This window comes from Agelaius phoeniceus, chromosome 21 (genome assembly GCF_051311805.1).
Source record: "Agelaius phoeniceus isolate bAgePho1 chromosome 21, bAgePho1.hap1, whole genome shotgun sequence".
NCBI classification, from domain to species: Eukaryota; Metazoa; Chordata; class Aves; order Passeriformes; family Icteridae; genus Agelaius; species Agelaius phoeniceus.
The window spans coordinates 3,410,683-4,564,115 of NC_135285.1; the positions used below are offsets into that span (position 1 = coordinate 3,410,683).

Below are 1,153,433 nucleotides of genomic sequence, written 5' to 3' on the forward strand. Positions count from 1 at the left end.
TGGCCGCTGTGGTGGCCACATCCTGGCAGCTGATGCCACTCCAGCCTCAGAGGGGCCTGACTGGCTGACATTTGTCAGGCTCATGTGACCTCCAGAGAAGCAGGAGATGTGAAATTCCCATTTGGGATCCCAGCTGTACCCTCCTCATGTTGGACCATCCTCTTGGGAACAGCAGCCTTCCCAAACCTGCTCTTGTGGAAATTGGGGTCAATGCACTGTGTAGGAATTCAGAGCATAAAATACAAATGAAATTAATTCCTAAATCCATGGTCAACTTCAGCCTTGTTAAGGTTTGCTGCAAACAAAAGCTGTGCATGAGATCAAAGCTCAGCTAGGCAGAGGTGAAATCCCAAAGGAGGATTTTGGGTTCCAAAGTTGCAGATCACCACACTCCTCACTCTGTTTTACTGATCCAGTTAAACACAGAAATGTGGAGAAATAGTTGCACACACAATGCTGAGTGTGGGTTGGGAATTTGCTTCTTCTCAGCTACCCAGCCTGGGATTTTCAGATTTTTCCTGCATTGTTTCCTTCTCACTTTATTTCTTAATTGCAGCTGATTATCTGACTGACTTGAGACAATGCACCATTACAGATTTTCCAAGCTGCAATGTTTCTTTTTGCTAGGTTTTGCTTTGGATTATTTTCAGTAAAAAAACAATGCCCTCCCACTTCCCAAGCTTGGTTTGCCTGGGCTGCTGTGTGAGTGCACTCTGGGAATAACAAATAAGAGACTCAGCAATCAGTCATTTAACAGATTTGAAAATTCTGAGGGGTTCTGGCCTGTAACATAAGCAGCTATTGAAGTACTTTTTTCTTTTTTTTTTTGTGGCTTGCTACTCCTGATGTGAATAATTTACAGAAATAATAATGAGGGAAGACTAAATAAGGAGAAGTACAAAACATGAAAAGGAAGAAGCCAAAAGTTAGGGTCAGCTGGAAGTGTTTGCAATTTGCAATGTCTATGGGTTTAGGCAACTAAACATTTAAACCACAGAGTGATGAACAACTGACTTGAGTACTTTGAGCCTAATGTAGCCCAATTAACTCTTATTTGAATTCTAGTCTTGGCCTAAATCTGATCCTACTGAAGACAGTAGCAGCATCCCCATTGCTTTGTGCTTGGACACTTAAAACTGGGTCAGTGCTGCTGGTATAGATTCAGAAAAGTGTTTATTTTTTGCATGGAAAAAGGAGGAATTCATTCCATATCTGCATGAATTTATTTTTTGGCATTTCACTGCTGCTGGGTGCTGGTAGTGTTGGGGTTCTGGGAGAGATAAGAGGCATGGGGTAGGTGTGCACATCCTGACCCTGGGGAAGGTCCTTTGGAGAGGTTTTGTCCCTGCAATGACCAGAGAAGGGGTCTAAAGTGGGATGTAGAATACAGACCTGTGCTGAGGTGATCTGGAGCCATCCCTGACCTGGATGGGATTTCCCAGGGATGGGATTTCCACCAGAGCCACATTTGCCTGCTGAGGAGACATCCTTTGATCACTCCCCAGCCTCTTGACTGCATTTTTTGCAAGTTTTGGCCCACTCTCCTGCCTCTGACCCCAGTGGGTGTAGGGTGAGTGCTTCTGACATTCCCACTCTCAACATTCCAGCAACTTCCTTTCTTTTCCCTGGAGCCCTCACCACGGATCTGCTGTGAAGAAAATGATGAGAAAATGTTGCTGCATCCAAGTTCTTGGTGGTGGTGGCAGTGCTGGAGATGTGCTGGCTTCCTGACAGGTCCCACCTTGCATCTGTGAGCTTCCTAACTGGGAAATCTGCTTGTGTCCCTGAAATAGAGATGGCCAAGAATGCTTTATTTAAAACATCATTTGATGTTTGAAGTCTCCTGGGTTTGGAAAGCATTCAGCCAGTTGGAGGAGTAAGTTTTCCTGAAATCCTCACCAGGAGGAGTTTCCTCAGGTTTGGGGCAGCTCTGTGGCAGTTGTGGGCTTGGGAAAATGGGCAAGAGGCAATTCCTTGTCTGATTAAAGCAGACTCAAGTCTCTATTCTCAACCATTTCCATCACCCTCGCCTCTCCCTAAATCTCCTGCAGAACAGCTCCCCTGCTTCTGCACCAGTGATGTGCAGATAAATTTCAAAATCTTGGAGGGTTTAGGGGAGCAGAATTGCTGTTCTCTAGCAAGTCCTGCTGCCATGGAAGTGGCTGAATCCTGGGGGGGCAATAAATGTCCATAGCCCCTTGTGCCCCTTCTCTGCCCTCCCCTCCTGTGCCTTGCTGAAGAACACCATGGAACAAGGGAACACTGTGCAGCATAAAACACTCACTGAAAGACTTTGAAAAACCAGGTTCCATATTACAGTTCCTAATTTGGGATTTAGATGGCTAATGTTGAACACTCATCTCGAAATCGCTGGCCTTAATGGACAGGCTTTAGGTTATTTTTGGTTAATTTTTTTAAGCCACAGGCAGTTGAAGTGAAATTCTGTTTACACCCCTTAGGAAATAGAATGGCAAAACCACAAAAGGCAAAAAATGTCCCATCAATTGAAAGGTAGCATCACCAATGAATGGTTTTCCATTTAGGAGCTTGCACAAGTGCCTGTTAGTGGCTGTTTGGCAGCCTCTGAAAACAGGCTCTGGACCCACGTGGTCATTGTTCTAGACTTGCTGTTCCCTTTTTTAAAGGAATGTTCTTCTATAATCAAGTCAAGGCAGTATTTCTAGTTTTAGTTATTTTATTTATTTATTTCTCTGAGGTTTGTGTACACTTTCACCTTGACCAAACTGACCTCCTTTATCAAAATTCCCTGAAAAGCTGGGGAAGCTCTAGCCCAGAACTTGATCTCAGCTTTACAGCTTCATCCCTTTGCCAGACAATGTGAAGCTTTCTAAGCAGCACAAGTAGCTAGAATTTCCCTGTCAGTTCCTATTATAAGAACCTGATTTTAGTTGATTATAACTTTGCCAGACTTGTTCTGAGGAGCTGACGTTTTCCATACTTGATTCTTCTTTTTTTTTTTTGGTAAGCTGTAGTTAATATGGCTCATCTGTCTCCTTGCAAGGGAGGGAGCTGGAAAATACCCTGTGCTGTTCATGTGGTCGTTTTTGAACTGGCGATTTTAGAAGTAGGGATTTTCCTGGTATAAGGAATTAATTCAGATGTCAGCTTTCTCATTTTACACGGCACTGGTGACTTCAGGAGCTGGAAGCTGTGGCTCAGAGTATTTCTATATTATTGGTGTCGAGGCTTAGCTGGTTTCTGAGGGGGCCAAATTCTGGTGTGGCTGCTGCTGTTATAGAATATGAAATTTTTATCATGCTTGACTAAAGAACTTCAGCCTTACTTGAAGTTTTCACTTGAACTCTGGATTTTAAAGGTTTGGGCAGGAATCTTATCTCTTGATTATTGGGTATAAAATATGAAAGCTGGATTTTTTTTGTATGTGTGTCGATGCAGCCAAGTCATAAAGAATTTATGGCCATAATCATGATCTTGCTTATAAAACGTGTGTGCTTTTAAATCCTATTTTGTTTTGGAGTACTTTTTGTCTTGACTACGTGTTTTGGTGGTAGACAAATCCACTTTACATGTCTAGTAAAACTTGAGAACAGCACCCTGCCTAGAACAATTCTGAAATGGATTTGAACCATATTGTGTTTACTTCTGTCTCTAGGTTTTATTGCTGAATGCAAACACTTGTGAAAATGCAAAGCAGAAATAAGAAGGAAGTGAACTTGTTTGAACTTTCAGGAAAGAGCTTAAGCCCCATTTAACTTATATAAAACGTGAGATGAGTGCCCAGCTCTGTTCTGATGCAGTTTGGACAAATGTTCCTCTCCTTAATCACAGCAGAGATCAGCCACTGGTGCTTTGTGTGTAAACTTTGTGCACCAGGGCTTACATTGAGGGTGAACTTGGGGGAATGATGTTCCTGCTCCTGAAGCAATTAAACTAATGTGGCCTGGAAGGGGGATGTCCTTTGGCAGTTACCATCCCAGCTCTGTACATTATATGAAATGTTGGCTTTGCACCACACAGCTTTGCTCTTCCACTGTTGTCCCTCCACAGTGCTCTTTAAAAGCTGAGAATAATTTATCTTAGCATATGTAAGTTTATTTTTTATGTAATTACATGTACCATCATGTTAACTTTGTGCAAAGGTTGTGCCTATTGTCCTTAGGAAACCAAAGTGATTATCATTGGTTTGTTTTGTTACACAATTGTTTAAATTATAATAAGTTACCATCATTGTTTCTTGAGTCCAGCTGTGTTTATGGATTAAGATCTACTGACTCAAATATTTACAGTGTTCCAAAAATTATGAGAACATGCAGTGCTGGGGGTTTTCCATATGCTGCTTTATTTGACTTCGAGAGCTCTCCATCACCACTGGAAAAGGAGTCTTGGTCCAGAATAGTTTTGTAAGAGTTGGGTGCCTCTTGTGTCTGCCTGAGCCAGTGCTGTTTATCACTTTGGTGTTGGTGTGGACACACAGCTCCAGGTTTCCAGATCAGATTTCTGGTGAATTGAAGCCTATGGAAAATGTGCCTCAGCTGAGGGCATAGACTGAGCCCTTGAAATCTGTCTAAAGCCAGTGATAACCACATGAAATTCTACCCCCAGGCCACTCCAGTTGAACTATCTTTTTTGGTTTAGCTCCTCCTGCAAGGATTGAGTGTGCAGGGATGCCCAGCTCCTGCACTGGCAGCTCCCAGGCAGTCTGTGGATCTCTGCAGGGCAGATCTGTGTGTCTGAGTCAGACCAAGAGCTGCCTTTGCCTCTGTGCTGTCACTATGGGCCAGGAATGGCTGTTCCTCACACAGGAGTTGTGTTTCTGGCAGGGAAAGCCCCAGCCCTCGTGCCCTGAGCCCCAGAGCTGTGGTTCAGGACAGGGAAATGCTCTGCTCCCTGCAGTCTCCCAGATGTGAGCACGTGCCCATGAAGCCCATGTTTAATGTCGTGTTTGTCTTCAGACCCTTCCTGGGGCAGGCTCTAATCCTGCTGCTCCTGAAGCTGTGAACCAATCCCAAATGGCAAGAGAGGACACAGGGAAACCTTTCCTCCTGCATGGAGCTGCTGTGCTTGGCCTCTGTAGCCCTGAGCAGCAGCTCCTGCTGACAGCAGGTCATGAAACATGCTGGCCACCAGTCAGCCACCATGGCAATCCCTGGGCCTCCAGGAGGGGAGAGGACAGGATGTCAGAGGTCTCTGTCCTGTTGTAAATAGAGCAGAGAGAGTTTTTTTGGAAGAGTTGAATCATCGGATCTGGTCCTGCTCCTCAAATCCACCCTGTCCAGGCAGTGGCTCCTGCTACTTCCATTGCACACAACACATCTCATGTTATTTTTGGCACCTCCTTTGTTATGTTTTTTTTGTCTTAGCAATAATAAACTCCCCATCATTTCCCTGTCATTCATAAGCACGAGCTGTTAAAGAGCAAAGCTGTCCTGGGAAGCAGATGAGATGCAGGCCTGGCTTCCCAAGACTGCCCCAGCATCACTGTGGGCATTCTGATGGGACCAGTGTCTTGTAGACCCTTTCACAGGTGGTTTTTCCATGTCCTGGTTTCACATCAGTTTTTAAACTGAGTTCAGGTGATGAGGGTGGTCACTCTTGTGCAGCCTTTGAGTGTTCCAAGTCTCTTGAACCAGGTCATGCAAGTGTGTGGGCTTTACCTTCAGGTCTGATACCACAAATATCTTCATTACTGTGGCAAAATGTTGGCTGTTTTTTTGGTTTGTTTTTTTTTTTCCCTCCTTTTATGTGCTTAGTCTCAAGTGTTTTGCCACAAGTTGGTCTTTCTTGACTCACTCATGTGTTAGCACCTCAGTCATGAGCAAACCCATAGAAGCAAAATGTTCTCATGGTGCTGGTGGCCAGACCAGCTGTGCACAGCCCAGGAATCTCAGCAGGTTGGCCCCTGGGGTGTGCCCTGTTTGCAGATCCTTGTGTCCTTCCCAGAGCTGTTTCACTGGTTTTCCATGTGGGATTCCCTAGGAGTCAGTCACTGGCTCTCCTGACATGTTCTGTTCCACGGGCCCAGCTCCTGCTTGAAGTTAGGGAAGAGTTAAGCCTAGCCTAGAAAGGAGGCCTTGTGTATTTTGTTTCACTAATAACCCTGCAAACCCTGGGTTCTGTCTGTCTGAGGGTTTTTAAAATCTCATCTCTATTGCCTGTAGTGGAATAAAAGTTATTCCCTTGTGCATTGGGAATATCACTAATGGAGCTTACAGGCACTTTATATCCCTCTGTACCTTGCTGAGAAGTCACCTCATTGTGTCTGCCTAATTATAGAGTGAAACACAATCCCCCGTCTGTCTCCATTGTTAATCACTGAGTTTGGATTAAAATATTAACCCAGAGCATGAAGTTGTAGAAGTATGAAAGCAGCATGAAGACAAAGCAAGAAAGCCATCTGTTCTCTCATTTTCTTCCTTGGGCATATGGAGACATTTTTTTAATGCTGAAGTCCACACATTCCCCTGGAGATGTTTGTTTTTGTTTCAGTTATACTTAATTTTTTAATCAGCAGTGTTTGTGTGGTGGTGTAGGTGTGAATATCAATGTAGTGACACAATGGAAGGTGGTTGGTGGAGCTGTCATGCTCAGTCTTTTCTGAAGACCTCATCCTAAAGTGTCCAAAATGTTTTTGCTGCCTCTGGGCCTTTGTTTTTGGTGAGTCTGTGAAAAACCTCAATGTTAAACTGAGTAAAAAAAAAATAACATCAGCTCTTTTTTAGGTTGTTCAATGCTGTTACCAGTACCTTGGGTCTGGAGGCCAATAAATACACTGAAGTGGCAGTCATTTGGAGGATATTTTTCAGCAGTCTTTAGGCAGCTATTCTATTTATCACATGGACAGAGAGAAGTGGTTTTGCCCCAGATTTAAAGTTATATTGGTAACTTTGGGGCTTGCAGTAATTGAAACAAGTAGAAGGCCCTGACAACTGGTGACAGGCCCTATCCTGCAGATGTACAAACATTCACAGCTTCAGCCTCACCAGAGCAGGTCTGAAGCCAATCCCTACACAATTTCTACTTCCAATTTAATTTAATGGAGGCTACTCCTAGTGATGGGTATGATTTTCTCTCTCAGTGCCCTCTCTGAGTGGGTAGCAGGCCTTTTCTGAGGTGCAGGAAGGTGCAATTTGTGAGCTGTTCATCTCTAAACTGATGATTTCCAGCAGAAAAGGCTGGGATGAATCAGAGGATGGAGGCTGATGGGTGTGGAATAGATAAATGGGAAGGGGAAAGTGGAGATCTGAAGGAGGGCAGAGGAAGATGTGAATATTGTTAGCCCTGAGCCTGATCCTGGTGACAGCCACTGTGGTCATGTGAGAGAAGCATTTCACAGGGGTGAGCAGGGCTGGAGGTGTGAACAGTCCAGTGTTCATTAACATCAGGAGCTAGAATGTCTATTTTTGCATGTGGTATTAAAAATAAAGACTGTTCTTGTGAAATCTGGTTCTTTCATCTGGGGGATTACAGAGAGAAATATCAGCATAACACTCCAGTAATTATCTAGCACACTTCTATTTTGCTGATTAGAGCTGTGAAACTTCTGAAAATTTGCATCAAATTTGACTTGTTCATTAAATCTCTGTTGGAACCATGGCACAAGTCAAACCTGAAGGTGACAGATACAGCAGCTCAGCTGTGCTTGTGTAAAACTTGTTTGGCTCACCTGGATGATATCAAAGGGTATGTATTTATTAAAAATATGGATATTTTTAACCCTGATGAATGTGTGAGAAACAAGCAGCTTAAAAAAAAATAAATTAAAAAGCTATTTTGGATGATTCACTTAAACCTGAACACTAATGAGCATTATTGTGCCAACAGTGCAGATGAGATAAAAGAGAGAAAAGAAAATAAGCTATAAATATCTGTGATAATTCTTTAAACCCCTGTTTTTATCAAGTTGTAGTGGATGAACATTTGACCAGCAGTTCTCTGTGAACATAAGACAGAAATAGCATTCATAGAAATCTCAGATGATAACACATCACTAGCTTCATTGTATATTTTCTGTTTCATGGTGACTACAGAGGACCAGAGACCACAAAACAGTCTGTGCTCATACAAAAGGCACCCCTGTATAGCAAATGAACAAAATGTTCTTGGATCAAACTCCAGTTTTTATTTTATTTCTTTTTTAGGCCAGAAAAAGTTATTTGAATGCTCCCACAGCTTTCCTCTTCACCTCTTGTACTGTTACATCCTCTGACATCATACTGTGCTTCCAAGGAGAAGTTTATGGTGTCACGAAAAGGGTCTCAGAAGTTCAAGACGTTGTGACACTGAGAGAAAGTGTCTGTGTGTTTTCAAACATTATGGAAATTGTAAGCGTGCTTTCCAAAACTGTCAGGAATATGTGCTTTGAAAAGATGAATGCCTGTGTGGGATTAACTCCTCATGTTACACACGGACTCTGGAGTGTGTTGTTTTCTCCCACTGCTCTCTGGAGCCCAGTATCTCAAATGGAATCTGACACACCACACCAGATGCTCAGTGAGGCCTTTCCAAACTGAGGTGTGTGTGTTTTGTGTGCTGAAGGTGATCTCTGCAGACCCACTCTGTGGAAATCTGACGGCAGCTGCTTTGGAGGGATTCACCTGGCCCAGCCACAGCCCATCCTGGTGTGTGCTGGTGCTGGCAAATGTGTGGGGATGGGTCCCTCCTCCCCCTGCATCCCAGTCAGGCCAGCTGAAATGTCTTACTGGTGTGGAGAGCTGGGTGTGCATATGGAGAGTGTTTCTAGGAAATGTTATGTAAAGCAGTTCCAAAAAAGAGACAAGCATAGGAAAATGATATTAATTCTATCCCTAAAGCAGATAAAATCCATTTCATATGTTATTACTCTTCTTTTTAAGAAAGGAGAAGTGAATAATTCTAGCAGCTGTTTGTGCTATAAAAACCTGGCGCTGTTTATTCCTGGTTAACACTGAACAGCAGAGCTGCTGCAGATCCCAGGACTCTCCTGAAGATCATCTCCACAGTCAGGTTTGCCTGGATAGGAAACAAGAAATGCTTCACTAACACTGGCACTCACTCACTGGGAGTACAAATGGCAAGCAGAGATGAGCACACCAGCTAGGACAGAGGTCTGGCTGGAGCAGGAGGTGTCCCATCTTGGAGAGGGCCAGGAGATGGAACTCCACAAGCTTAGGCAAAGGACTGACCTGTTGGGTGGCACAAGGCTGGCAAAGCTCCCTCCTTCATATTTGACACCAACACTTCTGTGGCTCCTCTGTGGAGAGTTTTTAGGATAAGAAAGGAGGAGGATGGCTGATGGTGATTTTATTTTTATTTTTTTCCCAGTGTTCTTACACTGATGATTTGGGTTCTCATCAGTCTGAGCACAGACCCATATTCCAGCCTCTGCCCCTCAGGAGCTCCTAAGCTCTTACAATTCACTGATATGTGAGCAGTGCAGTGTTCCTGCCATGTTCAGTGTGGCACTGCATGAATCTGTCACCTGGTGATGCTGAGCTGTCTGTTAGGCTGTCTTCTAGATAAAGTGCTGTTAACACATCATCTCTTAAAGCATGAGAGTCTCCCATGGCTCTGACAGGTAATATATACTTCTTTCCCTGGGAAAAAAAAAGCCTTTTCCGTTAGCAATGACTTGCTGATTGCCTATTTATTTTCACAAATCTTCTCATGTCAAAATATTTTGATAAAAGTCTGGCCCACATTAAATAATCAAGAAAATAATTACTACTTCCAATTTTATTTAATTTTTGACTGTCAAATAATCTAACAAGCTTATTTTTAGATCTTAGAAATGCATCTTGTAAGGTGCTGCAGTGAGTGAGCAAAGATGGTTTGTACTCAGATTGGGGAATGGAGGGAAGAGGCTGATTTCCAAGCCTGGCACAGATGAGGAATGCAAGGGAGAGAAGGAAGGAATACTTTGTGTGCAATCTTGACCCAGCAACATTGGGTTAATGATCATAAAGTGGCAGCCAAATTGGTTAATTAGAGAATAAGTGCCTGCTGTTTGCATCTGTCTCGTTAAGTTTGAAGAATAAAGCTGCTGAGGAGAGGGACTGAGAGCAGGGTTTTGGGTGTGGATTTGGGGACTGGGTTGCTGGTATTGGTTCTGGAGTTGTTGACTGACTTCTGGGGTTGTTGTGTGCCTTGTTGGGTACAAGGTCAAGCACTGACCTGTAAAATACATTTATCCTTAGTTTGATATGATGGTCTGAACCATTACTGTGAAACCTCTTCATATGAACACACAGCAGGAGTTTCCTGGATTTATGGCACCAATGTTGAAAATGAAGGGAATAGGAGGGAGGGAGAGGAGGTAGAGCAGGACAGTGAAATGGCAGGTTAAGGGCTTGCTAACTCATCATGGATGTGGGCTATTGAAACAAGGCTTTCCCCAAATGTCTGCCCCTCCTTCAACACCAGCCTGGCACTTTGGAGATGGATGGGACCACATAGATTGTGTGCAATAGCCAGGATGAGATTCACAGGGTGAGTGGATGGACTTGAGAAGCCAAAGTGCTTGGGCTGGCTTGTTTTCTTATTTGCTCTGCTTTCGTGGCTGTTTTTGTTTTTTCTTGAAGGTGAAATCCAGTGAAAGGAGAGAGAATCTGCCCAGACAGGAAACTCCCTGTAACCTTGCCAGGTTATGGGGTGGGTGGGGGATAAAAAAAGGGGAAGAAGAATGGGATGATAGAGATAGAGCAGGGCAGACCAAGAATACAGCTTTGGGGAGTGATTGTTGTGTTTTCCCTGCAGCCCTTGCATGCACAGGAAGCATGGGGTTCAGGCACTTTATTAGATATTCAAAGTCTGGAAAGGTGATGTGGCACTGGGGAATCCAAGCTGGCATCAGGAATGGCAAACTGAGGAAAACCAGTCCAGGGAACTGGATATGGGGCTATTCCACTGGCATCCTTTTCCTTCCAAAGGCTGAGCATTAACTGTATTTGGAGGCTTGATATGGGCAGAATGATATCCTGCTTTAGGAGAAAATGGTAATCCAGGGCATTTTCCAAGGCCATCAGAGACCTAATCCAAACAAATGCCTTTCTCCATTGACTTTGAATCAGGTTGTTGCATCCTACAGCTGAAATTTCCAACCCCCTCACAAGGATTTTGGACACTTAGTCCCCCATGGAAAATTAAAATGAGATTAGGAGAGCTCAGCCTGCCATTCTAAGTGGATTGAATCAAAAGTAGGAACAGGCTTGGGGTTTTGTTAACAATCAATTGAAACTTAATACTGCAATCCCTTTCAGCATCCACTGGGAGGGAATGCAATATCTCTGGAAAAAGACAGTATTGTATATCACAGAACAGAATATTCTGTATGGAATATTTATTGGAAAATGATTTACATTCCCTTAATTTTCCCCAACAAATGTCTGCTCTTTTCTGCCTGGAATTGTCTTCCTAGCCACATTCCTGTTTCTGAAACTGCTAATAGAGCTCATTTAAGTTGTTCATAGAAAATGCTTTTTGTGGAGAAAAAGAATTGTTCTTAAAGTGCATCTGGCTAAAATATGCTGAGGTTATTGGTGCTTCACATTTTGCAAATGAATTCATATATTATTTAAAATTTTAATAGAGCATATATGGCTTGCTTTTTTTAATAACTTTCCTGAAAAGATGATTCTCTTCCCAATAAAAACCAGACTGTGTTCAGTAAAGAAAAACCTAAGGAAAATTTGAGCTAAATTACCCTTTCCCTCAAAAAAGATGTTTGAGGAAATAAAATAGAAAAATAGGTCCCTTTGGGCCCTTTTAAAATGCAAATATCTCTTAATGGGCAGGTTTTGCTTGGCTGTTAAATAGTTGTAGCTGTTCTTGCTTCATTTGGTTTGCATAAACATGGCCTAATTCAAAACTATTTATTCCTCCTGTACCTCTTTGTTTCTGCTATCACTGGATGGGGTTGGGTTTGGTTGGAAGAGACCTTAAAAACCTTCTCATTCCAACTCCCCTCCCATGGACAGGGACATTTTCCATGGACCGGGATGCTCAGAGCTCCATCCTCCCTGCAGCCTGTCCCCCTTGCTGTCCCCTCCTCTCTGTCACAGAACGATTTAGGTTGGAAAAGGCCTCCAAGATCATCAATCCAACCCAAACTGACGCTGCCAATCCACCACCAAACCACGTCCCTACATGGAGGTGCTACCCCTGTAAGGACAGGGGACACAGAGAATGGATGAGGTGACAACACCGTGCCCCAAAGGATGATGGAGGGACACAGGGGCCTGTGGGGCTGTGTGCTGGCTCCTTGGGCACCATGACCAGGGATGATGGCCTTGGACTGCAGGAGTGGCAGGGGGCAGGAGGGTCAGGATGGATGGAGATGAGAGATCTCTGGAGCCAGGGCTGGAACTTGGGGATTATTGCAAAGGGCCTGGGGGCAGGGCCCTGCTGGGAGCTGCCAGGCACAGCTCAGAGCAGGACTGAGAGAAGAGAGGGGAGAGAGGATGAGAGGGTGAGAGAGTAAAAGGGTGAGAGAGCGAGGTTCCCATTCCAATACCATAAATCTTCTTCTGTGTTGAATATTCTGATTCTCACTAACCAATCTAGTACAAGATACAAATCCTACAGCATTTCCATACAGCCTATAAGAATCATTCCATTACCATCCTGTGTTACATTTTAAACCCTACAAACTCCTCTTTGGGCCCCTTCTGCCAAGCTGGCAGGGTCTGCTCTGCCCCTTGGGCCTGTCTGCAAGCAGAGGGTGTTGTTCCATCAAAAGGGGATCACCTTCAGCTGGCCACACCATTGTTTTCCAGTTGTTCAGTAACTGAGGGATCTCAAAGCTTGCTTTCATTTCAATCTCACTTATAGTTTCTATATTCTCAAAATCTTTTGCCAGACAATGATATTTATAAGGCTTTCCTGTTTCATCTTCCCCAACATTGGACCTTGCTACTTACACCAAAAAAAAGGCTCATTTTGGTCTCCACCAGGACTGTGGGGGCTGAGTCCACCCTCGTGTTAGCTCTTGTGGCACAGCAGTGTTTAAGTCCACCTTCACCAGAGAACCCAGTTCCTATTGAAAACCAAAAAGATTAAAGCAAGGAAAGCCCCAAAAAGCATTGATGGCAAGAGTAAGCATGAAGCTTCCAACAGAGAGTGGTTCTGGATTTAATTCTTGCCACACATAAACAAGGGCTCCACCAGTTGTGCTTTGGTTTTGGCATTAGCTTGATTTGAAACCTACCAGAACACTTGTCCTGACAATAGATCACTTTTATCTTGCATGTGGTTCCATTAGGAAAGATTTGATAATACTGTCAGGGTAAAATTGCTGATTTCAATCTTGTCTGGTTTCCCTCTTTGCACTTTGGCAAGTAAAGAAATATTTTGCTTTTCTGTGTGTTTTCCATTGAATAACTGGGGCATCTCAGTAGTATCTTAAAAAGAAAAGGCTGCCAGCTGCTGTCTTAATGTCCTCAAAGTGAAGCATCACAAACCCTTTTTTCTACCTCTGCTGACTTGCAGCTGCTGTGTTCATTTATTAAGGTGGGACTCTGTAGGATTTAGTCTCTAATTAAATGTTGAGTAGAATGGGTGCTGGACACTTTACCAGGATTCACAAGACCTTGCCTTGCTGGGGTTGGACTCCAGCTCTTGGCTCCTGTAAAGATGATGACCTGATGTTGGAAAAAAGGGCAGAATTCCTGCCCTGGGGCCTGGGTTGGACTGCAGAAGGAGCAGCTGGAGAAAGGTGGTGTGGTGGCACTGAGCTGTGGCCCCAGTTCAGCACCAGGCCCTCCTTCCTGACACACTGCAGGGCAACCCTTCATCTTCACACTGGCTTCTTTCCTCCCTCAGGTGTAAAAGGGGATTTAGTGAACGTTCATGGGGTGTTTGGTCACCACACTGCTGTGACAGCGTTGGTCTGTGCACCCTGAGCAGCCAAAGCTGTGCTTCCTGCCCCACACAAGAATTAACTCTGTCCTGGGTGACACCTGAGCTCCTTTTCCCCAGCTCACAGGCACAGGGGAAGCTCTGGAAGAGCTGGAGAGGGGTCATGGCATGGGAGACCCTGTCCTGAGTGAAATATTCCGGTCTTGACGATATCTCTGTTAAAATTGTTCAGGAAAATCTACAGGGAATAGAGTTAGTTTGGATTTACATTTAAAACACAACACTGAGTTGAACTCTGAATTTCTAATCATCTTCTAGGCCCTGATGCTTTCTGACTTGGGCTTAGCTCTTACGTGTCCCGTTATTATCAGTGATATGTTAAAACTTTACAGCCAAGTACCATATTCCCTGTGATATTGAAATATAGAACATACTTGGAGTTCTTTGCTTTTCCTTCTAATCTTTCAGCAACCTAATACTTTCTGACTTCCCTCTCTCAAACCAGGGACAGCCTTTTTTCTTTATCAGGGAATTCTGGTTTCAATCAGAAGGTGTCAGCAGCTCAGACTTCAGGGACACAGTCAAGTAGTGTGAGATTATTGATAATTTTGCAAGAATGACCACACCAAAACACAGTAAATGGTTGCAGATATTCCATGGCAAGCACAGGAATAAGTCTTAACATGCCATGAGGTACATATGGGAGATGCTTTTATTTAATGAAAAGTAAAGAAAACTAGAAGCCACAAGACAAGAAGACAAGTTATTTCTCTAAAATTCTTTTTTTTTTCTAAAAGCCAAGTGCAATATTGTGAGGTTTGGATCTAATGGAGACCCCAAATCTTTGTAGATAGTGTGGATGGCTTTCTTGGAGCTGAATCTGTTGGAAACCCATTTATTTTTGAGTATTTCAGCCAAGTCTCCATCTCCTGCAGCACTTGTGCTCTACAGAACCCTTTTGCTCCTTTGCAAACACTGGAATTATTTCTCAGTGCAGCAGCTCCAGACCTGTTTTACACCTGTTCCTCTAAAACACCTGTGCTTCTATGATCCTCATGGAATAGCCATAATTTATACTGACAGAAACTGCTTTTGCTGATGTTACTCGGTAACCACCCAGAGAAGTGCTGAGAAATTTGCTTTTCTAGGCCTGCATTGGAGGAGCTTTCTCTGACAAAACCACAAAAGCTGCTCCTGCTCCTCACTGATGGCCAGGTTGGCAAATTCCCTGTGTGGATTTAGGATCTGTGCTGGAGTCAGGTGTTTTCCAGACTTCCACCATGGTCTCAGCTCTTAATTATTTGGTGTTTTATGTTTTGGTTGGTTTTTTTTTTGTTTTTTCCTAGAAAGCCAGAATTTGGGCACGGTAGGCTCATGTGTGGCAATCCCTTTGCCAGGCAGGCTGGCTCCAGCTCTGCACCTCCCTGGAGGAGCTTTGGTGGGTTGGAATTCTGCTCTTGGAAAAGGTTGCGCTGGGGAGTGGAAGAAAAGGAGGAGCTGGGCATTTACAGGGCCCTGAAAACAAAATGCTTCTTTTCACAGGAGGGTTTTTGGGATTGTTTTGGGGGAGGGCAGCAAGGAGCTTGTTGAGAGGTAAAGGGAATATCTCATTAATGATTTACTAATGAGCTGTAAAAGTTCTGACTCTTTATAACTTCTGAGGGTGGAAAATGTTTCTTGGAATGCTGCAAGCCCCACAAAGGCTGGGGCAGATCCTGGCTGCCTCTGTGTAGGGTCTTTGATAGAGTCTCACTTACCTCTTTCCTCCAGTCCCTTAGGCCTCAGAAAAGATTAATCACAGTGTGGTGGGAAGCACATGGAAATAGCAGAGAGATGAGAAATGAGAGAGGGGAGAGAGGAGGAAAAAAGCCCCAACATGAAACACTGTTTTCTTTCTGGTAGGGCTCGGGCAGGAATAAATTGCCAATGATCTCACTTTGGAGCAATGTCAGTTTATTTGTACTGACTCTGAACTGACCATTTCACAGGGGCTTCTGGGCTCTGCTGTGCGAGGGAAGAGCCTTGGAATGACACAGATTTTATGGACAACAGGCCCAGGACTCTGGGCTGGGGAGGTCCGGCCTCAGCCCAGGGAAAGGGCTCTGGTTGAAGCCTTAGAGCTGTCCCTGTGTTAAATCAGCTTGGGTGTAAAAGGTTGTGCTGCTCATGTGCCCTGCAGAGGTGGGCACAGCACACCCTGCCCTGGGCTCTACAGGAGAAATGGGGCAGACCAGAGCCCAGCAAAATGCAGGAATTAATTGAAACCTGACAGGTCCTGCACTGAGAAATAATCCCAGTGTTTGCAAAGGAGCAGTTGCAAAAGGGTTCTGTAGAGCACAAGTGCTGCAGGAGATGGAGACTTGGCTGAAATACTCAAAAATAAATGGGTTTCCAACAGATGTTCAGCTCCAAGAAAGAAAGTCATCCACCCTATCTGCAAAGATTTGGGGTCTCCATTAGATCCAAACCTCCCAATATTGCACTTGGCTTTTAGTAAAAAAAAAAAAAAAATTAGATAAAAAAAAAAGTTTAGATAAATAACTTGTCTTCTTGTTTTGTGGCTTCTAGTTTTCTTTACTTTGCCTTTGCTGCAGTTTAAAGCTTCCCTCTGTTATGTCTCTGGCATGGAAGATGTGGTGCTTTTCTGCACCAGCTCTCATGGCCTCTGTTGCTCCAGCAGTAGCTCAGGAGAGTGCTGGAGTGAAGGAGTGAATCTTGGAATTGGTGTACAACAATTCAGACCCTGGGCTGCCATCAGGAAAATCATTTGGTTTCAACTCTCCCCCTAGGAAATGTGGCCAGTGAGCTTTGCTTTGCCTGTTGTCAGCTCAGGGCTGGGGCCACTCATGACCTGATGATATGAAGCCCCTCACAGAACCAGGCTGTTGCTTTCTGCAGGCCTGGGGATGTTTTTCAATGCAATATTACCAATAACACAAGTGGAAACTCCTTCTGGAGGGAGCTGGGAAGCCTCTGTGGCTTCCAGTTCATGAGCAACCTTTGTCAAGCCCAGCACACAGAGAGGCTGTGACCTCCCCAAAGCCCTGCCTGCACCTTTCCTTGCACAGATTGTGCCTGGGAATGGCTCTAAGCCCATAAATCCTCCTGCACAAGGCAGCACTCCCACCTTTCCTTGCACAGAGAGGGAGAGCAGAGGCTGCACAGAGGTGCTGCACATTCCCAACTCTGTCCTGCTAAGAGCTGGAAGGTGCCCAAACATCTCAGCGAGCAGTGTTAGCACTTTGTGTTTTCTTGGTCATAAAGCTCAAGTGTTTAGTTAATGTCTGCACAGGTGGTTAAATACAATGGCTCCCTCTGCCAAGTTACAAACCTGAAATTTACTGGAAAGCAAAATAAAAAAAAAAAATTAAAAAAGAAAAAAATCATAAAGTCCAAGTTTATTCATGGTTTTTGCAGGTTGTAAATGTAAGGAAATGAGACCACTCATGCAGATGGGCATAATGTATGCCTAGTGTGACACCTAAAAATGCTACTCAGTAATTACACACCCTGAGACTCAAAGCAGTGGGCAGCAGTCCCCTGTAAGTGTGTGGTTTGACACACAGCTTGTGTGTTCCACACCATGTTCAGGCAGTGTGACAGTTCTGCAAGCACCCTGCAGGAAACCTGTGCACAGCAAAGCTTTTTTTAAACTGAGCCCAAACACCTTTCTGAGAAAGAGCTGTCATGCAGGGGGGTGGGACAGGTGGGAGAGGATTCTGCACTTGGCTTGTGACAGCCTGAGAGGTGGCACCACAAATAACAGTGCCAGGGCAAGCACCAAAGTAAATCCACTCCCAGTTTTGTGGTTCTGTTGACTTCATGATCCTGGGAAGATCTGAGTGACCAACACCAAGCTGAACATCCTTGGAGCAGCAGGCAAATCTTGGTCTATTTCTAGATGTGAATGTAGCTTGCTATGAGTAACCTGGATATTTTTTTTCCATATTGATCACTGCAGAGGAGAGTTCTCTCCCTAGGAGTGAAGGACCCAGAAATCTGTGAGTAATGGAGCTCTGCCCTGTGCTCAAGAAACAGTGCTGGGTGTGTTCAGGGACAGCAGTGCCACAGCTGCTGCACTGGCAGGACAGGGGTGCTCAGGGAGCACCAGGCAGCCAAGTTCATCTTCCCCAGTTTTTAGCACCACTGGAAGAGGAACATGAGGCTGCTGGGGAGGTGTCCCCTCAGGAAATGGTCTGAAAATCATTCCTCTGAAGCATGGCTGGCTTTGCTGCTGACCTGCTTCCAGTTCTGGAAGCAGATTCCTCCTCTGGCTTGCTAGATAGAAAAAAGAAAAAAAAACCCACATTGGTGAGGTTTGCTTCTTCACCCCAGTTTCCATGTAAGTTTTAGGTTGTTCACAAAGAGAATTTGTATTCTGCTTCTGCAAGCTCTGTATGTTCATAACCTTCCTGCAGCAGAAGTGCACTTGGATATTCATGAGGAACACACGTGGCCTTTGGAAGCAAGGTTTAATCTGGGGATGCTTGAGGATGGATGTGAACAGAACACCTTGACTGGCTGAGCTACCTGAGGGGCTGAGGGCACCTATTGTTGTTGTTGTTATCAGCAGTAGCAGTGCTGGATTTTCTGAAGGTAAAGTGCTCAGAGGCTCTGTGGTGTCTCTGAGGTGTCCCTCCTATCCCCTAAACGCCCAGGGAGGAGTGTGGACAAGCCCCAGTGCTGAGACAACAGCCAGGAGTTGTTTTATTGATCCCCCTTCTCCGTGGGGCTGTGGGAGGTGAGGAGGTGCCTCCTGTGCCCTGCTGAACTTGTGTTGTTTGGATACCAGGATCTATTTGAAGCACCCCCAAGGAAGGGATGACTAAAGCAGCCCCAAGTGACACATGTTCCTCTCTGCTGCTGCACAGGGGAAGGCTCCAAGGTCTGTTGGTGAGATGGAGCTTCCTGCTGGGAAGACAACTCAAGCTGGCTAGAGATTAAATAATGCTTTTAACTGCCTGATACTGTGAAGCTTAAAAGGAAGGGAAAAAAAAAAGACATGCAGTGTCACCTAGGGAGTAAACCAAAGCTTGCTGAAGCCCATTGAAAGGTTTCCATTGAATTCAGCAGGTATTGGAGAGAGCTGCCAGGATCATGCTGGCGTGACCTCAGGTTACAGCTCTGCCACTGCCACCAAAGGAGGCTGCTCAGGTTTGGAGCTCAGCATCTATCCCAGCAAAGGCAAAAAGAAAGGGAAGGGCTGGGATCGAATGTGGAGCTCATTTCTGTTGCTTGCAGTTTATAGAGTGGATTTATCACCCCTAGCTACAATGATTTCTCAGTGTTAGACACCTGCCCTTCCCCACGGCCAGCTCATAAATGACACTGCTCTTTAATATAATGCCTTGGAAGGTACAAAGGCTAAGTTGCAGCTGAAGCAATGTTTAATTTGGCTTTTGTGGCTCAGACAGCGAAGGAGCTGTGGGCACGTCAGTTTGAATTTGAGCTGCAGCCCCGTGTCAGGCGCCCAGCCCCAGCTCCAGCATGTACCACCGTGCCCCCAGCCAGGGCCTCGCGCTTCAGGCAGAGCTGGGCTTCGGGGAGCACTTAACATATGAAAGAATTCATTCCTGGTTTGAATTTGAGCAGCACTACAGTGCATTGTACTTTATTACAATGCTTCTGAATCGCTTTCATAATTTCCCCTGTGCCACCACCCGACTGTAATTCTCCTCCTGTGCACGGGGCTGGGGATGTTTTGCATTCCCCATCATCTCTGCACCAGCCTGAAGGAATTTCAATTCACACCAGTCCTGTGTGGGGAACCGAGTGTGATTATGTCCTGTAAGTGAGGAAAAACAGGAGGGAGAGGGATGAAGGCTGTGCATGAATTCGGTGGCAGCCCATGGCAGGAGGGAGATGTCTTCTCTGCTGCCTCTACTTGATTTTGGGTTGGTTTGTACTTTAACTGCGTTGTAGGAGGAAAAAATAAATCCTTTGATTGACTAAAGCTCATGGCCATCCTGGCAGAGGCAATGGACAGCCTTCAGCACTCACATATGTTCCAGTTTTAATTACACATTTTTGAGTTTAAAGGTTTCCCTTGAGATGTGCTTATTCTTCTGTTTGAACCTCGGGAAAGTGAGGTCAAATTGAGAAGATGAGTTGTGTTCAAAATAAAGATCCTTCTTCTTGCTGTCTTTTCTGGAGCTGCAGAGCCCTTCAGGGTGTTAAACAAAGCTATCAGTAAGATTTACTCTCATCTTAGTTCCATGGAGAAGTTTGGATTATTTCATTAGGAAAGGTGCTCAGCATCCAGAGAGCCCCATCCTCTGCTGTGATTTCAGAGAAGAAAATTGGATGCAAAGTTCCCTCTTGATAAATGAGTCCTCATTTATCATCACTTACTGTCCTTGGAAAATGAGAGATTGAGAGATTGTTTTTCCAAGTGATCCTACAGCATTGGGAAGACTTCTGCAGATTTGACTCATTGTGATTATTCCCAAGTGTTGTCATCAGTTCTTCCTGTATTCATGTGAAATTGCTCTAAGCCTGTGCTTAGCTCCCAAAGCTGATCACAGTGCTTGAATAGGAGAAACCCCACATCCCCAATCCCTGCTTCTGCTCTAAAACATGATGTGTTTTATTCACTCTCTTACTGGGAGATGCCAATCTGAACCTTCTACAGAGCCCAAATACTCTACTTTTAAATATTTTTGAGGCTATTGCTTGTGGTATAGGTTATATACATTGGTTATAAATAAGGAGGGGTTGAAAATAAAGTCCTGGAGATCACTGTACAATTATAACTAAACCTGGACCCTGCTGTGCTGTTCTCTGAATGCCTAACCATGCTCCTGCCATGAATTTCTGCTGCACTGCATGTAGTAGTTGCATCCATCAAAGCAGAAGTGTTTCTAAATTTGACTGTAGATAATTAAACTCACTTTAATGTAAATGACTGTGCTGCAGCTCCCAGGGTGAAGATGTGTCACTTACACTCCCTATAAACATTTGGGAGAATCAGCCCCACAGAGCAGATCCTGATACAAACTCCTACAATCCCAGACTCAGCAGAGGCAGGGAGTACCAAGTAAAGGGGTAAAAGCTTATGAGTAAAATCCAGAAATTGTGCCTAATTTAGGCTCTGTACACTAAGCAGTCAAAAGACCAAGATGATCAGAGGGATGGGAGGAAAGGCTGGGAGAGCTGGGATTGTTCACCTGGACAGGAGAAGCTTTGGGGTGAGCTCAGTGTGGCCTTGCAGGGCCTGGAGGGAGCTGTAGGAAACATGGAGAGAGATAATTTACAATGGCCTGGAGTGATGGCAGAAGGGAGAATGGCTTCAAACTGCCAGAGGGGACATTAATATGGGATATTGGGAATTGTTCCCTGTGAGGGTGGGCAGGCCCTGGCACAGGGTGCCCAGAGCAGCTGGGGCTGCCCCTGGATCCCTGGCAGTGCCCAAGGCCAGGCTGGACAGGGCTGGGAGCACCTGGGACAGTGGCAGGTGTCCCTGCCATGGCAGGGGTGGGATGGGATGGGATTTAAGGTCCTTCTCACCCAAACCCTCTTATAATCCTATGAAAACAGGAGGTTTTTTAACCCCTGGCCTCCCCATCCCTCCTGCTGCCCAGTGCCAGCTGCTGCTGTTCCCAGATCCTGAAGCACAAAGTGCTGAGGCAACAGATGAAGCCCTGTGCAAAGCCACACATGAAAAGTGAAATTTATTTCTGTCAGCTCAGTTTAGTTTGGAGCCTGAGTGTATCTGCTTGGAGCAGCCATAATATGAGGGTGGCAATCATGATTTTCTGTATGAACAGGGCATAAAAACTCGCTGTATTCTCTTCAGCAAGTAAACACTCTCATTTCATGCCAGGGTTTGTAATAAAGGCTCCTTTCTCTGGTTCCTTCCCCATCCAGATGTTTCTCAGTTACCAGTGTAACATAGAAACATCTTCAGCTCTTGTGGACACCATCAAAATATTCCCTGCACCCCTGTCTTAATGTCATCTTTTCTGTTCTATTCATTCCATTCCAAGCATGTACTGTATTTTTCTTTTTAGAAAGAGTTCAACTTCTTCTAAGAAACTTTTTCTCCCACACTGAATATCCTCCCCAAAGCATGAGAACATTCTACCCTTTCATTTTGCTCACCAGACACTGCATGATTTGCAATGGAAACTGGCAAGAACATTTAAAATAATAAAAATAAAAATTGTGCTCATCTCAGAACTGGGAGATGAGTGCATTTGCTGAGAGATGTAGGGGTTTGGAGCCCTGTGATTGAAGTCTCCAGGAATGTTAACTGAATTTTAATTTGTGTTTTACAGAACGATATGTATGGAGAGAGTGTAGGAGAGGTCAGGGGAGGGTAAGAGAGACTGAGCCACGCTGGGTAAATGCATCACTTAGTGCACATTGAGCAGGTTTTTGGTTACTGCAGTTTTCAGATTTGTGCTCTAATCTTTATTGATTTAACGAGGGCTCTCACACCGTAATTAATGCAGCATTAGTTGTGCCCAGTGCTCTTGGAAAAGCTCTGTATTAGCACTGCCCCTGCTGCTGTGGGCTCTGCTGGGGCTGCAAGGGCCAGAGGTGTGCCTGGATCCTTGGGCTGGACTATAAATTGTGCAAGTAGGAGGTAAAGGGATGTTTGTCTCCTCAGCTGCCTGCTCTTTTTGTGGGTGAAAGCTTGGACACCTTGTGGGTTTTTTCTCCTTGGAATGGTTGTTGACTTTCCCAGTCTTTCAGGATCCCATATCAGACCTCTGGCCTGGCTTTGTGCGGGAATTTGTTTCCCTAACATCTCACGAATCCTGGTCCAAGAGCAGTACATAATTTTAGCTCCGCTCAAAGGGAAATAAAGAACTCAAAGGAAGCATTGGAGATGGCCCCAAAACTGAGGATTCCTTTTAAAATAATAATAGAAAATGCTTGATTCTTCTCTATTCCCTCCTTGGGCCACAAGACTGAGCTGATAACTGCAAGCCAATTTTTAAATGCTGAGAACTTTGCAGGGAAACATCCTGTGTGTTGGCTGGTGAAAGCAGCATTGACTGCTGTGTGTGGGACCACTCCAACCAGTGCTGAACTGGTCTTTAGTGGTTTCCCCTAAGCATGAAGCTGAGCTATACCTGCTCTGCTCTAGTTCTTTAATAATATTACTTACAAGTAGTTAGTCTACAAAAAAAAATTATATAGAATATACATTAAAATAACTATTCAATAGAAAATAATTGTTCTTTAGCTGGTCTTGCTGTAGTTTTGGATTAATAGCAGGGTGAGGAGGATGGCAAGGAATCCAAAGGGGAGTTCTACCTGAGATCACCATGCTGAATCAGGCAGTGGCACTCAGATTTTGTGGGATTATGTCATTATTTTGGACAGAGACTCTTTGGTTGGTGCAGGTGGGTCAAGGTGAGTGCCCCCTCCAGCTTTTGTGCACAGCATCCTCAGATGAGATCACCTCTGATAACACAAAGGTGTTGGAGCCTGGGCATTTCTCCTGCTGTTTGGTGCTCCTGGGTGTCTCCTGGCACAGGGCTCCAGCTGATGGAGCAGTGAGGAGGAAGGGTCAAGTGTGGATCTGAACTGATGCACAGAGATCAAGGGGAGCAAAGGTTTGGCTTCCCCAGCGTTGTCAGACCTTGTTGACATTTCTCACTCAACCCTTAATCCATAAAGTGAGACTAAAAAAACCTCCCTAAATGCTGGCAGAGGGTGATTTCAGTATCATTTGTGAGGTATTTGCATCCAGATCCTTGAAGAATTCCAGCATCTTTTTCCTATTTTAAAGCTGCTGAATGAAGCATTGAAATAAATCAATCTCATGGTTTGGGGCTGGCTTTATTTGCGAGGTTTTTTTTAGCTTTTTGGTTTGGTAAAACCACAATAAACTCGTTTTGGAGGAAGGCCAGGTTTCTCTTTGAAGTCCTGTGAAGCAGCACACAAAGTTATGCTCCCTTCTCCTTGCTGCACAGTAATAAGGGAGTGATGGACTGGGAGCTGTGAGCAGCAGTCCAGCTGTTCCCACACAAATCCTTCATTTGGATGAAAGGAGACTGTGGCTGCAAAAATCACAGCAGAGAATGGCATCAGAAATACGACAGACAGATGGATGTTACTGTAACAGCTGTAAAAGGCCCATATGAGCAAACTGGGATAAAGACTCATTTATTCCACTTCAGCTCTATTGCATTGTTTTATTCCTGAATGGACTGGGTACATGGTGATCCAATGGCAACATAATTCCAATTGTAAAATGATAATGCACAATTAGCAAACTGTCAGGTACAGCCAGCTGGAGGCCTGGCTGCTGGCATCCTGCCTTTGCCCAAATTAAAAAGTGGGAAATTTGTTAGTGAGACCCAGTTTCAGGGAGGGGGGGCTTTGGAAGTGAAAGTGCTGGTTCCTTCCTCTTCAAGTTTTTTCCTGCCCTTGGAAACAGGGAGCTGCTGTTCTCCAGGTGTAAGGGAGAGGATCCAGGACAAAACCATTGGAGACAAAAGGACTGGGCTTGATGCCTCTGTTCCGCCTAGAACAGATTAAGAGAATAAAAGTGGGTATTTATTAAAGGCCTTCAATAGATACACCTTAGGCAGTCAAAGGCTCCCAGAGGCTGCACCAAGCTGGACAATGGTCATGAGTTTTTCACACAATTATAAATTTGGTCCCTTTACATATCAGGAGTTAATCCTCCAATTACAGCTTCAGTAATGAAGTAATTTACTCCAAGTTATCCCCCCGAGTTCACTTTTGTTGATGTTTTTCAGGGCCTAAGACAGTGAGGTGTCCTTGAGTTCCAGGCCTAGTTTTGTCTGAATGAAATGGGAGAACAGTAGCTGACAGGTTATGGAGTTTTAGAGTTACACACTAAAGCAGTACAGGATATGAAAAATAAAAAAGCTGAATCCTAAGGCATCAGACTGGGCTGGGAGGGGATGGAGCAGATCCCCACGAGCACCCACAGCCCCTTGGAGGGCTGTTAGCCAGCTGGGGGAGATGCTGCAGTGCCAGACAGTAAAACAAGAGTGCAGGGGCTGTAAAAGAGCTGCTTGGAAGCTCAGAGTTGAATATTAGGAAGGGAATTTTCCCTAGAAAGGAAGGCCAGGCCTGGGATGGGCTGTCTAGACAGGCTGTGGAAGCGCCATCCTTGGAGGATGTGGAGCCTTGGCTAAACCTGAGCCAGCCTTGGCCGCGGGCCCACGCTGAGCAGGACAGGGAGAGGCCCTCATGGCCAATAATTCTGAGATAAGAGAGATGGGAAGGGAGCAGCTGTATCTGCAAAAACATTTATTGTAATCCTCGCCATCGGACAGAATCAGTTGAGGGAGGGCAATCCTGAGGAAAGCATTTCTTAGAAATGTGGACAGAAGAACACCTTGAAAATCCAATAAAACAATGAGACATTCAGATGCTGTATTGTACTTTAGGCTGCTTAAAAAAACAAACAAAAACCCAAACAATTCTGCAGCATCTCAAGTGATACCCATCCATTTGTGTGCATGTCAAACACCAGTGGATCTGTCACAGCTTTTCTTCACTTTGGGACAATTAAGCATAGATTCCATGGGCTCCTTATTTCCAGCACTGTATAAACAAAATCTGTTTTATTATGTTTACTCATTTGGAAAACAGCTCATACTTTGGGTGTGTATTCTAAGATTTTTTTGAACTCACTTCAATATTTTTTCCTGTGTCATAATAGTTGGCTTGTAGCAGCAAAGTGGAGTAATCAGTGGGTTGTGGCTGAAATCAGAACCATGTACCAGAGGCTGGTTTGATCTTGTATGTCAGTTGTTACTACAAAAAAAAAAAAAAAAAAAAAAAAAAAAAGCTTGGTTGAAATTGAAGATAAGAGGAAAATCTCCTGAGGGAAAAAAAATATAAAGGAATACTCACAGGCAGTAGCAGTTATTTTGCTTTCAAATGCTCAGGGTTTTTCAAAGATTTCTCCCAGGAAAGTGTGAGCTGGCCCTGGTTTTGTGGAGTCATGGAGCAGCAGGTGGGCACTGCCTGGTGACATCCCTGTCCCTGCAGTGACACTCAGAGCTGTGACACCTTGAAAGGGCAGAGACCCATCACAGGACAAAGAAACCCTGCCCAAGCTTGGTGCTCGTGCTGGAGGTGATCTTTTCCTGCACATAAACTTCCTAAAAGCCTCTACTGGATCTTGCCAAGCTGCAGAGCAGGGGAGAGGATTTTAGGAAATGGCAGAGCTGCTGGGGCTTTGGCAGATCAGGCATTTCAGCTGTATTTTCAATAACTCCTGTCCTCTCTGTGATGGTTCTCCTGGAGGATCACATCTCTTGAGGGCATGCTTGTCACGCCTGCCATGGGGAAATTACCTTGAAGGTGCTCTGCCAGAAATCTCATTCTGGGCTGTTCCACTTTGCTTCCTAATGGCTGAATGGTTGAGTTATCGTGGGAGCTTAGTCACATCAAGATACTGCTCAGAGCAAGCCCTGATTCATTTAGCTGCATAGGAGGTTTTGGGAGATGATGGCTTCATCATGAGTCAGTTCTTCATTATCACATTCCTGGGATGTTACACAGCAATATTGGAGCTGCCACGAGCAGGGGCAGATGAATGATAGCAGATGAGATGGACCTTGTCTCTGATAATGGTGAACTTGTCACGCCTCAGACGGCTGCAAAGAGCCAAGTGCTGCATCAGGCTGCTCATGCAAGGAGACAGGAGCCTTCCCCAGCCCTGCCTGCACTCAGCTTAAATATAGAAATGGGAAAGTGACTTTGCAGCTTGATTTCTGCTACGCCTAACCATGCCTAATCATTCTTTTTGAGAAGCTTGTTAAGGTATTCTCGTCAATTAGCACTTGTTTCAGTGAGCTTCACGGATTAATTAGATGTTGCATTACAAAAATAATTATGCCTTTTAGCCATTTTCAGTTATTTACTTCCTTAAATGTTGGGTTTGTGAGGCAGAGGCTGGCTTGGTGCCACAGTCATTTGGGTAGAATCTAACACAGATTAATGAGCAAACTTGAAAAGCAAGCAGTGAGTTCCCCAGTGTTTTGTAATTAAGCAGTTTGATTAAAAACAACTGGAACAACTCTGTGCACTGAGAAACAAAGTGGGAACAGCTCTCTGCACTGAGACCTCAGTAACAACAAGTATCAAACCCAGGGCTGAAAGCAATCTAAGGAGCTTGAAAGTTTCCTTGGCTACCTGATGGTTTTGTCAGAGTTTTTGAAGAGTAGGCATTGAGGCAGTGCAGATGTTCTTCCCCAGCCTTCAAATCCACAATGACAGAGGGATACACTGACTTTTTTTTGAGGCAGGAACTCAAGTGCTTGTCTTGACACGCTCGTGCTGCTCCATGGGCACAGCTCGTGTAGTTAAAAGGAGCTCTATTGTACTTTAGGCTTCTTGAAAAAAAAATAAAATCAAACAATTCTGCAGCATCTCAAGTGATACCCATCCATTTGTGTGCATGTCAAACACCAGAGGATCTGTCACAGCTTTTCTTCACTTTGGGACAATTAAGCACAGATTCCACGGCTTTTGTAAATGAGCTGAAAATTTGTGCAAAGAGCTTTGAGGGAGCTCTGCCTCACTATGAGCCAGTGAGACCTAAAGCAAGCCCTTGAAAGGGTCTGTGGCCAGAATGGGTTCTGTTACCTGTGTTGGACCAAAGGCCTCAAACTGCTGCTGGGATAAAACCCCAGCCCCAGTTTTGGGGAGGCTTTGCTGATTTACACCCCCTGCAGGCTGGCTCAGGGTGAAAGGCAGGCACTGTGAGAGGCCTGACTGTGATTATCCCATGGATTCATCCTGCTGCTCCCTGCATGAGCAGGGCTGGGCTCAAAAAGCTGATCCTGCAGCTGGAGTGTGAGGCAGAGCTAAATGTTGTTCACCTTGTGTTAAGGGCAAGGCAGGTAGACAGAAAAATACACATGTTCTACTCTTGCTGGCCAGCATTACCTGCCTGGCTCACATTCCTCTGGAAATATGCCTGTCTGAAGCCTCAGACATCAATTTTCTCTTCTTTTCTAGCCCATTTTAGCTCTCTTTCACAGGCAGATGTTGTTTAGAATCAATAGCTTCCCACTATCAGCCCCATTTAGTGTCTATTCATTTATTGGATTTTGAAAATGGAAAGTAAGGAGACTTAAAGAGAAAATATGGGGGGTTTTCATTGAAGTGCAGTATTTGAAATGCAAACTCTTCCTTTCAGCTTTAAGTATTACTGCATTACAAAACACAGTTGAAATGATTCATGCCCCAGCTTGACTTATAAAATCCATAAACAGACTGCAAAGATCCCTTCTTCTAAAACTGAGGCATCAAAACTTGTTTGGACCAAAATTTTAGTCAGCTCCTTGCTCAGATTTTCCCTAAATTTGAACCAGGTTATAAAGTCTTTCCTATCTGGCATTTACCAAGCTATGGCACAGATTGAATTCTTGGAGACCCTGGCAGTGCTCTGTCCCTTCACTCTGCCCTCCTTTGCTCAGGGGTGGTCAGCTCCTGTCCTGATGGCACCTGTGGGGTTATCAAGGCTGTAGATTTGTCAGTTGTTCTTGCAGGGAAATGCTCTGTCTCCTATAGAGCGTGTTTATGGTTTGGATGTTTGGAGGGGAAAAAAAAAAAAAAAATCAGGATTGTGCCTTCCTCTTCCTCAGGACATAAAAAACTCAGGAAAATTTACTCATTTTCTGTCTGTTCAGTTGGTGAAGTGCTTGAGGGAGCTGTGTGGGGAGGGGTGAGCAGGGTGCATTTAACCCCTTCACCTGCCTGGCATGGCAGTGATTCCTTCAGTGAGTGATAGAGATACATTCCATTGCACACACCTGCATGGAATGCACACATATTGCAGAGCAGCTTTTCTGAGCCAGCCCCAGCTCACAGGAAAAGGTTTTGTGAGGCAGAAGGGTAATCAGGAAACTGCTCTCTGCAGTAAAACAAACACAAACAGCACGTACAGCTCTATAACCTGATTTTGGGGCTGTTACTCTTGATTTGCCTGAATAGAGACACAGCAGTGAATGCTCTCCCACTGGGAATGGTGACAGAGTCCACACTGGAGATCCAGTGGAGCTGGAGCTATTTGAGAAGAGTCAGCAACACGGGAGAGGATGTCTGCAGAGGGTCACTCACATCACACGTGGTTCATTTAAAGCTGTCTGCTGTGTAAGAGGTTGAAGAAATAATATTAGTGATGGCACTGACTTAAACCTCTGGGGAAGATGTGTGCCTGTGTGTACAGCTCCCCTGAAAGATGCCAGGAAGGATCCAGAGAGCATGAACACCTAAAGAATTCCATGGTACCTGCATGCAGTGCAGAGCTTTCCCCAGGAGCCAGGCCAAAAGTTCCTGAGTTTTCAAAAGTTTTATTGTGGCATTTAATTGTCAAAAAGGGCCAGCACAGCCCCTCTCAGCAGCCCTTCTCCTCTTGGTGACAAGGATAATTTCAGGGTCCAAGAAGAGCTGCTTCTGCACCTGCCATTGGGCAGAGGCCTCAACCACATCCAGCACCAGAGGGAAAACCTTTTCTTGCTCTTTTAGGTGTCCAGCCCAGCTGCTGGGCAGGCATTTGCTGTTGGAGGCTCCCTGTGTGTTAGGATGGTTAGTGAAAAGCAGTCTGAGTGTTGCAGACATCTTTCATGAAAAATCCTTTCTTAGGATTTTTCCTTGTGAGAAGCTGCAGTTTCAGCAACCAGAAGTAACCAATGGTTATCTGCTGCTGTGGAATGCAACAGGTAGACCCATGATTGGTCTCCTGTGGATGTTGGGATTTCCTGACCACTCATGGCAGAGCTGGCTCTTGGTCTGTCTGAAACACAGATCTTTGTTATTCATTCTTGTCTATTCTTAGCTTAGCTAGCTTCTGAAGAAACCTTTTCCTTTCTATTTCTTTTTAGTATAGTCTTAATGTAACATATATCATAGGATAATAAATCAAGCCTTCTGATCGTGGAGTCAACATTCTCATCTCTTCTTCATCCTGAAAACCCTTGTGACCACAGTCACAGTCTGAGTTTGGAATAGAGAAATATAGATATAAAAATAAAAAATAAGTGAATGGAAGGTTAATTAAACTGCAAAATGTATTCAGCACAGTTACTGCAAGTGCTCTTTTGCACCTGTGGTGAAAGGGACTCAGCTCTGGAATCAAACACACAGTGTCTTTAGTCCAGGCAGCTCAAGGGCTGATAAATCCGTGCCTTAGTGGTGCAGGCTCCGGTGCCAGGTGCACAGAGTGAATCTGAGAGGCTTTGTGCATGTGCAGGATTAATTTTGGCAGCTCCTGCTTCGCTGCTCCCAGTATTCCAGCAAACCAGATTAAGGATACCGTGTGTATCTCTGCTCCAACACCTTCCCCCTCCTTGTAACAGATACACTTTCATGCAGACTTACAGTGGTGATTACTGTGAAGCAAATACTGCCACCTTTTCTTTCTCTTGTGTCTGACATATCCCTTTATGTTGTTCAACTGTGAATTTCTTAGAGCGGGGTTTAATCTCCTTGAATTCCTGGAAAACATCTGGCAAATCATGGATGCAAAGTGTGTACAGACAGAGATAAACCCCACCTGGGTGAGATTGCTGCTCTTTCAGTGCTTGCTGCTCAGGATGGGAATCAAAACCAGGCAACATAAAGCTTCCTAACTTATATTTTCTTCCCAAATTCCAGCACAGTGGCCCTGAACTCATGGCTCTCAAACCTCCTGCTCCCTGCAAAGCCCTGGGAGTGCTGGGTCTGGCCAGTGTCTCGGTTTGAAAAGCCAGGTGTCTGCTGAGGAAGGCAGGAGCCTCTCTTGAAATGGAATATATCAACCCCCTCCTTCTGAATTATTATAATTTTGAAATTAAGGGGCTCTCAGGCAAAGATATGGGAGCAGGAATGACAGTTCATTAATAGGAAAATTCAAAATAAAAAAAGTAATACAAAATACATGGCCAGAGTCAGAGCAGGCCCTGCCCCCCTGTGTGTCAGGGGGTGGCACAGCCCCATCCCATGGGGGCTCAGCCCTCCTGCAGTGCCAGCTGTGGCTCTGCTGGAGCAGGGATCCTGCACAAGGGGGGAGTTTTCCTTTGAAAATCCAGTGGAAAAGGCAGCTGCTCCTCTGGCAATGCAGTGGAAAGGCTGTGTATGGTGTCCCAAACCTCACATTGGATCCAGGTAGGAATGCTTGGCTCCTGCCCTGGGCAATGCAGCATCTCCCCATGGGATGCTGGAATTGGATCAGCCCTGCAGGGACACTCAGTGGCCATGGACAGCAGAGATCTCCTGCAGGGAGGATTGGCTGGGGGAGAGATCAAGAAAAAACTGCCCATGGACAGCAGAGAACTGCCCCAGCTCTGACAGATGGGGACAGAACACACAGCCCAGGTCCATTTTGTAACCTCAGACTCATCAGAGCAGGGGCTCTGTGTGCATCACCACAAGGACACGTTCAGGGCCCAGCAAACAGGAGCCTGCCACGTGCAAATGAGTATTTTAGCAAAGTAAATAAAGGGAGTGTGTGTGAAAGATGCAAGATAATCCCCTGCAGCAGCTCCAGTGTAGGAAATTGAAAAGCTGGAGTGGGAGCTGTTCCTGAGCCAACAGCAGTGCCACAGAGCATCACTCACCCTGGAGTGAAGCTTCCCCTCCTTGTGCTGGGGGTTCTCCTGCCTTGGGACTATTTTAATTCTTTTCAGCTTGGTCAAAACCATTAGCATACTCCAACTCCAAATACATGCAATCATTTCTAACAATGATTTTTCCCTTTATTCTCTTGGGGGAGGGATATTCTTATATTTATTGTTTAAATTCAGGCTTTTTCCACCACAGAAAGCTTTTTTTTTTTTTTCTTTTAGTGAATTTCCTACTACACAGACAACCAAGCTTATCTGCTTGACAAAGATGAGTAGCTGAGTCAACTCTGCAGGGATTCAACCCTCTAGGCTCGAACATCATGAGTGCTTCCTCTCCCTCATTATCTAAAACAATTAGTAGGGAGGAGAGAAAGCTGCATTAGAGCTGGCATTTCCTGTGCTCATCCCCTGGTAGGACATCTCTCAGCAATGCCTGTATTTATGTGAGCTGATCTTAAGCCCCAGATATTGGATCCAGACAGGGATTCAGATTGCCATCAATCCCCTGAGCTGGAGGCTGGGCAGGAGGAGTGATGCAGTTCAGGAACATCAATAAAGGAGGCCAGAAATTCAGATTTGCTCCAAAGCTGGCTGGCTTTTTTGGGAGAGGGCCTTTCTCACCTCCTGTTGGATTCATCTCTAAGGAATCCCTCATTAGCACACATTGTCAGACCACTAAAATTCAGTACTTTCAAAGTCCACAAGCATTCCAGGGAGAGAAAGCACAGCTACATCTCTGGAGCCAGGAAAACACTACAGCTCCAGTGTTTGCAAGGCTTTTGCCCTTTGGGTTTAGCACACACCAGGTTCACTTAAACTCTGTTCTGAAGTTAGCAATAGAACAGCTTGGGCTGCAGGATAATATTCTTGATGAGGTATATGTTGAGGATGCTTAGAGACGTCACTTCTCTGATAAAAAGTGAATTTTAGTCCCATTTAGAGCAATAAAACCACTTAAGCAGTATCTTTCTTGGAAGGCTGAATCATTGCTCAAGCTAAGCCTGATAAGTGTATTGCTTAAAACTGCCTCTTTCTGCATTTAGGGTTGGTAAGCAGAAAATAGAGCCTTCATTTCTCACTGAAGGCTTAATGTCCAGTTCTAATTTACTGCCTTGGAAACTATTGTCAGGAGAGCATCAAAGGGAGGCAATGAGGGCTGTCAGAGACTGTCAATCTTCAGAACATCTCATTGACTGCCCTGCTAGGACAGGAACAGTACCATTTGTCCTCAGGCTTTAAGGAAGGGGATCTCCAGGCAGATCTTTAGCTGAAAGGTAGCAGGTTTTGAGGTCTCTATAGTGGACTTGGGAAGACTGGACAGAGTTACCTTTCCTTCAGAAAAGGGCTGATGAGGCAGGGAGCAGGACATGCAGTTGGCCTGTGGTTTGTTAATTATCCCAACCTCTTTTTATAACCAGGACTTAAAACCTGCAAACCCAGAGCCAAAGGAGGTTTGAAGTTCACTCAGCAAACCAGCTGACTTTGATGGGAATTACTTAAAGTTCACATAAGGGCTGCAGGACTGGACAGAGAGAGGGGGAAGCGTGGAGGAGGATATTGCACTCTTGGATGTGAGTTCTGGCTGAGGAACACATGAGAGGTGAATAGGCACTAAAGAGCACATTCAGGCTGCTGAGATTTCTCCCGAGTCCCTTTGCCTCTTGGCTGGCTTCAAATTCAGGTCTTCAGATCTTCCTTTGGGTCTCCTGAGGATTTCAGTAGTGCCTGGATTTTGATAGAGCTTAGGCAGAGAGATGGAGGTGAAATTTAAACTCTGAATAAGCCTGTATGTATCATTATTTTAACCTCCCCATGAAGGGTTTTTTGCTCTTGAGGGAATGCTTAAGAGCAGAGCCTTTGCACATTTAGCAGCTTCACGTGCTTAGCAAGAAGGTGAAATTTTTGCTGGTCTATGCAGACTCTACTGTTTTGGGAGAAACTTTGTTATGGCCATTCCTACAATATTTTTCACACCTCTGCTGCACGTCACTGTATTCCCTAGAAAAACAGCAAAATATTGCTCATATTACCCATAAGAAGGGTAGAAATAAAGCAGAATACAGGCAGATTATGAACAAAATAAATAAAATAATATACTAACCAGAGGAGTTTATGCACAGGCTCTGTGCAAGCCTTGCCTGCAGCCTCAGACTTTACACACAGGCACTGACCCTTGGCCTATGGGGGCCAGGAACAGCAGCAGTGAAGCACAAGACCAGGGAAACTCAACATTCCTGCCTGTCTCAGGTTGGAAATGGGGCTGTGTGTTCTGTCCCCATCTGTCAGAGCTGGGGCAGTTCTCTGCTGTTCTTGGGGCAGTTTTTTCTTGATCTCTCCCCCAGCCAATCCTCCCTGCAGGAGATCTCTGCTGTCCATGGCCACTGAGTGTCCCTGCAGGGCTGATCCAATTCCAGCATCCCATGGGGAGATGCAGCATTGCCCAGGGCAGGAGCCAAGCATTCCTACCTGGATCCAATGTGAGCCTGGCACAGCCCAGCAGCCTTTGCCCAGTGCATTGCCAGAGGAGCAGCTTCTGCTGCCCTGCATGGCCAGAGGGAGCCCAGGCCCATCTCCAGCAGCCCTGGAGCTGCAGAGGAAAACTCCCCCCTTGTGCAGGATCCCTGCTCCAGCAGAGCCACAGCTGGCACTGCAGGAGGGCTGAGCCCCCATGGGATGGGGCTGTGCCACCACCCTGACACACAGGGGACAGGGACTGCTCTCACTCTGGCCATGTATTTTGTATTACTTCTTTTTTTATTTTGAATTTTCCTATTAATGAATTGTAATTCCAGTTCCCATATCTTTGCCTGAGAGCCCCTTAATTTCAAAATTATAATAATTCAGAGGGAGGGGGTTTACATTTTCCATTTCAAGAGAGGTTCCTGCCTTCCTTAGCAAACACCTGGCTTTTCAAACCCAGACAGATGGGCAGAGGGAGGAGCGCTGTGGTGCTGGGTGACAGGAGCCTGTCCCACTGTATCACACACCTGGGTGATCTGTCCTGCCCACAATGTGCTTTTTAAGACTCCAGAGGAGTTGTACCAACACTGCCACGAGCGAATCATTGCTGGGATCTGTGTTACTGTGTGCAAAGGGTGAGTAACCACCAGCTGCACCACAAGAGGTGATGGTGCAGGGTGGGCACTGCAGCTTTGCATCCTTGATCTGGTCTCACACGGGTGCAGGGCAGTAATTCCAGCATCAGAGCAGGGAAATGTAGATTATACATTGCTGGGCTGAGGGGTTGCTGCTCAAGGAATGAAATTGGGCTTGGCCACGCTGGCTTGAAGCTGTGCTGTGTGAGGTTCTCCCTGCTTTGGGAGAGCAGAGATGAGTTCTTTCCTCCTCCTTGCCCACAGGTATGGATGTGGTTTGGAGCAGCTCTTTCAAGCCTTCAGGATCTGGGCATCATCACCATGATGGCAGCTGGATGAGATGATAAAATGAGTTTTCTGTGTATACTCAGTTGTGCACCCCTCTGCAGAGAATGGGTCAAAACCTGGGGCTTTCTCCAGGCACCTTGGGGTTATTTTAGCATCTTTTCTCACAGATTTTTTCCAAAACCTCTTATTTTATTTGTACTTTATATTGTAACTCCATTATAGGAAGACTGGGGAGCTTTTCCAGGCATCTCTCTCGATGGGATGCTGTAGGTCAGAGGGAAAGTCCTTTTCCCTCTATATTTTTCTTTATAAATATCCCATTCTGATTATGTTGCCTTTACCCCCGAGTGCTGACGTCTCACATGTGTTTATTTTTTCCCCCATTTTCTTCAGGGACTCCCAGGAATGTCAGTTTTCAATGAGGAGAGGTGCCACTGTAGCAAGTGTCGTGTTTACCCTGTGACTCTTGTTTCTGAAAATGGAAGAGTTTCCAGGGAGGAGCAGGGATCTCACTGGGGGAATCCACTTGATTTGTCCCCATAGTTTTCATGTTTTCATTTCCTCTGGGAGGGGGGTTCTCCCTCTAGTCAGTTGATAAAGCTATTTGTTATTTTTAGCTGTTTTTGAGAGAAGCCAAAAATGGTTTCCATTACTCATTTCCCACGTTGGCCATGCAAAGGCCATGGCAGGGCAAGAACAACACGACCCTCAGCCTCTTGCCAGGATTCAGAAACGTGTGGGGAACTCTCCCTGCAGACTGTACATTAAGGGGAACTCCTCTTTGTGGGTGAGGGTTCACATTTTTCCTCTGGAGCTGAGGAATTCTCCTGTTCCCTCATCCAGAGGTTAAACAATGCTGGGCACCTTTCTCAGCTCTGCCATGTCAGGGGCTCCCAGAATCTGAGAGACTTCCAGAAAGAATCATCATGGATATAAGAAATACAGAGTTGGGCTACTCCAGAATGGGGGTCACTTCTTCTCTTTCTATTCAGACTGATGTTCAGAAAGCTGTTTTATTTCTCTGTTTTACTTTTCTCTGTAGCTTTTCAGTTTTCTGGGAATGGGAGACAGGCACTAAAAGGCAGCTTTTGAAGGTTCTTTGTCAAAATCTTTGCAGATCAAGCTGGCAGAGAGGGATGGCATAAGGGTTGGGTGAATATTCAAGTGTTTTAATTCTGTGAGCCTGATGATTAGTGATCATGGATCATCCACCTCAGCAAAGGCTTTATTTGCTCCCTGAAATGCTTTGGTGCTCTAAAACAATAATGGCATTCATAATAATAGTAAAAAAAGGTATGTGAGTTGTGGAGATGGTCTCTTTAAAGCAGGAATGCACTGAGTGTGGCAGGGACAGCAGTGTTGCCAAGTGGTAGCGTGGGATTGTTTGTTTTTGTGTTACTGTCTGTACCTTATAACTTTGGCCGTACTTTTTTTTTATTTATTGCTGCTTTAACTTGGTCTGCACTGTGCCAGGAGGCCTTTAGAGAGCTCATATTGTTCATAGCTGAGCAGAATCCTCACACTCACCTTCATTTCTTCACGCGAGCTCCAGCTGGAGAGGCAGAAGTGCTCGGCCAGCAGCACTCGGTGACAGAGCAGAAATTGGAGTCACTCCTGTGTCAGAGCAGCTCCAGCAGCCCTGGGCAGAGCAGCCTGACCTGTGCTGCTCCTGGGGGCTCTGTCTGCCAGGAGAAAAGATGAATTTCTCCCTAGATCTCAGCCTTACCGGAAAATTCCTGATACCTTCGTGTTCAGCTGCATAATCAGAGCTCTGGAACTTTTTTCCCTTTCCCTTAACTCTGTTTAATATGTGATGTTACAGGTTTTGGGTGGATATTGGGCTCCTTTCTATACTGAAATTTAGATGCATAAAGCTCTGGAATAACATAAAACTGAAAGCCATAAAGGGTGGCTCCTGTCCTGGTACACAATTCTCTGCTATGAGAAGCATCTTAGCACTGCTCAAAGAATATTTTTTTTTTACTAATTCTACATTCTAATTTTTTTTTTACTAATTCTATGTTCTACAGAAATTGTAAGGGAATTTCCAGAAAGATCTAAAACAAAGAAGCTTGCCAAAAGAGCCCCATACTGAAATAGATAATTTTGAGTGCTTAACAAAAAGGAAAAAAAAATCAATGAAGAATTACCATGAAATCTCTGCAGCCAAATATATGATTCCCACTTCCCCTCCTGCCCATCCAGGCCTTTCTTCCCATTCATTTCATTCTTGCCTGCTCTTTCTAATTCCATTTAATGGCATTATTTACCTGGCCCTGTGGCTTGCCTGACAACTCAGAGCCACAGAAACTCTGGGCTCTGCTGTTCTCCAGGCTTCAGCTGAAGCAGGATGAAAACTGATACCCCGTGTAGAAGTGAGAGTTCCATCACACAGCGAGTTTCTTTCAGCCTCTGTGGTTCCAAGTCACCTCTGAGGTGAGCACAGCACATGTGCCAGCTCCACTGGGCTGTGAATAAGGATATCCAGGGGAAATAAAAAAAAAAAAAAAAGAAGTGAGACGTGAGCTTTAGCTCAGTGAAAATGCTTCAGATTTTCCAGATTTTCTGGAAGTGCAAAATAGAAGAAGTGATGAATATTTTACGTCTTAAAAAAGCCAGCACTGGTTCTCTTAATTTAAGTCATTTTTCATGTAGTTACCATTTATCACAGAGAGCAGAGACTTCAGCTGGTAAAAATTAGTGTATTTCCATAAACGAATGGATCTGGTCTGGCTTATTCCAGCTCAGCATTTGACTTTCTACACATAATGGAATTGGGAGGTAGGGATGTAAGGAAGAAATTAGCAGAGCTGCAGCTTGGCAGGGATCACAGAGCTGTTTGCAAGAGAATGCTCAAGCCCAGAATGGGCCAAACCCCTCATTACAACCAGGATTAACAACTTTTCTTGTCGTTAAGAGGTTGCAAATCAGGGCTGCTTTGCTTGCAGAGCATTTGTTGTGCAGTTGCTGGAGGCAGCTCCGAGGGGTCCCATTCCTGCTCGGGGCCCCAATGTGTTTCCTATTCCCCTCCCTGACGTGGGATCCTTTTTGCTCCCCCATTGGGCAACCAAAGCATTCCAAGCATGGCAGTAATTAGTACCACACCTCCCCATTGTGCTAATTGGAGCTGCAGGTGCTTGATGCTGCTGAAACCTGGACTTTTCTGGGACTTTAACTCCCATTTCTGCAGTCACTCTGAGGGACTTTGGCCACGGACAAGAGCCCCACATTGTACTTGGCACAAATGCCAGAGAGATGCCCCCTGCTCCAGAGTTTTACGATCCCAGTGATTTTTAATCCCATTGTTAAAAGTCACAATGCCTCGTGCCTTAGAACTGTAACACAATGTTCATGGACAGAGACAAAGATGCGCTGAGAGACACGGAGCCCACTTGGAAATCACACATCTGTCAGGGACACTTTGGTCTGCAAATGTTACACAAATGACCTTCAGAGGTGCTGCCACGGGTTAGGGTTTGGAGGGAAAAGGGGTTTTGCCTTTTTAGTTTGCTCCTGTTCTGTCTCTGGAATCAGTTTTATATCCGAGCTCTTGGCTTCCCACCCTCGTGATGTCCATCAAGGAAATTTCTTAGCAGTGAGCTTCAATTCATGATGCATATTTTCTAGCCTGATGTTGTGTAAACTGTGACTCCTGCTTCTCTTGAGTGCCTCAAATCTGATTCTTTGTGTTTCCATAAGAAATCACAACTTAAAACTTCCAATTTATTGCTTTTTTCCTTGTTATCATTATTTTCTATATGTTTAGGAATTGTTGTGACAAATAGTTCTGCATGTTTTTTTGGGTTGAGTAGACATGAGGATTTCAAATTTGCTAAAGGTAATGTCCTGCTTAGTTGCCTTGGAGAAGGTGCATGGGTAAATCACATTCCTATCTCTTTACTTCCTGCAAGTCTGATGTATCCAGTTACTAAGCTGCTGCTCCTCAAGTGGTACAACCTCAATTTTCCACTCCTGATACAGAAACAAACAACCCCAAATCGAAAAGAAAAAGGCAATTTGAGGAAGATTTCATCTTAGATGGTTTTGATTAAAAGACAGACCTAAAGGAGTGTGTGTCGAAAGACTCACGTCTGCTCATCACAATCTTCTGTAGGGAAGAAAAAGATATTCTGCTTCTTCCATTTCAAAAAGGTTTTTGGCCTTTTGTATTTTTCACAGAAGCATAGATAATTTCTTTTTTTTACTCCTGGCTTTTGTAAAAAAAGCTCTCTCTTCCAGAACTGTGTCTTAGAGAGCAGCAAACTGAAGATGGAGACTCTTGAGAGTAACCTGTAGTTGGGAAACTCAAAAGCTTCCTTTAAGAAATACAGTTGTGCTCCTTCATTTAATTAAATGCAGCACTTAAAATGAGGGAATCGGCTCTGTGAAGTATCATTTATCTGTCATGGCTTTGTAAAGAAATGAGACAACTTAAAGGTATGCTAATCTTTCCCATTATTCTGAAGCTCAGCTTTCAGCAAGAAAAACTGCCCTTCATAGGCAAGTGTCATAGTTAACACCTCTTTATAAAAGATAAATGATAATGGAAGAGGAAAACAATTACCATGGTGCTTTCAGCCTCGAGGAAAGCCCTGGTGGATGAAGTCGAGGTTCTTAGTGGAGGATCATAACAGACAATGCATCATAAAACAAACAACCAAGAATGAGGAAAAGCTAAACTTAACAGAAAATTATTTCCTTCTATTTTCATTTCACTTGACTTACTTTCCCGTGGCAGTCGAAATTGATGTCTCTGGTGGAATTAGCATGTTTGTGACTATCTTTTGCTGTCGTAAATGTACTTTTTAAAAGAGATTTAAGGGCCCACCAGAGCTCTGAATCACCCCGTGGACAATCTTTTCTCTTTCTCTATTGACTGTAAGGCAGAAACTTTCTCTGGTCCAGGCTGGTTTGATGCCTCTGTTGTGCCCTGCTGTGCAATCTTTGAGCTGAAATTTTCAAGAGGCCCAGTGGGGATTCCACATTTTTTTGGCAAAAATTGGCCATAAAAATACCTTAGCCCCATTTGATGTTTCCAGCCTTTGTGTGTTTCATTCTCTGTTATCTCAGCACGCAGCTGCCAATGGCAAGGGTCACTCAGGAGACCCAGATCCAGCAAAGTGCTCTGGCATTTGATTGCATTTAAATAGTGAAAAGCAGTGGCATCAAATCCTAGGAATTAGGAGAAGGGGTGATGTTGTTCAAAGCAATGGACACCAGTGCCTTGGGAATGGATGGAGGGTCTGCCACAGAATCCCTGTGTGACCCTGAAGAAGTCCCACCCTTGCTGTGCTCAGCTGTTGATCGTTGCTTTCTCCGCATCTTTGTTTGTGAGAGATTCAAACCCAATTATTGAGCGAGCTGTATTAAATTAGGTGTTTGTAACAGCAATAAAGCACACAGATTTTGGAGTGTCTGCTGCCACCCAGACCCCCCCTGCCCTGGGCTGAGCCCAGCGTGGGCAGCAGGGCAGGGGGGATTGTGCCCTGTGCCCTGTGCTCAGGTGAGACCCCACCTGCAGAGCTGCCCCAGCCCTGGCCCAGCACAGGCAGGAGCTGGAGCTGCTGCAGAGACCCAGAGGAGGCACCAGGGGGATCAGGGGATGGAGCAGCTCTGCTGGGAGGAGAGGCTGGGATTGTTGAGCCTGGGGAAGAGACCAGGGGTGATCTAACTGTGGCCTTGCAGTGCCTGAAGGGGCTGACAGGAAAGATGGAGAGAGACTGTCCAAGGGCCTGGAGTGCCACGACGAGGGGAATGGCTTCTCACTGTCAGAGGGCAGGGATGGATGGGATCTTGGGAATTGGGAATTGTTCCCTGGCAGGGTGGGCAGGCCCTGGCACAGGGTGCCCAGAGCAGCTGGGGCTGCCCCTGGATCCCTGGCAGTGCCCAAGGCCAGGCTGGACAGGGCTGGGAGCACCTGGGACAGTGGGAGGTGTCCCTGCCATGGCAGGGGGTGGAAACAGATTTTCTTTAAGGCCCCTATCAACCCAAAACATTCTGTACTTCCTCAACACCTTCAGTTTTCTGGACAGATTAGAGGTTGGTTTCTACCATAAAATCCAGGCAGACAGAGGAAGCTGGAGCTGTGCAGCTGGAACTCCTTCATGAGGAGCACAGGGTGTGGCAGGATGAGCTGCAGGTAGAGATCTCACCTGAGCTCAAACCTGGTGTGCTCTTTGGGAAACACTGGAGCAGGCTGGGCTGGATCCAGGCACCTGCTGAGGGCTGTGCCAGGTGTGAGGCTGATGAGGGAATCACATCCCCACAGGGTTCAGCCCCTCTGCTCTGTGTCTGCCCACCAACCTCAGCCACAGGGGGGTCTGATGCCCTGTGCAGGCTGGCCTAGAACAGAGGCTGGACAGAGCTAAAGAACAAAGCAGGGATTTATTCAAAGCCTCCATGGATCCACCTTGGGCAGCACAAGAGCCCAGCCAGGGCTGCACCCAAGATGAACCAAAATGGCCCCAAAATGCACGGCCGGGCACGGGGTCTCTCCCTGGGATCAGTTCTGCTCCATTTGCATCTTGCAGTTCATTGTCCCATCCCAGCTTTAGCCCCTGCAGTCCCACCCTGCTTGTTTTTCTCTCTCCAGCCCACGGGGTTTGTGCTCTTGGGCTGAGATTTGGGTCATTTGTCCTTGGTGCCCAGCTGGAGCAGGAATTGTTTTGTCTCCCTGCTCTGTGCTCAGCATCCCCTGATGTGAAGCCCAGACCCACACACTAAAGCAGCACAGAATGTAGAAATATAACAGCTGAAACCTGAGGTATCAGGTCTTTACCCCCTTCTTAAGTCCCTGCTCAAGTCCTACCTTTAGTTTGTGCCAGCTGGGAGGCAGAACACAAACAGTGTAACAGATTATGGAAATGTGTAAACACTTGTGATTTCCCCTGAGGTTTTCCTCAGTGCAATTCGATAGAGTGACTGAAATACAGGAACATTGCTCAGTACCCTTAAGTGTGTGAGATCTGACCAATAATACATTACCAAGATAATACTTCCTTATCTCATATGTGTGCTGGGAAGACTGATCAGTTCTTTGCCTGTAAAATTCTGGGAAACTGGGAAACGTTATTTGCCATAAATGCCAAGTACAGCTTTTACTGTGGTATCTGTGACTCAGTTCCTTCATTTTAAATAAATAAAAGCCCATGTCATTAACAACAACAAAATAAATGCGTAAAGGCTTACTCAGCTACGGATCTGTAGCTGACAGATTTGAATTGACAAAGCTTAAGTAATTAAAAGCATGAGCTGGAAAAATATCCTCAAATTTCTGAATAGGTCTGAGACCTGGAGCTCTGCAATGCTGAGGACTTTGAGCTTTCTATCTCAATTTATATTTTTCCTACTATTTCTCTGCAGCCAGGATTAATAGTTTGGCTTTTATCTGGTCTCTTATCCAAACAAAGGGATATCCCAAACTCTGTGAGCATTGAGGGTTTCTAAGGACCCCAGAGCCATAAGCAGTAGATATCTGCAGGAGCCTGTATGTTTGTTTTCCATGTACAGAGGTTAAATTTGGAGCAGTGTTTTGAACCCCTTCCCAGCATCACCAGCCTGGAGGGGGAATGGGATGGGCTCAGGAGGAGATGATTTTATTTGATTCATGAAGCTTTGGTGAGCAGGGAGAGAAATGCCCCTAGGTGGGTGTTTTAGGTGGGGAAGGCAGATGAAGGTGCTCAGAAAAGAACTTTTCTGTGGAGCTTTTACGTCTCTCTAGGCTGAGATTTGCAGAGGGGAGCAGAGCTGGGTGGGCAGGCTTCATTGCAGATCCTGTGCCTGTCCAGCTGCTCCGTATCTCTGAGCACAGCTCTCATCCCTGTGCTCATCCTGCAGGCACCACTTGCTGCTTTCTGTTGGCTTCACGGAGTTTTGTACTTCTCTGCCTCCTGGTTTGTGTCCTTTACTACCACATCAAACTGTTAAGATCTAGTGGATTGTTTTTCCATTTTAATTCCACAGATGAATCGAAAAACAGATTCTCCACACTCTCTCGCAAGTTTTTCAAGTGAGGAGATAAGCTCAGCATCTTAATGTGGTATTGATCTGAGCCCTGTGGAATTTGAATTTGCTTGACTTTGTGAAGTTTGCATAGGTAGGATATCTGAACATCAGATGCCTGTCAAGCCTGAGACTGGCCTGTTTGATCTGGCTAACTCATAATTAATTGAGCTGTTAATGTGAGTATTTGATAAGAGCACCTGGGGGTGTTTGGCACAAAAGGTGCTGGTGATGTGGAGCTTGACAAATGGATGCTTTCCAAATTTAAATCAGGTAGGTCTTAACCAATGATTTATAGCTGAGGAGAGTGGAATGTAAAGTGATGTGATATTTTCCAAGTGAAGCAGTCTGATCTTTCATGAAATCAGGATACAGGGTGGAAATGATCTGTCTATTAACAGCCTTCATTTCAGCTGGAACTGGCCTTGCTATTGTGCCTTTTGTGCTGAGACTCTCCCTAAGCACTTTGCCACGACAAAACACACAATAGCTCAGCTGTGGGGGCAACAAATGGAGCAGTAATAACGCACACAGCCCCTCAGTACTGGTTTAGGGGTACACTGACTTGCACATTTCCCACCCCAGGAAAACTGACTGCAAGCCCACGAGGATTTCATCTCCTGTGGCAGAGAGGGGGGGAATATGAAGAGCTGTTATTCTGCCTGAGTTGCATGCACAGAGATCATCCCTGAGGCACTGCCAGGGTTTCTGTAGCAGCCACAGTGATGTGAGCAGCAGCACACTTGCATGTTAACCAGGCCAGCCAGCAGCACCTCTCTCCTTCAGCATAATAAGTGGGACTGGAGAAGGAGCATCACGTTTTCCCTAAGGGGCATGGCTGGCTGCTGAAACTGAAGCACACAGGAGCTGGAATTCATGGCATGGTGTGTTTGGGTGTCTCCCTGTTCCTTGCTGATGAAACAGCTTTCCAGCTCCAAATGCTTACTTGGTTATTCTTGCTGCTCTGGGTGTGTACAGCCAGCACAGGAGGGCACAGACAGTGCTGGGCTATCACAGAGTTCCTCCTGCCTTCCAAGTCTGGGCTTGCTGCTGCTGGTTCCTCACCAGCCTTGGCTGGTCTGGCCTAATATGGCAAAATTCAGAGCTGGTGCTGGTCCTTGAACCTGAGCTCAGGCTTTGGGAAAGGAGAGACAACCTCCACACAGACCTTCCTTCCAGGTGGGTGGAGGGGATTGTACAGTAACAACTGATTATCTTTATATGACATCATTCCCAAATATTTTTAACCTCAGTTGTGCTAAGATTGCACCCAGAGCTGATTGGAACACCTGTTTTAGCACATTCTTGGCTTGTTTTGCTCCTTAGACTGGAAAATTCCTCTGGGGAATGAAGGCCTTGTGTGAGGAGGAGGGTGCAGGGAGCAGGGGTTGTGCAATGCACCCCCAGCACCACATTCCTCCCTGCACAGGACTTTATATATATAACATCAGAGCTCCCTGGGAAAGCTTGCTGTGGGCCAGCCTGGAGGATGGAAGCTTTACCGTTTGCTTTCTGATCAAACTCATCGGATGCTGAGCCCCCAGAAATGTTCATTTACTCCCTAAATGTCCTCCCTTTGTGCTGGCTGCTGTTAAGTGGAGCCAGTGCCTGCCCAGGCAGTTTTGGACTTTGTGCTCTCGCTGTTCAGAGAGGATCTGAACTAACCACTGAGCCATTGTGAGGCACATGTGAGAGCCGAGCTTCTCTGCCAATCTCTCCTCAAATTGCTTTTGTTCGCCCTGTCTGTATCACCAAACCAAAGGCATCAAATTGCACTAGAAAGAGAATCCTGATTTCACAGGAGGCTCTGTTCAGTGTACTCACAGTCAGGGGCACTGCTGTTCAGAGAGCAACATCAGAGGCCTTGCGGGGGCTGGACTCAATTGTGTTGCATTCGAGTCAAGGCATTTTCAAAATTCATTTTTCTTGCTAAAAGACCGACTCCCTCTTCTTTTAGGAAAAGCACTGTCTCAATAGAAGATGAAACAGAGTGTAACTAGGTTGGGTATGAGGGGGGAGTTTGGTGTTCCTGGCCCAGCCCTCCTGCTCCCAGCAGGACCCTTGAGGCTCTGTGGGCTCGCTCAGGGCTTTGTGCAGCTGGGGTTGGTTGGGTTATCTTTGGGGATGAAGGTTGCAGTCTCTCTGGGCAGATTTGTTCCAGTGCTTGCTCTTGGAGCTGTTTCCCCCTTTTTCCAGCTGAACTTTCTCTTGCTGCAACCTGTGTGTTTCCTCTTGCTCTTGGTGCATGTCTAGGAAGAGTTTGACTCAGTTTCTCTTTATTTCTGCCCTGTTCAGTGCTTGCAGATGGAAAAGATGTGCCTTTATCTCCAACAGGGCAAACCCACTGCTCTTCGTACTTCTTGTCATGGAGGTGACTCTAAATCCATGGAATTCCAGAATGATTTGGGCTGGCAGAAATCTTAAAGATCATCTTGTTCCACTCCTTTCATGGCAGCTTCCACTGTCCCAGGTGCCTCCAAGCCCCATCCAACCTGGCCTTGGACATTTCCAGGGATCCAGGGGCAGCCACAGCTGCTCTGGGCACCCTTTGCCAGGGCCTTTACTGACCTTGGTTTTCCCTCTTTTTCCATGGCTATGCCTTAGACCCATTTCTAGCTGAGTATAAATTAAGGCTTTCTCTTGTCCTTTCGTTTTGCTAATGCTCAGTTCTGCTCAGATTGTCTGAAACCGGCTGTTGCTGGGAGTAGAAACAGAGAAAAGAATCAAATATAGAGGAAAATGTGCTCAAACTGTTTGTTCTCATAACTCAGTGCAAGCAGCCCAGGGAAGTAGGCATGAGTTTGCAGAAATACTCTGGGGTTTTGCACGTATCCAAACACATCCACTGTTCGAGCTTGCTTGTCAAATTCTTATGTTCAATATCCAAAATATCTCTTAATCTGATCAGATCTATCCTAAAATGTTGACAGTCTTATTTCCTCAGGCCCAAATGAGGTCAGTGGCCATGTATCCTTCTTGGAGACAATCGGGAAATAATTAAAATCTGGAAATGATCATTCAGGCAAGGATGGAAAATATTTTCAATTTCCTAAGTAGCTGTGACACTTTTCACATGAGTGCTCTCTTTCTTCTGAAACCCCTCACTTTTCTCATTGGCCTCTCAGTGCTCTTTGTTTTCCCTCAAAAAAAAAACAAACAAAAAACAAAAAAACAAACCAACAAAACCTCCAAAAAAACCCAACAAAACCCCAAAAACTTATATCCTGGTAGAAAGCAGAGGAGCAGAGGCAGGGCTGGGGGAATGTATCAGTGAGGCAGCTGCCTTCTGCCTTGGCCATGCTTATCTGTTCTCATCTTCCTTCTCCCTGTGAATTACCAGTGCTGCAGAATCCTGCAGCTTTTCTCACTGGTGCCCATCCATCTCCCACCTTCTGGATAGCAGTGGGGTTTTCCCTCAGGTGCTCTCAAGGGTTGGAGGACAGAGGCTGAAGCCCAAGAGCAGATCAGGGCATAAATGCAGTAAAATTCAGATTTGTGGGTGTGCTCTAATGCCCCAGCTTCACCTACCCTGGCATGGGATTCCTGTGTGCAGGCATCAGCCTCTCTTGGGGTCTCTGCACAGTAGCCCCACCATGGGACTCACTCAGGATCCCACTGAAATCATGGTACAAACCCATTAAACTCAATTTAGGGACCTGGACCAAATTTCTATCTATATAACCTTTATTTCTGGCTCTGCTTGTCAAGAGTGGTGGAAGGTGCTGTTATTTTTGGAAGTGACTTGGGTTGTGCAGAGCTGAAATACAGCTGTCCCTTACTCCAGCTTGGAGGTATTTCCATAGAAAACTTCTTTAACTTGTCACTGTATTCCAAATTTATTTTGGGGTTTTTAATATCTCAGTGTGCCCAGTATGGAATATTAGCAAGAGTAAAGTGGCATAAATGTGAAATAGAGGAATTCAAACAGGCAAAGGGCACTAAATTAATTAACTTTCATTCTCTCACTGAAGGAACTGTTCTCTGTGTTTCTCCCCAGCCTTTTATGCCACACATACATTATAACTTCACACTCAGGCTACTTTAATGCATTCAGGCACTGCTTTCAGTTCCTCCCTTCCTTCAGCTTGCTTAGCTAAAAATCAATTTGTTATTATGTGAATTGCTGCAGGACATAAAGCTGTCTATGTAACTAGCCCAATTAATTAATATTTTTGCACTCTACTTTAATCAAACATAATCGCCAGACTTTTAAATATGACCACTCATCAGTATTTTCCAGTGGAGCCTATTTTTCATGATTAAATTATTACTGCAATCCATCCTCGTGCCATTCCCCTACCTTCATATTGAAGTGAAGTGTTCTCAGCAGCAGCAGCAGAGACTGGGAAGGGAGAATAGTGAGGAGATGGTGGAGATTCTGTACAAATCTTTTAAATGAATGAACCAGTCCTTGGGAAATGTGTCACCCAACAGGGTGCAGGTGTCATGGAGGTGACTCCAATTTCACCGAAATCCAGAATTATTTGGGATGGCAGAGATCTTAAAGATCATCTTGTTCCACCCCCTGCCATGGGCAGGGACACCTTCCACTACCCCAGGTGGCTCCAAGCCCTGGCCTTGGGCACTTCCAGGGATCCAGGGGCAGCCACAGCTGCTCTGGGCACCCTGTGCCAGGGCCTCAGCAAATTTCTTCAGATATCCCATCTAACTCTCCTGTCTGTCAGTGGGAAGCCATTCCCCCTGGCCCTTGTAAATAGTGTCATTCCATCTTTCTTGTCAACTCCCTTCAAGCTCTGGAAGGCCACAATCAGGTCACCCCAAAACCTGCTCTTCTCCAGGCTGAGCAATCCCAATTCCACAGCATTCAAAGGGACAAAATCCTGCTGGAGGCTGTGGCAAAACAAAATATCAGAACCCTCAGGTCTTTCCATTCCTCCTTGCCTCTTGTCCCTCCTAGATCAGGGTTCAGGGCATGGGCAGAAATGTACTGGTACTGTGCAAGCAGAGGAATGCAGAGAGAGTTTATTGTACCCATTTAGTTGTTTTCCTATCTCTTTGGAGCAGAAGGACTCAGACATAGTAGCATGTTCTATAAAAATAACATTTTTACTTTTTATTGTGCTTTCTCTTGCAAGATGAAACACTGAGTTGGAAAATACAGAAATGCAGTTGTTGGGAAGCATCTCCCTTATGTCTCAAGGCAAAAAAAAAAAAAAAAAAAAAAAAGAGTAAAAGAGTTCAGGGCCAAGGATCCTGCCCTTGGTGGGTGCTGGCAGCTGCTTGAAACAAAATCAAACTGGATATAGAAACAAGTTCCTGGAGACTGTCATAGTAGTTTGCACTTCAGCCACAGCTCTTAATGACTGTCCTCAAAAACCTGAGTGCTTTTGGATCTGCTAAACCCATGGGCCAGAGAACTGCAGAAAGCCAGGGCTAGAGAGGGCTTTGGGAGCCTTTGAGCTTGACAGTTCACCCACTATTTTAACTCAAGGACTATCTGGACTACTTCAAGAAAATATAGAGTCTATATTAACCAGCTTTGCTCCAGTTGTTTATTGCTCAAGTCAAGCAAATATTAGTCTGAACTACAAATATTTATGTATTGCTCTTTATTTGCGTGCAGATGTGCGTGTACAAGTGGTTTTTACAATTGGTTTTACCTACAGCTTCCAGCACTCTTGAGATGCTGAACAAGTTTGGACTGGAAGGATTTCCTTGATGGCTTCTTCTAGTTTTGCTTTTTCTGTTCCCTGTCTTTATTTCTGCCATTTTAGGGGTGGAGAAAGAAGGAAGAGATGCATTGGTATAAAAAGAAAATGGGAGAAAAGAGAAGGAATCTATGCCCAAACTAGTAAATGCCTAGAAGCAAAAAATCCAATTCAACCAATTCCTCAGGGTGTCCAATGTCTCAATGTGTTCCTTTTGGAAACAAAAAGCAGTTCTGATTTTCAGGAAATTTGATGTTGGTGTGTTGAAACCATGAATAAAAAAAAGTAATTCTGGGAAGTGGAACTTTTTTTTTTTTTTTGGTCAGAAAGATCCTCTTCTGAAAAGTTCCTGGATGGTGAGGGATTCAGGATTCACCTGCTGCTTCCCCAGAATCACTGGGTGCAGGAGTGATTCTGTCAGTCTCAGGGAACTGAGCTGGTGGTTCAGGTCCTTGCTGCTCCTCACACCCTCCCCAAACCCAGTTCCGGCTTTTGCCTTAATTAAAAAACTGCCCTTTCTGCTTTCTCCAGAATCCCCTCAGTGTGCACACGCAGCCTGAGGGATATTTCATTTTCCCCTTCTCCCAGAGAAGATTGCATAAGGATTGCTAGCACGTGGCTGCAGTGCATGGTGTGCGGCAGCCAAATAATCCTGGATTTAAGAGTCCCTCAGCTCTCATTCACACGCCAGACCGTAACCGCTCTGATTTTCCCCTTTCAGCAGCTGCAATACCCAGGCACAATGGGGTGACTTAAGGTTAAGGATGTCGTTTCAGCTTTAACTTGGAATGTCCTAGCTTTGATGGCCCCCAGCCAAATCCTTAACATTATTTTAATGTCGTTTTTCTTCTTCGTTTTATGTTTGCATACATTTAAAAACAGAGCAGGGGTTACTTATGTCACAGCTGTGCATACTTTCTAAGGCCAATGGATAAATACAGGCTTTATACTCCAAGAGGAAATTTTTTTGCAGGACCCAAAGTGCAAGTTGGTGGAGAGTCTGGTTGGTGGATGAGATTGGCAGCTGGTGCAATGAGCTGTGTCTGCCTTGATTTTGATGGAATTGAGCTGATTTATCTCTGCTGAGGATCTGGCCCCACGCTCCTCTCTGAGCTCAGAACTCTCTTCTGGCTACTTGACATATATTTGTGTTTGTATAGAATTATCTATCTCTTCCCAGCCATTTCCCTCTTCCTGTCTTTTCAAATTTAGGGTTTAATTTTGCACAGGTTGTATCTATTTGTCTGTTTTTACTTTCCCAAGGAAAAAAATATGCATTTATTTTTAAGCCACACAAGTGCTGCGTGTTCTGCACTGGTACCCAAGTGGCTGGGTTGAAATCTCAGCTGAGTGAAGTTTTCCAGTTTGTTTACTGGAGTCTTCCCCAGCAACTTGTCTAATTTGTCCTTTTCTGATCAGGATTGATGATGTGCTAAAAGGTGTTTTAGTCTATTTTTCTGGCATGGAAGCACTGAGCCAATACTATCTATAGTATGAAGTGTAAAAGCACAAAAATACTTTAGGAGAACCTTTGAAACCAATTCCTTAGCCAAATAAATACCAGAGAAAAGAATTGGTTTATTTTCTTTGGGTTTGTTGGTTTGGGGTTTTTTTCTCTGTTTTCTTTGTCACAGAGCAGAGATTTTTAGGATTAATGTCTATTTTTTCCCTTAGTTTTCTTGTTTTTATCCTGGGTAAAAGTTTCAGCTCTTTGTTTTCCTTACAACCAGAATGCCTTTGAAAATCTGGAAGCCATTTTTTTCTACCTAAACCACTTGGGATTTTAGCTTAGGAAGGTCACGAAAACCCAACAGCTACAACTTGAATTAAATGCATGAAATTGCAATGGCAAAAATAAATTATAGTGATGGTAGTTGAGATTTAGCACATTGTGTACCTGGACCAAAACTCAGAGACATCAGCGGAAGGTTTTCCACTGACCTTAATAAGCTTCAGGTCAAGCCTTAGCCTTGTAAGACGAAGCTTAATTCTTTGGCATCGCTCTCCACAGCGTGCAGCCATCTCCTAAGCTTAGGGGCTCAGCCCCAGCACATCTCCCCCCTGTGTTGGGGCTCTCCATGGTTCCCTGCAGGCCCCTTTGGAGCAGCAGAAGGGTTTTTGAAGGCGATGCTCATTAACAGCTGCTCCGCGCGGTTCCAGCCCGCAGCTCCCGCGGTTCCTCCTCTCCAGGGCCGCAGGGAGATGAAACATTCATGGCTCCGTGGCCCAGCTCGCTGCAGAGCCGGAGGATTTTCTGCAGTCACGCCATCCCTGCCGTGCACAGACTGTTCAGGTGAGCACTAATGCTCAGCCCCAAGGCATAATTGCAGCGTTTATGGTCAATGTAATTCTGATTTGCCTCTCCTGGCAGATGGATTTCCAATGCGTTCTCCTCCGTGGCGGTGTTAGCGCAGGGGTTGCTGCGTTCCTGGGGGAAAAGGAAATGTTGCATACTCAGTTCTTTAGAAATCTGTATTATTAAAAATACATATTCTCTATTTCTGAAAGTATGAAAAGGGAGGAAGAGAGCACAAAGCAGCAAGAGGGGGAGAAGTCCTGTTCTGAGCACCAGGAGGGTTTATTCCTTTTGGATGTTCTGTGCACAAAGAATTCTCTCTGAGCCAAGAGTGTGGAGCTGAGGGAAGTTGCAGCCCTGCCTGTGAGCTGCCAGCCACTTTCTGGGGGCTGCTAATCCCAATCCCTGCATTTTCTGAGAGTCTGTGCATGAGGCTGAGCTTCAGGGGGCAGTTTCCTGCTTTGTTGGAAAGAGTCAGACAGACTTTCTGTGTCCTGTCAAGCTGTTTCCATTTGCTCCTTGGGGTTTTTCCCGCTCTGGTGCCTGAACTGCATCTTGCTCACATGTCAGTGGTGGCTCAGGGACTGCAGCATCCCCAGGGTCAGGGCAGTGATGGCCAGGCAGCCTTGCCCGGGCTGGTTAAACCCAGGCTGGTTTCACAGCAGTGCAGGGTGTTGTGAATGAAAATATTCCTGTTTCCCTCAGGAGCTGTGCCCTGATTTCCCCAGCAATTGCCCTGTGGAAGGGCTGGGAGCTGTGAGGCTGGGTGTGCTGGTTATCCAGAGATGTGCAAGAGCTCCTGGCTCCTGCCACCCTGTTCCTCCTGTGCCCCAGGGGCTTTGTCACCTGAGCAGCAGCTCTGACAGCAGCTTTTCCTTCACATGCTTTAGTAAAATGCACCAAAACTTAGATTTCTAGTGCTGAGCTGTGTGCTTAGAGCTGCACAGTTTTTTGTGATCTCCAACTCTGTTCTGGGGGATCTTACTCTGAGGCTCCTGCCCATTCTGGCAGAGAGCCTGGAACATTTTCACTTTTTAATCTGTGCTTTGGTCATCTATGGGGCTCCTGCCCACCCCCCAGTGACTTCAGGAGGGGACACCAGGGTGATCAGAGGGATGGAGCAGCCTCTGCTATGAGGAAAGGCTGGGAGAATTGGGATTGTTCAGCTTGGAGAAGAGAGGGCTCTGTAGTGATCTAATTGTGGCCTTCCAGTGCCTGATGGGAGTCTGCAGGAAAGGCAGAGAGAAAAACTATACGGAAAAAACTATCCTGAAGTGACAGGAAAAGGAGGAATTGCTTCATGGTGCCAGAGGGGATCTTTAGATTGGATTTCAGGAAGAAATCCTTCCCTGTGAGGTGGGCAGGCCCTGGCACAGGGTGCTCAGAGCAGCTGTGGCTGCCCCTGGATCCCTGGCAGTGCCCAAGGCCAGGCTGGACAGGGCTGGGAGCACCTGGGACAGTGGGAGGTGAGATTGGGACTAGTTGATCTTTAAGGACCATTCCAGCCCAGCCCATTCTATGGTTCTGTCTCATGTAAAGCCACGACTTACAGTCTCTTGACCCATCAGACCACTGCAGAGGTGGGTGAGAGCTGGATATAGAGCCTTTTCTACACATATGGGCATATTCACATCTGTTCTTAAAGATTAGTTTTCCTCACTTCTGCAGATACTTCAGCATCTCCCAGCAGTGGTCACAGCTTGGGCATGGATCTTCCATCACACTTGCCACAAAAGCCAAGGAGGAGTCCAAGCAGTTAAAAGCAAAACAGTCCAAAATGAGCAGAGGGAAACCTTTACAGAGCTTTGCACTTTGATTTCAAGGAGTTGAAGCTGCAGTTCTTCTTCCCAATGAAAACATTTAACAGTGTTAACAATTTTCCACAAAATAAAACATTTGTGTTTGGAAAAGCATTTAGAATCACAGAATCATTAAGCTTGGAAAAGATATTTAAGATAATCAAGTCCAACCCAGCACCACCAGCCATAAGAAAACTGTTTAACCAGAGAAATCATTTCAGCCATCTCTGATAGGATACAAACCTCAGCCTGCAGTAACCTGAGTGTCTTGGTTTGAAAAGCCAGGTGTCTGCTAAGGAAGGCAGGAACCTCTCTTGAAATGGAAAATGTAAACCCCCTCCCTCTGAATTGTTAAAATTTTGAAATTAAGGGGCTCTCAGGCAAAGATATGGGAATAGGAATTACAGTGCTTTTTTAGAAAAAATAAAAGTAAAAAAAAGAAGTAATACAAAATACATGGCCAGAGTGAGAGCAGGAGCTGCCCCCTGTGTGTCAGGGTGGTGGCACAGCCCCATCCCATGGGGGCTCAGCCCTCCTGCAGTGCCAGCTGTGGCTCTGCTGGAGCAGGGATCCTGCACAAGGGGGGAGTTTTCCTCTGCAGCTCCAGGGCTGCTGGAGATGGGCCTGGGCTCCCTCTGGCCATGCAGGGCAGCAGAAGCTGCTCCTCTGGCAATGCACTGGGCAAAGGCTGCTGGGCTGTGCCAGGCTCACATTGGATCCAGGTAGGAATGCTTGGCTCCTGCCCTGGGCAATGCAGCATCTCCCCATGGGATGCTGGAATTGGATCAGCCCTGCAGGGACACTCAGTGGCCATGGACAGCAGAGATCTCCTGCAGGGAGGATTGGCTGGGGCAGAGATCAAGAAAAAACTGCCCATGGACAGCAGAGAACTGCCCCAGCTCTGACAGATTCTGATAAAATGCACACCCACAGTCACATCTTGCATTTGCAATCGAAAACACTGAGTTTATTGGAAACTGAAAATTCCTATTATCTCTTCTCTGGGACTACTGCATGTTTGTTTAAAAAGAAACAGCAATTAATTAGAGAGTGCAGACAACCAGGACAGAATCTTTGTGCAACCCTGCATCAGGGAGGGGTTTGAATCCTGAAGCATTGGTGTAGTGTTAGTTTTTATCTGTTTTAGAGCCTTGCTGTTTATCCTGTATGAACAAAACCACTGGTGATGTGAGAATCAAATGGAAAAGCCATTGGTGATGTGCAAATGTTGCTTGTGAATAGTGGGATTTGGGATCAAAAGTTGTGTCTTTGCATCCTGATTTAGGAGGTGACTCGAGCTGTTACGACTGACTGAGATTTTCCATGGCACATGGTTTGTGGGGGTGGGAGAAAATATTTTACAGACACTGGAATTATTGCTTCTCTTAGGCAAAAGAAATTAATCCTAATTTACTGAATTCCACAGCAGTTCTCTTTCTGCAACAGCCACACTTGTGATGGACACAATTTGAGCTGGTAGTAGAAATTGAAACTCTGTCCAAAAGCTTGAGGCCATAACTGTGAAGGAGAAACTAAAACCATGAATTACTTGGCTTAAACTAATACCCTTTAGCAGGGAACAGGAATGGAATTGCATTTTCTGTGGGATAGGCAAGTTTCACTCAGATAGCTCCTGTAGCAAAGGTGTTTGAGGTAGGAATAATCAGGATTCAGGAATAATCCTGTCCTTAAGTGAACTAAAAAGCATTAAAATCAATCTCCAGTGTCATCTTTAACTTGAAGAAGGAGGACCAAGGACACACTGGAGATACTTCAAACATGGCAATTCCAAATGTAAATTGTTTTAGTTGCAGTTCTTTGAGGCTGTTGAACTGTATCATGAATTAAATCAAAGTCTGAACTGGGAAGGAATAATATGAATATTTCTAAACACGAAGAAGTATTATTATTCACTCCAATAGTAGCACACAAATAGTATAATTACTGTGGCAATACATTTTTTTTCCTTAAATCACTTCTTGTGGTGGTGAAAAGTGCCAATCATTTGCTAAACTAGTCAAGCCTTTTCACAGAATCTGCTCAGATTTATGGCTATGGAGGGAAAATTTGACTTGATGATTGAATAAATAGCACCAGCAAACTTGCTGTCATTATAGTCCTCATCAAAACCTCAACATTTTCCAGGAAGGGAGGCAGATGGACTCACCCAGAGCTCCATCCCTTTGCCTGAGAGTTTGAAATGTATCAGAGTCAGAAGTTCAGTGGACAGAGAAATAACTCAACTTCTTTTTTTGACCAACAATAAAGTCATTCAGCTGAAGTGGAGACAAGTCATATCTGATATCATATTTTTATATCCTTTTTGCTTATTATAATTTATTTTTTTTCAGATTGGTATTGCACAGAGAAATATGCTGCATTCTTCTGAAATTAAATTTGAATCTGTATCAAGGCAATTTAATCCCACTCGGAGTTGGTGGATAAAGGAGCAAGCATAACCTTCAGTAATTCCCTTGCTCATTGTTGGCTTTTTCTCATGCACAACAATTTAAAACAAAATCACTTTCTCTAATGAGAGACTATAAATTACTTCTTTAATGAGACACATGAAGTTTGAAGAGTTGAATTCCCACGTTTCTCTTATCTGTAAGCCTGGGCACCTCCAGGGATGGGAAAAGATCCATCGTGCTGGGTTTCTGTGTTATAATATCACTCAGTATTGAGATGATTATTACAATATCATTGAGTCCCAGATGGGAATCTGGCCTTTGGCATGCTGAGTATTGTTTTCATCTAATGCTGAGAGTCTTAAAATGCTTAGAATTGAAACAAAAATTGGGAGGGGAACTTGGAACTGCCCAAAACCAGAGAGCAATGTGGTGACATAGTTTCTCACAGTTCCTCCTACGCTGTTCCTACAAGTGCACTGCTTTGTGTTTCAGTAACTTATTTTTTGTATAGATATTGACATCTGCATTCTCTCTTGGAAAAAAAAAAAATCTGGAAAGGATTACTTACTTATTTCCTTATATAACTTGCAGGTTGTAATGGGGTATAGAGAGGCAAGGATCAAACCTCCAAAAGTCACAGAATCTCAGAGCATGGTTTGGGTGAGAAGGGACCTTAAAGCTCATCTCATTCCAAGGCTCTGCCATGGCAGGGACACCTTCCACCATCCCAGGCTGCTCCCAGCCCTGTCCAGCCTGGCCTTGGGCACTGCCAGGGATCCAGGGGCAGCCCCAGCTGCTCTGGGCACCCTGTGCCAGGGCCTGCCCACCCTGCCAGGGAACAATTCCCAATTCCCAATATCCCATCCAGCCCTGCTTTCTGTAAAGCCATTCTTTGTCCTGTCACTCCAGGCCCTTTTAAACAGCCCATCTCCCTTTTTCTTTAGGCTCCCTCCACGTTCTGGATGACCATAGTTAGGTGACCCCAAACCCACCTTTTTTCCAGGCTGATTTTTCCAGGAGTGCTCATTGTGAAGCCAATCCTGTGGGTGTCCCACAGCCCAGACTGTCAGAGCTCCACAGATGGGATCCTCCTCGTCAGGAACAGACCCTGGGGCAGCAGGAATCCTGTTCACAAACTGGTGGATCCTTGAAGAGGGGCCTCAGAGCCCTCGTGGCCAAAGAGGCATCTATAAGAAAACAGTGTTTATGCACAATTAAAGCTTTATATGTGTATTTATATGTGAAATGTGCAGCACTCAATATATTGATCCTGCAGATGCTGTGCTGGCTTAGCCCAATGTATTCTTTGCTGTTACTCCTCACTCCTAAATGCAATCAGGGGCTGGGCTGTGATGGCCCAGCCATTCTTCTTTCATAAGAAAAGGCAGTTTGTTCCATTTATCCTCTGTAAACCATCAAGTCCCTGCTCTGATAGCAAGACAATTTAAGGTATTAGCATATTTATAAGCCAGTGTGTGTTCTAAGACACCATTTCTCTTTGGAGTCACATTTAATACCAGTCCTTTGCCTCTGCCAAGCCCAGCCCAAGGCAGAGCTGTCTCAGCAGACGTCCTGTATTTGTGTTCTTTCCAGAAGATGTGTTCTTTGCAAGGTGGGATTCCATTTATTATGTATTTATACAGCTCTTAGCATTGTGAAAATCCTGATCAGATTGATTTCTAGGACTGGGGTGAAAGAATTGTTGTGCAATAACAATCATTGTCCCTTGTTGCCTTTCAGACACTTCAAATTTTAAGCAGACTACTTTCTTAAAAGAGGGCTAATTAAATTGAGTTGTTCTGCACAGAGAGACAGTGTTTCTCAAATGCTTTCAAAACTGTAAAACAAGCTGTGAGTAGCCAACAAAAAGTATGTTAACAATGGCCAAATCAAACAGTGATTCAGAATTTGAATTAAAGGTCATAAAAACCCTGTATGCATTAATCACAGAGCTCTGGTATGAATATTAATAGCAGCTGAGAGCTGTTAAATAGCTGGTTTAGCTTAATTTTAAGCAGTAATTAAACATTTATTAGAACTTAACTCTATAAATACTTTATAGATAAAAAGCCATAATAAGGGCAAAGCTGGATCAAAGTGTGGGCTATTAGTGCCACTTCTTTTGAGTTAGATGTATCACCAGGACTCAGATTGGTGTGAAAATATCATTTAAGAAATCATATTTGAAATATCTCAACCCTATATCTTGCAGGAAGGTCCTTGCAATGCCAGACTTTCAGATATTTGTGAAAATGTTGCATTTTCAAGCTACTCCTGCTGCAGTTATCTAAATTATTTCTGCACTAAGGTTATATCAGGACATTTTCTGTCTGCCTTAACCCAGCTCTCAAGAAATTCTTTGTGGCCAAGATCTGGTGGAAGAGATAAATGACATCTGCTCAGAATGGATGGTTTAATGGCTAATTTACTTCTCACCTTTAATGCCATGAAAAACCCAAACGAAATGCCAAAAAATGTGAGTCAAACACTGCCCAGTGTTGTTTAGGTCTATGAATCTCCTGAAAACAGAATTCCAACCGGCTTTGGAGGCAGTGAATGTTTTTCAATCTGTAGAAGAATAGGCCTTAAACTTTTCTATAGGAACACTAACAGAAACTTTTCTATAGGAGCACTAACAGTCAAGTATAGATCACCACCTCTTTTTATTTCTGCTGTTCATTGTTACAGCAAACACCTTTGCTTCCTTTTGATATTACGGTTTTATGTATAGGTTGGATATTAGGAAGAAATTTTTCACCAAAAGAATAATAAAGTACTGGAATGCTCTTCCCAGGGAGGTGGTAGAATCACCATCTCTGGATGTTTTAAAAAAGACTGGCCATGGCACTTGGTGCTGTAGTCTAGTTGAGATGTTAGGGCATGGGTTGGACTCGATGATCTTAGAGGTCTCTTCCAACCTCATTATTCTGTGATTCTGTGATTCTATGTTGATATATCAAAAATAGGGATGATAGCAAGTCAGATCAATTTGGGTAATAGATGGAAATGACCCAGGAAGTTAAAGAAAAGTAATCAGTGGAAGCTATTTTAAAGTGTCTGATGGAAAATGCTTCTGAGGGCTCTGGGAGCCGTGCAGCCCTTCTCACTGCACCTCTGAATTCAGAGCCAAGGGTCTGTTCTGGGAGTTGCACTCCTTGAGGATAACAGTCAGATGAAATTACCTGACATTCTCTTTTCCCCCAAATTCCTCTATCAGTTACTAGCTTGTTGTAGGGTCCTTTTAGCAGTGTTTCCTGATGAGCTGGGAGAATGCAAAGGGTGCAAGTGATTCTTGGTCGACCTCGTTGGCCTGAGTTCACGTTTGCTGGAGAACGTTGTAGAGGTCAGAACTCTGTTTCATTTCAGGAACAGCTCAATAGCAGTGTCAGTAATTTACTGCTGTGAAAAGATGATTTAGTGCTTCAGATAAAAACACCTTGTCCTTAAAAAGCATTGGATGCCTCTTTGTGGACACTGTGTGATTCCAGGGCTCAAAGGCTTGCTTTAGGAAGCAAGGGATTTGGAACATGAGGGATTACATACCCAAAAGTCTGTATGCATCTTGAAAATCTCACCTCAAACATCTGCTGGCATATGGCTGGAGCCAGGAGAAAATGTGTTTTGTTTTGCCTAGCTTGCACATGAGCCTGAACCAGGGCCAGTGCAGGACTGGGACAGGAGATGTTTGCAGCATGAGCTATGGATGGGATGAGGGGATCACGAGTTACTGAGCAGCAAAACTATTTTCCTTCATGGTTGGATGCTCCATCAATAGATCTGGTGGTAGGAGTTACCTTGGAAATCAGTAAAATCAGAACTTGACCTCTAGGTTGCAGAGGGGTCTTTCCAAATGTCAAGGATTTAGTCCCAGGGTACCTGCTGAGTTCCAGAAAGTACAAACTATGTTTTTGCTATGTTTCCTTGGTGCAGTTTCCAGTGGAGATGATGGACTTGATCCATCGTGCTGTACCTGAGAAGCTGCTGCACTTGGCCTTCGTGGCAACTATGTTTTGATGGAAAAATGCTAAATATGTTCCATGGAGGTCCTTGCAGATAAAAATACCATGGAAATGTATTCTTTACATTAGATTTCTATATATCCCAGCTGACATGATAGCAGAGAAGTGGATCCTCAGGAGATGGAAATTAGTGAGTGCCCATGTCTATCTGCCAGGAGTCCCTCTAGGATCTCTTCAGTGGTGTGCTCAAGGTTTAAGCAGGCAGGACCTGTCTCCAGCTTCCTTGTCAAGCACTTGCTCCTTCATTTGAACCATCTTCTGAGTCCAGAGGAGGTTTTCTTGGCTGGCCTAAGAGACAGTTACCTTTAAAATTGCTCATTGTTCTCCATTTGCCCCTTGTGTGGTGTTGCTGTCCCCTGGGCTGTTGTGGCAGACACAGAGTGGACTCTGTTCTGTGGAGGCTGCAACTTCCTCATGTCTGGAGACAGCCTGGCAATATCCTAGAGCAAGGCTGGTTATCAGCCTCCCGTGGCAGCAACAGGAGAAATCAGAATCACAGACTCATCCATGTTGGAAAAAACCTCCAAGATCGAGTCCAGCCTTTGACCAATCCCCCACCTTTGCCACCAGACCATGGGACGACAACAGCAGCCTGGCAGAGCTCAAGAAGTGTTTGCACAATGCCCTCAGGCACAGGGTGGGGTTGCTGGGGCTGCCCTGTAGGGCCAGGAGCTGGGCTTTGATCATCCTTGTGGGTCCCTTCCAGATCAGGATATTCTGTGATGGCACTCAGGGCCATATCCAGTCGTTCCTTGGACACCTCCCAGGATGGGGAATCCAGCCCCTTCCAATCCCTGAGCACCCTTTCCAAGGGGGAATTCCTGCTGATGTCCACCCTGAACATCTCCTGAGGCCTTTCCCTCTCCTCCTGTCCCTGTTCCCCAGCTGTCCCCTCCTGTCAGGAGCTGTGCAGAGCCACAAGGGCCCCCTGAGCCTCCTTTGCTCCAGGCTGAGCCCCTGCCCAGCTCCCTCAGCCTCTCCTCACATGATTCACTCTCCAGAGCATTATCCAGAGAACTCCTGGTTGCTGGAGTTCCCCAAGTTCTCCAGAGCTGCAGGTGAACCTGTAAAACATTCAGGCCCCTCAGCCCCTTTGGAGAGGGTTTTATTGACAGGTTTGCACTGTTTAAATAACTTACTGCAAATAAAAGCCTGAAGAACTGAAAGGCCGTGTGGGCTTGCAAAACTGAGCTTATGAAGAGCTCTCCCTCTGCCTAGAGAGGCAGGACTGGTTTGGAAAATTTTCAGTAAAAATATTAATATCTTCATGGGCAGGAATAATCTGGATTTTTCCAAATTTCTCATGAGAAGGGCTCTGGTTTTTTAATAGATATTCTTTTATCCAACAACAAAGAATTCTAAATTATATAATAGCTGAAATTAAGCTAAATATAGAGAAAGAGACATGAAGTAAAAGTGATCTAAAGCAAAACAGGATATCTTTAAACTTTAAAAGGAGAGCATTCTACTTTAGCCAAACTGCATTTTATCCCTTTCCTCATCAGCTTTTTTCCCATAGAAACTTTCTGCAATTTCAACTTTTTTGGGCATGGGCATGGGGGAATCTTCAAAATGCTGAAACTCTTTTCTGTCCAGAGCTAAGAGCAAGAGAGAAATCACTTTGGCTAACAGAGACGAGACAGGTAGGACATGTCCACTGCCCAAAACAACTCCATAAAGTCTTGTCTACAGAATGGCAAAGAGAATTAACTTCCCTCTTGCCCTTGATGCTGGTTCATGGACTGCATTTCCAGCACTGCAGTTTTATTTGCATTTTAGCTCGATGAAGTAGCATTACAATTAGTTCTTCAGCTTTCCTGTGCAAGTTCCTTCATTCTGAGGTCAGGAAATTTTCACTCTGCTGCAAAGTTTCTGAGGAAAGAGGAGGCAGCAAAGCAGGGAGCTCATTAGCAAGGCTGGTCTATGCTTTGGATTGATTTTGTTTTCTCTAATGGCTTGATCATAACAGTTGCACTCTAATTTTTGTACAGGGTTGTGCACATTTCAGGCAATGTAAATATATACATTGGCATGCTTATTAGCTCTGCTGTTTAAATTAGGGATATTTGATAGTGTATAATAAAACCAAGTGGTCCTGTGTACCATTTGTCATGCTGAGCTTGGACTCATCTCTTTGTACTCCCACTCCACCCTTTCCAGCTTCATTATATTCCAAATGCTCCTCCTTGCTTGGAGCAAAATCAATCCTCGTTTTGCATTGGGTGGAAGAGGAGAAATGTGTGCTGGGATTTTCCTCAGCGCACAGAGCTGCGTGCAGACTTAATTCTTGGTTAAAGGATAAGTGTGGGGCTTCCCCAGGGAGGGGGAGCATTGTAAGACAGCTGAGGTCATGGTCACAGCCTCAGCCCCCGTGTATTAAACTGCAGAAAGAAGGAGAAATATGAGAGGGCCCTTTGCACTTATCAGGAGAGAATACTACTGTGAATGCTTCTTCCCTGAGCCTCCAAAGCTACAGGCAAAATAGTAAATCCCTGCAGCTCTGAGAAGTGATTTTTTTTTTTATCTTGTTCAATCATCCCTTCATTTCAATACCCCAGTTTCTCCCCACTGGCCCAATCTGTATTTCCCTTGCTGAGAGCTGGCCTATGTCACTGGCCAAATGCATCAGGTCTGTGTTGGAATGATTGCACTGGATGTATTTTTCTGAGGATGAAAGTCTCTTGGTGGGATTTGAGGGATGGGATTTTACTCCACCACTTCCATGAATGGCACTGGCACAGGCTGCTCAGGGCAACAGAGGAGTTGCTGTCCCAGGAAGGCTCCAAAAGCTGTGAGGATGTGGCCCCTGAGGACGCAGCTTTGTGATGATTACAACAGTACTTGGTTCACCATTGGACTTGATGATCTTGGAGGTCTTTTCCAACCTAAATAATCCTATCATTTATATCCACAGGACCTCAGAGAGGTTAAAAATGTGGCTAATTCCCCTGGGACTCAGGTGTTGATTTACCTGTACATCCTCCTAAGGGGAGATGCCAGTGGTGAAGCAGAGATAGGAGAAGCTCAGGATTATTGTTACGGGGCTTTGGTCCCCAGAGGTCCTCTCTGGGAGTTGCCCAGGGGCAAAGATGCCCCAGAGACTATAGGAACAGTGTGGGGAGCCTGTTGGGGTGTTTGTCCTCAGGGGTGTCCTTGGTCCTTTCCCCTTTTCTCCCCCAAAGACCAATGGCTCAGGCAAACCCTCAGAGTTTTCCTCTGAAGCTCTTGAAATTATCCAGCATTGCCAAAAGAAAGGATTTGCTGACAGTCAGAATCCTATTGGCAAACCTAGGTGGATTTATGATGTTGGGTGGAAACCAATTTGAACTATAATTTTACGTGAATCTGATCCCTCTCCTGAGCCAGGCAAAACTTCATGATTCTGGCTGATTTTTCACACTCGGCTTTTTGAGCACTTCTGTTCTCATTTGAGCTCAGGATGAAACTCTGAGTCTGCAATCCTGAACAACCCAAAACTTCCAGCAAATGGATACAGCTTTGTTCCCTGTTTGTCTCCAGCTGTAGGTTGGATGTCTTGAAGTCTTGGTTGCCCTTTTCCCCCCAGGAGCCCACAGATGCTCCACAATATAAATTGTCTGACATGTTTAAAGCATATGCCACCATCTCATGTAATTACAACAATTTTTATAATTAATAAAAGCTTTCTTCCTCTACTCCTCATAGCTCCTTCCACCATTTGGGGTTTGTGGGTCCAGTGTTTGGTTCTTTGAGGGTGTCACGGGCTGGACCAGGCTCTGCTCAGTAGGACAAGAGACAATGGGCAAGAACTGATGCCCAGGAAGTCCCACCTGAACAAGAGGCAGAACTTCTTCCCTGTGCAGTGCCCAAGCCCTGGACAGGCTGCCCAGACAGGGTGTGGAATCTCCCTTACTGGAGATATTCCAGAACCATCTGGACTCAACCCTGTGCTCTGGGATGACCCTGCCTGAGTGGGGAGGTCGGACCAGATGACCCATTATGGTCCCTTCCACACTGACCCATCCTGGGATTCTGCTGCTCAGTGTGACCATGGAAAATTACTTGAGGCTTGCCCACATGCAGGCAGAAGAGTTAAGTGGGTGCAGTGAAGTTGCCTGCAGATTTTCTGCATGCTTCAGCCACTGTTTGTAAACAGGAATACACATAATAGGTTGAGAAATCAGCTCCAAAACAACAGGCATTGTTTGTGTGCTGAGTAACTCTAGTGATCTGTTAGGATCTGGAAAAAAAACATATTGTGTCCAGATGAATGTAAAACAGAGTCTCCCTGCCAAAAACCCCAACTGATACCTTGGGAAGTTCTGTAAAGATTACTTAACTTTTTTCCCTATGTTTGATTTGACTTCTGAGATTTGATATTAGAATTTTTTTTGGTTTTGTTGGTTTTTTGTTTTTTTGTTTTTTTTTTTTTTCCTAATTTCAGTAAATGAATGAGACACATTATAAAAATAATGGAACATCAAGTGAGTGCTGACTGGGTGCACCTCTCAGTGTCAGGACAGGAATGCCCAGGGTTGTGTTCACATTGCTCAGGACTAAGTGCTGTGAGCTGCACTAGTTGGATTTTTGTTGGGCAGAGGTGGCTTTAGGCTTGATGTGTGCTGTGAAAGTGGGGCTGTGCCCATCAGGGTGGGTTTCTGCCACCCTATCAGTGATGAGGGTGCAGAAAGGTCATTAGACAGCATGTCCCCTTATCAGTAGGGTCTGATGTGATAAGGTGTCAAAAACCAGAGATAAGCAGTGAACTCTGCTGTTGTAATGGGAGCCCACTGGTAGCTGGTGAGGTATTATCTCTGTCTGTATCTATTTCTGCCACTGTTTATCTGGAAACTGATGGAAATTAGTCTCTAAATCACCTGGCAGGGTCCAGGAGATCTGCATATCACCTGTGGTATAGACACAGGTTCATACAAACTGCTCAACTCTCATCTCTCTATTCCCTGTAATATGATGGAACATCTCAAAATTCCTTCCCTGTCCAAACCACCTCTGGGCACTGGGGCTTTGTCCCCACCTTGCTGAGCAGCACAGTTGTTTTCTGCCTGAGCTGTACCTACAACAGCTCCTTCCTCAGCTGCCTTGGTGCCTTCAGAGCCACTCAAGGTCAGTGACCATGCAAGGACAGCAGCAGCATTGTTTGTCATCTGGGGAAAGCACTTCAGTTGCTAAATGGATTTGAGTTGAATTTGTTTTTTATCATCCTGAAATAACCACTGCTCAAACAATTGCAATTCTTCTGATGTCTTTCTGGGAAACATTTGGCTTGTTTGGCAGTGCAGTGTTGTGTAAATAAATATGTACCAAGCATCAAAGTCAAGGAGGGGAGGGTGAATTCTCAAATAATTATGTAAATAAATCCACATAGCACACTCTGATATTGGCTGCCATGTACATTTATATTAATCAGTATGGACATTACTGACAAGTGAATCTATCCTGCTTCATTCTCCTGAAGCTTTCAGAATTAATGCTTCATTCTGCTCCGTGTTTTGCTATAAGGGATGCAGCAGAACGCCAGGGCTGGCTTATCTCAGCATCCCCTTCAGGTGTCTCTGGGAGGCTGAGACCAATCAAACTTTGCATAAATAAGTGCACTCGGCATGAGAGAGTTTACAAGGCTGATCCAGCACTTAAAAAAAACCACATTGGGAAAAAGTAAATAGGCTCATTTGCTGGACTGGCCTTTATTTGTCGATCTCATCTTGACCTCTTTGGGGAGGCTAAAGGACGTTCAGTGACTGTAAAGTGCAGAGACTTTTGTGTATAGCCCCAGATGCACTTTTTCGATGCTTCATTGACAACAGCTGTAATTGAGCCAGTTCGAGTGGCTCTCGATTTTTCTTTATCCAAATAACTCATGTGTTTGTCTAGGATTTGGCATCTATGCCTAATCACAGAACAAGTGAGAAAAAGCAGTTGCTCTTGCTGCTTCTGTGATCCTTCTGAAAGATGAAGTTATTGAGGGAGGTTGGAGGAAGCTGGTAAATCTTTCAGTTTGGTGGTGCACAGGTCACCTGAATTGGGAAGCTGGATCCTCATTCAGGGTTCCACCAAACCTGGGGCTGAGCAGTTGCTACCCCATCCCTGAGGAAAAAGAGGGCTTGAGCAACCTGGCAGGAGGTGAAGATAAGGAATAAAATGTGAGAGTGTTCTTTTAGAAAACAGGGAAATAATAAAAACAGCAGCTGTAGGTGGTTTTTCATTTGTGAACTTTAAATTATATGGCAATCAACCCTCTTGTTAAAGCCATAAGGGTCAGAGCGAGGAGTAGGTGGTGGAGGAAGGAAGGGTTGTTGCCATCTCAGTCAGAGACCTGGAAAGCAGGAGCTTTACTCATGTTTAGGGCATAAAATCAAAGTAAATGGGTGAGCTGAGCTGAATACCTTACTGATTTTTAATTAGAGAGGAGATGTTGCTCTCTTGGAGAGGAAAATTGCTGCAGCGCCAGTGAGGTGAATGCAGGGGTGGCTGCAAAGAAAATCAGTGGGGCAGAGGGGCCACCTTGGGACCACAGGAGTCTCATCAAAAGAACTGGAATTTACCCAGCTTTCCTCTTCTTTCTTGAGAGCCTTGTGGCTGTTCCAGGTGACACAGGGGATTGCTGGTTCCACTACAGCCAGTGAGATTATTTGCATCTGAGGAGGGCAAGTGGAATAAGCCTTCAAAGAGTAGTGTGACTCCTCATGTTTCAGTTCTGGATTGATGCAGAATAGTTTGACAAAGACCATGTGCTCTTTTTAATTCAGATTCCTTTCATTCCTACCCTTGGTCTTTTCCTTTTCTGTGGATCTGTGTATCCAGTGTACCCTAAATGTGGGCAAATTTCCTTTTAGTATCTGAATGGGGCTACAGGGAAACCAAAGAGTGGCTCCACATCAGGAACTGCAGTAACAAGACAAGGAGTGATGAGTTCAAACTGAAAGAGGGGAACTTCAGGTTGGATATTGGGGTGAAATCCTTCCCTGTGAGGGTGGGCAGGCCCTGGCACAGGGTACCCAGAGCAGCTGGGGCTGCCCCTGGATCCCTGGCAGTGCCCCAGGCCAGGCTGGACAGGGCTGGGAGCACCTGGGACAGTGGGAGGTGTCCCTGCCATGGCAGGGGTGGGATGAGAGGAACTTTAAGGTCCCTTCCAATCCAAACCATCCTGTGATTTAAATATGCACTGTGTGCATTGTTAAAATTCACTTCACCTCCAGTTCTTCAGATGCTCAACAAGAATAACATTGGTAAATTGATTAATTACATCAATTACTTCAGTGGGGTTCCCCCCCCACCCTCTACTCTTGCACATTTTGCTTCCAATATCAGTTCAGAGTGACCCTGCCTGAGTTAGGGGTGTTGCTGATTCATTCCCTGGGGAGATTTCTCCTCTGACCAGAGCACTGCAAGCTGCCAGTTTGAAGCTGTTCTCTGTGTGTGCCTAACAAATGGCTCTGGCAAACACTGCACTTTTACAATGTCATTTATTGGTGAGCTGAAGTGCTCAGGTGTTTTCACAGTATCATCTCTTACTTCTCCTTGCTGCATTTTGTTAAGCATGTATTACATGTCAATAAAGGTTTATTGATTGTCTGCCATTTATAGGGACAGTAAAGGCAAACCAGGTGTAATTATATGGTGAAAAATCACAGCAAAACTTAAAATAGCTTTCAGCAGCAAAGAGTAACTGGAACACACTGTAAGAATTGGGAAAAAATATCTCCTGAGAGGGTGAGCTAAGGGAAAAGTTAGATAAGGAGAACTGGCAGAGCCTTAGGGAGCCTGAAGGCCCCAAGTTCAAGTTATCCCATTCAGAAGCTCTTGCAGGTGACCAGAGAGGTTTAATCATGAGCTCATCACTGACCTCAACTGAAAGAAAGAACTATGCAATAAGGAGAAACTAGGTCAGGCTCCCAGAATGAGAACAGAAGTGGAGCAGGGGCATAGACAGAAGCAGAAAGGCCAAAGAACTAAATAAAGATACAGCATTCAAGAGCCATTGGCAGTAAGGAGATCCAGCTCTGTATCACTGTTACAGGAGGCTGTTCTGTTCTACAGTCAGGAAAAGGAGATATCAACACATCAGCACTGCAGATAATTGTTTAATGTCTTCTCTTCATTCGAGGTTCAACACTAATTAGATGATTTCTGTAATTAGGACTAGTTATAAAGCAGTAAGGTCCCAACCTAGGTGTGGGAAAATGGGTTAGGGCCAACCTGGATGATTTAGGTGTTTTCAGATGGGTTGGAATTGTGAATTTAATTTTAGAATACTTGGAAAAAAAAAAAGAAAGAAAGAAGAAAAAGAAGAAAAGATATTTCAGTCCTGCAAGTGGGGTTAACTTGCAAAGGAGAGAATCAGAAGCCTGTGAAAAGACCAGCACAGTGAGTGTTCCTAAAAAAGAAGAAAGAGGAGGAGTTGGGGAGCTAGAAAGCCACCAACTTAACATCAGTTTCTGAAAAAGTACATGAACAAGTACTCCAGCAACCTTTTTAAAATGCCAAAAATCTCATCAAAGCCATCCAACTTCCTTGTGCAGGGCAGCACTCGGTTCTGTGCACGGAGGAGCAGCAGCAGATTTGTGTATTGAGATTTCAGTGAGGGCTTTGGCAGCCTCTCAGTGACATCATAAGTTACAGAAACATTGTCTTAGTCTGCCTAAGATCTTAATTACTTTCAGGAGGGCTATTGTCTCTTCATTGATTAGAGTGGGGATCTAGGAGGCTTACCCCAGGCTTTGCCTCATGGACCTTCCACTTAAAGGCTTCAGGAAGTGTATAAAGTAACAAGGAATAAATCTAGGCCAGTATTTAGTGCTGTCACTTAAAAGGAGCTCCCAGCAGAACCATGAGTGGAGATTTCCTCATTCTCCATCCTGTGCAGAGTGTGCTGGATGCTCCCCAGGAGAGAGGAGCCCTCTCAGTGGGTGTTCTGTGCCTGCCCTGCTGCCAGGGGATGAAGGCACCTTGCTTGAGTAGATATTGAGGTGTGAATGGAAATGATCTGTACCAGCTGCTCCCCAGATGCCAACTGCTTCCCAGGTAAAAGGAGTAGGGAATGAATCCCAATCCACTGTTGGATTAGGGATCTGCAGTGACATTGAGGTGTGAGCTCCAGTTTGTGTAAATGCCCTGATTTGCACTCTTGCTGAATTTAGCCTTGTGCTGCCTCTTGTGCCCCAGCAACCCCGAGCAATAGCTTGGTTATTCAGTCTTAAAGTCAGGCCTTAATTGAAAACCAGGCCCAGTGGTCAAAGGACAAGAGTATTCCAAATGCCAAATATTTGTGAGAAGCCAGCTTGTCCCAGGGAGGGACAGCTGCTCCTAATTTTCCTGAGAGAATCATATTTTAAAGCTTAAAAATACAATAATTTTTGTGCATAGCAGGGCAGCTACTCCCTACCCAGAAGGGTTTAGTATTTGTGTGCCTTGGCCTGCCAGCTGTGAGAGGGGAAGAATACTTGTCTGCTCAAGAGGCAACTCAGAGACATGCTGAATTATTTCAAAATATGCCTCTGAGGCCTTCAAAAGAAAAGTGCTGAATTGTACTCAGATTTTTAGATACTGGACCCTGCAACAGGTTAGCAGTGTCCAACTGGGATTAAGCCAGGCCTTTCAGTCCAGAGGGACCCAGGGCCTCTCCCAGCAGAGCAGAACAAGGATTGGGGGTGTTTCACTCAGTCTGGGATTGAAGGAACCATTAATGAAGGCACAAACTCTTTAAAAATTAGGCTGTTTTCAGAGAGGATGGAAAGAGAGAGATGTTTTCAGAGAGGATGGAGGAAGGAAAGGTCCGGCCTGGCTGATGGGACAGCCTGCACCCAGGAGGGGTGGGGAGGACTGGAGCTGGAGCTTTCTGCAGCACACAGCTAAAAACTGTGTCTGTCTTTGTTGCTTTTACAGGGGGAACACCCTTGGGCAGCAGGGCAGGGGGGATTGTGCCCTGTGCCCTGTGCTCAGGTGAGACCCCACCTGCAGAGCTGCCCCAGCCCTGGCCCAGCACAGGCAGGAGCTGGAGCTGCTGCAGAGATCCAGAGGAGGCACCAGGGGGATCAGGGGATGGAGCAGCTCTGCTGGGAGGAGAGGCTGGGACAGCTGGGATTGTTCACCTGCACAGGAGAAGCTTTGGGGGCACCTCAGTGTGGCCTTGCAGGGCCTGACAGGAAAGATGGAGAGAGACTGCCCAAGGGCCTGGAGTGCCAGGACACAGGGAATGGCTTCAAACTGAAAAGATTGGAGATTAGGAAGGACATTTCCCCTGTGAGGGTGGGCAGGCCCTGGCACAGGGTGCCCAGAGCAGCTGGGGCTGCCCCTGGATCCTTGGCAGTGCCCAAGGCCAGGCTGGACAGGGCTGGGAGCACCTGGGACAGTGGGAGGTGTCCCTGCCCTTGACACTGGGGTTGGAAATAGATGAACTTTAAGGTCCCTTCCAATCCAGTCCATTCTGGGACCCCATGATTCCATGCAATGCAATCAGCCATCCCAGGATTTTTGTTAGAAGCTGCTTTTCCACGTGCTGCAGTGAGTTTTGGTCAGTGAAACCCACAAACACCAGCTTCCATAGAACACAGCCATTCTGACATGACTGAAGTCCCCCTGCATCAGGGGTTTCTCTTTGCAGATGTGGTGCTGGAATCTGTGGTCAGAGTGACCTAGAATTTTGTTTTAAGCGTTGGTGTCGTCTCCGTGTTCTCGTTGTTTAGAGCCACAAGGTGGCATTGCAGATTAAAGGGAAAACAGCTCTTGTTGTGCAGGGACGCGGGAGGGAGGTGGGAGACTTGGAAAAAAAAATAAAAAATCATACAGCCAGGTTGAAACTCCTTCTAGGTCTTGGAGAGATGCAAGGAAGAGTTCTGCTCCCAGCTCCCAGGCCTGCAGTTTGCATGGCAGCGAGTGGGATGTTTGCTGTGTTATGGTCATGGGGTGTTTCAGCTGATTCTGCATCTGCAAATACCTCGGAGCTGTTCAGAGCTGCTCCTGCCCTGCCCTGGGAGCTGATGCAGCTTCAGAGCTGTGACAAAGGTGATGGTGGCACCTCGCAGCCTCTTTTGTTTTAGTTTGTGTATTAAAATCCTGAAGAAAACTCATTTCTTTCTCCCCCATCCTCCTGCTCCCCCCTCCTCCAGTCACATTTCCCTTGGTTTCCATGCAATGCACAATTTTGGCTCAAACTGGGCTTCTCTGGAAGGATTGACCCACTCTAGAGAGTGAAGTTAAACCCTCTAACAAAGGTTTGGATCTCAACAAAGCTTTAAGGGCTATTTATTTGTTTTCTTACAGAGAGGAAGGTGAGCTGAGCTTGCTGTAGCTGGACCTTCTCTGTACTTTCCAGGTTTTTCTGTGATCCAGGGCTCAGCCTTTTATGTTCAGGGCAAGAAGACTCAGAGCAGGATATTCAAGGATTTTTGCTCCTCTGAGTCAGGATGAAGTAATAAGGCATTTAGGAGACCTGAGTGAATCCTTAAGAAGCCTGTTCTGCCCCCAAAAAAACAATACCAAGTTTCTCACTCTGGAAATACTTCTTACAGTGAGAATGGGCTTCACTCTTTTATTTCCCTGTCTCTTTTTATTACAAACTCCTGTCCCAGGAATTTTCTGGGTTTTCCTCCATCCCCTCTATGGATGGAGGAATATAAATGATATAATATAAATGCTATAATATATATGGAATGGAGGAATATAAATAATATAATATAAATGCTATAATATTATATCAATAATATAAATCTAATATAAATGCTGAATTTATGATAGATGCTTCCTTGTCCCAACTCTTCTTATCAGTGCTTGTTGCCTTTGTCTGTATATACTTTCCATGTAAACCAGGAAAAGTAGCTCTGCTGGAAGATGGATCTTCCCAGCAGTGGAAAAAAGTGCTAAATGGAGTGGGGGAGCACCCAGCCAGCAAAGGAAAATCTTACCTGTTTTGGAAAGACAGTGAAAATAATTTTATTTTTACCTCTGCTTTGGAGAAGGAGTGAAAGGCAAAGGAAATAAAAAAAGCTTGCTCAAAACCCACTAGAAGTGTTTGTTAGGAATTTTGCAGACAAATGGAGGGTAATTGACAGTGTTTAACTGTCAAGGCAAGAGAAATACCCAGTTCTAACTTTTTTCTAAGAAGGAGGAAAGCGGCAAAAATTTTTCATCAACATTAACATGCACATGACAGCAGAGAAAAACACCATGAAGTTTTGCTTGGACAGTTTTCACCTGGTTGAGAAAGCCAGGGCACATAAATACATATAGATTCAGATATACACATGCACACACGTGTGTGCATAGGAGTTTCTGGATATATTTGACAAGTCTGATTCCATTTGTGACCAGCTTTTTTCAGAACCCTTTCTGAAAAAATATTCCTGGTGTCTTAAACCTTATTTGCTTTGCCAAATTGTCCATAATTCCACCCCAGTTTTCCCTGCCTGTCTGCCTTGGGGTTACTGCACAGGGTGGGAAGGCTCTTGCACACTCCAGCTGTCCCCAGGCTGGGAAACAGCTCCCAAAGGCTGTGGTGAGGTGGCCACAAAAAGTGTGCAAAAATGTTGTTGGTTTAGATGGCGTGGGAAATGCTCTTCTTGACCAGTTTCTTGCTGTGTGAAGAACAAATCCTGCCCAGAATGTTCCTGTGCCTCCTTTCTGGACAGGGGTGATGCTGCTCGGCTGTTCAGGCAGGACAGTTTATTCCTGCCTGAGCAGACACTGTCTCCCACTCTGTGGAAAGCATGGCCAGACTTGGACTGGGAGGCCTGATGGAATATAAACACTTGATGTTTATTAAATATTGCGAATATTCTGCCCCAAAATGTAAATAAGTAGTTGGCATTTTGATTTCTAGGACGATTGACCACGATAGAAATGCGGGAAGCTAATGAGAGAGCATCCAATTCTTTTAGGATCATTTTAAAAGGTGTATATGCTCCTTCTGCATGCTGAGGACTTCTGGGTGGAAGCCAACTCCTAAATGATAGGGGTTAGGATGAGGCTAGCAAGAAAGCTCCTCTCACCAAGGTTATTTCATAACTGCCTACTGCAGAGTTTCACATTTACCACTGGAGCAGCTGGTGCTGGCTCACCTCCTCTGTCAGGCAGGGAGCCGAAGGAGATGTATTGCTGGACTGACCCCAATAGTGAATCCGATGTTCTTGGCTTTTTTTTTTAACTCTCCCGACCTGAAGGGAGAAGTGAACCTTTTGAAAAAGAAAAGTTTATGCATAAAAAATTCTGTGCAGTGCACATTTCCGGATGAATGTTCAGGCCAGCATTACTTAATGCTGAAATCAAAGCTTTGGGGATTCATGGACATTTCCAAGGCTGCTGTGATACTGCAACCCCTGTGTATAACCTCATGCTTAACACAGGGCTTTTATTCACCTTGAAGTTCTCTTTTGTTCTTCAATCAGCTCTGTTCTGGAAGGAGAGGGGGGAAGCAGTAATAAGATTTAGCAGGATCTCTGGAGATGAACAGATGCAAGCCCAGCTCTCCTGGAACAGAGACCTTTATTACAGTGTTTGTATTCCAGAGGAGGTGGTCAAGGAAAATTTGGGACAGGATGAATATTTTCTGTGGAGAAGAGATGCTGTTTAAACTACCATCTGTGTTGTAACTTACATTGCAGTAGGAAAACAAAATTTGCTGCATCCTGGAGAAAATTATGTGAATGTGTTTGTAGAAGTTGTCCAGTAATGCTGGGATCTCTTGTGTGTCTGGGAGCACCTCGAGGCAGTCTCAGCCTTGCTGAATTCCCAGGGACTGCCCTCTTAATGGGAAAGTTGTGCCTCTGCTCCAGGGGATTGTTGAACAACGCGTGGTCTTGCTGGGTGTCACAGAGGTTCAGACGTGTTCTGCTGCAGAATGAGATCACAAACCAGATTGCTTTTTTCTTTTCCATCCTTTTATTTCCAAAGAGGATCTTTGCTCTTTTCCCCCACTCCCCAGCCCAATAAGCTCTGTGGTGGCTGTCAGGACATTGACATATCATGGTGAACACTTGAATGCAGGTGTTTTCTGCAAACCTGACAGATCTTCAACCTGCCCAAATTTGAGTATTGTAATTGCTCAGCTACTGTTGCTTAGTGTGAATGTGGGGGCAGGAAGGAACATCTCTCTGCTTCTGCAGAACCTCAGGAAAACAGCTTTGGTTTTGACAAATTGGTATTTTCTTTCAAATATTTCTAGCGAATGTTGCAGAGGTCAAATGTTAAGGCCTTCCTCTGGAATGGAAGTTTGAAAGATTTGTGTTGGTCTTCAAATCCGTAACCTGCTGACAAACTACAAAGGCCTGAGATGGCTGCCAATACCTCAGCACATTTTCAAAGCACAAACAGTGGCTTTAGTCATCATTAAGTTGCATGAATCAGACCATTCTTCCTTGGGCAGTCCTCCTGCAGAGGAATTTTGTTTAAGTTTCTATTGTGCATCTGCTGTTCATGCTTTCATATGGGAACAATTTTTTCATGTGCATCAGAGAGGGGTGAGTAAGGGAACAGTGACACATTGACCTCAGAAGCTCTCAGGGAATTTTCTAGAGCCTTGGTCTGCCTGCAGGAGGGGGTTTTTTGGGCTTGCTCCACTCTGGGCTTGTTCTTCTGGTTCTCCTGTGTGCAGGTCCCTCTGATCCACCATCCCTGTGGGGGTTTGGGAACACAGACCAGCCTTCCCTGCACATTAAAAACCCACAGGTATTTTGAAGGTGAGTGATGAGCAGAGGAGAGTTGATGGTTAGAGCTTCATACCATTGCTGGTTTTGTCCTGCCTGCTGTGTAGGTGCAGAGGAATAGCCTCTCATCCACTCTTAAATTGGCAATTTCTGGTCTTGCTAGATTCACTTCAAGGTTGCAGGCAGAGAAAACTTTGCTTCCTTAGCAAGAAACCACAAGTCTCCAAGGCCCTGCTGATGCCCTCTTGAGAAGAAAGTTTCATTCCCATGGTGTGAAATGAAGCTCCTGTTGGCATTTGAGATGTCTCTGCCCATGAACTCTCCTTTCTCTCTCTCAGGCACCTGTTCAGCTGCTGTTACTGAGCTCCTGCTCAGGCACTTGGGTGAGCAGAGCACATTGTTCATAACTCATCTCCCCCCTTTCCTGTGCAAGCTTCAGTTGACCAAAAAGGCTGTTTATTCCCATTTGTTGTGGTGGAAATCAGGGCAGAACCAGGCCAGAGGAGATCTGTTTGTGCACACCCAGCTGGCTGGGACTGGGCTGGGAGGAGCATGGAAAGCAGCTCTCTTTGGGTAGTGGCTCAGGAATCTCAGATGGACAAGAGTTACTCTGAGGTTAATAACTCTTAGGTAGGAAATCCTTGAGGGAAGGAAAACCTGCGTCTACTTTGGACCAAAACTATAGAAATTTGAAATTTTTCATGGAAGACGATTGCTCCCATTTTGCTTCCTCTTCCCCATGTGTTTAAATATTGAAATGGAATGGAAACAAGCTGAGAAGCTCCTGGCCAGTCTTTAAGAAGATAAGCAGGAGCTGACAGCATGGAAATTGTGGGGTGACAGCTGAACCAGAGACTAAATCATTTACTCCTGAGCTTAGAAATCTGAGCTGAGGCATGGGCTTAGCTGTGCAGGAGCATGAAACCTTTTCTTTGATTTTCCCCTTGGTTTTGCCCATATAACTTTAGAATTACAATTAGGAAACACAATAACTGTTCTTGCACACTTCACTGAATAATTGCCATTAGCTCAATATCTCCCATTTCTCCTGTATTTAATACTCCACAACTTTGGAGTGGAGACTCTGGGCTCTCTCCCTCTTTGCTTCCCTTGCTCCTTCCAGTGCTCATGGCTCATCTGGGACAGGCAGAGCTGTGTTGTTGTTTGTAGTCCCAGAGCCCCAGAGGAGGATTTTTTGGGAGCTAGTCATGACCGCAAACCTTGAGGCCTCTGAGTGACCCCATTTGTAATCCAGGGATGTTCTCAGAACTTCCTAGGCCACAAGACACCCAGATACATCCCTGAGCTGATGACTGCCCAGCCAGTGGCTACTGTTGGATAGCTGAGTTCACCCTCACAGCCCTGCCTGTAGGAATATGGGATTGTTCATATGGGTGACTGCTCTTGTGGTGAACAAGGCTCTTTTTGGAATGGCCAGTGCATCAGAAGATCTCCTCTCCTCTCTCTCCCCTCCCACTGACCTTCCCCAATGTGTCCTTGACTAAATATGTAGTGCTTGCACACAAAAGGAAGGAATTTAGGAGTGTGTGAAGTGCTTGCAATTAAATGTCACGCCAGCCACATGTGGTTTTGCTGCTCCAAATTCAGCTCAAATAAATGGAAAGGATTACAAAATGAGGGAACAACTTGGGTCAACCTGGAGTGTTAAACAAAATATGTTTTCCTTCAGTAGCATCCAGGAGTGTGTGGTGCATTTTGCCAAAGAGAGAAGACGGTGTGGAGTCTAAGTCAGGGGCTCAGGTGAGGTTTAACCTACACAGGCCTAAGTAAGTTGCTTTGTGAGCCTTGCTAGTTGAAATTAGTTTCTCCTTGCTTTCTTTGGCCTGTGGTGCTGCAGAGAAGGGAATGTTTTCCATGCTGACAGGACAAGGAGGCATGAAGGTAGGAGTTGGAAGTGAGGTCATGGCTCAGGCTCACTAAAGGGAAATCAGGCAGAGAATTCATGTTCATGTTGAGCCCTCAGTAAGCCAGGCTTAGGGGTCTCTCAGGTCTTTAAGATATTTAAAATTATTTTTTCATGCTGGACCATACAATCAATGAGATGTTCCCATATGTGAGGTTTTATTTCCACCTCTCCCAGGGAGATGAGTGGTTTCTCACTGACATCTCTGATCACGTTCCTGTGATCTAGAAATCAATTTAATCTCCTGATGAGGAAACCTTCCACTGGTTTTAATTGGGAATTATTCTGTCCTGGTAGAACTGCTCCACTTATTTTGTGAGCCAAAAAGCTCCAGCAAACCTGACACAGCTCTGTTGTCTTCTCGGAGGGGTTTGGTGGTATTAACTGATGGAGGAAGGACGTGTGCCTTTTCCTGAAAAGCTAAGGAGAATTATTTGCTCTCTCTATCAGCAGTGCCATTGCCTTTCCCAGTCAACTACTGCCAGCTGTGGAAGGCACGTTCCCTCCTGCCAGCCACTCATTGTGCTTTTGCAGTAGGAAGAGGGGGGATGAAAGAAGGGGGGATCTTAATTGAAAAAATAGGCCTGGGGCTTCAGGGACATAACAAAGTCAGTGGGAGTGTGTGAACAGCAATTTATTTTGTCAGTTCAAGTTACAGTCTTTCTGACATGTGAAAATTGCAGATGCCAGTTTCTCAATGTGTCACTGTGACACACAGCATCCCAAATAAATAATGAAACTCTGGACTTGGTTTGCAGAGCTTCGGAAAGCCTGAAGAAATGGGATATAAAAATTGACAGATAAATTGAGAGAGTTTTCTTTGACATACGGGGCATGATCTTAGTTCAGCCTTTCACAAGATGATCTTCATACCTTTCATTGCTTCAGCAGAGTGTTCCTTTCCTCAGTGTGGTCTTCACAGAGTTTATGGCCTTCACAGCCTCTTTGGGCTTTGAAAATGGAGGTGTTTTCATGAAGAATCAAACAGACCTTTTCCCTTGAAACTGCAGAGGATTGGATAACGTGTGGCTGAAGTGTTGATCTGAGACTGAGTAGATCACCAAAGCAACTTGTTAAGGCTAGGGTCCAATTAGGAAATTACCTGTTATCCTGACTGCCTACAAGCCTTTTAAATGTTCCATTGTTCTTCACCTGCTAAATTGGAGTGATGATGATATTTAAATCTCCTGTGTTTTCTGACTTAGTTTAAATCTTTTAGAAGGAGCTCTCCTTTCCATGTATTTCTACAGCACTTAATATAACTTGGTTCAGCCTTTATTATGGTATCCATTTATTATAGCAGTAAAATCTCATTTTGTGCAGATCAAGTAGTTTCTATTAATGTTTGTTCATTGGGCTTACAGAAGTAGACAAATGGCCATTAATGATCAGGGGACCAAGTCAGAAGCATGAAGAGTTTATTAAAAGTTCAATTAGAAAGAAACTGTTCTGCAGAGACCTTTAGCAAGAGCCTGAGTGGCAGCAAAGACATTAGAAATCCTTAATAACATGGCAAAGATGTGAATGGTTTCCTATCCCATTTCCCCAGTTAATCTGGTTTAGTCAGCAGGGTGGTCAGACAGAACGTTGATTTCTGAGGAAATCCTGAAAAATTAGGCTTGTTTTATCTAAAAAAAAAAAAAAAAAAAAGGAAGAAAGAATATGACAAGCCTTCAAATGCATGAAAGGCTTGTACGTGCAAGAAAAAAACGTGTTATCTTTGGATAAGATGAACTGGGCAGGATATACAGGAATAACTAATTCTGCTCTTAACTCTTCATGTAACCCTGGTTATGAACAGGGCAGGAAGCTGCAAATTTAAATTGCAAGGAGGTCTGTGTCCAGAAGCTGAAGGAGGCATCACCAAGGCCAGTGAGGGTGAGAGCTGGTGCTTTACCTGCAGCACATGGTCCTGGCAGGCTGGCATGGAAGGGAAGATACTGTCCAGCCAAGCCTTGCTCTAAAGCAGCATCTAAAAGAGAAATGCTAATAATTTTGCACAGTATTTCAAGAGGCTGAAAGTCAGTGCAGGCAGGAAGGTTCATCTGGGTTCATGACTTTGGAGGAAGTGTTAAGCTGGCACTTCTCACCAGCAGGTAGGGTTTGCTGGTGAAAGAGGATCCTCCTGCTAGTGGAACAGGACATTACCTTCAGCTGCACTGCCCTGTCTTGTCATGTAAACTTAAAAATAGGGGACAGATCCTTAGGAATTCAGAGCCAAACTGCCCTTCTTGTGCAGCAGCCAGGGCCAAAAGTAGAAATGTGAAACAAGCTGGAGAGGGATGAGCGCCTGGTGACAGATGGGTGAGCTCAGCCCGTACACTTCCCAGGGCATGGTTAATCTGAGTTCTTTTCCATGGAAAAGCATCAGTTGACTTTGCACCCGTGCTCTAAGGGGAAGCACTGCACTGCCCTCCTCACACTTTGGAGACAGCCCTCTCTGTTTCCTTGGGAACTATGGAAAGGAGCTGAATGAGGCTGCAAAGATTTGACTTCATCCACAGCTGCCCTGGTCACACTCTTCGGAGAGCTTCCCTGACTGCACAGACTTGGAGAGAGCTGATGCAGTTCCTTGAGAGCCCACTTACCCTGATCTTAGCTCAGTGCTTGTCTGTCCTCTCAGAACATGCGTCACTGCACACCGTAATTACGAGGAGAGCTAAACTGCCAGGGAAGGATGATTGCATCATTAAGACACTGGAACAGGAATAACTAATTCTGCTCTTAACTCTTCATGTAACCCTGGTTATGACGCTGAAGATCAGTTTTCTCATCTAAAAGGAATTTTCTTCCTGCCTTATTCATTTTATTTTATTGCATAATGTTGCTGTGTCAATTATGTTTTGAAGGGACAGAGCTGTAAGGAAGTTGTATCTATGGCACCACTTGTGAGGATCACATTCAAACTGGGATTTGTGCTAATACTAGAAGTGTCCTACACTAAGAATATTAATTTCAATAATGATGTTTGTAATAAAAAGCAGCTACAAGGGTTTGGGAGATTAATCACAACAGAAACATCTCAAAGAAGATCTGTAGGGAACAGTAGAACCTGGTCCATTCTTTGTGTGAATTTGCAACCCTGACAATACTCTTACTGAGCATTCTGGCAAGCTCATAGCACTTTCAAGGAAAGATTTAACGGCCAAGCTAGAGCACACATCTCATGTTGCTTTTAGTTTATTATTATTGCAAAATGCACTATTGAACACTTACGAGTGCATCACAAAATAAAATGCTGGGGAATTACAAATGAATTTTGCTCTTAAGATGAATGAGTCTGTGATTTAGAAGCTTTGACATCAATAGCACTGATGCTTTCATAGTAAAAGGACTGCAGTTGTCAGATTTTCCTTCTACTTTGGGAGTGTTGGCACAGCTTTTAGAAAGTAAGTTTTGGTGAGATTCTTATTAATCCTTTTCCCAAAAAGTTCAGCTAGCTATGAAATAAGAATGGCTTTGCTCTTTTTCATCCTTGCTTATTTTTCTTCTTCTAAATCTAATGGTTTTTTATGAAGTCAACCTTTTTCTACCTCTGCTTCTTCCTCCCACATTCCAAGTCTCGTGGACAAAATTCTACAGACCCCTGGGACTCTGTTATCCATCAATTCCCTTGGCACGAACTCCTTTGTCCATGGAAGCTCCATTTTTGTGTGTGTCACATCATAAAAAACTATTTGTGTTATGCAAAACTGTCACAGCTGAGGAACCAAGTTATTCCTTTCAAATTCACACTGCAAAGCAATAGGGTTGGTTTTTTTCTTAAATATTTCAGACAATGCTTTTATCAAAATGGGTCATTCTTCTGTCTAATCAGCGTGTGCTCCTGGCCATGACCAGTTCTAGGTGCAAGAACTGCTGCAGTGGGCAGTAATGGATTAAATATGTCCACTGTGAAAGATTCTTCCTTAATTGCATTAGTTTGAGGTTTATTTTATGCTCGAAATGTGGCGCTGAGCCAAAGAGACCACAATCCACCTTCCTTTCCAAGGTCCGAGCACCAAGCAGTATCCCTTTACAAGAAGGGTGCTTAAGTGCTTTTCTGAATCAAAGCCTGAGTCAGTGCTTTAATGTACTCTGTTCATGCTTGGAAATGGCTTATATTCCACTGAGCAAATTTCCTTTAAAGAAGCTAAGCCTGCTACAGTGTCTGAAGAATTCAATGTCACACTGAAAACTTATCCCCCAGATCTGTGTCCGAAGAGATCCCGCTTAATGGATGCTGCCTATTGCTTACTGCCATGCAGCATTCCTGCTCCAAGCACTGAAACAGTCTGTTCTCTCTCCAGGCAATGTGACAGATTTTTCTCTGGTCACCTCTGGTGTTTTACATTTCTATTCAAGGTTCTAGGGAAGGTCACTCCAGTGGAGCACCAGTAGCACCTCCATATCTGTGATCTCATACATAGATTTGAGGCTGGCTCTAAGGCAGGAGCACGATAGGACTCAGACTATCCAGCAGAAAGTTTAGGCAGCTGTTTCATGGAGGAATTATGGAGCATGTGGAGTTGAAAGGACCCATAAGGATCATTCAGTCCAACTCTCTGCTCCTCCAGGGACTGCCTAGGGGAATCATAGAATGGTTTGTGTTGGAAGGAACCTCAAAGACCATCTGGTTCCACCCTCTGCCATGGTCAGGAACACCTTCCAGGATCTCAAACTGCTCCAAGCCTGTCCAACCTGGCCTTGGACACTTCAAGGGATGGGACAGCCACAGCTTCTCTGGGTAACCTGTGCCAGGCCTCACCACCCTCACATGAAAGAATCTCTTCCTAAACTCTAATCCAACCCTGCCCTCTGTTAGTTTTGAAGCCATTCCCTTCATCCTGTCACTACATGCTCTCATCAATAGTCTTTCTCCATCTTTCTTGTTGGCCTCCTTAGATAAGAGCATCATCCAAGACGCTCCTTGTCCCTTGGACAGGGTTGGTGCTGTGGGGAGACTGTTCCAGGGATCAACCACTCTTTCCCTAATGTCTGCTCTGAACTTCCCCAGATGCAGCTCCACTCCCTTTTCTCATGTCCTCTTGCTGGCTCCCAGAGAGGGCACCAGCAGCTCCTGCTGTGCCCTCAAGGGAGGTGTGGGCTGCCCTGAGGACATCCCATGCCCTTTGTCACTGCTCTTTCAGAGCCCTGGGCTCTGTTTTCCTTTCCCTAAGTCAGAAGCAGGTACCTGACCTGCCTGTATGCTTTCTTCTGGTTCATTTCCAGCATTACTGCTGACTGCTGCTTCCTTGTCAGAGCTCGAGGAAGATTCATCCCAGGCTGGCTGGGCTATTTTAAGGCCAGGCTTCTATGTATCTGCACGAGCCCGTGTGCTTCAATTAGCTTTTGTCTGGCCTGAGCTGTTTTTGTTATCACCCTCATTTTGCTGATAAAGCAGGAACATTTTTAGAGGTGATTTTTTTCCCCCTCTGCAGGAGCCCTGGGATGGATAGGAATGAACTTTGTCAGGTGCTCAGAGTGGAATGAATTGTCAGGATACCTGGCTCCTCTGTCTGTCCTGACAAACCACTCGGGGGCCTTGTGTCTCGGGTTGTTCCCTCTGCAAAGCAAGGCTAATATTTATTTCCATTCTATATATTAATAGCACTTAGTAACTTTGAACAAGGTCAGGCCTTCACTGCATTACACACTGTGCTAAGACATGCATATATTAGTGCCTCTCTCCTGCCTCCTTCGAAGGAGTGATGTCAGAATGCAGTGCCTGAGAGGCAAGAAATGATCCATAATGCCTGATATGTTCCAGGGCTCTGTCCTGGCACTCTGGCTCATCCCAAGGAGTGCATTATGGGCAGGAGATAATTTGGACTTGGCCTTTCATAACTTGATTATCCTATTTCAGGTTTAATACCCCAGATAAGGATTTGTGACTAAAGGGAGGCGATGGCTGAGAAACCTCTGCAAAGTTTTGCTGCTGGAGGCGTAGAGAGAGAATAAAGCAGGACTGCCAAAGTATGGGCACCTCCAGCACAGCTGACACAGGTTTTGTTTAGCTTTAGGCCTCTCATTTTCATCACTGCCTTAGTCAGAGGAATCAGTCTCCAGATGATCCCACACTCCTTTAAGTTCAGAGCAGCATCTCCCTGAATTGACAGATTAGCAGACAACAACTCTGTGAACTTCCAGTATGAATTCATAAATAGTCTGTCTCCAACCACCATTAATGCATCCCAGATTTAGGGCTGCCTGACAAATCATGGTCTCCCATTGCCACCATGACTTTGTTCTACACTTCAGATTTGAAAACCATGAAAAATAAATAATAGTTTGGAACGTCTGGTTGTTAAATCATCACAAGCTCCTACTGGGGACTCACAGTGACACCATGATTGCCAGTGTCTATTAAACTGCTTTACAGGGCTCAGATATTCTGGTGGGACCCAGTTCTGTGAGTGCAGCAGGGATGTGCTGGGGTAGCATTGCTGAGGTTTTGGAGATGGGAGTTTGGATATGATTTTTTTTGGCTTTTTCTACAAATGAATGTTATTGAGAAATGGTGCATCCTGCGACTACCATGCCCATGTATTCTGGTTTCATACTTGGAGGCAGGAGTTAAGGGTCAGGGTGGGACTGATGGTGGTCAGGTAACTGTTGATGACAACCAGAATGCATTTTGTTCAGGGCTAACCTGAGCTGGAGTGGGTTGGGTGCTTGTCTCTGAAGTATTAAAGCAGGAATTGTTAGCACTTGATAAAAAAAGTGATGTCTGAGCAAAACTGTGGCACATTCTCATCTTCTCTAAGGTGTTGAGGTGGAGCTGCAGTAGCAGTGCAGCAGCAGATCTAAAGCCTTGTGTCAGCAGGACTCAGGGAGACTGACACCAACACCAACCACTTCAGCTGAGGTGGTTGTCATGGGCAAGCTCTAAAACAATGAATTTGAGATTGGCAGCACGTGTGGAGAGTTACATCTTAATCCTATATGGAAAGGTACAAAATCATTCATGAAACAAAGGCCAATTTGTGAGAGGGTAGCCAGTTGCTGAATGGTGATATTCTCAAAGTTTGTTTATTGTAGAATTAGTCAGAAGTCTAAAATCTGTGGTGATTAAAATATCCTTCTGGATTTCCATATCTCTTTTTGTCATAGAACCCCACTTCATGAAGTTTGAAAGTGAGACAGAGGTTTACTGAGAGCACTGAGTTTGAGAGAGGCTGGGTCACCATGCAGGGCAGTACTTGGGGAGAAAAAAAGGAAAATCATCCACAGCCTTCATTCCAAGAGAGTCTAGACATTAAGCCACTGCATAGAAAGCTATTGGAAATTCAAGGATTTCCTTACAAGTACTTGTATCTTTCTTTCCTGACTTCTTCTGGAAGATGCAAAGAGGTCCATTGACTTTTTGGAGATTTGTAGTGCCACATAAATTAGGTGGAGAGACTCCATGGGAAGTAGGCCAAAGGGAAAGATAGTTCTTAAATGCATTATCTCTTTCATTCTTCTTCTTTATACACTTCTCCCCATGGCAACTGTACTTAGTCAAATATGCTTTGAAGTAAGTTGGATCGCCAAAAAAGTAGGATTAACTGCCAGAAAATAGTTAAGTTATATTTTCATTCTCCATTCTGTGTGAAATAATTCAGCAGAATTAGTAAATATGAGCATCATGTTATTCCTGGTGTTGTTGCAGCAGCTTCAGAAATCACCTCAAATTGTTTTGCCCATCTCTGTAAGTTATGAGGTGACAACACCACTGAAGAAGCAGCAAAGCAGGAAGGAGGTCCTGTGGAGCAGTTGGAATACTGGGCCTATTTTAGAGCTGCTGATTGTTTGGATGCAGGAACTCGTGGAAGTAAACCCTGACTGTACAGCTGGTACCCACAGAAAGTGCTGTGGAACAGAAATAGGAGAGTCACAAGCGAGGTGTCCATGCCTGACAGGAATGTCACTGCAAAGGTGATTTTCCCTGTCTCCCATTTCAGGGTTTAGGGGTGTCAAGTATGGCTGTCTGATTGTTCATGTTGGCCAGCTCCCAGCTGCTTTTTGAAGATATTTATTTTTGTAACTGTTGCATTTATCAGGGTGGATTAGCCAAGTCTGTTGACTTCAGTTTTTTTGGCACAGGCTGTCAGAAATTATTTTAGCAATGCTCTGCCCTGAACAAAGTGCATTTACTTTTCAACCTCTGCTCTTACTTCCAAGCAATGAGCTACTGAGGGTTTCATTTACAGTCAAACATTCAGTGGAGTTCCTATCCACGGCTCTTTGTTGTACATTGGATTTCTGTTTGTGGAAACCAAAGGGAAGGAGAAAGGAACATCTCCACCTAATGGCTTCTGGCTACCAGTAAATGGTGGCAATTCCACAAGGAGGTATAAAGCACAGGAGGATGTTTTCAGAGAAGTAATAAATTTGCTGGGATAGTCACAAGGAGTGCCAACATCACTTGAGAGAGAGGAACTTGTGGGAGTTTCTTTTGTTCCATCTCGGGCATCATCTTTACAAAGGCTTGAATACACAAACCAAATCCTCTTCCCAGCAGATTTACCGTTTTCCAGCACCAAAGGGCTGAGTCCTTCCTGTGCAAAATGTTTAGGGTGATACCATGCTTTATTTTCAGTGCTTTAGGGTACTAAAATATCATACTTTTGTTGGGTAAGCTGATTGGCCTTTGAGAGCACCTTCAGGGCTGTGAAGAAGTTTTAATGGAATGTATTTCCCCTCATGTTGGACAGGGTAAGGAAGAATTAATTCTGAATTAAAGGCTCACTGTTGATACTTTCAAACTGAATATCCAGCAAAGTTCCTTAATTTTCTCTCCCAGAACTCGGACTGACCTTTGTATCCATATGTAGCTTTAAAGGAAAAGCAACAACTAACTGCAGAGAGGTTTTTCACTCACCTGAATTAGTTTGTTCATTCCCATAATATTCCACTTGAATGTCACCGCAACCTCTGTGCTGCCACCCCCAAACCTGATCTCGTCACTCACTTCAAAGATGCAATTCCCTGCCAAATGCCTCACCTTCATCCATCTCAATCTAAACTCAGCAAAATGACCTCTCAAAAAGTACTCTACAGAGGCACTCTTTAATCAACATCTGTTTAGAGCTTTCCCCGTTAACTTCCCATAGGCAGATTGTTTTCCATAATTAGGCACAGATAGGCTGTGATGTAACCAGCTGACATATAGAATACATATTCATTTCTCCCTCTGACTCCTTGAAGGATCTGAGTAATGCACAAGAAACACCTAGTGCATTTAATACTAGTCTCAAGAGCTTCAGACTTGTCTAAGAGAGTCGCTGAAGCACTCCAGGTAAAACTCATGTCTTGTTAAATGAGAGGCTTAGGACAGTGTGATGCTCTTGATGAACTGAGAGGCTGCATTTAGATCAGAAATGGAGAGCAACTGGGAGCTGGTGTCTCCTTATTTTCCTTTGCTGAGTGGGCTGTGAGGGGCAGAAATGTTCTTTAGGGGCAAGAAGATGGTGACATTAATAGAGCTTATGGGTTTATGGGTTTGCATAAGAGTTATGGGGTCGCTTAAGAGTTTATGGGTTTGCAATTACAGCCCAGAACAGCTACTTGGGGCTCTGTGCTGTGGACTTGGACTGGTCTCTATTGTCTGAGGCCCTTTGCAGACTGGTTCAGACAAACGCTTAACAAAACGCTTCAAGTTCTTCATATGTAAAATACCCGCTAAGCTCCTTCTACTAAACGTGACCTTGATCTCTTGGTGCTGCAGCTCCCCAGTGAAAAATGGAAATCCGATAACAGCTTTATCAGTCTGAAGACTCCCAGCAGTCCCATGCCACGATTTCTCATGTAACATAACAAAACATATCTATAAACGTGATAGTATTTACTGGCTTGATTCTGCCCTTTTCTCTTCGGTGAAATTAAATAACAGCCAGCTCCAGGGGCAGCCTGATTGATTTCAGTGAAACTAATGCTGCTACTCAACAAGACTGAGGGCAGAAGGAGCCGAGGCAGGCACCGAGCAGGTTTTGTTATTCTCCTGTTACTGCCACAGAGCTCTGGTTATTTTGAGAGAGCCTGTCCATATTTTCTCTTTCGCCGTCTCCTCCTGATCTTTTTGCCTTTTCTCAGCTTCACACAATAGTCTCAAATCTTATCAATTGACTGTCAGCTTTAAAAATCTCCTACTTCTGGAATTTTCAGGTTCCCCTCAAGTGAGCATTTAAAGCCACTGTGTCTCAAAACCATCTGCTGTTACTGGGGGAAAAACACCACAAAACATTTTAAAAACTGACAGCTGACTTTCAGAAGTCTTCAGTAATTGCAGCCCCAGTTGAAATTAATGAGACTAAATAGCCTGAAATGTTTTAGAAAGTCAGGGCATGAGCTGCATTCTGCTACCTCCAGCCCCATAATTTTCTACTCTTTTCAATGTGTTATTTTTGAAGGTATCAGAGTTTGAAGGTGATTAAAACTCAATAGTTCATTTGGTCCTTAGCATATTGTTTTCAAACATTTCCAGCAGAAGTAAATGCTTAAATCCCATTAAATTGGAGGCTAAATGCCCTAGGTTTCTTTACAAATCCTTCTGGTAGGCATCAGATATCAAACAGACAAAACAAAAAAATTAAGTTGAAGCCAGGGTATTCTTCTTCCCCTACAGGGAAAAGGGCATCTATTATGCAATGAATCTTTTGTAATGGTTTGGTGGCTTTGACAAAATCCATTTTACTTCATTGTCCTTTTATTTTACATAATATCCATAAAATGGCAATGCAGAAGAAGTTATTACTGATCAAAACAATTAGGATAAAGCTCTTGAATTAAAATAATGCTACACAAAAAAATGACCTTTTTGGGCCAGAGCAACTTTCTCAGGGACTGTATTCTACATGAAGGGGTAAGACTTGTCTTGCAGCCCTTCAAAGCAGATTTTGTCTGTGGTCTCTATATAAGAAACAAAAAATAATTTTTAAAAAGTAGAAAAATGGAGCTGTCTTAGTTCCCCTCATATTGTAATTAATGCTCAGCATGTTACAAAATAGCAGAGCAAATGTTACAAGACAGGTAAAGCTTAATCCTACCATGATCATAGGAGATGCTGGAAACTCTGGTAAAATGAAATATTATGAAATTCCAACAACTGAATAATCTTTTTTTGACATTAGGCCAAGGAAGACCTGAAACAGGATCCGTTTGGGAGACCCTGTTCTCATAGATACAGAGATTACACAGATACATTGATCCAGATTCCTCTGGATTTCAGAGAGGAGGTCCAACCAGGTGCACCCAAATATACCAAGGCAGGCTTAAAGATTTTCCAGAGTGAAGAAAAATCTAATAAACCTGTAGGTCTAAAACTGGTTTTATCTTGTAGTGGACAGGCCTTCCATAGGTCAGTCCCTGGGCTGCAGAGGGCACATTTAAGGACAGCAAAGCCCATGTCACAGTTCTCATTGATATTTACTGGGAGCCTGACTCCCAATTGCCTTTGCTTGTTGGCCCTTGGGTTCCAGTGACTGTAACTACCCCTCTTCCCTAAATTCCCTGCAGTGTCCCCTGTGGGCTGTTCTGTTCCTTGCTAAAACTCTGCATTTTCAAGTAATTTAATCTTCTAAAAATTTCACCTCTGATGAGCAGGATTCTTGTTCTCCCTCCTAAGCTGAAACACAAAAGAGCGTTAGATATTCAAGGTTAAAGTGATAGTTAGTGAACAACTTCTTAAAAACATTGTAGGCCTAGAAAGGAGATACTGTTATTTCTAGTAGAAATATTAATGAAAACTATTTGCCAATTTCCCTCTGCCCTTTGGTGCTGAAGAGCTGCACGTGATGATTGTGTGACCCCATGGCCAGAGGTGCTGGCAGGGAGCTGTGGCTGCCTCAGTGTGCAGAACTGCAGCAGCAGGGACAGGAGATGCTGACATTGCTACAGGAGGCACTGGGTTCTGTAGGTGGGTATTTCTTTGGAGAGCAGTCCATAATTAATCCCAAGCCTCCAGAGCACACTTTCTCATCTTCCTTCCCCTCACATTGGTGTCTCTGCTCATTAATCAAATCGCTTTTCTGTTCCGGCCATGGTATGAACACTGGATTTCTTGCCAGCCTATGCTGGAGTGAAAGCCAAAGTATTTGGTGTGTGAGAGCTGCTGAGTGCTGCACTGCAGCTCCCTCCTTCTCCCCATCCCGAGCCCTCACTCCCTGTGATCTCACCACTCCAATTTAAGCACAGGGGCCGCACTGAAAGGGCAGAGATTTGTTTGGCTTTTGGCCCGGCGAGCTCGGGCCTGTCTGGACATGTCCGCTGACCATTCGAGAAGAGGGAGTTTCTCTCTGAACACGGATTTTTCCTGCTCCCCTTCCCGGCACAAACCTCCTTGGCATGAGCTCACCCTCCAGAAACCTCAGTATTTACACAGGCTCCGTGGCTGGGATTTACTCAGGGCCCAGCTGCTGGTGCTTATCTTCAGTTTTCTGAAGGAAAAGGTTGAAATCCAGAAATGCAGGAGGGCGCTTCTGCTGGTTGTGTAATCCCCCAGCTTGCTCCTCAATGGGTCTCACCAAAGCACCTCCAGCAGCTTGCAATGGGATAAAGTGCTCTGAAGAGAGAAAAAAGGTGTTTGGAAAGGCCTTCTGTGTGCAAACAGGACAATTCTGTCCTTAGGAGATCTGGGAACGTTATCATTGATCTGAGATTCTTTCCCTCAAGATCCCAAATTCTTCTCAGAGAATGAGAGAGCAATGGAGAAGGTAGTAAGATACAGGTGGCCCTGAAAATCATCACGTGCAGCTCTTCAGCACCAAAGGGCTGTGTGAAATTGGCAAATAGTTTTCATTAATATTTCTACTAGAGATAGCAATATCTCCTTTCTAGGCCTGTAATTTTTTTAAGAATTTGTTCACTAACTATCACTCTAACCTTGAGTATCTAAGACTCTTTTGTGTTTCAGCTTAGGAGGGAGAACAAGAATCCTCTTCATCAGAGGTGTAATTTTTAGAAGATTAAATTACTTGAAAATGTAGAGTTTTAACCAAAAATATTAAGTGCTTTTGTTCAGGACCCTTTAATAAGGCAAATCTTCCAGACAAATAAGAAATCCTATTTTTAGATAATAGTCTGGAAAAACCCCACCATATTTTAATTAAATTAAATCACAATGAAATGCAGAGGACTTAAATAGATTGGCTGTCTGGTGTAGCTGCTAATCTGGCCCATGTTCGAGTCACCCTGCATAATCATTATCTATTCTCTGTGTGTTTTTCCAGACACACTACATCCCAAAATATTTTACAGAGCTAATCAAATGCAACCCAAAATTCAAAGAAGAGGAGAACAGTTAAGACGTTCTTGCAGGAGATGAATGTATTGATTTCAGGTACAGCTTGGAAACAGGGAAAAAAATCATCAGATCCATGAGGGCATTTTCTCAGAGCTGCTGTAGCACATCCAGTGACTCCTGTGAGAGCTGCAGCCATTTCAGGGGCTCCTCAGCCTGGTTCCTGAACCTGGGGTCTGTGAGTTAATAAAGAGGAGATAGAAGATGTTCCATCACCCTGCTGCAGGCCAGCAAAGTTCAGTTGCCAGATTTCCTCCGTGCCTAGGATACAAGCTGTCTGAAGGAATTAGCAGGGCTGCCTTGGAAATCAGCAGGGTCTCTCTTGCCTCCCTCCCAGCAGCATTCGCCGGCACCACTTTGGAGGAGTTCAGCCTGAAGACCTCCAAAGTGAGGCACCTCGCTTGCTTTGAGAATCTGGGATTTTTTCCCAGATGTTTTTCAGAGCTTTTTGTGATTGCCTGACTCTTTTCCATTTCTCAGATTCCACGTTTTCCCCCCTGGCCTCCTCTGACCCAGCCTCATCCTTCTTTCCTTTCTCGGTGCCTCTAACCTGCTTCTTGAACCATTTACCTGTTTTTCTGATCAAAGAATATTTCAGTCTGAGTTTGGGAAGAAATTATTTTTAGTCAGTCTGTATCAGAAACACGTGGCCCTGTGCTACCAGACCACTTCACCATCATCATTCTTAGCCAGGTTTATTCAAATTTGCACACAAGCCTGTTTAAAGTAGGAAATCAGGCAGAAACAAACCTTCTGTTTCCAGCCAGACACAGTGTTCAGAAGTCCTCAGTTCAAATTTCAGCCATTTCTAATTAAGAGCTCATCAAACCTCATAAAACCCTCAAGGTTTCCAAGGATCTCTTGCTAATGGCCACGCTTGGAAGAAAAGAAAAGTACTTTAAGTTATTTTGCTTTCCAAGTGCACTGTGTACTTTTTTCCTCATCTTCCTTTACTTTTTGTGACATCTGTGGACAAAATGTGTTTGGAGATTATTTGGTCAGTTAGATGAGAAATTATATATTGAGTACATTAGCGTGTAAATTTGGGTTTCCAAATGCTTTGGGTCGTCAGCTCCTACAGAGATGCAAACACACACATGGGCTTGTGTACACTGGTTAAAACAGCATGATAAACTTTCCTAAAGAACAGCAAAAACTTTTGCTTTTGTATTTATATTATTTAAACTTCTGTTAATTTCTAAGGAAATGTTGTCCTTTTTTTTTTTTATTTAAATGGCTCTGAGTTAATTTTGAAGCCAAAAATCGAGCATAAACTCATCTGCTCACAGTATCTGAGTTTCAAGATAATACACATCCTGCTCTCGCATTACATTACCCCCCATAAATCTGTCTCTGAGTCAAAACCCCTTAAAAACATAAATGCAAATATAAAAACAATGAGAGTTAAGAAAGTTAGCCCGTGACTTAAAAAGGAAGGAGAGGAAATAACAAATGCAGAGAATGAAGTATTCAATGCCATTTTTGGTTGCTTCTCCCAGAAATAATAAAAAAAAAAAAGGTTGATTGTGGCTGTGTACTAATGCATTAAGTTTTAACAAGGGGGTCATCTGAAATAGCTAAAGACTATGCTGGCTAAAATTTGGGTAATTTAGATGTTCTGCAATTCAGCAGGACCTGATGAAATCGACCCTGGGGTACTTCAGGCTCTAGCTGCAACAATCCCAGAGTGATTAGAGATTATCTTTCAGAGTTCAAGATGACCAAGGTAGAGCCAGAGGCCCAGAGAAGGGTAATCACAAGGTCTATTTTTAAATAGGGGGAAAATGAGAACCAGGGGGATTATGGAACAGTAAAACTGACTTCAATACCCAAAAAAGTTTCTAGAATTAGCTGTTACAAGCACTCAGAGAATTAGAAGTTAATAAGAAACAGCAAATACAGATTTGTCAAGAGCAAATCACGTCAAACCAGTACAATTTCTGTGCGGGGGAGATGAACTGGTAAATAAAAACCAAGAGGTGCATATGATGTTTGTTGGTATTGTAGTAAGAGTTTGAATTCATGGCATCCTCGTAGTCTAAATAGAGGTGTTTGCTCTGTTTCACGCTGAGAGCACAGCCAGGTGTAAATTAAGGCTCAAAAAGTAGCTGTGGATTGTTTCCTGTCAAGGTGGGAGGGCACAGCCAAGGGGGTCCCTCGGGGGTCTGCCCTGGGCTGGGAAGAGCTCAGGGTTTTAGTGGCATTACAAAGTGCACATTAATAAAACTACCTGAGGTCATGCTGGGTGGCATTTCAGCGTTTTGTAAAAGAGAAGCAGAGCTGTGAATAATTTTTATGCCTGGTTATATCAAATTTGCAACCTGAAATGGGATAAAACCAAATCATAGTAGCTAGTGAAATAAATGCAAGTGCAGAATAGAATGCAAACCAGACAATACTTTGCAAGAGAAGCAGTGTTTAACACTGAAGACAATGCAGAGTGTTGGAAAATGCTAAACTGAATATAACATCATAAAACTGAATATAACATCATAAAAAAATTTCTGCTTCAGAAATGACAATTAATGCAACAGAGAGTTTGAGTGGGGCTTGTGGGTTAAAGAAAAGAGGTAAATTTTACTTTTCAGGCAACCTTCATACAGCCTTGGCTATGCTCTCCTTTGGTTGTGCAGTTCAAGAAAAATCTTGACAAATTGGAGAGGGACTAAAGGAGAGCCATAGGAATGATAAGAGGTTTGGAAAACGCAACCTATGAGGAAAGATTGAAGGAATTGGATTTGTTTAGTCTAGAGAAGGGAAGACTGACAGGATGTGAGAACATTCCTCCAATATGTAAAACATTGCTAGAAAGAGAATGGTGATAAATTGTGTCTTCAGAGCAGCAGTGAGGAGAGAATTCACATAATTTTCAGCAGAAAAGATTTAGTTCAGATATTAGAGAAAGCTCCCCAGCTTCAAGGCCATTTCAGCACTAAAGTAAGCTGTGTGAGAGGGTTACTGGAGCTGCTTCCTTGGAGGTCTTTAAAAACAAGTTACTCATCTGTCAGGGATGGCCTGGGAGGATTTGGTGTTGCCCTCTGTATGAGGGAACAGGCTGCAGCTTTGGCTATCTGCTGGCTCCTATATCTTAGTTTGTAAATGCATTTAAAGCTCAGGCTGAATGTAATATTAGTAACTGACAGGTAGCTGGAGGGTTGATTGTTTGGCCACTCTGCTTTCCAGGGACATGATGCTGTAGTTGCAGCTGAGCTCATACAATCATGAAAGGTTTTATTCAACCAGCATCTGTGCAAGGGGAATTCTGCACTTCTCACAGCGGGTGAGGAACAAGGCAGAGTAAGTGGTTTCATCAAGGTTAATCTGTATTATATCATCTCACTGGTTTGTGTAAGCCAGCCACGTGCCTTTTGATCTACATATCCTCAGGTTTGTGAGAACAGCTCTGCTCTTTATCTCTGGTTTTTTGGACAGTAGATAATTGGGAATAGTTGTTCATAGTCTTCCTTGGCAGTTGTAGTTTCCTTACGCTTCTCTACCTTTGTTTTACTTCTTCGTGTTGCTGTGATTGGTAATTAAGATGCTTATGTTTTTAAATAGCTTAATTTGTTATTTAAAGTTGACTGTGAGATAACCATGGAGAGTGGAAGGGGTGCAGTGATACATAAACAGAGAGCTACAACTTCCTGAGATGGATGAGCAGCTCATTGCTGAAAGGAGGATAATTTAGGATGTGTTTTAGAACTGTAGGACTGTGACTGGAATATATATGTTATGGGATGGGATTTGTTGTTCATGCCCCAAAGTCTAAAATGGGCACAAAGGAGACGTGGGCAGTTGTTGCACATGGTTTTGAGTCAAACCACAGGAGCAGCCTCTAGAAAGGTCAGATACCTAAAACCATCAGCATTTGAAATTCCACGATGCTGTTGAGAAAACAAACAAGAAAGCACAGTTGTGACCTTTCAACATGACATGTTTGTGTGGTGTTTCCTCAGGCCTGTGTTGCCGTGCTGGGGAGGATCTCCAGGTGAGGTGGAGCCGAGCAGGGCTGGCACAGTTATCCCACTCCAAACTGCCTTTCCCCAGGGACCTCATGGCTCTGTGAAGCAGAACCCGTGCAATTATGGGAAACTGAGACACAGCAAGGCTTCCATACCCACAAAATGCCTGGCACAGCCCCGGGAGGGTGCTGGATACCTGGATGTTAGAGTTAATTTTCTTTTTGTTGTTGTTAAGCGATCACCCTAAGGACAATTTGGGAGAAGCAGCAGAGGTTTGCAGCTCCTCTGCTTCCACAGCACCCTCCCACCCCTTGGTGGTGTTATTTGTGTGTCTGAGCCACAGGAAACATTTGTCTGAGGAGCAAGAGATGAGTGCTCAGCCCTGATGTGTGTGTTTAGCCTTGGGATTGCTGGTTTTGTCCCTGAGCTGCAGCCTTAGGTAGCCTGATGGGGGCTTGGAGGGAGGTGGTGCAGCATTTCTGGCTGCCCCAGCACGACCCTCGCTAGGGCTGGAGCAGGACAGTCCAGCTGTGCTGACCAGTTCCCAAATTCCAGCTTTAAACCTGGGACCAGCAATATCCAGCATGCTCCTAGTTTGGAGAGGGTAACACTGAGTGTTCATGGGTGTTTTGCTGCAGAGCTGCATCATCCCAGAATGAACCACCCTAACTAGAGACAGGGACTGTGGACAGAGGAGATCTCTGCATCCTTGCATTGGTGCTCCCAAGCTGCAAAGCCCTCTAAAATAATCCAGCCTTCACACTTTGCCTGAGGAACACAAGAGGTTAAAAGCCAAAGCTGTGTGTTACTTCCCTGTGGTGATTTACAGCTTTTCAGATAAAGATAACAGGCGAGATATTCCCCATTCCCACATACACCTTTATTTATTTTTATTTTTATTTTTATTTTTATTTTTATTTTTATTTTTATTTTTATTTTTATTTTTATTTTTAATTTTTTATTTTTAATTTTTATTTTTATTTTTAATTATTTTTTATTTTTATTTTATTTTTATTTTTATTTTTATTTTATTTTATTTTTTTATTTTATTTTATTTTTATTTTATTTTATTTTTATTTTATTTTTTATTTTATTTTTATTATTTTTATTTTTATTTTCATTTTCATTTTTATTTTTATTTTTATTTTTATTTTTATTTTTTATTTTTTATTTTATTTTAATTATTATTTTATTTTTATTTTTAATTATTTTTATTTTATTTTTATTTTTTCATTTTTTATTTTTTTATTTTTATTTTTTTCATTCCTCCCTGCTGATCCCTCCTTCTCACCCCACTGCTGCACACATCACTTCTGCTGCGCTTCACATTGTGAGTGGGGGAGATTTCTTGAACCAGGGGCCTCCTGCTTAATGCACTGAGGATTCAGGCAGGCCAGAAACGCCTATAGCATATGGGGAAGGGAAAGGCCAGCAGTGAGCAAGCTTGGACAGATGTGCTAGAGGGGGAGAGTGGTGCTGGTGGGGGTGGAGAGAGCTCTGCCCCCCTCCCAGCCCGTTCAGGGGGTGGCCAATCGGGAGAAATGGACCCTTTTTAGGACCCCAACAGTTAGGGAGAGCCCCTGAGGCATTTTTGGCCGGGAGGTTGTGTGCACACACACACTCACACACGGAACAGTTCAGCAGCAGTCCAATCCCCAGTGACATGGAGCTTTTTCTTAATTCAGAGCATATTTCAGGCTTCAGTTTAAACGGAGGAGGGATGGGGGGCGGGGGGCGGGGGGGGAACAACACCAAAAACCAACCCATAAACCATAAAGAATCTATTGAAACAATTGTAAGGGGGAAAAAAATAGAACGTGGCTGCAGCCAAGGTTGTTAGGGAGGAGATGTATGGAAGAGATGAAAAATAAAAGGAGCAATCACCATGTTCCTCACTGCCCTCAGATCAGCCTGGCAAAGTAAGGACCTGGGAAGGCACTTTCCAGAGAACCACAGAGGTGGAGGTGTCTCCCCAGGAACATCACTGCTCTCAGGGGAGCTCTGGTTGAACAGGGCTGTGTGGTGGATGTGCCTCTGCTCCTTCCTGCTCCCTCGCATGGCAGCATCTCCTGTGCTCCTCAGGGCTGGTTTGCAAGCAGAAAGTTAAAGCTGGTGAGCAGTAATTTACCCTCTTGTTTGTTTGTGCACTCTGAGCACATTTATTTGGGGATCTCAAAGCATATTGGGAGCAAAAATCTCCCAAGATTTCCAGTGAAGTGAGGCCATCTGATGAGAGTGCACAAAAACATCCTGTTCAGAGTGTTCACGTGGTTTTTAAAAGGTGCCTGGCAGGACTGGGAATGGCACCTCTAAACCCCCCTACCCTCCTTCACAGAATGTCTCTACAATGGGATTTTTTCTGATACCAATTGGTTTATTTGTTTGTTTGCAGTTAGGAATTAATGCCTGGACATCAGCATCCTTATACAAAGAGCAATTGAGTCAGTCCCTGCCCCAAATATCTTCCAGTCTTCACTCTCAGGGATAATTTTCCTCTAAAGGCAATTTAGATGCACAAGACTCTTAGCACAGCTTGTTCATTACTGCCAAGGACCTGCAGTGCAGGATGAGTCTCCTCAGTTAACATCTGTTTTTTTGACCAAATTGCCTTAGTTGCTGCACGGGCCCAAAGCTGATATAAAATGCTGAGAAATTATGACTATTTTTGTTGTTTGGGTCTTTTGATTTTATTTATTTATATATTTTCCTAAACCTGCAGTTCATTTTGGCATACCAAGCTGGATTTACTCGCAGTTGTACCCGGGCAATTATGATGTTTAAAAAATTACTCCCAGCTTACTCCAGTGCAGGGAGGTGAAAAGCAGGGGAGGGGGGGTGTGTGTGTGTCTCCTGAGGGGGCTTTTGGCATCAGACCAACAGGAGCAATCTGCATTTGGAGGGAAAAGATGCATGTGCACATTAGGAGGCAACATCTGGTCCTAGAGCCACATGTTCCTGCCACGGAAGAGAAATGCTGCCTCTGCACTGTCCTCCTGCATTTGGGGTTGGGTCTCTGTGGGCTAACAGGGGTCTCTGGGGAGGTTTAGGTACCCTGACTCAGATTTTAGTTGTTATTCTCCGTCAAATAAGTCGAGAAGAAAGAAGGCAGGCAAACAAAATGCAGTTTGGGCAGGGAACTGGTCACCTGAGATTTTCCTGTCCCCATGTTTGAAATGTTCATTATGCATTTGAAGCTGAAGGGACTCTGACTGCTCCCTGGGCTCTGATTCCAATTCAGATCAGTGAGAAATCAATAGGGGTGAGATGCCTGGAAATTGCTCTCCTACTGAGGGCTTGAAGTGGCTCGTGTGCCATTGACAATGCAGAAGCACTTTGTCACTCAGCATTAATTGTCCCATCAGCCCTCCAGCTCTGATCCAGGGAGCTCCTGGTACAGTTGTTTCCAACCACATTTCACTGCTTTGCTGTCCTGGGTCTCTTTCTAATCCTGACCAGGGTTGTCCAAGGCAGACAGGAAGAACTTTGAACTAAATGCAGTAGCAATAATTTCCTTTACTTTAGTGGCAGCCTTTGGGGGATCTAACATGGGTTGTTTCATCTGCAGTTAAGCTTTGGATCTGATGGCCCTGATTTAGGAATCTAGACTCGGCTTTGAGTCACCTAAGGCAATAAAAAGCCTGGAAGACTAATTGTTGAGATTAAAAGGAGACAATGTGGCTTGCTGCCTTTTCCAGGGGATGCAAGCCATGCAACCTCAAACCAAAACATCATTTATTGTCAGAGTCTCTCTCTAGTGAATTTGGAAAGCTTGGAGGCAGGACAGAAAGAGAGCAAAGTGCAAGAACAGGGGATCTCTTTTCCTTGCCCCTTATTTGATACTATAGAAAGAGTTGTTAATTTTTATACTCTGCATTTCCTCACACCTTTGGGCATATTTTGCTGCTTTGTGTAGCTCCCCTTGGACCAAATCTGAATTACCTGCCAGACCTCCTCAGCTTAGCTTTAACTCTGTGTTGTGTTTGTAGCATTAAGCTGAACTCCAACTTTTGTTTTGCTTCAGCCCTGCCTATTTTCTCACTGTAAAGCATTGAGACAGTGTGCCCAGTGAGTCCCCATCCTTGGAGGTGTCCCAGGAAGGGCTGGATGTGGCACTGAGTGCTCTGGGCTGGTGACAAGGTGGGGATCAGTCACAGGTTGGATTTGATGGTCTGGGAGGGCTTTTCCAACCTCAGTGACTCTGGGATTCCATGAGTCCACCCATGCACCTTGAGGTGAGCAGTGCTGGCTCCTCCTGGGCCGTGGTGCTGGATGGGAGGGCTGGATGTGCCCTGCAGGTGGAGGGGGGGCAGCACAGTGGGGAAAACCAAATGGGGAGATGGTGCCAACACCTTCCAGTCCCATGCTATGAGCAGTCCAGCCATCCTCCACCACCTGTGGTAGAGAGCAGTTGGGCAGAAATGTGGCTCCTCCTTGAGCACCATCAGCCCTGAGCCCCCATCTCCTTTGGCCAGAGAAGAGCAGAGCCCACGGCACTGCCAGCCCGGCCCTGCGGTCACGCTGCTCTTTATTACAGGAGTATCTCCATTTTCTTGGCCAAATATACATGTGGGTAACTCCATACTTCCTTGCTAAATTCCTCTTGGAGTTTTGTTTTGATTTGTGTCTGCTCCTCATGTGATATAAAGTTTTAGTTAGTCTTAAATGGCACTTGCTGAAAATCCATTTTTTTTTCCTTGCTGTTGTAAAAGCCTGAGTTTGGAAAGTGGGAGGTTTTGGGGAAAGTGCTGTAGAATATTTCCTTGTTCCCAAAGTGTTTAATTTTCATCCACTGTCAGGGAAGGGGTTGGGGAGCAGACTAAATGGGCCCAGTGGAGTTTAGGAAATGCAAAAGGAGTTAAAAAGCCACTCCTTTTCCAAGTTAAGGGGTGAATTTGGGTAGCCACATATCTGGATATGCTGGTGAAATCAAAGAGCTGTAAGTTCAAGTGAATGTTTACAGCTCCCAAATTCAGTTAATTTATGACATGTTTAATATGTTTTCACAAATGTTTGTTGTACTCATGGAGTGACGATGCTGTATTTGGTCAGTAAAATTCCATCCTGCCTGCAGTACGCAAAGACCTGAATGTCACAAGGATGTTCTGTGTCTGAGGAAAAATATTCACTTTCATTTTAAACACTCCAAATTCCTCTGCTTTTCTTTTTTTTTTTTTTTTTTTTTTTTTAGTAGAAACTTAAACCTGTCACTGAAACCACCAACAGGACTTTCCAATTCTCACTAACATTATGGGATATTTCTGGTTTTTCTGGTTTGCATTCTTACTCTTTACCTTTTTTTTCCTTTTTTTTCTCCCCCTTCACCCTCTTTCTTCAGCATAACAAGATTGGAAATTAGTGCTGGCTTGAGGCCGTGGCTGCATCTATGAGGCCATTTAAAGTTATTGCTCTCCAGTCCCCCTGGGCCAGTAGGAAGTTCAGCTGCGATCACAGAGAAAGAAACCACCCCAAAATTCTACAAATAATAATTTAAAAAGCAAGAAAACACAGAAGAATATGGAATTGCTTTTATGCATTTCAAGTCTGGGATGAAAAGACTTGTGAAAACAGGTAGAAATACTGAAAGGCAGCTTTTTGTGCTGAGGTGATGGGATTGCTCTGGAGAGATTTGTGGTCAGAGCCAGAAGGAAAAGTCTGTTTTACTTTGGTCTGAGTTTAGGCTTCTGGTCTTGGGCTTTTACCTGGGTAGAATCAGGATCTGTCCCCACTGAAGCTGATGGGGTTCAGCTGCTGTGCAGTTGGAGTGAGGGAATGCTCTGAGCATCCCAGCAGGTGGGGAAGGATTTGCAGCTTCATTCCCACTCTAGCTCTGTATTTTGCAAATCATCTTATGCAGAAACCTGGTCTGAAACAAGATTTTTAATGCAGCAGCATGGCCTGGGCTGGGAGTTGGGAAGGTGGATGTAGGATAGGTTCACATGGGTTAGAATTTTAGTGAAAGCCCCTGCCTTCTTAGAAAATACTCTCTTGTACATGGAAGGTTTTTTGCCTGCTAACAGGGGCTGAAGGTGAAGAAATAACAGCATAAATAACATTTTTCATGTACAAGTTGGTGGCTTTTCAAACACTTTGTGCACACCTCTCAAAGCATCTGGCATGATCTAGTTGGTAGAAAAAAGCAGACTCTGGCTTATATGAGTGACAAGCTCTCACCCTCCTTTTCTTGTTTTTTTCCTGAAGTTGAGTGAGCTGGTCCTGTGAAATCTGTCCACACAAACTTTCTTTGCACTTCTGTACAGCAGAAGCTGCTGAGCAATATTTGGACTAGTTCCTCCTGGGATAAAAAGGAGAAGTTTTTGTCTTTACAGGCAGACATTTTCTAGGTGGGAATGAAAGGAAACCTCAAGCACATTGACTTTCAGTGAAATGGGGAAGAGATTTTCAGATACTATGGCTGAAGAGGGAGAGGTGTTTTTTAATGGATTTAAACCTTCTCCAAGCACCAAATGTACAAATTATGGCCCAGATCCATGAAACAAGTTGTGTGCCATGGAAATGATGAAAGTTTTAAAGAAATGAGCCACTAGAATACTTTGGGTCCTTCTGATTCTTTCCTTGTAGTAGCTCTGGATTTCTATTCCCTTAAAAATTTCAACTTTCCATTCAATTCTGAAATGATTAAACACTGATGGAGCTACTGGAGGATCTGTGTGACATTGCCCATCCAAAAGGCTCCACAGCTGGAAAGCAGATCAGGGCAGTATGTGGTGATTTAATATTATTTTGCTGTTTTTTACTTCACAGAACCCCCACAGACCTTACCTTGATGGCAGGCTCATTCTTGATGCTGTGCACATGAAGCTGATGTTCCTCCTTGCTCCACAAACTTACAGTCAATACAGGTAAGGCAAATTTATTGCATGTCCTTGGTTAATAGAAAATTCCAGCTGTTCTGCTCTGAGGCCATTTATCCTACAGCTCAAACCATTGCCACATCCTGCAGCTCAGCTTGGTGCCATATCCATTTCTCAGAGTATTTTAAATGAATGCAGGTCCTTCCCTTCACTGAACACAGATATTAACAGAGTCATTGTTACCATTTAGGAGAATTCCTTGAATTTCCACCCTAGGGTTTCCCATTTCTCCTGTGGTCATTCCCTTGGCAGATCCTGCATAAGAAATTCCCTGCTCCCCTGTTTTTCACGAAGGGTTAAAGCACAAACAGCGGCGTTATGTCCTGGGGTGCCAAACTTTTTCTTCTGCTCCGTCTCCTTTTGATTTAAAAACTTTGTTTATCTCTCTGTAAAGTCACTGGCAGGCCATAAAGAGATATATTGCCTTGGTGCAGACAGCACAGACTCCGCTCCTGGGAAAGCAATGGGCTGTGAAGTTGAGTGTGTGTGTGTGTGTGTGGGCCCTCATAATTCAGGAAGGGTTCTCTTTTGGGAAGCTCCCAGTGGACACTGCCTGCAGCCTCCCGTGGCTCCTTGTAGGAGAAGCCTGTGTGTATCCAGGAGGCTTGGTCAGGCTCAGTGCTTTTGATGTCCTCATAAAGCCATCACTCCAGAGCTTGGAATCACAGAGCTATTGAACTCGGTCATAATAGAGTGGGTAAAGTGCTCCCAGTGGTTTTGATTTTATTATATTTTTATTTTTTGATAGACAATATAATGTCATGTCAGATCCCAGCTTGCTCGGGCATTCCCTGTCATTGTACAGTGAGATACAACATCAGAATTATTGCTTGGCTTCTAAGTTGCTGCCAGGGGTTGAGCCTCCAAGTGAACATTCCTTGATAGAAGCTGTATTTTGTTGAGTGTTTGCAAACTCTAAATCCCCTTGCACACCCCAAGGCTGCTCCCAGGAGTACAGGGAGCAGCACTTCTGGCTGGGATGAAAGGTAGGGTGTTCTAGTGGAAGAGATGGAATAGAGAAATTATTTCTGGTTGGCATTTAGACTGAAGAAACTACTGATTTAGCTGAGCTGAGGGTGATTGGGTTTAATCTGCAATGGAATTGACTTGTAATGTCCTTTTTACTTATCGCCAGAGGAGGAATCTACTAAAAAAGAGGGCAGAGCACCAAACTGAGCTGAACCACTGCCAGCAGAAAGGTTATTGATTCCCTGCAGGAGCAGAGAAGAACCTGCTTTCATAGAATCACAGAATGGTTTGGGTTGGAAGGGGTCTTAAAGCTCATCTCATGCCACCCCTGCCATGGCAGGGACACCTCCCACTGTCCCAGGTGCTCCCAGCCCTGTCCAGCCTGGCCTTGGGCACTGCCAGGGATCCAGGGGCAGCCCCAGCTGCTCTGGGCAACCCCTTTGGACAGCAAGTCATGCTTTATGGGAATCCCTGACTTGGAATCACAGATTTCCAGAGATCTCAGTCCAAACCTTGAGAAATGGAGCTGGGAAGAAGCAGAACCCTCTTTTGGAGAGTTTTCTCACATGGAGGATTGGCATGAGAACAGCAGATCATTGCAATCTGCTCCTCTCAATGCAATGAGTGGCACACAGCCTAGAGCAGGCCCCTGGAAATGAAAGCTTTCCTCAGATTCAGTTTGTTTTGGGAAACTCTACCAACATGAGCATGGTCCCTCAGCCTGCCACCTCCTCACCCCTGGCAGGCTGTACCCACCCTGTTTTTCTTTGTGGCTGGCCCAGAGGGATCCATAGCCCAGTGTCCTGTGCAGGGCTGGGGGCTGCTCTGCAAAGGCTGTTAACCACAGCCTCTGTGGGAGCTCCTTTGCCTGGGGAGAAATCATTGATACCTTTTTACAGTGAGGATAAATCTGAGAATGGCCTGAAAATCTGCAGGAAATTACTTTTCAAGTGACCGATGATATGACCTCTAATTTCCTAATGATCTAGGAAGAGTTCAAGCCCAAGTGCTTGTATATGCAGAATGCCAAATTTATATATACAAAACATCATAATTACTGTCATGGAGATTTACAGTGCTTTACAACTCATTAATAACTATAATAATAATATTTACCATAACTCTTTCTGGCAGATTAATTGCAATTCTCTTTGACCATTCTCAAACTGCTCTTCTCACAACATCTTTCCCATCGGCATGAGAATGAAGTACACAAAATGTAATTTATTGACATTAAGGGTGGCTTTATTTCCATGTGTTTATTTGAGACAAAAGGAGATATTTGCTATTGAAGGGAAAGCATAAGCATTAATGAATCAGAAAATCTTTTAAGACAGTGCTGTATATTGCTCCACTTCAATCTTGCATTAGCAGGTGATGTATTGGTGACAGACAGGTGGGATTCTTGCTGCTCAGTCAAGGTACCATTTTCAAAATTAAGCATATAAAAGAAAGACTGGGTTAAGTCCCAGTCATTTGCATGAGAATCTTTTAGGTCCTTCACATCTGTTTTAGGAGGGGGAAACATCCACAGATGAAAAATGTCAAGTTTAGGCTACACTGACTGTTGTTTAGCTGATGAGCTGAGGTGATAGAAATTTCTCATTCTTCTAAATACCATCAAAATGATGAGATCTGGAGAAAAGAAAAAAAGTAAGGAAATATTTTTCCATTTTCTCTGCTTTCCTACTCCTCAGTGTACAAAATTTGTGAGCAGTGTCAGATGGGATAGAAAATGTTGGCGTGCAATGGAATTTTTTAGCTTTAACTTTTGTATGCTGTTGTAATTTCTTATATTTCCTTGTATTTTTATAAGATAACAGTCTTTAAAACTGCTGCAATAACATAGCTTATATGCATTTTCCTGCCCTTTTTCAACAGCCTGTACTATTCCTGCCAATGCCATGGGTTCCTCTTTAATGGATTGTTCTGTCTAGGTCTGATTTTATCCAGTGCTAGAAATTTGGGGCTGATAGACCTTTGTTCCATGGCAGATTCATAGGAACATTGAATCCTAGAGGGATTTGGGTTGGAAGGGACATTAAAGCTCGTCTCATTCCCCTCCCTGCCATGGCAGGGACACCTCCCACTGTCCCAGGTGCTCCCAGCCCTGTCCAGCCTGGCCTTGGGCACTGCCAGGGATCCAGGGGCAGCCCCAGCTGCTCTGGGCACCCTGTGCCAGGGCCTGCCCACCCTGCCAGGGAATATTCTATTCCTATTACCTAATCTAAATCTACTATGTTTTATTAATTCATTAATTTGAAATGGCAGTTAAACTAATGTTTATACTTTTTGACATTGTTCTGTTGTCTGTTAAAAAAAAAAAAAAAGTCAGGCAACATTAACATTTTGCATCTTAGTTTCATGCTTGTCTTTGTTTACTCTTGCAAAGCACATTTTGGGTATAAAATGACCATTCCATTTATTGTGTTGGCATGACTGGGGGGTAGAAGAAATGATCTGCTGTTGTTCATAAGAATAGCACCCACTGAGTGATGGTTTAAAAAAAAGTCTGGCTCCAAGACACATCAACCACTCACATCTCTGGTTGAACTCATCGTGAGCTGGGAGCACCATGTGTGAGTCAAACTCACAAAAAAAACACGTAACCTCATGTTGAAATCCTGCTTCAAATGTATTCTACAATAATTGAATAATTTGTCAGACCAACACAACCTTTAACTGCATCCAGTGTTGCGGAATCAGACTCCCCACTGAGATACAACAACCTGGATATTAAGAAAACTTCCCCAGGATGACAGGCAGAAACCTCAAACACCCCCAGCCTCGGCTCTGTCTCATCAGACTTTCATCTCTGGGAGACAATTACGAAAGCTCATGTGTTATAATATAAAACACTGAACTATTAGTGCCTGCTGACATGGAGAAAAATGGTAATAGTATTTCTCTCCCACCTGCCTGTCCTTCAATTTAATTTTATAGCGGTTGTCTCATAATTTTTCGAAGTTTCCAAAAAAAAGACTTAATGAACCTTTTCTAAAAGAAAGTGCCAAGCAAGCTAAATGGAGAAGTTGCTGCCAATTCTGCCTTTTTAATACTTTTAAAACAAATACAGATTTAGAGGCGCACTCATAGCAAAGCTGTGTGCCAAAGGCCATCGGAACTGAAGACATGTTTTAGAATATATACATATAAAGTGGGTCTGATGAGTCACATAATTTGTTGCCTGGAGACAGAATACATTTACACGATGTTCTTTAATCTATTTCTAATTTATATGATGTTCCTTGGTCTAATGGGTTGGTTCCCTGTGCCGAGTGTCCAGCAATAGACTCCTAACAGGGACCAGTCTATGTTTATTCATACATTCTCCGTTACGTTCTCCGTAATTCCAGAGAGATAATAACCCATGACTGTATTCTCCTTTCCCAAGTAAATTAAAGGGTTTCCCATGCAGGGTGTCCTCCTGGGACCACAAGGAGTTTTCTGAGGGTTCGTGATGGTTCAGGTACAAGGAGACTCCCAGCTTAGCTGTAACTTTTGAGGTCCTTCCTATTTTCAAACCGACACCTATGTCATCACTCCCATTACAGAAAAATTCCTCTAATCTGAAAAACCCCGCTGGTGGAAAACCTGCCCTCATCCCATGAAAAGCAAGAGGTACCATGGGGATGTTTTTGTTGTCAGTGAATCATATCTGGTAGGAGTTGTTTCTTTTCCTTGTGCCACAGCTCCAGCCCCCTCCGAGCCTCCTGGCCAATTGCTTTGGCTGCAGAAGCCCTTGGAAGCCCAGAGTACAGTAATTGCTTCATTGTGTTGCTTTAAGAGGAAAGGAAAATAGTTATTACTGTGAGCAAGTGCTTCTGGTTTTTTTCCCCTATTGCAGTTGTGTGTTTTGGTTACGAAACGTACCCTGCCCTGCAACGGGTGTTTTGAGACTTTCTCTTGTTGAGGTGGAAGGTTGAGAATGGGCATCTGATTATAATGAAGCCACTGGTAATGACAGAAAGCATTGGCTTGGAGAAATGCTCTCCATTTATAACATGGGAGAGAAACTATTGCTGATTAATCTTTGTCCTGATTTGTTTATGGAAGGTAACAAAAAGCAGCACAGTTGTGTTCCTGGAAAGCGTGCTGAGACTTGATGCTGATGTGCTTCCATCTCATCTTCACTTACAGAAAACTTAATGGAGATTTGACTTTTCCAAAGACTGCACTTACTTGTTTACCCATCTGGATATAGGTGCAAACATGGAATTTATGGTTGGTCAGTGGCTGAGATAAAGCTCCCCTAAATTCTTGGTCCTGCCTGTGAAGAAGTTGTTTTCCATAAGACTGTTCTGAAAAAAACTAACAGACAAAAGCCCAGCTCCAGTAAACTGAGATATCCCCTTATTAGACATATCTAGAAATTTATGACTGTAAAAGGTATTAGGTTGTGACCTGATGGTCTCCTGCTGCTGAGGCTCCAATGGTGATTAGGAAGAAGTGATTTCATCTCCATGGGAAGGCTGCTGCCCTCATCCCTGTTTTATTTCTCATTGAGAAGCTGAACATGGCATTAAGGACTAAGAGGAAAAAATGCCTCCCCACACATCCACACAGAGTGTTATCACTGCCAGCTCCTCTCTTCAAAGACCCCTGACTGAAGCTCTGTGTGACTAAGTCCACTTAATTCCCCCACTAAGAGGAAAAAAAAAAAAAAAAAAAAAAAAAAAGTAGAGTTCAGAAGTTCAAGGAGCTCTCCTGAAAACCACACGCTTGTGGTTGTCTGGGCTGCAGGCGGAAGAGCTCGGCTGAATCGCTCGGTGCTTGGGACGTGGTCACACTCATGTGATGCCCTCATTCCAGGCAAGCAATGGCCAAAAAGGTGGAAAGTGACACACACTGCTGGTGGGACATGACCACTCTTGGAAATGTTGCCTTAGATGTCACCTTGGGAGCTGTTTGAGATGAAGTATCTGGAAGGCTCATCCCAAGTTCTGGGAATGTTTAGCATAAGATTGTACATTCGTGGCCTTGACAGGCTCGTATATAACCCTGAATAGCATCTCCCTTTCCTCCCAACTTGTGGAACTGTTAATAGTAGTAGTCTCCTGTAAAGCTTAAAGTACATAGAGCATTTAAAGCTTGTAACATTTATAGATTGCTACAGCAGCAGGAGAATCATGCTAATGAAAGGATTGGGTGGGTGCCCTGAATTAATATGACCATAATCTAATTCATTTTAACTTCTTTCTGCTGCATATAAAACCTTCCTCTCTCGTCCAGCAGCACAATTAGGACCCAATTCACAGGCTTGTGGCAGAAAATGGGAGGGTTCCTGCACAGTGGGGCTGAGAGGGTTTGAACAGCAGGCCCTGGGCAAGGGCAGAGGGGTGATGGTAGAGGTGGCAGAGGTCCTCTGTGGAAGGTGGCAGGACATCTAGGAAAGAAGGACTCAAAGTTTGAGGAGTCAATAGGAGAATCAGAACCAGGGGGTATAGATAAAATGGGTTTTGAAAGGGGTGCACTGCTATAATTTGAATTAGAGTTTTTATTTTCTTTTCCTTTAAATGTCCATAGTATAGAGCCTACCTGCACCCTGATAGAGGCTGCTCCTTTCCATATGGCATTTTACCCTCCCTTCACTGCCCTAGCTATTCCCTGGAGAAATTGTGTTTGGAGAATACCTCCTGTAGTTTTTAAGTGCAGTGAAACACATTTGACCGCGCTGTCTCCTTTTGTTCTTTGTTTCATCTCCATCTCCCATCCGTTTTGCTTTGGTTCAGCCCAAAAGGAAGGGCTCTTGCATGCTCTGTGGCTCATCCCTGGGAAGCTCAGAGGGTGGGGAGGAGCTGAGGATCTGCAAGCAGTCAGGTGGAGATGCTGGAGGGGAAAGCAGGATTTGGAGAGCGAGCAATGCATTGTGGATTGTTCTGACAGAGTTTGTTGAACTGTGTTACTGGATCACTGAGGCCAAGAAAATATTACAACACATGTCAGTGTAACAGCCAGTTCATGCTTCTGACCTTTTCATTTGCTTCTCAGAAGAGGAGTGTGACACTGGTTTCTATGTACGTGCTCTGACAGCCTTCCTTGTCTACTGGAGAGTTATGGAAAATAATACAATAACGTAATAAAGGACTATCAAACCCTTTTCCTTAAACCAAAACCCATGCATCCCATGCTTGGGTTTCAAAGCTTCTGAGTGCTCATAAGTTAAGGGATGGGCCTGTTCTAAGATGTGGAAAATTCAGTGAAAAACAAGGCGTTAAAGATGGTAATAGCTGGACGGGATTGAATGGGGAGCACTGTTCTTCACGGACCTGTCCTGAACCCGTGCACCAGCACAGTTTGAGGGCTGCTGTTGTGCTTGGAGTAAACCTAAAACCAAAGCTGAAGCCACTTGCACTCATTAAAGAACTCGTGGCTGCTTTCACTGTGCTGGATGAGCAAACCTTGCCCTGGTCAGACACATATTCAAGTGAGTGTCTCCTATGTGTTGATGGCAGATATTTATAACACCTTATTTAGGAGGCTCTCTCCATCACTTTCTTTCTCCATTGAGTTTATGAAGGCAGAGTACATCTAAATTAAGCTTCTTTTCTTACTCCTCTCCTGGAAATTGTTTGGTTTTTTTTGGGTTTTTTTTTAATGATCATTTAGTGTACAAGAGTTTCACAATGGAGACTAAGGTAGGTGTCTAAATGTAAGTGGTGTTTACACCCAGGTCTCTAATTGTGTCCTGCATCCTCATTTGGATAAAATACATCTTGTCCCTCCCTCCTCAATTGCTGTGCCTTGTTAAAGTGTTTCCAAGGTGGCTGCACATCCATCCTGATTCTGTGTGCTTCTGTGAATACCTGGATGTGCATGGGGGTGATAAAATCTGGTTTATCTGAAGGACCAGGAAAATACTGCCTTAAAAAGAGAAATGCTTGTAGGGATTTGTGTCTATAAGAGGTTAAGAAATAGCTGCAGTTGAGAAAAATTGTGGATTCCCCCCAGGTAATACAAGGAACAACCAGCACCTGTAGATTTAGGGCTGAATTAAAGTTTAGATGGATGAATGCAGTTGTGCTGCCCAGAGCTCCTGCTTCCATCAAGCCAAGATCTGGATGATGGGCTCTGCAGGGACAGAGGTGTTTCCCTGCAAACAAGGGCACTACAGACATACAGCTCACAGAATCACAGGATCATTTAGGTTGAAGAAAATGTTCATGATCAAGTCCAACCTCTCTCTGCAGCTTCTCCATTTCCAGGCTCCCCCTGCTCCATTCTTGGTCCCACTGTGAGGTGCCCATGTCAGACCATCCATCATCTCCTGGAGGCTCTGTGTGCTGCCCCAGGGGCTGCTGCTGCTCCCAGCCAGCCTGCAGAGCAGAGGGGCTGCCCTGCCTGCCTGCCTGCTCCAGCTGGTTGGAAGGGATGTGGTTTAGGATGCCAGCAGGGCATCCCACAATTAACATCTGCTTTGTCAGCCCCTGGTGTAATCCTCTAGATAATGCACCTCACTTGGTGCCTGCAGGGGAAGGGAAACCACAGTGCTGAAAAGGGCAGTGTCAGGATTCATGGAAGAGTCCCCAGGAAAATTCAGTGTGCTGTGGTGAAATACACCCGTACTGGGCTGAAACCTGCTCACATTCCTTGTGGAAGAGCTTGTATTTCAGAGCCCTCCCATAGACAAAATATCTGCAGGCAAAGCTGATGAGATCCCACCCCTGAGGAGCACCTGCAGGGCCAGGCTTGTGCTCTCCAAACCACTTTGGGACGAATGGCAGAGCAAAGCTGGGCAGCCTGTAAATACAATTATTTGTTTATTTACACAGAAGCTCCCTCCTGTTCGTTGCAGGGCCCTGAAGGCAGAGCTTCATTGGGGTCTGTGTCTGCTGGTTTGGGCACAAAGCATGGCACAGGGGGCACCTGACCTGGTTGAAAGACAGCTCCTCTGACTCATCATGCTGAAAGCAAAATGAGCTGTATATATTTAAAGCAAAGCCCTATTTTAAAAATTAATGATCTGCAAGGGAGAGAGGAGAAACTGCTTCTCTGTAATGCAGAAAAAGGCCCTGATGACCACAGCCTGGGTCCCTTTCCAGATGATGTCATCATCAGTCTAAATAATAAATTTTTAACGATGTGGAAAAAAAAAAAAGGAGGAAGAAATAAAAAAAAAAAAAGAGGGGGACTCTGTTTCAATGAGGAGTAAAAGTAGCTGGTGGCAACAGGGTCTAAGGAAAATATATGGTTGTGTGAGGTTTCTGCCCTGTGTAATTAGATTATCCCAAGTGTAGGAGTGTGCTGCAAAAGGCACAGTGAAATGCCACTAATTGAGTGCTCTGTGTCTTCCCCTGCCACGTGCCTATGGACAACTGGGGTACTTGGGATATATAAGGCAGAGGGGTATTCTATAAATGGGGTTGCTAATAATAGGCAGTCGAGATTAGAAGGGAAAGCAGAGGCTCTCATCAGCCCAGAGAATGGGGGAGACTTTCCCCTCCTAAATAAAAGGCCACAAGAATTCCACTCGAATGACAAAGGTGAGCAGTGTGTGACCAGTGGAGTGTTCACTGGGCTCTTTAATGCAGTTTACATTCCTAGCAGCACATTCATCTGAAATGGGCTGGGTTTTTTCCTTGGACCCCCCTGGAAAGATGCTGCCCATGGCCCTGGGCATGCTGTGCAGGTGAGAGGGCTCAGGGAGGCACCAGCATGGTGGCTTTGGAGGGGCTGAGGCACCAGTGTGGGCTCAGGGATGATGTTTTTTCACTTCACACTGACTCCTCATCATGGGGAGCCCTCAGGCATTTTCCATGAGACTCCAGCCAGAATTTTCACCAAAAAAAACCCCCTGATCCAAACCTTAGCTAACACTGGAATTCTGTGGGATATCAGAATGTGTCTGAGGTCATTTCAAGCTGTATTTTAAGCGACCTGACTCCCAGATCCTCCCGTTCAGGGCTTGAGCTCTGGTGCCTGTGTATTCCTGTAGGGATGAACCTCTCCATGAAGAACTTGGGAGCTAAGGAGACAAGACAGCAGCTATTCCAACCTGGCAGGAGAGGGGGCTCACTTGGCCAAAAGCAACACAACATCTCATGCCAAAAACTGTGGACCAAAGCTGCGTTTCTTGAATCCCGGTCTTGTATTTTCCAAATGTATTAACTCAAATTAAGTTTTGTGTGGACCTCAGCGATCTGAAAGTCAGGCCCTGAGAGGAACAGATGGGTTTCATGAGGCTTGGGGGTCTCTCATGGGAGATTTCAATGGTTTTAATACCCAAATCCACACCTTCTCCTCAGACTGTGAGGGACAGATTTATGCCATGTTTTGTAGTGGGCTGATCCTACTACCCTTGTCGTGAGACAGATTTACTGGAGTTGTCAGGGCTGATTTGCTGTAGAAGTCAATACCTCAGCACGCCAGTGCCTGAAGGAAAAAAGACCTGGGCGTTTAACACCGTAAATATTTTATCCTTGCTCTGCCATACAAACCTTGCATGGCCTTTCAAAAACAACTTACTTCTATTACACCCCAGTTTCTCACGAGTTAAGTGGGGATAACAACATTTCTGAGAGTGGAGTGAGTAAGGCCAATGAAATAAGGAGACTTCTGCTCAGGAGGATGGAAAAAATTGTATTTTCTCTCCTAGGCCCTGTTATTTTGTTTAAATGAATTTGTTCCTTTTTGCTGTTTTCATTGCTCCTGAAATAGTGACTGAATTTCCTTCCAGTTGTGTTCTGGTATGCAAGGGCACACACCTATCAGACAACCTCCAGCTTTGTGGGCTGTTTAGTGGCCTCTCTGTGTTGATGCTACTGTTCCCATAGTGAGGGGAAAAGTCACCTGGGACAGTGTTTGTTGGGGGTTGAGGGTGACATTTCTGGGGCCAAGAGGAGATGCTGAATTTAAGAAGTATGACATGGGTCTTCCTGCAGTTACCTGGTGGTGATGCAGAGGAAGACAACAAATATTCAGTCTTTGCTGTCAAGGGTTTTTGTCTGCTCTGGACCCCCAGTAAGAGGAGCAGACACTGCTGGGTTTTTGTTTTTTGCTGGCCAGGCAGGACAGGATCAAACAGAATCGGAATCCTCAGGTCACTGATACATCCTGTGTATTCCCACATTCCTTCCACCACTGGGAAACAGGCATTGAGTGTGCTACAATCTAAACAAAACTCACATTTTACTGCTCCAATACAGGTATTTAAAGGCTCTTTTTTGTTATTAGCTTGCCCAGAGACTGCTTTGGATGGACAGCTTGTTAAACTTTGGCTCAGCCTGTGTGTGCTGAGCTTTTTGTCTGGTTTTGTCCCTGTCACAGGGTACAAGTGTCTCCCTCTGTCCAGGGTAACAGTGGGCTGATGATAAAGATGAGCAATTTCTATAGAAAAAGGACACCAAGCTGGCCCTGAAAACTGACACGCCAAGCTGCCCCTGTTTGGTGGAAACAGATAATGCTGCTGGGAGGACTGGAGTCACCTCACCATTCCTTGTGTGCATGGCACTGGCTGCAGTGGAGATTTTTTTGGCAGCACACTGGATGCAGAGCTGGGAGAAAAAGTGGAAGGAGCTGCCAGGGGTTGTGTGGAGGGGCTGAATCCTCAGAGGAAGTGTGAGCCATCATACTCGTCTGCAGGAACCAGGCGTGCTCCAAAATGTGACTTACACCATTTCTCAAATGCTGGATAGAGCAAGAAATGACTGGGAGGCCAGTGATGCATTCTGGGTTAATGTAAAGGTACCAGAGGGGCTAATAGAGGGGAAGAAAATTGATAGTGGCTTTGCAGTGTTTGTGGTGCAGAAACGTGTACAAATGCTTCCCAGGGAAAGACTGAAGCAATCTGATGCAATATTAAAGCCAAAAAATACCCACCCAACAACAAACAAACAGCCATGGGGACACAGGGGCTGGTAACAGTTGTTTGCAGGGCTGTAAATCAGAGCAGACTGCACAGGTATTTGTGCTTAGTGCTACATCTCACTGCAGCTGAGAGGAAATGACCCTTGTGAGATGGTAGGAATTGTATGGGAAATTTTTGGTTGAATTGTAGCAACATGATTATTGTGTCAAATACACTTTGGTGTTCATCCCTTGAGTCACAGGAGGGACAGATTTGACCCTTTGGGATGAATACTATGGGCAAATTAAAACTGGCTATTAAAGCTATTTATAGTTGAAAAGGCAATGGTAACATTTTATACACTATGAGCATGTTCTGTTTGTTACAGAAACCCATATCTGTAAGAAAGCAATTAGAAGTGCTTCCCTTAAAAAAAGGCAATTGAACACAGTGAATGAACTGCAGGAATTGTACAGTTTCCAGAAAATGGTGGTAGTGAAGCATTTGTGGGATCCATAAAGTCACCATAAATTCCTAACTGAATATGGATTCACTCTCCAACTCTAAAACCACAAGATTTATTTCCTGCTGGCAGGGGAGGTGAAGTTCTCAGAGCTGGACGTGCCTGGAGCATGCCAGCAGGTGGGGGAAGCACCAGTCTGCTCCCAAACCTCCAGTGTTCCCAACACCACCTTGACTGGCCACGTCCTTTCAAGATGAGAAGACAGGGCTGGGGTTTGGTTCTGTTTGAAGATCTGTCTGTGCTCTCAGTACTTACATGGGAATTTGATAATCCTAAACATGTGCTGTTGGGAAAGAGGATGAGGTAGTGGGACAGCACTGGTTTCACTCAGGAAGATCAAGTTTTGGCACCAGAGCTGACTTTGAAGTGACAAAAGCTCTGTTTGCACGTGGGGATGCTCAGAGGTGCTTCCCATGTTGTGTGGTACAAACCTGAGCAGTGGACAAGGACACACAAGGACAAGGATGAGGGGCAATATCCTCCAGCTGATGGAGGGCAGGCTTAGATGGGATGTTAGGAAGAAATAGGAGTGGTGAGGATCTGGCAGAGGTTGCCCAGAGCAACCTGGTCTGATGGAAGGTGTCCCTGCCCATGGCAGGGGTTGGAACCAGATGATCTTTAAGGTTCCTTCCAACCCAAACCATTCTGTGATTCCATGAGCGTGGTAATGCTTTGTTTCCTTTCCATGCAATCCCTTTGTCTCCAAGACTGGAAGTGTCATGCTCTCAGGAGGGGATATTGCTGTGGAAGGTGGAGGCTTTCCTTGGGTGTTTTTCCCCTCTCTGCACATTCCCACTGGGCCTTGGTTCCAGTTCATTTCCAGCTCCTCTTCCAACTGTGCTGTGCTTCCACTACAGAAGGTAAGAAGGACACCAGCTGTGACAGACAGAGCTTTGAGTCTCTGATTGCATGCAATAGTGATGAAAATATGCATATTCCTGTGGACTGGGGGTGGGGAAACTGGAGAATAAGTCACCACTTCAGGTTGGATGGAGTAAGACAGGGAGATACAAACTAAGAGTTTCTGGATTGCAGTGGAGAATTCTGGGGCAGCAAAATGTGTAATTATTTGCTCCCTGTCAGAGATGAATGGCTGTGTCTCTCTCTGAAGTCATTTGCATAGTTGGGTGAATGAGATTGCACTGATTTAATGTGTCTTCATGAGTCTTTTTACAACCACGGGAGCCAGAAATGGCTTTTGTTGTTGTTGCTTTTTTTAATGAAAGCTGACGTTCTGGAGCACAAGTCAGCAGGAAGTGAGGGTAAGTTTATTGGCTGTTTTGGTGGGGCCTGGAGAATAATTTTGCTTTTCTCCTGCCTTTTGTCTATTCAGACTGTAAATTCATTGAAGCAAGGACTGCTTTCTACTGTGTCTTTATAGCACTTGCTGCAATGGATCTGTGCTCTCAGCTAAATCCCCTAAGGCTTAACAAAATATAAATTAGGATAATGGTATAATAAGTTAAATGTTAAATGGTCATGAGGGGTGGTTTATTTACATGAATTATCACGTTAAAAAAAAACAAACAAAGTCCTTCTGAAATCCTGGTGGGAGTTGTAGCTTTGTGGCAAAACCTGTTCATTATTCTACAGTATTGAGAAGACAGCACAGTCTCATAGAGGTTGTGCCCTGTTTTAAGGAAGAAGTTACAGGCTGGTTTCTTATACCTTGAAGCACTTTTCAGTACTTAAAAGGGCTACAGGAGAGCCTGAAAGAGATGTTTAACAAGGACATAGAGTGATGGGACAAGGAGGAATGGCTTCAAATTGACAGAGGGCAGGTTTAGATTGGATATCAGGAAGAAATTCTTCCCTGTGAGGATGGGGAGGCCCTGACCCTGGTTGTCCAGAGCAGCTGTGGCTGCCCCTGGATCCCTGGCAGTGCCCAAGGCCAGGCTGGACAGGGCTGGGAGCACCTGGGACAGTGGGAGGTGTCCCTGCCATGGCAGGGGGTTGGAATGAGATGACCTCCAAGGTCCCTTCTAACCCAAACCATTCTGTGATTCCATGATGATTTCAAACTTCCTGTACTCCTAACTTCTCTAAGCTGAGTTTGCTCTTAGAAGTGGGAAATCACTTGCAATTCTTTTCCACAGACTTGAGCGATTGCTTTGTCTTCAACAGTGCCTTGGGCAGAGCTTTGGCACCCAGGAATATATCCTGGAAACATAAAATAAATTCTCCCTCCTTCAGGCTTCTATGCAGAGTAATCTTCCATCTGTTTTATTAAGAGAGAATGCAATGTTCAGCTGGACAGGTGTGACAGAGGTGTCACAGGAGAGAGAGGTGCAGCAAGTCCCCAAAGATTTAGAGCAGATTTGGTTCATTTATGTTGTGTGAAAAATGATAATCCTAATCCTGTTCCACAATCTGCCAAATATGAGCCTCCACCAGCAGCTCGTTCTCCTGCAGGCAAACCCAGAGTCTGTCAGGTGCAGCCCCTCAGGTGCTTTGCTTGGGGCAGTGCTGACACCCATGGGCCCACCCACAGTTCAAGAAAAACTGGTCTCCAGCTCTTGTTTTCAGTGTAGTTAAGGTCTTAAAGGAGATGATCAGGAAGGGATGACTGAGAGAAGACCTCATCAATGTCTGCCAGTGTCTGCAGGGAGGGCTCAGGGCAGGGACCTGGCTCTGCTCTGTGGGGCCCAGCAGGAGCACAAGAGGAACCAGCAGGAAATTATACTCTGGAAGTTCCACCTGAACAAGAGGCAGAACTTCCCTCTGCAGAGCCCTGGACAGGCTGCCCAGACAGGGTGTGAAGTCTCCCTTACTGGAGATATTCCAGAACCATCTGGACTCAATCCTGTACCATGTGCTCTGGGATGCCCCTGCCTGCATGGGGTGTTTGGGCCACATGACCCATTAGGGTCCCTTCCAGACTGACCCATCCTGGGGTTCTGTGATCAGCAGCAAATCTTTCTCCTATTCCCAGATATTCTAAGTCCTTGTATGAATCAGTGGCCTGTCTGTCTGTCTGTCAGTGCTGCTGTCCCTGGCAGCACTGGCTGCTTCGAGGTACCTGCCAGCTGTGTTGTCAGGGCAGCTGGAGGCCTGCTTGAGGCTTTGCAGAGTGAAGTAGCCCTAAAGTTGGTGAATTTTCCTACCACAAACCAGCCCAATTTGCAGGTTTCTCAGTGATGGGGGTGCACATCCTGCATCCCTCTCCACTCTTCGATGGTTCCTGGAGGCCAGAATACCCCAGCTGCTTTCTAGCACTCTTTGATTCCAACATTTGTGTACCTGCCCCTCTGAAGCACCCATTTCTGTGATAGATCACCCTTGTTTTTCCATTTCCAGAGCAGACAGCACAGTTCAGACATGCCAGAGAGCCTCACTCCAAATATAGACCAGTGTAGGAGAGCCAGACTGAGGCCAGGGGTCTGTCAACAGATAGTCCAGCTTGGGAGGAGGCAGGAACAGGATTTGCTGTCAGCTCCATGCCAGTGACAGCACCACAACGTTACTTGTTGTAGATTAATGTGAGAGAAGGTCTTTGCCGACAACCCCTGCAAAACAGCTCAGCTTCAAGTGGAATTACAGTGGTCCTTTTAGATCAGTGTACTTTTGCCAGCTGATCCCCAACAGCACTCCCAGCGGTGGGGAAAGCTGAGACTATTACTGTAAATACAAAAGGAAGACATACTTGGCATCCCTTTACATTAGAGCTGGCTCAGAAGAACGTCTGCGTAGCTGCTCCACTGCCAAGATGGATTGTAGTCAGATAGTACACATTGCAAAGGAACCAGAGCACACACTGAGATCTGTTGGGGTTTTTTAACAATAGTTTATTTGTGTTTCAAAGGGATAGTTACAGGAATCCAGATCAATATGCTTGTCCAGAACTGTGCCTTCCTATTTTAGGGCCTGGATGAATAGGAGGTTACTTGAGTTCACATGCATATTGAGGGACCCGTGCCTGCGGTAATGCAGCTTCCCAGGCTTGTTACTTTTCCTTTTTGAAAGTGAACGTGAAAGAGCTGCAAGGCTGAAGTTGGCATTGTTCTGGTTCCCGAAGTTTTATTTTTTTTTTCCCAGCAAAGTCCGTGTGGCATTGCATGTTTGAGGCTCTTTGTGAACGTGAGGTCGTGTCTCAACAGGAGGTGGTAGGAGCTGAGCCGGCTGATTTGGACCGGATCAAACACTGCTGAAAGGGAAGGAAGATGGGGGGCTTCCGTTTAAAGTTCTGATTATTTCTTTTTTTTTTAAAAAAAGGGAAAATTATAAAAGTTCAACTGCTATGATGAAAATAAGTTTGGCGTTTCCCAACTCTATGTTCTGAAACCATCTGTGTGTTTTCATGGTTTCAGCACTCTACACTGTTTGCTGGGACAAGAAAAATGGTTGACTAATGGAGCTGGTTGCATGGGACCAAAAAAAAAAAAAGTCTGGTTGTTTCTGAGGTCTTTCAAAAAAGCAAACCATGAGTTATAACTTCTTGAAATTAGACCTGGAAGAGTTTTGAAAATCTTGGTTTGTGCCCTGTTTTTTCTTTTCTGATCTTGGTATATTTTTGAGGGACACAGGCAAAACAGGAGTTTTAATAGACAGATGTTAGATGCTCAGTGTAAGAGTAGCATATTTTCCTATCTAGAGTTTCAAGCCCTGATTTATAGCTGGCAGTACATTTCTGACAGTTTTAGGCAAGCGTGTGCCACTGCTGCACCTGGTTTGTGGGGGCAAAATCATCTCCTTTACTCGAGCATATGCTAATGATGGATTATTCTGCTCGTGCTTTGAATGGTGCCACTGCATATTTTGTAAAGTGTAGACTCAACAAAGGATATCTGCAGACAGAACCAGTTTCTTCTGAATTTCAACCTATGACAACTTTCTCAGCACACGCTGAGCCACGTTGATCCAAGGGACTGTCTTGACGGGTGCCTGCCAGTGCTTCAGAGGTCAAATCCTGGTTTCATCTGGCACATTTCTGATGTCTCTGGCCTTACTGATGACATCCCATTACATGAGGAATTTTGGCCGGTGCATGGTGTTCTCCTTTCAGCTGTTTTGCATAGCTGAGGAAGACACCATCCTGACTAAGTGCAGTTGGCAGCAGCGTGTCTGGTCTTTGTGTGAGAAGGGTTTCTTGGCTCCTGGCTTATTTTTCTGCATTTTTTCCCTCCTTCCCCCATGTGTTTGTGCATTGCTGATGGATGATGGGGCAGTCATTGGTGGTGACACTCTTGGAAGAGCAAGAGGCACCGTGGCAGTCCCAGGAGAAAGCAAAGAGAAAGGAGTTGTGGTTAACAGCCCTCACTGTTAATAGCATTAAAAGGTGAATGGTTGGGAAAGTTATGAAAAGGATGTGGATTACTTTCTTCAGTTTGGCACTGATTTTATTGATCTGTTCTTACCTGAGCTGATGGGATGGGGGAGTGTGGAAGCCTTCTTAGTCACCCCAGCCTTGTGAGGGAAAGCAATGGCACTACAGGCTTTAAAGAAGCAAGGGAAGATTTCCAGATATGCAGGAATTAAGAACCAGGCATGATTGTGGGGCATATTATGAGAGCAGAGCTCTTCCCAGATCCAGGTCGCTTTAAAAAGAAACTTTTAGTATAATTCTGACCCCAGAGAAATAAGGGGCTGGTCCACCAGTGCTGTGATGAGAGGGACAAAGTGAGCACGATCCAGAGGACTCTTGCACAATCCTTCCTGGCCCTGGCTTAGGACTTGAAGTCCCTTGCTGTCCTGAGCACAGTAGAAAACTCTGTGCACTGACATTGCCTCTCAGATAACTGGCTGGGAAAGGATTTCTTTAGGGCTTATTCTCCACCTCCACCCACACTTGCAGTCCCAGAGTCACCAAAGAAAGTTTTAAAATATTCTGCCAAATGTTCTCTCAGTTAACTTCTTTAGGCTTTTTGGTATTTAACCCCTGTTTTGATTATGGATTTGCTTTGTCCCTTAAGAAAATTTCCCTTCTGGGGGATGATCCTTAGGCATTGGATGTGTGGGAGACTTGCACAGAGACTGCCTTAGCAGTTGTCACCTTGCAAGTACTCACAGGCAGTGCTTTTCTCTGTGCACATTTGTGATCTGGGAGTTCTATTTAGCACTTCTTGATGGGAATCAAATCAGGTTGGATTTCAACACCTCTCGAAGAGAGGGAAGGCACGGCACTGACTGCATTGCAGGGAAAAATCCCAGGACGTCATGTGCCTCCTCACTGCTTGTTCCTCACTTTGTTTTTACTGTTCCTTGAGTCAAAGGACTCTGCTCCTGTTCAGGAGTAACATCACTGAACCAGAGCAGTGACTTAAAGGCAGAGGACTCGCTTTGGTGTAACAAGAAGTCTTTTGCTTCTGCTTTCTTATGCTTTGCACAACTTTTGGAATAAACTGTACCTCAAGATTTGCGTGTTGAGTCCACCTGTGGTTTCAGCTGAAGAATGGAAGGGAGGACATTGTGCCACTTCAGGCTCAGTCCAAGTTACTTCATCAGCCCCTCACCCTCAGAAAAAACCTGCTCAGGACCTGCTTCCAGCCCCTCCTGGCTTTTGGATGTAGAGGATCATCAGCAGTGGCTCCCCTGCCCTGGGGTGATGGAAGTTCAGTAACTTTGATGTACAAGCAGCAGTTCTTGTAGGAAGTTTACAACAACATGTTCAATTATCAAGATTTCCTATCTTTGTGTGGCTGGAGAGGGATAAATCCAACACATTGATTCCTTTAGGATGTGGGTTAATGTTGCCTCAGCAGTTCCTGGGCTGGGGGAAAGCAGGAGAGCTGTTCCTGCACACCCAGGGCAGTTTGCTGTGAGGTGCATTCTGATGAGCTTCACCTCAGCACTGCAAAGCCTTGGCTTCCTTAGCAGCTCTGCTCTTCAGCATCCCAGGAGAACCCCCAAATAAATTACCAATTACATTTTGTGCCTTAATTAAACAGAAAGGTGGGCATATGCTTCAGCTTCACTGGGAACCATAGCATTAACTAATCTGAATGATGTCAGAGTCAGCAAACTGGGCCACTGCTCTCTGCCTCTCTTCACACAGCAGTGATTTGCCTCACAGATCCCCCTGTGGGTGGGGAGTTCTGTGTCCTCCTAACCTGCCCAAGAGAAGTTTTGAGATTTGGGGATGGTATGAAGGGCCTTGAGCATCTGGTGAAGTCACAGGGTGCCCCATGCCATTAAGGGCTGGCTTGAAGATGTTCAGAATGCTGTGGCATCCGAGCCCTGTGTGTAATTCCTGATATTAAAGCAAGGAGTGTATCCAAAATTTGCGCCACAGAGGGAAGCATTGGCAACATGACAGGAACCCAAAGGTTGTGTTTCATTTGCATGTGTATTTGCATAATTGCAAATGCATGAGATGCACGTTAATAATCACTCCTGCATCTTTATCATTCTCAATAAGTACAGAGAAAATTTCTTGCTCTTGGAGTGCATCAGCAATAAAAACCTGCAGTGTCCTCATTCTGTAATCGCAGGGAATTAGGGACACCTTGGGAGGGACATGTTTTATCATTCTGTTGATGTGTTTGCCCTTAAACCTGTAGTCCATAAAATTTAACTCTGGACTAGTTTTGGATAAGAGAAATTAACAGTGAAGGGAAAAGTACATTGACTTTTTTATACTTAGAGGGAGCATTTTGAGGAGCCTAAAGAAGTTGGGACCTGGATCCTATTGAATTTTAGAGGAAGTTCCACTGTCTCTGTTCAAAGCCTCAGCAAAACCTTATGGGGCATGACCAAGGAAGTGTGTATATTGTGTATATTTTTTGGGCATATAAACACTTCTTGGGACAGACTTGGAGTGTTGAGTTGGATGGAGCTCTTTGCTCCAGATATATGGTCTGATGGTCTGATACTGCCCCTGACACAAAGACTTTATTTCTCAAGTAGGCAGAACCCAAAAAAGATTGGAAGAGGGAATGCAAAGTCAGAGGGTTTTGCATATTGGAAAAAGCTCTTCTTACCAGCTTGCCTTTTTTTTTTTTCCTTATCAACTGCATTTCTCTAATTCTTGAGCTTTGCAGTCATTCCTTCTGACACCTCTGCTCTGCATTTCACTGTGATGGCCTCACTCAGCTGCTGACAATCACAGTGGCTGTTGTTTGGAGAAGGACAGATTTCTGCAGGTGAGTAAATGATGCAGGTGTTGCAGAAGAGACCAAATTCTGATGGCCTGGATTTGATGGACCAGTGCTGTGTTCCAGCCTGAAAAGCCTGGGCTTTGCTCATGTACTTCTACAATGTTTTTGTTACAGTTGGCCTGAAAATGAGAACTCAGTTCAACAGAAAACATTTTTTGACTTTCTAATGTTTGTTTTCATTTTTTCTCAGATTTAAATCGTTCAACATTTTTCAGGTTGGGGGAGATGGAAGGATCCAATTACATCCATCCAAAACCATCACTGTCCAGTGGCTTGGATTGAGATGACTCAAATTCAGAGTCTTCCTTTTCTTTATCTGGGCCTTGAGTCAAATCTAGGTGGGTACCTTAATTACATTAGAGGGCATTCTGGACTAGATTTATGAATTCCATCTTGATCTTCTTTTAAAACAATAGTGTAGCTGAAACTTATCACTACAGTGTTTGTTTCAAGAAATCAAGATTTTCTCTAAAAATCAAATAAATGTCAACAGGAATCATTGATATTCTTCCTTTATCTTCTCTGCTGTAGATGTTGTAATTATGGAATATCAGCTTAATTGGTAGAGACAGGATAGGTTATGAATTCACTGCTGCTGCATCTCAGTCTAATTTCTCTCTTGGGATACTGGCTCCAGAGTTTTCTCAGTGAAAAAGGAAATCTTCATTAAATTTGTCCAAGGAAGCAACAGGCTGTGCAGAAAGGGGACAAGCCACTCTAAAGCCTTGTTCTGTAGGAGAGGAGTCCCATGATTTTTCAACAAGCAAAGCCATGTTTCAGGCACCTGCTTTTCCTCAGGAAGATGAATTCGTTGCTGTTGATCGACTGTTCCAGTGCACAGTCTCTCAGGGATCTGGGAAATTGCTGAGCTTTGGCAGAATTGTCTTTGCACTTCCATTTCAGATGTCTTCAAATGTTTCTAAACTTAACACATAGGAGACTGAGAAGGCATTGATTGGTTTCTGTAAGGCAGAGATCTCTCATTTTCCTTCAACGGGATTTCGCTTTACCCTTCAAATAATGTTTGTGCCCTCAGAGTCATTGTGGCTTCTGTGCTTACTTTGAAATTGTATTGATCGTGTAATTAAAGTGTCTTCTGCCCACCTCAGGAATCCAGCAAGATTGAGACCCAGGCTTCCTTGTCTGGTTTCAGAAACCTCAATCTGTCCTTCATTTTAATCTTAACTCCCAACGTGATTCTTGCAGTTACTTGCAGGTCTTGCACCTCCTCAGAGTCTACAACCACGCAGAATTTAGTCAGATTTAGATGGAGCTCAGTCTGCTCTGTGTTAATTCCAGTCTTGCATTGCAACTGCCTCATTTTAGTGGTAGTAGACTGCTGTCCAAGGGAGATTTGAAGAATCACTGTGCCAAATGCATGGATATACATTCCCTTGGCTTTCACTCACTTCCAGCAATGAAATGGGAATGATTCTAGTACTTTTTTATTTAAAATTATTCATCTGATGGAAAGATGAATGCAATAATCATCATTCACTCTTCAAACCCATCATTGGGTCACTTTATATCATCTGTGGATGATGCCAAAGGTGTTTGGACAAAAAGCCCTATGGAAAGAGGTCTGGTTGATTGACTAAATTAAGTACAAAGTGGGCCAATAAAAAAAAAAAAAAAGGCAAGACAGTCAATCATACAATCTCTTTTCATCTCTGCAATATCTTTCACAGCTGCTACTTCAAAGCCCTTCACCAAGTTATCAATATTTCTAAGAGCTGTTAGGGATAGATAGCACAATTCCAGATGCAACTAAATTATTTTGGAAAAGAAAGGGTTTAAAAAATATGTTTTAAGGAATAAAATACACACTAGTAACTAGAGGAGGCAAGTCCAGAGTGAATGTGAGTACACTCTGGCAGAGAGCTGAGGAATATAATGCAAAAAGCCTATTGGCCAAAAGTTTTTTGTCCAAGACTTCCAAAGTCCAGCATTACCTATAATCATGTCCAATCTCTTGCTGATCCAAAAGTCAATTTTTCAACTCAATTCTGAGTGAAATTAGAAACCCATGTAGAGATCTCAGATTGGTGAAAAAAGCCTGTTACCATGCATGCCAGAGATCATTCCTGCTGCCACATTCTGGACCAAGTGCAATTTCTTCTAATAAAAACATTTCTGGCAAAGCTGTGCATTAAGAGTTAGTGTAATCGAATCTGGATGTGAGGAAAGCATGCAAACTTGCTTCCAAGTCAGCAAGAGTTAGGCAGGATTTAATACTCCATGTATTTTTATTATGATATAAAAAGCTGTTATATTGGTATTTTTAATACATTTATCAAAAGGAAACTGCAAATCCAAAGTCACTTCCAAATTTCCCACTGATACAGGAATGAGTAGCTGAGACAATACTGAAGTGAACTGAGGCAATGGGATTTTGTAATCCGTGTTCAGCTGCCAGGAGAGCAGTACTTGGGTTTGACTTTTAACCAGTTCTCATTAGACCTGTGCAAACATTTTCACTGAGCATTTGCTGTAGCGTGAAGCTGATTTTTTTCCCCCTGTCTGCTCCGTCCATGCACATTTTTTGTTGTTTTTGTTTTTTTTTTTTCATGAACGTTTCAGCAACCCAGGAGAGCTCCTGGGATGACAAAGCCAGTCACCAGTCATGCACCAGCAGCTCCCACCACAGCCAGCACCACTTACTTAGGGGCCTAAGAATAGGAGGCGGCAGACATTTCTATTAAACCCTCTTTTTTAAAAAGAGCTTGGCTCTCATTTACTCGTCTAAATAAGGTCCAGATTTTCAGAAGAGCTCCACAGATTGCGTGCTGAACACTTGTGAAAATAGAGTCTACATTTCACGTCTACTCTGGGGCTCAGGGCTCGCAGAAAACCAGCCTCAAATTTCTTGTTCTTGGACAAACAGGAATGTTTGGGGATACCTCAGGGTTGGTTCTGCCTCTTGGTTGTGGGGTTTCCACCGTTGTGACGCCATCCAGGGCGAGTGGTGGGGCTGGTGTGGCATCCTGTGGGATGCTGTGGGAGGAAGTGGTGAGGGGCCTTCCAGTATGGGAGATGGGCATTTCCTTCCCCGCTCTGCTTTCGGGGTCTTTGGCTGGGAGTTTCAGGCTTCTCAAGGGATGTTTGGAGGGTCAAAAGGAAGAGATGCAGCTTTTGAGTCCTAAAAGTAAGATGCTCTGCAAGGGCATGTCTTTGAGACCTGCCTCTGCTCTTAGATGTGTCTCTCAAATGAGGTGGGGGAGTGAAGGCACGCAGGCATTTCTCAGTCACTTCTCATTTGGTTTGTTCTGATTTCTTGGGGTGTTTGTTTGCCTTCTAAAATTCTTGCCTCCGATGAATTTGTGAGGGCAAATGCATGAGTGCTATAAATGGTGTTGGGGAACGAAGCTAATAGAGAGTGTAAATCCCATGCATCCACTTTAGAGCAGCCATGGGGCATCTCCAGCTTTTTATTCCTCCTCATTGCCAACTACTTTTGGGTGCTAAACGACCTGTCCAAAAAGGCTGACTCTACTCCAGCAACTTTCATCCTGAAAACCCTAAAACTACACAGCAAATATATTACATAAACCATAGAGGGATCGTTTTACCCATCTTTAGAAAGCAGCTTTTGTGGGTTTGGAAACTGTGAGCTGAGAACAGCAGTGTTATGCAGGAAGCATCATTTTTAATCAGGATGTTTCATCTACAAAGTGAAAGTCCCTTGCCAAAAGCACTCTCATCTCTGACCCCTTATGCAGTGATATAATATAGTTCCTCCAGGGGTATGAGAGATGCTGAGGTCAGTCTTGCCATGTAGTCTGAATTACTGATATTAAAGAGGATTAAATGGTATTTCTACCACCTGGTACAGTTAATAAGACAGCATCCAGATCAACTGTCTTGAGCCCTGTAAAATAATCATAAGGAGTATACAGTTCTTTAATGGCAATAAAAGTATAATAAGGTCTTCTAAATAGAGCAACAAAAGTTGAACAAACACAGTATTAAAACCCTATATATTATTAGATTTTTTTTTAGAAGTCCATAACAAGGAGATCCTTTGGCACACAAGTACAAAATCAAATTTAACAAGCAAGTTAAATAAGCAATTAGGAGTGGGGATTTTAAACTCCTTTCCCGTCTCAGTTGCTCTAATTCAGCACAAGTGGAAATCTGCCTTGTGTTTCGCAAACTTTCACTGGTGATGACTTATACCTGAAGGGTTACTAGAGATTGGTATTTTTACAAAAAAAGAGAAGACCTGATTCTCATGGTGTGTCAGATTCCCCAGAGTGACCCTTCCTTCTATACCACCCTTGTGTCTGAGAGCTTACCCAGGATGTTGGAGACCCCCATTCAGCTTCCTCTTCTGCCTGGGACAATTCAGACCTAAATCTCCTTTTTTCTAGAAATATCTTTGATCAGAGAGCTGGTTCCTCTGCACTGGGTGAGTTTTCCAGTATGGCAGTGGGTTTTACTGGTCCCTGAATCAGAATGCAGGAGTCAGTGGGTAAGGAGGAGGGGAAAAAACCAAAACCTGATGCCTTGGAAAAGTGTCTTTGCCAATGACAGGAGACCTGAGTTCCAGCCGTAATTCCAAGGTTGTTAAAGCATTTCCCATGGCACGGCTGAGCAAGTAAAGAAGCAAAACCAAGAGGAACTTGGGGAGTTCAAAGGAACTGAGTAAGGTGCCCTTAGGGTTGGCAAAAATGTTTTGTGCATAGGGATCCAAATTCAGAATCTAAATCTGAAGATCCGAGTCTTATTTTGGCCTCATCCTAATGCACACAAAAAATTGCCAAGGTCTTAAAAAATGCATATACAGCAAGACATATTTTCTGTTGGATGAACTCTCCCAGGAAACCATAGTATCTTCCTAGCTCAGCCACTGGGATTTTACTGGCAAACTGTGACTCAATGTGTGGTCCTCAGATGCTGCATGTTGGAGGAGCTCCATGGCTGATACTGCTGCTATTTGTATTTGCACCACTGCCATCTGAAGAATTTGGTCTCTTATAGCCATAAAGAAAGCGAGCCATCTTCTCAGGTTTTCTAACTATTGAATCTGTCGTGGACGTCCTTAAAATAAGGTGGGAGTTTTAAACCATTCTCTTCAAATGTTGTTACAAGAGGGATTTTAGAGGGATTTTGCAGGCTGGACTGGTGTGCTGCCATCCCTGGCAATTCTTTGTTGATAATGGACTCCGCCACCTCTGAAGTCTCTGTTTCTGCAATTATTGGAAATGTCATGGATGGCAACTGACAGACAAAGTAAAGACAACCAACTGTTTCGGAGGAGTGTGGTGCTTCAGCCACATTTTTGCTTTGCCATTTTCGTACAGCATCTGTCTTGCTCAGGAGCAAGTCCTCATTTAACTCTCTGCTCAACAGCAGCATAGAAGCAACACTGGCCCTGCAGTCAGCACTCGATGTGTCCCTTTTCATTCTCCTTTGTATGACCGAACACTTGCCTTCAGTTATTTTATTTTTCCTAAAGAAACTTTTATCTGTAACCACATGTGCAAAACTCTGAAATGGACTGTTTCAAATCTACTCAAGGTCACCGAAAAAAGATATTTTTAAAGTGGCTAGGGCTCTTAAAAGTCCTTTTGGATTCCCCAGAAGCAAAAAAGCACCATTTACCCTATAAGCCTTATAGATCAAGGACTTGAATATCTTTCAACATCCTAAGGCCCGTGCAGACTTTAAACTGGTATTCCCAGCTCATTTGCCAAAAGAAGAAGAGGAAAATGAAATGAACTGAAAGCTTTTGCCTTGAGGTCTGCTGCAATGGGCCTTCTGAAGTCTGGGGTCGGAATTGTTTCAATCTATGTAAATATCGGGAAATTAAATTCCATATGTCCCATGCCAGATGCTCCCAGCTGCTGCTGCTGTGTGGGGAACGGTAAGTAGACAGTTTAGCCTCGTCAAGGAAGGGGGGAATGAAAAATAAAAGGGGGGGAATTGTTATTTTGGGGTCGTGAGGGTAATGTGCACAAGTGGCTATGCCAGTGAGCTGACAAGCCAAATCACTGCACAGTTGTAAGTGCTGTGTGAGCCTTAAAACTGGGAGATCCCAGTGAGAACTCTGCAGTTCTTGGCGTGAGAGCTTGGGCCTGATGTACATTGTTTATTTCAAAGTGTACAGAAATCGTGTGCATATGGGAAACAGTCAGGTTTGGACCATGAGTGGCTTGAGTGGGTAGATCTGACTTTGTTGTGGCCTGGAAAAAACTGGCCAGAGCAGGGAAAGGTCCATCACTGAACCAACTGGCCATGGCCAGGGACTGCACATGCCACTCATCATCAGCCACTGCCACTCTGTCCCTGTGCCAGGCCATACATTACTGTCACCCTCGTCCTTCACCCTGGTTTTTCCTTTAGGCCAGGCCTGATCCCTGCTCTATGCTGGGCTTGCACATTGATTTCATCAGTTTGTTATTTCTATTCCAAGCCTTGCGCCGTGGAAGGGAAAGAAGTAGAACAGCGCAACCACAACTTTAAATGACCTGTTCTTAAAAAAGCCCCACACAGCCTAATGAAACTAGAGATTTAGGAATCCTCGTGGAAACTCCAGCTGCCTAAAAATAGGCAGTGCCCCTCTTGTGTCCACAGGGATCCTTTGCCGCGCTCCTGGCTGGCAGTGCCGCTGTGCCCCATCGCGGCTGGAGGCGTGTGGAAGGGCTGGGCTCTGGCTGGCTGCTCCTGCCTCCCTCCCCCTTTTTGTGTTTTTTCTGAGGTGGTGACAAGGTGGAACGGGCTCCAAGAGAGAGAGGCCTTGTGGCTTTGCCCCGCCATCGCTGCAGACGTTCAGTAAACACGAGGGAAGTCAGAGCCCCACGGCCGGGGCGCGGGAGGGAGCAAGCGAGGAGGGCTGAGCGGTTACTCAGCATTTGCTGTCTGAGGTGAGAGTTACTGTGGAAAAACCCGGCTGTTTTATTGTTCTAACCTTTATTTAAACATAGAATCTCTAACCTGTTTTTCCACAGAATTTAAAATAGCGGGGTTTTTTCTGCCTTGCGATCTCCCCATCCAAATTTTGAGGTACCGCATACTCATGTATTACTTTATGGAGGTGACAGAAGGGGAGTCTAGGGGAAAAAAATAGCCAAAATAGCCAATGGCAGCATGTGGAATAAACCCATGTGTGTGTAGGTCTCACGAGGAAGGTCAGCTGCCGCAAGCCTGCCAAGGCTGCACTGGCTTTTGACTTCTCCCTCCATCCTCCTCCCAGCATAAGGGGCTCAGACCTCGGGGCTGCCAACAAAAACAACTGTTTGCCCACGCAGTGTCTGTGAGAAGAGCTTGGGGTGGCCACTGTCCCACCTGAAAGAATGATTTGTAACCTTCCATAGCAGAGGAATATCGTTTGAAATGATGTTTTGTAGTGGCGTGCCTGGAAAAAGAAATGTGTGTGTGGCAGGGCAGAGAATGTTGGGTGAGGGGGTTTCCTCAGTGCTGCTGGAGCTGCTGGGCCTGGAGCAGCTGTGCTGCTCTGTGTGGGGTTTGCTGTGTTCAGGGATGCAGAACCTCCCCACCCCTGCCCTATCCGAGACAGGCAGCAGAGCTTTGGCTTCTGGCACATCAATGGGAACTGATGTCTTGCTGTAAAATAGCAAGGGAAGGTAAAATCAAGGCAAAATTACTGAATCTTTGGCAGTCTGCTTGATGGATGAAGTTGAGGAAGAGAGTTGTTCATGTTTATTATTCACTGACCTCTTATATTGCGTAGTAAGAAAATAAAATTTCTTCGATCCTCCCAGAGCAAACTTTCAAACTGTTTCAAATAGAGACCAAGGCAGCAGGTTAATCAATATGTTCTGGTACAGGTTCTTAGATCAATCATGATTTATGATGGGAATATACAGAAGGATTAAGAGAGTATTGTGTGCTTTCTGAGGGACAACAACCAGGCAATGAATCAAAGGAGATTGCTAAGGATCTAAACTGAACAGAAATAGAGAGATGGGAATGATATTTGAAGATCTCTCCCTCTGTGTTTCCTCTGCTGCTGTCCAATATGGCATCTAAGGTATTCACAGGAAAAAGTGACTTTTTTTTAGGTGTCCTTGTGTGAACATAAGTTGCTCCAAATGTGAATGTCTTTCTGACCAAGGTCTCTAAACTTGTGGAATGTTAACTGAGCTTTTTTCAACCTCTGTAATCACACGGTATTTAGGTTGCCTTTGAAGTCCTCAGTGAAAGTTCAGGTTGGTTTTTATTTACCATAATTTATTTACCTACTTTTAACTGTGAAAAAGGGCACTTCTACCATGATGTCAGGGGCCCAGCCTTCCTCTCTGCTCCCCTCCCACAATGTGACCATTATATCAACATATGGCAAACATTTCTCCTATTCTGTGTTTACTCCCAGCAGTAAAAATTCAGTAAAAAGCCAAGGGCCTTCCATAGAGAGAGGAAAACTCAGCTACAACCTTCAGGACAGGAAAGGCAAATACACTTTTAACAAGAAAGTTATTGGGACGTTGCTAAATATTTCCAAGAAATAAAATAACAAAGGAGCTTGTATCCAAGAGGAGTCACATATCTTCAGAAAGTATAAGCATCATGGAAAAAAAATCCTGAAGGATTATTATTGAAAGGTTAGCTGAAATTAAAAGCACGTTTATGCAGCCAAAGGAGTTTTTGGGCTTTAATTCATTAGCTCAGGTTTCATCTACCAGGATTCCGCCCCCGGCACGTGTAATAAGATTAGTTCATTAATCGTTGAGTCCTTGGGAATTAACATACTAGAGGTGCTTTGCTCCCCCCTCTGAAAAGTCCCCCTGGATATATAAACACAGCAGAGATTTTGTTGAACGTGGGATCAGAGTTAGTCGTGCCAGGTTTGGCTCGATGAGAATGACTGAATCCTATAAACAAGTGAACAGTGGGAGAAATGTATTAAGAAAAAAAAAAAAACCCCTTGTTTTGTCTTTAAAGTTGTACTGCAATGTTTGGCTGAGGGCAGACAGAAATCCAGTGAATTAACTCTTTAAAAAGGGAGGAGGTAGGGGAGAAAGGAAGGATAGATGGTTTGTTTTGCTGAATAATTACCTTGGGAACTCAGCTCCCTACCTGCCATCCCAGGAGAGAAGTGAGGATGAAGGGTGGGAAGGGACCCACCCAAGCAGCAGTGGGAGCAGTGTGTGGTGTGGGGTTGTGTGGATCCCTGGGTCTGGGATCAGGCAGAGCAATACAGAAGCATTTCTGCCTCCCAGATGTGCTGTGGACACTGATGGTAGGGACAGAGTCCTGGGGTAGCACTGGCCTTATTCCAGGGGCAGGACAGAGCCAGATCCTGCAGCAAATCTCAGGGTAGGTGGAGGCAGCATGGTCAGCAGCGTGAACAAAGGATTTGGGGACTTTGCTTTCCTTCCCTCACTCAGACCCTAAACAAGGTCGAGGCAAGATGTGGCCCAATCCATCTCACTGACCCAGAGGGAAAGAGCCACCTTTGTAATAAGGCCTTTAAAAAACCCCCTGGGCAGGGCGCCCATTCACACTGTGCCATGTTTTCATGCAATTTAAGCAGATTAAAAACACATTTAACAAAGTGCAAGGAAGGAAGTGCCCTGATCTCAAGTGGCAAGGGTCAGAAGTGAGATGAATGATTAGGTGCCTTATTGGGTATTTTGAGATGCCGGTGCTTAGTTCTGAGGTTCTTTAAGGATTTTGAAGCAGAGAACATAAGGCATGAGGCTCTGGGCTCCTGGGAATTTTACCTGCCAGAGGATATTCGGCTTTCCTTTTCTTGTAATTTCTGAATTGATTTTTTTTTCTTCTTGCTGCAATCAGATATAAGCTGTTTTGTAACAGGGGCATATTTCTCTCCTGGAACTGTAGGAAAACATTCCTGACATTGGTAAAGGAGACCAGGGAGGGATGATTTATGAGTAGGAGATTAAAAAGAGTTAAATATTGTTAAATTTGGTTTAAAATGACTAAGTAGGTATATGATAACTATCTTCAAACACATAAATACTAGAGAGAAACAGAAATGTCTCATTTGAGCCAACAGAAGCAAATCTGTAGGCAGCGGAAGGAAAATAAGTGAAACTCAGGCCAAATATCAAGAGAAAATTCCTTGTAGTGAGACCTCTCTAAAAAAACTCAAGGTACAACAATGCTCCAGTTGTAATAATGTCGTAAAAGCGTCCCAGTGCTACAAATATTGTAAAGAGAGCTGGGGATTTCCCATTTATTATGCCCAGGTGGGATCAAATAACCCAGGCAAAGGAAGGCTTGATTCAGTCATTAGCCCCCACAAGGATCTGGAAGCGGTGCAGGAGAAAACCGGGCAAAACCTCTCAGTGCCAATAAGTGGAGGGAGACGATGACCAAAGGAAAGGTGAATGTGAAATTATCCTATTTGGGCTCCAAGTGCGACGTGAATGGTGAATGCTCTTAATGAAAGCGTGGCTGCTTTAGTAACCCGATCCCTCCATTACTATTTTAGGCTGTAATTGTAGCTAATAGGAGGAAATGGATTTATATTTTGCTGGAATGCATTATTTATCAGTCAGAGTTTGAGGATTCATACAGCCTTGTGGTGAGAACTGCTTGATAAAGTGCCCGAGGAAGCTGCATTGTGTGCACTGGCCTTTTGGGTGTGAACTCAAAATCCAGAGCAAAATAATAATAATTAAAAAAAAGAATAGTTTGGGAATTACATGGCCAAAGGAGGCTTTGTAAAGTGAAGACAGCAAGAAATCCAAGGTGAGAGAATAATGTCCCTGTGGGATATGGGTATATAGGGAAAAGAGGGAAAAGCTTCCAACCATTCTTAAGATCAAGAGGGCAAGGTGTTGAGTAGGACTGAGAAAAGCAATTCAGCAACCTTTTCCAGACCTGCTCAGATGATGACCAAGTTCTCCTAATGTCATAAAGGTTCAGGGGATATCTGCTCTTCTGGAGCAAAATCCTGTACATATTTCCTTAAGAGAAAATTTGTCTTGCCATGGGATAAAATGCTGCCATCCCAACCAGGTGACTCCTGAAGGATTTTCATTCTGTGCCATGCCCTTGGCAGAAGGGGAAGTCAAGAAAGGAGCAAAATAGGGGAGAAACCCAATTTTGTTTATTGGGAAATGTTTAGAAGCAAAGGGTGCTGGGCTATGAAGCCATCACCCCAGCACACTGGTGGAATCCCATTGTTTGGGACTTCTTTAGAGCAGCTGGACAAAATCCTAGAAAATGTCCTCAAAGACAAACCTGAGCTGGCAGGGAAGTGAGCTGGATGCTTGTGCAGCTCCAGGAGGGGCCGGAGCTGGGGCAGGCCCAGAGCTCCCCACGCTCCTGGCGGGTTCCCCAGCCCTGCCGAGGGGACACGGCTGCGCTGGGAATTCTTGCCTGGGTAAGGAATCATTGCTCAACCCGGCCCTCGCCTTCGGAAGTGAGCCACCCTCATGAACAATCGGCCCTGCACACACTGGATGTGATTTCTACACCATCACTGTGGGTTTATCATCCCTACCTACGTGTTTGTGGCTGCTGCTTCTTTCAGAAAGCAAAGGAAACAAAGCGAGCTATTCTATATTTTGTTTTTCTTAGTAATTTATGATTAATGGGGTAAATCTTGGAATCCCTGCTCAGGGGTTTTCACATTGCATTACCCAGACCTTCTGTTTATACATGTTTTGTAACAGAAATAAAAAGTATTTCCTTTTAGCCCAAGGCACCTAATCAGGATTAGGCCTGGAGCAGAATATTTGGCATTCTTGCGTTCCAGAAGTACCTTGATGTGGAGTTATCTTTTGTTAACTGTAGGCTGAATATTCAATTACACTACTCCTTTTTTTTAAAGGTATTTTAGGGCCTATCTGATCAACTGATACTGAATACAGTTATTCTCTGCTCTGCATTTTGTGGATTTGGGTCATCCTATGAGTTCTCTAGCTGAAAGTTGATAATTGTAGAATTTGGTTTGTGAAGCTGCCTTGCTAAGGGACTGAGGGATTTGGTGTGTATATAGTACAAGCTGTGCAGCATTCTGCTCATGTCTGGCACTTAAGTTCTGAGTCTCAGTCCTGCACTGAGCTCAGACTAACAAGTCAAGCTTTTAGTCCCCGGTTTACCCAGTATCTGCAGCACAACAGTGTCCTTATCCCCTCCTACCTGTTGGCACTGACTTCCTCTCTGCAGACCAAGGGGCACTATAATATTCACAAGGAGGTGTGATTTTTGTCCAAAATCAAAGCTCTTTTGCAACAGCATCTAATTTGCAGTTGATTGAAATAGCAGTCTTGTTCTTATTGTGAAGGGGCTACAAGGAAGCTGGAGAGGGATTCTGCATCGGGAATTGCAGTGACAGGACAAGGAGTGATGGGCTCAAACTGGAAGAGGGGAAATTGATGTTAGATATTGGGAAGGAATTCTCCCCTGTGAGGGTGGGCAGGCCCTGGCACAGGGTGCCCAGAGCAGCTGGGGCTGCCCCTGGATCCCTGGCAGTGCCCAAGGCCAGGCTGGACAGGGCTGGGAGCACCTGGGACAGTGGGAGGTGTCCCTGCCAGGGCAGGGGTGGAACAAGATGATCTCTAACCCAAACCATTTTAGGATTCTGTTCTCCAGTGAGTGAAGATGAGTGACTGGGAGCAAGACAGATGTCAAATCATGGCAGTGCGCCCTGAATGCTTCTCAGGCAGAGCCTCTTCATCAAAGCCAAGCTGCATTGTAGAGCTTTTCTGCAATTACAATAATAAGCAGCTTTATTTAAGTGTAATTGCCTTAACTGAAAATATCTTAATGTGAGGTTCTTTGTTCCATCTGGTGTTTGGAAAATTCTCCATAGCTTTGAGTCACCTATTTTGAATTTTTAAAAGGTTTATGTCTACTTACAGTACAGACATATTATTACACATCAGAGTCTTAGTCATTTTGTTCTGCTCTTGCATCCTGGTGTGCTTATTCACTTTGGTTTATCTGAATAGAGAGGGAGGGAACCTGGAGGGAGTGGGAAGGGTACACATATTGAAGGGAAAGACCTGCTTATGTTTAGAAACAGTTGGACTTTACTTTTTTAGATTCTTACTTCATGGATTTATTTTAAATAGTGATATGATTGTGAATTGATGAAAAGTCCAGAAAAACCCTATTTATCCTTAGAAGTTTTGTGAGCTCTGCACTGGGCTGGAGGATCCCACTGAGTTATAACATCAGATCTCACCTCACCAAACAGCTTCTACAGTGCATTATTTGCTGTTATTTTTATATGAAGGGATTCCTTGTTTCTGTTTTATTAATCTTGGTTTCCCTTTTGCGTTACTGTGCCTGCAACATCCTCAGAAAGCAGCGTTGTTACAGCAGTGCTTGGCAGACCTCAGCAGGAGCCGAGCAAAACTTCCAATCCTTTGACCTTTGGGTTTCCAAAATTAAAGTTTGCAGCAGAAGTGTGTACCTTGGGCTTATCGCCTAAAAACCCAGGCTGGTGCTGCTGGGTCTGGGCTGCAGTGAAACTCCTTTTCTGCTCCCCACCCTTCCTGTTTGAGCTGTGGTCTGGTCAGCCACACCAGAGATCTTGAATCAGGGCTCCTGGACCTCCCTTTGACCCTGTGCAGGACTCTCTGTACAACATGAGTCACTTTACCATCAGCAAAGTTTGGCCTCATTTTGTCTGAATATTGGGCAAATTACATCAGATGACATCACCAGGCTCTTGATGGGATTGCTGCAGTGTCTGGGTCTTGCTGGCCTGGTGAGAGGACATGGAGGTGACACTGCTCAGCACAGCAGGGGCCCTGAGGCAGCCTGTGTACCTGTGTGCTCCTTGTCGTGTCATCTGCAGGCAGTGGCAAAATCACAAAGTGCAGAATAAAGGATTATTAAACAAATCTCATGTGTCAGGAAAACAACTTAAGTGCAGTGTATGGAGGAAAAGCATTGGCCAGGTACAAGGATAGGGGATAGGAAAATGGGGAAGGACATGCTGGGTACAAGGATAGGGCATAGGAAAATGGGGAAGGACAAGGCATAAATTAATATGAAGAAAGGAAGCTGGAATTCCTTTCAGCCTGTCCTGAGCACAGCTCTGTGTTTGCTTGTTGTTGCTTTTACCAATAAAGCAGTCAGCCTTTTAAATCTCTCTGCCGTGCAGGTGGCAATGTGAGTAGAATAAAACAGAACTTGTCAAATCCAGGATTCTGGCTTGTGGAGAGCAGATCCCAGAAAGAGTGAAAAAAACCCAAACCCCTCAACCCCAAAACAAAACAAAAACACGATACCTAAACCAGACTTCCACTTCTGGGATCAGATCAAAACAACAAAAAGCCCAGAAAGATTACACTAAGCTCAACTCAAATTAGTTTATTGTGTTGCATGTTTCTCGAGGCAAAAGAGTTTACTTTGGAATTAAAGCACACCCAGAGAACACAGCCCTCGACTGGACATTCAGAGCTAATAGCTTGCAGAGGAGTTCAGGCCAGTTGACTCTAAAAAACAGATGGGTGTTGAGAGGCACCGTCGAGGTCTCTGCATTCCTCCCTGCACATTGACTTGGGGTTGTTAGGCTGAGATGGTCAGAAACTCTGCAGCTGTTTGATTGCTCTGCCTGAGCAGCTCTGACACCCCAAGGGCCCTGCAGACCGTGCAATGCAGCCTCTGCAGGGCCCATCCCGCTGCAAACGGGGGCACAGGAGAGGGAAGGCACTCCAGGGGCTGGGGACCTGCTTTGGAGAGGTGTCCAAGGAGTGGGTGGCTCCTTCAAAGTGTATCTGTGTCCATTGCTCCTTGTGGCTGTGGGGCTGTTGTGTGAGAATTCCCCCTGAAGATTCCTCTCCTGGCATCGGTCGGTAGCGTTTTGTAAGGTCTTGGCAGGCAGGATCCTGGCCACAAGCAATTAGTGGAGAGGTGGCATGAAATTGAAAAATGAATTCTGAAAATATTTGCTTTTGAACTTTCAGTGGGAGCTTCGGTGTCGTGTTTGGGAATAGTTCCTGGTTTATCCCAGCTGGGCTGAAGTTTTTGTGCTTTTTTGGGTCATTCCTCTTTCCAGGTGAGAGAAGGGCATTTCTTTATGCTGGGGGTGTCCCCAGAAATCCAGTACCCTATGTCCTTTGTGAGCAGGGAATGGGATGCCATGATAAGAAAGGGTCACTGTGAACTCCCTGGGGAGGTTGATGTGCTCTCAGCAGATCTGGCACAATGGGGGCTCATAAATCTTGCACAAGTTCACATGAAATGATGCTTCCAGGTAGAAGTGAAGCCAATGGCAAAACATCAGGAAACTGCTGCCCCAGCAACCCTCTTCTACAGTGTGGAACCTTCTCTGTTACTCTGAGGGCTGGCCAAGGAATGGAGATATGGCCAGTCTCAGGTTTCTCTTTTATTTACTTATTTGTCAGGCTGCAGCCCTGGTGATAGGAAAATGCCAGTGGCTGTTTGTGCAGGAGCTGCTGAGCTCCCTTCCAGAGCATCTCCAGGCTGTCTGCCCTGGGAAGAGCATTTCTTCCAAGGCCATCTCCTGAGGACCAAGGATTCCTATGTTCAAATGAGGACAGTCTCTTTTTCCTCCTCCAAGGCTGCTTGGCTGGAGGCAGTGCACTGAGAGCTTCCCAGTTTGGCTTACTGGTAGGGCTGGGACATGATGGATGGAACTCAAGGACACTTTGAAGAGCTGGAAGAGTGGCTGAGATGGAGAACCAGCTGCTCTCTCCTACCACCTCTACTCCAAGCTCCTCCTTTGTCCCATATCATCACCCAGGACACAGCTGGGATCCCCTTGGAGAAGGCACAGGAAGGATTACAGGGCTCTCTGGGAGCAATTAGAGGTCTCTGACACCCTTCCCAGTTGCCTGCAGCAGCAAATCTCCTTGCTGCTCCAGCTTCTCCAGGTCTGAGAGTGCCTGGGCAGCTGTCTGTGCTGGCTGGCAGCTGGAAGGAAGGTAAGAACCAGGGGGTGAGCAGAGGGTTGCTGGGAGAAGAGCAGCTGAGAAAAAGAGCAGTTTGGAGTCCAAGAAGAAGGTGTCAGAGGACTGGGATGCTTGAGGAAAGGACAACCTGGTTTTCCTTAGTTTATTTTCACATTTGACCTTTTGGTTAAGGAACCCAGTCAGTCCAATTCGTTCCAGCATAAAGAAAAGGCGCTGAATTTAATTGATGACTGGCAGTGGAAAGTCGCATTTTTGGGCTGGGGTTGTACACTGAAGGAACCTATTCATTAGCTCCCCTAATATTCTGCCCATTAGCTGCTGCTGCTGCTGCTGCTCTCTGATTCTGGTTTCGTGTGAGCAGTGTTTATGTGAGCTCTCTGCTTTGATGGCACTGGATGTATTCCCCAGGAGCAGCCCCCGAGGTGCAGTGAAACAAGGTGGAACAAGCACATGATAAACACAACCACCTGACTCTGCTCTGGCCTCACATGCCCTCGCCTCTCTTTGCAGTCAGATGAGGTGTGAGGTGGGGTTTCCCTTGCACTAAATCTTTGTGTCCTTATGCAGAGTTTGAGGTAAGAAGGGGGAAACTGCTTGGTTGGGTTTGTTTGTGGTTTTTTTGTTTTTTCTTTCTAAAGGTCTCTCTCGAAATAACACGTAAGAGTCAATAGAGCTGTTGGTAGCTGTAGTGGGGATTATTAATCCCACTTTTGCAGAGCAGTGGCAACTGTTGAGAATGGGTGCATGCCTGAATCCTCTCTAAACTGCAGCTGGGATAATCAAAAACTTAAATTCTCAACAGTGGTTTGCAGTGGTTTTGGTGTTTTCTCCATGGTTTTGTTCCTTGCTAGGACTTGGCCACACAAAGTGCTCGACTTACCCACTGTTGTGTCCAGTCCCAATGGAAATAGAAAATATTGAGGAATCACCTGAAATTCATCCAGATCTCCATTAAATGAGAATCAAGATAGAACAAACCTACTGATTCTTCCTAATATCAAATGGCTGCTGGAGAGGTGGTCCCTGAAATCAGCCAGAAGTTGATAGAAACTGATGGACTTGAATCTGAAAAGGGACTTTAGTAGGGCTCCAGGGAGCAAGGATGAAATGTTTATTTTCTCCTTTACAAATCTCTTTGCTGTATATTCAAAATATCTCCATGTGCCATAGCATGGCATCAGGGTTTTTCTAATTCCTCATGGATTTGAGGGAGGATTTCTGTTTGAAAACCTCTGGTAGAGGGTGGCTTGTGAGTAACAGAGAAGGAAAACCCATTTTGTGTTTGTGTAACATTTGCTAGAATTGGCTAAACAGACACACATCAAAATAAATGCTGTAACCTTTCAATAATGTTTAGTCTCCCAGAGAATGAACATACTGTAAGTATGTGTGTTAAGTACACACCATTAATAGTCTCAGTGACATTTGGGCTGGCTCCGCAGGGGAGATGAAGGGCATGCACTGAAAATGGTATCAAAAGGGAAAAATAATCACCTCAAGACACAGAAATAAAATTTACCAGAGTTGCAGGAATAAAAATAGGGGGGGATTTGGGTTTCCTTAATTGGGTTTGATCTCTGTGATGTCGCCATCAGAAGACACAGCTTTGGTCCTTTCATGGCCTGGGTTTCTTCTCTGAAGTTGTTAGAGGAATGAGTCCAGAAATTCCTGGAGGAGCATCATAGGTGATGGATAATTTTGGTTTAAGTTACTGCCATTACTTAAAGGCACTTATTTATTTATTATTTGACATTCTGGCTCTCTCTGTTGGTCTTTTCTGTCTCTGTTTGGAATGATATAACTGCAAGCAGAAATACCTAAGGGCAAATTCCCACCCACCTGGTGGTCTTCATCCCCAGCTCATTCCCCATGGCAGAGCAACCCAATGGTCTGCCAGTGGAAAGAATCTTCTGCCCTAACATTGAACAACAGCAGGAGGTGAGGCTGGCCTGGGTGCCAATTAGGTAATTCCATGAAGGAAAAGCAATTTTGAAGGAAAGGATGATAAAGTCAGTGATGGTTCTGTTAACATTGATGGACTTGAATGTAGTCTTTAAGGAGCATAAACAGGATTTTTTTTTTTGCTTTTTTGTTTGTTTTTGTTTTGGTTTTTTGGTTTTGTTTTGGTTGTTTTTTCTTTAAAAATCAGGCTTTACTGTTCTCTGCAAAACATCCTCTGCTCCGATGGTTTTGGTTTTTATTAACTCAGCGGCACTCAGGTTTATTTTCTCTTAGACTAAAGCAGAAAAAAACATTACTTAACTGAAACTCTGAGTGGTATCAAGCTTTGCTTAGGCTCCAGAAACCCTGGTTATCCTCTTATTATCTTTTCTTGTCTCCCTTTATCTCTCAGTGATAAGAATGGTTATTATTCCTGGACTGTTGAGCTAAGAATATTTCAATTGTTTATTGGTCTTTGAGGGCTGCTGTGATTTTCGTGGTGGATCACATCATTGTACAATAAACAGATAAAGAGAAATGGGAGCCCCAGCGTGGTGGGTTACTGGTGAGTTTTAACAGAACAAGAGATCCACGTGATGTTTTTTGGACAGGCTCTAGAGATAAGACCATGAAGGTTTCTCCTCAGAGTGGATACACATTTAGTTTGGAGAAAAACTGTTCTTCTCATGGTGCACTGCCCAGCCCTGGGGTGTAGTTGGGGTGAATGTCATTGTTCATCACTTTATATAACTCTCTCATATCTACATCTTGCATCACCCACAAGGTTTGATTTGATATTTTTTTCTGTGGCTCTTAACATAAACTGAACTGACAGAGAGGTGCTGCAGGTGAAATCTTAGGGCCTTTCTGGAATACCCCTGGTGACAGCAGGACTGGGGAGTCCAATGCAGATCTATTAATTTTGTATCACCTCTGCATCAGCCACAGCCTTGGGGAATGTTCCAGGGTGGACTGGAATAGGCTGAGATGGGAGCAAACCGGGGCATGGCTCAGACAGACCTCATTTGGCTGTGGCTCTGCCGACAGACAAAAGTGGTTTTCTAGAAGATTTTATCATTGGTGTGACTCAGCATCATTAAACTTGAAAGCAATGGCCAAACAGGTGATCAGAAAGAACTTGAGGACCATCTCTCAAAGTCTGATGGTCTATAATAAGTCAGAGTGACATCCAGATGACTCATGTTCTTGCAAGTTTTCAAGCCAATGTTTTTCAAACACAGAAGTCGTTTGGATAAGCTTCTGAATTGGACCCAACCTTCCAATGGTTTGAGGTTCACCTCTTACTATTTTCTGTCTAACTTAGGCAAATGCTTAAATTTAGAAAAAAAAAAGAACTTGGTGTGTAAACATTGAGCACTTTGTTTAAATATTAAGCATTAAAGTTACATGTTGGTTTTTTCACTTGAGCATGGAAATACATAACTTAATTTGCAAAAGTGTGGAGGCCAAATCAATTTTGGGACTGGATTGAGCTCAGCTCTTATGCTGTGTGTGTTCTTTACAGCTATAACTCCAATGTTTGCAATTTCACTCTGTGGCTTGAAATAGTCAATATTTGGGATGAAAGAGAAATTATTTGCAATTGTAATGCTCCAGTGGTAGGAAATGAAACTGATAATGTCTGATTGCATTTGAATAAGCACAGAAGAACACAAACTCCCAATTCTGGAAAGGCTTTTGTGTGTAAACAAAGCTCTGCACCCTGGGAGTAGCTGCAAGAAGCAGCAATCATAAGGTACATATTAAGAATTTACATACACCTTTGCAAGACTGGGGATGTAGATATTCCCCCTCTGGGAGCCAAAAGAGTATGAAATGAAAGTATAGACTTTGACACTGTGATGTTTGTTTGGGGGAATGTTGGAAAACAAGGAACTATTGCATAAACCCTTTCTCCTTGCTGAGGCTTGTGGTTTTTCCTCCTCCCTCCTCCAACAATTACAGTTTCTCAAGAGCAACCTAAGAATTGTTGAGTAAAGGTCATTTATCTAGCATGGCTTTCCCTAGGATTGCTTTTCACCCTGGCTGTCACAAGGATTTGATGCCAGAAACTGCCCTAATTAGTTACAGGAATGACTTGCTAGCACTGAGCTTGGATGTGGATGTTTGGAGGCAGCTGGCTGGAGAGGAAAGGCCTTCTCCTCTGTGAAGAAGCCATAGCCTGGTTCAGTTCATCACCTCTTTGCTTGTCATGTCAGTATGCAAAGAAAGAAAACATTTCTACAAATGAGAACAGGAATGACAGCAAAATGAAAAACCCCCATCATTTAATTGGAATATCATCCAGATCTACCCAATTTGCTTAGATGTGTTGCTTTCTTAGCCTGTTTGCTGCATGCTCTGCATGGATTCAACCTAACTGATTGCATTTTGGAGCAGGATTTGCCAAAGCAGACCTTCCAGTGCTGCCAGCAGGAGAAAATGTGTCAGTGCAATTTGTAAAGAGAACTTTTCTAGCTCCATGCATTTTCCAGAAATGCCTTTTCCACCTTTCACCCTTAACCAAGTGCTTTCTCACAAGCTGTCGTGTCTCCTGCAGGGTGATACTGTTCTCATGAATGCATCCATCTTTCAGTATGTGGGAATGCCCAGGAATGAGAGCTGAATGGGGAGTGAGGGTGTGAGTCAGGGACTTGGAGAGCTTTAGCAACACATGCCATTAGGTTTCCTGTAACCAGTTTGTCATTCAAAGGCATCTTGGGTTGTTGCTGTCTGGACGTTGTTGCCAGCAGATGATTGTCCAGGCACCCAGGTGGTTTCAGCTCTGGATGTGTCAGAAGCAAACAAATCCCCTGTCATTTGTCTGGCTGCGGTTGTTGCACTTTTAGGCAGCCTTAACCAAAGACTCTTTTCCAACTTTTTGGCAGTTTTGACCAAAGACTGTTTTCCGTGCCTTTGCCCATTCTCAGCTGCAGGCGTTTCTCAAGGCCTGGGCTTCAAGACTGGTTTGAGGTTGTGCTGTTTGCTTGCAAGTGGTGAAAGGCACAAAAGCTGTCAGTGCCCAGATGGTCAGTGAGCCACAGTGACTCCCTGTAGGTCTGAGGGAGCCATGTAGATGGCGTCAGCTTTGTGAGCCTGAAGCCCCAAGGCTCCCTCAGGGGTCAAAAGGAGATGGATAAGACAAAGGTGGGCTCCTGCTGGCTTTTCCAGAGGGTGAATCATTATATAAATATATACATATATATAAATATATACATATATAAAAAACTGCTTGTAAAGGAAACCCAAGAAGATTAACCTGACAAAACCATGGATGCCCTGTGTGAGCACCCTTCACCATCACCCATCCAGCTGTGCCTAGAAGCCACTCTCCAGTGTTCAAAATGACTCTGCAAGGTGCAGGAGCCAGAGCCTGTGGCTGGGAGGGAGCCATGCGTGCACTGAAGCTGTCTGGACCATACCTATTATGTGGATAACCAATCAGCTCCTGTCTCCAGGGCTGTCAATCTGGAACCTTTCACCAGCACTAAATTCACTTTAGAAAAATAAAATAGAGAGACAGCGAGATTAGTCAGACTTCTAAAATGCTTCGAGAAACTTTAATGTTATTATCTAAGCAGAAAGTTATCCAGCAATTCCTCAGCTATTTAACATAATAGGCAGTTGCTGACAAACGACGTTATCGAGAATACGCTCCTGAGTGAGGAAGAATGATACGATCTTGCCTAAATTGTATTTTAACAAACATGCCTATCTAACAATTAAGCTGGAGCAATTTTACTCTAATAGAGGCTTTTGCTGCTTAATATAGAAATTTACATGTTCATTTGTAGCCCCCAGAGATCGCACAGCTGCCAGACTCCCAGCTGCCACCGCCCCATTCCTCCCCCTCCGACTTCTCTCGGCTTTGGCTACGAGCACTTGATCTAGTGAAGCACTTTAGAATACAAATCCCACTGTTTTCTTGGCCGTGGAGCTGAGCTCACTGGGCTGTATTTGAAATAGGCTGCCTGCCAGCCAGACACCCTTACTCACCTAAGTTAATTTTATTCCAGCTGATGGCAAAATAGCCATTCCCCCTCCCTCCTTATCAGAATCCTGGTGCGTTACGCGTAAAGCTACGAAAGCCCAGAAAGGGCAATCCTCCTCCACAGAGCTGTCCCTTCACCCTAACCCTCCTCCTGTGGTGTTGTGGGGTCAGGACTGTCCTGCCTGGGCTCAGCTCTGATGCCTTGGGGGGCAGTTTTGGGCAGGATGGGCACGAGAAGGGGCAGTGGCTCGTCAGTTGAAAATCTGCCATGCGATTCACGAGGCATTTTCCCAGATAAGGAGCTTACAGTGGGAGGTGGCAACAGGCAACTCGGGCGCTGGCAGCATTTTTCCATTCTCCAGTTACTCTGTAGTTCAGCCTGGGACAGGCGCGAGCCTGATGTAATACGCTGTGTGCTATTTCAAGGAGACGGAGCCCGTGTCCTTCAGGCCAGGCCTCGGAATGTTTGGGAGATAAGAAATCCCTCTCTGAATGTTCCTTGCAGTCTCAGATGAGAGGAGTGGGTAATGCTTTCTTTTCACTCTGCCAGTGAAATATGGTTGCTCCATCTAAGCTCCCAGAGGCAAGGGCCCATCCATGGGTGCACACACAGATTTTTTTGGGCATGGGTCTAGCAGAAGGTGGCAGGTAGGGATGGATGTGTGACTGCTGAAGGAAAGTTGGTGGGGAAACATGGAATCCAGTCCCTGGGGGCTGCCACCTCAAAAGCCACACTGTGTTGTAGGAACTTGGCTCATTTTTTCTTTAGGATAAAAAGCTTTGTTTTACCTTTGGTCTCACCTGTTGTCCTCTCATGTGGATGAACCTTCTGGTCCTTGTGCTGTGCACAGCTGGATATGGGTGAAGACTGGCTCTGATCATGAGGTTCCTCTTATGCAGGAACCAGCAAAATTATCCCAAAGTAGCTTGTCCAGCAATGTGAAAAAAAGCCCAAACTTCTCCATTAACTGATTTGGCATGAATAACTCTGTGAGCTACAGACAAAGGGGCATTTTCTCCAGTATAAATCAATTTATGTTTTCTAGGGTTTTGGCCTAGAGCTCTTTTCTGACTTGCATACCATTGTGTCACTTTTGTAAAACATTGTCAGAAACAATTCATTGTGGATTACCTTGTAGCATGATCAGCTGTCCGTAGCATAACAAGGGGCATCCAAAAAAGTTATTTCCTCCCCCTCACCCTTGCTGAGTGATAAACCTCCTACCAAAGGTGCCTGTGAGGGTTGGAAGGCCAGGGAATCTATTCCATTTGTTTTTCATTTGAAACAAAAACACTTTTATATCACCATAATCAAGGAGGGAGGCAACACCACTCCACTTGGCAAACAAACTTATAATAAGTGCACTTGCTGGAAAAATTTATAGTTTGTCCTGAAAAAGAGACTGAGTGCATTGATAGTGGAGCACAATCTGGCCAGTGCTTCCTGCATGGCAAAGGGGAGAAGCATCCTCCCTCAGTCTGGAGCTGAGCTCTCTCCTGCAAGGTGACAGATGCCTTTGTTAATAAATAGCTCAAATTAGAATCAGGATGATTCAATGAATTTGGGAAATTTCTCCCCTCCCAGAGAGAAAAAAATGAAATAACTTCTGATGTAGCTTTTGGAAGACAAGAGGCTACCCCTGAAAGAAGAGATTTCTGGGCTGCTCCAAGGACAGGCCAAACACCACATTGACATGTTTTTAATGAATATCTTTTCCACAGTCCCCTGGAAGCTTCCCAGAGATGAACCAAAATGCCCTTGCAGAGAACAGTCAGTGCTGCAAGTCATGGAATGGTTTAGGTTGGAAGGGACCCTAAAGATCATCTCATTCCAGCCCCTGCCATGGGCAGAGACACCTTCCACTGTGGAAGTCAGGAGTGGAAAACTAACTTCCAGAAAGTACCTTGGACCAGCAATCCAGCCAAATATGGAGGTCTTAATGCAGACAGCAGTGCCTGCAGGATTGAGGAGGATGCCTCTGGAAAGCATCTTCCAAGCCACACCCAAAGAGGGAAAGCAGAGCCTCAGATAACCAGAGTCTTGGAAATCTTTCTCTCTCCCTAAGATGTATGCAAAAAGTCCTGGAAAGAGGCTCCTGCAGATCTTGAAAAGATTTCAGCCCGCAGAAGAGTTCTGCTGATATTTGATGCAATGGCCTCCTGTCTTTGCCACCCTGTGAAGTGCCTCTCCCTCAAGATATGGAGGGCATCTGGTTAGAAAACAATTTTTGTGTAGCTCCAAATAAAACATTGAATGTTCAGTGCTATAAACATAAATGGAGGTAAATTTGGTCTCCAAACTTCATATGGAGTGAAAAACTGATTCCCATCACTGTGAAAAGTTGGAACTGAAATATTTGGACTCTTTCAAAAGCTTTTGTTTTCTCTTAATTTTCATCTCTTTTGGCCAGAACTATTAGTACAATATTATATAGCTTCAAGAGGAATTGTGAATGATCCAGAATTCCACTTGCAGCTTAAAACTCCCAACAAAACCAAAGCAAAACCCCAAACCTACATTAAAACAAATGCCTTCAGGTGTAGCTGCTTCTGAGCATGGGCCAGGTGCAGGACAATGGCCAAGGTTATGATTTTCTAGTGCTGTCAATATAAAACTATAATTTTTTTTTCATTTACTCATGCAGGCTGAAATTTTTCCTTCTGGTTCATCTCTTAAAATGTTTGAGCCAAAGTCATCTTCTCTTTCCAGGAACAAATTGGGAGGAAATTATTTTGTATTACCCATTAAAAAAAAAAAAAAAAGCCCAAACAAGCTCACAGCTGTTTGAATGTGAAACTCTCAAACATCCACACAAAAATACTTGACATTTGTTAATAGGTTGTGGGGGCCTCACTCTTGTGACGTGCATTTCTCTCATCCTATATCTGCAGCTAATCCTCCAACTGTGCATTGTTGCCTGGTTTTGGAGCCCCTGCTCCTGGATTATCAGTGCATGGCAGAGGAAGAGCCTCCTGTCCATGTTCATGTGCCAAAAGCAGCTTCATTTTCTCTGCAGTGCACTCCTGGATCAGGGATCTGTGCAGGGAGAGGGGCAGCCCTGAGGCTGATGTGATATCAGAGCACGTGGCTGCAGCGTTGGTGATGTCGCCGTAGCGTGGGGAACAAATTCTGCTGGAGCATAATTCAGAGATTTCCCAATCACTGAAATCTTGACTCTGCAGCCTTATGAATTTTCTCCCATCTGTGGTGGTGTAATTCAGTGCTGTAATTGCAACAGATGGCTGGGCTTTTAAACCATGATGAGGCAAAAAAAACTGAAAGAGGAAAAAATGGAGAATCTTGGGGACTGTCACGTTATGCACTGTGGGAAGTGTCAGGCTCTGGTGCAAACATACATTTGGCATTACCTGACTGTAAGAGGAAAGCCTCTTAATCATTATTGTAAAAATCTCTGCTGATATTTGTAGACAGCTCACAGTTCACTTGTTTCTCTTAGGTGGTGGCCACTCATTGCTCCATTAACTCTTGCATCTCTGCCATGGCAGCTTCTTGTGGATCATCATCATCATTAACCTACACTGAGCTGACACAGAGCACAGGAGGAAGGTCTAAGCTTGTCTTTCTTGCAGGCTGCCAGATAAGGAGAGCTGGTGCAAGTTTGGAGAGAGGAAATTTATCTTTTCCCCCAAATCTTTGCCTTAATTTACTTTGTGTTTTAGAGGAGATTCACGTTACCTTTTCAGAAAGCTTCAGCTTCCATAAACCAGTGCAGTTCCTGGATTCTTAGCACCAGGAATGTCAAAACATCAGGGGGTTTTTGGATGATGTCAGAGTTAACCAGGGGCAATGCATGAATACTAGGCAAAGTTTCTGCCCTCCATTGAATTTTGAAGAATTGTGGAGAGCCTATAGCAGAGGCAACAAGACATCAAACAAAACTCTGAACTTCTGGGGGGTTGTAAATGATCTATGGAAAATGTCCTTATTCTCTTATAAGGACAAGCAAACTGGAGAAAACTAGAGAACAAAGGTGGGGAGCAACACCTCGCTCCCAAGTGTTGGGAAGAAATGTTCCTACCCCAAATGACGTCTGCATGTCATAATTACAATTAAAATACACTTTGCATTTTACCTTTGCAGAGCAATTGCTGAGAAATGATAAATTAATTAAAAGTTACACTTTTTCTTACCATTAATCAATCTTCTCTCAGGCAACTAGTAATAGGACAAGAGTCTCAAGCACCAGGGAGGTTCAGGTTGATATTAGGAAAATTTTCTTCACTGAAAGAATGGTGAAACATTGGAAAAGGCTGCCCAGGGAGTGGTGGAGTCACCATCTTTGCAAGTGTTCAAACAATGAGTGGATGTGTCACTTTGGGATATGGTTTAGTGGGCAAGGGAGTCTTTGGTCAAAGGTTGGATTTGATCTTGGAGATCTTCTCCAACTTTAATGATTCTGTAATTCTGGGAGAAACATTGGGCTGATGTTACCCATCTTCTGATATGGGTCTATCACCCCCCCTGCTCTTTGCCACAACTGCAGAGAATAATGGTATAAAGCCAACATCATTATTTTAAAGAGGGTTTTTTTTCAGTTAATTCGATCACTTGAATTTATCATCGAAGCTGCCTGTGACATCCTTTTAATCTAGTAATGGTATAACTGTCTAACAGTCTATTTGGAACATCAGCATGAGGGAAGAGAGAGAGCTGGACAGCCAGAAAATGTGCTCATCCCTAATGCAATTATTAGTGCTTCTAAATAACTCATTCAAAAAGAGGGAGAGTCAGTTGCTAACTGCATGTTCAAAGTTTTTTCCCACCTTGGGATCCGTTTTCATCCCTGGTGGAGGTGTGGGAGAAAGGAAGTCAAAGCAATGACATAACTTCTGCCTTAGCCCTTTCTGGGAAAACATCCTGTTACACCTAATACCCTGCACAGCAATCCCTTCCTTGGCCACAACCCAGAAAACTCCTGCTAAGGCACAGCCTGGTGCACAGCAGCCAGAGAGGTTGGGGACAACCCTTTGTGAGGTGTGGCTCTGACTCACCCTTGCTGTTTGTGTCACTTCCTCCTGCTCCCCCATCCCAAAACACATCCATGGAGTGGTGCCTTTGGCCACCTGATGCTGAAAGCAAGCTGGGGGCCTCTTCCAGCATTGTCCTCTGTGCCTGAAGCTGCTCCTGGGGTTCCTTCCTTCCTTCCTTCCTTCCTTCCTTCCTTCCTTCCTTCCTTCCTTCCTTCCTTCCTTCCTTCCTTCCTTCCTTCCTTCCTTCCTTCCTTCCTTCCTTCCTTCCTTCCTTCCTTCCTTCCTTCCTTCCTTCCTTCCTTCCTTCCTTCCTTCCTTCCTTCCTTCCTTCCTTCCTTCCTTCCTTCCTTCCTTCCTTCCTTCCTTCCTTCCTTCCTTCCTTCCTTCCTTCCTTCCTTCCTTCCTTCCTTCCTTCCTTCCTTCCTTCCTTCCTTCCTTCCTTCCTTCCTTCCTTCCTTCCTTCCTTCCTTCCTTCCTTCCTTCCTTCCTTCCTTCCTTCCTTCCTTCCTTCCTTCCTTCCTTCCTTCCTTCCTTCCTTCCTTCCTTCCTTCCTTCCTTCCTTCCTTCCTTCCTTCCTTCCTTCCTTCCTTCCTTCCTTCCTTCCTTCCTTCCTTCCTTCCTTCCTTCCTTCCTTCCTTCCTTCCTTCCTTCCTTCCTTCCTTCCTTCCTTCCTTCCTTCTCTTTCTTTCTTTCCTTCTTTCTTTCCTTTTTTCAGTTTCATGAGTTCCTTCCCCTCCATGATCTCTGGCCAAAAAACTGAATGGGTGCCACTCCAAGGTGTCCTGGTGGGAGGCAGAGGTTTGATTGGACACCTCTGTGGTGCAGGAGAGGTTGGGAGTGTTTTATCTGTTCCCTGTGTTGGGCAAGGACTGGTAACCATCAGGATGGATTCAGGAGTTGCCCTGGACACTCTCTTCTCCCTTTGGGCACTGCTCTGAAATTTGGGGACAGAGTGCTTCTTATATGTTGATTTTTTTTTTTTAACTGGTTAAGAGGCACAGGAGGAAATCAGTAATGGGAGACAGTTGAGATTATTTTTGAACCATGTTTTATTCCCTCAGTCAACTATAATGGGACTGCAGGAGGCTTTATGAGGAGCTGTAAAAACTCACTGCTGAGTGTGGTGGTTTAATGGTCACAGGGACTTTCAAAAAAGAAGATAGTTTATTTTTATGGAGCATCCTTAAAAAAAAAAAAAGAAAGAAAGGAAGGAAAGTTTGGAAAAAAATTTACAGGGAAAAGGTAAAATAGGCAGGGAGTGCTTCCAGGGGCTGGATGCTGATTTGGAGGGAAAAAGGGCAAAAGAAGGACAGATACCATTTACAAATGGGAAGGATGAGGGGGGGTAGAATGGAAAGTGAGAGTAATGGAAGGAGGAAGTTGAATGTAGAGGAGTTGGACAATACAAGACTTGAAGGATGCAATTAGAGAATGGGAAAGAAGAGGTGAATGTTAGATTTAGGGTTGGATGTGGAAGAATGGTTTTTGGCAGGAGTGGAGAAGGATGGGGTAGTGGGAGGTGGCTGCTGAGAGGGGAGGGAGAGGGGCAGGGCTGGGAGAGAAGGGAGGGTGGCTTGGAGAGGGATTTTCCTGACAAAACTGATGGATTTCTCTGCTTCTTCTGAGGTGATGGCTGTACCCTGGTATGTGATTCATGGGAATTTAAGAACAACTCCAATATTAAGTTTATTGGTCATACCACTAGTTTCTGTACCAGGAATGCAGTTTCCAAAGTTGATCTCTGTATGGGGTTTACATGGAAAGAAAGATTGATAAGCAGAAGAACCCTCAGGTAGACCAAGCTTCCAGACTCTTCTCTCAGAGATAGGACTACCAAAAGTTAGCACTCTCAAAGATAGTCCTTTGTGGGTTTAATCCTAAGTGATGAAATGGCTTCTGCAATGTGCCTTGTGATGACAAACCTCAAAGAAAGGCAAGAATGCTTTTGAGCAAACAAATTTTCTTGCATCCAGAATAAATGAGATAGTGGCTCTTGTAATCCCACTGAGCACTTGGGCCAGGAATATCCAGACACAAATTCTTAGCATGGAGCAGGATTAGAAGGACACAGAGATGTGGCATCTCCATGTTGGCACCTCCTGCTCTTTTATTGGATAAGAATTTTTTTCTCCCCTGTGAGGGTGGGCAGGCCCTGGCACAGGGTGCCCAGAGCAGCTGGGGCTGCCCCTGGATCCCTGGCAGTGCCCAAGGCCAGGCTGGACAGGGCTGGGAGCACCTGGGACAGTGGGAGGTGTCCCTGCCATGGCAGAGGGGTTGGAATTAGATGGTCTTTAAGGTCCCTTCCAAGCCAAACACTTTTAGGATTCTGTGAGTCTCCGATCATTTTAAAGTCAGCAACCAACAACTAATCTGAAATCCAGCACTGGGATATTTCAGCTGCAGCCTGTGTCCACTCCTGTTAGAAGCTGGTGTTGATAATGCTCCCCCTGCCTTGGAGACCCCACAGGCCTTGAGATGATGCAGAGATAGGAAGGTCTGGAGCCATTGACCAATTGAGACAGGAAATAATTTCCCTTCCCCTGAAGAATGCAAGTGAATTAATTTTATGCAAATTTTATATACTCAGTTTAAAAGAGCAACACAACCCCCTCAACCAACCAACCCAAATCCCCAAACAAACCCCAGGATGTCCCATGAGTGGGGAAGGAAAGAGCAAGAGAAAATACCAAGGAGACTAAAGGCTGAAGAGCTTTTCTTCCTTGCTCTGAAGAAGAGCAGCGTAGGTTTAATGGTCTCAGGAGGAGGGATAAGGAAGCTCCAGGCAGCAGAAGTAATTATAGTAAACTGTTGTGGTTTAACCCCAGCCAGCAACTCGGCCCCACACAGGCACTGCCTGCCAGCCCCATGTGGGGATGAGGGGGAGAATGGCAAGAGGAAAAGTGAGAGCAATGCCTTTTTCAGGCTACCTAAAACCAGAGGCCAGGCAAAATTAAGAGAATAAGAAAGCAGGTATATTTATTGAAGGGCCTTCAGGTACATTTTGGGCAGACAAAGCCCCCCAGGGGCTACACTCAAAAATAGATCACAGGTTTCACACTTTTATAAGTTTGGTTCATTTGCATATTGGGGGTTAATCTGCCAATTACAGCTTCTGGTAATGAAGTCATTGACCCCAAATTTGCTCCCCCCCCCCCCAAACTCATTTTTGTTTACATTTCTGAGGGCCTGAGGCAGTGAGGTGTCCTTGATTGCCAGGCCTGGAGAGGAACCCATGGGCTGAGATACAAAAAGCAAAAGCCACGCAGACAAGCAAAGCAAACTGAGGAATTCATTCCCATCCCAGCAGGGTTCAGGCATTCCCCAGTGTGTATAAGGTGAAGACAAACTCCATCCCTCTGAGTGTTCCCCTCTTCCTCCTTCTGCCCCAGCTTTGTGTGCTGAGCATGATGCCCTGTGCTGGGGGATGTCCCCCCAACTCCCTGGGCACCCCCAGCCTTTCCACTGGTGGGGTGAAAGGCAGAAAAGGCCTCTGTGGAAAAGAGTAAAAGTGTAAAAAGGCCTTGCTGGGTAATTGCTGCTCAGCCATACCAAATAAAAGTTTTCTTTAGCTATTGACACTGTTTCCAGCACAAATCCAAAACACAGCCCCACACCAGCTACTGTGAGGAAAACTCCTCCCCCAGCCCAAACCAGCACAACTGTGCAGAAAATCAGCAGTTCTGAGAGGGGTTTTGTTTTAACAAATTGTCAGTGAATGTTCTTAACTTTTCCTTTGGTTCCTGCCAGGCAGAATTATTATTATTATAGGGGGAAACCCTTGACAGCCCCAAGCTTTCCTTGGGGTGCCACAGGTTCCCTCCAGCTTGGTGCCTCTGGGGAGCCTCATGCAGGGACACCCAGCAGGGGCGAAATGAACAAGGGGTGAGCCATGGTACAGCCATGGAAGTGCCTCTCTGGGTTTCCATTCAGTGTCATTTTGCCTGAGATGAACCACTGGGAAATAAAATTGAAGGAAAAAAAACCAAACCAAAACAGAAAACAACCAACCAACCAACCAACAACACCACCAAAAAACAAAACAACAAAAAAAAAACCAAAAAAAAAAAACCAAACAAAAAAACCAAACAAAACCCCACAAAAACAAATAAAACAACAACACAAAAAAAACCAAAACAAAATCAAAAAACAACCCAAAAAAAGCCCCCCCCAAAAAACAGAAACAAAACCAAAACGACACCAAAAAACCCCCAAAAAAACCAACCAAACAAACAAAAAAAAACCCCAAAAAAATTAAGAAACTATCCAGGAGGGCAGCACTGTATTCCTCTGACCTGCTTCCCACCTGGGTATGTGCCTCCTGCTACCATAGGCATTAGGATGTAAAGGGTTATTGTCAAATCAATTCTGCTCCTACTGAGCACGGGGAGACCAGGAGTGTGCCTTGAAATGCCTCAAATCTTGCCCCTCCCTGATGATTTGCAAAGTTTCATTTCTGTAATGGGCTCTGGTGACAGAGGCATTCGCTGTTTTTCCAACAGGAATTGCTGAATGTATGAATGACTCATTCTGGAGGCGGGAGATATAATGGCAGCCTTCGATATCCTGATCTAAGGGTGGGGAGCTTGTGTGGGAGGGGAGGAATGGGATACTTGAAGTTAAATTATCCACCTTGCTTCCCCTTCATCAGGCAGCCCCTCCTTCTCTCCAAGTCCCTTCCTGGCCCAGGATCAGGATAGTGCTGAAAGAAGGAAAGGGAAGGCTGAGGGACCTCCTGTGGGAGATGAAGTTTATAATATATGCATTTGCCTGGAAATGCCATAAGAAATTAATATTACAGAAACAGTGGGTCTGCATTAATATTTTAATATTAAATGAATATTTAATTTGAAAGCTTTGATTTGAAAGTGAATGAGACAGCCATGACATGAACAGTCGTGCTGTTCCTGTTAAGAAATGTTAATGATTTATTGACAATGTCGGTAGCAATAACTTTACACTGTTTCAGTTACATAATGCCTTTGAAATATTGGTAAAGTGATTACTGAGAACAAAAAGCAGCCTGGCTTCTGCAGCCCTTTTGGGAAGGGCTTCTGTTAGAGAAAAAACTTGTATTTCCTGTGGAAAGAGGATCCCACCCTGTCCCTCAGAGCGGGGCTGGCTGGGGCTCTGCACCTCCCTCTCCCCAGCACCAGCATCCCACACCAGACTGGGGCATCCCTCTTGTCTGGGGTGCCCCAAACCAACACAGTGCTCTGCTCAGAGCTTCCTGAAGGCTAGGGCTGATCCTGGAGGAGCTGAGAGCTTCCCAGGGCCCGTTTTCTCAGGCAGCTTCTCACAGTCCCTCCTGCCATAGACCTTGGCGCCTCTTAAAGCCAAAAATGCCTTGCTCCAGGGTTTCTTATGGCTGTTCTGGCTGGAGACAACTCAGGGCTATCTGTTAACTTTCATGTTCTCAGTGATCTTCTACATCAAAAACATCTTAATAGCTCCAGCAGGTTTATTTTGTGCATTTTAAAAGGCTGTTGGAGCTGTACCTGTAGTTTCTGGGAGCTTTCTTAGGGTTTTGCTCTGGGAACAGGAACACAAACAGGTCTGTTGCCTCATGAGCATCCTGAGTTTAATCCTAAATTGCAGCTGAAATGAGAAGTTCTGGGCTAAATGGGGCTCCAGTGAACCTGAAGTAGGTGCCTACAGCCTGTAGGCAATTCTTCCAAGGAGTCTCTGCCTATATTTTTTAGACCTCTTGAAAACTCTTAGAAAAAGCTCTCCTCTGCTGAATAAATAGGGATGTGGAATATTTTTGTGACATGGTCTGTTACCCATTAGCTCAGAACAAGGAAAATTCATCTAAAAAATAATTAAAGAGACACTTTGGCATGGTGTCTTGAAAGCTGTACCATGCTGTAGGTTCCCAATTCCAGAAATGTGTTTCTTCTTAAGGCCAATCTTTGCAAAAAATTAAGAGAAAAATGAAACCTAAATTCACAATGTGACCCAATCTAAACAGACAGAGTGCTTTTTCTTCCTTTTTCCCCCTTTTTTCCCCTCTCCCTCTCTTAATTTCATGCTGTTGTTACAATCAGCTTTAGTAGAAGGAAGCTGGTGGAATGAGGAAACAAAACCCCAATACAGGATGCAGTTTAAAGAAATGGTTCTTGGGCCTGCTGATCTTTCTCAGTTTTTCAATTGGTGAATTTTGTGTTGGCAGAAGATGCTACACAAGAGATGGAGGCTTGAAATTGTGTCATAAATGTCAGCACAGGTTTTTGTCTGCTGCATCTCTGCCCTGGTCCCTCTGAATTGCAGAATGGTTTGGGTGGGGAGAGACCTTAAAGATTTTCTACTCCCAACCCCTCTGCCATGGCAGGGACACCTCCCACTGTCCCAGATTTCTCCAAGCCCTGTCCAGCCTGGCCTTGGACACTTCTAGGGATCCAAGGGCAGCCACAGCTGCTCTGGGCACCCTGGGCCAGGGCTTCATTACTCTCTAAATAAATAATTGCTTCCTAATATCTGGTCTAACCCTGTTCTCTGTCAGTGTGAAGCCATTCCCCCTTGTTCTGTCACTCCAGGCCCTTGTCACAAGTCTCTCTCTGTCCCTTTTTGGCTCCTCCAGGCCCTGCAAGGCCACACTGAGGTCCCCCCAAAGCTTCTCCTGTGCAGGTGAACAATCCCAGCTGTGCCAGCCTCTCCTCCCAGCAGAGCTGCTCCATCCCCTGATCCCCCTGGTGCCTCCTCTGGATCTCTGCAGCAGCTCAGCTCCTTCCCATGTTCAGGATTCTAGGTGGTGTTTTGAGGAGTGAAGGCCCTTGATGTTTTCCAACAAATGGGGTCACAGAAGGCAATCAAAAAGGATCAGATCAGCTCCATCCCCTTGTCAAGTACAGCCATGGTTAGCAAAGACCATCTCTCACTGTGACCTGGTGGAAAATTAGCACAGAATATGTAAATGTCATCTCCCATTTAAATTCTTCACTTCCACTGACATAACTGGAAAAGTAGGCACCAGCATACCTTGACTTTGGTTGATTTGTCCCAACCTGTGCAGCAGGACCCATCACCCCACTCACCTTTAGTGAGAAAGTTCCCCACATTCCCCATGAAGTCATTGCCGTAAATTCCACAGGCAGCTTTTCCTATTAAAAGCTGGCAATGCACTCCTTGCCACAAAGCTTGTGCTGAATTGGAGCACATGACATTTTAAGGGCTGAAATATTGTGAATACTCCTAACAAAATTGATTTCATTTGTCAATAAAAAGCCTCACTGTTTTTCATAGGAGCTGCTCAGTAAACTATTCCGACAACAACTCAAGGCTGATCAAATTAAAATCAGCCCCAGCTTTTTTTAGAGATGAACTGATCTGAAAAGGTTTTGGTATCCTAGAAAGAGTTGCTAACCTTTCTGGGCAGGTCCTATAGCATTTAATAACAAAGGGTACCTTCTTGTATAAATATTATGAACTATGGAATTTAATGAGATTTGGATTGCACTGTAGAAATGTACTTTGGAGAATTAATTTTGAAGTCTGTAGGTTTAAATGTTTTCTAAAAATAGTACTGAATATATACAGGGCTTTGTGCCTCTATGTCTATTTAGTTGGGGAGAATGTTTTCATGTATTATTTGGTGCACTTTTCATTTTCCTCATCCTTTTTTAAAGCATTGGTGGCAAAAGAATGAAAGGAGGCTATTTTTCGCTCCGGGATAAATTTTGATATTTCAATTCCAGTTTTTGCCTCCTGAGGAATTTTCTATTTTCTTGAGATTCTTAACCAGGTCATTCACTCACTGATGGGTTTAATTACCTGCCTGAGCAGAGGAGCTGAGCTGCCTTTTCAGCAGCAGAGCCCGTGCAGCGTGTCCAATTCTGCACACAGATGTGCTCAGGCCATAACCATCAGCTTTGAAAGAAGGATACAGGAGATCTCCTCCAACACAAACAAGGTTGTAGCTCTCTCAGATCCAGTTCTTTGCAGCTTTTATAGCTGTCCATGTGATGCTTTCTGGTTTTCTATGCTCGTGGGCAAACAGGGGCTGACACCCACTGGTGGGCTGTGCTGCATCAGAGGGATCTGCTGGAGACCCAGGTGTCACCTCCGAGAGCAAAGGGAATTTCTGAAACTGCTGTTAAATGCATTAACAATGAGCTGGGGATAAAGTCAAAACCCTGCTTAAACATCTCAATTGAGAGTTGCCATACAAGTGCAGCCAGTGGTGGGTCTTGGCTGAAAATGTATTTATACATTCAGACAGATAGACATGGACTTCACTTGTTTAAACTCAGCTTTAGTGCAGACCAAAGCAACAGGGGGTGGCGGGGAGAGCAGAGGCTGCCACCACCCTCACATATGGCAATTGTTTCCTATAAAGCTTGCTATATTGTATTTATGTCATCCCCTGACATATCACAGGAGGCCACAGATGCCAAACTTTTAGCCAAAAAAAACCCCAACCTGCAGCTTTTAGTGAGGGCTGTCCTCCAATTTATTTGTGTTTTGTGGTTGGTTTTCTTTTCCCTTCTGCTTTTCATCTGTCTGGTTTCTATTTCAACTCTTTCTGTTCTCCCCTCCTCCGTTTTGTTTTGTCTTGTTTTGTTTTTTTACCATGTTTGAGGAATCTCAGTTGCACTGGGAAGCCCGGGAGGTATGAGTGGAATGCTCAGATTTAATACATCCTTGCCTGAACTCTCTTTTGACAAATCAATTAATATCTGTGGGCTCTGGGAGCAGAGCATTGGGGGGCGCAGGAAGATGAAGCACCTGGGGTGCAGGGCTGGAATGAGGCTGGGGAAGCTTGGCTGGGATCAGGAAGGGAGGACTGGGGAGGGGCTGCTTCAGGTGCAAGGGGATGAAACGCAAAGTTATGAGATTTTTCAAATTCTGGAGCTAAGCAGATGATTGCAGAGCCTGGCTATACCTTCAGGCAGGCAGGCAGGCAGGCAGCCTCCTCTCTCTGCAGTGCCAGGTGCTGCCTTGCTCTGAGCTCCAGGCCTCAGGGATGATCCCCAGCTGGCAGAGGTCAGTTCTGATGCCAGGAGGGCTGTTTGAGGAGCCTCCTGTGCCAGCTTGGGGCAGAAGCCCCAGATCAGCCCTTTGCTGATTTATGGGGCATCTCAGGGTGCCAGGAGTTGCTGGGGATCAGGTGCCTGTGGAGGCCTGGCAAGGTTTGAGGGAAGGGCTTGACTCGTGCTCTGGGTGCTGTGAATTCAGGACAAACTGCTCCCTTCAGATCTGCTGCTGAGGGCTGGGAGGGTTCCCCTCTTGGCTCCGTCCCTGGTGTGCATGGGACTCTGCAGCTGTGTTTTTCAAATGCCATTCAAATGAAAGCAGAGAGGGGAAATCCCGCTTCACTGGGAATAGCTCTCAAATGCCGAGCAGCTTTTCCTCTGAATTCTGTCTTTTGGCTTCCTTGCTGCAGACTGACACATGGTGTCTTTCTCTTGATCAATTTGTTTATCGTTTGCTTGATTATCACCTCCAATAGCAAGACATGGCAGGTCTCTTTTGTTAATCCTGTTAGTACTGGCTTTGAAGCAGAAATCTGGTTTGGGAAAAACATTTGGGTATGTTAAACTTTCTTGAAGATGTTGCCTGTAAATACCAAATCATGCATGGCCTGATATATTTGAATTGTCTAGATTATTCCTGAGCCTTGCATTTCCATCTGTTTGGGTCCTGCTCCTCATCTCTCCCTGTGTGTACATACATGGTAGCACCAAACCTCCCTTCTGGCTTTCAGAGCAGCTTGTGTGGCTCTTCTGAGAGAACAGCACAAGCAGAACTCTCTTCTCCATGCCCATCTCCTGGCTCCAGCTCTCCCCCAGTGATGCTACCCTGCCTGAGAGAGCCCACCCTGTGTGAGGGGCTGGGGAGCCACCCCCTTGCTCCTCCTGGGCTCCTCCTCCAGGAGAGCTGCTGCTGACCCCTCTCTCATTAATGTTGTTAAAGTGATGTATGGCTCGAGGAAGATGTGGGAGCAGAGCCCTGGAAGAGTGATGACCTCCCATGTATCTTCTGCACAGGTACCCAGAGGGCAGAGCCCCCCTGTGCCTTCCCAAGGCAGCCCCCTGCTCTCTCTGCACCCCTGCAAGCTGTTCATCTTGTGAGGAGGACATTAGCTGCTCTAGGAGAAGAGTTTAGGCTCCAGAGCCCAGCCAGTCCTTGACCTCTGGGCTGAGGCTTGCTGTGGGGAGGTGACTGATGCCCAGTGACTGCAGTGGTGTGGGTTGTGTGTGGATGTAGGGGTGGAACATCTGCTGATGCACTCCGTGTTTACAGAGCCAGGGCACCCCTGGTAAAAAGCAAAGCCACATTTTTTCAGTTCCAGAGTTACCTGGCTGTCTGCTGCTGTCAGATACATCCTTGGTTCAGTGAAACAATCTTCTCTCTGACCAATCTTCACGATTTGGTCTTGACTGCTGTGGGAGCCTGGCTGCTCCTGTGCATTCCAGAGGTGGATTTGAGGTGGCCCCAGCAGAGTCAGGGTGGGCTTGTGGGTCCTGTCATGGGTACAGCTCTCTCAAGGGAGCCCAAACACAGTGACAGTGCTCATAAAGAAATGGCTCTGTCCCTCTGCTGCCAGCCATCAACCAGCTACCAGCAAATCTCCAGGAGATGGGAATCACCAGGAGTTGTTTCCTTCCTGGGCAGTTGACTGCTTGTCATGTTCCCTATTCCATCCCAGCCAGGGCCTGTTCTCTTCCAGCTTTTGATCCAAGCCCAGAAGCACTGGAGGATGTGTGGCTTTTAGGTGAGATGGTTTGGGAGCCACAAAGCACATCTTGCATGATGGAAAACCAGGGGATCTCCTCATGCACTCCACAGGGTTTTCCCTGTTTTTTCATGGCATCTCCAGAATTCCTCATGGGGCAAACAGTGCAGAAGAGATAAACACAGCATTCTGCACTTCTGGCTCTCACCATCATGATTTCATCTGGGAAACTTAAATCTCTGGGTGAGCAGACTTTTAAAAGAGGCATCATTTTAGGCTTCTTAGCTGAGAGGGGAGAGCAAAAGGTTTTGTGTTCTTGGGATTTTAAACTTGTGCGAGAGGGGCAGGTGGCTCCAGGCAGTGCTTTTGATGGAGGGGCAATGCCAGGAAGGCGTGGGGAGGATGCTGAGAGCTGGTCCCTGCCAAGGGCACACAGGGATGCCCTGGGCTGGGGGTTTGGGGCTGGCTGGGCTGGGTGCTGTGGGCACTTGCTGAGACCCACGAGGTCCTTCCTCCTCTCAGCACCTTTTGCTTTAGGCTGTGATTTTGCTGCCCCCAACAGTCTGCTGGTTTTGAACCTGCCTGGTGCTCTCCCACATCCAGATGTGGCCCTGGAGAAGTGGGTTGTGAAGGGTCTGGTCCAAAACTCACCCTGTGGGACTCACTGGGGCTGATCCCATAGACCTGGAGCATCCCCATGAGCATGTTTTGGGTCACAGGGACATGGCCTTGGAGTGGCACCATGCAGGTGAGGTCATGGTTGTTCTCTCTTCATGCCTGAGCAAGGATTTTCAATCAGGGCAGGATTTCAGTGCCTGGATTTCATCTGGACAGCCCATCCTGAGCACCCAGAATCAGAGTACTCAGTCCAAATCAAAATGGGTCCACTAATTTAATTAGAATTTACATGGTTTAATTGAAGATTGTGCCCTTTTGCTTACATCATCTACTGTGCCTTATCACTCTCACCACAATGTAGAATAGAGATTTCTGCCCCACCCCCCAGAATGTATTTCAAGAATGTGGTGAAAAAAATACAAAGAGTATGTAACTTTTTCTGGAAATACAATATTTCATGAGGGAAATTTGAAGGCTAAAGTAACTGAATTCCAGGCAAACAGGCATCAGTATTGTTAGGAAATACAGCTCTCTGCAGGGCAAAAAAGAGTGGTATGCCAGGTTTAAATAGGAATTTATAGCCACTGACTGCAAATTACCTTATAAAATTACTGAAACCTTCATAAAGTCATCAATTATGCCTTTAGTCTTGATTGTCATTTATTGCACTTCTTAATTGTTCAGTAAACTTTTCTGGATTAAAGGGTGTGTTTCAAATTGACATGGGCTGTTTTATTGATGTAAATTAAGAGAGTATTTTACATAAGGGGCAGCTGAGGGACCAGCAGCAGAAGAGTCTCTTATCCACTAATAAAGGCAACCCAGAGCTGGTGTTGTGATTTCCAGTGAGTGGAGTTGTGTGGAATGATGAGTGTGCAGGCAATAGTTATAAATCCTTGCAATCAGGATTGTTATCAGTGCGGAGTGCGACAGTGGAGGCAGAACACAGACTTTTAATCACTCTGTTTAAAATAAGAGGAGGAATGACAGATAGAGAAAACAATGAAAAATCTGGTGGATTTACACTGAGTCCACATTAGGTCTTCTGTTCAGTCTTTTCCAAGACAGAACATGCTTCACATGTTTTCACTGTTGGTTTTTTTTTTCAGTTATTAGCATTTCATTCATTAGTGTTTCCTCAGGCTCACGAGGAGCTGTGACCACACTCCACCCAAGGCAACCCCTGCACCACCACTATATCACCAAACAAACGACTCTATTTCTCCTAAAAGGTGCTGGACTTCATGGGATTCACAAACCAGGGTGCCCAAATCCCCTTTTCTTTGAAGCTTTTCTCAGCTCTTTGGGTTTCATTCCGTGCTGTTCTGTGGAGGCAGCGTGATTCCGATCATACCATTGCTGATTGCATAAAATATGCCCTGAATCCAACACGTTGTGTTAAAATCTGGTGTCTGGGCCCTGTCTGATTCTGAGCAGAGTAGCTGTTGGATTGTGTTCCAGCCATCCTTAACCCAAGCCAAGTTGGGAGAGACTTGACTGGGATATCGGTGAGGGGTAAAGACTGTGAAACCTCTGCTGTGATTGATGGAGTTGTGCATGGAGAGGACAAATATGCACAAATACTTACCCAGAATAGTAGGGCCTCAATTCAGTTGTATCTGGCAGACTTTTCAGCTCAACTTTCAAGAAATATTGTTTTTAATTGACCTCCATGTGAGTAATTTGAAGAGCCAGCGCCGCTTTTCGCAAGGAGAGTTTCAAGCATGGAAACTCCCATCGTATGTAAAATTAGTAATTTTACTGTATCATGAGTGATTAAAACTGACCCCCCAGGGAGCCAAAAATAATGCTGTGTGACTTCCTTGCCCAATTAACACAGAACAAATGTGAAAATGTGTACATTACAGCAAATTGTGTGCTAATTGGCCTCGGAGAAATACTAACGACAAGGAAGAAATGGCCATGTAATTTCAAACATATTTGAGAGGTTTCGCAGTCTACTTGCAAATAGGAGGGAAAAAAGTCGAAATTTGACAAAACCATTATTTGTTATGATTTATTCACTCAGCTCCAGTCTTGAACCTGGGAGTTATTGGCAGCTTCAGCTAAGATTCCTGCTGAGTATTTCTCCTTATAATGACTGCATACAGCATTTAGCTCAATGCTATTTTTTGGCATGGTGTCATAAATATCTATTCTAATACTTCTCTCTATGTGTGTAACTAGGGTTAGATGCTTTTCTTTTTTTTTTTTTTTCCTTTTTCTCATGAAAATACCTCTAGATGCAAGACAATCTCCCTCTCCCTTTCCTGAGGAGAATATTGCACTCAAGTGCAGCAGTAGGATTATTCTCCTTGGGCAGGAACCTCTCTGCCAGGTCTGTACATCATTTAAGTACTGGCTTAAGCAGAGAATAAATGTCCATCTGTGCAGGGGAGAATTTCATCTGGTCAGGGAAGTTAGATGTGACCCACAGACTTAAGGAATCCAAGATTTACTGACTATTCCTAAAATCAGATCTCCTCCACTTCACATCTAGAGTTTATATATTACATTTTCTCTATGCTTTCACTATGTCTTCAGAATAAAACTGATTGAAGATGTAATTTGTGGGCTAGAGGTAAATCCCATCTTTCCATACTTTTTTTTCTGTCTTTCATAAGTACAGGAAGCAGAGCTCTGGGCTTTTCCTCTGCAGCAAGAATATCCCAGAATTTGTCAGTGGAGCTGCAGGCTGATGCATTGAAGTGTGATTTGGTCACAGTGAAACCCTTTTGTAAGAGATAGAAGGTCAAGTGTGTCCAAAATTAAATGATGCAGTGCTATCAAATTGAAGTGTTTCAGTAATTTTCCTTGATGATTTCAGCCAAATCGTGATGTCCCTAAGAAACACCACGATTTCACAGAATTAGCTTTTTCTCCTGGAAAAAGTGGAACCAGCATTATTTTAAGAGCCTGCTCTTCCAGCCTCGGCATGTGCAGAGTTCCCAGGGCCCTCAGAGGAGCTGTCATGTGGAGGAAGCAGTGTCCTGGCAGCAGGATTCCTCCTGCTTTAGCTCTTGCTGAAGTTGAACAGGTTCACTTTAAACTTTTGGATTTTTTTGGTTGATTTGCAGTGTCCTCTACAAGCTAAGTTAGAACAGTGCAGTGCAGCACTTAGCTCGGATCTTAAATTGTTTCTGCCAAACAGGCACGGAGAGAGAAGTGTCTTTTTCATATCCCTGAGAGTTCTTCAGGACATTTATAGGAGTTTGTACCGTTTATTTCCCAGTTAAACATTTCCTCTCAGCTGTTGAGAGGCTTAATGGCTTGGAGGTCTTGTATTATAAACTTTGTAGACGCTCCCAGTATTTTGTCTTTTTCGTAGGATGAGCTGTGGTGGAGGGATGGGCTGGAGAATAGAGAGGGGCTCTAAGGCTGTGCTTGTGGTTGACTTCTGGTGGGATTTTGTGGATGAACCCAGCACCACTAGAAATGCCAATTGTGGATCATGGAGTGCTCAAATTAGCAAGAAACTTAAAAAGAACTTTTTTGGAAGACTTGTGAACATGCAGCAGTCCTTTATCATCGGAAAAAATTGATTTTCACTACTGTTATAATGTATATTTCAAGTGGAAGTTGTCAGAACTAAGCGATGCTAACAGGGGAGCCTGCAGAAGCAGAGAGATTCCAGTCCCAGGAAAACTCTGGTGCATGATTCCTGTTGAAAATATATAGGGAAAGAAAGATGTAACAATCATCAATTGAGAGAGGGAAGAAGAGGATGATGTGAGTGGTTTGTGGCCAGGCTTGGTGTGATTTAACTTGGTTTGACTGGATTTCTTCAGAGGAGAGCAGTGGCCCCGACACTCCGTGAGCGCCACTGCCAAGTCATTTCCACTGATTAAGGACTTAGAAAAATCCTTTTTGTTGCCATCAGGGGGAGCTTTTGAGATCTTTCAAGAGTGAAAAAAAAATATTAAAAAAAAAAAAAAAAAAAGAAAAGAGGAAAAAAAAAAAAGAAACGTCCCAGCTCAGAAACAGAGATCTACAAACCAGCAAGCAGCCAGGAGCTTACCTGTGGCTACAACCAAGCCAAGGAAACCAGGGGAGCTGAATTCCTTAGGCTGAAAATTAGCAATATTGAGAGAGGATTTTTTGATTCAATCCACCAATAAAATGAATAATTGATTTTTTTTTTTAATTATTATTTCCAAAAAATAACCCAAGAGCCTTTGGAGCACTCAAAAGCCAAATCCTACTCTGTTGCTACAGCTTCTGGAAGGCAAATGCTCTTCAAAAAGCTTCTCTCCTTTTAGCTCCTGATGATTCGATGGGGACCTTTGATGCAACATTTGGATTAGCTGCACACAACTGCACTGAGGGGGACCACAAAAGGGAGAGCCTGGCTGATTGCATAACTTTGAGAAAATAATAAGAGGAAAAGAAGGAATTAGAAAAAGAGAGAGAGAGAGAGTGGAAAAGAGAGAAAGAAAGAAAGCAATTAAAAAAAAAATATCTGAGACTCAAGTTTCAAGACTCTTTATGTGCTGCAGAGGAGCATAAGGTTTACCAGCAAAGTGCAACGGGGAGTCTGAGAGGAGAAATAGCTTTCTCTTTTGCCAAGAAAAAAAAAATAGGAATGTGTGTTTTGGACTGGACTGAGAAAGAAAGCTGGGGAGATTGCAAAAAGGGGGGTGCAGGATTTTTGTCACATTGATCCATTCATCTTGATTGTCTTCTTTAAAAAATAAATAAGGGGGGGGGGGGAAGTGATAGGGGGAAAAAGAGGAAGAGAGGAAAAGAAAGGGGGAAAAGGAAAACAGCAAAAGTGTTTGAACCTCTGGAGCTATCTGCTCCTTCAAGCTGATTGATTAGTCATGATCCCTGCAGTTTTAATGGGAATCATTCAATTGGGAAGGTGGAGCACCCTAGAGTAGATTAGCATATTCTTGTTTACTCATCTTCTGAGGGGCTTTTTCTCTTTTCTTTCATTTTGTGGAGAAGAAGGGAGGGGGGGAGGTTGGGGGAAAGGAGGGGGTTGTGGCTTATGTTATAAAGGAGGCCAAAAAAATAAATAGATTAGAGCATCTTTTGGGGGGAGGGAAATCAGTGGGTCTGAGTCTTGGAGAAAGCTGGGGGGTTGTTTTGGTTTTTTGTTTTGTTTTGAGTGTGTGTGAGTGTGTGTGTGTGTGTTTTTTTTAAGAAGAAAAAAAAAAATAAAGGGAAGAAAATTCAGCAGAGAAAAGAAGAGAGAGAGGAGTTCCAGCTGTGGAGGAATAGAGGAGAAGAAGACAGATAGAGAAGGAAGAACAGAGAAATACATTTCAACCAAGAAGGAGTTTTGATTTATTTGATTTTTATTTGTTTTAAGGAGAAAAAAAATCTATAAGCAGGAAAAAGAAAGAAAGAAAAAGAAAAAAAGAAAAGAAAAAGCAACTGAGAAGGGTTATAAAAAGAGCAAATACCAAGAAGGGTGAACAAGAGAAGAAAGTCAAGGCAAGGAGGAGCCCAAAGCTGGCAGATCGGGAGGATTTGCAGGGGAGAAGGGGGGGGAAGATTGGAAATGCAGCTCTGGAGTTTGCTGCTGCCTCTTGCGCTTCTCTGTACAGCCCTAGCCAGTGGACCCGAATGTGGGATGGACGAGCGCTCCCGCAGGGCACGAAGGGACACCAGGCACAGCCGCCAGCTCCTCCACACTGCCCCGGGCACCTGTGCCACCAGGTTAGCCCGAGGAAGGCGCTCCACTGCTGGGCTGGAGCCTGGGCATGTCCCCCGCAGGAGGCAACAGCGGGAGGTAAAGGACGAAGAGGAGTCCCTTACCCCGAGCAGGGCGCTCTATTTCAGTGGCCAAGGTGATCAGCTGCGGCTGAAGGCAGACGTTGAGCTGCCCCGAGATGCCTTCACTTTGCAAGTGTGGCTGAAAGCCGAAGGCGGACAGAGATCTCCGGCTGTCATTGCAGGTAGGTCTGGCCGTGCCTGTGGCTGCAGCATCCCCGCTCCGTGCCGGGAGCCGGCTGGAGGCGTGCGTGTGTCCGGGAGCGGGGCTGTGCACACCCAGCCCCGCGGGAGCGCCCCGCGGCACACGGGGGATGGATGCATGGATGCATGGATGGATGGATGGATGCATGGATGGATGGCAGCGCCTCTGCCAGCACGCCGGGCTCGCCTTCGCCCCGCCAGATATTCCGGGAGATCCCGGAGCTCTGCGGACCGGCTGGAAGTATAGGCTCGCAGGAAAAGTTATGTAAACTTTTGCATAGGGGAAATGGCAGTGCCCTGGGGTGGTTTCTGTCTTGCTGGGTGCGCGGAGTGAGGTGCAGGTAGAAGAGGCAGCTCTTACGGTGGGGTTTTGTCTGGTTTTCAGGTTGGAAAACTGTAAGTAGAGCGTTTGAAAGTGGCTTGTTTGTATGTATGGAAAGAAATGTATGTGACTGGTGTGTGGCTGCAAAGAAACGCATATCTAAGGTCCCCCTACGATTTCCTTGGTTTTATTGGCTTTTTAGTGTACTCCACCGTTCGCTCTTTAGATGCAGTGTTAGCATGTGGTTTCCAAAAAGCTATAAAGGAACTTTTTGGCTATTGTGAAACCTCAAATGAATCAAATGAGTTTATAAAGTTCCCAACCCCTCGACACTCAGCTACGGCTGGGACTCGCACTGCAGCTAGAGGATGTGTGGAGTATTTTTGTCTCCCCTTAGAAATGGCAAGTGTAACATCAATGATTCTAAGGTCAAACAGCCCTATAAAATCATTTAGTACTCAAAGCAGCTACCAGTCTAAGCTGTCTGAGCTGGACAATAACAAGGAGCATTGCACTTTTCTTATTTAAATTTTATGAGCCCATCCTGAATTTGGGTCCCTCTCCCCGCGTTCTCTCCCTCTCCCCCTCCCTCCCTCTACCTCCCGCCCTTTCCTCGCTTTAGTGATAAAGTGCAGCGAAGTTGTCGTGAAATCGGATACTTTTCGGAGGGTTACAAACCCTTATAAATGTCGCCACATCCATCTTTGCTCTGAAGGAAGTCATAGAAAATGGAAATGCCCTTAAAAAAAAAAATAAAAAAAAAAAAAAGGAAACCAGTCAGAAAGAGAAACGGGTACTGGGGGGGCGGGGGGAAGACATGTTTTACAGTTCTTTTGGCAAGGAGATTCCCTGAAAGTACAAGGTTTCCATGTCCTAGGATGCCTTAAAGAGACAGGGAGGATTTCCCCTTTCCCTTTAAGCGGAGTCACTTCCTCGCGGGAGGCAGCGCTGCCTGTGCCGGCGGCGCCGCTGCCCCGCCAGCCCCGCTCGCTGTCCCCGCTGTCCCCGCTGTTCCCGCTGTCCCCGCCGCCCTCCCCGCTGCCACATCCCCGCTCCGCTGCCCCATCCCCGCCCGCCGCCGCTGCTGCCTCGCAAGAAAGTTGCTTTGTCCTAAAGAAAGCAAAACAAAAACAAAAACAAACAAACAAAAAAACAACCCGAGATGAAGTCAGCCGTGCTTTTCCTTAACTTTCCTTAATCGCAGCTGCTGCGCTCGCTTGTGAGGAGGGAGACGCCGTTTGTGCGGAGCTGCCGGGGTGGGCAGGAGGTGCCGGGCATGGGCTGGTCCCGTGTGCCTTTCAGAGCAGTGATTTCATAGGTGAACCACGTTATTCCTTGATTTATTCCCCCTGGCTTTCTCACACTCTGCTCTTCTGGTTCCCAACCCTAACTTAAACCCCAGGGCTCAAAGTGCTTCCCTTTCAAGTTGGGAAAGGCAGAATTGGGGTTTACACAGATCTCATCGGTCCCAAAACAGGGTCAGGGTATTTTTTAACGTGCTTAATCCAACACCTAGGACCCCATGTCAGTCTTTGGTGCAAGTATCTCTAATTCTCACGACAGGGAACCTAGACAAACACACACAAAGATCATTTGTAGTAAAATACTTTAATTGGATGGGGGAGGTTAGGTTGTTGCCTGTATAAAACACTTGACCCATTTTATGCATGGAAATAACATTCCACTGTGAAAAATGAAGAGAAATGCCCCAGTTTTGCACTGTAGAGCTTCAGCTCAGCTCGGGAGGACTTTGTGATTTTTATTTTATTTTTAAGCTCCCCCTGCCCCCCTCACGCGCACTCTTGAAGAGGAGCCAGGTTTGGCTCTGTGTGTAAACACCTGGAAGAGGTCCAAGAGGAACTCACTTGGAGTATCCTCTGCACACCACAGCCTCCCAGACCTGCAGCAAGCTTAGGGAGAGATTACGCTTCCCTCAATGAGGAAATCAAGGGTTCTGGCTGCCAAAACTCTTGGCTTTCACATTCTCACTGTTTTGGGATGTGACAGACTGAGGAGCTCAGTTCTGCTGTTGCATTTGCATCTGTAGGACCCCACTGAAATCGAGAGCCCATCTGGGTGTTTGGAGGGGAAGGGACTGGGGCACATTTGCTGGCAGTACCAGAAGTGAATTTCTCCCCAACTTTCATCCCAGTGGCAAAGTGGGAAGCTGTGTGGCTGTACAGATCTGAGGGAAGGGGTGGGATTGACTGGAATACACCTCTTTTTCAGAGTTGCTCTTGTGCCTTCCACTACTTTCTGCCCCCCACTTTCTGCTCTGCTCCCCTTGCACCACTTTCTGCTGCCATATAAGAAATTACTGCAAATGGTACAGGAACAGCCCCACGTGTGCCTATAGGGGAAACCTGTTGTGCCTGTTAAAAATCTCATGTAGGACCCAAGTTGTTATCAGCTCCTGTGCCTGAGCCCTGACATAACGGAGTTCTTCTGCTAATCCAGGCTACAGGAGTTTCTGTCTGGAGCCAACTCTCCTTACGTCACCCTCTGCTGCAGTATTCAATTTGTTTTCATAAATGGCTAATTTTACAGCGCTGTTAAGTGGGTTCGTCATTGTGCCGGGCCATGCCCTGTGTCTGATGAGAGGCAGTCCTGGTGCCAGGCTCTGCCAATTTTCACGCTGCTTGGCAGCGATGTTATTGCCGCCCTGTTTGACTCCGCTGCTATCTGCTCTGGCATTTGTCAGAGGGAAAGCTGTTGGGAAACTGCAAGTCTGACCCATTGATCTGCGTTACGCAAAAGCTCAGGAGCCCTGTCGGGGCCGGGCTGCGCTCCTCGGAGCGGCTCCCGGAGCAGCTCCCGGCTCCTGCGCACTCACCCTCCCTCCTTCCATCCCTCCATGCCTCTCTCCATCCCTCCCGGGCCGCAGAGTTCTCGCACAAGCCCCGCTGGGATGTGCGCACCCAGCCCGCAGCTCAGCACATCCCTCTGTAAACACGCACATGTGCGCACGGAGTCGCTCAGCGGCGCCGGGCACCTTTCCCCGCTGGGGCAGGAAAGGGTTAAGGAGGGGCTGTGCTGGGTTAGGTAATGCACACACACACCATGCGGAATGAGGGGCTTCAAAGCGCTGCTGATCGTGCTGCTGTTGGAACCAGAGGTGTTTGGGTCGCACTGTGAAAACTCAAGCCCAGCCTGAGAAAGGGGATGCCCCCCAGTCCCTGTCAGGGTTCTCTGGGCTCTGGGGGGGTTCGTGTTCTCACGGGAGAGAGATGTTGGCTCTTTGCTGGCTGGGAGCTGAGAGGAGCGGGATGAATGATCGGAGTAAGAAGGCGTGCCTGCTCTGAAGAGTGAAAGTTTTTTTTTTTGGTTTTGTTTTGTTTTTGTTTTGTTGCTTTTTCCCCCCCACTTCTTGGTTTCATTCCCCTTCGTCTCTCTATTCCTCAGCCTGCCAACAGGGAGCATGATCCCAGCTTAATAAGACTTCATATGTAAGGGAGTGCCTATGTTTTCCCAACTTCAGTCCTTGATGAACATAAAACTGCAGCAGAATCCAAAGGGAAAGAAAAGCCAAAATCAGCATGGTGGAGCTCACTTAAAGCCACAGCTTTTGCATGTAAGGGACTGAGAAACATCCGTGTCAGGGTCCAATAATTAAGCAATTATAAAGAGATGTAATTGACACTGCATAGGTCTAGTCCCTTTGCAGAGTTAAGGAATACAGGTTTGCTTTGGGGAGTTGTTTCTTTCTGAAGTTTTGGACTCTGATATTGGTTTAATCCGCTTCAGGTAGAATTGGTGAGCTGGATCCTGGATCCTATCTCCAGAGCTGATCCTTGTGCTGGGTGTGCTGGGAACTTGAGGATGTTTTCAAAAGAGATTTTATTCAGAGTTTCACTGGTGTTAAAACAATAGGCAGGTAGATCATGTGGCATTTTCAACAGCCTGTTTTTCAACTGTATGAACTTTCTAGTTGTGTTCTGTAACAAAGAACTGCAATGAAGGAGAAGTCAAATATAAAACTTGTAGTTCTCTTGTGTAATGAGTGCTGGCATGTGCAAGGTCCCAGGGTGCTGGCCATGGTGGGCAGAGTGGAGTGACAGGAGCTGGAACACCTGCACAGATGTTCCTGCAAGGTGACAAATCTCTAAAACACCATCCTGAAGGGTGGGGGAAGCTGTGTGGGTTTGGCTTCCCAGTGGATGGGTTCAAATGATTATCCACTTCATGACTATGTATCTGGACATGGCTTGACTCATAGGTCACTGAACAAAATACCCTCACAGCTTGTCATTTACTAAATATTTGCATTTGAGCAGCATATTTCCTTCAGCCTGTGGAAGCTGGGACAAAAATAAGAAACTGGTTTTTCTTTCTATAACGTTTCCAATTTAATCTGGTCTCATTCTTTTGACCAGCTACACTCTAGAGTCAGAACAGCACAGTTAGAAGAAAGCTGGGGTTTTTTTCCCTTAAAGCACTTACACGTAGGCTGCTCTAATTAATTAAATGGTAATAAAACAGTGAGGGCAATTTGACTCTGTGTGTGAAGGGTGGCAAATTCAGATTCCTAAATGACATATGGCTGCCTCCTGTAGGCACAGGAGTGTGTCCCAGCCTGAGTTTGCCTCTCCAAGCTTCGTTTCAGCCTGATTTATTTCAAGCCAGGCTGTTTCAGTTGGAACAACTCGCGTGAGACAGAAAGCAAGAGGAGAGGATGGTGTTTGGAGAGAGAGCAGGAGCAGGGCTGTCCTCAGGGACTGCTGGGGATGTCTGGAGGAGCACAGAGCAGAGCTGTGCAGGGCGGGCTCACTGCTGAGGGCCAGGGGAAGCCCTTGGAGAGCCTTGGCACGCGAAGCCATGGCCACAGCCAGCCCTGGGCGGGGTTGGAGCACCCTGGGAATCGGGCTGGAGCCGCTCTCCAGGCCCCCACTGCCACCCCACCATGCCAGGAGGGGGTTGTAGGTGACCAAGGGCTGCTGAGGCTGTGGCTGCACTGAGCACAGGTGGCCCCTGTCAGCCCCAGCCCCATGTGGCACGGGGAGGGATGAGCTGAAATCCCAAATCCCAGAGGGGCTCACTGGTGCTGGCTCTGTGACCGTGTCCAGAGGGGTCTGAGGATGAGGGAAGAGATGAGGATCTGACTCCATGTTTCAGAAGGCTGATTTATTATTTTATGATATATATTATAATAAAACTATACTAAAAGAATAGAAGAAAGGATTTCATCAGAAGGCTGGAAAGAATAGAATAGGAAAGAATGATAACAAAAGCTCTGTCTCGCACTGAAAGTCCGAGCCAGCTGACTTTGATTGGCCATTAATTAGAAACAACCACATGAGACCAATCCCAGATGCACCTGTTGCATTCCACTGCAGCAGATAACCATTCGTTACATTTTGTTCCTGAGGCCTCTCAGCTTCTCAGGAGGAAAAATCCTAAGAAAAAGATTTTTCATAAAAGATGTCTGTGCCACTGGCTCCCTGGGAACCCTAACCCAGACTCTCCACACAGGTAGGGGCCAATTTCCAGTGCTGAACTGGGCAGGTCTCTTCTTGCACAACTGACCCAGTGTTTGCTGAGGCAGCTCCACGGTCTTTGAGTGCACTCAGCTTTGCCAAGGGTGGGAGAGACCCTTGGCTGAGCACAGTGACCAGCAAAGATCCAAGTGCCAGTGGACACCTCGCTGGTCACTGGGGCCTGACTCAGCTTACGGGCAGCCAGCTGAGGGGAGCAGGGAGGTTTGGTGCAGATATGCCTTCCTTGGAGCCTGGGTCTGGCTCTGCCAGGACAGGGGTCTGTCATAAGAGAGGTGAGGCCACAATCCATCCAGGAGCACTTTTAACTCAAAAGTGTTTCATGCCCTGGGAGCCCAGGAAGCCAGTTGTGCCCTGGGGTGTGTCAGGAGGAGTCTGGGCAGCAGGGCAGGGGGGATTGTGCCCTGTGCCCTGTGCTCAGGTGAGACCCCACCTGCAGAGCTGCCCCAGCCCTGGCCCAGCACAGGCAGGAGCTGGAGCTGCTGCAGAGACCCAGAGGAGGCACCAGGGGGATCAGGGGATGGAGCAGCTCTGCTGGGAGGAGAGGCTGGCACAGCTGGGATTGTTCACCTGGAGGAGAAAACCTTCAGAGAAAACTTCACTGAGGCCTTGCAGGGCCTGCATGAGCCAATAAGATGCAGAGAGACAATTTCCAAGGGCCTGGAGTGCCAGGACAAGAGGGAATGGCTTCCCACTCAGAGTGGGTTTAGATTGGAGATTAGGAAAGAATTCTCCCCTGTTAGGGTGGGCAGGCCCTGGCACAGGGTGCCCAGAGCAGCTGGGGCTGCCCCTGGATCCCTGGCAGTGCCCAAGGCCAGGCTGGACAGGGCTGGGAGCACCTGGGACAGTGGGAGGTGTCCCTGCCATGGCAGGGGTGGGATGGGACGACTTTTAAAGGTCCCTTCCAACCCAAAACATTTTAAGGAAAAATATTGCAGAACGAACAGGGTTTAGGTGCTCTCAAGGCCACAGGATTAACCAAGTGCTTTCACATTGAGTTTTCATGCTGGCCTGAGCCAGGGAAAAAAAAAGAGCCAAAGTATAGTGTTTTTTTTTTTCAAAAAGACATATTGAAAAAACAAAAATAAACCCTTCCATGACTGGGGTCAACTGAAATGCTCCCATATAATAGTTTTGCTTCTAATTTTATCTGTTGCTTTTTCAGCTCCTCTTTTCTTTTCCCCAATAGAAATTACAGGAGCTGAAGCAGAGGAGGGACCACCTGGGTTGCCAAATTCAGTCCCCTGCAGTGTCAGGGATATAACAGCAGATAATTAGTCCAAACATTCACAGAAAATCCACTTTGTAGGTTCCGATATAGCACAGGCCACAGAAGATTTCCCAGTGCTCTACTATAAACCAAAGCTCTTTAGCTAAGACTGGGAGTCACCATTTTAATGTAAGACAGGAAAAGAGAAGGACAGATCGACAACATCTTAAGTACCTAAAATCCAAAACATTGGTTGAGAAAACTGTTAAGTATGAGAAAGAAAAACATGGACTGGTAAAAGGTATCAGCTTTGTTATTTTCAGAGACTTAAAATGAATCAGGTGTTTTGACAGTTACGAAACTTCTATTGAAATTTTAAGTCGGAATATTTGCCAAAACTGATCCTTTCCCACAGATAGTCTGTTTTTATTAATTTCCCCTTTTCCTGAGAAAAATATTTTATCAAACATTTCCCACCCTTCTCTGGTCTTAGCCTGTGTGGCAGTCCCTCCATCCCTAAAGTTGTAGTAGGAATGAATGCTTGATTGTGTTTTTACTCCTTCACATCTTATATTCCAGATGATTGAGAAAAAGCATCAGAAAATACTTGTTTGATCAAAATCCTCTATGTTTTTTTTTCTCTCAAGTGCATCAGCAAGTCTAATATAATCTTTTTCTTCATTTACCCTCCTCTCTCAGTGCTACCAATTTTTCCATCTAGTACTGTTTACATGGGCAGTATAGATTAATCTTCTTATTTCATAAATGCAAAATATATTGAACTCTTCTGTTGCCTGGGTTCTGGACATTTGCTTCATGCATTGTTCTGGGCACAGTTGCTGTGCTGTGCATTTTGGTTCTTTGTTTTCCCAAAAAAGAGGCTTCTGAAGATGAAGATGTACCTTTTCCCTGACCTCACCCTTCAATTGCTCAGTGCCCATTTCCCAACCTGGGGGTTGCTGATATCTGGATGTGATTCTTGATTTTATTTCACCTTTCTGTGGAGAAGGAATACTTGATTGTTGTGCTATTTTCTCTGTCTCTCCACATTTCTCTTCATTTTCTCTGCTGTGAGCATGCATGCACACACACACACCATTTCCAAAGCCCCTTTGATTTTCTTCCCAGATCAATAGAGCATTTAAACTCCAATGATCAAGGAGGAGCAGCTTGTTTATTTCCCCACATATCCTGACACAAGTGGCACATCTTGTAAACTGCTTTGATTTGATGTTAGTGCCTATTATAAAGTTTACTCTCCCCAAAGCCATCCATGAAGTTAAAGTACTCTTACTCTGAGCAGGAGCAGAGCAGAACTCAAAAAGGCAAGGTAAAAAGAGGACAGGAATGAAATATCTTACCACAGAAATTTGCTTTCTACTCTCCTCATTGACAGTGATCAGAACAATTGGAGGACTGTTGAGCATCCCTAAGTTTGGCAGCACCAAGTGAGGGTACATTGTGTATCTCAGTTAAAAGTGAACAAATATGAACACAGGTCAATTATCCCTTGGCAGAATGGGGCTGGATTGCACAGGAAGCATGGACTTGATCCTAAACCTGATCAAGATCATGAAAAATACCACTGAGCTTGGCTGTGATTTCAGAGAGTTTTCCACAGCCCTTCTCTACAGCCTGGACCTGTCTGTGGTCCTTGCTTCAGTATCCTTTATTTTGCAGACTTTTTTTGCTTTAGACATGAGAGAAGAAAAACTGTGAAGCCCTAACATCAGAGGAAGCAGACGTGTTTATTTGGTTTTGCTATACTCCAAATCTCAAATTGGCCTCTCTTGCAAGCTTTCTTCTTTTTCTTCCCCTCTCTTTTTTCCTTTTTATTTTTTTAACATTAAAATCTCCCCTATTCCAAACCCACTCTCCCATCTTCTGTTCTGCAGGGTGATGTAATTGTGTGACTTCCCCGTCCAATCCCTCCACCCTCTCTTATCACCATCCAAGCCTCAGTTTTTCCCCTACTATCTGGTGTCCTTGATTCCCCTGCTTTCCCTCCTTCCCTCTCTGCACTGTCTCTGCTCTCCTGCTCCTCTCCCATCGCCTGTGCCGCGGCAGGGTGGTGTCCCCTCCGAGGGTGGCCACGGGCTGGTGGCTTTGGCCAGCTGCTGTTGGAAGCGCTGTGGGAACACAGGGTAAGCAGGCAGTGTGCTCGTGTGCTCAGCCAGGCTCACGGGCTCGCCTATTTTCTGGGAATTATTGATATTGTTCTGTTTAATATCCATCCTCACCGTGCGCAAACAAGGAGCAAGCGCTCGCTCGCGCAGAGAGGGAGCGAGGGGGAAGTGAAACTGAGAAGCATCTGGAGTTGGCCTGGTGAAGCAGCAGCTGAGAGATATGATACCAGCTCATGAAAGCAAAAGAATTGCTGTGTTAGAGAAACAAACCACTCTGTTCTGTGCTGGGCACCTCCTGGGGCCTGGTGGGCTCTCGAGTCTTCCTTTTGGGTGATATTTTAGGCTTTTTTATCTCCTCTCCTTCCTCCTCTCTGTCGTGTTTTTCCTCCTTTTCCTTATCTAATTTATTGTCTCTCTGTTTGCTTTAAATCACTTTCTCATATGGATTTCTCTCTTCTGACCCATCTTCCCCTCCCTCATCTGATTCCCAGGAGTCTTCTGTCGTCATGGAATTGGGAGAAGAGCAGCCCTGTTCCCGACACCGAGCATCAGCTGCAGGCTCCTTCCCTCCTTCCTTCTCTTCCTTGTCTGTTCTCTGCTGTTAGTGTTGGAAACATATTCACAAAGATCATCCACTGGATTGAGGAAACAGATTTTATCACCATTATTTTGTTTGTTTTATTTAAGACAGGGAATGAAATGGAGAGGAAAGGCCTTTGCTGTTACCAGTGTTACTTAGTTTTGAATGGAGTTTTTTTCTCCTGTACTAATGTATCCTAGTGCTGTTGTTTATCTTTTCAGCAAGGTTATGGTTTTATAGTCTTGAACTCGCCTCAAAACGTTCTGATGCTGATGATGATAAATCTCAGGTGTGAGCAAACACATCCCTTAAAATTGGGGAAATTGAGGAACAGGGGGATGCTCTGATTTGTCCTGGATGTGACAGTGTGCTGGTGACAAATTCAGCAATCAAACCCACCAGCAGCCCTTTTGTTACTTTTTATTATTGCTTTTTAGGGATGATGGTGGTTATTCCTCAGCTGAGATTGTTCTCCATGTGGAGTCACATGCCCTAACTCCTGTAGGATATTTCCTTGTAGCTGTTGATGGCTCTTCAGTGGATGGTGTCAGTACTGAGCCCATGGTGGTGATGGAGTCTGTCACCTGCCAGCTCACATTCTGCTGGTGACAACACAGGGGCTGGGGAAGAAGGCACTTGGAATTTGTGACATGAGCTCTTTGGAGATGGCAGAAAATCAGATGGTCTGGAATTCATATCTCTGAGCCAGACACACTGGTGATGGTTGAATCCACACAAATTATTGTATTTCTCACATGGAACAGTGTGTGCAGCCCCCAATGGGAGAGAAAAACAAATATCAGCAAAGCCCCTTAGTTCAGAGTACTCCAATTTAAATTGGAATACTTTGATATTTTTTATCTGTCTGCACATTGATTATTGTATTGACTTGCTGAAATGGCTTGTACAAGTTCTAAGAGCTTGTAAAACATTGGAGTAACTGCTTATCTTCTTAGGAAATGCTGAAAATCTGCCTCTGTATATCTCAGGTTAATAAATTAAGGACAAAAGCAACTCCATAAAGCTTACCCACAGTTAAATCCAGACCAGGTGAGAGGCGGCAGAAGGGGCCCCAAGGGATTTTTGGGGAGGGATCCCCACCCAGTGCACACCCTCGTGGCACAGCCAGTGTTTCTGTCAGGAGCATCACCAGGGAGGCTGCACATCCCATCCATGGGAGTTTGTTCTGAATGCAGCAGCATCTGTGCTTGTAAAGTCTGAGGTGCTAAAGTTGAAATCTGGAGCTTGCATTACTACTGTCTTACATGTCATCTGTCTTGTGGATAAACAGAGCAGCCTCCCGGAGGTCAAAACAGCACCTTTCACCAGTGATAATTTAATGAGAATTATTTTCAGCGTAAACTAGACAAGAATTGGAAGCCTCCTGTGCTGTAGCTCGTGAATGGAGATGTTCAGGGAGAAAAGGAGTACTGGGAGAAAAAGCAAATGTTAACTAAATGGATTACACACACAGTTTTGAAACATACTTGGCAGAGGGAAGGGCGAGCAATGCAAGCCAGATTCTGCTGTTGAACACACCAATGTAAACCTAGAGTAACTCCTTTGGAAAGGAAACCAGGGAGGGGGGCTGCTCCAGACCTGCGAATGTGTAGAATTTGGGGCACAGACAGAGGGCATGCAATGGGGAAACTGACCCAGCTGAGAGGAGAATGTTGTGGAGAACAACCTCCAACCCCCGTCACCGCTGTCGGTGGTTTTATTTGGGTGTGTAATGGTTATGGTGATGCAGTGGGAAACATTTGTACAATGTGGGGTTGTTTTTGCTTTTTGAAGTATTTTCTGCATATACCTATATCGTAATCCCTGCAGGCTGTGGAACTGGGCCATGTACCAGTGTTACAGTGAGCCCTTTGTGTTTCCGGCAACAAACACTCCTGAACTCTGCTCTCCAGGCTTGTGGCCTCAACTCCTTCACCCCCGCCCGTACTGTCCCATCTCCAGCAATAATATTCCCTCCTCTGTTTATAAACAAACACCCTCAGAGGAAGTTCACGGGAAGAAAAGTTAGTTAGTGAAAATCAACCACGCACCCAGGCCCGGCTGTGGGTTGGAGCCAGCAGGGTTGCTGGATGTTTCCTACCCTGCATCTGCTTGTAGAAGTTTCTTTGATGAGATGTTTGCCTGTCTAACTCTGTGTCTTCCTCATCTTTTCCCATCGTTGTGGAAAATATAAAAGAAGTGGGGAAAAATTGTGGTCTAAATTTACTTTGAAATCAGCACGGACAGCATTTGGGAACCTCAAGCAGGAAGGTTGACTTCAGTAACCTTGTAGATTTTCTTCTTGGTAAATTCACTGATTCTGTCTGTTTTGTTGTTGTTGTTGTTGTTGTTGTTTTAACATCAAAATCTAGATTCTGGCTCCTGGCAAAACTGTTGCTCTTGAGTTGCGCAAAGGCTGTAAAAGGACTAAAATAGCCCAAAGGATAATTGTCCACTATAGTCTGAGCACAGGGCTGATGGTTCATCTGGTGTTGCACACCATTCTCACAGAACCACCCCTTCAGGAGGTAGGAGTGAGCAGGACCCAGGGGAGTGGGTAACACGGGACTGTGGTCATCCTGGGCAAGAGCAAAGCATGCTAATGGTGCCAGAAGCTGGAAAACACAGGATGTTTTTTGACTCATTCCAGAGGTCTCAAAAATCTCTGACAGCACAGGGGCAACTGAATAAATAGTCCATTTTCTTGTGGCTGCTCCTGGTTTGTGTCTTTAGCACTGCACCTTGGTCTCAGGTACAAGGTGAGCGGATTAGACGTTTGTTTCCTTCCAGGAGATAATTGGATCCTCTAAGAAATCTTTCCGGCCACTCAAAATGCACAGGAAGATCATCAGATCTAGAAAGGCTCTGTCAGTAAGGGAAGCAGCCTGGTCAGGGCCATGGTTCTACACTTGGGCAGAGGTAGGGTGTCAATGCAGGGCTCGTGTCACCATTCCAGACTCCCTCTCTTCCATAAGGAGTGTGTTTGGAAACTGGGGCTAAGGGAGCTTTTACAGATATAATAGATGTGGAAGTTGTGGTCCCACTTTTAGTTCTAAGAGCCTTGAAGTTTTAGAAGTGTACTACAGAAGGTATCCAGTGCTGGCAGAATCTCCAAACCTTAAAATGGGATGGTTTTAAAGAGTCTTATCTTTTTTTTTTTTTTTTTAAGAATAATTTCTCTTACTGAACAAATATTTTCTGTCAAGTCTTATCTGTAAGGCTACCCCAGTGTGGTCTCTTCACCTCCCTATTCCCAGTGGGGGAAGAAAATCAGAAGTGAACATTTTGCATTACAGCATGGACAGAGTTTATCCATTGTTGCACAATCCCTTTGCCTGCAAGCAGGTTAAATAAAGGAGCAGGGTGGAGCAGCGGTGGAAATGGACCTGGTTTATACTGGTGAGCTTCCTCCAAGAATTCTAGCATAACTATCAACAGTTTCTCCTCGCAGGAAAGTTGAGCAATTCATTCTTACCCTTTGAGGAGTCCTGAATTATTGAAGAGCAGAGGATCTTCTGCTGGGAAAGGCTGGAATTCCCCGCAGTCCTCTTGCTAGGGATGGTTTAATCAAACAGACTGTTTACATTCTGTGTCTCAGCAGAGGCAATGCTCAAACAGCAGTGGTCTTCAACTGGACGCTGTAGCATGGGGGGTTTATTTTATTTTGTTTTAAACATCGGCATACCACCAGTTTTACTGGGAAATGGCCATCTGCAAACACCTGCAGGCTCCATGGAGCAGGCCAGAGAGGGAAGCAACAGCAGCTGCGTCTCACAGAGGCAAAATGAGACAGCAAGGGGGCCGTGTTTCTTCTCCAGAGGTTTCTGCAGGGCTGGGATTTGGCAGCAAAGGTGGGGTGGGAGCACTTGCACTCCTGGAGGAAGAGACCTTGCAGCAGGAGGAGGCTGAATGTTGGTCCAAACTCTTCTCTGAGCCCCAAACACTGATGGCAGAGGCAGAGAAGCAAAAGTCTTTTTGCCAAAACCTTGTGTTTTGCCTCACGCTGTGAAGGCCAAACTGTTCTGTGAACAGTTTCTGTGCTCTCAGACTTAAGAGTGCTCAGCCTGAATGAAATGGAAGTTATGTATTCCATGAGAGAGAGAAGAAGGAAACGAGATTAGGACAGCTCTTCCTACCACCGCCCAACTCTCCACTCCCTCAGGAGGAGCATCTTTTGCACCTATATCAACAAACCAACAACCTATTGCACTTCTGTATGTCCAAAATTGGCCACAAAACTTGAGTAGGGATTTTAACTTTCTTTTTTTATTCCTCTTTGGTATAATCTAAGAGTGATGTATTTCCTCTCCCCACACGCAGGATTTTCTGTGCCTCACCGAGGAGGACGCACGCAAGTAGGCAATGTGGCCAACATTCTTCCAAACCCCAGCAATCCAACCAGCTGTTCAGCAGCGCTGTTATTTATTGAGAGCTGTCAATGTGTTCAACACATGGTGTCCTTTGCCCTGTCGAGCCAACAGCCTGGCTTTTATGGGTTTCTCTGACACTTGTCACACACTGGTGACAGGACAAGCTGGAACAGGCACACGGGTTTATGTGAACATTATTCTAGCAGGGCATTACAACAAGATGTTCTATAAGGGAAGGAGGGACAGAGACCAGTTGGCAGAAGAGAAAACAGAGGCTGTTGCAAAGGGTAGAGGTTCCTTTTTGGCTGGTGCTTTCGGAAAGAGAACAGAGATTTCCTTCAGCGATAAATTAGATGCTTGGGGAGAAAGAAAGGGTGTTTGTTTCAGCAGTGATGCAACTCCTCTGTGAGAGAAGCAGACTCCCTCTCCTGCTAATTCCAGCTGCTGGTTCTGTGGCAGAGTGGAAGTGCATAGGAATTGCTTTGGGGTTTTAGTTGCTGCTCTGCAATTGCTGCGAGGTGCCCTCAGCTCTGTCCTTTCCATCTCCAAAGGTGGGATGATGGCTCTCAGCAGCCTGCAGAAAGATGCTGCTGTAAGGAAGAGGAAATGTCATCAATGCTTCATGAATGAAGCAGTGAATGACAAATGCCACTCCTTTGCACCAGCAGGTTGGAATGCTCGGCCAAGATGCCCTATTGGCCAGGGTCGTGCTGGGTTCCTGTGCTGCTGTAAAGGGAAGATTGAGGTTGTGGAATGCCAAAGAGGCAGAAAGACAGGGGGCACATCTTGCCAATCTCCTACTTATCTATTTGTCCCATCTTTTCTTCCCTTGACTTGTGTAAGCTCGTATTCATGAGTATCACAGGTATTTATTTTCCCCTGCTGAAAAACAGAGCCATTGCCTGAACAGTGTGACTCTGGCCACATTCCGTCCTATTCAGCACAATGCAATCTTGGCTCTTTACTAGTTAATATTTTCTGTCAACAACCTGCAAGGAAACAAAATCAGTGCTGATAAAATTTGCAGATGTTGCAGAGTGCAGGGAGTGGTAAACAATGACCAAAACAGGACTCTCAGTTGGGTGTTTTCAAAAGCTGAGAACATGAAAACTATGCATTAGAGTAAAGCCAAATGTGAAGTCATTCATATAGAGAGAGGGGCAGCAGGTCACACACAAAGGATGGATGGGAGGAAAGGATCTTTCACCTGGAAGCTGAATGTGGAGCAGCAACTGCCTGTTGGAATAGATAAAGCATGTAAATGTGAGCTGCCAATGCGGGGCTGCAGCCAAAGGTTTGGAGTCATTGTTGGCTGGGTAAACAAGGAGATATTGAACAGGACTGGGGAGGTTGTGTTACCCCTGTAATGATACTGGAGTGGCTGTTGCCAAAGCACTTTGTCCCATTCTGGTGTCTACAGTTTAAGAAGAATGTTGTATGGAAGAGGATTTAGAGAAAAAAACAATTAGCAATGACAATAATTATATGATTTGTAACGAGTCTTGAAGTGTTGGACTCAAGAAGATTAGAAGGTGACTTGATCACCATGATCTTTAAATGAGTGTTTTGGGAATATTCAACTGATAATTGTGGGTTGGAAATGAATACTAGAGGACATAAGTAAATCCAGTGGATCCAGTGGAGACTAAGCAACTTCAGAACAGAGTATTTTAGCAGTGTTTTAGCCTTGAGAGCAGTCAGTAATTGAAAAACCTTTCTGAGCAGAGTGGTGGAATATCTGTCACCATAGCTTTCAATATAGAACTAATTGTTTTTCCAAACTGCAAGGTCTTTAAAGAGGAATTAATTCAGTGATCACCTATATTGTGTCTAAGAACTTCTAATGTCAGAGTATTCTGAGGGGTTTTTTGCTATTACTGGAAAAACGATTCAAGCTAACAATAAAGCACAAGCAGCACTAAGATACTAATTTCAAATCTTTTGATTTATCTCTTTTTCATTTCTGTGGACTTTTTTTGACACTGGTAGGCTCTTTCTGATCACCACAATGATTCCAGCTGATTGTAGTGTTTCCTCGCCATCATTGCAGTTAATTGTAAGGCTCTGTTCCATATGGTATTTTTAATCCTGTTTAGATATTGTCACCTTTTTCCAGGATGTTGTGCTGAGCAATGACTTGACTTCTCCCCTATAAACAGTCCAGTGCACTGTCTGAAAACCACCTGAAAAACAAGACTGAAATCTTTTCTCATTGAAGGTTGTCAGAACTTTATTGTTGACCTCAGTGATGCAAAGAGTTTACCTCCAGAACAGACTTGGGGGAGCAAAAATTAAAGTTTCCCTCTGGAAGGGGGACCATTGACAATGCCAGGAATGTGAAGCCAATGCAGCAGACCCTTAAAAACAGAGTGGATGAGAAAGCAGAGAATAACTTGGGGGTGACTTTAACTTGTCATGCCCTTGCTGGGTGGTCTGCCTCATTCTCAGGGCAGAACACCAGTCCAGGGGATGCAGGATACTGGAATGACCTATTCCTGTGGCTTTAGCTGAGTTGCAAACATTGACCAAAACCCTGTTGAAGCTAATTAGAGTTCTGAGACAGGATTTCATTTCATTTGAGCCATCCCCAGCTGGAGACTGTTCCTCAAAACTCAAATTTAAGCTAAGTGCTCCAAATGCCCCAGTCTGCTCCCTCCAAGCCATGTGCACATGTATACATAGGCCCCTGCACAGAGAAAATCGTGCCTGTACATGGTATTTTGTTAGTCTTCATTGCTCTGCTTCCAAATTTAACCAGAAGTAGAAGGGCTGAAATAACATAAGAAAGGTTGGACATATGATATTTCCTGCTGCTCAGCTAAATACAAGAATTGCCAAAAATCTTCCAAGGTAGCTTGTTTCTTTTACATTTTTCTCCCAGTTCTGCAGACTTGAGAAGGTCAATTACTTTCGAGAAGGATTTAGCTTTGGCAACACTTATGGAAAGCGAAGCAGAATTGTGACCTTTTGGAGGTTTGCCCATCGCTGTCCCATCTTGTCCTTTAAGAACTAAAGTTTGAATTTTCACAGCTACAGTCTTCGGTTTAATAGGTGTGAATTTGTTTCTGTGCACTTCTAAGACATCATGAGTATCTGTGTGAGAATTTGCTTTTAGATGTCTATTTATTTGTGCTCACAGATCAAGTGATCATTGGTATTTGTAGAGCAGAAATACAGGCTCAGGTATTTCCAGGAGGAAAATCATACCAAAACAAATGAAATTGGATTCAAACCGAGCAGAATAATAAAGCTCTAAAATTCTATACTTGGGTTCGTATGTGGTGACTCCAGCCTATCTGGAATGCATACTATAATAGTTATATCATGTTAGAGAGGCAAGGTTTTTTTTCAGTAGGACGTTTCCTAGAAAGCAGAAATATCTCTGTGGTTTGTGTATGGGTTTGGAACTTGTGTGCAAGTATGGAGCAGGGAATTTGAGGCATGAAATAGTCAGGATTAGTGAAGGCCCAGATCCCTTTCATAAGCAACAGCAGAAAACAGGCAGGATCAGCTCCCTTCTCCCCACTGCTGTTGCAGCCTCCTCCTCTGTGGATTGTTTTGGAGTCAGTTCTTTGAAGGTTGATAAATGCCTCAGTTGTTTCTATTAGTACAGGAAAGATGCAGTCATATGGGAAAGACAGATGCAATAAGATATTTGAGTCTGGATAAGATCTAAGATATTTTTTACAATAAGATATTTGATTTTCACAAGGCAAAGTCCTTGCAGGGTATAAATCAGCGTAAATGCACTGGAACTACTCAGTTTTGCACTCACAAAGTGTCTGCCCAAGAATGTTCTCAAAATCCAATTAAATAACTAGAACTGTTTCATGTGGAAATGCCCCTCAATTACAAAGACAAGTCTAAGCTATCATGATGTGATTTTTACAGTCTCCTCGCAGGGTGCCCTAGTTTTGCATTCATGGAATTTTTTGTTTTTGTTTTGTTTCTGTAATAATGTGGATGTTGGCCATCTGTCTGATCCTGGAAAGGTTGTAAGGTTGTCCCTGCTCCCCAGGTTCTCTTCCCACTCCCTCATTGATCATAATGTTTGATTTAGGTGCCACTAGATTTCCTCCTTTGTTCTCCAGTCCTAACCTCCCCCCTGCAAACACACACGCATTGTGCAATGGTGTAAAAGCTCTCCTGGCTGCAGCTGGGAGCAGTAACTGCTCAGCTGGTTCCAGCGCTGCCCTAAAGCTGCCGTAAAGGTCAGAGACAAGGGAATTCTAAAAGGCAAAACAAGCCATGTTGTTGTCCCCCCCCTTTAATCCTGACTGTGTGTTTTGATCAGCACCACAAGGCACCTCGTGTGCAGGGCTCCAGTTCTCCCAGCCCTGTGTTTGTGGCCGTCCAGGGCAGCGTCGGGCGCGTTTCCAGCCCCGCTCCGGGCTCGGGCGCTGCCACAGCTGATTGACTTGCACTGCTTGTCAGACACAAAGCACATTTTGAAAGGAAATGCCATATTGAACTCCCCGTGAGCTGATGGGTATTGTGCACGGTCATCTGATGGCACAGATGTGCCCCTAATAATCCTTCCAGGAGGATATTTCCTCCTGGGATGCTCTGGCCATCTGATCTGCTCTGAGGTATGCTGACCTATCTTGACCCAGTTTATGATCAATTCTCTCTGCTGTTTTCTAAAAGGAGCCCAGGAATATCTCTTTATCATTTAGATTGCCTGGAAGTTATGGTATTACGTGTCTGTTCTTTCCACAGAAGATACTCTGTGGTTGCTCTCAAGCATTAACTCTTACAAAGGGGAGGAAAGCCGCTCAGTGTGAGCAAGAGTAAATTTCTCTGTAGAACTTTGATAGGTAATCACTGTTTGGCAAACAGCACAGGGAGGAAGAGGAGATGTGCAAGCAGAGGTGACTCGTGTTCCACCAAACAGTCCTGGGCACCTGAATCTGTGTGAGTCCAGTGACCCTTCTGCTGCTGTGCCTTTATCTTCGTGTCCTTCTTCTCAGGTTTGTGTGTGCTGTGCATGTGTCTGTGAAAGATGAATGGTTTCCATGCATTCCTCCTGATGTGTATCCATGTGTTTTGCAACACCTGCTTTTCAAGTGGGAATGGTGTTAATGCTGGATTTCTCTGGAGGTGAATCAGCTGCCTCAGGTACAATGGGAGGGTTAATTTGTAATCTGGTTCTGCTGGGCAGTGAGCAGAGATAAGCTTGGGAGTTCAGAGGTGTGTGATGATCCCTTTCAGCCAAACTAACAAACTTACTGAGTGCTTTCCATTCTGATACTTGAAGGTTATCTGGGTTTTCATAAACACTAAACTCAACTTTTTAATAAAGCAATCTTGGAGTGTCTAAATTGGCAGCCAAAATCCCAAATTCTTGTCTGAATCAAGCTGGATGCAAAGCCTCCCATATTTGTGACATACAGCAGTGATTTCCTGATGGAACATGAGAGTTTGACTTTAAGCAGGATCCAAGAGAAGCCTGTCTCTACTATCTTCACTGTCCCTATGCCTGTGTGTGTTAAAATCATCTCTAACAACATGGACACATACTGATTTTCCAAGCTTCATCCAAAAATACCCAGTTGTTTCTCAGAACAAGGCAGGAGAAATAAATCGTTTTGCAGGTATTACAATATCCTTACCCTTGTCTGGAATGTTCCTGTCATCCCAGACTTCCTAGTGGGGACTGAAGCTTGACCCTTGTGAAGGATGTGCATTTTTCTGTCCATCTAAAAGGCTGCCTAAAGCTGGTTATTAGATCATAAACAGTTTATTCACCAAGCACCAGTCTCCACTGGTCCTGCAGCTTTATTGTGAAATGCTTAAGGAGATCTAGATAAGGAGCAAACCTTCCCACTAACCCTTGTTTACGCTGTAGATGAAGGAGCCCTTGGAAAAGCCATTCCCAGCCCTGGGCTGGCCCTGCTATAACACTGCAAGGACTCAGCTCCCTCTCTGCCCTGCGCTGTGTGTTCACTTACACCTCAAAACCCTCACAATCTGTAATTTCTCACTAAGCCCAGCCTACCAGATGTATTTGCAGTAAGCTCTTCTATACTGTTAGCGGGTGTATTCCCACAATAGGCTCACTGGAGTGTCACTAATATGATTGTCCATGCCAGTGGCTGCTCTCTTGCAGCCCACATGATTTTGTTATCAACAGGGAAGGATTTATGTAATGTTCATAACTAACCAGCCACTATAAATTCATGTCTTGCTGCTGTAGTTGCTCTCACCTCCCTGTTTTCAGACTTCAAGGTATCTCATTGAGCAAATGAGTGACTGGGAATTTGAGAAACAGTACACAATGTATGCTTAATTTGATGCTAAATTACACTGATATAAAGATTTTGATTTTAAAGAGCCTGGGGCTAAATTCTCAATGTTAATTAGGCATGGCTGTATTAGACTCTGTATTTCTACACGGTGAAGTTCTTGTCTTTCACAGCAGAACAAAAAGAACTCCGTCCTTCTCTGTCAGGTCTGAATCCTCTGGCATAGCTTGTAAAGGATAAAGCCTGGTGTGAATTCAGCTAGATTGATAGCAGCAGCAAACATCCCCTTTTTGCTCTTTAAGTAGTATGTTGCCACCTGAGCGAGCCTTAGGTGGTTTTCTTGAACAACTCCTTGTCTCAGGGGGTGACCTCAGGAGGCCTCTTAGCTGTGTTGGAAATGGTACAGACAGAGATGTTGCCTTAAGTACTCTGGACTTTGAATTATTTAACTGTTGCGGAAGGAAGTGGGGCTGGGGGAAGCACAGCAAAGGAAAGGAGAGATTATTTCTCCCCTTTGTAAAACTATATTGGGTTCAACGTCACACCATGAAATATCCAGTGCAGAACTCAAGAACTGCTCCAGTGGATCTTCACTGACTTATCCAATTGCATGGAACATGGGGATACTTAACCCAAATCTGTCGGTTTTAATTATTTTCCTCTGGACAGATAAAAGCTTTCTATAGGTTCCTGTAGAATATTTGCTCTTTCAAGCGTTCTTCTGCGCTTTGATACTGAACGATTAAAGCATGCTAAAGAAAAAAACAGCCCCAACCTTTAGCTCCCTGTTCTTGGGCCCCCTGACTGCAGCTTTGATTGTTGACCTAAATTCCCCTTTCATAACTGAGTCCTGTCACCTCTGGTTGGAGTCTCCCAGCAAAACAGGCAGGGCCAACTTTCAGAAGTGCAGGGCACTGTTTTCTGTTCTGCCTTGCGTGGCTCTGACGGCTCCGCAGCACCTGATGTGTTCGAAGTCAAACTCAGCTCCCTCTTCCCCTTCCCCCACCTCACCCTCCTGGAAATGAAACCATAACAAGGTTTTTGTTTTTTTTTTTTTACTTTTACTTTTGCCTTTCCCCTTCTCCCTCTCCCCCCACTTCCCATTGCTCAGCAAAGAGAGGAAACTTTTCCTGCATGAAGAATGAAATTCTTCGTTCGTTCTATGGCTGGGTTGGTTGCTGCAAAGATTGCTCTTCTCCAGACATAAGAAATGGCACTGAAGTGAGAGAAGGAGGCCCTGGAGGATGTTATTTATAGCATTGTAGTGGGTTACAGCAGCTTGGATGGGCTACTCCAGCCTTTCTTCTGTCAAACTCTGCCCACAGAGGGCTGCTCTGGCTCCAGCAGCCTCCAGCTGTGAGTTCCTGTTCCTCTGCTCCCATCCCAGTTACAGCAATGCCTCCTGTCCTCACCCAGGGCTGTCTCCCACAAGTTCAGCAGCTGATGTTCTGTGCTGTGTTCATGCTGCCAAACCCTGCCCAGTGCACAGAGCCCATGTAAGGATGTGGCTCATTTTAAATCCCCAGAAAAGTCCTGAAAGCAAAGTGGGTCATAAATGCTGGCGTTGGTTAGGGGGTCCTGGAAGAGGTCAGATGGGCAGTGATGGTGGAGCTATTGTGGGTCAGTAGCCAAAGAACTGAGATTTTGCTTGTAAAAGGAAAGAGGGAGACTGTCTTTCTCATTTTCCATGTTTGGCTTTTGGCTTTGAGCTGCTGGAGTTGAATTATCCGGCTTTCCCCACTCTTTTGATGCCTAGGAATTTACTTTTCCTATAAGGGACAAACATCATAGGACTGGAAGAAGCCTTGTGGGCCATTGAAGTCTGTCTCTGGCCAAGCATAAAGGAATGTGGCATCTTCCTCTGTTTGTGCACTTCTCCAAAGTCCTCCAAGAAGTGACTCACTCCTTTGTGGGGAAGGGAGGCTTCCAGAGCTCTTGCTGGAAAGCTGAACTAGCACCTCTTCTTTTTTTTTTTTTTTTTTTTCTTTTTAATTAAATACAAAATTCCATTTCAATCCCTTGGGCTTCAGGAACAAGAGCTTTAGAAGGAAAAAATCATTCAGACTAAGGAGTAAGAAGGGCTGTCAGTGTTCTCCTCAGCAGGAGCTCCATCCCTTTCTAGCAACTCAAGGCAAGCAGAAGTGAAGAAAACTGTTTGCTGCTGTATGAAACTTGTACATATTTTTTTAATCTAATTTCTGTGGGGAAAACAAACATCAGTTTTATTTCACACCATTTCTTGGCTCAGAAACTTTGGGCACATTCGCCAAATTGTGGTTTTTCAGTCATTGGCTGTGTCTCATTTACCATGAGGCCTCTTTGGTTGGTAAAGAGATATTAAGTAGCTAAAAATGTCCTTTACTGCATTATTGTAAAGAATTCTCAGTGTAAATGAGAATTTAAACTCTGTAGATTTTTCATGTAAATGTTGGTTGTGGTCACAGCTGACTTGAAATTTGGAGTGTCAACCATTATGTGGGGTGATTTTGCTCAAAACCAGCCTTGTTTGGGGTAAAAGAGGCCTCTTCTTGTTTAAAATGTTCTTAATTATGTCTGAGAAATAACTCACGGCTATGGAACCTTTTACTAAATTGAAATAAATTGTGAAAACGTCAAATTATTCAGTTTTCAGAAGTTCTGGCAATTATTTCACATGTCCCTCTTCCAATGGCTTTGCCCTTATTAGTTGTCATAGAAGAAGTAATAAATTCTTTTATTATGACATCCAGTGTCCCAGCTGAAATTAGTTTCATTGTGCTGGGGACAAAACGGAAAAGTGACACTCCCTTAGCCGGAGGATCCTCAGTCCAAAGCCAAAAGTAAAGAGAAGGATTGGGAAAATAGGTGAAGCATTCAAGCAAAAGAGGGTCATAAGGAACTGGTACAACTTGCAAGGGAGTTGGGTTTCTTATCCCAGCACAAGGGACTGTGGGTTTCTTGTCCCTTTTTGTAAATTTTTTTTATTTCTCTTAAGAATAAAACAAACTCTTGCTGCTGAAAGGCTTGTGCTCAATCCATCTTTTCATCAAGAGTTGGAGTCTGCAACAGTAAAAGTTTGAGAAAATAATACTGTATGTGGCATAAGGATTCAGTAATGACCTTTGCCCTAAAGTAGGAAATACAAGGAACTGGAATAGTAGAGTGTTTTAGTTCATCAGCTTTCATACTGGTGTGTTCAGTGGTGTCCCTATTGTCACTGGATTTTTTCTTTTCCTGTCCTTCTTTGGCTCCCTGTAAATCTTGAATTGATGGCAGCTGTTTGAGCCCAACTCAAGACATGTTGCATCACATCAGGGTTTAAAGGCTCAAAGGCAAGGGAGGATTGCTACTATTCTGTAGTATTCCTCCAGCAGCTCCTCATGCTTAGCTGAGGTCAATCACCAGCATCAGGCAGCACTTCAGAGAGAGGAAGATATTCTTTGAATGCTGCCTGGGAAACTGGATTTCCATCCCACAATAATTTCAGTTCTTTGGGGAATATTTCTAGCCCCGGTCAGTGTAAAGAGCAAAAACTCTTGACCCTTAAAAACTGTATGGTGGACTTTCCTGGAACTGGAGACCTGTTCCAGGACTTCCAGCTGTCCATCCAACCGTGGGGATCTTGGATGCCTGAAGAAACAGGTGGAGCAGCTTATGTGTGTGCAGCTGCTCTGTGATCCACAGACCTGGAGGATTTGGTCACTGGAGGTGGCAAATGAGGCTGGAGATGGTGGGGATTGTGGCAGGGATGAGTTGTTCTTCTGTGCCTCAGTCAAAACAGCCCAGGGAGTCCCTGGGGTTCCCCTGGCCATGTTGAAGACATGCAGATTCTCAGAGGGATTTGCTGGGACAAGACCATTTCTGCATCACTTTTTCTTCTCTCACCATGCTGGCATTTCCTGGCAGGCAAAAACTCTCTCACAAAATGCCTGATCAGCTCTAATGGTCTTATTACAATAAGCTGAGATTTTTATGACTTATTTGGGAGAGGGACTTGTCTTGCCAGCTGTCTTCTTATTCATTGCAGTATTATCCACCCACTATCACTGGACAATACCTTCATTTGAGATGCATAAAAATACAGACTTTTATGGGCTCTCATCCATCAGAAAATGAATGCTATGTAAAAGCATTTATTTCCTAAAGAAAAACTTAAAAACGCTTCAAAAACAGATTCCAGAAGGTTATTGGTCACTTTGGCTCTCGTATCAAGAGTTCCTCGGGTAAATACCTATCCCAGCAAATGTAATTTTCTTTTAGCACATTTGTTTTTTCCTTGCCTGGTTCTCCTCCTCTCCTTTCTCATGATCAGAGGTAGCAGTATAAACCAGAAGCTGGTCTTGAAAAGGTTTTGAACTGAGTGCACCCTACAGATGAATAAACACATTACCTTCCGAACTCTGGGATCTCTCTTCCAAAGGAAACAGGAAAAGGGGGAGCTCAGAATCCCTAGCAAAATACCAGCATGCAGAAAAAAGGCCCGTTTAAATGTTTTTAACTTTCCCATCAGAAGAGTTTTTTTTACAGGGGGAGGAGGTGGAGAGGGGCATGGTGTGAGGAGAAGGGGGGAAGGTGGGTGCTGGGAGAGGGGAGGAAAAATACAGTGAATGCTCCTGTAACCTTTGCTCTGTTGATACTAGACAAGACTGCACTGTTAATGAGTGATTGTTAACAGATGGCTCTTGAGCAACTTAGTCAGAAGCAGAAGATGTTATTTGGTTGTAGTGAGGGGAGGGTGAGGGTGCAGGGGTGAGGTAAGGGGATATTTAGTCTTTTCACGAGGACTGAACTGTCAGAGATTTATGATTTTCCTTTAGGCTTTTGGAAGTGGAGGCTCTGGGGAAGGATTGTTTTCTATGTGCTGATAGTAGAAAGGCCATTTGGTGCTGAAAGCTCCAATGATTTTGTTTTTGGTGAGGGGTGTCCCTGCAGCCCTTGGCCTTTGAGGACTGAAGGATGGAAATGTCTGTCTTTAACTGGCTGAGCCTTGTGTCCCAAACTGGGGAGGAGTGGGCTCTGAGGGCTGGGTGAGAGGCCTCTAAGAATGGATCTAGCCCTTGGGAGAGAAATCTTTCCATGGTGCATTAAGTTGTTAGGAGGTGTGCCTGTGAGGGGGCAGGAACCTTTCTGAATGCCCATCTTTCTGGGGATGTCCATCTGTGTGGATTTCTTGTCCTTCCTCAGTGTGGTGTATACCACTGTATGCCTACTGGCTTTTGTTGGGTATGACTTTGAAGGCAGCCTGAACACATCCCATTCACACTCTGTAGGATTTGCATGGTTGAACTTAACAAGGTGACTGCAGCTGCTCAGTGCTTCCCAAAGTGTGCAGAATTTAGATTTTGTATTTATTTTCCTTCTGAACCTTATTAGACATATGGTTCAGGGGTATGAAGGATGAGTGACATCAGCAGGGATTGGTTCTCAAGACTGTTTTTGTTTTCAACCACTGATGAATGGCTTGAGGGAAGGGAAGAACCAAATGCACAGTCCAACATTTTGTTGATAGGAATTTGCAGAAAAGTTTTGGACTTTGGTCAGGAAAAGGGAATCCCATTTGTACACGCCACTGGCAAATCTTTACCTTTAATAGGAAGGCTTGACGTGACCTCCCACAAAGGTGCACTAGATGATTTAAAGTCTTCCTTGTGCACTAACTATCTAACAGATGTAGGTGAGTGTGTGTATATACATTTAGAGAGATATATTTACACAATTTAAAGACTAACGCCTTCATTCTGTCATCCTTATTTATTCCTATTTCTCTTTTGGGGGCACATAGGACTGTATGACAAATGTTCTTACACCTCCCGTGACCGAGGCTGGGTCCTGGGGATTAACACCGTCAGTGACCAGGGGAACAGAGACCCCCGCTATTTCTTCTCTCTGAAGACGGACCGTGCTCGCAAAGTCACCACCATTGCAGCACACCGCAGCTACCTCCCCAACCAGTGGGTGCACCTGGCTGCCACCTACGACGGGCGCCTGATGAGACTCTACGTCAACGGTGCCCAGGTGGCCACGAGCGGAGAGCAAGTGGGCAGCATCTTCAGTCTGCTGACCTTGAAGTGCAAGGTGCTCATGCTGGGAGGAAACGCCCTGAACCAGAACTATCGGGGTTATGTGGAGCACTTCAGCCTCTGGAGGACAGCCCGGTCTCAAAAGGAGATCTTGTTGGACATGGAGCAGGCAGTTCACAGGCAAGACACGCCCCTACCTCAGCTCGTTCTTCAAGACAGTTTACTGAATGTGAAAAGCACCTGGTCTCCCATGAAGGACGGCAGCAGCCCTCAGACCAAGTTCAGCTACCACCACGGCTATTTGCTGGACACCAGCCTGGAGCCTCCTCTCTGCGGGCAGACGGTGTGTGACAACACGGACGTCATCGCCAGCTACAACAAACTGCCCAGGTTCCGCCGCAACAAAACCGTGCGCTACCGCGTGGTGAATCTGTATGACGACCAACACCAGAACCCCACCGTCAGCCAGCAGCAGATCGAGTTCCAGCACCAGCACCTGAACGAGGCTTTCAGCCGCTACAACATCACCTGGGAGCTGGAGGTGCTGGAGGTGAAGAATTCTTCCCTTCGCCACCGGCTCATCCTGGCCAACTGCGACATCAGCAAGATTGGGGACGAGAACTGTGACCCCGAGTGCAACCACACCCTGACGGGCTACGACGGCGGCGACTGCCGGCACGTCCGCCACGCGCTCTTCAACAAGAAGAAGCAGAACGGGGTGTGTGACATGGATTGTAATTATGAGAGGTACAACTTCGATGGGGGGGAGTGCTGCAACCCAGAGATAACAGAAGTCACCAAGACCTGCTTTGACCCATATTCTCCTTACAGGTAGGCAATTTCTTTTTATGATCGTATTGATGAATATCTGTCTAGGTATCGATCATCCTGCTGGCTGTTGAAGCCTTTCATTGTTGCTATTATGGGCTTTGGAGTTTAATGAATTTATTTTTTTTTTCTCAGTATTTGGCTCACATTGCCGTTTTCCAAATGCAATCTCAGTAATGGTCTCAGCAGTGTCTTACCCCTGAATTGGTATTCTCCAGCCAGGCTAAGGAAAATCTGTGCTAAAGACTGAAGCAGCCAATTTTGAGAGACCCATTAGTTGTTGGCTATGAGCAGCACAGTTTATTTTAACTCCAGACTCTGAGGAGTGGGGATTAGATGTCACAGAAAGCTCATGAGTATTTGGAGAAGGAAAAGGCCCTCAGTCATGAAACAGAACATGAATACTCTTAGGTGGAGTCTGTAATTCTGTAGCACTTCTTTGAAGGTAGGTAGGTAACTCCATACTCTTACTGCTGTGTACAGCTCTCTGTGGGCACTGCTGTGGAGGGGCAGCTGAGTCTGGGGGTTGTGAGGAGGGAGGTGGGTACCAGGTTCCTGTTGCACACACTGTGGGGGTAATGAAACTCTTCTCTGCCCCTTTCTAAATATATATGAGAACAGGGGTAATGCCACTTCATTGCAGGGCAGCTTTCTGTGGGTGGATGTGAGCTCATAAAATCCTCAGCTCCTCAGCTCAGGCTTCCTTGGGCTGCAGTTTGAGGAGTGGCATGGTCAAATAACTTGCATCAGGTGGATACCACGTACCTACAATTACTCCAAAATCAGACAAGTTAGTATGTTTAAGTAATAAGATGTTTCTTCTGAACAAGTTAGAAGTATATAAGTGCAGAAAAGATGAAAATTAAGGCTGAAATTTTGTTATCTGCATTCCATGTTACAGCTTTCTTGGGCAATTAATGGAGCCATAGAGGGGAAACTTCTAAATAGTCAGAATACTCAATACTAAAGTTCAGTTAAAGAAGCAAAGTACAAGCTCTTCAGGAGTCCCTTCCATTGCAGCAATTCAGGCTATATTTATAGCTTCCTTAATAGAGAGAAATTTTTAAACAACATTATCAGCTCTAGTGGAGCTTTAAATACACATAATTAGGTTGGAAAGAAAAGGCAATTTTTTTTTATTTTTTTTTTTACTCCAGCAAGGTTGTTGTTTAAAAAATCCTTCTAGCTCAGTTTGACTTCAGTCACTTACCAGTGAACAAAGCTCAAATGAGGAAATTCTTTAAATATTAATGCTTGAAAACATTGAAAGGAAAAATACCAATTTTTAATACTGTTCAAATGGAGAGGAACTCAACTAAGCAAATATCATCAAAGGCATAATGAAAATTGGATTGCTTTAACACTGTAGTTCAGAGAATTCAAGGTGTTAGCTGTAGCAACTAATACAATTCTTTGGAAAAAATACATTATTTTTAATCTGATAGTACCCTTTTATCACTTGTTCTGTGACCAGCATAATACAATTTGGAGACAACCACCTGGCTGAGCTTGTCTGGAGGACTTAGATCTCATGGTCTTGATCTCACACATCTTCCATAGGTTCATTTTGACTTGAGAAAAACCTCCTCTTCACCTGAAAGAGTAGGGGAAGCCTGAAGATCCTCTTCTACAGCCTAGAGCCTCAGAAAATCCAGAGATGCTCCAAAGATTTTTTTTTTTTGGTAACAGATTTAATTTATCTATCTTTGCACAGACATTGTATTGCAGCATTGACTATTGGCAATGAAACCACAGAGGGCAGTAGGAGAAATTCCATGTCTCTGGAGCCTTTATTTGGTGGCTGATGTGCTTTGGCTGAGCCCAAACTCAGTGTTTGCACTCAGTAAGGCAAAATAGAGCAGTTAGGCCTGTGGACTTATCACTGAAGTTTGTAAGCCTGACTCACACTGCTTTGGGAATTTAGGTTAACAAATACAGGTTTAGGGCAGTGATTTTGGCAGCAAAGCCTTTACTGAGTACAAGGGTGAAGATTCAAGCCTTATGTTTGGCTTTGGTATTGCTGTCAGCATCGTCCCCTGAGAGAGAGATTTCCATGTCAATTAGTGACAAAGTAAAAATTTGGTTGGCACCATCTGGGCCCATTTTGCATCCCCAACCCCTCTTGTCATTGCTTTCATTGGCCAAGAGTCCTCAGTCCCCTCTGGTGCAGACCTTGCACCACAGCAGTGAAGCCATTGCAGCCATGGAGACCTCACATCTCATTTCAGGTATTTCCTCCACCAAAGTTCAGTCCAACAATAGCAGAAGAAAGGGCAAAGATCCTTCAATCTGATGAGGAAAGGAAGGGAAGAAAGATGAAATGGTACCAATAAAAATTTTCCTGAACTTTATTTATAAAGACTTTTCAGAGTCTTCCTTGGTACTGGGCTTTGTTCCTTCACACCCTCAGAGTCAGCAGTTGCAGCCAGCTGTTCACCAAGCAGAGCTTATTCATGAAATACTTCTGTCCTCTGGAACCAACCAAAAAGTGCTAATGCTTGATTAATGCTGTAATAAACAGGAACCCTCCTCAGTGCCTCTTTATCCCCAAAAGATGATTTATCTGTTCCCAGCCACTTTCCTTCTTCTGATTATGAGTCCCAGTCCATGAAGCTCCATCCTGGGATAGAGTTGCTCTGAGCCTTGATACAAAAACTACTGTGGGTGCTTTGTGACTAAGTGATACCACTGGAACAATTCCAAGACACCTCTGATCTGTGTTACAATTTTCTTGTGATCCTTTTGGGCACCGGTGACAAAGGGCTCAGGTACTTTGATGGTGTCATTCAGTCACTGTGGTGGTAAAACTGTGGTGACTTCAGAGCTGATCCCAGCAGCACAGCTGGTTGGTTTCTTTTCTGTTTCCTGCCTGTCTTTGTGGCACCTCTCCAAAAATATTGAACTCCAAAAAGCTGATGTTCCATGCCATAGTGATGTGGCAGAGATTTAAGTTTGTCAGAGGGACAGCAGTAAGAATGGGAATTCTGCTCTCAGAGCTGCTCAGCAGAAGAGCTGTAAACATTGTGGTACCAACTAGATCATCTCTCCTCTTTTTTAATAGCCTGCAGGGAAAAAACAAAGGACTGGTTATCATTAGCCACACAGCAGGCTTTATCCAAGAATATCTGCCTCACTTCTTTTCATTAATTTCATGAGAGTGGGACAAAATGTATTTTGTCCCAGCAGAAGGTTTACAAATATTGTTCTGCTTTTTTGCAATTCCGGGAAATTAGAACATGCTAAGATCATACAGTTTGGCCCAATACAAAAGGGAAGGAGCAAGAATAAACACCCTTGCCAGAAAGACTCATTCTTTGTGTTATTTGGTATATTGCTGGTTACAAAACAGGGAAGACTTTGAGCTCATGACACCTACCATGGCTGCTTTTCAAAGAACTTGAAAGAAGCAGCAAGGGATCATAGGAAACCATGCTCGGTAAATGCCATTTGATGTGGTGAGTTCTTGCACCATCCTATGGTTAACTGAGACGTTCCTTTTATGTAATATTGGGCTTGCACATCAGGCTTCACCACAGGATTCCATGGACAGATAAGGAAGCATTCCCCTCGGTGCCTTCTTAGGAAAACGTTGATGAAATTCCTGAAGCAGTAAAAGTACTGGAGTCTCTTCAAGCTCCCTCAATCCATATGGCCCACCAAATACTTGCTGGAAATCACCCCAGAATAACTGTCCTGGGAACAGACTTTCTCAACATCTACATGTGTGCCCCAAAGGCTCAGAGCCCTTCATTTCTGCCTTAAAGAGGGGCAGGACGAGCTGTACAAGCTCAGGTCCATTTGCAGCAAACTCAGGCTGGCTCCAAACCAAGGAATCACAGAACCACAGAATGATTTGGGTTAGAAGGAACCTTAAAGATCATCCAGTTCCAGCCCTCCCTGAGAGCTGGAGCCTCTGTGTCCTTTTCTAGCACTTGTATTGGACAGTTCAGCGCTGTTCATATTGTGTCACACCACATCCTAGGCATACATAAATTAGATTTAAAATACATGCCTGACCCATTTGTAGGAATTTCCACAGTGGTTTTGAGCAGCAGTGGGTGTGACAGAGCTGTGTGTGGGCGCACTGGGCTAGGGCATGTGGGCCAAAGCAGTAGCATCAGGAGGAGGAGGTGGTGGCTAATCCATAGCCCAGGGCAGCCTCAGACAGGTGACTGAGCTGCACTTCAGGGCTCTTCCATGGAGTACCAGCTCAACCTCTTTTCCTTCTCTTCTGCTGGAAATCTCTTCATGAGACGTACTTGAAAAATATGGTCAGCTTGCTCTGGAGGAGGGAGGCACACTGAATGCCCTTTTCCAGGAGCTGAAGTTGTAAGAAACACTCCTTGATTCCCAATAAAGCACTAATTTCCACTTAATCCTAAACACTAAAAAGAACAGAAGAAATTCTTCAAAGCTCTTCAGTTCCGGGAGCTTGAGAACTTAATCCCCTGCCTCGAAGAGACCATTGTGCAGCTCTTGACATCAAGGATGCCTGCATTCACATAGGTATCAGACAGACATATAGCAAATACCTGAGTTTTTGTCTAGGGATTCAGTGTTAAATGCCCAGTTCTTTAATTAGCAGCTCCAGGGCTGTTTAGGAGGCAAAGAGTAATGCTGTCAAGGACGGAGCTGCTGTATCTTGGTAGTTGTCACCCAAAAGCCAAGTCCCAACAGGAAATCCTCTGTTCTCTCTGTTTATTCTGTCCTCTGTTCCAGATGTCAGGGATGTTAATCAGCTGGGAGGAGTTGCATCTGTTCCCATGCTAGCAACTGACATTTATAAGTCTAGTATTGAATTCTGATACAGACAGGACTGCAGTGCTAAAGAAACTATTTCTATACGATTCCACACCCTAGAAACAGTAGGAGTTTGCTCAATTTAGCTTGACCCACAGTCAACTTTTCCAACAGCTTTTTTCAAGAAACATTTTTTCGCCAAGACTCAGAGAACTCATGGTTTCTTTCATGGATGTTATACATTAAGGAAAAAGATCACTGTCTGGTCAAACTGCAGGATGCTTGGGATGAAGGGGGCCTATAAAATCTGTGGAATAAACTACCAGAGATCATTAAGAACCCTTGTGGGAGGCAACAGATTAAAGTATTATTATACCCCCAGTGCTGATGCAGACCCATTTGTCTGTGAAACCTCTCGTGGAAGATTTGCAAGTGCAGAGTCTGCAGATTGGACAGGGGTTGAATTTGCCCCTTGCTGCTGGGCAGCACCACATCCTCTAGGATCAGCTGCTTTATGGATGCTTTCCAGCAACACCTTACCAGCCTCTGGTTGAGCAAATGAGGTGGAGCTTACCCACAATGTGCAATGTGGCCATGGGTATGAGCTGGTTTATTCTCTTTGCTGATCAATTCAAATTGTACCATCTCTCACACAGACCCACAGTTTGATCATGTCCAACAGGCCTCTTTCAGTGCTGGGGGGCCTTGTATTAATCCTCCTGGTTTTCTCCCATAGCCATTTGTGTACAACCTCTCTTCAGCTCTGGTTATGGGGTGGCCTTTGCATTTTTAATTAACATCAGCTGAACCTCCTGTGTAAATTCAGGAGGATGCACCCTTCACACTGAGAAAGATGCATAGTTTAGTTCTGTGGCAAGCTTAACCAGGTGCAATTCTTACATTTGCAATTCCCATTCTATCCTTCAGACTTCTTTTCTGACAGGAATTTAAGCCCAATTCTTGCAAGCAATAGCTGCCCCTTGGGGAAATGCAGAGCAGCCACCTCCACTGTGCTCCGTTTACAGCACCCACAAACAGGGCACATTTGATTTTGCCTCTCATGGATTGCTAGACTTGGGCAAAGAGTATTTCAGCTGGGCTTTTTTTTGCAGAGGCTAGGGAAACTGAGTGGATGTCTTGGTTTATCTTCTCTTAAGTGAATTAATTGTCCCTCAAACACCTCAGGATCAGGACAGTGTGGAGCTGCCCCACCACTTCTGTACCTGCCCACCATGAAGGCATGCTTGTGCAGAGTGACTGGTGGGGCAAATTTCACGCCATATTTGATGTCTTCTCCATTAGATGTAGGTCAAGACACCCACTGGCATCATCATTTGCTCCTAAAACTTTGTTTGTGGGTGATTTGAGAAGGATGGAGGGGCTTCAGAGATATGCTGACGATAATTTCTGTAGAGCTCTGAGGGGATGCATTGACACAGAGCCTCAAACAGACCTGTCAGGGCTACAGAGATATGCAGGAACCCCTTCAATATTTGCAAGATGTTCATGAAAGCTGTGCTGTAAAAAAGTGTGATGCTGATAGCCACTGTTACGTTTTCCCCCTTAGAGGCAGATTCATTAAATAGGATGGACACATCCCCACCCCATAACACAGCAGAGTGTTTAGACCGGGAATACAAACCACTGCTGCCAGAAGCAATTGTGAGATTGCTCCATTGCAGCTGGAGCAGAGCTCCAGCACCCACATACCGTGGAGGAAGATTAGGAGCATGTGCTCTGCTGGGGTCAATGAAATCCTGTCCTTCTGTTTGGTTCGGAGTAGATTTGCAATTTTGAAGTTTCTCAGGGTAACTCAACTGAGACTACCTAGTTTGCATGTAATTTCAGCACTCCAAATTACCATAAATTTGCAAGAAGTTGTTTTTGGGTTCATTAATAATGGATGGGTGGCTACACCATCAGAGTGCTTGCTCTCAGCTTCCAAAAGGATCAGGGTGAGCTGCACCGAGGAAACTTCTTGGAGTACTTAAATGCTTGGGATATGAAACTCTAATAAACCTCCAAAAAGCCAGGAAATTTGGAGTGAAGGCTGAAACTCCATACCTAGTGCACCCTACTGGGTCTTTGTATTTCAGAACATGTTACGTTTGTTCACTGAAATATCTCCAATATGGAACTCTTTAGGGTGGAGTTTCACCTTTAACTCTAAATTTCCTGGCATGTGTGAGTTTGAAGTACATGCTTAACTTCTCCCCAGTGCTGTTTTTCATTTTTAATTTCCTTTCTCTTTTAAAGGAGGGACCCTGCTAGAAGGACCCCTACTAAAAAGGGACCTCACTGAAACTGAAATTAGAGGGTTTGGTCTAATTTGATCTTTCTGAAATTCTTCAGAAGAACCAACTTCAGCATTTTTTTTCTACCATTGTTTTAAAGACTCTTGTGGCCAATCCACCCCAGTGAAAAAGATCAATAAAATCCACACCTTGCAGACCAATTATTTTAGAAGGTACCCAGATGTTTGAGTAGTATATAAGAAACCTTGGAAATATAGAACATCTCCTGTAAATTGCAGTTAAAGATCTGGCCATGGCCATTGACAGGGGTGAGCTGCTTGTTGTGAAATGCACTCTTTCCATTAATTCAGTCATTGCAGAAGCAGCCCATGTTTGCTGTTGACACTTGTTGGTTACATCAGTGATGGTAAAAGAGTGGAAACAGCAGTGGTTTGGAATGAGAGCAGTGGGCAATTACCTGCAATGCTTTTAAAAATAATTTTGGCCCTAGATGTTGAAAAGATGTGTCATCACTGATTTGTGTGAGGGCAGCTTCAGCAGGCTTGAGTTACAAGGCTTTGGAGAATAAAATTCTTTCTGCTGCCTCAAAATGCATCTTTGGAGCTACATTGCCAGTAGATAATACAGAATAAATTTGCTTCTCATTCTATAACCTTGTTGTGTCAATAAATTGTGGGCTTCACTGAGAAGCTGTGGCAGTCAGCTTTCCCAGTTCAAGATTATCTTGGTTTTTCAAATCACTCCCATCAGTTTTGCAAGGAGAATTTATCTTAGTGAGATGTCTACAGGGAAATTGGCAAAATACTGAATTTATGTGGCATTAGGCTTGTGATTTCCTTCGGCCTCAGGCCAGGCGTGCTGGGAGCTTGGAGGGCCCCAGACTGCCTTCCCTTCCCTTCCCTTCCCTTCCCTTCCCTTCCCTTCCCTTCCCTTCCCTTCCCTTCCCTTCCCTTCCCTTCCCTTCCCTTCCCTTCCCTTCCCTTCCCTTCCCTTCCCTTCCCTTCCCTTCCCTTCCCTTCCCTTCCCTTCCCTTCCCTTCCCTTCCCTTCCCTTCCCTTCCCTTCCCATCCCATCCCATCACTGTGGCATTGTACATTTTGCATGGATAACCCTGAAATTCAGAAGTTCTTGAGGATTTTCAACAACTTTAGTTCATGCAAATGAAAATTCAAGTTGAAATCTGGGGACAAGTCCTGCCACAGGCTCCTTTGTCACCCACCAGCAGCTCCATGCTGGGGCTGGTAACCTGCAGCGCCAGAGAGGAGGAGCAATTCCCTGTATCTTTTGCTAAGCTGAGTATTTCTCATTCCAGCACATAAAAGCACTTTGTCACTTCAGCAGGAGATGATATTCCTCTCCTTTCACCCTCTCCAGTATGGCCCCATCAACATCCTTGTGTTGTATTTCCAGCCTCGACATAGTAATACAGATCACAGCTGGTTGGTTTGAATTTCCCCTGAGTTACCCAGGATGCTGCTGAAAGCACAGGAAGAGCAGAAATGCTTTAATCAGTTAAATCAATCAAACAAAAAAAAAAAAAAGGTAGAGTAGACCTTAAAATTTACCCTGCAACCTTTGCTACTCGCTGCGATGACGTCTTTGTCCTATTTCTTTAAGTGCAGGATTTTATTGGGACTTGGCAGAAGGGCGAAGTGAGGAAGACACGGGAGGGGGTTTGCTGAGTTAAAAAAGGAAAAAGAAAATGTCAGTGAGAAAATGGAAATACCCTGATGCTCTCCAGCCTAGTGCTGGAACCAGTCTCTCTCTCCCTCTTGCAGGGAAGGGGCTCCTTTTCCATTAGCCTTCCATGGCCGTATTTAATGGGTTTGCTCTGACACGCAGCCAAGAAAGGGCTTTGCTGTGTGATGCTGGGTCCTGTGTGTGTTCAGGCATCCACAGCTGCTCCCTACCAAGGGCTGCCTTTTGACTACTGAGGTATTTTTTTATAGCCACAGAGGGCAACTATTAATAGATGAGATTTACCAAAACACAGAGCTACGCAGTGTGGTGTGGAGGGGAAGAGGGAAACCTGTGGGATTTATGTCAGGAAAATTCCATGTTGAAATTATGCTGGAAGACACAGTAAAAATGAATATGCCAAGAAGGGGATTTAATCTGTAACTTTGGGCCATGCCAGCATTTCTCCTCCATTAAGGATCTGCCCCATCACATGAAACATGTTGCTGAATTATTTCTTCAGCATTAAGCAGCACAAAGTGTACTGAGGATGAAGATAAGACACATAGACATGAAATATCAGCTTTTCTGAGATGTGATTAAATACCAAAAGGAAGCGGAGGCATTCCTGACCCTGGAGACATTTCATTTTGATCAGGCATGGGATTAGGGGTAAAATGTGAAGAATTCCACATGTGTGGATGGAGGGAGCTGATCAGGACTTTGCCTCTCTGTTTATTGATTCATTTCTAATTTCCATGATACGATGTAATGAGACTGGTGGCCCTGTCAGACTCACAAATTATATTTGTGTATCAAAGACGACAGGTTTGGGAGCATTGAGCAGAGAGGAGTGAGACAATTAAAGCTGCTTTTGAAGTTAGAACTCAGACATTGATTAAATATCATAAAATCCAGATGATTTCAATTAATAGACCCATCACTGTAATCATCTGCACATTTTTTGTGCACCTTCCAAAGGCACAATGGGGAGTTACATCCCAGGCCAAGAAAAGATCCACTGACTATTGGGACAGTCTGGGTATCAAAATCCCCTTTACACTTTGAAAAGCTTTGCTTTAAATTGCTTTGTGTTCCCTTAATTACTTAATTTGATTTTTTTAATTGAAAAAGAGACAGGGAGAGATTAACTGGTGACTAATTTGAAGTAAATAAAGAGTGCTACATTCATTTAGGGAATGTGGGTAGACACCAGAAAAGCCAGAGCTTAGTTTGATTCACGTGAGTGTGAGAGAGAATGGAAATATTTCCAAACTATCTGAACTGCTTATGTTTGCACAACTGGCTGAGAACAATTACAAAACAACATTTTTCTGTGATCTCCTGTTTCCCATGAGCCTGATGATGCTCTATTCCTGTCCTCAATCCCTGAAAATGGATCTGGAGGCAAACACAGGCATGCCTGAGGAATAGTCATAATTGCATAAACTTATATTGTTCAAAACACCTGAATAAGTTTGGGCTTGGCATTTCTAGTTAAGGGGTTTTATTTTGCCTTCATGCTGATTCCTCCCAAATTGTGAGGTGTCACTCTTACTGCACTGAGAGCTGAGGATGAGCATTGGCTCTTTGTAGTTGTTTCTCAGTTCCTTAGGGAACTGTTCCTGCCATCTGTTCACTGCAGGTATAGACATGATTGAGAGAATTAAATCTTAAAAGTCTTTATAATTGCTGGGAAAAGGTAGATCCTTCCACTAGGATTTAGAGCACCAAGTTTAGAGCCCAAAACCAGGAATCCAAATTCATTCACAGTTCACATCAGGCTCCCCCATCGTGCTGCGTTCCTTAACAACCATTCCACATTTCCTATTTTTAAGTACATAATGTTGCTCCAAATGGATGTTCTGCTTTCTGCCTGGACTAAGCTGTATATCCCAAGCTCTTTGAAGCCCACAGAAAGATTGAACTCCCAAAGACCTTGGTCTTTGGCTTCGATCTCCCCATCCAGAGAACATGAGAGGCTGGGAGCCTCCCTGGGACGAAGGGTGATAGCTCAGAGCAAAGCTCCTACAGAACAGAACTGCACTGGAGTAAGCAGGAGAAATGTTCTGGGTAAGGATTGATGGCAACAGTTCACAGCATTATAAAAATCACTTCCCTTTTGCCTCCAGCATTTTTACCACGACTGTGTCAGTGCCAAAACCCAGAACACACTCACTAATTCCTCCAGAATTGATCGGTCATGATAAACTTCCAAACACAGAGTAAAATACTTCCTTCAGACACATCAGAGTGTTTCTCCCAGTTTGCCTGGAGAAATCTGTGCCGTTTGATTTCCCTCCCTGCATACAATTTGATTCAGAAAAGGGCTGCAAGTTCCTGGCTCCCTCCTCATACACTCAGAATTCTTCTGACAGTTTTACTTTTGGGGATAGATTTATTCTTGTCTTTGTGCTATAAAATGTCTATTTATAAAGGGTGATTACACACTGGAATGGGCTGCCCAGGGAGGTGGTGGAGTCACCGTGCCTGGTGGTGTTTAAGGAAAGACTGAAGGTGGAATTTAGGGCCATGGTGTTGTTGACAAGGTGGTGTTTGGTCACAGGTTGGACTTAAAGACCTCAGAGGTCTTTTTCAACTTAATTGGCTCTGTGATTATCTCTTAATTCAGGCTCAAACCTTCATCTTGATCAGACACAAAGTTCTTTTTATATCCTCCTGGGAGCAATACCTGAAGAATTTCCAGTTTTTGATTTATAAAACCAACATGAGGAGATAGTCCAATAGAGCTTGCAGGATGCCTTCTCTTCCCCCACAACTGAATAAGGCAGGATGTCAAGTTTTGCAAAGTGCTTGGGCTGGCACAGAGCTGTGGAAATGAGGGAATTCATAACAGTCCCCTCTGCCTATGACAGGGAGGTGCAAGACATCTCATGCTAACAAAGGCTTTGTAAGTCTGGGTTTGTGTAATTTGGGGTCTGTGTGCAAGGACAAAAATGACAATCTGCAGTTTTTGCTGGACCCTTTGCAGAGTTGGTTTTGTAGCCATCGAGATCTTAAGTGGTGTAGAAGTGATTAGTGACACATCACCAATAAATTACAGAAGCAAACCAGAGCAAAAGCTGATGTGTGGCTGAATGAGCAAATACAGTGCAAATTTATTGGGAAATTAAACTGCATGGCCTGTCCATAGCAGTCATGATCAGGACAAAAGTTGCTCAAGAAATTTGCCATAAAGGAAAATTAGAGTTTTCCCCCTCTTGTGATATCATTTGGCAGTGAAGAACAGATCTCTGCATTTTCACAGCCCTCTGCAAGAGGTCTGGGTTTGATTCACGTGGATCCACAGGCTTGTGGTGCCAAAACAGGCAATTTCTGCACTCGTGTCTGAAGGCCAAATATATGGGTATGATTTCCTATAGTTTACAGTTACATGCTGGATCAGAGCTGTGTGTTTCATAAGCTGCCAGTCCAATTTAGCAGGGTCTGGGGAAATGTGTCCCCCAGGGAACGCTTACAATCAGCCCTGTGTTTTGGGCTGATAGTGCCTGTTTTCTGGTACACACGTTAGCAGATCCATATGTGAGGAAATCCAAACGTCCTTCCATCCAACTCCTGACCTGAGCACTGGCTCAGGCTGCTGCCCACTGCTGATTTTCTGCTGGCTTCTTCCTCCAGTTCAGGAACTGTCCACTCTGGGAAGAACAAATGCACACCAGGGATCTGTGCAGGAGCTGTGGGTCCTGCACAGGTTTAAAAAACAGAAATTCTGAAAGTTCTTGAGTGTCTGGAAAATGCTCATTTACATCTTTCCTCCTGCTCAGCAGAGAGAAATGAGGGGCAAGAATTCAATGTCAAGGAGTTCATGATGTTTGTGGTGTCTGTTACAGACGCTGTTGGCATGTTTTGCTTCCCAGCAGTCTCCTTGACAAAGGTATGATCTACTACATCTCTCTCCTGCTCTTTTATTCGGTTCTTTCTGTTTTCCTAGAGAGCAAGAGTAGAAATTTAAAAAAAAAAAAAGTTGGCTTTAGGAAGTACACTGTCCGCAATATTTTCTTTTTGCAACTCTGAACTATTTTCACTGCAGGTGTGTTGTTGTTTCTGCCAGATCACCTGGCAATTGACTGTGGATTCTGGGAACTTCAAAGCTAAATGTTCTCATGTAAAATTTCTGTTTCAGCGACTGACATTTTCTATTTCCTTGTAATCTCGTCATGGCTGGGAAAGAACAAGAGTAACCAGCTTTTGTAAATCTCATAATATTTAGTAGTCCTTTGCATCTCACTATTCCATTTTTTCTCTTCCTTAAAAAATGTGTTCAAGGCTTCACAGCTGAAGATAAAGATTTATTGTTATGCTCTATCAATATCCCCTGAAAAAAACTCCCTAGAAACCAAATAGAGAGAAATATAATTCCTTTGTTGTGACAGAGATAAAAAATCTCCTGAACCTTGAAAATGTGAGGCTTCCCTTGCAGGACACTTGGTTTCCTTGAACTGAAGTTTCCATCACCAGACCATGTTCTTTGTGATCTCACTTGGGTGTCTCCTACACTTTTCTGCATAAGATGAAATGAGAGGAAATTTCAGCCAGCCTCATTTGAATCAGATTTTCATTTTGTTCTCACGAAAGAGGAAAATTTGGCTTACTCTAACCATTGATGGTCTTCCCACTGCAGCAGGACCCACTTCATGCACAGTCCTGCCAGGAGGTTAAGAAAGGAGGTTTGGAAGTCCATGAGTTGTAAAAATGAAAACAGAAAAGAGGCGGCATCTCCAAAGCAAAAGGAATGTTTTGCAAGCTGCATATTTGGAGTGGTTATTTTGGCCCATCAACTCCAGAAGGATCTGCAATAAACATGATAGGTCCTTTGTGATTTTATGTGATTTTATTTTATTTTTTATGTTGATGTCGGCCTGATTCCAAGTCGCTCTTCATTCCAATCTCAATGTATATCTCCCTTTGTGGCACGGGGTTTATGTGCAGGGAGGATTAGTGTCAAAAACTGGTATGAAAGGAGCGAAGAATTTGATCTTTTTCTTTTTTCACCCTGCATTTTTTGCTGTGTGGTAATTAGGGAAGATGCTGGAGGAGCAGCCCCTTAAAGTGCCAGCAGCACTGGCAGGGACAGTGCCACTGTCCCCTTCTGCAGGAGCAGCAATTGCACTGTGAGCACCCCATGGGCACAGTGCTCCCAAACCCAGACCTTTATGCTGCTTTCTAAAAATCCCAAATATTCAAATATGTGGAAAAAAAAAATCCTAAAAATCCCAAATATCCCATATATGTCACCCACGGAGCCTACCCAGAATCCTGACCCGTCCCACCCACAAAAGGCTGCTACTGCAAGGGCAGAGGGCACAGGGAGCCCAGGACAGGGCTGTGTCTGTGGGGTAATTCCATGTCCATGGGGTAATTCCATGCTTTCCTGGACTCTACAGAGGGGACACAAAGCATTCCCAGTGTTCCAGAAGTGCCAAACCAAAATCACTCCAACTGTGGCTCCCACATCAGCAAGGCAGATGTTTGGGCAGGCTGCAAATGTGATCTCAAGCCTGATCCAGGATGGAGATGAGGAAGGCAGCCTGGAGTTGAGTGTTAGTATTATAAATTTCTAGAAAATGTTAATATAGAAGTTGCTCTGAGTTAGTCTCATAGTTAAAGAACATTCTGTGTTAAAGTCACAAGGTTCCTCTAGATCTCTAATTTACAGAGGCTCTGCCTAACTCTCGCCCTGTTCAATGGAGTTATGACAGGCTGCATTCCTGATTTCTGATGTTTTAATAAAAAGAATCAGGTTGATCAAAACAAAAATGTCCCCTACTTGAGCTGTTTTGCAGTGTTGTTGTGCCCGTATCTGTTGCCTGTTCTTGAAAGCTTTGGGTTGAGAGGTGGTAGATGCCAAATATTAGAACAGTGGCTGCTCCCTCATTGAAAGCAGGGCCTTTATTCCACAAGAATGAAGTTAATGTGCTGCTTTGTCCTCAGGAATGGTGAAATTGAGGGATTTGGGAAGGACCAGCTCATTGTAGGGAGAGCTGCTGTTCCATCTGTGGAGCCCCAGACCTTCAGGACTTTTTTGGAGATTGTAAAGTACAAGCCAAAGACTGTAAAATATGAGTGAAGGCTCGTAAAGTATGATTAGTGGCCACCAGCAGAAAACTTCAAGTATCTGTAACACAGGACACCACTTATTTAAAAGAAAGATGGTCCATATTATCAGAGAATGCAGGCTCAAGGGATAGAGGAGCTAATCCTTGCTGTCAGTTTTTCCCATTCAGAAGACAAGGAAAAATATTCTGTTTGCCTATTTCATGACTTCTTCACTCGTGGTAAAATTTCTTGAGGGGAGGCCCAGCAGAAGGGGTTTTGTCCTGCTTCAGCATCACTTCAGTGGGTGGATGGGGCTTGGAGCAGTGCAGGGCTGGTGTCAGGGCTTTGACCAGAATGGAATTTCTCTCTTCATGTTTAGGAAGCTTTCTGAGGCCCAGAGGGGAAGCAGTGTGCAAGTGCCAAGCAGCACAAGTGAGAGTTAAACCAGCCTGAAATCTATACACCTTCCTCTACGGGTTTAAATTCTCCTGTGTACGTGAATGAGGTTGGCTGCAGCCAAAAGAGGTTTTCATGAAGTGGCAAAGGAAATCTGTTTTAACAGAACAGGTTCCTGAAAATATCCTTATGCTACTTCTCTCTTTATGGTTTGACTTTTCTCCTTGTTACAATGGTTCAGGCTGGAGAGTCTGGAAAAACATCAGGGTAACCAGGGCAGAGGGAATATCAGATGGAGATGAGGTACAGATAAGAGGCAAATTACAGTACATTTCTCATGGGTCATTTGGCTCTAGTCTTGAAAAGAAGAGAAAAAAATCCCAAAGTTGTAAAAGAAAGAAAAAGAGACAATCAAAACAAATAAACCTGCCAGTTTTGCTGATTTCAAAGGCCTGTGAAATGTGCATATATGCTTCATAATGCTCTGCTGTTTTAAATGAAATGTTCCATCCTTTAATCCTACTCACTGTCTCAGAAGTTAATTGTACAGTAAGATCACAGTTCTCTCTGCCAAGGTTTTCCCTTTGTTTTCTATTTTTTTTTTTCTCCCTGCAAGTTGGCCAGCCAGAGTATCTTTTCCTAGTTCTGTGCAGTTGGTTATTCTCTGTAGTATATTATGGAGTTCTGCGTAGCTTAATAATTTGTTATGGTCATGCAATGGAAAGGGGTTTTTCAATTCTTTCTGCTTGAGGGAACTCAAAAGTTTCTCCACTCTTGGATGTAGACCCTGCAAAAGCTGAAGGCTCAGTGATCAGATATTTATGGTCTGTAGCACTGCAACTCTTTCTAAACTTACGTAAAGGTTATCTAAAGGTGGGGTGTAAGAACTGGGCAGTAAAGCCTGGAAGGATGAAGGATAAAGAGAGAGAAGGAACATATAATGTTATATACATGAAGAGCCATCCCAAGTTTTTGCCCAGAGCTCAGACAGAACATGTTAGACATTTGAAAATTTTTGCATCATCTTTTTCCCTGAGCCTCTGCTCTTTCTTATCCTGGCCAGAACCAGCAGCAGAAGTGCCGGGGGGGAAAAAAAAAAGAAAAAAAAAATCTGTTTTCACTGTATTTCTGAATGTGAGCCCAGGTTTGTGAAGGATTTGGCAAGAATTTACAAACCTTTGAGAGAATCCGTGTGGAGATCTAAGGAAACCCGCCTCCCTCCTTTAAAAAGCAAGTTGCCTTGGCCAGAAATTGGGCAAAAATTGGTCGTTTCAACTGATGTTTCCTTTGAGATTTTGGATTTGAACCTGAAGCTGCACTTTGAGAATCAAATTTTGCTCTAACTCTAGATTTACACTGGAGCAAATACATCACAGTCAGTGCTGATATTTGTGTGCAGCCCAGTGAGAGCAGAGGCTGGCTCAGAGTGCAGGCTCATATGAACAAACCAAGGGAGGACCCAGCACAAAGTCTGGAGTAGTCCAGGCACCAAATTTGTTCCAGCCTGTTGCTGTGGTTCAGCCTGTTAAGTAGATCCTGCATTAACAACATCCAGGAGTTAAGTGATTGCATGGAATAAAGCTGTACCATCTATTGAAAGTCTTTTCTGAGGTCAGAGAGGGCTGGGCAGGGATGCACCTTTAGTGTTCTAGGATGATAATCCTGATTTTAGAACTTAACAGGAGATAATTTCCATTATGTATTGGGTGGTTTTTTTCCTCTCAATCCTATGGATTTGTTGTCACAGTAGAAATTTGTGGATTTCTAGGACCGTCCTGCTGGAAAGGCTGGGTTTCAAAGCAAATGCAATGAAATTGATAACCTTACAGTTGTAAAAATTCTCTACTTTCAAGCAAGGAGGTGTTCTCAGACTCTGTTGCAGGATAAAGAAAAACCAGACCCAAAGGATTTCCATATTTTCTACAGTAAACTTCTTATTTTCTTGCTGTAATTTTTTTACATATTTGTTTAATTGGGTGAGTAAAGCCTGAGTCACTATCCTAGTGGTAGAATTAATTCACTTTGGAAAAGGGAAACCTGGGATCAATGAACACCCAGAGTTTTATAGCCACTTTGGCTTTTGTTTTGCATTATTTTTTGCTTAGGGGTCGGTCTTAACTGTAAAACCTTTCAGTGATGTAAAAACACCTGGTCCAGGTTTAGCAGGCTCACCTGAATGCAGGAGCAGTGCCATAGAGTGACACAGAGCTCAGCAGGGGCTACAAACCTACCCAAGGAGCTGGATTTACATTTGAACAATTATCCTAAGTGGCTTTTCTTGGATCCTTATCGTTATTATGGTTTTTTGCCAAAACATTTCTCCTCTCTTGTAACGGAAGATCAGATCTGGGGCCTGCAGAGGACATTTTGCTACAGCAGATAAACCAGAATTCTTTCAGAGCTGCCAAGCCTGCATGTGCTGACAGTGCTTTGCAATTTATGCTTGTGGACATGACCTAGCAACTGCCTGGGTTGGATGTGGCTGGAATTACAGTTGCACACTTGGATTTCAGTGTGAACACAGGCAGTGATCTGGATCTAAACTGGGACCTGAAGCCTCTCACTTGTAGGATTCTGGTTCTGCTCTGTTTCAGGCTCTGTCCCAATCACTGAAAGATTTATACCTTTATCAATAAATTATCATGACTTTTACTACACTTACACCAGTGTCTTAAATTAACACTAAACTCAGTGTAGATGAGGCACGCTTCCTGCTGCATGTGATTTATGGCAATCCGTCTGAAATGAGGAGCAAAATTGAATTTGCCAGCACAGGCAAATCTTTAAGATCAGGTCAGACACAAATTTTATTGCACATCCACTGCTAAAGGGAGTTTGTAGATTGTCTTTTTTTATACAGGTTTTTTATAGACTGTAACACTTCAGGCTTTAAAAAAAAATAAAAAAGAAGTTAGAAATATTTGGAGGTCTGAAATCTCTCCTGTGTCTTTGTGTCAGGTTGGAGGTGACAGACAGGACAAACGTAGCAGTTACATGGCACTGATAAACTCTCAGCTTGAGGGCTGTGTCCCCTTTTGATGACCTGCCTTTGGGAAAGATGTGGAGAGTACAGATAAGAGCATCAGAAACAAGCAGAGGTCTTAAAAGCAGTGAGAAAGGCTGAGGAAATAAGATGGTTTTAGCCTAAAAATGAAATGATGTACCGGAGATATAGGCTTTCAAATAAGTAATAGGTTTGGTAAAGCAGAAGGGAATCCAACCTCCATGTCAGTGGTTGAATGGCACAAATGCTCCTCTAAATAGAGCAAAAAATATTTAGCCCTGACCTTTAGATAAAACACCAACTTTCTGTCCATAAAGGAATTGAAACAAGGGCTGCAGGTTACTGGGACAGTGACATAGTCCCCATCATGTGTGGTTTGAAGTGAGCTAAATAAAAATTTGCTTGGTGACACAGGAAGATGCCTTAGCTTAGGGGTGAAGGGCTGGCAGCCGTGGTCTCTGGACATCCTCTCCAGACTCACTTGTCTGTGACCCTACGACAGAGGGCAAAGGGCAGCTCTCACACTGGCACCAGCACTGCCTCTCCAAAAGGGCAGTTAGCTGTCTAACCACCCAGGACTGAGAAATCACAGGAGGAAAAGATAAATTACAGCTGTGCACATCTGCCAAATGGCCCCATTTCAAGGTCAGCTTTCAGTGCTGTTGCAGTCGTGGCTCTTGCCACTATCTTCAGGAAGAATATGCTTAATCTCAAAACTGTTCTTGCTCCTTACTGCAGATACTGAGAATCTCTAGGTGTGCACTGCACCCTGAAACCTTGGGCACTCTGTGTGTGTTGGACAGCCAGGACAGACACGAGCAGGGTGCCTGTGCACACACTGACAGCTGTGGTCACTGCTGCTCCACTGAACCTGGGGCCAGGATGAGACCTGGAGGGACACAGGGAACACCACTGAGACCTGTCAGCCACACCATGTTGGGAATCACACCAGGATCTGTCACAGGCTGATGGAGAGTGTTCCAGGGCTGTCCAAAAAAAAGCTTTCCCTTTGTCTGAACCATGCACCGTGGTTTGGGCTGGGCTGACACTTCTGAGGAGTCTTGGGAAGAAGAGTGATTCCCTGGGGGCCTGTGATTCCAGCAGATTTACCCTGTCCTGCCGTGTGCTGAGCCCAGTAGGTAAAGGATGGGACACTGTGAGTCAATATTGAAAATTGAGATATTTTGAAGTTGACTTCCCAGTTCAGGAGGTGCTGTTGGTTTTTGGCTGTTGTTGGTTGGGTTTTTTTTAAGGATGAAATGTAGTGCCTTCTGTTCCTAACAAACTCACCAGGCAGTTGCAAACCATACTCTACAGTGAGCAGATAGCAAAGTTTCTACTCTGTGTTTGGATGGGATCTTACAAACAATCTCTTAAGTATCCTGTTTGTTTTCCTGCTGTAAAGTGAGACTTGTCTTTGAAGGAAACAAAACAAAACAAAACAAAGGCAAATAGAGAATAACTGGGAGCAAACAGTAGGAAATTTCCTAACAATAAGGTCTGGAAGACTCTGTGTTCCTTGCAAAAACAAGCAGGAGTGCAAGAGGCTGCAGCCCAGCCACATCAGAGAAACCTGGGGAAACCACTCTGACCTAGAAGAAAAGGAGGAAGAGTTGCCAACCCCCAACAAAACTGCTCAATTCTAGTCACCAAAACCAGATTTAATATTGTTAAACCTGGTATCAGCTGAGTTTAAGAGCCATTGCCAAATGTGTTTGTGGCTCAGCACAGGGGTTTGTGGCTGGGTTTTGGATGTGGAGCCCAGGTCCAGCAAAGGGAGCTCCTCACAGTGGCTCCCACAGGCAGGTGGGGCTGGTGGCCAAGGGCTTCACCTCATCATCGCCTGGGGACAAGTCACAGCCCAAATGGACAGGAAATGGGTTTGACAGATGAGACAGGCACGGGGATAATGCCTGGGTGACTGATGGGCTGGGCTGGGTGATGGGTAGGGCTGCCTAGAGACACTGCTGGGTGAGCTAAAGCCTCCATTAGACTGAAACTGGAGCACTGCATGGGATCCATATCCCTGACTGAGGGCTGGGGTTCACTGGATAACACTGATCTGCTGCACAGAACAGTTTCAGAGGGCTCTTTGCACTGCAGCAGAGGGAAAAAGAAAAAAACAACTGTGCATTGAACAAATAAGTCGATGAAAAGATCTGGGTGGGAATGTGAGCATTGCCTGATATGATTTGGTGTCCCAAATGGCCTTAAACAGCCCATAGAATTCCTATGTCTAAAACAGATTCCAGCAAAGGAGACCTTTTATGATGCACTAATAGGCTCATTAGGCTTTCTGCAGCAAGGCATGCTCACAGCATCGTATGTTTTTTCCATTACAGGAATTACACGTGTTTTGTTGTGCTTTGGGTTTTGTTTTGTTTTCCACATAGACTTGCCCTGACAGTTCCCCCATTCAGGTTTATATTGGAGGTACCATCTCGAGCCAATGAATTTTATTAAATATGTTGCTGGCACTCACAGAGAGATGCATAAAGGAAATATTCTAATGACAGTTGGGAAGGCTTTGATCCCTTTCCAGGACTGCACTCATGTCTTTGAAATGCGAGTTTGGCAGTGCTGGAAAGGCTGGGCTCTTTGGCTCTCTCTGGCATGAGCCCATGTGACAGACATAATGTCCTCTGTCAGGGGACCCACATAACCTTGAGAAGTGTAAGCAGCGCTCACAGATTGCTCTGGGTCAGATAGTCTGGGCTGATAAGGAAGCAGGGGGGAGTCAGCCTAGTCCAAAGCAATAACTGAAAGCTGTTTTGACCTGGTAACTGTTGGGTCTGCTGCCTGCGGCTACGGAGTTGGACATGAACTGCAAAAGTAGTTAATTTATGCCTCCTTGAGTGTAGGAATGTGGCGATGATGGATAGGGATGGGAGGTTATTAGAAACATGGGGAGGAAGGAGAGGAAGGAATTCCAGCTCGTGTTTTTATCTCTTACACACGCACACACTGGTTCCCCACATTCTCCTGTCTGCCTCACGTGTGTGCAGGCTCCAAGGCCTCACTGCCACGCTCACACCTCTGCTCCTGCACGCTCACACAGGCGCACACTCACACGCTTCCAGGGCTCACTGAGCTCAGGGCTCGGGCGTGTTTACGTGCTGGGGGTTGTTGGCTGCTTCCATGAAGGAGTTTGCATTTATTGCCTTCCAAGCATGATCTACTTACACCTACACCCGGGCAGATCCTTTGCTAAAAATCCTCTTGGCATTCTGATCTTCCACCACTGAATGCATTCTGTTCACTCACAGCCTTCCCCTGGCCAGCAGAGAAAAGTGGTCAGAGAAATATCAGAAACTCAAGTCCAAAGGACTTAGTAGGATGGATTTACATGAGGCATGAGTCCAGTCTCAGTGAAGCATTGCCATCACTGGCCAATTAGTTAAATGCTGTCTTCTCTGGATGTTTTTTGCAGTAATAATCCATGTAGCCCCGGATGTTGGAGCACATGGGCTGTATGGAAGAGAAAGAGCAACTGTGGCCATGCACTGAGGAGATAAATGGGGATTGGATTGTGTAAACGATAAGCAAAGAGACAGCTGAGAATAAAGAAATATTAGTTTAGATTCCTTGAAACCATGAGGAAGGAGGAAGGATAAAAATGGTAATCTCAGGAGGGGAGTTGGATTATGGTTACTCCTACAGGGATTTTGCATGTGCATAAAGCATCTGCATCCAGAGCCAACAGCACTGTCAGTCCAGGCAGCAGGACCTTCCTTCCCACTGGGATACAAACATATAAACATTGTTCTAATCAGACTAGGGGCTTCTGTTTCTGCCCCTCTTCTTGCACGAAACATCACTCCCACATTGTCTTTTACACTTTTGGTCACCGTCAGTGATGCTGCCATGGGTGCAGGCACACACTGTCCCCTCCCCGTGGTCACATCCCCTGTCACACATTTCCCCAGTCCTCTCACAATAAGAATATTTGGAAGTGCACATCAGTTCTCACATGTAATTTCAAGCTATTGCTCATGGATGTGCCTATGTAGGAGCCCATGCTTGGAAAAGATGTTTTCTAAGGCACAAAGAAGATCCTGGGAGTAGATTGAGCAGAGCCTCAGAGCACTGGGCAGATCCAGGCAGGACAAGCTTGAGGAGCTAAGGGGAAGGCCTGTGTACTTTCCATGGATGTGTTGAGAACTCTGGAGAGATGAGAAATGTGTAAAGGGTCAGAGTGCTGACCTGTCCTTCAGGACGTCATCCCCATTTGATTGGAAGATAAACACTGTATGGAACGGAAACATCCCCTTCCACTGGTGTCCCCAAAGAGCACATCTTCCTCCATGAGTCAGCCAGGGCCTGGGGACACCCAGACACGATCTATTTTGGAGGCAATGACTTCAGCAAGTGGCAGGGGAAGCTATTGTGGAAATATGAATGTGTTTTCCATTTGGGAGTCCTCCGGGGAAGGACAAAAAGATCTTGGTGTTGAGCCAGGTCCCCCCTTTTTTCTTCACCCTTCTGGGAGCAAAAGTCTTGCAAAGTATGCAGGGAACCCTTCTCAGAGCCTGTGGGGGTGTGTGGTTTGGGAGAGCTATGTGAGCCTTGCACACATCCATGCACACTCACAAAGGGGGACTCCAGGAAGCAGGAATCAGCCTGCTCATGACCATGGTGGGGTTGGTTCCTTACAACCTTTGAACCATGCTTGCCTCAGTGTGATCCCTCTCTCTAGGGTCTCCACTTGTCAAGGGTGTATGCTACAGCATCATCCCCTTCTAGCTTTTCTCCTATCACAACACTTCATATCAAAAGCCAGTGCGAGCTGGAAACAGAGAACCAATGGGTTTAATCTTATATTTTGTTTTCTCCAGCTTTACTATGAGTTGGAGCAGTGCAAGCAGTGTGCACCATGGTCTGTGCACTGGCAAGTAGCTCCTGTATTCCAGTATTAGAAAATCTACTCCTTTAAGGGAGCAAAAAGTACCTCCAACAGCCATCAGGCTTAAGGGATTGGCTTAGCTTGCCTGCAAACAGATTGCTCTGTGATTTCCAGGCATCCCAAAAGCTAAGGAGAAATGCTGCTCACCCTGGGAGGACCTGAGGAGCCTTAGGAATTTATGTCATGGTATGGTACCACTCCTGAGGAGAGCTCATGCAAGGAAACCTCTTGGCACAACTTTTCCTTTTGGGAACAGCAATTCCCAACCAGCTATGGGATGTCAGGGTTAGGCCTCATGGATATCAGCACCAGTACTGCCACTGGTGCTAAAGGAGTGGCTCTGGGAGCTGGTGTTAGTTGTGGTGCCAACCTATTATTGTGAAGGAAAATTAGAGGTAACAACAACAAACAGCTTAGAGGAAATGTGCAAGCTAACTGCTGGTATAAAAATATTTACTGACTATAATACTTGATTAATTACATTCATAATAAATAGATTCCTATACTTATCTTGAGAATGTGGACAGCTTTATGTATTTGCCTTGGATTTTGTGGCCTTAGTTAATCAATGGTCTGAAGTTTTAGATGAGATTCACTACATGAATGCAAAGTAATCAGAGTTTGGGAGTGGGTTATTAAAACATTTCAGGTGATTGATATGCAGGGTGTTATAAGACCTTTGCCTGGATTGCAGCACTTCTTCAGTGTTCTGTTGCTATTGTGTCACCTTTAGGAAAAAAAATGCTTTTCTTTTTCTACAGGGCATACTTGGATGTCAATGAACTTAAAAACATTCTCAAACTGGATGGATCCACACACCTCAACATCTTTTTTGCCAATTCCTCTGAGGAAGAGCTGGCTGGAGTGGCAACTTGGCCCTGGGACAAAGAAGCCTTGATGCATCTAGGTGAGTGATAAAGATGTTTCTTCTTTGCAAAGCATTCTTTTGAGGCACTAAGAAGGAAAGACAAATATGCGTTAAGCTCTGTTCTGATTTCTTATCATTCCTCTAATATATAGTCAGGGGAAAAAAAGTATTTCACGATTCCCAGATACTGGCTCACAACCAGGAAAATATTAGGTTATAAACCCAAAGCATATTATGGTATTTGTAGATGATGTCAAGCTGAAAGTATTTCACCTTTTCAGTGAAGCTACTTTACAGGGCATTCACTCCATGGGAGCAGTTTGCAGAAGATTGGGGGATAGGTGTGGGGATGAGACAGAGGTGAATCTTTAACCTCAGCCTGTTACATTCTGATCCTTAGTTCATTAGCAAGTATTCAATTAGCTCACAGACTGTAGCTAAAATCTGCTGCTATTTTTCTCTTGCAATGTGCAAAAGAGCAAACAGCTGAGGGATTGTATTTCTAATGTTCACTTGAGTGGAACTGGAAGGAGTTCACTACCCTGCAGCTTGCCTGGTGTGTTTCATAACCAGGTTGCTGCTGGAACCTGGGGATCCAGACAAAGCTCTGCAGCCTCCCAAATGACTCACTGCCACCTGCAGTGCCACTGGACCTGTGCTCCCTGCAAAACGTCAGAGGAGCCTCAAAAGGTTCAGAAGGCACTGACTGAGTCAGTATGAGCTTCTCCTAACTCCACAAACCTCCCTCGAGTTGCAAACCTGGTCTGGTCATCTCCTCTGAGCAGGTTTTCCAGATATCTCACCAGCTAGGCTGGAAGTGAAGTCCAGTTTCAGCCAAGTTAAATCTTTGTGACAGACTGTTTCAGCCAGTTTTTATATTACCCAACTCCACGTTGAGCTAAATAAAAAAGATATGGTGACTATAAACCTACATGAGGAGAACAAGCAGAGTTTATTATCCTAAAACATACAGTGGAAGCTGAGCTGTATGGAATAGCCATCAGTCAGGGGGGCTTTTCCAAGGTCAAAAACACCCCAAAGATGAGATGTTACCATATCTTTACTGTCACCTGTCTCCCCAGCAGAGAGAGGCTCCGTGGTCAGGCCAAGCAGTTGGCACTGGCTGCCCTCCTTCATTTTATGAGATGTTTTATTACAACATCCAGCTCTGCAGCTGCTCTGGAAGGAGTGTGAGCAAACTTCCCTTCCCAAGGAGCAGCACTTACACTCTGACACTGCTGCTGAGCTCAGCTGGAGCTGAGACCACTGCCACTCTGGCTTGCCTGCAGCCTCATCTCTGCAGGCTCCTGCTGGGAGCACCCACACCAGAAGGTTCTGTAAATGCCCACCAGTGACCATTCCCCAAGAATCTGGCAAAAACAAAGATAGATTTTAACCCCAGCCTTGACCAGCACCCACAGTGATGGGATTTTATCACTTTGGGATGACAATCAGTGTGGATTGCTGGTGGTGGGTTTGATCCCTGTGTGAGCCATTTGCTGAAGAGTTGGACTTGATGGTTCCTGTGTGTCTCTTCCCAGCCCAGAAGGTTCAGAGAGTCTGTGAAACATTAGCCTCAGTGTCACTGCACAAGTGGGATATGGCTGCAATAGAGCTGCTCCTTCCCTAAATGAGGATTTTCACAGCTTCCCTTGGTGTTGCCATGGGAGGGAGCAGAGAACAAGGGGAGAGCTCCAGAGTGCCAAGAAGAACCTTCTGCAAGAGGGCTGGGGCTCGCCCAAAGCCCTGATGAGTTCTTCTGTCACTTCGTTAAGCTAATTGTCAGCATCATGCCTGAGAAAAACAATTTAAATTCAGCTCCTACAGAGCATTGACAGAGTTCATTGACCAAAAAAAGATCTCACAAGAAAAAAATAGACATTGGACAGCAGATTAAATTTGACTTGCTAGGGGGAAAAAAAAAGTAAAAAATAAATAAATAATGCTCATAATTTCCTGTCAAAACAGCCCTCCCAGACCTGTGCTTGGTTTGTAAGAATTCATCTTTAATCTTTTTTACTCTCTTCTATAAATCCAATATGTACTTAATAAAAAATATGAAATATGTCCTGTGGTGCAGATCTAAAGGCTGGGATAGAGATTGTCTGGGTGAGGGAGTTTATCTTTTCTGTAAAACTGCAATTGATTTAGATTCTTGACAGCTATAAAAAATATAAATTTTCAACAAAGGCAAAAATAAAATCTCCCTCTCCAGCTGCCTCAGGGTTCTCCAATGCCAGAACAATTTAACCAGCCTTTACTGGAGGCACATCCTGCTGAGGAATTTCACCAATATTCCTGTCACTGGAATAAAAAATAAAATCTGGATTTCTTTTTGGGATAGAGAACCCCAAAAAATATGTCAGGGTACTCTCTGTGCATAAATGCCTCCACCTGGGTAGAAACCAAGCACCAGAGGAATCAGAGCTTGTATTGTATAGAGAGGGAGAGAAAGGAATCATGGGTTTATTGTTGAGCTGCATGCTGGTAGGTCTGTACATAATTAATTGGGAATGTGGAGAACTGGTGTGAGGAACAGTTCAGTGCTGTGAAAAGGAGGTGCAGATGCTATGTGTGACACAGGAGACAAGATGCTGCAGTGTGGCAGATTTTATTTACTCTTGTAAATACTCTTTATTTACTCTTTGTGTACGTATTTAAATTTTCTGTTCTCTTTTGTAAAATAGTTTTTATGTATTTGTACCTGCCCGTGGGACTCCTCTCCACCCTGTGCACATTTTCACATGTGTCCCTGCTCAGAAGGAAAATCTTTTTTCTCCTGATATTTTGTGCATGTGTCCCTTTGGGACATCCAAAGTGTTCCTTCAGCACTGACACAGCTTCAACTGAAGTGCTGCACGTTGTGCTTTGGACATTGTTCTTAGAGGAAAACCTGAGGTAATGGGGAAAAATCAAAGCAGAACCACAGTCAGGGAGGTCTAGAAAAAGGGTTGAGCTCCAAGGAAAGGCTGAAGGGATTACAGTGATTCAGGCTGAAGGGAAAGAGCCTGAAGTGGGAATGATGACAATCTCATAAAAGCTGATGAAAGGGGAGGAGAATCTTCTGTTCTTCATATCTGTGTGAGGAAGGACTTGAAGTCATGAACTTAAATTGCCAAAAAATCAATTCAGATTAGATGTGAGTTAAATCCTTGCAGCTGTAGGGATGCTGAGTGCTGACATTGATTGCTGGGGCAGTCATGTCATCAGGGGTTGTGAAGAGGCAACAGGCCAGAGTGTGTGAGGGATGGTATAGACCTAATTGCTTTGAGAGTGGAATTTAGAGGACTTCTTAAGAACTTCATGGTCTCATTTTCCTCTAATTTCATGGTTTTTACAACCAAGTCTCCAGGCAGATGAGGATGAAGGGTCTATGGTGCATCAGAACCTGGTGATCTCATCTTCCCTGTGCTACAGCCACTGATAAAGTTCCTGCTGCCAAAACCTTTTCTCTCCTCATTGTCACTAAATTATTAGAGTACCATGTCCAAGATTTATATTCCCACTATAACTTTTACAAAGCAGTCTCCTCTTCTCATGATAGGCAGGACACAAAAAGAGTTTTAAATAAAGGGCTTGGAAAAGTTGAGATCAATAAGCTAAATAATGAAAATACCAAGCATATTTTAAATACAAAGGTACATCTAACTGAGATAAAAATATGGTTCATATGACTATCAATGCACTGCAAATCCTCCCTAATTTGCCATTTGCTTCTTTGCACATCCCTTAATTCATACAACAGAAAACACCATTAGTTTTCTTTGCGAAAACATTTAATAAACACATAGTTTTTTCAGGGTTATCACATTTCAGGATTTCATATTTTTTTGACACTTTAGACTTAATGCATATTCATTAGTGGACTGTGCAGTTCAGATCAAGCCAGGCTTGTCTGAGTCCATGAGCAGTGTGTTTCTGACAGTTACTTCAAAGCTGCCTCCAGGACACCCTGAAAAAACTGCTCCAGCCTTGGGTGTGCACACTTTGCTTTGCCCAGCTCTTAATTTGCAAGTATTGGTGGAGTCTTCTGCAATTCTCAGGGTGTTTCAGAAGTTAATAGGTTTTTCTCACATCTTTACCCTGGGGAATATTATACACAGAGTGTTCCAGGTGTGTTTTGTTTGACTCTTGGTGTCAAATACGTTGCTTACACCTTTCTGGGCAGAGTCACACTCTTTAAACACATGAAATTATCTAAAAGAGCATGGTAAGAAGTAATTTCATGCAGGATTTTCCTTTAAATTAACAAAAAACCTACACTGAGTTTATTCATTTGAAAGACTGATTGTTGCAGTGTTTTTGGTTTGGGATGTTGAGCTTTGTCACACAGTTCCTCCTCCTTAGGGTCCCAGATTAAGGGCGAGATGAAACTTTGCTGGGTAGGAAATGCAGGATTTTCCTTTAAATTAACAAAAAACCTACATTGAGTTTATTCAGTGAATAGACTGGTTGTTGCAGTGTTTTTGGTTTGGGATGTTGAGCTTTGTCCCACAGTTCCTTCTCCTTAGAGCCCCACATTGAGGGTGAGATGAAACTTGGCTGGGCAGGAAATGTGTCTGGTTCTGCTACAGAGGATCCAACAAACTGCCAGAGGACCTACACTTAGCAAGGTGTTCTCCTCCCTTTCTCCTGCTGCCCTGAGGAACACAAGGCCAACCTAGAGGCTGTTCTCTTTGCCCTTGCAGGTGGCATCGTGCTGAATCCCTCCTTCTACGGAATCCCTGGCCACACACACACCATGATCCACGAAATTGGGCACAGCCTGGGGCTCTACCACGTCTTCAGGGGCATCTCTGAGATCCTGTCCTGCAGTGACCCGTGCATGGAGACAGAGCCCTCCTTCGAGACCGGGGACCTCTGCAGCGACACCAACCCTGCTCCCAAGCACAAGCTGTGTGGGGACCCTGGGCCTGGCAATGACACCTGTGGTTTCCACAGCTTCCTGAACACGCCCTTCAGTAACTTCATGAGCTATGCAGGTACTGGGATTTGCTTGGGCTGCTGGGGGTGTCTGTGGCTGAGCAGGAACAAAGAATTGTGGTATTACCCCTTATCATGGAGACAGGTGATCCCCCAGCCAGGGAATAATGTGCTCTGACTCCATGATTCAGAATGCTGAGTAACTGCTTTATTAAGCTATACTATATTATACTAATACTATACTATAACTATACTAAAGAGATACTCAAGAAAACCCCGTGACTGTCTCGAGACAGCCACGACACAGCTTTGACCCAAGTGGCCAATCAATCCAAACAACCATCACCTGTGGTAAACAATCTCCATAAGACATTCCACGTGTGCCAAACAACGGCAGCAGCAAATAGGGGTAAGAATTGTTTTCTCACTGCCTTCCCCAGGAAAAATCCTGGGAGACAGAATTATGTCTCTCTCTGTTCAGAGAATGTGGATACCATGACGCCTTAATTCTCAGTCCATTTCTTTATGCTGATAAAGGTCTAGGTCCTGGCTTGATGAGGGATCAGACCTGATAGAGCAGAAATCCTTTCTAGTTCTCCTTTTCTTTTATCCCAGTGTTCCCCGAATTCACAGGGTTTCATGCGAAGACCAGGCAGAAGGTTTGGGGGATGGAAGAAATGAGATAAGCATTAAGAAAACAGCTTCTAAAGGCTCTACAGCAAACCTGACACCCTATTTCTCTGAGATCTGGATGCCTGATCTATGAGGTCTTTGAAAAACTCAAATCCAGAGATTGTTTATACTCTCCCAAGGAGATATAGAATGTCATATGAATATTGATACCATCAAGGCTGTCAGATAATTCTGTGACAAGTGGACAACTAATGAGGCACTGCCCGTGCCTCCAGGTGTCTGTTGAAATGCCATGTTTGGGTTTGATTTGGAATCACATCCCAGAATGTGAACAGTGGGATTCTGCCTGAAGGACTACCAGTGTGTTGTGCTGGTTTGTACTGGGAGTGCAACAACAGAGGCTCCATATCAGTGTGGTATAAAACCACCCCTCAAAGGAAAAGCTGATGTTACAACTCTGCAGGCACAGCTCTGCTGCCCCGATGAGCATTCTCCCAAGAGAGCATATCCTAAAGAGGGCATTTGCTCCTGTGACTCTGTCCCATTGGGTGAGGCTGGAGTGGGGTCCTTGATGCACCTCTGGAAGCCCAAGGGGAGCTGAAAGCTCCTCTGTTATTTCTCAGAAGGAGCAGGGGATACCTTGATTTGTATTTCCTCTTATTTTGAGCCGCAGGGTCTCTCTGTGGTGACAATCTGTGACAGTGAGCTGACAGAATCAACAATATTTTAAAGGCAACCAATATACTAACAGACACTGAAGGGCACCTTTATACTCCAGGCAAAAACACAGATTTCCCACTCAAAAGGTCACAGGAGTGCTTATTCTGTAATAAAACTGTAGAGAAGCAAAGTGTTTAATGTCATGTGGGGCATGGATTGAAATGATTTATAACCAAAATGCTTTTATGCCCTTTGTGGCACTAGCTAAAAGCAATGCCGAGTTTTCTCTCTATTTTTCTATTTGTTTAGAGGGTGCTTTCAGGGACAAACACACCAAGTCAGCTCCTCAGTGTGCTCTGTGCTGTGGTGCCTGTGGTCAGGCAGGGAGCCTGAGCACCAAGCCCAGCCCCATGGTAACATCCCTCAGATAAGACAGGGCCACTCCAGATGACAAAATCCCCCCACCAAGTCTGCTCGTGTGGATGTGGTGAGGGGGGGAACGTGCCTGTTTCAAAACTCTGAGCTCTTATCTTCCTAAGAGAACTTGCCTTGCCAGCTGACTCGGGAGCTGAGGCAGACCACAGAGATACCCATCTGCTCCTGGGAGATACATGTGTGCTGGTGTTCTGAGCTGAAACCTCTTCTTTTTCCTTGAAAAATTAAGTGAAGCGACATGATAGATATCTCTAGAGCTCAAGCATGAATCTGTTTGCTTTTCTGTTGTTGCCAGTAGAGTAAAATATAGCAGGATATCAAATTGCTGTCAAAATACCTTTGAAACATGTAGGTTGAGGTCATGCAGTTCTAGGAATTGCCTTTCTTTCATTTCTGTTTTGCTGCTCGTGTGCAGCTTGATCCTATTGTATTTGTCTGTCTGTTCCTGTCCCATCCATCTGTTCAGCTACCCCCAGCCCTGAGCAAAGCACAGACTTTGACTGATAATTTTTTATTTTTCCTGGAATAACAAGTTACCAATGGCCAAAAGATTAGGTAGTGTGAGAAATAGGACTTGTAAATTATTTTTACAAGTCCAAATAGCTGTGGTGTTCCCAAATAAAAGATAAGTTAGTCTTTTAGATGACTTTTCATGAAATCATTACAAATTCTTCCTCTGAATTCTGTTGGAGTAACCAACAAAGTATAGAATTTCTCTAATTACTAATTTCTCTAACCACCCCAGCAAAGTATAGAATTTCTCTAATTATTGCTTGAACCTTTCTTGATATTGAGTGGAACACCTTTCTCCCTTGCCTCTCCTCCCTTCCCCTCCCCCTGGACACAGGCTGTGCTGGTGTTTAAACAGATTGAGAATGCAGCTCATCTTTCTCCTGTGCCATTGTCCCACTGCTTTGTCCTATATATATTTTATTGTTCTTTTATGATGGCTATTAAGGGCCTTTGTCTCCTTCTGTGCTTCCGTGAAGAATATTTATGGCTTTTACAGCGTGCTCAGGGATAGACCATCGATAATTATTAAGGAAATCCAGAGATGTCACATTAAAGCAGCTTTTTGCATACCCACAGGGATTTGTAGATATTATCAAGAGGATGGTGTGTTTCTATCTGCTGTGCATGTTTGATCAGAGGAGTGTCACTGCTCAGTGGGATTGGGAGAGACACAGGAAAGCACCTGTGCTGGTGTGTCCCTACTGTGGGAGGGCTGGATCCCGACCAGAGCCACCTCCTTTTGCCTGCATCTCTGGGAAGATGTGGCCAGGTTTTAAATTAGCCAGCAAATAGTCATTTGTCTTTAGAAGAAATTCCTATTTTCTTGCTCCTCTGGAGTACCACAGGGCACAGACTTGCAAACATCAGAGCACCTCCTAACGCTGTCACAATATTGAACTTACACGAGCAGCCTCCGGTGACCTGCATCTTCCCAGAGAAGTGCAGCACTTGACCTGTGCAGAACTGTCATTGTTGTTTGGATCCCAGCTGGGACTGAGCTCTGCTGGGCTGGGAACTCTGCAGGCACATGTGAAGAAACGCTCTGTGTTTTCAAGAGCTTTTCATCTGATGGGAAGAACACCAGAAAAATGGTTGAAGTGCTTAGCATCGAGTTCCTCAGCATGGCTTTGCTGGGTGACTTTGCACAACATAGTTATTCCCTCTGGGATCTGCACAATAGAGAAACAGCAATTTTCTGCTTCTCTGGGGCATTGTAGTTGTAAAGCTGTATGGTGTTCAGAGGGCACTGGATGTGTACTTGTTGCCAAATCATGTTTGAGGAAAACAAGATGAAATGAGAAATGGGTATTTATGGGACGTCATCCAGCATATTATCCCTCCATTTTGAATGAAAAAAGAAATAAGAAATATCAAGAAATGTTTGTGAAAAGTTTGGAAAGGGGTAAGAATCATAGTGGTAATGGGGGAGAATTCTATAGACCTGAAGTTATTTTCTGCATCAAAAATGTACGTTTTTATCAATGTTTGAAATGATGAATGTTTTTATCAATGTTTGAAATTTTGAATTGATCTTTCAGAACATTTTTATTTTCTCATTAGAAAATTTAAGAACTTTAAAAGTTATGTATTTTTAAATTCTGTTGTGTTTTAATCTAAGAGATCTGACACTCTGTTGCCCGTGGTTTGCATGACTCCCAGTCAGTGCTTTTTCCTTACACTACCATCCTTTACCCTTCCAGAGATATTATTTTAAATGTGAAATTCTTTACCCTTCCAGAGATATTATTTTAAATGTGAAATTATTTTAAACCCAGAGCTCCACTGGTGGCCCAGAAGGTGCTGCACTGAAGCTTTCTGTTTCTTCCCCTCCGTGTCTCTGCCTCCTTTAGGGATGATCTCTGGGTGCTTCAGGTGTATCCCAGGTCAGGGGGAGGGAACGTTTATTGATTTATTTTCTTCCTTTTTAACCATTGTTTCCTTTCACCTGCCTCCACAAGTGATGGCTGCGCTAATTCCTTCACAGACCATTAACTCTGAAGTGCTGTGGGATCCCAGCCCGGCCCTTCCAAGGAGCTGCCATTCACCAGGTCGTAATTCTTCCCCTTGCTCCCACCTCCTGTCCCACGTGGCTGACGAGGCTTCTGTTTGAATTGCAGACGATGACTGCACCGACTCCTTCACGCCCAACCAGGTGGCCAGGATGCACTGCTACCTGGACCTGGTCTACCAGAGCTGGCAGCCCACCAAGAAACCGGCCCCCGTGGCGATTGCCCCCCAGATTGTGGCTCGCACCTCCACCTCTGTCACCCTCGAGTGGTTTCCACCCATCGATGGCCACTTCTTTGAAAGGTGATCATGCTCTGCTCTGTACTTTCATGCTGGAAAGATGGGAAGGGTAGAGCTGGAGGCCCCGCTCCAGGAGGGCAGCTTGGTCGTGTGCTGTGCTCAGCCTGGCTTAAGGCTCTTTCCTAAATTGGTTCATACTGAGGAGGTTATTGATCTGTTGTCTGCTCTTCCTTTCTCAGCCTGTAGCACTCAGTTGAAGGCCATTGATTTGCCATGTAAAGGGCAAATCTTTCTCCATATGTTATGGGAGGAATTTTCAATCAAAGATTCCGGCCCTGTGATTCCTGCTGTTGTTGCTGCTCACGAATACCTGTGGGCTTCAGCTGTGCCTGCATGTTCCCCCCTCCTCCCTTTGCAAGGACAAAGTGGATCTTGTGTTTACAACACAGAGCTCGTGGGCAGGGAGGTGGCTGGACTGGGGGCAGGAACAAATGCTGCCTCCTCCCCTGAGCTGTAGATGTGAGATGGGAATTGAGCAAGGCAGAGTCAAAGTCCCAGACCCCTGGATATGATGTGAATATTGTTCTGTAGGTCAGTGTAGGGGTGTGTATTCCTGTCTGGCAGGCATGCAGCTATGTGATATCAATAATGGAAAATGGAGGGCTCTGGGCAGGAGTTGCATCTCATTGCAGCCCGCATTCAGAGCAATTCTGCCCCAGTATGACCTGAGTAACTGGGTAGTTCATCTAAATGCTCTTATGCAGCTCTTGGATGAGCTGCAGGAGCTATGGGAGTCCTGGCAGAGAACTTCCCAAATCAGTGACCTTCTCGCGTTACCATTAACTCACATCCCCGTTTGCACTTCTTCCCCACCTCTTGCTTTGTTGTTTTATAGAGAGCAAACTTGGAGTGTCCTTCAGGACCGCAGCAGTTCAGAGCACAGGAGGCCAAATTTACAAGCGTATTAGCACCCAAAAAGCTGCCTCAGCACTGCTGCTTTGTGCTGGGAGAGCACCTTGAAACCACTGCCTCCATCAGGGATGAAACTCCTTCCAGCACTGCTAGGACACTGGGGCCATTTCAGTGGCCAGCTTGTGCTTTATCCCACTAGGCAGAGAGCTGTTATTTTCTGCTCAGATGAGATTTTCCACCCTTATTGCAGATTAATATGGGGAGGGAAATCAAATCCTGTTAGGAATTGATAAAGAGAGGTCTTGTGCTCTGAACAGTGTTTGCTTTAATTATGGTTTTGTAACCAAATCCTTTTATTCCCTACCTGCAAAAAGGACTCATATAGTTCTGAAAATTAATTCAGAATTTTTCAGCCCATAATCATTTTTAGGTAAATTAAGTTTCTCCAATTTAATTTAGATTTCAGAAGATGCTTATTGTGCGTTAAATAAATGCCATGTGCCTCTAAAAAACACATTGATGCAGAGTTAATTGTTATGTAACCAAATATGACTTTATTACATATTTCTTATAACTCAATCAATATGTTCTTAATAACCTCTAGTTACTTGCTTCTTAAATAACACACAGTGGATAGCCTGTTAAATCTAAAATTTCATAACAGAGTTATCATATGTTAAATAAAGAGTGATTTTCCAGGAAAAAAAAGTCCTTTGGGTTTTCAAATCTGTGTGCTCAGTATTACTGAAGAGATTTAAAGAGACAGCCTCAAATACTTTGAGTCCAATTCCTTGTTAAAATGAGATTCCCACTGCTAACAGATACAGCAATGTTGCCGTGACCATTTAAAAATGTCACTGAAACATATAAATGATCCTGTCTAAAACATGCCCAAATTTTTGATCTGCTAATCAAAACAAGGATGAGAGTGTTATTCTAGTGACTAATCCTGGAAAAGCCCACGTGCTGAACTTCCAGAACCGCCGTGTCCAGCACTGCTCGGTCAGAGACTCATGCCTGTATCAATTTGTGAAATTGGGTCACTGTGCAAGACAAGTAGGAGGTAAAATTGGCCAAGTATAATCTTATCTGTGTGTGGGAATACTGTAAATCTTTGCAGATATTTTTACACAAAGTGCACACCATTGGCCCAAATTTTACTTGCCTCACTTGAATGAATAAACTCATTCACTTCAATGGGACTATTCATGTAAAAAACAGAAGACTGATACTCAGCTGCTGAGTGCCTTGGGCCTGGTTTCTAATGCACAGAGGCCCCTTCCTTGCTGTTTTGACAGTGTAAAAGGGCCTTCAAAGGATGAATGGCTCTGGCTACATTAGCAAGTGTTGTGGCCCAATAGAAGGAGATCTCCAGCGCAAAACAGTTGTTAATGAAGACCTGACGTCAGGGGGCTCCCACAGGAGCACATCAGGTGTGGTCCTGCAGCACACCTCCACTCTGGGTGAGAAAAAACTGGGCCCAGCTTCCCTGCTCCAGGACTGAGTGCTGGAAGCAGGGAACAGGAGGAATTTCACTCCCAGAGCTCACTCCTGATCCCAATTACAATGCTGCTGTGGGCGTGCTCGGCGTAACTCAAGTTCCTTTTATGTCTCTTTTATTCTCCAGAGCTGTGCACAGGCAGTGACCTCTGCTTAATGAAAGTCAGGGAGGGAAAATTTAGCCTTCTGTTTAAAAACGTACCACTGGGCTGGCTGTATCTGTGGGAGGTCCTGACAGGTTGAAGGGAGATGGGGCATGGAAGTAAAGACTGTGTGTCTGTTCCCTGCTTAGATGCAACCCCTTCATAGGTGCATTAGATGATTTCCTCTTAGAGTCTTCAAATTACATGATTACTTCCGTGGATTTAGGGGCAGAGAGCAATGTTAACTCCTAGTTCCTATAAATTTGGGGATGACTCTCCTGTGTTCTCACAATTTAGCAAAACTAGACACAAGAGTTGTGCACAGAAGTAAAATCTGCTTTCTGATGGACCCTCTTCAGAGCATTCTATTGATATTTGCTCTCTTACTCTAGAGAGTCACTTACCTGCATGTAAATTTGTCAAGATGCTTTGATCCTAAGCTCCAGCAGCTGGTTGGGCTCCCAGACATCCCCAGTAACCAAATATATCAAGAACCAGCATTTCTTCTTCTAGCTCCTGTCCACAGGATTGGAATCCTTCCCATTCTCCATCCTCCCTTTCAAAGAAATGCACACACAATAACATGTAATAATAAAATAACAATAAAGCAAAAGAAACAAGGGAAAACAAGGCAGAAAAAGAGAAGTCCCTTCATTTCCTGACTGCATCCATTGGATGTGTTCATCTGCTGTCTCTGAACATCCATTCATGCACCTCCTGTCTGAGATGCATGGGCAGATGTGAAGGGTAATTGTCATGGGGCTCTGCAGCAAATTTGGGCAGAAATCTTTGAATGCATCTTTCTCCAAGTTTTCATTGAGGTGACAGCATTAATTTCCATGAATCTGATTCTATCTCATTCTTAGCAAGCAAGTATTTTGGTCAGTGTGGTGTCCCAGAGATGGCTGGGCTTGATAATGACTCTGTTAAACCTTGCTGGAAAGTTTCAGTGCCTTAGAGGGGAGAGGACCAATCCTGAATTTCAAGTACAGCAGCTCAAATTTAGTCTGTAAAAAGGCACTCTTTACCCAAAGGAACAACAGATTTTTAGTGGTTTTGAGTTGCCTACTGAACTGGTGCTGGCCCTGAAGGAAATGGTCTGTTTTTCACTAGTAATCTTTAGATTTTGAACGCACTTCACTGAAATATCATGCTGTAGGAATGAATTCCTCCTGTGCTCTGAACTTCATGAGCTGGAATTTCCCCAGAACTTGGCTTATTAGAAAACAGAGAAGTCTAGATTTTCCATTAGCCTGCACTTTGGGCAGTCATGTGCCACTGTGTATAAGGTGGCAGATATGGCTATCATTCCTAATTAATAGGGTTTTTTGAACCAATTTATGCTCGTTTTTTTCTTGTTGTCTATGGCTTCATAAGGTATAAGGACCTGGCTTAGGTTTTCATAAGCCTGTAAATGCAGTTCCATAATTAGGTTTGACATTCATGGCTCTTTATAGGATTTGTGTGCAAGAGTCTGCAGACCAAAAACTTTAACCCAAGAGTCATCCATCCCCTGTGTAAGTCCTTTCAGCCAGTGGAGTTACATCAGGGTTGAGTTTGGCTCCCAAACTGGAAAAGTAAAAAGAGAAAGTTTGCTCATAGCCTTTCCCACATGATGCTCCTTGTGATTTCTCTCTTACCTCCAAGTCCTCACTGGTAAAAGGAAATGTTTGTCCATAAGCCTACAGTTTTTTTCCACCATGGCAGCCTGTGATGAAATTGTATAGCTGCTAATTTGAGTAAAAAGCAGTCCTAATTGTGGAAACTTGGCTTCCAGAGCCCTCTCCTCATCCAGGACCAAGTGCTAATGCAGGAGTCTCTTTGTAGAGAAACTGAAGGATTATTATTGCAGGGACTTCTATCCTGACTGGTCGTGGAAGTGTCTGAAGAACAACTGCACAACAATAATTCTGCATTTTGATTTCTCAGGACCATTTATTCAGGTTTCTTGATTTTTTTTTTTTTATTTGGTTTTGCATGTATTATTCAGGCAAGCTGAGTCAGACACCTAAACCTCTGCTAAATAGGCAGCTGAGAAATGAAATAGGGAGGCAGTGTCATGCCAGTGGTGCAAGTGGGTGAAGTGAGACACGAAGAGAAGTTACTCACAACATGCCCACATTTTTTCATTACCAGTGCTGCAGACCATGAAAGGAAGAGAGGGCCACCTTTGTCTCCCTCTTCTTTATTCTGACCCACTGCCACGTTGCATTTTTCAGGTGTTTTCAGCAGGTGCATCCCTTCCTGCACTGCACAATTCAGCCAGTTACTGTCTCTCTCAGGGTGGCTCAGCCACTGAGGATCCCAAATAACCTCTGCCTGAGGCCCACAGTCCTCTCTTCACAGCAGTGCTAAAATAAATCATGCAGTGGCGGTTATGATGGTTAAAATTTGCATAGCTGATTATAGTAGTTGATATAAATTATTTAATAATTGACTCAAGCCGTTCTTACTAGAGTAGCATAGCGAGTACACTGTGTTACACACAAAGTGTTTGCCTAAAACTTCTGTCCTTTCCGGTGCATTTGATCATTAGGATAATTAATTTTTAACTTTCCATTTCAGCAGAAAGTGTTCCTTAACACAGAACAATTAATTCTGAATAGTGAGCAGCTTACTGGGGTAAATAACCATGTACTTTGGGTCATACAGAGTTCCAGATTTGTGACCCCAAGGAACATAGGGCTGAACTGTGTGAATTGCATCCTCAGCTGATATAAATCAGCTTAACCTTATGGAGGATATTAGAGTTACTCCAGTCTACATCAACTTAAACCCTGATCTTGTGAATGTATTAGCAAAACTATTTAAACTGATGGAGAGTAGTTTTGGATAAGATGTTAGGAAGAAATTACTCCCTATGAGGGTGGGCAGGCCCTGGCACAGGGTGCCCAGAGCAGCTGGGGCTGCCCCTGGGTCCCTGGCAGTGCCCAAGGCCAGGCTGGACAGGGCTGGGAGCAGCCTGGGACAGTGGGAGGTGTCCCTGCCATGGCAGGGGTGGAATGAGATGAGCTTTAAGCCCTTTCCAACCCAAACTAGTTCGTTATTTGTGAATTGGTGTTTAACTGGATATCCCTGCTCAGCCAATCTTGCTGGTAGGACAATCCTGAAGATACTGCAAGTTCAAGCAATAAATAAATCCATGGTGAGAGCAGAAATAGATCTGAAAACTCCTGAGGAAATTTTCTCTGCTCTAACCCCTAAACAACACGTGTTTTCTTTTGTAGTGGTTTGGTCCAGTGAAGGGCAGGGGAAAAAAATATAGGTGAATGTGATTTCCCAGGTGCTGTCATGTTGTGTTGGATAGAGGGCTCAAAAATGCTTTCTACACAGGCTCTTGACTTAAATCTACAGAAGGTCAGCATCAGAAAACACTTTTGTCAATGCCTTGAGAAAAGGGGGTTAAGTGGACCTGAATTCTAAGTCTTATTGCTTTTAATATAGTTGAATAAGCAGCTCATTCAGCTGTTACTAAGTTGGTGTGTTTTCCTGTTTTCCTGGCCTCCTAGAGAAGTGGGATCAGCATGTGATCTGTGTGCAGAGGGAAGAGTCCTGGTGCAATACGCCTTCAGCGCCTCTTCTCCCATGCCCTGCGATCCCTCGGGGCACTGGAGCCCACGGGAGGCAGAAGGTGAGTCACAGGGGTGGGAGCTAACACACGGTGGGACAGAAGGTGGGACAGAGCAAAGGGGGAGCCACACAGACAGGGGGAAAATCTGGGAGTGATTGGTTATACCTGCATGGAACGTGGGCAGAGCTAGCGGGGCAGAGGAGCACTGTGCCCTGAAGGAATGCCACTGGCTCAGATACCTGTGTTTTGGCCCCTGAGTCCTGCCCCTGCCCATGAATTAAGTGAATTCCAGGAGCTGAACATGAATTTCACAAAGCAGCAGAGTGCCAAGAAATGCTGACCATTCACATCTGCCAGATGAATTCCTCAGGGGAGCTGTTTTCTCCCTCTACTCCAACTCCAGAAGTGAAGAGTCATTTTTTATTTGGGCCTGATTTGTGCTGCCTTCACTTGTGGTGAATAGCAGCGGGCTGCAGCAGGAGCCAGGCTGGAAGGAGGTTGCCCTTTGGGCCAGTGCCCTGCAGCAGGAATGCAGGTGACCACGTCAAGCCCTCTTGTTCAGGGTGTTTTGCAAGTCATTCTCTTGGAGCCTGTTGGAGGGGGAATGGTCTGCAGGGCTGCTTGTGCAGTGCCATTAGATCTCCATCATTAACTCCTCCACACGTCCCTTCCGCTGCGTCCCTGGGTGTGTGTGGTGGAGCATATTTAAGATTGTACCAGGCAAAGGTCAGTCATCCCAAATCACAGTTTGGAAAGAGCAGAGCATTATTTCAGCCTGTCCCTCATGAGCTTTTCCTTCCGGAGTAGCCACACTTCACTGTGAGCACACAGGTGAGCTCACCGAGCCCCAAGGACAATCCTGGATTTTGCAAACTTGTTATACAAATACCTCCTTATGTTAAGGGTTTATTTGTCCCACAAATAAAGCACATGGGAGTTATTCAGCAAGGGATATTATTTAATCTGGCACCCAGGAGCTCTCCCTTGTCCTAAGGTCAGGACACGTGCAATGAGCTGTGCCCCTGCTGCTTGATGGGACAGTGGTCAGTGTCCTCTGCCCCACACACCTGTGTCCCAGGGTGGGAGCCCAGCAGAGGTTGTGTTTCACTCCAACTCACCCCCTAAATTCTGAACAGGTTGCCCAGAGCAGCTGTGGCTTCCCCATTCTTGAAAGTGTCCAAGTCCAGGTTGGATGGAGCAACCTGGGATAGTGGAAGGTATCCCTGCCCATGGCAGGGGTGGAGGTTTAAGGCCCCTTCCAAAACAAACCATCCCATGATTTTAGGGCATCCAAGGCTGCTGGGCACAGCTCAGAGCACACCTGGCCTGTGGGGGGAAGCTCCATCCTGGGAAGCAGCACTCTGGGTTTGAGGGTGATTGGATCACCCAGTAAACAGCATTAGCAAAGTTTGGATCACTTGCAGTAGTAGCTCAGGGTAGAAGGTGGAATTTCCACTTAGCCAAGGATTACAAGACTTTGAAACCTGTTTTCATTTGGAACAAAACTTGAAACTTTTGAAATTCTCCATGAAGGAAAATTAAAAACAAAAAGTGTTTGAGGCCAGCCAAAATGTTTTGTTTAGCTCGTATGAACTTCGGTTAAATTATGACATTTGAAAATATACACTTTAAGTATAGAATCTAGGGCAAAAGCAACTTTGAATATCAAAATGGAAAGTGTTTCAAGGTGCAAAAGTGAAAAGGTTTCTCACAAAAATGTCAAAACACAATGTTCCCATAGTGTTAAAAATTTCTTGCCATTTTCTCTTCCAGGATAAAATTTTGGCCAAATAAACCCAATTTTGCAAAGTGTTTTTATTTTGAAAGGACTATGTATTCCATTGAAATATGCAGTTCCATCAAAATTTCTCCACCAAGCTTTGATTTGAAAACTTCTAGATCTCACACGTCTTGCCAGAGGCATCATTCCTAGAGAAACTAAACTACTCTAAGATTTATTACTCAGCAGCATTTTGCATTTAATTTCCTCTTCTTGCTGTGTGTGCCTGCATGTTCTTAACTATAAAGGGTGAAGTCTGATCCTTATCTGTCTCATTTAGTTGCTCCTGTGCCACTTCTATGGAACAGAAGTTTGGTAATCATGTCCTCAGGATTAATGAGTTGTTGCCACTTTAGGGTAGAAAATATACCCAGTGTATGGTGTTTGTTGCTCCATGATTTTCTGTCTCCACTACCCCACTCCTCTGCCTATTTGCACTTGGTCTGAGTTAAAAATAGCAGTTAGATCATTGTCTGGCTTCTTTAATTGTCTCTCTGTGAGTACTCAAGACATCAAGCTTTAAATTCACTTTCTGCAGGGGTTCTTGGGTGTAAATCTCCACAGCTTTGAATGTCTGTAGAAAACAAAGACAAAGGAGGCACAAGCATGGCCGAAATGAACTTGGTTTAAAATCTGAGATGACACTCATGGAAAATGTTCTGTAGGACTCATCCAGCTTCTGAGCAGAAAACCACACTCCCCACGTGTCTCTGGAGCAGCTCTGGTTGGGTTTGATCTCAATTTCCTGAGGTCTCCTACCCCAGGCAGCTGCACCAGCAGTGGTCTGGCCTATGTGGGAGCTGTGCCCATTGCAAAACCCTGCTGTGGTCAGTGTCCTTCCTAATTCCCTGCTCGTTCCTGAGCATGGTGGGATCCAACACTGAGCCTGAGGCATCTCATGGTTCTTTCTCAGCCCGTTGTGGCCCCTGCACGAGGGGCTGCTTGTTCCTTGGCAGGGGTTGTTGGAAGGCTCATGAGATCAGGCAGCTCTGATTTACTCTTTATCTTCACCGTAGAGCCAGAAGGCTCTAACCTACCTGGATTCTCACCAGCAGCACCAGCTAGGTCAACAAACCTTACAGCACCTCCATAACTCTGTCAAAAGGGGGTTTTATGTAAGAAAGGTGATTTTGGCTCAAGCCCAGTGGGTACCTTTACTTGCTGTGCAATATATGCATATATCAGACAGTTCCTCCTGCCTGGCTCACTCCTGACTGAGAGAAGTGTGAGATTATTATAAAAATGTTGCTGCCTTGCACTGCCCCTAGACCTCAGCCTTTTCCTGGGTCTAATATTTCCCTCAACAGCAATTCCTTCTGTATCTTACTGCCCAGCTGGATGCTGGAATCCCATTGGATGGTTCCTTTATCTTGACCACCTAAGAAATGTGGCAGGTGAGTTGTAGTTGTAGGAGGGGTGATATTCTGAGACTCCTGATGCCAGATGGCCTCTGAGACTCTGTACCTGTGCTGGGGAATTCATCCCAGGGACTGCTCTTAACTGCACAAGGAAGGATTGACACACCAGGCTGTAGGACAGCATTTTAGGGAAAGGCACCCTCCTAACCTGCCATCCCTGCTCTCCAACCAGGACATGGGGTTTGGCTCAACCTCACAAACCTCACATTCCTGTTTTCTGTTAGGCAAGAGGAGATGTTGCATGAGATGCTGTTCTGTGTCTGATCTGTTTCGTAAGGCAAAGGATTTTCAGAATCTGAATGCAGGGGGAAGAATAACTTCTACACCCTTTCTTTCTACAGACAAATATTTGTAATTTTCAGAGTATTTACCTATTTCTAGAAGTCCAGTTATATGAAATAAGGTTTTTGTCCTCTTCCATAATTAAATGAATCTTTCTTACCTAGGTCTAGGTGTTGGATACTATTTAAAAGAGTCCCTTTATCTCAGCTTCATTGAGGTTTTTAGTTTATGAATGACTGCAATCTACCTGTCTGGGGGTAATGCTCTGTGTGCTAAGCTCCCTGGAGGCTGAGTCCAATTCATGCACCTCCAGGGATCACACACTGATCTACCAAAACGTGCAGGTTTGTTTGGAATTTAAGTCTTACTGAGCCTTGAACTGACAGAGGTGAATTTGCAGGATCCCAGGTGGGGACACACTGGGCTGTGAGCCATTAGTTCCATTTTCCTTTCTGCGAGAGGGCAGTGGTAAAATTCACACATCTTTCCAAGGCCCTCTGAGATGCTGGAGTTAAAAAAGACCTCAGGGCTGCAGTCAGGAGTTTGCTGTGGGTCTGAGAAAGTCGTCAGAGGGCTCAGCCAAGCACACCCAGCTGGCAATGAGGGTGAGATAACGTGAGCTGAATGGGGTATTGCTGCTCACAGTGATTATCCACAGGGCTCTTGCCAGGGGGGAAACTCGAGCGTGTTAAATGGACCTCTGGCTCTCTTCAAAATGTACCACTGCTGTGCTCCCTCCAGATGCTGGTCTTAGTGGCATTCCTGCTGCTCTGTGCCATGTGAGGAGGGGAGAGGGGCTCTGGGACATGGGAGGTGAGGGGGAAGCATGAAAAGTTGGGCATCTGCAGGACAATAATGTTGAATCACAGGAAGGCTGCCAGGAAATCTATTCTGCATCTGGGTTCATTTGGTATGAACAGGAGAATTCCCTGAGCTGTTTATCCTTGACAAAAGAGACACATTTCTAACACTTCATTGAATCACAGACAATCAGAATAACCTTCACACGTTGCCCTTTTCTCTTTAAATTAGTAGTGATGTCCCGTTTGTCCATGTATGCCCAGTAGTTTATCTTGCTTTTTCCTCAGTTGCAAACAACTGTGCTGTCCTTTTTTTCCCCTCTGCCTTCTGCATTTCTCTCCTCTCATTACCTTTCTTTATCTTCTTTTCTGTACTTTGCCTTCTCCCTGTCATGCTTGCCTCCCTTTTTGTGTGATTATTTGGGAAGGAAAAGGGAATTTATAGCTCTCACTGGATTCTGTTACCAACTGTTCCACCCGTCTGACCCCTCTGGATCTTGCAGTCCATGACTCCACGCCAAGTTGTAATGTTACCATAGTATTTGGGAACCCAGCAAGCATTGTGGCTTTCATTATTTTTTAGTACTACCTCCCATGTAGTTGAACACAGCCAATGGTGAGAAGAGTAAAAGCACAAGTGCCTGTTGTTCCATCACAATGAGAGCAAAGAGACAGCTCAGACCTGTGCTCCATGTGCCTCCAAAAAAGGGGCCTTGCACAACATGCTAGATCAACCTGTAAATGCCACAGGAGTTGCCCCTGAACAGGACAACTGCTTCTTGGAACAAACAAAGGCTCTTTTCTTGTCTTTGCTACAGGGAAAAATATTGTATTTTCGAATGAGAGGCAAGGGAATAAGTAGGAGGTGAATTGGAGGCAAAGTGACTCTGTTAATCAGGTAAATTACCAAGTGGAAGAGGTAGAAAATGCCATTGTTTGGCACAGGGAAAAACACTAGAAATAGGAAATGCAGGCCCAGCTGCACAGGCACAGAGTGTGTTTTGTGGTGTCCAATCCAGCTGGGCACTTAAACTGGGTTTGTGTCTCCCACCTGGCCAGGAGACACTGGTGCTCTGTTCCTCCTCCCCGTGCTGGCCCTGCCTGTTCTGGTGAAGTAAATAATTGGTTTTCTGGACAGATAAAATTCTCCTGCCACCAGTCTGCCTTTAAACTGATGCCAATGAAAACTCATGTTCTCTAACTTCTACTTCTTCTGTGCCCTCTCTTTGATCCCTTCTTCCTTTCCAGGGCACCCTGACGTTGAGCAGCCCTGTAAATCCAGCGTCAGGACGTGGAGTCCCAACTCGGCCGTCAACCAACACACGGTGCCCCCAGCCTGCCCCGAGCCCCAGGGCTGCTACCTGCAGCTGGAATTTCGCTACCCCCTGACTCCAGAGTCCCTCACAGTCTGGGTGACCTTCGTCTCCCCAGACTGGGACTCCAGTGGAGCAGTGAATGACATCAAGCTGCTCACCGTCAGTGGGAAGAACATTTCTCTGGGGCCGCAGAACGTCTTCTGTGACATCCCACTGACCATAAAGCTGGATGTGGGGCGAGTGGGAGAGGAGGTGTATGGGATCCAGATCTACACCTTGGATGAGCACCTGGAAATCGACGCTGCCATGCTGAGCTCTGTCCCCCACAGCACCCTGTGCTCAGGCTGCAAACCCATCCAGTACAAAGTGGTCCGGGACCCCGCTTTCCAGTCTGGATCTCCAGTGGTCATCTCAAACCTCAGCAGGAGATTTGTTGACATGTAAGTAGCTGCTTTCCAGAGAGCTGGATAGATCAAAGCAATGCCATGTTCTTCTCATCTTTAGGAAGGATGTTGAGATGCTTGAGCACATCCAGAGGAGGGCAACAGGGCTGGTGAGGGGCTTGGAACACAAACCCTGTGAGGAATGTTTGAGGGAGCTGGGGCTGTTTAGCCTGGAGAAGAGGAGGCTTAGAGGTGACCTTGTTGCTCTCTACACCTTCCTGAAAGAAGGTTGCAGACAGGTGGGGTTGGTCTCTTCCACAGGGCAGCACTGACAGAACCAGAGGACACAGTCTCAAGCTTGTCAGGGAAGGGATAGGCTGGATATTAGGAAAAAGTTTTTCACCAAAAGAATAATAAAGTACTGGAATGCTCTTCCCAGGGAGGTGGTGGAATCACCATCTCTGGATGTGTTTAAAAAAAGACTGGCCATGGCACTTGGTGCTATGGTCTAGGTGAGGTGTTAGGGCATAGCTTGGACTCGATGACCTTAGAGGTCTCTTCCAACCTCATTATTCTGTGATTCTGTGATCCTTCTAGTGTCCAGCACTACAAGTGATTGTTAAGGTGTTGAACTAGACAGACATGCCTAGAATTACCAAAATAGGATGTCCTCATAGCTTGTCTCTGAAATCAGGAGCATTAAACCCAAATGAGATAGCCTGAGATTTCATGGAGAGTTTTTGATAAATTTTCAGGCTGGCTGTACAGGGATGTGTCATTCAGGCTTTCTTTAACTAGAAAGGATAATGCAGTCTACCTAAGATATGACAAATTTAAGCTAACCTAGATGAGGACTTCTGGAATAACATGTTCATCATTTCCTTGGCAATCTTTTGAAAGTAATGTTTTGGTGGAGAAGGAGAGAGCAAGACTTTCAGTGCTGGAGCACCAATTAACTGCTCAAGAAAGTATGCAAAGAAATACATGTGCATGTTCATGTGTATATAAATGTGTTTCACCCACTTCCATTTTCTGCTTTCATGGGTCACTAAACCAAGTTGTGTTGGTGTGAGATTGTTCTGAAATGGGAAACATGGCAAATACTCCAGTTTGTTGTAGAAACTGAGTGTCATCCCAGATACAGTCATCTAGTAAAAGGATGCATTACTGTTGAGGAAAGTTCAAAATATTTACTAATTTCAAGGAGATCCGTGATCTACCCATAAGCATTTGCCAGAAAGGAAAACATCTTTTGCATAACATGATTCCCTGGAAATGATTCACTCATCTGTGGGAGCAACATGAAGCTCTTTTGAAAAATGAACACCAGATAAAAGGAAACCTGCTAAGAAAACTGCACTCTAATTTAGAAAAGATGATCTAATTAGTACAGCTAATATCAAGGAAGCATACATCATTATGGTCTTCTAAAACATATTTAAATAGAATAAAAATGATTAATTAACAATTCAGTAATCACAAGCTACCATCCCTTTTCATAGCCCAATTATGCATCTCAGAAGACGCAAATTGTCCCTACAGGTTTAAAAAATTAAGGTAACTAACAATAGTGAATCTAAAAACAAAACCCAGGACATCACTAAGATTACTCATGTGCTGAAAGTTAAGCATGTGCTTAAGTGCTTTCTTGGGTTGTAGCCTTGTTCAAACAATTGCTGGCACTTAGCATGAGATGGATATTGGCATATTGGAAATGTGGAAAGTGGTGAATTTTCCCAAGATTTTGCTGTGAAAGCATCTTTGCCTGAAACCTAGCCCACTCTCATTGGAAAATGGGACTGGTTTGGTTTGAAATATTTGCATACCTTAGCACAAGTTCCCACAGAAACAGGTCCAGTTTTGACTTCATAACACAATGTGAAAGAAAAAAGAGAAACCCAAAACATAACTTGTATTCTGAATTCTATTTCTTTGTCTTTTATTATGATTTTGTCGGTCATTTCTAGCTTACAGCTCAAGTGGAGGAGTGCTCTAAGAATTAAATCAGTAGCCAGGAATTAATGACAGTTTTCCTGAGGGTCATTGATTAAATCACATTGGGCAACAGCACTGTCCCTGTTTGTATGTCTCAGGTAGTTACACAGCCATCTAAAAATCAGACAGGACATTTAATTTAGTCTTTCTGGTCTCCAGCTGTGATCAGTGGACAGAAATGGATGCTCCTGGAAGCTGGCACAGCCAGCCTCAGAACCAAATCCCATCCAAACCCTGCAGGCTGCTGGGCTCACTTCCTCTGTGTCTTACTGGGCACCAGAGGCAAAACCCTTCCAGTGAGCTCTGGCAGGACACTTGGGAAGGGAAGTTTTAGTCACAGGGTGAGGAGATATGCAGATTCTTAAGCACTCATAGATGGCTTTGAGACTGTTTTGGCTGAATGAGGGTGGGCAGGCCCTGGCACAGGGTGCCCAGAGCAGCTGGGGCTGCCCCTGGATCCCTGGCAGTGCCCAAGGCCAGGCTGGACAGGGCTGGGAGCACCTGGGACAGTGGGAGGTGTCCCTGCCCATGGCTTTGGAGCAAGATGGTCTTTAAACCAGTCTGTGATTGTGTGATTCAAGACTTCTGCATGTGTTTGAACTTCTGAGAAGTGAGATGAATTTTTGATCGTATCATCTGGGCACAGCACTGATCTGTAACCCCTGTTGATGGGGAGATCCAGGGGCTGCTGCTGGACCATACCTCGAGACATAACAAACTCCTTGAAACTCTGCATGGGGTTGTGGTTTTCTGGTAGAGGCAAAAGCAATATGGATTTCCCATTGGAACCCTGTGCAAAGACTGGCCAGAGTCTCTGCACTCCCTAAGCAGGAAGGAAAGGACAAGGGAATTCAGGGACAGAGGCACTGGGCCATGCTCCTATTTATGAATGTGTGTAGAGGTAAATGCTGTCTCTCTCCCCTGTTCACATATGCCTGTTTACCTCATTCTGCACCACTGGAATTCAGCATTTTTGCGCAGCCACACTTTGCAGCCCCTTTATCTCCCTGTGAGCCCCAAGCCAGTTGCCCCTCCTTGGTGCCCTTGCATGTTTTCCATATTAAATAAAACAACACCCCCACATGTTCTGTGGAAGGCTATTTTGAAGGCAGTCACATATCTTCACTCTTGCCTCCTCTGACCTTGATCTTTACTTTCTCTTTTTCTCCCAAAGAAAATATTTGCTTGCACTGTTGTCTGTAAGCAAGATCCTTTCCCCAGGTGTGGCGATGCTGAAAGAAAAATTAATTTCTTTTACCTTCTTCCTGTCAAAGAGAGGAAACTTCCTTTTAAGCTGAGAGGAGAGACAGCCTTTAATGGATAGCCCTTGCCTAGTCAGCAGTGGGTGCTCCACAGAGGAGAGTAAATAACTACAAGAGTGGAAACATTTTATTAAGAAATGCAAAATAATGCCAGACCTTCTGTTCTCAAGCGGAATTTTAATCTCAATTCTTGGCTCAAGTTGAGGCTTAAACATTAATTTCTGAGGGACAGGACCTTATCCAGGACCTTATCCTTGGACCTTACAGAAACCAGGCAAGATACACTCAATTCCATTGTGTGTGATCAGCCAGGATTGCTGGTATCTGGGATACAAAATTAGACTCAGAGCCTAGGAGAAGAGAAGAAACCTAAATAAATCAGTGGGGGGAAAAAAGAGGTCAGGCCAGGTGCAGCAGAGAAGTGCTGAGTCTTCACACCACAGCAACTGATAAGGAAGGAGCCTCATCTGCAAGTCTCACAGTCTCAGCTCACAATTTAATGCAATGTGTGGGTTGTGCACATGCTCAGAGGCTGTTCTCTGGAAATACCGTGTGACATGGTCACAATGGCAATTGAGGTAGTGGCTTTTCACCATTGCTGGAGGTTTTTTACACTCACATTGTTTGGTTGGAGAGTTTTTGATGAGCTCAGTGATTTTTTTTTTTTTGAGCTTTTTTGATTTTTAATTTTTTTTAAGAGCTCAGTGAGCAGGCAGTGCCCAGAGCTCTCTGGAGGGTGTCAGTCCCAGCCCATGTTCCCCATGGTGCTCCCAGTATCCCAGTTTGTGAGCAGTGAGGAGCAGAGTGCTCTTACAAGACCTACGTGCTCTCCTCTGGCAGACCAAGCCAAGACACTCTGAGGTTGGTTTTGGAAAGTTGTCAGATTAACTGAAAAACTTTCAAAGAGTTGGAAATTTTTCCAAGTTTTCTTCCACAAACTTTGTAAGAAGCCTCAAAGTGTGGTGGACAGCACTGGATCAGGTTGTCTTTGTGTTGTTAACCAGTAGGGTTTTTTCAAGACAAAGGCATTGACTGAAATAACCTGAGAAAGAATCTCAGCACGAAGCCCTGGTACAAGGTTTGGGTTTGCAGAATTGAGCTTCTCTGAGAGGCAAGTTTGCAGCCCTGTGATATGTTATTCTGAGCCATTCCTTCCAGAGCTTTGGTACCGAGCTGACACATAGAGATCCTGCATTCAGACTTCAAAAAAGAAACACTGAGAGAGAAGCTTGCATTTTCTTCTACAGGGAATAGGTTTTTCTTCTCAATTTTCTTCTCATTTTTGGCTATTTTGCACTGACATTCTATGGCTAAACCTTTTCTGTTGCTTGATAATAGTTGGAGGGGACAGATCATCATCTGTGTAAACAGCAGTTCTTGTTCAAATAAGTACAATATTTTAAAATATGCTGTTAGAATCAGACTTCCATTCAGTGCTGAACTTGTAAAATCCATGTCATTTCTTGGGTTTTAACTCTGTTTTAACACCTCAAGGTGGTGGACTAAGATCTCACTCTGGCTTCTTGGAGTGTTTGCAGAATGACAGAGGAATTGCCACCCTCAGGATGGCAGGTGGCTGGAGGGCTCCTGTGGCACTCTTTGTGGGCCCTTAGTGTTCCATTGCTCATGGGGCCTCAGCAGTTCACGTGCTTTAGCCCTCTACTTCATCCAACACAATAATTTGTTCCCAAATTTGCCTTATTAATGCATATTTGTTACTGGTCCTCATTCGGAAGGGGCATATGGTCAGTGACTTGTCAGAAATCCCAGATGAGGAAAAATGGAGACAAATGGAAAGTGATTTTTTAGTCTGAAGGCTCCTACAAATATGAACAAGCAGAGAGGCTGGAGAATCAGCAGTAGCTGTTCAAAATGAGCAAGACAAAGGATTTTCTTTTTCCATGGACAAAGCTATTTTGAGCTTTCCTAAGAAGCAAACACCTTTCTGTCCCACCAGGTTTCTCTTACCCCTGCAATTTCCTTCCAGTCACTTATTGGTGTGCCTTTTATCCCCTGAATTCAAGAAGAAGAGTGCATTTACCTGACCCTGGCCCTGCTGAATGGACTGGGAAATTAAGAATATCACACTGATGATATCTAAACCCAAGTCCCTGCAGAATGCAACACTAAAACTTCACAGCAACATCTGTCCTTATTATGGCATTCCTTCCTTCACCTCAAAGATCTATTTCTCTTCTTTTTCTGAAGGTCTACCAGCCAGAGGAACGTATGATCTAAAGCAGCTAAAATGAATTGCCAAATCTATCTGTCATGAAGATAATTAACACCATATTTCCACCCAAACAAGATACAGATCACTGGGTGCTTTTTTTCCCTACACCAAAAGCTGAAGCCCATATTATCACCCATCTTCTGCTCATCCCTCCTTCACAGTTACTATGCCAAACTTCTCTCAATATGCCAGGAAATACTGGGGAGTATCTAAGATGGAACTGAAATATTAAGAAAACACTTTGCATGCCCAGATTTATCTGCAAGGTTGTCCATGTGATGCTGGTGTGCTACACATCTGGATTCTCAGCTGGCTTTAGAACTGTAGATGCCATTCCAGCTGTCCTTGTGCAGGAACACCTGCCCAGGTACCCTGGAAGGGCCTTGCCTTGATGTGTGCAAGGATCTCCTAAGCTTCTTCATCCCCCTGATGCTTCATAATTGCCTTGCAATTAAATCACAGAATGATAGAAACATGGAATGGTTTGCATTGAAAGGGACCTTGAAGATCATCTCATTCCAGCCCCTGCCATGGCCAGGGACACCTTTCACTAGACCAGGTTGCTCAGAGCTCCATCCAGCCTGGCTTTCCAATTAACTTCTCGCTTCACCTCTCACTTGTAATAAAAAGTTTCCAGTTTATTCTGACTTTCCTGGTCCTAACATGTGTAATGTTGTCTTATACCAACATATGGACCATTTCAAGACATCCAAACCTGTAAATTATTCATTTCTGCATTATAACTCCATCTTTCTCTGCATTGACTGAGCCTATTTACCAATTCTCTATGTCTCTGGATATTTGAACTTTTGGGTTTCTGATATTTTTTTTTTTTTCAGGAAATGTTTGTTAGTCAGCCTCAAAGTGATAACTGAATGAAAAAAATCCATTTTCATTCAAATTTATCTTTCTATCCAATCTATTGCTGCTACTAGATGTAAATGCAAAACAGTGTGTCTGTTGTTGAGTCACTGACTATTTAATGCCCACTCTCACATCACACACTACCAGGGAAATGCTGTTATTGAAAGCATTTTTTCACTAGTCTCCAACTAGGAGGTTTCTTTCCCATAATTGCACAATTCTCCATATTATTTTTTCTTTAGTAATAGGTTAGAGATCCCTGGCTATATTCACATGACATTTTACAGCTCCTCTCTGGTAGAAACACTTTTACCAAGCTTCAGCAGGAACAGATTTACCCTTATTCACACTTTCTTGCTCATTTCTAAGAGTTTCCCTATCATTAGATTTCCACACTAGCTTTCCATGGACAAAGCTATTTTGAGCTTTCCCAAGAAGCAAACACCTTTCTGTCCCACCAGATTTCTCTTACCCCTGTAATTTCCAGTTTCAGGTTCAAGAACTTGCCTAGTTCTTCATCCAGAGCCCTTTTGTTAAGGGGTAAATATTTCATTTTTCCCTTGCAGATCCTACTTTCCCAGCAGGAATAGTGACCATGCTGTCACTGCACAAAAACCTTGTCAGTGAAGAGTTTTGAGTGTGTTGGAGCTGCCTATGGTCAGTTTTGGCAAAGCTGTGATGTTTGATATGCAGCTGGTGTAGGACAGTGTAGCAGTTTAGGTGCTCAGCAAGGGGCTGGCATTGTCCCTGTGCTGCTCTGAGGCTGTGCCTGGCCTTGGCTGTGTCATCAGCAGCCAGTACAGATTGCTGCTCCTGCTAAATGAACCTGGAAATCCCCCATGATGCAAGAACAGAACAATGCAGGACAATTGCCTGTCCCACACCTTCCCTCCCAGCACCAGGAAACAGCTCATAGGTTCACCTGCCCCTAACAGGGGTGAGGTGCTGTGGGAAGGAAACTCCTCCATGCAGTAGCAACTGCACTGCCAACACCCCTTGGGGAAATTCTTTCCTTTCCCAGCAGTGGGGCCTCACCTGTGGCTTGCACGGGTCTGGACAGGGAGGCACAGGGGTGAGTGATGCTGCTCCCTGTGCCAGGCAGGAACACACAGCCCTGCTCTGCACTGAGGGCTCAGGGAGCCAGGAAGAGGAAAAAGATGAAAACTGCTTCTATTCCATCTCCTGCTCCTGCCTCTCTCCTTCAGGTGCTGTGCTGTTAAATCCTGAGGTGGTGGTTGTTATTATTTATAGCTGCCAGTGGCGTGCTGGGTGTTTCACAGAGGAAATTCACAGGGTGCCTCCATCCAAAGAGCTCCCAATGAAGTGTTGGGGGCCAATGGTGCTGCTGCTCTCAGGGGTGATGCATCTCCACTTGGCTGATGTGATTTGACAGGTGGAAGTCACATTCTGATGGCTTTCCTTCTTCTCTGCTTTCTTCATTAAAGGTGCCAGGTTATCTTTGCAAGAGAAGAAAACCTGCTTCCTGACCTCACACACAGAGCAGATAGAGCAATTTTTTCCCTTACCACCCTCTGCCAAATTGCCTTAACCATGCCCTGGAGAGGAGAAAGAACAATTTGACACTCTTTGCCCATTCAGGAGGCAGCTTTTCTGCTGAGCCTGTGCAGGGAGGCCGTTTGGTGCCAGCTGTAGTGATAGATTTGTGGTTCCTCGCTGTTGCGGTTTCTTATGTAACGCTGGAACTAAAGCTGGCACTTGACAGAATTCGGAGCTCCTGTTCTGGCTTGGCTGCACATGATGCAAGAATAAAGGTAGTAAGGGTAGGATGATATCTTTATGGTTTTGTGATCCCAAGACAAGGAACCCCAGAGGAATTTTTCAGGCTGGGTCTATTTTTGAAGGATGGGATTGCTCTAAATGCCCCACAGTCGCCAGTCCTAAATAAATTATTTCAGGAAAGAGGGACTGCCCCATCTGGGGAGTGACACTTGGCTTTGGGAACAGCTCTGCTCCAGCCAGGGACTCCCCAAGGACTGCTGCTACACTGAATTCCAAAGTACCAAAGATTCAAGTACCATTGAATTCCAAATCTCCAAAGTACCTCTTGGGCAATACACAGAGGCTGTAGAGAAATCAACCTGTAGACTACAACTTAGCCATGTGCAAGTGTCCCTAAAAAAGTGAACATTAACAGCTGTCCTATTATTATCCAAATAGATACTATTAGAAATTGATATATTTAATGACTCCCAGTCAGGGTGGAATTTGAACTCATGACCTAGAAGTAGTAGCAGAGTTTTCAGCTGCAGGAGGAAAAAAAAAAAAAATAGAAGGTCAAACAGGACTTTCCTGCTGGGTAAAATAATTTATTGCAGGTGAAACAGTCTCAGATATGTGGTAAATTAGGCTGTGCATTATCTCATGGATAATAACTTCTCTCTGATGTTTGGCTTCTTGTGTGCATCTTTATTTTGGGCTCTAAATAAGATAAGAAGCACCAGAAATCTCCCAGGAATAACAAATGCATTTTCTTTGCTTGATTGAGGAAATAAATATTGGACAGACATGTGTTATGCAACAACTTAAAAATAACTCTCTTGTAAAACTTGGAGTGAGCCTCAAATACCACAGAAGTAGCAGAAATGTGTTACCTACCTTTTTATCAGTCAGCCAATATAGCTTTTCTCAGCTACTTTTGCTGAACTATTGGCCTGATCATTTCCTGGGCATTTTATTTTAATATATTTTCCTAGGAAACGCATTCCAAGTCTCTGTTAAATTTGAAACTACACTCAAGCAGGCAAGGGTTTGGAAAGAGTGCTGCAGTCAGACTGAAATACCTGTGCTGTCCTTTATATCTTGTGGGACCTGGTGACACACGAGACAAAAGTGTGTCCAGGCTATGTTGGACAAGACCCTGGGCAATCTGGCCTAGTGGAAGGGTTGAAACAAGATGAGTTTTAAGGTCCCTTCCAACCCAAACCATCCTGGAATTCCATTATTTTAGATCTACCACTGCATGGTGCACAACCTGCTGATCCTGCTGCAGGCCCAAGGCACCCATCTTGTGATTGTTTCACCCAAACTTCTCTCTGTCTTTTTGGTTAGGATCTCCTTAAATGAATGGTGGCATTGGGCATCTCTGTGCTGATACCCTAATTCCAGCATTTTCCTGGTGCTTTTGTGATAAGAAGAGCAAGGTGGAAAGAAATCTCCTTCTTCTTTTCAAATTGTACCTCAGGGATGGTGCCTGGAATTTGATAACCCAAATTACCAGTCCCTGAAAGCCCAGTGCAGTAAACCAGGTCATTAATTCACAGTGGTACAACATTGTTTTTAAACTGTAAGGCCAGTTGCAGATGTAATGACAATAGAGGAAATTAGCTCATGATGGGATTTTAGGAAGAGGCTAGTGGAAGTATGTTCAGTAATGTTCAGTTATTAAACCATTAGAGATCCCACTGGAGACCAGCCAGTAGGATTTCTCATAATCTGCAGTGGCTTACGGCAAAACACAGAACCCCTGAGGAGGGAAATGACAAAATGTTCCTCTGGAAGAGTTGCCACATCTCCTCACCCATGTCTGTGCTCTGCTCTGCTCTTGGTGTGAAAGCACATCCCTGTCTGTAATCCCTCCCTCCTCCACAGCCCTCCTGCCTGGCACCCCCAAAATGGGTCCTGGTGAGGTGGGATGGTGGATGTGAAACCAGAGAACATTGCAAACATCTGTGTTCACTTGAGGCCCAATCTAAGCTCTACTGAAAATGCACAAAATAACTTCCACTGGCTCCAGGAGCCTCTGGATCAGACACTGTGAGTGTTTGCTCCCATGGCTCTGTTCACCATTTTGGTGGGATTACAGGGAAACAGGAGGGTATTGAGTTCTGAAAATCAGGTCTTGGCTCAGGCCTGTTGTAAAGAAATCCAAGAAGCCAGGTCTCGATTCAGAGAGGGTGAAGAAGATTATTCTGCCAAGCTGACCACCCTAAACTGGGAAGAGATTTCTGCCCAAACTCAATGGACTGCACAGAGCTGAGAGCAGCAGCAGAAGTGCTCCCAGTCCAGGTGGTGATCCAAAAGTTGAGGGGTGATCCAAAAGTTGGCTTCTTTTTAGTGATCCAAAAGTTGGCTTCTTTTTGGTGATCCAAAGGTTGGCTCCTTTTTGGTGGTCCAAAGGTTGGCTCCTTTTTTGTGATCCAAAAGTTGGCTTCTTTTTGGTGATCCAAAGGTTGGCTCCTTTTTGGTGATCCAAAAGTTGGCTCCTTTTTGGTGATCCAAAGGTTGGCTCCTTTTTGGTGATCCAAAAGTTGGCTTAGTTTTGGTGATCCAAAGGTTGTCTCCCAGGGTGTGGTGGGCAGGGTGTGCATCAGGCACTTCTCCTGCAGTGTGTGCAAGCAGGCTGGCGCTGTTACAGAGACACCACGTCACGAGTGGGATGTGGGTAAGGGTGTCAGGAGCCAGGCAGTGCTCAGGGAGGCATGATGCAACAGGCAGAGCTGTGTCAGTGACAGTGATGGCCTTGACAGCAGTTATCCTGTCCCAGCCTGCCTGCTGGCTCTGTTACTGTTTTCTCCCTGCTGCGCTGGGACACCAGAGCACTGTCCTCAGGTGGAGGATACTGGCATCATTCCCTTGAAATCAATGGAGAGCTGCTGGCTTCTGCCTGGAAATAGGCTTTTCTGCAAGGTAGGACTGAGAGTTGGTGTCTGGAGGATGGCAACTGAACTGAGAGTCCAAGGTTTTGTCTTACTGTAATGTATTAGGAACTTGGTTGTGGGGAGGAGGAATGTTTGGAAGGTTTTCATCCTCAGTTCTGTGTGTTTCTTTTATATATTGTAGGTTAATAAAGTTTATTTTTTTTTCCTTCTATTCCTAAGCTGGAGCCTGCTTCTCTCTATTCCTGGTCACATCTCACAGTAGACAGCTTCTGCCTGGAAATAGGTTTTTCTGCATTTCATTTTTCTGCATTTCCTTCCTCAGCTAAACCACACCAGCCTCCCCTCCTGCAGTGGCCACATCTGAGCCTCATGCTGAGAAGTGCTCCCATCTTGCTCAGGAGTGCAGCAGTGAAGAAGAAAACACAACAGATTTTTTTTTTTCCTTCCTTCATTCCCTGCTTCTAATAGCAACCAGGTGCTCTGACACTTAACCTGTGTGCTGCCGTGAAATTGCCTGTCTGGTGCAAACACCCATGTGAGGCCCAGGGCCTTGAGGATTTACTTTATCCCAGGATTTGTAACCTAATCTCAGTGAGATTGTCCATTTATATCAGCCACCTTAAAAATTCATATTTTTGTTGTTAAACATGAGAGGAGAAAACCGTCTCTTGACATTGTTTCTTTTGGGTTTTTTTTGTTTTTTTTCAAGAACTATCTTTAAGGCCTTGGCTGAAAACTTTGTTTTTTTTACTAAATATGCTACTGTGTTTTAAACTGATAGCAGGGCAAATGCTTGGAGGATTATATCAAAGTCTGCAGGAGTTAATCAGTTGCATTCATATCTATAGGTTTGCTACTTACAAAACTTAACAGTCCTTGCATGAAAGACAGAGGAGAGCAGTATGTGTAAAAAAAAGAGTTCAAAAAATCAAGTGCGTTTGAAATCCTAAACAGGACCTGCGTTTCAGAGCAGAGGTGCTACAGGCAGACATGTAATCCTGCCCCAGGGCATCTTATGCAGGCATGGAGCTGCTCTGAGCAGCAAATGCACCTCAGAGGGACAGATGAGCAGCTGAATTGCTGCAGTGTTTTAAACATGCCGTGTTTGGCTGAGTTACTTGAGATTTACACCAATGGAAACGAGAGCAGAGCTGCAGACTAATTGCCTAGTTTGGATTTGTGGTGGTTGTGAGAGTTGGTGGTGGCTTTGGTTCCTAGAAATATTCTAAGGATCAAAGGATATTTTCCTTTTCTAATACATTGGATCCTTTAACCTCTGACTTCAGTCCCAAACCCATGGGTTATTGCATAAGTGGGTAAGGTGACTGGTTTAGGTGTTAGTTAAACTTTCTGACACAGCCAGAAGCAAAAGTTGAGTCTGGGCTTCAGAAAGCACAGAGTTCTGCTGGTACAGAATGTACCCACCAAGTGTCCAGCTGAGATTATCTGTTCAGGCTGTTGGCTGCTCCATGGTTCTTCCTTGGAAACACCCAGGTCAGGTTTGAGTTTGGGAGCAGAAATCCAACATACAGTCCCCAGTCTCCCATCCAGCCCCTGAGTGTTCCTTTAGTACTCCAAATACCCTGTTTTGTAAACAAATCCTGTGCTTGTAAACAAATCATAAAAAAGCTGGAGGGCACAGAGCAAACACGTGGCCCCTGTTGGCACTTCTCTCCTCATAGAGGGAGAGAGAAAAGCCTCTCCAAGGCTGTTTCCTTGGCATTTGTGTCTTCTGAGTCAGCTCAGTATCTGAGAGAGAGGCAAGAGAGTTGTTTTGAGGCCTTTGCACCTGCCATGTTGCTGTGCTTATCCAAACAGGGAGAGCTTGGACCACAGCTGAAATAACAGCCCGGCGCAATTCGGGATTTTTGACGTCCTTCTTGTGTTTACAGCATCCCACCCCTCCTCTCTCCAACTCCAGAGCCAGGCAGGAATTCTCTTCATTATCTTCTGCCGTGCTTCTCATGCCATTTTTATTAAAAAAAGGCAGAGCAAGGGGGAGCATATGTGTGAGAGGAGAGAAGAAGAAGAAAACAGTTGTATTTGTGCAGTCAATAGCAATGAGGGGGAAAGAATGGAAGTTGGGGAGCAGATCTGTTTGGCTTGTCCTGAAGTGACCTTGTCCCCCTGGCTCACTCTTTATCATTTTTGGAGAACCTGAGGATAGTGAAGCCTGTGGACACCATGGTGTTAGTGGATATTTGGGGTAATTCAGGACCTCTGGAACTGGCACTTAGGGAGGCTGTGAGCAGCATGTGGGGACAGACTGGACAGCTCCAGGCTGGGTCTGACAGGGCAAGGGATGGTGTACACCTTCAGCTCTTCTGTTTGTGGTCGTAACCCAGTCCACCCTGGCAGCTGATCTAAAGCATTGCAACGAGGGAAGACGTGGGGTTGATGTTTGCTGCCAGCAGATTTCCTGTTTTGCTCAGCAAGGCTTCCTTACTAGAGGAGAAGAGAGAAGGTGACAGTGTTCGAGGGAAACAGGGCTGTCACCAGCAGACCAGGGCTCATTCTGGGCTGCAGAGAGATGGCAAGGAAATGTCATCTTTTGTCTCAAGTGTTTGGTGGCTGTTTAAGGCCAAAAACAGATGGGTCCTTCATGAGGACACTTCAGGTATAGAATTTGCCTGTTTCACACAACACTGGCTGTGACAGCCGTAATTTAATTGGGGATGCTTAAACCGGTGTCATCTTGTCCTTAAATAAGAGGAACACTGTCTGCTTTCATTGCTGTCTGACCATTTGTCTTTTCAGAGGGCAGAAGCTGGGATCAGCAGAAACCTTAAGGATATTTTCAATTCTGTTGGAAACGAGTCTTTGCTGGATAAGAAACGCTCCTGGTGTTATTTGTAGTAGGAAAAACATATGTGTCATGGTTGTAGGAAAAGGGACATAGGATGTTTGCTTTCCCTCAGTGCTTTCACTGCATCTCAGATGTGTCCTCAGATGCTGAAACCCTACAGCATGCATAGAGCAGATTGGTTGGGGCAGTGTCAGCCCTTGCAGGTCTGCTGGAAATCAAGGGGATGAGTGTTTCTTCTGTAAATTCAATGTTCCTTTAAACCCACCTTCGTCTGAGTAAAAAACAACTTCCCACAGGTATAACTTTTCCCATTTAGTTTTCCAGGAACACCCAAACTGAGAGCAGAGGTCCCTTGCCTGGTGGGGAGAGAGAGAGAGATTAACTCTACCACCCAGCCTCCCCAGTAAAAACAGGAAAAGAATTAGAGGGTTCTGTATTCCTGACCCTGGATCACTTGCCACAACAGACAGGAAAGTTGCCCTGGTGGTATTTCACACGGCACATCCTAATTCCCCCTCTAAGCAGAGGGCTTGAGTCATTGCTTTTTAATAAGGCTGCCTCCCCACAGGCGGAAGCTGCAGCGATCAATGAGGCTTACGCTTACTCAGTTCTAGAGAAGGTCATTAAAAGACCATAGATATACATTTGAAGTGTGTTTGTTCACATCCTTGATGTTAAAGATGTTTTCTTCTCTCTCACTTCCTTAAGTTGCATCTCACACAGCCACTGTGTGCCGGGTCCTGCCCGTCAGGGGAGTGGAAAGTGTCCCTTGTTGCTGTCACTGTGCCACCAGCTCCCAGGGCAGGTGGGAGAGGAAATAATTGGTCAAAAAAATCACACTTTTATCACCACTTGGAGCACAGCTTGTCTTGCTGGCATCTCTAGATACAGTCTGAACTATCAACCTTGGTGTCCTGTAGCTATAGAGAGGGAATAAACCCTTCCTCTCCCTCTTCTTGCATTCCTCCCTCCCTCACTATGGGACTGGATTACTGCCTGGGGTATTGCACATATCATCCCTTTAGCAGCTATATTTCTCCAAAATGTGGGCACTGTGAAGGAATGCTGAAACTCCCCAATGCTGCCAATATGACACATTTAGCAGTTCAGGAGGATATAAGTATCTCACGTTCCAGTTGTTGAATCGTGAAATGCCACAGGCATCTCAGTCAGCTTTTTGTCACACCTTGTGTCAGGCCAGGATTAGCTGAAAGCATGATGGCTTCAGTTTTGAGTTTCTGAGGTGTTTTTTTGATGTTCCAGTCCAGCCACATCTCCAGCTCTGCCTGTGTGGTGCTGAAGAGCCCCTCTGGAGCAGACATCCCATTTCTGAGCTCCTCTGGGCACAGCTGGTTTGTTGGTGCTGCCCTGGGTGTCACACCCTGGGTGTTACCCAGGGCAGGGAAAACTGTGAAGCTTCAGGTTGCTCAGAAGGGGATTTGGGATGTGGATGAGGAGGATGGGCTCCTCTGGGGACCTGCCATTGCTCTACAGGGACCACATGTCTCCAGGCATTTGTCTTCTCTTTCTTTGTATTTTAAGGATATTGGGGTGTCATGAGCATAAATGACTTAATAGCTCTTATTTTCTGCCCAAACTGCAGAGGAGTAAGGGGAACCAGACTGTGCAAACAATGTGTAAGAGATTTTGTTCACCTTCTTTGTGGAGAATAAATGGGTTAGGTTTGGTTAGGGTTTTTTTTTTAATTTGAAGGGTCATTTGCCTGTCACAACACAAAGTTCCAAGAGCATTCCATCTTTGAGCAGGTTGCAGTTGGATATCTCCCCTCCCTGATGTGCAGCAGGTGACAGGGTTAGAGCACAGCCCAGTGCCCCAAAGCCAGCAGCCAGTGTACTCCATACAAACTTTTCCATGGTTAATCCATACAATTAAATAGGCCAGAGTTCTCCCCACCTAATAACTTTCATTTCCAATTTTCTGTCTCATTCACCCATGTACACATTCATCTCCAGCAACCTCATAATTCATAACCACCACATTCTCTCTTGTGCTTGATTTGATTCCAGGTTTTCCTCCACTGTATTCTGCAAACTTCTGAACAAGTGTGAGCTTTTCCTGTTGTCCCTTTGCTTACATGTGCACACAAATACTTCCCTCCAGTAAAACCCATGTGCAAAGCACACTCACTGCTCTTGGCCTGCCTCATCACCTGGAGGTATTGGTGGAAATCACACCAAAAATCAGATTCTGCAAACTCCTATTTTACGCTCAGGACCACAATCTCAGTGCATCAGAAAGCAGCATGGCCTTATTTATTTTGCAGCTGCCCCAACTGTTCATTTGTTACCATTTTCAAAAATTGATTTTTTTTTTTTGTGGTTAGCTGATCCCCAGTGACAAAATCCACATTTCTGCCAGTGTCCTTGTTAATCTTACATATTTTACAAATGGTTTTGAGACAGAAATTGAGAAATAACTGCTCTTTAATAATCAAAGCTTGGCTCTGCTTTGATTTCATCAGTATATATGAAAACCTCCCATCTTAGTAAGTGGATTTATCTGGGAGTGAAATCTAGAGGAAAACCCTCATTATTTTCAGTGTGTGTTTAGCCACTTTACTCACTTCCTATAATTTTTTTCTCCCCCAGAAAAACAGTTGCTTTAAACAAGCCCCAAGGGACAGAAGTTTGAAACCTTTCACTTTGATTGAATAAACAGTCTTACCAATATCTGGGTAGACATCTCCCCAGCCTGTAGGTGAATGAAGACACTGTTTGTGCTACATGAACTCTCAGATTTAGCTAATAGGAGCCACGGGCTGTTGCTGACAGGAATCAGGTGCAGAAGGAATGAGAAAGCCAGTTCTGTTTTCCTTCCACCAAGTTGCACTCCCATTCCATTGCCATGTGCAGTAACAAAGAGTCAGATCCCAGTGCTCTTGGCGTGCAACTCATTCAATGCCAGTTTTTTTTTTTTTGCAGGCACAGTACCCATGAGAAACAGCTTTGTTGTAAAATATAATGTGGGATATTGGAGTTTAAGTCATGCTTGTTAATTTAATGAATGTTGTAAGGAGATACTTATTTCATGAATCTGAAGATTTCAGTAAGTCATTGATATCCACTTCAATGGCTTTGCTGCTCTGCGTAGTAGATTTATCTCCTCGTAGTACACACTTCATTAGTAGATGCTTTTTGACCAAGTTCCTGTGACAAAAAGCCATGTATATTGCTGTCAGTAATTGGGGCAATGTGAGCACAGTGAGCAGAGGACTGGCAGGCCTGGGGAAGAGCTGGGTTGCCTTTCCTGCTCTGCAATTAACCTGATTGATGACTTTGAGCAAATCATTTTGCCTTGGCCACTCCATGGCTTTACAAATCGGCACAATGAGGACAACAAATGAGTTTCTTTGAGGAAGGTTTTGAGTCTTCGTAGTGTAAAAGACATTGTGAAAGAGCTAAACATTTTTATTAGGATTATTTTATTCCCATATTACATATGAAAAAGATTATTCCTCATTTACAGATGCACAGGTTTTAGGTAATTATGGCTTTGCATAAATATGTAGCAGTTTGCTAATTCTTTCTGTGAATATTTCAGTGCTAATCCACCACCCTGATCCTGTGCTGTGGTGTGGATCCTATTTTTTGCTCTGGAAGAAACCAACTTTTTAACTCTTCTGTTTTAATGCTCATATGTGATGTGGATAATTTATTTGTCCATCACTGAAACATCCTCAGCTTACACTAATCCAGGCTCCAGGTGCTGTTGGATTGAGCTAAAGGCTGCTCAGGAAATAATGAGTATTTATAATAATAATGAATAACAGGGTATTTTAAATTCCTTAAATGAACAGACTTGCTGGTAGTGCTGTCCTTGACATGGAACAGAAGTGTCCAAGGCTGAACACAGTGAGGCACAGGGCTGGTTCCTCAGGTGTTGAAGTACTGTTGACTGTTGGGGGTGCTCTCAGTGTTTGCCACTGCTCATGGTGAGGGTTGGCACTGCCACGTGTCACTGCAATGCCATCTCTGCAGCAGGTGGAGATGTAAGCAGCACCTCACCAAAATAATGGTTTTCATCAGGAAATGGTTTAGCCATCAGGTGGTCAAGAACTGCACCTATTTCAGAGTCGTGCATAAATCAAGCATAGACAAAGGTAGTGCTGATTGTGCTCACAAAAAGAAGACACCCAACCAAAAATTAATCCCATCAAAACAAGGTAGGAACGCCAGGAGGAGCTGATTGAGCTATACCTTGCTTTTTTGGCAGCCAAACCCCCTCCAGTCCCTCTTTCTCTGCCCTTTGCTGCTGCTGCTGCCTTTGTTGTGTGAAAATGACTGCCTTTCCTTTTGTCTGGCAGGGAGCTGAGCGACGGGAGCACGTACAGATACCAGGTGGTCGTTGTGTCCGGGATGGAGGAGAGCGAGCCGTCCCCTGCCCTCGTTTATATCTCTGGGAGTGGATACTGTGGAGATGGGATTATCCAAATGTAAGTCTGGAGCGAGCAAACAGATAAATCTGGGCACATCTCCTCAGCCAGAGTCTGAGGCTAGGAAGGAATTGATGACCTCTGGTGTCTCCTTAGGTTAGGCTGGCTCTCATCTGTAGATAATGACTCACATGCTTGATGATTACCGGGATGATGACATTTAATTGTACCGTGGGCCCTTCTCTCCTGGCACCAGGAGATACAGACAGAGATACAGATAATGGAGTCCAGACAGCAGGATCGATAGGCAAGGACGCTCTGTGCTGTTTATGCTGTTTCCCCGTGTATCTGTATCTTTATACATGGATGTGACATTTCCTGCACAGACCTGGAGCTGGAAAAACTCACACAGCCTTCCATGCTGCCCCATGTGTGTGGCAGCTGGGTAAAACCCTGCCACGTGCTGGGGCCAAGGTCCTGGTGCAACCCCTTGTTTGACTGACCACCAGAGCTGGGATGCATTTGGAAGTGATAGATTTGGCCTTGGAGGGAGAGTGCTGGGAATTGCATGTTCTCAATCAGCTCCCCTCTCTCACCAGTCCCCAGGCCACTGAAAATGTAAAACAATCCTTCTCAACTATGTTAGAGTTTTTTCCTTTACTATGTTGGCCCTTAAGGCTGATGCTTCAAAGCTTCCTGGCATTAGGTAATTTAATTATTTAAACTATGGAAGTAACAACAAGCAAGTGCTTAATCCAGCCAGTATTATTTGCTTGAAATAATGCTGATCAGCAATCACACAGCACAACACTGTCAGATGATATACCTGGCAGCAAATATTTGCAGGAAGAGGCCCAACAGGCAAGGAAAGCAAAGAAAACAATCAAACAACATATGAATCCAGGGCAATCCTGGAAAGAGAGGTGGAGAAAGACAGATTAATTTTGCTTTACATAACTTTTCTGCTACTGTTATGTTTGCACATTCCTCAAACTTCACTTGTGGCTTTGCAGCAAGTGTCAAACAATAGCTGAGCTGCCTCAGGAGCGAGCAGGAACCAGACTGTGTCACAGCTTGGTTGGTTGTGGCCCCACTTGCAGCTGTGGCAGCCCCTTTCTCATCTGGTTCCCACTCTTGTCCCCACACGCTGTCGCAGCCGTGCGGGTTGGCACTAGGCAGGGCTCCGTCCCCAGCACCCTTTGCTCCCTGCTCGCTGCTCTCCTCCGAGTTCTGCCACCTGGAATAGCCACACTCCAGGCTTTATGCCTTGTCATTCCCATGCTGGGGTCACAGTCTGGCCCTTCCAGATTTAATACAAAGAGTTTCAGAGATTCCTGATCTCTTTTTCCCCACCTGCTGAGCTACAGCCACACCAGCTATGAAGGAAGTTGCTCATATCCTCATCAGAGGACAGCAAGTGGTATCCACATGTGCAGCAGGGAACCAGCCAGCCAAGCCTGTGAACAAGGAATGATGAAAAGGAGGAAGCCAGGAGGCTCCCTTAAGGGAGAGGTGTTTTAGGGGTGGGCACACAAAGCTGCTGTATCAGATATTGGGGCTTTGGGGTTCTTTAGAGGGGTTGCACAAACCATCGAGTTGATGCTACTTTGCCAGCTGACTGCTTTTTGCCTGCAGAGAACTGGGGGAAGAATGTGATGACATGAACAAGATAAACGGTGATGGCTGTTCCCTGTTCTGCCTGCAGGAGTTGTCCTTTAATTGCATCGGTAAGTCTGGCTCAGAGCCCTCAGACCCACGGTGGGCAGAAACCCAGTGCAGAGTGCAAGGGAAAAACCAGCAGTGCTCTCAGCATTTCCAGCTGAAGAGTTGTCATGGGAGAGAGAAAAAAGGTGGAATTTGTAGGTTTGAAAGGTGAACATATCTTCCCAGCTTCTGGTCATTTTGATGGGAAATTGGTTCTGCTGGCTTTGAAACAGCCCAGGACTCAGGGCTAAGTCAGCCATTGTGGGACTGATCCAAAGCCCATTGAAGTCAGTGGGTGGTTTTCCACTGGCTTCAATAGGCTTTAGATCTGACTACGTGAGAAGACATGAACTGATTTTTTCTGGTAAACAGGAGGAGGAGTGAAAGGGGAAGGGACTGAGACCAGAAGCAAGTCCAGCTGAGGTCACACCTCCTTTGAGTTGCAAATCAATATCTGAGGATCAAAGGTCTGGCTAATCCCCTTTTTCAGAGGTGAAAACTACTTAATCAGATTTCATTTGCAAGCCTGGTTTGCTCTGATTAGCAAAACCTGTAAGCACAATGGCCGGAAGATGCTCGAGCTATCGAGGCTGCAGTTTCGAGCTTTACATATTTATTAAACTCTCTAGGAATGCTGGGGACAGAGAAGGGAAATGGAGACCAATTTACACTGCACCTTCTGTGGAGCAGCCCCACGTTGTGGGGTTGCTTTTTCCACCCAGGGGTTTGTGAGTTCTGGGAAAGAACAAAACATGCAAAGCTTCAGGAACCAAAGTTAATGTTTATAAAGGGTCCGCTTTTTCTCCAGACATTTTATGAGATTCCTTATGTGGACTGCCCAAGCAAACACCCTGCCCCATGTAGTGATCCCATGCCTTCAGCTCAGGGCGTCAGTCCTCAGCAGATACTGTAACGTTTGCAAGTCTGAAATTTGCTCTTTTTGGCAATTTGACCATTATCTCTTGTGCCTGGAGCAGCGTAGAATGGACCTCACAGGCACCATGTTTCCCTTGGGTGGTAAACTGGGGACTGCTTGGCTCATCACAACAGCTACATTTTAACTTCAGCTTCCCACACTGTGAGTGAGACTTGAGGCCTGATTTGGTGATGTACTTATTTACATATGTAAATAGTTCTATTGAAATCAGGGATATTTATGGCCGAGACTAATTGTGACAATTGGTGGTCTTGAAGTTACATTTGTGTTTCAAGTAACTTGCTGCCTTAGAGCCCCAAGCACTGCAAGATTTTAGTCATAATATTTTGAAAGTGGGATAAACACTTACGCAAATGTTTTGGGTTCTGCAGACATCAGGCGTGGTGTGAGGCCGGTTCCAGCAAAGCTTTGGGATGGTGCTGGATGGTTGTGTCTGTATCACCCTGCTCCACAGCAGGGCTGAATTCCTTGGTCCAGGTCTGTGCTTTGACCACATCCCAGCATTTCATTAGGACATGACCCAGGTCCTCCCCTGTGCCCATCAGTTTTCCAGGAAACCAGGTGATGTGGGCTGGAGCTGCAAATGCTCCAAATAAGTCCATGGACAGGAGTGAGAGTGGGGTGTCCCAAGCCTTGGACCACACAGTGGTGTTCTAGGGGTATGCAACACTCTGCTTTATGCCTTTTTATATAAAATCATGGGATTGGTTATGTTGGGAAAACCCTTAAGGTCAAGTCCGGTTGTGTCATCCACCCAACCGTCATCCAACCATTCACCCCCCATCCAGCTCCAGGAGCAGCAACAGAGCTTCCTGAGAGTGTGGGACAAAACTGTCTGACAGCAGTCTGACTAGAAAATGAAGCAACTAAAACATACAGATTTTTCTACTCCATGACAGAGGAAGTGGGTTTTCAGATTTGCTTGTGTTGGAAAGGAGAGGGGAATTCCAGGGGCAAAAATAGTTGTTTGTTTGTCACGGGCTTTGGAAGGTTGTGGTTTGCACAGATCCTGGATTACAAAACAAATGATATCAAATTCCTTGTGAAATATTGAATATAGGGACTCAGATGAATCAAATTAGCTGAATCAAAGGGAAGGTGCAGGAACAGAGACCTTAAAAATCTTTGGTTGTGTGACTTTACAGTTGTGCTGGGGTGACTGCTGTGGTGGTGATGGGCTCAGTGTTTCTGCAGGGTCTGTGAGGGCAGCCCCAGTGCTGTTTTCAGGCAAACACTGCCTTCAGGTCTCTAAGACAGGTTCAGAGGAGCTAATACCTGTGAAATACATCCTTTTGGCTCTTGTGCTAGCTGGACCACCATGAATTATGACCCCAAGAGCTAAGGAGACACTACCAGTTTGTCTCTCAGACAAATGAACACTGCTGATTTATATTCTGCTTGGTATATCAAGCATTAAAATCTCACCAGAAAATATAAAGATGTTGGGGAAGTGAGTGGCTGTGCATATCACATAATAAATAATAGTAAAAAAAGAGCAGAAATTCAGCATTCTCCACAATCTAACAATATCACACCTACTCCTCTTCCTTAAGCTGAACAAAAGTCTTCTTTGATATTGGTGGGGTGTTTTCCTGGAAAATACAGAATTCTTGGGTGCCCATTTCAGGAGCACAGAAAAATAAGTGTAATTTATTTCCATGTTTACAAGGCTGACACATGTTATAATCCTGTAGAACAACAAGCAGTTATTTCAGAGAGTGTTATTTTTTCAGTGATGTTCTTGTTGTATTATGTAGCTCTTCAGAGCCCCGGGAATCACTCCCCTTCACCAAAGAATTCAGTGAGCCTCAAACACATGTTCAGAGGCTTTGTTGAATCGGGGGCCTCAGGGTTTGATCTTGCAAATGCTTTCTTCCAGGCATGTTTCTGAACTACCACAAGGCATTCTTTAGACTTCAGCAAATCTAACCACAACAGTGAATGCAATGCTTGTCACAAATTGTCTGCAGGATTGGGTCCCACGTGGCTGGAAAGAACTGCTAAACATTTTGTTTGCTAAAGACGGGGCTGAAGGGGCGTCGTGGGCGGGTTCCAGAGGAGGAGGTTTGATAGCAAAGCCCAAGTGGGCTCCTGCCTCCTAAAGCAGAGACCACGCAAGTCACCTCGCTTGGTAGGAGAAAAATACAACAGAGCCCGCAAGCACCACCAGGCTTTAGATTCAGAGCCATGAATCACAGAATAATTTAGGTTCAGAGGAGTCTCTGGAGGTCTCTGGTCCAAGGAGGGCCAACTTCAAAGTTAGAGCCAGCTTCAAAGTTGGAGCATGTTGCTCAGGGTCATGTTCAGCTGCATTCTGGATATTTCCAGGGATGGAGGCAGCCTGTTTGCAGGTGTCCCTTTGCCTCTCTCACTCCCTTTGCCTTTTAGGATCATGGGGTTTATGGGCTTTTTTAATTGGTCCAACTTTCCTTTGACTAAATGGCACAAGGCTCTCAAGACACTTTGCACTAGTGCCTGTAATAAAATTACACTTCTTTTTATTTTTTTTTGCCTTGCTTTTGTTTTTCCTCCTTCTTTCCTCTCTAATCAGATAACAGTGGATCAATCTGCTCTGCCAGGGAGGAGGGGCGCGGGGGAAGGAAGGAGGGAGGCAGGGAAGAAAACTGTGTGGTCTCACTGTCAGGCTGTCCTGGCCTTCTCCAAGCACAAAGCCGAGCAACAGAAAACAGAAAAGATTAATAGCATTTTCTTCCTGCAACATGCTGAAGAGCGACAGTGAGATTAATTAATTAATTAATGGAAGCATCTGGCAGTGCTCCGTTTTTTAAGTTCTGCAGCACTCTTGCCCTTCCCCATTGTCAAATTTATCATCTCTACCTTTTCTCTCCCCACCCGCAGCCGCTTCCTGTAGCGGATTTTGCATATTTTTATCTTTTCCACGCAGAATTTGGTCCCACGGGGAAAGTTTCACTTTGCCTTTTGATGAGAAGGAGACAGGTGATTCCAAGCCGTGTCGGTGTGACTGATGCACCCCTCTCCTACCCCTGGGCTGCTTTCCTTTCACCTTGCCCTGATCACTCCAGGGATAACAGATTTTTGCGGTTACCGCGGATCTCAGCCAAGTTCAACCCGACGTGTCCTGTGTAAAACAGACCCCATTTGTAAGAGTTATGATTCACAGTGGTGGGAACCCAGGGCTTAGCACTTGATCCATTCCCAGTGGAGTGCTGAGAAATGGGTGTCTGAGGCGCAGCTGAGCACCTTGTCCTTGGCGTGCACTCTCCCACACGCCAGCGCCGCACACCCAGATAGATGTGGGACATTGAAAAAGAGCCCGGCTTTCATTTGCATTCCTTTTGTGGAGTGGGATGTGCATTATGCATTGATTTAGCTCACCAGTGCTGAAGAAAGAGAAGGATATAATAAAAAAGATGCAGAGATCAATAAAAAAGGGAGGGAGGGGAAGAGAAAGTAATATGAAAAGAGATGAGTAAAGGCTGATAGACACATTGAAACACAGCTGAGAAGTAGCTCCAGAACTTCTATCTCCCCTTAAGTTTGCCAGGTAATTTATAGGGGTTTCAGTCACATCTTATTGGTGCTATTATTGCTATACTTTATCTCCTTTGCTTATAAGGGACTCTTGGCTAAAACCTTTTTACAGCAAAACAGGGCAGTGTTTCTACTGACTTCCAGATGGGAGTGGTCACCCTGAAGAATGGGAATGTTTCAGGTTAGACACACATCTCAGTGGTGTGTGGGATCAGGGCCTCAGGGATATAAAATACAAAGAAAAGACACAGAGCAGAGGCAAAGAGAAAATAAATATATCTAGCTCTTGAATTTACCACCAATTTCTGGCATGCTTGAAACATTAGTCACCAGTGGTTGTTCAGGGAGAAGTATGATTTTAATTTGACAATGATCCTTAAACACCTTTTCTTTTGCTCCTGCTTGGTCCCAAATGTTTTTCTGCTACCTTACAAATCTGGATCTGTCTTCCTCCTCCTCAGAGGCCTCTCCCTCCAGCTGTGAGCCTTACCTTTGTGGGAGCTCTATCCTTTACCTCTCCCATTATCCATAAATTAAGCATAGCACTTTCCCCTAATCTTATTGTTTGGTGGGCTGCATTGCATTCAGGGAAATGATTAATATTCATGAGCTTGCTATCTCTGTTTGGTGCATAATCCTCTGGGGAAATTGCAGTGTTAAATGAGTGACACAAACCTAATTTTATATGTCTTTTCTTTCCTTTCTTTCTTTTTCCTTTTTTCCCTTTCTGACAGAGAAGTAATGTGCTTAAAATAAATTGATGGATGACCATCCATATTCATTGTGGGCATGCTTTGAGAGCTCTCCCATCCTCTCCCCCTCCCTTCCTCATACTACTGCACAGGAACACAGCTTTGGCTGCCCAAACCCTGGCCCCATGCAGCAGCTAATGGTGATTTTGCCTTCTTTCACCAGCATTAAATAGGCCTTGGCTGACCCTGCCGAGGGCTTTCAGTAGAACAACAGCATGGGAGAAACAGAGCCACCTTGCAAGAGAAACTCAGCATCTCCCAGGGCATCAATAAGGTGAAAGCATTGACCAAGGAGCTTGGGAAAGAGTGTTGCTGTTGTTAAAGCAACTGAAGTTCTATAACAGAATTTCATGGCAAATAGTCATGAATTTACTGGCCAGGGTTATTCAGATGATATTTGTGTGACTCCTTCAGCTTAAGGCAAATACTTTGAAGCTGACTGTTTCCTGCAGCTTGCAGAAGTGTGGCTGCATGTTCTGAAATGTCTAAGCACTCATTTGGCAAGTTAGTAATCACAGCATCCTCGTAAAGTCTCCTAAAGTGATTTTCAGACTGTCATCATTAATAGTGCAATCCTAGGAAGGCCAGCTGAGCCGCAGAGCAGAGAGAGCAGACATCTCGGGCAGCAAAATACAAAGGACAGATGCTTTTTTGTGGGGGAGAATGTGGGCTGGAGTGGTATTTGCCTGCATTTTTCCCTAGGCCAGTGACTCCAACCCAGTTCAATCCAGCTTTAGTTTTTAGGACACAGCTACAATGAGAGTCCAGCAGGAGAACTACTCCTCTGCTTGTTGCATCCCTCACATTACTCTCTGTGGATCTGAGAGGCTTCCACAGCTGGTCATGCTCCCATCCTGAGAGCATCTTTTGTGACTCAACAACAACTGTGCTCAGAGCACAGTTGTTGTCTCTGTCTGAGCACAAGACCTTCCTTTGCAGGAACATCAAACCACATGTACGAACAAGCACTTTGTTTTCCCTGGGGAATGGCACCTCTGGGTTTTTACTCTTGTGTTCCTCCTCCCAAATAAGTGTGCCAGGTGTCTCAAGGGGCCATGCTAGCCACCTTTCTCCTGGTCATCATGGAGGTCATCATCATACTCCCTTGTGTGGCAGACACCTCAAGACTTTCAGTTGAACAGTTTCCAATTTAAGCTGATAAATCTGCATAATATCAAAATCTTCTTGGCACTGTTTTATCCAATCATCCAGGGAGGGAAACAAGGTGAGGTAGGAAGAGAACATATGTGTTATTGCTCTTACAACAATTCCTGGTTGCCAGGGGTTGGAGGTGGCTGTGTTGGGTCCTGTTGGCCATTCCTGGTTGCCAGGGTTGGAGATGGCTGTGTTGGGTCCTGTTGGCCATGCCTTGTTGCCAGGTAGAGATGGCTGTGTTGGGTCCTGTTGGTCAGTGCCAGGGTTGGGGATGGCTGTGTTGGGTCCTGTTGGCCATGCCTGGTTGCCAGGTAGAGATGGCTGTGTTGGGTCCTGTTGGCCATTCCTGGTTGCCAGGGTTGGGGATGGCTGTGTTGGGTTCTGTTGGTCATTGCCAGGGTTGTGGAGGGCTGTGTTGGCTCCTGTTGGCCATTCCTGGTTGCCAGGGTTGGAGATGGCTGTGTTGGGTCCTGTGGGCTGTTGCCAGGGTTGGAGATGGCTGTGTTGGGTCCTGTTGGTCATTGCCAGGGTTGGGGATGGCCACTTTGGCAGTGATAGCTCAGACAAGGTCTCGCTACCACTGCCAGCCAGGGGAAATATCCTTTCTCTTAAGTGACAAAGACTCATGTTCTTGGAGGTGCAATATCAAATTTCAGTGCCGGGCTCTGCGAGGGAATTGTAATTGTATCTGTCTGCAGCAGGCAGATCAATTGCATAATTCTGGTGCTCCGACTGCTATATCATAGCGAGGAGCCGAGTCCCACCACACAAAGAAAGCCAGTCACGCCCAGGAATGCATTTCCACAAGCAGCTGAATTACCAAGGAGCCTCACTCTGCAAAGGCATTATCCCTGCCTGCTCTGCTCTGGAGATGCTCAGACATGATTGTCATATCCACGGAAAGAAAGCCTCCTGCGAGGCCCCTGGATGTTCCGCAGTAGATTGCGACACCCACACTGCCTTCATTTCCAAGGTGTCTGTTTTATTTCATTGGAGGAAGACGTCACCGGTTATTGATATGTGACTTTATTCTGAAAGTTCTGCCCAAGCTCCATGTAATGGTTTTCCTCCTTTCAATCAGAACATCCAGGAAGGAAAGTAACTCTTGAATATTTTACAGTAGCAGGAAATATCTCTGTCTCTGCCTTCTTCAATATTAAAGAAGAGATTAGCAGATATCCTGGAAGCAGGCCATATTATTCACTCTCTTCCCACTGAAGCCAAAGGTGAAACTCCCACAGAAATAAATGGAGCAGGTTCTGCGGTCACTCAGCCGTCGAGTTCATGTGATCTGCAGTGGAATTATTTCCCTTTTTGTGATAGAAACCTCTGGATACATTTCTCCTCCTCTGTGTGAACATAAACACCAGTGCTGGAGATGCCGATTAAGTGACGTGGTGGTAAAACCCTGCTTCTGCAGAAGCTGCTGACTTTGGTGAGCCTGGGGTTTGGCCTTTGCTGTGTCTGAAAGCCTGCACACCTCTGGACAGACCTTTCAGGAGTTAAAATGCAAATCTTGTTCTGTTCCAAAAATTTGTTACTCTGAGACAATGCTTCTGCATTTTTGCCCCCACCTTTTTTTTTTTTCCTTTTTTTTTTTCTGGACAAATAGTTATGTGGCATGAGGCATGTTATAGTTGGAAACATCCCTAAGTAAACAGCTGAGCTTAAAAATACTCCTTTTTTTTTGTCTGGCCTTTTAAAAAAATGGTAGTTACTGCACAAAAAGAAGACTATGCCGATGCCAATCACTGAGTCCTGGCTGAAAACAGGAAACTGCCCCCAGTGTCTGTCCCCAGCACTTTGAGGACCCTGCTTGGACATTCAAAGCCTCATTTGAGGATGTGCCCTGTGCTATGAACTATATCTCTTTATCTCTCTTTTTTTTCTTTATTTCATGAAGTGGAAGGCTGCCTATCACAGATAAATGTATACCCTGCATGTCTGCTTGCTGGCATCTATAAGGCTTCACTCGTTTTGCTGATGATTTTCCAGCTTTTCCTCAATCTGCTAAAGGAGATGGGGCGCTACCTGCTTTTCCAGGCCTGCTCTCGTAGGTGCTTCCCAATGCTCACTAAACCACCTGTGTTATCTCAGGCATCCTTTCATTTCTGACCCCCAGAGGAGGGATCTGTATTTCAGTACAAAATGCTGCCTCTTGCACTGTGCTCAGGCAGCTTAGGAAGCAAGGAGAGATGGAGTTTGCATAATTTTCTGGTGCAGCACACAAGAGCCTTAAGACTATTTTGGATCTTAAAGCTTGACTTCAGGAGTTAGCAAAACAGGTCTTGCCAATTTGTTTCCTCAAGTCACACTTCTCCAGGTTGATGCTGCCACAGAGCCTCCTTCAAGGTTTCCCAGATGTCACAGAAATCTTTGCTGAACTGGAGACTGCCTTTTCCCAAAACAAGGGCAAGACAGGAACTTTGGTTTGGCCCTAATGTTTTTCTGCCTTCAGTAAGAACTTTCTAAGGGAAGAGGAGCTTGGGCTGCCTGAATGAAAATGTGTTCCCCGAGTTCAGCTCAGCATCCTCCAGCATCTGTTATCAATCCCCCAGAGATGCTCTCTCCTGCTGCCAGGTGCTATGCCTGCAGCCATTTTACTGTTCTAGATTTCAGCTGGATTTCCAGGCAACTGCTTTTTAATTTTTTTAAGTCATTTCTTCCTTGAGGATAAATAAGATATCCTTTATGTTCCTTTCTTCCATATTTCCTTCAAATCAGCTTCATCTTTGGAGAGCAAAGCCCACAGCACTGATGAGCACAGTCCATGGTACAGGTCGTGCATGACCAATCCTTGACCATCACCAGGTCTTGGGAGCCTCTGGACCTCTATGGAGACAAAAATTAGCTTATGTTGCCAAGGCCACAGATGCATTTAGTATCACAGTACTTAAGAAGAGAACAGAAAAAGCATTTTGCATCATTATAGGAATAAAGCCATTAGCTACTCATTCCTAGAAGTACACCACTCCTGACACTGTCCTCTCTGGCTCTGAGCCTGTAGGACTCTATGAATGTAACTGAGCTCTGTTCCCACCACTGAAAAAAGGGAAAAAGCCTGTTAGTTTTTATTTTGTGAGGGCAGTTTAGGAAGAAACAATCTGGTTGTTCTTTGCTTATGAAAATGTAAAACCCAACATGTAACCTGCCAGTCATCCAAGACCACCAGAGGAATCCGGAGTCAGAGCTGGTGCTCAAGACCTGAAGGAAGAACCTCTGCTGGTTTTTGGCAGCCCACACAGTGATGCACCACATTTGGCTGCTGCAGTTTGGTACCCTCATGCCTGGGGAAGATTTAATGACAATCCCCTGTTTGCCATCACTTAGAATTGGGAAGCCCACTGGCAGGAAAGGTCTTCCCCTCCTCTCACCAGCACTCCCCTCAATGCAGAGCACTGCACACTGAGTCAATAGTGAGACCAACAGATCTTCCTTAAAAGTAACCAGGGTTGCAAAGCCAGTTTCCCTCATCATTTTTCAGAGCACACAAAGGTGAGTGGGTGCCTCATCTTTCAGCTTCTGTGCATGACATCTATGCTGTCCCATGGATGTGGTGGCTCTCCAGGGCCAGCACTGCTCCAGAGCTCATGACTGTGCAGCTCAGCAGGACTTGGTTAATCATTTAGGCAGCCCCCATTTAATTCAGACATCTCAGGCTCTCTGTTCGGTTCCTCCCTCGGGTTTTGCAGACTCTGAGCAGACAGATTTATTGGGGTCTTAGGCATAATCAGGAACAAATTAGCCTCTGTTAGGATCACACACTGTCCTGGATCACAGCTATTCAAAGGCTGCTTTCCCCTCCATGTGAGTATGAATTAAGTCATTGGGCTGAAGTAGGCCTTGAGTATTCTTTTATCCCAAACACATGATCTTATCAGAAGCCCATTACGTTTATCACCGCATTTGGAGCCAGTGCAGGAGTTTGTTGCTCTATAAATGCTGTGCTTACTTCAGTGCCTGTCGTGAAAAGAAGTCAGTGCTTTGGGAAGGCCGGGAAACACTGTCTAAAGGCATGTGCCTAAAATTAGGCTGTGAGTTTGTGGGTGTTTGCATGGGGGGGTGGCTGAGTCGGGGATGTGCAAAGGGAGCGCCCGTGCGTTTGTGTGTCAGTGTTTCTGTCAGCGTGGGTGTGCAGCAGGCTGGTGATGTTTCACTGTACGTGTGCATATCTGACTCTGCATATGCTTATAGCCTGAAGGTCAGGTCTTTTTAACAGGGTAGGTATTTTCCTTTCATCCCCCCACCACTTTTTTCACAAATAAGCCTCTTTTCATAAAATGACAAAGAAGTGCTTTTTTTCCAAAAATACATATTTGCGTCTGTTTGGCATTTGGTTTTGAGGATTTTTGATTGCTGATCTCAGTCTTTTTAGGGCTGAACGTTTCTCAGAGATTTCTGTTGGGCCTCTCGCTCTAACTGGGACATAGTGGGTAAGCCAATTAATTGTACCCTACTGTCCTAACACCTGACTTATGCCTTGATGCGGGAGAGGAGCAGAACAGGAGATGCAGAAGGATAAGATGAGGGAACCAAGAGTTTTTTCTCCATGGCCATGACAGTGACATTCTCATTCCACCCGTCCCTTGAGCTGGCCAGACACAGGGCATGGCTCTCCCAGGGATGAATGAGCCCCATGGGGGTAGCACTGCTGGGTTGCCTTAGGGCCCATCAGCACATCCACCCAGACACCCCAGGAGCCATTGTCATCTCTTGTCTGGGAAAACTCCCCCAGGCCCCCTCCTCTGAGCTCTTTGAGGGGTGGGATATATGTTTGGTGGCTCCCAGACAAATTAAGATGTTAAGATGTGACATGTAAGGGCAAGAAGTTTGGCCACCCTGGGAAAATTCATTCAGGACTGCATTCATACAGCTGAAACACTTCCAGACTTGTGCTCCTTTTCACCAGCTCTGAGCTCTGGCCTGTCAAATACACAGTTCCCTACATTTATCCATGTACACAAGTTGTCCACAGAGGCTGTGATGAAATCAAACCATAATGACATTTTTCCCTGATAGACTTCTTTATTCTTTCAAAGCCACCCTCTCTTAAAGACCTGGAATCTTGCACAGGAGGAAAAGGAGTGAAAGTCATTAAATAATTGACTAGCAATAAACTGATGTTTTCTGGCTCATGATGGTATTTCACTGTGTAAACCAGGAGAAAAAATAAACAGGGGATTTAGTAGATTGGAAGTAGCTCAAAATTGAGCAGCCCTTGGATTTTCTGACACCTAGCTCATGATAGTCCAGTGCTACCGACAGGATTCTCCTTAGGGATCCTTTCCATCAGTCCAGCAAGCAGCTCTGGCTAATTTCCTACCTTTTTTTCAACAGGCTTATTTGCCAGACAAAAATACAACAGGCTGTCAGAACTGGATACCTCTGGGGACTGGCAATGATAATACAATACAAAATAGGATACCAACAGGTCAAAGGTTTCCATTTCACAGAGTACTCTAATGACTGAAAGTCATTATTGCTATGCAGTCTGTTTGAAAAGAGTAGATGGATCTCAGTTCAGTTTTTAATGGGCCAGTGTTACAGAAACAACCTCAAAAATTTGGCATCTTTGTTGGCAGTCTCATTAGAGAAGCCACAGAATAAATGGGCAAGGATAATAAAGTCTCCTGCTGCTTTTGATCCTTTCAGGTCAAATCTGAGTCATGTTGGTTGAAGCCGTGTGTTTATGTGGCAAACTCACCCTCACACTGCATGTACTGTATCTGCCTTGGATAAACAGATCTGTTTGGCCCTTTGGTCACTACAACTGTGAACTTGGCAGTTTTCACCATCTCTACAGCCACAGTTGCTGTTGTTGTTGTTGATTTGCAGATATCTTTTAAAAACAAAAAAAGGGAAACATTTTAGACCAAACCCTCCACTGGCATTTTTCCACCCCAGCTGGTGGAATTATGCCAACACCCACATTTGCCTCTCTATGTATTTTCTGTCTCTGCTTTCTTCTATCTCTTTTAAAAGGAGATAGATGAAAATAAGCAGAACCCCCCTAACATTAGGAAATATCTTCAGGGAATTGCCCAATACAAAAGTTGGCTATTGTTGCTTGGCTTTATTTAAATCACCTTGGTATGACCTAGAAGTGACCAATGCTTCCACTCAAGGTGACCTGACCTAGCAGATACACGACCACTGATGGTATCAGGACCTAGGAACTACCCTACAGACACGTGTAGTTTGTTTTCTCTGTTTCCCCTGGCAGATGAACCCAGCAGGTGCTATTTCCACGACGGCGATGGAGTCTGTGAGGAATTTGAGCAAATGACCAGCATCAAAGACTGCGGCGTGTACACTCCCAAAGGCTTCCTGGATCAGTGGGCTTCCAACGTCTCTGTCTCACACCACAGTGACCAGCAGTGCCCAGGGTGGGTGGTCATTGGCCAGCCAGCAGCAACCCAGGTAAGGACAGCATGTTCCTCTTCCTCTCCTGGAAGTCCAGCAAGGAGCTCTCAGGTGGAGCTCAGTGGTCAGCGTTCAGGGGTGCTGTTACCCCTGCCTGCTCACTTGTTTCTTCACCAAGGATGGCCCCTGGCAGCAGCTTCTCTCTTTCTGAGCCTGATTTGTAGTGATGAGTTGAAATTCAGTGCCAGTCACCCAACTGGAACTGGCTGAAGTTGTGGCTGGGTTGATTGAATGAGCTGTGCAGGAGTCACCTCTGCCAACCATCATCACCTCAGAGATAGACGGGCTCTTCACAGCAAGCACAGGGAACGAGCTTGTGGCAATGAGTTCTGAAGGCTAATGCCGAATAATACAAAAGAGTGTTCTTTCTTTTTTAATAGTTTTGTGTTTTCTGCCTCCCAGTTCCATAAAAGCACCCTATTGTTCTATTCTGAGAAAGGTCCTGTCCATTCCCAAAGCCATTCATTAGCTTTAACCCCCTTCTCCTATGTCTCCTTTGTAACATAAATAGCTCCGGTTACCATAACTTTACCTTTTGTCTTTTTGAGTGAATTAGATCCAAATGAGTTCAAAAAAAACTTTAGATAGATGTCTGGAAAACAGAGCTGTACATGATGCAGATGCAGCAGTTCAGATGCAACCTGATTTGGGAAAGCCCACATTGCTTGCTGAAGATTTTTAGAGGGAAAGGCTCTTCATATATAAGAGCTGCTTTGTATATTCCTCCTTCAGCCCCCACTGTTATCCCTTGCTAGAGACAGAGAACTTATCACACTAATCAACTTTGGCTGACTTCTGGTTGGATGCAGAAAAGTTTTTCTAAGAATCCAATTATCCAAGAGGTGTCTTGAGTGGGCAGTGCAGAGAGGAGTGCCGTGTCACAGATATGACAAACAGATCTCTCTGTGAATAGTAAATGTTAAGCATTTCCAGTTGGCTTGCAAGAGAAAACATCTTTATGCAAGAGACTTGGCCTTGCTCACATTGCACAAGTCTGTAACAAATTAATGACCAGGTCAGTTCTAAATGCACAAAGCGTGGTTCGCTGGCAGAGAATCAAGACAGAATCCTGAGCCCAGTATTGACTTTTTGTCATTGTCTCATTTATTATTTCCACACTGTAAAAGGAACTTTCCTCTGGACCCTTGCTTGTGCTGTCACAACTTCTTTCTCATTCAAGCTCCCTGTGCAGACCAAAGGCCAGTGTCTCCAGCTCAGGTGCTGCTTTTTGGGCCTGTCCCCAGGCATTCTGTCCCCCTGCAGCTGCTCCAGAGCTGCCCTGGTTTTCTCTGAAGCACTGGTAGGAGCTCAGCCACACCACACAGTAGGTAACATATGGTCCTGTGGTGGAAAAACCACCACCACACACTCACACAACACAAAGCCCTGCTGTGTAGCCACAACTCAGGCGTGTTTGTTGTACCCAGATGAGATGAAGTTGTCACAGCCTTGTTTAAGCCAAAAAAAAAAAAAAAAAAAAAGGCAAAAAAAGCTGTTGTATTTATAGGCAGAGCAGTGGCATATCACACACTGGCAGAGTGAATGGGAACATGCCTCCTGTTATTGCCTGGCCCCTGGGGAGATAACAGTGTGCTATTTACTTCCAGCAAAAAGAATTTTTGCTTTAGCTCAGCTGGTCCTATTACACCAGTTTGAGTGCATGGGGTTCATTGACCTTTTTAATCATATAGATGATGGGAAAGTTTTTGTTTCCCCCAGGAACAAGACAGTTGTCTTGGGAAAGCACCTGACTTGTCATTCTGGAGAGGTTAGGTGGGGCAGCAGGTCACCAGTCTGTTAGCTTGTGGAGATGAAAATTAACCTAAGATCTCCTCTAATCGCTGCATGTAATCATCACTGGTGTGTAAACATGTTTGGCTTCATTATCTGCACAAGCACTGAGCCTTAGGGGTTTTCTGTATTGATGAAAAGAGCACCTTTCCTCACCCAGATACCTTTCAGAGTAGGTTGTGTGCTCGCTGGTCTTGTGCAAAGTTTTCGTGTTGTTGCTGGGTAGCTTCCTGATTAATCAGAGTGGTATTTCTGTTGGCTTCCCATCAGGAATGCCATGAAAGATATGTTTGAGTGCAGTGCCCAGCAATATACAGAATACATAAGCTGCCTGTTTGTCAGCCATCCCCGCCTCTCATCCCTGCCCCAGCGTTCTCAAGGCGCTTTAAAACATTTTAAGCACGTCCTGACTTAAAATGTTTCTCATCCTTAGATATCTCAACGCCAGGTTCTCTGCATGACTGTCATAGTTCTGTCAAGGCTTTTTCTGAGGAGTTTGCATCCCAGGTTGGTTGGTTGTGGTAGTATCTCTCAGCAATATCTGCCCATGTGCCTTGTTTACCTGCTGGGGGATTGCTGATAAGCACAAGCTGGAGAGCTCTTTCTTGTTATTGCAGGGCTGTTTCTGTGACCCCTTTGCTCAGTTCACTGCAGACATTGCCCATGTCTGCAGCTGGCTTTGCCTTAGATACTTAGTTATTAGTTTGAGATGGCTCTTACATCACTTGTTAGTGTGAGGCTGCTGACTGGCAACATAGTAAGGGAGATAAAAAAGAAAGTTCTCAGTATAAGATTTGTTTTGAACAATAAAACGCTTACAAAGAATGACACAGTCTTGGCGAAGAGATACAGATTTGAAAAATGGAAAGGTCAAACAGCCCCCCCTTTAAACAATCGCCCTTTCTGCAGAAGCAGGACTGAGAGACAGCCACTTCTACTTTCCTGGCAGCCGCCCTTCAGTGCTGATTAAGAAATATTCTCAGTACTGACAGCATCATATTCAGAGCCAAAGAGGGCCAGTCAGCAACATTGCACCAGCACAGAAATGCAAGCACCAGTGCAGGGTAGTTTTGCAGTTTGATTTCTGATCTCGTGTCTTACACAGACCTAGAAGCAGATGCTGCTCAGTACCTGTTGTCAGCTGCAGGAGGAATTCAGCAATAATGGCTTTCCTCACTCTTGAGCTGGCTTTTTTCCTCCTCTTTCTTCTGCTGTGAGTTTGCAAACAGCCTCTCCATGCACATCCGTTTTCTTTTGCCAGGTTTATGCACAGGGTGAGTGCATTAGCTCCTGTTAGTCTCTCTTGCTGGAGTCAGTCAGAGCAGGGAGGATTTGGATATTTTGCTAAGGCCTCAGGAGGAAGCCTCTGACAGGCCTGTTCCAGGAGGGATGCTGCAGCTGGGGTGAGCAGAGCACAGGCAGATGAGTGCAGGCTGATCACAGGGCACTGGAGGTGCCATTTCTCCTTTCCTCTTGCTGGTGGCACTCCTGCTTTTGGAGAACTGATTGACCTGAAGCTTCCCTTTGTGCCTTTACAACAGAGAATTACAGGAAGGGTCTTTAGGTGGCTGATCCCTGACCCTGTTACTCCTGTCACAGCCATGTGTGCTCAAGACTTGGCTGTTGTTGGTGATTTAGAGGGACAATCCCCCAGGAACTGCATTTTGTTGCATTTCCTCCCAGCTGTGCAGAAATTGTTTAGACCAAGTATCCATACATGTATACATATATATATATATAGATAACTTTTTTTTGCCCTATGCCATTGTTTGAGCTTGGTTTTCCAGTGTGTGGAAAAAGCCACACAGCTCAGGCACAGTTAACAGAACGGGGACTCTTTCCCAAGGCTGCTGGGCACAGACAGATCCTGGGATTCGTTTTCATTCCCGGACTAAAGAACACACCCTGTTCTCCTCTGGGTACCCCACAGGGGCTTCTATGGAGTAAGAAGTTGTGGAAGAGGATTCCTATTACATCTTTCCCACAAACAGAGGCCCCCTCCTGCCCCATTACCATTCCCACAATTGCACTCATCCAGACTTGCTGCAGCAAACCTTCCACCAGCAGCAAAGATGTCTAGAATTGCACTGTGTCTGGAATAGCCCACAAAAGGAGAAGACAGGAGCACAAAAATATCCTGACTACTAAAAGAAATAACATGGTAGAGCAAGGGCTCCAAGAGTGGTAAGAAAATACCATAAGAAAATTAAAAAGAAATATGATGAAGTTCTCTGCCATGCAGTTTTATTCTGTCTAATAAATATAATGCTGAAGATAATTCCCCAAAGATCCAGCAGAGCCAGCAAATAGAGTAATCTTGAACAGGAGTGGAAAGAGAGGAAACCTGCAACTTTTAATGGAGAAGCCATTCCTTTCCTTTGGGGTGATCTTGCTGAGAAGAGGGAGGGTGTCTGTCTGTCGGCTCTGCAAGTGGCCCTTTTTGAACTTCCCAATTCACAGCCAAGTCCTGTTGCTCTTCAACGGTAAGAGTTTTGTTGTGGTTGGAGGGATAAAAAATCCCCATTTTTAATAAGATGATTTGCTTTGCAAATGTCTTTGTTATTTATAGCCGAGCCAGACTTTGAACCACTAAGCTCTGGAGGATGAGGGCAGAATCCCACTAAGCAAAACCATTAATGGAGGAACCATGAGTGATCAGAGACCAGTTCTGGAAAAAGCTGAACTGGACACTGTGCACAGGCTGTCACAGGAGGAATGTAGGTTTGCTGTGCATGGCTGAGCTCATTTCCAGTACTGGCTGATCCACTAAAGGGCTTCAGCTTAGGTTACACAGTCTCCCAGTCTAAAGTTAGTTCCAGGGGTCCGAAATTTTGTCTTCATTTCCCCTGGAAACTACAGACCAGCCAATTTGGTCTTTTGCCTGAGGCTGGAGAGCTGCGTCATGAGCCTGGCCCTGACTGTCAGGCAAAATCAGGCTGGAATGCTCCTTCCTTGGATGAAGTAATGATACTTTTCATATTTTTCCTTTTTTTCCATGTGCAGTGATTAATTAAGCCTTATCACAGCCACATTGCTTGGTTTCTGCTCTGTTTAATAGAGGTGGAAATGGGAGCATGGAAAGGTGAAGCTACTGTTTGAGGATTAGACCTCAAAATCCTTCAGAGACATTGCAGGCACTGGACATTACTGAGCCTAAACCTCCCAAGGACTAGGAAGTTCAGGATGTCTTGAAAGGGAAATGTTCCTATCTTGGATGGAAAGAAAACTGTTCAGGGCTTGCTGAGAGTTTCTGCCTGGGAGCAGAGCCCTGGAGGAGTTTGAGGTTATTAAATCTGCATTTTAGCGCTGTCAGCCCCCTCACATCATCCTGTTTGGGAATTAATCAGTCTTGATCCTAGCACAGTTTGGCTGTTCATTCCCAGCACAAAAGGACTGGAAAACTGTCCCACCATCTCCTTGCTTTAATGGCTGGAAATGTTGCTTCCCACCTAACTTGCTGGGAAAGCTGGATTCTGCAACTTTTCTGCCAAAGGAACTCCACTGCTCCTTATTTGCACGTTTGCTTTGCTGCTCTGCCTCGCTGGAGGAGGTGGTCCATGCCAAGGGTCCAAGGTGAGGGATGCTACAAGGATGTGTCATATGCCATCAGTGCCATGACTCAGGAATGATCTCAGCATTCTGGGGAGCTAAATGAAATGAGAAATGGGATTTCTAGGTAGGCTGGCTTGGAAAAGGCTCATTTGCAGAGAGTTGGCTGAGGAAGAGCGTTACCCTGAAAGTCAGTTCAGAGCTGGCTGGAGGATGCTGCCCCTCACCTGGCTGCCTGCTCCCAGCCAGGACAGACAGGGATCCCCTCCACCCCCATGGCTTCCAGTGCTCCTCTGCTCCTGGCTGGAGTAAAGCTCAGACCCCATGGCTGATGTTGTAGCCTCTGGCTGATTTGTGTAAGGGGAGGACGGAGAGAACACAATGAGATGTCAGAGGAGATTCCAAGCAATTTTGACAAACACTCAAGGGATATTTTTTTTTTTCTTTCCACTCCCTTCCCCCCCTTGGTTTTTAGAATAATTTTTCAAGAGCACATATGCAAGTCATCTAAAGGAAACAGAACAGTGAGTACCAGGGGCTGGTACACTGTGTTCCCTTTGTGTACTGTAGAGAAAATAGATAAAAGAAACAAAGAATGATGCAGAGAGCAAAGCAGCCAACCGTACTCTCAGAGAGGTTCAATCCGACTTTTTCAGAGATGAAGGTCAAACCAAAAATCCTCAGGTGCCGGAAATTGGTCCCATCTTCCTAGAACCAAGAGAGATTTACCACTAATGAAACGAGAGCAGAATTCCATGCCATTTGTTGTTTCTAGAAGCAAGAAGAAAGGCAAGAAAGGAATATTGTCCTGGGCAGCAATAGGGATTATGCGCTCCTTTAGGAAGTAAATTACCATTTTATGATCATATCTGCTGTACACCCAGCCACCCACCCAGATTAGAGGCATCAATAGAGAACAGCTTGGACCCCCCTGGCACTGGCGAGCCGGGCAGCCGGACCCCCCGACAGAGGCACTGCTCATTAACATGCACTGCTCTGAAAGGAGACCCCCCCTGCTCGGCCCTTGCCCCTCAACCTGCCACTCTCCCCGTCTGCTGCTGCTGCTCACAAGCCTTGGGATGCAGAGCATGTCCAGCCGTGAGCGTGGGATAGCTCCCCTGCATCCCATCCGGGTTGTTTGTCTTGGGTCCCTCTCCATTCAGAGCAGAATGATTTTGCATAAATGCATCGACACGTCTGCTTTGTTCATGCATGAAGGGTTCTCGGCATTTCTCATCCCACCCCCCATCTTCTCCCTGCTCCCTGGCATGTGGCTTCACCAGCTTTTCCTTGATTTCCCTGTGCTACAGCAAATAAACCTGTCTGAAGCAGTGAGACAGGAGACCCAGCACAGTTAAAAACGCCCAGATAGATCTAAACCAAGCAATGGGAGAAGGGGATGGAAAAGGGTGCAAGAGCAAAGCCATAATGGCTTTTACACTGTAATTTGGTTTCATGTTCTGCACAAGGAAACATGTCAAATATGTAAACAGAGCTCTCCAGGGTTGTAATGTAGCTACAAAACCACGGATGTACAGGCAGGCAGGGTGCTGCTCTCCAGCAGAACGGAATGCCATCCCCAAAACCACACGGTCATTTCTTTAAGCTGAAAGTAAACTTTCTCATGCCAGGAGCAAAGAATTTCTTTTTTTCTTGAAAATGAAGGATTGTCTGCACCACTTGTTTGGAGTACCGTGGGCATTTTAGCCCACATTGTCATAAGACACCTCGTACTTTGAATGCCAATGAATTTCAGGGTGTTCATCTTAAGATGTCTCTAAAAGGCATGGTTTTAGAGGATGGTGTTTGTCCTGAAAGTGTCTTAATTCATTCACTCTGTCCCTACCTAACCTTGAAAATAAGAATCAGCAATAATAATAATAATAATAATAATAATAATAATAATAATAATAATAATAAAACATGTGAGGAGAAAAAAATCAAACCAGCAACAACAAAGTGGGGACCATTTGGATGCCCTGTTGAGCTGCTCCAAGTTCTCTCCTGAGCTGTGCTGCCTCAGTTGCAGCTGTAACTCTGGAGGAACCCCACATCTGTGCTCACTTTTGGAAGTGCTGCCTGCAAAGCTGGAGGACTACTCTTTCCTCTGAGGTCATTTCAGTGGGGAATCTGATAAGAAGACGTGATTCACCCTGGTAATTCAAATTCACATCTGGTAAGTGGCCCAGCTCCCCCTGTGCTATCAGCAGGAGTCTCCTGGGGACTGGGTTTCCACTGTCGTCTCAGGGTCTGGCTCCAAGCTCTCACATGTGCCAGGAAATGGTTATTTGCAGGACCAGTGCTATTATCTGTCCCCACATGTACCTCCTCTCTGCGAGAAGCCCTCAGCTCAGGAGAACATCAAGTTCTGCTCAGCCATTTTGGTAACTGGGCCAAAATCCCTACACTTAGCACTGCTGGCTGTGAATGTCATTTTTCCATTTTTTTGGTGATTAACCCTTGCATCATCACTCTCAGAGGAGACAAGTCACTCTTCAGAGAGGGGAAGGTGAAGCACAGGGTAGAGATGACCTTCCTCACACCTTTCTCCATCCAAATCCCTTCGAAACATTTGGCCTTCCAGCAGAGCTGCTCTGTCACTGTGCATACACAGTGAGCTGGAGCAGCTGGAGAGGGAAAGCATCACTCTGTGGAAATTTACCTGTTCCCAGAGGTTGTTCCTGGTGAGAAAGGCTGAGCCTTGGCAGGTGGGTGTTCCTCCACCCCCTCTGCTGCCAGTCCATCACCTCAGAGCCTGCTCCTGGAAGGCAGTGAGGCTGAAGAAGCTGAGCTTCCTCTTTCACACAACACTTTAATTCCTCCAGTAACTTCTTCTGGGAGCAGGTGGGAGTTCCTCTGAATTTCCCTACAAACCTGGGACATCAAGGGCTAAATGCTCCAAGTATTTTGGCTTAATTTGTTGGAGTTGGGGGTTTATCAGAGCAACCAGCATTGCTCCAAGGTGAGAGGAGAGTGACAGGCTTCCCCAGACAAGCCTTTTTTTTGGGTGGAGATGTGCATGGATTGGAGGCAGCTGCTGTTCTGTGGATCTGCCTGGATGGTCCAGCTCATTCAGAGGAATTTATTTGCAGCATGGTGGTTTCATTACTCTGCAGTTTCAGTGGGAAAAGCCCAGTGAAGCGAGGGGGAACCTTCTGATTTGCATACTGCAAGCCATGTCTTCAGGTACTGAAAAACAAGCCAGAGGATTTAAATCTCAATTAATACCCACTGATGTAGGGCTGATAGCTGGGTGGGAACTGAAAGGTTTTGCCAGCTGAGGTGTGACTGCTCTCTGGAGCACAGGGCAGCTCCTCTGAGCCCCCCTCCACATTCCCCTGGTGCCTCTCTGCAGCTTCCCTTTTCCTATTAAATTCAGGGCCTCTTCCCAATGCATCATCTCCCTGGATGTATCCAATTAAGGCCTGTTGACAGCCCAGAGCAGACTTACACCCTTAGGATTAGAGGCATGTGTATGTCTTCATATAGGGAAGGACGACAACAGGGTGTCTGTCTGGCTCCCTGGGAGCACAGTGGGGAAAGCTGAGCAGCCTGGAGAGGGAAAAGGAGACGGGGAGAGGGAGATTTGCTAGATTTGCACCCCCAATTATCCCTGCCTGTGGAAACGCTGTGTGCTGAGGGTAGTGTGTGGTTTACACAGCCTGTTTACATGGGCCATAACCCTAAACAAAGCTGAAAAGCACAGCTTTAACTCTGGAAATAAAAGTACTGGAAACCCCTGGTTTTCTGCACATGAGAAAGTTTTGTTCTTTAAACACACAGATGTTTTTAAATGAAAAATCACTCTTTTGACCTTTTCTGAGGGTGATCATGTGGTCGGGGCTGACATTAACCACTGCACGGCTGTTTGCCTCAGGCACAGGCGAAGCTTAGGGAGGGGTCTGCAGGGCTCAGGCTGGCACCTGCCTTGGCTCACATCTCTGGGAAGTGGCTCCTGTGCCCCCTGAGCACTCAGGGTGGTGCAGGGAACTGAGGTCAGGTATGGCATTATTTAGGGTTTGCTGCTACTATACTGGAAACAAAAGCAGTAGGGTTTTTTTTTTCCTGCTTGAGAGCTGAAAAATTTGTGGCTTAAATTCTTTCTTATGTATCTCTCTTTTTATTAGTGTCATTGTCCATGTACTTCTGAGCATCTCTGTCCACCTCAGCCAGTGTATTATCTGATGGAGAACTCAAGCTCTTAAGGGATTTAAGGGATTTATTGTTGCTTTTGTGTTTTCTCTACCTAGAGAAAACTTTCTCTAGGTAGAGAATTCTTTCACTGCTTTTGTGTTTTCTTCATGCAAACAAATGTATGGCACCAGCTGTGGGAAGGAAGGAGGGGGATGTTACCAAGTGGATTGTACCACTACTTTGCCTTACAGTAGCTGCAAAAGTACAATGAATCCAGTGAGCCAGAACTATGAATATAATAACAAAAAGATCTTTAAGATGCTCCTAAAGTGTGGCACACATTCTGCCTTTGACAGTTTGATTTTCTGGTGCCAGCTGCTCCCGAATGAAACGCTCCAGCCGAAGGAAAAACAAAACCAAAAAAAATTCACTTCTGCTCTGCTCCTCAGTGATGAAAGCTGATGGGATGGGATTGTTTTGCTTTGCTGCAGCACCCCACGGCCAGCCTTGGCCTGCAGCTCCACGAAGCTGTGCTGCAGTGGACCTGGCCCGCTGGAGTCAGAGACGGGCAGCTCGGGAACCCGAGCGCTCAGCCAACAATAATGTTCTGGCTCCTGTATTTGCTTAACCTTGCTCTCCAGTGGATGGATATACAGTCTGCTAAAGCACTTATCAGTCTATAATGCCTTCACACTTCTGTGAGCAGTAATGTGGAAGTTGTAGACAGGAGCTTGTGCTGCAGCTTGAAAATGTCTTTTAGTTTTAATGAGGCTGATACTTGCAGAACTGGAGGCATAAGTTCTTGTTTGGGTGTGCTGCTGCTTGATCCTGAGGTGGGATCCCAGCAGTGCTGGCATGGAAGATGCTGTTTTTTGAGAGCACCATCTTTATGTCCCACTGCCAAGCTGAAGGAATAGCAGAAGACTGACAGGAATAAGCAGGAGCACATGTCAAATCGCTGGATTGCTCTTTCATGTGCTGCACAGGAGACTGTGTTGTGCACTCAGAACTACCTCTTGATTCTGCATCCCTTCAGTTTGCATCTCTGAATGGCAAGAGAAGCAGGGGCATGTGCAAATTGCACCCAGGAGCTCCAGATGCTGGGGTTTGCTTGTGAGCTGCCATGAAAGATGAGTTGATTTAAAAATCCCATTAGTGCAATTATTTCTTCTTTTTCTTGATCTGTTTTTCTGTAGTGTCTGGCCTTGGTTTAACCAACATCCTCATGGTGATCCTTTGAACCATGCAAAAATCATCTGGTTAGGGTTTTGTTGGAAAATCAAAACTCCATATTGTTTTTTTTCCATGAGTCCAGCAAGCATCCTAGATATTTGATTACACCTGGCTGGCTGTCAAAGCCCATGTGAGTTTGGGATAGGGCCAGTCAGAACTGATTTACAGTTTTTTCAGGTATGCCATGTGAAGTTTATGGTTTGATGTGATTTTGATTTGAACTCAATGGTTTTAAATGAAGTTTGCTTTGAATCTGGAGATAACAGAAATTCAAAGGGAAGCTCAAAGAATGCAGGTCTGCATGATTTAAAAATGGAAATATATTGTTCATACCAGCTCTTTGGAAGTGAAATAACTGCATTTTTGAGAAAGCTAAAGTTAATAACACACCTTGAATACACATGCAATCTGGGCCATCATCTAATGGAAATCCCTGTAGCTCCTTTTCCCCTGCCTCAAACTAAACCAACTTATATGACAAAATGAAATAGCCCTTGCATCTCCCACTCATTTCTGAATCACAGCCCTGTGTTACATCCAAAACTCTGAGGAAATTTCCCTTTGGAGACGAACACTATTGTTGTAAAGTAGAGGAATTTATCATCATGTCACATTGCAGGCAAACTATTGGTGCCCTGTCCGTGGTGTTTTCACAGAAAGGTCACTTTCCAATTACTGAAAAATCCAGCCAAATCTTCAGCTGAAAATCGTGGCTCTGTGCTGAGGAAGCTGTAATATCATGCTAATGGGATACTGAGTCTGCAAGGTCCAGACAAATCAGCTGCTCCAGGTTCAAAGTGGACGTGGCTGTGCTGAGACTGGACACAGGGGCGGGCAGCAGGGCTTTATTTCATCCTGCAGGAGATGTAAGCTGCTTCCCAATCCCACAGCCAAATCCTGTTCTTCATTACACAGGGAAAATTGACAGATGAGGTTTCCTCTGACTTCTGAGCCAACTGAATCTGGGAGTAATACAGCATCAGTGTATTACCCCAGGAGTTTCATCAGCTTCCAGCTGATAAAGCTTTGCTGTGGATCAACTGCCCACAGGCCTTTGTCCTGGGGCAGGACACGCTGCAGATTTTCATCTTTTGCCACCAGACCTTTAGGGACCCCAATGAAAACTAGTAAAAGTAGACAAAGAACATGAAACAGAAAAACTGTGTTATCTGACACAGAGGACAAGGAGAGTTTTGGGGGAGAAGATGCAGTGATGAGCATCAGACATGAGGGGAAGTTGCTGCTGTGGAAGTAGCAGTAGACAGTAAGGTCAGGTGGCTGCTGAAAGAGAGAGACTCAGGTTTCTTCCCTCATTTTATGTTTAGACTTTCTGCTGCTGGATCTCAGATTTGGTTTTAGTTTTTTTATTTTATTTTCTGCAACAGAAACCCATTGGTAGTGCACATAAAATTGAATATGTGTACCGTTTTGGGAAAAGTATCTTTGAATGTTTTCCTTAAGTTTTATAGGCCAACCTGGAATGACTTAAGGATGACATTCATGGCTGGGCAGGCAACTTTGGACTCAGATTTCTGATGAAATAAGTCCACTGACAAAGACATCTGATAATGACACTTGTCTGAAAGCACTTCTGACCAGAATCTAGAAGAAAACGCAGAGCAAAATTCCTTGTGCTGCTGTGTGTACAATTTCCATTTGAGCTCTGTGGGCTCCTGAGGTTTGGAATGGTCAGAGAAATTGGCTGGGGTTTGAGGTGTTTGTTGGAGGCCTTTTAATGGTTCGGTGCTCACTTGTGGGCAACTTCATTTTTCCCTAATTCCAACCCAATTCCCAGCCTAAATGAGAAAAGCAGTGCAACAGCTTTGAGAACAGATTGGAGGTCTGTGCTGCAGTCGGCAAACTGGGTGGTGTCCATGTGGCAGTCAAGCTGCCTTACAATATTGGGCAATAAACAAGCAGGAACCTTTCTGATATTTAGCAACTGCTCCATAGTTTCTCATCCTTGGGTGAGATTAACCTTAGCTCAGCAAGAACAATAACATATTTAAGAATAAAAGGGCTGGGTGACTGCCAGCACCCTGGTCTGGCAAGGGAGGGAGAAAGTTTTCAGCTGTAAGGGATGTGTTAAACTGCTGCTTATGTCATGGTTGGGATCCTCTGGCGTGTGTTGAGTTAAATACAAATAACATTCTGCAGAGCAAACAGATAAATATTGTAGATTACTGTAGAATACAGTAGATCTCAGTATTACAGCTGAAATCTGTTCTTTAGCTGGACCTTCAAACAAGAGAATATGTTCTGTTTGTGCCTCCATGGGTTTTGTATCAGTCTGTGAGTTTTTCTGTGCATCTCTGCAGCCTCACAGAGGATGTTTTGTGCTCAGTAAATAGCTGGTACTGTGGGTTTTACCAAGAGATCTTGTTCCTGCCTGCTCCATGGCTGCAGTTTTGCCAACAGGACAGGGTACAGCCCGTTTCACCCCAGGAACACTCTGAGTTGTCCATCTGGGTGCAGAAGTGTCAGCAGCACAGTCCCCTGTAGAAAGGAGTGGGGAGAGGAAGCTTTTGGAGCCCAGTGTCCCCTTCCACCCTCCTCTCCAGAAGGAGGATGCTTTCCACTGCCTGACCAAGTGCCCACGATGCCCCTCACAGCCAGACAGAGCTCGAGGACACGGTCTGGAGGAGGCCCTGCCATGGTTCACCAGATGGGATTTTGGGAGCAGACAGATCTGTGCTCTGGAGGTTTGCTCTGTTTCCAGCCGCCCCTGGGCATGCAGACAGGCACGTCCGCTCCAACCACGGTGCCAGGGCTGAGTAGGGCAGAATCTGAGCTTAAATAGCAGCTTTTCTGTCTGCATTGAGAATTATTTTGATGTTACAGTGCTGAGAACCAGCAGTGTGTGCAAAGCCTGTGGTGTCTGACTGTGCTTGCTTGGTGGGAAAGTCAGAGTGGGATGGGAGTTGTGTTTAGCCCGCTCCTGTGGGGAGCTGTATCCTCACACCTGTGTGTGCTCTCAGTGACATCTGAGCATCTTTGTGTGGCTCATAGCTCATAGCTTTCATCCTCAGCACACCTGTGTGGTGTGGGGGAACATCATCCTCATCTTCCAGACAGGGAGCCCAGGCCTGGAGAAGACAAGTGCTGCCCAGAGGGTTGTAGTGGGGCCATGCACTGCCACAGTTGGGCTGGGATTTAGTCCAGTGCCCAGTCCAGGGGATTTGTGATCCTTAACATGTAGTTCAGCTGCAACAGGAACCCATCAACACAAATTCACATTGCCTGCAGTCACGGGATGGCTGGGAACCATTCACGAGGGCGCCTTCCAAAATTTGCTCTTCAGCAAATTTTCCCATATTACTTTGAAGGAAATGGAGTTGATTGCAATAGTAAATGTGTTTTTGATGTGGCAAAAAGCTAAGTGCTCCCAATATATCACTTTTCCCTTTCTGCTGACACATTCCTCGGTCCCCCTGAGTAAGGGAAGGAAAACAGGAGAGGCGGTTTGAAGAACATGTTGTGCCTTTGATTGACAAGAGGTTGTATAAATCAGTCAAAGGGAATCCTCCAGGCATTCCCTCTTGTGGGAAGATCCCACAGTGCTCCCTGGCCTTGATCGTTCTGTCTGCCGATGTTTGTGTACAAAATGTGTGGGTGGGAGACGAGCTGGATCTGAACCTCTGAGAGGAACAGACATCAGCTCTTCTAATTGAAAGCAGCTTCCTCGGGAGGGGGATGACATGGGCTTCCAGTAACTAGACACAAATAGTCGCCGCATACTTTGGAGCACACACTAAGCTCCTGTGGATATCCCGCTTGCTGTGTGGGGCTGAGAATCTGGATAAGCCCCAGTGAGTAAAGTTTGGAGCACTGTGCGATGCTGTCATTCTTCAAAGCAAATACTTCAGCGTTTGGTAACACCCTGAAATGAGAAGGCTATCGATGTGTTCTTCCCTCTGCAGCTGTCAGGTGCTTTAGCTGCTGCTTTGCATCACTGTAGCAAACTGGAGGACGTTAGGGTATAGTCTGTTTCTCATAAGTGTGAATTCCTGCGAATAGCAATGATGAGAGATGCTATTCTGTCGTCCAGGCCATTGGAACTTGTAGTTCTAGAAGTGTTGGTACTGAAGTAATCACATTTAGAAAAGATCTCTAAGGTCATTTGAGTCCAGCCATTAACCTAATTAATTAATAGGGGCCTTCGGGCTGCTGCCACAGTCTAGGGATGCCTTAAAAGCAGAGGTGTGAAAGACTCTTCCAGCAGATGATTCTCAGGCTTGGCAGGTGTGATGTGACATTCAGTGCCTGGGCAGAACTGAAACAGGGATGGATTTACCACATATGTTGGAGCCTGGTGAGATGGTGGAGTCTGTAGATGACAGGAACTGTTTATCCAACCCAATTGCTTCCAGAGTAACCTAAAGAACTTTTTTTGCCATTAGCTAAGTTTACTGGCCAGCAGCGAGTGGAGAAGAGGCTCTTGTAGCCATTCATCTCTCTCAGCCTTTTCCCACACTTCTCAATTAGACTGTTCCAAAGGAGGCTTTTACCCCAGGAGCACTTTGAAACACTTGTCTGGGTAGCGATGGATCAGCCTCAGCAGGGGGAAGCTTATCTAACCTGCTCAAACCAGGCCAGCCTGACAGCCCACGTGGCCTGAACACAGGCTCTTTATGCAATGCTCAGATTTTTGCTAATATTCTCCAGCAGAAGCAGAAAGTGCTATGGTTCACACACGCACACAAATCAAACAAGGCATTTAAAAGTTATCAGAGATTTCCAGCCCACCTCAGCAGGGGTTTATTTTGGGTTAGAATCAAACTTTTGGTGGAGGTCTGGGTGATTTCTTAATACAAGTTTTCACTCATCCATTAAGTGGCACTTTAAAAGCACCTAAAGTCAGTGCTGTGTTTCTCTCAGCCACCTTTTTGGACCAACAGAGCAGGAGGAGAAGTAAGAATAAGAACAAAATCATATAAAAGTAATGAGACCTTTGTTCATGTCAAAGAGCTCTCTGACCATATATACTGCAGATGTGGGTAAGATAAATTCCCTGGCTGGAGAGGTATTAAAATAAAAACCATGCTCCCAACACGAGACAGGCTGCTGAAAACGCAAGGAGGGAGAGTTGCGAAACACTACATGTCGAACTGCTGGCCTGGATTTCAAATGCCAAAGATAGTTTATGTAAAGCTTTGCTCTGCTGTTAAATGTAACACTATCCACTGGCTAGCCTCAATGAAGCTTGGTCCCAGTTGTTTCAAAAAATAAATAAACTAAAAATCTTCTTCCAGCCCATTAAAGCTGATTTATGTTTTGCCTGTAAGATTCCTCTGTGCTGGATCTTGAAGGACTCAGATTTTAAAGGGGATTACCTCACTTTTAGCCAATCTGGTTTCTCATTCCCAGGCATCCCACTCTCTTTACAGTGCCCAGACTTTGCCTGCCGGGACCAAGAGGGCATTTCTATGCAGAATTATTGAGTGGGCATAGGACTTTGGATGGCTGCTAACTTTCTTTTTTCCCTTCAGGGTTCTCTTTTTGATTTAATAATTAAATTGCTGACAGAAACAGCTTTACTGACAGCACATCAGCACAAGGAATTCCATCTATTCCTATGGTAATGACAGTTAGTGAGTTCACCAAAGGGTTGTGAATCCAACAGGTACCTTTCAGGTGCTCCAGGAGCCTCAGCTATAAGTATCCTTCTAATGCAATAGTAAATTTTTCCACAGTGGACATTCTCTTTTTTCTGCTTGCTGTGGAGGTGAAGACTATGGTCATTCATGCTTCATTTTTGAAGCAGCTTCACTGAGCAGTGTGCTTTCAGGGTAATTCTGACCATTTCTTGCAGCTTCATTTTCACATCTGATGTACTGGTGGCACTGCAAGGCTCTCTGGTATATAGAGTCTGGCATTTTTTTTTAGCTTTTCATCCATAACAGGACTTGGGAATCATGTACTTCATTGGAAAGAGCAGTTTGCCTCCAGTCTCACTGCTGCCTGCCATGGAAAGGCTGCAGGTGTAGGAAAAAGGTGATTCCACTTGCAGAACTGATTGGAGAAAGAGGAAATCAATTTGCTTAAATGGGGTTCTAGAGGCAGCACTTTCCAGGCTGCACCTGGTTCCAAGTTTACAGGGCCATGTGTGGCTCCTTTGGGGTTACAGCAATATCAGGTTTAAATAGGGCAGTGCTGAGCCACAGTGGAGGCACCTCTACACTGCCTGTGCTGGGAGTGGGGGTGCTCAGAAGGGATCCTCACCTGGACTCCAGTGGGAAGAGCCCTGGTCCATTTGGGTGGGAGCAAAGTTGTTCTAAATGCTGTCAAAGGCACCAAATTCAGAGGAGATTGTTGGCTGCCATCCTGCTGCTGTGAGTCTTTAGCTCCTGTTCATGGTTCAGTTTTTCTTACTGGAGTAGAAGACCTGGAAACTTAATTTTGAATATCTCATGCTATTTAGAAGCACAGTTATTGTGCATTACTTTATCCTAGGAGTGCACCTGGGCTTTGTTTCCCCACTTAAAGCAGTCAGAAGCCTTCCTTGCTGTCCTCTAGGTCAGTTTTGGTGTTTCTTTTCTTCCTGCTGCAGATGTGTCGTACCAAGGTGATCGACTTGAACGATGGTGTGTCCCAGTATGCCTGGTATCCCTGCACAGCCAACTTCCAGTACTCCCACATGACACAGACCATTTTCTGGCTCAAGGTAGGAAGTGCACACACCACTCAGAAGTTTCCTCTTTGCCTGCCTCTACAAAGATTCCCCAGCAGGCAAAATATCGTGGGCCAGCTTTCCCAGGGCCAAGCTGCTCATTTCTGAAGCATGTTTAGAGCAAAAGAGCAAAACAATGTTTTTGAGCACTGCCTAGAGAGTCAGTAGTGAAGTCCCCTCGTGTGTGACAAGGCTATTGAATTTCTGAGAGGGTTCAGCTTCAGGGCTCTTTGACTTGAGTTTATCTAGTTTGTGTAGGAGAGATTGGAAGATTTCTGTGTGACCTGGGATGGGAATTCTTCTTTTAAAAGTCCTGGACTGGCTCCTGGGGATTTTTAAAAGCCCACCACAGTTCTCCACCTCAGGCTTTGTGGGGTTTGTGTTTTCCCAGGCTTATTTTTCCCAGCCTATGGTGGCTGCAGCAGTCCTTGTTCACTTGGTCACAGATGGCACCTACTACCTGGACCAGAAGCAGGAGACCATTGGTGTGCAGCTGTTTGACACCAAGGAGCAAAGCCACGACCTTGGTAAGACTCTGTTGTGTTAAACTCCCTCTTTACTGCTTGCTTAATCTGGTGATGCCCCCATTCACCAGTACTCCTGCTCAGGTTTTTCTCAGAATTAGACAAAAAAGGTGCTTGCTCAATGGTCTAAGCCCTGAGCCTCACTGGAGTTTGTTGAAAATGATGTGTTATTTTATACAGACATTACTCCCTAGCTGTTCAGTATCCATTCAGAGGTGATTAGCTCATCTCCAGTCACTAAAATCAGCACTATTTCAATGCTTCACACCAGCACTGCCCTGGAGAGACACTGATGGTGCTACAGGTGGGCCCCTGGGAGCAGGGAGTGAGGGCCCTGCACCAAAGGTTTCACAGGGAGGGCTGGGTGATCTCCAGTCCTGCCTGCAGGAGGTCTCCAGAGCCATTGAATGGCCAACATTCCCCAGGTGTTTCAGGTGGTGAAGGTCCAGCCCCAGGGCCCTGCCAGGCTCCTGGCATGGCCTCCAGCAGCTGTGCCTGACAGAGGCAGGACCTGCCAGCTCTGAAGTGCTGCCATAGACAGGTTTTGCCTCTGCCCTTGGCACAGGGCCCTAAACTGGGGAAGCTGTGTCTGGTGAATTGATCCAGGCTGCATTTAAGCTCCAGAACCCAGGAGCTCTCCCTAGCTCCCAACCCTGTGTCAGGGTAGGACTTGCATAATCCCTTTCCAGATGTTCTCTGCCTTTATTTTTTTTTTCACTGAGGAGAAAGCTGGCCAGGTCACCTTGAGAGCAATTTTTAAGGAAACAAAGCTCCCATCCCTCAGATTTCTGTTTTACCATAGCATTTAAGTTTTAACAAGCTGAAACTCAAATGAGCTTCCCACTAGTGATGAGAAGAAGGGGCACAGAGTGGCAGGTGTTGGATGAGCATCCAGGATAATACAGAATTTGCTGGAGTGTGGAGGAGAACAAAGGAAATACGTGTGGTGTCTGTTGTCCAAGAACAAACTGAAATTTGCAGCAAGTTGCGCAGGTTGAGTCAGGATGGCTCCCAGTTTGCCAGAGCCCTTGGATTAATCTCACCCTCCTTTTGCAAAACAGTGGCACATAGCTCTATCCCTCTGAGAAATAAATGATAGAGACACGAGCATGCCAGCAGTACTTAATGTGACATTTTATAGGGACAGACAGGCAGGCTGGGAGAGAAAGAGAACAAGAAAGAGGAGCAAAGAGGAAACTGAGGGTTAGGTTTTGAAATCTTCAATGAAGTTGCAACATGAGTTTGGCATGGCTCAGCCTGATGTCTGGATGTCCTCCCAGCTGAAATGCTGCTTTCATCATGGAAAAGCCCCTTTGACCTTTCAGAAGAGGCTGCCTGGAGCAGAGGAGAGGTGTAGGTGGGCTACCCAGCAGCTCTCACTCAGGCAGAGCTCCCCATTGCTGTTCTGTCTGACTTCTGACAAGGACATGAAGTCCTTTTCCTGGATATTGTGTTTCATGTGTTTGAATTATCACCATGGCAAGCTGGAAACTGCAGCTGAGATGCAAAAGTTGGCATGCACTGGGGGCAGGACTGACTGAGACACTCAATGAGCCTTAAGCAGAAGCTCGTGGCAAACTGAAAGTACATCCAAAGGGAAGTAGCAATAATTTAAATCTCAATCAGTCCCCAGTGTGCTGAAGACAACGCCACGAGCAAGGAATAGCCTATCCAGACATGCAGTTTCCTGCCTTGATCAGAGCAAGTGGACTCCCAGAAATTAATGTGAAGCTTCTTCTAAGTGCTGGTAGGACATGGAGAGGTTGGGATGCCAAACAGCTCAGTGCTGTTGGTTCAGAGCCATCAGAGACACCAGGGTTCAGAATAGATGGGTGCAGAGCCACAGAAACAGGGGGGACCCTGAGACAGCTCTGACTGCCCCCATGGGCACCTGTACCATCTTCTTGGGTATTTCAGGGGAATTAAGAAACCTTCACCTGCCCAGCCACTGTTTTCCTGGTCAGGTCAGAAGTGACCAGCAGTGCAGCACAGCTCTGAGGGTCTGCTCTGTTGTGGACACCACCTGAGTGCAAGGAATGAAATAGAAGTGAATAAACAGCCTCATACCATAAGGTCTTGGCTTTCCATCAGAGAAGGCAGAAACTTCCAAGGAATTTGGGAACCCGGGATTTTGAGTATTAACTGCACCTGTTTGTAAGTGAGAAACGTGCACCGTTCCACAAGGAGCTGATATCAAAAGACTTCTGGGAGGCAAGTAGACAAGGAGGTTATTTCAGGGTCAGGTGAAGACCAAAACAAAAAGAGGTTTGCTTTTTTATATTATTTTTTTTATTACAGGAAGATTTTTTTTTTAAGTAGAGGGTGGGAGATAGATGTTTAAAAAGCATGTCTTAATTCACAGGAAATCACTTTCTAAGGAGAAAAATGAAAGCCTTTTTATTCCTTCCCTTTTGAGTCAAGAAATCTGAACTGGGGGAAAAAAATAATAACAGAAATCCCTGAGCCAGTTAAACATGCAAATAGAATTTATTTTATTTTCAAATTTGTAAGTGTATCAGGGTAGCCAAAGGGCCTGGGCCAAAGCCATTGCTGGGGGAGCTCCAGTGAAGCAAATGGATCTGGAGCCAAGCTGATCCTCGGAGTGATGCCATGGAGCTATGGAGGCAGAGCCTTGCAGGCAGCCAGCAGGCCATGAATCTCAATTAATGAATTTTGAGGGCAGCCGACAGCTGTCTGTCCTCTGCCTTCCCCCTGAGATGGGTTTGGCCCATTTGAATTCAGGTTGCTTCTACCTGAAGGTGGGAATTTCTTCCCAGCTGTCACTGAGTGCCTTATCCACTGGACAAAAGGGACTCAGGGGTCTGCTTGCCACCTCTCTGGTGTCTCAGTGCACCACTACCTTGAGGTGTTTTTATTTCCCCAGAACACAATTCTTTTCTCCTCGAGTGACATCACCTGTAAAATCCTCAGTGGCTCCATCACCCTCATTTCTATCTCCAGGACCAAATCTGCCTTTTCTTGCAAAGAACAAGATACCCTGAGGCTCAAAACTATCGAAGAAAAAAAATCAAATCTGGGCAAATTTAGTGGAAAACTCATGCAAAAAAAAAAAAGAAAGTTTTACCCTGAGTGAGAATGACATGCACAGCTCCAAAGAAGCTGCTGGTGCACAAAGCCCCCCAGCCTGCCGGCACCGTTTGATCCTGCAAATAAAGGCTCCAAGTGTCCTCCAGGACCCATTTTACAATGGTGTGACTCTGCTTCCCCCGTGCTGGTTGCTCCTGATTTACCAGAGCACAATAGGAACGTAGCTGCGGTCTAAAGGAGCACAGAGAATGGCAGCCTTTCTTCAGCTGTCTGGAGGGATCTGCTTCTCTGCTAAGCTCTCTGCAGCCATTTGGGAAGCCCCTCCAGGCAGCTTACCATAACTTTTCAGCTCTATAGGGCCATTCCTCTGGGTGAAATGCCTCTGAAGTGCCCACGGCTTCGGGAAGCAATTGTGTTAAGCCTGACCCTTCCTCTGATCTTGTCTCTCCTCTGGCAGGTGTCCACGTCCTGAGCTGCAGGAACAATCCCCTGATTATCCCCGTCATCCATGACCTCAGTCACCCTTTTTATCACACCCAGGCTGTCCTCATTAGCTTCAGCTCCCAGTTTGTGGCCATCTCCGGGGTGGCCCTGCGTTCCTTCCACAACTTCGACCCCATCACCATCAGCAGCTGCCAGCAAGGACAGACCTACAGCCCTGCGGAGCAGAGGTGAGCCCGTCAGCCCTGCTTCCCCCTGCCTCACACCCACCACCCCCAGCGTGGGCCAGGGCTGGGGAGGAGGCAGGAGGGGCACAGCAGCTGAACCCTGCTGACCCCTTTGTGTCACGGGTAAAAAACCGGCAGTGTTCTCATTGATCAGGATGGATGGGACATTTAACCCGCATGGGATGCTGTTAGTGAATTATTTCCTCTTCCTTTCTCCTCCCTCCTTTATGCCAAGCCTGGAATTGGGGCCAGTCCACTCTGCACACCTTCCCCAGCCTGGTGTTGTGTTCAGCAGTTCAATCTGAACCCCCTTGTGCTGCCCCAGTGCCAGGGACCTCCCAGGGAAGGCACCACGAGGACGCAGAGTGACGCCTGTGCCCTGGAGGGGCCGGATCCTGCCAGGGGCTCAGCCCTGGCCATCAGCATCTGCTGTGCTTTTATGGCTGGGTGAAGCCCTCAGCACCTCTCTGGATCCGGCCCCCATTCTGAAAAGCTCTGTGGGACCCCCCAGGATGAAAGGTTTATGGCTACCGTTTTATTCTTGTTGTTATTACAGACACATCAATAGATCACCACCAACCCCTCTCAGTCTCTGCTTTACAGCATCCCACAGAGATTGTGACCTTTCATGGCCTCTGGTGCAGCAGCTTCATGGATCCTTTCAGCGAGGCACTGAAAAGAAGAGGAGAGAATTTAGCAAAACCCCTGAAAGAATTTTTTTTTTCTCTTCCTTTGTGAATTCAAAGTTGTGAGCAGTTGTCATACCATAGCAGCAGCAATAGTAAAACAAGTTGCATATCCCAGCAAACCTCTGCTCAGCCTCCTAAGCAAGCTGTCAGGTTTTTTGATAATGCTCTGGCTTGTTTTTAAGACCTGCTTTTATTCCAGGAAAGGCAGGAGAGTGAGAAGGGGGAGAGGGAAGGGAAAATAAAATTAAAAAAAAGGAGTGTATCTATAGCTAAATCAATCCAGTCAGTGTGTTCTGACCTAGATTCAAAGCGTCTGATCGTTGTGTGCAATAGGTTGTATAAATTCAGAGGCCCAAAGACAGCAGGATCAAGTTTCAGATGAGAAGTCTGGTGGTGAAAGTGTGGCCAAATCCCAGCGCTGAAGCAGGACAGAAAAAGGGCAAGAAAGCCCCACTGGAAGGAGATGGTGAGAAGCAACAGGGAGCTCAGGGGGACTGAGACACAGGGCCACATTCCACTGCCCTCTCAAGTTTTCAGTAGGAATTGAACCATTTGTTCACTTATTGAACTAGGAGTGCTCTGTGTTTAGAAAGTTATTTCCTTAATAAAAAATGCGTCCCCCTTAGGCAAAGCTTCAGTGAGCCTCTGCAGCCCAGCAGCCCAACCTTTAGAAATCCCTTGAGGAAGAATCACCTGCCTTTTGCCTCTTATGTTTCTTCTTGATTTTTTGGCCTCATTTTGTTTTGGGGATGCACTGAACCCTCCCAGCCCCCTGCTCTCCCATCTGAGCCTCACTCTTTCAAAGTAATGCTTTAGGTCTTGCAGGTTCCAGCACTGGATTGATCATAGCGCTTCCCATGTCTGACAGGGAACCAGAAACTCTCCCAAGCAAAGCCCTGGTCCAAAGGCAATTGAAATTAGTGGAATTATTTCAAAATATTTCCCTTGTGCTGGGACCATTTGGGCTTGCCAAATCTGTTTTCTTCTGTACAAAAATCTCCAAGCAGTTCAGGTACCCAAGGTGTAGAAAAAGTTGTGCTTTAAGCAGTGCAGCCAGGAAATAAGTGACACCTTAACTGTCACTGCTGTCTTTTTCTTTGGTTATTTTACCCAATCCAGGAAGAACAGAGAAAGTTAGATTTTAAAAATTATTTCTTAACCAGCTCAGAGGCTGGACATGGGTTTTCTGCCCCCCCTGCTCACAGTCTGCCCATCAGATTCCCTTGAGGTGCCAGTTCCACACTGCCCATCTTTCCCTTCTCCCTTTCCCCACTGGTTGCATTTGCCTAATATGATTTTTAAGGTATTTATTGAATTTTTAAAGGAACTTGCCTTTCTATGTGTGATCATCAATTTTCCCCCTTTCATTTTCCTTAGGTCAACATAGGTATTTTTGCCTGCTTTTTGGCTTCTCTCTATAAGAGGAATTATTTCTCTCTTTCAAGGAGAATTATTTTGCTTGGAGAGGATTTATAGCCAGATACAGATATTTCTAGGCAAAGGTGCAGATTTTAAAATTGCGAGGGAAAAGAAATATATTGTCCCTTAAAAATTAACACAGTTTTTATTTTGAGGGTAAATGGATCCCTCCCATGGGTTAGCAGCAACTTTATGACTGAAAGTAAAACATTCACTTAGTCTTCTTTCTTAAAATATGTATTATAGTTAATATTTTAGAGAAAAATGGGCTTAAATCTAAAAGTCCAATTGAACTTTATAGGTACTTGTCCTCAGTCATCATTAGTTGTTTTGAAAATCCATTCCATCCTCCTGCAGACATTTATAGTTTGAAAATTCCTACTCTGTCCTTTCCAGTTTAATTCTTCCAGTTGTTGTTTTTTCTGCTGCCAGTGACTCCAGACTCTTTTTTTGTTTTCAGCAGAAGTTTACCTCACTGCTGGAGACGTGCTGTAAAAATGACACTCTTTATTTCCACATTGCATCCTTAGAGCAGATATAATGGCCTGGTTAGTTCTTCTCTTGTGCTTTATAGCTGGAATTATTGTACTTTTACTATTTCCTGTGTAGCCTCATGCAGTGGACGGTGAAATTGGGTGTGCAGAAGCAGAGGTGTAATTTCCCACCCTGCGGTCACTCGAGCAGCAAGAAGGCCTGATGTGCTGTGGCTGCCTTTGGCAGTGGCTCCTCAAAAATCAGGTTTTTGTCTTTGTCACTGGGTAGGAAACATCAGCTGTGGGTCACCCATCCCTGACAAAAGCAGTTTGTGGGAAGTGCTGCTTTTCCTTGGTGGCACTTCCCTGCCATGGTCACCAGAGCTGTGCCTTCCACCACCCCTCCTACAAACTGCAGGCAGGAAAGCCCAATTCACCCAATCCAGAACTGGGGGAATGCTGTCAGAACTGTGCATTTCTGGAGTTTCCATCTTTCTAATCCACCATTACCTCTGTGTTCATACTGCACACAGGTCCTCCCTGGCTGCCCACAGCTCTCCAGTTTTCTTCCTCACATTGCCACCACCTTGTGCTTTCTAATGCGTGTAGCAAAAAGATTTTCCTTTGCTTTCCCTGGTTAAGCCTTGGCACAACCTCACTGCTATGGCTTCAAAATTACTTCAGCAGGGGAGATTTTGGCTTTTCCTCCCTCTGAAAGTGTGCATATCTGGGTGTTTGACACTGTAGACCAAGATCCAACCCTGGCCACCACACCATCACCTCCCTTTTGGGTGTTTGACACTGTAGACCAAGATCCAACCCTGGCCACCACACCATCACCTGCTCTGGCCCCCGTGGAGAGGTTCCCTTGGAGCTGCACCCTTTGCTGCCCCAAACAAGCCCCAGGGATTTGTAGCCCGCTCCAGCTCTTCTCTTTGTCTTGTTCTTGCCTGCTGTCAGCTTCCCCAACAAGAAATGATGAAGATAAATCTTCAGCAGCAGAACAAATGCAACCGCTCCTTACAACTCTGGTTATTTTTATTTTTTTTTTCCCCTTTTCATAAGGGGGAAAAAAGGGTTTCCTCGTCTCTTTTTGTTGTGAATTAATGCAGCTTTCTCTTTCCCGGTTCGGCCGCCTTTCCCCTGCCCTGCATTCTGTCATTAAGCACAATCTCTGTCAGCTTGCTTTGGGTGAAATTAATGAATTTCTCACAGAACTGTTAATCATAGAAGCTTTGGTCCGTGACATGTGTTATAATTCAATGGGTTTTTAACCTTCGCCCCGTTTTGGTAATTGGCAAACGGCATCATTTGGCTTTTATTAAAGTGGAAGGCAATGCATTTTCTTTGTTTGCCTGGACAGACTCTGGCAGGGAGACCTGTGGGGCTGCTGACGCCCAGGGACACGGTCCCACTTCCAAGCTGGCAGGGTGATGGGGCTTTGAGAGCTTTATCAGTTCAATATGGACCCCCCTGGCAGGAGCAGCTCACACCACGGGATGCAGGCAGGCTGGAGGCAGAGCCCAACCCAAGGGGAATTTGCCCTGCCAGTGATGGAGACAGTGAGGGGGGACGTGCTGGCTCGTGCCTCTCCTTTCTCTTGGGCTTACCTTAGGCTGGAATAAGGGTTTTCTGTGAACCCCTTGGTTTAGCTTCATTTTGACCCTTTCAGTCTGAAAAAGGGGCTTGCTGGGATTGCTGTCAAAGTCAAACCCAGCAGTACCGAGGAGATATCACTGAAGGGACCATGGGTGACTCCACTCCTGTTGTTGCTCTCATGGATCAGGTTTGAAGGCAAACACCTTCTTAAGAAACAGCTTGATCCTTCTTCCAGTCAGCACAGGTTCACCAGTCCCCATCCAGCCCCATGGATTTGGGCAGATATTAAAGATTTTGTGCTAATACAAGAAGACAATGTGATTTAGCTGAAGACTGAAGAAGACAAAGTCATTGTCACCTTTTCAATTTTCTTTTTTTTTTTTTTAATTTCTGTAACAAGAAATATGGCTAGCAGCTTCTGCATATATGTAGAGAGAAAGAAGCTGCTCTTGCCTTTAGAGTAACCTCTAGAGAGGAGAACACAAACCCATTGTAAGGATAAATATGTTAGAAAAGCCCTCAGAAGTCTACATGTGTTGGAGCTGTGTGGATGGTGGCATAGGACAAAACCAAATTGCACTTCAGATCTGCAGGCCAGGCTGGTCCAAAATGTGGAAAGGGGAGTTATTTGCTCTGTCCAAGAGATAATGTTGTAGCCCTTCTCCTAAAATGTGCCCACCAGGAGCTTTTAGGCTCACCTGAGCTTAGATACATGTCAGAACCATCACGAGGGAAACAAATAATTAAGGCACCATGATAGGATGAGTTCTTGGAAAAGTGCTTGACCTCGGGGTTAGGAAAAGAAAGTTTGGCTGCTGCAAGCTTTTCAAGAGAGGAAGTCCTGGATTGTTTTTATGTGAGGAAGGAAGCCCCACTTAATTGTTATAATTTTCTATAAACATGTTAAAATACAAATGTTTCGAGGATTGTGTCACTAAAGCTCCAATTTAGCAAAGCCCTAAGCTATTTGCTTACATCCCCCTGTAGTCAAATCTATCAGTGGGACTTAACTGTGCTTTTGAAGTTAAGCACATATTTAAGTGCCTTGCTGAACTGGGGCCAATATTGGCACAGAGAAATACAGATTTAGAGCCTAATGACTGAGCTCGTTTAGATTTGGGATGGGCAGAATGGATTTGAATCAAGTAAGAACTGGCTCAGAACTTCAGCCTACATGTGGAAGCTAACTCAGTCCAGGGCTTTTTGCATCATTGAAATAGCCTTCCTTGATCTGTTTTGAACATGCAATGGAATGTGTGCAAGAAATCCTCTGCTCCTTGCATTCACCTCAATGTGAAGATGTTTTAGGAAATTGTACACTGCCAGGGCAAGAAGAGGACCACATGAATCCTGAAGGGGACCTGGTAAAATAAACACTTGTCAGGGAATGTCCCAAGCACCAACACTTGTGCAAGTAAATCCTCAGCATGGTCCTTGGGTCCTTTGTGTAGCTTTGCTCCAGACTACTTTGTGCTTTGGTAAGGATTTTTGGGAGCTAGGATAGACCAGGGATGATTTGAAATTGGCAGTTTTGATGAAGTCACATGATTTTGACTGGAAGAAAATGGGATAAACTGTCCTATACCAGGAGTCAACATGAGTTAAAGCTGAAGCAATTTTATTCTCAGATGCCATTATATTGTTTCTTTCCTGAGGAATGCACATTTTCTGGAACATGTGATGATTGACCACTGCTAAATGGCAGTACCCATGCAAGAGCTTCTGTAATCCACAAATGGATGTGATGGGTTCTTTGTCTAAACTTCCTACTTGGAGATATTAATTTCTCCTTCCTAATTCTGCATTTGCAGAGCTCAACTCAGGATCATGACTTCAAAATTCATTGGGATTTATGGCTGACAGTAGCTGATACCAAATTGGAACCAGTAGCTAGAGAACCAGAAATATTTAAATTAGAAACATTTGGTGGCAGTGGTTGTTTTCTTACAAAAAGTGAATGGTTGTATTGTTTGTCACTGAAGTCATTCATATAGAGTTACAGACAGAGAGAGCTGCCCAGATGATCTGCTAACCAAGGCATAATCTGGAGCCTGGAGGGGGTGGCTAAAAATGTTCCCTGGCCATTTCAGAAGACCACAAGGGGACTTGTAAACAGAAAGAAGAACATCACAATAAGTGTTTCTTAATGCTTTTGTCTGTGGTGTTTCAGTTCTGTAGGACTTCTAAGCCCAGGCTTGCTCATCTGGTGTCCTGATCTGAACTCCAGAAACCAGATTATTTTTCTCCTTTACATTGATGGAAATGAAAAGCGATGCCACTGGCTGCGGTGACGTTGCTTCAGATTTCCCTCTGTGCAAATTACAAGGGTTTTCTTGGGCTCATCCTTCCCTCTGAAGCCATTCAAGTCTGAATTCAGTGCTCCACTAATTCACATAAGTATTAGATTAAATAAGCCTGCTTTTTTTTTTTTATTATTTTTCCAACTTTGAAGAAGGCTTTCAGATTCTAAGGCAGTTTTGCAACGGGCAGTCGAGGTTTGCAGTATGTGCTTCTGAGAGTGGCTTGGCAGTAGTGCTCTTTTTTTTTCCCCCAGTGAGTCAACTTCCTCAGCACTGCAGCCCTGGCACAGGAGACACTCGTGCTGCTGCCTCACCATCTGAGAAATGGAGGGGAGCAAAGTGAGAGTTGGCTCTCAAGGGCCATTTTAACTGGGATGTGTAACATGGAGGGTTCCACAAAGCATCATTTGCAGTCTCACTCAACACCCAGCATCAGATGCTATCACTGATGTCAGCTGAGGACTTACTCAAACAGCAGGACATGAGGTTGGTAGGGTTAGGAAGAGGTTGGTAAGGTCCTGCTCTGCTTGGGGACCTGCAGGGTGTGAGGCTCATGGTGTGTAAGGAGTGTGTAAAGCCTGTGGTTCACACCTCTGCATCATTCATCTTGAGCATTTGGAAAGCAATAGCACCTGGCTGTTCTCCTCACCTTGTTTCTCAGGTGATGGCACCTGGGCACAAGGATGTGCTGCTCACTTGTTCTGCTCTGCTCCATCCACAGCCCTGTCAATCCTTACAGACTGAAATCCATGGCAGTTTAAATCTGTACCTCAGGCTGTGAGATGCAGTGACTGGAAAATGTGTGAAGTCCTTGGTTAGTGGGTGAGGATCCTCCTGACAGCAGGATCACCCTGGATAGGTCAGCTCTGGCACAGGATCATCCATCCTGCAGAGGTGATGAGCATCACAGCTGTGCTGATAGCCAGGGGTTTGTTGCATGCAAGGGTATGGAGTTGGCCAACACAGAGGTGGAATTCTCCTTCCTCAACTCTGTCAGCAGCAGTGCTTTGTGCACCACGAGGAAATAAAATATTTCTGAATGTGGAAATTGTTTATGGCTCATCACACTCCAGGGAAGGGCCAACACTGAACAAGCAACCTTAAATTACAAGCAGTGGGCACTTCCCATATAGCACTAGTGGAGGACAGAGAAATGAGTTGTACAGGTACATAAATACTGTCATTTAATCTGATCTAGAGCTCAGTAGAGACATGTGCAGATGTGCTTCTCTATCAGTAACATGGAGATAACAATACCAGCCCAGGTGTCTCGCAGGGGTGTCACAAAAATTAATTAGATAATGTCTGCACGGTGCTTTGAACACAGCAAAACACCACGTACATGATAAGTCAGGGCTTACTAAGCTGAGCAGGGCTTTAGTGGCTGTTAACCCTTTTTTCTAGTAGACAGAAATAACTGCTTGTCATCTGTTTCAAAACATATATATTGATACATTGCTTTCCCTTCTTTCTATAATTTTCTCTTTCAGGTTCTTCCCTAAACAACCAGATGGTGAAATAAGTTAACATTTTCCCTCCCCAGAACTAATTTAACTATATTAAAATTAAATTAATTATTAATTTCATCAGAGAAATATCAGAGAAAGGACTTGTAGGGGTCCTTATCCCAGAAATTTCATCTCTATTCCAGAAACGCTTTGCACATAGAATAATGGAATGGTTTGTGTTGAAGGGAACTTTAAAGGTCATCTGCAGTAAACAGAGATGTCTTTAGATCTGATTGCTCAGAGCCCTGTCCAACCTGGCCATGAATTTTTGCCATGGAGCATCTCTGGGCAACCTGTGTCAGTGTTTTACCAGCCTCATTGTAAAAATATTTCTTCCATCTCTCTAGGCTAAATCTTCCCTCATGCTTTATGATCCTCAACATTTTCATTGCTGTTTTGTTGAGGGACTACCCCATACTCACATTTGAAGATGTGCTATAATGACTCAGGTCATCAGAGATGGGGAAAGATTTTGTGTCAATCAGACATCTCTGTGTATATAAAAATTAAACAAAAATCTCTTTTTAGCAAGTTGTGCTAAATGTTACAATAGTTTTCCAGAGGGAGAACGGACAGTTTCCATGGGGGAAAGATTTTATGGATGGCAGGAGAGCAACTGGAGAGATCTGAAATGACAGCATGCTGCTGAGCTTGATAAGAGCTTATCAACACAGCTACACAATTGATGTTTGGTGTTCCTCGTGAAGTGGAATAAAATGAATGTGATGATTTCAATCGAGCTTCTCAAAGATAAGAGTGTCTATCACAGAAACCCCCCCTCACATGTGCCCACTTATCACTGCCAATATCAGCACTCATGGATTGAGCAGATTTAAAATTGGATGGGGCATGAGGACTGCTCTTGGAGGGAGTGTTTTCACAGGAGGGATGGATGGATGGATGGATGGATGGATGGATGGATGGATGGATGGATGGATGGATGGAGAAATGGACATTCATACAGGAGTAGGGAGGTCATAGTGCAGTTGAATATTGCAGAACAGAAGGTACTTCTGCAGAATTGGTAGACTCTTCCCTTTTGCTACAAACCCTTTAATTTGCTGTCTTTGTCACCACTGTGCCCACTGCCTCTGTCCTTCAGGACATGCACCAAGAGGCTGTGCAGCCCTTTCTTGAGCTGGGCTCAGAACTCTCTGACCTGAGAGTCAGTCACTGCTCTTGTGGAATGGGTTGAAATAATCAAATAACAGCACCACCGCTCCTTGTCTCCCTCCCAGCTGTGTCCACCACTCCTGTGAAGCCACCGACTGCCAGCGGCTGGAGATCGAGAACGCGCTGCTGAACTGCACCGGCGGCAGCGGCTGGGACAGCGGCGCCCAGTGCAACGTCAGCTGCAGGGCTGGCTACATCCTGCACACCCACAGGGACGATGATCTCGTCAAGAGCCAGGTTGGTCCTGCCACGGTGGCTTCTTTGTGATGCACAAGGCCAGGATGAGCAAACAGCTGCGGAGAAATTGAGGGATAACTCAGGGTAGATGCTAAAATCTCAGCCCAGCCTTGGGATAAGGTCTTGTCCGAATGCTTGTCGTGAGAACAGGAGCCCTTTGACTCTGTAGGAAGAGTTACTGGCAATGAGCAAAGCTCAGATGTTCCCTGAATTTAGAAATTTTCAAATCAAAAGGTTTGTGTTCAGTCCTTGTTTGAGCTCACTGGCTCTACTCAGCCAAACCGTTTGGTTTGGTTGAGTAGAGGGAGTAGAGGGGTTGGTGTTTTGGGAATAGGGTGCTTGTGTTTTTGCACAACCAATTTCTGGGTAAAATACCTAATTTTGAGTCCCTGGATTGAGGCTAACAACATATTAACTCCTTTGCAGCGTTTCAGTCCATCTGCTCCCAGCCACACCCTGACATGTACAGCCTGGAGGGCACAGAAGAAGCGCCCAAACCTTTTTGCTTCCAGACAAATCACCAAAAACCTCCCCCAGTGGGGCAGGAAATGCTCCCCATCCTCTCTAATCCAGGCATTAATAATCCAGTCCTACAAAAGCAGCACATCTTCATGCAGTGAGGGGGGTATTGAGGAAAACTAGCAATTTGTTTAAATATAAGAAGAAAAAATGCAAGTGCTTTGTGCTGGGGGAGGTGGATGAGGTGCACGTGCAGCATGGCCCTGGGAGCAGGATGCTGGGGACAGGGGGATGTAGGGCTGACACCCCACTTTGTGCTCCCATCTCTACCACTGCCACATCCTCTGAGTGAGACATGGGGGTGGTTTCCCCCATCAGCACCTTCTCTCCCTGGTGGTGGGGGCAGCACTCACATCTGGGGCAGCCTCACATCTGGGCCAGGGGCTGGGGCAGCCACACTCAGCAGCCTGTCTGTACTTGTGAAATACTGTGTTCTTCATAAGCTCACAGAGGGGGGAGACAGAGTGGAGGGGAATGAGTCAACCCTTTCAACTCAATTACAAAACAAATACAGGACCCCACGAGCTGGGGCCTCTTCCATCCTAATTGGCATCAGCACCAGAACCCCAGCTCCAGCTGAGCATTTTTACAGAACAGAAAACCAGTTCTCAAAACGAGCCTGAGTGGCTGAACCAGGAAATTGTTGGAAGGGATCTGTACATGAAGGATCACAAACCAAACAAAACAGCCTGAGCATGCTTCACCAGCCCTGTGTTATTTAAATGCAAGCATTACCTTTTGGGGAGGCTCAGCCAGCTGGGCATGGTTTTGCTGGGAGAAGTTTGGTTTCAGAGCCTTGATCAGACTCATATGACAGGAGCAGAGGATTTTAGCACCCCTCACTAATGTGATTCACTGCCTATTACAACATGCTTCCTCTCACCCTGCTCTGCTATTGCACTTCGTTGTCTTTTCCACTAATAAAACCCCCTGAGGCCAGTGGCTTTGTTTTCCTCAGTGCTGTGCATTCACTGTTCAAATCAGGGAAGGGGTGGAGCATCTTAAAGATACCCATGACCAGCTAAGCACATTAAACACGTGCTTTTAAAGTTTTCTTAGTGTGCTTCAGAGATCCTCTGGAAAGGAACAGACAGTTTCTTTCTCTATCATCTTATTTCTTTGTGTCAGGTGCTTCTAACCAGAACTTGTGGAACGTGTAGGCAAGAAATGAATTATCTGAGAAAGTCCAGGATCCATGGTCTGGATTTCTCATATCAAAAGGCATTTTACTTCTTCCATATTCACTTCCCAGCTTCAATTCCTCTTCCAGTCACAAACATTCGGGGGTGAGAAAGGGCACATGGTTGTCCGTGGCCAGAGGGACTTTCTGTCATGGCTTGCATGAAGCTGTTCCTTGCTTCATTTTTGTCACTTAATTGGTTATTTCACTTGTTTGACTAATTGGAGGGTTTAGAGATACACTTTTTCTCATTTAACTGTCCGTGTGTGGGGCTGCCTGAGCAAGAGGAGGAAGGAAGCAGCTTTGCACACGTTGATGTTTCACACTCATGGGTAGGAAGGAGGCTGGGCTGAGGTGCAATGTCTCAAAGAGCAAACTGACCATCAGTGGCCCATGACCACTGCAATCTGGTGAAGGTGATCCACAGACCAGTGGAAACACCTTCATTTGGCATCTGAACCATGTTTGTCTTCCCTATTTCATTGAAAGACAGAAAAAAAGGGCAAAGAGAGCGACAAAAAGTGACATTTTCAAAAGCACCTCGGTGATGTAGGGGCACAAGTCACATTTCAAATCAATCTTTTACATCTAAAGGGTCTTTGAAAAATCTTCTTAACAGTTTCTGCACTTTCTAGACTCTGTGTCTTCTAAGCCACCATTTTAATCAGTTTTAGTGCAAAACATTCATTCATTCCCTCTCTGAGAAACTCCCATCCCAAATTCTGTTAAAACCCTGTAAAATCACCAAACCCTAAAACTCATCAGCACTCTATGCAGCAGAAACCCTTTGCTGCTTGAAAAGAAAAAGACAGCTGAGCTGTTTACAGACTCTTGGGCTCTCTCTCATCCTCATTTAGGGACTTCAACAACAACAACAAAGGGGTTTGCATAGTGATGGAGCAAAATCCTTCATGTATCTTTCTCACAAAGAAGATCTTGGGGATGTTTTCATTCTCCCTCCCTGATTTCTTCCCACCTCCCCCCTTGACAACTCCATCGCTCTTTCTTGTCTTCTTCCTCTTTCCCCCCTTTGTCTTTCACTGCTTCCCTCCCCCTTGTCCTTCACTGAAAGCCCTGCTCATTCAGTGACTTGTTGTCATCTCTCCTTGAAGCTACCACCACTGCTGCTCTGGTCAAGAGGTGTTATTTAAAACCCAGCAGCTCCCTAATGTTGTGCAAAGGCATCATCAATCATGCCAGGAAAAGAAAGCACGGCTCATGTGGGTTCAATTAGAGGCACAGTAGTGGGCAGAAGTGGAAGAATACTTAGAGGGGAGGGCACAGCTGTTCATTTTTAAGGAGAGGAAACTTCACACGTGAAGCATCGCTTGAAGAAGGGGCTGGCTAGGATCTTGGGCAGCAGGAAGGAGACATGAATTCTCCCAGGCTGTTAAAAGTCCCGAGAAACAAATCTTTCTGGCACCAGATTTGTTTAAGTTTGCATCCTCTTCACTGTATCTTTGGAGGCCCCTTTTCTCTCCCCCCTCTCTCCTCCTTGCCCACCCTCCCTCCTTGCTCTTTTGGAAGGCAGGACATGAAGGGAAGCAGTTGCTGTGATGCCAGTCAAAGCAGCACAAAGTGCCCAAAGTGACAGCTAATAAACCAGCTGAGAAAGCCAAGTGCTTGGTGTGGGCTGCTGTGAGCTGGGTGACCTTGTCAGATCAGACAGGCGAAACAGGCACGTGCCTGCTCTGCTCTGGGTGGGAGAGCTGCACAGGCACAGGCAGATGCTGCCACTAGGACCCAGCACCAGATCCAAGGCTGAGTCTATCAGAAATACCTTCTGGGTGTGGCATGGAGCTGGGGAGGGACAGACAGGACCCTGCTCAGCAGCCAGGGGTGCTGTCCCTGGGTGCTGCAGGGATCCCACCCTCAGGTGTGATGCTGAAAGAGGGGAAAGTCAAGGTGTGTTCCATCAGCAATAATTTCTGTGGTGGGTTTGTCCTCTGTGCTTCCAATCAGAGCCACTGGTCTTTGTGTCCATTGCAGGGAATGCTCTCTGCTGTGTTCTGCTGCAGAATTACATGTGCTTCAAGTGATGACATGATAGACATGCTCTAAAATGTGCCATTATTATGTCTGACCTTGAAAACCTCAGCTTCCATCATACCAAACATGGAACAAATTACTGGGAAAAGCTGAGTGGCCAGGGTCTTACCTCCAAGGGCACAGCTTCTCTGCTGGGGAATGGCCTTTCCAGTGTGCCAGGAAGAGGAAAATCCATAGGGGTCTGAGAGGACTCTTACAGATTAGGCTAGGGGCTTTGTGGGGAAAGTACCATGGGCAAAAACCCAGAGATGAAAATGTGGAGACTCTAATTAATAACATTTTGATATCAGGGTCTAGAACAGGGACACAGACAAAGGACAGTGAGAGTGTGGCTCTGGAGAGGGATCCCTCCCAAACAGAGGGGATCCCAGGCCTGTGCACTTCCAGCAGGCTCTGGTGTCCTGCTGCTCTCTGCTAATAAAGGCCATGGGCTGCAGCTGAAACACTCTCACAAGTGGTAGCTTGGGCAAAACAATCCTTTTGTAAGGTGTGACTGTCATGCACAGATATTGCTTCTGTTTAAATGTTTGTATTATATTCTCGTTTCTGTTTCTTTGGTGCTCTGCAGATGTACATCTGATGTGCAACCCTTCATTAGAGAAACTTCCTCATGCACCACACTTTGTTTCAGCAGTTCTAGTAGGAACACTCATTTATTCCTAAACTAGATAACAGCAACACCAATAACTTAATTCCTGGAGCTGAATCTCTTATCATTGATACAGCTTCCCTCTGCTCATCATGGATCCAGTATCCAACATGAAACTATGCAAGACCCATGTCTTTTCCATAACATTTGGATAGCCCCTGACATCATTAGCTTGAGTTTATTGACATCAATAGCTTGGGTTTATGTTTTAAGTTCCAGCAGCCACGTTGCTGCTGTGTTATTTGATAATGGCATCTGTTAATGGGAAATGGATGGATGGCTTTGGTGGATGCTGGAGCAGCTCATCCTGGAATGCTGGTGGTTTGCAAGACATGGGAATATGCTGTATTATCCCTTCTCCTGTGGCCATCACACTACAACACCCTGGAATCTTCAGGACATCAACTGCCTACAGTTTATATACACTTTTTAATGGTACAGATATTCTGATAAACAACAAAGGCAGAATTAACAGGCACTGGGGAGTGAAATTATTGGGAATGTGAACACACAGTATCACTTCACCTGATGGCTCTGAGTATCCCAGAATGTGCTACTCTGAGTTTGTAGAAAAGACATTTTTTTCCATCAGCAGTGCTCCCTGTTTAAATAAACTCCACGGTCTAGAAAAGGGGTTTTGTGCCCACTTGGGAAGTGTCCAGTTTCCCAGCTCAGGGACTGCTTTTTCCATTCTGAATGCAACCATATATCAAAGGGAGACAGGTCTGAACTTCTGTTGAAACCATTAGGGTGTTTTTGCAAAAAGGGAATCCAGGTCCCTTTGATGTGTGCTAGAAAAATTCCCTTTCCTTTTATAAACCCAGATCAATGGCCGGCGGTGCAAATCTCCTGTGAGCATACCAGCCCTGAATAAAATATTCCCTGGAGGCAGAGGAGTGCTGCTGTATGGCTTGGTCAGATTCCTCGCCAGCATCTTCCCCTTCTCATGTTTGGGTTTCTCACATTTCTTAACCTCTGTCCCTCTCTTTATTCTGGTGTGAAGGGAAGAGTTAGATTCTTCTAGCTTTTAATATTTTTCCATTTTTAATTAGAAAGTGGATATGTTGTTTACTCAGTTCTCTCTGCCAACATCTGTTTGTCCTTCAGTCACTCAGTAAATTCATCTTAGCTTTAGATGTGTGGCTTCTTTACTCCCCCCCTATTTTTCTTCTTTGCCTCCTAGCACTCCAGGATTCCAGCGTGCTGTGCAGTTTGGATTATTCCTCAGATCCACAGAAGTTTAATTTCTGTGTAGCTGTGACTGTAGAGTGACTTTGAGGAAGTCAGAGCACAGGCCCTGACTCTGTGTACAACCTCTCAAGTGCCAGTTATGGCCAGGACACTCTGGACACTCATGGTAAATTCCTCCTGGAAGAGTTCTGTCCCTCAGGCATTCATGTCCATGGTGTCAGGACAGCAGGGCCCTGGTTCTGTGTGGAGCCTTGGGGCCCTCTGCCAGAGAAGCCACAGCAGCAGCTGTCAGTGTCTGCACACAATGCTGATGTGGCCCCAGGCACTTCCCCCGAGATCCCCATCCAAGGGTGACTGACACCTCTCGGGAGAGCCTGGATGAGAGTCCCAAATGGCTTCATGTCAGCTTGGCTTTTACATCAAACCCAAAAACAAGTTTGACTACTCAGAAGCACAGGGGGATCCTCTTGGAATGGCTTTGTCACCGCAGAGGTGACAGGGATGGGGGACAGCTGTCAGCTCCTAACAGCTCAGGCTTGTGCTCCTTTCTGGTGGCAGGGCAGAGCAGCAGGTTCCCTCCTTGTCTCAGGAGGCCAGACAAGAGTTTGGATTATTTGTAGAGCTGCACTCTTTCTATGGAAGTGCTTTGGTGTCTCACTCCAGAGGTGGCAGAAAATCCTTTCTCTGACACTGTTCCTTATGAGCCTTGGTGGGTTTGGTAGCTGCTGTCTAAATGATGATGGTAGGGACCAGACATGGCTGTACTTAACCTGTGAGCCAAAATTATGGCTGTTAGACTTGAAATGGTTTTGGTGTCTCCCTTGCTGCCTGTGGTGGCTGTAGCTGTGTGTCTTTTTCCAGACCGAGTCCAGCGTCACCATGACGTGCATGGATGGGAAGTGGAACAAGCAGGTGACATGTGAGCCCGTGGACTGTGGTGTCCCAGACCAGTACCATGTCTACCCAGCCACCTTCAACTGCAGCGAGGGGACCACCTTTGGCAAGAAATGCTCCTTCACTTGCCGGCCTCCTGCTCTTCTGAAAGGTATTGGGGGGTGTCTGTGCAGTGACCTGAGAGACACAGCTAACACAGACTGCTCCCAAGAGTACATGTAACTCTTGCTGTTGGTTTAGAGTTATTCATGATATTTTAAGTAGGAAGAATTATGGGACTCTATGGAAGGTTTATTTATATTAGAAGTTAAGTTCCTTTGCATCTTTCTATTACCTTGCTTTGACCTTTCCTTGATTGTGGCTGGCCAGGCAGTAATGACAGGGAATATTGCTTCCATACAACCAAAACATGGAAAAGTCATGGGGATAAATCAGATTGAACTCTCTCGTCTTCTTTCCCATGCTTTGTCAATTTCCACTGTCTGTCTCCCTTCTATGCCCCCTCCATGTATTTGGAAAGCCAAGAGAAGACTGAAAAGCCCCATGTCCGAATGATACAGACCCCCATCAGTGTTTTTTCTAATTCAACATCACCCTTCTCCTTTTCCACACTCATTTTGCTCTACTCTGACCTTCTTGTCCTCTTCTTGTTTGGCACTCATTACATTTTCTTTTTTTTCTTTTATTTTTTTCCCCTAGAAATTATACAGCTTGCCACTCTCTGTCCTCTCCTCCTCGATCTTCTTCCCTGCTACTTTTCTGCTAACATCCCCATCCTCTTCTCATCACCATCAACTCTTCTGCTCACTGGCACATTTCCCTTTTTGACCTGGTCCTCAGGAAACAAGAAAATTGTTAATTTGAAGGAACTTGTCCATCTTGTAAATAAACTTAACTGCTGTTGTCAACTCAGGTACAAACACTGTATAAAATTTTTTTGTACTCATGATATCTCCTACTCTGTTGGATTCATCGCAAACCCCAAAAAGGAAGGCATGGGAAGTATTCTTCATTTCAGGGAAAGGCTATGTTGATTTCTTCATATATAAGCAAATTACTTAATTATTTTTAATTCTGATGGGAGATAACCAAAACCAGCCAACACATAGTCAAAGTTATGACTACTCAAAGGATAGTTATGAGAAAATTCACAGTCAAAACTATGACTACTCAAAGGATGGTTAAGAGAAAATTAGGACTACTTTTTAGCAAAAACCTCCCTTTTTCTGTTTATACATTTATACACTCACAAGGCTATCTTCAACAAAAGGTGTTATTTCATTTTAAGTGCTTTAAATATTTTTGAGCGGGCGGTGAAAATAATTATAGTCATCATGACCAACAAGAGCTGATGACTCAGGCAGGGGTTAGCTGGAGGGATGACAACCAACCCCAGATCAGGGGCTGCAGCTCTGGTGTGTAACATCACTTCACTTTTGTCCAGGAACACTGAGCTGTGAGGTAAAGGCTCCGTTTGGTGTGGAGCCATCACTGATGACTAATAAATGTTGTCACTAAGCTTCTGGAGAACAGCATTGGAATGACTCATGCCTAATTCAATCACTGACGTCATGACAGCCACTGTTGGTAATGTCACAGCTTATCGCTTTGCAGTGGCAAGTATGATATCACCGTGGCTGGGCTGGGAACTGCTGCATGAGTCAGAGCAGAGGAACATGCTGGTGCTCCAGAAAAGAGCTCCCTTCTGCACAAAATACCTCTGCAATCATCTGCAGTTGGGGAGGGGAGAGAGAAATCCGGGGCTGATTTAATGTGGCTTCTCTTATCTTTGAGGCCAGGGCAGGAGGGCTCCTCCACATACCTTCCTGAGCCCTCCAGAGCCTTTTGTTTTCTTCTTCTTTGAATTCCAGCCTCATGCCCCGGCTCTCTTCCTCCCCTTGCAGAGAGATGGCATTGCTCCGGGGTTAGCAGTTTGTCAGTATTATTTCGGATAACTCCGAAGTTGGCTCACTGTTGAAAATATGCCTTGTGGGTTGAGAAGAGTTCCTGCAGCAATGCTCAGGGATTTCAATGGAATATTAGGGATTTTTGAAGGGTTAGTGGCTCATAGCTGTGCTTTGTTTCTTAGGAAAAGCTTATTCCTTTTCAACATATGGTATAAAATAACAAAGAATGTAAAATACACTGAGACTGGGCTACTTTTAGCTTAACCTTCTGAAGTCAAGTAGGTCATAGCAGAGGCAAATAGATCTATTGTACCTTTTACCTTTGAGGTGTTGGCCAAGAAAGCTTCCTGAGGAAAATGAGTCTCTAATGAGTATTATGAATCATATTTATCACAGTAGTCCCCAAGGACTGAGAGTCCCCAGCTGAGAATGGCTCCTCATTGTGTTGGAGTAGTGACTCTAATACTAACAGATGCTGCTCCAAAAGGTTCCAAATTGAAATAAAAGGGACAGATTCAGGGAAAAGATATAACACAGAAGCAGAATGAAGAATGTGATGGCACCAAACCCTCTGTTAAAGCCATGGCTTTGGAGAGGAGGGGGTTGGTGTATGAAGCAAGCTTCCTTTCAGAGAGGAACAAAATAAGGAAGAGAAATACAAAAGATGACAAAGCCCGTGTGGCTTCCCCTATGCTATAGCATTTCCTGAAATAAGCACTGCCTGCCTGTCACCTGAAAGCAGAGTCCTAAATGATTTAATGACATCATCTAGAGCGAGAGAACACACAGGACATATGAATGTTCAATGCAGCTGAATTCGTCAAATCGGCTGAGGGGGCTTTTGATATCTTATGGGTGTAACAACATTTCAAAAGAAAATAGTCCTGCTGAACATCGTTAACTTTGCTCTCTGTTCTTCTCAGGAAACAACAGCAACTTGACCTGCATGGAGGATGGGCTGTGGTCCTTTCCTGAGGCCCTGTGTGAGCTGATGTGTCGAGCACCCTCCATCGTCCCCAACGCGGATCTCCAGACCTCGCGTTGCCGAGAAGACAAGCACAAAGTGGGCTCGTTCTGCAAGTACAAATGCAAACCAGGTTACCATGTCCCTGGATCCTCCAGAAAATCAAGAAAGTACGTGAAAGACTAAAGCTATGCCATCAGCCTGGTTCAGAAAGCCATGAGTTACAATGATTTTGGGAAGGGGTTGTTTGTCGCAGACTCCGTGTGCCATAGGGAATAGCATGGAGCAATTCCTTCATGCAGATAGCTGTGCAGGGCCAGTTTAGGCACCCAGCTCACTTAGGCTTCTTTAAAAATCCTGACCAGTGCTCAAAAAACAGACTTTACCTTAGAAATACCCCTTTGATATGCAGCCTGGGGAGTCCCCTTTGAAACCCTGCAGAAAAGGGTTAGTGCTGTCATATACTTCTGACTCTGCACAAACCCACTTCAAACCAACCACAGCCCACAAGCCTGGGAAACTGAGTTCTTGGGAGATGTGTCCAAGGCCAAAAGAGGAGTTTAGGTTGGTTTTCCAAATAATTGTTATTTTTGCTCAGAGACCTCATGACGCAGATTCACAACTTGTTCCCCGAGTGTTAAAAGCTCGAGCACACCCATCTCCTGCAACCTGCTAGCAGAGCTCGGGGGCTTTAGAGGCTCCCAGCTGACTCAGCCACTCACTAAGTGTTGCTTTTTTCTGCACAAAAAGGCGAGCCTTTAAGATCCAGTGCACGCAAGATGGCACGTGGCTGCCAGGCGCCTGCGTGCCTGTCACCTGTGACCCTCCACCTTCCAAGTTCCACGGGCTCTACCAGTGCTCCAACGGCTTCCAGTTCAACAGCGAGTGCCGAATCAAGTGCGAGGATGATGACAGCCAGTCGGTGAGTCTGCCTTACCCAAACCACCCCAGCCCACACAAGTCTGGCTTTTTCATATCTTCCCTGTCTTGGAGAGGCCGAGGGACATTGAGCTCTTCCAAAACCAGGGAAATGCAGAAGGGAAAATCATATTTAAAGTTGAGGGAGAGCCTGAAAATATTATTTTTGTGACAGGAGTAGCAGTATTAACTATTACCTGTAGAGGTTTAGAAGTGGCTGACTTACTGTTTCTAGACAGTAAATGGCAGAAAAATCTGTCACAGTGGCTTTTTCTGGCTAGAAAATCAGGAGCAACAAATCAAAGTAAGTAGAATGTGAGTTATCTACACTTATCCCATGTATTCATTCTGTTTTACCTCACTTTTCTCTCCAGTTCTTACCATTTTATGTCTGTGTGTCGTGTGATAATTTAGCACCATAGGGATTACAACTATTCAGGTGAATTCTCTCTAAACTTCCATGTTTTTCTGGCTGTGAAGGTGTCATTTGGCATCAGAGGTCAGATCCCCATCTGGCACAAATCAGTGTGTTGCCTTTGGCTTCCTGGGAGCTGTGTTCACTGATATGAGAAGGTCTGGCCTCTACTATCTTATTTGAAATGCCTAGTTTTCCTCACCAGAGGTAATTATAGTTTGTGAGATAAGTAAGTTCTCCCAGAAGTGCTGCCGTTGCTGCTCCCTCTGCTTGGGAAGAGAAAGTGGGGATGTGGAAGCTGCAGCAACTGCAGGCACTGCTTGGAGCAGAGTGTGCTCTGACAAGGGCTGTTTCATATCATCAGAATTCAGATCATCAGACCATCAGATCAGCATCTGAGAATGCTTAAAAAGGTACCAACCCTGCTCTAGGAGCAGCTATGTGAGAGACACCTCTGGTACCTGCTCCAAATGTTAAAAGCCCCTGTTCCTTGTCCTCTGGCCTGCCTTCTGCATGGTGGCAACAGGCAGAGCCCCAGCGTTTCACATCAGGGCACCTGGGAAAGTTTTCTTTGTTTAAGACTTGGAGTGAGGTTTTGAGCAGTGTGAAATGAGAACTTGCAGGCATGGGTGCAGAGGAGGTGGGAGCTCTGGGACACAGCAGCTGTGTCTTTGTGCATCCACCGCTTGCTCAGAGGGGCAGCATGGTCTGTGCTGTGTTCCAGCACTGCCAGTGTGGGGAAACTGGGACATCCAGGGCAATGACAGCTGGTGGAACGGGCTTGTGTTTGCTTTTAAACGAGGTGAACATGAAGAGGAGCAAGCAGTGGAGTCAGGGTTATAGCAGTAATGAAGTAAGCTCTGGAAAGGGAGAGATACAACTCTGTCTATTCACTGGGAGGGAGAGGAGTGACTGCTCAGCTGCGAAAGCACCTTGGGCAAAGGAGCAGATAAAATCTTGAGAAAGGTATTTACAGTGAAAAGTATTTTCAGATATCTCAGAAAATAGGCTACAGAAGAAGAGCAAGAGCTCCTGGCACAAACCAGAACCACTTGAGAGGTGTTAATTATTTAAGGATTAAACCCCACTAAGTCTCTCTCAGCTATATAAGGTGATAATACACGTTGCATCCAAGCAAGAAACCCAGCAGGGGTTTTCACAAGAGATTTTGCAGGTCAGGGAATGATGGACAGGATGTTACTATAGCAATGGATATCCTGGGATCTCTGAGTATGTTGCTGAAACTATACAAGAGTACCCTCAAGCACAGCCAGCTCCAGGAACATAAATCAGGTTTCATGGCTCATCTTTGAGAATCACATTTGAACCCTGGCACGGAAATTGCAAGGGAAGTGCACCACACTTGCTAAAACAGCAAATTGTGCTCAATTATAATTTAGCAATTTATCCCTGACTTTGTCACCATGCTGGAAGACCATTACTTGGCTGCACATACAGCATCTCTTAATCACCAGGAATGTAATGGTCATTTAAGCAGGTACCTCCCCTGGCACCAGAGCAAGGGTTTTCCATTTCTGAATATTGTACACAAATCATATAAACAGTCAGATCTAAATTAATCAATCTCTGCCAAACTGGCCCTTAGGTGAGAATCACCAAGCAGGATCTCACCCTGAGTCCATCTGCTCCATTATTCCTTTCATATGATTTCCTTATTACTTCTGGCGATGGCCAGATGTCTAGAGAAGGGGAAGCAGGTCCCACACCGTAGTCTGCTGCTAATACCACTTTGCATCTCACTAAACACTGTGTTCATTAACAAAGCTGAGCAAAAAAAAGGGAAACATAAGTATATTAAGGACAAGACTACCACTGAAGGCTGAGCCCTCTTCCATTCCAGTACCAGGGGCTTGTGCAGGTCCCTGTGCAGCAATGGCTGTGAGTTGTGGGGCAGAGCTCCTCCAAAAAGTTCAGCAGTCCTTCAGGGATCCCAGCATGGACAGCAAATTAAAGAATCCCCAAAGACATCCAGCACAGTGTCCAAGAACAGGGTGAGTAGATTGCAGGCAACGTGTCTGGCACAAAAAATGGGTGAGGAGAAGCAGGGATCCTGCATGATTCTCCCACCCAGTAAGGCCCCCACAGGAGTTTTGGAGCCCAACCACTCCAGACATCCTCCTGTTGAATGTCCCACATTGCCCCATGGCAGCTGGGCCTGCAGATCCCACAGAACAGCTTGTTTGCACAGAAATCCCCAACGCCGTGTGGATAGATCTGACAAAAGATTGCCTGTGCACTCCTTTGTTGTCTTTAAAGGGCATGATATTTCCCCTCGGACTTTGGTATTCATTTTTCAGTATCATACGAAGAATCTCTTCTGTAAGAGAAATGTCATATTCTATTCCTTGCCCATTCCCACACCAGAGGATCTTTTCGTCCTTCCCACCTGCCTCTGTGTGTGTCTGTCTCAGCCCCTTCGCCTGCTGTCACTCAAGGCAGCCAAGCTCTAAAGAGCACGTTCTGCCCTGCTAAGTTCATGTCCCACTCTCCCTTCCTCCTTCAGATGGCCATTGGGGATTCTTTCTTTTTCAAGAGAGATGATGTAACTGGTTTGAAAATGAGAAGAGGAAAAAAGATGTCTGCATTCGACACCAACCTCTCTGTAACAAGGAGGAAGGCAAACGGGGTGAAGGCACTTTTATTGCAGCAGGAGTGGGGCTGTTCTAAGGTGTAGACCTTGCAAGGGGCTTGTAAAGACCTTGTACAGAATTGTACAGAAGAATTGTACAGAAGAGAAGAGATGTGTGTGTTTCTGTGTGTTTGTATTTGTGTCAACACTGTAGGTTTCCTTTTCTTTATTTTTTGGAAGAAAACTCCTTGCCCCTCCTAGGACTGGCAGTCCCAACCAGGGGCTTTTCCAGCTCCAACAGAACTTTGCTCCAAACACCACATCTCCGCTCGCTCCTCACCTCTCAGCCTCTCCTTGCTATGTTTTGTGTCAATCCTCATTATCTCCTTCCCTCGTTCCCAGGGCCGTGGGAGCAACGTGATCCACTGCCGTAAGGATGGCACCTGGAGCGGGTCCTTCCACCTGTGCAGGGAGATGCAGGGGCAGTGTGCTCTGCCCACCCAGCTCAACAGCCACCTGAAGCTGCAGTGCGCCGGTGGCTACGGCATAGGTGGGTGACCCCCACACCTGCCCCCAGGTGGGAGCAGGCAGCAAGAGACCAGGGAGAGGATGGGGATGGCAGGGAGGGAGGAAGGAGTCCTTCAAGTAACCTGTTTGCCCGAGTGAGAGCCTGCTATGGGAGGCTTTTCAGGGAAATGCTTTTAGGAAATGTGAAGCTCTGAGAGGCCAGGCATCATGTAACATGCTCTGACTGCAGGCTCCTTGCAGGGCTTCCAGTTTCATGGTGTCCCTTCTTGGCCAGCTGGTTTTCAGGGGCAGCAGCATGCCAGACTGTGCCAGGGAGGGGTTGTACCTGCTTTTGGTCTTACAGTTTTGTAATGCCCCACTCCTCCAGCCACATGCACAAACCTGCACTCCAGAAGCTGAAAGACAGAGAGTTGACAGGAGAATGCAGCACTAGGATAATTCAGGTCTCCCCAGAAACATTATGAGACCAGCTGAGCATTCCCTTTGGTATGACAATTGTGTAGGAGCTGGTTTTAGGGTCTGTTTTCCTCCTTCTTTCTGGGATACCTGTTCCCTGTGCAAAGGGTGATGACTGCTGTGCTCAGCATGGCTTTGTGTCACCCAGGCACAGGGAGGGACAGACACTCTGAGCTGTACACACTGTGTTGTACTTTCAGCCCCCATTTTGGGGGTCTCCCTGCTGTAAGGGCTGCAACAGGAGCTGCACTGCCTGCAGCCCACACAGGTTTGCGAGGCCCCTTCCTGCAGCCCCCCTCCCAGCCATCCCCCTCCTGCCTCCGCCTGTCCCTTTGAACTTGGAGAAATTTCCTCCTTGCGCGGCTCCCTCATTATATCGCAGCCATGCGCAGGACTACGAGCCTCCTTGTGTTCCCTCCCCGGGGAGGAGAACACGACCTGGATGAGATCACCGCTCTGTAATGATGCCAATTACAGATCATATATCAAAACAATTCCGACCCGCTCTCCACCAGCGTGGTGGAGCCCGGGAGAGCAAGCGGCTGCGGCGACTCTTAATGTGGAGAGGCGTTTTACCCTTGAGACGAGGTTACCTCCAGGGCCAGACAGGTTTTTGCAAGGAGAGAAACCCCAGTTCCTGGTTTGGAGGGCAGCATCTCAGTGCTGGGTGCCTGCCAGCTCTGGCTCCTGTCACAGTGACTGTCAGCAGGTGCCAATCCCAGGGACTGGTGGGTCTGACCCTAGGATGGGACCACACAGCATCATGGAGGTGAGGGATGCATGGGGCAGACCCCCCACAGGAGTGTGGCTCTCTCTGGAAAGGGATTTAGAGCTCAGAGAGGGCACGGTGGCCGCTGGCTCTCATTCTCAGCAGATGGAGACATACCACACACTTTGTAGGCTCACCCAGCACCAACTTTTGGGATCAGATGTTGGGGTTTTCCTCTCTTTGCATTTTTGAAAGCCTGATCAATGTCCTTTTGAAAAAGCATTCACCACGCTCATGGAGAGGAGCCAGTCATTCACTCTGGGGGTGGTGTCAATAGGCCTCATCCAGTAGGTCCTTGGAGACACTTCCAGGTGTCCTGGGAAAGCAAAACAAACCTAAAGTGCTCCCCATCTTTCCAGCCTAGATCTGGCTGCTCCCACTGACTCCTCCAAGTGGAGAATGTGAGAAGGCAGAAGCAGGTGGGAAAAATAATATCAACCAGTCGTGGTCACTATGAATCCCACACACCTTCAGTAATTCCTCAGACACCTAATCTGCCCTTCCAGGCTGAGGCGTGTGTTGAGCCAAAGGTTCAGCTCTCCAAACCAGTGCAGAGATTAATTCCTCCCCCAGCGCTGATTGGAGTGCAGAAATCCTAATGACATGTTTGCAGCAGCTGTGCCATTCAAGAGTGATTTTCCAGGGGGGAAATGGTAATGGTCCAACACACAAGGGCTTATGGTTGTGTCACCACAGGGCTCTGGGATATTGCTGCAGAGTATCACAGCATGTTTTAATAAAGAAAGGACAGGATTCCCACTGGGCATGACAGTTAATCAGAGAAAAAGCAGTTTTATGTGTGAACAAAGCCATCATTACCTTTCTGCGTACTTCTTATTGACTATGGGACTTGGGTGATAGCTGGTCTCCAATACCATTAGGTCTGGTCACCCTTTGGAAGATTATTATTGGATGTTTGTAAATCTGACCCATCAAACAATAGGTTTCTGCCATGTCACAGGTGAGATGAGTTCGACAGCCTCTCCTTAATCAGCCCCACTGCTTGAAAGAGCAGTTGAAATGGAAAAACCTTCACAGTGTCTTGATGATCTGAAAGCGCAAAACCTGACCCCCTTCTTGGAGTTAATTGCCAGACAAACACTTAGATTTGCAGCTTGTTCAAAAAGGCCCTGGAAGACCTGCCACCCCCACGCTCCCCTGCTCAGTACAGGGTTGTACTCAGCACTTCACGTGTGGCTAGGAGATATGTGATAGTTATGGTTGACTGCTAATTGCAATTTAGGAAAAACGAGCCGTAATCCTGTCCTTCAGCTGGAAGGATGCTGGAAGGGTCAGAAGCTGCCTGCTTTATCCTTTAGCTTTATCCCCTTTGTGTTTTGAGCAGGCACAGAGTGTACCACCTCCTGTCTGGATCACAGTCACGAGCCCATCCTCCTGCGCGTGAATGAGACCGTGCAAGACATCCAGCACTGGATGAACCCTCAGAGAGTGAAGGTCAGTGCCTGGCGACTGCACGAACCACATCCTTTGTTGCATGTTTATGAGCAGTGAGTGATCAGTGTTACCTGTGGAAAATGGGGAATTTGGACCTTTAGGAAAGAATTCCTGATTTTTCTCGTGTCTGTTCCAGTAACATAGTGGCTTTCTCTGCAAGTGGCTTTCTCTCCAAGTTGCTTTCTCTCTGTGTTTGCCAAGTGAAAGTCAGTTCAAGGTAGAGGCCTCACACCAGTGGGGTTGGATCTGGAAATCCAACAGGAAGATGTGATGGACAGCCAGAGAAAGGGCACTGGCCAGGCTTTATTTTCTTCCTCCTGTTCCGTATTTTGCATTCTTTGGGTGGCAGGGCTGGATTTTTCTGTGCTGCTTCTGGATGACAAAAGAAGCTGATACAGAGGGTTTTTCATTTCCCGACCCCGCGGAGCTGGCTGAGTGCTCCCCCCGCCCCTCCGCCCGCATGCGAGAGCTGCCTGCTCAGCACAGCCCCTTCAGAGGTCACCACTTCTCCCTCCTGCCTGCTGCAAACGCAGAGCCAGCACTAGCTGCTCACAGTCCTGAGTGTCCTCCAGCACACAGCAGTGGCAGCGTGCCCCGATGGGGACGTGCACACCTCGTGCAGTGCCTTGCACACACACACACACTCAGCCCCGCTGGCAGCAAACAGCTGCTGGGTGTCATGCCCACCCTTCGGTGTCAGTGGGAGGCACAGTCACCTAACTCTTCCTGGAAACCCTCATGTTCCTACAAACAAACCAGGTGTTTGTGGCTTTATGGCATTTCTGCAGGTGTGGAAGTCGAACTGGACACGCTCGAGCATGTGGTGGAAGACGGTGGCACATCAGGTGTCACCAGGGCGCAAGTTACTGATGGTGCTTGAGCAAACACCTCTGGCTTTTACATACTTGGTCCTGGCTTTTCAGGAGTCTGTTTTACACACCTGAACTCCATTAAGAAGGAGAACAAGCAGCCAACACAGCCCCAGCATGTCTTGAGCAGCTTTGACAGTCTATTTGCTTCTCTACATGCCTAAATGTACACCTAGGGTTTGGGATTTTTGAAATCTGGCCTTGGCTGTGGGTAGCAAGTGGCTCCAGAACTCTCCACTACTTTGAACTTCACTGTTTCATGCAGAGCAAGAGAATAAATCTGGGAAAGGAGTGGGAAACCTAAGTCCAGATAATATGACAAGCTCATAATGTCCTTCCCAGCTTCCCATTCGCTCCAGACGCTGATGTTCTGTGACTGCCTTAAGCCAAGGCCTTGCCAAGTTTCTGGCATGAAACATAAAGAAAACCCCTATCTCTGTATGAGGGGCAATTTCTCACTGGCCCTTTCCTGAGTGCCAGACTTTAAAGTGGTTTGTAATTCATGGGGAAATAAAGTGACAGCTTCCCTCCTGTTCTCTCTGCACTCCTTCACTTATTGATGCGGGTACGTGGAGGGAGCTGTAACGAGTTTTATACCTGCAGGTCTCTGGAGGGCTCATTAGGCAGCAGGGAAAACATAGAGTAGTAAAGGGGGAGACAAGGGGAGTGAGGGATGGAGGAGAAATCATGGTTTCCAAGAGCACAGCAGTAAATAAGCCCTTTTTTTTTCCCCCTGATAGTGAAGATCTTGCAAGAGCTTTAGGTCCTGAGCAGATACAAGTTCCACAAATGCTTTGTGACTAGAGAGTGAGATTTGGGCTGGAGAACTCGTGTTGGGAGGGAAGACATGCTGAAAGGGATTAAAAAAATCCTTAATGAAAAAAATGGTAGCTGTAAAACATTCATCTTCTCCAACTCTGCAGATAATGGGATGTCACCCATGGGGAGCGACACCTCTTGGGGCACCACCAAGAGAAACGCTGCCTCTGGTGGGAGTGGGGACATCCTGGAGAGATGGGGCCGGGATGCCTTGGGGGAAGGTCCCCATGGCAATGTGTTATATATCATTAATAAGCCGTGTCTCTGTTTATGGCCAGTGACAGCTCTGCTGTTGTGCCATATGAGCACAGGGAGCAGCTGGTTGCATTTACACGACGAGTCTTTGTGCACCTCAGAGCACTTGAATGACGCAAAGGAAACACTTTTTTGTTGCTTTAATTTCAGGCACAAGTAAAGTACAAATGAGGGCAGGATGGGAAGAAGATAAAGGCAGGACTGATCTGTGGTGCTTACCTTTGAGGGGATGGGGACAGAGAAAACACAGGGAGAGCTGACAAGGAAAAATAAATAATTTGTCTGTAGCAGCTCAAGCAACATCTGTTATGGAAGCAAAATGGAAAGAAGGAACTATCCCTTCTCTGAGCGTTGTTTAGAGCAGAGCTGTGCAAATCACTTGATTTTTCGGTTCACTCAAAGTTCTCCTGAACTGAAAAAAAAAAAAGAATCCCTAATCAAAGGGACCCTTTTGTTATTGTGATTTTTGGTGAACCAAAAAATTGGAAGAAAAAACATGTTGGTTTGAACATAACCTAGCATTTCATTTCCAAGGAGATTTTGTAAACTTTTTGTTTCGTGAAAATGAAAGAAAAAAACAAAAACACAGCAAAGACTTAGAAATTAAATGTCCTCTCAAACAATAAACAACAACAGATATTTCATTTCACAAAATGTCTAAATATTTTTGTATTTTTCAGAATTCATTTATGTTGATTTGCTTTATTGGGTCTGAAACAGTTTACTGAAATCAGTACAAGCTGGCAGTGTCTTCCAAATCAGTATTTTCAGCAAGAAAAAAAAAAAAAAATCACCTGAAATGTTCTGTGCCTCTGTTCTGCTGTGGGATGTGCTCAGAGCAGCCAACGCTGTCCCCACAATTTTCCCCTCACTGTGTGTGGCACAAGGAGCTGCTGAAGACACCGATGGATAGAGCTGCCAAGACTGACTGTGCAGGCAGTGGGGAGAAAAAAGGGAAATATCTCCAAGAGACAGCTTGACAGCTCTTTCCCATTGACTGCAGAGAAACAGAGCAGACACCTCGTTTCTTAGGTTGTCTGAACTTGGGTTCCTGCCTTAGTGCTGACTAGGGGCAGGCTAAATAGTGTGCAGGCATGTGCATGCCTGGGAGAGCCTTCAAAGGGTCTGCGTGTCCCAGCTCTGCTGGGCTGAGCGTGACCATGGCCCCTCTTCCCATGCAGACTGCAAGCCCTGCGATTAAAAATGTCCAGAACTCATTAGTGGGAATGCTCCTTAAATACTCCCATAATCACTAAAGCTTTGCACTTTTCCTTCTTCCTTCCCCTCCCAGTATTTTTTGTTTGGTTTTGTTTGTTTGTTTGTGGGGGCTTTTTGGGTTTGGGTTTTTTTGGGTTTTTTTGTTTGTTTGGTTGGTAGGTTATTGGTTGGTTGGTTGGTTGGTTGGTTGGTTTTTGGGGTTTTTTTTTTGTTTTTTGAGAATTTCAGGCTCATTTTGTGGCAGGGAAACTGAGTCACAGAACAATGATGTGAGCAACTGTGGTGCAGCAGCTCCACTCCTGGGAAGGCAGGAGATCCCATTCCATCTGTAGCTATAGGAGGAGTCCCCTTTCCTGGCAGCAGTGGCTGGTCCCCTCACTCATAAAGCCCACAGTTAATTGTCCTGTTCCTTTAGTGCCTGAGGAGTGAGTTAGCTGAGAGCAGGAGATGCCAGTCCCTGGGCTCCAGCCTGGGGGGACACTTGACCCATCTAAGGTGGAGGGAAGCTCTCCACCAGCCTCTCTGGGGGAAACCTGATCCCCTTGCAGCCCACAAAGGGTTGACATCATTGTGTTAGTCCCACCATGGGAGGGAAGCCGGCACCAGAGGCACTGGGTCTTCCTTCACAAGGAGAAAATGACAGCTTGATTTGCTTCCTTGGCTCTTTGTCACCTACTGTGGGAGCACAGCCCGGCTGCCTCTCCCTTCCCAGCAGATGAGTCCCAGGCCCCCGCTCTGACGTGGCAGGGTGCTGCTCCTGGGCTGGGGACAGGACCCCAGTCACCCCACCTGGCTGCACAGCTGTGCTGCACGAGGGGAGCTGATGTCACCAGGGGGGCCTGGAGCACAGGGCAGCACGAGGAAGGGACAGGGCTCCCAGGGGACAGTGCCCAGATGGGTTTTATTCCCCAGGCACCACCTGGCATGTGGTGGCTATGGTGCTTCCATCCACCATGCCATCCTTTGCTGGCATTCTGAGTCTACTTGTCTGTGCACACCAACTCCATCAGATTGTCCTCATGTACCACCTTCACCCATCCTTGCTTGCTTTCCATACATTTATTCATTTTAGGTGCCCCATGCAGCACCCTGTGGCACCTGTATGCCTGTTTGAATTGCAGGAGGCAGGAACAATGCCCAGCAATCCAAATCATTCCCAATTTCTTGGTTTTCTAGCCCAGTCTCTCCCCCTCTACTCACATCCTCTCTTCCAGTGTACTGTGCACAGCACAGCAGCAGCCTGAGGGTACAGACAGGCTGGGTGGTAGGAACTGAGGGCTTGGAAAACCAGAAAAAGGAGTCAAGACTATGGCCTGGGGTTTTTCCCTCTGCTTCCAGCTCCAGGAATGTTAGCAGGATTGAATTCAGCTCTAGTGGTCTCTGCTAGCAAAGCATGGCCCAAGGGGAGGGCAATGTGACTGGTATGAAGCTGTTGGCAGGTGCCACTCCAGAGGAATGGGAATGTCCAAAGGACCCAGTGATTCACCTGGCTCCTGGCTTTCCTGTGCTGTGGAGAACATGGGGCTCATTCCCATCCCCTGGGGATGCTCAGCCTGAGGCTGTGTTTGGGATTGAAGATGACCTTGAGTGAACACTCAGAGAGAACTATCTCAGAAACTTCACCTCCCATCCATTCCTTTAAGGGAGGTGCTGATGTTTTAATACTCGAAGGGTCAGGAAAACAGTCAGTGCATCCTCTGTGAGGGACTGCTCTCATGTGGAAAGCTCCTCTCTGAAGAGCCTGGTTCAGGGCTTATTTGTTTTCTTTTGTTCATTCTGCATGCTCACACACTCACAGAGTGTGAGGTTTTGTAAATATTGATGCTTCTTACCAGGGGAATGTGAGGTGCTCTTTGGAAGTGCACTTCTTCCACTTATTGTCTGCTGGCCTTGGATACAGGAGACAGACCCCTGAATTTTTTCCACTTTGTTCTAATTCTTGGGTTCAAATGCTCTTGAACCGCTTCCTTTACTCTCCCCACTCCCGCTCTGTTGATTGGCCTTGTTTATTTTCAAACCTAGAAAAGTTTCCTCTCTTTCCCCTCTGAAGTGCAACAAACAGAAGGGGGTGGGGGGAGAGAAAAGCCCTCACCATTTGTGGCAGGCAGCAGCCTGGAAATCTCCAGCTGTCTGTCAAGAGAGGGCCAGGGGAACGTGTGACACCGCAGGGCCCCCGCACCTTGCAGCCTCCCTCCCTCCTTCCCTCCCGGGGATAAACAACATCCTCCCCTGCCCTGCCACTTCTCTGCTCACACAGACAGGCCCTGTTGAGAGGCAGGTGGGGCAAGCTGGGCTTGACTAATAGTGGAAAATCCAAGAGCATCGGAAAGATAAACAGCCCGAGTCAGATAGTATAAAAGTCCTTTTTTCTAGCACACGCCAGGTAAGCCTCCAATGACAGGAACTGTAAAAACAAGCTGAGGTTCCCCTGCAGATGGAATAAATTAGGCCTCAGATGAACAGGGGAAGGGATGGCTTGTGCGTTGGGTCTTCCCAAATGTTAATCCCTTCCTTCCCCAGGCCTCCATCCAACCCCAACCCCACACTGTAGGTGAGTCCCTGTGTGTTCATTTTGCTCAACTGGACACTGTAGGGCTTCATCCATGGGCAACAACCCCAAAGGAACATTGTGCCTGATGTCCTGCTGGATGGACTCCTGTTGGGAGCCCTATCTCCAGGATGCCCATGGTGTGGAACCAGCATCTCCACTGACCAGCTAAAGTTTTCATCCACTCTTTAAATCTAGGTGTCCCTCTCTGTGTCATTATCTAGGAGGCTGGTCATCATTTTTGCCCAAAACTGAATGTGCAACCTTTCTTCTATAGACAAGGTTGGAATAGAAGTGATTATACAGTTCATAAAATGTAGCCAAGGATGCTGTCTGGTCTGGGGGTTATTCTGAAGGTGTGTGGTGGGAGGTGCTTTTATTTAAGATGGTGTCTGAAAATACACCTTTAGCTGCTTCCATCTTCAAGAATCAAAGGTATGATGGGCAGTGAAAGAAAGCAATTCTTGGCAGCACCAAAGAAATCCCTAAATTAATTCCTAGAATGCCTCCCCCCTACCCAAGAGCAAAAGTGGACCTGTGCCTTTGCCTTTCCCTGCCACGTTCCCCCACCATGAGTGAAATATTGGGCATGACATTTTAGGAGAACCTCAAATATTATTTTAATCTCAAATGCTCTGTTATTGCAAGTGTCAAGTCCAACACTTCTTGTAAATACCTGGAGGACAGCCAGGTCCTGAGAACACAAGAGGTGTTAGGAACTGAACTTCATTGGTTAAGTACTGGAGAGCCACAGGAGCCAGCACACTGACTTTCTGTACACTGATTTCTTTGTCTTAACCTGTTGCTTTTTTTTTTTATTTCTTCCCTCCAGAGTGTTGTCTGCACAGCAGGACTCAAGTGGTACCCTCACCCTTCCCTGATTCATTGTGTTAAAGGCTGTGAGGTGAGTTTGGCTTTAGCTCAGGTGGTCCATGGTGACCTCTCCTAAATCTTACAGAAACAATCACTGCAGGCTGTAAATTCTGGTTTTCAAGTGGGGCAAGTAGGATTTTGCCCTGACCACCCTATCACACAGGCTGGTTGCCTGCATTGGTTCTGACACTCGGTAGGGAAATTGGTGGTTTTCCCAGAGATGATGGTTGGTGAATCTCACAGGAGTTAGATGATCAAACAGCTCAAAAACATTGGTTGACCAAAAGAATTTCCCAGAATCTGGGAGTTTCTGGGAAGTTGCAAAAGCCTTCTCTTGTTTTTCCTTGATCTTGACTTATTTGAGGGACAATTCTTTCCAAGGCCAGCTAAGCTTTGGGCATTGGTGTGGGCAGAGAAAGTTTAGGAAAGCCAGAGATGATACCACTGGGTGGACAGCACAGCGGGACATGGAGCAAATCACACCTCCCTCCACTGGCCACCTCTGTCTAAACCAGAAAAGAAATAATCAGAAAAATGCAGTTACAATTCAGCTGTGATAGACTTTGAGAGTCTTGCAAGTTACTTGAGAAAAAAGTCATTATTTTGAAGGATGTTGCTTCTGCCAGCAGCAATTTTTGAAATGTCTGAGAAGACTGAAGATGCTTCTGATGGTTAAACAGGGCTGGAGCACCTCAGTCTGTGACATGGCACTGATGTGGTTTCCATCATGCCAGCCCTTGAGTATCTCACCCATAGCAAGAAGACAAACCCTGTGGCACCTCTGGAAGGTTGGGAAGCTCCATGCCCATTTTGGAAATGAGCTGGCTCAGGGCAGAGGCAGAGCTGTGTCTTCCCTCCACGTGCCCTGACTTTCTGCCACGCTGACCAGGCTCTCAGCACCTTCGTAACCCAAGCACTCTGAAGTTATTTGCCCAAACTGTCAGAACATGGGACTGAATTCCTGAATATGACACAAAGCTCCAGACCACACTGCTGTGGGATGTGATTTTTCTTGAAGTGAAAGACAGGTTTCCTTCGCATACAAATGTCGGGCCCAGGAGGGTAATAACTCTCCAACAATGTAATAGTTTCTGTCTAGCTGTTCCCTAAATGAAAAGCATTCTGCTGTCAGTGCTCTGAATGTCATAAGCTGTCTCACGCATCGCATTCATGCAGGCTGGCTGGGTGCCCCCATTCTCCAAAGAGAGCTGAAATAACATCCAGCCACCATTAAAAAATGCCATTCAGGTGCTGATGCACCACTGGGTGTCCATCCTCCTGCTGTTTAAGGATAGTTGTTACTGAGACAAACTTTGCAATGATGTAATAATTTACCAGAAGCCATTATTACTGACATGCTTCTCCTCAGCATTTTCTTCCTTTCCATCACTGCTAATTGCCAGAGCCCTCTGCATCAACAGGAACTTTCTTCTTTTCAACATTCATTCAGCAGTGTCACTGCATCCTAATCCATCATCTGGGAAGGCTTTGCCTAGACAATTGATAATGGCCTCTAGCATCATTTTCAGAACAGGATTCACGGATGGGCCAGAGCTTGGCATTAAGATTTCAGAAGAAATGCCATCTTCACCAAGCCTTTTTTTTTTTTTCCCATGACTATGGAAACAGAGACTAATAAGCCAATAATGCTGGGCCATTAAGCTGATAGAACCCCTAATGTATGAGCAGCCTTAGCATTAGGGAGGCTTCCCCGAACAGGAGGCTGTAAGTGGGGCATTATTTGGCTCTTGGTGATCGCAGTGGGAAGCCCTGCAGCTGCTGCAATGTGATTTTTTGTCGCTCCCTAGTGGCAGGAACAGAGGCTTATGAGTCAGCCTCGTACTTGTCTGCACCTAACTTTGGGTGTTTCAGTAGCAAACGAGTCCCTCTGGACTTCATGTATCGTCCTCCAAAAATATCTGAGCACTACAACTTGCATGAAGAGCAACAGAGACCTCACCCGCCAGGGTCTCCCAAGCAAGGATTTTGGTCCCAAATCAGAATAGATGCTTTTTGTCCCATTCTTCTCCTCCTCCAAAGGACTGGCTTGTCTACTCTGTGCCAGAGCAAATTCTTCCACGAGTTTCTTTATGGATTTTCCAGCATTCATAGGTGTAGGGTACAGGCATAGGGATGGAAATTTAAAGTCAAGATTTCCCATCAAGCAGGCACAGCCAGGCAACGCAAGAGAAACATGGAGAAGCCTGCAGAATTTCCTGTGAGGTTGAGCAAAGTTCACAGTTTTAAATATGACCAGCTTGGCCTCAAAATATCTGTTCATGTATTTATAAATCATTCCCTTTTAACTCTTGGAATATTAATTAAATTGGAAGGGGGCTTTCAAGTCAAAGCCTTTGCCTGTATAAATAAATCAATATCTGTGGAAATCAGTGGAGTTAAGACAGTTTAGAGAGACAGGAGCCTCACGCTGGAACTCTGATTTCCTTGTCAAAATTTGCAGTATCTGCACGTAATTAAACAAGTGACACTAAGGGAGTCTGTCCCCTCCTGGTAGTCCTGCTGTGGTCTGATATTCCCATCATTGCCTGGGTTTCCTCTACCTGATGGAAAAATTTAAATTTGCAGCACATCAGCAGTAAAAGTGTGCATTTGCCCCGCTCCATTGAGTTCATTCAAATTCTGATGAGTGTGGCCATGGTGAGCTCTGGGGAGAGCACGGTGAGCTCTCATGGCTGCTTCTTCAGGTATCCATCATCTGGGACACTCTGGGCCTGCAACTGATGCAAAATCCTCCCAGGAAACCTCCCCAAGACATCCTGCCTGCTCTGCAATGATGTCTTCTTGCAGGAGAGTCCCTGGTGTGTTTTTCTCAGTGCAAAATAAGTGAATTTTTCAATGAGCGGATAAAATGGGAATGACCTCATGAGCCCGTGTGTGGAGAGTTACAGAGATATGACTGTGCTCTCTGCTGATCATCCATTTTTCTGAGCTTTCATTGCTGCCTGGGATTCTCACATGTGGTATGGACCTTTTTTACTGTTAGACACAGCTTAGACTTCCAAGGAAGACTTCTGTACTTGCCGACCAAAAGGGCTCCAATGTTCAATGAAAGAATTCAGGCCTTTCCTTCAGAATCGTGGTTATTATTCAGGCCCTGTGCAGCACATGGACTGGTGATCACATTGCCCAGCCTAATGAGCACATTTTCTTTTTCAAGGTGATTTATGAATTTCCCTTAATAGCTCTCCACAATGTCCCTCTGAATAATTGCCATTATCCCAGCTCTGAGCTGTGGAGTGGAGGAAGATCACATGCCATGGCCAGGGTCCCACGCAGCCACTGTTGTTCAGAGAGAACATGGTCCCTGTGCTGAGCTCAGACCCTTCCATTCCTCCTGGTGATTTGTTTTGTGCCCTCGTTGCTGACACGTGTTGCGGAGTCAGGAGAACTCTGGTGAAAAGCTCAGCTATTAAAAGCAAGCCCATTTTGCTGCAATACATAACCTTCTTCTTATCCCACACAGTTTAGGGAGGTTAGCTTAAAATTATCAAAGGTGCCACAATTTTAGATGCCTGGATGCTGTCTGTAGGCCTAGTCAAATTAATATTCCTGAAGCATGCTCTTATGTGGGATGTGAAGAGGCAACAAGGGCTCATTTCCCTTCCATCTACTGTCCTTTTTTTCCTGTCTGTTTAGAAGGGAAAGGGGAATAATTATCTCTTGCTTTTCAGGGCAGCTGGTGTGTTACAAACTATATGACTCCTTCAAATTTTTGTGGTTTTCTTCTGAAATACTGTTACAGGTTTCAGGATTATAGAATCATAGAATAGTTTGGGTTGGAAGGGGCCTTGAGGTCATCCACTTTCAAATCCCTGCCATGGGCAGGAACACCTTCCACTGTCCCAGGGTGCTCCAAGCACCAGTGTCCAAGCTGGCCTTGGACACTTCCAGGGAGCCAGGGGCAGCCACAGCTTCTCTGTGCCAGGGTCTCACTGCCCTCACAGGGAAGGATTTCTTCTGGACATCTAACCTAAATTTCCATTCTTTCAATGTGAGGCCATTTCCCCTGGTTCTGCCCCACAGTTCCTGATGAACAGTGTCTGTACATAGTCCCCATAGCCCCTGCAGGCACTGTAAGGTGCTGTGAGGTCTCCACACAACCCTCTCTTCTCCAGCCACGACTTTCTCACTCTGTGTCCATAAGGAACGAGCTAATTTTATCCATATTCTCACTCTCAGCCTTTTCCTGCTTTTTCCTTTTTCAGCCTTTCATGGGGGACAACTACTGTGACTCCATCAACAACAGAGCCTTCTGCAACTATGATGGTGGGGACTGCTGTGCCTCAACAGTCAAGACCAAAAAGGTAGGGATGCCCCTTCCTCTTCCCATGGGAATTCCTTGCTGAGTGCTGCTTTGTGCCTGGAAAAATTATTTTTGCTCAAAAAAGGAAGGTCCAAGGTCTTCAGCCCAAGCATCAGCTCACCATAGGCACTGAGTTCTTGCTGGTTCATTTATCATCCATCCTCAAGGCTCCAAAGGGAAACTAAAATGTAGAAGTCATTAGGAAAATGGGAGAGAGTAAAAAGAAAGCATCATTGTGGATCTATTCTTTGATCCATATGTACCCACATGTGCCTGGCTTGCTGCTGACTGTCCCATCCAAGAGTGGGACAGAGAAGAATGTGGAGCAGGGCAGCAGGGCTGGGTGGAGATGTCAAATATTTTTTTGCACAGAGACCACATAGACCAGAGCCTTGCATAAAGAGAAATCTAGTGACAGAGATCTATAAAATCATTACTTAAGGTAGGAATGATGCTTAGGAAAGTAAAATCCACTGTTTTTTATCACTCAGGAATGAGGGGGTGAAGTGGTAATTTCCTTGAAGCAGGATCCAAACAGACGAAAGAACATCCTTATTGGCACAGTATGTGTTTGAGTAATAGGATGAGCTGCCACAGAGCATTATTAAGAACAAAAATATATTCGAAGTCAAAAAAAGAACAGGCCCATTGGTGGAGCTTTGCTCCTTCAGTGGCTATTAGACACTGTGATCTGGATGCAGCTTCTGGCTGAGCAATATTTGAACCCTTGGCTGTTTGAGCCTAGGGAAGAGTCCTCCACACACACCCCACCTTTTTCTGCTTCTTTAACACAAATTTCTGAGCACTGTTAGAGACAGTGACTGGGGTGATAGAGCTTGTGGCTTGGAGCAGTACAACATTTTATAGGTTTCTAACCAGCAGGGATTTGGAACTAGGTTCCTCTCAAAAAAATAACGCAAATTTTAGACTCTGCCAGGTGAATATTTTACCTTATCTTCCAGATTTGTGTATAGAACAGAATGAAAAATCCAGCTGCATTGAGTATCTGATACATATTAATAAATAACAAAACCTGAGGGTGCTTGGGCTCAGCATATGACACCATCCATGTCACCCAGCTGAGGAAGGAGGTCCTCTCTCCAGCTTTGGCTGGAGACTTCTTTTCCTTGGTTCAGCATTGTGGGCTGTCTGGGGGGACCAAAGAGGAAGGGGAAGGGAGATGGGCATGCCCTGGCAAGTGGAAGGAGTTAATTTCTCCTCTGAGGAAAATGCAGGGGAAGAGGTCGTTTCCCTAGCTGTGCTCTTTTTGGACAAATATTCCCCTCTATTGTGGTGTTCCTTTTGAAAAAATTCCTGGGAGCCACATGCAGGGAAGCCCAGGCAGGGCAGCTCCTCAGTTCCCCACGGGTGGAGTAGGGCATGGAGACCCCAAAAGGGGCTCCCTGGTGAAACAACCTCTGAAGAGATGAGCAGGATGACAGGCAGTGGCTCATCAGTCCTCTCCAAGAAGAGATTGCTATCTCTGGCTGATTTTCCACCTCCTTGGGAGGAGCAGCCCCGCAGCAGCACAGCTTGCTCGCTGACCTCCCACCAGCCGGGAGGGCAGAGCTGGAAGTGCCCGGTAGCTCAGCATGGTGCAGGTCTTCTCCTCCCAAAACAGCCTGCCTGGGAAACTTTATCTCACTGCCTGCAGGCTGGAGAGCAGGCGACGAAAAACCCCAAACAGTGTCAGAAGAACAAAAGCGAGGTGCCTGGGAGGGGACCGACCCAAACCAGCCTCATCAAGACAGGAGCTGAGGGCACAACTGAAACAAGGGGGATGTGAGAGCTGAGATGAGGGGGGGGTGAGGAGGGACAGGATTAAAGTTTGGGAGCAGAATTTATTGCTGGGCAGGGAGTTGAGACAAAGTGGGATCTGCACAGAGTTGTGAACACTTAACCAGACAGGCGACTCACGCTCAAAATATCTGCTGCTTCCCTGCCACCCAGAAACCAAGTGGCCTCCCAAGGAGGGGAAGCACTTTGTAGCCCAGTGGGTTGCTGTTCTCTGTGCTAAAAGTGCTTGATGCAGAGGGCAAATGGTCAGAGACAGGCAGCTGGTCAAACGTCTGATGGATTTTCTCCATGGAGGGGGAGGTTTTGTAGCTTTTTGGAGATAAGTCTGCTTTCACAGACTTCCCTGGGAGCTGGATCGTTGTGACTGGGGAATTAGACTTGCCCTAGCTGGCAGTTTATAATCCCCCATCCTCAAGATCACACAGGTGGAGGGCTGAGCCATGGAGCCCATCACATGCATTCAGCATCCAAAGTCTCCCAGAACTCCAACAACGTCCCAGGAGCCGAATGAGACGCCTGGGAGAAGGGAGGAAAACCACCTTCTCCTTCCACACTAAAAGCAAGATGCTAAGTCCCAGTTTATTACATTTATAGGGTAAAAGGGGGAATAATAACCCAGCCAGGGGGGCTGTGGGGTCAGAGTCAAGGAGGCAGCAGGAGAACCTCGCTCCTGCAAAGCGGCTGCCGACACCTGCAGCAGCAGCCGTGGGGCCGTGGGGCTTGGCTCTCCCAGTTATTTTCCCATCTGAGGCCTTTGACTGAGACCAGATTTCAGGCCAGGCTGTTCAAATACAGCCCTCCCTTTGAAGAGGTTTATGAGTGGAGCATTACAGGAGATATTCCAAAGGGAAAAACAATGAAAGGTGAGAGAAAAAGGAGCTGAATAAAAATACTCCGCATACCAAATCCTTCCAGCACAGTTTGCCACCTACTTAAAAAGGCACAGTTTTAAAATACACATTGGGTGTAAAAGCCAAAAACCTGGAGGAGACATAGGGAGGGGCGAGTCCAGCTCTGTTAATTCCAATACCAGATGAGGATGTATTTTCATACGGTTGTAGAGAGAGTGAGACACATGAAAGAGACTGCTTTGCTCCTTTTCTTTCAGGGTTACATACTATGTGGCAGATGTGTCAGTCTTTTAAAGCCCCTGCAAGTTTGCCCATAAATGTCCAACATTTATGCAACACCTGTTTTTCTCCCAAAATGTCACAGGACATTTTAAAAGCTTTAGATTTATCATCTTTTCCCCACAGCAGCCATTGCTGAGGTGACACATGGTTCACATTTAAGAGAACATAGCAACTCCACACATTATTTTGGGAAAGGGCTGAAGATTAACATTGCACCATGTGAAGATTCAGGAGTTAACAGTCGAGTAAGAGCTGGCTTCAGATCTTTAGTGTCCGCAAACTGTCAAGACTTAAGTTTCACTGCAGTCCCACTGCCCTCCCAAACACACTTTGGGCTGCACACAGTGCTGTGAACAGGCTGCCTGAAAGCAAAATACTTCAAGCCAAGTTCACTTTAAAACCAAGCCCTCTTACTTAATGTGAGACTTTGCACGCTCCTGTTTTGTTGCCCTGAAAATGCACAAGGGACTTCCATGCTTATCCCATGTTTTCCCTTTGCATTTGAGCATTAGCAGGGAATGACCTTGTGGATTCCGTCAGCGAGTGGGGAATGGAGCAGTGTGACTTATCTGACCGAGCACCAACTAATCAGCACTGCTGCTTAGATAGGAAATAATGAGTATTTGCCCTGCACTGCTCACAATCAGGCTGGAGAGCTTAAAAGAAATCATTAACGGCCTCTTTTGAATGCTGCAAGTGGCAACGAATAAATTCAGTCATAATCTGGGCATAAATTCGAGGCAAGTGCAGTCAGAAAGCAGGAGAAAAAAAGAGACATTCATCAGCTTAATTATTTGTTGTGCGCTAATTGATGAGCGTCGCCCTGCAGTGGGCGAGAAGCCAGGGCTGGCACGGGGACGAGTGCCACCCAAGGAAGCAGGGACACGGGCAGGCAGTCTGGGAGCAGGGGGCTGATGGCAGATCTGTTGCTGGGGCAGGGGACAGGGCCCTGCTGCTCACAGCTTGCCCTGTTTGTGACCCAGGAGCAGCTCTGAGAGACGGGAAGGCCATTGCTGGCCAACCTCCAAGGGAGAGAAAGCTTCTGTTGTGTATCTGGAGGGGATAAAGTCTTCCGTGAAGGACAAAGCAAAATCCCATCTCCTTTTAATCTTCCTCCCCTCCTGACCCAGCACAGGTTGCCAGCTCCCTTCTGCCTGGCTGCTCTAGGAAGCTGCTTCTTGCTTTGTATCCTGCTGCAGATAAAAGAAGACACTATTTTCTAAAACATTACCTACGTGACACTGCCAGAGTGAGGGAAATAAATAACCTGGGCATAACTGGCTGTCTCTGGGCTCTTGGCCACCGGTGAGGAGCTTGTGGGGTGCGTAGCCTTGCTGGGAGAGGCTCTGGCTGTTTCCTCTGATTCATTTCAGGAAATCTTCTCTCCAGTAACTGTCTCCTCCACTTCTTTTCTTCCCCTTCCCTTTTATAAGTTTTCCCTAGACAAGACTGTCTAGAAAGGCCTCGCAGAAATCAGAAATTCTTTCTTTAGGCTCTGCTTACGTACTTTGTTCCAGACTGGGATGGCAGATTTGCCTGGTTGAAGGTCCTGCAGTCTGATCCCTGTAGATTTAAATACATTACATTTGCTGTTTTAAAATTCCCTCTACTTCAACCATTTGTAAGGATGAACTTTCATCTGTCTTTCCTCTCTGCCTTTCCTTTTTGTCGCACAAGGGATAAACCTACAGCTCCCATGAGGAAAACCTGCCTCGCTCAATTATCACTCAGGTTTTCCTTCAACTGCTTTGCCCCATAGCCCTTGGTAAAAAAAGAGAAAAATTGTCCTGTCCCTTCAGCCTCTTGACATTTCTGTCCAACACCTTGGAGAGGAAAACCAGCAAGTGCCCTGGCGGAAAACAAATGAGGACTTGTGGTAGATAGAGGGCTGTGTGGGATTCATCCAAAGCTTTGCTTATCTAAAAGATAGGCCAGTTATCAAAACCTCTTCAGAGACTTTATGGCTGAGAATTCAAGGCCTAAAGAAAGGAGCTTTGAACTGAGGGGCTGCTGCAGGCTCCAGCAGGGATTTCCAAAGGCTGTCCCTGTCTCCCTGGGAAGGGAGGGGAATGAGTCTGCACTCCTACCCCTAAGCCAACAGAAATAACCACTTCTTGGTATTTTGGAGAAATAAGCACCTTCTCCCAGCTCTCTGACTGCAACACAGACCTGTCTTAGGCAATCTCAGATCATTCTCCATTGCCACAACATGTTTCTGAGGCAGTTTGGTGCCATTAGAAGCTTAAGTGGCCACCCCAGCTGAGGAAATCCTGTTTATCCAGAAGAACTGATGCTCCTGCCATGATACTGCTCCTAACTACTGGCCTGTCCCCAGCTGGGTGTGTTTGTAGCTCTATAATTAGCCAGGGAGATAGAATGAATGGTGGGTGAGTAGGGAGGAAGGCAGGATACAATTCTGAGTGTTGCTTCATGCTTCTGGAAGCGGCTGAGCGCTCCAAGCACGCGGGTTCTCCCCAAAGCGCGGGTGAACTCACTTCCCCACCAGCCCTCAGTCACAGGCTCAGTGGCTGTAGCTGTTTGCCATGTGAGAGGAGCGTTTCCAGTCAGGGTTGGTTGGGATGGGAGCTTATTTTGGGGCTCAGAGCTTGGTTTCATAATCCTTCAGGGAGGCTTTCCAGGCGTCAATAAATTAAAAGCAGTGATGGTAGCAGCACATGTTGCCTATCCTGAGAGAACTGTTCTTGGCTTCAAGGGACGTGGGGCTTCCCACAACATACGGCGTTCCCAGGGGATGTGCTGGTGGAGGGTGTTTGCTTTGCTATCCGACCTCACTTCATTAGCAAGTGTTACAAAAAACAGCGAACAAACCTTCCCTGCTCCACCGCCAGCTATTTGGCCTCTGGGTGGTCTGGCTCCTATTAAATCTTTGGTGATTATTTAGACTAATTACATTCATGTTTGCACAATCAGTAGCACGAGAGTAGGAAGCACAGCTGATTGCTGAGCGACTGAGCTCCATGTGGTTTGGCAAGCGGGGCTCCCTCGCTCTGCTCCACGGGCAGGCGGGGATGGATGCGGGATCCATGCGGGCTGGGCTTCCCCGGGAATCCCTGCTGGCTTTGGGCCATCCTGCTCCCACTGCTTCTGGTGAGGCAGCTCCCAGTTTGCACACGATGGAGAGAGCAGAGCATCTGTTGGGTTCAGCTGAGCTACGACTCGATGCACCACGGCTGCTGGTTTCACCGGGGGAAAGCTCAGTTTGTGGTGGGGTAGTTAACGAAAATTCGGAAGTGTTAACGAAAGTAAGAAGTAGTTAACGAAAATTTTAGAAGTGCATGTGCTGCATGGAGAGGAGGTTTCCTGCCAGCTTTGTCTTCCCAGGCCCTCTGGAGCAGTGCCCTAGGTGTGAACCCACATACCAGTGCTCAGAGCTAAAAGGGGGCTCGCTCTTGCTCCGTTATCTCAAACTGGTGACTTCAATGCTGAAAAACACTGGGAAGACCCTTCCAAGATGCATTTTTATCCCACAAGGGCCTTGTCAGGGAACAGAATAGTTGCTGGCGTTTGAGCTGGGAGGCTCTGGGGAGGCACAGGGCTGTGACACTCAGCACAGGCTGCCACACTTATCTCCCAGGCCACACTGCCCGCCAAGGCTCTGCCTGCAGCAGGGCCTCCTCAGCCCCAGTGAGCCTGTCTGGGAGATTTCGCAAACACTTCAGGGCTGAAATCTAACAACAGCCTGTTTCCCAACACTTTGCAGCCCTCCTCCCCTGCTTCCCCCTCCCTGGGCCCAATCCTGCCTGCCCTGGTGCTGCTGTGAGCCAACCCCAGGCTCGGGCAGAAGGCACAGCCAGGTCAGCCTGATACCAGACTCTGCGAGGGACAAGCTTGCAGCCTTTGCAGAGCTGTTTTCCATCCCTCCCTCTACCTGTCTGGGATTTCTGCTGTCAACATTCCCACCAGTTCCCTACAGACTGGCCTTTCTCAGCAGGGATCAGCCTTGGGATGTCACCAGCCTCTTCAGATAGGTGCATGTAGCGAGGAGTTATGACCTCTCACTCATTCCATGACCTGCATCCCAGTTCTGCATGGCTCTGTCGCATTGTGGCCCTTGTTCCCACAGTTGGGAGTGCAGCATCCAGCACAAATCCAGCCCTGTTTCTAGAGGCAGCTTGAGTTTATCCAAAGTCTCTTCACTCAGTGTGGGAGAGGATGCTCAGGGCTCCCATGCCTTGCTGGAGAAGGAAGTCTGAGGTCATGCACTGTGCAACAATGGTGGTGAGTTGGTCGAGGTGTTTTGGATGCCCCATGAGTTACACCTGGGTGTCTGTGCCAGCCTCCTGCCCAACCTGTGAGCCCACACCTGCTGCCCTTGCTCCTCCAGGTTCAGAGCAGGATGTGTCATGTCCTGCACACTCCAGGTGACAGGAGTGATGGATTGTGTCTCTTTTCTCTTGATGATGGATAGTCTGTGGTCCAGTGTGCTTGTGGTGTGACTCACATTCCCCGGAGCATTGTTGATCCAGTGCCATGACTGTTCTGGATCATCTCCAAGAGCTGTGTGTGTAGGTGTGTGGAGCTGTGTTCTTCACTTATGTCTTTTTCAATCTACTTTAGCTGGTCTGAGAATACAGTATTTTGCATTACTTTATCAAATGTCCAAGACAGGCCCTAAGTTTAATTTTAGCTTTTTCTTCCTACCCTCCTAGACATTTTCTGGGTTTTCTACATGGGGAGATGGTCATAGGTGAAATGCAGGGCTTGGTGTTTTGAAGGAAGAGGAGCTGACTCCTTACTCCTGGCTCTACAATGGGTCTATCTGGAAATTTCAATGCAGGTCGTGTATTCTGGTAATGAGTTGGGCTTTCACAGACCTATTTAAAAAGAAAAGAGGTAGTTAATCTTGGAGTATGTATATCTGGGCTCCACACCTAAATGGGCTATCATTCAGTGAAAGGATCAGCATTTATTATTTCTAGCACATCCAGCAGCTCTATTTCATGGCTGTGTACTCCAGAGGCTGTCACTGTGTGAGCCCAAGGCAACAGACAGTTCTTCTTTTAAGGGTTTTCACAGTTTCCCTGAGCTGGGTACTTCAGACAGTCCCAGCAGATTCTGTGTGTGCATTAAATTCCCTAAATACCGATGGAAATCAGGTCCTTGGGGAACTCAAATGTGTATTTGTTGTAAATGTTGTTCAAAGTGGAAAACCCTATATGACTGCTAAGTTTTTGGAGAATTTTGTCATGTCTAATGTGACTGTGACTGTGCTTATTACCCATAGAAATCTCTGCCTTTTCACATAATAGAAAACTGATCTCTGGAGCTCACTGCCATAAGACAAAACAATTCATCTATCTGGACAATAGGACTGTAAAAATCAAATTGCATAAAAAGCCTCCATAAGGGACATAAAGTGAATAAGACTGATCTGATCAGGAAGAAACCCTTCTCCATCAGGCTACCCACTGCTGGGAACTGCTGCTGAGCCACAAAGCTGTCTGCTCTGGGGGCCACAGCTCTGCCTCAGAGAAAGCTTCTGCTCTTCTAGCCATGACCACTATTGGGAGACAATAAACAGCCAGACATTTCTTCTCTGGTTGCTCCATCTCCCCAGGAATTGGCTGTAATGCAGCAACAATCCACACTCGTACGTGCACCTTTTCAGGTCGCTCCAGGGCTGAGCACATCCTGTGAGAAAGCAAAGAGGAAAACAAGGGATTCACGAGGAGAAATGGGAGGAGAGAAATGAAGGAGGTAGAGCACTTCAGGCAACATCAAACTCATGCCAGTTTGGGTGTCTGAAGCTGCTGTTTCAGCAGAAAGTAGGTGAGGGGAATGTGAGCTGGTGGTTTGGAGACAGAGCCATGCAGGGCTTTCTCTCCTGGCTCTGATGTTCCTGCAGGTGAAATGGGAGCATGTTTGGGATCTCTGTGTCTGCAGCACATCCTGCTTAAGCCTGGACAGCAGCAGAGACAAAGTGCAGTGGGCTGTCACCACTAATTTCAGACACTTTACTGGAATGCCTGAATTGGGTGTGTGGCTGACCTGTGTTCAGTGCAGAGTGTGGATCCATCTTCCCTGTCTCTCCTCTGAATGAAGGGGCTACTTAATCTCCTTTGTCAGGTTGTTACAGGCAAACACAGGGAATCCAGGCCAGGGAGAGGAAAAAGCTTGATCAAGACAAATGAAAGAATCAGGTTCCTAGGTCTTGCCTCCAACTAGTAGCTTCATTGTACATCAGGGAGGATTTTTTTAAGTCAAAATCATTGCCAAATCCAGATTGAACTGAATGATTCAGGATAAAAAAAATGAAAACAGAGGAAAACTCCAGGCGTACTTAAATGTTTTGTTTGAGCATTTTCTAAGTGAAACAAGTTTTTGTTTCAAGACATAACTTTTGCTGTGAAATAGTCTTTTTTATTTGTTTGTCTTGAAGGGAAAGGTCAAACCTGAAATGTAGCAGATAATCTAAACCAAAATGTTTCCTTCTACACTGAACAGAAAAAACTAAATTTTTATTTTGCATGTATCTTTTCTTTTTCCTTTCCAGTATTTTAACTCAGTCATAAAACAATCCCTCCTCAGCCTCCTCCCCAAACCCCATTGTTTACAGACTTCTCTGTTTTCCTATCTAAGAATATTCATAACACTGTGATATGAGACAGTCCTGCTTGGGCTGGCTTCTGTTGGATCAAGTGACCCTTAAGCTCCTATTGTTTTCTGCAGTTTATAAACTTATTCAGTTGCCAGTTATTTGGATTCATTAGCTTCTAACTTTTTGGACTCTTTCTTCTCTTTGCATTCTCCACATTTGTGCAATTGTAGATTCAGATTATTCACTGGTTATTTAGTTCATAAGTCACCAAGGCCATGGCTTGATGAAGAGTCATCACCCTATTCCACTCCACCTGGAGGGTCAGGTCTGCTGTGAATGGAATCAAAAGCAAGGGGAGGAGGCTCTCTAAGCCCTGATTTGGTGATGAACGTTGGCTATTTAGTGTCTCTGTCAGCATGTCCCTGCCTTAGGCTACCCAGTTGTGAAATTAAGCTCCACACCCCTCCTTCCCAAATTGTGTGTGTCAGGAGAAAGGCATCCTGGAGAGGCACAGGCAGGGACTCGTGAGGAAGGTCTAGCTGGAGATGACAGCACAACGCTGGGTCCACATTCCTAGATGGGCTGTGGGTGATGCATAGGGAACAGGCAGACTCAGGCATTGTAGCCTGGAGAAAAGTGTTTGTGAAAGGGAGAGTGAACGTGTGGCAGCAGAGCCAGGGGGAGCAGACAGAGCCTGTGCAGCCCTCGCTGGGAACACTGGAACAGGTTGTGGCACTGCCTTGGAAGGAGTGTAAAGGAGGGGAATGAGGTCATCTGTTCAGTCTGTGCAGATGGGAGAAATTCTTGGGAATTCACTTCAGGGCAAGTGAGACACTTGTCCCACTGCCTTTTCTGCAGGTAAATACTGTGATGCAAGAGGCCCAAATCAGCTTTCCCTGGGTAAGCATTGCAGGCTATTGTTTCAGCTCCTTCCCACGCTTCTCCAGAGGGGTCACAGAGAGATGACAGATGGTGAATGCAGCAGTCTCCCACTGCATTCCTCTGCTGTGCCTCAGTGCCTGTGAGCTGCATCTCCTGACCTCAGACACGAGAGGTGCTCCGAGAAGTCTCTGCTGGACTCCAGCTGCACTGATCTGTGAGACAGTGCTTGGTTCTGCTCCTGAGGAACTGAACCCAAGAACATTCATAGTTAAGTGCACAAATGGACTTAAATAAAGCAGCAGCACCCAAACCATAGGCCCTTAGGAACCTCCGTGCAGCACCAGCTCAGCACTAACAGAAATCACTGTAAAAAATAACATAGCGAAGATTGCAGCTGATCTCTGAAGATTTCACCCCAGAGATCTTTCTTGTTCTCCAGGTTGCTGTAGGTGTGTTCCTTCCTTCATGCCTTTGTGTTTTTGGCTTCTTCCCCAGGTGACACCGTTTCCTATGTCCTGTGACCTACAAGGAGAGTGTGCTTGCAGGGACCCCAATGCCCAAGAGCACAACCAGAAAGACCTGCGTGGCTTCAGTCTTGGGTAAAGCCAAGTGACATGGAAAGGAGGACCACACTGCTCAAGGCAGGCTAGGAGAGACACCACATCCCTTTTGGTATCGTTTTTAACATTTAGCTGCTCAACTGGATGGCATTTCTGCACCAGGGACCCTTAGAATTCAACCAGTCTGCCTTTAATTTTTGTCCAAGGAGAACTCAAAGTAGGGGTTTATGTATTAATTATATCTTAAATAGTGATCATGAAAAAAAAACAACCAAGAATCAAGTCAAGATGACTTTCATGTATCAAAACAGCATGTTATGCCCACCTAATTTGAACAGTTCATATCTAGATTCAAGGCGAGAAACAAACTATTTATGTACACATATTTATAGAAATAAGTAGAGAAAGAGAGAGAGAAAGAGTGAGAGATTATGATCAACCCAAAAAACACTTTCCCCTCCCCAGCACTCACAACTCAGACCGTTGGTGGAAGAGGCTGAGCTCTTGGAGGACTCAGCCCAAGCTGAGCCTTTTCTGATGCTGAATGCCAAGGTATGGCATGCTCGGGGCACTGTGGCTGGGGTGGGATCTCCACAGGGCTGGGCCTCTTGGCAAGGGACTTGCCAGGCACCCAGCCAGCTCGAGATGTGGGATGCATCTGCTCCTCACAGGAACGCTGCTTCCAGCCAGGCAGCTCAGCAGACTGCAGTGGCCTTTCTGTACAGCTCCTCCTTCTCCCCCTGCCCTCAAAGAGCCAACAAAAAGCCCCCCTTGTAGCCTGCAGGGCTTCTGGGGTGTTTCTGTGTGGAGCTGGGCAGGTGGTCCCGTGGTGGAGTGATGGAGTGGGGAGTCTAAGGGCTGGGATTGAGGACCATGGATGATTGCTTCTGAGGAGCACAGAGAGGGGAACTCGCACCCGCACTTGTCATTTGAGCATGTCTGCTGCTGCTACTCCTGCTGCTATGTCCCATACAAATAGTTTCCTTACTGTGTCAGGACAGGGTGAAAAACAACCCCATGCAACCAAACAGTCTGCCTTAAAGCTTACCTACAACCTGCCTTTCAAACCCTCTGGTCTCTTCCTCAGCACTGGGGCAAGAAAACAGGACACCAGCCAGCCAAAGGAATCTGCTTTCTGGTCTCCATCCTGCCAAGTGGCTCTCCAGCCTCCTCCACCCCACTCTTAGGGTGAGCTGATTCTGACAACTGCTTCCTGCTCCTGTTGTCTTGGGAGAGGGGAAGAGGAGGAGGAGACACCTGCCATGAGGAAAGGCCCTTAGGAGACAGTATTAGAATTTTGGCTATATTTGTCAGTATTAAGCTGCCAGGCCAGTGGTTCGGACCCTTGGGATAGACCAGGAGCCTAGCTGTAATCTTCCAGAAAGAAGGGCATTAGCTGCAGCAGACCTCACACTTCCCTGTCATCCTCCTGCTTCAGCCCACAGGGCAACATGTGCCAGACCCTCAGTGATTCCCTTCCTTACAGGGTTCCTTACACTGAGTCACTGAGATACCCAGGGCATCCAATGCTGCTGCTGCTGCAGCCCATCCCAGGGAAATCCCAGAGGTCTTTCCAGTGTGGCTTGGGCATGTGCTCCAAGCTCCTGCTAAGAAGAACACACATCCAAAAGAGCATCCCTCCCAGTGTTAAGTTTGTTTGTTCCTTGGAACTGTCATGACTTGCACAATCTACTGGGTAAAGAGAAAAAGATTTTTTTCTAACTCCTGCTTTAGGCACAGGAGCAAGGCAGAAAGGTAAGGGCAGGGGTCATTTAGCTCATGTAAAAAGGTAGATGTAAAAATGATTTGGAGAACTAGAAATGGAAAAATTATAGAATAATAAGTGCAGGGAGCCAGGTTCTTGTTACCCACTGTTGGGGTTGTTTATATTGGAATGAACCAGAGAAGAGTCTCAAGAACAGAAGTAGAGGCCTGGAGAGGGGATTGTCACTAAGAGGGTGAGGAGATCTCTGTTGTGAAGCTCCAGCTATTCCTAGAGAAGGCCTGGCTGTGGGAGCTGTGTGGATGGCTCTGCCCCTCTGTGCAGGAGTGTCCTGGAAAGGGAGCTGCAGTGGGATCAGGGTTCCTGCCATGGAGTCAGACTGAACATCCCCCAGCATAGAGAGCAGCAGCATAAGCTTCCACTTTTGCCCTTCACCTTCTAACTGATATGGGAAGTAAATAACTGTGCAAAGGTTGCTGCTTCCTTCTGGTCCCTTGCCCTCCCCTGTTTTGTTGGCAGTTTGTTCATGTGCCACCAGCCTGTCAGAAGAGCTCACAACCTCAAAAGCCTGTCAGACTGACAACACTTCATGTCCTCAATGCCTGAGGCATCTTGGCATGATTTCCCCTCTCCATCCCACCTGGGTTTCATCCCAGCAGGGATCCTCAGTTCAGCTCCTGAGTGCATGCTGAAAATGCCCTTCCCAGTGCAGAGCTCAGCATGGAGGAGATTTCCCATCTGTTTTTTCCACTTGAACAATGCCCAGGAGAAACAGGTCTGTACAGACATTATTGCCACTTGCTGCTGTGGGCTCACAGGAGCTCAAGGGCAGCTGAGCCCCTCTGGCCAGCCAGGACCAGTCCCTGCTTGCTGAGCTGGAGACCTCAGCTCAAGGGAGAGAGGCTTCTCACCAGCACAGCCTCACTCCTCAGCTTCCCTCCTGCAGTCCTAGGGTGCCCCAACTCCCTTTCCCACCAGCAGGCTTTCCATGCTGCTATTTGATTTTTAACTTCTATGTTGGCACTGTCCATCTCCTTCAGTAGGGCTGATGGGATCAGGAGTGGAAAAAAAGTTCTTCTCTGAGTGATGTTTAATCCAATGGTTTGTTGGTTTGTTGGGTTTTTTTTTCCCATTGGGGCAAATCCCCTCTGCATTTTCAGGTGCTGCACCAAGCACCCAGAGAGATGCCAAGAGGGGAGCTGTGGGGAATGGACACATGCTCAGGTCTTGTCCCCTGTGCTTCCAACCTTGGGCAAGGCCAGCTGGATCCTCACATCATCTACCACTGTATGGGCCTCAAATGCCCATGGAGTCCTAGGAAAGACCCTCCCTGACTGTGGTGGCCAGTGGGGGGAAGGTGAGAGGGACATCAACCCCCACCTCCATCCACTGAGCCAGCAGCATAGGACAACACCAAACCAGAAGCTTGGGGGAAGAGAAGAGGGTGCTGATGCTGGTGAAATTTAGCTGCTCATAAAATCCAGTTCACATTAGTGCCAAGATCTTCTCTGTCATAGTGAGCCAGGGCTGCACCTTATGTGGGGCCACCAGGCTGTGGGGGATATCCATGGCCAGCAGGAGGGAAAGCTGGAGCAGAAAGCGGTGAATGGTGCACGGTGGGGTGGGAAACTCCAATCAGCTGCTACCCCTCTCCCTCCCCACCATCTTGCAGACAGGGCTGAGCTGGTGTCCTCCTGCTTTTCTTGCATCTTCCGCTGTCACCCCTAGGCTGAGAAAGGAGGATGGCACCAGAGGATTCTTGGAATCGGGTTCCAGCTACCTCCCTTCTAGTTTCAGTTTCACTTGGTTGTAACTGTCGGTTTGTTTTAGGTTTTACCTGTGTCTAAGAGAAAAAAAAAAAAAAGAAGAAAAAAAGGGAAAAAAAAAAAAGACAGAGAGAAAAAAAGAAAGCCCCATAGCCAACAAAAGATTTTGCTACAAGTGATTCAAGTGGGGCGAAAAAAATAATGTGTGAGGCTTTACAGAGAGGAATAGGAGAGAAAAAAAGAAAACAACAAAACCCATAAAAAATGGAGAAAAGAAAAAAGAAAAGAAAACCCACATAATCCAAATCCAAGAAGAGCAAAGCCTATTTTTGTGTGTTTGAAAGGAAAACACCGATTCTGCCAGCTGAGTAGAGAGCTAGATACTAAGTGTAGATTTCCCTAGAAGTACCGTGAGGTTTTATAACATTGTCTGGTTTTGTTTTCCTCGTGTGTTGTGATAAGTCCAGGAACTAAGGCTAAGGGGTTATCCCCTGGTATATTGTTGTTTGTGGGGGGAGGGAGGGGGTGGAGTTTGTTATTTTTTTTTTCCAGATTATTTTTTTAAGTGTGTATTTGTGCTTATTTTTACGTTATCCAACTGTACATACGCATTTAATCAGTATTTCACTGTGCTCTAATTACTGCACTCAGAAGCACTGCACAGTCTGAATCCCGGAGAGCTGAGAGAGACTGGGAGTGAAGGGGGAAGGAGAAAGCTGCTACCTGAGCAGACAGGTGATTCCCATTTTGGGGAAGCGGGGTGCTGACCCCCTCTTCCCACACTCCAGCCCGTTTTGCCCATTCGAGGCTGAGCTAAAGCACAGGAAGGGATGGGGTGAAATCAGTCAAGGCTGGGATGCCCAGAGGGGTTTCAGAGGTGGAAGTCTGGCCTTTGAACTATTTTGGATGCCATGGAAACTCCCAGCCTTTCAGCAGCATCTTGCCCAATCCCTGGAGGCCCCAGTGAGAGTTGATGGGCATGTTCATATCACTGGGAGAGGACCACATGCCTTGCAGAGATATGCTCTAGGTACCTCGAGATGTCTTTATGGTTGTGGGCCCCATTTTGGTCTCAGTGGTGCAGCTGAGCTGATCTGTTTTAGATTTTTTCCATGTTACCCCATCCTCTGGGGAGGGCCATCTCCCTGTTGAGGGTGCAGCAGCGCTCCTGCCTCCGGGTGACCTTATATGCTGGGCATACTGAAGCCCCAAGAACAGTCCCATTTCCCTGGAGGACCTTGACCACTGAGTTCAGTGGGAGCATGAGCAGAACATCAGCAGGAGCAGGTCCAGGTGGCCCAAGATGTATTTCCTTGGAGCTAAGGTCAATTTGGGCAATAGGGATTTGGTGTTGGGCTGTTCCTGCCACCTGGGGGGGTTCAAACCCCCCTGTTCCTTTTAGCAGGAGCAAAGCGAGGCTTAATGTTTTGTTTCTGTCTTCGTTTGGCAAACTGAGTTTTCCCCTTTTCACCGGATCTACACATCCAAGATTCATTGAGAGTGAGAATCACTTCCTCTGAGGCCACACTCAAGAGCTTGGGTTGGCTTCAGGTGTTCAGTGAGGAGTCTTGGTGCTACTCGTTGGTAGTTTTAGTCCTGTTGGGTCGAGATGCGGAGCTAACGAGTCCAAGTTTTCTTTGGTTCCCATTCTGGCTTAGTTTTTAGTCTTTTGTTTTTTCCTTCTTTTGGTGAGGCCACATTCAACCACCAAGTTTCCATCTTCTGAGTGCAAAGAACCAGGGCTTTAACAAAACATTTCACCAGCAATTCAAGAGGGAATTGGAACCATTGTGGAGTTTGCATTGTACGGCCTCTGTAATTACGTACCTGTCTGCAGATGAGAGGCTGAATTTTGCTCCTATCAAGTCAACACAGGTTTTTGTTGTTGTTGACTTCACTGGGAGCAGGATTGAGCCGTACTATATATATAAATATATATATAAATATATATGTGATATATATATAATATTATATGTGTAATATTATATATATATCAGTGTAATATTTACAAATAAAACTGTGATCTCGTCTAGAGAAAAATGTATTCATATTACCAACTGCTCTTCCATATTTATGTATCATATTGTATCTTTTTATTATAATTATTATGATTATTATGGTTATTATTATTATTATTATTATTATTATTATTATGGAATCTTTCTTGGCACCTTTTGGAAGCCATGTCAACCAATACTCCAATGAAGTGCTGAGGATCTATTTTCACAAGAATTCTACTGGTCTACTGTATAAAAGAGAAAAGAAAAAAAAAAAAAGAAACAAGCAAAATACAGTTCAACCCTTAATTCTGTACCTCACGCCTGTACGTTTGCTGCTCCAATTTTGGGTTTTATTTTGCGTTCGTTTGTTTTTAACGGATCTAATTTAAGTCTCCAAGCAATATATAAAGATGTAAATAGTAAAGCTTATTTATTAAGATTTTCATCTTTTTTAATTTATATTTACACAGTTGTTCATCTAATTTATTTTTTTTTCAATACAGTTTTTAACAGTTGTCCTTTTTTGGTTCATGATGTTTTTTAAATCATTTTCACAGAATTTCTTTATACAGCTTTTTCTCTTTCTTTGAATAAGCAACAATTTCCTCTGGTCTTTCAAAAATAGGTCATGTTTCACTCAAAAAAAAAAAAAATTATGTCAGATTCATCAGAAATATTTTGCCATTGTTGATTCCTATACCCTAAAGTTCTATATTATATAAATATATAATACCTTGTATGCTTAAATATTTAACTGTGTGATTTTGTATATATCTTCATACACATGCTCACACACATATGAGGGTTAATGTCCCCAGATGTTGGGAGAACAGAGAATCAGAAACACAAACAATATAAGCTTGTATTAAAGAGTTCTGAACTGGACCCCTCGCTCTTGCCACGTCTCCTTTGCTTTCGGTCGAGCCAGTCCTGAGCAACACCCATGGGGGCTCCTGGTGTGGGCACTGAGTGGCTGTGGGGTCCCACATCTGGCTGCACAGCTGCTCAGCATCCTGCTCCAGCTCTTGGCTTTTGGGGCAGGGGGATGAAAACCACCGTGTTTTGTCAGAGGGTGGAGGGAGGCAGCGCTGGCCAGGGCCCTGTGAGGCCATTTCACCTCCAGTGGGTTTGGCTCTCCCAAGGGGGTTCAGGTCCCATTCTCTCCAGGCAGGCTGGTGGAAGTTTTGGTGTGAGAAAGCCGGAAAATCAAACTTGTCCATGTTCTTCTTAGCTTCTTCATCATGTGCAGAACGTGTTCATCAAAAAAACCACTCCCAGTGGGAGCCTGCCTTGGCTCAGGGGTATTACCTAGAAGGGAAGAAAGGCTGAAAGCAAGCTATGTGCAGCCAGAGGGCTAATGCACAGAGCCTTTTGACACATGAAAAAAGGGACAAATAAAGATAAATCAGTCTCCAGGGTCTAGAGAGAGCCAGGGTTGCAGTCTCACAGAATCACAAGGTTGGAAGAGACCTTCAAGATCATCGTCCAACCCATTCCCTAACACATCTGGTCCCCACCAGACCAAGGCCTTGTGAGGTGTGCACCAATAATTTGTGTCATCAGGACAATATACTGAGGGATGAGAAGAAATATTTTATTTTTTTCTTTACTCTGGCATAAATAAGTCAGTAAAAAAAAAAAAATGTTTTGCATTTTACCTGTGAAAAACCACTGCAACATATTGAGCAGGGAGAGACAGAAATCTCCTGAGCAAGAATGCATTGTGTTTTCTATACCATCCTTGTCTTTGGTGAATGCATTATTAATGGAGTATAAGTGTGTCACACACAGCCCTATCAATAGCACATGCTGTAGATAAAAAGGCCCAGGAATGAAGGATTAAAGGGGCTGTGTCTATAGCAATGCACAAATCAATTGGCTGTGTGTTGAGCTATCTATTAGGGATTAATAAAGACCTGAAGGTGGGAGCAGCCATGAAGGCAGGGAACAGCAGGCAGCTCTGCTCAGCTCCACTCCTCCTGCACCTGCAAAACTACCCCAGGATCAATTGGAATGCACAGTCAGAACAACAGTTTCTATGTCCAGGTTACATGTTTTGTCTGGAGATCAATCACTGAAGAAAGCTGGAGAAATTGCTCTGAATTCATGTGGCAAAATGCTCTCCCGGCTCAAAGCCACAGCTTCTCAGACAGGCATGGCATCAGTGACTGTGGCAATGACAGAATCACAGAATGGCTTGGGTTGGAAGGGACCTTCAAGATCATCCTGTTATGGGAAAGTGAAGCTGTTAGCAGCAGAAAAAATTCATGTCAAAAAGACACAGAGGCTTAAAAAACTTCCGTAGGAGGACTGGAATATAAAGAAAACTACTCACAAGTATGAAAAAAAAAAACCAAAAAAACCTTTCCATGTAAACAAGGACATCTGAAAATCAAATTATTGTTCAGGCTGGCAGGTTTGTGCCCATGGGTTCACTTGCTTGCACTCATATAGACACACAAACCCAGCAAACCCTCTCTGGTCCAGAGTTACCTTCTCTTGGATTTGTTCATTCCACCTCCTCAGTTTTTCAGTTTCTAAGGCACACACATCTGGAAGGTGAAGAAAAGTGAGTGGATCTGAGGCCGAAATTCTGCTTTTTGCTGATCATTAACTGCCACAATACTGTGATGGCCTCAGATTTTTGCCTCTGCCCTGGATTGGAGTAACAACTGCCTACATCATGCAAGTCAACAACTGGCCTAAGCTCTCTGATAGAATGCAGCCAAAGGGCCAGGGTCTTCATTTTTTTTAAGTACAAGTGAGGCAATACTGTGTCAAAATAGTTTTAAAGGTCTTGACAATCTTTTGGCTGACTTCTCTCGGGCATGGGGAGGATTGTTAGTGGTTAAAAACAACTTCCATGATTTTTTTCTTTTTCAGATAAAAGGTTATTCACAACTTTTTGATCATATTGCTTATGATGAATGAAGAACTAATCCAAAGAGCAACATCATCCCTTGTGGACACCCTCCTTCTTGCCCTGCTTTTAAGATGTTATCTGCCAGTTTTTTTATTTATACATCACTTCCCTGGTTATAAGTTTTTAAAAGAAACTTAAGAGCCCCATACCTAAGGTCACTGCTGCTCTCCTTTATCCTCATCCAGACCACAGGGATGAACCAACTTATGCTTCAAGTCCATTGGCATTTTTGATGAAAGAGTTGAAATATGGGGACGGTTCTGGCTGAATGCCAAAACCCACTTCTGTCTTTGGGCACTCACCTTGTAACACAGGCCTGTTCTTTTTCACACACCACCCTAATAATGGGTTTTCCCAAGCCCTGGTGCTGCTGTGTTTCCATAAGGCTCCGTGCCACAGTGTCTGCTAAACAGGCTTGGAGAGATGGGAGGGTGGGCAGGTGCAGAGAAGGGAATGGGAATTCTTTTTATTGCACACCTTATTACTACTGCAATGCTCAAACTTTCCACCCAAGCACTTGAAGCCCCCCAACCCTTGTGGCACAACAGGAAATGCCCAAGCTGAAGCACATCACAGTGGTTCAAACCAATCCTTGAAGCCCTGGCAGCTGCTGGTGCCCAGCCCCAAGGGTCTGTTGGCAGATTTTTGTGCCCCCCAGCCCCAGCCAAGTGCTGTGAGGGGCACTGGCAAGGCCAGAGCTGCCCAGGGCATGTCACCCCACCATGGTGGCACTGGGAGCCATGGACCTGGTTTAACACCATGACCACCAACACTTGGGGAGGCAGTCAGGCCATGTGTGCTTAGGAAAATAAACCAGAAACCTTTTCCTTTGTGTCACTCAGTGCACACATCAATTCATGCCATGATGCTCAGCTTCTGGACAGCTAATCTTGCCTCTGGCCCAGCAGGTACAATGTGTGGTTTACATCCTCCCAGGGCAACAAGGCATGACTTTGCAGGCTACTGAGTCATCTGTGGCACCACAGGGCTCTGCCATGGCTGGGCATTAGTGCCACTGCAGGGCTTTGTCCCCCCAGGAACCCCCTGGGATGATGAAAACCTGGGCTGCCCACACAGCACAGCCACTGGCACTCCCTTGGCTCCTTCCCCAGCCTCAGCAGAGTCCCATCCAACCAAGGAAAAGATTTTATTTTATTTTTTTAAAAGAAAGAAAAGAGGAAAAGCAGAAACCAAACAAATAAATAAAGGAGCAAATGCAGCACTTGACTCCAGAGGCCTCTGCCGTGGGAAGAAGCTGTCCCAGAGTGGTGTGTCATCAGCAGCACAGAAACCCAAACAATCAGCCCCTCTGTGTGCCGTGCCAGCTGCAGCCTGGCTGGGACCAGGGGGGAACAATGGCCGTGGGGACAATGGGGATTGTTCAGGCCCCTCCTGAGGGAGCAGCCCCATGCAGCCCTGGGAGGGACCTGCAGCTGTCACCAGCTCCGAGCTGCCGGGCAAGTGGCAGATCTGGGGTGCCCTCAAGAAGGGCGTGTGCCCAGTGGGACTCTCACAGGATGCTGGAAGTGGCAGTGGATGCTTGTTAAAGGTTTCTCTGCAGGGAAACCCTCTCCCCATGCTGAGCTGGAGTTGATGGGGTGCTGGGGTGCGTGGGTGGGGGAAGCAAGGCCAGGCTGTGCAGGATGCACCCATGGCTGCTCCATCAATGCTGCTACCTGCACATACACTCACTGCAAAGAGAAGGTTTCTCCTCTTGACCTTAACTCATCCTAAACCTGATCACTCTACCCATTGAAGCCAAGTGACCCTTCCCAGCAATGCCATTAGGGAAATAATTTCAGCTTTTCAAAAGGATCTGGGTAGTTCATCTATTAAACATGGAGGATGGCATCTTTCTGCCCCTCTCCCCACTTGCTTCTCATGCTTCATCCGCCCCTTGGTGCTCTCCCACCCAGGACAGCATCACCCCTGGTCTGCCAAAGCCCAGGCACATCAAAGTCAGGGTATTGGCTGGCAAAAAGAACCAGCTCTTGGGGCAGCAGCAATTTGCTTTGGAGCTGGGGTCCCTTTTCCCCGAGGGAGTCAGAGGAGTGGCAGGGGTCTGTGTGTGTGTGTGTGTGTACACTATAAAGCACAGGTCCATCTGTCAGCATTGCTGGGCTATGACTACAAGTGTTTATGTTGAAAGCCAGAGGGTTACATTCTCCAAAGTTTCCAGGGAGAAAATACAGACCCTTCCTTTCAGCTGCGTGCTGGAGGATGTGTAACCTCGATGAATTCCCCCGTTTTGTTTGGCTTGGGTGCACTGTGCCAGGTAGCATCACCAGCCAGAGGCTCTCCTGGCTTTGATCTGGGAGCTAGGTGTGCTTCACGACAGGTTAATGGCCATCAAAGCCTGCAGCCCAGAGTCTAGACTCTTCCACCTGCTCTGTACACATTAACACAGGCTCACACACAACTCGCTCTGTACTTGTACCCGTACGAGCAGCCAGCCTCACCACGGATGCAAAGCAAAGCTCCTCAGCAGCCTTCCAAAACAAGCAAACTAAGCCTCTGCAATGGACACAGCTGCACTGTGGATCCAGGGGACAACCAGCCTGTGCTCCTGCTGTATTCCCAGTCAGGACTACCAGAGCTGGAGGTCTCCTTTCCATCACCATCTGCAACAAAACATCCCCATGCTGTAGCTCTGTCCTTTCCCCAGAGCTCTGTGAGGGATGCACATCCCAGGTGCAAAAAACACCACTGTGGGGGAGCTTGCAGTGTCAGAGAGGAGAAAAACATGCTGAGGGGCAGCCAGCCAGCCAGCTGCCTTGCATTTTGGCTGGCATCTCCTGTTCCTAACACCTAGCACCACACTCACAATGGAGAGGGATCCCAGGGGCAGCATTATCCCTGTCACACCTCCAGCCCAGTCACTCACAGAGAACACAGGCAATTTGTCCCTCAGGCTGGACAACACTGCCTGCAGTGAGACCACAGAGCTGCTCCCCATCACCGTGTGCTGCACGGGGCTTCCAAGAGAAATGAATCATCCCCCAGCCAAGCAAACAAAAAACAAAATAAACCCCTGTGTTTATAAAGTACAGGGAACGGCACAGCTGTGGGCCAGAGCCTTGAGAAAACAAGACAGCTTCAAAGCACCTGGAGCTGCACCCGGTGAGCAGCAGGGACAGGATGGACCAGCCAAGCTCCCTGTGGCTGCTGCTGGCCCTGGCAGCCTTGGCCTGAGCTGTGTCCTGCCAAGTGTGCAGGGGACCTGTCCTGCAGGCAGCAGAGGCACTCCCAGGAGGGAATGATCATAGAGTGACAGGATCATGGAATATCCTGAGTGGGAAGGGACCCAAAAGGATCAGAGCCCAGCTCCTGGTCCTACACAGACCCCCAGCAAGCCCAGCCTGGGCATCCCTGGCAGCGCTGCCCAAAGGCTCCTGGAGCTCTGGCAGCCTCGGGGCCGTGCCCATTCCCTGGGGAGCCTGGGCAGTGCCAGCACGCTCTGGGGGAAGAACCTTGCCCTGAGCTCCAGCCTGACCATCCCATGACATATATTCATGCCACTTTCTCAGGAACGTCACTGGTCACCAGAGAGGAGAGATCAGTGCCTGCACCTCCGCTGGCCTTGGTGAGGAAGCTGCAAAATGTGATATCATTCCCCCTCAGTCTCCTCTAGGCTAAACAAACGTGAGCACAGCCTCATCTCATGTGGCTTCCACCCTTCACCATCTTTGTGCCCCTGCTTTGGACATTTTGCAATGGCTTTAGATCTTTCTTATACTGTGCCACTCAAAACTGCACATCAGTCCCAGCCACTCTGCATCAGTGCCTCCAAAGGGAGATTTGGGAGTTTTTCACCCAAAGTGCACATCCTGTGTCCTGGCAGCACCTGAAGTGGGCAGCTCAGTCTGACACCACTCTGGGCACTGGCCAGGCACCCCCACACTGGCATTTCAAGGCTTTTGCTGTGTGTTGTTGCAGCTCCAACCAGGAAAACCAAACTCTTCATTGGACTGCAACAAATCACGATCATCTCCTTCACCCCCACAGCCAAAGGCCACCAGTCATCCCCAAAGGGCAAAGGGATGGTGAAGAGGCAGCAGCAGTGCTGGGCACTCAGATTTTAACACATGGTGGTGTCATGGTCCCCCTTGGTCTTTGTTTTCAGTGTGGTATGACCCTCAGAGACACACAGGCCATAACCCAGAGCCCTCAGTGTCGTCCTCCTCCCTCTCTCCATCAGAAAAAGGAATTTAGCTTAAAAATTCAGACCTCAGACAACCTGCAACGCTTTGGAGCTTGTCTTACAGGCTGCAATGTCACAGCAAAGTTTTCTGTGAACTTCAGCAGATTTTGACCAGGTGCTGGAGTCCTTCCCAAAGCAGATGAATGTGGCTCAAATGAAAAGACATAACCAAAGAGGGAAAAAAAAAAAAAGAGAAGAAGAGAAGCTCAGAAGGAACAATCAGAATTATTTGACTGGGTGCAAATCAGGTAAATAGGTGTAGCTCAAGAAGAAAAAGGTCTCTGTCTGAACCTTCTCCACATCAAATTCTGCACCGTTGTTTGGTTTGAAAACATTTTTGCTTTGAAACTCACCTCTTGTTTGTTTGATTTGATGTTAAAGGGTTAACTAACCTGAAAAACTAAACAAAACTATTTGCTTTGGGCTGACTAAACTGATTAATTCAACCCACACTCCTCTCTCTTCCATCTCCAGGTTCGTTGTTCTGCTTTCGAAAGGAAAAAGCAATAGCTTTGAGCTGATCTGATTTTTGTATCTTTTCCCCTCTCACCCTCCCACACTTTTTTGTTTGGCTACCAGGCTGACAAATCCATTACCCACAGGGAGCCCAGGCCAGCCTAACCCACATCTGACAGTAAAACAAACCAGATTCTCCATGTCTTTTTAGCCCCTGGCTTTCTTCTTGGGCTTTCCCACACGCTTCCAGCTCCCACTGGGACCAGTGGCTAGGCTGGGTGTTGAGGAGGGGAGGACCCTGCGTGAAAGGATGCACGTTTCTCTTCTTTTTGTGCATCCATCTTGAGCTCCCTCACCTCAGCCACATCCCAGGAGCGCCACACCAGAACTGAAACCCCACGGACGCCCAAGCAGAGGCGAAACCGCGTCAGGAAGAAACACCAGGGAGGCAGCGAAGATGGACTCGATATTGAATCTTTAATGCACAGAACAAGCTGCCGGGAGCCTTTCCAACGAAGGCTGCACACGGAGCCACCCCGTCCACTTGGAGTGCTACAAAAGCCCAGCTTGCCTGCAGTGTCCCGGGCACCTGCCTGGCTCCCTGCCCCGGGACCCTCGCTGGTGTCACCCGCGCCACCTCCTCCTGGCGTCCTCGGCCACCACGGCACCGGGGCCCCACGGCTGCTGCCCGGTGGCAGGGCAGGCAGGGCAGGCAAGGCAGGCAGGCAGGGAGGGGATCACCCTGCACCCATCAGCTCCCCTCTGCCTGGCCCTGGCCTCGAGTGGGTATCTCCTCCTCCCAGGGTTTTTGGAGCGTGTAGTCCAGGAAATTCAGTAAGAAAAGATTAAAAAGGAGAGGCTTTTTATGCTGAGTCAAATTAGGTGATTTCTTTTTTTTTTTTCTTTTTTTTTTTCGCTCTTGAAAAATTAAAAAAAAAAAAAAAAGGAAAAGAAATTAAAGTCCAACTTGCTCATTTCTTGTTTCTCTGCTGTCTGTGTGAGAAAGTCCTGTTTGGCCTCGCTGTCCCCTTCATCACCCGACCCCAAACCCCACCAGCCACTCAGCACATCACAAGTCCGCGACTCCTCGGAGTCCCTTTGCCTCCCACAGCTCCAGGCCCGCTCCTTCCCTCACCGCCCCTTGGACTCCCCGTAGGTGTTGCGCAGCATGGAGACCATCTTCTCCTCGCAGGTGACTTTGGTGTCCCTCAGGATGCTGTACCAGACCACGCCGGGTGGCCGCACCTCCTCGCTGCGGCAGAACAGGTAGGGCATGGTCTCGGTGCGGCTCTGGATGTAGGCGCTGCGCAGCAGCGTCGAGCAGTGGCTGCTGACCTTCTCCAGCCTCCTCAGGATCAGGTGAGCCTTCCTGGAGGGGACAGAGATGGGAACAGAGCAGGGCAGGCAAGGCACAGGGGAGGCCAGGAGTCAGGATTTCTGCATTCTGCCACCAGCTCCGTCTTGTGGCAAGAATAGACAAGACCCATTGTCTAAGACATTGTCTTTCCTGTTCCAAGTGGAGAGAAGCTCTGTTTTTCCCAAAGTTCTGGGTATATCTACCATTTAACAGCACCAAGACCTCAGGTCTCACCCACTGGAGCATCTTGTGTGCCCTGGGGACAGTCTACCCCAGCTAGATTGTCACCACCACCATATGATCCTGGCCAGCTCCAGCACATGTGCTGGCCCCATCTGCCACTCTGATGAGACCCCCAGCACCTTCCTGCCCCTGTGACCGTGTTCACAGGGGTCCCAGGATGAGGGAAGAGATGAGGATCTCACTCCAGAAGGCTTAATTTATTACTTTATGATATATATTATATTAAAACTATACTAAAAGAATAGAAGAAAGGATTTCATCAGAAGGCTGGCTAAGAATAGAAAAAGAAAGAATGATAACAAAGGTTATCACTGTCCGAGCCGGCTGGGCTGTGATTGGCCATTAATTAGAAACAACCACATGAGACCAATCCCAGATGCACCTGTTGCATTCCACAGGAGCAGATAACCATTGGTTACATTTTGTTCCTGAGGCCTCTCAGCTTCTCAGGAGGGAAAATCCTAAGGAAAGGATTTTCCATAAAAGATGTCTGTGACGTCCCCCTGACTGATGAGCACAGCCCTCCCTTTCCTGATTTCCCAAGTCTGTAGGAGGTAAACAGCCCAAAAGGACTGACACTAGAAGAGTGAGGAAAAAAAGCACAACACATTAAGACAAAACAAAATAAACCCGTAAGAAACCAGAATCCCCTTGTGGTAGTCTGCAAAGTGCTAAATCAAACAAAGGGAGGCAAGAGGGTTTACTTCAGTGGTCTGAAAGTTTCAAGATCACAGATTATTTCCTCTCCCTCTGGTGCCACAGGAAAGCTCCGGATTCAGGAGTTGGGGATTTCACAGTTCCTGCAGGAATGTAAATTCCCGATAATGATTATGTCAGGGGCAGCACTGTCAGTCAGCAAGGCATAAACATGGGGATTATTTGATTATGAAAGCTGAGTGGTGCTGCAGCTCGGGCTGTGAGCTCCCAGCCCAGGGGGAGCATGGGGAGCCTGGTGTCCAGGGATGGGACACCAGGGAAGGGCTGGTCAGGGTCACCTCAGCGCCACAGCAGAGGGCAGAGACGGTGGCAGGAGGTGGGAGGGCATCCTGGCACCCCCAGCCAGCTCAGACCTCTCCCTCCAGAGTGGGAACACTGGATCAAAGGCCATAGGAAACCACTGCTCCTCCAGGGCTGCACATGGGAAACTGTCCCACTCCTCCCCGTGCTCTGGGTCAGCTTTGAGGGCAAGGGAAGAACAAAGGAAGTTGGGCCTTCCTGGACATCACTCCATGGTAGCCATTTATGGATTTTATCCACAAAGACACAAGGAGGAGAATAAAAATAAAAATGAAGATAAATAATAAAAATAAAAATAAAAATAAAAATAAAGAATGAAAAATTTATAATAATAAAAATTTGAGGGCACTTTGAGCCTCAATAGCTACACACACATCTATAATAATGACATCATGGGCTGAGCACTGACACAACACCTCTACTAATGTTATCCTCCATAGCAGCCACCTGACCTACAGCATCTGGTGCTCCCACCACACACCAAGACCTGACACACTGCCAGGAACAGGTCCTGTGCTGCTGGATGTGTGCCTCTTGGAGCCACAAATTCCATGATGGCATTAGGTGCTTTTGGTGAAGACTGATGGATTCAAGCTCAGCTCAGCAGCAAACTGAACTCTGTAGTGATTGTCCCTACAGCTGCCAAACTCCAGCAAATCAGTCACTGCAGCTGGAAGGGACCAAAAGCCACCACCTGTGCCACTTCCTGCTGGGATCAACCTGCCTGGATGAATTTCTTCTGACCTGTTCCTAGAGTCAGGAGTCAGGATCCTTCCAGTGCTCCCCATCCTCATGCTGGGAAATATTCTCAATATCTGCATTGGTTCTCCCTTTCAGGGAAGGCTGAACAAGCACAGGACCCACCTCACCTCATGGGATGGATTTTTATGTCAGCTGGCCATGCTCAGGAGGAGATCACTCAGCCAGAACACCCTCACAGAGGAAAAATCTTATCTCTCTAAGGCCACAACTCCACAATCACCCTGATTTATCCCAAAGCAGCTCTACTGCCAAAATGGGGTACTGGCCATTCCCCAGCTCTTTAGCTCGTTCTTGTGCTGGTGGCCATGGACCTGAATGCTGTGCCAGCACAGGAAAGTTGTTTATTCAAAGTTGTTTATTCAAACAAGCAATGATTGGGTTTTCCCCCCAAACTGGGAAACCAGCTCATCACAAGGCCTCTCCCAGGCACAGCAAGAGGGGAGCAATGAGGAGCGGTCATGACCAGCCCTTGAGGAAAACCCTCATGGTTGGTAACCAACATCAGCACAAGGAGTGGACACCTCAGGTGGCCAGTGGCTCTCTGCTAGCCATTCCTCTATTCCACTCTTCCCTTCCTCTGTTCCCTTCTCCCCACTTCCCCTACCCTACCCTCCACAGCTCTCCTCACCCATCTCTCACTTTTCTCCCACACAACCTGCCTTTGCCTCCATCTCCCTTGGCCTTCTCCACCTTCCCATTTTCATTGCTCCACTACACTCTAAGGATCTCATGGGTATTGCTAGAACTCACCATGCTGTCCTTACTTCCTGATATATACTCAGGCCTTTTATCCAGACAAATATTCCTACATGTGAGAAGCACTTCAAGGATGGCAAGAAATCCAGGGGTGAAACCACCCCAACCTGCTGATGCCTGCTGTGCCAGAGGCTGGGATTCTCCTGGAGCTGTCTCCACACACCTGCTGCATCCACAGCTCACTCTGTGCAGTCAATCCCAGGAAAAACCTGTGTTTAAGGATGGCATGTGGCACATGATGGGCTGGCCCTGTGAGATACTGAAAACACTGAACTGTGGTCACAGGGGAGACAGAGTGATGGGGCAGAGGGAATCAGGCCCCTCACTTTTGATGTCCAGTGCCAAAGTTCCAGTTTTGATGGGTTTCACTGCTTTGAGTCATTTATTTTAGCAGGGTAATGAAGTCATGTGTAAATGTTAGATTTAGCTTTCGGCTGTCAGCTGTTCCCTCTTAAAAAAAATAAGGAGGAAGAGAGACAGAGTGGGTGAGGGGAGGGGTGAGAAAGAGAGAGAGGCTTTCTGGTGAAGACTGGGTAATAAATTACAGGAGCAGTTCTTGGGCTGCCAATTTAACACCATAAATCAAGCCCTGGGTATTACCCAAGTGCTCCCTATGGAGGGCTGTTGGGTCAGAACGACCACCTTTTCAAATCCTGGAAATGAAATCTTCCTAAATGCTGACCAACCTCATCCCTGCCAGAAATTGCAATTTATTGCCTTATTAAAGGGCAGGAATTGGGAGGGGACACCAGGGGAGCGAGAGGGGAGTCACTCTCCTGGCTGCCTGTGGCTGGACCCCAAGGGATGCAGTGACCCCACAGCCCAGATGGGGATGTCCCCATGTTGGTGTGGGCCAGCAGTGCCCTCTCTCCCACCACAGGAGCCAGGGACTGGTGCTGGACTGCACTTAGGCGGTGGATTTAGGAGGTCACAGCACAGTCACAAATGATGAAGAGGGGGAATTTAAAAATAGTGACAGCTCTAAGCAGCCACTTCCCTCTGCAGTGCCTCATGGCATGGAGGGGGAGAGGAAATGGGAGGGGATGGGTGTCTGCTGCCAGGGCACTTCCCAAGGGCTCCTGCATGAACAGGAGACAGGGCCCTGAGGTCCCTGCTGCCAGCCCCAGCTCTGCAAGGGTTTGCCAGAGAGCAGGAGCTTCCTGCTCTGCCAGTGCCAGGGGTGCTCCTGCTGGGGTGTTTGTCCCCTCCAGCTGCACAGGGGACAGCCAACACTCACCTTGAGGGCTGATATGGGATGAAACCATATCCAGAGCCAGCCAAACCCTGCCCTGCCTCACCTTGGAGGGAGGTATGAAAAGCAGCATGAAGGAGCCATTAAGGAATGATACCTGGGCTGGAAGGAAGAATGAGATTCCTGAGACTGCAGGGAGGGGTGGCTGCCTGGCTGCTGTGCTCCTCCATGAGGTGGTTTTGTCATAAATTCAGATTTTCCACTCTAGAGAACTGACCTGGGTCTTTCAGACCCTTGTGTGTGAGGACAGTGAGTCCAGGACTTGATGGCCTCTTCTTATCACAGCCTCCCATCAGAACATTGCATTCCCCCTTGTACCAGAAGGCAGCTGCTCTGGAGATGCATTTCATGTCCCTTGGCCAGCCCAGCTGCCTGCCTGGGTGACTGGCTGCAGCAGGGGACAGGTTGTGAGCCCTGGGCTGATGCCATGTACTGACCCCAGTGTTGCTGGTAGCCACAAATAGAAAGAAGATTTTAACTTAATTATTTGTTCTACTTCCTCTTAAAAGCCATACCCAGCTTGCAGTGGTCATAAGAATCATCCTGAAAACACAGTAAGAGAAAATAATAGTGAAATCTCCCTGTGGCTGTGATAGGAAGCAGGCTGGCTGCAGGGATCCAAAGGACTAGATGCACAGTAGCATTAAAGTTCACTGATTTAGACAGATTCTTCTGTCTTGTTGGAACAAATTAACTGTGTGAGATTCACTCAGTGTCTGTGAGAGGAATGGGGGGAGCAGGAAAGGGGCTGTGGTTGCTAGAGGAGATGAGCAGGATGAGGCAAGCCAGGTGTTGAGATGCTGCTGACCACGGAAAATCCTGGTTTAGGGCCACCTATGAGCTAAGTTTTTAATGTCTCCTTAATGTAAACGGTCTGGTTGGGACATCTGGCTGTCAGTGTGTCTTCTTGCCAGCAGCTGTTTGCAGTAACCTGTGGCTTTCATGGAAACTGGGCTCACGAGGACCTCAGTGTGATGTATTTATTACACAGAGGCAGCCGGCTCCCCTCTTGTCGCTCTGCTTCATGAGTGAACGTTCACTGTGAAGCCCAGGCTCATCTGATAAACATTTCAAGGTACAAAAACGCATGTCCCCTTGGGAAGGAGAGCAGCCTGTCAATTAAAATCCTCTTATGAGATGGCCTCCCTTGGCAAAAAAAATAAAAAATAAAATAAAGAAAATCCTCGTTGCCTCCTGCTGCGTCAGGGGCTCTGCTTCTGTCCAAGCTCCCTGAGAAGCCAGGCTGCATGGCAGAGCTTCTCTCTTGTCACTGGCTGCCTTGGCCTTTATAGATCCATCCACTTGGCTGCAAATCACGTGTTCTCAGGGCAGAGGAGTGCTGGGAGGAACTCCCCTGGCTCAGTGGGGACAACACACAGCAGCCAAATTGACCGTGGGCTCCAGGTGTAGCTGGGTCCTGGAACTGGCAGCTTAAATGTCACCCTGCTGTCCCACAGCTTGGAGCAGGTATCAGGTTAGGCAGCATCCTTCAGTGGGTTGGGTCTCAAGTAACAGGGGAAATGAAGATCTGTAAGAAGAAGCTGATGGCTCCCAAGGATTCAGGAAAAAAGGAACAATTGCAAAGGACAAACAAGGCTGCAGTGTCATCAGAGGGAAGGCAGGGGGAAGATGAGAGTGGCTCTGTGCCAGAGGCCACTGAACTACCAAAGAAACTATGACCAAGGTCATCTCTGGAGGAGCACAAGCCCCAGGCCAGCTTGGATCTGTGTCCAGAAGTGGTGTAAAGTTGTGAGGTGTCATCCTGGTACTATGGAGAGATCCTCAGCCACATCCAACAAGCAGATAGGAGCAAAGGGAGAAGGAAAAACTTTTCCAGGCCTATATTACACCCTTTGCCCCCCACTCCTCAGTGTTTCCAAGCCCCCAGCTCACCCAGTGGTACAAAGAGCACCCAGCTGCCAGGTGTCCCACCAGTATTCATCCAAGGACTGAGCAGGACCTGGTGCTCCAAGGGGATGCAGGACAGCTTGGTGAACACCAAAAGGGGGCTTATCTTAGCTACAAGGAGACAAGGGGGTCACATCCCCAGTGGCCAAGGGGAGTCCCATCCCCAGTGGCCAAGGGAGGTGACATTCCCATGGCGAAAGGGTTTCACATCCCCAGTGGCCAAAGGGTTTCACATCCCCAGTGGCCAAAGGAGGTCACATCCCCATGGCCAAAGGGTTTCACATCCCCAGTGGCCAGGCAGAGGGGTGCTCTGGGCGTGGGGCAGGGCAGCACACAGGGAAGGGACAGGTACCTGGGCCCCAGCTCATCCTCGCTGCGCCAGACGAAGTCCCCAAACTTCTCGTAGTGGGAGTTGTAGTGGTGCTGGACTCGGAAGAGCATGGAAGCAGAGACCTCCATCAGGGTGTTGTAGGCTGTCTGCTGCTCCTTCCCGCTCGTGTAGCCGTTGTAGAGGTTGTAGATTTTGTCAGCTATCTCTGGAAAGGATCAGGGCATGGCATTAATGACCAGCTGAAGGTGCTAACATGGCAGGAGGAGGAGCAGAGCCCTTGGGCTGGCAGCTGGGGTTGGTGCCAGTCCCTTGGGGCTGCCTGCACTGGGGGTCAGTGACTGCAGAGCATTCAGCAATTCCTCAGGCTGATCCTGCAGTGCTGTTCTGCATGAGCAAAGCTCCCACAAAGACTCCAGCAACACTCCATGAAGGAGCACAAGGAGAGGCAAAAAGCTGCCAGGATATGCAGACAGCCTTATCCTCACAGGAAGGGCAGGCAAGCTCTTCCCAGATTCACCAAACCAAAAGCCCTTGGCCAATATGGAGTTAAAGAGTAGGAATAGATCAACACTTGATCCCAGGAAGGCCCTTCAGCCAGAAATGCAGCACCTCATCATTGTGGGCATTGGCTAGAGCAGCTCAGATGTGTTAAACAAGAGAGTTAACTCTGCTAGAGAGAAAAAAAATCTCTTTTTTGAGATGAGAAATGCACAAAACTGCATCTCCTTCTTTCTCCTTAGTCTCCTGTTTGCTGTTTTTCCATGGGCATGCTTTTCTTATTGAACCTTAGCACTAACCAAAATATTTTTCTGTGTGATATTCCCAATGGAAAACAAGCAAGAAAGAGAACAGGTAACATGATGGTCACTTAGAAGAATCCTTTTAAACCTGAAAGCAGCCAGGTGCTCTGGTTTGGGTGTAAGGACAAGTGGGATCAGTTTCAAAGCTGAACAATGCAAATGTGCAGAAGTAGCTGGGCTTTTATCAACATTTCTGTTTCCAAAGTGATGCAGCTGCCCCCAGCATCCCTTCAAACACCCAGAGCCAAAGGTTTCCTGAATGGCCCAGGCAGGGCTGCCTCTCTCAGGTTTGTGGGAAGGGATTGCTCTTGTTCCAGGGACCTCTATCAGACACACAGTACCAGCTCCCACAGCCAGGCATGGCAAGGATGCCATGGAGTCATCAGCTGCCCAGCCAAGGAGACTTTGCCCCTGGACACTCCTGCAATTTGTGACCCACCCCCAGATTTGTCCCTGTGCCCATGGGTGAATTTAAAGGAACCTTCCCACTGGGAGAGAAGGGCCTGGGCAGGTTTGTGGGGGCACAGTGAAGAGAGGAAAATCAAAATCAGCGGGAAATGTCTCCTGGCATGGAACACAAGGCACCTGGACACTGACCTTCAGCCTTGCTGTCATCTACCAGCGGGCAGGCTGTCCTCAGGGTGACTGTGCTCAGCTCTGAGTGTCTCCCTCGTGTATCCACTGCATACAGGGTAAATCTGGAAGGCAGGAAACAAAAGGAAAACAATGTCTTGATCCCTCAGTCCCCACCACCAGGTTGTTAAAGGAACCAGCCTTCAGAAGAGAAAGGAAAAATGTGGTCCAGGCACTATCAGTCAGTTTTGGCATCTCAAGGAGATGTGAGATGATCCCTTGGAGCAGAGGAGAGCCCAGGGATGGGAGCCAGGGCTGAGGGGACAGGCCACTTCATCCCTGCCTGGAATCTGTGGGGCTCCATCTCCTCTCCCCTCATCCCAGAGACCCCTGTGGGGCTTCACCCTGAGCCCTCCTGACTGCAGAGGGATGCAAACACCTCAGGGCTGCTCGGCCATGCCCTGATGTGAACATTACAACACAACACGGTGGTGTTTGTGAGCCGGGCTCCTCTCTTGGCCCTTCAGGGAGCAGGGCAGTAATTCTTGCTGTAAGTGGGCTCTGTGCTGACAAGTGACAGCTCGTACTCATCCTGTGAACGGCCCTTGAGTTGTTTGCTCCCTCATTTCCTCACAAGGGTGGGGCTGGCAAAAGGGTGGGAATGATAATTTCACACTTGAAGCTAATGGAGAGCATCTGACAGTAAAATATGGCTTTTGTGCCTGATGGAGCATTGAATAAACAGGCTGTGGCTGCATGGAACGTCCTGGGATGCTGAGCTCAGAGTCCTGCTCAGGGCATCAAAGCTCCAAGATGAGAATGCTTCTTCGCAGCAGGGGTGACAATCTTCTGTCCAGTCTCCCAAAGGGCATCAGTTCATGTTTATTCACTCTGAGCTGGGCATGGCAACTCAAGCTGGCTTTGACAAAGTGCAGGGGCTGGTTTGAACCCCTCAGAGGTCTGAGATGCCTGGTGGTGGGATTCCCAGCCTGAGAAATAACATGCCACCCCTCCTTAGCCTAAGGTAAAACTGACCAGCTCTTGCAAGTGAGTCTAAGGAGTATTATAAAAGCAGCTGAAGCTTAAATGGGATTGAGACCCTGACATCTGTTTATTTAAGTAATGGTCCTGAGCATCCTTGGGGGTGACAGAAGCAATGCCTCCCTCATTCTCACCCCACACACGAGCACTGCCAGCCCCCTCTCTCCTCCCTGCAGGCCCTGCACATCCCACATGTGGCTGATAAGAGCTGACATCTGCACGGTAGCAATTCCCAGCACAGGACAGATTCCCTCCAAGCAATTAGCATTAGCTCCCTGACAATACTTGCTGTCTGAAAGGATGCCAGCAGACTGCCAAGGAACTCACTTGTGTGCAGGGACAGCTCCCATTCCCACAAAGCTGGGCACACAGGGGATGCACACGCTCAGCTCACCCAAGGAGATGCTGTTTAATCCTTTTTGGCATGACATCATTTTCCTTAATTTACCAGGAAGAACATTGCTCAGAGTGGAAGCTTCTCAAGAAGGACATCCATCCACACTGGGCCACTTCACAAGCACCACACACAGGCTGCTCTCACCGAGGGACACACAGAGCAACAGGGCAGCAGCACACGATTCCATGCAGGAGTCTCACTGCAGGGCCTTGCATCCCATCCTGAAGGTGCCACCAGCCCTTTCCCTCCCTTCAAGGGAAGTGAGGAGTCTCCTGCTGGGAGCAGGGGAGGTTTGTGTCTCAGCAACACCAACAGGGGCACCCGGGGTTGGGCAGGGGCGTTGGGGAAGATGAAACAGGAAAGCATTATAAATATCATTGTCTGGCAAAAGGTTTTGAGAATATGGAAACTATAAGTGAGATTGAAATGAAAGCAAGCTTTGAGATCCCTCAGTTACTGAACAACTGGAAAACAATGGTGTGGCCAGCTGAAGGTGATCCCCTTTTGATGGAACAACACCCTCTGCCTGCAGACAGGCCCAAGGGCAGAGCAGACCCTGCCAGCTTGGCAGAAGAGCCCAAAGAGGAGTTTGTAGGGTTTAAAATGTAACACAGGATGGTAATATAGGGATTCTTATAGGCTGTATGGATATATAATATCCAAAATATATCCAATATACAAATTCTATAGCATTTGTATCTTGTACTAGATTGGTTAGTGAGAATCAGAATATTCAACACAGAAGATGATTTATTGTATTGTAACGGGAACTTCACTCTCTTGTCTCTTAGCTCTTGCCTTTTACTCTCTTACCCCTTTTACTCTTGTATGCTTTTACGCTCTTTCCTTCTCATCCTCTCTGCCCCTCTCTTCTCTCAGGCCTGCTCTGAGCTGTGCCTGGCAGCTCCCAGCAGGGCCCTGCCCCCAGGCCCTTTGCAATGAACCCCAAGTTCCAGCCCTGGCTGCAGAGATCTCTCATCTCCATCCATCCTGACCCTCCTACCTCCCTCCTACACAGGGGCACTCCAGCCCCAGGATGAGGAGCTGGAGAACAGGGCAGGGACCCCCAGCTGCCCACCCACTGCAGGGCTCTTCTGCTCATCAGCAGAAACACAACAAGCAGTAAGAGGGCTCCACATCAGGGAACTTCTCCCCATCTCCATCCTGGGGGCCCCTGCCGAGCTACAGTGGCTGTGCTGCTGTGTTTGCTTGTGACCGTGTTCACAGGGGTTTTTGGTTGAGGGAAGAGACGGGGATCTGACTCCATGTTTCAGAAGGCTGATTTATTACTTTATGATATATATTATATTAAAACTATACTAAAAGAATAGAAGAAAGGATTTCATCAGAAGGCTGGCTAAGAATAGAATAGGAAAGAATGATAACAAAGGTTTGTGGCTTGGGCTCTCTGTCCGAGCCAGCTGGGCTGTGATTGGCCATTAATTACAAACATCCAACATGGGCCAATCCCAGATCCACCTGTTGCATTCCACAGCAGCAGATAACCATTGGTTACATTTTGTTCCTGAAGCCTCTCAGCTTCTCAAGAGGAAAAATCCTAAAGAAAGGATTTTTCATAAAATGTGTCTGCGACATTTGCTTTGGGAAAAGGGTGAGCAGAGCTAATGTGTAACCTCTGCTCTGCCTGCAGCAGCTCAGGCTGGCTCCATTAGCTCTGAGGCAATCAGTGCCAGAGCATTTTCCTTGGAAAACAGAAGACTTTTATCAAAACATAATTGTAATATTCAGCAATCAGTGCCCATTTCACCTATTCCATCGCCAGTGGGGTCACGAGCATTGGTTGGGTGCTGAAGCACATCCACCCCTTTGGGTGATGCTGAAGACCTGTGTGAGCCTTTTGACTGCACTTCTCCCCTCTGCCCAGCTCACACAGGAGCAAAGTCACTCAGCTGCCAAGAACATCTCTCCTGGTCAGGCCTGGGTTAAAAAATAGATGTCAAAAAACAAGCCCTCATTTAATCTTTTTTTTTTTTTTATGATGTAAGGGAAGAAAAAAAAAACAACAATGCAAATGGAAAAACATCAGAATCAAAGTGATTTTGATCTTGTCAAAACTTCTTTTTCTGAGAACAAACCCGACTGCTTTACCTCACCTGGAGCCGGTCCTCTTTCAAGAACCTTAGAGGAAACTCTTTCATCTCCACTCCTTGTCAATATGTTTTGGACTCAGCACCAATCACCCCAGCTGGGGCGGAGGCTGGCAGCCTCTGCACCTCTCCAGCTCCTTCCAGCCAGTGACCTCAGAAGGTTTTAACATTAATTACAGTCCAAAAGATCACCCTGAAGCACAGCAGTATTAATAGCTCTGTTTTATCGACAGTAAACAGAGACATATGGGGTGAAGCATCGTGCCCCGGAGAGGCTCAGTGACACGAACAGTTTGAAAACTCAGGAGATGATGGTTTCCGATCTTGTTCTCAAACCACTTGACCACCCAGCCTCTGCAGCAAAACACTTTTATGGCCAGTTAATGGCACTGTGCAGAGTTCTGGGGTTTAGTTTTGTTCTTTTATTCCCGGAAATGGACAATTAAGAGAAGGGAGTGCAAGGACCTGTGTCTCTGTGTCTCTGTGTCTGTGTGTCTCTGTGCAAACCCAGCATTCACATCTTGCTGGAAACCATCAGCAGATGCAGGCAAGGAGCAGCCTAGGACCCAATGGGGCATCAGGGAGGTGGCCAATGGCAGGAGAGACCACCAGTGCATGGGAGGGATGGGGATGTGGCTTTAAGCTAAAGGAGGGTGAGTTTGGATAAGGTATGAAGAAGAAATTCATTGCAATGAGGGTGGTGAGGTTACCAGAGCAGGTGTGGACTCCACATGCCTGGAGGTGTTCAAGACCAGGTTGGGCAAGGCTTGGAGCAACCTGGGGTAGAGGAAGGTGTCCCTGCCCATGGTAGAGGGTTGGAATGAGATGAGCTTCAAGGTCCCTTCTAACCCAAACCATTCCATCATTCTGCACCACCTACATGACAAACCAGGGGAAAATCAAAATGATTTTTTGATTTTTGATCACATTGTGGGAGGGAGCTAAGCTGAGGGCAAGGTGGGATTTTGCAGCACTCCATGGAGATCCTCCTGCCCCACTTAAATCTACTACAGCATTGGGCCAAGGACCAAGCCAGGCATTGTCCCCACTGATGAGGATAGAGCTGCACTTGGATAGGCCAGCCCTGGTAATTTGTAAATAAATGAGGCCAAAGAGTGGTTCTGAGTGCTTTGCTCAAGGCAGAGACCTCTGGGGTGAAGTCAAAGCCAGAAACTAAAAGGTCTCAGACCTACAGTCATTGCACAAAACCACGTCAAACAACCTGGAATGCCATATGGTAGCTACGATCTGGCAGAAGCTCCTTTATAGCCTGGAGATGTTTTGTTTAGTGATAAGCTTTCCTCACCACATTTCCTCATCTTCTCCCTGTGCTTTCCAAAGGAGCTCCAGGCTCCCTGTTACTGTCTCACAGCTGATTCTCTTCTTCACCTGTGCCTTCAGTAAGATTCTACATGAAAACTTGTATTTCTAGAAATACTAGAATGTATTTTACCTGAAGAGATTTCAAAGTGGTCCAGACACATATGCTCTTGGCAGGGATCAGTCCTCCATGCCTGGAAATGCTGCCACCTCTGCAGCAAATCACAGCATACAAAGTCCTATAAGGTAATGATGGTTAAATATTTACTTCTAAATTCAAATCTATTGGGACCTGAAGGAACTTTCAGGGAGAGATAGAAACCAATCAACATTTGCCTCAGGAAATGTCAATACCTTCCTCATAGATTCCCCACCCAGTGTTGGCTGAAGGCTGGGTTTTATCACCAGGCTCGAGATGCTTCTTGTGGGAGGAAGAGAAAGCAAGAGGGGGATGTTAATGCTTTGGTTCCTGGAACCCAATGGCTGTTGAGATTGTCCATTGCATTTCAAGAGATTTAAAACCCAGAAAAGAATGATTCTATCCTTTCTCAATGCAGAGAAAATAACCCAAAGTACAAATTTATACAGGCACAAAACTCTTAAGACTGAGAATGAAAGCTCAAAACAAGTTACTTATTTATAGACAGCATGTTTTCTTAACTCCCTCTCATGATGCTCATGATGCTTGAGTGCTTTACTCATGATCCTCATTTACGGGAAGCGAGATAAGGACTTCTGACTCTGACCTTTCTTAGCTGGGCTGCTGAGTTCTTTATATCCTACAGAGATACCACAGGCATTTCTGGCCTGCCTTGTGTGCTCTTCCTGAGGCCTTTGGGCGAGTGCAGCTGCTCGGTGAGATGCTGTACCACATGGGCTGCCTGGGCTGCAGAGGAAGGCTCTGATAAGGAGCTCAATTAGCACTCCCACAGATGCCAAGCCCCCATGCTAATTAAGCATGTGTCTACTGGGACATGCAATGGCTGTGTGGCCAGCCCAGGCTCTGAGAGAATCACAGAATCACAGAATAATGAGGTTGGAAGAGACCTCCTAGATCATCGAGTCCAATCTTGCAATTTCTCATCCAGACTACAGCACCCAGTGCCATGTCCAGCCTTTTTTTAAACACATTCAGAGATGATGATTCTACCATCTCCCTGGGAAGAGCATTCCAGTACTGTATTATCCTTTTGGTGAAAAATTTCTTCCTAATATCCAACCTATCCCTTCCCTGACATAGCTGAGACTGTGTCCTCTGGTTCTGTCAGTGCTGCCTGGTGGAAGAGACCAACCCCACCTGCCTGCAACCTCCCTTCAGGAAGTTGTAGAGAGCAATGAGGAGCCCATGTGAACGAAGGACAGGGCAGAGGTGTTGCTCCAGAGCCCAGTGTCACACAAAAACACAGCCTCAAGCCATGCAACCACAAAACGCTCCTGCCAGTGGGGCTTGGCTTGAGCTTGGCTGATCTGCCTGGGCTTGGTGCCGCGTTCTGCAGCCACCAGACTCTTGCTGTTCACTCCAGCAGCTCGGCAAGGGCAGGCCTGGCTGGGGTCCCACACACAGCGTGATGGATTCTCCCTCCCCTGGCAGCGTGGCTACCACCACCACCCGTCACGCCGAGCCTGAAAACACAAATCCTGCCCTGGCTGAGGTGTTACATGCACGTCCTGCCATCTCTCCCTGGCTGGCCACAGCCTGTCCGTGCCTCCTGCACAGCCCAGGCTGGCGGGGCTCGCACGCACCCAGCCCCAGCGTGCTGACACACACACACATCACACCCTGCCTTGCCAGCCCTTCTCGCTTCCTGTTCCAGCTGAAAAACAATGCTGAGGCCTCCCTTTAAAAGCCCTCAGTGGAGCAGCTCTTGGCATTCCCTGCTTCCCTGCTGCCCAGTGATCTCAGCACGGGGACTGGGCGCGAGGGATGGGGGCCGGGCTCGGGCTGTGCCAGGACGTGCAGAATGGAGCTGCCAGAATGGTGCCCCCAAACACACATGAGTGGGAACAGACCCATCAGACCCTGCACTGTGCTCATGGGACCCAAACAAACTGCTCTCTGCCATTCTTGCAGTCTGGCAGTGTCCTCAGCTCCCAGGCACCAAGGTGAGGGGCTTTCAGGAGGCTTGAGTGGGGAGTGTGTTTCTTCATCCTGATACCCACAGGTATCAGGAGCAGCATTAGCCCTTCATCCCAGCATTTCCTGGAGCTAAAAGCATCCATAAATTACACACACAGTTTCCCTAAAAGACTCTTCTTGAGCAGTGTGGGAGTCCAGGGGTGCTGTGGGGTGGAGCAGAGCTTTTTGGGTGTTTCACCACATGTTCCACACGCCATGGGTTGTGCATGGTCCAGGAGCCACCCACCCACTCCTGCCTCCCCACCATGGGTTTGTACATCCCCTGCAGAGCCTCCCAGCTACTTCCATTGAGGAACATGGAGCAGGAGCGGGGCTTGCCTGCCAGCAGCTGCCTGGGCAGGCATGGAAAGGGGCGTGTGCGTTTACTGCAAGCATTCCCAATTCAGAAACCATTAGAATTTAAAAAGAAATCAAATCAAATAAAAAGCAGCCGGTCCACACAAGCCACAGGAATGCAGCTGAGCTTATTGACAGCTCTGTGATTTGAGAAAATTAAGAGAGGTAAATGAGAGCAACCCCCCCAGTCTCTGCAGCAAATGCTGAGCAGACAATTAGCAGGGGGTGGTTTTGGGAAGGAGAGGATTTCTTGATCAATTTGTTGGGCTCTGGCTTTGGGCTCACTCATGCCATGCCATGCCCATGGTGCCAGGGGAGGGCTGGTGCCCTGGCAGGGGACTGACCACAGTGCATCCCTGCCAAAGGCCCTGCTGGAGCCTTGGGATTTGGGCAAAGCTTTACAGGGCAGTGGTCACTCTTGTGCCATCTCCCTGGGGCTGGCACTGCCACAAGTGTCTTCTGCTGTTCATTGTCTTTGGTTCCAGCTCTGCTTTCCCATGGAATGGAAACAGTGGACAATGCAATCCTGAAAAAAAATCCCATCTTTTAGAAAGCTCTCCTCACTGTTCTACCAACCAAGAAAATCACCTTTTATAACTGAGCTGCTTTTAACCATCTGTGAAGCTGACCTGCTCCCATCAGCGTGATGGAGGAACAGGTTAGCAGCAACTGGTGCCACACTGGAGTATCAAAACCTTGCCATTACACCAATACATGGGGCTGTCAGTGAACTGTTCTCACAATTCACACTTCTTTTCTTCCCAGGACAGCAAATGTTGCGAGACTAATCGTTTTCTTTCAACAGATGCCTCCCAACAAAACCAGACCACAGCTGTCAGATGTACCTGCCAGGACGTGCCTCAGGTGTCTGATAACTTTTGGAAGTGGATAAAACAGTGCCCATCAAATACTGGAGGAAGGAGGCAGGAGGAAGGCACAGGCTGCTCTGCACAGCAAGAAGCTGTTTGATCAGGGAGACCTTGGGAAAAGGGCAGAGGAGCCTTGGTTTCTGAGACAGGGAAGGCAGGTGGGGCTGGGGACAGGCTGCACAGCCTGGGGTCCATCTTTGCTTTGTGTCAACCCTGGGAAAGTCACCCAGGGTTATCCTCGCTGCAAGGTTGCCTGGATTGCAGCAGATGCCATGGCCATGCTCAAAAATAGTGACTGGAGAGCATAGTACTTCTCTCAGGGAGGGGGGCAGGACCAGTAATTGCTGATGAATTACAGGGCTGCAGTGTGGGACAGTGTCACTTTGGGGCCACAGCATCCCACACTGTGCTGTCCCAGGTCTCCTGGGCTTGCACTCTGAGCTGTGAGGCCACAGAGAGCCAAAAGCTGGAGTAGGAGGTTTGGGTGCTGGTCCCCTCAACCCCTGGGCAGTGTCTGCCCTGCACCTGAGCCAAAATGTGATCCAGATTTGCTCAGCTCTCCCTCCTTTGAGCACTTAATCAACCTCCTTTTGTTTCAGATCCTTGTTAAACAGGATCCAAACAAAGGGTGAAGGGGAAAGAAAGAAAGAAATTAATTAAAAATCCTGACCACTCCTTGCTACTGCCTGGATCTATTGTCTCCCTGACAAAGAAATGCCCAGCAAGGCATTCACCTTCCCAGCTTCAACCATGGCATCTCAATTTCCCAAGATTTCCCTCAAAACCCTGTCAATAACCCATCAGAGTAGTGATTCCCATTACTGCCATGGCTGTGAAAGAAGGCCTTGCTGCACAGGCCACCTTCTGTTCCCAAGAACCCTGCTCCTGAATGATCCCTGTGTTGGACAGCCAAGATTCCTCGGGAGCCCCTCTGCCACCCTGGGAGCAGCAGTGCCAAGGCTGCCTTGGGTGAAAACTGGGAATGAGGGGAAAATGCCAGACAGGCCATGGCTTCATCCAGAAGGTGCAGGAAGGTCACTGCCACCCTCCTGGCTGCTGCATCCCCACAGTGTCATCATCGCCACGCAGCTGAGAGCTCCAACAGAGCCACTGTCCCTCCTTGCCTTATGATCTCCTCCTTTGTCCCCCCTGGTCCTTGCCAGCTGTTGCAAGAAGCAGATAATGACTCCCCCTTCCCTCCCTCTCTGAGCACATCCTCCCAGGAGCAGCTTTGCCCCACTGAAGAAGGAAGAGCAGAGCAATCTTCCCTGGAGAGAAGCTTGGAGCTCATGATGGAGATGGGATGTGGATGAGAGAGCAGCTCCTTGGAATGACAGCAGGACAACACACCCAAAACAGCCACCCTGACACAGATAACATTAACACAGCTGATGTTGCAACGCTGGGGCTTTAGCTCCTAGGCACTCTCTAAGGAGCAAGCAGGATTTCATTAGCTTGGAGATGCCCCAGAAGAATTTTGGGGTGTCCCATAGCGATGGCTCCCAGCTGGGAAGGCAGAACCATGGCAGAAGAAGCAGGATCATCATGGAATTACCAGCTTTGGAGAGGATGGATAGATGTCAGGACCCAGGACATCCCTCTGGCTGTCCTGAGCAGCCCAGACCCCTGCCAGGGGGCTCAGAGACCCTGGCACAGAGCCCAAACCACCTGTGGGTTTGATTATGACCCATGGAGCAAGTTACCAACCTTAGATGAAGATCTGCAAGCCATGACAAATTAGGTAGAATGATAGTGAATTTATCACAAGATGAAAATGGAGAATTTTGGGGTTTTTTAGAATGGGGGTTCAGGGGGCAAGATGGAGGGATATGGGCATGTCCAGCCTTTCTCCTTCTTCTTCTTGGCCTCCATCTTCTGCTGTGATGGTGGCACTTTGGGATTGGTTTAGAGTAGAAGCTCACTGTCTAACACAGGTGATAGGTATTGGGAAGTTATGGTAAATATTGTACAGGTAGTTTTTAGTATAAAGACATAACCCTGCCCTGGGGGCAGGCAGAGTGCCTGGAACTGTCCTGCTGAGCTGACCTCGGCTGGGCAGGAGAAAGAATTTTATAGATAAGGAACAATAAACAACCTTGAGACCGAGAAATGAAGAGCCCTGACTCCTTCTTCGACTGCTGGGCTGGGAAAAGAGACTTTCCAACTTTTCTCGGGGTCACTCTGACAAACTGGAGACCCCAACAGATAGAGGGTGTTTGAGGTCTGTATTTCTTGGCAGTCATCATGTCCTTGCTTTCGTCCTGCTGGCTGTGAGGATGAAGATTTGCAGATGTGCTTCTAAAGGCAATGCAGTAAGAACTGGCCAAGCTATTCCCAATCTTCCCTGTCTGTCTCAGGGCTTGAGGCAAGGTGTTCCCCCCACTGCCTGGAAAGGCCACAGAAGGTCCCATGTTAGCCAGAATGTGAACTGTAACATCCTTTGGTGGAGTGAAGAACCAGGAGGTGATAATAAGCCACTGCAGGCTGGTGCTTTTGTCTCCAGTGAAGCAACAGCAGCTCATTAGAGTCTGTGATGTGCCAGAGTCCCCGTTCTGCTGGAATGCCCCAACAAAGCCCTTGGACAGAGGTCAGATGAGTTGCCTCTGACTCCCTGTGCTGCTGGAACAATTCCTACTGTGCCACAGCTTGGGTTGGTGCCCAAAGCTGCCAATGAGGGGCTGGTCCTGCATGGGCTACAGAGCATCAGTGAGAGCTGGTGATGGATCGAGCTGTCCTTGGGGTAGCAAAGGAGAGCTTTCCTCAGGCTCTGCATCCCCCATGTCCCTGAGGGTCTGCTACAGCCTTTGCAAGGCACTGCAATGACCATAATACCCCCAGCTCCTCAGGGCAGGGTGTTCCCTGGCAGCACCTGCATCCTCTCTTCCTCCTGTGCAATATCTGCTGCTGTCCCCATCAGTCTGGGACACCCAGCCCTGTTCCCTCAGCCACAGACACCCCAGAGCCCCCAGGCCAGCTCTGCTGAGGTTTGGACTTGGAGGGTGAGTTTTGCTTTTAGGGAGGTTTTGCTTGTCTTTGCAGTGAGCTGTGGGTGGGTGGATTTCAGCCTCATCTCACAGCATTGGTCCTGTGTGCCAGGTGGGTTATCCCAAGAGGGACACATCCCTTTAATACCTTCCTTGGGCCACTTATGGGATGGTTGCCATGCTCCTCTGTGAAGAGACAGCAGTGGCTCAGGGTGGCTGTGGCTGCAGGGGATGAGCAGGAGAGAAGGAATAAATATTCACAAGGAGAGAGAGAATGAATACTCTTCCTCCACATGTGCCAAGGAGAAAGGAGAGACAAGCAAAGCCCTGGACCCCTGCAGGGAACTCCACAATGGGAATGTTCACAGCTAACCATCCCTGCTGCTCAACCTTCCAACACTCTGCAGAGCTTGGCCATCACCGGCCCTGGGGACATGGGAGAGAGGAAGGTTGTGACCCCTGGCAAATTGGGAAATCTTCGCCCCTCCCAACCTCACAGTCCCTCTAAACAAGAACCAGACACTCCACAGCGTGCTACCCCTGGAGATCCCCTTGGTAGGGCTTGTTCTCATTCTCCTGGGGGCTTGGCTTCCATCTGCACTGCTGGTTGAAATCCAGCCCGGGCTGGTAGTGACTTCAAAGGGCAGTGTCATCTGAGGAGCAGTGGGTGGTCCATGGCAAGCAAGCTGATGGCTGACTGTTCTTATAAAAGGCACCACAGTAGGGTCCCCTGCTTCCAGAAGAAAGGCAAGGGCTGCACTGACCACAGGGAGCAGAGCTGGTGCTGGGCCTGAGGGACACTCACCTCAGTGAGCTGTGCACCCCTGAGGGCAGAGCTCTTGATCTGACTGTTGGGTTTGTCCCCAGCATGACTGGCCAGCCCTGCCTTCACCTTCCACAGGCAGCAGTGCCAAACAAAGCCCAGCAATAACACACAGGGGAGAGGGGCACCCTGTGAGCACCCCAGGCAGGATCCCAATGAGACAAACCCCAGCTGGACTCTGGCAGCTCAAGGGGGCCCTGCAATGGCCTCAGTGCTGGCACAGAGATGGTGGCAGGCAGGGATGCTGTGTGCCAGCCAGAAGGATGCCAGCCAGGTCTGCAGTGCCCACTGTCCCCGTGCCCCAAGGCCCCCAAATCCAGGGAGGGCAAGGAACTGGCAGTGAGCAGGATTTTCTCACAGGTCCAGCAGGCAGACAGGGAGGGTGGAGGGCAGGATGCAGGGGGGCAGGGGGGCCCAAAACAAATAATAAAAACAAAATCCCAGTAAGCATGTTAGAATTCGTTTGAAGTGCAGAGGAGCTTTCAGGCAGGGTTATGCACATCTCCCAGCCCGGCGTGATTTACACATTCCTTGCAAGCAAAGGAATCTTCCCTGATTTGAAGTAAAACAGATGTTTTGGGGTTTTCTTTCCCCCCCTTCCCCACCTTCTTTTAATCATTTCTTTATTGAAATGATGGCTATAGAGCCAACCAGCTCAGAGCCAGAGCCCTGCTACCCCAGGAGCCAGGACTGGAGACCCTCTGTCCTGTGCCATGGGAGAGCCCCTTGCCATTGCAGGGACTGTATTTGGGAGCTTCCAGAGGTGTGGAGCCAGCCCTGCTCTCCTGCAAAAGCTGTTCCAGAGGCATAGCTCCCTGCAGTTTTTTTCCCTTGTTTTTCACTCTGCAGGGAAGGATTGTAACTCCCTGCAGCTTTTCTTCCTCTGAAGCTACAGCTGATCCTCTCTCCCTGCTCCAGCAGCCCAGGTCCAGGAGACCTTCTAACCTCCACCACCAGCCCAGGAGGTGTGTTTGATGGTGGGATTTGCCCTTGTTCCCACACCTCAGTGTCACAGCTGACCCCAGTTGTGCTCTGTCCCAGCAGTGTGGATTGGGAAGAGCAGCCTGGTGCCTGGTCCATGCTCAGGGACTGGCAGCAGCAGTGCAGCTCACACAGCCCAAGTGAAACCACCCAGCACAGGGAATGGTGTTGGGCTGGCTGGAGCTGGGATATCTGTTAATTTCAGCACTATGTGATCTCAGTCAAGTTACTTCGTCTCTATTTTTGTCACAAGTTTTCCACCCAGGAAAATTATTTGGGGAAGGAGCATCCATTTCCCAGAGGGATGCAGAGCACCAAGTGCAGTGGGGCTTCTGAGTGCTGGTTGATGCTGCAACCTACCAGCACAGCCATGCCCTTGAGTTTACACTCAGAACAATAAGTCATGGCCAGTAGCAAACCCATCCAGCTGCCCCATCTTTCTTTTTCTTTCTCTATTTTTTTTTTTCTCCTTTTAAACCCTGTTGTTCTTTCTCAGTACTTCGTTGGTGGCAGGGTGGGAAGGTTTTTTGTAACACATTCACGTACCAGTGGGACTCACTCCCATCCCCGTCTGGTACAAGAGATTGCACAAGAGAGAGGAACAAATGGGGATGAGGAAATGCTGTTTATGAGAGGCAGCGCTGTCATCGTGAGCAAGGGACCCCCCGCAGGAGAGCTGGCCTGGGAGCCAGTGCATTTCCATTCTCTCCATTCATGCCTGCTTTCAAACCTCCCTGGAGTCTGCAGCCTGGCCAGGGTCCCACGGACTCCCACCCCCCCTGTGCTGCCTTCTGTGATATTTGTTGTTGGGTGGAAAGAGGGAGATGTTGTTGTCTCATAAAAATGATGAGTTGAGAAAGAGCAGCAGCTTTTGCCATTGCATTCACTGCTTGTTTTCATCCTGCAGCAGAGGAAGGTCTTCCCCCCTGCACCACCTCTCCTTTGCCACGTTCCTTGTGCTGCCCTGCTGCCCATCCTGGCAGGGCTCTTCCCTAACATCCACCATGGAGTCTCTCATGGACTTTCCTGCTCGTGATGTTGCCTTTCCTTGCTGCCACGAGCCTTCTCCTGACCTGATCAGGAACCCTCCCTCTAATCCAAACCACATTGCTGCCTGATCCGACACAGTCACCAGTAAATAACCTTGACTGCAGCAGTCTGGAAGAACCAGGGATCCTATATCACTGCCACTAATGATTTAGGATTGTGCATCATTTGCACATGACACAGAGAGGGTCTCATCCCTACTGCCCCCACCCAGCCACCTCCTCCAGGACAGTGCCTGCCCCCCCTCACTCCAGGTGGCTCCAAGGGAAAGCCACTGGGTGACAATCCCTCCTGCCTGACGCTGGTGTGCACACAAGGAATGGGAATGGCTGATTTCTGAGCTGCCTTGTGCTCTGCACAGCTCCCAGCAATGGGGCTGGGGCTCCCCCACAAACAGGTGGGGTATTAATAAAACCAAAAGTAATCGCCCAGGCACACATACTACAACCCACTTGGGTCCCTCTCCCGTCTGCTCCTGCAAGCCCCTGCCTCCCCCTGCTTTCTCCACACACCTCAATTTCATTATCTCTGATCTGGAGCTGCCCATTACATGCTTTTTGCCAACATAAATATTTAATCCCGGTGCATTGCACGGAAAGGCCCTCGTGGAGTTAATCCTTCAACTCATGTTTCCACTTGGAAAACAATTTAGCTTGTGGCAGGGCAGCAGGTACGAGGCAGGGACAGAGCCCAGAGCTGGAGGTGGCCTGGGAGAGCTCAGGAGCTGTGTGTGGGGTGATGCAGGTGGGCTCCATGCTGTGGGGTGGGCTCCATTCCATGGGCTTCATTCTATGGGGTGGGCTCCATTCCATGGGCTTCATTCCATGGGGTGGGTTCCATTCCATGGGCTTCATTCTGTGGGGTGGGCTCCATGCTGTGGGGTGGGCTCCATTCCATGGGCTTCATTCTATGGGGTGGGCTCCATTCCATGGGCTTCATTCTATGGGGTGGGCTCCATGCTGTGGGGTGGGTTCCATTCCATGGGCTTCATTCTATGGGGTGGGCTCCATTCCATGGGCTTCATTCTATGGGGTGGGCTCCATTCCATGGGCTTCATTCTGTGGGGTGGGCTCCATTCCATGGGCTTCATTCTATGGGGTGGGCTCCATTCCATGGGCTTCATTCTGTGGGGTGGGCTCCATGCTGTGGGGTGGGCTCCATTCCACGGGCTTCATTCTATGGGGTGGGCTCCATCCCATGGGCTTCATTCTGTGGGGTGGGCTCCATTCCATGGGCTTCATTCTATGGGGTGGGCTTCATGCTGTGGGGTGGGCTCCATTCCATGGGCTTCATTCTGTGGGGTGGGTTCCATTCCATGGGCTTCATTCTATGGAGTGGGTTCCATTCCATGGGCTTCATTCTATGGGGTGGGCTTCATGCTGTGGGGTGGGCTCCATTCCATGGGCTTCATTCTGTGGGGTGGGTTCCATTCCATGGGCTTCATTCTATGGGGTGGGTTCCATTCCAGGGGCTTCATTCTATGGGGTGGGCTCCATTCCATGGGCTTCATTCCATGGGGTGGGCTCCATGCTGTGGGGTGGGGTGGAGCTCTTCTGGAGCTCTTCTTCACTGGGGTGGCTCTGCTGGAGCAGGGATCAGGAGGGCTTGGACAGGTAATGGAAAAGCCACAGGGGTCACTGCAAGCTGCTACCTGGCAAGGGAGGTCCCAAGGGGGCTCCAGGTGCAGCACTCTGCTGGGCTTCAGCAGTGTTTGGGACATCCTGTGTGCTGAGCAACGTGGAAAGCCCAGAGTTTATCAGTTTGCTTCATCTGCCACTGTGGGTCTAAGCAGCCACACGATCCCACACTGCTCCACCTCTACATTCACCTGCACACCCAGAGGCTGCTTACAGCAGGATCTGGCCATGATCTTGCCTGTGGGCTATGGAGTAGGGTTATGGGATGATTGGTGTGTTTATGGGGCTGTTGGGGAGCACTGGGGTACCTGCTGTGGAACAGGGCAGACCCTCAGCAAAGGGAGATGTCCCAGTGTCAGGTACAAAACTATAAAGAGCATGGACAGAAATGCACCCCAAGGAATAAATTAAAGGCCATTTGAGATCTGGGCAGAGGCTCTCATCCATCCACCTCCACACCCTCAGGAGGGCAGCACCCATGGGGACACCACAAAACATCCACCAACCAGCAAAGCCCTCAGATCCAGAGGGGAGGGGCACAAGGGGCCAAGACCACCCTGCAATGCAGGGCCAAGAGTACAACTTGTGGCAGCTGAAATGGTTTGAAATCCTTCCCCTTGCATCAGCAGTGACGTGTCCAAACACTGAAGAAATATTTTGGTTTCAGTTGCTTTGTCTGAGAGGTTTCCCCAGCAGGCTGGGGTGGGTGTCCTGGAGAGCAACCAGCCCTCCCCAACATCCCCTGCCCCATGTGAGAAACTGGGGTGTGCAGGACACATCCCCACAGACCCTGCCCAGAAAGGCTGGAAGACTGGGATGTTGCAATGATGCAAACCAGAGGGAAGGGAAACATGAAAGTATCCCAGCCCTTCTGGTTGGGGTTGTGCAATGAGATTAGGAGGGGAGGCCACTCCTGCAGCTGCAGGGCAGTGGGAGATGCTCAGAGGGAAGGAGAAAAGTGGCATGCTCCAGACCTAGCTCAGGTTGCTGCTGCCATGGGCTGCCCTGTGGTTTCCATGGCAAAAATCAAGAGGAGAAGAGATGGAAGACAAGCAACAGACCCTGATCCAAGGGTATGACAGCCCAGGGGTATGTGGCAAGATGTGTCCAAGCCCAGCTCACTGCCCAGGTGCTTGGACAAGCTATTGGGACATGTCCCTGTGACTCAGCTCTGAGCTCCCTTCACACCCATCCCTCCCTTCACACCCATCCTGCTCCAGACCTAGCTCAGGTTGCTGCTGCCATGGGCTGCCCTGCGGCTTCCCTGGCAAAAATTGAGAGGAGAAGAGATGGAAGACAAGCAACAGACCCTGATCCAGGGGTATGACAGCCCAGAGATGTGGGAAGATGTGTCCAAGCCCAGCTCACTGCCCAGGTGTTGGGACAAGCTATTGGGACATGTCCCTGTGGCTCAGCTCTGAGCTCCCTTCACACCCATCCTGCCAGGGCAGTGTCTCCACAGCCAACTCCATCCAGTGAAAACAGAACCCCACTGACCCCTCCATCCACCACCCCTTGAACAACCAGCATCCCACAAACCCTACTTCCTTTTTTTTTTTTTTTTATTTTAACTTTTACATCATGACATAAGCTTTGGCTCCAAGGGTTTTAAATGAAAGCCATGGTAATTTTTTCCCCCTTCTCATAACAGAAACCATATTGCTATATAATCAAATTTCTCTCATTCCTGATGAGGGAAGCAAGTGTGGTGTGTGTGTGTGTGTGTGAGGTGACCAGGAGCAATGAGGGCACGTGTGGTGGGAGCAATTGCTCTGAAGGTACTCCAAGGAAATTTCAGATGGGGATGACCAAAGGGCCACAGCTCAGCACAGAGCATCACCCACAGCCAGCCCCAGCTCCCCACGTGGCTGCCATCTCTGCAGCCCAGCAGAGATGCTCCTCAGCTTTTCCTCACACTTTACCATGGATCTCCTCACTGTATTGGAAGCCCAGCACAGGGTGTGACTCAGTTTTAATACATGTTTTACAGGTGGGAACACTCAGGAAGAAGCAGCTGCTTTGAGGTTACTTTTTTGCTGTCTGTTTTACTCTGTCCCAGGTTCAGCTGAAGCCAACAGGAGCTGTGGCTCTGATGGTGAAGCCTTGAACATGATGCTCCCAAAATGGAGATGTCTCAATTTACCGGCTCCTTTTGCAAACACAGGCAGGGGGGAAACAACCCAAACCCCAAGGAATAAATTAAAGGCCATTTGAGATCTGGGCAGGGGCTCCATTGCCTGCAGCTCTCCTGTGACAAACTCCCTGCAGAAACTCCCTGTTCCTCTGGGAAAGAGCCATGGCCCTGAGGGGGAGAAGGGGTGGCAGAGCTGGAGAGGTCACTTTGTGCTGATAAACTCCACTTTGGCATGGTCAGGAGGTGGGTGCTTACTGATGTAATGTTCTGCACAAGTCAGAGATTAAAAGAGATGTATTTTTTTTAATAAATAACACACAAACAAAAGGAAAACAAAAATAACAAAGTGTTCTCTGGGAGACAAGGCTGGTGAAGGACTCTCTGTGTTCTTCTTGTTACCAGAAAAGGATGGGCTGAGATGTGCTGCAGGTGTCCTTTGGAAAAATGAAACAAAAAAAGAAGTTTGACTAGTTTTATGGACTTGCAGCCTTGTGTGAGAGAAATGCACATTGCAGGGCTGAGCTGGGACAGACTTGCAGCTTGTGGCATCCAAGCTTTGCTTTTGAGAGTGGGCAAAAGGATGGGCAGGTAGGATTAACTTGTGACTTATCCTTTTATTCAGAGAAGTATCACAGCCAAATATCTCCACCTTTGGGGAGCTGGGGTCCTACACAGAGTCTGTCTGAGCTGATTGTGGGGATTGTGGGTTCAGATAAGACCTGTGGGTTCAGTAGTGACTGAACACCTGGGCAGACCCCACAGAGACCCCAAAGACCCCAGAGAGACCCCAGAGATCCCATAGAGTCCCATAGACCCCACAGAGACCCCACACACTCCACAGAGTCCCCAGAGGTCCCATAGAGTCCAACAGACCCCACAGAGACCCCAAAGACCCACAGGGATCTCACAGATCCCATAGAGTCCCACAGGCCTCACAGAGATCCCATGGATCCCAGAGAGACCCCACAGATCCCACAGAGACCCCATAGATCCCACAGAGACCCCACAGACCCACAGAGACCCCACAGACCCACAGAGACCCCACAGATCCCACAGAGACCCCACAGAGACGCCACAGATCCCATAGAGTTCCACAAACCCCATAGAGTCCAACAGACCCCAAAGAGACCCCAGAGATCACATATAGTCTGACAGACCCCACAGAGACCCCAGAGACTCCACAGAGACCCCAGAGATCCCATAGAGTCCAACAGACCCCACAGAGACCCCCAAGACCCACAGGGACACGTCCTTCCTTGGGCATGTTTGTGGACAGGATCGTGCTGCTTTTGGCCACTCCTTAAAGCCTGAATAAACCCAAATCTTGAGTTGTCTGGAAATATCAGCTTGAGCTGCTACGGGTGCAGAGCAGCTGTCAAATTTCCCACTCTCAGACCCCTGAGTCCCAGACTGCACAAGGAAATTAGGAAGAGAACACAATTCTTTGAAGGGAGCATCTCTTAATCACCTGACTAAAGAAAGCAATTCTGCTAAGTGTTCTCCTGCAGTGGGGCTTTGGGAAATGTGAGCATGGCCACCCCTCAGCTCAGCTCCAGATCACTGAGGAGCCCCAGGCAGGTCACACCTCCCCCTCCCAGTTTCCCTTGCCAGGACACTGTGACCGTGTTCACAGGGGTCTGAGGATGAGGGAAGAGATGAGGATCTGACTCCATGTTTCAGAAGGCTGATTTATTATTTTATGATATATATTATATTAAAACTATACTAAAAGTATAGAAGAAAGGATTTCATCAGAAGGCTGGCTAAGAATAGAATAGGAAAGAATGATAACAAAAGCTTGTGGCTCGTCTCTCTGTCCAAGCCAGCTGGGCTGTGATTGGCCATTAATTAGAAACAACCACATGAGCCCAATCCCAGATGCACCTGTTGCATTCCACAGCAGCAGATAACCATTGGTTACATTTTGTTCCTGAGGCCTCTCAGCTTCTCAGGAGGAAAAATCCTGAGGAAAGGATTTTCCATAAAAGATGTCTGTGACAAGGACACAGCCAACAAGGACATTTGCCCTTCTCCTCACCCCCTTCTTCTCTACCAGATAAAAAAAGCAGGATGTGTCCTGTGTTCCTTGTGTCCTGAAACTGGAGAGTGTTCAGACTGTGCTGGGAGAATCAAACCAGCATGGCCCTCAGCTTTCCAGCCTTCGGGAGGAGGGTGCTCTGCACCATGGAGACCTGATGAACAAAACAAATGGCTCCAAGGCAGTAGCACGATGCAGATTTGGCTGCCTTAGAGCAAACCCAAGCCAGCAAGGCCCGTGTTGATATTTATATCACAGCCCTTGCACTCCCTCTCCCATTAGTCCATGAGATAAGACTTGGATCTGGAGCAGAATTAAGTTTCTACACAGTCAGGACTAAGAATACTCTCCAAGTTCTGTGGCTAAAAGGGGTTGGTGATATGGGATTGCTGATGGGGAAAAAAAGGTGGAATTGTAAAGATCCATTTGTCTACCAACAGGAAAAGAGGCCAAAATCTTCCTCTCCACCCCATTGCCATTCCCAGGAAGAATCCTATATTGGCACAGCTGCAATACCCCATAAAATAACCCCTCCATGCCTCCTCCTCCTCCTCCTTCTCCTCCTTCTTCTTCTTCTCCTTCTCCTTCTTCTTCTCCTTCTCCTTCCTCTTCCTTTTCCTCATTACACCACTGCCAGCCTTTCTCCAGCCACCTCCAGAGAGATAATGGGGATGGGCCTGGACCCAGACAGATCTGGGATGCAGATGCTGGCAGTTTTTAGGGACAAAACCAAAAATGTTGTTTCAGTCTAATTGTTCTGAGGAAGGGGCAGAGAGGAGATGGCCATGGGAGGCAGCAAAAGATGTTCTGTTGCTCTCTGTGGCATGAGGTATGAGCAGAAGCAGAGAATTTGGGAAGGAAAACCTGGTCTTTCAGCAAAAAAGGTGTGAGATACCCATAACCTTGGCAGATACTAAAGAAGAAGGCTCTACTGAGGTCAGAGAAAGGCATCTCCTGATGCCAGATCTGCCCCATGTGGCAGAGACAGATCAGGAGGAAAATTCAGCTATAAACACAACTTTTAGAAGGGTGATGGCAAATAGTCAGCATAGCAGCACTGCAGCACCTGGAGGCCTTGATCTGAGCCACCCAGGACAGGCTGGACACAAGGAGAGCACGAGAGAGATTAAAACCTGAGTTTTTAAAGGGGACAGGTAAACAGGTGATGATGGAAGAGAGACAAAATGATCTCCCTAAATCACTCAACAGAGTAAATGGTGAAGTTGGGAACAGCCCCCCAGGTTTGACTGGCCATGAAAAAACCATGAATGTCTTCTCTGTGGTTTTTAGATGTGTATCCTCCTGATGCTGGAGCCTCAGTAGGAGCCCAACCTACCTCCACAAATGGGACTTGATGGAAATGAGTGCAGAGATTACACCCTTGTGCTGAGCCCCTGAGCTCCCTGTACAGCCCATCTTCCATGGGGCCAGTCCCCCTGCAAGCCAGTGATCCACACACAGCCCAGGTGAGCCCACAGGGTTCTGTGCTGGACTCACTGCAGCAAAAACACCTGAGCCAGCACAGGGCAGCCTGGCTCTGCCACAACCCCAAAGTGCTGAGAAAGAATGAGCCTGCATTTGGGGTACAGGCTTAGGATTTAGCAAAATCAGCTCCTGACTTGCCTTGTTTGAGCTTCTGCAAGCCAGGAATGCCTGAGGAGAAAGGGCAGCCCTGCAGCAGTCAGCTCTGGGAAGCTGCAGAGCACGTGGAAGGGGAGAGGTGGATTCAGTGAAGCAGCACAGCTCCTGTGCACACAGGGGACCTGGCCAAGGGCTGTAACAGATGTGTTCTAACCCATGCCATGGAGCTGTTTGGGATCTGTCTCTGATTGCTCCAGTGCTCACTTGTGATGGTGTTCGCAGGGGTCCAAGGATGAGGGAAGAGATGAGGATCTGACTCCATGTTTCAGAAGGCTTGACTTACTATTTTATGATATATATTATATTAAAACTATAGTAAAAGAATAGAAGAAAGGATTTCATCAGAAGGCTGGCTAAGAATAGAAAAAGAAGGAATGATAACAAAGGTTTGTGGCTCGGACTCAGCTGACTGTAATTGGCCATGAATTAGAAACAACCACATGAGACCAATCCCAGATGCACCTGTTGCATTCCACAGCAGCAGATAATCAATGTTTACGTTTTGTTCCTGAGGCCTCTCAGCTTCTCAGGAGGAAAAATCCTAAGGAAAGGATTTTCCATAAAAGATGTCTGTGACACTCACTCACGTGTCTTCCTGACAGAAAACCAACAACAACAACAATTAGCATCATGTAAGGAGCAGGGGACTGCTGCCAGCATGAACTCACTCTTGAGCACCAAGGGTTTTCTGTACCACTTTTTATCCCAGCTATGCACACGGCAGAGGTCACTCTGCATTAATCAGCCTTGCTCTGGGCCAGCTCCTTCAGCACGTTCAGCCTGTGGATTGCAGCCCCTGCCTCTCCGTGCTCTGATGGGCTCTCCCTGCTCCACACCTCTGCCTTTTTCCTTAAGCTCACCAAAAGGGATGTTCCATGTTATCCCAAGCTGAGCCTGGGCACGCTGTTGATGGCCTGCAGACCCTGCAGAGGCTGGCACTGCCTGGGCAGGACTTGGTGGGTCCTGGCTGCAGATGGGAGCCTTGTGTTGCCATTCTGAGCTCTGACTGAACCCCCTTCCCTCCAGTCCTCAATCTTCAACCCCTAGGAAGAGGTTTCCACCTTTCCAACACCCCTGAAACGTGCTCTCCCAGAGCCTCTGGGCTGGTTCATGATCACCCTGGGGAAACCCCATCTGAGCCAGCAGAGGGAATGTAAAGGCTTCTTCACAGCATATGAACACACTCCAAGGAAAGGCTCTGGAAGGAATCCTGATGACTTCCATATTATTTCCAGTAAATTTTGTGCTGATTCTTGGCACAAACACTGGAAATGAATAGGCTAGGTCAGGAATGTAAATAAAGTGAAACATTGGGATTTAATCTAATCTATAATTATAGTATCTGTGGCGCAGGGAAGAGGTTGGTGTGTTTGCACTGCAGCTCCATTGAGGAGCTGGAGGGGGTTTTTCATTTCCCTTTCCAGAATTTCCCTTTTTGGCTGAGGGTTGCTTGGTGTCTCCCCAAGTATCTGAAGCAAACGTGCTGGGCTGGCAAAGCTGCCTTCTGGTAGCCAAGCAGGTACAGCCCAGCCATGAGCATCCCCAGGCACTCCCCCAGCAATGGGGTGAGAGCTGAGATGGATGAGGTGTGATAAAGGCTCAGGGAGGCTGTGGGGTGCCCAGGGGAGCTCCTGCCTCCTCAGTGAAGAGATTGGATGGGTTTGGGGGGTACCCAGGGGGAGCTCCTGCCTCTCAGTGAAGAGATTGGATGGGTTTGGGGGGTGCCCAGGGGAAGGTCCTGCCTCCTCAGTGAAGAGATTGGATGGGTTTTTGGGGTGCTCAGTCCTCTGAGCTGAGTTTGATCTCTGAGACAAGCCAGAGCCCTTCCTCCTCACTGTTGTTTTGGTTTTGGCTCATCAGGAGCTGCCTGTCGATGTCTGGTGCTCCCAAGGCTCCCAAACCATCCGTCTGAGTGGCACTGGCTGCTGGCCAGGCTGGCTGCTCCATGCAAGGTGAGCACTTCACAGACACATCCACATCCCCTCTGCCCTCCTCACCTCATCCTCTTACAGATCCACCTGGGGGGAAGCTTGACAGACAGCTCTGGTCCAGCTGACCTCAGGGGAGAGCAATCCCTTCTCCATTTCACAAGAATTTAAGATTTCTGCTTTTTAAGAACTGCAGCAAAACTCAACAGTCTTCAAGGACCATCCTCAGTGCCCATGCACAGGTCCCTGGGAGTACATTCCCAGGCATGCAGCATGGATCTCCATGGATGGGCACCTATGTGTGGTGTGGCACACTGGCAGGGGTGTCCACACATGTACATGAGCCTTTGGAGCATGTGCCTTTGTTGACATGATCTACTTGCTCTGGAAAACCCTTTATGCAGGGACTGGCATCTTAGCCCCAATGTGTTAAAGGCAAAGGGAAGAAAAGGGATGACAGGCAACATATTTTCCTCAGACTGAAACTGCAAAGGACAAAGAAATTAGTTCTCCTTTTGTTCATTTATGTTTTGGAATTACAGAAGTCTTGAAAGCAAAGGAATCAATCAGACTTTGCTTATTTGTTTGCTTGTAGAACATTTTTTTGGGTTTGTTTTCATACTCCAGCCCAGCTTTGATCTCAGGCTGGTAGTACTCCAAATGAATGGTCCACAGCAGAGTGTAATTGCTGTAGGTACTACAGAAGAAAAGGACAGGATGTTCGACACACTTGCAGGGCAGAAGAGCCTTCCATGACCTCCCAGTCCCCTTGCTAGGGTTATGTGATACCCTCAGACTACTGCAGAAGCAAATCATTTGTTTGTGAAGAGCTCTGATGCTGCAGACTGTGTGCTTACCTCCCAGCCTAGAGAACAGCACAGAGCCCTGCAAGTGGCTATAATCAGGATTATACCTAGCCCAGAGCTATTATAGATAGCTATTTTTCCACAGAAACGAATGAAACAAGCAGAAGAAATTCAATTTAAGGAATGACCCCGTGCCCGTGTTTGTTTGTGTTGTTGTTCTGTCTGTGCGGGCGCAGAGCAGCGTTAGCCTCACATTTCACTGCTCTGGCTTTCTTCACGCTGTGTTGCAACTGGGTGGACATCTGAGCAGAGGAATATTTAATGGGGGTGCCTGTGTAGCTGAGAATGCTCAGTAAACACGCTGGGCAGGGCCCAGGTTGGAGCAGGAGGGTGTGTGCTGGGCAGACACAGCAGTGGAGCAGGGGTTTATCAATCCATGCTGTGTTCTGGGGCATGCAGCAGCAGCCAGCAAGGAGGGGGTGCTGGGCTGTGCCTACAAGCAATGTTTTTGGATGCCCAGGAACAGGGGTCTGTGCCCCAGAGGTGCCCACAGGAACATGTGCCCATCCATGTGCACTGCGTGCACCGCCCCGGGAGCGGAGAGCCGAGCCCTGCTGTGGGACAGAGCCAGAGCTGTGTGTCACCCCGGGGCCTGTCCCCACACAGAACAAGCTCCAGAGCTCCCTGGTGCCAGGGGACAGCTGCCTGCTGGCTGCCTGCAGCCCTGGCTCCCCACAAAAGCTGCTGTCCCATGCCCAGGGCACAGGGCACTGCCAGCTCTGCTGACCACCTCCGTGGCAATGCGCCTGGGGGCTGGGAAGCACAAGACTGGCTTTGACCACAGGGATGACAAAACCCTGGACAAAGCCCTCTGCCTTCCACCCAAGGCTCTCCCAGCCCTTTGCAGACACCAGGAATTAGATCACAGAGCCCCTAAAGTGACGGGTGAGTGCAATTACCCCTGCCTGGCAGATGGGGAGGATGACTTGGCAGCCCAGGCTGCCCAAGAGCCAGACCTGCTGGCTCCCAGCTCTGTGAGCTCACCACGGCAGCAGCCTCCATCAAAACCAGTGGCTCTTCCCTGTCCCAGTGCCCCTGGCAGCTGGGAGCTGAGAGCTCACAACAGGGCCAGTTTTATGGGTGTTGGGTTACTAGCAAGCTCTGTGGTTGCTCCAGCCTCTCCCTGGCACCTTTTCAGAGCAGCCCAGTTCCCAGAGATATAAATAATTATATTTATGCATTATAGATATTCAACAAGAAAATGTCTGATATTATTAAATGGCAAGAGGTACCACTTGGAGCCCACTCCTGGAGACAGCCCTGCTCCAGGGATGTGCAATAAAGGCTTTGGAGGCTGTCAACATACTTAACTGGGGAGCAGTGGAGGGAAAGTATTAATCAAGGTCTTAAAAAGTTCTCGCTGACAGACTATTTGCCAGCTCTCACTTTAAATGCTTTTGTGGTCCCATAAAAAGTTTCATTACTCACTACAAAATGTGTTTTAATTATTGCAGTCACTCTGACATTAAGCCCTGGGTGTTTCTCTCTTGCTCACTCTGTCTCTCCTCTGTCTCCTTGCCTCTTTGCTCTATTTTTCCTCTCTTACTGATCTGACTCCTGATATCCCTCTCAAGACAGAGGATGCCCTGGCTAATGAGCCAGATTGGAAAGCCCAGACCCTGTCCAAATGTTTCTAAAGGAGAAGTTAAAATTCAGTTCTTGGTATTATCCCTTTGCTCTGGAAACTCATAAATCCACAAGATTCAAGCAGAAAATTCAGCTCCCAAAAAGTATCTCAGAAGAGTCAAATATCCACAATATTCAAATAGTCAAATATCCACAAGATTCAAACAGAAAATTCAACTCCCAAAAAGTACCTCAGAAGAGTCAAATATCCACAATATGTGGGCAGTGGGCAGAAGGATTTGGTGTCTCTCTGATCTCAAATATGTCCTACTAAGAGAAACAGCAACTTATAAACACGTGTCACACTTTTGACATCTATTTCATATTGTCACACTTTTGACATCTATTTCATCCCACCAGGCACTTGGCAACTTGCTCCAATCTGTCCACATCAGCTCAGTTCATCCATCAGAGACAACCCTGTCCACCAGGCATGGACCTGGAAACCCAGAATGCTGAAAGGAGGAGTTATCCAGGAGTGTCCCACAGACTCCCAGTGCCTCCAGCACTGCACTGGCAGGCACTGCTTTTCCATTTCACCCAAAGCATCAGGCAGACTCTGACCATTTGCCCCATGCCTGGTGTACCACACTGCTGACCAAAAAGGTCAATAACAACTCAATAACAGCATTGGAGACCCCTCCTTGCCCCCAGCAGCTCCCCATGTGTCTCTCCTTACTTGTACAGACCATCTGGTTCCAGGCACTTGAAAATGACTGAGTAGAGGCTGGTTTCAGGGACATCTCCGTGGCTCCGACCCGCTGCCACACAGGAGGTTGCCAGGCCAGAGAGCAAATCATCTGCAAAGCTCAAGGATTCTCCTGCAGAGCAAAGAGAGCAGCAAGACCAGAGCATCAACACAGGTACAGAATTACTGCTGACCACTTTAAAATCATTGTAGGAACATCTCTATGCAGGACATGCAATCAGCAAACTCCAGCTGGCTGTGGCATGTCCCAAGTCTGTGTGGAGAATGTCACCTATGGATAAAGCAAGGAGGGAACACACCTGGGCCACCAGCTGTGCAGGGCTAAGTCACTCCATAGCCAGCTGCAATCACAGCCCAGAGGGGACGTGTGGCCTCACTGCACACAGTGCAGAAACACCACCCAGAGCTGGGCTACAGAAGATCTGGAAGCCTGGCTAAACAGGGATCTCCTGTCCTTGCTGCATGTCCAGCTCTTAAACAAGGCATGGCCTTTTCCAAACATTACCTGCCACAGCAAAAGGTGTTTCTGCCATGTTGTTAACAGCAAAAAAAAAAAAAAAAAAAACATTTTTAGTGCTTGGGTGGAATTGCTATCAATGTGATGGTTTTATTTTTTTTTTTTTTATTTAATTTAATGATAGCCAGTAGCTTTGCATTCCCTTTCATCTGCACGCTGCCAGCTCCTGGAGCTCTGACTGGATCTCCTTCAGTCATGTTGAAGAACACTTGCTTTTTTATAAGCACTCAAAGAAAAAAAACACACTAATTAAAAATACTGAAAAACCTTTCTTTTTAGTCTTCTGGTTTATAAAGCCTATTAAACACTTAGATCATGACCCAGCTGAAACTGAAAATGCTCCATTTATTAAGGTTTTTGGGCATGACTGTCCACTGCTGTGCAACCTGTCTCCTCGCAGTGGGCAGCCTGTCTATTGGTTAGAGCTCATTGCATTTAATTCCCATTTCACACTGGTGTAACTGAAAGCCTGAGGTACCATGGAGGAAAATAAGACAGAGCATCTGCCTAGGCTGTGCCCTGTTCCCAATGGTGGGAATAGGAGCAAGACTGCTGTAGGTGATATCTGTGCTGGTGTAAGCCAAGCTGGGCCCAGATTGCTGTGCTGGGTACCTTGTGCATGTGGAAATGTCAAGACACCGCAGCAGAGGGAGGAGGAGAATTCCCTTCTCAGCACTTTTGTCTTTCTAAAGGCAAAAGTGACTGAGGAGTACTGAAATGAAGCACCAGTTCTTGGTACAGACCCTAAGGAACAAGGCAGTGGTGTAACCAGCCCAGAACATCCCGTTGTGAAGCTGAATTATCCAGGTAGAAGAAAAAATCCCCTCATCCCCAGCCCCCTAAACCGCATTTGCGTCTTGTCTCAAAACACACAACTCAGTAACAAATATCCCCCTTGGCTAGAGAAAAGAGCAGCAATAAATTCTTTTCCTCCCTGAAGGAATCCAAGCCTTAATTATTCATTTTAATGCTCCCAGCACGACTTGTTCTTTCCAAACTTTTTCAGGCAGCTCTGTCACCAGTCTCTGTAGCTCAACCCAGCTCCTGGACTCAGGTCTGTCCCAAATCCCAAGACAGCTCAACAGGCAGGTTGGGTTGGCAGCAGGAAAATCCCTGCCTGGAAGTCACGAGCGCTGCCCAGCCTTCAACAAGTCCCTCAGCTCTGGGTTTATGGTTTAAGCAAACAAACAAACCCCTATTACTCATTTCCAATTTTCATTTCCATCCCTTTTCCTACAACATTGGGCTGGATTGGGGAACTCCCTGTCACCAGGAGTCATTGAGAACAGACTCTGCCATGGCTTACAAAACTGATGAATCACCAACAAAGAAGCAGGACCAGAATGTGTTGTTGAAGTAGAGCAAAGGGCTTGAGGGCTCTTCCAGCCTCAAGCAACTTCCCTTCTGAGCAGGAAGAAGCCTCATGGGGGGACAGATCATCCCATGGATGAATGCTGTGGGATCTCACACCTTCCTCTAAGCAGCTGATGAGGGCTAGTAAAGAAAATAGGTGGGCAGAGATTGCAGTGAGAGCTGGGTGAGGCCAAGGGGACTCGGAGTCCAGGATCTGGGCTGGGCAGCCCCCAGGTAGGAGGATCAGCCAGGATGTCTGTGCCAGGGAGCACAAGAGATGAGATGGGATGGGCTGAGACAGGGAGAGGGTGGAACCAGACTTGCAGGAGACTGGAAATGAGATGGAAAATGTCACGTGCAACCACTGACTCAAAGAATGTATTAAGGCCAGGTTGGATGGGGCTTGGAGCAACCTTGTCTGGTGGAAGGGCAGGACAGGCCCAAGGCAGGGTGGTTGGAATGAGATGATCTTTCAGGTCCTTTCCAATACAGACCATTCTATGGTGAAAATTGCACAGCTAACTTTCTCTAGGACACACACTAACATCTGAAAGCTCCTCTCCCATGGTCTTTCTGGGTAGTTTTGAGGGAACAGGCTGGCAGGGAGCACTGCCCTGACACACAGCAGTAGCTGCTTCCCACAGTGGTCTGGTTTGCCATGGATCAGACCTGCTCAGGGGATGGAGTGCATTTCTGTCCCCCTGCCCAGGAGGGAAAGAAGATTGCAGGGTCTGCCAACAGTGTCTCCACTTGGATTGAGCCAAAACCCTTGCAATAAAATCCACAAAGCAACAGGGTGCTTTTTGCTCAATTCTGAACCTCTGGGGAACTCTCCCCTCTTGTTGGCTCTGCCAAGCAAAGAGGTTATTATGAAAACAGCAAAATAGATGCTAACAAAGATGCTGGAACCTCAGCCCCAAGGCTGGGAGTTTTTCTGTACCTGTACAAGCAGCAGTGAGATCACTGGCGGTGCCAGACTGCACAGACCATGGAGCAAAGACAGGGAAGGGACACCCTGGGGACAAGGCAGACACCCAGAGCTGTCAGTCTGCAGCCAGTGCAGGGAGCTGCTGTTCCCTGCTCTCCCCTGGACAAAGCAGGGCACACAGAGACTGTGTTTGTTCATCTCACAAAAGAGAAGGCAGAGACCCTCCAGTCCTCAGTGCCCTGAGAGCAGCTGGAAGGGAATTTCCTAGGCTTTCTTTAGGAGCAGAAAAAACAAGTTATTCCCTAGATTTAGACTGGGACTTTGTCAGTGGAACAGAGCTAAAGCAACAGCTGCTTTTGGTGGAATGGTGAGAGAATTATCATAAATCAGAGAATGGTTTGGATTGGTAGGGACAAGACAGATCAGCCCCTTTCACCTCACCCCAACCACAGGCAGGGACCTTCCACTACACCAAGTTTCTCCAAGTCCTCTCCAACCTGGCTTTGGACACTTGGGCCACTTGACTGACCAGTAATGTTGCCCTACCAAGAAAAATCATCCTGGGATCATGCAGCAGCAGGAGAACACTGACCCAACTGCATGAGGCCACATGGGGACTAAGTGCACAGCATTCCTCAACTGTGCTCAAGAGCAAGGCACAGGAAAAGAAGGAGAGAAGATTTCACAGGGAAGGAACAAAAAGCCCAAATTCCCTAATAAAAACAGGGGGAAAAAGGCCAAATAGAGACACATGACTGTGAACACATCAACAGGGCAGGCACTCAGATGGAAAAGCAATAGTTAGGTTAATGGGCAGTAATGGCAAGAGGATGTAAATTGGACATGGATAAATAGTTGGTCTACTCCTGCAAAGGGCAAATAACCCAACCATCTTTTAGGAAGGAGTTTGATCACTTTATAAAAGGGATTACATGGATAAGTAGCTCGTGATGGAAAGCAAAGGGGCTTCTTTTTCCCATCTGGACTTGTGTTCTCACACATCCCGCCAGCAAATATAAAGAAGGATTTCAGTCTCCCAAAGCAGCCCTGAAGCACAAACCTTCTAGATTGCCTGAGTATCTTTGCTCGTGTTATTAAATTTCAGAAAGAATCCAAAGGTTCTCTGCAGAGTAAATGATAGCTAAGTAGATCATCTCTGTGGAGTAGGAGATATTTTATTGACCAGACAGACATCTGTGTCCTTCATTAATAGTAATAAATAATTGATGTCACACTAAATAAAGCAATAAGCTGTTACAGATATCAAGGACAAATAACTGGCTCCTATGAGGATGCCTCACCTGTGTTCACTTCTCAGTAGTAAAAAACCCAGAGCAGAGCTCAAAATCACTATGGAAAATGCAATGCACAGAGCAAAAAATGTCACTTGCTGCTCACTGACTACAAATTATGGGGCAGTTGTGCTCAGCAATGGGATGCTGACACTCCTAAGTGCAAGGACTTAAAATCCTTGGAAGACTTTCTTCTCTCTTATTTCTATGCCTTCCCAGGGCTCATATACCCCAAACCATCCACTTCCCAGGCAGCTTTTGAAAATCCATCTCTGCTCTATTAATAACTGTCAGGAAGATGCAGCTCCCTCCAGGTGACATTTCCCTTCTCTCCCCTTGCTACTGCCTTGTCCTCATCCACAGGCATGGCTGTGGAGTTTGGCAAATCTCCTCTTTTTGGTTTTCTAAGCACCTTTTATACTGACTCCGGTGGTGTGGCTGCCCTTAAAACAGAGGAAAATAACAGCAAACTTGGAGCTTGTAGAAGGGTTCCCATTCTGGGAAGCTCTGCAGACTTCTGGCCACAGCAGGCATAGCCAGGGGTCATCCCACTGGTGGCACTCTGGGATAACTGTAGGAGGGTCGGGGCGTGGGACGGTGGGGATGGATGGAGATGAGAGATCTCTGGAGCCAGGGCTGGAACTTGGGGTTCATTGCAAAGGGCCTGGGGGCAGGGCCCTGCTGGGAGCTGCCAGGCACAGCTCAGAGCAGGCCTGAGAGAAGAGAGGGGAGAGAGGATGAGAGGGTGAGAGAGTAAAAGGGCAAGAGAGTGAGGTTCCCATTCCAATACCATAAATCTTCTTCTGTGTTGAATATTCTAATTCTCACTAACCAATCTAGTACAAGATACAAATCCTATAGCATTTCCATACAGCCTATAAGAATCATTACATCACCATCCTGTGTTACATTTTAAACCCTAAAAACTCCTCTTTGGGCCCCTTCTGCCAAGCCAGTAGGGTCTGCTCTGCCCCTTGGGCCTGTCTGCAAGCAGAGGGTGTTGTTCCATCAAAAGGGGATCACCTTCAGCTGGCCACACCATTGTTTTCCAGTTGTTCAGTAACTGAGGCATCTCAAAGCTTGCTTTCATTTCCATCTCACTTATAGTTTCCATATTCTCAAAATCTTTTGCCAGGCAATCCTATTTATAAGGCTTTCCTGTTTCATCTTCCCCAACAGATAACCACCCAGGAACTCAACTCCATCTCTGGAGGAGGAGGAGGAGGAGGAGGACATCCCCAGCTCAGCTGCCTGTCTGTAAGGCTGAGCTGGCAGTGTGCTCTCCAGAGAGCACATTTCTCATGGCAGGAGGCTCAGACGGGCAGGAACAGGGGCTGAGGAGTGGGAATGGCTGGGAGCAGGCTCAGAGCACTGGCACACAGCATCCAACAGCCTCAGCCTGCCTCAGTCCTTCCACTGCGGCCGTGCCAGTTGCGGACAGCAGGCTGGATGAATCACCTACCAACCATCCCAGCGAGGACAGGGCGAGCTACGGCGCTGAGTTCAACCAGACTAAACAAGAGAGCCAGGCCAGCAGCCTCCAGGAGGCTCGAGGAGCAAAAGCAAGCTCTGGGACCCTCACAGGCGTTTCCACACCTTCAGCCCATGTGCCTGTGCCAAGAGCAGAATGGAGAAAACCCAGGCGCTGCAAAGCAAAGTGGAAATTAAGACGAGAGGAGACCTCCCTGCTGCCATTCACCTTCAAGATTCCTAGAAAGAACACAAAGGGGAAAGTAGGAAGGCACCAATGTCTCTGTCTTGACAGCTTCTTTACTGGGTTGGATGAAACCAACCCTGCAACGTTACCAGGCCGCTTTCCCCTGATTGTGGTTTTCTCTCCCTGTCTTTCTCCCCTTTGCTTTTTTTCAACCTGTTTTCAATTTACTCTTGTGGCATCTCTGACTGTGACCTCATTCTGGTACTTAAGGGGAAAAAAAAAAAAAAAGAGAGAGAGTGTCCTTTAAAAAAGAAATGAAAGAAATCATATTTTATTTAGTTTGGTTGGTTTTGAAGCTTTAGCAGAAGAAAGATTAACCTTTTCTGCCTAACTTAATGAAAACAAGGAGAAAGGCTGTATGGATAAATAAATATCTGTGTGGGTATGGAGCAGGCACGATCGTGTTACAGCCCCGGTGGAGCTGTAATGGGGAACAGGCGCGTTCCTGCGCAGCGGCTCCCAATTCCCGATCCATTTTCAAGGAAAGAAAAACAGAGTAGAATGTCAGAGGCCCAAGTGGGCATAAATGAGGGAGCCAAGAGAAGGCAGATGGGGCCCAGCGAGGACCTCCGTCCCCAGCAGTGACCTCCAGAGCAATGCCAGTGCAGCAGATGGAAAAAGAGACCTTACTCCACTTCCCCTTGCCAGGTTTTGGTTCCTGAAATGAGGAAACAAATGGCATGCTCGACCCTTCAAGTCTGTCACCTTTTGGGGGTCCTTGCCTCACCCTCCTCTTCTTCTGGGGCTTTCCCTTGAAGGAGGGGAGGACCAGAGGAGGGCTGTGAGCAGAAGGCTTGGACCAGGTTTTTGGATGAGTGGATGTGGAGCACAGCTTTGCAGGGTGGTTCCTCCACCATGAGGTTGTACCTGGGTTTAATGTGCTTTGGATCTGGCACTCAGTGGGGGAAGGCAGTGATAGGTGGTTGGTTTGTCTTGGAAATGATGGGCTGATTTAAATTAGTGTAACATAACTTCAGGCGACGGAGCTGTTCCGATTTACATCAGCAGATGGTCTGTCTCGCTGCCTAGATCATTAAAAGCAAACCATCCCTACTGATCCTGGTGGAATGATGTCAAAACCTCCTTCCCTGCATGGCTTGCCAGATTATAAAAGACATAAAAAAGGCCCAGTTATTGCTAAAAATTTTCTGCCCACATTCTGGGAGCATCCGTGCACACCCGCCTCTCATGTTAGATGGGAGCCTAAATCCCATGTCCCAAAACCCTGTAGCCTCAGAAATAACTTCCTTGCCATGGCTTTTCTCAAAGACACATCCATCAGGAATCTCTCTGGCTGGGCACAGGTTGTCTAGGCTGAGGCAGAAAAGCCAGTGATTATACTGCAACTTTGGGCACAGCTTGTGCTTCACTTCCCAACCTGTACAAAGGTGCAAATTGCAGTTCCCTGAACAGCTTCACCTTTTTGAAGTTGTGAATTTTGGGGGAATTTTCTTCCTGTGTGTGTATGTTACCAGGCATATTAATAATGATGAAGAGCTTTCCTCTGGGCTTCCATCTCCTCTGAGCCTCCATCTCCTCTAGGTTTCCATCACCAGGTCCTCTCATGATGGGAAAAAACAGCACTTGTAGATGGCTAAATTTAAGGAGCAAGGCTTTAGTTGAGCTAAGAGCAAAAGTTGTATTCCAGGGTCACAGAAGTCACTTAAATGCCTTCACTGGCTCTTAAGCTCTCCAGGGCTGGAACTTGCATGGAGTCACCAAGTGGAACTGAAAGATGAGCTGTTCTCATCAAGAGAGCTAGTCAAAAAGAGGGAAAGGATCTTAATTTGCATGAGTTGCAATGTTCTATGATGCACAAGGTTAATCATGAGTGTATTCTTCTCTCAGGGTCATCAATAGGACTCCCTGCTCCTTCATCTGAGCTCTTCACAGACTGCTTATCACAGGTCTTTCACAGTCAATATCTAAGACCTCAGAAAAAATGCTTTCACTGATGCAAAAACGCATCCCCAAGGCAGTGTGCTGCTGGAGGAGAGGGGGAATTAAAGCATTTCATTCTGTGTTGTGAGCCCTCCAGGATTTCTCAAGGTTCACTAGGTTGCTAAGGGTCAGCCCCAGCCAGACACGAGCTGACTCTGCTACGCTCAGAGACATCCAGGCATGAGCCAGCTCCAATCTCAGAGCCACGTATTCACATTAGCACGGTGCAGAGTCCAAGTGAATGTCTCTATTCCCTGGGGTCTGTCTGGGGCTCTGCAGCATGTTAAAATAGTTACTTGATTTCAAGGCAAAGTGGGAGCCCATTTGTACTGGGAGTTGTGCAGGCACGAAGCAAAGCTCTGTTCCTCAGATCCCTCTTGTCTGGCAGAGGATTGTGTCCATCACCACAGAGCGAGTTCTCACTCTCATCGCCACAGATCTCATTCCCATCCTCATTCTTGCTTTCTTTTATATTTAGCTTCTTTTAAATTAGAGATTTCTAACAAAGCACCAATGGTCCAGAGTGTTTGTGGTCCCCAAGGCCCATAGCTGGCAGCCTGTGGCAGATTCAAGGACTGCATGGAGCCTTATGTTCACCAGGAATCCCACCAGCCCTGCTCCAGCCCCAGAGCCACTTTATCCACCACAAACTGACAGTGCAGTGACACTGCAGAGATGGCAACAAAACCTGAATAACAATATCACTCTCCTTAAATGCACCAGGGCACTTTTGTAGCTCCTGAGGGAATTAGCTACTATCTAAAAATGACTACCAAATTTTGGATGCAAACATTGCACCAAAGACCTGAGCTTCACCAGTCCAGAGGGCTGGGAGGTTCCATCTTCTGCTGGGATTCAGATGGCTAAATTTGAAGGGATGCAGCTTTCACCATGAGCTTCTTAAACAAAGGCCACAAATATTGAAATACCAGACCAGCAGGAAGCGAAAGGAACAATCCCTAGAATTAAACTCAGTGTGCAATTAATTGCTAAAACCATAATTATGGCAGGTAATTTGTCAAATGAAATTCATGTAAACCTATGGTGAAAAGTCATCAATTAGTCTGTGCTTCATATCTCCTTGCACTTATTGGGAAAGTGGAATTTTTGGGCTTTTATATTGCCACTATTGCCTGACCCTGTTCCCAGTCCCTTACACCTCACAGCCTGGTCCTGGAAAGTGGACCAAACCACTACCTGTAATGGCAACAAATTCAAAGAAAGACTTATTTAAACACTTGAAATATTTAAATATTTTTGGCCCCATTTATTCTAAATAGAGGTCATGTGCAGAGATGCTGATAAATTACTGATAAGACTTTGGACCAGCACATTCCGAAGCACTCAGCAAACCTAACTGCAGCCAAACCTGCAGGCTGCTATCCAACCAAGACTTAAAAAATTGGTCCTTATGGAGGAACCTGCATGGAAGCAGACCTCTTATTTGGCCCTCCTCTGCAGTTTTGAACATTTGAGAATGGGGGGGGGGGCAGGTCCTCAGCTCATAAAATCTCCTGTAGCTCCCTTGAAGTCAATGGAACAATAACAATTTACACTTGTTGAGTTTCTGCATCCTGGCTGTGAGCTCTTTGGAACAAGGACACCATAATGATTATTACAGATATTCTTGATCACTTGTCTGAGGCAGACTAGAGACCAGCACTGTGTAAGAAAATAGAGGGTTGGTTTGCTATGATTTCCAAAGAATTATTGACCCATATCTTGCAAACATTTACACATGTTTAGCTTTACTCATGTGAGTTGTTCCATTACACTTGTGTGCCAGATAAACTAATGTACATGCTTGCAGAACCGAGGTTAAAACTTGTGCAAACACAGCGAGTTCTAAATATTTTTGTAGATACGTTGTTACCTCAGACTCAGAGGAGAAAGCCTCTCATTTGGCTGTGCCTCTTCCCATAACTCTCCATCTATCCAAGCAGGCATCACAAGAGAAGCCAATGGCAATACCAAGATAAAACTGAAAAAATAAGCCATTATCTGACCCAGCTCAGAAGCTAGAAAAGACCTACCTGGTCAGAACTAAAAATATGCAAGAGTTGACATCAGTTCTTGGACAAGGAATTACCTAAATTACTGGAGTACCTGCACAGCAGCTTTCTTAACACAGCTCATTAATCATTCACTTACTGATTTTATAATAATGGAGTTAACACTTTTCTTCACAGTTTTCATCCATTAGAAGGCTCAAGAAATGAGGAAAGAGCTGGGAATCTCTTGCTTGTGAGGAGTCTACCTCAGCACCCATCATCACCTCAGCAATCCCTCCATCTTTTTCACTAAGACTGCAAGGCAAGACAGGATCTCCTGCCCCCCTGCACAGACCCTCTGTTTACACAATATAATCCTCAATTTCTTAAATTGAGGTGATCTCAAGGACCAAACTAGTGTCAATGAGGTGTCTGACATGTGGAGACTCCACATAGGCCATTAATACTTCTGAGAGTGTCATTTACACCCCTCAGCCAAGACTCGAGTGGTGTCACACCTGTGTCACAGTGTCAGGACAGACCACAGGCAAAGGAGCAGGGGTGCAGAGAAATTGCTTTTCCAATATAGCAGGGAAAAGGCAAATCTGAGTCTATAACCAGAAGCCCAATCCAGCTCTCTCCCCACTAATAGCTGAATTTCATCCCTAAAGGACTATGAATCCTTTCTTACAAGTGTGCAACCTCCAGGCACTGAGGACACCTGCCAGTGGCACACAGCAGGACGTTGGCATGGAAATGCCTTCTGCTCCCAATTTTAAGTCATCCTGGAAACCACAGCAAATCATTCCTGTCCTCCACAGGGAAGGGGAGATGTTAGTAATCAGATCTGATGGACGACATGCCCTGGGAGCCCATCTCTGTGGTGGGAGCAGCCTTTTGACTCCTAAATGTCCTTGGCAAAGTGAGGTATCTGGGCACACTTCCCACCCCCAGGACCACTGATCCCTCCAGGATGGTTCTTTGGGGACGTGTCATCACCAGCAACTGTGCAACATCTGACCACTCAGATGACAAAAGACAGATTTCCAGAATGAACAGAGCAGGATTAAGCCAAGTGGTAAATGGATTCCAGGGCTGTTCCAGGATCTGAGCTGATGAGGGAAGCCAGGGCCAGGTACCCAACCCAGAGCTCATGCAGTGAGGTTATCACTTCCCTCTTTTCTTCAAATCCCTAAATAGAACCCAAACATCACTTGGGCCATGTTAGAGAGATAAGATGAGTCTCTCCCATCCCTTGCAAAGCCTGAAATAGAAGCCCTGCTACTCCATATCCAAAGCATCAAGCATAGGATGTTGACATTTAGCAGTAGGGAAAATTGCCCAACAATGAACCCTCTCAGGTCTCTCTTCTCCCTTCCCTTTCTCTAGTCCCCTGGAAAATGTTCATAAAGTCAAGTGGAAAAAAAAAATAAAATCCAACAACCTAACCCAAACCCCAACAACCCAAACCCAACCTTCTGTGGAAATAACATGTAGAGGAGAATGAGTCAGGCTCTGTTAACTGCACAAGGATCACAGGTCCTGCAGACAGGGATGATTCACCAAGGCAGCAAGAACTACAAGGTAGAAGAGACCAAACAGAGGATGCAGAACCAAAGTTGTATCAAAGAAGAGAAGGAAATCATAAATTAAATGGTTCCATGTTGCAGGACACCTTGCTCTTTATCAAACATCACTCAGCTGACCTAGGATGTCTCACTCGATAATGCTGAGGTTATTCACTGGGTGCTTTGGCCAGACTTTCCTTATGAGAAGGAGAGCCAGCAGTCTGCAAGACTTCAATCCATCCCCATTTCCTGCTGCTCTCTCTTCTCCCCTTCCTGAGATGCTCACTTACAGAGAGCCTCATCTCCCTGTTGCTTCAGCTTCCACTGCTCCTTTCCCACACCCATTCCCTTTAAATTCAGCATTATGTGATTCTGTTTGCCTTATAAAAAATGCCTTCAAGGAGATGAGAAAAGCAGGGCCTATTTAGGAGCACAGCATGCCATGGGGAGGCCCTCCTGGGTGCCACTGGCATACAAAGTACATTGTCACAAGAGATGGAGAGGAGAATATGAGGCTCAGGTACCTGGGGTGAATTCTGCCTGCCAGAATGCTCTCCTGCTATTCCTCCATTCCTCCTTCCTCTTCAGCTGCCCTCCTCACCCTCCTTTTATCTAATAAGCATAAAAATTCAAACAGAAAATACTTGCCCTGAAAAAAAAAAAATAAAACCCAAAAAAACCCCAACTAAACACAAAAAAAGGGGAACAAAAACCAAAAAAAGTCCTCCCTCTGCACTTCACAATGAGAGCTGTAAAACTTTTTCTTCTTGGAAAATTCTCCTGGTCAGTTTTTCCTACTGTTTAATCCCTGCTTTGAGTTACACAGAATGAGTAAACACATTTTATAAGGTTCTAATTCATACCTAACCCATACAGTTTATGGCTTAACATAGTAAAATACACACACACACAGACACACATGCACTTTTTATACACATACATATATATATATATATATACACAGAACCTCAGACACACATGGATAAGCCAGCCTTGGTCCCACTCCTGGAGCCTGCCAGCAGCAGGTCTGATCTCTCCAGCATTTGCTGTGCCTTAAGAACAGCCTGGGCTGCTGAGGTGTGAGTTAGGTGGCCTGGGGAGTAGTTTCCACCCTAGAATCCTCCAATCCCCTTTGTAACAAATGATTAGTCAGTGTTGTTAAGAGAACAGTGGGATGCACTGCTCCATCCTTGGAGGACTGAAGAATGCCACCACAAGGTATCCCAGGAACAATTTCTGCCCAGCAAGCACCTGGAGTGAAAGCCATGGCAGGGAGCAGCCCAGGCTGGGCTGGAGGGCTGCAGGGAGCTGGGATGCCGTGTGGCCTTGGCCAGGTGTCAGGCAAGCATCACAGAATCATGGAGTCTTTAGGCTTGGGAAAGACTTCCAAGATCATTGAATTTAAGTTTTGACCAATCCCCACCTTGTCAACTGGGCCAGAGAACTGAGTGCCACTGAGCAGGCACTGTTACATCCTTGGTTTTCCTTCTCTTCATTCCTTCTGCCCATTGCTGCTGTTTCAGTTTTTCCAGTGCAGTGATCAGACTGAAGACTCAGTCTCTTAATTCTGGGAGCTTTTTAGACTCACAGTTCCTCCACAGGTGTGGAAAAGCACTCCAGTTCATCAAGGTGGGCTCATGGGCACCATTCAAAGCCATCCTGGCCACTTCTGTGATAATAATTTATGACAGGAAGGCACAGACAAAAGCCATGGCTCAGGGTGGCAGTTGTCTCCAGCCACCCAAAATAAGAGGGGTGGACTTCAGGCCCCTTAATGCTATTTTCATTCTCCTCCTCCTCCCCCCAGGAAAATAAACCAAGTGTTTATTTCCTGAATGCGCTGGTCTGAGGGCAAAATTTTCCTGTGGGAGCCAGGTGGCTGGTAAGGGAAAGGGAGGCAAATATTTGCCAAGTTTGTCAATGACCTCTTATTCCATTTTTCTTGTTAGTATTTTTTTAGACATAATATGAGACAAACCTGCTCAGACCACAGCAATGTGGGTGATTCCACTGTTATTCTCCTTGTGCCAGCTACTGGGAGGGAGGGAGGGAGGGGTGCAGGGAGGAGGGAAGGAAAAGCAGAAAAGTGAAAGAGTGTCAGGGAGTTTGCAGACAATTTTGAGAGAGTCACGGGCTTTCATCTTGGTTTAGCAGGAGATGAGATGCTTGGAGAAAGTAAATTCTTCCATGGACACATGATGGGCAAAGAGGCTGGAGAGCCCAGCCTTCCTTGCTGATATTCAAGGCACAGGTGTAGCCTTGAGAGAGAAATTTATGTCATTATAGACCCCTCTTATTTTTTTTCCTTTTTTTAATGAGATGAAGACAAGGAGAATAAACCACAACCCCAGGTTTAGTAAACTGTGTAAGATGAGCCTGATGCATTTCTTCAGTGAGACAGCTCATTCCCCAGACAGGAGAGCTGAGGTGCAATCTCATTTATCTGGGTATCCAGAGGCACCGTGATGCGACACAGGTAATTATTAGGTATGCCTGAAAAAAATGGGAATTAGCAGAATTATACAGCAGGTAAGGGACTGAGTATGGACAGATGAACATGGGCAATGCTGAGAAGAGAGTGATGCAAACTGAGTTATCACTACCAGAGCTCCTCAATGATCAGCCTTGTAATCAATCTCATTTCTCACTGGAAATACAGCAATAGCTTTAGCACCGGTGAAGTGGTGCATTATTAAGGCAGCAGGGGATCAGTCAAAAGAAATTAAAATAACTTGAGGGCTAGAGCAATGAAATTGAATGAATTTTAATATTTTAAAAATGCAAATTAGGTTAAAGATGGTCATAAGATAGTTCTTTTGTTAGCAGGAACTTCTCCAGACAGAAACAAAGGAGGAGAAGGAGGAATACCTGGATGGTCTCAGCAAAACCACATGGGAACTGGAGAAAAGGAAAGGAAGTTCTTGGATCTCTTTAAAAGGATCTTCCAGGTGACATTAGGAAGAATCAAATCATTTGAGAGCAAAAGGCTGAATGTGGTGGCCCACTACATAATTTCTGCCTCGACAGAAAATCACAGAGCCTCTTCAAAGTGGGACCAAATGTGGAGACAGGGCATGGCTGCTCTGGGCTGAATTTTGGAAAGCTCCAGGGAGTCATCCATGAGCCACATAGCTGGTGTTTAAACCACTGTTAAGTTTAAAACCACCATAATATCAGCAGTAAGTGAAGAAGCTGACATTTTTTAAACATTTATATATCAAGGAAACAGCAGAAGCTTTAAACCAGTTTGACATTAATACAATCACTATTCTTTTGTGTTACTTATAGAAGATAAAAACAGCAGAGACCATAATGAAGAACTCTTCAGGAGCTGAAATCCCACTGGGCTGTGGTGTCCAGGAGGAAAGTCCAGGGCACCTCTGGGTTCCCAAAGTGGCTGGAGGAGAGAGCTGGGAGCGTGTCCCCTGTTGCCCTCCACTGGATAGCAGGAGAATGTCACAGTGCTGTGTCATGGCTGGGGACAGCACATCCCCAAAGCATCTCCTCTTTCAGCTGGGGCAATGGTTTGTGCTCTGGGAGCACAGCAGCTGAACTCAGCTCTGTTTTTGCTCTGGCTGTGTCTCATGTAGCAACAGCTGGGGGACATAGGTTTGCTCAAACCACAGCCAGACGATTGGAAATAAAAACGATGTTCATATATTAATTAACATCTGGTTACTCGTCTAATTACATGATACAATGTGCATGAGCTTTTTGTTCTCTCCATATTTTATGCATTGAATGAAAGCTAAACAAATGTTGCAAAAGCAACACTGCAGAAGCAAAAAAACAACCAGTGTCCAAGTCTGTACTTATAACACTTACTGACCCATCAGTTTTATTAATATGCAAAGGAGGACATGACTGAACCATGACCACAAAGATGGTGGGGACACTGAACTGGAATTAACATCCAGCCTGCTCCAACCTGGCCATTTTCCATTCCCTTTGCATGTATTCCTTATCAAAAATAAGTAAGAATTTGTTAAACTGAGCACCTCAGGGTCCAATTTAGCAAATTATTACTTAACCATTTTCAAAAGCTACTTTTAATGAAAACAGGTCCTAAAACCATGGCTGTAAAGCACTATTCCAAATAAAAGGAGCTGATGTCACCCTGCCTATGGAAACCACCTGACAGCAAGTGGTGCTTTCTGCCATGCTTTGGGGATGGAAATAGAAGAGAAGGAGGGGAGGAAAGCCAGATTAACTGGCAAAAGTCATCACCCAGGTTGTCTGCTGGTAACACCTCATCCTGTGCAGCTTGCAGGGATGGGTGACAGAACAGCTGGTGGCTCCCAGGGAGGTGATGGGGACAGTGTGCATCTGCATGAGGATGTGGTGGGCAGGGAAGAGAAAAGCTGACACAAAACACATAGGACTGGATTTTTTGAGGGAGGTGTTTTTTCCCCAAGAAAGCTGGAGAGGGACTTGTGACAATGGCCCGAAGTGACAGGACAAGGGGAATGTGTTCAAACTGCCAGAGGGCAGGGTTAGATGGGATATTGGGAGGAAATTCTTCATTGTGAGGGTGGGGAGGCCCTGGCACAGGTTGCTTAGAGAAATGTGGCTACCCCATTCCTGGAAGTATCCAAGGTCAGGTTGGATGGGGCTTGGAGCAACCTGGGACATTGGAAGGTGCCCCTGTGGCAGGGGGGTGGAGGACCATCAGATGCCATCCCACAGGCCCACGTGCCACCCACTTAGAGACAAAATCACAGACAGCATAACCAAGAGCACATCTGCAGAGCCACATGGACATTGCCCCGTAAGAGCTGGCACCCACAAGGTCAGAGCTCACCACTCTGGCCCATGGGCACTAGCTGGGCTGGAAAGCCCAGGCAAAGAGCAACATTCAATCCAACTCTTCTCTCCAGGGCTGTATGCTTCAACCCTGCTTCCCTAAATGGGAATTACAAGAGTTCCCTATCCCAGAGATGGGTGCTCAGAAAAATAAAAAATCATGAGAGATTAAATGCTGGTGGAGTAACTCCTCGGAGCAAGAAGTCAGAAATTCATCTGCTGGAGTATCCCACTTCTCTCACTCAAATTCTTTGTGCCACCTAGAACCGAGTGGGGCTTACACCTCACTCCCTAAATGGGGACATTTGGTAAGTAACAGTTTGTTCTTTATTTCTGTCTGCTCTGTGGTCTTCAGGACAGCTTCAGTCTTCAGGGCTCCTACCCTCTGCTCCTTCACCAGCACCAGGAAACGTGCCAGGAGGAAGGAACAGAGAGAAACCCAGAGGAGACAACTGTCATGTGAAACTCTGGCACGAGTGGCGCAACCGGTTGCATGTCAGGGGGCTTGGGAAGGGGTGGTGGGAGCTGGCAGGGTGGGCAGTTGCTCAAAGGAAACCACAGAGGACTGACCAAGCACTTGGAAGATTCCATGCATACCTCCCAGATACGCTGGGCGGTTACAAAATCCCTGCCCGGATAGGGTGGCGGCATGCCCTCGGGGAGAAAAAAAAAAAGAGAAGAAAAGGAAAAAAAGGAAAAAACAAAACCCCAACCGACCACTCATGGGGCAGACAGAGGGCTGCAAGTCTTCTGCTTTCATGAGACACCGCAGGCATCAGGACATTGCTGGCCTGGAATTTGGGCTATGCTTGTGGTCCCGACTCGAAGCCTTCGTCCCATTAAGCAACATTACATGATAATGCAGCAGCACTCTCAGGCTGAGGGAGAAGGAAAACAAAACAGATGACTCTGGATGGAAAGGCATTGCTGTAAACCTGGGAGGGAGAAGAACATTCCTTCAGATACTCTTTTTGGCTGGTTGTGTCCTTTCCGCCCAGCTCCCATCTCTCTCTCCCTTTCCCCCCTCCTCCTCTTGGAGCATTGGTGACAGCAAGAGTTTTTTTTAATACTAATATTTCCATATTAAATAAAAAGGAAGAGTGTGAAAGGCCATGCAGAGCAGTGGCAGCTAGACAGTGGAATCTGCAACTGAAGGGTGGAGTTGGAGCACTGGAGAGGTGCCGGTTATTTATAGGGTATGAGAGAACACAAAAAATGTCTGGCCCCTTTAAGGCCCCTTAATCCAAACAACCAATGGAAAGGAAAAAAAAAAAAAGGAAAAAAAGAGAGAAAAATAAAGAAAAAAAAAGGAAAGGGAAAAAAATGAGGAGAAAAGCCATCTCTGTACCAGACTGTAAAGTGTGAAGGACGACCAGGGGATGGCCTGGCACAGTCCTGCCCCATCCCTCGAGCTAAACCTGTGCCCGTGGCAGGGCAGCATCCTGCTGGAACAGTGGGACCAGCAGCAGGGCACAGAGCCCTGTGCTCCTGAGGCAGCCCTGAGGCACAGCTGCCTCGAGGGTGGGACGTGGCAGCTGTTTAATCCACGAGACAGCAGCGCTGGGCTGGACACATGAATGGCGCGCTCAGGAGATAGCAGAGGGGACAAGCTGAGCATGTCAGGAATACAGCCTGGAAATGCCCTTTTTTCCATCTGCATTCATGGAGCAAGCAGGGATCTCTGCACTCTGATCCTACTGTAAGACTCATGGCCTCACTGGTTTTGGGATCTATAAATGGGGGAATCACATGTAAGGCCTCCTCATGTCCGGGTATTTCAATGTCGATGTGGGAAAGCTGCTGGTTGGACCCTTGTCAGTCTGGTCTAAGCAGGGCTATTTAGCTCCAGGCCTGGAAGACCATGACTTCCAGCTCTTTCCTAGCATTCCTGATAGATTGTAGGCCAGATGTGTAATGCCTTTCCTCTACAAGATGTCTTTCCTGAAGAGGAGTGAGAGGAACCTTGGGGCAAAGAGGCGCCACACAAACCAAGGTAGTTTTGTGCTCTTAGTAAAATTCCTTTTTTGCCTCTTTCCAAAAGAAATACATGAGGTTATGCCTATTTTTTTCTAAGGCATAAGGGAATTGTGAAGAGGTCCTGTAGGACACTCAGCACTTGGGTGATTTAGTGTCCAACAAAGTGGGTAAGTCATCAGCTTCAATTAATATACACCTGGAACCAGGAAAACTGAAGACAGACAATTCTGTGGATAGAATGGGGTCAGGAAAGAGATTCAAAAGCTCGAGCAGATGACAGTGACACTAAATCCTCAGGCCTTTTCACAAGCCCTGCTCTTATTCCCTGGGATCCCGTTGAACCCATGAGCCTCCTCTAATAGGTTTCATTCTCCTCTGCCAGTATCAAATAACAAATGTCAGATCTCATATGGGAATCACTAACAACATAAAAATGAGATTTATATGGAAAAATGAAGTTCAAAAGAATAGTTACAAACTCCAGAAAGGTTTTGTTTGTACCCAAGCACACACAAATAAAATCAAAGTCAAAACAGTGCTGTTCAGATTTGAGATCACCATCAGCCGTGGCCTTTTCCCACCATCACTGTGACTTTGAATGCTGGACATTGGCTACAAGTTAATTTGCTGAAACTGAGGAAAATGTTTCCCTGATGTGTAAATAAGAAAAGGCTGAACATGCGTTAGGTAATTTCAAACTTCCTTTAACTGCATGCTAATACTCCCTTTAGCTCCAGGAGCTCCAGAGCTCTAGATCGCTTCCAACCTGCCAACCTTGTGAGAAGGGTGACATATAAAAGTCCTCAATTTTTTCTGGTGACCACAGAAATGCCTGAAGCATTGGAGATCTGGAACACATGGAGGCACAGAGAGGTGAAAAGACTTGGTCATGGTGGGGCCTGGACAAGAGGGGTCTCAACACAGCTCCTCTGACATCAGTGCCCCAGGGATGCTGGAGTGACATCAAGCAGAGCAGTGAGGAAGAGGAGGGCTGAGCCTCTTCCTGCTTGTCACAAGGCGAGTCCAGGAAACTCGGACCTCAGCTCTCCTCCTGCTCTGGGCTTCAGCCACTGGCTTCTCCGACTTGGAGAATCTGTCAGCACACCTCAACCCCTGAAAACTGGGGCTTGAGCCAAGGCCCTCAAAGGGGAGCAAAAGGAAGGATGGGAGACAGAGTCCAAAAGTGTCTTTCCGCCCTAAAGGTGAACCCTTTGGAAGAGGCTGCAGTCCCACACGCCCCGCCTGGGGACTGCCTGCCAGTGGCTGTTTGATATGTGGAGTGAATGGAAAAGTTACCCCCACACAATGATGTTCCAGCACCTCTCAGCACCAACTTGCCTTTTCCTTTATCTCTTTTTTTTTGTTTTTTTTTTGTTTTTAAACACAGACTCTTGGGAAAGTAACTCAGCAGAGCAGAGACAGAATAGAATTGTCTTTTTTTCTTTTTTCTTTTTTTTTTTTTTTTTGGCTTCCAATGCAAGAATGCAAAGCATTGTCTCTCTGGGAGGAGAATTAAGTATGGGCAAGTGTTTTGGCAAGAGAGCCACAAAGGAAAATGGAAGGCGAGGATGAGGCGGGGAAGAGGAAGGGAGGGAGAGCTGGGGGTCAGATGGATGGTCTCGTCTTTTATAAATCTTGGATGGGGAAGAGGCACACAGATGGCTTTGTGTTTTAAAATGATTCTAATAAATCAACTCCATAATCAAAATGCCCTTGTCTCTCTTTTTTCCCTCCTCTTCCATGGATCACAGCTGAGCGGTGAGGCTGGGAGCAGGAGTCTGGTGGGAGGGAATGGCAAGGACTGGAAGTGAAGCTCAGCTGTGGGGAGGGAGTGTGCAAACCCCTGTGCATGTGTGAGCCACCACAACACTGGCCATGTCACCTCTGAGTGAACAAATGACATGAGCAGGAGAAGGAATGAGCACAGGGGGCTCTTCAGCCAGCAAGGGTGGGCACATCCTGGACATTTCTAAGGAGGAACGTGCCCATACATGTAGGAAGAAGGTCTGAGTGTGAGAATGAGTCTGTAGCAAAGAGAGGAGCTTCCCTGATGGTGGGGGAAGGAGTGGGAAAAGGCAGGGTCTGGTCTCTCCCAGGCAGGAGCAGACGTGCTGGGGAGGAATGCTGCGTCTCCGTCCCAGTGCTCTGACTTGGCTGTGAGGAAGGTGCAGCCTCTCCTCCTCCTCCTCCTCCAGCAAGAGCCACTGGGCCTGGGCCGCGGGGGGAGAGGAGGCTCCTGCAGTTTGGGTTTTCCATTTGGAGCTCCACGTGGCACAAACTCCCACCAGCTTCCTTGCCAGAGGGAGCCAGGTGGAGAGAACAATAAAAAGCAGAAGGCGCGGGGCGGGGCGGGATGGTCCGGAGCGGATGCAGAGGATGGAATTAATCAGCTGTCCGGGAGGAATATCAGAGCTCTTCGGCTTGTCGTCAACGCCTTCTCCTCCTTCCCAAAGACAGACACAATGAGAGACCAAGGAACATTTCCTATTGTTACAGGGGATTTGTCCACAAGGTCCAGCCCCATGTGGAAGTCATTACTGGCTGGGAGTGGTAGGTATCCGCACAGAACATGCAGCGAGATGGGATGGGGGAGGGCAACTGGGAAAAAGCTGAGAGACCAGAGATGATGTGTCCCTGCCTAACTGATTTAAGCATCTCGAGGGAGGTGGTCACCACAGCAGCCTGGCTCCAAATCCAGGGATCACTGTGGGCTGAGGTACAAAGTGTTTTGCTTTGTGTCACCCCTTGGGCTGAGCCAAAGTCCTGAGTGCTCCTGTGAGAAGCCATCAAGGGTAGCTCGGCGCCAACAGGGATGGATCGTGAATTTCACTGCTGCTACTGAACAGGGAAAAGAGGGACGGTTACATCAAGGTTTTCTTTTCCCTTCTCTGACCCTCCCCAGACAGAAAACCAGAGTGGCTGCAGGAGCAGCTGTAAAAAGCACGAGGTGAAGAGCTGACCACTGCCCACCTGCACGTCCTCCTGCTCCAGCAGAACTTGGCCTTCTGCATCATGCATGGAAGAATGTAATTACCCATGGGTGAGAGCCCAGGACTGAGTGATCAGAGAGAGTCAACACCTCCATGCTCTCAGGGGAAGGCAGATCCTTTTAGACATATTACATCCAAGCTCAGTTTTTTCCCATTAAATCATATTTAAGACAGCAGCATCTCCAGAAGTGGTGATGTCAACATCCCCAGGACAGCTGGAGGAAAGGGGCACCTCAGAAATCCATGGGAAATTTGCATCCCAACCCATTTGCTGCCATGTCTCAGTCTCCCTGATCCTGACCTCTTGGGTGCTGAGCAGGACTGAGTTGAACAGATGTTGCTGTAGGTAAAACAGCCCTGTGTACAACAGAGCTGACCTCCCCAAGTCCTCTCATGTCTTCCCCAGCCATGAAGGAGCAGAAAAAAAGATATAGAACCAAAAGAAATGAAGAAAAAATATATAGAACCAAAAGAAATGAAGTCAGTCATGTTTATTGGGGTAAAAAATGCTTGTATGAAGCCTGCTTGGGCCATTTGGTCTGTCAGGAACCATGTGATGCACAGAAAGGAGAAATGAGAGACAAAGAAGGGCAGGCACACAGTCCAGGGCTCTGTGGGGACACAGTACATGAGACAAACAGTGTCTGCTGGGGTTTTCAGAAGGTTCCAGACTCAACTGCCACACTTAGAGATGGGTACATGGACCCGTCTCAAACCACACCTGCCCAGCAGCACTGGGGAAACTGGAGAGCACAGTGTGGGGAGACAGGAGGAGCAAGGACTCTCAGCCACCTCGAGATGCTGCAGGACATCCTGGACAGCTGCCCCAGCCACAGCCTCTTGTGCAGCACAGATAAAGCAGATTTCACCAACCTTCGGCCCTCCTGCTCCAGCCCAACCCCACCACACACCATTTCTTGCCTCCATCAAATCTGCTGCCCACAGGAGCCCTCACCAAGCCAAACGTGGTGACACAATGCTGTGCTGCTTCTCTTTAGAAAGTAAAAAAAAATAAAACAAGAATGCTTGTTATACTTCCATGGAAATTATCGGCAGGAATCTCAGGATGCTCAGCTCGTTTGTCTCCAATGAATTTCACCTCAATTGAGCAGGATGTTGCTCCCCACAGGACAGCATTCAGTTGGGTACTTTTAGCAGCATGAACAGTGCAGCTTTCCCTTGTAAATGGTGTGAACATTCTCCTTAATTTATGTCCTACAAGAACTCATTTTTACCAACATTTATGCATCATAACACATTGCCCTCATCCTGCAAATTCTCAACACAGGCACAGCTTTGTGTATGCCTGAGATCTTCCTGGTTCCAATGAGCTTTTCAGCAGCAGCTTGCTGAAGAGGCTGAGGCTATGCTTATGTTTTATGGATCTGGAAAAATTATTACATAGCAATAGGGTTCAAACAGGAGTCCCCAGATCCATCAGATGTTTGACTCGCTTGGTACATGCAGTCTAAAATGGAAACGGGATGGGAAACATAATAAAATGTAATAAAAATGTCTATAAACATTGTGGGTTATTGAAAAGAATCTCTCTTTGTAAGTTCCCAAACTTTTGAAATCATGAGCATGTATTCTCACAAAGCTAGCCTGAGAAGTAGCTCATATTCAATTTAAATTTGCATTGTTCCAATTGCACCTACAAAATACACATGACATTTGCATGTATAAAATACATTATTTCACTGTAAAATATACTTTTATATAATTTAAATTAAATTTTAAATTACAATCATACTGAAACTAAATGTATTATTTTTTTTGCCATATATATTTAGGGGACATGCTATCCTCATCTTGTACTACCAAAGAATATAAAAAAAAAAAGCTAAATATTGAACTCATGGAGCTCTCTTTTCTCTTTTAGTTTGGGTTTTTTTGTTTTTTTTTTTTTTTTTTTTTAAATATCAGCTGGATTTTTAGGCAATCTTTTTAACACCATAAGCACACTCTCCACTGTGGCATTGGAGATGACAAGAGCATGGTGTGGATCTACTCTGTCCAGAGGGGGAAGCCCACCACCCCTCCAGGAGAGTGGCTGTGATGGCTCAGCTGCACAAAGCCACCCCCTGTGACAGCAAAGAGGCCACAGCCACCCTGGGGAAGGCAGACACGGAGTCCCCACTGTCACCAGCCCACACCAGGGCTTCTCCAGAGCACCAACCACCCTGCTCCCACCTCCCCTCCTGCTCTCCCCCCACTCCCAGCTCTCCTTCCCCTTCCCTCTCTCTCCCTTTCACTCTCCCACCACAGCTGGTTAAAATTACGTTGGAATTTTGTTTTTCTGTCAAGTGAATTTGGACCTGGTAAATCCCTCCCAGCCATTCCAGTGGCCTCCCAGCGAACATCCAGGCTGGATGTAATGCACATGATTTAAGAAAGGTGCTGTTGGAGCTATTTCCAGGCACGTTCAAAACATGGGGCTGGGGGCAGCCAGGAGGGGCTTCTGGGGCTCACAGACACCCAGGGAGGGATGTCAGGGGGTCCACATGAGGAATGGGCAGGAGGAGGAGGAGGAGAAGGATGAAGGCATAGCCTGTCAGCTGGACCAGCTCACCTTGCAAAGATGATGCAAAACAACAACAACAAAAAATAAATTACAGCAAAACACAAAACACATCTCAGGCTTGGAGAAACCCCAGCCTTTTTGTCTGGAGAGATCACAGGAGCAAACAAGAGGGAAACCAACGGGGAGCTGTGGCACAGGAGGAGAAGGACACGTCCTTGGCTAACCTGGGGAGGTGGTGACAACACAAGAGAACAAACCAAGGCTCCAGGCATGTGCCTGCACACCTGGGCTCCTGCCTGGCACACTGAGGGAGATCCCAGTTTACACCTGGGGGGCCACCAGTTCTCAGTGGTGTTTGAGTCTCCTCTGCCTTGGGCTGGCACAGCTCAGCTCAAATCAGGGCAGCTCTGAGTACCTGGGCTGGTGGGTGCTGAGACCTGGCAGGGATGTGGTCACGTCCAAGCCTGAGAGTCTCCCCTGCTCTGCAGCTTTGGTGGGAACTCAAACAATCGCCAAACTGGTGTCCCACTTCCAGCATCATCCCCAAGGATCTCCCAAGAGACCAGGCAGCAGTTATGAGAAGGATTAGTTAGGAATTTGAGGTCAAAACCAACTGCATAGCAAAAGAGTCCTTCTATTAAAAGTAATAGGTTTAGAATTAGACATACAAGTCAAAGAAACCTTGGGTTGGGGGAAACAAAGTAAGGCAATCCCTCTGGTAGCATTGAAACTGCCCTATTATGACATTTTTGGAATGGAACAATGCTATCTGAGCTTTCAAAATTACTTTTTTTAAAGACAATCACCAATGGCTAAAAATACTAAGTTTTTAATAGGTCAGGAAGAGAAAAAACTTTTTGCTTTTGCCCAACAAAACCTCTAAATGAGCCCTAAGTGGGTTTTATGAGTGGGCAAGGATGGGAGGCAGGGGCTGTAAAGGGCAGATTTTATTAATGGAATATTTCGAGTTATTTTAGAAGGCAAGAAAGGGAACTGTTCCTTTTGGTCATATTAAATGCATTCATGTTGTGCATGTATACACATGTATATATCCATAAACACCTCTTTCCAGACTCAACATCCAGGCCCTCTCCAGGTTTAATTAATACCTGGTTGTGCTGGGCAGGTAGACATGACCCCTGGACAGTTCCTGATCCCAAAAGAACAAACCAAAAGATGAATTAGGATCTAAGGGCAAAGCAACAGCTTCAAGCCCCTCAGAAGGCTCAGCAGCAAACCTGCAAGCAGAATCCAAGGAGCTCTGGGTATCACTCAGTGCATTATGCACTTGGCCGAATGCGTGGAGGAAAAGCTATTTATAAGGTGATGACTGAACAGCTGAAATGGGCTGGGCTGGATGTGAGCGTGGAAGAGAGGAGAGAGATGGGCTGTGGTGTGTGCGTGCCCACAGGCACGTCCATGCCCACCTCCAGCAGCCACCTCTGAAATCACCCAGAGGAGGTGCAAGGAAAAGAATGGAAATCAAAGGCTGAACTTGGTACTAGTCCATATTCCTCCTCCCATCACCCCAAACATGGCAATAAAAATGGTAAATTAACTTTAAGTTGTTTTTTTTTTTTCCTCTTGGTCTTCTCTAAGATGATATGAGAATGTTTTATACATAATCTAGATTTATGGTCTTTTGTTTTTCAGTTCAATGCAGGGTTATGAAAGAAAAAGAAGTCATGTTTTGGTCATAAATAGAAAACATGCAAACAGAAAATCGTTTAGATATTAATATCACAAACCTGACGCCTGCATTTTTATGTATATATAAATATGTATTCTCACACACAAAAAAGATATAGAACCAAACCCCATGCTTATACATCATGTTTATACACTACATCTAAGTGTACTTATAGTGAATTCACTTACTGACTTTTTTTGGTGCTTGAAAACATGCCAGTAAAAAGCCAAAATGTCAGTAAACACAGTGGATGTCGTCACTGTTTTCCCTCTTCAGGTTGGTTTCCCTGGTGTACAAAGGTCAGCTCCAGCTCCAGCATAAATTATTGCTGCCTATTTGACTCATAATAACATATTCAAATAATAACCAACACATGCTGGATGCTTTATGGATGAATAATTCCTATCCCAAAGAACTGGCAATTTAAACAGTTTAGATGTAGCGAAACTGGGAGAAAAGTCGCATTGCCCAGGTTGTGTGGCCAGGGGCAGAGTAAATCCTGTGCTCAAAGCAAGCCTCCAGGACTGGGCAGCACTTCCACATCTGCCCTTGCTGGAATCAAGGCAGGAGGAGCAGCTGGGACATATTCAAGGTGGACAAATCTCTGCTAAAACCCAGGAAATCTTTGTGTGCTTTGCCTTGAAGCGGAGCTGTTGCGTTTTGGGATGCCCAGGCGGGTGTAGAGGAGTGGAGTGAGCACCAACAGATGGGACACTGCCTTTCCTTTCCTTTCCAGGATGGGGTCTGGCTGTCACCCACCTGTAAGAGCCTAAATGAGAGATGTGGGACTCCAGGGGCTCTCCAAAATGCAGTTTATTGTATACAAAATGCAGTTTATTGTATCCAAGGGGTTACAGCAGTCCAGGGTGGTGGGTGACAGAGCTGTGCCCACAGTGTCAGCTCCAGCTGCAGGCAGGCCTGCAGACCCTTTGGGTTTGGTTCCAATGCATTCTATACTTTTCTTTTGGTTACAATGCATTCTATACTTTTCTTTTCGTTCCAATGCATTCTATACTTTTCTTTGCTGAGCATCTTCATACAGTAGAACCAATCTATACCTTAACTATTATCTACAGCCTATCATAACTACTATAATTACCATATTCGTGTTACTGTTCTCCAATCACTCAAAGTTAGTACATTACAGTTTAAGCTAGGAGTTGTTTTTCAGTTTTCTTGCAGTGGAAAATTCTGAGACCTTTTTTCTACTTGCAACTTTGCTGCCTTGTCTGCCTGTGCTCTCTTTCTGCTTGGTAAAAACATCTTCTTGTTTGGGGTGGGTTTATCCTTTGCTCTAAGCCATAAAACCCCTTCTAACTAACACACCCTTTGCCTCTTTGGTTATCCAGTGAGACTGGCTCAGCAATTCTTTTCTTCTAGATCAAAACTTGCTTCCATCTCTATTCCTTCATCACTCTACATTTAAAAATCTTTCTGCTAAGCACACATATCTGTGAGACTTTCTTGTCAAACTTTCATCCTTCCTAACACCTACCCCTGCCCTACAGGATCTCCTCTGGCTGAACACATGGCTGAGACCCCTCCAGCCTCCACGACTCCCCGCACGTGACGAGCACGAGCACACGAACGCGGGGCCGTCCCTGTGAGCACATCCTCCTCCTCCTCCTCCTCCTCCTCCTCCTCCTCCTCCTGTGCTGCTGGCTCCGTCCCTGACATGTAAATAATGACATCCCATTTCCACGGCTCTCCAGCCTATTACGCTGCTCTCTGGACCTTGCCTCCCATCCGAACAGAAAACCTGCGTCCCTGCGTGACCCTCCTGGTGCAGCCAAAGCAAACCAACGTGCTATATTTGTTTTTCAAGCCCTGGCCAGGAACGATTCCCGTAAGGCTCAGCCTGGCTTAATGGAGCTGTGTCTGTGCTCTGCCTCTAAGCCTGCTCTTGGCCACAGGGCTGGAGCTGCTGGCTCGGGCAGGATGCAGAGGGGTTTGCTGAAGGTAACAAAGTGAGGAGCGGTGGCAGAAAGGGATGGTGGGGCAGCAGGGGAGGAAGGAGACAAGAGACATGAGGGAGGGGCAGACAGAGGGTGCTCCCAACCTTCCCAATGTATTGTGGCTGTTCAAGACAAACTTGGCTGGGCAGTGGCCTTGCAGCAAGGAGCAAGCACAGTGAGAGGACAGTGGATGAGCTGTCACCAGGAGCTCCTCACAACCTGTGTCACACCACCACATTCATCCCCTCCAGCCTCTTGCTTGACCACAGCAGCCAGGGTGTTTTTCTTGGAGGCAGATGCTGCTCCCCACTTGTCTCATTTACCCCAAAGAGTGATGTTCTGACACAAACACGATGATGTAAATCTTGACCTAAAATAGACACATGAGATGCTGAACTTTTTTCCATCATACTAAAGCCCTTCCCTCTGTTCTTGTGAATCCTCTTGCTACCCCCATGGGTACCTGCTTCATTGCAGAGTATCTGCAGTACAAAGAGTCCTGCATATCACCAGAGCACCACATTCAGAGCTCCCATACACAGACAGTCCTGGTGGCAGAGCACAGAGAGACTTATTTTTCCAGGAGACCCCTTTTGCAAGCAGGATTTCCTCACCAGGGGCACTCAGCAGAGGAACAAGCGGTCTGTTCAACCGAGGATGTTTGCAGCCAGTCGAGAGCATGGCCACAGCCTGCACTCAGGAAGCAGTAAGATGTTAATTAGGGAGGTTCATAGCAAGTCCTGCTAATTACATCAGTGAAGTGCAAGTGTCTGTGAGGACACCCAGACACTTGTCCACTCCCCCTGGTGTGCCCAGATCCTGCACACCAGAGTAGAGCAAAGGCTGAGGCTGTGGAGTCTCCCCCACTGGGGATTTTCCAGAACCATTTGGACACAATCCTGTGCCATGTGATCTGGGAAGGCTGAGTGTGAGCAGGGAGGTGGGACCAGCCGATCCAATGTGGTCTCTTCCAATGTGACCCACTCTATAAAGGAGTTATACCAGGCTCAGCACACAGAACCCAAGTGGTTCCACTGCTGCCAGACAGGAAAAGCTTTGGGGAGGAGAGGATGAGGACAGCATGGCTATTGGACCCAGATCTCCTGCTTAGTGTTGAAATGTGTCCAGAGAAAAGCAGGAGAAAGGAGAGATTGAAGCTGCAAAGCTTGGCTTAAGAGCCAGACCAGGAGCTGAGCTCACTCATAGTTTGGATGTATTCAGTTGGGAAAAGATTCAGCTCCTTAGGAAGAGAATGGCCATGAAGTTTGGACCCAAAACTAAACTCCTACTGAGTTTGTACTGCTGGGTTTCTGTTGGCACCCATCCTATGAGGAAGCACCCGTTGCTGATGGAAGGTGGGACCTCCATACTCACACTGCAGCCCTCCCAAACTGCAACCACTCCAACACACTACATGCTCAGGACATGGGAGAGTAACCAGATGCCCTCTCCCTGTGGCCAGCATCACTTTGTGTTCTGTGAACAAGGAACCTCTGAGCCCACCAAACCTCACCAAGGTCAGATAGAACAAGGATGAGACACATTTTGCCCTGAACATCCTCAAAAACAGCAAGCAGGTTACCTAGAAAGCCACCAAAGAGGCACATCTGGGAGGCCAGGGTGTGCCTGCACATCCCAGCCTGCTGCAGTCAGGCAGGAGGGGAGAGGAGCACTCCAAGGGCATCTCTCAACAGCAGGGATCCTCTATGCCTGCGCAGCACAGGCAGGGGAAGAGGCAGCTGTAAATGGTAAACGTAAAACATAGAAATGTAAAAGTAGAACCTCTGCCCAAAGGGTATTGAATGACTCTGCTGTGCAAAGGAGCCCCTCAGCCCTGGGGATCCTGGGCACGTGGGATCACAAATCACAAATCACAAATCACCATTTATGCTGGCTGTAATGAAGAGCACTGAGTCCAATTCCTGACCACAACCACAGCCACCCGTGAGCTGTGGCTATGAGGGAGCCATAGTGACCACAGCAGCACCTCAGAAATGCCACCTCTGGCCAGGAGCTCTCCCTGACCCCCCCTCAGTGTGAGCATCTCCCACAGCCTCACTGCACGCACATGGCATTGGTCTCCAGCTGGAATGTTCTGGCATCTCTCCCCAGTGGGACACCCAGAGAGCTAAAATAATGTCCCCAACCACCACTGACACCCTCCCTGGTCCTGCTGCAGGGACAGGGCACAGCCATGGGGAGGTGGGGTCGGCCTGGACACGATGCCAGAAGTGCCAGTCTTGCTTGGAAACCCTTCCTGGACGGGCAGGAACACAGGCAGAGCTGCAACTGCTCCTCAGCCCTGCCTGCTCCTGCCTACCTGCCTTGGGAGGGAGAGAGGGAGGGAGGGAGGGAGAGATTGTGCCATACATCCCTTGGGATGCCAGGACGGGGAAATGCAAAGCAGGACAGGATAGGGAAAGGCAAAGAAGGACAGGGAAATGCAAGGGAGGACAGGGAAAGGTGAAGAAAGGCAAGGCAGGAGAGGAAAAGGAAAAGCAGGACAAGGAAATGCAAGGGAGGACAGGGAAATGCGACGAAGGACAGGGAAAGGCGAGGCAGGACAGGGAAATGCAAGGCAGGATAAGGAAAGTCAAGGGAGGACGAGGAAAGGCAAAACAGGACAGAGAAAGGCAAGGCAGGACAGGGAAATGTAAGGCAGGATAGGGAAAGGCAAGGCAAGACAAGGCGGGACAGGGAAAGGGAAGGCAGGATAAGGAAATGTAAGGCAGGACAGGGAAAGGCAAGGCAGGATAGGGAAATGTAAGGCAGGACAGGGAAAAGCAAGGCAGGATAGGGAAATGTAAGGCAGGACAGGGAAAAGCAAGGCAAGACATGGCAGGACAGGAAAATGCAAGGCAGGATAGGGAAAGGCAAGGGAGGACAGGGAAAGGCAAGGCAGCACGGGGAAAAGCAAAGCAGGACAGGGAAATGCAAGGCAAAGCAAGGCAAACCAAGGCAAGGAGCACACAGGGAATGGCAGGGCTGGGGCTGCCTGAGTGCAGAGCGACCCAGACGGGGCCCCCTCGGCTTCCCAGCCAAGGCAGGATGGAGCAGCCCAGCTGCTCGGGCTTGGCTTCCCCTTGCATGGCAGCTGGGGGGGAGAGCCAAGCTCAGGGAGCGTGTGCGTGCACGGGGGGCTGCAAACACCCTCCCCTCCAACATTCCCTCAGCTTGGGGGGGAAAAAAAAAGGAATAAGGAATTAGTAATTAGAAGGTGAAATCAGGACATAAAAGAAGCAGAAAATTGTCTCAAAGGGTGCTTTTTCTTTTTAAAGGTTTCACCAAGATTTTTGCTTTTCCCCAGGGTGTCCTTTGCAAATCAGGCCTCACTGCAAAGGCTATTGGATATGACTCTGACGTCAGCAGGGAAAAGGTCCCCAGACTCTCATTAGAAAGGGGAAGAAAAAAAAAAAGTCTATCCTTTTTTTATTTTTTTCCCTGACCAATTTAACCTTTTCAGAACAATAAACAGAGTGGTTTCAGGATGAAACCAAACAAGCAAAAGGGTCGTGTGCTTTGCTGCCTGGGGACCAGGGAAGGTGTGTGGTGGCAAATGCCAAGGGCTTGAGCTGGCACTGCAGCTGGGCAGCCTGTGCTCCCCATCCTGGCTGGCTCAGCACCCAGGGGCCCCGGGGCAGCAGCAGGATTTTCCATAAAAGATGTCTGTGACACAGGTCCTGCACTGTAGGGATGCACAGCCCTTCTCCCTGCTCCAGTGATGGAACCACAGCTGGATACCAGTGGTCCCAGTTCAGCTGTGCTGGTGAGAGACAGGACAGGAGCTGTGCCCAGCTCTCCAGCCAGGCAGGGCCCTGCAGGGTGGGGAGGGAGGAGCACAGAGGCTGCTCTCTCTGGCTGGCCCCAGGCTTGCCTTGCCTGCACTGGGGTGGGTGTGCAGACAGGGCTCTTCCCTCTCCCTTCTCCTGTCCACTTTGCACTTCACTGTCCAGGGAAGTGGATATGGAGCCCATCAGCCCAGAAAGCTGGGATTGCTTTCCCACTGCTCCCCTGTCATTCCCACGGTCACGTCTGTCCTGTGGCAGGGCTCAGGTGGAAGCCTCAGCCCTTCCCTGAGTTTGATGGGTATGTTCTGGGCTGGACAAGCCCAGGATGGGTTGCATGGACCTTTCTGGGACAGACAGGTGATAAACCCTGTGCAACAGGGCTGGAACCTCTTCAGGTTGGGTCCAGGACATTTCTCAGCTGACAGTGAACACACGAGGGGGTGGAGCTCATCAGCAGTGCATAGGGAAAGCAGTCCTGTTATTTTTGGGATTAGGATGCAATCTCCTCAATTGCCTGCCTCTGGAACAGTCCCCCCAGCCCTGGCCATGGCTCAGGACTTTCTCAAACCCCACAGAGCATCTAAAGGTGATGAACCTTGTCAAAGGAGAGGGGGCAGAGAACAACTGGAGATTCCCAGCTTCTTTTGCTCACCTGGTCTCAATCCTTCACCTTTGCAGACATTCATTCCAGCTTCCCCTGAGCTCCATTCTCTCCTTTCAGTTCTTCACCCTGGCTAAGCCCCCAGCCCAGCAAGGCCAGCCTGACTCAGACATCACCTTGATTTTACCCCAAGGAGGCTCACAGAGGGGATGCCCACCTGCCAGCCCCAAAAGCAGCTTTGTGTTGTACAGGATAATCCTGGGGGGATGGTGATAAAAATCTCCTCATCCCCATGGAAATTGAGCCATGTTCCTCACATACCTCCACTAATTCAATTTTACACTGTGTGAATAGACCTGCCAAACCTTTGTTTTTCTTTCTTCTTGAGAAGCTCACAGCAGAGGGGTACAGTGGGCAGAGGGGAGGGTGGGGGGCACAAGGGAGGGGTGGGCTCTCTCCTGCTTCTCCTGAACCTGATCTCTGCAAGAAATGGTTATGCTTGGTCCTCTTCAGCATGGTTCATTACTCTCTTTTCAAAAGATGTGGCTGGGTATGAAGGGGAAGAGAAGTCTGGAGTAAATATGTAATTGCTTGGAAATACCTGGGGCAGGAGGCAGTGGATCTTGGATTTAAGTGAGAATAAGGGACAAGAGCCCCTGAAAAGCATCCACTGCAGTTCTGCTATCATAGCTTAGCCTGGTGTGGAGACCACAGCTTGCCTCACCCTCAGTCTCCACTTCAGAGCTGCCCCAGCTGGGACTCCCAGCCCCAGCACACCCTCCTGGTGCCCTCTCCCATGCCAGGGCTCCCCCAGCATGCTTTGCCCTGCCAGGATCTCATCTGCATTCATCCAGGGTCCCAGATCAGCATCGTATCAGAGAATCACAGAATGGCTGGGGTTGAAAGGGACCTTAAAGCTCCACTTGTTCCCACCCCCTTCTTGCGACACCTCCCACTGTCCCAGGTTGCTCCAAGCCCTGTCCAACCTGGCCTTGGACAATTCCAGAGATCCAGGGGCAGCCACAGCTGCTCTGGGAAACTGTGCCAGGGCCTCACCACTCTCACAGGAAAGCATTTTTCCAAAGATCCAATCTAACCTCCCTCTTCAGTAAGGACACTTGTGGCTTTGGCACACCAGTGCTGTGAGTGGCAGGGACCTGGATGAGGGCAATGCTCGGGAGTAAAAACATGCTGCAAAAAGTCCTTATGATCTTCTGGATCTCCTGGAGGGCTCCTTGGGTTTGCATCTGCACTAGCAGATGTTTTTAGCACCTGCAGCAGCATCTGCAGCTAAATGGCTCTGCAAAACCCTGATGGATTGTGTGACATCTGACACAGCACAGGGTCTGGGTACAAGAAATCCAAAAAGGTGTCTTTACATAGAGATGATCTTTTAAAGTCCAAACAAGACCCATTCAGAGAATACACACAGGGAAACTGCTGGCTCCACATCCCTGAGTCTGCCAGGAGATTTTCTGGTGGGCAGATAACTACAAGCAAATGCATTTTCACAGGAGATTTGGTCTGGAGCCCTGGGTCTGATCCAGCACCAGGGCTGACACTGGAGAGCAGGTGGAAGTGACCTGCTGAGCCATCAGCCTGGAAGTCTCAGACTCTAACTGCAGCTGGGGCTCTGAGCAACCTGGTCTAGTGGAAGGTGTCCCTGCCCCTGGCTGGGGCTTGGAAAATGGGATCTCTAAGGTCTCTTCCAACCCAAACCATTCCATGATTCTGTGGTTCCTCACAAGCCCTTCAGGGGTGATTTCCTGCTGGTTGCACAAGAAGGCAGGTGCTTATGGAGAGCCAAGAGCAGGCACTCAGTTTCCATAGGAAGTCTGATTTTGAGCACTTTCAGAAATTTATCCCAAATGGAGCATGGATTGATCAGTTCCATTGGTGCCAAATGCAACTCTTCAACTGAACATGGGAAAATGTGAAGCAAGGGTTCAAATGCCAAGACTCTGATGAAATTACTAATGAGGGTGTGCAAGCTTCTGGAGTTCCCAGTGATCAGAGATGGGAGGCAGGAAGAGGAGGAAATTTGGATTCTAGTAAGTAAATAGAATCAACAAACGGAGAAGACCTTAGAGATGATCTTGTTCAAACCCCTGCCAAGGGCAGGGACACCTTCCACCAGACCAGGTTGCTCAGAGTCCCATCCAGCCTGGTCCTGAGCACTTGCTGGAATCTGAAGTCTACAGTTTATTGGATATAAACACATAGAAAATATGGAATTCAGTAATGCTTGCAGGATTAAAAAAAAATTATAGATATATATATATGAAAAACCTGATAAGATCCAACAGGCACAAAAAGACTAAACCTGAGGGCATTTTACATTTTATTATGTTACATATTACTGAAGCTTTGATGTATTTCGTACTTCCAAACAGCCTACACTAAGTAGTTGTAATATCTACAGCCTCTCATGGCTACTTGAAATGCAAATTAACAACATATTCCAGTCTGATTTAACTTTCACATTGAATAACTCAGGTTTTTGGCTTTTTTTTTTCCCCTTCTCTCTGCCCTTTTTTCCTAATTTTGTTGTGAGATTACCCACTAGTTTTCCTTTAAACCTTAAATTACTCTCATGCATTCTCTACATTAGTTCCACACTGAAGCTATTTGTTTGGGATTAGTTATACTTACCTAACTGGAGGGGTGCAGAGAGGATTACTGGGAGTTTGCAGAGGGCTCTGGCAGTGGAAAGCACTATCTAAATGCTAAGTATTATGAAGTGAGATGAGCTATTTACTGACCCACATTGGTAATATCTCCCCCTCCAAATTGGACACAGAAATTGAAAGAGCAGAATCCTTTTTTTGGAGAGACAAATAGTGACAGAAGGCCAAGGCAAGGTCCACAAATAAAAGAAATCCTAAAACATCACTTAAGGTCAAAAAAGGGCTGGGTTTATGAATAAGCACCAAGATCCAGAGCAGGGCAGGGAGGCTGCAGAGAGGCAGAAGGTGAACCCACACCTTGTGGGACCTTCTCTCCAGCTTTTCCCCATCCTTTACACAAACCAAGCACCCAAACAGCTCCTCTGGCAACAACCTGCAGCCTGGCTCTTAAACAGAGAGACTGAGCTCCTGTTCTTTACAAAGAGGAGTTTCACTGATGCAATGTGACCTTTTCCTGGGCAGTGGTATTGACTGTTTCATCCTGCAGGTCCCAGGAGAGACTGGGGTCTTGTTGGGAGAGGTTTTCTGTGCATACATATGAGCAGACAGCTCCTGCCTCAGGGAGCTGGACTCAGTGATCCTTATGGGTCCCTTCCAACCTGAAATATTCTGTGAAATACTGTCACCATCACAGCTCAGACACAGATGGCAAAAAAAAACCCCAAACTGAAATCAAGTCATGTCTTCAACAAATTTACCACAATGGTATTTATTGAGGTGGGAGGGTTAAGGGGAACGTGGCCTTTTTCCCCAGCACAGACCCTGCACCTTGAGCTGAACCTCTCCCAGTCACAGCCTGGAGAATCCAGAGAGATATGGAGGAATGAGGGAGAAGGGCACAAAGATGAAGAGAAAAATGGCTCTGCATACACATGGAAGGTTTGGGAGAAAGCTTTGAGAGATCATGATGAGGAGATGGGGATAGTGAGAGGATACTTGTTGTGCAGGTGATTAATTTGAAAGTGTTGAGAAGAAACTCAGAGATATTAAAGAGGTCAATATCCAAGAGGAAAAGGGATGAACTAACATGATAGGGTTGAGTGATGGAGCTCTGATCAGCCTGGTCGAGCTGAAGATGTCCCTGCTCACTTCAGGGGAACTGGGCTACATGGTCTGTGAAGGTCCCCTACAATTCAAACCATTCCCTGGTCCTAATACAGGCTCTGTGGTGGGATTCTTCCCCCAGAAAACAGCCCCAAGCTCTCCTGTCCTCAATTCCTCAGCTCCTGGCATGGGCAGATGGTGAACAGACAGTGAGAACCTCCATGGGGAGACAGCACCAGCCAGAGGGGTCTGATCATGTGTGAGGAGATAGGCAAAGTGGGCAGAGGGCTCACACCTCCCAAATGAGCCACTGGAGCATGAGGAGGGTGGGGGAATGGTGTTTGGGATTAGCTTCTGACTAACAGAGGACTATGTGTCCAAAACCTGGTCCTTTTTCCCCATTTTATTCTCCAGGTAGAACAGTTGGCCAAACAACAGCTATAACCTTCCCTAACAAACCCCATCTCACTGAGTATTTCTCCAGAATGGAACTCAGCAGGACAAAGTCAGCACAGGCACCATGAGTGCATCTTCACAGATGCAGCTTCCACCCCACGGCTGGACAGGACAGGAAATCCTCATCCACAAAACCAGTGGGAAAAAGGAGACAGCATCCTCCAGCCCCCACGCTTCACCCACCAGGGACCCACACATCTATATTGTCCTTTTCCCCAGCCACAATCATACCATGAATTTGACCTTGAGTTTTGTAACAGTCTGGGGTGCCGAACATGCCATTCTTGACATAGCTGATGTTTGTGAAAGAAACAAATGAAAAAGGGAATAAATAAGCAACGTCCCCACCGCAGACTGCGCCGGTTCCGTTGTGGTTGACATTTACAGCCTACGGTGGCTGTGCTGAGCATGACAGACTGGGCTGGCCAGTGGAGCTGCCAGGCAGGGCACTGAGGGCAGGGCTGTGGGGTCACTGAAGGACTGGGGAGCACCCACCCTGCAGGGATCCCTCAGCACCGCTGCAAACGCTCACGGGCTCTGCAGTGGGTGCCTCAGCTCTGTGGGTCATCACAGTGGTGGGATGTGCTTGACCAGAAATTATTCTGGAAAGCTGTGGGGTGAATTTGTGGGGGTAATGGCTCAGTTCAGCCTTTAATTCCCTCTGGCAGAGGTAAAGTCCTGTTAGCCTGGCCTTCCTGACCTACTCAATAACCTCAGGCAGGCACCTCCATCACTCAGGCCATGGGCAAGGAGCTGCCCCACAGGGACCACCAGCCCCTATCACACCCGTGGCACTTCATGGAGGACTCTTGGGAAGCTCCCTCAATTATCCAGGAATCCAGACAAGCTCCCTAACTGGGAAAAGGCAATCTCTTGCTGATTGCTCCTAGAAGCAGAGAGAAGGGGTATGGCTCCTCATTCTCTCTGCAAGCTTTAAGAGCATGCAAAAACCAGCATTTGCAAGATAATTTGGTGGTCACAGGGGACTAGGTTTTATTCCTCAATCGAAAACTGGCTATTAAACATCATTTAAAGAACAAAATAAAAATAAAACAGCAATTTCTTCTTTTATTCTCTCCCTATCATCATCATTAACCTTCTATCTGCGTAATATCCCTTTGCCAAGGATCTTCAATGGAGCAATAAAATTTTAGTACTTAAACCCTATCAGTGCTCTGGAAGGGAGTATTCTCCTCATTTCAGAGAGAGGGAAACCAAGGCACAAAGAACTGAAATGACCTGCTCAAAGTCACACTGAAAATTATTAGTCGAGCCAGGAATAGATTCCCCAAGCCCTGAGCCCCGGGAGGCAGCGGCCCACAGGTATGCTGCTCTTACAGGCCAATTAGCTTTTATGGAAACGTTTAAGGAAACATTTCCTTTCACAGACTCTGCCTGCTAATTTACTCCCCAGCTTTGTCATCTGCTTTAGGGAAAGTGTCTCAGTTTTAGGCTGCCATGGCTCCTTCCCTGCCTTGAGACAAATGTGCTTTCAGGCAGATCTGACAGCACAGAGCACCCCGCTACACGCTGCTTAGAAAGGGCTGGGAGAGGTTTTTTTCTGTGGGTCCCTGCCTACTAATTAAGTGTGATTGCAGAGAGTTGGTCAAAGCAGAGGGCTCTGCACACAGACACAACGTGGGGCTCCGGGTGCTGAGGCAGAATTTGCTCCCCAGAACGCTGCTCTGGGCAGGGCTGCTGGGCTTGAGCTGATTCTCCACCCAAATCCCCACTATCCCAGGCCCTGCCTTTACAAAAGGAAGGGGAGGTGAGGCAGGGGCAGAAGAGAGGAGGGCAGAAAGGACGGGAGTGGGTGAGCTGGTGCAGGAGGAAAGCAGCGCCTTGTTTGCTCTCCACGGCTCTCCGTGGAGAAACAGTTAATGGCTTGGGAGGTTTCCACCCTTCCAGGACGGAGCCTTTTCCTCCCCTTTCGAGTGCCCCCTGCCTTCCTCCTCCAGCGACTGGGAAGCTGTGACTGCTCTACACCGCTGACACCTCGGCTGCTCTGGAAACCCATGAACTGTTTGAGAAAGGTCAGCTGGCAGCCGCTGCATCCCTTCTCCTGCCTTCCCAGCCCGCATGGCCTTGGGCAGTGCAGGAGCCCCCTCTGTAGGCAAACACCCACAGTTACCAGCTTATCCTGCTCCTTGACACGATTTTTCTCCCCCTCTTTGTCCACCCTGACCCCTCTTAATCCACCCCAACCCAAGGGCCGGAGAGAGAGTGGGGTTGCAGAGCTCGGTGCCTCCTGGGGACCAGGGCTCTACACTGAGGCTGGACATCCCACAGGACAGCAGATTTGCCAACAGAAGAGCTGAGACCTTGCTGTGACAAAATAAAATAAGCATGACTCTGTAGAGTGCCCAGACTCTGGTGTGTTTCCCAGGTCCTCTCTCCAGCCTCTCCTCCAAAGCCATCACCTATTGTTCCCTGGTCTCTTGCCAAACCCAGCTCCCCAGCACTGCACAAGCCCTTTCCCAGCCCCTTGGTGCCGTGGTGCACTTCTTCCCAGTACAGCAGGAGGAACTCATCTGCTCCAAGTGCTTCTCTCTCCTGCACCTCCTCATCCCAGCTCTGCACATCATCCAGGTGAGGCTCCCCAGCACTGCCACATCTGCCCCAAACCAGTCCTAAACCCAGTTTTGCTTCAAAATAACCCCATTTGGTCCATAACCTATGCTGCAAGAACCACCCCCAAGAACTCATGAATACCAGACTGGAGGTAGCAGAGGCAAAAATCCTGCCTGGATGTAAACAAGCTGCTTTCTTCCCAAAAGAGGAGCCTTTATGGGGGTGGGAGGTTATCTGCTGAGTCAAGGTCTTCTGGCAGTCATTATCAGCCACTACTCCCACAAAAACTTGACCACAGCCTTTAAGAAAAGTGTGAATTTGCCCGTGTTTACTGCTCTCAGTCCCCAGCAGTTACAGATCCTCCTCCCTGGAGATGCTCAGCCTGTGCTCACTGCATCCCTCTGCACACTGCCAGCCCTGCCACACCCTACACTCAGCCACACACCCAGAGTGTTTCCTGCAGCCTTGTAAGGATTTGCTAACTACAGAATTATAGAATCATGGAATGGTTTGGGTTGGAAGGGACCTTAAAAAATATCTTGTTCCAATCCCCTGCAATGGGCAGGGACACCTCCCACTGTCCCAGGTGCTCCCAGCCCTGTCCAGCCTGGCCTTGGGCACTTCCATGGATCCAGGGGCAGCCACAGCTTCTCTGGGCACCCTGTGCCAGGGCCTCTTCACCCTCATAGTCACGAATTTCTTCCCAATATTCCTTCTAACCCTGACTTCTGTCAGTTTGAAGCCATTCCCCCTTGTCCTCTTATTCCCAGCCCATGTCCAAAATCCCTCCCCAGCTGTCTTGGAGCCCCTTTAGGTACAGGAAGGGCCCTGGAACTTTCTCCTCTCCAGGCTGAACAACCCCAGCTCTCTGTGTCCACAGGACAGCAAGAACCCCTCATTTTTCATGGTCTCTAGGTGGGAGAAACATCCTCTTACCCACCCCTGGCTCCCTCTGTCTGAAGCCCAAGACGTGCTACTGCTCACACAGACGTGTCCCATGACAAATGTGGGGGGCAAAATTAGAAGAGAAGATGATGAAGACCCAAAGCCAAGTTGTAGGCACCTGAAAGAACTTGATTTCTCTAGTGTTCTGGGAGCATTTCTTTCTGAGATGCAACACTGCTCATTTTCATTTGCAGAAGTTTCAGCGTGTAGCAAAAATATCTCAGGCTCAGTAATGAGGCAAGAAATCGTGCTTACGTAGCTGAGCAAGTAACATCACTCAACTTTCCTGTCCTTGTGGTGGATGAAAAATGATTGGAGAATAAATTAATCCTAATAAATGCAGGATTCTGATCAGGCACACAAACCCAGCAATGTGTCTGCAGGATGAGCAACTGATGAAGTCATTGCTTCAAAGGTGCCTTGATGCAATTAGTCACCTGTAAAACATGCAGCAGAGGAGAAAATCCCACTCCTTTTGTTAAGGAGCAGGAAAATGCTCCACGTGTCCGAGTGATTTATGGGATACAGTGCAGCAAAATTAGAGTGTGAGGCAATTAGGGTCGTTCTCTTGGAGATAAAAGAGGGTGGGGAGATGAGTGAAGGGATGGACAGGATGCAGAAGGGCCAGATGGAGGCACAATGCCAACACCACATTTCTGTGCTGCTGGTTTTTAACAGGGATTATTTCCCCTTTGCACAAGTCGTTGTGGGGGGGAAATCAGGCTGCACATGTAAAATTGGTGCCACTGAGGATGAACCAAGTCATTAATCACCAGCATGAGTATCCGTAATTAGAGCTGCCGGGAGTCACAGGAGCAAGAGTCAAAGGCTCTAACAGGATTATGGATAGATCTGGATTGTTTTATGACTGATATTTATTAGCAGATAAAAGGAATGTGCTTGAGGATGAGCACAGGGGCAGGGAAGAAGGCATTTCCCTCCCGACCCTGCAGCCCAGCTTTTGCACCCACAGCACTGTGTGCCCACCACTGACCATTCAGAGAAGGAAAACTGATAAATCTCACCAGCTCCACTGTTCAGACTGGGAAACTGAGGGACACAACATTAATGGCCAAAAATCACGTGTGGACTGTAAATCCAGAAGAGCCAGTTAAGAGCAAGGGAGCACATTTGTGCACTGTTAACAGTTTCTGTGCTGGCTGCTCCCGAGCCCCTGAAGTTCACACTTTGGCTGCAGATTATTTTCAGACCTCAGCTCTGTGGGGGCAGAGCACCCTCCCTGCAGCCCACACCACGAGCCCAGGGCTGGGAGTCAAGGGGAGCTGGCTGACCCAGAGTAGGGCTGGTCCCAGTGCAGTGTTCCCATGGACATTCCAGCTGTTTGCAGCTGGAGGACACAGCAGATGCCGAGCAGCCGACCCTCGCACAGCTGCAGTGCCTGTCCAACCACCCACCCCTGATACTATCCCAGCAAACTGGTGGCTTTCCAGTGTCCCCTCCCCTATCACAGGCCATCTCTTGGTTCATGCACTCCTCTCTCCAGCTCCCAGGAAGCCCTGACGTGCCTTGACTGCTCTGGGGACAGGCAGGAGAAGGCAGGCTGGGAGCTGGAGCCAGGCAGAGCCAGCACTAAAAATCCTGCAGGATTTTCCTCTTCCAGCTTCCCTGGGAAGGGAATGCACAGCCACTCGAGGTTTGAGGTCTGCAGCACCCAATTTTAAGCATCTACTGCAGCTCATCTGAGCTCATCTGCGAGGGCTGTAAAAGGTCTGGGAGATATCAAAGAAAGTCCTTTAATTTCAAAAAGGGAACAATGGGCTCATGCCTTTATCCCCAGAGGGGAGGGTGCTGAGATGGGGTTGTGCTTACAGACACCATCCCACCCTCCTGAGGGTATCCAACAGTGACAAGGCCATGGGAAGACCCACAGCCAAGTCAGGATGCTGGGGAGGAACAATCCCTGCAGCCACTGCACATTGTCCCCAGAGGGTCTGGCACACCCCAGGGCAGGCAGATGGGGTGGCCACGTGCTGTTCATGAAGGCTCAGTATCCAAGTGGGGCAGACAGGGTGGTTTCCTTGGTGCTGGGGGTAGCTATCCCTCCTGTCCACTGTGTCCCAGCAGGATGGACACATCCACCTGTGTTTGACACTCCCCATCTACCAGAACAACTCCAAGGCTTTCTACAGGAACTGTCAACTGAGATCTGAAAAAATCTGCAGCCAAAGGGTTGAACTTCTGGGGCTTGAGAGCAGCCAGCACAGTAACTGTTAATTGCACATGAATTGTGAGCCCTTGCTCTTAACTGGCTCTTCTGGATTTAGAGTCCACACATGATTTTTGGCTCCAATTCCCTAGTCTGAACAATGGAGTTGGTGAGATTTTTTGACTTCCACAGATGACAGAACAGGATAAAGGAGAGCCAGGTATGATCTGCTGCACTCTACAGGCTCTCCTCTCACAGCCCAGCCTGCACTGCCCTCCTGAGTGGGGAATGGGGTGGGGAATGGGGTCTCCCAGCTACACCTCAACATTCCCTGACTCCACCACCACCCCAGGCAGGTGCTCAGGGCAAGCACCAGGGAAACTGGAAGTGAGCCTCACCCAGCTACCCTGGGTATCTCTGGAGCTGAAATCCAGCTCTTCCCAGTGGGGGAATCATCATACTGGGGAGGTGCTAGGACAGCCCAGCCAAGGATGGCAGAATGACTGCCATCCTTGTAGATGTAGAAGCCTGGCTGCGCTGTGGGAAGAGCCATTGCCATTCTCCAAGCTCCAGTGAGGTATTTCCTATCCCAGCCTCACCCTGTTTCATCAGGGTGAGTCATCAGACCACCATGGAAAACCTCAGGATCTTGCTTCTGCAGTCATGATCAGAAACATCCTTTATTAAATTAATGACCATCCCCTATCTGTCATCTCACTGTTAATAAAAAGAAATGAGGGCTGGAAGGAGTGTTGCAGACTGGTGCCTGCAGTCAGCCCTGTCTCTGCAGAACTTGTGTCCTGCTCCCAAACACAGCAGGAACAGGAGGGGGGTTTAACCCACATAACCAACACAGCACAAATGTGGTGGGTCTCCCTTCTCCAGGACACCTTGGGATGCTGCCTCAGTGCAGGGTTCCTCACCAGCACAGCTCTAAAACACTTATTTAGCCCCAGGGACAGAGCTCATCTCTAGCTCTGACTACATCAGCATGACACCTTTCCTCAGATACATCTCTCACGTGGGACAGAGAGGCACATGCACTTAAATGCTCACCAAATCATCCCCTGCATCAAGCCCTTCCTCACTACAGGCATTACATGGGGGAGCAAGGAGGAAGATCTTTACTCGGTCCAAACAGCAGCACTTCACAGCACAAAGGTTTTGCTATCCCAAGGATGCTGGGGACACAAAGCCCATTTAAAAAAAGCCTCCCTCTCCCCTGTGAATGACCCCCAGCAGCAGCAGGTCAGCACCACCCACCCCTCCCTTCTCCAAAGGAGGGGTCATGGTCCTGTCCTCTGGAAGAGCAGGATTACAGGGGTGGGAAGAGTTCACAGAGAGTGGCTCCCAGCAAAGCCCAAGTCAACCTGATGCTGAGATAAGATTGTTCCTTGACCCCACCGTGCAGGCCCCATTAGAGGGAACCCAGCAGGGGAATGCTGCAGAGTATCCACCCTATCCCCCATAACCCAAACTAGCCAGAGCAGAATTTCCTATTATGTCTCCATAACCTAATCTGACCCCCTCCAGGGTCTCCAGATTAATATCTGGGAAACCCCACAAGCCCAATCACCCAATTACAGGGAGGAAAGCTTTATCCTATCTAAACAGCACAAAATGTAACCTAGACCCAGCTGCCCCCCTACTTCTAAGAGCCAGATCTCAATCCCTGGCAAGCTGAACAAACTGGGAAGGGGTCACAGGGGAGATGGGGAGGGTCTCTCTTGTATCATATGAAACCTGCAGGAGGAGCAGATATTTTAATTGGTAAATCCCCTGACTCAGGTTTAATCCCTCTCCATTTTTAGTGAACTTCCCTCACACTGGAACAACATGGGGAATAGATGAGAGACCCCACCTTGAGCCACTGCCCAACAAGAGGAGGCCCCATCATTTTGGGGAGCAGAGGATGATGGTTCTCAGGACACACATTGTGCCCAGCCCAGTCTGGCAGAGGCAGAGGGGAAGGGCTGGTGCCACCATGTGCCATTGAACAGGGATGTGCCTGAGGAATGGTGAAGGTTAGAGCAGAGTCAGTTCTGGCAGGGCAGAGCAGGCACCAGACACAATCACAGCACAGGACAACTGCAACATCCCCAGAGCACCTCCTGTGCTGGGGCTGAGAGGTTTCAAACAGAATAGGCTGTCCCAAGGCACTCTTTGTGCCTCTTTGGATCTCTTTTCTATCCTTACTTCCTTCCAGAGAAGTGTGGAGGGACCCTGCCTAACTTTTTGGATTGTGTTTCAGCCACCTGACAGCACTGAATGCATGGGAAACCTCAACTGCAGCCAGAGGACTGGAAAGCAGATTCCCCATCCCATTCAGGATATCATCCCAGACTCTGGCTAGAGTGAGAGCAATATACAAAATCTCCAGAAAGATCCTGCCCTGGCAGAGGATCTCAGTCTGGGCATCACTGAGAGCCCATCCAAAGGGAAGACCCAGATTCTTTGCTCAGTGAGAATGCCCAGGTTTCCTCCCTGAGTAGCTGGTGTTGCATCCACAGATGCCCCAGAGCCTGTATTTTCCACATAGCTCAGGGCTGTATTGCCAAGCACCAGCTTTGCAAACACAGACTGAGCTTCCCTCCAAATTCCAGCCACAGTTTATTGATTAAAAAAGCCTGTCTAGTCAATAAAGGCTCCTATGAAAAAGTTCCACCGCTCTCACTCACATGCTGTTATCCGTCTGGCTGTGTTAGCAGCCTTGGCTTTTGATGCTTTCTGACAAGATGGATTTGTGGCCTTGACTTTTCCAGATCAGGAGAAACTTAATCCTAGAGGATAAAATTACAGACTAGTAAAAAAAGCCTCATTAACTGCCATGTAAGAAGTTCAGAGGCTTCTTAGCTAGAAGGCAGCATCTACAGCTGTCCTTGAAGGAGAGGCAGCTCTGAGCAGACAGCACAAAGCCCTTGGCAAACACAAGTTTGCTCCTGAAGTGCATGACACACTCGTGGCACCAGCCAGGCTGCTCCATCCTCTGCAGACAGCAGGAAAAGGGCAGACGGTCCCAGGTCTCCACCTATAAAGTGATTTGGGAGAAAGCAAAGATAATGCCCAGTTCTGGCCAAAAGGTGTCTGGGCAGATAAAAATAAAAAAATCCTGGAACAACCATATGGAAATGTGAATTAATGAAATTTTTCAGCATCTGACTCAACCCTAATTGAGAGTTGAGAACCCTCCACCTCCCTTCTGCTTTCCAGGATACAAAAATGACACTGGTAGGTGGAAATAACTATAGCTGTCCCAGGGAGAGAGAAACCTGAGCTTCACAGCGAGGGTAATGGCCAAAATTAAGCACTTGCTTGTTTCTATTACACAACACATCCCAGGAAGCAGCTTCCAAAAACCTGACCTTCACTTCAAAGGCTTCTTTTTGAATCATCTTTCCTTCTGCTAACAAGTGAAGTGGATTCAGCACTCAAGAAGGGCACTCTGGGTGTTGAAAACATCTTTACCCATGTGTTAGCTGCAGAAGAGGCAGGGGCAACGTTCATGTATTTGGACCTCAAGCTCCTACAGCTTCCTAAGGGCAGTGTCAGCTCCTCCTGCTGCTCTTTGTGGTGGCCAGTTTGTCAGTCAGCACTCTTCAAGATGACTGGAAGGCTCACAATGGGAATGCAACGTGGTTGCATGGAGATTGCACTGACTCCTTTCTGACAGGAACAGGATTTGCTCTGGCCAGACAGTCTTTCCTCCTCTCCTCCCAGCCTAGCCCAGGTTTTCAGGAGCAGTAGCAGCACAGCTTGCACACAAGAGGGTGTCTGGAAGAGCTGGTTGCCATAGCTATATCCATACATCCCCAGCCACCCAGACATGTCACAACTGTGAAGTTATTTATAAATAAGACACTCCCAAGCCTCAATTCAGAGCACAACTTGCAAGTGTACAAAACACTCAGCCTTCTGGGCTGACCTCTTTCTTTTATAGACATGATGCTGAGCACAGGCTCCTCTGCAGAGCAGCTCTGCTCCAGAGCAGTCTGTAATGCCAGCATGGTGGTGTGCACAGGTTTTATAGAACCATTCTCTCCACTCCTGCACATCTTCCTGCCCTGTCTGGTGTCCAGACACCCTCCCAGGTTACCTGCTGGTTCTGCTCCACACCACACTCCTGTGTCTCAAGGGTCCCAGAACAGCAGAAGGCTCTGAGCCAGCTGCCAGACTCTGCATTCTCCTGCTCTGAGGTCTCCAACAAGCTCACACTCAGCAGGCTGTGTTCCCGTTCTCCTTTCTTTGAGGATTACAAGCTGTTCTGGGTGAGGGCTACTTCTTATGAACGTGGTCACTGCCCTGGCAAAAAGACCCCAGAGCAGCCAGGATCCCCTGACATCCTCAGAGTTAAAGCCTGGGGGTCTCTGCTGAGACCTCACCTGTTCTGCTTGGACATGGCATCCCAAACCAGAAGCAGGTGAGCTGTTTACCTCTTTGTTGTATGGTTTGCTCAGCCAAAACCCCACAACATCCCCAGCTACCCCAATTCAGCTGTCAGCACACACTGAGCTATGAAGTACTGTCACAGACATCTTTTATGAAAAATCTTTTTTTTAGGATTTTTTTCTCTTGAGAAGCTGAGAGGCCTCAAGAACAAAATGTAAACAATTATTATCTGCTGCTGTGGAATGCAACAGGTGGATCTGGGATTGGCTCATGTGGTTGTTTCTAATTAATGGCCAATCACAGCCCAGCTGGCTGGGACTCTCTGTCTGAGCCACAAGCCTTTGTTATTCATTCTTTCTTTTTCCATTCTTAGCCAGCCTTATGGTGAAATCCTTTCTTCTATTCTTTTAGTATAGTTTTAATGTAATATATATGATAAAATAATAAATCAGCCTTCTGAAACATGGAGTCAGATCCTCATCTCTTCCCTCAACCTCGGACTCCTGTGAACACAGTCACAAAGTACCACAGGAAAGGGGCAAAACCACAGTGTGGGAGCCAGCACAGAGCAGGACAGAAGATGAAATGCTGGGAGAGGGGAAGAGGCTCCTAATCCTTCTGTGATTTTCCATCAGCAGCACAGAGCCAGCAGTGCATTGGGACAACACCTCATTCACACTCGCTGTCACCCTCAAGCACGGGGACAGCAAGTGACGATTGTTCCTCTGCATCTCCCCAGCTGAACCCACTTTGATACTGAAGCACAGGCAGGAGGAGGTGGATTCATGCTCAAGGACACAGCTCTTGCCTGTGCTGTGCTCACACCCAGGGCTGCTCACCCCAGTGGTGGTGAAAGACTGGGGGATGCAGATTGGCTCAGTGCCTGAGGCTCCATGGAGGAGGGACCACAGGACAGGGCACAGAGCTGGGGGATCCAGGACCTGCACCTGTCTCTGCCCTCACAGGTGAGCACTGCCCCATGCTGAGACTAATTCATGGCTCTTGTGACCTCAAGGAAGGAATTTTATCTCTTTGTCTTGTTTTGTGCCCTCCATTTGCAGATTAAGGGAGTGTCCATTCTTATGTCAGAGTGTGCAAGGTCTGACTTATCACCAGCAAAGTTCTTTGAGATTCACTCAAACCACCCCTTCCCCAGCCTCCTCACCATGCCCTGTGCAGGCACAAGGCAGCCCCCCCAGAGATGGGTGTTCAAAGACCCAGCAGCATCAGAGATGTGGGCACAAGGGGAAGAAAACTGCACTGGGGAGAGAACTTTGAGAAAGGGACTGAGAACATCACAGCAGTAGCACAGCCACCACCCCAGGAGCAACACAGCCCAGCCCACAAACCCCAATCCATCACACAGCCAAGCCCAGTCCTTCCTCCTCCCCCTGCCATTCCCCAAAATGTTCTAAAAACACATTCAAAGCACTTTTTTATTTCTAAACCTTGCATTACACAAACTCACAGCAGCCTCCCCAAATGCAGGTGGGTCTGACCTCCCAGGTGGGCACCAGAGAAGGTCCAGGTGCTGTTAAACCAGGCCTAGGTCTGCCTGTTCCCTCCTGAGGATTTCACCCTTCAGCTTTCAGACAAGGCCTCCCAGCTTAGCTCCCCAGCTCCCAACCCTAAAACCAGGGCAAGGATCCTTCTGTCTTCCAGCACAGGCTGGAAGATGCTGCACTCTCAGGTAAGGGAGGCTCAGCTGGTCCAGGGGACCTCCTAAGCCAGGGCCACAGCAACAAGAAGTGGTGACAGCCCAGGTGCCAAGTCTGGCAGATGCAGGGACATGGCCCAGCTTAGAGAATGGAGACATGAAAAGCACTTTGCATCACAGCCATGTTATCCCCTCATCCCTCCCCCTCATCCCCTTTGGAGCTTCTTAACTTCACAAACCTTCCTCCAGAGGAGTGTTGGAGTGACAGAAAACATTTTCCAAGCCTAATATCAGTTCCAGATGTTCACAGCCATTTCAGTTTGTACCTCACCCTGTAAAACACATTTCTCCCTCTCCCTCTCTCAAGTGCAGCGCCTGCTTGGTCCATGACATAATGCGCTGGCGGGCTGGCTGCACACACACACAGACACACAGACACACAGACACACAGACACACACACACATGTGCGCCTCACGCCCTCTCTGAGAGCCCCACGTTCAAACAAAGAGCATCACTCAACTACAAAGCCGTGGCACACATGGAGTTATGAGTAATTTCCACAAGTTTTAATAAACAGTTTGGGCTGTAATTGCTCCCCGCCTCCCCGGCTGGCTCCCGAGCACGCTGGTGTTGAAAGCGTGGTTTGTTTCACACACAAGTTCACCTCCTCTCCGCCTCAGATGGGCCAAGGGCTGTGTTTTTCTAAGCACCAGTAACAAGCCTCTTAAAAAACCTCATGCAGCTGAGGGCACCCGAGCCACGCAGGCTCCCTGCCCATCCCTGTCTCGCGTGGAGCCCAGCAGGGAGCAGAGGGGACCCACGCTAGACCCGTCTCAAAACTCCCTCCTGACTCTGCTCCAAGAGGAAGAGGAGGAAATGTTTTCTGGCTCAAGGGAATGGTTACATCTTCCACTTGCAGAACAAGGAGGAGGCCAAGGAGTTTTGCAAGGGTGAGAGACTGGAGGGTTTTGAGGGGCAGGAGGAAGGCAGAAGGCAGGTGGGGCTGGGACCGGGTACCACCTAGTTTGCCATGGGGATGAAGAACAGGTTGGCAGAGCTCTAGCCCATGTCAGCACCAGGAATCACAATAAGAAATGTCTACAACTGGAATAAAGCAAACAAAACCACTGTCCAAGTACAAATAACCCACTCATTTAAACTCGGTATTTCCAAGGGATGAGTGGCAGCATCCTCAAGAGCCCTACAAGATCCTTGCCAGATCCTCCCAGCCCAGAGTTGGCCCCCTGTGATTGTACCTCCCAGCAATGGGAACAACCTGCTCCTCCCTGCCAGCAGCTGGGAGACTGATGGGGAAGGAAGATCTGCCCATATGCATCAAAAGCCATCCAAATTTCACATCCCACACTCCAAAACCTACCCAAATTTCATATCCTACACTCTCCTCCCAAAGATTCCCCCTCTGAGACTGAGTTATTGTTTTTGTGGATGCTGCTCAGAGGGGAGAAGCTGTGGTGCAGCAGGATGGGTGGGTGAGGGTGTTCAGGGGATATCCAGGACAGGATTTTTGGCTGTAGAGAGCTGTAGCAGTCAGCATCTCTGCAAACCTACACAAGGTATTTAAAGGAATCAAGTCATCTGGCACTGGAGGCCTGTAGGGTAAGAAAGGAATGAAGGCAGGAATGTTGTTTGGTTATAAACAACACAGAAAAAAAAAAAAGGGAGAGATTTAGGATTGGCTTTTCTCTTTAATTGTTAATAGGGTCATTCTGTCCCAAACAGTCCCCCAGAGCAGGCAGAGGGGAGGGAAGCTCCCCACAATGAATTCAATTGCCTGTCAAACACATGGCAGTCATAAAAGGAAAATAATAATAATAATCTGTATTTCCTACTCTGGCTGCCAGGCAAAGATCCAGCCACTTCAAAGGAGAAACCCCATGTTTCCCTGGTCTGGCCTCACCTGACTGATGTGTGAGCAATCTGGAATCCCCATCCAAAACAAAGCCCCTCCTTTGGTGGCTTGTTTTCTTTCCCCATTACTGCAAGGTGCTCCTCCAAGACAAAGAACAAACCTTCTTCCATGCCATGAAACCAGAGACAACCCAGAGTCTGTGGTCACATCAGGCAGCTTTGGGAGGGGATGATGGCAGGATGCAGGAGAAAGGGCCCAAGGGATGGGACTGGTGTATGAGCCAGGCACCTCCTGCAGGTCTCCTGCTTGTGGAGACCCCTTCTCCTTCTTTCAGGGGTCTCCACAAGCAGCTGGAACCCCCCCAGGAGGTGGGGATGTGGCTGTCTCCAACAGAGACAGGCCAGCTCTTGTAGCACATGATGTTTGGATATAGTGGCATCTACGCTGCAGAATAGATGGGCTTGAGGTGACCAGGGAGGGTGGAAACTTCCTTGTGGCTGTGAGGTCTAAATGCTCTTCCTGAGCCTGTCTTCCCAACAGGGAAACACAGCTAAACATCTTGCCAGGGTGCCCTGGGAGCCCATGCAGGTCTGCATGTGGACTGTGAGGTTCTGCACTCCAACACCAGCCCTGTCCCAGGTAAATTTCTGCTTTCATCAACTGCCCAGCTGCCCCTGACAACTTTTGTGAGCTTCTTTAAAAAACTACATCCAAAATCCTCATGCAAAAAGCAGTAGGTTCTGCCTGGCTTTCCCTGCAGCACTGCTATCACTCAGGGTCTCAAGTCCTATTTTCTGAAATCCATCATTTACTCACCCAAATCAAGTCCCATCCTTCACAGTCCTCTGCCTTGTCCAGCAGCTCCTGGAGCATGGATTGAGCTGCTGACAAAGCCTTTTTACAGTGTAGAGCACTCAGTACAAGCCTGAGAACTAAACTCCAAACAAGGGAAGTTTCAGGTTCTCCTGGAGAAATTTTGTGGTCTTTAAGCAATCTCCCTTAATATTGTAGGCTTTGAGTTCCTCTGATAGGTGTGCAAGACAACTGAAAATGTCCTTTCAAAGGTGGGTCACTGGTCACTCACTGGAACAGACCAGCAAAGCCCTTGAGCTGTTGAGGGATGACTTTTCCCCTACAACCACCACCCTGGGGCATTTCAGACTGATCAGATCAACACCCGCCTCAGAAACTCCAACTCACAGCTCCCCTGCCCAAAAAAGGCCAAATAATTTCCTTCTGCCTCACTGTGTTTTTGTAATTCCCCTTTCCCTCAAATCACCATGTCTGCAGAAGATTCCAGGAACCTCTCCTAAATGGAGTGGGTTTGATACCTCCTGTAACACCTTGGCTCTATTCTCCACCGAATCAGCTGCTCCCAGCCAGGCAGGGCACAGGAAGCATGGCCAGGAGCCCTCTGCACCACGAGGAGGTTGCCCTCCCTCACACCCACCTGTGTAAAGGTCTGTGTCCGTGTACTCATCCACCTTCTTGTGCTGCAGGACGTAGTCTGACACCTTGGTCCCGATGGCAGGCTGCACATCCAGCCACTCCAGAGACACCACGGTGCTGGAGGGCTCCACGTTGGGGGAGAGCCGCAGGCTGGGCGGGAGACAGTGAGAGAACAAGACATGAGTGTGAGAGCCTGAATGAGAGATGAGGGACTCCAGGCAGCTCTCCAAAATGCAGTTTATTTTATCCAAGGTGTTACAGCAGGCCTGGAGACCTGCATCCCTCATTCAGGCTCTTACTAATGGTGCCCCACGTTGGGCGCCAGTGTAAGAGCCTAAATGAGAGATGTGGGACTCCAGGCAGCTCTCCAAAATGCAGTTTATTGTATCCAAAATGCAGTTTATTGTATCCAAGATGTTCCAGCAGCCCAGGGTCATGGGTGACAGAGCTGTGCCCACAGCTGTCAGCTCCAGCTGCAGGCAGGCCTGGAGACCCTTTGGGTTTGGTTACAATGCATTCTATACTTTTCTTTTGGTTACAATGCATTCTAGACTTTTCTTTGCTGAGCATCTTCATACAGTAGAACCAATCTATACCTTAACTATTATCTACAGCCTATCATAACTGCTATAATTACCATATTCATGTTACTGTTCTCCAATCACTCAAAGTCAGTACATTACAGTTTAAGCTGGGAGTTGTTATTCAGCTTTCTTGCAGTGGAAAATTCTGAGACCTTTTTTCTACTTGCAACTTTGCTGACTTGTTTGCCTGTGTTATCTTTGGTAAAAACATCTTCTTGTTTGGGGTGGGTTTATCCTTTGCTCTAAGCCATACAAACCCCTTCTAACTAACACACCCTTTGCCTCCTTGGTTATCCAGTGAGACTGGCTCAGCAATTCTTTTCTTCTGTATCAAAACTTACTTCCATCTCTATTCCTTCATCAGACTCTACATTTAAAAATCTTTCTGCTAAGCACACATATCTGTGAGACTTTCTTGTCAAACTTTCATCCTTCCTAACACGAGCTCCATTTCTGGGGAGGAATCCACATCTCTAAGCAGAACACGCTAGAAAAGCCCACATTGACACATGTGGGTGTGCCCACAAAGCCCCAAGGACAGAGGTCACAGGGGCTACTGAGCATCAAAAAGCTGAAGTTAGTTGAGTCCAGCCTATTGCAATGTGTGCCCTTGGGAGCCTCCCCCTGCTCCTGGAGAAGGCAAGCTCATGCCACCCCAAATATCTCATCTAAAGGGGCCTTCATTATCTGGAAGAGCTGCTGAACTTCAGCAAGGTGAGCAGGGACCAACACCCCAGGAGCAAAACAGGAGAAGATCCAGGTTCTTGAAACCCAGCAGGGCTGAGTCCCCAGGAGGGAAGGGTCAGGTCTGCGTGGCCAAGGTGAGGGAGGGAGAGAGAGAGGGGGAGAAGCAGAGTGAATTCACCCAGCTGCAAACCTCTGAGGGGCGTGGGTGAGAGCCAGAGCAGGGCAGCTGTGCAGGAGCTCCTGCCCAGAGCAGGAACAACGTGGGCTGGGAGGAAGGCAGAGGAAGGAGCTCTGAGCTCCTGGCTGTGCTAATGCAGAGGCGTCCACTCCCTCTGCTCCGGGGTAGATGACAACACCAAGTACAGGGCTATGGAGAGTCTGGCTCCAAACACACAGCATGTTTGCTGGACTCCAGATGGGAAATGAATCCCCTCTGAGGATATTGGCTCACTAAGAAGGTGTTCTGCTCCTTGTGGCTCGCTGGAGCCAGTCTTCCTGCTTTCTCAGCTAATTCCCCATCAGTTTGCTCCTGATTTGCTCTTGCTCTGACAAGCCACAATGAATTGCACTGTAATTCCATTTCTTTCAGCATTTGAAATCCCATTCTACAAGCCCTGCTAATCAGGTGATGAAAATCTATAAGGAAACCTTCCAGGGCCACAGCCAGAGCCAGGATATCCTAAAGACATCACTCACACAGTGAGGAGGGCTGGACTGCAGCCCCCAGCCCCCAGGGTGCAGAAGGAGGTGCCCATGGGCTGAGCCCCTGGGAAATGGGGTGGTTCTGGGGGCTGTGACCCACGGGGAAGGGGCTGGTGATCCCTGGAGGGCTCACAGGATACGTACACAGGCGGAGGGAGAGGGCTGCAGTTCGGGAGTCCGTTCTCATCGAAGGCGTTGAGGTCGCACCTGCACCAGTCTTCGATAACATCACCTTTCCCAGAGCACCAGTATGAGCTCATCAGGGCTCCCTTGAAGGCCTGACATGAGAACAAAAAGCGTGAACATGTGTGCTAAAGACTCAGTGAAATCTGGCCAGGCTTTGGGGCTGAGCATTGGGGGGAGTGTGCAGAGCCCTGGGATCAGGAAACACGGGATGGGTTGGGGAATGTGTCTTCCCCAGCTCTGCCACAGCCTCTCTGCATGGCCTTGGCCATGGCCCTTCACCTCCCTGGGCTTAACTCCCATGTCTTGAGTGATGCTGGTTCATCCCTGAATCTTTTGGAGTGGGGATGGGGATCTCCTGTGGGGGAGGACAGAGCCCTGGGATCAGGAAACATGGGATGGGCTGGGGGAATGTGTCCTCCCAGCTTTGCCACAGCCTCTCTGCAGGGCCCTTCACCTCCCTGGGTTTAACTCCCATGTCTTGAGTGATGTTGGTTCATCCCTGAATCTTTTGGAGTGGGGATGGGGATCTCCTGTGGGGGAGGACAGAGCTGCCCGAAGAAGCACAAGCATAAGTTCCTCTGTGACAGTGAACATAACGCACACAGTGCCTGCAATATAACACACACAGCGCTGCTGTGTACAGTGAAACTCTTCCACTCTTCCCTGTGCCCTTCTGCCCAGCTGTTTCTGTCCCCCTGAGAATAAAGTAATGCCCAAATTCCCAACAACACCCCTTCCATCCTTCTCACAGGTTTGCTATGCACACAAAGCGCCCTCCTGCAAGCAAACTGCTGCTTTATTCATTTGTCTAAGGAACACTCGCAAGCAAAACAGCACTAGCTGCAAGGAAAAAATAAAACCTGGAAAATACTTGCAGGATGTCCTCAGGAGCCACCCTGACTGCTCCTAATAACGCCAATGAATCCCTGGAATAATAACTGTGCTCAGAATTGGCAAAGCCCTCCAGGTCTCACCCCTCAGTGTCCCTGCTGTGCTCATCCCACAGGATGGGGCATCCCTCACTCCATACCCTGCTCTAGTTTGGACCACATGGATTTATGGTGGTTTCTCCCACTACCCTTCAGCTGTAATTCAACTTCCAGTTTCAAAAACATCTCCTTCACACACACAAAGCCAACATCCAACCCAACCCTGCAAAGCCACAACACCCATCTGGAATAATAAGAACACCAAAACACAGCCACTAGAACAAAGCTCTGTAACACTTTTGACCTTTCAAGAGGCACATTTGGGAGCTGAAACACCTCCACAGGTCCTCATCCACATGGAGCAGCCTCACTTGTGGCAACACTACTCTTCCATGAGAAGTTGCCTGCGGAAGCCTGGCCCTGCTGATATGGCCTGTGCTGCAAGGGTACGCCTAGAAATAAATCTGTGCCCTTTGAGGAGCACAGGGACAGCTCAGGCAGCAGCACTGAGCAGAAAACTCCAGGAAAAGCTCCATCCCAGGGAGGTTTCTGAAAGGAGGAGGTATAAATAGAGCCTGACGTCAGGGCTGCCATTGTCCAGGGTTTTGTTGCTCTCCCCAAACACCCCCAGCACCTTTAATGAGGTGCCTCGAGGCTCTTGCGTCTACAAAATTTTCTGCTTCCAGGCATTTACAAAATGGGACTGTTCCAGATGGAAAAAATTGGAAAAAAACCCAAAACCCAAGGAAGGAACAAACAGGTGAAAGAAAGAAAAGGTGACATTATTTTACTCTGTTCTTTAGAAAGTAATTGAAGTGCTAGGCTGGAAAGGGCATCCAAAGTAATTGGAGAGAGGGATGAAGAGAGGAGTTTATCTGACACCCAGATAAATGGATGCAGACACATGAGAGAGAGAGAGAGCAGCAGGTCCGTGCAGGAGAGGAACAGCAAAGGATGTGTGCAGATGGATGGGGAAGCATGTGCTCACCCTAGGGAGCAAGATAAACACCCTGTGCTGAGGTACCTGTGTGCACAGACAGGCACTGCAGGGGAAGACAGATGTGGGTGATCCCAGGAAAAGCTGCACTGTCACATTGCTGCCACTGCTCCATTGTCACACTGCTGCCACTGCCACACTGCTGCACTGCCACACTGCTGCCACTGCCCCACTGTCACACTGCTGCACTGTCACACTGCTGCACTGTCACACTGCTGCACTGCCACACTGTCACACTGCTGCACTGCCACACTGCTGCACTGTCACACTGCTGCACTGCCACACTGTCACACTGCTGCACTGTCACACTGCTGCACTGCCACACTGCTGCCACTGCCCCACTGCCACACTGCTGCCACTGCCCCACTGTCACACTGCTGCACTGTCACACTGCTGCACTGCTCCATTATCACAGTGCTGCACTGTCACACTGTGCCACTGCCCCACTGTCCCCCAGCCCTGTCACTCTGCACACCCCCTCCCTGTCCCCTAACCCAGCTCCTCCTTGCACATCCCCGACTTAGGGAAGAAACCCCACCCACCCCATCCATGCCCATTAGTAAATCCAGTAGCCAACTCCTTGTTTTGCTTTTTTCCTGCTGTTAAGCACTAGCTGGATGAGCAATCCCCCTTGCTCTGCCTGCCCAGCCTCACACAGGTTTTAATTAGATCCTTCAGGTGCCCAGCTGTCATCTGCCTTGTGTCACCCTTCACACAAACGAGGTTAGGGGATGGATGCTGTGCTCATTAGGGCGGGCACACCTCCATCCCCTAACCAGGTTACTGGGAGCAGGGCTGCCCCTGCTGGCTCCTGCCTCTGTCCTGATTCACGTCAGGGCCAGGCTGGGAGAGCCAGGCAAGAGCCAGGGCTTGTCCCTGCCTTGTCCCTCTGTGTCAGGCAAGAGCCAGGGCATGTCCCTGCCTTGTCCCTCTGTGCCAGGTGTTGGTGAGGCTACACATTGGGTGCTGAGCCCAGTTCTGGCTCAGCCACTCATGACAAGAAAGACATTGAAGGGCTGGAGTGTGTCCAGGGAAGAGCACAGAACACCAGGAGAGGCTGAGGGAGCTGGGCAGGGGCTCAGCCTGGAGCAAAGGAGGCTCAGGGGGCCCTTGTGGCTCTGCACAGCTCCTGACAGGAGGGGACAGCCGGGGGGGTCGGGCTGTGCTCCAGGGAACAGGGACAGGAGCAGAGGGAACGGCCTCAGGCTGGGCCAGGGGAGGTTTGGGTTGGATATCAGCAGGAATTTCTTCACTGAAAGTGTGGTCAGGCATTGGAAGGGGCTGCTCAGGTGGAGTGCCCATCCCTGGAGGTGCTCAAGAAACAGCTGAATGAGGCACTAGTGCTGTGGTGTGACAAGGGGGTGATTGGTTAAATGTTGGACTCAGTATTGGAAGTCCTTTGCAACCTCAGTGATTCTGTAATTCTATGTTTTCTTGCTTTCCAGTGGAATTCTGAGACAGTGGCTCCTGGGGTTTTCCCACTGGGGCTGGGGAGTGTGTGTTGAGGGGTGGGGAAGCATCAAAAGCAAATTGATGGGGAGCAGAAATGGGTAAGATCACACAGAAGAGGGAATGGCAGCTGCCACCCAAACAAGGACCCCAGTGGTGCAGGAGGACCAAGAGTGATGGACAAGGATGCAGTGAAGGTGATGAGATCTATCCCATAGGAAGCTGCAAAAGAAGGCTGAAGTTTTGCTACTCCAGGCTCACAACAAAGGAGGATGAGGTTTTGCTGCTTTGGGAGAGCTTCAGGAGGCAATGAATGCACAGGGACCTTGCTGATCTCTGGTGGCTGAGAAGCACCTTCTCCTCCTGCCTTGGGCTGGGCTCTCCACATCTCCTGTCCTTCCCTGCCATGCTCAGAGCGTGCACTGAGCGCTCTCCTCCCTGCCAGGAGACAGCACCTACACGAGTCCATCTCAAACATGACCACTTCCATTTTGCATGCTTCATCATGGTGGTCATGTCTCTACAGGCCCAAGAAGGTCTGGAATCATGAAGGGATTCCCAGGAGTGATGGATCCCCTGGGAATGGCAGTGACCCCCAATGCACTGTCCTGTGCTTGCCAACCACTCCCCAGGACCCCAACACCCCTGTGTGCCCTAAGGCAATTTTATCTCTCATTTAAAAGTATCCAAATTGTATTGTTTCCCTGTGAGTCAGCCCATTTAGTTTATGTCCTTCAGTGCCAGAGGGGAAATTTATGAGATGAGAAACTGGCTCGAAACGTTTATTTTCTAGATGACGAGTCATGCCATTAGATATATAGCTTTATGAATCATAGGAACAGCATCTAATTTGCTCTTAAAGGTATAATAGGTCTGATTCCCCACACCCATGCACACACATCTATTGGATTGATAGTTCCCCCCTAGGATGGCTAGTTCATTTGTTTTGACACAAGCAAGACTTACAGGACCATAAAGTCCCATCTTACCATAAGCTAAGCCTATTCATAAAAAAAATATTAGGGAAACAAATGATCAGCTAAGCACATTCATCCTACACTCGATTGCATATGGATCTTTCTCCTGTTGTTATTTGTGCTCAGGGGGAGGCCATTTGGCCCCATTTTATAGCTGAGACACTCTGTAACAGAATGGAGAAGAACACTTCCTTTGTCCTCTGTTAGACCTGGCTGATGGAGGGAGAAGCATTAAGTTATTTCTAACTGTGGGTTGTCTGTTGACATCCCAGGAGGGGAAAGTGATAGGACGTGAAGGAACCTTCCAGATCAGCATTTGCAGGACTCAGCACACACCACAGGGCTGGTGTTTGCAGATGGGATACTGGAAAGGACATGTGTTGGGTGCTTGTCTGTCAGTATCTGGTCCTCTCCATGGCTGACAGTGACATGAAAATCTGGCTCACTGAGTCTAGAATGCACATCTCTGTTTCTGGAAAAATTAAAAAGGAAATGCAGGGAGATTAAAAAAAAAAAAAAACAAACAAAAAAAAACCCCAAACAAACAAAAAAAACCCAACCACAGGTGAACATGTAGGCTGGACAGAGATGGGCTCCAGAAAAAGGAGATGATCTGTAAGCTGGAACTTAGGTTCCTTTTGGATTTTGCACTGATTTCCCAATCTCTGTTTGCTTTTTTGTTCTTCTCAATGCAGAAGGAAAGAGGGAGATGTGGAAGCACGCTGAGCCATGCCAGCAGACAGGATCCATCCCATGTCCAGGGACATGGCAGCAAATGGACACATCCTGTCCTCTCCTGTTGGCAGGATGGAGATGGGGCCTCAACACCAACACCACCAGCATCTCAGGCACAGGCAGGGCCACTGGAGGAGGATGAAGGCTCCAGAAGGGCTTTCACAGCCTGAACAGGATGCTACCATGATGGCAGGGTGGCTGGAGGAAAAGCCTTCCATGCCCTTCCAGCAATGCTCAGTGCTGTTCACAGGAGGTAAATGCCACTCCTTAGCCTAGATATCTATGGAAGGGGGGAAGAAAAACAAAAATAAAAGGGGAGGAAAGCTAAGGATTTCCCAGGCCAGAGAGTCTTTCCAGGATCATGCAATTCGTGTCCATAAGGCCAGATTCACAGCAAAGGAGGATGGAATTTTGTTGCTCTAGGCTCACAGCAAAGGAGGATGGAGTTTTGCTTCTTGAGGTTCACAGCAAAGGAGGATGGAGTTTTGCTCCCCTAAGTTCACAGCAAAGGATGAAGTTTTGGTGCTCCAGGCACACAGCAAAGGAGGATGGAGTTTTGCTGTTGGTAGGTGATCCCACCCTGTGCTGCTCACGCCCTCCCTGCCTCTGCCTGCCTCTCCCCAGGAGCAGCATCACCAGCACTTCATCCTGGAAAGGGGCATCAGTGGTGTGCTGGAAAGGTCAGGGTGCTGGGAGGGACCCAGGGTGGGCAGCAGCCTGGTTTCTGTTATTTACACAATAACAGGATCCCAGGGGGTGGCAGAGGACACTGTGAAACCCGGGAAATCAGAGGGGAAATCAGAGCCCTGTGTGCTGCACTGAGCCCTCCTGGGGAGCCGGCTCTGCTCTCACACCTCGGCACAAAGCTCCTCATTATAGCCCCAGCCAGGCAGGACAATGCTGCCATTCTTCCCCTGGAAAGGGCAGCTGGAGCTGCAGCACGATGCTCCAGGGCCAGAGGAGAAGCACAAGGGCCAATTAGCAGGTATTCAAGCAAACCAACAACAAATAAAAAGAAACACACCCCAGACCAAACCAAAAAACTCACCTCAACCACAAGAACACTGTCCCCCCTTTGGGCCAGGCTCCCTGCCAGCTTTGGCAGTGGAAGAAGAAATCCCTGTGTCCCCAGACCTTCAGGAGCTGCTTTGGGGATGCTGTGTGTCCTCCAGAGGCTCTGCCATGGTGCTGGACTAGGGTCAAACTGAGCCCATGGCCTCGGGGACACCTTTCACCCTGGCTAAAAACATCCTGCCAGCCTGGGGACACTGGTGGGACAGTGGGGACAGCAGTGGCCACGCTCTGCTCTGCAGGAGATGGCTCCTGGACAAGGAGTGGGCGTTAAAAATTGGGAATTTTGTTCCAACCTCACTTGTCATCCGAGCTGGTGACCCCAGCACATGAAGAAGCTGTCCCCAAGAGCCCTGCCAGGGTCCCAGGCATGCTCTGGGCTCTTGCTGAGGCCAGTGGGAGCAGCAGCACAGGGATGAGCCCCCCAGCAAGCCCCCACACAATGGGCTGGGCCATGTGTGCTGTGAGGAGGCCATGGCTGCAGCAAATGCTGAGATTACTCAATTTTCGAATTAAAGCAAGGTCCTAGGGGTCTCCTAAAAATCCAGGCTCCACATCCATTTGTCTCCTTAAATACACACAGCAGGAGTTTGAGTCCATTTCCCAGTAGGAGTGAGATTGATCTCTCCTGCCTCCCTTCTCCACACCCCCCTCACCACACCACCCTCTAAGCATTTCTGCAGCTGGCTGAGCTGCTCCACAGAAGCTTGTTTCAGGGTTTTTTGGGGGAAAAATGAGCAGATCATGTACAGGAGGGGTCACACAGCCCAACATACCTTGCCTTTTCTCCCCTCCACTGGCCACAGCTGCCCTGTGGCTCTGGACATGCACATGTGCATCCCTGTCAAGGATGCCCTGGGAGGGGATGGGGTGTCACAGACATCTTTTATGGAAAATCCTTTCTTTAGGATTTTTCCTCCTGAGAAGCTGAGAGGCCTCAGGAACAAAATGTAACCAATGGTTATCTGCTGCTGTGGAATGCAACAGGTGGGTCTGGGATTGGCCCATGTTGGATGTTTCTAATTAATGGCCAATCACAGCCCAGCTGGCTCGGACAGAGAGTCCGAGACAGAAGCTTTGTTATCATTTCTTTATTATTCTATTCTTAGCCAGCCTTCTGATGAAATCCTTTCTTCTATTCTTTTAGTATAGTTTTAATGTAATATATATCATAAAATAATAAATCAGCCTTCTGAAACATGGAGTCAGATCCTCGTCTCTTCCCTCATCCTCAGACCCCTGTGAACACGGTCACAATGGGGGAAGCAGGGTGTTCCCTGCCTGCCTGTGAGGGACAAGGACATTTGCAGATCATGCACAGCTGTGCTCTCACTCAGTCTGTGCCTCTGGGTGCACTCCAGGGCTGTCCTGGGCAGTAAGAAAGATGGTGCCCACCCTGTGGCTGGCAGAAATGTATTTAAGGTGGAGGAGGAAAGTCATCATAACCTGAGGGGACTCTAATTGGGGTGAGGAGCAGCTCTTGTCTCTGACTCCAGGATGTTCCCCAGAGTGAAAGCCCCTGGGGTCACCACCTCTCTCTTCTCTCCCACCACATGCACTGAACAGCATCCATCCAGCCCCAGAGAGCATTTTGCCAGCAGACAGCCCCACCACAGAGAGAAGCTCCTTGCTGCTGGCCATGGCCAGCCACTGGCACTGTGGAGGTTTCCTCCACAGCCCTGCAGTGGAGAATCTTCTCCAGCTTCATGTGGAGGGACCAGTGTGGTGCCTGCACTGCTGCAGAGCACACAGGGAGCACAAGAGAGATGTTGGCATCAACCAAAGCTGATGCAGGATCCACAGAGCTCCTGGGAGAGGACAGCCAAAGTCACAGCTTCTCTTTACACCTTTGGAAGTCCCAGTGTGATCACTCAGACTGAGAGCACTGGAGCTGTGACAGCAATGGTCCTGTAGAATGCTTGGATGAGCTGGAGCTCAGCAGGTGACAGGGACTGGGGCAGGGGGGCCTCCAGCACTGCCTCTGCTCCAGCAAGAGTCCTTCCTGTCAAACCTGCCACCCACAGCCACACCAGCGTGACAGCTGCAGAAAACACATCCAACAAAGCCCTTCAAGAGCTGCTTGGACCTCCAAAACCATCTCCTTCACCCTGGCAAGCTCCAGCACTGCCACAGCCCCCAGCCAGGCTGCAGTGACCAGCAATGGTGCAAATTCATTGACCAACACTATTAAACGACAGGGGGAAACAAAGAAACTCCTAGCAGGATCTCAGCCCATAGTTCTCACTAAATACAAGAAGGAAAAGAGGGGCCTGATGCTTTTCCTTATACTGAGATTGCTTCTCCCCACTGCTGGGAGCAGGAGTTGTGCTGGAGCTGGGCTGGGAGGACAGATCACACCAAGCTGAGAGTTACCTTGAGGACATTTCCTCTGGACAAATTCTCCCTGGACAGCAAAAGGCAAAACTCCTGGAGCTCTTTACATTTCAGGCCCTGGCTTCAAAGCAAGAAGAAAACAGCAATTCCCACTGACATGGAAATAAAGAGTTTTTTAACTCATTTCACGTGGGCAAAGTGATATATTTTCACCTCATCTCCTGCTTGGAAATGGTCAGTTTTAGCTGAAATCAAACATGCACACAAAGAAATACCACAAATCAGTCCACAGCAGACACCCAGCATGGAAACTGAAACCCCAGCATTTAAGAGTCTGGCAAGGTCATCAGCAACCGAGAACACGGCCTTGGACAGGGCTGGAGCTGTAAATTTTAAAAAGTTCATAACTCACTGCACTAAGGCAGATGAAAAGACAAACCTATTAAAAAAATACACATGCTGAAGAGGGCAAAGTGTTTTTTACCTGTGTTTTGCTTCATCTTTGCTGCTCAGCTTATACAGGAAAACTTTCAGCCAAGTTTATAGAAGTCAATATCCACCTTGTTAATGACCTTGTTATCTGTCTGTACAGCATTGTCTTTGTGGACACATATGTAAACAGTGTTTACAATTTCTTTTTTTAACACTGCAGGAGTTGGGATGTGCCTGCAGTTCCTCTAAGGTCAGCACTCACTGCATTGATCGGGAACCATCTACGTGAAGGGAGAAAAGCAGGCAATGGAGCACTCAGGATTGGAGATGCTGGACTTGGTTCAGCCCAGCCAAGTGAAAATCCTATTTATGGCACAGGAGAACACCACTCTGCAGTGCCTGGGACACCCCTGGCCTCTGTTTGGTGCTGAAAATGGATATTTCATCACTCAGATGAACCATGAGGTGCTCCTGGTGGGACACACCCTGTGGGAACCTCTCAGTGCACAGAGCCACAGTTTAAACTCGGTGGTGTTCTGGCTCTCTGCTGGGTCTTGGTTGACAGGCTGATATCCTCGTGGTGGTGGCAGCTCCTTCCCACCCCTAAATCCCTTTCTCTTTCATGGTAACCCTCCCTGCTCACAGGGGAAGGCAAGGGAGAGATGATGCTCCTGCCTTCCATGGGCATCCATCATGCTCGAGCTCATGGTGCCACAAGAGGATGGGGACAGCTTTCCACAGAGGCAGCACTAACCCCACACCAAACCATCCTCTCCAGGAGAGGCACATGGCCCCCATGAGCTCCACTTCTTCCAGAGAGGCAGCTACAGCTCTGCCCAGCCCAGGCTGCCTGGAACAACCTCCAGTGCAGAGATGTCACAGACATCTTTTCATGAAAAATCCTTTCCTTAGGATTTTTTCTCCTGAGAAGCTGAGAGGTCTCAGGAACAAAATGCAAACAATGGTTATCTGCTGCTGTGGAATGCAACAGGTGCATCTGGGATTGGGCTCATGTGGTTGTTTCTAATTAATGGCCAGTCACAGCCCAGCTGGTTCAGACAGAGAGTCCAAGACAGAGCCTTTGTTATCATTCTTTGCTATTCTATTCTTAGCCAGCCTTCTGATGGAATCCTTTCTTCTATTCTTTTAGTATAGTTTTAATATAATATATATCATAAAATAATAAATCAGCCTTCTGAAACATGGAGTCAACATTCTCATCTCTTCCCTCATCCTGGGACCCCTGTGAACCACATGGAGAACCAAGGTTTGTGCAGAGCTGGCAGCAAGTTCCTCAGCAGTGCTGGATTTCAGCCTTCAGAACCAGGATTTGCCCCTGCTTGTGGTGCCAAGGACAGCAAAAAAAGGAGAGGGAGAGAATAAAAATCCTGCAGGAGAGAGGCTGGTGGAGAGAAGGGGGAGAAACAAGCTGGGGTGAAGGGATGGAGGGAGCAGGACAGCCCATCAGAAGTGAGCAAGAAGGGGAAAGTGATGGAGCTGATGCAACACAAGGGGTTCATGCAGAGAGAATGGGAATGACTAGGAAAGAGAAACAGGGACAGGAAATGCAGCAAACACTCCCTTGTGTCCTGCTGGAGCAAGCATGGGAATGGTCTGGGATGGGTGTAGGGAGGAAGGGATGAGAGGAGGGGATGTCAAGAGAAGCCTACAGCTGAAACAGCCAGACCCAGCTAAGGAGGGGGTGGTAAGACAAGAGAGCATATCCCATCTGCTGCCCCCTTGCACTGAGATGGCACAAAGTGACCTGTCCTGGCACATGCTGCTCACTGCCAGCTCCCTTAGTGCCTGCTCTGGCAGCATCCCCGCCACCCTGCAGCTGCCCAGAGCCCACACCCTGTCACCTCTTATCCCAGCCCTGCCCAGCAAAGCTCCCTGGGGCGAGGGGAGCCCCCCACACAGCACCCTCACACAGGGACAGGCTCCCAGGGCATGCCCCTCCAGCCCTGGGCAAGCAGGTGGAAGAGGAAGAGGAGGAGAGACGCAGGCAGCACAACCCCAGGGAATATTGCTGGGGTGTCTGTGCTGTGGCTGGGGCTTTGTTTGTGTGCTGGTTTTCTCAGCAGAAAGCACAATGCAGGCTGGGCTCCAGCTGCAGCTGATGGGGCCAGGGGAGGAGGGAGGGAAGGAACAGACTGCAGCTCCTCAGGACAAGGAGGCGCCCTGAGTGAGCCCAGCAGTGTTGGCAGGACTGGGGGGACAGCTGAGGAGGAAGATGAGGAGGAGGAAGAAGGGGGGAGATTGCAGCCAGGCTCAGAGAGGCAGGCTGGCATTGTCACCTGGGCACAGGGTGGTGCAGGATCCATGGAAATCCTACAGATCCTGCTGGGCTCTTCACTGTTATCCCCTCCTTGCTGGCTAATGCACCTATTGAATCCCTAAAAGAATGTTTTCCAGCAGATTGCTGCTGGGATGCACATCTTTCTTGCCTGAAGGCAGCCAGCTGTCCCACTGCTCTCCCTGTACCTGTAGTGCCTCATCCCAGCACTGCCCTGGGCACACTGACAGGGCAGGCCAACCTCTACACAAGAACTGCCCAGTGGGAAAAGCAGGCACAGGGTGGGGTGAGAATGCAGGAAACAGTGGGAGAAAGGGAGTTTGAGGAAAAGTGCCAGAAACTGAGGTGTGGAAGTCAGGCATGGCTTCATGCAAGGACCAAGAGGGCTGATAGATGGGAAAGCAGGAACCAGATCAAGAGGTAGGCAAGGAGTGACTCCCCAGAGACAGCACCCAGAAACTCCCCAGAGACACCCCAGGACACAGATTTCAGCTCCTTCTTGTTCCCAAGCTCAGTTGTTTCTGGGTGAGGGAAAGGAGGACACCAGAGACAGTACCCAGAAACTTGGGTACCAGGAGAAGCATCAGGACTCTTCTCCCCATGGAGTGGGAAGGGAATGAAGCATCATTCCTGGTGCTCACACCTCCAGGTGCCAGGGCTGTTTCCTGACCTGCAGCCCTCTGCAGCCCACCCACAGCTGCACGCTGGCTCACTTGAGACATCCCAATCAAGTACAGGCTCAGTGCCAATAAGTGCCTTTGAGCAGGTCTGTCATTTCTGGGCTTGAGATTGGGGTTAGAAGGCTGTGCAGAGGGGTGGCAGTGGCAGTGAGCAGAGAAAGTGGGAACCCAATCTCCACAGGATTCACACTGAAGCTCTTGCAGGAGCCCAACCCCAGGGACTGCTGACCTCCAGCCTGGCTGGTCCTCCTGGAGTAGCAGGGACCTCCTGTGGCTGTGGGACTGTCCCAAGGGGATGGTTCTGCCCTCCCTCTGCACCTTTGCAAAGCCACGCTGAGCCCTGGAGGACTTTAGCCACCCCTCAAATAGGTCTGTCCTACATCTTGGAGCCAGGAGTGAGGGACTGAGCTGTGCTTGGCTCCTGAGACCTCTCCACAGGACACATCCTGCACACCAGCATGGACACTGGGAATGACTGAGGTCTTGGCATTGCCTTGAACCTATTGAAGGCAGGGAGATGCAGGTCTGAGAGGGCTGTGGGCAGCAGAACCTGCCAGCTCCATCACCAACACCATCCCATGGAGGAGCATCAGGGGGTAGGATGGTTGGGATGGATGGAGATGAGAGATCTCTGGAGCCAGGGCTGGAACTTGGGGTTTATTGCAAAGGGCCTGGGGGCAGGGCCCTGCTGGGAGCTGCCAGGCACAGCTCAGAGCAGGCCTGAGAGAAGAGAGGGGAGAGAGGATGAGAGGGTGAGAGAGAGAGGTTCCCATTACAATACCATAAATCTTCTTCTGTGTTGAATATTGTAATTCTCACTAACCAATCTAGTACACAATACAAATCCTATAGCATTTCCATACAGCCTATAAGAATCATTCCATTACCATCCTGTGTTACATTTTAAACCCTACAAACTCCTCTTTGGCCCCCTTCTGCCAAGCTGGCAGGGTCTGCTCTGCCCCTTGGGCCTGTCTGCAAGCAGAGGGTGTTGTTCCATCCAAAGGGGATCACCTTCAGCTGGCCACACCATTGTTTTCCAGTTGTTCAGTAACTGAGGGATCTCAAAGCTTGCTTTCATTTCAATCTCATTTATAGTTTCTATATTCTCAGAATCTTTTGCCAGGCAATCCTATTTATAAGACTTTCCTGTTCCATCTTCTACAACAATCCCACACATGCAAACACCCGCCCCACTCCAGGGAACTGCAGGAGGGGACCTGAGAGGGGACAGGGTGAGGTCACAGAGGTGGGGCTGGCCCGTCACTCACCTCCCTGGTGTCGTTGTCCTGGATCAGAGCATACAGAGGCACCACCCTGTTGATCTCCAGCAGAACCGGGCTGGGGCTGAGCTGCTCCTTGCCAGGCCGCCGGCACAGGTGGCAGGTGGAGGGGCAGCGCCCTTTCTCCTCGCAGTGGATCTCCACACCTGAGATCAGGTGGTCATCTGACAGCATCTGGGCTGTCAGCAGGCCTGACAGGTACGTGATGAAGGGCATGGATTTCAGCTCTTTCTTGTTCCCAAGCTCAGTTGTTTCTGGGTTAGGGAAAGGAAGAAACCAAACAGAGTTAAACGATGCCCAGCTCAGGACTTTTCCCAAAGCCAAACTGTCCTCCAGTCATGATAAATGCAGCTGCTGAAGGTGCAGGCCAGGTGGGAGCAGAAAAAAAGTGGTACAGAGGCACCACCCTGTTGATCTCTGAGCTGCTCCTTGCCAGGCCACTGGCACAGGTGGTAGGTAGAGGGACAGGGATCTCCACACCTGAGATCAGGTGGTCATCTGACAGCACCTGGGCTGTCAGATGTTGATGAAGGGCACAGATTTCAGCTCCTTCTTGCTCCCAAGCTCAGTTGTTTCTGGGTGAGGGAAAGGAAGAAACCAAACAGAATTGAACAAAGCTCAGCTTAGGGCTCTTCCCAAAGCCAAACTGTGCTGCAGACAGGATAAATGCAGCTGCTGAAGGTGCAGGCCAGGTGGGAGCAGGAAAAAAAGAAAGGTCAAGGAGAGAAGGAGAAAAACAGGACTTGCTGGTCACTCCTTGGAAGTGTGAGCTTTTCCAGACAAGCACATCTAAACTACAGAACTGATTGGTCTTCTCTTTTCTAACTCATGTTCTTCTTTTTTCTAACTTGCATATCCACTTTCTGTGCTCCAAAATGGGACAAAATCACCTCAGTGTATCTTCTCTGCCCAAGAGAAAGGTCCTCAAAGGGACCAGGCCAAGGAGCTGAATGCCCTTTTTCCCACCCTAACACCAGGCCCCTCTAGTCCTTGTGGTTCTCAGGTCACTCTTGTGGGTGACATTATCCAGGGCAGTGAAATGGATCCAAAGAGGCTGCAAAAGGACTTCATGGAGGGATGGAGCCCCTTGGCAGTGAGGAAAAGCAGGCATGAGAACCAACTCAGTGCTTGGGGAATAGATGGAGGCATTACCAAAACCAAACTGCCAACACTGCTTTCAGGAAACAGTCAGGCCTTTGAAACCCACTGGGAAACCTCCTGGTGGTCTTAAGCACAAGGGAATAAACCTGGAGAACCTTTACTTTGTTCTGTGCTCCTCCAAACACTTGCTAAGGCCAAGGGAAGCATCACACTTGAGCAAAGGTTCCAATGTCTGCCCTGTACACTTCCGTTTAAATTCTTTGTCTGTAGCTGGGTTGACCCAAGAAGGCCCAACTTTTATAACCTGGTGACAGACCTACAGAAGAAAAGGTTTTCTTCATCTTATGGCTGTTGCCTCTAGCAACAAATTCCCAGTCCTGAGAGGAGCAGAAGAGGAGCAAGGGTTGTCTCAGCACGCTGGGCTTGCAGTGACATGCAGCTGATCTGGCAAGGCACAAGCCATTTGGAAATCCAAGTAAACAGCATTCATTCATGACTCCCAGAGCCCTCAGGGTAGGGACAGCCCTTCCCTGCTGTCTGGCTGTCAGGGAACACTTCTGTGCACAGGATCAAAGCCGGCACGGGGAGAACGAGCAAATTCCAACCAACCTGTGTTTTAGTGGAATAGAAGGGGAGCAGTTGCTAAGATAAATTAAAAGAAGGTTGCAGAGAGATGTTTCAGCATCTAGGGAGACACTGGTGTACACAGACATGGGAAACAGGAGTTGGAGCTGCTTCTTGGAGAGATCATTTTCTGGAAGATCAGCTCCAGGCAACTTCAAGCCTCATAAGGGAAAGGCATGAAGCCTTGAAAAACAGGGTGGCAGAGAAAGAAGGAATTTATAAGGGGATACCACGAGCCTCTTCTCATTTGTCACTAAGAGTAGCATCTTCTAACATCACTACTGAAGTATGTGTAGAAGAGAAAGGAGACAATTACACTTCTGGGCTGCAAAGCTTCTTCACCAGAGCTGAAGCAACTTTAGAGACCCTTCATGGAGAAGGAAGTTTTGGAGCCATTCTTTAAGGGAGGACATGAACACAGGGCTGAAAAGACAGTGGAATCAGTTATCTCATGGCTGGCAATAGGATATCAAACCTTCCTTCTGAATTATTTGCCTTATAGCTAAGAATTATAGATCACTATAATCCAACCAGTGGGAACAAAGCCATTTCAGGAGCAGCAGTGCTCAGGTGGAGCTGCACAGATGAAGGCCCAGAGTTCTGAAAATGAGGCAAGGTAGAAAACTGTGAGCAGAGCAGCTGCCCTTCCCCAGCAGCCATGGGCTCAGTGACAGATAAACCACAGAGCTGGGTGATTCATGGCAGACCTGTGAGCAGAGCAGGCTTCATGGCTGAGGTGCAATTGGCTGGCTGCAGTTAATCCTCTTTAGAACAGATCCCAGCTGCACTGGGGAAAAGGATTCCTTTGCAGACTGACAAAGATCCATGGTTTTCCCTTGTTTGAGGGCTCTGGGTACAACTCCAAAGGAGGAAAATGAAATAGGACCAGGGTTAGCAGAGGGAAACTGGCTGCATTGTCAAATTGCCAGCTCTCATCCAAACACTTAGATGGCATCAGCACTGGATGGCAATTCCTGGTAGCTTTTGTGGGATGTGCTTGGGGTGCTTACACACAGCCCTAACAAAATAATCCTCCTGTTTCTGCTACTGGAACTTATCTGGGAGCAGCAGCAGCACACCCTGCTTGTGAGCCAGCTCCTCCAGAGCCAGAGACAGACAATGAGGAGGAGATGCTCCTCATCTGCTTGCTCAGGTGCCTCATCCCTAGAAAGCTGGAGGTTTCCTTGCTGGACTTCCCTCTCAGCCCACCACTCAGGGCATCTCACAGAGGAGGTTTTCAGATCTGAGAGGTAATTTCCCCCAAAACCACACACCTGTACCTGCCATTGCAACTATAGCCTGGGAAGATGGAATTGGGGTCCCTCAGTTTCCCCCTGCCCTACATCTGACATGAGTTTTGGTTCTCTCTTCAGTTCCCTGCATGCAAGGAGAGGGCTCAGCAGTGAACTGGAGAAGCCCAACAAGTTCTTGTAGGCTCAGCCTGGTTTTTATTGCCTAAATAGAACAGGATAACCTCCCAGGACACTCCTGCAAAGCCTCTGCTTCACTCCTGGGGGAGGGCTTTGCAGGTAACCCCTGCCAGGATGCTCCCAAGGTCCTTTCTGGGAAGAGGAGGAGGCTCAGCTGCAGCAGTGAGGATATGGGGATCCCTTATCAGCCCCTGACTCTGAGCATGCTGTCACTAACACTGCTGGCAACTCAGCTCAACCCTGGCAACATCTGTGTGGGAGCAGAGAGCCTCAGATGCAGTTGGACACATCATGGCAACTTGTGGGAGTTTTAGTTTGTTTGTCTGAAATATGGGTTTAAAAAAGAACCAAAAAAAAAAACCCAAAACACAAAAACCAACCAACCAAATAAACACACAACTACCACAACCAAACAAATAAAATAACAGCTTTGTGTCAGGCATCAGGCCTTGTGTAAGGAAGGGAGAATGAGCAGAACAGGGTGTGCAGAGGTACTGTTTGCCTGCTGGGATGCCTGGCTCTGTTTCTGGGCTCCACCAGGATTTTACAATCCTATAACACGAGGTGTGTGCATGCACAAAGGGGTCCCTGCTCAGGATGCAGCAGCTGCTGATGTGGGAAAATGCTTCCAGCATTACCAGCAGCACCTCCTGGTGCCTGGACATGAGGGAGCAGGGGAACACCACCACTACAACAAAAACAACAGCATAATGCCTAATTTGTACTGGAGTGCTGTCCTGTCCTGAGAGCTCCCAGGAGAAGATGGGTTTCCTAGTGGCTCAGCATTTCATACAACACCTCTTCCAAAAGATCCCCAGGTCATCCCAAAACTGGGAACCATTCCACTTGCCACAAGAATGCAGCTATATCAGGGCTAGGAAGTGATATCTCCTGAAGAGCAGAAATGTTTGGAACAAGGACAGGAGAAGGCTCTCCAGCTGGAGTTGTAGAGGGAACAGTGGGAACAGACCCAGGTAGGGATTCCTACAGGCTCAGCAGGTTAACCCCACCAACACCAACAGGCTGCTCAGCTGGGATTGATTCAGGAACTGGGATTTGCATTTTATGCAAGGAAGAGGGAATTCTGGTCCACCTTCCCCATACAGCACCCTTCACTGGACAGACCTAGTGCCACCACAGGTGGGACAGTGGGGACTTGTGGCCAGGACTCACCCACTGACACAGGCTGCCTGTTTATCACCTGGTGGAATAATACTTTTTTTGCTGGCAAATCCATCCAAAGGGAGTTAGAAAGGAAATCAATAGATGTGTTTGCCTGGGAATTTCTCCTGCACTGAGATACTGTCAGTGCAGTGGCCAGCAGGTCTGTGAAGAGCTTGGATAAATTTAAGAGCCTGTTGTTAGTGATGGCAAACACTGCTGAGGCTGTGAGGAAAGCATGGGCACAGTGTCCAGGGGAGTGAGTCTGGCACATCCATCCACGTGTGCAGGAAGGATGGGACAGGACAAGAGGGCAGAGAGCTGGGTTAGATGGGTTATCAGTAATAAATTCTTCTTAATGAGGGTGGGCAGGCCCTGGCACAGGGTGCCCAGAGCAGCTGGGGCTGCCCCTGGATCCCTGGCAGTGCCCAAGGCCAGGCTGGACAGGGCTGGGAGCACCTGGGACAGTGGGAGGTGTCCCTGCCATGGCAGGGGTGGCACTGGATGGGATTTAAGGTCCCTTCCAACCCAAACCATTCTAGGATGAGGGGGAAACACCACCCCAGCCAAACCACCAAACAACCACCGACACCCCAGTCCTGGAGCTCAGCAGGTGACCCCTGCCAGGATGCTCCCAAGGTCCTTTCTGGGAAGAGGAGGAGACTCGGCTGTGGGTTGGGCAGGGGATTGCTCCCGAGGAACTGCTGGGCGACTTTTGGGACTCGGGGCCCGAAACCCCGTGGGAATGCCACAGCCATGCGCTCAGTCGGGGGTTGCGGGATGCGGGGCTCGGGACAGGCACTGCGGGGTCCCTGCGGGGCTGTCCGGCCGTCCCTCCCCGCGGCGGGGTCCCGGCCATGCCCGAGCCGGTCCGTGGGGCCCTGCTGCCCTCTCGTGGCACCGCGGCGGGACGGCGCTGGGATCCCGGCACCGGGAACACCGTCCCGGCTTTGGCAACAGTGTCCAGGCTTTGGGAACAGTGTCCAGGCTTCGGGAACATCATCCTGGCTTCGGGAACACCGTCCCGGCTTTGGGAACACCGTCCTGGCATCGGGAACACCGTCCCGGCTTCGGGAACATCATCCTGGCTTCGGGAACAGTGTCCAGGCTTTGGGAACACCATCCTGGCTTCGGGAACACCGTCCCGGCTTTGGGAACAGCGTCCCGGCTTTGGGAACACCATCCTGGCTTCGGGAACACCGTCCCGGCTTTGGGAACAGCGTCCAGACTTCAGGAACACCGTCCCGGCTTCGGGAACATCATCCTGGCTTTGGGAACACCATCCCGGCTTTGGGAACATCATCCCAGCACAGGCACACTGTCCCGGCTTTGGGAACACCATCCTGGCATGCAGCACACGATTGCGGCTTTGGGAACACCATCCCAGTGTGCCAAACACCATCCTGGCATGGGCACACCATCCCAGGTTACAGCACACCATCCTGGCATGGGCACACCATCCCAGGATGCAGCACACCATCCCAGCACACACACCATCCCAGCACACACAGCATCCTGGCATGGGCACACCATCCCAGCACACACACCATCCCAGCACACACACCATCCTGGCATGGGCACACCATCCCAGCACACACACCATCCCAGGTTACAGCACACCATCCTGGCATGGGCACACCATCCCAGCACACACAGCATCCCCCACATCCTGCTGCCCTCGCCCCGTGGCCCCTCCATGCCACTCACAGGGTCTCATCCTTCCATCCTCAGCCCAGCCTTGGGGAGAGCAGTGCAGCACAGTGAATGTGCAACAGCCCCTGGGTGTCGGTGCTTGATAAACTCCCAAGTGTGAGGCTCTGTGATCTGTTTTGATCTCCTGATTATAGAATGTTTCTAGAATATGGAGTGGACCTTAAAACATCATCCTGTTCCAACCCCATGCCATGGGATGGGATGTCTCCCACTAGACTAAGTTGCCCCAAGCCCCATCCAACCTTGCTTTGAGCATGTCCAGGAATGGAGCAGCCACAACCTCCCTGGGAAACCTGTGCCAGTGCCCCACCATCCTTACAATAATAAAACTTCTTCTCAATATCTAATCTAAATTTCCCTGTTTCAGTTTGTATCCATAACTCCTTGTCCTGCCACCACAGTTCCTGGGGAAGGGTACCTTTATGTCCACACTGCCTCTGCACCTCTCCACACCCTCTCTCCCTGATGATGCTGTGCTCCCAGCTGATTAACCAAACTCAATTAAACACAATCCTAAGGTCCAACACCAAGGTGTGAACAGTGAGCTGCACCACTGTGCTTGTGACTGGTGCCACGTGTGACCCCTGGCCTGCCACAGCCTCACTGCCCTGGGAATGATCCCAAAGGTGTCCCCTTGTGCAGGCTGCCCTAGAACAGAGGCTGGACAGAGCTAAAGAATAAAGCAGGGATTTATTCAAAGCCTCCATGGATCCACCTTGGGCAGCACAAGAGCCCAGCCAGGGCTGCACCCAAGATGAACCAAAATGGCCCCAAAATGCACGGCCGGGCACGGGGTCTCTCCCTGGGATCAGTTCTGCTCCATTTGCATCTTGCAGTTCATTGTCCCTTTCCAGCTTTAGCCCCTGCAGTCCCACCCTGCTTGTTTTTCTCTCTCCAGCCCACGGGGTTTGTGCTCTTGGGCTGAGATTTGGGTCATTTGTCCTTGGTGCCCAGCTGGAGCAGGAATTGTGTCCCTGCTCTGTGCACAGAGCTCAGCATCCCCTGATGTGAAGCTCAGACCCACACACTAAAGCAGCACAGAATCTGAAAATATGAAAGCTGAAACCTGAGGCATCACCAGCAAAGAGAATCTGGGGGCAGATCATCTCTGCTGCCTGCAGGCTGGACAGGCAGGATCTCACCTCAGCTTCAGATAAGACATTTACACACTTGCAAGCCCGAGGCATTAAGAAAAAAAAGAGCTCTCAGAGACCTCTGATAACCCTCTGTAAAAGGGGATTTCGAAAGTATCCCCTGCAACACAGCTTTGGCAAAGGAGCTTTGGCAGGGTGACCAGGGTCCCAGGCTGGACAACTTTCCTATCCTTCCTTGTCATGTAGGGTCCCCATACTGGCACATGATGGATAACATCATCAGCAGGTCATTGTCACCTCTAATTAAATCCAGAGAGTCCTTTGTTTTCTCCCCAGGATACATTGAATGATTATTTCCTATTTCGACCATTGTTTTTTCCTCACCCTGCTCATTTTCAGGTGTGGGTGGCCTCCCAAGATCTGCCAGACCACCCTGGTTTCAATGTTTACATCCATTTTTCTTCCCCATAGATCAGGGACTGAAAGAGTATTTCCCTGGTGAGGCCAGGAACTGGGAGTGAACCCTGTGTCCTCTCCCTGGGCACAGCAACACCCTCAGCGAGCCACTGGGGCTTGAAACAGGGGACTCAGTTAAAAAAAAAAAAAAAGAAATCTCACTCATTTTCTTCTGCAACCCTGGCCAGGCTTTGCATCTGCTCCTGCTGCCTCTGAGTGCACCCACTGCCCACACTGCTGATCCCTGCAGCTCCAGGGATGTAGATCCCTTCCAAATGAACAAATCTTTTCTAAACAAAGTGGAAAAAACCCACCAAGAGCAGCAGAAGGTGGCCAGACTTGCTGCATTATGCAAGCACTTCCTTCAGCACAGGTCAGAGCGGCTGGAGCAGGTGAGCAGTGGAAAAGTGCTGCAGGCAGAGAGGCCAATGGAGGGATTTTGGGAAATGGTTAAACTGAGGGCTTGCCTCTTCCCCAGGCACTGAATTCCTGCCAGGCTGAGCCTCCAGAGCTCCAGCTGCAGGTCAGCCCTGGGCTGAGCACGAGATGCTGCTGCCTGTGGCAGGGGGAAGTGAAGGACACGGTTCCTGTGGCTTCCCCTGATCCCAAAGGAAGCCCCAAGCCCTGGCGCTCCTCAGTCTGCTCTGCAGCCCCACAGGGTCACAGCACAGGGGTGTCCCTGCCATCCCTAAAGCAGATTCATGACATGCAAGCAAAGATGGGGCTGGAATGGGGTCGGTGCTCCTGATGGTGACACTGGCTTCATGAAACATGGGGCACAGCCTGATGGTGACACTGGCTTCAGGAAACAGGGGACAGAGCCTGATCAGGAAACATGGGGCACAGTCTGATGGTGACACTGGCCTCAGGAAACAGGGGACAGAGCCTGATGGTGACACTGGCTTCAGGAAACACAGGCAGAACCTGATGGTGACACTGGCTTCAGGAAACAGGGGACAGAGCCTGATGGTGATTCTGGCTTCAGGAAACACAGGGCACAGCCTGATGGTGACACTGGCTTCACGAAACAGGGGGCACAGCCCAGCCATAGGCCAGTGGCCACATCCCTGCCTCTGGCTACCACTGCTCAGAGCTGCAGCTGTACCCAATAGTCCTTTTGTGCTGGAGCCTGCAGGCTACTCCAAGGCATGGTATGGAACAAGAAATACATGTTTTCAGTAGGTGATGTAAAAGCTATCAAACACCTGCTGGGGAAGGGGAAAAGGAGAGAAAAAGGGGAAAAGGGGAGGGGGAAAGGAAAAGGGAAGGGAAATGAGAAGGGAATGCAAGGCAAGGCAAGGGAAATAGAAAAGGAAGGGAAAGGAGAAGAATGGAGAAAGGAGAAGGAAAGGGAAGGGAAGGGAAGGGAAGGGAAGGGAAGGGAAGGGAAGGGAAAGGAAGGGAAGGGAAAGGTGAAAGAGAAAGGGAAGGGGCTCATCCTGCAACAGCTTTGCCTGATCAGGGAAAGGGCAGTGAATAACTCGCACGTGCCGAAATGACACATAACAGCCGGATTAAACAAAAAAAACCAAAAATAAACCCCAATCAAACAACCAAAAAAAAAAAAAAAATCCGAAAAGACATTCCTGCTTTCCCTTTGTTACTTTTAACCTTTCCTTTCACCACGAGCCGCAGCACAGGCCCGGCAGACCGAGCTCCATCCCGCGGCCCGTCCCCTGCGCCGCAGCCCCCCTGTACCGGTGCCGGTGTCGCGGTCCCCCCGGTGTCCCCCCGGTGTCCCTCCCCCATCCCACAGCCAGCCCCGGACTCCAACTCCCGGCAGGCCCCGCGGGCGCGCTCACGTGACGCGCGGCGCGCGGCGCACGCCGGGAGCGGCGCGGCCCGGAGCGGCGGCAGGTGAGGAGCGCGCGCGGGGCCGCGGCGGCGGCGGCGCCCCCTGCAGGGCGGGGCGGGCACGGCGGGACCCCCGGGCGGGCGGCGTGAGGGGACGGGCGGGACGGGATGGGGATGGAAGGGAATGGCATGGAGGGGATGGAATGGAATGGAATGGAGGCGATGGAAGGGGGGCACCGGGCCGCGCCCCGCCGCGCTGAGCGGTAGGAGCGAGGGGGCCGCCTCGCCCCGTCCCCCCCCCGGCAGCAGCGGCAGAGGGGGCCCGCACCGAGCCTCTCCCGCCCCGCTGCCATTGAGCCAGCACGGCCGCGGGCACACGGAGCTGGGCGTGTGCTCTGTGCGGTCAGACAGCAGCACCGGGCACTCACTCCATGGCCGCCCCATCCCTGCAGTGCCCAGGGCCGGGCTGGCCGGGCTGGTGGAACGTGTTCCCCATGGCAGGGCTACGATCATGCCAACGTTAAGGTCCTTCCAACCAAACCCTTGGATTTTTCAGTGAAAACCCCCCCAACGCGTTCCCCCTGCCCACGGCCAGGGTTCGATCAGGCCAAGGTTAAGGTCCTTCCAACCAAACCCTTGGATTTTTCACTGAAACCCCCCCCAAACCGAGGGGTTGTCCTGCTGGTTTTGTTGTTGTGATAACTCCTGTCAGCGGCGCTTATTTTGTAGCATTACCCCATTATTTTCCCTCATTAATGGCACGAGCTCTGAATTACAAGTGAAGCCGGTGTTCTCACCGCAAGCGCTCACTAAAAACTACCGGGTGACAAGAGAAACCACGGCAGGAAATTTCTTCCGAATGAAAGGAAACCAAACTGGCATAATTCACGGGTTTATGGCTTGATCCTCAGCTGAGGCTTTCTGTAATACCCTGCTCTGCGTCAGAGGAACTGCCCCGGGAGGGACCGACATGCAAGAACAACTCGCTGTTAAGGAAACTTCCATGGAGGCACAGCCGAGTGTGAGAGGGAGATAAAAGGAAAAAATAATGTCCCATTACTGAGGGCATGCTGACATTCTGATAAAGGGGGTTATATATGAAAAGAATGTCATACAAATCAGCTCTCTAAAAGCCCAACCTGACTTAAAATCCCATCTGCCGTTGTTCTTTAATGAAAATACTTGTTTTAAAGGCAGCTTTTAATGTAACTCAGTATTTGGTGCCTGTGCTGCTCCCTTGTCCTTCCCTAAGCCAGTCTTTTGACGTGTTTCCAAGGAAAGTACGAATAATGAACCTGGTATCCTGTGTTTCATTTTTAAAAACCATTTTAAATCATAGATTTTTCCTCCCTCAGAGCAAGGTTTCTGTTCTCCATGGCAGTGCCCAGGTTTCTGCTTCCCCAGGGCCAGGGCCATGCTACTCAACCTGCCACTGTTGAGCTGATCCCAGCATGGTGCCAGGAGATTCTGCCATGCCACTGAATCCCTTCCTGAAATACAGGCTTTAATGATTCCGAACTGCAGCTGACAAATTAAAATTAGGGGGCTTTCTTTTCTGTATGAGCATAAAGAACTTTTCTTCCTTGCAGCTGTTTTTCTGCACAGGAGCACACAGCAAACTGAAATACATAGAATCTTTCCCAAAGAGAAAGGCAGCAGGCCCAGCAGGGAAGTGAGAATGCTGTGTGCATGCAGCCATTGCTCAGAGAGAGCTGTGTGTTCACATCCCTCTGCCACTGTCTCTTCATTTCAAAGACTTCACTACTTCCTTCTCCTCCTCCTCTTCCCTAGGAGAAAGGTTTTCTTCCCTATTTTTTAGTGGCTAAGCAGTACAATAACAAAGGATTTGAAACCCAGTCTAGTGAATAATAACTTAATGATGTGAGCCCTGTTCTGTTCCTTTTGAATGGATGGCTGCTTTGGCAGGAGAGCTGCTGGGATCTGCTCCCTGCTGGGAGGGATGTGAGGGTGGAGAAACCTGGATTGAAGCTGAACAGCAACCAGAGTGGTGTAAAACTGAACCAGGGGACAAGAACGAGGTCAACATTGTGAGATTGTGAAACGAGGAGAAATTAAATGCAGTTAAGCTGAGTTCAGGAGCTAATAGTGAACACTGGGAGTATGTTTGGAGTTCAGATGTTTGGAGTTGTCTGTTAGCTCCATTATTGCTAATACCTGCCTGAGCTGTGTTTAATTGGCATGAAGCATGGTGCAGCATGGCAGAGGTTACTGAGATGCACTGGCATCAAACCTTCTCTGTGTGTTTTCAGTGTGCACAGTCACCCCCAGAACGAGCAGAAGCTGACAGAGCATTCCTGCTACTTTCACTTCCTCTATGAAAGCAAATGTATGAAACCTTGAAAATGTGTTTTGGCTCTCTAGCAAAGCAGAGTGAACCAGGCACATTCATTTTGTTGGTATCTGATGTCACATCTGAATGCAGGTCTCCAGAGGTGATCTATTAATGTCCTAAAGCATCGCACCATCTGGTTCCTTCTTTGATGTGCAGCATTTTGAATGCCTGGTTTAATCTCCCTGGGTTTCAGTAAATTATGTAAACTCAGAGGCTTGGCAGCAGGAGATGGGCGCCATGAGGAGATGATTCAGTCATCAATATCTACTGGGCTTCCATATTGGTGCCATTACACTTCTTTCAATGCTACTTTACAAATTTTGCAAGTGAATAATTCATCGCACTGGGAGCTGCAAGTTAGTTTTGAAATTTGCCCACCCTGAGATTAGCTATGACTAATCTTTCCTTCCCAACATGGAAAACCTAACTGGGTTTCTTTTTCTGCAGGGTTAGGCGATAAGTCAGAAATAAATTGCATTTATACATAACTGCTGGTGGTGACATAAATCACATTTCCCTTTTTTCTTCCTGGACAGAATCAGAGCACCTTGGAATAGATGTGAGCACAAGGCACTGTGCTGGATAGAGCTGCCTTGGAGCACCATGGCTGCCGCCCCTTATCTCAACTCGGACGCGCTGCGAGAGGTCCTGGAGTGCCCCATCTGCATGGAGTCCTTCACCGAGGAGCACCTGAGGCCCAAACTGCTGCACTGTGGGCACACCATCTGCAAGCAGTGCCTGGAGAAGCTCCTGGCAAACAGCATCAACGGGATCCGGTGCCCCTTCTGCAGCAAGATCACGCGGATCACCAGCTTGGCTCAGCTCACCGACAACCTCACGGTGCTGAAGATCATCGACACGGCCGGCCTGGGGGAAGTGGTGGGACTCCTCATGTGCAAGGTCTGCGGGAGGAGGCTGCCAAGACACTTTTGCAAGAGCTGTAGCTTGGTTTTGTGTGAGCCGTGCAAGGAGGCTTCGCACGTGCCCCCAGGACACAGAGTCATGGCTATCAAAGAGGCTGCTGAGGAGCGTAGGAGGGAATTTGGAACGAGGCTTGCCAGGCTTCGGGAGCTCATGGGTGATCTGCAGAAAAGGAAAGCTGCTCTGGAGGATGTTTCAAGAGACCTGCAATCCAGATACAAAGCGGTTCTGCAGGAGTACAGCAAAGAGGAGCGCAAGATCCAGGAAGAACTGGCCAGGTCACGCAAGTTCTTCACCACCTCTTTGACTGAAGTGGAGAAGATAAATAACCAGGTGATGGAAGAGCAGGCTTACCTGCTGAATTTAGCAGAAGTGCAGATAATGTCTCGCTGTGACTATTTCCTTGCCAAAATAAAGCAGGGGGATATAGCTCTCCTGGAGGAGGCAGGGGATGAGGAAGAGCCAGAACTGACAAACACTCTCCCGAGGGAGCTGACTCTCCAAGAGGTGGAACTCCTTAAGGTGAGCCACGTGGGACCACTGCAGATCGGGCAGGTGGTGAAGAAACCCCGCACCGTTAACGTGGAGGAATCCCTCATGGAAAACGCAGCATCCTCCTTTGTACCATTTAGGGAGCCTGACCTGGTGCAGGAGGAGCCCAGCTGCACGCCCCATTCCTCGCCGGCCAAGCCAAGGATGCCAGAAGCAGCCACCAGCATCCAGCAGTGTTCCTTCATCAAGAAGATGGGCTCCAAGGGCAGCCTGCCAGGGATGTTCAACCTCCCTGTGAGCCTGCACGTCACCAGCCAAGGGGAGGTGCTCGTGGCAGACCGGGGCAACTTCCGAATCCAGGTTTTTACCCGCAAGGGCTTCCTGAAGGAGATCCGCCGGAGCCCCAGCGGCATCGACAGCTTCGTGCTGAGTTTCCTTGGAGCCGACCTGCCCAACTTGACCCCTCTTTCCGTCACCATGAACTGCCACGGGCTGATTGGCGTGACAGACAGCTACGACAACTCTGTCAAGGTGTACACCATGGACGGCCACTGCGTGGCGTGTCACCGCAGCCAGCTGAGCAAGCCCTGGGGCATCGCCGCGCTGCCCTCGGGCCAGTTCGTGGTCACCGACGTGGAAGGGGGCAAGCTCTGGTGCTTCACCGTGGACCGTGGCGTGGGGGTGGTAAAGTACAGCTGCCTGTGCAGTGCTGTGCGCCCCAAGTTTGTCACCTGCGACGCTGAAGGGACCATTTACTTCACTCAGGGGCTGGGGCTCAACCTGGAGAACCGGCAGTACGAGCACCACTTGGAAGGAGGCTTCTCCATCGGCTCCGTCGGCCCGGATGGGCAGCTGGGACGCCAGATCAGCCATTTCTTCTCTGAGAATGAGGATTTCAGGTGCATTGCCGGGATGTGCGTTGATTCCAGGGGAGACCTGATCGTGGCTGACAGCAGTCGTAAGGAAATCCTGCATTTTCCTAAAGGAGGCGGCTACAACATCCTGATCCGGGAGGGACTCACCTGCCCCGTGGGTATTGCTGTTACTCCCAAAGGGCAGCTGCTGGTGCTGGACTGTTGGGATCATTGCATTAAGATCTACAGTTACCACCAGAGAAGATACTCCACCCCTTAAAGGCTTGGTTGCAAGCAAAGCCTGTCTTGGCAGTGGAGATTTTTGCAGCCTCCTTGCAATCCAACGGGAACCAGTGTCAAGCCTTCAGGAAGATTGTGCCATAGCTGAAGGAGATTTGGCATAGAGGTCATCATGTTCTGTGTTTAGAAACAAAATAGCTTTTGTGGTGGTGGTGGTGGTCTGCTTTTTCTTCTTCTTTTTTATATAAAATCCCTACAAATAAGAACAAGCGCGATGGAAAGGATCCATCCCTTGCAGTCTTGGTTCTTGTGACTAGGCACTCCATAAACCTCTTCACCTCCTTATGCCACACATCTCCTACACTTCCAGCTTCAACCATTGTGTCTTTCTTTGTGCCATAAACACTGACTGACTGCTCTAAATCACCTTCCCTTAGAGAACTAGCAGAGGCAATCCTGTGGCACTTGCAAGGAACTGGGTAGCAGTTGTCTGGGCAACTCCTAGAGAGAGCAATTTGTGCTTGCAGCACTGCATAAAACGAAATGGCCACTTCAGCTGCACGGAGATGAAGCTTTGCTTCCACCCTGACGAGGCAGGGTTGTCTCTCCCATTTTTCTGGTGTTCAGGAGATTGCCCCGTCGTGCCATTTGTGAATTGTGTCTGTTCTGTGTGAAGTGAGTACTGTGCAATCGTGGGAGACCGAGCTGAGCCAGGAAATTGCCCTCTTTATTCCTGAGTTGTAAGAAGACAGGGGTTTTATTACTAATCAGAGTTCTGCTAGATAGAAGGGGGTAAAAAGGGAGGGGGCTGGAGAAAAAAAAGAAAAAGAGGGGAAATCTAGGGTTGCTATTTACTGTTGTTTTATTATTAAATGTGTCCTGGAAACTCTCTTTGGAAGGTCTATCTGGTATCTAAAACTTCCTGGGGAAGGGGGGAAGAGCTGGGGGAAAAAGACTGGGAGATTGTAGGAAATGAGATTAAATGCAACATATTGTATGTTCACCTGCACTTCACTACTCTGCATTCCAGACCACTGCATTTAGCAATAGCTTTCCACTCATCTGCACCTCCTCTGTGCAAGTTACTCACTTCTGAGATAAGGATGGGCAGGGGGGGACTATTTCACTTCTGGTTTTTTTAAGGTTTGGAAGCACATCCATTGGTGCACTGCCTTTCTTTCCCTTGCACAGCAAAACATACATTCCTCAGATTTATTTTTTTTTTCTTTTTTATAATTCTTTTTTTCCACGACACCAGCAGGCACCAGCATTTCTGCTCATCAAGGCTTTGGGCCAAATGAAGCACAAAACTGCAGCTGTGTGAACCAAGGCCCCCACAGAGCTGCTCTCCTGGCTGATAAATGTGTACCTCAGTGTGGTGCTGCTCGCCCAGAATAGTTTATTGAAGGAAAGATGCATTTAAATAGGGCACAGTGGTAGCATGTTAATCTGCCACAGATAATAGTTACACTGCAGTGCATTTATTTGTTGCCATCAACAGTGTAGTTGCAAATTTGGGGCCACGACAGACAATATAAAAGCTGATTTTATAGTGGCTGCCATGCTCCAGCAAATTGTTTGCTACTTGTCCTACAACATGTTTGCAACAGGTGATTTTTATTTTTTTTTTTTAGCCCATATACTTTTCCCTGCTGAAACAGCAAAGGGAGACAGGTTGGTGAGCTGCTGCTGCTCTAGCTGAATGTTTGGCAGTTAAAGGGATTGCAGAAAAAATTCTGGAACCAGATTTTGGTGGGATTTGGGTGGTTTTTTTTCCCTCTGTTGTGCTCAGCCAGTGCTGAAGGAGAGAACACACAAACACAGCTGTGTGATGGAACTTCCATCAGGACAGCTTCCAATTTCTCCTGCTATAATGTACTGGAGAAAGCTTGTGGAGAAGGGAGCTGAGACATGAGGTGGTTGGTGGTGCTGAGGCAGCCCAGGGGACCCAGCACCCCTTCCCTCCTGAGCTGCTCCGTGTGCTTGCCAAGGCTACCAGCTTTTACATTGCTATTCACATTCTCTGCTTCTCTTTTGTGGTGGGAGGGGGCAGTTGCCCAAGGCATGTGACAGCAATTTGAGGAGCCTTTCTCATCTTGAATATGTGTTCTGGGGAAGTGATGATGATTACTGGGCTGTGCTGCAGTTCATGACATTGTAACTGAAGGCATTTTTCCAATTTTATGGCAGTGGCAGCTCCTCTCCTTCTGGTTTCTTTTAAACATTTCTCCTGCTTCCAAGAACTGCTCCACACAGGAGACTACTGTGGACCTGAATAATTAAAGCAATATTATCTATGATAATATGTACCTCTGTAATTTTCTGTTCCCGTGGATTTTTTTTTTTTTTTTTTTTTTTTTTAACAAACAGCACAACTACTAGCAATAACATTTCCTGGAGTGCTTGAAAAAAAAATAAAAAATTAAAAGAAAAAATTAAAAGCTGGTGCAGTAAACTGAGCAATTGGTTACTCCAGCCTGTTCCTGGTTACAGAGTTCAAACAAAGTGTCTGTCATCTGTTTCTCACTCAGAGGATTAAGAAAAATAACACCACCCTGTGAGGCACTGCTGGGCCAGGACACTGCAGTCAGCGCCTGGGGCTCTGTCTTGCCTGCAGCTCTTCCAGTCTGAGATTTCAAGGAGAAAAGGGAAAAAGAAAATCTGCTGTCCCTCACCCAGGGTCTGCACATCCCCTGAAAAAACTCGACTGAGATGATTTTACAGAGCTCTGCTTGCTGTGGTGCTCCCACACAGTGTCATGATCATCTGCCAAACGAGGTGAAATGGAGTAATTAAGGATTATGTTGAAATAGTTTGGCTCCTGCTCTGTATCTGGAGGAAGAGCTCGTCTGGTCATACGTATGTGTTTGGTTTTTAAAGATTGTGTAATAAAGGAAAAATTGATCCAATTAAAAGTGCATTGCAAACGGCTCATTTTCTTATTAAAACACTTCATCTTCTCCCCTCGGTGGCAGATTGGATTTTACAGCCAGCAGGGATTAGATTGGGAACACAGTGGCTACAAGACCCTTTTATGTGTCAGGTTGCCAAGGAGAAATCTGATCCTGGCAGGCTCGTGGAACTTTCCCTGACACTTCCCTACCCACCTTTATAAACAAATGCTTTGGTTTTGTACCTTAACTCACACTGCCTCAGGGGCAGTATCTCCCTTGTCACCTGATGTTTCAGAAGCCTGGTTTGAGTTCACTGGCTCTGGGAGCTCAGTTATATTTGGGAGCCTGGTCTGCAGGAACCTTTAGTTTTCCTTTCCTAGATGCAATCAGGTGCATTAAGAAAGCTGTAAAGCTACTTTTTAGCTGTTAAAGGACATAATGGGTTTCCCTTATATGTGCTTGGTCAGAAGTAGAACACACAGAATTTCCCTGGTTTTGAGATCTGTCCCTATGTACAACCACTCTATTAACTTTTTAACACTCTTAATTGCTTGGTTTATGTCATTATTTCAAACCCTCAGATTTCAACATTTTGTTCAGAGGAGGTACAAACAATCTAGCTGGTTGTCATGAAATTTAGTTTAAAACAGGTCCTGTGAGTAATCTACTGCCTGTGTCCCTGGCTCATCCATGGTCTGCCAATGGGGGCCTGCGGTGACACAGCCAGGTGAGTGGACACATCAGGAGCCATGGGCTCACCTAGAAAACCTCAGACTTTACACTGTGAGGGTTTAAAACACCTGGGTTTCCTCTGTTTGTAGTCCCCCTCCTTGGAGGCACCAGCTCAGGCTGTTCTTCTGATGTTGCACCACGGCTAAATTATTTTTAGATCAAAACTCTGCCATGGGAGCTGAGCTGGTGAGGAAACCTGCTGTGACTGAGTGTGGGGGTTGTAGCTCAGATGGTGCCAGTGGGGCTGCCAGAGGGGCTCCTGGATGGTCAGCAGGGACATTTCCTCAGCAGGTTTTCCCTTCCCCTCCCTTTGCAGCCACCTGGCTGATATGGTGAAAGATTTCATCACTTGGGCTCAGCTCAGCTCTTTAAACAGGTATGGATTTCTGGTTTATCAAACATCATTCAACCCTCATGTGGTGCTGTTAGACCTACCCTGTAGCTTTATCACAAGTTCTGATTTCTTAGGGCAGAACAGCTGAGCCATGGACATTGTTCTGGGCAAAACCAGGAGCCAGGGAATGAAGGGATGAGGAGCAGAGCCTGTTCCTCATCAGAGGGTAGAGCTACAAAAGTGAAAATAAAGCCAGATGCTTTGAGTTGTTCCTATTGTATAGCTTAAGTGATTTTTCTGGGTCATTACTCAATGTGAGGATTTAAAGTTATTTCATTTTGCACAACTAATTACTCAACTTGCCTGGCAATTCTGGATTACAATGAGAAGTGCATAAGGTCATTTAGCAGACTTACTCACAGCACATGTTTTAGTCTAAACTAAATTTCATGACAACCAGCTAGATTGTTTGTACCTCCTCTGAACAAAATGTTGAAATCTGAGGGTTTGAAATAATGACATAAACCAAGCAATTAAGAGTGTTAAAAAGGTAATAGAATGGTTGTACATAGGGACAGATCTCAAAACCAGGGAAATTCTGTGTTCTACTTCTGACCAAGCACATATAAGGGAAACCCATTATGTCCTTTAACAGCTAAAAAGTAGCTTTACAGCTTTCTTAATGCACCTGATTGCATCTAGGAAAGGAAAACTAAAGGTTCCTGTGGACTAGTTCAATCTTAATTGTGTTAATGGCAGTATCAGACCTGAAGGGAGACAAATGGAGCCTTGAAAGGACAGGAGGGAGCCACAGGCTTCACTCAGAGGAATATGGACTGCTGTTTTAGCAGAGCTCCAGGCTCTGTCCTTAATTTTGTGAAGGATATTTGTGAAATCTCCTGTCAAAACTGCTGAGTTCACAAGAAAGCATGAAAGCTGTGATCTCTTACAGGTAAATGCAGTTCATGGAGTGTTTTCCAAGAGAAGAGAAGCAAATACTGGGGAGGGCAGGGGGCAGAAAGGCTCAGGGAATGTGACAGGACCTGCCAGAACAGAGCCTCTCCATGGACTATTCCTATAAATGATCGATTACTGAGAGGGAACATGAGCATCTCTCCCATCTGCAGCAGCCACAGGCTGAGCTGGCTGAGCATTCAACATGGCCAGGGAACCTCAGCCAAGGAAACTCTATCTAGAGATCATAGGAAATTCAAGAAAAACAAACATTTCCCTCACTGCAGACCTAGAGTAACCTCAGAGCTGGGCAGTGAAACCCTCTGGATCTCCCCACCCAGGCACACACATCCTGAGCCATCAGCATCCCTTCCTGCTTCCCAGCTGGCCTTCTCCAGTGGGAATAAGCAAACTGCAACAGCTCTTGCAGAAATCTCACCAGGGCTGTCAGATTTTGCTCTCAGAGCAGACCTTCCTCTTCCCTAAGCAAGCTCTTCTTCTCCTCAGCAGCCAGAACGAGGAACCACAGACCAACCAGCTCCCTATGAACTTTTATCAGAGAATGAAGTGGTTCCCAGCAGGGGGATTTGCTGGGTGGAGGGATCACTCTCTTCCCTGATGTACAATTTCTGAGTCTCTGAGGTGGGGTGACTCCCAGCCTCCACCTCCAGGTTTATCATTATGGCACTGTGTGGTGAGGAATGACCCAGTTTGGGTCAGCTGTCCTGGCTGTGTCATCTCCCAGCACCTCATCCACCCCAACCTAGTGACTGTGGGGGCAGAATGGAGAAAAAGAAGAAGTGTGGATGCCATGGAGGCACTGCTGTGCAGCAGCCAGCACTCCAGGGTGTTCTCCACACTGGTTTCTCCAGAAATCCACAGCACCACTGTGACAAAGCTGTTCCCTCCACCCCACCAGGCTCAGCACATTCTTACACACAGCTGGAGCTGGCTGGGCACACCATGTTTGTCCCACCTGCCAAATGAAGGTCCTCACACAACTGCTACCAACTTAATGAGGCACCATCAGTGTTAAATGCTGGCTCCACCAGGGAAGAAAAGCAATGCAGGCTCCCATGGCACAGATCAATGGCTGGGTCCATCTCAAGGTCCCTGCTTGGAGGCCACTCAATGGGTTAAAGCATTGCTTGGCTGCACAGAGCCAGAGAAAGCAGCCCAAAAAATGGGCTTTTAATCCCTCTGCATGAAGTAAAATTGGAGTTTGCTTTGGGGTGCTCACAGACTGAGGCTGCTCCTGTGAGGGAGCCTGGGGGATGCTCCCACTCCTGCCCTGAAGCAGCACAGTGCTGGCTGTGCCACAGCGCTGCCACTGTGCCTCTCTGGCTCTCCATTGCAGGATTCACTCCTGCAAACCCTTGGGAACAGGGGCAGGCTGCTCTGGCACCTCATTTCCCCCCACATCTGCCTGCAGGAGGAAGGGAACACTTGTCAGTGCCCCAGGCAGAGCAGGCTGCCTGCTCTGCGCTGTCCCTGGCCAGAGATGGGTCCCTGTGCCCGCCCTTGGCAGGAGGGACAGCTCTGCAGATCCTGACCCACCTCACAGGCTCTGGGCAGCTCCAGGCCAGCTCAGAGCCAGAGCCTGCCCTGGCACCAGCAGCGTGAGCTTCTCTTCAAAACCATGTTTTCAATTAGGGCTCTACGCACAGATTGTGCCTTTATTGTTGGAGGCCTCCTCCTGAGGCCTGCAGATTGATTTATGAAGTTGATTAAAATATTAAAATAATTCTGTGCAGTGCTGCAAACACCCCGTAATGTGCATTTTTCTCAGAGCTGGTGCTGTTCCAATCAGCTCGAGCCTCTCCTCTCTCCCTCCTCTTGTGACCTGTTTTGTCCACTAACAAATTACAGTTATTCTGGCCCTACTTTTATATTTATTAGAGCTGATGCATATGTGTGCTCACTGAGCAGCTCAGAATGGGCTGGTGAGCAGCAGGGAGCCCGGCAGGCCAGAGCTGTTCTGAGTGGAGAAGGCATCCAGAACTGTCTAGCTGGAGCTATTTATTCCTATCTGCCTTATGTCGCTGGCAAAATGAGGGTAAATCAGTGGAGAAGTTGGGAATAAAATCCATCTACCATGAGCAGCAAGCTCTTTCTCTTGGCTAACTGGAATTTCCCTGGGGCAGAGCCCTGGGTTTCCCCCATGACACTTTCTCTGTCCACAGGCTGATCTTTCCAAGAGTCCTGAACATCCTTAATGTCCTTCCCAGAGCATTTTCTGGCCATCAAAGAGCTGAATACAACACTGGCCACCTCTGCATTGCCCACAGCCCCAAAGTCCAACCTCACTGACCCCACCAGCTACCAAAGCCACAGATGGAGCCATGCACAAACCACAAGGTCAGGGCCAGCACCTGGTGCCCAAATGTTTCACAATCAGGAGTGAAAAGTTCAACTCCAGGCATTGCATGCAACCCCTCAGGGGATCCCTGGGGTTCCATGAGTGCTTTGGTGCTTCACAGGCACTGGGAAAGGATGCTCTGGATGCCCCACAAATGCCAGGGCAGCCAGGCACAGCTCCAGGAATGGGGGCAGGACCCAGGTGGGGAGGGAGGGATCCACCTCAGCCAGCTGCATACCATGGACTAAAAAGGGAAATTATTCTGTCACTGAGGCCCTGTGCCACCCCAGTGGCCCTGAGCCCTGAGCCCCTGCTGCCCCTGACATGGGGGAGGTGGCACTGAAGGAATGGGAGATATTTCACCACCAGGTCAAGCACTGCTCATGTCCCCTCTGGCCCCAGCATCGTGAACAGCAGCAATGCTTGTGCCAGGCCTGGACTGCAGCAGCTGCCTCTCATTCCCACCTCTCATTCTCCTGAGAAACCCTTGTCTGGGTTTGGTTTGGTCCCAGGTGATGGCACTGGGACCATGGGGTCTGCTCCCCAGCAACACATTTGCCCCTGGACTGCAGGAATGTTCCCAAGTGATTAATAACACCATGAGTACATAAACAACCCACCTCCACGTGCCTTCTCCTGCTTAATAGGGGCATTGCTATGGCAAACTTCATTTATCACTATTTAAAACCCAAACAAATGAGCACAGGCTGTTATAAATATGCTTACAAGACCAGCTACACTGGGGAAACAGAGAAGAAAATGAGCCAAGAGCAAGGGAGGTGGTGTGTGGGAGAACACCTCTCTCTGCTGGGTTCCAGGGGGTGAGGCTGCTCCTGGCAGTGCCACCAGAGCAGGAGGCAAGTGCCCTGATGACCTCTGTCACCATCAGCCCTAAGGTGGGCTCTGTGATACACCACAGATATTTTTTTGAATAGGAGAATATCAGATCCAGGGCATATCCCCAAGTCCCTGGAGGAGAGAGATGAATTGGCAAATGGAAGGCTACAGCGATAAGGGAGTTTTTATAAACATAACCTAATTGTATTACTTCAAAGTCCTGAAGTTTATTGCCCTGTTTAATGATGTGTCTCGTTATTTATGGTGTAGCACAATGAGTCTGCTATTGATTTAATGCACTTCCTTAAAGACTGTCATTGTCACAAGCAATAAAACAAAGCCATTCTGAGACAGCTCATTTATGTCACATCTCCATCAGCTGACCCTGGCATGGGAGGGCCACTGTGGGGAAGGGGGTCACCTTGGGCAAGGATGGAGCCAGAGGGTGGAAGCTGAAGGGCAGGAGCAGGCAGGGTGGCTCAGGGATGCTGCAATGACATGTGCCAGCTGACACTGGGCACTCAGTTTGGGACCAGCCTCCTGCCTCCATGCCAGCATGGTGATGGTGTATGCATGGGAAAGGGGGTGGTGGGTGGAAACCAGCACATGACACCTGATGTTTGTGCCCCTGCCCGTTCCCATCACCGTCCTCACCTTTCTGGTACTGGAGCCAGAGCTGCTGCTGGACCTTCTTGCTGGGGAAGTGGATGGTGCAGCTGAACTCGGAGCCGTAGAGCGCCTCGGCGATGTAGTGGGAGCCAAACTGCTGGATGAAGGAGAGCAGCTCCTCCCGGCTGCTGTCCTTGTTCAGGATCTTCAGGATGTTTGCAAAGCCTGTGGGAGGGAGGCAGGGGGTGGGCTGGCAGCAACACCCAGGGGAAAGGAGCCCCAGAGGTTCTTGCTCAGGTCATACAAGGCCCCACATGGGTGCGGTTCCTCCTCTTGTGCCTGCCCCTGATCCTTTGGAATCCACCAGCTGTTATTACCCCAGGCTGTGGCTCTGACTTCCTTCTATGATTCCTCTCCCTAAGAGATTTCTCAGGTAATTTTACAGGGATGTGCACGTGAACATGTGCACACACACACACACACACACACACATATACACACAAACACACACAAAACCTCCATCCTTGCCAGCTCCTCTGCTCTTCAGCCTGCTGGCACATCATTAACTCTCCCCAGAGGATGTGCTTGGCCTTTGCTTGGCTGTATCCAGCACCAGAGATGTCCCATCCCTAGCACAACTGGGAACTATTTTTAGGGAAGCTGGAGACAGCCCAGGGGGACATGCAGGGCTGGGCTGGTGGCAGCTCCGTGGATGTGCAAAGGTCAAGGCATCACTTGAGCAACATCCATAGGGACAGCAGGGACCTCTGGCATGGGACAAGGACATGATGGACCCCTGCTGCTCTGTGCAGGTGAAATATCCTGGAGACACTGGTGACTCCACAGCACTTCAGCATCACTTAGAGCTGGCTGAAAGCACCGTTTTGGTTCAGTGCTGGAACGGAAAACATACTGCAAGAAAATACGTCATAGCTGTCACCAAAATGAGATTATCTGGCTGGTTGGTTGGTTGGTTTATTGAAAGAGAAGGTTGTTCTAATAAAAAAGCCAGAAGAATTCATTTTGAGCTGAACCCACATATTTTCTTCAGCTCTGAGCAGGTTATTTCATTTTGGGGCTGTGCAGCCTGTTAGCATTAAACCTTTTTTTTTTTTCCTTTCTCTCACCATTTAAAAACTCGTTGATTTTTAAATAAAAAATGCTATTTTGAAACGAAAAGGCAAAACATTTCAGGTCGCAACAAAATGTTTCAGCATTTCTGAAACAAAATGTGTAGCTGTAAAAACGTGGCAGTGAAATGTTTTGACATTTGCAGGATCCTCCCACCCACCCCTTCTTCATCTGTGACTCCCTGCTTTATATGACCTGCTTTTCCAAATGCTTCAGTTCCTTTTGAAACCACCTTTTTTAAGGGACTGACTGTTTTTTGTACATACAGATATATGCAGACACTCCAAAACAAATCCTTCCAGCTCATTGCTTTACTGGCTTCCTCCTGGCTTTGACCTCACCTCTTGCTGCCCAAACTCCCTGCCTCAGTTTCCGCATGGAGGTGGGAAATGTCAGTGGGATGCTTGGGGCAGAAAACCACCACTCACCCATGCAGAGACACATCTCCCTGCCCCTGGAATCCCTCACCTGCAGAGAGTGTGATGGAGCTCAGCTTCACCCTGTAGAGGTTGCTCCTGACCCGCCAGTGCTGCACCATGGGGTACCCCATGGCCTCGTCGTACTTGATGTCCCCTACGAAGGCAAAGCAGGCAGGTGACAGTGCTGACCATGCTCTGGGGAGTGCTTAATGCCCCCTCCCACCTTGCTGGGTGCTGCAGGGGGGAGAAATGGGGTGGTGGAAGGGCTGGAGAGCTCACTGGTGATGCCCTGGGGTACCTGGAGCAGCATTGGGACGGCTGTGACTGCTCACAGGGATGGAGATGCTGCTGGGATGGACACACATATCCCCCAGATTATTTCTGCCCCCGGCACAAAGGGGGTGCTGAAGCCCCTCAGGAGCCACACTGGGGTCCAGGCTGGGAGAAGGGGTTGTCCCTCCTGTGCTCTGGACCCTGGGGGCAGCTGGTACCTGTGAGGAGCTGCAGATCAGGGAGGGGCTCCGAGAGGACACCACGGCACTGCTCCTCCACGGGCAGAGGGATCACCAGGAGGCCATCAGCCAGCTGGGGGAAGTCCTTGATGAAGTTATTCTCCCTGCAGAGAGAAAAAAACAACTGCAAAGCAACGATGCAGGGCACGGCCAGGCAGTGGGGCTGAGCAGCCCTGGTGGCACCAGGACAGGCGGCGCAGGAGGACAGGGGACATCTCCTGGAGCAGGAGCCCTGCCAGGGGATGGGGTTTGCAGCCTCCCCACCAGCCAGCCTGGCTGTGCAGCCCTCTGAGATGATGCTTAATGAGCTCCCCAGGGACTGCAGCTCCATTAGTGCTCCAGAAATACAGAACTGCTCTCAGCCTGGGGACCCGGCCACTGGGTTTGGCCCAGATTTCCAAAGTGGGCCCCTGGAGAAGGGGCAAGGAAAGGAATGGCTGCTACACCTCAAAACTGCCCCTTTCCACACCTGCAGCATCTTCATGTGGACAGTGACCAAGCTCTGCTGGGGCTCCCCAGGCACCATCATCACCTCCACATTTTTCACCCCCCACCAGTGACTCACTCTCCAAAAGACAGAAAAAGTCTATTTTACAGACAGACACAAAAAAAACCCACTCTCATGCACAGCTCACTGTACAATTTTAACACACATGCAGGATCTTTTCTAACCTTGGCAGGTAAAACATTGTATAATAGGCCCCTAATGAATTGTTTCTAGAACAAGGGTAGCAGGGAAATGATTTGAAATGGTGAACAGACAGGTCTCTGGGAGACCAGCCTCCCCTGGTAAGCGAAATGCCTCGCGCCTGCGCCGAGGAAACAGGAGGGGGGATTTTAAATATTGATCTTAGAGCCAAAATATAGGCCAGGAGGCTTTGCATCCTCCAGGTGTGGAGACAAAAGGGCAGCAGAGCAGAAGAAAGGGAGGTTCCTGCAAAATCAGGTCAGCCCCAGGAGCTTGGGGGAGGTTCAGACTGGCACAGCCTGCCCCAGCTGCATTTTTTGTAATATATTTTCCTTTAAACAGCTGCTGATTTCACTCACCTACCCTGGTTTAACCCCCTGCAGCCCATCCCTGGGGGGATGATCCATCATCCTGTGGTCATCTCACAACTGGGAACACCCTGGCCACCTCCATGGGTCCCAGCACAGTGAGATGCTGATTTCAGGGAACATTTCCATGGGGTCCTCCCACTGCTCTGGGGCCAAGATGTGGCCACAGCAACCTGCACCAGAGGTGAGCAGGAAGCCACAGCCCTGTGCAACCAGGCTGGGGATGTTCCCAGCCCCCAGGCAGGACAGGAGCATCTGAAGGTAGGGACACATGAGTGGGGCACAGGAAGTGTTCAAAGCCAGACTGGATGGGTTCTACACTGGATGGTTTAGTGTAAAGTGTCCCTGCCCATGGCAGAAGGTTGAAACAAGATGATCTTTAAGGTTCCTTCCAACCCAAACCATTCCATGATTCCCTGGCTGCACAGGCAGCCTGCCTCATGCTACACCCCCATTTCAGAGCCACCAGCAGCTGACTGCATCTCAGGAGCATCACTTTCTGCACTGCCTCAGTGCAAAAAAGGAAAAACAGAGCTGTATTTTTCTGAGGGGAAAAGCCTCTCACTCCCAGCATGCTCACAAATCTCCAGTTGATCCCGCTGGGCACGGGATCCCCATGGTGGAATGTTCTGCTGCTCTGAGCCCTTTGCTGTCACAGCAATTCCAAATGGAAAACTGCAATTACTGCTGGAGCTGGGAGCCGTGTGGGTGGTGGGAAACTGGGCTGCAAAATAAAGCAAGTTGGTAGGGAACAGGGGGAGAAGCATGTTGGTGTCTCTGCTGCTCTGCCTCAGCAGAAAAGGGAAAACATCAGCGCTGCCAAATCCCAAAGCCATGGAGAAGTGTGATGGAAAAGCAGGATGCACTGAGCCTGCCTGCCATCCTGGGTGTGGGACTGACAGGTCAGCTCCCCATCCTGCACCAGCATGAGCACAGGGGCCAGGAGGGTCATGGCTGCCCAGCCCCATAGCCCACCTCTGAGAAGAGCAGGATTCCCAGGAGGAGGCTGGTGGAACCTTCCCAAGGGCTGTCCCACAGGAGGGGACAGACCTGGTATGCCCCAAGGGACACAAAGAGATGGCATGGCAGGTGCCTGAAGCTCCTGGTCATCCAGCACCCTGCACCCTGACATGGGGCAGAGGAGACACAAAGAGGCAGCATCTCCTCCTGCCCCACCTGAGCCATCTCAGCAGCACCCACCTGTCACAGACACATTTTCTGAAAAATCCTTTCCTTGGGATTTTTCCTCCTGAGAAGCTGAGAGGCCTCAGGAACAAAATGTAGACAATGGTTATCTGCTGCTGTGGAATGCAACAGGTGCATCTGGGATTGGTCTCATGTGGTTGTTTCTCATTAATGGCCAATCACAGTCAGCTGGCTCGGACTCTCTGTCCCAGCCACAAGCCTTTGTTATCATTCTTTCTTTTTCTATTCTTAGCCAGCCTTCTGATGAAATCCTTTCTTCTATTCTTTTGGTATAGTTTTAATATAATATATATCATAAAATAATAAATCAGCCTTCTGAAACATGGAGTCAGATCCTCATCTCTTCCCTCATCCTCAGACTCTGTGAACACCATCACACCACCCATGCCATGAGCTGTCCCTGGGCATGTCCCAGCTCATCCATGAGGCAGGACAGACCCAGGGGATGGTGGCCCATACCTGGGCAGCTCAGGAGGGAGAAGCTGAGGCATGAGGAGACCCACACACACCAGCTGCTGCTTCTATGAGAAGGCATTTACTCAACAGCCACATTCTGCAGGACCACTCTTGTTATCCATTTGTTCAACTGTTCCACACTCAAAAGGCCAAGGAAAAAACAGGGGCAAGAGGGAGTCAAGGAGTGGGCACGTGCCACAATGTGCTCCTGTCATGGGAGGGAGCAGCAGTGCAAGGCAGGACTTCAGGAGCACTTCCATGATGAATTCTTGCTACCAAGCCCTCCCCACATCTCTTCCAGTCTTCCCCACCTCCAGGCCCTGCTTCCTGCAATCCCAAGGCAGGCGTGAGCCAAAGCCATGCAGGGGGAGCACTCTGGACACTGTCCCTGTGCAGAGTCCTCACTGCCTGCAGGGGCAGGGTGGTGATGGGGACACTCCAGGCAGGGCACAGCATTCCATGGCCTGGCAGCTGGCAGAGGGCTCCTCTTCCACAGGGCATTCTAAACATCCCTGTGGCTTGCACGCTGCTCACTGTGGAGGCACAGGGGAGCCTCCTGCCAGACTTTTATTGCTCTCTGGAAGCTGTGACCAAAGCCAGAGGGCTCTGTGCAAGGGGCAGGGACACGGGTGAGGGGAGGGATGTGACAGCAGCCCTGTGCACGTCTTGTCACATGTGTCTCTAACTGGGGCACAGCCGAGCCACCGGCATCTCTGCAGGGCCAGGTGTGGGGGTCACTGGGTTACTGCAGTGGGCTCAGGCAGGATGCAGACAAACCTGCCAGCCCCACAGCATCCTCCTGTGCCTCTTGTTCTGCCCCTGGCACCTCCCCAGTGGAACAGCTGCCCAGGACTCACTGGAGCAGTGAGCACACAGCTCTCTCCAGCACAATGCACACGGAATCCACTCCCCAGCACTCTCCTGCTGGGGATCTGAGCATCTCCCAAGGCATTTTGCAGATATTGAGTCATTACAGGAGGAAATGCAGTTTCTCCCAGCAGCATCTGACCCAGAGCACGTGCCTGCCTGGGAGGGAACTGAGTCCATACAAACGAGCCTGATGCTGGGAAAGGTCAAATGGCCAAAGGCTCTAGCGAGCTCAGATACTGGGCTGAGGAGGAAGGCAGCTGCCTGGATTAAGCTGACTTCAAAATCCTGGCTTTGATGGACACTTGGTGTATCTTTAGCCGAGTCCTACAATGCACCCATTGCCTGGGGTGACACAGACAGCTGAGAGCAGCTCCCACATCTCGGGGTGCTGCTGGGGTGACAGCAACTGGCAGCTGCTCAGTACCAGGAGCAGGGCTCAGGCAGGAAGAGCCTGCTGTGGCACTGTTCTCCTGTCCTCCTGAAACCAGATGCACAATCCAGCTGTGTTTTTGGGGACTGTGACCTTTAACAGCACAGCCAAGGTCGTGCAGCAGAGCTGTGGTGCAGCACTGGCAGTGCTGGCAGCTGCTCACACAGCCCGTGGGAAGCCTCCAGAAAGGACCAGAAAAGGCAAAATGGGGTTTGTGGGGAGCAGGAGAGCTCAGTGCAGGCCCTGGGGAGGAGCTGGAGTGCTGTGGTCTTCCAGGACTGAGCCATGGCTGCTGGATTCTGCTCCAGGGCACGGTTCTGCTGGCCCTGGGGCACCACGTCTCCTTGCTGAGATGCTCAAAGCCAGAGCCAAGCTGGCAGTGGGATTTTGGCCTGCAGCAGGGAGAGATCAGCTGGTGGCTGACATGCCTTCCATTTTCCTGTTAGCAACACTGCTGGGTGAAGGAGCAGCTTCTCCTCTTTAGCTCAGTCAGCTGTGGCTTCCTCCCTTGGCACTCTGCTCCCACAGGACACAGCCTTGAGGATGCACTCTGCAAACCAACCCTTCCTGCAGCTCCAGAACTCCCACTGCACATTCCAAGCATCAGCTGATGTGGGGCTTCCTGCCTCCACCCAACACTGCCAGGGATGCACACCCTGCACCACCTGGGCAAGTATATTCATGAAGGGGTAAATATATAAATGTTATGTATAAAGTGACCCCACAAGTGATTAGCTTATGCCCTGAAGCGTGAGATTTAATTACCCTTATCTGAGCCAGCACAGCTACAAATGTTAATCACATTATCATCCAGCAAGCTTATGTTCAGCAAAGTGACTACTCCTTTCTGCTATGCAAGCCTGAGAGGACGCCTGCTCTGGCAAAGAATTAGTTATTAATCTCACTTCTTTCTGTCCCACAATGGCTCAGGGAGAACACCATGGATTTGAGGTTATTTAGTGCCAGCTTTTCACCCAAATTTCCCTTGGAGAAGCTGCCTGCAAGATCAGCAGAGCCCAGCTTGACAAGGGGACATTGAGAAATAGCTTCCTTTTAGCTTGTCATCACCAAAAAAAAAAAAAAAATTGATCTGGAGTCACTGGGAAGCAGAAAAGAGGGTGTCCTGTTGCTACAGCCACTTAGGAGAAGGTAAGCACACTGTAAATCTGCCCCAGCACATCTCCATGACCTCAGGCACTGGTGAATTATAAAGGTTTAATGCAAACCCTGTGAAGCAGCAGTTACTTACTCCAAATTTACTGAGCATTAATTTCAGCGAGTCCCCACTCCTGTAGAACAAGGCAGGATAAAAGAGGAGATTTTATCCAGTTGGATTTTGCCAAGTTCAGGAGCCCCTTCAGTTCCCCACCTCTCAGCCTTAACCACTGCTTGCAATGAAGTGTGGTTGGACCAGGATGCAGGGGAAAAGGAGAGCACCAATATCATCCCTGATGCTGTGCATAGGACCTGTGAGAAATAGCTGCTCACTCTTCATATTTTAGGAAGGTTTATTAAACCTTATCAAAAATACAATAGAAGGCTGAATAAAGAAAAAAGGTTACAGCGCGGGGAGCAAAAGATTTTCCCTGCCATGTGCTCAGCCCCCTCACCATGGAGGTTTTCCCTTTTTAACCCTTTAATCCCTCCCAAAGTTCTGCCCATCAACCCCTTCTTTGCTGTCCAGTGGTGGAGATCTCCTCCTCAAATCCTGACTGGAGCTCAGGTGTCCCACAGTGACAAGCCAGCCCTGCCAGCTGTCCCTTGATAACCACACAAGGGGTACAACATAAATATAAATCTATCATACTTTTCTTAACCTACATACATGATATTTGTCTGTTAATTGTGAGAGTCAGTCATGGCATTATCCATCTGTCACAGACCTGTCTCTGTGTCCCCCTTCATGGCCAGCAATAACCAGCCTGACAGTGTCCAATAGCTGCCTCACCCCCTGGCTCAGGGAGAATTAGCATTTAAATTGAGGTGTTTCAGGAGGTAAATCACACCAGCCAGCCCTGGTGCTCCTGGGCTGGTGTGAGGTGTCTGCAGGCTGCTGCTCAGCACCATCCCCTCCACACAGCCCCAGGCTGAGCCCCCAAACCCTGCATGGGGCTGGGAGCTCCCATCAGCAGTGGCTCTGTGACCGTGTTCACAGGGGTCTGAGGAGGAGGGAAGAGATGAGGATCTGACTCCATGGTTCAGAAGGCTGATTTGTTATTTTATGATATATATATATATTATATTAAAACTATACTAAAAGAATAGAAGAAAGGATTTCATCAGAAGGCTGGCTAAGAATAGAAAAAGAAAGAATGATAACAAAGGTTTGTGGCTCAGCTTCTCTGTCCAAGCCAGTTGACTGTGATTGGCCATTAATTAGAAACAACCACATGAGCCCAATCCCAGATGCACCTGTTGCATTCCACAGCAGCAGATAACCATTGGTTACATTTTGTTCCTGAGGCCTCTCAGCTTCTCAGGAGGAAAAATCTCAAGGAAACGATTTTTCATAAATCCTGTCTGTGACAGTGCTCTGCCAACATGACCTGATCTTCCCACAGAGCATCTCCAAACATCCCCCAGGTACCACAGCCCTCCCCAGGGCCACACAGGCCCAGCAATGCCACTGAGCACTGAAGGGAACTCAGCCAGTGGTGCCCAGCACTGTGGTACTGAGAGTGAACATGAGGTTCCTCAATCACCTCCATGAATAAAATGTGCATCCTCTCCTGAAGCCATTTCCAAAGGAAACACAAAGGAATTCGCTCTGAGAGGAGAGATGGAGAAGCTGTGAGCAACAATCAGGAGCACCTGTGCCTGGAGAAAAGCAAAAGAATCACAGGCTCACAGATTTGTGATTCCAACAGGGTTGGAATGGACTTAAAGCTCATCTTATTCCACCCCTGCCATGGGCAGGGACACCTCCCACTGTCCCAGGTGCTCCCAGCCCTGTCCAGCCTGGCCTTGGGCACTGCCAGGGATCCAGGGGCAGCCCCAGCTGCTCTGGGCACCCTGTGCCAGGGCCTGCCCACCCTCACAGTGGTTCAGCAGCCTTGTCCTGAGCCTAGAACCTGGTAGCAGGAGCACCATGACACATCTGGCCTGTGTGCCCTCCCTCCTTGAGTGGAAGGTCTGGGCAATACCCAACACCTGTGGATGGAGGGAAGTTTGCCCATCTGCAAGGGGCTGGAGCTGCTCAGAGTCTGCCAGGAGGATCCATGTCTTGTTCCATGGATCTGCTCTTCAGGGTGACTCCCTGCATTAGCTTTGTCACCACTGACAGCCAAAGGCCCTGACCTTGTCAGCTTCCATAAATTCAGCAACTGCCAGCTCTTTATGGCTCGATGGAGACCACAGCCAGAGCTCCTGGAGCTGCTCATGGAGCTCCTGCCCACCAGGCTGTGGCCACTGTGAGGTGGCCTGGGCACAGCTTCTCTATGGGAAACATCTGTCCAAGCTGAGAGAGCTGGAGCCAGGCTGGACACGTCCTGTGGGTGCAGACTGCAGTGCTGAGCTGAGCCAAGGCTGGGATCCTCTCCCACAGGTTGTTTGGGTGCTGTTTGCAATCCTTTCCAAGTGCTGCTTTCCTTGGCATTGTTTGTAAGGAGACAACAAATGCAGAACTCCCACTGACTCCAGAGGAGCCAGGACTGCCCACTGAGGCTTCCCAAAGATGCTGTGCCTGACTTGATGCAGTTCCTCTGGGATTTGGGCACAGCATCCTGCAGCCCTGTGCACCAGCAGCCCCAGTTTTCCAGGGAAACTCACACCCCAGCTGTGGCGCCCTGGGAAGCACAAGCACAGCCTTTTAATATTAATATTTGCCTTTCCAATGTAAATTCAGACCCAGCTCTCCACTCAGCACACACATCCATTCTCTTTAACAATTTGAGATCTTAAACATTGCTTTTTTTTTTTCCCCCACTCTCCTAAGCTTCATTGTTAACCTTTAAGATGAAGATAAGGCATAAAGGTTTGGAAAGGAATCAGGAGGGACCCTGGAAATGAGCCAGGAGCAGTGTTAATACTGGGCTGCACATCATATCTCTTCAGTTCTTCTCTCCCCCCAGGGTGACTCGGACTGCTCTTGACTACCACCATGGTATTACAAACTCTAATGAGGTTTGGAAAATAAGAAACCCACTGCGGCGTGGGAGAAACTAATAGAAATTGTTTTGTCTTCTCTCTATTAGTCATTAGAAGCAGAAGAAAAACAGCCACAGGCAACGGCAGGGCTGCAATACCACCACACATTTCATATACTGGCACTCTGACAATGTCATTTCAGCACAGTTATTGCTCCCACTTCCCCTCCACACCAGACCTCCCGTACACCAGTGTGGGCTCCAGCTGTGCCAGCATCCCTGTGCCACCATCCCAAGCCCAGGGTGCCCATGCAGGGTGTTTGGCCAGCCCATGGCTCTGCCAGCATGGACCATCACCAGCCTGGTGCCTCCAAGGGACAGGCAGTGCCCAGGCAGGAGATGATCCCACCAGCAGGCAGCCAGAACACTGGAGAATTAGCTGGGATTTGTGACTGCAGCTGCAGAGCTGCGTTTCTGTGTGTGAACTTAATTACAGAACCACAAAACTATGCACAGGGTGAGCACCTGCAGTGACCTCACCCCTGCCACCCTCCCAGGGAACTGTGCTGCCAGGAGCCAATGCTGCCAGGAGCCAAGCCCCAGTCCTGGGCTCAGTGAGGTGCCTGGAGCACTGCCCACATCCCTTCCCTCCTCCCAGCTCTGTGGCCATCGTGCCCTGGGTGCTTGATGGCTGCCCACGGGCACAGATGGAGAGTGGCAGTGCTGGCATACCTTGCAGATGTTTGCCTGCTGCCCATGGGCACAGATGGAGAGTGGCAGTGCTGGCACACCCTGCAGATGTTTGCTTGCCTCCCACAGGCACAGATGATAACTGGCAGTGCTGCCACACCCTCCAGATGTTTGCTGCTGCCCATGGGCAGAGATGACAAGTGGCAGTGCTGGCATCCCCTGCAGATGTTTGCCTGCTGCCCACAGGTGCCTGATGATAACTGGCAGTGCTGGCACACTTTCCAGATGTTTGCTGTTGCCCACAGGCACAGATGGAGAGTGGCAGTGCTGGCACACCCTGCAGATGTTTGCTGCTGCCCACGGGCACAGATGATAACTGGCAGTGCTGGCACACTTTCCAGATGTTTGCTGCTGCCCATGGGCACAGATGGAGAGTGGCAGTGCTGGCACACCCTGCAGATGTTTGCTGCTGCCCATGGGCACAGATGGAGAGTGGCAGTGCTGCCACACCCTGCAGATGTTTGCCTGCTGCCCATGGGCACAGATGGAGAGTGGCAGTGCTGGCACACCCTCCAGATGCTTGCTGCTGCCCATGGGCACAGATGGAGAGTGGCAGTGCTGCCACACCCTGCAGATGTTTGCTGCTGCCCATGGGCACAGATGGAGAGTGGCAGTGCTGCCACACCCTGCAGATGTTTGCCAGCTGCCCACAGGCACAGATGGAGAGTGGCAGTGTTCCCTCCAAGGCTGGGGCTGGGCACTCAGGCTGCTCTGCCTGTGCTGGGGGGAAATGAACTGGCACCAACACACAAACACCTCGAGCTTTCATCTCCAGGGAGGTGTCACTGAAGGCAGCAGCCCATGGGACACTGCTCCTGCAGCCCAGGCAGGGCACCACAGCAGCAAAGAGCATCTCTGGGGCACAGGGAGGGGGGTGAGGGATGCTGGACCTGTCCTCACCCCCTGTTCCAGCTTTCCTCTGCACAGAGCCACCAGCATCCAAACCAGGCCACACTGCCCAGGAACCAGGGGCAGAGGAAGATTTAGGGGGTCTGGATTATGGCACAGGGCTCCTAGCAGAGCTTGTCCACCACTTTTGGGACACTGGCTACAACTGATGGGGCCCAAGCCCAAACCCAGCACTTGCTTCCAGGTTTATGCAGTCATGAGCTACACTGCAACAGGCAGAGCAGCAAATGCTCCACCTCTGGAGAGGACACTTGGGATGGGAAAGAGAAAGACAAGATTTTGTGCTGCACTGAGGACTGCATCCAAGCCCTGCTGCTACCTCAGGAGCAGGTATGGCTTGACAGCTGGCATAGCTGTGGAGTGCTCAGATGTCCCCACGCTGGTGACTGCTCCTGACTGCATTGCCTGGAGCAAAGATTCACATTGCTAAGTCAATGTCAAGCTGATTTAGTCCTTGGATGGGGCATCTCCATCAACCAGTGCTTGCACTAGCAAGGAAGAGCAGTGAGGGGCTGCTGAATGTCAGCCTTGTCCCTGGAGGTGACACTGAAGGGGCCCCATGGTGTGGGCAGCACAAACCCACAGCCCACCTAATGGGGACCAGCACAGTGCCCATACAGCCATGGAAAAATGCTGCTATCACACCCTAAAGTCACAATTTACTGCCTCAAACCCCCTGTCTCATTCTTCCCTTGCTTTTCAGCTGAACATAATCTGTATTTTCATGTGTCCTGAGTGGGCACAGAGCTCCCATGGCCCAGGAGCAGCTGCAGCTCTTGTGAGATGAGGAAGGAAGAAGCAGCAATTCCTCTCTGCAAGGCTATAAAGCCCATAAGGACCCCCTGGGATGGAAGGTACTCCATAAATCTGAGCTGTTATTATAAAACCAATCTCCACCACATCTCTTAATAATGCAGATTAACTGTGCAGCACCAGCACTATAATTAATATCATAAAAGTCAGAGATGGGAAAGGCCAGTGAGGCCATGCCATGGACTGCCCCCCACAGCACAGGGAAAGGGGAAAACTCCTGGGTGCCACCAGAGCCTGGGGCAGTGCTGGGCACCATGAAGGGAGCAGTGACAGAGGGGGTGGCACATGGATCACCACATCTCTGCCAAAGCCAGGAGGGGAGCAGAGCCCAGCCCTTGGCTCTGCAAGTACCCAGTGCCACCCCCTCATCCCTCCCCTCCTGTCCATACAATCAGGCAATTCTTTAGGCTGGAGAAGACCTTGAAGATGACTGAGTCAAACCATTAACACAGCACTGCCAAGGCCACCACTAAACCATGTCCCCAGGTGTGACAGCCACATGCCTTGGAATCCCTCCAAGGATGGTGTAACTTCACTGCTGATCTGAGCAATCTGTGCCAGGCCTTGACACCACTTTTGGTGAAAAAAATTTTCAAATATCCAGTATAAACATCACCTCAAGCAACCTGAGGCTGTTTCATCTTGTCTTATTGTCACTCAGGAGAAGAGACCAACCTCTCAGTGTCTTCCCTTGAACCTCCTTTTCTCCAGGCTAAACACCTCCAGCTTCCTCATGGACTTGTGCTCCAGAACCTTCCCCAGTTCCCTTCCCTTCTCTGGACACACTTGAGCACCTCAATGTCCTTCTTTTTATGAGGGGCCCAGAACTGAGCCCAGCATTTGAGGTGCCCTTCACCAGTACAGAATACACAGGGACAATCACTGCCCTGGTCCTGCTGGCCACACCATTGCTGGTACAAGCCAAGGTGCCACTGCTCTTCTGGGTCTCCTGGGCACACTGCTGGCCTCTCTGCCAAATCCTTATGGTGTCACCATCAACTTTTCACCAGGTGGACTCAGAAGACCTCAGGGAACCCCCTGACAGCTGTGTGGGGACATGAGTGTGGAATGACCATGGCAGGGCAGGCAGAGCCTGTGTCCCACCTTCCCAAGGTGTCACCCTGTTTTTTTTAAGATTTTCTAAGCCTTCTGATGTTAACACTCTTGTAGTGAACTTTCTCACACACCTTCTGTAAATAACTCATTGTTTTGCATTCCTTTATAGAAGAAGAGAAAGTTGATAAACTGTTAGTTTGACCAGTGTCATTGGAGAAATAACACTGTCACCCTCCAATCCACTGTCACTTTTAGAAAACTATAAATGTTAGAGTCAGAAAATAAACTTCCCTTTTTTCTTCACCTTAAAACCAGCAGTGTGTGCTTGTGTTTTCTCATGTTCTATAGTGACACCCAAGGGATGAGCATTTCCCCACACCCTGCACCTCCCATCCCACAAGGAGCTTCCACAGCCAGGAGACACAAGCCTGCCATACACACAGAGCTCAGCATCATTCCCAGACTCAGATCTGCCTGCCCAGGGACCAGCCCTGCTCCTCACTGCCTCCCAACCCACAGACCAAGCCCCAGGGCACTCTCCCTTCCTCCACATCCCTCTCCCATCTTTCTCTTGTCCTTTGTGCCGCCCATGCACGGCCCTGGCACTGCTCCCTGCCTGCTCGTGGCCCTGGCAGTGTGGCAGCAGGCAGGGCAGGTGAGGGGCTTGGAACACAAGCCCTATAAGGAGCATTTGAAGGAGCTGGGGCTGTTTAGCCTGAAGAAGAGGAGGCTTAGAGGTGACTTTATTGCTCTCTACACTTTCCTGAAGGGAGGTTGCAGACAGGTGGGGTTGGTCTCTGACAGAACCAGAGGACACAGTCTTAAGCTACAGCAGGGAAGGTATAGGTTGGATATTAGGAAAAAAAAAATCACTGAAAGAATAATAAAGTACTGGAATGCTCTTCCCAGGGAGGTGGTAGAATCAGCATCTATGGATGTGTTTAAAAAAAGACTGGACATGGCACTTGGTGCTATAGTCTAGTTTGTCACAGACATCTTCTATGAAAAATTCTTTCCTTAAGATTTTTCCTCCTGAGAAGCTGAGAGGCCTCAGGAACAAAATGTAACCAATGGTTATCTGCTGCTGTGGAATGCAACAGGTGCATCTGGGATTGGCTCACGTGGTTGTTTCTAATTAATGGCCAATCACAGCCCAGCTGGCTCAGAGTCCAAGCCACAAACCTTTGTTATTCATTCTTTCCTATTCTATTCTTAGCCAGCCTTCTGATGAAATCCTTTCTTCTATTCTTTTAGTGTAGTTTTAATGTAATATATATCATAAAATAATAAATCAGCCTTCTGAAACATGGAGTCAGATCCTCATCTCTTCCCTCATCCTCAGACCCCTGTGAACACGGTCACATCTGGTTGAGGTGTTAGGGCATAGCTTGGACTCAATGATCTTAGAGGTCTCTTCCAACCTCATTATTCTGTGTTTCTGTAATTCTGTGGCTCTGTAGCACAGCCCTGCTGTGTGGCAGCTCCGTGGTGAGTGCTGTGGGATCAGCTGTGGGAATGCAAATCTGCACTTCCCCCGCCGCAGCAGCGCTAACAGGATAATGAATATTTTCATCAGCTGCAGAGAATACAAACATCTGTGCAGGCTGGGGGAGTGGGGAGCAGGGCTGGGGGGAGGAACAGCTCCCTGGCATCCCTCACTGCAGGGGCAGCAGCTCCACTGCCAGGGAAGGGAAAGTTCTGGTCCCTGAGCCAGGAGAAGCCCATGGATGACATTCCCTCAGCTCCAGTGGGTGCTGGCACTGGCTCTGACAGCAGTGCCTTGGCTCTGGACTGTGCTGCTGCCTCTAAGAACCTTCCACCCCTGCCATGGCAGGGACACCTCCCACTGCCCCAGATTACTCCCAGCCCTGTCCAGCCTGGCCTTGGGCACTGCCAGGGATCCAGGGCCTGCCCACCCTTTGATTGAGTAAATTCTTCCTCATCTGAATCTCACAATCACAGATGTACAATTGGTTTTGGGCTCTGGCTGCAGGGGCAGCTTCCACCACAGCCATCCCTCCTCCTCCCTCTCCCTGAGGCTGAGACACATGCTGGGAGCAGTGGGGCTCTCACAGGCAGTGACCCAACAGCAGAGGCTGACTCTCTGTGAGGTTATCCTGCTACCTGCACAGACAGGAATGGAATGGAGCAGCTCAGAGGCGCATCCAGAGCTGGGATGGGGCAGCAGGAGGTGGCTGCAAGGGCCATGTCCATGTTCACCAAGGATGTGACAGCCCATTTCCCAAATCCCACTTGCAGCTGGTGCAGAACCAGCTGAGAATGCCAGTATTTGAACAGGCTCTGTTACAAAGCATCTCTTCCACCCTGGACCCCTGAATTGTCTGACACCACACCTGCTTTTGTTTTTGTAGAATTAAAGATGCCCCCAACCTGCTGCAGAAGCATGTGGCTGCAGACTGGGCAGCACCAGCTCAAAGCCACTCAATCTGTCAGCCTTTTGGTGGCATGAGAGCCGTGAAATGGAAAGGGATGCAACAGGGACCTGACTGACGGAATGCTGTGCTAATTGCATTAGTCATTTATACACTGGATTGGAAAAAAAACCTCACTGCTGACCCCAGCCAGTGAAGATGTGCTCAAAATACAGTGTGTGTCTGTGGGCTCTGAAACATCCCATACATCCCACAGCAGATCCCACCTTCACAGAGCTGCTGAACCCCTCATAACCCCTTAGCTGCTACTCAGGACCACAGCATGAGGAGTTAGCCTGGCTTGGAAAGACATCATTGCTTCCAACTAGCGTGTCTGAGGCTTCAAAGTTGTGAACAGGTAATAGAACTGCAGCAACAAACAATAAAAAGATGAATGAAATGGAAGGCAGCCACTGGAAAAGAGATCCATCCATTATCCTGGCCTGAAGGGTAATAGGTAAACAAGGCACTGGTGCACGGGCTGGTGCTGGGCTCAGGAATAATAAACAGCACAATTATAACTCCTGTGCTTGGAGGTTTCAAAGAGAGGGAGGAAAAGAGGGAGGGCAGGGAAGGTGTTATTGTAACCACTCACAGACATGATATTTGTGTTGCTGGGGGACAGCAGGATGTGAGCTCCAAGCCAGGGGCACCAGCACAGCCCCTGCAGCCTCTCACACCCAGGTGTGGTGCTGAGCCCCCATCCCAGTGCCTGGCACACCCAGGGGTGGGAGTGTTGTCTAATATATCAAGAGCTCTATCACCATTATAGTGCAAGGATTCCATATCACCAGAGTCCCATACCTCTCAATGTTTCTCACAGGCAGCTCCTCCAAGCACTGACTCCTCCTGGTCCCTGCAGTAACCATCTGACTCCAGATCCCCCCCAATCCACTCTTTTATACCACTGCTCTTATTGGCTACAGCTGTGGCCTGTTAAGATCAGGCCTGCTCCTAATCTTTAGTGATTGGTTCAGCTGCAACTCGCTGGGGGCTAAGATTACATTCTGTACCACCTTCATTTACCCATTCTGTGTCCCCCTACATGGCAGGGCACCAGGTGAACAGGGGATGGGTGGAGATGCTTCCCAAGCAGCCCTGGCAAGGGTGGCACTGAGCTGCCAGCTCACCCTGCTGGTTTATTGAGGGATGAGAAGCACTGAGGGGAAGAAGAGACAGATTTAGAAGGAACTGGCCAAACTGCCCATCAATATTGTGAGAATTCCTCACATCATCTCAGTGACCTGACAGCACAAAGGGAGATGTGGGGAGGCAGAGCCTCCTGGAAGCAGCTGGGGCAGTGCCCATCCCTCCCTGCAGCACCCCTGGCACCTCAGCACCCCCTCCAACCTGCTCCCTTCCCTTCCTCAAGGCTGCAAAGAAGCAGCAGCCCTATTTTATAAATGGGAATGGGTGGAACAGCATCCTGCAGGGCCTGAGTTGCAGAGGGAAGGTCTTGGGAGGTTACAGTTTATTGAAAAGTCTCTGTTTCGGCCCACACACTCGAAGAATGAGCCAGGGCTCTTCAGTTCTCGGTCTCAGAGTTGTTTATTGTTTCTTATCTATAAAAATTTTTCTCCTGTCCAGCCAAGGTCTGCTCAGCAGGACAGACAGAGGCACTCTGCCTGCCCCCAGGGTGGTGTTATCTCTTTATACTACAAACTACATATAACATGTTTACAATCACTTCCCAAGACCTATCACCTATGTTAGACACTGAGCTTCTACTCTAAACCAATCCAAAAGTGCCACCATCACAGCAGAAGATGGAGGTAGAGAAGAAGGAGGAGAAAGGCTGGACACACCCAAGTCCCTCCATCTTGTCCCCAAAACCCCCATTCTAAAAACCCCAAAATCTACTTTTTCCCCTAGTGATAATTTTATTATTACACTACTTAAACTGTTGTGGCTTTCAGGCCTTCATACAAAGCTGGTAATTTGCTCCATGGGTCATAATCCAATCCCCAGGTGTTCTGGGCTGTGGGTCCTAGCAACTCTGGGCACCCTGAGGGATGCACTGAGCTCTGACAGGAAGGGTGATTCCATTTTTGCAGGAAGGTGCTCGGCATGGCCCAGCCCTGGGTCCTCCTCAGCCGCCCTCCCTGGATATGGAGGATGGGACCCACTTGGTGCTCAGCAGGGAGGGAGCACCAACATGAATGCTCTCCCTGCCACCAAACCATTCAGGCTCCTCACCTGCCCTCAACCCCTCAGTACCCCCTGGACTCGCTGCAATTCTGCTGGGAGGAACCCAACAGGGGCTGTGTGGGTGTTCTGTGTCCTCCTGGGGCTTTGCCAGGCTGGAGCAACAGCCAGGATGAGAGAGGGGCAGAGGTAGGGATGGAAAGGGACTCTGGTAAGGGGAGACAGCTGCTCCCAGCTGCCATGCACTGCCCTGATATCCCATTTGCCATGCAGTAATAACCCAGCAAATAAAGCTGGCACCACGGGCAGTATTCTGGGATTTCTCCATATTAATGGCATAAAGGCAACAGTCTGAAACTGCAAACAGCTTTTAAACAAAAATATCTATTCCCTCATGGCAAAGAGACAACACAAAAACAGATAAAGAATGAGCAAACAACCCATTTGGAAAATAATTCCTCAGTGATTTGGGAATGGCACAGGGCTCAGGCTCTGCCCCACCGTGAGGCAACGGGGAGGAAAATCACTCTAATCTAGTCTTTAGTGAGCTGCAGCCATGGCTGAGCCTCCCAGCTAGACCAGGAGCTGTGACTGGAATAGATCAGCTCCAATCCCATCTACTTATTAACCTCACAGAGCACTTTGCCAACACAACAGCCTTCTTTAAGGAGAGGAGAGGGGTGCCCAGAAGAAGATGGCTCTGAACGTGCTTTTGGCTCAGCAGTGGAAGGACCAAGGGAGGCTTCTGGTGAGTGATAGAAGATTCCTCCTCAATCCCCTCCCAAAGTGCCCACGAGGGACTGCACAGGAGAAGCACCACTGGAGGAGTGCTTTGATTTAAATCCTTGCAATAAGGCAGCAGCAGTGATGGTGCACTCCTCCCAGCAGGAACCCTGATGCTGGCATGTCCAACAGAGCAGCTGAGCACCCCAAGCTCCACACAAGCCATCAGGGGTTATTAAACCACCTCAGGACAGGAGAAGCTGCCCCCAGAGCTCCTAACTGCTGGAGCAGAGCTGCAGGGATGCTGTGGGGCTCACATCCTGCTGGGCTGTGGCTGCACTGGCACTGAGGGATGGGGAAAAGGGTCCTTGGCACCAGCACAAAGGCCATGTGAGCAGGGCCAGGCTCTAGGCAGCACAATGAGGCATTCTGTGGGAACCCAGAACATCCCTGTGGCTGTCCAGGATGGCCAGGACCCCTGCCAGGAGGCTCAGAGACCCTGGCACAGAGCCCAGAACACCTGTGTGGGTTTGATTGTGACCCATGGAGCAAATCACCAACCTTAGATGAAGATCTGCAAGCCACAACAGTTTAGGTAGAATAATAGTGAAGTTATCATGGGGTGGAAAAGTAGATTTTGGGGTTTCTGGTATGGGGGTTCAGGGGACAAGATGGAGGAATCTGGGTGTGTCCAGCCTTTCTCCTTCTTCTTCTTGGCCTCCATCTTCTGCTGTGATGGTGGCACTTTGGGATTGGTTTAGAGGAGAAGCTCAGTGTCTAACACAGCTGATAGGTATTGGGAAGGAATTGTAAACATTGTACAGGTAGTTTTTAGGATAAAGACATAACCCTGCCCTGGGGGCAGGCAGAGTGCCTGGAACTGTCCTGCTGGATGGACCTGGGCAGGGCAGGAGAAAGAATTTTATAGATAAGAAACAATAAACAACCTTGAGACCGAGAAATGAAGAGCCCTGACTCCTTCTTCAAGCACTGGGCTGGGAAAAGCGATTTTCCAACTTTTCTCAGAGTCACTCTGACCAACTAAAGACCCTGACAGTGTTCCATCAGTGCTGGGTGCATGTGGAGCACGTGTGGAGCCCTCAGCAGGAGCCAGGCTGGCTGCTGCCCAGCCCTGCTGGGGCACACTGGCCTCAGCAGCCAGAATCTGCTTCCTCCACCCATCCCCTGGGTGTTGCCATCTCCTCAGCCACACAGCTGAAGTCTTTGGATAAATGCCTGAGCCCCTAGGATAAAATGACATCTATTAAAGGGGAAGCACAAAATCTGAAGCAGCCCTGCCTGCAAGCACACGTTGGTCTGAGACCTCCCAAGCTGTGCTGCATCTTCACATCCATCAGTGCTCTGCATCCTGAAGGTGCCCAGTGCACATCCCCAGCCCTTCCAGCTGGTCAGATACCAAAGAGCCACCACTGCTACACCTGATCCATCCCTCTGGTGTGCTCAGCATGGCCAGGAGAGACAGAGGATGGACCAGGCTCTGCTCAGTGATGCCCAGCAGTGGGAGCAGAAACTGCTGCCCAGGAAGTTCCATCTGGACATGAGGAAGAACTTCTTTACTCTCCAGTGACCAAGCACTGGAATGGAACAGATTGCCCAGAGAGGGTGTGGAGGCTCCCTCACTGGATGCAATCCTGTGCCCTGTGCTCCAATGGTACCAGATAACCCAAAGTGGTTCCTTCCATGGCACCTGGCCCATTCTGCAGCCACCAGAAGGGCAGACACTCTAATCTAATTAATCAGTGCTGCAGCCCCTTAGGTGGCAAAGAGATTCCCCCCTGACCCCCAGGGGATGGAAATTCTGCAGGAACTGTAAGTGTTGGCCAGGCCAGGGTGTGCAAGGCAGCTTTTCCCAGCACAAAGGCTCCCTCCCAACCCCATGCTGACATGCCTGGCAGATTGAGAATATCCTATTTATTAAAGACACTGAAGATGTGGCGACATGGGAAGCAGACACCATTCAAAAGATTGTCACATCTGCATAGCTAAAGGATCCCAGCAGTCATAAATCCCTCTAAAATACTCAGCCCCTTGTTCTGATAGCAGGTTCTTGCTCCTACTTCGCAGAAACAGGCTTTTAATCCCTAGTATTAGGCAGCTTCCTGCTATGTTTCAAATGCACCAAATTAAGGGCTTCTCTAACAGCTGGTGTCGTAATGCTCAGAGAGGTTCTTGAATATCTATGAAAATCAGAGGCAAATTACATCTTTTAGTTAATAATTTCTTCTCCATTAACCTCCTTCTCTTGCCTTGTTAAGGGATGATGTAATGGTGCTTCTGCAGCGTGACCTGCCAGCACCCCTGGCAGCCTGGCCCTGGGGGAGGACACTGCAGCCAGGGAGCTGAGCCCTTCTCATCACTGCCTGCTGCTTTTGGAGCCTCACTCAGATGGGAAAAGGGCAGCTGTGCTGGCCTTGCAGGCTGCTGGGAGCATCTCTGGAGCACGATGTGCTGTGAGCTCCTCATGCCCAGGCACAGCCTGTGCCACGTGGGCAGCTTGGCAGGAGGCTCCTGTTCCAGACCTGCTTCCTCCTGCCCCTCACTGCTGCTAACTTAGCATATCATAACAAAACAATTACAATTATAAACATATTAGACACAAGCACGAACATAACAGTTACTTGTGATGTATTTTAGCCTGAAAAATCAAAATTAATATCACCTTTAAGCTCCCTCACAAAGATTAAAAGAACTACCTTTTATTTACAAAGTAAACATATAAATCTCATTACAAAACCAGAAAACAAAACTGCAACTATTCATCCCTTCATTATACAAAACCCATCACAATATAAAGAAAAAAATCTCATCTCAATAGAGAACAAAAATAAAGCACATTTTTTGTTTAAAGTCACAAAAGAACTCACTACCCTAAAATTAAACTAGAAAACAAGCAATCTAATATAAATAAACCAGTAACCCCTAAAAAAAAAAATTAAGTACTCTGAAAAATTAGTCAAAAACAATTACAAAAAATCCACACTAAGCCAACAAACAATCCATAGAATTCTCCAGTGTTCATCATTCACAAAAACCCCTCTAATTTTTAAAATAATTCTAATACTGGGACTAAAGAGACAGAAACCCAGCAGGTTGTACAAAGAACTTGGCTGTCACTGCACAGCTCCTCACTGGGAAAAGCTTCTCTTCACTGGCCAGCACGGCAGGAGTGGTGCCAGCCCTGGGAAGGACTAAAACTCCTTTTTCAACCACAAAACCCATCAGGCAGAGCCCCAGAGAGCTCCTCCTGGCCCCTGGAAGGTGCCATCCCAACAGCTCAGGTGTTTTATTCCAAGGTCAGCCCCAGCAGGAACTGCTCCTGGTCCAGCTCAGGACTGCCCAGAGCTGCCATGCTAAGGATGCCCTCAGAGGGGGAAGATTTAAAGAATCCACGTGCCCCAGGATAAACCAGCCCCACAGATAATCCTTGTGTGCTTTCCAGATGGAATTCAGCCCTGAGAACAGGGGATGCATTTGCTACCTGGAAGGAACAAAGCATCCCTTAGACCCATCAGCTTATGGAAAATTGCATCTCTGCAGCCCTGGCTCTGCTCTGATGATTCCAGTGACAATTCTAATGTGAGGGAGAGAAAGCAAAGAGGAGTCTGCTGGGAAAATTGCCTTTGTGTCCTGTCAGTCCTCACTCCCAGCAAAAGCTTTTGCTGATGCAGCTTGTAATGCCTCTGTCATCAAGAGAGCAGAAGGCCAGAGCACAGCTCGAATCCACAGCCTGGGAAGTTTTGGTCAGCTGGGCAGAAACACCTGGAAAAACTCAGTGGGCAGCAGGGGTGAGGACCCACAGCTCCAGCTGAAATCAGAGCAGTGAGGTGTTGGTGCCTGAAGAGGAAATAAAGAGGTGCTGAGCAGGGAGAGCTGTGCCTGGTGAGGTGTTGGCTGGATCCTCTCGTGACTGGGATTAGAGCTGCTGCTGCTGCTTCAAAACTCACACAGCCACCCTGGCTTACACCTGATCAAAACACAGCTGCATTCAGAAGACCTGAAAATAAATAACTAAATAACCCACCTGCCAGTCCTGAATTCAGCAAGCTCTCCTCTGTGAGCCCTGCAAGGTGAAGGCATTCACCTTCAGCTCATTTACATGATTTACCATGCCATATCCACAGCTCCTCCCAGAGCTGTGATGGGGACACTGAATAAAACCAGCTGGCACTGGCTGAAAACACAGCAAAGGAAATGCTCTTTCACACCACACACAACCAAACAGCTAATTGTGTCAGGATATCATGGAGATGGAAGATACCAGTGCTCAGAAAGAGATGAGGCAGCACTCACAGCAAAGGAAATGCTCTTTCACACTACACATAACCAAACAGTTTCTTGTTGCAGGATATCATGGAGATGGAAGACACCAGTGCTTGAAAGAGATGAGGCAGCACTCCTGAGAAAGGCCCACAGGGGCCAGCTGGATTTCTCTCATCCTGACAAGACACAGAGCAGCCCAGGAGGCTCCTGTGCTGCTGCCAGAGGGAAGGATGAGCAGGCAGGAAAGCCATGGATGCTCCTTGTCCTCCTCTTCCCCTCATGAGCAAATCAGAGATGCTGGCTCTGTCCCACTGGATCTCAGTCCCATCTCCCCACCCTGATACTCCCAAAACTCAGAGCAGAACCAGGACATACCTGAAGGTCATCTGGAACACCTGGCCTTGGTTGACGTGCTGGCTCCTGTTGTTGTAGCCGTGCAGCATCTCCCCAAACAGGGTGTCATTGAACTTGGCATCTGCCTTCAGGCACTTGGGGCCCTCACAGATGTCAGACAGCATCAGGCAGGACTTCCCATCCGGGGCCAGCTTGTACTCCTCCACACACCTGTGGGGCACCACGGGCCATGTGAGATGAGCCAGGCACGGAGCAACCCACCCCAGGAGCCTCTGCCAGCCCAGCCAAGCTCCACCAACACCTGCTGCAGTTGTTTGGACATGTGGAGGGTCACAGAGCACAGATCCTCTGCCCTGGAGAGGGTGGGTGACCAGTGAATGGGGTCACAACCCCCTCCCTCCTGTAGCAGCCTGGCCCATCTGCCTGCAGTGAGGTTGGACAGGGCTTGGAGCACCCTGGTCTGAGGGAAGGTGGAAAAAGAGGAGCTTTCAGGTCCCTTCCAACCTAAACCAGTCCATAATTCCATGCTGTCCTGCCTGGAGCTGGCTCCATGCTGGGGAGCAGAGCTGAGCCTGCTGTGTGTCTGCTGCTTGGGTACAAACATTCCCCACACCACAGCAAAGCAAAATCAAGCTCCTGCCCCTTCTTCCACCTAGAAATACCCTCCTGCAAGGAAGCAGCTCCAGCCTGGCTGCTCCTCTGCTCTTTGATCCCACTTTCAAGCCTGTTCTGGGTAAGATTCACATGCTCATCTTCGACTGGCAGGAAGGGAAACTGAGGCAGGCAGCAGGGATGTGATTTAACTGCAGATACTGGAGACCTTGGTGGAATCTTTTGTAAATGTGCCATCCTCCCTCTGCTCCTCTTCCACCAGCCTTTTTGTCAGTTCCCACCACCTTGGGCAACCTCTGTTCCCTCCCTGCTCCTTCCTCCCAACAGCCCCAGTGCTGTAACACCAACCCCACTTCTACCCAGACTTGCTTCCCTTTCCCCTTTACTGCATTTTACTGCAAGCAGAACTCCCACCCGTCTGTCACACTTTTCCTTGCCTCTTCCCAAAGCACAGCTCAGCCTTGAAAAGGGATTATGAAAAAAAACCAAACAAACAACAACAACAAAAAAAACAACAGGGAAAGAGTCTCTGTCCTTGAGGATGCAAGGCTGAAATGCAGATTTGTGTGGGTGGAGACCATGGAATATCCCAAGATTTTCTAGACCCTCCCCACAAAGGGTGCTGGTGCCCATAAGAATTTCTAAGCCCTTCTGATGAATTTCTAACCCCTTCTGATGAATTTCTAACCTCTTCTGCAGGCATGGAGCAGAAAATGTGCTCTGTTTTGGTGACTCAGTCAGTCTGCGCTGCTAAACAATAATAAAAAAGGTAGTGGGGAAAAGAAAAAAAACAACAAAGCAGCAAAAATGGGATAAATAAAAGAGAAACTGTCACAGGCAGAGCTCCCTGGGCTGCTCTTCTCAGCAGTCAGAGCTGTGTGAGGTCTTTGCTGCACCTGCAGGCATCGGGACTTGACGGATGCTCCTCGGAGTTACTGCTGGCAATTCACTCCCCTTCTTGCTTGTGGGCATTTTCTTTCCAAAAGGGCTTTTTTTCCCCCCTTTCTTCATCCTAATCTGTCACACTGGGACATGGAGTAAGTTCCTGGGTGTGCCAGAGAGTGTGAGCCAGCCGTGGGGCTGGGGCAGGCGATGGATGGCTGCAGCTGTGCAGCATAAAGCCAGATAATCACTGAGCTCCTTTTAGAGCACTCTGCAGCCAGGGAGATTTTCCTGAGAGAAAATGCTAAACTGTGTAGGATTATAAGATCCTGGCCAAAATCAGGGATGAGACTCTATTTTTAAGGGAGGCACAAGGGAAGGAGAAAAAAAAAAGTAAATTTTAAAAGTAGTATTTTTTAAACAAATCCTACACCTTCCCCTCCAACACACTATGTACCATTTTTGGGTCCCTTCACAGTGAATCACAGATCACACTGTACTGTCACACAGTGGGGGAGAGAAGGAAGGTGCATCTGCTCACACTGCTCCTCATACTTCCCTCAGAAAAACCAGGTGCCTCTATTCCCTGCTGGAAATCAGCTCCATCAACAGACTTTTTCTTGGACACAGCTCCAGGCTGGGCTGGGATGGGTGACACAGGAGGTGGCAGGGATGGAGATTCACAGAAATCACAGAATCATTGGGTTGGAAGAGACCTTCAAGACCATCGAGTCCAACCCCAACTCCTCAACTGAACCCTGGCACCCAGTGCCACATCCAGGCTTTGTTAAACACACCCAGGGATGGGGACTCCACCACCTCCCTGGGCAGCCATTCCAGAACTTTATCTCTCTTTCTGTGAAAAACGTTTTCCTAATATCCAACCTGAATTTCCCTTGGTGCAGTTCGGGATGAGATGAGATGAATGAAAGTCATGTGGTTATTCCCACAGGAATGACTGGAACATTGTGGAAAAGACAATTTTTGATTATAGGCAAAGACAGAAGCAGAATTTTGGGGCTCATAATTTATCCATCACTTGTTTTAGCAAATTGTAATGAAGAATTAAAAGTTTTAGCTCAATCTTTGAGCCCACCATTGGTAATTCCCAAGAATACTCCAATGGCCAAAGGTATTGCTTTACCAGCACACACAACAGAGCAAGTCATGCCAATACAAGATCAGCAGGTGTTGTTTGAACGTACAGATATGGAAACTGCTGGTGTTTGGATAAAGGACATTGGCTGTGATCAACCACAGATAACCTGCAGCTTGAAGTATAGACAAAATAGACTATAAAACAATGATTATAGGAAGGGGTTGCTCATTGAGTATAGGCAATAGTACAAGTATAGACAATATAGACTATAAAACAATAATTATAGGAAGGGGTTGCTCGTTGAGGAGCCTTGGAGGGGACTCCAAGGAAGAGGTTTTACAGCAACTTCTGAGAGCCAGAGAGAAGTTTGACAAGACGATCCACGTTCACACCTGAAAGAATTTCCTACCTGGGCTGTTGACATAGAAACCAAGAAAGAAAGAAGGATAAATAAGAGAAAACCTGCAACTGCCTGTTCCAATGAGCACTTTGTTTGTCTTTCCTGACCAGTGAGTAAACTGATGAGTTTTGTAAGAATGTATAAAAAGCATGTAGGCTAGAATAAAAACAGTCTGAAGTGCTGCTTTGTAGTGTGACCATCTCAACTACAACAACTGGCTAGAGGGGACTCACCCACAGAACATGAAGATGGTGCTGGATGAGGGGTCGTGGGGCAGGGGCAGGGTCTGCTGCAGGCAGAGCTGCTCGCAGCCGCCGTTGAAGCCGTCGGAGCAGTCGATCCCTTTGGAGTAATCGTAGCAACCCGTGCCATCCTTCATGGGCCGCAGGTCCTCGGGGCACTGCAGAGAGACAGGACACAGGAAAGGTCACCTGGGCTCAGCCTCCTCCACCCTGGCGTCCCTGTGCCTCTCAGGGTGTCGCAGACATCTTTTATGGAAAATCCTTTCCTTAGCATTTTTCCTCCTGAAAAGCTGAGAGGCCTCAGGAACAAAATGTAAACAATGGTTATCTACTGCTGTGGAATGAAACAGGTGCGTCTGGGATTGGGCTCATGTGGTTGTTTCTAATTAATGGCCAATCACAGTCCAGCCGGCTCGGACTCTCTGTCCAAGCCACAAGCTTTTGTTATGATTCTTTCTTTTTCTATTCTTAGCCAGCCTTCTGATGAAATCCTTTCTTCTATTCTTTTGGTATAGTTTTAATATAATATATATCATAAAATAATAAATCAGCCTTCTGAAACATGGAGTCAGATCCTCGTCTCTTCCCTCATCCTGGAACCCCTGTGAACACGGTCACTCTCAGGGCACAGCCTATCCCAGGGTCAGTGCTGCTGAACTCCCATTCCAGCTGAAGGAGGTGAGTTTGTCCTGAGTGATGGATGGGGTAGCCCTGCATCATCTCACACAATCCTTGGGAAAGGTGCAAGTATTTGTTCTGCTGCCAATGCCTTCCCCCTCATCCTCCCTCTGCAAGAGGGTGAAATCCTTGGGGCAGCAAAACTACACAGCCATAAAGCCTCAAGCCAGTTTGAGGTAAAACTTCACAACCTTCTGTATTTGCTCCCTGCTCCTCCAAAATCCAGTGCAACCCAAAAATAAACACCTCCACACCTGGGACCAGCCCATAGGACCATCTCAGTGCTCGGGAATGACCCAGAAATCCATCTCAACCCATGGCAGGCAGGTCAGCAAGCACGGCCCTGGCATCGTGCCCAAAGGGATCTTGATGCCTGCTATGGGCAGGACCAGCCCATGGCAGAAGCAGGAGCAGGGGCAGCCAGGATGGCAGCCCAGGCTCATCAGTTTTCCACAGCTGAGGGAACCATGGCTCTAATTTCTAATTCCAGTTCCCCAGCTTGTTTTCCTTGCCCCAAAAGATAAAAGCCAGCAGATGGCAAATGCCATGGATAAATTGTCACCCAGATTAAAGCACACTTTCATTTCTGTTATTTATCCCTTTTCACCAAACAGACATGCACACAAACAACAACAAAAAGGCCAGTCCTTGAAAAACTAAATAAATCTTGTCTGGGAGCAGCTCACAATTAAAAATGCATTATGGAATTTCTTGAAGATGAGTTAGACTGTAGATAGCACAGGTTGTGATGAAGGCAGCTTATAAATGGCCTCTGTCAAGCTGAAGAAAGGCTATAAAACTACCATACTTTGTGCTTAAAAAAGAAAATCAGTTTTCTATGTGAGCAAAATGCTGTACATATTAATAAAAGTTCAGGAGACCCTGGACTTTGTGCGCACTGACATTGGCAGGGTCCTGATAGGAGATGGGCTCCTGAGCCTCACTCACTCTTGGCTATTTAAAAAGCAAACAGGGACAGCAGAAAGGGGCTTTAGGGACTCCTGGCCCACTCAGCCATCACAGAATCCTAGAATGTGTGGGTTGGAACAGACCTCTCAAGACCATCCAGTTCCAACCCTACTGCCATGGCAGGGACACCTCCCACTGTCCCAGGCTGCTCCAACCTGGCCTTGGGCACTGCCAGGGATCCAGGGGCAGCCACAGCTGCTCTGAGCACCCTGTGCCAGGGCCTCATCTCCCTCACAGGGGAGAATTTAATCCTAACATTTGATCTAAACCTCCATTCCTTCAGTTTTAAACCATCACACTTGTCCTACCCTGCTGAGAGGTTCATCCCCATCTTTCTCTCCACCTCCTGGAAACCCCGTGCCACTTCCTTGCAGCAGCAGCATCAAAACTGCTTCTGCCCACCTGCAGCAACTGGGATGTGCTGATCTCTGTGCCAGCTGTCCCTCAGTTCCCTCACTGCCTCCTGTGCCCTCAGCTGTGAAGTTTGCAAACCTCAGCAGCATCCTTGGGAACACCAGGTAAGGTGAGAAGGGAAGGAACAAGGATTTCCATCCAAAGGATCCTGGCAGCAAAGGGCTCTGGAATGGGATGCTGTCCATCCTTGCAGAGCAGGCAAGGTCCCAAAGACACAGCTCTGCAATTAGCAGCAGGAAGCAGCAGAAGACTTGGGAGCAGGAGCCTTTCCAGATGCAACCACAGAACAATGAAGGAGGAGAGGACACAGAATAATCTGTGCTTTCCACCACCTTGGAGCTGCCTGGGAAACAGCACCAGGATGAGTGTCTGTGAATCTGCAGATGCAGCTCTTATCTCCTGTGCTCTCCTCCTTGTCTGCTGTAAGAGCAGAGCTGTGCAAATTGGCAGAGAGGATCTCCCTGGAGGGCACGGGGAGCTCTGGCTGCAAACAGCATCTCTGCTTCACTGCATCCTCCCCTCTGCTGCTCTCCCACATCCACAGGGATGGGGGGACAGGGCTCTGCCCAGGTTCTGGAGATCCTGTGGGATATTCCAGGGTGCTGAAGGCAGCAGGAGCTGCAGGATCACAGCCAGAGGATCAGTCACAGCTGTCACTTGGAATTCTTGCCTTGGCATGGACCCATGTGCTGAGCTCAGCACCTTCTCCAGCCCACAGAGGAAGAGGATGGTTCTTTCCCTGTGACTGGGTTAGTAGGTCAGCAAGTTCCCTCCCTTCATCCTGCTCTGCTTGAGGCCACCCTTGGGATATTCCTCCAGTTTTGGCTCGTAACCACCACGAAACGTGTTTCCTTTCAGTTCATAATTACGCATTCTAATAGTCATTAATTACAGCAGGCAAACAGCTCAGCACAGCATTTGCAAAAGAAAGCACTCCTGTCTCTCCACATCCATCCCTGCTCAGAGCAGAGCTGGCTCTCCAGTCAGCTGCAGCACAGAGCTCTTCAGGCACAGAAAGCTTTGGGAGCATCCATGCAACTTCAGGATGTGTCCTTGCCCAGGAGAGCCAGGGGAAGCAGCAAACCTGGCAATTAGTACTGGCCAGGCAACACCAGCCTCTCCACGGAGGGTTTTGCAGGGATGAATAGGTGGATGAAGCAATTACTGAGCACAATAAATCACAGAATGGTTTGGGTGGGAGGGGACCTGAAAAATCAGCTCAACTCCCCTGCCATGGGCAGGGATGCCTCCCACTATCCCAGGTTGCTCCAAGTCCTCTCCAGCCTGGCCTTGGATACTTCCTGAGGCAGCCACAGCTTCTCTGGGCTTATAAATCTTTGTAATGCACCTCCCTGCCCCTGGAGCAGAGGATTTCCCATTGGGATGCCCCACCAATAGATCAGAGTGGGGGAAAACTCAAGTCCATTTGAGTGCAGCTATGTTCTTGCCCACAGGAGTCAGAAATGCCTGTGGAAAAAGGCAGTTTGTGCTAATCCTGACTCCCTGATGGATCAGCTTGGGCTTCTGGATGGGCTTGGAAAGCCAGCACTCACCCTGTGTACACAGTGCTTTTCTAAAGGAGCAGATCTGTTCTTGCTGACATTGATTTGCCTGGCTTGGGCAGCAGAGAACCAATAATTACGGTGAGTTTTAATCAATGCCCCATCAATTTAGGTGCAGTTCAATTTGCAATCTGCCTTGGCAGTGACACAGGACGGGGGGCTCTGTTGGAAAATGATTACAAAATCAATAAGCAGCTGGGTCAATAACTCTGTCTGGGAGAACACAGGTGGCACGTCCCACTCTGGTGGGAGGAAAGCTGGTGCCCCAGCAGGTCCTGGGCAAACACCTCTGCACACCCCTCATCCACACGTGGATTTATTGAGCCACAGAAGCATAGGGATCCCACAGAGAGATTGAAAATAAAAAGCAGTTTGTGGTTCACCATGTTAGACTCATATTGCATTCACTTCCAATTCCCAGCCCGTCCTTTAGCCATGGAGCTGACCAGGAAATACAGCTCAGAGCTTGGGAAAAGGGTCTGGTGCTTAATCCATGCTAGGGAGAGGAAAAGGAGACCTAGGGGGAGACTCCAGCTCATGGTCTGCTCAAAATCCAAGGAGAAGCTGTTACCATACAAATATAATTCCACGGTCCTGCAAATCCACTCCATCTATGCAGAAGTGAACTGATTTCTCTGTGCCGACAGACAACCCTGAAAATTGCTCTTGGCATTGGAAAAGAAAACTTTCTTTTCTTGTTGTGTGTCAGCACTGATAACACAGGTCCTGAAGGCTAAACATGACCCTCACTCCAATGCTCTGACCCTGCTGCTGCCAAGGGGTCTGAGGAGAAGGAGCCACCAGCAGCTCCACACTTGGCTGATGGCACAGTTGGACACCAGCCCATCCCCTCCCATCCCAGAGCACACACAGGTCCTTATTCCTGTGATTGCAGTCAGCAAATGAATTTTGAGTACTCCCAAGGAATGGATGTGCTGAATAGGAAGTGCTATTTTTATCTGTTGTTTTGCAAAACAGGCTTTTTTCGCTTTTAAATGACATCTCCAAGGTGACACCACGGAGTGGCAGATTTGGCAGGGCCTGATGCCACATGCCCACAGCCAGCCCTGGGAATACACCAGATCCAGCCTCACCAACACACAGGGGCTGTGGTTTGGAACCACAAAATGGGATGTGCCTGTGCCCACTGTGCCCACTGGTGTCACCCCAGTGCAGTGTGTGGCACCGTGTGGCCTCCTGCCACCAGGGCTGGGCACAGCTCCTCTGCCAGCAGCACCAGCAGCATCCCCAGCATGGCCAGAGCAAACACAAGAGGTTTGCAGGAGGATTGGCACACACATCTTTTATGAAAAATCCTTTCCTTAAGATTTTTCCTCCTGAGAAGCTGAGAGGCCTCAGGAACAAAATGTAACCAATGGTTATCTGCTGCTGTGGAATGCAACAGGTGCATCTGGGATTGGGCTCATGTGGTTGTTTCTGATTAATGGCCAATCACAGCCCAGCTGGCTCGGACAGTGATAACCTTTGTTATCATTCTTTCTTTTTCTATTCTTAGCCAGCCTTCTGATGAAATCCTTTCTTCTATTCTTTTAGTATAGTTTCAATGTACTATATATATTAAAATACTAAAGCAAGCCTTCTGAAACATGGAGTCAGATCCTCGTCTCTTCCCCAGTCAGAAAACCCCTGTGAACACGGTCACAGAGGATCACTTCTGGGGGAAGGAACCAGAACCTGTGTGAGACTGTGCCTTAGGAAATTAAATACCTGGCCATGTCTCTGCTCATGTAAAGTAAAAAAAGGAGCCTTTGCTCGCTTTCTCGTTTGCAAAGCTCGTTAGCAGCAAGATGGGTGAGGGGTCACTGGAAGGCAAATCATTACTGACACAGATCCCCCAGGTGGGAGCACGTCCACTCTCCTCCATCTGAGCTGCCTGCCAGAGCTGCTCAGCTCAGCTCCTCTCCTCCATTATTAAGTTTAAAAAAACAGAATACTTTATTAAGTGTTTCTGTGGAGAGTAAACTGCCCTTTTTGTTATTCCACTCTGTTTTCTCCACAACAGCAGCCTTCTAGTCAGAGCCTTCTGTGTCAGGTGCTGCAGGTGATGCTCTGGGTACAGATGAAGGGAAGCTGCCACCAAACCCCACTCCCAGTGCTGCTCCAGGCACCATTCTCATGCCTGGATGCCTGCAGAAGTGAGACCCAGGACCCCAGGCTGCATCCCTAGCACTGCTGGCCTGGGGCAGCACAATCAGCTGGTGGCTCAGTGCCACAGAGCACTGAGGAGCATTTCCAAAGGCCCTAATGACCCCCCTTTGTGCCGAGTCCTCACCGAGGAACCTCCTCAGCATGAGACAAAAACATTAATCCCAGACACTGCTAAGGTACAAGCAAGTGCCAGCATTTTAATGAGCTCCTGTCTATGCACTGGCATGTGTTTATTTGCTTGTTGGAGCTCAGAAATGATACAAATGCAGTAAACCCCTCTGTGTCCATATAAATATATATGGACAATTCCAGCTTATTCTGCCTTGTTTTCTTGACCCAGAAGGCCCCTGGTGAGCAAAGCTCCTCAGCAGCAGCAGGACAGAGCCTGGCTGTATGCTGCTCAGTTCTCTGTGTGTGAGATTCATCCCTCCTCTCCCAATATTTTGATAAAAAAGGGCCAAAATGCTGATTGCTAAAGGGCTCTCCAGAGCCTCCTCAGGGCATGGATGTCCCCACCAACCCCAGCTGTGGCAAAGCCCTTCCTGACACCCCACTGAGGGGGGAACATCCTTCCCAGAGGGGAACATTACAACCATTTTCTGAAATAACAGTCATTATCTTCCCACTCTTCCCCCTGCCCCCCTCCTTTTCCCTTGCTTCCTTTTCCCTTTAAAGATCATCAATCATTATTTTAGCCTCAGAAAAATCAAACCCATCTGTCTTGCAGGCTCCTGAGAACACGCTGCTTGTGCTTCTCAGCCTGGTCCTGCTGTGAAAGTGGCATGGGGGAGATGAGGCAGCATCTCCTCACCTCTGCCCAGCACTCCAGTGAACCCTGCAAGTCACTGTGTGTGTGTGTGTGTCTGCACCTCAGTCCCAAGAGGGAGGGATTTGTTTCAAGCAGCTGGTGGGATGCCTTGCACACAGGAAGAAGTGTTCCTGCAGCAAGGAAATCTGCCTCCCTTCCAGCAGTCACCAACAGCCCATTTTGGGGTGTGCTGGCATCTCCTGCCTGTCAGGGCATTGTCAGTCACAGCAGAAGCTGGCACCTCCAAAAACCTTCAGGAAAACAGAAATTCAACCTGTGTCCCAGCTGACTCAGCCATCAGGGTGCAGCCCAGCATCAACCCTACAGACCAAATCCTGTATCCCAAACCAATCCCACAGCCCCAGCCAGCTGGGATCACAGACTGGAGCACCCCAGTCTGCTGAGGGGCAGAGGGGCACTGGCCATGACCTCAAGGAATGCTGCTGAAAAAGCCACTGCTGGAGAAAACAGAGCTTTCATCATCCAAACAGGGCTTTTATCATCCAAACCTCTCCTTCCCTGTGCAGGCAGAGACCTCCAGCTCACCTTGGTGCTTCCTGAGCTATTCCCATTACTTTAAACCAGCCACCCCTTGCCCAGGAGGTCCAAAGCAAAGGCAGGTGGATGGTTTGCTCCCACCCACCACCAACACTGACCCCAACAGCCTCCTCCCTTTGCTCCTCAAATCCCATTTTCAGCACAGGTATTTACCTGGATTAATGAGATAAAATCCAAAACCACAGGTTCCTTGGAAGGGGGGCTTGCTGTGGAGCTCAGGGGGCTTCTGCTTCCAACCACAATGTGCAAAAAGGAGTCAGCTCCTGCTCCTGGGAGCCAGTGAGACTTTAAAGGGATTAGGAGAGCCTGGTTTCCTCATCTCCCCCCCTGGTGTGCATCTCTCCCATAATTAGCTAGGTGCCTCTCAAGGCAGGGATGGGAAAGTTTTTATTTTTCAATGAACAATTGTCTGTCAGAAAAATGCAGATTTGATGAAGCTTAAGTGCTTTGTGGGATTCCATCAATTACATCTCAAAACTCATTGGGAAATTAGGAGAGCATTTAATTTTGACAAGGTTGAAATGTTTTGGTTTCCATCACCTAATTTTGTTTTTATTTCAGGCTGTACACTGGGATAAGGCAATATAAAACAAAGCTCCAGATGATAACGGTGGAATTAAACATTTCCCTCCTCTTTATAGAAAGGAAATGTTTTGAACCAAAGTATTTTGGAATTTTCACGTGTGTGAGGCATTTCTGCACAGCAATTTGGTTTTTGCTGAAACTCCCAATCACCCCATTTCCCCCCAGGAAAAAAAATAAAAAAAGGTCTCAGCATCACCCACATCATTTTAAAGAATCTCTCCATGGTCTCTAAGCCACTTCTGAGTGGCTTCCATAAATGTCTCCCATGCAAAACCATGGCACTTGTGCTGGAAGGAGGAACAAAAGCAGGAACCACTGCTCTGCTCCTTCATTTCTAATCCCATTTCTCCCCAAATCACTTACACTCCTAAATTAAGCCATTTCTCTGCCACACTCTGCAGCAGCGAGGAACTCACCATCATTCTGAGGGGGGAGAGAGCAAGGCAAGGATTAGCCCCAAACAAGCTGTGCTAAGGCTTATATGCCTGTGTGAACCAGGCCAAATTTCTCCTCTAAAAAGGCTGGGACCAACACCACACCAGTGTCACTGCAAGCCACAACTTCATTAAGTGGCTCTCTGGTAGATGTTCTCCCTCCTGCATCCTGCTGAGCCAAATCCCCTCCTTTGTGAAGGGCTGACCCACCAGCACAGGGAGGAACAGCTCAGGTCATTCTTGTAGTCAAACAGCACTGTTTTCTTGCTCAGACTAGAAATAAATCTCTGCCAGAGGCACCTGAGGCTGTGAGGATGAGCAGGGTTTCATGTCTGTACAGAACAGCAGCACCCAGTGCCAGGCTGGGCAAGCTCTCCCAAGGTGGGATGGCTCCTGCAGCACAGCCCTGCTTTAGCCCTTCCACACCCACCTGCAACACCCTTGGCTCCTGCAGCACTCTAATGTGAATTAAGGAACTAACTCACCAACCTCTGCAGGCACACAGATGCTGCAGAACCACCAGCCCACACCCCTGCCCCCTGCTGCAGTCAGGCTCTCACACCTGAATCAAACAAGGAACTCATTCTGCTAATCCTTGGCCTTCCTCACCCCCAGTGAGGCAGCTCATGCCCTTCTGCTGCTCCAGGTGTTCCTCACAGTGAGGAGACCCCGTCCTGGAGGCACCATGGGGCTCAGACACCTGGACCTGCTGCTGCCTCCTCCTGCAGTGATGCTGAGGATGCCAAAATGCACTGGGAGAGAACAGAGCACCTCCTTGCCCAGCTCATCATGTGCTAAGACCAAAGCTCCCATTCCTTTGGGGGAAAAACTCACCCCTCTTATTTTCAATAAGGCTGCAACCCTGCCTTTCTAGGCTCAAAAATACACTTGGTTATGGGATAATACATGGAAGCAACCCCCCTTCTCCTCAGGTGGGTGAGAGGACTGGCACCAGGGAGCAAAGCCAATCTGAGAGACAGCTGGGGAAACCTGAATTTAAGCCATGATGCAGGTGTTTCCTTCAGTCTCTCAGGGCCAATTCACAGGTTTTCATCTCAAATTATAAATCACCAACACATGAGGGTTAAGCATTTTCCCTCCTTCAGCATCCTCCCTCCAGGCTGTGCAGCTACCACAGTGCCAGCAGAAAAGTTCAGCAATATTTCCTTTATAGGATATAGTCTGAATTATTCCTCTAGCACACTTTCTCCTGGTTTGCTGTGATCCCTGCAAGATGGTGCAAAACACATATGGGACTCAAGGTGCAGTCACTGGATTCAGAGAAATTCATTGGGATTTGGTTTTCTTGGGAAATTCCCACAGCTTGACCAGATCCATCAGCAGTTCAAGAGTGCAGCAAGAAAAAAGCAGCATGGCAGCAGGTTTTCTAGAGCTTGGGGCCTGTTTGGTTATGTTAGGGCTCAAACACAAGGCTCCACTTAGCCATGCCAAGGTCTTGGCAAGGTTGCAGCTGATAATTCTTAAAATTACCTGAATAAAAAAAGGCCTCCGATAAGAAAAGAACTGCAGAAACCCTTAATGCACTCATGCCATCTACTGGGTACACACAAAACCAACAGAAAACCACAAGATGGGGGAAAAAGGGGTCCCATTGAGGTGGGCTGCCACCCCTGTAGGTGGGAATCCTGCTGGAGATGTTTTAGGGTCTTCAGGTGATGCCTAAAAAGGAGGATTTTAACTGGGATAAGCAACTCACTCATTCATCCCCAAAATCAGCCCAAGGAGACTCAGCCAGGCTCCAGCACGAGCTATGAGCAATCCACCCTCAACTTTTTAACTGAGACCTTTTAAGGCCAAACAATTAGGTGATGGCAGAGCCCACACCACTAAAATCCCAGAGATAAATGCATCCCAGTCCTCTCAGAATTACTGGAAGCCATACTAAGGGCATGAAGGAACTGGTAACAGATGATGATTATACATAAAAGGAATAAGAAATCTTTGAGATTTGTGCTGCTCCCTGGTTGAGCCACTCAGCTCCAGCTCTGTGATGTATTAATTGCTTACAAGGCTGCATGTATATTTTATGCTCAGTACCTGCCTGGAACATTTGTTGGATTTAGCCTTGATTGATGAACCACTGATTATATTCTTCTGTGGTCCTCAGCAAATTAATAAACTGTTGACTGGTAGAGATTAACAACGTCATGATTTGTGAATCTGTGTCCAGAGTAAAGCTGGAGCAAACCTAGTGCTAAAATTAGTAGGCAAATGCTCCCTGAACTCTATAAAAAGGGGAGAGCTTAATTAAATTACATCCCGATATTGCCCACAGCACTTGCCAAATTGGCAAATTGAGTTCACAGCAGTTCAGCTTCAAAACTAACTGACATCCCTGAAAATTTGCAGCACATGACCCCGTCCCTTCTTGCACTGGAAGCCCAGCTCACACCCAGCAGGCTCCAGGAGCAGGGATGAGGAGAGGCAGTGCAGGAATGGGCAAAGAAATACCAGAATGTCTCCAACTGAGCCTGTGTGAGCTCTGAGCTCCACTCCCAGCCCCTCTGATCCCACTCAGCATCATGAGCACCACCCAGGGCTGGGGGCAGTGCTGCAGACACCCATTGGGCTTTTCCCTGGACAATGGCCACAGAGCACGGTCAGAAACATGGGTGGGAACCCAGAACATCCCTCTGGCTGTCCAGGATGGCCAGGACCCCTGCCAGGGGGCTCAGAGACCCTGGCACGGAGCCCAGAACACCTGTGGGTTTGATTATGACCCATGGAGCAAGTTACCAACCTTAGATGAAGATCAGCAAGCCACAACAGTTTAGGTAGAATAATAGTGAAGTTATCACGGGGTGGAAAAATAGATTTTGGGGTTTCTAGAATGGGGATTGAGGGGGCAAGATGGAGGGATCTGGGTGTGTCCAGCCTTTCTCCTTCTTCTTCTTGGCCTCCATCTTCTGCTGTGATGGTGGCACTTTGGGATTGGTTTAGAGTAGAAGCTCACTGTCTAACACAGGTGATAGGTATTGGAAAGGAATTGTAAACATTGTACATGGAGTTTTTAGGATAAAGACACAACACTGCCCTGGGGGCAGGCAGAGTGCCTGGAACTGTCCTGCTGGATGGACCTGGGCAGGGCAGGAGAAAGAATTTTATAAATAAGGAACAATAAACAACCTTGAGAATGAGAAATGAAGAGCCCTGACTCCTTCTTCAAGCACTGGGCTGGGAAAAGAGACTTTTAACAATCTCGGGGTCACAGCGACCCAAAAAGATCCCGAGCCATGGGGACAGCTCCTTCCACACCTCTCCTCACACTCCTCCTTTGCCAACAGGTGACCAACAACAGGTGATGAGAATAAAACATTGCACAGGGTGGGGAGAGCTGGGAAGCAGCATGGGCTGGGGAGTCCAGAGGGAAGCAGGGAGACAAGGGCTGGGGGTGGGATGCAGTGGCTGTCCCCACACACCCCTGGGCTCTGCTGTGCTCAGGCTGGCACTGGGGAGCTTCACCCCAAGGCTGGAGAGGGGCAGAGCAGCCTCATGCTCCTGCAGTGGGGAGAGAAAGGGGTGAAGAGCCCAGTGGGGAGGGACTGTCTGCTGTCCCCATGGGATGCACGGCCCCAGGAGCCTGGTGTGATGTGTAGCATGGGGGTTCCTGCGTCCCCAAGTGTCCCCTGTCACCCACAGGGAGGGGATGCCCTCCAGGAGAATGCTCCTGCTGCTCCTCCCTTGTCCCCTCACTGCACATGCTCCATGCTCTTTACACACAGCCTCACTCAGGCATTGCAGAAGCTGGGGTCTGTTTTCCCCAAGTGACACGGTTTTCCTTTTCTGCCTCTCCACATGCCACCACTAGGGCTGTGATTTATTGACAACTTCTATCTTAATATGTCCTGACTTTAAATAGAGGCACCACTTCCCAGAGGCGTGAGGTGCTCAGAGCCCTGATTGCTTCTGACAGTGTCTGGGCAAGGATGTTGGCCTTCAGAGCAAAATAACACCCCAAAAAGGGGGGAAAACACCCCAAAAAGACTAGAAAGGCAGTTGTTACCTGGAAAATGGGTCAAAGAAAAAAAATGGCAATGGGAAAAGAAAGGAGGAAGGGGAGAGGAGCAGCAAGGGGGAGATGGCACCAGGTTGCTGGTGACACATCAGACTGTCATGCTAAATGGCCTTAACAAGCAACCTGAGAAGGGGATAATGAAAACGCCTCCCCCCCGGGACAGCACGGCTCCGGGCTGACCTTTCCCAGCTGCCGTGTACAAACATCTTCAATAAATAAAGAGACACTTACCTCCTGTCTCTGCTGAGACAAGAGGGGTGTGGTGAGGGGGCCCTGCCTGCAGTGGTGGGAGGGTTTCCAGGGGTTCAGGAGCAGTTAAAGTGTGGTGGAGGGGCTGGTGGAGGGGGTGACAGCTCTGGACCCCCTCAGGGGTCACCATGGCTGCCTGGCAGGCAGGGCCTTCAACAACAGACACAAAAGGATGCTCCAGGTTTGCCCCACTTCCCAAGGCTCTGTCCTGTGTGTCTGCAGGTCATCCTGGGTTCACCCAGGCTCCTCGGGCAGGGAAGGGATGATTTTGATGTCTGGGTGAGGTGCTGAGCTCTGCTGCTCCCAGCTGGAAGCACAGCCAAACCCCTCTGGGCATCAGTGCCTGGGAACAGCTCCCTGGAACTGTTCACAGCCAGGCTCTGGGTAACCTGGTCAGTGGAAGGTGGCCCTGCCCATGGCAGGGGGTTAGCACAAGATGACCTTTAAGGTCCTCTCCAACTCAAATCCTTCTAGGATTCTATGATTCAGAGCTTCGGCACACACATCCCCTCAGCCACAGGAAGCAGGAGCAGGTCACATCTCCTTCTGGCTTGTCCCCAAACCAGAGGACAGCCCTGAGGACACTACAGCCCCAGTACCCACCCACAGCCTCAGTATGTACTCCACAGCCCCAGTATGTACCTCAAAGCCCCAGTACTTACAGGAGAGCCCCAACACCTACCCTACAGTCCCAGTACCCACCTCACAGCTCCAGCACCTACCCTCCAGCCTCAGTACTCACCTCACAGCCCCAGAATGTACCTCACAACTCAACATCTACCCTACAGCCCCAGTACCCACCCCACAGCCCCAGTACCTATCTTACAGCCCCAGCACTCATCCCACAGCTCTGGCACCTACCACAGAGCCCCATCACCTATCCCATAGCCCCAGTATGTGCCCCACAACACCAGGACCTATCCCACAGCCCCAGTATGTCCCCCACAGCCCCAGTATGCACCTCACAGCACCAGCACCCACCCCACAGCCCCAGCACCTATCCCACAGCCCCAGTGCCCACACCACAGCCCCAGCACCCATCCCACAGCCCCAGTACCCATCCCACAGCCCCAGTGCCCACACCACAGCCCCAGTATGTACCCCACAGCCCCAGCACCTACCCCAGAACTCCAGCACCCATCCCACAGCCCCAGCACGTACCCCACAGCCCCAGCACCCATCCCACAGCCCCAGCACCCATCCCACAGCCCCAGCACGTACCACAAAGCCCCAGTACCCATCCCACAGCCCCAGCATGTACCCCACAGCCCCAGCACCCATCCCACAGCCCCAGCACCCATCCCAGAGCCCCAGCACGTACCACACAGCCCGTGGAGTCCACCTTGCGGTCCGACACACACTTGAAGTTGCGGGTGCAGCCGCCGTTGTTGCGGGAGCAGTCGCGGACGGGCCCGAAGGAGGAGAGCAGGTCATTGATGGTCTCAAAGTAGGTGGACAGCATCGCTTCTTCCCTTGGAGAGAAAAGCACTGTTAGGGCTGGCAGGGAGCTGGCAGGGCATGGGCACGGGCAGGGCAATGCACAGAGAGCTGCTCTGGCAAATCCCTGCTTAGAGACACCGAGCCGAAGGAAGCTTCCTGTGAAAAATGTGTATTTTATGATTGGCTTTTCCCAAATATTAAAATGAATATTGTATGTGTTATGTTAGAAAGTGATGCTGTATTAATTTGCCTAAGTAGTGTGTTAAATATAGTTTTAGGTTATAACATGATGTTTTAAAATAGAAACTATGCTATATAAGATACTTTTTTTAAAGAAAGGACTCGCACTGAGATAGCAGCCACAGGACACCTAAATCTTTCAAAGAAAAAGAATTTATAGCTCTCTTATCAGAAGAAACAAACTTCTTCCTGCCTTGCTCAGCCCTGAAGAGCCGTCAGGATTAAGAGGAAGAAGCTGACACTGACCAGACAGAATCCTATGTTTGAATGGAATTTATGCATCATGTATGAGGTGTATGAATATGCAACAGGCTGTTGCTTTTTGTTAATCCTCTGTTAATGTGGGTCCTTTTTTTGGGTTTATTTTGCCCAGAAAGAGGTACCCAGACTGCCCATACCTCTTTGCTTTTATTGTCTCCTATTGTCCTAAATTCTAATTGTCCAAATTATTATTACTCTAATTATATTACTGTTTTTATAACCATTTTATTACTATTAAACTTTTAAAATTTAAATTGAGTGATTGGCATTTTTCACACTTCCCAAGGAAATTAGGTGTTTGTGATTATGCTGTACAATAAACTTTCTTCATAACTCTGGCATCCTTCACAGAATCAACCAGTCATAGGTTTTCAAAGATACCATCCACCAGTTTTATGCAAATTCGCAACTGGGAGGTGCTTTATTAGTAGCCTGGAGCTGGGTGTGAATCCAACCCTACACTAGACAACAGCAAATCCAGAGTTATAAAACTCTTCCTGAATGTTTCATTGCTGGGCCAAACCTCCCTGAGCATCCACATCCCATCACCCAGCATCATCACCATCACCCACATCCAGCCCAGGGACACTGCCATGTCATCACAGGCCCCAGGCAGGTAATAATTAGCATTGACTCCATGATTCACAGGAGGCTGATCAATCTCTTTGTTATATATATATATATATATATATATATATATATAAATTATTAAGAAACCCATGCTTTTATAGACAGTTATGATACACCTGGACCTAATTGGTCCTCCAAACACCATCACCATTGGCTAATTAAGAACATTAAGAGCATTTGTTTGGTAAACAAATCTCCATAGCACATTCCACATGTGCACAACAACAGGTGCAGCAGGTTAAAATAAGAATTGTTTCTCATTCTTTTCTCTGATCCTCTCACAGCCTTTCCCAGAAAGGCCTGAGAAAGTTGTCTGCTGCTCTCTGTAGCCAGAGAGCTGCTGCCACACTGCCAAAGCTGGAAAGACACATGGAACTTGGCTTTGTGCTTGCTGGGATGTGGATGTGGAGCAGATAATGCAGGGATGGGTGCAGGCACAGCTCTGCTGCTCTGCTCCAGCCCATGATGGGCAAAGCCCCATGCACTGCTGTGCTGTGACACCCCTCAAGCAAGCAGCATGAGCACCCAGGAATAATTCCAAGGCCATGTGGAGCCTTGGGAAGCTCCCAGCCCTGCCTCTCAGAGCTGCACACACAGCAGATTTTGCCTGTGACAAAGCATTCAGGCACTCTGCCTTCTGCTGGATTCCTGCAAAAGGAACACACACGCTTGTCAAGAGCTTTAAGCATTTCCAAGATATTTTTTCATCTTCAAAGCACAGTTTATATGTCAACCAATACCCACAGTGCATCCTGGGCAACAGAACCCATCACCTGACAGGAGAGAGACAAAGTGATCAGAGAGAGAGGGAGGTCACAGAATGAGTCACTGATAGTGACAGACTTGACCTCCACAGGCTGTTTATTAGATCTTTACCCACAGCAGGCTGCAAATTAACCCTGACCCCTGTGACCTCAATACCCCTGAGGCAATGCTGGGAGTCACAGCTTGGTTTATTCTCCTCGAGCCTCTCTCCTGCTCGCCCATCAGCACAATGACCCAATGCACATCTCTGCTGTCCCTTTTCTGGGGGGTTTAATGTGAAAACAATCTGCTTGGCAATGAAACAGCAGCAGAGGAATATTCATCAGCCCTGGAGGGCCACGGTGGTGCTGCCTGGAAGCAGCCCTGCATTCTCTATCAGCAGAGGGCCCCTGAGCTCACATGCCGTCACACTCACGCACACAGCCCTGCCAACACAGAAATCATGAGTCAGGCATTAAAAACGAATATAATGCAACTGGCACCAAAATGATGAGATTTTAAAAATAAATCAATTGCTGCGCTGTTTTGGGATTTTTTCTTCTTTTTTTAATATTTTCCTCCCTTAAATTTGCTTTAGGGTATAACCAAGCTTTTCCCTGCAAACTCAAGGGCTAGAAACTCCTCAGAGACCAAACCCAAATAAAGCCCTATGCAGTACTGACAGCATGATTTTTTTTTTAGATTGAGGATTTCAAGGCAATCACAGGATTCCAAAAGTTGGGACTGTCAATAAGGAAAACACCATTAAAAGCAGTGAGAAATAGTAAATTGGCACATCCCCATGGGCTGGGGTGTATGAGTTATCTCAGCACTGGGCAGCTCTGTGTTCACTGTGGTGTCCCACATAGCAAATCCATGTCTGTGCTGCCAGCTCTCACCCCAATTAATGCTTCCCAATTAACTTTTCACTGGTAGCAATCAAGCTCCTGATATTCTCCCTTTCTTGGCCCACCTCCTAGATTTTCCAGCATATTTGGAGACGAATCTCCCTCTGTCCTTTCTTGGTCATGTTTCAAATATCTTTAGAGGCCGTTTTCTATTAGCACTCTGTTCCCTCCAGGATCTACAGCTCCTCTGAAATGAGGGAGTGAGAAAGGCAGGATATATTAGATCAGGGCACATATTTCTGCTGGAGAGATGGGGGGGGAGGAAGGGGATATTATTTACTAACTAAACCCACTGTTTATTAATGTAGGGAGAATTATTTTAGAAAAGCCAAAACCAACAAACCCTGACAGCTCCTCCACCACCCACCCCAAAAGCTCAGCCCCATCTGGTCCTCCCAGGGGGTTTCTCATCGTGGGTGGACAGCAAGGAGATCCATGATCCCATCCTCCCTCCTGGCTTCTCCACATGCCTGGAAGGAGAAGGTGAGGAGCTACAGCTGCTTTGGGTGCTGGAAAGGAGATTCTGGGGCTGGGTCCTTGCACAGGATTGCTCCAGAGAGGCAGAATTCTGTCAGGAGACATTGGCTCATCCCACATGGCACCAGGCTGGGGCTGGCAAGGGCAGCTTGTCATGCTTTAATTAAAACTTGGAAGCACAAAGCAACCTCCTGCCCTGGGGAGGGCTGAGGATGGGAATGGGAAACTGGCTCTCCAAAGCCTGGCATAATGGATGATCCCTGCCAAAGCCCAGGAAGGGCTGGCGAGCTGGAATGAGCCATTAAGCATATTAAAATATTAACCTCACTGGGAAGTGTTCAAGTGCCACCTGTGAGAGGAGCAGGGTGAGGGCAGAGCTCTGCAGGATCAGTTCTGTGTGGCCATCATTCCATTAGGGGAGCTTCACTTCAACACAGAGCCCTGACAGGGGTGGCAGCTCATCAGAGCCTGATGTGATGCTCAGAGCAAGCTGGGAGCAAACTTCACTTTCATCTGCCTCTGGAGGGGCTGGAGGAGCCTGGCTCAGTGCAGGCAGGTGCCCCTGGCACTGCCAGCCTCAGCAACTCCTTTTAATTGTGGCAGTGAAGAGCAGTCATTAATTACCTGCCTTCTGCAGCCACACGTGGCATGGAGCAGATCATTTTCCACCCACACAGCTCTGCCAGGGACCCCTGCCTGTCCTTCCCTGCCCACTGAATGGGGCTCCTGCTCTCACATTGCAGAGCCAGCCTGGACAGAAAGCGGTGCCAACAAGGCAGGGGACACTTGGGCAGCATCTGGCCACCACTGCAGGGAGCCCACTGGGGACAGCCAGCCCCACCATGGCCTGGGTGCCAGATCAGACCAGCCCTGATGGATGAATCACCTGCCCTGCAGTAACAAGCTGCCTGCAAAAGAACAGCTCTGGTTCTCCATCTCTTCCTGTTGGATTTCAGCGAGTAAGCCCTGGATCTGTTCTGACAGGGAGGGATGGAGAAGGACAAGCTCTGTGTCCTGAGTACATCAAAGAGCCAGGGAAGCTGCTGGTGGCCCTGGCTGGACCCAGGTGCCAAAGCCCCAGGGAACAGGCAGGGCTCAGCACCTGGGGAAGATGGGGAAACCCATCAGTGACCCAAAACCAGGTCTTGTCAAAAAGGGCATTTTGGAGAGAGCGACCTAATTTCTACTGCCAGATCCTCTCCACAAGCCCATGAACATCTATGAACACACACACACACACTTTAACTCTCCAGCTCTCCCAAAGACACCTGCAGACACCCAAATGATATAGTTTAAAATGAAACACACACTCCCCTCCCTGCCAGGACCCTCTGAACACACACCCAGCACCAGTAAAACCCAATTTTTATCAACATCTCATGGCACAAATGTCCAGCATGGTGCAGCACAGCAGGGCTCCCCTCCTGACCCTGCTCCCATCCTCACACAGCCCCATCCACCTCCCATCACCTGCACTCGCCTGGATTCCCTCATAAAACACTTTTTTCCACTCTCTCCCTTTGTTCCAGGTCTCCTTAATGAAGCAGATTCACTGACAAATACCGCTGGGGGTTATTTATTCATGAAATACCAACACCAAGCAATTCTCAGAGCCTCCAAAGCACTCATCCCAGAATAAGCTCCAGAGCTTTGCACTGGCTCTTCTCTCCAGCTCATCCTGAAGGGGATTAGTGGGTGTTATCCAACTCTGCTGCCCCTTTTTATTGCCTGCTAATGGTTAAAGACTTCAGTGCCTTACAAAGTTCACCATCGATGAGAAAAAATAAAGAAAAGAATGTGAGCTGGAGACTAAGCCAGTGCCATCTGCTCCCTGAGCTGGGTTTAGAGAGGGATCAGGGTGGGAACTTGAGGTCCTGGGGTTTCTAGAGACAGGGCCCAGTGGCAGCACAGGCTGTGATGCTGTGTCACCTGCAGCTGCACCCAGAACTGCCCAGCACAGCCCAGCCAGGAGGGCTCATGCCCAGCACCTTGTGCTGTTTGCTGCTTCTGTTGAGCAGGGAACTTCAGAGCTGCTGCCCTTGCAAACCAGGACAGAGCAATTTACACCCAGATTCTGCATTTTCCAGCCCAGCTGCTGCCTGCCTGAGCAATTCTGAGCAGCTCTCCCACGATGCCCTGGAAAATTCATCACAGAAATGGGCACGAAGGGTGAGCAACACATGGATCCCAGCTGAGGGTGTACTGCTAAACTCACAATCACATTTTTTTTATAATTGTATATAACCAATAAAATCCCAAGCTGCAGCTGCAAAGCTAGACTCAGAAGCGAAGAATTGATCAGCACATGGGACTGGGACCTTGGCTGCAAGTGGAGCTTTTGGCACCCCTTGGTGCCATCACCTGCAGCCCCAGCAGCACACCCAGCACGTGGCATTCCTGCCCTCAGCAAAGGCAGAGCCACCCCTTCCCCAGGGGAGTCCCCTCCCAGGACCCTCTGTGTGTCACAAACGTTCAGTTTTGCTCCCAGCTTCTGTACTCTGGGGGTGATGATTTTCTTCACATTTTAGACAGGCAGCCAAGGCAACAAGAGAAGAGGATGAGAAGTGCTCACCGCCGCTGGATGGCCAACTGAAGATGCTTTCCAAGTTATTTTTAGTATTTTTAGCACTTCCCACACTCACACTACAATTCCAGCTGGGTCTGCTGCACTACAGGCTCAGCTGTTCTGTACTGAGAGCCATGCAGTTAAACACCCAAATTATCATGAAAATGTAATAAATGATCACCTGAGAAAAGTGGTCTCCAATTTAAATACAACAGATTATGGTTTTTTTTCTGGGATTTCCATCCTTTCAATTTTTATTCTGCCTGCAGCAAGAGACCATTCTCTCTACAGCCTTTTCCTGCATCCCTGCAATATCTAATCATGGATCACAGAATGGTTTGGGTTTGGAGGGATCTTAAAAATCATCTCATCCAACCCCTGCCGTGGCAGGGACACCTCCCACTGTCCCAGGTGCTCCCAGCCCTGTCCAGCCTGGCCTTGGGCACTGCCAGGGATCCAGGGGCAGCCCCAGCTGCTCTGGGCACCTGTGCCAGGGCCTGCCCACCCTCACAGGGAAGGATTTCTTCCTGACATCCATATCTGTGGGGAATGCAGCACCCATCTCCTACAGCACTGAGCCATGAGCCAAGCAAGTCCATTCCCACACTGACCAAGCTGGAATGCTCTGGAAAAGTTCATGTCCATCCCCAGCATTGAAGGAGCTCATGAGGTGGTGGCAGCTTCTCACCTGAAGGCTTCACAGCCTGAAACTTTGGCATGACGCAGCTCCTGTCTTTAACCAGGTGTCCCAGTGCTGTGCCTGCACCAGATTTATTATTTCATGTAGGAAAAAAGCGATTTTCTGCCCAGTACACCGACAACCACTTTTCAGCCACTGTAATAGTGCTGGAAGTTTTGAAGCAAAACCACTATGCAGGTCCTCAGCTGGGAGAAATCATCCTCACTTGAGTGACACTGGAGAAGGCATTTCAACGGTGCTGTGCTGACATTCCACAGCTGATGAGCTGCTTGCTATAAATTTTCTGGGTAGTCTCGCTTCTTGTGGCAATACTATAATAAACACTTGCAAAAACGCTCTCCCAAAAACCTTGAGGTTGAAAGTGTGAAAAATTCCCCACCAAGCATCAGTAATTTGCTGGAGATTCAATAAAACCATCCCTCCACCGGAGCGTTTTGAAGCTTGCTTCTGCAAGGAAAGGGCCAGGAATTTAATTACAGCAAAGCAAAGCAAAAAAACAAACACACTGGGACCAAAGTGAGCTGGGAAAGCACATCCCAAGGGATGCTGGGGTTCACAAGGACCCTGCACCTCACTGCAGACCCCTCAGAGCCAGCACAGCTCTGCCATATGAAGGAGCAGGGTGTCACAGAGGAATTAAACTAGATAGCTTTAATTCTGAGTATTTTTCTTGCTTCAGGGAAGGTTGTGGCTGCAGTTTCAACCCTGCACGAGCCAAAAGAAATGCAGGAGGTGCTGGCTCAGTCTCCCAGGCAACGTCAGTGCTGGGAGGGTTAAGAAAAGGCACATGAGCCTTAAGAGGGATGGCAAGGCACAGTCAGGAAGTGTGCTGGGAATTACATGTGCTGGTACCTGCTGCGGTCTGTAATCCATCCCAAATTCAGCAGGATGCATTTCCAGTGTGCTGGATGCTCCTGTGTGCCAGGAACCTCAGCAGCAAAATGTAGGATGGGGTGGGGTGGGATGGGATGGGATGGGATGGGATGGGAGAGGAGTTTGGAGCACTGCATGTGTCAGGACCCCAGAACATCCCTCTGGCTGTCCAGGGTGGCCAGGACCCTGCCAGGGGGCTCAGAGACCCTGGCACAGAGCCCAAACCACCTGTGGGTTTGATTATGGAGCAAATCATGGAGCAAATCACCAACCTTAGATGAAGATCAGCAAGCCACAACAGTTTAGGTAGAATAATAGTGAAGTTATCACGGGGTGGGAAAGTAGATTTTGGGGTTTCTGGTATGGAGGTTCAGGAGGCAAGATGGAGGGAACTGGGCGTGTCCAGCCTTTCTCCTTCTTCTTCTTGGCCTCCATCTTCTGCTGTGATGGTGGCACTTTGGGATTGGTTTAGAGTAGAAGCTCAGTGTCTAACACAGGTGATAGGTATTGGAAAGGAATTGTAAACATTGTACAGGTAGTTTTTAGTATAAAGACATAACCCTGCCCTGGGGCAGGCAGAGTGCCTGGAACTGTCCTGCTGGATGGACCTGGGAAGGGCAGGAGAAAGAATTTTATAGATAAGAAACAATAAACAACCTTGAGAGTGAGAAATGAAGAGCTCTGACTCCTTCTTCAAGTGCTCAGGCTGGGAAGAGACTTTTAACAATCTCGGGGTCGCAGCGACACAGAAAGGCCCCGAGATGCAGGTGTTGTCAATGGGACAGAAATCCCAAAACACAGAGGCCCTCTGCAGGCGTTGTCAATGGGACAGAAATCCCAAAACAAGCACCTGGGGACACCAGCCAGGAGGAAACCCAGCACTGCCAAGCTTTGTGTCCCCCCTGAGCACCTCAGCAGAGACGATGGGCACTGCCAGGGACACACCAAGGTCCATCAGGCATGCCAAGAACAGAACCATCACACTGGCCTGGGCACACAGAGAAGGAGAAATGAATGGAATTATTGGTGATGCCAGGACAGCCTTAATGCAGTCTCCAGTAATTTTGCCTTTGATGTGGGTGTTGACTCCAAGACCACATCCAGGAGGGTTATCCTAAGGACCCATCTCTCCCCAAATGGCAAAGGTGATGCTGCCAGGCTGCAGCCAGGAGCCCTGGAACAGTCCAGAGCTGTTTAGACATCCCAAAACCCACCCCTGGGTACCTACAAACACCCACAGCTTCTCAGCCCCCTGCAAATGACTTCCTCTGCAGCTTCTCAGTATCTTGTTTTCTCTTCCTGGGAGGACACATAGCTCCTACTTTATTGTACTCTATCCAGGCACTGTTCTGCATGCACAATTACTTAGCTGCTCGTGGCTGGCTTATGCTTTACTCAACACCAAGAAGCAGCAGTATTTCACAACAAATAAAGTGATTAAGTTCCCAATCTCCCTGTTATCATTCCCATTTTACAGACAGGGAGCCAAGGCACAGGCACAGTGATGTAAAAAACATCCACTCCGTTACATGCACCAAATCTGAGACATTTAGATGTGATTTTTCAGAGTGCTCAGCATTAAATGACACTTTCCCTGCTCAAAGTACAGCTCTCATTGACTTCAGCTGAAGTTTTTACAGCTTCACATTAATGCAGATCATTCCCAGAGCAGGTTCATCAGCTGTGCTGAGCGAGGCAAAGGTGAAAAACTAGGATATGATCATGCCATTAAAGAGGATTCCATAATGCATATGCACAGAGGGGCTGCCTAAAGGCTGCACAGCAAACCAACCCTGGCACTTCCACCTCTGGAGTTCTGCAAACTTGATAACATTTGCTAAAAAAGGAGCTGTTGGGGGTTTATTCTGGGTAGGGGGGAAGGTGTTCAGCCTGGACAAAGAGGATATTTCCCAGCAGCAGCTGCAGGACTCAGCATCACTGCACCTTTGGTGGGCAGAACTCTCCCTGGGGCAAAATCACCTGGGCAGGCTCCTCCCTGAGTGCCCCCTGCTCTCCCACTGCTTGTCCAGTGCTGGGGAAGATGAAACAGGAAAGCCTTATAAATATCATTGTCTGGCAAAAGATTCTGAGAATATAGAAACTATAAGCGAGATTGAAATGAAAGCAAGCTCTGAGATCCCTCAGTTACTGAACAACTGGAAAACAATGGTGTGGCCAGCTGAAGGTGATCCCCTTTTGATGGAACAACACCCTCTGCTTGCAGACAGGCCCAAGGGGCAGAGCAGACCCTGCCAGCTTGGCAGAAGGGGCCCAAAGAGGAGTTTGTAGGGTTTAAAATGTAACACAGGATGGTAATGGAATGATTCTTATAGGCTGTATGGAAATGCTGTAGGATTTGTATCTTGTACTAGATTGGTTAGTGAGAATTAGAATATTCAACACAGAAGAAGATTTATTGTATTGTAACGGGAACTTCACCCTCTTAGCTCTTGCCTCTAAGCTCTTGCCCCTTTTGCTCTCTTGCCCTTTTACTCTCTCACCCTCTCATCCTCTCTCCCCCTCTCTTCTCTCAGGCCTGCTCTGAGCTGTGCCTGGCAGCTCCCAGCAGGGCCCTGCCCCCAGGCCCTTTGCAATAAACCCCAAGTTCCAGCCCTGGCTCCAGAGATCTCTCATCTCCATCCATCCCCACCATCCCACCCCTGACACTCCAGCAGTCCAGTATATCCCATTCCTCTCCCCCACTCTCCCAGCTCCCCCAGCAGCCCCAGACTGGGTGGTTTTGGCTTGCTGCTGTCTCTGTGTTCAGGGATGGACAAATTGCTGCTGGCTTTCATGGCTAAAACCAACCAAGGCTTCACGCTGTGTGCAGCAATTCAAAAAGCAAGTTTTTCAAAAAGCACTTCTGAGCTGGACAAATTAAGGCAATTCTTTGCCTTTAAAAGAAAGACCCTCCACAAAATGCCTGCTTCAATCCTCTGCAACAGTGCTGCCTGGGGGGGAGAAACAGAAATCTCAGAAAAAAACAAGCAATCAAACAAAAGGGAGACAGGAGGCCTGAGATTTCTCACCCTAAATTATTACAGGCTGAAAACATCATGAGATGGGTCAGGCCACTCCAGGACCAGGCAGTGATTGCAGCCCTGCCCAGGCAGCTTCAAATACAGCACAGATTCACGTGGATTCCACGTGACATGGCAAAAAAATGTCATTAATGGAAAAATTGCCTTAAACTCATTGCTGTGAGGAGCTCTGGGCATCTCCTCACCACCTCACTTGTATCCACTCCAGTGTGGGAGGTCACATGCTGGAGAGAACAGGAGCATCCAGCCACCCTCCCCGTGTCTTTGCCCTTCCAAGCCATCAGCAAACCAAGATTTCAGGCCCCAGCTCGTTCAGCATTCTCAAGGCATGAGCTAAAGGATTTTCTCATTTAAGCCTGACCTATATTCTAGCCCAAACAGGAACTTGGCTGTGCCAGTTTCCATCTCTCCACCCTGCTTCCCTGGCTGAGAAATTGGGAATTTGCTTGCTGGTGGGGCGAGAAAGACAAGAGAGGAGGTGGAAGGAGTGGGTGGAAGCTCATGGACAGCATCCATCCCCTAATGCTGGGCCCCATTGTCCCCCCACAGAAGCAGAGATGTCCTACAATGGCCCATGGCACTGATCCAGTGTGGGGCTTTGGTCATCCCAAGCATTTTGCAAGCTGGAAAATCCCAGTTTGGCACTCAGACTTCTGCCTCTGCACAGGCATGGACAACTCATGGGGTTCTCCTTCTCTTTGAAACCCTTTTGGGGTATTTTAGACAAGTTTTTTGTCCTAGTGGGCTCTTGTGGATCTGATTCTGGAGCAATTGATGAGGGCCACGAGGAAAAGTTGGATTTTGCAGGGAAACTGGGAGAGGGAGAGGCCGCAGCCCAGATTCAGCCCCTCTCATTGCCCAGCCACTGGGAGGGGGTTCCAACACACTGATAAAGTGGCAAGATGTGGTGCTGATAAGCACTTTAGAAACTCTGATAGAATTAGATGGGATAAATAGGAGACAGCCAGGGCTGCTGGATCAGATATCCATGTCCTGATTTTTCACAGATGCTCCCATCGATCCGCTGGGAACAGACAAGCCCTGAGCTCCTCAGGAACGGGGTGCCAGGGAGCAGCCAGGCAGGAATGGCTGCTGGGAATGCAGATCCCTCTGGAATGCTGGCTGCAGGCAGGACTGTCAGAGCTCAGTGCATCCCTCTGGGTGTCAGCACTCAGTGCATCCCTCTGGGTGCCCAGAGTTGCTGAGGACCCCACCAGGTGGCTCAGAGACCCTGGCACACAGCCCAGAGCACCTGGGGATTGGATTGTGACCCCTGGAGCAAGCTGCCAGCTTTGTATGAGGACATGAAAGTCACAGATGTTTGAATAGTATAATAATAAAATTATCACAGGGTAAAAATGTAGATTTTAGGAATTCTGGAATGGGGGTTTTGGGGACAAGATGGAGGAACTTGGGCATGTCCAGCCTTTCTTCTTCTTCTTCTTCTCCATTTTCTGCTGTGATGTTGGCACTTGGGCATTGGTTTAGAGTAGAGGTGCACTGTCTAACATGGGTGATAGGTATTGGGAATTAAGTGTAAATATGTTATATTTAGAATAGAAGTGCACTGTCTAACATGGGTGATAGATATTGGGAATTAAGTGTAAATATGCTATATTTAGAATAGAAGTGCACTGTCTAACATGGGTGATAGATATTGGGAATTAAGTGTAAATATGCTATATTTAGAATAGAAGTGCACTGTCTAACATGGGTGATAGGTATTGGGAATTAAGTGTAAATATGTTCTATGTAGTTTGCAGTATAAAAGGACAACACCACCTCTGGGGTGGTCACAGTGCCTGTGGCTGCCCTGCTGAGCAGATCTCGGCTGGGCAGGAAGAAAATTTTATAGATAAGAATTAATAAACAACCTCAAGACAGAAAAGTGAAGAGTCCAGGCTCGTTCTTCAGCCACGTGGGCCAAAGCAGAGACATCCTGCACATCTTGGGGCAGCAATTAACAACCAAAAACCCAAAACAGGGCAGCCCTGCAGGAGCCAGCTCTGAGCACCACAGCTCAGCAGAGCAACACCAAGCTCGGCCATAAAGCTCCATCCAGCTGAACCCTGCTGAGATCCCCACACCTGGGTGACCTTCACCAACGCCTCTGCATCCCAGGGGTCACCAGATCCCAACTTTTGTAGCTTCCAGCCATGGCAGAGGGTGAGCAAGCAGCCCACGTCAGAGAACTTCACACAGCTGCAAAATGAGAGGGGTGAGAGCCCACAGGAAGCAAAAATGAAGGGTTTTTTTGGGAAACAAACCTGTCAGCTGTATTACAGAACACATCACACACCTGGGTCAGTTACTAGGGATACATTTATGCATATGCATCCATATATGCATAGCTTTGCTGCTATATATAGCACCTTCCTTCAGCAGCACTCACTGGCTCAAAGAAAAGCCAGATGAATGTCCACAGACAGAGGAACTGAGGCACAACCAGCTTATTTACAGCTCATTTCCAGAAGTACTCTTTGAAGTTAGAATCCAATTAATTTTATACCTGGGGAGAGATTTGCATTGGGTTTTCCATCTGTCTGGGCAGGTTTTTCAGAAGGGCTTGGCTCTTATCTAGGCACCTGAAGCAGACTGTGTTTCCCAAGGTGCTTCCAGGAGCAGCTCCATGGGTTTGTGACAAGTTCAGCACTCTGTTCTGGAAGCCACTGGTCACTGAGCCCTTCTGAGGACACCACATCCACGGGTTTGGCCTCCAGAGGTGAGGAGCAACCTGACCTGCTGCTGCCTTTGGTAGGCACCCATCCCACCCTCCCTGGAGATGCTGGCACCTCACTGCAAAGAATTTCCTACCCTGGAGAAAAACTGGAATTGTGCTGGTTTGGATCCCTGAGCAAGCTCAGCCAGGATCAGACAGACACCACAGCTGGCTCAGGGCAGGTGATGGGCATTGGTGGCAGGGGAAGGGCTGGACCACCCTGTGCAGTGGGCACATCTCATAAAATCACTTTGGTTAATACCTAAAACTGCACCCACACTGCCAGGAGGGTTCTGCCACAGACACGTTTCATGAAAATCCTTTCCTTAGGACTTTTCCTCCTGAGAAGCTGAGAGGCCTCAGGAGCAAAATGTAACCAATGGTTATCTGCTGCTGTGGAATGCAACAGGTGCATCTGGGATTGGGCTCATGTGGTTGTTTCTAATCAATGGTCAATCACAGCCCAGCTGGCTCGGGCTCTCTGAGCCACAAACCTTTGTTATTATTCTTTCTTTTTCTATTCTTAGCCAGCCTTCTGATGAAATCCTTCCTTCTATTCTTTTAGTATAGTTAAATATCATAAAATAATAAATGAAGCCTTCTGAAACATGGAGTCAGATCCTCATCTCTTCCCTCACTCTAAGACCCCTGCAAACACCACCACAGGGTTCCTCTTCTGCCTGCCCTGCAAAGCTGTGCCACTCTGGCTGTGGGCACTGCCTGGGCAGACCTCAGAGCAGCCACACACACACTCATCAACCTTGCAAACTCTTGGGGCAGAGCCTTGCTTAGCCCTGCACTCACTGCAGGACCACCCTCCTTCTCCTGAACACCATACTGCCCTCACCACCTCTATTGCAGTGTCTGTCTTAATTAAGAAGACTAAATGGAAAAGCCTCCATGCTAATCCAAGGTCTGCATCAACAGGCTGAGGAGGATGCCCAAAATGTAATTTGCTTCCTTTAAAAGACATTAGAAGGGCTTCAATTCTTGGGGAACTGGCCATTCCTTCAGTGACCTGTAATTCCCTCAGTGATACATGGGACACCTGCCACTGGCCCAGGGACAAATGTCCCCTCAGAGACACTCATATTCCCTCAGTGACCCTCACATCCCCTCAGCATCAGCTGGGGAGACACCTCCCCCTCAGTGTTCATTGTGGTCCTTACAGATCACCTCAGATTTGCTTTCCAAAATATTCCTTCAGTCCCTTGCAGATTACCTTAGATTTTACCCCCCAAAAAAGTTCCTTCCAGCCATTAAAAATGACCTCAAGGTTTTATCACAAAATTTTCTCTGCCCATCCTCCCCAAATTACCTCAGACCTTTCCCCAAAACCAATCACCCCTTCAATTCTCTTCAGCGAGCCTTTCCTGATGTGCAGTGCCATGAATCACATCCCACCCCAGCACAAACCAGGATCCCACAGCCTGGGCAGCTCTGATCCAGGCAATGGCTGCACAGCACCAACTTTGGGCTTCTGAGGAAGAGACAGAGCTCCAAATGCACATGAAAGCCCCAGAGGCTGAGGTTTCCCAAGCAAACAGCTCCCACAGGAGGGCACGGGCAGCCCTGGCTGCAGCATCCCCTGCCTGTAATGAGCTGCCCCACAGGCTCCCTCCTGGCTCTGCAGCTCCTGGGGTAATTGCTGCACATTTTTAGCCTTGCCTGCAGCCATATCGTACAGCAAAGGCTGCCAAGCTTTGCTGTGTCCAGGGCCAGGTGTGTTCAGGAAAAAAAGAATAATCAGCGTCTAAAAAAAGGAGGAAAAAAAAAAAAAGAAAAGAAAAAGGAGTAGAATTTGATGCTAAATCTGATGCTAAACTCTGTTGCATCCAGGGGGTTTTTTTTGGATGAACCAAATTGGCTGCCATTGAAGCAAATGGCAGATGAAGAAAACATTGACTTTCTGCTTGGGTCAATAAACAAGATAAATAGAGTGGGGAGCTGGATGTGGAACAGGGAACATCATCATTTGCCTGAGGAGGAGAGAGGGTTAAAGGCAGGGAGGCTGAAGCAGGGCATGGCTGTATCCCATGCAAGGGTGGTGCACCTGGGAGCTCAGCACTGCCAGGCAGGAATTGTGCTGGCTCTGCCAAGGCTTGGAACTGTGCCATGGGACTGGGTCTGGTGTGTTTAAAACCAATGATCCCAGACCCAAATCCTGAAATGAGATGAGAGGGGATTGCATTCCTGCAACTGAGCATCTGCTGGTGCCAGGGGCTTTGTCCAGAGCGGGTGCACAGCCTGTGCAGGGCTGAGACCTGACTGCTGCTGCTCCTGGAGGGGCCAGACCAACCCTGCCCCAGACCTGAGAGGCCAAGCATGGCATTCAGCTCACCCACAGATACACAGGACTGGTTGCTTTGGGCTCCTCCAAACTCACAGGGAGAAATTGGCTCATTTGTAGGTGATCCCCCTACCCTAAGGCAGTGAAAAGGAGCTGATCCATGTCCCACAGAGCAGATCTCCAATGGTTAGAGAAGGCAGCCTTGGGGATTGGCTTAGATACAGACCTAGAGGTGCTCTAAGCTACTCCTGAGCACCATCAAATCAGTCCCTGCTTGTAACAGATGCTAGGGAGAAGGAGCAGTAAGGCCTTGAGATCACCCACAGCATCAGACAGGTAAAACACCACTGGGGAGAGACATTAAAGGCCTGCAGCAGAGCTGCAGGATGGCAGAGGCTGCAAGGAATGCATCAGGGAGCCAGTCCCACAGGCAATGATGAGAGCTACAGGCAGGTGTGCATGTGATGGGAACATTCCTCCCCTCAGGCCAGCCAGATCCCAGCCATCAGGCTCCTTTCAGTTGCCACAGCGTGTCATGGTGAAGGATATTAGGTTTGAACCACAATTCACAGTGGTGTAGGACGTGGTTGTCACCATCCCTGCCTGATTAGATCTGTCAGAATCCATCAGCAGGAACTTTGCCTAGGAACCCTCTCTCCAGCTGCACATTTAGCAACAGGAGATTGATGACAGCAGATTTAAAAAAAAGGGTAAAAAAGAAAGACAAGAGCATGTTTGCACACTGCAGGACCACCCTCCTTCTCCTGCACATCATACTTCCCTCATCCCCTTTATTTCAGTGTCTGTCATAATTAAGAAGACTAAATGGAAAAGCCTCCATGCTAATCCAAGGTCTGCCTCGAGGGGCTGAGGAGGATGCCCAAAATGTAATTTGCTTCCTTTAGAAGAATTAGAAACAGCCACACAGACACATGGCCTTCCATGGTCCCACCCCAAACCCTGCAAACCACCAGAGAGCAATGGATGAAGATGCAGGAGCATCCCTCAGGGTCCAGGGCAGCCTGCAGGTAGAGAGGGGAGTGTGAGCATCAGGAGGGCTCTCAGAGTGGGCAGGGAGCAAGGGAGGGCTGATCCCCTCCCCAGTGGGGATGGGGATGAACCCATGGCAGGATGAACCCCACTGCTCATCCCTCAGCTGTCAGGATCTCTCGCTGCTCACAGTGACCCCGAGAAAAGCTGGAAAGTCTCTTTTTCCAGCCCAGTGCTTGAAGGAGTCAGGGCTCTTCATTTCTCACTCTCAAGGTTGTTTATTGTTTCTTATCTATAAAAAATTTTCTCCTGCCCTGCCCAGGTCCATCCAACAGGACAGTTCCAGGCACTCTGCCTGCCCCAGGGCAGGGTTATGTCTTTATACTAAAAACTACCTGTACAATGTTTACAATTCCTTTCCAATACCTATCACCAGTGTTAGACACTGAGCTTCTACTCTAAACCAATCCCAAAGTGCCACCATCACAGCAGAAGATGGAGGCCAAGAAGAAGAAGGAGAAAGGCTGGACACACCCAGTTCCCTCCATGTTGCCCCCTGAACCCCCATACCAGAAACCCCAAAATCGACTTTTCCACCCCATGATAACTTCACTATTATTCTACCTAAACTGTTGTGGCTTGCTGATCTTCATCTAAGGTTGGTGATTTGCTCCATGGGTCATAATCAAACCCACACAGGTGTTCTGGGCTCCGTGCCAGGGTCTCTGAGCCCCCTGGCAGGGCTCTTGGCTGCTCAGGACAGCCAGAGGGATGTTCTGGGTCCTGACACTCAGCCTGACTCACTTCACACCACAGCAGCAAGAGAACGATGCCAGCCCAGTGCCCTGTGAGGAGAAGTGAGGATCACCCAGAGCCTCACCCAAAATATGAGCCAAGACTCCCCTTGGACTACACACACAAGGGCCAAAACATTGATTTTTCAGCCAATAACCAGCAGCAGAAGCAAACCTCTGCAAATGTGACTCTTGGAAAACAAGTCAAGCTGGAGGTTTTTGGAGGCAGAGCTCACTGGGGAGGCAAACCTGGGGATTTCTGAGCAGGAAAACAGTCAGTGGTTCTATTTTTGCAATTTCATCCAAACAGGCTTCTCCAGACATATTAGTGAAAAGTGGGGATCATAGCAAAGACTGAGCTTTACATGTTTCTGCAAGTTTTCCTCCCAATGGAAGGAGCACTGCAGAGCTGGAGCACTGCCTGGTCACTGGCCCCAGGGCAAGGAACTTGCTTTTGGCATTTGGACTAATTCATATTAGAAGATTCTCATTTGACTTCAGCAATATTCACCTCCATCTATCCAAAACCAAACTGGGTGTAAAGAAATGCCAATGACATCAGAGCTCCTGAGGGCCTGCCCTGCCACAGGAGAGCATTCCCAGAATAAAGCTGCGAGCAGGAGCTGGCATTTTGGGATCCTCTGCAGGCCCAGAGGGTGAAACACTGTCTGACAGTGGGCAGGCTGCAGGATGTGCCAGTGCTCCAGCCTCCTCATCTGTAAAACAGGGACAACAGCAGCTACCTGCCTCCCACTGTGCCACACAGTTAATTAATGTTCCTTTGAGTTGCGAAGATTAAAAGCGGCGTAAAACCGCAAAATAGCGGTTTATTATTATTATGAATGAAGCCTCCACTCGTTCCATCAGTGCCCTTAAAGCAGTGCTGCTGCAGACACTGTGAATTGCTCCCAGCAGCTCCACTACTGCTGGCATCCAGAGGTTTGACTGTAGACTTCCAAGTAAGAGCTTTGAACATCTTGGGGAAGAAGAAAGAGAGAGGGAACAAATTTCCACCATGTTTTGTGCCTCACACTTGGAGATGATGCTCCCACCATCCTGGGGGCTGGAATAAAACAAACCCCAGACAGCAGCATTGTTGCCTGGATTTTTTAAGATTTTCTAAGCCTTCTGATGTTTACATTCTTGTAGCAAACTTTCTCACACACTTTCTGTAAATAACTCATTGTTTTGCATTCCTTTATGGAGGAGGAGAAATTTGATGGACTGTTAGTTTGTCCAGTGTCATTGGAGAGGTGGCACTGTCACCCTCCAATCCACTGTCACTTTTGGAAATCTATAAATGTTGGAGTCAGAAATTAAACTTCCCTTTTTTCACCTTGACAGCAGCGGTGTGTGTGCTTGTGTTATGTCCTGTGACACAGCATCTCTTCACCTCCTCTTCTCTCCCTCTTTACCTGCACAGGCTGCCACATCCTGGCATGGGGAATGTCAGAGCAGGTTGTACTGGGAGGGCACAGAAACACCAAACTGGGATCACATTGCTTTAGGAAGAGTTTAAGACACTGCCTCTATTTTTAACAGGTGGGAGAGGTGTAGCACAAGGAGCTAACCAGGGGCAGAGCAATGTGGCCTAATTATGCAGGGGCATGGACAGACCCCTTGTTCCAGCTGTTCCCAGATGTTGGCAGCACCCAAATCATGCCCTGTCCCAGGGGCACTGAGGCCACAGGAGCCCTCCTTACTCATTCCCTCCCCCTGGGGCTCTCTGGCCCCTACAAACCCTCGTTTGCCTTTATCCAGTGCCATAAGCATCAAACCTGGAGGAGCAGCTGCCCAGTGCCCATCACAACCCCTGAGCCAAACCCCAGCCCCTGTCCCAGTCCCATTTTCTCAGTCCCTGCCCTGCCACAGGTAGTTTTGAGTTGGTAAAACCAGATTAACACACAGGAAAAGGAAGTTCAGATCCTGGTTCAAGTACTTTAGGCAAATTTCCTTTTTCCACCTACGTTCCCTGCATTATTTAACAGAGGACCTGTGACCGTGTTCACAGGGGTCCAAGGATGAGGGAAGAGACGAGGATCTGACTCCGTGTTTCAGAAGGCTTGATTTATTATTTTATGATATATATTATATTTAACTATACTAAAAGAATAAAAGAAAGGATTTCATCAGAAGGCTGGCTAAGAATAGAAAAAGAAAGAATGATAACAAAGGCTTGTGACTTGGGCTCTCTGTCTGAGCCAGCTGGGCTGTGATTGGCCATTAATTAGAAACAACCACATGAGCCCAATCCCAGATGCACCTGTTGCATTCCACAGCAGCAGATAACCATTGTTCACATTTTGTTCCTGAGGCCTCTCAGCTTCTCAGGAGGAGAAATCCTAAAGAAAGGATTTTTCAGAAAATATCCTGGCTACAAGGAGCAGCATCATTTCCTTGGCTGCCCCTTGCACACCTTCACCTGCATCCCCCCATGGTAGAACCCCCTCAGATGCCTCTGCAGCACCTGGCATTCTGCTTTGCTGACCCTGCAGCCAGTCTCTGAGGTAGAACCCCCTCCTTTGATGCCTCTGCATTCTGCTTTGCTGACCCTGCAGCCATCTCTCCATGCCCTGGCACTGCAGTCCTGACCTGGCAGAGCAGCTTGTGGCTCTCCATGCCCCCAGCACTGCCACTCACCCTCTGCAGACCCTTCCAGCACTCCTGGCTGAAGGATTGAGGTGCCTGCAGCACACAGTGGCTCTGCTCCTCCCAACATGCACCTTTCATGTTTAATTCAGCAGCTGCTTTAGTTAATCTATGTTTTAATAATTCATCCCTTCCATCTTAATTTTGGTAGTTGTTGAAAATCCCTAATAAAACATTTAGGGGCTCTTTTACTGGAGCAATGGCATGATTTACTTGATGGAATCCAGTCTTTGATGTCCTATCTTAATTCCCTCCCTCCCACCGTGCCTCAATCCTGTTTATCACTGTGCCGGAGGTAAGAGGTTCTTGTCGAGTTTTGTAGCACTTGAGATGCTTGGTCAGTGTTAATAATTCAGCTGCCCCACACAGCTTAGACAGATCTTGTAGCAAAACAGCCTCTTCCTTTTATTAACAGCTCCCTCTGCCACCATGGACAGGGAATTGGGCTGGGATGCAGAGCAGAGGGGACCAGGCTGAGCATCCCGACCTGGCAGAAGCACCAGGAAAACTTCACAGGTGCCAACTGCATTGTTGGGAGAATATACAGCCTTTTACAGGGCTTGTATTTCATCCTCTACAGCCAGAATGGGGAAACATGCTGGGTTTCTGCATCTGTAATTGGGGAAGAACAGATGGTGGAGGCACAGTTGGAAGTAATACGGCCATTAAAATAATCTATACAGCTTGTAATTCCCCTCATGTGGAGACTGAGGAGGGCCTGCCTCTGTCCCAGTGCCCACCCAGGCTGCAGGAAGGGTGGGCACAGGTTTGGGCTTCTTTCTCTTGTTGGGATGTTTGGGTGGGTTTTGGTGGTTTTTACTATTTCCCTTCGCCTGGGATGCTCCTCTTGATCTGGGGAGCCAACATCTGAACCAGAGCTGCTTCCACTGGGTAGTATTGAACTCCCATGTGCCATGTGGAGCACATTTGCTGCCCATATCACTCACTTAAAGCAACTTCTAGCTTTAAACATGTCTTAATCATAGAAAAAGAGCAGGGGAAAGCCCCAAGTACTTCAGAGAGATCAGGGCATGTCCACAGTTAAATTTCAAATGGAGATTATGTGAGAAAGAATTATGGAAAAAACCCTTCTGTTGATTGATGAAAATCAAAACCTCTCAGGGGAACACACAGGCTTTGTCCTCCCCTCTGTCACCTGCAGGTCCTGAGAGTGATAAAATGTAAAATAAGAGCAGGAAAGTTGCCCAGAAAAGCCCAAATGTACAGCCAATATGTGAAAATTTATGTCCTTGTTCTGCTTGATGTAGGTCATGGTTTCAGAGACCTCCATGCCCTCCAAACACCCCAACCACCACCTTGCTTGGTACCTCTTGATGGATGAAGCTTTTCCTCTAGGGTTTGATTACTGCTTTGTGGCCAATTGTTTTTCCACACAGTCATACTATGGAAAAGGTCCTACTTCAATATAAAATTGAGAAAATGGGTGAAATCTTAAAAAAAAAATCACACTGGAAGGTGTAATCCCCTCCTGCTCAGACCCAGAGGCATTCACATGCTGATTGATGGAGGGGAGAGGAAAAGGGAATTGCAGCAGCATCCCCTGGCCCTGAACCCAAGCACCCCAGGTCCCTGCTTCCCTACAAGACCTCCCCAGGCAGGGCAGAATGATTTTCTCAGGTCAAAACCTCTCTGTTGGGCTTAAAATCTTCCTTGTACTCACAGAGGCAAATCCAAATGCAACCTCTCCAAATCCTTACTCTGCTCCTGGAACACAAGGGAACCAGCGGGACGTTACCTTGGCAGCTGGCTTTGCTTTATGAAACTGTAAATATATTTTTTTAATGGGCTGGCGGCAAGAAAGATGTGTTTCCAGGCTCGACAACATCCAAAATTAACTGCAATTCATTTCAGGAGGGGAGAAAGGGGTGGAGGAAGGGGGAACGCAAGCCTGAAACCCGCAGAATGTAAAAGCCTTGAAAGAAATTGCCAAAAATCCCCTGCATCGCTGCCTTCTGGCTCTGGGAAAGAGATTAAAAACCTGAGCAGCATCAGGCTGAAGCAGACGTCACAGAGGCCACCCCGGGCCATGCTCATGCTCACAGAAGACTTTTCCTCATTATTATTTCCCAGCCTTTGGCAGCACAAAGCTCTGCTCTTCTCCTGGCACACCTGAACCAAGCAGGTGCTGCTGCCTCTGTGACCAGGGATTCCCACCTCTGCAGGGGCCTTGGGTATCTCTGACTTCAACATCACCATCTCCCCCTTCTCCTTGTGCCAGAGCATTTCTCCTGATGTCCCTTTGTTAGTCCTGGTGCAGCTCTCTGGCACCTAATTTGAGTGACCCTTTAGTGACTAATTTAATTACCCCGGCCCACAAACTGACAGACAGCTGTTAAAAATGGTTATTGCATTATTAATACGCTCCAGTAATTTCCCATTAAAACTATACTGTTAATAATTTTTTCCCCCTGTATTTCTTCCCTCTTAATTAGTCTATTTAAAACTTTGAAGGAATATTCTTTTTATGGTAAATGGGAGCGTCGAGCAAATTACATTTTTGATTGAATACTTCTGTGATAGGCCAGCAAATAAGACCGTTGAGTTGTTAATTATTGTCAGAGTTTCACACGATGCCTGCTAATGAGGCAGTCAATCTTCTCTGCCATTCCCAGAATATTAATGGAAGCCACTGGTATTGATTTTGTCACTAGGAAAGGTGGGCACTCCTCCTGTTTGGGGGATTTCAGTGGGGATCTGCACTGGGAGGGGACACTGAGGGGACCAGAGACCTTGGGATGGGGTCAGGGTGGAAGCTCTGGAAGGTCTTGGATGTGCCAAAGGCAGCTCGAGCAGCTCATGGACCCAGCAGGGGGGTTTCACATTCCCACAGGGATCAATCCCATCCACAGGCACACCCAGGCAGGACGAGTGACAGAAGGGTGACACTTGGTCCCTGTCCCCTCCTTCTGTGTTTACCTCTTGATTTCGAAGTATATCAGATTCACCTCTTATCTTTCTGTCATAAGACATTTTTTTTTTTCCTTTTTTTAAGGAAAGGAAAATACCTGATCTGTCTGGACTTCAGGAGATAACTCGACAGAGCTGTGCATGGAAGTTATGAGTAAAGCAACGTGGATAAGGACTGACATGAAACCACGAGGTGGCCCAGAGACTGTACAAAAACAGCCTTTGAGTTGTGCTGGGAGATGTGACAGGGAGCTTTTTGTACCATTTCTCAAGCCCTTTGGGCCCTGATCCTGTTTGATTTTCACACTAATGATCTCCCTGGAGAATGGAGGAGTTTGGCAGCAAAGTCTGTCCGTGTTGAAGTCAGAGGGATTATTGTCCCCACGAGGCTCCCAGTGCCCAGCTCAGAGAGCAAGAGCAGGATGGGGCAGTGCCCCGTGCCATCCCCAGTGCCAAGGGCATCTCCCTGCCAGCAGCATCTTGGCCAAGCCAGAGGGAATCCTACCAAAAAAAGATTTTGTCACAGGATAACTGAGCCTGATTGAGGTCACCCACCCCAGAGCTATGTATGTTCTGGCTGCCCCATTAATTCCATCCCCTGGGTGGGCAGGGATCTACAACTCCCTGAGTTCCTTGGCACATCTGTGCCATTGAAAGGTGCCACAGGTGTCCTGCTCCTGCATCCAAAGCAAGGATGAGCAGCACAGACCCTGCTCCCCTTGGGCTGGGGAGGCTGTCCCTGGGGCAGAGCCCACCCACACCTGTGGCCACATCACCCTGAGCTCATCCACCTGAGAATTATGGGGCTGACCTTGCCAGCACTGTGCAGCACCAAGTCCAAGGAGAGCCCTGGATTTCCTAAATAGGTCACCCAGTGTGGTGTTGTGAGGTTCCCAGGATGAGGTGAGATATGACAATTTGACTCCAAGTTCTCAGAAGGCTGATTTATTATTTTATGATATGAAATATGATATATGATATGATATGATATTATATTATATTATATATTAAAAATATACTAAAGAAAGAGAAAGGATACATCAGAAAGCTGGAAAAAAATGAATAATAAAAACTCGGGACTGACTCAGAGTCCAACACAGCTGGCTGTGATTGATCATTAATTAAAAACAATTTGCATGTTTGGATAAACAACCTTCAGACCACATTCCAGAGAAGCAAAACATGGAGAAGCTGAGGCTTCTCATCTTTCCAGGAGAAGAAACCCTGGGATTTTTCAGAAAATATCACGGTGACAACCCAGCCCTTGCTGTTGGGTTTTATTTCAGTGGCTTTGCTCAGGGGCAGTGCCTGTGTGAGTGCTTGACCCCAGACCTGCAGGGATGATGCTGAATGCAGACACTGTGCTGGCCCTGCAAACCAGCTCAGCTCCCTCTGAGCTGCCCCAGCCTTCCCAGCCCAAATCTCCCCCAGCCCTGCTCCCACTGGGAAAGCCAGGACAGGCTGGATGAACCTTGCAAAACTCTAAAGTCCATTTTAGCAGGTGAGCTGCTGACACAGGTCATGCTGTCACAGCTGCTGCCAGAGGCCAGAGCTCAGGGACATCCCTGCAGCTGCTCCAGCTGGGCTTTGCACAGCCAAACCCACCCCCTCCCCAAAAATGAGATTGTTTGGGCTATTCTGGGGATGCTCTGCCTGACCTGGTGATTCAGGGCTTTAAAGATGTGTGTGTGTGTGTGTGTGTGCAGGAGAGGTGGTTGGAGTGTCTGTGGGAAGGCTCCCAACTCCCTGCATGCCCTGTCAGCCACAGCTGCACAGCTGGAATGGCACCAAGAGACAGGGACAGATGGAGGACAATGTCCAGCCTCCACAGGAGCAGCCTCCCATCCCTCCCATTCTGAGGCAGGATTTTCTGTGCTTTCTTTTCCACCCTGGAAAGCAGCAGATTTGCTTTGCTGCCCCCCAATTACAGGTGGTGTCCCCCCACCCAGCCACCCCTGCTGTTTCCAAGCCCATCTGCTGCCCACTTGTGCTTTTTTTAAGCAAGCCAGGTGCTATTTTTACTGCAGTGAAGTTTTCCATACTAAAAGCTCCTTTTCTTTTCCCTTTATATAAAGCAAGCTTCAATAATTCCTCGGGGTCCACTTCCAACCTGGTATTTTATGATTCTGTGAAAAGAGGAGGTTTCCATTTATAATGAATTGCCTGTGATGCAGATCCCAATTTTACCAGGAAGAAGGGATCCTGTAACCCTCTTGAAAAGCCATGAAAAGCCCTTCAGGTCAATAACATTGCCAATGCTATTCCTCTATCAGTATCACTTATCAACTGTGTTCAGGCAAAAATTATGGCTTTTAATCTACAAAAAAGCCATTTTAACTCCCTGATCTGGTCCTGAGGTGAATCAACACAAACCCAGGAGTGCTCCTTCCCCTTGGACCCAGCTCCCAGCACCCAGGCAGGAGAGTGGGAGGGGTTGGAGTGTGAGCCACCGTGGGCAGGGGGGCTGGACAAGGTGATCTTTGAGGTTCCTTCCAGCCCAAACCACTCTGTACACCTGTGATTCCATCAGTTGATGAGCCATTTATCTATCCAATCACAGCTTTAGCAAAACTCTTCTAAAACTCCTCAACTATGGCCTCAGAGAACTCACAGTCCAAACCCAGAGCACCCACAGTGAGAACTAACACCTCCAGCTCTGGCCTGTGTTTGATACACGCTGATTAAAAATAAAAAAAAAAATAAAAAAAAAGAAAGGAAATGTGGACTGAAGAGAATGAAGAGGCTTCTCTCTGCAAAAGCTCAGTGCATATTTACACAGCATCCTGCCTTAATGCTCAGCTGCTTCATTTGTGTCACTCTAAGCCCTGGGCAGAAGCAGGGGAGTATTGAAGAATGAGCTGGGGTTTCACTGTGTGCTGCTGGGCTCTGCACAGCTCCCCACGAGCTGCTGCTGCTGGGAGAGAGCCCCGTGGCAGGGCTGGGATGGATGTGGGAGGCAGTGACAGGGGGACAGGAGGGAAAGCAGCAGCAGGGGACACTCCCCAGCCTGGGACAGACAGACAGGACAGCTCTGCCCTACACAGAAGGTGAAATATCAATATCTGCATGCAGGTACCCAGCCCTGTGGCACCTGGGATGAACTGTGATGTGCACTGCCCAGATCTCCTGCTTGCAGGAGGCAGGGCTAGGTTCTCCCCCCAAAACTCATCCGGCTGCTGAGCCAACACTCCTGAACATGTCCTGTCACCGTCACATTTTCTGAAAAATCCCTTCCCCACGATTTCTTCTCCTGGGAAGCTGAGAAGCCTCAGAGAAAAATGAAAACAATCATTATCTGATTCACTTCTCCTGTGTTTTGCTGCTCTAGAATGTGGTTTGGACATTGTTTACCAACTGGTCATTGTTTGATTGGTTTCATGGGAATTCTTTTAACTTAATGACCAATCATGGTCAGGCTGTGTCAGACTCTGGAGAGAGAGTCATGAGTTTTTCATTCTTATCTTTTAGCCTTCTATCTGTATTCCTTCTCTGGTCTTTAGAATAGTTTAGTATATTATATTAAATATAATATACTATACTTGTAGTAGATATACTGCAAGGACATATACTTGTATATATACTTGTATATATATATACAATATATATTGTATATATATTGTATATATGTATTGTGTATATATATGTATGTATTGTATATATATGCATATATTGTATATATGTATTGTATATATATACAATATACATACACAATATATATATTTATATACCATATAAATATATTTATATATAAAAATATATATATTTATAATGAATCTTTTATATAATATATAAAATATATTAATATAATATAATATAATATAATATAATATAATATAATAATAAATTAGCCTTCTAAGAACATGGAGTCAGATTCCTTCATTCCTCCTCCATCTGGGGAACCATGAAAATCCCACAGTGTCCCAGTGCAACTGGGGGCTCTTCATCCACAGCAGGGCTCCCCTGCAGCCTGCTCCATATGAGCCCCTTCTGTCCCTGTGCTGGAGGTGAAACAGGCACTGGATAGGTCACACACAGACTGTGCTCCATCCCCATCCCTCCTGCCCAGCACTGCCAGCCCAGCCTGCCCTCAGATCAGCGCTGCTGGAGCCCAGCCCTGAGCGTGGCACAGCCTGCGGCAGAGGGTCCCCAACTGCACCCATCTAACTTTTGATAAAAGGCACTTGGTTGCAGTCAATAACATCTCATAATATCAAAAACACCGCAGGAAACATCAAGAGCTGAATTGATTATGGCACAGTAATTCTTCAGGCAGTAAAAGCAGGGCAATTCCCAAGATGGGATTATTTTTTTGCAAGGCTTCACCTAATTTTCTGGATGTTATTTTCCCCCCGCTCACTCCCCAGCCCTCCTTCCAAACCTCTTCAGCTTTGCACTGCTCTTTGATTTAGTCCCTGAAAACAATATTTTGCTTAACACAGTTAAGTTTCCCATCCAAGTGCCTGGGAAAGCATCACCACCCCCCAGATTGCCGGGATTGAAACATGAGCAGCAGGAAAAAGTCAAGGAAGATTTTGCTTTTGGCTCTGCAGTCAGCAACCCACTTTGGGGAGACTGGAAAAAGCCCTGACAAGACCTCAAAACATCTAAATCAGAAAAGGAGACCAAATGCACAGACCAAAAGGGGAATGATACAAAACCTGTGCAGAGTGGAGGCAAAGGGCAGTGGATTTTCAGTCTGATCCAGCCTTGACAAAGCATGAAAAGGTTTTGTGGGCCAGTGGGCAAGGCCACACAGGACACACCATTCCTGCCCTGTGCAACACTGGCATTGCCTGTAAGCCATGAATTGAACTTCTTGTTGCTTCTAAACTCATTTTGGAGCTGATTTTGCTCCTTTGCCTCAAGGTGAGAGGGCCAGGGAGGGTCTGCAGAGCCTCTCTCCTGCATGCGGAAAATGTGGAATGAGAAGGAGCAGCACAGCACGAGCAAAGTTACTCTGAGCTGCCTGGAAAGTGCTGCACTAAAGCCACAAAGGCCATTTTTTTCCTAATAAATCACCCCAAGAGCCAGGGTGACATCCTGAAGTGCAGAAAATCCCTGGAGGGCAGCAGCCAGAGCAGCGGGGCACTGCAGTGAGGAGTGGAAACATCACCCTGGCTCTGCTGCTGAGGAGCAGGAGCTGAAACCAATTAACTTCACTTGTCTCCATGGAGCACAGCCCTCCTGGGTCACTGGCTGTGCCCAGCCCTGGGGTGACAATCAAACAGGAGCTTTGCCCCTTGGCCTGAGCTGCTGCTCCTCATCCCTCCACAGTGAGACCACGCTCCTCTGCAGCAGCACCTGCACCCCCTTGTTGCCTTCAGCAATTAATAAATCCCCATAAAAATCAGCCTGGAGCTCTCTCTTCCATGGTGCAGCATATCCTGGCAAAAAGGAGTCTGGGACTCTCCCTGAGCCCACAGCCCTTTCCAAGAGCCCTTTCCAAGCCTGCAAGGGACAATATCTTCTTGCAGTGCCCTCAAAGAAGGACAAAGCTGCCCTGCTTGTGTCCATCTCCATTCCTGTCATCTCCACAGAGGTGGTTTTTCCTCCCTGGCTGTGGAGCCTGTCACAGGTTCCTGGCACACTCCCAGGAACATTTTGGCTCCACTGAATTTTATTAGTTTTGTCCTCTGGCTGAAGTGATCCAGCAATTGTTACAGGAAATAAAAACAGGAAAGGAAGAGTAGATCCCATCCACATCAGGAAGGTTTTAGGCAACTGAAATCTCATCAGAACTGGTTTTTGGACCAGTTCTTTCCACTGATTTGGTTAAGAAATAACTGAAGAAAAGGCATTTCCCAGTGTCACTGTCCCACCCAGGCACCATCCTGTCTGGGCCAGGGTGGGAGCTGCCTGGTCCTTCCTCCTGCAAACCTTCTAGTCTCTTTCTCAGGCAGGAAATGCAAACAAAAGCAAAGGTAATAAAACTCAAATAAGGGTAAAAAATTGTAATTCCGGAAAAATAGTACAGAGAGGCTGTATAAAGAGAGAGGCCAAGGGGCTGTGCTTTGAACAGGCAGCTACAAAGCACACTCCAGCCGCTGGTTAACAGAAAGCAAAGGCAGTGACATAAAAAACAAATAACAACATCAAACAGGGAGGGAAAAACACCTTTCAACACAGGAACCCAAGGTCTGATTTTGCTACCTTGCATCACCCTTTTTGCTAAGCATTCAGAGTGTGTTAGAGCCCAGCCTCCCCCTCCGAACCCTCAGCACCAGTGCTTGTCTCAGCCCTGGCAGGATCCTGCATGGATGGGTGGATGGACACACAGCTACAACAGCAGATCCATATGGAGAATGTGGAGAAGCTGCAGAGCCCAGTGCCAAACCCTTCTCTGTGACAGGAGATCCCAGAGACATCAAAGGGAATCATTCTGGGTGTGAGACAGCGTTTGCAGATTTGGCAAGTGTGGGGTATTTTTAATTGTCTCAATAAACATATAAACAAAATCTGTTCACTCACTGGGGCTTTTTTCCCTCCTGGGCTCTGCAGCACCATGGACGACAGGAACTGAAATCACTCAGCTGCCAAACTTGTAGCTGGTGCTCCCTGTGAAGCATTTGCCCACGAGCCAGGCCCAAATTTACATCCCCTGTCCCTAAGAGGTTTGATCATTTTCTGTGCAGTTTTATGGCTCAGCATTAAGACCTCAAAAACGCAGTGAGTTCACACAGCAGAGCACAGAGAGTATAGCTCAGCATTATTGCAGCAGGAGTTACTAAAAGCCTGGTCTGAGGGAAGGCTGAAATGTTCCCTGGATTCTGGGCATGAAGGATGCCAAGGCTGCTGATGGACCAGGACGAGACAGCTTGAGGGCAGTAAAATTCCTGCACTGTCCCAGAGGTGCTGGCTTGATCCACATTTCAATTCTGACCTGCCCTGGATCCTTCCTGGGTGATTTCAGCTCCATTTGTTGGGGGGAGGTTCCCCTCTATCCCCATCACACCCCTCCCCTAATTCTCCTCTTTTGCTGCTCACACCCCTCGGTGGCTGCTGCAAGATTACATCTCCATTTAGTCCCCCTGTGGCCAAGTGAGATGCACCTGACTCTTCTAACCTGCTCTCATAAATCACACTGGGAGGCAGGGAGGAGGAAAAATCCTGGTAAGCAGCCAGGACAGAGCTCAGTTGACAGCTGCAGGGCAGGGGCTGATGGCTGCCTCCCTGTAAAGCATCTGTCCCTGCTCTCCAGAGGATGAGGCTAAAGCTGCCTCTATACCAGTGTTAAGCACCAAAAGATGCTTCTCCACCACTTTCTGAGAGACAACACAACCCCCCATTCTCATGGGGTGATAAGAAGCACAGGCCAGAGCTCAGGGATGTTATCTGTGGGGATGAGGGTGTCTCTGTGATGTGCACAGTAATGAATTGCCCTCTCTGCAGAGATGAGTAAGTTGTGCCTGCTGATGCAATGATCAATTTGCTCCATCATGCAAAGCTGTCCATTCATCATGGCCATGGATTGCAGCCACTCACACCTTTTTATTGGCCCCAACGGAGCAGGAGGCTCTGCAGGAGAGCCACAGACCCCTGATAAGGCACAGCCTGGAAAAGGGGCTTCTCCTCTGCCCCAGCCTCCTAGCTGAGGGTCCCCATGGCACTGAGCACCCAGAAATCACACCCTGCTCTGCTCCAGGGGGCAGCAGAAAGAAAAGAAGGGGAAAAAAGATCAATTTCCCATGGCGTCCCCTGCACAAATGGCAAGAAGAGCTGGCAGGGTGCCCTCTGCCTGCTTGCCATATCCCACCCCACACAGACCTCCTGACCTTGAGGGATGCTCACCTGCAGCTGCACCCACTCATCCGTGCTCCTGCAGACCAGCAAGGAGGTTAAGGCACAGACAGATGAGTTTTGCTGCTGCAAACAGCAGGGACAGCAAAGCTGTTTCCACACTCTCCAGATACCCTTTGCCTTTCTCATCCACTTCATTTTTCATCCTCCTCCACTCCCAGGGAGCCTCACACCACAGTGATCACCACTGACTTGCAAAATCACAAGTGCCCAAATCACTGCAAAACCCCTTCAAAATATCACTCAAAATGCCTGTAGGGCTGGGGCAGCAGTGAGGCTGCAAGAGCACAGCATGGCTGAGCTGGTGAATGCCATGGGCAGGGAGAAAAAGCCTTGCTCCCATCCTTGACAGAAGATGGGACTCTGAGGGCACAGAGAGGGGGAGCAGAGTGTTCTGCCTCTGAGAGAACTGAAAATAAAAATAACAAACAAATAAAGAAAAAGTAGAAATAAAAAAAATCCAGTTGATTGCAGTTTGGCAAAGAATTCAGAGAGCAAAGGGGCACACTTGGGAGCAAAACGAAGATAAATCGACAGCGAGTTCAAGAGAATTCATTCTGCTGCTGAACACTTGTCTCTCCATCAGGACATCTCAAAGGCTTGTCAAGCGAAGGCAAGGCTTTTATTTGTTTCTATGGTTGCCATAACGATAGAGCTGTATGTCATGTCAGGCAGCAGCTGAGGCTCATGCCTCTGATTTATGGCTGCTCAACAGAAATTATCAACTTTTCTGCAGAGCGGGTGGCACACTGAACCGTGACCACTGGGAGTCTGCCAGTGCCCTGCTCTGCCCCCAGGGCTGCCTCTCCTCTTGGTCCCCCACAGCTCTGTGTGTGCCCCAAGGGATGCTTTTATTATCCCCTGCAGAGATGTTTTTATTATCCCCTGCAGGGATACTTTTATTATCCCTTGCAGGGATGCTTTCATTATCCCTGCAGGGATGCTCGCTGCTGGGGCAGCAGGACCTGGGGGCTGTGGCTGTGGGTCCTTCCCATACACTGCCACAATTACAGCTATTCCTGACCCACAGGACAAGCTGCACCCTCCAAAGGCTCAAACAGAAATGGCAAGGTGTCCAGGGAAGGTCAGCAGAAGGATTGAACACCTAACAGTAATTTGTTTAACAAAATGTTATAGACTACTGTGTTTAACAGCAGGTTATGGGAGAAATACAGGTAAGAGAAAAAGATGGGAAGGGAAACAAAGAGGGGTCTTGAAAAGCAAGCAAGACAAGGTGGGACAGGGATGTATTTCTTGTCCTGGCAGGGGATGTGCTGCCAGGGAGCCCAGGCTGTGGGGACAGCCCTGCAGCACTGCTGGCCAAGCTCATCTGAACAGAGACATCGCAGTGAGCGTGGCTGTCACTGTCCCAGGCTGTGACTGATGCCATCCTTGTGCACAGGATCAGACTCTGGGGTCGAGGAAGGGATGCTCAATATGGTCACTGATAAATTATATATGCAAGTTTCATTAACTCTAAGCACTCTCATTCCTAATTTATGATGCACAGCCCTAAAACCTCCAGCACCAAGTTTTGCACACTGCTGTGTCCTGTCCCCTAAAGCCCCTGGAGCATCCTGAGGGGGATGTTTGCACGAAGCCTGTTGGCTCCTGTTTTCTGGAATTTTCTCTAATGACTTGGCTGCAGCAGGGGAAGGTTTGGGCCCTTCATGCCCATCCACCAAAGTACAGCTCATTGCACTGCCCAGCAGTGAAACACACAGAGAACAGCACTGGAAGCAGCATTTCCCCAGAGAGCTGCTGAAAGGCCAAGCCTCACCTGTCCCTCTGCATCTCAAGCATCTTCATAAAAACACAAGACCACATTTGAACCTTTAACCCGCTGAGTTGTAAAGACTTCATCACTTGTTTTCTCCAAAGCAGGCTTTCTGCCATTTCCCTCCATTAAACTCTTCAAGGCAAGTGACCCCAGAGCCAAAGGTGTCAGACTAATGAAAGGTCTGCAGGAATGCAGCACGCTCGTTATTACAGACACAGGAGGAACACAGCACTGAGCCACCACCACAGTGACACAGGACAGCAAACAGGGCACAGCTGTGCTGCAGCTGGTGGAACACAGCCTGTGGCAGGGACATGGGGCTGTGTTAAAGCCCAAGCACTGCAGGCTCAGGAGGAGTTTCTCCATTGGAAAAGGGTTGTCAAGCATTGGAAGGGGCTGCCCAGGGAGGTGGTGGAATTCCCAACCTTGGAAATATTCAAAAAGTGACTGAGCTTGGCACTCAGTGCACTGGTCTGGGTGACAAGGTAGGGATTGATCACAGGCTGGATTCAATCCTTGAGGTCTTTTCCAACCCAAATGATTCTGTGATTCACCTGCAGGACCTCCCAGCATGGAGGGACAGCAGTGCTGCCACAGTCCCAAAGCCAGGAAACCCCTTCAGGCAGAGGGAGGGATGGCTGTGTTCCAACACCTACACCTTGGACCACCTGATCTGCTGGATCACCACCTCAACATCTGAACCACCAAAACTTCTCCCCTGAGAAGCTCCTTGAGTCAGGCCAGAGATAAAGCAAAGAGGCTGCAAGATAAGCAGCTCTGAAAGTCTTCCTCATTGCATGGAAGCACCCAAGAACCTCAGAAGAAGGTTCCACCCACCCTGGGGTGCTGAGGATCCCAAGCTTGCAGCTCCTCATTTGAGAACTGTTTCAGTTCTAATGTAGAAATAATAGATTGCTTTTCACTTCTCACTGTATCTGTGAAACCTTCCATAATTCAACATCAAATATTTATTATTGCGTTTATTAAAGTTTTAATAATTCAGCAACTCCTGTGTGTAAGATACAAGTGCCGTGAACTCACACCTCCCATACTCTACCTGAGCCACTCCAATATTTATACCTGGAACTCTCAGTTCAGGTTCCATTTATGAGGGGAGCAGGCAACAGCCTTGTGCCAAAAGCTCCCCTCCTCCTGCCTGGCATTCATCCATCCCAACAGAGACTTTTCCACAAGGAGCAGTGCCCAGAGACAATTACTGCACTGGAGCAGAAAACAAGCTTCTGAGCCTCTACCTTCACTGAGGCACTTTTAATGAAGATGTGAAGAGGAAAGAAATAAATAATGTTCTCTTGGCACTTTGGCTTGGAAAATGTTAGCATAAACCCCTTCCTTTCTCAAATGAGAAGCAGAAGTTGTTGCAGACAAGAAAAACAACAGGCTTAAAAGAGCCAAACTGTGATGGATATGTACCACTGTCTCTTTTCACAGGAAAAGGAACAAGCACTAATTAGCAACACAACCACACACACTTGGAAGTGAGGACACCTTGGATGCCAGTCCTGGCTCTGCCATAGCTTTTGTAGGCACTTACTTCAAGTACAGCCCTGCCAAGATGTTGGGACAGAAGAATGGAAATCCATTCCTCATCACTTTGGGGAAAGACAAGACAGAAGGGGCTGGGGGACACAAGGATCCTGCTGGTGCCCAGGGAGATGATTCATAATACAAGCAAGGATTTTCAAGTCAGGAAATTGTGTCTGGAGTCAACAGGAGAAAGCAGCAAGAAGGAAGGGAGGGAGGAAAGGAGGGAGGGATGGAACATGGAGTCTCCCTAGCACCCAGCAGTCACATGCTCGATCTTAATTTAATGGGAGAGAGGGCAATACACACTAAATACCTTCAGAATTAAACCCTTATAATTTACAGTTATACCCTTGTAAACCAGGCCAAAGAGGATAACCACCACCAAGGTGATCAACAAAATGTCCAGGCATTCACTGAACTCCAAAAAGGAAAAATAACCGCTGTAATTGTGTAATTATTGGATGAGCAACATGGCCTTTCACCCTTCATGAACATCCCAGCAGATATCAATGCCAGGTGGATGTGATACAGGTATGAGTTTCAGAAAGATGACAGCCCCTCCATCCCAGTAAATACATCCATTTAAGCATTAAAAGCTAACATTACATTTAAGCCACTCTCAAATTGCCTTGCTACAGGTTCCTACTAATTCACCTGCCTGTACTGGCAGAATTCAGAGTTACACACTCAGGCCTGGCCTAGACCCATCAGCCCAAAGAGCCTGGAGAGCAATCACATAGACTTCTTATTGGAAGGAAATTAATCAAACCTATCATCACAGAAATTACTGCATCCTCAATAACAATTTAAAGAGCAGTGTAGGCACTCAAGCATGAAGAAAACGAGAAATCTGCTTCCTACCTGACATCTGCTGGATCTTCAGTCACCAGAACATCTGTCTTGCAGCTGGCAAGGGGATTGATGGAAAGCTCCACGGGGGGCACCACGAAGCTCTTACTGACTGGCAGCCACAGCCCTTGACCCAAGCTGTAGGTGGACCTGGACAAAGGAAAAATAAGTCACAAGGAGCAGAGTGTCCACAGGGAATGGTGGCCCTCCACTGTGTGCTCAGAAGGCAGAGCAGTGGTGGCACCATGAGGTAAGTCAGTGATTTAGCCACAAGGGAGAGAAATGACTTGAGATGTGACAGGAGAACATAGGGATGGGAAAAATCGTTTTATTCCAGGAGGAGTTTCTGTACATGCTGTCCTCACATTTGCTGAATGGGCAAGAGGGGAACCATTCTCTGCCTGCCAAACATGGACAAATCTTTCAGGTCTGTCACAGCCAAATGACACTTGTCCCATCACCAGCACCAGAATGGGCTGGGATTGACCAAAAGGTTGCACCCACTGGGATGTCCTCATGGCTCTCCCTTCCCAAATATCCCTTCTGAACCCTCCTCTGACTCACCTGAGTATCTTCTCTGGTGCCTGCTCTCCCGTGACCAAGTCATATCCCCGCTCCAGTGTTGTGTAGGGCCAGGGCCTGGCAGAAGAGAGGACAAAAGCAGCTGAGCACATCCCTGGGCTGGGCAAGTGGCACAGTGAACACCCAGGGGGAGGAGAGCTGGGTGATTTCTAACCAGGCACTGCCCTGTCGGTCAGGGCGAGATGCCACAAACGGAGGCCATTTTCCGTGGGAAAAAGAAGACATTTCCCCAGGCTCTGGGGATCAGTTGAAGGGTGATCTCTGGGGCTCTAAGGATTTGCACTAATACTTCCCCTACTTGCAGGGTCCTACTTGCTGGCAGCTTTAGTTTTGGAGAAATCCAGCAAAGTTTGCCAATTTCGATGCTTGACACTGCCCTATCGGACAGGGCGTGTGGCCACAATCAGAGACCAATTTCGTGGGGAAAAGGAGTCGTTTCCCCAGAGTCTGGGTATCAGTTGAAAGGTGGCATTTGGGGCTCTAAGGACTTGCAGGGTCCTGGTTGCTGGCAGCTTTAGTTTTGGAGAAATCCAGCAAAGTTTGCCAATTTCTAACCAGGCGCTGCCCTTGTCGGTCAGGGTGAGATGCCACAAACCAAGGCCAGGGCAGTCCCCCCCCTCCAGCCCGGTGTCCCCACTCGCCCCTCGCTGTGTCCCCACTCACCCCTTGCTGTGTCCCCAGTCACCCCTCGCTGTGTCCCCTCTCACCCCTCGCTGTGTCCCCACTCACCCCTCGCTGTGTCCCCACTCGCCCCTCACTGTGTCCCCAGTCACCCCTCGCTGTGTCCCCACTCACCCCTCGCTGTGTCCCCACTCACCCCTCGCTGTGTCCCCACTCGCCCCTCACTGTGTCCCCACTCACCCCTCGCTGTGTCCCCACTCGCCCCTCGCTGTGTCCCCAGTCACCCCTCGCTGTGTCCCCACTCGCCCCTCGCTGTGTCCCCACTCACCCCTCGCTGTGTCCCCACTCACCCCTCGCTGTGTCCCCTCTCACCCCTCGCTGTGTCCCCACTCGCCCCTCGCTGTGTCCCCTCTCACCCCTCGCTGTGTCCCCACTCGCCCCTCGCTGTGTCCCCTCTCACCCCTCGCTGTGTCCCCACTCGCCCCTCGCTGTGTCCCCTCTCACCCCTCGCTGTGTCCCCACTCGCCCCTCGCTGTGTCCCCACTCGCCCCTCACTGTGTCCCCAGTCACCCCTCGCTGTGTCCCCACTCACCCCTCGCTGTGTCCCCTCTCACCCCTCGCTGTGTCCCCAGTCACCCCTCGCTGTGTCCCCACTCGCCCCTCGCTGTGTCCCCACTCACCCCTCGCTGTGTCCCCACTCGCCCCTCGCTGTGTCCCCACTCACCCCTCGCTGTGTCCCCAGTCACTGCGCACACACAGGTGCCGGTGCACGGGGTCCGGCGCGTACCCTTCGTGGCAGCTGCACTCTCCTAGGACAGAGCAGGCAAGGGTGAGATGGCTCTGTCCCACAGGCATGGCAGTGACTGCAGAGTCAGGCCCTCCTCCCCTGCTGCCCTCCTCTGGAGCACTTTGGGCTCCAGATGTTATAAAGAAAAAATCTGTCAATTTTTTTTTGGGGAGAAAAAAAAAGGTTGCAGAACCAGTTACAGCAGTTGCGGCCCAGGTGAAGTTCTACATGTTTGTTATTGTAATCACCGGTCATTTTTGCTAATTGCTCCTTTTGTATCCGGTAAGGCCCTGCCTGAGGCTAAGTTGATGGCCCTTCAAGGAGGAGGCGACATGAAGGGAGGGGGCATCAGAGGATGCAAAACAACCTCGAGACCAGCATGCCATGGGAAGAAACCCATCAAACTTACCGAAAAGACCCCCAAAACAACGAGCCAATACTGAATTAAGAAATTAGATTGATGTCTGGACGTGAGGAACAGAGCGCCGAGCCTGCAGAGATGCTGAGAACCTTTGTTGCTCCTCGCCCTGAGCTAAGCCCTCATCTGGAACCAAGAATCTGAGCCTGGAGCCACTCAAAAGTTGGGCCTCAGAGGTTTGAGCGAATATTTCGGGTGAAAATCGGGCCTCCAGCTTTGCTCATTAAGAGACAAAGCTCCACCGAGATGCGTGGGGAGATATGATGGAGACTGCTTGAGCTTCTTGCTTGCGGTAAAAGGGAGGAAAAGTTTCCTGGTTCTATTCTCCCTCAGCTTCATGGGAGGCCCAGAAAACTTTACACCAGCTAACCCACTAGTTGCCCCTCCCCACATCAAACCCAAAGGAGATGTGGAAAGCTGTAAGAAACCCGTGGTTTTTCGCCACGTTTCTCTTCACAGAGAAAAGCAAGGCACGATTCTTCCCAAGAATATTTCTGGGTTTCACATTCTCTGAACTTCAGAGTAAGGAAAAACAATTCTTATCTCATTTGCTGTGCCTGTGTTTGTGCAAAAGTCGAATGCAATGTGGAGATTGTTTACCCAAAGTGATGGTGTTCTGTTTCCTTGGCCTGTCAGGGCCAAGTGTGTCTGTGTTGGGACTGTCACTGACAGTCACAAGATTCTGGGCAGTTGAGTGCTTGGCACATTCAGTTTAGATGTAATATAGTGTAATATAGTATAGAATAATATTGTATAATAAAGTAATTAATTAGCCTTCTGATAAGATGGAGTCAGATGCATCATTCTCTCCCCTTGTTGGGGGCAAAAATATCCACTATAGGAGTTGTTCTGAGGGAGGGGATTACACAATGCAGCACCCACAGCAGCTGGGGATGGGGTTCCATGATGCAGGTCTGTCCTTAGCCCATGTTCCTGTGCAGTCCTGCAGCCAGGGGTTCACTCCTCAGCAGGGATCTTGACCTTCCAGTGTCCACCCTGCGCAATGCCCAAGGTGGGCACCACAAACCCATCCCACATCCCCTTCCCAACTCTGCTCTGCCATCTGGCACCAGGACGAGAGAGCAGAGTCTCCTGCAGCCCTAACTCCCACTGAAAGGCGCAGAACCCCCAAATTCCACCCTCCCCAGACAGTTCCCATGCTGTGTCCCCATCCCACAGTGAAGGGGTGCTCAGCCCTGCTCCCCTCTGCTCCCTGACAGCAGGAGAAGACACTTCCCACACCAGAAACCCAACCACACTTGGCCCAAATTGATTCAGTGTTTGGTAGAAATACATAACCCGGAGCAAGAAACAGCAAAATCAAAAGATTAATTGGATTTGCACGTGGAGTTTCTGCTACAAGCTGCTGCCAGTGTTCCCCCCCACCCTCCCCTCCTCTCCCCATCGTGCCTGACAGTGCAGCAAAGCTGAGCTGTAAACACAGCTGAGGAGGGGACATGGGGAGGATGCTGGGGAGATGGGGACCCCCCTCACAGCGGCAAGGCAGAGTGGCAGCTTACCTGCATGCTCCTCCTTAAGCAAGTTCTTAAAATGCCTCACAAGGATTACAGTAAAGAGCTTTATTGTCAGGAGGGAGCGAGATGGGGATTCAACCACTGAGATTTTTGAGGAAGAGACGCCTGGGAAGGGAGAGGCAGCAAAAAAAGGAAAGAGTGGGGGGAAAAAAGAGACGGCTAATGATGTGCTAAAATGCAACAGCACCTTCATGAAATATTCACTGCCTCAAACGCGTCTAATATTAAAGATTAAATGTCCTGGGATTTGTCCTAGCGACTTGGAAGCACTGATTTATGATCTGTCAAAAGCTGCTAACCTCATGATTCATAACAGGAGCGGCAGGAACATTGCTGCTCCAAAGGGAAAGAGTTGGGAGAGAGATGGCAGCGCTTGGCCCTGCTCAGCTCTGCCCTGCCTGGGGGCTGGGGCGGTCTCAGTGCAGGAAAACACAGGTCCTAATGGCTCCATCAGTGATTTTAAAAAAAGAAAAGTTATTTTTTCCTTGGGTGCTTAGTACGCAAGTTTCCCCAGCCGTGCTGTGGATCATTAATTCCCGGCGCTTATTACATAACAAATATGTGCTCTGCAAATGAGAGACATCTCAAAGTGCTTGCGAAGCAGAGCTGGGAGTCTTGGGGCACTGGCTCACTCTGGGCTCCTGCCACAGAAATTAGAGCGATAAAAGACAAAAACACCAACAGAGGTCAGCATCCCATGGCCCAAACCCTTCCCCACATCTATGGCTGGGGGTGCTGGCTGGGGAACCCCCTTGCCACGGTGCAGGAGGGTTTATTTTGCCTGCTGGCTTGTTTATGGCTCCTTCAGTTTGGCATCAGAAGGAGGAACTCTATCAACCAGGGGAAATATTGATTTTATCGACTCCAATCCTGGACGTTCAGCAGCTACAGCCAGTGCTCAAGACTTTATTGGGAGGTTTATTGGGAGGTTTATTTCAGTAAGTGAGAGGGCAAGTGGTGCCACCAGCTGGGGAGGAGATCCAGGGCAGGAGAGAGTGGGGATCAGGTTTCCACAAGTTTCCCAGGGTGATCTACACCCCTTGGGCAGGGTTTTGGAAATTGGATAGGACAGCTCCCAGCACGGGATCAGCTGAGTGCTGCAGTCTGCTGGAATACAGAGGACTCCATCACCCCAGGTCAGGTGTTTTAGGATCCATGCCTCTGTCAAGAACCATGAACTGACAATTAGTGGGGCTTCCAAAAAATTTCAGCAGAACCTGCTGTGCTCTTACAGGTTCTCAGGAGTTTTTGTCCTCTCCCCAACAGCATCCACCTTCCTTCTTTGGCCCCCCAAACCACTCTGTTATTTTCAGTCTGTCCCCATCCTTCCCAGGGACAATGCTGAGCCAGGGAGGATACTGAGCTTGGCTAACCCTCATGGAATGAGAAAGACCTGATAAACTGTCTGGAGTGGGGGCAACAGGGTTTCCACACCTCTAAGCCCTCTTTAGTGTACGTTTTTCAACATGCTGCTAAAATAAATCAAACCATCAAAAGGCCAAACTAAAGAGGTTTTGTTCAAAGCAACTGCATCTGAGATGGACACAGTTAACCACTCAGCCCTGCTGCAGCTGAGTTAGGATTCAAGCTGAGCTTGAAGCCAAAGTCAACCAAAGTAACCAAGTTTGACAAGTAAGTGCACCTGGAGCTGGATGCAATTTCCACAGGTCCTGCACCCGCCTCTGTGCAGTGTTCAGTGGCTGCAGGAGCACCAATGAACCAGCATCTAACAACCCCCAGGACAAGAATGCTGCTCCCACTGCCACCACCCTGCACCCTGCCATGCACAGTCCTTCCCCTGCCTTTGGATTCAGAAGCCACAAACCAGGTTGGATAATCCATGGCAGTAATTCAGCTGTTACAAAGGAAGGATCACTGCTCACTCAGTATAAATGAGGGCAGGTCCCAGTGCTCAGCTCTGGAGGTCCAATATTGTATTTCCAGTGTGTTATTAAACAGGTGGAGGGTTTAGCTCTCTCTTTTTTTTTTTTTTTTTTAATAGAAAAGCTGGAAGTTGCTGAACTATTCCTTCACTACACTCTGCTTCTGCTGGAATGGGGTCTCACACTGCACCCACACCCTCCCTGCCCATCCCCACAGGGCCTGGGAGCAGCAGAGCAGGGCTGCAGGATGAACCATCAGCCTGCCAGGATAAGCCTGTTAGCCTCATTATGGAGAGAGTGATCCGTGGTGATAATGCTGCAAGAATCCCCCTAATCCACCCACCCAGTGCACAGCAGGCATGGAGGCTCCCAGAGTCCCTGTGCTCCCAGGGATGCTGCTCTGTGCTGTCTCTGGCACTTTTATTTAAGGGGCTGGAGGAGCTCTGGGAGTGGTGGAGCAAAGCTGCTGCTTGTCAGGCTTCTCTTGGCACTGCTGGTGTCCGTGATTCCCCCCTGGCAGCACCTCCAGTGCTTACCAGGAGCTCACCCTTGTCCTGCAGCAATGCCCTGCTGTGCCAGGGCTGTGCCCCAGGTACGTGCTGGGGACAAGCCCAACCCCAGCTGGGGTGGCAGCCTGATCCCAAAGGCTGTGGGGTACAAACACACACCTTGCCAGCTGTGTGAGCATCACACAAACACACTCACACCTGTTTCAGGGCTGCCTCTCCCACCCAAAGGGATACAGAGCTCAGCCACAGTTTTTGTGTCCACTCCTGTCTGGAGACACACACACCCTGCAGAGCATCCTCAGTGCCACTGAGCCTCAGAGCTGCAGCACCACATTCCCAGTCTCCCAGTAAAGCTCTCTGAAAAGCTCCTCTTCTACCTCTGACCCCTGCTGTTCCTGCTCTTCAGGGATGGCACTTTCCAAACCTGAGCCTCTGCTTCATCCTGATGAGAAATGCAGTTTTTCCAGAACCAGCTTAGAACTCTAGGAACAAGACAAAGGAAGTGGCTCCTGCCCTGCTGGCCTGGCACAGAGCATGGAGGGAAAACCTGGAGTGAATTTGACAGTTATCCCTCCTCCATCCCTGCTGCAAGTCCCCCTCCTCACCCTCATCCATCACAGCACCTAAGTGCAAGCTTAACCTCCAAGGATGGTGCCTGAGTTTAAGCTCTGCACAGATTTAATTCTCATTATCATCTGCTCAGCTCCTACACCACACCTCCAAGGAACACATGAGCTGATGCAAGGAAGCAGAGAGGTCCTGAGGGTGGCACAGCTGTCACCTTCTGGGCTGGGCACTGCCCCAGAGCTGGCCATGCAGAGGTGAGAAGCCCCTGCAGCACTGGTTGGATGGCCCAGTCAGAAGGAGGGGCTCAGGAGCAGCTCCATACAGCAAAACCCATCCCTCTTCCCTCCTCCCTGTGCTCTTTAGACAAGCACAGAAAATGCCATTACAAGAACATTAGCAGCTGCAGGATTAAACACTCTAATGGCAGAAAATGAGAGTGCAAAGACAGCAGAGATAACCTTAACTCGGCCCCTGGCAGGCACGAGTTCTGATTGCTGTTTATGTATAACACTTCAGCCTGGAGCTAAATTAGCTTGGGAGTTAACTGCCTCCTGCCCTGCTTGGTGCACAAGGCAAGCTGTGCCACCACAGGAAAAGGAATGGGATATTACATGGGTTTTGACCAAGTTATTAAACTCCATACCTTGGAGAGACAGAACCTCGTCCTATAAAAGTCTGAGTCAATAAAGGCACCGGGAAACAGCGAAAATAGCAGAGGAGCACAAGAACAAACAAATATTACTTGGTGAGCACAGAACCTTCATGGTATTAAATTGAACTATAGGAAGGGGTGGCTGTTTCCATAAACACAAATACACCCTCGTCAAGGTTGGTCATCTCCTGATTTACATGCTCAGCTCTGCAACCTCCAAATCCCCTTAACAGGTTGCCCTTAAAAAAAAAAAAAAATAGCTCTGTGTAAAATGACTTTCATCTGCCTCCTGCCCACAACACACCCCTGTCCTACCCAGACAGCAGTGCCATCTGTGGCTCTGGTGACAAACTGGCCTATTTGGATGATGATGGAAACCTTTTTTTTTTGTTTGTGTTTTTTTTTTTTTTTTTTTATCTCCTCCTGCCAATTTCCAGAAAAGAACCTTTGCTACTACATTTCATCTGGTTCTTTCAAGCTCATGCTTTGGGGAGCAGGGGGAGGGGGGCTACCAATTGTGGATGCAATGTGAGAATTTTGATGAAGAAAAGCCTGATTTATAGATGGGGGAAAAAAAAATCAACACATTTGCACCTGCTAATCAAGGTAGCTATCCATCTCATTTATGCCACTGCTCCAGCAAGCCTGACAGCACAAAATCAGAGGCTGTTTCTTCCAGCATTTGGCCCTGAGGGACTGATTCTCCAGCAGGTCTCTTCAGCAATGCCCACAGAATGTGCAAGTGAACGGTTTTGTGCATACAAAGCAGGTAATTGTGCTCACAAATCAGGATTTGCATATGCTGCTGGAAAGGGATGCTCTCATGGAGGCTGGTGAGGGAGGCCAGCGAGGCAGCAAGCACTCCTGGATTGTACCCAGGGGGATCCCAGAGCGTGGCACGAGCAGCAGCACCAGCACTGCTCCCACATCTCTTCAAAATGTGGAGAGTGAGGAGAGCTGACAGCCAGTCCCACAAGACAACAAACCTGCCCTGTTCTGGTCTCAAACAGCACAGGCAGCACCTGCCAGGAGCATGGGGGATATTGGCTGAACATCTCCAGCCAAGGAGCACATGCTGCCCCAGAGATGTCCCTGTCCCATCTGATGTGGCAGCTGGGCATGGTCACTGTGTCACATTCCAGCAGTGCCCATTTGTCTCTGGATCTGCAGTCAGACCAAGCAGCCTGGCTGTTTCCAAGGCAGGAGGGATGAGGGAGATGACATTTTGCTCATGTGCAGATGTCACTGCTCCCTCTGAAATGCTCTGATGAGCTGGGGCTCCACAACACAGGTTTCAAATTTGTCAGGGGGGCAGCAATCATTTAATTACAGAGTGAGTCACACGACAGAGACGCAAGGGAAGGCAAATTAAGGTCAGGCAACAAAGTGGATTTTGGCATTTCCTAGTGTTTCAGAGCCTCTGTTTTCACTGGGAATTATTCTCCACACTGAAGGAGTACTGAGTGTCCAGGGTCACAAGACAATACATTGTGCAGACAAATCCCACCCCAAACTCCAACCCAAAGAATGTGCTGGGCTTGAGTGTCCCCAGAGAGAGCACGTGTGACCTGGGGCTCTCTGTCCAAAGGTGTGCCAGGAGCCCATGGCACTGCCACCAAGGATCCTGCTCACAGAGGTCTGTCTACACCCCAGGGAGCTTGGGACAAGGCAGATCCACACTGCCATGGGTAGGGCTGAAGGCAGATGAGCCATAAATGTGCTGGAGGGCTTCAGTGCTGGCTCTGCTGCTCTTCACAGGGGGAACTTTGAAGGCTCTCAGCCTCCAGAGAGGACAAACTTGAGTGCATCATTCTCATGGATGCTCTGTCCAGCCTGAGAAGGCAGAGGACAGGGGAATCCCTGGCACCCATCGCTTGGGATGCTCACAGAGAGGATAAAATCCCTGACCCGAAAAGGTTGAAATCCAGACAGGATTTATGTGCTGCCATAAAACCACAGGCCTTCCTCTCTCATGGTGATAAAAATAAATCACCCTTAAAAATAGAACGACATTAATAAAAATAAATCTGAAAGTACATGCAGTGTATCATGGGGTTACAGTCTGCCTCAGCCTGTGGGGAAACTTCTCTCCAGTTGAAGGCTGGTCAATGGTGATGAACAGACATGGTGCACAGGGTTATGTCCTGGGGTGCAGGGTCAAGCAGGTACTTCCAAAGGCCTAATTTCAGTTCTTGTGAAGTTTGGGCCTCTTAAGGGAGGTTTAGAGTTAGGCTATGAAGGTCAGCAGCCCCATCAGCCAGTCCTGCTCGATCCATGTGGATCCAACTGGCAGAAACAGGAGGAAAATTCTGGTTTATTCATGTGCACACTGCCAGGTTGGAGAGAGGGGGAAGGAGCCTGTAGGAGTGTCAGGGGGTAGGATGGTGGGGATGGACAGAGATGAGAGATCTCTGGAGCCAGGGCTGGAACTTGGGGTTCATTGCAAAGGGCCTGGGGGCAGGGCCCTGCTGGGAGCTGCCAGGCACAGCTCAGAGCAGGCCTGAGAGAAGAGAGGGGAGAGAGGGTGAGAGAGTAAAAGGGTAAGAGAGCGAGAGGGTGAGAGAGCGAGAGGGTGAGAGAGCGAGGTTCCCGTTACAATACAATAAATCTTCTTCTGTGTTGAATATTCTGATTCTCACTAACCAATCTAGTACAAGATACAAATCCTACAGCATTTACATACAGCCTATAAGAATCATTCCATTACCATCCTGTGTTACATTTTAAACCCTACAAACTCCTCTTTGGGCCCCTTCTGCCAAGCTGGCAGGGTCTGCTCTGCCCCTTGGGCCTGTCTGCAAGCAGAGGGTGTTGTTCCATCAAAAGGGGATCACCTTCAGCTGGCCACACCATTGTTTTCCAGTTGTTCAGTAACTGAGGGATCTCAAAGCTTGCTTTCATTTCAATCTCACTTATAGTTTCCATATTCTCAAAATCTTTTGCCAGACAATGATATTGATAAGGCTTTCCTGTTTCATCTTCCCCAACAGAAGCCCCAGGACAGATTTCAGGAGATGTACTCGAAGGCTGGGATACAGGATGCTCTGCCCCTGCCTGCCCAGGGACCATGGGCACCGGGGCTGGGAACGCAGAGCAGCTGCCGAGGTTCAGCTCCAGCACAACTCCCGGGATAATGAGCATCTCCCCCTTCCCTGCAAACCAGATCTGACACATCCTGCTCAAGCGTGGGGCATCCAGCAGGAGTGACAAGCTGCTCTGGGAGCTGGGGTCACAGCAGGAGCAGCAGCTGGGCTGGCATGGCAGAGCAGCAGCTCCTCACAACCGAGGCCACGGCAGGATCAGCCAGCCCTGCTCCCTGCCAAGGATGGGGCTGGCCAGGGGAGCCACAGGGCTCTCCCAGCAGGGCAGTCATGCTCTGCCTCCATACAGTGTCCCCATGGTTTCTGCTGGAGGCAGAGCTGTTTCTCTCCTCCTCTGAACCAGGGGACAGCTGAATGCATCTCCCCTCTCCTGCTGAGGTGCCTGCGCTTTGCCAATGCCTGAAACAAAAAATCCTTCTGCTCTGTGACATCTGGATGAGAAGAGCCTCCTCCTGCACCACCTCCATCTGTCAGCCTGGCTGTTGGCACCTCCCAGCCCTTCTTGGGGCTTTAGGTGATGCCCAGGGCTGTCTACACAGGGAATCCATGCAGCATCACCCTCCTGCTGCAGCCATGCCTGCCAAGCAGACAAGCCTTGAGGAACAGGAACACTAAGAAGAGAAGATTGTCTAGACCAGGAAAATGAGTTTGTGAGACCAAGTTCAGTATTTGCATCTCAGCTGAGCAGGGAGGGATGAGAACAAGGTCACCCCCCAGCACCCCATGAGGTGTTTATAACTCTGAAGGATTTCTTGTCCTAATCCATGTATTAATAACATTCAGGGGCTTTGGGAGGCTTAGGAAAAGCCTTCTCCACAGTGAGCCATCCTTTAAACCCTCTGGCAGAGCCAGACACCAACATCTTTACCTGCAGCCATGAACCTCATACACACATGGGTGAAGAAACTCATGGCTGAGGGGGAAGCAGCTCACATGGAGAGCTGGGACTAAGCTGGGATGGCACCCCTCTGCAAGGAGATGGAGTTTGGGTGCTCTTCAGACACTCAGCAAGCCAGGATCACCAGGGACAGGCATCCAGCCCAAGGCTGATGAGCCACTGGTGAGTCACAGCACAAAAACCCAGCACAGTCCCCAAGCCACCCTCTCATGCAATGTCCTGTCACCCTGTGTTGTTTCTGCTGTTCTCTGTGTTCTTGGCTCACTGCAGACTGCAGCGCTCCCAGGTGTCATCCAACAAAGACAGAAGGCAAGGTGAAATCTGTCCTTTGGCCAGCCCCACACCTGGCTCCCAGCAGGGCTGGCTGCTGCTCCACAGGCAGGCTCTGCACACCAGCAGAACAGCTCAGCAGAACCCTCACCTAGAGATGAGGAAGGATGGCAGAGCTCACAACTCCACCAGGAAGGGCTGGAGGACACATCCAACCCAGGTAACCACCAGGCAGGAGCAGGCATTAATGGGAATTGTGGTGCTCTGCAGTGAAAATGGCCAGAGAAGGGATGGAGATGGGGTAAATTCACGTTTTCCAGACTGGACAGCAGAACAACCCAACTGAGAAGCAGATAAACAGCACATGCCTGCAGCTGTCACATCAAAGAACTGGTAAATCCACCATTTCAGATCCCCATCTTGTGCCCATCTTCTTCACACTTTGCTGATAGGGGTCCCCACTTTGTGACCCTGCTAGCACCCCTCAGCCCCCCACGCCTGCCACCAGGCTAGAGCAGAGGTGAGCCATCAAAATGCCCAGTGACAGACCTTCTGCCTCACATCTCTGAGCTTTCCAAGGTTTCCACTCTCCCCCAGCTTCCCTTACCTGTGTCTTGGTCACAGAGCTGCTCACAGGCATCAGTGGTCCTCTGTCCACAGAGATCTCTCACCCAGGGGGACGTGGCATTGATCTGATAGTACAGGGACAGCTTGGCTGGGTTAAGCCAGTCAGAGATGTCCAGGTAGCTCCCCTCACTCACAACGAAGCTGCTGCCTGGGGGGAAGTGGGGAAAAAAGTGTGTTAGCTGAGTGTGGAAATCGGAAAGAAAAACCCCAAATGTGCATTTTGGCCCAACATCAGAGCACTGCACTCTTCAGGAGCTGCTGTGATGACAAGATCTGTAAAATAATAATGAGTTCACTGACAGCTGGTCCCAAAGAACTTCATTTGACCGTTCCTCTCCAGAGCAATGTGCTCCAGCAAATGGACCACCAGCTCTTCTGCCCTTGCACTGCTGGGATTTGATTCCCAGGTCTCTGCAGAAATGAGGACCAGTGTAATTACTCTGATCTGCAACCAGAGCATCACTGGCCCAGCTCAGGGAGGAGTTGTCCAGGAGGCACCTGGAGCTCAGGGCACAGATGGGCAGCAGCAGCAGCAGCAGGGCCTGTTCACCTTGTGTGGAAGGTGAGTGGATTGGCCCAACACACAACTTCTTGTGTGAGTTGTCCAATACCAGACACTCCCCCACCCTCTCCCCTCCTGTGAGTTACAAGTGAATTCCTGCCAAAAATATTTTCTTACAAAATCTTGTGCTTCTTTATTTTGCGAAATGTATTTTTCCCCACTGGCATCTGGGAATATGCATCATCTAATTAGCCAAATAGATTTTCAGTTCAGCCCAATCATTTCCTTATCTAACATCTGAGGCCCAGCATCGCTTGGGGGATTTTGCAGGCACAGAGGTCCTCATTAACTCTGATCTTCAATTACATTGATTATAAGACTGCCTCCATAACAGTGCTGCACAGATCAGAGAGGAGCCAAAAAACCTCTGCCATTAAGTGGTGTTTTGCAAAATTTACCATGGTAAAAGCCTCTAAAAAGAGGGGAGAAGGAACCTGCAAGGAATGGGCAAGGGGAAGTGCCAGGTAGTGCAGGAGCCCACAGCCACCTTTCCACCAAGTCTGAGGACTTGCAACGTGGGCAAAATTTGCAACCACTGTCTGAAGATCGAAATCCTTCTCAGAGATTTTCCAGGGATAGCAAGTCTACAGATCCAGGGCCTATTGTCATGAAACTGTAAGGCTTATGGCCCTTAGTAAAGGACTAGGACACCATTCTTTGAAGCACCAACTCACTTTGATGAAAGCCAAGAGATTAAAAAAGCAGGACAATGAGCCTGCAGCAGCAGCCACCCCACATGAACCTGCTTGAACACAAACTCTGGATCTCCTTTTGAAGAGGATCCCTGATGCTTAGCAAGAGGGAGCCCTTCTCACCCTCCTCCTGCACCACATTAGCCATGCAAAGGATAAAACAAGCAGAGCCTCGAGTCAAGCATCCCAGTGAGTGACCTCATTTTCAGGCATCCCAAGATCTCAGCACCAGCCAAATCCAAGCCCTAATTTCCCATAAACTCGGGTCTTTGACACTCAGAGTGTTTATATACCATAAACATATTCACAGACACATGTCTAAACTCAAAGCCAATGGAGGCTGCCAAGCTACTGACTGCTCAAGCAAATGAGAATTAGACATCAGAGACACAGCAAGGCAGGAGCTGCCCCACCAAGGCTGCAGGATACATCTCAATCAGACACAAGGCAGCAGTAAATCACTGGGTAAACCCCCAGCACCACTGCAAAGCAGAGAAACACTGAGCACAAAGAAGTTTCTTAGAGCCACGTGGTTTTATCCCTAATTATTCTTTTCAATGAATTTTTAAAGATAGCCTTACATACCAATAACAACAATTGCTGCCTTCTTTTCCCAAACAGAAATGCATCCTGCACCCTTTGGGAGTGTTTACTATTTACATGTAGGTGTCTAAGTAGTAACCTGTCAATTTTGTTTTCCTCCTGATTTCTGCAGCTCCCTAATGAAGAGCAAGGCTTGGGAAGCACGTATGGTTGTTTTGAGACTCAGCTACAGACAACTCCCTCTGCACCCAAGGACTGAAGAGCAAAACCAGCAGCTCTTGATTAAATCCCTACTTAACGAACCCCACTTCTGGTTAAAATACAGCTTGGAAGTCACAGAAGTAAACCTGACACAAACCAGACACATCATTTGTGCCCAGAGGGATGGAGGTGGCTGGAGCTGGCCCAGGATCCTGGCCCAGGACCTGCTCCATGGGCAGGTGGGTGATGGAGGGGTGACCTCTGCAGCTCCCCAAAATGGAATCATTCAGGTGGAAAAGGCCTCTCAGATCATCAAATCCAACTCTTCCCCCAGCACTGCCAAGGCAACCAGGCCATGTCCCCAAGTGCCACATCCACGAACCTTTTAAATCCCTCCAGGAATGGAGACTCCATCGCTGCCCTGGGCAGCTGTGCCAGGGCTGGACAACCCTTTACTCTGAAGAATTTTTTCTTTATATCCAACCTAAACGTTTCCTGGGAGAAGAGGCCAAACCCCACCTGGTTCCACCCTCCTGTCAGGGAGTTGTAGAGAGTGAAAGATTCCCCCCAAGCCTCCTTTTCTCCAGCTCTCTCAGCTGCTCCTCACCAGATTTGTGATCTGCCCCTTCCCTGACTCCAGGATATTTTGAAGATTAATTATTTATTATGATTTTAGTGAGTCTGATTGAGAAATCATTCTCATTATCAGGTTTTTTTTATGGGGGTTTGTTTGTTTGTTTCTTTCAAAAGCAGCAGTGAAAACATCTCAATACAAAATTCCTGAACTCAGGTTCAGTGTAAAATGGAGGTTTTTCTACCTCAGTCTGAAAAAAACAAAACCCATGGAAATTAAAGGTTTTAGTTTCCTTCCTCCTTCTTTCCCTCCTTCCTCCTCTTTATTTTCCTCCCTTTCCTTCCTTAAAGGAGGGAGGGAACAACTTCCAGCAAGGAAACTTCTCACATCTCTCAAGTTTAGTGTGTGGCAAGGTTTTGAGAGACATTCACAGACACCTTCATCACCTTCTCTCCCACTGAAAAAACAAACAAACAAACACCCCAACCTTGATCCCTTTATAGCTTGCCTGTGAAATAAATAACAGAAAAAGGCACTCTACAAATATTTTGAAAGCTAAAATTCTGATGATTTCAAAGCCTTTTCACAAAATTTTTCTCTTCACTTTCAAAGAATCCACACACAGAAAACAGTATTTCAAAAGTCACCATCGTGTACATATCAAAACCACCTTGAAAAGCTCAGAAAGGGCACACTGAAGAACAAATTATTTTAGAAACTACTAAGAACAAACATTTTTTCCAAGCAAAAGCTGTTTCAAACACCTTCAGCTTGCTGGGAACATCAGCTGGATTTGTTTTCCACAACTGCAGTCTCTGGATGGAGGGAAGGGGAGTGATGGGGAACTCGAGGGGGGTAGAACCCAGTACAAACCAGCCTCCTAAAACCTTCCTCAAGGACCTCAGACCCTACTAACTCATCCCCACACCCAGTTTGAAGCACCCCTTCAGCTGCAGTCCCCAGAGCAGGTGCCAGCACAGACACTCTGCAGACACTGGAGGGACTGTCCACCCTGCTGTCCCCACTGCCAACCTCCCAGGTGTCCTCCCAGACACAAATTTCACTCAAAGCCTTGCTGAAATCTCCCTTGAAGAGAGATGTTTAGGTCTGGGGGTAAAGCAGCCATCAACCAACCAAGTGAATACAGAAACAAAATGACAACTCTGCACCCAGCAGGAACCCCATTGCTGTGGCATTCACATTTTCTGAAAAAATCCCTTTGCCCAGGATTTTTCTCCTGGGAAGCTGAGAAGCCTCAGGAAAAAAAGGAAAACAATTATTCTCTTATTTGCTTCTCCTGTATTGTGCTCATTCCTGTGGAATGTGTTTGGAGATTGTTCACCCACAGGTGATTGTTCCATTGCATTCTGCTGGGAGTTGTTTTCACTCTTTGGCCAATCAGGGCCAAGCTGTGTCAGGGCTCTGGAGAGAGTCAGGAGTTTTCATTATTATCTTTTTAGCATTCTGAAGTATCCTTTCTGTATTCTTTGTATAGTATAGTATTCTTTAATATAATATAGTATAATGAAGTAATAAATTTGCCTTCTGAGAACATGGAGTCAGATTCATCATTCCTGCCTTTGTCGGGGCATTCCCTGCAAATACAATACCCCGTACCAGGACATGTCCCTCAAATGCTGTTGGAATTACAAGCCAGCCAATGCCATGGAGCAGTGTGGAGAACACCAGGACACAGCTACAGCCCCCTCCCAGCTCCACAAGGTCAAGCAGCCCCTCAGGGGATTGATTTGTTTGGGTTTCTGTGTGTGTGTTTTCCACTCCCCCCGTTGCCTCCCCAACGCTGATCAAAGCTGGAGGAGTTAAGGCAGCGTCAGAAGTTCATGTCTCTCATGTTGGGGTCTCCTTCAAAGTTCAGTGGAATTGCTTAAGCCCTGACAAAAGAGGCTTGAAGTTTTGACATTTCAAAAATCATTTTCAAGAACACAACAGGATAAAACAGCTCAGAAGAGATATCTAACAAGGGAAAAGAACAAAGCACCCAAAAGGAAGCCAAAAGGGTTTGGCTTTTCCTTTCTCTTTCTTTTCAAGGCAAAAGATCAAAATATAATTTTTTTTGAAGAACATCTATTTTTTCCTCCCTCTGCTCTTTTTTGTCATCTTTGGTCCATTCACTGTTTCTTGGCCAACAAAACTCCTTTTCATCTAAAATTAGTATTTTGTGTTGGGAAGCAATGGGAGGTCATACTATAGGTTGCTATTAATGTATCCAGCCCTATGCTATCATACAGTTCTAATCCTGTTACAGATAGTTTTTATAAACACTAGAGGAAAGATGATCCCTCTGGCTTCATTCTATAGGTACAAAGAATAACCCTATTTGATTTCTTTAGAGACCTTTTTTTTTCCCCCTTGTTAAACTTGAAAGAACATTGCCCAAAGAGACAACTCCTCCCCTATCAGCTCTTCCCCTTGATCAGCTCTCCCTTCTTCTGTCCTGGGCCCAGGGCGTGGAAACTTCTGCTTCTTAAATTTCTCCCAGAAAATGCCAAAGAACCAGACAGACTTTGGCTGCCCAGGACACACATGTACTGACTTAAGCAAGGAAATGTGTATTGGGGCAGGACTGCACCCACAGACTAACACAGCACTCAGCTTCACCAGACCTCTCCTGCCCAGCACAAAACCAGGTGATTTGGGAATAATCTAAATAGTTTTAAGTCAAACTCTAAGTTCTAGTTTGAATCCAGGGACAACATCACACCAGGTTAAGATCCAAGACAACCCTCTTTCCTCTTTTTTTTTTTCTAACTATTTCTCTCTTTGAACAAGGTGCAATTCTTAAACAGACAGTTACAATAGAAAGGTTAGAAAACAGCACAAGCCTATAGACACATCTTTCATTCAGTCCTCCCTCAGCTGAAGCACTCACAGTTTATATCTCACAGTGCTCCAGGGTGTATTTTCAGCACAAGAACTGCACCCATGGGTTGTCACCTGCCCAGCCCAATGGTGATCAAACCTGGAGACCCCCATCCCCTTGAAACACCATTAATCCTCCCAGAGCTCTTCCACCCTGGCAAAGCAGAAGTCAATTAGCAGTACATGTCTGTGTGCAATTACAGCTCAAAGTGGCACCACCTTTCCTGTGGGAGGAGCAGGACTACAATTTAAGTGTTAAATTACACTGCCTTGATCATTCTGACAGACTCTTTCTTTGGGTTTTCTTGTCAGTCAGTCTTGATTTCTCCAGGGCTGAGCTCCTGACAAACAACAAATGTATTTATAAGGCAGGTGATGGCTCAGCCAAGAGGGAATCTGCCCACCCTGCCTTGTGGTCAGGCTCATGCTGCAATGAGATCTCCCATGGCAGCTTTAGACAAATAGTGGAGGTGCTGGTAAGAGCACATCTCTTACTCAGAAGTCATCTGGGCCAGTAGTGGCTGAGACAGAAATGAGACTCCTGGAAAAAAAAAAAAAAAAAAAAAAAAAAACAAAAACAAAACCCCTTCTCCTTAATGCTCTGCATCTCCCAACTTCCACACTGCAGCCTGGGGCTTTCTAACAGTGATGCTTTCCAGATATCAGAAAAGGGTTCAGGGAAATCCAGCCTAAATCTGATCACATCACAAAGCACAGAGGAGCTGTGATAAGCTTGTTGTATGAATGCAGAATTCGATGTCTGCATCTCCATCTATGGGAGGGAGAGCAGGTTAGCTGGTCAAAGATGTCCATCCCTCCCAAAGCAGAGGGTCAATGGTGTTGATAAAGCTCAAGGAGGTGCCCACCCCTGTGGGGAGGGGGCATCTCTCAGGATGCAACACATCCCAGCTCTGAAGCAGCTCCTGCTTGTCACAGACATCTTTTATGGAAAATCCTCGCCTTAGGATTTTTCCTCCTGAGAAGCTGAGAGGCCTCAGGAACAAAATGTAACCAATGGTTATCTGCTGCTGTGGAATGCAACAGGTGCATCTGGGATTGGCCCACGTTGGATGTTTCTAATTAATGGCCAATCACAGTCAGCTGGCTCAGATAGAGAGTCTGAGACAGAGCCTTTGTTATCATTCTCTCCTATTCTATTCTTAGCCAGCCTTCTGATGAAATCCTTTCTTCTATTCTTTTAGTATAGTTTTAATGTAATATATATAATAATATAATAAATCAGCCTTCTGAAACATGGAGTCAAATCCTCATCTCTTCCCTCAACCTGAGACCCCTGTGAACACTGTCACACCTGCTGACACCATCCAAATGCCAATGCCAATCCAACACCAATCCAACGCCAATCCAACACCAATCCAATGCCAATCCAACACCAATCCAATGCCAATCCAATGCCAATCCTGCTGGCTTTGCCCCAGTCAGTCCTGCAGAGGACAAGGAAGAACATTTGGCTCCCCTGCCCCAGGAGCTGGGAATGCCTCTGGCAGGCCCAGGGCTGGGGAGCTGGGCAGCAGCTGAGCAGGTTCACCAGCCTGTCAAAGGCACGATAAAAACATGATGTACTTCAGCCTCCAGAACCTGATTAGTTCTTCATGCAAAGAGCGTTCGTGCTGTAAAACCGTCTTGGAATCCCTTTGATCCATGCTGATACAGTTCATAAATTGATGTTAATATTTAGAGTTCATGTCTGGTAACACTGCAGCCATTTGCTCACATTTTCTTGCCAGGCAAGCAGACAGGGGAGCAGGAGTGAGCTGTAACACAGGCACCGAGGTGACCCTGCTGATTACAAGCTGCTGAAATAAAATGCAATTTGTAAAGCTGCCCCCAAACACGGCCACCTTACATGAAACACACAGGGCCTGGAGCAGCCAGACGTGACACTGAGTCTGCAAGAAAGTGTTGCTTCTGTCAGAGCCCTGACCCAGGTCTCCAGAGAGCAAAAAACCCTGGGAGGAGAAAACAGCACAAGAAAAAAAATATTTTAAACCAACTCCTTCTGCTGATTTCAGAGGGGACTTATGGGTCTGGGAACAGCTGGTGAACATGGGAAACCCCAAATTCAGAATCTTCCTGAAAGCCTGAAAAGATCACAGCATCACAGAATGCTTTAGGTTGGAAGGGTGGAAGTGACCTTAAAGATCATCTTGTTCCACCCCTTTCCCATGGGCAGGGACACCTTCCACTGGACCAGATTGCTCAGAACTCCACCCAGTCTGACCTGAGATAGCTTTGAGACCAGATCTCTTTCTCCATCCTGGCACAAACCTGGGGGGCTTCACCTGTAAATCAGAGAGCGTGTCCAGCTTCTCCTTGCTGCCAAAGGGGATGGGGACACAGCCAGTCCCCCATTCCCATGGCTCATCTCTGTGTGGCCACGTGTACAGCACATCCTGAGCGCCCTGAGGGCACGAGGCAATGCTTGGTCACCTCCAAGAGCTGCAGAAGATTGAGCAGGAAATGTCAAAAACAAACAGTTTAAAACCAACACATTTAATTAAAACCAAAATGAGAAGTTGTTGTGAGTCCCAACAATTGCAGTCTGCAGAGCAGTCTTCAGGGAAAATTAACACAGGCTGCTAATAGCAGCATCCAATTCAGCAGCATCTTGGAGGAAACAGTGGTGGGGGAAGGTAGGAAATAATCTGCAGATGAAACAATTACTGATCAGCTGCGTGGCAAGGACAGCACGGCATCGTTCAGGCAGGCAGATGCAGATGCAGGAGATTAAAAGAATAAACAAAAAGCAGCTCCCTCCACCTCTCTGTGCCATCTTGTCAGATGCTCCAACCCAAAACACGGTCTTGAGTAGAAATTCCACTTCAGCTGGCCCCTTGGCTTTGCAAGGGGGGACCTGGGTTTGCTCTCAGGGCAGGGTTCATCCTGGGAGAGGAATCCACACTTGCAGGAGGGACAGACCCAACACACGGGCAGCTCATCAGGGTGGGGACACTGCCCACACTGAGCTCTGATCCCACAGAGGATCCCTGCCTGCCCACGCCAAGCTCTGATCCCACAGAGGATCCCTGCCTGCCCACACCATGCTCTGATCCCACAGAGGATCCCTGCCTGCCCACACCATGCTCTGATCCCACAGAGGATCCCTGCCTGCCCACACCATGCTCTGATCCCACAGAGGATCCCTGCCTGCCCACACTGAGCTCTGATCCCACAGAGGATCCCTGCCTGCCCACACTGAGCTCTGATCCCATAGAGGATCCCTGCCTGCCCACACCATGCTCTGATCCCACAGAGGATCCCTGCCTGCTCACACTGAGCTCTGATCCCACAGAGGATCCCTGCCTGCCCACACTGAGCTCTGATCCCACAGAGGATCCCTGCCTGCCCACACCATGCTCTGATCCCACAGAGGATCCCTGCCTGCTCACACTGAGCTCTGATCCCACAGAGGATCCCTGCCTGCCCACACTGAGCTCTGATCCCACAGAGGATCCCTGCCTGCCCACACCATGCTCTGATCCCACAGAGGATCCCTGCCTGCTCACACTGAGCTCTGATCCCACAGAGGATCCCTGCCTGCCCACACCATGCTCTGATCCCACAGAGGATCCCTGCCTGCCCACACCATGCTCTGATCCCACGGAGGATCCCTGCCTGCCCACACCATGCTCTGATCCTACAGAGGATCCCTGCCTGCCCACACCATGCTCTGATCCTACAGAGGATCCCTGCCTGCCCACACCGAGCTCTGATCCCACAGAGGATCCCTGCCTGCCCACACTGAGCTCTGTGCACCGCTCTACACTCATCCAAAGCCCAGAAAGGTGCAGAGGGATCACCACAACTTCCCTGGCACACACCTCAGAAGAGGAGGGTAAAAGGCTGTAAATGCCCTGAAATGTCTTTGACAAAAACCTGCTTTATGCCCTTTGCTTTATTTCCACTTATAAAACAAAGCCCTACAAGCCCCTTGCTAAAGGCAGCTCTTGCTTCCCTCTGCACCACTGGAGGATCTCACCCACCTCTCCCACTAAAGTACAAACATCCACCCACACCGTATATAACCTCTCACAGGCTGTAAAAATGGGAAGCTTTAATTGATACTATATTTCACACTGTTGTGCAGCAAGGACGTACTCCAGGCTGAGCCCTCCAGAGTATCTTTCTCCACCCTGCCTTCCCTGCAAGCCATTCCCGTTGCTCCAGCTCTACTTTTTTGAATTATTACTTACAAGAAAAAAAAAACAAAAACAAAAAAACAACTATTGAATGTAGAGCTGAGTGGCTCCCATATTCATAAGAGGTTTTATTACTCAGATGGAGGGACTCTCTTTCCTTTCTTCCCCCCTTTGACACAGCTAAAGGGTCCTCTAAATAATGCCTTGCATTTTCATATCCTCATAAAAGCCACTACAGTTCTTTCCATAAATCTGAGCCACCTCTGAAATGAGAACAATTCCTCCTGCTCAGCACGGACAGGGGCTGCCTCGAAACACAAACCCTGGAGCAGCAGAAGGGAGGAGAGGATGCTCCAACACTGTGTTCGAATAGAGAGGATTTAGAGGCTCCAACTAGTTTCTGGGAAACAGGAGGTCCCAGCCCTCCCCACCAGCCACAGCAGCTCCTGGCAGGCTCTCCTTGATCCAGCTGCTCCATGAAGTGAAGGCACAGCAGCTGTGCAAGCCAGGCAATAACTGCTCAGCAGGGAGCGAGGCAGGGGCACCCCATCAAATGAACAAAAGGAAGAAAACAAACTGAGGGAGAAATAAGGGCAGTGGAGACAGGCTGGTTATTATAGAACTGCTGCTTGGAATATATCCTCCCAGCTTGGCTGCCAGTTGGCGTCTGGTGCCAGTCCTTCCCCTCCCCTTTCCCACCCTGCCACTCCAGCAGGCTCTGGAGCTGCTTTCTCTAACGCCATTCTTGCTGCAGCAGGGAAAGCTGCTCTTCTCCAAAGCTGCAGACATTTGGGGAGGCTTCCCCCCTCTTTCTTTTCTTGGCTCTGGCTGCTGGCACGCCAGAACTGGCTGGCATCTATTTAAAGTTTCCTTCAAAGCCGAGTTCTCATCGTCTAGGAGAGCGATTTCTTTCAGCCTCTGCCTTTGTTTGGCTTCTCCTGCAGAGGTGCCGGTAGCAGCTCCGCTTTCAGCTTTTCCTTGGCTCCTGGTGCCTATTGAAATCCCACATTTCAAAAGGGAAGGAGAGGGCACCGCTCCCTCGTGTGGGAACATCTCCTGTGAATGCACCGTGGCTGCCTTATCATCCTGTGCAGCCCCAAAGGGAGCAGCTTTGGGAACCAGACGATTTCAGCGCGCACAGACACCCGCGAGACGCGGAGCCACCGTCGGGTGCCACACCAGAAGCTGCTGCAAGACTGATCAAAGCTCCCAGACTCTGCCAGGCCAAACACGTCAGCTCTGTTGTCACCTCGATGCCACAGGGATGCTGATGCCAACCCCCTGTAAAAAATCCACATTTAATCCCCCACAGGAGATCTCCAGGGAGGAGCAGGTCCTCTCTTCTCCAGCAGCATCAAACTGCAGGTGCTGAGCCTTGGCAAACACATCCAGCCACACTTTTCCTGGGTATCATTGAAATTTCCCAGCCCAGCTCAGTTCTGTGATGTCTTTAAATGCTTTGTAATATTTTGCTGCCAGTTGGATGGCGCCTTGGGATTTGTTGTTATTCAAAAAGAAGGGACAACTTTTAAGAGCTTTTTCTCTTCCCAAGCAAGAGACTGTCATCACATAAAATGCTGAGATTTCAGGGAAAGTGATAGCCACTGCAAAATGTCTTGGCTGCTTCTGTGTGAGGAATTTGACTGTTTCTCATAAAAAATATTTTAAAAGTTTTTGCAGTTTGTAATTATATTTTACAGTTTCATTACAAAGCTCATTTTAATTCTTCTCCAAACCGTTGTTACCAGTCCTCTTGCCACTTTCTCTTCAGAAAAGTCATTAAGTCGGGACTGGAGAGCATCCCATTTCCCCCAGTTTCAAGGATATTAATCTGCTTTATTGGTATTTCATTGTCATTTTCATTCGAGTGTTCCCTGCATTTGCATAATTTGCATTGCCACCCCTTTCCTGGTGACAAGCACAGGTTCAGCTTTCCACTTCCATTCTGCGGAGTCTCATTGCATTTTGTTTATTTTCTTTTTCAGGACTCACTGTCTTTCCTGGGCCAGAACCACAAGCTGGGAGCAGGATGCTGAGGTCCTGTCTCCATCCCTGCCTTCCTGGCTGACCTTCAGCCAGCACCAGAACCAGAGTGAGCTCCCAGTCCAAGTGCTGAACTGGCCAGTGCCCATCCCAAGGGGACACAAGTTAGCACTGGAGCAACCTCATGCCCCAAATGCAGGAGTTTCTGTTCTCCAGCTACTTGGAACCATCTGAGAAGATTTCAAATGCTCATGTGTGGCTTGGACAATCACTAAAACCTTTTAGAAACAGGTCAAGGTGTAGACAAATCCCCTGTTTCAAATCCTTAAATCACAGAATGGTTTGGCTTGGAAGGGACCCTTAACATCCTCTTGTTCCAACCCTCTGTCATGGGCAGGAACACCTTCCACCAGACCAGATTGCTCAGAGCTCCATCCAAACTGGCCTTGAACACTTCTAGGGATGTGGCATCCACACCTTGATGTTATCTTCATGTCTCCACTGCACTGAACTCATGTTCAGTTCCTCCAATGTGTGAACACAAAGTAGACACTCTCCTCCTCTTCCCTACAAGCTGTGACCCCTGGGCTATCCCAGTTACCCAGAGACCACTCTTAGCAGGGCTAATCCCACTTCAAACACACTGGTGACTCCTGTTCTGCCATGGAGTAATGATTTCAACCCCTCCCCACTGGCCCCTGCAGCTCTCATGCCACTGAGTGTCTTTAACCATCTCCCCAAAATAGTAATCCCCCAAGAGCTGCCCTCCACTCCAAAGCTCCCAAAGCAGGGAGCTGTCCCAGAGCTGGCTGCACCAGGACACCCCAGCAGCTGGTGATGCACTGGCTGCATGCAGCACGTTTCTGGCAGAGAGAAAGTGCCCCCTCTGCATGCCCCAAGCAGTGAGATGAGTGCAGGAGCTGAGGAATTGGAACTGACTGAATAATGGGTCCTGTCTGCTGGAAGAAAATGAAATTTGCCCTCATGTTACTGAAAACTTGCACTCGACGCTCACTGCACATTATAAAGAAAAGGTCAGTGAAACACAACAAATGCAAGGAGCCCAGTTGGAGAAAGCAATAAATAGTGACAGCAGCACTTGTCTAATTTATCAAAGCATCTGTGCTCTTGCTCAAACCCCAGCAATTTCCCTCCATGCTGCTGCAAGGGCTGGGATGAGCAGCTCTGCTGCTGCAGGACAAAACAGCTCTGCTGCTGCCTGTCTGTGCAGCTCCCAGGGCTCCTCAGCGAGTTTGGAGGAGAACAGAAATATCCATCAGACACAATTAGCACCAATGATAACAACGATTATATTAATTGACATGACTGAGATTTTGGCCTCAGGCTTGCAGATGTGCCTGTGGAAAGGGAGATCCCTGCAGTCAAACACAGCTGGGGCATTCCTAAAGAGAGGAATCTTCATGTCCCAAACACACCCAGAGGGGCAGCAGGAGGGTGGGGCCACAGAGAGCAATGCACAACTTTCCCAGGCATTGTCCTGGGGAAGGCTGTGAGAAGATCAGAGAAAAGAATGAGAAACAATTTTTATCTTAACCTGCTGCACCTGTTGTGAACATGTGGAATGTGTTATGGAGATTTGTTCACCAAAGGGTGGTTTCTTAATTGGCCAATGGTGATGGTGTTTGGATGGATTGACCAATCTGCTCTGACTGTATCAGACTGTCTGTGAGGGCAATGTATTGTATTTGCAGGGAATGTCCCAGTGAAGGCAGGAATGATGAATCTGACTCCACGTTCTCACAAGGCTAATTTATTACTTTATGATACTATATTATATTAAAGAATACTATACTATATTATATTAAAGAATACTATACTATACTATACTATACCAAAGAATACAGAAAGGATACTTACAGAATGCTAAAAAGATAATAATGAAAACTCCTGACTCTTTCCAGAGTCCTGACACAGCTTGGCCCTGATTGGCCAAAGAGTGAAAACAACTCCCAGCAGAATGCAATGGAACAATCACCTGTGGGTGAACAATCTCCAAACACATTCCACATGAGCACAACACAGGAGAAGCAAATGAGGTAAGAATTGTATTCCTTTTCTCTGAGGCTTCTTAGCTTCCCAGGAGAAAAACCCTGGGCAAAGGGATTTTTTAGAAAATGTGAATGCCACAGCTATGGAGCTCTTAATAAGTATAGTATAACAAAGTGATGGATCAGCCTTCTGGAATCATGGAGTCGGTGCTAATTATTACCACAACAGGAATGCCACGCCACGACAGGAGGGTCTTACCATCAGCAATGAAGTGCTCGGGGACGTGGAGCGTCACCTTGACGGTCAGCGGGCAGGAGAGCTGCGAGCCGCACACCACGGCCAGCACGCAGGAGCTGACCGCGATCAGCGTCAGCGCCGTCTTGTTCACAGGGCTCTTCGTGGAACCTGCAAGGCACACACAGCCGTGGGTGGGTGGGGGGCCAGAAGGGAAAGCTGTACCCAGGGCTTTGTCAGCAGAGGCCAGGGGAGAACCAGCACGGGGAAGGCAGGCATGGAAAACAAGGATGGGAGCTCAGCAGGAGGAGGCTGCACAGCCCAGACTCCCATGGCATGGGGCTTCATTTGGCTAGAGGAGGGAACCTCTCAAAAAAACCTGCTCAAAGCCCTCTATAGACCCTGTCCCTGGGAACTTCTCCTCCCTGGAATCACTCATCACACCTGCAGTGCTCCCCTGCTGAAACCACCATCATTTCTTGTCAATATTGGTTGGCTTGGCCAGCCACTGTGAAACCCTGTGGGGCAGGACCTGAGGTGGTTAGGAGAGCAGTGGCTGCTCCTAGGATGGCTCAGGGGCTGGGGTCTACTATGTGATAAGAATGTGCTTGGTGTGCCATTGAGAGTTAGATATTTTCTTGTAGGTAGAGGCTCAGTAGGAGCACAAAGACATAAGTCAGATTATCACTATTGCTACCTCTAGGATAGTTAGAAAGAAGAGAACTAGTAGAGTTAGGAGCAAAACTGCTGGTATTGTGGAAAATAGGGCTGTTGTGGCTGTAGAGATGAGTTGGATGAGAAGGTTGAATCACCATCAACAGCAGCTGGGTAGGTCAGAATCCCCAGGTTTCATAGGGAATGTGGGGAAGCTGTGCAACACAGAGAGACCTGGCTGGCCCAGAAGATTCAGCTGCTCTTATTGGATGCAGAGTGGGAATGTCAGGTGTCCAAATGAGACCCTCTCTACTGATGGAGATGACCAAGAACTGTCCCAGACCACCATCAGGTCTCCACTGCCCAAGCAAGGAGTGCTTGGAGCCTGCACCCTTGAGGCACCTCTGATCCCCCTGGACCTGGGGGCTGCCCCACTGCTGCTCTGACTGCACTACATCCCCCACAGCCCCCTCACCTTGTGCCAGCACCCTGCTCTGCTCCAAGATAGCAACAAACACCTCACAATGTTCCTTCTCCAGGGCTGTGGATGTACCACTTGGAGAGTGTGTCCATGGCAAGCAGAGGGCACAGCCCAGCAATGAGCCCAGAGGTTGCACAGCCCATTCTGGTGCAAGCTGAGATGAGCCAGCTGCTGGCAGAGCTGACCACAGCCCCTGCTCAGGATTCAGGTGAGGACACCTCTTGATTTTTGGAAGCAGCCTCTCCCCACTTGGACCCCAGCCCTTGTCACCTCATCAGCAAAGCGAGATTTAAAAAGCATCAGTTTGAAAACTGAATTGGAAATGGATCCAAGTTACCCCTTGCACACCCTGTGATTTGCCTAAAGCTGGGGCCAGGCCAGGACCTCATGCTCAGCACAACCTGTGCTTCCCCTGCAGGCCACCAAGCCCCACCACAGCATCCCCAGGCTGGAGCCTGCACAGGGGATGCTCCAGCCAGGGTTTGTAGGACAGGAGAAGTGGCTGATCTGCTGGAAAATACCCCCATCACTGAGACCAACAGGAACAAGTAAATTGATTATTTATGAAGCATCTTTCCTTATGCATGGATCATCTAAACAGCCATCCCACTCCTATTTCACAGCTTTAGTGCCAATCCTCTGCGCCCCTCACCTTGCAATCCTCTTTTTTTTTTCTTTTCCAATCTTTATTCATATCATCAGCATAAGTTAGCACTTCCATGGGAGGCAAAATCCTCCTCTTGCTGGGCATACTGTGCCTGCCACAACCCCTGCTTGGCTTGAAGTTATGACACGAATGCAAAAAAGAAAAAAAGGGGGGGGAAAAGGGAAAAAAAAAAAGCAAGGAAAAAAGCCCCCATGAGGATAAGTGGATGAAATCAAATATACAATGGACCAGACAACGCTGAATTTCACCCTTATAAATCACCTTTCAATCCAGGGTCTTAAAGTGCTTTGCAAACATTAAATCATAAATCCCTTATGAGTGAGACAAGCATTATCCCCTTTTCACAAAGAACCCAAATCCCAGGTATGATGGCAGCTTTCACCAAACTGCAGCCAGAGTGGAGCTGGAGGAATTAGGATTTCACATCCCCATTGGTCCATGTGGCTTCTTCTCTCCCCATGACTCAGAGGAGAGCAGCACAGGGGCTTGGAACAGCAAAAATCCTTTCACACTTCCATGAGTTTGAGCTTGGCTGCTCAAGGAAAGGGACAATTGCTCCAAGTCTCCTGTAACTCCCTTCCCTCCTGCACTCCCTCATTTCCACCACTGCTAATCACTGACCTCTAGAAGTGCCTCATGTTTGGTTTTGAGCAAGTGAACCACAACAAGGGGGCTTCTGCTCGAGCTGAAATTGGGTTTCCAGCTCAACTCTTTATTGTTCACGACCAGTTAGCTGCCAGGTTTCAAGGGAGACTGCTGGAAAAGCACTTAAAGAGAGGGACTGGGATTTTGTTTTCTATCTCTTTCCCTGTTCTGCAGACCACTGATGCTCCAGCATCGCTGTGCTGTATTTAAACACCTATCTGGAGATAATCAGCTTCACTCCAAGCCTTTAAAACCACAAGCAAATGTATTTTCAGCAAGGCCCTGCTAACCAAACCCATCTCAGCAGTTTCTCCAGGGCTGCACCCTGGTCCAGAAGTGAGATAAACTGATCCCTTCCTTCTTCAGCCCAGGGAAAGGATCCAAACCCAGCTCAGTAGCTCAGGCAGCCCCAAATAAACGCAATGCCACAAATGAGAGGTTGGCCTGGCTAAGCCTGGGCTCTCCCTCCTCTCCATGTCATCTCCAGGCTTTCAGGGAAGTGTCTGAAGAGCAGATTTGTAACTCCAGGTGCACCAAACAAGCTGTATCAATGCTTTTTACCAAGAGGAGAAAGCTGAGTGGGGAATACAAGAGTTATATGAATGGTTGAGAGCCCTAGCACCAACAGAACTCCTGGTTTGGGTCTTGTGGGGTTCAAAAAGCCCAGGAGGAAGATGGTAAAGATGGAAGATGGTAAAAAGCCCAGGATGGAAGAAGATATAGAGGTGATCTCTCTATATCCTTAATCAAAGGTGTTTCTGTAGTGTTCTGAGAGGTTGCAGCAAAGTGAGTGAGTTTCTGAGTGCTCACCCAGGCAGTTTTGAAGGGGAAAACCTGGACCATGGGGATTGCCAGGGAGTCTGCACCCAAGCAGTGGGCAGGGCACACCACCAGGATGAAAAACAGGAATAAATTACTTCTATCCAGAGAGAAGCAACTTCTCCCCACAGCCCACAAAATCCAAGGAGAGAGAAGCAGAAAGGAAAGGCAAAGTGCTCCATTTCAGGGCAGACTCATACCTGCCATGCTCCCTGCTGGTGATCCAAGGGTGGCTTAATTAGACTGGCAAACAAGAGGAGGGTCCAGCACCGTGGTCACAAGGACTCTGGCCACCACCATCTTCCCCACCCAGGATTTTTTTGTCTCCCCTCAAACCCCAGTGCAAATTATCCTGGTGAGGATGTGAGTCCCTGCTCAGAAACCGCTTGCAAAGCACCACATTCCCCTGAAGATTTTGCACCTGCTGCAAGATGAAGATAAATTCAAAGGCACTGGTGTAAACACTCAGCAAACAGCCCCTCCAAACGCACCGTGTCTCCTTTGAAATATCATTTCCTCGTGCATTTAATTACTCATTGCTTTGTACACTTTCCTTTGCCTGCCCAAAAGACAAGGAGGAGGGAAAAAGCCCCACAAACCTCTGGGCTCAATTATTCTTAATATTGGCAGTACTGCCTAAATTTAGGGGGGAGAAGAAAGAAAAAAAAAAAAAGAAAAGAAAAAAGAGAAAAGGTGTGTTCAGAACACGTATGGATTTATGAGCAACACAAATATCCCGTGTTCTCAGTAATATGCTGTTTCTAAATCAGGCTCATAAATACATGCTTGGGAGATTAGTCTATAAAAAAAAAATAAACTTTAATTACCCCCTCTTTATCAGCACACAGCCCGTGGTGTTAACCATATGTGGGTGTTAAACGCCAAGTGCTTTGCAATCTTCCCCACCCCCCGGGAGACAATGGCATCGCAGGGAACGCTCCGTGGCCACTCGGATATGGAAATGTATTCCCAGCTCCAAAGGAGGACGGGGCTGGGGAGAACAGCGAGTGCTGGGAGTGCTTAGCAACCCCCGCCGAGCTGTGCTGCATGCAGAGCACCCAGCTCGGGGACAGCAGCATCCCCTGGGGACACCCAGCTCAGCCCAGCCCAGGCCAGGCCAGCTCGGGGACATTAGCACCCCTGGGGGACAGCAGCAGCATCCCTGGGGGACAGCAGCATCCCCTGGGGACACCCAGCCCAGCCCAGCCCAGGCCAGCCCAGGCCAGGCCAGCTCGGGGACATTAGCACCCCTGGGGGACAGCAGCATCCCCGGGGGACAGCAGCACCCCTGGGGGACAGCATCACCTCTGGGGGACAGCAACACCCCTGGGGAACAGCAGCATCCCCGGGGGACAGCAGCATCTCTGGGGGACAGCAGCACCCTGGGGGACAGCAGCATCCCTGGGGGACAGCTAGCTCAGCCCAGCCCAGCCCAGCTTGGGGACAGCAGAACCCCTGGGGACAGCAGCATCCCCTGGGGACAGCAGCATCCCTGGGGACAGCCAGCCCAGCCCAGCCCAGTTTGGGGACAGCAGCACCTCTGGTGAAAGCAGCACCTCTGGGGACAGCAGCATCCTCAGGGACAGCAGCATCCCTGGGGACAGCCAGCCCAGCCCAGCCCAGTTTGGGGACAGCAGCACCTCTGGTGAAAGTAGCACCTCTGGGGACAGCAGCATCCTCAGGGACAGCAGCATCCCTGGGGACAGCAGGACTTCTGGGGGACAGCCAGCCCAGCCCAGCCCAGCCCAGCCCAGCTCGGGGACAGCAGCATCCCTGGGGACAGCAGGACTTCTCGGGGGACAGCAGCACCTCTCGGGGGACAGCAGCATCCCCTGGGGACAGCCAGCCCAGCCCAGCCCAGCCCAGCTGACAGCCCCGGGATGCTCCCGGAGCCGCCGGTGTCGCTGCCGTGCCGGAGGAATGGGGCTCCTAAAGCTCCACAGCTCTGTTCCAGCAGAGGCTCGTTAATAGGACAGAGCGGCGTTTCCAGGACAGCGTCACACACAGACACGTCCCCGGGTGTCCTGTGAGGGGCACTTCGTGTCCAATCAAGGCAAACGCCAATTAAGAGGAGCTGTGGTTGTTGGCAGGAGGCTCTGGACATGGAGCAGCCCTGCACGGGGAGGGAGCAGCACTGCCTGCCTCCCCTCCTGCCCTGCAGCCTCCTCTTCCTCAGCAGGATGGTCCCTCTGGAGGATGGGATGGGAAATGGGGATGGGAAATGGGGACGGGAAATGGGGATGGGATGGGAAATTGGGATAGGAAATGGGGATGGGAAATGTGGATGGGATGGGAAATTTGGATAGGAAATGGGGATGGGTAATGGGGATGGGAAATGGGGATGGGAAATGGGGATGCAATGGCATGGGAAATTGGGATGGGATGGGATGGGAAATTGGGATAGGAAATGGGGATGGGATGGGATCGGAAATTGAGATGGGATATTGAGATGGGACGGGATGGGATGGGAAATCAGGATGGGATGGGATTGGAAATTGGGATGGGATGGAGATGGCAGATCCTCCTTCCAGTCAGACACAGCTCTCCTGCGCCATGACCCCACCATGCCTTCACCCAGTGCCCCAGAGCCCCTTCCTTCTAAAACAGAGGGATGGGGATGCAATGAGCCCCCCTGGCAGGGGGGAGAGCCCAGGCAGGTGTTTCATCACACACCATCTACACCACACCTGGTCCCAGCCTCTTCCTGAGGCATCTTCTCCTCTACAGTCCTGGACAAATCCCAGTGAAGGTGCCTAATGAAGGTGCTCCCAGCTCCAGCCCAGCTCTGGGCCACAGCCTGGGTACTGGGCAGTCTCCAGCCTCATCCCAGAGTCAGCAGGATGTGGATCAGCCCTCAAGTGGCAGCTTTGCTTCCCCTGTGTTGGGGGAGACCCCTGAGGAGACCCCCCAAGGACACAGAGGGTGCACAGAGGAAGGGAATGAGGAGAGGAGGAGGAAAGGCAGCCACGCTGTGCAGCAGAAGGGTGAGATCAGTCGCTTCTCGATTTATAGAGGATTAGATCTTGCTGAGCACATGCTGAATCAGATTAATACTATTAACATTTATGAATTATCCTCTAGCAATTAGCTGAGACGTCCTCCAGCACAGCACAGGGAGAAAAGGCAGCCCTGGGCTGTGGGTCAGGGGGACAAGGGTGCCAAGGGGTGGCTTGGGCACTGTGGGGAAGCTGGGGTTGGGCTGCTGGACCCCACAGCAAGGTCAAGGGCTCATTGACCGAGCTCCCGTGCATCCCAGTGAGCTCTTGTGCTCCTCCAGCAGCCTGAGCCTCAGCTCTTCAGGTGCTCCTGGAGTTATACAGCCTTATGTACTGAATAAATGTATTTGCTTCCTAATTATACAGCTGTTGGTGGTGCTCCCCCTTTGCTCTAAGGCATTGTGCTGCAGCTGGCAGAGAGACCTCAGCAGCAAACTCCAACCCAGAGGAGGAAGGGGGCAAAGGCAAAGCCTTGAAGGCTGGGCAAGGAATGAGCAGCTGAGGAGAGAGGGGGGAAATAGAGATGTCCAAAATGGCACAGGCTGAGATGCTGATCCACCAGCCCCATCAGCACCAGGGTCACCATGGGCAGATTCTCCTGCCCACATATCTTAGATCTTCTGGCACAGCAAAGGGGGGAAGAATTTGTGCAAACTCAATTTGCTTTCCTGGCACTGCTATATTTTTTTTTGCATTTCTCTAGGCAGGGACAATTAAAATCAATGAAGTCAGTTTTGCTTTCATGTTCTCAGTGCTGAATTGGTTGAGATAAAATCACATTAAAGAAACAGCTACATATTTAAAGGTAGATATTGCCTGCACTGGAATTTTCTTTCATGAAAATCAATGAAAGCACTTCTCCTGGAATTAAGGCCCGATCTTTTTTTTTTGTTTTACACTCCAAATGAGTCCCAATTTTACAATATACAAGCACAAAGGCAAATCTGAGTGGAAGGTTTCATTTTAAGGAGAAGGGAAAGCAATTTTCAATACAGTGTAGCAAAAACATTATTCCTACAGGAAAAAAGGGGGGAAAAAAGTAATCATTATCTATGAAATAGTTTGTGTTGAGTCACAGCCCAGGGAGGATTGTGCTCAGCGAGCGAAGGGCTGGGCAGACAGATAAATTGATTTTAGAAATGAGGAGGAAAGAGAAGTGATGGAGGCCAGGGTGGCAGGGAGGGCTCAGGACCTGGCAGGAGATGTCCCAGGGGCTGGTGGCAAGAGATGTCCAAGGACTCAAGCTGTTCATCCTGGCTGGGCCTTCACCACACACCCCACTGCCTGCTGTCCCACTGGCACGCTGCAGCCTGAGCTGGGACTGGGGAACTGGGCTGCAGCCTCAAAAAAACAAAAAGTCCCAAACCATCATTTGCCTCCATCCATTATTTTTGGAATAGATGCAAACTGACAGAACAGGATGAGAACACAAATCTCTGCTCTGCAACAGCTCCCCAGGCTCGGGGCACATCCCTCCGTGCCTCAGTTTCCCCCTCCAGCCAAACATCACGCATGCGACATCCACCACCCTCTGCAGCCAGGAGACAAATTCACGGTGCCACAGGAATCCACAACCAAAAGCATCTTCATTTTCCAAGCAGCTCCAGCCCTCTCCCCCCTCCTGCCTGCATCCAGCTCCGTGTTTATGTTCAGCTTCCTGGGAAACAAGAGGCTCGTTACCATGCGGAGGGCGACAGCAGAGCGATTAGTGAAATTTGTTACCCACATGCTCTGAACAAAATTAAATTAAAAGTGCTGCTTTGCTGTCAAGATAAGGGCCAAGCCGGAGAGATAATTTTTCACTCTCAAACACTCAATTACTCGCTGAGGCTGTATCAGATACAATCGGAAAATAAATAAATAAATGGGAAGACCCGCACTGCCTCCAGGAACAGATGTAAAAGCCTTTATCTCCAGCGCAGTCCAGGGAAGTTAAAGTGCCTGCAGCTCCAGCAGCATTTACCTGCAGCCCCTGGTGCTGCCCAGCTCCAGCTTCCAGCAGCTCAGTACCCCTGGAATGGGCAGGGGCATGAGTGAACCCCCACACCTGTCACAGACACCTTTTATGAAAAATCCTTTCCTTAGGATTTTTCCTCCTGAGAAGCTGAGAGGCCCCAGGAACAAAATGTAACCAATGGTTATCTGCTGCTGTGGAATGCAACAGGTGCATCTGGGATTGGCCCATGTTAGATGTTTGTAATTAATGGCCAATCACAGCCCAGCTGGCTCGGACTCTCTGTCTGAGCCACAAACCTTTGTGATCATTCTTTCTTTTTCTATTCTTAGCCAGCCTTCTGATGAAATCCTTTCTTCTATTCTTTTACTATAGTTTTAATATAATATATATCATAAAATAATAAATCAGCCTTCTGAAACATGGAGTCAGATCCTCGTCTCTTCCCTCATCCTCAGACCCCTGTGAACACTGTCACACACCCCTACAGCCACCAGTGATTAAAGGAGCAAAAAGGAGGCTGGAGCAACCCCAGCCCAGCTCCCCTGCACAGCCAGAGACCAGCAGGAATGGAGAGGGACTCAGAGTGGTTTTTATGGGCTGTTGCAGTGCCTCATTGCTCTGCAGGCAAAATAAGCCATCATGAAAAAGCACCACATTTGTTCACTCACTGGAAAAGCAGCATCCATGACGGAGAGCAGAGAATGGTTGGGAAGAAGGAGCATCCCCCAGTGTCACACAGCCCTGGACATCACAGTGTGAGCATGGCTGTGGTGCTGGGGTGCAGCCTGCAGGGAGGGAGGGACCCTGCTGCTCTGGGGCATAAAGATCTCTATCATAAAATCACCTCATTCCTGACATTTGGGGATCTGCAGGTCACAAGGGAGCTGTGATGTCCCATCTGGGCTGCTCTTTCCTGGCCTCACAAAGAGCAGCACAGCTCCATGTGCCATGACCTAGCTGGGTGTGCACCACACAGGCTGACCTGTCCGTCTGTCCCTGCAGGGAGCAGCTCTGTGTCCCTTCCTGAGGGATCCTAACAGCTCTGTGTCCCTTCCTGAGGGATTTTAACAGCTCTGTGTCCCTTCCTGAGGGATCCTAACAGCTCTGTGTCCCTTCCTGAGGAATCCTAACAGCTCTGTGTCCCTTCCTGAGGGATCCTAACAGCTCTGTGTCCCTTCCTGAGGAATCCTAACAGCTCTGTGTCCCTTCCTGAGGAATCCTAACAGCTCTGTGTCCCTTCCTGAGGCATCCTAAGGGCTCTGTGTCCCTTTCTGAGGAATCCTAACAGCTCTGTGGCCCTTCCTGAGGAATCCTAACAGCTCTGTGTCCCTTTCTGATGGATCCTAAAGGTTCTGTGTCCCTTCTTAAAGAATTCTAAAGGATCTGTGTCCCTTCCTGAGGAATCCTAACAGCTCTGTGTCCCTTCCTGAGGGATCCTAAAGGCTCTGTGTCCCTTCCTGAGGGATCCTAAAGGCTCTGTGTCCCTTCCTGAGGGATCCTAACAGCTCTGTGTCCCTTCTTAAAGAATCCTAAAGGCTCTGTGTCCCTTTCTGAGGAATCCCTAATGGCTCTGTGTCTCTTCCTGAGGGATCCTAACAGCTCTGTGTCCCTTCCTGAGGGATCCTAACAGCTCTGTGTCCCTTCCTGAGGAATCCTAACAGCTCTGTGTCCCTTCCTGAGGGATCCTAACAGCTCTGTGTCCCTTCCTGAGGGATTTTAACAGCTCTGTGTCCCTTCCTGAGGCATCCTAAAGGCTCTGTATCCCTTCCTGAGGCATCCTAAAGGCTCTGTGTCTCTTCCTGAGGGATCCTAACAGCTCTGTGTCCCTTCCTGGGGAATTCTAAAGGCTCTGCGTCCCTTTCTGATGGATCCTAAAGGTTCTGTGTCCCTTCCTGAGGGATCCTATAGGCTCTGTATCCCTGAGGAATCCTAACCTGTCCATGCCATGGGCTGACCACACGAGGAGGGGATGCACACAGGGCTGCCAGGAAGGGAGAAGCATCCCCAGGGACAGCCAGACAGCTCCAGACACAGCCAGACCCATTTTTCCTTCATGGCCCTGGAAGCAGCCCAGATTGACATGTTTGCTTTATCCCCTTTTGTCCCCCCTTGATTGCCAGCAGCATCTCCCCCAGTCTGAAGGCGAGCCAAGCCTAAGGCAGAGCAGGGAGGCAATTCCCTGAGGAGCGTGGAAGAGAGGAGTGATGTCCTGCCTGCAGCATTCACTCAGCTCCAGCGAGGCCAGAGGCAGCAGCAAAGAGAGCAGTACCCAAATTTCATTCTGCACCTCGTTTAGTTCCCCATGAAATAATAACTGCCTGCTGCCTCTGGAGATGGGAGAGGATCAAAGCCAAGCTTCCTCATATGTAGTAGACTCCGAATACCTAATATTCCTTTATAAAAGGCCTTGTTTTAACCACCAAATACAGAGGCAGATCAAAGCTCAGCTTCTCATTTCTCTAACAGCCCTCAGAAGGCTCCGCCAGGCAGCCCAGCACACGCACACACGGGGCTGACACCAATCCAAAGTACATAATTGAACTCTGCTAATTTGTCAAAACCATCACTGCATGCTGTGGAAACAGCCAGGTGCCTTGTTCACAGAGACCTCAGCTGAGGAGCATCCCAAAGCCATGTCCTGCCTTCCCTGGGGTGCAGGAGCATCCCAAAGCCATGCCCCCCCTTCCCTGGGGTGCAGGAGCATCCCAAAACCATGCCCCCCCTTCCCTGGGGTGCAGGAGCATCCCAAAGCCATGCCCTGCCTTCCCTGGGGTGCAGGAGCATCCCAAAGCCATGCCCTGCCTTCCCTGGGGTGCAGGAGCATCCCAAAGCCATGCCCTGCCTTCCCTGGGGTGCAGGAGCATCCCAAAGCCATGCCCTGCCTTTCCTGGGGTGCAGGAGCATCCCAAAGCCATGCCCTGCCTTCCCTGGGGTGCTGGGGAGCTGTGCAGGAAAACAGTTTTCCCCCCTTTCTCTTTTAACAGGCGATGCCAGGAGGGGTGAAGCAATCCCAGGCTCAGGGTGGTGCAGCTCGAGCTCAAGCAGACACCAGAGACAGATTGAGGACACTCCATGAGAAACCCCAGGTGGGTGGACACTGTGCTGGGTGCCCTCCAGCATGCCTCAACCATCCCAGGAACAAAAGCATCCCTTTGCCTTTGCACCCCACGCTTTGTGTCTGGGTTTCCACAAACTCTGTCCCTGACCCCTGCTGGATGGGGAGTGACACCAGGCCCAGACTCAGGGGTTTGGCTGCAGCTATGGGAACCTCCTGGCAGGGCCCAGGGGCTCCCAGCAGGTCACAGAGGCTCAGACCAGAGTGCAAGGGAGGGCAGACAGTCTGTGGGTCTCCAAGACAAATGGGCTTGGGGTGGCTCAGCCCCTCACAGGGTCTCCAGATGACATCATCACTTTCCCTGCCTCAGTTTCCCCCAACCCAGCAGCATCTGCTGCACATTTCTGTCTAACAGAGCAGCTGCTCTGTGGCCTGGGAAAGCAGAGGGAGGTGCAGGAACCTTTCCTGTGCCTCCCCTCCAGCAAGGAGGGGCTCATTAAACTCACAGAATCCTCAATGAGATGGGTAGGGAGCTGGTACAGCCTTGCAGTTACAGTGCTGCTGCTTCCCCCACACCTTTCACTATTTGGTTTCACCAACAGGAAGGTGCTGCCTGTGACCAGGGAAACTCAGGGCTGCACAGTCACACCTGGAGCTGAATACATTTGCTGGGCACAGGGCAAACCCCACCCCAGAGCAAGAGGGATGGAGCAGGAGTGGAGTTTGTGCACAGGGCTCTGCCTCCTTGCTTTAGGGGGATTTTTGCTACTAATATTTTCCTCTCCAACTCAGAGTGGAACCTGACTGAGCACATCCCACCCTGAAGCATCAAAGCTTTGATATTGCCCTGCTGGCCAGCGGGAGATGTGGATTCACATCCTTCCAACACTGTCAGCTTCTCTCTCACAAAGACTCAGCACTGGTGGAAGGTGCAATGACCGACAGCTCTGGGGACAGGAGCCATCTGTGCACCACAGCCAGAATGCAAAGAGGTTCCCACAACTCCTGGGACTCCCAGGGGAACAGGAAAGGGGAGCCAGCCCCCACAGCAAGCAGAGTCTTCTGGTGCACAAATCTGTTGTAAATCGGTTGCAAGAAAATCTGATTTCTGGAAATCCTCGAGGAGTCGGTGCTGAGGGTCAGCAGGAAGGAGCAAACCTTCTTGGACACTAAACCTACTTGGGGAAGTACAATGGGGGTCAGCAAGAAGGAGCAAACCTTCTTGGACACTAAACCTACTTGGGGAAGCACAATGGGGGTCAGCAGGAAGGAGCAAACCTTCTTGGACACTAAACCTACTTGGGGAAGCACAGTGGGGGTCAGCAAGAAGGAGCAAACCTTCTTGGAGACCAAATCTACTTGGGGAAGCACAATGGGGGCTTTATGCAAGACAATTCCCTCAGCCCCCAGTGAACATGAACAAACCAGGTTCTCACAGCATTGCTCAAACACAAAGGCAGATCTAACATTCCTGGCCCCAGCTGAGGGTCACTTCAGCCTCTGAGCACAGAGCTGTGCACAGCCTGACAGCCTCTCTCAGGACTTGTTTCACTTGGAAAAGCAATCTGAATTCCAGCTCCCTTGAGACTGCATGCCACAGAGCAGAGCTCACCCTGATCCATCAAAGTGGAGAGCGAGGAGCTGGTGTGGGCACAGGCAGGGATTGTGGTGGAAAGGTGTCTCACTGAAGATCTGGGTGTGAACACAGCACTTCTTGGCATAAGCCAGCAATGCCTCTCCCAGCTCAAATCCCGGAGATGGGGCTGAGCCCAACAGCAAAGACCAAGACTGCAGGGGAAGATCTCATCTGCTTTACTCCTTACACTCTTCTGCCCTATAATTTCTCTGGGACTTTCCAAAGACATGGTAACATCAGGGTAAGGGCATCCCACAGCCCTAGAGGCTGGGAAAGTGCATGGTGGAGCATTTTGTGACCACAGAAGGTGCTGCCTCTTAGTTCTCCATGTATTCCTGCACTGAAAACCAGGTACCAGAGGCTCTGCTTCTCCTGAGCTGCCAGAACAAACTCTCCCTTGCTGAATATTGTCCTGTGGGAATGTCTCTCTAATCTGCCTTGCCAAAGCACTAGAGAACCTGCTGTCCTCCTTCTCCAGGAGACACAGGAGGCCACTTAACCAAGCTCAAATAAAAGCAAACCTGCACACCTCCTAAGTGGAAACTTCCCATGGCATCATCTGGGATCAATGCCTTGACAGTGCAAGTAATTAGGCTCAATCCTACAAAATCTTATCCGAGGAGAGAAACCCCAAGGAATCCCTCTCTTGGACCTGATAACTACCCAAAGGCACCAGCAACGGCACGCAAACCTGGCGAAATCAATAGGGGAAGATCATTGTAAGAATTAACTGTATCTGACGATGCATCCTTCTCTATTAGAGTTACAATCCTGTCCAATTATGGATCTTGGCTGAACTTGCAATTATGAGTTCGGTGCTACGACTTCCCACTACGCTATTGCTCTGCTTCCATGAGGGAGAGGAGAGTCAATGAAAGGATAATGGAAAATTCCTTTCAAGGATGCAGCGATGGCCAAATTTATCCAGGCAGGAGGGGAAGTACAATGGGGACTTTATGCAAGACAATTCCCTCAGTTAGCCCCCAGTGAACATGAACAAACCAGGTTCTCAGAGCATTGCTCAAACACTAAGGCAGATCTAACAGGCAGCCCAGTGCGACGGCGCGAGGCAGCTCTGCCTCTTGAATTCCCTTCAAACCCAGCCATCAAAGCTGCCCAGGTGAACAACAGCTTATTCACAGGGAAAGAAAGGAATTCTTCCCATTCATCTCTTCCTTTATATTTGCCCTACAAGGAAGCTAAAACCAACAACCAAAAACCAACATAGACGTCAATAAAAATATCTTTGTACCCGACATCCAGTATGAGCCTTTTTCAAGAGACTTGCAGAGCAGTTGACCTCAAGGGGAATGGCATCAAGGCAGCCTTGTAAAAATTTATCTGCCTCTCATTAAAACACAGTTTTCCATACCTTCCCTGTGCCCTATCACTCCTTTCCCTAGTGGAAGCTGAAAAAACCCCAAACTTCAGTGACTTTTCCAAAGTACCCAAGGGCTGTCACAGCCTGCCCAGTATTCCTGAATAAGTCACTGAAAAAGCTACTCCAGCACCTGGGAAATTTGATCTCTGTACCAGCAGTGTTTTGGGACAGCTTGTTTTGTCCATTTGCAACATAACAATTCCTTCCTCCTGTCACACAGGCACGAAGATGATCAGAGAGATGGAACACATTTCCCATGAGGAAAAGCTGAGAGAGTTGGGATTGCTCAGCCTGGAGAAGAGAAGGCTTAGGCATGAATAACTGCAGCTTTCCAGTACCTGAAGGGAGCTGGAGAAGGACATGGAATGACAGGACAAGAGAAAATGGCTTCAAACTGACAGAGGACAGGGTTAAAAGGAAGTTTAAGCTTAGAAAAAAATTCTTAACTGTGAGAGTGGGGATGCCCTGGCACAAGTTGCCCAGAGAAGCTGTGGCTGCCCCTGGATCCCTGGAAGTGTCCAAGGCCAGGTTAGACAGGGCTTGGAGCAACCTGGGATGGTACAAAGTGTCCTTGACCATAGCAGGGGGTGAAACAAGGTGATTTTAAGGTCCCTTCCAACCCAAACCATTCTGGGATTCTGATTTTATCATTTTCCCCTGAACACAGCTGTGTTTGCACCGCAACAGCTAAGGAAGGAACTCACGAATCCTCTCATCCTTTTCATCAAAAGGTCATTTTAAACATGGTGACGATTTCTCTTGGTTCTAAAACACATTAAAAAAAAAGGGAAAAAAAAACCCCAAACATGTAAAATTGAAGGCCCAGCCTTTGAGCAGGAACAAGTGCAGCACACCCCTGTGCATGCGTGAGCTTATTCCCGTGTGCAGCCATGGAGCTGATCAGATGTGTTGAGGCAATTTCACATTCAAATAAACACACTGGAAGCATTTATGGGAATGGCTCATCATGGAAACAAATGGGGCCTCGTGCTGCTGCGGTGGGCACCGGCATCTATCTGGCTGCCGCGCTCTGCCGGGGCCCGGCTCCCTGCACTAAACAAATGGAGGGAGCAGACCCGCTGTGCAATTTTTAAATTGCTTCCCAATGGAGTTATTTCCCGACAGTGATTTTTCAAACCCAGCAGCAGCAGCAGCAGAACTCGTCCTCTCCTCCACCAAACGGCTCGGGCCGAGCATCCCGAAAAAAATGACAAAAAAACCGATATGGTGTGATGTGATGAGAGGAAATGCGGACACTAATTTCAAACTCCAGATGATATTTCAGTTTCTTGGCTTCTCTAACTCACAAAAGAGCCTAAAGGGACTTGGGTCTACAAATCCCTGCCCCAACTCTCGTTTTGAATTTGTTCTTTTTAATTGCCTTTGTGCCAAGTGGAAGGCTGGGCAATTTTCATCCAATGAATGTTTTGCATGGGAAATAAAGGGCAGAAAACAGGAGTTTGGAGCAACGAATTGCCAGGGTAACCATCCCTGACAGCTGCATCAGTGCCAGGATGAGGACAGACACAACCACTCCCCACTGGTGCAGCTTTGGGGAAGTGCCAGGGCATGTGAAGGGTAACTGATATTAGAAACCATCAAAGAAACCCAGAACCTCAGCAACATGACTGGGAAATGGGATTTATGGGAAATGGGATTTATGCTTCTGCATGGTGCTGCATCACACAACCAGCACATCCTGGGACGTGCTGACCACCACAGACTGCTATGGCTGTCCTTTAGACTCGGGCAGCACCAGACACCATCACCCATGGGACAGCCAAGGTGCTCAAGCCTTTCTTTCCCCCTAACAGCAGTGGGCAGACACAGGTGTGACCGTGGCTTCTGTACCTTTGCTTCGCCTCCGGCTCCGGTACTGCTCCGTGTAGAAGGTGAGCTGGGTTTCATCATCTGCCTCTGAGCCAGAGTTGCCTTTGGCACGTCCAAACCCGATCCCACCTGCAGGCAATAGAGAGGAAAAAAAATCAGTCCTGGCAGCTGGGATGCTTAGGAGCAGGTGGAGCCAGGAGCTCCTCAGCAGAGCTGAGGATTTGGCCAGCAACCCCCTCTCCTTGCTAAGGTTCTTTGCTTGGGGTCACCCGTAGTGATCAGGAACTTTTACCATTCATGATTTCATTTTACCATTCATTATTTCCTGCTTGGGGTCACCAGTAGTGATCAGGAACTTTTACCATTCATGATTTCATCAAAAATCAAGACCCCACAGTGCCTATAGTGATGTGAATATAGGAAGACACATTCTACCCTCAGAAATAAAACACCAATATATTTCAAGGGACTTACAAAGAAAACCCCTGAGTGTGACAGCTGCTCTCCCCAAGGACACCTGCATGGTGAAATGCAGTGAAATTTAGCAAACCCAGCAAGGACAAATGGTACAGGGGGAATACAGCCCTTGAGGGTCACCCAGGACCCCCTTGAGGGTCTTTTCTGCTCCTCAGCACCCAATTTGGTCCATCTGCTCCCCTAGTTTGTTGTGACAGCAGCAGTCAGGACTGACAGGAGCAGGGCTGGCCCATGGTTCACCCGGCCTCCTCCTCTCCATTTATGGTGTGGGAGGCAGCAGGAGCCCAGCTGGCTCCATCCCCAGACCCACCAAGAAGCAATGGATACTTAAAAAGCACCACAGACTCTAATTGGCAGAAGTCCTTCAATCTTTGCAGAGCTTAAAGAAAAGAGGCCTCTGGGGGTTGACAGTGGCCCTTTAAACTGCCATTAAAATATTTTACTGTTTTTAAAAAATCTTTTATTCTAGGCAGCAGTGCAATTTCCCCATTTCTTGGCAGGAGAACAGAAAATGAGCGGTGCCTTCTGCCCTCTGAAATCCTCAATCACGGCGATGAGAGGCGGCTGGCAGGAGCCAGAGGGACGCCAGGAGCTCAGCACGTGGCTCCTGCCCTGGCCATGCCCTGCCCTGGCCAAGCAGTGCCCTCCAGGGCAGGAAGGGGCTCTGCTGGCTCCTTTCCTCCTGGGAGCAGCAGGAAGGGTCAGTGCTTGCACACAGCAGCATTTAGTGCTTGGGCAGGGGCTGGGGGGGTTAAAGATCCCAAACCATGACCCATCATCAACCCCTCTTCAGCCACAAACACCACAAAAAACAGCCAGAGCCATGATACACCCACATTAAGGGGTTTGAGAGACACAGCAGAGTGCTAAGACCAATAAGCATTATTTGCATGAGTGAGGAAAATCTTAATTAACCTGGGCTTCTAACGCAGGCCTTGGGCAACCAGCCAGGGCTGCAGCCCTGCTGCAAATCCCCTTCTCACTGAGCAGGGGCTGCTGCAGGGGCCAGGGCTGGGGACAGACACCAGTTATGGGAGAGTCCCCCACTGCTGAGAGCTCAGCACTGTGACCGTGTCCACAGGGGTCTGAGGATGAGGGAAGAGATGAGGATCTGACTCCATGTTTCAGAAGGCTGATTTATTATTTTATGATCTATATTATATTAAAACTATGCTAAAAGAATAGAAGAAAGGATTTCATCAGAAGGCTGGCTAAGAATAGAAAAAGAAAGAATGAATAACAAAGGCTTGTGGCTGGGACAGAGTCCGAGCCAGCTGACTGTGATTGGCCATTAATGAGAAACAACCACATGAGCCCAATCCCAGATGCACCTGTTGCATTCCACAGCAGCAGATAACCATTGGTTACATTTTGTTCCTGTGGCCTCTCAGCTTCTCAGGAGAAAAGAATCCTAAGGAAAGAATTTTTCATAAAATGTGTCTGTGACACAGCACAGCCCTTGCCCCTGCCTGGGAGAGCGACCTGGACGCTGCCTGTGCAGGTAGGACATGGCACATCCCTCTGTCACCTTCCCATGCACCAGAACTGGCCCCTTTTGCACAGGCAGATGGCTGGGGTGGACAGAGGGAGCCCCTTTGGTGCTCTGTGTGCTGTCACACCTATGAAAAATGTGTATTATATGATTGGCTTTTTGCAAATATTAAAATGAATATTATATGTGTTGTGTTAGAAAGTGATGCTGTATTAATTCTCTTAAATAGTGTGTTAAATATAGTTTTAGGTCATAACATAATGTTAAAATAGAAACTATGCTATATAGGATACTTTTGTTTTGTAAAGAAAGGACTTGCAGTGAGATAGCAGCCACAGGACACCTAAATCTTTCAGAGAAAAAGAATGTATTTCCTTCTTATCAGAAGAAATGAACTTCTTCCCACCTCGAAGGCGCTGTCAGGATTCAGAGGAAGAAGTTGAGGATGACCAGACAGAATCCTGTGTTTGAATGGAATTTATGCATCATGTATGAAGTGTATGAATATGCAACGGGCTATTGCTTTTAAGGGTTAATCCTCTGTTAACGTGTGTCCTTTTTTGGGCTCTTTCAGGCTCGTGCTGCCCAGAAAAAGCTACCCAGACATCCATAACTCTTTGTTTCTATTGTCTCATATTGTCCTAATTCGAATTGTCCAAATTATTATTACTCCAAGTGCATTACTATTTTTATAACCATTCTATTACTATTAAACTTTTACAATTTTTTTAAAAACCCAAGCGATTGGCGTTTTCCACCCAGCTGGCACAGGCAGCAGCCGCTCTGCCAGCCACCGGCCCAGCCCCCTCTGGCCACTCTGCGTTTGTGTGCCGGCTGCGTGCCCGTGATGGATGGAGCTGACATGTTAAATTACTCAGGCTGGATGTCTTCAGAGAGCTGGTGACAGCGATATTGCATTTTCTGATTACCCAGCGCTGAGCAGGATGTATAAATACAGCAGTTGTGAGACCCGAGCCTGCAGAGGAAATGTCTCCTCTGACCCAACACGCGGTGCCAGAGGTCAGCCTGGCAACACCAGCCTGGGGCACACACCAAGGATGTGCCTTCACACCTCTGGGCCATCAAGGATGCTGGAGCACATCTTGGTGGTGGCTTTGAGGATCTCAGAATGCAATCTGGAGGACACAGGGACGCTAATCCTCAACTAATCCTGCCATGAACCTGATTTCATGTTTAACTGGCCCCAAAATCTGACCAAATTAGCCCAGTGAGACATTTCCAACTGGGGCAATGCCTCCTTTTCCAGGTCCATTACCAGCCTTGGTCACAGGCTGCTCACCAGGGCACGGGGCTGAGAATAATCATGATGGGGCCAAGGATGCTCATGGCAGAGAGCACCCATGAACAATTACTGATAAACAAGGACAGCATCCAGGTAAAGCCAAGCAGCCCTGCCTGGTCAGCATTCCCTTTCCTTCAAAAACAGGGAGAAAAACACCCAGTATCAGAAAATTAAAAGACCCTAATCACTGCAATCAGTTACAAACTGGAATAAGATGCTTTACAGGCAGAGAACAGGGAAATGGCAGTTTTGAAGGGCTGGGTACCAGTAATGCACTGGCAACTCTCTCCAGCAGCTCTCACAGGGAGATACTCCCTCTTTACACCCAGTTTACTCCTGCTTTTGAGACTGGAGAAAAAACAAAGCTCCCCTTCCTCACCCAACCCATCTCCTGCCCAGCTCGTTCAGCAGGCAGTGGGGCAGGGGAGCTCAAGGAAGATGCTCTTGTTTCTAATCCTGTTTGCAGATTTACAAGCTCATTAATCCCTTCAAATAGATCTCAGCTCAGGCAGGAGCCGGGGCAGGGTGCTTGTTCTGAGTGCAGCATTAATTTAGTGGGGAGCAAGGAGGGGTGCCAAGGCAAACACCTCGTTATGGTGTAATTAAAGACAGTCCCGTTAATGCAGAGTGGGGATAAGGAAATAAAATTCAGGAACCAGAGTCATCCCCAACGACTTTTTGTTAGCTGAAGCCATGTGAATATTTTTAAAAGTGAGATGTTTGTCTTTAAAGAGGACATAAAGAACAAACATGACATTTTTAATCCTTTCCCTGAAGCCGGGAGGTCGTAGAACATCTCAGGGAAAGAGCTATAGACGTAAAAGGAATCAAAACTGAGGTAAAATAAAGAAATAAGTAACAGTAGCTGTTTGGATAACTCCTATCTGAAGCCAAGCTGACCTCAGCTGCTTAATCCTGCAAAGTTGGATGTTCTAATAGAAGTGGAAGCTTAGTTTTGTCCCCAGCAGTGCCACCTTGGGTGACATCTTTGTGATCCCTCTACTCTGCAGCCGCTATCAATGGAAAAACGATTCTCTGCTTCATTTTCCTCCAGAAAAAGGGCAAATCCCTGTACAAAGCACAGAATTAAAGACCCACAACTCCCCTCATTGACCACATTGGGTTCACCCCATTCCATGCTCACTCACCCCATGCAGTGTTGCCTTCTGGGGGTTCAACAAGGCCCTCTGTTCCCAGGCTTCCCAGGAAAATCTGGGTGAGGAATGCCAGTACAGCACTAAGAGCTGGCAGGGCAATGCAATTAGCTAAGTGGAAATTTTCAGTTCAATTAATTTAACTCTGAAAAGAGCACCAGAAAACTGACCAAAAAAAAAAAAAAGCGCAACTAAATGTGGTCAGAGTGGTCAGAGAAAGGTAAATTAGATGCAGATTTAAAGAGGAAAAAAAAATAAATACACAAACATTTTCTTTTGAAACTTAGTCAACCCCAAAACCATAAAAGTACAAAGAAAAAAAGCCCTTTAAAACAAAGCATCCTGTGGCAGGGGTATGTTCACACACACTGGCTTCACATACAGCTGAGAAAACTCTTCCTCCTCCCCAGTCTTCCCTCTTCCTTCTGTCTCCACCCAGAACACTCCACCAGTGCAGGAGGTGCAGCAGCCAGGTGACAGAGCCATGGGCTTCCACTGGGAAAATTTGGGATCATGCTGATCCCAGACAGCAGCCCTTGCACAGCCTGAAGGGTTTTATTATCACCAAGGAGCAACTCAAAGAGCTGGACATGATATTGTGACTCAGGTGAGGTGAAAGCTCGCAGGTGAACTCCAGCAAAACCTCACCAGCAAAATGTGACACTCCACAGGCACCACAGGGCAGTCAGGCAGGGCAAGGTGAAAGCAGAGGTGTCCTGGCAAAAGCAGGGACCACGGATGAGCCCAGCTGAGCCCCAGCTCTCCTCCCTCAGGGAGCTTTGGCTGACTTAGGACACAGCCAAGACCTCCACAGCACAAGAACTGCATCCCCAGCAGGCAGCACATCCCGATGAACAGCACGTGGTGTCTCGGGAGAAGGACCATTATGGGTTATTCCTTCCCAAATCCAGAGTGTTTTTAAAGCCCTGCCCCAGGAGAGGGCACCAGACCCCCTCTCTGAGCACAGCAGCCACCCCCAAGGGCACCTCCCAGCCCGGGGCTGGGCACACAGCACAGGCCAAGGCCGGGATGCTCTGGGGCTGCAGTTCAGGATCAGTAAACGCTCTGGAATGCAGCATCCCTGCCTCCCTCCCTCCCTCCAGGTCTGCCAGCCCCCAGCTGAGATCTCTTCCTTCCAGCCCTCCCCTCCCACCCTCGGCTCTCTCCATCCTCGCTCTCCCTCAATTATTTATAAGCTCTGAATGTGCTTCACTCCATAGAAGTGTTTAGGGAGAAAGGTTGTATGAAAGAGTCATTAGAGAAAATAAAGTTATATGGCATTGTAAATAGAGAGGGTGATGTGGTTTGGTGTTTTGTTTTTGTTTTGTTTTTTTTTTAAGTCAATCTACTTGGGGAAACAGCACCTTTCCCAGAGCTGCTGGAAACACTCAGGGCTAAATCAGATTTAATGAGGAGCAATGGGCAGCAGCTTATGCACACTCAGAGCAGGGAAGGAAAACAAGGCAAAGTTTATCTCAGATTTGTTTCCCTTGAGCTGGGGATCAGGTTTGGATGGTTTATCCCATCCTTCTGAAGGAGCAGCACTCGGAAACCCTTTCAGGGCCTTTCCATAGAGGAGGAAATCCTTCTGCTCTGTGCAGTTCCTGCAGGGAGTGTGCTCCAGCTGTAGGGCTTTGATGAGGTTAAACATTAATTAAATCAAACCACAAGAAAATAATTACACACATGCATCCATCAGGCTGACTTGTCACTACTCAGAAAGAAAGTTGGATGCAAACTCCATCAGTGGAACTGTCACGAGGCTGTTAGGAGGAAATGAATGGATCCCAAATGGACAATTTCATTTAAGGGGAGGAAAAAACAACTCTCATGGATTGCCATGGATTAATGAGGCAAAGGGTTTATGCTTGCAACTGGATGGGAAATGTAAACATCCCGAGTTTTGTGGTATCATCCTTTGCCCTGAGGGGTTGTTTGCACTCCAGCCTGCCAGAGGCACAGGTAACCACAGGCTGTAAAAACAAAACCTCCAGCACAGAAGAAGCCAGAGAATGGGCAGGGAATGGCATGGATCAGCTCAGCAGCAGCACCCAGCCACCACCTCTACAAGGAAAAACAAATTTAAATTAAGAAGAAAAAAGGATGGATGGGATGGAGGTGTGCAGAGCGAGATCTCCACTGGAGACACTGGCACTACCTGGCTTTTTGGGGATTTCTGAGGACTGAGAGCTTAAAATCTCTTTCTTAGGATGTGCTGGTGAGGGATCCCTGTGGCTGGGGACTCTGGGAGTCAGAGTCCCCTCCTGAAGCCTGTGGGGCACCTTCTGCCTCAGGCTCCTCATCCCTCACAGACTCTGGGTACAAAACAATCTCATTTTCTCATGCTGAGGAAACCAGTGGGGAGAGATGGAGAGAAGCCAAGGGTCCTCTTGCCCTGATAACCACTGACTTTCCCATGGTCACCAATAGGCAGAGGAACCCTGGAGAGGTGGGAAATGGGGTGGGGATGTCTCCAGAGGCTGGGGACAAGCCAGGCTGGCTCAGGGCCACACTCTGCTCCCACTCAGCCAGAGGCTCTGCCTGCAGCTGGGCACTGTGCCTCCTCCTAAACTCAGCTGCAAGGATTAACTGACTTGTTCCATTAGTGACCAAAAAGCCTCTTACCTCCAGTTCAAAAATGAAATAAAAATACACACAAAAGAAAAAAAAAAAAAAAAAGAAGAAAAAGAAAAGAGGCTGGAGCAGGGAATCAGGGAAACTTTCCCTGACAGTCTCCGTGGACCCTAGAGCACCTGCACCCACACTAAAATCCAGAGATGTGTATTTGAATAACTACTAGAAAACAAACCAAATAATTTAAACCAGTTAAAGAGTCAGAACATTTTCTTCACACCAAGTAAATAATTTATGGGCAGAGCTATAATAAAAAAAAAAGCCCTCTCCAGGCCTGTATCGCAGGAAAACATATCAGGAATAAAAGATCACATTTCAGACTCATAAATAAATGAAAAACAAAGGGGTTTTTTGGGGGGTTTTTTGGTGTTTTTTTTTAAGAATAAGAATAAGAACAAACAGAAAGGAAAGTATTTCCTTCCCAGCTCCCAGAGCTGACACAAAGACCCTCAGTGCACTGGGCAGATCATGGCCAAGGGACCTTCATCCCCATCACCCCTGAAGGGATCTGATATCTCCTCCTCCTCCAGAGATGGAGACCTGGATCCAAACCCTTGGCACAGCCTTTTGCGTGGTACAGCCTTTAGACCCATGAATGCTGTGCTCCCACTGTCTTTGCAGCTCCTAAAGCCCCCAAGCACTGGGAAAGCAGAAAGAAGAGATGTCCCAATAATGGGAGTGACAGCCAAAATGAATTTCACCCTTTCATGAAACTAAGACCTGACAAGAAACTGTTTCATTGTGTTTCAGCTGGGGCAGCTGACAGGGACTCTGAGCTTGCAGCAGGATCCCCTGGAGGGGATAGGATGTGACACAACTCACAGGCACCTCCACCAGCCCGCCCAGGGGATCCGTGTGGGGTTTCTCCCTATCTCACCCCATCACAGAGGAGCTCTGGTGTCCTCCCATTCAGCAGTGAGGATGAGGAGGCTTCCACCTTCCTCCCCAGCCAAGCACCTCTGGCCATGGCTGATGCCTTGGAGTGGCTGCCTAGAACCGAGGCTAGACAAGATTAGGAGAATTAAAGTAGGTATTTGTGGTAATTTCATATCCTCTGAAGAAAGAGAGACACAGTTCTCCCAGGATTTTAGAAGCTGTGGGGAACCTAAAAGAATTCAAACAGTTATTATCTCTCTTTCTGTAACCATTGTTTATAGATATGATTCTCCAGAGTGTGTTATTCATGGTTCACCAATAGTGTGACAGAGGATTCCTAAAGGCCAAACAGGTCTTAGGTCCACCATTGTTTCTATAAGAAATGTAGATTTCTAATAATAAAGTGTCTTTCCATGCCTTCTGATGATGGAGTACCTATCCCCTTTGGCTGTCCCCGATCCCCCTTTGGTGATAGGTATTTATGAAAGGCCTTCAACAGGGACACCTTGGGCAGTCAGAAGCCTCCCAGAGGCTGCAGCCAGGCTGGACAATGGTCACAAGTTTTTCAGACAGATACAAGTTTAGTCTATTTGCATAGCAGGCATTAATCTTCCAGTTACAGCTTCAAGTAGTGAAGTCATATGCCCTCAATATACCCCCAATTCACTTTTGTTTATACTTTTTGTGGCCTGAGCTGTAGGGTGTCCTTGGATCTCAGGCTTAGAAGGATTGCTTTGTCTGACCAAAGCATAAAGACAGTTGCCAACACTTCATGTGGAGCGTGGGAGACGGTGCCAGGAGTGGTGGGGCTGGGATGCCTTGGGAGAGCTCCCAGTTTAGGTTACAGTGAGAAACTGGAGCATTCTCCCAGGGTTCCCTGCCCCTCAGTATAAATGACATTCTGTCGTCATTGTTCCTCCCCGCTTCCAGAATGTTCTATATTCCTGGATTCCCCACTGGTCTTCCCCAGAACACCACACCCTCCCTGCTCCCTCATTGGCCAAAGCTCTATCACCCCACTGTGACCCCTCCTCCCATCCCTATCCCCATTGGTGTGTTCATGTCCTGACCACGCCTACCCTGCCCCAGTTATAAACCCTGGACCCTCTCTTGTTCTTGGCTCTTCATCCCTGCATCCTTTCAATTGTCGTTGTCCTCCTGCCCTGTCCTGGATCCTTGTTTCATCCCTAAATAAATCCTGTTGGATTTTCCATACGAAGAGTCCTCTTGGTTCACTGGTGAGGCATTGAATACAACATCCAGGCTTGGGTGTCTGGTGGGCTGAGGGAACTGTTCAGGGCAGAGACCCTCTCAAGAAGGTGGGCACCCCGACAGTATCTGCCCAGGGTGTGGTATTGCACTAAATAGTTATTGAGTTGTTTGCACTGGGTGTTTTGGTAATTTGCACTGTTCACATGATTTGTATATCACATAGTTTGTTCTTCCCCCTTTCCTATCACGTGGTTTCTCTCTCACCCACCCCTATCCCCAATACCCCCCTGCTGGTCTATTCCCTGGTCAGTCCCTCCCCTTGCCCCTCTCTACTGGTATCCCATTGGCCATGGTCCTCCTCTGCCCCCCATTTCCCTGGACATAAAAGTCTCCTGAAATGGGACCATGCCCTCTTTTCCACCTGGGAAGTCACCAGAGGTGTCCCTGAGCAAGTCAATAAACAGAGGACGCCCATCCCCATATGGAAAAGAGCACTTCTCCATCTTTTGCTTTGGCCTGTGTAACACTGTGCGGGCCAAGAGTGGACCCAAACAGCCCACCCAGACATGGTCTTACCCTGGGGGTCTCCCGCAGTGGAGTTGAGAGTTACACACGAATGCAGTACAGGATTTGTCAAACATTAAAGACAAAGTCCCGGGGCGCCGTGGCCACGTACCTCGGGGCCGGCTGCGGCGTTTCCGTCTGCCCACGGAGGTGCTGCGCAGCGCGGGCTGCAGCTGCCCGATCTCGATGGGCGTGTTGGTGCGGAAGCTCTCCTTGAACTTCTGCATCAGCGACTCCACCGTCTCCTGCGTCACCTCGGGAGCTGCAACACCAGCAAAAGGGCTGTGGTTACAAAACAGCTGGGCCACCGTGTCCCCTCTGCCCATGAATCTTTTCCTTGTGTGAGCTGGAGCTGGGTCCTGTGGTATTTTCGGGGTCTCCCATGGCAGGAAGGAAATGATGAATCTGACTCCATGTTCTTAGAAGGCTAATTTGTATTATGTTATGTTATATTATATTATATTATATTTAATATATTATTTTATATTTAATATATTATTTTATATTTATTTTATTATATTATGTTATACTATATTATAGTATATTACACTATATTACATTATGCTATATTATACTATATTGCATTATGCTATTTATATTGTGCTCTACTAAACTATAGTAAAGAATACAGAAAGGATACAGACAGAAGACTAAAAGATAATAATGAAAAACTTGTGATTCCGTCCAGAGTCCCAACACAGTTGGACCATGATTGGTCATTTAGTCAAAACAATTCACATAAAACCAATAAAACTATGACCAGTTGGTAAACAGTGTCCAGTGCTGCCATGCTGGGAGACAGGGGGAGAGCATCCAGCCAGCCAAACCAGGCAACAGAGAAACAAGGATCAAACTCCCTGCCTGAGTTAAGTGCCAGCAGTGGGAACCATTTCAGAAAAGCTCCAGAAAGAGAGGGAGCTAAGGGACCAGCTGTGTAATGTCTTTGAATTTTCCAGTACCAGGCTCCCCCAGGAACCACAGATCAAAGACAGAGCTCCCCAAAGCCCCTGACGTTTACAGCAGGCACAGCTGAATCCTTCAGTGTCAGATGCCCCAGCAGGCAGCATCATGTGAGGAAAAAATATATCCAGAGCAGAGAAATGGTCTCCAAAGAGCATCCAGGACCATCCCCACAGCACACATCCCCCTGAGGTGCCAGGGAAGGATGCTGGGGTAGCTCAGCCTCCTGCTGCCGTGTTCACAGGGGGAAGTCTGACCCTGCAGCTCCCTTGCCCAGCAGAATGTGTGGCAGGGCCTCCCCTGAACAGATGGAGAGTTATCCAGACCTTGGGGCTGTGTGATACAGGACTTGTGGAGGTGGGGCAGAGAGCTCTGGAGTGGCTTGCACAGCCGAGGCTTATTTACTAAAAGGAGGCCAGGAGGAGGAGGAGAAGGGGACCGTGCCTTCAGCGAGGTCTCAGCAGTCTCATGGCCCCTGCTGGGCTGATGGGACTGTGGTGACTGTACCCATCTGGCCACCACACTGGCACAGCCATCCTGGGGCAGCTGCTCCCACACCTGTCAGTGGAGCAAACACCAAGGAAGGGGGAGTGGGGAGGGAGGGGGGTCCCTCAGCCCCTGGCTGTTTGGGATGATGCTACAAATAGTGCAGGAATTGGGAGCAAAGGGCTGGTGCAGCTCACTGCTCTGCACGGGTGTGCCAGCACATCATTGCATTGGCTTCTCTGAGCCCCTGAGCTCAGGGGTTTGGAGAAAGGAAATGGGAAAGGGAAGCAGGAGGGAGGAGAGAAAAGTAAAGCAGGGGAAGAAAAGGGAAAAAAAAAAAGAAAGAAGAGGGAAGGGAAAGGAAAAAAAAGAAAAAAGGAATGAAGGAGAAATGAGAAAAGACTCTTGTTGACATGATATCAGCAGGAAGAGTTTGGCATGGGTGGGCAGCATAGAAAAAACCCTCAGTGACAAATGAAAGACAGCAGAGCTTCAACTGTGTGAGCATGAGGGGTGAAGGATGAAGGGAGAGCCCTTCATGCACTGCCAGCAGTGCCAAAAGGGAGAAAGAAGAGACCACTGCACCATAATGGAATGAGACAGCACTTGCTGGGGCTGTTCATCACATCCACGAGAGAGATTGCAAACCAAACTGCCCTCTGGGCCTCCCCATGGCAGCCCTTGGAGGTTCCAACTGGTCAGAAAAGGATGGGAAGAAGCACTACTGTGGGGTAAACAATGGCCTTAATAATTTGCTTTAATTACAAGCCAGCCCTGCACTGGTCAGGCAGTTGGATGAGCTGATCCTTGTAGGTCACTTCCAACTGAACTGCTCTATCCTACACAACCCTGCAAGCCCCCCTGGACTGCCTGTGCCAAACTCAGGCTCAGCCAGCAGCTCCTGGCACCTCCACAGCTCCCACATGCTGCTCCCCAGCACGACACAGCCACGTCAGCCGTGCCCAGGCGCCAGCTCCTCCCAGCGCTGGCCGAACACGACGCATTCCAGAGGAGACAGGGCTGTCCTCCCCTCCAGCACAGCTTGCCAAACGCCTTCTCTCCCCTCCCCAGCTCCCAGGATAAATCCACCCGGGGCTGCTGAGCTCACATCTCCGTCACTGTGCTGAGAGATTCTCCACCCAGCCTGGCAGAGGTGGTGGGATCCGCCCCGAGGTTTGGCACGAGGCTGTGATCTCCATCTGCCCCCAGGAGCAGGGGAATCACGAGGCTCTCCAGCCCCCACAAAATCAGCTTCTCTCTCTGGCAGCACTTTGAGGACACAGCTGAAGGTCACCCTACCTTTGCAAAGCACAGCACACATTCCTGACGAACACCTCCCTCCTGTCCACCCCCATATTCTATTTGAAAAGAGATTTGCTCTCCTTATGGCTCCCCTATTTGTTTGCACGTCTCCCACAAAACAATTCCTACCCAGAGCCATTCTCTCCTCCTTCCTTTCTGCTGGCACAAATTGCAGTGGGAAAATATGTTGTTTGGCTTTAAAATTACAATGACAACAACAACAAAAAAAGTAGTCATCAGCTGAACAATATGAGCAATGTTTGGGTAAAAAATATGTTGCAATGGAGATGGGAAGCAGCAGCATCATTCCAGCACAGCCAGGAGAGCTGCACCCTCCCAGACACACTGCATGGGTATGGGGGGCTGCTCTGGGGACATGCCACAAGCAGGATCTCACCATCCCTGGGGGCATTCCACATCTCAGAGTCCCAGGCTTGGATCAGTACAACCACTCACAAACCCTGTTTGAGATATAAACTCTTTGTGAGCCCCCACCAGTCACACTTGGGTGTTGTCTCCACTATTCCAAGACATTCTCAAGGCACTACAAAACCCCTCTGACTATGCAACCTGTTCCCAGCCAGCAAAGCCAGGCAGTGATGGAAACACACCTTAGGTCTCAGAAAAAAGCTCTCAGACTGGCTGAGATGTTTTAGTCTTCAGATGTGGCCTTGAGAACCCCAGTGGAGCAGCTTCTCCCCAAACCAGGCTCAAACCTCGTGGTGCCATTGGGTGGTGGAGAGCTGGACAGTCCTACAGCTTGGGTTTTGCATCTGATTAAAACAGAACAATGAGGTTTGTGGTCTGCAAAGGTGACAGCTTCCCTGAGCCTCAAAGTCTTTGGTGTCTGGCTTAAAGGTTCTTTTCCTGGAGCCACAACCACCCATGCTCTCCTCACACAACACCTGCATGTCCACAGCAGCTTCTATCAGACTAGGTATGGACTAAAACATATTTCTATAAATATAGAAGTATGGACTTCCCACACTAGGTATGGACTAAAACATATTTCTATAAAATACAGGTTTTTAAGCATCTGGTTTTCCCATTTCTCTCTTTGATTTCTGGCTGTCAGAAGGGAAGTTATTGATCCCTCAATATTAACAGTGGCCACAATGCTCGCAGAGTTTCACAGAGATGAATAACTCCAGAGCATCTCAAGAGCTGCTCGACTGAGCATTTTGCAACAAGACAAACTCAATCAAGGACTAAATGGAAAAAGTTTGGGCACAATTAGAAGTCATGGTCAGTGGGGTTTTTACCTCCTGAACTGCATGGTAATGTGGAGGACGCAGCCCCCTCACCTCAGACACTGGCTCTTCTCAAAGACTCCCTGCCCTTTCACTGACCACTTCCAGTATTTATCAAATAATCTGCTTTTTCTAGGCACAGGGCAGGGGACTCTCCTGAGAACCACTGACATGGGCTCTAAAGGTCTAATAAATCACCACGTCCCTAACACACCATGGGAACACCAGGGAAGTGCCAGTTTAATAACGTTATAATTGTTTCCTCCAAATCAACTCCCTGATATTCAGCAAGCCCATTTTGATGTTTCTCGATCAATATTTTAGAAATTTCTGTTCCACAAAGCATTTCAAGAAATTGACTTTCTGATCCTATTTTGGAACAAGCATAAATTTCACAATACTGGAAGTTTTCCACATGGTGGAAACCCTGATTTCTCACCAGCTCTAAATAATGGGTGTTTGTTGCTTTCCGAAGCATGAAATAACTAACGGTGTTTGTTCTGAGACTGGGATGTGGACTGATTTTCAACAGTGCCACCCTGAAGGTACTGAGCTCCACAAAGCACAGAGCTTTAGTAGCATAAAATTAGGTAATTACACTGATGCTGATGTGATGACAGTGGGAGAGATTTGTACAACAACTTCGCACGTACTCAGAGGAAAACACATCTGGGGAGCCACATCCTGCACAGAGCAAGGGAATATGGCAAAGGCAGGAGGAACACTGGGAACTTCACCTCTCCATGTGTTTCTCCAGCCACCAAACTTCTCTGGAGCAGGACAGCCTGTCCCCTTTGGTCCCCTGATCTCCAGCAGTCCCTGTCAAGTGCCACATGCAGCCACTGTGTCCATGAAACCCAGGGAAGCTGCTGGTTGCATTCCACAGCCAACTCAGGACATATAAATCTGTTTTATTTAAATACATATATATAAATATATCTCCATATATATACTTTTATTTAAATGTATATATATGGATATATACAAAAAACATCAAAAGCAAGGATGAAGGAGGATCTCCAAATAGCTCTTTTATGAAATGGGGCTCTCACACAGCAACAGAAGGAGAGAGGAACCCAGGAGCATTTTGAAAACAGCCTTGTATTCCATGTTGACTTTTTCTTTCTTCTCTCTCCTGGCTCTTTTTGTTGAGTTTTAAAATAGAGGCTGTATACATCTTTTTTAGCACAGCTATTAATATATAGCTATTAATACACAGCTATTAATATATTAATAGATTATTATATACATTAATAAATCTGTCGCTATAAAAATAGATCTTTATACGCAAAAATCTGATTTCAATTGCAAATTGGAGGGGGAGGGAAGCAGAAGTAGAGATAAAGTTTTATTCAAGATGTCTCCTTTGAAGGAAACTGAACAAATGTACTTTCCTCCTTCATATATTCATGAGATGACTGCTTCCCTACCCTGTTCTCCACCACCCTCAGCTCCGGGCTCGGAGCCAGCACAGCCCTTATCTGGTACGAGGCAGGGGAAAAAAAAAAGTCCTGATAGGATCAGAAGTTTTCAGTAGTTTAACAAATCTGGGAAAAAGTCTCCATTGGGTTCTAATAAAGCTTTAGGAGCGTGACAGGAAAGGGGATGCCGGGAAAGGCTGGTGTGCAGTGGGATGGAGAACAGCATCCTGCAGTGGGGACAGGGACTCCAGGGCACCCCAAAACCCTTCTGGACATGCACCCACTCTTTGCTTTTCACCTTTATTGCCAAGCTTTGCCATTTCCCCCATCTGCACGGAGCAGGAGAGAACATCTGCAGCTCCCATGCTCACTGCAGCTGGGTGGGCAGGAGCTGGCAGGGCCCCCATCCCACTGGGAAGGGACGGGCAGAGCTGGAGCCCATGGCAGCACCCACCCGGCACCGAGTGCCCTGACCCTTCCTCATCCTCTCTCCAGTCACGGCACTCAGTCACTTCCCAGCTAATTGCCTCCACTCATGTGTGCAAACTCGCCGTTTACCGGGAAATGTCACGGAATGTTAATTTCACTCGGAACGCGCTTCCATGTTTTTATGATGGGAAATGAATAAGCATTGTATTAATAGCATCATTTCCAACTCCAACCGCAGCCGTGGCCCCGTGGATGGAGGCTGTGAGTTACTCATCACCCTGCACATTCCCTGCCTCTCCAGCTCCCTCCTTTCCCTCTCCCGCCCCGCTCCCCCCACTTCTCCTGTTGGTAATTAAGATAATGCAATGTAATTATCAACATATTAGGAAAGATCAAACGCTGAAGAGCTGCGGTCCAACAGTCCCGCCTCTGCTCACACCTCTGCCTGGAAAGCACATCTTGAAAACTGATGGGTCCCTGCACTTCTGGGGCTGCTCCAGCTGCTCCTTCCCAGGAGCTGTTTCTGGCCAGGAAACCCTCAGCTCTGCATCAGGGCAAGGACTTTCCAGCACACCCCTCCCCTAACATATACAGGGTATTTATTTCTGTATCCCATTTGTCCTGCAAGGAAAAACCTTTGGTGGTGGGGTGCTGCCCCATCTCCCCCCTGCCCAGCACTGAGGATGTCCAGTCCAACAGAGACTCCATTTCCAATTTTTTCAGCCCTAATAAAACCCTTAACTTAGGGGTTTTTATGAGACATCATAACTTTTTTGCTTAGGCAGCCAGCAGAGAGGATGAGGGAAGATGGGCAGACCCTCAGTATCAGCTAATGCTCCTCAAGTTATCAAATAATTGAAAAGTTAAATAAGAACCCTCTGGAGGAAGCTTCCCGATTTGGTGCTAATGGGCACACGGAGCAGTCAGGGCTAATGTTGCATGGAGAGACACTGGCTCAGAGCACAGCACTGACCTCCAGCTCCCTCCCTCCACCACACAGCTTATGCAGCTCTGCAGAGCCAGAGGAGACATTCCCCATGGAGCCAGCTGGGGCAGGGACTCACTGAGGGCAGGAAAACGTCCTATCCTCATCTGTCTGAGGAGCCACTGCTGGGGGATGACCCTGGAGGCAGCAGCACTTTGTCAAGTGAGTGTGAGCAAGTGTCAGCACCACAAAGGATGGACCTGGGCAGGACAGGGCTCCAGGAACAGCCACAGCTGGACAGTACGGGTGGGAAATGTGGCACAGTGGTCCCTGGCCAGTCTCCACCACTCCCCAGCTCCATGCTCAGCAGCATGGTGCAGAATGCAGAATTAACTTTTCAGTTAGAAAATACATTTCCTCTGCCCAGCGGACAAGGTGACATTTTTCACAGGAGTGACAATGCTGTGCCATGTGCCAGGATGAATGAAGGAGAGGTGCCAACACACAGGAGAAGGACAAACTACCAAAATCTCTCAATGTGGCCAGGAGCTTCAGCTCCAAAAGCAGCACCAAATGGACCAACGACCTGGGAAGGGTGGAGGCAGCAGATAATGAGCTGAGAGCTGGTTTGTTGGCTCAGGAGAAGACCTGGGAACACCCAGAAAGCCCAGGATATCAAAACCAAACCTATTCCAGGCCACACAGGTAAAGAAGTGAGGCTGCTGAGCACTGCCACACTCACAGGAGCCAGTGGGAGAGTCGCAGCAAACGCGGCAACTCAGCGGGGCCGTCAGAAAGGATTGATTTGAAGCACCTTGTTAATAAGTTTCCTCTCCCACTGGTCCTTCAGGGAGGTCAGTGCCTAATGATAAATGGGGCTGGAAGGTGCCTGCAGACCCAGTATCAGCACAGGTGCCCAGCCTCAATCCATCTTCCTTAGGAGCCAGCTGACAAAACCGTCTCGGTGCCGTAGCCAGGTGAAACACAACCGGTGGGAAGAGGACACGCAAACAGAGGGAAGAGGTGGTGCTGCAGCTGCCCTCCCTGCTCCCTTCCCCATAAAACCCACAATTCTGGGATGGAATGATGGGCAAAAATCTCTACATGCCAACTGGTGGAGGCCAGTGCCACTAAAAGCCAAGGAGAAAAGGGCTGAGTGCTGTGGTTTAAGACAAACCCATCACTTGCTCAGGTGACAGATCCAGAGCAGCCCCAGCCCTGAGCCCCACATCCCAAGGGCTGAGTCCCAACCAGCATCTGTGTACTTCCAGTAGAAATGGGGAACATTGTGGGATTGTTCTCCTTCATCCCACATCCTCTTCTGATCAGTCTGACTTCAGAAACCAGTGGTAGGTTTTCACTCCATGCTGATCCCATGGAAGAACCATCCTTGGAAGTGTCCAAGGCCAGGTTGGATGGAGCTTGGAGCAGCCTGGTCTAGTGGAAGATGTCCCTGCCCATGGCAGGGGGTTGGAACCAGATGATCTTTTAGGTTCCTTTCAACCCAAGCCCTTCCAGGATTCTGTGACAGCCCCAGTCAGAGCTGAAGCTCTCCCAGGTCCTCTGCATTGCACACAAGATGCAACCCAGAAGAGAAACTCAGGAGAGGCAAGGACACCTGAGATCCCCAAGGCAAGTAAACAACCATCATATTATTTTTTTAGATTTTCCATCAGAGGAAGAAAAAAAAAAAGAGAGGGAAAAAAAAGAGTCATCTTGAAGCTAATCTTGGTCAACAACTGTCCCACAGCCCAGCTACACTTTTAAATAATGTAGTGCTTTATCAAACATTCATAGTGATGCACAAAGTGATGAACAATGTGTGCCTGGCATTTATATAAATATAGCTCCTGATGGCTTATTTTCCTTGGACAGCCAACACTTCACAGCTTATCTTCTGTGAGCTTGTGATTTCGCCTGGATGGAAAACACTTTGGACACCTGGGGAATCAGGGCTACTGCACATGAAACTGCCATGACATCCCCCCTGGGCATCTGCAGCCCCACAAAACTCCACAAAATTCCTCATTCAAGAGCTGCTGCTGACTTGAGGAGCCAGAAGTCAACCAGCTGTGGCTGGAAGAGGGGGCAACCAAGGGTATTTCTTCAACCTGGGATGTTGTGGAGTATCAGGGTGAGACCAATCCAAGCCTTGCAAAGCAGCAGGACTTCACAAATCCAGTGTCTCCAGATGCTCAGCAAAATGCTGGCATAATAAACCACCCTGCTTCTGTTCCAGTCCCTGTGGCACCATTCAAAGCCACTTTTCCAGCTGCTTCTTCCCTCCTCTGTCTCATCAAATTAATGAGCAGGTTGTAGCAAAGAGAGGGGAGAAAACCATTAAAACTTATCAGGAGCCCACCCCAGCAGCCTCTTCTCCACAGCAACTGTTGCCATGAGCCAGGAAGAGCCCTGGCTGACCCTAGGTGTTTAAACCTTAATTAGTTATTAAGCATGGGCCACAAAACCCATGAGCCAGGGGGTGCAGGACCAGAGGAAAGCCCCAAACCCCAGGAGGGCCCCTGTCCCTTCTGAGCCATTCTTAGAGGCAGGACTGTGCTGGAAATGACTCTTGTGGGAGAGATGTCCTGAGGGTGCTCCCACACATCTGTGATGCTGCTTTGATCACTTCCTTGGGGGTGTGAGGGAGGGGGACCCTGTCCTGCAGCCCCACCATCCCTCTCCCCACACTCAGATTTAGGGTGGAGGTAATCATTTCAATGGGATGAACAAAACAAACCTAAAACTCCAGCCTGGCACGTCTCCATTGAGATCTCCAAAGGCAGTTAATACATTAATATATTAATTATGACTGTGTTTATCTCTGCAAAGCACAGCTTTTCCCTGGCAGGTCAGGACATTTCAAATCCACACTGAAGCCTGAGCTGGCATCACCACAGAAGCAAAGACCCAATGGCGTGGCTGGTGTAACCTCTCTAACTGGGGCCCTCATTCCCTTCATTAACACATTCAATTCAGTCCCAATTGAACGTGCTGGGCTTGAAAACAGCTTAAACATCTTTATTAACTAGAGACACTACCTAAGCATGTCTGGAAGTGCCTCCTTGAATTAGGAGCCAGTTCTTGCCCTTTTTTTTTTTTCTTTTTTTCATTTCTTTAAAGCTTAAAGTTGCAGCTGTTTTTTTTCAGACAGGGCTAGAGGACTGTGAAAAACCACTTTTCACTGGCAAGCTATGAGAATATACATTTTCAAAGGTCCCTATAAATTACAGGAGGAGTTGGCTGGGATTAGAGCTGGGAAAAGCTGATCACGTACAAAGAGGGTCACGATCCCATCAGGTCACTGGAGAGAAGAGCCCCAAGACACATCAGATGCTGGCCTGACGCAGTGTCCCATTTTAGCCTCCAGCCCCAGCAAACGTTAAGCCATCAGTTTATTTATTAAAGGCTCAGAAAGCCTCTGGTTAATGCTGGGAATCAGGGTGGAACTGCAGCTGACTCCTTGAGCCAACAGCAGCAGCAGATGGGGGCTCCCAGCCCCAGCATGGGCACCAGGGATGGCACAGCCTGGCACCAGTGTGCCCTCAGGGACACCAGGCTGTCCCCTCAAGGACATCATTATCAGCCCAGACACCCAGTTCCTGTTGCCTGAGTGCTCTCCCTTCTCCAGCATGGAGAGCAGCACCATCACCTGTCCATAGCGAGGGCATCGCCCCCAACTCACACCCATCTCCAAATCTCACCTCCAAGACACTTATCAATGAATGGCAACTCTAGGGAACAGCTTGACTACCTGCCCTCCTCTTGCACAGCTCAGCCCCCAAAATGTCCCTTTCCACAGCCCCAACATCCTGCCCTGCAGCCACAGCACTGCCTTACCTCTCCCCAGAGGAGTCTCCACTGGAAGGAAAAACAATTCTGAGATGCAGCCACCACAACAGCTCCTCCAGTGCTGGTGGGAGCCATAGGAAGTCTCTCTTGCCCTCATCAGGATCCATCCCCTGCTTTTTGCTGTCACCTCAAAGCCATTTGTCTTCCCTGCCTAAATCCCTTCTCCCACAGTTCTCCTGGGCTGCACCACCCAGAGCAGCTTGGCTGGGAGCCTGGGGGCACCACAAGCCCTGACATCAGCAGCTCCCAGTATTTCCTTATGCTGCCCTGCCTGCTCTCTGCCTTGGCTCCCTTTCCAACCCTTGGACCATTAAATGACATGGCCAGGGCTATCAGAGCAGCCAGTGGCAGAGTGGAGCTGGATCCACATCTCCAGGTGCACTCTAGGAGCCAGTTCATCTTTCAGGAATGCTCAAAAAGCATCTCACTACCACTGCTGAAAAAAGCATCCATGGATTGAGTAAGAGAAACTTCAGAGGTTTACCTGAGCCAACACAGCAGGGGAGAAGTAAGTCCAGGAGAGGAATTCAAGATGAGTGCCCAATCACAGCTTTGATATGCCCATGGTATTAATCATTGGAACCATCAGTAATAAGTCCTGGCTCCTGTCTAGACTTGGAGGCCATACCCAGACTGCAGAGCCTGTGAAGCCAGCACAAAGGCCTGCTTGAAATGTTCTTTTTTCAAACATGAAAGAACCTGAGAAATAAAGATGGGTCCTTTGTTGCAGGAGTGGAATTGCAGACAGTCGATTTTCAAGTCTGATTTCTCCTCAGTTTTCACCAGGCAGAAGTTCTATTCCTTGCTGATCCTTAGGAGATTTGGTTTGGCAAAATCTTCTCTGAGGAACTTGTGGCTAATCCCATACTGAGGCTTCTGGGCTTTAGCTTTGTTTGCCAACTCCATCGCTGTGTATCCAGGCAGGGATGGAGCAGTGCCACCTGCAATGGACTGGGCCCAAAGTGCCTCCAACAGGACTTGGTGGCAAAGAGAAAGGGCTCCTGCTGCTGTAGGATGAAGCTGTGTCTGTGAGGATGAGAGCTGTGTGCATTAAAAGAGAAAAGCACGTGAGGAATTCCCAGAGGGATGGAGCTTGAGTCCATCTGCTTGAGAAAAGCAGGAGAGCAGAACTCATGAGGAGCATGGACTGGAAACTCCACAGGGAAGCGAGGACAGAGGAGGTGAGGAAGTGACAGCACCTGCACAAATCCACCCAAATTCCCATAACCACTGAACCCCATGAACATACTGGGGCTGAGTTCAGAGAGGGAGGGTCTCCCCAGCAAAGACCAAGACCCCAGAAACTGCACCCCACACCACAGAGCCCACCTGGCACCATGCACAGCCACTGAGCACAGAACCCCAGAGACCTGTTCATTGCCAGAGAGAGCCCAAACCCACGAGGAGACAGAGCAGTCCCTGCTCCATCCCAGCTCAGGGGATCCTTCTGGATAATTAGGACAGCCTGGCTATTGCTTCCTGCCTCGCTCCATTTCATTTTATTATTAATAAAAAAAAAAAAAAGACTACTTTTCTACTTTTCTTCCTAAACTGCCTTGGATTTTTCTTCTGTCTAAATTCATCTGGGCTCTGTACAATGTCACCAGGTCAGCTTGTGCTCCTGCTGCAATTCTAATTTTGTCAGCTTTACATTTTCTAGGCAGTTGGGAGATTTTTCTTTCTTTGCTCTCTTTTTTTTTTTTTTTCCCCCCAAGTCAAAAATGATTTTGCATAACAGTAATAACATTAATGGCCCTGCACAGTGCATCCAGATTACAACTGCAGCTAGGGAGAAATAAACATCTCATCTTTGCCCTGCTGTTTATCTCCCCACAGCAGAGCCTGGTATCAGGTCAGAACCTGTAATTTCATTAACTTTATCACTCAGACACGCTTGTTGCTAGATGTCATTATTCAGCACATCACTCCTGTGTTTTGTTTGTGCTGGGATTCACTTCAGATGCTCTGCCACCACATGGGAGCATCCCTCCCATCCACATCACTGCCTGAGCTGGGGAGGAAAGTTTGGCTTGCTGAGCTGTGATCTGCAAAACATTTGTGCTGCTCAGGCCTCTTGGGCAGGGACTGCACAGAGCAGAGACATCCAGAGCAATTCCCTGCCTCATTCCCTGACTAGATACATCCAGAAGTGGTGAATAAAATAAAAAAAAATTAAAAAAAAATTAAAAAGAAACCACAGAGAGAAAAATTGACCCAACAGACACCAAGAGTGGGGTGTGCAAATCCCCAGTGCTGGGAAGAGCAGCTGCAGTGAGTCAGGGCCCAGCACAGGGGGAAGCTGCAGCACAGGCAGCTGGGGGGTGAGCAGAACTGCTCCATCTCCATTGGATTTGCCATCCCTGGTAATTAATGCTGGGAAGTGACACTTGAAAGAGCCTCTGCTGACAGCCCCTGTGACGAGAGCGTTTGGAGCCCGCTGACAAGTCCCAGCTGATGCCTTATCACAAGGCAGCTCAGCAAGGAGAGCTTTTCCCATAGGAGCTGGTGGGTTCCCTGGGATGCAGGCACAGCTCCACAGCCATCCCCAGTGAGCACAATGAAACCTGGCAGTGCCAGCTGGGCACCAGGGAAAGGCTGATCTCGCTGTGGCACTACAGCCACGCTCCAGCTGGGTGTCCCTTAATGCCTCCACCTTCAATCCAGCTGCAAAGCCAAGCCCAAGCAGAACTGGCTTCCAGTCCCTGGGGATCTCCAGGTACCTGGTGTCTGCTCACACCAGCTGCAGCTTCTCCACCCCACATGCCCCATCCCCACAGGAATCCAGCAGTGACTGCTGCTCGTGTGCAGGGAGCAGCATGTCTGAGCCACCACATTTCTCCTGCCTGTGCCACCAGGTCAGAGTGGAAAGCCCACAGCACATCTTTTTATATCTGCAGTCTAGAAACCCTAGATCTGAACCACAGCCACCTCATCCTGGGCAATGCAGGCTCTAAGCAGCTTCAGCAGGGAGGAGTAAGCAGCACAAACCATAGCTTGGCTCCTTGAGCAGAGCCTCATCCAAGAGGGAAAAGTGCCCATCTGGGAGGAAGCATACGGTGAAGTGGCACAGTGTGGAAGGATCAGACTAGGCAAGGCACAAACCTGCCTCGATCCAAGGCACAAAGCCTGACAGCATCACAAGCAGAGCTGGTGGGAGCATTTGGGAGCACCTCTCCCAGCTCAGGTATCCCACAGGCAGCTTCCAGCTTGGGGCAGGGGGTTCAGTCTGTGTAAATTCATTATTGCCAGTTCCTGAAGCCCTTGGATAGTTTAATATTCTGCTCTAGATCTTGTTTGCTATTTTGTTTTGAAGAGCACTGAAATGCAGTTACTGCTGTCTTCCCCACTCACACAACTCTAAATAATTTATAGAAAAGCAAAACAAAGAAGAGAATATGAAAGAAGAAAGAAGGTAGCTCGGTTATGAGATATGAAGGCTTTCATTTGTTCATTCTCACTGAGCAGAGGCTTGAGGAAACATCTCTTAACCCCATGGGCTGGTAACAGCCAGACACACACCAAGAGATGCCAACAGGGATGCTCAGAGCAGCACTTGGGGATGGCAGATTGATCCCTGGGCACCTCCAAATCTGTTTGAGCAACAATACCCATCACAATCAGCACAGTCTTGTTTAAAAGGGGAAAGAGTAAAGAGCATTTTAAGGGTGGAAGATTATCAACCTCAGCCACCACTTATGACCATCACAGGGGCAGGGAGCTGCTTTCCAGACACACTGCACCACCTAGGCTATCCCTGGCTCCTCCATGGAGACAAAGAGAGTCCTTGTCCCCATCCTTGCCACTGTGGCTGCCAGGTCTGTCTGGAAAGCCCTTACAAGAAAGGAAAGATGTTTCAGCACCACGCCAAGATCCCTTCCCTGCACAGAGCAAGCCAGCACATCCCTTCCTCGCTCCTGCTGGAGTCACTCACAGCACTAATATGCTTTGCTTTTGTTTATTCAAATGCATTTTTACTGTGCATTGCAGGTGAACAATATTAAATGGCTCATAATAACATTTCAATAAGCAGAGGTGGGTGTAGCAGCTTCTGACAGACAGATTTTCCAAATGCAAGCAATCAAGCACGCCTCAGCCGAAATCCCCCGGGGAACGCGCTGCTCCTTGTCAGAACTCAGTGCATCCCTCTGGGTGTCAGAGCTCAGTGCCTCCCTCTGGGTGTCAGAACTCAGTGCATCCCTCTGGGTGTCAGAGCTCAGTGCATCCCTCTGGGTGTCCAGAGTTGCCAGGACCCTGCCAGGGGTCTCAGAGACCCTGGCACACAGCCCAGAGCACCTGGGGATTGGATTATGACCCAAGGAGCAAGTTGCCAGCTTTGTATGAGGACCTGAAAGTCACAGAAGTTTGAATAGTGTAATAATAAAATAATCACAGGGTGAAAATGTAGATTTTGGGGTTTTTGGTATGGGGGTTTTGGGGACAAGATGGAGGAACTTGGGCGTGTCCAGCCTTTCTTCTTCTTCGTCTTCTTGGTCTCCATTTTCTGCAGTGATGTTGGCACTTTGGGATTGGTTTAGAATAGAAGTGCACTGTCTAACATAGGTGATAGGTATGGGAAAGTAATTGTAAATAGGTTATATGTAGAATAGAAGTGCACTGTCTAACATGGGTGATAGGTATTGGGAATTAAGTGTCAATATGTTCTATGTAGTTTGTAGTATAAAAGGACAACACCACCTCGGGGGCGGTCAGAGTGCCTGTGGCTGCCCTGCTGAGCAGATCTCGGCTGGGCAGAAAGAAAATTTTACAGATAAGAATTAATAAACAACTTCAAGACCAAAAACTGAAGGGCTCTGACTCGTTCTTCAGCCATGTGGGCCGAAACAGAGACCATTCCCACATCTCAGGGCAGCAATTAACAACCAAAAACCCGAGAGCTCCCCAGCAGAGCGGAGAGAGAAAAGCCACAAACCTTTCTTCTCGTAGTCAGGCTTCTCCTCCCCTCCCCTGCCCAGGCTCTCCAGCGTCCTTGTCACCTGGCTGCCAAACTCATCCTCCCTGGCGCTGGGCTCTGCCCGCCGCGGCGTCTCCTCCTCCTCCTCATCCTCGTAGTCGTCCAGGATGGGCGTCTCGCGGATGGGCACGCCGATGACGGAGTTGTGGGCCTGCAGGCGCGAGTTGCGGAAGCTCTCGCGGGCCTGGGGCCCCAGCAGCACCGAGGGGATGTAGTGGATCTCGTGGGTGGCCTCGGTGCTGGCGCTCTTCTGCGGGATGCGGCGGCGCTTGTGCCAGCGGCGCTGGGCGTACAGGGCCACCATGAACACCAGCAGCAGCAGCAGCAGCGCGATCAGCCCGCCCTGCAGAGAGAGCACAGCGCACTGTCAGGGGGGCACAGGGGGTGAGGGGGACTGCAGGGTCCATAGAATCACAGAATGGTGGGTGGGTGAGATCCTAAAGCCCATCATTCCACCCCCCTGCCATGGGCATGGACACAGAATTCACAGAATCACCAGGTTGGAAGAGACCTTCAAGATCATCAAGTACAACCCAACCCCTCACCTAAACCCTGGCACCCAGTGCCACATCCAGGCTTTGTTAAACACACCCAGGGATGGTGACTCCACCACTTCCCCAAGCAGCCATTCCAGAACTTTATCACCCTTTCTGTAGAAAACTTTTTCCTGCTATCCAACCTAAATTTCCCTTGGTGCAGCTTGAGGCTGTGTGCTCTGGTTCTGAGGATGCAGCCCAGCCCCAGCTGAGCACAGGCACCTTTCAGGAGCTGTGCAGAGTGATGAGGGCACCCCTGAGTCTCCTTTTCTCTCCCTCAGTGGTTCCTCACAGGGTTTGTGTTCCCAGCCCCTCTCCAGCCTCGTTGCCTCCTCTGGACGTGCTCAAGCATCTCAATGTCCTTCCCAAACTGAGGGGCCAGGACTGGACACCATCCATTAGGGCAAGCTTGTTTCACACCCCACCCAAACTTGAACACCCTCTGATAAACCCCCAGAGCACCCTTCCATCCACAGCCCCTGAACCACACACAGGTGGGTTCCTGGAGCAGCCACCTCCCAGGTGTGAGGTCATGGGCAGGTAGATGAGGATGCCAGGGGTGGATTTCAGCTGGGAATAGCACAGTGACACCCCCAGCTCAACTCTGACCATTCTCACAGGGACTTTGTTCTTCCCACCTCACTCCTTGGGACCCCCAGGACCTCTACATGGGAAAAAGGGAATGGGGATGATCACACTCCACCAAACTCATTAAAACAATCCAACCATCACCCAGGAGCAATAAAGCCTTAGCAGAGACACACATTTCCCAAAAATGCTGGTGAAACAAATGGCCCCTCACAGGCAATGCTCCCAAGGCATGTTTACCCCAGCTCCAACATTTTTGGTCTGATTTCCCTGTGGTTTCAAGATCAGCTGCAGAGCTGGGGCACAGCACAACATATTCCAGACTCAGACCTTCTCTACTAAGCTCTTGTTTTTCCTCTCCTAAAAATACAGCTCTCAACAAAGTTAACATTAAAAATAAAAATCTTTAACAAAAAAAAAATAAACTTCCAAATATCTGTATGTACATGGAAGTAGCACATCCTCTCAAGGGAGCCTGGCTAGGGAGTAGCACAGGGAGCCAGCCCTGCCTCTGGCTGCTCTGGAAGTTAAATTCATCCCCACACACGCAAGAGCTGTGCCTGTGCCAGCTCCCAGCCTCTTAATCTCTGCAGCATCAGAGCAATTTTATCCCGTGGCAGACAAGCAAGGCAGGGCATGTAAATCAGGAGCAGCACGAGCGACCAGGGCTTTGCAGCATGACAGGAACAGCCAGGGCAGGGCAGGCGTTCCTTGGGCACCTGGGATGCCACGGCCCAGAGCTGCACCCGAGCTCTACAGCAGAGCAGAGGCGTGGAAATTCCCTCTGCATTCCATACAAAGCACCAGGCTGCACCTGGAGCACGGCTCTGACTCCTAAACAGGAGCAGCTGTAAGGAGGTGAGTCGCTCTAGGACACAAAATAAAATGATGCCAACACTGGAACCTCCAAGGTAAAAAGAGGGCAGTTTATGTTCTGACTCCAACATTTATAGATTTCCAAAAGTGACAGTGGATTGGAGGGTGACAGTGCCACCTCTCCAATGACACTGGACAAACCAGCAGTCCATCAAATTTGTCCTCCTCCAGAAAAGAATGTAAAACAATAAGTTATATCCAGAAAAACGCGTGAGAAAGCTGGTTACAAGAATGCAAACATCAGAAGGATTAGAAGAATTTAAAAAACCAGGGTGACAGTGGTGGCAGTGGAAAGTTTCACAGGATGAGCAGCCTCAGGAGATGTTTCCCTGCACCACAACCTGCCACAGAGGGGCCCAGCCCAGCACGCCCCACATCAGGATCCCCTCCTCTCCTGAAAACTTTCCTAAGAGATGCAGGACTCAGGGGTTCAGACACTGCTCAGCTGGAGCTCCCCAGTTTGCACGATGAGCACCATCAGGAAAGGTGTTTTGCTGTCCAGAAGTTCTCAGGGATCCCTGCATGGCAGAGGGGCAGGGCTTGGTGAGCTGGCCAGGTTTGTGTCCTGCAGTACCAGGACACTTCAAGGACCAGAGGGATGGAGACCTATTGCAAATCAACAGTGACTCCAACGTTGGTGAGGGAGAGAGTGACTCCATTGATATCAGAAGGTTCATTAATTACTTTATTATACTATATTATTCTATACACCTAAAAATGAATCTGCCAAGCACTCAACCCCACACACACTGCACAGAATCTTGTGACTGTCACCCAACAGTCCTTACACACACACACACACACCTGGCCCTGAGAGGCCAAGGAAACAAAGCACCATCACTCTGAGTAAGCAATCTCCACTTTGGCACAAACACAGGCACAGCAAATGATAACTGTGTTTTCTTTCTCTGAAGTTCAGAGAATGTGAAACCCAGAAATATTCTTGGGAAGATGTGCCTTGCTTTTCTCTGTGGAGAGAAATGTGGGCCTGCAAAGACCCACCATGGCCTTCCATGCCCAGAAACAAGAACCAGCATGGACACCTCAGCCTGGGAGAGCAGACAGGAGTTTCCTTGGATTTGCACAGTGCCTGATGCATGGAGACCTCAGAGCATCACAGGAGCTCCCTGGCATCTCCTCAGAAATCCAGTTTGCAGGAGAGAAACCATGGCACACCAGAAAGGAGGACAGGCCAGGCTACAAGGACACAGCAGGACCACAAACTTCAACACAACAAACCCCACTGCAAAGCCAGGTCTGGATCATGTGCCAGCCTCTTTACAGCAAAGAGAGGGTTCTCATGGTCCAGAAGGGCTTCAGAACATTTCTGGATGTGTTTGCTGGGAAAAATCTTCTCCAAGGCCTTCACCACCAAATCCCTGAGCTGCCCAGCTGGGTATCACTCACTCCTTTGTGCACTCTGCTACTGGAAAGGGCTGCAGGGCAGAGCACTCTGCACCCATGGGCACACAGGCACTCACCCTCCATGGGAAAGCAAAACCAGAGACATCCCAGATGCTCAGAAAAGGTCAGAGTGACAGAAAAAGCCTTGCAGGAGGAGCAGCTGTGCCAGCTGGAGCCGAGGAAGGGCTTTAGGCACCCATGGCAGGCCTGGGGCTGTGGATCTTCCTGGCTGGGCTCAGTTTACATTTACTCCTGGGAAATGTCCTGGAGACAATAAAGCTGTTGGCAGGTTTATTGTCAAAAAATAGATTTTTGGGGTTTTAGAAAGGGGGCTCAGGGTCCCAAGATGGAGGAATTTGGGTGTGCCCTGTCCTTCTTCTTTCTTCTTCCTAGCTCCCATCTTCTGGGTGATGCTGGCACTTTTAGATTGGTTTAGAGCAGAAGCTCACTGTCTAACACAGGTGATAGGTATTGGGAAGTTATAGTAAATATTGTACACGTAGTTTTTAGTATAAAAGTTAACATCGCCTCTGAGGACGGTCCGAGTGCCTCTGTCTGACCTGCTGAACAGACCTTGGCAGGCCAGAGAAAGAATTTTATAGATAAGAAACAATGAACAACCTTGAGAATGAGACCAGAAGAGTTCTGACTCCTTCTTTGACTGCCGGGCTGGGAAAAGAGACTTTCTAACACATCTCAGGGTCACTGTGAGCAGCAGAGATTCTGAGAGGCTGGGAATCTTTATTTAAAGCTCTCTCTGCTTGGGAAGACCTACAAGAAGACATAAAGACAGAAGAACCTACAAGAAGACATAAAGAGGTTCCTGGTGTGCCGTTCCCCCTCTGACTCAAGAATGACAGGGCTGGCTCAAGGAAGCCAAGGGCTCCCAGCCCAGCTCCAGCTCCCACATCCTTAGGGGATGAGCCAGAGATCTCTGCTCTGCCAATGTCCCCTGGGAAAGGCTGGGGGTGCCTGTGCCAGCCCCCTGGGTGAGCACCAGGGGCTCATGACAGGCAGCTCAATTTCAGCATGCTCCTTTAGTCCCTGACCCCTTCCCTGGCAGCTGCTTGTTTAACAACACCACACACACCTGGAGAGCTTCCTGGGGAAAAAAGGGGGGGAAAAAAAAATAGTCAAACTTAGGAGGCGTTCAAGCCAGCCTCATTTTAATCTATTTTTCGTGTTAAATTATCCAACTGAGGGAGCGGGAGAGAGAAAGGGGAAAGAAGGGATAATATGAGAAATGTTTTATTTGACAACGTGTCATTGGGAAACTGATTATTTCTGTCTCCGAGCTTTTTAATATTCCCAAACAATGGCCGAGCCGCGTGGGGATTTGGTATTCTAAGGCTGGATTTATAATACTCTGTTCTGCAGTGATAAGAACACGGGCCTTTAATCCTCTGAGCTGTGAACATGCATATTCTCCCACGTAATGTCCTTCCTGCCACGCTCCTGCTGCCCTGGGCTGGCCAAGCAGGGGCCACCAGCACCAGAACATTGCCAAGGCCCACAGGAGAGGAGAAGGAAAAAATGGTGAAGGTGCAAATATTGACTTAAGAGTAGCAAAAACAGTTATTACAGTCAACAGAAGGGAGAAGGAAGATGGGGGAGAAGAGGGATGGTGGGAACAACCCACGTGTGGAAAGAACTGCAGGGCTTGTGGCACCAGAGCAAAGCTCAGCTGAAGCTGAAGAGCAGCAAGGCTGGTGTTGGAAAATTCCAGGAAATTCCTCTGGCTGCCCTGGAGGACTCGAGACCCTGCCAATGGTCTCAGAGACCCTGGCACAGAGCCCAAGACCCCTGTGCTTTTGATTTAGCCCTTGGAAAAAACAATTACCAACCTTTATATGAAGAATTACAAGTCAAGAGAGTTTAAGTAGAGTAATAGTTGGTTTGTCACAGGGTGAAAAATAGATTTTTGGGGTTTTGGAATGGGGACTTGGGGTCCCAAGATGGAGGAATTTGGGTGTGCCTTGTCCTTTTTCTTTCTTCTTGATAGCCTCCATCTTCTGGGTGATGTTGGCACTTTTAGATTGGTTTAGAGTAGAAACTCACTGTCTAACATAAGTGATAGGTATTGGGAAGTTATAATGTAAATAATGTACACATAGTTTTTAGTATAAAAAGATAACACTGCCCTGAGGACGGTCAGTGTGCCTCTGTCTGTCCTGCTGAACAGACCTCAGCAGGCCAGAGAAAGAATTTTATAGAGAGAAACAATGAACAACCTTGAGAACGAGACCAGAAGAGCTCTGACTCCTTCTTCAACTGCTGGGCTGGGAAAAGAGACTTTCCAACACATCTTGGGGTCACTGTGAGCAGCAGAGATTCTGAGAGGCTGGGAATTATTTGAAGCCCAGAAAGAAAATCAATGGGAGAGGCCACCCTGAAGCCCAAGAGATTGGCCCCTCACATCAATTATGAAGGCTGCCCAGCTGTTGGATTGGAGGGCCGTCACTCTGTAGGAGTCTCTGAGATGCTGAACAATTTCTGGGCAGCAAGAGGATGCATTGCTGCTTTGAACACAGCCCCCAGCCTGCCCTACCGAGCCAGGGAAGGACAAGGGAGTCCCACTGCTGCTCTGGAGTCCAGAAAAACTTCCTTGTAGCAGCCTCTGGCCTTTCCAGCTCTGCTCCCCACAGTGCTGGGATGTGCTGTGATCCCTGGCAGGAAGCCCCTGTCCCTGCAGTCACACAGTGACAGCCCAGCTGATCAGAAATCAGGCCCTGACAGTCTTCCAGCTGCCACACCAAAAGGGCTGAAGTCCCAGAAGAAAATCCCAGGAAGGGATAGTTTGGACTCTTATACCACAGCATCCCTTGTGTAGGTCAAAGCAAACCCAGTGCTAAACAGCACAGCACTTAAATCTGTGCTGACCTGGGCACCTTCCTCCCAACACCAACACAAGTTTTTGTCCTCAGGCAAGAATATCCCTCTTTATTTCCTAACTTGAAGCCATTTTATTAACACTGGGCTGGCAACCAGCCCCATGGCTACTGAGCTGCTGCTGGATGGAGCAGGGCTCCCACAGCCACATGGCTCCAAGGACAGTCCCCAGAGCTGCCCAAGGGTGCCCCATGGGCTGAAAGAGCCCCCAGTGCTGGAGCATCTCATCCCCTGCACCATCCCAGCAGCTGAATTAAGGTGAGCAATCAGGTCCAGCAATAACCACTCAACCCTCGGGGCTCTTCACGCTGTGTACTTTTCCTTTCTTTCCTTTTTGGCTGTAAAGGTAATTAAACACTAGCACAATTTACCAAGGGGTGTAGTGGATTATCCATCACTGTCAATTTTAATTTTTTTTTTTTAAATAAGCCTGGATGCTTTTTTGAAAAGTCATACTTTATTTCAAATGAGAAATAGAGGCTTCAGGGCATTCTTGCACCCTGTGTAGCTCTGAGGGAACAGCAGATGATCCCATGGTGCTATCTTGAATTCCCCTCACCCAAGAAATGATCCCACAGTCCTTTCTTGAATTCTTCTCACCCCAATTTTGGCTTTCCCACAATTCAGCTCCACAGCATCTTATCTCTCATCTGGGGAACTTCATCCCCTCCCAGGCAAGCCAGACACACAAAGCACCACCAGACCCTGGATGCAAGGAGAGGTCAGGCAGAGCCAACCCCCATGCACAAATCACAGCCAGTCCCTGCCAGCCCAGACCCCACTGCTGCAGTGATGAGTGGGCACCAGGCAGGGAAACTGAGGCACAGCATGGGCGGGGGAGCAAGGACAGACAGCAAGCCAGCATGAAGGCTAGAGAGGAAGAGACAAACACCAAGATTAAAATATATACATATATGTACTCCAAAGAGATTTGGATCCAGTCCTCACTCCAGAGCAGTCAACCCCACCTCTGTCTCTAAGAGACAGCGATGATACACAGGGCAAATCTCCTAAAATCCAACATTTTCTCCCTGTACATTTCAAATCCCCACTGAAGCACAGCTTCACCAAGGTGCCTAACCACACACTCAGCTTTAAAAATGTGTTTAATTCCCATTACAGTCCATGAGCCTAGAGCACACGCCTCAGCGCCTTGCTGAGCAGGGACAGCTCCTTGAATTGCAGCCCAAGGAGAACTGCACATGACATCTCTTTTTTCCCTTCTTCCCACAGCTCACCACCTCACTGAGCTGCAGATATGACTGGGGCACTGCCTTCTGGGGGTGTTGTTATCACAACTGTGTCACCTGAGGTGGCAGCACCCCTGAACCACCCTCTCTGAATGGGTGCAAGGAGCACAGGATGTGGCCCAGGGGTTTGAGAGGAAGGATTCCCACAGGATGGCTCCATCCAGACCCTGCAGATCCTCCTACCATGCTGTACATCCACACTCAGGGCATAAATTTCATAGCATATACAGTCCTGTAAAGTACAACACACACACAAGCAATGAGAGTTACAGTTGCTGTGGGAACAATAACTTTAAAATCTCTGACTCTTCCATGATAAAAAAAAAACCAAAAAAAAACAAGTCAGACAAGTCACATTTTCATACAATTTTTTTTTCTTTTAAAGCCATGCTCAGTTTTGTTTTGCTGTTTCATCCAAGAAGGGAAACAAAAGAAGGAGTGAACCTGCCAATCAGGCTTTCTGTGCTGCTCAGACATGCAATGTGATGTTCCAGTAAATGTTTATTTGAAAGGTCTCCCAGGCACTGGCTGTGTGCAAGCACCAAAACACACAACCCTCAATCACAGTCAACGTGCCTGCGTGTCCCGAACTGCACATCTCGCTAGGATAACAATTCAAAATGACTCCTAATCCATTTTTATTATGTAAAAAAAAGGCATTTATTTGCAGCGAGCTGAAAGAGGAGGGCTGGAGGTGATTTTATTAAGTACCTGATTGCTGGCTCTTTTTAAAGCCGGGGCTCAGATTGCATAAATTGTGATTTTAATGCGCGCTAAACGGTTCACCGAAATGGGCTGACCTGCTAACCCAGAGCCTGCCCTCAGAGAGGGGAGCTTTTAAAATTCATAAGGGCTCCTGCGCTTGCGCTCATGTTTTCCTAATGTGGGCAGCACAAAGCTGAGACAAAAACAAAAGATTTTCCTTTCCCCCTGAGGAGTTTGAGTTACAGAGCCCCAGTCCTGCTCCACGCTGAGCCAACAAGAGACCCCTGCACGTGTCCATCCCAATCAGCTCATTTCCACCCCATCCTCAACTGTGTGGTATCCCTGTTCCAAAGAGGAGGGGAAATTCGCTTGAATTAAGGAAAAACTACCTGGATTTTCAATAAAAGAGGCCACCTCACCCACAGTAAGTGTCTCCCACTGCTGGTGAGGTTTTACTGGCCAGGACAACGTGCTGCAGGCTGAGTGTGCCCAAGGTTGTGGCAACACAAAAAAGCACCTCCCAGTGATGCACAGGGCTAAAGGGAAGTCCCTCAGGTGGACTTTGAGGGGGACCTCAGTCCCTCCCTGCACCATCCTCAGCACAGAGCCCAACCCCTGACTGTCCCCAGGAACTCTGCTCAGGTGAGGAGCATCCCCCTGCCACAGCCACAGCCCAGCAAAGGCAGCTCCTGCCAGGGAAAGGGCGAGTGGGAGCCCACCCAAACTGACTGTGTGTGGCCCTGATACCTTCCCAGCTGAGAGGGAAAGCAGTGGAGCCCTCCAGGGTTCAGTTTAAGCCTGGTTTCACTGAATCCACCAGTAACACCTCCAGAGATAGAAGGCACGTGCCATGGGACCTCCCAAAGTCACAGCCACTGCAGGATCCCTGACCTCCCCAACCCTTTCCAAACAAAGGTTTAGCAAATGCTAAAAGAAAGGTTTCAAATGAGGAGGATTATTACAATATCTGCCAGCACAGCATTTGCTAGCAAGTAATGAAATATAATTAAAAGTAAAGAACACTTGTCAGATAAATGACAAACACGTAGTGCTGTTGCAAAAGTACCTTTGCTTGTTTTTTTTAATAACTGTGTTTATCTGCTTCCTCACTAATTTGCAAAAAAATGCAGTTAATTCTCAGTGGATCTCACAACCATTAGTGCGAATTAATGCTGTTCCCACTGTATATTCTGCATATATTAGAAAAAAGATTAATCTAATAAGAGATGCACATCTCTGGGTGAGGGAGCACGAACACGATTCACATTGTGCCTGCAGCTCCTGAGAGGGACAGGGTACAGCACCCGTTCTGCTCAATTTACCAGCCACTCCTGGGGCTGCCAGACCTTGGCCACTTGTCCAGAAAACATGGCAAAAGTGCAGAAATTCACCACAATTACAGGGACTTCTTAGAGAGCCAAACCCCACTGATGGACCAGGTCTCCTCTGCTCTGGTTGTGCTGCTGCTCTACTCACAGGGAAGAAGAGAGAGAGAGTGGAAAAAGGGGTTTAGCATTCATTTATGGACTTCTCAAATAATTTTTGGAGATGATCAGAAGGTGCTATTGAACACACAGACATGAAGGAAAAAAGCTTGTGGTTTTTGGGGTTTTGGGTTTGTTTTTTTTTTGGAACAATCCAGCCTATTGTGTAAAAAAAAAAACCCAACAGAAATAACAACCCACAAAAAACAAACCCTGCCTTACCATATTTAAAGTGCAAACATTTCAGCATAATGAACGTCCACAGCTGAATGAACACAAAATACAGCTTTCCAGAAAGAGAGGGAGGGTATTCAAACACATTATCAGAGATAAAGCCTCTGTGCACGTGCCCATGTGGCATTTGGCATCTGAAGGTACCATGGAATTCTGGCATCATAAGTCACACTACAGGAGTCACACACCACAGCCCCCCAAAGCCTCCACTGGTACCTGGAGCATCACACACCAAAGGGAAAAAACAAATCAAACCTTAATTTTTATCAATTTTCATTTATGATTTGATAAGAAATTTGAAAACTGTGCTGCCTCCCCGTGTAGAACAGAGCAGGGAGATCCAAGACTTTGGTTTAAAGAGAAGATCCAAGACCTCAGGAGCCCTGCAAGCCTCCTCTCCCAAAACACCACCGCTATTCCCAGCAGGCTCTTAAAAGCCCAGTTAAATACAGCACTTAACCACACACTTAACTCCCATTAACTTCACTGGAACCTTGCACACAGCTAAAATTTATCCCGTGTTTCAGGGCTTTTTCATCTCCCAGGGCTTTTTCATCTCCCTGACAAGAACTGAGAGTTCCCTCATCCAGCTCTCCATGTGATGCCTCCAAACCACCTCGGGGCTCAGCTCAGTGGAAAAACAAACCCGTGGGGATGGGATTTCCTGCTCCACAGCTCCCACACTCGCTGCTCACACCAGTCCACAGAAACCTTTTTGTTCTGCAGCACATCTTGATGAAACTGCTCCTTTTTCACCCAGCCCTCTTGCTGTATCAATTAGGAATATAAAAGTATGGGAATTCACAAGATTTTGGTTTTTTTCTTGTTATTTGAAGGGTGTGAGAGCAGCAAACTCTTTCCTAGGGGACAGAGCACCCTGCCACTAGGCTGGGAAAAGCTGCATTTGTGCCTCCCAAGGGCCCTTTGAAGCCCCAGCTCTGAAGAGCTCTGCACATCCTGCTGGGGACAGTTCCCATCCCCAACCTCCTGAAATCCAAGTCCTTTTTTTTTTTTTTTTTTTTTTCCCATATGGCTGCAGAACATCCAAGTTAACAGGAAGAAAGCAGAGGTGACAGCATGGCAGTGATGCCACCTGGGTGCCACCACGATGCCATCTTGGTGCCTGGTATGCTACAAGGGTCTGAGACAACCTGAGACTCACACTCTCCATCCCAGCTGGGAGCAGAGGGTTTGGAGTGGGATGCAGGGATGGAGAAACAAGAGCTCCTTCCCAGATGGAGTGAGGATTGCAGGGCATGGCTGCTACAGCTGCTTCACCAGCTCAGCTGCAGCAAGCACACCCTGAGGGTGGTGCTGGGAAGGCTGCAGCCCCCCTCCCCAGGCAGCAGCAGCTGAGGAAGTGCCTGTTTGGAAGTGGGAAAGGATTCATTTCAATTAAACCTGCCTGGTGCTCCAATCGAAACCAATTAATTCTCCCCATCTGAAAGCTGATTAGCTGGGCTATCTGGGTAAATGGATAATAACAGGCTAATAACCCCCTCCCCGTGCACACACCGGGGCTGCTGACAGCTTTTTGACACAGGTTTTTGACACCCTGTCTCCAGCCTAATTGCAGCATCTGTGAGTAACTGTGGAGCAGATCCCAGCTCCATCCCTGGCAGCAGGCAGGGACCAGGTGAGGGTGCCCCCTCCAGAGCCAGTCTGAGACCCCCTTACTGCTCCCAGGCATCCAAAAATGATCTGGGCAAGGAAAGCTGCTCCTCCAACCCCAAAATCTCCCTGATCCCCCTGGAAGCTCTCCTGGGCACTGGGATGGCAGTTCCCAGCTCTCCAGCCCCATCCCTTCCCCTGGCTGTTATTAGCCAGTGTTTAACTCTACTGCCCATCTCCTTCCTGGCCCTTCTCCTCTGGAATGTTCTCCCACCCAGCACAGCCTGGGACAGACAGAGCAAGGTGCTGAGATTGATGGGCAGAGCTCTGCACCTCACCCCAAACCAGCCCAGCACCCCCACTGAAGCATCCTCCACTAACCCAGGCTCAGCCCCTGATGTCCTGAGGGATTTCAAACAGCTGAACCCAGCCATGGGGATGGCAGCCAGCAGGAGAGAGCAAAGCCATCCCACCGTGCTGTGACCCTCCTTCCCTCCAGCGCCCGTGTCACCACTAATGCCACCTCAGCCCTGGTGGCACAGCCTGACTCTGCAGGTCCCAGAAAAGGGGCAACAGCTGGGCAGCTAGTGCCTGGAATTCTCCATCCCTGCTCCCTAGTTTTTCCCTCACACTTGGGAAGTGTTGACTAACTAAAACCCACTTTTCCAACGATGTATTTTTGGTTAAGAGCGAATGCTGAGCCAAACTGTGAACGGAGAAAAACAAAGACTCAATCCTGCTGCCATTTTCTAATCAAATTTCCTTTTACTAATTTGACAGGCCTGTTTTGAAAATTTAAATGTAAGGCTAAAATGAAGTTAGATTCCACAGCTAAATGGGAATGGAGACAAAATGTTTAAAATGGAGCTAATAAAGTCCTTCTGCCCACACCTTTGGGCTCACAAAGCTCCTCTCCACTCCTTGTTTGTTGAGCACTGAGCTTTAGTTTGCTCACTCCCCCCACCATGCACAGGCATCCCCCAGCATTTTGTTTTTAGATTTCCCTCTTTCCTTCCTGTAGGAGGCAGGAAAACAACTTCCACCCATCTCCATCTCCTGGATGTGGTGCCTATCCTGAGGAGGCTGGCCTGAGTTCACATCTCATCTAAATTAAGCCCACTTTATTCAATGCTCCCATCTTCAGAAGAGCCCTGCGAAAGAAACAGCTTGGCCTGAGGGGAAGGAATGATTGGGAGATGAAGATCCAGCTCCCAGAGAGGCTCAGCTGGGTACAAGGAGAAGAGGGAGCTCTGGGCTGGAGATGAGCGCCCTTGAGAGGCAGCACTGTCCTGCACAAGCTCCTCCACCTCTCAAACCCTTCCCTTGCTCCAAACAAAAAGCCTCTTACTCCTCAGGGACTCAGCTGTTGTCCTCAACATCTGACCTTCTTCCAGGCTTTCATCACTCAAGAGTGATTTCCCACAGAACAAAAGGAGCCAAAAAAAGAATGGAGTCTCTGAAGAATTGGTGCTACAGACAGAGCTGCAAACTTGGTGGTTCAGCCTTTCTGGTCCATGGCTGGCATCCTTGGAAAAGCTCCCTCAGGGAGCAGCCCCACTCGTGTTTCATGGCAATGAGACTAGAATAAATCCATAAATCCAAGGATAAATGCAGTAGAGTGTGCTGGGAAGCGCAGAAGAGCAGCACAGTTACTGATCTCAGACCAGGTGCCCTCACACAAGCTGGACTGGAGTGCGGGGTTTAAAACCAGAGGCTGAATGTGTCTTGCACAGACCAAACAGGAGCTCCAGGGAATGAAATCCCAGAACTCAGAGCCTCAGCAATCCAGATGTCTCCTGTTCTTGCCTCAGGCACCAAATGTCCCTGTCCCTGCAGGGACGAGCTGCTGGACCTGGCATCACAGAGCAGGGTCATAACCCAATGTTCAGAGGGAGCTTGAAAAGAAAAACAGAAGTGCTCAGACCCCTCATTTTCAAAAGCAGCAGCTCTGGTCACCCTCCACCCCTGGGGGGATGCCAGCCTGCATCCCTGCATGCTGCCAGGAGCCAGGGACCTGCAGCAAAATCCTCAGAGCAAAACATTTACAGGAAAAGGGTTTCCATCCATCACTTCAAACCTCCTGCTCATTTAAATCTGCCCAAAAGTTATCTGAAATCCTTGGCTGTCTCAAAGCTGGCCTGGAGGCAGAGCACTGCTGGGGCTGCTGGACCCTGATCCGTGTCAGAGCATCGCCCACAGGGACCGGGAATTCTTGCAGAACAGGACACAGAAAGATCCATCACCAGTGACAAAGGGCTATTGATCCTGCCCCAGGGCACTGAGCTGGATTCAATGCCTGCTCCAAATCCCTTCTTCCGCTCCACAGATCCTATGGAAAAGCAAATCTTCATCCTGGAAACCCTTGAGAATGAAGTGCTCCTTTGAGTGTCCCCAGGGATGGCAGTGCCATTGACAGGACAGGGCTGGCACTATGGAAGGGTTGTGGCACTGAAGAAGCAACTCCCCCACTTTTAACAAACAAACAATCAAAAAAGGGCAGAACAAAACCCAAAGAAACAAAAGAGTGTCCCCAGGGATGGCAGTGCCATCGACAGGACAGGGCTGGCACTGTGGAAGGGTTGGGGCACTGCAGAAGCAACTCCCTCCCTTATAACAAATAAACAAGCCAAAACAAACAATGAAAAAATGGCAGAATAAAACCCAAAGAAACAAAAGAGTGTCCCCATGGATGGCAGTGCCATTGAAAGGACAGGGCACTGCTATCGTGGCACTGTGGAGGGGTTGGGGCACTGAAGAAGCAACTCCCTCACTTATAACAAATAAACAAGCCAAAACAAACAATCAAAAAATAGCAGAACAAAAACCAAAGAAACAAAACCCTGCAGTCACACTTTCCACAGCCAAAGCACTGCAGCATTAACCTGAAAAACTCGTTTAAGAGAACAAGGAGGAAAAGTTCTCAAATGCAGCCTGGGGCGTGCAGGTGAACCTTCCATCCACACCCACAGCCCTGCCTCAGCCACCTCCCAGCCCCAGGGAGCCAGGGCAGCATTCCTGAGAGCAGTGAGAGACACTGAGAGGTGCAAGGAGAGCCAGGGTCATTGGCTCATCCACTCAGTGCTCCAGTTTTCAATATTTGCACTGTCAGGATGTTTTCCAAACACAGATAATCGTTTAAACCCAAAACTTCTTAGGAGAGAAAAAATGCATGATTTGCAATTATCCCATTAATTAGGAAAGGAAGAAAGAAGTCCAGAATTTGTCTGCATGAAACAGAAAGGAGCAATGGAGTAGCTACATATGAATGTAGTTAAACTGAAAATTAAAGTCATGGTTCTTATTTCTGTGCATGGCACCCTTCAGATCCCAGCTTGGTAAAAATAGATATATATACATATAGCTATATGGAATTTCTATTTCATAGATATACATGAACAGAGACATGGAACATCAAGCAGGGCTCTGGTCTCAGCTGCTGAAGGGTCCTGGTGGGACCAGGGGGCTGAGGGGACCCCAAAGCTGAGATGTTGAACAGGGGAACTGACGTGGGAGCTCACACAAGCTGTGCCACAGAGAAGGTCAGGGAAGCTCGTGGCTGCACACAGGGTGCTGGGAGAGGATGATCTCACCCTTCTCAGCAGCTTTAGGGCTGGTGCATCATCAGCCAGGTCTCCAGCTGCCCTCCCTCCAGGGGACCACAGGATCAAGTGTGTTTTTCTCTGCTATTATACAAGACACGAGCTTGTGCACATCCTCTGATGTGATACAGCTTCAAGGCTACAGGGTCAGCCTTCCAGGGCTTGTCCCAGCTCCCAGAGCCCCTCTCCAGGACAGCCACACTGCTGTCACCTCACTCAGGGAGAGGCTTTTGGGGCAAGAGACCTATTGAGTCATGCAGCAACTGGTAAGAAAACCCACCTTTCAAAGTGGTACATCTCCCAGAGAAGGTCAAGCATTCCCAAAATCAGGAAGGGTTTCACACCCAACCCTCCAAATTCTCCTTATATTCATCCTTATGCTCTACTGTTCTCCTGCACCCAGCCCCTCTTCTCTCTTGCATTTACACAAAGCCTGAAATCCCTTCTTGTTCCACTTCAACATCACCATGATCTGTGAGGGGGATCACAAGGTCCCCTTCACCTCCCTTCTCAGCAGAAACCCCCCTTGCCTTCCCCTCTCCCTTTTCTGCTCCTCATCCCTCCCCATGCCAATCAAGGATGTTCCACAACCTTGCCAGGGGCTTTGGGAAGAGCCTGAAGGACACAAGAACAGTTCCTGAAGAGCACCTTGGTACTGGCTACTGCATCAGCTGCTCTCCTGACCAACATCCCACTGCTGCTGCCTGCCTTCTGCAGGATGGGGGAAGCCAAAAACCAGACAAGGAGGACAGGAGGAGAAATATCAGAAATATCTACCTGTCTCCATCTTCCCAGGCCCAGGACCCAACAGAATTGAGGACAGACACAGCTGCAGCCCTGCAGAATTATTTCTCAAATGGGGGAGCAGGGGATGAGCAAAAGCACCCCAATAACACGAGAGCTCTCCCAGCTTTTTGAAGACATATGGCTCCTCTCCATACTTCAAGCAGTGACTCCTCCACGCTTCCAAATTACAGCTGCCTAAGCTGTTTCTGCAGATATTTCCTCTTTCTATGCAATCATTTGGCTAATAAGATGAGCAGGTTGGGCTCATTTATTTTGGACACTGTTCGTGGGTCATTAGCAGAAAGGCTAATCATTGCATTGGCAGAAAATATCACTTCTGCTTCAGAGCTGGCTGCACAGCACGGGGAGGGGGAGAGAGCAGGAGCCTGACAGAGCCTTAAAAAAAAATAATAATGATACAAAACCCAAGTTGCACTGCTGTAGAAGTGGAATTTTCCTTTGCTGTTTCCCCAGGTGCCTGCTGTTAGGATGAAGGGACAGATTTCAGTGCCCGAGGAGCTCCGAGCTCCCTCTCCCACACACGTGCCACCTCCAAGGGATGCAGAAGGAGCAGAAGGAGAGAAAGAGGAGAAGGAGCAATGCTGGCAGCAGCAGCCTGGCCTCCCTGAGCCACAGCAGCACAGCAACACATCCTGGAGATGCTCAGCCCTCCGGGGAAGCATCCTCATCCTCACCCATGGCCAATCCAGGCGGGGATGCCAAGAGCCCCAAGGCACCAGAGCCCTTTCTGGAATGGTTTGGGGTTAGCAGAGCACATCAGTTGTGATGCCTGTGCTCTGCCCTGCAGCACCTGAGCGCTAAAATCCACCTACAGAGACATTTAAAAGCAATTTGCATTCAGTGTGAAGGCTGGAGTGCCAGGGGGGATGCAGAACCTCAGGGCATCCTGAATTTCCAGGAGACAGCAGCAAAGCTGAGCCCTTCGTTTCTCTCTTGAGAGGTGACAACAGAAGCAAAGACAAAGTTCTGAGATACCCAAACAGCAGCACTGAGGCTCCCCAGGCTCAGCTGCTGCACAGCCAGCCCTCTCCAAAGGCCCTGGGAGCAGCTCTGCCCTGCGGGTATCGTGCCCAGGCAGAGCACAGGGACACAGAGCTGCTCCTGCTCCACCTCACAGCAGCTGCTGCCTTCACCCACCAGCCTGGCAAAGGCAGAAATGAGGTGTTTGAGGGAACAGCTGGCCAGGACACAGGTTGTGCCCCTCCCCAGTGTGGGAAATTGCCCTATCTCTAGGTCAGAAAAGGGCACAATCCAACCCCCCAGCAGACACAGCCAGCACACTCCTGCTCCTCTCCTCCAGCTTCTGCTGCCCCAGATGTCCCTGCCCTGTGCTGCCAACATTGCCATGACCTTGGCTGCTCTCAGCAGCATCCCTGGGGCAAGCACAGGGTGGGGCTCCCATCTCCCCTGGGAAGCTTTCAGCAGATGTTCCTCAAGCCTGTGCTTCCCTCCTGCCCTGCAGCACCACAGCCAGGAGCCCAGCACAGTTCCCAAGGGTTACAGACAGGAGGGAGCCTCAGGACACCTCCCAAGGATTATAGACAGGAGGGAGCCCAACACCATTCCCAAGGGTTATAGACAGGAGGGAACACAGCACAATTCCCAAGGGTTATAGACAGGAGGGAGCCCCAGGACAGTTCCCAAGGGTTATAGACAGAGGGAGCCCCAGCACAATTCCCAAGGGTTATAGACAGGAGGGAGCCCCAGCACAATTCCCAAGGGTTATAGACAGGAGGGAGCACAGCACAGTTCCCAAGGGTTACAGCAGGAAGGAGCCCCAGGACACCTCCCAAGGGTTACGGACAGGAGGGAGCCCCAGCACAATTCCCAAGGGTTATAGACAAGAAGGAGCCCCAGCACAATTCCCAAGGGTTATAGACAAGAAGGAGCCCCAACACAATTCCCAAGGGTTATAGAGAGGAGGGAGCCCAGCACAATTCCCAAGGGTTATAGAGAGGAGGGAGCCCAGCACAGTTCCCAAGGGTTATAGACAGGAGGGAGCACAGCACAGTTCCCAAGGGGTTACAGCAGGAGGGAACCCCAGCACAGTTCCCAAGGGTTATAGCCAGGAGGGAGCTGGCCAGGGGGGCAGAGTGGCCATGTGGGGAGGAGGGACAGCAGGAATTTATCCCTGGAGTGCTCCAGCTTGCCTTGAGCCACCCATGCTGAGGCTCCTCCTGCTGTCCCCATGGCAGCATCGTGCCAGGGCTCTCCAGCCCCACAGCAGAGCTGGCTGCTCCTGGGCAGCCCCACCACAGAGGGGCAGCTCTGAGGGGCTCTCCAGCCAGAGAAAAGGGAGAAGATGATTTGGGAGCTAATTTAGAGCTTGCATTTCCTAGGTCTTTTCAGCCACCGAGGCTGTTGGCAAGCAGTGTCACAGCCCCTGCCAGCCTCAGCAGCTCTACAATGTCCTTCCCTTGGCAAGGGCAGCAGTGGGGAAAAAATAACACACAAAAAACAAGGGACATGTGATGGAGAGCTTGGCTGAAGGTTCCCTCCCCCCCACCACCGTTGATCTATGTGCCAAGGAGGAAGAGCAGGGGGGAAAAAAATAAGTTTTAAAATGAAAAAAAAAAAAAAGCCAAACCCCTCACCAAAAAAAAGAAAAATGAAAAAAAATAAAAAAATAAAAAAACCAAACCACAGCACTTGTTTTGCTGTCCAGGTTGTGGGGATGGAGCTGTGGCAGGCATAACTTGAAGCCATTGCTTTATTCAGGCCAGGATGAAGCCATCACCCTCCCAGCCAGCAAAGTGAAAGCAAGACAGGAGCTTTCCTTGCTTCCACTTTGGCACAGCCTCTCTGCACCCCACACTGCTGTATGGAGCCCCCAAAAGCAGGACCTGGCACTCACACCCTGCAATCCCACAGAGATAAATGATAAATGCTGCTGGGTGCACACTTGGGCTACCAGGATTGAGTGCATGGGGGTGAAAGAGGGATTTTGCCTCAAAATGTCATGGCCCAAAAAGGCAGAGTGGGCAGAGCCTCTCTCCTCCCCAGCACGTGCAGACCCCATGGAGGTGGCTGAGGATGCTCAGGAAGGAGCTCACCAGCACCCAGAAAACACCAAGGGTGGAAAAACTGCTGCTGGAGAGTGGCAGCAGCTCAGGGAATCACAGGATGAGCCCAATTATTTAATTTACCTTTTTTTTTTTGTTGTTGTTTTCAAAGGAGAAGGGAAGGAAGGAGACCCCAGCCATGCAACCCAGGAACAACTGATGGCAGCACTCACACACAGACCCCCTGTCAGGGTGACAGCTGAGCAAGGGGGATTCTCCTGAGGAGGGGTGTCCAGCCCCCACAGCCACGGCAGCAGAACAGGGGATGGGAAAACAGCATGGAAAGGAGGGAGACAGGATGGCAGCAGAGACACAAACACCAGCAAAGGCATGGTCAGGTGAAATGTGATTGTTTTGGCAGAAGCACACAGCACATGACTCTCATTGACCTGCTGGTTTTGCATCACATCAGCAAGCTGGGCACCAGCTCCTTCTGCAGGCTCAGCTCTCCCTGCAAAAACACCCTGGGGTGCTCCAGGCAGCCCTGGGAGCTCAGCCTGGGCTCACCTGCACCCTCCAGGCAGCCCTGGGAGCTCAGCCTGGGCTCACCTGCAGCCTCCAGGCAGCCCTGGGAGCTCAGCCTGGGCTCACCTGCAGCCCAGCAGCTCCAGGGTGGGGCATACAGGGATGGAGGCAGTCAGGATCCTAAGGCAGGAGCAGCTTGGTTGAAAAATCTCTCTTTGTGTCACTAAACCCTCCCTGCAGAGATGCTCATGTGAAGGCCCTGTCCCTGTCAGGAGGAACACAAGCCATGAACAGCCCTGCTCATCCCTCCCTCCCAGCACACAGGGCAGAGGGGGGAGAAGAACCAGGTCACTGCCCTTCTCTGCTTTGACAAGGCTATTCCCCAGCTCCCAGGGCTCAGCAGCAGCCACTGGAGCACCTTGGACTCCTCCTCCTCCTCCCTTCAGCCCCCAGACAGCCAGAGGAGGAGCTGGGCTCTGTGGCAGAGGCAGTTCCAGCACAGAGGGAAGAAAAGGAGAATCACAGCATTCATCCAGCACGAGCCACCAGTGTGGATCTGGGAAAGGGTGGCCCTAAACCAGTCCCAAGGACACCTCAGCTGCCTATAACCCTGAGATTGGTGCAATGAGGGAAACCACAGCCAGGGCAGCAGGAATGCTCAAATTTGCCCAGGGAATGGCTGTGAGTGAGGAGCTGCTGCCCAGCTCCAGCTCTGGGAGGGAAACGGAGGCCCCTGACACTGCTAAAGCATCGGTGCTTTTGCTGCCATCCACCTGCAGGGCTCCTCACCTTCCTGAGGAATAAAAAGGGAGTGGTCCCCTCTCCCCTGAGGAGATAAAAATGAGGCAGCTAGAAGGGAAAGCCACCAGTTTTCCTGTTGGATAAAGGGGAACACAATGAAAAAAATATCCAAGCCCTGAAATCCAGGTGCACCCCAGCAGGGCTGGGGCTGATGTTCCCACTCACTCCCTCTCCATAAATCCAGCCCCAAAGCACCCACCTGAGGCAAAGCTGAGCCAATCAACCAGCTCCCTTCATAAACAGTTATTTTCCTGCAGTTTTATACAATTGGATTGTAACAGTAAGCACAATTCCACTTTTTTCCTCTCTCCCCTCTTCCTTTGCTGCACATCCTGAGACTTCACGAGGAGGCTCCTGCTTGGAGCTGGCAGAGACCTTTTCAAAGCTGAAACAGAGCTTGCTCCCCCTCACCCGTGGGGATGGAGGAGGGAGGGAGGGAGGAGGTGGAGTGGGAGCAGTGACAGGTAAAAATAACCATACTTGGCCTGATGTTGCTCCCAATTAAGCCAGTGGGAATTTTGCCCAACTTCCAAAGCAGCAAGACCCAGACACACACACAGAAAGTGCTCTGCTGTGTGAGCAGCCAGAGAAAATCATGGATCTGTGAGCTTCTCTCTATTTCCTATTTCTATTTCCTGGTGGTGGGAGTGTGAGCATCCCTGCCCCGGGGCCAGGCACTGCAGGCACCCAGAGGTGATGACGGTGATGATCAGACCCTCAGCACCACATTTCCCCTGCTCTTTTTCCCTCTATTTCCTACTTGTGGGAGTATGAGCATCCCTGCCCTGGGGCCAGGCACTGCAGGCACCCAGAGGATGATGATGGTGATGATCAGACCCTCAGCACCACATCTCCCCTGCTCTTCTTCCCTCTATTTCCTGCTGGTGGGAGTCTGAGCATCCCTGCCCCAGGGCCAGGCACTGCAGGCACTCAGAAGGTGATGATGGTGATGAACCCTCAGCACCACATCTCCCCTGCTCTTCTTCCCTCTATTTCCTGCTTATGGGAGTCTGAACATCCCTGCCCTGGGGCCAGGCACTGCAGGGGCTGCAGACACCCAGAGGATGATGATGGTGATGATCAGACCCTCAGCACCACATCTCCCCTGCTTTTTTTCCCTCTATTTCCTGCTTGTGGGAGTCTGAGCATCCCTGCCCCGGGGCCAGGCACTGCAGGCACCCAGAGGATGATGATGGTGATGATCCCTCAGCACCACATCTCCCCTGCTCCAGGCACAGCTACTCCACACAGAGCCTAGAAAGAATTTTATTTTTTTTTTCCCAGGAAGGGTTTATCTGCTCAGACAGTTTCACATCAGCTGAAACTAAAGTGTAAGTGGTTTTGGGGAGGATATAGAAAGTGTTGAAGAGTAGAAACATTTCATTCTGACACTTCCCTGAACAAAAAGCGCTCTGCCTTTTCACAGCACCTTGTGAAACCGAGTCCAATTTATTTTTAAATGGGAAAAAAAAAAAGGAAAGCCCAAACTGAGAACAAATATATTTCTGGGGACAAATATGATATTGCCTTTCATCCTGTTGTTAACACTTTACTCCCATCTTTGGGCTTTGCCAATCAAATGAGAATTCTGCCTTTTGTGGTGCAGTGATGGAACATCTTTCACAAGCACCTTGAAGCTGTTCTGCATGAGGTTGGGCACAGTTCACCTTCACAGGAGCCAGAGCCTGACACTGACAACACTTGAATGGATGCAAACATTTCCAGCTCACGTCCAAACACAAGGAACAACTGAGAGGAGCGAGAACTGCAGACAACACAAGGTTTGAAAGGAAAAAATAGAAGGCATTTTGCTGCTTGTCTGAAGAGCAGCCCAGCTTTCAAGCCCACAGGGATGTGAGAGCTGGGTGAGGCTCCTCAGCCTGGGTCAGAGCCCATATTGTACCTACAGAAAGATGGAGATTATAATATTCCTGCTGGGACTAAAGCACAGCACAGCCTCACCAGTGAGGAGACAACAGCCTCCACCCTGCCAGCATTCCCAGGAAAACACTCTCCATTGTGAGGTACAACCTCAGAGCCAGGGGACACCCACACCCAGCCAGCACTGGAGAAGGCAGCATCCACAGGAGTTTTCCTGGAATAACATTTCCTGACAATTTTAATGCCATATGTACTTTGGAGCCTGGCAGTTTCAAGCAATTAGATCCAGGCTGGGAGCTGCAAAGTATTTCTGTGTTTACATCAATGTTTCAAAGGTACCAATGCAGCACTCCCAGCACTTTACACACAGGATTAGCACGGGGCTCCCACGTGGAATTGCTCTCTCCAGGAGCTCAGCAGCTCAGTGAGAAGCAACCTGTGGAGGAGAGGGATGGAAACCAGGAGCTGAGGCAGAGCCACCCCACTGAAGCCTGGATCTCCATCTGGGGAAAGAAAAAAACACCACCAAAAGGTCAGGCCACCAGCTACACCCTGCAGTGCTGTGGATGTGAGGATTTTTCCCAGACAGATGGTGGGAAGGGGAAGAGTGAGGAGGAGGAAGGAAGGGAACAAGTTCAAGACAAGCCTCTGAGATCAGCAAACTGATAAAAATACCCTGGCAGTGCCTGGCAGCACAGAGGGACCCAGCACAGAGTGTGTCCCACAGGCTCACACTGCTCTGGGGCTCCTCACCCCACTCCCAAAATCTTCCCTCTGGTGTTTTTTCCTCCCTCTCCTCACGACTTCAGCATCCCCTTCCCATCTCTCACAGCCCCTGATAACCCTGGCCACTTTTCCAATGGGAGTTTTTAGGTTTTCCCTTCTGTGCTCAATTCTCAGCATTTTTCCAGGCTGGGGAAATCGTCTTAGGTTGCAAATCCCTCCCACACCCTCAGTGCCATCTGCAAAATCCAAACCCCTTCCCAGTGCTTCCCATGGCTGCTTTTCCCCCCAATTTTCAATTGCTCTGGAGATGAGCAAGTTAAGATTGCTGCTCAGTTCAGATGAACTGAGAGTGTTTATTCAGCCTTCCTTTATCAGAGATGCAAATCAAACACTCCAGTTACATATTTTAACACAGTGGGGTGGAAAAAGGCTGATGGAGAGAAAGCCACAGAGGGTCTAATGTATTCACTGGAGCTAAGGTGGAAGACTGAGAGAGACTGGTGAAAAATTATTAGCATAACAGGTGTCATTGTCACAAAAGTGACAATTTGAAGACAAATCTCCCAAAATTAATTCCCTAAATATCAGAGCACATCATTAACTACATTTAGTCCCTGTTTTATACCAGCTCTGCAAAGGAGAGTGGAGAGGAGGGGGAAGGTGCATGAAAGAGGCTCCTTCTCCCAGACAGCAAGAAGTTGGTTAATGGCACATTAAAATGGAAATGGAACTTGGAACCAAAGCATGTTCCATCCTGGGAGAGAGCAGATGCCACCACAGTGTCAGGGTGACAGGAGTGGGACTTTCTTCCAGCATGGACCAGCAGCAACTCCTGTGTGCCCCAGTTCCAGTGCTCCTGCACGACTGGTGCCTTCATTATTCTGGATTCAGCTTCCACTGGGCTGAGCTCCAGCCCCTGAGGGCACTCAGCCCCTCTGGGCCAGCAGAGATCCATCCCATCAGTCCCCCAGGAGCCCTGAAGAAGCTCAGGAAAGAGCTGAGGGCCACCTCCAGCAGCGTGGGGAGGATTGCTAAAGGGCTGAGGGTTGCTTGGTTTGCCACCAGCACAGAGCCTGCAGCTCCCATCCCCACCCCAGGGATCTGGGGATGATTGTCCCCCTCCACATCAGGGTGGGCAGCTCCTCCTCCTCTCCCCACACGTGATTCTCACACAGGGACATGCTGAACCCAGGGGTTTTACAGCTTTTTTTTAGGTTTTGGCTTTTTTTAAATAAAAACAGCTCATTGGAGATCAATTTAGCTTTTTAATACCTTTCAGATAAGAAAATCTGCTGCAGCAGCAATTCTCTCCCTATCTTAATTAATTTCTAAACACATCACAAGCTGGAAGTGCATGTTTGATGAATCTGGTTGACCTCCTGGTGCAGAAATGATGACACAGATGTTGTGCCTTCTTCACTACCTCATTACTCATGTCTCACCAGGGTTTTTTTCTCCCATTGAGCTGGCTGACAGGAGCTCCAGTGTTGCCATCAGCATGACAAGCTGCAAGGAGCCAGAGGAAGGCTTGAGCAGGGTTTTACAGCTCTGGAGAAGCCAGGTCCACTGGTGCTGCCAGCAATCCCACAGCACCATGCAAGCACAAGGGAGAGAGGGAACAGAATCCACTGGGAAGTTTTGCACCAAGGAAGACAAAATACTGCAAGGTAGGTGTTGGGGAAGATGAAACAGGAAAGCCTTATAAATAGGATTGCCTGGCAAAAGATTTTGAGAATATGGAAACTATAAGTGAGATTGGAATGAAAGCAAGCTTTGAGATCCCTCAGTTACTGAACAACTGGAAAACAATGGTGTGGCCAGCTGAAGGTGATCCCCTTTTGATGGAACAACACCCTCTGCTTGCAGACAGGCCCAAGGGGCAGAGCAGACCCTGCCAGCTTGGCAGAAGGGCCCAAAGAGGAGTTTGTAGGTTTAAAATGTAACACAGGATGGTAATGGAATGTTTCTTATAGGCTGTATGGAAATGCTGTAGGATTTGTATCTTGTACTGGATTGGTTAGTGAGAATCAGAATATTCAACACAGAAGAAGATTTATTGTATTGGAATGGGAACCTCGCTCTCTTACCCTTTTACTCTCTCACCCTCTCATCCCCTCTCCCCCTCTCTTCTCTCAGGCCTGCTCTGAGCTGTGCCTGGCAGCTCCCAGCAGGGCCCTGCCCCCAGGCCCTTTGCAATAAACCCCAAGTTCCAGCCCTGGCTCCAGAGATCTCTCATCTCCATCCTACCCCTGACGCTCCTACAGTAGGGAAATGAGGAACCCCCCAAAGAATGGCCAACCTGAGGGAATGCTGAGGCTGAAGGAGCCTGAGTGGGGATGTGCCCAAAGCCCACAGGATCTGGAGTCACCCCTGAGAGCTGTTTGCTGGGGACAATGGCAATCAGCCCAGCTCTGAGAAGGGTTTCAGCCTCCTCTCCCTCCCATTCAAGCTGGTACAAGCCCAATTGCACTGGTATGATGTTATATCCACCTGTGGGAAGCAGAAAGTGAGCATTAAAAATAAAAAAATGGTAATTTTTTTTAAAAAGCAGCTTGATGAGGCCTGGTCATCTTTTACACCAGACACTTTAGTGGTCCCTTGGAAGGTGATGGCATGAGATGCAGCAAGGATTTTCCTCATGACCACTCTCCAAAAACCCAGCTTATTTCTGCTGGAGCTGGAGCAGAGGCAGCACAGAGCACCTTTCTAACCTCCCAGCTTGCAGGGATGGTCTTGGCTCTGGTATCCCATATAAGAGAGATTTGTTTTACTGGCAAGAGAGGAAATCCCATCAAACCACCAGCAGGATGGGATGGGGCTTTGCATCCTCTCCCCAAACTGCATCCCCACACTCAAGGGTGCAATGATCAAAGGGTCAGAGCAGAGATAAAACCTGTCTGTCCCACCCAGAGCCAGACAAACAACCCCTCCTTGGCCAAAGCCTCCAGACACGGCCCAGGGCTGCATTTAACACCACACAAAACAATAATTAAACTGGGACATGAGGCAGTGGGGAACAACAAAAAAATAAATCTCTCTTATGTTTTGTTAAATTCAGCAATTTACAAGGCTGGAATAATTAGTGGTTTAAAATGTTTTGACACATGCAGCCCCAATAATCATGATAAATCATATCAGGCATATGCCCAGATCCTTGAAGTGACAGATGACAAACAGAGCAGTGACAAGATGCTCCATCACACAGGGAATCATTGAGTTAATGGAAGAATTATTGCTTCTGAAATCCACTCTAGTCCCATTGTGGGGAACATTCCAATTTATCAAAGCCAAATGAACATTAATTGCTGCAGCCTGGTAAGTTTTCGAGCTGCTGTGACCTTCATTGAATTTTAATCCAAAACAGATAAGATTTACTTCCACACAACAGGAAACAACACAATTAAACCCAAATGACAGCTGAGATTATGGTGAAAAAACACAACAGGCATAATGACAAAAATATTGATTCCTTTCTACTTGACACTGTGCTTTAAAAAAAAGGGTAAATAAATAAAATCTTGCATTTGCATATTTGTTTCTCGTTTCCCTTTATCCCTTCTTTTCATTTGGGAGACAAATTTCAGATGCTCAAGCCAGGAGGAAATGGGTGGCAGAGAGTAATGGAGACTGAATTCCCTTTAACTGCAGTAATTAATGTTATGTCTCATTGGGGAGAGATTAAGAAAAAACAGTTAGGAAAGGAAGAAAAAATAAAAATTAAGTATTATCTAGCTGTCAAAGATGCCCTTGAGCTTGGGAAGGGAGGTGTGAAGAGGGTGGCAGTCAGTCAGGGCTCTGCAGGGGTAGATGGTGGCCACAGGGACACGGGCCATGGACACTTTCCTGCTGCACTGGAAGCAAACCAATGCCAAAAAGCCAGGGACTGACAGCCAGAACCACTGGAAAGAGGAATAAACCCAGGATTTGCACCTCCCTGGAGCCCCCATGCAGCACAGAGGGGGTCTTGGCTTTAGAGGCAGAGCAGGAGCTCCCAGCCAGGCCATAAACACCTTGAGAAACCCAACCAGGTCCTGCCTTGGAGATGCCTCACTGCCCAATAAAACCAAATCCCCCAGGCAAACCTTCCCCAGCTCCTCTAAATCACCTGGAGCAGGAGGAAAGAGGTAAAATCAAGTGTTAGAGCCACTTAAGGGAGATGGAGGAAGCACTTGGCCATGTCCCCTCCTGTCCCCTGGGGTGGGATGGGGGCTGATGGTGGACAGGGCACACGGAGCCTGAATGCCAAGGCAGCACTGGGCTGGGCTGGAATTCTGTCCACAGCAGTGATGGTGGTTTAGTTCCTAAAAACACACACAGGAGACACTGGGCTTTGTGGTAGCAAGGGGGAGGAAAAGTATTTGGAGATGTGTTTGGAGAGGAAGGGAAAGTATTTGGATCCAAGGAGGACACAGGTCACATCCCAAGGCAAGAGGGACAGGGACATAGAGGGTGTGGGGACAGGAGGGGGGACCCAGGGCCCCCCTTGCCAAGCACAGCACAGCCAGGGAGCCCCTGCTGGGGCAGGAGAGCTCAGGTGAGGGGAGCCCTCTGGGATGGGCTCCAGCTGGGGTCAGGGAAGGAAACAAAGGAGTGGGAAAGCAGCCTGAGCACCTGGGTGAAGTATTGCACTCAAGAAATAAAGAGCTGTGCCCATTTTATTTCCCCTACAGAACTCCATGAGGCCTCAAGGAATAAAATAAATAAATAAATAAAAAAGCAACAAAACAGAATCATCTTTGCTGGTAACTTAAAACTTGGCTTGGGTTCACTCAAAAAGTTAATGAACCTTCTGAAAAAATCTGGGCAGAGTTTCAAGCCTGTGCTGCAGTCCTGACCCAGGAAAGGGATCTGCAGGGCTCCTGCCTCCCCAGGGACACATCCAGTGCAGCCCAGACCCACATCCATGCCCAGGACCTCAGGAATGCTGCAGGGAATGCCAGGATTTATGCAGACAGTGGAATTCCAGCTGATTGTGTGTGGCAGGAACAACTCCTCCTCTCCTGTTGCTTTTGCAGGAGGGAAGAGAGGTACAGAGCAGGAATTAACTCTCACAGCAAAGCCATGGGTGCTCCCATGCCACTGGCAAAGCACATTTTCCCTGGCTAAACTGGGATTAGAGGCCAAACCCATTCCTGTGACATTCCTGTGACATGGCCAGCAGTGCTGTCAGCTCCGTCCCCTGGCACTGCTGCTCCCCCACTCTGAGCTGCAGCAAAGGAAGGCTCTGGCCAGGAGCTTCTCAGAGGAGCTCCCAAGCATCCACTCATTACAATAATCTCCTGTATTTTAGAGATCATCTTCAGCAAGGGCTGAGGACCAGGACTGAATCTCTCCCCACTACAGAAAATCTGCATTTCAAGCAGGAAGCACCAGGCTGCAGAGAAAGTGTCACCCCACAGACACAGCACAATCCTCCAGGGCTCAGGTTTGCCCACAGCAGCCAAACAATCCCATACTCAAACCTCCTGCCAGGGATGGAGCTTTTCACACCCACACATGCTGTGCTGTTTTCTTTCTTTGTTCTGTCTCTCACTTGCACTTTCAGGCTCATTTTCCAAGTATGCAGTTCTAACCCTTTCCAACACTCATCCCATTGACAATTCAGCAGGAATAAAACATTCCCTACCCAGCTCAGTGAGATGCAGCCCCCAACTCCTTTCCCTTCTGTCATCCAGCACCTTATCTTGCCCAACAGCCTTAATGCAAAGCCTCTCTCCTTTCTCACATGCATTCAGTGCCAGCTCTGAAGTCCCACTGATGAAACATGCAAAAAACCAGATTTAAGTTGTAAAAGCCAAATAGCTGCTGGTTCAAAAAAAAATAAAATAAAGGATTTGTGCAGCCATTGTCTCTGTTCCTCCTTCCAAAACTAAGGACAGAAGCTGTGGAGATGACCCAGATTCGAAGAGATGAACAGGTTCACCTTTTGCAGAGGGTTGCTGTGTGGGATCCTCAGGCCCTTACAAGACTTGCTTTGGCAAATGAATGACACACACACACTGGATATACCAACCTAACAACTTTTTTTCCTGTATCTTATCCCAATGGGATTGAAGGGACAATGCACTGAATCCCATCTTACAGATGGAGCTCTGAAGCATGGACCAGATCCAAACACGTAGGCAAGCACCTCATATGATACTGAAACTTTAAAAGGCAGCACAGCACATAAACAGTGCATTATTAAAAGGTCACAAACACCCCAGATGGAGACATTCAAAGCACTGGATCATCTTTTTACTTTTAGGTCAGGCTTGTCCTTTGCAAGAAATGCTGCAGCCCTTACTCACTTCAGAGATAAACTTCAGCTTCAGAAAGAAATGGCCAAGCCCAAAACCTTCCCTTTGCACAATGCCCAAGCACAAAGACCAAGCACAAACACCCCACTGGCACCTCACCACTTTCCAGCACAGACAGGAGGAACTAAAAGGATCCTTCTTACCCTCGCAACAGTTTCTTCCCCACACTCTTTTGCTTTGTTTAATTTTCTCAGAAGATCAAGCACTCTGTTATTTTTTGGTGGTTTTTTTGTTTGTTTTTTGGGGTTTTTTATAGTTTTTTGTTTGTTTTGTTGGGTTTTTTTGTTTGGTTGGGTTTTTTGGGGGGTTTTTTGTTTGGGTTTTTTTTTTTGGTTGGTTTTTTTGTTGTTGTTTTTTGGGGGTTTTTTGTGGGTTTTTGGTTTTTTTGGGGGGGGTTGGGTTTTTTTTTGGGTTTTTTTGTTGGTTTTTTTGTTGGTCTTTTTGTTTTCTTTTTGGTTTTTTTTTGGGGGGGTTTATGGTTTTTTTGTTTTGTTTTTTTGCAGGGGTTTGGGTTTTTTTGGGTTTTTTTTTTGTTTTGTTTTTTTGCGGGGGTTTGGGTTTTTTTTGGTTTGTGGTTTTTTTTGTTTGTTTTTTGGGGTGTTTTGTTGTTTTTTTTTTTTTTGGTTGGTTGGTTTTTACGCTTTTGCTTTTTTTTTGTTTTTTCCTGGCCCGTTCAAACACACCTCTCCCTTTCTGAAGGCCCAACCAAGAAGGGACACAAACATCAGCAAACCAAACTCACCCCCCTCCATCCCCTCGGCTGCCCCCATCAGCTGGGACTCACCATGACTGAGATATGGAGGATGTGCATCTGCTCCTCCACGATCTCTGAAGGCTCCTGGAGGCTGGGAGGGGTGGCCCTGGAGAGCTGCTCAGCGCTGCTCATGGACACGTGGAAGTACAGGGTGCCATTCTCCAGCCACTGCTGCTTCCAGTGCACCAGCGAAATGTCCGACACCGTCCCCGACATCTCTGCAGGGACACAGCACAGCTCAGGGTCAGCTTTCCCCACCATGCCCAAAGGTGATATATATATTATAGATATATAGATATATATATATAAATTATCAAGGAAATTGGGACTTTGGAGTCTTACCCCCAGAACTGCTTCTTTTTCATTTTAGCCTCGACCTGTTGCTTGCCTTATATATGAACAGAAATGTTTGTCTTCATTAATAAAATTAAAGGGTTACAGAGTGCCTAGGGATTTCGAGAGTAGGAAGGCAAGAAGAGCAAATCACACAGGAGGCCCTAAACCTCCCGTGGCTTTTCCAGGAAACAGGCTGGAAGAAGCTCCCAGGGAGCTGCAGCCAAGCCCAAGGGAGTTTGATGGCTCAGGGAGGCCCCTCTGTGCCAGACAGGGCAGGGTGCAGCCACCAGAACACACTGTGCTGGCACTGACAATGGAAACCTCCTTCCAGCTGTGAGCAGCAGCACAGCTGTATCTAATAGGGACACTCTCAGCACAGACTGTGAGCTCCAGCAACGAGGGAAAAACCTCCAGGCTTGACAAATACCTATTGGCATTGGAGCTGCACCTGTCAGTCACCTCCTGCAGCTTCTGGTGGTTTTACATCCCCCAGTCCTGATTTACAGCACGGGCACCCTGGATTACAGCACACACCACCAGCCTTCCCTGACCTAGGGCACTGAATGGGGGGTTTGGAGAACCCAAAGGGCACCCCCAGACCCTCAGACCCCGTGGAGGCAGCAGCTCCCAGCCTCAGCTGCAGCTCCTGAGTGGGCCAGGAGCACTGGGACAGCTCCACAGCTGCCCAGCACAGCTCCCCACAGAGAATGGGTTTGGCAGTTTGGCAGCTGAATCAAAAACAACAACAACGACAACAAAATACTAGTAGAAAATGAACCAAAATATTTCTCCTTCCACCACGTCTTTTTTGTGTTTGTTTTTCCATTTCCAGTATAAGCAATGGGAAGACAGACAGGTCTTAGTCACTGAGGCCACAGCTTCAGCAGCTTTGAGGAAGACCCAAATTCAATTCCCTCCTATTTGGGGAGAGACCAGGTCTGCCACCCCTTGACCCACTGTCTGCAGGTGTGTCTGCCCCACAACAGTCAGGAACACGAGCTCAGGTACAAGAACAGAGGCAAGGGCCTCCTCCTCCTCCTCCTCGGCTGCAGAGGGTCAGTGGGGAGGACAGTGCTTGTTCCCCTCAGGGCAAAGCAGCCAGGAAATGCTGCTGGCATTTTGCATTTCACTACCCTGAGCCCAGCTTGGCAAAGGCACCTGCAGTTCCAGCTCCCAGAGGAGAGGAAGGAAGGAACAAGCCCAGCTGAGGCTGTCCTGAGGAGCCACCCACACCCTGCAGGCCATGATGCTTCCACAAGACATCTGGGAGGTGAGCAGCCACTAAGGCTGCAAGAGCAGGCACTTGCACTTCTACAAACCCAGCCCAACAAAAAAACCTCTCAATCCTTCAGGAACAGTTTTTCTCACCCCTGAAATCAATATATTTTCCAGGAGCAAGCTCCTGGCTTCTCAACATGGGCCAAAAGAGAGCCAAGCAAGCTCTGATGGAGAAGACCCCACCACACCACAGGTCCTTGGGCAGGGCCAGAGCCACCCCATCACTGCCAGATCCCTGGCTCAGCACCTCACTGGTGACACTGGAGCCACCTCTGTGTCACCTCAATGTCACCAGAGGGGTTTGCTCATTGCCTCTGCCCCCCCCAGCACTGCACCTTCCTTATCCCCAACCCCTGTGCACCTCTGAGCACTCAGAGAAAAACCAAACAGCTCCTGACCACACCTGGATCCATCAGGAGATCAGATTTGTGCTTGGGAGGGGATGCAGGAGCAGCTCCCTGTCACATCCCTGCCATCCTGCTCACGACCCTTCTCTCCTCTGACATAAAAAGCTCTTTGCTGCAGCAAATCAGCACCAAGAGGGTGTTGCTTGTACTCTAGAAACTGTAAATCACAGCAGCCCTGCAGCTCCTCCTAGACCTGGGAACCTCATGGAAGGAATCCTGTATCTCCCCTCCAAACAAGGCACGAGCAGAAGGTTTCTTACAGCAGTAAAAATAAGAATAAAATGAGAGAAATATCAAGGCTGCTTAATTGCAGTCATCTTCCCAGCAATACTTCAAAGGTCTGTGCTGAAAAGCATCTCCTTGTCTAATTAAAATCAAAACAAATGCTACTTTTAGGAGCAAAAGCACTCACTCAGCTTTGCAGCAGAAATCCAAGATCATCCTCAGAGGCAAACAGGCCATGGGAGAGCAGGGAAGCATCAAGGGAAAGGCTCTGTTATGCAAAGCCATAATCTTAATTCTATCCAGAGGGACAGTCACCCCCAGGAGGGGATGATTTACAGCATTACCCACTCAGCACACACATATCCTGCAGCAGACCTCTCCTAAAGAGCTCAGCAGGGAGGTTATATCACCCACACCACGTGGATGCCACCAGGACCCCACTGCTGCAGCTCCAAAGGCTACATCACATTAGGGAAGCAGGGAAAAATCCTCCAGGGTCAAGCTTTCTCCAAGTTTTTTTTTCCCTTACACACACATTTTTGCATGGGATGTTTAAAAGGATCACAGAGAACATTTCTCAGGAGTTCTGAAATATAGGCAATTTTTTGGATTTTAGCCTAGACTGAAGATAAGCCTGTTTCATTTTCAAAAGGTCTCTTCCAAAAGTAGAAACTTCAATTTAACATTCATTTCACCATTTTAAGCAAAGCCAGCAGCCAGGAAATTTGTGACAAACACGGACTTGCCAAGCCCTGGTACCCATTCCCCCACACTTATAAACACTTGGGTGCTTAAACTTTCATTTCAGGGCACCTGGTTATTGCTCCAGTACCCCCAGGGCACCATGAGCCTTCAATCAGATTCACCACTCACAATAAAAATAATTAATAAAAGAGCTTTTCAAGCCCTGTAGCTGCAGAATCCCTCAATCCCCAAACACAAGGAAGTTTTTTGGCCTCATATACCTGACACTAATATTACTCTGCCTGTGTTTCACTGGACACACATTGTCACTCCACTATCTGCTGTAGTTACAGCAGTGAAAACCCTTCCATCAGACAGAATGTAATAGTCTGCAGCAAGATTGCCTGTTATCAGAGCTTTCAAAAGCTTTTGGAACAAATTAAGGGCATTCCTGCACCAGAACTGAATGAGATACAGTTAAGGTTTTAAATGTGCAGCAATGGAAAAGCACTTGTGGTCTGTAGCTGTTAAAAATCTCAGTATCCAGCGGCTGGGGAGCTATCAGATGGGGTTCAAACAGCCCTTTGTGGGTAAAGCACCAAGTGAAACAGCCAAACACATCATCAAACATCTGCCATGCCCTGTCCTACCTGCTCACTGTGCTCAGCAGAGAGGAGACAATGAAGAAACAAGGAGGATCCTCCTTCCCCACAGCAGGCAGCCAGAGCTCTCCCTTTCCCCTGCTCAAAGAGCCAGGCCAGCACCACCTCCATCCTCAGAGGGTCTGAGGAATCTCTTCTCCCCAACACCAGCAGATATCTCTCCCCTCCCAGCCTCCCCCAGGTGTTGTATTTGCCCCCTCCAGCCAGGTCTAACCAGCTCTCGGAGGCCTGAGATAGCTCAGCTACCCTTGGAGGCATAAACACCAGCAAAATGGCTTCTGTTGCAGTGTTGGAAACAAAAAGGTTTAATAAAAGGCAAAATAACAAACAAAACAACCAAGCCAAATGCCACATGTTCGTTTCTAGTAAAACACTGTACAAAACCAGTTAGTTTCTTTGTTCACTTCTTTTTCTACAAGCCAGACTTTTTGGCTTCTGTCCAATTAGCTATCCTCAAGTTTAAGGTGAAGTCCCCCAGGTTCTATGAAGTGTCTTTCACTTAATCCAAGAGAGAAACTTCCAGGCTTCTTTCCTTTTAAAGAGACAAAAATTAGTTTTGTCACGCTCTCAACGGAGAGCACATTCCTACACCCAGGTGCCTCCCCAAACCCTCACAATTGCCATCAGCTCCCACCACACAGCTCAGCTGAGCCCAGGGCAGCCCCCACCAGGTTTTGACACCACCTGAGGATGGCCTGAAAGTCAGAAAAAGGCACACAGAGCATTTCTGCCTTTTCTGCTCTTCCTCAAGCTCTGCGCCTTGCACAACTTCTACAGTTTTTAACATTTTCCTTGGAAATCAAACAAGCATTGCAAACAAAACTCTCCCCAGGGCTCAGCCCCTGACCTGGGCTTGTGCCCATCAGCAGGTCACACATCAGGACAAGGCAGGGGACAGCAGTGACCACAGCAAGATCCCTTCCAACCAACTCTCTAATCCCCCTTTTTTCCCTTTGCTGTTGCTACAACCCTTTCTTATAAACATTTCATTGAAATCTTCAACTTGTATTACAATCAAACTTAAAAGCAAAGGGGCCTAAATGCATTTGGTTGGGAACCAAGAGGATTCCCATAAAAGCAGATTATGCTGACGTGATGAATACAAAATGAAACAGCCGATATTAAAGTTGCAGGATTGTTACTCCATGCCTTCAGGCTCCTGGCCACCCTACCCATATCTCCTCCCTCCTCTCCCCCTTTCACTGAAGCCAGGGACAGCCTTTTCACCTCTGCCTTCTCCAGGGCAGCCTGGCAGGCTTGAAACCTCCACCAGCTCCCCCCAGCCTTATGCAATGCCTCAACATCCACCACTTCTGGGGAGTTTGCAGCCCTGCCTTATCTGTCATGGTGTTTTGCAAAGCCTGTGTTCTATTTAATTGGCTTGTTCTTGCTAATCTACCATGATTATTGTATTTTTATTTCGTTCTTGAAGGCCATTATTAAAATAAGCCCTTTTGCTTAGAGCAGTTCATCCCCACAAGGTTCCCCACCCCCAGATAACGAAACCCTCCTGGTGCTTCCTCCTGGCTCCCCAGCACTGCTCAGACCTGCTGGGCACTTTTCCTGTCAGTACCACCTGCTTGGGGACACGGGTGAGGAGCCAGTGAGTAATTTCCAGTGCACAGATCCAGGCTCCTAAAGCCTTTTTCCTCCCCACCTGCTCCATCCCAGCAGGAGCTGCACCCTGCAGCCAGGCTTCCTCATGCCACCTGCACAACTCAGCATCCTAACCTGGCAGAGGAAAAGCTGGAGAGCTGGTTAGTGATTGTATTTCCTTGTAGAGAGACACAATTCCAGCTTGTGCCCCCTTCTTCCACACCCCTCATCCTGCCTGCCACCCCTTTTTCCATCTGCTGTTACTCCAGGGGCTCTCTTGAGTTAACGTTCTCCAGAGGCACCAACCTCAGATAAAGTGTTAGTTTAGAGATTCTTCGGTGCTAGCTACCACTTATGCTAATAAAGCAAATTTATGCAGAAAGTCATAAACAGAGAGCTCTCCCCAGTGCCCTTGCCAGCGCAGGATTGCTCCCTGTGGAATAGATTATCACACTCACTGCAGACTGGCTCCAAAATTACTCTAGAAATGGGGCTTCCCCCATGCTCCCAGGGGGGCTATTCTGCAGTCAAACAGGCCCTAAGAGTTCTAAGAGTTTGGGTCTTTTGGTGCAATGTGGTGGAGTTTTTTATCCGAATCGTTAGCTCAGGTTTTTTTCCTCCCTTCCCCTCCGCTCCTGCTCCTTCCCTTGCACACCTCCTCCCCTGCTCTCCCCTCACAGAGCTCCCTGGGGCAGCACACAAGCACAGCTGCAGATCATAAAAAGTAATAGAGAAGCTCAGAAATTTAAGAAAGAGGGAAAAAAAAAAGATGACAACCTAGCTCTGATCATGTCCTTTCAAAGCCCCCATCTGTGAGAACACAGTGTTGCACCTGCAGGGCATTTCAGGGGTGGCTCTGGTGCTGCTCAGGTCTGCATGGACACAGAATCAGGGAATGGTTTGAGTTAGAAAATCTCTCTGAAATCATCGAGTCCAGTCGTGATCCCAGCAGTTCAAAATCCAAGGCATGATGCTGGATGGAGGAGGGACAGACACAGCCTGGTCAGGGTGGTCCAAGGGGGTCCTGATGGCACCAAGTGCAGGCTGGAGCACTCTGCATCTCACTGCCAACAGCATCACATGCCTGACCTTGGATAGGCCAAATGGGACTTGCAATAAAGGGGGTTTGGCTATTTAGGCAAAATGAGATTTGCAATAAAGGGGGTTTGGCTGTTTAGGCCAAATGGGATTTGCAATAAAGGGGGTTTGGCTGTTTTGGCCAAATGGGATTTGCAGTAAAGGGGGTTTGGCTGTTTCCAGGCTCTGCTGGAAGGACAAGAACAAGCAGCCAGGTTCAGGCATGCTCCTGGGATCAGTCACCTCAAAACCACAGAGATGTGGGAGGAACTGAGCTGCCACCAAAGGGGTCATGACCACCAGAGCAATGCAACTAGCAGTGAGGGGAGATCCCAAGCTCAACAGGAACCCAAAAAACAGAAAATCTCCTTGGTTTGGATGGAGAGCTTGCAGCCTGCATCATCCAGGAGATGAGCCAGGGTGAGCAGGGAGGACAGAGTCAGCCCCAGCCTCTGCAAACACTGCAGACAACCAGAGGGTTGGGCTGCTCCAACTCAGCTCTCTTGGTCCTGGCTCTGGAGCCTCCTGCACCATCCCCACATCCCTTTGGCCTTTCTAATCCTGGCTTTAGGGTCCCTGGACACATCAGGGAGCAGATATTGATTTGCCTGTGCTGCCCACAGATCTCAGTCTGATTCCACAAACCCCAGAGAAGCTCAGCACACTGTGTGCTCCTGCAGCTGCTCTGATTGCAATTCAGGCTCCAGCACATTACCCTTATTTATAATGCCAGGGCTTCCGTGAGGTGCCTCAGGCACTCTGAAATTATTACCGGGCTCTTTGACTTTCAATTCCCTTCCATTCAATTCCATCTTCACCTGTCAGCAGAGGCTCCCCCTGGCCAGTGGTGGGAGCCAAAGGCAGACAGTGCTGGGATCTGATCCTGAAGGAATTGCTGGCACATGGATGAGACCTCTCTGTTGGAATGAGAAGCACCAGGTATGGCAGAGCAAGGGGGAGCGTCACAGACATCTCTTATGAAAAATCCTTTCCTTGGGATTTTTCCTCCTGAGAAGCTGAGAGGCCTCAGGAACAAAATGTAACCAATGGTTATCTGCTGCTGTGGAATGCAACAGGTGCATCTGGGATTGGGCTCATGTGGTTGTTTCTCATTAATGGCCAATCACAGTCAGCTGGCTCGGACTCTCTGTTCGAGACACAAACCTTTGTTATCATTCCTTCTTTTTCTATTCTTAGCTGGCCTTCTGATGAAATCCTTTCTTCTATTCTTTTAGTATAGTTTTAATATAATATATATCATAAATAATAAATCAGCCTTCTGAAACATGGAGTCAGATCCTCATCCCCAGACCCCTGTGAACACCACCAGAGGGGAGAGCACTCCTGGGTGAGGCTTTCTCAGAGAGAGGAGACACCAGAGGTGCTCAGCCACAGCTCCTCTGTGGTGGCACTGGCATCATCTGCCCAGGGAGGTGATGGAGTCACCTTCCCTGGATGTGGCACTTGGTGCCATGGGGACCCGGGGGCCCTCACAAACACCACACAGAGGAAATGCTGGCAGATGGAAACAGGGCCAGATGGGTTGTTCTCCACAGAAGGAGAGGGAAGGAGCCCAGTCAGCCCCACCTGCCTGGATTGCTGCTGCTTCCCTTCCCTGGGCACTGGGAATGCCTTTTCCCAGGACAGCATCAAGCACAGACACCATGGCAGAGGAGCAGTGTCAGGATGGCACCAGATAAGTCTTGTGCCAGGGGAAAGCATATGGAAAGCAGCTCCTATGTGCAGGTAACAGCAGCAAAGGCAATTTTCCCTTTGTCTGTGAGTTTCTGCAGGAGCTGGGAGCAGGGCAAGGGCAGCCCAGTACAGCAGGGTGGGCATCAGGGCAGAGCAGACCTGTCACAAAGGGACAGAGAGGGAACATCCTTGTCTTCCCTGCAAGCTGTGACAGGAGCAGAAGGGCAACATGACATATTCAGGTGATTTGAAGAGTGTGGCAAAGCCAGGCAGGCTCCAGGACAAAGCAGGGAGGTGCATTTGCTTTACAGCTGCCGAGGAGCAAGCACCAGCCTCGAGGGGTGAGCACTTCTCCAAGCTCCATTAGAGCCAGCCAAGAGCTTTATAAGTCCTCTGCATTTTTAAACCTCTCTTTGGGAAGCAGACCTCTTAAAATCATAAGGCAGTTTGATAGCTCAGGGCTCTGCTCAGACTGTGAAGTAATTTTTCAACAATGGCTCCTCCACGGACCTGCCCTCCCAAAGGGGAGGTGGAACAGACAGAGGAGGAGGAGAAAACAGAAGAGAGGAGGTCTGGTGTCCTTCTACAAACACCAAGACAGTTCCACCTGCTGAGAGATGGATGCTCTTTTCCAAGGAGAAGGAGCTGGTTGGGTATTTTCAGGAGAGAAGAAAAAGCAGCCAGTGCATTGCTTGGGATCTTCTGCCTCTGCGTCACCTGGAGCACCAGGTGGGTGCATCCAAAGCCAAACAGCCTGAAAATTCTGGGTATGCCCTTGCCCAAAAAGGCAAAATTATCATTTACCAGTTGCTGCTGCCCCTCCCTCCACCTGGATTGTGAAGGGGGCTCCTTCACTCACAGGGTCCTTTCTCTGCTGTCAAGGCAGACATCCACAGTGGTTGCCAAAGGATTAAGAACCTTACCTCTTCTCCAGGATAGGCTTTTGAGTGGTCTCTGAAAAGCCCCTAGAGCCTGCCAGCCATCCAAGGTACCACTCAAGCACCCAGGTTTGTCTGGGCTGCTCAACAAACCCCAAATCCAGCCCTTACCTACACAAATGAGTTCTTGAAGCCTCACAGAAAATTCGTTTCTCTCTAAGACTGTGACACCTTAACCCAGGAGCAACCTTGCACGTTTATCCACCCCAGCAAGGTTCCCAGGAATGGCCCAGAGTGACCCAGCCCAGGACACTGTGACAGGAATGGCCCAGAGTGTCCCAGGACACTGTGACAGGAAAGGCCCAGAGTGTCCCAGGACACACGGACAGGAATGGCCCAGAGTGTCCCAGGACACTGTGACAGGAATGGCCCAGAGTGTCCCAGGACACTGTGACAGGAATGGCCCAGAGTGTCCCAACCCAGGACACACGGACAGGAAAGGTCCAGAGTGACCCAGGACACTGACAGGAAAGGCCCAGAGTGTCCCAGGACACTGTGACAGGAAAGGCCCAGAGTGTCCCAGCCCAGGACACTGTGACAGGAATGGCCCAGAGTGTCCCAGGACACTGTGACAGGAAAGGCCCAGAGTGTTCCAGCCCAGGACACACGGACAGGAATGGCCCAGAGCGACCCAGCCCAGGACACACGGACAGGAATGGCCCAGAGTGTCCCAGGACACACGGACAGGAATGGCCCAGAGTGTCCCAGGACACACGGACAGGAATGGCCCAATGTCCCAGCCCAGGACACACAGACAGGAATGGCCAATGTCCCAGCCCAGGACACACTGTGACAGGAATGGCCCAGAGTGACCCAGGACACTGTGACAGGAATGGCCCAGAGTGTCCCAGGACACTGTGACAGGAAAGGCCCAGAGTGTCCCAGGACACTGTGACAGGAAAGGCCCAGAGTGACCCAGGACACTGTGACAGGAAAGGCCCAGAGTGTCCCAGGACACACAGACAGGAATGGCCCAATGTCCCAGCCCAGGACACACTGTGACAGGAATGGCCCAGAGTGTCCCAGGACCCTGTGACATCCTCCCACTGGCCAAGCACCACCAGAGTTCTGCAGGAAAGCCGCCCAGCAAGGGCTAAGGGAGAGCAGAGTGCTGCTCCTAAAGATGCCATCCCAGGGTGCCAGACCCCACTGAGCAGGACAAATCACCAAGGGCTGCCCTTGCAGGCTGCAAGCCCCCAGGCTGCCAGAAGCAAAAAGGTTTGCTGAGATGAGCTGGGAAAATTCTCACTTCTCTCTGGCCTGACTCCCACTGCAGTGAACTGGGCTCAAAGCTGCTGATGTAAGAGCACAGCAAAGTCACTGCAGGGCTCAGAAAGTGGCATCATAAGATGAGGAGACATTAAAACCCAAAATAATAAAAGCAACCAAATTTATTAAGCCTTCTCAGAGCCTGGGAGCAAAACAATTTTTCCCCATTTAAAAGCGGGTAAGGCATAAGAGAAGCTGAGCAATTTGTCAGAGATTGGAAGCAACAAAGTGGCAGAGACCAAAGCCTGAAGCAGACACCACACACAGACACCACCCTGCCACCCCATTCCAGCCTTTTTCCTGCAGCTTCCCCAGCAGGAAAGGCTGATCCATGTCATTATCTGCTTCTCCCACCATTAGATCCAACAGCAGCATGGTCTCATTTGATGTCCTAACAAGAGCCTCAGTGAAAGCTGCACAGGAGCTGCCCAAAAAGGGACACCCACACTGAGACAAAAGAGACACAGAGCACTTTTCCCCTTGATCTGCATGCACAAAGGTCATGGGAAAGCGGCAGAGGGGGATGAATCCTGCAGCCTCATTAGAGGGAAAGAAACTGTTTCTGCAAATAATTGATTTCTAAATTTATCCCCTAATTAAATAGGTTCCCTGGACGAATCTGCATGCAGGATGCAAGGTGATGATTTAGTGCCTGGCTTCCTCCAGGAACGCATCAACACATGTTTGCAAATTGTTTCCCTGCCAGACTCAAAGGAAGGGTGATCATCTCCCTGCACCCACCCTCCTGAGCTCCTCCTGTCACCTGGAGCCTGGGCACACCTGGCTGAACCCCCTCTGTGCCAGGTTCATCAGAACCACACACAGAAACGAGGATGTTTGTCACCTGTCCCCACGCTGCAGAGCAGGGCACCCATCCCTGCTCACACCCTGCCCCGTGCAAGGCCAGCCAGGGGCATTTTTGCCAGGCAGCAGCTGTAAAACTCCAGCAGGACTGGGAATGCACTGCCCAAACTCAGCACATAGCGTGGCAGGAACGAGAAGCATTATCTCCAAAACACTGCTTCCGACATCAATTCCACGGCTGTTCCTGTCTGGTCGCTTTGACTTTTTCCTACAGACACCATCAGCTAATAAAACCTCCAGAGACGGATCCTGGGATAAAACCAGGCTACACGCTCTGCAAAAATTAAGCACATTTATCACTCTTCCACGGAGAGCTCCTTTTGGAAAGCAGAGAGCCCTGATGCTCTCAGACAAGCATCAAAGGGCTTGGGACGTGGAAACTCCGTGTTAGCTTGAAAAGACGGAGGTGGCAAATGTCCCTGCTGTGACAGAGCCCTGGTAATTAACTCCTGCTGCCTGGGACAGTGAGCAGAGCACACAGCCTGTCCATCTTTGCTGGATCAGAGCTCTCCCTGCCCAAAAAGAGAGGCACTTGCCTGCATTTATACATTGCCCTCTTCCTGCAAGCAGCAGCATCTTCCATCCTCTCCTCTTTCCACCCCACAAGGTCATTTGTGCACTGCCTGTACAGGTCCACCCTCCTTCAGCCTTTTGGTGCTGAATCACAAGATGTGATTGTCCCCCCTGATGTCCCACACACTGGGGTTCCTGCTCCCAGCATGTGAGGCTCACAAGGATTCAGCCAAAAATTTAGATTTAGACTAAATATTAGGAATTCTTTGTTGTTGAGGGTGTGAGGCCCTGGCACAGGTGCCCAGAGCAGCTGGGGCTGCCCCTGGATCCCTGGCAGTGCCCAAGGCCAGGCTGGACAGGGCTGGGAGCACCTGGGACAGTGGGAGGTGTCCCTGCCATGGCAGGGGTGGGATGGGATGAGCTTTAATGTCCTTTCCAAAACAAAGCATTCTGTAATTCTGTGATTCTGCAAGTGCAGCCTAGAGATGCTGTGCAATGCCCACCCCTGTCACACTGGGCAGATGTGATTTTCTCCCCTTACCTCCCCCCCCCAAAAAAAAAAAAATCTTCAAAACTGGAACATCTCATGGCATTTTGGATTTCTCAACACTTCTGGATGAAAACTACCTTATTAAGTGAATTCTCCATCAAAAAATCACTACCACAGATGGAGCTCAGGCCCTAACCTACTTCTGCACTCAAAAAAATAAAAAGCCATTAGGTGGCTAAATACTTTAGGAACTGTGTCCCTTCATCTGCCTGCTGTGGTTTTCTGTCTGTAGCAGAGCATCCTCCTTTATAAATTGCCTCTGAGAGCCTCTGATCTTGTCTAAAAGAAAACAATATTATTCACAGGATGGGAAAGAGATGGAAGAGAGCTAATTAGTCCTGTACAGAGGAGTTTGCAAGATATGACATTTAAATGAAGCCTGATTTTCATATGGTGGTGCTAATGTCTTCATGTTATGTCACTGGCTTTTTCTTCCAGAGGTGCTTTTTTTGCTCACCTTGAGCAATTTTAAAGGCAAAAAAAAATTCTTAAGGTACCAAAGCAAATTCATAATCCAGCTCTCCAGCACTTTCCAACCTGAGCAAGTTAAAACCCCACTAAAAGCAGAGTCCTTGAGGCCCTGTTCCCCAAGGATGTGTGCACATAAAGCAAGGAAAATGTGTGGTTATTAGAGTTTAGCTTTATTGTTTCCAAAAAACACACTGAAGATTGTGTTTATGATTCTAGAGAAAATAAAAGCCTCTCTCCAATTGTTAAAATAGTGAACATGAGATACTCCAGTGACTTCTAAACAATCAAACTGCACAGCACTCTCTACTTGGATTCCAGAACAGTCTGTGCAAGAGTGAGAATGAGCCCGAGTAGGGATAGGAGATAAACCCACACCTCACCTTAGAGCCAAAGGAAGCAGAATTAACTTACACAGTCATTTCATGAGTTACATGGAGGACAAGAAAACAGTTCAAAACTCATTGCAAAATTCCTTAAGAGCCAGTTTTGTTGGCTTTCAGATACATCCTGGTTTCTGAATGATCAAATCCCCTTTGAAAGCCAGACTTGAGCAAGAGAATCATTTAGACACACTCCAAACCAAACAAAAAAGTAAAATCTTAGCTGGAGCTTTCTCTCTGGCCCTTGCACAGGTTTCTTACAAGGCCTTCCCCACCTTCAGAGAGCTTTTCCTTCCCCACAGCCCTACCATGCTGAAGATCCGCAGGGAAAGGTTTGTACCCATCAAAAAACTCAACAGCCTCGACCACTTGTGCCCCTCCACCTTCAGCCTGGATTGAGGACAACCCACAGGGTGTTTTTTATCCCCCTCCTTTAACCATTACCAAGACTCTGTGAGGTTATGAATTATTGAATGGAGCTGTCTCTGCAGTTTAAGATGATGATGATGATGGAAGGGCAATGCAGGTGGCAGAGGGGCCGTGTCCCCAGCACAGGAGCAGGGCAGGGAGCCAAGGGCCATGTCCAAGGGGGTCCTTACCCAGCTCCTCAGTGTCTCTGCCCATCCATCAGAGCCTGACACCTGCCTGGCACAGGGGGGATCAAATTCACCTTGGAGGAAGCCAAGGGAAACACACACACCTTCCACAGGGAGGGGAGGAAAACTCCTCACACCCTGTTCACAACCCCAACTGAAAACCCAGGACTGAGGCTCTCCTGGCCATGCCTGGTGGGGAACCTGGACTGGCTGAGCTGGCAGAGTCAGGTCTCCCTTGGAGCTTCAGCACAAGGGAACAGACTGGGGGTAGGGATGGAAAAAGCCAGTGAGGACAGAGATCCTGAGAAGGTGGTGACAGGATCCAGCCTCCAGACAATTGCACAGACACTTTCTGGAAGGTATTACTGGCAGCTCTAAAACAACCTGTTAGCATGGGCCCCTGGGGCTTGCAATAAAAACCAAGATGTATTTTTCCCAGGTTAGATAGATGTCTGAAAATTAAAGGGACAGCTTGAAAAAACATGTCAGTTCCACCCATCCCTTTGTGTACATTTACTTGCAAGATCCTCAGAGATGGGGGCTCAGCACCTACAGCTGCCTTCAAGCCAGCATGGGGGCAGCATTCAAACCATGTCCTGCTCCCAAATCCACCTTGCTGGTAAATGGCTGCATTCCAAGAAATACATAACAACACTGAACTGAGTCTTAAACAGTTTCAAAGAAACACCAAATTCAACACACACAACCAGATCTTCCTGTTGAGGCAGCACTGAGTGTCCAAAGTGACTCCACAGTTTCTGTGCATCCTGCTCCAGAAACATGCAGCAGAATTGATCAGAATGGGGGAGTTTCCACTTTATCCTCTTTTATAAATTTCTTCTGTGGGCCTCCTTCTGTGCCACAGCACATGTCACAGTTGAGATGGCCACAATGCACAGATTATCACCACACAATTTCAGAGAGCTTCAACCCATGCACAGTAACACCTTACCTCATCAGAAAGCTTCAAGCATATGCCCATACAGTCACATCACTTCAGAAGGCTGCAAGAACTGCCCTCCTTGTCCTTCAGCCCAGCCTTTTATCCCCTCTTGTTAATGCACTGCACCTGTGTGCCCTCTGCTCCCTTTGGTGGTTGCTCAGCACACCTGGGCACTCCATGGCTCCTTGCTGCCAGTGCTGCTCACCTGCTGCTCACAGCTGTGCCCAATTGGGGATGGGGCTGGGCCAGCCCCACCCAATCACCACAAACTCTGTGCCCCTACACTTCTGGAAAAGGCCATGACCAAAATGAACATGCTACCCCAAAGATGTGAGTTTTATTAACTGAACTCGACTTGGAAAAAGCTGAGGATCAACTTTTCCTGCAAGAGTTTCACCACTATGGCCAACACTGGCCATCTATTCGCCTCTATGGCCATCACATCACACACTGTACTGCTACCTGCACTCAGGGTTAAGATCCACATTTAAAGCCCAGAAATTAAAAGCATTGTGTCTCCAGAGGTGCACACCAGAGCTCTGCTTGTTCCAAGCCTGCCCTTCACCTCCACAAGATCCCCAGCTCATCCCCTGCCTGTGATGGCAATCGATCTGGCCCCTGCTTGGCTCACAAATCCTGCCTGCTGGCTCTTTTTTTCACCCTGGATATTAAGGGAAGGAAATATCTGGATCTATTTGAAATGAATTATACTGCAGTAATTGCAGCTCCTATAGGGCAGTATTAGGTCAAACTGCCCTTTTTGTGCTGTGTCTCAGGCACTGGAGATGATGAATGGGCTCATTTTCCGCAGGGCTGGATGCTCACAGCTCCAGGTGAAGCCCACACAAACCACAGATGCTCGTTGCTCCAACACCACAGCTCCTGCCAAGCCCTTCCTTCAATAAAACATCCAAACTCACATTGTACAAACACAGTTCTGGCACACATTCCTTGCCACTTGTTGTCACCATCCCACGGGTCCTCAGCACACGGTGCCATCCCCACTGCTGTCCTCTCCGGGCTGCTTAAGGAATCTGTGCCACTCTCGCCCCAGAAGGACCTTTTCAGCCCAAAACAGATTCTCCCCTCCCATTCTAGCCCTGTGTTAATTATTATGATAGGGTGGGATTGCAGAGACTAATTACCACTGTAAAGTTACTCTCCTGAAGGCTGATAAGGGAAATAATTAGGATGGACAAGCGTGGATTACAGAGCTCTAAATCCCTCTCTCTCTTTTGTCAAGATAATTCTACTACCCAAGCTCACAGATGACAAGAGAGACCATCAGCAAACACGAGAGAGAGACCAAAAAATAGGCTGGACCTTCCCAGACCCCACAGAGCACAGCCCCTTCCTGCTGCAGCACAAGGGGGACTCTTCAGACTGGGACAAGCCTCCAACAGGCAACCCCAAGGACCTCAGCACAGACACCCTGGGAAAAAGGCACAGAGCCCGGGAAATCCCAAAAGGATCAGCCCTGTGCACATCTTCCAGTCTCCTCCCATGCCATGTTCACCAGCTGGTTTGTCCCTGTGCCTCACAGGTGAGGCACAGCTGTGGCAGCTCAGGGGACGTGGTCTGAGGTGTGACCTAGAGGGTGACAGGGGGTTGGAGTGGGATGATCCTTAAGGTTCCTCCCAAGCCAAGCCATTCTCTGGTTCCATGGTCTCCATGAGGTCCATCCCAGGAGCTTGCATGAGCCATTTTGTGGCTCACCAGAGCACAGCCACCCACAGGACACCTCCCTGTGCTCTGCTCAGACCCTGCAGCTCTCAGTTTGTGCAAAACACAGCAGAAGCGAGGGCTGAGCTCGGGCAGGGCGGCCAGCAGCACAGAAATGAATCTTCATCCAGCCAGCAGAGCTGAGCAGGAGCCAACTCACCCCAGCTCCAGGCAGCTCCCAGCCCACCCAGCTCCTGCTCCCTCCCAGCTCCCGGGGTCACATTCCTCAGCACATCTCACATGCATTCCTCACACAGATTATTTCCCTCTAACAATTTCAGGCACCCTGCGCTAGAGCATTTATAACTAATACATATTCTAATGTTCTTGTTCACCTGAGACACTCGAAACTTCCCTGGCTCATTTGTCAGGTTTATTTATTTATTTTTTTTAAATACCTTCTTCCCCTCAGGCCAGTCAAATGAGTCCAGTTAATTTTCATTTCCACGGACATGGAAAGTCATCTCAAGGTCATTTTTGGGTTATTTTACAGCTTCAGATCTGGAGGGTTTTGCAGGATTTGCAATTGAGGCTTCTGATTATCTACTGCATATTGAAACAAAAAGGAACCAGCTGAGGAAAGACAGTGATGAAGCACCCCATTGACACCCAGGTAATTAAGGAGAAACAAACATGTTTGTTGGCTGAAACAAGGGAAAAAATGATGCAAGCCACTTTATTCTAGCAAAGGAAGAGAGGAGGGAGGAAAGAAAAAGCAGCAGCTAATGGGTTTCCATCAGAAGGGCATGCTTAGCTCAAGCCAAAACCTTCCCAGTGTGTTTGCATTTCAGTGGGAAGGTTGTGGTGTGCCACTGGGAGGCTTTTGTCACTTCTGATCAGAAAGACAGCAGAAAAAAGAATCCCAGTAAACTGCAAACCACAACCTTTGTGCTGCAGGCAGACCAACACAGCCCCATTCTGAAAGGAAAATACAAAATATATCCATGCACATCCCAAGGGTTTGGAAGCATTGAAGCCTGGAGCTTTGCCACGGGACAGCCCCATCTCCTCCTGACCAGCTTTAGCACCGAGCTCCAGTGTCACCATGATATTTTCTGAAAAAGACTTTTGCCAGGATTTTTCTCCTGAGAAAATAAGAGGCCTCAGAAACAAAATGTAAACAATAATTATCTGATTGCTTGGATTGTGGTCTGGAGGTTGCTTATCAACAGGTTCATCTTTGATTGGTTTCATGTGAATTGTTTTTAATTAATGGCCAATCCCAGTCTGGCTGTGTCAAGCCAAGGACAAGGGGTTAATGTGTCACCATGATATTTTCTGACAAATCCCTTGACCAGGATTTTTCTCCTGAGAAGCCTCAGAGAAGAAATGTAAACAGTAATTATCTGATTGCTTGGATTGTGGTCTGGAGGTTGCTTCCCAACAGGTGCATCTATGGTTTCATGTGAATTGTTTTTACTGAATGACCAATCCCAATCCAGCTGTGTCAGGACTCTGGTCAGCCACAAGATTTTATTATTCATTCTTTTCTAGCCTTCTGATGTCTCCTTTCTCTTTCTTTAGTAGAGTTCTAGTATATCATTTTCTTTTAATATAATAGATATCATAAAATAATAACTCAGCCTTCTGAAACATGGACTCAAGATTCTCATCTCTTCCCTTGTGGGGGTTGCCTGCAAATTCCACCTTTGGTGACCCCGAGTCAGTGACACCCCACACTCCAGGAAGTGATTCCCTTGGGAAATGGTGACTCCCAGTGTCAGCCAGCCTCAGGGCCAGGACCAGATGGTGCTGGAGCCAAAGGAAAATAAAGAACCAACTCCAGCAGTGATGCTCAGAGCTGGGCTCCCGGAGCTCAGCGGTGCGGCAGCCCGTGCTCCAGAAGGGTTTGTGAGATGTTTTTAATATTGCCTGGCAGACAGAGAAATGCAATCACGACTGAGCCACACATCTCCCCAAGTCCTCGGGGAGCTCGGGTACAAGGCTGGCTTTGTTTCTTTCCCAGGGAACAATCGAGATAGCAGATCCTCACACGCACTCCCTGGGGGCTGGCGACAGTAATCAGTTTGTGTGCCTGGAGGCATTTTGGGTTTCAGGGAGCCAGGCAGGAATGCCCAAGCTGTGGGGCAGCAAGTGCCCTTGAGAGAGACCTAGAACTGATGGTAGATGCTGAGCTGGTGCACTGCTGTCCTCAGTTTCCCCAAAACTGGCTTTGTCCCACTAATCATTTGCTATCCAAAAAGCATTGTTGATTCAGTTTGGTTTGTTTTTGTTGTTTTGGTTTTGTTTTTTGTTTTTTTGGTTTTTTGTTTTTTTTTTTTCCCATGAATAAGCAACTTCCAGAGAGGAACAGCGATGAGAAATAGCTTATTTTAGTTTCCTTAAAAAGCCCACAAATCCTATTAGTGAGCAGTGATTAATTCTGCTCCCCCAGTCCCAGGAGATGATGTTTCTCTTCCCAGGCAGAGCTCACACCAGGTCTGAGGTGCCAGCAGCACCTCTCCATGCTCACAGTAGCCTGGGGGCACTGGGGACAGGGCTCAGCCACAGCCCCCAATGGCACCAGGACTCAGGGGAGGCTGAGGAACATCAGTGAGGGCATTGCTGGACCACCAGTTCATAGGATCCCAGAAGGGTTTGGGTTGGAAGGGACCTTAAAGATCACCTTGTTCCACCCCTTGACCTAGGCAGGGACACTCCCACTATCCCAGGTTTGCCCAGACCCTCATCCAGCCTGGCCTTGGACACTTCCAGGGATCCAGGAGCAGCCACAGCTTCTCTAGGCACCCTGAGCCAGGGCCTCAGTGCCCTCACAGCAAATAATTCCTTCCCAATATCCCATCTGTCCCTGCCCTCTGGCACTGGGAGCCATTCCCTGTGTCCTGTCCCTCCATCCCTTGTCCCCAGTCCCTCTCCAGCTCTCCTGGAGCCTCTTTAGGTACAGGAAGGGGCTCTAAGTTCTCCCCAGAGCCTGGCTCCAGAGCAGAGGGGCTCCAGCCCTTGGAGCAGCTCTGGTGCCTCCTCTGGATCTCTCCAGCAGCTCCAGCTCCTTCCTGTGCTGGCCCAGGGCTGGGGCAGCTCTGCAGCCCCAGAGCTCCCACCAGAGCAGAGCAGAGAGGGAGAATCCCCTCCCTCAACTCACACTGGCCATGCTGCTTCAGCTCAGTTTCAGTTCTGCTCCCAGCTGAGCTCAGATCACCTTGGAGAGGTTTAAACACCTTGGTACAGAGCTTTCCTCCCACAGCTGCCCCTTCCCCTGGTCTTGCAGGGAGCCCTGGAAGCACAGAGATGCAGCAGTGACCTGACAGCTCCAGCTGCTCGGGTCAGGTCCTTGCAAGATGCTAATGCTCTAAGAGTAGAGCTGAAGTCAGGACTATTTTCCTGCTGACTGTGAAATCGGTGTTAAAAAAAACCATGGAGAAATGTATTGCCTGGTACACTTGTCCAGCCACAGCAGTACCAAAGGCACAGCACACAGCCTTGAGATTTAGTCATTTTTTTGGTTGTTGAAAGCACTAAGGAAAATAATAAAACATCAAATGTTTTGCTGGGAACTCAAATGTTTTGTTTGACAATTAGTTCTGAAATAGTGAATGCCTGAAACCAAGCCAAAAACACCCTAAATTTTAGAAAAAGATCATTAAATCATGGTTGGGCCAAGCCTATTAAAAAAAGAAATGCTTGAGTCAGAAAAATCTCAGCTCTGCTGTGGGATCAGCCCAGTGGGAATGACCCCTGGGCATCAGCAAGGAAAGAGGGATGGAAACCCATCCAAGCTTGGCCAGTGGAAGGCATGGCCCTGCTCTTGCCCTTCCCAGAGCTCCTGTGTCCATTTGTCAGCACGGAATTGGCCACAGCACCCTGCCCAGTAAGGATTTCCCATGCTCACATATCTGTTGTGGTGTCACACACTCAGGGTCACCAATGGTTGTGGTGTTTGTGAGGGTCCCCAGGATGAGGTGAGAGATGAGAATTGACTCCATCTTCCCAGAAGGCTGATATATTATATTATATTACTATACTAAAGAAAGAGAAAGGAGACATCAGAAGGCTCAACAAGAATGATAATAAAATCCTGTGACTGACCAGAGAGTCTGACACAGCTGGACTGGGATTGGTCATTAAGTAAAAACAATTCACATGGAACCAATCAAAGATGCACCTGTTGGGAAGCAACCTCCAGATCCCATTCCAAGCAATCAGATAATTATTGTTTACATTTCTTTTCTGAGGCTTCTCAGCTTCTCAGGAGAAAAATCCTGGCAAAGGGATTTTCCAGAAAATATCATGGTGCCACATATCCAGGGACTGGGTTTAACACTGGTCCAAAGCTCCTGCACCTGTGGGTCAGGGGATGAGGTGTGAGCTGACAAAGGGCTCCACTGAGATGCAGTGATCAGCAATCCAAATTAAACACAATCCAAATTAAACACAATCCAAATTAAACCTCACTGCTGCCAGCCCCTTGGCTGGGCCAGACCCCCTGTTCTGAGCCAGAATGAGCCCCTTCTCCACACACCAGTGACCACAGGAAAAAGCTGCTGTTTCAGCACCCTGCACAGCCAGCCAGGAGCAGGGAACCCTCCCCAGCTTCACCTCACTGCTCCTGCTCCTTCTGAGCTTCCCTTTTGCTCACAGCTCTCCAGGCACTCTCTGCTGCCTTGTTTTTTTTAAGGGAAAACTACAAAATCATCCTGAATGAAGAGATGTGACTTCTCCTAACAGCATCCCCTGGGGCTGTGCATCCCTCCTGCTGCCCAGCCTGGTGCTGCAGGGATGTGCCACAGCCCCTGGAGCTGGAGAGGCTCCTGGTTCATGGGGATCTGTGCTGCTGGAGGGAAAAGGAGCAGTGAGGAGATAAGGACTCACTCCTGCACATGGTGCAGAGGAGGATTAGATACTTACAAATATTTTATCCTAGCTAAAGTAATTGCACCACTTGTTCTTATGAGTCAGAGCTATTTATTTTCATGCTTCAGGGCATCAGTTGATCACACCAGCTGAGGTCAGGCAGAAATTCCCACTGCTCCTGTGAGCATTTTGCATATTGCAGGGATGTGCATTAGCACCAGTCCCTGCAGCCTGGCATTACCCATCCCAGTCACCCTCTCCACTCCCAGCCCATGCAGGGGACACACCAGCACCTGAAGGGAGATGACAAAAAAGGTGGGGAGAGGCTTTTTGCAAGGGCATGTAGTGATAGGAGTGGCTCCACACTGACAGAGTGGGTTTAGATGAGAGACCAGGGTGAAATTCTGCTCTGTGAGGGCAGTGAGGCCCTGGCACAGGTTGCCCAGGGTCCCTGGCAGTGTCCAAGGCCAGGCTGGACAGGGCTTGGAGCAACCTGGGATAGTGGAAGGTGTTCTGCCCATGGCAGGGGGGTGCAACAAGATGATTTTTAAGGTCCTTTCCAAGACAAACCATTCTGTGATTCTATGGTTTTAAGAAGTGCAACACAACAAGCAGTCGCTGATCTCACCAGTTTAATGCCTGCCTGTGGGACAGCACATCCCACACTCCTGCCCTGGGCAGGAACCCCTTGGCACCTCTGGATTTGGGCCACATCCAGCTCCACTCCAGCCTCCAGGCAGGAATTGGGCAGAGAGAGCAGCAGGAAGAGCATCCAAATGAGAAGGGATGGTATTGGCTGCGCAGGAGGCAGAAATGAAAATAACTCCTTTTGACCCTGGAGCACAGGAGCCAAACTGGGGTCACTGAAGCTCATTTTGGTGGTCAGCAATGCCATGGCCTCTGCTGGGAGCAGACAGGGATAACTGCTCATTCCTGAGTGCTCATGGACGTGCAGCTCTAATGTTGTCACCAGCAAGAACCCTCCCCAAAACAATATTTGGCCAATATTAATAAATAAAAACTAGGCAGCATGTGCTTGCAAAGGGCAGAGGAATGCAAGAAAACAGACATGAGCATTGGACTGGGAAAAATACACCTCCCTGGGCTAACCAAGCAGTTCCAGTAACCCAGAAGCAGTTAATAAAGGTCTGGGAAAGGAGCAGCCCTTGATCTCCGAGCACTGAGCATGAAATGAAGCAGCAGAGGCCAACGCACAGCAAATAAAATGTTCCCTCCACACAAACACCACGTTGGCTGCTCTTGGAGGAAAACACATGCATGTGGCAGCAGGGACTGCAAGGTGCTTCAGTGTCCCTGAGTGCACATACAAACCAGGTCAGAGAGTGTCCCCTACCCTGCATCCAGCCTGAAACACCTCCAGGAGCTGCAGCAGCACAGCATCTCTCCCTTGTCCTCTCCCTGTCATCCTGCTCATCCCCTAAACCCAAACAGCATCGTGCTGCCTGCTCAGCCCTGCTCCAGCTCACCACTGCCAGGTATCTCCACATTTCCTCATCTGTGCCTCACTGATCCCCATTAGCAATTACACTGCAGCAGCTCCATAACTTTAATTATAAGACAATTTCTGTTCTAATCCCTGGTTTTGACTCACTGCTGCAGACCCCCCCCTTCCCCTCTCTCCCCACCCTCTCATTGGGTCATTTCAGGAGTGAAATCATGCAGCCAGGGAGGAGTTTGAGCAATTAGGGATAATGATCATTCCCACATGGCTCTCATACCAATGCCTGACACGGCTTCAAGGGCAGCACCCGCCCTCAGAAGCTCTGCCATTCCTTACGTGGTCAGGAACACCACCAGGATCCTTCCTGGAAGCTTGAATTCATTTGCTTTTCAAATAAAAACATGTGCTCATGGTTTCCAAAGCCCTGGGACACCCTTCTCTCACTGCTGGCATCTTCACCTTCAGCAGAGCCTATTGAAAATGCAGGCAACCCCAGCGAGGGGAGAGTATGATGCATCTGACTCCATGTTCTCAGAAGGCTCATTTATTACTTTATTATACTAGATTATATTAAAGAATACTATACTAACTATACTAAAGAATACAGAAAGGATACTTACTGAATGCTAAAGGGTTAATAATGAAAACTTGTGACTCTCTCCAGAGCCCTGACACAGCTTGGCCCTGATTGGCCAAAGAGTGAAAACAACTCCCAGCAGAATGCAATGGAACAATCACCTGTGGGTGAACAATCTCCAAACACATTCCACATGAGCACAGCACAGGAGAAGCAAATGAGATAAGAATTGTTTTTCTTTTCTCTGAGGCTTCTCAGCTTCCCAGGAGAAAACTCCTAGGAGAAGGAATCACGTTCAGGCAATATAAGTGCCACAAGAGCCCACCATGAAGATGGGCTGCAAACTCAGCAATCCTTCCACAGCCAAAGCCATCCTGACCCACATCCCACCAGCACCCTCTGGTGACATTCTGTTCCAGATTGCCAGGCAAGATGTATTCTATTGCCATCTGCATGGCAGTTTTCCTCATCTCTTCCACAATCACTCTTCCCTTTGGGGAGACATCTGCTGATAACAGCCATTGAATGTCCCTGCATGGCTGATAAGAACTACAGCATCCCATTGGGAGATGTGAGCCCAGAGGGAGGAGCCAAGCATTCCTACCCAGATATAATCTGGAGATTCTGGAACACCAGCACAGCTTCTGCACTGGATTCCCCAGAGGAACAGCAGCTGCCTCTTCTTGCACTGGATCTTCAGAGGCAGAGACTGCACCTTTCTCCAGGATCCCTGCTCCAGCAGAACCACCCCTGACACTGCAGGAGGGCTGAGCCACATTTCCAATGGGACTGTGCCAACACCCTGACCCACAGGGTGTCAGGCTGGGTTCTGACTCTGTCAGTGTTGCTTTGGTTCACTGCATTGTTTATTTTATCCTTTTATTTTCTTCCCTATTAAAGAACTGTTATTTCCCGCTCCCATTTTTTTTTCCTGAGAGCCCCTTAATTTAAAATTTATAGTAATTTGGAGGGGTAGGGAAGGTTTACATTCTCCATTTCAGGGGAGGCTCCTGCCTTCCTTAGCAGACACCTGGCTTTTCAAACACATTCCCTGAAACATAGCTGGAGTACAGGGAGAGCATCAGCAATCCAAAACCCCCCAAGTCACAAGCCCCAAGTTTCCCTTCCAGATCTTCAGCTCAACTCCCTCAGCTTCACCTCTCAACCCCCCAACCTGTCACCAGGGATAACACTTTTTCCCTGACATGCTTTGTTATTCAGAGATAGAAGATTCTGTAAATGCTGAATTATTATCATCAAATTATAATACTCAGAACACTGTCTCCCTTTGGGATTGCTGCTGCAGAAGGAGAGAGCACAGCACAGGCACCCAGAGCTGAAATGTACCACGTTTAGTTCCCTTAGAGATAGCAGGGATGGAAGCTGCTTTAGTACTTTCTCTCTTCCTCAGCTGTCCTGGAAGAGCTCCTCTGACAGGTCTGCTGGAGAGAACTGAACTATATTTGAAAGGTAATTTTTGAGCAAATGGAAACAGAACTGTCAAGAGTTGTCATGATGAGATTTTTTGGAATTTCCTTCCCATTTCAAGGGAGGGAGGAGGGAGAAATCATTGTTTCCAAAAATGGGATAGCTCCTGACGCTTCTTCCAGCTTCCCCAGGCTCCTTGCAGGCTGGAGGCCTCCACAAAAGCCCCCAAAATTGAGTCATTCAGCCTCACACACTTGATTCTCTCTCATTTTCACTTTCAGAAGTAAAAATAAAGCAGATTCCGTATGGAAACACTCACAGTCCAGGACAAAGGGGCAACCAGTTGAGGTTCCTTCAGGGGAAGGCTTCCTCCTGCCTCTTGCTGGACCCAGCACTAAGAGGCATCCAGCCCTGAACCCTGGGACACACATCTTCCCCAAACATGCAGAAAAGCCAGCCCACATCTCTGGGGCTTCTCAAACTCCCAGCACAGAAGCACAGAGCCAGCAACATCCACTGCTGGTACCCACAGGGCTCTCCCTGCACTAACCCATAGGCTGGGAAGCACCTTCAGGGAGGAGCATGGGAAGGACCAGCCCCAAGCCACTCCTTCCTGCCCTTTTTAAGCCTTCACTTGGTCATCTTCAGGGTTTTTCAGGAATTATTTTCAGGAGAAGAGGGGAAGATGGCCAAACCTCCAGAGCTGGGCAAGGGCTAATGAGAACAGGGAGATTGCCCAGGAAGAGCCCCACAGAGCTGCTCCAGTGCCTGCCTGTCCCCATCCCTGAGGCCAACAGCCCCAGAAATATTCCAAAGAAGTCACAGGGAAAACACAAATGCTGCAGGCAGCAGCAGCAGTGTGGCACAAAGCCATGGGCCTGGGGAGCTGGAGAGAGGAGAGCCAGAACAGCAGCTCAGGTTGGGAGGTTCTGCTCCTCTGCTACAGAACTCGCCAGCAGCTTTGCCCTGAATGTTTGTGGGGTTTTTTTTCCTGTGAAACTCACCCTGTTCCCTCTCCCACAGGGAGTTCTGTGCAGCAAAACCCCAGCTCGTGTGGGCACTGAGAACATCAGCCTCAGCAGCTCTGCTGGGAAACTGGGCTGGCTGTGCCCACAGAGCACTGTGCCAGCACCCCTGCTCCCTGTGGGCATCCCAGCTTGGGCACCACCTCCCAAATCAGCCCAGAGTCCCCACTTCAGCCTTCCCAGCTCCCTGTGGGCATCCCAGCTCTGGCACCACCTCCCAGCTCAGCCCAGAGCCCCCACTGCAGCATTCCCAGCTCCCTGTGGGCATCCCAGCTTGGGCACCACCTCCCAAATCAGCCCAGAGCACCCACTGCAGCCTTCCCAGCTCCCTGTGGGCATCCCAGCTCAGCCCAGAGCCCCCACTGCAGCCTTCCCAGCTCCCTGTGGGCATCCCAGCTTGGGCACCACTTCCCAGCTCAGCCCAGAGCACCCACTGCAGCATTCCCAGCTCCCTGTGGGCATCCCAGCTCTGGCACCACCTCCCAGCTCAGCCCAGACCCCACTGCAGCATTCCCAGCTCCAAAGGGTCCAGGCACACTCCCCCATCTCAAGGTGCAGCCTGCTCCCCTCCTCCCAACACACTCTTGCTGTCACATCCAGAGCTTTTTTCCCTGGGAATGATGACAGCAGATGATACAAGACCTTGAATTTAATTGCAGCAGAGGAAAAAAAAAAAAAAAAGATAAAATTAAAAAATGTTCAGAGTGATAAAGAACCCCTTTCGTAAACCACATTATTTGTGTCTCTTTTCTAAATAATTTTAGAGTTTACTCAGGGATTGGTTTTTGTTTTGCAGCTCAGAACCATGGATTGCAGAGAAAGAGGTGGACAATTGGGCAAGCCAGGGTTTTCCCAGGCACTTTTGGGCTGTTCCTTCCACAGACCTTGTGCTGCCAGAGAAGAACTGGAACGGTCACACAGTGGTCATTAATAAATTGATTATTTGGGCATTGCAGGGAAGGGTCTTAACAGAAGAGGGGAGAGCTGGGAGGGGGAAGAGGCACCATGCCAGCCTCACTGGAGGGCAAACAGTGATTAAATATTTATAGATTTTAATGCATTGATTTGTTAAGTCGGGAAACAGTTCTTTAAGAGTTTCAAGATGCCTTTCAAGGCAATTCTCTAATCAGCAACCCAGGTGCAGCAAAGAGGAGCTCAACAAGAGGCAGAAAGCACTCCAGCAGAAAGTGTAGCAAGAGCAGCTCTCCTCTCCTCTCCTCCTCCCTTTCAGGGTCTCCGTGGCCATGGTGGGATTGGTGGGCACAAAGAGATTTATGTCCAAGGCTTTCTAATTAAGTTTCACCTGTAAAGGATTTATTTTTGGATAGCACTTCCACAGGAGAAAATTAAATGGCACGCAGCTTAGGAGAGGCAAACTGCAGTATTCTGTGCTGCCCTTCCAACATGTGAATGATCTGACCAAGGAGAGCTGCTGCCCACACCAGCCTCTGCATCACCATCCCCACAGCAGCTCCCTGCCTGGCTTTGGGGAAAAAATCCACTTGAAAAGCATCAATAACCCAAAAGCAGGGATTCTCTGCAAGTGCTGATCTAGGTAAGCAACTCATTGCCCCTGGCAGCGCTGCCATGTCCTTTTTGACAGCCAAGCCTCCAGTCTGGAGGTTTGGCCATCTTCCCCTCTTCTCCTGAAAATAATTCCTGAAAAATCCTGAAAAAGAAAAAAAATTCTCCTCTTCTCAAAGATGATCAAGTGAAGTCTTAAAAAGGTCTCTGGCACCTACCCCTGCCTGAGCTGGGACAAACCTTCTGGAGACACCATTTGTCCTCTGGAAACCTTTCAGTGCCACAACAGCAACAGGGTTCAGGCAGGCATTGCTACTGAACAGGTTCTACTCACCTTCCCTGGGGCTCTGCTGATGGCAAACTGCCTCCCCATCCCTCTCTTAGGATGGAGCAGTTTTGTATCAGGGCAGCCCCCAGCCAGGGAATAAACGTGCAGGGACTCCAGTCAGATTTCAATTGCTTTTTAAGCTGTACTATATTATACTACATACTAATACTATACCATATGCTAAACTAAAGAAAACCCCTGACCCTTTCTAGACACTCACCACACAGCTTTGACCTAATTGGTCAATCAATCCAAACACCCATCACCTGTGGCCAATTCAGAAATCACTTTTGGTAAGCAATCTCCATAACACATTCCACATGTGCCAAAAAACAGATGCAGCAAATAGACATAAGAGTTGTTTTCTTCTTTCTCTGAGCTTCCTCACTGCCTTCCCCAGGAAAAAATCCTGGGAAGTTGTGCCTGGTGCTCTCTGTGAAGAGCTGTGGCCACAGAGCAGAGCTGGAAGTAGGGCACCTGCCCTGCAGAATCCCAAACCTCCTGCAATTCAGCCATGAAAAAGAGTATGTCACAGTAAAATGGCAGCTTTAATTCTAATTCAGCCAACTGGAGGGTACAAGTTAAGTGTTCCCCCATGCTCTGCCCTTTTCCCAGTGAAATTATGTTTTCTGAAGAGAAAGCTGTGAGAAAAGTTTTGGATGCTCCTCTCTGGCTGTGTAACATCAAGAAACCCCAGGGCTGCAAATACAACATCCCACAGCCCATTGAATCCATTAGCTTACTTATCAATATGAGATTAATTATTCCAGTTCACAAGATGTTTGGTCATTTTTTAGTGCTCCAACTACAACATCCAGAAGAGCTGAGATGCTCTGCCTTTAATTAGCTGCTCCTCATGGTCACAGCTTTTAAGACAGGAGGTGATGCCTCCTCTGGGCTCACAACCAAAATGACAAATGGAGCCCCATTTCAGGAGCATCTGCTGATGCCTGGGCTGGTAAGATCAGCTCCTGCAGCCCCAGGAGAGTGCTGGAATCTCACTTCCACTGATGACTCAACAAGTGCAGCAAGTGTGCCTTGAGTTTGGGTTTGTGCTGCCGAATTTGAACAGGAGAAGGGAGGAGTGGGACAGAAGAGGGAGGGAGCACACAAACAGGAGAGCACAAGAAACCGCACACATTTTCTTCCTGAATCCTCCAAACGTGACTCACTTTGCTCTGTTGTGACAAACTGAAACGCCTCTGAGGAGTTCATTTCACGTCTCATCCATTCTCTGAATAATGGGAAAATCCCTCTTTGTTTCTCTAAGATATCAGCAGGCACCACGTGCACCCGCTGCCATTAGACATAATGGAACCAGATTGTCCCAGAAGTTGTTTTCAATTGCTTGAGTGCATTCTTCATTTAGGGAAATGAGAATGTATGAGCTGCTGTGCCCCAGCTGATGTGAGGACACAATCTTTAAGCTGGAGCCAGGGCCATTTTTTTCCCAGCTTTGGCATGGGAAGAGCATTGGTCATTTCCCCAGCTCCAGGACAGGCCAAGGTCTTGGCCAAGCTGCTGGGAACACCCAGGCTCCTGCCAGCAGGAGGTAAAACTAGAGCTCCTGTGGCAAAGGGTCCCCATGGATGCTCCCATGAAGCCTGGAGATGCTGTGGGATGCACCAGGGATGCCTCTGCTTCCCTGGCCCTTTCCCAATGCATCCCACCATGCAGCACATCGTGGTGACAGCTGCATAATCAGAGAGCTCAGGAATGCTGGAGACCTCATCCCCCAGGGACACACAGTTCTAGCTGGCTGCCTACAATTTACTTTGACTTCTTTGGACAAAAGAAAGTTTGAAAGCCTTGGAGACAAACCAGGCTGCCTTAAAGACCCATCCTGTGATAATGATGTCGTTAACATTGCTAACATCTCTTCTGCATTCAGAAAGAACCAAGGGAGAGTAATGGATCACAGCAGCCAGGTTTGGAATTTTGTTGTTTTTAATTGACTGCCACCTTGAGAGAGTTTCTCTTCCCAACATGAAAAAAAAAAAATAGGGAAAAAAAAAACCAACGACAAAAAAAAATCCAAACAAAGCAAACGAGTCTGTCAGATCTGTTTCAGCAGAGCAAGGACCTGAAGCCTCAGCAGTGGTGGTGCTGAAAGCTGAGCATGTGCCTGGGCTGTGCTCCTGAATGGGGACAAGCAAATTCACCCCATTACAGGCCAGGACAGTCATTCCCCAAGCCACACTGCACTCTGGGGGCTCCAGGCCTTTTAATTTAACAAGGTTTAGGTTTTCCTCTTGCAGAAAGTATCAGATGTGAGAACAAACAAAAGGACAAAATCTGTCCCCTTCCCTCAAGCTCTTCTTTCCCACTAAACACTTATTTACCTTTCAGCTTTACCTCTCCAGCCCTTCAGGGAAGGAACAGAGCAACACCTGACAGCAGCCAGACCGAATCCAGACCAGCAACCTCCACCAGAGAACACTGAAGACTGTGGGGAGAGGAGTGAGGGTCTCAAAGGGAGGTGGTCCCAGGGCTCTGCCACAGCCAGTGTCACCTCCCTGCTGTCCCCATGCCCAGCAACTCATCCCAGCCCCATCCTCATTTCCAGACAGATGAGCTCTGGGTCACACTGCATCATATCTTTTTCCCTGGAGCTGGCACCCAGCCCTCCCTTTATAGCTTCTCCTGGCACACTTTCAATAGCAATAGGTTTTATTATTCTGCCTTGCTGCCCTAATTCTCTCTGCACTCAATTTTCCATTGACCCTCTGCTGCGTTTGCTCGCTCTGGGCAGGCAGCAGCAGCTTTGCCTCCCCTGCCCACATGGAATGGGAATAGAGGGACAGGCCAGGCACCTCCTGGTCCTGCTGGCATCAGCACAGACACAGCCCTGGGGGACAGAAACGCCTGGGAAGCCTCTGAAGGGAGCAGAAAGACACCGAGGGGGAGATGGGGAACAAAAGGAAAGGCAAGGAAATAAAAAATGATGCAGCACAAAGACAGTGAGGGGTCAGGGGAAGAGAAAGAAGAGCAAGAGCAGCAGAAATCCAGCCAATGATGTAGCAATGCTCGATAAATGGGTGATAAAAGAGCTGCATGGCACCAGGGGGAAGGCACCTGCAGCATTGCCATGGCCTCACCTCAGGGGATCATTCCTAGCCCCAGGAGGCACCAATTCAGCCCTGCATGGCTCTGGTCACATTTTCCCTGGGACACCCAGCAGAGCAGCAGGGACAGATGCTCCAAAGACAGCAGAGGCTGTTTGTATTTTCTCTTCTGGCTTTTACCCAGTCCCACAGGCTGGACAGAGGGATGTGCCTGCCCTCTGCTCATGGCTGGAGTTTCCCCCAAAAAAGTGGATTTCTCCCTCAGAGGCAGGATGACTGCTCTGAGTGCTACATCCCTTTGCCTCAAGTGGCACAGCAAGCAGGGCAGGAGCCTGGCAGCAACCCCAGGGACTTTCCCCCCTTCCACATCAGAGAGGGATGCAGATCCACACACACAGCATCCCTAAGCTGCAGCCTCTGTCCCCCATGACACTCTCTGTCCCCAGAAGTCACCTCACCTGCTCCCACAGGCTTTTCCATGCCATCCCAGCCCATCTCTGCATTATTTGCAGAGACCATGCAAACTCCAGCATCCTGACAGGGGTGAGAGCGAGGGGATCGCTGCCAGCACAGCCCAGGGGGCTCAGGGAGGAGGAGGAGAAGGAGGAGGAGGAGAGGCTGGCTCGCAGCTGGCTGCCGAACACAATGCAGAGATGCAGAATGGCCCGTGATTACAATTTGAAGGGCTTCTATGCACTGAAAGGGAACTGATTCAATTGTGCTGCAACTCCTGAGAAGCTGTCGGCAATCAAGGCATTCTCCCGGCCACAATCACCGGGGCAGGGTGGAGAAAGCACGAAAGTGTCGCTTAGGTGATGGCTTAGGTACCTCAGCCTATTGGAATTATTACCAATATAACCAGATGGGATGTGCCTGGGTCTGTCTGGCCCTTGCTGCTTGACCAAAGGCAGCAGCTGTGGTGTTTCACCCCACAGACACTTTGGGCTGGCTGGGTGTGTGGTGTTTCACCCCACAGACACTTTTGGCTGGCTGGTGTGTGGTGTTTCACCCCACAGACACTTTTGGCTGCTGGGTGTGTGGTGTTTCACCCCACAGACACTTTTGGCTGCCTGGGTGTGTGGTGTTTCACCCACAGACACTTTTGCCTGGCTGGGTGTGTGGTGTTTCACCCCACAGACACTTTTGGCTGCTGGGTGTGTGGTGTTTCACCCACAGACACTTTTGGCTGCTGGGTTTGTGGTGTTTCACCCCACAGACACTTTTGGCTGCTGGGTGTGTGGTGTTTCACCCCACAGACACTTTGGGCTGGCTGGGTGTGTGGTGTTTCACCCCACAGACACTTTGGGCTGCCTGGGTGTGTGGTGTTTCACCCCACAGACACTTTTGCCTGCCTGGGTGCTGCAGCTGGGCACTGCAGACAAGTCCAGGCCTGCAGGAGCTCTGGTGGTGCTGGGATGGAGCTTCCCCCCATAACAGGGGCTGCTCCTCAGGTTTCCCTCTGTGGAGAAGCTTTAAGGTGATGGTGAAGGAAAGGAGTCGGTTCTGATGGAGGGTTTGGATCCAGAGCTTTATTCTGGCCCTTGGGCCTCTGAATGCAGCACCAGCTCCAACAGAACTCCCTGAGCCCGTGGCTGCTGCTCCTTTAACCCCGGGGAGAGGGCAGGGAAGGGGCAGGGAGGCACCAAGCAGGGACAGGAGGGGAGGGACAAAGGACACCTGGATGGCCCAATGCCCCCCAGGGGTAGAGGGCATGCTTTGGATCTGCCAATCACTCAGTGCCCTTCTGGAATGCCAGGAGTGACAGACAGTGCTGGGAGGGGTCAGGGAACGGGAAAGGAGAGGTGACTGGGACCTGGGGAAGGACTGGGAAAACTGAGGCAAGCCATGACATCACACCACAACAGCAGCCAGGGCCATTGGCAGCTGTGATTTGCCTCCCATCAGCACCAGGGACACACTGGGGACACAAGAGATGCTGGCTCATGAAACGCTGCTCTGGTGAACATTACATGGCCAGGGAGCCACCAAAATGTGGCTGGAGGAGTAGGGGATGGTGAAGGGGATGGATTTGGGGTGAAACTTTTGTGATCACTGGTTCTGTGAGCTCCCCTGTGTGCACCACATCCCCCTGGGCTGCCAGAGTGAAGGAAGTCAGTCCTCCTTCTCACAGGCACATTCTGCATCCCAATTCCTGCCCCTGGATGCAGGTAATGGGCACCATTCCAGCCCAGCCTCCCTGTGCAGACCACTGGAAACAGCTCCAAGCCCAGCACCCATCCTTTCACTCGGAAATCAGAAGGAACAGCCTCAGAGCTGCCAGCTTTCCCTCCAGCAATTCCAGATGCAAGTGCCAAAAACCATTTCTAACACCTTGCTGCAAACCACAGAGCAGGCCAATAAAACTTTTGCACAGACAAGTGAGAGACAAAGCTCCCCCTGGCCCCTGCCCTTGCCCTGTGCACCACTCATCTTCACAGGGAGGGAATATTCACAGGGAGCATTGCAGGGGAAGGTGACAAAGCAGGAGCAGCCAGGGCCAGTGACAATGACAATGACAATGACAACCTCTGCCTGTGCCCACAGCTCCCTGCAGCTGGAGCTGAACACTGCTGCTCAGGCCCAAAATTCAGCATGCAGAGCTGGGAAGACACTCAGATAATGTTTCAGGTTTTGGGGCTGCAAGAGATCAGAGGGATCATAAGAAGGCAGGGCCATGACAGAAATTCCTGCCTTGCCACAAGCTCCACTCAGCTACTGACCCCAAACCCAGCCACCACTGTGCACATTATTTCAGAGCTTATCCCCTGGCCATGGACAAACTATTCCCACACAAAAACAACCCCTATGAACTTCAGACACACGGCCAGCTCCCCTTGGGCACTGCAAAGGGAATGGCCAGGAGATGTCACAGCAGCCCTGAGCTCCGTGGGGACCCAAGGGAACAGCTGGAATTGTGCCAAGGGGGTTTAGAGTGGATGTTAGGAAAAGATTCTTCCCCCAGGGGGTGCTGGGCACTGCCCAGGCTCCCCAGGGAATGGGCACAGCACCAAGGCTGCCAGAGCTCCAGGAGAATTTGGATAATGATCTCAGGCACAGGGTGGGAGTGTTGGGGTGTCTCTGCAGGGCCAGGACTCTCTGAACCTTGTAGGTCCCATCCAACTCAGGATATTGTATGATTCTGGGATTCTCCCAGAACTCAGGATATTATATTATTCTAGGTTTCTCCCTATTCACCCAGCTGAAGGGTTTTTTCTAGCTTTGCAGAACTACCACTAAAGAAAATGCAGCTTTCCCAATAGTCCTAAAATCAGCAGAATGCATTACGTGCATGTTGGTAGGTAGAAGCTATCCTATTATCCAAGGAGATTATAATTACCTCATTTGCCTATTAAAAGGATACTGTGACAATATTTAGGTTAGAATGCTTTGGTTATTTGCTTAAAAAATTATGTGGTGGCAATCAAGTGAAAATTGAGGCTGTAATGCAGCTACAGCAATATTGCCAGTAATTTGTGGAACCAATAAAAATTATTTTTAATGCATCAGCCAACATGCCTAAATATGCTTTTTTATATACACACACATATATATGTGTAAATATACACACACACTGATGGGCAGCACGGGCTCAATTTCCCTCCACTTTCTGAAAACTGAGACCTATGAAGCATTTTTATTTGCTGCCAAATGGCTGCAGGAGATAAATTCCCCCATCAGCTGATGGCAACATGTATGATCAGAGCAGAATAATTCCCTGAGTGCCACAGGAAAAGGTGGGAGGATGTGGGACAACACAATTTTCCCTTCTCTGCAAGCCCACCTTGGGATCAGTAGCTCTTCCACCCTGGCATCCCCAAGCAAAATGTCCTGGATTCTTTCTCACAAGGATTCTGTAGCTCTGCTCCAGGTGTTTAACCTCTATTTTGAATGTAGAGCCCACCCCATGTGCAGGGCACAAGGTTTTGTTATTTCTAAACAATAATAAAAAAAAAGGAAATAGACTCATACATTTTTCCTTGGCATTGCCCTCGGAAAATGAAAATCTGATTACTTATTCCTTGCAATCCCAAATCACCCCTGCCAGGCCAGACACAGTGAATAAATCCTTGCTTTTAGAGCTATCCTCTCCATTACAAGTGCATAATGGGACCAGTATCCCATTGACCTGAGGCCACCAGGAGCCCCAGGGTTTGTGTCACTGCCTCCCAGGCACCAAGCAATCCCCAGGAGGGATTAGCAGCAGAGCCCAGAGGGATGATGCATTTCCCTAGCTGAGAGCAGCCTTTGGGAGCACAGACACTGAAACTCAATTTCCTTCTCTGCTGTGGCATTTAACCTGGCAGAGAGGAGTGAGAAGGAGGAGGGATGCAGGGGAGGGTGGATGTTTCTATTCAGAGACAGCCCTCCTGCATCCCACCCTTCCTGAGCAGCCCAGGAAGAACCTGGTTTGATTTGTAGAAAGCATAAAAAAAGAGCAATATCCCAGTCTGTTGAGGACTCCCAGCATTTTGAGCCTGGGAGGGAGCTGCCAGCTGAGCAGCACTTCCAGGATCCAGCTGTTCCCAAATACAGGATCAAGCACAGCACAACCTCCCGCCCCACAGCAGCCTCCTGATTTCATCTGGGGACTGGAGCTTCATTTTCCACCTGAATTTATCCAATTTCAGCTTCCAGCAGCTGGGCACAGCTCTGCCCAAACCTGCAAAGTGGGGGCTTTGCTCTGAGCAGCCTGATTTTCCCAAATACAGAAAGCTGCTCAAGCTGTGTGATTTTTCCCCAGGCTTTCACAGCAGGTAAAAGGCCACAGCCACGTGCCTTGAGAATGGGCAACTTTTACAACCCAGGGAAGAAAATAACAATTCCCTACAGCAGTGCTGGGCTATGCTGCAGCCTCCCTGTGCACAGGACTGACCCAGGGCTGCTGTCTCTGGGCAAACAGCTCATTCACAGCTCTGCTTCTCTTCAGGGGTCAGCATCTCCTGGAAAAAAAGCCCATCCTTGTCAAATGAGGCAGGAACTACCAAAAAAGCTACACCAGAGGTGTTGGGAGCTCCAGGCAGGGCTGGATGGGGCTTGGAGCAACCTGGGGCAGTGGAAGGTGTTGCTGTTCATGGCACAGGGTTGAAATGAGGTAAGCTTTAAAGTCCTTTCCATCTCAAACCATTCTGGGATTATATGTACTTAGCCAAACTTGTGCATCCTGGCTGCCAAGCTAATTTCACTCCTACACATCTGAAAAGGCTTCTTAGCTCAGGTGCAGAGTTGTATCAAACTCTAATACAATTCCTGCAATAGCTGCCAAGCCCTGGATGCTTTTCCTAAAAGCTGGGTAAATAGTGAAACAGCTGCAGCCTTGTTTTTTTGGTTTTTTTTTTTTATTATTATTACTGTTATTTTGTTTGTAAAAAGCAGCAGGCCATGGCTCCAGGACCAAAGAACTAAATACCAAACTGCAGGAGCCCAAGAACTTCAGAGCCTAATTAGGGGTCAGCCAGTGTAGAAGGCAGCAAAGGGGAATCTGAGCAAGGTCAAGAGAACTTCCTTAAGGAAGGGTGGAAAAGAGGTCTGCTAAGCAACCTGGCAGTATTATCAGCAACAGCAAGCCTTTAAAATAAATGAAGGTGATTTGGAGGGTCTCATTTCAGCGGATTTTCAAAGAGCTTATGATAAAAGTACTTCATAAAAGATTAAGGAAAATAAACAGCTACCCAGGAAGGGGCAGCAGCAGGCAGGGATTACAGCTGGTAAGGCAAAAGGAAACAAAGACAGCACTTTCCAAATTGCTGAGAGGTTCGTGGGGGACAGCTGCATTATGGGAATGCTGCAAGAGGCAGAGAGCAAGTCACAGTTTGTGCAGCATCTTGAGGAGCTTGGGTTTGCTGTGGCTACAGGGCCGAGCGTCTGCGGCTGGATCCATTACACACCACGGGAGGTGGACGATGAAATTCTGTTTAGGTGAGTAAATGAACGTGTTCTGCCCACAGAAGCACGCACCAGGGGAAGGGGGATGTACTGAATAACCATGCTGAGCCTGTGCTTTATTAGATTTACCTCCCATACTGCCAATAAAGGAGGCTCCGAAGGTGGATGATGAGGCTGAGTCCCTGTGGTGGGATGCATCAAGAGCCCTGGACAAGAGGGAATGGCTTCAAACTGACTGAGGGCAGGGTTAGATTGGATATTAGGAAGGAATTCTTCCCTGTGAGGGTAGTGAGGTGTTGGCACAGAGAAGCTGGGGCTGCCCCTGGATCCCTGGCAGTGCCCAAGGCCAGGCTGGACAGGGCTGGGAGCACCTGGGACAGTGGGAGGTGTCCCTGCCATGGCAGGGGTGGAATGAGATGAGCTTTAAGGTCCTCTCCAGCCCAAATAATTCTGGGATTCCATGATACATTTTGGGAGGTGTTTGGAGGGGGCTGGCAGCTCAGACAAATTAAACTGAAGACAAGCTGGTTCAGTGCTTTTCATTAACAACCCTCCAAGGGAGATGGGGAATTTAATTCCCAAGTCTTAGGTAAAAATTATTAAAAAAATAACCAGTAGTTTTGCTCACAAGAAGCTAACACAGAGTGAATCATTCAAACCCTGCTCCCCCATGACAGGGGAGGATGCACCACTGGGCAATTCTCATTGCTCCCTGTTCTAGGGCCATGCAGGAAATGCACCTCCCTGTCCCACCCCACAGGCTCCCAAGCACTGCAAAACACCTGAGGCACTTCACTGACACCACCATGAGACACAGATCAGTCCTTGGGCAATTCCAGACCTTGCCATTTCCCCAGGCATCCAGGGGGGTGCCACATCAGCAGCCTCTGCTCACCTATGGAGAAGCTGTTCAGCTACAACTTGTGGAGAAATCCAGAGGCAGAACGTGTCCATCTCGAGGGGTTTTCAGCAGGGAGTACCAATGACATCAATCACAAAGCCAGCTGAGCTTCCTATGCCCACTACCCTGTGACATTTCTTCATCAGCATCTCTAGCAGCATTTGACAGCAGGAAATTCCAGCCAATCCCAAGCAAGGCACTTCCATCCTCCTGACAGGAAATCGTGGGGCCTGAGGTGTTTGATGTCCCAGCACAGCCATTTGGTCAAGGAGTGACCAAATACACACCAAGGGCCACCTCCACAGTGCCCTGGTGTCCCCCATGGTCTGTACAGCACCAGGGATGTCCTGCACAAACACTCAGAAACAAAAAGTTCAGGCTTTGGACTGTGCACAGGACACTGAGCAGGTAAAGCCAGCACTGCCACATCTCTATGTATAAAATCTCTTTACAAGCACTTGCAAATAAAGGCAAATAAATGACAAAGTAACCCCTTCAAGTGGGACAAATTGGTGCAGAGACAAGGAAATTTTCCCCCCTGCACTCTCCTTGCTGCAGGTGCATCCCCAAGGTTCTACAGCAGAGAGGCTTCTAAAAAAAGCACAGAGGTTATAAGGGACAAAAGTGTTGGCATTTAGTCTGAGAGGGGACTCAGACTCTGCTTTACACCCCAGAGGCATCACTGGGCACTAGAACAGACTGGATCTGACTGGAAGAGGGAGAAAAATCACTGCTCCACCCACAGGAGCACCCCAGGAGTGAGCATGTCAATCCCTGATGGCAGCACATCCCCAGCCCAACTTCATCCTAACAGAGACACGACCAAAAGGGAACGTGCCTGATGTCCCCAAATCCCCCTCTCAGCCAGAGCCAGCAAAGTATGGATTGGTCAAATTTACTCCTCCATGCATGACCACCATGCACTGTCTGTGGAAACACTGCTAGGGAAAACCCCTTCAAATGGGATTTCTCCCCACTGGGGCTTTTTTCCTTCGGTACAAATCTATTTGAAAAGAAGATAAAGCATCTACAGTTGGACTGAGGTTTTATTCAGAGAAAGCTCTGGCTCAGAAATAATTGCCATTTGCTATAATTGGTGAGATGCAGGAAGGGACTAGATACAAGTGGAGTCTGTGCAATTTTGGGAGATTTGTTACGCTTAGCTCGCTTCTATCAATTTCAGTGCCTCAGACGCTTATGACCTGTTGCTCGGCTTATTGTGAAAATGGCTTTTATTTACTGCACTTCCATTAAAAGATGAAATCCATGCATAGGGCTCACAGGGCAGAAAATCACAGTTTACGTCTCAGCTTATCTCCCTTCAGCGGCCTCAGCTCATTTTTGCCCTGGCTCCCTCCCAGCTGCTATAAAAAAGCGTTTCTGAGCACTGGTTTGAGTAGCCAAGGCTCCTTCCAGAGCCCACAGGGCAAGAGGAATGTTCAGGCTTTAAGGGAGGGCTTGGTACTGCAGGTCAGGTGAAATGGGAGGATGAGGGATGGAGAGGAAGGTGAGGGATGGGGAGGAGGATGAGGGATGGGGAGGAGGATGAGGGATGGGGAGGAAGATGAGGGATGGGGAGGAGGATGAGGGATAGGGATGAGTGTGAGTGATGGGGAGGAGGATGTGGGATGGGGAGGAGGATGTGGGATGAGGATGAGTGTGAGGGATGAGGAGGAGTGTGAGGGACACGGATGCTGTGGCACAGCCATGCTCTCAGCTCACACACAACCACCCTCCAAGCCCCAGCATTGCTCTGATGCCAGGCCATCATCTCCTTCCACCTGCAAACTAAGGAGAGGGACTTATCCAAGAGCATGGCCCACACTGTGCTCCTGGAGGGCAGGTTCCTCCTGCTCCTGGAGGGCAGGTTCCTGATGCTCCTGGAGAACAGGTTCCTGATGCTCCTGGAGAACAGGTTCCTCCTGCTCCTGGAGAACAGGTTCCTGATGCTCCTAGAGAACAGGTTCCTGATGCTCCTGGAGGGCAGGTTCCTGATGCTCCTGGAGAACAGGTTCCTGATGCTCCTGGAGGGCAGGTTCCTGATGCTCCTGGAGAACAGGTTCCTCCTGCTCCTGGAGGGCAGGTTCCATCTGCTCCTGGAGAACAGGTTCCTGCTGCTCCTGGAGAACAGGTTCCTCCTGCTCCTGGAGAACAGGTTCCTGATGCTCCTGGAGAACAGGTTCCTGCTCTCTGCAGGTCCAGAGCTCTCCTGATGCAGTGCAAGACCCCAGTTCCCACAGCACAGATTACAGCACTGCAGCAGTAGGCTCAGCACCTTCTCCTGCACCAGTTCCCCCCCAGTGCTGCACCAGTAGCTCTCCCCAGAGCTGTGGCAGGTGCAATTCCCACCAACAAGAACAGAGCAGGCAGTGAAGGGACACTGGTGCCTCCACCTGTGCCAGCTCTTGCTCTCCATGACAGGCACCAGCAGCCATGGGGAGGGAGGGAGGATGGAGTGCAGGCATCCCCAGCTCTCCTGTGCTGTGAGAGGCCATTGGAACACCAGACACACCATCTCCAGGGGTATCTGAGCAGCGTGGAGTTGCTAAGGTTACCTCCTTGGCTGCCTCATTAGAGGAGCTGTCAGTGTCTGACAGAGATCAGGAGATGTGGGTGCACGTGGGGGAGCTTTCAACCACACAGAACATTTTTAGCTCATTAAAGCAGAGAGCAAAGCCCATCTCCTCACGGGACAGTGTGTCACAGCCATGGGCAGGCACAGCCACATGCCACTGTCCCACTGTCCAGCTGCCTGCTGAGGGAGGGAGGAGCTGCTGGATGGAGAAGTGCATGGACACACAGCTTCCCCAGCTCAGGGAAGCAGCAGATCCTGGTCTGTCGAGCCCACTCACCCATTTCTTTCACTGCTGGCTCTGCACTTGCCCTGATCTCCTCTCCTCAGCCCTCTCTGCACCACCAGCCTGCAGGCAGTGTGGCAGGAAGGGAGCCAAGAGGGTCTGTTCCTCCCTCCCACATCCACATGGGAATTTCACCTCAGTAATGCCAAGGGGAGCCCTGCAGGCTCCTGCAAACAGAGGGTAAGAAAGAGGGGCAGGAACTGTGCTCAGTCTGCCAAAGGCATTTCATGAGGAAATAGCAAAGCCAAGAGGAGAATGCCAGAAGGACCCAGAAGTGCTGGATTTTGCAGCAGATGAACCCACACAGCCCCAGATGCTTCCTTGAACTGCAGCTCAGGAAAGACCTTGCAGGGAAGCTCTTTCCCCTTTCCAGCACAGCTTAGTGATTGCTTTCACCTTCTCAAAACCAGATCCCAAACCCCATAGACAAGGCCAGGAACCAAGCTGGGAGCACAGAATAAGACACAACAAGAAACACATCACCCCAAGAGGCTCGGGAGCGCATCTTCTTCTGGGAATCACCAGGTATGGACACACATCCAGCTCCAGGCACCTCCCTGCCCACATCCATGAGCAGGGGACCCCCCTCCATGATGTAGAGGAGGTAAGACCATCCCCATCCACAGATTTGGGAGTGCTGGGCAGGGGAAATCCAGCACTGGCACCCTTGGGAGAAGCCCCAAACCAGGCAGCCCCTGTGACCTGACCCTCCAGGAATGGGAGCAGAGATATTCCTGGATGGCAGTGCTGCCAGGGCTGACTTTGCTGGTTCAGAAAAGTTTAAGAGCAGCAGGATTAAAAGGAGATGCAGCCAAAAATGCAAAAAGAGATCCTGGAGCTGAAACACTTGCCAAGTTTTCTCCCTTACACTTCAAGACACCCACTCATCCTCCCCAAGGGCTTGTCAGACTCACATGGCAAAAAATACATGCTCTGCACCTACCCAAGCCCAAAAGAAAAGACCCTGAAATAAACCTGGAATCCAGGGCTGGCAGGAAGACAAAATTGGGGGCGGAAGAGGAATTTTTGGTGTCTCTTTTCTAAGGAAGGAACTGCCTGACAGCTCTGCTGCAGGAGAGCACGGCTCACGGCCCTGTAGCTCACACAGCCCCCTCAGACATGGCAATAGATTGCTTTTAATTACAGGGCACCCACTCACAGGCCCCCAGGTGTCCAAGGGACTGGAATGGAAACTAGAGCTTTATAGGAATAAAAAAGAACCATCAGAACAAGCTGGTGCATTCAGGTGCTCATGGAAGAGAAAATCCCAAGAAAAAGTGGCCAGTGTGGGACCAATATTGCCAATTGCTAACCCTGACAAGGGGAACTGCAGGCAGCTGGCAGAGGGGAGGGGGCTCAGAACAGCCTGGGCACCTTCTGGTGTGCACATCCATGGTCAGGGGTGTTGGAGCTCAGTGCATCCCCCTGGGTGTCAGAGCTCAGTGCATCCCTCTGGGTGTCGGAGCTCAGTGCATCCCTCTGGGTGTCAGAGCTCAGTGCATCCCTCTGGGTGTCAGAGCTCAGTGCATCCCTCTGGGTGCCCACAGTTGCCAGGAACCCGCCGGGGGTCTCAGAGACCCTGGCACACAGCCCAGAGCACCTGGGGATTGGATTGTGACCCCTGGAGCAAGCTGCCAGCTTTGTATGAGGACATGAATGTCACAGAAGTTTGAATAGTATAATAATAAAATGATCACAGGGTGAAAATGTAGATTTTAGGATTTTTGGTGTGGGGGTTATGGGGACACGATGGAGGAACTTGGGCATGCCCAGCCTTTCTTCTTCTACTTCTTGTTCTCCGTTTTCTGCCGTGATGTTGGCACTTTGGGATTGGTTTAGAGTAGAAGTGCACTGTCTAACACAGGTGATAGGTATTGGGAATTAAGTGTAAATATGTTATATTTAGAATAGAAGTGCACTGTCTAACATGGGTGATAGGTATTGGGAATTAAGTGTAAATATGTTATACGTAGTTTGTAGTATAAAAGGACAACACCTCCTTGGGGTGGTCACAGTGCCTGTGGCTGCCCTGCTGAGCAGATCTCAGCTGGGCAGAAAGAAAATGTTATAGATAAGAATTAATAAACAACTTCAAGACCAAAAACTGAAGAGTCCAGACTCGTTCTTCAGACATGCAGGCTGAAACAGAGACACCCTGCACATCTTGGGGCAGCAATTAAGAACCAAACTCCGAGACAGGAGGGTTGGAAAGAGATGATATTTAAGTCCCTTCCAACTCAGGCCACTCTGTGATTCCAAGATGCTGCTCAGCTCAGGCAGCAGTGAGAGGGAGATGGGTTAGGCTGGGGCTGCAGCTCCAGCTGGCGAGATGCAGCAGTGGGATGGGGAGCCAGTCACTGGATGCAGCCCAAGCTGCTGCACATCCCCAGACACCCCAAGCCATCCCCTGTGGTGCCAGCAGTGTGCCATGCCAGCCTCCAGCCCCAGCCCAGCTCCTCCAGTGCCATGGGTGAGCTGGAACAGCACAAACTGGCACGTCCTGTGGCACAGCTGAGGGCAGAAGCAGCCCAGAGCTGCTGCCAGGCATGGGCGGCTCCAGCCTCCCCTTCACTCTGCACTAACAGGGTGATGTTTGGCTAAGCCATTAACAGATGCTTGCTAAACATGTGGAAAATCTGTTTTTTACAGAGCAGCTCAAAAGTGCAGTGAGTGCTGTGGGGTCAGAAGTGGTGAGGGCATGGCTGCAGCAGCAAGGATGGGATTGGCAGAGGTGTCCATGCTTCATCCACATCTCCTCACCTTTGTGCCCTCCTCCTGCTGCTCTGCTGGTCCATCAGGACACACTCACTGCTCCCTCCATCGGGGCTGTGCAGGTCCCACCTGCCCAACACACACCAGTAACACCAGTAAAAACCACCCCACCATGCTGGACACGGGGTCACCAGCAGCACCTCAAAGTGCCTTCAGGGACAGCCACATTTGATTGTGGCCAGGGAAAGACTTGTTGAGAGCTGTCTTTCATGAAAACTTTCTTTCTCTTTTTTTTTTCTTTTAGAAATGTGTCAGTTTAAGATTGTAAAAATACTTTCATCTTCAGAACAGTGTCACAACTCCCCTTCAGCATTTTCATAACAATGCTGCCATTCTAGCTTCAAAACATCTTCCCAAACTTATTGTTCACACATTCACCAAACTTTAAAGCTCAGAACTGAGGGACTGTGATGAAACTGGAACAAGCCGCTCTTTGAATAAAGACAAGTTTTCCTTTCATCTCCTGCTAATTAACAGAAGCATCCTTCCCTCTGTGCCAGCCCCTGGTCAGCACTCGGCACATCCCTCAGACCTCAAAGAAAAACCTCCTTCCCCCCTCACTGCATCCCCTGTGCAGCATCCCAGGGAGCAGAGGGATTTCCCAGAGAGGCCAGCACGGGTGAGATGCAGGGGGGGATGCAGGAGCCCCTCAGAGCTGCTGTGGGACCCTTTCAGCTCAGTCAGGACAGGCATTATTGCAGCAGGAGCAGCCAAAGCCAGCAACATCCCTGAGGATGCAGCATCTCCAGCTCTTGGAGCTTCCCTCCTGCCCAAATCCCAGCTCTTGGGGCCACAGCATGGCAAGGAACAGCTCCAGGGATGCTCCAGAGACCTGTGTCCTGTTCCTCACCCTCTGCCACCACAGCAGGGACTGCTGGACAAGGTAGATCATGCTGCCCACTGTTAGACCACTCTCCCAGCCCGGCCTTTCCCTCTAATTCAGTTCATGCCAGGAATAAAAACATCCCTGGGCAGTCTCTAACTGCTGCAAATATTTGCAGAGTTGGAAGAAGGAGAGCCTGGAGAAGAGTGGGGGAGCTGCAGAGCCATTGGCAGCCAGTTCAAGGCTCAGCCTGTTCCCAGCCAGGCCCTGCCCTGCTCTCCCCTCACCAGGTCTCACCTGCCCTGGTGCAATGGCTGAGAGCAGCACCATTCCAGCCAACAGCTTTCCTGCCATCTAAGTTCTTCCCCACACCCAACAGCAGCAAAAAAATGAGCAGAATATCAACATTAACACCTGCTTGTTTGCCCTTAGGCACATCCAGAGCAGTTTAGTAGAGAGATGATCAAAACAAGCAGCGATTAAAACCCACGGCCCAGAATCCACTGAAATGCCTTTGCTTTTTGAGCCACAGCAAAAATATCACCTTCCTTCCCAACCCAAAACCCTCTGCTCCCAGAACAGGGCCCTGGAGATCTACAGGGGTTTGGAATGCCCTTCCCAGGAGGTGACCTCAGACCTGCTGCAGCTGTGGGCAAGGTATCCATGGATAAATTTGCACCATTTCTGCCGGAGAAAAGCTTTGGAGACTGCAACTTAGTAAAATTTGGCTTTACATGACTTAAAGCACATCTCAAACCTGAGAAGCCTTTGAGCAGTGGGAAACATGATTTTGGGGAGGAAATGCAGCTGGGAGATGCCACAGGAGAAACAGCAATGGATTGTTTAGGAAAGAACAGGCTCAGCTTTCCTGCAGCATCCCCTACAACCACCCCATATCTCACACCACGGCAACTCAGGCAGGAGGAGTGTTGCAAACAGGATTTTTTCCTCCTGTTTTGCCTTTAAGTGGCTCATTGCAACACACTGTAAAACCCTTCATCACCAAGGAAGGAAAAGGTTTTACAACAGTCTTTAAAAAGCAAGCCCAGGCAGCAGAGGATACTTCCTTCAGCACACACAGTTTTGGGCAGCACACAGGATTTCAGGCAGCACTCCTGGGGAGCAAAATCTGAGCTTGGCAGAATCCCTGGGGCCAGCAGCATCCCCCCCATAGATCTCCAACTACCAGATAAACAGACCATGTGTTATATGAAGCACAGAATTTTCTGTGATAGAAGCACATCATTTCGTATTTTGGGGGGAAAAAATTTAAAAATAAGAAGGAAAAGGGAAAAAATTTGTCCAAATTTTTGGACAAATTGTCTGTTTTAAAAGAGCTTTTAATGTTAAATTCAAAGGGCAACTGGCTGTCCATCAGTCCTGAAATTAGTTTTAATTAGTGTAGTTCCTTCATACAGCATTACAATCAGGTAAGCAAAAATAAGGATCTGAATGGCAATCCATTATCTATATTACTTCTGTAACTTTTTTTTTCTATATAGAATAGAGATTTCTTGGTGAAATGCATTTGTTTGACTTAAGATTCTGTATGTATACTGAAAAAAAATAACAGTGCAGTTTTATCAGTGTAACCAACTAAAATTAAAAAGGTTCATTACTATACCTATTTCTGTCATTTTCTTCCTGTTAAAGCATTTCAAATCACATATACTTTTACTGTTAGACCTCCAGCGTTCCTTTTGTTCCCTCCCAGAGCCTCCATCCTGCCCAAATCCCAGCTCCTGTCCCTGTCCCCACACACCTCTGGGCCACGGCACATTAAGGAGCAGCTTGTCAGCCAAGCAGCAAAGGCAGCTGCTACAAAAGCAGAATAAAATCGAGTAACACGAGGAGCAGCGTGTCTGGTGTGCACGCTGCTGCTCCAGCAAGACCCCGAGCTGGCTGTGAGCAGCCCCTACAGGCAGCATCCCCAACCTCCCTCCCTCCCTCCCTCCCAGCTGCCATTCCCTTGGATAATGGATTTCATGAGCCAGGAACACAGAGAGGACAGCGGCACTGCTGGTCTGGGAGAGCAGCAAACCCCAGCAGAGGAACCAGCAAGGGCTGGGAGATGTAAAGCAATGTAATGGAGTTTGTGTCTTCAAGCAGCTCTGGCTTCTTGGATTGTGTTAAAAGGCAAGGCTGCTGCTGTTTGATGAAATGTGCTTCCAGCCCTTCTGATCACACCCAGGGAAATTAAAGCAAGGAACACACATTTGTTGATCCAGTGCAAGGGATGTGGCTGCAATGGCTCCAGTAAGGACAGCCACAGACCTCTGATGCCTGTTTGAAACTGGATAGATTCTGAAGGTTCTTAACGTCCAGCATCTGTGAATGATGCTGGCATCAGCACCTCCCACTCCCTGTGGCCTGAGGAGCCACCTCAGTGGGGCTCAGGGAAGCAAGCAAAGCCAAAGGAGCAGCAGGAGCCAACACCTGCACTCCTCGGGGATGAGCTTGGGGAGGTTTGGAGCAAGAGCAAATGGACAAAAGGGCTGGTGAGCTCCTGAGACATCCCTGCTCCATGCCAGCAGTGCCCACAGCAATTCCCATCCTCAGACCTGACAGAATCACCCCCCTCAGTGGTGTTTTTTCTCCTCCTGAGGAGGGGACCTGAGGCTGGCAGGCACCACGCACCCTGTGATGCTCTTGATGGGAACACGTAGAGGCTGCTTTTGATTTTACACTTTGTTTATAGCACACATTTGGGGAGCTACACAGAATGGGAAAATACATCCCATAAACAAACTGCTAAACAAAACAGGCTAAATATGTACCACTCCAAACCAAAATAGATTCCAGCTACCCGCCGTGCCTCAAGCATATGCCTCTGACAACAGCTCCACTTGGGCCCCTGGGCCTGCATTCAGTTTTGATTTTTAGGCTCTGCCACCATTGGCAGCACCTTCAGATGCCTCCCACAGCTCCAGGTAAGTCAGGAACAGTGAAAATACCCCCAGCTGGAAGTGGAGAGCAGCAGGGAGATGGAGGCATCGCCTTTCCCTGCTCCCACCCCACAGACAGATGTTACCAAGGGCTGCAGGATTTGGACCTGAGCCATCAGCTGGCTCCAGGACTGACTGCAGAGACAGAAGGGAGTATTAGGTGACAAAAGACTCACACAGCAAGTATTTCAGGCAGACATTGAGAGTTTCCCTCCCAAGAACTGCCCCGTCAGCTGAACCCTACCACCCTGCTAATGCCCAGAAGCAATTCCTCAAGCGTTTAAACTTTATCATCCCCTCTCTGGGGCTGCACGGAGGGCACATTCCCCTGCGAATGCCTCTTCTGTCAAGATGCAAAGCTGTTGAAGCTGTGTGAAAGTAATTCCCACCCACTCCTACTGCCCCAGGAAAAAAATATTTCTTTGGTGGTTTTGCATAACAAACAGCTCCACGGCTTGCCTGTTTCTCCTGAGAAACTCGGGCTTAGAGGAAAACACCATCACAGCGCTACTCTGAGACCAGACTTCATAAAGTTCCCCCTGCAAGGGGGGGAAATACTACCACAGAGATTAGGCTGCCGCTGCTCCTGATAACATTCAGTCACCCTGGCAGGCTGCAGCACACCGAGTTTGTAAAGCTCCTTGGGAATCCTTCAAGATGAAAGGTACAGTATGATACGGATGTATTATATCCATGGGCTTTGTTACAGCACACATTTCCTAGCATGGTTTTATTGCTGGAACACAAAGTTCAGCCCAAGCCCGGGGGCTCTTCAGGTGACAAATGCACCCCTGCAGCCCTCCCTCCCCTCTGAGGGGGAGGAGAAATGCCAAAGCCCCTGATGGGAAAGCAGCAGCAGCAGGAGCAGCCACCGCCCTGCCAGCAGCCTGCACAGATAAGGCCAACGTCACCTCTGCTGGATGTGCTTTCAGCCTGCAGCATGTCTGACTCCCAAATATACCTGTCAGCTTCCCAAAATGCCACTGCTGTCGTTGGCTCCTCTGCAGAATCCCTCCTTTCCTGCTGGACCTTCTTTAGAGCCTTCTGTCCCAAGCCACCCCCAGTAAGGGCCAGGAGGGTCCCATCAGTTGAGCCAACCTTAATTAAGTGGCACCCAGCACTGGAATCCCCTTGAATACCCCGAGGTGCCCACCCTGGCAGAAGATAATGGGAGAAGTTTGCTGTGGACACAGCTTGACCAAGGGCTGCCCAATTTGGATGGCATGGAAGGCAGGGTGGGGAACACAGATCCTTTTGGATCACCTGCCCAACACATGGCTCTGCCTGAGCACCTCTCTCTGGCCAGATTTCCCAGGATATTACAGATAGAGGAACAAGGAGTGTGACTGCAACAAGAAGGCTGGGAGGAATTCCCTGGGCAGGGCAGGAGAAAAGAGTTTAAACCCCTCTAATTTAAACAGATGGGAGGTTGAAAGGACGTGGAAGAACTGTGACAGGGGTAGAGGGAAAAGGGACATATCAGGATGTCCCAATAAGCTCCCAAAGCTCTCCAGGGCCCCCAGCCAAGCTGAAGCCACCACACAGGTGACAGCCAAGGCAAAGGGTTTCCATCACCCTTCACCCCATGGAGCAGCCTGGGCAAGGCAGGGCTGAATAACAGAGTGAGGTGGGAACAACTGGCAGCTCCTGCCATGGGAGCCCCATCATCCCAGGAAGCCCATCTGAGTGGGAAACTGCCTGGAAGAGCAGACCTTGCTCTGGGGGCACCTGCACCAGGAACTCACCAGGGCAGTGGCACCAACTTTTACCTCATCAGGTATCAAAAGCAACAACCCCAGCAAGAGTGAGCTGAGGAGAGGCTTTTCTGGCCAGCAGCAGATCCTGGTCCAGGGCTGCAGGGAACACACACACTCTGCTCCAGCCCCCTTCCCTGCTCTCACACACACACAGACCACCCCTGTCCCCCCTCCCAGGAGCACCACCCCATGCTCCCAGCACAGGAGCACTGCAGCAGGAAGCTGATGATACTGAGCACTTGGCTTGAGGCAACAAAAACATTCCTGTGCTGTTGCCAGCTCTGATATTCTGTCACTTGATCCCACAGGTTAGGGATGTGCTGTGCTCCCTGGAAGGACAGAGCTTGAGAACCACAGAGAGCAGGGAGGGAAGGATCCAGGCTGTGAATGGCCCTGGGACAGCCCCAGGCACACTCGGGAATGCCAGGAGCCCTGGGGTGGCCAGGGAGCCCAGCTCACCCAGCACAGCCAGGGCAGGCATCCAGCCACAGGAGAGGCCACCCCGCTGCCCTGGAGAGAGAAAAGGGAGGGAAAGAAGGAAAAAGAATCAAAGCCTCAAAGGCACCAGCACAGCTTGGTGATGCTGGGAGCAAAGCTGGGGCCCCCAGAATGGTCTGCACCCAGTTACACAGACCTGGAGCTGAGGGAGGATGGGCTCATCCCTGCAGGGCAGTGCCCCTGTGCAGGCACATCCCATCCCACAGAAGAAAAGGCACCATGCACCAAAACCCCCAGCCCGGCCCCAAATCAGGCTGGAGCCTGATTCCCTCCTCCACTCGAGGATGTTCCTGCCCAGCCCTGCTGTGCCCCCCTCCCTGCCCCCTGTGCAGCCCCTGAGTGCAGCTGGCAGTGCCCCTTCTGTGCCACTGCCCCTTCTGTGCCACTGCCCTGCTCTGCAGGAGCAGATGGTGCAGCACAGGAGGTGCTCTCCCTGCACACAGCCCATCTCCCTGTGTGTGACCAGCCCTTGCCTCCCTCTCCTAACAGGATCACTGCCTTGCATGTGCCTGGGAGCAGCACCATCAGCTCAGTAATCTTCCTAAATACAGCAGTTACCAGGTGACTGGGAAAAAATCTCTTATACTGCTGATGCTGCTAATGGAAAATTTCTCCCCTTTTGCTGCTGCTTTCAAAGCCAGTCGAGGTTTCCTACAGACTTTGTCTTGCACTAAGGCAGGAGAGGTGAAAGCACAGAGAAAGGAGTGCAGGACTGGTGGGGGACAGAGAATGTGAAACGGAGGGAATGGCTGCTTCTGCCCCCTCCCCACCAGCCCCCTGTGCCCACAGGCAGAGCCCTGGCTCCAAATCTTGTCTGCCCCATCTTCTCACAGGCAGCCACAGCCCAACCGCCCCCTGCAAGGAATCCCTTCTTGCCCCTGACCTGCAGCAGGACACTGGAAGCACTCAAGAGCACTGCTTTTCACATAGCAGAGAGGTGAGGCACCCAAAGGGACAATGGGCCAGAACTCTGTGATGCTTTTCTCCACTTTCCCCCTTCCCAGGAGACAACCAGAAAGCCTCTCCCAGCCAGTGCAGATGCAGGCAGCCAAGATCCCTGCTCATCCCCTCTGCATGCCATTCTGCTTCTTCAATACCATTAAGTGTCTCCATGCTGTCTGGACACTGGAAACCTTAACTGCATTAGCTGAGACCCGAGCAGCAGCACAAGCATTCAATTCTTTTAAGTGGCCCCATTCTTAAGCTGGTTATGCAGCAGAGCCATCTCTGCTCGATGCCATCACACACCCCACAGGTGGGGCAGGGCTGGGGAGCAGCATGGCAGCACAGGCCAAGGTTCACCATCCTCCATTTCAAATGCTGCTACAGGAGGAGGACACTTGGGCACGGGCTGTGCTGTGGAGATTTCAGATGATGAAAGGCATCAATCCAGACATCTTCCTCTCTTTCAGCTGCAACCCCAGCCTGCCCCATCCTCTACATGCCATTTTGGTGTGATGGCAGGTGTTTCTCAAGCCACCTGCACCTGCAGAGGTGTTAAAGGAGCGTGAGATCAATACCTCATCATTCCCACATCAATCTGTTCTCCGTGGCCCCAGCCTGGGCTGTGCCTGAGCTCCTGTCACACCAGGAAAGCCCCAGGGCTCAGCCCTGGTTCACAGCCAGCCAACACCACACATCAGCACCGTGTCACCCAGGCAGCACAAAGGCTCACCCATCACACAGCTCAGATTCTCACTTTCAGGCCTTAGGAGGGAGCAGGCAGCAAGTTTGGGAGGTAAGACCCACCTGCGTGGTGGCACCTGGAGGTCATTCACCACCCCATTCCCCACGGAGGACTGCAAGCTGTCTGCATAATTCTGAATAAAAGCTCGTTATTTCTCCCTGGAAAAGAGCAACAAAAGCCTCTGGCACGCAGGCATCATGGAAAACCAGCTGGGAGGAAGGGGGAGCAGGGGGGATCCCCAGCCTCCAGCCTCCCCCCGTGGCAGCTCAGCTGCAGCAAGCAGCTCCTCTCTCCATCCATAGTTAATCTTCTGTTGCCACTAGCTGGTCAACACGGGTACTCTTGGAAAGCAGCAGCTCCCCGAGCACAGCCTGCACTCAGCTACACATTCCCAGCTTTAACTGGGATAATCAGCCCAGAAAATGCCTGAGATGGAGCAAAATCCCTGTCAAGTCCTCACCCCGCCGTGCTGGACAAGCCATGTTCAACCTTGCCTTTGGGGAGGGAAGGGATGGTCTCAGGACTGACCCATTTCCCTGGGTATTTTTTGCCTACAGCCTTTTGGGGTTCAAACTGCTTGCAGACCTCCACATCGACCTCTCAGTACAGCCCCACCCTGAGCTGGGCTCTCCCTCCTCTTCCCAACTATAAAATCCAACACCTTGGAAAGCTGGAGTAATCAAACAGCAATACAAGGAGGGGAAGAAATCACTACCAGAAGGTTTTTCTCATTCCTACACCCTCCCCAGGCAGCCCCCACCACCTGCCCAGAGCCTGGAGCACACACAGCTGTGGGTAGGAATGGAGGGGCAGGGAAGCAGCCCCACTGCCAGGTCTGCACCTGCCCCTGTCCCAGGGTGCCACCAACATGTCACATCCTCACCACACCATCTCACTGAGGCTTTTGGGGTGGGAGATATGATTCTTTAGCCGTTGGATTAGCTGGGGAACAGAAACAATATAAACAGGAAAAAAAAAAAAAAGAAAAAAACCCCACAAAACAAAGAAAACCAACAGTTGATTAACCCAAACTCTGAGCTGATACTGCAGGCATCTCAAGCCTAGCAGGAGGCAGTTAACGCAAAGGGAGGTGCAGAAACCAGACTTTGCTTTTCTGCAGAGATGACCCCACGTTTAGATGCCAAGCCCTGACCATGGGGTTGCACACTGGGCACCCACACAGTGCTGCTCCAGACCCCAGAGGCCAGCTCAGAGCAGGGAAGGGCATTTCTGAACAGCAGCATCAGTAAGATGCAGTCACACCCAGGCTCCCCAGGTGACCCTTCAGCCTCCCCAGCTGCTCTGCACAAACAGGAGTTGGTGACCAAAATCAGGGGGGCTGAACCCTGCTCAAGCCTTTCTAGGAACAGCAATAAATACAATCAGCCCATAGGGAACTGAGTGCTTCCCATGATTTTAATGTGTTCATAGAAACTCAGAATGATTAAGGTTGGAAAAGGCCTCCAAGATAATTGAGCCCAGCCTGAGACTGCTCCCCATGACATTGTCACCCAGCCCAGAGCCCTGAGTGGCACATCCAGGTCTTCCTTCAAGACTCAACACTCCAACCCTACAGAGGAGAAGTGCAAGTTACAAGATGACTTTGGGAAGAGTTAAGAAAGAAGATAGAAGTGGCACTGAACTGCTGAGGAGCTGGAAGAGCAGGGGACAACCATCAATCAGCCACACACAGGGGCCACAGGGGGACAGCAGGAATGCAGCCACACGAGCCTGTTTTGTGACAGCCACCAAAACAAAGCCTCTTGAAGCACTGCAGACACTCAAACAGCATCCATTAAAGCCATTTATGAGAAGTGTGTAGTAAACTGTTCTTATGTAAGCCACTACAGGGTAAGAGCAGTGGTGAAAATTGGTCTGCCTCTTCCCTTCTCTCTCCTCTATATAAAGCTGCTCACACATAGACAGAGCTCATCTAAATTAGCTGGGAAGCAAACTGCCTCATTCCCTGAATTGCACTCGGAGCAGGCTACGCCGTGGTGGAGCAGCTTCTGCAGGGAACACATGGCTGCTGATTGAATCAAGATCCACACCTCAGAGAGACTCACTGGGCAAGGGTAAAGTCAGTGATAGGCTGCTCTGTTTGCAGCAGGGTAACTCTAGGAGAATTTGAGAGGGGGGGGAAAGCCACAAAGCATCAGTAGTATCCAAGGTTAAGGAAAGGGCAGGATGCTTTTTCAGGAAAGGGGAGGCACAGCAATTCATAATGCACTGGTGGCACCTACATTTGTCATTTCCTGCCACCACTGGGCTTTGCTGAGTAATTTTATAGTAACGTAACTGGGGGGTAGTGGGAGAAGCATCCTTCTGGTCTCCAACGCACCAGGGAAAAAATAAACCCAGGCGTAGGAAACACAGAAGCTGTGGCACCCCACTGCAGGAGGGACACCGAGCACAGGGAGCTGCCAGTGGGTGTTTCTGCAGCAGCTCCCCACTGCAGCCCAGGAGGGATGCACAAAGAATCAAAGTTTTCTACCTTTGTTGGGAGAGAATGAAACCACCCCAGCCTGGGCTCCCCACCTTCCTGCAGGTGCCAGGTGCCCACTGAGGCACAAAGAGCTGGAGGTGCTGTCCAGCATCCTGAAATGCCCACATGGGCACACAGGGAGAGCTGGAGCATCCCCAGGTACCCTCCTGTGGAGCATCCCTGGTACTCTGTGGGCACACAGAGCAGAATCTGCTGTGGAGCATCCCTGGTACCCTCCTGTGGAGCATCCCTGGTGCCCTGTGGGCACACAGAGAGGAGCTGCTGTGGAGCATCCCTGGTACCCTGTGGGCACACAGAGCACAAGGTGCTGTGGAGAATCCTTGGTACCCTGTGGGCACACAGAGCAGAATCTGCTGTGGAGCATCCCTGGTACCCTCCTGTGGAGCATCCCTGGTGCCCTGTGGGCACACAGAGCAGGAGCTGCTCTGGAGCATCCCCTGGTACCCTGTGGGCACACAGAGCAGGAGCTGCTGTGGAGCATCCCTGGTACTCTGTGGGCACACAGAGAGGAGCTGCTGTGGAGAATCCTTGGTACCCTCCTGTGGAGCATCCCTGGTGCCCTGGGGGCACACAGAGAGGAGCTGCTGTGGAGCATCCCTGGTACCCTGTGGGCACACAGAGCAGGATCCGCTGTGGAGAATCCTTGGTACCCTGTGGGCACACAGAGCAGGAGCTGCTGTGGAGCATCCCTGGTACCCTGTGGGCACACAGAGCAGGAGCTGCTGTGGAGCATCCCCGGGTACCCACCACCCCCTAGTGGGCTCCTGCCTTCCATGAGTAGCTGCTGCTGCTGTTCCTGTTGCTGCTGCTCCTGATATTGCCAGCGTGCCACGGGCCCAGCTCAGCTGTGTGGATGTTTCCTAGTGCTGATTTCTCCTCTGTCTCAGCCATGCAGTGGCTCCTGCAGGCCAGGCAGCCCCACAGGCAGGGATGCTACACTGGAAGCTCTCGCTTTATGCACTTCAGAGAATTTAATTTCATATAGACAGGGAACAGATAAAGTTGTTTCCTCCCTAGAAGGAGGAATCCTTTAAAGAAAAGGGACACGGAGCACTTCATGTGCTTTGTACCAGCCACCAATTCAGGGCATCTGCCTGGAGGATGTGGCACTTCAGGACATGGTTTAGTGGTGGACTTGGCAGTGTTAGGTTTACAGATCTTAAAGATCTTTCCCAACCAGCATGATTCCATGACTTTGAGTTTCACACCACTGCAGACAAGGCTCTGGCACCTGCCAGCCTTTAGCTACGGATCACCCACCCTCTTTCAAATGCCAAGGAGTGAGGAGCAGCTCAGGAACCACTGCAGCACTGGGACTTGCTGGGCAGACCCAGGAGTACAGCCCTAGCTGCTTAAACTCACTGCCACCAAGAAAAGCAGCATTTTCTCTCCTGCCTCCTGGCCCAGGGAGACTTTTGAGCCCTGCAGAACGGAGTGGCCTCAATTTCTTCTCAACTTATTTCACTTCAGAACCAGTAACATCAGCACCATGTCTCAGCTCTGCCAGCTTTATGCTTCCTTTTCTATTTTTAATCTTTTTTGCCTTTCAAAAACCCCTCCAGGATGCCAGTTGGGCTGGCTGTCCTGAGTTATGTGCTTTAGGAGGTCATCCTGCCCCATCCTTACCCCGCTGAGGCCAGAAAGTGATCTCTGCTCGCAGCAAGATCCTGCACTCCAAGACATTCAGGAGTCCTCAACACATTTGCAGGCGGCAGGACGTCAGCTCTTACGTGTGCTCCTGAGCTCATGCCCAGACAGCCACTCAACATGTCCAGCAACACGCATAGAGGGACACAATCGTCAGAAATCAGCTAAAGATAAGGACCTGCAAAGATTCTGCCAAAGAGAATCTCTGTCCCCAGCTCTGCTCCCAAGCCCTCCCGCATGTGACTGTGATTTTCACCTCCAAGAGCCCATTACCAGGCAGCAGCTGCTCTCCGGTTCCCAACCATCAGTGAAGTTAGAAAAGGATGGAGAGAGGAAAAAAAAAAACCACTACAGAAAACTACAGCCTGAATTCCTGCTCTAGGAAAACCAGCCAGCAGAAATCCTGCACAGCCCTCACCCAGAGAAGAGTTAACTGCGAGCGAGAGAGTTGCCACACCAGGAGATGGGGAGAAATGCAACAAATTTCAAATATCAGAACATCCACAGCAATTCATGAGCTAGACCTTGGGGAAGGACAAGTGTTTTACCTTCTCTGGAGGCAAGAGACTGATTAATTCCAGGACCATGATGAAGCCATCCCACCATGGGCACAGCCTCCGTTTGTCTTCCAATCTGCCTGACTCCTGTGAGTCCAAGGGAACAGGAGGGGATCTTTTGGGGTCCTCTGTTCATGAAGGGCCAGGAAAACCCCCACAGATTTGCACAAGATGTGCTTCATATTCATGAGTGCACACATAACCAATATGCCAGGCAAGTAAAAAAAATTTTTAGATGAAGACATGGTCTCTTTACTGGCAGGCACTCACAGAAATAGGATTTGCTATACAAGATCGTGCCTCTGATCTATCAAGACAAATTTCTCTCCTTCAACTTGAGCTATTATCTAAGCTCACACAGAGGGGTTTCTTTGCTATCTGATATATTTAGATCAGTGCGCAATTCACACCCAGTCCCTGAAGAAACTGTAGTCTAATCTGAAAATTAACTCGGTGAACCATGAAACTTCTTGTTACTTTTAACCACGGTATGGTAAGCGTCATTCCTACTGCATCAAACCTTTAATTTGTCACTTTTGTTAGTGGAAACAGAGTATCTGGTCTGCTTCAGATTTTTGCAGTTGACCAACCGTGTCTAAGGAAACTGCAAAGCTGGGAGCCCGAGAGCCTCAGGAAGTACCACCAACTTATTTATTAGGGCGTTTGCTACAGCAAAGCTTCACACAAGGTAAAATGACACGACTGGGGGACACGGACAGGCATTTCCTACCCTGCTCATTGCACCCAGTGAAAGGCAATCGCTCCATGAAACATGGAAAGGGACTTGGGGTCAGCTGTCCCCAGTGAGCCTGGACATGGGCACACCTCAGCACACCTGAGACACAGAGAGAGATGTGCTGGAAGTCACAATCCCGTGTGTCAAGAGATACCTGAGACCCGAGTTAAGCAGGTACTCCAATTATCCTAGGTTTGCATGCCGAAAAACAGGACAGCTGATGGATAAAGCAAAGATCAACCAAAACCCTTGGGTGACCTGGCAGAGTAAACACTGCACTGCCCAGGTGACATTCGGAACAGTTCTCCCGGGGGACTGGCTGATAACGGCGCAGAAATGGGTAAAAGTGACAAGAGGCAGCTCGGGCACCCCACCCGAGACAACAGGATCCGGCATCAGCACCGAAGTACGACCACAGAATTATTTCTATTCCCATCCCCCTCCCCACAAAGCTGAGAGCGGAGGAAAGTCTGCAGCGTTCGCACAGACCCGGGCGCTGGAGTTGTGCGTGAAGCGAGAGCGAGCCTCGAGAATTAACACGAAGCATTTATAAAACCAGGCTCTGCCTAGGAAAAAAAAAAAAAAAAAAAAACCAAAACAACAAAAACATCCCCTCCCGCTCCGCCAGGCTCAGCGGCACCTCCTGAGGGCTCAGAGCTCAACTTGGAGCACACGAGGCAGCCCCCATCACTTGCAGCCTGCGCGGGGTCGCTCTCCTCCTGCCGGGGAATGCTCTGCTCCTCCCGGGGCTGGCAGCGCCGGCAGCCTCAGGCCCTGCTAAAAAATCCCTCCCCGGCAGGAAAGGCAGGAAAAAAAATAATAAACCCAAAAACCAGGATGCAGCACAGGGGCAGGGTTAGAAAGCCCCAAAACCACATCGAGCTGCCCGCGGAGCGGGGAGGGCGAACACAGAGCCGGCACGGCGGGTGTCGGATGCTTCGGGGATGCTCCGGGATGGGAGGGCGGGATGCGGGACGGGACGGGACGGGGCGGGAAGCGGCTGGGGCTCCTACCGAGGGTGAAGAAGGGCAGCTCGGTGTTGTCCAGATCGTCCTGCACGGCGACGCGGCCGGGCAGCTCGCTGCGGACGAAGAGCAGCAGGCGGGACTCGGCGGCGGCGGCGGGCGGCGGGGCGCCGCTCCAGCTGATGTCGTTCTCCCGGAGCACCGGCAGCGTGGACACCGTCACCGTCTTCACCCGGCAGGGGCCGGGGGGCTCCCGCGACGCCGCGGCGCCGGGCCCGCCGCCGAGCAGCACCGCGGGCGGCGGCAGCAGCAGCAGCAGCAGCAGCGGCAGCGGCAGCACCGGCGGCAGCACCGGGGGTGGAGCGGCGGCCCGGCGGCGCGGCGGAGCGGCCATGCCGGCCGGAGCCAGGCGCAGGAGCGGGAGGCGAGCGGAGCCGGGCGCTCTGAGCCGCCCCAGCCCCGCTGCCGCCGCCGCCACCGCCCGGGCCCGCCCCCCGCCCCGCCCCGGCCCCGCCGCCGCCGCCGCCGCCGCTCCCCGCGGACCCTCCGCCCGCCCCGAGCCCGGAGATGCGCTCGGTACCGGCCCCGGCACCGGCACCGCGCTGCCGCCGCTCCCGCACCGCTCCCGCACCGCCGCCGCCGCTCCCGACCCGCACAACTGCGCGGCTGGAGGAGAGGGGCTCTGGCAAGGGCATGGAGGGATGGCTTGGAAGGGACCAAGGAAGGGTTAAACGGGATGGGAGCAAGTGTCCAAGGCCAGGTTGGACGGGGCTTGGAACAACCTGGGACAGTGGAAGACCCTGTCCGTGGTGGAGGGGTGGAACTGAGTGGTCTTTAAGGTCCCTTCCGATCCACATCATTGTAGAATTCTAGGATTTTATGAAAATGCCACCTCTCCCTCCATCCAGCTTATTGTCACTCTTTCTTCAGGCTATTCCTTCCTTTCAGGGCCCTGCACAACTGCGCGGCTGGAGGAGAGGGGGTCTGGCAAGGGCATGGAGGGATGGCTTGGAAGGGACCAAGGAAGGGTTAAACGGGATGGGAGGGAGACATCCTGCCGTGTGAGGAGGGCGAGATGGCCCAGAGGAGATGTGGACGCCCCTGGAAGTGTCCAAGGAAGTGTCCAAGGGTCTTCGAGCAACCTGGGACAGTGGAAGACCCTGCCCGTGGTGGAGGGGTGGAATTGGGTGGTATTTAAGGTCCCTTCCAATCCAAATCATTCTAGAATTCTAGGATTTTATGAAAATCCTGCTGTCCCTCCCACCTCTCCCTCCATCCAGCTCATTGCCACTCTTTCTTCAAGCTATTCCTTCCTTTCAGGGAACTGCCAGGGTGCAAGGGCACAGAAATGAGTTTCCTGAGAGCTTTTACTAATTATTACCCTCTCCTAAGTGGACAGGCACCTCCAGCATCCAGGGCACACAGGGGTGGCTGGCAATGACAAACCTGGAGGGGACAAGCTTCTGACCTAGAGCAAAGAGTTTAGATTTGGTGTTTACCAGCCAGCATTTAAATGGGGGCCAGAGGGATAAATGACCCTGAGGTCTGATCTCAGGTCCTATATCCCTCCATCACATGGATGTCTCGGTGCCACCTGAGGGCTGGAGTTTGTGCTTGAGGACAAAACCAGGTGAGCTCCACTGCCATGGTTTTGCTCAGACTCTGGCTGGAACTGCAGTGGAGCCACCTGGCTCTTCCAACTGGAATGATGGGGGTGAGTTTGAAGGCAAACCCTGTCCCTACAGACACAACAGACACATTTGACCCCAGCCCAGAGCCCCATGAACTCCTGCCCACAGTCGGGCATGACTAACAAAGGCAAGGAGAGACAGCCTACAGGAGCTGTGAGTCACTGACTCACAACAACAATTTCCTAGTGACTGCTAATCTACCTGATTTTATTTGTAGATGTACATATAAAAGAAGATGTCAAAACCCTAACAAAGAACGCTTAATGCTCAGGCTTATATTATTTCCACAAGCTAATTAAGAGCAATTCATCACATGCCTATTGAGGCAAAACAGCCTTCTGAGATACCTAGGTCATCAAATGTTAAAACCACAACAAGGGCAGAATGGCAATGAATATGGAATCCAGCAAACAAACAGCTCCAGCCCCATTCCCAGGGGCCATTCCCAGCTCCAGCTTCCAGCCTTAACAAGCTGTAGCCCCGCTGTGGTGTGAGAACAGGGACTGATTCCAGCTACAGGAATAGAGAGAAAGCAAAACGCTCTCACCAGCAAAACAGGCAACTTGTTGGAAAACATTAAATGTGGGACCCTGGATGTGTCTAAGTTGGAGGGGTGAAGTTTCTAGGCATGCTGGAAAAACATAATCAGAGAAAAATGCAGCCCTGTCAGGTGTTTGTTGAGAAAAGTGTAATGCTAGGAAAAAACTTCCCTTCCCTTCCCTTCCCTTCCCTTCCCTTCCCTTCCCTTCCCTTCCCTTCCCTTCCCTTCCCTTCCCTTCCCTTCCCTTCCCTTCCCTTCCCTTCCCTTCCCTTCCCTTCCCTTCCCTTCCCTTCCCTTCCCTTCCCTTCCCTTCCCTTCCCTTCCCTTCCCTTCCCTTTTTGGACTATCTCAGGCTGTTAGTCTTGCATGTGCTCCTTTCTTTTTCTTATTTTTTAAAAATTTCTTCTAGGCAAGGAGTGCAAAGAACGAGCGCAGCATGGATGCACAAAGTGACACATGAGTAGCCAATAAAAGGAAATTTTAAATATTTTTTTAGAACTGCAAATCCTGAAAAAGAGAAACATCTCTTTCTCTTTAAGGCCCCATTCCTGTTACTTCAATCTCCTGGTAGCCACCTGCTGCACAACTGCATCCATTTGCCATAAATAGAGAATTTTTGCTGTCAAGCACCAGGAGATTTCAGTAAGGAGCTGCCCTTGGGCTAGGAAGGGGATTTAGGGACCCCCACTGCTGCTGTCCCAGCTCTGGGCAAGGTGGTTCCTTGTCTCAGTTTGCTGAGGATACAGCTGAATTGGGGGGCAGGACACATTTTGGGTAAACCCAGATTTTCCCTGACCTAGCGCACACCATTGAGCAGCGAGGTGAAAATGTTCTCCAGGGCTTGGAGCTGGAAAGCAAAGGTCAGGAGGCACAGGTTGACACACCTGCCTTGCTACAGACTGTCTGACTCCAGGCAGCTCCTGGGGGATGAGAAAGCAGAGGTCCAGCAGCTCTGTGTACATCATTTGGTCCTATTTTGCCTTGCTTTTTAGATTGACAAAGTTCTGCTCACAACTCTCTGCTGAGCAGCACACTGACATTTTCTCAAGTCCTCCTGTACAAGCAGGGACACGATGATCAAGGGGAAGGTTCTGCAAAACCACTGCCTGCAAATGGGCACATTCAGCTCCCATTGAGTCCGGGTCCTTCCCGGTGTAAATGCAAATCTCCGTTCTCATTTTGGGGAGAAAAGGATTCCACCTGCTTTTTCCTTCCAAAGAATTGAGCTAAAGGCAGAACTTCACTGTTTGAAAACCATCAATCATATTTTCAAAGGGGAATGTGTTAATCCTGCTTTACATCTGAGGTAACAGGTTTCTATTATCCCCCCCTTTTACAGCACCAAAGTAAATGGCTCGAACAGGGTTCTGAGAGTTTCACTTGCTGAAAAAATATTCTAGGAACACTTACAGAAGTTTGTCTAACTTGCAAATTTGGAGATGCTTTAAATCTGAACAAACTGGGGATTTTCAAGCCAATTGCATAGCCCGTAACCCAGATTGCTATTTCTAAATGAGGCCTATTTTTAATATCTTTTTCTTCTGCTTCATGGATCCAGCCTTTCCTTGGGAATGCCAGCGCCTGCCTGACCGTCAATTTCGATAGCACTGGGGCCAAGAAAGCAGCAAAAAACTGCAGTTCCCAGCAAAAACTCCGGATGGAAGTGGAAATCGTCTTACAAGTGAAAATGCATTGCACTGACAAGACCCATCTGGGCAGGGTGAGATGGGGGACCTGACGGGTTGTCAGGAAGCACCAGCTCCATTCTCACCTCAGCTGCTGAGTGTGCAGCTTGGGGGCAAATCCCTTCTTTTGTCCCCAATCCAGTTTTTTTGTTGGGTTTTTTTTTCTTTCCCTTTTTTTTTTTTTTTTTTTGATTTTTTTAAATCCTCTCTCACATACAGGAATGCAAGGAAAATAATCAGTTGCTGGATAAAAATGGATAAAAAGACATAGCGAGGGCTGTGGAAATTATATCTGTGCTGGTCCTAAGTGTGGGGGTTTCCACAGAGAAAGCAGAAACGTTCTCAGAAGGAGCTGGGAGCTTCTCCACGACTGAGAGGCAGCAGTGGGTGCTCCCGGGTGGAGCAGCCTCTAGGAGAAGGCAGAGCATATGTTGTGTGTCATGCAAACCAGGAACCTTGGCTATGCCTCTATCTGCCCACATTCAGGCCTGATTTTCACCTGAGTGGATTTTTTTTTTTTTTTTTTTTTTTTAGCAGGAGCTTTGAGATACTCAATTTATTTCTTAGTCCCAAGCAGAGCAGTTCAGCCCCAGGGTTATTTCCTTCTTCATGACAATACCCCAAATGGGATTGAGGCAAACCCAGGATTTTGTGCCTCTGTGGAGAGCTTTGTGAAGACATTTTGCTGGAAAGTGCTAAAAGTATCTGTATGATCTAAGTTAAAAATGGATGGTGAAGGGCAAAAGAAAAAAGTAATTCTCATTTAAAGGGTCACAGATGAAGCATTCCTTGACTTTCAATCCCGTGAGCTGTATTTCTGGACACCCAGAACTAATGCACCTTTTATTGGCTGGCATAGATGGGGAGGTTATTGCAAAGATACCAATAGCAGCTTTCTGAAGTGGTTTTCAATTGGCCCTATTACTAAAGGCATGTACATACAGCAGGGATCATTAAAATGCACTGTGTATTTACAATACAGAGAGCAATTTGTGTTTGTAATGCCTGTATGTTGAAAATCCTGCTGCTTGCAATCAGAGGAGAAAGTCACTGGTAGAGCTCTGATGTAATCAGTGGTTTATATTTCACCCTGCCAGGGTCACATCAGCATCAATAACTCTGCTGAAGGAGTAAGAAAGATTTTTTTATTATTATTATTGTGAAGTAAATGCCACAAAATTAGTTTTGTTTCCAAGCTGCAGCGTACAAACGCTGCTCCCCAGCCACAGGGTGCCTGACTGTGGTCAGTGACAGGGCTCAAGCTGTGCTTTTGCCAGACACAGGAGACAGGCTGGGTCAGCAGCTCCAAGGAGCATCTCCAGAGAGAGGAGGGGGTGCTCTGAGTGCCCTTTGCAGTTCGGTTCTTGCCTTGGGTTAGCAGCCAGCCCGGGGCCCCTCGCTGTGCTCAGAGCTGCAGGGGATGCTGCTTTCTGACACAGCATCACCACGGGAGCTTCCTGACCACTTGCACTGAAGTGCCCTGAGGGGACACTCGGCCAGCTTTAGCCTCCCTGCTTTGGCAGCCAGGAGAGGCTGGATTTTCTCCTCCCTCCCCAGGTACAAGTAGTTGGTTGCTGCCTTTTACAGGAGAGCTGGGAGCCACCAGCTGGGAACCAGCCCCTGCACTGGGCTCAGAAGGGCTGCAGTGGGACCCGGGAGCTGCACAGCAAGGAGAGGCTGCTCAGCATTTTGGGCTGAGGGGCAGAATGAACAGCTGTGTCAAAAACAGCACCCTCACTCAGCCAGGGAAGGCTGGGCTCAGGGGCCCATGGCCATGGCATTTTCTAGCTGCCCTCCTGTGACCTCCTGCCCTGCCCACCTCTTCACAGCTCCCCAGGGCTCACTGGGGTTTCAGCCAGACATCTCTTGTGTGAGCAGGCTCTCAGGCACGTCCAGGACCAAAGCCACACTGGAAAGGGACCTTGCAGACACCAAGGCTGGAGTCAGGCTGCTACAATCCCCCTCCCAAACAGCCCCAGTGCCAGGCAGGGCCAGCCTGGCCCTCACAGAGGAAGGGAAAACCCAAGGAAAAGTGGAAAGCAACCTGTTGCTTGAGCCAAAATCCAAGGAATGAGGCTGTCCCATCCCCTCCTTTAGAACCCCTTAACCACTCCATCACTGCCTGCCCTCTGACACAACTTCATGAGCAGCAACAGCCTCCAGTGTGGCTCCTCTCCTTGCCAAGATGAAAGAAACCTTCAATGCATGTAACTCTTGCACTCTACTTAATTAATCAGTTTTTGCATTACAAGTGAAACTTCTTTGATGCATGAAATATTAAGGAGCAGCCCAGGGAGGGGAAGGAGGGGGGAGGTATTGGCTTTCACTGCCTGGGAGATGGATGGGCTGAGGGAGCCAGGGGCTGAACTGTAGGCAGCACATCTGCAGCAGGACAGCCTGCCCAGGTAGAGAGGTGCCAGCCAGCAAAGCCATTCCCTGCTCTCCTTGCCTCTCAAGCAGGTGGTTTTTCACTCTGTGTTCATGCTCTACATGCTCATCAAGGTTTGCTCACACAGGCATAGGAAGGGGACAGTGCCTGATTAAACTTTCATGAAAAATAATCTCTGGTTGAGTCATTGTTTTGTTTTGTTTTTTGTTTTAATCTTATGATGGCTGCAAGAAAGTGAAGTGAAATGAGTCTTGGGTGAAAAGAAACAGCTTCTTTCTGGAAAAGCCAGACAGGCTTTTAGTCAGATGAGGCTGTCCCAAAGGATGTGTGAGTAGTTATCTGTGTTACGGGTTTGGAAGTGCCATTTCCACGCTGAGCTCTGAAGAAGGGAAGGCAGAAATCCACAGAGTCAGCGTGGATGTTCCTGCACCCTTCCCTTGTGAAATGCACCCAGTCAGTGTGGATATTCCTTCAGCCCTTCCCTTGTGAAATGCACCCAGTCAGTGTGGATATTCCTTCAGCCCTTCCCTTGTGAAATCCACAGAGTCAGTGTGGATGTTCCTGCATCCCTCCCTTGTGAAATGCACCCAGTCAGTGTGGATGCTCCTGCACCCTTCCCTTGTGAAATGCACCCAGTCAGTGTGGATATTCCTGCATCCCTCCCTTGTGAAATGCACCCAGTCAGTGTGGATATTCCTGCAGCCCTCCCTTGTGAAATGCACCCAGTCAGTGTGGATGCTCCTGCACCCTTCCCTTGTGAAATGCACCCAGTCAGTGTGGATGTTCCTGCATCCCTCCCTTGTGAAATGCACCCAGCCAGTGTGGATATTCCTGCAGCCTTCCCTTGTGAAATGCACCCAGTCAGTGTGGATGTTCCTGCAGCCCTCCCTTGTGAAATGCACCCAGTCAGTGTGGATGCTCCTGCACCCTTCCCTTGTGAAATGCACCCAGTCAGTGTGGATATTCCTGCACCCTTCCCTTGTGAAATGCACCCAGTCAGTGTGGATGTTCCTGCATCCCTCCCTTGTGAAATGCACCCAGCCAGTGTGGATATTCCTGCAGCCTTCCCTTGTGAAATGCACCCAGTCAGTGTGGATGTTCCTGCAGCCCTCCCTTGTGAAATGCACCCAGTCAGTGTGGATGTTCCTGCACCCTTCCCTTGTGAAATGCACCCAGTCAGTGTGGATGCTCCTGCAGCCCTCTCTCGTGCTCAGCAGGCACTCAGTGCCACAGTACCAGGTGTGTTTGGCACCAGAGAGCCACTCTGCTCTTAGACAAAACCCCAAACCTCCTTTCTCTCCCAAACCATCACATTTGATCAAAGTTCCCTGGCAACTCTGCAGAGGAGCCCAAAGCAGAACCCTGAGTCTTTGCTTTCCTCCCTGCTCCCTCCCAGCTGACTCACTCAGGGGCTGTGTTGGATTCAGAAAAGGAATCCATCAGTTCAGACCTGCTTGTACTGAACCATCAGCCCCTCCAGAGCATCACCCTGGGTCTGGCTGCCACAGCCCGAGCCAGGCAGGCAGGTAACACATTCCCCATAAACAAATGGCAATGCTTGGGCCTGCATTAGCTGCATAAAGGGTAATAAATGAATAAATCGGTTAATTATACCCACCATAGAATTTAATTAGACCATCTCTGTTCACTCTGCTTCAGCCAGAATCTCAATTATAAATCTTTGTTTTCAAGGTTTCACAGCTCGGACATAAAAATTTGCTCTGGGCTTAAACATGACACGCAAGGTCTTCTGTTCAGGGACTGCTCCAGTTCTTTTAACCAATCTTTCTTAAAAAGGTCAGGTTGGGAGACCAGATGGCTTGAGGGGAAGGTAATGAAGATGCAGGGCTGCTCTGAAAAAGATGGCTGGATGAAATTGTGGGCAGCTTAACAGAGCTGAGACATTATTAGAGGCTGCTGGGTGAAACCACACCGGACTCTCCCTGATCCCAAACCGGAGTCCTGGCTGCAAAATGCCACTGGGGCTCCTGCTAAGTGGCATCCCCACTCCCCAGCAGCAGCAGAGATCAAGGGCTGCAGGGGCTGGGGAGAGGGACCCTCGGGGCAGGGCCGGGCAGGGGGAGCTCACACACCTGGCTCCTGCACAGGGAATGTGCTCCAGGGCTGTCAGGTGTGTGCGTGCTGCTTCCCCCAGCAGCAATCGCTCCTCTGCCTCCTCCTTCTCCAAGGAGGCCAGCTGGGTGACCTGGAGGAGCTGGAAAAACACAAGGCAGATGAGAAATGATTCCACTTTTTAAATTGTTATGATTCTGAAGGTAATTTAGGACCCACCTTTTGCTTTCTGGAGTTGACTGTATTGAAATCCAGTACTCTGTCTGGTTAAATGTGCTCTGAAATATTCGGATCATTTTAAAATGTCAATAGTGTTCCAGGAAAAACAGAAAAAACTTGTTTACCAGCAGCAGAAACATCTACAGTCTCAAGTCATATCTTCATCCAATCCAAGGCATGCTATCCCATATTCCCTCATTGAGTTAATTAGCTGATTTGCTTTCCATGCCCTATGCCAGGCCCCCACCTCCCTCTGAGGGAAAACAGGGATTGTCAGCAGGGCCCAGCTCAACAGCCAGCCCTGAGGAGATTTTTCCAGGCAGAGAAGGTTCTTCCAGGCAGTCCCACTGGTCATCCAGACCACTGGTCAGCCCATCTTTTGGCTCAATATATATATATTTTAGGAGCACTGCAGGTGCCTGTTCATTTACTACCATCACCACCCTGGCACATCAGAATTTTGGCAATATTTTCTCCACGTACCTGCCCCTAATTCCCCAGTAATGCTGCTCTGCACATCCTCCCTGTCCTAAACACTCACAGGGCAAACCAGAACAGATCTTGGGTAAGCCAGACCCCAGGACTGCTGATTACATCTTTAGCCAGCAGGTCACAATAGTTGATTGTCTGGCTGGTTCACCACAGAATTTAACCCTTTGGAAACACTGGCTGCCTGATCTGTGCCAAACTCCTGCTCAGGAGGCTTTGATGTATGGCACGAATTACCGGTAATAAAGATAAAGATATATGGGATGGATTAATCAAATCATAAATTTCTTAAATCTCTATGGCAGCCCATAAATCAAATTTGGCTGGATGTTACTGGCCCTTTCTCAATGTATAATAGGAAGTAGAAATGACCTGTACATACAGAGCAAGGCTTTTTTGGCCGCAAATTGGGAAACTCTGATTAAATGATTAAAGAGAGTGAGCAGCTTTTCTGTAAGGAGAATGTTTATGTACTTCAAGCTTCACTATTGAAAATGATGCACTCTTTGGAAGGTAAAATGTGTATATTCCCACACTAAGAGTTAAATCAGACACAGAACAGCTACTGGATGAGCAGCTAGTGATGACACACCTTGGGTTAGATTAAGACAAACACTGATGACTATCCCAGTCAAACCTTCCAACCATTCTGAGTTTTTAGGGTTTTGTCCCATTTTGTGTGCAAACCAGCTGGAAACAGAACAGAAGATACTTCTGGGAGCCCAGCAATCAGCATCCCTTCCCTGCTGAGGTTCAGCTGGACCCCAGAAAGGTCCTGCTCCATCTGGGCTGATGCACAGGAAATACACAACCAAGAGCAGCAGAATATCAGTCCTACTTTATTTCTAGTAAAAGCTATCACTTGGAATCATCCCTTCAGACTAGGCCCTGACCCAGCTCAGACTGACCCTTGTTTCTAGCTCTCTTAGAGGCACAATTCCCAGCTCCTGTGCCCATCATCCCTCTGCTGGTTTTATCTGTGGCGTTCCCTCCAGCCTTCACAGGAACCCTACCTAACACCAATCCTCCTCTTAGGATGTTGTTGTCTCCCTTAAAACTGGGTTCATGGTCTTGCCATCAGACAGGCTCCCTGGCCTTTGGACATCTCAGATATTTGAGTGTGAGGTGTTCACAAAATAGGAGTGACCATGTGCCCAGGGTGAGCTGCCCCACAGCCCAAACACCAATACCTGTTTACCAGAGGGAGCTGCAGGCTTCAGAAGTTCCATTTCCTTTTTGGCTGTCCACAGACACGAAACAAGGAGATTAAACACCAGGAATAATCACCTATAAATAAAACTGACTATTTAAATCCACCAAAGCCAGGGCATTCATTATGAAATCTCCTGCTCTTCTCCAAGACCAGCACAGCAGTGCTTCTGATTTTGTTTACAGCTGCACAGGACAGCCCAGCACCAACCTTCCCTTTGAACCTGGCTGCTGCTCTGCCAGGCTGTGGGGACCCCTTAAGTCACAAATTATCAAAGCCCTGCCTTGACCAAGGCACTGCAGCTGTGCATTATTGTTTCCCTTGCCCAAAGGAAAACGAAAGCACTCACAGAACAAGCCCACCTACTTAAAAACCTCTGACAAAGCTGAACCTGAGCCTAAGTGGGAGGGGGTTAAAAAAAAAAAAAATTAAAAAATAAAAAGCACCCTGAGATGCTCTTTATGTGGAGCCAGGAACGGGGGATGCAGCAGGAATTTTCAGGCTGTGCCTGGCAGCGGATGCCCTCTGTTGGCATCTTTCAGAAACGGGATCGGGCGCACGGGCTGGCAGCTCTCACATCCCCGCAGCCCGCCCGCTTGTTTCCCCTGAGCCCTCGCTCTGCCGGGATGCTGTGCCCGGCAAACGGCAAAAAACAAACCAACTGCAAAAAAAAAAAAAAAACCACCAAAAAAACCCAAAACCAAACCAAACAAACAAAAAAAAAAACCCCACCAAAAAAAAAAAACAACCCAAAAAACCCCAAAAGAAAAAAAAAAACCCAAAACAAAAACAAAGCAAAAAACAAACAAAAAACAAAACAAAAAAAAACAACAAAAACCCAAAAAAAACCAATAACAACAACAACAAAACAACAAACCCCCCCCCCCCCCAAAAAAAAAAAAAAAAAAAAAAAACCAAAGAGCAGCCCCTGCCCTGGGCACCAAGCGATGCTCTTTATCTGGAGCCAGGAACGGGGGATACAGCGGGAATTTTCAGGCTGTGCCAGCAGCGAGGGGATCTCTGCACACCCCGCTCGGAGCAGCGGGACAAACAAACAACCAGCGGGACAAACAACCAAACAGCGGGACAAACAAACAACCAGCGGGACAAACAAACAACCAGCGGGACAACCAGCGGGCAGCTGGAGATGCCGAGCCTGCCCAGCAGCCTGGATGGGGGAGATGCTCACCCAGCCCTGCAGATTCCCGCAGGGAGCGCAAAGGGGGAGGAAGGCAGCGAGGCACGGGCAGGGGATGGCAGCGTGCAGGAGCTGAGTTTGCAGGAGGCCGTTTTTCCTCTCTAGCCCTTTAATCACATGTGTTAAAACAAACCAACCAAACAAAAAAAAACCACCAAAAAAAAAGCCACAAAAAACCCCAAAACAAACAAAACCACAAAAAACAATAACAAAACCCAAAAAACAAACAAACAAACAAAAAGAACCCCAAAAGTAAAACCAAAAAAAAGAAAAAAAACCCACAAAAAAACAGAAAAAAACAATACCAAACAAACAAACAGAACTACAAAAAAAAACCCAAAAAACCCCCAAAAAACAAACAAACAAAAAAACAAATTAACCCCCCCCCCCAAAAAAAAAAAAAACAACAAAAAACCCACAAAACACCAAAAAACCAAACATACAGTGTGGCCTCTCCTGGCTCTTGCTGCTGCCACACAGGACAGCAGGTTGGGGAGCTGCTGAGCTGTGATGGAGCTTCCCCCTGCCCCACACACCCCCAAAGCAAGGCTGGAGCTCCTGGCAGAGAATGGGCACTGCAGGAGGAGCCTGGATAAACAGACAGCTTTAGGGAGAGCCTTTAGCCCCAGAATAATGAAATATCCTTGGAAGGGAGCCACAAGAATCACCACATCCTGGACACCCCAATAATCCCACCCTGTGCCCAAGCATTGTCCAAACACTGCTGGAGCTCTCTAAGGCTTGGCTGTGACCATACCCTGGAATAAACCAGCTCAATGCTCCTAGAGGTCACCATGACACATCCTGAAGGGCACATCCTTCCTTGGAGCAGGGCTGGGCATGAGCAGGTGGCCTGGAGGGCTCAGTTCCAGTGTGCAGCATCACCCTGGGACAAGGAGCCCACCTGGGGACTCCAGCCTGGCTCAGGGCCCATCCATGGGTTACACACTGCTGATTTTGCCTTAGCTGCCCACCCAGCCCTGCTGCTGGTCAGTAAACAGCAATGCAAATGGCACTTCTGGCCCCAAGATCAGGGGCCTCAAGGGCTGCTGCTCCCTCAGGGGCAGCAGCTGAGGAGCTGCTGGCATTCCCAGCCCATCCCAGTACACCTGAGCAGGGCCAGTGCTGAGAGCCCACAGCACTGGAGAGGTTTGTGAGGACAGGCAGGTCCAACATCCACCCACGAGGCCACTGGGGGGACACAGCAGCAAAGCCATGACAAGTGTAGGGACAGCCCTGGGGAGGTTCAAGTACTCAGTGTGGGGTTAAATATCACTGTGATGGGGTTGGGGCTGATCAATCTGGGGTTAAATATCACTGTGATGGGGTTGGGGCTGATCAATATGGGGTTAAATGTCACTGTGATGGGGCTGGGGATGATCAGTGTGGGGTTAAATATCACTGTGATGGGGCTGGGGATGATCAGTGTGGGGTTAAATATCACTGTGATGGTGGCTGGAGCTGATCAATCTGGGGTTAAATATCACTGTGATAGTGGCTGGGGGTGATCAGTGTGGGGTTAAATATCACTGTGATGGTGGCTGGGGGTGATCAGTGTGGGGTTAAATATCACTGTGATGGTGGCTGGGGTGGGGCTGATCAATCTGGGGTTAAATATCACTGTGATGGGGTTGGGGTGGGGCTGATCAATCTGGGGTTAAATATCACTGTGATGGTGGCTGGGTGGGGCTGATCAGTCTGGGGTTAAATATCACTGTGATGGGGTTGGGTGAGTTGAGTTGAGTTGAGTTGAGTTGAGTTGAGTTGAGTTGAGTTGAGTTGAGTTGAGTTGAGTTGAGTTGAGTTGAGTTGAGTTGAGTTGAGTTGAGTTGAGTTGAGTTGAGTTGAGTTGAGTTGATCTGGCTATGAGAGCCCATTAATTGTCCCTCCCTGCCACCACTGCAGAGCCCACGTGTCCATCACAGATGGTGGCTGTCATTCTGTCTCTGCTGAGGAGGATCAGTCATTCCCAAGGATTTTTCTCCCAGCACAGCCTGGCCAGGCTTTGGAAGGGTCAGTGTGGCTTGGCAGGGTCCTGAGCCTCTGGGCAGCACTGCCCTGGAAATCTGGGGGTCCCACCAATGTGATCAGTGACACCACTCATTGGCATTCCCTCCATTGCCAGGGGAAGGTTTTTAAGCTGTAGGTTAATTTTTTAATGTTGAATTTCCCCTTCCCCCAGGAGCAGGGAGAGGGAACCTTTCAGACTGGGACTAGAGGTGATGTCTCCAGTTGCTGGGCTTTGCCTTAAAGCTAAAAGCTACAAGCAAGAGGCACAGGGAGGGCCTCATCTCTAAGTTTGCCTTTCATGGCAGTACAAAGTTGTGATGCTGCCATTCACCCCATCCTCAACAGCTGTCTTTAAAATAAAGACAATAAAAAACAAACACAACAATTTTAGTGAGTGATTTGTGGGTATTTTATTGCCAAGGAAAGCAAAAGCAAACTCTGAACCAGAGGAAATCATAAACAATAAATGATCATTATTCCAGTTACAGTCTCCACTGCACTTCTCTCTGAGGACACTTTGTAACAGAGATTATATATGGTAAGAGTGGATTTACCCTTGGAGGGGATCTAAGTACCTCTTTCCTAAAGTGAGTTGTAATCTTGTTTTAATGGTAGATAAAAAACAAGGCACAGGCATGGCTTGTCTATTTGTAAGCAGGGGGAAACTTGCAAATCCTATTTTGGTACTTTAAGGATAAGCTAAATAGCTGATAATCAGAAACATGAATAATCTTAAGTAAAACCTGTGAATCCAGTGCAAATACTTAAGTCACTTATTCAAAAGAAACAATAACAAGATGGACCTTAAGAAAGGCACATCAAAGAAAATAATGCTTGTATCTGAATAAAATCACAGTCTTGCCCTGTGACTGAAGTTTGGGCAGTCTCTCAATTACAAGAAAAAAATTCTAAGCAATTTGGTGTTTCCTGGATAAACTCTCAGTATGATGAGTGGCAAAAGCATCTGATATCTCCTTAAAACTGAAACATGGGATGGTCTGGGTTGGAAGGGGTCTGAAAGATCTCTCATTCCAACCCTATTGCCATGGGCAGGGACACCTCCCACTGTCCCAGGCTGCTCCCAGCCCCATCCAGCCTGGCCTGGGGCACTGCCAGGGATCCAGGGGCAGCCACAGCTGCTCTGGGGAATTCTCAGAGAATTTTAAGAGTGTTTTCATTTATTCAGTCAATTTTCTGAGTAATTCTTCCAGTTTCACCAGAGTTAAATAGTGACTGAAATTCTGTTTCCAATAAGCTCAGACAACCTCTCTTTCATGTATAGAAACCTTCCAGCTCTCCAAATAGATTTTAATTTAGTTAATTCTTAAAGAGTGCCTTGAAACTTGAGCAGCCATTAAAGAAGTTATTGTCCCTTTTTTCCTTAACAACGTTTATGAAGGTGCCTCTTGACGGAGGGCTAATTCCCCAATTAACATAAATCTGCTTTTCACATCAGTGCCTGGCTGCAGCAGCACCTGACCTTGCTGTGTGTGCCTGGAGCATCTCCCCAGCACAGAGCCAGTGCACAGAGAGGAGAATGTCTCTGGGAATGTCTCTCCCAGATGCACAGCACTTGTCATTTCCAACGTTTAAGGACTCACCCAAGCTTTACAGCAACAAGAGGGAACACGAGCTGAACAGGAGGAACAAACACCTTCCACAGCCTCATTTCCTGTCCTCGGTTTGGTTTGCTTTGAAGTGTTGGATGTATTTATAGGCAAAGCTACTTTCAGTCAGAATAATATATGTCTCACTTCTTTTGACTGAATTTAAGTATATATTTTTCCCTAACTGAAAAAAAACCCTGATTTTTTATCATATGGCTCTGATAATACATTTTCCTAAATTTTCTGGAAGGTTTATTTTTTTTTTTTTGCAATAAAACTCCCATCTATTCTAAATTACTGTCCTATATGCTGGTTTGTGGGTTTTTTGGTTTTTTTCCCTCTTGTTAGTTGTTGTGCATTGACCAAATGGTTTCTGGCTTTACAATCTGTCACCAGTGCTACATTTACAGCTTGCAATTAAGAGCTTCAATTAAATATTTTGCACAAAGATGCATGTTCCAATAACCAAACCTTATATATTTTCCAAAATATAACCAAAAAAAAGATAAAAGTATTGAAAAGCAAACGAAGATTGAAGTTAGAAAAATGGCTCATAGGCCTGGATAAATATTCAGAGTGTTTCCTAGCTACAAATGTTATCTCTTTTGATACTGAGGTTGCCCTTGGGTGACAGAAGGCAGAATCTTTCCTGGATTTCCATAAATGAGGCTGAAAGTCTTCTTTGGCAAAGCTGGGCTGATATTCACGGCAAGCATCCCGGATATTTTTAAAATGGCATGTTTTTGATGACTTAGCATATGTTAGCATGGCATACATTAGCAGTGCTCCAAGGCATTTCCTTCCTCAGCGCAGATATCATCCCTTAAATTGCTGTAGGAAGCCCCCTGCTCTTCTCTTTCCCTTACAGGGACTCTGAGTCACAGCAGAGGTTCCTCCTGGTCCCCAAGGTGTGATCAAGGTGTGCCTGAAGCTCACTCACCTTGAGGTGTGAGTGTGGCAATGTCCCTCACTCGGGGTCACCAAATGTGGTGGTGTTCACAGGGGTCCCAGGACAAGGGAAGAGGTGAGAATCTTGTCTCCATGTTTCAGATTTATTATTTATAAATTTATTTATTATATATTAGAAGGCTTTATTATAGAATTATTACATAATAAATAAGGATTTATTAATTTATTGTATATTTTATATTAAAAGAAAATTATATATTAAAACTATATTAAAAGAATAGAAGAAAAGATTTCATCAGAAGGTTTGCAAGGAAAGGAATGGAATGATAATAAAATCTTGTGACTGACCAGAGAGTCCGAGCCAGCTGACTGTGATTGGCCATTAATTAGAAACAACCACATGAGCCCAATCCCAGCTGCACCTGTTGCATTCCACAGCAGCAGATAACCATTGGTTACATTTTGTTCCTGAGGCCTCTCAGCTTCTCAGGAGGAAAAAATCCTGAGGAAATGATTTTTCATAAAATGCGTCTGTGACCCGTGAGAGGAGCAGGTCCCTGTAGCCTCAAAGCCTCTGTGCTTGTGCCACCACCCCAGAGGGGATTTCACACCCACCGTGGGTTTGGTGGCCCAGTGCCAGCAGCTGGGACCGAGATTTAAGGACAGAGCAATCTGGGTGACTGGAGGTGGCCAAAAACCACCAGGACCAGCCAAGCTGGCATCTCCAGCATGACCAGGGTGGGAGGGAAGGAGGCAGCACGCAGTCCTGAAGCTCCTGCTCTGCTGTGGCCTGAGCAGAGCAGATGTCAACCAAGCTGGGCTCCTTCCCCTGCCCTGGCCATGGCAGCAGGGCCTGGCAGCCTCCCAAGGACACAGACAATGGGAGGCTGAGTGTCTGCACACCATTTCCCACTGCTTGGCACAGAGCTTGCCCCTCTGCCTGGGTCTTGGAAGCAGCTCGGGCTGCCTGGCATCACTCCTGATGTGGGGATCAGGGGCAAGGCTGGGCTGTGACCATGTTCACAGGGGTCTGAGGATGAGGGAAGAGACGAGGATCTGACTCCATGTTTCAGAAGGCTGATTTATTATTTTATGAGATATATTACATTAAAACTATACTATAAGAATAGAAGAAAGGATTTCATCAGAAGGCTGGCTAAGAATAGAAAAAGAAGGAATGATAACAAAGGTTTGTGGCTCAGACTGAGAGTCCAAGCCAGCTGGGCTGTGATTGGCCATTAATGAGAAACAACCACATGAGCCCAATCCCAGATGCACCTGTTGCATTCCACAGCAGCAGATAACCATTGGTTACATTTTGTTCCTGAGGCCTCTCAGCTTCTCAGGAGGAAAAATCCTAAGGAAAGGATTTTCCATAAAAGGTGTCTGTGACACTGGGCCCTGCCTCTGCTCCTCTCCTTGGCTTCTGCCCATCTCCCAGCAGTTCCTGTGTGCTCCTGCTCCTTCCCTGAGCAGCGATCCCGCAGAGCAAAGCCCAGTTATTCCCTGCAGGGAGGCTCTCCGGGCTGGAGCTGCTCTGTGCACCCAAAGGTTTCTCTGTTCAGGCTCTGGGGGTCCATTTGGGATGGCCCAACAGGATTTTCCCTGCTGTCTGCTGCTCTCTGGTGGAGATGCTGCTTCCAGGCTGGCTGCCAGGCTGGTGAATGCCTTCTCCTGTACCTCTTCACCTCCTGACCCAGAAAACCAGGTGCTGGGGGATGTCTTGCCTTAAAAATAAAATACAAGACCCCTAAAACCAGCAGATGAACGCAAAGTTTTTCCTTTTCTGCTCAAATCCCCCTCTGGTGCTGCAGAGCAGCCAGCAGCAGCTGGGATGCTGGCAGGGGTGAGGACTCACATCCCACATCAGAGGGCTGTCACTCTGTCACCTCCCAGGTGACCATGGCTCTGGCACTTCCCCCTCCTGCCAGGCCTGCAAAAGCTGCAGGAGCCACTTAAACAAAGGAAAAACATGAAATTAAACAATTTCCCTGCACTGTCTGCAGTGCAGCAGTCAATGCTGGGGCCACACAGGGCAGTTTCCAGGGATGCAGAGCCTGAGCACATCCTAAGCTTTATTTACATCCACCCACCCATTCTCAGATAAATCTTCAGTCTCTTCTCCCAGGTCTCTCCTGAGCTGTTCTTCCCACCCCTGCCTTTGCTTAAAAGTTTTAGTCCAATCCAAACCCCAGGCATAAAAGAAATTGCCATGAACTTCTCTCTCCAAAACTGCCTCTATAAACACACCTTTCATTACCCCCAACATTTTCCACTGTCCTTCCTTTCCAGATTGCTTTTTTGCCTTGTGAATAATTTCTTCCGATTCTCACCATTCCTGTTGCTTCCCCCTGGTTTCTCTGCCATTCTCTCACCTCTTCCTTCCCATGTGGTAACTCCTGCAGCCATGGAGTTCTGCTGTGGCATCCCCAGTCCCTGGGATTAATGATGTCTCCTGCATCATCTGCCTTCTGGTAATGTCATTTTTGTACCACGTTTGTCATTTTTGTACCAGCACAATATCACTGAGTTTTTCACTTAGTGGAGCAAAAGAAACTTGGATATTTTCCTGCTCCAGTGCAGCCTAAGCTCACCTGTGCACTATATTACTTTCTGTCAGTCCCAGCTGAATCCCAATCTTTTATTTTTTCAGTCCATTTCTTCAGTTTGTCACAGAGGTTGGTTAAAGAAAGGTGTCCTTGGCAAGTCCATGGTCTCCAAGATTGTTGTCCTCAGCACCTTCCAGATAACTGTAAATAATGTATTTATATCTTTCCATCAGGATCTTTCATGAACTGAAGAGAAACTGGTGGGTCTGTAATCCCCCATATGCCCAATACTTTTTATAAAGTTAGGCATTTTTGGTCTCTTTTCAATCTTCTGGTGCACTCAGGGAAAATCACTGCTGACTCTGAGATTCATAACCAGTTCTGCAAGTATCCATGGCTCAAATTCACCAGGTTTGGAATAATCTTCCCAGGAAGGTTTTCCACCTTGCCTCTGTCAGTCAACAGCTGGTTATCACCAGAGCAGAAGGGATTATATCTCTTGTAAACATTTTATCCCCTTATCTATGGATGGCCATAATCTGTCCATCATCCTGGAGCCCTTGCCCTCCATGGGGGTTTTGTAGCACCAAGTTCCACAGGTCAGACTCTTCCTCACACCCAAATTCCTGTGTAATCAGAGCCAGCAGGATCAGGCACCAGTATCAAGAGTGGTTGAATGGAGCTTGGATGAAGTTCCAAGCCTGGAAGTGTTCAAGACCAGGATAGATGCACTTTGGAGAGCCTGGCCCAGTGGAAGGTGTCCCTGCCCATGGTGGGGGCTGGAATGAGATGATCTTCCAGGTGCCTTCCACCCCAAACTACTCCAGGAGTCTACAACAGGGGTGGTTGAACAGAGCTTGGATAAAGCTCTGACTTTGGAAGTGTTCTTGGCCCAAATGGGCCCGGCCTGAGCAGCCTGACCCAAGTTAGGCCTGCTTTGGGCAGGACTGGGCCCCTTCAGAGGCTCCTCCAGTCTGTGGGTTTGCAGTGCAGCATTTTCCTTCCTCCAGCAGTGGTTGAGGCTCCTGCTGCATCCCCTCCTGTTTGGTGCAACCACCTAGCCCTGCTGGCCAGCTAAACCATCTTACCAGGGTGGAGATGTGCTTTGGGAAGGTTTGGGGATTGAGAAGTTGATAAAAAAGGGGAGGGGAGTAGGAGAAAGTAAGATACAAATGAAAAATTTGTTTTATTGAAAATTCCAGACTGGCAGTCACTGCTGGAAAGGGATCTTAGACAACAGAGCTACTTTCCCTGAAGTGAAGCCCTTCAGCTTTCTCAACAATAGGAGATCAAAACCCAAATATGAAGCGATTTTTAGGTATCTGAATGTCTTAATGGGAAAGTCTCCAGGAATTGCTCATCTACTTTTATCTGCAATTACACATTAACATTGCAGACCAGAATATTTTCCAGTGTAAATAGCACAAGGTCTTGTCATCCAGTTTTGCTATTACAGCCCCCCATTTTTTAATTTTTTTTTTCTTTCCCCCCCTTATCAACATCATCAGGCACCAGATGAGGAACACAAGGGAGAGAAATGCCCAGGAAGGGCTGGGAAGGGAGATAATAAGAAGATTTTTGCACTCCTGTGTTCTTGCCTGGCCTCTTATTGACAGAGCCTCCAAGATGCTCACAGATAGCCTTGCTGCAGGTCACAGTTCCCTGAGATTTATTCCAGTGCCATGGAAAAGTGAGAAAGGTGAAGGCAGAGCAGGCGAGGACTGAAAACGTTGCTGCGGGTAAAGTGATTATAAAAAGAATTTCTTTTTTAATGCAAAAACCTCTAGCCTGACAAAGGCTCCATCTCTGGGAGAGGTTTTTCACCATCCAGTCCCCCACCCCTTTGCATCAGAGCGCTGCAAAATGTACTTGGAAGAGCAGCGAGTTCGTTTTAACCGATAGCATTCAGTGCTTTTTACTGTGCTATTCATCCACATGACAAAGCTGAGAGGGGAGCCCATACTTCTTCCTGACTTTTTATTGCTTTTCAGCCCAGTGGGAACCAGCAGACATGAAAAAAAAGTGGTTTAACCGCAAAATATGTTTAAGCTCTTTTTCTTTTTTTTTCGTTTTTGGCATGTCAGGGAAAAGGAGGAGGGGGAGTGAATAGCAGAGGCAGAACAGCCAGGAACTAACAGTCATGAAATTAAACTAAAATCCTAAAGCTTGTGAGCCTGATCCTACACATAAAAGGTGAGGTTTCAAGCTGAGGATTGGTGACAGCCTTCAAATGCTGGGATCACCATGTTATCATAGAATCCCAAAATGGTTTGGGTTGGGAGGGATCTTAAAATCCCATCCAGTGCCACCCCCAGGGACACCTCCCACTGTCCCAGGTGCTCCCAGCCCTGTCCAGCCTGGCCTTGGGCACTGCCAGGGATCCAGGGGCAGCCCCAGCTGCTCTGGGCACCAGGGCTTGCCCACCCTCACAGTGAAGGATTTTTTTTTCCTAATATCTAATCTAAATCTGCACTCTCTCAGTGGGAAGTCATTTGCTTATGTCCTGTCATTATAGCTCCTGACTATGTGACTTTTTCTCTCAATTGCAAGTAGGTTTTTTTTTTTAATGTATATTTAAACATTTAATGTTTTCTAAATTAGAGGAAAAAAAAAACCCAGCCCAGCTTCTTAGCAGAGCTGTTGCTCATGTATATCACACCAGGAAAGTCTAAGAAATAAACCAGTATTTACATGATCCCAGATGTTCCCTTTATTTGAAACTAAACCTTCATATTGACCCAAAACACAAGCATTTCATTAACTGTTTCTAAAAAACAAAACCTTTACATTTTATCAAAAAAGAAGGAAAAAAAAGTAAAACCTGCCTTTGATTTGGGAAATACTTTTGTGAAGAACAAGAGGGTTTTCAGCAGTTCCCCATCAGAACAACATCAAAAGTCGTGCCTGGCTGCACAGTGCCCCCACCCCCAATCCCCAGCTTTAATGGGGAGCCCCAAAATCTGCCCCTGCAGGAGAGCAGCAGAGGCTCCAAACAACACAACTCCCCACCAGCTCCACACTCTGCTCCAGAGTCTTTTAAGAGTTTCTTTTTCTCATAACCCCTCCTGATGAAGTGATTCTCTCCAGCTGAGCCCAGCCTGGCTTCAATCGGGCTTCTTCAGGCAAACATATTAACTCCTTCCCTGCCAGGAGCCTGCTCAGGGTGTCCTGCAGTGCAGGGCAGGGTTTGGGGTGTGCTGAGCTCAGTGCTGGGGGGGAAGGAGCCTTGGCACTGAAGTCACTTTGAATAATTGAAAGGGCTGTTTTGGGGGAAATAAGGGTTATTTCTGTGAGATCACTTTTTAATAGTGAATCCTCAGACAGGAAAGTTGGGAGAACTCCTCCAGTGTCTGCAGCTGAGGGGGAATTATTGATTTCTTTATTTTTTACAAACAGGCATCAAAAGAATTTGTTTCTTGTTAAAGCACTGTTGTGTTTGTGGGGTGGGGGCTGTGGTCAGTGCCAGGCACAGACAGGGCTGCTCTGTTTTCCATTCCAGAACTGCATCAGACATTCCCCCTGAGCCCCTTGTGAAGGGTAAGGCTGCTCTGCTTTTAAGTGATGTTGAGTAACAGCAGCCACAAGCAGTGTCCTCCTCCCCTTTGGATGGCAGGTGCCCCTGCCCATGGCAGTGAGGTTGGACCTGGATGATCCCTGAGGTCAATTCCAACCCAAATCGTTCCATGATTCCCTGATTCTGTGATGGGTGAAAACCTGGTTCAATATGTGAAAGATGAGATCATCCTGGGGTACTTTTCTTTGTGTGAAAAACAATTAGAAATATCAACCTTCCCTTGCCCGGGTTGGAGAACAAGAGTAAATGAAGAGTAAATTGTTCAGAGATGATCTATTTTGCCTCAGAAATCGGCTCAGGAACTTTCCTCCTAATGTCTTTTTCCCAAGCAGGCAGTGCTCTCCCAGCCTGCCTCCTAATGACCAGCATTAGTTTGCATTAGATGGATTTGTGATGATTTCTTTCTGCCTGGCTGCTGAGCCTGCAAGCAATTCAAATGCAGCTCTGCTCCCTGTGCCCCATCTGGCAGGAGCAGCTCCCCTGTTTGGGTTTGCTGCCTCCTCAGCTGCTCTCCTTCCCTCTCACCCCACGGGCCTTTGATCTGCCTGGGTTTTGGAGCCCCTGGGTGCTCCCAGCCCCATCATTCCAGCACTTTGCTCTTGGAGGCAGCATGGGGACACCAGGAGGGGGCTGGAGAGAAAGGGTTGGTGTTCAAGTGTGGTTTTGTAGGAGCAGAAAAGAGGAGGTGCTGTGGTTTATGTGTGCTGCAAGGAAGGGTGTGGTGGTGTTCACAGGGGTGTCAGGATGAGGGGAGAGATGAGAACCTTGACTCCATGGTTCAGAAGGCTGATTTATTATTTTATTATATATATTATATTAAAACTATACTAAACTATATTAATAGTTATCTATTTAATATTTAATATACTAAATGATATATATTTATATATATAGCTTAGTATATTAAACTAATATATAATTATATATTTAATTATAATTATATATTTTAATATATAATTATATATCTAATATACTAAACTATATTAAAAGAATAGAAGAAAGGATTTCATCAGAAGGCTTGAAAGGAAAGAAGTGGAATGATAACAAAAGCTCGTGACTCTCAGAGAGTCCAAGCCAGCTGACTGTGATTGGGCATTAATTAGAAACAACCAACATGGACCAATCACAGATGCACCTGTTGCATTCCACAGCAGCAGATAATTATTGCTTTTCTTTTCCTCTGAGGCTTCTCAGCTTCTCAGGAGAAAAACCCTGGCAAAGGGATTTTTCAGAAAATATCATGGCTACAGAAGTGGAACCCAAGACACAGAATAATGGAATTGTTTAGATTGGAAAAGCTCTCAAAGGTCATAGAGTCCAGCCATTAACCCAGCACTGCCAAAGCCACCATTATCCATGTCCCCAAGTGCCACATCTACACAGCTTTTAAATCTCTTCAAAGATGATGACTCCACCAGTGCCCTGAGCAACCTGAGCCAGTGCTTGACAATATTTTCAATGAAAAAATCCTTTCCTAAAATCCAATCTAAACCTTCCCTGATGAAACCTGAGGAGATTTCATCCTCTATGGCTTGGTGCTTGGGAGAGAAGACTGACCCTGACTTGGCTCCAATCTCCTGCAGGTGTTTGTAGAGAGCATCAGCCCAGGAGAGCTGGGCTGGGCACTCCTTGGGGACATAGGGAAGATGCAGGAGTGGGAGCAGAGCGTGACCCTGAGGTGACAACTGATGGTGACCACCCTCACTGTCTCCTCTCACACCCTGTTGGGGTTATCACCAGGATTAAGGCAGGTTTTTGGGGATGTGACAGGTTATACTGAGGTCTGTCCATCTTCCCTGCCAGGGTGAGTGGAGTTGGAGCTTCAGCTATAGAGATTGAAAATACATGAAATAAGGTGAATCAGAGCTGCAGCCTGAGCCAGTGCTTGACAATATTTTCAGTGAAAAAATCTTTCCTAAAATCCAATCTAAACCTTCTCTGGTGAAACCTGAGGAGATTTCATCCTCTATGGCTTGGTACTTGGGAGAGAAGACTGACCCTGACTTGGCTCCAATCTCCTGCAGGTGTTTGTAGAGAGCATCAGCCCAGAAGAGCTGGGCTGGGCACCCCCTGGGACACAGGGAAGATGCAGGAGTGGGACCAGAGTGTGACCCTGAGGTGACAACTGATGGTGACCACCCTCACTGTCTCCTCTCACAGCCTGTTGGGGTTATCACCAGGATTAAGGCAGATTTTTTGGAATGTAGCAGATTATGCTGAGGTCTGTCCATCTTCCCTGCCAGCACAAGGTCACAGTGCCCTCACAGGGGGAGAAGAGATGGAGCTTTAGCTTTAGAGATCAAAAATATATGAAATAAGGTGAATCAGAACCTCCTTCTCTTCTCTCTGGCCTCAGCTCTCAAATGGGGGAAGTTATTTAGGAGGAAGAGGAGGGGGGATTATTTTGGGATGCTAAAACCAGAGGGAACCACACCAGGGGGCAGGGGAGGTGGGAAATGCACCTTTATCATATTTACCCAGTGGCTGGCTCACAGTCAGCCACTGCCTGCTCTCTCCTGAACACATGTGCCACCAGGAGACAGCATCAAGGTTCATCTTGACCATCCACCAAGGTATCCTGTCACCACAGGGATCCTCAAACATGTCAGGTTATGCATATTTCCATATTTCAAAGCACCCTGTCTTTTCTGGCAGCAGAGACAAGGCTGGAGGGCCTGGGAGAGAAATGGCATCAGGTTTGTGTCCTTCTCAGTGCTCCTTTGAAAACATTTGGTTTCTGCACCCTTGAGGTGCCACTTGGCTGCTGTCAGAGATGTCTGATGGCCGAGGACAGCGTGGATGGCTGTAAAGAGGTGTCACATCAGAGCAGCTGTGATTCTTCTCTCTCCCCATTGCCCCTCCTCATCCTTGGCACTGGGCTAATGACAGCACCAGGTACCCTGCCACAGGGAATGGAGCTCCTTGTTTTTTCAGTGAAAATGAAAGAGAAGTGCCTGCTGGGTCACATAAAACTGTCAAAAGAACAGTCGGGGCTTCCTGCGAGAGGGATAATAGTTAAGAAAGCTGAAATTCTGAGAAAAAGGGATTATGAATCACCAGCAATATTTACAGTGCAAATCCCTATTCCCTATATTTCCACTTGATTCTTTCTCCTTTCCAGGGCAATTATTTCCAGGAACACACAGCAGAGCCCCAGGGTAGGTAAATAAACCAAGCCCAAAGTGTCTGACAGAGCTCATGGACACCGTGCACCCCTGGCCCTGCCACCTGCTCCAAACAAGGGGGGTGAGAGCCAATAGGGTGTCCCTTGGAGGGTGGCAGAGTGTCCCCTCAGCTGTGCAGTGAAGCTGCTTGTGGCTTAGCAAAGCATCCTGCACCAAATCATGGGGGGCTGTGAAGCTGGCAGAACATCTGGACGGCTGTGCTCAAGCACCGCAGCTCTGAATTATATTTAGGCTTTATATCCTGGACTTATGAGTCCTCAGATGGTGCACAGACCTTCTGGGGCTGTCCCACCTGGGGTTAAAATGTGGCTGAGCACATGCAGCCCAAAGCAAAGCACTCCCCTTTACGGTGCTCATCAGCATTTCTTCCCTGGAGGTGGCCAAAGACAGGGTTGGGCAGGTGCCAGGGGAGAGCAGCACGTCCCTGGATGAGAGGGGACTGTGAGCTGGGACAGGGAATACACAAAGAAGCAGAAGGAGCAAATGGTGGTGGTTTGTGCTGGGCAGGTGCCAGGTGAAAATGTAGGAGCAGATCAAACACAGGCAGGTTAATGAGAGCCATTCCCGAGGTGGGGAGAGCAGGGCCAGGCTGGACGGCAGGCACTGAGTGATATTCTGTAATTAGCTGGCAAATAGAATATGATCTTTAGTGTAATTGCTTGGAATAATGTCTGTCAGCCCGATCCCTGCATCCCAGCTGCCACAGCAACTTTGCTTCCCTTTGTTTCCCCTCGCCTGTAATTTCTGATCACATCCTTCCCAAATTTGATTGCATCATCACCGAGCGTTGGTTGCCAGGGCAACCCCACAAAGTCCTTACAGGCATGAGATGAATACCTTACCCCCTTTGGGGACAGGTTATCTGGCCAGCCCATTGTGACCCCCAACTTGGATCCCTTTGTCCCTTTAAAGCAGATGTAAGACCAGGTGAGAGGCTCATCCCTGACTTCCATGGGAGCAGGAGCAATGCAGGGAATTGTCACTCAAATGCTGCCCAAAAAGACCTGAACAAATGGAGCAACCCAACATTAGAAGTGAGGCCACCAGCCAAGCCATGCTGCTGCTGAAAGCACAGAGCTGCAGTGGTTGGACAAATCCCTATTCCAGACCTCACCGTGGCCATTCCCTGCCATAAACACAGGCAAAGCTGTGGTCTGTGTGGGGTTTGTGCATCTGGGCAGGGGATGGCCTGTCACACATGGCCTGTCACAGCTCTGCTGGCCAGTGAAGCAGCAGTGGAGACTCCAGGCCAGCTTGGATGTGGCTCTGACCAAGCTGCTCTAGTTGAAGAGGTGGAAGGGGGTGGGACTGGATGGCCTTTGGAGGCCTCTTCCAAGCCACACCAGCCCAGATGCTGTGGTTCTGTGTCATGCAAGAGGCTCCAAGAGGGCCACCAGAGCATGCAGCTGGTGCTGGCACAGTGTGTGAGTGCTGGGCAGCAGAGCCACCTCCAGCTCCATCTGTGCCATCTTCACTGCCACCAGCCCCTGTCACAGGGAGCTTCCACTGTTGTGCACATCAGTGCATGCAGCACTCAAACTTCACTCTGGGTGCTCAGGGGAGTGAAATCTGTGCCTGGCAGACCTGCAGGGCCCGAGGGAGAGAGCTGCTGTGGCCCCTCATAAGTCATAAGGACGTGGCAGGGTTCAGCATCACCCCCAGCCCCAGAATTTCAAGCCCTTTCTCTCCCAGCAGAGGGTGAAGCTCTCCTCACCAGCACTCCTGCTCTCCATGCCAGCCCTCCATGTCTCCAGCACCATCCTTGCAGCAGAGCCAGCTTTTCCCTTTTCCTCACCAGCACCTCCCTGAACCTGGAGCCAGGATGGGTGTGCTCCCAGCCCCCAACAGAGCAAGGCACAGAGATGGAAGATATTGTTTTTCAGGTGGAATAGCTTCCAAAACGCTACATTTGCAGTCAAAGTGCTGTTTGGAATGCATATGAACCACTGCCTGCAGCAATCAGAAACAAAGCCATTAAAGTTTAGATAGCAGTGTTTTTATTTTTAACCAAATGAGTCAATCTCCCCTCCAGCTCTGAGCAGAAGGGAAAAAATTTGGGCAGGGAGAGTTCAGAAACCCTTAACCCCACTGGGACCCTGCTGCAGGGAGGGTTCAAACACTCTGCTCTGTTTAATTTCACCCAGAAAAAAAAAGTATTTCAGCTTATTTCTTGACGGTGCCTTGGCAGGGTGGAAATTTAGTTTGTTTCCCTGGATTATAATTTAAAAAATAGCTTCAGGACACCTAATGCATCTCTCTTCCCTCCCCACATCCAGAAGGCCTCATGTTGCCTCTCCTTCTCCTGCATCCCAGGCTGGGGTACGACCAATGTGTGTTTCCAGTCTGGAATTGTGTGGGACCCCAGAACATCCCTGTGGCTGTCCAGGATGGCCAGGACCCCTGCCAGGGGGCTTAGAGACCCTGGCACAGAGCCCAGAACACCTGTGGGTTTGATTATGACCCATGGAGCAAATCACCAACCTTAGATGAAGATCTGCAAGCCACACCAGTTTAGGTAGAATAATAGTGAAGTTATCATGGGGTGGAAAAGTAGATTTTGGGGTTTTTGGTATGGGGGTTCAGGGGGCAAGATGGAGGAATCTGGGTGTGTCCAGCCTTTCTCCTTCTTCTTTTTGGCCTCCATCTTCTGCTGTGATGGTGGCACTTTGGGATTGGTTTAGAGTAGAAGCTCAGTGTCTAACACAGGTGATAGGTATTGGAAAGGAATTGTAAACATTGTACAGGTAGTTTTTAGGATAAAGACATAACCCTGCCCTGGGGGCAGGCAGAGTGCCTGGAACTGTCCTGCTGGATGGACCTGGGCAGGGCAGGAGAAAGAATTTTATAGATAAGGAACAATAAACAACCTTGAGAGTGAGAAATGAAGAGCCCTGACTCCTTCTTCAAGCACTGGGCTGGGAAAAGAGACTTTCCAGCTTTTCTTGGCGTCACTGTGAGCAGCGAGAGATCCCGACAGATTTGGGATAGTGCAGGCTTCTCTTTGAGATTCCCTGTTATAAGAACATTCTAAGGGAAGGGCATGGCCCAGGAGCCAGCCTGGGGCAGTGCTGTGTGCCTGTGGTGTCTGTGTGGGTGAGGTGGGTGCACCCCCAGCCAGGCCAAGGCCAGGCTGCAGCTCCTGGCTGAGCACATCCAGCACCAGGCACCAACTGCATTTCAACAAAACCATGGTCCTGGCTGCTCCTCCAGCAGTTTGTTTCTCTATCCCAGCCTGTTTCCAAGGTTCCTATCCCTGCAGCATCTCTAAGAAGATGCATCCAGCTGTTAAAAAATGCCTGTGCTCGTGCTGTCATCCTGAGCTGCTGCAGGAGGCTCAGCCCTGCAGCCCCAGACACCTCAGCACATCCTTAATTTAAACCTCAGACCCTTGTGCTGGATTGGGCAGAGAGTGCTTGGCCACTTGCAGGAGAAAAACCCCAAATCCATGGAAAATTACAAAATTACATTCCTGCCTCTATTTATTGGTTTTCCATGCCATATGGAAATTTATGTAAATACACAAATGAGAAAGAAGCCCTGGAGCTCTGGTGAGTTTGCCAGTGAGCCACCAGTGCTCCAAATATTGGCCATTGTTGATGCTTTAGGAGATCAGAGAGAGAGAGAGAAATGATTTCTGGCTCCAAGAGTTGTCCAGAGACATGGTTTCTTTTCTTTTTTTTCCAACATGATACCTATTGTTCTCCTGGAAAGCCATCCCAGCCTCCCCCAGCTGCTCCAGTGAGCCATGGCTGTCCAGCCCATCCCACCAGGCTCAGAGAACCAGGCTGCTCGTGTGCCTTTGGATGCAGAGCAGGTTTTTTTGGCAGGCAAATTCTGTTTGCCAAATTCTGCCTGTGAGGTGTGTGAGCTGGTGGAGGAGCAGTGCATGGGAATGTTAAAACTCAGGGGATGTGCCCATCCCAACCCACTGATGGGGGGCTGAGGCTCCTCCACTCCCCACAGGAACAGGGCTTGATCCCACATGGGCTTCTCAAATGACTCCAATGGTTTTTTGGAGGTAAATGGGCAGCAGGAGGCAGAAGGAGAAGCTTACCAACCTTTTTTTGGTTTTTCTTTTTTCAATTTATGGGGTAATGAAAGCTTTTCCTTTTGGGGTCCCACACCTTGGGAAAAACACCATGGGGCTTCTCAAATGACTCCAATGCTTTTCTGAATGTAGAGGTGGCAGCAGGAGGCAGAAGCAGAAGTTTACCAACCCTTATATATTGTAATCTTCTCTTTCTTTTTTTCTTTTTTTTTCCCCTCTAATTTTTTTTTGAGGGGCTTTTTTGTTTTTTGTTTTTTGTTTTTTTTCTTTTCAGTTTATGGGGTAATGAAAGCTTTTTCTTTTTGGATCCCACACCTTGGGAAACAGGGAAAAACACCATGAGCTGGGTACCATTATCTGAGCTCAGCTGCACCAAAGGTTCATATCCAAAATGTGAGTTTTGAGTAGCTTTTTATACATATACACACATTTACATGTCTATTAAAATGTATGTCTGGCTATGTATGTGACTAATTTGTGTATATCAGTTTTAAAAAGTGGTTCACTTATAGAATCACATCTTCCTCTCATTTTCCTTGCTTTTTCTGAGACTCAGCAGTCTTTTTTTACAGGATGAGGCTTGTTTTTATTATTATTTCTTGACTCAGCTTGGGAGGAAAGCTGGGATCTGCAGAAAACAGGGAAAAATCTGAGCAAAATCTTCCTAGTAAAAAAAAAAAGCTGTTTCTATGAATTAAAGCTGGAGAAACACCTCTCAACTACACAATTTCCCTGCTTGCTATTAATGAAGTTCAAGTTCAAATATTTTTGGCATAAACATTAACATTTGTGCTTTGAACATGTATAATGCTTCATATGCACTAGATGCTGTTTCAAAAGATTTATGTCTTGAGTAAATGATGATTTGGGTAATTGCATTCTGTCCATCCAAATCCATCCTGCAGCTTCACTGGGGTGTGGAATCCACCTTCCCTCCCTGGCCTGCTGTAAGAGCCTGAATGAGCTCCAGGCAGCTCTTCAAAATGCAGTTTATTGTATCCAAAATGCAGTTTATTGTATACAAAATGCAGTTTATTGTATCCAAGATGTTACAGCAGCCCAGGGTCGTGGGGACAGAGCTGTGCCCACAGCTGTCAGCTCCAGCTGCAGGCAGGCCTGGAGACCCTTTGGGTTTGGTTACAATGCATTCTATACTTTTATTTTGGCTACAATGCATTCTATACTTTTCTTTTGGTTCCAATGCATTCTATACTTTTCTTTGCTCAGCATCTCAATACAGCAGAACCAATCTATACCTTAACTATTATCTACAGCCTATCATAACTACTATAATTACCATATTCATGTCACTGTTCTCCAATCACTCAAAGTCAGTACATTACAGTTTAAGCTGGGAGTTGTTTTTCAGTTTTCTTGAAGTGGAAAATTCTGAGACCTTTTTTCGACTTGCAACTTTGCTGCCTTGTTTGCCTGTGCTCTCTTTCTGCTTGGTATTCTTGTCTGGGGTGGGTTTATCCTTTGCTCTAAGCCATAAAAACCCCTTCTAACTAACACACCCTTTGCCTCCTTGGTTATCCAGTGAGACTGGCTCAGCAATTCTTTTCTTCTATTTCATGAAGAAATAGATGCTTTCATTTCTATTCTTTCTTCAGATTCTACATCCAAAAATCTTTCTGCTAAACATACGACATAGACAATAAAACGACACAGACACTGGAACTCCAAGGTAAGAAGAAGGGAAGTTTACTTCCTGACTCCAACATTTATAGACTTTCAAAAGTGACAGTAGATTGGAGGGTGAAAGTGCCAATGACACTGGACAAACCAATAGTCCATCAAATTTCTCCTCCTCCATAAAACAATGCAAAACAATACGTTATTTACATAAAGTGTGAGAGAAAGTTCATTACACAAATGTAAAGATCAGAAGGCTTAGAAAATCTTAAAAAATCAGCGTGATAGAAGGGATCATGGATCAGGGATCCTGCCTGCTCGCTGTGGGGCAGGGGATGTGTTTCAGTGGTGGCTCAGGGCTGCTGAGGTGACACCACTCAGCAGAGCTCTGCCCACAGCAGGGAAAGGCAGCAGTGTTGAGGCCACAGTGGATGGAGTAGTTGGAAATGGATTTGCTTTTCCATCACGCTCACAGTTCCACGTTGGGCTGGGCAAGGAGTCCATAAGAAGCTCCAGATTTTGTGTGACCAATGTCTGCCTCCTCACCTGTTGCAACAGGACACAAAATAAAATGACACAGACACTGGAACTCCAAGGTAAGAAAAGGAAAGTTTATTTCCTGACTCCAAGATTTATAGACTTTCAAAAGTGACAGTGGATTGGAGGGTGACAGTGCCACCTCTCCGATGACACTGGACAAACCAACAGTCCATCAAATTTCTCCTCCTCCAGAGAGGAATGTAAAAACAATAATTATTTACATAAAAGTGTGTGAGAAACTTCATTATAGGAATGTAAACATCAGAGGGCTTAGAAGAACAGGGTGACACTCACGAGCCTCTGCTGTGCCTGGACTGGAGAGCAAGCACACCCTCAGGCTGGTGGATGCTCTCTGGGAAGATGAGGGGAGTCCCACCATGCTGGTGGCTTCCCATGATGAGCTGAACAGATGCTGATGTTAGCAGGGGACTCAGACTCTCATGGCATTTCTCTTCAAGCTGCCCATCCCTGCCTGTTACACTCTGCAGTTTTGGCAGATAAAGCCAAGCTGGCCATGGTGTGCTGGCCCAGATCTGGGCTGTGCTGTGGCCAAGCCTGGCCTGTGTTTCACTGCTGAGCTCTGTGGCTGTGGGTGCATGGAAATCCACGGGCACATCACCCCTGCAGGTGCACAGGGAAATGAGAACAGAGCCTTGTGGTAGGGGATGGAAATGGTTCTGAAATGTGGGCCACATCAAGCTCTGGAGCTCAATTCTTTGGAATTTCTTTAGTGGAAACAGCCCTGAATGCTTAAAAACTTTTGAGTTGAGTGTGTAAAGTCACTTTTAGCTTGCTTTAGGCTTCTCTCAGCTCTGCAGTGGGCATTGGCTTAGACACAGACAAAGCAAAGAACGCCAAGCTCTGTCTGAAGGGTCCCCTGAAGTGCCTGCAAAAACTGGTGCATTTGGAGTGAAAAAAAAGACAGAAAAGCTTCCATCGAGACAGATTTCCTTCCCTGGCGTAATTTCACTTGTGGTATGAATGGAAACAGCAAGTTCCCACTTCAGTCAACAGCTCTTGGGAGGGATCTGATGCTCAGCAAATGCTGAGGCTCCTTCAGCTCCTCAAGGGTCTCAGCAGAAATATGGGGTGTTGCTCAGTGCTGTGAGCCCCCAGCTCTCCCACACAGGGAGGGGAAAAGGAGGAGCACAGTGATGTGTTTGTCTTTTAGCTCTGAGTAGGGCAGGAGCAAATAAATGGAATTTCAATTTTTTTTTTTTTTCCCATTTTTACCACACTCACTTGGGTCCAGAGCTGCAGCTGTAAGCAAAGAGACACGATGCCACTGATAAAAGCAGGAGAATCAGCCTTCAAGGGCTCTCCAGTGGGCTGGGACTAACATGAGTCATCAGTCATGGTGGTGCTGGGAGTATTAACACGCTTTTGGCTAACATTTGCCAGCACGAATGCAAAGCAGAATGAATCTGACAAATCCAGAGTCATCCAGCCTCCTGTGCTCTGGGGACTTAGCAGAATGTAGAACTCAGAGCTTCTGCTGGGGCACATTTCATGTTCATCCTCAGGGTATGTACAGCCCAGGATGTCCTGTGCACAGCTGGTTCTCCAGGCAGGACTTCTTTTGCAGAGCTTGTCGCATCAGAGTTTGTTTTTTCTGGAAAACTAAGGAGGTCTCCAAGAAGTCTTATTTTATATTGGGTTAATGCAGATATAATGACTTCTTCCCACTTTTTTTTTTCAAAATCATGCATTCTAGAAGGCTTCAGATGATTGGGTATTTATATAAGACCTCACTCACGGGTATTTTTGGATAATTTTCCATCTTTTTCAGCTTGGTGTGGCTGTCACTCCCAATGGGTCCATGGATACAGAGATGCAATGGCTGCACAGCATTCACCAGGGAGCTGGGCAGTGCAGATGTGAAAGGGCTGATGTGTCCAGATGTGCAGGACTCGCTGACCTCTGCTGTGGAGGTCATCTGTGTGTTTGGAATTCTGTTGTTGTTATTCCCAGCAGCGAGTGAGCAGACAAAAACAAGTCCTCAAGATCACCCCAGATCAAGTTCTCAGGTGGAGAAAGAAAATACCTTTTACCATTCTCAAATAAACAATTCAGGTTGCCCAGAGAAATTGTGGATTTTCCATTCCTAGAAGTGTTCATTGCCAGATGGATCTCTGAGCAGCCTGGTCTAGCACAACGTGTCCCTGCTCATGGTGGAGAGGTTGGAAGCAGCTGATCTTTAAGGCCCCTTCCAACCCAAACCATTGTGGGATTCTGGGATTCTCTAGAATGAGCCTGTCTTGGGGTGCAGATTATGTCACCCCACTGTATTGGGGGATGCTGTTGAACACCTATGGAATCAGGAAGAACTAAAATAAATGTGGGCAACAGAAACGCCGAGAAGCTCTGAGAGCTGGCTTTTCAGTCCTTGGGAATTACTGTTTTTCCTGGTAAGTTCAGCATTTTTTGAGGGTAGGAAACGTGACCTCGCTGTACTCACAGAAATTTGCTATTTTACACGTTACTGCCAGCATGGATCTTAATCAACCAGAAAAACTCAAAATGACAAACAAACAAGAGACAGCTTTGCTATCTGAGGTTCATTAGCTCCTAGCGACCTTTCAAATACGCAAGAAACCAAAGAGAAATGTTCAGAAAACGGGAGGGCTTTCAAGGCATTTTGCCAGTAATTTCCACTTATTCCCCAGATCCTACTCAATAATGAATGGCATTTCTTGATTGTTTTCCCAAGATTTGCTTTTATCTGAGCAAATGTGGACTGCAACTTTGACCCACAGCATAGGAGGGTGGGAGGCAGAGTCTCCCTGGAGGACCGGCACACACGTTGTGCCTTGCAAAGTTATTTGGAGCCGACTTTCAAGGGCATCGTTGTCTCCATCTGGGAGGCTGCAAATGTGAGCAAAGGGCAGCCTGGCTCATGCTTGGCACAAGCACACACCAGGGAGCCATCAGCACTCTGTGCTGCAGAGGTTACAGGCGGGTTCACGAGGAGGCAGCGCGGACCTGGGCTCTGGAATGCATCCAGCCCTAGGAAGAGAAGGAAATGTAAGAGCTGAATGATGATGCATTCCTTGGGGTGCCCCTGGACCTTGTGAACAAACAGCAGAGCAGAGAGAATAATTTCATGGATACAGGCCAGTTTCAGGGTGCTCCTCCATGGCAGGCTCCCAGGGCCAGCTCCTCAGCAGGGGTGAACAGACCCCAGGTTTGGTCTGCCTGAATTTACCCCTCTGCACCTGTAGTGCAGTTTGCCTTCCTGGGGCATTTTGAACTGGTGGGCTTTCTTGCCCAGCAGAGGCAGCAGATGAATTCCTTCATGGAATCAAAGACTCACAGAATAGTTTGGGTTGGGAGGGATCTTAAGTATAATCTCATTCTGATGTCACTGATGTGGGCAGGGACACCTCCACTGTCCCAGGTGGCTCCAAGCCCCATCCAGTCTGTCCAATCTGGACACTTCCAGGGATGGGGCAGCCACAGCTTCTCTGGGCACCCTGTGCCAGGGCCTCACCACCCTCACAGAGAAGATTATTTTCCTAATATCCAATCCAAACCTACCCTCTGTCAGTCTGAAGCCATCCCCCCTTGTCCTGCCACCCCAGACCCCTGTAAATAGTCTCTTTCCATGTTTCCTGCAGGCTCCCTTTGGGTCCTAGAGGGCCACAATTAGGTCACTCCAAAACTTTATTTTTCCTGGCTGAACAATCCCAAATCTCTCAGCCTTTCATGAGGCACAGAATCTGTTCTCTCACCAGTCCTTCATCTTGAGACCTTGTCACCTTGTCCAAGTAGAGCAACGACAAGAGCACCATTGCTGGGGTGGAAAGAAGAGGACTGTTTTAACTATAAATAAAATCACTTGAGGCCATGTTGTATCTTCTCAGAAAATGCTGCTCTGCTGGGACCACAGCTGAAGAACGACTGAGTGTAGACAGAGAACAGAGAGAGGCAGACAAAGCGTCAGCAGGAGATGAAATGTTCAGAGTAGGCAGAAAAAGGGGGCCCTGAGGGCATCTTGGGAAGATGTTTTCTGTGTTTTACTGACTTGTTTTGATGGGGGAAAGAAAGGATTTTTCAAAGGAGAGACATAAGATGTCACACATGTATTTACAAGACTGCAGTCCACCCTGACAACCTCTATGAACTCCGTGCATCCAGGAAAGAAGTTGAAGAACTTCTGAAAAGAGATGAAAACTAAGAGATGAAAACACAGGCTGGAGGATGGAAACTCCCTTTCCTCCTGCCAAAAGAGAGCTCGTGCTGGGACCTTGTCCTTTCAGCCTGGGTGCAGCCCCCGCTGAGATCACTGGGAGTTACTGAGATGCAGCAGGACCTGAATCCAGTTTCAGCCAGGCCACTGGCAGTGTGGAGGAGCAGGAATGAGGAGTGATGAAGCCAGAGAAGGTCTGTGTCACACAGGAGCAGCTGGGCAGCATAATTTGCCATCTGTGCTGAGTGGTTTCACCCCAGTGCTGCCAGTCACACCAGAGACACCTCTTATTTATTGTGGGGAGGGGAGGCAGGGGAGGGGGAGAAACCATCTGTGGTCCATTGCCCATAGGCAAGGCTCACCATGGCCTCCTGAGCTTCCATTTTTACCAATCCTTTTAAATCCTTCACCACAGCCACGTGCCACGTTCCAATGGGACCCTACGACAGCCAGCCCTTTACTTATCATTGAATGGATGTTTTACCTCATCAAATGACAATATTGAGTAATATTTCTTGTTACTCAGCATGAAATATTTGCACAGCTCATTATTAAGGCACAGCAGAGATTACAAACGTTGCCAGGTTGTGATTTTGAACAAGTTTGTGTAGCTGTAAGTACTGTCCAGCAGGATGTGGCCTTGGAGGGTGACACTCGAGGGGGCTGAGCTGGAAAGCACCTGGCATTTATCTGGCACCTGTGAGAGTGTGCAACAGGGATGCTGAGAGCAGCTGTGGAAGCACATGGCTCAGGCTGTGAGGGGACAGCAGGGACAGGCTGCTGGTGTCAGGGATTGCAAAGGACAGGAGGTGCTGGCTGGGCTTTGTTTCTGCAGCCAGAGCACCGGGGTTCTCAACCTGGGGGTCTCCCAGCCTGCCTGCCCTGCTGCTGCAGGGATTGGGATGTGCAGTGGTTTTGGTTTTCTACCTGTGGAAAGTGGGAGGAGACAGCTCTGGGTGTAAAACCAGAGGGTAAAGGTTGGCTGAAAGGTGTGTAGGGGCTGGAGAGGAAAAGGGACACGCTTTAAAGTCACCTGTAAATTCATATGGGATTTTTAATTAATTTTTTAAAATTAATTTCTTTAATGTTTTAATTTAAAAAAAAATAATATTTTTTTAAAATTTTAATTTCTTTAATTTCCAGGTCCACTGTTCACTTCCTCTCCTCATTCCCCTCCCAGCCTGGAAGGTTGGTGAGCAGAGGCTCCTCTGAGCAGAGGTTAATGTGTGGAGGGGTGATTTTGAGCTTAATGCACTGCAGTGCTGGGGGCAGTATCCTTGACAGGATGAGCCCCCTTTGTCCCCAGATTTCTGGCAGCACTGCAGCCCTATAAGAAACCAAGGGGAAAACAAAGAAATGTTGATCGGCTTCTCTGGCCTTGGGCTGTTAATTCAAATCTGGCTGAAGGCCATTAGTATTTTCACACTATTACCTTCTAATGGCTTCTTGCTCTTGGCTCAGCTCTTGCTTGGCAAGTCAGAGCTGTGAGTTTTGCTAGCTGTAGGCTCCCAGTTAGCCTCTTGCTGGGAATCTCACTCAAGATTATGACTTGTGTCCATGTTAGGAAAATAGCCTGTGTGCAGCAGCTGCTGTCAGCCCCTGCTCCTTCCAGCACTCCCTCAACAGGTGTGAGGAGCTGTTTTCCTGCCTCCATGGGTGGATCAGCTGTTCCAACAGAAGGTGCACTTGTAATCCATCCCCCCTTGCTGTGCTGCAGGGTCAGAGCTGCTGCTGAACCCCAGGCAGGTTTTGCTGAGGGAGCTGCAGCTTTTATCTCAGGCTCTGGGGACTCCAACCCTTTGGAGCTCCATGCAGAGCTGCAGTTTTGCCTCTGGATTTCATCCCTGAGCCTGTTGTGCTCTCCCCTCAGGAGGTGCTGAGAGAGCTGGCAGGACACAGCTATGTGAGAGATCTGCTGCAAAGTGGGACTCCTTCCCATGGTGCAGGAGTAGAAGACTTCACACTCTCTAGTCCGTGATTTTTTTCATCCTCGTCCATCAAGACTGGATTTAAAAAAAAAAAAAAAAGAAAGAAAAAAAAAGAAAAAATATATAAAAATACACACACACACACACACACACATATATATATATACACATATACATATATATATATAGATATATATATATATATATTTATACTCCAGGAAAACTGCAGGAAAATCCCATGGTTTCTTCCACCAGAGGTCAAACCAGGTCATCCCTTTGGCCTTAGAATCTATATTTCCAAGAGAAGAACACATCAAAGAGCTGTGTAGGGCAGTATGGCCTTACCATTTCCAGGACCAGATCCCTGAGAATCAATGATTTCCAGTGTTTACCCAGATTCTCCTCTGGGATTCAGGAAGAGCTGTTGGACAGCTGGATTAAGAATCAGCCCTGCTGTCTCTTTTCCATGCTTATTCTGAGGATGACACAGGAGACTTCAACGTGCAGGTCCAGCTGACTAGTGTGAAATTAATTCAAAATTCAGAAAGTAAATTGGGGGAAAAGAAAAAAAAAAAAAAGCCTCTAAGAGTTCCATGGAAAATCAATTACCCAGCACATGAAGGTGATGATGAGAACACTGCTCCACAAAATAAGCAAAATTCCCTGCAATTCTAATCTCCTCTTCCTGCAATTTCCCTCCCATCCCTTGTGATGCTTTAAGAGATGGATGGCTTTCTTTCTCTAGTTTTAGATATGCTTATTGGGGCTGGAGGGTGGAGAGACCAAGAGAGAAAAGACTGTTCCAAAAAATGTAATTAAGGTAATATTACGATGTGAATTACATATTACATTTTGTTTAGAGCTATTATTGGCTGGAATGGCTCTGAAATTGAATTGTGCTGCAGATTCCTCGCTGATTTTACCCACACTCACTCAGGGGCAGGGATTGCATTAGACCTGGGGAAGAGGAAAGTGTGGATGGAGGAGGGGATCCAGCTGGAAAGGAGGGTGGCACAGACATCTTCTATGGAAAATCCTTTCCTTAAGATTTTTCCTCCTGAGAAGCTGAGAGGCCTCAGGAACAAAATGTAACCAATGGTTATCTGCTGCTGTGGAATGCAACAGGTGCATCTGGGATTGGGCTCATGTGGTTGTTTCTAATTAATGGCCAATCACAGCCCCGCTGGCTCGGACAGAGAGTCCAAGCCACAAGTTCCTTCTTTTTCTATTCTTAGCCAGCCTTCTGATGAAATCCTTTCTTCTATACTTTTAGTATAGTTTTAATGTAATATATATCATAAAATAATAAATCAGCCTTCTGAAACATGGAGTCAGATCCTCGTCTCTTCCCTCATCCAAAAACCCCTGTGAACACGGTCACAGGAGGGCTCTGAAAGTCCTTTTTTCCCATGCAGAATCTTTCATTAAACACACAAAGAACCACACTAAAAATGACTACACCCACCCTGAACTGGTATTTGGGGACAGTGGGGATGTCTCACTGTCCTCACTCAGATCTTCTCTGCCCAAGTGATCACCTGTGCTTGAGGGGCTCAAGGGGTATTTGCTCACCACAGACTGTCTGAGGAAGGCAGAGGGGCTGTACAACCACTAAAAGCTCTGACTTTCCCCTGCTTTCACTCAGGGCTGCTCTGAGATGGGTTCAAATGAGCAAACAGCTCATCAATCTCATCTCTGCCCACTCCCACACCCTGAGGTCCTTCTGGAGTCAGGGATGGGCCAAGGGGTGACAGCATCCCCACCCAAGGGGTGTAAGAGAAGGGGAGTGTGGGAAATTCACTGCATGGGCAGCAGGACAGAAGATCCCAGGTTCCCTGTGGTGCTGCTGATTGTGGCCTCTCCAGTGTCTGATAAAGCTCCTATCTCTTTCCTCCAGTTGGGCTCCTATTCCTTATGCAACCTGTAGGAATGTGATAGCTTTGCATTAGCTCCTCTTAAATTGGTTGACACTGGCATTCAGGTTCAGAAATTATGAGGAAGGGAGGGATGAGAGAGAGACAGAAACACCCTGCCAGCACAGCCACAGTAATTCAGAAAATGAAAAAATTATGAGATGCTGCTGTGCAAGAAAGAGCCACAGCTGAGGGGTGGGGAAAGGCAGGTGAGAGGACACAGAGCTGTTGTGTGTTAACACTGGTGTCCTCGTGCTGCAATTCTTTCTTCCAGCATTCTGGTTTTTGTGTTTTTTGCTCCCTTTTGCACTGAGGCATTGCCCTCTCCCACTCTGCCCTCTCAGTTGCTCTGCTTTGGTGTCTCAGTTTTGAGAGATGAGGATGCTGCTCGTGGAGGGAGAAGTTTGCTGGGTGATCTGATGTGCTGCCGTGGCTTTGGCAGCTGACAGATGTGTCCTGGGAGGGCTGTGCCAGGGAGAGGCTTGAGATGAGCTGCAAAGGCTGAGAGGGGAACTATTTCCTACCTGCTCCTTCCTGAAACCATCTCCCATCTGAATAAAGTGGGGGAATTAGGAGGGGATTATCCACCAGCAGGAGAGGTGTAATTCATTTCTGCCACTGTCCATGTGTCAGGTTTGATTTTAATTTCAGATAATGTCAAAGCCAGATTAAAGCCCTATCTTCCAGGTAGGAAAAGAGACCCATCCTTCCCCCCTCAGGTCCCTGAGCTGCCAGGACAGGGACTTCCATCCCTCCATCCCTCCCTTGAGCACTCCTGGGTCAGGGCATGCCATGAAGGCTCCTGCATGGGAGGCTGGGCTCCTTTCTCCCTCTCCTCCCAGATCCTGTCCCTGGACACCAGAGCCCCGTGACCCTCCAGAAATGATGCTTGTGTGGTGTCAAGGAGCTTTATCCAGGGATAGGGAAGGGGATCTGGGAGGCAGAGATGTAGTGCCAGCTGTGGACGCTGGGAAAATGAGGTTCCAGTGCAGAAGAGTGTGAGAAAAGCAATGAGAGCTGAGGAATGACTGGGTCAACCACTATGGAATAAAGTGAAAACAGCATTTGTAGAGCTTCTTGTTGTGCCTGGCTGTTCCCCAGTGTCCTTCCCGAGGTGCCTGCAGAGCAGAAAGGGTTATTGCTTTCAGAGGTTTATTCCTGGCTGTGCCAGAGACACACAGAGATTAGGAACACTTAGAATGGCATCATCAGATGAAAAAGACCACTAAATTAGACACCTCTCTCTGCACTTGACAGCTAATGAGAAGCAGTGTGCACAGAGGGTGTTTTACCTTTCTGGGAAGTCATTCTTTGGTGGTTTAATGTTATTCCTCCCTCAGCCTCTCCCTTGTGCACGCTGGGTCAGAGTCAGCTCTGCTGAGCTCCCGGAGCCTGCTCCAACTCCTGCTCCTGCTGCCTGTGGCTCTCCAGCTTTGCAGGTTTGGGTCCTGCAAAAATGGACCCTTTTGGCTGGGGTAAGGATGTTTTTAACTGCTTTGAGGTCGTTGTCTGGAAGGAATGGACGTGGCTGCTTGTACCTTCTTCCCTGAGTGAACACAGACGCGCAATTCCTGCTTCTGCTCATGCAACATTTAAAGCCAAGTGCTTCTGACAAACAGGAGGGAAGAGAGACTTTATTAAAAATAAAAATAAAATCTCTTGAGATCTGATCAGGCACTGATAACTCTTCCTGGGCTTTGCTAGTATTTTGTTCTGTTTCTCAGTTATCACAGGTGGCAGCAGTGAAGAAATGCTGCCCTGATATTGATATAACAATCCTGTGTGTGCAGGTGGAGGGGTGATTTTGATGTTTATCAAGACAATTAATGTGCTATTGCACTCTTTTTATTACAACTGTATTGAATCCAAGACAGAGTCAATCTAAGCAACCAACTGGGCCCTCCCACTGGGAAAAAAAATACATTAAAAATATTATTATTTTGAACTGTGATTAAAAAATAGTGAATGTAAAGGAATGGCCCTGATGCTTAATGTGTTTCTTCATCCTTTGTTCGCTCTCTCCATCCTTCCCCAGCTGAAATTCAGCAGCTGTTCCCATCTGTGCCACGTGTACCAGCACAGACCCAGCCTGGAGCAGGACACTGCCCTGGGGGAAGGTAATCATAACCTCACCACCTTGGTTTTACAAAATTCGGGTTTTAGAAAATGCAAATAATTTTTATTTTGCTGCATTCTACCATGTCTGCAGTGAGCTGTGACCCCAAAAGTGTGTCCTTGGGAAAAGGCCACTTTGCTTTTCCAAAATACCAATTTGCACTGTGGCCTCCATGTCACCTTTTGGCAGCAACAACAATCCATGGAGCAACTCTCATGTCCCACAGAGTCACATGGGGGGTCAGAAAGCAAAGAGAGTGATGTGAATAAAATCAAATTTGGTTCATCTGGCCCAGCTAGTGTGAGATTTGCATGCCTCACTGCAGGATCCCAGAGAAACCTGAACCCAGCTCAATTTTTTTTTTTTTAATAATTCATCATGTTTTGCCCACCAGTACCAGCAAAGCCATGTGTGTCTGCCTAACTCTGCCTTGCCTGGCTGTGGCATGTCCCACAGCAATGGGAGAAGGGAACACCATGGATGGAGGATGTGGCCTGGTGGATTGTTCCTGAAGAAGATAAATTCTACACCTCAGAGCTCTGCATAAATCCAAGATTTGGAGGATTGCCAGGGGCTGGAGAGACCTAAAGCCTAGGTTTGGGAACAGCTGGTGGTGGCTGTTGAGATGCTTCTCAGTGCTGGTGAGAGGCTGGGTGTGCTTCAGTGTGGTATTTGCTGGGTCCCCAGGATGAAGGGAGGAATTGAGAGTCTGATTCCATGTTCTTAGAAGGTTAATTTATTATTATATGTATTTATATTATATTAATGAATACTATATTAAAACTACACTAAAGAATAGAGAAAGGATACAGACAGAAGGCTTAACAAGAATGATAATGAAAAATTCATGACTGACTCTTCAGGGTCTGACACAGCTGATCATGATTGGTCATTAAGAAAAATAATTCACATGAAACCAATCAAACAATGACCAGTTGGTAAACAATCCCCAGACCACATTCCAAAGCAACAAAACAGGGAGAAGCAATCAGATAATTATTGTTTCCTTTCTTTTCTGAGGCTTCTCAGCTTCCCAGGAGAAGAAATCCTGGTGAAGGAATTTTTCAGAAAATATAACAGTGACACTTCAGGCTGGCACTTCCTATCTTTCCATTGGGGTCAGAGTTCCAGGATCCCCCTAAATCTCTACAAGGCCTTTGGTACAAGGCAGTAAAAGAATTGACACCACCACACACCCAGTGCCAGGGGACTCTGTTTTGGGGCACGTCCCTCCTAAGTGGGGCCTGTGAGCTGGCACTGCTGGGTGAAATGCCCAGCAAAGGCTCAGCCACAGCTGGTGAAATGTCTGGGATGCACAGCTTGGTCAGAGAGAAGGGCCTGATGCTAACTGAGTTAGTCCAGGGATGAGCAAAAACCTGTCATGAGCCAACAGATCTGATTTGTGTTTGAAAAAACCCCTGGTGTGCCATAAATCTGTCAGCTCTCAGGGAGACAAGACAAAACTCAACAATCCCCCTGGTCCCATTTAAACCCAGGCTTGTCTCTCAAACAAAACCCTCCTGTCTCACAGCCACGGGGCATGGGGGAAACTGAGGCACAGCCAATCCCCAGCCTCCACCCTGTTGGAACCCAGGACATCCCTCTGGCTGCCCTGGATGGCTCCATCCCCTGCCAGGACGCTCAGAGACCCTGGCACAGAGCCCAAGACCCCTGTGCCTTTGATTTTGACCCATGGAAAAAATTACAAACATTATATGAGGAATTACAAGCTGTGAAAGTTTAAGTAGAATGACAGTTGGTTTGTCACAGGGTGAAAAGTAGAATTTTGGGGTTTTAGAATGGGGGCTCGGGGTCCCAAGATGGAGGAATTTGAGTGTGCCTTGTCCTTCTTTCTCCTTCTTCCTAGCCTCCATCTTCTGGGTGATGGTGGCACTTTTGGATTGGGTTAGAGTAGAGGCAGACTGTCTAACATAGGTGATGGGTATTGGAAAATTATTGGAAATAATATAATGTATATATACTGTGTAATAAATATATAAATAACCATACAAATAATATAATTAATATGTTAAATAAATATATTGATTAATATTAAATAAATAAATATGTTAAATAAATAGAAATAAATATATTAATATAATGATTATATAAATAAATATAAATTATATAATGTGTATATATAATGTATAATATAATATGAATAATATAAAATTATTGCAAATAATAATGTACATGTAGTTTTTAGTATAAAAAGACATCACCACCCTGAAGGCAGGCAGTGTGCCACTGACTGACCTGCTGGACAGACCTCAGCAGGTCAGGAAAAGAATTTTATAGATAAATAAATAAAAGATATATAAAAGATATTTTTAATTAAAAAATTATTTTTATTTATTATTTTTATATTATTTATTTTTTATTTTATTGTTTTGTTTATTTATTTTATTTATTATTATTTATTTTTAATAAATATATAAAAGTTATTTTCTAGAAAATAAACAAACTTGAAAAGCAAAACAGAAGAACCCTGACTCCTTCTTCAGTCACTGGGCTGAGAAAAGGGACTCTCTAACGCATCTCGGGGTCATCCTGACCACAGAGACCCCCGAGAGCACCCCTGCCCTGCTGTGCCATAATCTGGCAGGGCTGAGGGAGCAGAGGCACGCAGAGGAGCGCTGGGAAATGTTCCTATTGATCGGAAATGAATAATTATCACCCGCTCCCCGTTCCAGGGCCTCGCGGTGAGCGGAAGAGCGGAAGCACTAAGCAGGATTAATAACTACTTTTCATTACTTTTAATGCAAACTATTGATTTTAAAGTGTTGTAGGGTATGACAGTTTATTACAATAAGACAATAAAACAGACTATATGAAATAATTGAGAATAATCTCTTCCCTTTTCCTGCACGACACAAGGACATTATGTTCCGTGCATGTGGAGACATTTATGGCAAACTCTATCCAGCAATGGCAGCTTAAGCACTCTATAAAACAGCACTTTGGAGCTGGAGTATTATAAATAATAGGCAATAAAACTGGTAAATGGGGCTTTAATTTGATTCCATTATGTCACAGAATGACAGGAAGGAGGGGGCAGAGCAGGGAGGGGAGGTGATGCTGAGCTCTGTTTGGGAGCCCTGTGGTGGAACAGAGCTCAGCACTGCAAGAGGGCCAGGTGGTGCCAAACCCCAGCCCAACCCTGGGTTTGATCCTGCCAGGTGACACCCAGAGAGTCCCTGCAGGGCTCCTCGCTGCAGCAGCAGCACTGGGGTGGCAGCAGGGACAATGCTGACACTGCTGTCACAGGGCTGAAGGAGCATGGCCAGGTCCCCACTGATCCAGGTATCAAATGTCTGGGGTACTATCCCAAAACCTCCACTCTGCTGCCAGGTCTCTGCCTGCAGCTGCTCCTTTTTCTGTGCCTCCTCCTGCCCCAAACTGGCCAGTGCTGCCCTTCCCAGCCCAGCTCTGCTGAGCACAGTGACCCTGGGGAGGTTCCTGCACAGCCTTTACTGCTCTCAGCACAAACCCTCCTCAGCAAGGGCTGCTGCCTGCCCAGGCCTGGGGCACACCTGATCATCAGCCTCAAATCAAGCATGCCCCAGAGGGTGCTCAGCTGAAATGACCACCAGGAACAGATGGATTTTATTCCTCATCACTCCACAAAATCCTGTGTGAGGAGGGGTCTCTGCAAAGCCCCTGGAGAAACCACTGTTCACCATCACTGCTTCCCAGCAGGAATGCCCATGGCACAGAGGGTGTTTGGGGTGGGGTGAGGGTGCAGGGGACCATAACAGAGCTCACAGCCCTGGCTCAGGGCTCCTGGCTCCCTCTGGAGTGCTCAGACCGCCCCATTACCCACTGATGGCTTTGCAGGCCCAGCCACTTGTGAAACGAGCTGGGACTCCCAGCCCAGTGCTTTCCACTGGAAAGCTGTTCCTGCTAATTGGGCACCTCCTCCCCGGGGCTGGGGAGTGATGAATGTGTGAATGTGCCCCAGAGATCGAGGGCCAAAGGTGGAGAAGGGCCTGAGGAAGGCCTGGACACGTTTCAGTGCCGTGTTGCATGGTTCCCTCCAGCCCATCAGGTGATGTGTGGAGCTCTTGTACTGCCCATGTACCCTCTGCTCATCCTCATCCCTCACACTGCCTAAAAATACCTCAGAAAAAGGACTCAAAGGCTCTGGTGCAGAAAAGCACCTGGGCAGGGGCTGACCTTGATGCACAGTGGGGTCTTTTCCACTCCCTCAGGTCCTTATGGACCAGAAGGATCTGAAGGGTGAGAGAGGAGGCAGTTCATCACATCCCTGTGCCTGGAGTGTGAAATGAGGCTGGTCAGGACCTACATGCACCTTCCACGGCCCAGTGGGATCCTTCTAAATTGCTGTGCACTGGCCCAGTTCATGTGGAAAGGGCTGGGGAGCAGTGAGCAGCCAGGAGCTGGAGAGCACGGGTGGCACGGTCACATCTGGCCCCAGCTGACTCCTGCAGGGCCCCTGGGGGCTGCCACCTGCATTTTGGAGCCCTGAAGAGCCTCCAGCAGTTCAGTGGTGCCCTGGATTTGTGCTGGACCAGCTCCCCTCCTTCCCACCCACCCTGTCCCCCCCTCCCAGCTCCCCAAACACATCATTACTGCTGTGAGCATTTCTGCAGACAGGGAGAAGCGAGGCACTGCTACTTCTGCACTTTGTTTTCAGTTCCAAAGCCCCCAGCTCTTCCCAGATCCTTCTGCAGAGAATCCTGGTGTCCCTTGGGCTTTTCCAGCCTCTTCTCTAGGCATATAATCAGGGCTGTTGTAAGAGAGGGGATTACACACACAGCAGAGCAGAGAAGCCCCACTGAAGGTATTTGGAGCTGCTCTATACCCAAAATAAGCAGCACAAGGGGGGAAGCACTGAACTAACTTTGCTGTGGAGGCAAGGAGGAGGTTTAGGCTGTGGATTTTAATGGGCTTTTCTTTTGCTCCCTAAATTCTGACTCCATCAGGATCTGCATGTCCCATCCTGTGGCACTGAATGCTGCTGATATTATGGAATCATGGAATATTGGCTGGTTGCACACTGGGTAAAAAATCAGATTTTTGCCGACAACAGGATCATTAAGGTCGGAAAAGATGATTAAAATCATCAAGTCCAGCTGTAGACAAGTGCACCCAGGACTGGCAGCCTGGCATGGAGGAGGGCAGGGAGGAACAGCACTGGGAGAGAATGAGCTGCTGGCTGGGACTGGTCATAGGAAAGGCTTTGCAGTGTGTGAGAGATGGATGGGCTTTTCTTTTGCTCCCTGAATTCTGACTCCATCAGGATCTGCATGTCCCACCCTGTGGCACTGAACACTGCTGAAATTATGGAATCATGGAATATTGGCTGGTTGCACACTGGGTAAAAAATCAGATTTTTGTCGACAACAGGATCCTTAAGGTTGGAAAAGACGATTAAAATCATCAAGTCCAGCTGTAGACAAGTGCACCCAGGACTGGCAGCCTGGCATGGAGGAGGGCAGGGAGCAACAGCACTGGGAGAGAAGGAGCTGCTGGCTGGGACTGGCCACAGGAAAGGCTTTGCAGTGTGTGAGGGAAGGCTGGAGATGGAAGAGACCTGGCAGAACAGAGGGCACAGCTCATTCCTGATGCAGGCCAGGGAAATGACTCCCAGCATTGATTGGGGTCTGCAGGAAAGGGGAGAAGGCAGGAGAAGGGGTGGAGGGACCAAGCTGGCTTTGGGGAGAGGTGGAACTGGGGCAGGGGGACAGGTACATGATGGTCTGGGGGGTGACACCTGCCTCCATGGGAGCCCTCCTGGGTGGCTGCAGGAGGCTCTGGGGAGGATGGGCAGATGATGCTGCTCCTGCTGGGTGTGAGGTTGCCATGGCAACCAGCAGCATCCCAGGAGGAAGAGGAGGAAGGGGAGGAAGAGCAGGCCAGCCTGTCCCACCGTGGGGTTTGAGCAGGGAGAGTTTTGTCCCAGGAGAGAAAAGAGCAGCATGAAGCCCCTGGCACTGTGGGTGTGTGGTGCCCATTGCCCCAACCATGGAGGAGGCCTGGTCCTGCTCTCCTCCTTCACCAACCACCCCAGTTCAGTTTCCATTGCACCTGAACATCTCAATATGACCCCAAACCATGCATTTTTCTGCTCCAGAGGGGCACCCATGGAAAAATTACCATTTGGAAATATTCTTGCACTGGGAGATCTAGTGAGGAGGAAACACCCTGCCCTGGGTTATTCCACTTTACTTTCATTCTTCTGGTCCCTACGAAAGGGCTACAGAGGGGATGCAGATTTCTTCACACCCTTTTGTCTGAGTAGTAAATCTGCCAGCTAAAGTGTTTCAGGAAATCAAGGGTGATATGTTCTAAATGCACAAACTCCTGCACACATGCACACACAGATGCAACCACTCCTTCCAGTGCTTGGGGAAATTGGTTTCATTTCCTAATGGAATATCTGTACTTAGGTCCAGAACTGGACCTAACTGGCTTCCCATATTTTTTTCCAATGCAGCCCTGTCATACACCTGCAGGAATTAAGCAGTTGCCTGTAATTACATGGCTAATGAGGGGAATTGATCATTGAGATGGGGTCAGGTAGCTGCTGTGTGGGGCAGGAGGGGCTGAGCATGACCCCACCGCAGGACAAAGCACCGGGGAGGGACCCGAGAGGAGCTTTGCAAAATGGAAGGTGAGACAAGGAGAGAGAGGGCTTTGCCAGGAGGCTCAGCCAGACTCTCTAGCTGAGAAATCAAGCTGTGAAAGCAGTGAGAAGCAGGTGTGAATGGTTTTCTGCCTGCCTCGGGATGGGGCTGGGATGGAAAGCTGGGGTGATGCAGAGGAAGAGATATTTCTGCATTTAATGTCTCTCCCTGCGCTGGCTCCAGGCCACCCTGGCTGAACACTCACAGTTTGTGCTGAAGTGTTGGAGAACTGAAAGGGCCTGAGGCTGTGCTGGCTGGTCCCTGGCATCTTGCATTTCAAATGCCTTGAAAATGTGGATTTGATGCTTCCCCTTTTATTTATTACATTTAAAGCAGTTTTGCCAGGGGCATAGCTCTAGAGAACAGGCAACTCGCATTTCTGAGCATCCCAGGAGCTGCACATACGGCAGGGCAGGCCCCCACCAGCATCCAGCTGCGCCAAAATTTGGGTGCAAAAAGGGGCTGGGGAAGGCTGGACTGGGCTGGGAGGAAGAGTGTGCCAGGCTGGCTGAGGAGCAGGAGGAAGCAGGGAGTGTGATTCGCTTGCTGTGCTCCCCTCCTGCCAGCCGGGCAGTTTCTATCAACACCAGGCAGCTGTAAATGCTCTCTCGGTGGCAGGGACCTGGGAGCTGAGAGTGCAGCTCAGCTGAGTGTGTTATTGGATTATCAGCTGATTAGAGCTGTTAAGAGCCCACTCTTGAATAATCAACATGGTGCTTTTTGGCTGCTGGGGACCAGTGGGAGGGGAAGGGAGGCACTGCAGAGCCTGGCTGATGTTGATTCATGAATGAGCTCTTGTGTTGCCACCAGCAGGCCCTGCTTGTTGGGGAGCTGGGATGCCCCTCCTGCCCCAGACCCCGCCTGTGCAAGCTCCACAGGGGCTCCTTTTCTTTTCCTGACACAGGTTTCAGCCCATAGGGGCAGGATTTGGAGAGCTGTGGGACTCCAGAACATCCCTGTGGCTGTCCAGGGTGGCCAGGACCCCTGCCAGGGGGCTCAGAGACCCTGGCACAGAGCCCAGAGCACCTGTATGGGTTTGATTATGACCCATGGAGCAAATTACCAACCTTAGATGAAGATCTGCAAGCCACAACAGTTTAGGTAGAATAATAGTGAAGTTATCACGGGGTGGAAAAGTCGATTTTGGGGTTTTTAGAATGGGGATTCAGGGGGCAAGATGGGAGCTGGGTGTGTCCAGCCTTTCTCCTTCTTCTTCTTGGCCTCCATCTTCTGCTGTGATGGTGGCACTCACAGATTGGTTTGGAGTAGAAGCTCAGTGTCTAACACAGGTGATAGGTATTGGAAAGGAATTGTAAACATTGTACAGGTAGTTTTTAGTATAAAGACACAACACTGCCCTGGGGGCAGGCAGAGTGCCTGGAACTGTCCTGCTGGATGGACCTGGGCAGGGCGGGAGAAAGAATTTTATAGATAAGAAACAATAAACAACCTTGAGACTGAGAAATGAAGAGCCCTGACTCCTTCTTCAAGCACTGGGCTGGGAAAAGAGACTTTTAACAATCTCAGGGTTGCAGTGACCCAGAAAGGCCCCGAGAGAGCCTTGACCATGTGGGGAGATCCCCCTGCAGCCTGGTGCTGTGCTGGTACCTGTGGCATGCTTGATCAACCCAGAGCATGGTGGAGACTTGGCTGTGAGCTTGTGGTCCTGCAGAATGGGGGTCCAGGTCTTGTATGTGGTGATGGAAGAGAATCCCTGCACTGGCTGAGATAATGGGTGGGGATGTGGGTGTCCCATGGCAAAAGGGGCTCACTAGCCAGGGTGAGGGGCAGGGAGCCTTTCCCAGTGCTATAAGGGAGGTCAGAAGCTTAGAAGGAGCTTGCAGTGATGCACTGGGGTGGATTGCTGTTGAGACAAGGCCAGACAGGGGCCCAGGGATGGAGCTCTGCTAGCAGAGATTATGCTGGGAGCCTTTTAAATGAAGACAACACAATGTTCCCTTTCCTCTGCCTCTCCTTTGTACTGACTACAGCAGCATTTGGGCTACAGACAGAGCAACAGCAATGTGCTTGCTGGCCCCTCTTTCTCTTTCTTTTCCCCTTCTTTCTGCTTTTAAAGGTTACTTTGGCCTGCTGCTGAGTCACAGTTTCCCCTGGAGAAGCTTCCTGTAGCCCCCCTGCAGCAGGAGTCATCTTGCTCTCCTTTGATATGGATTTTTTGCTCCCTGGGGTCCTTCTGGTGGTCTTTGGCTTGGATACCACAATCCAACAGCAACTTTGTGAGCCACGTTCTTCCTGTCAGTCACAATGTTCCTGTCCCCAGTAAAATCAATGGCCTGACACTGGTGTGAGGGGAGAATTTGATATTACAAGGAATAATAAATCACAAGCATATTGACTGTACCCTGATATTCATGGGTCCTGAGTGATAAGGACAGAATATCCCTCTCTCCAGACCCTCCTCTGCTCTCTGTGCCTCTAAGCTCTTGGACAGGTTTCCCATGGGATGTATTCCTTGAGTTTGCAGAGCAGTGAAACCAAACAAGTTCCAGGCTGGAAGGAACAGGTCTCAAGTTCATGCTAAAAAGGGTTTGAAGAAGAAAGACTTTAACAAGAGTGTGGGATAAGGGAGAAGAAAAGAAGCCATGCATTAGATAACATGATTTATACATGTACAGTGCAATTCAGAGCATGTCCTAATTAGAACTTGCAACCTGCCAAAGAAGGCTCAGACTGAAGACTTCTGCCTTCAGGTTTCTTAGTAATTAGAAATTCTGTAATTAAACAATGGTTTGGGGTCAGAAGGGACCTGAAAGATCATCTCCTTCCACCCTGTGCCCTGGGCAGGGACACTTTCCACTATCCCAGGGTGCTCCAAGCCCCATCCAACCTGGCCTTGGACACTGCCAGGGATGGGGTTATTGTTCCAAATAGTCTGATCCTTTTACCTTTTTTGTAGTGGTGCCCAGTGACAGGACAAGGAGTAATGGACATTAACTACAACACAAGAAGCTCCACCTCAAGCTGAAGAAGAATTTCTTTCCATGGAGGGTGGCAGAGCTCTGGAACAGCTGCCCAGGGAGGTCATGGAGTCTCCTGCTCTGGACACACTCCAAACTCACCTGGACTCATTCCTGTGTCACCTGCCCAAGGTGACCCTGCCTTGGCAGGGGGGTTGGACTGGGTGATGTAACCCAAATGGTTCTGCAGTGATGTAACCCAAATGGTTCTGCACAGAAGGACAACTGCGAGTGTCCCTCAGCTGAGCCTCACCCAGCCTCCATCTCCACCCTCCAAGGTCCTTGTGCAGGCACTGCTGGTCGCAGTCAGACCCCTCCCCACATCTGCACTGCACAGAGCCCAGGGAGGCACAGGAGGATCTGGCTGTGCTGCTCAGGAGCACGGACCCTTTCCATTATACGATAATTAAATTGCCTGTAATTATGTTCTTGACAGTGAAATGCAGGCAGTAAATGATCCTAACATTCCACGCTCCTTCCCTCTTCCCAGGACTCCCCCCAGCTGCCCCTCCCCTCTAAATGCTGAATTATTTTACAGTTGATAGTTCCTTAGATTTGCCGACCTTTAAAAACTGAACACTACATGCCTGTTGAATTTTAATCAATTTATTTTTTTTCAACTGGAAATGTCAGACTTCTGTACAGAATTACTTGGTGCTGGCTGATGTGACAAAGACTCAAAGTTCAGCATCTGAAGCCGTGGAGGAGCAGCGCCTTGCGTGCATTAGCACAGATAATTTGCAGGATGTGAAAATGAGAGCAGGAGTGAGGGAGCATATATTTTTCATTAGCTTTGGTTTTGAGGGTTCAGGAACCTGCATTTATTTCATCCAGCGAACTCTGGCCTCATTAAATGCAGACAGTGCCTGGTAATGACTGGAAGTAAGAAGCTGCCAAGGCCACTAAAGGGCAGGAGGTAAAGTGAGGTCACCACTGGAGCGTGGAGGGGACCTTGGTGGGAGAGCTCGGCTGTGCCCACTCAGGGGTACCCAGTGTTATGAATAGAAAAGTTGTCCATGTTTTTTAAGGTTGCAGAGTTAACAGGTGAAACCAATTGCTGCTAAGTTGGGGTTTTAACTATTTGTTGTTAATAATTTCATGTTGTAATCACCTGTTGTTAATAGTTTTTCTTTAATTACCTGTTGTTGATGGTTAGAAATCCCTCTTTGTCGAGTATCACCCTGCTGCTTCCTGGAAAATGGCACCCAAGACTGTTAAGAGGAGGTGACATCAGGGCTGGTATGCAAATGTGGAAACACCTCCCCAAATCTAGCAGGAAAAACCCCTACAACAACAAGCCACCACGGAATTAAGAGGTCTAAGTGATGTCTAGGGGTGAGGAACTGAATTCAGTGTCTGCTAAGATCCTTTTTACCTTTCACCCTAGCCTAAGGATGTCGGCTAGAAAGAGGAGCTCGAATGCCAAACTGAATAACAGGAATATCCTGGTGTTCTTGTGAGGATGGAACCCCCAGCTCTGCCTGCAGACCAGCGGACACAGCCGCACGCACTCTTCCTCCTCCTCCTCCTCGAGTCACTCCTGGGAGCAGCGGCAGCATGAGCGTGGACCTGTCGGTTCTACCCACCCGAGCTGATGTTTAATAAAAAGCATTAAAGAGGAGAAAGATCTCCAGCCCTATTTATTTCACCCAGCATGGCACAGGAGTTGCCCAAACCATGTCCCAGCCTCCACTGGCCCAGTTCATTAGAGCTCATTGTGCCACACGGTGCTCTCTGGCCCTGAAGAGCCCAGTTAAGGCTTCACCTGCTGTGCCAGCCTTTCCCTGCTGCAGGACATTAACCCTCTCATTAGCGCTTCCCTGAAGGGCATTAACCCCCTCATTAGCGCTTCCTGGCAGGATTGCACATTCCCCAGCTGGAGCAGAGCCCACCTGCAAAGCAGGGAAGAAGCTCAATGGTAACCACAGCCCTGCAGGCTGAGTGCTGCTGCTGTGGCACTGAGTGTGCACCAGTCCTCTGGTCTCTGCCGGGCTTTGCTGGTTTTCATCCTGGATTCGGCATCACATCTGTGAGCTGCAGCAATGCTGGGGGTTCTCTGCCTCCTTGCTGAGCAGAATTTCTCTCCCATCACTGGCCAGGACTCTCCACATCAGTCCTGTCCTGCGTCACCTGCTTCCCCACTATCAGTCATTCAGGCATAAGTTATCACCTTCTGTTTTCCTTCTGCCAGCAGTCACTGGTGTTTCCCTTCAGTGCTCCAATGCTGGGCCATGACAGCCCCAGAAACATGTTTCTGTCCTATTAAAATTTAATTCCTCCTTTGGAATAGAGACTTCTCATCACACACAACCGGATGGATAAATGTTTGCTAAGGTGACAAGGATTGAGTATATTTAATCTTCCTTCCTTCTCTTTAAAAAACTCTGCCCGTCGCTGCCTCTTGGCACAGGTACATTAAAATCAATAATGAACCTTACAAACTGATCTGTGATAAAATATGGTCTATCCTCCTCCACTGAACTGTAATAAGCAGCTTTTTCAAACCCATGCACGTACTTGTGAGCAGCAAAAGTGATAGGATGGTTCAAGGAAAGTTCCAGGAGACTCTAAGGATTAAGGTGCTTCAAACCCAAGAGTCCTTCCAGTGGCACAAACCAGCTGCAGTTAGAATTATACTTGGAAACTGCCTGACCTAAAGGCTATTCCTTTATTCCTGATCTTAGACCTTCTCTGAAGCTTTGCTCTCTGAGATAGGGGCCAAGGAACCTTTGGTCTGACACAGCACCACAGATCCTTTATTATGACTTAATTTCCCTGAAATGGATTTTAACTGGAAAACACTCGTGGGTGGACATCATCTCTTTCTAATGGGGGCTGAACCAGCTTGGATGAGTTCATAACTGGGGCAGGACAAGTCTAATGGACAAGGATGCAGAAATGAGTTGAGGTGGGACACAGGACAAAGAATGTGTGATTGAGTGTGGATGACTGAGGTGTGATTGAGTGTGGATGACTGAGGTGTGATTGACACCAGCCTTGCTCTGGAGCAGGTGGAGGCAGACCTGCACCTACATTTATCTAGCCTTAGATGACTCTGCTCATCACAAATACACTGACTCATCTGAGGGAACCTGCTCTTTGTGCTTCCCCTCTCGGTTCAGCCCATAAAATTTTGAGATCTTATTTTTGCCCTGAAGGAGACAAAAAAATTTCTTTGAATTTTGAGTTTTGCAAGAAAGGGAACCATCCCTGCTGTGTGGCTTTTCTTTATTTAGCTTAGAGGTCCTGCTTCTCAAATCTTCCTGCATGAAAAGCCCTCAGAGAAGACAGAGCCTATGGAAAGCAGCCCAGCCCAGGCTTACTAACTATTCATCAGCCTTCCCTTTAAAGGAGGCAAATGTTATTATTCCCTTTGCCAAAAGGGAGTGTGAACACATCTGCTCCTCCACCCACCCTCTTGGCACCCCCTCCCAGTGCAAACTCCCACAGCTCACCCTCTGTCACAGCTCCACAGCCACGACAGAACCTGTGTTTAAGGGAGGTGCTGCTCCTCATCCTCAGCCCTCTCAGTGGCTGGGATGGGCCCCTTCCCTGCCCTTTGTCTCAGGTTAAGCAAATGTCAGGCTCATTTGCAGGTTTCTCACCCCCCTGGCTGTGCTGCAGACAGTCGTGGTCCTCTCCCAGCCGCAGGACTCTTGACATTTACATCCCAGCCAGGCAGGATGTAATTGTGGTTCCCTCGGATTTTGCTAATCACCGGTTATGTCCAGCTTCAGAAACAGGCTCAGGTGGCCAAAGTTTATTTTCCTCATTTCCTCTCTCACATTCTCGCATCCCCACTTACCTCTCATCTGCCTGTGGTCATTTGATGAAATGCAGATTAAAATTAAAAGCTGCATATTTTGTGGAGGAGATTAGAACAGCCTGAATTTCCTTCTCCTTCTTTCATGATCATCCTTCCCAACTCTCCCCACCCATTCTGAACCCAGTGGGGAAGATGCTAAAACCTACTGGGAGAGCTGGTGATGAGGAAAGTCTGAATTTGTGACCTGCCCTGCTCATCTGGGAGATGCTGGGACGTGCTGGGTGTCAGGGCTGAGCTAAACTCAATAAACAAAGCACGTTCTACCCATTGCATTTCTCTATCCAAACCATAAAAAGGACCTGGCATTTCTCCCTGCTGGAGAATCTCCTGTAAATGGGGCTGTTTGACAAAGGGATGGATTTGGTGGCACCTGGAAGTCCTGTTCATCCCCAGCTTGCTGTGATTCTGCGAGGTTGACATTTAAGGATCAGATCAGAGCTGAAACAGTGACATCTGCGGGGCTCTACTAATCACAAACTTCTTTCAGATTTGAAAATGAGTTTTGACCAGGGCTATCGATCCCCCTCTTTGTTTTGCTTTGCTGGTGTGTGTGCATATGTGTGTGTTTGCAATTTGAACCTGAAAGATAGAAAGGCACCACTCCCTCCTCTTCCTGACTTGTGTGCACCTCCCCTTTGAAGCCCCAGTAAGGGACTTCATTAAGAAAAAGCAAACTGCAGCAGCCAGGAAGTGCAAGGGGAGGAGAAATCAGAAGAACTGATGAGGACAGCAAGTGTTTGAAAGCTGGAGAAGAGGAGGAGCTGTGGCAGATGTTGCCAGCTGTTGCTCAGTGCGTGGGTGTCACATCAGCCCACCCCTACAGAGGAGAACAAGCCCACAAATTAAATCTTTGTGCTGTGACCCTGCTGCTGCTGTCCTGCCCTATTTTAGCTGACAGCTCTCCCCAGGCCCCTGGCTGTCCATAATCCCCATCCACCACTCACTCCTGGCTGCTCCATTCCCTGCTCTGCCCCTCACTGCTGTGTCCAGTGGCTGCCAGCCAGCTGTGAACAACTGGGGAAAGACATCTTTATTCATAGGACTGAAGCCCTCTAAAATCATGAAATCAATCCAGTCTCTGTTTTGTGTATAAAAAGAAGAAAAAAAAAATCTACTTGTTTTATAGGCTCTCTCTTTTCCCTCTTTCAAATTTGCTTGTTTTCCTGGAATGACACTTTGTTCTATCATCAGAAAGGGATTGCTGACATATATTTTTTCTTCTCCATATTACACTGTTCCCTGTGTAAGTTGTCTTTTACCAGCCTCCAGAAGGTTTTCTCTGAGCTGTCAGGATATTCTGAAGCTCCCCCATGCAGAAGCAACTTTCACCTCACACCCAAGCCTTGCCTATCATGCAGGAAAATCACATGAATCCTTCTGATGCCTTCCTTCCTCTTCTTCTCCCATTTGACCAAATAATACCAGTAAAATATAAAAATATTATTATATTAGTAAAATATAGACTATTACTCTATTAGGAAAATGCAGAATATTATTTTTAAAAGGAAGGAGTTGTATAGGCAGAACTGAAAGGCCAGCTATCCATCTAACCTTAAATCTACCCTGTATTTAATCTCATTACTCCATCTTTATTCTTTCAATTACTGAATATTTTCTCCCTAGGACTTTCACCTTATCCTCTATCTAACACTGGAATTTTTTTTCCACTGAAAAGTGGACTGACAGCAGAGGAGAGTGTATTGTGGGACAGCTGTTTCATTTTGTGCAGACAGTGATCTTTTCTCTTTTGATCTGTGCTGGCTCCTCTGTGACCCCTTGGCTCCAACTTTTATTCCTGCTCCTGCTTTCAAAAGTCAGCAGAAGAGAGAGAAAACCCCACAGCCCCTGTAGTTCCAAAGGTGTGACCCTCCCTCCCTCCCTCCCCAAAGCCCCCAGCAGCCCTTCCATCACATGCAAATTTTTACAGCCTATCAATAAAAGGATCTCAAGGCCAAATGGAAATTGAGCAGCTGCTTAAATTGCTTGAGGGGAAAGAAAGCCATTCAAAGAGAGTTATTATTATTATTTTAAACATTCAAATGAATGACCCAATCGATTTCAGGCCTCTTTGTTCTGTGAGCCCTCGCCAGGAATCCCTGAGAGCTCCAGCTGCAGGACTGGCAGCTCTGCCTTGGATTATTCAGAGCATGAAAGCTCTGAATAAGCCCCACTTCTCACCCCCCATGTCCCTCCCTGGGGTTGTCATTTCCCCAATCTCCTGTCCCTCCCAGGCCACTGCATTTTAGCAGACAAATGTATTTCCTCAAAATCCCTCTGCCCTGGGCACAAGGGAAAGAGTGCTGGGAAATTTTCCCTCTCATCAGGGCAGAGTGCAGGGTGAGTCCTTCTCACACTCATGGGGCTGTAAGAAAACCTTTTGTGGGAAGGGGCAGAAACAAGCAGGTCACCAGAGGGGCCTCTCTTCAGCCCATGATGGCAGAGCAATCTGAGTGTGCCTGGGTCTAATATTGGCTCTGCCTAATGTGATTAATTGATGGATTTTCAGAGTGTGTGACCAGCACTGCACTGGACTCCAGTGCATTTCCACTCTGAAGACTCTAACTAGAGACCCACAGCTTAATTTTAGTGATCAATGCTCTGACTGGAGCGAGGCTAAGCTGGCCACACACTTCTCTCAAAGCCACGTGTGCCATTGCTCATCTTTATTCTCCTTCTCAGTTCCTTGACCACTGACCTCTCCAGCAGCAATCAGCCTCTCTGGCCTGTCATTATCCTTGCTGCAATGATGAAATAATAGCTCCCAGCCTGCAGCCTGCCATCAGGATGGTCCTGAGTGAGATGGCCTGGTGTGCTCTCCAAGGGGATGCATCACTGCCTGCAGGAGCATCCGCAGCTTCACTGCTCCAGCTCTAATGTCCCTCCCCAGTGGCACTCCTGCACAGCCCTCAGGGACACAGCTGCCAGCAGCCAGGGTTCCAGAGCCATGGGAGAGCACAGCTCCATTCCTTCCTTCAGTACCCCACGGAAAAGTCACTCTGAATGGGTTTATTGAATGGCCTTATTGTGTTTATTTATGACTTTTTTTTGGCGAGGTGCTGGATCCTCATCAGGAGTTTCTCAGGATTCATGCACTGCCCTTGGGAAAAGTACTTTTTGTCCCTGTGCACCTGTTTACCTGTGTTATCTTCTGTGTGTGTGTGTCTTATTAGTGCTGACTGCAAGCTTCATTAAGACTGAGGTTGTCTCCTGGAAATATTTACATAACACTCGGCTGGAAGAGACACCCACAACAATGAGTGACTGCACAGGCTGCAAGAACAGGGCACTGCAGGTCACCACACCCTGCCCTCCCTCCTGAACAGGGCCTTTCTGCAGAGCTCAGCACCTGCAAGAACTTCACTTCCACCTGCAAGTATCACTGGCTGGGCTCTGTGTACAAATCACAAACAGGACAGGGCTGCTGGGAACGTGCCTTGAGCTGTTTGATTTTCTAGCATCAGCCTCATTCCATGGTTGTGACAATGGGAAGATGCCAGCAGCTCACATCCCAGGCAGCAGACACAGAACTTAATGTCACAACTCACTTTATAAGATTTTTGAGCAATCACTCAAAGCAAAAGCACATTGACAGTAGTTCCATCCAATCACCATAAGCACAGGTACCTTTGGTTAAACAATGCTTGCTTATTTTGAATACAATACCTGCTTGTGAGCCTTCAAACACAGCACACAGAGCTCCATTATTAAGCTTCAAACTTCCTAATATCTTGCTAGATAAACTTTTCTGCAGCTTAGGGAGTTATTCTAGACAAGTGTTAATACACAGACCATTGTTCTATTTGTCCTTGCTTTTCTACTTTTTAAATAATTTTTCTGCTGACCAATGGCTGCTGCTCAGCTCTAATCACAGTTCTGCTGTCTCTGAGGCTGCCTTTTGCAGCTTTCCCAAAACCCTCTGATTTTGTGGATTCCCACAGCAAGAACCTTGTTTCCACCTGAAATGACCTCATTTCCACCTGAAATGACCTTTTTGCTCTCGGAATCTCTGCTGCTCAGAGTGACCCCGAGATGTGTTAGAAAGTCTCTTTTCCCACCCTGGCTGTCGAAGAAGGAGTCAGGGCTCTTCAGTTCTCTGTCTCAAGGTTGTTTACTGTATCTTATCTCTAAAATTTTTTCTCTTGTCCTGCCGAGGTCTGCTCAGCAAGACAGACAGAGGCACACTGGCCACCCTCAGGACAGTGTTATCTTTCTATACAATAAACTACATATATAATATTTACAATTACTGTCCAATACCTATCATCTATGTTAGACAGTGAGCTTCTACTCTAAACCAATCCCAAAGTGCCACCACCACAGCAGAAGATGGAGGCCAAGAAGAAGAAGGAGAAAGGCTGGACAGGCCCAGATCCCTCCATCTTGCCCCCTGAACCCGCGTGCTAAAACCCCCAAAAATCTATTTATCACCCTGTGATCAATCCACTATCATTCTACTTAAACTTTCATGGCTTGTAATCCTTCATAAAAGGTTGGTAATTGTTTTTTCCAAGGGCTAAATCAAAGGCACAGGGGTTCTGGGCTCTGTGCTAAAGTCTCTGAGCTCCCTGAGAGGGCCTCGCATCCTCCAGGGCAGCCAGAGGAATTTCCTGGGTTCTCGGAATTTCCTGGGTTCTCACAATTTCCACCTGAAATGACCTCGTTTCCACCTGTTTCCAGACTCCACAAAGCTGGCAGCCCCTGCAAAACTCAAACCAACTTCCCTGCTCATCCACCTCTTGTTTGTTTGTTATTTTAATCTTCCTCCCAGTCCGCAGTGTGAAGAGAAAGGCCTGATTGACAGCTAAACTGTTTCAAATCAATAGAAAGAGCACTTGGAGATTAAAGCAATTTAAACAAGGTGTTTATGTGGAGCTAAAACTGCACTTGAAGGAAGCAAGAGCAGGAGCTGAAGGAAGTGGGTCAGGCACAGACACAGGGAACCTGCCTGAGCAGAGGTAAGATTACAGCAATAGGCCGGGATGGCTTTTCATCACAAAGAGATCACTGCTTTCCATAAAGGAGGCCTAATCTCGAAATTGCTTTAGCTTTCCACTGATTGTTCCATCGATTTAGACACGCGGGCCCTGCCCCTCCTTCTATCCAGTGCTCTAATCTTTGGCACATCTCTGCTCGGGCTGGGATGCTCTGTTTGTGTCACCGGGCTGTGCAGCCATCCCTGAGCTGTCCCTGGTGCCCAGGTGGGTGTGCTGGGTGTGCAGGGCAGAGGCAAAGCCCAGCAGGGCTGTGCCTCCTGCCTCTGCCTCATCAGGTACCTCAGGGGCAGCTTTGAAGCCACTGCAAAGATCCCATTACATTTTTTAATCAATGCAAAGGCCCTGTCCCCTTGCTAAATTGCTTGATCTCCTCCCCTCGCCAGGCTTTTAGGTAATTGCTGTAGATGAGCACTACTGCCTAGCAAGGAGAGCTGAGCCAGGGCTATTGATCAATCCAAATGTGCTGTTGGCATGGTTTAGAGGAGCTTTACTAACTCACCCCAGGGGCAGATTGGGGTTTTCATGCAAATCAAGCACTTTTCTTTGCCCTAATGAGGTGGTACCTGAACCCTGCCTTCCCTGACACCCACTGGGTGATGGCAATAATTTGGGAAATGCCAACCTTTCTCCAGTGATCCCAGGGAAAGACCAGACTGTTGGTTTATATTTAACGTGCTTGATTTCTGGGCAGTGAAGCTGGAGGGGAGGGATCCCACGAGGGAGCAGCACCATGTGAAGGTGATGGGTCAGTTCTCCCCACAGCCACTGAGGATGTGACCCTGTGTGGAGACAATCCTGCAGAAGATACACAGCAGCCTGCTCCAAAGAGCTGGAACTGGAGAGAGAACAGGTTCTTGGGGAAGCTCAGTGACAAGGACAGGAAAAGCTGTAATTACAACGTTCAAATCTCCACTAAACCTGCAGGTGTAGATAGCAAAGCCCCCTGGCCTCCAACCCAAACACAAAGGATGATGGTTTTGGGGCCACCACAGAAGATAGGAAGTCCTCAAGCCAGTTTTAACCAGGCTGCCATGGAGCAATTCCCTATTTCTGTCAGGTCCCAAGTCCCAAGCAAGGACAGGAGAGCGGTGTGGGTGGTAAATTATTGTTACTTTCTGTGTCCCCAGTGCATGCAGGAGGATTCTGCCTCTCTGGCTTCACAAGAGCATCAGGTGGCAGCACCTGCTGCTTTGGTGGGGTAACTGAGTGTGTTGTGAAGGCCACCCCAGCACTGCTGTACCCTCCTTCCAAGTGTTTGTTATTTTCTTGGTGACCAGAATAACTCAGGTGGTGCCACAAGAGCTGTCACAGCTCTGTGCAGTTGCTGTGCCTGGCAGGGCAGGGCCCATCTCACTGGGGATGTGGTGTTTGCACTGAGGCTCTGTCACTTGGCTCCTGAGCTCCATGTCAAAACTTTCAGCTGCCCTGTCCTTGTCAGGACCCAGAACATTCCTCTGGCTGCCCTGAAGCACTTGAGACCCTGGCAAAGGGCTCAGAGACCTTGGCACGGAGTCAAAACCACCTGTGGCTTTGATTTTAGCCCATGGAAACAATTCCCAACTGTGTGTGAGGAGTTACAAGCCACAAGAGTTTAAGTAGAATGATAGTGAATTTGTCCCAAGGCGAAAAAGTAAAATTTTGGAGTTTTAGAATGAAGGTTCAAGAAGCAGGATAGAGAGATTTGAGTGTGTCCTGTCCTTCCTCCAGTTTCTTCTTGTCCTCCATCTTCTGCTGTGATGGTGGCACTTTTAGATTGGTTTAGAGTAGAGACAGAGTGCCTAACATAGGTGATAGGTATTGGAAAATTATTGTAAATAAAGTACAGGTCGTTTTTAGTATAAAAAGCTAACACCACCCCAAGGGTGGACAGTGTGCCACAACCCAACCTGCTGGACAGATCTCAGCAGGCCAGAGAAAGAATGTAACAGATAAGAGAAAATAAACAACCCTGAAAAGCAAATCCAATGCATCTCAGCTTCTTTTTCAGTCCCAAAGCTCAGAAAAAGAGACTTTCTAACACCTCGAGGTCATCTCAACACCAGAGACCCCATCATGCCCTGTGCTCCAGGCAATGCTCTGGGGCACAGCCTGCAAAGCTCCTGCTCTTCCAGGAGTGTGGCTGAGTGCATTTATCTTGGTATAGGAGCTCACCAGGGCCAGGCTGGAGCAACCTGCTCTGGTGGAAGGTGTCCCTGCCCATGGCAGGGGCTGGAATGAGATGATTTTTAAGGTCCTTTCCAACCAGTCTGGTTTGTGTTTCTATGCCTCAAGTAACTGGACAGGTTTGCAAGAGTTCATGTTCCTCCTGCCACAGATACAAAGAGCTTTGCAGTGTTGTGAGTGCCGTGGCTGATCTCTGAGTCAGGGATCACCATAATTACTTGCCACAGCATCTCTTGGAATATGTTTTGCTGGAAGTCCTGCCTGCTGCCTGACCCATGCCTTTGAAATGCACAGCTTGTTCTGTAGTGGCCTGTGTGCAGGGGCAGGACTTCTGCAGACGATTCATTATAAGGAGCTTTATTTACCCAGAGGCTGGAGGTGTGAGCAGGGTATTGGTGGTTGTGCAGAGTCCAGAGTCACTCAGGTGTCAGAACTCAGTGCATCCCTCTGGGTGTCCAGGATGGCCAGGACCCCTGCCAGGGGGCTCAGAGACCCTGGCACACAGCCCAGAACACCTGTGGGTTTGATTATGACCCATGGAGCAAATTACCAGCTTTGTATGAAGGCCTGAAAGCCACAACAGTTTAAGTAGTGTAATAATAAAATTATCACTAGGTGAAAAAGTAGATTTTGGGGTTTTTAGAATGGGGGTTTTGGGGACAAGATGGAGGGACTTGGGTGTGTCCAGCCTTTCTTCTTCTTCTTCTTCTTGGCCTCCATCTTCTGCTGTGATGGTGGCACTTTGGGATTGGTTTAGAGTAGAAGCTCAACTGTCTAACACAGGTGATAGTGTTGGAAAGTGATTGTAAACATGTTATATGTAGTTTTTAGTATAAAGAGACAACACCACCCTGGGGGCAGGCAGAGTGCCTGGAACTGTCCTGCTGGACAGGCCTCGGCAGGGCAGGAGAAAATTTTCTGGATAAAATACAATAAACAACCTTGAGACTGAGAGCTGAAGAGCTCCGAGTCATTCTTCGAATGTGTGGACCGAAACAGAGACTGCTCACGTGTCTTGGGGCTGCAATAAACTGCAACCCTCTGAGACCCAGGCACTGACAGGGACTCAGAAGCTGTGAAGCACAGCCCTAGCACGGGCTGTCACTGCTGGAAGGTGTCCAGATGAACCCGTGCCAGCTTGGGCTCTCTGCTGTGCAGATGGAGCTGGGGGCTCTGGGTGGGTTCTGACACAGGGACCCGGTGACTGCAGATCCTCCCTCCCACAGCAGTGCTGGGAGCTGGCAGCAAGGGCCACCCAAATCCACCCAGGAGAGGGGGAGATGCACTTCTGGAAAGCTGGCTCTGCCCCAAACACTCTGCTGCTCCTGTTCTGGCAGTTGTCAGCCATGCAGGTTGCACAGAGGGCAGGGGGACTTTTCATGGAAGCAGCGGAAATTTGGGATTAGTTCAGCATCAGCAGATCTAAAAATCCACCAGCCTCCTGTGGGCTATTCCCTTGAAATGGGCTGGGAGCCTGCTGGAAATGGGGAGGGGAAAGCAGCACATTTGCAGCTTTTACCCCCTTCCCTGAGACGTGCATTGGAAATCCTGGGCCTGTGCCATCCCTCCCTGCCCACCCCGAGCCAGAGCACATCCATTATGTGCCAGCTGACAGATTCAGCAGTGACAGATTAGCTGAGCTGGAGAAAGGCCATTTGGACCCCGGGATGCTGGCAGGAGAGCCCAACATCCGGGGGCAGGAGCACATGGAGCAGAGAGGTGTGTGCTCCTCTGGGAGCCTCAGTGCTGCCAGAAAATCCACAGAAGCAAGAGGGGACATTCAAGGCATGGGGATGGATAAAGGATGTTTTACTACAGGTCCTGAGCTGGCTGCTGCTCCTGCCTAAGGACTTTTGGGTGATTAGAAATGTAATCTCCCACCTGGGCAATGCTCTCCAGCACATTTGCACTCGTGGCATCCGTCCATGTTTCCCCATGAGCGCAGGGCAGTGGCACAGCAGATTTTCAGCCATGCAGAGCAGGAGGGGACTCACCCTGGGAGCCCCTTCCCCACATCCCACATGCTGGCAAAGGCATGGCGAAGCCATAGGGAGATGCAGGTGTGATTGCACAGGTTGGGAGCAAGGTCAGGGAGACGTGACAGCAAAGCAAGGTCAGCTCTGACACCTCTTTGTGCAGCATCAGAGGATGCTGTAGCATTGCCAGCCACTCATCTGTGCCAGTTTGCACCAGCTGAGCACTTGGGCCAGGGGTTTTGTGTGCTCATGGCATATAAAATATTTCACGTTTCACTGTGTTGCTTGTAAAGATGAAAAAGGATTGTATTGGAGCTAAGGATGGATGTCTTCCACAATCTGCTGAATAAATACTGTGCCTTATTTATGAGACTTTAATTCTCCCCCAAATTAGAACCTGACTAAAACATGAATCTATTCCCCAGTTCCTCACACAACACAGAAAACAATGCCTGTTTAAATGCAGATTAATTCAATTTTTGAATGTAAAGGCAGGTGGAAAACGCACTGAATTCCCACGTGCCTAATTCTTACGACTGTGACATTCTGAGGAATGTGGCATTCTTAGGAATGTCTCCATTTAGCTGCTGGGGAGAAGGGGCAGCTCAGCACCTGATGGTGCAGATGAACCATAAACCAAGGGAGATGGAGATACCCAGCAGAGTGTCCCAGTTGCTCTGTGTGCCTGCCACACCCATGACATCTTTCCTGGATTCAATCTGCCCTCTTGTCATCGCCTTCCTCACCTAAACTTGAGGAGTTTTTGTGTAGACAGCAGGGGCACGACACTGGCAATGAAATGCCATGGCTCTCCCTGGAAAAAGCAAACTGTGACAAGGAGCTCCAGATTTCCCAGCTCATCTCTCTCATGGATCTGTGAAAATCTAGAGGGTGATTGCACTGAGGCGTTAGGCTGCTCCTGGTGCTCTTTGCCTCTGTGGAAATAGAGTTCCCTCCTTGCTTTTAGGAAAGCCTTCTGTGGAACTGGTTCCCTGTGGGGACAGTGCCTGCTCTCATCCAAACCATGAGGCCCAGGCTGTGAGATGTCAACTAAAATCCTCTATAGGAAGAGGGATTTTTAGTTGGAGGTCACTGTCACAGACATCTTTTATGAAAAATCTTTTTTTTAGGATTTTTTTTTTCTCTTGAGAAGCTGAGAGGCCTCAGGAACAAAATGTACCCAATGGTTATCTGCTGCTGTGGAATGCAACAGGTGCATCTGGGATTGGTCTCATGTGGTTGTTTCTAATTAATGGCCAATCACAGCCCAGCTGGCTCGGACTCTCTGTCTGAGCCACAAACCTTTGTTATCATTCTTTCCCATTCTATTCTTAGCCAGCCTTCTGATAAAATCCTTTCTTCTATTCTTTTAGTATAGTTTTAATATAATATATATCATAAAATAATAAATCAGCCTTCTGAAACATGGAGTCAGATCCTCATCTCTTCCCTCATCCTCGGACCCCTGTGAACACCACCACAGGCCACCAAACCATCCCTGCCTTTCTCCTTGACTGCTGCTGGCCAGGCCAGTCCCACCGGGTCTGGAGCAGTGGGGAATTGTGTGGTTGTGGCACTCCAGGCTGCAGGCAGTGAGGATTTCCTTAACCCAGTGAAGCAGGAGCCATGGGAGCCTGCAAGGAAAGGCAGTGTTGTTCAGAAACTGGAGGAGTGCAGCTCCTGGCCGTGCCTCTCTGCACCCCAGAGCAGCTGCTCACATTCTGGGCTGCCAGGAGGCAGTTCCAGGGGTAATGGCAATAACCCAGCCCCACGCAGCTCCCAGGCGTGGGAGAGGTGATGGGAGAAGATGGGGGAATTTCTTTCCTGAGGCTATTCTTCCTGTGCATTCTCAGGTTTGAGATTTCCATTCTCCCATTCACAGGTATAATGACATGCTCTTAATGGCTGTAAAATTACAGAGCTCTTTCTTAACTCCAGCTCCAGCACATCACTCTCTGACCTCCTGCAGCAGTGAATTACATGAACTGACTACACAGTACATCAGCTCTGGTGGTGGTTTTTATTTTTTTCTTTTGACCTGTATTAAATTTGCCTAACCATTAATCTAATTGAATAAGATCACAGTTTCCATATTATGATTCCAAGGCAAGAAAAGCAATAAATTCCTTTTCACTAAGACTCTCATAATTCTGCAGTACTGCTGCCATTAACATTGCTCCCCAGGCTAAATACCTTCTGAGAATTCCTGCCACTGGGGGTGCCCATGGACAAACCCCATTTAGGTCTTCTGTTACTTTCTGTTTCACTTCAGTTTTTCAATCTCAATTAAACAATGACACTTCCCCAGTGTGAAATGACCCAGAACACCCTGTGCTAGAGTATGAGTATATCCAGGCCAGATTTGGCCAAATATTTCCTTCAACACCTGGGAGCCATGGGCACGGGCTCTTCACCCCATGCAGAAAATTCAAATCCAGTTTCCCAAATTCCTTCTGCTCCCTGAAGTAGCAGAGCTGTCCTGTGACTGTCTCCTGATATCCTCACACCTGGAGAAATACTTGAAAGCCCCTTTGGTATAATAATTTTGATGATTTCATGTGATCCAATGCTTACTTTGAGTGGAATATGTTCCTGGGCTAAGTTTACAAGAGCCCAGTGCTACCCTGGATGTTTCCTCACTTTGGAGTGGCAAACCCAGAACTCCCCAAAATATTCCAAAAAGCAGAAAGTGACCCCATCCTCTTATTGGTGAATAACACATTGGAAAGATTATTCCTGCCATAGTATTAACCAATAATAGAATATTTCCTTTTTGCTCATCCTCCTGCTCCTTGGATGCTCTGATCCTTGCTGATCTCAGACCTCTCCTATCCTGTCTGTTGATCTTTCACCCTCTGCCCTCTCTCCCTCAGTCAGCAAACCCCTCCTGCAGCACAATCAGGGCTCCTAAAAGCATTTTTGAGCTGGGCAATCCAGTGCTGTCTCTACAATAACAGTGCCCTGTGATTGCAGGGAATCTCAGAGCAATCTGAAAAGGCAGGAGAGTGTCATTAGCCACGTTTCACAGCTGGCAGGCACAGGGAAGGAAATGATTTATTTGAAGTCATCCCTCAAGGCAGAGATGGAGGCAGGGAAGAGCCCAGGAGTCCCAACTTGCAGAGCCATAATGGAGTGTAAGTGGGAGCCCACTGAGTGCTTGAAAGTCTCTGCAGGTACAGGGAAGGCCAGGGATGCTCTGGTAGGGCTGGCTGCTGGCCAGTCAGAGAAACAGAGCACATGTGGGGCCCAGCTGAAAGAAATTAAATCCTCCCCTGGGAGTTCCAGACTTAATTGGCTGCTTTATGACCATGTCAGCTAACAAAAATCTTGGGCCACATCCCTTTGCTGCAGCTGAGCAGGTTGTGAAGTCCAAACCAAGTCCTATAAACACTGCTTGAGCCTCCAGAGACCCTATTTCTGCTTTGTGCTTATCAAAATGTGTCCCTTCTTCTATGAGATTAGGAGTTTTTTTTTCCTTTATTATTTTCCTTTTTTTTTTTTTTTTTAATGAACTCACCTCAGTGGCATTCATAAAGGAAACAACCAAGAAAAGCTTTGCAGGGGCTCTGAGGCTTCTGTGTGAATAATGCAAATGTTTTCCCACCACTCCCCCTGCACACACCTTCCAAACCAGCTCCAGGTCTCCAAGAGACACCTTTACACCAGGCAGGCTCTGAAAAGCTCCAGCAAGAAACCTGCTGACCCTACAAAATATGACACATGCCCATGGATTTCTTTTCTCTGCCCTTATCTCCCATTTGCTTTTCAGCACTGGCATCTCTTCGCTTCTAAATTTCCTTTTTCTCCTTCAGTCTCTTTTTTTCCTCCCTCTCCCCTGCTCTCCTGGGCTGAGCCACAGCCCCACTCTGTTCTTTGGCAAGGGCAGCTGTACAAATGGAGGATGGGGAGTCATGGAATTTGAGTTATTATTTAGTGGCATCATTACAGCCCTTGGAGAGCTGGGTTGAATCCTGGGGTCCATCACTGAGCAGAGCATCTATTCCAGCCCAGGGGGAGGCAGTGGGGACCAGAACGTCCTACACAGACGACAAAAACCAGGATAAAATCCAGAAAAACAGCAGGCAGGATGCAAAGATCTCCTTGGAGCTGGTTGCTGTGACAAATATGTGCCAAGTATGTGCCTTCCTTAGAGCAGAGCCCTGTGGCCTTATAATTGCATGAGGTGGTGGCAAAAGGGACGAGGAGGAGGAGGAGGGGAAGACCTTGTGATGGAGAGGCAGGAGAGAGGCAGCAGAATGTCCCTGCATGGCACAGGGAGGATCCACACAGAGAGTCAGGAAAGCAGATTTCCAACAGGAAAATGTCTTTGGGGTCAGTCCTCACTCCCAGCACGGTGTCACTGCTGCCACCAGCCTGGGGCATGGCCCTGTGCCACCCTCCCTCCCTCCTGTCTGAGCTCCAGGTGAGCTGGACCCTGCTGCTGGACACAGCTCAGCAGCTCCAGGCCAGAAACCCCCCTGAATGCAGATCTCTGGCTGGCAATGAAAACATTTCCCATTTTCAGGGCTGCAAGGAGCGAATCAAGCCTATTTCCAAATGCAGGGTCTTGGTTTAGGGCAAATTTGGGAGAAAACCTCTAAAGGGGTTTCCTCTAGAAAGCAGATTCAAGCAGCCCCTCCTGCAGCTGGTTCAGGAAAAGATTTCCTTGGAGAAAAGTGGGAAAAAAAGCCTGTTTATTTAACAGGCAAAGCATTCACCAGCACAAAAAAAAAACTGAAAAAAACCCAAACAAACAAACAAACAAACAAAAAAAAACAAAAACAAAACAAAACAAAAAAAACCCCCCAAACCCAAACCAAAACAAAACAAAAAAACCCAAACCCAAAAAAAACCCAAAGAAAAACCCCCAAAATCAAAAAACCAAACCATATTAAGAAATATTAAACAATAAAACCTCTCGCTGTTCTGAAGAGATGACAAACTCAGAAAGTCCCCTCCATGGGCTGTGGCTCAGCTCACTCAGTCTCTTATCAGTCTCTTATCAGTCTCTTATCAGTCCCTCTGGCTCTGGAAATGCTGCAGCCGCAGCCCAGCCTGGTGGGACACAGGTGTGAGCTCCTGGCTCTCTCCTGGTGTTCAGTCCAGAGCAGGTTTGAACAGGTCCTTTCCAAGCAAAAGGAAAAACCACAGTCCAGGGAACTTCTCTGCCTCAGCTGGCTAAAACTAACTAAAAGCAAAGGAGAGCTCTGTCCTGCTGTCTGTCTGTCTGTCTGTCTGCAGACAACACAGTCCAGGAGCAGGGATGTGGAGGAGTGAGTGCAGTGTCTGAAAACAAACTGAGCTTCTTCTTCCCCTTCCTCACTCTCAGAACCAGTCTTGAAGGTGCAAAACTCATTTCTGGGCTAAACAGATGAGTGGGGATGTAAGCATCATAAAGTCAGCCCAGGACATGCAGAAATAAAACCTGCAGAGTTTGATGGTGGAAAGGGCAGAGCAGGGCCCTGCCTCCCACAGTTTGTTTGTCTCAAAGTGCCTTGAGTGTTTTAGACTTTCACTGTTGTCAAAGGTGGCAGACAGAGCAGTGCTGTTATTCTGCCAAGGGAGAGAAATAAAAATATAAAAATAAAATAAAATAAAAAAATAACAACCATGTGCCATCAGTGTGACTCAGAGTCACAGGAGACAGTACAGGATAAAGGAGGACCTGGGACCTCATCTGCTGCCACCCTGTGTGAATCCAGAGGGTTTTGTAACATCTTAAATATCAAATACAGCCTCAGGTAGTCTGATGAAATCTGATACTTGCCTGTCAAGCACTCAGATATCAAGAGACCAAGTCCTTTCTCTGCACAGGTTTGGGCTGTATTTTGGAAATGGTTAAACTGTCAGTGTTACATTTTTTTTTCCCCAAAGGTCCCTAATCCAAATGCTTTAGCACCTCCAGGAATGATACTCTGAGAATCTGCTGCATCAGGCAACACAGATACCTCAGCAGTGAGTTATTTGCTCTTCTTTTGCAGGCAGGGGAGAGAAACTGATACCTCTGGGGTGCAATCCATCCTGTGCTGGTGTCCAAAGCAGGTGAAATGAATCATGCCCTTGAGATGCAGCCATGGGCTGGAAAAGGCAGCCAGACAAACAGCACTGTGGGCATCCAGAGTGAGGAGAGGAGACTTCCTGGGCTCTTTGTGAGACACACTCCAAAATTATTTTGAAAGGAAGGAGTCGAACCCCCATATGTTGGTTTCAAGCCAACCACACAGATCGCTTATGCTTCTTTCTCATAATTAGTAAAACAATTACATAGCCTTGTCAAGACTAAACTGCAGATGAAAACTGAGCACATCTCTACCTAAATATGGCCAACCACTCACAACTTAACTTCCAAGACGCTTCCTCACCTATCATAGAAGAGCTGATAGGATTCCATGACCACCTCCTAATGGCTGCACTAGCAAATAATTATTTGGGATTATTTGGGTACTTTTACACACCTTTATATGGATAGTTTGTGCCAATCACCTCTCCTTTAGCTGCTGCTAAAGAGCACAGAGCACCAGGTCTCCTTTTTGGGGGGAGCCTCAAAGGGGGCCAGGTTTGGGCTGCAGGTCTCGTCCACCCCACCCTCCCAGGGACCATGGCAAGGACACTTGGATAGAGACTGTGACAAGGACACTTGGTTAGAGACCATGGCAAGGACACTTGGATAGGGACCTTCACAAGGACACTTGGATAGAGACCATGAGAAGGACACTTGGCCAGGGACCTTTCCAAGGACACTTGGATAGAGACCATGACAAGGACACTTGGATAGGGACCATGACAAGGACACTTGGATAGAGACCTTCACAAGGACACTTGGATAGAGACCTTCACAAGGAGACCTGGCCAGGGACCTTTCCAAGGACTCTTCGATAGGGACCATGGCAAGGACACTTGGATAGAGACCTTTCCAAGGACACTTGTCTAGGGACCTTTCCAAGGACACTTGACTGCTCTTGCAGTGGCCTCATGATGGAGCCAGAGCCCCAGAGAGCCACCTGGGGGATCCCACCTGCCAGGAATGGGGCAGGAGCATCCATGCAGCTCTCTGTAATTCCTCTAATGGCTTTCTTTGGCTTGATAGATATTGAGGGAAGCTTGTTGCCGGGGCAATTTCCATGGAGAGATAATAAGAGATCATTTTCAAGTGAGCAAAACTTTAATGGCACATTCTGGTAATGAGGCAGCAAGGAGAGTAATGACCGGAGACCTCGGAGTGCGAGCACATTGTGAGAGGGGGAGAGCTCTCACTTCACTGCTCAAGGCAGACTTTGGAGGCCTGATCTGTGTCCCCTCCAGCTCAGCCTGGTGTGCTGCTGACTGCAGTGAGAGCAGAATTAAGATCCAAGCGTTGATAATGGGGCTGGATGGCTCCATGGAGATGCCCCAGTGAATTCACTGGGTGTGAAAAACGCCAATCACTTGTTTTTTGAAATGTTAAAAGTTAAATAGTAATAAAATGGTTATAAAAATAGTAATGTAATTAGAGTGATAAAAATTTGAACAACTGAGATTAGGACAATACGAGACAATAGAAACAAAGAGTTATGGACAGTCCGGGTACCTTTTCTGGGCAAAATAAACCCAAAAAAGGACCCACGTTAACAGAGGATTAACCCTTAAAAGCAACAGCCTGTTGCATATTCATACACCTCATCCATGATGCATAAATTCCATTCAAACACAGGATTCTGTCTGGGCAGTGTCAGCTTCTTCCTCTGAATCCTAACGGTGTCGTCCTGCCCTGCCTGAGCAAGGCAGGAAGAAGTTCATTTCTTCTGATAATGGAGCAATAAATTCTCTTTCTCTGAAAGATTCAGGTGTCCTGTGGTTGCTATCTCAGTATGAGTCCTCTCTTAAAAAAAGTATCATACATAGCATAGTTTCTATTTGAACATTATGTTATAACCTAAAACTATATTTAACACACTACTTAAAAAAATTAATACAGCATAACTTTCTAACATAACACATATAATATTCATTTTAATATTTGGGAAAAAAACAGTCATAAAATAAGCATTTTTCACACTGGGGAAGTAGGAAGGCTCTGTAAGGCTCCGGCAACAAATGCTCCAATCTTTTCCTTCAGCAGAAGAACAAATTGAATAAAAAAAGTCAAAAGAGACCTGGGTACTCCTGTGCACAATCGTGTGCTTTCACTCTACAAACAATAGGAAATGTTTTAGCCTGTGTGTGTTAGGACACTGTGTTCCTGGAGCGGGGAGGGCAGGGCTGTGACAGAGGGTGAAGGCCCTGCCTGGTTTGGGCTCTGTGTTCTGATAGACATCTTCAGAATGAATCCTTAGGAAGCAGGTCTGAAATTCAGGGATGATGGTAGAGGCAGAGGGTGTGAAGGTAGAGATCAAGGGTGCATGGATAGGGAAAGACAATGATAAAGGAAGATTTCAAAAAAACCACATTATTCCATTAGGTTTTAGACCCAAGGAGGGTCTATACCTCTTCCTTTGGTGAATTCTGTGAGTGTAAATATGGAACTCAGCAGCCAGTATAAACATTAAACCCACTTCTGAATTAGGAGAGCAAAATGTCCCCATATTAGATCACTGCAAATCAGATTACAAAAGACCATGGAGAACCTGTGTGGGCCCAAACCACCTAAGGTCCGGCACTGTGGACACTAATCAGTTCTGAATGTCTAAACTGAGGAAAACTTGCCCAGGAATTAAAGCACAGAAGAGGCTGTGCTTCGTTTCCTGCCTCCTCCTGGAGGAACGAAGCACTTTCATGCCTCTCCATGCCTTGAATTCATCTCTGCAGCTTGGCTTGGCAGTGCTTTCAAGGAAGGCTCTCAGTCAGCTGCTTCTTAAGGGCAGCCAAAGGCTGTTGCTGTTTACCTCCTCTCAAAAGAAGGAAGGTGAAGGGTCTGCTTCGCTCCAGCCTCGTTAACAGTTGTTTCATTAATCACAGCTTTCCCTTCAAAACCAGAGACAATCTGTCCAATTAACATTAAAGCTCTGGCAGTCGCTTGTGATGCTTGTGACGGTGGGGAACTTTGCAAGCAGCACTTTGACAACCATCACTGTAAGTTTCACATTTTTAAAGCTGCTCACAAACAAACCAGCCCAGTCTCACCTCGTTAATTCCCCCTGCTCCTTGCTTGCACAGAGCCAGCCTCCTTCCCATTCAGTTTTCCAGCGAATCCCAGCAGAGCTCGGGTCCCACAGTGCTGCTCTGGGATTATTTAGGCACTCCTTTGTGTTACACCCTGACGCTGGACAGCACCTCTGAAGTCAGAGATATGAGAATCATCATATTAAAGGGCAGGTCCAGCAGAAAAGATCATTAATAATGTCTTGTCTCCAAAATCCACATGATCAGAGAACTGTAGAAGTAGCAATGTACAGAGAAAAAGTTACCCAGTTGACTCCAAGCCTCTTAGTCTAACCTTGACTGGAGATTTCAAAGTGAATTTTGAAGGGAAGAACAATTAAACACGCAGAGATAAAGGGGAAATGAGATAAGATGCAACATGGGTTTACGAATCTAGATTGTGTCAGACGAACATGATAGCTTTGTTTTGATAAGATACCTGATTTTCCAGACAAAGGAAATGCTGCTGATCTCCTTTATCTAGGCTTCAGTCAGGTATCTGATAGGTGCCATGTGGGAAATTATTAGTGAAGCTGAAGGAAAGGAGGATTAGTAAACTGGAAGGTGAGGTGCAATTCTCTGGAGGGAATTTGCCAAAAGACTTTCTCACAGAACAGTTTGGGAACTGATCTTTTCTTCTTGTGCATGATCTTGGCAATGAAAGCAAGATCCTGAGGCTAAAATCACCCAGGACGCAGAAGTGGAAGTTTTGACAACGCAGAGAAGAATGAGAGTACAACTCTGAAAGAACTCAGTGACCTTGAGAATCAGAATAATTGAAATGAGAGGGCAAAGAGAAAGTTTGAGATGACAGGTCAGGAATGTGAGCACTTGTGATAGTCTGAGATATAATATAGGAGATGATGAGCAGCAAATGGTCGAGGACTGTGTGGTCTGAGTGACTGCAGCCTGACTGAGATGTCAGGCAAAGCAAGGCAAATGCTATCCTCGGATGTATCAGGAGGGATATTTCAGTAAATAAAGACAAAAAATGGAGTCACTGACCATGTCTGGCTTCTTAAGGTCAGGGTGGAGAGGCTTAACTGTGCTTGAATGCATAGGAGGGCTGGCAGACGGAAAACAGAACATTTGCAGGAGGTCAGAAGAGTCAGGAGCAGCATGTTTAATTTGGTAAAAGATGGGTTAAGTCCCAGAGAGGTAAAACGGCTCCATGAACTGTTGGGATCCAGCTCCTGAAGCAGCTGTGGCACGAACACAGTGAGAACGCATCAGGGGAAGAGGTTCCCTGCCTGCTGGTGGAAAATGCAGGGACAGAAGAGAAGGTTTTGAGGTCTGAGCTTTTCCTTTCATACCTACAATGACAGGGAGCACCCTTGCTAGCCAGAATGCCCTTGACATTCCCGTTATCCCAGGCAGGGCCCTTTCCCCCGAGTTTTTCCCAGTCCTCTGAGCAGCTTTCTCACTCCTGATGCTCCCGAGATCCCTCCAGGCTCCTGACAGAGACTCAGAACATCTGCGTGGGAAACTGAAGTGATGATTGCAGCACACATAAGAAAATCTCAAGTCTAATGTAGCCAGAACAGGTGAGAAAAACAGGAAAACCAGGTCAGGAGAGGAGTTAGCCGGGTGTGAGAACACAAACTGTCTGTCCAGGCTCCAGGTGATCCGCCTGCTATCCTGTGCTATCCTCTTCTACTGCTCCCTGTTAGCATTTCCTGCCACATTCTTCCTACTTTACATCAACACAGGACAATCCCCTCTGTATTTTGCTGTCTGAAGCTGCCTAAAGCTGCAAACTGGCATTTGGAACCCAGCGTGCTGATAACATTTGAGCAGCGCATGTTTTCCCCTCCTGCCTGTTGCTTCCCGTATTAGAGTCATTTTAACTCGAACAAGCTCTTTTCTTTGGCTTTCTATTTGCCTCATTTTCGGGCCTTTTGTGAAACTAGGACAAGTGCTTCCTGATGAACTGACTATGGATTTGCAGAGCTCGCTGGGAAGGCTATTTACCGGGTGGGTATGAACTGGGCTTAAATCTAAAGGAACTGCTAATGCCTCGTCTGGCACAGGGCTATCACACGTGTCACAGCTTTGATTATTGCTTCCTGCCATGCTGGGAGGTCAATGTGAGATGAAAGAAGATTGTGAAACAGTCAGATTTGAGCAATCAAGGTGATACATCCCTGGATGGGGCTGGGAGGGAGAGAGGGGAAGGCTTTGGTGAGCCTGCAGGTTTTCCTTCTCAGCTTTGGGCCAGCAGCACATACGCTGTAATTTCATGTAGATGCTGGTGTCCTGGGGAGAAAGCTGTTTAAGGGAAATTCTTGCAAAGTTTTCGCCCCTGCTGGGATGATTACATTAACAGGTGCCAGGCATGGGGGAGCCTGGAGGGCCCTGGAGAGGCAGGAGCTGAGGTTTAGAGACTCTCAGTGAGTGACTTGTTGCCTATTAAATAACGCAACTCAAGAACTGCATCATGCCTTGGACACGGCTCTGTCTGTCTGCCCCACCTCTCTAACACGATGCCCTGCAGTCCTTTTGCTGTGCCTGCTTCCCTGTGTGGTGGGAGCCCTGCTAAATCCCAATTGTCACTGTTCTGTTCTCTGTCTGCAGCTCCCAGCTTCTGTAACTCGAGTTCTTTCCATGCACAGCACAGCAGAGAGGGTCCTGGGCAGGACTGGGACTGGGGTCTCAGCTTTGGAGGGGCTGGGGACAGGCAGTGAGGGAGCAAGGGGCACCTTCACCCCCGTGCTCTCCTCCACACTCCTTGAGAGCCCTTAACTCATGTTATAATCACACCCCAAAGGTCTGACTTTCCCCTCCCTGGCGCTGAGAGAGTCCCACCCCACACAGGAGCTGTAAGAGATGGATCCATTCCTGACCTCTCCATCTGAGCCATCCAAGCCCATTGCCCATGCTGACCTGACCCAGGGCTGTAGAGCAGAGGGGACAGCTTTCCTGCCTGCCAAGTGCCCTGTGTGAGCCCAGTGCTGGGGAGCAGGAAGAGAGGTCAGAACTGAACTGGCAGGTGATGCACTGTGCTGCCTCTCTTACCCTGCTAGGATATTTCCTTGATATGAAAGCAAAATCTAAATAACATTTGCTTTTCAGAGCCCATCTACATCTCGCTCTGTGTCAGGGTAAGAATTATCTTTCCCCCTGTATCTGTATTACAAAAACAGGCTGCAGGTGTATGGCTCAGAAAAAAAACCAAACAATTATCCAGCCCAGGGTCCTAGCAGCTGCATTGCCCATGTGGTTTTTGAATGTCTTGGTTTCAGGGTGAGACAGGAAGGTCTTTGCTGTCTGTGTGAACTCAGTGAAATGCTGATTTCCACCTCACAAGTTTAGAGATGCTCAGATGCTCAAAAGAATTGGGACCCAGATCCAGAGGTGTTCCAGAGCAAGGAGAATACACAAAGCTCTCTAGAGAGCCCACCTGGGTAAAATTACCTTCCTGCCCAAATGAGATGAAGCATGGAGTATGTTTGATTTGTCTATTACATTCTTGTTAATAACACTATCTAATGAAAGCATCTTGTGACATCTTAATGGGCAGGAAAGCAAAAAATCAAGGAGGCTTTGTTGAATTTTTCCTTCAACTCCAGCTCTCCATGTTTGAATGAATCCATCATTATCCATCATTGGAGCCAGTGCCTTGTTTGTCTGATTGTCTCTTCAGCACAGCCATGTAAGTGTAGCTTTATTGTCTAGAAACTATCCTTAAATTAAAACTCATCATTCTTAGCAAGATGATTGCTTGAAGGGGAGATTAACCTTTATGATGTGATGATGGAAGTTGTTGTTCATTTCAAGAGCCTCTGAAGATTGCTGGGAGCTGGAAGGGAAGGAAACTGGACTGGGATTTGGCACCACAGATGAGAGGTGGGAATGGAGTTTGTCTTTGATGGGGCTCCTTACGCTGATTTCATTGCAGAATTATTATTTAGGGTAGTAATAATAATAATAGTAATAATAGTAACAATAACAACAACAATAATTTATTTTTATTTATTTTATTTATTTATAATTATTTTATTTATTTAAGAGCCTAAGTATCATTTGTATTATTTGTATGTGCGTGCAGCATCTCACACAATAAGATCCCTATCTCTGTCTGGGAACTTTATGTGGCCCTAAATAAGAGCAGGGTGATTTATCAATAGCAGAGTGGTGAGTTTAGTTTGTTACATGCTGAGCATTCCCTCTCCTTCTGCTGCTGGCTTGGAGAAGAGGCAACCACGTTGTCCACAGCCTCTTGCAGATAAAAAGCCCTTGGGATTATTGTTCCTATTATCTTTTAATAAGGAGAACATGGAGGCTGTGCCTATCAATATTACAAGCCCTGACCCCTCAGATTGTGCCACCACTAAAGCCCAGAGGATAACCTGGATTGTGCAGCTGGATCTGTGCCCTCAGGGAGGGAAGCAGAGCTCCAGGACAGTTCAACCCCAGCAAACCCAAACCCTCCCAAAGGTTACACAAGCCCAGCAAGGACAGGAGTGTAGCCCTGACTAAACAGTTCTGTGTGAAATGACACAAAGTTGTTTTCAAGCTCTTCTGTGTGTGATTGATCTCCTGTAACAGGACATGTGCAATTAGCCAGCAGCTCTGCTATTAATAACCATCCCCGAGCATGTCGATGAAATGAATTGGTGTCTCTGTGGATTACTGCCTTTCTCCATCTGACACCTCTCCAGATGAGTGATACAGAACAAAAAGGGAGTTTTAAGAGTATATAATTGAGTGTGTATTAGGGTTTATGAAGAGATTCCTACAATAACTGTCATGTTCTACCTGATGGAGTAGCTGTTATGTGAACATGCCAAAGAACCACTTTCCTTGCTGTGATCTTTGTTCTCACTTGCTTTGCCTGCATTATCTGAAAATCTCCTTCAGCTGATGCCACTGAATGCATCCTGAGTAATGACTTGAGTGTAAAATAAGGACAGGAATAAAGAATGAGGTGAACACTTACTGTCAGAGGCCTCAAACTGGGCACCAAAGTGAAAGGAGGCCCATGGTTTCAGAGGCAGACAGCGCGTGCTGCTTCCACCAGTGACAGATCCTCTGGAAACCAGGACACCTTGATTTATATCCTGGTGGAAACCGAAGATCCAGGCACCACTGCACTGCTCCAATGGGGACAGCAGCATCAGCAGAGGAAGCACTGGGAAGAGAATGGAGGGATGAAGTGATTTGCTTTGTGTGGCACAGCCAGGAAAGCAGCTCTGGCTGCTGGCTGTCCCCGATCCTCAGCTGGAGAGTCCTCGCAGGGCTGTGCTGTTGCCAATGTGAGCAAAAGGGATTCCTCCTCACCTATGGTCTCAAACATGGCTTTGTGGAGAATCCACAAGGTGGAAATGGAACCTTTATGTGCCAGTTAGGGGGGTGTGCTGCAGCCCTGTGACCCCAGGACACAGCTGCCATCCTGCTGGGATTCCCAATGGCAGCAAAAGCTGTGGGGTCTCTGGGACCACCCCACGCCAGGGGGAGAAGGGGGAGATTTGCTTTCCCACTCTTTGAGGCCTTGCTGTGTGTCACTGACCTCACCAGAGATATCTGCTGCTCTCACCTCCGTGCCAACAAAATATCCTGGCTCTGAGGAGTGGGAATCCTGTTGGGATTTGGTGGTGCTGGGGTTCTGTCATTACATTTACATCCAGCAGCACAGAGAAAGCTCCCTTTGCATCCCAGCTTTCCCATCTCCAGCCCTGACGTTTTTCCAGTGTTGCTCTGGATTTTTCCATCCTATTTTCTTTCTCTTCCTTACTGCCTTTCCCCCTCCATTTTTCAGTTTGGTTTGTCACACACACACAAGGAATCACACACTCAATCCTCTCAGAGCCTGGGGCCTGCCAGCAGATCTGGAATGCAGTGGGGCTGAGGGATGCCCTGTCACCTCCTGCCCCTCCACGTCCCCCCTGCCCTATTCCCCACTGATCTATTGCACAGGACAGGTAACCTCAGACAGAAAGATGGATGCCACAATTACATTCCCCTTTTCAGCAGCTCTTTCCCCTTGCCTCTTCCTGATGGAAATCGTGGGCAAGAAAAATCTATTATTACTCTCCAAATCATATCAAATATTTATCAGGGTAATTCTCTAGTTATCACCAGCGATTGCAAGGCTCAGTCACGTACTAAATCTTGTTAGTGTCATCCCTGGGAATGTGGCTCGTCTGTCTCCTCAGCCCAGAGCTGCACAAACCAGGCTGCCCCAGGGGAGGAAAAGGCTTGTGGGGAAGGAGGAGTGGAGGTGATCAGAGGTGGGTATTGTCAGAACCCAGGACATCCCTCTGGCTGTCTGGAACGGCCAAAACTCCTACAGGGGGCTCAGAGACCCTGGCACAGAGCCCAGAACACCTGTGGGTTTGACTGTGACCCATGGAGCAAATCACCAACCTTAGATGAAGATCTGCAAGCCACAACAGTTTAAGTAGAATAATAATGAAGCTATCATGGGGTGGAAAAGTAGATTTTGGGGTTTTTGGTATGGGGGTTCAGGGGGCAAGATGGAGGGAACTGGGTGTGCCCAGCCTTTCTCCTTCTTCTTCTTGGCCTCCATCTTCTGCTGTGATGGTGGCACTTTGGGATTGGTTTAGAGTAGAAGCTCAGTGTCTAACACAGGTGATAGGTATTGGAAAGGAATTGTAAACATTGTACAGGTAGTTTTTAGTATAAAGACATAACCCTGCCCTGGGGGCAGGCAGAGTGCCTGGAACTGTCTTGCTGAGCTGACCTCGGCTGGGCAGGAGAAAGAATTTTATAGATAAGGAACAATAAACAACCTTGAGACCAAAAAATGAAGAGCTCTGACTCCTTCTTCAAGTGCTCAGACTGGGAAAAGAGACTTTTAACATTTTTGGGGTCACTCTGACCAGCGAGAGATCCTGAGAGGGTATGAGCTTCCCATGCCCCCAGAGCTTTCCATGTCCCCAGAGCTTCCCATACCCCCAGAGCTTCCCATACCCCCAAATCCTCCCAGGGCACAGGGTGAGCTCAGCTCAGGACAGGGCCAAGGGCAGGGCAGGAAGGTTGGGTTGGGTGTGGAAGGGGAGGGCCCACATCTGATGGTGATGTGCAGATGAGCTCATTCCCAATCAGAAGCTGAAAGAGGCACAAAAAGAGAGGTGTGTTCTTGCCCAGGATTTACCCAGGGCTGTGTGGAAGTCAGTGGCAAAGGCAAGAACACAGCTCAAGGTCTCTGGCTCTGACATGATTGCTCCTTTTGCAGCTCTGTGGCTGGTTGGAAGCAGCACTGTCCTGGGGGTGCTGTAAGTCAGGGCAACCTTGATAATTCCAGGGAGCCTCCCCTTCCACCCCCTATGCTCAGGGCTAGCAGATGCAGCCACTCGAGCTGGGCTTTTGTTGTCGTGGTTCTTGGCACCAATATGTTTCCAGATTGGACCTATTTTTAAACTCTTTATTGGGTCAGATCTGGACAGCTTGGAGACTTCAGCTCATCCCTCTCTCTACCCCTGTGCACACAACTTCTTGCTGCAAAGGGAAGAAATGAGCAGCAAATTCCCTCTGCCAGAACCAATCAATCTGGCACCTGTCATCAGCATCACAGCAGCTATAAAATATTTAATTTCTTAATGATGAATTGGCAGATTGTTTAAAAAAGACAACAAGGAAACAAAGAAAAGGAAACAGACACTCACAATCTGCAGTCACACTCTTTGCCAGGCTGAGCCTTTGGAGCTGATAGCAGGAATGTGTTTTTCCACCCCAGCTACCTGACAGTGCTGTCTGTTCATAAAACCCTGCTGGCTGTCGTGGGGATTTTCAGTCACTGGACCCTTGATTTACCCTGCTCAGTCTCTGGGCCCTTGATTTACCATCCTAGCGTCCCACCCCTGATTCCTGAGTAAATTCAGCCTTCAGAGGGGGATTTATTTATTTTTTTTTTTCAGAAAACAGGCAAACAGCTTCTCAGTGGCACAGATTTTACCTCCTGCAGTGCTGTACACTGGAATGAGTAAGGAAAGAGAATGATCAGGCTAGGTCAGAGCACAGGTACATCCAGCCAGGTATTCCAGTTCCAGCAGTGACCCACAGTCCATGTTTTGGGAAATGTCTAGGAATAATTCAGTCATAATGTGCTATTTCTCTTACAGCCTCCAGCAATCTGCAGCTCAGGGGGATTTTTGTGGTTTCTAGTTCCAACTGGAATTTTCTTCTGTGAGCTTGCCTAGTCATCTTTTAAAGTTATGCAAACTTTGGGCATTCACAAAAAAATATCTTCACTCAAATAGTCCCATAGTTCCCCTGTGTGAAGCTGAATATCTTATTTGGTTTTCAGCATATCTCCTACTAATTTAACTCGATGTTCCCAGTTCCTGCATTAAAGAGACAGTGAAAAATCATTCTCTCTTCACCTCCCATCCCTTGAACATGTTTGGCTAACAAAACAGGGAGAGGCAGAGAGAGGCCTGGGTTAATGGAGAGCAGGACTGGGAATTTGCAGAATCCATCTGATTCCAGAGGATGTCAGCTTGTGTGTGCCTGTGGATTCCTTCTGTCTCTGGTTCCTACAGCTGTGAGCTTGGAGGGGAGCCAGTCCTCACCTGTATCAGGGATTTTTTGGAAGTGCATTAGACAATTCTGGTGAGAGTCACCTCAAGGAATCCTGTAAATACAAGCAAACCAAACTGAATCCTGAATATTGCAAATACTGTGATATTTGGTGGGATATATTTTGTTTTATTAACTTCTAAGTCCTGTTATTGGGACCTTTTAAGTACATCAGAGCCATAACTCCTCACTAAACCAAACACAAACTTTCATCCATCACAGAAAACAAAAAAAAAAACAACCTGGAAACCACCTTTAACAGCTTGTGAAAGCCTCCTGAACCCTGGGGGAAATGAAGAGGAAGGAACATTTGTCACTTAGCACCATTTATTATTTTTAAGCCGCTCTCATGACGGGGAGCGCTGACGCTCCTCGCTGGCGTGACCAAACCTACACCGCTCCTCTGGGCTGGAGCTTGGCAGCCGTGGGTGTTTGGCTGGCAGCTCTCAGGCACTGCCTTCCTGCTTCCTCCTCTGCCTCTCCCAGCAGCGTGTGGGGAGCCAGGGCTGCAGCAGAGCTGCTGCTGGGGTGGCAGCAGGCAGGGCATGCCAGGGTTGAGATAAACACGGGCAGGGGAACTTTCTCTGTAGGAGCATCAGGGGTAGGACAGAGATGAGAGATCTCTGGAGCCAGGGCTGGAACTTGGGGTTTATTACAAAGGGCCTGGGGGCAGGGCCCTGCTGGGAGCTGCCAGGCACAGCTCAGAGCAGGACTGAGAGAAGAGAGGGGAGAGAGGATGAGAGGGTGAGAGAGTAAAGGGGTAAGAGAGCGAGGTTCCTGTTACAATACCATAAATCTTCTTCTGTGTTGAATATTCTGATTCTCACTAACCAATCTAGTACAAGATACAAATCCTACAGCATTTCCATACAGCCTGTAAGAATCACTACATTACCATCCTGTGTTACATTTTAGACCCTACAAACTCCTCTTTGGGCCCTTCTGCCAAGCTGGCAGGGTCTGCTCTGCCCCTTGGGCCTGTCTGCAAGCAGAGGGTGTTGTTCCATCAAAAGGGGATCACCTTCAGCTGGCCACACCATTGTTTTCCAGGTGTTCAGTAACTGAGGGATCTCAAAGCTTGCTTTCATTTCAATCTCGCTCATAGTTTCCATATTCTCAAAATCTTTTGCCAGACAATCATACTTATAAGGCTTTCCTGTTTCATCTTCCCCAACATTTCTCCTTTTTAATGCCTGTATTAAAAGTGATCAGCTCGGCTGTGGAGAACCTATGGGTCGCGCTCACGCTGCCGAGAAGGAGGAAGAGTGCAGCTGTGGCCACTGGTCTGTGGGCAGAGCTGGGGGTGCCATCCTCACCAGAGCATCAGAATATTCCCTGATTTTCTGGTTTAACATTTGAGGTCCTCTGTCTAGCCAACATCCTTGGTTAGGTGAGGGGTAAAAAGGGTCTTAGCAGGTACTAGGATTCTGTTCCTCACATCTAGACATCACTTTGATTCATCAATTTTGTGTTGGCTCATTGTTTTTAGGGGTTTTTTGGCCAGGTTTGGTGAGGAGTCCCTCCCATTGCATGCTGGATCTGAGGTCATTTGCGTGCCAACTCCGAGGTCTCCTCCTCTCCACCGTCTGGAATTGTTAACCATCAACAACAGGTAGTTAACGAAAACAACGGGGTATTTACAATAACAAACAGAACTCCACCCTGGCAGCAACTGGTCCAACCTGTGAACTCTGCAACCTTTAAAAAAAAATGAGCAGCTTTTTTACTCATAGCAAGGGTCATGCAGCATCTCCACTCAATCCACCAGGAGACACCTGGCAGAGCCCTCCAGCTCTGTCTGCTCTGGTGATTTGGTTTAGTTCTCCTGTGTAAATATGCAAAGCAAAAGATGCTGCCTGTACAGAAAGGGCTTGGCCTGCTTTCCAGAGAGGTTAATGGGATTTAGGAGCAAAGTGACCCCTCCCTGTTGCTGTGGGTCTGCTCCAGGGCAGAGCAGGTTTCCCCCAGCCCCTGTGCAAATTCTCAGCCACAGAATGATGTTTCCATTGTGCTTTGGCACAGGGATAAAATGAAATCAAAGGACAGCACTTTGGTGTCAGGCAGCTCTTTCCCCTGTTCCCTCTGTCTTCTGCAGCTGGAGCTTAAAGAGAAGTTTGCTCCACTGATCCTGCCAATGTCTCTTTGGAAGTTCTGCATGGAAAACATCCTGCTTATCTCTAATCAAAGCTGGCTTTTCTCTGCCTCTGGGCCAAAACATTGCAACAGGCTTGGCCCTAGTGGGAGTAGTGGCTGCTGAGCAGTGGAGCTGCCTGCTGCCTTTCCAGGCATGGGAAGAATCTGGAAACCCATCTCACCCCTCCTGTGCCACCAGCTGGAGGCTTTTGGGGTGTGGAAGGGGAGATTTGACAGCAGCAATCCAGCAGCTCTGAGCTGAAGCACAGGGAGTCTGGAGAGGCATCACTTTCCCATCTATTAAAATAGATCCCACTGCCAGCAAAAAAAAACCCCGAAACTGGGAAGTGTGACTCAAAGTGGGGGAAGGAAAAGGGATGGGGCTGATCAGCAGCTAGACACCCACATCAGGACAGCATCTCAGCAGCACCAGTGCCATCCCACCGTTGTCAGCGTGGTTGAACACGTGCTGGAGCAGAGAAGGGACCGGGGGAATGTTGCTGTGGGAAGTTTTTGGCTCACAGTGAAGGCACATGGGGGGTGTTCGTGGGATGCGCAGTGCCAGAGTCCTCTTCACCACAGGCCTTCCACAGAAAGCTTCAGCAAAGAGCATGAGCTTAAAGAGATTCTCTCTTGCTACCCAAAATCAGCCCTGGACACTGCTCTGAGGGTGTCCCTCTGCCCTTGACTCCTTGCCAGCCATGCCTGGCTGGAAACTTTCCTCCAGATGGAGCAGGCATGGAAAGGTGTGGGAATGCAAGGAGGAAGGAAATGTGAATGTATGAGCCCCCCTCATTGTATGTTTTTTGCTGTCATTTAGACTGCTATAAAATGAATAAAATATTGAGTAAAAAATGAGTAAAATATTGTGATTCCTCTCTAATACTTCTTCATCCACTTATGCTGGAATACATTTTCTCTGAATCAAAATTCTTGTCAGAATGTGATTGGGGCAGATCCTTTAGTTTATTATTTGATTGCAAAGAACCAGCTTTCTCTCAAATATCTTTTTTCTTTTTTCATTAAAAAGTGATAACAGAAGGTGGTGAGCCACAGCCACGTGTTGCAGTGAAGGCAGAGCTGGGGTGTAAGAAGGAAATGAGAATATTTTGGGTGATGGGGTGGGGACATCACCAAAACTAATTATACCACTTTCAGCCTAAACAGTTTGGCTCCTTGTTAGTTGGATTTAAAAGGTCAGATTTTCTGAGAAAGACTTTGTGAGAGGAAGGGGTTTGGCTTAGTGTCTTCAGGGGAACGTTGTCCCTGCCAGCCCACTTGCTCTGGGTGTGTGGTGGTGTGGCCATTTGCCCCCCTGCCTGCTCCTTCCCACAAAACCTGGCTGGGGATGAAGCAGCAGAGCCTGGAAAAGCAGCTTCTCCTTACAACAACCCCCTTGCTTTGGTGGGTCAGTGTTATCAGCTCCTGGGATTCCATCCCTCAGCCCAGGCAGTGTGCCCTGAATTGTTGGGGTTTTCTTGCATGAGCTCATTTTCCCCCTGCAATGGCTCATTTTGTCCTTGCAGAATTTTCTAGGGCTTGTTTAGGCTCCAGGACTTGCTTGCATTCTTGCTGCCTGCCTGAGGTTCAGGGGGAAGGCAGGCTGGAGCTGCAGGAGGGCAGGAGGGGTTGACAAAGCTCTGGGCTGCAAAGCTGGGAAAATCAGAGCACTTGGAGAAAACAGGAGGATGGAAGGAGGCTTTCACTTGGAATTGTGCCTTGGAAGGGAGTTGGGGAACAGGAAGAGACAATGAGCCAAGACATGGCACCACTATATAAAAAAGACATTAAGGCATTGGAGAGCATCCAAAAGAGGGACACGAAGATGGGGAAGGGTCTGGAGGGAAGGCCAGTGAGGAGTGACTGATTTGACTTCGTTTGTTCAGCCTGGAGGAGTGGAGACCAAGGGGAGAACTCTTTGTGGTATTCAGCATCCTCAGGAGGGGCAGCAGATGGGCAGGCACTGATCTCTCCCCTCCTGGAATCAGTGACAGGAGCCAGGGAACAGCTGGAGCTGTGTCAGGTTGGAAATCAGGAAAAAGCCTTTCCTCAGAGGGTGCTGGCACTGCCCAGGCTCCCCAGGGAATGGGCACAGCCCCGAGGCTGCCAGAGCTCCAGGAGCCTTTGGGAAGCGCTGCCAGGGATGCCCAGGCTGGGGTTGCTGGGACAGGGGCTGGGCAGGGACAGGGGCTGGCCTGGGGGATCCCTGTGGGTCCCTCCCAGCTCAGGATATTCTGTGGTTCTGTTTCTATGATCATATGATTCCATAATTTTGTGATTCTATGACAGGAGTGGGGACCTGCCGAGGTTGGAGCAGCTTTTATTAAACAGCAAGAACGGCCCACTAGGAAATCCCCAGGATAAAGAATATTCCAGGTGAAATAAAAGGCAAAATCCCCATTTCCCCACTCCATGGCTCCTTTGCTGAGGGATCCTTATCGATTCCTCTGGGACATCTCCACAGCCTTGTGTGTGGTGTGGGGCTGTAGGACATGGCTTGCTTCCACACTGGGTCACCCGGAGCTGCCCTGCCAGCTGTCCCCATGGCAGGGCAGGGTGACCACAGCGGCTGCCCGGTGCCGGCAGCAGGCACAGGGAGGTTTTGCCGTCCCCAGCCGGCCCTGCAGGCTGTATCACCATCGCAATGTGCAATGTGCACCTACAGCACATGATGGCACTGCAGGAGCGCGCAACGCTGCGCTGCTCTCGCTGCCTCCGAGCAGGTGCAGCCTGCCAGGGATAACGCGTGCAGGGACGCTGAGGGATGCCGCACCCAAAGTTCTGCTGCTCCCGAGGAGGGCAAAGCTTTCTGGAGCTGGGATGGCTTTCTGGAGCTGGGATGGCTTTCTGGAGCTGGGATGGCTTTCTGGAGCTGGGATGGCTTTCTGGAGCTGGGATATCCCATGTTCTTGGGAGCAGAGGAGACACAGAGGGCTGGCACCTGCCCCGGTGCACAGTGGCTGCTTCCCCGCTGCTCCACACACCCAAACCTCCCCGCCACGGCTCCAGCCGTGCCCTGGCTCCTGTCACTGATCCCAAGAGGAAAGAGATCAGTGTCTGCCCATCTGCTGCCCCTCCTGAAGATGCTGAAGACCATAAAGAGGTCTCCCCCTCTGGGCTGGCACCTGCCCCAGCTGCTTCCCCGCTGCTCCACACACCCGAACCGCCCTGCCACAGCTCCAGCCGTCCCCTGGCTCCTGTCACTGATTCCAAGAGGGAAAAGATAATAATCCCTGCCCATCTGCTGCCCCTCCTGAGGATGCTGAAGACCACAAAGAGTTATCCCCTCTCTCCACTTCTCCAGGCTGAACAGAGCTGAGACTTTTCCTTCCTTCCCCAAAGGTCCGGCTGTTCCCAGCCTGGCAGCAGCAGCACAGGTCGGTCCAGAGCTAATTTGGGCAGCAGCAGAGTGTCCCAAATTCCTCCAGCACCGAGGAAAGCTGCCCTGGGCTGCCTCAGCCCCCGTGGCTGCCAAAGCTCCGCGTTCACCTCCTGAGCTCCCCCAGGCACAGAGATGGGCTCCAAAGGCAATGGGCGGAATGAAGCCCCGGTGCGGGTTTTGCATGACAATAACACACTCGGCTGCCAGCTGGAAAAATAGAGAGAAAGAGGAATTAGTTGGGGTTTTTTGGTGGTTTTGGTTTTTTTTTTTTTTTTTTTTTTTTTGGGGTTTTTTTTGGTGGTTTTTTTCCGTGGTTTTTTGTTTTGGTTTGTTGTTGGGGTTTTTTTTGGTGTTTTTTTTTTTGTTTGTTTGGTTTTGTTTTGTTTTGGTTTGGTTTTTAGTTTGGTTTTTTTTTTTTTTTTTAATATAAAGCAAGAGGAATTTGTTAGTTTGCTTGTTCCTGAAGGTGCAGATCCTCCAGCCAAAAACCAGACAGCACCGCAGGGATGAAGAGAAAAGCTGTAACAGCATTTCCATACAGAACAGGCTTTTTCCTGAAATAATCCCCGCAGGAGAGGAAACTCTCTTAGAATATCTGGAAATGACAATCCTGGTATTTATCTGGTCTTATCTACAAAGATTTGGAGATGTATAAACACAGCGAGTTGTGCCCAATTTGTTGTCAGATAGAAAACAGTGTGATCCCCTTCATGGGGATTGTCTGGAATTGTCTGGTGGGCACAAGGTGGAATAGCTCTGCTTATTCTCATCCTTGTCCCCACAGGAAAAAAAAGTTCTCACTAAGACTTTTCCATAAGCAAGAAGAAATATATCCAGGAGAAAACACACTCAGAATCAGGAGAAAAGGGGGAAAAATCCTATTCCAAGAGAGAAGGACAGAGGGGTTTGATTCCTGCAGCTCTTGTCCCTCTCGCTGGATGGAGCACTCTATACTTGGTGTCTCCCTGTTGGAAATGCAGCTGATTGATTTTCTTTCTGTTTCTTCTTTTGCACTTGTTTATTTTAATAAAGATAGATTTATTTTATTTGGAAGCCTGAAGCAAAATGTTCCCATGTCTCCACCCACCCTTCTGGCACCAAGCACTGATGGTTATTTCAGTGGTTATAATTTGATTTCTGCCTCTCCTGCTGGGCTGATGTGAGAGAAACAATATTTAGAGAAGCTGATTTTTTTTTTTTTTTTTTTTTTTTTTTTTTTCCTGGAGTAAGGGAGACAGAGGCTGGGAGGGGTATGAGAAGAGGGAAACAGAATCAGCCAGAATGCACTCACATTTTCTAAGCATTTTATCTCCGAGTTTGGAATCTCTGATGGGCAAAAGGGACAGGGTAGCTCAACTCCTGCACTGCTCTCTGAAGGATGGAGGGTGATGCATCTTTTGGGGGTTTCTGGGTTATTCTTGGTCTGTTGCAGGGACTCGTTGTAGCTGCTCTTTGCCAATGATTCCAGGTTTGTAGCCTGAGCTATGATAATTTCCATTTTGCAAGTGGGGAAACAGAGGCACAGAGGAGTAAATCAGTAGTAAATCAGTCATTTTTCCTTCAGATCACCTATCACCAAGAACAGTACTGATTTCCAAATCCAGGATGTTGTCAACACCCACAAACCACCCCCTTCAGCTCTGCCATCTCTCAATTAAACTCAGACACAATGAGATTTTTCACCATTGCTTAGCAGCCAGACCTTGAGCAGCAGGTTTTCCAAATAATTCAGCTACTCCCCAGCTCTTGATGTTTCTTAGAGAAAAAATATCCTGTGTTTTGCTAAGAGGAATTTTTTTGGCAGTGAAAAAAATCTGACCCTTCATTTCAAGACACAGAAAAAAAACTTGTCTATTACTTTGTCCCTACTTTTTAAAGGATCAGCCTCCCTCTTTTTCCTTTTGTCTTTAATTTTTTCTGGCTTCTAGAAAAAGGGCTAGAGAGTGTCTCTGTGCATAGCTGAAGATAATAACTTAGCTAAAGATTTTTTTTCTCTTTTAAAATATATATCAAGATTGCCTGCTGCACAGTTTACATTTCCTGCTGTGGAGACAAATACTTTAATTAAAATAGGAGAAAAAAACCCATGCAAAAAAAGAAAAAGCCTCTGTGAAAAGAATCCTAAGAGGCTTGAAATGGGCAAATGAAGCCCTTTGGCAGCCAGGCTGCATTTACATATATGCAAATATAAATATTTGGGATTGATTTGCTCAAGGCAAGGAGGTGTTGGTGAAAGCCAGGCTTTGAGAAAGACCTTTTTGAGAAAAAGTCTCAAACTGCTTGACCTCCACTTCCTCCAGCCTCTGCTCCAGTCCTGGACAGATGGAATGGTTTTAGATGATCATGTCTTGAGAATAAAGAGAAAACAGAAAATAAAAAGAAAAAGAAAAAACAGATATATAAATATTTATTTATAAAAATAAAAATAAAACAGAATTTTCTAAATGCTTTGGCCTTTTCTCTTTCCTTCACTTAAGCACAAAGCATTAAATTAATTCCTGGTGGTTGCTGCATTTGATTATGGGACTCTTTGTACCTGCTCTCCCTCCCTGGGCTTCAGTTTGTCCTGTCATGAAATGAATGAATAAATGAAATTAGAGAGAGCAAAGAGCCAGAACCCCTCAGTGAGCCAGGCTGGCACTACCTCCAGGCACAGGGCAGAGGGGTGGGGAGCTGCAGGTACAAAATTACTGCTCACACCTGAAGTTCTTCCCCCAGTGTGGAGTTACAGGCTGAAATATTCACATCTCTTTTTTTTCACTGCAAATTTTGGCAATGCAGGAAAAAGGGGAAGCCCTGATTATAAGGGAGAGCACAATGTGAGTCTGCAAGCCTGGTCAGGAGGAAAAAAAATGCCAAGAGAAGCCTTTTATTGCATTTTTAATCCAAAGGAGCAGGCTGTGAAGGGCACCCCCGTGCCTGCAGTAGGTCTGCAGCCAGCAGAGATCAGCTTGTTCTCTCTAAGATATTTCTGGGCAACACTCCCAATATCTTTCCCCTGCAGCACATCCACGCACACCCTGCCTCCCCAAACACACCAGGCTCTCAGGGCTTCCCCTTTAAAGCCAAACTGGGGGATCACTGGGGCGGGATTTTTTGATCTTTCTCCCTTATGGAGAGGGTTTTTAAAAATGGGATTTTATATTCTAATAATACTCGTAGTCCTCATGCTCATCGTCCCATGCATTTTTTTATGTGTGCAACGTGTCATGAGTCAGGTTGCCAAAGAAGTCTTCTTGGTGCAAACAGAAGGGGAAGATGTGGGAACTCAGCACATCGTTCCCGATGTCCAGAGATGCCAGGAGAACCCTTGGGGGTCTTGGAAATCCTGGAATGTTGCCAAGAGTGCTTGGTGGCTTGATTTTGATCCATCCACAGAAGTGACAGCAGTTTGAGGACATGAGAATCACTTTAGAGTGAAGGGTGTAAAAGGGACACATTTATAGGGTGAAATATAAACTTTAAGGTTTTTGGTACAGGGGGGTTATGGAGACAAGATGGAGGCATCAGGGCGTGTCTCGTCCTTCTTCTTTCTTCTTCTTGTCCTCCATCTCCTGTGGTGATGTTGGCACTTGGGGATTGGTTTATGGTGAAGGTGCACTTGCCAACATGGGTGAAAAGTACTGGAAAATAAAGGTAAATATCATGTACGTAGATTTTAGTATAAAAAGACATGACCGCCCTGTGGGTGGTCAGAGAGTGCCTGTGACTGCTTGTGGATCAGACCTCTGTTGGGCAGACAGAAAATTCTGTAGATAAGAAACAATAAACAATCTGAAGATTGAAAAGCTGAAGAGTCCAGACTCGTCCTTTGAAACGCGTCCACCCAAGAACCACCCTGCCCGTGTCGGGGCAGAGACAGACAGACAGACAGACAGACAGACGGACATCACTGGAGCTCCTCAGCACCACCAGGGGAGCAGCAGCTGCCAGCCCTGAGTTCCAGAGGGGAACAGTGAGCAGTGGATTTGCTTGGATGGATTAATCAGACTTCCAAAGATCTTTTTCCAGGCCAGGGTATAGGTGGATTGAGAGCACCATAGTGTGTGCTTCTCCCTGCTAAGCTGGGATTTGTATCGAGCTCATTGAGGATAATTAGATGATCACCATCAGATGGGGAAGCTGAGCTCTCACTTTCTGCACCCTCCCTCCAAGAGAGCAGAATATTGCTCCTGCTTCTCCCCAGCCTGATCCAGCAATTGTCTCTTTGAGCTGTGATGCTGTCCCTGTGTAATTAAGGCTGTCAGTCACACTCAGACACCTAAACACTCCAAGCTCCATGGCTTAGCAGGGCTGATCACAGGACTTTAGTGCTTGGCAGTCACAGCAGCACTTGCAGGCTCCTTTCCTGTGTGGGTGGGGCTGTGAGGGGGAAAGACCCCTGGGAGCAGCTCTGTGCCTCCAGTGCTCCCAGCACCAAGGAGGGCCCTGTGCAGGAGCTGTGCTCATCCTGAGCATCCTGTCTGCTCCAGAGCCTGGTTCTTGTGCTCAGGGTATAGGTGGGACCTGCCTGGCAGGGAGATTGGGTGCTTGTTTATTGTCTCAATTGGGCAAATCACCCAGAAAAACAGGGAGAGGAAGGTGTGACCCACCCAGCTCCTCTGCCCCTTGCATGTTTTATGTGGCTGGAGGACAGCAGGATGAAGCAGAGCCTGTGCCATGGAGATGCCTCAGATCCCCTGGTGGTCACTTCCAGAGTGCCTGGTGGCATCCCACAGCCTGCTCACTGCCTGGAGCAACAAATGAGGCTTACCTGAGGCCAAGGAGTTTCTAAAACTCAGGCTGTTCAAGGTCCTGAGCAGCTTGACATAACTTTGGCAGTGCCTCTCCATCTGTTTCCACCTAAATTCCTCTGTGGAGGAACCCTTTATTTGCTTGGGAAGAGGCTGGCTGTTCATGGAACTGAAGTGTCCAGGAGCTGGAACAGAGGAAAAAATAGTCATGAGCTCAAACCCCTGCACTTCCAGACCTCTGTAAGGATCTCCTGAGCCATCACTGACCCTCCTGACCCATCACTGGTTCTCCTGAGCCATCATCACTGACTCTCCTGACCCATCACTGACTCTCTTGAGCTATCACTGACTCTCCTGAACTATCACTGGTTCTCCTGACCCATCACTGACTCTCCTGAGCTATCACTGACTCTCCTGACCCATCACTGACTCTCCTGAGCTATCACTGACTCTCCTGAGCTATCACTGATTTTCCTGAGCCATCACTGACTCTCCTGAGCTATCACTGACTTTCCTGAGCCATCACTGACCCTCCTGACCCATCACTGACTCTCCTGAGCTATCACTGACTCTCCTGACTCATCACTGACTCTCCTGACCCATCACTGGTTCTTCTGACCCATCCCTGACTCTCCTGAGCCATCACTGGCTCTCCTCACCCATCCCTGACCCTCCTGAGCCATCCCTGACTCTCCTGACCCATCACTGGCTCTCCTCACCCATCACTGACCCTCCTGAGCCATCCCTGACTCTCAGGCCACACCTGACAGCCTTTAGGAAGGGCTGGTATGGAAGGAACATGGTTTCTTTCACAGAAGCATCCTTTGTGTGGAGAAAGGCCTTTCTTGGAAGGTTTGTTACCCATTCCTTCTGTGTCTGGGGAATTTTGTTGAATGGATCTGTGTCTCAGTGGTTTCTGAGGGGTGGCAGCAGCCTGAGGTTTGTGTGCAGATTAGCAGTGAAGGAAATAGGTTAAATTCATTTAAGTGTTGCCCATTGGCATCTGGAAACCATTCCAAGTGAGCCACCAGGCCACCAGAATGTGGGATGCAGATGGTGAGGAAAATGTCCCCAGAAGATGCACTGTCCAACTGATCTGTGCACAGTGGAGCTTTGTCATGGCTGTCATGAGCTCTGTCATGAAATGAATGAATAAATGAAATTAGAAATGGAACTGGAATCCAGCCCCTCTCCCCTCGTGTGGGCAAACAACGGGAGGTGAATTTGTGCTCCCCAAATGTGCACAGATAGAGGAACAACCAGACATAAAACCCTGCTTCAGGTTTGGAGACTTGTCCCTACCAGGAAAGCAAAGCTTTTCCTCCCCTGCCACAGCTCTGCAGGGTAATTCTCATTCCAGTCTGCCCCACCACCATTCTGCAATCAAACCCCTTTTCAGAGCTACATTTCTGCTCGTGGCTCCACACCCCAGACACCCTGAGAGGTTCTGGTGAGCAGCTGTGCTGCATGAGCCCTCTCAACGTGTCCCTGAGCTTTCCCTGCCTGGAGACCATCACTGATCATTAGTTGGTGTAAAATGAGAGGAATTTTGTTTGGCATTCCTTAGAACTCTCTCTTCTCCCAGCTCTCTGGCCTGGGGCTGCCTGTTACACCCTCTGCTTCTGGAGCACAGCTTTGCCATCACTGCATGATGGAGGATTATTTCATTAATGGATCTAATGATACTTTGTCTTTGGTGCTGACAATCTCTGTGGCAGTGCTGTGCAATCTTTAATTAACTTTGAGCCTGCCAGGCACCACGAGGATGTTGAAAACCTGCAACAAATGCAGCAGAAGCTGGAAGGCCTGGGATGGAAAAATAACCTTGTGCAAGGTCACACAGTGACTCTTGGCTGGGTTCAGGTTTGATGCCAAATCTCCTGCTGAAGCAAAGCTGTAAAAAAACAAAACAAAACAAAACAAAACAACTTTAAAAATTGTAAAAATTTTTTGACAATTTTTTTTTAAAAATTGTAAAAAATTTTCCCTGCTAAAAGGTGTGAAGTGGGGTAATCCAGGTGAGGAATCTGAAGTGTTCAGGAGTGTGGTGGCTGCACTGCTCAGCCCCAGGGCTGTCAGGGCACTGCTGGAGTTTGCATTTGGCCACGTTGGCTTTGCATGAGCGGGAGGGGGGTGTGCAGCACACAGGGCAGGGCCAGGCGTTTAATGTGTGGATTAAAGGGAGGTGCCAGCAGGGAATGCACACTCACAGGCACATGGGGAAGGGGGAGATGCAGGGACCTTGTACAGGATCTGTTGTGGAAGTGGATTTGTTAAAAAGTGTGGTAATTTCTTGCAGGATTTGTTAAAAACTGTGCTGATTTCTTACAGGATGTGTTAAAAACTGTGCTGATTTCTTATATGATTTGTTAAAAAGTGTAGTGATTTACAGGATTTGTTAAAAACTGTGCTGATTTCTTACAGGGTTTGTTTAAAACTGTGCTGATTTCTTACAGGATTTGTTAAGAACAGTGCTGATTTCTTACAGGGTTTGTTAAAAACTGTGCTGATTTGTTGAAAACTGTGCTGATTTCTTACAGGATTTGTTTAAAACAGTGCTGATTTCTTACAGGATTTGTTAAAAATTATGGTGATTTCTTACAGGATTTGTTGAAAACTGTGCTGATTTCTTACAGGATTTGTTTAAAACTGTGCTGATTTCTTACAGGATGTGTTAAAAACTGTTCTGATTTCTTATATGATTTGTTAAAAAGTGTAGTGATTTACAGGATTTGTTAAAAACTTTGCTGATTTCTTACAGGATTTGTTGAAAACTTCGCTGATTTCTTACAGGATTTGTTGAAAACTGTGCAGATTTCTTACAGGATTTGTTAAAAACTGTGCTGATTTCTTATAGGATTTATTAAAAATTGTGGTGATTTCTTACAGGATTTGTTAAAAAGTGTGGTGATTTCTTACAGGATTTGTTAAAAAGTGTGGTGATTTTTTCCATTCAAAGCTTTTTTGACTCCTGGAGCTCTGTGTTTTCCCAACCCAGAAATTCATGAGCCCTCATCTCCTGACCACCTTTCCATCAGATGCTCCTTGTTTGAGTTTTGGAGGTGCTGGCCATGCACCTGTCCTGTTTTATTTACATTATTTTTTTATGAATTGAGTGTGGAAGAAGCTGCTGGTCCCAGCTGCAAGGGTGTTGCTGGTGTCAGTATTGTAAAAGCATGAGTCTGAAATCCTGACCAGATGCTGGCCCTTTCCCCTTCCCAGAGTTCTGCTACCAGGGGAATCATTGCTTTGGGCTTAAACTCTCCATACGTGCCCAGAGGTCAAGGCTGAAATTTTGGTTACCCTGGAAACCAGGACAAAACTGCTCCAAGCCATTATTGCAATATGGGTCACTCATGGTACAAAAGAGATGGAAATTCTCTCCCCTTCCAGCTCTAAGGTGTTTTCCATAGGGGAAGCTGCAGGTTTGAGCAGGTCACAGTTTGTGCTGTCTGCTGTGGGGTGGGAGGTGAAACCCTGAGGTTCAGAGCCCTTTGCTGGCCCCTGGCTCCCAGTGCTGACTGCAGAGGTGGAGGGTGGGATGTGTCACAATCCTTGGGCAATCCCCTCCTGTTTCACAAGCACCTGCCCTGTGCATGTCAGTTCTTGGGGAAAAAAGCACCAAAATGAGATGCTAAACCCATCCTTAGTCCCTGAGAAAGGAGGGGACATGGGTGCCATACCTGCCATGGGATTTCAGATTGTTTCCTAAACATGTTGCAGTGAGGTAAAGTCATACTCATCCCTTTGGAAAAGGGCCAGGTTGAACAGTCAGAGATTGCAGTGATTTGCTAATTGTTGGGAAACATGACTGTCTGCAGGAGGCAAGAAACATTGTTTTTTATTGTTCTGTTTGAGAACAAATGCACTTCTGGCTTCAAGGAGGTGACAGTGTCTTGTGGGAGAGGGAATTTGGGGGAGAACAGGTGAAAATGACCTTCATATCTCCTCTGAGGTCCTCCCATGGCTTCATGGCCCTTCTGTTTTTAGTTATTATTGTTTTCCTTAGTGTGGTGTTTGTGAGGGTCCCCAGGACGAGGTGAGAGATGAGAATTTGACTCCATGGTCTCAGAAGGCTGATTTATTATTATATTATATTATATTGTATTGTATTGTATTATATTGTATTATATTGTATTATATTGTATTATATTATATTATATTGTATTATATTGTATTATATTGTATTGTATTGTATTATATTTATATATAATTTATTTTATTATATATTATATATTATTTTATATATATATTATTTATTATTATATTAAAATAATGCTATACTAAAACTATACTAGAGAAAGAGAAAAGATACATCAGAAGCCTTCACAAGAATGATAAAGAAAAACCCTTGACTCCTCAGAGCCTTGACACAGCTGGACCATGATTGGTCACTAAATTAAAACAATTCACATGGAACCAATCAAACATTCACCTGTTGGCAAGAGGTGCCCAAGCCACATTCCAAAGCAGCAAACACAGGAGCAGCAATCAGATAATTCTTGTTTTCATTCCTCTCTGAGGCCTCTCAGCCCCCCAGGAGAAAATCCCAGGCCAAGAGGATTCTTCAGAAAATATCATGGTGACACCTTGGCATGCCATCAGAGCATTCCATGTCTCTCCCAGCTTGTTTTAAGCATGGAGCCACCCTGCCAAGCCTTTGAGTGATGAAGATCTTCCACATTTAAGCAGCTACCTTAAACCACCACTTATAGGTGCTGGCTCCTGTCCACATTCCACCTCTGGAGCCACACCCTCTCACCCTCTTCTGCTTTCTTCCAGGGTGCAGCTAGGTTTTATCCATATAATATTGGATATTCCAGGGTGCAGCTAGGTTATATTCATGTTATGTTTCCCCTTCTTTACTTCCCTTGTTGCTGCTTTATTCCTGAACTGTCACCTTCCTGGGTTTAACTCAGATGTAACCTCTCCAAAATGCTGCTTCTGCAGCAGAAAGGACCAACAGTGATGGATTTGCAAGCTGCTGTACAAGCACCCCGCTGCAGCCTCTTAGCTGGGTGTTCCTTGGGAAGAAAACTCTTCCTGTACAACCATTAGAGGGCAAACCCTAAAAGTGGGGTTGTGTGAGAGCCGAAATGAGGGATTGCAGGACTCCAGGCAGCTCTTCAAAATGCAGTTTATTGTATCCAAAATGCAGTTTATTATATCCAAAATGCAGTTTATTGTATCCAAGATGTCACAGCAGTCCAGGGTCGTGGGTGACAGAGCTGTGCCCACAGCTGTCAGCTCCAGCTGCAGGCAGGCCTGGAGACCCTTTGGGTTTGGTTCCAATGCATTCTAGACTTTTCTTTGCTGAGCATCTTCATACAGCAGAACCAATCTATACCTTAACTATTATCTACAGCCTATCATAACTACTATAATTCCCATATTCATGTTACTGTTCTCCAATCACTAAAAGTCAGTACATTACAGTTTAAGCTAGAAGTTGTTTTTCAGTTTTCTTGCAGTGCAAAATTCTGAGACCTTTTTCTACTTGCAACTTTGCTGCCTTGTTTGCCTGTGCTCTCTTTCTGCTTGGTAAAAACATCTTCTTGTTTGGGGTGGGTTTATCCTTTGCTCTAAGCCATAAAACCCCTTTTAACTAACACACCCTTTGCCTCCTTGGTTATCCAGTAAGACTGGCTCAGTAATTCTTTTATTCTAGATCAAAACTTGCTTCCATCTCTATTCCTTCATCAGACTCTACATTTGAAAATCTTTCTGCTAAACACCCATATCTGTGAGACTTTCTTGTCAAACTTTCATCCTTCCCAACAGGGTTGGTTTGCTTTAGATCAGGCTGTGTCTCTGACAGCAGCTTCATTTGGGGTGTGGGTACATCAGTACAGCACCCATATAGCTGCTGTGTCCATGGGAGGTGAAACTTCTGCTTTTCCTCACATTTCCTTCCTCCTTCCCCTTCACTGTGGTCAGGCTGGCAGGGCACTTGCTGTGTCACTCCTTTTCCTGGGTAACTTCCCTTCTGGTATCTCAGCCCTGTTTCCTGACAGCTTTCCATAGCACCCAGTCTTGTGATCTGCAAAGAGTTAATGCCTGTCCTATGCTCCCGCTGCCTGTGGCTGCTTGGTTCCTCCTCTGTTGGAACAGAAGTGGTTTTGTCTTGGTTGGTGCAGGCAACTCAAGGCCAAAGAAATGCTTAAAAAACCTCCCCAAAACATGCAAACTGAACAGAATGGAGAGAAAAGGCATATTTGAATAAATTCTCCATCAGGAACACTGCTTCAGGTTTTACTCTGTGCACAAAGCAGTCTTTGCTTGTCACAGACATCTTTTATGGAAAATCCTTTCCTTGGGATTTTTCCTCCTGAGAAGCTGAGAGGCCTTAGGAACAAAATGTAACCAATGGTTATCTGCTGCTGTGGAATGCAACAGGTGCATCTGGGATTGGCTCATGTGATTGTTTCTAATTAATGGCCAATCACAGCCCAGCTGGCTCAGACTCTGTCCAAGCCACAAACCTTTGTTATTCATTCTTTCTTTTTCTATTCTTAGCCAGCCTTCTGATGAAATCCTTTCTTCTATTCTTTTAGTATAGTTTTAATATAATATATATCATAAAATAATAAATCAAGCCTTCTGAAACATGGAGTCAGATCCTCATCTCTTCCCTCAACCTGAGACCCCTGTGAACAGGGTCACACTTTGCTCTCCAAAAAGCCCAGAATAATCACCCAGGTTTTGTAGATTCCAACATACAGCCCTCCAAGTGCAGGCAAACCTGCATCTGCATCTGCCTCACCCACTCTTTTGGAATTTATTGCTTTGCAAGTGATGGAAGTGGGCTCTCAGCAGTGCAGCCAATTAATATTCTGTGTTCTTCTCCTGGCAAATGCCACCACAGTGTTCATGTCTGGGAGCTGATGTCTAAAGCAAGGCATGAACTCACCCCAGGGAGGGTTTGCATTCTCTCTCTGGGTGATGTGTACACAAGAACTTGGCTCACGTGAGCTGGCTCTGCACTTTCTGCTGCAGCCATTGCAACATTTTCCTGTCATCTCGTGTCAAGTCATGGAAGAGAAACCACAAACATTGGGCTCAGGATCCTTGGCACGGTCAGTGCTTGTGGCAGTTCTCTCAGAATTCACAGAAAGCAGAAATGCTGCACAGTTTTTGCTCTTATGTTATGGTTTTCCCTCAAAGCAGGGATCTGTGATTTCCCCAGATGATCATTAGAGCTTCCCCTTGTTTCAGGCTTTCCCAGAGTGTCACAGCAGTGCTGCAGGGGCTCGATATTTAACCATGCTTCAGTTGTGGCACTGAGTCTGAGACATAAACTTGAAAGAATTTAGGGTTTTTGGAGGAGCTGAGGTTTTAGTTAGGGATAGGCTTTATTGGAATTAATCAAAATAAATGGGTAGGCCTTGATGAAGTTAAGGTCTACCCATTTAAGAAGTTAAGAGTTAGCAGTTAACTAATAATTGATTGCTTGTGAACACAATGTTTGATTATCTGGGTTTATAATGAAGAATATAGAAACTGATAAATAGTTTTTAGGGAACATTAGACAATTGTGGCCTCCTCTGTTCTGAAACCAATTGAAGATGGGGAATGGGAGTTCTACCAAGGGTTCATTTGTCAGATTTGCATTGAAAAGGTAGAAAGGTCAGAATGAGGAAGACTTCATTTACTTCCTCATTTTGGGGCCTCTCCCCATGAAAGGGACACTGACCCATTCAAGGAACAAACTAGTCATGCTTAATAGCTTTGGAACTAATTACCATAGGAAGTGGGGAATGGGATGTACCGAAGTGATAAATATGCATTTGTATTTTGGGTATTCAGTACTTGTATAGATAAAAGGGCTCTGTAATCACCTGTAAATTGCAGTGTGTGTTTGGGAGCTATCCCACAATAAACATTCACTTTCTAACTCTAAACTGTTAGAGAGTTTTTGTCTGTCACAGTTGGATATCAGTACTAGATCAATATCCATATTTTTAATAATTCAAGTCCCCAGATCGATGTTTCTTGTGTCCAGTTTAAAAAGTCTGAGCTCTGCAGTGCTCCATGCCCTGCACACCTTTCACGTTTGATACTCTGAATAAATCCTTGCCCTACAGCAGACTCATTATGAGAAGTGGGGGAGAGGAGGTAGAACAAGCAGGATAAGTGAAAGCCACAGAAATACAAAACATATGTAAATCAGGCTATGAGACACCATAATAAGGATGCAATGGGGGTGGAAAGAAAAGGAAATAAGCCCTATTGTTGCTTCAGTAGAAAAGCCAGCACCAGTCTGAGGTGGCCAATCTGAGGTGGCCAGCCTACCTTCCTTAGGGCTGTGGGAGGAATTTAAACTCCCTGTGAGCACAGTGTTCCATGCCAGGGCACTGTGGGCACCCTGACCTCCATGGCTCAGTGGATCCCTGGCTCTGGGCAGCCCAGGGTGACCGTGGTTGATGCCAGGCAGAAGGACAAGGTGCTGCTGGGCTGTGTGGTGCCAGCCTGCCTCTCTCCAGGGAGCTCCACTGTCACTCACTGCCTGCCCATGAACGCTTGGCAGGCCAGGCTGGATGCCTCCACCATCTGTGTGAAATCCTTCCAGCCATTTAGATTAAACAGTAAAATGTAGGGCTCCTAATGACCTGACATAATCCATATGGAGTAGCTGCCACAGATAGTGACTATCCTGACACTGATTAATCACTTCTCCTAGTCGTGTATTTGTCCCTGGTTACTTGACACAGTTCTTCCCTAATAGCTTTGGAATAGTTCTGGGGTGTGCATCTGATCTTGGCTTTGGGGAATAGCCCTCTGATGGCACACATTGCCTACTCCAGTGCAGCCTTGGCTGATTTTCATCAAACCAACTTGGATTCTGGGTTTTGGGTTGTTTTTCTACCCCCTGTGTGCACCAGTCTCAGTCCTTCTCTGTGCTGCCAAACACCTGGGCCGTGCTGAGCTCTGCTGGGTGCCACCATTGGCAGAGGGCTGTGCTGTGCAGCATGAACAGACTCTGCTCCCACCTCCACGCCCTCCCTGGGCACCAGGGGCACCGCAGACAGCCGGCATTACAGCTGCTCCTTGCTCTGGAGCTGCAGCTGGGGCCAGGCACTGCTCACACAGGGAGAAATCCCAGCTGCTGGGATTGGCTCTGGCACCCCAAAATGAACCTGCAGTTTCTCAGCCTGGGTGTTGTTCTCTCTTTCAAAGCTGTGAGATCTTCCAGGCCTTCCAGGATGATCTTCCCTCAACTTGAGTTGTGGTTTCCCCATCCCTGGAAATGTCCAAGGCCAGGTTGGATGGATCTCAGAGCAAGGCAAGGGTTGGAATAAGATGAACTTTAAGGTCCCTTCCAGTCCAAACCAGTCTGTGATTCCATTATTAAACCCACTTTGATGCCTTAAGTTTTAACTTTCATATTTTTTAGATTCTGTACTGCCTCAGTGTGTGACTCTGACTTCATATAAAGTGTTAGCAAGTTCTCCTCACAGTTCAGGCAGACAGAACAATCCTTTTCCAGCCTGATCACCAAGGACACTGCTGCAGCTTCAGGCTCAAGGAATATCAACAACAACAAATTGAGGAGAGCAAGCTGAGAGGATGGGACTGCATAACCTGGAGCTGTAATTGGACAATTAACCCCAAGATGTAAATTTATAAAATTTATCAAAACTTATAAAAGTGTGAAAACTTATGACCAGTTGTGCATCTTGTGTCCATCTTGGGCAGAGCCACAGCTGAGCTCTTGCACTGCCCAAGGTGTATCCTTTGAAGGCAGTTTAATAAATCTCTCCTTTATTCCTTTAACTCTGTCTAGCCTCTCTTCCAGGACAGCCTCTTTAGGCATCAGCTTCTCATGGGGAAGCATCACACATGAGAGTCACAGGCATGCAGGCTCTCTAGGAGCTGTTCTGATGAGATCTCAGCTCCCTCCCCAGCTCTGTGTGCTCCAGCCCTGCCTCTGCCCCATGCCTGCCAGCTCAGGCTGGGGTTACTGTGCCAGGCAGTGACTCCCCAGGTTCAGGATGCAATGTGGTTGTGGAATGTTCAGCAAAAAAGATCTTAAAGATGTTTTCAGATTATTCTTTCCACCATTTTTTGTTGTAATTTATATAAATTGATGGTTTTTTCCCAGCAGAATGGCTGGGAAAATTCAACTTGCTGTTAAATTTGTGCCACATTTCCTGTCACTCTTCCTTTCCACTCAGACAACGTTTCAGACCTGCACAGGTGACTGGCTTGCTGATATAAGGACTGCCATGTGAAGCCCAAGGATTGGGAACTGCCTGCACCCCCTGAGCCTGGGTCCCCCTGCAGAGTGACCAATTCCACCCTAATTCACCACAGGTGACTGCAAGGCTGACCCTGTGATAGGCAGGGACCTGTGGCCAGCCCACCTGAGAGCAATGCTGGCTCACCTGCTGCATCCTGAGCTTCCCAAGGAGCTTTGGAAGCTCCTGTGGTGCTCCCCAGGCTCCACAAGTGCTGTGCTGTGAGAGTGCCAGCACCACAGGAATGCTGCCCCCTCTTTGATCCGTCAATGTCTCCCCTCTGATCCATAGCTCATAACCAAATCATTGCTAGAGATGCTTCTTTCTTATAAAGTAAGACTGGTTTTGTTTTAATCTTGAAATAATTTGTGTCCTGTTCCTCAGCCTGTGTTTGCAGACAGACTTGGGGAGCTGCTTGAGATGACTCCTGGAGCCAACAGAGCCTCTCTCCAGGGCAAGAGCTGCTCATGCCCATGTGGAACTGGGCAGCTGTGACCTTGGAAGCACCCTAGGGACACACAGGCCTGTCCTTATGACTCTCACCATGTGTTTTGTCCAAGAGTTTAGCTAACTTTGCTTTTCGGCTGGAGTTCACAAATCATTTTCTTTTAAAATAAGCAAGTCTAAGATGTTTTGTCAGTCCTGCTGCATTGTGGCTGTCTCATGCTCTGTAATACCTTGCTTGAGATCACAGAGGCTGCATATGCACTGTCTGCATTGTGTTACTTATATTATAATAATGTTCAGGAGCACAAAGATGACTCAGACATGTGTTTTTGGAAACACAGATTCTCTGTAACACCTCCTTGCTGAGAGATCCTTAATGATCCCACCAGTTAATTGCCAGAGTGGTGAATCATGTTTGATTTTAGGTGCTATTCTTGTTGCTTTAAGGGATTCCAAACCATTCTTTTGGTGTTTGTGAGCAATCACACAGACATTATGGCTTTATCCACGTTGCTGTGTGTCAGCTGAGCCACACAAACTTAACCAGCACTGACTTTCTAAACTGGTGGCTGGGTTTGATCTGCTAACTTGCACGTTTTCTGCTCGTGTCCCATCCCTTGCAGTGTCTGTAGAACTTGTCCTTGAACCAGTGATGATGTGTGTTGTGAAGCTGTCCCCAGTGACAGCAGCAGTGCCTCCTTTGAACGCCCTTCAAGCTGCACTTCCCACTTGACCTCTGAGCGTGGCTGTGGGAGGGATTTTGTGATGCTCCCAAACTCTTCGGCACCTTCAGTGAGTCTCCATTGAAATGGTAATTTCTAGAGCAGTACTTCAGGCTCATCTCAGCTTTAGATAAAAATTAAATGTGGATTGCCTCATTCTGCATATTGAATACTAAGGGATGCACTCATTTGTTCTCTCTGCAGACACACGGATGCTCTGCCAATTTCCTTAATCCAGGCACAGAAGCAGTCAGCAATTGTTTCCATTCACTTTTGATTCCATCTATAAAAGGAAATACCTGCAATCACCAGAGGCTTTTCAGAGCAGGGATTTTGTAGAACTTGCCCGATTTCAACAAACTTTTTGTCTGCTGGCTTAATGGGCACTATCTGGCTGCACATCAGGGTGTCGGTTTTAGCTCCCATTGTGCTGCCATGTGTTTTTTATTGCAGAGATCATCAGTTATTTTAGGATTTCCCCATCTCTCCTAGGCTCTCTACTAACCTGTCAAAAAAGTCTAACCCCCACATCTGAAATATTTTAAACTTTTCTTTATAAGTGGATTGCTCGCTGGGCTGATATCGCATCTTATATTTAATATCAATTTTCACAGACTTTCACGAGTTGTCACACTTTATTCCATCTTCCTCTACACAAATATTCCACCCTTGTCTCAATTTTTTGCCATTTCTCTGTCTATGTGGTGTTGATAACACCCAGAAACCCTATGGCTGGATCCCCAGTAACATTTCTTAGTTATCTCCAGGAAGACAGGAGGAGATACATGAATGCACGACCATTTATCAGACTAAATGAAGGCAGGGAGCTTTATTAGAAGGCTCAGAGCTGACTTAAATTAATATTGGTTTTTTTTTTTTTCTCCCTGAAACAATAGTCTGCATTGGGAATTCAGCATTGAGATGTTCTGTAGCCAGGCATCAAACGGAGATTCAGGCATGACCAGGGCAGGGAGCAGCTCTAAGCCCAGCTCAGGGTGTTTGTGCCTCTCCTTTTTGCTGCTTTTGGGGAGGGGTAGAATTTCTGTGAGCACAGCTCTGATCACTCTGTGAATCTCCTTGTGCCTGGCCATGTTCCTGCAATAATTGCAATAAAAGTCCAACCAGATGGATAAAACCTGGGTGTTTGTTCACAGGAGCTTGGCCACAGGTAAACCTGTGCTTACCTGGCATAAGGAAACCTCTGCCACAGCTGAGCTCTTCTCCAGTGCTTGCCAGGGTGAAGCTGGAGCATGGCAGGAGGGCAGAGGCAGAGCCACCCTCTCTAACCAGTGCATTTGAATTATGGGATGTGGAGCATGAAACTGGGCTCAGAATTGCACAAAGTGTTCTGTTGGTTTGGGTTTTGGTTTGTTTTTTTTTTTTGCCAATTTGACCTGAGCTAATCAGAGGCAATCAAGTCAAGTGGCACTGATGAAACCCATATTCCTCTTTAATTTCTAGCCCAAATTATATCTGTCATTACTTTTTTTTTTTTCTTGTTGGCTTTTTTTTTTTTTTTAACAATTTCAAGAAGGGTGTGTAGAAACAAGGCAGTGACCATGTTTCACTTCCCTTCTTGTTCTCAGAGATGTGGTGTGAGAAGCAGGAGTGGTGCAACACAACTCCTGGCACTGCAGGAGGTTTCTGTCCCCGGGTTTCTCTCTCCATGCTCCTTTCTCCTGCACTCCTGGCCTCCTGAAGATGCCCAGGAGAGGAGCCCTTCCTGTGGGGACACTCCTGGTGCTGCTGCTGCTGGCATTTGTCCCTTCCCCACTGGCAGGCTGCCTCCTGGATCCCTGTTTGGAGGTATGTGAGCTCTGTGTGAGCACAAAATCCTTCTGTTTCTCTCCCTTTGCTTGGGACATTTGTGCCTCAAGCCTCTTAGGAAAGCCCAGTTTTATTTATTTTTCCCCCCCAAGGTTTTTATCAAGGTGATTGAAGTATTTGAAGTAAATTCTAGTCTCGAAAACATCTGAGAACCAGAACAAGCACCAAGAACTTTTTCTTCTCGTTGGCTTTCTGTACCTCTGAGGGTGCTGCAGTGCAGTTATTGTAATAGATTATATTTCCCTTGGAAGGGATCTAAATTTTGTCTAATTTCTACAAAACACAGCTTTTTGCCTGGTTTGTGCAGTAGAGTGGTTTCACCAAGTACCTGACACGGACCAACTGCCTTTTGCAAAGTTTTGCTGACAAATATTTGCTTGCAGAATAACTTTGGTTCAAGCTGCCTGGTTATGTGCAGGGGAAGAGGGCTGAGAGCTGTTCCTGGGCATGCAGTGCAGCCATGGGTGTTTGTCCTGCTGGCTCTCTATCTGTAACCTCAAGGAATGTTGTCCTGTAGTTTTGTCCCTGCTTTAATCTCAGTTTTGTCTCAGCCAGAAATGCAGCTCTTCCTGAGGAGTAGGACTGGTTCTATTAGGAGTGAGGAAAATGTTTAGGGTATATAAGATTATTTCCCAAAACTCAAGGCTTCTCCTTTAGAAATGAACTGCAAGGGGGGTGATTCTGCTCCTGCTTTCCTGACAGTGACATTTCCTGGCACTTCATGAAGAGCAGGTCTTAACCATGATGGGATCTGCCTCTGTTACAGATCACCCCTAACACAACTTTCAGATGCTCTGGACTGAACATCTCTGGAGTTCCTGATGGAGTCCCAAACACCACCCTGAACCTGGACCTCAGTTTCAGCAATCTGAAATCACTGGGCTCAAATTATTTTGCATCAGTCCCTGAGCTGAAATTTCTGGATCTTTCAAGGTAATGGGATCTATTATGTGGATACAGGTTAATTTTTCTTCACCAGCTGGGTTACAATGGTGCCTTATTTTGGGGTCTATTGGTCTTGGCTGTTTATTTTTTTTTTTCTTGTGACTTTGTCCCTGTGTTTGTCATTTTGCACATCCCCGTGGTGAAGTGATGAACAGCTTTTAGTCCAGTCACTGAGTGCACACCCTCCACTCAGAGCTGGGTCTGTCAGTCTGATCTTGTAGGCTGGAATGTGAGAAGGAGGAGGAAGATGTTTCACTTGTCTGTGAACAAGAAAAATGTCAGACTTTTCACTGTTACAAAAACTCTGAAGTGGAACATCTTGGGTGAGCTGTTTTTCTAATCACAGTTTAAAAAAAAATAACATGAAGGTACATTCATTTTCTAAAAGGCTGTGTTAAAATATCAACATATTCTCTTTTGCCTTCTCCTCACATATCTGGGGGAGGAGATGGGGGAGGCCTATTAGCAAATTTGAATTGATGTGTAATTTCCATTGACTTCAGACAACAGTTTCTCTGGGTAAATTGTTTCACTGAGAAATGTCACTCAGCCCCATCACAGCTCTAGCTCCAAAGTGGCTGAGTGGCAGAGCACATGTGCTGTGAGGCACTGCCTGGATCATTAAACTAATTCTGCTGGGATTCACTGCACAATGGATTTGGGTCTCAAATTCTGGATCTTCCCACATCAAACAAACCTTAGGGGGCTCATTTTCCCCTCTTCCTTTTCTCCTCCAGAGCCAGCACAGCCTGGTCTCTGCTCTCTCTGAGCCATCCCCAGATACCAGCTGCTGACAGAGCTGTGAGCTCTGACACAGCTGCCCAGGTGTGGCTGAGGTGGCAGGCAGAGGGCTGGGGATGTGCAAGGTGTGAGGGAATGCTGGCTCTGGTTGGTTCTTCCATCAGTGATGGTCATCACAATGTCACTTTGGCCTAAACTGATGGCTAGGATTCTTCTTTCCTGCTGCCTGCACGAATTTTTGGTCTTCACCAGGTCTCCAGGTCTCTTGCTTTGAATTTAGGATTAGAGGAGGAGGTGAGAGGAGGTCTCCTGATGCAGGAGAGTTCCCTTTGCACATCCAGGGATGCTTCAGCACAGCAAAGCCAAGCCAGCCCCCAGTATGAGGCTGAGCCTGAGGGTGTCACAGCAGCACTCAGAGAACAAGGAAGGGACAGTGTTTCATGCATTTATATTTTCTTTTCATGCCCAACAGGTGCCACATCCATACAATAGAAGATAACTCCTTTATGGATCTCCATAGACTTTCCACCTTGGTTTTAACTGCCAATTCCCTCCAGCACCTGGGGAAAGCAGCCTTCCATGGCTTAACATCTCTGAAAAAACTGGTTCTGGTGGAAACCAACAGGACCTCTCTGTCTGAGCTGCCTATTGGCCACTTGCATACTCTGCAGGAGCTGAATTTAGGCCACAACAGCATTACTTCATTGAAGCTTCCCAAGTATTTCATGAACATGACCTCCCTCAGGCACCTGAGCTTCTTCTCTAACAGGATCACATCTATCTCCAGAGGAGACCTTGATGCCCTGAGGGAAGGGAACAGGCTCAACCTCACTCTGGTGCTTTCCTTGAACAATATCAAATCCATAGAGCCGGGGGCCTTTGCAGGGATCCACCTTGCTGAGCTGGCTCTCAGGTCTGCTTTTGAGAGCTCCATGATGCAAGCTTCCCTGCAAGGCCTGGCTGGTTTGCAGGTCAGCAGACTCACACTTGGGGTGTTCAATGACCATGACAGACAGCAGGACTTTGAGAGGGGGCTCTTGGATGGACTGTGCCAGGTGCAGATGGAAGAGTTTGTCCTGATCTGCCTCGGGGACTTTGAGGATGACACAGACACTCTCTTTGACTGCATAGGCAACGTCTCCACTATTCGCTTGGTGGACCTGGGGCTTGAGCAGATATCCCAGGTTCCTGTGGGGTCTAAAGTGAAGCAGCTGGAATGCAAGAAATGTGGTTTTGATTATGTGCCTGCCCTGAAGCTGTCGCTTTTCAAGGAGCTGAGAGTGCTTCGTATTACCAAGAACAGAAGTCTCAAAAACTTCAAGCAGAAGTTTGAGGGTCTCAGTAACCTGGAGGTCATAGATTTGAGTGAGAATAGACTCACCTTCAGCAGATGCTGTTCCCCTCAGTTTCGAAATTGTTCCAATTTGAAACACTTGAACTTAAGCTTCAATTCTTATATCAGATTGACTGGAGATTTCATTAATGTGGAGAATTTGTTATATTTGGACCTTCAGCACACAACCTTATTTGGTCCTGGCTCCTACCCCGTCTTTCTGTCCCTTCAGAGACTGATTTACCTTGATATTTCCTACACCAAAACCGAAGTTAAATCCCAGTGTACATTTTGTGGCTTGAACTCTTTGCAAGTGCTCAAGATGGCAGGAAACTCCTTTGCAGACAATAAGCTGGCAAACAACTTCAAAAACCTAAGTCACCTGCACACCTTGGATATTTCAAGCTGCAAATTAGAACACGTGGATCAAAGTACTTTTGATGCCCTCTCTGAGCTAGAAGAGCTAAACATCAGCAACAATAAGCTCCTGACTTTTGATCCTGGAGTCTACCAGCCACTCCAAGCCCTCAGAGTCCTGGATTTCAGCAGAAACCAACTGACTGTTCTGTTGGACTCAGCCAGGGAAATCCTGCCTGACAGCCTGCTCCTGTTGGATATCTCTCAGAACCTGTTTGATTGCTCCTGTGTGTACCTGGACTTTCTGGTATGGATCAAGGAGAAGCAGGAGCTCCTGCAGAACGAGGAGCTGATGCTGTGCCACACTCCCTCGTACGTGGCCAACATCAGCCTGCCAAGCTTTGATCTGTCCTCCTGCCACGTCAATGCAGGCAAAGTTGCCTCCTCTGTGGTTGTGTTGCTCTGTGTAGTGGTGCTCCTCTTACTGGTTTACAGGTACTACTTCCAGCTCTACTACTCCGTGGTGCTGCTCAGTGGCTGCAAACACTACGCAGAAAGAGGCGACACCTACGACGCCTTCGTCATCCACTCCAGCAAAGACCAGGAATGGGTGACGAAGGAGCTGGTGGAACCCCTGGAAGGAGGAAGACCTCCCTTCCACCTGTGTCTGTACTACAGGGACTTCCTGCCAGGGATACCAATTGTCACCAATATCATCCAGGAGGGATTTCTCAGCAGCAGGAATGTCATCGCAGTCATCTCCGCTGACTTCCTGGAGAGCAAGTGGTGCGGCTTTGAGTTTGACATTGCCCAGTCCTGGCAGCTGGTGGAGGGCAAGGCTGGGATCATCATGATTGTGCTGGAAGATGTGAACAAGGACCTGCTGAGACAGAGGCTGGGGCTGTCTCGGTACCTGAGGAGGAACACCTACCTGGAGTGGAAAGACAATGAAATAAGCAAGCACATCTTCTGGAGGCAGCTGACAGGAGTGCTGATGGAAGGCAAAAATTGGAATCACGAGGAGGCAAAACTCATGTGAAGAGAAAGAAGGGTTCTTCCTGCCCTGTCTGCCATCCTGGCCTGATGGATGGTGTTTAGAAGTTGGTTCTTCTTGTCGCTATAGGACACGAAAGAACACAAGCGCACACCGCTGTTCTCAAGGTGAAGAAAAAAGGGAAGTTTATTTTCTGACTCCAACATTTACAGTTTTCCAAGAGTGACAGTGGATTGGAGGGTGACAGTGCCACCTCTCCAATGACACTGGACAAACCTCCTCCATAAAGGAATGCAAAACGATGAGTTATTTACAGAAAGCATGTGAGAAAGCGTGCTACAAGAATGTCAGCATCAGAAGGCTTAGAAAATCTTAAAGAATCAGGGCAACACTTCTGTTGCTGTCCAGAGTCAGAGTGAGTGGATGGAAGCACTGCCACATCACTGCAGAAATCCCTGCCTTGCTGGTCAGCTCCTCTCAAGGAAATTTGCAAGTTGAGGAGTGACAAGGGCCACAAGAGCTGCCTGAGCTCGGTGTTTGGCCGTGGCTGTCACCCATAGGTGGCCCAGCAATACCTCAGGTTTGGTGGGTGCAGGAACAGACCAATGCTCTGACTGTCTTCTGGCTGCTTCTGAAACTGGATTTGGGTCTTGGGATCATTTACTCAGAAGAACTTCACAGTCTGTTGCTTTGAGTGGACCCCAGAATCTCAAAGGCAGAGTGAAGACACAGGATTTTCAGCTCTAAAAACTTTGTGAAACAGAAACAAGGTTTGGATTCCGAAAGTCTTGTGCCTGCCTCCATGGGCACCATGACTCAGGCCACAAACCCTCCGGGGAGCAATGGGGCATCCTACAGCCCAGCTGGCAGCTGCTCAGGGAACCTGAGTACTTTTGTCATCAGGGAGGGAGGGTTCTGTGGTTGGGAAATTTGCCCAAGATGTTTCTTTCAGTTTTCTTTAGACCAAGGCCAAATATTGAAACCATCACCTGAAAATCTTACTTATATCCAGATTATATAGCATTTGAGAAGGCATTTTGGAGTTTGCTTGGGGGGGGGGGACAAGAAATGTGTTAACACCTCTAAACTGAAATATTTCTTTGCTCCCACTGCTTCTCCTCATCCACTGTTTGTGGATATGCCCTAAACAAGCAAAACTGAGCCTGAACGAAGTGTTTTGATGTTTACAGACAGCCAGTTCTAGATTAAGATTTTTCACTCTCTTGACCAACCTTAATTGACTGTTGGAAGGTGCTGCAAGAGCCTCCAGGGTTTGAAATGGGGTTCAGATCTGCCTGTCTGTTATCCCAGGGGTCAGCTCCCACCTGGGACAGCACTGAGTGGGGGAGTTTTGCTTTTGTTTCACGGAGAACGTGCCTGGCATTTTGCAGGGAGAAGAGATAGAGGTGAAAATCTGGGTTAGCTGAACTAAAGGACCCCAGCAGTGTCCTGAGCCAAGGGAAGGGAAGTCTGAATGCCATGGAATCCCAACACAGAGCACACCATTGATGTGTGGGACAGGGCATGGGACAGGAGTATTGCTCTGGTTTTGCCAAAGGCTTTGGTTGGGTTGGGTAATTCATCACCGGTTTACTGAATTACTGAATTAGCACTGAATGTGTTAATCTGGTGTTAATCTTGCAAATCCTTCTCTGATCAGGGATGTTCTGCAGAGGTAAAACAAAAGCAACTGAGTGGTGAATCAGACCTGATGTTTATCCACTCCCTTCTCTGAGCACCAGACAGGGACATTTCCATGGAAGCAGGGTCAGGGATCAACGTCAGACATGGTTGGGCAGAGAGGGAGAGCCAGTTCCAGGCCTTGTGCTGGCAAAAGTTGAATCACAGCTCCCTCTCTATGTGCTGTGTCAGACAAGACTACCAAAACCCCCCACAGCCCTCCCTAAGCTTCTTTTGTGACCCAGGAGATGAAGATTTAATAAAACTACGCTTGATGCTGCTTTCCTTTGCCCAGAGAGTTTGTTCTGCATCTGCTAAATCCTATTCCAGCAATTCCCAAAATGAAGTTCCCCTCACCTCTGCTGGCATTGATGGGTCCTGCAGATCTTCCTCCTCGCTCTTCCACCCTCCCCTTCCTCCTCCTCCTCCTCCAGGAGGCTGCTGGGGATGGTGGGGGACAGAGAACCTCGAGGTTCACTGCACTGAGGCCAAAGGAGAGCACAGTGGACAAAGCAAAGCTTGAATTTCAGCAGCTCCAAGTTAAATTGGGAAACAAAAGAGGAAAAATTAAACAGAGTGGGAGTTCCTGCTCCTGAATGGAGCAGCACTGAAGGTGCATTTCTCCTTCACTCTTTCTCTCTGTGGCTCCTCTGCAAACAATTCAGTGGATGTGTATTTCTGGCACAAAGCACAGTGTCCTATGATTCTTGATTGTAATTATAACAATGAGTTTCAGAAAGCCTGTGAGTGGTTCTGGGCATTTATAAAAGGGATTTAGGACAGTATTGTTTAAAAAGTGTTTTTTTTGAATATCAAAGCAATTTTAGGAGAGCTGGAGTGATGCTGAGACGAGGCTCCCACCAGTACAATTATAAAAGAAACTGGTCACTTGTTTTTCTCTTCCTATTCAGAGTCTCCACAGCAGACATGAATACCTGAGTTGCCCCTGGCTTCCTTATTGTCCAAGGAAAAGCCACAAACCCATCATAGCTGCCCCTCTGTGGTCCCCTCCAGCCTGATCCCCTCTGTAATTCTGTGACCTGCCCAGACAGTGCTGAGGTTTATGAGTCCAAGATGGACAAGGCTGTGTGAAGGATTGTATTTTCACCACTTACCCAGCAGAAAAACTGTACATCTTTTTTTGGAAGGCTCCAAACAGCTTTCCCCAATACTATAAATGGGGGAATATTGTGATGGCTTTCACAGGGGTCTGAGGATGAGGGAAGAGATGAGGATCTGACTCCATGTTTCAGGAGGCTGATTTATTATTTTATGATATATATTATATTAAAACTATAGTAAAAGAATAGAAGAAAGGATTTCATCAGAAGGCTGGCTGAGAATAGAATAGGAAAGAATGATAACAAAGGTTTGTGGCTTGGACTCTCTGTCTGAGCCAGCTGGGCTGTGATTGGCCATTAATTAGAAACAACCACACGGGCCAATCACAGATCCTGTTGCATTCCACAGCAGCAGATAACCATTGGTTACATTTTGTTCCTGAGGCCTCTCAGCTTCTCAGGAGGAAAAATCCTAAGGAAAGGATTTTTCATAAAATGTGTCTGTGACAGAATATTGTGATTCCCACAGAAACACACATACTCATTTGCCTTCATTGTAGGAAGCAAATATCCAAAGGAAAACTCATAATTCTCGTGTTTCCAAAGCTGCTGGATGCACTGTTTGGAACTGCCCACTCTGCATCAAGTGGCTTTGATAGGATTTACTCACTGGCTGAAAAAATGAGCAGCCAAGCAAACACCCCTGCAGCTCTGCACTCATCTCTCGTACAAATATCTGAAAATATTCCAGTTATTACAGCATCTCTTTTGCCCAGGTCATACAGACAGATGGAGACAAAGCTCCAAAGGGCTCTTGCATCCCAGCTACTCCATTCGCAGTGGGGGCATGCCCTGATTTCCCTCTGAGCTTCATTTAACCCATGCAAAATGCCAGGAGAGCTGCAGCTCTGGACTCCCTTGCCTTGTGGAGGGTGCTCTGAGCAGAGCATGCCCTCATTAGTGTGATTGCCCTGGTGCTCTGTTGGAATCCAAAATGCAGGGAATTCTCACAACTTTGGGCCTGGAAGTCAAAGTTTAGAATCAAACCCAGGATTTGATCTGAGACCTTGGAAAAGGCTTCCAAACTGAGGTGCTAGAAGTGAGAATGTGGATTTATAGATTAAAGCAGAGACATGTTAAGCTAAGTAAAGGAAATTTTAGAGTTTTAGAGTTTAGGATATCGAAAAAATTAAAAGTAGTTACAGAGATAAGGAGTTTAGAGTGCAGTGCTGGAGGTTTGTGTGTCATAACATGACTAAGCAAGATTACAATGTAGGATGAGTTCATAAGACAAAATATTTGACGATTGGGTCAAAACCAGAAATATCCTTGCTGGCAGTGTTTTATTGGTCAATAAATCCTTAAAAAGGTCCTGTAACTAGGGGTCCTGTGACCTTCTGAGCCATGGGGCAAAGATGTGAGCTGAGCTCACCCTTCCTGCCCACATAGAGGATAAGAAAAATAAATCCCATAATCAAAAACAATTCAGAGATCCCATCTCTAACTCATTCAAAACTCCTCAAGAAGTCCCCACAGTGCAGCAGCTGGGAAAGCTGGAAACCAGAGCCATGTGCAGCCCTTCCCACCCGGGTCTGTCCAGCACTGCAGGAACGCTCCCCTGCCCCCCTGAGCAGCAGCACAGATTCCCAGTGTCACTGAAAAACCCAGCAGAACAAGGAAAAGCAGCTGCTTTCCCTGGGCCCACTGGTACTTGACAGGGACAGGTTGAAACTTCTCAGGGAGAGCGTTTGTCCTCTGGGAAATGCTATTTTGTATGTGGTTTCTGCAATTTAATGAGGTAGCGTGGTGAGTCTGTGGAATGGGAATTGTCACAGCAGAGTTTCTGGTTTGCTGTTGCATGTAATTTTGGAACACATATTTTTTATGGAAACAGTGATTTTAAAAAATGGTTTGGAGGGGCTGAAAAAGGGTTTTCTAATAAAAGTGAAATTGCTCCACAATGTCATTTTAAAAAATGTCTGCTTAGGCTTATGCTGTTGTTTTTCAGAGTACCTTTTCATTTTAAAATTTGTTTCTATTTCCACAATCTGAGTAGCCTCCTAAAGCAACACCAAAATGTAAAAATGGTTTCCGCACACCCAAAAATAAAAACCCTGGACTTCATTTTGTGGGAATTTTTTGTTTTGCTTTTATTTTTTGTTTTTATTTTCTGGTTTAGTTTTGTTTTGTTTTTTGGGTTTTTTAGGGTTTTTTTTGGGTTCTTTTTGTAACATGCTGGAAACCATGTTTGGCAAAATGGGAATTCCTCATCTATGACAGTTCTTCCCATGACCCTCTCAGAGTCAAACCTTCACCTACCTGTGCCCCACGTGCAGTTCAGGCAGCAAAAGCCACTGAGGAACCCCTGGAATGAATTTCACTAAGTGCCTTTTGCAAAACATCTCGAGTAGGTGCAGTGGATCGATAGGAGCCGCCTGAGAGCAGCTGAACAGGGGAGGAAAGAAGCAATTCCTTAATCAGTTGTTCCTTGCCATGGCCAGCTCAGGCTGGGAACGGGGACAAACGACAGCAAAGCACAAATTGCAGAGAGGAGCCCATCTGCCAGGAGCCCTCACCTTCCTCAGCATCAAGGTCACCCAGAGGGCACAGTCAATAATTCACCAGCCTGGACCTCCCTGTGCTGCTCTGAACATGCAGAGAAACTTTGCACAACTGAGGGCAGCTCTGCTGAAACACCTGAAGGTCACCATGATATTTTCTGAAAAATCCCTTCACCGGGATTTCTTCTCCTGGGAAGCTGGGAAGCTTCAGCTTCTCCCTGTTTTGCTGCTTTGGAATGTGATTTGGAGATTGTTTATCCAGCATGTGAATTGTTTTTAATTAATGACCACTCCCAGTCCAGCTGTGTCAGACTCTCTGAGTCTGTCACGAGTTTTTATTATTCATTCTTGTTAAGCCTTCTGATGTATCCTTTCTCTTTCTTTAGTATAGTTTTAGTATAACATTAATATCATATCATATCATATCATAAAATAATAAATCAGCCTTCTGAGAACATGGAGTCAAATTCTCATCTCTCACTTTGCCCTGGGGACCCCCACAAACACCACACCTGAAAAGCAAGAAAAAGGAAGAAAACGAAGAGGGAAGGTACAAGTGCAGGATCTCAGGGTGGGAAAGAGGCCCCAGTTTAGCTGGGTGGGTCCCAGGGTTTCCAGCACTAACCAAAGAACCTACATATTGTGGTGAGCCTCTAGGTGCTCACTTTTTTCATAATGATAATCAGAGGGGTGGAAATGAGCTTTGCATGGGTCCCAGCCATGTTCTGAAGGGGACAGGATGCAGCCCTTGGGGTCCAGCAGGGACAGGTGACTGGAGTGAAAGAGCCTCAGCATCTCTGGAGGGCACAAGAAGCCCAGCCCAGCCCTGCCTTGGTGCCTGCCAGCCTTCCCCAAACACAGAGGGAGTGACCTGTGGCCACACACCTTCTGTGAGACCAAACCCTTGAGCAAGTCTACAAATCAAACAGCAGGGAGAGGATACTCAAACCCCACACTTCCAAAATCCTTCCACCAGAGCTGTTCAGAATACATTTATTATTGCTGATGGGGAGATGCTCAGCTGAGGTAAAGGGTCAGCCCATGGGACTGGGGCCCAGGGCCCTGCAGCCAGAGGATTTCCAAGGATAAACCTGCAGCTCCCCTGCCTGCAGCTCCTCAATCCCTTATCGCTGCATCTTGAGTGCTACTGCGCAAATAACAATAGGGTATTGTTAGGCAAAAGAGATTTAATTGCAGCCTACACTCCCTGAGAGGGTAAGATCGGCTTTTCTCCAGATCTAATCTTCATTCTTCATCTTTTCTTCTCTGCCTCTCATCCCTTCCCTCTCCTGCAAGTTTCACTTTTCTGTCTTTCCCTGCCAGCAGCAAGTGACCAACCTAAAATGTAAGAAAGAGGGAGGGGTGTCCTTGTCACTTCCTCTTTTTCTACATTTTTGAATAGCCTCTAAATCCTTTGGAGTGTTATGTCCCACAAGAAAGGATTAGCAGTAATTCCCCTGCCATCTCTTGCTTCCAACGCTCAGACAATTCATCCTCCTGAGATCCCCTAAACTCACCGCTGAATTCATTAACCAGAGGACACGGAGCAGCCTTGGGGAGAGTGACATCCCGTGTCCCCCCTCCCTACCCCTGCTGCTCCAGCTGAGCACACCATGGGCTCCTGGATCAGCACCTCTGCTCCTTAATGACACAAAACAGCCCCAAACTTGCCCGCTGTGGGATGCTCTGGATATTGTTCGATGTGGGATGCTCTGGGTGCTTCAGATCCCCCCTGGAATTCCCTTTTGCTCCTGGATCAGCACCTCTGCTCCTTAATGACCCAAAACAATCCCAAACCTGCCCGATGTGGGATGCTCTGGATATTGCTCGATGTGGGATGCTCTGGGTGCTTCAGATCCCCCCTGGAATTCCCTCTGGCTCCTGGATCAGCACCTCTGCTCCTTAATGACCCAAAACAACCCCAAACCTGCCCAATGTGGGATGCTCTGGGTGCTTCAGCTCCCCCCCAGAATTCCCTATGGCTCCTGGATCAGCACTTCTGCACCTTAATGACCCAAAACAGCCCCAAACTTGCCCGCTGTGGGATGCTCTGGAAATTGCCCGCTGTGGGATGCTCTGGGTGCTTCAGCTCCCCCTTGGAATTCCCTTTGGCTCCTGGATCAGCACCTCTGCTCCTTAATGACCCAAAACAGCCCCAAACTTGCTCGGTGTGGGATGCTCTGGGTGCTTCAGATCCCCCCTGGAATTCCCTCTCCATCTGTGGTGGGAGCCTGTGCCCCTCCCTGCTCCCACACTCCAATCCCTCTGTTTTCTTTCCCCACTTTGCTGGGAAGGGCTCTCTGCCACCCCTGCCTGGCTCTGGATGCTGCCAGGCCCCCTCAGATGGTGAATGCTGCCTGTGATCTCTGCCCTGCTTTGCTTTCCTGTGGGTGAAATGGGGTTCAGAGCCTGCACGCTGTGATTTGCAGGAGTGCAGCACTAACAGACAGGCACAGTCTAGATCAGAGCCTGTGAAAATGCACTTTCTGTGCCTCAACTCCATATCTCTCAGCCTGGGATTTGGAAATCGTCCCCTACAGTTCTCCCCCAGGCCAGCACACATCTGTCTGAAGCCAGAGCCCTCCATCCCCTTTCCTGTCACTGGTTCTATTTGTGGTCACTTCAGTTTTGCTTTTTTTAGGGGAAATAAGTGCCCTAGAGTAGCACAAAGAAGAAGAGCAGCATTTGGTCCCCACGCCCCTCTTTGCAGTTCTGTTTAGCAGAAAAGCTTTCCCTGCCCAGATATTTCTTCCTGCCATCTCTTCTCTCATACTGTAAATATTAAAATAAGCTGTTAATAAGAAAACCCACAGGCTTCCCCTGAGATTGTGGCCCACATCTTTCTGTCCTGCATGGAGTCAGCAGCTCTCAGTTCCATACCTTTTGCCTCATCCAGCAGCCTGGATTTTGCTGGGTGCTGAGGTGTTTTCACCCCTCAGCCTCAGCCAGAACCTGAGCTGTGCTATTCAGAGCCCTGATGGGAATTGCAGGATGTGTCCCTACCACCCTCTGCTCTGGCTGGGCTGATGGCCACAGGGCTCCCCTGGGTGATGGGGAGGTGCTGTGGGCTCTGGAGGTGCCCTCCTGTCACCTCCGGGGCAGTGACAGGGAGAGAGGGATGACAAAATGCTGGGACTGAAGCCTGAGCCAGATGTGTGAAGTTTCTTGCCCTCCTTGATAGCCATTTCTCCTGGAAAATAATAAAAAAAAAAGAATGTTTTATAAAGAGCATCATGAAAAGCAAAGTATATCACGATTTCAGAGTGAGCAGACAGCAAGAGAGATAGGAGCATCCCCTTGGATTTGCCTGCCTGAGGTTATTTACCTCAGGAAGCTCCTGAATAAAAGATACAAAAATACAGCAGAAAGTAGTATTATTTGCTCATTTCAAAGCATGATGGGAGGCAGAAAAACATTATAAGGGGTATCTTTGAGTCTTGCCAGCCTGGATTTGTCAGGGCAGCGTTTTCATGGAGCGCTCTCCGGGTGACCCAGTTTCTGAGACACAGACACAGACACAGACACACGTCCACACACACAGAGCCCAGCCACAATCCACAACTTTAATAGCTCTGTGACATACAAAGGAGATTTTGATGCAAAGTGGAGCTGACAGAGAAGTGGAAGAAGTATCTGGTTTTTTTTTTTTTTTTTTGCCTTTTTTTTTTTTCCCATCCAGTGCCAAGCCAAGATTACAGTCAAGGTGGTTTCAACCTTCAGCAAGGACTGATGCTACCCTGGGTTCTGCTTTTAATGACATTTAGCAAAAAGCAGCAGCTCGGGGAGGGGGAACAAGGGTTTTCTTTTCAGGAGGAATTTACTTGGGCTGTCAGGATTAAAGGCATGAAGGGAATGCATATGGGGCTGCAAAGGGGGCTTAATGGCTTTGCTGCTGGTGAGGACAGCACAGCTCTGAGACAGGGGGTGCCAGGCCTGTCAGGCAGCTGATAAAACATCTGTGGACATGGAAGGGGGCAGTGAAGAGATGTCATGGGAGTGTGGTCACGCTGGGTGACTGTCACCTGTGCTTTCCTGGCTGTGGGGACATGAAGGTGTCGTTATGTAGCAATAATCTCTGTTTCAGAAAGCATCCCCCATGCTGGAACCCAGGAAATTCCTCTGGCTGCCCTGGGGGGCTCGAGACCCTGCCAGGGGGCTCAGAGACCCTGGCACAGAGCCCAAGACCCCTGTGCCTTTGATTGTGACCCATGGAAAAACAATTACCAACCTTTATACAAAGGATTACAAGTCAGAAGAGTTTAAGTAGAATGATAGTGAACTCATCACAGGGTGAAAAAAAAATAGATTTTTGAGGTTTTTAGAATGGGGGCTCAGGATCCCAGTATGGAGGAATTTGGGTGTGCCTTGTGCTTTTTCCTCCTTCTTCCCAGCCTCCATCTTCTGGTGATGTTGGCATTTTTAGATTGGTTTAGAGTAGAGACAGACTGTCTAATATAGGTGTTGGGTATTGGGAAGTTATGGTAAATAATGTACACATAGTTTTTAGTATAAAAAAGATAAGACTGCCCTGGGGTGGCCAGTGTGCCTCTGTCTGACCTCCTGAATGGACCTGGGCAGTCTCTTCTCTCAGCCCAGCACTTGAAGAAGGAGTCAGAGCTCTTCATTTCTCAGTCTCAAGGTTGTTTATTGTTTCTTATCTATAAAATTCTTTCTCTGGCCTGCCATGGTCCCCTCAGCAGGACAGTTCCAGGCACTCTGCCTGCCCCCAGGGCAGGGTTATGTCTTTATACTAAAAACTATGTGTACAATATTTACAATAACTTCCCAATACCCATCACCTGTGTTAGACAGTGAGCTTCTACTCTAAACCAATCCCAAAGTGCCACCAGCACAGCAGAAGATGGAGGCCAAGAAGAAGAAGGAAAAAGGCTGGACATGCCCAGATTCCTCCATCTTGCTTCCTGACCCCCCACTCTAAAAACCCCCAAAAAATCTATTTTTCTCCCCATGACAAACTAACTATTATTCTACTTAGACTTTCATGGCTTGCAGATCGTCATATAAGGTTGGTATTTTTTTTTCCATGGGTCATAATCAAACCCACAGGTGGTTTGGGCTCCGTGCCAGGGTCTCTGAGCCCCCTGGCAGGGGTCCTGGCCATCCTGGACAGCCAGAGGGATGTTCTGGGTCCTGACACTGGGTGATGAGTGCAGAGCCATGTCATGGCATGCAGTGGGGAAATGCAGCCTTGAGCTCCAATTTCTCTGCTGGGATGGGAAATCCTCTCCCCCTACAGCTGGAGGGGACAGCACCCACCCAGGGACTGACCAGGTGCTGCTCAGCCAGCAGCCCAGGGACCCTCTCCCCTGTGGGATGAACCCTCTGGGGGCTCAGAGCAGAAGCACCAGGCACCACCCAGGCTGCTCTCCACGCCTGGGTGTGATGGAGCAGTGGCAGCTCCGTGCTTTGTGGCTGCTCTTTGCATCTGTTACACAAACATGGCTCAGGGAGGTGGCAGCAATGTGTGTCCCCCTGACACCCAGAGAATAAAGTGATATTGCTGGGAAAATGAGGCTGCTGCTGCACGGCTCAACTCTGAACCTTCCCTCTGCCAAGCAGCTATGATTAGAATCTCATCGCGCTCTCTGCTGCACGGCACCTGCAGAAGAAATTCCCACCCAGCAGCACAGAACTATTTTTAAAGGCCTTTTTTCCAACAGGCTGGGAAATGGGGATGGTGAGAATCCTGCTGGTGCCGTGGAATTCTTTCAACCCCCCCTTGCAGAAGGGCATGGAGCTAGACTTGGGGAATGTGAGTCAGAGAAAAGAAGAGGCAGAATCTTCTTGCCAAGTCTGAAGCTTGTGCCAGCTCCTTGCCTTGGGAGGCTGAATTTCAGCATCTTCTGGGTCTGTTGAGGGTTTTATTTTTTTTTTTTTTTCAGGTTTGCTGTACCTGACTCAGTGAGACACCTCCAGCTGTCAGAGAGATCTGTGTGCTTTGAAAAGAGGGGCACAGGGGTCCATGGCATGGGACTTGTGGGCAGGAATTTATCCCAGGGCTGTGGGAAGGGGTTGCCTGCAGCTTCTGGGCACCACAGAGTAAGAGGTGAGGGAAGCAAACAGGCAGAGAAGACCAAGAGGCTGAAAGAGTCAAGTCCTTGGGGTGTGGGATATGATGAGCTGTGAGTTCTGGGCTGTCAGAGCCAAAAGGGTTTGTTCACCTACATTTTGGAGGTGAATAAATGTAGCAAGAAGCCTCAGAAGTGTCTGGGGATGGAGAGGGAGTGGGAAGTGTGGGCTGGTGGAAGCAAAGCCCCACTGTCCTCTTGATATGCTGCTCATGGATGGGGTTTGATGCTGTTCAAACATAATTTGCTCTCCCTCTCTGAATGGAACCAGGGAAATATATTACATTTATCTTCATAAAACAAGGGGCTTTGGAAGCACTGGAACAGAGGAATTCTGGTTTTCCATGGTTGTCTCCTGTGTGGATTCTCTGGCTGAGCTCATATCACACCCTGGGACAGGGATGGAAGATGAAGGGCAATGGCAGAAAGGGCTCATTGGAGAATATCCCCCTTCAGAAAGCTTGCTAGGATTTCATTCCTCAGAGATGCTGCTTCTTCTTCCATCAAATCTGATTGCAGGCCAGCAGGTTTGGAAAGCTACTGTGCAGTGCCCATGGGGCAACAATCCCAACCTGGTAAACCTTCTTTCTATGGGGAATTATATTTAAAAAAAAAAAATAGAACTGACCTGAAATCCCTACAGATTATTTGCCATTATACCCCACAGTGTTTGACCCATATATCTGTGCTTTTCATGCTGGCACTTAGCACCAGGGCTCTGGAGATTGGCATTAACCTGAGCAAAAGTCCCACTTAGGACGTACCATGGACCACACAGGCTGCAGGTGGAGCATGCAGCATTAAATTGATGTACCCAGCCACAAAACCACTTCCCATTTTGTATAATACAGGCCAACAGGGATTTGAGAAATGTCCCCTTTCTGTATAGAAAGACTATTTTTAAAATTGAGCAGTAAGTTAGTCCTCTATTGACTTTCAATTTCCATCCTCTCCCATTTCCATAGCAACTCTGGCCATTTATGCATTTATCTTCATATTTAACTTTCCTCTCTCATATAATTTCAAGTGGACTCAAGTGCTACCAAAGGGTTAAACCAGTCTTTCAAACACCTGCCTGTTTTGAAGCAATTACTTGAAAATACATATAGGTATGTATATTTATATATACACTAGGCTGAATTGACAAGTTTGTGGTTTAATGAAAAGTGTCGCTGGAATATTTGCCCTGAAAAACCCTTCAGGGCAATAACAAGAACGAGTCACAGCCTCTCTCCTCTCACCTTTCCTATGACTGTGCTCAAAATTCTCCTCTGGAATTTAAACTTGCAGCTGTGAGAGCTGTGGGATTGGCTGGGGATTGGCTGAGCTCAGGATTTGGCATTTTGGGCTGGTTTTCATCTTCTTTTGTTGGTTTTTTTTGGTTTGGTTTGGTTTGGTTTTTGTGTGGTTTTTTTTTTTTTTTTTTTTTTTTGGTTGATTTTTGGTTTTTTTTCTTTTTTGAAGTATTTGTATGTGTATTTGGGAACAGTCAGAAGGCAGCAGCCCTTCACAAACTTTGTGCTTCTGGGCTTGGGGCAGAGATGTGAGCTCACTGTGACCATTGGCAGTGCACTGGTAGAGTTGTCCCAAGGATCTGGAGGGGTTTTGGTGGGAATGCAGTGACCTCCTCTGGGGCTTTGCTGTCCAAGAGAGCAGCCAGGCAAGTGGTGACCTTAGGGGATGTCCATGGACACCAGAGAGCCCCTCCAGGCAAACATCTTTTATGAAAATTCCTTTCCTTGGGATTTTTCCTCCTGAGAAGCTGAGAGGCCTCAGGAACAAAATGTACCCAATGGTTATCTGCTGCTGTGGAATGCAACAGGTGCATCTGGGATTGGGCTCATGTTGGTTGTTTCTAATTAATGGCCAATCACAGTCCAGCTGGCTCAGACAGAGTCCAAGCCACAAACCTTTGTTATTCATTCTTTCCTATTCTATTCTTAGCCAGCCTTCTGATGAAATACTATTCTTTTAGTATAGTTTTAATATAATATATATCATAAAATACTAAATCAGCCTTCTGAAACATGGGGTCAGATCCTCATCTCTTCCCTCACCCTGGGACCCCTGTGAACACGGTCACACCCCTCCAAGCTGGCATTGCTGGCTGAGCTCCTTGCAGAGCAGATTGAAGTCTTGGTACTGGCTGTGTGAGGCACTGGGAAGAAAGCTTTGAGGTCAATAATTCTCTTCTAAGTCCACACTTGAAATTCCCTCCCTGTATTTTCACTGAGTGTTTTGCAGTGTTTTTTTTTGCGTTTTTTTTAGCTGCAAACTCGTGTGGGATTTTCATGCTGGGACTCCCTTGACTCTCAATTTCCATCGTTATCCTGCCTCTCCTCTAGTGCCTTCCCAGCCCTCCTCCATCCAGATCATTATTTTTACATGGGAAAAATATCCACCTGTCCCCAAGAAAACATGGATGGCTTCATTGCAGCACAGAAAAAATGGGACAAGTTTCCCTGGAGTGCTGGTGACACATTCCAGGGGAGCACAAGGTGACCAGGCTGTTCTGTTCTGGGACAGCTCTGTCACCCTGGCTCTGTTTACTCAGAACCTGCACAAGGACCTGCCCAACTGACCAAGGTGCTGAAGTGCCACAGGCATTTTAAAATTTTTATTTTAATGGGCCTGAGAGTCTAAATCTCATTGACTTTCAAATGTGCAGATCAATGCACAATGCCCTGACAAGGCAGGATGGTTTCCTACAGAATGTCCTCCTGCACCACCCTCATTCTGCTCCAGCAGCTTGGGATTCTGATCTGCTCCTCCTGGGGGATTTCTGCTGAGTCCCACAGCCAGAGCTTCCAGTTTTGTGCAAGGATAGGAGTGAGCAACTGGTGGAACTGTTGAAGTTATTTAAGTGCCTAATTCCCGTTGAAACCTGCTTAGATGCACTTGAAAATCCTATTAGAGCACCTGCCTGCACCTTTAAGCACCTGAACACCTTTGAAAATGCATTCTTTGATTATTTAGGGATTGAAGGGCAGAGTTTCCACAGGATTTGTGCTCCTAACTCACTTGCTGCTCCTGAAAGAAATCTCTGGTTTTGTCTGTGTTGTGTTGATGTCCCATGTCACCTTCTCCTTTCATTGCATCACTGGTGTTGTTCCTTGGGGAAGGACTCTAAATAATTCCTCCCCCTGCCTTACTGTTGACACCTTCCTGAGTATTTGCAGGGCATTATTAAATCACCTCTTTACTCATCCTTTATCTGAGCTGTACATAATTAGTTCCTTTAATCTTTCTTCATAGGTCAATCCTTCTAAACCCTTAATCATCTTTATCTCCTTTTGCTGGAGCCCCTCCAATTTGCTGACAATTTTTTTTTTCTTCTTCATTTTATTTTGCATCAAGGAGCAACAAAACCTCCAAGTTCCAAGGGCTCTCTGGGCTCACTGATGGCAGTGTGGGGCTGTGCCTTTCCCTGTGCCCCTTTTTGCTTCTGGCCCAGCTTGGGGAGTAAAATTGGTGTTGGGAGGGAGAAAACCATCCCTGCCCCATCCCTGGAAGTGTCCAAGGTGAGGCTGGACAGAGCCTGCAGCAACCTGGGATAGTGGAAGGTGTCCCTGCCATGGCAGGGGTGGGATGAGAATAGCACAGAGAATTGCAAAAATCCTCTTTCTGTGCTTCACATTTTTATTAAAAGTCTTTTATTTAAATTACATCTGTCCTCAATTCTTCACTCCAAGGGTCTGAGAAACCTTCTCAACTTTTACCATGATCATCTTCACAAATTCCTTGGCTGGCACCAGCAGGATGAGGAAACCAAAGCACCATGGAAGGGATAGAGGGCAGAGCCCTGACCCCCAGCCTGGCAGCAGCTGCAGCCCTGCTCTGTCTGAAAGCACAGACCCCAAAAGGAGCAGAATTCCTGGGGGAGCACAAGGGATCTGTGACCACTTGGAGTCTATTTAGCAGTGCTTTTCTTGGTTGTCTTCTCCAAACAAGCACTTGCACAGCTTCTCCCTCCCAGCAGGCACACAGGCTGCTCCCTGGCACACACCTGGCTGAAAAGCAAAGGCCTCCTTCACCTCCTTTCCTTTTATTAATTATTAGTGACCTCAGGGCTGAACTGATGGCAAAACCAACCAAAGCCAGGAGAGGGTTGTAGAAATTTTCAGCTCAAACCTGTCTTGGGGCACTCCTAAAACATTGGAGCCTGTTCCACTGATCTGGGAGCTGAGTGTCCCTGAGCAGCCCTGGGGGACGGTCCCAAAGTTCCTGTGTCCCTTGGTGCCAGGGAGAGACTCACAACTGTGGTGATAAAACCTGCACCTGGAGGGATCTCTCATTCTACAATGACTTTGTTTCCCCTTTCCCACCCAGCAGCACCTTGCAAATGGGGTGTGATGAGCACCCTGAGCCCTGGAGGATGGCTGGAAGTCAGGCCTGGGCTGGCACATCACAACCAGGGTGAGATGGTGCTGGTTTGGTGGGAAGAAGCTGGGCTTGTGCTGTGCTCTGCACAAATGGCTCCCAGATGTGCTCCAGGTGTGGTGGGAAGGATCAGGCTGTGGAAGTGGACAGGTGGGGTTAACAGAGACTGTCCCTGTGCTGAGAGGTGCCCACTCCTGCCAAAGAGGATGGAAAGCTGCATGTTTATGCAAGTGCTCCAGGAGATGGTGGGGGAGCTGCTGACAGGGAACTTTCTGCTTGTCAGGGATGTGAAAAACTCAATCAATGCAGCAAGAGTCACCCTGAAGCTCAGCCTGGGGGCAATGTGACCCTAGAGAGGAGATGAGAAGCAGCTGTGGTGCTGCCATCCCTTTCTTGTGCCCCTCCCAAAGCCCAAGAGGACAGTCCAAAGCCCTCAGGAAGCCTGTGGGACCCCAGCACATCCCTGTGGCTGTCCAGGATGGCCAGGACCCCTGCCAGGGGCTCAGAGACCCTGGCACAGAGCCCAGAGCACCTGTGTGGGTCTGATTATGACCCATGGAGCAAATCACCAACCTTAGATGAAGATCAGCAAGCCACAACAGTTTAGGTAGAATAATAGTGAAGCTATCATGGGGTGGAAAAGTCGATTTTGGGGTTTTTGGTATGGGGGTTCAGGGGGCAAGATGGGAACTGGGCGTGTCCAGCCTTTCTCCTTCTTCTTTTTGGCCTCCATCTTCTGCTGTGATGGTGGCACTTTGGGATTGGTTTAGAGTAGAAGCTCAGTGTCTAACACAGGTGATAGGTATTGGGAAGGAATTGTAAACATTGTACAGGTAGTTTTTAGTATAAAGACATAACCCTGCCCTGGGGGCAGGCAGAGTGCCTGGAACTGTCCTGCTGGATGGACCTGGGCAGGGCAGGAGAAAGAATTTTATAGATAAGGAACAATAAACAACCTTGAGAGTGAGAAATGAAGAGCCCTGACTCCTTCTTCAAGCACTGGGCTGGGAAAAGAGACTTTTAACAATCTCGGGGTCACAGCGACCCAGAAAGGCCCCGAGAGGAGCCCACTGTTCCCTCCACTCTTCCCTGGTCCCTGGCACCAGCATTAGACAGCCCAGGGATGCTCCTAATGCCCTTTAGCACTGGGAATTCCTAAAGCTGAACAAGGCTGCTAAAAATCAGACCTGCAGGCCATTGCCAGTCTAGGAGAGCCACCTTGTTCCTCTCCCTGTTCCTGGAGCAGGGGGAGGTGAGCACTGCCTGTGTCACATCCTTGCAATGACTTTTTATGGAGCCCCATCCATCCACCTCCTGCTGCTTGGAATTGCCAGAGCCATTTCCAGCCCTCCCTGAGCTCTGATGTTTCCAGATGGGATATGAGGCTCCCTGGGAGTGCAGCTGTAAATATGTGCAGAAATGCCACCCAGGCACTGCAGGAGCAGCGCTGCCACCAGCTCTGCCTGGCTCCTGCTCTGCAGTCACACCAGGGGCTGGGGCTCCCTGAGGGCTCCAGAATCAGCAGAGCTTTGCAGCAGCTCCATTGGCAAAGGCTGCACTGCATAGAATCACAGAGTGGTTGGGCTTGGAAGGGACTTTAAGGATCTTTTTCCATCCCCCTGCCATGACAGGGACATCCCCCACTGTCCCAGGCTGCTCCCAGCCCTGTCCAGCCTGGCCTTGGGCACTGCCAGGGATCCAGGGGCAGCCCCAGCTGCTCTGGGCACCTGTGCCAGGGCCTGCCCACCCTCACAGGGAACAATTTCTTCCTAATGTTGAATCTAAACCTCCTCCCTGTCAGTTTGAAGCCATTCCCCCTCTGAGCTGAGCAAAGCAATAAAGCCAAAGCAGTCAGGGCATGGCTGCAGTGGGATGGAGCCACCCTGTCTCTGCCACTGCTCCCTCAGGTGTCCCTGGTCACCTCACTGGGTTGCTTTGGAGCTGCATGTCTATGAGTCCTTGCAGTGTGGGAATGTCTTCTGCAATGTGAACAGCCCCCACACCTGGTTTTTAGTGGAACCTTTACCATAATGGGAATAATAAACTTATCAGTGTCTTTTTTTTCCACCGACAAAAGCAACATCATCGTGCCCTTCACAAGATTCTTTTTGTGTGTGTTTCCCTCCTGAGGAGAAGCACAGTTGTGCTGCTTCTTCCACCCAGGGTGTGTTCTGGCAGTGCTGGCTGTCTGGAGGCTGCAGCTCACTGAAGGTGGGTCAGGGTTTGTGCAGCACAGCAGCCGTGCCATGAGCTGGGGCAGGCTGTGCTTCCCCTGCTCCCCCTGCAGGGACTGCCTGCAGCAAAGGGGGCAGTCCCAGGCTCTACTCTTGCAAAACTCCCCCCGAGCTCAAATCTGAATTCTGTGCTGTTGGCACTGGAGGAGCACAGCAGGGAGAGGCAGCAGCAGGTGCCTCACTCTGGGAGCAGTTTCTTGCAGAACACTCAAACAATTCAGTTGTGTTTTATTTGAGGTGCTGCTCCCCAGGGCTCCTCCCCTCCCTTCCCTTCCTTTAGGTCCCTCAGCACCAAGTGGGGTGGCTGTGATCTTCTCCTGACAAGCAAAGGAGGGATTCTCCTGGACTGGGAATGCAGCATCCTTGTAGCAAGCACTTTCCAACACGACACTTGTTCCCAAATCTCTGCTGTCTCAAGAAATTTTAAATATCTGTGTCCATTCCTCCAGGAGAGGGATGCTGGACAAGGCTCTAAGGGAGGTGTGAGCCAGCCTGTGGTTTGGGAAAAGCTGTTGTGTCTACCAGGACCTGCAAGACACCAGGACACTCATTACAGGATCCTCTTCATTAGGAGTGGATTTGTTTTTAGTAGCAGTGAATAGGGGAAATTAGTAACTCTAGTTCTTTGCAACCTGGGAAACAAATCTATTTTAATTGCCACATATCATAATTACTTAGAGGATGGATTTGTCAATAGACCTTTCCTTTCCTTTCCTTTCCTTTCCTTTCCTTTCCTTTCCTTTCCTTTCCTTTCCTTTCCTTTCCTTTCCTTTCCTTTCCTTTCCTTTCCTTTCCTTTCCTTTCCTTTCCTTTCCTTTCCTTTCCTTTCCTTTCCTTTCCTTTCCTTTCCTTTCCTTTCCTTCCCTTCCCTTCCCTTCCCTTCCCTTCCCTCTTTTATATTTTCCTGTACTTGCCATTAATTTCTTTCCTTTTCTTTAGGCCCCAAACATATTCCCATCCCTCCTGCAGCTGCATTTCATTACACATCAAATGGATGAATGGATAGAATGATTGACAAAAATTTAAAACTAATTTAAAAAAAGTATAAAAGGAAAAGCCGAAATGGCCGCATCCTGAAGGACAGAGGGATGGATCAGCTTTTCCTGTGTGCCCTGATTCACCTACCCACAAAAACCAGACCCCAACGGGGCCTCCTCACAAGCCAAACTTCTCGAAACAGCCTTTTTCTAATCAGCACAGAGCTCCCGTCCTGTCCCACTGTCAGTGACAATATCAGCAGCAGCTCCGGCTTTAGAAAAGCTCCAGTCACCAGCGAGCTCCTGGAATCGCTGATCCCTTCCGCAGCAGGGATGACCCCGGAGCTGCTCCCTCCCTGAGCGGCTCCCCCGGTGAACGCTCCCAATAACCCCGAGCCGGGGCAGATGCGATAAGCGAGGCTCTGTCCCCTCCTTCTGGGAGTGCCGAGCACAGAGCGGCTGAGCTGGCTGAGCTGCTTTCCTCAGCATCTCCCGCATCCCCGAGGGAGCTTTTCCACCTTCCCACCCAGCCCTCTTCACACAAACTCATTCCAGACGGGCTTTAAAACACGCCCGGTCCTTTCAAAAGGCGACTTTGAAAGCTCCGACTCCCTTGGCTCTGTGGGGCTGAAGCGAGACAATTTCACGCCTTGGAGGAAATGATTTATAATATATTTACAACAGAAAAATAAAAGATAAAGACTATTCTCTTGTCTATCTTTTTGTTTTTTTCCCTTCTCCTTTTTTCTTTTCCCCTTTTCTTTATTTACCAAAAGTACCTCCAGGGCTAATGGCATTTTCTTTGGCCGCTGGGAGCAGAGGAAGATAGAAGTCTGAAATATGAAAGCTTTTCTCTTGGTTTTTAACAACTTTGGATCACTCTAGTTAACTCTCAGTCTCAGTTCAAAGCAGAGCTAGAAACTAAAAGGCTGGTTCTGTTTTTCTCTGAGAAAAAAAATACATTACTATAAATGATTGCTTATCCCAGAAAGAAACATAGAGGCTTAAAATTCCTTGTCCTGGCATGAAAAAAGTCAAAATCACTGAGATTTTGTGAGCTGTGACAAAAAATAAAAATAAAAATAAATAGTCTGCAATACTTCATTTTGATGACATCAAAGTGTTTCATGCATGACCTGTTTTTCATTTTTAAAATATATTTTTATTGTAATCAGCTTAAGTCTCAAAAGAAAATGACTTTGAATAAAAAGTGGAAATAAGTTGTCTTATTTTTTTCCCCAGCAGAAGAAATTCATCAAACTGGGTCTCTTTCTTCCAAGAGTTTCAACAGGGATGGATCTCCCTTTTCCAAACTGGAAGAGATTTCTTAACAAGATATTTCTGCCTGGCTCTTGCTGTTGCAGAAATAGTGAGTTTCTTGGAATACTGATGATGGCAGTGCAGATGACAGAAATTTTGGGACAAGTAGGGTTCAAAGTGTAAAATGGAAATATTAAGGAGCCGGGGGTGACAAGGATTTCAGCCTTTCCCAAACTCTGAGGTCCTGGAGGTCTTAACCAATCCGAAAACTAAGGGATGTGTGTGTTAATGCTGTTGGTCAAGCTCTGGGATTCAGGTGCAAGCAGGAAATTTCTCACGAATGGCCATTGCTGTTTTATTTTGGTGTTCCCTCTCAAGATATAAAAGTCCAAACCTTGAAAATTTGGGCAAAATTAACAAATTCCTTTTAGCTTCCGAAAAAATCTGTGATTTCTCTTTTTGGGCTGGCTGGATTTTGGCTTTGCCTCCACAGCAATTGTTTGGCAGCTCCTGAGGAGAAGTGCCAGGATGGGAAGGTCCTGGTGCTTCTGTGAGGAACCATCCTGCTCCTGTGCCTTACCCCCCTCCCCAACAGCAGGGGATAATGGGGATGGAAAAGCAAAATATTAATTCAGTGTTAGGAGGATCATAGAAATTTTTTTTAACCTCCCAGCTGATTGTATCACCACTTTAATTAAAGAATAAAAAGCACAGCTTGGCTAGGAGCCACTCCAAGGTTCAGAGATGACTTGATGCCCTAATCTTTGCTCTTCTGACCAGAATTTGTTCCACAATCATGAGCTGCTCCTTTAATCCCACTTGGATATAGGTTCTCCAGGAGTGGAATCAGTATTTAAAACACCCCTGGAGTTAATCTGTCCATCTAAATGGTGACCAAAGATTTTATCACTCCTGAACCAAATGGATGCAGAGATTGAACTGGTTGTAGGAGCAGACTAATTTCTACATTATCCTCTTCTTCCAAGTTTGAGATGTCCCAGGATTTCTGGTGCATCAGCTTTAGATTTCATGAACTTGAGCCTTGGCAAAGTGGACAAACAGGGTGAAAGTCTCTTTTTCCAGGGGGCATTTCATCAGGTGTTTCATCCTGGCCATGACAGATGTTCTTGTACCCAGCATCTGCAAGAGGAGGATTTATCCAGAGTTAATACATTCATTTTTAGCTCTGGTTGAGTCTGTGCATAATCTAGGTGAGGTGTTTTTTTTTTTTAAAGTTGGGATGAAAGAACCCCAAAAGGTTTGACAGGGAATTAACTTCAACTCAAGAGAAAGGCAGTGCTAGGAATAGGATGGAGAATGATCTCTGGGGAGGTGAGAAAATAGAAAGGAGAGGAAAAAAGCAGATTCTTATGGGGATGAGGCCTTGGCCTCAGCTATGGAAACAGGTAATTTCCCAGTACAGATAGATAATAGGGATGAGGATTCAGGGAATGTGGCATCAGGGTCTGGTGAGATTCAGCCTGGCAAGCTGACACTACTGAAGAGATCACAAATGCTTTCCCTCCCCTCCTCGCCTTCGCCTTCACCAAAGTTTAAAGTTTACCTGCTAATTCCCTTATCAGAAGTTTGTGCTGAGAACTCTTATCTGGATTTTACAGGCAGCTCCTGGCACCAGACCAAAAACTGGAGGAAAGCATTTCATTCTTCTCCAGTTGTTCAACGACAGCAACATTTTAAACCAACAATATTATTGTCTTTAATGGGATGGGGCCGTTAATGATGGGAATGTGTGTGTTTGGCTTCCAAATGAGACTTGCCATCTATCCCTGCCCCTGACCTACTGCAGCTTAGTGGGGCTAAATTGCTTTTTAAAGCTGATCAGAATGGACCTTAATTGAGGCATTAAACCCAGGTTCAGCTGAGTTTGCTGTCCCCCCAGCCCTGCCACTGCTGGTGGCTGCCCTGGCTCATGGGGCAGGCCAGAGGAGTGTCCCCAAAATGCAGCCAGAGCTCCAGAGTGTCTGGGTTTGGAGGAGTTTGTTTTTTTTCCCTATCATTCCCCACAGCTCTCCCTATTTTTCTCTTTCAAATGTAATTAAAAGTCATTCTTTTAACTTTATTTATTTATCAGTTCGCTGCATTTGAACTTGCAGGCGCCTTCATCTCAGCATTCATTTCCTTGCCCTTTAATGTGAACCTGACTCAATTCCCCATCCCCTTCAAAGCTCTTTATTAGTTCTGCAGCACTTCCCCCACCCCCAGCTCTTTATTTCCACCTTCCTCTTCATCTGCCCTGCAGACAAACAGCCCAGAGCTTTAGGCCAGGCTTGGCTGGAGATGTGACCAGGGCTGTGAAGGTGGTGACATCCCCCTGGGTCCCTCAGGGAAAAGGCAGCCCTGAAACCTCCCTGCCCAGGTGCTGCTGCTGATGAAATCACCCCTGCACCCCATGGTGGAGGAGCCCTCCTTTCCCTGGTTGGACAGGGTTGGAAAGCCCTTTGCCTCCCAGAGGTTCTGGGGGCAGCTTTGGGGGTCCCTCCTCCCCTCCTGTCAGCTGTAGTGGGCCTGATTCCATAGTGAGTCAGGCTTGTTGGCTTTTGTTCCCTCTTTGCCAGCAACCCCTCAGGGCCTGAATCCACCAGGCTGCTGCCACAAAGGGCAGGGGTGTTGGGGAAGATGAAACAGGAAAGCCTTACAAATATGATTGCCTGGCAAAAGATTTTGAGAATATGGAAACTATAAGTGAGATTGAAATGAAAGCAAGCTCTGAGATCCCTCAGTTACTGAACACCTGGAAAACAATGGTGTGGCCAGCTGAAGGTGATCCCCTTTTGATGGAACAACACCCTCTGCTTGCAGACAGGCCCAAGGGTCAGAGCAGACCCTGCCAGCTTGGCAGAAGGGGCCCAAAGAGGAGTTTGTAGGGTTTAAAATGTAACACAGGATGGTAATGGAATGATTCCTATAGGCTGTATGGAAATGCTGTAGGATTTGTATCTTGTACTAGATTGGTGAGTGAGAATCAGAATATTCAACACAGAAGAAGATTTATGGTATTGGAACGGGAACCTCGCTCTCTTACCCTTTTACTCTCTTACCCTCTCATCCTCTCTCCCCTCTCTTCTCTCAGGCCTGCTCTGAGCTGTGCCTGGCAGCTCCCAGCAGGGCCCTGCCCCCAGGCCCTTTGCAATGAACCCCAAGTTCCAGCCCTGGCTGCAGAGATCTCTCATCTCCATCCATCCCCACCATCCCACCCCCTGATGCTCCTACACAGAGGATTCAGGGGAGGCTCAGCAGAGGAGCCAAACACAGGGAATGATTCAAAACAACACCCAAGCAGTCCTTGATCTCCAACCTCCTTCCCATGCAAGTCTGATGTTGATTTTCTCCTCCAGCTGAGGAAACTGAGGCCTGGAGCAAGGAGATGCTCTGCTCTGTGTAGCTGGAACTCCAACCCAGGCTTCTTTTCTTTTAAATACTTCTTCTTTTAAATACTTTACTAGCTTCCCCCAGCAGGAGCTGAGGTCCAGCTGCAGGGAACCAAGGGTTTATTCCTCCAAGGTTCCAGGCTCTGGCCCTGCTTGGCTCTGCCCAGGCACCGAGTCAAAGCTGCCTGCAGAGAAAATAAACAACCTGCTCTGGATTTGTCTTGCTGGGAGTTGAGTTGCTTCACTGCCTTGTCACTGAGATGTGGTGATTAAAGAGATCAACTGTGGAGCTCGGGGCACAGTGAGGGGACTCAGACACTTTGTAAGCTGTCACCTCACCCTGCCAGGGTGAGGCTGGTGCAGAGGAGGGCTGTGATAAGGCAGCTGTGTGATGGGACAGCAGTGCCTGAGGCACTGTGAAGGAGTCCATGGACCTCTTCCTACTGATGAAAATGAGTCTTTTACTTTCTTCCATTTTATTGATTTCTTTACTTTATTTTGGTTTATTTTATTATTTTTTCCTCCCCACCAAGCCTCTTTTCATCCCCTTATCTTCTAGGGTAGTTAGTAGATTAATGCATGTCTCAGGAAGATAAATGCACTTTCAGATCTTCAAAAGGCAAGGCAGCCTCTGAAACCAGTGTTTACAACCTCCCTGGCTGGTGCCAAGGCAGGCAGCATGACATGACCTTCAGTTTAGCTCCCAAGGTTGAACTGAAATGCAAATCCTGGTCCTGGAGAATTTGGGTTTACCTCTATTCCCTGTAGAATTTGGGTTTACCTTTATTCCCTGTAGAATTTGGGTTTACCTCTATTCCCTGCCAGGGCAAACCCCCTCCCTCTGCCTACTCTCTGTCCTCAGGCACTGAATGAGAGTTTGGGGATGGAGGAGGAAAGAGAGAGGGAAGATGGAGTCAGGGAGAGGGAGCAAGGGAATTCTGCCCAGGATTCAACACTGTGCAGATATTGAGACTTTTCTTGGCCCTAAATCCTGGAGCAGGACACAGCAGCTGGAGATGTCCAGCTCCACAGGGCAGGTCACTGCTCTTCTCCACCAGATCAGCCCTCCTTGAAGGTCCAAAATCCAGTACAGGTCTGTCTTGGCCATCCCTGAACATCCCATTACACATTAGGAGAGTCACCCATGGGCCCCTGATCCTGACTCCAGCCTGACTTTTCCAGCCATGCTTTAACTCTGTGCCTAAACCACACACAAAGCCCTGAATTTTATATCTGAAATATCTATTTTTCCATTTTTTAAAATATCCATTTTTTTCCATTTTTAATATATTAAATATATTAAAAATATATCCGTTTTCAAAATATCCATTTTTCCATTTTTTTGTTGTGAGATATCAGTTTTTCACTCCAGCTCTATCCTCCACCATCAGGAGGCAGAGTCTGGCAGCCCTGGCTGTGCTTTGCCTCTCAGCACAGGGAGGAGGAGGAGGAGCAGGGCTGGGCAAGGCAGGTCCTGCAGGCTCAGGGGAGAAGGGCTCACATGGACAGGGCTTAAGTGGTGGCTCCAAGGTGGGAGAAAATGTGATTGTGTTTGAGCTGTCCTCAGGCATTTCCAAGCTCATCCCTGTGAATTAGGGGCCCAGTGAAGGCATTAAACCCTAATCAAAAGCAGCTAATCAAGAATCAGTGGGAGATATTCCAACTAATTGCAGCTGGAGCAGTGGAGTGGAGCTGGGAAAGGGGGTGGCCATAAGGAAAGGACAGCAGGGTCCTGTGCCAGCTTGAATGGTGGGTCTCAGGGCCTCAGGAGTATTTAGGGGATCTCAGAAGCCACTTTGCTGCTGGGGGTTGCCCATGATTTCCAAGATGCAGTCTGAAGCAGCTGTGGTGGTTGGAATTCTGCTGCCCCATGGGGTATTACAGGGTTTGTCTCTCTGTTAGAGGGGGAGAGCTCTCACTCAGAGCTCTTAGCAGAGATCCATTCCCCCACATCTCTTTACAGCTGAGACTCTCCAAGTGCTTTACAGATTTCATAGGTAAATATCAGCATCTTGGCTTTACAGGAAGCTGAGTGACGTGCAAGAAGGGCTCTGACATCCCAGACTTTGTTCAGGCTTTGCCTGCAGCCCAGTGAAGATCTCACTGCAGTCACAACAGAGGTTTAGGGGCTGGATCCAAAGCAGTCTCAGCTGTGTCCTCCTGCAAGGGAAAACACTCTCAGGGGACATTTTCCTCTTCTGCTAACTCAGGTTCACAGCTCCAAAAGCCTATATTGCCCAGATAATAAATATATATTTTTAAGCAGAGTACAAAGAAGTGCACTTTTTATTTTGACAAAACAACGTCATGCTTAACCTGTGAATTGTTTGGAGATGAGGAGCAGGCTCTCTGCTGGCTCACTGAGAGTTAATAACTCCCCACAACCCCAGGGCACTTCTCTTCTGATGGGACCATTCATGGGAGCAGTGTTTGCATTGCATGTTCTCCTCAGTTCAGCCAGGGTCAGGCTTTCCCACCACATCCTCCTAGACCTCAAATCTTCCCCATCACCATCCCTGAAGCCAGCAAACAATTGTGCCCCATGAAAGCAGACAGTGTGTGCTGAGAACTGGGGCATTGAAGGTGCCAGCACCCCTGGGCCATTGAGTCACTGGAGCATAACTCTACTCTGTGCTCCTTCCTATTTGAGGATAAAAACCCTCAAGGACACAATGGACTCCTCTCACACCCTTAAAGGCATCTGGAGAAGAGCAGAGGTATTCTGCTGCTTTTGGAAATTCTCTTGCTTCTCACTCCAGAGAAACGTATTCCTTCATAAATCTTGTTGAACCTATAAAATGCCTTCCTGTTCTCCAGCCCCTGCTCAGCTCCTCAATGTGCCTGTTCCACCAGGGCATTCAGGCTGCCCTGTAAAAAGAATAAAGTGCATTGTGCTGGATCAAGCTCAGCTGTAAACTCCTGCCAGGCTGGAGTCAACACAAATTGAATTCCACCATGGCTCTTCTTGGGAGGGTTTGCCAGCTGCCTTTTAAATTCGCCAGAGATGAAATGCAGCTTCATTTAAGTGACTAAAGTGGAAAGGTGTACAACATTGCTGTAGAACCTTAGCTGAGAGGTTCAGGTCTGCAGGAGAAGGAGCACTTCTCCATCCAAAGAACCACAGCACATGTCACAGCTGAGACAGCCACAACACTCAGAGTGTCACCATACAACTTCAGAAAGCTTCAATCCATACAGAGCAACATCATATCTCATCAGAAGGCTTCAAGTGTCTGCCCTTCTGGTTCTTCAGCCTAACCTTTATACCCCTCATGTTGATCCATTGCACCTGTGTGCCCTCTGTTCCCTTTGGTGGTTGCTCAGCACACCTGGGCACTCCATGGCTCATTGCTTTATCATTCACCTGTCCTGCACAGCTGTACCCACAGGGCACGAGGCTGGGCCAGCCCACTCCCCATCACCACAAACTCTGCCCCTGCACTGCTCAGAAATGCAGATGGCTGCAGCCAGCAAGCCTGAGTTCAGCTTTGCAGGTATGATCCAAGGGGTTCAACCCCAATGACAAGTTTCCTGGAAAGGCACCTCCTCACACAGCAGAGTCTGATAGAACCCCCAGAATCTGCAATCTGCTCTCAGGTGTCTTGTAGGGGCTGTGTGTACATGAAGGTTTTCCCTCTGGCTTGAGATAAAGATTTCAAGGCCAGCTCATGATCTAAACAAATTCCTGCATTATTGCATAGGCCCAGGTTGGCCTCACTGAGGAAGGTGCTGGATCAGGGATGAGGGGTGCCTGAGGGTCTCTGGTACTCACTGTGTGACCAGAGCACTTTGCTGTGGAGCTTGAGAGACCTCTTGACTGTGATGCTTTTAGGGACTGCCCAAACACAGAGCCCAGAGAAAACGGAGGGAATAAAAACCAGGAATATTTATTGAAGGGCCTTCAGGTACATTTCAGGCAGACAAAGCCCCCCAAAGCCTACACCCAAAAATGGATGTCAGGTTTTCACACTTCTATAAGTTTGGTCCATTTGCATATTGGGGTTAATCTGCCAATTACAGCTTCAGGTAATGAAGTCATTGACCCCAATTTTGCTCCCCCAAACTCGCTTTTGTTTCCATCTCTCAGGGCCTGAGGCAGTGAGGTGTCCTTGATTGCCAGGCCTGGAGAGGAATTGTTGTGTCTGCCCCAAATGGGAAAGCAGCAGCAGCTCCCACTGTGTGTGGAGTTTGGAGTTACACACTAAAGAACTGCAGGATTACAAATGTATGAAAAGTATACAAGCTAAAATCCTCAGGCATCACCATCCTTGTGATAACACCCAGACAACTTCAAACCAGAAGATTTCTACACACATTGCAGGGATGGCAAATCATCCTCTGGCTGCTGGAAACCAACCTTTGGGGAAGGGAAGACGTGCCCAAGTCAGAAAGAAAACTGCATTCCCCTCAAGGTTTTGTTTCTACCTACCACCCTGTGCATGTGCTACTTTCCTCCTCCTCCTCCTCCTCCTCCTCCTCTCTGTGGCTGTGCTGAGCTATTGATCCCTGCCTTGCTCACTCTGGATTTGGGGAAGGGGGAGGGATATCCCCAGGGTAGGTCAGGATAAATCAGCACTTTGTCTGTGCCTTGCATTCTGCATCCCTTACTCGAGGTCTCCATTGCATCCTTGTTCCTGTCACAATTTTTCTGCCCAATGCCATTTTTACCCTCCCCGCACATCCCAGGGGAACTCTTATTTATGGCCAGTGCAACAAAACTGAGCGACACCAGCTGTGTCCCAGCCTGCAAGAGCACATCCATCACGGGGGGCTTTAGAGAGAGCCTTTTGTTTAATTATGGCATCACTCCTTTTCTCTCTGCAGCCCCTTGCCCCTCCTGGCCTCCCTTTGCATCACTCCAGTGACGAGGCCAGGAGGTATTTCATTCTCTGCTGGCAACTCCAATGATTTCTGGATGTTCTCACTTCACCTTCCTGCTGGTGCAAACCCTTTTTCATTGCTCAGAACATTTAGCACCTGTGAGGAGAGGGTAAAGGGTCCTTCTCTGCACAGGCAGTTTGGGAACAATAAATATCATCCTACAAATATTTTTGCAGGAGGACATGTAGTGGCCCTGATTTCTGTCTTCTTCCCTTGTATGAAGCCAGGGTTTTCTTTTGATGAAAAGGAAAATAAAAATCCTAAAGGCTTCACTGAAGGGGCATGAGAGCAATTTTTATCCAATCCTTCCCTATTTACTCAGTTTCTGATATGGCAGATGCCTTAAATGGTTTGGGGTTGTTTTGGTAATTTTTTTCTGATTTTTTATTTTTATTTTGTGTGGGTTTATTTTTTCTTTTTTTTCTTTTTTTTTTTTTTTTTGTGTGTGCTTTTAATTTTTTTTTTATTATTTTTGGGGTTTTTTGGTTTTTGGTTTTTCTTTTTCTTACAGAACCCACTGTCTGGAAATGGAGTCTTCAAGTAGACTGAAGTTCATCCTCTGTATCTCAGACTCTGAAAAGTCACCCACCAGTGACAACGTGCAGGTAAAACCCTTTTTGGGCAAGTGCCTGCACAGGGGTGAATTCAACACCTCCCACTCCCTGGCAGAACTTGTTTATTAGGAGACTTGTTTATTCTGAGAGCTATGAGGAGGAGGAGGAGCAGAATTTTCCTGTCTGCACCTCTCAGAGCCAGAGAAATGGATGGTGCTGCATGGAACATTTGGTTCCTCTGAGGCGCTGACATCGCCTCGGTGGTGATATGAGACAGCAGCAATGGAAATGCACTTCTCCAGGAGAGGGAAAAGCTTCTGAGCTCAGACTTGACAATAATTCACCTGGCTGTGTGTCTGGCCCTGCGCCCCAGGATCTCTTCCCAGCTCTGCTTTACATTTTGCAAATTGTTTCAAGAAATGCCCGGTTTTCATGGGCCTGTCCGGGGTGATGGATGGCTGGGGACGCCCAGCGAGGATATCTGTCTCCACCAGGGCTCTGTGAGTCAGCTACCCCGTGTCTAGCTGCTACTTTTCTGCCTTAAAAGCCTCAATATTCTCCACTCAGCTCACCTTCCTGCTCTTTGCTGGTCTCCAGATCCATTAGTCTGTCTGGGCTGGTACCCATTAAACTGCTGAACGTGGGCTACTCCCAGCAATCTTATCAGAGCTGCTGCTATTAAAGGCAGAAATAGGAAGAAACTGAGGCACCAGTGCAGGCAGTCTGGCACTTGGATCTAGACAGAAGTTTTGTCAAGGCTTGTTCTTGTTTGTGGAGAGCCACAGAAGCTGCTGTGGACAGTATTTGATTGCTGTGCCAGTGGTGATGAATAAATAGTTGGCTAATTGAAAACAGCAGTGCTCTGGATCCAAAAGTCTGAGTTTTGCAAGGTTTCTGGTACCAGTGGCCTCTGTGCCACCTCCCAGGTGCAGAGAGGCTTCTGTAGGGGGAATATTGCTGCCCTCACCTTTTCTGATTTATGTGACAATTTCCTCCTGGGAACTGTGACAAAACCTCAGCACTGCTGATGGATGGGATGTCACCAGTGAGCAAATCCTCACCTGGGAGCTCTCAAAGCCAGGGGCACACCTATGGTGCCACATCTTCATTTCAACACTCCATTATTGCAGCTTTAAAGCTTCTCCCATAAAAGGCCAGGTGGACATGTAAATGCTTGGCCAGCATGAGCTGTGTCAGTTAAATAATTCCAAAGGAGGAAACTGAGGCACAGGGGCTCAGCCTGTGATTCCAGGTTGCTCAGGCAGTGCCTGGGACAGGTAAATCTGCAGATGTGCCAGGAGCTCATCCCTGACTAAGACAACTTTTAACCTGCCTTGTGTGATTTTTTCCTTATACAAGGATTTCCAGAGTGGCTTTTTCTGCTGCTGATGGCACTGAAAAAAAAAACCAAACCCAAAACAACCCTAAAGGCCCCAAAAACCCTTTGAACCAGGTGTTTGTCAGTGCTCTGGCTGGGATGTGTTGCTGTGTTTTGGGGCTGGTTTGGGATGCAGGTGCCCACAGCCAGGTGCTGGCTGGCCCTGGAGCTGCCCCACTTTGCCCCATCAGCTCTTGGCAAGTGTAAATGAGGCTGCAGGCAGGGGTGAGACACCACTGGGTTCCATGGGCCTGGAAAAAGTCCTGCTGAGCCAGCCATGATCAGAAGCATCCTTGTTCAGCTCAGCACAAGCAGATCCCAGTGAGAGCTCCCAGGCTGAGGGCAGTAATTTGATAGTTATGGGGGTCTGGTGGGAAGGCAGGGTGGAATCTGCCTTTTATTCTGAATTTTTACCCATTTTCATTTAAGACAGAGCTGGATGGTTTCAGCCCTGAATCTTCTGGTTGTTCTGTGCCACCTTTATTCCTGTTTGCATGCAGATTTACATCTTAGATTACATCCCACCTTTTCTTGAATATATTTCTGTGCTAACTTGTTTGCATCATCTGGTAAATTCTTTGCAATGGGGCTTTTCAGGAAGGAATGGCTTTTCCTTCCTTTTTCCATTCTCTGTAAAAGAGAGGATCTTAGTTGATGTCTCTGAGAGCAAGAAAAGCAGTTTTACAAATCCCAACTCTACCTCTGGGTTAAGTGTAAGAGTTTGCCTGGATTGCCATCCTCGAAAGCAGCTCTTCCACCCCTGGGAAAAAATTGCTTTGTCAGTTTAATTTGCTCTCAGTTCAGCAAAAGCCATGGAAAACTGGCCAAGAGTTTTATTGGCACATCTGAGTCATAAAAAAATGAAATAATTTAAAAAAAAAAGCTATTCACCCTTTTAACTGATACAGCTCATGCTGGCCAAACATTTACATGTCCACTTGGCCTTTTATAGGAGAAGCTTTAAAGCTGCAATAATGGAGTGTTGAAATGAAGATGTGGCACCATAGGTGTGCCCCTGGCTTTGAGAGCTCCCAGGTGAGGATTTGCTCACTGGTGACATCCCATCCATCAGCAGTGCTGAGGTTTTGTCACAGTTCCCAGGAGGAAATTGTCACATAAATCAGAAAAGCTGGGGGCACTCAAGATGTGGGACCTGTCAGTATTTCTTGTAAAACGAGGAGATGCCCACTGGGAAATGCTGGAGTTTGTGCCCTTGTGTTAATTTAAAGAGAAAATAAAGCAGTTAATTCCCATTTTGGATGGGAAGGAGTGACTGGAGACCCTGCTCCCCCTCACCCCCTCCCCATGGCACATGATTTAGTTATTTTGGCATCTGCACATGATTTAGTCATTTCACACTTGGCCTCTGGGAATTATTGGTACAAATCCCTTTGAACTGGGTGGAAATGCATAATCATTGATGCCTGAAGATGAGTTTTTCTGCCCTCCCAGATGGTGTGGGAGGGACCCTGCTGGCTGGGCTGGCTCCTTGCACAGCACAAGCCAGAGCCCTGGAACACTGTGATTGTGAAGGATGTTCATTTTATTTTATTTTATTTTATTTTATTTTATTTTATTTTATTTTATTTTATTTTATCTTATCTTATTTTATTTTAATTTTAATTTTATTTTATCTTATCTTGTTTTATTTTATTTTCTTTTTTTATTTTATTTTTAAGGGGATCTTTTTTTAAGCACAGGGTTCTTTTGCTATTCAATATTTTTCTTAAATCCCTGCAAAGGGGCTGCTTGCAGCTGATGAGCTGCTCAAAGCCCTCACCTCCAGCCAGAAAAGCAGGTTTGAAAGATTTGCTGGGGGCTGTGGAATCAGATGTGCCCAGAGAACCTGGGACTGGATTTTCACCACTAAAGCCAGTTTTCAGATGTGACCAGTCTGAATCCAGCATGAAAATTAGTTCTGAGTTTAGAAGTTCTAATGAAAGCTGGAAACCTGCCTAAAAGGGCTGCTGTGTGGTGAGTGGTCCCAGACTTTTAATTGGTGTTCATGCAAGACCTTTTCACTCTTTGGGGAATTTGCTTTGAATGCGGATGAGATGTGGAAATTTGGAACTTTTGTATGGAACAGAAGTTGTCACATTTTTCAGATTCAGAACAGCCAAGGGTTTCATCCAGCCCATTTGTAATCCCTTCATTTAGATGGAATGAAACATTTCGTCCTGATAAGGTCAAAGCATGAAAATATGAATATATTAAAATACCTGTCAAAATGAAGGTAATCAAAATGAGAACTGGAGCAAACACTGTTGAAATAATTCACCCCTTTTTCCCCCCCCACTATAAATTTCAGTGCTGTGGACATATCCTTATGAAATGCTTTCATGGGAAAACTCTATTTTTCCAGTGGATAGCTACCCTGACCAACGTAATAAGATTTTGATCAGCTCTTGGAAAAATACAGGTTTTGGGAGAGTGATGCCTGAGGTTCCTCAGTGCTGCCATCAATCTCATCCTGCCTCCAGGCTGGCTGGCAGAGGAAGCTCTGGCCCTGCTGCTGTGACCTCTGGCACTCAGAGGGCCCTGGTGACCCAAAGCTTGGGGTTTGTGGAGGGGCTGCACAGAGGCTGCTTGAGATCAGTGAGTTCCAGAATGGTTTGGGTTGGAAGGGATCCTAAAAATCATCTTGTTACATGAGTAGGGACAAATTCCACTGTCCCAGGCTGCTCCCAGCCCTGCCCAGCCTGGCCTTGGGCACTGCCAGGGATCCAGGGGCAGCCACAGCTGCTCTGGGCACCTGTGCCAGGGCCTGCCCACCCTCATTGCAAAATACTTCTGTTTAATCCAAATGGATCCTCTTTCAGTTCAAACCATCACCCCTTGTCCTACCACAACAGGCCCTGCTTAAAATATTGTCCCCAACTTTTTTTATAAGCCCCTTTTACATACTTGAAGGTGTTAGAAGGTCTCCCTGGAGCCTTCTCCAGGCTGAACTATCCCAGTTCTCTCAACCTTTCCTCACAGCAGAGCTGCTCCATCCCTCTGATCATTTTTGTGGCCCCCTCTGTGTGACCGTGTTCTCAGGGGTTTTTGGATGAGGGAAGAGATGAGGATCTGACTCCATGTTTCAGAAGGCTGATTTATTATTTTATGATATATTTTATATTAAAACTATACTAAAAGAATAGAAGAAAGGATTTCATCAGAAGGCTGGCTAAGAGTAGAATAGGAAAGAATGATAACAAAGGTTTGTGGCTTGGGCTCTCTGTCTGAGCCAGCTGGGCTGTGATTGGCCATTAATTAGAAACAACCACATGAGCCCAATCCCAGATGCACCTGTTGCATTCCACAGCAGCAGATAACCATTGGTTACATTTTGTTCCTGAGGCCTCTCAGCTTCTCAAGAGGAAAAATCCTAAGGAAAGGATTTTCCATAAAAGATGTCTGCGACACCCTCTGCACTTGCTCCAACAGGCCAATGTCCCTCCTGTGCTGGGGATCCCATTGGATCTCCCCAAAGCACCATAGAGATAATGAGATTTAATCCATAATTCTCTGGCCTCTCAATGAAAATCTTCTGGGCTCCTCAGACACCATCTCTGAGGCTGCCCATGCTGTCCTGTCCCCTGCAGGACAGTTGTTCAAGAGGAGGGAGTGCAATTGCACATGCACACCTGAAAATTGATCCAGGCTATAATAGTCTGCTATAAAATACAGTATTTTAATTGTGGCTCTCTCCTCCTCATTCCATGGCAATCAATTCTTCTCCATCGAGGCTGTCTCCTCTCCTTTTCTGTCTCCACTTTGTCCCTCTTGGTCTGAATCCAAACTCGATGCATTTCCTAGCAAAGCACGAACACTCTGTTCCCTTCCAGGGCTGCTCCCTGGCTGCCCTTTCCCAGGCACCAGCAGCATTTCCAGTGTGGAGGGGGATCTATAAAACATGACTCCTAAAGAGGAAGAGCTGGCATTTGACTCCTGAAGGGAAAGAGATGGTGGAGAGCTGAGAAAAAAAAAGATGGATGCCCCCCTCCCTGAAATATAAAGAAATATGTGCAGAAAATGAAAGAGATTTAAAGCAGCTATCAATCGGTCGCTGTTCCAGCTTTAAGAGCTGTTGAAACAACATAATAAAAGGCAATAAACAAGAGATTTATGACCTACCTGCTGGAAATTGCTCTCTGCAACTCTGGTGTGGGGTGAGCCCAGCGTGCTGGGCTGGGGGGGATCTGTGAGCCTAATTTGGGGCCCTGAAGTTGGCCACAGCTCTTCCCTCCATTTCCCTCTGCCTCTCCATCCCCTCCCCTGTCCCTCTGAGCCCTTGTATTTATGGCTTTGGCATTTGGTGTGTTAAAGACTCAGTTTTGTTCAGTTTGAGCAGTAAACCCAAGACGATTTGTTGCGATCGATGGCAGCAGGCTGGAATTTTAAGGGCCAGGTATTTTACCATGGGGCTGGACCCTCCAGCTAAATCTTGAAGGCAGGGAAGGTGAAAACACACAGTACTGCCTAGGGCAGCGTCGGGAAAGGCTTGTAAACTGCTGGCACGTATTTAAATTCCAGGAAAATCACCAGATGGGGAGGGAATAAATCTACAAAAAACGAAACCTAAGTGAGAAGAAAGTGAGCGGCTAAACATGGAGATTTCTAATGCCTTCTTCAAGGCTGGAACTGTCCTTTTAAAGAAAATACAACTTTCACTCCTGCCCCAACCCACAGAGGGCTGAAACTGCAGACATTTGCAGAAAATTGTGGTGAGGCAGAATCTGGGCTGCGCAGTTTAAGGACCATGGACACAGCACAACCGCAACTCTGAAAGTTTGGGGAGGCAGATGGAAAATGGGATGGGGACTGGGCATTCACCTTCAAAACCCTCTTGCAGGGAAAAGTGGCTCCACATTTCCCAGCCCTGGGTGTTGCTGTGCCACAAAGCTCCCCTTGTAAATCGTTTTTCTCTCTTTCCTCCTCAGCCAGAGTTTTCCCTCCCGCCTGTCACTCCGGCTTTCCGGCCACGAGTTCCAGGATTTTGTTTCACAAAGCACAGTCCCTGAGCAGTGACATGAGGAGCTCTGGCATATCTGATGCTGTTTGTTCTTCGGGAGGGAGGTGGAGGGAGAGTGAGCAGGCTGAGAGGGGTAAATCAATCCCCTTTCTGGAAGGAGGGATGCAGGATGGCACCGTGCCGTAATCCAGAGGAGCCAGGGAGTGCTGGGGAGACAGATCTGGGACAGAGAGAGGAGGGGCTGCCCTAATCCTCTGCCTCTCCAAAATCCCCAGCATGGAACAAAGCCCTTGTTAGCAAATAAGGACGGGGGAGTGGTAGCAATAAGCCAAATAAATGCCCTTAAATTCAGCTGTAATGAAAACCTGGGAGCCAGCGCTGGAGTCTTTTCATAAACGCTGGGGAACAAGATTGTTCTAATTATAAAAGCCCAATCAGGGGGACCAGCAGGCATGAAACTGTGGATTAATTCAGCTGCTTGAATGCCAGTGTGTGGCAGAGAGGCAGCAACCACCTCCTCCCTCCCTCTCTCCCTTCTTCCCTCCCCTACCCTGGAAGATTTTGAAGGTTCTTTATTTGGCTTTGCTCTGGAAAGGTTTCCTGACAGCAAAAAGGAAAACGGCACAAAAACCAAGAGAAGAAATGGCTTTGGTCCCAAGGCTTTCCCCCATGAGCCCAGAAACCTCTTCTGGGTGTTTCAGACTGTGGGGTTGTGCAGGAGCTTGTCTGTCCTCTGTTTTCTCCCTTGTCTGTCCATCTCAGCAGGGTCATGGACTATTCTCATCCATTCCTCTCCCTTTTGCCCCCTTCTCCCTCAAATTAGTTCCTGTCTCCGTAAATGCAGTGAAAAAAAAAAAAAAGAAATAGAAAAGCTAAATTTTTGAGGGCTGCAGGTTTGAAAACTGTCAGGAAAGGATTTGGACTCCTTGAAAGGAAGAAAACAACAATTTCCCTTCATTTCAAATTCAAGGGTCATGTGCCCCCAAAGTCATGTCTCCACTGGAAAATATTTAAGATCGATGAAATCACAACCCAGGGTTTCTCCCAAACAGTTGTAGTTTCAGGCTTGGCCTTCTAAAACTTCTCCTGGAGACTCCAAAGGTTATAAAGTTCCTGCTTCAAAGGAACCAGAGAGAAATGGCTCGGTGTGAGTGGTCAGGAACTGCAGGAAAATCCTCTTTTTCTCCCTTAATCACACAACTATGAAAAGATCTTCAGAGCTGGCAAAGATGTTTTGGAAATTAGAGTGGGAGGCTATTCCACACCTGTGGATGCTTGGGGAAAGCCTTGTTGATGGTTGAGGAAAACAATCCTCAAACACAAGAGATTCCCACCCCAGGTCATTATTTCTACTTCCTCCTCTGCTGCCAACTCTGGGGATTTCCCTCATTTCTATTTTTCCCTACAAATATAACAAATAAAAATAAACCAAACCCTTACTCCTGTCCCAGCCATTTCTCCTGCTCCAGCTGCAGCAGCCCAGTTTTGAGGCAAGAAGCACAGAATTAATGGGGATTCTGTAGATTTACAAACAAGCACTCAGAGAGGAGACTGTGCCTATTTATCTCCTAATACAGTGGTTTAAAAAAAGTCCTTCTTTAATTGCATTTGGGATCTATTCTAACGATTTGCCCAGGAGAGTATTAAGATGTCAAGGCTTTTTCATTAGTAATATATCCCCAAACAAAATCTTTGTTAAGATAGGTTAAGGCAGTAAATAGACCATTAATTTACAGAACATAATTAGTACCTTGCAGTTATTCATGGAAATAGTTGGATTTCTTTTGTTGTTATTCAATGGCAAGATTTAAAACAAATATAGTAGCATCAGGTCAAAAAACAGAGGCAGAAAGCATCAAAGGTATTGATTAAAGTTTCAACAATAACCTTAACTCTGCAGCAGTACCCAAAACAACATCATTTACACCACCCAAATACATTCTCCCAGTGGTAAATAATGAACACAGAAAACAGCAGCAAGTTTTGAGCAAATATCAATACAGAGCTGTAAAATAACTCATTTTAAGGGCTAGGGACTATAGCCCACATCTAAAATTGGAAACAATATTGAGGCTCTTCTTTTCATTAGAGATTGTTGATAATATTAGTATGTCCAATGAAGATATTTTATTTGTTATTATTTATTTAATTGGCTCTATTATCTTTGCAACTGTGGCATCATTTTGATTAGAGAAACTGAAATAATTTATTTTGTAGGGTCCTCTACAGTCTCAGAATTTAAAACAAATAGACTTCTTTTCTAAAATTGTTCTTAATTGTAGATTATTAAAATGAAGAAATTTTCAGTTGACTTCAGGCTGATTTTATGAAGATTTTGATATTTTCTTATCAAGAAATTTGATTTTACATGATCCAGAAATCAAGTCTGAGCCAATGTTAATGTTTTATGTGCATTACTGCAACTTGCAAAGCAGATTGGAATTTTCAGGGGTCACAGGACTGTTTTATACAATTTACTGTTCTCACAGGACAGTGAGGCCATAAATCATGGTCAGTGCTCAACAGGTGAAATATCAAAGTGTGTTAGAAATAATAATGAATTATCAGACTGAAAAAAAGGGAAGTTTTTATGTGCTGGACCAAGTAGCTCAATCATAAAATGAAGGAACTATTGCTTCTCCAACTAGACCTCTTGGCAGCAGCAGAAATCAAAACAGAACAAATAAAATTTCACTGAAAATAAATAAACAAAAAAAAAAATTAATTTCTTTAATTAACGTCTATTACTTCTTTGTTATTCCTTATGATGCTGAGGTGATATTTCCTACAGATGGGTAGAAAATAGTGCTTCCTGTATGGGAATTTTGCCAATACTTTTTTTAAATACAAAAATTAGAACTTTTTTCAAATTTAAAAAAAAAGTCTGCCAGAAGAACTCCTAGGAAAAAATATTGCAGAATGAAATATTCAAATAAATTAATTAATGTTAATAGTAGGTATGTTATTAATTCATAATTAATAATAGTTATAATAATTATTATTATATAAAATAATATTAATAGTAGGGACTAATATAATAATATATATATTATTTGATTTGCTGGAATTGCTCTTCCAATGACATTTAAGAGGGGTCCAAACTTAATTTTCTCTCCTTACAGGTGGGAACTGCCCATTTCTGCAGGAGAGACCAAAGCAAGTCACTGGGACTGGGGAAACTGAGGCACGGAGCGGTTTGGGACTGAAAGCTGCAGGGAGAGGCAGCAGTGTCACAGCTGGGCATTCCCAGGCCAGCTCCTGGTGGCATCAGCAGTGACATTTCCCAGGGACACCCTTTCAGTGCCAGGGAGCTGCTCAGAGAGCCCCTGGCTGTGATGGTGTTCACAGGGGTCTGAGGATGAGGGAAGAGACGAGGATCTGACTCCATGTTTCAGAAGGCTGATTTATTATTTTATGATATATATTATATTAAAACGATACTAAAAGAATAGAAGAAAATATTTCCTCAAAAACTAGCTAAGAATAAAAGAGAAAAAAATGATAACAAAAGTTTGTGGCTCGGACTCTCTGTCTGAGCCAGCTCACTGTGATTGGTCATTAATTAAAAACAACTAACACGGGCCAATCAAAGATCTACCTGCTGCATTCCACAGCAGCAAATAATCAATGTTTACATTTTGTTCTTGAAGCCTCTCAGCTTCTCAAGAGGAAAACTCCTCAAAAACCGATTTTTCATAAAAGATGTCTGGGACACCTGGCAGCGCTGGAGATGCTGGGACACAAATCCGGGCACTGCCCCACCTTTGTTCCCCCCAATGCAGCCCTGGTGACAGCAGGACAGATTCCTGCTGGGACAGGGCACAGCCTGACCCTGCAGATGGTGATGGCTCTGTCTCACAGAGCTCTGCTGCAGGCTGGAGAATTTTAATAAGGACAGGGAAAAAATAGCAGGAGACAGGGAGAAAGGGAGACGTCGCAAGGAACCTGACCTTATTTCCTCAGCGTGTGTGACTAAATCACAGAGCTAAAAATAGGTAAGTGATTTGCTTTGATGCTGGAGGATTTTGCTGATACCACTTTTGTTACATGTATAAGTATAGAGATTTAATATAACATTTCCCTCACTGCAGTGTCTTCTATTAAGACAGTGCTGAAGTCTCCAGAGCTGCTGGCTCTGCCTGCTCTTTTAAGCTGTGAGCTACAGCAGCAACTTCTTGCCTCTGAAACTAATATGCTGCTGGCCTCTGGGAAAGTGCAGAAATTTCTGCCAGGAGGGATATTTAGTGTCAAGCTTTGTCCACTCCTGCTTCTCTGAGACAGCCACTCCAGCCCCAGTGGGAGCTCCCCCTGCTTATTTGTTATGAGTGACTTCTTTGGAAAGTTTTTTGGTCCCAGTCTCCCCAGTCTCTATAATGGGAGAATAAAAATCCACCTCTGGAGGGTCTCCAGCAAATTGTCCAGGTGGGGCCATGGGGATGGCTCTGAGGGGTAGGGGTGAGACCTGTGAGCTCACACAGCTGATGGAGAGGACACCAGATGTCGGAGCTCAGTGCATCCCTCTGGGTGTCAGAGCTCAGTGCATGCCTCTGGGTGTCAGAGCTCAGTGCATCCCTCTGGGTGCCCAGAGCTGCCAGGACCCCTGCCAGGGGGCTCAGAGACCCTGGCACACAGCCCAGAGCACCTGGGGATTGGATTGTGACCCCTGGAGCAAGTTACCAGCTTTGTATGAGGGCATGAAAGTCACAGAGGTTTGAATGGTGTAATAATAAAATTATCACAGGGTGAAAATGTAGATTTTGGAATTTTTGGTATGGGGGTTATGGGGACAAGATGGAGGAACTTGGGCATCTCTAGCCTTTCTTCTTCTTCTTCTTCTTCTTATTCTTCTTCTTCTTCTGCTTCTGCTTCGTCTTCTGCTTCTGCTCCTCCTCCTCCTCCATTTTCTGCACTTTGGGATTGGTCTACAGTAGAAGTGCACTGTCTAACACAGGTGATAGTATTGGGAATTAGGTGTCAATATGTTCTATGTAGTTTGTAGTATAAAAGGACAACACCACCTCGGGGGTGGTCACAGTGCCTGTGGCTGCCCTGCTGAGCAGATCTCGGCTGGGCAGAAAGAAAATTTTATAGATAAGAATTAATAAACAACCTCAAGACCAAAAACTGAAGAGTCCAGGCTTGTTCTTCAGCCATGTGGCCCAAAGCAGAGACATCCTGCACATCTCAGGGCAGCAATTAACAACCAAAACCCGAAAAACTGAGACTGGTGGGGAGCACAGAGGTCAGTCCTGGGTCAGTGCTGTTTCACAGAGCACCTCTGAGGATGCACGAAGTGAGAAACTGAGGAGTGTGTGATGGACTGGATGGTTGTGGCACCATTCTGAAGGGCCTGGAGGAATCCCAGAAATTAAATAGGAGAGGAATAAGCCTTTCCCTGGGGGGAATCACCCCAGGCAGAGCACATACAGAGAAGGACATGGGGGTCCTGCTGGGCACCAGGCTGACCATGAGCAACCTGTGTGCCCCTGTGACAAAGCCAGACAAACTGGGAACTGGGCCAAAGTGGGCAGAGGGAGGGTCCTGCTGCTCCCCCCAGCTCTCCCCATACCAAAGCTTTTCTCTTTTTCTGACTGAGCCAAGTGTCGGCTCTGCTCAGCGTCTGAGGCTTGAAGGGTACAAATGGAGAGAATTAGTCAACACCAAACAATTATTCTGTTGCATAGAGCTCTCAGTATTTGTTGCTGAGGAGCCTGTGCTGAATGCAAACCTCCAGACAGAACTGTCAGGGAGCAGGGGAGAAGAGATGGGGCTTTATGTGCATGCAGAGCAGAGCATCTCACCAGGCCCTGCCTTTTTCCTTTTTCCTTTTCTCATTTCCCTCCACTTTTCCTCTTCTTTGGTAAACTCTGCTTGCACACAAAGGTGCCAGACCCTCCCTCCACCTTCTGTGTGCACTCTGAGGCTGAGCTGTAGCTGGGGAAACTGAGGAAATGACCACGCTCTGAGGATTTCTGAGGCTCCAGGCACTCTTTTCTCCTCCTGGCCATCTGGGAAAGTCCAAGAGGACGCTGCTGCTCTCCCACACCTTCTAATTCCTCAGGGAGGGAGCGATGCATGCTCTGTGCTCCTCGCAGAGGGCTCTGTAAATAAAGGCTCCAGTGGGGCATGCCAAGAGCTGGCACAGCAGGGACTGCCACTCTGTCAACACAACCCCGCTCCTGACAGGCCCTGCTTTGCTGAAACAATTCCTTGCCATGGACCGAGTTTATCTCTAAGTGCCTGGATTTACACCGGAGATGCAAACAGCCTGGTAAATCTGCCACCGAGGCACAGGGCTGGCATTTATCTGAGTGTCCCCGTGTGCAGCTGGGGACTCCCTGCCCTGCTCAGCCTGGACCTGCCTCTCTGCCCGTGCAGCAGGCAGCTCTGGGGCTCAGGGGGACTCTTAGCAGCCATAAAATGTGCAATTAACCCCCCCCTTCCTACTCCAAGCTGTCTCATCGGGCTCCCAGGGAAGAGATGAGCATGCTGTGTTCAGCCTCCAGCTGCAAGGCACACACACAAGCACAAAAAACCTGATTTTTACAGTGTTTAAAAATCAGAGCTCTGCCCTCCTCCCTGCAGCCAGCCCCTGCCCTCTGGCCACCATGTGCCCTCAGAAAAGCCACCTGCTGCATCCCCTCCCTGGCCATCACCTCTCTGCACCCATTTTGGGGAAACAGAGCCTCTTGTTAAAGTCCTGGTGCCGAGCAGATACAAAAGCACTAAATTAATTTTCATAGAGCCTTTCGGTCAAGCAGCTCAAAGCCTTTTAGAGACTTTAATTGAGCTTTGGAGTTAATGAAGCCTCACTAACATGCCTAGTGGATAAAGAAGTGTTTATGATCCTGTTTTGCAGAGGTAGAGCAGGAAGCTGGGCAGGTTGGTGTATGGGTTGGGTTAAGGTTGTTTTCCCCTTCAAAACTAATCATGAAGCATAGAATGGCTTGATGTATCAAAAGAAATACCTGCAGCACATTGTTCTGGAGACAGTGGGATTTTTTTTTCCTCCTCATCCCCTAAGGAAATTGCAAGCAAGCTTTGGGACTGAAATCACTTTTTTCCATGCAAACTCAGTCAATTCTTCTAACTCCCTTGACAGCAGCAGCACCCCAAGAGCAAAGGCCTTCTGTGTTCAGAGGTCCCAGGCTCTCAGAGCTGTCCATGCTGCATCAAACAGGAGAACTAAATAATTTCCATACACCATGCAGTGAAACAGTCCACACATTCCAGCTGTTTCCTTCTCCAGCATTGCCAGGGTGCCCAGGACTTCTGTGTAGACCTGAAGACCTGAACCTGCAAAGTGCCTCCCACCGATGGTGGGGAAAACCCCTCCCTCCCTGACCATCCCCTTGTAATTCCTTGGTATCTGTGGTCAGGACTCTGCTGTGGCTGGCCAGCACAGGCCCTGGCCTGATGCAAATTCTCTGTTTTGCTGCTCCCTGCCAGCCCTGGAGAGCACAGCAGCACTCCTGCACCATGCTGGCCTCAAACCACTCCAGTCAGTGCCTTTCAGAGGGACCCTGGGTGGCTGTGAAATCTTGTTCCAAACTTGCCTTCTCTGTGTGTTCATCTGTGGCCACTGCAGCTGTGACTGGGCTGAGCTGCTCCCTGTGCCCTGCCTGGCTCCTGCCTCCAGCCTGGCCATCCCTGGGACTTTGTTAAAGCCAATTCCCTTCAACACCCTGCTGCCCACATCTGGGGCTTTGTTAAAAACCAATTCCCCTGGACACCCTGCTGCCCACATCTGGGGCTTTGTTAAAAACCAGTTCCCTTTGACACCTGAAACCCTGCTGCCCACATCTGGGGCTTTGTTAAAAACCAGTTCCCTTTGACAGCTGCAGCCCTGCTGCCCACATCTGGGGCTTTGTTAAAAACCAGTTCCCTTTGACACCTGAAACCCTGCTGCACACATCTGGGGCTTTGTTAAAAACCAGTTCCCTTTGATACCTGCAGCCCTGCTGCCCACATCTGGGGCTTTGTTAAAAACCAGTTCCCTTTGACAGCTGCAGCCCTGCTGCCCACATCTGGGGCTTTGTTAAAAACCAGTTCCCTTTGACAGCTGCAGCCCTGCTGCCCACATCTGGGGCTTTGTTAAAAACCAGTTCCCTTTGACAGCTGCAGCCCTGCTGCCCTCATCTGGGACTTTGTTAAAAACCAATTCCCTTTGATACCTGCAGCCCTGCTGCCCACATCTGCTGTGCACAGGGCAAAGGGGGGCTCAGGCTGCCTGGCATTTCCCAAAAGGGAACCTGTGGTGTCCTATATAGATATAAATGGATATAAACCTATATAAAATGGATAAAGTGAGGAACACACATATCCTGCTTCCCTGCTTTTCCCTTGCCAGGCTCCCTGTGTCTCGTGTCCAATGTAGGCACAAGCAGAGGGCTGCACTGGGATGCTGTGGGCTGGGCCAAGCAGTAAAGTTTAGAGAATTGTGTGAGCCACAATGGCCTAGAAAATAAACAGAAATCACAGAGAAAGACACTTCCATGAAAAAAATCATTGTTTCTCCATGTGAAGGAAAATATCTGCATGGGCAAAATTCCTGTGGCTCTCCTTGCAGGGCTCCCCAGTTCCACAGACAGGGCTGGAGTGACCCCACAGAGAGCCATGGCATTGTCACTGTGTGGGGATTGGCAGAGAGACAGAGAGGGAGAGCACCCCCCAAAGGGAGAACCTGCCCACACCACAGGGAAGGCTCAATGCCCATTGCCTTTTGGGACATATTGAATTAGGATCCTGTCTCCATCTGCTCTTCCTGTGGTGGATTTCCTTGAGGCTTCAAAAGAAATCCTTCAGATCCATTGAAAAAAATTATATTTATATACATATATATATATATACACACACACATATATATACATATATATATATATACACACATATATATGTATATATAGATATACACACACATATATATACATATATATACATATATATATACACACATATATATGTATATATATGTATATATATGTATATAAATATAATTTTTTTCAATAGATCTGAAGGATTTCTTTTAAATATATATATGTATGCACGTATTTATACATATATACATATACACACGTACATGTATATACATATGTGTATATATATATATTTATATATGTATACACATACACAGATGGGTAGATAGATAGATAGATAGATAGATAGATAGATAGATAGATAGATAGATGTAAAAATTAAGTCTATGTATATAAAATGGTACTTTCAGGTTGTCCCAGGAGCAGGCTGGCTGCATCCCACCCCTAGAGCTCCACACTCCCCTCCCGGCAGTGCCTGAAATCGGGCTCGAGGAGGGGCTTGGGCGTTTCCTGGCCGGACTTTGGTGGCCTTGGGAGCGATGCTCCGGCGAGCCCCGTGCGCGGCAGGTGGCGTCGCAGCTCCACGGGAGACGGGCGGCCGGGATGGGCGGCGGGGGATGCGGGGACGGGGCTCAGGGATGGAGAGATGGGGCTCAGGGATGTGGGGATGGGGCTCAGGGATGCAGGGATGGGGCTCAGGAATGGAGAGATGAGGCTCAGGGATGCGGGGATGCAGGGATGCTGGGATGGGAATGGGGCTCATGGATGCAGGGATGTGGGGATGGGGCTCATGGATGCAGGGATGTGGCTGAGGAATGCGGGGATGGGGCTCAAGGATGCGGGGATGCAGTTCAGGAATGCGGGGATGGGGCTCAGGGATGGAGAGATGAGGCTCAGGGATGCAGGGATGCGGGGTTGGAGAGATGGGGCTCAGGAAAGAGGGATGGGGCTCAGGGATGGAGAGATGGGGGCTCAGGGATGCGGGGATGGGGCTCAGGGATGTGGGGATGGGGCTCAGGGATGCAGGGATGGGGTTCAGAGATGGAGAGAGGGGGCTCAGGGATGCGGGATGCAGTTCAGGAATGCGGGGATGGAGAGATGGGGCTCAGGAAAGAAGGATGGGGCTCAGGGATGGAGAGATGGGGGCTCAGGGATGTGGGGATGGGGCTCAGGGATGTGGGGATGGGGCTCAGGGATGCGGGGATGGGGCTCAGGGATGCGGGATGCAGTTCAGGGATGCGGGGATGGGGCTCAGGGATGTGGGGATGGGGTTCAGAGATGGAGAGAGGGGGCTCAGGGATGCGGGGATGGAGTTCAGGGATGTGGGGATGGGGGCTCAGGGATGCGGGGATGGGGTTCAGAGATGGAGAGAGGGGGCTCAGGGATGCGGGATGCCGTTCAGGAATGCGGGGATGGGGTTTGGGATTGTGCAGGGCGGGGAGGAGGGGAACGGGCTCAGTCTCTGCAGGCTCCGGGAGTTTCTTGTGCCTGCCCGAGTTTGCCCCCAGGGCAGGGCTGGGGTTTGTCGGCCTCTCCCCCTTGGTGGTGGTGGTGGTGGTTGGTGTGTGTGGGCTGCTTATCCCAGACAAAGCTGTTTGGAGATATTTCAGCTGAATTGTAGAGTCATGGGGCAGTTTGGGTGGGAAGGGACATTGAAGATGATCCAAACCCAAAACCCTTGTCATGAGCAAGGACACCTTGCACCAGGCCAGGTGGATCCAGCTGGTCCTGAGCACTTCCAGGGGTCTGGGGGCAGCCACAGCTTCTCTGGGCACCCTGTGCCAGGGCCTCAGCACCCTCACATACACAATTTCTCACTAAGAACCAATCTAACCCTGACTTCTGTCAATTTAAATCCATTCCCCCTCATCCTATCCCTACATGCCTTGGAAATCTGTCTGTACTCAGGGAAACCATCACTCCTGCCTTGAGCAATCATCCCAGTTCTAAAATATGGGAACCTCCTAAAAGGAGGGTGGAATTCTCTGAGAGTGTCACCCATCTCACACAGCCCCACTCCCACTGTCTGTGCTTCCATCCTGACTCTGCAGGATTTGCAGGCAGAGAGCCTGGAACACCCAAACCATGCTGTGCATGCTGTGCCTTCATCTTTTTCTTTTTCTTTTTTTTTTTTAATTTTTTTTTATTTTTATTTATTTTTTCTTCTGCTTTTAAACACTGTTCAATTTTCAACTTCAGAAAAGCTGTGGGGACATTGCCAGAACCACTGCAGTAGGAATTGCACTAAAACTAAATATAGAAATGAAATTTTGGATGAAATACAGGCTTGGGTGCATTTTGGCAGGAGTCTCAGTGTTTTCCTCACAGTGCTGGCTCTGTGTGGAGTAGAATATTCCCAGGAATAGAAGTGGATGGCACTTGGGGCTGCTGTTTTGAAATGAGGAGGGAAAGTTTGCATCAGCATGAGAGGAGTTAGTAAGAAGAATAGAACTGAACACAGATTTTATGTCCTGTGAAATTCCCAGGGTTTATTTAATTTCTACGTAGAATAAAACTTTTTTTTTTCTTTTTCCTTTTTTCTTTCTTTTTTGGTCTCTCTGTAAGAACAGAATAACCTGGAGATAAATACTTGTATTTAGAACAATTAGCATCAGTGTTGACTTGTTTGGGCTTTTGGTAGTCGATAGCTCATTCTGACACTTCCATCTTGACTTCTGATAAGGTGGCAAAAATCCAAAAAAAGCCAAAATGAATGGCAAAGTAGAACTGTATCAAAACAATAAAATAGAAGTGAAATTATCCTGTTCCTGCAAGCCACTTTGCATTCATGGAAAAGCATCCACTGCCTGAAAAAACCTTCAGTGGAGCAACTTTTGACCCAGCTCTGTTTAGATTTCCATTTTCCATGGCAGGAGCAGAGGCGTATGCAATTTTCAGGTCCAGGTGAATTGTAATTTATAATATGGCTTTTAAACGAAGCAATACATAAATATTTGTGTATAAATATCTGTGTATTTATAGATTAATTTTTAATTTAATTTTTCCCCCAGCTGCTGAATTATGATTTAACAGGTGTAACGTCTATGGGGTATCCTGCAGTTATTCCATGGGTTCATTGCCTTCAGCCCTTCCCAAGGAGCAGGGCTTTGAGGAGGATGCTGCTGGTGAGAGATATGAAGGACCTCAGAAATCAACCAAATGAAGACCTGTCTCCTGCAAGTTTAATTTTATTAAGGGAGTTTCTCATGCCTGAGCACAGCAATAACCATTCCCTGCAAGTTGGAAGGCCCAGGGGAAGGTGGTGCCTGTGTGGGCTCCTCTCCTGCTTCCAGCTCTGTCACCCATCTCACTGTGTCCTTCCTACACCCCAGAGTCAGAGAGGCACACACACACACCAGGGTGAGACCCATGGGGGCTGTGAATGCACTTGGGTGTGAAAAAGAGAATTTATCTCCATGGTGCTGCTTGTGCAGCTCTTGCAGGGTTTATCCTTTGCTCTAAGCCATAAAAACCCCTTCTAACTCACACCCCCTTTGCCTCCTTGGTTATCCAGTGAGACTGGCTCAGCAATTCTTTTCTTCTACATCAAAACTTGCTTCCATCTCTATTCCTTCATCACTCTACATTTAAAAATCTTTCTGCTAAGCACCCATATCTGTGAGACTTTCTTGTCAAACTTTCATCCTTCCCAACAAACTCCCTCCTTCCTCCTCATTCCCCTGCTCCCTCCCACACTTCTCCTGCTCACAGTGACTGTGACCCAGCTGAACTCACCTGGGCTTTAATACTGAGAGACCTGGAACCCAGCACTGTGGCATTCACATTCCCTGAATATGATTCCTTCACCCAGGATTTTTCTCCTGGGAAGCTGAGAGGCCTCAGAGAAAAGGAAAACAATTCTCATCTCATTTGCTTCTCCTGTGTTGTGCTCATGTGGAATGTGTTTGGAGATTGTTCACCCACAGGTGATTGTTCCATTGCATTCTGCTGGGAGTTGTTTTCACTCTTGGGCCAATCAGGGCCAAGCTGTGTCAGGACTCTGGAGAGAGTCAGGAGTTTTCATTATTATCTTTTTAACCTTCTGTCTCAATATTTTCTGTATTCTTTAGTATAGTATAGTATTCTTTAGTATAATATAGTATAATTATATATATTATATAGTATTTTATATGTATTATGATAATATAATATAGTATAATAAGTAATAAATTAGCCTTCTGAGAAGATGGAGTCCTCATCATTCCTTCCTTTGTTGGTGGCCCTGCATTTACAACACAGCACCTCATCCATTTCCTGAGCTCCTGGTCAGTGGGGAAACTAAACTCCAACTAAAACCAAAGGATTCATTTTCTGGGGAGCTGGAAATGAGGAGGCAGGAGGTGCAATCTGGGCTGAGAAGGGAGGTTGGGTTTTGCTGAGCTCCTGTGGCACAGAGGAGCCTTCCTGTGGTGACTGAGCCTGCTGATAACTTCTTGGCTTGCATGCCTTGGTTTCATAGTGCTGTGCTTTTCCTAATCTCCTTCACAGCCAACAAGACCTGTGAAATTTGAGGTTTCTGCTGGTTTTAGGCTTCCTGTGAATTAACTGAGCAGTTGTGAAATAAGCTACTGGATTGTAAGTGTATTTTCAGCTCCACCAGGATGAGGAACACAGGGCCTGATTAGGAGGAATGGCTGAGAGAAACTCAGTGTTTCTGTTGTGAAATGCAGGCTCTGGGGCCCAAAGCTGGTGGGGACTTTGCCTGACTATTGGAAAAGAATTCTCATATTTTTGGTCCAATTTCTGTTAAAGAAGAAAGAGAGTGGGAGCAGAACATCTGAGGAGCTCTGCAGGGAGATGTTCACCTGCAACACCAGAGAACCTGCTTTGAATCCTTGGTCTTAATTAGAAGAAGATGGGAAATGAATCTGAATCTTTCCCAACTCAGTTATTCCTCTTTATCCCCAGCACAAGGATCAGTAGCATGGACAACTCTCCCTTAAGTGTTACAAGAAAATTAAAAAGGTCTCATTATATTCCACCATAGAAGCACATAAATAATAATATTATTATTAATATCATCACTTCATTCATCTCTCACAAGAGAAACAATTCACTTGCAACCATGGCCAAAGCTTGTTTTGCTGGAGGGGAATTGGGAATCTCAGGGTCATCCCAGCCCCTGCTCATGGTGCTTTGCTGCTCCCTGAGCCCCCCATGGTCTCTGCTCAGTGCCAGGTCCTGGGTCTCAGCCTGTACTGGAGCTGCTCACACATTCCCTGTGCTTCCCTGGGAGGTGGAAACAGCCCCTAACTGTCCTTGACCTACTCCAGAGAGGGGTTATAAAGCATAATTAATTTCACTTTCAGAAGAGCTTCGAGTTCCCAAGAAGAAAAATGCTGGAAAAGTGCAAATCATGATTAATCATCATTATGATTCCTATAAATTCCCACTTCAGCTTGGTTGGAAAACAGGGCATTTAGGAGGTAGAAAGGCCAGAGTGGCCTGGCTGTGCCCTTGGCCCATGGGGCTGCAGTGTGTGGAGTTACACCTGATTACCACCAGTGCAGGTGGGGAGAGAATCAGAGCCCACAGTCCCCTCTGCACTGATGCTTAGTGCTAAATTGCTGCCAGTCTCTCCCTGAAGCCTCCAGGAGACAGTTCAGTACTGGCTGTTCCTCTCTTTCTCCCTTGTGGAGGGCTTGGAAGGTTTAATTCAATCAGATTCCTAAATGGAAAATAACAGTGCCGTGAAAAAACCCACCACGGATGTCTGTGAAAAGGATTTTGTCTTCGCTGAGTTTTGATCTGGATCCTGAAAGAGCAAGACAAAACCCTGTGATTGACATCCTTGTTCTGCAAAAGGTGCCTTGGAGGAAGCTTTCAGAGCCAGAGGTTTCCTTTGCTGCAGGGGGTGTGGAGAAAGTCCAAGTTTCACAGCTTTTTGTTGGGTTTTTTTTGGTTTTTCTTTTCCTATTTACAGTGTAAAGATGTGAGATCTTCTGAAGTTGGTTTTTTTTTTTTTTTTTCTGGAGACAGCAGCTCACCTCAGCAGAAAAACAAGGATTTACAAATCACTGCTGGTCTCCCTCCTGACCACTGCTCCCCTTGGAACGATGCTCTTACCCCAGCAAAGCCTCTCCCCTGAGAGGGCCCAAAGTCCCAAACCCCTCCCAGCCCTTCTGAGCCTGAAAAATGATGGAAGGAGGCTCCAAGGGATCTTCCCAAGGTTTGCCAGGAATCCATCCTGCCTGCCTCCTGGGATGCTCCTGCAAGCATCATCCTTGTGCAGATACTAGAGATTTCATTTTTATTTTTATTCCCCTGCTAGGCTGAAATCAGGTTTTGGTTTTTTTCACTTTTGCTGTAAATCAGAGATGTTTTCTTTCAGTGACAATGATACTTCCCTGCTGGATGTGTGGCACTGGGCTTGGGCTGGCTGGGTGCTGGGTTTAACAATGAAAAACTCTCATTTTTCACCTTTAGATGGGTTTGCTCAGCCCCATTCTCTGGGACATCCACAGAAATGCCACAACCTTCCCTCTCCCCTGCCACCAATCCCTGGGGGAGGGAGGAGAGGGATCTTTGACAGAGCTCCCCCTGTCCATCCATCACCAGCAAAGTGCTGTGACAAACACTCAGATTCACCCGGGTGCCAGCCAAATATAAATTGATTTGTTGGTTAATGCAGCTTCTCCCAGGTTGTGTTTTCCCTAACGAGGAGCATCCAAATGCCAGCCTGTCCTCAGGGCTGCATCAGCCTCCCCAGCTGAGGGCAGTAACCAGATTAGAGGCCATGCTGCTCACAAGTGCCTCGTGCTCTCTCAGTCACTTGCACTTATTTTTTTATTATCTGGATGCTTTTTGTTTTTGGTTTGGTTTTTTTTTTCCCACTGATGTATTTTTTCCCTTCCTCTCAATTGCTCTCTCCCTCAGCTCTCAGTGAAACAAATGTGATCTGACACACACACACTCACACTCACACACGTGGTGTCACCCCTCCTGTCCCTGTTTGTCACTTCTCCCCACACTGCCCAGCCAGACAGCACTGGGGGGGACAGGGATGGCTCCACTCAGGTCATGCTCCCCAGGGAAAATCTCTGACCTTCCCCTTGCTGTATGAATGGGAAATCAGATGAAGAGCTGCTTGAAATGGAGCAAATATGCAAACGTTGTGGTGCCTGGGGGGAGAGGCAGGGACAGCCACAGAGCCATGGAATGGTTTGGGTTGGAAAGGACCTTACAGATTGTTCTGTTCCACCCCCTGCCATGGCAGGGACACCTCCCACTGTCCCAGCTGCTCCCAGCCCTGTCCAGCCCAGCCTTGGGCACTGCCAGGGATCCAGGGGCAGCCCCAGCTGCTCTGGGCACCTGTGCCAGGGCCTGCCCACCCTCACAGGGAACAATTCCCAATTCCCAATATCCCATCCAGCCCTGCCCTCTGTCCTTTTGAGGCCATTCCTTGTCCTGTCACTCCAAGTCCATCTAAAAGAAGAGAAGAGTTCATCCCCCCCAGCTGGACACAGCCTGTGGGGCTCGAGGACAGGGAGCACTGGAGGGAGAATTCTGGAAGGAGAGGTATGACCATGGTAAAATAAACCAGACTGAAACACCTGCAAGGCAGGAGAGGAAGCCCCAGTGCTGGGCAGGCACCTCCTTAGGATGCAGAGAGGTTTGGGGTGCAGGGTGCTCAGGGACAGCCCTGTCCAGCTTGGCAGCAGGGCACAGGAATGCTCTGGTGGCCAGAAAGGCACAGCCTTGAGGAATAAAACCCCCAAAAAGCCTGAACCAACAGAACTGCTCAGCTCCTGCCACCCAAGGATGAGGAAGAGAGTTTGCTTCCCATCACACTTCCCTTTTGGGTTTGATTTCCAGCTCCTTTTTATTAACCTGTGGTCACCTGCTGTAGCAGTGAGCTGTGTGTGATTAATGGCCCTGGAAACGTTCTTGGGTTTGAAAGGCTGCTTGTTTGGGATTTGCACTGAGTTTAGGTAGCTAGATTTTATTTTATTTATTATTTCATTTTATTTCATATCTTGGCAGCCAGTTCACACCACATCTGCCTCAGTTTGGAAAGGCTGGAGGTGGAGGGGGGTGACAAGGAGCAGGATTCCTGTATTGAGGGAAAGAGCTTGCAACTATCTGTACCTCAATCTCTGCAATGTTTGCCTTTCTTAAACTTCAAACCACCTTGGATATGTCTGTGGGACTGACTCACTGAGCAAATAGCAAAGCCAGACCCTTTGGAGAAATTCTCTTTCTGGGAGCACACAGACTCCCCTGGACATGTGACTCAGAGGGGCAATAGCAGAAAGTGGATAAAAAGTTATTAAACTTCTCCTGAAGTAGAAACAGGAAAACTTTCATTCTCTAAGAATTTATTTTCCTGACTTTTTAATAAAATTTCTGACCTTCCAGGATGAAGTTTCTTTTCTCCCTAGAATTCTAAAAATAACTTGACATTTTTCATGGAAGGAAATGTCTTCCATCCAGATTTCATTTGGTCTTACACCTGCAAAGCACACTCATACCACTAATTCTTTGCATTTCTAGGCATGAAATTCACCCATGAAATGAGGGAATTATGAAATTAACTGTCTTGAGAACTCAGCTTGGCTTGGCTCAGTCTAATAAGATGGTAGGCACCTATAGATATTTATATTTTAAAACTATCTGTGTGGTGCAGCTGGGCTCAAACTTGGAGAACCCTCATGCTGCATCTCTGACTTCTCAAACTCCTCCCCAAGCAGGAGGTCTGATGAAAGAGGAAATGGATTGCAAAAAGTTTTTTTCATTTTTTTTTCACATTTTATTGCAAAATGTTCTGCCAAAAGTTATTTCTAACCCCAGATCTCTGGCTTGGTAAAGCAGCAGGAAGCTGCTTCCCCCAGCAGTGCCCACTGACTGCTCTCAAGGTGTTGGTGGCTGGTCCAGGGCAATATTGGGAGCTACAGCCCCTCCCCATGAAATATCCACTGGAGCTGCAGTTGCTGCTGCTGCCCTGGGGTTTCTGGGCTGTTTTTTGGGGTCTCCCAGTGATGTGAATCTGTCACTGTGATATTTTCTGAAAAATCCCTTCACCAGGATTTCTTCTCCTGGCAAGATGAGAAGCCTCAGCTTCTCCCTGTTTTGCTGCTCTGGAATGTGGTCTGGAGATTGTTTATCCAAGCATGTGAATTGTTTTTAATTATTGGCCAATCACAGCCAGCTGTGTTGAGGCTCTGAGAAGTCACGAGTTTTTATTATTCATTCTTGTTAAGCCTTCTGATGTATCCTTTCTCTTTCTTCAGTATAGTTTAGTATAGCATAATATTATATTATATTATATTATATTATATTATATTATATTATATTGTATTATATTATATCATATTGTATTATATTATATTGTATTGTATTATATCGTATTATATCGTATTATATCGTATTATATCGTGCTATATTGTGCTATATCGTATTATATTATATTATATTATATTATATTATATTATATTAGCCTTCTGAGAATTTGGAGTCAGATTCTCATCTCTCACCTCATCCTGGGGACCCTCACAAACACCACAGTGAATGCTCCTGGCCCAGCCTTTGGAATGTCCTTTGTTTCCTCCTGCCACTCCCTGCCTGTGTGAGATGCAATCCCCTGGACAGATGTGATCTCTGCCCAACACCTGGAAAAAGGTGGATTTTAATTCCTAATTTTATCCCACCAGGACACCTTTTTTTCCCATTTTTCTGCATCTCCAAAGACCCTGAGCCCACTGGAGTGCCCTGCTCCATCCTGCCTCCCTTAAACACAGCCTGTGCCTCTGGTCCCCCTCACCACCCCCTGCCCAATCCCCTCCTAGGTCTGGCAACTCTAAGGACAAAATATATGAAGGGATGACATCAAAATGACCTTGGCAAGGGGCGTCCTGCAAGTTCATTGGTGATTTTAGCTCCCACCATGGCCTCAGGAGCATCATCAGCCTTTCTTCCAGCTTATAACTGGGTATGGAATCATAATGGCCTGCGCTGGGGTTTGGAGGGAGGAGGAAAAGGAAAACAGATGCTACAACTAAGCTGGGATTTCCCTGAGTAAATAAATTATAAAATTACATTAAAGCACCATTTGAGTTGCATATAAAAGCTAGAAAATGAATGTCTCCTCCATAATTGCTGCAAAGGGTCCCAAACAGCCATTTCTATTTGCAGTTTCATATTTCAATAAACTTTTTTATTTCTATTTGAGTGAACGTTCCTGTTCATGAATATTCTGAGGGATTCAGAGCACTGTCCAAAACGAATGCCAATTTTTGGGGTCAAGCTGCATTCCCCCTCAGTGTGTGCTGATATTCCCCCCTCCATGGCCATGGAAAAGCAGTGAGAGGACTATGATGAACATCTCCAGAGAGAACTGCTTTAGCTCAGACACAAAATCAACTTTCTGAGAGGTTTTAAAAAAACAAATGAGCAAGCAAACAAATTCCCTTTTGCCCTTGCAGAAACCCCCTTTTTGCCCTTTCTTTTCTCAGCCCACTATTTCTGTGGTTGTCCTAACTGGATCTGCAGGACTCCCCATGTTCCCTCAGAGCCCCAGTGCTGCTGCAGACTTACAGAAACTCCTACCTTAGGGTACAACTCGAGCTGTACTTTTCTCCCTCTTTTCTAGTAGAAATCTTGTCCTTTGTGGATGGATGGAGCCTTTCCTTCAGTGTTTAAATCGAACCCAGCTTGTGCAACATGCTTAACTGAATTAAGGAATGGAGAAAATCACTTGCTCACCTTGTCCTTAAAGCTCAAAGCCAGGAAATGAGAAGGCTACACTGCTCTTTTATATTTTTTTTTCCTTATCCAGGACTGAAATAAGAACTTGTTCCTTCAGATTTTTCAGAGGGAAAGAGTTTGGTCTAGCAAGAAATCAGCTCACTTGGGGGTATGAAAGAAACCCAGTTTAGGTTCCTGCTGTGAATCATGCAATGGATATCACCTGGCTTCCCTTATCCTGAAAAGTTTCTGCTCCTTCTGAGTTTTGAGCAGCAATTCCCCTTTGAGAACATTTACTCTTGAACCTGACACACATCAGCAGAGGAATTTCAGTTTAATCCATCTCTCAATAAATAGAATTAATTACAGGCTGACCTATTTGATGATTGAGGCTGTGCCGTGAAATGTTGGGCCCAGGAACTTCACTTTTCCTCTTCCTTCAGACTTCTTACAAGAACCACCAAATGTACTTCACCTGCAAGAATTTCCCTCTCCCCATCCAAGGATCTCCCTCTCCCCATTGCAGGACCTCTCCCCATGCAAGAATTTCCTTCTTTCCATTCAAGGACCTCTCTTCATGCAAGAATTTCCCTCTTCCCATGCAAGGATTTCCCTCTTCCCATGCAAGGATTTCCTTCTCCCCATGCAAGGATCTTCTCTCCATTCAAGGGTCTCTCCTCATGTAAGAATTTCCCTCTCCCCATGCAAGAATTTCCTTCCCTCCATTCAAGGACCTCTCCCCATGCAAAGATCACCCTCTTTCCATTCAAGGACCACTCCCCATGCAAGAATTTCCCTCTCCCCATGCAAGAATTTCCTTCTCCCCATGCAAGGATCTTCTCTCCATTCAAGGGTCTCTTCTCATGCAAGAATTTCCCTCTCCCCATGCAAGGATCTCTCCCCATGCAAGAATTTCCTTCCCTTCATTCAAGAGCCTCTCCCCATGCAAGAATTTCCCTCTCCCCATTCAAGGACCTCTCCCCATGCAAGAATTTCCCTCTCCCCACACCAGAATTTCCTTCTCCCCATGCAAGGATCTCCCTCTCTCCATTCAAGGACCTCTCCCCACGCAAGAATTTCCCTCTCCCCATGCAAGGATCTTCTCTCCAATCAAGGACCTCTCCCCATGCCACAATTTCCCTCTCCCCATGCAAGAATTTCCTTCTCCCCATGCAAGGATCTTTTCTCCATTCAAGGACCTCTCCCCACACCAGAATTTCCCTCTCCCCATGCAGGGATCTCCTTCTCTCCATTCAAGGATCTCCCTCTCTCCAATCAAGGGCCTCTCCCCATGCCACAATTTCCCTCTCCCATGCCCCAATTTCCCTCTCCCATGCCTTTGCCCTTTTGTTTCTCAGCTCACTACCCCTGTGGATGTCCTGGTTGGATTTACAGGACTCCCCACGTTCCCTCAGAGCCCCAGTGCTGCTGCAGACCTATGAAAGCTGTTTTTCTGGATTGCCCTGTCCCATGGGAGGCACTTAAGCACTGAGAGGATAAATCTGGGATTCAATTCCCATCAGGCAATCCAGCATCAGCCTGGTGTTGCTGTGGAGCAGCTCTGGATTGCTCAAACCCCCTCCTCAGGGCTTTGCCCAGCTTTCCTTGTCAATTAAGCTGATGCAGTGCACTTTGCAGAGATCATTCATGGAGTCTCCATAGCCTGATTGCTTCAGGGAGTATTCCCTGTGCTGCTTTGGATGGAGGGTTGGTTTTTTATGGGTTTATTTTTTTGTTGTTGTTTTTGTTTTTATGGGGGTTTTTTTTGTGGTTTTTGGGGGGTTTGGGGGGGAGGTTGGGATTTTTTTGGGTTTTTTTGGTTTCTTTGGGGTTTTTTGTTGTTTTTTTGGTTTTTTTTTCTTTTTTTTGTTTTTTGTTTTGGGTTTTTTTGGTTGTTTGGTTTTTGTTTGTTTTTTGGTTATTTGTTTTTTGTTTGGTTGGTTGGTTGTTTTTTGTTTGTTTGGTTTTTTTTTTGTTGTTTTTGGTTTTTTGTTTGGTGCATGATCAAGACCTCCTCTTTGGGAATCTGGAGTGCTGCTGGCTCAGGACCACCAGGAAAAATGCTGTGAGGTGGGGCTCCAAGAGGAGCTATCCCTGTATATATTTTTTTTATTATTATTATTATTATTATTATTATTATTATTATTATTATTATTATTATTATTATTATTATTATTTTTGAAGAGCCATCACACCCCTGCCTGGCTGTGACCCCTGCTTTGCTGTGAGCTGGCTGAGGGGAGGCTGGGGCTCTGTGCCTGCTGCCAGGCAGTGCAGGGTGCAGGGGACAGGGGCTGCTGGAGCGAGCTGGGTCCATCTGTCCGTAGGCATCCCAGAGACTGGTGCAATATGGAGCAGCTCAGGCTTTGATGAATGTTGTCATTAGTGTTCGTGGCACTTACGGGCTCCCATTTATCCTGAGCTACAGTGATTTATGTCCAGAGCACATATCCAGGCACAAAGTACTTTAAAAACTTGTGTGTGTGTGGGGGGAGGCTCTCTAAGAGCTTTGGGCTCTTCCCCTCCTCTCCTTCCCCACAAGTTAATCCTGGTTAAAAATCTGCCAGGGTGCCACTGAGACAGGGATCCCTCCCTCCTCCCCATGGCTGTCCTCTCTGCCCCTCTTCTCTGCATTGACAGGACCCCTTATCCCTAAAATCTTGACTTTTAAAAGTTCCTGACCTTTCTCCTTCTCCTCACACGGCCCAGAGCGCGTTTCCAAAGCTGCTGCTCGTGCCAGGCTGGTGATGCAGGGATTGCATCTGGCTGGTGTGGGAATGAGCTTGGAAACCTCACTGAGACAGTGGGAAATGCAGGAGGGGAACAGAGGTGGAGGACAGGTTTGATTGTTTGGTGAAAACCCCTAGGTTTGATTGCTTGGTGAAAACCCCTGGGTTTCTGTCCTCCCTAGTCCCAATTAATTTTCAGTTGGGCAAAAGGAAGACTCAAAGCCAAGAATGGCATTATGATACCAGGAAAAGTTGCCTTCCCTACTTTTGTTAGGTATGAATAACTTTTTAAAGAGTCAAAATGACAAATGCCAGGCATTCAAACCCAAAGTTTTTATTGAACCCAAGCGAGGTTTTTTCCCCCCTCTTTCTGTTCCATTTTAAGAAAAAATAGACCATTTTTGTCCTGATTTGGATGGGGAAGCTGATCTCAATCTTTTACAGAATGGGAACTCAGCTTTCTGATGAGCTCTGCCTGAGTATGGACTCCCCAGTCAGCAGTTTAATGCCATTCTATTCATTTACACCCGTGTAAATCAGGAGTAATTGTCCTGAATCAATGTCACTGTGATTGACCAGATTTTCAGAAGAGCTGAGCTCCCAGCTAAGCCCCTGCCATACGTGGCCAGATGTATTTATTTATTTCATTTAAAGAGCTCCGTGGATACCTATCCCCTCTGAAATTGGGCACTGAGTGACAATATTGAATGCTGATTGCAGCTTGTCAGAAAATGAGGGAGGGGAGGAAAAGCAATATTTGCAAAATGCTTTGAAAAAGAGTTGGGTTTTGGAGGGGTTTTTTTTCCTTACTTTTTCTTTTCAAAGAGCATTGTGTTTTTCTCAGTTAACTTCCATCCTCCTCCCCCTTCCAAGGTTTTGTGCACATTTCCTGCTTTCTATTCCTGAATATCTCTGCCTGCCTCTGCCTGGGAGATGCATCACAGAACAAAATGTGCATGAGACACCCCAAGGACTGAGGGGCTGCCAAAAAAAGATTCCCCAAAGGTGAAGAGCTCCCCAAACCTCTGCTGGGGTTACAGTTGTCCTCTTTGGGTGTGAGCCTTCCTCTGCAGCCAAAGGCTCAAGCAGATGTCAGAGCACATTTAAAAGATTTTGAGTTTGTTTTCCTCAAGGATAGCCCTGTGCCAGAGGGTGAAGTTGGGGATGGACTTGGAAAGGACAGGGTGTAGGAGCAGGGGGGTAGGACGGTGGGGATGGATGGAGATGAGAGATCTCTGGAGCCAGGGCTGGAACTTGGGGTTTATTGCAAAGGGCCTGGGGGCAGGGCCCTGCTGGGAGCTGCCAGGCACAGCTCAGAGCAGGCCTGAGAGAAGAGAGGGGAGAGAGGATGAGAGGGTGAGAGAGTAAAAGGGTAAGAGAGCGAGGTTCCCATTACAATACCATAAATCTTCTTCTGTGTTGAATATTCTGATTCTCACTAACCAATCCAGTACAAGATACAAATCCTACAGCATTTCCATACAGCCTATAAGAATCATTCCATTACCATCCTGTGTTACATTTTAAACCCTACAAACTCCTCTTTGGGCCCCTTCTGCCAAGCTGGCAGGGTCTGCTCTGCCCCTTGGGCCTGTCTGCAAGCAGAGGGTGTTGTTCCATCAAAAGGGGATCACCTTCAGCTGGCCACACCATTGTTTTCCAGTTGTTCAGTAACTGAGGGATCTCAAAGCTTGCTTTCATTTCAATCTCGCTTATAGTTTCCATATTGTCAAAATCTTTTGCCAGATAATGATATTTATAAGGTTTTCCTGTTTCATCTTCCCCAACAACAGGGTCCATTTGGGTGACATTTAAACAATTGTCTAATGTAAGATGTCCCTTTCCTTAGCAGGGGGTTGGACTGGGTGATCCTGAAGGTCCCAACCCAAACCATGGGAGCACTCTGTGGTTCTGTGTGCTTTGCCCAGATGTGCCATGGCTGGATTCCACTCTGCAGCTCTGCCTTCATCCCTAAATGCTGCCCTTTGAAGCCTTTTCCAGGGCAGTAGGAAGATGAGTGGAGTGGGGCACAGGGAGATGTGAGGCTCCCACTCTGTGTGTGGGGCTCCAATTTGTCCTCCTGCACACACTTGAATCTTTGAAGTGGCCTTGCTGCCACCTCCCTTACCCGTGGTGTGGCATTCCCAGGCATCTTTTGTGCACAAAGGGCTGCTTGCTGCCCTGAGGCTCTGCCCTGGATGAGGAGGTCCTGAATTGCCTCTCCTCTCCCCTCCCTGCAGTTTCCCTGCTCTCCCTTTTAGCTCTGGCTGGTGGATGGATGGAGAACACCTCAGGGACCCCGGGTGTGTGGGTGAGGGCAGGGGCACGGGGCCTGGGGCAGGGAGGATGCTCTGTGTGTGTTGAACCACATGTTCTCATTTGGATCCACATGGAATATGAGAGGCAAGCAGAAACCCAATTAGTGACCTCTGCACCAGCCCCTGTTATCTCTGGGAACACGCTGCCATCTGCCAGCTCCTGCAGCACCCCACAGCCCCCTCCCCTGCCCACTCCACCCAGCAGGTGCTGGAGCTGGAGACACCACACAGGGGCCAAGATTGAATAAAACAAACCCTAATCCCCTCCCAGCCCCAGAACATCCCCCAGCCCATGGCTGGCTGCAGCCTCCTCTCTTCCCCTCGCTCATCACCCTTTGTTTGCTCATCCTGCAGAGCCACTGGGCTTGGGAAATTCTGGCTTTGCTGCCCCTGCAAGGGTTGAGAGCATCTCAGAGCACTGATGAGGAGCTCTTCTGACTGCTGATAGCTGGGCTGACAGGGCTCAGCTCGCACCACAGGCTGCTGTCAGCAGTTTGCTGTCTGCTGTGGTCAGAGAAAGCTGCCCCCAGCCAGAAAGAGGGAGATTTCCAGGGAGAACACAGAAAAAAAAGAAAATAAATCCTTGCAGTCCTGGCATCTGAGCTTGCTGGATCTGGGCATTGCTGCAATGAAGGCCAGAGGTGGGAGACAGGCAGAGCTGGACTCAGAGATGCTGCTGACATCAACTGCCAAGGGAAGGCTGTTCCCTGGTGCTGACCTTGCCCTTGGGTGGGTGCTGTCTCTGGGATTTTGCAGGGATCTGGACAGGGATGGCCACGAGCAGGTTTGTCCTCACTGCTGTGACACAGCAAAAAAGGGAAGAAAACGGCAACAACACGACCTGGGTGTCATGACCCGGGTGCTGGGGATAGGTGGAGCTCCCCAGCAGCCCCTGAGTTTGTCCCCGTGCTCTGAGGAGCTCAGGGCATGGCAGAGGGACTGGTGGCACCCACAGCTCGTGTGCCACTGGGGGAAGGAAGGAGGAGAATGAAAGGCACGGCTCCCTGCAGCAAACTGCCCGCTGGGACAGCGAGAGGGACACTCCTCCCTGCTTGTCCCTCTCTGTGACTGGCCAGGGTTTTGGCTGTGCCCCTTTTCCCCCCCAGCAGCCTGGATAATTGTGTGTTTACAGCAAAATTGACAGATGGGAGTTTCAGTGTTTCAGGGAGGCAGATGGCATCAGAGGAGGGTGGGAAAAGTCTGGCAAGGAAATGCCAAGCAGCTCTCCCCGTGCCAAAGCTGCAGCATATGCCTGCCTTATGCAAAGCAGCCCTGTTTTCCTCCAGAAAAGTTCAGGGAGGTAGAGCTGTGAATCAATAACCTGGGTCTCCTGTCAAATGCTGCCTGAGCCCATGGTCTCTGTCTTTCCCAGCTAGTGAGAAGTGTCTGTGAACATGGGAGGAGGGAAGGGATTTGAAAATTGGTCCCTGGCTCCAGCTGTGTGTGGGCCCAGGTGCTCCCCAGGCTCTCCCTGGTGTTGTATCCCCCCTGCACCCCATCCTGCACCAAGGGGGCTCTGCAGGAATGAGCTGAGCTTTGCTTTCCTCTGCAGAGCACAAGGTGCTCTGGCTTGGTTAAAACCCCATCCTTGCATCCAGAGGCTCGGAGAAGGCTCAGCCTGTCATTGCTTTGCAAACCCTGCTCCCCAGGTCAGGAGAGGACAGGGACACTTGGCTGCTCCCAAGGGATTACCTTATTTCACTTTCTTACCACTTCTCACAGTCTGGGATTTTATGTTCCAAACTCTGCTGCTGTAACCATGTCTCATACTGGAGACTGTGTTTTTTTTTCTGCTGTAAGTTGAGGAGTACTGGTAAGGAGTTTGCTTTCCCATACATATGTAGATATCAACTACACAGAAATAAAAACCTGGATGTTTTCAGCCTCCAAGAACACTCATCCCAACCACCCACCTGCCTGAGGACAAGGATCCTCATGTGAACCCCTCTGAATAAAAAATGGGTGAGTGGGAAAGAGAGGAAGAGCAAATCTGCATCATCATCATCATCATCATCCTCATCATCCTCCCTGCTCCCTCCCTGCTCCAGAGCTTTGCTGAGCTTCCAGTGCTGTGGGTGCCCAGGAATTCTGTTCACTCTGTGTTCCAGGATCTGTGAATCTGTGAGAAATGAGCTCTCAGAGCCTCCCTGAGTGGGATGCCCCAGCTCTGGCCACTCGTTTGCTGCAGTTCATTATTCTTGGGAGGGAAAGGGAAATGTTCAGGTTGTTTTTCTCTCTCTCTTTCAAATCCCTGCCATCTCAATGGGGTGCAGGGTAATAAACCCTGGGCCCTCAGCCCAGCAAAGGGAATGGACCCAAGGGGAGACAATTTCTTAATTCCCCTGACTACAGGCTCCTCTTCCTTGGCAGCTATCACTGAATTCAGCTCAATTTTTGTTCTGCAATGGATTTTCTTTAAATCCCCATTGAAGGATTCAGCAGTGAGCTTAAACTGTTGGTGATGGAATTGAAAAACTTCAGTGGGATGCAGAGCCACCATCCCTGCCTTGGATTTTGTGGGAGCTGAGGGGGCCCAGCACATTGTGCTGCTGCCCCTGCATGGATCAGGCTGTGAGCCCTGACACTGCATCCCCCCCCAGCATTCCCCACCACTACTGGGAACTGTGCTTTGTCCCTAATAGAGAAATATCCACCTCCTCCAATGATTTATCTCGTGTTTGAGCAGCCTGATAATTCCCAAATCCACTATTCCCTCTCACAAACGTGGAATCCTCCTCACTTACCAGACTTCTTGTTGACAACTTAATATTAGGGGCTCTGAAGAAGATTTTGAAAACCTGGAAAGATCCTGAAAACCTGGATTCTCCCAGCAAGCTGTACACTGTGCTGGCAGCCTCAGTGGAGAAAACTGCTTTCAGAGGAGGCTTAAAGCACAGTCCTGGTCATTCCTGGCAAATAAATCTTCCTCTGTGGTTTTTGAGAAGCTGATCCTGATGTCTGTGCCCCAGTAAAGTTTCTAAGTTTATTGGCAGCCTATTTGGTGGCAAGGAGAGCCCAGTAATTTGAATTTAAAGGGTGCTTTGCACAAATTGTTCTTTGCCTGGTGCTTAGCCCCCACCATGGCCTGGAAGTGACAGCCCTCAGATGATCTTGGGCACTGATATAAAATGGAAAATTGTCCCTGCTCCTGTCCCAGAGGAGTCTGAGATTGCCAGGGGCAAGGAGAGGTGAGGGTAGTGGTCACTAGCAGAATAAATGAGAAAATCTACAGGTGAATAAACTGAGTGGAACAACAGTGACAAATGTGATGTGTTCATGGGCTCCTGCAGTGGAGTGTGAGGGCAGCAGGTATTGGGGTGAGTGTGACCCCAAGGCACATCCAGGTACCAAATATTCCATCAGGGCTGTCCATGGACAGTCCCACAGCAAGGGATGAGGTCCCCCCAAGGGACAGTGACCCTGCAGCTTTACCCTGCTCCTGCTGTACAGAGAATTCCTGTTGGAACCCAGGACATTCCTCTGGCTGCCCTGGAGGGCTCGAGGCCCTGGCAGGGGCTCAGAGACCCTGGCACAGAGCCCAGCCCTGGTTCTGCACAGCCCCAGCTGTGGCTCTGTCAGCCTGATCTGCTGCTGTCCCCTCTGCCCTCTGGCCTTTCATCCCTGCCTTTTTCCCCTCCCTTTATTCTCCTCTTCTTGTCCTTATCTAGTCCCTATTACCTGTCTTTATCTGCAAAATCTAATCTCTGACAGCACCTGGGTTTGGCTGGATGTGGACAGAACACATCACATTTTTGTATTTTTAATTTAATTTTTTTTTTTTTTTTTGTGTATGAGAGACTTTAAAGTGCTCATTGGCTCTTGGGATCCCTCCTGTTCCTTTGCTAACTTTGCAGGGATGCAGGATGAGGGCCCTGGGTGGGGGAAGAAGGACCTGGATTACGGATTGGTCGCTCTCCCTGTCTGTCTGTCTGTCTGTCTGAATAAGTGTCATCTCCTGAGTCTGGACAAGGTACCCACCGTGTTCAGAGCCCAGCTGAGCCCATTCCTTGTGAAGGAGGAGGTGGAGAGGAACAGGGAGTGGCTCTTTCCCTGTGCTGAGGCCAGGATGCCCTCCCTGTGGCCTTGGAGAAGGCCCTGGCATTTCTCCCTCAGGCTGTCAGTGCTTTGGGAACAGCAGCAGTCTCTCATTGCATGGTACATACAAATACATCATTTAGCACAGTGGTGGGTGTCTTTCCTGCTATTATAGTAACAACCTGGCTGCTCCCCTCCCATCTCCTGAGAAGGGAGAAGTGGTTCCCTGTCTCTGGGTATGAATAGCAGGATGGGGTTTGCTGCTGGGTTTTGAGCTGAGAAAGGACTCAGGCTTTTCCTTTTTTCTTTAAAAATTGTTTTGGGACTGGTTTCTGTGGCTGGCTGAGCCCAGGGAGTGGTGGTTGATCTGTACCTGTCAGGTAGAGCAGCATGGACCACCCTGGCTCAGACTTCCTCCCTTATTAACAAAGATATCTGTGATATGTGAGCCAGGAGGAAGTGACCAACTGCTGGTCCTCCCACCAAAATGTTCCTCAGTTTCCCTGTGTATAAAATGATAATATTGATCAGGTATCAAGGTGGCTCTTAAACCACCCCTGGGCCTTCAGAGCTTCACCACAGGACCCAAATCTCTTCTCCTCCCTATTTCTGACCCCCTGGGAATGCAGCACAGTGAGGATGGGACAGGAAGGTGCTGGGTGCCCTGCTCTGGGCTGCAGCTGCAGCAGCTGCCAGGGAGCCAAGCAGGAGTAAATCTGCCACAGCCATGAGAGAAGGACACGATTGTTTCTCCCCCAGAGAGGGGTGAAAGAAAGGGAGGAGATGGAAAATTCATTTGGTGACTCCCAACAGCTGGAAGAGGAGTTCTGTGTGAACAGCATGGGAGCTGGGAGGAAGTGGAGCAAGGAGGAGACCAGAGGGATCTGAAATCTGTGGGGTGACTGAGTGTTGCTATAGGACACGAAATAACACCATGAGGACATGCAGCTTTCTGATGGTAAAAGGAGAACTCCTAATTTTTGACTTCAACATTTATAGATTTTTAAAAGTGACAGTGGATTGGAGGGTGATTGATAGTGCTACTTCTCCAATGACACTGGACAAACCAACAGTCCATCAAATTTTTCTTCTTTTATAAAAGAATGTAAAACAATAAGTTATTTACAGGAAGTGTGTGAGAAAGTTCATTACAAGAACGTAAACATCAGAAGGCTTAGAAAAAAACTTAAAAAATCAGGGCAACAACTGAGTCTGTGAGTTAGATGACAAAGAAACCCTTCCCTGGGCCAAAAGGAGCTGCTCTGGCAAGGCAGAAATGCTGCCCTGGTGCACCAAGAGGTCCATGTGCAAGGAGTGCTGGAAACACTGGTGTTGGGAAGGATGAAAGTTTGACAAGGAAGTCTCACAGATATGGGTGCTTAGCAGAAAGATTTTTAAATGTAGAGGCTGATGAAGGAATAGAGATGGAAGCAAGTTTTGATCTAGAAGAAAAGAATTGCTGAGCCAGTCTCACTGGATAACCAAGGAGGCAAAGGGTGTGTTAGTTAGAAGGGGTTTTTATGGCTTAGAGCAAAGGATAAACCCACCCCAAACAAGAAGATGTTTTTACCAAGCAGAAAGAGAGCACAGGCAAACAAGGCAGCAAAGTTGCAAGTAGAAAAAGGTCTCAGAATTTTCCACTGCAAGAAAACTGAAAAACAACTTCCAGCTTAAACTGTAATGTACTAACTTTGAGTGACTGGAGAACAGTAACATGAATATGGGAATTATAGTAGTTATGATAGGCTGTAGATAATAGTTAAGGTATAGATTGGTTCTACTGTATGAAGATGCTCAGCAAAGAAAAGTCTATAATGCATTGTGACCAAAAGAAAAGTATATAATGGATTGAAACCAAACCCAAAGGGTCTCCAGGCCTGCCTGCAGCTGGAGCTGACAGCTGTGGGCACAGCTCTGTCACCCACCACCCTGAACTGCTGTAACCTCTTGGATGGAATAAACTGCATTTTGTATACAATAAACTGCATTTTGGATACAATAAACTGCATTTTGGAGAGCTGCCTGGAGTCCCACATCCCTCATTTCAGCTCTTACACACTGGGATGCAGGAAGGGGCGCAAAGCAGGGAGGAGGGAGAAATACTGAGCTAAGGAGGTGGGCAGGCAGCTCTGCTGTGGGGGAAGGTTAAACTCCTATTGATCTGTACAAGGAAAACATTCTCACTGCTTCTCATCCTCCTTTCAGATGATCCTGCATCAAATAAAAAAAAGGGCTGTTTTCCAAGCCTGGCTTTGGAGATCTTTTCAGTGATATAGCAGATAAACAGCCGCTTGCTGACAGTGGAGGTGCCAAAGTGATTTTTTGATGATATAAGCTGGGCTGGGAGGGAGGAGGGACAGGAGAGGTTGCTGAACGTGATGGAATGAGGAGGAAGGTGACAGGCAGGGCTGGGACAAGGACACTGGGATGATGGGAGACAGCTCAACACAAGGATGGGGGTGTGTGGTGGGAAGGGAATGCCCAGTGCCAGGAGCTGGAGCTGGATTCCTCTCTCAGGAAATCCCAGCAGTGCTCTGAGCTCTGCCCCCAGAGAAAACAGAGTCTTTGCTCAGCTCTGCTCCAGGCCAGGACCCTGGGCAGAGCACAATTATTTTCACTTCAGATCACAAACCTTCTGTCACTTGCAGCTTGGGAGGTTTTATTCCTTGCCTAACACACACGTGTTGGGTGTAGGATAAATGAGGTGGACAGGGAGCTGAGTCCCCATCCCATGGCCACAGGACAAGGATGCATTTCCTCTCCACAGCATGGCAGGATCCCAACATGTCAGGACCAGGACATCCCTGTGGCTGTCCAGGATGGCCAGGACCCTGCCAGGGGGCTCAGAGACCCTGGCACAGAGCCCAGAGCACCTGTGTGGGTTTGATTATGACCCATGGAGCAAATCACCAACCTTAGATGAAGATCAGCAAGCCATGACAAATTAAGTAGAATGATGGTGAATTGATCACAAGGTGAAAAAGTAGATTTTGGGGTTTTTGGTATGGGGGTTCAGGGGCAAGATGGAGGGAACTGGGTGTGCCCAGCCTTTCTCCTTCTTCTTCTTGGCCTCCATCTTCTGCTGTGATGGTGGCACTTTGGGATTGGTTTAGAGTAGAAGCTCAGTGTCTAACACAGGTGATGGGTATTGGAAAGGAATTGTAAACATTGTACATGTAGTTTTTAGGATAAAGACATAACCCTGCCCTGGGGGCAGGCAGAGTGCCTGGAACTGTCCTGCTGAGCTGACCTTGGCAGGGCAGGAGAAAGAATTTTATAGATAAGGAACAATAAACAACCTTGAGAGTGAGAAATGAAGAGCCCTGACCCCTTTTTCAACTGCCAGGCTGGGAACTGGCAGTTCCAAACTCTTCTTGGGGTCACTCTGACCAGCTAGAGATCCTGACACCAACACTGGTGGAACTTAGGAGAACTTTAGGGGCAGAGGAGAGGCCTCCTGGTGTCCTGGAGCCCAGCACAGACCCTACATGTCCCTTATTCCTTGGGGCAGCTCTCTCCCACATCCCTGGCCTGGGTGCTCCCAGCTGTTTGATGGAGCTGAGTGCTTCCCTGCACACAGCCCTGAGCTGTTCCCATGAAAGGCTGTGTCTAACTGTGAAGTATTATTATTGCACACCTTTTGGAAAGTGCCTTGAGACGTCTTGGAATGATAAGGGGCTGTAAGGCGGGGAAGTTGTGCAGAGATAAATTCACTGTGAAATGCGTTTTGCTAGAGACATTTATGTAGCATATCATCTTATCAAGGAACTTTGCCCAAGAAACAAATTCTCATGCCTGTATAAAGAGACTATAATTGAACTGTTGACTCACAGTTATGGGAAAAGACAGAGTGGGGGAAAATTTCCAGGGCCTCTAGGACCCCAAGGAGGGATATAATTAAGTAAGACATAATTGGAAACCTAAAGCAAGCCCATTGACTCTGAGTGAATGCTGAAGCAGCAAGGCAGGAGGGCTGGGTGGAGGCTGAATTTGCAAAGCAGATGGCTGAGGATTTGTAGGTCACCAGCTCTTGGATCTGCTGGGCCAGGATGGGGTCAGGGTACCATATGGATGAAGGGCAAAAAAGACAACACATCCGAGCAAGCCCCGCTCCTGCTTCCCCAGACAGGCTCTGCTCACTCAGGAACACCACAGACTCTCACACCATTTTTTTTTTTCACAAATTCTCAGGAAGACATTGAGTCCCAGGCTTCTTCCCTGACACCAGGGCCAGCACAGGCTTCAGTTATTTGAGATCACGCAGCCAAGAAGGAAACATGAGGAGGTTCCAATGCTAAATGGACTTGAACTCTGCCCTTGCCCTGCTTTAGGTTAGCCCAGGCTTGGTTCTGCCAGCTTCTGCAACAGATCTGTTTTATAAACTGATTTTCCTCCTTGATGACAATTTTTATGAGTTTTAATTTAATTGTTTTTCTCTCTCTGTCATTGGGAATGTATGAAAGAAGTGCAAGAATGTAAGAAACTCTCAGGAAGCAGGAGAGAACACCATTCCTGTACCTGTAACCCCCAATTTATGGCTCACTGGTTGGCACACAGATTTAGGGAGGGAAGTGCCACACTGAGGACTCTCTTATGGATTATTTAGGCTGGGTTTGCTCTTGTTCAATCCTCAGATTATCCAGAGCATCAGCAAACCCTTGTGACTGTTGTGGCTCTCTACCCTAAACCAGAAGAGGGGGCAGAGCAGATCCAAGTCTCCTGCTCAGAAGTTGTGCCCCTCATCTCACGTTGCTGCAGCTGATCTCTATTTTCCTTAAACTCTACAGACAGTGTCTTCAGAACTTAATTTGATTTTGATTGATTTTTTGAAACTTGAAACACTTGTAAACTAATTTTCAGTGTATTACTCTTGTCAACTCTTAAAGATTTTGTCAGTAAGAATTTGCTGAACAGACACAGTAATTTTGTTTCTCATTTTGGCAGATCACCCCTAAAGAGGAAAGTGGGGAGGAGGGGGTGTTATTATAGCTGCAGCTATTAGAATATACCTTCCAATTACTCTGCTCCTATTTATGGACATTTCAGAGTCATTTCTGAGAGCAGCCTCGAGGAGTTCAAGGTGTACACGTGTGTGTAACTGCATAAAACCTCCCCATTTGCTTGTTCACCCACTCCTGGGGTGAGTTTTAGCTCTGAGGGTGATGCCTTAGGATTTTTAGCTTTTATATTTTTCATATATTTGTAATCCTGCAATCCTTATATATTTTTATATATCTATATCTATCTATCTATAAAATATATATAATATATAATATATAATATATAATATATAATATATTATATATTATATATTATATATTATATATTATATATTATATATTATATATTATATATTATATATATATATAATACCTTGTATAATTCTATATAACTCTTAAGTCCATATGCAGTGTGAGTTGCTGCTTTCCCACTTGGGGCAGACACAACAATTCCTCTCCAGGCCTGGCAATCAAGGACCCCTCACTGCCTCAGGCCCCAGAGATGGAAACAAAAGTGAGTTTTGGGGGGAGCAAACTTGGGGTCAATGACTTCATTAGCTGAAGCTGTAATTGGCAGATGAACCAACCCCCAATATGCAAATGGACCAAACTTATGAAAGTGTGAAAACCTGACATCCATTTTTGACTGTAGCCCCTGGGGGGACTTTATCTGTCTGAAATGTACCTGAAAACCCTTCAATAAATAGAACTGATTTTTATTCCCTTAATTTCCTCTCCGCCCTGTTTTTAGGTAGCCCCAAAAAAGGCATCAAGGGGAGTTCATATGGGAGTTTGGGTTCTAAGATCCCTCATTGCTAAATTCACCTCCCAGTGGCCTCAGCAGCCCAGGGGAGGAGAGCAGCACCCTCCAGGCCTGAGCCCTGCACCAGGGCTGAGGGCAGAGCTGCTGACCCTGCCTGGGCACTGCTCCAAAGTGTATTAGTGGTGTAAGAAGTTGTGTAAGAAGCATTTCCTGTCGTGAACAGCGGAAGAAATGCCTCACACAATATGCGTGGATGGCAAATCCCAACGTTTATTGAAAGCTCACACATATTTATATTGGTGTTAATGAAGCTTATACATATTGCAAAAGCTGAGCTCATTATTGGTTAAAGCACACTTAGATCAACCACACCTACTTCTATGCTCTGATGATTATTTTGTTTCTATGTTTGCATTCTTCTAGCTTCTCTACCTAGGCTATCTTCATTTTCTGGCAAGCGATTTTCTCCCCCATCTTCCCGTTTCAGTGAAGGTCACTGTGACCTTTGTCAGTGATTGGACACTGGTTGCACAATCCCCAGCTTGTTTCCCCTATCCTTATCCAACGGTATCACATCGAAGTGGCCTTTCTCAGCTAACCAATTATCCAAAAAGCTCTCTACAATGTCCTTCCCAGCCAAGGGGGAAATGCTCCCAAGTGCTCCCAAGATTTTTCCTTCAGTGACACCACGTGGTTTGATGGACGACACCACAAAAAAGAATTTGGGTGCATTGTTTCTTGGGATGGGGATATTAAAAGCCCATCCTGAGCAGCTGGAGAGGAGCAGCATTAGGAATGCAAACCAACATATCCATGCTGGCTGGGATATTAAAATGGACTGAGGAAGCAGTGGCTGTGCTGCTGCAGTCTCTGTTTTATTTCTCCCAATCAAGGTGGCTTTTCAGGGAAGTTTATTCCTCCTGGATGTCTCAGTGCAACCTTTGGATCATGTACCCCGTTGCTTTTTGAGATGGGGAGTTTAACTCTTGACCTATTGTCACTTTGTGCTTTCCAGATTGCCCTCAGCAGCAGGGTGTCTGGGGGAGAGATTTGTAGACACAAAATGGACAAAATCCCTCCAAGCTTTAAGCTCAGCTGTGTGGGTTTTGTGTTGTCAATGGTGTGTTCATCCCACCTTGCTCCCTCTGCCCTTCCTTGTTTTGCTTTATTCCCTCTCAGGGAAAGGATTTTCAACTCCAAGACTCAGAATATGCTGCTTGCAAACTGGAATATAGAAAATTGCAGTGGCTTTTTCCTAGGGAAATAAAAAATCAAGGGAAATAAGAAGGGATTTTTCTTTTTATTTTTTCCTTCTGAAACAGCAATTGGGATGGGGATGGGACACAGCAAGGAGCTTCCTGCCATCTGGGCTGGAAGATCTGCTCACACTGCTCTCTTCATTCTTCCATCACTTGCATCTCTCATCAATTATCATCACAGAGCTGGTCGATATTGAAATGAAACTGCCAGGGATTGATGGCAGAGTCACTGAAGTGTCCTGCACAAATGACACGTTCCTCATTTTGGGGCCAGGGAGGATGAGCCAGGCTGGGGGGAGGCTGGGAGGGATGGAGGCTGGCAAGACATGCATGGTAAGGCATTTGCCTTCTCAGAAAAGCTGACAAAATGTCCAAACTTAATGCTCTGCCCCGTGGATCACTAATGTATTTCTGGGGACAACTTTTGCTGCTAATGGAGTATTTCTCAGAGCACTTTTCAAGCCCTCTAGTAGGACTTGATGCTTTCTGTGCTTCTTGAAAGCTAGCACAGGCAGGCAGAGCAGGTAAATCTGTGTGGATAAGTTGGGGCTTTTGAGCTGAGTTAGTAAACACAGGTATTTAAGGTGCATCTGTGCCTGTTTGGGTTCATTACATTTATATTGCACAAAGGGTGAAGACACCCTATTGTATTTGCAGGGAATGCCCTGCCAAAGGCAGGAATGATGAATCTGACTCCATGTTCTCAGAAGGCTAATTTATGACTTTATTATACTATATTATATTAAAGAATACAGAAAGGATACTTTTTAACCAACCACAGGATGTGCAAGCCATTGCTGCAGGCAGACTGGGTGCTGTAGCATTCACATTCTCTGGAAAAATCCCTTTGCCCAGGGTTTTTCTCCTGGGAAGCTGAGAAGCCTCAGAGAAAAGGAAAACAATTCTGATCTCATTTGCTTCTCCTGTGCTGTGCTCATGTGGAATGTGTTTGGAGATTGTTCACCCACAGGTGATTGTTCCATTGCATTCTGCTGGGAGTTGTTTTCACTCTTTGGCCAATCAGGGCCAAGCTGTGTCAGGACTCTGGAGAGAGTCAGGAGTTTTCATTATTATCTTTTTAGCATTCTGTAAGTATCCTTTCTGTATTCTTTATAGTACTGTATAGTATTCTTTAATATAATATAATATATAATAAAGTCATAAATTAGCCTTGTGAGAACATGTAGCCAGATTCATCATTCCTGCCTCCATCAGGACATTCCCTGCAAATACCATACCTGTGCCTGACACACACTCACCTTTGCCTCACCATATTTGTGACCCAAATATCTGTTACAATATTAGCCCCTCTCCTGCTGCTCATTGCCAGGAGCTGCTGGAAGTGGAAGGAAGGGATTTTGTTTCAAGCACAGGGATATTTTCATCCCTGGCATGGTTGCGCTGAGCTCACCGGAGCTGGAGCTGCTCTGAGCTTGGCCTGGCGTGTGCTGCTTTGAAGGGGATGGTTTTTGCCTGGCCACCCTCCTGCCTGCTCATCCTGTGGCCCCAGCGAGGGCTCCTCCAGCATATGCTGCTCCTCAGTGTGGTGCTTGCACAATGTAATTATCTGGAGCTGTTTCCTCCAGTGCTCACTTTCCCATTGTTCTGTTTTATTTGGCTTCCAAGGCCCTACTTCCTCTCTCTTTTGGTCTGGGTTGTTTTCTCTTCCAGAGAAATTGGTGTATGCAGTGATTTGATCCCATCCCTAGGCTGCATTTGAAGGATATTGTCTATTTTCAGAATTCTCAGCTGTGTTTATGCTCCAGGCTCCAAACCTTTCTTTCTCCCACTGAAAAGAGGGAGCAAATCCTCCCTTTGCCTCCTGCCCTGCAGAGCCACTGGCTCAGGGATGTATTGTTTGAAATAACCATTAACCTCCTCAAAATGTGGGTCACCTTCTACTGCAGTGACAGATCTTTCTCTCCATCTTTTCTGCACCCTTTTCTATTGGCTACAAAGACACCAATGCAGGAGTCCTTGAGACTGTACCCAGCTTGCTGTTGGGCAAAAAAGTTCCCCAGAGAGGGGAGATGCTTTGTGGGCCACAGAAAACAAAACCAGGAAATCTCCAGGTGTGATTCCACTGTGATTCCAAGGGTGAGAGAAATTGTTTAAGGGCACCAGACACTGCTTTTTTTGTTTTTTTGTTTTTTTTTTTTCAGGGATGAGGGTCTATGGATAAATTTCTGCTGTTAGATAATCAGCAGCTCCTGCACATTAAGCCAATTTCTGGTACCCAGAAGTGGAAAGTTTAGCTGCAATTCTGCCTCCTTGGGGAAACTTGCTCTGTCCTTGCCTGTAGAGAGGGACAGGGCTTAGGGGCCCATTGTGATCAGCTACTCCCTTCATCCAAAAACATTTAAAGGTGCTCCCAGTGGATCTGAGGGGGCCTTGTTCCACAGCTGACCAGTTAATTGTGGATCTGGGGCATTTCCACCTGACCCCCTTTCACATCAGGCCCCAGGGAAGGTGTAGCATTCACATTTTCTGAAAGATCCCTTCACCCAGGGTTTTTTCTCCTGGGAAGCTGAGAAGCCTCAGAGAAAAGGAAAACAATTCTCATCTCATTTGCTTCTCCTGTGCTGTGCTCATGTGGAATGTGTTTGGAGATTGTTCACCCACAGGTGATTGTTCCATTGCATTCTGCTGGGAGGTGTTTTCACTCTTTGGCCAATCAGGGCCAAGCTGTGTCAGGACTCTGGAGAGAGTCAGGAGTTTTCATTATTATCTTTTTAGCATTCAGTAAGTATCCTTTCTGTATTCTTTAGTATAGAATAGTATTCTTTAATATGATATAATATCATAAAATAATAAATTATCCTTCTGAGAACATGGAGTCAGACTCATCATTCCTTCCTGCCACAGGGACCCCACAAATACAATAATGGTGGGCTTGGACAGATAAACCCATCAGTGAGTAAGTATCTTTTCTGTATTCTTTAGAATAGTATAGTATAGTATTCTTTAATAAAATCTAGTATAATAAAGTAATAAATCAGCCTTCTGAGAACATGGAGTCAGATGCATCATTCCTGCCTTCGACTTTATTTCCCTGAAAATACAATAGGAAGGGAGTGAACCCCCAGGAAAATGCCAGAGCAAGATGACCCCTGCCCACTGCTTGTGGATTTGGGGTTGAACCAACCCTCAGTCAGCTGCACTGGTGGATTTGGGATCAGAGAGGCCATCAGTGACCTGTGACCCTGCTAAGTGACACTCCCTGCATCTCTCTGGGATACCTGCTGGCTCTGGAGCAAAGCCACCCCTGTGTTCAGTCTCAGCCTGGGTCCCAGAGCTCCCTGACGATGCCAGGCAGGCACTGCAGCACGCAGAGAGAATCCCAGCCCCTCACATTAATTCTCTCTCACATCTTGAGAGCAGTATGACAGCAGCAAACCCTCCAAGTGAATCCTAGCCCTATATTAATTCACTCCTAGGTCCAGCTCTCTGATCTGCTGTCATCTGAAAGTGATACTAATGCCAGGTTTCCATAGCCAGCGTCCCGCTGCGCCTCCCGCTGCCGTCGGAGTCATGCTGGGAGAGATCAGCTCCGCCGGAGAAGGGTAAACCAAGAGCTTGATTTCAAACAGCATCAAGCAAGGCAAGAGAGAATCTGGAGAGGGGGAGAGGGAGGGAGTGAAGGGATGAATGGCTGGGAACATGTTCTTTTGAAAGGGGTGAGTGGTGATGAGCGCAGATGGGCTCCTTCCTCTCTCTGATCTCTGTCCATCTTTGCTGCCCACTCCCCGGGTTTTTTTCCTCCAGTTGTCCCAGTCCTCTCTTGCAAGACCAATTTCCTCGCCCCACTTAAACCTAACGAGGCTCTTTTCACTGCAGAGAAAGTCTGAACTCCCCAAGGAGCAGGACTGTCCCAGCTCAGAGGAATAAGCGTGAGGCTGCTGGCTGCAGATCTTCCCTCGCTATCAGCTGCCAAGCCCGTTTCGTGCTCAACTGCCCCGAGCACTGCTGGGGAGATGCAAGGTCCAGTTCACCATCAAAGTAACAGGCACTGGGCAGGTTGGGCTGGGCTGCCCAGCTCTCTCACAGGCTGACAGCTTCTGACAGGCAAACCCTCTTCCTCTTCTCCATGTACTGCCCAACCTGGCCAGGGGAAGGTGAACGCTGATTTAATTTGACACTTCAAGAAAAGAATAAAGATACCTCAATATAGACATTCTATGCTTCAATATAGAACATTCCTCCAGAATGTTCTCTGAATATTTTACTGGCCAGCAATGCTGCAATATTTTTGTGAAGGTCAGTAAATGTTACTTAGGAAAGCCAAAGAAAAAATATTTGTAACAAGCAACAGTCAATCCTAAAAGGAGCAGGAAAGAGCTTTCAACAGATCCAAAGTGATTTGTAGTAATGCCTGCTTTGGTTTGTTTTCTTGATTGTTTTTTCCCCCAGATGTTTTATTTACTCAGTTTATGAGATACCTTCAGAAACCTAATTCCCAGAGATTTCTTTCTTTTTTTTTTTCACAGCAATTTTAGAGAATCAGCCTCCTGAAGGGGTCTAGGATTGGGAAATCTTAGGATGATGTCCTCCAAACCTCCTGTCCTTTCTGCCAGTGCTGGCTGCAGACATCCAGCACACCCCACTGCAAGGTGGAGCACAGAGCCAGGAGCAGAACCTGTCAAACACAGGCTGGAGGTGTCTGCAGGAGGACCTGGAGTGTCCCCTCAGTCTGTCCTGGCAGCCACAGCCGTGGCTGGGTGGGCACAGTGGCCCAGTGCCTGCTCTGGGGCTCAGAGCAAGCTGGCAGAGGAAGGGTGGGTGTGTGGGCTCTGGGCAGGGACTGGGGTGAAGTCTCCAGTTCCTCATGGAACTTGGCACAGCACATGGATGCTTTGCATTCCTCCATCTTTCAGGGAAAAGTGGGGACCAGCAGGGCAGCAAAAACCAGTGGGGTGATGATACCTGATCTCTCCAGAGCTGCTCCTGATGTCTGCCTTGTCTGAGATCCAGGTTGCTGAAGGGTTCAGGGGTTGAGTGTGACAGCATCCCCTCATCCCCTGGGATGGGAGGGGGCTGGCCCTGCTCAGCTCCAGGTTTATGGCAGCCTGGCTCTCTCCACTGCCTGCTGCCTTATGCTGTGCCACTTCATTTGATGTTCCTTTTTCTAAATGGTAGCAAATCAGTACTTACCAAGTGCTGGCCCAGAATTTATTTGACTTTAATTTCCCTTTATGACCCCGTCTGCTAATCTCTATTGCACAGATAAAGAGAGGTAACCCAGGCATCATTACCCGTGATGTGGAGAATTTTCTGCAGTTCAGTTATAATCTCTTTTTTTTTTTTCCCCTTGAGCAATAAAATCTCTCTGTCTCTCTCCCTTTTTTTTTTCCTTTAAACTTATTCTCATAACTCTTCCTCTCTCACTCTCAAGATGAGGTTAGGTACTTTTGTGATGCCTTCTTGGCCGGGTGTTTGTGGCAGGCAGAGCAGTTTTCAGCTGGAGCAGGAGGCTCAGGACGTGCCAGTGCTGTTTAATGCCTGCCTGGGAGATGCAGGAGGCACAGGTGAGGCACGAGGAGGGGATGGAATAGATCAGCACATGGGAAGGGCTCTGTTCTGCACAGACAGCTCCTTATGGATTGTTTTCAGCCTCCCTCTCTAGAAATGCCACCGTGATGGGTGGCAAAGATGCTGCTGAACTGCTGGTTTAATTTGCCTTTTAGAGGCGTTTTAGGGAAGGCATCTGGTTCCAATCGTGCTGCCCCTTTGAAAGGCCGCTCTCATTTGTCTGCAACTTCTTTGAAAGGTGAGCAATTCTCAACGTATTTTTCTTGGGCACCTCACCCTGGCAAGGAGATCTTTCATGTGTGCTTGTGACCTTTAGGACAGCAGAGCCATCGATACATCTTCAGTGCATGTATTGTCCTTGTCATGTGGTAATTATTTACAAGTTTCATTTCAAAGTTTGGGCCCCAGGGGAAAAAAAAAATAAAAATTCTATTTCTCGTTCTTGAAACTGTTTTGTTTGTTTTGTTTTTTTCCAATTAGGAAGTCTCTAATCTATAATTTTACTTTTTTTTTTTATATCTTATAGTTTAATTTGACTTAAATTCAAACCAAACAGAAGAAAAGATGAACAAAAAGAAACAGGAAGACATCTAAGTAATGGTGAAGTTGGCCTTGAAAAGGACATCAAAATGACAAAGCTCTGAGTTGTGTATTTTATTAATAATAGTACTCACTATTAATAATAGTGACAATAATACTAAGCATATTATTAATAAAATAAATTAATAAAATTAATAAAAAACTCTAGCTGGAGATGCCAACTGGACCTCCTCAGAGTTCAGTCTTCTGTTTTCATAATGAAAGATAACCTGTCCATTAGCAAAGATTGGTTGCACCTGAATTCAATTAGAAAATTAACAGCTGATGGGCTCTGGGGCTGAAGCCCTCCCCAGATTCAGGTGAAGTCTGTCAGAAGTCAATCTGAGTGCCTCAGTTGCATGAATCCAAAGCCAGGGTACCTACAGGACTCCAGACTGGTGGAAATACAGTCTGAATCCAAAAGGTCCTGCTGCATATGTAGGAAGACAGATGGTGGTGGAGCTTGCTGCCTTCTGGCAGGATGAAATGATTTATCCCTAAACCATCTCTAATGGAAAAACATCCCAGGGCAGCCTGAAACTCAGGCACTCTGGGAGGGAGGGACCACTTGTAGAGACCAGGCTGGCTGTGGCTGGAAATAAAATGCATCTGTCCTTTAGAGAGCAGCAAGTTTTTAGCATAGACAGCACAAAACATCCACGTCCTGGTTCCTAACCTCAGGCATTTCATCCAATTTCATTGTTGGATTAACTTCCTTGCCATAAGAGTGGCCCAGAGCATTTATTTCTTCCGTGCTACTGTGAGATTTTTCTCAGCACCAGCAGCAAAACAATGACTTGCTGTGTATTCTCAGGGTATTTTAATGATCCTATCTCCATATCTGTTTAAATTTACAGTACAGCAGAGCTCTGACTGGCATATGGTTGTCAGCCAAGAGAAAACTGTGCATCTAGGAAGCAGATCAATGTTGACATTGTGAAGGTACCTCTGGAAAGAATTAATCAAGTCTGATCTTTGCATACCCTCTCAGTATGGATTTTCATTAGACGTGGTGCTGGCTCCACACAGAGAGCCCAAGGTGCTCTCCTCAAGGTCAGCCACTGCAGGGGATGAAGGCTGGAGAGTCTGTGGGTGCTGGGGGCACAGGGGGATGTCCTCCAAACCTCCTGTCCTCTCTGCCAGGGCTGGCTGCAGACATCCAGCACACCCCACTGCAAGGTGGAGCACAGAGCCAGGGGCAGAGCCTGTCAAACACAGGCTGGAGGTGTCTTCAGGAGGACCTGGAGTGTCCCCCTCCCCTCACTCTGTGCTGGCAGCCACAGCCGTGGCTGGGTGGGGACAGTGGCCCAGTGCCTGCTCTGGGGCTCAGAGGAGCTGAGGGGAGGAGCTGGGACATCAGGGCAAGGCACTGAGCTTGGATGTGGGAGTTTAAAATAGGCTCAAAGTGTGTGGGAAATGGCTGTGTGGAGGGAGAAGGGTTGAAATTTCATGGACTCATCGAAGGCAGGCACAGGGATCCAGGCAGGCACAGGGATGCCCCCAGCCCAGCCCCTGTCCCTGCCCAGAGCCCCAATAACCCCACCCTGGTGCCCCAGTTCTGGCAGGGAGGAACAGGAGCACAGCCTGGGGTTCAATCACTGCCTGTGGGGGACAGGGGCTGCCCTTGCTGAAAAGGGATGGGAAACTCAGCTGGTGCTGCATGGACTGAGGGAATCAGAGCAGCACAGAATGTCCTGAGCTGGGAGGGACTGAAGGGATCCCCCAGGCCAGCCCCTGTCCCTGCCCAGCCCCTGTCCCAGCAAGCCCAGCCTGGGCATCCCTGGCAGCGCTGCCCAAAGGCTCCTGGAGCTCTGGCAGCCTCGGGGCCGTGCCCATTCCCTGGGGAGCCTGGGCAGTGCCAGCACCCTCTGGGGGAAGAACCTTGCCCTGAGCTCAGCCTGAGCTGCCCTGGCCCAGCCCCAGCCGTGCCCTGGCTCCTGTCCCTGGCCCAGAGCAGAGACTGGAGCTGCCCCTCCATTGCCCCGTTAAACTTGTGAATAAATTCCCAGGGAAAAAATCTTCTTCTGTCCTGGTTTGAAAAGGAAGTGAGTTTTTTGGGATGCTGTGGTCAAACCAATAAGTTTCTGATCACATCTCACAGCAGACACCAGGGAGAATATATTTTCATGGGGCACTGGCATTGTGGCAGTGTCAACCCATGACATTTCCTTTAATCAAGGGACTAAGACAACCATCAGGCCCCTGGCTCAGCTTTCATTCAGCTCTATCAGGTGCACCTGAACTCCAGGAGGTGCCTGAGCTGAACTCCAGGCTGCCTTATCCCACCCCCTGGCTGACTCAGGCCATGGCCACGCTGTGTCACAACTTGTCACCATCAATTTGGGCTGGTATTACCAATCTGTGCCAGGGCAGAGTGAGCCTGCAGCTCCATTGCTCCTCGAGGTGAAATCAAGCCCTTCATTAGTGTTTGTTATTAGGAGCTGTTAGTTGAAATGGGGCTCAGTGATAGGCCCACAGTGAGGCACAGAACACTCATATTCCTTAGGCAGGACTTAAACCACCCAAAAAAGGAGAATGCACCATGCACCACTTTTCACAAATGTTGTGTTTCATGACAGGGTCAGCTAAGGCATCATGAGTTTGGGATCTAAAAGGTAATCTGATTAATTAACAGAGCTAAAGCTAACTAATAAACAGATTCTGAATTTGTAATAAATAATTAGCCATCACAAAAGTCTCTTAATGAACTATTAAGTGACTTCAGGGTGGAATTCTCAGATGACATGAAAATATCTGACACCAAAAAACCTCTTTTTCAAATAAATAATGGCCTCATTAATATTGAAAAGAACAGCATGCTTTCACTTTTTCTTGTGTCTTTAAGAACTGAGCAGGTTTATAAAATAGAAATCTATCCAGTATGTGCTGACTGCTGCCAGAAACCAGTTTTTGAGAGTCATTAATTATCTGCAGGTCCCATTTGCTCTGAATCAGTGACAAACTTTGTGAGATTTTGGACGGTTTTAATTAATGCAGGAATATGAGATGTAATATGTTCTTGTTTGAACAATTATTGTCCTAACACAACCCTTGAATTAAAGGATTATGGGGGAAATAAAAGTAAATGAGATGCTACAGATCTGTGAGCAGCACTTGCCTGAGAAGGAGCTTGTGGAGCCTGTGCAGGCTCACTCGGTGCTGCCTGGCAGAGCTGCTGTGGCTGCAAACCCCTCATCCCAGCACAAAGACCTTCTGAGGACAGCAGACAAGTTGGTACTGAGATGCAATGCACATTTTTTTCAAACTAATGAGACAAACAGCTTATGTTTTGATTTCAAATCCAATCAAGCTGCTTGGAGGGGTTCTTTTCCCTTTTTGATTCAGTGCAAGCTGCTTCTCCCCTCCTATCCTGTCCTCTCCCTCTCCTCTTCCTCTCCCTTTCTTTTTTTCACTCTTCCTCTTTTCCTCTTTCCCTTTTCCTCCCTCAATGACTGAATTACAAATGCACTGGAGTAGTGAGCAGGACAGGCAGAAAATCCTGGTGTCATTGCCCAGGCTGCTTTCCCCACACAGGCTGATCCAACTGTGCAGGGCCTCGTGCCTCTGAACACATCCCTCCATGGAGATTTTGTGTTTACAGCTGTCCTAACATGACTACCTGGCTCCCAGGTGGGAGGCATCTTCTTTCTGGGCAGCTCAAGCAGACATAAAGGACTTTTTGGATCTCCCATGTCACTGGTTTTAATGGGTGGGGTTTCTTATCTGCCCCAAACAAGGTAGTGCTGCTCCAAGCTGAATTTGTGCTGTATTTTACAGGCACGAGCTGCACAGTGGAGCAGACAGCAAACACTGAGCAGCTCTTCAACATTTAGAGAGACACATCAGGAGGGTGTTGAGCCCATCAGAGCCGTGCTTTGACACTGCCACAGCTCTGCTGGCCAGGGAAGCAGCCTGGCTTAATTCACAGAGCTCCTTTGCCTTCACAGTGGTGTAAAAAAAAAAAAAAAACAAAAAAACTGTCTGGGTGTTTGCCTTTGATTTCTCAAGAACCACACTTTCACTCATAATTTCACTCAAAAGACTAATATTATTCTGCTCCAGTAGGATGCTGGATCCTATTTAACTTTCAGACCTTGTCTTAAGCTGCCACATTTTCATGAATATACTGGCGCCATCTGAATGCTCACGAATAAGGGATAACATGACTGTGCATAGCAGATGAGTCACAAACCTGGAGCTTTTGCCTAGGATAATTTTTTTTTGTTATTATTTTTGCACCCTGCCAGCTGTTGATCTTGCTAATGCGCCGCTTAGCAGCCAAGTTTTGTTCCCTCTTAGTTAATGAACTATGGCAAGAAATCACTGGCCAGTGGCTGGTTTTAAAGTTAATAGTGAATGGTCCATGAAGCAGAAATAGCTCAGACCAGTGGATCTGGAGACCAAGCAGTGCTGTTGTCAAAGATGATGGAGAGAAGGAAGTAGAACAGTCTTGTATCACCCTTGGTATAACTACACTTCTTGGACAGGTGCTGAAGTTAAATCCTAGGAGTTATTTCTTTGGGATGGACAAGGATTTGGGGTCTGGTAAAATACACCACTCTTGACCCAAAAAAAACCTTGTGTCTTGTTAGAGATCCCCTGCTTCACATGACAGGACAGTCATACGTGTTCTCCACACCCTTCTGTAGACAGCCCTCTGCTACAGAGTTTGGTGAACACGGCCTCAAGCATCCAGAAAATCTGTGTAAATTTTGGAAATCACCTTAATTACAAATATCTTGGTGAATGGGCAGTGTGACTCCTGCAAATGTGCCCATCAGGGGGCTGAGGGACAATCACCCTGAGTCCACACCATCAGCTGCAGGGAGTGCAGGTGGAGAAGGGATGGCTGGCTCTGGACAGAGCCTTTCTTTTCCTCTGGAAGGGATCAGGGCTGAGCTGCAGGTGGAGAAGGGATGGCTGGGTCTGGACAGAGCCTTTCTTTTCCTCTGGAAGGGGTCAGGGCTGTGCTGCAGGTGGAGAAGGGATGGCTGGCTCTGTGCTGGACAGAATCCTTTCCTCTGGAATGGATCAGGGCTGAGCTGCACGTAGAGAAGGGATGGCTGGGTCTGGACAGAGCTTTTTGCTCTGGAATGGATCAGGGCTGTGCTGCAGGTGGAGAAGGGATGGCTGGCTCTGTGCTGGACAGAATCCTTTCCTCTGGAGGGGATCAGGGCTGTGCTGCAGGTGGAGAAGGGATGGCTGGCTCTGTGCTGGACAGAGCCCTTTCCTCTGGAAGAGATCAGGGCTGAGCTGCAGGTGGAGAAGGGATGGCTGGCTCTGGACAGAGCCCTTTCCTCTGGAGGGGATCAGGGCTGTGCTGCAGGTGGAGAAGGGATGGCTGGCTCTGTGCTGGACAGAATCCTTTCCTCTGGAATGGATCAGGGCTGTGCTGCAGGTGGAGAAGGGATGGCTGGCTCTGTGCTGGACAGAGCTTTTTGCTCTGGAAGGGATCAGGGCTGAGCTGCAGCCGCTGTTCCCTGCCAGCAGCCAGCCTCATTCACATTCCAGAGCAGAAACCCAGCCTGCTGCCAGCTCACCCCTCTTGCAGGGGCTGCAGGAAGAGCTGTGGTTCCCTGAAGCCCCTTCTCAAACAGGCTGGCCCTCTGCTCTGTGGAGCCAGCTCTCTCTCCGCTGCCTCTTGCTTCTTCTTTTTGTTGGCACTGGGATTTCTCGTGGACCCTCTGCTCCCACTTCCAAGCACCTCGTGGTTATTAAAATGCAGCTCAGGATAGCTCACTTTGCCTGGTACATTATCATTCCTCGTTAGAGACCCCTCCAGGGCCTGTGATATGCCTGCACCGACTTTATAATTACAAAGTCAATTTCTAAACAGACATTTGCAAATAAGTCAATTTAAATACCGAGATTTGCAAACAATAATTAAGCAGTAGCTTCTTTTTTAATATCTATATATATAATTAATGCCCATGGGCTTTCCATTTTACCTTGCCACTGTGTAGCTTGCAATTGTTTGTTGAGCTAAACCATTCTCAGGAAGCAAATCAAATCAACTCACTGATGGGTTTTAAAGCTGTTTAAGAAAATGCCCTACCTTGTTTCATCCCAAACCCATATGCCCTCTCCCAAACAGTCCCCAGTCCACCCCACAGCTGTAGGCAAAAAGCTGCAGGTGCCTCACATGAGCTGTGGGGAGGTTCCCCCTTCAGCATAAGCGTGGTGACCAGGTCTGCACAAAACTACCCAAAACCACCCAAAACCACAACAAACCGGGGAAGACAGAGTGGATAAAGCTGAGCATAAATAGTGAGTACAAGGGCAAATGCAAATAAATAAAAAAATACAATAAAATACTCAGTGAGTACAAAGGCAAATGCAAATAAATAAAAAATACAATAAAATACTCAGTGACTACAAGGGCAAATGCACTCTGGAGGAGATGAACATGTCTACCTCAGGTTTCCTCCAAATGTTGAGAGGAACAAATGGGTTTCATCCCAAACTGGGATGAATGTCTCTCCTTTTCTTTGAGGCAGGTCCTCATGTTATCCCCACCATTGCTCCATGGCCTCTGTCCATCCTCCCAGCCCTCCTCACCCTCCTTGTCTCCCTGCAGACAGAAGGTCAGGCAGGACCCCCCTGCCCCACCAGTCTGGTTCTCCAAAGCACTAACACTGCCATGGAATCCAGGCTTTGGGATCATGGGAAGATGAGGCATGAATGGCTGACCCTGGACACAGAGGGCTCAAACTGAGCCTTGTTAGGAGGCTCCTCTTCCAAGCCTCTCCTGACTCCTGATCCATGTTGCCTCCAGCTTTGTTTTGACACAGATTGCTTCTCATACTCTGCCTGTCCTGCCTTTCCTCCACTCCCTGCAACAGGACATTGTTTTGTGGGCTTGTATAAGCTGCAGAATCCACGAGGAGAGACCACAGCCTGCTGGTTTCCTGTCCTATGCTCTCTGGGCTGTCCCAGCAGGTTGTGGGTGTGTGGTCAGAATGAATCTCCACAAAGCCTTGACTGGAAAACTGTAAGGAAAGGCAGAGTGCAAACTCTGTGCCTGTGCCTCATGGTGCATTAAAGATGGATTGTTTCCTGGTTCGTGCTTCTGCTCAATAATTTCAAAGGGCTTACTCATTATTTTTGTGTTGGTTCCACATTTTTGAGCGTGCTCGTATCTTAGCTCATCAAACTTTAGCCAGCTGGGGCCAAAAATATCCCTGGCATAATCAGTTCGTTCATGCAAGCCCAAAACCTTCATTTCTCAATTCAAATAGACATCCACCATCAGCATATTTGAAGGGAATGTGGTCCTCAGGATCATTTTGGGTGACATTGCTGGGTCCAGCTTTTCTTGCACCCCAGCACTCGGCATCCAATTGCTATAAATATGAGCAACAGTTATCCATCCCTTCTTTTTTCCTTTTTATGGATGTTCAAGGACAATAACTGAAAGCTCTTGCTGCTACTCAGCACAAAAACAAATAACAGAACCACTCTGGCTGTGATGCATTTCAACAGCATAACTTAGACATGCCACTGTTATATGAAGTTATAAATACCTATCACTTGACAATGCCAGTGTTTTTCAGCAGGGGAAGGAGGATGAAAAAAAATAGGAAAAGAGCCCAAACCTTGAGACATGGTTGCTATAGCAATTAACAATGCGTCCTCCAGGAGCCAGGGATGCTGATGCAGCTAAAACAAATGTTTGTGTTTGACCATGGCGGGGACGGTGACGGATTAGGGAGTGCTGGCCTTGAGCCTTGGTGTAATCCAATTCTAAATAAACCATAAATCTAAGTGCAGGCTGGCAAGCTCGAGGGAATACCAATATGAGCAGGGTGGTGTTGGTGTCTGTGAGGGGCAGGGGTGAGGAGGGAGTGACAGTGGGACGGGTGCAAAAATCCCGATGGAGATGTTTGTGATTGGGAGTTTCTCACCAAAGGACAGAACCAGCCTAAAGCCATCACCTCTCACTGGTCCCCAGTGGGATTCCCTCCTGTAGGAGCCTCTAAGCATTATGGAGATCTGCATTTGAGGGCTGAGCCACAGAATCACAGAATGCTTTGGGCTGGAAGGGACCTTAAAGCTCACCTTGCTCCAACCCCCTGCCATGGGCAGGGACACCTTCCACCATCCCAGGCTGCTCCAAGCCCTGCCCAACCTGGCCTTGGGCACTGCCAGGGTGTCACTGTGATATTTTATAAAAAATCTCTTCACCAGAATTTCTTCTCCTGGGAAGCTTCAGCTTCTCCCTGTTTTGCTGCTTTAAAATGTGATTTGAAGAATTGTTTGCCCAGCATGTGAATTGTTTCAATTTAATGACCAATCCCAATCCAGCTGTGTCAGGACTCTAGTCATTCACAGGTTTTTATTATTCTTTCCTTTCTAACCTTCTGATGTATCCTTTCTCTTTCTTTAGTACAGTTTTAAAATATAATATAATATAATATAATATAATATAATATAATATAATATAATATAATATAATATAATATAATATAATATAATATAATATAATATAATATAATATAATATAATATAATATAATATTATATTATATTATATTATATTATATTATATTATAATCAACCTTTTAAAAACTTGGAATGAAATTCTCATCTCCCACCTCATCCTGAAAACCTCACAACACCATAGCAGGGTTTGGAGCCTTAAAGCCAGAGGAAGATGTGTTAAGGGAGTTCATTAATTCCCTCCCATCACTGCAGGTGGCCTGGGGAATCCATCCCTTCCAGCTGAGCCCAGACTCTGCTGTTACCAGAGGTTTTTGAGTCCTTTGGGTCCAGGCTGTGGTGAGATGATGCCAACATCCCCATGGCAGCCCTGGTGTCAGGCAGTGCAGGGCAGGACTGCACACCTGGGGCTCCTTTTGGGGGAAATGGAAGCCCTGTGGAAGAAAACAGTGATCTGGTGTTTCCTGGCCTCTCTGACACATGGACTCAGCCTTGATATGGCATGAAAAATGAAAATGAGGACAGCTCAGTCAACAGCATATCTCAGAAATTAATGAGCCCCTTTGCCTCCAACACCTGATAATTACATCTTTCAATTAAATGAACTCTCTCCCTGTCCAAGTTCTTATAAATTAACTCAAAGTGATGCATCTTTGTGGGATGCCAAATCTTCCTTCTGCCAAAATCTGTGCAAGCTCCCAGGCCCTCACAGTGCTGGAAAGTCTTAGACAGAGTCACCACAGGAGGGTGCAGTCCTGGTGCCACAGCAGCCCAGCCCTGGGTCACTGTCACCTGCTGGGAGCAGGGCCCTGAGCTCTGCACCTCATCCCTGTGAGATGAGGGACAACAGAAGAGCCTGGATGATCCCAGGCAATCGGCTGCCATGGGCAGGGGTGATCCTCAAATCCTGCCCTTTGCTTCCCTTCTCACTGCAAAGTCTGCAGCTCCTTTGGCTCCACAGCTTTCATGTGACTGCTCAGAGGTGAGAGCCTTGGTGAGGTGATGGAGGATGGATTCTGCTTTCTGGGGGGATCCACACCACTGTGGACACTTGGTTACAGGAAAGGCACTTGCTGTGGCAAGGGACGTGTCAGGGCACCTGCCACTGTGCTGAGGCCAATTACAAAATTTCCATTTAGTTTGGGTACAGAGGTGCACTGAGATGTGTGCTCAATTTCTCGATGAGCTCACATGAGGCAGAGGGGTAAATTGCTGTCTCCTCCTGCACTCAAACATCCCATGATGCTTTGAAGGCTCCCAGTTCTGGCCCATTTCATCTTTTTCAGTGGAGAAAACCCAGACATGAAATGGAATCTCCTGGTCTAATCCAGTTTGGTGCCCACACAGACCCTCCCAGCTGGAGGAGGCAGGGGTAGGGAGAGGGGCTGCAGGTGGAGACCCCACCTCAGCAGGGTGAATGTGACACAACCAAGCAACTGCTTCATTCTCTTTCTATTCTCCCCTTCCCTTAAGTAATCAAGTGCCAGCAGTGCAGGCTAAAGCTGGGTCTTTATAAGCTTGCAATAAATCCACCCAGCTTTTCTAAAGCACAGCAGGCAGCTGATGCAATCACATAATTCAGCCCAAGTCATGGGACAATGGCTGGGAAGGCTGAGGATGGATTTTCCTCTGAAACCCACACGGGCTCAAATTCCCCCTTGTGCACCCTCACGCCATCCCAATTAAGGCAATTAGCAGTGACCAAGGGCAACTGCAAAGCTCCAATTAAGGCAGCACAAAGGCTAACATGATCTACAGTGTCATGGAGAAGGTTTGGAACATGCTTTCCCCTACAGCCACTTCCTGGCAGATTAAAGGGTTTGTGCGCTCGCTGTTGTCCCCTCCTGCCATCTCCTCTCCCTCACTAAACCCAAGGTTCATCTCCAGCCTCTGTATCTCCCCATTAATTTGCCCCCTGCCAGGGGTCTCAGGGGAAGATTGTGGCTTTTCTGCTGTCATTCTGTCCCATTTCATCTGCAGCCTGCAGCAACTGTGCCCTGTTCCCCTTCACCCCCTTAGGGATGGCCAGGGTGTGATTTAGGCTTCAGTGACCTTTTCCTAGCTGGGACTGGTGCTAGGCTGAGTTTTTGCTTTTGCACTGTCAGGCTGTGAGAGGAAGGAATAGAAACAAGAGCACTGCACACAAGCAAGGGCTGAGAGTGGCACAAACTGTGTTTAAACAGTCTGGGGACATGAGCACACCTGGGTGTCCCAGGTCCAGCAGAGATGGGTCAGGGGACAGGTGACAATGGTCAGGTGGCACTAACAGTGGCCAGGGGACAGTGGTTGGGTGACAGGTGACACTAACAGTGGTCAGGGGACAGTGGTCAGGGTACACTAACAGTGGTCAGGGGACAGTGGTTGGGTGACAGGTGACACAAACAGTGGTCAGGGGACAGTGGCCAGCCCCTGGCATCTCCCAGCAGCCTGAGCTGAATGTTCAGGTCAGGTCCTGAGGCAGGTTCCCCTTGGTTCCTGCTGGACCTCCACTTATCTGGCAACAGGCAGGAGCACATTTAGTGCTAATTGGGGTCCTCGTTAGCAGTTACTGCTGCAAAGTCACTCGTGGAATAGCCCCAACCAGGGAACACTTTTCCTTAAAGGTGAGGGCTCCAATTAAGGGTTGACAGGCAGCTGGGGTAAAATGTTTGCTATCCTGCCTGGAGGAGATGTAGGAACTTCAGGGCTAGAGTTCAAAAAGCTTCCACATATTCCCTTAAAAAAACAACCTTTGGTTTGGGTACAGTTGTGAGGGAAGAAATCAAACAGTGTATTTTATACAGAAAAAAAAAAATCTTTTTGTGGTTCTTTCACCTTTTGGCTGTGCTTAGCTTTTCCTTTCTGTTTTAGGTTTCCTTGTGTGTTAGCACTGAGGATAAAACCCATGAAATCCCTTTCTTAATGTTTTTGCTTTGTCCTGAGTAACACAGACAAAGGGGCTGTCATGAGCTGCTAGAATGGAAATTAATTTTAAAAGCATCATCATTTATCACTTTTTATAGCAAAAAAATGAGAAACCAGTGAGATTACACCAATTGTGGCAGAAATTTCCTGCGCAAGAATAATCAAAAGTTATTTGCAAAAGGGTAATGACAGGAAAGTACTCAAAAGAAATTCCAGGCAAAAAAAAAACAAACCAAAAAAACCCCCAAAGGGCCTGAAGCTTTGGTTGAGGTTGAACATTTGCCTCTCCCAGTTTGTAGCACCCAAAAGTCAGGCCCTGGCAGTGTGATGCTGTTTGTAGGCAGCTGAGAGGGACAGGTGTGTTCAGAAGGTGACTCTGGACCAGCACCTGGTGTCTGAGCTACATGGGATGGATGGCTCCTCCCACGGGGCTGGAAGGAGCTCCTGGAGAATAAAATTGATTTTCAGCAGCATCAATAACAGCAGTAGTAATATTGCTGGCAAATGCAGCTTCCCCTGGCTGAAATGGGGATCAAAGCAGGGGCACCACAGGTCAGGACTCATGGAACACTTTGGGTTGGGGGCTCCAGCTGAGGATGGCTCAAACAGGACCACAGCCCCACAAACAGCCCTGCTCTGGCTGCAGGGACCAGGAGCAGCCTGTGGGTCACTCATCTGTGATAAGTGGCCACCTGGAGAGGTGGTGCTGTGGCCTGGGGGTGTTTTAGTGGGCAGGAGCCTCATTTCACACCTTTGATCCAGGCTGCCACTCCAGAGGAGCTCATTAAATCGAGCACAACAGAGCTCCTGCTCCCTTTACTCGCTTACTTTTTTCCCCCTTCATGGAATGACTTAAAGGCCTCATATTCCTCATCCCTTCTTTCTGTTAGAATTTTATCTCTTTCCAGTCTTCCCTCTCCTCTCACTCTCCTGCTTCCCTCACTTGCTCCCTCCAGGAAGTCAGCTAATTATTTCCTGAATGCCCCCAGTGTTATTTTGCCTTGAGAACCTCTCCTGCTGGGACTTCTCACACACTTATGATTCTCTGTGTGACAAAAGGTTTCTCAGTTTAGCTTTGAATGGGTGTTTATTTTCTACATTTAGTCCTTTTGCCTCATCATCTGCACTTGGGCTGAGAATAGAAACTTCACTTGACATTATCTAAACCATTATCAATTAAATCCCTTCTTAACTGCCCTTTTCTTCCCCCCTAAGCTGCGTAAGTTTGAGGTTTTTGCTCTTCTTTTTCCCTCCTGAACACCTTGCATTCGTAGATAAAGCCCTTTGCCCTTCTACTCCAACTTTCCAAACACAACACACTTTTACTTTGCTGCTGGTTTTTTTTGGTTTTGTTTTTGTTGTTTAATGCCACTGCAGTGAGCAGACAGAAACAAGGGATTGCAGTTTATTTCACATTGCAAAGCCAGTGTTCCCCCTTTGAGCTGGTGCAGCCATCAGAACGCCTGCCCTGTGCCATGGGGATGGGGAAGGTGCTGCTGCTGGGCCAGGTGAGTGCTCCCATGGCTGGAAGTGACCCTGGCCACTGAGCTGGAGCAGTTCTGAAGCCAGACTGAAGGATGGTAACTCATGAGTTTACCCAAATATTTCCAGACTTCTTTCGTTCATTCCCAGTGCTTACATCTGGAGGGTGAATCTTGGGATCTGGAGGGTGAATCTTGGGATCTTTAGCTGCTCACAGTGACCCTGAGATGTGTTAGAAAGTCTCTTTTCTCAGCTTGGTGGTCAAAGAAGTCAGAGCTCTTCAGTTCTCACTCTCAAGGTTGTTTATTGTGTCTTATTTATAATTTTTTTCTCCTGTCCTGCCGAGGTCTGCTCAGCAAGACAGAGGCACTCTGCCCACCTTGGTGTTATCTTTTTATACTAAAAACCACGTGTACAATATTTACAGTTACTTTCCAATACCTCTCACCCATGTTAGACACTGAGCTTCTACTCTAAACCAGTCCCAAAGTGCCACCATCACAGCAGAAGATGGAGGCCAAGAAGAAGAAGAATGAGAAAGGCTGGACACACCCAGATTGTTCTATTTTGCCCCCTGAACCCCCATTCTAAAAACCCTAAAAATCTATTTTTCACTTGGTGATAAATTCACTGTCATTCTATTTAAACTGTTGTGCCTTGCAGATCTTTATATAAGGTTGGTAATTTTCCTCTAGGAGTCATAATCAAACCCACAGGCATCTTGAGCTCTGGGCCTGAGCCCCCTGGCAGGGGTCCTGGCAGTCCAGGACAGCCAGAGGAATTTCCTGGGTTCCAACATGTGAAGACAAGAAAGAAAAGCAGAGATGTCTCAGAATCACAGGATGGGTCAGGTGGGAAGGCACCACAGTGGGGCCATCTGGCCCAAACTCACTCACCCCAGCAGCAATTGTCCTACACAGCCCTGGGATATCTCCAGTGGAGGAGACTCCAAACCCTCTCTGGGCAGCTTGTTCAGTTTTAACTGCACAGGGAGCTCATTCCTCATATTCAGGTGGAATAAAATAATGTCCCAGCTTCCACAGAAAGCATCCAGCTCACGGGAAAGAGCTACTGTGGGTGGAGGAATGCCAGAGCTAATTATGAAATGGGGGTGATTAAGGCCAAAAATGCCTCTGGCAAGACGTCTCTGAGGGGAAAATGTTGGGAGTGAAACAGTGACACAAATATATGGATTTATTAGTTCTTATGCAATGATTTGTGTCTTTTTTTGACTTACTTAATCCCCCACCCCCTGTACAAAAGCAGAATTACAGCCCTGAGAGTAGAAGACGTACAGGTCACATCCTTCTGACCCACGTGTCCTTGTCACAACTGGAGACATGACAAGCTTAAAACAAGTTACAGACACTTAACCTAATCAGAATAATTCTGCAACGGTTCATAAAGTATCAAATAAATACAGAAAGTTTTAAAAGTACCAGAAATGTATGACTTGGCACTTTTTTTTTTTTTTTAATAAGAGCCATCCCCAGCTTTGCAGATGCAAAGGGCTGGAGAAAACACAGGTAAGCAGCTGAACTCCAAACCTGCAGCTCTCTGGGAGTTTGTCTTCAGGAAATGGCACAAGCAAAAGCATTAATTGTTTGCTGTTTCAACTCTTTTCTTTGTTGGATCAGCTGTTAATTCAAGGCCTGTGGCCATGTCATAACTGCTTTTATTGAGCTGTTTCAAACCCAAGTCCCAGCGAACCTGTTTGTCATTCAGGCAGTGAAGGAGACTGCTTCCAGCTCTGCAGAGGCTGCTCAGCCAGCTCAGAGCACCCTGAAATCTATCAGTGCTAATTAGGGCTCACTTAAATGCTCCCAGGCTGCCCTTGCTGGTTTGAAATGCAGAGTGGCATGTGAATGCCCTTCTGCTTGGCTCCTGACAGGAGCAAAAGCAAACATCAGGCCCTGCTGTGACCTCCATTTACGAGACTCATTTACAGCACTGAAGGCATCAACTTCTGGGAAATCAAATGGACAAATTAGTTTTGAACCCCTACTGGTTAAGATGGACTTCTCACTGGGACAGTGCTCCTGCCTGGCTGGCTAAATATTCCCTTAATCCCCGTGGCTGTGGAGTTTCCTCAGGGAGGTTGGCTGGGTGAGTTTGCTGGCAGGAGGAGGCCTGGGAGCAGGGAGGTGGCAGCTTCCCAAGTGCCCCTGGTCCCTGACACGGGGTGGGTACCAGCTGTCATGGAACTAAAACCCCATGGCTGTTTTTAACGAGCATTAATCATTTTATTCAAGCAATGGCAGCATCCTGTGCGCTGACCCTGCCTTTTGCACGATGACAAGAGATCTCCATGCAGTGACATGCCCTGTGTCTCATCCCATGATTCATGTTCATCTCCATAAACTCAGATTTGTCTTTGGGGAGTGAAGGGGATTTGAACTAATCCCTGTTCTCAGCTCTATAAGACTCCAGGACCATCTGTCTGTTCTCAGTCAAGTCTACCCAAATCCCCTGCTCCGTGGGCACAAAGCCACCTGAGGATCCCTTCCTTCTGAGGTTCAGCCCAGCCATGGCTGCTCCCCATGTGGATTAGCTCTTGGAAAGTGTGTGTGGAAAATTGGGAGCCTTCATGAGCAGAAACATCCTGCCCAGGAATAACAACCCATTTAATTTGTCACCCACGGGATCCTTCAGTCCTTGTGGCAGAAATATTTCCTGTTCCATGTGTGCCCCACTGCAGACTGTGCTCATTTTTCTGCATTTCTCTCTTAATCTCCCTGAGACTTCAGTGCCTATCTTGTTATGAGATTTATATTTTCCATTCCTCTGGCATATGGTTCTGGGAGCCTTCTCCTGTCTTTTGAGGGGAATCTGAATTTATTGAACACTTCTACTGCTGGTTTGTGTCTGGGCTCCATCATCAGTGGCTGGAAGAGGAAGTGAGGTCCCCATGCTTTGGGACCTCTCTGCTGCCTCTTGGGGACCCACAGCTCTCTCAGGGGACAGCAGGGGGACTCTGAACCCTTTAGTGGCACAAACCACTGCAGGATTCTCTGGAACAACTCTTCCAGCGAATCCCCATCCTCAGGGGTAGGAAGAATTTTCCTTCCCAGACTGCACAGTCCACAGCCAATGGTGCAGATAACTCAAACCTTAGTAACCATTAGGATTCCTGAGTCAAAGGAACCTTCTCCTCCCTGCAGCTCAGTGCTCTCCACAGGTGAGCAAGAGCCCTTGGTGGACCTTTCCTCCTTGACTTGCTGGGATGCTCTGAGGAGGAAAAGGGTTTGTAGTAACAGGAGGCCTCACAGCCACAGCACATATGGGTCCTGCCAGTCTGCTCCAGATGGGTGATGTGGAGAAGACAAGGTCAAACTGAGCCCAGACCCCTCTCAGGAGCACTCTGAAGTCCTGTTTGTCTGCTGTTGGCAGAAGCCACCTGGAGGATGGCAATGTGCTTTCTAAGGTTGTGCACAGGATGGAGAGAGCTCGGGTTTTGGAGAACACTGTTGCCACTGAGAATCACAGCAAGAATGTGGATGAGATGAATTGATTTCATAGCTGTGAATAACACCTCTATAAATATTGCCAGATGTTTTCCACCAGCCCTGCTGACATGGCAGTGAGGTTAGGGCAACCAGCTCCCCCCTTCACTTCTGCTCCCAGCTTAAGCCCAGAGGCCAAACCAAACTTTGGGACCCCCTGTGCTCCTCCAGCCCCCCTCTACTGGCACAGGAAGGATCTCTGGGGTTGCTCCTGTGTGGGAGGATCCACAGCCCCAAAGAGCACAGTGTGTGTGTGCACACAGTGAATTATGACACAGACCCCAAAGTGCTCTCAGGAGCTCTCCTCTCCTACATGGAGACCTGGCCTGAGCCAGGATGGAGCATGAGGGAAGCAGATGGCAGCCTGGCAGAGTGATTAAAGCCCTGGATATCTGTTTTAATAAATTGCCCACCCAGCAGATCAAACATTGCAATAGTCAGTCCTGGGCTGTGCTGTCAGCAAGCACAGCCTTATTTACAGCCCTGGGCAAGTGCCACGCTCCTCCCTGTGCTGCACACTGTCAGGACAGGCTGCACTGCAAGCTGGGCTGGAGAAGAGACCTGTGGAGTTTGTCTGTCACCCCAAATAGGTGTCACTGGGTACCACAGCTGAGGTAAAGCACCTTGCAGCAGGATTCAGTGAAGGAAATAGGCAAAAGCTGAGCTTCTGACTCATGAAGATAAATGTGTGTCCTGTGCAGATTTAGACCTGAAGACAAGTGCAATTTCTATCCACTTTGTTCTAGCTCCTGCTCTCCTCTTCCCTTTCACCCCATCTCAATATCCCCAAACAGCCCTTTCTGTGCAAGGCAGTGCAAAATCCAAGCCTTTCTGTGCTGTCCCACTTCTCTCTCACTCCTTTCCTCTTCACTGGGGTATTGGCAGAGGATTTGCTCTGCTGACAGGACTCCTGTCTGTGTACCTGATACAGCTAAGCAGGCTCCACAAGGCCAAGAGGAGCTGTGTGAGTGCTGAGGCCAAGCCCCACTGCATTCCTCACTGTATGGAGCACAATGCTTTTCTGCCCCACTTTTGCTGTTCTTGAGACTTCCCAGCTGCAGGCCTGGAAATCATCTTCTCCCAGTCCTTTATCAGAGGAGGAGCTACTCAGAGAGGTGCTGGTAGAGCAGGACACACTCCCACACAGAAAATGGGACCTTTTTCCTGCACAAGGTCCTGGTGTTTGTGGGATAAGGAATCCTGAAGACACAAGAACCACTGAGTCCTGGTTTCTCAGACACTGACTGGCTCTGGTTTCTTATAAAGTAGAAATTCCAGCTGGAGCTTTTGGGACTTTTAATACAGTGCTGCTGATGAGGGGTCTCTGAGCCAGGCATGACACAGGAGCAATGGCTTTGAAGGTTTTGCTGAGCCTGAAATCCAGGGAGAAGCCTCTCCTTAAGGGCATCTTGCTGGCAGAACTCAGTGTCTAAAAGCAGAAACCTCTGTGACTGGAGAGAAAAACAGAGCCAGGATTTTCATCCAGCATTTCCTAGAGGGAAATATCTGTGAGGTTCATGGAAAGGGAGTGCAGCCTGTCCAGAGTGCCTCAGATTTACAGCCCATGCAGGGAGATGAGCACATCAATCCAGGTCCTGTTCACCTGCACTGCCTGGGAGGGGCTGCTGAGCACATTGGGGTTTTTGGCTGATCCCAGACACATCAGGAATGCAGCACCTCTTCCACTGAGAAGAATATTAGAGAATGGGCCACGCAGCCCTGAGGATTATTTTTAGAACAGATCAACCTTCCCAAGTAAACGCTTGTCAAATCCTCTGCCTTCTTCAAAAACTCCAGGTGCAAACAAAACACTGGGAATTTTTTTGGCTGGGAGCAAGCACAGAAGGCTTAGATGGTTGTTTTGAGGCCAGCTGTGATTTCTTTTCCCCATTCATTCATAACTGCTGCAAACAGTGAGAACCATTGGAGAATACAGGAGCAACCAATGCTTGGGTCTATGCCCTGCACCTCAGCTCTGTGTCCAGGGAGATCTTGGGAAAGTTTCCAAGCCATGGTTATTTATATTCCCCACCTCTAGTCCTGAACTTTTTTTTTTTCTGTGTGCTGGTAATAACATCCCAGTACTAAACTGTACTTTCTGTGGGCATCATTTGCATGGCAGAACAGCTGTGAGCCTCCCTCCACCGCCTGCCTGCCATATTGCATAGATAATAACAGCTAATCCATATTAATTATAAATACACAAACCGGCTCCTAAATAAGGCAAACTTTTGTGAGCCATTCAAACCAGTGGGTGCCAAGAAATGTTAGTGTTACTCCTGACACCTCATCCTCTGGCTGTCATGTCATGAATAAAGAAGAGCCCCCAGCACAAGTTAAGGATGGCATCTGAGCTTTAATAGCCCGCAGCCACTGCCATCAGCCCTGCGGCGCTGATTTCATCACATCTCGGCAGCTAAACTGCGCTGGGTCAGGGACAAAGCCCTGCGGAGAAGGAGCCGCAGGAGTGGGTCCGCAGTTTTATCCAGCCCCTGGCTCTTGGCGAGGCGGATCCGCGCTGGACTAACCCCACCTTGTGGTGCTGGTGGGCTCCGGCTGACCTGGCCGGGCAGAGAACGCTCAGCTCCATCCCCTCTGGATCCGAACCCCCCTAAGGCTCTGCCTGCTGGAGGTGGAAGTCTAAAATAAGCCCTGGCACTTGGCTCGCTCTCCTCTGCTGGCTTTCGCACATCTCCCAGGGAAAGCCTGTGGATGCCTCAGCATCTATAATCCAGGCTGAGAATTCCTGATATTAAGTACAAAATTCACTCTCTACCATGTGCTGTCCATTTGTTCTCTTCTACCTCCTCACTGAGGAATTTGGTGTCACTCCCATTATTTTCCATTTTAGCTCTTTAATGTCTCCTCCCCAGTCTGCCCTTCACAATTTCAGACAAGCAAGTTGTTTTTAGTTTTTTTTTTTTATTTTTCTCCACTCTGGGCTGTGGAATTTCCTCATGGAAAGGGTGGTCAGGCTTTGGAAGGGGCTGCCCAGGGAGTTCCCATCCCTGGAAATGCCCCAGGAAGGCCTGGACATGGCACTCAGTGCTCTGGGCTGGTGACAAGGTGAGGATCCTCCCAGATTGGACCTGATGATCATTTTCCAACCTTTAATAATTCTATCATTCTATGATAACACAGCTGTCAAAAAGGTCCCATGTTTCTTTCTCACATTTCTTTCTTTTTTGGCATTTTTGTGTAATGGTTGAAAACTTTCTAGGGTGGTTTTGGTCCCATGTTTCTTTCTCACATTTCTCTTTTTTGTTTTTTGCATTTTTGTGTAATGGTTGAAAACTTTCTAGGGTGGTTTTGATCCCATGTTTCTTTCTCACATTTCTCTTTTCTTTTTTGCGTTTTTGTGTAATGGTTGAAAACTTTCTAGGGTGGTTTTGGTCCCATGTTTCTTTCTCACATTTCTTTCTTTTTTGGCATTTTTGTGTGATGGTTGAAAACTTTCTAGGGTGGTTTTGGTCCCATGTTTCTTTCTCACATTTCTCTTTTTTTGCGTTTTTGTGTGATGGTTGAAAACTTTCTAGGGCAGTTTTGGATGGTGTATGAACAGGACAACATCTGAAAAGCAAAAACAACATAAATGGCAAAACTCTCAGCTATTTTTCTTCAGAATTATCCTGTCCTGCTTCCCCTCCAGGCACATTAGTAAAAATGCCAATGAGCTCTTACCTGCAGGCAAACCAGGATCTTTGTAAACTGTCCAGCACAAATGGGGCTTTGATTGGAAAAATAACTTCATCACAATATTACTCAAGCTGGGGATAGCAATTTTTGTTTTCATGATGGCTAAAAATGACCATGCTTGCCCTTCCCCCTGCAAATTATGATGTCTTTTTCTTAACAGCATTGATTTCCTTTAACATTTCAACCAAAAGAAAGAAGTAGGAAGAGTAATTTCTGGAGAGTCAAGCCACTGAAAGAGCCTAATTGTTTGCAATACAGATGATCACAGGACTCAGGGAACATTCTTAGAGATTTCATTTCATTATAGACACCCTTTCTTACAGATTTCAAGAGGCAGATTTTCAAGAAGAAAGAAACGTAGAAAATGTTGAAGATCCAGGAGGTTTAGCCAAGTTTTGTACCAAAGAACCCCAAACCTGTGGTTGCTCTGTACATAAAAATATCAGCAGTATATTGCAACCTTAGCCTGCTTTCTCAGCTTTTTTTGTTTGTTTGTTTGTTTTCCTTCTGCGTGATTATTATTTGGACCGAAATATTGTTTTTATGGAAAATAACCCCAAAATAGTCATGAGGACAGGGATAATAATTGCAGGTTGCCTCAGACCCTGGTGCAGACTGTGGCTTAGTCCAGAGTTTTAAACCCAGCTCACAAAAATTTGATTAATAGATACCAAATAGATTTAGTTAATAGATTTTGAATCTTCCCTCACCTCCTCCCACATGTTCAAGGCACAAGGCTGAGAATCCATTTGGGAATGATCTGTTACAGGGAGAGGTGGTGCCAATGCCTCCAAGGCTCCATCCTGAAATCAGGTCCATGCATGTGGCTGCTCTTTGCCTCCCCTTCCCTTCCTCCCACACCAAAAGTCCCAGAGGGAATCTTGGCAGAGCCTTCCCACAGCTCCTGGGCAGGAAAATCCCTTTTCCTGTGAGGCTGGGAGGGGGATTTGGAGGGGAGCAGAGCAGTGGTGCTGCACGTTGTGCTGGAGCAGATCTGCAGGGAAGCTGTGGGGCAAGGGCACATTCATTACATCAGAGGGAAACCTAGAGCTGGAGCTTTGAAAATGAGATCAGGAGGATTACTAGGAAAATAATCAGCAGGAAGCAATCTTACCTTGGAAATAAAAAAATAATAAAAAAAAAGAGCAGGAGAACACAGGTAGGAGTATTCCAGTGCTGGTGCCTAAGTTGCAATAATGAACTGGAGGCACAATTCATAAAACCTCTTCAGAGTGTCCTTGTTTCTTTCAGAGGTTTGTGCATTAATAAAGTGAAAAAAAAAAAAGAAAAAAAAAGATGGTTTTACCATGTGTTTAGTGCTGTTTTTCTCCTTAGAAAGGAGTTTGACTCCTGTCTGCCTTGTCTGGGAGCCAGCAGAGGGAGACAAGTCTCTGAGCTTAACCCAGGCCTGCTTTCTCCTCTCCAACAACTTCTCTAGTTCTTTTTCATTTTTTAATTTTTTTTTTTCCTTCTGCATTATTATTATTTGGACTGAGATACTGCTTTCATGAAAAATAGCTGGAAATGACCCTCACCTTGCAGTAACAGAGAGGATTAGATTAAAAATGCTGCAGGGAGATTTGGGTGAGTGAACACACGGCAACATCGTCCTGTGGGAACAACACAAGGAGCAGATTGGCCAGGTAGGGGCTGGGAATGCTGCAGAGTTTGTGTTTGCCTGGGTGGGAAGGCCTTGAATCCGAGCTTGGGTAGAGGCTGCTTTGATGGCAGAAGTGCAGGCATCCAATTTCTCAGGATCTGGTGTAAAATTACAGATGGGACCCACAAAACACCCCCTTCTTCCTGGCCCACAGCAGCTGAGGCACAGTCAGAGCAAGGATGGGGTGCTGGGGAAATTGCCAGGAGCTGCTGGCACTGTGTACAATAACCCTGGGATGGATGGGATGGGATGGGATGGATGGGATGGGATGGGATGGGATGGGATGGATTGGATGGGATGGGATGGGATGGGATGGGATGGGATGGGATGGATGGGATGGGATCAATGGGATGGGATGGGATGGATGGGATGGTATGGTATGGGATGGGATGGGATGGGATGGATGGGATGGGATGGGATGGGATGGATGGGATGGGATGGATGGGATGGATGGGATGGGATGGATGGCATGGATGGGATGGGATGGGATGGGATGGATGGGATGGGATGGGATGGGATGGGATGGGATGGGATGGATGGGATGGGATGGGATGGGATGGGATGGGATGGGATGGGATGGGATGGGATGGGATGGATGGGATGGGATGGGATGGGATGGGATGGGATGGGATGGGATGGGATGGGATGGGATGGGATGGGATGGAATGGGATGGATGGGATGGGATGGGGATGGGATGGGATGGGATGGATGGGATGGGATGGGATGGGATGGGATGGGATGGGATGGAATGGAATGGGATGGATGGGATGGGATGGGGATGGGATGGGATGGGATGGGATGGGATGGATGGATGGGATGGATGGCATGGTATGGTATGGCATGGGATGGGATGGCCTGCTCTCAGCCCAAAGCTGTGTAGATATTTGTGGTTTTCAAACCATTTTCTGTGCTCCTGAAGAAGCAGAGGGTGGGGTGTGGGAGATGTGCACAGCAGTGCTGCACAGGTGTGATGTGGCCTCTGCAAGGACAGGCAGTGCCAAAAGCCCCAGCTGCCATGCAGGCAGGCTGGAATTGGCACTTGCAGAGAGCAGGTGCCTGCAGCGTGGTGCAGGGGTGCAGAGACAGGTATTTAGTGCTCAGGATGCCCCAGAAACCCTCTCTGAGGGTTAGTCAGTGTGGCCACAAGCAGCTGCAAGTGGGATGTGCATCCTCTGCATATCCACAGACACATCAGCCTCCTGCATCAGCAGGTGGAACTCTTTGGGGTGCTGGTGGCATCTGTGTCCCCCTGCATGTGTTTGTGTGTCTCTGGTGTCTCTGTGTGTCCCTCTGTGTGTCTCTGGTGTCTGTCTGGCCTTCTGTGTTTTTCTCTGTGCCCCTGTGTGTCTCTGGTGTCTCTGTGTGTGTCTCTGGTGTCCCTGTGTGTCTCTCCATGTCCCTTTCTGTGTCTCTCTGTGTCCCTCTGTGTCTCTGTGTGTCCCTGTGTGTGTCCCTGGTGTCTCTGTCTGTCACTCTGTGTCTCTGGCGTCTCTGTGTCCCTCTGTGTGTCTCTGTCTGTCCCTCTCTGTGTCCCTATGTGTCTCTCTGGTGTCTGTGTCCCTGTTTGTGTCCCTGGTGTCTCTGGTGTCTCTGTCTGTCCATGTCTGTGTCTCTCTCTGTGTCTCTGTCCCTCTCTGCCCCTCTTTGTGTCCCTGTGTGTCTCTGTGTGTCCCTCTATGTTTCTGTGTGTCCCTCTCTGTGTCCCTGTGTCTCTGTCTGGCCCTTTCAGTCCCTCTCTGTGTCTCTGTGCGTCCCTTTCTGTCCCTCTCTGTGTCCCTCTATGTCTCTGTGTGTCCCTCTCTGTGTTCCTGTGTGTCTCTGTGTCTCTGTCTGTCCCTTTCTGTCCCTCTCTGTGTCTCTGTGTGTCCCTGTGTGTCTCTGTCTGTCCCTTTTTGTTCCTCTCTGTCTCTGTGTGTCCCTGTGTGTCCCTCCATGTCTCTGTGTGTCCCTCTCTGTGTCCCTGTGTGTCTCTGTGTCTCTGTCTGTCCCTCTCTGTGTCCCTGTGTCCCTGTGTGTCACATGGAGCCCCTCTGAGCCTTTGTTCATTCCTGTGATCTGGGGAGCAGCAGTTTTCAGCTTGGGCACCTCATGTGGATTGTGACTGCGCTGCCTCTGAATGCTGAGCAGAAATCTGAGCAGATAAGGCTGGGGAGCAGCTGGGAGCCCAACACAGCCAGGGACAACAAAGGATGAAAGGGACCAAGCAAAGGAAACAAGCTTTTTGAAGTCCTTGCAGAAACAGCCCCTCACTATATTTAGTGAACCTCACGACTCCACCAGAACAAAACTGTCATCACTGGAGGGAAAAGAGGAGAAGTTGCCCTGAATGAAAATAATCCAGAGATCAGCACAGAGCAAGAGTGACTGGGAATGCTGGATGGAGAGGACAGCATTTTAAATGATCTCTGTGCCTGCCACCCACTAAAATCAGCCCATTTCCTCACCTTGGCTCTGCCAGTGGAGCCTGGGGAGCACTGGGCTGGCAGTGCCAGGGATGTGGATGTGACAGCCTGGCCAGAGAGAGAGAAAAAGCTCGATAAGTTTTGCCATTAATCAGCCTGGGAAGCTTTAGGGAACTGGAGATAAACAATGATAGTCAAATATTAAAATAATCTGCAGGTGGTGTTTCTTTGTTTCTTATCAACCTGGTTTGCTGGTGCTTTTTTTTTATAAGGTTGTTTACAAATGGGTGTCTTGTTAATTAACCAGTCATGTAAAAAGCATTGATTAAATGACCAATCAGGGCCTCCTATAGCAAACTAAGGTATATAAGAAGAGAGGCTCAACTAAATGGGGCTTTCACTATTTTGACTTCTGATATGACTCTGTGTCATCTCTGACTCAATGGTGACTGGCTGCAGGGCCAGAAGCTCCTGCAGCCCCAAGAGATTTTCCATTTTGTACCTTTGGTCTCTGAGCACGCTGCCCTCACCCTCCCAGTTCTGGAGAGAGAAAGAGAAGCCTGGAAGATCCTGCCAGGAGCCTACCTCAGCTGTAGGCAGGAGGATAAAATCCAGCCTTGGTTTGGCTGCCTTTGAGGGTGCAAATTTGCTGAAATGAACCTGGACAAATGCCTGCTTCATCTTTATCTGCTCCTCAGGGGTGTTTGCATGGCAGCCCGAGGGCTTCTGCTCCCTTCGAACATTGTATTATCAATTACCCTAATTAGAGCTTGGCACCTGCCTGACACCAAGTAATTTTCATTAATTTTTTAACCTTTTTCATGCCAGAGAAGCCAATACTCGGAGAAGCTTTCTCCTAAAGCACAGCAAAAGAGGAGGAAAAAAATCAAACAGCAAGGCAAAAGCAAGCAAGGTTAATGGCAGTTTGATTGGTGGCTGGCTGAGGAGGCTGAAGGTTGTTCTCCACCAGTGCCTGCACAGCAAGGACCTGTGTTTGCATGGCTGCTGTTAAGTACAAGGGAGGTGCTCACAGCCTCACCTTGTGGATTTAATCACTCCTGTGCCTTGGTGCCACACAGGGCCTTGGCAGCCACATCTCCTCCTCCCCTCTCTGGGCATCTCCCCGCCTTCATGTCTCCGTGAGAATGAGGGAGAAGACAGGCAGGGAACCATGAGCTTGAATTTGTTCTCCAGAAGCATGAATGTGGTAATTTTAGGGTCCCCTGTGGCAGGAAGGAAATGATGAATCTGACTGCATGTTCTTAGAAGGCTAATTTATTATTTCATGGTATTATATTATATTATATAAAAGAATGTTATACTAAAACTGGTATGTTATACTAAAACTGTTATACTAAAATATGGTATTATATTATATTATATTATATAAAAGAATGTTATACTAAAGTATAGAGAAAGGATCCTTACAGAAGGTTTAATAAGATATCAATGAAAACCTGTGACTCTCCAGAGTCCTGAGACAGCTGGACTGTGATTGGTCATTAAGTAAAAACAATTCACATATTGGATAAACAATCTTCAACCATATTCCAAAGCAGCAAAACACAGGAGGAGCAATCAGATAATTATTGTTTTCATTTTTCTCTGAGGTTTCTCAGCTTCCCAGGAGAAGAAATCCCGGGCAAAGAGATTTTTCCAGAAAACATGACAGTGACACATGCAGACAGCCAGCTTCAATCATGGAAGTGCCTGTGTGGTTTTAAAACAAAAAGGGGCAGCAACATTGTCAAAAGAAGCTCATTTTCAGATATCTGATTATGACAGCAAGCCCAATTTATCCATGATAATTTCAGGATGTGCTATTTTGCTATTACCTCCCCCTCACTGATGGGTTGATCTGTCCAAGCCCACCATTATTGTATTTGTGGGGTCCCCTGTGGCAGGAAGGAATGATGAGTCTGACTCCATGTTCTTAGAAGGATAATTTATTACTTTATGAAACTATGTTATATTAAAGGATACTAAACTAAACTATACCAAAGAATACAGCAAGGATACTTTCAGAATGCTAAAAAGATAATAATGAAAACTCCTGACCCTTTCCAGAGCCCTGACACAGCTTGGCCCTGATTGGCCAAAGAGTGAAAACAACTCCCAGCAGAATGCAATGGAACAATCACCTGTGGGTGAACAATCTCCAAACACATTCCACATGAGCACAGCACAGGAGAAGCAAATGAGATCAGAATTGTTTTCCTTTTCTCTGACGCTTCTCAGCTTCCCAGGAGAAAAATCCTGGGCAAAGGGATTTTTTTTCCAAAAATGTGAATGCCACAGACCATGACTGGCAGGGATTATCATTCTCCTATAGATGGGGAGGGAAGGAGCCACCCCACAGTGCAGCCACAGCCAGGCAGGAAGGGAGCAGCAGGAGCCTTGACTCCACAGCACAGATCTCTCAGGGCTCTGCAGGTCAAGGATCACTTGTTCCAAGCACAACAGTTGTGCTGCCTCTCCTCAGCTGCAAACAGCAGTAAAAATGCACCTGAGATCAGCTTGTGCCCATGCACAGGGAGGAGGTGATTGTGTTTGGGAGGGTGTTTGGTTGTGCATGTGTGTGTGAGAGTTTGGAGAGGATGATGAAGGAGATTACCTTGCAGTATTAGTTTATGTTCGCTGCTCTAGGCTGTAATCAGATTTTCCACACTTTTGGAGGCCCCTGACTGCTCATGGTGACCCTCCTGGGGGTTCTGACTGGGCAAACCAAGGTGGGCCGTGCTGGGAAGCTCTGTGTGCCTGTTCCTAGAGCCCATGGATGGATGGGCTGTTTCAAAGCAGAAATCAGGAACTTTGAACACTTCTTTGAGGTATTTGATGCCTCTGATGTGTTGGCCATGTGGGCTGAAGAGCAAAGTCCAAACTCCAGCCCTGGCATTTTGGGAATCTCCTTGCATTTTCCATGCTGCTGTTGTGTTGGGTGTGTGCTGCAGGCCTGGAAAGACACACAGACCTCTGAAAATGTCTGTTGAGGAAGAGGTTTTCCACAGAAGCTATAAAACATTCATGACACCTCCATTGTGCTGTAAATCCTTAGCAGGAGTTGATAACAGTGCATGAATTTTTAATGTAACATTTATAAATGGTTATTAAAACTATCCTTAAAGTAAAGTGTCAGTTTATTTTTAATTAACTGTTGGCTATTTAAGCTCCTGATGGCCCCAGGGCAGATCAACAATCTAACAAGTTAATATTCCAGATTAACCCTGCAGTTGCTGCCTCTTTGTGTGAGGAGGATGAAGATGAGTTCACAGCATCAACAACAAGTGGTTATTTCTCACTCACTGAAGAGAAATATCATCATTTCCTGGAACAGGCTTCCTTGGTGCTCAGTTTAAGAAATTTTAGAAGCTGTGGAAGGATTTATTTCCTGAATATTGAACAGATACAGACAGATAGCAGAGCTAGGTGATTCTTCTTGGGGAAAAAAAAAAAGAGAGTATTTACATGGTACTGGTTAGAAGAAATTTCCATTGAAATCAATGAATTTGGATCAAACATTTCCAATTGCATCAGTTGCAATTTTAGGCCCCCAACATACAAAGAGCAGCAGCACTGTGAGATTTGTGAATTTAGGCTTAGTTGCAAATGTTGCAATTGACTGAGAAATTTAAAGTTTGTCAGCGTGAAACCTGTGCCTGTTTATTTAGCAAAGTATTTTTGGTAAATTTTATTGTCAATGATCAGTGTGGAAAGTATGAGTAGGAAGCTGGTATTGACTATTAATTATTTCCTATAACATATATTTTTTAAATGACCATTTTAAGGCATCAAATTTAATTATTCTCCAGCATGCAACATGCATTTTTCATTTGTCATTGTAATTGAAATTAGTCATGGGGTGACAGATTTTATAGATATTATCTTTTTCTGTAATTGTTGCTATTGTCCATGAGAAGCCCCTGTGGTTATCCTTTGGAAATGAAGGTCAAGCCAAAACATGCCACAAAGCAGTTTGGTTTCAGTGTTCTGACATCTTAAAAAGGGTCAGTTCATAATATTTTGCCACTTAAATGATAATTATTAGCCCAAGTGTGCCACACAGAGTCATTTCTGGTGACAACAAGAGCTGGCACCGGAGGAGTTTGGGTTATTATTGTGCTCAAGAGTGGTAAAGTCCCAGGACATTTCTTTCCTTCTTTATTTATTTATTTATTTTATTTATTTATTTTACCAAGCTCAGTTATACTCAGGGAATTTTGTGCCAAGGTCTTCCTGGAGATGGGAACTCATGCAGCTGAACTTTGCATTGCTGTGTCCCCTGAGCCAGCAGCGAAAGGTTGGAGATTCCAGACAGCGCCTCAGAACTTGTTTCACCTCAGAGCTTGTTTCACTCTGATTTATCAGGAGCTGCACCTGGGTGACACCAGGGGTGGGTCCCAAAAGCTGATCAGCCTGGATATTTTGCTGAGTACAGTGAAACTGAGCTCTCCCTTCATCCCCAGGTCATTTCTGCTGCCTCTGCCATCACCATCTCTCCCAGCCTGTGCCCCCTTCCTGCCCGTCAAGTCTCTCAAGAGCCAAGCCAAGTCTCTCTAGCCAAATAAGAGTTATTTAAAGTTATATAGACTTCCAGATTGGTTTTTTTTTTCCCCCTCCTTTCCCAGGTGATCAGCCTGGGTGTTGAGAAAATATGAAATCCAGATCTTTGGAGCATGCAGAGCAACAGGAGCGCCACAAGCAGCAACACCCGTCGGTAAATGCCGCTCAACGCAGCAGAGCTCCCTGGAGATTAAAGGAATCTTGGAAATGTCATTGCCCTGACCAAATGAGATAATTTGTATCTTCTGTCACTGGGATCAAATCCTCTTTTTTTCCTTCTTCTTTTTTTTTTTTTTTTTCCATAATTAACTTGCAACTGTGGGAAAGTGGGGGCGAGGCTGGGGGTAGGGAAGGGAATTTCGTGGCTAATCCAGCTGCACTATGGAAATGATGGTTGGGTAATTGTGCTCTCTAAATGAACTTGACTCGATGGTTGGTGTCAGGTTTTGTTAAGTGCCCTGGGCCAATGGAGACTAATTAGGAATGCATTAAATATTAAAGCTCTCTGACATTGGGGCATTGATGGTGACAGAAGAAAAGAAATCCCATAACCTAATCTGCACCCAACAGGAGTAATTTATGTTCTCTTCTTTTAGCAAAGAAAAATCCAATTATTTGGCCTGCTGGAAAAATATATTTAAAGGAAAAGTTAATTTAGAATGGGGAAAAATATATATTAAAAATAATACAGGTGCTGTCAACACAGTCTGTGAGTGTCACTTCCCCTGCAGTTTTTGTCTTGTTAACAGGAAAAATATTTCCCTTTGGTGAGGCTGTTAACTGGTTTTGCCATCCCAGCAGTGGAAGGCAGGAGTGGAATATTGTGTTTTCCTTCTTCTGTGGTGAGATCAGCTGGCTGTAAGAAGGGATGGTCATCAGGGGCTGCTTGTGGCCATGCAGGGAGGGTGGGCAGTGCTGGGGCTGTGCCCTGGGGCTTTGGGGTGCTCCCACAGGGAAGGGAGCAGTGCAGAGTGAGGGCTGCAGTGCAGATGAGTTAATTAGGGCACCCCTGGGGTGAGGCTTGTACAAAGCTCTCAGAAATTCCAGCAATTAAGCTCTGCTCCCTTGTCTCTACCAGGAGCCAGCCCTTACAGCTCCACCTCCATCTTCACACTTCTCTCTACCTACCAGTTTCCAGGGCAATTTTGTCTGACCTTTAGTTAAATGTCCTGCTCTCCCAGGCAGCTCATTTCTGCTGGTCTGTCTCCTTATGCAATCTAATCAAATCCAGAATGGAATACAATCAGCCTTATCCTGTAACAGCCACTTGCACAAACACCCGGCTCCGTCTGCTGCCCTGGCTGTGCCTCTGCCTGAGCTCATCTGTCCCTCTCAGCCTTTCACTGCAGGTTTAGCCTGTTCTGGAGAGATTTGGAAGAAATTGCTGGTGGGATATCCAAACCCCCAGGTCCTGTGAGGGCTGGAAAGAGAAAGGTGCCCACAGGTGAGCAAATAGATCCTGCAGCAGCCAGGGATGCCTGTGGCACCTGCCCACACAAACACACCCGGTGCCTTTCTCCATCCTCTTATCCTCTTTTCTCCCCCATTTCCAACAAGACAAAAAAGGCCTGTTCATCTAGGGAATTATGGAAGACCATTTTCTAAAGGAACTTGGTTGCCACGGGTTACCAGATGCTTATCTGCCACCGGTGTGCTCTTGCTAACTGCAGCCCTTGCTGGGAGAGGCTAAAGAGGGAAGGCCAGGGTAGCTGGGAACATCAGAGCACTCCAGGGACTTGCAGGGAGTGTGTTCTCCACAAACCAGCTTTTCCAGGGCCTTGAGTTTCTTGTGCCATTGGCTCCAGGGTCCCTCAGCAGCCAGGGTTTGCAGCAGTGAATAGAAAGTTGGTTTGGAACTTCCTTTGCAGTGGGAGCAGGGGAGGGTAGGTTGGAGAGGAGAAGGTGGAAGATGTGAAGTGCTCAGAGAAATAATGGGGGGATTTTTCATTTGAATAGTTGGATTAATCTGAACTGGTCAGGGAATGTGGGAAGAAAGGTCCTGCTGTACAGAGCAATGCTGCTCTGTGCCTGTGCTGCACTTTGCATTCACGTGATGCTCCCCAGCAGGACTGGTGCAGAGAGGAGAAAGTTCACTGAGGATTTTTCTGGGGAGAATATTCCTGTTTAGCACAGGCAGAGCACTAAAGGAACCCAGTCTGGGGGAGGAGGCAGAGAGGACTTGGACAGAAAGGGCCCTGTGATAAACAAACAGACAAACAGTCAGTGCTGCCCTTCATTTGACATCTCCTGGTGTCCTCATCTGTGCAGCCCCGTCCCTCAGGGGGTCCCTGATGCTGGGCTCTCCCCTTCCCCACAGTCCTTCTTGAGCTGATCAGCATTACAGAGCTATCCATAATCCCCATTTCCCCTCATTCCTGCCACAAACCTACTCCTTCGCCCCATATCTTATATCCTGTGGGTCCCCAAATCCTTTTTTCTCCATGGTCTATCCCAACCCTGGGAATTTCTGAGCCCCCTTGGTCCTGCAGCCCTCAGCCCCTGCTGCAATCTCAGCCTCTCCATCAGCACAGAGAGAACACTTTGCTACTACAATAATGAGCAAGAAAGAAGCTAAAAACAATACTTTACATTTCAAATAACTCCTGACACATCCCTTGTCTTTCCCTAACGGAATGACAAGTGACTTTATCCTGAAAGAGAAGGCAGCCTCCTGGAGCTGTCTACACTGTCAGAGAAAATAATTTGTAAATTCTCTGACTACCTCTGTCACTGTTCGACTTTTCCACGCTTTTCATTTCTCCCTCCCTCCAAGGTCCCTTTATGTGCTATTTCCCAAAGTGCTGCACTTACTTTGAATGTTTTCAGCCAAAAGCAAACTCCTTCTCATCTAAAGGTAGGAAGAATAAAAAACCCTTCCTGAAATGAATTAACAACGCTGCTGCCTCTCTCTCTGGTCCCTGCATCTGCATCGTGTATAAGATGTGAACTTTAAAAATAACCAGGTCTTTATGACTTATTTAAAAATAATAAAAAAAAAGAATGCTAATGAGGGAGAAAGACACACAGAAACCCTGAAAGGAGGATTTGTTCAGGGTAAGAATAACTAAAATATTTACTAATGAGAGGGAGAAGAGAAAGTAATTTAAAAGATTTAAAATAGTTTTGTGTGGTTTTTTTTTTATTCATGCTTCCTTTCATTTTCATTACATGCTTCAATATTTGCCTACTTTTCCAGCAAAAGATTTACCTCAAGTGCGTACAAATTATCTGGCATTTGGTTAAGGACAATATGTCTAATTATGTCCCTAAAGACCTGAAATATTTTTAACTTAAGCTAAAAGTCAAACCAAAAAAAAAAAAAAAAGAGTAAAATTAATAATCCTTTTAAAATTCATTCCCATGATCGTAGCTGTACAGAACACCTCAATGCCAAAGATTAAACCAAGGGAAATATGAGAGCAGGGAGAAAAAAGAGAGAGAAAATAGAATTTCCCACATTATGCCCTGATTTAACCTCCTCTGGAGACTTTGGAAACCTTGTGTTAAACTGTCTGGTTTTGGGTGATGTTTTTGGGTGATGTCTATCCCACACCTTCTGACTCCTGCTCTGCCAGGGAGTCTGCACCTGCCTGGGGAGCCAAACCCCCTGAGCTCTGCACTGCTAATGGGGCTCAGACTGTGGTGAGAAATATCTCTTTAGTAAATACAGTCAGGAGATATTTGCTGTACCTCCTCATCCCTGCTTCCCCTCAACCCAAGCAACTAATGAAACTCAATTGAGCACATTAATTATTTTCCCCTGGGGGTGAGGAGAAGGAAGGAGGAGCAGCACCATCTCCAGAGGGCTGCCTGTGCTCCAGCAATTCATCTGTGGCTTGGAGGGCAGAGTGACCCATCCTCAGGAAGACACAGAGGTTGCAGGTGTGCTAATTTCCTGAAGAAGAAAGGCACTGCCAAATGAAAACAGATGGATCCAGTCACTAGTTATTTATTTCTATAATTAGTTGCAAGCTGTGGTCTCAGAACTTCAAGAAACTGTGGATTTCTATGAAATTCCTTCCTACATGGCAGGGTGGAAGCTGGGCTGGGCTCTGGCAATATCAAAGTCTTTTCTCTGGCTGGTGGAGCCCATAAGAACATCAAGGACAGGCTGGTCTTGTAATGTAGAGGAGCATTTAAATCTGAGTTAAGCTCAGTTCTGCTTTCACCTCATAATACTTCTCCCTCATCAACTTAATTGTCCTCAGTTATTACCCCAGTGTCACTATGGGACATGAAACAACACGACACAGACTTGCTGCTCTTTCCAAGGTAAAAAAGGCTTTTTATTTTCTGATTCCAACATTTCTAGATTTCCAAAAGTGACAGTGGATTGGAGGGTGACAATGCCACCTCTCCAATGACACTGGACAAACCCACAGTCCATCAAATTTCTCCTCCTCCATAAAATAATGCAAAACAAGAAGTTATTTACAGAAAGGGCACGAGAAAGTTTGTTACAAGAATGTAAACATCAGAAGGCTTAGAAAATCTTAAAAAATCAGGGTGACACCCCAGACTCCTCTTCTCTTCTCTTCTCTTCTCTTCTCTTCTCTTCTCTTCTCTTCTCTTCTCTTCTCTTCTCTTCTCTTCTCTTCTCTTCTCTTCTCTTCTCTTCTCTTCTCTTCTCTTCTCTTCTCTTCTCTTCTCTTCTCTTCTCTTCTCTTCCCCTTCCTCTTCCTCTTCCTCTTCCCCTTCCCTCTCACCAGGCTGACACTCAGACTCCTTTTAAGCAGTCAGGAGCAGTGAGGAGTCACCCTGGAGTCAGATTTTGGTGCAGGCTGTGCTCAGGCTCAGCTCTGATAACCTGGTGTGTGTTTTTACAGTCCCTCTTATCTCTCCTCCCAGAGCCTGGCCTTGCCAACCCCAGCCCACATCCCTAAGCCAATCTGTTCTCAAAGGTGGGATCAACAGATCAGGGAGGAATATTTTATTTCCTTCTGGAGGCATCAGGTAGGAAAGGCATTTGCCAGCTCATCTAGGCATGGCTACTCTGTTTTTTATTTATTTATTTTTTAGATGAAAGCTGCTAAGCTGGAATTGTTAGAAAATGCAGGTCTGCAAGACAGTGGGTGAGTAAATCATTTGCTGGGTCTGTTATAAATGTGCCAAAAGCTTTTCATGACAATACTTTTTAATGGCACAGGAGAGTCAATAAATAGCAAAAGAAAAGACTTATGGGACAGATTTATCTATGCAAAACTTTTGTGCTTTTGACTTTAAAAAGGTGTGTTCTTTATTTTTGTTTGAATGGCTTCATACAGACTAATATTAGAACAGAATTTGTTTCTCAGCTATTTAACAATAATAACAAAACAACCCCAAACCCTAGACAAACCCAGAAACACTCCAACTTAAACCTGAAGAAAATTATCTGCCTCTATGGGAAAGAAACTAATGAAATCCAATCAAATCTCAGCTGGAAGAACAAAGAATGGTGGCTTTGGGCATAAATCAGATGTGGAATTAATTTTGTTCTTTATTACATGCCTTAAAAATAAAAAGAGGGCACCCTACCCCCGGGAGTGCTGAACAGATTGAAATGATGTCCAGAGCCTGCCAGCTCCAGAGTTCAGGCAAACAAAACTGGTTCAAAATCAATATGAATCCTACTGGTGATAAAAATCCCCCAAAAGCACAGAGGGCACAGAATCCTTCTGCATTTATCAGTTTCCAGGCTGGGAAGAGGGGATGTGTGGATACACAAGGGACCAGGTGAGGATGATTCAGGGTTTCCCTGGGGTCATCAGGTGCATTTTGCCAGACACATCTTAAAAATGCTTCTGTCCCCCAGGAGACAATGGAATGGGCCAGGGCTTTATCCCAGCACCACAGATTTGTGATGGAAATGCCAAAACCTCAGTGAAGATGGAGCTGGAACCTGGGCACAGCTGAAGTTTCCTGCTGTTCTTCTCTAAGCAGGACTGTCCTAGTGATGCTTCTGCTCTCAGACTAAGCAGCGATGATCCCTGCTTTGTACCTGCCCAAAATTCCCCCTAAACTCATTATTGGGAGCCCACTGTGATCAACATGTGGGAAAAGAGTCTCACTGCAGTTCTTCCTTTTGCTGGGTCTTCATTTTCTGCCATCACAAAAAGCAGCACAGAGCTCCATTTGGAATTTCTAGCCTAGATTTTTTTCCTAGCTTGCAATAAAAATTTTAATTAGACATTTATTATAGATGAGGAAATCTTAAAAAAAAATGCAAAGTTAAAAAACACTGAAATGTTAATATTTCCATTGCAACTACTTCCACTTTTGAAAAATTAAAGGAAAAAAAAAACCAAAAACCAACAAACCAGCCCCAAAAGAAATTATATATTTTGGTTTGATTGCCTGAATGTCCCTGAAATGTTTCAGTACAGTTCAGCATTAAACATCTCTTTGTCTTTACTGATGCACTCCTTGCTGGAGTTGTAGAATCCCAGCTTGCTGCAAAAATAGAATTCCAAAGAATATCCCAAAAATATCCTGGAGTGCTGCAATGAGCCTGATACACTGTAAATCACAATACAAGAGGAATTCCTCTCCAGAGATCTTGGCTGGAGAAGTGTCCAGCTCCCAGTTTTTTATGAGGCAGTGTTTATGTGTCATAACTAAAATGCATTCATTATTTTGTTTGACTGCTTTCAAGCAAAGCATTTAGAAGACTGAAACATTCAAGCCATGGTTCTATTTTTAATCAGTGTTTTTTTTCTGGCTGAAAGTTTATTCTGCATGTTGATTTTTCCAAATAAACAAACCAACTCCAGCAAATGTAAATTTTTCCTTTGAGGAACTGCATTTTCCGTTGTGTATTTCCAATTCATCCCAATGGAAAGTGCCTGAATAATTCAATAATACATAAAGAAGGTAAAGAGATGGAAGTGAAGGCTGAATGCTATTTGGCCAAAGCCCAGAATTAGGCTAGGAGGAGAAAGATGAGCGTGGAGTGATGTAAACCCCCTTAAGTGAGGCCTAATGATTCACAAATGCCATGAAATGCAGAGGTGGAGTCATTTGTATCCCACGTGCAGGCAGCGAGGGATTTGGAAAGTGCAGTAAAAGAATTATTGGCCTAATCAGAAAACAAGCCAAACTCAGTTTTATTTCTCAGGACTCTGGTGGAACATGGCAGGAGCTGGGTGTCACCCTGGGGTGACCCTGACTGCTCCCAGCAGCTGAGGGGGGCCTGGAGGCTGCTGGGTGTCTCCTGGGCAGGAGGGGATTTAAGGTAAAACCCCTTTGGAGGCTCTCATCAGCTTTAGGGGCTTAACTGTGTGTTAGGGCATGAAGGAGAAGTTCTGCTCCAGGGAAAATCTGTGCCATGATCCCAATGGGATGCAGAGATGAGAGGGGCAGGAACCTGGAACAAGGCACAGGAACTCCCTTCCTTCCTTCCTTCCTTCCTTCCTTCCTTCCTTCCTTCCTTCCTTCCTTCCTTCCTTCCTTCCTTCCTTCCTTCCTTCCTTCCTTCCTTCCTTCCTTCCTTCCTTCCTTCCTTCCTTCCTTCCTTCCTTCCTTCCTTCCTTCCTTCCTTCCTTCCTTCCTTCCTTCCTTCCTTCCTTCCTTCCTTCCTTCCTTCCTTCCTTCCTTCCTTCCTTCCGCCACTTCCTTCCGCCACTTCCTTCCGCCACTTCCTTCCTTCCTTCCTTCCTTCCTTCCTTCCGCCACTTCCTTCCTTCCGCCACTTCCTTCCGCCACTTCCTTCCTTCCGCCACTTCCTTCCTTCCTTCCGCCACTTCCTTCCGCCACTTCCTTCCGCCACTTCCTTCCTTCCGCCACTTCCTTCCTTCCGCCACTTCCTTCCTTCCGCCACTTCCTTCCTTCCGCCACTTCCTTCCGCCACTTCCTTCCGCCACTTCCTTCCTTCCGCCACTTCCTTCCTTCCTTCCGCCACTTCCTTCCTTCCTTCCGCCACTTCCTTCCGCCACTTCCTTCCTTCCTTCCGCCACTTCCTTCCTTCCTTCCTTCCTTCCTTCCTTCCTTCCTTCCTTCCTTCCTTCCTTCCTTCCTTCCTTCCTTCCTTCCTTCCTTCCTTCCTTCCTTCCTTCCTTCCTTCCTTCCGCCACTTCCTTCCTTCCTTCCTTCCTTCCTTCCTTCCGCCACTTCCTTCCTTCCTTCCTTCCGCCACTTCCTTCCGCCACTTCCTTCCTTCCTTCCTTCCTTCCTTCCTTCCTTCCTTCCTTCCGCCACTTCCTTCCTTCCGCCACTTCCTTCCGCCACTTCCTTCCTTCCGCCACTTCCTTCCTTCCTTCCGCCACTTCCTTCCGCCACTTCCTTCCGCCACTTCCTTCCTTCCGCCACTTCCTTCCTTCCGCCACTTCCTTCCTTCCGCCACTTCCTTCCTTCCGCCACTTCCTTCCGCCACTTCCTTCCGCCACTTCCTTCCTTCCGCCACTTCCTTCCTTCCTTCCGCCACTTCCTTCCTTCCTTCCGCCACTTCCTTCCGCCACTTCCTTCCTTCCTTCCGCCACTTCCTTCCTTCCTTCCTTCCTTCCTTCCTTCCTTCCTTCCTTCCTTCCTTCCTTCCTTCCTTCCTTCCTTCCTTCCTTCCTTCCTTCCTTCCTTCCTTCCTTCCTTCCTTCCTTCCTTCCTTCCTTCCTTCCTTCCTTCCTTCCTTCCTTCCTTCCTTCCTTCCTTCCTTCCTTCCTTCCTTCCTTCCTTCCTTCCTTCCTTCCTTCCTTCCTTCCTTCCCTCCTTCCCTCCTTCCCTCCTTCCCTCCTTCCCTCCCTCCTTCCTTTCTCTCCCTCCCTCCCTCCCTCCTTGGAATTCTCCACACTTTTTATTCTAAATTAATTTTCTGACACAAGGAGAAGACACTGCTTTAGCTTTGTCCTTGGGAGTCGCAGATCTTGATTGAAGGAATAATTTTACACCTAAATGTGCAAGTTCTGGCCAGTTTTTGACAGGTGTGTCACTTCCCATGGCCCCCAGTCAATCTCTCCCCCTCTCTGCTTTGCCCTCTGATTGTGCCCTGCTAAATATCTCTGTGCTTGTGCCTCCCCAGGAGGTCAAGGCTGCTCTGTAACCACCTCACCTGTCAGCAGCCAGCTCCCCCACCTCTGCAGTGGGTCAGAAAGTCACAAAATCCTGAGCAGGTAGAGGAGAACTTGGCAAAACTTAAAATCTGTCCCAGGAGAGAGACAGCAAGAACAGAGCAGCGGCCACTGAGAGCTCCTGGACACTTTCTCCTGCCAATGTTGCAGGCTCTGAAAATGCCACTGCCATGGGGGTTTCTCTGAGCCTCGCCCCAAAATATCCTCTACAACACAAAGAGAAAGCTGAAAAAGGAAACTGCTGTGATTTCTTCACCTGTAAGCAATGCACAGATGCATAAGGATGTTATTTACTGGGAATAAAAGTTCACCCTCTGACTCATTCTTGAGAAGGTGAGAGGGACCATGGGCAGGAGTTGCTCACAGGGAAAATCTCGTGGGAGTAAATGTGAAGGACAAGACCAATGTGTCACCCTTATCATATAACTGCCATGAAATGGAGCCATCCAAATTCCTTCAGGCACAACCTGGAGATGTGACATCAGCTTTGTCACCTGCCTAATCCGAGGCAGAGCAGGTGGAGTCGAGACCAAGGTCATCATTTATCTTAACAAGGGAGCTCTGGGCTGAGCTGCACAAACACAGAGCCCCCTCTCTTGTCTCTGGCAGCTCTTGAGAGGCAGCTCTGCCAGCGCTGGAGCTCATGTGTCAGTGGAGGAACACTGTTATCTTCTTATCAGCAGATGACAACCACAAATACCTCGGCCTGAAAGACTGCTCTGCTATCACCGGGGTGAGCATCAACCTGCTCCACAAATAATCTAATTTAGGTGGATAACAGGGGACTTGGATGTGGGAGGTGAAATTCAGAGCCCTGTGAGCAGGACAGGAATTTCTCACATGAATGCAAAGCTGGTGCAGGGAAAACACACAAACTTTTTTCTCTGCTTGTGATTGAGGCAGGGAGGGAATAGGTCATCAAGCTGGTTCATATGCAAGAGGTACATTAATCATTAATGGAGTATTAGTATTTAAAGTCCCCAGATCTCCCTCTAACATGCAAAATAATCCCTCCTGCCATGGATGGTTTGTTTCACTGAGTAATCCACTCATCCTGTGCTATAATCACAACAGGCACAGCTTCCACTGGGACTTTTCAGTGTCAACACTTTGGACTGTGATGTCTCTGAGACAGAGAATTGTCGTTTTGCTGTGTTTGTGCATCTCCAGGTGAGCTGGGGAGGGGCAGCTTTTAGAAATCCCATGCACTGAGTAAGTGCAGTCAGTCACTGCTCCATCCTCCTCTCTCCCTGGAGCATTCCATGTCCTTGTGTCTCTCCCAGACACATTTAAAAGAACAATTTTTCTTGTGACAAGTAAAGCAAGAAGTGTGAGCTGGTGTCTGACAGGTTCAGGGAGAAGCTCACAATGAGGCAATTAGACATGGAAAGTGCTGATTAGAAGCACCATCACCCATAGCGAGGAGAGAAAAAAATCCCAAGTAGCAGGAGGAAAAGTGAAGAGGGGAAGGAAAAAAAAAATTAAAAAAAGAGAAAATGAAGCATTTGATAAAACAGGTTGGTATAAAAAGTTTGTGACTGATGAGGTCTAGGATTGCTCAAACTTTTCTGCTTGGTTACCGCTGGAGACAGGAGGCTGCCCTTGATGGGAAAAGGTTTAAGAGCTTTTCATTGCCAGGCTGGGCGTGCCAGCCTCAGCTCCTGTGAGAGCTCCCCTCTAGGCCAGCCCAAAGCTGCTCCTGCAGCCCTCCCATCCCTCCCCTGGCAGCAGCAGGGCCTCTGCTGCTCTCCAGATGGTCCCAGCCAGGCCCCCAGGGTCCTGCTGGAGTCACACAGGAGTCACACAGGAGTCACACAGTTCTTTGGAGCAGCAGGGGAAGTCAAGGAGGTAAAACACACCATGCAAAGCCACCCTGTGTCTGTCTGACTGCCATGGGCTGGGCAAAGGGAACTGTGACTGTCCTGTCACCATGGCTGTGCTGCAAGAAGCCACCAAAGGGAAGAGATGAGCCCTGGGAAGGGGCAGAGGGCTGGGGAGTGCAGCCAGGGTGGCTCCAGACATCCTGGTTTCAAGGAGGATCTTTTAAAAGGGTTCTTGCACATCCTGCAGTCCTCCCTGAGGAGTCAGGGAGGGAAGGGAGGAAATAAAACAGCCCAGGCCTTCACTGAACCCATCTTTTGGAAGCAGGTATTCCCCATTTTGGTCTCTCTGGTGGTTTTTAGCAAACAGCTGTAGCAGGAGGCTGGTGTGACCGTCCTAGGGAAGGCAGAGCAGGCTGCAGAGCATCCAGATCAGATATATGTGCAGCTGGATCTGCCTCCTAGAGTGGTGACAACAAGCAGTAAAATATGAACAGCATGGCAGTAATAATATCATTATAAAAGGCATTAATCTCCAGGGCTGTCACTGCACTGAGGGCCTGGCTCCAGCACATTCCAGCCCAGCCTGGCTCCAGGGACAGGGATCCCCTGATCCCCAGCTCCAGGAGCTGCCTGCACTGGGGTCTTGGTGACTCAGGATGGGCCATGACACAAAAGGCACCTGCTCTGTGTGAACTGTATGTAAAAAAAATGAAACAATATTGCATCTTCCAGGACCTAAGAGAGCTCTAAAGTAATGTGGAGAAGGATTATTTACAAGGGATGCAGAGACAGGACAGGGGGGAACGGCTTCAAATGGACAGAGGGTGGGTTTGGATGGGATATTGGGATGAAATCCTTCCCTGTGAGGGTGGGCAGGCCCTGGCACAGGGTGCTCAGAGCAGCTGGGGCTGCCCCTGGATCCCTGGCAGTGCCCAAGGCCAGGCTGGACAGGGCTGGGAGCACCTGGGACAGTGGGAGGTGTCCCTGCCATGGCAGGGGTGGGGTAGGATCTGCTTTGAGGACCCTTCCAACCCAAACTGTGATTCCATGACCTAACTTATTAATCAATTACCCATTTCTTATTGGGTAATTTAATAATAAAATGGGCTTTGAGATCCCTTCCAACCCAAACTGTGATTCCATGACCTAACTTATTAATCAATTACCCATTTCTTATTGGGTAATTTAATAATAAAATGGGCTTTGAGATCCCTTCCAACCCAAACTGTGATTCCATGATCTAACTTATTATTCATTACCCAATGGGAGCAGACACCCAACATTCCCAACCCTTGCTGGCAACTTGGGAAGAGACCTTTGGAGCTGGACCATTTGGGTGCTCCTGGCAGCCAGGGCTGGGAACAGCAGCACACAGCAGCCAGTCAAGGGCCCAGTAAGAAAGTGCTCTGCCTCTTATGGAATTTAGGTGAATGGACTGTAATTACCCAAATATTTATGGGTTCTCTTTATTGTATGAGTCACTGAGGGCTTGTGAGGGGGCAGACAATTTCCATTTTGTTTAGGGCAGAAATATCCCTGGAGACCAAGCTGATCTATGGAGCTGCCATATCAAACCCTCCTAGGAAAGGGGAAAAAAAAAAAAAAAAGATAATGCATTTATTAGTCAGCTCACATTGGACTGCTGTGTGTAGAAAAGGAGAGAACTGAACTGAAAAATGCTTTTAAAACCACAATTCCATAAGCATCTGTCTCATTTCAAGTACGGCTGGGGCCTCTCTGTCTCCTGGAAGGAAAGGAGAGGGTAAATTCAAATGATCTGTAGCTCTGGAGTGCTGAAGGGTAAAAAAGGAAATTTCCAAATAGAAGTGCATCCCTGCAGACAGTGACCAGGCACAGATAACCTCCTCCAGGGAGCCACGCTTCCCCCAGAGCCCCTCCCCAAATGATTCACTCTGGGCTCCCTTTGCTCTCCCTGAGGCTGAGATCACAACTGTAGGAACTGACCAGGAAAGAAACAACAATTCTTGGCCATCAGACAAGTGGAGAAAGAGGGGGGGAAAGGAGAAGGTGGGTGACTGCTCTTTGTCCCCATCCATGTCCTGTTTGCTGCATTTTAGCCACAGTCACCTTCCCCATGAGTGCCGAGGTTTCTGCAGGACCCACAGAGCAGGTGAGGGGAGCTGTGGTGGAGCCCAGCACCAGCAGGGCATGCAGGAGCCTGGCACAGGCAGTGGAAATGTTTTTGCCATGCTGGGGCCTGTGCAAGGCCATTCTGGGGTGCAGAAATCCTGTGTGGCTGGGGCTGTGCTGCTCCCATCCCACAGCTCCTGCGTCCGTGCAGCTGTGACAAGGAAGGGGAAAGAGGAGGCAGGAGCAGAAACAGCCCTGAAAATTCCTCCTTGTCCTCTGGAGCACCACAGCATCTCAGAGCCTTGGCCCACCATGTCCAGCAGCAGCTGGAGTGGAGCAGTGCCTGCCCTGAGCTGCTGGCAGGGATGCTGAGGGCACTCCTGTCTCACAGCTCCTGTGTCTGTGCAGCTGTGACAAGGAAGGGGAAAGAGCAGACACAGAGGAGGCAGGAGCAGAAACGGCCCTGAAAATTCCTCCTTGTCCTCTGGATCACCACAGCATCTGAGAGCCTTGGCCCACCGAGCTGCTGGCAGGGAGGCACAGAAAGGCTCTGCTGGGCTTGTCCCTGGCCAGGGAGTAAAGCCCAGCCTTGGGTGAGGCCACAGCTCAGGACAGGCTCCTTCTGCCACGGAGCATCATCCCCAGGCCAGGCTGTCACCAGCCAGCTCTGCTGTCCCCAGGCTGGGTGGCCTGGAGGGCAGGGGAGGAGGAGGAGGAGGAGGAGGAGGCAGGCACACCACAGTGCCAGCAGGACCTGCGTGGGTGAGGCACAGCAAGCCTGGTGCTGTTGAATCTGGGGATCAACATGAGAAGGAAATGGAGAATAAAGAGCAGTAAATGAGCTGGATTAGAGGAGCTGTTTTACATAGCCCTTCATTTAATCCTTTGCTTTCCTTTCATTGTTTAATTGGTTTAGCTCTTGTACTTTAAATGCTGCAGGCAGAGAGAGCCAACCTCCTCTTTCCTTCTTTTTCCTGCCTTTCCTTTCCTCTCTTTACATCTCACAATCTAATCCCATTTCTCTCTTTCTCCTCCATTTCTGTCTCTATCCCTTGTTCTCATTCCTCCAGCTTCTTTCTCTCTCTTTTCAGGCCCCATATTACTCAAGCAGCTTTTGTTCGTGCTGTCAACTGCATCAGCCTGTAAGTGAAATTGTACTGTAAGTGAAGTTAAAAGTATTTCTATGGTGGGATATTTAATCATTTGAATCCTTGATAGGAGCAGCTCTTTTTATTTTCACTAGCTATAAATCCAGGCTCTATCTAATCTCTGATCTCGACGAGGAGAGAATTAACCAAGGGAGTGTGTGACTAGAAAGGAGAAGGCTGGAGAGAAGGGACCACTTTATCTGAGTGTGGAGTGGAGCAGCATAGGAATAAGGCAAGGAGCCATTCCCAGCTCCCTGCCATTCTTCTCACTGCCTTTCCCTGAGTCTACCTTCGCTCCCCTCCCCAGACACTCCAGCATATTGAAAATGCCATTTTCCATTTGCAGCTCTCTCTTTTCCCCCTTCAGTGAGTCACTCAGCCCATGGTGGTGGGGAGGAGTTGTGTTTCTGACTGCAGAGCCCTGGATTTCTGTCCATCTGCAGCTTGCACTGCTCTGGATTGGGGTGGCTCCAGGTGTGGATGGCACCTGTGGGCCTGACCCTCTCTTGAGGGGACCCTTCCTCTGCTCTGCTCCAGGAGCTGCCTGTACAAATGGATTATTCACCTTTTCCCCTTCACCTGGCTCTGCTTAGAGCAGGCAATGTATGGAAACCCCACCCAGGCTCCCCACTCCTTTTCCTACTGTGCCCAGAGCAGCTGGGGCTGCCCCTGGATCCCTGGCAGTGCCCAAGGCCAGGCTGGACAGGGCTGGGAGCAGCCTGGGACAGTGGGAGGTGTCACTCACCCCACACTCCTGGAGGGGAAGCAAAGGGCTAAAGAAGGGAAGCTGTTGAGATATGACCTTCATCCAGAGCTTTACATAAAAAAGATTTAAGTTAGAGCAGCAGTATGGGTGGCTTCACTGCACAGAGGAGTCCTGGGAATGTGTCTGAAGAAAGACCCTTGGTCCTGTGCTTTGGAGAGGTGACAGCATGGAAGGCAAGGAAACTTTCCTGCTGCTTTAGAGGCACACAGGTCATGAGGAAAAAGGAAATGTCCACAACTGTTGAAATGGGCTAGGAGAGAGGGAAGTTCAGTGGCAGGACTGCATCCAGATCTCCTGGAAGAACTGCATATTTCTGTCTCCTTAGGGCTGAGCTTGGACCCCAAGTGAAGGCAGCAGCCATGTGCATCAAGGCAGGTGTGAAACACAGAATCCCAGAATCCTACAATGGTTTGGGTTGGAAGAACCTTAAAAATCATCCCATCCCACCCCTGCCATGTCAGGGACACCTCCCACTGTCCCAGGTGCTCCCAGCCCTGCCCAGCCTGGCCTTGGGCACTGCCAGGGATCCAGGGGCAGCCACAGCTGCTCTGGGCACAGTAGGAAAAGGAGTGGGGAGCCTGGGTGGGGTTTCCATACATTGCCTAAGCCTTGCCAACAATTTAAGCTCTCTTAAACCCCCAGTCCAAGAACTCTAAGCAGAGAGCTGCAGTCTGATTACACTCCATTAGGGCATCAATATTTACCTTGAGAATTTGTCTGAAGGATGAAAAGTGCTACAGGTGCTCAACATCTTGGCTGCATTTCCTTGCAGGAAAAATCCAGGCTACCCTTTCTCCTCCTCCCTCTCACTTGCAATTCTCCAGCACTTCTCTTTTATGTCTGGCCTGCTTGTTTGCAAATGTCACCACAGGAATCATGGCTTGCCAAGGAGATGCAGGAGCTCTGATGACTCCGGAGTGAGGCTCCCTCTCAGGATTTCAGCTGGTCACAGTGGCTCTGAGATACACACACGTCCCTTTTCTCAGCCTGGCAGTTGAAGAAGGAGTCAGGATTGTTCTGTTCTCGTTTTCAAAGTTGTTTATTGTTTCTTATCTATAAATTCTTTCTCTGGCCTGCTGAGGTCTGTCTGACAGGTCAGACAGAGGAACACTGACCGCCCTTGGAGGCAGTGCTGTCTTTTATGCTGAAAACTACGTGTGCATTATTTACCATAACTCCTTAATAGTCATTATCTATGTTAGTGAGCTTCTACCTTAAACTAATCTAAAAGTGCCAGCATCACAGCAGAAGATGGAGGCTAAAAAGAAGAAGGAGAAAGGCTGGACACGCTTGTGACCATGTTCACAGGGGTTTGAGGATGAGGGAAGAGATGAGGATCTGACTCCATGTTTCAGAAGGCTGATTTATTATTTTATGATATATATTATATTAAAACTATACTAAAAGAATAGAAGAAAGGATTTCATCAGAAGGCTGGCTAAGAATAGAATAGCAAAGAATGATAACAAAGGTTTGTGGCTCGGCTCTCTGAGCCAGCTGGGCTGTGACTGGCCATTAATTAGAAACAACCACATGAGCCCAATCCCAGATGCACCTGTTGCATTCCACAGCAGCAGATAACCATTGTTTGCATTTTGTTCCTGAGACCTCTCAGCTTCTCAGGGGAAAAAATCCTAAGGAAAGGATTTTTCATAAAACACGTCTGTGACACACGCTTAGATTCTTCTATCTTGCTTCTTGAACTTCCATTCTAAAAACCTTAAAATTCTACATTTTCACTCTGTGATAAATTCACTATCATTCTACTCAAACTTTTGTGGCTTGCAGATCTTCATATAAGGTTGGCAATTTTTTTCTATGGGTCAAAATCAAAGGCATGGGGGAGTTGGGCTCTGTGCCAAGGTCTCTGAGCTCTTTGTCAGGGTCTCGAGTCTTCTAGGGCAGCCAGAGGAATTTCTCGGGTTCCAACAGCTGCCCCCTCCTCCTCACTCCCAGGAGGTGCTGGAGCCACGGCTGGTGCTGGGCAGTGCTCTGCAGAAGTGGACACTCAGTCACTGTCACTGGCAGGGGAGGAAGCAGGGGGGATGCAGAGTTTGCCCAGAGCCCTGGCTGCACAGTGAGTTCCACACAGCTGTGCTGCTCCCAGTGTAAGGATGGACAGCCCCATTCATCACCAGCCTCCCTTCCTCAGCACACGGCCAAGGGAGAGGGATGATTTAGTGCCTGCAGCTGGAACAAGCACTAAACTTCTCTAAAACAGCAACATTTAAGAATTGGGGGTGTTTTGCATGTGTGTTTTGTGGTTCTGGGCAGAAGGGAGGAGGCGATGCCAGGATCTGGAAGCTGCAGAAGAGGGGAGGCCTTGCAGGGAATCAAAAAGATTTTCTGTTCCTCTCACATCTTCCACTCACAGGGATCTGCATAACACTGGCCCTAAGGATATTGTGGAGCAGGGTCACCCCAGCATGCTTGAAATCTATGGGAGAGGGGCATCAGGAAAAACAACAAATTCAGGGGATGGAGGAACAGGAGCCAGCATGGACGGAGTTGATCAAGAGGAATGAAGGATGCACTGAGACTCAGGAGTGAGGAGCAATGGTCCCAGGAAATGGGCAGTGCTGGACTCCTCCCCAGGGCCCATCCTGCAGGCCTGCCCCCAGTTTCCCCCTGTCAGAGGTTTCCTCAGTCTCCCCTGCCAAAGGAGCTCCTGCTCCTCACAGCAGAGATGTCAGAACCCCGAGGGATGGGAATATGGAACCTGGGGGGTGCTGGGGTGCTTGCTGCAGAGGTGCTGGGAGCTGAGGGCTGGGCAATGCTGCAGAGGGTGCAGGAGGGTGCAGACATTGACAGAGACAGAGAAGGGTGACAGAGAAGGGTTCCCTGAGGATCTGAGTGAGGGAGGAAGGCTGGGCACCAACACACTGGGAATACTGAGGGTCTGAAATGAATAAAAATTGAGGAAGAATTTTCTCCATCTCCTAAACCTCGTCACCCCCCGCTGCCAGGAGTGAATCTGCTCTCCTTTGGTGGCTGCAGCCTCCCAGCAGACAGCAGAGGAAGGAAATGGAGAGAGGGCAGCCCTTATCTTTCCATCCAGCAGCAGATTTACTCCTGCCATGCCGGGTCACTGTGCTGGGGCTGGCTGTCCTTGCCCATGCCTGGCTGTCACTTGTGTCCATCTTGCAGGCACGTTTCCATCCTGTGTGTGGTTTGCTCAGCCTGTGCTAATTATGCCCTTGACATATGCAGCAGAAGTGCCTGTGTCTATAACAGCACGGGGTGAGGGAGGTTAATTAACTCGGAGGAAGGAAGCTGAGTGTCCCCACATCACACCCCCTTCCATATGCATTAGTTTTGAAGCCTGAAGACACTGTTTAACCAAACACAGCCCACGACTTGCTAACTTTCCTGAATCCTGCCTTCCTTCCCTGTAGCCTGGAATGGATGGCTCCCCAGGTAATGCACAGCCTCACAGAACAGTGGCTTTGCCAGAGAGGACCTTGCCTCACTCTCAGGTGGATTTTCCAGGGATGCTGCTGTGGACAAGGCACTGGCACACTTCCCTGTCTGCCCTGGTGGCAGTGATCCTCACTGCACCCTCTGCAGTGGGATTTGCTGTAGGAGATGCACAACAACACCCCCAGCCCGGGGGTTCCTCCTCCCAGGGCTCCCAGACCATGGCAGCATCCTCTGATGCTCATCAGAGCTCCCAGATTTCCCTTGCCTTGCTGGGCAGGAACAGCACCTGCATGTTATCCAACTGCAGCACAGAACAGCTGCCCTGCCCTTCCCCAGTTTAGGGAAGCCTCCTTGGAGCTGGGCTTGGGGCAAGGGTGTTTTACTACTCTAAATATGCTTCACTTAGGGGATTCCTGCACTCAGATCACACTTGAGAGGTACCAAAACCCTCAGGTGCAGCAGAGGCACCACTGCTGCCCTGCAGGGTGATCACACACATAAATACACCGTGTGTGTGCCTTCATCAAGCAGCACAAGTGTGTTTCTGGGAGATTAAATCTCAGAGGCTGAGTGGCAGCTGCTTGGCCCCTGACTTTTTCTTCTGTTAACACACAGCCTTGAAGGACTCGCTGTCCTTCTTCCTCCTCACCCCTGTGCACAGCCCTCCCCCCTGCACACTTTATCTCTCAGGGCTGTAAATCCTTTGCAGTGAGGCTGCTGCCTCTCTGTTTGCACAGCACCTTCTGCAGTGGGGCTTTCAGGTGCTGCTGGAATATCAACAGCAACACAGCTTTCATTATAAACCCTGGGAGGAGATGGAGACAGCACAAGCCACAGGTTTGTGTCTCAATCAGGACACTCCACAGGGGCCACTTTGTCAGTGCAGCCCCATTTTTGTATCCATTGGGCAGCTGCTAAGAGAGGCCAGTTATGCTCCTTTCTTTCCACTCTCAATAATTACAGGTATCACAGGAAAAGTGGCCTTGGAGCAGAAATTTTAGAAAGGTTTTAAAAGATTTTATTAGAAAGGATTTGGTTCCCGTGCAATTATTAGTTTAACAAGGCACTTTGCTCACCCCCTGCTCTAGAAATGTTATTGATCACACTGCATTTATAGAGAGAGCAAGAGCTCTGTTTCTCTCTATTGGGTATAGACTGGCATATATTCATATTTAAACACTTCCAAGGTCCTGAATGTGTGCACAGATGTGTCCAGCTGTAGATATGAACCCACAGGGTTGACAGGGTTCCCCATGGGTGGAAAAGGCTGGCAGGTATGGAGTGTATGGGTCTGTCTGTCCTGTTGGAGTGTGTCCATCTTATTGACTGATGGCAACTGGGGGACATGGTCTGGGGGTTTGGGGAGCAGACACCCAACAGCTGCTCTGTGTCCTGGTCACAGTTTTGGTCATCTCTTCCTGGAAAGACTGGAGTGACACAATCCAGGGTTAGGTCTGGAATTCCACACAAGGAAAGGCTCAAGCTTGTGCCAGATGATGAGTTATTGCCCCCAAAGCAGAGAGAGAGAGAGCTGTAAAGATGTAAAGATCCAAAGTGCTTGAAATCTTGCAGTGACAAGTGCCACGTGCAACAATTATTGTTATTCCTTGCATTAGCAAATTTTGCTGCTTCTCATGATCTTCATTTTCATCAGGAAGGATTCTGGAGCAAGTGTTTGCTCCAAGCCAGCAGGATCTTGAAAATTACTTTAAACACCTGAGCCTTCTCAAAACCCATCCTTGCCCCAGCTGCAAAGCTGGTTCTGATTTCCTGGCCAGAGCTTTATCCAGTGAGTGCCTGGTGCTCCCAGCACTGTGTCTTTCCCCTCTGGATGGCAGCCTGGCTCCAGCAGCCCATCTCAAAGGCTGCTCCAGGCACCTGCATGGTAGAGACAGGAGGGAAAAAGCAACTTAGGATAAAATTCTCAGCTGCTGGCTGATGCCAAACCAGCTCCTTTTGCAAAACAGCACAACTGGTCCAGGCAGAATTTAATTGTCATGTGAAACCTGGAGTAATGCAGAGAGGGGAAGGAGCAAATCCTGTTAAAGCTGTGGTGCCCTGGGCACCCCTGGGATGTGCTGGTACAGAGTGGGGAAGGCAGCAGCACCCTCCTCTCCCCAGGTTAAAATCCCTTTCTACATTGCCCAAAAGTTATCCTACTCTCAGCTCAGGGAGGTTTAAATCTGCACCTCCCCAGCCCTGCTGCTGTCCAAAGGCTGGGCCAAGGAATTTGAAATACAGAGAAAATCAGAGTGGAGAAAAACAAACTGAAGTTGCTGGTGCCCTGATGACAAGCCAGATTCTCGAGATATGTTTAACTTAGAGGTTTGCTGCCTTCAGCATGTACTGATGTGATTGCCTGAGTTCAGAGGCTTTCCCAAGCCAGGGTCACAAAATCAGAGACAGCTCCTGCCTCTCTCTGTGTTTGTAGCTGGGAGGTTTCGTGGTGTTCACGCGGCTCACAGGGTCCTTGGGTGCCCATCATTCCCCAACCACCTCCATGCCTTTCCACAGGGAATGAGTTTGGTGTGAAACAACTGGAGACGAGCAAAGATATTTTCATTCCCATTTTCACCAACATGAGGTTCCCCTTGGGTGGCTCTGGGGCTCTGATTTACCCCGTGGGAGGTTGGTCAGTCTGTACAGGCTGCCCAACAGGCTTCATGTTTATTTTAGCAGTGCAGGAGACATTTCAAATCTGTGCTGTTTGCTGGGCTCAAACCTGCAGCTCAGCTTGGCTGTGCAGAGGCAGGACTGAGGCTGGAGGCAGCACTTTGCCCAGCCAATCCATTTCTCTCCCTTTGCATGGCAGTGGGGATTTTTCTTCACACCCATGTGCCTTTCCCTCCCGGTGCTCACACACCTCTCCTGCAGCAAATGACTCAGTGTGTTTACAGAGAAGGAGAGTTAATAGAAACCAGGCAGAATTCGAGCCTCTCTGGGACTGCTTTACACACTGACAAAATCATTCTTTCCTCCTCTGTTAAATATTCATGACACTCAGATTTTTAGATACAAAGGTACATTTTGTTGCTAAATGTGTTGATCCAGAATAGGTTCCTCAGCACGGGGAGTTTTCCACCCATTTTCAGAGGGGAAAAAAAAACCAAAACCAAGCAGGGAGTGTGCCCCCAAAGCAATGCAGTCTGACTTCATTTCCATCATGTCTCTTTTGGGGGTTGTTTTGATTCAGGAGCAATTTTGCCAAGATATTTATGGCCTGAACTGCTATTTGTACAATGTTGTGCTTCTGTGTACACGTGAGTGTGTGTCCCTTGTACAAATAACACATCAACATCTCCGTGCTTTCCCCCCCCTGTGCTTAAGCCCATGAAACAAGATGCTTTAACAAAAGCCCCATATATTACTGCCATTCTGAATATTTGTAATTTTGAGACAATATTTACACAGCCTGCTCAGACTAAGCTCCTGGGCCTGCTGACAGATCACAGGCAGCTGAAAGCACAGTGCGTGTGCTGCAGTTTAGTGCTAAGCAGGGAAAGGGAAAAAAGACAAAAAAAAAACAAACAAAAAATACAAGCAAGATAAAAAAGAGCAGACTTATGTATTAACAGACACATAAAGCAAACGGAAGAGAGAGAATCAGGTAGAAAATCAAATTGTACACAGCAGTGCTGGAAGGGAATTTTGCAGCGGAGCTTCCAGAGAGGTGTTTGGAAGTGGGGCATCATCTGTGCCCACCCCTCCACCTTTTTACTGCAAGCTGAAAGCAAGGTTTTCCCAAGAACTCAACTCCAGATTTGAGGTGAGATAAATTTTCCCCCATGAAAATATCACTAAAGGTAAAAAAAACCCAAACAGCCAAAAAACCGAGGCACAAATTTGGTCCTCTGCTATTTTCTGTTGAATTTGTTCTTGTTTACAAGCACAGCAATGTTACAAGTTCACTTTGGTTTCATTCTCTGGAATTGATCTTCGAGTACACAGGGAACAAATTGAGATACTGCAAAAACCTGGAAAATGATGTCCATAGTTCCCTTTTTCTTTTTAAAGGAGAAAGCTGTGAGGGGATGCAGCTGTGGCTTGGGGAAGCTGGCAGTGGTGTGTGCCACAGGCCAGACCCTGTCCCCAGACCTGAGGGCCTGCTTCCTGTGCCTGGAATGGCCATGCCTTGTCCTCTCCTCTTCCTGAGATATTAAAATAACCCCTACTAATTGTCCTTTTCCTTCAGCATGTGATTACTGAGCCATTCATGCAAGGAGTTGGACCAGAGGTGCCTCCTCAGCCACCCAGAGCTCCCCACTCAATAACCCTTGCTGCTTCATGGGATTTGTCCCCTCCTTTTGTGATAATTTATTGTTTTATGGCCTTATTTTGGTGGTATCTGACACACACAGAGTGCACATTTAGTTTATGGAGCCAGGAATTAGGGTGTGACTTTGGGAAACAGAAATGATGAGTGAATGGATGCCAGCCTGAGCACCTTCAGAGCCAGCCTAACCAGAACTGGGGCTGAGCAAAACATTTAAACAGGGCTGGGGGCAGAGTCTCAAATTCCTGCTGTCCACTGGGGAAGATCCACCAAGCTGCAGTGCCAGATCAGCTGGGTGTGAAAGGTCCTCACACCACAGAAACCACAATCAAATTAGCACTAATTGGAAATTGCAGCTGAGAGACCAAAGACTGAATGGGCCATGAAGACTGAACGCCACATTCTCCTCAGGGTTCTCAAATCAGCACTAAAATCACTTGTATTAAAAAAAAAAAAAAAAAAAAAAAAAAAAAGAATAACTAATATTTTGCAAGTTCTTGGATATTTTAGAATGTGTGATTCAGTCACACCCCACTCCCATGCAGGAATGATGTTTCATCAATATTATGCATTTGCAGAGTGGTGGAAAGCCCCGGTTTGAAGTCTTGTAGCAGGTGCTGCACAAAGTCAGGATTTCTTTTAAAATCACCTCACAGCCCACAGGCACTGCTGGTTGTGCCTCACACTAACAATGGGTGTTTTACGGCTTCCATCAAATGTGGTTTAAAAGAGAATATCCCCACCAGGTGAGGCTACAAAAGAGCTCCCCAGTAGCTGCCTGGCCTCCTCTTCAGAGTCCCCAGGCTTACACAAGGAGGGTATGACCCCTGTGAAAGAAGACAAAAGACTTTTGCAGACACAGGGGTTTGATTTGAGCTGAATTCCTGCTCAATGGAGTCCTCACCAGTTTACCGAGTTGTTTATTGGCTGTAAACCATCTCTCTGTGTTTGGGGCACACCTTGCAGGAGCCTTTGAGTCTCAGTGTGGTTTCCATCTCCACACACCCTTGCTGAAAGCCTCACTGAACATTTCTTTTCAGTGAGCTGCCATTGCTGGCAAGAAAGGGTGAATCTTATTTCTACTTTGATTTCCTCTGGCTTTCTCCTCCAACCCTTCATTCTCTGTGTGCCTCTTGCTGGGTGTCTGCCAGTCTGTGTTTGTCCCTGTGACTGTGCTCTAATACCAAAATCTACAGTGTCCCTTCCTTCACGTTTCAGATCTGCCCTGCAGGAGGCTGGATCCCCTCTAGCATGCACAGCTTCCATGGCCCTCATCCCAGACTGTGCTGTCAACCCTCTCCCTAATGCCAAAAAATCCCTAATGCCAACTCATCTCAAATCTTGGGAGAGGTTTCCAGTCCTGTTTCCTCTCTTCCTTGCAGTGATAAATGGTGGTTTTGCAGTAGCACCACACTCGTGCTTCTCCTGAATACTCTGCTGGCATTCCCTTGTCCTGGGAGCTGCCTGATATAGCAGAGCTGCTGAGCTGCAAGTTACTCCCATGAACATCATTGATGGGTCCATTTCCAGAGGGAAAAGCAGTGGATCTGTCCTAACCTGCAGAGAGAGCAGTGAAACTGGCTCCTGGATGAGGGAGCTTCCACTGTAGGTGGGAGCAGAGACAAAATGAGCTCATTACTGCTTTCACCCAGTGCCAGGCATTAAAAGAATTTAACTGGTTTAGTGCAATTGGCCTATTTTCGTTATGTATTTGGGCTTCGTGATGGACGAGTCGTTAAAAAATAAATACAGAAGTAATGATGGTAGCAATCACAGAAAGCAATTCTCAGATATAATAAAGAGTCTCCTGGATGTGTACAGCCTGTGCTCCACTATTGATTTCTTCCTTTCTTTATTGCACTTCACTCCTCTCTGCTCACCCAAGCCCCAGCCCTCGTGCTTGCACAGCCTGCCAGCCAACCACAGCCATGAATTATTAACATGAAGGAGACCTTTAATTGGATGAGCTGCAATTAATAATTCATTGGAGGTGCTTGCAGAGAGAGGGAGGGAGGGAGGGAGAGCAAGCGAGGTGTCGATGCTGAGAATGGAGCCCACACTGTGGGAGCAAGTTGGGATGTTCCAGCTGGAGCCCTGGTGCAAACCATATCACAGAAATGATCCATGGTTAAAGCCCACAAACACCTGCCCCTCTCATCCTGCTCAGTCATTTCAGCAGAGGGATCCCCTTAAAAATGCCACTGTCAGTGCAGAGCATGGATTTAAACCCCACCACCCCCTGCACTGGCCTGGAGTCCTGCTCACCTCTTGTTCTGCTCCTGGTGGGCAAATCTGCTCAGACAAAGCAGATCTTGGTGAGCAGGAAAGGAGCACATCTCCAGAGTGAGTTACAGGCAGCTCATGGAAAAAAAATGATCCCGGAGGCATCTGCAAAGGAGCAGCAAGAGGTGAGTGCCCCAGGAATGCCTCTGCTCTGGGGGTGATTTGTTATCTGTTCCACAGGCTGCTTCCATGGCCAGTTTCCCTAATCCTATAAAATGTTAATGTCACTCAATAGCTGATGGCTGTGAGGGAGATAAAGGCTGGAGTTTTCCAGGGCCCCTTTCTGCTGTCCAGAGAGAAGAGCTGTCCTGAGCAGGTCCTGCTCCTGTGGGAGCAAGTGGGGATGTTCCAGCTGGAGCCCTGGTGGGTTGCTGTGAGCCTGGCTGCAGGAGGAGAGGGGCACAGAGAGGAGAGACCTGCCCAGAGAGTTAGGGATGCTTTTGGAAGTGTGACCTCCCCCTTGTAATATATGTTATAAAATAATTCATGCTTAAGGGGAGAATGTGTAAAATAAAAATTGTGAAAAGAATCTAACATCCAACGGGCCTCTGACCACGAGCAACTTGGAGACAGATTGGTACATTGGAATAACAAAACTCCTGGTGGCAGCAGGAGAACAATGCCTCGTTTACTAATAAAAGAACATGGCTGGAGCAGAGGTGGGCTTCCCCTGGAGCCATCAGGGAACACCCAAGGGTGATCATCGCTTGGTAGATACCATCAATCAAGATAACCGAAGTCACCAAGGAACATACATCTGAATACATGACTTCCCCTGACATGATCAGCGGGGAAACAGCGATTGTCCATCCCTGCACAGTTAAAGAAACTCTCATACTTTTGCGGGGTTACAAAAGAAATGGAGGCACCTCTGCCTCAGGCATAAAAATCTGTATAAAACAGCCCTGGAAACGGCATTCATGAACAGAGGGGGATCTGATGCTATGGAGGTCGGATCCAGGTCCACCCAGCGCCGATCCTGGGCTCGACGACGCCTCTTTGGCTGTGGCTTTTGAGGACCGACAGAGACACGGGCAGGAGATCTTTCTCCTTTTGAATGCCTTTATTAAAAGCGATCAGCTCGGCTGGGGGGAACCGACGGGTCCCTGCTCACTCTGCCGCTGCTCCCAGGAGGGACTCGGAGGAGGAGGAAGAGTGCAGCTGTGGCCGCTGGTCTGTGGGCAGAGCTGGGGGTTGTGTCCTCATGACAACATCCGCAAATTCCCTCTGTTTTGACATTCGGGATCCTCTGTCTAGCCGACATCTGCTGTTAGAGTGAGGGGTAAAAAGGGTCTTAGCAGGTACTAGGATTCTGTTCCTTCAGTGTCTAGTCATCTCTTTGATTAATTAATTTTGTGTTGGCTCATTGTTTTTAGGGGTTTTCGGCCAGGTTTGGTGAGGGGCTTCTCCCATTGCATGCTGGTTCTGAGGTCATTTGCGTGCCAGCTCCGAGGTCTCCTCCTCTTCACCGTCTGGGGGCCACCACTCGACAAAAGGGGGAATTGTTAACCATCAACAACAGGTAGTTAACGAAAACAACGGGTATTTACAATAACAAACAGTTAGAACTCCACCCTGGCAGCAACCGGCCCAACCTGTGAACTCTGCAACCCTTTAAAAAAATGGGCAGCTTTTCTACTCATAGCAAGGACCTCGTTTTTGTGGCGAAAATAAAATCTTTCGCATTTATTAATTTGGATTCCTGGCTGATCATTTATAACACCCTCGAGGAGAGACCTGCCCAGAGGGTGAGAGATGCTTTTGGAAGCGTGAGCGGCCCCTCACAGACGGCGCTCCCAGCACGCCGCATCCGTGGCGCCGCGCCTGGAGCTGGCAACACGAGGAGCACACAGCAGGGCACAGAGCTCAGCTGTGAGCCCACCTCACACCTGTGCCTCCAGTGCTCTCTGCAGCAGCCCCAGAATCCCAGCCCAGCCCTGATTTCCCTCCCTGCAGGTGACCCAGAGGCAGAGTGGGGTGGGTACATGGGAGTGAAGCCGCGCTGCTCGTTGTACCAACAGTCCCTCTGCTTCCAGGCTCCAAAACCAAATTAATATCCTCAGCCACACACTGCCTTGCTGTTTTCCAGCTGACAAGCAAGGCCACAGATCATTAATGTTAATTAATATTTACATTACAGTTGTGCCTGGAGGGCTCCATTCAGGTCTCTGAGGTGTGATGCATCCTACAAACATATTGAGGATGGGGTCCCCTCTTGTGCTGCTCAGTCCACAGACACATCCAGAGACACGTTCCTCTGCCTGGAAACAGCCTTCCCCTTTTGCTTTTCATAACCTGTGTTTTTTACAGCTTCAGTAAAGGAGCCTGGATGGCTATTAAAGAAAAAATGAAGAAAAGAAAATAGGAAAAACAAAACAAGATTTAGTGCTTGCAGAAGTGGTAGGAACAACAATTTCATACCAATTCCTTTGCTCAGCCTCGAATGTGTGGATAAGAGGCAAAACAGTCCTGGCATGCAAAGACCACTATTTGAGACTTGGACAAGATATTGGATCATTCAGCCTGATTCTTTCCTCAGCACCCCTCACCAAATTCCAGTGATTGCTCCTGTTCTGAGCCAAGGAGCAGAAGGTGTGTGACTGAAGCCTGGCTGCCAGAAACTCATCCCATGCCCTCATGATTTCCCTCTGGCAGAAGAGTGGCAAACCTGCTTCCCCACTTGTGGAGAGGGAGGCTCTGCCCTTGGGACTCATCACCAGGCTGGGCAGGGACACACAGAGCCACAGGATGGCTCAGCTTGGAAGGGACCCGCAGCACAAGCAGGAATTGACCCCAGTTTCCCTGTGCTGCTGAAGTCATGGGGATAACCACAATCAACAGTGACCATTCCACTTGCAGCAGCTCTGCTGAGTGCATGAAGCTGTGCTTTTCCTCTCAGGAAAAAAAAAAAAATCAAAACCAAACCAGGCAAATCTGGTTTGTGGTGTCGATTTTCTCTCCAGGAATCAACTTGGGACTTCTTTCCTCAGCCTTGGCCAATCACTATGGCTTGGTCCAATCTGTGCATCTTGCCCACACTCTCCTGTGTCTTTAATTAACCTATATTGTACCTCCAAGCTCAGGCTTGAAGCCAGAGTAATAAATGATTTGCATAGTCTTGTGAGTACAGATATGCTCTAAATCTCAAACCTTCCACTCCTGGCTCCTTCTGAAACAGAGGCAAGCATGGCAACATCTGTATTCCAGCTGAGCTGCTCCATTAGCAGGTTGGGAAGGTGGGGCCAGGCTTTCACCTCTTCCATCTGCTGTGGGGATGTAACCAGGCTTTGATTCACTGAGGGGCTCATTCTTCAATGAAAAATACTTGGGAGTTTGTGCATCTGCCAGGAGCCTGTAAGATAAACAGGGACTTAAATCCTCTCCTGAACCCAAATGTAAACAAATCCATGACCCTGCCAGGCTCTAAGGATCAAGCCTGGCACAGAGTTCTTATCTGTCCCAAAGGGGCTGAGTAATACCACAGATTTTAGTTTGTAAGCTGGCCCCGAGGGCAGCCCAGCCTGAATTCTGTGAATATGAGCATGAGAAAAACCTTGCACTTCATTGCCTCTGATTTTCCTATTCCTTCAAGAATCAAAGATATTTTCTTTTTAATTCTTTTAGAATTACTGACCATACAGCTGAACAGTCAGAAGAGACCCACAATCTATAAAATTTATGAGTTCCATGATTGTTTTGAATATTTAATACAACAAACTCTACTGTGTAGAAACCTGAAGCCTAGAAGAAGAGGTTGAGAAAGGAATTTGAGACTGATTTCATTTTTATTTTAGCGTTATTTTTTTTTAATTGTTGAAATAATTTAATCTCCTCATGTCTCAGTTTCCCCACATGTCCAAGTGCCATCAGAAAGTCAGGACCCATCCTTGGAGTGGGAGTTTGAGTCTTAATGAAGAGGTTCCAGGCAGTGCAAATGAGAGCTGCTGCACGGCCACTCAGAGCATTAATGTTATTATAGGAGTTCCATGGGGACCCATTCAGGATGGAGAATCATCTTAAAGGGAGATGTGGAGTCTCTCTGCTTCTACAGGTTAACAGCTGACCTTTTAATGCTCCATCTGTACAGTCTGATCCAGTGCAAATGTTTTGATCATTTAATATCATAAACGTAGAAAGAATTTGGGAGAAAATGATGTTCTTTTAGCTGCAACCCAAGGTTTATTTGCTCTGTTTGGCTAACTCCTATTCCTTTTTGTGATAAGCAGGCTCAGGCTATGCAAGGCTGGGTTAAGGATTCCCCTGAGCTGCAAGTATGGCCACACAAACCCTTTTTGACAGAGTAAAAACTAATTAAAAAATCCTTGCCTCTGGCTGCCCTTGTGTTGCAGCTTTTCACCCCCTCACCTGTGCCTGTGTCAGGGGGTTGTGCTGCAAACCATATCACAGAAATGATCCGTGGTTAAAGCCCACAAACACCTGCCCCTCTCATCCTGCTCAGTCATTTCAGCAGAGGGATCTCCCTAAAAATGCCACTGTCAGTGCAGAGCATGGATTTAAACCCACCACCCCCTGCACTGGCCTGGAGTCCTGCTCACCTCTTGTTCTGCTCCTGGTGGGCAAATCTGCTCAGACAAAGCAGATCTTGGTGAGCAGGAAAGGAGCACATCTCCAGAGTGAGTTACAGGCAGCTCATGGAAAAAAAAATGATCCTGGGGGCATCTGCAAAGGAGCAGCAAGAGGTGAGTGCCCCAGGAATGCCTCTGCTCTGGGGGTGATTTGTTATCTGTTCCACAGGCTGCTTCCATGGCCAGTTTCCCCATCCCTATAAAATGTTAATGTCACTCAATAGCTGATGGCTGTGAGGGAGATAAAGGCTGGAGTTTTCCTCTGGGTGACAGCAAACAGGGCCCGTTTCTGCTGTCCAGAGAGAAGAGCTGTCCTGAGCAGGTCCTGCAGAGCACTGTCTAAGGCAGGGGAGCTGCAGGACAGATCTCATCAGCCATGTTCAGCCTGTGGATGGGATTCCTGGTGCCATCCAAAGAAGATCTGGCAAATTGTCCTTGAGACAAATCTGTCATCCCTGAATTGCAGGTTCAAAGGGACAGAGCTGGAGCACAGCCTTGCATAAGGTCACATTTTTGGTAAACAGACCAAACTCTGAGCTCAGGCTGCTCTTGAATCACACAGATCTTGCAGTGGATGATTGCAGGAACCTTCTGGGTTCTCCTCTGTGGGCACCAGTCCCTGGAGCCAGATGCTGTTGAGGTGGATTGAGGGATGATCACCTCCTCCTCCTCCTCCTCAAAGCTGCTGATCTTTGTCCTGCACAAATCCTTGAGATGAATAAGCCAGTGCCAAAGAGGGGGGGATTCACTCCCACAAACCTCTCCTCATTGGTAATGCCCACAGCACATCTGTGACCTGTGCTCCACTGGTGCAAGAGCTGAGCAGGGCATGAAGAAAGCTGCAGCAATTAGCAGAGAGAGAGGGAAAGAGAGCAAGACATTCCAGAAAGATCCCTTTCCCTCTCAGAAGCTGTAGGCACAACAGAGAAATGGGAATCACACAGATCTTGCAGTGGATGATTGCAGGAACCTTCTGGGTTCTCCCCTGTGGGCACCAGTCCCTGGAGCTAGATGCTCTTGAGGTGGATTGAGGGATGATCACCTCCTCCTCCTCCAAGCTGCTGATCTTTGTCCTGCACAAATCCTTGAGATGAATAAGCCAGTGCCAAAGAGGGGGCTGCTCCCTCCCACAAACCTCCTGCTGTGGTGATGCCCACAGCACATCTGTGCTCCTCTGGTGCAAGAGCTGAGCAGGGCATGAAGAAAGCTGCAGCAATTAGCAGAGAGAGGAAAAGAGAGCAAGACATTCCAGAAAGATCCCTTTCCCTCTCAGAAGCTGTAGGCACAACAGAGAAACGGGACCACAGGAGAGGTGTCCCACCCTCTTGTAAAGCACAGCAGGGAACAGGTGACACAGTGGCCCCCTAAGCAGCTTTCTCTGAGCTCTGACAAGAGGAACAAATCCTCAAGGAGCCCCATTTGTGTCAGTGCTGGACCAGATGTCCCACTCTCTGAGGTCCTGCTCGCTTGGTTCTCATCCTGGGAGAGCACTTTAAAGGGAAGTGCTGTAGTCCCAAAACACTGCCTGCAAAAGGGGCATGAATTGCACATACACTTGCAAATGAGCAAGAAGTTTCAGCAGCACATCGTGATTCTGAATAGGGAAAAGAAAGGGGAAAAAAAAAAAAAAAAAGAGAATTCTCTCCAGTGAGGCTCCTGCAGCAGGAACAGAGTTCATTTCTCTGCAGCTCTGGGGAGTGAAATGTATTCAGCTCACACAGGCCACTTCAGCATCTCTTTTTGTTTTTTATCTTTCCCACGTAGGAGAACAAATTTAACAATGAGATTCCGTTTCTGTTTCCTACATGTGGAATAATTAAATTTGCATCTCGCTCTGTAGTTGGATCTGCTGTTTGAAGAGGAATGTATCAATTGGACATGAGCCCAATGTGTTCTGCTCTGCAAATAAGGCAGTTTGCAAAAAAACAAGGCATAATCTCTCACCCAGGCAATAATCACAGGAAAATCATCCCTCACTGACAGTTCTCTTCAGGGCTTGATTCATATTCTTGCTGGGGAAAGAGCAGGAGGGAGGGGGTGTAAGGGGAACAGACTTTTGGCATCTCCTTGTGACAACCTTCATCAGAAGCTGGGTTCTGGTGAGGGCTGGGATGTTGCTGTGCCCTCGGTGGTGGCAGAGCTCTCTGATTTTCTGCAGGAGGTTTCCCAGGCAGGAATTGTACATCTGCTGACTTCAGACCTTTCCAGAGCCCGCTGAAACCACGGGGAACACTCCTGAAGGCTTTGATCAGTCCTGTGTGAGGCTGCTGCGGAGTGATTTTCAGTGAAAGCTCAGATCTTGTTCTCAGGGGTTTGTTACCTGGAACAGAGCTGGGTGCCCAGCACTCCACATGATCAATCCTTCAGAAAGATCCAACCCTCCCAGCTCTGGTTGGCTGGATGCAAATCCTTCACTCTCTGACCATCAAGCCTGGTCAGATACCTTTCAATAAACAATCTCTCCCCATCCCTGCCTTCTGTGCCCACAAACAGTGAAATTCATTTGTTTTCTCCACATTGGCCATCTCCACTTCAGTGTTCCCTGCCTATGACATTTCCTTCAACCATTTTCCAGGGAACTGCTGCCCCTTTTCAATCCCATTCTTGTGTCCAGCAGGACAGAAAGAAAACATGCCAGGCAGAAGGAGCAGAAGCCTCAAACTGTTGAAAAATGTTTGGATCTGGCATGGCAGGAAATGAATAGAAGTTTAATTCAATCAATCAGAGAGTCCAAGTGCACCTGGCCCACTTAATCTAAAACTCCTCAGATTAAATACCTTGTTCTAAGTGGAAATTAATTGAGTTTGTCGAATGGTTCCTACTGCATTAAACACACTCTAGGTCAGGAAAACAGCAGAAATAAAAGCAATACAATTTTTTTTTTTTACAGTTGAAAGGCTGTTAGTGGAGCTGGCTGAAGCTTTGGGTTTTCCTCTCTCCAATGCTCGTTCCATAGAAGCCTCTTTTGGGAAGGTGTCTCACTGGTTTGACTTGGCTGTTCCAGGGGGTCTCAACACCCACTGGGGTCTCCTGTGTGGGTGAACACAAATTCTGCAGGGACTCTGGACACACAAAGTCAGAGAAAATATGAATTTTTTACTCTCAAGTTGGTGTTTTCTGTCTTGTGCTCCCCCCCTCCCATGCTCTTGCACACTTCCTCTTCCCACCCTCCTCCCTTCTTTCCCCCCCTTTCCTTTCCATACCTGAGCTGAATCTAATGAAGATGCATAAAAAATGTTTCCATTCTGTGAAATGCAATCCATCAACACACACTTCATATATATTGTGCAGAAATGAATCCATTTCAGCCAGGAAGGCTGATAAATCAATTTAAGTGGAAGACTTTTGACAGTTTAATTCAAATTAAGTCCACTTTGTTCAATTAGAAGGTAGCTGGAGGGGTGGTGGCAGGAAACAAACAGGATTGCTAGAACAAAAACTGCATTTTTTCCCAGGCTGAAGCCACCTGTGGATCATTTTTCTTAGAGGAGGGACACAATGATACCAATTAACACACAATCAGCAACCAGCAAATTACTTGTTTTTAAAAGCAGATCCATATTTTGCACAGCATTCCTGCCTCCCTTTTCGTCAGCTGCAACAGCACTGGGGATATTTTAAGCTGAAGGGTGAGGAGGAGGAGGAGGAAGAGGTGGCCAAGGTCTTTCTTTCTGCATTCAGGGCTGAAATTCAGCACCCTTGGAGTCCTGCTGTGGGTGTGGAGCACCCTGGAAGAACCCCAGAGCTCTGGGAAAGCCCCATTGCCTGGGTCAGGGTACAATCCCATGTCAGACCCCACATTCCCAGTGCCAGACCCCACATTCCAGTGTCATAGCACACATTCCCAATGCCAGAGCATCCATTCCCAGTGCCAGAGCACACATTCCCAGTGCCAGACCCCACATTCCCAGTGTCAGAGCATCCATTCCCAGTGCCAGATCCCACATTCCCAGTGCCAGATCCCACATTCCCAGTGTCAGAGCACATATCCCAAGTCTCAGACTCCACATTCCCAGTGTCAGAGCATCCATTCCCAGTGCCAGATCCCACATTCCCAGTGCCAGACCATCCATTCCCAGTGCCAGACCATCCATTCCCAGTGCCAGACCCCACATTCCCAGTGCCAGATCCCACATTCCCAGTGTCAGAGCACATATCCCAAGTCTCAGACTCCACATTCCCAGTGTCAGACCCTATATCCCCTGTGCCACACCCACTTTCCAGTGCCACATCCCCCATCCCCAGTGCCAGACCCCTCCATCCCCAGTGTCAGACCCCCCATTCCCAGTGCCAGATCCCACATTCCCAGTGCCAGACCCCACATTCCCATGGGTCAGAGCATCCATTCCCAGTGCCAGAGCACCCATTCCCAGTATCAAACCCCACATTCCCAGTGTCAGAGCACATATCCCCACTCTCAGACCCCACATTCCCAGTGTCAGACCCCACATTGCCAGTGCCAGAGCATCCATTCCCAGTGTCAGACCCTATATCCCCTGTGCCAGACCCACTTTCCAGTGCCACACCCCCCAGTCCCAGTGCCAGAGCCCACATCCCCAATGTCAGATCCCACATTCCCAGTGCCAGAGCACCCATTCCCAGTATCGGACCCCACATTCCCAGTGTCATAGCACACATTCCCAATGTCAGACCCCCCATTCCCAGTGCCAGACCCCACTTTCCCAGTGCCACACCCCCCATTCCCAGTGCCAGACCCCCTATCCCCAATGTCAGACCCCACATTCCCAGTGCCAGAGCATCCATTCCCAGTGTCAGACCCAAAATTCCCAGTGCCAGACCCAAAATTCCCAGTGCCAGACCCCACATTCCCAGTGCCAGACCCAACATTCCCAGTGCCACATCCCACATTCCCAGTGCCAGACCCCACATCCCCAGCACCAAACCCCACATCCCCATGGGTCAGAGCTCAGCCAGCCTTGGTTTGGCTCCCAGGCAGAGCTGGCACACACAGCTGTGAGTGCCAAGTTGGTTTCCCACAGTTTCCACCCTTGCAGCATCACAGACACTGTGGAGGCACAGTTTGTTTGGACTTTCTGGCTGCTCTGTGGCATTTTTCCTGCAAAACACCGACTTCCTCCATGCTAACAGAGGAGATGATTGCTGACAGCTCACATCTAGGAGCTGAGGCTGCTGAAATGTGGACATCCAGCTAATGGGATTAAATTCAGCCCAGGTAGTTTCTCTGTGCTGTGAAATTTGGTGAATCAATTCAGAATTCCCAGTGATCTGGGTTAAGAGAGATGTCGACTCCCAGATGTTGTAACACCTGAGAAAGTTGTGTTTTAGTGATTATTGAGCAATACATTTAAAAAGTGAATGACAGACCTGGAAAGCAGCATCTGCTTTTTCCCTTTCTAACATATTTTCTCAGCCAAACTGAGGTTTTTAAGTTCACAGTGCAAAATGTAACTGAATTTCATCCAAGTCTGCAGACTCACTAATGCTTTCTACATTCACATTGGCAAAGAGCTCCCAATTATTTTTTTTTCCCCCAACAGTTTTGCAAAACTGAGTCCTTGTCCCTGACAGATGGAAAAACAAAGACTTTTGCAATTAGCAGGATAATGTAATTCATGGGATTTGGGTGAGGTTTTTCTTCTTCTTTCTTAGACATAGCAGGGGAGAAAATATGGGTTTTTTTTAAATTTTCTTTCTGACAGAGGTTTTTAAAAAAATGGGAATCCTTTGAGCAGGTTGAAGAAGTAGAGCCCAGACAGAACAGCCAGTGCAGGGCAAAAATGACCAGATTGTTTTACTGAGCAATTGAGAGGATGCATCAGCTACAAGAGATATGGTGGAAATTTCCTTTCTGTTACCTCTGGCTGGTACCTGACAAATCCAGGCCTCAAAAAAAAAAGCAAAGTTTTTCATTTAGGCTTGGATAAGAACAACAGAAGGTATTTGTGGAGGTAAATATTGTAGTTGAAAATCACTACCACAGCAAGATGTTTTCCCTGGGCAGTGTCTGCCTGGTGAAACTCAGGAGTCTAACGAAGCCCAGTGGTGCCTCCAAGTGCTGGATGGCAATTTTCTAAAATCTGCTTCTGCCAGCTGCCAGGGGAACAAAAGCAGGAGAAAACATGAGAATGTCCAAAATATTTGTGATTCAGCATTTTTCCCCACTTATTTTCCACACCCCCCTCGCCTCCAAATTAGGTTATTTGCAAAATGGACCTTGTTTTCACTGGAATTATTCTTTATTTTTCCTGTCTGTATGTGTGTGGGGAGGGGAAATCAGTTATCAAAGCATGGTCATTTAAACCATTTCACCGAAAGGAAAATGACTAAACAAGTGAATGCTTGGTAAAGATTTGCTTTAAGACAAGAAAATAAATGTATTGTCAGATGGAAAAGTGGCCTGGTGGAGGGTGGTCAGGCAGGATGGCTGAGGGAGTGGATAAAAGCAACGTGAAAAAGAGCAGAGGGAGTTCTGGCAAAGGGGCAAAGCCTTTCTTTCATTGTACACGTGGTTTTCGTGTCCTTCCAGCCCTGCTCTGGCAGGCCAGGGTGGATGGGGAGGTGCAGAGCCCCTGCTGGAGTGGTTCCACATCAGAGGCTCCACGATGGGACCCCTTGGAGAGGAGCCAGCCTGGAGGCTCCAGCTTGGTTCCCAAAGCTCAGCTGCAGGTCCCCAGCCTGGCTTTGCTGTGCTTCTTTCAAATGGATTTACGGCCCCATAAATGGTGAATCACTGCCTACAACAAAGAGCAGGAGAGATTTGAGTGGTATCCAATTTAATAATTACTTGAGTAACTCAATCATTTTCAGATATGTGGTTTCAGTGTCTGCAGACCTTGAAGACCTGCTTGGAGCATTTGACAGGCAAGACAGCAATTTTTACTGCTCTGTTACCAACCCAGCTCTTCACAGAGCTTGCACATACCTCATCCACATCTCAAAACCTCAGAAAGATTCTGGAGGGTTTGTCTGAGCCTGGACTTGGAGAATGATGAGCAGAGGGCTTGTACCTGCACTTCCCCCTGTTTGGGGGCTGCTCCTCAGGCCAATTATGAAAAAGTTCTGCCTCTGTGCTGATAAATGATGAATTGAAGCACTCCAGTTGAAGATGTTTGAATCCAAGCAGCCCAGCTCCCAGAACTCTTGAGGTTTGCAGTGTGTCTGGATGGGCACTGAAAGCAGCCCCCCTCCAGTTTGTATTCCTACATTAGGTTTTAACAAGGCTGAGCTGAGATGCTCAAGGGTTATTTTGCCCCATCTCCAAGATGAAAAACAGCCAGATCCCAGTGGAGCACCCTCACTGCTGCAGGTGGGTCCTCAACTCTGCAGCACAGCTGAATTCAGGCTGAGCAAGTGAAGTAGAAGATGAGACCACAAACACAGCTTTTCCTGAAGTCTTCCTGCCTCAGAACAAAACAGAGAAATGTGAGGATTCTGTAAATCAAATTGTTTCCATGACACCAAGGGAGCAGCATCCTGCTGGTGACTCTGGGCTTTAGGGAACACAACTGTCACATCTCCAACCTAAGGACAGCAAAGGCTGCTTCTCAGGTTTCTGTGGCTGAAATGGCCTCTGAGGTATTAGAAAGTCTAGAAGTAGTCAGGATTCGTTGGCTCTGCTTTTCAAGGTTATTTTTCCTTATCTATTCCATTCTTTCTCTCACCTGCTGAGATCTGTCCAGCAGGTCGGGTTGTGGCACAGTCCCTGCCCTCAGGGTGGTGTTAACTTTTTATACCAAGAACTAAGTGTGCTTTATTTACAATAATTTTCCAATACCCATCACCTATGTTAGACACTCTGTCTCTACTCTAAACCAATCCCAAAGTGCCACCATCACAGCAGAAGATGGAGGACAAGAAGAAGAAGAAGGACAGGACATGCCCAGATTCCTCCATCTTGCCTCTTGAACCCCCATTGTAAAACCCCAAAATTCTAATTTTTCACCCTGTGACAAATTCCCTATCATTCTACTCAAACCCTTGTGGCTTGTAACTCCTCACACACAGTTGGGAATTGTTTCCATGGGCTAAAATCCAAGGCACAGGTGGTTTTGACTCCGTGCCAAGGTCTCTGAGCTCTTTGCCAGGGTTTCAAGTCCTCCAGGGCAGCCAGAGGAATGTCCTGGGTCCTGACAGCTGCTGAGGAGTCACTGTGGAACCAGGGACAAGTGACAGCACCCTCACACCTGCACCACAACATGCAAATTCCAGTTTCTCATCACGGGACTGCCCAAAATTTGCTCAGTTTTGGAATTCATCACACAAGATATCAGCTTCAGGATGAGGCTGGGGACTCTCAGCCATTTGCAGCCTGCCCAGGGGCATTGCCTGACAAGAGCAATTTCCCCTTTGAAGGCTCATGTTGGTGGTGCAGAATTCACACCTGCACTGGGGACTCTGCAGCTGAATGATTGTTATTTAAATGCTCATTTTTTCCCTTAATAAGCTGGCAGAGGTTAAAAGGGAGTCACTGGAAACAAATGGGCCTCCATTCTTTTCTAGCAGAGAGTTAAGCCACAAATTTTGGTGGGATAAATATTGATTTCCAGTGGCCTAAAATACCCTGAGTCCCTGGGCTGATTTGACACATTTCTGAGACTCAAGGAAGCAATTATCACCCTTCCCTAAATTTAGCCTTAGGTATCAAACCCTCCTGTTCCAAGTGCTTCCTCCTACAGGAAGAGAATGCTGCCAGTGTCGCTTCAACTCAACACTGTAATTTTTTTAAGTTCATACATTATTACTCTGTATTATATAGTGTACATCAATATTTTAGGTTAATAAATTTCAAAGGACCATTTTTTTTTTCTTCTGAAAAATGTTGTTTTCAGTATTTATCCATGTGGTCTGCTGTGTTTCAGAGGATGATAAATGACCAAGTGGTTTTTATCTGTGCACAGATCTTTTTGTTGGGAGAGTGAACTGTGTGATAGTGGGATCTGGTATCTCTTGTGAATGCAATCAGAGAATGCTGGTTTATAACCTTGTGTTAAATCTTTGATCTTTAATAGCCACAAATTTAAAAAAAAAAAATCAAAAGGAAAATAATCATGGCCTACTATGAGTACATGAGTTGTTTAACTAAGCATCAGGAAGATTTATTTTTTAGCACAAAGACTTGGATTCCCTGCTAGATCTGGGAAAAGCACGAGCATAACTTAAAACATTTGAGTCATCACTTTGCAAGGCATTGGAAAAGCTCACAAAGTCCTCTATGGACTCATGTGAAACCCAAGGGCATTGGAAGCTGCCCATTTCTTTTTGCACAAACACACAGAATTCAGTTTATGTGCCCAAAACGAAGGGATCAGCACACAAGTGGTGGTGTTAGCACCAAAGAGAATTTTGGAGGTCAGAGCTTGTGCAGGTGTTAGTCAATAGTGGCTGAGGGGGTGTTTAGGCTCAGGGGGGACCTTCTTGCTCTCCAAACTCCCTGGCAGGAGGTGGTGGCAAGGTGGGGTCAGGCTCCCCTCCCAGGTAAAAGCCACAGGACCAGAGGAAATGGCCCCAGCTGCACCAGGGGAGGGTTAGGCTGGGCATTAGGGAAAATCTCTTCACAGAGTGATGGTCAGGCACTGGGAGAGGCTGCCCAGGGCAGCTCCCATCCCTGGAGGGATTTACAGACCTTGATATGGCACCTGGGACATGGGGTAGTGCTGAATGTTGAGCTGGGCTCCCTGGTCACACAGGGCTTTCCCAACCTTTATAATTCCATAATTGGTGTATCTGGGGTGTTTTGGGGTAGTTGTTGGTGGAGTCCAAGGGCTCAGGACCTTTTTTGGATGCTCTGCCCCATGAGAAAATTTCAAAGTCAGCTTTGCATCCCATTAGGAATCAATTGGTTTGCAGAGAGACACCCCCTGAGCATGCAGGATAAATCAAGGTAGGCATGAGGGTTATCAGGGCCTGCACTGAGCTGTTTCACCTTGTCAAATCCACATTTGACACCTGCAGGGCAAGCCTTGGTGGGAGGTGGTGATGGTGGAGGTGGGCAGAGGGCTTTCCACAGGGGATTTTTTTTCCACAGTGTAAGAACTTTGGAGAAAATTAATGTGAAACATTAAAAATGTTCCTTTTTCAAAGAGAATCCATTTTTTAGGCACAATGAGACACTTCAGGTGGTGTGGCAGTGGTGAGTAATGCACACTGGAGTTATTTAACTTCATCTCATGCCTCACTATTCCCCAGGGGCACCCATTAATCAGCGTTACCAGGCAGTTTGTCATGTCCTTTTGCTTAAATAATATCCATACCAAACTACAAGTAATGTGTGCACCTGGAAATCAGCAGGGGATCTGCCTGTGTCAGGACAGGAGGATCTGTTCTGGAGGACACAGCAAAGCTGAAGGACTCCAATTGTGGGCTTTGAAACGGTCCTGTAGGAGATGGTTTGAGTTGGAATGTGTGTCACAATGGGAAAGTGCAGCAGCCAGCACTGCTGAACCAGCAGCAGCCTGGCAAATAAAGGTAGCAATAAGTTCACAGAAAGATGTGGCCACCACAGACCCCACACCACACCTGGGAACTATTTCTGCATTTCTCTGCCACATGAGGAGGGATTTCAGGTGTGTTTGGGTGTGTAACTGCAGCTCATGTGATACCAGGGTGGTATGTATCACTGGCTGGGGTCTGTGTACAAATCACAAACAGGGCAGGACTGCTGGGAATGTGCCTTGAGCTGTTTGATTTTCCAGCATCAGCCTCATTCCATGGTTATGACAATGGGAAGATGCCACCAGCTCACATCCCAGGCAGCAGACACAGAACTTAATGTCACAACTCACTTTATAAGTGTTTTGACCAATCACACAAAGCAAAAGCACATTGACAGTAGTTCCATCCAATCACCATAAGCACAGGTACCTTTGGTTAAACAATGCTTGCTTATTTCAAATACAAGACCTGCTTGTGAGCCTTCAAACACAACACACAGAGCTCCATTATTAAGCTTCAAACTTCCTAATACCTTGCTAGATAAACTTTTCTGCAGCTTAGGGAGTTATTCTAGACAAGTGTTAATACACAGACCATTGTTCTATTTGTCCTTGCTTTTCTACTTTTTTAAAATAACTTTTCTGCTGACCAATCTCATGGCTGCTGCTCGGCTCCAATCACAGTTCTGCTGTCTCTGAGGCTGCCTTTTGCAGCTTTCCCAAAACCCCTCTGGTTTTGTGGATTCCCACAATATGTTCTCCTTTCCTGCCAAAATTAGGCAAAATCTGCCAGGAGGACCCTGCTGGGGCAGATCATTCATGGTGGCTCCTGTGGCTCAGACCTACCTGCAAGGTGCTGGGGGACACTCCAGGGACAGAGGGTTTGGGAGGGAGATGTGTGCCTGCTGAGAGCCTGAATCCTGGAGTAAAAACCTTTCCCTGGAGGGATTTAAAAGATCCAAGTACAAACCTTAAGCAGACTCAAGTAACTTCTTTGTGTTTGTGTGATTAGTGGTTGGATTTTGTCTGTTTGTGTTGATGGGTATTATGTGTTAGTGTGTTGTGGGGGTAAAAGCACTGTCCTTTATAATTTTCTTAAATGCCAAGGTGCCAGTGCCCTCTCAGTGAATTGGTGTCACCTGTGTTTGGTTAGAGCCTTGCTGCTGCATTTTTTACTTAAGTGAGTCTGTAAGTGTGGATGTGGTGCTTACAGACAGGGCTTGGCAGTGCTGGCTTAACAGATCCAATGATCTTGAGGCTCTTTTGCAACCTAAACGATTCCATGAGTCTCTGATCCACCAGAAACTGAAAAAGCCTCTCTGATTTTATGAATGATCTCATGCCCCACCAGAACTACCCCATTTTACCCACATGCTGCTAATAGAGATTGGCTACCATCACCCCCTGAGGATGGCACGAGGAGTGCCTGAGGATCTGAGGGGAATCTCTCCTCTCTGTACACATCCCCCCAGCCTGGCTGCTCCTGAGAGCCCAGCTTTTCAAAGCAAAGCCTGGCAGATCTTTACCCAGCTTCCTCTCTTGTTTGTCAGGTACGTGTTTAAACTGGATACCTGAAGGTTAAATCACTGCAAGCCCTCATCAAACCAGTAAATCACCTAATTCCCCACCTCCCCCAGCCAAATGTTTTCTCTGACTTGTTAAGCAAAATACAGACAGCATGGCCTGCCATTCCTGCAGAACTCACAGCCTTCCAACACCTGAAATTACTGGCAGACCTGTCAAAAATGACCTTCTTTCAACAACATCTCTCTCTTTTTTTATTCTCTCCACCCCCAGGTAGAAGGTGGGGGAGGTAAGAAAACTGTAAAGATCAAGCCACAGCTGCATGTGGTACCTAATTAAACAAGTGTAAGAAAGCAGAGAAAGGTCAGGTTGTCAAAAATCATTGCTGTATCTTTACTGGATTGTATTTAGAGACTGGTAGCAGCAAAGAAAATAACTCAATAAAGAGAATGAGACTGGAATAACAAACTGACTCCAGGGACAAGCTGGTTTTGAAATGCAAAAGGCTAAAGCTGTAAGATTTATGTATTTATATACATATATGTGTATATGTGTGAATATACACACACAGAGACACAAATGGAAGGGAAACAAGTGCTGGGAATGAAAGGAAAAGTGTTTGCAAGAGTAAACAGATGAGAACATGGAGAATGAGGTGGGGCAATAGAAGTTCAAACAGGAAATGTGGCAAGAATTAGAGGCTGAAGATACACAGGAAAACCAGGGAATTTAGGAAAGAGTTCTTCCCTGTGAGGGTGGGCAGGCCCTGGCACAGGTGCCCAGAGCAGCTGGGGCTGCCCCTGGATCCCTGGCAGTGCCCAAGGCCAGGCTGGACAGGGCTGGGAGCACCTGGGACAGTGGGGGATGTCCCTGTCATGGCAGGGGTGTCACTGGACGGGCTTTAAGGTCCCTTTCAACCCAAACTGGTCAGTGATTCTATAACAATTCTGTGATAAAAGGAGAATAAAATAAGTAAATAAATTAGGGAGTGGATAGTAAGGGGGGAAAATATAAGAAAACAGAAAATAGAGTCACAGATTCAGAGGAGGAGGCTGACTTTGTGAGGGCAGAGAGGGAATTCAGACTGGGAGTCTCAGTGCTCCAAGGACTGGGGGAATTTTGGGGTCACCCACCCATGCAGACAGACCTCTTTCACCAGTTTTCCCTTTCCTTCCATCTTCCCACTGTCCTTTTCCTATCCAGCCCCCCAGGCTGAGCTGTGCTGGTGTGGGCAGGATCCTGGTGGATCCTGTGCCTCAGTGACCATCTAGAATAGAATAGAATAGAATAGAATAGAATAGAATAGAATAGAACAGAACAGAATAGAATAGAATATGCTAGGCACCTTTGCCTGATGCTCAGTCAGGGCCAACATTTGGGCACTGCTCAGGGGGAGACCCTTAGGAAGGAAAAAGGGAGATAGGGAAGAAAATTGTCTCCATGTGGAGGAGGAAAGCAAAGCAAACCAAATCTCCTTCTCTGTTACTTGGTGGTTTCATAGGAGCCTGAACAAGGTAGGGAGATCAGGGAGGTTTGAGTGATCTCTGTTATTAAACATCTCTTCATTTGTTCTGTCTGGGCTGGGATGGCCTCCAAACATTTGCTCCTGTTGGTTATATCTGCCTTCCTCTGACACCAGTAAATGTTTTATAAAGCCTGCTCTGCCAGTATCTGTAGGCTGGAAGAAGCTGCACAGGCTTTAAGGGGAGGAGAAGGAGATTTTTTTCCCCTTTGACAGAAGAGAATTTTTCCTCTTCTATTCCCCCACAAACAACTTGGAAAAGACACACATGGTGCATTGCATTTAACAAACTGACAATGCATTTAAATAGTGTACCACTGCAAGTATAATTGCAATTTGTTGTAATTTCTTCTCCAAATTCCACCCTGACACAGTTGATTTATTTTGCAAATCAGTGCATCTGGAGTGTGTGCCGTGTCACATTATGGGCCTTTGATACAGAACCTTTGTTTTATAACAGGGAAAATAATTAGCTTTCGGACAAGCTTGAGCTGTGATGTCAGAAGCTATCCATGGCTGCTGAAAGAAGTTATTAGTGTTGAGCTGATGAAGGTTCCCTGGCAAAGCTCTGCCTCTTTGCTAATTTGTCTCTCTGGGATTTTAGTAAAATTAAAAAAAAAAAAAAAAAAAGAGGTACGTGCAAAAGAATGCATTTATTTATGTATTAAAAAGATCTATATTTGTATGGCATAAATGCCAGTAATATCGCTGCTGCTGAGATCTACAGACAGCTGAGAAATAACCAAAACAAAAGGCATTGCTTCATTCCAGCAGCAACAACACTTTCCTCCGAGCAAGGAAACATTTGGGCATTTTTTTTAATTAACTTTTTTCTCCCTCCTCCTGCCCTGCTCCTTGAAATTCACAGCGTTCGTTGGCAAGTCTGGTAATTATCAATCATTAACAGCGTCAGCTTTCCTCCAAGTGCCATCAGCAGAGCCCTCTCCCAATGTCACACGTGCCGGGGGGGGGAAGATCCTTCCCTGGCTGTCCCTGCAGTGATTTCTCCCAGGCTGGAGCCATTTCCCTGCTCCAAAACAAAACCACACCTGGGGAGAAGCTGTGCTGCATGTGGGTAAATACCATGGCAAGATGTGGAGTGGGATGAATGAAAATGTCTGCCTGATCCATGGAGGGTTTGATTTGACCCAGGAGGAATGAATGAGCACGGAGCACTCCGAGCCTGGAATGTCCGAGGCGTAATCGAATTTCTCAATGTAGTCAACCAGTTGAAATGTGCAAAATATGGACTCTGCTGGGAATCTGGCTGAGCTGTGTCTGATTAGCATGTGCAACTGTTCACTGGCAGGTTTTTGTGAGCATTTAGTCTCTGCTTTAAACAGAATCATCACCAGCTGGTTATTTTTTACTGTTATTAGGTTAGAAAATAGCACTGAGGTATACAACAGTAATCACAAAGCTATGGTGCCAGGGAAAAAATAATCACGTTAAATTGACCTTCATGAATAAAGAGTGAGGTTCCATTTCGCCTCATTTCTGTTCATTTTAAAACCAGCATTAGCTTTTCTGGCACATAGTTTTTCATTGTTTGCTGAGCATGGCTCGATTAGAATGATTCACTGTCTTTAATATTAGTGATTATGGTCCATTTCAATTACACAATGTGTTGTAGTTTGTTGTATAACTCTCCTGCCATCTCTCTGTTGACTTCCTTTGAGGGAAGCAAAAGAAGAGAAGGAAATAGATGGTGAAAGTGGGAGCTGGGGAAGTGACCACCCTTTTCCTAAATGGAAATCTCAGTGGATGAGCAGCAATGTCTGTCATGTTTAAATATGGGGTTCCAAGCCCAGATGAAGTTACAGCCTCCAACCCATAAATTGAGCTTCTGCCTTGCAGCCACTGATCCACCTGGTCCATGGATTTAAATAGAGAAAAATGAGCAAGGCAAGGAATGCTGCATGCTCTGAGCCTAGGGCTGGGATTAGGGCAGGATTTAGGAGATTTATACAAGTGACAGATTTAGGGTTTTTTGGACAACACTCCCAGAGACAGGGTGGGATTGTTGGGGTGTCCTGGGAAGGACCAGGAGCTGGGCTCCATGATCCTGGTGGGCTCCATAATCCTTGTGGGTCCCTTTCTACTCAGAATATTCTATTCTATTCTATTCTATTCTATTCTATTCTATTCTATTCTATTCTATTCTATTCTATTCTATTCTATTCTATTCCATTCTATTCTAGGGGACACACAACGATGAAAGACGAATTGAGCTTTATGTGGTACCCAAGTGCACTTAGGGAAGGTCCCCCAAGCTGCTCAGTGAGCCACCCTGAACTGTTCCAGCTCACCCCTGCCTGCCTGATCCTGGTGGCCAGACTCAGAGTTTCCTCAGTTTTTTGCCAGCCAGAGTTGGAATGCAGAGAGAATACAGCATGGGCTTTCAAAACTGCTTTAATCTGAGTTTCGCCACAGACGTTCCAGAAATACAGAGCGATCTGTGAACAGTGGGTTTGGCAGAGGCACTGTTCAAGTGTTTTAATAGAGAGAGATGGTGCAATAGGGGGAGAGAGCTGCTGGAGAAGCTGCAAGAGCTCAGAAGGGAAAGGTGAATAACTGACCTGTGTTTTCAGGTGTTCCCCCAGGCACTAGGAGTCACCAATCATGCAAACCCTGAAGCATGTAGATCAATTCAGAGATGTAGAATCAAATTCTGAGATGTAGATCAAATTCAGAACCTTTTTCATTAAAAATATCCAATTACTTTCAACTAATTCACCATCCTTTACCTATAGAGGTATTTCCAATCAAAGTCAGGACTGGGTCCTCCATCAGAATTAAATCACCAAGGTTCCACTGAAAACAGTAATCACAAAAAAAGGAATAAGAGTCTGCTTCTCCCTTTTCCAGGGTGGAATATGTTGCATTTGAAACACCATTACAGGGCACTTGTTACTCATTCAAGCATGAGAATGTGAGTGACAGGGGAAAACATGCCCTCTTCATATTGCATCCTTCTTTTCACCTTTTGGTTTGGTTGTGCTCTCTCACTTGCCAAGGAAATTGCGTGTGTGTGGAAGAAAGGAGGAAGGAATTTGACACATTTAATGGACATTTATAAGGGCTGCAAAGCATTTATTATAGTAGCAAATGAATTAACTAATTATAGGTGACCATTAAATTGAGGCTGCACTTAGAGAAGAAATCCTGTAAAATTAGCTCAGTTTTATTCCACTGCTCTGCTCTCTTGACCAAACCATGTTCCCAACCCTGTTGATGTAAATCCAGAGTAATTACTCTAACTTGGTGAAATTAGTCTCCTTGTTCTTTGGGGTAATCAAGAGCCCAATCTGGCTACTTCCACATGTTCCCATCCCAAATGCTGACTTCCCCAGGGAAAACAAGAGTTGTTCTCTTCATACCACACAGCCAATGAAGCTGTGGGCAAGGAGCTGCAGATAGCCTGTCTTTCTAATCAGCAATAAAGTTATCAATTATATTCTAGCTGTAAAAGCTTAATTACTGAGGATTATGAAAGAGGCAGGAGAGCCCCAGTCCAATGAGCACATTCCAGATGGAGAATGCTGCACTGGACCTAAGGGGAAAAACAATGATGGTTTTAGTTTGGAAATGGCATCCAAAGACTACTGTGCAGGAAGAGCTCGTGGCATCAGGTGTCTTTGGTGTCTTTGCTCAGTTATCACAGCTCTTTACTGCAAGTGGTGATACATTATTCAGGCTGGAGCTCTCAACCAGCTACAGATTAGAAAGTGGAAACTGAAGATGCTTGGGATTTTAGGAAGTTTTGGATCTGGAGCTTTTACAAGAAATGCAGTGAATTTCTCTGTTACTGAAACCAAAGAACCAACTCCAGCTGTAGTAAGTCCACAAGCCTTTGATGCAGAGGAGTTGTAGTAGGAACCACAGACTGCTGCTTTGCTCTCGTGGGTTGCAGGTGATATAAAAATCTCTTGCTGAATAAGAATCACTCTGTATGGTGGCTGGAAACAAAGCAAGGGGGTTGGCACAGAGGGGAGGGATCCTCTCATAGCAGCATTTTCTCTTTGGAGCTTTGCTCCCGTTTGGAGCAAGCCTGGCAAGGCCTTGCTCACACAGGTAGTCTCAGGCAGAGCCCTCAGGATGAGAGTGTGGTTATACCACTCCTTCCCTACTAAATACATAACAAAACGAGGTGATAAAAAGCACAATAAAAGCACATTCTAAAAAAAAAAAAAAAAAAATTAAAACAAAATCTGGAAAGAACGTGGCCAAAACACAAAGAGGAAGAGCGTGGTTCTGTCTGAGACAGAGGATGTGAGCAGCAGGGAGGAGGGGAGAGAGAGAGTGAAATTATGAATGGGAATCAATAAATGTGGGTTTCACACAAGTTCTTCAGCTCCACAGGAGAAAAAACAAACCTGTGGTTCTGAGCAGGAACACTTTGTCATGTCCCATGGCCAAAAGCCAGCAAAGCCTATGGAGCACTGTTGATGGAAAGCCTTGGGAATGATCAGGAAAAGGAAAAGGGTCTCTGAAGTCAGCAGATCTCAGGCTTGGAGAGGGATATGTGCCTGCCATAAGGCCATGGAGTTGTTTCCTTTGGAGCAGGGCTGTCTATCCAGAAACAGAACTAAAGAGGGGATCAGTGAGGGGAGGGAAATACCCACCAGCTCTGATGGAAATCTATTTTTATCTCGTGAGAAATATCTTAATTTTCACTTATATTCCATGCCTGTAGCTAAGGGCCATTAAAACTAATAAAAGTAAATCATTTGTGACAGATCTTAAAAAACAGTTTCTGCAGAGCACCACACTCTCAAATGCTCATTAGAAATAGTGGTTTTCTTTTCGGAAGAATGCTTGCTGAATGTTTAAAACATGTTGCCTCCAACTTTTGACAACTAGCACAGGCTATGAGAAGCTTTGAAGCAAATGTTTGACATAAAAAAGATGGTCTGATGCTATATCAAATAAGATTGGGGAAGAAGCATCAAAGCAGAAGCATTAGGATGAAATGCAGTTGGAAGAAAGAAAATCAACATACTCATTTCTGATTTTACATTTTCTGGCATCAGTATAAACAACTGATTTGCATTTTCTGAGGACAGTACAATCAATTCTTAACAAATTAGCATTGAATGAAGTATCCTCCCCAAAATCCTTTGTAGTAACATAGGCCAAAGCCAGAAAAAAAAAAAATCTTGGTTACACAGTGATGGTTCTCAGGAAGAAAAATTATTGTCTCTGACAATGGGAAGACACCTGTTGTCCTCCTCCAGCCTCCATCTTTAATGAAAACCAAGGATATCCCTGTATAACACAGTCTCATGGTTCATTCTGAGCCAAATCCCTGCTGGAAACCAATGAGACTGAAAAACCCCACCACAGTGTAAAATAACAAGCATGTCAAGCATCTTGGCTTAACTCCTTAGAGGGTTAGTGAAAGAAATGTTTCATTTGTTTTACATGGCATTTTTTTTGTTAAATACACTTCAAAGTCTCTTGTAGATTGATCTAACCTGAGCAGTGTGATCTTAACCTCCAGAAGAGGGCTGAGCCACTGCCAGCCAACACTGGATTTCCTGCAATACCCCTCCATCAGCTCAGCAAGGCTTCAGCTGCCAGTCCTGCTAAAAGGACAGTTGGAATAAAAAAAAGCCATGGAAGCCTTCAGACAGGAAGGTGCAAAGCCAGGAATCACAGACAGTGTCCAGGCAGGGGTTTTCTGGAGAGATGCTCCTCAGATGCTCATTCCTGGCTCTGATTTCCTCAGATGCAGCAACACTTGGGGATGGCTCAGGAGAATTCACAGTCTCAAGCTGTGCCAAGGGAAATACAGGTTGGATACTAGGAAAAGGTTTTTTCATGGAAAGAGTCACAAAGTTCTGGAATGGCTGCCCAGGGAGGTGGTGGAGTGACCATCCCTGGGTGTGTTTAACAAAGCCTGGATGTGGCACTGGGTGCCACAGTTTATTTGAGCTGTTAGAGCATGGGTTGGACTCAATGATCTTGAGGGTCTCTTGCAACGTGATCATCCTGTGAATTCCAGAATGGTTTTGTTTAGCCACTGTTTTAATGTTTTAAAGGAGGGGTTTGAGTTGATTCCTGAAGTTGGGATTGTGAGAAATGGGCAGTAGGGTTTTCAGTGCCAAAGTCACAAGAGCACAGAAGAATAGTTTTGTATAGATGCAGGGAAGAGGATTCCACACACCAGCCTGGTCAGACCCCAGCCTTGCAGCCCTGTGCAGTTGCAAACCAAGCCATTTACTTTGCACATTCAGTTCCAGGCATTCCATTCCAATTATACTCTGCACAGACCCCACTAACGCAGCCAAGCATCTTTAGAAGTCCTGCAATTTACGTGTCCCATCCATATTTTATTCCTCTCTTCCGTTTGCCCGCAGTCCCTCTCCATCGCTCGATCAGTTTCCATGGTCATTCAAGTCGTAGGGGTGATTTGTTCAGGTAAAATGGAAAATTGAAATGGAACGGGTGCTGGATACAACCTCATCCACTTTTTCTATTTTGTCAAAGTGCTGTGGCTGCTCATTTTTTCATGGCCATGAGTTGAAATAAATTAAACTTCCCAGAGGCGAAACTTCTCTAAGATCAAATTGGAATATATTGATTAGGCTCTTTGAGGGCTGATGGATTGGACTCTTATGCTTTATAAACACATTTACCAACACGCTCTCAGAAAGAGTTGCTTAGCACTCGGCAAACTGATCGTGTTTATTTAAAACTGTGACAGTGGCCTACACCTGTAGCCCTCATTCTGGCCCATAAAGTCTCACTCACTGATTGATGGAGACAAGTTGAGCTGTCTGCCTGCCTGACTCCCAGGACTGGTCCCAAAGGTTGCCTGGCTGATGGAGTCCAGCATAATGCATCACTGTCAGGAAAACAACTTAGCATGTCATTGAGAAGATCTGATCAGCATGAGCCAGGAGGGAGGATGAAAGCAGTAAACTGGAAGAATTTTTGAGTGCTGATGGTGGCAAGGGGACAGGGAGCCCCAGAGCAAGAGAGTTTTGAAAGAGCATGTGTACTAATAGCTTTAGATGCATGACACTGGAGATGAATGAATGCAGTTACTGGCCAAAATGTCCAGATACAGGAGTCCCAGGAAACAAAGCTTGGATGTAACTCACTCATATGAATAGCTGGGAATAAAATAATGGATTTCACCCAATTAGAGAGAAAGGTAGAACTGAGAGCTACATCCCATCAAGCAGCTCCAGCTCAGGAGCGATGCACAGTCCTGAACGACCCCAGCCTGCCTTGCATTTTCCAGCCTCAATCTGCAGCCACGATTTAGGAATTGTTTTCAGAATGAGAAATCTAAGGGAAACATAAGGTGAGGTTGGCAATGAAGGACAAAGATATGGAGCTAAGAACTGTGAACTGGAACTTCACCAGATGGAGATAAGGATTTGTGGAGATCATGTCAGGAAGTCTAATAGTCTGAGGAGAAAAATTACTTTTCTAATTTCTTACAAGAGAAAAAAAAAAAGGTTTTAACATAAAAGATATGATCTATTGCTGTATCAAAAAGCAGCAGCAAGAAGAAACAAAGCAGAAGCCTTTAAATGAAAGAAGGCATCTTGCTCCCATCACTCTCTCAAGGTATCTGTAGCGTTTCCAGCCTCGGTTGCTAGTCAGCATCAGAAAGTGTGGGTGGCACTTGAGTGCTTTTCTCCCAGTCTCTCATGGAATCTGCGTGGATTAGACCATGTGGGATGCCAACCTGCTCAGGCACATCTCAGTGACATCTAACAGGCTGTTTTCTGCCACAGCCCAGAGCAGTGTGGGAGAGAGCGTTAAAGGAACAGAAGTCAAAGAGCAGAATTTTGCCTTCAGGTTTCTGCCTGAAACAAACAACTTGACAGGGGGTGTGCCTTCCAAGAGAGAATAAGCAGCCACTCCAGAGAAACAGTGACGTATCTCATTTCCCCCAGTTCACCTGGTGCTACAAGCAGGATTTGTGGCTTGCTTTGGAATACTTGGGCTGCAGCCGGTGTGCAGAGACACTGCACTGGATGTTAGGAGAAATTTCTTCACTGTGAGGGTGGGAAAGCACAAAGAATTTCTGGATGCCCCATTCCTGGAAGTGTTCAAGGCCAGGCTGGATGGAACACTGAGCTCTAGTGGAAGGTGTCCCTGCCCATGGCAGGGGGTTGGGACAAGATGATCTTTAAAGTCCCTTCCAACCCAAACCATTCCATGATTCGGTGATAGGTGCACATGGAGCAAGTCCCTGAGGGATCAAGGCACAAGAAGTCAGTGTGGGAGAGTTTCAGCAGGTCAGCATCTCCCACACAGCCTAACAAAGTGTTTTCTGCTGTGTTATGATCTGAAGTGCTTCATTTCAGCCTAGCTTAGAATGACTCAAAGCCATACATTTTTCACCAACTGGCTTTATAGACTGTCTCCCTAAATCATGCATTTTGCTTTTTAAAATTTGCACCATCTTCCTTTGAGATTATTCCCCAGGCTAACAGCTCTGGAGACAACTTCTCAGCCTAACAGACTTTGGTCTTTTATTCCCGTTAGTTGGCCTAAATTTCCCCTTCACTTAATTCAAGCCAATTATTTCCAGTGATACCCACTGGAGCACCCTTAACATTTTCTTTTTTGCTTTATGGTATTTTAGCTCTTCAAAGGCTTGCAGACATTTGTCCTAATGGAGAGTGGATAGAGAGTTATCTGACATGTCGGGGAGGAGAGGTTGCTCTGTTCCAATTCCATTACAGCAGGAAACATGCTGGATATCAAAGGGAAATTTATGTAATGTATTCCTACATTGTTCACAATACAGCATCATGTTTTATGCAAGCAAGAGGAGCGTGAGGAGAGAGGGGAAGAAAACTCTGTTCAACTAGCAGAGAAATGACAATAAAACAACAAATAGGGAAGCAGCAGGAGCTAAACCACAGCTTTTATGGGCAGATCACTCAGTCACCATCATGAGTGAAAGGCATGGGGACATCTGAGGGTGGTGAGGACCAAGAGAATGATGCTGGGAGGGAGCAAAGGCTCTGGGGTGGATTTGGGGGTTGGTCACACACCATTCAGAGCTGTGCCATGACCTGGCCACATACAGGCACAGGGACAGAGGCAGGAAAAATCCCTGGCATGACAGGGCTGGCTCAGCCCAGCTCCCAGCATCACACAGCTCTCAGGAATAACCTGGGTGAGGTTTGGAATGGGCCAGAAGAGGTGGAGCAGAGGATACAAATGCTGGGCCAGGTGTGGCATTTGGTCCTGACATTTCCAGTCACAGACATGAGCTGGAAGCACAGTAACACTGGGAACTGCACACACTTGATCCTCCAGCCTGTACTCACCACCTTCTCCCAGCTCTCCTCTTACCCTGCCCAAAAATAATTCTCTTAGCAGAAAGAGAAAATTTGGATATTTTCCTCTGAACTTTAGAGTCCCAAACAGCCACCTTGATGTCCAATGAAGGTAGAAGTGTTTCCTCTCCAGGAAAGTGACACAGCTTTGGGGGAGCCTGGTGTTCTGATTGCATCATTGATTTTCAGGTGAATTCTGATCAGTGGTGGCAAAGTAACAGGATGAAGCAACAGATATGAAGATATTGAGCACAGTAGGATGAAAAAATGATAGGAAAAGTCAGAGGGAGAAGCTTGATTTTCTCTTTTGGGTCACCAGATCAGCTTCTGTTCATTACATTTCAAGTCCTCTGGTAGAACAAGATGTTAGTACCCTCTGCTAAAAAGCTGTTAATCTGATGGCCTAAAAACTAATATTCACCTTAATAAAACCTTTCTGATAAAGTTTTTCCTTGATGCAAGAGTTTGAAGGATTAACAAAAGCCTCATAGGGTGAGAAGGTGATTCAGTTTAGGGAACCTGCCAGGAAATATAATTACTTTCCTTATTTTTTTTGTTGTTGAAAGAAACACACACACGCACACACATATATAAATAAGTGAACAGACTTTCAGAGACAAAAGAACATTTCCATTTTGCAGCAATGATCACAATGTAAAAAGGCTGCATCGCTATGGAAACGGCCCTAAGCCTCATCATATCTAATGGTGACTTTCTATAGAAGTCCTTGAAACATCTTTTGTTTCTTGCTTTGAAGTCAACGGAAATGGTTGAGTGCCAAGAAGAGGGCTATCAGTTCCAGATCTCCAATCAGGGGCCCGGGCTCAGCTCTGCAGGCTCGCTTAGAATAATTGCCACACACGAGTTAGCAAGGGGAGGAAAACAGGACCAAATATCCACATGCACATCTAAACACAGGTGGCTCAGGGAGAAAAATTTCCTCAACAAGTGGCAAAGACACCATTTCCATTGCCCAGGCAGGATCCTCAGCAGAGGGCTGCTTTACCAGCACTTAGAGCAGCTGGGCAGGGAGCTGGTCCTGCCTGTCCTTGCTGAGCCCACTTTTCCCTCGTGGCAGGGACACGTTGCTGTGGCAGCAGCTCTGGTGTGCCTGATTCAGGAATTAATGACCTAATTAGGAGCTCTGGAGAGGGGGAAAGGGAGGAGGGAGGGAAGAGGGGTTTTGCCACTGCTAAGGGGGTTTCTCTCTGTGTCTTGGTTTGGAAAGATAGGAAGGCAGGAGCCTCTCCTGAAATGGAGAATGTAAACCCTCCCCACCCCTCCCAATTGCTATAAATTTTAAATTAAGGGGCTCTCAGGCAAAAATATGGGAGCAGGAAATAACAGTTCTTTAACAGGGAAGGGAAAAAAGTAAAAGGATAAAATAAACAATGCAGTGCACTAGAACAACACTGCCAGAGTCAGAACCCAGCCTGACACCCTGTGGGTCAGGGTGTTGGCACAGTCCCATTGGAAATGTGGCTCAGCCCTCCTGCAGTGTCAGGGGTGGCTCTGCTGGAGCAGGGATCCTGTAGAGAAGGATGGATTCTGCCTCTGAAGATCCAGTGGAAGGAGAGGCAGCTGCTGTTCCTCTGGGGAATCCAGTGCAGAAGCTGTGCTGGTGTCTCCAAACCTCTGGATTATATCTGGGTAGGAATGCTTGGCTCCTCCCTCTGGGCTCACATCTCCCAATGGGATGCTGTAGTTCTTATCAGCCATGCAGGGACATTCAATGGCTGTTATCAGCAGATGTCCCCTCCCAGGGAGGTGTGAATGTGGTCACTCAAAGAGAGAGATAAGGCAAACTGCCCACTTGACAGAGGTGATCTGCCATACAGATGGCAATGGAAAACATCTTGCATTGCAATCTTCAACACTCTGTTTGAGGGACTCTCTGAGGGTTCTGAGCAAAGGGTTCCCAGCCCTTTTCAGCAGCTGATGGGGTTTGCAACTGCACCAGCAGGGAAAGCAGGAAATGCTTCTAGAAATGTGGGCATCGTACTGCCTGCCCCAACACTTGGTTGTGTCCCAGGTGCCTTTTTGTCATGGTTGACAGTGCCAGAGTGGGGGAAGAAGAGCCAAGACCAGCAGGACAACAAGGACAGGAGACAGTGGCTGGATCTTTTCAACACTGGTGGCCTGAGGCGAGGAGTCTCACTCTTGGAAAAAATAAGAGTAACAAAGATGAGGCTGAAAAGGGGAGCAGTGATCTCAGAAATATTGCTTGTTCTGGAGGACAAAGATAAAATAACAGTCAGCCCCAGCTTACCCCCATGGTTTGGTCTATCTGACCCTTTTCTTCTCTGTTCTCTTCTTCTGGTGTTTTTTCTCACAGAAATTAATTTTCCTTCAGACATTCAAATGCAAAGGATCCTGACCTGAGACCTTGTCACTAATAACTGCTCCTAAACCAGCCATCAGTAAAATGAGAGGGCTGTTTTCCCTTATTTGCTTTCTCCTCCCTTTTAAAAGAGGTTTATTTAAAAGAAAGAAAAGAGAATATTCTCTACATTCATATGAAATCCCATAAAATCAGCCCTTCGTATATATTTTAAAGTGGTGCATGTCTATAGAATATAGGTCTGCACATGATTTGTTTTTAACATATTTATATCCTCAAATCCAAATACTCAACGTCCCTCTGAAAAGTGCAAAAGAACTTCATCCATTAGATAAATTCCAGTTGCCAGCTCTTGGCTCAGATCCATGAAGGCTTTGGCATCCAAAAAACAAGGACTTAAATCTTAGAACCACACTTTAGTGGTGACTTTGCACAGAAATAATAATGATGATGATGATGATGATGATGATGATAATAATGATAATAATAATAATAATAATATAGTAATGAAGACAGATGGCAAGGGGCAAGCAGCAGAGATGCTCCAGACAGTTGCCAGGTTGATTTTCTTTCAAGAAAGGAACAGATGCAAGATGCACCCACATGAAAGCGTTCCCTGATACCATCTCTGTGCATCAGCTGAACACGAACATTCCTCACCTGCCACTCGAGGTGCAGGGAATGGGCTCCTGCCTCACATCCATCCTGGTGATACCATCTCCCATGTGCTGTTCTGAAGCCTTCAAACACTTGGCAGGGAGTCCCAGCCCTTTCACTTCACAGGGAAGCCAGACTGTTTGCCAAGAAAAGGATTCAGAACTGGATAAACATTAAACAAATGCTTCAGGGAGATTTGTTTGTGATACACCTTTAGATTTTGCATTTGAACTTTCTGTGGAGGATTAAACTTTTGATGTGCCAGCCCCTTCTTCTCCCTCACTCTCCTCCTCCTCCTCTCCCAGTATCTCAGGCAGTGGTTGTGAGGCAGGAAGACAGGGAACTTAGAGGCAATTTCATCCCTCAAGGACTTCCCTTGGAGCAGGTTTGTTGTCAGGAGCAGCTGGGTCACCTTCACTCCCAGCAGGAATACCCCCAGTCCTCCAGAAACAGCCCAGACCTGCAGTTTCCCCTTGTCATGGGAGAGGATTGAAGGGTCAAAAGAAAGCTTAGCCTTCCCCTGACACGTGGGCAAGGCTGAAGCATCCCCTTGATCTTTCTCCAGGCGCTCCTATGTGCAAACTGGATTTTATCAGAAGCACTTTTCATTCATGTCTTGCCCTATAGCAGTGCTGTGACATAGAAGCAGGTTCAGGGCTGAGGTGCATTCTTTGAAATGTAACATTAATCATCTGTGCCCTCATCTTCCCATTTCTCTGTTTCTTTGCCTCAGCACCAAATTTCACCCATTTGGATGGAAGGGTAGAGTAAGCAAACACACATTCCCAGCTGTTGTGTGACAGAGCAGCAGCTGGATAGAGGAGGGAGAGGAAAAGATTTGGTTGCTGAGAGAGAGAAGTAATTGCTGCTCTTGGCAGGCATCAGAGACTCCCCACTGGCTGTCATACCCAAGATGCAAGTCCAGAGGAAGACCAGCTTTTTAAATCCTGATCATTCAGTTGCCAAGATTTTCCTGGTTTCTAACACAGGCCCTGGGTTTCTGACATGGAGGTGGCTTCTCTTGGCTGTGGAGGATATTCTGGGGCCTCTTAAAAGTCATAACCAAAATAGCAGAGCTGCCTGTGGGGCTGTTTGCTATTCACATCACATTTGCAGAAGGCCCAGACAGCAGTAGGGGAAAGATGGGAATAAATAGAGAGGATGGGAAAGGAGGGAAAATAGAAGCACTAATGTGTTTTCAGCTGGTGGGACTTTTTTTTTTCTTTTTTTGGTAGATGTTCTGTTCTCTCTCACCTTGATGCCTCATTTCACCTGCTCCCTGCCACAGGCGATTGGGCAGCGTGCACGGGAAACAATGAACAAGAAATTACAATAACAAAGTGCGTCAGCAGCTGCCCAGCTCTGATCAGCTGTAGGATCTTTGGCAGCTGGGAGCTCCCATTTACACAGGGGGAAGGAGCTGCTGCACAAAACGCTCCTCTCGCTGCCCTTGGCCAGTGAAAGAGTTGGAAACCAGTGACAGCCAGGCTGGTTCACCTTGGGATGTGCCCTGCCTGGATCAGTTTTTGAGGCTGCCTGTGTTCCCTGGCTGAGCAGGAAGCTGGAGGATTGTTCAGAGTGTGTGCAGCTCGAGGGTTGGCTGCTTGAGGGCCCACAATGTAATTGGGAAATCAGTATTTATCCGCTTGTAGAGATTGCATTCTTTTCTAAAGGAGCTGTACCCCCTTTAAATAGCCCTTAATTCGCTTCATTAGGGCTCCTGGGTTTTCCTTGGAGAAGAATTAAGAGTGAACTTAAGAGTTTCACAGGCCACCAGCTATCACCCAGCTGGGTTGGTTTTTCACCTCTCCTAACAAGTCACCCACTCCTTTGCCACAGAGATGGGTTCATTCAATAATAGCTGCTCGTAAGTAGCTCACTTGGGTTTTGGGATGACAAACTTAAATTCATTTTGCTTGGTTTTTCTTGCTAGACCATGGTGCAATGAACAAGAAATTACAATAACAAAGTGCGTCAGCAGCTGCCCAGCTCTGATCAGCTGTAGGATCTTTGGCAGCTGGGAGCTCCCATTTACACAGGGGGAAGGAGCTGCTGCACAAAACGCTCCTCTCACTACCCTTGGCCAGTGAAAGAGTTGGAAACAGTGACAGCCAGGCTTGTTCACCTTGGGATGTGCCCTGCCTGGTTCAGTTTTTGAGGCTGCCTGTGTTCCCTGGCCGAGCAGGAAGCTGGAGGATTGTTCAGAGTGTGTGCTGCTCTGCAGGGGTTGGAGCAATCAGGGAATTGCAGCATCTGGAGCACGTGTGGTGAGCCTGGAGCTCGCTCACCTGGAGGACAGCAGAGTCCTGATGTCCCCATCCCTGTGTCACTCTGGGATAAAAGCCACCAGCCTTGTGCAGGCAGAGCTCCAACTTCAGCAAAGCACCAGGAGAGCCAGTGCTGAGTGAGGGTGGAGCACTGTGAGCCCAGGGAGAGATCAGGTTCTGTTTGCATCCTCCACACCTGGCTCCTTCATCTGCAGGGGTTTTCTGCCCTGGGAAAGGGCAGGTGAATAAGCTGGGATCTGCCCCAGCCTTCATTTTCTTCCTTGGCATTACAGTGATAAATGTGATAAATATCAGCCATCCTAAGCTTCAAAAGTGATGGAGCAAAGGTGCCTCCCTGCATGGGAAGCCAGATTCTGTCCCACCATTTCCTCCTTCCCTCCCCTCACAGTGCTGTCAGCTGAGGCACATCCCTTCCACCTCTGCTTTCATTTCCTGCCACAGCCCCCTGCTCTGGATAGTCACCAGTGGCAAGGGACAGGTCACCTTGGAGGCCATGGATTTCTGGTTAGAGTAAAGCCAGGCTTACCAGATCAGGTTGATTCTGAGACATCTGACTGGCTTCTTTTCCACTGTCTAGAAATCCTTGGTTTTTCCTACAGTGGGTTGACATCCAGGCAGCAAACACATCATGATCCCAAGAGATAGCTGGGTGCTGTTGGCCAACAGAGCACCCCTGGCTGCTGTTCAGATGGAGCCACCACACATGTTCAGACATTTAGCTTCTCCTGGTTCCAGTTCCCTTCCTGGACCTGCAGTAAGGAGGCCATGCTAGCTCGTAATTTGCCTGTCTTGGAAAGAAAAATGGGAATAAAATCCAGGAGGGATCAATGCAAGCACAGGGTCAATGCTCCTGTAAGTTCATGTCACCTCCCAGAGGAGTTTGGAGCCTGCCCACTCCCATGGCACCAAGGGAATTGGAACCTGGCACTCAATTCTGATGGAACAAGTGACAGCAGAACCACCTCTAATAATCACCTCATTTGAAGCTCTTTTTAGGGATGGATTGGAAGAAGGATCCCTGTAATGAACAGGAAGCTGCGTCCCACTGGGGCACAATGACATGGTGTCATGCAGAGGACACATTTCAGACACGTTGGGTTTGATCTCTGTAGGAAGTTTGTAAAATCAAACCCACAGGAGCCATGATTCATCTGCAAAGGTAAAATGAACGCCTCTGTCGCCTAACAGAGAATGTGAGCCAGCTCCCATTGGGAGTATTTCTGTTGCTTTTGATGGGGTTCAGAGCCAGTTTCATTTAACCTTGTATTAATTTAGAAATGGGGCTCTTTGGTCCCAGTTCTGATGCTCAGAACAAGTCTGCCATTCAGGTTATTGTGTTTTTTTGTCATTCCAAAGGCAATGGACAAACAGGTATAAGAGGACAAAAACATCTTGACACCCTGATCTGGAGGGAGAAAAGGTTCTGGATTTATCTATTTTCTTGGCATCAAAACCTGGTCCAGGGCTCACTTGGGTCAACAGAAAATTTCCTGTTTATTCCAGTGGGCTCTGAGTGAAGCTCTGAGGATGAATTTAATCATATTTGACATTAGCTGTCTAAAACCTGGTCAGCTCAAAGCCAGGCTGAGCAGCTGGACTCCTGTAAAAGCAGCTGCAAGGATAGGCACTTCTGGGACAATCCTTCTGATCCATCTTAAACACCACCATCGAGTGGGATGAAACACAGCCCTCTCCACTTGCTACAGACAGAGTGGAACTGTCTCAGAATAAGTCCCTAACTTTTATAAGGATTAAATCTGATGAGATCAATACCACCTAAATTGTTCCACGTGGGCCTTGGCAGTGCAGCAGAAAGCCCCGTCGACATCCAGAGAGATCTTTGACAGGAGAAGAACTAATAAATGCAGAATTTGATCCTTTATTATTTCTTTTTTCTTTAGAAAGAGCGTTGCTATTCCTGCAGCTCCAACCAGAGCCTGGGTTTAATAAGACATGCTAATGTGTGTGGCTTCTGGGAGCTCTGCACTGAACCCATGTTGATAACAGGCTTAGCCTCAGAATTGATAAATCACAAGGGGGAGAAGAGATATGAAAATTCTTTTCAGCCCTTGCAAATGAAAAGAAGATGTGATTGTAGAATATGTTTGGGATGTATGAGTGAGGTTCCTATAATCAATCATCCTAAATAAACCATTTTACTTAGCATCTGTTTGAAGGCAGACAATCAGGCTAGGAATAGGTTTTCTCCATGTAAAAATGCTTACAGAGTCTTATATCTGAATTTCTCTATCTTTCTCTTTATATGAACCTTCATTTTATAGCATGTGAGTCTCTGGCAGTTTTCAGAGAGGTTTTAGGCATTATATCTGAAAGTAATGCTGCTTGCATTTTACCCATAGTGCAGGCAGCCTTGTTCAAAAGCAAACAAGACACGTATGGCAGAACAATACAAATAAAACCCAGCACTCTCCCAGCCCAGCTGGCATCAGTCACAGGAGCAGCTTTCCTGTACTGGCTCCCTGGATGGCTTTTCTTATCCTCATAAACTGCAATGAGTGTCCCACTTTAAGATGTTTTTTGAAAGGAAATTCCTCAGTTTGGTAAATTTCTACTGCTGTAGAGGGATTATTGGTGTTTTATTTTGAGTTAATATCAGGAAATTACTGGTCAAGTAAAACAACTCCAAAACCCAAATAAACCCAATAACATTTCTCCCATAGTCCCAGTGTCACAGGGTAGGAATAGGCTGCTGGAGTTTGTTCTGTGCCTTTCCTTTGGGACAGTCACAGACACTATTTGTGTCACTCCTGATGTTTGACAAACCCACTCACAGCTGTCCTACAAGGCACATCCCAAACTCCACCCCAGACAGCTCATTCCAGCCTCCCTGTCCTTCCTATGAGAAAAAAAGAAATTCCCTTATGGGAACGTTGGGGGTTTAGGCAAACAATACAACTTTTTTCCTCCTATCCATTGGTTTAACTGCGATTTCAGTTTTTTCAGCTTCCAACTGGATACCTGGGTATAAATGATACACAAATGATCAGAATCAGGACCAGGATGCCTGGGATGGGAAGAGCTGCCTTCATCTTTTATGGAGATCTGAGTCTGATACATTTCTCCCTCACCCCTTTGCCCAAGTCCTCATTTCTTCTTTTTCCCCCTTTTTTCTCCTCTTCTTGCTCATTACTGGTGCAAGCTTCTAATATGTAAAATATGAGGAATATATAGGTATACATTGCTGATAATTCCTGCCATGCACAGCAATGCCCTAAAGCCTCACCATTATTTAGTTCCAGGGAGTCTTTGTTCACCTGCAGGAATTTGCCTGGAAAGCTCTCACAGTCATTTTGTAGAGTACCTGTGTTTTTCCTCATTGTTTTCTGGCAAATTTCATCCTTTATTTGTTTTTCCATCCTGGGCAGGCTCTGTCAGAGCCTGGGAAGCTCAGCCTTGCAAAGGGCTGGTGTAGGGTCACCTTGAGCACTTTGAACTCTCTGCCAGAAGCTCCCCCCCATGTGAGGCACTTGATTCCATGATGATTTTTTACCTTTTCTTTTTATATCTCTGATATATTCTCAGTGCCCTTAGCATGCATACTTACCATTCCTTGAGTCTGATGTCTTAACATATCCTGGTATTCTGTTGAGCCAGAAGACCAGACATCCTAAGGACCTCAGATTTGGAAGCTGCAAAACTGTGCACTACCTCAAGAAACCAAGGTCTCTATAAAACACATCCCATAAACTAAGAAAAAACCCATCTAGGGGGAATACATTGGGATAGGGGTGTGGCAGCAGCTCTCTGGCCACAGAAGGCAGGCACAGATTTGCCCAGGATTTTCCTGGGAAGCTGTGAGAAAGCTCAGAGAAAGAATTAAAACAATTCTTATCTTCCCTTGCTGCACCTGTTGTGGTGCACATGTGGAATGTGTTATGGAGATTGCTTGCCAAAGGGTGGTTTCTTAATTGGACACTGGTGATGCTGTTTTGATGGATTGACCAATCAGGTAAAAGCTGTACTGGACTGTCTGGAAGGGTTAGAGGTTTCTTATTAAAACAGTACAATATAGTGCAGTGGAACAAAGCAATGGTTCAGCCTTCTGCTATCATGGAGTCAGTGCTAATTATTACCCAGCTGGGGGCCTGCTACCACACAGGGGGATGTCATGCTGTTAATTCAAGCCTCTCATTGGGACATCTTTGTTAGATATGCTAATTTGCAACGTCTATAAAATTGTATGCACAATCTATCATGTGTGCATTTTGGTGTGGTCCACCTTGACTAACTGTAAAAATAAAAATCCTAATTAAATACTGAGGTAAAAGCCCTTTATGCCTTGTGTCTGGCTCTTAATTTTAAGACCAAGAGAAAGGCATTGTCACTGTTTAGTAAGATATAGACTCAACACAAGGCTGATTGGCATGGAGAGCCATTTACTTCAGACTGCTCTTTCATACACTGTTCCCATCCAGGTGGGCTTGATTGGTCATTTAGTTAATACATTTCACCTGAATGGATAATTAACAAGATGCCCTTTTATAAACAATCTTTGAGAATAACAAGAAAACAGATATTAGAGACAACAACACCTGCAGGTTTTTTTTCAATAATAAGCTATCATTGTTTATCTCCAGCTTTCCAAAGTCTCCCTGGCCAATTCTGGGAAAACTTATCTAGTTTTGTGCCTCTCTGACCAGGCTGTCACATCCACAAGGCATCACCCTGCCATGATGGAATTTCAGTTGTGCTGATGCTCCCCCAAATTTTGGAGCCGTGTTTGTGCACATCTCATTTGGCTCAAGTTCATCCTCTGGCCTGGCTGTAACCTCACACCCAATAACCCAACAGTTCACAGCCCCCCCCCAGGCTGGTTTATTTGTCGTGTTTGCTCACATCCAGCACAATCCCTGCACAGCAGGAGTGTGAAGGCATCCAGGCAGCTGCTCTTGCTGACAGACACCCAGCTCCGACTGTGCTCAGCTCAGAGCCATCCCACCAGTGGAAAGGAGCAGCCAGGAGCTGCCAGGAAGCTCCACAAGATGCTGCTGCTGAGTCCAAGTTTCTCCCACAGGCAGCTTTGAAGGTGACTTTTTGCTCCTCTGGTTGCACTCAATATCTCCCCTTTCCCATCCCTGTGAGGGTGCTGTGGCCACACTGAGGTGCCCCTGCCCTCACCCCTGCCCTGCTCACAGCCAGCACATCCCCGACGGCTGCTTTGCAAGTACAAGCATTTGACATTTTCTCTTTGCAAAGCATGTGTAAAACCAGCCCTGTGAATTACACAAAACAGGCCAGAATTTGATCACAAAACCTGATTAAAGGAGCTGCATGAAAGAGCAGCATATATTGTATGCAAACAGGAAAAGCAGCTTCCCATTCAGCCTTCATGCTCAAGAGAGATTATTGTCTGACATCTCTGCAGTCTCCTCCTTTCTTTCTGTGCAATGAAAAGGCCAATATAAACACATCCTGGAAATATTTGTGATTTTTCAAGAGAATCAAAGTTTTTTTTAGGCTTCAACGCCAACCAGAAGTGCCTCCGAATTGGTAGTGAACAGAAGAGTATCATCAATGAAACAGAAAAGAGGGTAAATTTAAAACTTATATGATTTGCATTTATACAAAAGCACATGGAACTGAGTGCTAAAGATGTGAGTGAGTAAGATTCAGATAAGAAATGGAGATTGTGAGAACAGAAGCTCTTCAGCAGCCAACCCTCCCCACAATGTTCAAAGGGATTCATTCAAGGACACAAAGCAGCTCCTCACCATGAGGGAGCTGTGAGCCTCCCTCCCCTGTGCTGCCTTATTCCAGAATCACCACTGAGGCTTTGCAGCCCTGCTCCTGCTGATGAAATCCTTCCCTGGGACCAGGAGCTGCTGCTGTGGGGTCCAGGGAGGGGACAGTGCAGTGCTGTGGCACCAGCAGGGCTCTCCTGTGCCTCTCCCCAGCCCCAAGAGCTCAGAATGCAGAGCCACCCCAGCACAAATCCCACTGTGCAGCTCCAGAGTGGAGGGATGCTCTGGCACACAGCTCAGATTTCCTTGCTGGCAGCTCCTGGCATCTTCCTTTCCCCCCGTGGAGCGGAGCTGACACTTTCCCTGGGTGGGATCATGGGGATCCACCCCTCTGCAGAGCAGGGGTCACCCCTGTGGTGAGTGGCAGGCTCAGCATCCTCGCCGTGCTCAGCCTCACTGGTGCTGCACAGACAGAGCTGAAAAGCACCGCAGGGAGCCCGGCACTGCTCACACTTCACTCAGCAAAGCTGCTGCACGCAGGCAGTTCCTCCCCACAGCTTCAAACCAGGCCCAGGTTTGCTTTACATCTCCTTCTCCTTCACTCCCAACGCTGTGGTTGCTTGAGCAGAGAGGTTTTTCACACTGCCCTCCCTCTGAGGCATGGGGATGCTGAGATCCCCCTGATTGTTTCTTTTTTTGCTGTCCCTGTCCCTCTGTGGGAGCTGCTGGGGGCTGGTGGCAGCTCTGGGGATGGGATGCCATTCTATCAGATGGGATAGGACACAGGCACTCCAGGAGTGACAAAAGTTAGGAAAATATGGGCTCCCTTCCTTGCCTTATGTTGTACAGTTGGTGCAAAGGTGTTTTGGACTTGGCTCTAAGCCTGGACATTGGTTTTAAGGGGTTGCTGAGCATTCACTGACATCCTCCACGAGGGGTAAAGCTTCAGTGCAGTCCCCATCTGTGAATGCTTTTCACTGCTGCTAAAATAACTTAATCTACCTGCTGCATTTGCTAGGCATCTGTCACCCCAGGATCTGAGTGCTGCTATGGAATTACCCACCAGACACAGGAAATACAGAGACAAATCTGGTGCTGGGTCCCCACAAACAGCCTGAGACAAGTACTGAGCTCTTCCAGCCTTTATTTCACCATGCACTTCACTGGTGAGCATGAAAAGCTGGAGTAAAGCATGAGGGAAGAGGAAGATGGGAAAATTGATGGAGTGGGAGGGAGCTTGATCCCAGCTGCCATGAGCTCCTCCACCAGCCCCACCCTGGCTCCCCCATCCTCTCCAGCACCCTGGCTGCTGGCTGCACACCCAAGCCTCTGCATTCAGTGGGTTTATGGGGGTGGGATTGAAAAGATCCCATTGTTTAAAGTCACTTTTTTCTCAAAAATGGAAATCTCAAGGCTATATTTGTTTAGCAGCCTCGTTCTGCAAGTTGTGTGACAGCAGGAAGAGGTTGGCTGTGTGAAACCATCAGCAGCACTACCTGGAGCTTGGATCCAGCCCTGTTTTTCCAAGTACTGAGACAATAAAGAGGTGGAAAACAAAAGAACTGATTCCCCAAAGTGAAGCCAAATCCATCTCCTTGGGAGGAAAACTGAGCCTCAGAGACAGTCTCCAGAGGTTCTTCATAAGCCCTTGTCCCACTGGAGTGTGAGTGCAGCAGATTCCCTCGGGCACAAGGTTTCAGCCAAAGTGGGGGGTTTTTCTTTTTGACTTAAATAATCTTGGCTGACAGATGCAAGTTTTTTCAAGAAGTCATTTCCAGGTGACTAAGCCCAGTCCTGGGTCTGCTTCTAAGCTTTGCTTCGAGACTCTTTACAGGCAGAGCATGATGGAAAAAATCTCGACTGGGTCTCAGAATCCCCACACATTTGGTCACAGTTTCTGGGACTAGGTCAGATCTGTAGCCTGTCAAAAGGATGATGAAGAAATTGGTGCACAAGGGAGCTGTGCAGCTGCAGCCAGGCCAGATTCAATGCCCCTCCCAGGCCTTGCTCATGTTCAGTGATCACTTGTGGGGGATTTCTGGACACCAGCCACAGCTGGAATGATGAGAAATCCCAGATTTTGATAGAAGCGTGCAGGGGTTTTGTGAGCAAAGTAAATATGTCATGGTTAAAGCAACAGGCCACTGGCCTACTCGGAATACCCAGCAGAACAAAGCAGAAGGGCAGCTTGATTTTTATATCTTAAATAAATAAACCTTTCTGATCCTTCAGGCAGAGCCTGTGATTCTGCAATGTATCCTTGTGAGCTGTTGCTTTACTGTAAATATCCTTTGCTATATTAAATCATACATCACTTCCCAGTGCAGCTAATTTTCCATTCACACTGATGCTCGTGGGCAATATCCTCCTGCCCTGATGTCCCATAAAGCACCCAAGCAGCATCCCTCAGTCACGTCTCATTTGCATACTCCCAGAAGCTCTGGGTGAGCATCTCAGCCAAAGGAAGGAAAATGAAATATTTACTTTTTTGTTTCCGCATGCCAGTACTGAAAAGATATTGATGTGGTGAGGATGGGACATTAAAATCAAAATTATGTTGGGAATAAAAAGCGAGGCATAAATTAGCACTGTTTGCCTCATCTCTGTTTTAAGAGAGTTTGCATTACCCCGGTGCCATATAACATGCCAGGGATATTTGGGGAAATCTGCAGCACTGTATTTCAAGAAAGCTTTGGAGCCAAGATGACGTTTCTAAAGGCCACAGCAAAATTAATGAATGGCCACCAAAAAGTCTTTGTCAAGGGCTGGCTGTGGAGGTGCCATGTGAGAAAGTGGAGAGGAGAGCAGAGCAGATCCTGACAGTCTGTCAAGGCAAAAGAAGATCAGCAAGAGGGGAAATGCTTTTTATGCTTCCCTGCTGGTGCTGTCCTTCAGCTGCTCATTTTCTCCTCTCTCACTGTCTATCTTGGTGCTGTTTCCAGGGAATTTCTGCCACCATCTTGCAAACCTTGCACTTGGCTTGACACAAAGGTTTTGGGTTGTCTGCATCCACCCCAAAATGTGAGCTGGACATTGTGTGTGATGCCAACGTGTCCTTGGTTAATCAGTCAGTGCAGTTGAACACCTCATGGCCCAGGAGGTGGCTCCCCCATCAGAGCAGTTCATGGCCCTGTCTGCCAGCTGTGCTTCTTCAGCCACGGTCCAAATCAGCTGCCACTGAGGGCATCATCCTCCCTGAACCCCCAGAAACATTGGGACAAAAAGGTGAAAGAAATCTGTTGTGTCATCAAATCCAGTTCTTTGTCTTCTCAGGCAGTCACACAGAGAATCCTGATCTGAAACAGATTGAACACCAACTTACAGAGAGCTGAATTCCTGTCCCCTTTCCCTTATTCCAGGAGTTACTCCACTCCTCCTCATAATTCTCTTAGTGTTTGGTCCACCTGTGACATTTTATATCCAGGAACTACTGTGCTACTAATGCTGCTTAACCTAAACAGCTTTTCACTCTCCTGTATTTTTATACCTTTCCCATTTTACTCTGAGGATGCAATCACTTTTGCTTTCTGGTTCACTGAATTCCCTCCATCCTCAATTCCTAGGAGGAAACATAACCAGCATAACTGGAAAATATATATTTTAAAAAAACAAACTAAAAACCCCATACATATCTCCATAGGGAGGAATGAAAAGTCTCCATTTCATAGCTCTCCTTGCAAGATAATGGAGGATAAAGATGTGTCCTGGAAGCCCACAGTTCATACAAGGACTGGCTCACCTGCTCTTGTACAGACAATACAGTAAAAAAAGCCCTTGGCCAAACATCAGCCCACAATGGCAAGGAAAGGGAGAAAAACTGGGAAAAAACCCACCCAAAAATTCATGAAGCAGAAGATGGCATGGAAACACTCGTACTCAGTGTGACAGATGGAGGGAGCAGCCCTGATCAGAGGCTCACTCCTGCAGCTGGGCTCTCTGAAGCTGGAGGGGGGCTGAGGAAGTTAATGGACCTGCTCGCACATGTAAAGACTCCTGGATGAAACCATCAATTTTCTATAGGTCACTGGGACCAGATACAGCTTCAGAAGCAACGAGAGAGCAGAGAAGTAGAGCTATTAGCACAAAACCTGTCACTTTTTTTATTAAATCAGAACTCGTGCCAGAGGGCTGAAAAGTGGCCAGTGTTGTATCCATCCTTAAATAAAGGTGGAGAAGGGGGTGAAGGAATTACAGGCTGGCAAACCTTGCTTCAATTGAAGAAAAGATAAGAGGGAAACCATTGAAGACAGAGTTACAATGTCCCCAAATGCTTGGGACAAACCAGCATGGAGGCTGCTTCAGTAAATCAGGATGATAATTTGAATGCATTTCAAAATGTTAGCAAAAATAATGGATATCTCTGGACAAGCTGAGGCGAATTATTTAGGTATTCAAAAGATTTTTTTTGAGAGGAGCCCTCACAAGGAGCTATTAAGGATAGCTTAGTGGGTTACCTTGATTGAGGTAAGAGGCAAAAGTTCTTTCATGGATTGAAAACAAACTGTGACATAAAAATCAAAGAGCTGTAATAAAAAGTCCAGTTCTCAGCATGGAAAGAGGTTAATAGTGGCAGGTGCTCCAGGGACTGCTCCCAGGACAAGCATTGTTAAAGAGGTGTTTCAAGAGCCTGAGGATGTGGCAGAAGAAGGGCAACATTTGTTCAAAGAACAAAATTTCCTCTCTCCCCCATCTCCTTTTTGGGTCACTCAGGTCTGGGGAAGATGGCAAGAAATTAATTTAAGAGAAACCTCAGGGAAAGATGCAAGTGGGCAAAAAAACCTCCCGCCAAGGATTGCACACACAACAAGAGGCTTTGGGAAGAGCAATTGGAATAGTTCACATCCAAATGAATTGTGTCGTCTCTGAGATGAAAGAAGATGTTGGCTGCTGTGGGGAGTCCAGCACAAGATCCGTGTTCAATGCACAGTGATCTTCAAAGGGCTGGATGAAATGCAAAGCTGTTTGGAGAGATATTGTATTTCCTCCCTTGTTTTCTAACAGCAGCTGCATGTTTTTGCCCTGGGAAACATCATCACGTGGGAGCAGCAACGTAAGGAAAGCATTGTAGAAAGAGAGAAGGGCCAAAGGAGGTAAGGGAAAGAAAGGATTTCTGCAGATATGGGGGGAGGTTTAGTCATCCATAGGAAAAATGTCAACACCAGCGTGCCACGCTCTTGCAAGGGCATCCAGATGGTGAAAGTGCAGAAGAAAGAAAAGGTAAAGAATTGAAAAGTGCTCTTGTTGTTTTCGTTTGGGTTTTTTGTTGTTGTTGTTTGTTGGTTTGGTTTTTATTATTTTTGTTTTGTTTATGTGAAAGCAAATAGGTTGAAATCCCAGAGAAGTCAGCTGAACTGTGTGTGAGTGAGCACCTGGGTTCAACAGCTGAAGAATAAAGATATTCAGGTCAATCAGCTGCTCTGTTTGTCCTTTTCAACATTAAATGGAGAAAAGGTCACTTGAGAAAATTAAGAAGAAAACAGAGTAAATAAAAGAAAACAATTTTCCTTTTTAAACATAACTAACCTGTGCCATTTCCAGCTGCTTGTTAGCTTGGAGGCAAAGAACAACAAGAGTTTCCTGAATTTCTCTGAGGAGGAAAGCACGGGCAGCAATGACAACCTGAAACCTCAGAACAGTGGGCGCATAAAGTCACTTCTCATTTTGTTACTTCTGGACCCACAGCATGGAAATGTGACAATACTTCCCTTGGAGGGGACACATCCAGGTCCAAAGACTTGGGATAGCAGGGAGATTGGGAAGGAAATTCAGGTGATTCAAAGAGATGAAGTACCCTAAGGTGCACTTCAAAACAGAGCCAAAATTGACCTGTAGTTCATGCAGGGGCCATAGGATCCATGTAACCCCAATAACCCTTATAGCCTCTATAACCCTTATAACACAAATAACCTGTATAACCCACATAACCTGAATAATCCATATGACCCATAAAACCCCTTTAGCCCATATAACCCATGTAACCCAAATAACCCCTGCAGTCTATATAACCCTTATAACACAAATAACCCAAATAATTAATATAACCCCTATAACTTATATGGCCCGTATAACCCAAATAACCCCTGCAGTCTATAGAACCCTTATAACCCAAATAACCCAAATAATCCATATAATCCTTGTAAATTCTATACTCCATATAACCCAAATAACCCCTGTAGTCTATATAACCCTTATAACACAAATAACCCATATAAATGAAATAATCCATATAACCCCATAAAACCCAAATAACCCCTGAAGTCTATATCATCCTTATAACACAAATAACCCATATAACTGAAATAATCCATATAATCCCTATAACCTCTATAGCCCAGGTAACCCAAATTACATCTCTGGCCCATATAACCCCTATACCCCATATAACCCACATAACCTCTGTAGCCTATATAACCCACAAATCCCATATAAAACCTCTAACCCAAATAACTTCCCCACCTTCTAGCTCTGGTCCAAACATCCCTTGTGTGCTCCAGATCACCACTTTAACAGGAGATGCTGTCCTGAGGGATTTGTATCAATGAAGGAGCACTTGTGATGTGAACTTTTAGAATTAATTTATCAACCATGAGATTTAAGGTCTTTGAAAGCCTATCAGAGACCCGGCTGCCCAACAGAGTTAGAAATCAGATCTGAGATGTGGTGTTGCACAGCCCTTCTCCATGGGCTTCCCAATTCCACCACCTCCCTTGTCCCTCCTCCTCCTCCTCCAGACTTTTAATCTGACATGGGGAAAGTCTTAAAAACTCCTTTGAGCAAGGACAGTCAGAAACAGCAAGAGAGTGACTCTAACTTGGCTTTCTGACACTAATGGGGGAAGAATTCCTGCATATTTGCAGCCTGGATCACAGAGATTTTCTCTTTCTCCAGCTTCTTCCACAAAAAATCCCCAAGCTTTTCACAAATATTAAAGGTGGGATTCTTAGCCCCTTGCTCCTGATGAGCAATTCTTTGTTCAATGTGAAATGCACTCAAGTCGATGGGATTGCTCATGGAAGAAACACTCCTGACTGTAAGTGCAGATATCCCAATACCATTTATTAATTTTGCTTTACGGTGCATTTGTGAGGCTTAACAGATGGGAATATTGACATTAGAAGTTCATGGGATTGGCTCGAGGTCAGAAAGTGACAGGGCTGGGAACTTGGCCAAAGCCTTGATTTCCTTTTCTCTCGTTTCAGTCGCGAGATTTAAAAATATGGAAACCAGCAGCACCAGCAAGGCTGGAACTCTTCAGTCTGCAGGAAGGAGCTGCCAGATTGAAGGAACAGCTCCACGTGTGGCAGGCAAGGCAGTCAGGCTGAGCATGGGGAGGATGTGGAGCAAAGTTAAATATATTGAGGAGCTGGGAAAAGGGAGGAAAGTCACGTGCTGATTTTTTACTTATTTCACCCCCAACACTTAAAAAAAGTGAATGGGCTTGGGATGATTGTCAGGGTACTGAGTTCTTCTGTTTGCTTGCTTAAAATCTGTATTTTAGAACAAATATTTGTTTTTAGAGCCTCTAAAGGGATGGAAGGATCTCTTTGTTCCTATCAGAAGACTTCACTATGGTGTTTGACCCTTCTAGGCTGAAAATAGGGACAAATCTGTGTTTGACTCTGGACAATCACCCTATTGTGGGGGTCTGCACAAGCCTAAGACTTCCCTAGGATCCACAAAGGCTCCCTGTGATATCTTTTGGTTCAAGAGGGAACCACTTTCTCATGCTCACTCCTCCCTCATCTCTCACCTTTCTCTCTCCATTTCTCTCTTCTAGCAGGATAAAAACCAAACCTCTCAAAGAACACTTTTTCCCCACCCCTCAAAGGCTTTCTCACACCTGCCTTGATACTGCAGCCACCACTTCCATCCTGCAACATCTCCTTCCTAAATGGTTTGGGAACTCTATAGCACCTGCTCAAACAGCTGCTCTGGGGTGGCAAGGACAGATAATTAGCACCATTTTTCTAATGACCAATTTGTAGCTGATGAGGCAAAGCAAAGAGAGTAAGGGTGGTGTCCATGAGCCCTCAGTGGAGCCATGGCTGCAGGAACTGCCCCAGATGAGCCCTCCATTCATCTCCTTGAGCTCTCACTGGAGCCATGGCTGCAGGAACAGCCCCAGATGAGCCATCCATTCATCTCCTTGAGCCCTCAGTGGAGCCATGGGTGCAGGAACAGCCCCAGATGAGCCATCCCTTCATCTCCTTGAGCTCTCAGTGGAGCCATGGCTGCAGGAACTGGCCCAGATGAGCCCTCCATTCATCTCCTTGAGCTCTCACTGGAGCCATGGGTGCAGGAACTGCCCCAGATGAGCCATCCATTCATCTCCTTGAGCTCTCAGTGGAGCCATGGCTGCAGGAACTGGCCCAGGTCCTCCATGGCTGCAGGAACTGCCCCAGATGAGCCATCCATTCATCTCCTTGAGCTCTCACTGGAGCCATGGCTGCAGGAACTGCCCCAGATGAGCCATCCCTTCATCCCCAACTCACCAGGCTCCTGCTGAAACCTTCATCCTGCCCGTGTGAGACCTGGGAGGTCCCTGCTTCCATCCTGTGCCAGGCTTTCCTCTTGTCTCCAGTGGCACAAGGGCCAGGTTGTCATTTCACCGAGCAGCAGTGAACAGAAGGACCCAAATGTAGCTGAGACAAATCCTCAATCTGGCATTAATCACCTGCTTGGAGCTGGCGGCAGGCAGTGACATTTTCTCAGTGGCACACAACCAGACATCTGCTGAACGAGCCAGCAGCTCGATCCAAGGGGAGGTGGATGCCTTTTTGTCTCCTCCCTGTAGGAAAGGAAAGGTCGTGGCAGTCCCAGGGAAGCAGGGAAGGAAAGGTTATCCATGGAGTCAGGGTCCCTGGGCCGCCAGGGGTCACTTGGTGAGGAGCCCAGCGCCTCCATGAGCAGCCCTCAGCACACGTGGGGGTGAACCTGTGTCACCTCAGAAGCTGTTGGGAGAATTAGAATTAAATAGAGAAGTTTAAGAGTGTGAATGGCTCTCCAAAGGATGCAAATGTGGGGATTCACTCAGAGCAGGATCATGGAGACCACAAGACTGCTCACGAAGCTTCAGTGGCATCAGGGCTGTGAGAGCAGGCTGGGGAGGAAATTCACCCAGAGAAGGAAACTCCATCCTGTGCTTCTGGTGATGGATTCTGAAATGACCTCTCTGCTGCACTGTCAGATGCAAAATATGAATCCAATCGAACTATGGATCTGAGCCAGCACAGCAATTCACCTGGTTCTGAGGCTGCCCTGCAATATACATTTTTCTGAAATATAACACTGATCAAAAATAAAATAAGAATAGGCAGACAGATTTTCTATTGGAAAATGCTGATTTATTGGAACCAAGATGTTTAATAGGGATACATTGATTTCTTAAAAAATTTTGAGGACTTTCATTAAAACTTACAAGATGCAAGGTGGGACAAAGCAAGAAGCCAAATTTAACTCTTGAGTGTCATTTAAGCTGAGCCTGAAGAATAACATCTAAAGAAGGGTTTTGAAGGAGGGTTGGAAAAATGCTGATTTTTCTTTTCCTAATCCAGATCACTTCCTCTCACTTGCACATTGGCAAATTTGTAATCATATCACATTTGACACTTCTGTAGTAACTTCAGCTGAAAAGACATAGAAGGCTTCATCTTATGGAGGGCTACGAAGATGATGGAGAGACTGGAACATCTCTTGTGAGGAAAGGCTGGAGGAGCTGGGGCTGTTCAGCCTTGAGCAGAGACAGCTGAGAGGGGACCTCATTAATGTGTGTAAATACTTCAAGGGGGTGCCAAGAGCATGGCTGGGATCTGCTCCTTGGGGCCCAACTGTGGCACAAGAGGAATGGGCAGGAACTGATGCCCAGGAAGTTCCACCTGACCATGAGGAGGAACTTCCCTGTGCAGTGACCAAGGCCTGGACAGATTGTCCAGAGAGCTGCAGAGTCCCCCTCACTGGGGACATTCCAGAACCCTCTGGACACACTCCTGTGCCCTGTGCACTGGGATGGCTCCTCTGGAGCAGGGGGGTGGGACCAGATGGCCCCTCTGGTCCCTTCCAACCCAACCCATCTGTGATTCTTACCTGTAGGAAAGAAAAAAAACAACAAAAGAGCACTGCAACTCTTATAAATCCTGTTTGCTGGTTGAAAGGCCCCTGTTGCTTTGAGGTGCTGTGCAGGTTTCTTACAACAAAAATGGGGGTGGCAGGTAGTGACAAAAAGTCTTTCCATCCTTGGGCTTTGCCCAAAATCAATATGGAGTGTCAGCCAGCCTGGCACCCCTTGCTAAAGAAGACTGTTTCATGTCAGCTCCTGTTTTTATATCATCCAGTCTTCATTTTGATTTTCAAGGGACGTTCCTGTTGATTATTTTTTTTAATCACAGATACATATCATGCCAAACGTCAGCCCCAGCCAAAGAAAACCTTTTTCCTGGCAGGGTTTGTGGATTTTTATCACTCTTGCTCTGTTGATCAGATTAGATAGGATGGGGCCAAGATTTCTCTTGGCTCTGGTACTTTCACATCATTCAGTGCACCGCTGGGAAGGGAGCATGAGGGACAGGATGCAGCGTGTGCCAGAGGAGAGCTGCTACCTCTAGGATGGCCTGAGAGGGTTTTAATGAAAATCAACACTGTCCCACAGGCTGGGTGCAACCCTAACAAACTCTAGGGAAGATTCTCTGTTTGCAGCATTCCTCCCTTCCATCAGGAGCTGGATAAAATGTGTAATACGGGCAGGGAAGCAGAAAAGGGTTTCTTTATGAGCAACCATCTTCAAGGAGCAGCAGAGGGAGGACGACCCAGTAGCTGGGAGCAACACTTTGTTGGACAGCTGGGCACAAAGGAGTGACAAATGTCACTGTGCATTTTGATTACGTGAGAGATTCGGGGACTTGGAAGGTTAAAACTTGGCTGGTACAAATTAAAATTTGGCTGCCACAACAGCATTGCCAGAGTCTGTTCTCAGGAGCAGTGGAAGCATTTCCTTGGTAGTTGCAGTTGGTCAAGACTTTGATGTTCTCTCTAATTTCCAAAAGGGTAAAATGGAGAGTCAGGCATCATTTAAAGCAAGATGAACCACAAACACATGAGAATGAGACCTCGTATTCCCACTCATGAGCAACATATGAATAAGTAAGTGTGTGTATATGTAACTTACTTTATATATAGTTATATGTATAAAAAATATATATATTGGAATCAAAGAGGTGAAAACCTTGGATAGATTTCAGACTCCTGGCTGCTTTCCAACAACACTTGAGAAATACAGTACTAAATTTACATTGGTTTCAGTAATGCAAGACTAGAATTTGCCCCTGGAGATCCCATCTGCTCCTCACTTACATGAATCCCCCAAACTGGAGAACAGCAGAGCAGACATCCTATTAAATCACTGGTTTTATCACACCCATTCAGTTTTTTCCCCGGGATCAGATGATCTGCCAGGGCAGGATGCTGCATCATTTGCTTCATCAAAATGTACAAGGTGCTGTGCAGTAATCCAGGCAGCAGTGAGGCGTAGGCACAATGGCTGGTTCCTGAAGGATGCAGCCCCTGTAAAGCCTTAACTGCTGAGTTCCTGGGAGCTGACACACGCTGGGGCCTCTCCCTGATATCCAGGCATTAGCAAATTAACTATTCAGACTAGCTGGGGGTAGGCCAGGAAGTAGTTCAGAAGTTTTCTTGGATGTTAGCGGAGGGAGAATAAACTTGTGAAAAAGAAATGAGTCAGAGATGAGACTTGGCCAGGCTTCCACAGAAATGGGAAAATCAAAGACCAAGGTGGACACCTGCCAGGATCTGAAGGGCTGGAGAGGGACTTTCTACAATGGCATGGAGTGACAGGGCAAGGACAAGGGGGAATGGCTTTCAGCTGAAGAAGGGCAGATTTATATTAAATACTGGGAAGAAATCCTCCCCTGTGAGGGTGGGCAGGCCCTGGCACAGGGTGCCCAGAGCAGCTGGGGCTGCCCCTGGATCCCTGGCAGTGCCCAAGGCCAGGCTGGACAGGGCTGGGAGCACCTGGGACAGTGGGAGGTGTCCCTGCCATGGCAGGGGTGGGATGGGGTGAGCTTTAAGGTTCCTTCCAATCCAAATGGTTCAATGACTGACAATATTGATTCTGTGATCAATATGAGGCTCAGGTGACAGGAGCTCATTCAGGGGCCACACTCTTTCTTATACACTCTGCCTAAATAATTACTCATTTTATCCCTTGACTATTACAAGGGATCCCACAACATTTTCCAAACACTTAATTTAAACTATTAAAATACCGTGCACTTGGCACTATGCTCAGCCAAAGAGCAAAGCAGAAAGAACCAAAAAAAAAGAAAAATCATTGTCTCTGCATGTCCTGGTGAGGACACCTGCGAACCCAGGACAACACCACAGCAGAGCAGGGATGGCAGGGCGTGGTGGAGATGGAAAACACAGAGAGGGTGGGAAGCAAAGGATAATCCTTTAAAAGCGTGTCCCAAAGGGGCCTTTTCCACGGCGCAGGAGCCGGGATGAAGGCAGGAAGGCAGGAAGGAAGGCAGGGATGCGCCGGGCCGGCGATGCCGCCGCTGGGCTCACGGGGGCAGGTGCGATCCGCGGCTGCGGCTCCGCACGGACACCGCGCCCGCTCCGCTGCTCCCGCCGGCACCGAAAGGGGACCCAGCCTCCAGGCAAGGCCGCACCGGAGGGGAAAAGGCCACGGGGTTCTCTCTATGGATGGCCACGTCCATACAAGTTACTTAGCATCATAGCCCAGCCCTCCCATAGCTGCGCGTGGCTCTCGAGCAGTGCCCAGCGAGGGTTAAATTTTCTTCCAGCATCTCCTTGCCAGTTTGATTCCTCCATTCCGCTGAGGAATCACCTGAACAGGAACATTCCTCGCTGAACTGAGGACCCACCCTGCAGGAAGGGGGGGAGAGCAGGTCCATGGCACCCATGGCTGACACACCACAGGTGCTCCGAGGTCATATCACCTCCTGGCAAAATCCATAATATTGCCTGAAATAATCCAAAGGCAAAATAATCAGAAATACAACGTGTGAAGAGCTCAGAGTGTCCCCACCTAAGCCCAGCTCTGTTTCTTGTCCTACCACACGTTGATGTCTGACCTTGACCAAGTCGGTCGCCTTCTTCTTGTCTTCAATAAAATCTGCCTCGTAAAATCTGGATAATAGCATTAATCTTATCTACATCAGATGAAGGTTTTGATGCTTAATCAATAAAGATTTGTAAAAAGCTCTGAGATCCTCTTAAAAAAAAAATGTCCACAAAAGGTTTCAGCATAAGCCAAGACTAATGAGTGACTGAGAGAGGCACAAGCTGCCCCATTGCCAGGTCGGTGCTGGCAGGGCTGGGTGCTGGAGCACTCAGGGAAAGGCAGCCATGGCCATGCCATAGGAAAAGAGAGACATTTTGAGCTCCAAAGGGCTCAGCTGGAAGTGGAAGCCAAGCTGGAAGTGCCAGCCTTGCACCAAGCATGGGCTTCTACTTTCGACAGGGTTTGGATCGGCTGCTTTGAATTTCTGACACACCAAAGACTATTTCTTTCCAAATTCACATTTTACCCTACCTTTCCTTTCCTTTGCCCCCTCAGGCTCTGGCAGTTTGCTGTAGAGCCAAGTGAATTATTTCTTTGGCAGCATAAGAGTACCCCCAAAGCTTGATGCAGTCCTGGGTGATCACCAGAATATAACTTTATAAGAATATATAAATATTGTGTTTACCCAGGCACGTTTTGAGAGCTATCCCCAATTTTTTACCTTTGAAAATAACAAGAAACTGAAGGAAAGGAAAGACTTTCAGATCTCAAATCCAAGCAGAAAAAATGTCTGCAGAGCAGAGAAAAGGTCTATTCTTATCATGTCTCTTGTCTGAGCAGAATTAGGAGATCTCAAGGCAGATACCAACCTGCTGAGAGCAATTTCAGCTCAGTCTGAGATGCTCTACTGAATTTATACTGTAGAGAGCTTCTGATTAAAGCTATCTGAATTAAACCTCTTATTCCAAACCTTCCTGTGAGATGCCCATGTCTCCTGTGCCTGGGTGCCACCCCTGGAGTGGCAGTGGTCAGGGGTCAGTTGCCAGCCTTGGATGCCCATCAGGCAGGTCCCTCAGCTCAGGGACAATTTCCCTCTGCAATATTTCACTCCAATGGTTTTTTTTGGAGGAGTAGGAGCCAGGCAGGTGATGTCCTGTTCCTCAAACAAATGAGTCCTGGGTCTGTGCAACCTTCCTGCCAGCAGCCAGGGGAGCCCTGCATGCTCCAATTCCCAAAGATGAGCTGGGGATTCACATGTTACTTACTGAGGTATTACATGGAATTTTAATAGGCCTTTAACAGGACTCCTGTGAGTTCCACAGCTGATCCAAACAAGATCTCTGCTCCAAGGCCTAATCCCCTCCTAGCCTAAAAGGATCTCCTTCAGAGAAATTGTTTTGTCTTCAGGCAGTGCTGCCGAGAGAGAGGAAGAAAGGGGTGGACAGAAAGAAGAGAAAGAGAGGCAAGTTTAAAGAAAAAAAGTTATCTGAAAAGGAAAAATGATGTTAATGCAGGTAGAAAATGCCAGAAAGATTTTTAAAAAAAGAAGTGCACAGCTTTTTTTTTTTTAATCTCACTAGTTAGCACTTTATGTCAAAATCTCCTCATCTTAACAATCACTAGAACTGAGTGAATAATTTAAAAGGAATAATTTATTCAAAGAACATGGCATACTGATGCATATCCACATATTGTCTGAAGAGATCACAAAGTTCTCCAAATTTCATATGTTACTCAGATCTATTTGCCAGTTCCTGCAGCTGACAACTCTTTGCTTCCAGATACTTTGTGACTTAACCCATGAAAGGAAATAATTTATTCTAAGCACAGATTCCTTTTGTTTGTATACAAGCCCTCCAAAATCAATTGTTATTTCAGTAACCACTCAAGTTGTGCTGCTGTACAGCCAGGAGTGTCTCAGAAGGACTCTGCTGCTTTTCTTCTCCCCAGAGGTCAAGTATCTGAATTTTGTGTGACTACATGCATGCACTTACTTGCCCATACAAAATTGAGCAAAGCAACTGCATTTCTCACCCACAGAGTTCTCAAACCCAGCCAAGGATTCAGACAAAATCTTGTTGTGGTGCTTAAAGATGGCACAAGTGTCAGTGTGCTGTAGGAGGTGGGCGGGCAGCAGAGATTTGTGCTCATGCTCCTTCTCTCTTTGTGGTTCTAACCCAACCTGATGGGGCTGGTGCAGCAGCAGAGCAGCTGTTTGGATGAACAGATGTCACTGCCACACTTCCCAGGGCTGAGGAGCTGGGAGCTTTGCTCTGATGATCAGCCCTGTTGTCCAGACATCTTAGGCACAGCAGTGTCTGCACATACTGCAAATGAAGACACTTCAGTAAAGAGTTAGAAGGGCAATAGTGGACCTGAACCCAAATGAGAAGTCATGGATCTGAATAAAAATTCACATATGGCAGAGGTCTGGCCTGTCAATGATGTGCTGCACCCCTCACACTCAGGTTTTGTGGTTCCTGCTTTGCTTCTGGTGCCACAGGGGAACATCCCCAGCTGGTTCCCTCTCTGAGCCAGCCTTCCTGGAGGTGCAGCTCCAGCACATCAGAGCTGGCATTTCTGGGGCTTTTAGGACTGGCAAAATGCACAGATGACAACTTGGCATAAAGTTTAAACTCCCTTAGGGATCATTCACACATTAAAATAAAGTGAGACATCTTGGTTTGCTGGATTAACCCACTCACAGATCTGTGGCTGAAGGTTTAGTCTGTAGAAATAACCAAACTGAGTGCACTTGTCCAGAATTCTTCATACAGCAAGAAACCTCCAAATGAACCCACCTCAAATGAATACCAGTAGGGGAATTCAGGTCAAAAATAAGCTGAAAAGTTCCCTGGTGTCAGGAGAGGCATGATTTTTATTTGGCAGGCAGTGGAAGAAGAGAAGGTGAGAGCTTTGGGAACGGAGTGAGCTGAGTAGCAGATGGGCTTTTCATTAAGAGGAGTTCCAAAACTTCATGAAATCAGTCAGGGCTGTTTTTGACTGTCTCTGGTGGCCTTTGGAGGAGGCCCTGACTCAGGCACCCCGAGCTGCAGGGGTGAAATCCCCGCCTTGATCTGGGGTCTGGATGTGAACAAACACTTCTGCCACAGGGCTGCCAGGAATTTGGGCCTCATTTCTGAGTCTCTTTTTGTTCTGAGACTGGCTTGAGCTTTGAACTCCAGCCTCAGGGCACTGCATAGAGATAATGGATTTGCCTTCATCTGATAGATGGAGGTTGCTGCTCTTTTTCTGGCTGCTGTGGTATTTGGTAGCTGCAGTGTCCAACCATAATGTTTACAGATTGCAGCTGTGCTGTACCTGCCCAAAAAGACTGAAGGTGTTTTGGAGTGTTACTATGATCCTTGGGCTTGATTTTGTTCTTCTGGAACTAAAACCAGTTGTGAAACTAGCCCAGCTTCCTAAATAACCACATCTAAATTTAACTGAATTTATGAAAGTGCAGAAAAATCTCCATCATTGTCATGTTGTTCCCACTGGCATTTCTGAACAAAAATGGACTGACACTTTCTGTTTGGAAATTCCAGTTTATAGCACAAAAGCCCCAAGCTGGGATGAAGGTCAGCATTGGTGTGGAATGCAAAGCTTCATCTATCTTGATCATCCACAACCTATGTCCCCACTCAGTGCAGGTGGTTTTTGTTCATAGTAGTGGTTTAAAAGTTGAATTTTCAATTCACAATTTTGCTTTTCTTTAGAAGAATTTTCTAGAAATACACAAATGATTTCTCTGCTATCCTAATTAAGATGTCCCTTGATCTTCTCACTTCTTCACATTCTGTTGCCTCAAAGTAAACTTCTGTTAAAATGAGAGCAGCAACTCTGGAGGTGATCTTGGCCATTGGAGTGGATGAGGAAGGAAGGGAGCAGAAGAGGGAGGCTGAAAATAGACTGAGATGTCCCTGCTGCTGCAAGAGAACAATGTGCTTTGTCAGAAACATGGAGCTGTGTTCTATTTTCATGAGAGCCACGACCATCACTGACACTAGACTTGATTTCTTCTGACTTGCAGGAAGACTGGAAAATAAAGGAAACCCAAAAACCTCCCTTACCACAACACCACAGTAATTTCTTGGTGTAAAATAGTGTTTGAAAAGAAAATTAGCAATAGCAGCAGAGAGAGGTGGCCCACAGACCCTCCTGTTCATCCGTTGACTGAAAAGAGAAAAAAAGGAAAAAGAAAACCCTAACAAAAAGCCAATATAACATCCCCAAGCTGCCAACACATTCCACTAAGCATAATTTCTTGCCTGAAGTGAACACAAGATGGATATTCACTGCGTGTCATCACCTTCCCATCAGCCCTTCCTGTGTCTGGCAGAATGTCTCAGGGCCCAGGGACCAGGAGTGACACGTCCCAACAGCTGTTGTATCGATTTGAATTCCAAGTCAAGCTCTCTGTTACATACCTGATCCTACTGTAATATTAATTACAGAGCCTCCCTGGGCTCCAGCCCCACTCTGTCATCCGTTATCAAAGTGCAGCCACGCAAGTGGCTGTCACCTGCAATCCATTTTTCATTAACACGAGTGACCAGCCCCGTGTTCAGCATCTCCTGGCTTCTGGATGACATTGCTTAAACGCTGCCTGGTAGATCGTAAATCACTGCAGTGTTAAAAGAATCCCTACTCTGAGCAGCAGGGAGCTAATCTGTGGCTGCAGGTTTTTAATTGAGTAAAACAAACGAGGATGAAACCCTCTTTAGGTGCACTCCAGCCCTTTCCTCTGGATTCAAAGGAGCTGAAATTGTTCCCTCTGGGAGCATGTGATGGCTACTGAGGTGTAGGAATGTGCCCCCCATGGAGGGAGTGACCAAATTATCCTTTGTCTCCTTAGAAAAGGAAAAAAGCCCAGAAGTTTCTCTCCTCAATTAGGTAGAGAAACCTAATTTCTCATAAGACCTTGGGGACTTCACCTCAAATTTAAGGATAGTCAATTGTACGTAACCCAAAAAGTCCCACCTAAACAATTCACTAGGAAAAGAAGAGAACAAAGGAAATAATCACTTTTGTGAGGTGTTTTACCAGGAGCAAGAACCTCTTGCACCTAGATCAGTTTTTCTCTGTAAGGAGCTCAGTTATTTTGCCTTTTATTTAAACTTTTCTGTTTCCAACACCACCACAGAATCCATCCTGCTGATTTTATGCCGTCTGAGGTGGCTGGGCTGTCTCAGGTGTGATACAGATCTCTTATGAGACCTGGCTCCAAGAGACCCATAAACCAGTGAGGGAGGGTGAGATCAGCTGAGAGGGAACTCTTGGCAATAATCCTCCTTCTGTCCATCACCCCTGCCTGTTCCAAGGAGCAGCAGATAGAGAGTTTGGGATGGAGCAGGAGCAGAGCCAAGAAACTCAGCAGACACTTCTGAGGGATCAGCCCCCAGCACTGAGCTCCTTGCATCCCTCTCATGATCTTTCTGAGAGCTTTTCTCCCCACATGACCCAAGGACACGTGGTCATTATTCATTCTGAATATCAAAGCAGTGCACAGAGACTTTAATGTTAGGAATGAAAAAACTGGGACAGCACAATTGTCCAGAAAGTGAAGAACTAAAGGAGTTTTGAAAGTGGCCCAAACTGGGAGAACAGGACCACCTTTGGTGCCTTTGAGTGGTCACCCCAGGTCCCAGCACACATCTAAAGCACCACACATGGATTTCTGCCTGGGCTCAGAAGCTTTCATGGCCTTGCTGGAAAAAAAAAAAATTGCTGAGGTTGGAGGAGGACAGGGTTTAGATGCAGAGAAATTGGCAAAGCTTGGCTCAAGTAAGGATGGGGATAAAGCCCTTATTTAGGAAAAATAAATACCAAGTTGCTCTATCGTGCACTTTCAAATTGGTATTTAGGGCAGGGATTAAAAGTGCATTCCTCACCTGTCATCCTGCATTCCCAGAGCCACAATTTCACCAACAGGGCCTGACAGACCCAGACCCTGAGAGAACAGCAGGAAGTGCTTCCCAAGAAGTTATAACCAATGGAGATGGGAAAACCCCTTTTCCTCCACTCTGGAAGGAGATTCTCAGAGTTATGAACTCATAGATGAGCCAGGTTTGGTGGATTTTCCTTCAGATATGTATAATATAGGTGCTACAAGAAATAAATATGTTTGGCTTTCTAAACAGCTTTTTGATATTAATGTGGAGCACAATGATGCCATGAGGGGAGCCCTGGGCATATCTCCCAAGTGGGTAAGGTGCAGTTTTAAGGCAGGAAATTATGAGAGTAGTTTGTTTTATTTTAAGCCTCAAATTCCATGTTCAGAGATACGTAGCACAGCTCCTTTTTATGATATAATTAATCATCATTCCATTCAATGGAGTAAGAGGATCTAATGGGATATATTGTCCCATTTTAATGATAAGCACGTCAGATAACATAAATAGGTCAATTGACGTAATTGCAGTAAATACAGAAAAAAAAAAACCCTCAATATTTCGAGATGAATTATGCAATTTACATAATTATGGCTAAAAATGGCATGTCACCACTAAGAGTGCTCATCCAGCCCTACCCTCTGCCTCCCTCCCTCCCTCCTGTTTGGCAGGGCTGCACTGCTAGCCCATGTCACACGTGACTGGAGGTTTCTCCAGCTCCTGCAGCTTTGTCAGAGCAGTTTAATGTTGCTTGGACAGCAGCACTGGCCTGGCTCACTGGGTGCAGGAGAATTGCAGGCTCCCCAGCTGTCCAAGGCAGGCAGGAGGCACGAGGGAGGATGGTAATGAGGGAAGGCACAGGGCTCAGCCAAGAGCTGCCTCTCCTGGAACAGCAGAGCTCCTGTAACATTTTATTTTCCCCAGCCACACTGATGGGGGATGAAGGAAGGTGATGCCACTGTGGGATTCACTTTCCTCTCTCCACAGGGCAAAAGGTTTCTGCAGGAAAAAAGTAATGCAGTCATGTTAAAACAGTAATTTGTTGTAAAGTTAAAAATATAAATATTCAAATGGCTGACTCCAAGGTGCCCAGCAGGAGAAACTGCCCTGAGCCCACTTTGTGGACAACATTCAGGCAGCTATTGGCAAAGCTGGGGTGCTGCCAGCCTGCTGTCCCCCACAGCCCTATTTGTTCATTGATGGTTTCAATAATCCTAAGGCTTTTACCTAAATGATTCTCTGGTTTGCAGCTGGTGACAGACCCAAGGTGTCCCAGAGCTAGCAGGAAAAATTCTGCCCCAGATTTCAGTGTCTCTGCTCAGGTGAAACTGCCTATTGAACAGAACAGGGAGAAAAAGGCTGGTGAGTCTCTCTGTGTTGACTTTTATTAGGACAAATATTTTATCATGGTGACTTCCCCCAAGTTATTCCACGTGTCAGTTTAACAGCACCTCCATGCACATTAAACTGGGTTTGCCTCCTTCTTCTGCCTGGGCCATACAAGGAGGATGTATTTTAGCTCTGTGGATGTATTTTAGCTCTGTGGATGTATTTTACCCCTGTGGACGTATTTTAGCTCAAGTTCATCCTTAGACCCAGAAATCCAGGTTCTGCTCCAATGGGACACTCTAATGGGGGAAAGGGGAAATGTATTAACTATGTAAGGACGAGGATAACGTGATCCAGATCTCAGACTGTTTAGAGAATTTGTCATTTGGGGGAAAAATAATAATCTAAATCATGTTTAAAGTTGAGGCAGCCAGGTTGACACAGGTCTGCTCTTGCAGCACATGCAGCTGGAGTCTCCTGGCTGGGGAGGAGAGGGGGCTGAGGGGCTGGGAACCATCCCCCCTCCCTGCCTGCTGCTCCCTTTGACTTTCTCCTGCTCTGACAGTCTCTGGGCATGTCCTTGCTCAGTTAGCTGTGCACAGAAAGCCATTTCCATTGCCCCTGCACATTTTACCCAGCCACGTCTGAAAATCAGGAGAGAGAACTCCAGCTGCTGAAGTGCACAATTTGCTTTTAGCTACAGCCCAGTAATTGAAAACTGTCATTCTGCAGGAAAATGGCAACGGGAGCAAGAGCAGGAGCAGGCTGGAGTTTGTCACACTGCATCTGGAGGTTTTGTAACCAGTTTCAGCTGAACTTTTCCCCCTCTGGGCTCTGATAGCTTGGCTGCTATTTACCAGCCCCTCGGAGAATTGCTTTAGTTATTTTGTTATTGAAATACTTTAGAGGTTGTTGTGTTTGTTTACACTTTCTCTTGTTCCAGGGCTGAGGCAGAGGAAGGGGGGGAGATGGAGCTGGGGTTGAAGACAAAGAATATTGGGCAAGTTCAAGATCCCTGGGAACTATTTTGGGTGTGAGGGGGCAGAACAAGGGGGAATGGCTTCAAACTGAGGGTAGGCTTAGATTAGATGTTAGATATTTATTGGATATTGGGAAAAGAATATTCCTTGTGAGGATGGGCAGGCTCTGGCACAGGTGCCCAGAGAAGCTGAGGCTGCCCTTGGATCCCTGGAAATGTCCAAGGCCAGGCTGGACAGGGCTTGGAGCTTGGGATAGTGGAAAATGTCCCTGCCCATGGCAGGGCATGGAACTGGGTGGTCTTGGAGGTCCCTTCCAACCCAAACCATTCTACAATTCAGTGATTCATCATTTGTTTCTAAGTACAAAGACAGAGAGACATTGGAGGGATCAACATCAGCTTGTTAAAACCCAATAAATTAAAAAAACCCCACAAATTAAAAGTTCCTAATTCGAAGCTGAGATCGAGATAATTATTTTTGTTATTTTTAAAAATAAACTGGGGGATATGGTTTTCTTGCTATTTTTTTTTTTTTGGTCTATTTGTCATTTTTGTCAGGAATTTGTTCCACAGTAAAGTTTGACTTCAATCGATTTTTTTTTGGTTTTTTTTTTTTTTTTTTTAAGTGAAAAGAATATGGCAAAACTTTAAAGCTGGAATAACTTTCCTACCTTTAAAGCTAAGCAGCAACCTGCCTGGAGAGCTGCCAAGCCCTGATGGCAAATGCCAGGTGATGTCTGTTCAATTCCATACAACACTCGTGATAATGTCATCTCTCCACGTTGAACTGTTAATCATAATTGACATTTCTTACAACTTCCTTTTTCGATTTTTCATTAAAAAGCAGAAATTTATTATATAATCCAGATTTTTATTCAAGCATTTATTTAAAAAGAAAAAAAAAAAAAAAAAAACAAAGAAAAGTGATGAAAGAGCTACAGATCTATTAGTTCTCAGTAAGTGACCCAAGACCCTGGCTGGAGGTGACTGCTGGGATGCAGTAAAAGAGTTTGGGCTGAGATTCTCACCCTAAATCCCTTCATGGGGAGGTGGAGGAGGGAGGGAGCTGGAGATGTGCTCTCCTTTAGGACACTGGGGTTTGATGCAAGGAGGAAGGTAAGCCAGGAACATTTGCCCTATGTACAAAACCTGCTCAAACCCTGCAGTTTTCAAACCCTGTCAGTTAAAGCTTCTGGCCCAGCAAGGGAGCAGAGTGAGTTTGGTTAAAGATGCTGTGGGCTGTGCAGGGTTGGGAGCCTGGGACAGCTGTGCAGATTTTGAGTTATCGAAAATATCCCTTCTAAGCCAGATGTGTCAAAACCTGAGCTGCTGCGCTTCCCTATGTGTTGGTTTTTTTTCCCTATCCCTCAACAACTGTTTTCTCCTTGCTGTAGTCAAAATAAGCTTCTCAGAGCACACTTGTGGCAGATAGGACTGGGATCAACAGGTTGCCTTCTGAAGTGCCATTCAGAGTGAAGGAGAGATGTGGCTGCTGACGTGTGATAGCTCTTCTCCTCTGATGGGAGAGAAAGGCCTCCCCAGCTTGCTGAGCAGGGATCAGGGAGAAGAGCTTTGTACATCCTTTACAAGTTCCTATCTCGAGAGCTGAGGGGGCCCTGCTGTCTGCCACGGTTTTGTCAGCCCCAGTCCTAAATCTGGCTGCCAGGAGTAAGGATTACTTTTACTGCTGCAGCTCATGTCCCCAGGCAGGTGAGGTTTTTTCCTCCATAAACACCTCCTCTCCTCCAAAGCTGAAGTGTTTTTTTGCCCTCCAGTGGGACAGTCAGTGAATCCTGCAATGAGGGGACATGGGCAAGGCAAAGGGAAAGGAGCCTGGGAGGAACAGAAGGTGATGCACGGTGACAGATGCCCTTTTTGATGCTGTTTGTTAACCTTTTTTGATGCTGTTTGTGAAACATGCTGCCACTTCCTTCTGTTCAATTCCCCAACTTGCCTGTGTGCTCCTGACATCTGCAGGGCCTGGGGAAGGAAACTTTTCCAGAGATGGAGAGGAGAGAGAAGCTCCTGCACTCACCTCTGACCATCCCATCCCAACAGCTGAGATAACGCAAACTTCCAAAACCCATCCCCTTCTCATTGTTGCTTTGTGTGGTCTGTAGGGAGATAAATCCCTTCAAAACCTTAGTGCTATGTCCAGCTCTGGGCTGCTCTCTGTAAGAAGGGCATGGAGGGGCTGGAGCATGTCCAGGGAAGGGAATGGAGCTGGGGAAGGGGCTGGAGCCCCAGGAGAGGCTGAGGGAGCTGGGCAGGGGCTCAGCCTGGAGCAAAGGAGGCTCAGGGGGCCCTTGTGGCTCTGCACAGCTCCTGCCAGGAGGGGACAGCCAGGGGGGTCGGGCTGTGCTCCAGGGAACAGGGACAGGAGCAGAGGGAACGGCCTCAGGCTGGGCCAGGGCAGCTCAGGGTGGATATCAAAAGGAATTTCCCCATTTGCAAGGATTGTCAGGCATTGGAGGAGGCTGTTCAAGGAGGAGGTGGATCCCCATCCCTGGAGGTGTCCAAAGAATGCCAGTGGCACTCAGTGCTGGGTGACAAGGTAGGGATTGGGCATAGGTTGGACTCAGTGATGTTGGAAGTCTTTTCCAGCCTAAATGATCCTGTGATTCTGTGAAAATACACTGCAGAGTGTCACCCTAATTTTTTAAGGTTTTCTAAGCCTTCTGATGTTTACATTCCTGTAACAAACTTTCTCACACACTTTCTGTAAATAACTCATTGTTTTGCATTCTTTTATGGAGGAGGAGAAATTTGATGGACTGCTGGTTTGTCCAGTGTCATTGGAGAGGTGGCACTGTCACCCTCCAATCCACTGTCACTTTTGGAAAGCTATAAATGTTGGGGTCAGAAAATAAACTTCCCTTTTTTGCCTTGAGCACAGCAGTGTGTGTGTGTTGTGCTATTTTGTGTCCTATAGTGACAGCAGAGCTCTTGAGAGCATCTCCTAAGGATGCTGGGCTATTTACCTCTGTACCTCCAGGAGAGGTTCCCTCCATCCATGGATCTCCTTGATCTCTGTTACCTTCACTCTGAGGATGTTTTCAGTGCCTCTTGCTGTCTCTGAAGATCAGACAACCCCCCCTTCTCCCTGTCCCCACCAGGAGAATCCCTGCCAGCTGAAACAGAGGTGCTGGGAAAAGCCCAAGCAGCTGCCTCTGTCTGTGCTTTCCTCCTTCTCCCTGCTTGGGGGAATACAGAGAGAAAAAGCCATTGTGGCTGGCACCAAGGCAGATGGCAGCACTAAAACGAAGAGCATTAATTACTACTATTATTTTTAGTAGAAACATATTGGAAGCAGTGTGATTCAGATCTGTCCAAGCCCCTGCAAGAGGCTGAGCACTCCAAGCAGAGCAGGAAGCAGCTGGCAAGAGCAGGGAGAAGGGGTTGGATGCTCCTCCAAAACTTTGAGACACCCAGCATTTATTTAAGGTGCATCCTCAAACAATGTCAAGAAGCAGGTGTGCACTGGATCTGAATTCAGAATTTAATTCCCAGAGTTAGGAATTCAGGCTGGGTGGGATGCCAGTGTTGCTTTCACTGGCACGGTTCTGCGGGCATCAGTGACGCACAGCTTTGGTGCTGGAAGTGGGAGACAAATCAGCCCATGGATTCACATTTCTAGCATTTTATTGGCCTCATAAAACATGGAATGAGGTGCTGTGTGAACAAGAAGTGAGCAACAGTCCTGGCTGAAAGAATTTACAAGCAGAAAGACCAAACAATGGTTGGAAAGAAAGGGAATACTTTCAGAGCTTGTGAGCTGGGGATGGCTCAGGGACACTTGTGCTGCCCCTGATCCCAGGAAATTTGGAAATAATTTGCAATTTTTGCTCCTGATATACATAGAAATATCATAAAGAGGCAACAGCAGAACTGTTAACTGCAAGAAAACCATCACTGCAATGATTTAAGCACAAGGTTCACCTTACTGCTAAAGCCTGTGGTCCAGCAAGGTGTCTCAGGTAAAATCTAAAGGTGGGCTTAAAGAAAACACTTGTTCAGGTGTCTTTCTAAATAAAAAAATAGAGTGAATTTATTGTCAAAGTTCAGTGTGTTCTTCATGAGTCTGTTAAACTGAGACCCACCCTTGTTGTTGGAGTCAAATAAAGGACTGAAAGCAAATACTTGTCAAATATATTATTATCAGAATTCTGTGCTCCCTCATTAAATAATTCATTAATGACTCCTGGAGGAAAAAAAAAAAAAAGAAAGAAAAATATCACCAGATGAGTTATTTAACAGAACCCTACAAATTCAGCATGTAACACATTCATCAGAATCTATTCAAGCAGCCTCAATGCTTGGATAAACCACTGTTTTTTAATCTAATTTCCCAGGCAGGAAGACTGCCAAAAAGTGCAAATGATGCTGTAAGAATGAAGGGAAGCTTTTTGTGGCCAAATACCTCAATGATGTTTACACAGACACCCAGAATCTCACTCCCTAAAAGTCACATTTCTATGTGTCCTTTGGACACAGGATTATTTTTTTAAATGCTTATTTCAGAGTAGGGGGGAGTTAAGGGTGTATTTGTCCACAGGACTGAACGTATCACAGTGGATTCATTACAGAGGGATGGATTGGAGGCAGCAATTCCTCTGTGCTGAGCTATTGAAAGTGAAATGGGATAATTGCCACAGTTACAACGAGACTGATCAAGCTGAGAGAAACAAGTTTCAAATTGTACCAATCAGCCCTAATCCGAAGGAGTTATTAACAGAGCTCTACCCTGGTGAGCCTGCATCTGCTAACTCGAGATAATGATTTGTATAACCCTTTATGAAAGTTCCAATTTATTCTAATTCAATAAGGGAAAGGCAGCGAGCACGGAGGGAGCTGGGGACAAGGATTCAGTGGGAGCCCCTTGGCCACTCTGCTCCTCCCAGGCAGGGCCAGCAGCTCCTGGTGCCGTCCTCTGGAGGACAAAAACAGGAAAATAAAATCCAGCTTGGACGATTTTTTTTGTTTAATATGTGACATAGAACTGCAAGGTGCTTACAAAGATCAGAGTGATGGTTTTTATTCAAACCTCTTGAATAAAACCAGCAGTGAGAATATGGTACAGGAAGGACAAGGGGCAATGGTTTCAGGCTGAAAGAGGACACATTTAAAATAAAAACCATAAATATAAAATATAAATATAAAATAAAAATTAAAATTAAAAAATAAAATATCAATACAAATAAAAATCCAGCTTGAAGTTTTGTTTTATTTTTGTTTTAATATGTGACCTAGAGCTGCAAGGTGCTTACAAAGATCAGAGTGATGGTTTAGCCTTCAAACCTCTTGAATAAGACCAGCAGTGAGAATATGGTACAGGAAGGACAAGGGGCAATGGCTTCAGGCTGAAAGAGGACACATTTAAAATAAAAACCATAAATATAAAATATAAATATAAAATAAAAATTAAAATTAAAAAATAAAATATCAATACAAATAAAAATCCAGCTTGAAGTTTTGTTTTATTTTTGTTTTAATATGTGACCTAGAGCTGCAAGGTGCTTACAAAGATCGGAGTGATGGTTTAGCCTTCAAACCCCTTGAATAAGACCAGCAGTGAGAATATGGTACAGGAAGGACAAGGGGCAATGGCTTCAGGCTGAAAGGGGATACATTTAAAATAAAAATATAAATAAAAATAATATAAAAAATAAAAATAAAAATAAAAATAAAAATAAAAATAAAAATAAAAATAAAAATAAAAATCCAGCTTGGAGTTTTTTAGTTTTTTTAATATGTGACATAGAACTGCAAGGTGCTTACAAAGATCAGAGTGATGGTTTAGCCTTCAAACCTCTTGAATAAGACTAGCAGTGAGAATATGGTACAGGAAGGACAAGGGGCAATGGCTTTGGGCTGAAAGGGAATACATTTAGATGGGATATTAGGCAGAAATTCTTCTCTGTAAGGTGGTGAGGTGCTGGCCACAGAAGCTGTTTGTTATCATCCCTTTTTTTTCTATTCTTAGCCAGCCTTCTGATGAAATCCTTTCTTCTATTCTTTTAGTATAGTTTTAATATAATATATATGATAAAATAATCAGTCAAGCCTCCTGAAACACGGAGTCAGATCCTCGTCTCTTCCCTCATCCTCAGACCCTGTGAACAGGGTCACACACAGTCTCAGGGCTGAATTTGCCTATGAAATGTGTAAACCATGTTCCCCTTTCTCAGGACACCCAGAGTTTTGTACTGATCACAATGAATCAGTGCATGGAAAACTGAAGAACTCCCACAATATTTTAAGCATTCATCTGCTGGGGAAAGATGGATGATTTCTTACCAGCTACTAGGAGGAAATGTCCAGCTCACTTAATTGCCAGCAATCCTTTAAAAGCACAGCTTGCACTTGCTCTGCTATAACCACCTGGCTGGCTGAGAGGATTCTGAGGTCAACAATATCACCACAAGTCTCATTTAATCTCCCCAAGACTTGCTGCAGCCTGGAACTGGTCCAGAGGAACCCAGCAGGGCAGAAATCCATCTCCAGCCCTGTGATAAACCCACCGAGCCAAATACTCCCTGCTCCCCTAGAGGATGAAGGCCCACAGTGACCCCAAAGGCACCAATCCTGGCCATGGTGCATCTGATTTACCTCTCTGCAGATGGTTTTTAATGAATTCACTCACACAGGGATGAAGGCAGCACCCAGAGCCCTGAGGGTGATTTGCTGGAGCTCATGTGAAGCCTCCCTGAGTCAAAGCAGATGGGTCTTTGCTGGAAGCAGCTGCTCCTCTGCAACTATGGGGATTTTTGGAGGAGTTTTGAATGAGTTAGAGATGGGACCTCTAAGTTTTTTAAATTATGGGGTTTATTTTTCTTATCTTCTACATAGGCAGGAAGGGTGAGCTCAGCTCACATCTGTGCCCCATGGCTCAGAAGGTCACAAGACCCTTAGTTACAAGACCTTTTAAGGTTTCATTGACCAATAAAACACTGCCAACAAGGATATCTATGCTTTTGACCCAATCCTTTAATATTTCATCTTATGAACTCATCCTACAGTGTAATCTTTCTTAGCCAATCATGTTATGGCACACAAACCTACAGCACTGCATTCTAAACTCCTTATCTCTGTAACTACTTTTATTTTTTCTATATCTTAAACTCTAAAACTCTAAACTTTCCTTTACTTAGCTTAACACGTCTCTGCTTTAAATTACAAATCCACATTCTCACTTCTAGCACCTGAGTTTGGAAGCCTTTTCCAAGGTCTCAGATCAAATCCTGGGTTTAATTCTAAGCTTTGGCTTCCAGGCCCAAAGTTGTGAGAATTCCCTGCATTTCAGATTCCAACCAGCAACCACCAGCCAGGCTGTGCAGGGGGATGGAGGGGGCTGAGCTGGTGGCATCAGGCTCCAAGGGACTGTCCCCAAACCATGTCCTGCTCCAGGTGAGGTTGTGTGTGCTCCCATCCCCATGTCACCAGTGTCAGACATTCAATCTGTGGCAATAAAGGAGACATGAAACCAGTAACTATTAAATATTTATCAAGATTATCAGCTCGACCTTTAGTTTTACTGCTACCTCAGAGAGGAGCTGTGGGGGCTGGCTGCAAAGAGGGGCTGTGGAAGCAGCTGTGCCATGGCCCAGCTCTTGCTTTTACCTCCTCATCTTCCTCCTCTTCCTCTCACCTTCCCTCCTTCCTCTGGCTGTGCTGGGAATGAGCCCAAGGGTCTGACAAAAGCCTGGAGTGGCTGCTGTGGTTGGCAGCAGCAAAACTGAGGGAGATTTCATCTTTTCTGTCAAATTTAGCCAAAGCACATCACAAGCCATCCAACAAGGCACCACTTCCCAAGCTCATTGCATCTTAAGGAGGCAGCACAAGAGCTGAGCAGGACTGAGGAAACATCCACCCCATCCTGTGTGACCGTGTGCACGGGGGTTCTTGGATGAGGGAAGAGATGAGGATCTGACTCCATGTTTCAGAAGGTTTAATTTATTATTTTATGATATATATTATATTAAAACTACTATTAACTACTATTAAAACTAAAAGAATAGAAGAAAGGATTTCGTCAGAAGGCTGGCTAAGAATAGAATAGGAAAGAATGATCACAAAGGTTTGTGGCTTGGGCTCTCTGTCCGAGCCAGCTGACTGTGATTGGCCATTAATTAGAAACAACCCCATGAGCCAATCCCAGATGCACCTGTTGCATTCCACAGCAGCAGATAACCATTGGTTACATTTTGTTCCTGAACCCTCTCAGGAGGAAAGATCCTAAGGAAAGGATTTTCCATAAAAGATGTCTGTGACAATCCTGCTGTGTATTCCCCTCCTTTTCTCCTGCTTTCCTCACTGTAGTAAGAGTCTCCTGTGTAAGCACCCTCCTTCTCCCATCCTCACCCCACAAAAGCTTCCAAAATGGGGATGGACTTCTTCACCTCCATATTCAAGATGAAAATAGAGAGGAGATGGTCAGGAGGAGGAAAAAAAGAGATTTCAATTGACCCTCGGTTTCTGTTTGACCGTCACAGCTAATTGAATTGCCTTCAGTCAGTGCCAGCATTTGATGGCTGCCGTAAGAATAGGGCTGGCAGAGTAACAGGGGATGACAGCTGCTTTCTGCAGCTGGTTCCAAACCAAGGAGCAGGTCAATGAGCATGGGTGAACTGGGGCTTGAAAGGAAAGAAGTACATGCGCGTCTCCTCCCCGCACAGGCTGAGCGATGGGAGGAGTTGCCATTTCTCTCCTTTTTCCCAATTCAGCACAAAATATCTGGACAAATGTCACTGCGTTGTGGAAGCTGTTGAATTTTTGAGCATTTTTTTTTTTTACCCCTCTTTCCTGTCTATAATTTTCCTAAGCCCATTTTTCTGCCCAGTGACTAGGATGGAATCAGTAATCGAAAAGCAGCACTGCTGAAATCAATTGAAAAAGTCATTAAGCAGCTGTGGTGTAAAAAAAACCCTCCCCTGCCCTGAACTCTGGAGCTGGTCCCATTCAACCAGTTCTCCTCCTCAGCCTGGTCCAGATGCCCAGCTGGGACAGCATGTCCTGCAGATCCACCAGCTGCAGCCAGGAACGGGGGAAGCAGTGGCCTGGTAAATTTAGATTTCTTGAATCTGCCACCAGGCTGACACATTGATAAACAGCCCTGGTTTTAGCAGAGGTTTGGAGCCCTCACTGCCTGCTGTTAATTGCTCTGTGGTGCTGAACCACGAATCATGCTGTGACTCAGCCTGAGCCACCTCCCTGTGATGAGGTGTCACTATAAGACACAAAATAACACGACATGGACATGCTGCTGCTCTCAAGGTAAAAAGGGAAGTTTATTTTCTGACTCCAACATTTATAGATTTCCAGAAGTGACAGTGAATTGGAGGGTGACAGTGCCACCTCTCCAATGACACTGGACAAACCCACAGCCCATCCAATTTCTCCTCCTCCATTAAAGAATGCAAAACAATGAGTTATTTACAGAAAGTGTGTGAGAAAGTTCGTTACAAGAATATAAACACCAGAAGGCTTAGAAAATCTTAAAAAATCCGGGTGGTGAGCAGCCCTGGGGACATCAAAGGTCCCTCCATCCCTCTTCAGCCACTTGATGGCTCCCAGCACAAATCCCACCTGGATTTGTGTCAATAGAAACAGCAGCTGAGGCCATCAGGCTGCCACCAACAGCCAGACCTCCACCAGGCTGTGGAGGATTCAGTGCCACAGGGCAGAGGTGCCCTGAGTGCAGGTGGGTGTGCTCAGGTGATGGAAAAGGAGAGCAGGGCACTGTGGGTGTGCTCTGTGTGTCGGGAACTCCTCGCTCAGGCATCTCAAAGTGCGCCTGTGCTGTGAGCGCAGGGAGGGAGTGAAGGAAATAAAGTAGACTTAGTGGTTGGATTTCTGGAAAGGATTAATAAAAATCTTGTCCTTGTCCAGCTCTGAACTCTGGCCCTGAATGCTGAAAAAGTTGGGCTGTTTTTTAAATCTGGCCACAGATATTTTGAAATGTTATGTGAGGGCTATAAAACATCTCGCTATGACAGGCTGTTCCTCTCTAAGCTGATGCTCAAATACTTTATGGAAAACAAAGGCATAAAACACAGGGAACTGATATCTAAAGAAAGAGAATGACCTAACTTGTCAGTGAAAGTTATCATGGCTTTTTTCAACAATGAGTATTTTTTCTAGCTTTCATTAAAAATGGAACAAGAGCAAACCCACTCTTAAAGGAGACAGCTTCCTTTTTTTGCCTTTTTTCTTTTTTTAAAATGGGGTATACCACACATTATTTCTGATGGAGCCAATCTAATTCTCAAATGGAAAAAATTAGCATGACAACAAGTGACTTCTCTATAAATAGAGCAATTATCAGGAGAAAAATAAGGTCAAAATGTATTTACTACTAATTCAAAATCTTAGTGAGCCACTGAACAAGTGATTTGCTATAACATGGAAATGTCCTGGGGGGATGAGTTGAGAAGCAGAGCTGTACATGCGGCTGCCTGCAATTTTATGAAGTGAAAGTATTTGAAAATGCTGTTTTTCAAGGCTGTGGGCACAGGGCCAGCTGTCTTTCTGCCATGTAAATCATATCTATCACTTTAAACTTTACAACCCAACGGTACCCCTTTCATCAGGGGTAATTAATTAATGAGAGGACAGAGATTGGGCAACAGAAGATACTGATATAAACTGAAGAATGTCTCAGCCTCCCATTTAAGCACTCATTACTTTTATTGTCACAAGAAGTGTAACAGGCTGCCTGGATTGTTGGACAGCACTAACACATCTCTCACTAACAAATTTCCATCTGGTCCAATGGGGTAAAGGACAAATCCAAGGAACCACATTTCACTCATACTCATCATGACCTGCTCTTGTATTTGTGGGTTCAAGCACTGTGGTTACTCATTCTGTTGGGATTTGTATGATTATTTGTATAACAATTTGGATAATGGAGATTGATCCCAATACAGGGCAGATTTCTGTCATGACAATGGGGAGGGTTAAGCTGTACTTGGGTTTGTGTCCATGCACACACCAGTTAAAAGTTAAGGAGATGAGCAAGAATAGTCTAAAGTCAGCCAGAACACTTGTTCTGCTTCTCTCTGAGAGTGAAAAGTGATTTTCCAGACGCTGAGTTTTTGGAGGTCCCCTGAAATTTTCTAGAGCGTATTTAGCAACAAATGATACCTGGGAAAGATTTAAGATGTGGATGGTGGGAATAGAATGTTCCTTCTGCTGAATAAGAGCAAGAATTGTCCTTTTAATCCCTGCTGCTAACAGTGGCTTCCTTGTGGTGAGAGAAAACCAACCCTGAGCATCTCGTGGGGCTCAGCAAAGGCCCTCCCTTGTCCATGGTGTGTGTACCCATGGCTCCTGTGAATCCCTGGCACCACAGAGGGTCCCCAGACCTTCAGCATCCCTGCTGGGCTGTGAGCAGGGCCTGTCTCTGTGCTCAGGATGATCAGGGGGATGCAGTTCCACCACAGTGTTCACTTGGGGGAGGGCACTTTTCCCTCTCTCTGTCCTCCCTGTCACCGTGCCAGGTCACAGCCTGTGCATAGCCCCAGTAATTAAGCCAGATAAATAAAATCACATTGCTCATAATTACTGTGGACAATTTTGTATAATTAGATGTTAAGTGTGGTAGCCACTCTCCTTTATGGCCCTAGATAAGTACCTGCACCTTGACTTAGAAGAAGCCTGGTAGGAAATATAACTGCTTTGTTGCTCTCTGTGTAATTAACTACCATTAAAGCCACTAATTAGATCATAAGTTTTAAATAAGATGCCCTAATAATCTTTGGTACACAGTGAACTGATTTGCCAGGGCAAAGCTTCCAAAAGTAAAAAAGAAAAATAAATCTTTTGGCAGCTCTTAGGGTTATTTTTCTATATCTTTGAATCTGCATGTTCCAGGTGCAGAAGGTAATTTTGGTGGCTCTTATTGTACTGGAAAACCCAGACTTGGGGAAGAAGGGCAAAGCAGTGAGTGGAAGCCCCAAAACACACGGCGGGTGATCTACAAATAGGTGCAAGTGTGTGCACGTGCAGGGGACATTCTTCCTTCCAGAAAGGAATGAATTTTGTAGTGATGATCATGTTCTTCATGTGTCTATTTTGTTTTTCCTGGTGACACTGAACTATGGAGGAAATTTGGAGGATGACAGTGAAGTAAAATGTCTCTTAATTCTGATGTGTTTTAGGCACTCTCTGAATTGCTCAGCCCGCAAACTTTCCGATCTGCCTGCCCTAGGAACAGAGACCAGTGTGCACAGCAAAGAGAACATAATCCAGCAAACACCTGCATCTGAACCCTGATTATATAAAAGTTTTGCCTGGTTGAAGAACAAATATTCCATGTGGCTTAGAATTCAAAGCTCTCTGACTTTGCATTTCATGAGTTTCTGCTGTTTGAGCAAAGGTGAGGCAAAGCCAAGGCAATTCGTGGGGTGAGCACCTGCACAGAGATTTCCTGGTGTAAATTCCAGCCATACAGACCCACTAAATATTCCCCCTAAGCTTTTCATCCATTCTAATTGGGAGAGAAATGTATGCCAGCCTGGCACTCCACTGTTAGCTCAAGGTTTAAGTTCAATCCCATCTTGGATTTTGAAGAGTGACAACTGTGAAAGCCAGAGAAAGCTAAAGCAGGAGGCTGAGGAGGCAAGGGAGGGCAGAACAGAGCAGCAGGAATGAGGGGAGGCTCAAAAAGAGCAGCCACATCAAGCCTGCAGCCCATTTGCTGTTTCTCAGGGTCAGGTGAAGCTGGAAAATCCTCAGGGTGGGACTGAGCCAGGGCAGGGTCGGACTGCTCAGAAAAATTAAAACCCTGCGTGCAGTAGAGTTGGAGAGAAACTGAGATATAGGGACAACTCTAAATTGTTCCATAATTTTGTGCTTGCAGGACCAACCCTCTGCCTGGCCAGGGTGAGAAGAAAAGCTGTGCTTGACACCAGCAGTTTCCCCATGGCAGACACAGAGAGCTGCTCTGCCTTTGTCCCAGCCGCTCACAAGTTGGGCTTTTTCCAAAATCCTTAAATGAGCCAAAATATTGCAGACCTCAGACTATTGACCCTTTCCCCAGGCAAGTGCCCTCTCCTACCCCCCCTCAGTGAGTGTCAAATGAGAGGAGCTCCTCTGCTCTCAGAAAATCATGGAAATCACTTTCCCCTCCCATCACAGCCAAGCAGAGCTCAAGTCCATTCTTCACAGGAGATTTCACTCCTGCCACAACCCAAAGTTTCTCTGAATAAGGGAAATATGAGGAAAATTTTTTGATCCTTTTGCAGATATAACTCTGCCAATGCATGAGCCTTCAGGTTTTGAAAGAAGAAAACAACTGAAGATAAATCAATCTTCCTTTTCCTTCCAGGTTTGCCCATGGTGCTGGGCTGGCTTGGACCTAATCTGTTTATACTGAATTAAAAGAAGAATTTCAGCTTGCAGGAAGGTCTGAAGATCCAGGGCCATTTCTGAGAATCCTGAGTATTATTTGCCTTTGCTTCCTGCAGCTGCAGACCCTTTTAGGGGTCTGAGCCATGGCTGTAATTTAAAGTTTCTTTCCTGTGCACACCTTTGGCTCCCAGGAACACTTTGAAAGGTCAAAGGAAATTTTAAGCACTGACTTAAAATTTTGACTCTGTTGCTGCACCCAAAATTAAAAATATGTATAGAAATACAAAAATAGTCCCTAAACAACAATAGTTGGTCCCATGCCTCTGAGGACCCAACAGATTATGGCATTTCCATTATGGCATTTCCTCTGGGGTGGGGAAGCTGTGCCTTCCCTTGTCCCCTTGATTAGCTGTGTACAAATGTCTGAGATGATGCTGTTCCTTTATTCTTAAGGCAGCTCCTATAAAAGTCAAATAAAAATGAATCTTACCTACTCCAGAGTGGAACAATCTCCCTCACCACTTCTAATTTTGCTCAGAAATCTTTGAGTGCTGGAAAAAAAAAGAAAAAAAAGACCCAAACTCATCTGGCTGTTCTGTTTTTCTTCTTGCTTGCCCTGCTCCTTTTCTCTCCTACCCTTCCTCCTACAATTTTATCTTGCCAAGATCTCTCCTTTACCTGCTGTCTGAGCACGGGGACAGCAGAACCAAGCAGAAAGTTGTGCACATAGGTAGCAGAAGAAAAAAAAACCAACAAAAAAAATCAACCCACACCCAAACCAACCAACCAACCAAAAAAATCATAAAAAAAAAATCACAAAAAAAAAATCAATCACTTTTGGTACAACCCAAAGTCTCACAAGTTATTTGCTACACCTTTAATTCCCTAAATCAATCAAGAGAATAAATAATCTTGTGTTTTTATCCTCTGGTACTGCCCAGCCACTCAAGCCCAGCAGCTTCACGTCTCATAGAAAGCTGAAATAATGCAAGGGGTGATGTTGTGTTTGTGAATAACCAACAGGTGCCTGTGCCAAGCACACAGAGCAGCAGCAGCAACTCCAGCCCCTCCTGCAGGACCCTGAATTGCTGCTAGGAAAGCTTTTGACACCCTCTCTCCAGGCTGTTGCCTCCTAGAATTTCAATATAAGATTAAATTTGAAAAGTGCAATTAGTTGGCTTTAAAAAAAATCCCATCCTCTACAATTAACACCAATCAGTTGGGCCTTTTCTGAGCTGCTGCAGCTCCTCTTTATTTGGGGATAGGTTTTAGGACCTTTTGAATAGATACCTTTCCAATATCCCCATGTGCTAATAATAGGCATCACATTATTAGCAGAGTGTATGGATGGGATATTCAGTGAAAGGAGATTTTACAGGGATAGAAGTCAGGAAGAAGCCTCGGAAATAATATTAACTTTTGGAAAACTACCTAATAAAGCATTTTCTTAGAATAGATAGAGCAGAGCTTTTCTGGAAACTTGACTTGTAACACAGAAGCTGAAACTCTGTGTCTCTTTTGAATAAAGCTTGATATTCAACAAAAATGAGCCACTTTGCAGAATTCCTGTATGAAACCCACCATTTAAATTTGGTACTGAATGAGATGAAAATCAGAATTTAAAAAGTCGAGGTGTTGGGGGTTTTTGTTTGGTGGAGTTTTTTGTCTGGTGGTGCTTTTGTTTTGTTTTTTGGGGTTCTCTTTGCTTTGGTTTGGAGGTTTTGTTTGGTTTTGGTTTTGAAGGCTTTTTTGGGGGATATTGTTTTGGTTTGGGGGTTTTGGTTGTTTTTTTTTTAGGTATTTGGTTTTCATTTGGACGTTCTGGGGGGATTGTTCTGTTTTGTTTTCTGGGGGGTTTTGGTGGCTTTTTGATTTTGTTTTGTTTGGGTTAATTTTGTTTGCTTTTGTTTTGCGGAAGTTTTGTTTGTTTGTTTTTGGTTTGTTATTTTAGGTATTTGTTTTGTTTGTTTGTTTTCTAGAAACCACAAACTGAATTGGAAGCAGATTCATCCCTGGCCTCAGAGCAGTTCTCCCTCTGCCTGTCATCCTCAGCAGCCCAACCAGACCATGACTTTTTGTCCCTGACCTTCTCACATCAGAGCTGGTTGCACCTTTTGGGGATTAAAATGATCCCTTTAAAATTTAAAATTTAAAATGATCCCCTTAAAATTTCCTTAAAAGACCCCCCCAGAGCTCAAATATGTGGCAGCAGCTCTCTGGCCACAGAGAGAAACAATTTTCCCAGGCATTGTCCTGGGGAAAAGTCTGTGAGAAGATCAGAGAAAAGAATAAGAAACAATTCTTATCCTAACCTGCTGCACCTGGTATTGTGAACATGTGGAATGTGTTATGGAGATTTGTTTATCAAAGGGTGGTTTCTTAATTAACCAATAGTGATGGTGTTTGGATTGGAGGACTAATTAGGTCCAGGTATATCATAACTGTCTATAAAAGCAACAGGTTTCTTAATAATAATAGATATAATAATAAAGAAATTAATCAACCTTCTGTAAGTCATAAAATCAATACTAATAATTATTGATTAATAATTATTAATATCAATAATTATTAATCCAGGGGCCCAGAGTGACGACACAAATAGGTGTGGGACCAAGCTCCATTGCCTCCTGCTGTCACCAAGGCAATCACTCAGCGGGAATGAAGGGAGGTGATCCCTGCACCTCTGGTTTATAACTCTTGCAGGAGCAGGCAGAGCAATTACCCACAGCTCATCCCACTGAAGGGCTGGGCACTGAACCTTCTGCAAAGCACTGGAGGCTCAATATCCCCCAACAATTCCTCCTGTGCTGTTAAACATCCACTCTGCCCAGTGCCTGAGCAAGAGAAGGATGTGGATTGCATGGGCAAGATGGGGATGTGGATTTGTCAGAACCCAGGAAATTCCTCTGGCTGCCCTGCAGGACTGGAGCCCCTGCCCAGGGGGGCTCAGAGACCCTGGCACAGAGCCCAAGACCCCTGTGCCTTTGATTGAGCCCTTGGAAAAAACAATTACCAACCTTAGATGAAGAATTACAAGCCACGACAGTTTAAGTAGAATGAGAGTGAATTGATCACAGGGTGAAAAATTGATTTTTTGGCGTTTTTTAGCATGGGAGTTCAGGGGGCAAGATGGAGGAATCTGGGCCTGTCCAGCCTTTCTCCTTCTTCTTCTTGGCCTCCATCTTCTGCTGTGATGGTGGCACTTTGGGATTGGTTTAGAGTAGAAGCTCAGTGTCTAACACAGGTGATAGGCATTGGGAAGTAATGGTAAACATTGTACATGTGGTTTTTAGTATAAAAAGATAACCCTGCCCTGGGGGGAGGCAGAGTGCCTGGAACTGTCCTGCTGGACAGACCTCAGCTGGACAGGAGAAAGAATTTTATAGATAAGAAACAATAAACAACCTTGAGAGTGAGAAATGAAGAGCTCTGACTCCTTCTTCGACTGCTGGGCTGGGAAAAGAGACTTTTAACACATCTTGGGGTCACTGTGGGCAGCTAAAGCCCTGAGATGGATTGCACAGGCAAAATCAGGATGGGAATTGCACAGGCAGGATGAGGATGGGAATTGCACAGGCAGGATGAGGATGGGGATTGCATGGGCAGGATGAGGATGGGGATTGCATGGGCAGGATAAAGATGGGGATTGCACAGGCAGGACAAAGATGGGGATTGCACAGGCAGGATAAGGATGGGGATTGCACAGGTAGGATCAGGATGTGGATTGCACGGGTAGGACAAGGATGGGGATTGCACGGGCAGGATAAAGATGGGGATTGCACAGGGAGGATCAGGATGGGGATTGCACGGGCAGGATCAGGATGGGGATTGCACGGGCAGGATCAGGATAGGGATTGCACAGGTGGGACAAGGATAGGAATTGCACAGGGAGGATCAGGATGCAGATTGCACGGGCAGGACAAGGATGTGGATTGCACGGGCAGCCCGCCCTGCTGCTGGCTGGGCTGTCAGCTCCACAGCGCTCTGCTCTGCTCGCTGGAGCAGCCCCTGTAATTACAGAGGAAGGGTAATTGAAATAAGGGGAAAGTAACACTTGAAAAGGAAGCAAATGATTCAGAACATGCAGAGCCATCCACCCACATCAGCAGGGTCGGGAGGTCTGTCAAGCTTGGAAGCAGAAATGCTTTTGTCTGGAAGGAAAGAAAAAGAAACCCTAATAGGATGCATTTATAATCTGGAACTTTTTTTTTTCCTTAAAGCAACCCCTCTCACTTTGTAAAACGAGAAGCAAAGGATGCATTTGAAAGAGAAAAAGCCTCAACCAGCAGTTACAGACAATGCTGGACAACAAGGAAGGGACCAGGAGAGGGGTCTGGTGCAGAGCCCCTCCAAAGGATAACAAATTTGTTTCTGCCCAGTCCTCCTGCCCTTCAAACAGACAATCCCACTCTTTCTTCCTCCAACCAAATAAAACTCAAGAAAATCTTTCCTTCTGCCTCCACCATAACAAGCCAGAGCTTCCTCTGAAACCTATTCCTTCAGGATTTCAGTCCAGGTGTTGCAGCTGCTGTGCCCCAGGTCTGCAGACTAAGCAGGAGCCTCAGAAGCTGTAAATTGGCATTGCTCCACTGATCTCAACAGAGCCAAACCCATTTGCACTTGCAGATGATCTGGACCACTGTTTTATAGACCCATTTTCCCCTCTACTGCTTTATAATCACACCCATGCCAGAAGTGTTGTAGACTCCTTGTCTCTCTTGGAAAGATTTCAGAGCACCAAGACCCCTCCATTGATGTGATACTAAAAACAGGGAGAGGAACTGGAAAGGTCCAGGTTAACCAGATGAATTTGGCAAAGCTGGAGAGCAGCACAGACCTCCCAGGCCATAGCATGGCACGTGCTTTGAAAACACCGGAATATTCTCAAATTTATCTGAAATAATTCGAACATTATATTTACATTTGTTGGACCTTCAAATACTGCTCTGTTATCAGCTACAGACTGGACCACAAGAATCACCTATCAGTCTGATTTGCTGCATTTTGGCATTTTGAGTCCAGTCTTCCCATCCATCCCATCAGAGCACAGAGGGAAGCCTCAGAAAGTGAGAGTTCAAATGTTAAAACCTCTGAAATCAAAAACTCTAATGAGACAAATCCTCAACACATAAACTGTGAATTGGAAATCTGCTTCTCCATGACTTTGACCAGCTTAGTTCAGACATTTCCTCCTGAACATGGGTTCCCCAGGCAAGCTGGGCTGGATGAGATCAGGGTCCATGCTTGGACAGGATTACCTCTCTCTCCATGAGACTCCACATTTGAGAATTTCCTACCACAGAGAAATGCAGAACTTGGGAGAAAATTTCCTCCTTAGGTAACACTTGTAAAAAAGCACTGATGTAAGTTTGGGTCAACCAGCTCATTTAGTGCCTTGTGAAGTATTTTATGTACACCAGAAAACTTCTGGCTTTCCAATCACACCCTTTTCATAGTCTGATAGTTTTTGTTTTTAGAAAGAACAGATATTCTGGTAACTTTTTTTTTCTTTTTCTCACTTCAGCAATTTTAAATACATCTTGTCACAGGCCAAATATTTTTCCCATCATTCCACTTTAATAATTTGACAGATCTGTGGGGAATGTTGCCCTCAAGTTAGATTATTTGTCCCAGGAGTTAGAAATAAAACTAGAAAGTACCTTCAAATTGTTGATTTTTTCTGCCCAATTGTTTTCCCAGCTGGTGCCACTTCTGCTCATCAGCCCTTTAAATGCAGGAGGGATGGGCAGCAGTGCCTCTAGAGAAGCAAAGAGTAGCAGGGCTTTTTTCACCTGGTCTTTTTGCTTTAGTGGTTTTTAGCATTTATTTTCTTTAGGGTTCTATTTTCTATAAGCAATGAATTTTAAGACTTTTTTTGAAGTTCTTCCTGTATCTTTTAAGGAGAGTTAGATTGCCTATTATTCAGTTTATTTCTCCGATATGAAAATTTATTTTTTCTATCAGGTTTTAGCCTGGAACTAGGAAGTGTTTTATGTAGGCTCTGTTTTGTTGAGACCTGACAAATGCAGGATTTGCTGGAAGAGGGTGCTAGGGAGCAGGGAGCTGAGAAAAGCAGGTCATGGTTGCTCATATTTGGTTCATTTTAGGGGCTGTATCAAGAGGAGCAGTGAGGTTTATTAGTGCCTGAACAGATCACTCCTATTCATTGCAGACCAGGGACTGCCAGTCCCCATTCTGAGCCCATCATTAGCCAGGCTGCTGCTTTCCTGATATTGAGGATACTTTCAGTAGCTGTTCCAAATTCTGGGGGTATTAAATTGTGGTCTACAAGCCCTCCCCAAAGAGCAGCTCCTCCTCCTGCTCAGGAGGGATCCCTTACTCTGTTTCCTGAGTGGAGAGGAGGTGAAGGGTCCCAGGGATGTGCCTCAGGTCTGGGTTTATTTCCCTTCTGGGGCTCTTCAAGGGAGGTCAGGGCAGCTCTGAGATGGGTGGTGGCACCAAGAGCTGATGTCTAAGAAAACTCTCTCCAAGCTGCAAATGAAGAGAGGAGGCGGCTGTGGCACAATCCAGCCAAATTATATTGATAATATGTAGTAATTATGTAGCACTTCACACGAGCAGAGCACTTTACAAACATTAACTAATTTACAGCATTTACAGAAAACAGATGTGCCTTTTTTTCTGGGGAAACAGAGGGAAACACTGGCTGTGCTGGCAGAGGGGAGCAGTGGCCAGGCTGAAGTCTCTGGTTTGTGGTGGAGATGGGTGGTGGTGCAGGGATCATGGAGCACCTTTGTGCCTGCCTGGACCTCCTGCTGGACCAGGAAAGGGAAAATATCTTCCTTTTCTGTGGTTACTGGGAATGAAGGGTGATTTCATTCTGCTAGGTGATCTTTTAATGAGCAAGAACAACACGGGCTGCAGCTGAAGGCAAGGGAGCTGCTCAGCTGTGGTGACCCTCAGCCTGTGATAACCATGGAGCAAGGCAGCTGAAGGAGCACTCCTGTCCCCTGGGGAGCTGCACACAGGTAGGATTGCTTTGCTGAGCCTGGATTCTGACCTTTGAGTCTTGATTTTGATCCTCATTCTTGGTTTTGTTTAACACCCTGTGTGTACCTGCCCAGCTTTCTGTGCTTGGAGCACCAGCAGCTCCTCTGACATGGTGCCTTTTATTAAACACTGTTAATGCAGCTATAAATGACACAGTGCCAGGTGTCCTGGAGAGGCACAATAAGGATGTGACTTTGTGCCTTCACCTTGTGTAGCTTTTGGTCACCAAGATGAGAGACATCTATAGGGAATCATCTTAGAAGGTGCTGGAGGAAAAGCCCTACCAGCCATGGGTATGAGTGCACAAATAGCTGAAGTTCCTGTGATAATTTCATTTTGAGTCTTGATTTTGATCCTCATTCTTGGTTTTGTTTAACACCCTGTGTGTACCTGCCCAGCTTTCTGTGCTTGGAGCCCAGCAGCTCCTCTGACATGGTGCCTTTCATTAAACACTGTTAATGCAGCTATAAATGACACAGTGCCAGGTGTCCTGGAGGGGCACAATAAGGATGTGACTTTGTCCCCTTACCTTGTGTAGCTTTTGGTCACCAAGATGAGAGGCATCTATAGGGAATCATCTTAGAAGGTGCTGGAGGAAAAGCCCTGCCAGCCATGGGTATGAGTGCACAAATAGCTGAAGTTCCTGTGATAATTTCCTTTTCCTGTTCTTGTGATCAGCCACTGTTTGCTTTGCCTCCTACTTTCTTTGCAGAGTAATTAAAAGAAAGATGTTTACATGGATAAGTGTTTTGCTATCAATGCCATCCATATTAACCTTATAAATTAGCCTTTTATGTGGTACTGTATCAAAGGGCTCTTGAAGTCTGATTGAATTATGCTTTATTTCCTTGCCCAGTCCCTTGTCATTGTCACCTCCTCAAAGAAATTAATCAAGTTTGTTAGGCATGACCTCCTGTTAGTAAATCCAGGACAACTCTCTAAAGTCTGTACTTGCCAAGGGTGCTCTGATGTCCCTGAGCAGGGAATGTGGACTTGTTCACAAATACAGAGATTTTTAAAGCTGTGTTTAAGGGGTGGAGAGAGGGGTAAATCTCGTGGGACTGGAGGGCAGGATCTGGCTAAAGGATGAGGGGTGTCTTGAGGCAGGAGGGGAATCCTTGTAGCACCATGGGCGTGGGTTAAAGACCATCAAAGATGGTCACAAAAAAACTGTGGGGGGCTCCAGCCTGGTGTTGAGCAGGGAGAGCAGAAGGGAAACGGGAGCTGTGATGCTCCAGGGCTGGGCTGTGCCGTGGAGCACAGGAGGGACGTGGCAGAGTCAGGGGATTTGGCAGTGCTGTGGTGGAGAAGCTGAACCCTGGAGCTGAGGGGATGGGTGGTGGAGCAGGGCAGGCTGGAAGGCTCCAGGATGGTGCAGAAAAGGGATAAGGACTGGGTTTGGCAGTGCTGCAGAGGAGCAGGGCAGGCTGGAAGGCTCCAGGACAGAACAGAGCAGGGAGTGCTGGGTTCTGGCAGTGCTGCAGGGCAGGCTGGAAGGCTCCAGGGTGGCACAGAGCTGGATGTGCTGGGTTTGGCAGTGCTGCAGAACAGGCTGGAAGGCTCCAGGGTAGGAGAGAGCAAGGAAAATGGCTTGGAATGCTGGGTTCTGGCAGTGCTGCAGTGGAGCAGAGCAGGCTGGAAGGCTCCAGGGTAGCACAGAGCTGGGTGTGCTGGGTTTGGCAGTGCTGCAGAGGAGCAGGGCAGGCTGGAAGGCTCCAGGACAGAACAGAGCAGGGAGTGCTGGGTTCTGGTAGTGCTGCAGGGCAGGCTGGAAGGCTCCAGGGTGGCACAGAGCAGGGATAAGGGCTGGGAGTGCTGGGTTTGGCAGTGCTGCAGTGGAGCAGGGAAGCTGGAAGGCACCAGGGTAGCACAAAGCTGGATGTGCTGGGTTTGGCAGTGGAGCAGAGCAGGCTGGAAGGCTCCAGGGTAACAGAGAGCGAAGAAAATGGCTTGGAATGCTGGGTTCTGGCAGTGCTGCAGTGGAGCAGGGCAGGCTGGAAGGCTCCAGGGTAACACAGAGCTGGGTGTGCTGGGTTTGGCAGAGGAGCAGGGCAGGCTGGAAGGCTCCAGGGCAGCACAGAGCTGGGTTTGGCAGTGCTGCAGTGGAGCAGAGCAGGCTGGAAGGCTCCAGGATAGAACAGAGCAGGGAAAATGGCTTGGAATGCTGGGTTTGGCAGTGCTGCAGTGGAGCAGAGCAGGCTGGAAGGCTCCAGGACAGAACAGAGCAGGGAGTGCTGGGTTCTGGCAGTGCTGCAGGGCAGGCTGGAAGGCTCCAGGATGGTGCAGAAAAGGGATAAGGACTGGGTTTGGCAGTGCTGCAGTGGAGCAGGGCAGGCTGGAAGGCTCCATAGTAGAACAAAGCTGGCTGTGCTGGGTTTGGCAGTGGAGCAGGGCAGGCTGGAAGGCTCCAGGGTACCACAGAGCTGGATGTGCTGGGTTTGGCAGTGGAGCAGGGCAGGCTGGAAGGCTCCATAGTAGCACAAAGCTGGATGTGCTGGGTTTGGCAGTGGAGCAGGGCAAGCTGGAAGGCTCCAGGGCAGCACAGAGCAGGGATAAGGGCTGGGAGTGCTGGGTTTGGCAGTGCTGCAGTGCAGAGGAGCTGTGCAGAGCCAGGGGAGGGAGCCTTGTGGAATGATGCAGTGCAGAGCAAGGAAGAGGGAAAGCTGTGCTGCAGATCCTAGGGCTCAGGTAGGATTTGGGGAAAGAGCAAGGAGTGGATGGATGCTGAAAGGCTGGAGCACAACAGCTCTGGGCGTTCTCTTGCCTCTACCAAGCACAGCAGCAGGGACACTATGTTTTTTTAGGGAGGCTCAAAAATAATTTATTTCCTAAACTAGTCTTTGTATTTTATTTTTCAAAAATAATTGGGGTTTTTCCAAGCCTTTTTTTTTCCTTCCCTGTGAAGGTGAAATTTGATTTGACATGTGTCTCTTGTGTCATCAAATGACTCCAGGATCTGGGGATTTAGGAGCAAGATGAATGATGGGATCTGCAGGTGTGATCTTAGGAGGCACAGCCACAGTGGCAGCAGGAGCAGAGCTGTGTTCCTTTGATTCTTGAATGACTGCTTCCTTTAATTTCAGTTTTCAGTTTCATTTTGTGTTTTGCTCAAGAAACTACTCCTTTTTTGCTCCTTTTTTTTTTTGCTTAAAGATGCTTTCACCCAGTCTTGCATAGGATTCTTCCATCTTGGTGTGGTGTGATACTGGTTTTACTGGACAAGGAAATGTTTCAGTGTTGCTGCAGAAATACAGGAGTCCTCCTCCAGCAGATTCTTTTCCAGTTACATATGTATTTATCTTGCTTGTTGTGTGTTCTGTTGGTGTTGATGCTTGGGTGGAATTTCAGCTGAACTTGAAGTCAACCTACTTGAAGTCATGAGAATGTGATTATTCTTTTGTTTACTTGATTTCTGTTTCCCTTCAAATATCTACAGGGTTTTTCTGCTTTATAGACTATGGGGTTACAAATTCCAGTTTAGGAGGAAGGCTCTACTTGAGGGACAGGAACAGATTTTGAAGCACAAGTGTGTTGCTTCCTCCTGTAGCGCTTGTCACAAATTAAGACATTCACTGAACAAAAAATGCTGAGCTTTGGAAGTTACTTAGATTTTAAACTTAGAAGAGAGATGTATTTAAAAATATCACATGAGATCTGTGTGAGAATATCTGGTTGTGTGGTGGGCAGGAACTCTGCTGAGGGTGCAGAAAGACAAGAGCTGCTGATGGGGCTGGGACTGTGGGCATCAGTGCCAGGGTGGTACCTAAACACTGAAAGGGCTCTTACCTTTCCCATGTGCCCCAGTCAATGCCAACCCATCCCAGAAATCTCATCTTGCACCTGAAATGCTCCTCTCAGTTTTGCCTGGAAGTTCCTAGACTCCCTCACTATGTTTCTGGATAGGAAATGGCATTTCTCCTAATTAATAGCAAAGTTTTAAAGTTCTAGTTGCTGCTGGCTGAGACAGTTTCAGGAATCAACACAGGAAATCAGCACTATTCAAGCAACACCCTTAGAATCAAACCCAGTGCTGCCTGAGAGCAGGTCTGCACAACCAGCTGGGAAAAGTGCTTTTATCTGCTGTCACCTCCCAGAAATTACAGCTGGAGCTGTGATTGCTGCCTGGCACAGCATCCCTGGTTGTCAGAGGGACCCCTCCCCTGGAGCCCCAGGGCTCTTCTGCAAGGAATTATCCTGGACTCTTCCAACAGGTTGGATTGGGAATGGCTTCATCTCAGTCACCCCCTCCTGAAAGGGGAGCAGGGAATGCTCAGCTCTTTATCTGAAAAAAAACCAAAAACAAAACAGGGAGGTTGATCCCTGTCACAGACATCTTTTATGGAAAATTCTTTCCTTAGGATTTTTCCTCCTGAGAAGCTGAGAGGCCTCAGGAACAAAATGTAACCAATGGTTATCTGCTGCTGTGGGATGCAACAGGTGCATCTGGGATTGGGCTCATGTGGTTGTTTCTAATTAATGGCCAATCACAGTCAGCTGGCTCGGACTCTCTGTCTGAGACACAAACCTTTGTTATCATTCTTTTTTTTTTCTATTCTTAGCCAGCCTTCTGATGAAATCCTTTCTTCTATACTTCTAGTATAGTTTTAATGTAATATATATAATAAAATAATAAATCAGCCTTCTGAAACATGGAGTCAGATCCTCATCTCTTCCCTCATCCTCAGACCCCTGTGAACACTCAGTTCACAGATCCCTCAGTTGATTATTCACCAGTTTAACCATCACCCAGGTCTTTCCTGTGTTCTGCTGCCTGCTTTCCTTATTCTCTCCTCACCAGGAGTAGCAGATGAGAAGATGGAGTGCTCAGTGAAAACTGAGAGGTTTTGTTGGTAGATCTGTTCATCTATCAAAGTCCAGGCTGCAGCCTTTTTTAAATTGACTCCGCTACTTTTCTTCTTTCATAAATTACTCTAAAAAAATAGAGACAAAAGGCTGCCAACTGTGTTAGTTCCCGGAAAAATCCTTCTTCTGTTTAATATACAACTCTTGAGAGACATTTAAAAGTGAGATGCAGCCATGTGTGAATGCCTGCATATATAGAGCCATATCACACCAAAGAATTTCAGCTGCTCACATGCTGACTTTGCTGCAGATTCCAGGTTTTTTATTTTTGTTTTTTTCCCCCAAAGATGCTTGTTTCAGTTTGGGCAGGTCTTTGTGGTCAGCCCTTCAGAGACAAGGCTCTTCACTCACCCACACTGACTGCATCATCCAGGGGCATATTAGTACCCAAATCTAGAACCTCTTCCCAGTGATTTCAGCTTGTTTGGGCACAGGAGGTTTGCAGACACGTTGTTGCCACATCTGCAGCCTTGTGGTTTGGGGACTTTGCTCTCATGACCAAAATTCTGAATTTCTTTTTATATTTATCTATTGCCATTTCCTAGGAGCTTTTCCTAGGTCTTGGGAGCCCTGCAGAAGAAGGGCTGTTTCTGCTGGTTCTACCCACGTGCACAGCTTTGCAAAGCCCTGTTGCAATGGAAATTCCATTAAACACCCGTGGTCATGGCACTGGGAGTGGGATTGTTGCTGTGATTCGGGTCCTTTCCCAAGTGTGGTGGCAGGAATTCAGCTGGTAGCTCATGGGGAAAACCCAGAGGCAGCTGTTGGTCAGAGCAAGAGCAGTCTGGAGGTTCATTGATACAAAAATCTTACACCTTCTGAATGTTTAGGAACCACTCTGACCTCCAAAATATCGCCCAAACTGGTAATGCCAGGCCACAGAATTGTGTTTTCTTGCTGTTTCCTCTTTGTCCTTCCCCACTATTAAGTCACTGCTGCTGTCAAACATCCACAGGGAGATGGGAGCACTGAATAGCTCATCTCTGCTGGAACAGGTGGTGATTCACATGTTCTTTAAAACTTGAAGTCACTATTTCTGTTTTGCCTTTCTCTGTCAGGGGACTTTTTATACCTGGCATGTTCCTATTAAGAGTCTTCATTTGCTGTCATGGCATCACCTCTTAATCTTTTGCTTTAGCACGTTAAGTGTCTTTAACTGCTCTGAAAACAGATCTTTAAGTGAGTACTTTGACCTCTCTGTGCCTTCATTTGGGCTCTAACATGATGCTGAATGTCAGTGGCAGAGCACCAGGAACCCATGATGTGAGGCTGAGAACCCCAATGAGGTGAACAGGGAAAAAAGGCAAAGCCAAAGTACTTTAAATTCTTGATTTCTAATGTCTCACAGGGTATATAGGAAACTGATAATGGGAGGGAAGCAGAAACAAGAATTTCTGGTGCAAAAAACACCTTAAAGTATTTGCAGTGACTGGCAGGACCAGTCCTAGGACATGGTTTGGTTGACACAGAGCTGTGCATGAGAGCAGTGCCTTCAGCTGAGATATATAAACTATAATATATATAAACAGCAATTTAGAAATTGCTGAAAAGCAGAGGGGTGGGAGCAGAGCCTGAACTTAAACTTTCCAGCTGGATCAGTTGTTTCTAATGGTCACCAGCTTTGTCCCAGCACTTCAACCCCCCTTTCCCAAGCAGCAGTGAGAGGATGTTGCCAAGTTTGCTTTTTTGCTTTTTTTTTTTTGTTTTGTCACCTTGGGGAGGCACAGCCCTGCTCAGCTCCCCCATGGCAGTGGAAAGGAGCAATGTTTGAGCTCACACTTAATTCTGTTCTGATTTGAGAGTACAGAGCAAATGGAATAAAATGGGCAAAAGGACATCAAATATCTAAGATGTCCAAAGGAGTGGGGAGTGGCCATTACAGAGCAAGAGATGAGAAGAGAAAATTCATTCATCTTTTACCTTTAAGGACTAAATGAGAGAGTTGAGTGTTTGTTGCCTCAAATTTGCTTCCATTAAACCCCACTGTTTGAGGGATCAAGACAGATTTAACCTGCAGCAGACACACTGGGGCTGGCTGGCATCTGACCTGACTGAAGAGTTGGAGCCTGGCTCTGAACCCTTGTGGACTCTCCTTGTGAGCTCTCCATAAACAGGCTGGGATTTTCCTCTTCCCAGAGGAGCTTTATCCTTCAGAGCTGCCCTGGGGGCAGCAGCCCAGGCTCCTGGCTGCCACCCTTCTCTCTGTGCCCACCTGGTTAAGTGTCTGGTCCCCTCCATCACACGGTGCCACCTCACCCCTGCCCCAGCACCCTGGGGAGTGATGCCTGCATGCCATGCATTTTGTCACAAATCTTGATTGTATTTTATGCTCCAGTGCATTCAGTTTACAAGGGCAAAACCCCTTTCTCTTGGCACTTTGCAGCAGGCAGCCTTCCCTTACCAAAATGGATTTTCCAACAGGAGCAAACAGATGCAAAGCCTAAATCGTTCTCTGTTACCTGCAGTGCAAGAAGATTTTTTTATTTTTCTTGCTTTTTGCCCAGTCCAAGGTGACAGAACAACAGAACTGAAAATATTTATCAGGCAGTTTTTCAGAATGTTTCCTTGCACTAAACACTGAAAAAATTGTAAAGGTGAGCATCAGAGTGGGGAACTCATCTGTGTTACCAATGAGGAAGACTCATCCTTTTTAGCTGTCAGGAAGTTTCCAAAGTTGCTTATGTCGGCTTTGGTTTCATTGTCAGACGACTTAGTTCCAGCTGAGCTCTTCCATTTAAGCTGTTAAACAAATGAAAAGTAAAATTGTCACTTTTAAATAGAGTCCGCACATAATCACATTTTGAAACGGTCCTCCGTGGTAGGAGCAGGAGTTGTGTGCATTATGATATTGAATTTTAAATAATATATTACACAAAATAGCTTCCAATTTGATTTGGGAGGGATATATTTTCATGAATTATTGAGTATTTGATTATTGTAGAAAGCCTTTGCTGTTATGCACTGAAACTGTCACTCTCCCAGGCCTATGATAGATGAGTTTGGTTATCAATATTTAAAGTTCCGGTCAGCCCGTGTGCCTGGCTGCTGATACTGGTGACACAGACTAATCAGTAGTAATGTATATGTGCCTCCTGTCTCTTGTTTGCCAGGCAGAGCTGGAGCAAATTGAGTGCAGAAGATTCCCAAGTGATTTGTGGATGGGTTTGTCATTCTGAGCAGAAGCCCCTCTGACACCAGTGCATGGAAATGAGGTGCAGGGAAGTTTGCTGGGCTCTCAGAGTGGAGGTGAGCAGAGCCCAGCAGGCAGCAGATAGGAGCCTTTCTTTTCTGGGGTGATAAGAGCTGAGCAGCATTTACAGATAGGAGTATTTAATGTGAAAAAGAGAAACTGGCAAGTATCAAGGGAGTAGAATTTTACTGTCATCTACCAAAATATTCTGAGTTGCTGAATATGAGCCCAAACTTCCCGGAGGGTTGTTAACCCCAGGGACACCTTAGAGACTTGTGCAAGTAGGACTGGGACTTTTTAAGGTCCTTGAAAAGCCCATGTCTTTCTGTGGAGAAGCAGCCTGCATGCACAGGACCTTTATTTTTATCGGTGTGTCCACTCAGAGTGTTTTATCAGGGGGATTGCTGGCACAAATTCTCCTGCTGCACCTTTAAAGCATTGTGCAAGCCAAATATTCCACAGGAATTAAGAGGTTCATCATCTGCTGCTTGAAAAGCAAAGCCTGGTACTGAGTGACCTCTGTCCCTTGCTCTAGATGGTGTGGAGATGACAGTGACTCCAAACAGGTTAATTAAATCCAAATTGCCTGGCTCCAGTGGGAATGCTGCAGGAGAAATCTGCACGCAGAGGTTTGCAGTGTCGGGCTGTGGTTGCAGGCAGGAGAGAAGCAAAATAAAAGAAGCACTGTTGCAGTTAATGTGCTGACTTGTACTTGTCTAATTAAGGCTGGATGTGCCAGTGGGTAACAACAAAGGAGATGACAAATATTGTGGTAACTGTCACTCTGTGCAGTCCCTGTAAGAATTGAAGAGCACTGTGGTTTGGCTACCTGCTTTGCAAAAGGGGTATTTAGCTTTAATTCAGTGATTTAGCTGAGTTCAGAGGCCAGAGGAAAACACAACAGTTTAATTTCTGTAGCTCTTATGTAAGAAAGGCTGACAGTTCTGCGAAAGGAAAGAAAGGAGAAGTTGCTGCTACACAAGTGTTTAAAAAGGTGAAAAGAGCAATACAAGTTTGTTTCTTAGAGCAGGATGCAAGGCTTACATTATGGGCCAGAGGAAGCCAAAAGAGACCCCTGGCTTGTCCTTGTGTTACTCCTGTATTTAGTAGGTGTTATTAATCACAATGAGCAGCAAACTGCAGCACACAAACCCACCCATCACGAACCCTTGGGGTTAAATACAGCTGATCAGGCTGGCCAGCAGTGCCCCTTGGCAGCCACTGAAAGGCAGCAAAGATGTCACAAACCACATCGACATCACCAAGGCCACTTCAGTTCCCAGGGGCCTTTTTGAGTGACCTCTTTCATTCTCCAGTTCCATGCAGGGGCAGGAGGCAGGGAAGGTTCCAGAGCAGGCTGTGCTCTTTCATTTGTGGGTGAGCAGAGAGCTGGGGCAGCAAGGCAGAAGCAGGATGGTCTAGAGGAGAGGAATGGCTCAGGAGAGTAAAGAATCATTTTGTTATGACCCCATTTCCCCCCTGTTTCTTCTCATTTCCCTTTCAAGAGTTTCATCTTCTCTCCTGGAGAAGGGAATATCTTTGGGTAGAGCTGTAAAACCTTTATCATTTCTGCTGGCTCTCTCCAGAGATGTTTTCCCTCTCGCCACTGATTGCAGTGACATTCACAAAAGTTAAACACGTTTCAGGTTAGGAGATTTAATGAATCAGAAAAGCTTGGTGTGGTCAGAGAGAGGATTCTCAGGGCATGCTGTACCACAGATGTTCCTCTATAACTGCACACCTCCCTAGTCCAGGTCCTCCCCTGACCTTCCTCTCCTTCCTTGCTGCTGTTAGATGGATTTATTCTGTGTCTGGGCTCAGTTCTGGCTGCATTTGGTGAATTTGCATAAGGCTGCAGTAAGGGAAGGAGCTGACAGGGAGGTGTTCCTTTCGTTGCTCTTGGTCTCATCATTTAGCTCAGAGCTGTGCTTGGCCTTTGGGGATGGCAGGTTTCCAGCTGATGTGCTGTAATAACATGTACACAGGTTTCATATTTAAAAATTCACAGAGGCTGAATAATTACAGTGTCCTGCCCAGCAGTGGGGTTGGTGACATGTCCTGAAGAGCCTCGCTGACCTGAGATGTTTTAGAGACCAGGGAAGGGCAAAGATGCCGTGAGCTTTTGTTTCCTATTAACTTTGTGCACTCAGCAGAGGCCAGGTTGTGCCCCCAGGTGACTTGCAGGGGCACAATAAAATCTAGAATTTCTCAGTTTCCTTGCTCATATCCCTTATCTACAGGAAGGTTTTAAATAAGACCACCTGCATTTATAACCTGCTGTGGTTCCTGCCTGCCTTCATCAATAATGTATTTCTTACCATTCTCCTGACTTTGGGGAAATGTGAAATTTGCCTCTTGAATACTTGAGATTGGACTCATCTCTGGTTCCTGGACAAGTTCTGGAACAGTTTTTATCTTTACTTCGTTACAAGGGTTGTCATTCATGCCTGAGAAATGACAAAGCCATCCCTTTCCCTTCAGCAATGCCTGGCCTCTGCTGTCAGAGTTTGCCCTGAGCAAATCAGCAGCTTCTGGGAGGGGATACTTTTCTCCTATGTTGCTCTAAATATTTTTAAGAAATTTTTTCCTCCCCTGCTGCACTTCCCTGGATGTACTGGGACTACTGGGTTGAAACTTTCAAGTAAGGTTTCAAGAACATCTGAGGCAAATCTTAGTTCTGAAGTCACGTGCAAGGACAAGTTACAGCTCCCAGAGCAACTGGGGACACTCTTAGCCCTCCTAATTATCAACAGCCAGGTTAAAAGGGCATCCCTTGATGTACTTTGGGAAAAGAATTCCTCAAGTCCTGTCAGGAGCATAAATCCAGTAAGAATTTGAATCCTTCCAACTACTGTCCTCCAAAATGCTGATGCTGCTTTGTCTTGGAGTGTGGGAGGACTTGGGCAGTAACTGTGCAAATAATGTTGTCCAGTATTGTTCTAATCGCTCATGTGCACTCAGCTTAGTGCTGTAGCTATAAATATTTCAGCCCTGTTCCTCTCACCTGGGTTCATTAAGCACTTAAAGGCTCATAAGTGAGGCAGCAGGGAGGGAAGCAGACCCCAATCACGCTCTGCAGAGCACCAGAACTTCTGTGCTGCACCAGAGCCTTCATCAAGCCCTGCCTGGCTGTGGAGATGGCAGGGGCTGAGCAGGGTTTAGGACACCTTAACTCCACTGCTGTGCTTTAATAGATCTTGCTTTAGGGAACAATTTCTCGCTGCATTAGGAGGAGTTTCTGCTGTTCCTTTTGCCTTGACTCACCTGACATGTGCACAGCCTTCACCACAGTTTAAACCAGGGCTTTTGGGCTGCCTGGCTGGGTACCCAGCTCTGTGCCCACATGATAACTCCAGAGACTGAAATACAGAAATACCAGCTGTGTTTTAATGCTCAAGGGCCATTTTCTAGCAATTAAGGGAGAGAACTGAAGGCATGAGGCTTTTCCTAGAGGATATTAACCCCAGCTGCCCTTTACTGTTTGGGAAGCAGGCTGCTTCCCACACACAGCTGCAAAGGACACGTGTGGCAAAACAGTTAGAGGAAATATCTCCTAAAACATGGGGTTTTCCCCCTTCATTTGTGGATGTCTGGAGTGATGTTCCATTATGTTTGTTGCAGCCTAGGTGTTGTCATGGACCCATTCTGGTGGAGGAATTTCCTCAGGTGGTCTGGAGGGTGAGGCTGGTGCTGGATGTGTCATTCTGGTTATGTTGGTGGTGGTTGCAATGAAGGAAAAACCTCACTGTGGATAAATGCCAGCCATAAATCCTGTCTGTGCTGCAGGGATCACATGGGATCTTCTCCTGAGGAGCCTCCTCTGAGAGATCAGGAGCAGCCCTGATTTCCCTGTTGGAGATGGGACAGTCTCCTGATGGCACAAAGTGAGGAGAGTTTTATTTGCTGGGAAAGTGCTGACTGGGCCATCAATCAGCCCTCATACAAGCCTGGAGTTATTAATAAAAAACCTGGTAATCTAACACCTGCTCTCAATCTTCTTTTCGGAGGGCATAAAAAGCCACAAGATCAGCCTCAGCAGTTTTGTGCATCTCCTGGACTTGTTAAATCTCTCTCACTTCCTTTAACTCACTTCCTGAAATCTTAAGCATCAATGCTTTATGCTCTGCCTTGTAAATGAAGCCTGTTATTATCATTGAGATAGTGTTTTTATGGCATAAATAATGAGCTGAAACAGGGGAAGAGGCGTTGTGTGGAATTACTGCCTGAACTGAGATGGAAATAATCAATATGTCCTCACTTACAAATCTCATCTGCATGTCGGCTCCATCTCCCTGCCTGTCTCGCTCCCAATTCATTGCACAGGAGGCCCCATAAAACATGCTGGTGTCAATGATCTGGTTTATTCATAGCTGGAGATAGAAATGCATCATTCAAAATTAATGGAAGGCCTTCTCCTTGCTGCCCCATCCTGATGGGAATATCCTACACCCCAGCATGTGTAGGTGAGGGTGTGGATTCAGGGTTCATCTCTGCTGTTGGGAACCTGGGTCACCATGTTGGGTCCTATCACATGTGGTAGAGCAAAAGCAAAAAAGTCTTTTCTTTAAGTTACTTAATCTTATCCATCCCTTCATTTTAGTGAGAAGCTTCAAGTGGGACCTGGGACCAGTTTGAATAGTTTGGTCTGGAGATATTTGAGAATTAACGCAGGGCGGGACAATAATGGCCTAAATTGTAGCACCCAGAGAGAAAATTGGACTCATGATATATTGAACATATTAAAAAACCCTGCAGGGCAGAGATGGGGTTGAAGATTCAGGGTTCATCTCTTCTGTTTGGAATCTGGGTCACCAAGTTTGGTCCTATCACATGTGGTAGAGCAAAAGCAAAAAAGTCTTTTCTTTAAGTTACTTAATCTTATCCATCCCTTCATTTTATTGAGAAGCTTGCAGTGGGACCTGGGTTTGCAGTTTGAGTAGTTTGGTCTGGAGACATTTGAGAATTAACACAGGGCCGGACAATAATGGCCTAAATTGGGTATTTGTAGCACCCAGAGAGAAAATTTGACTCATGATATATTGAACATATTAAAAAACCCTGCAGGGCAGAGATGAGGTTGAGGATTCAGGGTTCATCTCTGCTGTTTGGAACCTGGGTCACCGTGTTTGGTCCTATCACATGTGGTAGAGCAAAAGCAAAAAAGTCTTTTCTTTAAGTTACTTATTCATCACTTCATTTTATTGAGAAGCTTCAAGTGGGACCTGGGTTTGCAGTTTGAGTAGTTTGGTCTGGAGACATTTGAGAATTAACACAGGGTGGGACAATAATGGCCTAAATTGTAGCACTCACAGAGAAAATTGGACTCATGATATATTGAACATATTAAAAAAAGCTCATGGACATTGTGGTGGCAGAGGAAGTGTTTATCAAATAGCAGGTTTGGACATGAGCAAGTGGAGGAAAAACCAGCACTGAAAATATTCCATTGTGAGGGAGAAACTCTTGTTTGTGTCTCCACACTTGCAGCTCCCTCTCTCTGTAACAGAAGGTTCTGGTTCTATTTCTATAGGAACACCTAATTCTCTTGAAAAAATGTGTCTGATTTGAAGTTCAGCTGGATGAAAATAATTATTTGGGATTTGCCTCTAATGGATTTAGGGACAAGTGTAATTAAAAGGTGAGTACCTGAGCTGGTCTTCCATTGCTTCTGCAGTCAAAATGACTGATCCACCTGCAGCACTGCTTCTTGTCTCTATAGGTTCTTTGGCAAAGAAATTGCCAATTATTTGCTGAGGAGAAAATATTCCTTAGAAAGCAGTTTTCTTTTTTTGGGCATCTCATCTGTGACCTAGTTAAAGCCTGCCTATTGATCTTGGAGGTGGAGAGCAAAGAAAATCATCTATTGGATCTTTTGCCTCCGAGGGGAAGGAAATTTGGTTAGTAAGCACAGCTCTGGAAGAGTTTCCACTCTTGTTTGCTTTGTCATCCCTTTTTCTGTCCTCAGCTCTAGTCAGTACAACTGCTGAATCCCAGAGAGTCTTTTTACTCTGATAATCCAATATTTATCCAGAGGAAAACATGGTCTTGCAGTGTATGAGATCTTCAGTCACTATTTTGCCCTTTGCAGCCAGGTTTGAGATGCTGCAAAACCCGAATCTGTCCAGCCATAACAGTTTCACAGATGGAGTAAAGGGAAAAGGAGATCAAGGGAAAAGAGCTGAGGAAAAGCCAGTTATCTCTTAATGATAGAGGGGCTGGAAATGGTTCAAGTTGCTCTTCCCTCTGAGAGGGAACAAGACCTGAAAATAGTACAGGGAGCTGAAGACTCGAGTCAGATTTACAGGGCTGAGCTGGCTGCCAACAGGCTCTCACAAGCAAAGCCTGATTCCCCTGGCAAACAGCACCACTAGGACCTGGGCTCTTCCCACCCACACCAAAGCCCACCCTGCCTGCCCCACAGAGCTGTTCCCAGGCTCAGGGTTCCTGGGTCACTGCAGAGAAGCAAGCCAGGCCCTCTGGCATATTGGAAAACAACTCTCAGACACAAAGAGAGTTCAATAATTGCTCAGCCAATTGTTATTTTCTTTAATTTACTGCGCCCGGTACATATAGAGAATATTTTAAGAGTTTCTCTCTAAATATCTGCCTTATTGGGAGGCAAAACCTCAGCCTCTGTGGTAGATCTTAAGCTGGAATAAAGCAAGGGATACAGTTGAGCTGTTTTCATGGAGAGTGTGGCATGAGAAGCCGATAAAACATTTTGGTATCCAGACAAGCTCTTGTTTCTTGGATTTCAAAATATTTTCTCGTTTAATCTCATCTCCTTCAAGCTCCACTGACTTTGATTTCTACTGAACTTTAAAATTAAGTGGAAAACTAAGGGTAAGGACTGCGAATTTTCCCATCTCCGTTGTGTGAGAGCTTGAATACAGCAAGGCAAGAGGGGAGGATACAGGGGAGAAGGGGAGAGAATAACTGTGAATCACCAAGTTTGTTCTTTCCCTGTTTTTGTTAGTGCTTGTCACAGTAAATCAGTGCCCTTGCTAGGTCTGCTGGAAGGCAGCCCCCTTGGCTGGAGCCTTCCCCTGCTCCCTGCACAGTGCTCAGGATCCATTAAGGAGCTGAAGGACATGTTTGGAGGGAAGTTTCATCCTTGAACATGTTTAATATTGTTGAGAGTCTTAGAGGATAGCCAGGCTGGGAATCTTGCTGCTTTGTGGAGCTTTCTGAGCAGTTTTCTCCCTTATTCCCTAATTTAGATTAAATTAACCTGTCATCCAGAAGGGGCCTTCTGCCAGCTGGGACTTCATCACAGATCAGGTGTGTGTGCATTTCTGAGGAGTTTTAGCAAGGTGAGCTGTGCCTAGGCACCAGCTTTAGTCTACCTAAGTCTGGCTTTGCATTCCAGCCTGGCACACAGCCTGCCCTGTGCCCTAAACCTGGCAGGGTGTGCTCCAATCCAAGACTGCTCCAGAAGAATGATGAAGCCATTCATTTCAGATTTTTTGATGTTACAATTAAGAAAACATAAAATTTTCATTGTAACTGATCCTGTATTGAGGAGGTTTTTTTTTTTTTACCATTTCTTTGAAATATTGTGAATCACAGAACTCTGGAATGGTTTGGGTTGGAAGGGACCTTAATGATAATTTTGTTCCAGGCCCCTGCCATGGGCAGGGACACCTTCCACCATCCCAGGTTGCTCTGAGCCCCATCCAACCTGCCCTGAACACTGCCAGGGATGGGGCAGCCACAGCTTTTCTTGACAAATTGTGCCAGGTCCTCACCACTCTCACAGGAAAGAATTTCTTCCCTGTATATTTGGAGAAATGAATGCTGGCAGAGACACTGTTAGATACCAGAGTGAATAGGACAATTAATCCTGTGGATTTTAGCCTTTCTTTTGTGAACCAGTCTGAGGAAATAACTTTGAAAACAAATCTTTTTGAATCATTTCCCTATTTCCCTGAGTTAATTTTTAGTATTAAGAGAACTGCCTTTTTATAAGTGTTTGAGCACTAGAAAACATCAGGTGGGCTTGTAGAGATATTTTAAGGATAATCCTTTGGGTTATACTTTGCTTTCATGAAGCTATCATAACCCCTGTAAATGTCAGTGGAAATTAGGTATTTATATTAATAGAGGCTCTCCCCTCCCTTCTTCGTTCTTAAAGGTGGGATTTTTGCATCAGTGATTCAAAAGCAAGATTGAATTTCATCAACATTTCCTCTGAAGGAGCTTGTGCTTGTCTGAGATCTGCTGGCAAGCAGCAATTGTTTAGAGGGGCTCCTTAGAATCTAATTTACAATGAAACAAACTCAAATAATATGCAAAAATAAAATTAAAAAGTGCATCAATTAACATACAAAAGTAGAACTACAACACATTCAGCTCTAACAACTCCTCAGAGGGTACAGCAGCCCATGGAAGGGAAACAGCACTGAGCATGCAAAGTGAGCAGGGGAAATCAATGGGAAAATAAACTCAGGGGTCCTCTTAGACAGCCAAAACCGAAGATTTTAGAGTGAACTTTGAAGGTGAGGTGCAAAACCAGGCTAAAAGTCTTTGGAAAATTGGCTGTGCCTAAAAAAGAAGCTTTCTATGGCTTGGCTGGATAGAATGTTGTGTGGAAGGCCTGGGATTGTCCCTGGGGAGCAGCCTGGTGAAGTCACAGCTGGGTGTAGATCCCACTGTGCTGTGCATCTTCAAAGCTGTCATCATTGCACTGAGCAAGCCAAGGACTGGAGTTTTTATAGATTTTCTAAAAACCAGCATGAGGAAGACAGGCATTGCTATTGCCCCAGTGCCCAGACAGAATCACAGAGTGGTTCAGGCTGAGGGGACCTCAGTGGGGCCATCTGCCCCAACCCTCCTGCTCCAGCAGGGCCCTCCCTGAGCTCCTGGGACCTGTATCCAGGTGGGTCTGCAATATCTCCAGTGGGGAGACTCCACACCCCCTCTGGGATCCATCCAAGACTTGGTCACTGCACAGGGAAAAGCTCTGCCTCCTGTTCTGGTGGAGCTGAAGGACATGTTTGGAGGGAAGTTTCATCCTTTAACATGTTTAATATTGTACAAGTTGGGAGTCTTGCTGCTTTGTGGAGCTTTCTGAGCAGTTTTCTCCCTTATTCCCTAATTTAGATTAAGTTAACCTGTCACCAGAAGGGGCCCACTTCCAGCTGGGACTTGCTGGGCATCAGTTCCTGCCTGTTCCTCTTGACCAATTCCTGGGCCCCATGGAGCTGGGCCCTCCCTGCAGACATGGATGAAATCCCCTCTCAGCCATCTCTTCTTGAGGATGAGCAAGCCCACCTCTCTCAGCCTCAGCTAGAAGCTGTCACTCACCTCAGCCTGTGCCTTACCATGGGGCACAAAGCACAGGGACATTGTGTTCTCCTGCAACCTTAGAAAAGCAAAAACATCTCAGGTTTGGGGTGTACCCTCTCAGAAAAGCTGCCAAAAGGTGGTGTTGGCCATGACTGTAAAGCACAGGGGATGACATTGATCTCTGGATGTTGGGTAAATGTGGGGTAACTGTGGACATGGATGAAATCCCCTCTGAGCCATCTCTTCTGGAGGCTGAACAAGCCCATCTCTCTCAGCCTCACCTCTCCCCAGCCCTCAGCTAGAAGCTGTCACTCACCTCAGCCTGTGCCTTGCCAAGGACATTGTGTTCTCCTGCAACCTTAGAAAAGCAACAACATCTCAGGTTTGGGGTGTATCCCCTCAGAAAAGCTGGCACTAGGTGCTGTTGGGGTGACACTGATCTCTGGATGTTGTACAAATGTGGGATGCCTGTGGAGGTGCTGCCATCCTCATGTGAACTCAGCTGTCTGCACCACCTCTTCCAAAATGAGCTGAACCCACCTCTGGGTGGATCAGCCAATTAGTTAAATATCCCCTGCTGGATTCAGGAGGATTACAAGCATGGGAGCACAGGAGGGTTGGCTTTGCAAAGTCTGGGGGGAAGGCAAGGGGGGAAGGATTTCTCCAATGTGCAGCCAAGCCCCAAAGGAAGTGCATTGGTGCTTGTCTGAATGTTAAGTGCTTGATTAAGCACTTTGCTGAATCAAAGCTTGAGATCATTCCTGTAGGCAAGGATTGTGACTGTATTTTTATCTCTTGCACAATGCATTAATACATTCATGTGTTTTTCAAACTGCAGCAGATTTTTTTTATTGGATGTTTTGGTATTAAGTGTAGCTTCTAGGGATCCTGAGAAGTCTTGGATGGCAGTAATAATGTCACTGTGCAGTGCATACAACTCATAAGGAAGTGATAATTAAGGTTTATGCCACATTTATATTTTCTGTGGACTTCACTGACCACTTTGGACAATTAATGACCCAATACACCTTTTTTAAGGTTCTGGGAGCATTTACTCAATGTCAGATCTCATCTTGGTTCATTTGTTTTATTCATTTCTCTTCCTTCTATTAGTATTTCAACCCAAATTCCTCTTTGCTTTTCCTTTTTGCTGCATGGAAAGTACAGAAATGGGGTTCCTCCTTTACTCACAGGTGCCTGCAATTCAATGAGTGACTGAATGGTCTTTATAGGAAAGGTTTGCAGTAGGCTTTAGGATCTGTCTGCTTGAGAAGCACTGTGTATTATGTGCTGTTATTAATATTGCTCATCATGCTGAAATAGTTACCTTTTCCAGATGAATCACCACTGGCATAGCATTATTCAGGATATTGAAACTACCAGAAAATAGTGTTTTTCTAGGAGTAATATTCCCTCAGCACATTAGTTAGTAAATGTCACACACAAATTGCTCATGATTTCCCTTAGATCAAAGGAATATTTCATAACAGGTGCAATATGCTTTTTTGCCTTCAAAAGAGAATGTGAGAGTCAGCATGTGATACATCCTATGGAAAAGCTGTCTGGGATAAATCAGATTATTATGAGGGATGTGTAAAAGGAAGGACAGTTTCTATTTGAGATCAGGCATGTTGTCTATGGTATTGAAAGATGAAATATTCTGCTCTGCTGAAGGGCAGCTGAATGCAGTGACTGCAGACGTTCTTGCTGGCAAGTCAGGAAAATGACTTTCCATCCTCTTCACACCCAGTCACACAACAACACAGAACTGATGATGCTGTCGTGTCATTCATTCCCTTTGCTTTCCCTCCACCTCATCAGCAGGCAGTGCTAAATTGCTCACCCCACTGCCTTGTGGGATGCAACAGAAATGGGAGAATAAATAAGGATTTTTCATATTGGGACTGGAGGTGTGCAGTGCTGTGTAAAGGGTCTTTAAAGCTGAGGATTCATGGGATGTTTCCATCCATGTTTCCATGTGAAACCCTGGAATGCTTCAACACAAGGGCAGGAAAGGAAGAAGATGGTGTTTGGGTCAAGCTGTGGGAGGTTTGGGCTTGGAGCAAGGCTGGATGTTCCTATGAAGAAAGGGAAGGTTCAGCAATGTATTTCACCAGCTAAAGAATAAGATGTTAAATTTCTGCATGTGATACAACCTGGCCTGGGAGCCAGCAGCACATCCACCCTGAGCACACATTTGCTCTGGATGAGATTCTTTGTGGTGGTGTTTGCAGGGGTCCTAAGATGAGGGAAGAGATGAGAATGTTGACTCCATGTTTCAGAAGGTTTGATTGATTATTTTATGATATATATTATATTAAAACTATACTAAAAGAATAGAAGAAAGGATTTCATCAGAAGGCTGGCTAAGAATAGAAAAAGAATTAATAACAAAGGCTTGTGGCTGGGACAGAGAGTCCAAGCCATCTGGGCTGTGATTGGCCATGAATTAGAAACAACCACATGAGACCAATCCCAGATGCACCTGTTGCATTCCACAGCAGCAGATAACCATTGGTTACAGTTTGTTCCTGAGGCCTCTCAGCTTCTCAGGAGAAAAAATCCTAAGGAAAGGATTTTTCAGAAAATGTCATGGCTACAATTCTTGGTGTTTCAGAGGTTTGGGGGTTACTGCTGCCAAAAAAGTGTGAATCCAGAGTGAATGGCAGTGGCTGCAGTCCAGGGGCAGTTTGTGGGCTGATGATGAGCAAAGGGCAGTGAAAAAGCAGCAAATCTGATTATTCTCTGGGCTTCACATGTGGGGAAACCTCAGTGCTCAAACTTTCCTAGTGAAGGCATGGCAGGTGGGATGGAGCCAGCAGCTCCTGAGACCTAGATCAGCTCCTTCCTCCCCCAGCAAAAATCTTCTTCCCACCCCAGTCCTGGAGTTATTAACAGCTGTTTCCAAACTGAAAGAGGCTTTCTGAAATTGGAGCACAAAAATAATCTTTCTCCTTCTACTCAAGCTGGATGCAAACCCCTGTGGATGAAGGGTAACGGGGAATTAGGGAAAGCAGAATATGCCTTTCTATTTAATCCTAGCAAAAATACATCCTTCTTAAAACCATCCAACAAACAGAAAACCTGTGCTGCCATAGATCTTGTTGCTAAGAAGGAGTCTATCCCAGCAATCTGCCTGCCTGCCTTTCTTGCTGTGCTGGTACTTTTCTGAAAGTGTTGAGTCTGCATTTTTATTCCTCCTCACACTCTGTACCCAGAGTAAATGATGCCAGACTCTATCAGCTCTCTGGACATCTTTCCTATAGAATTTGCAATCTTGGCTGGGGGGAGAGGGGTGGGTAGTTATCTCCTTCAGTTTAAACACCACAAAACAAAACAATTCTCTCCAAGAAAGCTGCAGAGATCATCTGAATTTACATAGCTTAGGTGGGGAAAAAATAACTTTACTGTCATTGAGATTGCCTATTCTCCCTTCACAGTTAGGTTTGTTGTCAAGGGATCATTTACCAGCCAAAAATGCAGGTGGAGCAGAGAAACATCATCTGAAAGGCTGGCAGGGAGGAAATGAGCATCATTGCTTGTGTCTCTGTCTTCCCCACCCCCTTCTTATAGCTTAGCTTTGATGGTGAGATCCTGACAATAGGGCTGTTTATAGGGACAGGTTTAGTATTTTAAAAAGTCCCAATCCTGAGCAGGACCTGGGAGGTGGGGCTATTCTAAATTGTAACAAGGTATCAATTAGGCAGGTCATAGATAACAAAATTTGCCTTTTCTCTCCCCTGTTTTCTCCAGCTGTGACAAACAGCAAATAGGAGATCCTAGAAATAAAGTTTAAGTTGATTTCTCAGCAGACAGAAGTAGAAATGCTGTGCACCATGTGAAATATTCCTGAGTGTTTTGGTGTAAATAGTGATTTATGTTCCCCCAGTACCATGGCACCACTGAAACTCCTGGAGTTGGTCAGCTGTGGATCCTTGAACCCCTGGCACAGCAGAAATCCCCTGTGTTGCCTCATTCTAAATCAAAACATAAGACCCTGATATTTTCCTAAAAGGAGGAAAGGCACTGTCCTTTGTTTAATGGTACCTTCAGACAAAGCTGCTTTCCTTGAAGAGCAAACGTTCTTGAGCACATCATTGTTAGAGCACAGTGTGCTTTTATAGCAGGCACAGCCTGTTTGTCCTTTGCCTTTAGCTCTCACTTGGGTGGTATCAGTTCAGGAGGAAATTCATAAAGGTCAGTTCTCAGAATCCCAGGCTGGTTTGGGTTGGAAGAGACCTTCAAGATCACTTTATTCCAACCCTCTGCTGTGGCAGGGACACCTTCCACTCTGCCAGGCTGCTCAGAGCCCCTTCCACTCCGGCCAACAGCACAGGTAGTGGCTTTTTATTCACACAGCCCCAAATTTCTGAAACTATGAGTAATTTCCAGCTAGGACAACTTGTGTCTTACCTCACTGTAATTGTTGGGGCTGTTATTTTAGCCAAGGGGAGGTTCTGTCTCATCTTCACATGCAAGACCTTCACGACACCCTCCTGGAAATTAGCCCATATTCCCATCCCCTTCATTCTGGGAAAAGTTCCCCATGCTGCCCTTGGGTCTTTTATCAACTTATCTGTAAATCCAAATAAAATAGAAATATCCAAATAATATTTTTCTGCCTGCTAGTGGGCAGGTGGCACAATCTTAAGGCGATTAAAGGCTTTCCCTCCTCTTTAGAAATAGCAATTTCCTTCTATTTTTAGAGGTGGAGACTGTCTCTGTGTGCCTCTACCCGGAGAGTTGTCCTTTACCCAACGTACGCAAATAACAGCCAGCATTAACAGGGAAATAGAACCAAACCTCTTAAGTCCTGCACAACTGGGACACCTCCACAGCAGTGACCAAGCCCTGTGGTGATGTGTGGTCCCCTCCTGGCAGAAGGGGCGTGTGCTGGCCACAGAGAGCAACAGGCACAACTTTCCCAGGCATCGTTCTGGGCAAGGCTGTGAGGAGATCAGAGAGAAGAATTATTAAAAATTCTTATCTTCACTTTGCTGCACCTGTTGTGAACATGTGGAATGTGCTATGGAGGTTTGTTTACCAAAGGGTGGCTTCTTAATTAGCCAATGGTGATGGTGTTTTAATTAAAGGACCAATTAGGTCAAAACTGCATTGGACTGTCTGTAAGGGCGATGGGTTTCTTAATAAGTATAGTCTAATAAAGTGATAAATCAGCCTTCTGTAATCATGGAGCCAGTGCTAATTATTACCTGGCTGGGGACGCCTGCTGTGACAAAAGGGGTCTTGGGGGGCATGCAGGGCACCTGGAGCACCCCTGGTGTGCCAGCTCTTCAGCTGGAGCCCCAGGCAATGGGCAGCCCTTGTAGTCATGCGGCTCACGCCACATCCCTGTCTGGGAGTCCCTCATTTAGCGATTTATGGGCCATGTCAGCGTAATTTAGTGTCTTAATACTGCTGGTCAAGGACCATCAGCATCTCCAAAACCCCCGTTGTCCTTGGTAGGGAATGGAAGCAGAACTGGCCTGGAGTCAGCTGAGGGACAGCTGAAGGCAGAGCTGATATACACCCTTGGAGATGAAATGATTTCCCTGCTGGAAAAAAACGGCTTTAAAAGCAACATTAAAACCAGTAGTGAGAGAGAATGGGCTCTGCAAGATCCACTCCATGGGGCTGTGCTCTGCCCTGAAGGCAGCAGGGCTGCAGGTGTTGCAGGGCAGGCACAGGAGCAGGGGGCTGCTCTCCAGCCATCCCTGCTGCACAATCACTGCACGCCCAAGGACAAGACATGAATGCTGAAGTGTTTCACACCTGCTCTTTGGGGTAAAACATTCATGGTTTTACACTTTCCATGAACCCTCCTTTCAAGGCAAAGAGGTGATGGCTGATTTCTCAATCGATTGCATTCAAGACTTTCACCATTTCTCCAAGTATAGCAGAGACATTCCCTGTAATTCAGAGGTTCACTCACCAGGAAGAATGATAGAGGTGACTTTCTACTGGTGAAAAGGGACAATACAACAAAAAAAAAAAGCCTAAAAACCCATATTAAAAAAGAATAGTAGCTTGAATGAGATATTTGTAAGCAAAAAGTAAGGATACAGTAAAGCTTGCCTGAGTGTATGGCTTCAGTGGAGTATTGCAGGGAAAATTATTTGATTCTTTTTTTGAAGGTTTTGTGGGAAGGATTCATCCATTATGTCTCACACAGAGTGTGCACACCCTGAAGTCTCTGCTGGTTCAGTCAGGTCCTTCAGCCCCTCCTGCCAGGTTCCCAAGGGTGTTTATTTTTTTAAAAGGGCTTTTTTTCTGTTCAGATGCTGAGTGAGTTCTGCACAGGATGTAGCAGAGTGGAGATTCACATGTGATTGTTCTTTCTGACTTCTAATAAAGAAAATACAATTATTGTCATTATTTACAGCAGAGTCATCCTGTGATGAAACCTTTCTCTGTCTGATCCCACTTCCAGCTCCTGTGCCCCTGCTGCTCTTCACAGAAGGCCCCAGAAGGAATCACTTTGCAGGTTTTTAGAGATGTTTTTCTCCTGTTGAAGCTTGCTGCTCTTCTCTTGTCTTTTTGCAGGGAGTCCAGGCCAAGGACATGTAGTGAAACTGTTTTCCAACCAAGCTTCCTAAGTAAGGGGACAGGGAGAAAATACACAACTCTGGCTTTGAAATTCCTCATGCAGTGAGAAGTGAGAGCAAGGCCTTTTTTTCTTTTTTTTTTAGTTTTTTTCCAATAAGAAATTTTCAAGGGAAGGAGTGAGGAGCATTTTATCTTGCTGATAGGAGAATATTAAAAACACAGGAGGATGCCATGAGAATGTGAAACCTTCATTGCTCTGAACCCAAAGAGAGGCAAGAGATAAAGTGCCAGTGCCTTTGTCCTATTAGCTGTTCCTGTTTACTCCACTGTGCCAGTCTGCTGAGGTGTTTAATGACTTTTCACATCACCATGGGGGCACTGAGACAAGAGAAGCATTCATTTCCAGTCTTCTCTCTTTCTCCTCCTTTTTTTCCACTCCTTTGCCTCAGCCTCTGGTGTGACACATTCCTCCAGGGTGTCCCAGTTCCTGTGCCACCCTTCCATTTGCAGTTTGTTTGTTGCAGGCAGCACCTCTGGGGCAAGGAATAAGTGTGATGGTGTTCACAGGGGTTCTTGGATTGGGGGAGAGATGAGGATCTGACTCCATGTTTCAGAAGGTTTGATTTATTATTTTATGATAAATGTTACATTAAAACTATACTAAAAGAACAGAAGAAAGGATTTCATCAGAAGGCTGGCTAAGAATAGAATAGGAAATAAAGAATGAGAACAAAGGTTTGTGGCTTGGGCTCTGTGTCTGAGCCAGCTGGGCTGTGATTGGCCATTAATTAGAAACAACCACATGAGCCAATCCCAGATGCACCTGTTGCATTGCACAGCAGCAGATAACCATTGGTTACATCTTGTTCCTGAGGCCTCTCAGCTTCTCAGGAGGAAAAATCTTAAGGAAAGGATTTTTCATAAAAGATGTCTGCGACAAATAAGCAAGACAAAGAACTGGCTTTGGAAGCCAATTTGGAAGCAAAGGAAAAGGTGCAGGTAGGAGTAGCAAGCAGATGGAATTTCAGGGTGAGAGAAAGGAAAGCATCAGCTGGTGTTCCTGCAGCAGAGCCATCCTGGCAGTGCATGCCCAGCTCCTGGGGGTTTCTCCAGTCCCTGCTCCTGGTGAGAGCCCCGGGCTGGCTGAGCTGCTCTGCAGTGTACAAACAGCTCTGCATTGCAAAGTTCAGCAGGATTTATAACGTGTGAGTCACCAGAGCTGGGGACTGACCTCGCAGACCTCACCCTCTAAATCCAAGAGCTGCCACAGCCTGAGGTAAAAGGCCACGTCTCTGAGATGAAGGAGAGCCATGAAACACCCCTTGGTCCCTCTCTTTGGTGGGGAGGACAGTGCTGGCTGTCCCCTCAGAGCAGTGGGAGAGGTGGGGGCTCCATGGCCTGCAGAACAAAGCAATTTTTCCCCCCTCATCCTGCCCCAAACAAACAGTGCTGGAGGCACAGAAACACTGCTTGGCAGCCAAGCAGCAGCTGTCTGTGTCCTTTAAGGTGTGTGGGGGCTCCTTATTTTTCTGCTTTTTGATTCTGTCAGTGTCCCTGCACTCAATGGAGAGACTGAGGATGGGAGGTGAATAACCCCTCTAGTTCTGCCCCCCAGGGAAAAAAGCTTTCTGTTGCCTTTCTCCACAACCAAAATATAAAGGTTTGAACCTTTGTTTTCATTCTAATGATGTGGGAAGATGGAGAACTGGTTTGTGGCTGAGCTTTGCCCAGGGCTAAGCCATCTCTAGTGTTGTTGTTCTATTTCTTTAGAGTCCCATAACAATATTATCAGATTTCTAAAGTCCATACCTCTCCGGTGTGTTCTTATGGCTGCAGATCTTCACTGACTCCTTCTTCTGCATGCTGTTCTCTCCCAGTTCATGGCTCCTCCAAGGCTCTCCCTGACTGGCCAACCCATCCCTTTTATCCCAGTCATCTTCATTGGTCACAGCTGCAGCCCAGTTAAGGACATGGCAGCTGCAGCCCATCAAGGGCAACTGGGACCTCTGGGGCAAAGCCTCTGTACAGAAATTCAAATACATTTCCTCTACTATACTCCAGAGCTTTGAACATCTCTGCATTCCTGATGGCATCAGACAGGTCACAGATTAGTGATCAGTCTACCAGGCTTAGGATTGTAGAAATCCCATGCTGAATTTGAAGGACCAGAATTTCCCAATGGGAAAATCGATAAGGTCTGCAAGAATTAAGAATTAAGGGGGATTTCCTCAAGGATGCCCATCCCAGGGCACAGAATCTCACAGAGGTGAGGATATTCCCAGCCTGCATTAGAGCACTCTCACTGTAACCAAAGCTAACAAAACTAATGATTTGACTCCATTTCTTTTAATCAGAGCTCAGATCATGGCCAAGCTCAAAGATATTTTTGGTGTCTTCTACACTGAATCTTGAGAAAATAAAATGTGGTCCAAAAATTTTTTTGTTTTGTCAAAACCAAAATATTTTGCTGGAAGGAGTCTGTTTCAATGATAGTTCCAGCTGGGAATAGTTGAAACAAATCATTTAGATTTTATTTTGATGCCACTCCACTGTTTTGATGAAATAAAAAATGTCAACTGCATTTATTATGACAGTTCACACTGTAATAAATATAAATGTCTATGGCCAGTGTTCTGTAATATATTATGCTGCTTCAATGTAACCAAAATGGACCATTTCCCTATTAAAATGTAATGTTGCAACACAATTGAAATAAAATATCTTAAGCAACAAATCATCTCTAAAAATTTTATTCAATAAGAAATATAAAAATTTCAGCTTCTTTCCCTGAGTCAGATATAAAAAGACAGACAATTTTCTGTATAATTCGTTCTCCCACCCAAGTCATTTTGGTTTGGAGAAAGAGGTGAGAAATAACCTACTTGACAATTCTGAAATAATTTATTCAGCAGATTAGAAACTGATGGAGCTTGTGCTTCTGTAATCTTAAGTGGTGGGGTAAGGCCATGAATGTTTGTGTGAATATGGGAGTGGATATATATATATATATGTATATATATTATCACTTATAGAAACTGTCATTTGCTGAAGCCTTTCTGTGCTAAATGTCCCATGGTTCCAGCGTTTAAAATCTCAGGAGATGAGGCAAAGGAAAGCTGGAGCTGCCCAGCCAAATGCAGGTGTGTTTGTGACCGGCTTTAGGACACCTAAAGGCTTAGCCAACATATTGCCATTGAGAAATAAATGTATTGCAGGTGCTAGGGCTGAGTTTGCTCGACCCTTCTAGGTGGCAGCAGTGTGTGGAGCACTGGTGTCTCATCAGCTTTGCAGCAGCTCAAAAGCTGTCCTCACATCATCCAAGTTCTTGTGGTGTATCTTGGCCTCAACATCTCCACTGCATGTGTGGTTAGAGGCTGCTCTCTTAAATGGAACTGGGTTTGGGAGTTGATTTCAAAAGCTGCTTTTAAGTATTCTGGATTTTTATTGCAGGATGGCAACAAAGGTGCGAGCCCTTTTAACTGAATAACCTCAGCATAATGTAGAATATAGAGGTTTCTAAAAAGTATAGAGGGGTTTGGGTTGGAAGGGACATTAAAAACCATCTTGTTCTGACCCCATTGCCATGGGCAGGGACACCTTCCCCTATCCCAGGTTGCTTATGCTCTGTCCAAAGTGGCCTTGAACATTTCCACAGCTTCTTTAGGAGAGAGAGGAAAGAAAAAGGATATTAATCCTCCCATGGCTGTGTGAAAGCACAAGTTTGTGTGAGTGTGCTGGCTGAGCCAGTGGTATTCAAACACAAGTGTATTTTGTCAAGTACATTGCTTCAAGGCTCTGAGTCAAAACAGGAGTTATTTATGCACACATAAAATTAATCCTCAAATGATTAGCTTGGGAATGCATGTCCTGCAAGTAATCGCTGGTAGTATTTTAATAATGAGAAGCTAAGTCAGGAGAAATTCTGCTCTTAGTTATTCTGCTAGAGAATGTGGCTGCTAGTAATGAAATAATTCAGTGAGTTATACATTTTGCTTTATTTATGGATGTACTCTTTACTTATACATATTTTTATTACTTAATATTTAAAATGCACTAAGGGCATGGAAGATGCAGCAGCAGAACCCTGGTGCTGCCTCAATGCTGTGCCAGGATTCTGTGGAGAAACAGCAGCAGGAGGGCTCAGATCCCCCAGGTTATTGCACCTGCTCTGTGGTCACCTCAGGGATGTCTGGCTGGGAATGATGGTGAAGTTTCAGATCCCACAGGAGCCAGGAAAGGAGCAGAACACAAAGCCCAAAACAAAGCTGCTTGTCTGGGCTGACAGTGACACATCCCTGCTGCAACACTGCCAGCCCTGAGCACACAAAGTCATGGTGTAAAACATCAGAATCATGAAATGGACCAAAAAAAAAAAATATAACAGCATATGGAAGATTGCTTTGATTTGGCACAACACGCCTTGGTAAATGTAGGAGCTGCATTTTTAAACCTTTCCCCTTCCTCTTACTGAAGTGAGGGTTAGAATTGTGCTGTTATTTTTGCAAAAGAGACAGCCAGCGAATCTTTTAATGCTTTGGTTTAAAAATACCAGGTTATTATCCAGCATGTGGCACATGGAGAACTTTTTACTCACATTTGCACCTCAATATCCCCAAGTCTGTTTGTACAAGTAAAGGGTTGGCCCAAGTAGATTTTTTTTTTTCCTTTTGAGATACAAGGAGGTACAATCTATCTTCAAGAATTGAAAGGAAAACAGATGATTTCTCTTTTTCCTTTTTTCATTACCCCAAGAGGTTTACAGTCTGATCTCTGTGTGAAAATAAATGGGTGAGGCCAATAGTCTGAAAGCACCAGTGAATGATGCAATGATGTGTCTTAAAGCAGTAATATTTCATGGCAAATCATCTTGCTTTAAAACAGAGACAAGATGCTTCTGTTTTTCTCCAAACTACATCTGTTTTCTTTTATTTTTTATTTTTTACCCTTCTCTTCCAGAAACCTGGTTCAAATCCAACCCATGGCTTGAGCTCATTTTGGAAAGTGGTTTTAGCCTTGCTAGTGTGACTTGGGTGGTTGCAGTTCCCTTGCTTGATGGAAAGTCATTTCTGGCAGAGAAGAGCAAAAACTTGGGGGTTTTGGATCCCAAACATGCTCTTAGTGGTGGATTCAGCCTCCAGAGCTGATGTTTGAGGGCAGAGCTGAGCTCTCTGATGCACAGGACATCAGGCCTGGCTGCTGTGAGAGGAGCCAAGCAGTCGGATGGCATGGCATGAACACACTCCAGTATTTTCCAACTAAGATCCTGAGAACATTTGGGATGGGCAGGGAAACCACAAATATCACAGCTGAGTTTCCTTCCTTTCCTTCTTCCTCCTTTTTTCAAACATGAAATACAAAAGAATTGTTTCAGCTTCTGAAAACACCTCTAAGTTTGTTTCTTTAAATCTCTCTTTAATAAACCATTTGATTTTGAGAAAATTGCTTTGAAAAATTATCAAACTCTAAAGAATTGGAAGCATAAAAATCAGCAATAACATTTTCTTGTGTATTTTTTTAAATAAATGAAGATTATAAATAAATAAATAAATATATACATCTATATATTTAGAAAAAAGTTGCTTAAATAGTTTTTAGTAGGGAAATAAGAGGTCAAACTCTTCCAAATTCTGCTGATGGGCTCCTCAATGACTCGTGCAGGTGGATGCATTTTGATGTGTGGACTCACAGAAAGGTGGCAGTGGGTGCCTTTACTGAGGTTTGCTTTCCTCCAGCCGAAATTCTGGGGTAAAACCAGAGACCAATCTCCCAGTTTGAGCCCAGCTGACTGAAGTGCACTGCAGGTTTATTTTCCTTTCCCCATCAGGGTCAGGTGCTGGGCACTGCCCGTGGCACAAACCCACCCTGAGCTGCCCAGCACTGAGATCCTGTGGCTGTTGCCTGGCTCAGGGTGGGATTGGATGGCTCCAAACCTTTTCCTTTATTATTATTGGTTTTGGATGGACAGAGGGTTGGCAATGGGCACTGTGGAGCCATAAATCAGTGGCTGCAGTTGGGAAGGAGGGACAGGCAGGGGTGACACAGCCCCCTCACAGAGCTGTTGGCTGGGGGGGGATTTAGCCCTGCAGTGAAGTGCAATTCATGTGCATGTGGATGCAATAATGAGTAAATGTGACTGGCAAGCTCCTCACTGAGAAATATTGGTGCTTTTATTGCTCTTTTATTCGCCTTCTTGTGAGTTTGCTCCATTGATTGCTCTGTTCCAGGGGTCCTTCACTATCCTGCCCATGCCCAGAAAATTGCCATGGCACCTTGGCTGCTTGCTTATCATCATCCAGCTTGTGAAAGGGAATGAAGGAAACCAACCCAGCCCTGCTCTGCACGAGCACTGGGGCCTTTATTGTCTCCTACTTCACCTAACTCTGCTCATTAACCTGAATTTTTGCAGCATGTTTGGCAGCCTGGGCAGAGGGCATTGATCTTTCTGCTGCCAGGCAGTGGAAAAGGGGGAGAAGCAGAGAGGCAAGGACTGGCCTGCAGTAGTGACTCAGCTGGAACTGCTTGGCAGGGCTGCTGATGAGCTCAGGAGAGGTGATTGCAAGGCACGTTTCCCAATGAAATTTGCAGGAGGGCTTCCTTTCAGCCTGGGAGACCTGTGGCTGTTGCTGATTGTTGTGGGTTTTGGGTCAGAGCTTTTGCAAATCTGTCTCGTCTCTAAATAGTCCAAAGGGTTTATTTTGCCTCCCTGCTCCAGCCAGAAGGGGTCTGGGTATTTGTGTGTGTGGTTTTATCTCCAGCCCTGCGGTGGTTTTCAAAGCTGAGAGAATGGTAAACACAAGAGCTTAAAAGGTGTTGGGATTTTTAATGCCCCTCTGGTTAAAAGAGAAAGAAGCAAATGGGAACAAAAACAGAATAGAAGAAAATGCTCTGTGTACAAGGGAAAGAGAAAATGTAAAGAAAATGGATGTTTAAAATGAAGTGTCCCAAAAGAGTACTCTGCAGACAGGAAAGTGTCTACACCACAAGCCTCTCTTCTTCCTTTCTTTTTGTCTTTCCAGAGATGTTTCATTTGCAGCTGATGGGCTGATGGTCCATTATCCTTATTTACACTCTGGCAGAAACAAGTCAGGATCACTCACAATGTTACCTCCATCAAAGGCCCTCAGAACATCCATAGCAGCACAAAAAGGATGTGGGGGCACAGAAGGCTGGCTTGAGAAGTGGCACTGCCACCATAGCACCCCCAAAGTGTCTGGAAGGCTTTTCAGTGGCTCCTTCCTGTGTCTCAGTGCTGCTGCAGCCACTGCAGCCCTTGAGATTTATGGATTGGAGCAAGCCTGAGGTGCCCATGCCCTCGAGTGGGGTGGGAGAAGGGCCTTCCTCCTCTGCCTCACAGATCCTCACTGTGTTCCCCCCACCCCGTGGCTCTGTTTGTTTTTTTCTGCTCCAGGCAGGCTCAAAGGCAGTGATTTGCCAGGATCTCATCCCATCCTTCCCTTCCTTTGGCTTTATCTGATGAGCCAAGGCTGGGGACAGGGCCTCCAGCAATGGTGTCATTTCTCTCTGGTTTAGTGTCTCCTACAAGCACTGCAGAGCTCCTTTGCCATCAAAAGACTTTTTACCACAGGGAAATGGAGGGGGATACGGTATGAGGGTGGTACAGAATGTAATCTTATCCCCAATGAGTTGCAGCTGAACCAATTAACTAAAATTAGGAGCAGGCCTCATGTTAACAGGCCACAGCTGTAGCCAATAAGAGCAGTGGTATAAAAGAGTGGATTGGGGGGGGATCTGGAGTCAGATGATGACCACTGCAAGGATCAGGAAGAGTCAGTGCTTAGGGGAGCTGCCTGTGAGAAACATCAAGAGGTATGAGTCTGGTAATAGGGAATCCTTGCACTATAATGATAATAAAACTCTGGATATATAAGACAACAGGGAAATCCCTCTGAGACCACTTTGGATGGGGTTAAGTCTCCTCTGCACTGCCAAGTGGCCAGATGGCACTGGAGAATCAGGCCACCAAATATTAGTCCAAAAGCCCATCTCCTCCTCCCCTTCAATTCCTTATTTGGCTGCTGGCATAGGGAAGGTTCTGTGTTCCCAGAGTTGGAGGTTTGTCAGCATCCTCCCTGCTCAGCCATCCACCCCAGACAAGCTGCTCACACTGCAGATGTGATGTGTCTCCAGCCACAGAGTCCCCATTACTGAGGGATTTGTATTCAAGCAGGGTTATACATTTTTTTTCCCCCTTTTCTTTAGCACACCTTGTATTTAATTTGGCAGAAAGCTCTGTTGAAGCTGCTTTACCTTTCCTCCATTATTATTCAATTGTATTTCCCCTGATGAAAAGCCTGGCAGTCTGCTGCTCAGTGACAGATGTGCTAGCTTTGGTTGAATCACCACCACTAGGCTTATTATGGGTTTTACTAATGTTTGCTGTTTTACACTGTAACAGGTAGGGTGATTCACTCACTCAAGGCAAACACACAGACACACATATGCACACACAATTTAGAGACGCCCACGCACACACAGAGGGGTGAATCAGCCCAAAATGATCCTTCCTTTTTGCATCTTTTTGACAAAACGTTCCTGAATCCCCTGCCTGTTTGCTGCTTCCTCGCTGAGCAGCCACCCACCAGGAGTTATCACTGCCCAGAGGGGCTGGGCTGCAGGGGCTCTGAATTTTAGTTACCAGCACAAAAATTATCCTGACTAATCACAGGCAGCTGGGACTGGTGCTTAGGTCACCTGTGTGGAAGATTAATGGAATGCTTCCTCAGTTAATACAGGCTGCAGGAATTCATATTATTCGATCCAGAAGTCCTGAGGCTGGTTTTAGCAAAGGGCTTATCCAGCAGTCCCAGTGCCTGGCGTGGGCAGCAGGGATTTGTGGCTGCTGAGGTTAATTGTGTGGGGTTAGAGAGGTGTGAGCCTGAGCCTGTTTGAACAGAGCAGATCCCTGCCCCTCGCAGTGTAAACCCCAAAGTCTCTGCAAATCTAAATGTGTTAGCAGCCCAGAAATGCCCCTGCCCTGGGCTGAGCCCAGCAAGGGCAGCAGGGCAGGGGGGATTGTGCCCTGTGCCCAGGTGAGACCCCACCTGCAGAGCTGCCCCAGCACAGGCAGGAGCTGGAGCTGCTGCAGAGATCCAGAGCAGGCACCAGGGGGATCAGAGGATGGAGCAGCTCTGGGATTGTTCAGCCTGGAGAGGAGAAGGCTGAGGGGTGACAAAATTGCAGCCTTCCAGTAACCAAAGGGAGCCAACAGGAAAGATGGAGAGAGACAGTTCACAAGAGCCTGGGGTGCCAGGACAAGGGGAATGGCTTCCACTGCCAGAGGGAGGGATGGATGGGATATTGGGAAGGAATCCTTCCCTGGAGGGTGGGCAGGCCCTGGATCCCTGGCAGTGCCCAAGGCCAGGCTGGACAGGGCTGGGAGCACCTGGGACAGCGGGAGGTGTCCCTGCCATGGCAGGGCTGGGATGGGATGAGCTTTGAGGCCCCTTCCAACCCAAACCATTCTGGGATATGCCAAGGCCTCTGGGGAAATTGATGCTGCCTGAATATAAAGCCCCAGCATCACTCCAAGCTTTTCAATCCAGCCATGTGATGAGTGTGCAGGTTACAGCCCAGCTCAGTGCTCCAGAGAGCTGCCTTTTTTATAGTGATTTTCTCTGCCTTTTTTATAGTGATTTTCTCTGCCTTTTTTATAGTGATTTTCTCTGCCTTTTTTATAGTGATTCTCTCAACTTGCAATACCAGGGAGCCTGAAGTGTTTTCAGATTTAATTCTATACGTCCATACACTGAAATCTCCAGAGTTGTCCTGAATTATGTAAATCTCCAGAGGCTGCAAAACTGGGCCAGGAGCCTCCCAGGAATAGTTTTTCTTCAAGCCCTGCACCCTCCAAACTGCTTTGTGTCTCAGCTTTCAGGGTGGAATTAGCCATGTACTGTGCAGCAATGGAAAAAAATGTTTAAACTAGGAAAACTTTGGATTCATATTTAGTGAGATATTAGGGTACAATATGAGGCAGTTTATATACAAACTGCCTGGTCTCTTTAATTAAAACTCACAGGGACTAGTTGTAAAATAATGAATGTCCCACTCTGCAGTACTGAAACTTTCTCTAATGAATTCTTTGCCTTGTGTGCCTCTGTTCCCACCTGACATCCTGTATTCATTCACAAGGTGTTCCTCTTAATGAAAACAAGGTCACTCTTTCAGCATTTGAAGGCCAAGAAAGGAAAAGGTGGTGGAGCTGCAGCCTTACAGAGTGTGTTATGTTTTTTCCCTCCTTCCATAATTGCAAAAAGCTTCCATTGATGTCGACAGGACTTAGGCTTGAATAGGAAGAGGAGAATAGTTGCCAGATTGGACACCAGGACAAATTGGAGTTTAGTCCAGATATTCAGCTCCTTACATCGATTTTCCACTTTTGTCTGTCAGTGCCTTATGGGACAATAATCCCAGTTTGTATGAAGGAAGCATTTGTTCTTCTCTGCTTACAGGCTGGTGTCTAATGCTTATTAGGTGGTAATACTGATGTCACATTCACAGACTAAATTTGAGTCCTGCACCTTGCAGGGCTGCTCTCTGTACAGAAACTTGATAGCAGAAGGTGTGGGCCCTGACAAGTAGAACAGCAAAAGGAGAGGAAGGAAAGTTTTATAAACTCCTCTCACGGGCAGGGAGCTGGGGAAGGAAGGCAAAGTACTTGTTCATGTTTTTCATGTGGCAGCCATAGAGGCTAAATCCCTGTCCCCCTGTGCCTGAGGGTAGAGCCAGCACTGACTGGAGAAAGAGGGGTATCATTAACCCAGCAGTTTCCTGCCTCCTCCTTCCTCAGGGTCATTTCTTGCACCATTTCTTGGTGCAGAGCCATGCTTTGAAGCAGCAACGTGCAAACTCTTCACCCTGTGGGGTTTCCTGATCTCCTGCCTGTCTCTGGCCCCTGTGAAGCTCCTGAGCATCCCCCAGGCTCTGCTGGGTGTGTGTTCCCTTTCCCAGCTCCCCAAAGTGTAAAAGGTCATTCTCACCTTCCCCCACAAGGCACAGCCCCCAGAGGGGTTCTCCAATCAAACAGGAAAGGATGGCACCTGAAAGGAGCCCACAGGAAAGGTGGAGAGGGATGATCTACAAGGGGGAACTGTCACAGACATATTTTATGAAAAATCCTTTTGCCAGGATCTTTTCTCCTGAGAAGCTGGGAAGCTTCAGCTTCTCCATGTTTTGCTGCTTTGGAATGTGATTTGGAGAATGGTTTACCCAGCATGTGGAATTGTTTTTACTGGATGACCAGTGACAGCCACCTGTGTCAAGGCTGTGAGCAGTCACAAGATTTTATTATTCATTCCTTTCTCCTATTCTTTTAGCATAGTTTTAGTATATATTATTAGTATTATATATATATAATTTATATTTATTTATATATTTATTATTTATATCTATTTATTATTAGTATTATATATTATTATTTAGTATATATTATTAGTATTATATATAAAAATTATATTTATATTTTTATTATTTATTTATATTTATTATTAGTATTATATATATTATTATTTTGTATATATTATTAGTATATAATTTTCTTTTAATATAATATCATAAAATAATAAATCAGCCTTTGAAACATGGAGTCAAGATTCTCATCTCTTCCCTCATTGGGGCCCCTGCAAACACCACCACAGGGAATGGCTTCAAACTGAAAGAGAGTGGGTTTGGAGTGGATATTAGGAAAAATATCTTCCCTGTGAGGGTGGGGAGGCTCTCACAGAGAAGCTTGGAAGCGTCTGAGGCCAGGCTGGACAGGGCTCTGGGATGGTGGGAGGTGTCCCTGGCCATGGCAGGGGTAGGATGAGATGGGTTTTAGGGTCATTCCAACCCAACCTGTGCATGGTGCTGTGGTGAGAGCCCCATGGTTCTTTGTTCCAGATCCCATCTATCAAACTCTGTGTGAGCCTGGGGCACAGAGCTCCCACTCTGCAGCCCCATCTCGTGTCTGCCCCACTGAGCACCAAGGAGTTCAAGCAGAAGGAGTTTCCTGTATGTGAGAATCAAGGCAAGTTTTTTCCTACTTCCTTGGAAACCTGTGCTTGGAACAGATTATTTTTTAGCATAAATCCACAGAGCTCCCTGATCTGTTTCTAAGAAAAGTAAATATCCCAGCACACGTGGTAGCTGCAGGAAGAGCTGGCCTGCACTTATTTTCCCCTGGAAAATAACTTTGAGCAGCACATGATATTGAAGATTGGAGGGGGAAGAGGGAAATCAGTCTGCTCACTGATAGCTGGCAAAAAAAAAAAAAAAAACCTGGGAAAAATTAATTTTAAAATATCATTACAAATTATTTCTTGACCTCTGTGGAATGAATACAAACACTGGCACCTCTGGGAAGCCCCAGCATGTAGCCCCTGCCCACTGTCACAAATCTGGGAGCTAATCTGTCCAGGAGGTGAGTGTCACTGCCAGGGGGACACATCAGACTGCAGCTCTTAGTGACATCCACCTTCTGGGGACACGCAGCCAATTTACCCAATTCCAAAGAAATTTCAGTAATAAAAGTAAAGGTGGCGAGCAGAGCAGAGGCTGGGGAAGGATTAAAGGCATTTGCATTAATAAATAGAGATGTTATCATGGAGAATTAATGTTCTTTGATCTGGATCTTGGCAGCATTAGGAGATGCCAGGTACAGTGCCTCATTATCTCTCAGAGGTTATGGGGTCAGCCTGGGACAAGGGGAAGTGATTTGTGCAGTGTCTCTGTCAGAGGGATGAGAATATGTATGAAATAATAAGACTTGCAGAGACCATTAGTGAGAACCTCCCTGGGTCCCAAGGTCTCACATTGCACTGGATTCCCTCTGTGCATCATTCAAGCACTTTCCTCCTCAGCTGTGTCCCCCCTGTCTCTCTCTTACCATTTTTATATCTCAAATTAGGAATGCTCCTTCCCCTTCCAGACTCTGATGGGCAAATATCATTTTAAATGGGTGGTTAATCCAGAAGAAAAAAAGCAGAATTCCTTAATTTGAAAATTCTCCTCCTCCTTCTCACTCCTGGTTTGGGAGGTGACATTTGAATGGAAAGGACAAGTGAAGAGGTGAGTGTTGAATGGTTCAGGTGCTAATTAAACCATCAAGGAGAAATGAATGGGTGTGTGGACCTCTCCTGTGTGTGTGGGATTTGAGAAATCCTGCAGGTGGACATGGCAGGGAGAGCCCAACCTGCCACACCTTGGCTTTTGCTAACAGAGTAATCTAAGGCCCTCACTGGAAACAGCTTTTGGGCAGGATGAGCAAAATCTACTGATTGCAATTCTTATCTTGCAGGAAAAAAATAATAAAATATGACTTTTAAGAGCTTGTTTCTCAAAGAAAATGAAACTTACTTGAAAGCATTGTTTGGCCACATTCTTCTCCTGATTATTGTTTGAAAGAGTCCCGTTTAAAATTAAAAAGGACAGGAAGATGGAATCCTAAAAGCTATTGATTACTTTATTCATTTTCTACAAAGAAACAAGTGAGAAGAAGAGACATATCTCTAAATAAACAAATTTACTGAAGGAGAAGCTGAGACTGAGCTCAGATCCAGAGATGCCATAGGAAGGAGAGGAAAAATTCTCTTTATGAGGGAGTTCTTGTGTGCCACAGGTTTCCCTGAGTGCTCAGAGCTAAGGGTGCTGATCAGAGAAACACTGCAATAATCTGCATTTCTGGGCTCCAGGGACCCCAGTGAGCCCAGGCCACCCCAACCCTCCCTCCTCTGCCTTACAGCAAGAACCACGATGGATTTCAAGCACCACCATCAGGAATTAAGCATTTAATTCTCATTTATATTCTAGGGGAACTGGGCTCTGGACTGCTCCAGCTGCTTTGGAGCCTTCTCATCTTCCCTACTCTCTCCTCCACAACATGAGACTTGTCAATAACTTTCCCTAAGCAGGTTCAGGTAACAGGTAAAGTCAGAATTAAATTGGTCTGTGAGATAAATGGACCCAAGAATCTGGAGCAAATGCAGATGAAATCTTCTCTTTGCACCTTATCATATTTTGTTCTATTTTTCCTTTCCACCTCTTCCCTACATTTCAGGAGAAATGCAGTGCTTTTGACCAAAACCACCTGAACTTTTCATTTTTAAAAATACCCTTCTCTGTGCTTCCATCGCTTTCAGTGGCATTTGCCTGTCAAAATGTGTAATTGAAAAGTTGCTGTCCAGCCTCATAAAAGTTACCATTTCTGTTAGCAACTATATTTGGGGCTGTCTTGAACCTTATTTATGGACTCCTTGATTTTCCAAACGGAATGCTGTCAAATTGAGTGGTATTTTTAAGTCAGTGAAGAAAAAATCATAAAGGAAAATAAAGAATGGAGGCTATTATAAAGTTAAAAAGGCAGAAGCCAAGCATGGGACTGCATAGGAGGCAGGGGAAAATGCAGCAGAAGATTTTGTTATAATGTAATGAATGCCTAACTCACTTTGGCCAAGCCATTTTTTGTGTGGAGGTTGGGATTGCCTTGGTTTGTGCCCCAGTCTGGTTCAGAGACAGAAACACAGAGCCAGAGTAAGGGAATGACTCTCTTTGTACCTGTGTTCAGCATAGCTTTGAGCAGGAATGCACCAAGATCAGTAAAAATGTGTGTAACGAGCAGCCTCTCTCACAGGAGGAGAACAACTGTGTTACCCCAAAAAAAGATAAATTGGGTGACTTTTAATCCTCCTGAGGCTGAAGGGGAGGCAGTTTCTAACCCAGCTGGTCCATGCTCCAGCGTGTGCTGGGTGATGGAGCACAGCCTCCCATGTGGGGAAACACCACCCTGGCCATTGCTGCTTCTCTGCAGAGCCCAGAGGAGGCAAACAGGCCCCCAGGGAGCTGCAGGGCTGCTTTCAGACATCCTTTCAACACCTGGCATCTTCAGCAGCTAAGAACTTCTTTTAGCACCCAGGATTTTCTGTCTGCCATGTTTATGCATGATGAGCTCGTGCCAAGGACCCAATTATGATTTTCTTATCTCTCTCCCCTCTTTCTTCTCCACTTCTTCCCCCACCCATTATCAGGGACACCTGGAAACAATAAAGAGCTGTTTGTTTGGTTCCTCCTGCTCCCCCTTATTTTCTAGTGTATTTGATGTTGTGAAAGCAGGGCTGTTAGAGATCCATTAAGCAGTGTTTGTAGCAGAAGGGAAGAGTTCTCTCTGGTTTGAGGAAGATAAGGCACATAAATCGAACTCCCCCTACATCTAAACATTTCTGTAAATAGCTGAGAAGAACTACAAACATGGAGCAGCTTTTCCTGTGTGCTGCATGTCCCATCTTGTCACCACTGGAAGCCAGGAGAGCTGAAGAATTGGGATCAGAAGCTTCACACAAGACTGATGAACCATTTTCCAGGCTGGAATCAGGTATTTACAATGAGATAATTAATTTGTTTGCCAAGGTTTTGTTTATTCAAGGGGCATCCAGCATGGTCACCCAGGCAGTGAGGTCATTCTGCAGCAATGATCCATTTGGGAATTGCCTCCTCTGGGGTTAGGAAAGGCCTGTGAGTGCCAACTACCTCAGTCATGGGGCTGCAAAAACCACACAGAAACCTGTCTTTGTTCAGTGAGATTCTGCAGTGCAGAATCTCTAAGCAATCCTCTACTTTGTGTTTTCATTTGTTCTGCAGCAAGTAGGAAACCAGTCAGATCCTATGCACCCCTGTGGGATGTCCATGGCCTTTTCCCACTTCCACATATTCAAGATTTTTTTCCCAAGAGATACTCCAGAATGTTTGTTAATAATGCAGTTCACAGCTCATAGGGGAAGGAACACAGAATCTTTTTTTTAGAGCTCTTTCACCCTGGATCCCTTGGCTTAAATGATGCTCTTTCCTTTCAGCAAGCTTGATACGGATTGGAAAGACTCCCAGACAAAAAATGTGTACATTAAAGCTCCCCTGGAATGATAAGGAAGGAGAATATTTATTCTCACTTTTGTCCCAACATCTCAAAAACCCAGGTCAAGAAGATGATCTCCTGCTTCTGGAGGAATGAACAAATGTGGGCAATGGTCCTTGGCAGACAAAACCTTCAGGATCTGAGCTCAGAGCTGAGGGCCCAGGTGGATAAATGAGTCTCCTGTCAAAGGATAAAGAGTCCCTGGATATAATCTGTCCTGGAAGGGTTTTGTGGGCAGTTAACAGGAAAAAGGCTCCCACTGAGAACTCCAGAAATCTTTCTTTTTTGGCCTTGTGGTGACATTGTTGAAGGAACACGTTGCTGTTGGGTGGCCAATCAGGTTTAACCCTGATTAATTAGGGACAACACACCTAATCACTATGGAGAAAAGTTGGAGGGGAAGGGGCCAGAACAGATTAACAGGAGTCCTGTGGGTTTTCTGCAGCTCCCACTCTGTGGCACTGAGGATGATGGTTTTGGACATCCTTCTACAAATTATTTTGTGTTTCTCTCCAAACACAGGCCCCAGTGGATTTTTGTGGCCCTCAGCTGATCCCTCTGAGTGAAAAGCAGAGGCCACAACATCAGAGACTCCACGCTGCCAACTTCTCTGTTTTATTAATAGGTAGGAAAAGATTCTGGAAGGGAGGAGGGAATTTGAATGATTCTAAAGAAATATTTCAGCAAAAGAAGGAAGGGCTTGAAAGGCCGAACCAGTCCATTAATCCCTTGCCAGAGACAGTTTAATACCCATTAGGAGGCAGACACAGGGTGTGTTTCCCTCCATGGACACACAGATTTGGCTCTGGAGTTGGAGGCACTAACAGCATTTCAGGGACTGGCACAGAACTGAGGAGTCCGTTCCCCTTTGGAGTGTAATTTCTTAATATATTAAAAACAAAAGACACCTAATGTTAAAGATGACTTTAAAAATGTTACTAATAACTCCCTGGGGTCAAGAGATCTTGAAGCACTCAGTTATTTCTGACTTTGAGCCAGAACTAGCAGGGTTTTTCACTTTAATATCTCTGGTGTTCGTGGCTGCAATGTGCTGCCTCTATTTTAACAAGAGATTTTGACAATTTTGCCCTCTGAGTCTTACAGAAATCTACTGTCCCCAGGGAGTGTGGCCTTGCAGGCAGTTTATACTTAATTTGTTTTTCTCTTTAAACAGAAACACTTTCTCTGAGACATTTGCTAGGCAACCACAGCGTAACTGTTCTTTTCTCCAGAACATTTCATCTAGGCCTGCTAGAAAAGCTTTGAAATCCTGTGAAGAGTCACATTATGCTGCTGTTTTGTAATTTACATGGTGTAGGTATGTGAAAAATCAAAATTAAATGTTACATAACAATTTGCAAAGGGAGCCAAGGGAAGTTCCAGACATCACGTTCCTGGGATGATTTCCCTAGTTTTGAGATCATTGAATTGGTCTTGTGCTTTTATTTTTGAGAGTTACATGAATTATGTTTTTGTAAGGTTTCTACCAAAATTGGGGATGCAATCTGTGTGTTTCTTTTCCACTGCCCTCCAGCTTCTGATATCAGCTCCAAATTCTCACCCTATTTGCTTCCAAATCCATATCAGATGGAGATGATCCATTTTCATTTCACAAGAATTTTGCCTGCTGTTTTAGCATCCATCTCACTAAACATCACCTCCACTTGTCCAGCACTGCTGAGCTCAAGCTTGGGTGGAACAGCACAATTTTAAACCAGATCTGTCGTTTTGATGCAGCTTGTTCCATTCAATGATCACAAATTATATTCTGTAAAATTAAAGATTAGTCACATCCACCAAAAAAAACCCCATTTTCCAACAGATTATGGATCGGAGAGAAAAATTGTGATTAAAAAATATAGGGGGTTTATACTTCTTGGTTAATTTATATGTTAAGGAAAGATAATTTTTAGACAACTCCATGGACTTTTTCCTTTTAAAACCTGGTTCTGGACTTCCTGTATCCTGAAAACAGGGATGCATGCCCTTAGTGGGTGCTAAGGTGTGGAAATGATAGAATTACACCAGGCTCCAGGATCAAAGATGTGATGTCTGTTGTTGTTCAGGGGCTGGTCCAGCTGTGAAGGTTCCTATGGTCAGCAAGACCAGGGAAGGTCTTTTGTCTTTAGCTGCTGCCTCCAATAGGGATTGAGCAGAGCAGATTCACATCATCATCCTCACCTCTGCATTTTCCAGAGTGCCCTTGCTAAAGGTCAGGGTTACAGCATCCACCAGGGTCCTGTGAATCCCAGCAGCTGCTCTTCCCATGTGAAGGTTATTAATGGGCATAATCCATCAAGCAGGAGACTTGAGGAAATGAGACTGCAGAAATGCACCTTTATGGCTTGTGGAAGCTCAGTTGGCTGTTGACAGGGCTGGGGAGACTTAATAAGAGGGGTAGGAAGGAAAAAAAAAAAAGCCCTTTATGAGGAATTAATTTCCTGTCTCCATTATGAAGCGCTGGGATGTTCATTTAGCATGCAGGAGGTGGGTGTTAAGATTAGAGCTGGGAAGGAAATGGATATCCAAATGTGCTAAATCTTCCTCAGTGCCACAGCAAGAAGCTCTGAGAACATGCTGATGATCCTTCTTCATTTGAGCCAACCCTAACAATATCTTCCTGGAAGCAGGAGGCCACTGCTTCCCATTAAATCTCTTCTTCCTATGCTTCAAGCCCTCGAAAGAGATGTAAAATATGTCAAGACCCAGAAGAAGAGACATGCAAATGCTACTGATGAGAAAACTTTCATGAGGTCTTTACAAATTTGTCCTCAGAACTCTGGGATTCACTCTGTGAGATTAAACTTCTCTTTATAACTTCTCTCTTCATTATGTTATATTTATATATGATACATTTAGTCTTAAGTAAGAAAATGGAGGGGCTGAATGTATGCTAGAGGACTTCACATCTGCAACCCTAAATAGAGCTCTGCTGATCTGGTCAGCAGACCCAAACTCACCTGATCTAGCAACCTTGGTTCCTTGGAGAAATCTTACTCTAAATCTGATTTCAAATATAAAAAGTGCCCTTGTTTTCCTCAGGCAAAAAGGAAACAAGTTTAGGTCATCTCATGGAAAGCCATAGGATGTTTAGCACTTTCATTTCTTTCTGAGTGCTGGAAGAAAGACTTATCCAGGTGATATGTGAAAGCAGAAAAAGACAGCAGAGTTGCCCATGAAAAGTTGATCTTTATGAAGGTTTCCAGAGCCCAGCTTTTCCCAGCACTTCAGTCACACTTTCTTTTCTGAATACAACAGTACTCAGGGCTCACCTCTGTGTGAAGAAATATCACCTTCAGTGGGTGTGGAGAGAGCATTTTCAGGGACTTTGAGAGCACTCTCAGTTCTCAGTGTGTGGTGTTGTGAGGTCCCCAGGATGAGGTGAGAGATGAGAATTTGACTCCATGTTCTCAGAAGGCTGATTTATCATTTTTTGATATTAAATTATGTTGAAATAAATTATATACTAAAACTATACTAAAGAAAGAGAAAGGATACATCAGAAGGCTAAACAAGAATGGTAATGAAAGCTCGTGACTGACTCCTCAGAGTCCAACACAGCTGGCTCTGACTGGCCATTAATTAAAAACAATTCACATTTTTGGATAAACAATCTCCAGACCACATTCCAGAGCAGCAAAACATGGAGAAGCTGAGGCTTCTTATCTTGCCAGGAGAAAAAATCCTGGTGAAGGGATTTTTCAGAAAATATCACAGTGACACTCAGTGGGCTGGATGTTTGCTCTTTGTGAAACACTCCCCCCCCTCCACAGTCTGTCATAGTTTCTGCTTTGACTTTTTAATGAAGAATTGGACATCCAACAACTCAGGTATCATCACACTCCTCCTTGGTCTGTCTTGTCTGTTGATGGCACTCACTCAGTGGGAGATTTCTGATATTTAGGGTGAAAGCTCTTTAGAGAAGGCCACGTTTATTCCAGACTGCCCTTCTCCCGTACCTGGCACCGTCCCAGCTCTGAGCCTCCACCCTGCTAGAGATGATAACCAAGGACACCCTCCTTTGCAGCTGCTGTAACATCTTGTCACCATCAAAGCCCTGTCTTTCACATCTCATGCAGTACACCTGCTCTGCCTTGTTCCCCCTTGCACTCACAGACCTTGTTTGGTGTGATAATGGAACTTAAGGTCGTATTTTGCCTTCAGCCATCAGCATGTGCAAGCGCTGTATGACTAATGAGGCAGTCCCTGATGACTCCCTGTGCTGTTTGCCTACAAGATGCTTTGTTGTGTTTGCAGTCCCTCCTGACTGCTGCTGAAGAGCTGTTCTTTTTCCCTGGGCTTCTGACTTGAGCTGGAAATCCAATGGCAGTGCAGGTTTCTGCCCATAAGGGATTTCCTTTCCCTCTTCTTCCAGAAATGTGCTGAAAGGAAAATCTGCTTTTTGGTTTGTCTGTCTTGCTTTCAATTTGTTTTCAGTCCCTTTTCTCAGGGGACTGTTCTGCTGGCTTGGGGAAGTTTTACTCTCTCAAGGATGTCAGGTGGTGGCTTGGCCAATGCACAATGGGGATGAGTGGAACAAATGTGGAGAAATTGGGGCAGCAGCAGGGCTGGTGCATGGCCATAGTGCTGGGAGATGAAATAAGGTTCTCCTCCCTTCCTCCCTGTTTCATGGGCAGAAATGACTCAGCTTGACACCACAGAAAGCTCTTGGACAAGAGAGGTTTAAAAATGATGGATTCTAGGATGCAAGTCAGCAGTGACTCAGCTTGTCAGTGTTCATCACTGGAACTCTGACCCCTCCTCTTCTCCTCTGGGGATTTCTAGCCCTGGATCATTGATAGGGATTAAAGGGGAAAATGAACAATATTTTCAAACACTGAAGACTTTTGGAGAGTGCACTCCCAGTGTGTACTTGAGCACAGACACTTTCAGAAAGGACCTGCTTTTCATGAAGCACTGAGTGTCATCTAGTCTGAAAAGTCAGATCTCATTAAGGGTGCCCATATTGGACATCCCTGAAATATGACAGCTACGTGGAAAAAAAGGTGCTGAGGTCCTGGCTCAGAGTGCCCAGAGGAGTTCTGGCTGCTGCATCCCTGGAAGTGTCCAAGGCCAGGTTGGACAGGGCAGCCTGGGATAAAGGAAGGTGTCACCATGGCAGAGGGTGGCATGGGGTGAGCTTTATGGTCCTTTCCAACACAAGTCAGTTTATTATTCTATGATTCTATAAAACACTAACTCCTGACTCCATTTGGGAAGACACTCTAAGGAGCTGCAAGGGACTTTTCAGGATTCTTAGAGAAGTTTCTGCTGGGTCAGACTGATGTGTCTGGTACGCATTGACCCAAATAGGCAAGCAAAATTTCCCTTTCTCCTTTCAAATGTAGTTTCCAAAACTTTCTCATTCCACCCTACATTTCCACCATTTGTTCCCTCCCTGACATCTAAATCCACACTCCTGCTTTGCTCTGAACTAGAGAAAAAAGCCACAGATACGATTTTGTTTTGATCGGATGCTGACCCTTGTCGCAGACATCTTTCATGAAAAATCCTTTCTTAGGATTTTTCCTTGTGAGAAGCTGCAGTTTCAGCAACCAAAGTAAACAATGGTTATCTGCTGCTGTGGAATGCAACAGGTAGACCCATGATTGGTCTCCTGTGGGTGTTTGGATTTCTTGACCACTCATGGCAGAGCTGGCTCTTGCTCTGTCTGAGACACAGATCTTTGTTATTTCATTCTTGTCTATTCTTAGCTTAGCTAGGTTCTGAAGAAACCTTTTCCTTTCTATTGCCTTTTAGTATAGTCTTAATGTAACATATATCATAAAATAATAAATCAAGCCTTCTGATCATGGAGTCAACATTCTCGTCTCTTCTTCATCCTGAAAACCCTTGTGACCGCAGTCACAGACCCACAGACCCTCTCTCCTCATCTCTTTTTTTTTTTTTACCCATTGAAGGGGATCCATCAAGATAATTTCCTGTTATTAGGCCTGAAGTGTTTTGAATTTGGAATGGCTTCTCACTTAGAAGGAACTGTGAGTTGTAACGTGCTCGCAGTTGCGTGCGGTGCCTGACAGCCCAAGCTCCATGGCAGGGAGCTAATCCCAGTGGCTGAACTCCATTAAAGCCTAGATGGTATCTGTTAATACAGCCCTGCAGTTTGGGTCATTGTGCTGATGGAAGGAGCACAGCTGCCTGGAGACAGATTATGATGTGAAAGGACATCTTTATTCTATTTTAAACTGAAAAAAAATGGATGGGAGACACACTAGTCATGATTGATTAAAGATACGAAAAGGACTTTATGAGTTTTTTTGAGTGCTCTGTGTTTCTCATTCTGTTTGTCATTCCTCTGTGTTTGGTAAATAATAAATACATAAACCCAAACCTTGAGGATAATAGCAAAGAGACTCCTCGTGTTCAGGGGGTTTTGCCATAATGGGCTGAGGACTGTGAGTCTCAGGAATCAATTCCCAGCTCTGGCACTGATCTGTTATGTAGTCCTGGGACACCTTTTCCCCTTATATCTTCTCCTACTCTTATTTCAACCAATCTGTTTAAAATTATAAATACAACATGGCAGTGTCTTTGCTCTCCTGGGTGTGTGTGCAGATCCAACCACACTGGCAATCCAGTTCCTGCTGCCTTCTCTGGGTCTCATCCAAGCAATGTCTCATTCCCCATCTACTGAGTTTCAGTGCCATTTTACCAAATAAATATTGATCCCTCATTTCCCAGCACTGGTTATTCCAGGGACATTCTCTGAAGCCTTCAACCTCCTTATCTCCCTTCTGACTGCATTATCAGTAATATCCAGGGTTGGAGGATGGAATAACACTTTTGTTCTTCATCTGTCTGGATGTGGAGTGGTTCCTGTGTGTTATCTCGGAGAGACATAAACTGGCCTGGTTCTGCCCCTGGATCCATCTCACCACTCCTGCCACAGCTGAGGTTGTACTCTGACAGCTCCATGTACTCCTTGGCAAGCTTGGAAAGGAAAGAGTCTTATTAAAAAAAAAAAAAAATCACATAAAGCATAGCATGTGTTTCATGCTCCCTTAGCATCTTATCCTGCTCCAGAGCATTGTAATTCCCCTGGCTGCTTTTGAATTTCATGTCACAATTTTAAATGTGGTTTGGTACATTCTCTACATGCTCTGTCAGTAGAGTTCTGCCAATAACCTCAGCACATGAGCACTGGGAAAGCAGCTCCTGGCTCTGCTTCCCTGTGTGCTGGAGTGTGGGGATGTCACAAATGGGGATATTTGTCACATGGGAAGAAGCTCTTCCTCCTGCTGGAGCCACACAGGAGCCTCTTTCAGCAAGGCAGGGTTTTATTAACTGGATCAGTCATCTGGAATTGTGTCCTGAGCAAGAAGCATCCACAGGACATGGCTACAAAGGGATGCCTCAAAGTGTTAGTTTGAATTAACTTCTAAAGCAAACGAGTTAAAATTTCTTGTAACAGTCTTAAACATTCTTCCATGAGTTACATAGACTTGTCTTAAACTTGAATAAGGTTTGACAAATCCACTTTGAACCTTCATTCAAAGAATTGGTTCAGGAGTGTCTTCCATGGAGACACAAAAGCCCTGGCTGTCCTTACACTAAGCCAAATCAACAACTGCATTTTGCTGGGAAACAAGAACATGAAGGACTGTGGAAAGGAACCTTTGAAAACCCTGAATTATTGGTGGGGTTGGAGAGACAATGTCAAGACACAGACACAACAAGAATCTTTGGGGAAAGATGAGAAGCAAGGGGCAGAAATCTGCTTATTATTAGTGAAAATTGAGGGTGACACAAATCTTGTATGAGAGTAATAATGTGTATTGACTTCAGCTCCTCTTGAATCAAGGGTGGTCTTTCTGCTTGTTGTCTCACAGCAGCCTCATTTATCCTGTTTTTCCTTGCTCCTCTTGAAATTTATTCATCGTTTATAGATGTGCCCAGTGTACCAACATGTTGCCTTTAAATTGATCATATGAGTTTAAAGGAGCTAAATTCTGCTTTTCCCTGGTACTTAAGTTTATGTTTGATTTGAGGGCAATGCAAAGGTGAGATTTCAGACCAGACTTTCTGATGTGCATTGATTTTTTAAGCCAAAAAACAGCAATCAGAAATTTCAGTTTTGCCAAGAAAGGCAGCAGACACTCTTCCAAAGAGGGAGCGAATGGATTTTTAAACTGTGAGGTTTCAGTTTAGCCACAGCCATTCTTCAGGGCAACATCACAGCTGCAGATGCAGTTTAGATACTTTGAGGTGTTTGCAAAGATTAATTAGCTGCCTAAATGGGAACTGAGCTCTGATGAAAATCTGGCCCTTGTGGGCACTGAGCCTCGGGCTTGGTGTGCTTTTGAAAAATCTCACCCCAGAGGACTCAGTGGATGCACTTTCCTGACCTGAGCTCATGCACAGAGAACCCCAGAGTTATTTCAGTGCTTCCAGGAGTTCAGCTTCATTCTTTAAAGTGAACAACCAAACACTTCTCAAGTTTGCTGGGAAGTGGTGAAAATCCCCAGAGGCTTCCCTTTCTGGAGAGGGTTCATCTGAGGTAACACCTCTGGGTAGGCAGCAGACGGTGTGGGTGGAGATGTGGATTTTAATAACTACAGAGCAGGATCTGAGCTACACCTAACACCTCCCTTTTAGTGCCACCCTCCCTCCCCTGCCCACCTTGTCCCTCCAAAGCCACCCAGCCCTCTCCTCTGCTCTCCTCAGGCACTGGTGGGATCCAGGTCCCCTCCCTGCCCATCTCCCACCTTGCTGCTGTTCCCTTTGCTGGGGCTGCTTTTCTGCTGCTGCTGACTGAGTGTGTTTTGCAAACTTGCAATTTCACGCTGCATTTGTTGCCACGGCAACATAAGGGGGAGTTCAAAGGAGGGAAAAAGAGTCAAAAAAACTCCCCAAAAAACTCTTGGATCAGCCCCTCATTGTGTGCCTTGCCCATATGAATTTGGCCATGCAGCTACATCAGCAGTGGGGTCTGCCAGGAATCTTTGTACCCCTGGGGACCTCAGAGGGTGGAAATCCAAATCTCTTGTGCTCCCCTCTTCCTCCCTTAGAGCTGCCTTCTCCCATCTCTCTTTTCCTGGGTGGCCAAGAGTCTGGAGCCTCCAGCAGCATCCCTGGATGTTGCTGCTCTCAGTGGCAGCTTTTCCAGTGAGTCCTGCTGTCTCTGCAGGGAATGGTCAGGAATTTGGGAAACTGGCACAAGGCTCCAAGAGCACGATGGCAACGCTCAGTGGCAGCACAGTTTCACCTTTATCTTTCATCCCAGCAGCAGATCTGTCAGCACAGATGATGGAGCGCTGGGTTCAGCTGGCTCCCATCCCTCCACCCCCTCCTCTTCCTCTTCCTCCAGCCCTTAAATGAAAACTTTATGGCTAAGAGCTGCTGACACTTCTTCATAGAGAAGATACATGGGGTGGCTGGTGGCTAATGAGTGTCAGCACTCCAAAGGATAATCTCTGCTTCTCTCTGATACAATTTAACATCGTATTTCCCTAATTTGAGGCTGATTTAGTCGCTGGGGTATTTGGATGCCTCTTCTATGGTGCCGATAGTTAATTAAACAGATGTTGCAGAGGGAATCATTAATTTTAGTGCTGCAGATGGGAGCAGAATGACTTTGTGAAGTTAATGTTTCAGCAAAACAATAGGCTTCTGTCATCAGTTGCTATAAACCGAGTAAATTAAGAGAACAAGTAGAGTAAAGGAGATAGCTTTGAAGGAATATCAATTATTCATTTTAGAATTTTACTTTCCCCCCCATAAATCATCACAGGAAGAGAGGAGGGACAAAATCTGAAAAAAAGCTGGGAAGTGGGAAAGAGAGGAATCCCCAAGTCAGCAGCCTGAGAGTTTAACCCTGCTCCCATGGGAGAGCTGCAGGAGCACAGAGAGCCAAGGGCTGGGGCTGCAGCACTGGGACAGCCCCTGGTCCTGACCCCTCCTTCTGAAGAAGGCCATGGCAGTAAGGACAGATGTCCATCCCCATGTTTGAAAAGCAGGTGGGCACAAACACCTTCCTTTTTCGAAGGCTGTGACACTTTCTGCACTCCAGGCTGGGTGTCCCATACCTGTGGATGAGGTTTGCTGGAACAGCTGGCAGGATTTTTGGGGTGTGGTGAGAGTTTCTAATGGCAAGCTGGCATGTTTTTATACCTTTCAAAAACCTCAGGGCCAGGGTAAAAAGCCCCTAAACTCCTAAAAAACTTGTAGGGCTGCATCTGTGTATCAGGTGTGGCTGCTGTGACCCAGAAGTGGTAAAAGTTTAAAAACTCAAGGTTTTACAAGTTTCCTACTGCCATTAAATGTCAGTAATTTCTGCTGAACAGGAGTTCCTATTTTTGAACTAAAAGGAGCAGAGGTAAAATCCAGCCACCTTTGCTCCATAAAAAGGCAGTGGCAGAAGAGGACCAGGGAAACAAATGAGGTCCATCCATCGTGCTGGAGTGAAAGCACTACTGACTGCTTGAGTGCCTCATAATATGAAAATTATGTTTCTTTTTTCAGACAAATGAGTCATTTGACCACTCAAACTTCTCCATGAGCACATCTCTGGCCATTTATATTATCTTTCTCTTTCTCATATGTGCATGTTTCCTTCCTTATTACCAGCTACTCCATTCTCCAAAAACAATAATCACTGGTTATTCTCATTTATTTGGTAAGGCCAAACAATTTCAGTGCCCAGAAGGTAATTATGAACTTGGCAGTTCTGATTAATAAATCTTTCAAGAAGCATGCTGCATTTTGTCCATAAACAGCATCTTCCAATCACTTTTTCAACAAATAATTTTTTCCTGATGTCTCATCTAAACTTCCCTGGCGCAGCTCAAGACTGTGTCCTCTCATTCTGTCAGTTGTTGCCTGGGAGAAGAGCCTGACCCCCACCTGACTACAAACACCTTCCAGGGAGCTGCAGAGACTGATGAGGGATTGTAAAGCTTCCCCAGGCACAAGGGCACCCCCAAGGCAGGGTGGGTCAGCAGCATTTCCCCCTGCTCTTGTCCTTGTGGCTGGTGTCACAGCACCACTCCTGCGATTCCTGAGTCCCACAGTGACTCCTGTGCCACAGGAGGAATCCCCAAGGAGCACCCTGGTGTAGGAGTGGCAGGGGTAGGACGGTGGGGATGGATGGAGATGAGAGATCTCTGGGGCCAGGGCTGGAACTTGGGGTTCATTGCAAAGGGCCTGGGGGCAGGGCCCTGCTGGGAGCTGCCAGGCACAGCTCAGAGCAGGCCTGAGAGAAGAGAGGGGAGAGAGGATGAGAGGGGGAGAGAGTAATGGAGTAAAAAAGGCAAGAGAGCGAGGTTCCCATTACAATACAATAAATCCTCTTCTGTGTTGAATATTCTAATTCTCACTAACCAATCTAGTACAAGATACAAATCCTACAGCATTTCCATACAGCCTATAGGAATCATTCCATTACCATCCTGTGTTACATTTTAAACCCTACAAACTCCTCTTTGGGCCCCTTCTGCCAAGCTGGCAGGGTCTGCTCTGAGCCTTGGGCCTGTCTGCAAGCAGAGGGTGTTGTTCCATCAAAAGGGGATCACCTTCAGCTGGCCACACCATTGTTTTCCAGTTGTTCAGTAACTGAGGGATCTCAAAGCTTGCTTTCATTTCAATCTCGCTTATAGTTTCCATATTCTCAAGATCTTTTGCCAGACAATCATGTTTATAAGGCTTTCTTGTTTCATCTTCCCCAGCACCCTGGCCTCTCCCCCTGGGCACCCCAAGGCAGGGTGGTTCAGCAGCATTTCCCCCTGCTCTTGTCCTTGTGGGAGGTGTCACAGTGCCACTTCATGGCGAGCTTCCCCGGAGCCACCAAGAGCATTTGGCACACAGAACTCTCCAAGGAGCACCCCAGCCTCTCCCCTTCAGGGAGCCTCAACATCCTGCCACAGTTCTTTTCTCCACACCTGCCAGTGGTGCCTGCCCCTGTGAGAGGTAATTGATTCCCTTCCCCTTCCCAGCCCTAATTAAAAGCACACCATATTAAAGCTGAATGCATTGGAAACAATTATCTCCCTCTTTTGTCTCCTGGTTGGAGCCGGCGGCGCGAGGCAGCCAGGTGTCACGTTCCACAAATCTCCATCAAGTGATTTCTCTGGAAGGAAATGAAGTTTGAAGAACTCCTCTGCTGCTCCTGACGCTTTGGCTCTGACCTTCTCCTGCTCCCAGCTTATCTCCATGGAGATGCTCATTTTGCAGATTGGCTCCATCTTCTGCCAGCAGCCGCTCGTGGAGGCAGGGCCTGGGCAGGGGAGCCAGGCTGCTCCAAGGATTCAATCCCATCCTTTTCCACACTCCAGCACTTTCAAATGGACTGTGATACTGCTCATCCTGCAGGAAAGGTGTGGCCTGGCCACTCCGACCTTATCCAAACCCCAAATTGGAGAATTTTAGCTGGAGGTAGGAGCTCCCACTCTACCACAGCAGTGACCTGGGGAGGCAGGGCCTGGGCAGGGGAGCCAGGCTGCTCCAAGGACTCAATCCCATCCTTTTCCACACTCCAGCACTTTCAAATGGACTGTGATACTGATCATCCTGCAGGAAAGGTGTGGCCTGGCCACTCTGACCTTATCCAAACCCTAAATTTCAGAATTTTAGCTGAGGTAGAAGTTCCCACTCTACCACAGCAGTGACCTGGGGAGGCAGGGCCTGGGCAGGGGAGCCAGGCTGCTCCAAGGACTCAATCCCATCCTTTTCCACACTCCAGCACTTTCAAATGGTCTGTGATACTGATCATCCTGCAGGAAAGGTGTGGCCTGGCCACTCTGACCTTATCCAAACCCTAAATTGCAGAATTTTAGCTGGAGGTAGGAGCTCCCACTCTACCACAGCAGTGACCTGGGGAGGCAGGGCCTGGGCAGGGGAGCAGGCTGCTCCAAGGATTCAATCCCATCCTTTTCCACACTCCAGCACTTTCAAATGGACTGTGATACTGATCATCCTGCAGGAAAGGTGTGGCCTGGCCACTCTGACCTTATCCAAATTGCAGAATTTTAGCTGGAGGTAGAAGCTCCCACTCTACCACAGCAGTGACCTGGGGAGGCAGGGCCTGGGCAGGGGAGCCAGGCTGCTCCAAGGATTCAATCCCATCTTTTGCCACACTCCAGAACTTTCAAATGGTCTGTGGTATTGATCATCCTGCAGGAAAGGTGTGGCCTGGCCACTCTGACCTTATCCAAACCCTAAATTGGAGAATTTTAGCTGAGGTAGAAGCTCCCACTCTACCACAGCAGTGACCTTCCTCCAGGCAGGAGGCAGGGCCTGGGCAGGGGAGCCAGGCTGTTCCAAGGATTCAATCCCATCCTTTTCCACACTCCAGCACTTTCAAATGGACCGTAGTATTGATCATCCTGCAGAAAAGTTGTGGCATGGCCACTCTGACCTTATCCAAATTGCAGAATTTTAGCTGGAGGTAGAAGCTCCCACTCTACCACAGCCTCAAGGACAGGTCTGCACTTTGTTTGGGTAAAGCCTGACCATGTCCAGGCTCTTGCCAGAGCTGGGAGAAAGAGGAGGGTGTCTGTTCCATCCTAAACCCAGGGGGATAACTCGTGTCTGCAGGAGAAATGTGCTGAGAGAGCACAGCATCCCTCTGGGATCTGGGACACAGGGCTGCCTCCACTGCTGGAGCTGGGCATGATGGAGATAAAAAATAATGCTTGGGAAAGGGGGAAAAGTAAAAAAAAAAAAAAATGTAACAATAGGTTACATCTGCAGAAGTGTCTAGAAAATGGCAAGTCCAAAACAAAAATCCTGCTCCAAATCTCTTGGAGGTTTTATCTGACCTGATACCCACAAATATCCCCTGTGAGGGCTGATCCACACCCTCCACATGGAAAGGGAGCATCAGCAGGACTAAGCTCAGTGCTCTCAGGAAAAGCACTTGTTAGGAAATTTCAACAAACCATTTTTCATTGGAAAATGCTGATTCTTTGAAACAGGCTTTTTCTGGGAATAAAAGGGCAATTTTTCCTCATTTTAGCAACTCTAAATATTGCGGCAGCTTTAAGTGAGAAGAGAAACTGAGAAAAAAACCTGCTTGAAAGTTGGTTTTTTATCCCCTTGTTTCAGGTTGTAACTTTATTATGATGAAAACCAGAAGAAAATCAAAACAAATGTTGTTAAAGAAAAAGGAAACTTTTAAGACTGCTGTAAAAATGAAATCCATTGATCTGACTAGAGGTATTTTTCCCCAGTGTTTGTTCCTACCATTTTTATTTTAACTTCAGCTACTTGAGAGAGGAAAGGGATGGAGAGAGATCCCAGGAGAAGGGGAGAAGGCTCAGCTGAGCCTATGGGCCAGGCTTTGTGTCTGCAGCAGCAGCAGCAGCTGTGGTGAATGACAAATTTCAGCTTCTCAGGGCTTTGGGTACCACAGGCAGGATTCATTTAGGGGCCAGACCCCTTCCCTGGTGTGCTGCAGGGAGGGAATGGGGTGAACAGGGCTCAGGGCTCGCTCCCCAGCTCAGTGTGGGGTGTCATGAAACGAGGGAGGAGGGAGAAGGTGCTGCCTGAGACTCTGCCCTGAATTTCAATGCCAATTCAAGTGCCAGAGCTCTTGGCAGCCAGATGGCACCTGCTGAAGCTCTTCCACCTTCACCCAAGGGGCTCCAAGGGGTGCAGTGGAGCTGTGTGCAGGCAAATGTCTCTTCCTCCTGTCCTCAGGGATTTCACAGCCCTGCAGTTGTGCTCTGGAGTGAGCTGGGAGCTCCAGGGCTCTTGCATCTCCTTTTCTCTTGGCAAGGGCAAGTCTGAGCATGGACACGAGGGCCCCTCCTCTCTGCAGAAACCTCTCCCTTTTTTCTCAGCACCACTTCTGCTTCCTCCTGCCTTGCTTATGCTGCCACATCAGCCATCCCTCAGGGAGTTACAGCCCTGCCTCATCTCTCCATCACTCCTGTGCAGTCCTTGGTGGAAGCAACAAGGACTTTCCTTGTTTATTTGTTCTGCAAAGTTTATTTGGAGATGGATTTGTTGTTGCTGTTTTTTTTTTTTTTTTTTTTTTTTTACAAAGACTTATTGAAGAAAGTAAGTTGGAGTTGGAAATACACACAGCAAGGGGGAAACTTCATTTCCCATGAACTCAGCCTTTGCTGGAGCTAAAACAATGAGTAGCAAGATGAAAAAGCAGAGTGTGTTTGAATCTTTAGGATGCAGCTTCTCTGAGAAGAGGCTGTGAGGTGGAGTGGGGCTCAGCCTCAGCCCTTTTCTTGCCGCTCACATCTGTCAGTCCAGCTCCAAGACAGCTTCTCACTGATCACTGGGGATCACTGAGAAGGGCTCTTGTTCAGTACAAGCCAAAATCAAACGTGTTGCTGTTGTGCCAGGAACTGTAAGCCTTGCCTGTTGCAAATCAGCTCTAGTTCTTATGATTTATGTTTTTTTCTGGCAATTTCTGTTCCCACATAAAGCTGAGAATGTGGCTGCAGTCTTCAATCCCTTCTGAAGACGAAGTTATCTCCTTTTTAATTAGCTTTTCATGTCAGGACAACATGGGCTGGCAACAAAAACCATCGGAGAGATCCTCAGTGAAAATGTGCTGGTGGTGGAGTGAGTTGAAAGAGAGGAGAGGGATGGGGACTGAGGGGAAGGAGGGAATAAGAAGCAGAAAAATCCCAGTGAGGAGTCAGAAAAACACAGAGTTCCAGCTCTGACACTGAGGAAATGCTGGCTGGAGACCCAGCAGAGAGGACAAGCCAGCCCTTGCTAAAGGTCTCTTTGCAGGGTGATAATTTGGAAGATCAGAGCCTGGCAATGGAGCCTGGGTGGGAGCAAGAACATGTCTTCCTTCCCCTGCAAAGAGCAGAGGGAGCCACAAACCAACCATATGGAGCTGCAGCAGAGTTTGCCAGCACCTTCTGGCTCCTGAGGGTCAGAACCAGTGTAAAGGACAGAGTGAGGCACTGAGCTCTTTTCTTTTGGAATTCACACAAAGTGAACTGAGCTATGTGTTTTGGAGCTTGGATCTAAAATACCAATGCTAAAACAGGAGACCTGTGAGCAGGACCAAAGAATGGGAATTCCTGGGCAAGTTTAGGGAATCCAAAGGCCTCTTTGGCATTCACACTTGGGAGTGAGGGCCAGAGCTTTGTTCAAGGATCCCTCTTTGTATTTAAAAAGCTTTTGGGACCTCTGCCCTGGTGGAAGTGCTCCCTGGGGAAAGGGAGACCCTCAATCCCATTGCCCAGACTGGGTGTGGAGATGGGTCCCAGCAGCAAATTCTCCCTTCCAGGCAGGATCCTGGGCACTGTGCAGAAACTGGACAGTTTTCTCCATCCTTCCTGCTGAAGCCAGACCTGATGTGCAAAGGATGTGGGAGAGAGGGACTCCAGTGAGCCCTCCCAGGGACTGAATTTCTGTAAATCATGCAGGAAAAGCAGTGATGGATTCTGGACTGTGCCCTGTTTTTTTAGGTAATTATTGTGTTAAACAGCAGTGATGGAGAGGAAAGGACTCTCAGGTCCCCGGAACACCCAGATCCCTGTGCACATGTACCTGCTGCAGAGCTGCTGGGGGTGTGGGGAGGAATTTACATTTATTTCACAAGCTTTGTGCTGAAACAAAGAGCTCTGTGTAATCCATTTATCACAAACTACTCCAATTCCTATCTTAAACAAGAGAGGAGTCAATTAACAAATGAAAACAGAGTGCCAAAACACTCTCTCCATTTAGATCACAAGATGGTCTGTAGTGGCACAGCATGAACATTGTTTTCCAGAATGTGAATTTGGAGATCACAGGGGAAAGGAACTCATTCTGGGATTCAAGCTTTGGAAATGGACTGTTATCTTTCTGATGATCTCCCTGCTTTTGTAACTCCCTCACCAACATTTTCTGGCTTCATGGATTTGTCTGCCCAACAGATGTGACAGAAAGAAATATTAGCTTTACAAATGGGGATAAAAATGACATATACTGAAAGCTAAAGCCAGTTAATGAGAAAGGATTTTCAAAATGTCACTCATCCTGTTTCCCACATTCAGTTTATATTTCTAAAAACTGTTATCCCTTTTCTTCCCATGGAAAGTCCATTTTCAACTTCAACTTCCTTCCATCGACTTCTAACCAAATAATTATTAGCTTCCAAATTAATTTAACTTGTTAGTCAAATTACAGCCCAGCAAAAAGGAAACCACAAATGTATTTATGGCTTTATTTAATCTTTATTAAGACTAACAAGGCTTGAGCAGAAATGATCTCTTGACAAAGCCATTAAGAGCCCAGACAAGATCACAGGTCTGTAACGCATCTGAAAGGGTACAGCAGAAAAGTCAAATGTTTGTCTTCTGGGAGGCAGTCAGAGCCAGATTATGCTGGAATTAAAGAAAAATAGAGCAACTGAAGGACCAATCCTGCAATGGTTTGATAATTATTCATTGCTTTTTAAAGAAAGCCAACAGGGCTTTTTGATGTTATGACGGATGGCCCCATTTCAAGGCACAGAGAAATTGTGCAAATCAGAATCCCAGAATGGTTTGGGATGGAAGGGACCTCAAAGCTCATCCATCCCACCCCTGCCATGGCAGGGACACCTCCCACTGTCCCAGGTGCTCCCAGCCCTGTCCAGCCTGGCCTTGGGCACTGCCAGGGATGCAGGGGCAGCCCCAGCTGCTCTGGGCACCCTGTGCCAGGGCCTGCCCACCCTCACAGGGAGAAATTTCTTCCCAATATCCAATCTTCATCTGTTCTCTGTGAATGTGAAGCCATTCCCCCTTGTCCTGGCACTCCACACTCAGGGTTAGTGTTGGCTGTGCCTGTGTCAAATCCCAGCAGTTCAGGGTCCCTGGGTGATTTGGGCAAAGCCAGCAGGACTTGGTGGCCCGAGGGGGGCGCATCTCCTTGTGTGGCATCAGACAGAGAAGTGCTCTCCTGTCCAGTTGCCAGCAAATCCCCCCTCAGATCCATGTCTGACAGCACCAAGCATTTCTGGAGCCACCTGGACAGAGGTGTCCAGGAAGGAAAGTGCCCCATTCCAAATCCCAGCTGCTCCCTGGCTCCAGTGTGCACAGCCTTGGCTCTGAGCTTTTGACTGATGGGAGGAGCTGCCAGCTCCTCTCAAAACTGAAGTTGTTCTTGCACTGCAGGGACTCCCAGCCCTGTTCTCTTCCCCTGTCCCAGTGCAAACCTGGGAGGTGACTTGTGTGAGGGCTGAAGGGTCAGAAGAGCTGCTGGTGTGAGCACAGTGCTGGGCTCTGAAATGCCATCTGCTCAGCTCCCTGTCTTCAGGGAGACATTAACACAGCCTGAGGGCTTCCCTGTGTCTGACCTCCCTTCTGCTCCCTGCACAGAAACACAGCCCTTGGGCATCTCTGCTGCCTCCGTGTAAAATGGGCTAAAATCCAGGACAGAGCTGCAATGGAAATCAAGCAAAAGCACACAGGCTTCACCTCACCTTCAAGGGAATCTGGATCTCTGCAGAGCTCTGTGCCATTCACATTCTCTGCAAAAATCCCTTCGCCCAGGATTTTTCTCCTGGGAAGCTGAGAGGCCTCAGAGAAAAGGAAAACAATTCTGATCTCATTTGCTTCTCCTGTGTTGTGCTCATGTGGAATGTGTTTGGAGATTGTTCACCCACAGGTGATTGTTCCATTGCATTCTGCTGGGAGTTGTTTTCACTCTTTGGCCAATCAGGGCCAATCTGTGTCAGGGCTCTGGACAGAGTCAGGAGTTTTCATTATTATCTTTTTAGCATTCTGTAAGTATTTTTTCTATATTTTTTAGTACAGTATAGTATAGTATTCTTTAATACAATATAGTAATAAATCAGCCTTCTGAGCACATGGAGTCAGATTCATCATTCCTGCCCTCATTGGGGCTCCCTACAGTACAATAGAGCTCCCAGAGCCTTGGCTCCTCTGCCTGACCAGACCAGCAGCAGGTTATTGCCTTGGCCATCCCAGGATCTCATCCTCTCTGCCAGCTCTGCTGCAGTCCAGCAAGGATGGGGAGATGTGAGGACTCTGCAGGCCCATGGGGAGGGCTGGAGATCAGAAGGGATTTGGGAAAAGGACAGGCATGAGCATGGGGCTGAGCCAGCCAGGATGTGAGCACAGCCAGAGCAGCCCCTTGTGAGTCTGGCTCCTTTTTCTGCCGTGCTCTCTCTGCTGATTTTCACACTGAAAGCTCCAGCTCTGCCAGCTCTTCAGCAGTCTGATCTTTTTTCCAGTCTCAGCTCGTGCCTACTAATGTGTTTCAGGCACAGAAATTTCATTAAGGCTGCCCTGATGTCCACAGGCTTTAGCCATGGACTTTGCCATTAAGTGGGTTTCACTGCAGCCAGTAAACAAATCACCCTCTGCTCCTGGGTGGGAGTGGAGGGCTGGGGATAGAGGAGGCACAAAGAGGGAAAAGAAGCAAAGAAAAGTCCTTTCCATCTGTCCATCCATCCATCCATCCATCCATCCATCCATCCATCCATCCATCCATCCATCATGGGTTCATTGCCATCCATGGAATAGCTACCCCCATCCTCAGGGAAACAGATGCACAGAGCAGCTACCTTTGAACACTTTGGGAAAAAACCCTTAAACCTTCTCTAAATTTTTATTATTTTTAACTCTGAATTTCATCCAAACATGGCTTTCTGAATAGTCCTGGGCAAAAAAGAATATTTTCCTTCCAGCAGCAGGAGCTCTGCTCCCACATGGGGTGTCCTCAGTGGAGCCTACAGAGCTCTGTGCATTCCCTACGTGGAGGGCCAGGGGTGAGATGGAGCATCTTATTTGAGGCTAATCAGAGCAGCATGCAACAAAAGGAGCAGCTGTCATCTTTTCCTTTCCCTCAGCCACTGCTTGATGGATCAATCAGATCAAAACATTTTCAGAGTCACTTTTTTTGGGGAAGGATTTTTGAAGTATTTTCTTTTCCTCTGAAATGTTTCCATTTAGAAAGGAAATATGTAAAACTGAAACAAGTCCTGTAGGTTTGTAACAGAAATAAACCTCATTTTTCCCTCTGAGAGGACATACATTTGGCAATGGATGCAGCTCATCTGCAAGAGACAGAAGCTCTCTAAACATCCAGAATGAAATTCTTTCAAAATTCAGACAGCATCAAGCCAGTGAGTTCAATTTGCTCTTTGTTGGTATAATGCTGGTTGCATTTCCTTGAGGGCTGGAGCTGCAGAGCCTTGTTCAAGACCAGACAGTCCCAAAACAGATTTTGGATGATTACTGGGAGCAGGACCCATTGCTGGGGCTGTGGTCCCTCTTGCAGGCAGGAGGTCCTGAGGTTTTTGTCTCTGTGTCCCACTGGAGAGCCCAAGAGCTGCTGGCTCTGGGATCACTCTCTCCTCTGGCTCTAAGCACTAAATGCTCTTGCTGTGACCCTCTGCTTATCAGGGATGCCATGGGAATGCTGGATGCAGGGATGCACTGGGGCTCTGATGTCTTTCATCCTTTACAGGGAGAGGAGAGTGGGTTCATTGCCTGATCTCTGCACAGTGCCCAAGGAAAAGAAGAAAAAAAAATAAAATCTCCTGTTGCCTTTGTCTGGCCAATTGTAACTCCACACCTGGGCCAGCTTACTCTGTGACGTCCAGATTTTATCATTTAATCCCATAAATTTTGCTTTATCCGCCTGTCCTGTGGGCTGGGGGTGCTAATTTATAAACTGAAACGAGTACCTGTGTTTAGCTCACCCTCATTCTGCCTGTCTGGGGTGGAACACCCCTGCAGCATTCCAGCCTTGAGCTGCCTGAAGATGTTGATCCAGTGGAAAACAAACAAAGAGCCTGGGAGTCCTGGCTGAGGCATCCCACGGGAGGGAGAAGGGGCAGACAGCAGTGCTGGAGGTGCTGCTGGAGCTGGCAGTGCCCTCAGGGAGGAGATGGGATCATCCTTTAAGCCTGAGGAAAGGCAGCAGCCCAGCTGGGATGTCCCTGGTCACCCCCTGGCAGCAGAGAACCCTTCATTTCTGTCCAGCAGCTCTGGAAACAGTGAGTAAAACCCCTCAGGATGCTCCAGTGCCTGATGCCTGTCTCTTAAATAAAGTTTGACCTTATTTTACAGTCCTTATACCCTAGTCCTGCTCCCTGGGGGCCCACAGGGCTCCAGCCCTGCCCAGCTCTGCCTTGCTCTGCTCATACCATCAGGGTTTTGCCTGGCTGATGCTGCTGTGCCAGTGCAAGCTGCTGTCTGCAGGCAGGGGCTGTGTTAGCATTGATTCTTCCAGCTGCCAAAGCAGAGCACAGATTTTCCTTGAGATGTTTCCCCTTCACAGAGTCCCCTCTTTGTGGAGTTAGAGCAGTGGAAGGAGAGGGAGGGAAGGGAAAGAAATGAGCAGAGCAGTGCTCGCTGCTGATGGGGAAGTGCCAGACAGGCTCTCCAGAGCACTGCCTAATGTGACCTACTTCAGTGCTCTGCAGAGAGGTATTTGTCTTGCAACAGTTCTTTTTGGAGGAAAACAAGTGATGATCTCAAGCAGAGCAGGAGCCTGATTTCCAGAGGAAACTCTGGATTTGCTCTGTGTTCAGCAGGGAAGGGAGGGATCAGGGCTTACCCTGGTGTGCTGGTGTTCACAGGGGTCTGAGCATGAGGGGAGAGATGAGGATCTGACTCCATGTTTAGAAGGCTTCATTTATTATTTTATGATATATATTGTATTAAAACTATACTAAAAGAATAGAAGAAAGGATTTCATCAGAAGGCTTGAAAAGAATATGAAAAGAATGATAACAAAAGCTTGTGACTCTCAGAGAGTCTGAGCCAGCTGGGCTGTGATTGGCCATTAATTAGAAACAACCACATGAGCCCAATCCCAGATGCACCTGTTGCATTCCACAGCAGCAGATAACCATTGGTTACATTTTGTTCCTGAGGCCTCTCAGCTTCTCAGGAGGAAAAATCCCAAGGAAAGGATTTTCCATAAAAGATGCCTGTTTCAGACACCCTGGTTTGTCACCCCCCCTTCAGCACTGCTCAGCACCACAGTGACTCACACAGGGGTGCAGGAAGTCTCTGGCTGTGCTGTAAGCCCAGTGCAGTGACATTTTTGAGTTGGTGGAGTTTGATAATTCACAGGATGTGTGTGCACAGAGGTCTCCTCTGTCAAGGGTCTGCCCAATGACCTCAAATCTCCTTCCAGACTAAGAAAAAATGAAAACTCTGAGGTAGCTGGGTCAGTGGAACATTATTCTGTGTTCCCAGCACTCTGGAAAACCTGGACTCAGCTGGAATTTTAGCCAAATCACTCTTTCTACCCTCTCTGCCAAAGATGCAGGGACAGTGAGGTGGGTTGTCCCTGACCCACAATTGTAGGGAGATGTGAAGAAGACCCAGGACTACAGAGCTTGTATCCCAGCCTGGGAGCAGGGTGAGGCTCTGAGAGAATCTCAAAGCTCCTCAGTCAGGCAAAGACTCGTGGCAGATGTCCTGGATCCAGCAGGATACGAATCCTTCCAGCTGCCAAGAGATTTTGTCAATGCCCCTGGCCAGAGATTTATTTCAGCCTTTTAATACTTCCTGCATAACATTTTGTTACCCTTCTTCCTCTCTCTGTCTAATTTTTTTTTTTTTAAATTCTCTTTTCCTGGAGCACTTTGAGGTGCTCTCTGAATAGAGCCCCGTGCAGCAAATGGCATCAGCAGACTGATAAATTAGCGATGAGCTGGAGCCTGGGATTAGCTCAGGCCAGTAATTTAACCTGATACAGGAGATGTTTGCATTTGTTCTGTTCATGCACCAACAGGCAGCAGCTATCCTGGAAACCTGACACTGGTGGGCACTGCTCTCCCCACGAAGCGCCCCTGTGGCAGCCCGCAGTCGCTTCCCATTTGTCTCACCCCGGGCCATGCCGGGTGAGCCAGCTCGGGCAAAACCTTTCAGGAGGGGAGGGAATGGGAAATGAAATAAAATGAAATATTTACTTTTTGTTTTTCGCTTGCTGGCGGTGAAAGGATATTGATGTGGTGTGGACGGAACGTTAAAATTGGAAGAAAATAAATGTGTTTTTTTTTTTTTTTTTTTTTAAAGCCAGGCATAAATTAGCAGTGTTTGCTTCCTCTGTGGCTGAGGGCAGTGTGAGAAATAGCTGCTCACTTTTCATAGTTTTGGAAGGTTTAGGAAACCTTATCAAAAATACAACAGAAGGCTGAAGAGAGAAAAAAGGTTAGGGCATCACGTGCTCAGCCCCCTCACAATGGAGGTTTTTTCCCTTTTTATCCCTTTAACCCCTCCCAAAGTTGTGCCCATCAACCCCGTCTTCGCTGTCCAGTGGTGGAGATCTCCTCCTCAAATCCTGACTGGAGCTCAGGTGTCCCACAGTGACAAGCCAGCCCTGCCAGATGTCCCTTGATAGCCACGCCAGGGGGTACAACAGAACTATAAACCTATAAACTTTTCTTAACCTACATACATGATATTTGTCTGTTAATTGTGAGACTCAGTCATCACATTGCTCATCTCTCACAGCATTCTGCATCACACCAGTGCCATGTAACACAGCAGGATGTGCCTGGGAGCTGCTGGGTCATAAATCACAGGTGGCATTTAAATGGACAGGAGGAAAGGCCACAGAGATGGATGGGTGTCCCAGGAAGGGACTGTCTGAGGGGCAGCTGTAAACACGTCAGGAGGGGAGGCAGGAGGGGGAGAGGGGATTTTGAGGGCTGGGGGCAGAGGTGAGTGCTGGCAGGGGAGAAGCTGACCTGAATCCCTCAGCTTTTCAGGAGCACAGGCTGAGGATGGCAGCCCTGTTTTGCCACACTTCAAGATTTCTAAATTACCTCTACGCTTTTCCCCCCTGTGAAACAGCAAAATGTTGTAGTATTCATTTTTCACTAAAAAGGTCAAGTTTTCGATTCTGCTTTCTCCTTCTGACAAGAGCTGACCAGAAAACCCAAAGCTTCCATACTTTTACAGGATATCTTCATCCTATCCGAGGTGTCGATACAAAATCCTTTCCCTAAAATAAATCTGCCAAAAACTCTCAGTGATGAGGTTCGTGCCTTGTGCCAAACCAGGATGACAGCAGTGACCTTGAGAGGTGCCAAAGTCACCCCAAAGGGGAGAGAGGAGCCTTTTCTTCACCTCAACCTCTGTGTGGCACAGGGAGATGATGCTGCTGTGACTCCGAGCACTGTAGGACTCCAGGGGCTCTGTTCAAGGAGCCCTCTTGACTTTAGCAGGATTATTTCAGGAACAATGTTGTGAAATCACTCTCAGCTTTCCACCCCCTGGATATCACAGTTCAAATGTGCCTGCAGCCAAGGGAGGAAGTCCTTGTGTGACAGCAGCTTTTTGCAATGTTTCACCGTGCTCTACACACTGCCACTGAAAGGTTGCTGATTTTTTTGGCATGGTCACCACGCACTTTCTCACACTTCCAATAACAAGAGAACAACAAGGGCATTTGCTCTTTAGTGAAGTGCTGCAGTCGTGCTCTTTAGAAAGAGGGCCTGAAAAAAAAGGAGTGTGATTCAAGTCAGGCTTAGGATCAATAAACAGACTTAGGGTCAGGGCTGGAGTCAAACTGGGGGATGGAGAAGGCAGGAAAATCTCAAGGAGAAGGGATTCAAGGACAAGGGCAGATGGTTCTTCAGAAGGAAAGTGAGGCCTTTTGGCAGAGCTGGTGGGTGGGTGGTGATGAAACAGGCTCAGGACAGGGACCAAGGTGCTCCAAGTCAGGACTGGAAGTGTTAAATTTGTTTGGAAAGAAGCTTAATCCTGGCAGCTGGCAGCCTGGAGTGCCTCAAACTCCAGCACAGCTCCTGGCTCTGAGGTTTCCCTCCCTTTGCAGGAGCACAAGTCCCCTGCTGCAGAGGCAGATGCACAGGAGCCTGTTCCAGGAGTCAGCACAAAGCAAGGGATGTGTCACAGCACCAGAGGGCCCTGGCTCTCTGCACAGGGAAAGGCAGAACTGCTTCAGAGAGAGACTAATTCATCAGTAAAACATTAATTATCCCGATGATTCCATTCATTAACCTCTGAAGTGAGAGGAACTGGTCCTCTCCCACTCTGGAGAATTTTAGCCCCTCCCAGCTTCAGCACAGGAGTCCCATTTCAGAAATATAGGTACATGAACCTGTTAAAAATGGGGCAATCTGGGGAGAAAATATCCCACAAGGGCCCAAATCCCCCACAGGCACCAGTGCAACACCATTAATGTCAGCAGAAATTCTGCCTTCCCCAAACACTTCTGACTCCAGGTGTGCACATCAGGCTTGCTCTCCAGAAACTGTGCTTGTGATTGCCCAGTTGTACTCTACCAAAAAGAAAATCCCATCTTTTGGCCAGCAGAATATATGGATCAGTCCCACTGGGACTGCAAATAATATTCTGTTTAAGAGTTGGTCTGGAGAAAGGTTTAATTATGTGCACAAATATTGCTTTGGCAAGGAGCTCATGCTGTGCAGGCAGCTGATGTGTATGAGCTGATCCTGCAGTTCCCCCTGTGTTTGTAAGGGCCTGCATCTGTCAGATAAATTGTCTGGGAAGCTTGGAAATGGATGGAAACTCCCCTTCTTCAAAGAGGCTCTGCTCCTGCTCTGCTGCTGGCTCCCAGCTCATCCTGCCTCCTCTCTGCCTGGGTTTGCCTCCATGCAAACTGCTTGATGGACTATTAATTACAAGTGCTGCACTGGAGCTGGAAATCAGCATTATTTCTGGGATGGAGCCCACCTCTGCCCTTGGGAGATGCCATGGCTGCTTCTGAAGCCATGTGCTGATTAAATTCAGCTTCATGGTGTGTTCAGGTCATGAACCAATGCAGCCTGCAGCACCAGGGGTCCCTGTAAGGCATTTCCAGCTGGGGCTGACACCTCATATTTCACTCTGAGCCCCTCACACGTGTCCAGGAGCCTCTCCTGGGCTCTCCCAGTGTCTGTGTGATCCTTTCTTGGACATCAGTGTCTCCTGCACACTGCATGTCCCTGTACCTGGCATCTCCTGGGCTGGATTCTTTCCCTTGAGTGCCAGGATCCCCTGCCATCCCTGCCTGCCTTGCTGGATCGCTGTGGAGTCACTGGAGCTGTGACAGATCTCTCCTAAGAGCTGGATCTGAACTGGATCCATCCTGGATTTAAGGTGCTTTCCAGAAGCCTTAGCAGGGCCATTCCAGAGTCCAATAATTTTATTTTTAAAAAGCTTTCAATTTCTTTTGACAGGGTTGGAGTGTTTAAAGATGGCAAAGTGAAGGAGATAAATAGATTATTGATCGGACAGGCTTGTAATTCCTTAGTGAATTGGATTTAGCTCCTTCACTGAGATCAGGTCTCTGCCATAAATCTCCCAATGAATCAATAGGGTGGAGAGTGCCTGGTGAGCAGGATTTTGTTTGTTACCATGGCCACAGGAAGGGCCTGGGAGCAGGTTTCCCATGGGAATGGAGGGCAGGAACCTGGACCCACACATTTCTGCTGAGGCAGCCTTGGCACAGCCTTACCCTGGTGCCCCAACACAGCAACTGCTGCACACGTGGCCTGTCTGTGCCATGGGGAGGCAATTCCAGGTGCAGTCAGTGCTGCCACAAGTTATCCTGGCATTGAAGGACAGTTCAGCTGCAGGGGCTGGAGGTGGGAGTGTGACCTGAATGCCTGGGGGCAGGAAATCCAGGCACAAGAGGATGGAAATTGCCATCAGGTGCCCCTGCTGTCCATTCCTGTCCCCTCCAGGCCCCCATGTGTGACCCTGTTCACAGGGGTCCCAGGATGAGGGAAGAGATGAGGATCTGACTCCATGTTTCAGAAGGCTGATTTATTATTTTATCATATATATTACATTAAAACTATACTAAAAGAATAGATGAAAAGATTTCATCAGAAGGCTGGCTAAGAATAGAATAGCAAAGAATGATAACAAAGGTTTATGGCTGGGACAGAGAGCCCGAGCCAGCTGACTGTGATTGGCCATTAATTAGAAACAACCACATGAGACCAATCCCAGCTGCACCTGTTGCATTCCACAGCAGCAGATAACCATTGGTTACATTTTGTTCCTGAGGCCTTTTATGAAAAATCCTAAGGAAAGGATTTTTCATAGAAGATGTCTGCGACACCCATGTGCTCAAGTCCTGTTTCACTGCTCACTGGAGGCAGCTCCAGAGCCTTCCTGGCTGGGCTGGGCAAGGATTCAAACCATGATTAGAAAATCAGTGGGAGCTGTCAGCAGTTAAAAATGCCAAAACCCCAAACTTCTGTTAACTCCCCAATGCAGCAACAGTGCCAGGGAATAAAAACTGGCTGCTGGAGGAGTAAAAACTCCCTGCAGTCCCTCCCAGGGGTCTGTGTGTGCTCTGTGCCTGAACCTGGCATCAGCACAGCATCCGTGGCTCCTGAGAGCTTTGGGACACAAAGGATTTTGCTGTTTTGCTAATGGATTTCCATTTTGGAATGGCAGGAGTGTACTTGGAGCCTGGGGTCCAGAACAGCCTCCCTGGCCTCACGTCTGGAGCTCATTGGAGATGAGTGTCTGAAGGTTTGTGGGTATCCAGACTGAGGGTGCATAAATGTCCAGTCCCACGCTGGGCTGGTGTGGAGCTCAGCCTGTCAGTGCTCCTGCTCTCTGCCCCTCCTGCTCTTCACCAGCAAATTCAGAACAGAGACAACCACAACTTCCCTCAAATCATTTATAATCCTGTTTATCAGCATTCTCATAAATGAACTTGAGCATGACCCTAAAAGAATACATAAATTCAGACCTTCCAGACTAATTTTTTTTTTTTCCAGTCAGATGTACACTGTTCCAGTTCCCATCAACCCTGCTTTGCTCACACAGCTGAAGTCTGTGGGTTGTATGTGGCATTTCCCAGAAGTTCAGCCACTCTGCAGAACCTCTGGAGCCTCAGGCCCTGACAAAGTGGGCTGGAGGTCTTCCAAAGCTGGACTTAGTTGGGAGACTTCCAGTGCTTCCTGGTTCCAACTGAGCTGGCAAGGAACAAAACAGCTTTTTTCCCTCTATTTCATTCTCCTTCTGGTGCTGGCTACACCCCAAAAGGCAGAGACAATGAAAGGGAAAGGAGGAAGGAGTCAGCTGCATCTTTTCAGTGCTGAGCAAAGGATCTGTGGGTCCTCAAGGTGGGATCCAGCATGGGGATATGGGAAGGGGATGATACCTACACACCTTGATCAGTTGTGGAAATTGGGGGGAATCTTATTTAGAGCCAGTGAGAAAAACTCGTTGGTTTCCCATCTTCCATGGAAAACCACCATAGAAACTGGTTGTGGCTTTTTTTAGTTAAAAGAAAAAAAAATTCCCAGATATGTCATTGAGAGCCTTTGAGGGGAGGGGGCAGAGGGAGTTCTGCTGAAAAAGTGCCTTGAAGTTTGAGTTGAACATTTTATTTTAGAAACTGATTTAGAACTGATTTTATTTTAGAACAACTGCAATCCAGGAAAAGATTTTGAGCCGAACAGATCTGTTTGCAAACTTTTTATCTCGCCAGAAAATCTACAACCCATGAATCACATTTTCCATCGTGAAAAACTTTTTGGAAAACATGAGCTGCTCAACCAAAACTCATCTTGTTTGACCATTCCCAGAAGTGAGTGATGCAGAAGAGGCTGAGCTACCTAGAGCTGCAAATCCACAGCCAGTCCAACTTTGCCATTGTGTACAAATCAGTGGGGTGTAAGCCAGGCAGGCATTGCTCCCAGCCCTTCCAGCTCACCCAGCAGAAAGCTGCTGTGGTATTTTCTGAGACTCCCATCAAAGGGAGGAAATGATGGACTTGACTTCATGTTTTTAGAAGGCTAATTTATTGTTTTATGTTACTATATTATATAAAAGAATTATATACTAAACTATATTAAACTCTACTAAAGAATAGAGAGAAGATACAGACAGAAGGTTAAAACATACTAATGAAAAACTCATGACTGTCTCCATATTGCATTCTACTTTGGCACAACACAGGCACAGCAAGTGATAAGAACTGTGTTTTCCCTTTCTCTGAGGTTCAGAGGATGTGAATCTCAGAAATCCTTGGGAAGAATTGTGCCTTGCTTTTCTCTGTGAAGAGAAATGTGGCAACACAGGGGTTTGCCCAGGCTGTGCCTGCACAGACCCTTGGCTGCTCCTGTTCCCATGCTGTGTCTCTCCATGCTGTGGATGCCCTATTTCTCCTTGGAAACAAGAACCTGTGGGTGCATCTGAAACCCAAAGAACCACGCATCCAGCTCATGGATCACCTGGAGACCTGACCCCTCCAGCCCCACAGGCAGTGTGCACATGGAAGGGAAAGTTTTGTTCCTGCTGAGGACACTGAGGATGCTGAGCTGTGAGAGACTCCCTGTGACAGGGAGAAGCAGCTCCCTGCCTGCACCCAGGGCAGCAAACCCAGCCTGAGCTGTTCTTCATGTGCTGTCAGAGCTCCAGGGACTGTGACCTTGCTTTGAAAGGTATTCAATGTCTATAAGGAAGATACAGTCAAAACAATTCTCTTCCTCCAAAGTGAAACACAGCAGAAAAAGAAGTGAAGAGAAGGAGTGAGAAGAGACTGGGAAGTTCTCCAGTGAGGCTGAGGAGCAGATCTTTGCTATTTTGAGCTGATGTGTGCTCCAGGCAGCTCTGGGGGCTGAGCTGGGCCTGGCTGCTCAGCTCTGGATGCTGAATCTGAGCCCCTCTGGGCATGGCACAGCTGGAAATGGATCAGGAGCCAGAGTTCAGAATGCTGGCAGTTCTGGCATTCCCCTCCCTCCTCAGCAGGACATCCCATTCACTGCTTGCACAGCTCCTGTGTGACGCTGGGACAAAGCCTGTGCCCTACAGCAGCTCCAGTGACCAACCTTGCAATGGCCAGGAGGCTCAGGAAAGGAATGGGACAAGGGAAAACCAGCAGTGAAGAGAGGCCTGAGACACAGGAAGCAGCTGTCTAAAGATATCTGAAGCTTCTTGACAATGTTCTCCCTAAGATTCATCCATTCCTCCCTCAGCAAAGGAGTTTGGACTTGTTTCCTCTTCTGTGTCCAGAACTGAGAAAAAATATTTTCACTTCTACCAAAGATGAAACTGCAAAATGTCCATGTCCACTTGACAAAATCAAGAAACTCAGGGGTTTTTTTTTAATATTTCATTTTAAAACTTTAAAATCTTTCATTTTTGTTAAAAGTGGAACAACAGCATTTTGAACATTCAGATGTTCCTTTGAAAAACTAGTTAAAATATTCCACTTTAAAATTTAAAACAGACATAATAGGAGCAATGCTTTCCAGAATGGCAACGTTTGAGATCATCTACTTTGCAGTGGACCAAGAGAGCAGAAGTGGAGAACACAGCAGGAAAACTGAGGCACAGCAGAGGCCACACAACTTGTCAAAGACACAGAAGAGCCACTTGGGAGCCACAGTTCAAATTCCTGAGGACAGAACTTGTGCAGCTGCTCTCTGCTGACTGGAGCCTGCCAAGGAGAAGCTGCTGCATCTGATGGCCTGGACACACCTTCAGCAGGGTGTGACTTATTGTGGGATTCACATCCTCTGAACCTGAGAGAAGCAGAGAAAAGAATGATCAAAACAATTCTCATCTCGTTGGCTGCTCCTGTGTTGTCCCAAAGCAGAATGAAATAAGGAGATTGTTTACCCAGAGTGATGGTCAAGCACATGTCCAGACTGTCAGGAAGCAAAGAGTCACAAGATTTTGTTGAGTGCTAGTGCAGTTTTCAGTTTAGATGTAGTGTAATATAAAATAATATAATATAATAAAGTAATTAATCAGCCTTCTGATATCATGGAGCCAGATGCATCATTCTTCCCAGCTGGGGTCACCTGCTTTTACAATAACCTCTGGATTTTAGCAGCTCCACAGTGACCCCAGTCCCACAGCTCTGTCTGTCTGTCCTGTCTAACCCTGTTGCCCCAGCAGCCTGTGCCAATGAGGGGATGAGAACCCCCAGGCACTGACTTAGGTTAGGGGGGAGCTGTTTGTCTGGGTATGGGAATGGGAACCTTGGGACCCTTTTCAGTCTCTGGTGGCTCATTTCACCTGAATTTCTCTAATTGCTGTTCCCAGTCTGCCTTTTCCCAGGTTAGATGCTCGGTTCTGCCCCATCTGTGTGGTGCCTATGAACATTCTGCTGTTTGTGGACATTGGAAGAGCTGGACACACCAAGATTTTATAGATGGGAAGGAGTCTGACAGATCCATGAGTCCTTGACAGGTTTCCCTGGAGATAATTTGGATTAAGAAGGGAGGGAAGAACTGGGGCTGCCTGGAGACCCAGAGATGTCCCCACAAGCTCCTTAAATAATCTCAGACTGAGGTAGAGGCACTGTTAGGACATCCAACTCCTCAGACCCACTCTCCACCTGTAACAGAGCCCCTGAGTGGCTGAAGGGTGGAGTTCCCACCCCTCTCTCCAAACTTAGTGTGCAGCTTGATGACCCATCTGGCTGCCATCCAGAATGGAGGTTTTGGGATTCCCATTCTGAGCCCCTGAAGCCTTTTCATCTGCCTTTAAATAGAACAGGGCTTTGAGGGAAACTGGAACTGGAACAAAGCTCCTTCCCCACTGTGGGGCCAGCGGGGTCGATGAAGAAGCAGCTGAGGGTGAAATCAATTAATTCATTCATTACAGAGCTACTGCAGTCACAAAGATATTTCAATTGGTTGCTGAGAGGTCCTCATGAGAGATACATCTCATTTTCAGAGAGGTTCCCAAGGGGAGGGCATCGTCAGACAATTTCATTCCTGCTGACTGGAGGGTAACAGACGTTCTAAGGAGAATGTACCCTCTTGTCACCTGAAATTTCACTCCAGAACAAGCAAGAGTTTGAGTGAAATCAGATCCCACTTTAATCTAGGGAGATTTGTAATAGAAAACCACAAAAACTTGGGGAGATGGGATGTGGTGAATGCTATTTTCAAGGTTTAGAGAACAAGAAAGTGAGGCAGAGAAGTTTGCTGTCAGGCTTCTGTTGCTGGTCAGGACTTCTGAGATGGCTCCACACTCTTAGGGAAACCCTCCAAGCTCCTTGATCATGATTCCACCAAAAATCAAATGCTCTGGGCTGTAGCCTTCTGCCCCAAATTCCTCCTGCTGGCTTGGTGGGCACATCCTGCAGCTGGATTTGAGTCCATGCCCATCGTAGCCCTCCCTGTGCTTCACACAGCCCTGTAGTGTCAGATCTCATGAGGGAAATTTAATGATTTTAAATATAAATTTAGGTCATTTAAAAATGACTGTGAGATCTGATCACTTAACAGCTCTTATAACAAGGTATGGCACTTTTCCCATGCACTTTTGTGCCCCAAACCAGAGAACAGGATGTCAGTTGCTTAATCACAGTCGTGATTTCAAACCCTTTGCTCCTTACAGAGAGATTTTTCAAGAGTTCTACAATCAGTATCTCAAAATCTTCTGAAGATACAGCTATTTATTGCAGGGTTTGGCTGGGTAATGTTTCAGAGAAAAAAATGTCATCCTGTCTGGATATTCCATGTTAGCAAGAGAGAAAATGCACCTACTGGCAGATGAATAGACAAAAAAAAAGGAGCCTGCAATTCTGGAGAAAAAACCAGAGCTTTTCAATCATTTCTATGTACCTGACAGCAAAGTTCACCTGCAAAGCAAGGGCACAGTCTAAACACCTACAGCATAATCCAAAAAACACTGAAGGGAGCAGGGCTATGGGGTAAAAAAGCATAAAGTGCTGATGAATTTAGTCCAGTCCTTTAATACAGTGAGGATACAGATGGCACAAGCAGCCCCTTCCCAGGCTGGGCTGAAACCAGGAGAGGAGCAATGGATGAGAGGAGGGAAAGGCTGAAATCCATGGAAGGGTCAGGGACAGCAATGGAGCAAAGCAATAACTGCTTTTCCTTGCTTGTCTTTCCAAACAGGGATCAGTGATAAAGTGGAATCAGCTTTCTCAGCTTGGAGGAGGGATGGATGGAGGGATGGATGGATGGATGGATGGACAGGGATGGATGGATGGATGGATGGATGGATGGATGATGGATGGATGGACAGGGATGGATGGATGGATGGATGGATGGATGGATGGATCCATGGATCCATGGATGGATGGATGGATGATGGATGGATGGATGATGGATAGATGGAAGGATGGATGGATGGATCCATGGATCCATGGATGGATGGATGGATGGATGGATGGATCCATGGATGGATGGATGATGGATGGATGGAAGGATGGATGGATGGATCCATGGATCCATGGATGGATGGATCCATGGATGGATGGATCCATGAATGGATGATGGATGGATGATGGATGGATCCATGGATGGATGGATCCATGAATGGATGATGGATGGATGATGGATGGAGGGAAGGATGGATGAGGGATGGATGGAGGGAAGGATGGATGGATGGATGGATGGATGGATGGATGGATGATGGATGGAGGGAAGGATGGATGAGGAATGGATGGATGGATGGATGGATGGATGGATGGATGGATGGATGGATGGATGGATGGATGGATGGATGGATCCATGGACGGATGGATATAGTAGAGGAAATGTATTTGAATATCTGTACAGAGGCTTTGCCCCAGAGGTTGCCCTTGATGGGCTGCAGCTGCCATGTCCTTAATTGGGCTGCAGCTGTGACCAATGAAGATGACTGGGATAAAAGGGGGCAGGTTAGACAGTCAGGGAGAGCCTTGGAGGAGCCCTGAGCTGAGAGAGAACAGCATGTAGAAGGAGGAGTCAGTGAAGATCTGCAGCCATGGGAATGCACCAAAGAGGTATGGACTTTAGAAATCTGGGAATATCAGTATGGGACTCTAGAGAAATAATAGAAGAACAATAGATGGATCCATGGATGGATGATGGGTAGATGGATGGATGGAAACCTTGGTTTTGCAATTCTGCCTAAAGAAAGTTCATATACCTGATGCCAGCATAATGTGAAATTTCATCAGGACTTTGGTTAAGTGTTGTGGGGTGTGGTGTGAGCCATACCTGGAAAAATGCCTCTGAAGGGATAAAGACTTAGCAGAGTCTAGAAGTTTCATGTTTCCAGGTCCCCCATTCAATACTTTTTATTTTCCCTTTTTTCCCAAAGATCCTATATATATAGAAAGATATTTTCTTGCTTCCATCCCCATTTTCAGGCCTCAACCAAGAACCAAAAGTGCTCAAAATGCTTCTGAGGGCTGGCTGCATAGCCACTTGTCCAATTTCCCAGGCTTTAATGGCTCTGAGTGGAACTCACACATCCCTCTCTGTCTGCCCTGCTCCAACCCAGACACAGCTAATGACAGTGACAGAAAGCCAAGCTAAGTGGCCAAAACAACCCCTTTGATATACAGGAGGCTGAAAGGGATCGTTATTTTTACTATTTAAATTATCTTTTCTTTTTTAAACATTTTCAAGGTATTTTGTTCTTAGTATAACTGCTTTTTAGTGCTAGAAGAAAAGACATCAGAAGTGTGACACAGACAGCTCTGGGGCTGATTTGAATAGCTTTTCACTGACGTATGTCTTCACATGAAAATCCCAGATGGTCACTTGCTCAGTTCACCAAATTTGCAATATTCAGCAAGATATGAAAAAAAAAGCCTTCTCCCTAAAACTTTATCATTTGTGGCTCTCTCTGGACTGATTTTTTTCAGCCCTTCAGACACTTTGTCCCCACAGCCAAATGCAGAGCCCCTCTGTGAGGGTTTGTTCATTACCTCACTTCCTTGTCTGACTTCTAATTCTCCAAAAATACACAGAAAAAAAGCCCAAAGAGCCAATGACAAGAGAACCTGAGAAACAAAGGGGATGATTCTCCTGCCCCAAGCCCCTCCTACATTCCCTGTGTCCTGCAGTGGGGTCTGCCCACATGGGAAGACAAATGGGAGCTGCCTCTGAAAGCCCCAATCTCTGTGTTTATTTAAGCAAAGCTTCATCTGGCTGATGGGGATCAGTATAAAATGAGTGATTCCACATGGCAGCACAGCCATTTCCCCCTGCTTCCTGGGTCTCTCTCTTTTCTGCAAGGAGAATGAGATCCCCAAACCCTGCCTGAGTGCTGCTGCTTTCAGAGGGTGGGTTGTTGCTCTGCTGAGTTCAACTCTGATGTTCTCAAACTCCAGAGGAAAAGTATAATTAAATTAACCTGAAAAGGCCTTCTGATTCCAACATGTGGGTACAGTTTCTGAGGAGAGAGTGTTATAAAAGGACTTATTTTCTGTGTTTCTGCTGCAAGACTTAAACCCTCTCTCCTGGTGGGATTCTGCTGTGTCCCAAAATCCAGACTAATGTTCATGACATATTCACTAGCTCTGTGCTGCATTACCACGGCCTTGCTGGGCTGGGCAGGAATGTAAATACAGGAATTTGAAATCTTCCTCCTCGTTTTCTTTATTCCCACTTTCAGCTGCTCTGATTCTTTTCCAGCTTTGCTCTCTGCTCCTTTCTGGTTTGTATTTTGGTTGCAAAAGACGGGAGAGCAGTGGGTGGGTGCCTGTCACACAGAGTCAGAGAGCACCAGGGGTAGGGACAGATCCCTTTGGAACCCCGGGGCAGTGGGGCTGTTGTCCCTGGGGGCTGCGGCACAGCAGCCTCCAAAATCCACATCCTGGGAGCCAGGAGTGTGGCCAGGATGTCTGCAGAGGCAGCTTTGTGCCCTCATCACTGCCAAACCTGTATTTTATAGGAATAAATTGTCCAGGCCAAACCCTAATTTGGGAATGAGAAACCTGCCAGCACCAAGATAGCAATGCAGGGAAACCAGTGGGCCACAGGAACAAATCCAGGCAAGCTTACAACAGGGAAATAATCAGAAAGGCAGAATTTTCCTAAGCTTTTAAGAGAATTTATGCTACATATAGAATCATAGAAAAGTTTGGGTTGGAAGGGACAGTTAAAGACATCATCCAATTCTACCCCTGTGTTTAGGACTGCCCTTGGCAAGGCAGGACAGTGGCAGTGCAGTGGCTTCTTAGGGGCTGTGCTTGCAACTTTTCCCATTGAAATATTCTGCTTTTAAGTGCTTTTAATTATCTGGACTCTGGTGTGTCGTGCTGAACAGCTGCTGCAAGTTGGATTCTGCATGAACAGTTTGAGATAAAGTGAAGCACGGTTCTGTTCCCCCCCTCACCTCCACCTTGGAGATCATGCTCATCTCCTACCCATTAAAAGGAAAAAAATCACTGGTAAAAATAGTGTGAGATGATGTCATTGAAAATTATCATAATGCATCTGGAAAGAAAAACCATTGGGGATACCTGGGTGATCTTAAATTTGACTTTTTTATTATATATATATTTTTTGAAATCCCTGATTTATTAATTTTAACCTGCTTCTAGCAGGAAAGAGGACGTGATTTGTACTTGCAGAGGACGTGATTTGATTTGATTTGGATTCAGGCTCTTACCTGAATAGTGCAGGAGAGGAGGGTGTGTCTTTGTGTGATCATTTCTTGTCCCCTTCCCTGTGCAAGTTCCTCGCGGGTCAGAGCAGTGTCAGGAGTTCAGCATTCCCTCCTCAAGATGGAAAGTAGAAGCAAAATGATCACCAGAAGCTTCAGGCTCTCTGCCATCCCCTTAATCCTCCCCAGACTGAATGGAAGGACCGGCAGAAATGAGGACAGGATGTCCAGGCAATTTATATCCATCCTTTCCCTGATATCATCTCTGCTTCCTCAGGAAGGGCCCATTTCTGTGCTAAGAAATAGCCTAAGCTGGTGGCTGTGCAGCATCTCTTCCTCCTGACGAGCTGGGGCCATTCCAAATGAGGATAATAAACGATATAAGGAACAATATAAGCACTGCTATAAATAAGAATGCTGCAATTCCACCGATGACTTATGGTGGCATTATAAATGATCGGAGCAAAGTCAGGAGGTCTCCTCACACCACCAGAGCCTCATGGTGGAATTATAGATCTAATTTAAGTGCATTTTGGGGGTAAATTATTTATTAAAGTGTAAAGCTTATGGAGACAAATGTTCAAGTAGTCAAATTCCTGGACTAGGTGAGCATTCCTGGTCCTAATAATTACAGGTAGAATTTGCTCCTGGGCAAAAGGACTAGATTAAGATTTTAGCAACATTTTAGGTGCCCAAAAGCCCTGCAGAACACTTCTTGGCACTGGGCTGCAATCTCTAAACTTACAATGAAATGGGCTCCTTGTACAGATGATCAATCCAGAGCACCTCCTGCTCATAAATCCATTTTAATGATTAAACTGGAGCTAGGGGATGGGAGCAAGAAGAAACTTCTCTCAGGCTCATGAAAAATCACTGGCTGTTGTCTCACAACTTTTGTTCTAAGTTTTCCTGCATTTCAGCCCTGAAAAGGACTCCCATTGCTGGTGTTTTCTTTCATATCTCACTCTAATTTCAGTCAGGATTTGTCGCTGTTGATAAACCAGGAAAGTGCTCGCAGCAATTTCACCGTGGTGGAATTTCCTCACAGAAGGGGCTGTGGAATACTGGAAGGGGATGTCCAGGCAGGATCCCCTCCCTGGGGGTGACACTCAGTGCTCTGGGCTGGGTGACAAGGTGAGCATCAGTCACAGGCTGGACTGGATGATCCTGGAGGTCTTTCCCAGCCTTAATGGCTCCCAATAGAATTCCCTCTGCCACACACTCCTTGAGTAAAAAAAACCAAAAAAAACAACAAGAAAACCAAACAAACAAAAATAATAATAAAAAAAAGAAACACATTGAAATGTCTAATTCTGTATTTAAATACAGATTGCAAGGACGTCTCCACACCAGGCTGGTGCCCAGAGCCTGTCCCACAAGGCTGAGGCAATCCCAAGTGTAACATGAAGTCTGGTTTTGGCAGGGGAGGTAGAGGAAGACTCAGCCTAAAAATCCCCCCAAAGACTGAATTTTTTGGAGCCTTCTGCACCACAAAATTTGCCTGTGGAGCAGGAGGCTCAACGCTCTTGCACCACTGGGCTGCATCAAGGATAAACACATTAGGGCGAGGCATTAAGATCCTGTGGTAATTAGGAGCCATATAAGTAACTTAGATATAGAATGAAGCTACTAATAATGCATGAATGCAAAGCCTTAAGAAGTTTGCTTCATATAAAGCACCCAGCTATTCCCTGGCTTAGCTCAATTCTCTGAAGCTGCAAATTCAGGCTGAAGATCTTAGGAGAATGTGCTCGTTCTGGGAGGTTTTTGGTTTTTTTTTCCTTGTCATATTTAAAATATTGCTGAGCCCAACTTTTTGTTATAGGCAAGGTTTCTCCCGTAGCTCCCAGCCAGGCTAGAAAATGTAGAAAGGCAGGGCAAAATTATTATTATTTTTTTTTTTTAAAAGCACATAAAATTAGGCAGAGGGCTTGGGGGAAGATTCAGATTAAGGGAGTGTGTCTAATGGTCAGGCCAGGGAGATGGAATCAGTATTCCTGCCACTAATTCACTGTGTAACCTTGTGCCGCTGCTAAGCTTTTTCGTGCTCTATTTTCCTCGTCAGTAAAATGAGTATTATAATAGTTACCTTCCTGATAAGGGTTTCAGTTAATCAATTTCTAAAGCCCTTAAGTACAGAGAGACACAAGATATCATATCAACAAAGTCCAGCATTTATCTGTGCCTGGATATTCCCTGAACTGCACCAGCTGTAAAGGAACAGAACCTGAGCTGTACAAACCCGAAAAATTCCCATTGACTTTGATGAATAAACACTATTTCTTGCAAATACTCCCTGTGTTTTTTTGGTCACAGGCAGGATTTGCTGCTTAAAAATGGGTTTGAAAAGCAAATTTAAAAGGTTTCAGGTGGGTGGGAGGAATTAAACTCCTCCATGACTGAATTGCTTGCACAGTTTACCTGTGCTGCTCCTACAGTAACTTGAGTCCTCTTTGTGCTGCTGCTGGTAGCAGGAGACAGAAAAAAATAAAAGTGCTACAGTAGGTTTTGCTCAGAATTCTGAATTTTTGCCAAGGAAAGAGGAGGAGGAAATAATGAACATTTGACGGGTGTTTTTCAAACAATAGAATACTAAATTATGGTCTGGGAAGGAAGATCTTTTCTTCTAAGAGCTGACTAAGGAGCTTAGCAAAACTGAAGGGTGAAAGAGAGGAGGGATTGTTGTATATAAGTAGATCAGGGTGCAGCAGCAGGGAAAGAAAAGAGCCATTAAATCAAAAGCACAATGCTGGAAGAACAAATGGGTATAATAAACAGGCCTTTAATCAATTCAGGTATTAATTAGAAGAATGCATTTAAATATCAGAAGAGCTGGATTATAGCCAGCAGGCATGGGCAGGTGAGGAGCCCACCCTGCCATAAGCTGGGCAGGGGAGTGGACCTGAATCCAACCCCATCCCTGTCTGATGCACAAGCCAATAAATTGATTTAAATATTTCACAGTTTTCCTTCAGTTTGCTGCATTTCCAGGAAAATGTAGAAGATATTCTCCTTTCTTCAGAGTACCTTCCTACACATACCAGAGCAGATTTTAAATAGAGGAGGTAGCTACATCACCCCTTGTCATACACACCTTCCTTCTGCCCCACTCTTTGCTGCCTTCTCTCACTCCTGTTACTGCCCAGTCCTTATTTCCTCCTCTTCCTTCACCTTGCAGCCCAAACCCTTTCAGCCCTGTCCTTCATTAAGTAAATAAACAGCTGCAGTTGATGCTTACGGGCTTCAGCACATGTGGAGCAGCTTGAGCTGAAAATGTGTTTGTCTCCTTCCTTGCCCTGCTCACTTTGGGCTGCCCTGGCTTTCAGTGCACCACTCTCAACCTGCCTGAGTCCCAGCAGCGTGACACTTGAATAATTGAAGTGATTTACATTCCCCAAAGTGCATCCAAACAGGTTTGTTATGAGTCTTTGTGACTTGTTCTTTTAGAGCACTTCTCTGACGTCTGTTCTACATCAGAGTTCACCACCCAAGTCAGTTCACAGTGGTAATGGCAAGGTAAGAGCTGTTTCTTGAAGTTTATTGTGGGAGTTAAGCCATCCAGGTTGGCATAAATGATGGGTCTTTGTGTTCTTTGAGGCTGTAGAATGTGCAGGTATGATAAAAACAAAACACACTGGGAGAAAAAAAATAAAATTAATTTCTCCGTGTGGAATTTCTATTGCTCTACCAAGAAATTGCACATGCTACTTCATGAGATTTTGCTCTCTTTTAGGGCAAAGTATTGTTATTTATTTACTGATTTATTTTCTGCCAGTTTGTCATATGCCAGCACATTCCTTGGGATACACACATCGTCCTTGGGCCACTCTGGTGTGGCAGAAGAGGGTGTCCCTTTCTCCAGGCCAACACCTCCCCACTTGGCAAAGCTTCTCCTACTTTCTGTTAGTTTATTTTTATTTCCCCCATCTCTCCTCTGCTCTCCTCCACACCAAGATGGGGCCTCCTGCAGCTGCCTGCCCAATTCCAACTGGCCTTACACAAACAAGTTTTGCTCTGCTGCTGGAAAATCTTCTCTTTCCACTTTCTGACCTGTATCTAGAAGGTATCAAGTCCCCCCTCTGCATTGTAGTGCCCCTGAGGGGGGGGCAAGGAAAGCATTTTTATAGCTGCTGTGGAACTGGGAAAGTCTTTACCCAAGGCCATGTGGAAGTTGGTAGAAGAGTTCATACAGAATTGGCACTCCAGACTCTCTGCCCTGTGGGTCAGTCCTAAGTTTGTCCTTCCTGAGGGAATCCACAAAATCAGAGGGTTTTGAGAAAGCTGCAAAAGGCAGCCTCAGAGACAGCAGAACTGTGATTAGAGCAGAGCAGCAGCCATGAGATTGGTCAGCAGCAAAATTATTTAAAAAGTAGAAAAGCAAGGGCAAATAGAACAATGGCCTGTGTATTAACACTTGTCTAGAATAACTCCCTAAGCTACAGAAAAGTTTATCTAGCAAGACATTAGGAAGTTTGAAGCTTAATAATGGAGCTCTGTGCGTTGTGTTTGAAGGCTCACAAGCAGGTATTGTATTTGAAATAAGCAAGCATTGTTTAACCAAAGGTACCTGTGCTTATGGTGATTGGATGGAACTACTGTCAATGTGCTTTTGCTTTGAGTGATTGGTCAAAACACTTATAAAGTGAGTTGTAACATTAAGTTCTGTGTCTGCTGCCTGGGATGTGAGCTGCTGGCATCTTCCCATTGTCACAACCATGTAATGAGGCTGATGCTGGAAAATCAAACAGCTCAAGGCACGTTCCCAGCAGCCCTGTCCTGTTTGTGATTTGTACACAGACCCCCACCAGTGATACTTCCTTTTGAATTTGTACAGGTTCCTCAGTTTACTTTGTCACATCTCAGTACTGTGTAGCCAAAATTCCTCTCTGTGCTTTCTTCCATCCCCTTCTTCACCATTTCCCTGCCTCATTGCACTGCTGGTCTCTCAGCTTTCCCTGCCCTGCTTTGCCCATCACTCTGAAACTCCTCTCCCTGTCAGAGCAGTCTGTCTGCTCACATTTGAACACACACCACTCATGTTAAGCAGCAAATCAATCCTGCATTCCCTGTCCTAATGTGGCGTGTGGGAGTCTCTGTGGAGCCCACAGTGAGGGTTACAGCTTCCTCCTTGACCTGTGCATTCCCTCCTGCTGTGGGGACTGAGCACTGCTCCCTCATCCACTAAAAGAAGATTTCAGCCTCATTTTTCACTGGCAGTGACCAGAATGACCAATCTGCTGCCTGCTGAGGAGCAAAAGGTCAGGCCAAGTCCACTTTGTGGCTACTTGTTTTTCTCCACAGTGACCAATTTCAGGCAGTAATAGAAGCATCAATAATGTCTCTGTCTTCCCTGACTGCTTCATTTCTTCTTTTTCTTTTTCCCTATTGATTGAAATATTGCAGCCTCCATTTGTTAGCTGGGCCCCTGTGAGGCAGGCTGAGGCACCCACACACAGCTCCTGTCTTCCTCAGAGCAGGATGTGAGGAGCTGGACTAATCTGGGGTTGTGGAAATGGTGGCCACAGAACACAACTTGTGATCTCCTTGGCTTAGGCTCTTCTGTGGCTGAGCTTTGGTGCTCCGGGGAGTCACTGGCAGCTGGAATTGCTCTCTTGTGTTTGCAGGTTGACAGGTACAAAGGAAAGGCCCCTCAGGCCAGAGGAAAAACCCTCTCCAAGGGCTGATCACTGCAGTTCCTGCTGCCAGAGCTGCAGGGGAAGCTGAGAGCAAGAAGGAGCCTTGAGGACAGGAGCTGTGTGGCACAAGGGTCCCCAGAGCCACCCCGGCTGTGTCCCTGCTCAGCTCCATGTGGAGCACAATCCATCCAGTAGGAATTCTGTGGAAACTGAGTCTTCCTTCCATCTAGGTAAGAAAAAAACAAAAAACAAAAACCCAAAGCAAACAACCCTGAAAATCCCAAACCACCAGAGAGTTTAATCAGGGGCCAGGCTTCTTCCCCGAGGCTGGGTCAGGCCTACCAAGATCCCTCAGCCAGGAGCTTTGTTGAATTCCACAGCTCCCTGTCCTCAGGATAAGTTAAAATTCAGCTGTACTGCTGCACCCCCAGCCTGGGACTCGTTTTTTTGAGCTGTCACTCCTGAACATTTCTCCTTGCACAGGCACAAGGAATGGGAAGGTGATACACTTATTTTGGATTCTGTAAGGCAGATCCTGCGTTGTGCAGAGTCAGACCCTGTTTCTTGCCGTTTTCCCATAATTCTACTTCCAATTTCTAATTGGAAATTAGAATTAAATCCAATTTCTAATTCCAATTTCTCATTCCCCACCTTGTAACTGCCCCCACAGCCTGTCCCACCTCACCACATCCTCAATGGCATCTAATTGTCATTGGGATTGTGTCTGGGGGTGTAAGGCATTTCCTGCTTCTGTCCTGACCTACTGCTCTGCAGACTCTGTATCCCATCAGAATCCTCCTCTGGAATACAGCTCCTTGCTGCATTGAGTCCTGATTGCTGCTGACAGCTGAAAACTTGATGGAATTTGGTGGTTTTAAACAAATCTGCTCCTGTGAGCACAGGCTTTTGACTGCAAGGGCTTTGTAGTTTAAAATTGCTGAAGTTAATTGATATTCAAGAGTGATTATTCAGTGGTAATGCATTCATAAACAATGTCAGTGCTTGTTTGAAAAATTAAAACATTAATTTAAATTAAACTGTAAACAAGGGAAAGAGGTTGTGTGAGCAAGGATTGAGAAGGCCCTGCAGAACATTTGACTGCAGTGATATTTTGCCTATATCCATATGGGACGTGTGCATTTTTAAATCTGGAGACTCAAAACCATTTCAGGCCCTTTTTTTCTACCTCTTCTCAAACTCTTTCCTCTTTACTAAGAGGAGATGATGCTCAGTGGTCACTGAATCTTCAGAAACCTCTGTCAACAATCTTCTCCATCAAACACCTCGTCTGGCTGGGACATTTGACCATCCAAGCTGGGATGTGATGGCACTCCCACCCCATGAAATTCTTGCTGCGATTAAAATCAACCCATTTGGGGCTGAAAAAAAAATTACAACTGCCTGTTTTCATGATCTTCCCTTATATCACTTCCAACAGGAAAGGTTTCTTGGGTAGAGTGTGGCATTTGCTGAGACATTTCCCTGTCCTAATAAATCCCTGCTTTATAGATAGATGAGACAGGTTATAAGCCTGGGTCAATAAGGGAGGCTACAGAAGTACACAGAGCACTGAGTTAAATCTTGGGTGACCTGGGTTCAGGATTCTGCACTGCTACAGATCTCTCTAATCTTGAATAAGTCACCTCTTCTCTCCTGTTTTTTTTTTTTCCTGAAACTTGAGTCTGTCAACACTCTCTTGCATCATGGGATTTTCAGAGTGTAACAAATACTCCAAAAGTGTGGAGGCAGTCAATGCAGGGGTAACGAGGGTCATCTAAATACCATACTTAGATAAGTAAGGATGATTATTTTCCATCTCCTTTATCCCTGCATGATAAAAATGTTCCCAGAAATCATTATATACACCACATGAGCGAGAAGCAGCAGGAGGGTAATTCCCTGTCCTCAGCTATTTTCTACGTGTGGATGAGGTATATTTTTGGAGGGAGGTGCTTATTTTATCCCTGAGACTTTTCTTGACACTTTTGTAAATAGGTTACATTTTGCACAAGTTTGTTCATCATGCCACCCCAGTAATATTAGCAAGTAAAATATATAAAGTTATTTGTGGTGAGTGAGAATCAAATCTCCTCCCAGGGATTACTGCAATAGAAGAAGCAGAATGACTTTAATCCTGTCCAGCACTGAGAATTCCCAGTAGTTTCAGTCTTCAAAGCTTTTGTTTTCTAGAAGTTTACCTTGGGTTCCCTGTGGATCACAGCAAACTTGATTTGGTGGAATCTGATCACTGACATTTCTTCTAACACAGTCTCTCTATCAGACAGGAATCCTTTTTTTTTTTTTTCCTTATGAGTGCAAAACAAGGAGATTGTTCCTTAAAATGAACGAGAAAACTTGAAATGTCTAAATCAGTGTTCTTTATATGACAAAACATATTTATTATTTATTTGTAGAAAAAAAATATAAGAAGCAGAACTCCTAGGCTCTATCTTTAGCAGCAAATGACCAATTTTACATTGTGTCCTTTCATGCCTCAGTTTCCCAGTGTTCAGAAAACCATAATTAATTTTTAAGGCAAGATATCCCCTATCTATGCAATTCTATATTCCATTATGCTTGGTATAACCATTAAATTATTTTTTTTCAAGCAAATGATTTAAAACTGATAGTAAGAAATACTTTTCCTACACAGCACATAATTAACACGTGGCACTCAATGCCACAGACGTTATTGAAGCCGAGAGCCTTGGAGGATTCACAAAAGGATTAGAGATTCATATGAATAATGGGAAATTCTATTAGAGAAAATAAAAAATGCATGAAGGATGGAGGACGTCATGCTTTGGGGTTATAAAGCAGCTGTTAATTGAGGGCAGAGACGTGCTGGGTGCACAGGACACCCTGGGATGGTTTTCCACAGGGTTCCTTGGGCAGGACAGCAAAGCTGGGCTGCTGAAGGGGTTGTTGGGCTGCCTGAAGCTCTGCCCTCCTCCAGTGAGGCAGCTCCTCTCCAAAGATAACAATAAAATAAACCCAGAGCCAGCTATGGAGGAGCCATCACGGCCTGGCAGCCCATGGCACAGAGGAACTGGGATTCTTGACTTTGCTTCCTCCTGCTCCTGACTCTCCAGCTGTGCAGGGAGGTTTGGGGGCACCACAAGCTCCCAGTGCAGGATGATGTCATCCTTGGGATGGTGTCCCAGGCACCTTGGGACATCTTCCCCCTGTGCAACCCCACAAAACCCCCACAGGTGAATCACACCTGGCTGCTCAGTTGGTTTGAAGCCATTCCTGTCCAGTCTCCACCAGCCATTGCCAGGCATCCCCAAAGGGGTAATATTTAGCATTGACTCCAGGGGTAATAATTATTAATTATAATAATAATTATTACCCCAAAGGGGTAATATTTAGCATTGACTCCAGGGGTAATAATTATTAATTATAATAATAATTATTACCCCAAAGGGTAATAATTAGCATTGACTCTGTGATTCCAGAAGGCTGATCCATCACTTGATTATTCTATACTTATTAGAGAAACCCATCGCCCTTAGAGACAGTCCAATATAGGTGGACCCAATTGGTCCTTGAATCCAAACACCGTCACCAGTGGCCAATTAAGAAACCACCCTCTGGTAAACAGATCTCCATAACACATTCCACATGTTCACAACCACAGCTGCAGCAAGTGAAGGTAAGAATTGTTTCTCATTCTTTTCTCTGATCTTCTCACAGCTTTGCCCAGGACAAATTGTGGGAACATTGTGCCTGCTGCCACATCCACCTTCCTTCCACAGACCCCTTTGCAGAAGTCCTGGAGCCATTTAACAAGCACCTCAGGTAGCTGACCATGTTTGCAGCTCCTGAGCAAGCAATTACAGTTCATCCAACCAAAGGCTTTCATTTGATCCAGCCTCAATTAGAAGCAAAGGCATTGCCACATCTGCCCACGAGTTCAGAAGTGTCCACAGTTCCACTTAGATTATTGCTGCATTTCTGCAGCCTTTGATAGAGTAAGATTGATTACAAAAAAATAAGAAAAAAGAGTGACCTTCCTCAGACTTTTCTGGTGGTGTTTCTGCTAGTATTTTATAATCACTGTTTAAGGGAGAAATTGCTCTCTGGTTATTAAGGTAAAAATTATCACCTTCTTTGACTAATAAAATCAATAAAGGCTCCTACCCTTTGAAAAGCCCAGAAACCTTCTCTCTCCTCATAATTAAACATTTCAACCTAATCTGGAGCAATAATAACCTTCAAAGTTTTATAAAATTCCTAATAATTATATCTAACAAACCACCTTTCTGCTCAGCAGGTTTCAAAAACTGCAGCCCAGACTTGGAAAGCATCTTTATTCATGGCTGGCCTGAGATACACATGTCAGGTTTTAAGGAGTTTTTGTGGAGTTTCATCATCAGTGGTAAACAAATCCCTGTAGGATGTCTGGATGCTGCATTCCTGGCACAAATTAAGGGCTGTTGTTTCTGGGTTTGCTATGGAGCAGCCAGGGGATGTAATTTTTAATTGCTGGTGCCTGTAGCAGGGCATTTGCACTCGCTCAGAGACCTCTAAGGGAATCATGGAATGGGTTGAGGAGCTCACAGCTCCTCTAGTTCCAGGGACATCTTCCACTGGACCAGATTGCTCAGAGCTCCATCCAGCCTGGCCATGGGCATTTCCATGGATGGGGCAACCTGTGCCAAGGCCTCACCACCCCCACAGCAAAGAATTTTTTCCTGTTATCCCATGTAAACCCGTTCTTTGTCAGTTTGAAGCCGTTCCCCCTTGCCCTGTCACTCCAGGTGCTGTAAACAACCCCTCTCCATCTTTCTTCAGGTGCTGGAAGACCCCAGTCAGGCCACCCCAGATCCTGCTCCTCTCCAGGCTGAGCAGTCCCAACTCCCTCCACCTTTCCTCCCAGCAGAGCTGCTTTATCCCAATTTATGCAAATTTATCCCTCTGATAAATTTGTGTCCTCCTCTGGACTCTCTCCAATGTGTCCTTGTCCTTCCTAAGCTGGGGACCCCAGAAAGGATCAAATTGTCACAGATATTGACCATTTATAGCTAACTGACATGCTAACATTGAGCATGAATTCAACTGACTTATTACATCTTTACAGAATGTGGGTCCTTTAGGTTTGTGTGTGTTCTGTATGTTTGTTTGTTAATTCCTGGGTCTTTGAGAAGTAGGTTATGCAATTTCCACAGCTTAAAAATACATATGAAATATGTATTTTTTTAAAATGTTTTCTTTTTTGCATGTGTGTGGGAACATAGTGGGCAGAAGCCCTTTTTGGTGTCCCTTGTTCCAGCAGGGTTAGCTGTGGATGTTGAGGGTCAGTGAGGATGAGAGCACCAAATATCTCTTGAGCCCAGCTGGAGTGTCAGTGTTCACTGACACAGTGCTAAAGGGGGATCAAAATTCCTAATCTCACATGGAGAGATAATGCTCCTGCCTCTCTAATTTCTCCTGTCCTTTTCTAGAGCTCCATTTATCAGGATTACTTGCTCCTCAGACAAGTTATCTCTGTCAGGCTTGAATGGCTGCTCTCCTGGGCACTGAGAGACATTCCCAGCTAATTAACTATCATCCTCCATTTGATGATGACGAGCATCCACTGAGAACCTTCCATCCCAGTGGATCTCTTGGAGCTCCACATATTAAACAAACCTGCCTGTGCCAAGGCCAGGGATTTCCTCCTCACAAGTGAGTGGCAAGCAGTTTGGAGCCGAGTTTAAGGGCAGGCAGAGGAGCTGTGCTCGAGCTCATGGCAAGGGGAAGGAGTGCCCTGATGGAATGATTAACTTGTCTAGGAAAATGATGTCTCTGCAGGGATTTTATTTCACATGTAGCTGCCACCAGGAGCCCTGCAACAGAGCAGGAAATGCAGTTTAGGGATCCCCTCTCAACAGTGTCCATGTCTAGAATTCCTGCAGGTATCACTGGTGGGTGTGTCAACCTAGAGTTAGGCAATCAGAACTCAAAATTCCCCATTTTGATCTAATCTAATCCTTTCCTAGGCATAAACATTTCCAAACATGGGTGTTTTCTTATGAAAGAATGTCCTTTCAGTGCCTGTCCTTGAAACCTCTTAGGCATTCCCAAGGGATGACTGGGCTAATGCTGGACTTTTAAAATCCATATTTAGGCCATTTCAGTGAAGGATCTTAACCAGTGCTCTGTGGCCCTGAGTTGTGCTCTATGGACAAGTCCTCTGGCTCCTTGAGGCATCTGGGAAACACCATTTTTGGGGCAAGCCTTATCTCTAGAGTTCAGTTGTGTTGGAGATGGCTTGGCTCTGGCTTTCAGCAAATCCTGTAACAACCAAAATGCACATCTACATTTAGAAGAAAGGATGAAAATCCCCAAGGCCCTTATTACCCCTCCCTTTCTCCCTCTGTGGGTGAAGACAAGAATTTGTGCATAGCACCAACAGATGAAAGAGCTGCCTAAACACTGAGTGCTGCTGTGGGTGTGGATCTGTGCAGCCCCACTGAAGGGGATGAAACTCTGCTGATTCCCACCTGCTTTGGACTCAGGCCCCCTCATATTTATTACTGTTATCACCTGAACCTGAGTTGCAGCTCTCCCCCATGTTTACTCATCACTGACCTTATCACATCTCCTTTCATTTGCTTCCTATCTGAACAATTTACATTTCACCTCCTTGGAGCTTTTTTTTTTTCTTGGATGAGACTCCTTTCATCTCTCATCATAATGTTCAATAATGACATTTCCATTTGCTTTCCTTTTCATGAGGCTTCTTTTTGAAAACAGGATCTGACCTCTCTCTTTGTGTTCTCCCATCAGCCAAGAATCACATTGAGCATGAATTTAATTGACTTATTACATCTTTACAGAATGTGGGTCCTTTAGGTTTGTGTGTGTTCTGTATGTTTGTTTGTTAATTCCTGGGTCTTTGAGAAGTAGATTATGCAATATCCAGAGCTTATTTCCCATTACTATTGAATCTTTCAATTGAACTGAATTTCATTGTGAGATGGAAAATAGAATGAACTGAAAATTCAACTGAAAACATGTCAGTATTGTTGATACATGTGCTAGTGCTATTATAGACTTTATCAGCTTATTTTCTCTTCTGGGGCTGAGTAGGGAGGGGAAACATCAAATAAACAAAAGCAAGCAGAGGTTTTTTTTTTTTTCTTTCACTGAAAGAAATGTCTATATTACACAGAATAAAACCTTATTTGCCCTGTTTTGGTGAACATGAAACCCACCTCATCCTGCTCTTCAGTCCTCAGATGGAAAACTGCTCATTTCAAGAAATGTCCAGCATCACTTTTATTTAGCAGCCTCCTGATCTGGTGCAAACTGGCCCCCCTCTATTGACCCAGAGGGAATGCCATTGATTTTGCCTGCAGAGAATCTGGCCCATTATGACAAAAAGTGACATTGGTGCTGGGGGCACCTCGTGGCTCATGCCAGCAGGGTGTGACACACAACAACACAGGGAAAGGATCAGTGGGTACAAAACCTCTTTGCAGTGTTCAGGTTGCATAAACAAACGTGGCTTTGCTGCTGGGGTCATGGCAAGATGCAATATTCCCTGGGAAGCAGAGTGTGGTGGAGAGCTCAGGGACCATGGTCCCTCCCTCCTGTGCTGCACCCCCAGAGAATGGGATGTGTAACCCATTCTCTCCTCTGATATCCCAGCAGTTCCTGCATGCTATTGGCCTTTTTGAGCATTTCTGAGCACTAAACTAGCATTTTGTAGAAGTAATTACAATGACTCCAAGATCCCATTCCTGACTGGAAATGTGGAGTTTGGCTTATTTTCCCTGTGTACATTACTTAGCACTTATCAAACACTGAATTTCATTTGTCATCACTGAATCCTTATCTCAGGAGTATTCTGTGATTCTCTACAGTCAGGTTCACATTTTACTATGCTCAGTTATTGTGTGTCTAGCACAAACTTCATCTTCTTTCTACAAACCCTCTTTTCCTGCCCAATTATGAATATATTAAATATGTTTATTCCTGGATTTTTAGGCGCTTCAACAAGAAAACTTCTCTCATCCCATGAGCTCAGAGCTGCTTTAAGAGCTTTGAGATGTTAGCATGAGAGGTTTGTTTTCTTTTTTAATTTCTGAGCTCTACATTGACTAAATCATCCCTATTGATATATTCCTTAATCACTTGGAAGAGCCTGGAATGATTTGTGAGAGATGACTTCACTCTACAACTGCTGTATTGACTCTTCCCAAAGAATGATGTGCTGCCCATGTGTTCACTAATTCTGTTTGGGTTATTTTCTAATAATCTGGCCTGGTGCAGCAATCAGACCTGGTGATTTGGGCTCCAGAGTTGGTTTGGTTTTGGTTTTGGTTTTTTTTTTTAAGGTTGGAGTTATATTTGCCAGTTTTCCTTCTGGTGTGGAGATTTCTTTCCACCGAGGTTGGGAGGTGGCTGGCACAACTCTGTGTGATGCCAGCCAAGGGAGGATCAACACGGGCTGGAATCTCTTTATTTCAGGCTTTGGAATCTCCCATTTGTCACAATCTTTCTCTTCACCACCATTTTTAGGTTTTGGTGGCAACCCTTCCAATCCCTGCATGGGGCTTTGTCACTACACCAGGGAAAAGTTGCATTTATGGAATCTGAGCACGTTGGGATCATGTGAGGCTTTTCAAGGATAAAGTTTTGCCTGCCAGCCTGGAGTCTGAACAAGCTGTACTTGTGCTCCAGGCTTCCTTCTGATGGGAAGAGAAGCAGAGCTGTGAGCAGCAGGAGAGACAAGGGCCCTTCAAATCACAATCCTGCTTCAGTCCCTCTTCTTTCTGAATCATTTGTCCAGCAAACTCAAGAACCAAACAAATGTGGATTATCCTCAGTGGAAGAGGATTTTACCTTTAGCTGGTATAAACCAGAGCAGCTCCAGGGAAGGATTTTTTTTCCTGAGCTAAGGATCTGGCCACTTTCACACTATCCAGTTATATCTGTGGATCAATAAAAAAAAAAATTGAAATAGTTTTTTGTTTGTTTTTTTTTTAAGTGACACAAATCCCACAACTCTGTCAAAAAGCTTTGTATCATTCTAGCAATCCCAGCCAGCCTTAAACTCGTGCTGTCCATCTGTCTTTAGGAGAGGTTTGTGTATTTTGGATTGCTGGGTTTGTTTTAAGACTGGTTCCACCCTTGCCCAGGTGGATCAAGGCATGGTGCAAACCCAAGCCTGAGTGTGGCCAGTTCAAATGGACACCATGATTTTCATGTCAGTAAAATCCTGACTTCTGACATTAATTGAGGAACAACCTCTCTGCACAGCAAAAGGTTAAATCTGGCCCCTTTCTTGTCTATCTTGTGCTGCTTTGGTGATAAATCAGGGACTGCTGCCTGCAGAGCTGTCCTGCCCCTTTTCACCAGCATGTATTTCAATTCCAGCATTATATAAGCTTTTATTTTCTTAATATATTAGATAGCCCTTAAATGAGAAGACAGGCCCTGCAAAATTGCTTTTCCCTGCAGGCCAGGATCAGCCTCACCAGTCCTTCCTACCCAGTTCTGCTTCTTTCCCAGCTGCTTTAAAGTCTCATCACTCCTGAGTGGGAAGCCTTAAATATTTCCAGTGACATTTCCTTGGCCTGCAGTGATTTAATATTATTAACCTGGTGTGTTATTAAAGTGACAGGAGGTGTCTCCCCTCTGCAGGTATATTTTCCTGAAAACTCATTTGAATTTTTATTACTTTATTCTGAGGGGCAGCTGGTGAAGCACAGAAGGGGCAGGGAGGGCACAGGAGGGAAATGCTCCTGGTTTGGGGGATGGAGATCTCCTCTGGACATATATTACAGGTTCTGGTATAGCTTATTCCACCAGAGTTTACTTCAGATTTAAGTGTATTTCTTAGCTGGAGCAGTCAAAGTAAAGTATTTGCAAGAAAAATGTCTCTTTCCAGAGTCTGCAGCCCATTTCAACAGCATAACCTGGGGGTAAATGGGCTTTTATGTCCTTTGCAAATCCCACAAATTTTATGCTTTACCCATGTCTCAGTCCAACTCTGCTTAAGTTTCATCTTTTCATTGTTACTATAGGAAAAATCTAATGTGCAGAGTGAAAAATCTATAAACTTAGGACAGTGGAGAAATAAAGCCAGATTTTTAGCCAGCATGAATCAGTAGCACTAAAATCATTGGACTGGACCTGTATTAGTTCCTCTTGCTGCACACACACTCTACAGGGCTTTGTTTGCACAAATATGAAGGGGAACTGATTTTAACCACTCAAAAAGAAAAAGCATTTCCACTGTGTAACAAATGTCCATAAATTTTCAAGAATGTTTTGAAAACTGTCAGTTATAAAGTGTTGGTTTTGGTTCTAGAAGTGAAGAAAATATGTGATCCTTTCTAGCCACTCATCCAGAAAAGCCAGGTTATTAGATCTCCATCAGCCACTGACACTGTTTAGAACTTCATTTTGCCATGCTTTTTTTCTGCCCTGTCCAATCTGTCATGGGTAATTTTTAAGGAAATTTTTGAGCAAATTCCAACATCTCCAAATTCTTTGTGAAACAGCCTCTTTGTGTTGTTCTCCAACAGGTATTTGGTTCAGTACTTTGCTCCAAGCCCATCTCTTTGCTTTGTTCATTAAATGATGTCTCTCTGAAAGGTTATTTGAAGATATTTCCTTTGTCTCTGGCTTATCAGCTCCTTTCCATCTGCCTATCTCGGCAGCAGCACATTGGTATTTTAGACAGTTCACTAAAAACTTTGCAAGTTAAGAAACGATATCCAATCCTGCCAGGGCTTCATTCTTAACCAAGGCATTCATGACTTTTCTGTCAGGCTATAAAACTGGTTTTGTAACAAAACCCTCCCATTCAGGTTTATTTTTACCTTTTCCCTCTATATAATCTTCAAAATCACTTTAGAAAAATACTGTATCAAAAGCTGATATTAAACTTTCGAGTGCCTGGCAAATGATTCAAAGCAAAGGCTCACACTGGGGTAAACCCAGAGATTTCTTTTGTAAAGTTCCACCTACATAATCTCTTAGAGGTAGATTTTTAGAGCTTACTATTTACTTTAGTCTGGAGACATTTTCCTGCTTTTATGGCTTATCTACTTGCTGTCCACCAGTCCTTTTAGATAGGAATGTTGCTGTTTTCCTACCCTTTAATCTTTTTTCTCCTGCTCAGAAGTTGCCTTTGCTGTCACCCACCCCAAGCTCAGGCAAACCACAGCTGCTCTGCAGTGGATGGCTGGAGCAAAGGCTGGGATGGGAAGGAAGGGAAACTGGGCTGGGAAAGGCAGGATGGGCAAGCCTTGCTTCCAACTGAGAGTCTTTGGATTAGAGATTGGGAATAAATCCTTCACTGTGAGGGTGTGAGCTCCTGGCACAACGTGCCCAGAGCAGCTGTGGCTGCTGGAAGTGTCCAAGGCCAGGCTGGAGCAACCTGGGCCGGAGGAAGATGTCCCTGCCCATGGCAGGAGGTGGAATGGGATGGGCTTTAAGATCTCTTCCAATGAATCTCTTCAATGATGCCTGTAAAATCATGGAATAGCAGGAGGGTCTGCTGAACTCTTTCTGCTAACGTGTTCTGGATTGAGACATCTCCTTTAACTGAGTGCTGCGAGGTTCTGCCTCTCAAAGGATACCTCTGGGACCTGGGCCATCCTCCCTGTCTGTCCCCTCTCTCTCTCTGACAGGGACTGAGCTGTTCCTCTCCAGGCCTCCCTGGGAGCCAGGGCTCCAGCAGCAGCACAGACACTTGTTCTCTCTGGCCTGCAGCCAACACTTCTCTATAATTCATGGGATACCTGGGAGTGAAGCAAATGCCATGTGGAGCCCCATGGAGGAGCTGCAGCAGAACATCTGGATGGTTTTACAAGCAAGAACAAGCACAGGTTTTACAAACCTCCCTACCCCAAATTTCTCTCACAGAGTTCTGCCTGGAAACAGGCCCTGCCAGGGGGTTGGGGAGGGGGCAACACAAGGATGCCATGGTGTGCTGTGATATTTCCCACAGCATTTATGTAGCAGGCATTGCTGATCTCTGGATCCACATGGGAGAGCTTCACCACCTTCCTTGGTCATAGTGAGCTAAAACACAAAGCCCCCCTACCCTTCCATCTGAAATGAGGTTTTTTATCCCCCGTGAAAAGCCATGATGGTGTCTCTGCCTCCTGCACCAGTTTCTCCTGGTTTATGCACAAACCTCCATGGAATTGCAGGGTGTTATCATTTATTATTTCTGACTCAAGGCTCCTCAGTCCTCACCACCCCATAGCATGACTTGGTCTCCAGCTCTTCAGAAAAGAGATGGAAGAGGGAAGGTTTAAAATTTATTCTTCTGTTTTATTTGCGTTTAAGGAGAAGTTACAAAGTGCTTTGTGGTCTGTTTTTCCCCCAGTTTGATTTAAACTCCTTTTCTAGTGAAAACTCTGACATTAAAACAGATCCATTTCCATCAGAGTAAGTAACTTCCATTAGGTGTTTACATCTTTAAAAATATTCTACATTTAAATGAATGCTTTGTGATGCACTGAAAAAAAAAAATCTTTAACGGGAAATTCTCATTTATTTTTAATGCTGAGTCCCTAAAAAGCCAGACTTTGAAAGGAACAAAGGACTGGGTGGAAGTAAAATGATATGTGTTCTTTCTGAATCACTCTGATGCAGACATCAAGCAGTCCCACAGCCAGTTCCAAACAGACCTGAGCTGTTCCATGCCACGTGCTCTCCAGGAAGTTGAGCTCAGTTTATATTTTCTTCTCTTTCCTGGGCTGTGAACGTGGGTGGCCATCAGCCTGACCTGCTGGTCCACAGGCCCTGCTGAAAGTCCCTTTTTTATCCTCTGGGATTTTCCTCAGACCCGTGGTTGTGTGAGAGGGAAGCACCCTTGGGGCCTGGGATGGATCCTATGGAGGTTCCCCAGAGCTGGGAGCCCTCACAGCCCTGGGGAGGGGTGATTTTCCTCCTGGGTATCCCTGAGTCACCCTTTGGGTGAAGAGCTGTGACCTTCTGGGTGCCCTGGGTAGAGAGGCCTCCCCAATGTGGGTGGGTGCAGCTTTGGGACATGGTCCTTGTTCCTGTAGTAACCCCATCCCCAAGGTGTTCACCAGACCTGTAGCTCTTCCCAGAGTGGTGCAGTCCCCATCCCTGGGGGTGTTTAACAAAGCCTGGGTGTGGCACTGGGTGCCAGGGTTGAGTTGAGGTGTTGGGGCTGGGTTGGACTCAATGATCTTGAAGGGCTCTTCCAACCCAGTGATTCTGTGATTCTGTGAATTCCCTCACTGGCTGTCATAGTGGCCACCCTGCTGTTCATTAGCTCAGCCCATTGGTTTAGTTGTGAGTTAGTTTGGGTTTGTTTATTTGAAGTTGCTTCCACGTACCTCAGTGGCAACGAGTGCCTGCAGAGCAATCCTTTCCCTGCCATGCAGAGGGAACTATTTCTCACTCCACTCTTGCTCAGATGCACAAATAACCTGCACACAATTCAGGCACAGGCACTGGGCATCCCCTCCCTGCTGCCTTCCTTCCTCAGGCATGCAGCAAATGCAGGACATCCATCTCCTGGTGGCTCTCCAGCCACAGCCACAGAGAAGCTGCTCCCACCCTCACCACTCCATCCTGGACACACACTCTGCCTGCTAACCCTTTATCCAGCAAGGATGTTCACACACACAGGTGCTGATTGCCTCCACCAGCCCAGGAGAGCTCCCCTATCCCAATTTCTCCCAGGGGCACATCAGTGCCACTGACTGCTTCGAACACAGCACCTGCAGCCCCCCAGCCACACTTCCCTGCCTCTCCTGCTTCACTCCACCTTCTCCTCCAGCCTCCCAGCCCTCCCTGTGGCCCACTGAAGGGATTTTGGTGTCCAAGTGGTGCTGCACTCCCCTTCCAGCCCCACTGCTCTTACATAAGGCTGGGTGCTGGGTGCATGAGCCATCCCTGAGCACATAATGGATGCTGCATTTGCCTACGCTGACTGTACTTCCAGTCTCTACATCAGTGCTTTGTAAAGCCCTTTGGGATACTGGGAATGTGAAAGACTCTATAAAAAACCCAAAGCCTATTCTATTCTAGAACAGTGCTTTTAAGTTCTTTTATCACAGAATGAGGCAAGGGTTGAATTGAGCCCAGAAATAGCAATTTAAAGTTTTCATGAAAGACTAGAACAGTGTATGTTTGGTATATTTTAACATAATCTGAGAACACTAAGTGCACTAAAAGCATTCCACTTATTTGTGGGTGGGGATCTGGAAAGGAGGGGGGAAATATATGTGCTTGTTTTTTCTTTGGGAGTGCTTTTTATACAGAACCTGACAGAGATCTACCAGGAGGACAGAAGGGAAGGGCAGAAAAACACCTCAGAAAGGTCCCTGATTGTATGGATTCTAGAAGATGGTGGCCTGGGATGTGATTTGGAAGAACACAAGGGAGAAGGCTTTGAGTTATAGCACAGTTCTAAGGTTCTGAGTTAAACAGAGTCATTGGGAGGATAGGCAGAGACGTGGCTGCCAGCAGGTGCCAGGGGTTTAACCAGGGCACAGGGATCTAAGGGCCAGCAGCAGGAGATGGCTCTGGAAAAATAAGAGCAGGCATCAGCCAAGCCAGAATTCAGGCAGCTGCCTCCAGCAGCATTTGGGACATTGCAGTGGGATCCAGGACAAGGAAGGAAGGGGGATCTGGAGTGCCAGGATTTTGTGTCCAAGCCCATTTCCTATCTCCTCTCTTGCCATCCTAGGTCAGCTCTGAACGTGGACACCAGGACAGCCCCCACCATGGCTGGATATTTTATTACATGTAATAAAAACTGTCAGACAAATCCAACCTAGAAATACCCTCTTGTGCCACTTCCTCAGACTTTGCTGCACTGACACATTTTGGCAAGAGTGAGTGTACACTGATATTAATTTGGGGGTCCTTGCTAGAGGTATTTCATAGTACCCACTGCAAACATGTGTACACATAGAAATTTCCCAAGGAGAAAATGCTTGTGCTAAAGCCCCACTAATTGGTTCTTTCTGATCTCACCAAGTTTAGTCTGTTTTTAATCTGTTTAGTCGCTTTTCTATTAGTGTAGCTCCAACTTTTAGAATCAAAACATTTTATGATACTGAGTCAGAGAGGCTTTGCTGAAGCCAAGCCCATCAATGTGATTATCAGTTCAGCTTGGAATCTCCCCAAATAATTAAATCAGGCTTATTTGATAAAACCTATTTTCCATAAAATCATGTTGACAGTCATTAATTCTATTCCTATCCCTTAATTCTTTATTAATTGGTTCCTCTATTAGCTCTTCCATTATTTTCACTGCATTTATGTCAGGATAAATTAGCAATCCAAAGTAACTTGTAATCCCATACAGTGAGTTTTATTTTTAATGTCACATTGTTATCAGACCATCCTGTTACTGTAACTTTCATATTATTTATGACTTTTATTTGTATTTATGGGTTAGATATCTTCCAAACTGTCTCTTGATTTTGATTTTAAGTACCCAGACTGGTCTGTAATAGTTGTTGTTCATCTACTGATGAACCTAAATGATCTCTTCACCTTCCTTGCCATCAGCACTTTTCAGTTCAAAGGTTGTGTCCCAGCAAGATCAACTTCCCAGCTGGCTGTTTGCCAAAGCCTTTCAGCTGATTTATCCTCTCTCTGTGGAGATCTCCACGCCATGTAAACCTGGTCTTCTCTTCCTTTTTCCATTCTGCACTTCCTTAAAAGACCTTCTTTTCCAGTGAGTGCACCATTATTTTTTTTTTTTAAGAACATCTCTTTACCAGCCTTGGTTATCAGCCCCTGGCCAGGGGAGTGGGGCTGGGACCATCCCTGTTTTACACTCCTGGAGGGCTGGGTGGGGTAGGGAGGAGCAACAGCTCATGGACTTCCAGGACTGAATTTAGCACTTGTGGATTCTTCTCTCTCTTGAGAGCAAATTCTGTCTTTTTGATAGAATTTTAATGCCTCTTATCTTCCAGATCTCGACTGTGATAGACACAACTATTCCTGTGCCTCACTTCCTCCTCACACTCTGTGCACATCAGCTGCCTTGATTTATTTCTAAACCTAGACACAAAAACACTCTGAAACCTGCTCAGGTCCTCTTGCTTTTCTAAAAATCATCAGAGTTCTGTTTTTTCTTCTAGAGATGTTATTTTTATCCCAGAGATAAAAGAGTAGAGGTAATAGTTCTGCCCTCCTACAGCAAACAACCTGTTGGGAAGTTCTGGGATTCCAGAGGACTACACCAGCTTGGAAGTCCTGTGAGGAGTAGCTGGGAAAGCTGGAGTTTCTTTAGCCTGGAGAAAAGGAGGCTCAGGGGAGACCTTCTCACTCTCTACAGCTCCCTGACAGGATGCTGGAGTCAGGCAAGGATTGTTCTCTTCTTCCTGAGGACAGGGCATTGAGGACATTGCCTCAAGTTGTGCCAGGGGAGGTGCAGGTTGGACATTAGGAGGAATTTCCTCACTAAAAGGGTGTTCAGGCATTGGGAACCAACTCCAAACCTCCCAAACCAGAGAGGTTTGGAGCTCCCATTCCTGGAGGTGCCCAAGGAAGGCCTGGATGTGGCACTCAGAGCTCTGGGCTGGGGACAAGGTGGGGATTGGTCAGAGGTTGGACTCGATGGCTTTGGGGGCAATCAAAACTTGGTGATTCTGTGATTCATATTTCAAATTCCAAATCAACCTAAAGCTCACTTCAGGCATCCTCTAAAACCTTTCCTCAGAGTCACCTCTTTATGCTGCAGTTTACAAACTGATACTGAATAGAATTCCCTTTTTTCCATTGTTATTAACAGTTTGTCATCTCTGCTTTACCATCCCTGGCTGATGTATATTGGAACAGGTTGATACTTTTGTTAGGGTTTGCTTTATCCATTACATACTTTAAAAACCATCTTTATTTTCCTTGGCTCTGCCAAAGATGAATTTTCCCCTGGTATATTTTGTCTATATTAAAACATGTTATGTTTAAAAGGGCCAATAGGCAGTTAATTTCAGATGTGGATTCCTGCTTTCATATAACAGTAATCATCATCATAATAAAAATATGGGGAAATAGCACTTATGTATTTTTATTTCCCCTGTCACTGCAGGTCTCTGTACAATATTGTTCAATACTATTATCTTGGTTAATTTTTAATATCACAAGCCCTGGAGTTTCTACTGTTTCTCCACAGTAATATGTCCAGAATCTAACAATATTCCTTTTCCATTTTTTTTCCCCCAATCATGACCTTACATTTTCACTCCAGTGAAGTTTTACCACATCTACACTGTTGTAATTGAGGGCACAACTTGGCCCTTTGACATCAATGGAATTATAGTAGAGATGAATCTATTCCACTTAGAGCATAAAATCTTTCCTTGTAAATCAATCCCTCCATTCCCTAAATCATCTCTGAAGATGTTCTTTGAGCTCCCTCCAAGTTGTCAATACATTGTTGATGCTGAGATACTCAGAACTGACTGAATGTTTGTCTCATTGAGCCCAGAGGGAGAAAAAAAAATGACCTCACTTGACAAGAATTTATATATATCCTAAATAACCCTGTTCTCCTGTTATTTGCTGCCATATTAACCTGATGCACTAATGTGTGATTTATTCTTATCCTCTCTGAATAATTCACTTCCTGAATAGCTGCAGTTCAGGTGGTTTGTATTGGTTCATGTTGTTGTGCAGCTCAGATGTTGCTGCCTCTCCTGATTCCAGGCTGACCAGCTGCTTTACTATTTTTGCACTTGGGCTTTTTGCTGATTTTTCACCTTAGACAAATAACCTTCCCTTTTTGGCTTCACCTCCAAAATGAAGCTAATAATGTGGCTAGGCTGCACTTTCCAATTATGGCTTAGCATGTTTGCATTTTTAAAAGAAGTTTGGGCCCCCCCCATGGGAAGTATTATGACTCTAGTTACTTCCCAGTGCTCTCAGAGCCAATCCAAAGTTTATTTAAGTATATAATGACAGTTTAATTGATCTGGTCTTTCAGTGCCTCTGTCACCATGTTCCTCTCCCCTTGTGGGCACATGAGACATTGGTTGGGACAGAGTCAATTTTCTTCTCAGCAGCTGGGCCAGTGCTGCATTTTGGGTACAATATGAGAAGAATATTGATAACAAACTGATGGCTTGGTTGCTGTTGATTCCCTAAGTCCAGGATTTTCAGCATTTCATGCTCTGCCAATGAGGAGGTGCACAAGAAGTTGGGAGAGAGAATGGCCAGGACAGCTGACCCAAACTATCCAAAGGGACGTTCCACACCCAGAGCTTCTTGTCCAGTAGAGAAACTGAGGGGATTTGGCTGGAAGGGGCTGATGCTGCTCAGGGGTGGGGTGGGCATTGGGCAGGGGGTAGTGAGCAGCACTTGTTTTTCTTGGGTTTTAATCCTCTCCTTCTCTTGTTCATTATTATCATTATTATTATTAGTAGTAGTAGTAGTAGTGCTTTTATAACATTTTCATCTGTTTCAGGTATTAAACTGTTCTTATCTTAACCCATGAGTTATTATTTTCTTTCCAAATCTCCCAATCCCACTCTGGTAGCAGGGGATGGAGTGAGCAGCTCTGTGGCTCTTTGTTGCCAGCTGGGGTTAAATCAGGACAAGGGCCAAATCCTTGTGGTGTAAACCAGCACCCATCTTTTAACACTGCCTGAGGAACTGCCTGGCTCAATGGCTCACTAGCTGCAAGCCTTGTTTAAAGGGTGAGATTATTTATTTTCTTTTTTTTTTTTTTCCCTATTATTTTAGCATTTCCATGATTTTTCCATGTTTTCCATCCTACTTGAGAGCCTTGCTTGGATGAGCCCAGCCCCAGACTGTCTCTCCTTGGCTGGCTAAGTCAGACAGTTTTATTTCTGCTGCTCATGGTCTTTTTTTAAGCTGAGTGCCAGAAAGCACTGAGGTGAGCAGGGTGAATGGGCTGGGAAGAGGGAGTGGTGAAACAGAGGAAAATTCTGGGACTTCTCTTTGAAAGAGCAGTGATGAAGGTTAAGCTGGAGCCAACTGGCCCTGCTGGCTGGCACTGCTGATAGACAGAACCTTTATCAAGTGTCAGCAAAGACGTGTGACATTTATCACCGTGGAAAGCTGGATGCTGCTGCACTGACAGAGTTATTCAGCACACGCCATCTCTGCTGCACCACTTCCCTTAATGACACAATTCCTCCCTGAGACTGGGACAGCTCTTCCTCCTCCTCATCTCTGCTTCTCCCTCAGCTTCCTTTTGATACCTTTCCCTCCATACATTTTCTTTCCTTTTTTTTTTCCCCCCCTCCTAATTTTTTTTGCCATTCTCTGGCATTCCATCCATTTTCTTTTCATGCCTGTTCTTTCTCCTCCTTTCCAGCACTTCACCCCTTTCCTCTGCCTTTCCTCCCTTCTTTTCTCTGCCCAAACAGCCCCCACCAAACCCCACATCCTCAGGCTGGCCATGATGTGACTGCAAAATAACAACTTCCAGCCTTGGCTTATAAAATATTCCAGATCACTCCAGGTCACAGGGCAGTTACCTGTCAGCTGCTGCTGGTGAAATTCTTGCTAAAAGGCTGGGATTTCTTCATCAGCAGAGCTAAACCCTTTTCCAGGTACATTAGGGCTGGGACACAGCACTGGCTGCAGCGAGCTGCTCAATGGGAACAAAAGAGATGTGAGGCCCTGCAATTAAGTGATTATGCAAATCTGAACAGGGATTTCGTTTTAAAGCGTTTTCCAGCACGAACATGATGTGATTGCAGGAGACATGTGAGCCATCCCCATAGCCGAGGAGCAGGGCTGGCCTGCCCCTATGGAATGCACACCTGGGAATAAGTGAGCCAGTCACTGGATGTCACCATTGAGCTGCAGAAATGTGGCTTCGAGTTCATTATTCATCTGCTTTTAAAATACTGAGTTTTTTAAGGGAAGTCTCTGCTGCTGGCAGCCCTTGGGTGAGTCAGCACCTTGCTGGGGACTGGACCTTTTGCTGGGACTCAGCAATGGTGTCTTATCCTTGAGCAGGTGGAGTCAAAAATCTCATCCTGGAAGGGAACAGAGACACCAGGGACCACTCTGAGTTTTGTGAGCTGAGTTTGGAGGTGGTTGGGTGAATGTCCTGAGAACACAATGACCCAGAGCCCCACAGAACTGCTCCCATCTCTGCAGCATTTACACAGTGGAAGGTGGAGGCTCCACTAACGGAATTTGATTTTTGGTGCTGCATCCAGCTCTGGGGTCCCCAGCACAGGAAGGACATGGAGCTGTTGGAGCAGGTCCAGAGGAGGACACCAAGTTGATCAGAGGGATTGGAAGAGCTCTGTTGTGAGCAAAGGCTGGGAGAGTTGGGAATGTTCAGCCTGGAGAAGAGAAGGCTCCAGAGTGACCTAATTGTGACCTTCCAATTCTTGGAGAGACTACAAGAAAGATGGAGAGAGGCTCTTAACAAAGGCCTGGAGTGACAGGACAAGGGGGAATGGCTTCAAACTGACAGAGAGGAGGTTTAGATTAGAGATTGGGAATGAACCTTCCCTGTGAGGGCAGGCAGGCCCTGGCACAGGGTGCCCAGAGCAGCTGGGGCTGCCCCATCCCTGGCAGTGCCCAAGGCCAGGCTGGACAGGACTTGGAGCAACCTGGGGCAGTGAAAGGTGTCCCTGCCCACGACAGGAGCGTTGGATCTGGATGATTTTTAAAGTTCTTTCCAACTCAAACTCTTCTAGCATTCTATGACATCAGCATTGCACAAAGTCCCCTGAGCTTCACCCAAGAGCTGACACCAGAAGTACCCAACTGGACACTCAGCACCAGGAGGGTTTGGTGACCTAATGCACAACTACTGTCCTGAGAAGGAGAGCTCCAAACAGAAGGAAAACAGAATAATTTTCACTTAACTGGAAATGTTCAGTTGTTTCGAGTCTCTTAGGCTGTTATGTAGGAAATTATCTCTGATGATCCAATTAGTAGAATGGAATGGGGATCTGCATGGGACTGAGAATGTACTCAGAGCATAGATTAAAAGAAAATTGTGTATATCTATTAGAAAAAAAAATAAAAGAGGCGGGGGGAGGCGAAAAAAATGCAAAGAAAAGAGAGATCCTTTCTCAGGTTCTCCCCCAAGAAATCACAGAATCTCCTGAGTTGGAGGGGAGCCAAAAGGATCACTGAGTCCAGCTCCTGGCCCTGCACAGGCCACCCCAACATCCCACCATGAAAGACCATCCAAGGACTCATTTGATCATTCCCAAAAACCCAAAAAATAGCAAGACCTGATTGCTGAACCCACTGGACAATTGTTTGGTGAGCCTTAGGATAAATAACTCACTTGCTATACACAAGTCTGGACACACACTTGGGTCAAACATTCTGGACGTGAAACTGCTGAGGGACTGTGTTAAATATCTGTGATTTTTGTGGGGAATTGGTCATTCTGTGTGAGCTCAAGGCTCTGCTGCTTGGAGAAAATCCATTCCAGTGGAGGAGAAGGCAGTGAGAGGAGGGGCTGAGCACTCATAGCAAAAGGGAGGAGAAAAAGAAGGGACAGGGAGCACTAATTTAGCACAAAATCAAGATGTTGAGAACCCGATTAATTGAGGTACCAGGAGAGTTGGAGGAATAGAAAATCTTTAATTGCCTGTACACCAATGTGAAGATTCTGGGTAGGAAAGGAGGAATAGGAATTCCTCACATAAGAGCACAAATTCGACCTACTTTGGTGCTACTGAAGCCTGATGGGAAGATTTGCATGAGTGGAATGTTAAAAGCACTGGTTAGGATGCCTTCAGCAAGCAAAACCAGGCAAATAAAAGTAGGAGGACAATATTCTTTTGTCAAAAATGGCAATTCATGTCTCTGAGTCTCTGAGATCTCAGAAGTAAGTGATCTGAATTAATATTCTCACAAATAAAAACCAAATCAGGTCCTTTCTGCTACCTACTGCAGACCAGAGAGAAACTTGATTTCTTGTCTGGCTTTTTACACGCCTCTCTGTCATACATAGAAACAAAAAGACTTTCATCTGCATGGCCTATGAAGGAGATCTCATGCTGCTAGAACTAAAATATGCTGGATATTTTTTTCAAGGACAAAGATGAGAATTTCCCAAAATGTTGAATAAAAGTGTTTTATCCTACAGGAGGGTATTGCTAGACCTCATCATCCTGGCAGATAAAGAGAATCCAGTCCCAGAATTTAAAGTCAGAGAGCTGTATGGACACAAGTGGCATAGACTTTAACTATTGCCACATGCAAATGGAACAACATCCAAACCACACAGATACACTCATAGCCAGAGCTGATTTCACTAAGATGAAAGCTATTATGAACCCAGTCATTTGGGTAAAAGGAAAAAAAAAAAGTAAATAGCTGGGAACTCTCTGACAGTATTTTCTTGCTTCAACAATACCGTTAGCATCAGCAAGGGAAAAGGAATTTTCGAAAAACCAAATCAAACAAAAGACATACTTGAAGAAGGGCTGGCTTGATGTTTAAAGGACAATTGAGAATGTAAAAAGTGACCTAGAAAACACGTGCAGGTACCAGATTGAAGCCTCTGTGTTGAGGTTTGCTCAAGGTGTGAGCGCAGAGAGTGCAGCTCCCTCTCAGAGAGCAGCAGTTCTGCAGAGTTTGTGGGAGCCCACTTGCAATATCTTCAGACCAGTGACTAAAGTGTGTCTGGATGAGCCCTCAGTCATTTAGCTGCTCAGTGACATTGAAATTCAACTTTGCATCCCCTGCCAGCCCAAGAGCAATGCACCATCTGGTGCCCACACCCGCTCTGCCGAGGGGACACCAATAATTCATAGCTCAGGAGGGAACTTGGGAATGGATGGGGAGGGAAAGGCCAGCAAACACAAACAGGTCCTGAAACACAGAAGGAATTCGTAAGGAGTGGGAGCAGGCTTTAGACAGAAACCTTTTTTGTTCTCAGAAATGACCTTTCTGTAGCTTCTGATTTCCTCCAGCCTGGATCCTCACTGACACCATTTCAGTGGGGGCTTAAGAGCCTGAGCACAACAAATGTCTGGGCCCAAATCTCTCTGTGTCTCTTCCTTCCCATAGGATTGGCAAGGGTTCAGTGGAGACTGTGCAGTTGAGACTAGAAATAGCATATAATGGTATTTTTCTGCCTGTGCTTTAAAACACCCTAGGCTTTAATTAGGATAGCAGCTGTGCTAGAAATGTTAGCTAGACTTTGTGATAGGGAAAATTATAGGGGGAATTTTGTCTCTTACAATCCCTGTCTTTTTTTTTCTTTTTTTTTTTTTTATGGGTTGATCTGAAGTACAGTTCTCAGAGTTCTTGTGTACACTAACATGTCTTTAAAAAGAATCTGCCATCCATCTTCTCTATGCCAGGTTGATGGATTGGGAACCTCTGAGCAATATCTCTTGACTGAATGAGCCATCTCTGCACCTCCATGGGGAAAAGACACATCACTGGGTGAAGCACAATGGACTGATACTTTCTTTTTTTTTTGCCAGCAGCAGAATTGAGATGTTTTCCAGAACTTTCAGATATTGCATAGTTACAGAATGTGGATGATACTCAGTGAAGAAATGGACAATTAAAAAAAAAATAAAATTACTATGTCCTCTGCTAAAACACATCTCTAGTGATCCAGGAGAATCTGGTTATGAGCAGGACAGAACTCTTTGCCTTCAGTGTGCATCCCTTTAGTTTCAGAGCATCCCTTTAGCTTCAGAGCTGTCCCACTGCAAGCTGTGGGTGAGGAAGGGCATCACTGGCTCCTGCTGGAGCTCATGGAATGAAAGCCCCTCTCCCAAACACTGTTTAAATGTTCTGCCTGAGTTGTGCAACCAGAATTTTCACAGTGGTGACTTGGCCTGAGCCCAAATTTGAATGTGGATTATTCAGCTCTGCTGCTCCTATCTGCAGGTCCATGCTCCAGCAGTCACAAGAGCTATTTAAAATAAGGACACAGATGCCTAAATCTCCCTTTCAAACTCCAAGATGCAGAACTGTGAGTCTGTGTTTGCAAAACTGGTTCCTGCTTAGGGGGAGATTTACAACACTGAAGTTTAGACAACTTGTCTTTGAGGTGCTCCTTGAGAGTTCAGAAAAAGAGGGGTTTGTGCAAGGGGAGCTTCAGATCTGCTCTGGAAAGGTCTCCTGGGAAAGGTTTTTTTATTTTTTCATGGACCATGTGTAAAGGTTGAGCAACCAGGTAAACCACTGCAGGTTAGAGAGAGAAAGGAAGGGCTATGGATGTAACTCCTTCTTGGGATCTCTGCTGCCCACAGTGACCCCAAGATGTGTTAAAAGTCTCTTTTCCCAGCCCAGCAGTTGAAGAAGGAGTCAGAGCTCTTCATTTCTCGTTCTCAAGGTTGTTCATTGTTTCTTATCTATAAAATTCTTTCTCTGGCCTGCCCAGGTCCGTTCAGCAGGACAGACAGAGGCACTCTGGTGTTATCTTTTTATACCAAAAACTACCTGTACAATGTTTACAATTCCTTTCCAATACCCATCACCTGTGTTAGACACTGAGCTTCTACTCTAAACCAATCCCAAAGTGCCACCATCACAGCAGAAGATGGAGGCCAAGAAGAAGAAGAAGGAGAAAGGCTGGACACACCCAGATTCCTCCATCTTGCCCCCTGAACCCCCATACCAAAAACCCCAAAAAGTCTATTTTTTACCCCATGACAAACTAACTATTATTCTACCTAAACTCTTCTGACTTGTAATTCTTCATATAAAGGTTGGTAATTGTTTTTTCCAAGGGCTAAATCAAAGGCACAGGGGTCTTGGGCTCTGTGCCAGGGTCTCTGAGCCCCCCAGGCAGGGGCTCCAGCCCTCCAGGGCATCCAGAGGAATTTCCTGGGTTCCCACACCTCCTGCTGCTTAAAACCTCATTCACTGACTGCAAAGTGTCCAAAAGTCACTGCATTATCAAAGCACCCCTCACCCCATGCATCCACCAGATCACAGCTCACCAGCACAGCCCTGCAGTGGCTCCCTCAGCCCCAGACAGCTCCTGTCACTGTGTCACAGCCCCTGGCACTGCCAGGGACCCCTTTGGTCAGGAACCTTTCCAAGAGCAGCATCTGACCCACCTGGAATGGCAGTTTTGTTTAGGGCATCCCAAGAGTTAAATCTCAATGCTGTTTTCTCTTGGTGGGAATGAGAGAAGCAAAACAACACAGAAATTAAAAAAAAAAAAATAGAGCTAGGGAGGGAGAGGAGAAAAAAAAAAAGAAAAAAAAAAGAAAAAAAAAAACAAGCCTAAAACAAAACCCTGGAAAGAGAGAAACAAATATGGTTTAATAACTGGGACGCAATCTACAGTTTGTGAAATTAAAGCCCTGCTTTCTGCTGGCTGGCTGCCAAAGTTAGGCACAAACAAATCCAGGGAAAAGCAGGTTAATGAGAGACATCCTGAACAAAAAATAGCAAAAAAGAGAAAGCAACAAACTCACAGAGCTCCTACTGATGAGATAAATAAGATTTGAACTGACATTATCTGTTCCACTTGCTGTGCATATTTCATTTGCTGCAGCCAGTCTTTAAGTCTCCTAGACACAGTTTTCAGCCTCATCCTCTCAGCAGCCATCACTGCATCCATCTTATCCATCCTTCAACTTGTCCAGCCCTGATTACAGTGGGATTTGGTTGCATCCTGAGCCTGTTGCTAGGACAGAGGCAGCTGCATTGGGAAGGCATTTGCTGCACACTGCATCTGTCAGGAGGCTGCAGAGCCAGAAGATTTCTTGATATGATAGACCAGGTGTCAAAAGCAATAAATAAAAATAATAGTGAGAATCCCTGATGAGATAGGAACTCAGCTTTTCAGAAGTGTCAGCCTGTAGCTGTCTTTGCTGAAGGTATTTTTAACTTATTTTGATTGTTTTCCAATCTCCATCTGATGTTCCAGCTCAGTTCTTCTGCAATTATTTCTCCCCCTGGTGCAGGCTTGTTTGAACTTTCAAGACTAATGGGATGCTGTAAGGGACCAAATCACAAAATCTGTAATTTCCACCAGGTTTTCTGAAACTGCAGGTTTGAGTCCCATGACCTGACTTAGAAGTTAAATTCGGGTTACACAGAGGTTACAGCTAAACTGCTGCAAAAATCCTTCTCCTCTGGAGCTGTTGACTTCCAAAAGGATGGAAAAGGAAAAATCCAAACAAGTTCTTCTACCTCCTGCACACACCCACGTGCCTGAGTGAAAAGAGCAGTCAGGGGCCCTTGGTAATGAGACAAAGCCAATTAGGAAGAAACACAGAAGCTGATATAAAGGTATTTAACAATGCTTTTTCCTTCCCTTTTGGGAGGCTGCAAGAACCATCTTCCTCACAAAACCACACTGGACAGTTTTTTTCCTCTTTCCCAGTTCTACAGGAATCTGTCTGGGGAAAGATGTATGACCCCACCCGGAATAAAATCCCAAAGTCTCTAAAAAAACCCACTCTGATTTCACAGACAGAACCTCAGTATTTTGGTTTCCACATTCACAAGTCCCATCCTCTGTTTCCTAATGAATTGCACCTACCAGCTTTTTCCATATGGCCACTGGGCTGGTGGCCAAAGGCATGGAATAAAATGTACATTCAGCAGGGTTTGAGCTCATGCTTTGAGCTTGAGTCTTCCAGAAAACAACCTGGAGCTTTCCTCTTTCAGCTGCACAGGTTCAGCAGGATTTATCTGTTGGTCAAATATCATTCCAGAAGCACAAACATCTTTGATTTGGGCTTGAACGTGGACACAGCTTCAGCAATGCATTCATTCACTCTGCTTCAGAGATACTGAGGGCCTGATAAATTAAAGTATTGCCTAGAATTTTCTTTAAAAAAGGATTTTTCTCCACGATTTAGGACTGTATTTCCCTCCCCTTTCCAAGATTTGGATGATTGAGGCTGTCAGAGGTGTCCAGTCTCTGTTCATATAAAGTCTGGTCTCCTTTTATATGTATTCAATGCACAGAAAACTTCCAAAAGGACCATTTATCCACCCATTTTAATAACTATTTAGTCAGGGATGACTGAATTTGTGTTGGTAGGTCAGACAGAATGCCTGACCTTTTGGCTGCTAAATTTAGGGGAAGTAAGTCTTATTTTCTTAGACAAATCCCTTTGAGAACTCTTTGTATTACAGAAAATCCAGCTCCAGCTCCCAACCAGAACAGTGGAGCATCCCAGCCTTACACAATCAGAAGGTCCAGAGCTACCAATTAACTCATTTCAGAGTCCTCTCCTTGGATGTAACCCCACAGAGCTTGTCCATTTTCTGTGCTAATGCATCATAAAAATCCCATAGGCAAAAATAAATAGAAGCCTTTCCTTTCCTTTCCTTTCCTTTCCTTTCCTTTCCTTTCCTTTCCTTTCCTTTCCTTTCCTTTTTCCTTTCCTTTTTCCTTTCCTTGAAATTTCCTTTCCTTAAAATTTCCTTTCCTTAAAATTTCCTTTCTTTTCCTTGTCACATGCATGGGGGGCAAAAAGGTTTCTCCAGACAATGTAATTCCATGTTCATTCCAACAGACACACATGGAAATATGGCACTGAAAAGCCACAGAGGGTTTTGAGCATCTTCCTGCTGACAGGACAGATAGACGGCCACTGAGGTGCTATTAATTAGCAAAGGAGTCATGGATTGAAAACTCCTTGGGACCACAATCTCTTTTTCTGTGATGTCTTTCAGGCCTCAGTCTGGGCTTAGGGCCCTCACCACCCCAAGAACATCAGCGTGCTTCAGGATGTTGGCAAAGCCTAAAGGATGTGTGGAGATAAATGCCTTTGATAAGTACGAGGCAGTTCACACCCTCGCAATTACAGTGAGGAATCCCACCAGGAAAGCCAAGAAATGCAAGGGCAAAGAAAAAAAACAGGTGAGGAAAACTCAGGAAAAGGAGAAGAATCAGACACCAGCTGTGTGTGATCTTCCCCAGCCTGAGGAAGTCATTGCAAGTCTCCACATGTCCCATTGCAGGGGGAGTGCTGAGAGGAGATGGGGGAAGTGTGATGGGAAGGAAGGCAAACAGTGGTTGGGTGATAAGAAACAACCCGTGCACGGGAAAAATAAAATAAAATCATTAAAAAGATGACATTAAGTTATTTAATTTTAGGGGGAAAAGGATGCCTTTTACAGGAGGAAATAAAATTTATATGCTGAGCTCTGGACTGTGATGCTGTCTACTCTGTGCACTTTGGTTCCCTTCAACCACAAGACACAAAGATGCAGTGATTAGCTGAGAACTCCAGTACGTAGATTTGTACATAATTCATATTTTGACTTCTCTAAGTTTGCATAATAAATAGTTTAAACACTGCAGAAAATGTCTGAGAGAGGAAATTAGGATTCTGAATGAAAAAGTTAATTATACCTCGAAGGATTTTTTTTTTCAGATATATACAGGCTAGAAAAAAAGAGCCTAGAAGTGGATAATTTAGGAGATGGAAATGCAGAAAATTATGGGAGTGGTAGCAACAGGAGAGTTATCGCCTTAAATAGGATAATTAGACTAATTTAATTTTTTAAACTGTGGCATTGCATTATAGACAAACAATTCAATAAATAGCAGCCTGAACACTGCTGCTGCAGCTCCTGATGCTTTTCGGGGCTGTGGAGAATTTGGCTTTTCATTTTCAGCAGATTTGTCTGCAGCAGGAATACTGAATTATCAAAATGGGTTGCTTCCTATAGTAAGTCATAAAGGGCAGGGACAGGAAATTATGGAGGAGTGGAAAGGAATATTGACATCATTAAATCAATCACTGCTGATTGGACCCAGGGACTGATGAAGCAGTGATTGGATCTGAAGCTGGAAGACACTGGGGACCAGCTCTTTAAAGATATTTAACTTTTGCTGATTAAAATAGGAGTTAGTCACCTAAATAGGGGTTAGATGGCTGATATCATGAGGAACCCAAAATATCTTGGGCCTGAATATTGATCGTGAAGGAAAGCATGTTCAGAAGTGATGACACCAAATTGTGCTTTAGGATATGCATGACAGTGCACCTACACCCCTGGTGAGTGAGAGCAGGAGAAAGAGAACAAAGAAAACATCAGATATATGAACTAAAGCCGACCTTAGCCCAAGAGAAGGATGTGAGGTCCGTCTGTCTGTCTGTCTGTCTCTGCCCCGACATGGGCAGGGTGGTTCTTGGGTGGACACGTTTCAAAGGACGAGTCTGGACTCTTCAGCTTTTCCATCTTCAGATTGTTTATTGTTTCTTATCTACAAAATTTTCTGTCTGCCCAACAGAGGTCTGACCTGCAAGGCAGCCAAGGGCACTCTGCCCACCCACGGGGCGGTCGTGTCTTTTTATACTAAAATCTACGTACATGATATTTACCTTTATTTTCCAATACTTTTCACCCATGTTATCAAGTGCACCTTCACCATAAACCAATCCCCAAGTGCCAACACCACCAGAGGAGATGGAGGACAAGAAGAAGAAAGAAGAAGGACGAGACACGCCCTGATCCCTCCATCTTGTCTCCATAACCCCCCTGTACCAAAAACCTTAAAGTTTATATTTCACCCTCTAAATGTGTCCCTTTTACACCCTTCACTCTAAAGTGATTCTCAAGTCCTCAAACTGCTGTCACTTCTGTGGATGGATCAAAATCAAGCCACCAAACACTCCTGGCAACATTCCAGGATTTCTGAGACCCCCAAGGGTTCTCCTGGCATCTCTGTACATCGGGAACAATGTGCTGAGTTCCCACAGAAGGAGATAGGAATTCTTGTCCTGGAAGTGCCTTTCACTCATTTTTAGTCCATGTAGTGGAAATCCTCTGTACACCCTGACACAGGAGCTGGGACAGCAGTGCTGGGAGTCTCTGATAACACCTCAGTGTAGTCTGAGGTGCCTTTCAGCTCTGGCTGCCTCAGCTGTCACCCACACACTGCTCTGCAGGCAGATAAACTCCTGCATGCTCCTGTTTGTCTCCCCTCTGCTGCTCTCAGTCACACTTCGGGCTTGCATTGATTCTCCAGCACATTGAGGAGCCATTGAGGGGCAGGGATGCAGCAGAGCAAGCTGCCTTCAGTTCCACAGCCATGAAGTGACACCTGCCAGCCTCTCACACAGCATCTGATCACAAATTAAAGGGATGATTGATGCTCTAAGGAGGGGATGCCCTTCCTGTCTCACAGGCTGTTTGGGGAAGGCACCAATTCACAGGCAACAAGGAGAGCCTGGGCTCTCTTGGCAAACTCTTCTTTGGCTGCAGACTTCACTCATCAGCTCATTAGTGCCAAATGTGGGGTAAGGAAGATTCAAAATGTTTTTTCTTGAGTGTCATTTGCCTTCCAGGTGAAAGAGGTGTAGATCAACCTGTGCCCAAGTGTCAGGATCTCTCGCTGGTCACAGTGACCCCAAGAAAAGCTGGAAAGTCTCTTTTCCCAGCCCAGTGCTTGAAGAAGGAGTCAGGGCTCTTCATTTCTCACTCTCAAGGTTGTTTATTGTGTCTTATCTATAAAATTCTTTCTCCTGCCCTGCCCAGGTCCATCCAGCAGGACAGTTCCAGGCACTCTGCCTGCCCCCAGGGCAGGGTTATGCCTTTATACTAAAAACTACCTGTACAATGTTTACAATTCCTTTCCAATACCCATCACCTGTGTTAGGCACTGAGCTTCTACTCTAAACCAATCCCAAAGTGCCACCATCACAGCAGAAGATGGAGGCCAAGAAGAAGAAGGAGAAAGGCTGGACACACCCAGTTCCCTCCATCTTGCCTCCTGAACCCCCATACCAAAAACCCCAAAATCTACTTTTCCAACCCATGATAACTTCACTATTATTCTACCTAAACTGTTGTGGCTTGCAGATCTTCATCTAAGGTTGGTGATTTGCTCCATGGGTCATAATCAAACCCACACAGGTGCTCTGGGCTCTGTGCCAGGGTCTCTGAGCCCCCTGGCAGGGGGCCTGGCCACCCTGGACAGCCACAGGGATGTTCTGGGGTCCCACGTAGCCCAAGGGATGGGGAAGGGCCTTTCTGCCAGGAGAGGAGCTTCAAAGTGGCCCTGGATTTTTTGTGCAGAGGATCAAAGGGTGTTCCCTGTGCTCCCAAACCTGTTCCCTGTGCTCCCAAACCCCCCTGACTCTAGCAGGTTACCTATAACTCACCTCTTTTATTTTTATTATTATTTTTATGTGCATATTAATTGTGGTATAATAGCAAGAAGTTTAAGAGACTCCAGAATGGGCAGCCAGATGATTGTGAGGTGTTTTTAGCAAAGGTTTTGGTTTGGTTTTTTTTTAACCTGATGTGATTTATGTGATTCTTAAGAAATTTAACATAAAGGAATGGCAACCTACAACAGCACATACAGCAACAGATCCAGATGGATGAAAACATGGAAGAGTTGAGTTATGCACCTGCCAGACTTGAAGAAACTAATTATACAAGCCCTAATTTTTATGGCATATCAAATTAAAATTGGTTCCTGGATGTCTGGTAGGAAATAACATTTGGTGGGAACTGTATGAGGACCAGAGAAGGACAAACATAGTTCCTACATTTGGAAAGGGAAGAGGTAGCCCCAGGGAACTACAGACCAGTCATTTTAACCCAGAAAAATAATAGATTAAATTATTAATTAATTTATAAGCACCTGGAGGATAATAAAAAATAAGAGGTGCAGTCAACATGGACTTGCAAAGAACAATTTCTGTCATATTAATCTAATTTTCTTCCTTATAAAAGCCACCTGCCATACTGGTTTAGGAGGATGCAGCAGCTGTGATGTATCTTGATTTTAATATCATCCCACTGCATTTTCTTAGAAGCAAACAAGGAAAATATGATCTAGTGGAAGTCCTGAATCAGGATGGGCCCTCAATTGGCTGAGGAGTCACACATGAATAGTTCTCCTCTAAACTGGAAGGACATTAGGATTGGAGTCCCACATTACTTCAATATTTTCATTATCCATGTGGATGATGTACTGAGGTGCACATCTATAAAATTTGCAAGTGACACTTTGCTGGAAGGGACTGCGAGCAGTTTGGGAGACAGGATTGGAATTTAAAAGGATTCTGATTCATCAGAGGAGCAGCAGGAAATCAACAAGATGAAATTCAATAGGACAATGGTGCAAATGACTCCTCAGGAAGGAGAAACCACAGCTGTGTCCGTGAAAGGGAGAAAAACTGCCCTGATGGGGAAGTGGAAACTGCCCTGATGGGAAAGGAGAAGGCTCTGGGGTTCTGGTGCTTGCCAGGATGAATGTGAATTTCCAGGGAGGAGAGGAAGGTCTCCTCTGGAAGGCAGCACCAGGCAGGTCACCCATCCTGCTGGGCTGGGACTGGGGGCTTCAGCTGGACAGGGAGGGCTGGGGCACCCACGTCCTGATGTGCCCAGAGATTCAAACAGGGGCCAGCAAGGAGGGGAGAAGCTCCAGGAAACAGGGCCTGTCAGAAAAGCTGAAATAGTTAAACCTTAATAAGAAAAGACTGAAAGAGGCCACAGTGCAGTTCAGTGATGGGCTGCAGGACACCTCAGTGGGTTCTGAGGGTGTAAGACAATTAGTCTGAGGCTTAATTCCCAACAGGAAGGAGAAGTGTGTTAAAGTAAGAAATTTTAGCTCTTTAATCAACTAGAAAGGACAGCCATGAATTATCCTTTACTGGGTGCTTTAAAGAATACTTTAATAAGCTTTCTGTTGATGGACATCTAGATCAGGGCTGTTACATTTCTTTAAGCTGAGAAGTGACTTCCATTTCAATTGGGATCCCAATCTCTGTCTTTGGAAGTGATCAGAAAGCCATCCTAGAGATAAATCTCTCTGCCAGAAGCTCCATCAAAATCAATGCAGCTCCATACAATCCTGAAATAGATTTAAGGAAAAATAAATTGTGTTCAGAAGAGTTGTAAGTACATACATTAACAACCAATGTATGCTAATCCATTCCTATCAATCCAATGGTAAAATAATAACATCCAAAAATAAAGTTGTGCTGCTTCTATTTCAATTTTGAAAGAGTTCAGTGTCTGAAATCTCTTCTGGCTTTTTTTTTTTTTTCCTCAATTATATAATTTGGGATAATAAGAAGTAATACTTCTCACAAGCCTTTCCTCACTTAAACCATGGTAGCTACAGTATTCTTCCTACTCTTCCTACCCACAGCAGACTTCTTCATAAATAAAGTCTGTGGGAGTCTGGTACTTCACACATGAATATCCTGTCTTTCCCCATGCTCCTCACAATGGTAATCCCTGCCATGGTTATTATTTATTCAAAAGGTAATGAATAATAATAAATAATGTAGATGATTACTGAGGTGTGATTAATGAATAATGATAAATAATGGGGGGGGAAGTATTGTTGCTTGTCAGATAATATCTATTTATTACAAACCATGAAGTAGGGCAGGAAAGCCTCATGCAGTGATGAAATAACCACAGTCTTTCACCATTTTCACAAGGGTTGAAGGCTCTTAGAGTCAAATTTTCTTCAAAATGCTCCATTTTCTATGCATTGATTCCCCCTAACAATCTACATCATGGTAAAACTGCTAGAGGCAGAGAAATGGCACAAATTTACCCCATCTTTTGGGTGCTTAAATAGGCAAGAAACTCTTCTGAACATCAAATCAGCATTTCAGGTGCTGAGGTCTTGGATATTTGATTCTGAGGGTTTAGTTTGAGTGCATTATTTTCCTTAAGATTGGCCTCACATAACCAATTACACACATCCCACAGTCTACCACACTGATAGAAACATCATCAGCTGAAAGAAAGAAGAAGGAAAAATGAGGAAGCAAATCCTGCTTTTGATTCTCATCTTAATGGTAATGAGAAAAATTGTGGCTAATTACAAGGGTTAATTGGCGTTTGCACAGGTGCAGATGTGACATGTAAGCACACACTCTGCTACAGATGTTGAAACCTAGTGTTAATTTCCTAAGGAATTACTTTGATTTAACAAAACACAGGCACCTGAACTGGATGTAAACAGGCTCAGTGGCTTAGAACAGCCAGGAATCTGCCCAGGGCATGCAGGTCTTGCACTAAAACCTGAAATCAGGTTCCTGGGGAAGAGACTGAGCTGGTTCCTCTCTTACAGGTGAAAATCTGGAAGAATAGTGAGGAAACTGGAGCTGCACTGGCACAGGGTGCCCAGAGCAGCTGTGGCTGCCCCATCCCTGGGAGTGCTCAAGGCCAGGCTGGATGAGCTTTGGGGCACCCTGGGATAATGGAAGGTGTCCCTGCCCATGGCAGGGGGTGGAATGAGATCTTTAAAGCCTTTTCCACCTCAAACCATTGTGTGGTTCTGAAACAATGGGGTTTTCTCAAGCTTCGTGCCTGGCCTGAGCAGAGGTGCAGTTTCCTCAGGTTGTTGCCAAGGCTGCAGAGCCGTGGTCAGGCTGTGTCTGCAGCAGGCAGGGGTTTGTGTCTGACACCACAAAAGGCAGAAATAAAAGAACACTTTCCATTTTAATGAGGTGCAGCAGAGAATGGAGCACCTTGGTGTGAGAGGCTCCCTCATTCTGATCCAGGGAGGAGCTGGGCAGCACCACTGGGTTCCTGATAAGCATCTGGTGGTGATTTACTGATTTCCAGATTTTACTTCCATTTAACAGCTGGATCAGCATCCACTGCTCATCTCTTAAGGGGTGCAGCAGAAACCTTTGGTGTATAAACAGCCTGGCAAGAAATCAGCAAGAGAATGGGTTGGGAAGAGGAGGAAAATTACTTCAGATGATACCAGCAAACCCTGCCAAGATCAGTTTTCCTCCTTTGAGATTATTTGATGCATCACTCTGCAAACTGAAGCAGAAAAGACACAAGAAAAAAACATGGAAAGGAGAGGCTGGAGGCTACCAGGCTCTTCTGGTGTTCTACCAATGTTTTGGTGATTAATAACAGGAAACTCACTGAGCTTCTTGTGAGATTTGCCACCTCTCAGGCTTTGTGCTCTTAATCCATTTGATAGCCTTTAGGATATTGTTTCTCTTTTCAAATGGATAATTACTTTTTAAAAAAATACCAAAGTTCCACCACAATTTTAATGTACAGCTGCACAGAAATAATCCCAAACCTCTGAGCCTCATTAATCTGTTTCCTCCCCATTTTGCCTGTTGATAGCACATGGATGTGCATTTTCTTTCTCAGTTCAATTGCTTTCTGCCATCAGTTCATGCACCACGTCCAGGTGCTGTGCAGACCACGGGCTGAGAAACAGTTCTTCAGAGACTGTGCCATGAGAGAGCAAATGTGGTCAGCAGAAGTGGGAAAGTTCATGAATGACCTGCAGTCAACCCTTTTGCTTTCCAGTAGGGTCAGGAAGATCAATGCTTTTGAAGACATGAACTTGCCTGGGCTGTTTTTAAAAGCCTCCAGTGATGGTGATTTCACATTCTCCCCAGGCACAGCAGGAAGAGCTCTGAGAGCTCAGCTACCTTGAAAATTGAGGCTGAGCAAGGCAGAGTTTTCCTTCCATCCATGAAGACCTTGGAAAAGCAGAAAAGCAGAAAAGCAGGCAGGAGAAGCCCAGAGAGAGCCATGAATGACCCTTGTGGGAAGGCAGCAGCTGGCAGCCACCTCAGCCTCAGCACGTGGAGATGAATTGCAGGTGCTCCCATCCCATAAGTCTATGAAGTTCCCTTTCCCTTTAATATTTATGGGAAGCCACTCTAACATATCAAAGGTGTGCTCATCTTTACTCCATTACTCACACTCAATGTGTCAAAGATGCCCTGATCAAGGGGCAATTTCTCTTCTCCCCATGCCAAATGCAGACCAGGTGGAAATGGATGCATCTCCAGGAAAATTGTATCTTTTCATGCTGGCACGGAGCAGAGCCCTCTTGCTCAGTCTACTGGAACATTTCCCAGACACCAATGTCAGCTCCTCAGCTCAATCCAGTGCACATCACATGGCCCCTTTTCTTTAGGCATCCCTACAGAAAGAACAGACTGGAATCGTGCTTTCATGCCTTAGTACTTTGTTTAAGAGCATGAAATTGTCTCTTGGTGAGAAAGATGGAGGCTTTCAAGCTGGCAAAGAAGAGACATTTTTAAGCACTTTAACCCAGAGGGATGTAATAGCTGCTGAGGCTGGGATTCATCTCCCTTCCCTTCAGAAGAGGAGCAGGGAGAGGGCTGGGATAATCACCCCAATCTCTCTTCAGGCTGGGGCTGTGGGTGCCTCCCCAGAGGATCCCTCTGACCCAGATTAGAGCCAGCTCTGGAGAGGGAAATGAGGCCTCTTCCAGGGGAGCCTGGTGTGACCACATCAGCCTCAGGGGCTGAACACCTAGATGGGTAAATTAAGGAAATGAGTCTCCCTCTGCCTGGCATACAGAATTCCAGCAGTGTAAATCCCTGTGCACTAAGAGCAGTTTATGAAATTCTGCTTCAACCTCGTGTCAAATTCTGAGACTAAAAAAAAACCAAAAACAAAACAAAACAAAAAAAAAAAAACCAAAAAAAAAAAACCAAAAAAAAAAAACCATAACTGGGGGAAAGTATCCTTGTGAAGCCAATTTATTTCAACATTTTGAAAAATTCAGAAATTCTGGGGTGCTCCCAGCCCCAAAAGTTGCTTTGGAAATCCCAGGGAAATTCCATGCACAAGCCAGGCTTAGGGAAGGTACCCAGAAAAAAGAACAATCTTTGGAAATAAAATTGCATAGGGAATAGAAAATGAGCAAAGAAGCTTCAAAAAGTCTTTTTTTTTTTCTTCCCTTTTTGAATCTCAGAATTCCTCCGGCTTCATCATTATCTGTCATACTTAGGAAGGCTTAGCATGAGTTTTCATTGACCTTTGGGGTTTTGTTGTTGTTGTTTTGGAGGGAGGGGTTTTGGTGTTTTCTTTGTATCCTTGACTTATTACTCCCCCCTTTTTCTGTACTCCTGCATCTCCAAATAAATCCAAGAGAGCTTTATTATTTATAAAGCAGCATAAATATAAATACTGGTGCTTTACACACCAGTACAAATGTATTGTCTGCTCTCAAAGGGCTCTCAGCTTCCAGAAGATACCAAAGCCTGTGGAACAGGTGGAGGAATGGGATCATCACCAGGGCATTGGGATGGAGAGGGCACCACCATCAACACTTCTGTGGGAGAGGCTGGTGCCTTGTGGGGCCCCTGGCCATGGCAGGGGTTTGGGGTGAGGTTGGCCTTAAGGTCCCTTCCAGCCCAAACCATTCTGGGATTCTGTGATCTTCTCTACAGGGAGGGCTGTACATTTGATAGCCTTCAACGTGAAAAGCAAACAAAAGAGAAGCTGAGGACCAGCGGTCATTTTATCATAGAATCATAAAATCCTAGAATGGTTTGGGTTTGAAGAGACCTTAAAGCTCATCTCGTAACCCCCCACCTTCCACTGTCCCAGGCTGCTCCAAGCCCTGTCCAACCTGGCCTTGGACACTTCCAGGGATCCAAGGGCAGCCTGTGGGCAACATTTTATTTATGCTTCATGAAGGGTTGCTTCAGACAAGCTCAGTCTTGTCCTGGGGGCTGAGGGGCAGCTGCCACCTGCATTATTTAATCAGGAGAAACAGAGTCCACCGTCCTCCCCCCACAATATGAACCCAAGATCAATGGCAACTTGAATGTTCTGTGGGGACAAGAGGAGACTGGAATACTCCAGCAGAGCTCATTTGGATGCCACCTGGGTCTGTGCAATTCTAATGCAGCACTGCCAGTAGGAATGCTCTCCCTCTTCTCTGAAAAGAACATTTTGAGTGTTGCCTGTGTGGAAGGTAAAGAGGCCCAGACAATCAATGTGTTGAAGTGCATGGCTTTGAACGGGGTGGGGAGATGGAAAGTCATTGAGGAATAAAAACAAATGTTTCTGGGTACTGCTGAAGTACATCCTGTGCTGTGCAGTCTTGGAGCAAGCGTGATCTATTTTGGCTAAAATGGCCATGAGATGTTTCCACAATGCAGAAAAGGAAAAAGCTGGAATTGCTGCTCTTAAACCAGAAAGTGAGAAAAGGAAGATGATGGACACAAGTGAGGCAGATACCATCTCAAACACATCTTTGTTGGCTCTGTGTTATGACAATAAGCTCTACAGCACCTGTGGACACAAAATGCATCAGGCTGCACACCTCCATGGCCCTGCACACAGCAGCACATGCACACACTCCTCCTGCATCCTGCATGAGCTCTGTTGCATTTTCCAGCTCCAAAGCTGCTCAGGGGGCATTCCTGACCACACACAGACAAGACATACACAGCACAGACTGTGCATTCTGCTCAGTGACACGACAATTTGCCATTGAAATCATTATCACAATAATTACTGTGGGTGCTGGGATGTATTTCATCATCCTACATGAGCCGGTGGGAGGGGAAAATGGAACCACCCCAACACCAGACCTAATAAGATCTGCCTGGGTTAATACAGGGACATTCTCAGAGCTCCTGTACATGCATTCATCACCCCAAAACTCACATGGATACACATCCTAAATTTCCATTCCCTCCTTCACCCAGGAACAAACCTCCATCTAAACTTAGGAAACTCTGCCCAAACCTCAGCTGCCATCTATTTACTCCCACACACTCCCTTCCATAGACAAAAAAAATTTCCCATCACTGCATTCCTTCTTACCCTGCAGTCAGAAATAAGTCCCAGGAAGCTGCCAGAGGTTTAGAAGCTAAGCCAGCCATGCACAGCTCCACTGCTGCTGACATTACCAGACAGCATTAATTTAATTCCACTCAGTTATGCTTTTAAATTTGATTTGAAAAATGTGTCATAAAATACCATTAAGTACAGTGCAGCATTTTGAAGCAGGCTGTGATGTTCCCTGCACTGACAAAGTCATGGGGAAGGGAATGTAATTTTCATAGCTAAGTACTGGGGGGCATGTTGGGAGAGATTCCTTTAGAGAGTGGGTTGAGTGAATCAAGAATCTTGAATAAACATTATATTCACTAAATAATTTCATGGTGTAGGAGATCCAGAGACCTCTGATTTCATGCTTTAAGGCCAAGGGTTGATGGAGAAAGAAAAGGTAAATACAAAGAGGAGAGGAGAGGAGAGGAGAGGAGAGGAGAGGAGAGGAGAGGAGAGGAGAGGAGAGGAGAGGAGAGGAGAGGAGAGGAGAGGAGAGGAGAGGAGAGGAGAGGAGAGGAGAGGAGAGGAGAGGAGAGGAGAGGAGAGGAGAGGAGAGGAGAGGAGAGGAGAGGAGAGGAGAGGAGAGGAGAGGAGAGGAGAGGAGAGGAGAGGAGAGGAGAGGAGAGGAGAGGAGAGGAGAGGAGAGGAAAGTCTGTGAAGCAGATTTCATACAATCATGGAGTGGTTCGGGGTGGAAGGGACCTTAAAGATCATCCAGTTCTGTCCCCCTGCCATGGCAGGGACACTTTCCATGGTCCCAGATTGCTCCAAGCCCTGTCCAGCCTGGCCTTGGACACTTCCAGGGATCCAGGGGCAGCCCCAGCTTCCCTGCACCCTGTGCCAGGGCCTGCCCACCCTCACAGGGGAAGAATTTCTTCCTAATATCCAATGTAAATTTATCCTCTTTCAGTTTAAAGCCATTCCTCCCTGTCCTATCACTACATGTCCATGTAAACACAAAAATCACCACCTTTTGATGGCAGGGTGAGTTTTAACTGGTGCCCATTTTAGCTCCACATCCACTCTCTGGGAAGTTTCATCCCTCACAGCGGGCATTAGAGTCCAGTATCATTTTTGGTTTTCCAAAACACAACTTTTCCTCCAATTTCCATGGGCAGCCCATTTGTTCAGCCTGGTGCTAGGCATCCTCAGAAGTACCTGCACACAGAGCTGGCTTGTCTTCTGTGGGAGCTGGCACACAGCACCTACAAACCCATACCTGGTAAGGAAGGAGCAGATGGCCTCATGAAAAGGGCTGTGTTGGAAAAATTTTCTCCTATCCAACACCTCAGATTCATTCTTCCTCTGTGCTCAATCTGATTTTTATTCTGAGAAGGCAAAAATTGTTCCTGCCTGATTTGTAAGAAAAAAAATATTTGAGTGAATAAAAAAAAAAATTATCTGTTAATTGTCATAAATTTGGGTTTCACTTTTGTTGTGAAAATGTCATCATTTCAGACAAAAATAAACGCTAATGGGGGAGTTAAAAAAAAATTCTTCATGCCCAATATGTCAGAATTTCCTCCTGATGGTTTTGCCCCTGAGGGATGGGGCTGGTGGCTGTGGCACCCCATGAGGAGCTGGCTTAGGGGGCTGCAGTTCTCTGTGCAGGGCCTTGGCTTTCCCCCTGCTCCTGTTGTGATCCTGTGTGTTTGTGGGGATGAATCTTTTTATCACAGAACCTAACACTGACCAACAGCAAAAAAAAGATGTGATAATGAGTGTATCTGGACAGCTTTGCTCTGGGTCCTTAAGTCAGCCTTAGAAAGATGGAATGCATTGCCTTCACCCTTTTAATTTAAACCTAAAGTGTGGCTCCTGCAAAGTACCCAGTGAGGGGCTCAGAAGTCTCATTTTCTGAAGTGCTGCCCTTTCATCACTCTCCCTTCTCATCTTGCCCACTTCTCTCTCCCTCTTCTCTCCATGATAATTTTCCCTTTGACCCTGTGATTCTCCAAGCAGAGAATGGGATGGCTGCCTGTCCTCAGCCCTTCCCAGGGACACAGCTGTGAATTCTGAGGGACTCTCACCCTGGCCCTGCTCCCTGACAGCCTTGAAGCCCCTGGAGCACACCTTAGGAATGCTGAGCCATCCACAGCTGCCCAGTCCTGCCTGCTGGTGCTGGCACACACCTGGAATACTGAGCAGCCCCCTCCTCACACTGGAATATTGAGTGACCCTCAGCCTCCAGCTCTCCCTGAATACCAAACAGCTCTGCACCTTTACAGTGTCTGGAGGGGGAGACGTGGCTCAAAACCAATCCTCCTGCAGCAAGGGGAAAGAAAAAATAAAAAGGTTTGAAAAGATACAGAGAGTCAGGCTGAAGCTGTGGAGTTGGATCCTGAGCTGGGATTTTCCAAAGATGCTATGGAATATAAAGTGCCCAGATGTTACTGGAGGATGTGCTGGGAGCTCAGCACCTACTGCAGCTTCTCCAGATATTTTTTTTTTAAATCCAGTTTAAAATTGAGCACGTTTCCTGGTGCACAGAGAAGGGCATTGCTATTCTTAGCAGGTCCTGGTGTCAGCAACACAAGGACAAGGAGCATCTCTGCACTTGGAGAGGGTCAGAGAGGCTGCAGACCTTGTTTGTGAACTTTCAGTGACCTACTCGTGAAGCCCAAACACTCGCTGATTTTTCCTTTCCTGGGGTACCTCAGACAGGAAATGCACAACAAAGGTTATTTGGAAACTCATTTTTCCCCTCCAGGGTGTTAACACAAGCTTTACAAAGGCTTATAATCCCTTTAGACAACAGCAGCAAGAGCAGCAGCAACTACAAAGCCCTGAGCTTGGAACTCAATCCCCTGGTGATGGGCTGAACCCTCTGCTGGGGTTGCAAAGGAAAAGAGAAAGGTGTGAAGATATTTACATCAAACACACAGAACAAGAGGGGATTTTAATCAAACTTCTCTTTTTCATCTCTTCTTTCTTCTCTTGGAACCTGCTCTTTCTTTATCCTGATGAAACTCAGGGCTTGTATTTTTTTTTCCCTCCCCCCCCGCATAAAGGAGGATTTAAAAAAAAAAAAAAAAAGAAATAATCACAATCCCGCCTGAAAACTCTGAGTATTAAAAACTCCAGGGCAATGCATCTCCAAAATCTGTAAGACTGTAAGAAGATAAGAGACAAAACCCCACAGAAATATTTCCTCTGTGTGTCTTTGGAAGTTGCAGGCGCGTGTATAATACCCCTAAACCAGGGTAATCTGCTTGCCTCCTCCTGCCTCTCCTGGTGCACGAGGATGTTCTTAGCATTAATATTCCTCACACTCCAGCAAATGAACACCCAGGAGGCAGCTGACTCAATCAGTGCTTGTTTTACTTACTGTGTATCGCTGGGAACAAACCATAAACCAGAGCACGGCAGATCCGTAATGCTCATCTCAATCTGCTTCCCCTGCTTGTTCCAGCCCTGATGAACCTTCCTGTGCAGCCAGAATCAAAGGAAAAAAGAATTAAGAAATGCATTATAGCAAACACATTAGCAACGTGTGGTAAATTACCATCGGAGATTCCAGTTCCTCGTGGTAGGAGGGTTTGTGGATAAACACATTTGTTTGCTTCCTTTTTCCTGCTGTCTTCTCCAATGTGTGATTATTCCTCAGTGACATCACAGCTCCCAGGTCTGACGTCATGACTGCTCCCACAGCAACAAAATTGAGTCAAGGACCCATTTGAAACCTGGAGGAAAGATAATTTGGAAAAGGTATTTGTCTATTCTTTCCCATAAAACTGATGGGCTCCTACGACTGCTGTTCGAAGGCTGGAATTTGTTTTAATTAGGATGGCACAATCACAAAATGCAGAGGAGCTAGCTGTTATTTTTGGAACAGATACAGCTGCAGAGGAATTGAGAGAGAAGCCTGTACAGACCATACAGATGAGCTCATTTCACACAGGCAGGATGACGTGTCCAGGTGGATGGGGTGTGATACGGGGATCTTGGATCTCTCTGATCAATTCCTGCTGTCCCTGGTGGAGATCTCCAGTGCAGTCAGCAGCTGGAGGGTGTTGGTTGGATCTCTAAGGACTGCAGTGGGAGCACAGACACTTTAAAAGTGGGATCCTAAGTGAGGAGTGATGGATTGTGCCTCTCCACCTTCCCAGCATCAAAGCCTGCCTTCCTATCAATTCCTCACAGATCTGCTCACCCTAAACCTCACTTTAACCCATCCTACCATTGGTCACTCTATTGACTTGTATGAGTCTCCCAGAGAGGCTTTGATTGAATTTGCAGCAGAAGATATAGATCCAAAGAGACAGAGAGGGAGGTGATGCTGGGGCAGTGGAAAAAGCTTCAGGAGAAAGCTGCCTCTTGGGAAGGTGATGCTGGGGAAGTTCCTTTGATCCATGGAAACTGGAGAGGAGCTGAGAGTGGTGAAACAAGCTTTAGGCACAAACATGACTGTAAAGTCATGTAAAAAAATATTAATACCGAGAGGAAATTGAACAAAGACTTGAATCCAAGATGCAAGATTTAGATGGGGGGATATTCCCAGGGAATTCCCTAACAGACACATGGAAGCCTTTCAGAGAAGATGGTAAGTGAGGGGCAGCTCTTAACAAGACCTAATCTGGGTGTGTGAAGGGATGACCAGCATGGCTGGCTGGCCAGCGGTGTCTCATGTACAAAGTTTGGTTAAAAGTTCAGCCAGCATGACTGCAATGGCAAGAATTTTGCTGATAGTGAGGCTCCTCTTTGCTCAGGCTCCTGATCCTCAGGGAAGGGATGAAGGTGGCCATGACCAGCCAAAGTTTATCAAGCCAGCCTCCATCCAGCAGCCTTTGCTTGGCTGGTGGGCAGGAGAAGGGAAGGGAATGCAGCTGCAATTGGAGGGGGTGATTTCATGCTCTGGTGATTCTCCATTCACTGCATTCATCAGCTCCAAGGCCAAGAGCAGCCTGTGGGGTCCCTGCCTCCTGCCCTGGGCCCTGGATTTGCCTTTGCCCACCCACCCTGAGGCGTTGTTTTCCAGCAGGGTGTTCTTGGAGCAGGCTGCACTTCCAGCAGGGCCTGGGCAGCAGCAGCCTGGCAGTGCCAAGCTCTAATCCAAGCACTGTGCATGGTCTGGATGTCTGACAAACAAACAGGGACTTTGCCTGATTTTGAGTGTTTTGTGTTTTAAGTGAGACTCAGAAAGCTGTCTCAGTACTGTGGGATATGCCTGTCACAGACATCTTTTATGGAAAATGCTTTCCTTAGGATTTTTCCTCCTGAGAAGCTGAGAGGCCTCAGGAACAAAATGTAACCAATGGTTATCTGCTGCTGTGGAATGCAACAGGTGCATCTGGGATTGGGCTCATGTGGTTGTTTCTCATTAATGGCCAATCACAGCCCAGCTGGCTCAGACTGTCTGTCCGAGCCACAAACCTTTGTTATCATTCTTTCTTTTTCTATTCTTAGCCAGCCTTCTGATGAAATCCTTTCTTCTATTCTTTTAGTATAGTTTTAATATAATTTATAACATAAAATAATAAATCAGCCTTCTGAAACATGGAGTCAGATCCTCATCTCTTCCCTCATCCTCAGACCCCCATGAACACCATCACATATGCCTGATTCCCAGGAATTTGTGTTTCACTTTGAGACACAGCATTCCAAAGTGTTCTGCCTCATGCTGGGTGATGCTTGGTTCAATTTGATCTCCTACCCATAAGAAAAGCATTCTGGGGGCCTTGAAACAAGCTCTGTTGTGATAACTCTGTTTTTCCTTCCCTCAGGTTTTGTTTACTCACCTCAGTCTCCTTGCCCAGAGCATGCAAATCATGGCAATGCAGAGAGGTGCCCCAGGTTGCCTCCTATCCCATTCTTCCTGAGAGGACATCCCCTATTGTTCTTTCTAGGAATTTGAAGTGGTTTCCAAGGACCCGGAGGGACAGGCAATGGCTGGTGACACAATGCCTGAGTGCTGCAAAGCAAACAATTTGCCCTCCAGCAAGCACCAGTTCCAGCACGACTGGGGCCAGCTCTGACTTCCCTCCACTCTTCAGTGCATTGTTTGGAAGGTCAAGCACCTTCTCCTTGCTATTCTTTCTGAATCCCAAATAAAAGAGGCAAAAGAAAAGGTGGCTCTGTAGGATGAGGTGCTCTGAAGATCAAGGTAAAGGCTGGCAGGTCACAGGGAGCTTCTCTGCCAGTCTTGGCCCCATGTTTTGATTTAATCTCTGGGCATATGAAATAGGGGAACATTTGCCCACCTAGAGGGATGTTTATAATGCAAAGATCTGGCTTCCTTCCTGTAAAAGGAGTTTTAATCACTTGCTGTCTGCTCAAAAATATGGAGCACACACTCCTCCAGTTGAGCCATGGCAGAAACAGGGATTTCTGTAAGATTACTGAGGGGTAACCTCAGTGCCAGCCCACTCCTGGCTCTCCTTGGGCCATACAGTGGTGC

The 1,153,433-nt window shown here is 47.3% G+C and overlaps 4 protein-coding genes and 2 long non-coding RNA genes across 6 annotated transcripts; 3 read left to right on the forward strand and 3 right to left on the reverse strand.

The window, feature by feature from the left end:
• Positions 1-163,362: 163,362 nt before the first annotated feature.
• On the forward strand, positions 163,363-342,082 carry PAPPA (pappalysin 1). The gene is made up of 22 exons (XM_054646502.2): positions 163,363-163,909; positions 190,035-191,103; positions 214,894-215,039; positions 219,689-219,982; positions 224,282-224,474; positions 230,476-230,597; positions 236,066-236,573; positions 254,620-254,748; positions 256,324-256,415; positions 268,973-269,169; positions 286,430-286,543; positions 286,941-287,076; positions 290,579-290,792; positions 300,016-300,187; positions 306,637-306,820; positions 309,500-309,710; positions 310,291-310,462; positions 313,866-314,013; positions 316,562-316,671; positions 323,213-323,284; positions 327,480-327,578; positions 338,444-342,082. Exons 1-22 carry the CDS (start codon positions 163,513-163,515, stop codon positions 338,549-338,551), a joined length of 4,887 nt encoding a protein of 1,628 aa, XP_054502477.2. The 5' UTR covers positions 163,363-163,512; the 3' UTR covers positions 338,552-342,082.
• A 10,381-nt stretch (positions 342,083-352,463) lies between these two features.
• ASTN2 (astrotactin 2) lies at positions 352,464-707,044 on the reverse strand. The gene is made up of 23 exons (XM_054646417.2): positions 706,607-707,044; positions 649,627-649,814; positions 619,584-619,968; positions 604,141-604,290; positions 594,338-594,445; positions 578,220-578,366; positions 564,337-564,504; positions 553,834-553,918; positions 552,471-552,545; positions 551,919-552,056; positions 517,007-517,157; positions 503,215-503,381; positions 500,010-500,198; positions 478,402-478,526; positions 477,960-478,064; positions 476,406-476,585; positions 453,397-453,662; positions 440,184-440,317; positions 438,068-438,216; positions 387,169-387,310; positions 360,601-360,701; positions 359,225-359,408; positions 352,464-352,946 (listed from the first exon to the last, which is right to left on the reverse strand). The coding sequence occupies exons 1-23, from the start codon at positions 706,950-706,952 to the stop codon at positions 352,709-352,711; spliced, it is 3,921 nt and encodes a 1,306-aa protein (XP_054502392.1). The 5' UTR covers positions 706,953-707,044; the 3' UTR covers positions 352,464-352,708.
• TRIM32 (tripartite motif containing 32) lies at positions 462,791-470,559 on the forward strand. The gene is made up of 2 exons (XM_054646418.2): positions 462,791-462,844; positions 465,671-470,559. The coding sequence occupies exon 2, from the start codon at positions 465,738-465,740 to the stop codon at positions 467,679-467,681; it is 1,944 nt and encodes a 647-aa protein (XP_054502393.1). The 5' UTR covers positions 462,791-462,844; positions 465,671-465,737; the 3' UTR covers positions 467,682-470,559.
• A 104,713-nt stretch (positions 707,045-811,757) lies between the features above and the next one.
• Positions 811,758-816,624, forward strand: TLR4 (toll like receptor 4). Its single transcript, XM_054646424.2, has 3 exons — positions 811,758-811,962; positions 812,750-812,916; positions 814,142-816,624. The coding sequence occupies exons 1-3, from the start codon at positions 811,858-811,860 to the stop codon at positions 816,396-816,398; spliced, it is 2,529 nt and encodes an 842-aa protein (XP_054502399.2). The 5' UTR covers positions 811,758-811,857; the 3' UTR covers positions 816,399-816,624.
• A 132,240-nt stretch (positions 816,625-948,864) lies between these two features.
• On the reverse strand, positions 948,865-952,208 carry LOC143695590 (uncharacterized). Its single transcript, XR_013184968.1, has 3 exons — positions 951,510-952,208; positions 950,104-950,305; positions 948,865-949,286 (listed from the first exon to the last, which is right to left on the reverse strand). It is a non-coding gene; the product is annotated as an uncharacterized LOC143695590 (long non-coding RNA).
• Positions 952,209-1,141,090: 188,882 nt separating this feature from the next.
• On the reverse strand, positions 1,141,091-1,151,070 carry LOC143695580 (uncharacterized). Its single transcript, XR_013184954.1, has 3 exons — positions 1,150,542-1,151,070; positions 1,150,365-1,150,463; positions 1,141,091-1,141,286 (listed from the first exon to the last, which is right to left on the reverse strand). It is a non-coding gene; the product is annotated as an uncharacterized LOC143695580 (long non-coding RNA).
• Between the last annotated feature and the right edge of the window lie 2,363 nt (positions 1,151,071-1,153,433).

What these genes read in the sequence shown, in the direction of transcription:
- PAPPA (XM_054646502.2), top strand. Translation starts at nt 163,513, where the DNA reads ATGCAGCTCTGGAGTTTGCTGCTGCCTCTTGCGCTTCTCTGTACAGCC. An exon ending in GATGGCCACTTCTTTGAAAG is followed by an intron (nt 224,475 to 230,475) that starts GTGATCATGCTC and finishes CTGGCCTCCTAG; the next exon opens with AGAAGTGGGATCAGCATGTG. An exon ending in TCCTCCAGAAAATCAAGAAA is followed by an intron (nt 309,711 to 310,290) that starts GTACGTGAAAGA and finishes CTGCACAAAAAG; the next exon opens with GCGAGCCTTTAAGATCCAGT.
- TRIM32 (XM_054646418.2), top strand. Translation starts at nt 465,738, where the DNA reads ATGGCTGCCGCCCCTTATCTCAACTCGGACGCGCTGCGAGAGGTCCTG.
- ASTN2 (XM_054646417.2), bottom strand. Translation starts at nt 706,952, where the DNA reads ATGGCCGCTCCGCCGCGCCGCCGGGCCGCCGCTCCACCCCCGGTGCTG. An exon ending in GCCTGACTACGAGAAGAAAG is followed by an intron (nt 604,291 to 619,583) that starts GTTTGTGGCTTT and finishes CTGGTGTTGCAG; the next exon opens with CTCCCGAGGTGACGCAGGAG. An exon ending in GCACCAGAGAAGATACTCAG is followed by an intron (nt 552,057 to 552,470) that starts GTGAGTCAGAGG and finishes TCCTTTGTCCAG; the next exon opens with GTCCACCTACAGCTTGGGTC.
- TLR4 (XM_054646424.2), top strand. Translation starts at nt 811,858, where the DNA reads ATGCCCAGGAGAGGAGCCCTTCCTGTGGGGACACTCCTGGTGCTGCTG. An exon ending in TCCTGGATCCCTGTTTGGAG is followed by an intron (nt 811,963 to 812,749) that starts GTATGTGAGCTC and finishes CCTCTGTTACAG; the next exon opens with ATCACCCCTAACACAACTTT. An exon ending in AAATTTCTGGATCTTTCAAG is followed by an intron (nt 812,917 to 814,141) that starts GTAATGGGATCT and finishes CATGCCCAACAG; the next exon opens with GTGCCACATCCATACAATAG.